At 39.0% G+C, this 1,153,433-nt stretch overlaps 7 protein-coding genes, 5 long non-coding RNA genes and 3 pseudogenes across 124 annotated transcripts, besides 42 other annotated features; 10 read left to right on the top strand and 5 right to left on the bottom strand.

Annotated features, from left to right (window-relative positions):
• Positions 2,682–2,987: a transcriptional cis regulatory region, noted in NCBI's record as "candidate enhancer chr5.2010 targeted for multiplex CRISPR interference". NCBI's record gives its function as "positively regulates SSBP2 gene expression with high confidence in K562 cells {active_cell/tissue: K562}" and the evidence as "EXISTENCE:mutant phenotype evidence [ECO:0000015][PMID:30612741]".
• Positions 6,921–7,006: a transcriptional cis regulatory region, noted in NCBI's record as "candidate enhancer chr5.2009 targeted for multiplex CRISPR interference". NCBI's record gives its function as "positively regulates SSBP2 gene expression in K562 cells {active_cell/tissue: K562}" and the evidence as "EXISTENCE:mutant phenotype evidence [ECO:0000015][PMID:30612741]".
• Positions 9,814–10,163: a silencer, noted in NCBI's record as "silent region_16146". NCBI's record gives its function as "represses an Ori minimal core promoter by ATAC-STARR-seq in GM12878 lymphoblastoid cells {active_cell/tissue: GM12878}" and the evidence as "EXISTENCE:reporter gene assay evidence [ECO:0000049][PMID:35858748]".
• Positions 10,005–349,008, top strand: SSBP2 (single stranded DNA binding protein 2). 91 transcript variants are annotated; one of them, XM_047417064.1, is made up of 19 exons: positions 93,565–104,837; positions 109,486–109,557; positions 109,844–110,004; positions 111,473–111,545; positions 125,194–125,255; positions 146,255–146,339; positions 248,095–248,184; positions 272,503–272,562; positions 287,250–287,316; positions 288,042–288,112; positions 294,747–294,838; positions 300,709–300,757; positions 312,987–313,022; positions 314,890–314,944; positions 319,089–319,159; positions 321,176–321,254; positions 324,354–324,382; positions 333,129–333,227; positions 341,279–349,008. In XM_047417064.1, exons 7-19 carry the CDS (start codon positions 248,149–248,151, stop codon positions 341,306–341,308), a joined length of 774 nt encoding a protein of 257 aa, XP_047273020.1. In that variant the 5' UTR covers positions 93,565–104,837; positions 109,486–109,557; positions 109,844–110,004; positions 111,473–111,545; positions 125,194–125,255; positions 146,255–146,339; positions 248,095–248,148; the 3' UTR covers positions 341,309–349,008. The 91 variants fall into 91 exon arrangements, 52 of the variants coding, with proteins under 52 accessions (XP_047273018.1, XP_047273017.1, XP_047273022.1 ...); NR_174548.1 differs by lacking the exons at positions 93,565–104,837; positions 109,486–109,557; positions 109,844–110,004 and adding exons at positions 10,715–10,831; positions 309,734–309,773 and having other exon boundaries at positions 294,771–294,838; NR_174546.1 differs by lacking the exons at positions 93,565–104,837; positions 109,486–109,557; positions 109,844–110,004 and adding exons at positions 10,715–10,831; positions 210,720–210,975.
• Positions 10,434–10,763: a silencer, noted in NCBI's record as "silent region_16145". NCBI's record gives its function as "represses an Ori minimal core promoter by ATAC-STARR-seq in GM12878 lymphoblastoid cells {active_cell/tissue: GM12878}" and the evidence as "EXISTENCE:reporter gene assay evidence [ECO:0000049][PMID:35858748]".
• Positions 10,934–10,983: a silencer, noted in NCBI's record as "silent region_16144". NCBI's record gives its function as "represses an Ori minimal core promoter by ATAC-STARR-seq in GM12878 lymphoblastoid cells {active_cell/tissue: GM12878}" and the evidence as "EXISTENCE:reporter gene assay evidence [ECO:0000049][PMID:35858748]".
• Positions 11,424–11,473: a silencer, noted in NCBI's record as "silent region_16143". NCBI's record gives its function as "represses an Ori minimal core promoter by ATAC-STARR-seq in GM12878 lymphoblastoid cells {active_cell/tissue: GM12878}" and the evidence as "EXISTENCE:reporter gene assay evidence [ECO:0000049][PMID:35858748]".
• Positions 11,694–11,853: a silencer, noted in NCBI's record as "silent region_16142". NCBI's record gives its function as "represses an Ori minimal core promoter by ATAC-STARR-seq in GM12878 lymphoblastoid cells {active_cell/tissue: GM12878}" and the evidence as "EXISTENCE:reporter gene assay evidence [ECO:0000049][PMID:35858748]".
• Positions 73,537–74,037: an enhancer, noted in NCBI's record as "H3K27ac hESC enhancer chr5:80983594-80984094 (GRCh37/hg19 assembly coordinates)". NCBI's record gives its function as "activates a minimal SCP1, AML or CMV promoter by ChIP-STARR-seq in primed H9 embryonic stem cells {active_cell/tissue: H9 hESC(primed)}" and the evidence as "EXISTENCE:reporter gene assay evidence [ECO:0000049][PMID:30033119]".
• Positions 254,576–254,725: a silencer, noted in NCBI's record as "silent region_16141". NCBI's record gives its function as "represses an Ori minimal core promoter by ATAC-STARR-seq in GM12878 lymphoblastoid cells {active_cell/tissue: GM12878}" and the evidence as "EXISTENCE:reporter gene assay evidence [ECO:0000049][PMID:35858748]".
• Positions 310,479–310,980: an enhancer, noted in NCBI's record as "NANOG hESC enhancer chr5:80746651-80747152 (GRCh37/hg19 assembly coordinates)". NCBI's record gives its function as "activates a minimal SCP1, AML or CMV promoter by ChIP-STARR-seq in primed H9 embryonic stem cells {active_cell/tissue: H9 hESC(primed)}" and the evidence as "EXISTENCE:reporter gene assay evidence [ECO:0000049][PMID:30033119]".
• Positions 328,083–328,768: an enhancer, noted in NCBI's record as "NANOG-H3K27ac hESC enhancer chr5:80728863-80729548 (GRCh37/hg19 assembly coordinates)". NCBI's record gives its function as "activates a minimal SCP1, AML or CMV promoter by ChIP-STARR-seq in naive H9 embryonic stem cells {active_cell/tissue: H9 hESC(naive)}" and the evidence as "EXISTENCE:reporter gene assay evidence [ECO:0000049][PMID:30033119]".
• Positions 367,678–453,203, top strand: ACOT12 (acyl-CoA thioesterase 12). 6 transcript variants are annotated; one of them, XM_017009045.2, is made up of 16 exons: positions 367,678–367,824; positions 375,986–376,055; positions 390,002–390,062; positions 397,923–398,024; positions 401,774–401,909; positions 413,882–414,038; positions 415,808–415,927; positions 416,771–416,921; positions 417,597–417,652; positions 417,931–417,994; positions 419,057–419,140; positions 425,911–426,044; positions 429,207–429,335; positions 430,872–430,998; positions 431,269–431,399; positions 450,786–453,203. In XM_017009045.2, exons 1-16 carry the CDS (start codon positions 367,698–367,700, stop codon positions 450,835–450,837), a joined length of 1,701 nt encoding a protein of 566 aa, XP_016864534.1. In that variant the 5' UTR covers positions 367,678–367,697; the 3' UTR covers positions 450,838–453,203. The 6 variants fall into 6 exon arrangements, with proteins under 6 accessions (XP_016864534.1, XP_016864536.1, XP_016864535.1 ...); XM_017009047.2 differs by lacking the exon at positions 397,923–398,024; XM_017009046.2 differs by lacking the exon at positions 419,057–419,140.
• On the bottom strand, positions 448,515–460,225 carry ZCCHC9 (zinc finger CCHC-type containing 9). Of its 5 annotated transcripts, none has more exons than NM_032280.3 (6): positions 459,757–460,225; positions 456,671–457,071; positions 453,101–453,251; positions 452,774–452,866; positions 450,533–450,601; positions 448,515–449,268 (listed from the first exon to the last, which is right to left on the bottom strand). In NM_032280.3, the coding sequence occupies exons 2-6, from the start codon at positions 457,052–457,054 to the stop codon at positions 449,150–449,152; spliced, it is 816 nt and encodes a 271-aa protein (NP_115656.1). In that variant the 5' UTR covers positions 457,055–457,071; positions 459,757–460,225; the 3' UTR covers positions 448,515–449,149. The 5 variants fall into 5 exon arrangements, with proteins under 5 accessions (NP_115656.1, XP_047273783.1, NP_001124507.1 ...); XM_047417827.1 differs by having other exon boundaries at positions 459,845–460,225; NM_001131035.2 differs by having other exon boundaries at positions 460,114–460,225.
• Positions 458,917–459,706: an enhancer, noted in NCBI's record as "H3K27ac-H3K4me1 hESC enhancer chr5:80597925-80598714 (GRCh37/hg19 assembly coordinates)". NCBI's record gives its function as "activates a minimal SCP1, AML or CMV promoter by ChIP-STARR-seq in primed H9 embryonic stem cells {active_cell/tissue: H9 hESC(primed)}" and the evidence as "EXISTENCE:reporter gene assay evidence [ECO:0000049][PMID:30033119]".
• Positions 459,707–460,496: an enhancer, noted in NCBI's record as "H3K27ac-H3K4me1 hESC enhancer chr5:80597135-80597924 (GRCh37/hg19 assembly coordinates)". NCBI's record gives its function as "activates a minimal SCP1, AML or CMV promoter by ChIP-STARR-seq in primed H9 embryonic stem cells {active_cell/tissue: H9 hESC(primed)}" and the evidence as "EXISTENCE:reporter gene assay evidence [ECO:0000049][PMID:30033119]".
• Positions 459,714–459,893: an enhancer, noted in NCBI's record as "active region_22732". NCBI's record gives its function as "activates an Ori minimal core promoter by ATAC-STARR-seq in GM12878 lymphoblastoid cells {active_cell/tissue: GM12878}" and the evidence as "EXISTENCE:reporter gene assay evidence [ECO:0000049][PMID:35858748]".
• Positions 460,044–460,143: an enhancer, noted in NCBI's record as "active region_22731". NCBI's record gives its function as "activates an Ori minimal core promoter by ATAC-STARR-seq in GM12878 lymphoblastoid cells {active_cell/tissue: GM12878}" and the evidence as "EXISTENCE:reporter gene assay evidence [ECO:0000049][PMID:35858748]".
• CKMT2-AS1 (CKMT2 antisense RNA 1) lies at positions 460,243–524,247 on the top strand. 3 transcript variants are annotated; one of them, NR_034122.1, is made up of 4 exons: positions 460,243–460,525; positions 511,023–511,109; positions 514,840–514,922; positions 522,452–524,247. It is a non-coding gene; the product is annotated as a CKMT2 antisense RNA 1 (long non-coding RNA). The 3 variants fall into 3 exon arrangements; NR_034121.1 differs by lacking the exons at positions 511,023–511,109; positions 514,840–514,922 and adding an exon at positions 516,403–517,068 and having other exon boundaries at positions 522,457–524,247; NR_034123.1 differs by lacking the exons at positions 511,023–511,109; positions 514,840–514,922 and having other exon boundaries at positions 522,457–524,247.
• Positions 469,795–469,995: a silencer, noted in NCBI's record as "peak5313 fragment used in MPRA reporter construct". NCBI's record gives its function as "represses an SCP1 promoter by STARR-seq MPRAs in K562 erythroleukemia cells {active_cell/tissue: K562}" and the evidence as "EXISTENCE:reporter gene assay evidence [ECO:0000049][PMID:32103011]".
• Positions 490,980–491,530: an enhancer, noted in NCBI's record as "NANOG-H3K27ac-H3K4me1 hESC enhancer chr5:80566101-80566651 (GRCh37/hg19 assembly coordinates)". NCBI's record gives its function as "activates a minimal SCP1, AML or CMV promoter by ChIP-STARR-seq in naive H9 embryonic stem cells {active_cell/tissue: H9 hESC(naive)}" and the evidence as "EXISTENCE:reporter gene assay evidence [ECO:0000049][PMID:30033119]".
• Positions 491,531–492,083: an enhancer, noted in NCBI's record as "H3K27ac-H3K4me1 hESC enhancer chr5:80565548-80566100 (GRCh37/hg19 assembly coordinates)". NCBI's record gives its function as "activates a minimal SCP1, AML or CMV promoter by ChIP-STARR-seq in naive H9 embryonic stem cells {active_cell/tissue: H9 hESC(naive)}" and the evidence as "EXISTENCE:reporter gene assay evidence [ECO:0000049][PMID:30033119]".
• Positions 492,160–493,359: an enhancer, noted in NCBI's record as "CDK7 strongly-dependent group 2 enhancer chr5:80564272-80565471 (GRCh37/hg19 assembly coordinates)". NCBI's record gives its function as "activates an origin of replication core promoter dependent on BRD2, BRD4, P300/CBP, MED14 and CDK7 cofactors, with strong dependence on CDK7, by STARR-seq in HCT116 cells {active_cell/tissue: HCT116}" and the evidence as "EXISTENCE:reporter gene assay evidence [ECO:0000049][PMID:35650434]".
• CKMT2 (creatine kinase, mitochondrial 2) lies at positions 495,414–528,490 on the bottom strand. 3 transcript variants are annotated; one of them, NM_001825.3, is made up of 11 exons: positions 528,435–528,490; positions 517,607–517,770; positions 510,528–510,699; positions 508,919–509,117; positions 507,321–507,416; positions 506,598–506,819; positions 504,812–504,897; positions 503,956–504,079; positions 502,558–502,692; positions 498,196–498,321; positions 495,414–495,673 (listed from the first exon to the last, which is right to left on the bottom strand). In NM_001825.3, exons 3-11 carry the CDS (start codon positions 510,677–510,679, stop codon positions 495,554–495,556), a joined length of 1,260 nt encoding a protein of 419 aa, NP_001816.2. In that variant the 5' UTR covers positions 510,680–510,699; positions 517,607–517,770; positions 528,435–528,490; the 3' UTR covers positions 495,414–495,553. The 3 variants fall into 3 exon arrangements, with proteins under 3 accessions (NP_001816.2, NP_001093206.1, NP_001093205.1); NM_001099736.2 differs by lacking the exon at positions 517,607–517,770 and having other exon boundaries at positions 528,431–528,490; NM_001099735.2 differs by lacking the exon at positions 517,607–517,770.
• On the bottom strand, positions 531,650–801,449 carry RASGRF2 (Ras protein specific guanine nucleotide releasing factor 2). Of its 7 annotated transcripts, none has more exons than NM_006909.3 (27): positions 800,786–801,449; positions 718,829–718,935; positions 693,633–693,780; positions 691,231–691,320; positions 688,360–688,613; positions 681,612–681,691; positions 681,023–681,216; positions 675,901–676,010; positions 674,859–674,977; positions 668,851–669,011; positions 667,450–667,516; positions 666,820–666,956; positions 652,734–652,816; positions 648,954–649,202; positions 647,892–648,274; positions 638,045–638,170; positions 634,649–634,738; positions 581,531–581,637; positions 560,370–560,482; positions 554,907–554,967; positions 554,463–554,566; positions 553,374–553,458; positions 549,249–549,446; positions 545,857–545,936; positions 544,339–544,456; positions 542,034–542,102; positions 531,650–536,134 (listed from the first exon to the last, which is right to left on the bottom strand). In NM_006909.3, exons 1-27 carry the CDS (start codon positions 801,071–801,073, stop codon positions 536,042–536,044), a joined length of 3,714 nt encoding a protein of 1,237 aa, NP_008840.1. In that variant the 5' UTR covers positions 801,074–801,449; the 3' UTR covers positions 531,650–536,041. The 7 variants fall into 7 exon arrangements, with proteins under 7 accessions (NP_008840.1, XP_047273420.1, XP_047273419.1 ...); XM_047417464.1 differs by lacking the exon at positions 800,786–801,449 and adding an exon at positions 785,011–785,693; XM_047417463.1 differs by lacking the exon at positions 800,786–801,449 and adding an exon at positions 775,789–776,504.
• Positions 549,215–549,274: an enhancer, noted in NCBI's record as "active region_22730". NCBI's record gives its function as "activates an Ori minimal core promoter by ATAC-STARR-seq in GM12878 lymphoblastoid cells {active_cell/tissue: GM12878}" and the evidence as "EXISTENCE:reporter gene assay evidence [ECO:0000049][PMID:35858748]".
• On the top strand, positions 550,874–555,601 carry LOC124901017 (uncharacterized). The gene is made up of 2 exons (XR_007058842.1): positions 550,874–551,753; positions 552,402–555,601. It is a non-coding gene; the product is annotated as an uncharacterized LOC124901017 (long non-coding RNA).
• Positions 568,716–569,222: an enhancer, noted in NCBI's record as "H3K4me1 hESC enhancer chr5:80488409-80488915 (GRCh37/hg19 assembly coordinates)". NCBI's record gives its function as "activates a minimal SCP1, AML or CMV promoter by ChIP-STARR-seq in primed H9 embryonic stem cells {active_cell/tissue: H9 hESC(primed)}" and the evidence as "EXISTENCE:reporter gene assay evidence [ECO:0000049][PMID:30033119]".
• Positions 569,223–569,731: an enhancer, noted in NCBI's record as "H3K4me1 hESC enhancer chr5:80487900-80488408 (GRCh37/hg19 assembly coordinates)". NCBI's record gives its function as "activates a minimal SCP1, AML or CMV promoter by ChIP-STARR-seq in primed H9 embryonic stem cells {active_cell/tissue: H9 hESC(primed)}" and the evidence as "EXISTENCE:reporter gene assay evidence [ECO:0000049][PMID:30033119]".
• Positions 595,959–596,018: an enhancer, noted in NCBI's record as "active region_22729". NCBI's record gives its function as "activates an Ori minimal core promoter by ATAC-STARR-seq in GM12878 lymphoblastoid cells {active_cell/tissue: GM12878}" and the evidence as "EXISTENCE:reporter gene assay evidence [ECO:0000049][PMID:35858748]".
• Positions 775,888–776,182: a silencer, noted in NCBI's record as "tiled region #14075; HepG2 Repressive non-DNase unmatched - State 7:EnhWF, and K562 Repressive non-DNase unmatched - State 22:ReprW". NCBI's record gives its function as "represses a minimal TATA promoter and a strong SV40 promoter by Sharpr-MPRA in HepG2 and K562 cells {active_cell/tissue: HepG2 | K562}" and the evidence as "EXISTENCE:reporter gene assay evidence [ECO:0000049][PMID:27701403]".
• Positions 800,625–801,346: an enhancer, noted in NCBI's record as "H3K27ac hESC enhancer chr5:80256285-80257006 (GRCh37/hg19 assembly coordinates)". NCBI's record gives its function as "activates a minimal SCP1, AML or CMV promoter by ChIP-STARR-seq in naive H9 embryonic stem cells {active_cell/tissue: H9 hESC(naive)}" and the evidence as "EXISTENCE:reporter gene assay evidence [ECO:0000049][PMID:30033119]".
• RASGRF2-AS1 (RASGRF2 antisense RNA 1) lies at positions 800,905–814,119 on the top strand. The gene is made up of 4 exons (NR_105015.1): positions 800,905–801,031; positions 810,332–810,365; positions 813,408–813,483; positions 813,818–814,119. It is a non-coding gene; the product is annotated as an RASGRF2 antisense RNA 1 (long non-coding RNA).
• Positions 804,437–804,957: an enhancer, noted in NCBI's record as "OCT4-NANOG-H3K27ac hESC enhancer chr5:80252674-80253194 (GRCh37/hg19 assembly coordinates)". NCBI's record gives its function as "activates a minimal SCP1, AML or CMV promoter by ChIP-STARR-seq in primed H9 embryonic stem cells {active_cell/tissue: H9 hESC(primed)}" and the evidence as "EXISTENCE:reporter gene assay evidence [ECO:0000049][PMID:30033119]".
• Positions 814,120–839,885: 25,766 nt separating the features above from the next.
• On the bottom strand, positions 839,886–872,055 carry LOC107986428 (uncharacterized). The gene is made up of 2 exons (XR_001742759.2): positions 871,834–872,055; positions 839,886–857,187 (listed from the first exon to the last, which is right to left on the bottom strand). It is a non-coding gene; the product is annotated as an uncharacterized LOC107986428 (long non-coding RNA).
• MSH3 (mutS homolog 3) lies at positions 884,997–1,107,160 on the bottom strand. The gene is made up of 24 exons (NM_002439.5): positions 1,106,848–1,107,160; positions 1,105,281–1,105,401; positions 1,096,449–1,096,669; positions 1,091,503–1,091,715; positions 1,089,452–1,089,568; positions 1,088,954–1,089,071; positions 1,086,684–1,086,829; positions 1,082,719–1,082,885; positions 1,036,247–1,036,359; positions 1,032,847–1,032,961; positions 1,020,264–1,020,348; positions 1,017,197–1,017,306; positions 1,000,134–1,000,266; positions 993,692–993,879; positions 992,809–992,977; positions 986,054–986,118; positions 982,976–983,092; positions 974,140–974,247; positions 968,968–969,079; positions 948,071–948,228; positions 907,496–907,682; positions 896,870–896,999; positions 888,525–888,696; positions 884,997–886,061 (listed from the first exon to the last, which is right to left on the bottom strand). The coding sequence occupies exons 1-24, from the start codon at positions 1,107,082–1,107,084 to the stop codon at positions 885,950–885,952; spliced, it is 3,414 nt and encodes a 1,137-aa protein (NP_002430.3). The 5' UTR covers positions 1,107,085–1,107,160; the 3' UTR covers positions 884,997–885,949.
• RPS26P27 (ribosomal protein S26 pseudogene 27) lies at positions 905,973–906,307 on the top strand (annotated as a pseudogene).
• Positions 914,700–915,200: an enhancer, noted in NCBI's record as "H3K4me1 hESC enhancer chr5:80142431-80142931 (GRCh37/hg19 assembly coordinates)". NCBI's record gives its function as "activates a minimal SCP1, AML or CMV promoter by ChIP-STARR-seq in primed H9 embryonic stem cells {active_cell/tissue: H9 hESC(primed)}" and the evidence as "EXISTENCE:reporter gene assay evidence [ECO:0000049][PMID:30033119]".
• Positions 923,789–923,838: an enhancer, noted in NCBI's record as "active region_22728". NCBI's record gives its function as "activates an Ori minimal core promoter by ATAC-STARR-seq in GM12878 lymphoblastoid cells {active_cell/tissue: GM12878}" and the evidence as "EXISTENCE:reporter gene assay evidence [ECO:0000049][PMID:35858748]".
• Positions 935,725–935,925: a silencer, noted in NCBI's record as "peak5311 fragment used in MPRA reporter construct". NCBI's record gives its function as "represses an SCP1 promoter by STARR-seq MPRAs in K562 erythroleukemia cells {active_cell/tissue: K562}" and the evidence as "EXISTENCE:reporter gene assay evidence [ECO:0000049][PMID:32103011]".
• Positions 1,013,401–1,013,961: an enhancer, noted in NCBI's record as "OCT4-NANOG hESC enhancer chr5:80043670-80044230 (GRCh37/hg19 assembly coordinates)". NCBI's record gives its function as "activates a minimal SCP1, AML or CMV promoter by ChIP-STARR-seq in naive H9 embryonic stem cells {active_cell/tissue: H9 hESC(naive)}" and the evidence as "EXISTENCE:reporter gene assay evidence [ECO:0000049][PMID:30033119]".
• On the top strand, positions 1,014,969–1,015,475 carry LOC124901016 (S-phase kinase-associated protein 1-like; annotated as a pseudogene).
• Positions 1,016,687–1,016,875: a silencer, noted in NCBI's record as "fragment chr5:80040756-80040944 (GRCh37/hg19 assembly coordinates)". NCBI's record gives its function as "represses an EF-1alpha promoter that drives an FKBP-Casp9 reporter gene in an ReSE screen in K562 erythroleukemia cells {active_cell/tissue: K562}" and the evidence as "EXISTENCE:reporter gene assay evidence [ECO:0000049][PMID:32094911]".
• Positions 1,086,075–1,086,275: a silencer, noted in NCBI's record as "peak5310 fragment used in MPRA reporter construct". NCBI's record gives its function as "represses an SCP1 promoter by STARR-seq MPRAs in K562 erythroleukemia cells {active_cell/tissue: K562}" and the evidence as "EXISTENCE:reporter gene assay evidence [ECO:0000049][PMID:32103011]".
• Positions 1,088,053–1,089,252: an enhancer, noted in NCBI's record as "MED14-independent group 3 enhancer chr5:79968379-79969578 (GRCh37/hg19 assembly coordinates)". NCBI's record gives its function as "activates an origin of replication core promoter dependent on BRD2, BRD4, P300/CBP and CDK7 cofactors, and independent of MED14, by STARR-seq in HCT116 cells {active_cell/tissue: HCT116}" and the evidence as "EXISTENCE:reporter gene assay evidence [ECO:0000049][PMID:35650434]".
• Positions 1,093,085–1,093,653: an enhancer, noted in NCBI's record as "H3K27ac-H3K4me1 hESC enhancer chr5:79963978-79964546 (GRCh37/hg19 assembly coordinates)". NCBI's record gives its function as "activates a minimal SCP1, AML or CMV promoter by ChIP-STARR-seq in naive and primed H9 embryonic stem cells {active_cell/tissue: H9 hESC(naive and primed)}" and the evidence as "EXISTENCE:reporter gene assay evidence [ECO:0000049][PMID:30033119]".
• Positions 1,093,654–1,094,221: an enhancer, noted in NCBI's record as "H3K27ac-H3K4me1 hESC enhancer chr5:79963410-79963977 (GRCh37/hg19 assembly coordinates)". NCBI's record gives its function as "activates a minimal SCP1, AML or CMV promoter by ChIP-STARR-seq in naive and primed H9 embryonic stem cells {active_cell/tissue: H9 hESC(naive and primed)}" and the evidence as "EXISTENCE:reporter gene assay evidence [ECO:0000049][PMID:30033119]".
• Positions 1,106,539–1,107,307: an enhancer, noted in NCBI's record as "NANOG-H3K27ac-H3K4me1 hESC enhancer chr5:79950324-79951092 (GRCh37/hg19 assembly coordinates)". NCBI's record gives its function as "activates a minimal SCP1, AML or CMV promoter by ChIP-STARR-seq in primed H9 embryonic stem cells {active_cell/tissue: H9 hESC(primed)}" and the evidence as "EXISTENCE:reporter gene assay evidence [ECO:0000049][PMID:30033119]".
• Positions 1,106,539–1,107,334: a biological region, named in NCBI's record as "NANOG-H3K27ac-H3K4me1 hESC enhancer GRCh37_chr5:79950324-79951092".
• Positions 1,106,725–1,107,334: a silencer, noted in NCBI's record as "silent region_16140". NCBI's record gives its function as "represses an Ori minimal core promoter by ATAC-STARR-seq in GM12878 lymphoblastoid cells {active_cell/tissue: GM12878}" and the evidence as "EXISTENCE:reporter gene assay evidence [ECO:0000049][PMID:35858748]".
• On the top strand, positions 1,106,829–1,135,586 carry DHFR (dihydrofolate reductase). 4 transcript variants are annotated; one of them, NM_000791.4, is made up of 6 exons: positions 1,106,829–1,107,408; positions 1,107,755–1,107,804; positions 1,112,318–1,112,423; positions 1,123,803–1,123,929; positions 1,127,820–1,127,935; positions 1,132,647–1,135,586. In NM_000791.4, exons 1-6 carry the CDS (start codon positions 1,107,323–1,107,325, stop codon positions 1,132,723–1,132,725), a joined length of 564 nt encoding a protein of 187 aa, NP_000782.1. In that variant the 5' UTR covers positions 1,106,829–1,107,322; the 3' UTR covers positions 1,132,726–1,135,586. The 4 variants fall into 4 exon arrangements, 3 of the variants coding, with proteins under 3 accessions (NP_000782.1, NP_001277283.1, NP_001277286.1); NM_001290354.2 differs by lacking the exon at positions 1,107,755–1,107,804; NM_001290357.2 differs by lacking the exon at positions 1,127,820–1,127,935.
• Positions 1,109,568–1,109,862: a silencer, noted in NCBI's record as "tiled region #3862; K562 Repressive non-DNase unmatched - State 16:ElonW". NCBI's record gives its function as "represses a minimal TATA promoter and a strong SV40 promoter by Sharpr-MPRA in K562 cells {active_cell/tissue: K562}" and the evidence as "EXISTENCE:reporter gene assay evidence [ECO:0000049][PMID:27701403]".
• Positions 1,109,568–1,110,082: a biological region, named in NCBI's record as "Sharpr-MPRA regulatory regions 13584 and 3862".
• Positions 1,109,788–1,110,082: a silencer, noted in NCBI's record as "tiled region #13584; K562 Repressive DNase matched - State 16:ElonW". NCBI's record gives its function as "represses a minimal TATA promoter and a strong SV40 promoter by Sharpr-MPRA in K562 cells {active_cell/tissue: K562}" and the evidence as "EXISTENCE:reporter gene assay evidence [ECO:0000049][PMID:27701403]".
• Positions 1,110,782–1,111,392, top strand: MTRNR2L2 (MT-RNR2 like 2 (pseudogene); annotated as a pseudogene).
• Positions 1,129,608–1,129,902: an enhancer, noted in NCBI's record as "tiled region #2279; HepG2 Activating DNase matched - State 5:Enh". NCBI's record gives its function as "activates a minimal TATA promoter and a strong SV40 promoter by Sharpr-MPRA in HepG2 cells {active_cell/tissue: HepG2}" and the evidence as "EXISTENCE:reporter gene assay evidence [ECO:0000049][PMID:27701403]".
• Positions 1,139,288–1,153,192, top strand: LINC01337 (long intergenic non-protein coding RNA 1337). Its single transcript, NR_125754.1, has 2 exons — positions 1,139,288–1,139,404; positions 1,152,867–1,153,192. It is a non-coding gene; the product is annotated as a long intergenic non-protein coding RNA 1337 (long non-coding RNA).
• The last annotated feature ends 241 nt before the right edge of the window (positions 1,153,193–1,153,433 follow it).

Genomic DNA, 1,153,433 nt, shown 5'->3' with positions numbered 1-1,153,433 from the left:
GTAGCTCCCAAAAGCAAGGCACAAACTGAATTGGTAATTTTGAGGCTTGAAAGCAGTGACATGTCTTCTTCAACAATGTATTTTCCCTATATCAAGCTCAACATGTAGGTAAGCTGGAAATGCCTTTGAATGAATAGACTATTTTCAAGGAGTACATACTCTAGTAGGGAAGACAGACATGCCTAAGTTACTTAATCTCCCAAAAGCTGTAGGTGCTGATGGATCATACTGGATACAAATCTGAGGGGAGAGGAAGTTATCCTATAAGCAGTGGGGAGGCATTGAGGTTTTTGAGCAGGAGAGTGACATGATGAAAGCTTATTACTGAAAACTTAATCTGCTGACTGTGTGCTACTTGTTTCCTTATTGTCAGCAACATTAAGCCACGTGGAACTCCAAGCAAGTTAGATCTGTGATGATAGAAAAGAGGAGGAAATATTTCTCTCTTTCATGTCCTGCTCACCACAACTCTGCTAAATTGGTTTAGATGCTGGAACAATAAATTGGAGTAAGAGCAGAAGCCTAAAATCTAAATGTGCGCTGACACTTTCTGTTCAATCACCGTTGTTTCTAAGAATACAAGGAGCCCCTAGATGGTGGGGGTAGGGTAGAGGGCAGGAAAGATTGCATGCTGCAAATATCTAAGAGAGATAAGGTCTCAGGTCAATCTTGTGTGATATTTTTAGAGTAATCTATTCATTTATTCATTCAGTCAATGAATATTTGTTTATTGAGAACCACTGTGTACCTGGTACAATTCTGGGTTTTGGGACTCTAGTACCCCAGAGAAGAAGAACAATAAGACTGCTGCCTCTATAAAGTATGCGAGCTAATGAGTAATTCAGACCATGACCATTTCAGATAGTGACATGTGACTATAAAGAAAATAAAACGAAACGACAGGATGAGGAGTGACTGAGGATGAGGCACTAAGCACTCTAGAAAGGACTCTCAGAGAAAAATCTCTCTGGGGAATTGATCTTCCAGAAGACTTGACTAAGGAGAAAAAAAAAATCAGCCATGCAAAGAGCAGAGAGAAGAGCATTCCAGACAGAGGAAATAGCCAAGGCAAAGGCCCTGAGGCTGGAAGTCAGAAAAAGAGGCAGCAGGAACTGTGAGCTTTGCCATTAGCCACATTTAGGACTTGGAAGAGCACATCTGAAATAATACCTCTTCAGATACCACGCCAGTGAAACATTTTAACAATTAGCAATTTGATGAAACTCCTTATTGTTAACGTTGTTCTTAATAACTAATTTAAATTTTCTATCTAAAAATGGGTATTTAAAATATTTTTGGATGTAAACTGACAAATAGCAAAAAAGAAATAGAGATTATAAATAAGACATCAACAAAATGGATGAAGAGTTTCAGAAGATCACCTTGGGGAGGGTAGTGGTGGTGAGGGTTGGAAATGAAAGGCTGAAAATCATGTACTATTTATTAATTTAATAAATCTGTCTTGATGTCAATGTAATCGAATGTTGCCACAAAATAATGGTCTCCTGCTGCTATATAAATGTTGAGGCCAAGCTCTGATGTTTATTTTCAAGACAGGAGACATTGATCCTTCACTAATAGAATATTACAAGTTTATTTCTATTATGCTAAGTAACCAAAGTTGATTTCATTGTTTGATTTGATGGATGTTGGTGCTGTCAGAGTTCAGAACGGTCTGGGGCTAGGAAGCCAAGAGGACGAATATTTTCTTGTCCTAATTAGGCACACTTGGATTTCATTCTAGTATCAAATCAATAAAGGAAAACTTTGGGATACTGAGTCCCTGGGATCCTTCTTCTGATGTCCCAGGGATTGGAACTATTTGGCATAAGATTGCTCTTCCCCTAAGACCAAGACGACTCTGGAGCCAGGCAGTGAGTGATTTGGATGGGGCCCCACCGAATTGGAAAGGCAACAGGAAATGTGATGAGAGGAAAAAGACAGCTATAACAATAGAAGGAGGAAGTGAAGCCCGAAAAACAAGGCAAGAAGAAAAAGTAACAGTGAACTACAATAATCCATGAGGAAACGAAAACCACACAGAAAACAAAACAACACAACAAAAAACCCAAAAGGAATTGCAACCTGCTGATTTAGATGCAGGGGACCCGTTTTTGACCATTTCCAGAGGTAGGGCTCTTATTTGCAGTGATCCAGTTAACGAATGGTACTGCCCAAGTTTCCCTTTTCCTACGCAGAATGTGAATTAAAACAAAGCTCTTTGTTTTCAGGTTTTACATACCACAGATCACACAGCCACATGGAGCTGGGAAATGTGATCGACTTGAAGAAGAATGAATACGGTGAAGATTGGAAAGAAGACATGAGCTGATCAACTTAGTAGGAGTAAGGAAAACCCTTTTTTTTTTTTTTTGAGACAGAGTCTCACTCTGTTACCAGGCTGGAGTGTGATGGCGCAATCTCCGCTTACTGCAACCTCCGCCTTCTAGGTTCAAGAGATTCTCCTGCCTCAGCCTCCCAAGTAGCTGGGATTACAGGCACACTCCACCATGCCTGGCTAATTTCTGTATTTTTAGGCTGGGGTTTCACCATGTTGGCCAGGATGGTTTTGATCTCCTGACTTCATGATCCGCCCGCCTCGGCCTCCCAAAGTGCTGGGATTACAGGCATGAGCCACTGTGCCCAGCTGGAAAACATGTCTTTTAAATATCGAAGGAGAAGTGGATACACACCAAATCATTTCTCTTCCCCATTGTATCCTATAGGGAGCCAAAATACTCACCTTATAGTAGTGAAAATCGGAGGAAATGATGGACCTGAGGAAAGATGAGTCTCCAATAAAGCAGGATGTGGCTTGTTGTTTCTGATCTAATCAGGAGGTTTAGGGGCCGGCTGTGCTGAAATGATATCCATAAGCCCTATTTGAGTGGCCCAACTGTATTTAACCCAACCTGAATTCACAGAAAAGTTTGTCCTTCTAGAATCATAGTACATGAAGGAGTAAACCTTAAGGGGTAGGGATGGTTGGAAAAATTTGTGTGTCAGATTCCTGAAAGGTTTGATGAGATAGGGAGGCTGCATGTAAATCTCAATCTGGTTATTTACTGGTTGTGTGAACCAGAAAAAAGTGTGCAAATAATAACACCTCACAGGATTGTGGTTTTTTTGGTTGTTGTTGTTTGTTTGTTTTTGTTTTGTTTTGAGACAGGGTCTCCCTTTGTTGTCCAGGCTGGAATGCAGTGGCACAATCAGGGCTCACTTGAGTCTTGACCTGCTGGGCTCAGGTGATTCTCCCACCTCAGCCTCCTGGGTGGCTGGGGCTACAGGTGCACACCACCATGCCCAACTAATTTTTTAAATTTTTTTTTTGTAGAGATGGGGTTTTGCTATGTTTCCCAAGCTATTCTGTAACCCCTGGGCTCAAGTTATTCTCGACCTTCCAAAGTGTTGGGATTACAGGTGTGAACCACTATGCCTGGCCTCAAAGCGTTGTTAAAAGCATTGAGACACTGTAGGTAAAACACTTAGTGCCAGGCACATTGTATGAGCTTAATACATGTTAGTTCGTGTTAACACATAAGCAGTCTGTAGCATGGGATGCAAAAACTGAAATTATTGCATGGTTGAACCATATAATGTTGCCAGCAGTCACCTTTGACTTACAAAAATAGTGATTTCATTCTCTTTGTTTCTTCCCTCCTTCCCTCTCTTCCTTCTACCTCTCTCTCTCTCTCTCTCTCTCTTTCTCTCTCTCTCTCAACAGGGTCTTACTCTATTGCCCAGGCTGGAGTGCACTGGTGTGATCATAGCACATGGCAGCTTCAAACTCCTAGTAGCTAGGACTACAGGCGTGTGCCACCATGCCCAGCTAATTTTTAAATTTGTTGTACAGACAAGGTCTCTCTGCATTGCCCAGGCTGTTCTAGAACTCCTGTTCAAGCAATCTTCCTGCCTAGGCTGCCCAAAGTGCTGAGATTACAGGTGTGAGCCATGCGCCTGGCCAATTTCATATATTCCCACTAAACTTTCCTCTTCCTTCCATATATATATAATATTACATATCTTACATATGTACAAAAGATTATATATTCCATTACATATCTTATATACATATGAAACACATATATATGCCATATATATGATATGAAATATATATAGTAACATATATAAACTGGGAGATAAGGTGATAAGTTGTAGTACTGTGCCTCACCTGCTCATTACCCTGTGGTAAGCTCCTTATGTCTTCAGAGAATTCCTGGGGCATGAATGTGTCTCCTTGTGTAACAAGTGATCAATGCTTCTTTAGAATAAAGAAAAAACCCAAACTATGAAACAGAACTGGCATTTTCTAAAAGGACACAAAAGCCAAGGCAAGAACAAAGGAAGCAGTACGGGAAAGTTGGGGTGTGGGGACAACTCTTTCAGAGTGATAGGAGAGTGTGCCCAGACCTTGGCCCGCCCCGGCCACACTGCTCCCCAGACTACCTGCATCCATTCCCACAGTGCGCTCTTTGCTATCTCCCTTCTAGAAACCAGACTAGGCTGAAAAGCCAGGATAAATGGATATAGTGCCCCCGAGTCTCTAATTTCTGGGCACCTCAGGGTCAATAATAGTACCGCAGAAGAATATTCCAGAGGTCAGTATATTTGGCAAAAACTATCTTTAACCCAGAGAGGTGCAACAACTTTAGCCTTAGGTCGGATCCATGGAGTCGTAGACATTGTTTAAGGTTCTCCTCAAAGAACTGAAAATTGCAGGAGAGTTACAGGGAGGACAGTGCAGGAGGTAAGCACAGAATAGTAGTAGCAGACCGACCATTAGACAGAAATATATTCTTTCTTAACTTCTTTAAAGTGGGCCTCCAAAACCACAGACAACATGGGTTTTAGAAGTTGGGCAAGGCTGGTGGGAATTTGCCTTGTTACTGTCAATACCTCAGCACCATAGGGCAGCGGGATCCTTCTGTTCTCTGCCTGAAGAATTTAGGTGCAAAGAAAAGAACATGAAGCATTTGAAAAGCATTCGAAGACAATGACACTGTAAAATTATTTTTCTGATGAGGAATCTGACTGTACATGTATCACCTAATGGTATATGATGGTGCTGGCAGGTGGCAATTGCCACCACAGAATACACATAAATCTTAAAAAACTACTGTACTTACTGTACTGCAATACATAGGGCATAGGCCAGTTGGTTTCAAAGACTTGTTGAGGAACCAGCCCTAACTCCCAAAATTTGTAGTGTCCTCTATATCTTTGACAAGCGTATATGACCATGGTAAGATTGTTTATACCTTATAGCTTATGATTGGCAATGGCAATATTCAGCCCTTGTCTTAAGCAGATTTCACTTGGCATAATGTATTTTTAACCACTTATTTTAAAACTATCTAAAGGCAAACAAAATGCAATAGTAGTATAATATGTCGTCGTCTTCCTTTCCTGCCATACTTGGTTAAGAGGATCTGATTATGTTTGAAAATTATGAAAAGCAAATGAAGTAGGTGTTTTTTTTCTCTGTTTCCATTTCTAACAGAAGGAAATGACACTGCCTGGAATGCTGCATAGCCTCCCTCTTGAGACTGGGGCTTTTGTTAGCTCCAAGAGTGCAAAGATATCATATTGGCATAACCTTACTAGGTGAAAAACCATTGTGAAGATTTAGGAATGCACTAAAAAAAATAGTAATACTTTTGAATAAAGAACACTCTTTGGCACACTTCCTATTACATAACTCTCAACATTTAATGACAAAAATCCAGCCAGTGAACATGACAACACTTGGAATTTGTTTTGCAAAATGCTACATACAGTATATGAAATTGCCATACATGGTAGCCCTGGTTTTTCATTTTTCATCTTCAGCTTATATATAATTCTTTGTATAAGGATAATTTTATTTTATTCCAAGTCACTAAACTTTACATTCTTGGTAGTGCTAAAAAAGACTAGACCCTCTAGGGCTGGAACTCTTTGGAACTGGCAGATCTGCACACCATGTCTCCTAACATATTGGTAAGTGTTTATGAATATGTAAATTGGGATTTAAAAAATCCAGGGCAATAGGTTATGGAAACAGTCATTGCCTCAGATTAGCTGATGTTAAACCAATAATAGTGTGTCAAAAAATGTTAATTTGAGGCCCAATTTCATTTATTATTCTGGTGTAAGTGACTAAATTGCACAGTAGCATAGTTGCAATGACTATTCATTTCATTACTTTGGTACATGGCATTTGAGCATTTTGTGAATCTGAGCATGCTGGTCTCTTCTGCCTGGGAGTGAAGTTTCACAAGGTAATCTGAATGACAAACATCTCAGAGCTTGCTCACATTCCTTGGTGGAATAGTCACTTCTGAGAGAAAGAGGTGTGGCTTCGTGGTCTGGGAAAAGGACTGCCAGCCAGGAACATGGAGTTCTTCTTCTGGAACTAGTTCTGTTTTCTTTTTGGATCAGCTAATGCTAACGAATATATCTAGAACTCAGTTCACCCAGTTTAAAAAGCTGGTTAGGGAAATCTAATTAACTGGGATGTATTGAGTAATAATGAATGAATATCTGTTAAACGATTTGAAATGAAAAGTGGTATGAATGCAACTGAGTTATTTGTATAAACTGATTAGTTTTATGAAACAAATAAATAATAGAACAGTTTTATTTTTGGGGAATATTACTCTAAAACAAGAAAATTTATTTTAATGTTTAGTTTATTTTTCTAAATATTTTTATTTCTAAGTGGTTTTAAGTTAATAAGCTAAATGTTCTGTATGATGCACATAATTAAATTCATGATTAGCTTCCATTTAAACATAAAGAGGTGGTCTCTTTGTTGTATATAACAGGTAAATCTTTTCTGAGGTCTCATGCACTGTAAGAATGTAGACATTATTAACCTTAATGTTCTACAGAAAAAAAAGTTAGGATCAAAGAAATGTATAGTCAATCTAGAGCTTGAGCAGGGTGGCATAATGAACTGCCTGTTTTAAAGTGATAAAGACTTCCAAGAATTAGATGTAGGTTCCAGAAAGAGAAAATTGTGCACACGTGTCCAAACGAAATGGGGGTACAGATGAGGGAGACCTAATGATTGAGTTATTGTGATGTTCTATATCTGAAAGAGTAAAGTTTTTTTAAAAAATCAACCTCAATTCCAAATGTTCCATTCTGGTGACATTGCTGGTCAGGGTTCCCCTATGCCAAATCCAGGCTCCCCAAATTCATCAATCTCATATGTGGGTTAAAAAAAAAACTCTAAAAATACATTGTGATTCTCTACACTAGGAAGCTTTAAATCTCCAATCTTTTCCCTTTTTAAAAAATGAAAACAAAACAATGGATCTTCATTTTTGTGTCTGGGATCTCAAATTTGGCTCTGAATATGTGTTTCAAATCTCATTAATTACAATATTGGTCCCAGGAGATACAGTTGCTGATGCAAAGAACACTCTTTGTACTCAACATAATTTGAACAAGGGCAAAGAAGCATTTTATTTACATGTGAAAACATTTAGAGGAAAATAAAACAGAGATGGTTCAGGTAGCTGCTGAGCTGTTTTAATGATAATTGATTTGATTACTTAAGCTTTAAGGTTACTATATACAGGATACATATACATATAAAAGTCATGTTTTCACTTTGTATATTTGTCAGATGAGAACATTCTTATAAAGGTAACTCTGACATTAACTTCGCAAGTTCTGAACTAAGACCTTTTAGCATTTTATTCTTTCCAAAGACTAAGACCAAATTGTTCTAAATTCCATACCCCACTGTGCAGATCTATAATTTATTTATTTTTTAAACATCAGAAAATATGCCATTACCCATAGGACTTCCAAATGTAACAAATCTGGGTAAAAACCAATCAAATGAATAAATTATAGCAGTAGACAGCAAACAGTTTCTCCTGTTCTCTTTCTTCATTTTCCTTTCTCTATAGGAAATAGCAAATTAAACCATGGCTATTCATGATCTTGTACTATGAGAACACATATGGGCATACATTTTTGTCCTATTAACAAGTTTGTTGGCTTGGTGGCAGAAAGTAAAGTACACTGTAAAGACATCTTAATGCTTTGAGTAGGGTCATTTGTTAATGGACAGCCCAACCTAAAAGTCTTGTACTAATCTCTTATGGTACCCATTGGCTGTCTTTAAATGGATACTGAAGAGCAAAGGCAGGCAGCCCTGGTTATACACAAGAACCACGTGGAGCTTATGAAAAAAATGCAGGTACCTGGGTCCATCCCCAAGGTTTCTGATCCAGTTAGTATATAAACAAACAAACAAAACCCAACAACAATGAAAATAAAGGCAATTCTAACGTGCCATGATTGAGAACCATAGTTAAGAGAGTCCCAACACCAGTGCAAGGATAATACCTACTTTGTTTTTGGATAGTAGGACAAAGCCCACCCTTGGTTCGTTTTTCCAGGGGCAGGCAGGAGGGTGTCTGAGAAGCTGCCAGAGCTCTCTGAGAACTGACAGCATTCTCTGAGCAGCACCTTTATAGGGAGTATTCTATAAGAGATGGAGCCTTGATATACTAAAAATTTTCTGGGTTAAGGCCAATGGAAGTAGATAATTGAACAAAAAAATTACATAATGCTAACCTTGAAGTTGAGTCTGTAAACTGTGGCAACCTTATACACATTTGAGCATTTTGAGCAAAAGTTCATTAAGAGAGGCTGACTGGCTCAGCTTCGCTTCAATCACCCAATCATTGCAGGTCATTAGAAACAAAAAGAAGAATATGAATGCCATATCCTAACCACCCAATAACTGTAGGTCATTAGAAACTGACAGAAGAATTCTTAAGTCAGAAATGGCAAATTACATCTCTTGGAAATTAATCTACTTAAGCCAGTGTATTTTTTTCCCCCACTTTTCCCCCCTCATTTCCTTTATTGGCTTAATTTTTGTCCTTTTAATAAAAGTGCTTTTTTTCTTATATCTTTTTTTTAACGATAATGTCTGTCCTCTATTACTTTTAATCTTTTGCTATCACACTCTATGGCTTCTTCATTTAATCCTGTATCTTCTAGTCTTCTCATCTTTTTATACCTCACTTTCCTCATGTTTTTTTCCTTGTCATTAACACCAGTATAGAAAGTCCTTCCTCTTCATTTTCCCGTCTTTATGTCTGGTTGCCAACCGCGTTTTTGATTCTCGACCTCTCACTTTTGCTAACTGCCCTTCCTTAATCATCTGTTGATGTTTTATTCCTATCACTTCTGTCAATGCTCACACCCATTTCTTTCCTTTCCATCTATCTGTATATCTCCATATGCATTTTATGATCCTCCTACTAAATGCTTAAAGCTGTGTGTGTGTGGAATAGAACGGTACCTTCCTCCACGCGAATCCGATTTCCCTCTCCTCCCATAGCTACTTCTTGTCTATTCATCCTTTCCAGATGTCGCCCTGTCCCACCCCATCTGTCCCCTTCTTCCCCGTGTGAAGCCCATCTTCTTTCTAACCCCATTTGCACCCGTCTGATTTTACAGTCAAGGACTTCAATAAGATAAATGATGCAGAGTTCTACTGGGAACCAGATTGTGTGTGTTTCTGAAACTTTTGCGCGTTTACTGAAATGGGATTAGGGATTTGGATACAGAAACATTCTCGGGCAGCCTTTCAGCCCTGGCACAGCTTTGTACACCTTGGAGCGCGCTGGGGCCTATTCTAACGGGCAAGGACAGGGAAGTCTTTCAAGACCTTTTCTGGCCTTTTCCACTCCAGGGGTCAGGATGAATAGGCATCACTGACCCAAACTGTTAAACCAGGCCGGGTGGGGAAGCCTGGGGCCCTCTTCTGCGGCAGATCTGGCGGGGTGTCCAGGGCGCCGCGGGGCTCCGTGCAAGAAGGGGTTGGGGCAGGGGCCGCTGCGGCCGCAGGAGTCACCGGGCCTCCTCGGGAGGTCCGCTCACCTCTTACAGAGGAGGCCGACCCCAGGCCGGGTGCTCCCCTGGGGCGCAGGGCGCGGCCCCGGGCGCCGCCACCGCAGCGGCGCCGAGGGCCGGAGGTGCAGCCTTTCCCCAGGAGAGAAGGCGAGTCGCTGTCGGTCGCTCAGCCAGAAGGTCGAGGGAACCGCGCGGGTGTCCCTCGCCAGCCGGCCCTCTGGGAACAGGGCGGGGGCGACACCCCAGGGAGTAGGGCTGAGGACCGCAAAAATCAATCGTGGGTACCGGCGCGGGGTCACGCATAGGAGAGGAGCGGGAGAGGGGCTGGTGGGGGCCCCAGGGCGGCTGAGGCCGTGGCTCTGTCGTGGACTCGGCGGGCGCCCCGAAGTCTGGGGCCGCCACGGCTCCAGCTCCGCCGGCTCCGGCCGGAGACTCCAGGCCGCAGTTTCTCCTCCTCCCGGCGCCTTCTCTCCAGTGAGGAGCTGAGCGCGGGCGGCGCGGGGGGAGGGGTGGCGGCGGAGAGAACAGCCAGTTGTTTAAAATCCTTCTAGAGCAGTTTCTAATTCCCCCCTTGCGCCCGGGTTCGGAGGGGGGAGGGGGAAGGAGAGCGGGTGGAGGGAGGAGAGCGGAGAGGGAAGGCGGGAGGGAGGGAGTCGGGGAGGGAGGGAAGGAGGGAGGAGACTGCCGCTGAGGCTTAGCCGCCACCGCGCGCTTCGGAAGGCCAGAGGGAGGGGGAGGCCTGTCAGTCTCGCGCGTTGCCTGGGCGAAGGGGGCGGAGCTTTGGCGTGGGGCGGCCAATAGTGGGGGTGGCTGCGTGGGTCGCCATGGGGACGGGGCTGTTCCCGGGGAGGCTGTGATGGGTTGACAGGTGCGTGACAGTGGGAGCTGCTCTCGGCACAAGCATGTACGGCAAAGGCAAGAGTAACAGCAGCGCCGTCCCGTCCGACAGCCAGGCCCGGGAGAAGTAAGTGTCTCCGCTTCTCACCCACCTCCGCCTTCACACGCGCGCACACTCACGCACGCACTCGCACACTCTGGGAGACACAGACACTCTCCGCCCGGGGAGCGCCGGGGGTGGGCTGGCAGGGGGAGGGGTGCCGCGATGGGGGCGTGTGGTGCGGGGAGCTGCGCTTTCCCGGGAGGTGCGGGCGCTGGGCGGGCGGCCGCAGGGGGCTGTCGGCGGGAGGGACCGGGTGTGTTGAGGGGCGGCGGTGGTGCTGGTGGCGAGGATGGAAACTTGTTTGGGTGATTGAGGGAAATAACCCGCGGGTTCACCTTCCAAAGTAACTTTAGAGCTGGGGTCCGGGGCTCCGGGGACCTGGGGAGCCGCCGGGGGTGGCGGGAGGGGCAGCTGCGTGGAGGAAGGCGCGCAGTGGGAATGTGGGTGTTTGGCGGGCCGGCCGGGGTCGGGGCCGGGGTCGGGGCGGGCAGCGCGGGGAGCGCGGCGGCGGGGGCCTGGGCGCTGGGGCTTAGGGCCGCGAGCGCGGGGCGAGGCGAGGCGAGGGCGGCGGTGCCGGGCGCGCGGCGGGCGGAAGCCGGGCGTGGAGCGGCCGAGCGGGGCCCCGCGGGGCGCGGAGACGCGCGCGGGGCGCGGAGGGCGTGTGCGGGTTGGGCGTCCGGGCTTTCCTGGGCCAGCTACGGACGCGGCGCCCGCAGTCCCCCGCGCATCGCGGGGCTGGGGCTGGGGCTGGGGCGGGGGCGGGGGCGGGTGGGCGCCGGAGACGCCGCCGAAGTTTGGGAGTCGGAGAGGGACCGAGTTCCCGGGGAGCTAAAGTGTGTTGGCGAGGAGCGGGATCCGCTGGAGGAGGCTGGCGTTTCTGCCTCTCGCAGCGGACCCAACTCCGCGGCGGCGGCTGGCGAACTTTTTGTGAGGCTGGCAGCCCCCGAGCGGCGGGAGGGGCGGGCCCGGCGGGGCGGTGGTCGGGGGCGCGCGGAGGGGAGTTGTGGGAGCCGCCGGGGGCGCCCGAGGAGGGCAGCTGTGGCGGGGAGGGCCAGTGGTCCGAAAAGGGGTTTGTGGGAGGGGAGAAGCGTTCAGGTGGGAAGGAGCCGCTTGGTTACAGTTGTGGGGAGATACAGGTGTTAACTTCGGTGGGAGCCCAAGAGGCGGCTGGCGAGAACAGAGCCCCTCCCGGCCCGGGATGCCACTGTCACGGCACACTGCAAAGCAAAGCGGTTTGCTGCTATTCTTGTGTACTTGTAACGGTGATTTGGTTGTTACTAAAAATGAGAACGAATAGTGACTGTGATCACTGAGGAAGAACCCCCCCCTTTTTTTTTTAAACTGTGCAACAGATCAGTGATTCCCAGTAACCACTTAAACTCTGAGGGTCAGAGTTATCCTTGTCGTTGAACGCACCCTGTCTTTCTGAGGGGGTTCAGACCAGAGAAAAAGTCTGAGAGCATCTCTCAAAGGTACTTTGGTTACCTTGCGCACAGAAATAGCTGCGTAAATAAAAACCGAATGCGCAGGCGACTGAGTTTCCCTCCTTGGTTTAGGCAGTTAGTCTCCCCCTGAAAGTTTTGTGTGCCCTAGGGATGGGAACATTTCCTAATCTTTGTGTTGGCAGCAACACACTCAATTCCCATAGGATTTAGAGGTATCAGGCCTTGATGTAGCAAAGCAAAACAAAACAAAACAAAAATTAGAGAGGCTTTTTTGTTTTTTTGCAAGAGATATTTTCTGAGCTGCATTCAGGATCTTGTTGCTGTGACAAGTAGTATATAAAAGACATAGCGTTATAGCCTGGTTAAGAAACGGCAGTTACTAGAATTGAAGTTTTGAAATGCAGTCTCATTTGTGTGCATTAATCATTTTGTTATAATGTGCCTGATAAAAACATCTGAAGGAGGATGTTTTAATGATCACAGAATATTTGAATTTCACATTAGTCAGAGTGATTGAAATGTATTGAGGCATGATCTTATTTTGGGGGTGACTGAATTTGAGAATCAAAGTAATTTTAGATTTTAGGTGAACTTCCAGGAAGGGGTGAACTTTAGTTGAATCCCACTCAGTATCCTGAGGACTGCTTGATTTTTTTTTTTAGTTTCTCAGATAATAACAAGGATGTTGGAACTTGCATAACTGTGGTCCTTTCTAGCTCTAATTCTGTGATTTCCCACCAGGAAAACAAATAATTGCCACTTTGCTGTCAAATCTACCAAACTGAACACCAAGTAATATCTACTCTCGTGAGCAGATCAGGGTTCTGCTAGATGGTGCTATTTGATTTAAATATATTTCTTCCATTCATTTCAATTGGCAGCAGGAATTCTTGACTGGTTTGCCTTATGAACTTAAATATAGGTGAAGAGGCCGCTTTTGGAGAATTGACAATGACTGTTCTGGGTTAATTGTCGTTGCATTAATTTCTAGGTTAATGTTGTTTGAATCTAAGACAAACATCGACGTAGGTTCTGTCTTATAGAATAAACTTAATTTCATCTTGGTGGGAGAGTTGATCTAATCTCTCGGTTTTTCTCTTTATGTTTACTTGGGACTTTAATGGCACTATTCTGCAACAATGTACTAACATCTGAAGGTAGGAATCTTGAAGTCATCATTAAAATGGATGTCACCAGATTTTTGTTCTTAATTTTTAAGGTAACAGATTATAAAAGGTGAAGAATTCTCCTTTAGTAAGCAAATTAGAACTGTTCTTATCTTAAAAATCACAGAAATAATTTGTTTCTGTAACAAATACTCATTTTAACAAAAACATTCTGCAAAAGGAGTCATTATTATAAATAATAGCATGCTTAGGAAATAAGCACATTGGTTTTATAATCAAGAAATGTGTTTTCTAACATGAGTTCATGGTGAATAGTTGACAAGTGCTTACCTGTATTAGATCTTTGTTTTGTCTTTCATTAGGAAGTCACTATATGAAATATTTGAAGTGAATTATTGGTTTTACACAATTCCTGTAATTTCAGTATACAGTTCTGATAAAAATGATCAGGGTAAGATTAGTTACTTACTCTGTCATTTTAAGAAAAGCAGATCAAGTCTTAATTATAGAGGGAGTGATTGAAAACCCTTGGAGGGAGGTGGGATTTAGAAATTTTAATTCTGATCTTGTTAGGTCATTTCTTCCTTTAGCAGGCTTTCTTTATAACACTAATCGCAATTGTGATTAAATAACCGTGATTGGCTGTTTAATGTTTAACTTTCCCTAAAATATAAGTTTGTTGAGGGTAGGAGATAATCTAATTTCTTCTCTGAGGTATCTTGAACATTAAGGTGCCTTCTAATACCAAAAGCATCAATAAATTATTGTTATTGAAGATGTTAGACTCAAAGGAATTTTTTCAATGTAAAAAAATTTTTTTTCAGTGACCTCCAAAATAAGGACTTGTAAGTTTGAGTTTCACATTCTCTAGCTTAGTTGTATTTCAGAAATACCCCTAAACAACAATACAACAAAAATAACTATTATTTATTTGCCATCCTGTGTGCCAGTCACTATGTTCAGTGTTTTATGTATATTTTTTTCTTAATTCTCCCAACAAATCTACAAGACAGTTGCTTTTTTTTTCCTCCATTAAAGAAATATGAAAACTAAGACCCTGAATGGTTAAAGAACTCACCGAGGGATACAATGCTAGAAAACAGGAAAGCTGGGTTTCTAACACAGATTTCTCTAACTTTAGAACCTGTGATTGAAGCTGAAAGATACATTTTTCAGTGTACCAGATTGTCTTCCTGAACTAGGGTAGGATGCTACAGATTTAGGGAACAGCATTACATAATCAGATGTGACAGACTTTAAAGATTTGATCAAATATGCAGTCTTAACCACTGGTGCACCCTGATGCTTTGCAGATCTGTGTATGGTGTGGGAGAAGGCACAGAAATTTTAGGAAAGTTGGAAGCCTAACATAATGACGAAAACTTGTTTCTTCAGATTCCCCCCCCCCCCAGGAATTTTGTTTGATTGCTTGTTTTAAAGTTAAACATAATAGTTGTGAACAATTCCTATATGAAATGTTGCTGAACTTAAAGCCACACAGTATGCCACACTACCGCAGAAAGAGTAACTGGCACCTGCAAATAGATGAGTAGTGATATTAATTTTTTATTAAACTAATTTGATCTTTTATGTAAAGCACAGAAAGATGAATCTGCTAGAAAGCAAAGTTGAACATAAAAGATACACATAATATATACCGACTTTTATTTAGTAAACTAGCCAGAAACTACAAGAATCAAACTGTCTAATCTTGAGCTCTGAAAAGTAACTTTGGCTTTTAAATTTTCAATGTTAGTTGAATATACCAAGAAGCAAATACCATATGCTTATTTCAAAGTAGTTACAGTATAATGAACATTTAAATGCCACTTCATATAAAAGGGATTAATATCTGCCAGCATCACCTTGTTCTCCCCTTCTACCATTAAAGTAATTAAAGCATTCCCCCATCATTAAGGTACCCCCTGCAAAGAAAAATGACAAACCTTTCTTTCTTTCTGAAGGAATAAGGCAAGAAAAGTAATAGAGATCTCTTCAGAAACTTACTTGACAGCAATTCGCACAATTCAGGATTTCCAAAACTAATGAAGGAGTATCTTATGGAAGTGAAATTTTGTGTAAAATATTAAATTGCCCCTCCCCCTTTCAGTCTCCAGGATGTTCCCCCAAAATACAAGTTGTTTAACTTGTATCCGAAATGTCATGTTAGCTTTTGATTGATCTTTTTCTGTTATTTCAGAAGTATCAAAAAAACCCCTATTTTTAAGGAACATATCTAAAGAAAGAATCTGTGTAAGATGTTCAGAGTTAAGTTTTGGTATTGTTTATCCAGAGATTAATTGTGACTCTTAGAAGTAGTAGTAATATTGTAATTTTTTTTCAGAGCTGTGAGAGAAAAAAGTTGAAAGTTTTCAGTTTCACGCTTTCAAAGCCAGTTTGCCACATAAAACCAATTTAGGATGCAGACAAAATCACTACATTTTAGTTGTTCTGCAGTAATAGACCAAATATGCCTTTCATCTTTAATCACTTCTAGAATTATTTTGTTTTAAGATTAGAGCATACTCTGTGGGGCAGGGGCTGGAATACCCAGGTTGCAGTTTATTAATGTTTATTAATACTTCACCTCAGTAGTTGAGAGTTAGAAGTAAAATTTGGGGGAAAAAACAATTCAAATTTAGAATCTTCTTTCTTCCATAGAAATCACAACCATTGCATTAATCCTGGGACATAGGACAAAAGTACTGAGTTTGAAAGACATGGAACTACTAGGAATATATAATTTAAAAATAGGATTTCAAAATTATTTTGGAACACATGAGGTTATTCTCTATTATTGTGTGTATGTTATTGCTTTGCCATTGGTGTGGGAATTACAGATTATATATTTGCATGCTAGTGACATGTGAGCCTCTGTAAGCGTATGCTAAAATATTAATTTTATTAAGAACTTACTGTTTCTGAAAGGGTGGACTTAAAATAGCATTGGAGCAATAGAATAAGATTCATTTGTTAATATCTGAAGCGTTTGGAATATAAATAATATTCCCGATTTTAAACATTTGATCAAACTTTGTGTATTTTACAAATGTAGCATGTATTCATGCAAGGTTTTGTTAACGTATGTATATAACCTAGCATAACTTGGACTGTGAGAGTTACTTGACTATTAGATTAAAACCCTATACATACTACAAAAGGTGAGCTGAAGGGTGGTCCACCAAGATTAATGTCTTGCCTGTTTTCAGTAGTTAGAGAAATAGCAGAGGCTCTTCTTCTGCAACCTATTTTATTCTTTGTGTGAGGACATTAAAAAACAAGTGGAAATATGGACTGCCTGGGGAAGAATAGAGTTTTTCCAGATAACTTTAACATTTCTGATTGGTCATAATTGGTAAATGGTAATTTTTGTCATGTAAGTTAATAGTTAAGAATTTTTGAAAAATGGAACTGTTAATGTTTTTCTTATAATTATAGGACCAAAAATTCATCTGGACTCAAATCAGCCTGGGCAGTCTCAATGCAGTGGCATAATTAATATTTATTTTTTTGTTCTTTTTTTTAAAGACAAACTTCAGTTGGTGTCATTTCTTTAGAAATGACAAAACTACTCTCATCTTTTTCCTTTAAGAATGTTAATTACATTTCATGTATGACCCTAAACAGCTTTCAGACAATAATGAGCCATTGTAACATTTTAAATCACAGTTCAGCTAGAGTGAGTGTAAACGAATGACCTGGCAATCTCCTATTTTTGATCTTCTCTGTTAATTTTGCTTCATGGCTATAATGTCAAACAAGTAGTTCAGCACAGAAAAAAAATTGTAGAGGCTAAAATATAGCCCTTTGTTTTTTTTTTTCTAGTTTTAAATATTTTTGTAATTGTAGGTGTTAAAGAGTATGGTTGTAATTACGAATATAGCTTTAATTTTTAATTAGCTTTAAATCTATAGCATATTAAAATACTGATGAAATATTTGTAAAGGCAAGAATAATAGATGAAAATATATGTAGCTCTGTCCATGTAAGTTGGGTGAGGAATTGATGACAGAAAAAGGCTCTTACCTGAAATTAATATGATTTATTTTAGTGATCTGATATTTGTCTGATTCTCCTTTTATTTGTCTATTTTAGATGAGAAAAAACCAAGAGCTACTTTATTAATGGAAGAAATCTAAGTAAATAAATTATTCTTTTAAAAATGATCTCATTTTAAATAGGATTAAAGTGAATATTTTTTGTAAAATAACAAAATCCTAAATAGTATATAAAGAGTTTGTGTTTTGTCATAGAAAATTATTGCTTAACATTAACAGCAGTGCTATCATTTGAGTATCTTGTTTGTTTGGCACTTGTCTGCATTATCTCATTTAATCCCCTCAAATCCAGTAGGCTGTAGGTACTGTTTTCTCTTAATGTTATGGAAGAAACAGGCTTGAGTTTATTAGGCTTTTGGCTTCAGGTATCAAAACAGGAGACAGAAAACAGCTTAATTGATCAGGTTTAAAAGTAAATCTCACATAACAGGATGTCTAGAAGTGGTAGTGTAAGAGTTCATTCATTGAGTCAAGAACATCAGGGTTCAGGATCGGCTTCTTTGCCATCCTCATGGTCTTCCTCTCATGAATGTAGCATGGCTGCCTCGGGTTCCCAGCATCACTCCCTTACACACTCAAGTGTAAAGGCAGGAGGAAGGACAGGGTTTTTCTTTCTTTGTGTCTCACCAATCAGGGAGGAAAACTTTTTATTGAAGTTGCTTAGGAGACATCTTCTTATCCCTTATTAGAGAGAACTACAGAATTTCTTCCTGTAAACAAATTATGCTAGATATAATGGGATTACCATAATTGGCTCACGTGAACTACCTAAACAAAACTTGGGATCTTTAGCAAGGAAGATGTATCTTGAGGATATAGGGAGAATAAAATGAGTCCCTGCTTTCATGAGACTTTGAAGGTTGAAGGAGAAATATATAATAATAAGCAAATAAATGTACTAGGCAACTTCAAATAGTCATATATACTATAAAAATAATAAAATAGTGTGATGTAGTGTAGAGAATGACTGGGAGGCTATGCTAGATTGGGTAGTCGGGAAGGTTCTTGGAGGAGAGGACATTTCAACGGAGAACTGAAAGAATCAGCCATAGAAAGACCAGGTTACAGTATTTCAGGCATGTCTAAGCTACTATTGAGGAAACCTTAGCATCAACATAATTGCTCAAGGATATGTTAAATATGAGTGAAAATTGGGATGAAGAAGCCATACTTGCCTGGTTTTGTTTTTAAAATGGAGGAATTGGGTGTTGGGTTCAGTTTATCTGATCTTCCTAGATAATAGGATTGATATCTTTTATCTTTCAAACCCTAAGGATAAACTTGTTCTGAAGGACAGTGGGGCTTTTATAATGATGATTATAGAAATAACTAAGATTTGTTGAACACTTACAGTATACTGGGTTAACAGAGGTTGGTACAATTGGCGTAATTATTTCTCCTAAACCTTCTAGATTGGATTGGATACTCTCATAGCAGACTTTTTTCTTTTTCATATTTATTATAAATAACAAATTATTTGTATTATTATTTTTTTGAGATGGAGTTTTGCTCTTTTGCCCAGGCTGGAGTGAAGTGGCGCAATCTCGGCTCTCTGCAACTTCCACACACCCCCCAGGTTCAAGCGATTCTCCTGCCTCAGCCTCCCTAGTAGCTGGGATTACAGGCATGCACCACCACACTTGGCTAATTTTTGTATTTTTAGCAGAGAGGGAGTTTCACCATGTTGGCCAGGCTGGGCGCGAACTCCTGACCTCAGATGATCCACCTGCCTCAGCCTCCCAAAGTGCTAGGATTACAGGCATGAGCCACTGAGCCCGGCCATTTGTGTGATGTTTAATGCCTCATCTTCCAGTTAGATTGGAAGCTCCATAAGAGCAAGGACCATGGTGTCTTCCTTACCGTCATATTCCCACTGCTTAGCACAGTGGTTGCAAGGTTTGTGATTATGTATTTGTGGAATAAATGAGTTAAGGATGTAATGAATTGGAAATATGTCACAATAGTCTATCACCGTATCTAGCTGATTTTCTCCCCAATACTCCTAGTATTTGGTATAAGAATTAATGTAATTTCTAAAAAATACTTTTCTATAATATGGGCATTTAGTATTCTTTCTTTGAATTTCAGGACTATGGAAGATTATATTATGATGTGTGTATATTTTTAATGTGAATTTTTGACAGAATTTTTTCATTTTCTTTGTGTTAAATTTAATATAAATGAAATTGTACTTTATAGTTTTCAAAATATTTTAATGTATAGTATTTTGTTTTACTTAAGTCACATTATAATCGTATGAGCTGGGTGGTATCTCCATTGACTAGCAATATTTATAAGTGGAAATTGACTTATGCAGCTAGGGTAATACAGATAATATGTGGCAGACCTGAGCCATATTTAGAGTTTTTTCGTTCCAAGGTCAGTGTTCCTTTCATTATGCTACAGCTGCCTCTTTTATAATGAGAGATTCATATATATTTAAGGTTTAAGTGTGGATTTGATTCAACAGAGAATCATAGATTAGATGATAGTTAAAAGTTTATGTCAGTACTTTCATTAAACAAAAAATATTGTTACAGTGTGTTAAACACAATCTGTAAAATTACTTAACTCTAAAAGTGCCACATCATGAGTGAAAGCTGATTTTTGTTTGAAATCCTTATGCTTTTGTAACATAAGTGGATAGGTACGGGACTTAGGATAGTTTTGGGCTTTTAATTTGTGAAGACAGGCTAATTTTTATCAGTGAACTCTTCTCTATTCCTTTGCCATTTAGCTTCAATTTGGAGTGCTGGGTTAGGGGGAGGGAAAGGTAAGGTTTTTTCGCTTTTATACCTCTCTCTAACAAGGGAGGAAAAGTCTTTCAGTATGAATTATTGAGAGAATATTCTTTTTCTTTTTTAATGTGGTAATATATATATAACCTAAAATTTACCATTTTAACCACTTTTAGTTGTACAGTTCAGTGGCATTAAGTACGTTCACATTATGGTATAGCCATCACCGTTCTCCATCTCTAGAACTTTTTCATGTTTCCAGACTGAAACTCTGTACTCATTAAACAATCACTCCCCACTCCCGCCTTCTATGTGCCCTTGACAACTACCATTCTATTTTCTGTCTCCAAGAATTTGACTATTCGAGGTATCTCATATAAGTGGGATCATATAGTATTTGTCTTTCTGTGGCTGGCTACTTTTGATAGCTTAATCCCTATAGCAACTTCGTAAAGTAGATATAATCCCCATTTTACATATGGGGAAACTGAGTCTCAGAGGTTTTATATTTTGTCCAGGGCCACAGAGTAAATTGTATAGTCTGGATTCAAACTCAGGTTTCTGACTGCACTGCCCATTTTAACTATTTTGACTCAGTGTGTTTCATCGCTTAACATGGCGGAAAAATTGTAATGGAAGTTGTGGGAGGTGGCATGAGGATGGGAGGGGAATGTGCATATTCATCATTTTTAGTTGGGGTGGGAGGCAATAGAGGTTAAGAAGTTAAGGGAAGAGTAGAAGCATTTTATAGCTGCTAAAAAGGTGGATAGTATTATAGGTACCAAAAGTGCCCCACAGATAGCTACAAATTCTTTAGCTGGTATCTGAGATTTAACAACATGGATGTAGGTGCTCACCAGAGAGGAAGATGCCAATTAAGAACTCAGGTTATAATTTCAGATAGAGCTGTTTCTCATTCTGTAACCAGAGGCAGAGTAATCCGGCATAAGTTACTTTAAACTTTGGAGTCAGGAATATGTGATATTTAGGAAAAAAGGATCCTGTAATTATGAGTCTCTTTTGTTGTCTCTTCCAAGCAGCGTATGGCCTATTGGGCTTTTTTTGGACAAGGGCACCTGAGAAGCTCCGTGTGATACAGGAGCAGTAGTACAATCATATTGGTTCTATTACCTAGTCATTTCTGTAATACTGGCTATTAGAAAAAATAGAAATAATTTCTTTGTTTTATTTTTTTCACATCATTATGTGCTATTTGTCATTTATAATTGGATTGAAATTATTTGATGATTATACATTATCAGTATATTTAAGCGCTAGCTATCCTGGGAAGCTATTAAGGTGTTTTGGTACATTCTTTTTTTTTTTTTTACCCTGGATTAAACTTAGTGACTGATACTGTATTCCTTCACTTAGAAATATTGTAATGGAAAAACTTGAGTGAGCTTTCTTGCTATCAGATATATTACACATACATATACACACATGTGTATGTGTGTATATCTTGAGAGTAGTTTTCAGGTAGGAGTTCATCTTGGGAATGACTTAGTAATTTTGAATTCAAATTTTACTGAGTCAATTATATAAGTGAGTTGGACTTACGAATTCAGGGCCAGAAAGATTAGAGTATAAGCAAGTTTTTACTGAAATATTAAAGGTTGTTGATGCTTTTCTGTAAGATAGGAGTATAATCGACAAGAGTGATCATTGACAAGATAACATAGCAAGTACTGGCAAAAATGCTGCTAGTTGACAAAATGCTTTTGTGTTTGTATTAGGTCCCCAGCAGAATAGCAGAATGGCTCTCTTAAAGGGTTAATTGTATGGAATCATATAGAATTGTACAGAATAATAATTGTATATAGAATAGCGTAAGAAAGTAGGGCTTCTTAAAAAGCTGGATTTTGCCAAAATAGCATTTAAAATGTTTTTAAAACTTGTTAACTATTTTATAGTGTAAATGTATATATATATTTTATGAGATGGGAATCATATTTATTCTATCTCCCCACTCCGTTATTCATTAAAAAAATGTTAACCGTCTGTTATATGTCAGCCTCTGTTGAGCCTTCCTGAGTCAGATCTTAATAACCTGGCAATCTCTGCCCATCAGGAACTCCCCATTCAGAGGGGCCTCACTATCAGCCACTACCACACTGGGTAGCAAGCACTATAATGGGTATGCAGAAGGTTCTGTGGGATTCCTGAAAAAAAGCATTGAATCTAGCCTAGGGCTGTGAGAGTGTCAGGAAATATTTCTAAGAGGATGTTTATTGAAAGGCTAGCATTAGTCAAAGTGGAAGATGGGGCAAGTAAAGAGTATTTTAGCCAGAGAGAGAATCATGTACAGCAACATGGAGGCATTAAAAGGTATGATATAGTTGGTGAACTGCAGTAAAGTTGGTAGGGATAAATCTGGCAGATTAAATACGAACTATTTCAAGAACAGCCTTAAATGACAACTTGACCTAGGAGATAAACAATTTTTTTTTTTTTTTTTTTTTTTTTTTTTTTGGAGATGGAGTCTCACTCTGTCACCAGGCTGGAGTGCAATGGTATGATCTCGGCTCACCGAAACCTCCACCTCCCAGGTTCAAGCGATTGTCCTGCTTCAGCCTCCCAAGTAGCTGGGACTACAGGCGTGCACCACCATGCCCGGCTAATTTTTGTATTTTTAGTAGAGATGGGATTTCACTATGTTGGCCAGGCTGGTCTCGAACTCCTGACCTCGAGTGATCCACCCACCTCAGCCACCCAAAGTGCTGGGATTACAGACGTGGGCCACTGTGCCCGCCCTGAGATAAGCAATTTTAAGCAGAAAAGTTACACCATCTGAGGTGCATTTTAGAAGAATCGTTTTGGAAATCATATGGAGCATGGAGTAAAGGGGGAGGTAGATCCATTAGGAAGCGATTGCTATAACAATACAAATGCTTATAGCGTCATCATTTTTCTACACCAATGCAGTGGTCATTTCAGGATGTAGAATAGATCAGACTTGGTGGCCTAAGTGTGAAAATTAGGATTTTTAAAGATGGCTGCAATTGTTGGTAGAAGTTTTAGTCACAGACTTTGGGATACAGGAGGAGGAACAGGTAATTTTAAAGGTGTAAGGAGGAAGATGATGAGTTTAGTTTGAGATGCCATTAAGACCTAGCGATGGAGAAGTTTGGGAGGAACTTGGATATGTAGCTTTTGAGTTCCTGGAAGAAGTCTAGGCTGGAGATACAGAAATGAGAAAGGATAAGTGTGAGGAAACTAAGGCTTTAATAGGATAAGTAATTTAGCTGAAGTACACATGTTAGAGCTGAAATCTGAACTCAAGGTTTAGTTTATTATTTCTCTCTTTAAAAAAATAGCGTTATTGAAATCTGACATTCATACAGAAAAGTGCACATATCCTAAATGTGTAAATTTGATGAGTTTTCGCAAACTGAACACACCAGTGTAACCAAGTACCCACATCAAGAAAAAGAACATTACCAGCACTCTGGAAGCTTCATATGTGCTACCCATCTTGCTTGATTTTTAACAGCATAGATCAGTTTTGCTTGTTTTTGCTACTAATGTATGGCCCATTTGGTTTTGCATCTTGTATCATTTGAAGGCACGAAATAGGGATAAAGCCATTCTTCTTGGGAATGTGCAGGGAGAAAGTGTGAGGAAATCAGAGATGGAAGTTCGGGGAATATTTAAGGTATAGGTGGAATGAGAGTTTGAAATTGAGATTGAAAAGAACGGAGACATATGAGGGAAACGCATAAAGGACTGACATTAGCAGAAATCAAGGAAAGGGAGTTTTGAGAATGGAAGGGTGAGTTACCATGCCAGATTTGTAGAATGAACAAGAAGGTTAAACAGGGCTGAGTTTTTTGTTTTTTTTTTTTTTTTGAGATGGAGTCTCACTCTGTTGCCCAGGCTGGAGTGCAGTGGAGCAATCTCGGCTCACTGCAAGGTCTGTCTCCCGGGTTCATGCCATTCTCCTGCCTCAGCCTCTCGAGTAGCTGGGACTACAGGCGCCCGCCACCACACCCGGCTAATTTTTTTTTTTTGTATTTTTAGTAGAGACGGGGTTTCACCGTGTTAGCCAGTATGGTCTCAGTCTCCTGACCTCGTGATCCGCCTGCCTTGGCCTCCCAAAGTGCTGGGATTACAGGTGTGAGCCACCGCGCCTGGCCAAACAGGGCTCAGTTTTTAAGAAACCATCTGTGACTTAGGGAGGACAGTTTCAGTGGAGTGAACTCAAGTTAGATGCAGTGTTTTGGGAAATTGATAGAAGATGAGGTGGTGGAGATGTCAAATGTGGACAGCCTTCACTGGAGAAAGGAAGCATAGAGAGAAGACTTAACTGGAAGGGGACATACTTTTTTTTTTTTTTTTTTTTAACTTGGAGAATTTTGCAAGGAGGGGCAATAGTTGGAATAATTTTGGGTTTTATTGTGTTGTAAAGAGGTTTTGTGAACTCCAAAGTGTTTTAAACCACTTTTATTATTATTATCATTAAAGGATGACAATAATGGTATGCTACAGGGGACATGGAAAGGAAAGCCAGTAGGTAAAGTGGTTTTTAGCTTTAGTTAGGTGGGTGTTGAAAGTGACTGAGTGTATGAATTTTTAAAAAGTGATTTTGGGATGGATTACACTTGCTACCTTTTGTCAACTGATTTTTAAAAACTTTCTGAATTGTAGGAGATTAGAATTAAAGGGATCATTTTGAAGTGATAACTAGAAAATAACTGTGGTACCATGGAGAAAACTAAATTAATAACTGCCCACTCTGGCTACCAATCAGGCTATTAGCCTGTAAAGCAAAAGTTTGATGGGAAATTATTTTTTAACTCTCCCTTGGTTAGCTGACTTTTCTTTAGAATTGTATTTCTAAATTTCCTTTCTACTTTTTAAATTGGTAGAAGGGACAAATGAGAATACCTGAGTAAAGGCCCTATTTACAGAGCACAAATTGAGTTAATTTGATTAGCTTACTAGTACTCTTTAAAATACTTTTTATTATTTGAGTAATAAATATTCCAAGAAGAAAAATTTAGAGATACAGATAAGCAAAAATGAAGAAAATAAAAATAACCATATAATCTTTTAGACTTTTTAATATCCATACATGCATATACAAATTTTGATATTTAATGAGAAAAACATCAAAGCCACTTGACCAAAAAGCACCCTTTTAAATTCGAGGAGAAAAGGCAGCAAAAGATAACATTTGTGAGCATATATCAATTTCCAAGTTCCAATAAATACCTCCCTCAAAAACAAGATTAAAAAAAAGTTTAAATTCACTTATTATTCATTTATTCATTAACTACTTTTTTCAGCATCCTGCTCTGTGCCAGGCACTGTATAAGGCAGTGGGCAAGGTAAACCCTGCCAGAAAAGCAAACAGGGCTTTTGGCATAGCGCCAATTTTGTGCTTGGAAGAAGTCCAGTGAGGCTGTGATAGTTTCTAGAAGCAAAAAATTCAGTAGTGCCGTAGAGTGTGTGTGTGTGTGTGTGTGTGTGTGTGTGTGTGTGTGTGTGTGTTTCAGGGTAGTAGGATGTTTTTGGAAAAGTGGTAGAGGCTACAGAAATAAGCAATGACTAATTCTTGAAAGCCAGCCTAAGAATTATGAATTCATCCTGAGGCCAGTGGGGCCCACTCTTAAGATTGGGCAGCGACTTGATCCGAGTTTGTTTTCTACCAACTTGAGAACAGGAAACAATCTGAAATACTCGTTTCATTTTACCCAGGTGTAATAAAACACAGAAGGATTGATAAATACGTTTTGTCATTTTTAAGAGGATAAGCTTAATCTCAGAGGAGAGCAAATGCACATATAGAAATGATAAAGTATGGTTATCGATGTTCTATTTTATCTAATATTTTATGGTAAAATTTATATTTTGCTCTGTCAATAGGGAAGTTTATAAAATGTTGTGAGTTATCATTTGTAAAGCATGAATTCTTTATTAAAATTATCTTATTATTTAAAAATATACAGTCAGTCCTCTCTGTGGGTTCTACATCCGAGGATTCAACCAATAGTGGATTAAAAATATTCGAAAATCAAAAATGGATGGTTGCATATTCACTGATCAGTGTAGATTTTTCTTCTTGTCATTAATCTCTAAACAATACAGTATAAGAACTGTTTACATAGCATTTATATTAGGTGTTGTAAGTAATCTAGAGATGATTTAAAGTATAGGGAAGGATGTACATAGGTTATATGCAAATGCTACACCATTTTATGTAAGGGACTTGAGCATCCATTGATTTTGGTATCTGCAGTGGGTGGGGGGTGACCCTGGAACAAATCCCCCATGGATGTGGAAGGATGACTGTATTTAAATTTAAAATTTAAGTAATAAAAAAGTCCTATGTTATATATTACTAATAGTGTATTTCTACGTAAATCTCATGATTGTCTTATCAGAGCTTTGAAATGCAACTGATAGTATTTAGGGCTATTTATTTTTTGTTGTAGTTATCAAAGATACAATAAATTAGGTTTATCTCTATATATTTAATATAATTTGCAACATCCAGCATGAGAGGAATTAACTAAAGTTTGCAGCCATTGCTGTTCTAAGCAAAATTCTTAAGTGCTTTGATCATTAATTTAGCATGCTTAATATTCATTTAAAATCGGCAGTGAGGAGCATATGCAGGTCAACTTGATTTTTCTTTTCTCTTTTTTTTTTTTTTTTTTTTTTGAGATGGAGTCTTGCTCTGTCTCCCAGGCTGGAGTGCAGTGGCACGATCTCGGCTCACTGCAAGCTCCTCCTCCCGGGTTCACACCATTATCCTGCCTCAGCCTCCTGAGTAGCTGGGACTACAGGTGCCCACCTCCACGCCCGGCTAGTTTTTTGTGTTTTTAGTAGAGACAGAGTTTCACCGTGTTAGCCAGGATGGTCTTGATCTCCTGACCTCATGATCTGCCCGCCTCGGCCTCCCAAAGTGATGGCATTACAGGCGTGAGCCACCGCGCCCGGCCAACTTGATTTTTCTTTCGGGAACTGGAATAAAGTGACATTATTTGAAAAATCTTCAATAAAGGTAATGATTTTGATATCAATTGTAAGTTAGCTAGTTATTGGTAGGAGAGACAATGATTGCACTGGCTTCCATTTTCCTTTGCTGGTTGATTATCTATATGGTGTGTACTGGGATTTGTTTATGTTATGGATATATACTTCTTGTCTGTTTTGCTTGTCTTCTGACAAGTCTAGGAGCTTTGAAATGTTTAAGAATTGTGTATGTGTTGTAGTGGCCTGGTGTCATTTAGAATATACCTGAGAAATTGTGTCAAACTGCAAACTAAAACCAAAGTGAAAAATAGTTTTGCCAGCCCTTTAAGATATTAAAGATTGCTTAGAGATACTTTGTTAATGTTATTCATTTTACTTATCACATTTTTTTCTTAGTATGGAAGGTTTTTTTGTTAGTATGTAAGTAATACAACAAATTAAGCAATGGAGTTTTTATCTGTGTATTTAAGGAATTATAAAAGGCAAAGAAACAAGTATAGGTTAATGTCACTTTTCCATATCTACCAATTCACTTAAGTAGCTTTAACCCAAATAAAACAAAGGGTCTTGACTCTTGATTCTGATCAGAAAATGTCATCCTTTTGTCCATTTACTTTAAATAAGTAGTTATTTGTGGTACAACTTGCATATTTCTGATTGTTTCTGTAGTTACCTTTGATTTTTTTCATATAATTGCAAGGCTGATGATACTTTGAAAATTTTTGGACTTCCTTACCTTTGACAGAGAAGAGAATAGTTTTGTATCTTTAAATGCATGGACATTTAACTATTTGAAATAAGTTCTATTTAGTATTCAGAGCCCTATTCAGACAAAACTAGGGACTGTAGCTGAGGCTTATGGGAAGCTTTCAATTTCCTAAGTTATATTGCTACAGCCACTGTACTGAGAAAGAACTACAGTACTGTCTAACTATGGCATTTGGTCAGATCAAGGTGAGTTATATAGAAAGGAAAAGGGAATCAATAAAATATAGGATTAATAATTTTTTAGATTTTGTAACAGATACGATTTGTCAACAAAGTTGGAGGATTAAAGACAACAATTCCTGGGGCTGTTTGATTTTAAGTAATCCAATCTGGATAGATTATAATAAATTCACGTTTTTTGAAATATATAGTTTACTAGTGAGACTATTTCAGTGTTAAGACCAATGAGTTTCCGTCTGTGTGGCTATAATGGGGGTTTCTGACCTTTTTTTTTTCTAGCTGTTGATGTATTGATGGGAATCCCTACAACCATAATTTACCATGACTAAGACATTCATTTTTCTGTTGTTTGAAAGTTAGAGAGATAAGTATCTCTCTTTTCCCTCTATATTTGTTTATTACTGTATGATTAGTTCTCTTCTATTAGTCAATATAACTGATTTCCAAGGTATATTTTCCATTTAGTGGAATCCTGAGATTGTTGGAGCCTTCATATTTTTTTCCTTCAGTCATCTTGCCGATTGACACTAAAATGAGCTTAATAAGATTTTTATCTATTATTGGAGGATTCCAGGCCTATTTATTTTCCCTAGGAAGGCTATAATATTTAACAAACAAGTTTATTGAAATATTTTAGAACTTTAAATCTTTTGAAGTTACCCAAATTGGAGGGTCTTACAACTTTGAATTACTTTCTAAGACCTCTTTCCTTCCAGTAATGAGAAACATTTATTCAACTTTTTAAAAGACAGAAATCATCTTTTTAAAATGTACTGTTTTCTAATTGTCTGAAATGACAAGAGATCACTTACCCAGCAGTGCACAAGACTTCCAAAATAGCTGAGCAGCGGGTGAGGGGCTAGAAGGCGGGGGGTGGTGGTGGTATCTTTTTTTAAAAAAGTATGTTTACTAGAAAGGGTATAAGATACTTTGCTTTTGTTATAGGTGCACTTGCACAAAACTCATTTTAACCTGTAGTCACAATTTCTTCTGTATGACCCACCCAAAGTAACCAGGCTGCAAAGCATTATACCACATATAAAAGCAACATTCAGATTGCTTGTTTTGCTTTTATTTATTTGCATATGTAATTTATTGTGCCTGTGAAAAAAGGAAGTTCTTATAAAGAGCAACAAAATAGGAAAAACAAGCAAATTGTCATTTCTTCTGGTAGATTATGATTTAGAATTTAGGTAAAAAAATTAAGTTTGAGTGATTCCATTTAATCTTGGTAGAGTTGTGATAGCTTATATGTAAAAGCAAAATCATTTTATTTAAAACATTATGAAAAGATGCTGACAGTAAATTTACGGAGTGCATTAGTGTTACTATTGGATGTGTTGGAATCCAGACTGTAAATTATTGTTACTCTGTTACATAAAGACTACTAATTTTTAGTACATGTTTATATTGATTTATTCATATTATAGATCATGGAATACCACTTCATTTTGAAAAAAGAGAATTATAGTTTTCATATTTAGAAACTGAGAAAGGATTTTTTAAAAATGAAGAAACAGATGGTTTAACATCATATGCTCTTAATTTTTGCATATTTTAGTTTCTGAAATAAATGTAATTATGGTTTTGATTATGTTTTCCTACTTTTAATGTAGCATTTCTAGGATTACTATTAAGACCTTCTAATTAACATAGGTGGATGATATTAGAGGTAACCTCGATTTGATATAAGACAGCAAATCACAGACCATCTTTTGAAGCCCATTTTAAGGCCTTGAAATCCAGTGCCTCAATGCACTGCAGTGATGAAGCAGCAGAAGTTTTTGTTCTCCTGACATAATTGAAATGAATATAAAACTTTTCATTTCTCTGTTTAAGTTAATATTATTATATCAATTATATTATTGTAATATAATTTATTATAACAATATTATAATAAAAGACAATTCTGTTTGGGGTTTATCTTATCACCATCATATCTTACATAAGCAATAGAGGAGAGAAGCAAAATTTTGGGTATGAGTCTTCCCAAGTTATCTACAAGTTAATGGTTTATTGTTCTTAAGGGAAAGGAAAGAATATCTTTTAACATGGATGATAATCTCTTCTATAGATGTGTTGAAACCTGGAAATTGAAGAAAATCCTATTAATTGAACTTTATTTGGGTAAGGTAATCGACTTTGTATTGTTTAGGGTCCTTTACTGAAATGGCTACTGGAACACTTGAAGTAGGTAAACATTTTTGCCTGAAGCTTATTAAGGCCGCCAGGAAATCTTTTCTCTTACTTGGCATAAGTAAAGATATTTTTCCATAGGATATTGCCCAGGATTCATTTGGCTTGGCAGTTGCATGGATTGTTTTGTGATTGCTTTTTGAGGGCAATAATTCTGCCCCATGAAAATATTAGTCATTATTATTACTATTTTTTTATCTTTGGTCTTCTAAAAAAGATAAAGGGCCGATGTATAATTTCTTAGTAAACTGTTAACATATTTGAATGACCCAAGGAACATAATGATGTTCTGCTAATGACATCATTCTCATCTTTCTGTCCCAATGAGATAGATATTGTACTCTATTTTGTGGACAAAGAATCTGAGGCAAAAGCAGTTAGAAACTTAAGGGCACGCATTTCAGTATTTATAGAATCTACATTGGAACCCACTTGTTTTCATTGAAGTTTAATCGTATAGAGTTTCAGTTTTGCAGGATGGAAAAGTTCTGGAGATCTGTTTCACAACAATGTGAATATACTTAACACTGCTGAACTGTGCACTTAAAAATGGTTAAGATTGTAAATTTTCTGTGTGCACAATAAAAATATATTAGAAATTATTTTCTTTTCATTTGCTTATTAAGTACGTTTTTAGTGAAGAATATTCTGGAGGTAAAATGTTCATCATTTGGCTCATCTCTCATCCAATATGAAACTGCTTCAATTTCATCACTTAAAAGGAACCTGAGTTTCTACTTTAGTTTGGACTGAGCTGTAAAAAGTCTTTTCTTTCCTTTCTACCAGATTGTATTTCTTTTTAAAATCTAGTCAATGGAAAATTAAAAGATAAGATATAAATCAGAATTATGACCTATAATTTATATTATGACTTATATTATACCAAGAACAAATGTATTTGAGAATCTCCTGCCTTTTTCGCTGAAGCTCAAGTAAAACTGTAGATTTTTAGATTTTTAGATGTTTTTGACTATGTAAACATTTCAAGACCAGGTGTGGTGGCTCAGGCCTGCAATAGCAGCACTTTGGGAGGCCGAGGCAGGTGGATCACCTGAGGTCAGGAGCTCGAGACCAGCCTGGCCAACATGGTGAAACTCTGCCTTTATTAAAGTTATAAAAATTAGCCAGGCGTGGTAGCGGGCGCCTGTAATCCCAGCTACTTGGGAGGCTGAGGCAGGAGGATTGCTTGAACCCAGGAGGTGGAGGTTGCAGTGAGCCGAGATCGTGCCACTGCACTCCAGCCTGGGCGACAGAGCGAAATTCCATCTCAAAAAAAAAATTCTTTTAAAAGTACACTTACTCTGTAATTTTGGTAATGATGAAGCGTTCATTTTAAAAATAGAGTAAAAAGTACTTGTGATTTATTTTCATGAAACAGGATAGAAATCCCTCATCTCATTTAATTAAAAAAGAAATAACCACTGGTAAAATCTGATCTTTTCCTTTCTCCAATACCTGTCAAGATTTACTTTGTATATCTGTATTTTCTAAAATTGTTACCCTATATCTTTTACATTAAAAATAGATTAATAATTAAGGGTCAATCCTTTAGAATAGGTATTTTAAATTATGTGATTTAGTCTATCTAGTGTATTTGCCTATTTATATAACTATTTATTTTGACCTATCTATATAACCACTTATTTCTCAGTCAACCCTCTGTAAGTGTAGATGTCTAAGTCTAGCTTATATATAACTTACAAGTTATATGAAAATACCACATTGTATCTCATAAATGTATACAATTACTTTTCAATCAAGAATATTAAAAATAAATATAATTAAAGGTTAAAAAAGCAAAAATATGCTGTCCTAGATTTCTCAGTGCTTTTAAAGTATGAAACATGTTCATTTTATGAATCACAACCTAATACTCATAGTGTTAAATACTATGAGAGTAAGCCTTTAAGTATAGAGTATTGAGTTAATACTCCTCAGTTCATGGCATGGTATTATCATTGGTTCATGTCAGGCCTTTCTGCTGTTTAATTGACATTCATTCATTTACTCATTCATTTATTCTCTATACCTGTTCCTCATTTCTACAACCCCCAGCCCCATAGGAAATCATTTAGACCTACCCATTTTGCTGTGTGTATATCCAGTTCCTATTTCTAATTGCTGCAAAGGGGATTTACTGTTTCACATTGTTTTATAATTGCTTGAAAATTCCTATCTTCACGTTATTTCTTTATATTTTTTTAAAGAGAGAAGCCAACCTATTTGAAGGTAGGCTAGTTCAGATGAACTTTTTATGCGCAAATATAACCTAATTCAGTGATTCATAAAAATGAGTAAGTTTAACACTTTGAAAGTATTGAGAAATTGAGGACAGCATATTTATTTTTTAACCCATTAACATTATAATTTTTATTTTTAATATTTTTGATTGAAAAATAATTATATACATTTATGTGGTACAATACGGTGTTTTGATATATGTATGCAGTGTGGAATGATTAAATCAGGCTAATTAACATATCACCTCTCTTACCTATCATTTTTTATGGTGAGACATTTGAAAGGTATTCTCTTAATTTTAAAATACAGAATACTGACTTTTAAGACTCAATAAGTAATTTAAAAATTAAACTTCATTCTCTATTAAACATCAAATTTAGTTTTTCTTTGTTACTGGTTATAGCATTGCATAGGGCCTCAGTTTTAGTAGGGATTCAGTAGATGCGTTGGTTTCATTTAATGCCATACCCACTAATTTGTTAATTGGCTTGGACATTTGCGCAAGTTAATTCATGCTTGGAGCTTTAATATTTTAAAATGATTCAGACATCAATCAAGCAACCAGAATTTATTACAAAATCTGTAAGATATATAGTTTCTAGTTTACATTCTCGATGTTGACAGCTTTCCTCGCCCAAATTATTGCATCTGATCCACACTATTATTGTGTGTGGTAAGCATGTCAGGCATTATATCCATTTTAGTAAAGGAGAAGTTGAGTCAAGGCATTAAGTGGCTTGCACAAGGTTATATGGCTGTTAAGTCATAGTCAGGACTATAACTGAAATTTTCTGACTCCTCGACCAATGTTCTCTATACCAATGTTTTCAAACTCTGTTATAGAAGGAACTGAAGGAGGTGACATAATATGAAATGAGGACAAGAGAGGCCATCTTAGATGAAATGTTTTATTTATTTAAAAAAAGATGCTGCCCTTTTAAGTAAAACTTTGAAAATCATTGCACTGTATTGTCGCCGTTTTTGTTTTGAAATGGAAGTGCTAAGTCAGATTTGTCAATGGTAACTCCAAAAAGGGATAAGAAAAAGTCATCTGTTCCTGAAATGCTTGTTGCATTTACATTATCTATCTTGTCATGTCACTCCCCATTACCTTTAGAATAAAACTTAGACTAACGGTGGTTCACAGGACGCTGAATTATCTGGTCCTTGCCTAATTCTGCAGACACATCTCTTGCTATTTTCCCTTTTATTCCTGATCCCCCATAGCCTTCTTTCAGTCCTTGAATATGCTAGCCCTGTGACACCTCAGGACAGTGTTCCCTTTCCCCAGCCCTTTCTATGGCTGGCTTCTTTTGATCTATCAGGTTCCAGTGGCCTTCCCTGACCATCCTTTCTAAAGTAGGTCCTCCCTTATTCTCCACCCTGTACCTTGTTTCACTTGTATCCTGTAACACAAAGTGAAATTAGTTAATTACTAGTAGACTCTAAACTCCATGAGTGCAGGGACCATGTTTACCATGTTTTCTTTTGAATCCTTAGTCACTTTGCCTATAGTTGGCCCTGGTTAAATATTTATTGAATGAGCAAATGTTGAATGAATTATGAGTTATCAAGAGATGCTCAATTTATATTTACTGTCCTCTGAGAAAAATCTCAAATTATACGCATTTGATGAATATTTCCATAAAATGATTTTAATGCATTAGTGCCTAATAGTTGTAGTCATGATTTAAAGAATGTTGCATGAGATTTTTTTTTTTGAGGTGGAGTTTTGCTCTTGTTGCTCAGGTTGGAGTGCAATGGTGCGATCTCAGCTCACTGCAACCTCTGCCTCCTGGGTTCAAGTGATTCTCCTGCCTCAGCCTCCTGAGTAGCTGGGATTACAGGCATGTGCCACCACTCCCGGCTAACTTTGTATTTTTAGTAGAGACAGGGTTTCTCCATGTTGGTCAGGCTGGTCTCGAACTCCTGACCTCAGGTGATCTGCCTGCCTCGGCCTCCCAAAGTGCTGGAATTACAGGCGTGAGCCACTGCACCTGGCCCATATTCTTCATATGTGATTAATACCCCCAACAATGTTGTGAAGTTAGTAGTATATTCTACTTTATAGGCAATGCAACAGACTTAGAAAGGTTTGTTGATATTTGCCCAAAGACACTTAGCTAGTAAGTGGCAGAACTGGGATTTGAACTTAGGTCTGTTTGTAACTAAAGTCGGCACTATTTTCACTCTATTTTGCCGCTTCCTAAATTAATGCTTAGGTTCTCTGGAAAATTTGCTTCTGATGAACACTTTCCTTTCCCAATGACGCTGGATAAATGGGGTGTTACTGTAATAAGGTGCTAATTGAATGGCGTACAGAGTAAGTGCAAAAGAAATTAAAGGAGGAAAAGGTATGTGCTGAAGTCATCAGGGAAACCTCATGGAGCAGCTGTGGGACTTTAGTTCATTCAATTAATGCTGTGAAAGTGTTCTGCATACTGGACCGTGTAGGATGAATGGGATATAAATAAATATAGAAGGGAATTGAGGGTATTTTAGTTTGGAGAAACTGCTTAGAAGTGTTGTGGGTATCCTGGAAGCAGTAGGGAGGACTAGTGTGACTGGAAGAGAGGATTTATCTTGGAGAAAAGTGGGATATTTGTTGAAAAAGTAGATGAGGATGATTGGGGGTATATAAACTATATAGAATTTAATTTTCTCTGTGGTTGCTAAGAGCAGTGTCATTGTGGGATACAATAACAGTTTAGGAACTTCAGTTGGTAATAGTATGCAGGTTTTAAGTATAATAGTGCAGCATTGGTAGCACAGTGAATAACAGTGGCAGTTCTGGCCCTGGGCTTGAATTCCACCCCTTTCACTTGCCGGTTTGTGAGCTTGGAATATTATTTCACTTACTGTACTGTTGTTTCTCCTCTGAAATGGAAATTGAACAGTAGAACCTTTGGCCTGATCCCAGAGATTATGATTCAGTGTGTCTAAGGTATGGGGCAGGAATACCCCCTCCTCCCAAATCAGATTTAGTTACATCTCCTATGTGGTCCCGGAGGGCTCTGTATTTGTTCAGTGTTTCTTTTCTGACCTCAGGTGCAAAAAGTTGAATTCATCAAACTCCTCAGATTAATGACAGACTATCAGCTTTTGGCAAGACTCCTCTCTTGTTTTATTTAAAATAGTTCTCATTTATCCCCAGTATTCATTCTAATTCTCTGCCTACATAGATGTTCGTACTAATGTTTTTTTGAATATGTCTGTCTCTTTAAAAAATATATGGTGCTGTTTTATGCACACATATTTTTAATTTATATAAATTATATTGTGCTAAAGATCTTCTGTTTCTTTTTTCATTCAACATGTTAAAATGCCTTTTATGATAGAAAACTTCAAACAGATCCAAATGTAGAGAAAGTATCAACCCACCATGTGTCCATCATCCAGCATCAACAATTATCAGCTCAGAGCTGATCTTGCTTCATATTATTAACCATTCCTCCCCTAGTGCCTCCTCCCCACAACTCCACCTCTGCAAACTGTATTATTTTGAAGCAAATCTGAGACTTTTTAAAACTGTATTTCAGTGCCAAAAACATCAAAAAACCGCTACCCATTTGGATCTCTGTATATCTGTTTCATAACTTGTAACTGCTCTAGGTATGTCAGTGAATGCACTTACCACATCTCTGGCCCTCTGGTGATGGTCACCTAGTTTGTCTGTAATATTCTGCTACCACAGACAACTTTGATTTTCATTTTCATACATGTCCTCTTATGGGCTTTTGGGAGAACTTTGATTTTTCAGAGTGGGATCTCTGGATAATAGGGTATATATACATATACTTCATTTCACTAAGTTTTGCCAACTTGATTTCCAGAATGTCTGTACTAGTGTACATTCTCACTAGGAGTACATAGTAGTTCTCTTTTCCTCCATTTCCACTGGCACTCTGTATTAACTTACATTATATTTTTGCCAATCTTTCATTTGTAAAGTGGTATATTATTTAAATTTTTATTTCTCTGATTATTAGTGAGGTTAGTTATCTCTTCACGTATTTGTTTTCTGTTCTCCTTAAGACCTCCCATTCTTGCTGTTTTATTATGCCTAAAAAACTCTTTCCCCTTATTCACGTGGCTCACTCACTCCATTCAGATCTCTTCTTAAATGTCATGTCCCCAGAGAGTTCTGCTTTATCTTTCATTGTCTTTATCACAACAAAACCTTATATTATGTTATGTATTTATTTATTTTCTCTGCTCAAGTTCCTTGAAGGCAGAGACCTTACCTGTGTTCACACCTGTATCCCTAGCACTTAAAAAGGTAAGTTCTCTATAAATATTTGTTGAATAAATAAACATGAATTGGCTATTTATATCCTTTGTCCATTTTGCCTACTCAATAGGAGCGTCTTGAATATTCTAGACATTAACCTGTGTTGGTTTTAGATGTTGTTATAATTTGTTATTTCTGTCCATCGTAGCTGCGTTTGATAAGGAATCCTTAATTTTCAAGTGGTTAAATCATCACGTCACAACATGTAAATCAACACATTGTGGTTTGTGTTTTTGTGGTCTGAAGAAATGCTCTTCTAACCCGATATTACATATCCCTCTCCATTTTCTATTTGCTTTATAATTTTATATTTTATATTTGGGTCTGTAATTTCTTAGGAGTTTACCTTTGTATAGGCTGTGAGGTGTGGGGGGTGATTTTATTTTTCTTCCTGTAGAATACAAGCAGTTTGCACTTTTCCTGCTGATTGGTAGTACACACTTACTATGTACGAATTATTTCTCATATTTCATTGATCAGTTGTCTATTTGTGTTTAGTATCAATGTTTTTTATACAGTGGCTTTGCACTGTGTTCTAAAGTCTGATAGGGCAAGTCCTCCCCCTTTTAAAAAATTGACTTAGCAACATTCGTAATAGGAACAATCAAGTAGCTAACCTTTAAAAAGAATGCAAAAGATCATTATGGAGTAATTATGAAACTCTATTAAAGGATATGAAAAAAGACATAACTAATAGAAGAGAATTACCATGGGATGACATAATGTTTTAAAGATGCCAGTTCTCCCCAAATTAATTTGTGTATTCAGTGCAACCACAGTAAAAATTTCAGTAAGATTTTTTGCATACCTCAACACACTTACTCTAAAGTTTATTTGGAATTTATTATAAATATATGTTGATTTAAAAAATAAATGTGTGCTTTCATAGTATTATGCTGTGTTTTTTAGTAATTAGTTTTTGCATTCTTATGGATGGGCAGTTGATTGAAAGCAGCAGAGAAGACAGAAGAGAGCAGCAGAGTTAAGTGTTTTGGTTAGAAGTGATAGAAATTGTAGTGGTAGCGCAAGTGGCACCTCAGCAAAGAAGCATAGAAAAGACAGAAGATAGAGAAGTGAGGTTGTTGGATAAATACATAACTCCTTCCTCAACTCTGGGGAAATGAATAGGTAGGAACAGAGGACAAACACTAGTCTATAATATTGTCCCTGTTGCTATGTCTTGGTAATGATATATACCGTGTCTGGTCCAACAGTCTATATGGAGTACTTACTGTCTGGGGCAATAGTATCTATAGGAGGTATTGAGATGTAGCTCAATAATTGATACTTGTGTAAGTAATGATGACTCAGAAATCAGGAAGACCTTTAAATATATTCTTGATGTTTTGTTTAAAGAGGCAGAGAAATGGGTGTTAATAGTTTCAATAAAAAACAGTTAAAGATATGCCTGCACTTGGGTTAATGCGCATCAATTTAGAGGTATCCAGAGCTACTCATTCTCCCAACTTTCAGGGTCAAACTTTTACTCTGTGTGTTTCTTTTATGTACCATTGTGAATACTTACAAGCTGCAGATAGAATAAAACTATTCTTTATGTTTTTATGGGGACTAGAAGCAAGAGAAAAATGGAGTTGGGGGAAATTAATTTGTATACTCTACTAACAACAGTAATCAACTACATTGACATCATTAACTGGTCATTATGAATTTTTCCTCTTCCAGAGAACCAAGAACCTTCTCAAGGGACAAATTACTAAATATATAACTCTTACTAACAATGTATAACAATTTGGGAAGAAGTTATGTAATCTCAAAGAAAGTGCTAACTACTCATTTGTTAACTTGTATAGAAACTTCTGTTATTCAACGTAGTCCTTTTATTCCTAAATGGATAAGCATTAAAAGAGATTTGTCTTAATTTACTTTCAAAAACTTCTTTAATTAGCATAAAGAAAGGAAAGAAGAATAAGAGTTTCTGGCTTTAAGTTAATTTTTCACATGGAGAATATATGTATAAATAATTACAGTATCATGTTAATAGATACTGGTAAAGTGTCTGAGGTTTCATCAAAAGGGAAAGAAAGCAATTGTGCTAGATATAAATCAGGGAAGGATTTATTTGAGCTGGAAGTAAGTAGAATTTTGATATTGTGATTATGCATGTACACCAGAAGATGGTGTGTCACAGTTTTGTCCATTCTCTGATGTTGGATTTTTATGCATACTTAAAGGGAAGAGACATACTATGTGTTTCTGCAGGTAGCACACATTATGCCAGGCCCTTCATTTACACTGGTGTACTTTATACTTAAAACAACCATGTGAGGTTAATCTTACTAACATCATATGATGAGGAAACAAAGGCTTAGAGAAAACAAATGCATGCTCAAGGTCATGTAACTAGGGACTAAAGTTGTTTCTCTGTTGCAATAATCTTAGGATCTTCATTGGCTAGGTATTATCTGAATGTTTCCAGAATTCTTTAGCAGGGCATGCCATTCTTGTAAAAGAATGCTATAGTTGTTAAATGTGAGAAAGGTAGGTCTCCTAGCCCAGAAATGAGAATTAAGTGGCAAGATTTGAACTGTTCTCTTTGCCCTCATTTTGAAAAAAAAAAAAAACAAAATTATACTGAAGAGAGTAAGGCGACTGACCTTGAGCTGGAAAGCAAGGAACTTTCACAATGTGCCTGTATAGTTATATTTCACTTTTGGAGAGTTGTAGTATAGTTATCTTAGCAGTATTTTTGACAAGGCTTTCATCATGCCATCAATACCTGCTGGGCAGGGATCTAGTAAGATCCTAATGCTTAATTCAGATGTAAGCCAGGATATTTTGTATTCTTTTTGCTGTTGTTTATTTCCCTTTTATTTTTCGTTAGCATTTTGTAAAATCTTTTAGAAAATTCAAATGAATAATATAGGACCTGGCATATAGCATTTGGGCAGTAGATGTTAGTTGAAGGAATGCTAGAGTGTGTCAGCAGTGCTAAGAACTAAGGGAAGGAAAGATTTTTTTTTGTTTTTTCTGTGTTTAGACCATAACTTTTAGTAAAGATCAGGGTGCCCCAATGGACCAGTATAGGGATGAAGCAGCAGAGAAGGTGTAATCAGGAGGTGATACTCATGTGCATAGAGTCCAGTGTTTTTGAACAAATTATCCATTTTCCATCAGTGAACTTGGAGATTTTTTTGTTTCATTTTTACAAAGGCATTTGATTCCTTATAATGATGCTGATGAAATGGTTCAGGAAACTAAATGTCATGTCTGTGATCTCATAATCTGTTAGAGAGTTCTGTTGTTTTAGAGAATTTAGTTCAGGTTTTGAATTTGCTACAGGATAGTAAGGTTTTGATTGCCAATTTTTGAAAAGGCTTCATGGCTGCCTAGTTTTTGTTTTTGTTTTTGTTTTTGTTTTCAGTTTCCATGTTGATTAGTTAGTCACTGGATACTGAACTGCTAAAGAATTAGATTTCTGTTACAGATTTTGGCATTATAAAACTCTTTGGTTTGTGTATAGGACTTGGTTGGAACGTAACCTTAGTCGGTTTTTGGTTCTTTGTATTTTGCTTAGTGTGTGAACTGGTTCATGAGCTTTTTCATTTGGGTGCTTCACTGGGACATCAGTCTGAAGTAGCTACCTGTAAGATTTTTGTTTGTTTTTGTTTTTGCTTGTTGTCTGTGTTGGAAGAGTTGTATAGAAGTTAGGAAAGATATTCGGGGACATTTTTAGGTCGTGTGATTCTCAAGCCTGATCTAGAAGGATTAACTAGATGCCTTAGTATGAAGCATACAGATTGGATTGCCATATTCAGATGCTGTAACTAAACATCTCATCAAGCAGTAGTAGGTTTATATTTTTTATGGTATCCATCCAGACTTGATTAACAGTTGACAGATTTTAGGTTTCCTACTATTGTGGCTCTTTATAAAAATCCCTGAAAATCTGTATATCTTTGGCTTTATTTCCATTTAGTTTTGTTTTTAAACCAGTCTTCTACCTAATATTTTGTTTCATGTTGATTGTATTACCTAGCAAGCATGTCTGTGATTATAAAAACAATATAGTAAAAAGAAAACCCCAGGTTATTGATGTGCTATATATGTGTGTATACTTTAAACAGACCTAGTTTTACTTTTATGTGGAATAATCAGGAAAATGTGTGTAACAGTTCAACAGTAAAATGAATCTTACCAGTTAGAAAATCAATACAGAGATTCAAGCTTTTCCTCTGCTTAAATATCTACTGTTCCGTATGATGTCAAACCAAACTGTGATTCCTAAAAATGCATAACTGATGACATTTTTAAAGTAGAGCAAAAATTTTGTTCAGAAGCTTAGAGGCAGAGAGGGGGGAAGTGCCTTGATATTTATCTAGTCAGCTTCCTTGCTTTTCGTCTATAAGGTGATAAACACTAGTGATGTCTTTGAAATCTTGAAGCATTATTTTTGTGTTCCTTTTGTTGAAATTTTATGCAAACATTTAAACAGAAGCTAATAGTATAACTTGAAAAGCTTAGCCTATATGCTGTTTTAGCACCTGAAGCTTTAGTGTTCTGAAAGATTCTGACAGCAGTAGTATGACTTTCTCAGAAGTTGTAGCAAAGACCATGTCATTATTTTGGTAGGCTGTGATACAGATTTTAAATTATGATACAGACAGTCAGTATTAAACCAAGGGAAGACCATTTGGAATGAATACTCTGTTTACATTTATCTCCAGTGCATGGTAGTGGTGACACAGTGTGGAGGTAGGATTGGTAGTGCTTCTAGGGCCAAAGAAGGCTTTTAATTTAGGGAAATTCTGGAGCTGAGAATGGTTGATGTTACCAGAGTTTATAAAAGAAGTAAAAATCTGGATGGGCTCTGAGCCCAGAAGTACAATCTGAGCTGTATCATCCATATTTTTTATTTTCTGTATTTTATGATGCTTTGACATCTTGGGGCCTTGCTGGCTTGCGGGCAGACTACTCCTCCAGGGCTGGATAATTCCCAGAGATAGCAAATGACTCTCCTGTGAGCATTTTCATATGTAAAACAGCCAATCTAGAGCCCATACTGCCAGCTACCTCCTTTATTGAGCTTTCACAGATTGAGCCACTATCCCCCTACCCTAACTTACACCCCAGGGCCAGGTAACAGGCAACTAGGGATGGTTCTTACACCCTGGAGCCCACTGAAATTTCTCAAACCAGCCAGTCCTAAACTGTTTACCCTGCCCTGCATTGGCCTTTTCTGCTGAAAACCATAATAAAGGCTTGTGCCATGCTTTCCCCTGTCTCCTTCTGCCTCCTGACTGACCCTGGTGCCTTCCCATATGGACCTGTGCTTCATGGCATGCCTCCTCCTCCTAGAACTGCGAGTAATAAACTCTTCTTCCCAAGGCAGTTGTCTCTGTGCCTGTCATTTTATCACACTCAAAGAAAACAAAACCTGGGTACATTTTAAGACGTGAGCCAGCCTTCTTCTGGAGTACCCTTTGCTGTCTCTGGCTAAGCCTCAATTCAAGCTCATAATCAAGATGGATAGAAACCTTGGGCACCCACAGTGATTCCACTGTCACAGGAATTTCTCAATGTCCACACCATGTTATGGATATTAAGAAGCCCATACAGGACATCTCTTTTGAGAAGTAACAGGTTTGGCTGGATGAAGTTAATCATCAGCCCTCTGCTTTTTCAGGATTGGCTTTAGCTCTTGGAGGAAGCGGGGATGGGCATGGGGAAAGGTCAAACAGTGGTGGCTATAAGTCCTGGAGCAGCTGCTCATGGCTGCAGAAGGTGTGGAGCCTTCTGCTCCTTACGATTTGAAAACACCCCATGAATTTCTGTAGCAGGAGTTTATTGTCATACTTTGTGTTGAAACCTGTGGCAACCTCGTCTGGATCCTAATGCATAAACAAGGATGTTTCACTAGAAACATTGTAGGAATAAACAAAATGTTTACTGAAGAGTGATACTGTATAATTCTATCAAAAATGTACTTGTTATTATAAAAAATGTAAACGGGGGAAAATGGACAAACCCCCAAAAATTTAGTGTTCGTTAGTTATATTTTAAGTGAGATATTTATGTAAGAGGTTCATAGCAATATCTGGATTAGAAATGTCCTTAGAAATTTACATTACAATTTCCGTGGTCCAAACTACTTTTCATGGTTAAAGAAGTTACAGACTTACTTGCAGTGGCATTACTTGTAGCTAAATATCATGGAAGACGCTAATCAGTGCATTTCTTACTTAGATTTCCCCAGGAATATAGTCTCATTGAATATTGATAAATTGACACCCTCTTTTCAGATGTGGCACTCCTGGGAATAACTGAAATGTGAAACTTACAGTCTTATCTTACTTGTGTTAATAAATTTAACTAACGTAGAACAGTATCAGTTCAGAGCTTTCCCAGTGAAGCTGGTGAAGCCCTCAGCCCCCACCAACTTCCTAATCTCTTAAGTTTCAGTCACGTTCCTTTGAATGTAGGGATGTTTTTTTCATTAGGTTTCCCACCTCGGCAGCTTGACCTCTGCTTCCGGTAGGAGGTTGATTGGTAACTGCTGGATAACCTCTGACATGAGCTAGCTTACTTTGCCTGCTTTCAAAACTACTAGATCTTTCTCTGTTTTCTTTCTCTTATCACTGTTATCGGCTATTTTTTCTCAGCATTCGAATGGGTTTTTCTTTGCTAGCAGTCACTTTGGGTCTACTCATTCCTCTTAGCCCTCTGAATCCTATCTCTGTGGTACATTGTTTATATTATAGCTACAATGAAAAACCCTGATAGTTTCCTCTTCCATCCTCCTTCTTATGTCAATTCCTAAAATACATTTCCCTGCGCATAATGTGTTGTTATGAGCTTCTTTCCCTACTTTTTAAAGAAATATTATTTCTTGTTATTTGCTTAAAAGTCTGGGTGGGTATTAAGGTCTATGATTCAGAAGAAAAAATCTTATAAATAAATGATGAAAAACCACACCTAGCATCCTAAGGGCGGTACAAGAGAGTTCCCAGGGGCTTACAAAGTTAGAAGTGAAGTCTGAAGAGGCACCAGCATGCGTCAGCTGTATATTGACAACATTTGTTTTACGTGGAGAGACCACAACCATGTATCCTCCATTGATTGGCTCTGGTACCTTTTAGGTAGGCTTTGTGAATTGTTTAGGTGCAGGTTTTATGTCTTATGGCTGGAGAGATAAAATGCCAGAAAACTCTTCTTAGGAAATATGTAGAATGAAAAAGAGCATTGAAAATGTAAGTAGAATCATGGATCTTATTTGGCTGGGGACAGATGGATTGAAGCAGCAAAAAAGGTTAATAGAAGCTGGTAGAAAGTCTTGAACAAATGTACAGTAAGTTAAATTTTGTGGGGACCTTGGTTTTTCATATATTATGCTTGTTTAAAATGGGTGGGAAGGAAGAAATGACAGTATTATTTAATTATTTAAATGTCATATATTTGATCCCTGGGGTCTGAATTGCCAAGAGGTAAGTTAATGGGTCTGGAATTTGATTTCACTCTATAAGTAAACTTTTACTATTTCTTGGATGCTTCTACATGTCATGTAGAAGGCATGAGACTCCTAAGTCAGAGGCAAAGGACCTTATTACTCATGGCATAGAAACAGCATGAGCATTAGCATATTTTCTTCAGTTCTCCTTGCCTCCAAGTTTTATGGGGGTGATAGAATATGTTACGGATAGATGCTGTACATATAGTGGACTGGAGCTGAGGAGCTCTGGGCATGGAGGATCCATTGCTTTTATAGTAAGCAAGGCTGCTCTTTGTCCTGGAGGGTGACTACCTCATTTTTCAAGGTAGTTCATAGCAGACACAACCCTGACAAACGGCCCTGGTAACAAGTGGTCAGGATCTTGCATTCTGGCCATACCCAGCAATATGTACAGGATTGGGAGAAGACCCATCAATGAATGTCTTCCAGCAGGTTATATTAATATTAAGAATCAATAAATATTCTTCTATTTTCTTATGATTTAAAATGATGAATATTGTATTTAAAGAACAATTAACTGAAGGAAATTTTAAAATGAAAAATTCTTCTGGTGAAGTTCAGGCCATGTATTTCCTTAATTGTATAAAAATTATAAAACATCAGCCTCACCTGTCTTTTCAGAGCGATACACACATACTTGATGCTTCCCTTTCTTAAAAATGATCTGAACTTTAAATGTGTTCATGTCACTTTTAAGTTTACTTTATACTAAACTTCATAATAGCAGTGTACTTACAATAAGGCATTATGTTAGGTAGTCATGATGCAAGTAGTTTTGGGATGCTTAGTATTTCATAGACCCTGAAGTTGAAGAAGTGATGCTGGAGGATAAAATGGAGTATTAAGGAGTTTTAAAAGAATACTTAAGGACATCAGAAAAGGTTAATGATAGAATGTTAACTGAAAAAAAGTTTATGTAATTTGCATATTCAGCATGAACCCTGAGTTTAAAAAAATTATATACACAAGTATGTGTGTATGGCAAAAATTCAAAGGCAGTGCTGCAATATATTAATAATTTACCTGGATGGCAAAATTTCTTAATTCTTGGTTTCTTTGAGCAGTTTGCAAATTATGTAAGCATGCATTAATGTTATAATTAGGAAATTTTTTAAATTTTGATTTAATTTTATCAGTGTTTTGTACACATTTTATCAGTGTTTTACAAGCACATTGTTTAAAGAGTACCAGTCAGATAGGCCTATGAGGCTTGTAATGGAGGACGACAGTGGCTACTATTACCCTTATCTCATTTCCTGCTTCTTGTAGACAAACAACTTCAACTATTTTAGCTGATTTTTTTTGGTGTTTATTGTCATAAATCCAAATAAGTTTATATTGCTGCTACTTGATTTTTTTTTTGACGCTATCTATTGACTTCCCACAGTGGAAGATAAGAACTCTGTCCTCTTACCTGTCCTGTTTTTTTTTTGTTGTTGTTGTTGTTTTGTTTTTGAGACAGGGTCTCACTCTGTCACCCAGGCTGAAGTGCAGTGGTGCGATCATAGCTCATTGCAACCTCCACCTCCTGGGCACAGTGATCTTCCCGCCTCAGCCTCCCAAGTAGCTGGGACTACAGGCTCACACTACCATGCTCAGCTGATTTTTAAATTTTTTTGTAGAGACAAGATCTCAGTATACTGCTCAGGCTGGTCTCGAACTCCTGGGCTCAAGCAATCCTCTTGCCTCGGCCTTCCTAAGAGTTGGGATTGCAGGTGTGAGCCACACTGCACCTGGCCATCTATCTTGTTAATGTAGTCACATACACATTTCTTGTCTTCCCATCCTCCCAGTACAGTTATTCTAATTTTGATTATATCAGTATTTAATGTTTACATGATTATGACTAAATGCTATTTATAGTTTTGCCATGTAGTAGTATTCTATGGTTACTTTTTCTTTCTTGTACACAGTTTTATTTTCAGTGGAATACTTATACTTGTTAAAAGGTAGGTTTGTTTTCTATGAACATATCATTGGTTTATCCCCAAACTCTATTCTGTTTGTAAATACCTTCTTAACTATTCTATTAATTTCATGTTCTTAATGATGTAGCTCTCAGATTCTTCTAACTTGTTCTAATCTACACTGGTTGTTTACCTGGTTTTGGCATAGTTGTTATCTTGGACTCTTTATTTTCCTTAGCATCCTCATCATCTTAAGAATTTCTTTCTTGTGCTGGATCCCCTGTTGCTTGATTTCCTTTTTGTTAGGTCATTATTTTGGTGGAACACATTCTCAAGTAGCAACCTGAGTACTTGGTGGCTTCTTTTGACCTAGAAAATCCTACTCTGTTCTGGCAATTTTATTGAGTTAGTTCTTTTGATTTTGTCTCTCCCCCTGTCTCCCCAGCCCCTCCTGTCTGTCTCTGTGAGTGTGTGGGTGTGTTTTAGAATCCCCATTTTCTTTGATGTAGTAGGAATATGGATTGCCCCTCTAATTATTATCTTTTCTCTTAAATATTTTCCACATCTTTCTATTTTGGTTTTCCTTTATTGGGCGATTTCCTCAGTTTTATCTTCCAACCCTCCACAGATTAAAACAATTCTCTTGTTACTGGACCTCCTACTTAAAAAAAAAATCCAGTTCTTTCACTGTGCAGAAGCTCTTTAGTTTGATTAGATCCCATTTGTCAATTTTGGCTTTTGTTGCCGTTGCTTTACAAGCAACCTATAGAATGGGAGAAAATTTTTGCAATCTATCCATCTGACAAAGCGCTAATATCCAGAATCTACAAAGAACTTAAACAAATTTACAAGAAAAAACAAGCCCATCAAAAAGTGGTTGAAGGATATGAACAGACACTTCTCAAAAGAAGACATTTATGCAGCCAACAAACATGAAAAAAAGCTCATCATCACTGGTCATTAGAGAAATGCAAATCAAAACCACAATGAGATACCATCTCATGCCAGTTAGAATGGCAATCATTAAAAAGTCAGGAAACAACATGCTGGAGAGGATGTGGAGAAATAGGAACACTTTTACACTGTTGGGAGTGTAAATTAGTTCAACCATTGTGGAAGACAGTGTGGCAATTCCTCAAGGATCTAGAACCAGAAATACCATTTGACCAGCAGTCTCATTACTGGATATTTACCCAAAGGATTATAAATCATTCTACTATAAAGGCACATGCACATGTATGTTTATTGCAGCACTATTCACAATAGCAAAGACTTGAATCAACTCAAATGCCCATCAATGATAGACTGGATAAATAAAATGTGGCACATATACACCATGGAATACTATACAACCATAAAAAAGGATGAGTTCATGTCCTTTGCAGGGACATGGATGAAGCTGGAAACCATCATTCTCAGCAAACTAACACAGGAACAGAAAACCAAACACCGCCTGTTCTCAGTTATAAGTGGAAGCTGAACAATGAGAACATATGGGCGCAGGGAGGGAAACACCACACACCAGGGCCTGTTGGGGGATGGGGGCCTAGGGGAGGGATAGCATTAGGATAAATACCTAATGTAGATGACGGGTTGATGGGTGCAGCAAACCACCACGGCATGTGCATACCTATCTAACAAACCTGCACATTCTGGTCATGTATCCCAGAACTTAAAGTATGATAATAATAAAAATAATAAAAATCCAGTTTTTGTTTCATGGTTGCTTGTATTCTTTTATCTCTTTGAAGGTTAAGAATAGTTTTTGGAAATTTTCTTCTCTTTACCTATTATTTGTTTCTTCCAAGTTACTCTTTTTGTTTGTTTGTTTGTTTGCTTGCTTTGGTCTCTGTCTTTCCTATTTCAGGCTCTCCTTAAATGTGTGGTAGTGGTTGTTCACTGATGCATTCTAAAAAAAGTTCTAAAGAGTGGAGTAGTAGTTCTGTGCCTCTGGATGAGGCTTGTAGACTTACGGGTTTCTGTTTAGGATAATCTGGTAGGCTGTTTTATTGGCGATGTACATCTTTTAAGTGTCTTATTTTAGGCTGGTCAGATTCCCTAGGGAAGACTCTTAGTGGATGGAGGGTATAACCCTGCAGTGATTTGGAATCCAAATGGGCAGAAACACATAAACTTTTTCTTTATTCTTTTCTTTTTTAGTGTGATATGCCTGTTCTAAACTTGCCTTATGTTTTTTAGTAATAATAAGACCATTAAAAAAATCTCCACCAAGAGAATAAATCTCCAAGTCTTTTGCTGGGGTTGGGGAGGGGTGTTCCCCTGTTTGGAGTGTGGAGGGGTGGAGTGGGGAGTTTGGAATCTTACAGATTTTTAAACAGATTTTTTTTTAATCCTCCTGTTTGTAAACTTTTTCTCTCACTTCCAGAGGTACCTGGTACTGCAAATTTAGCCATTTGGAGATTCTATTATGTAATACTAACCCTATTTGCTCTTTTGTCTGTTTAGTATTCAGATTCCTTAGGTTTGAAAAGTGATTTACCATAATTTTGTTACTGTTGTTTCATCTGGTGGACTCTTCATCCTTGCAAATTTAAGCCTTAAAAGAACATCCCTTTAGGCCAGGTGTGGTGGCTCACCCCTGTAATCCCAGTAATTTGGGAGGCTGAGGTGGGTGGATTGCTTGAGCCCAGAAGTTCAGGATCAGCCTGTACAAGCTGGTGAAACTCCGTCTCTACAAAAAAATACAAAAAAAATTAGCTGGGCATGATGGCGCATACCTGTAGTCCCAGAGGCTGCGGTAGGAGGATCACTTGAGCCCAGGAGGTCAAGGCTGCAGTGAGCCATGATTGCACCACTGCACTCCGGTCTGGGTTACAGAGTGAGACCCTGTGTCAAAAAAAACAAAAAAAAAAAAACAAAGAAACAAACAAAAAGTCCCTTTACTTTCATTTTGGTGGGACAGTGTGCCTGTAAATGTAAGTTCAACCTACCATCCTTAGCCAGAAATCTGTAATCTTTATTTTTTTTTTTTTTTTTGAGACGGAGTCTCGCTCTGTCGCCCAGGCCGGACTGCGGACTGCAGTGGCGCAATCTCGGCTCACTGCAAGCTCCGCTTCCCGGGTTCACGCCATTCTCCTGCCTCAGCCTCCCGAGTAGCTGGGACTACAGGCGCCCGCCACCGCGCCCGGCTAATTTTTTGTATTTTTAGTAGAGACGGGGTTTCACCTTGTTAGCCAGGATGGTCTCGATCTCCTGACCTCATGATCCACCCGCCTCGGCCTTGTAATCTTTATTTTTTAAAGACATGATCCTTTCCCTTTTCTAACATATGATAGATGACAAAGGCATATTCTTAACTGTTATGTGGCTGGAGGGTATAAGCCAGCAGTGCTTTGGAATCCAAACAGGAGCAGAAACACATAAACTTTTCTTTATTTTTGCCCATTTATTAGAAGGTCTTATGAATATCCATCTGTCTATTCACAAGCTCTGTTTCAGGTTAGATCTCGTATGACTTACTTAGACCATAATTTTTGATATTTTAACTGAAGAGCTAGTGGTTAATAATAGCTACAATAGGTAATCCAAAGAAATGTCTGAAGATTCAGTATGGTGTTTAAACTATAATACTAGCAACAGTGATAATAAAAATAGCTTAAATAGCTTATAGTTGTGCACTAAGTGCTAGGCCTGTATTAATTTTTAAAATTTCACACCAATTTTATGAAATAGGGACTCTTATTTTCCTCCCTTTACAGGTGAGGAAACCGAGGCACAGAAAGATTATGTAGTTTTCCATAGTCAACATGGCTAAACTAGGAAGTGGAGGAGTAAGAATATAAATCTCTGTAGTCTGGCTCCAGAACCCACACTGTTAACCATTATGCTAATCTACCTCCATATACTGTTGGGATTATTTTGGATGAGATAAAGGTTTTATTTTTTTTTTTATCATGTAGAGTGATCAATTTTGTCTACTACAATTTATTATCTCTTTAGGCTTTATTTATCATAAATAGTATGCAGACTTACTGTTGGTGATATATCTGAAGATAAGTTGTTACCTTAGACTTTTCTGGCATGTCCTAAAAGGCTCAACTTCTTTCCCTCTTATACAATGGATATATTTCTGATAATTCTCTCCTATTGAACTGTCATTGATTCACATTTTTCTAAGATTGCCTCCTGCTTTTTTATGCTTTTATTTAAGCATATGGTAAATTTCTGGCAAAGCGATGAGCTGTAGGAAAATGTTTCTTTTTTAGATAAAATCAAATACTAATTATTTTGAAGGTGAATTGTTATATTTTGGTATATTTGGAATAGATATTTCATTGATAACTTATTGAGCAGAATCAACTAGCTGAGTTTAGTCTTTAAAAACATAAAAGCCTATTGTTTCTTTTGTTTTAGTTCTAAGAAAGATGCTCTTAAAGACAAGCACCTAATTATTTAATTCCCTTCCTGCATCAAGATATGAATAAACTACTAATATTATAGAATTAAACTTGCCCTACTTTAGGCTTTTATACCCTCTTAACTATTTAAGTTTATGCCTGAAAGGGAAGAATCAGATTTGTTATTTTTATTGTTATTAAATGAACTTTAAGAGCATTAGATACGGTAGTTATATTCCAATCTAGACACAAACATACAGTTCCTTGCCTGGCTCTTCAGGATTTATTTATGGTGATATGTTAAAGGTGCTAAAAATAATTACGTATTTATATTAACAAATCTTGGAAAAAGATTTACTTTTTAAACTTGATTTGCAGATTTCTTTTTATTCGTGCTCCCATGACTGTAATGTTCTTTCCTTCCTGCCAATTTTTGCCTATTCCTTATATTAAAACATATTATCTCACTTCTTTTTAGAATTCATCTGTGCCTTATTCCAGTTCACTCTTGTAAGGGTGATGCTTGTGATCCCCTCAGCCCTCATGTATTCATTCGTATTATATTGGAGGTAATGTTTTGTTTCTATGGAAATGTGCTTTTTAGTTTCCTATTTGTAGGTTTGTGCTTGTCAGTTAAGAATAAGTTGTTTTCAGTTGAAGTCCCCTCTAGTTATTTCTACCTATCAGCCCCTCATATTATACTTTGGCTTCTAAAAGACCAGTATATATTGGACACAGTAATTCCATAGAAAAATGTGACTAAATGTTGTAACTGTATAGGTCCTTATCATGACATTTAAAAATTCATCATCTTCCCATTTCTAACCAAGAGGAACACTAGCAAAGCTACTCTTTATCACAAGATTCTTTCTTTGGGATTCATTTGGAAGGTAAAACTGATACAAGATACAAAAGCATATTTATATTAGGATAGAACATCAGAAAACACTGCCTTTGCGAGGAAGCCACATTTTTCTTCCAAGGTATCTAATTAGACAATCCTCGTCTGTCTACTACCATTACTTAATTTACCCTTTACACCCATTATAATTGGACCATGGTTACCATTGTGTCCTATAAGCTTGCCAGTTCATGGCAGTGGGACCAAGTGAAGTTTTATCAACAGTTTGAGTTTTTAAAATAGAGTTCACTCTCTTGGTTTTTTTTCTCTTCTAATTTAATAAGCAGTAAGTTTGCTGAATTTGAGGATACTGTGGCAAGAGCCATCTGTAGTTGAATATTTTAGTTGTTAAGTATAAAAATTCAGATATTCAAAAGTATTGAAAAGAATTTGCTTATTTTTCTTCTCCTGATATGCTTCTAATTTTTTAAATTTAAAATATTGAATTGAGGGAAGACTGCATCCCAGACAAACTGACTTCTAAATAGCATGCAAAGGAATAGTTCTGCAAGTGTTCTACATCTGCTATGATGGCTTTTATATATTTATTTTCGTTGGACTTTTAAAATTTTTTTCTTTTCAAAATAAAGGTTTATAAAGAAACTAATACCAAAATTGATATATTTTTAAAATTCTCTTTTTAAATTAAAAGGGAAAACATCTCAAGTTCTTAGAGATCACTGTTTTTTCCTTTCTATATATATGATTCTTTAAATTCTTAGAGCTCAAATTAGACATGAGTATTTCAGGTGTCTAGGCTTTCTCTTTTTCCTTCTTGGTCACACTTTTATATGTTTGTGTCTTTTATGAGATGTGAGCTAGATTAAGATTTGTTGATATGCTATAAATTGTGATTAAGATATTATTCAGGAATTATTAGGAACTGCATATAGGTAGAGAAGATGGAAAAAGCTATGTATTTGCTTAATGACATTATAGAAGAGAAAGTAGGAAAGGGGAAGGGGTAAAATATGGAAAAGAAAGGTGAAAGAGATCAGAAGAAAATGGAAAAATAATTATTTGCATAGCTATAGTGGGTTATATATTGGCTTCTGTTTCAATTTATTTATTTTTACTTCTTCTTTTCTCATTGAGTTTTTAAATTCTAGAAATGAAAGCCATTACATCTGCTGCCTTTAAAACTCCCAGACTTTAATAGTGTCGACTCAATTATCCATTGAGAGATTATCTGCTTTGTGTTTTAGCCTTTGCAAATACAGCTTTCAAGCTCTTATTGGCATAAGTAAACAAAGGATGATAAAGACTTTTTGAGTCTTTTCACTATTTCATGCTTACTTTTATACTCCTGTGTAGCCTGGCTCTTCCATCAAACTACTTTCAGTGAACCTTTAGCCTATATTCAACATAGATCAGTTATCTCAGATATTTTTTCTTGTAAAAAAATGTAATCACAATAAGAGTTTTTCTAGTAGATTTAATTGTCTTTAAATTGACTTTTACTCCCACCTCTCCCTGTGTCCTCTACCTTGGGAGTAAAGATCAACACACTTTACTGTTTCTTCTGTATTTATAGTACCTTACCTGGATCACTGATACTCAACTCACTCCTAAAGACTTGGAAAAGTCTTTAGCTGAAAAAGACAGCTTCAATTGGGACACATTGCCCATACATACAGACTAAAGAAGAAAGGGTACATTTTAGAAGGATTTTTCAGGGAGAGTTGAAACATTAATTTTCTGGTTGTCTCTGATGAAAATAAAAATTCCTTCTCCTGCACAAGGGAATGATAAAATAAAAATGCAGTGAATTTAAGAAAACACGAAACAATTTTTGTTTAAGCCTGCTTTAAAAAAAATCTGAGAGATGAATTTCTCTCTCTCTAACATGACGCATTGGTCAGCAAAGAGTTAATAAGGAAAATTGAACAACTTTTCAATTAACTCATTAAAGTGTTTCTATATTATATTGTTTAATGCTTTATCAATTATCAATTCCAGAGAACTTAAACATTATTCAAATACATATCAGGATTTAATCTAAAGTCAACTCTACTCCAGTACAAAGATATGTATCTGCTGTATTGTACTATATGCATAACTCTTTCATAGCTTATGTGACTCTATTTAATCAATTCCTATTTCCTTTTCTGTAGAGAGAGCTCCTTGAAGGCAGAGACCCTGTCTTTGAGCTCTGTATCTTTAAGATTTAGCCAGTTTCTGGAATATAAAGTATTGGCTGAATTCATTATTATGTGAGCTATCAGTAATAGCTGTGTCTTAGCGGGGGGTTATAGTTTTAAAAATTAACAGATAAGGAAATATTGACCATAAGGTGCTTTAACTTGTATGTGTATTTAATTTAGTGTTTAACATCTGGTCATTAGCTCTCATTTTTGAGGAAAAACATGAGGATCACTTATATCTTTTCTGTACTTTATGCTCTTTTTCTTAAAGCAACGTGTGTTAAGTAAATTGCAAATCTTTGGTGATAACATCTCCTATTTGCTTAATATTTTGTATTTTTCCAAGCACTTTCCCACACATTGTTAAGTTCTATCCTCACAACAACCTGAAAGAGGTATGGTTAAGGAAACTGAGGAAGAGATTTATGCCAAAGATTATGAGTTTAAAGCCTAGAATCTAGGACTCCTGAATTTCTAGTTCGTTTCTATTTTGTGTTTCCCTTACAGCCACTTTTGAAGTCATTTCTTATTGCCTGTTGTATTAGTTTGCAAGGGCTGCTGTAACAAAGTACTACCAAGTAGGTGGCTTAAACAACAGAAATTTATTGACTCATGATTCTGGAGGCAAGAAGTCTGAAATCAAGGTGTTGGTGGGATTGGTTCCTCCTGAGGACTGTGAGGGAAGGATCTGTTCCAGGTCTCTCTCCTTGCCTTATAGATGAACTGACCAACCTCACCCTGTGTCTCTTCATGTCACCTTCCCTCTGTAAGTATCTCTGTGTCCAAATTTCTCCTTTTTATAAGGACATCAGTCATATTTGATTAGAGGTCAGCCCTACTCCTATATGACCTCATCTTAACTGATCACATCTTCAGTGACCTTATTTCCACATTAGGTCACATTCTGAGGTACGAGGGGCTAGGACTCTAACATATCTTTCTGGGGATGGAGGCAGGAACACACAATTTTACCTATAACATTTACCTTTTAGTAAATGAAGCCTTACTGGAGATGTTGACTTTTCTTTCCAAGAACTTAATAGAAACTCCTCATTTGATCCTCACTGCTCTGTTACCTCTCAGAGGAAATTAATTTAATACCCATGAAAGGCATTTTTGGCAGAATCATTCCTGTTTTGTTCCTCAGGGCCATAGAGTTATCTAATGATTAGTTTGTGGAAATAACCCGTATTTATAATTTTATTTCCCTGAAATTTTCTTAAATGAGAATACATAAGATTAACTGAGAACTAAGCTCTTCTCTTGGGGCTAATCTCTTCAAGTAAGTCTGTGTGTCACCTCATGCTCCAGCTGTTTTTCTGTGCATCTAAATGGCCCACTTCCCTAGAGGACTTCAGCAGATGATAGAAGAGTCTCTGAAGGAAAGTTGAGATTAATCAGACTATCAAGTACCTAGCTCTGTTTTGTTTTGAGCATAGTCCATAAACAAACGGTAAGAAGATTGCCTGAACAGTAAGATTCAGAGGTAGACAAGGAACTCGTTACTGTTATTTAGATTAAATTCTGTTGGGTAACTGGCTTGTTTAACTGGATTTTCCTTTTTGTATCATACTTTAAAAGGAAGAAATAACTTGTATAAAATAGTCTTTTCTGGGTCAGTAGGCATTTAACCAGATCCCTTATATGTATATGTATCACCAGGATAGGACAGTGATTAATATTGAAGAAAACAGTAATTTTTAAAAATAATTAAAACTTTTATTTTAGATTTGAGGGTACATGTACAGATTTGTTGCATGGATATATTATGTGATGCTGAGGTTTGGGCAATGACTGAACCTGTCACCCAGGAAGTGAGCTTAGTACCTAACAGTTTTTCAGCCCTTTCCTCTATCCTTCCCTCTCCCCTCTAGAAGACCCCAGTGCCTCTTGCTGCTATCTTTATGACTGTGAGTACCCAGTGTTTAGCTCCCACTTCTAAATGAGAATATGCAGCATTTGGTTTTCTGTTCCTGTGTTAATTTGCTTAGGATAATGGCCTCCAGCTGCATCCATGTTGCTGCAAAGGACTTGATTTCGTTCTCTTTTTTTATGGCTGTGTAGTATTCCATGGTGTATATACCCCAGTCCACTGTTAATGGGCACCTAGATTGATTCCATGTCTTTGCTACTGTGAATATGCTGTGATCAGCGTATGAGTGCAGGTGTATTTTTGGTAGAATGACTTATTGTCTTTTGGATATATATTCAGTAATAGGATTGCTGGGTTGATTGGTAGTTGTGTTTTGAGTTATTTGAGAAATCTTCAAACTGCTTTCCACAGTGGCTGAGCTAATTTACATTCCCACCAACAGTGTATGTGTGTTCTCTTTCCTCCATAGTCTTGCCAGCATCTGTTGCTTTTTGACTTTTTAATATAACATACTCAGGGTGGGTATGTTTGGTTCCCAACCTGTCCAATTTAAAATGTTTTGCCATTTTAAGTTTTACTTAATACCAGTATTCATAGTCAAATAATTTTAGATTTTTCCTAGAGTTTGCAATATAAAAAGTCAGGAATAAGATGAGGGAGCTAAAGGAAGGACTTGACTTCCAAAGATTCTGAAATACAAGAGAAAGGCTTAAAATAATTAGTTTTTTACAATTATTAATTAGTTGACATCTAATTGCGATGTAGTTAATTGGCTTGGTGTGTTTATGGCTCTTTATCCTAAAGTATATATTTAAGTACCTAAAAGGATCAGTTAATTATTTTTTCTTTGAGTTGTTTCTGGAAAATTGTGTAGAATAAAAATATCTCAAAATATATGTGTCCTTTAATATTAAAGCACTTTTGTAAAGTATATAACATTTCCTTGGTTTGCTACTTATCACTTTTTAAGGGGGATCTGTTGCTTTCCATTACTAGATTTTTAAGAATTATACTCTATTAATTGGCTTTTAAAAAACTCTAACATTTTATTTGCAGATTAATAAGAGGAGTATAGAAAAATTTGTTAAACATATTTTCAAGTGTTTTCCTCTCCCCTATCACTATGCACAAGAGTGTTCACATATATAGGCACTATATATACTATTTGTTGGATGGCTGTTGGAATGGGTGGGTAAGTGGATGAGTAAATAATATATTCAGATTTGTTGTATATTATATACATGTAATATACATAAAAACAAATATGTATATATTTTGTGTGTTTTGAATACTTTGGTTAAGTGGCTTCCAAAGTATGTGCTATAAAAACCTTCTGCACAAAAAGGTCTCCATAGCCAAATAGATTTGGAAATGTGATATATTATTTTTATGTCAAGAAATTCTTAATATAGATTAACACGTTAAATATTCTGAGTGGTCTGGAAATAAAGAAACTCATTTAAACTTAGCCTAGTATTTCAATAACTAATGTGAATAGGGAATGCATTTTTTTTTTTTTTTTTTTTTTTTTTTGAGATGGAATCATTCCCCGTCACCCAGGCTGGAGTGTAGTGGTGTGATCTCGGCTCACTGCAACCTCCGCCTCCTGGGTTCAAGCGGTTCTCCTGCCTCAGCCTTCCAAGCAGCTGGGACTAAAGGTGCGCGCCACTACGCCCAACTAATTTTTGTATTTTTAGTAGAGACGGGGTTTCGCCATATTGGCCAGGCTGGTCTTGAGCTCCTGACCTGGTGATCCACCTGCCTTGGCCTCCCAAAGTGCTGGGATTACAGGCCGAGCCACCATGCCTGGCCAGGGAATGCTTTTTAAATCCCTAAACAATTGTATAATATTGTGTATATGTGTGTGTGCATGTGTATATATGTGTGCGAGCATGTGTGCCTGTATGCATATGTACATTCAAAACTTGGGAACTAGTGGGTTTTTATGTAATGTAAGTGGTAGAACTGAACAGATGTTGGTAGTATGTCAGAGAAATGGGAGCCAGTGATGTTATTTCATAAGACTCATAGGTAACTTGGAAAGCATATGTGAGATTAGAGTTTTTATATTCGTTAGTGAAGTAGAGATAGTGAAAGCCTGCCATACTCCTCACCAATCGTAGTCATGTCATCATTAATTATATGCCTCAGTGAAAGGATTGAGAAAAAGAGAACAAAAGAGCATCAGATAACTAAGAAGAATCCCCAACCCTGTACCTCATTGGTTGGGTAACACAAATGCCAGTGGAACCTGGACAGTAATGATGATGTGACTGTTCCACGTGGCTCAGCTTGGCCAATTTCCTCAGCTCCTGGTGTTCTGTGGTCATGTCCAAGGGACTAAAGCAGCAGTAAAGCTCCATAGTCAGATGTCTTTGACTTACCCATTTTAGGTAGCAAGTATCTTCAGCTCTGCCTCATTCTATTTACTATAAAACAAAATACAGTAAGGAAGCAACCTAGAATTTGTTAGTGGGTACAATGAAAAAGTAGTCACCATATTTTGGATCTGCGCATTTAAAAAAAAGAAAAACATTAGTTTAAAATAAACTGAAAGATAATCTAAAATAAATTGACTTTATTAGTCTTGTTTTTGGCATTTCTCTTTTAAGGGAAATCATTAGTGAACATTAATAAATCCAGTGTTATCTATTAGGAAAATAAATACAAAGATTTAAACTCAGTAGAGGAATTGAATTTAAACAACTGAATTTAAAAAATAATTGTTTTGACTTTTTTCTTTTTTTTCTTTTTTTAAATTTTATTATTATTATACTTTAAGTTTTAGGGTACATGTGCACAATGTGCAGGTTAGTTACATATGTATACATGTGCCATGCTGGTGTGCTGCACCCATTCCCTCTGGACCTCCTTGGATAACCTGATGTGCTTTTCCTGTCTCAGGGAATCACTATTCCAATGCCCGATTTTGAGTGTCCATCTAACAAGCACTGCAGACTGTAGCTCAGGCTGCCTGAGCTCTGGAGATCTTCCTGGGTTGCTGGCACTGTCTGTGTGTCCTGTAATACCATGACTGATATATGTTGTATTCATGGCTGAATATCTTCAAAATAACTTGTGTATTCTCAAAGCTTACTTTAAAATCTAATTTTTAATTTCAATTAAGTTATTTAATTAATTAGAAAAGGCTATGTAAACACTAAAGGTTTTTATAATTTAATAGGCAAACTGCTTTACCATTTAATCCTTGATTAAATATTGAACCACTTTAGCAAAGTAGCCACCACACAAAGAATACTGAATAAGATATGGGCAAAAAGGAATAAAAAGAATAAAACAGACAAAAATCCCTCATTAAAATGACCAACTTGTCTGTTGTAGATAGTGGGGAATGTGTGTAATATCTGCTCTTATTCCCAGTTGTTGGAGCTTGAGTACATTAAGATTGAGCCACAGCATGAGAAATCAGAGTTCTTTTACTGTGCTGTAGTTCAATATAAGGCTTGATTGGCAACTTAGTGTAGGTCACAGATCTCTTAGCTGGCTAAAGGCAATGAAGATACTATGTAGCTCTTCAGGGGGACATAGTGGAAAGTGGCAAAAATAAATCTCAATTTTATCCCCCTAAAATAAAATGACAGAAAAATGTAGGGACCCAGTTTAAACTGGCATTTGGATTCTCTGAAATAGGGATTCTTTCTATTGGGATTGAGCACTAGCAGAGAGCTCACACTCAAATGTCTGGATGAAAGTGTAAAATTGAGAAGTTCAGTTTCAAAAAAAAATAGCATTCCTGCATTTTTTCAGAACTTATGGCATTGTGTTTCATATACTTTGTATTTTCCGATGCCTATTTTGGAGCTTCCATTATTTTGTTTCTATTGCTTTGCATGAGAGCCCTTATATAAGTGAGATTGAGTAGTAGGCAGATTCTATCTATAGCTTTTGTCCTCTTCTAAATATTACAGAATTTGTTTGTTTGTTTGTTTGTTTTTTTGAGATGGGAGTCTCGCTCTGTTGCCAGACTGGAGTGCAGTGGCACCATCTTGGCTCACTGGAACCTCTGACTCCTGGGTTCAAGCGATTCCCCTGCCTCAGCCTCCTGAGTAGCTGGGACTACAGGTGTGCGCCACCACGCCCAGCTAATTTTTCGTATTTTAGTAGAGACGTGGTTTCATCATGTTGGCCAGGCTGGTCTTGATCTCCTGACCTCGTGATCTACCCGCCTCGGCCTCCCAAAGTGCTGGGATTACAGGCGTGAGCTGCCGTGCCTGGCCGAATCTTTTTTTTAATTAAAAAAATTACAATAGTGATTTCTTTCAGTGTGTACCTTATTAGTCCCATATAACTTTGTTTCAGATAATCCCTATTAATGATACAGTTAAACATACATTTTAATAATCTGTGAAAACATTAATGCAATATTTTCTAAACTTTTCATTAACTACTATGTATTAATAAATTGGCATCGTTGGTTAACAGGGTTCTGAGGTCAGATAGGTTTATGGTATGGTGCATACTTATATCTCTTCTTAGAGATTTATAATGTACATTATAATGTCAAAGACTCAGAGTTGCTGAAGTAAATAATTATGTTCAGTCCAGGAGTTTCTTTAGGTGCCAAGGATGGAACAAAGTGACAAAGATGTCTATTCCTTTAGTGCTTTTGTATTTTGGAGGGCTTGTTTTGGTACAACTAAAATAAAAGGCCTTATAAAATTAGCCTACTCAAAATGTTCTCATTTTATTTGAGACATCTTTAGTGGGATAATTTAGCATGGTGCTTGGCACATAGTACAGGTGCACCTTGTTTTATTGTGCTCCACTTTATTATACTCAGTAGACAATATTATTTTTTACAAATTGAAGGTTTGTGGCCACCCTGCATAGAGCAAGTCTGTTGGTATTATTTTACCAAGGACATGGGCTCACTTTGTGTCTCCACATCACATTTTGGTAATTTTTCTTCTATTTCAAACTTTTTATTATTATTATATCTATTATGAGGTTCTATGATCAGTGATCTTTGATGCTACTGTTGAAATTGTTTTGGGATGCCACAAACCTCACCCACAGGAGATGGAGAATATAATTGATAAATGTTGTGTGTGTTCTCACTGCTCCACCAAACAGCTGTTTCCCATCTCTCTTCCTGTCTCTGAGACATGAAAGTATTACAATTAGGCCAATTAATAACCTACAATGGCCTCTAAGTGTTCAAGTGAAAGGAAGAATCATATGTCTTTTGCTTTAAATCAAAAGCTAGAAACGATTAAGCCTAATGAAGAAGACATGTCAAAAGCCAAGATAGACTGAAAGCTAGGCCCCTTGTGCCAAACAGCCAAGTTGAATGCAAAGAAAAGCTTCCTAAAGGAAATTAAAAGGGCTACTCCAGTGAACACACAAATGACAAGAAAGTAGAATAGCTTTATGGTCAATACGGAGAAAGTTTGAGTGGTTTGGTTAGAAGATATGGCCACAACATTCCCTTAAACCAAAGCCAAATCCAGAGGGAGATCCTAACTCTTCAGTTTGTGAAGACTAGGAGGCAAGGAAGTTGCAGAAGAAAATTTTGAAGCTAGCAGAGGTTGGTTCATGAGGTGTAAGGAAAGAACCCGTCTCCATAATATAAAAGTGCAAAGTGAAGAAGCAAGTGCTGATGATATATAAGCTGCAGCACATTATCCAGAAGATCTAAGATCATTGATGAGTGAGGCTACCCTAAACAAGAGATTTTCAGTGTAGTTGAAACAGCAGTCTATTAGAAGAATATGCCATGTAGGACTTCACAGCTAGAGAAAGTAGCCAATGCCTGGCTTCAAAGGACAGGCTGACTTTCTTGTTAGAGGTTAATGCAGCTGGTGACTTTAAGCTGAAGCCAATGCTTATTCTGAAAATCCTAGGAACCTTAAGAATGATGCTAAATCTACTCTGCCTGTGCACTATAAATGAAATGGAACAACAAAGCCTGGAAGACAGTACATCTATTTATAGCATGGCTTACTGGATATTTTAAGCCCACTGTTGAGACCTACTGCTCAGGAAAGACTATTTCTTTCTTTTTCACTGCTCCTTGACAGTGCACTTTGTCACCTAAGAGTTCTGGAGATGTGCAAAGAGATTGATATTGTTTCCCTGCCTACTAATACAACATCCATTCTGTAACCTATGGATTAAGCAGTAATTTTGACTTTCAGGTCTTAATTAAGAAATACATTTCATGGCCAGGCACAGTGGCTCACACCTGTAATCCTAGCACTTTGGGAGCCAAGGTAGGAGGATTACTTGAGTCCAGGAGTTTGAAACTAGCTTGGGCAACATGGAGAAACTTCATCACTACAAAAAAATATTAAAAAAATTTAGCTAGGTGTGGTGGCAGGTGCCTGTAGCCACTTCAGGTGGAAAGATTACCTGAGCCTGGGAGGTTGAGGCTGAAGCACACCCTGATGGTGCCACCGTACTCCAGCCTGGGTGACAGAGCAGACCATGTCTCAAAAAAAAAAAAAAAAAAAAGAAATTGATTTTGTAAAGCTATCTGTCATAAATAGTGATTCCTCTGTTGAATTTGGGCAAAGTAAATTTAAAATTTTCTGGAAGGATTCACCATTCTAGTTGTCATTAGGAAAATGTGCGACAAATGGGAGGAAGTAAAAATATGAACATGAACAGGAGTTTGGAAGAAGCTGATTCCAACCCTCGTGGATGACTTGGAGGGTTTCAAGACCGGAGTTGAGGAAGTCACTGCAGATGTGGTAGAAATAGCAAGAGAACCAGAATTAGAAGTGGAGCCTGAAGATGTGACTGAATTGCTGCAATCTCATGATACAACTTAAATGGATGAGGAGTTATTTCTTATGGATGAGCAAAGAAAGTGGTTTCTTGAGATAGAATCTGCTTCTGGTGAAGATGCTGTGAACATTGTTGAAATGACAACAAAGGATTTAGAACATTACATAAACTTAGTTGATAAAACAGTGGCAGGGTTTGAGAGCATTGACTCCAATTTTGAAAGAAGTTCTACTGTGGGTCAAACAGCATAGCATGCTACAGAGAAATCTTTCCTGCAAGGAAGAGTCAATCAATGCAGCAGACTTCATTGTCTTATTTGCCACAGCCACCACTGCCTTCAGCAACTGCCACCCCGATCAGCCCATAGCCATCAACATCAAGTCAATACCCTACACCAGCTAAGGATTACTACTTGCTGAATGCGCAGATGATCATTAGCATTTTTAGCAATAAAATATTTTTAAACAAGGTATGTACATTTTTTAGACATAATGCTATTGCACACAGAATACAGTCTAGTGTAAACATAGCTTTTATATGCGTTGTGAAGCTAAAAAATTCATGTGACTCACTTTATTGTAGTGTTCACTTTACTGCAGTGGTCTGGAACTGAACCCACAGTATATGTGAAGTATGCCTGCAGTTGCTTAATAAAGAAATCTTTCTTTAAATTTTGTTCAGATTGATCAAGGATGGGCAGTGAAGTACAAAGACTTCAGAATTAGATTTATTGGAACCTGGCAAATGTATGCAGTGTATTTTTTATTTTTTGAGATGGAGTCCTGCTCTGTCACCTAGGCTGGAGTACAGTGGTGCAATCTTGGCTCACTGGAACCTCTGCCTCCCAGATTCAAGCAATTCTCCTGCCTCAGCCTCCCGAGTAGCTGGGATTACAGGCATGCACCACCACAGTTAATTTTTGTATTTTTAGTAGAGACAGGGTTTTACCTTGTTGGCCAGGCTGGTCTCGAACTCCTGACCTCAAGTAATCCGCCCACCACAGCATCCCAAAGTGCTAGGATTATAGGCGTGAGCCACCGCACGTGGCCTACATGCAGTTTAAAATCAATGCTGCTTTTCCACCCATCTCTTTGCCACCCCTTAACCTGTCTTTATTGCTGAAAATGAGTTATTTGTTAAAAATAGGATAACTTTTGGTGTTCATCCTCTTACCTTTTTGTTTTGTGCTATATTGTGCCATTTTTTGCAACTGGTATAAATTAAAAAATATGAAAATAGGTAGAACATTCAGATAAAAATGATTTATTAAATCCTTGTAGTACACATAGCATCACAATCTACATTAGGTTGCCTATTTTATTGTTTACACATAATGTAGAAGAATTAAGCTTGATATGCCAAAAAAATCTTAAAATTATTTTTTACTATAATCTGATTTTGTGGTTGGTACATTTTATATTACAGATCTTTTACTTTCAGTGTATTTTCTTTGTAGTTCATTTATATTCTATGTTAGTCATAGTCTGATTATTTTAAATGGTCACATAAATTTCCCAGTATCATCTTTAACATTTTAGGAGATAGTGTCTTAAAAAAAGAAATTGAATATAAAATTAGTTGGGATATAAAACACAGTGTAAAGAAGTTATTTTTCAAAAGAATATGTAGATGAGATTTTAGATTATTTTACCATAGAGGCAGATAATTATACTTATATTTTCATAATGTCAATATTTATTCAGTTGATATGTTTCTTCTTTTGTGCATCATTTGGATATTTGAGTAATTATTACTGGATTTAGGGGCTTAGTACTTACAGCAGCAAAATATTTACTTAGTGTTTTACCTTGCCTATTTGGAGAATATTATTCCTTTTTAAAGAGTTTTTTTGTGGTCTCCAGAAAATTAGATAGCAGAGCTGAAAGCCCAGGCCCTGTTTTAGTTTGTTCTTCAAAATTTTGTCCTAAGTAGTTCTAGAAAAGATAAGATTAAGAATATTTGGGCTGGTAATCATAGTAGTTAACTATTATATTTGCCTTTTTATGCTTTATTTCTTGAAACAGTGGTTTTATTTTTGTTGATGCTAATCTGGTTAAAATAGAACATTGGGTAAGGAATATTAATGAAACATTCCATATAAATAAATACTACGTTATAAGTTCCAATACAAGCAATCATAGACTATTGCGATAAAAGCATACTTAAGAATATGTCTGTTTAAGTGAATGAAATAAACCACCAGCTAAAAACAACCAATCTAGACAATTCAGTCTGAAAGCATTTCTACTACAGTGAGTCTTCCTTTCCCTGCTCCTCAGTTTTGTACAGAAAAAGGTCCTCAGCCCTCCATTTTATTTTTCTGGCTGGTTAAGTCGAAAGCATTTATCACTTTAAGTTATCTTATAGTGAAACCAGTGAAAGATGATGTAACATTTCAAGTTTCAACTGGACAGCCGAATTTTTGACAGCCTGTCTTGGGTAGATAACATCTTTGGCCTTTGATAAATTAAAATTATTTTAAAAGAAAATCCCACTCATCTCATATTGCTTGAAGGATAAAGAAGGTACTTTTCTTTCTGATCTCTGAAATGCCCTGTATTCTTTCTTAACTGATGACAGGTACGTGTGCATCATGGATGGGGATTCTTGGAGATGTTGGACTTCTCCCTGTGCCCAACCTCCATCCACTTTATTTCCACAGGTATTTGTCAAGTGCTTAAAGTGTGCCAGATGCCAGGTGAGGAATACGGTGCTGCACAAGGCATGCAAGGTTCCTGCTCCGTAGCAGTTTATAGTTTCATCTCCTCATACTTCGTGTTTCTTAGTGTAGGAAATATGAATTAATCACTCTATATGCTGCCCCCCTCTGCCCACCCAGTGTGTAAATAGGTTGCCTTTCAAAAGGTGGTATGTAAATTAGCTTGTTTGGTACAGGGAACATAGTCCCGGCAGAGAAAATATTATGAATTGTAATTACATTGCCAGATGGTTATAGTTGAACTCCAGAACTAACAACTGTGGTTTCCCATTGTCTTTCAGAATGAGTTTCAACTGTAATCTAAAATTTAGAGAATCTGCTTAGTTTTACAGGCAAGTCCAATGCCTAGAAGAATGTTCTTTCTCCCACCCCCAACTTCCATACCCCTTGAGGAGCAGGGATTTTTTCCATTTCTTCGTGTAGCTCATCGGCAGTGAGAGGGAATTTCTTCCTTTACGTATTATGGTAGTGGCAAGGACAAGAGAGAAAAGAGTATCCTCTGCATCTGTGACAGGAAGGAGATACAGGATCCTGGGAGTTAAAGAAATGGGTTGAAGTAGTTATACTTGGAGACAGGTATATATAAAAGCTCATTCTGGGCGTGGAGAATCCTTCGCACCTAGAAAAGGAATGATTGGAGTTCAGGGTAAATGGAATAGTATTGGGGTGGAGTCAGGAGTGGGGAAGGGTAGGTTGGAACTAGAGCGGAGTGTTTAACCGTAGTGGCATGTAGGGAACAGGAATCTTTGCAGTCAGCCTAACCGGGGCCTTGAGTTTCTCAGATGCTGCATGTGCAGGATGGATATTTGCAAGTCAGGTTCTGCCTGTACTCTGTTTCCTTATATTAACATTTCCTTTTTATCAATAATATCATTAGGAAATATTTGAATGTCTATAGAGCACATGGATCAGTTTTTAAAATATTACTCATGCATTTTATTAAATTTTCTGATAAGTATTAGAATCTTTGAAATCTTTTCAAGATAAAAATTATATTATTAAGCAGAATTTAAAATCAATGTAAAATAAAATTCCTTAAAGAGAGAAGACATAATTAAATAAAATCCACTAATTAAACCTCATTTAGTCAAAGCAAAGAGAGAAGTTCCTAGCAATAATAATCTAAAAAGGAAACAAGATTTACTTACGGATTACAAGCAAATATAGAAAAATGACATTAGTAATATCTAAGTTTTCAAAGTTTATTTTCAACATAAAATGTAGAGATTTAAAAGTCACCCTTGAGGACAGAAAACCAAATACCGCATGTTCTCATTCATAGGTGGGAACTGAACAATGAGAACACTTGGACACAGGGCAGGGAACATCACACACCGGGGCCTGTCGTGGGGTGGGGGGAGGGGGGAGGGATAGCATTAAGAGAAATACCTAATGTAAATGATGAGTTAATGGGTGCAGCACACCAACATGGCACATGTATACATATGTAACAAACCTGCAGGTTGTGCACATGTACCCTAGAACTTAAAGTATAATAATAAAAAATCCTTGAAAGACTAAACCAGAATAATTCTTAATCACTTTTTGGTGCGATTTGTCTTGCATTTGCTATGTAATTACTGGTTTCCTAATCTGGGATATATTGTAAGAATACAACATGAAGTACAAACATTGCAGATACTTTTTCTCAGTTTTAGTAAGTGATTTTAGATACTTAATTTTATTCTTTCTTATAGTTGGTTTATATGTATATACTCAAGAATGAAATCTGTTACAGTGGCATTTTATCAGTATTTTCCTGATTATTTAAAATATGTTCCTTTGAACATTATCTGTAATTGAAGCTACATTGCAAGGTTTAGACCTGGTTATTTGAGTTTTGTTTCTTTGTTTCTTTTAGAGGCAGAGTCTTGCTCTGTTGCCCATGCTGGAATTCAGTGGTGTGGTCACAGCTCACTGCAGTCTTCAACTCCTGGGCTCAAACAATCCTCCTGCCTTCCTGAGTAGCTAGAAGTACAAGAATGTGCCTTGTACTTCTAGTCGTACAGGAATGTACCATGCCCAGCTAGTTAAAAAAATTTTTTTTTGTAGAGGTAGAGTCTTGCTATGTTGCCCAGGCTGGTTTTGAACTGCCGGCTTCAAGTGATCCCTCCACCTTGGACTCCCAAAGCATTAGGATTAGAGGCATGAGCCACTACACCAAGCCTTCTTTGAATTTTGAAAGGGAACTGTCACTTTAGTTTGGTGGTGGTGGGGTAAGGGTGGAGGATAGAGACTGAATGGGGCTCAGGAAAAAGGAACAGAGGCTTTTTAAAAATTGAAATAAAAAGTACTTTTACTGTGGATAGAAAAAAAAAACTTCTAAAGCCAGATTAATGAGGATGACTTATCTGGAAAAGTCAGTCCCCAAATTTACTTAGTCAATATTTCTAATTGTTAATTTTTGTGGGTACATAGTAGGTGTATATACTTGAGATAATGTGACACAGGCATAGAATGCATAATAATCACAGGGTAAATGGGGGTATCCGTTACCTCAAGCATTTATTCTTTTATTTTGTTACACACAATACAATTCTACTTTTTTAGTTGTTTTAAAATGTACAATAAATTGTTGTTGACTGCAGGTACCCTGTTGTACTATCAAATGCTGGGTCTTATTCATTCTGACTATTTTTGTACCCACTAACCATCCTTACTTTTCCTCGCCCCACTACCCTTTAGACTCTAATAACTGTCATTCTACTTTCTGTCTCCATGAGTTCAATTGTTTTAATTTTTAGCTCCCACAAATACCTGAGAACATGCAAAGTTTGTCTTTCTGTGCCTGGCTTATTTCACTTAACATAATGTCCTCCAGTTCTGTCCATGTTGTTGAAATGACAGGATCTCATTCTTTTTTTTTATGGCCTACTTCATTCTGTATATGCACCATATTTTCTTTATCCATTTGTCTGTTGATGGACGCTAAGATTGCTTCCAAATCTTGGCTATTGTGAGTGGTGCTGCAATAAATATGGGAGTGCAGGTATCTCTTCAATATACTGATTTTCTTTCTTTTGGGTGTATACCTAGCAATGGGATTGCTGGATCATATGGTAGTTCTATTTTTAGTTTTTTGAGGAACTTCCAAACTATTCTCTATAGTGGTTGTACTAATTTATATTCCCACCAACAATGTACGAGGGTTCCCTTTTCTCCACATCCTCTCCAGCATTTGTTATTGCCTGTCTTTTGGACAAAAGCTGTTTTAACTGAAGTGAGGTGATAACTCATTGAACTTTTGTTTGGTTTTTCTCTGATGATCAATGATGTTGAGCGCCTTTTCATATGCCTGTTTGCCATTTGTATGACTTCTTTTGAGAAATGTCTATTCAGATCTTCTGCCCATTTTATAATCACATTATTAGATTATTTTTCTGTACAGCTGTTTGAGCTCCTTATATATTCTGGTTATTGATCCCTGTTAGGTGGATAGTTTGCAAACATTTTCTCCCATTCTGCGGATTGTCTCTTTTAACTTTGTTCAGTGTGTCCTTTGCTGTGAAGAAGCTTTTTAACTTGATGTAATTCCATTTGACCATTTTTGCTTTGATTGCTTGTGCTTGTAGGGTATTCCTCAATAAACCTTTGCCCAGTCCAATGTCCTGGAGAGTTTCCTCAATATTTTCTTTCTTTTTTTTTTTTTTTTTTTTTAAGACAAAGTCTTGCTCCATCGCCAGGCTGGAGTGCAGTGGCGTGATCTAGGCTCGCTGCAACCTCTGCCTCCAGGTTCAAGCGATTCTCCTGCCTCGGCCTCCTGAGTAGCTGGGACTACAGGCGCGTGCCACCATGTCTGGATAATTTTTTTGTATTTTAGTAGAGACAAGCTTTCACTGTGTTGGCCAGGATGGTCTCCATCTCCTGACCTCGTGATCCACCCACCTCAGCCTCCCAAAGTGCTGGGATTACAGGCGTGAGCCACCACACCTGGCCTCCTCAATATTTTCTTTTAAGAGTTTTATAGTTTGAGGTCTTAGATTTAAGTCTGTAATCCATTTTGATTTGGTTTTTATATATGGTGAGAAATAGGGATCTTGTTTCATTCTTCTGCATATAAATATCCAGTTTTCCCAGTGCCATTTATTGAAGATACTTTCCTTTCTCCGGTGTATATCCTTGACATCTTTGTCAAAAATGAGTTCACTGTAGATGTATGGATTTGTTTCTGTGTTCTCTTTTCTGTTTCATTGGTCTGTGTGTCTGTTTTTATGCCAGTACCATGCTGTTTGGGTTACTATAGCTGTGTAGTATAATTTGAAGTCAGGTAATGTGATTTCTCCAGTTTTGTTCTCTCTGCTCAGGATAGCTTTGCCTATTCTGAATCTTTTGTGGTTCTATATAAATATTAGGAATGTTCTCTATTTCTGTGAAAAAATGTCATTGGTATTTTAATATGGATTGCATTGAATCTGTAGATTGCTTTGGGTAGTATGGACATTTTTAGCAATATTGATTCTTCCAATTCATCAACATGGAATATCTTTCCATTTTTTTTGTTGTCCTCTTCAATTTCTTTCATCAGTGTTTTATAGTTTTTATTGCAGAGATCTTTCGCTTCTTTGGTTAATTCCTAGGTATTTTATTTTATTTTCGGTTATTATAAATGGGATTACTTTCTTGATTTATTTTTCAGATTGTTCATTGTTGACATATAGAAATGCTTCTGATTTTTGTATGTTGGTTTTGCTTCCTGCAGCTTTCCCAAATTTGTTTGTCACTTCCAATAGTCTTTTGGTGGAGTCTTTGGGTTTTACCAAATATAAGATAAAGTCATCTGCAGACAAGGATAATTTGATTTATTTCTTTCCAGTTTGGATGCCTTTATTTCTTTCTCTTGTCTGATTGCTCTAGCTGGAACTTCCAGTACTGTGTTGAATAACAGTGGTGAAAGTGGGCATCCTTGTTGAGTTCCAGATTTTAGAGGAAAGGCACATTGATTGATTTGCATCTGTTGAACCATCCTTGCACCCCTGAAATAAATCTTACTTGGTTATGATGAATGATGTTTTTAATGTGTTGTTGAATTTGGTTGCTAGTATTTTGTTGAAGATGTTTACATCAGTGTTCATTAGGGATATTGGCTTGTAGTTTTCTTTTTTTGATGTGTCTTTGTCTGGTTTTGGTATCAGAGTAATACCAGTCTTCTAAAACGAGTTTGGAAGTCTTCCCTCCTCTTCTATATTTCAGAATAATTTGAGTAGAGGTGGTATTAGTTCTTCTTTAAATGTTTGATAGAATTCAGCAGTGAAGTTAATGGGTCCTGGGCTTTTCTTTGCTGGGAGTTTTTTTTTTTATTACAGCATTAATTTTGTTACTTGTTATTGGTCTGTTCAGGTTTTGGATTTCATCTTGGTGCAGTCTTGGTAGTTTGTGTGTATCTAGGGGAATTTGGCCATTTCTAGGTTTTCCAATTTATTGGCATGTAGTTGCTCATAGTAGCCACTAATAATCCTTTGTATTTCTGTGGTAACAATTGTAATGTCTCGTTTTTCATCTCTGATTTCATTTATTTGGGTCTTCTCTCTTTTATTCTTAGTCTGGGTAAAGGTTTATTGATTTTGTTTATCTTTGGAAAAAAACAACTTTTTCATTGATCTTTTGTATTGCTTTGTTTCAATTTTATTTATTTCTGCTTGATCTTTATTATTTCTTTCCTTCTACTAATTTTGGGCTTTGTTTGCTCTTGCTTTTCTAATTCTTTAAGATGCATTGTTAGATTGTTTATTTGAAGTTTTTCTACTCTTTTGATGTAGGTGTTTATAGCTATAAACTTTCCTCTTAGAATGGCTTTCGCTGTATCCCACAGGTTTTGGTATGTTGTGTTCCCATTATCATTTGTTTCAATACATTTTAAAATTTCCTTCTTAATTTCTTCACTGACCCCACTGGTCATTTAGGAGGACATTTGTTCAATTTACCTGTGTTTATATAGTTCCCAGAACTCCTCTTGTTACCGAGTTCTGGTTTTATTTCATTGTGGTCAAAGAAGTTATTTGATATAATTTCAGATTTTTTGGAATATTTTAAGACTTGTTTTGTGGCCTAACATATGGTCTGTTTTGAATGATCCATGTGGGGAGAAGAATGTGTATTCTGCAGCTATTGGATGAAGTGTTCTGTAAATATCTATTAGGTCCATTTGGCCTATAGTGAAGATTTGGCCTATTTGTTGACTTTTTTTGTCTGAACGATCTGTCAAATGCTCAAAGAGGGTTGTTGAAGTCTCCAGCTATTATTCTATTGGGGTTTATCTCTCTAACTCTAATAATAGTTGCTTTATATATTTGGGTGCTGCAGTGTTGTATGCATATGTATTTACAATTGTTATATTCTTTGCTGAATTGATCACTTTATCATTATATAATGGCCTTCTTTGTCTTGAAATCTGTTTTGTCTGATATACGCATAGTTACTTCTGTTCTTTTAGGTTTCTGTTTGCATGGAATATCTTTCTTAATCCCTTTATTTTCAGTCTTTGTGTCTTTTTAGTGAAGTGTGTTTATTGTACGCAACAGATCGTTGGATCTTGTTTTTATATCCACTCAGCTACACTATGACTTTTGACTGGAGAGTTTAGTCCATTTACATTCAATGTTATTATTGATAAGTTAAGTACTTACTCCTGCCATTTTGTTATTTGTTTTCTGGTTGTCTTATGGTCTTCTCTTTCTTCTTTTCTTCCTTCCTGTCTTCCTTTTAGTGAAGGTGATTTTCTCTGGTATTATGTTTTAATTTCTTGCTTTTTATTTTTTTGTTTATCTGTTGTATTCTTTTTGATTTGAGGTTACCAGAAATCTTGCAAATAATATCTTATAACCCATTATTTTTAAACTAATGAAACTTAACACTGATTGCATAAAGAAACAGAGAAAACTAGTAAAAACTCTACATTTACTTCATCCCCACTTTTAAACATTTTTTGTTTCTATTTATATGTTATTGTACTGTCTACATCTTGAGAAGTTGTAGTTTTTATTTTTGATCAGTTTATCTTTTAGTTTTTCTACTCCAGATATGAATGGTTTAAACACCACAATTACAGTGTCACAATATTCTATGTTTTTCTGTGTACTTACCATACCAGTAAGTTTTGTACCTTTAAATGATTTTATGTTGCTCACTAATGTTCTTTTCTTTCATATTAAATAACTCCCTTTAGCATTTCTTGTAGGGGAGGTCTGGTGTTGATGAAATTACTCAACTTTTTTGGGAAAGTTTTTATTTCTTCTTCATGTTTGAAGGATATTTTTGCTGGATATATTATTCTAGAAGTTTTTTTTTTTTCTTTAGCACTTTAGGTACTCTCTCCTGGCCTGTAAGGTTTCAGCTGAGAAATCTGCTGTCAGATGTATTAGAGCTTTATTGTATGTTATTTGTTTCTCTTTTGCTGCTTGTAGGATTCTTTCTTTATCCTTGACCTTTGGGAATTGATTATTAGATGCCTTGAGATAGTCTTATTTCGGTTAAATATGCTTAGTGTTCTATAACTTTATTGTACTTAAATATTAATACCTTTCTCTAGGTTTGAGAATTTCTGTTATTATTCCTTTGAATAGTCTCTACCCTTATCTCTTTTTCTACCACCTCTTTACAGCCAATAACTCTTAGATTTGCCCTTTGAGGCTATTTCCTACATCCTGTAAGCATACTTTATTCTTTTTTCTTTTTTTCTCCTCTGACTGTATACTGTCAAATAGCTTGTCTTCAAGCTCACTAATTTGTTCTTCTGCTTGATCAATTCTGGTGTTAAGAGACTCTGATACATTCTTCAGTATGTCAGTTGCGTTTTTCAACTTCAGAATTTCTGCTTGATTCTTTTTATTAATATTTCAATCTCTGTTAAATTTATCTGATAACATTCTGAGTTCCTTCTCTGTGTTTTCTTTAATTTTGCTGAGTTTCCTCAAAAACAGCTATTTTAAATTCTGTCTGGAAGTGCACATATCTCCATCTCTCCATTATTGGTCTCTGGAGGCTTATTTAGTTTGTTTATTGAGGTTGTGTTTTCCTGGATGGCCTTGATGCATGCAGTTGTTCATCAGTGTTCGAGCATTGAAGAGTTAGGCATTGTAATCTTTGCAATTTGGGCTTGTTGTGCCTTTCCTTATTGGGAAGGCTTTTCAGGTATTTGAAGGGACTTGAGCCCCAAACCCAATAAAGCTGTGGTTCTTGCAGACTTGTAGAGGTACTGCCTTGTTGGTCTTACATGAGATCTGGAAGCTTTCCCTGGATTACCTGGTGGAAACTCTTATTCTTTTTCTTTACTTTCTTCCAAACAAACAGTCTTTCTGTCTGTGCTGAGGTGCCTGGAGCTGCGTGAGGGGTGACACAAGCACCCCCGTGGCTATAACCACTGGGTCAGACATGAAGCTGGTCCAGCACTGGGTCACACCCAAGGCCTGTGGTAACCACTGTCTGGCTACCACCTATGGTTGCTCAAGGCCCTAGGGCTCTATAATCAGCAGATGGCAAAGTCAGCCAAGCTAATGTTCTTTGTTTCAGGGCGGCAAGTTTCCCCTGGTCCTGGGCGGATCCAGTGATGCCATTCAGCAGCCAGGGCCTGGAGTCAGAAACTTTAGGAATCTACTTGGTATTCTATTCTGTGCCTGAGCTGGCACCCGAATCATAAGACAAAGTCCTTCTCAGTCTTCCCTCCCCTTTCCTTGAGCAGAGGAATCTCCCTGTGGCTCCTATTACCCCAGGCCTGCAGTGAATACTGCCTGGCTACTGCTCCCTTCAGGACAGTGGGCTTCCTTCTGGGCCAGGACAGGTCCAGAAATGCCATCCAAGAGCCAAGGCCTGGACCCAGGGCCAAGCAGGTACCCTACTGTGGCCAAGCTGGTACCTAAGCTGCAAGACAAAGTACCCTTTTGTCTTCCTTCTCGTTTTCTCAATCAGAAGGAGTTCCTCCTTGTAGCAACTACAGCTGGGAATGTGCTGGGTCGCACCTGAAGCCAGCACATCTCTGAGTCTTACCCAAGACCCATAGCAAGTACTGCCTGGCTACCACTGCTGATTATTCAGGCCCCAAGGGCTCTTTAGTCAGAAGGTAATGAATCCTGCCAAGACTGGGTTCTTCCCTTCAAGACAGTGGGTTCCCTACAGGCCCAGGATGTGTCTAGAAATGTCTTCTGGGAGCTAGGGCCTGGAATGGTAACTTCACGACTCTGCCTGGTGCCCTATCCTACTGTGACCGAGCTGGTTTTCAAGTTGCAAAACAAAGCCCTCTTTACTCTTCCCTCTCTTCTCCTCAAGTGGAAGGAAGGAGTATCTCCTATAGCTTTAAGCTGTGCTGCCTGGGGTTGATTGAGGGAGGAGTGGTACAAGTACTCCCTTGGCCACCCTGGCTGGTGTCTCACTGGGTCATATGCCCTGCACATTCACTGGCTTTGAGTCCAGCACAGCATCAGGACTTGCCCAGGAATTGTAGTACTTGTGTTCTAGATTGTATTTCATGTTTATTTAGCACCAAACACTTTAGCCCATGGTGGTAAAGCTTGCCAGAACTCAGGTTCTGGCCACTGGGCTGGGGGATTCCCCTCTGGCTAGGGCTGGTCTATATGCTCCCTCCATGAGTGCCAACTGAGTTCTGTTCGGTGTTGCTCTCTGCTGTGACATGCAGCACTGAGTTCCAATGCGAAGTCCCACAGTCACTGTGCTCTCCCTCCCACAATGGCACAGATTCTCCGTACCATGCGGCCGCTGCCGGGTGATCGGGTAGGGTGGCATCAGTAATTCAAAACTGTCTTTTCTACTCTCTTCAGTGCTGCTTTCAGTGATCCGAAGTTAAAACCAGGTACTGTTATGACTCGTCTGATTTTTGGTTCTTAGGAAGGTCCTTTTTTGTGTGAATAGTCATTCACTTCGGTGTTCTTGCTGGGAGGACAATGGGTGGATGCTTCTATTTGGCCATCTTTCTCCACTTCCCATTTTGTCACTTTTTCTTTTCTTTTCTTTTCTTTTCTTTTCTTTTCTTTTCTTTTCTTTTTTTTTTTTTTTTTTGAGATGAAGTCTCGCTCTGTTGCCCAGGCTGGAGTGCAGTGGTGCAATCTTGGCTCACCGCAACCTTCACCTCCTGGGTTCAAGCGATTCTCCTGTCTCAGCCTCCTGAGTAGCTAGGACTATAGGCACATGCCACCACACCCGGCTAATTTTTGTATTTTTAGTAGAGACGGGGTTTCACCATACTGGCCAGGCTTGTTTTGAACTCCTGACCTCGTGATCTGCCTGCCTCAGCCTCCCAAAGCGCTGAGATTACAGGCATGAGCTACCGTGCCCGGCCCCATTTTGTCACTTTTTTAGTGACTTGTTCTGTATTTACTAAATACAATAATTACTGGCTTTTTAAATTCACTATGTCCTATGAAACTATAACCTCAGAATAAATCTTAATATAAAAAATACATTTCCTAAGATTTTGCAAGTTGATTTTAGGTATTTAAGTACTTTCTGTCTTAGATTTGTTTATAAAGTGAAAAGCCATATACATGTTAAAGGGCCATTAATTTAGTAAATATTACATTTTATTCAGTAAATTTACAATATGAATTTGATTTACATTAAAAATATCCAACAGATCTTCACTTGCGATCACTGTAACTAGGATTAATTTTCATTTCATCTGTAAGGCATACATATTTCAATATGAGATGATCATTTTGGTGACATTTAATGGGAATTTGGTTGATAAATGTGGCTCTTTATTTTAAAGGAATAACTGGTTCAGTGAAATAGTAAGGCTATCTGGATTCAATTAAAAATTAACCTGAGTGGATTAAGTTGATTTCTTCTTTTGTTGAAGTTGATTCCTACCTTTCTTACTGTCTAACCTTTTGGGAAATTTTTTGAGAAAAATGTCAAGACTTATCCCATGTGCTTTGAAGAATTTTATTTACATAGCGAACTGAGGAAGATTCCAGTTAATGTACTTTTGGGGTATTCTGGGGGAATTATTTACAAAGCAAATAATGATATTCTTTGTGCATTATTTCTAAAATAAATGGAAGGTTTTCTAGGTTTAGATTAGGCAGATTAAATGTGATTTGGATAGTCTATTTTGTGGACCACCCAGTGGCTAAAAGTGCCCTTGGCTGTTTATTGCTTAGGTATCTAGAACCCCATCTGTTGGGGTTTTGGAATTGGCTGTCTATTCAGTAAAGTTGGAACCTCTTTCCATTAAGTGGTGAAAACACCTGTGCTTCCTACCGCAAGAACAAAAGAAGTTAATATAGCCCATCTGCAGGTGCTACAAGTATTAACAGATAAGCCTCCCCTTCTCTGGTTCTATAAGTAGGGCAACTTCTTTTTAATTAATAAAATTTATTTTTTAAAGCAGTTTAAAGTTCAGAGCAAAATTGAGTGTGAAGCACCGAGAGTTCATATATACTCCTTCTTTCCCTCCACACATCCTGCCTGATTATCCATATCTTACATGTGCCACAGTGGTACATTTGTTACAATTGCTGAATACATTAAGACATCATTATCATATATAGTTCAAATTAGGGTTCATTCTTATATATCCTATCAGTTTTGACAAATGTATCCTATATATTAACCATTGTAGTATCATACTGTATTAGTCTATTGTTATGCTGCTATAAAGAACTACCTGAGACTGGGTAATTTATGAAGAGAAGAGATTTAATTGACTCACAGATCTGCAGACTTAACAGGAAGCATGACTGGGAGGCCTCAAGAAACTTAAAATCATGGCAGAAGGTGAAGGGGAAGCAAGCACCTTCTTCACATGCAGCAGGAGAGAGAGAGCGAGTGAAGGGGGAAGTGCCATACACTTTTAAACTATCAGATCTCGTGAGAACTCACTATCACAAGAAGAACAAGGGGGAAATCCAGCCCCATGATCCAATCACTTCCCACCAGGCCCCTCCTCCAATTCCCCATGAGATTTGTGTGGGGACACAAATCCAAACCATATCATTCTGCCCCTGGCCCCTCCCAAATCTTATGTCCTTCTCACATTGCTAAATACAATTATCCCTTCTCAATAATCCCCCTCAATAGTCCCCCAAGTCTTAACTCATTCAGCATTAACTCAAAAGTCCACAGTCCAAAGTCTCATCTGAGACAAAGTAAGTCCCTTCTGCCCATGAGCCTGTGAAATAAAAAACAAGTTAGTTACTCCAAGATGCAGTCGGGGTACAAGCATCGGGTAAATGCTCCTGTTCCAAATGGGAGAAATTGGCTAAAACAAAAGGACTATAGGCCCCATGCATGTATAAAACCCAGTAGGGCAGTCATTAAATCTTAAAGCTCCCAAATAACCTCCTTTGACTCCGTGTCTCACAACCAGGGCACAATGATGCAAGAGGTGGGTCCCAAGGCCTTGGGCACATACAGACTAGTTTTACTACCCTAAAAATACCCTGTATTCTGCCCATTCATCCCTCTGTCTCTCTGAACCCCTGGCAACCACTGATCTTTTTGCTGTATCCATAGTTTTGCCTTTTCCAGATTATTATGTAATTTGAACCATGCAGTTCATAGCCTTTTCAGATTGGCTTCTTTCACTTAGTAATATGTGTTTAAGTTTCCTCTGTGTCTTTACATGACCAACTCATTTCTTTCTAGTGTTGAATAATATTTCATTGTCTAGATGTACTACAATTTATTTCTTCATTTACCTACTGAAGAATCTTGGTTGCTTCTATGTATTGGCAATTGTAGGTAAAGCTGCCATAAACATTTGTGTGCATGTTTTCATGAGGAAATAAGTTTTCAGTTTTTTGAGTAAGTATTAAGGAGATGAATTGCTGGATTGTATGTTAAGAATGTGTTTAGCTTTGTAAGAAGCTACCAAATTGTCCTCCAAAGTGGCTGTCCCAGTTTGCATTTCCACCAGCAATGAATGGAAATTCTTGTTGCTTCACATTTTTGTCAGCATTTGGTGGTGTCAGTATTTTGAATTTTGGCCATTCAAATATTTGCATAGTGGTATTTAGTTTTAACTTGAAATTCCCTAATGATGTATGATATTGAGCATCTTTTTGTATGCTTACTTGCCATCTCTATATCTTCATTGGTGAAAGGCTTTTTTGTTCATTTTTTAATCAGGTTGTTCATTTTCTTGTTGTTTTAAGAGTTCTTTGCTTATTTTGGATCAACAGTCCTTTATCAGATGTGTTTTTTGCAAACATTTTCCCTCATTCTGTGCCTTCTCATTCTCTTGACAGTGCCTTTCACACAGTTTTTAATTTTAATGAAGCCAAACTTACCAGTTATTTCTATCACAAAATGTTTTGTGTTGAATCTAAAAAGTCATTGCCATATCCAAGGTCAGTTAAGTTTTCTCCTATGTTATCTTCTAGGAGTTTTATTGTTTTACATTTTCATTTAGGTATATGATCCATTTTTAGTTAATTTTTTTGTGAAGGGCACAAGATATGTGTCTAGATTTATTTTGTTGCACATCTATGCTCAATTGTTCAAACACCATTTGTTCAAAGACTATCTTTGCTCCATTGTATTGCCTTTACTCCTTTGTCACAGATCAGTTGACTATATTTATGTGGGTCTGTTTCTGGGCTCTTTATTCTGTTCCACTGATCTACTTGTCTATTCTTCAGTACCACACTTCTTTAGTACTGTAGTCAAATAGTGTCAGTCCTCTGACTTTATTCTTCTTTCAGTATTGTTGGTTATTCTGGGGTTTTGCCTCTTTATACAAATTTTAGAATTAATTTTTTGATATCCACAAAATAATTGCTGGGATTTTGATTGGGATTGCATTGACTCTATAGATTAAGTTGGAAAGAGCTGACATCTTGATGATATTGAGTCTTCCTCTCCATGAACATGGTATCGCTCTCATTTACTTATTTCTTTTTTGATGTCTTTCAACAGAGTTTTGAAGTTCTCCTCATATAGATCTTGTACATATTTTGTTAGATTTATACCTGTGTATCTCATTTCTAGGGTGCTAATGTAAATGGTAATGTATTTTTAATTTTAAATTCCACTTGTTCATTGCTAGTATGTAGGGAAGCGATTTTTTCTGTTAATCTTGTGTTCTGCAAACTTACTATAATTGTTTATTAGTTCCAGCAAGGGTGTTTTTTTGTTTATTCTTTTGTATTTCTACATAGATGATTATGTCATCTGTGAACAAAGACAGTTTGATCTTTTCAATCTGTTTGCCTTTTATTTCCTATTTGTGTTTTATTGTGTCAGGTGATACTTCCAGTACAATGCCAAAAAGCAGTGGTAAGAGGGAACATCCTTGACATTTTTATGACCTTAGTGGGAAAACTTCAGGTTTTTCACCGTTAAATATGTTATCTGTAGGTTATTAGATGTTCTTCATCAAGTTGAGGAAGTTCCCCTCTATTTCTAGGTTACTCAGAGTTTTTTATCATGAATGGGTGTTGGATTTTATCAAATGCTACATGTATGGATGTAATTGTAATTTTTTTCTTCAGCCTGTTGATGTGACCACTTATACTATTTGATTTTTGAATGTTGAACCAGCTTTGCATACCTGGAATAAAACTCAGTTGGTTCTGTGCTGTATAATTCCTCCTATACATTGTTGAATATTTTGTTGAGGATTTTTGCATCTGTGTTCATGAGAGATATTGGTCTGTCATGTTCTTTTCTTGTAATGTCTTTGTCTGGTTTTGGTATTGATAGAATGAGTTAGAAGGTATTCCCCTGGCTTCTATTTTATGAGAGATTGTAGAAAATTACTCTAATTTCTTCCTTAAATATTTGGGAGAATTCGCCAGCCCACACATCTGGGCTTGGCTCTTTCTCTTTTGGAACATTATTAATTATTGATTCAATGTTTCTAATACAGGTATAGGCCTATTCAGGTGGTCTGTTTCTTCCTGTGTGAGTTTGGTATATTATGACTTTCAAGGAACTGGTCTATTTCATCTAGGTTATCAAATTTTTGAGTATAGAGGTGTTCATAGTATTTATTATTCTTTTAATATCCATGGGATCTGTAGTGATGTCTTATCTTTCATTTCAGATATTAGTAACTTGTCTTCTCTTTTTTTGTCAGTTAGCTTGCTAGAGGCTTATCAATTTTATTTATCTTTTCAAACAACCAGCCTTTGGCTTTGTTGATTTTCTCTGTTGGTTTCCTTTTCATCAATTTCATTGATTTCTGCTCAGATTTTTTCCTCTGGCTTATTTTGGATTTAATTTGCCCTTCTTTTCCTTAGTTTCCTAAGGTGAAAGCTAAGATTATTGATTTAAAAAGTTTCTTATTTTCTAATATATTTATTTAATGCTATAACATTCTCTCTATGCACTGCATTTGGTACATTTCACAAATTTTGGTAAGTTGTATTTTCTTTTTTTTTTTTTTTTTGAGGTGGAGCCTGGCTCTGTTGCCTAGGCTGGAGTGCAGTGGTACGATCTTGGCTCACTGCAACCTCTGCCTGTTGGGTTCAAGCGATTCTTCCGTCTCAGCCTCCCAACTAGCTGAGATTACAGGTGCTCATCACCACACCCGGCTAATTTTTCCATTTTTAGTAGAGATGGGGTTTTGCCACGTTGGCCAGGCTGGTCCTAAAGTCCTGACCTCAGGTGATCTGCCCTCCTCGGTCTCCCAAAGTGCTGGGATTACAGGCATGAGCCACCGCGCCTGACCATATTTTCATTTTTTTAGTTCAAAATATTTATAAATTTATCTTGAGATTTCTTCTTTGACTTGTGTGTGTGTTTAGAAGTGCATTGTTTAACCTCCAAATATTTTTGGATTTTCCAGTTATCTTTATGGTATTGATTTCTAGTTTAATTCTTTTGTGTCTGAGAGCAGATACTATATGATTTCTATCCTTTTAAATTTGCTAAGGTGTGTTTTATGGCCCCAAATGTGGTTTGTCTTAGTGAATGTTCCATATGAACTTGAATAAAATGTATGATCTGTTGTTGTTGGAAGAAGTAGCCTATAGATGTCAATTATATCCAGTTTATTGATGGTGCTGTTGAGTTCAAGTAGGTCCTTATGGATTTTCTGCCTGCTGGAACCGTCCATTTCTCATAGAAGAGTGTTAAAGTCTCCAAGTATAATACAATAGTAGGTTCATCTATTTCTCCTTGTAGTTCTATCAGTTTTTACCTCATGTATTTTGTCACTCTGTTGTTAAGTGCATACGCATTAAAGTTTTTTATGTCTTCTTGGAGTAGTGACCCCTTTACCATTACATAATGTCCCTCTTATTCCAGATAGGCCTCCTTACTCTGAAGTCTGCTTTGTCTGAAATTAATATAGCTACTCTGGCTTTCTTTTGATTGGCATTAGCATGGTATATCTTTCTCCATCCATTTACTTTTAAACTATGGGTGTCTTTTATATTTAAGATGGGTATCTTGTAGACAACATACAGCTGAGTCTTATTTTTTTGATCCACTCTGACAATCTCTTTTAATTGGTGTAGTTACACCACTGACGTTTAATGTGATGGCATTAGTTTGAGTTCTCCAAGAAACAGAACCTATAGATTATGTTATATATAATTATATAGATTATATTATAAGTTATATATAATAAATTATATATTATAACATAATTATATATTATATATAATATACACATATACATACATGCATATTTATTATTATGAGGGATTGGCTCATATGATTATGGAGGCTAAGTCCCACAATCCTTCATCTGCAAGCTGGAGGCCCAGGAAAGCTGGTGATGTAGTTCTAGTCCAAACTCAGATGCCTGAAAACCATGAGAGCTAATGGTGTAAGTCCCAGTTTGAGTCTAAAGGCCCAAGAACAGGGTGGGGTGGCAGGGCCAGGTGTTGGGAACGGTTTCTGTTTGAGTTCAATGTCCAGAGAACTAGGAACAGCAGTGTCTGAGGACAGAAGGTAGATGGCCCACCTCAAGCAGAGAGAGAAAATTTGCTTTTTTTTTTTTTTTCCACCTTTTTATTCTATTGAGGCCTTCACCAGATTGGATGATGCCCATTCTTATTAGTGAGGGCAATCTTTTTTACTCACTCTACCAATTCAAATGCAAGTCTCTCCCAGACACACTACCATAGACATAACCAGAAATGTATGATGTTTTACCACCTATCTGGAATCCCTTACCCTAGACCTGTAAGACTTAACCATCACAGTGATTATTGATGTAGTTGGATTAATATTTACCATATTTATTACTGTTTTCTATTTGTTGGCACTTGTACTTTGTTCTTATTTTTGCCTCACATACTTGTTTGCCTTTTGTAGTTGAGCATTGTATATGATTCCATTTTTCTCCTTTTTTAGCATATCAATTATGCTTTTAAAAAACTTTTATAGTGTTTGCTCTGAAGTTTGAAATATACATTTTTATAACTAACCCAAATTCACTTTCAAATAACACTATACCACTATATGGTTAGTGTAAGTACCCTATTATAGCAAAATATTACTAATTCCTTCCTCTCATTCCTTTTATTGTTGCTGTCATTCATTTTACTTACATATAAGGATACGTATATAAGCATACATAATCAAATACATTGTTGATATTTTACTTTGAACCAACTATCTATTAGGTCAATGAAGAATAAGAAAAGTAGTCTGGGCACAGTGGCACATGCCTGTAATCCCAGCACTTTGGGAGGCCAAGGTGGGTGGATCACTTGAGATAAGGAGTTCTAGGCCAGCCTGGCCAACATGGCAAAACCCCGTCTCTACTAAAAATACAAAAATTAGCTGGGTGTGGTGGTGTGTACCTATAATCCCACCTACTCTGGAAGGTGAGGCAGAGAATCGCTTGAACCTGGGAGGCAGAGGCTGCAGTTAGCTGAGATTGTGCCTTTGCACTTCAGCCTGGGCGACAGAGTGAGACTCCATCTCAAAATAAATAAATAAATAAAAAATTTTATTTTACCTTTACTTATTCATTCTATAATGCTCTTCCTTTTTTAAAAATGTAGACCCAAGTCTGACAGATGTTAATTTCTTTATCTCTGAAAAATTTATTTTAAAATTTCTTTCAAAGTAGGTCTGCTGGCAACAAATTTTCAATTTTTATGGGTCTTTATTTCACTTTTGAAAGATAATTTCACAGGATATAGAATTCTAGGTTTGGCGTTCTTTTATTTTTTTTCCTCTCAACTCTACTTTATTCCTGCGTACATAGTTTCCGAGGATAAGTCAGATATAATTCTTATCTTAGCTTTTCTGTAGATAAAGTGTTTTATTCCTTTGGCTTTTTTCAAGATTTTTTTCTTTATCTTTGATTTTCTGAAGTTTGAATATGATATGCCTAGGTGTAGGATTTTTTTGTCCTTTATCATGCTTGGTGTTCTCTGAGCTTCCTAGATTTGTGGTTTGGTGTTTGACGTTAATTTGGAAAAATTATCAGTCATTATTGCTCAGATACTACTTCTGTTCCTTTTTCTCTTTCCTTTCCTACTGCTTTTTTCATTACATGTATGTTAAAATTTTTATAGTTGTCCCACAGTTCTTGGATATTCTGTTCTTTTTATTTATTTTTTGCAGTCTTTTTCCTTCTGCTTTTCAGTTGGGACTGTTCTTGTTGAGATATCCTCAAGTTTAGAGATTCTTCCTTCAGCCACATCTAGTCTACTAATAGACCCATCAAAGACATTCCGCATTTTTTTTACAGTGTTTATGGTCTCTAGAATTTCTTTTTGATTCATTCTTAGAATTTCCATCTCTCTTCTTACATTATCCATCTGTCCTTGCATATTGTCTACTTTTTTCATTAAAGCCTTAGCATATTAGTCATAGTTTTAAGAAAATTCCTGATTGGATAATTCTAACATTCCTGCCATATCAGACCCTGGTTCTGGTTCTTGTTCAGTCTCTTCAAACTGTACATTTGCCTTTTCATATGCCATGTAATTTTTTCTTAAAGCCAGACATGATGTGCTGGATAAAAACAATTGCTGTAAATAGGCCTTTAGTAGCTTAGTGGTGTTGTGTTGGGGGAGGGAAAGCCTTTTATAGTCCTGTGATAAGGACTGTGTCTTTTGGTGAGCTGGTGCCCCTGGACTGAGCTTCATCAGTGCTTTTTTTTTTTTTTTTTCACCCTTAAGGTGGGACAAGATGTCTGGAGGGGGCTGCAATTGGTATGTCCTTTTCCTCAGGTCAGTTAGGTTCTGATTAAAACCCAGCCAGAGTATGCTGTGGCAAAATAGTTCTTCCTGAGAGCAGACCTGGTTAGGAACAGAATACACTGTGTATTCAAAAATAGTTTCTTTATTTCTCCCCTTGATAGAGGCATTAGGGTATTTTTCTCTGATACTTAGTGTGAGAACCAGATTGGGTTCTTAGAAATAAAACTTGCAAAAGTGTGGAGGCCTCTCCAGTAACTGGTTCCCCGTGGAGTTTTTTTACTCTTGGACTTGTCCACGCTGAGCCTCCAGCAATTTATCAATTACAGATTAGATTTTCCTTCCCTGGCGCTGATTCCTGCAGAGATTTCTGCTCAGGGTTTTTTGTTTGTTTGTTTGTTTGTTTCTTATGGTAAGCTGTGATTCTCTATACCTGCCTGTCTCTTCAGTTTTGGAGGGCAGTGGTTTGCCCTGTGACCTCACTTATTTTATGGAGCTAAGAATAGCTGTTGATTTTTCTGTTTGTTCAGCTTTTTACTTGTTGTTGGGATAGATTGGTGATTTCTAAGCTTCTTATATGCTGGACTAGAAACTGGATGTCCAATAGGCAACTTTTTATGCTTTGGGGCACATTAGTTTTATAAATAATTTTTCTGCCACTCTTAAAGAGTATTGAAATTTGGGGGAAAAGGAGAGTAGGCCTTAAACGAATATTATTATTCTGAGACTAAAGTAAACTTGAGAAACAGATGGAAGATCATAACACTTTACCCTGCGTATTAATTACTGAGTGACCTTGAATAAATTTTGAAATCTTCCTGGCTCTTAATTTTTCTGATAGAGTTATGAGGACTAAAGAGCCAGGCTTCCTTCTTTTCCTTTTCTTTCCTTTATCTTTTTCTTTTTCTTTCCTTTTCCCTTTCTTCCCTTCCTTTCTTCTTTCCACTAACATCTACCAGGTGTCAGAGAATTGCTAGGGATGCAAAGATAATTTGTATTTTTTTCTAGTATTAAATTCTAAAATAACTAGCTACTATACTCAGTCATAATTATTTATTTGCGTAATTTCTATAACAAAGATACAGTAGTTCTACAAAGAGGGGAAGGAGGGGGTAAGAGAGGATGGTAGTTAGGAAAGGCTTCACGGTTAAGAAATACTGGATTAGGCTCTTCAAGGAGGAGGAGCCATTTTCCTGGTTTAGCAGGAGGGGAAATTCTAGGCAGCAGCATCTGGAAAGGTAATTAGCTGTGAAACGATGCTGTTCATTTGGGGGACTGTTCGGTGTGGTTTCAACATGAATGTGTTACGTGGGTTGAGATACGGAATGAGATTGTAGAAAGAGCCATCGCTAAATCTAGGAAGACCGTGCTTGCATATTTACATATCTGGCCCCTCTCCTGTAGATATGAAGGTCTACCGATGATGGGGAAGCAACTTGAAGAGAATAACACTTTCACATCATCTTTTGACTTCACTATGGAAAGGAGCAGGAATAGGAGAAAAGAAGACCACTTCAAATACTATTATAATAGTGACAGTGAGGACATTGCCAAATAAGATGGTTATGAGCCATAGACTATAAAATTCAAAATACTTAGTGACTGGTTGGATATCAGTTAAGAGTAAGAAATTGAGCGTAACTGTCAGGTTTTTGGTTTGAGCAGCTGAGTGGCTATGGTGTCATTAACTAAGAGGCAGAACAGAGAAGCGATGGCATTTAAGTTGCCTGAGGGACTTTCAGGTGAATATGCTCAGTAAACAGTTGAATAAATACATCTGCAGCTTTTAGCACATTGAGTTGGACAGAGGTTTAGTAGTGCAAAGATTGGCTGTTTTCTATTGACTGACGTAGTGGGTCTGAGGAAAATGTGTGGAATGAGAAGACCATGAGGTAACCTTAGGGAATGTTGATATTTTAGGTCTACGTAGAGGAGAAAAGCATGTAGGAAGAACAAAGGAATGATTTAAGATATGGGGGAGAACAAGTAGGGAGTGATTTGATGTTTTAACTTTGAGGGAGTCATAATGATGATTAAATACACTAAAGAAGTAAACTAAAACAAGGATTGCACAGCAATCAGTTTGGGCAGAATTGTGTGGAACTTGTATTATGGGAAGGCTACCAAGCACCCCTGATTTATCAACACATTTACTAGTTAGGATTTCATTAGGTTGCATATAACAAAAAACGTAAAAGTAACAGGATTACAATTTATTTCCTCTTAAATAAATGAAGTTTGAAGGTTGAGAATCCAGAGATAAGCTGGCAGTTTCGTGAAGCTGTCTAGGTATCTATTCCACTTGTACCGTTTTATTTTGGCATCCCTAAAATGGTATATTCTTGTAGCCCAAGATGGAGGCTGAAACTCTAGACATCACACCTGTCTTACAAACTGGTAGCTGGATGAAGGAATGTAGAAGAGTATACACCCTGTTTAAGTCTTCCCACTTCAATCTACAACTCTTTGGCCAAACTTTAGGCAAGTGAATGTACCCAGTTTTAAGGGAGATGATGGGGGACTATTATTTTTTAGCTGGGGAACAATGTGTCTAGCTAAAAATTTGGTTTCTTACCACTCAGTGGAGAGACCCTGGAGGCAACTTCCAGTTTCTGCAATAGAAGGGATTAAAATTGTGTGTGTGTGCATGCATGTGTATATGTTTGTGCTCAGTATATGTGTTTGGGGAAGAGAATACCTTATTAAGGCTCTGTGCTTTTGGTTAATCTGCTCTTTTGGAGCTTCTATGGTATTTCTCTTGGAAATTACTGTGGATAATCAAAAGGGAACTGTTAAAAGATATAGGAATAGATTCTGCGCACAACAGTACTTTGATCTGCAATCTATTCTGCCTTCAAATACATTTAATTATGCAAATATTTAGGGCAGTCAATTAAGAAAAGTAGGCCTTTACTAAAATATTTTACTTACAGTCTATAAATTACGTTTTGATATGCCAAGAAAACACTGAAGTGGCATAGTAGTCTGGTTTAGTACCATGAGCCTATTAGAACACATTTTCTATTTAGATGACTTTGTAATTGTCAATATTAGTGTAATTTATCCCTTTCAACCGTTTTGGAATAAAAGTATGTTTTTTTAAATTATAGGGTAGATTAGGTTAAAAGGATTCAATTAATATAAAATGTAGAAATTATCTGCTCTTTGAAAAGCTAACATCTGGGAGAATTAGGAAGGAATAAATATGTTTAGAAATTGCATAATATTTTAGAGAAAAGTTTTATACTGATATACCTCTTACTGTTTAATGATTCTAAATCTAGTTGCTCCGAATTTGCTCATTTAACCAACTGTCATTGAGTCAATTGAATAAGCTTTGACTGGTAGGACCACATATTTCCCATAGATATAAATTGGCTTGGAAACTTTGGAACATTGGTCTACAGTGAGCCATGGGGAACCACACAGACTTATATTGTGAAGAAATAGAGTTTATCTTCTTAATATTTGAGTGGAGGGGTATGTGGTGAGAGTGGTAGCGGTTGTGCTAGCAGTTGCCTTAGGTTTAACTTTGACGTGTGAGCTTGCCACTTCTTGGTCCTTTACTTGGTCCCAAAGTGAGATTTCCTGGGCAGTATAATTTCTTTGAGGGAAAATACTGAATCATGATGTTTTATAGTATTTTTCTAGATATAGTAGACTAAGCTTCAGGAATTATACATCCTTAACTCTTCTACTCACTAGTTCTGTTACTCTTGAAATCATGTATTCCCTCTGGGCCAAATTTTAGTAATGATAGGATTAAATAATCTTGTACTTAGGAGATATTTTAAAGGTTATCTGGTTCAAACCTCTATTCAATGGATATAAAGCTCCTGCAATATGCCTGGCTTCAACCTGTATTTTTACACTTTCATTGATTGGACACTTCTATATCCCAACTCCCAAATGGTTCATTTCTCAGTCTGTAACATTTTTGAATAGCTCTAATGGTTACAGACAAGGTCTTTGGTATGTAGTATTGAGTTAAAAATTGCCTTCTTATCATTTTAATTCATTGATTTAGTGCCAACGTCTTTAGCCATGTGAAATAAGACCAAGCCCTCTAATACCTGACAACCTATTAAGTATTTGGGCCTTTTCTTTTTGCAGGCTATGCATCACTGACACTTTCAGCCATTTCTCTTGACTTGTCTCTTTTCTCCTCATCTTTGTAGGACTATTACCTCTTTTTTTCTAGTTCTTATAGTCTATTAATGCATTTTAAGGTAAAATTAGCTCTTTTGGCAGGGCAAATACACGATTAATTCATCTTGAATTTGCAGTCAACTAAAACCTGTCTTTTCATATGGGCTGTTGTTAAGTCATATTTGTCATCCTTTACAAGTTTTTTTGATTCAAGCACAGGATTTTACATTGGTTTTTGTTAAGTTAGTCTTAATGGATTTAGTGCAGTATTTCAGAGTTCCCTATTCTTTTGGGATCCTAATTCAGGAATATAAATATATTAGTTAGCTCCTTAGTTTTATTTTCAAATTTGGTGATTATGCTGTGATTGCTTATCCAAAATCAAAGAGTTAGTCTGATTATTTTCATCTGGACTTAGGGAAGTCAAGACGTCTTAGCTTACTGTCTTTTTATTTGGTCACCCATGGGTGCTAAATGCTTCTTAGTGCAAGTGATTAGAAAGTAAATATCTGGACCGAGTGTGGTGGCTCATGCCTGTAATTCCAGCACTTTGGGAGGCCGAGGACGGCAGATCACTACCTGAGGTCAGAAGTTTGAGATCAGCCTGGCCAACATGGCAAAACCTCGTCTCTACTAAAAATACAAAAATTAGCCATCGTGGTGGCAAGGCGCCTGTAAGTCCCAGCTACTCAGGAGGCTGAGGCGTGAGAATCGCTTTATCCTGGGAGGCAGAGGTTGCCTGAGGGATAGCACGAGACTGTTTAAAAAAAAAAAAAAGAGGCCAGGTGAGGTGGCTAACGCCTGTAATCCCAGCACTTTGGGAGGCCAAGGCAGGCAGATCACCTGAGGTCAGGAGTTTGAGATCAGCCTGGTCAATATGGTGAAATCCCGTCTCTACTAAAAATACAAAAAAATTAGCTGGATGTGGTGGCAGGCACCTGCAATCCCAGCTACACAGGATGCCGAGGCAGGAGAATCACTTGTACCTGGGAGGTGGAGGTTGCAGTGAGTCAAGATCGTGCCATTACACTCCAGCCTGGACAACAAGAGTGAAACTCCATCTCAAAAAAAAAAAAAAAGAAAAAGTATCTGGAGATTAATTTAGTTGAAGCATATGTCGTGTTTAATCTTTTCTTCCCTTGTCTATTTTTCTCTTTCATTTGTTGATTATTTTGGCTTCATATGTGGAGATCATCTTAAACATTTATTTTAGACAAAAATAATGGAAGAATCAGAATAATTTTATCTAAATTTGAAAAATATGGACTATTTTCTTGTATTTAAAAATTTTCTGGGTATTTGCTTATGATTTTGGTTACTAAGTTTTTGTGTTCCAACAGTTTTCATAGTAACCTAAATTTTAATTAGGAAATGCCATGTAGATGAATATCTTTTCAATTATATGTGCATATAAGGCTTATTTTACTGTAAGTTGAAAAATAAGAGAATTATGTGAAAAATTCTTAGTAAGCTGCTACTAATTAATAATTTCATATGTGGAAGCATTATATAAGCTATAAAACACTATAAATATAAGTTGCTATTACTGTTTTGTAGTAAAAATAATATAATGGAGCAAAATCTTTCTTTTGCATATTGATAGTGTAGAAGAAATGTGGCTCAATAGTAGAATATTTTATGAAACCATTTTATTACTTTCAAGTACATAGAGAATTTTATTTTGGCAACCACTGTCACATATAGTGTAGATAATTCTTTCATGCTATTATTCTTTCCTTAAAAATCCCCTTTTCTCTCTGCTTATCCCATTTCCCTTAATTCCTGTTAAAGCCCTTTTGTGAAGAACCTCTTCCATGGTTTCTTCCTATTCAACATTCTTGATGTTTTTATTGCCTGTACACCTGTCACATGCTCCTTTGTATTATTGATCTTAATTTTAATTATATGTCTTGTCCCATTAGCAAATCTGAAAATTACTTAAGGGCAAGATTTGCATCTTGTTTTTTTCTTAAGATTTTGTTTTTTTCTTAAGTGCTGGAACATTAATAGAAGCTTACTAAACTGTTGATGGTGATTAGCATAGTAAGTGTTTATTCATAAACTTTCTCAGGATGTTTGAAAATGGTTTTTGTTTCAAACATTTGATGTTTAGAATTATCCTTATGGTACTAAATTGTTAAACTCTTTCTTGGAGTAATGATGCATCCCCTGACCATATTGCCACAAATTCTGAATTAGTGGGTCTTATATTAATTACATTTCATTGGTTCTCAGTACTTTACACAAAGTAGATGCTTAAGAGTTGACTAATGAAGAGAGGAATAAACAGCCTCAAAGAGCAAATGTTGTTGATATCTTAATATATTAAACTAGGGCTAAGAAGTGGCTTAATGCCCAGAGGAAAAAAATACCCTGTGATTCTGATTATTTTATTTGGAGCCTTTAAAAAATAGCTCCAAATAATGGTTTTTAAAAATGATTACCATACATTTCTATCCTCTAAAATCAGAGGGAAAAGATTATCCTGGGTTTTTCATGAATTGGGATTTTCCTTTGACCATCTGCCCACTTCCTTCAGTGGTATTAGAGTTGTGGACCCTGTGTCTATAGGTGTATTCATCTGAAGCATTTCTTTTCTGTTCTGCCTGTGTCCTAAGGAGTACAGGTCGGATATATTGCTGAAATTAGCAATGAGAAAAACTCAGAATTCATTTGGAGAAAGTAGAAAATGGATTATAAGCACTGGCATCACTTAATGGTGAATATTAATGTGCATACTTAAATATGACTGATGAAGTAGGTATAACTGAAGACATCACCGAATGTGTCACAGCTAGACGAGCACAGAGATTTGGCTAGAATTAAGGAAGGAATAGGGGAAACATTAAAGAAGAAGGTAAAGTGGATGGGAAAGGAAAGCAGATGTAAAGCAAAGTAGATTTAAATGCCAAAATGGCATGTGTAAAGATCACAAAAGAGAATTCACAGGGGGAATTAAGGAAAAAATAGTGGTAAAGCGAGGAGGAAATTATAAATAAGTTATTTTCAATGCTTTTCCTTGTCAGAGGAAAAAAACTTTAGAAAGCTTTAAAGTATTTTCACGGGATATAAAATTTACATTATTTAGAAAGAAGATGTTTTCTTGGTTATAGTATGTTGACATAACTTATTGTTACAGTAAACTTGTTCATCTGTACTTGAGGAAAATGTTACATGTAGATAATTTACAGTAAGATTGGAGATGGAGATAGGAACTTTACTAAGTTTAGAAATTTTTTTCTTGATACAGAAAAACTGCCAAATATAGAAAAGCATAGAGGAGTAGGAAGCTTCATTACCCATTGTAATAACTTTTAAAATAAATTTTAACTTTTAGGTTCACAGCAAATTGCGTGGAAGATATAGAGATTTCCCATATTCTTTCTGCTCCCACACATGTGTTACCTCCACGTTTATCAACATCCCCCACCATAATGATACTTTTGGTTATAATTGATGAACCTACATTGAAGCCTCATTATTACTCGAAGTCCATAGTTTACATTAGGGTTCTCTGTTGGTGGTGTGCATTCTATGAGTTTTGGCAAACACATGATGGCATGTATTTACCATTGTAGTAGCATACAAGGTAGTTTCACTGCCCTAAAAATCCTGCATTCTGTGGCTTTCATCCCTCTGACCCCCTAACTCCTGGTAACCACTTATCCTTTTACTGTCTCTCTATACTTCTGCCTTTTCCAGTATGTCATAAAGTTGGAATCATACAGTATGTAGCCTTTTCAGATTGGTTTCTTTCTCTTAGTCATAAGCATTTAAGTTTCCTCCGTGTCTTTTCATACCTTGATAGCTCATTTCTTTTTTCTTTTTCTTTTTTTTCTGCCTTCTTTTTTTCTTCATTTCTTCTTTAAAAACAAAAAAAAGGGGATACATGTGCAGAACGTGCAGGTTTGTTACATAGGTATGCATGTGGCATGGTGGTTTGCTGCACATATTGACCTGTCCTCTAAGTTCCCTCCCCTCAACTCTCATCCCCCATCCCCCAACAGGCCGTGGTGTGTGATGTTCCCCATCATGTGTCCATGTGTTCTCAATGTTCAGCTCCCAGTTATGAGTGAGAACATGTGGCGTTTGGTTTTCTGTTCCTGTGTTAGTTTGCTGAGGATGATGGCTTCCAGCTTCATCCATGTCCCCTCATTTCTTTTTAGTACTGAATATTTCATTTTCTGGATGTACTACACTTTATTTCTCCATTCACCTACTGAAATCATCTTGCTTGATTCCAAGTGCTGCCAATTATGAATAAAGTTGCCAAACATCTGTGTGCAGGTTTTTGTGTGGACATAAGTTTTCAGTTCATTTGGGTAAATACCAAGGAGTACAATTCCTGATAAGAGTATGTTTAGCTTTGTAAGAAATTGCCAAACTGTCTTCCAAAGTGGCTGGACCATTTTGCATTCCCACCAGCAATGAAGGAAAATCTCTGTTACTCTACATCATTGCCAGAATTTACTGTTGTCAGGGTTTGTTGTAATTACTTTGCAAAGTTTTATTCTATATACTTTCATTACTTTTTACATATATGCAAAATAGTGTACCATAATTTAATCATTTCTATTTAGTTGAACATACAGGCTACTTCCATTTTGTCTTTTACTGTCAGTAAAAAACCCTATCATAAAAATCCTTTATATGAAACTTTTTATATACTTTTTTCTTTAGAATAAATTCCAGAGGTAGAACTGTACTGAGATGGTAGAGACACAGTTTTTAAGTTTCAAAATTTTAATTTAAGAACACTTGGAACTTGGCTAAAATTATTCCTTTGGGAAATAATTTGTAAAGATAATTTTCTTTTCTGTCTTTAAATTTTCTGTACAAATGATGAGGACCTTGACTAAATATAATGTAAAATGTAACAAGACCTTTATTAAAGACACTAATTTCAAATGAATATTCCAAAATTTTTTTGTAAAAATATTTAATATTATTGACTGATTTTAGTAAACTTTATGCTTTATTTACCTATTGTCTGGTGGTAGTGCTGTTATACAATTAAACGGAGGAAAGGCCATTTAAGTAGTAATTCAACTGGCTAAAAATAACCAGCATTGAATATTAAGAAACATGAAATAAATTGTTTATAAATTAAAACATGAGTTTAACATGGTTAATTTCAGAAGTAAAAATGCAGTTTTATAATTATGTTTAGTTTCTTTTTTTAACGAAAATTTACTTTGGATTGAGATAAGTAGGCTGGATAAAATCTTACAGCCTAGTCATTTTTAAGCTACTTAGGAATATTTGGTTAGAGTAACTGTGTTTTGGCTATTCGTATTTGAATGCATGAAGAAATGTTAATTCTGTGTTAAAACTGAACAATTAAAATTTATTTGAAAAAACTTTTTTTCCTTTTTCCTGTTTTTTTTTTTTTTTTTTTTTTTTTAAACTTCCATATAAGCTCTATCTTTAAGTCTACTGGGTAGTGCTGAATTGATGCATTATATTTATTGGTTTGCATTTAGCTCCCAGGAAATTTCTATCAACAGTAATTGTATCTTAGTTAAGTATTGATACCCACTGTGTCCTCCCAGCACGAAGCAGTGCTAATTTTCTCAGTTTGGAAAAGGTAACTCATTACCTGTTACAGCATTATTCTCTCAGGTGGGGAAAGTTAGGGTTGTCTGATTGGCTCCAAGTATAACTGCAAGTATCCTTTGATTGATAAAAGTAACTGTTCTAGGACATTTTGCCATCAGTTGAATTCTATAAGTCAACCGTTTCTCTTTCCATTGATCCTACTTCAAAATTAGACCTATAACCTACTAGAAAACTGTGAACTCTTCATTGTGTCACAGAATAAAAATGCTTAATAAGAAAATATGGTGACAAAATTTTTGTTATTATATTGGTGTTTCTTTGTGCTTCATATTGTTTTCTCTGTAGAGGTAACAATTCAATACAATTTTAGTAATTTGGGCAAGTCTTTCACCCACTTAAAAGTTATACTTCATTCCTAGTATCGCCTTTTTTTTGAGGGAGGTAACTTATCTTTACAGTAATGATACTGTAAAGTATCTTTAAGCTACTTTCTAGCCACATTAGTCTGGCTATAGTTACATGTTGTTAAAAGCTTGGTTTGAGTTGTTAAAATTACCCATAATTGTTAGAATGAGTCCATATAGTAGCTTTACTTTAGGACTAAGTTAGCCCTGCCTCTGTATGAACCCACTGGTCTCTACTGAATGCTCTTGGTGTTCAATGAGGTCTTTCTACTGAGTAGTCAGTGGTTTTCCAGCCCTGTGGGAGCAATGGTTCTTTGCCTGCTCTAGTAAAGGAACCCCTATATGGATTGTTGGAGCGTGTGTGTGTGTGTGTGTGTGTGTGTGTGTGTGTGTGTGTGTGTGTATCTGTATCCCTTCTGTCTGGTACTCTGCCTCATAAATTCCAGCTGCCTCAGCCTCCTCCAAATCTTGGTCTCAACTCAAGAGACTGTTGTTCTGTATTTGGATGTCTCCGTCCTTGTACTGTGTTCTGGAATTTGCCCTGAGGCAAAAAGCTAGGATGATGATAGGACTCCACCTATTTTTTCCCCTTTCATCAAGGTATTGCTGGGAAGCATTGCCTTTTGTCCCGTGTCTAAAAACAGTTGTTTCCTATATCCAGTTTTTAGTTGTTTACAGCAAGAGGTCAAATCCCACATTCTCCTCCATGGCATGAGTGGAAGTCTGGTTCTGGTGTTAATTTTTATGTGAAAACATTGAAATAGAGTACAGCAAGACTTCCAAGGTTAGTCAACAAGTATTAAGAAGCCACCAGTGTCTTGGGAGGATATAAAGGACAATATGCTCTCTGTGAGGATAACACAGACAGAAAGTAAAGATTATGACAATCTGTGTATATCAAGATTCCATAGAAAGTGGGAGCCTGTGTATAAAGGATGATCTTCAAATTGGATTGAAGTAGAGCAAATCATATTAACAAGTGCACCCAGCACAGTAATACCAATGTATACTGCTAAGCAAGATTGAATGGAAATTTTTACTAAACTCTATAGATAATTATTTATAATATAACATTGATTTAATTAGTTTTTAAAAATTTACATTTTTATGCCTTTGCCCTTTTCAGTTCTCCAAAGTTGATAGTAGTCATTTTAATTTTGAAATTGCCTTTCTATATGAGGTAAGTGTTTACATTTCTGGCCACACCAAATTATTTAATCCCAAACCTACATGCTCAGTATTACTTGTTTATAATATATGACATCAATGAAACATCAGCAAAGTAGTACTTTTTTATGCCCAACTATCCATCTAGTTGTTAAATTTTTCATTGATGTCTCTGTCTGTGTTAACTAATGCAATTATTCCTGTTCTAGAACATTACTAATGCTCAGTTCAGTATCTTCATTATCTGTATGTAGTATGTCAGTTATCTATTTCTCTAAAACTCATTGAAAATATAAAAAATACGTTATAAGTGTGTTTAAAACAAAGGCTGGGTATTCATGTTATTTGGTTCCATTGGCAGAGATTTTGACACTCTGAATCTGTTTTTTAGCTTAAGTGTTAATAATGAGGAACTTAAAAAAGACAATGTTAAAAACAGATTTCTAATTTTTCACACCTCCTTAACAGCAGGTTGCAAGCGCTTTGAACATTTGATCAGGCTGATCCTGTTTCACTGCTATAACTACTCACAGTCTTATGAGCAGCCTTTCAAAAGCTGCCAAATGCTCCTTACTGCTCTTCAGCTGGCTGTGATCCAGCTAACTATTGGCATTTTGTCACCTAGGAATCACATTTGGACATTGATAAGTATCATTGGTCCACACTGGAATTATACAGGAATAAGAGAGGTTCTTTTCTAGATCTAAAATGACTCCAAGGCTGGGCTTGGTAGCTCACGCCTGTAATCCCAGCACTTTGGGAGGCCAAGGCGGGTAGATCACCTGAGGTCAGGAGTTCAAGACCAGCCTGGCCAACATGGTAAAACTCCGTCTCTACTACTACTACTAATAATAATAAAAAATTAGCCAGACATGGTGCCTGGCGCCTGTAATCCTAGCTACTCAGGTGGCTGAAGCAGGAGGATCGCTTGAACCTGGGAGGCAGAGGTTGCAGTGAGCCAAGATTGCGCCACTGCACTCCAGCCTGGGCGACAGAGTGAGACTCTGTCTCAATTAAAAAGAAAAGACTCTGGAAGATCTTTAGGAAAACCTAATCTATTTTACGTTGTCTATATCTGAGGCTTCTCTAGTGACTGATACCGGGATTTAAGGGTGTAGGATAGGAAGTGGAATTCAGATGTAGGATTTTAGATATATCCATCCATCAGTGCTGTGTGGCAGCAGCTAGACCATTCTTTCTAAAATACCCCTTCCATAGCCCTCTACCTTCATTTTATTATTTATTCTCTAGCCTTGCTTACAAGGAAAACTACAAACCACTGCTCAAAGAAATCAGAGATGACAAAAACAAGTGGAAAAACCATCTATGCTCATGGATGGGAAGAATCAGTATCATTAAAATGGCCATACTGCCCAAAGCAATTTATAGATTTAAATGCTTTTCCCATTAAACTACCATTGATATTTTTTACAGAAGTAGAGAAAACTATTTTAAAATTCATATGGAACCAAAAAAGAGCACTAATAGCCAAGACAATCCTAAGCAAAAAACAAAGCTGGAGCCATCAAGCTACTTGGCATCAAACTGTACTACAAGGCTACAGTAAGCAAAATAGCATGGCACTGGTACAAAAAGAGACACATAGAGCAGTGGAACAGAACAGAGAACCCGAAAATAAGACTGCTACAACTATCTGATCTTTGGCAGACTTCCTTTATTTCCTTTTAAAAGGAAATAAGGAGGAAAGATGCTTTTGAGGATCTTTTTAATAAAACACAACAAAGAAAACACCAAAAATCTGTCACCCCAATTAAACAAGCCAATTTATTTCTTTCTAAAAAATTCCTGTTTGTGTATAGAAATTAGAAATCAGTGTGAACGAATTGTTTAGTAACTTCCATGTTGTCGAACAGTATGGTATTTAATTGAGAGGCTGAATCAGAGGATGCTGTGCTAAGATAGGTATCTAAGGGGAGATCTTAAAACTTTTTTCCTTGAATGCCTTGAATAGAAGAAACCAAAGGATTCTACAAATGCCTATGTGTGGTCTGAGAGAGTCATTAATGCATTCAAAAATATTTATTAGTTACCTACTATTTTAGGAGCTGAAGATACAGAGATTAACAAGACCAAAAAGGGTGCGGTGGCTCACGCCAGTAATCCCAGCACTTTGGGAGGCCAAGGCGGGCGGATCACTTGAGGTCAGGAGTTGAAGACCAGCCTGGCCAACATGGTGAAACCCCATCTCTACTAAAAATACAAAAAAAAAAAATTAGCCGGGCATGGTGGCAAATGCCCATAGTCCCAGCTACTCGGGAGGCTGAAGCATGAGAATCACTAGAACCCGGGAGGCAGAGGTTGCAGTGAGCAGAGATGCCACCACTGCACTCCAGCCTGGGCAATAGAGTGAGATTCTGTCTCAAAAAAAAAAACAAAAACAAAAAACAAAAAAAAAAGTTAAAAAAGTACATACAGAGATAAACAAGACAGAAAATGTACATTATAGTAGTTTAATTTCAAGAGAAATTAGGAAGAGCCATTTTTGGAAGCTGTTATTTTACTGTCTCTTCTCTACCTTTGCACATATAGTGAATTAACTCAAAGAATTTTAAAATTACAAATGGGGATGCATTAATTTGCATGCCTTATTTTTATATGAATCTTTTTAGTTGCTCAATGTTAGAAAATGGCAAAATGCTAACAAAATCATTTGTCCCATTGCTAAAGTTGGATGTTTTCCCATATTAAATGGCTACTTTTCAGTTTCAACCCTACACTTTCTTTGAATATTAAAAGGATAGGTTGCAAAAGACAGGTTCTTTAATAGGTAATAGACAGACCTAAGTAGAAAAGTAGATATAGGATATTATGGTCAGGTTGACAGATGTGGCCATTTATTGATAGTTAGATTTCTCATTGTATAGGCACTTATCTAATGATATTTATGCATAGTTCATAACTCTGTGTACTTCAGTATTGTGAGGCATAATCAAATGTTGTCTAGAACTGGCACACATTATATATAGTACATTTTCTGAAAAGTTTTGTGAATATTAAATCATACGGTTTTATAACTAGCACATAAAATGTAAGGAAACACTTGATGAATCCTGTTCACAAAGTTAAAAAATCTTTTCTGTGATACAAAGTCATATCTACTTTAATTGTTCTATAAATTGGGATTAAAAATAAGACCATTTTATTAGCTGACTTCTGTTAAATAATGATTTGTTATATATAGTCGTATTATATACATACATACATACGGACATGTATATATGTAGAAAGAGAGTTAGGAATTAGCTGTGAGCTAATAGGTAATTAAAAGGCAGTATTTACCTTTTATTTATGTGTTTCTTGGTAAACTTGTTTGTGAATCCACAATACTGTCTTAGAAAACTTACCTTTAATATCTTGCCTATCTTTCTTATTTTCTACCAATTCTAAATTTTAGAGCATTATATTTAACCTCAAATTAGATAACTAGACCATAGAAAGAATTGAGTAAAGTAAGATCTTTACTCCTTTCCCAGACTGTACATTCATTCGTTTACAAGAATGGTTCAGAATCTGTAATTAGACACTTAAGTAACAGTCTCTGTTGTAGATACCTAATTAGTTAAATAGTTCATCTGTCCTAGTACTGTTAGATGATACCTGTTGGCAAGCATGTAATGGATTTTGTTCATATGAATGGAAAGAATTCAGGTTTCTTTCTTAGAAGTTGTAATTTTCTTTTTTTTCTTTTTGTTTCTGTTTTTGAGATTGAGTCTTGCTCTGTCACCCAGGCTGGAGTGTAGTGGCTCGATCTTGGCTTGCTGCAACCTCCGCCTCCAGGGTTCAAGCAATTGTCTGCCTCAGCCTCCTGAGTAGCTGAGATTACAGATGTCCACCACCATGCCCAGCTAATTTTTGTATTCTTAGTAGAGACGGGGTTTCACCATCTTGGCCAGGCTGGTCTTGAACTCCTGACCTCGTGATTCACCTGCCTCAGCCTCCCAAAGGGTTGGGATTACAGGTGTGAGCCAATGCACCCGGCCAGAAGTTGTAATTTTCATAAGGTAAATTGGAAATAATTTTTTTTGTTTGTTTTTGAGACGGAGTTTTGCTCTTGTTGCCCAAGCTGGAGTGCAGTGGCACGATCTCAGCTCACTGCAACCTCTGCCTTCCAGGTTCAAGCGATTCTTCTGCCTCAGCCTCCCAAGTAGCTGGGATTACGGGCGTCTGCCACCATGCCCGGCTAATTTTTTGTCTTTTTAGTAGAGACAGGGTTTCACTATCTTGGTCAGGCTGGTCTTGAACTCCTGACCTCAGGTGATTGACCCACCTTGGCCTACCAAAGTGCTGGGATTACAGGCATGAGCCACCACACCTGGCCAATTGGAAATAATTTTATTTGGTGATATGGCAATGACATTTTCTCAGATTTTAAAATTCATAGATTAGGCAGAGAGAAGTCACTTAAGTGCTTATTCAATGAATGTATCTAAGTTCTGTATTATATTTGCATGCAGAATGAAATTAGACCCTCATCTCATAACGCAGACAAAAATCAAACTCAAAATAGACTGAAGACTTAAACATAAGACTTGAAACCATAAAGCTACTAGAAGAAAACATAGGTGAAAAGCTTCACAACATTGCTTTTAGCAATGATTTCATGGATATGACCTCAAAAGCATAGCCAACAAAAGCAAAAGTAGGTAAATGGGATAATATCAAACTAAAAAGCTTCTGCAAGAGAAATAATCCCAGAGTGAAGAGACAACCTAGGGAATGGGGGAAAATATTTACGAACCAAACCCTGATAAGGGGTTAATATCAAAAATATGTAAAGGAATTCAGACAACTCGATAGCAAGAAAACAACCCAATTACAAAGTGGGGAAAGGACATGAATAGAAATTTCTCAAAATAAAACATACCAATGGCCAACAAGTATATGAAAAAATGCTCAGTGTCACTAATTATCAGAGAAATGCAAATTAAAACCAAAATGAGGTATCACTTGACACCTGTTAGAATGGCTGTTATTAAAAAAAAAAAGAGAGAAGTGTTATTGAGGATGTGGATGAAAGGGAACCATTGTACACTGTTGGTGGGAATATAAATTAGTACAGCCATTATGGAAAACAGTACGGAGGTTTCTCAAAAAATTAAAAATAGAACTACCATATGATCTCGCAATCCCACTCTGTATATCCACAGGGAATGAAATCAGTATGTCAGAGAGATATCTGCATTCCCATAGTCATTGCCGCTTTAATCACAATAGACAAGATATGGAATCAACCTTAGTGTCCATCAACAGATGAAGGAAAATAGACTATATATGCAAAATTGAATACTATTCAACCTTTAACAAGAAGGAAATCCTGTCTTTAAAAAACAATTTTTTAAAGTTCCAGGATACATGTGCAGAATGTTCAGATTTGTTACGTAGTATACATGCGCCATTGTGGTTTGCTGTACCTATCAACCTGTCATCTAGGTGTTAAGCCCCACATTCATTAGGTATTAGTCCTAATGCTCTCCCTCCCCTGACCCCCCACCCCTCAACAGGCTCCGGTTTATGTTGTTCTCCTCCCTGTGTCCATGTGTTCTCATTGTTCAACTCCCACTTATGACTGAGAACATGTGGTGTTTGGTTTTCTTTTCCTGTGCTAGTTTGCTGAGAATGATGGCTTCCAGCTTCATCCATGTCCCTGCAGAGAACATGATCTCATTCTTTTTTATGGCTGCATAGTATTCCATGGTGTGTATGTGCCACATTTTCTTGACCCAGTCTATCATTGATGGTCATTTGGGTTTGTTCCAGGTCTTTGCTATTGTAAGCAGTGTTGCAGTAAACATACATGTGCATATGTCTTTATAGTAGAATGATTTATAATTCTTTGGGTATATACCCAGTAATGGGATTGCTGGGTCACATGGTATTTCTGGTTCTAGGTCCTTGAGGAATTGCCACACTGTCTTCCACAATGGTTGAACTAATTTACATTCCCACCAACAGTGTAAAAGCATTCCTGTTTCTCTACAGCCTCACCAGCATCTGTTGTTTCCTGATGTTTTAATAATTGCCATTTTGACTGGTATGAGATGGTATCTCATTGTGGTGATTTGCATTTCTAATCAGTGATGATGAACTTTTTCTCATATGTTTGTTGGCTGCATAAATGTCTTCTTTGAGAAGGGTCTGTTCATATACTTTGCCCACTTTTTGATGGGGTTGTTCGTTTTTTTCTTGTGCATTTTTTTAAGTTTCTTGTAGATTCTGGTAGACCTTTGTCAGATGGGTAGATTGCAAAAATTTTCTCCCATTCTGTAGGTTGCCTGTTCACTCTCATGCTAGTTTCTTTTGCTGTGCAGATGCTCTTTAGTTTAATTAGATCCCATTTGTCTATTTTGGCTTTTGTTGCCATTGCTTTTGGTGTTTTAGTCATGGAGTTTTTGCTCATGCCTGTGTCCTGAATGGTATTGCCTAGGTTTTCTTCTAGTGTTTTTATGGTTTGAGGTGTTACATTTAAGTCTTTAATTCATCTTGAGTTAATTTTTTGTAAGGTGTAAGGAAGGGGTCTAGTTTCAGTTTTCTGCATATGGCTAGCCAATTTTTCCAGCACCATTTTTATCCCCATTGATTGTTTTTGTCAGGTTTGTCAAAGATCAGATGGTTGTAGATGTGTGATGTTATTTCTGAGGTCTCTGTTCTTTTCCATTGGTCTATATATCTGTTTTGGTACCAGTACCATGCTGTTTTGTATACTATAGCCGTTTTGCTATACTATAGCGTTATAGTATAGTTTGAAGTCAGGTAGCATGATGCCTCCAGCTTAGTTCTTTTTGCTTAGGATTGTCTTGGTTATACAGGCTCTTTTTTTGGTTCCATATAAAATTTAAAGTAGTTTTTTTTAGTTCTGTGAAGAAAGTCAATGGTAGCTTGATGGGAATAGCATTAAATCTATACATTACTTAGGGCAGTATTGCCATTTTCATGATAATGATTCTTTCTAGCCATAAGCATGGAATGTTTTTCCATTTGTTTGTGTCCTCTCATTTTCTTGAGTAGTGGTTTGTAGTTCTCCTTGAAGAGGTCCTTCACATCCCTTGTAAGTTGTATTCCTAGGTATTTTATTCTGTTTGTAGCAGTTGTGAATGGGAGTTCATTCATGATTTGGCTCTCTACTTGTCTTTTGTTAATGTATAGGAATGCTTGTGATTTTTGCACATTGATTTTGTATCCTGAGACTTTGCTGAAGTTGCTTATCAGCTTAAGGATTTTTTGGGCTGAGACACTGGAGTTTTCTAAATATAGAGTCATGTCATCTACGAACAGAGACAATTTGACTTCCTCTCTTCCTATTTTAATACCCTTTATTTCTTTCTCTTGCCTGATTGCCCTGGCCAGAACTTCCAATAATATGTTGGATAGGAGTGGTGAGAGAGGGCATCCTTGTCTTGTGCCAGTTTTCAAAGGGTATGCTTCCAGCTTTTACCCATTCAGTATGATATTGGCTATGGGTTTGTCATAAATCACTCTTATTATTTTGAGATATGTTCCATCAATACCTAGTTTATTGAGAGTTTTTAACATGAGATGTTGAATTTTATCGAAGTCCTTTTCTGCATCTGTTGAGATAATCATGTGGCTTTAGTCATTGGTTCTGTTTATGTGATGGATTACATTTATTGATTTGCATTTATTGAACCAGCCTTGCATAACAGTGATGAAGCCAAGTTGATCGTGGTGGATAAGCTTTTTGATGTGCTGCTGGATTCGGTTTGCCAGTGTTTTATTGAGGATTTTCGCATCGATGTTCATTAGGGAAATCCTGTCATTTTGACAACATGGATGAACCTGGAGGACATTACGTTAAGTTAAATGAGTGAGGCAGAGGAAGACAAATACTATATAATCTCACTTATACAGTCAGCCGTTAGTATCTGTGGATTCTGCATTCAAGGATAAAAAATATTTGGAAAAAAATAAAATCAACAATAAAAAATAATACAACATAAAAAAGTATAACTGTATAGCATTTACATTGTACTGGGTAGTAGAGTAATCTAGAGATGATTTAACATGTACAGAAGAATGTGTGCAGGTTATGTGTAGATACTATGCCATTTTGTATAAGGGACTTGAGCATCTGTGGATTTTGGTGTCTGTGGGGGTATTGGAGTCAATCCCCGTGGATACTGGGGGATGCTTGTATTTTTGATCCCAGGTTGGTTGAATCCAACCACACGGAACCCACAGATAAGGAGGCTCAGTTGTATGGAATCTAAAAACATTGAAGCCATAGAAGCAGCATAGAATGGTGGTCATCGGGCTGGCAGTAGGGAGGATTTTGGAGATGTTTGTCTAAAATAACAAAAGTTCATTTAGATTAGGAATACATTCAAGAGATCTATTGTACAATGTGGTAATGTGGTGACTATAGTTGTTATTAATAACAATGTTTTATATATTTGAAAGTTGCTGAGAGAGTAGATTTTAAGTGTTCTCACCACACACAGAAAAGATAAATATTTGAGGCAATGGATATGTTAATTAGCTTGATTTGGTCATTCCACAATATATACATGTATCAAGACATCATGTTGTATATTATGAATATTTATATGACAAAATTTTATACAATTTTTATTTATCAATTAAAAAATAAAGTTTCTGTTCTGTTGTCAAAATTTTATTTTAAATAGCTAAATCCTCCTTCCCTCTAAAAAACCTGACTAAAATTAAGTCACACAACAAACTAGGAAAAGAATTTGCAGAAAATAAACCAGAGATTTAATATTTTTATATAGCTGAATACCTTCGATATTTGTTTAGAGTGCCACAAAGTTTAATCTTTTACTGGTGACATAAAGCTACCATTATGATTGTTGATTAGAGGACAGTACTGTAATAAGAGTTGCCCTTAGGCCTTCTGAGGGAGGCACAGGGATATTTGGCCCAACTCCAAGTTGGCCATACTAGTTTCACTGGTTTACTTAGTTTTTCTGCCCCATTCCTACTTGTTGGACTTCATCTGTTACTTCTTATTTTTGTTAATGTTTCTACCAGTAGCCATTACTCTTATTTCCTTATACTCTTTTTCTACACACATTGTATATATTTGGGGAGTTTTAATTTTAGCAATGAATTATGAACATTTCTTAATATCATTAAACATTTTGCAAAAATATATTTCCCCATCACATGTATTTATCATAATCTAATTATTTCTTCTTTCTCAGATATTTAGATTGCCAGTTTTTCACTGCTATAATTTTGCCCCAGGCATTATTATAAATTGTTTGGCTTTCTGATTCTTTACAATAGTATTTTAGAATAAAAATTGCTGGGATATAAAAGGATATAAAGGTTTAGTATTTAATTTTTTATTGCTTGTTTATTTCTTTCTAAATAGGAAATATAAGCTCAGGGGAAGTAATCAAACAAAAGAAAAGTTATGCGGTAAAAAATTCTCCCTCTTATTCCAGGCCCCCAGTCTCTAGGAAAAAAGGCCTGCAATAAAAGATACTGTTTGAACTCAAATGATTCCATGAGCGTGGGAAGCATGGGAGTGACTTGTTCCAGTGCTTGTATGTACATACAATATTTCTGTAATACAGATGAGAGCATACTATACAAACTGTTCTGCACTTAAAAAAAAAACTTATGACTTTTTCATTTTGCCATGTTATTTTCCTGAAAAGCTGCACCATTTACACGTTCACATTTCACCCTTATAGGCATTGAATACTTTAATGTTTTTAAAGTTTTTGCTACATTCATTAGTGAAATTTTGAAATGCTTATGACTAGGAGGTTGAACAGTTTTTTTTTTTTTTGGAGTTACTTACAGGCCATGTGTAACCATTCTTCCTATTTGAATTTCCATTTTCTTACCTTGCTCATTATTTAAAAATTAAGATCTTCATAGGTCTTCATATACATGTCATTTTATTTGTGCTCTTTATATATTAAACATATTAGCTTGACATAAGGCTATATGTTATGTCACAGATCTCACAAATCACCGCTAAAGAACTTACTCATGTAACCAAATACCACCTGTTCCCCCAGAAACCTCTTTATATATTAAACATATTAGCCTTGACATAAGGCTATATGTTATGTCCTTTATTGCTTTTTAATTTTATTTAATTTTTGTAGGGACAGTCAACAGTTGAACACTTTTATGTATTTTTTAAATTTTTATATATCTGGCCAGGCGTGATGGCTCATGCCTGTAATCCCAGCACTTTGGGAGGCTGAGGTGGGCGGATTACCAGGTCAAGAGATTGAGACCATCCTGGCCAACATGGTGAAACCCTGTCTCTAATAAAAATACAAAAATTAGCTGGGCGTGGTGGTGCACACCTGTAGTCCCAGCTACTCCGGAGGCTGAGGTAGGTGATTCACTTGAACCTGGGAGGCAGAGGTTGCAGTGAGCCAAGATCGCGCCACTGCACTCCTGGCACAGCCTGGTGACAGAGCAAGACTCCGTCTCATAAAAAAAATTATATATCTTTAATTCCCTTCTAATTGTATAATTTTTAAATAAAAAAAACCCCTTTTGTTAGAATCATGCAAAGTAAAGAGTAAGTGGGGTCCTCCTACTCTTAAAAAATAGAAGATTAAACTGAAGACCTGTTCTAATCCAAATTACTATAGATATTGAATTCATGAAGCCTAGTTGAAGGAATATTTGACTGTCAGAACTGGAGACCGATACAATTCCAATTCTGGAATTTTGTCAATGTTGGTTGATGTTTCCAGTCTGCCTCCCTCTGCATTTGTGAGTACACGTGTGTGTAGTTGAGGGACAGTGAGTCTAGTATCCATCACATGTGTGGGTGTTATATGATGACCTCAGGCTTTGGCTTTTCTCTGTGTTCTTCCCATCTTAATCTCTACCTCTGTTCTTATTTTTAAAGTTTAGGCGCCTGTGGTGACCAAGGAGTAAAGAAGGTGCTGAGCTGTACCAGATATATTTTGCATTTCGGGCTTTGGCTCCCTCTCTAGAATTGTTGGTCATCATTTTGATAACTTGGTCACTGATATCCAGTTTAAAATTAGAATGAAATGAAGATAATTTAAAGATGTATGATCCATTAATCATTGATAGGCTTTTTCATTAATCAATGTTTTTTAAAAACGACTGGTTCTACTTTTTGCAGCTGACTCTTACTGTATTTGTTAATTTGTTTCTATGTATTTAGATCACATTAGCTACTCTGCTAAATAGCCACTCTGTATTTTAATAAAGTACTTAAATTTCTTAAAGATGAAAAAAAGGAAAAGGAAGATGTTAATTCAAAAGTATTACTGTTCAAATATTTGTATATTCAATATTTATCTTTAAATTTTCACTGTCTAGTAATCCAAATAAAATGTTGCCTTTTTCTTTATATGTATATTTTTAAGACATAAGATCTGGCTTTATTGTTCATGCTGGAGGACGATGATGGATCATAGCTCACTGCAGCCTTGAACTCCTGGGCTCAGGTGATCCTCCTGCCTCAGCCTCCCAAATCAGTGGGACTGCAGGTGTGAGCCATACAGGCTAATTTTTAAAATATATATAAGTATATATATATATTAGAGATGGGGTTTTGCTGTGTTGCCCAGGCTGGTCTCAAACTCCAGGGCTCAAGCTATCCTCCTGCCTCAGCCTTCCACTTCCTGGGATTACTCCCAGGCATGAGCCACTATGCCCTGCTCAAAATGTTGAGTTCTTCTGTTTGGTGATCTCACGTTACTAGACATGGCACCAAGCTGTGATTTACCTGCATGGATGGACAATGTCACTCCCCTCTGCCGGAATCATTTGTGTTCAAACAGTATCTTTTATTACTGTTCCGGGCTGTTCCCCCAGAACTTTCTGGACATTCTTATTTCTGGTGAATCAGTGTCCTTTTGTCGGGAGCTAATGGGAAATACATAATCTGAAGCTACAGCAAATATTATAGCTCCTGCTCTTGCTGTGACTCCTGGTGGTTCCTCCAGAGCAGGAAGGAGGAAAGAAAGGAGTGGCAAATGTGGGAGAGATAGTGTCCTTAGAATCCAATACATGATTTGGTAATTGGCCAAAATTATAACAATTGTTATTACTTACTGTGCTTTCTAATCCTTTTGACAATACAAGCAAAATACTATTCTTCCTATTTGACACATGAGAAAACTGACTTTCAGGGAAATTGTGTTCCATTCAAGGTGAGCAAAAGGTACTATGAAAACAGATGGAGAAGGTGAATTTAACTTTGGACGTGGTCAATTTAAGAGAGAAACATATTTTTAGAAACAAACTGACTAGGTCCAGTCGCTCATGCCTGTAATCCCAGCACTTTGGGAAGCCTAGGCAGGAGGATCTCTTGAGTTCAGGAGTTCGGGACCAGCCTTGGCAACATAGCAAGACCCTGTCTTTACCAAAAAAATTAAAAATTAGTCAGATGTGGTGGTGTGTGACTGTAGTCCAAGCTGCTCGGGAGGCTGAGGCAGGCAGGAAGATGGCTATGATCACACCACTGCACTCCAGCCAGATGATAGAGCAAGACCCTGTCTCAAAAAAAAAAACAAAACAAAAAACACCAAACTTAAAACAGTAGTTTAGTTTGGAGAAGTAGGTTTGGAGCTTGGGACGGAAGATGTCACTACAGGGATAGGTTTGGAAAATCCTATACACAGAGGTGATAATTAAAATATTGGAGATTGGTTCTATCCATCTGACAAAGGGCTAATATATAGAATCTACAAAGAACTTAAATAAATTTACAAGAAAAAACTCCATCAAAAAGTGGGTCCAGGATATGAACAGTTACTTCTCAAAAGAAGACATTTATGCAGCCAACAAACATGAAAAAAAGCTCATTATCACTGGACATTAGAGAAATGCAAATCAAAACCACAATGAGATACCATCTGATGCCAGTTAGAATGGTGATCATTAAAAAGACAGGAAACAACAGATGCTGGAGAGGATGTGGAGAAATAGGAACACTTTTACACTGTTGGTGGGAGTGTAAATTAGTTCAACCATTGTGGAAGACAGTGTGGCGATTCCTCAAGGATCTGGAACTGGAAATACCATTTGACCCAGCAATCCCATTACTGAGTATATATCCAAAGGATTATGAATCATTCTACTAAAAAGACACATGCACACATATGTTTATTGCAACACTATTCACAATAGCGAAGACTTGGAGCCAACCCAAGTGCCCATCAGTGATAGACTGGATAAAGAAAATGTGGCACATATACACTGTGGAATACTATGAAGCCATAAAAATGGATGAGTTCATGTCTTTTGCAGGGACATGGTTGAAGCTGGAAGCCATCATTCTCAGCAAACTAACACAGGAACAGAAAACCAAACACCACATGTTCTCAGTCATAAGTGGGAGTTGAACAATGAGAACACATGGACACAGGGAGGGGAACATCACACACTGGGGCCTGTCGGTGGGTGAGGGGGTAAGGGAGGGATAGCATTAGGAGAAATACCTAATGTAGATGAGGGGTTGATGAGTGCAGCAAACCACCGTGGCATGTGTATACATACCTATGTAACAAACTTGCACGTTCCGCACATGTATCCCAGAACTTAAAGTATAATGAAAAAAAAAAAAGTGATACAGTGAACTTTGGGGACTTGGGGGAAAGGGTGGGAGGGGGGTGAGGGATAAAAGACTACAAATTGGGTACAGTGTATGCTACTCGGGTGATGGGTGCACCAAAATCTCACAAATCACCACTAAAGAACTTACTCATGTAATCAAACACAGCTCGTTCCCAAAAATTCTATGAAAAAAAAAAATTGGAGATTGCTGATCATGTATTATGGAGTCATCATGGCAGTAGACTTAATTAGTTGTTCACCCATGCATTGCTCCCTGACACCCTTTTTGGAGCATAGATTCTGATTGCCTGAGAACCATTAATTTTGTTCAAAGGAGATTGCAGAACATGAATATATGAGGTAGCATTATAGATAGGTTTTCTCAGCCGGATCCCACTTCATCACCCTGTTGGTAACAATGAGCTGCCACAGCAGATTCTAATGGTAGGAGGATGGGCTCACACCCTTAGAAGATACTTCAGAATCTCCAGTTGAAACCCTTACCCCCTGTTATTCTCAGTTCCTTCCAATACATTTTTTAGAATCACTGTTTTAGACTTATAGAGAGAGAAAGTGAGGACTGTCACTTAATTTTACTTGTAAATAGGTAAACTTTTTGTTTCTTAGGTACTAAAGAAAACTTAGAAGCTTCTAACTATATTACCCCCGTTAATATGAAAAAGAAGACGTTACAAGGAGGTAACTCACTTAAAGGAATGGGGTTTATTGAAAGGACACAGCCACAGATGTACCCTGGCCTTGACCGTTCTGAAGTCTGTTCTCTCCATACCAGGCCTGTCATGGTGCCCCTGCTTCATTCACTCTCTGCCTCTCACTTTCAAATTCCCCAAGCTTGGTGGACCAGCTTTATTGTTCAGCCTTTTACTTAGGTGTGGATTTCTTTCCTATGCTAACCACTGGTTTGGCTCTAGGCTTAGGGTTTAGAAGCCACATGGAATTACCTGAGTCTATGTTTTTTTTTCAGGCAGTGGGGCAGAACTGCCACTGGCAGGCAATTTTGAGGTTCCACAGCCTATCCAAGAAGATTTTACAAATATTATCCTTTTCCAAGATACAATTTGCCATCATGGGCACTGAATCATGCGGTAGAGTTGAGAGTCACTAGTGGAGGGAACAAGGTGTGGGGTATGTGTTTGAAGAATGTGTGATAAGAATCACCAGCAGGATTGTTTGAAACTACAGGAATATTCCAATTTCCTGTATCCCTTATGATGTACTTTGGGTGATAAGCCACACTTCCACAGGGAGATCCTGCTACTGAAAGGAGCCTGCTATATAGCTTATTGTGTTAGGGTAGGAAAAAGAGTTGAGAAGCACTGATGTAGGAAGTGTCATTCAATTTGAATATGTTTGGAGATGTTTCTAAATTACATTCATCCTCACTGTCAATAACTTACTTTCTATGAGTAACTTTAACAGGTCTACTCTCTCAAGGTGTTTAGTAGCTACAGAATAACTCTCATTTTAAGTATTTGGCAATTTTGGAATGGGGAAAGAATTAAATGGACAGAGCAACTGAATTTGTACAAGCTTTCTCTTTTCATGACAGATGCATGATATGTTTTCATGAAAATAAGGAAAATACTCATTTTTGTAAATGCCATCAATCTTTAACAGTCGAAAATCTGCTTGGCAAGAGAAGTGGTACAACTATAACCACAGAATTGTGGTTATTGTTACATTGTATTGTTTACTGTAAACCTGGTTCAATATTGGTAAATATAGTGTAGCAGAAACTGAACTGTTGTGAGCTATCTGGGCATTGGTCCAAGATATCATTAAAAATACTGCCTCAGACTAATTTGGGTTTATGAATAATATTTTGTTAACAGCTCAACTGAAATTGAGCCACATGGTGTAGCTTCAAAATTCTGAATCCACAAGATAATGAGAGTAGTTTGTGTATACAACACATTGAATATTCTATATTTGAATGAAAAATTTATACATAATTTTGTTAACCTTTAAACTGTAAGCTCCCATATGCTTAATATGATCTGATATCTTTAAAGTTTACATAATGCTGTAGTTTGCTGTGAATTTGAATGCCTTATAAACTAAAGTATTATTGGCTTAACAATCAAATCTAAAGAATAAGGAGAAGTTGCTGAGCAAATATTAAAATGGATATTCAACGCAAGTTGTGGCATATGTTTCTACAAACAGCTAGAGTTTATATTAACATTCGCCAAAAAGATTGAAGGACATAAAGTATTGGGAAAGTTCACTAACTTAATTCATTTCTTTTACTAATGAAAGGTTATTATGTCTTCAAATGGGATTTAGAGATTATTAATAGATATAGCAATGGGAATGAGCTTATGATAAGTGAGATGATTCAAGAAAAAATCTCTATATATTTCTTGCCAAGAAAAAATACATTTGTCTTTTTCTTCATGTGCTACTTTTAATTACTTTAAGTTCTTTCTGAACATACATGTATTATTAATAATTCCTATTGAAATAGTATGGGAAGGGTTTATTTTTGGTCACTGTTAGTGTGTAAGATATTTCAGCAATGGAAAGATGTGCATTATTTAAAGAATGAATTTTAATATTCCTCTTCTCAATAAATATTTTATTTGTTTTCCAGGTTAGCACTCTACGTATATGAATATCTGCTCCATGTAGGAGCTCAGAAATCAGCTCAAACATTTTTATCAGAGGTATGTTTTATATATTTTCTGTATTGCATTTTGATCTTATATAAATGAATGGAAAACACACTATAATAATTATTTGAAAAAAGTTTGTTATGTATTATATAGTGAATTCCTAGTTATCCGTATACATAGTATAGTTTTTATAGATTATGTATAAGCATTTTTATCCCCATGCCACTTCTGTGCCACTCAATCTTCTAGTCACCTTTCCAGCCATTTTCTCTTTTTAGAAATGGAAAGTAATATTAGCATGGCAACAATAATCAAGAAAGCAAATTTTAAAAATTTACTCTAAAAAATTTGTGAGAGTTATAAACCCTCAACCATATCTCTCACTCGAACAATATCATAATTTTGGAAAATGTGGATTTTGTTTATTTTGTATGGATGATCGCTGATTGATTGTAGTTAGAAAACATTTTAATAACCTTATTTCAAGTTCTTCTCTTTCTCTTCTCCACCTTCACTTTCTTTCTTTTTTTTTTTAATTTCAACTTTTATTTTAGATAAGGAGGTACTTGTGCAGGTTTGTTACATGGGCATATTATGTGATGCTGAGATTTAGGGTATAGATACTGTCACCAGGTAGTAAGCATAGCAGCCAATAGATTGTTTTTCCATTCATGTTCCCCTCCCTCCCTCTCACCTCTAGTAGTCTGTAGTGTCTAGTGTTCCCGTGTTTATGTCCATGTGTGCTCAATGTGTAGCTCCCACTTCTAAGTGAGAATGTGCAGTATTTGGTTTTCTGTTCTTGTGTTAATTTGTTTATTATTATGGCCTCCAGCTTAATCCATCTTGCTGTAAAAGACATGATTTCATTCTTTTTTAGGCTGCGTAGTATTCCATGGTGTATATGTACCCCATCTTCATCTAATCCACCACTGATAGGCACCTAGGTTGGCTGGAATTTGACCTTTCTTACAGTGGTGCTTGTTTGTCTCCTATGTATATGAGGATGATGAGGATTTTATTGAGCTCTGTTATGTGCCAGGCATACAATGTGCCAAGGTATTTTACATATATTATCTCTAATTCTTATAAGAAATTTGCATAGCAGGTTATATTCTTTCCGTTTTACTGATGAGGACAACAAGGCTCAGAGTGTTTATATAACTGGCTCATGGCCACAGAGCTTAGTGAGTTATGGAACTAGAATTCAGACTTAGGTCTATGTTAATCCCAGTGCTTTTGGTTTTTCCTCTATATCTGTGCTGTCCAATATGGTAAATACTAGCCATATATAGATTTTTGAGCACTGGAAATATGATGCAATTAAGAAGTGCTATATGTGTGAAGTACAGTATTTTAAAGACAGTGTGAACAAAAGAATATAAAATATTAATAATTTTAAAATTTTGGTCATACATTGAAGTGATAATATTTTGCCTATATTAGGTAAAATAAAATATATTACTAAAATTAATTTTACCTTTTCTTTTTAAATGTGGCTATTAAAAGTTTTTGTGGCTATTAGAAGTTTTAAATTAGATAACACATTATATGCCTGTATCAAAATATCTTATGTACCCCATAAATATATATACTACTATGTACCCATAAAAATTAAAAATTAAAAAATTTTAAATTATACATGTGGCTCTTATTTGTGGCCCATGTTTCTATTTCTGTTGGACAGTGCTGCTTGAAATCGTATTATCTCTGGTGATCTCACCAGTTTGGTCCCCAGCACATCAAGAGCACAACAGACAACTCATTGCCAATAGTTCCCTGCCTGAGGTATAGCCTTCTTGAGATTTAGCTGCAGCTCAAAGTAAACAAACGCACACAACCCTCACTCTTATTTCTAATTAACTAGTATATGTGAACTGGTAGGGCTTATTTGCAGATAAGGAATTTTAGAGGTTTAGCCAGAACATGTAAGAACTCAGTTGTTTTACTATAGAAGGAATATATGCAGTATAATAAAAATTTGATTTCAAAAGTTTATTCAAATCAAAACAAAAATTTGGTGTATCTGTGTTTCATGAAATCATTAGTTAGAAGACTTAGGGCAATGACCTTTCTAAGTCGCATTCACTGATATTATAGAAGAAGTGATTGAGATTGCAAAAAGGATGTCTTTTTGTATTCTTAACCACTGTCAACTTACAGTGTCTTAAAGGAATCTATAGTGCACTCTGGAAATTTAAAATTTTTGTTTTAATGCAGTAGAAACTTAAAAGATTTAATGATCTCCTTCCTTGTATCAAGGACCATTTTGAATTGGCTCAATTCACTTAATCCTGGAAGGTTCCCAAAACTATATTTTCTTACCAACATTGTAAGATATTAGATACAGTGATTATTAAACCTCATCAAAAAAGAAAAATGTTGCTAACTTATTCAAGGACGTTCAAGTATTTGGATTCAAATGCATTATGTGGATTAAGCAAATAACTAGATACTAGACTCCTAGGCTTTGAGCTCAGTGGAAAATGTATATACAGAATTTCTAGGACTGTTTGGTGGAAATGAAATCAGAATTTCAGAAGAGATTCACACATATTGACAAGTATTTGTCATTATTTCATTTTCTCTGGCTGCATTTTGAATACAAAAACTGAGGATTTCTCTTAATTATTAGTCTACCTCACTTTCACACGAGACGTCAAACTGAAAACGAACTATTATCACCAAGAAGACACATTATTTCTAGACTTTGGAGATAAGTGTATGTGATTTTCAGAACTATTCTTCACTATCTAGGCTGCCAAACTCTGAATGGTGCTGTAAAAATGCATTATCAATACCTAAATAACCAATGTAGGGGAATGGCTAAATTAATTGAGCTGTAAGTTTTTAATAATGTAAAATAATAAGTTAGATTAATTTGGACTTATGTAGATAGACTTCCAAAACATTGTCTAGTAAGAGAAGAAAGCCAAAGTATGCCATGTATCTGGAAACCCTAGTACATAAAGTAATACTATATATTTTTGTGGGTACATATTTATGAATATAAAGTATAGTATGAATATAAAGTATAGTAAAAGTTCTGAAAGAACTTACATGCCAGACTAGTTGTTTTGGGAGTGGGGACATTAAAGGGTTCAAAGGGATTTTATCCTTAGTCACAGAATTCTTTTAAACAAGGAATACATATATTATTTGTACAGTTATTTAAAAACAAAACTAAAGAAGAGAAAATATATTCTCGTAAATTATCTGAACTTAAAAGATGGAAGCCTGGAGATAGATTTGTGATAAGCCATTGCTGAGTACATCCTAGAGTTCTTGATAATTTCAGTTGGTTAAATTACAATAGTTTGCTATTTCCTCCCTCACATTTTATGTTCTACAGTATCTAGCTGCTTGGGTTTTCCTGTATACCATGGGGCTTCTGTCATCTGGGCTTTACTCAGTGGCATATTCCCTCTGCCTAAAACTCTCCTCCCCTCTCCACCTTAGAAGTAGCTTTTCCTAGAACGGTTTTCCCAGGGTTTCACCTAAGGTGATAGTACAATCTACAGGGACCTGCACATGAAGACCTTTGCATACATGCCAGGAAGTTGGACTTTATCTTTGGAAAAAGGGAGCCTTTGAAGGTTTTAAAGTAAAAAAAAAAAAAAAAAAAAAAAAAATGACATCATCAGGTTTGTACTCTGGTGTCTTGGTGCCCTTTTGCCCTAACCATGGATGGTAAAAAAAAAAAAAAAAAGGAGAATGTAATATTTTAGAGAATGTAATAATTTATGTTGAGGGTTGCTTTCTCTCTGAGTTTCTCTTCGATCAGGCAGAAAATTTGAGGCCGCTTATTGTAGAATGACTTCTTAACTGGTCTGAGTAGTAAAAAAACAATCTTACCTAAATCCTCCCTAGTCTACCCCCAGGTTTTTACCTAAATCAAAATAGTTCCATGGGAATGTAAAATAGGGAGACTTACTTATTTGAGTTGGTTATTATAATAAAATGGAAATGATTGAAATGGCACCAATTGTTATCAATTATTATAACATTATCCAATGTTCTCACCCTGGTTCAAGGAGAAGTAGACCACTTCTTCCAAATTTGACATTCTTCCTCTGGATAGATGAGGCTAAGAAGGACCGTGATGTTAATGAGCTCTTCTGAATCAGGTTTTACTGTGCTGGGTCACTTCTTTCATTAGTATGGGCTTGTTCTTTTGGGTGAAGTTGCGAGAAGGCCAACTGGAACTCCAGGCATTATCTGAACAAGCAAGATGTGTATCTCAGCTGCCCAATCTTGATTTTCTAAAAATGCCCTTGTCCTGGGCTATCAGAAATTGGACTGCTCTTGATGGCTTTTGTTATCAGTCAGAAGAGTGGGGCACATTATTATTAACCCAGTCATTTTTTCTTAATTAAAAGAAAAAATGGACTAACAATAGAAATAAAAACATTTCTCTAACTAGGTTGTGCCAACTAGCTCAGTGTTACCTCTGATTCATGATAGATTTTAAACCACTACCTGAATCCAAAATGTAGTTTATGTGACTTTTCATTTTTTTTTTACTCCCAAGGGGAAAAAATGGAATATTATTTAGAGATATTCTCAATACAAAGCCCTTCCTCTGCTTTTATCTTTGTTATTCTTCAACATTTAATAATTACAAACAGAATGCTAAGGAATCTTCTTTCCAATTCTACATTAACTTTTGTTACTTTAGATTCATTAGAAGCTATCCTTTTTCTGGTCATATCATTTCGTTATACAAAGATAATGGCTGCTCTTCCTTGAAGTTTTGCATGGTATTCATGTCTCAGAATGAGGCTCAATACCCTTAACAAATGAAATTAAGAATTAGAGTTTTATAAAGATTCTAGATTTTTTCCCTTTCTTAAAATTTTTGCATTATGACTACCCCTTCTTTGTCATAAGTTAGCCAACAAGTTAGCCTGAAATAGAAGCTTAAAAACATCTAAGGGATTCCTTCTTCAGATTTTATTAGGATTGCTAAATTATTGAGCATCATAGACTCCAAAACTCTGTTCTGTTTGCCTTTTACCTATATGAAGAGAGAAAATATTAATTAGTATTTCCTAACCAGTCTCTCGAACTTTAATTTTGAGGCAATATAGTATAGGAGGTAAAAGCAATTGCTTTGGGCCAGACATCCTGGGTTTAAATTATGTTCTACATCTTATTTACTTTCTCAGTTTCCTAGTTATAAGATGATGATAATTGTAACAATACTTTAGTTATGCTGTGGTTTAAATGAGTTAGTATATGCACATTGCTTATAATAGTGCCTGGCCTATAGTAAGTGTTCAAAAGTGTCATTTTAAAAAATCTTGACCAACTTTTTTTCTATCTTGTATAGTTTCTTATTTAAACAAAAATAGAGGCATAAATATGTGCCTGATGTGTACATGTGCGTTCCAAGTGTCTGTCACTTGGATGGCCCATAATCCTACTGTTTGGTGTTACTCTTTCTATAAAAATGGGTCCAGCTCTAATCCCTAATATTGTAGATTGTTGCAAGTCTTCTCCAGTATCTGTGAGCCTTTATTGGGTGCTTAGGGTTCTTGTACTGTAGGTTCTTGCTCTTGTTGAGTGATTATAGCCCCACTCTGGTTCTCCCTCTTATGGTCTATCCCTTTTTTATGCCTGAAGTTTTCTGTTTTTCTCATGATTTCAGAGGTCCACTAACTCATTGCTCTTTTGTATGAAAGATTCTCACTTAAGGTTGAGGGATAGCCAAAAAGATTAGGCATTGTACAGTATAGGCACCAACATTAACTTGAATACTAGACATAAGCTACCTTAAATTCTGTGGTCTCCTTGCTACAGGGAATTTTTCACTAAGCTGTTTTCCTCAGCATGCCTTTGCCTTCTATCTTGTTGACTTCTCATAACCTCTCTCATTTTTCCTTTTCTGAATCCTTCCAGACCCCCGAGCTTCTTCCTAAGAGACCATGAGCAACTTCCTAAATTCTTGTTACATAGAAAGTCAAGTATTTGTTTTCCTCTCTGCATTCTTCCTTTTGCACCATTCCTAGTGGCTTCTGTCTTTCTGTGTCAAAAAAATAAAAACAAAAATAGAAAGGATCCATTAAGGAGTTTTCCCAATAAGAGGTAGTCCTCTTTAGGAAGACTTCTTTCATTCTTCTAAAAGAAAGCAGCACTACTCAATAAAACTTTCTGTGATTATAGAAATGGTCTCTAATCTTTGCTGTTAAATAAGGTAGCCACTAATTATGTGTGACTATTATGAGCTTTAAATATGGCTAGTGCAACTGAGGAACATTCAGTTAACTTAATTTTAAACTGAAATAGCCACACGTGACTACCGAGTATCATGTTGAACAGCACAGTTTTAGATGATCTGCTTCAAAGTATAGTCAGCTTTTTCTTCCTGTTAAACATCTATTGCCTTTAATTTTTTGAATTAAAATGTAAAAATTTGGGCCAGGCGCGGTGGCTCACGCATGTAATCCCAGCACTTTGGGAGGCTGACGCGGGCAGATTGCATGAGGTCAGGAGTTTGAGACCAGCCTGGCCAACATGGTGAAATCCCGTCTCTACTAAAAATACGAAAATTAGCCGAGTATGGTGGTGGGCTCCTGTAATCCCAGCTACTCGGGAGGCTGAGGCAGGAGAATCGCTTGAGCCTGGGCAGTGGAGGTTGCAGTGAGCCCAGATCGCACCACTGTACTCCAGCCTGGGTGACAAAGCAAGACTCCATCTCAAAAAAAAAAAAAAAAAAAAAAAAAGAAAGGAAAAATGTTTACTTCAATTTCAACTTTTTTTACATTTGGTTTAGTATATAGATATACTCATGCTTCTATACATGAGAGATTTTAGAAAATTGGTGGGAACAGTAGGTTATGTCTAAATTAGAAGTCTCAGGAATTTAGTCTAGAAAGAAACTTACACATAGGTATACAGGTTATTTTCTTAACACAGGAATTGGTTTTATTGTTTTATGGTATTAAAAGTTATTCTTTGGATATTGGTTTAAATTAAAAATTATGAAAGGATTTATGGGTACTATGAAAAGTTTGGAACCCATCACCTTCAAACCTGCTGCTGCATTGTTGGAGATGCTGTGGAAGTGGGTCTGGATCTGCTGAAGAGGTCCCACATTGACAAGACTAGAACCCCCAAAAAGGTACTGCCGGCATCCAGAATCGTGCTATCCCGGCTTCACTTTTGGAGCCAGAGGCAGGAAGCTTCTCTTTTTCCTGTTTTTTGATCTCCTGCTAGTGTCTCCTGATGGCAGAACTTAACAGGAAGCCAAATGGCAAGGAGGTTAGGAAATGTGATTTTCAGAATCCCAGCCCCAAGTATAGAATGGAGTATAGAAGGGTGGGTGTAGGGCTGAGAGATAATAGGTAAATGACCAGTATACCTTGCCAGAAGCAAATAAGAATGAAAAATTAAGCAAATGTGTGTGTGTATACCTGTATATATTTATGTATGTACATCTATATCATTTTTTCTTTTTTGTACAAATGTTAGCTTATACACCATTCTGTGCTTTAATTTTTGTTTCACTTGTTAGATTTTGGAAATTGTGTTATATTGGTTCATGAAATGTCATAATTCTCTTTTTATGGTTGTAGCATATTTCATTCTATGAAATGTGCCATGATATAGTTCACTAGCCCTGTACTGATGGACATTTAGGTGTTTCCAGTCTCTTTCAATTAAAACAATGCTTCAATGAAAATTGTTACATATATGTAAAATTTCCCACATGTGACCATCAGATAGTATGTATTTTATAATTAAACCACAAGACATGTCTTTTTCCTATTGATATACCTTTTGTTCATGATTCAATGTTTGGTTTTACATTTATGAAGAAATGCTGAAAATGTTAGATCATATGATAAAAACAGCATATTCATAGACAAGGCCATGAAGTGCAGAATATGGCATTAGGAATGGGCCTTGAGATTTACATGAAAGTTAAAGGAGAATACAGCCCCTGGCTGGTCAAATGACAGAAGGAAGTGAGGTAGATAATTAAGCAGCAAAAAGCCTTAGGACTGGGCAAATACACATTGATGCTGGGATAATGGAAGAAAAAGAAACAGAATAAAGAGAAAATGTTATTGGCAAAGATGCCACCCAAAAACCTAAATAGGCCTGAAGCCCACGAAACTCAATACAACAGAAAATACCTCTTCAGAAACAGCAGAAAATTTGTTTTTAACATGACTGCTGACATTTAGGAATATTTTCTGGCCATTCCTCAATACCACCCATCATTAATTCATATTTGCTAAAAAACAAAATTAAACTACGTAGAATATAATTTAAAATGAAAGTCCTCCTTTTCCCTATTCCAGATAATAGTTGTAGGCTTGATGTGATTTTTAAAAATGCACACACACCTACAAGCACACATATGTATGTATACATACTTTTTTTTTTCCAAGCAGAAAGGTTTTATGCTATACATAATATTCTCCAACCTTCCAAATTTCCATCTTGAAAAACCAGTAGAGCATGATTCTCTTTCCAGGTAGCTGTATTTCATTCTTTTTAATGATAGCACACTGTTCTGTAGTATGTAAGTATCAAGATTTATTTTACAGTCACCACTAGTGAATGTTTCTCAGGCTGTTTCTAATTTTCATTTTTTTCTAACAATACTACAGTGAATGTGGTTTAGTTTTCTACAGGTCAGGATTCTATTTTGGCTCTTCTTGAGCACCATTTTATGCTTTTTTTAAACAAGTGGTATCTAGAATAGTGATCCATTTGGACTTAGCAATATTCACTGTGTAAACACAGACCATCTCTTCTGTGGACATACCTAAAACATAGCTTTAAGTGTGGTTCATTCAATAACTATAAAAGGGTGGATTTTATGTTAACTTCAGTATGATGGACGGAAGTTTTACCTGCTTCTGGCACAGACTTGTAATTTAAGGAGAGAAGGATGAATACTATGTAGTAAAAAATATTGTGAGCATGAAATGATGATATATGTGATGCTTTTTTAGTTTCTCTGAGGAATAATATGATGTAAAACTGTTTAAAATACAAATGTATTACCTCAGGCTTCTTCTCATAAAAGACCATATCAAATACAAACCATATAGGTAGTTTCCTTTAGTCCTTTATCTCCCGAGACAGCTGGAGATGGACTGTGGAAGTTGTGGAAGTGCATGAGGGGAGGCTGCTTAGTAAGGATGAGGGGCAGTGGGTCTCATAGACTGTGAGTCTAATCCTACCTCCCGCACACCCTGGCATTGAAACCTAGTCATGCCATTTTCACTCCTCCATAAGCTATGTCACATTGTTCTTTTAACTGAGTATAGTAAAATCTATTTATTTCACAGTCATATTATGTAAAGTCAAGATGAACTGAGATGAAACATAAGGACAGTACTTTGAAAAATTTGCTGGTCATATGATTAGGATGGTTCTAGTGATTAGGAATATTAGTGTGTCTGAGTACGTTGGTGAGGGTTTATTTATTCTTATGTTCTTTCAAGAAGATACCAACTAGTGAAAAAGTGGTAAGAGAAAAGTTTGAGAGAAGGATGAGACATAGGTTTTTGACTAAATTATAATTTTAGCAGGACATCAGAGTTTTTGAGAGAAGGACGAGACGTAGGTTTTTGACTAAATTATAATTTTAGCAGGACATCAGAGTTTTTGAGAGAAGGATGAGACATAGGTTTTTGACTAAATTATAATTTTAGCAGGACATCAGAGTTTTGTTTCTCATAAATCTCATTAAATATTATTTCTTATTTTTTATGAACCAAGATAATATAAAATGTCGATGAACTGAAATTATCAGATAAAAGATGGCATACATATACAAATTATTTGTATTACCACTTAGGATAATTAAAATTAGGATCTGGCCTATATTTATATGATGTGTTCTGGTTTATTGTTCATATGTAGTTTTTCTAACTTCAAGTTCCTTAATCCCTGGAATTTTTCCTTTTAGCACCTCAAAATGGCTATTACATTATTATTATTATCAATATTATTATTTTTGAGACAGAGTCTCACTCTGTCGCCCAGGCTGGAGTGCCGTGGTGCTATCTCGGCTCACTGCAATCTCCGCCTCCTGGGTTCAAGTGATTCTTCTGCCTCCGCCTCCTGAGTAGCTGGGACTACAGGCGCACACCACCATGCCTGGCTAATTTTTGTATTTTTAGTAGAGATGGGGTTTCACCATTTTGGCTTAAACTCCTGACCTCAGGTGATCCACCTGCCTTTGCCTCCCAGAGTGCTGGGATTACAGGCGTGAGCCACTGCGCCTGGCCCCATTTCTAATCTTCAAAAAATTTCTCTTATTTTTTGAGAACAAATTACTTGTTTTACTTCAAGGTTCCCATTTATTTATACTTTATGTACTTAAGAACTCTGAAAATGCAACCAATTTCAGTGATTTTAATGACACTTAACTTTTTTCATCTTTTTATTAAAGAGGATTTTTGGTTGTTTCTACATTTAGGACCACTTTCTGAGTTCCTGTTTTAAAACTTTTAAAAAGTCCTTTTGGGATAAGAATTCCTAACTTCTTACATAGTAGATGATGGAAAGAATTCCTTGAATTTTTTTGAAATCTGTAATTACAGTTGTTCACTTCTTAGTAGTATTAAGGGCCTCTGGGCATATTTTACTGATTGGGGTATTGTTACATAATTTTTATGATTTAAGCTAAAAAAACTAAGGCATATACTTATGCATAGAGTTTTTTTTTTTTGAGATCTTTCTGGATCTCCGTATTTAAAGTTGTAATTCCACTTTACTGTTTTCCTGCTCTTTCTATCCCCCTTCTCTGCTTAGTTTTCCTTCACTGCATTTGTCACCTTCTCATATAAACATAATTTACTTTTTTGTTTGTTTCTTTGTTTGGGTCTATCTTCCTTACTGAGGTGTAATTTCCCTAAAGGAAGGGATTTCTGTCTTTTGTGTTTACTGCTATCCAGTGCTTAGAAAAGGCACTGTATGAATACTTATTCAGACATCCATGCAAAAGTATTTAGTCAGAACTTTTACTTTTTTAGAGATATTGACCTTGTTTTAAATTTTTATTATAGTAAACTCTAACTTAGCTGAAATGTAAACAATTAGAAAGTTAATATCAGCAACTTTTAAAAACTCTTATTTTATGAGAGACTTATGTCTTCTTCTGCCCACACCCTCAAATCACGAATTTATTTAAAAACTCAACCCTTAAGGTATAATTTGAAGTCAAAATATTAAGCCTAATCTCTTGCAAGTTTCTGGGTGAGTGGTGATAATTGATGTTCATATTGACAGTAATAATGGTGGTTTTTTGTGCCTTAAGATCCTGAAATACCTTCTGATTCAATAAAAGAAACAGAAAGAAAGAAAAGAAAAACCTCAAAAATGGAGTTAGCTTTAGAATGATATTTTAATGGTGATCTGAATTTGGTATACATGATAACTCAGTGTAACAGGGCACTAATTCTGAAATGATTTTAAATAGAAGCTTAATTTTCTGTTTAAATGATTCATTTTTACTTTTTCCATTTATGCTAGGAGCATAGACAATTGTTGCTTAGTTCCAACTCTGATTGTTCCTTTTTCCTAGTTACATGTATGGTTTCCAGCAAGATGAAAACTATTCTGATTAGTAAGTTAAAATTGTTTGGCACAACCCTAAATACTTTGAATATTTTTATATAGAATATCACTGGAATTTTGTGGGTGCTGGTGACAATGATGATGTAATAAAGTTTTTACAGGGATACCCTCCTAGGTAAAAGAAAAAAAAAATAATAGCACCTAACAGTTACCAGGCACTTACTGCATGTCAGTTACTCCTTTTTTTTTTTTCCCTCTGAGACGGAGTCTTGCTCTGTCAGGCTGGAGTGCAGTGGTGGGATCTTAGCTCACTGCAACCTCTGCCTCCTGGGTTCAAGCGATTCTCCTGCCTCAGCCTCCAGAGTAGCTGGGCCACTGAGCCCGGCCTGTCAATTACTCTTTTTATTTTTTATTTTTTATTTATTTTATTTTTTTATTTTTTAAATCAGGTTATTTATTTTTTGCTGTTGAGTTGACTGAGTTCCTTATATACTTTGGATCCTTTTTTTTCAAATTTATTATTATTATACTTTAAGTTTTAGGGTACATGTGCACAATGTGCATGTTAGTTACATATGTATACATGTGCCATGCTGGTGTGCTGCACCCACTAACTCGTCATCTAGCATTAGGTATATCTCCCAATGCTATCTCTCCCCCCTCCCCCCACCCCACAACAGTCCCCAGAGTGTGATTTTCCCCTTCCTGTGTCCATGTGTTCTCATTGTTCAATTCCCACCTGTAAGTGAGAACATGCGGTGTTTGGTTTTTTGTTCTTGCGAAAGTTTGCTGAGAATGATGATTTCCAATTTCATCCATGTCCCTACAAAGGACGTGAACTCATCATTTTTTATGGCTGCATAGTATTCCATGGTGTATATGTGCCACAGTTTCTTAATCCAGTCTATCATTGTTGGACATTCGGGTTGGTTCCAAGTCTTTGCTATTGTGAATATCGCCGTAATAAACATACGTGTGCATGTGTCTTTATAGCAGCATGATTTATAGTCCTTTGGGTATATACCCAGTAATGGGATGGCTGGGTCTCAATTACTCTTTTAAGTGATTTTCATGTACTAACCAGTTTTTTCCTCACAACAACCTTGTGATATAGGTGACTATTATTAACCACATTTTATAGATGAGGAAACTGAGTCACAGAAGATTTAAGTAACTTTCGCAACTTCACACAGCTAGTATGTAGGAAAGTTAAAGTTTATGCCCATATCCCATTCTGCTTAAAATGAAGATATTTTTAATATTTTTACCTTATGAAAGGATATTTGAAGTGATGTATCAGTGAGAATACAGCCACACCAATTAAAAGCACGCTGAGTGTTTCAACAGAGAATGTAATATGTGGAAATAGCTAAACAGATTTTAAAGAAAGCAACAACAGCACACAGAAGTTACATAAAATCAATAATTTCAGTGAGCAATCACTAGGGCTGAGGCACCAAAAGGAAGAGCTTGTGGTTATCAAAAAAATTGGAGGAGAAATCTCAGGGAGCTGAATCTTAGACCTCTAAGGAGAGGGAGTGTGGGACTGCTGTTACTTGAAGAGCTCAAATTTACCTTTAACCTCTGAAGAGAGATATTGCCCAGCTGTGCTGATACTTCTGAGTGGCACAAAGAGACTGGTTCTGGTTGTGTGGGATAAAGCTAGAATGGAACCAGCTATTGTCACAGCTATTATCACTGGATGAACTGCTGCTGGGGTCACCCTCACAGGAATAGTAAGCTAACAGAAAACAAATCCATTTCCCCTCTTCTTACTTCCAGTCTCCCTCTAGAGCATCTCTTAGTTTATGGGACCTAACAGGAAGCCATTTAATGAAGGACAAAGGTAGTGTATGGATCTCCAGTCTCAGCATCTGAAAGACCACAGAAAGATGGATTTAAAACTGAAAGACTAGAGCTTTATAACTGGCACAGTATGAAGCAAATTCAGGAAAATAGTGGTGACATCTCTCTGAGACTAATCCAGTCAACAAATCACTTGTAAAATGAGTACTTGCAAAACTTGGGTAAAAAATATCATGAAAATGATGAAAAATTCAAATATTACTATAGTATTTTAAATGGGGATATTATTACTTTGTAATATGTGTGGAAAAAAGTATTATTAGGAAAGTAATATCTCTTTTATTCATTTTAGATAAGATGGGAAAAAAACATCACATTGGGGGAACCACCAGGATTCTTACATTCTTGGTGGTGGTAAGTATCCTTTATTCCATTTTTACTGGCTTGATGATGCATTTCAATAGGCCTGTACTATACCTGTTTATGATTTCATGCTTCCTTTTTATTTTTTCATTTTCTAAAATTTTCTGGAAGGTAGCACTTTTTAAAAAACCCTTAAAAACCAGCACTAGTGTAATTTAACTTAAATATACTACTATTGAGTTCAACTGGAATTGGAACCAGTGTGTGGAATCTCCAACTGTAAGTACAATTCTGTAACGGCTTGGGATGCCATAACAAAATACCGTAGAATAGGTGGCTTAAACAGCAGAATTTTACTTTTCACAATTCTAGAGGCTAGAAGTACAAGATAAATACCAGGATGATCAGTTTCTGGTGAGGGCTGTCTTCCTGACTTGTAGACAGTCACCTTTTCACTGTGTCCTTACATATTGGGGAGAGCAAGCTGTTTGTGTCTTTGCTTATAAGGGAACTAGTCCCATCATGATGGTCCCACTTTCATGATCTCATCTAAACCTAAGGATTTCCCAAAGACCCCATCTCCAAATACCATCACATTGGTAATGCCCACCCCCTCAAATCAGGAATTTATTTAAAAACTCAACCCTTCATTTCAATATATGAATTTGGGAGAGAGCAGGGCTTGGTAGCCTTGACTCTCTGATTGTCAAACTAGTTATAAGATTGCTTTCAGGCTGGGCTCACGCCTGTAATCCCAGCACTTTGGGAGGCCGAGGCGGGTGGATCACAAGGTCAGGAGATCGAGACCATCCTGGCTAACACAGCGAAACCCCGTCTCTACTAAAAAATAGAAAAAATTAGCCAGGCGTGGTGGCGGGCACCTGTAGTCCCAGGTACCCAGGAGGCTAAGGCAGGAGAATGGCGTGAACCCGGGAGGCGGAGCTTGCAGTGAGCCGAGATTGCACCACTGCACTCCAGCCTGGGCCACAGAGCGAGACAATGTCTCAAAAAAAAAAAAAAAAAAAAATTGCTTTCTACAAAGTGGGTTATCAAGTTGTCAATGTTAGACTTCTGTATAGGTAATTATAAGCGTTGGCATGCCATTATAGCTTCTTCAAACCCTCACTTTTCCTCTTGGGGAGATTGGGAATGGGAGATAATAATCTGATTGGCATCTTTTATGTAATAGGTCAATCTTGTTCCAAAATAACAGCTACTCATCAAACTCAAAACTCCCAAGAACAAGGGGGGAATAAGTTACAAATAAGCAGTTAGTGAAATAAGTTTATCTTCATTTTCTTGTACTGGAAAAGCATATTCATGAGAAATAGTGACCTGATACAGTGCTCAACAGATACTGAACTAATCAAATGGATTTTTTTTTTTTTGCCTCGAAGAAGTTATGTTCATACCTTTATATTTCTTTGTATTTCTGCCACATGGTAGTGGTATCTTTTAAAGTTTCATTTATTCATAGGCTTTGAGCCTGTTTCTCCATGCAAACCTAGAAGGTTTATTGCATTCTCTCAACAAATACTTACTCAGTGTCTTGTATGGGCCAGATACTATGCTTGATACTGTGGACACACCAGTGAATAAAACACACACACATCCCTACCCTCTTGTTGATAACAGTCTATAGGGAAAACAAATAACGAAGTAAGCAGTGAGAGAGACGTATTTGAAGGGGATATGCAGAGTGCCATATAGGCACATGCCAAATACATTTCACCTGGAAGAGCTGATATCTAAGCCAAGGCATTAAGTAGATATAAGAGTTGGCCAGAAAAGCATGGAGAGATAGAGAAGGGGGATGTTTTGGATCAACCATACCATGTGCAGAGACTTAGAGGTGAAAGGCAGAGAGAGTATAGCACATGGGAAGAAAAGAAAGAAATTCATTATGTTGGAAATTGAGGTGATAGAGTGATTAGGGATGAGGCTGAATTTGTAAACTGTGAATTTGAATTGAAATATAAAGAGAATACAATGCAGTTTTTAAGCAGGAGAGTAATACTGTTTATTTACATCTTGTCAAAGAAAAGAGTAAAACTCTGTAAAAAATTTGAAAAGATTTATTCTGAGCCAAATATAAATGACCGTGGCCCTTGACACAGCCCTTGGGAGGTCCTGAGAACATGTTCCCAAGGTGGTCAGGGTGCAGCTTGATTTCGTACATCTTAGGGAGACACGAGACTTCAATCAAATACATTTAAGAAATACATTGGTTCAATCTAGAAAGACAAGACTACTCAAAGCAGGGGCTTCCAGGTTATAGTAGATTTAAAAATTTTCTGATTGGCAATTGGTTGAGTTTATCTGAAGACCTGGGATCAATGGAAAAGAACTGTCTGGATTAAGATAAGCAATTATGGAAAGCAAATTTCTTATTACGCAGATGAAGCCTGTAGCAGGCTTCAGCGAGAATAGCTTGTAAATGCTTCTTATCAGATTTAAAGTCTGTGTTGATGTTAACACTGGAGAATATAATGAGGCAAGTCCCACTCCCACTTCCTGTCATGGCCTGAACCAGTCTTTCAGGTTAAATCTTAAGAGTGCCCTGGCCAAGGAGGAAGTCCATTTAGATGGTTGGGGGACCTTACAATTTTATTTTAGGTTTACAATCTTAGCCATGTCACTCTAGTTCTATAGAATAGATAATGGATGGAACACGAATAAGTCCAGAAATAGAGGAGCACTTAGAAGGCTCGTGCAGTAAGGAGTAGAGAATGGTTACTTGAACTAGTGTATAATCATTGCGGAGCAAGAGAAGTAGAAGGATTTGAGGGATATAAGCTTGAAGTAGAAATGGTAGGATTTGGTGAAGAGTTCAGCTGTTAAGGCCCTGTGCTGAAACTGAAATACATACCATCCAAGTGGAGATGTTGAGCAGGCATCTGGTTACATGGGTCTGATGTTTAAAGGAGAGGGAAATGAAGCTGGGTGCAGTGGTGCGTGTCTATAGTAACAGCTACTCAGGAGGCTGAGGTGGGAGGATCACTTGAACCCAGGTGTTTGAATCCAGCCTGAGAAACATAGCGATACCTCATCTCTAAAAAAAGAAAGAGAGAGAGAGATGGTTGAATGGTATTACCCATGAGTGGGGAGGGAAATGAGCCTTGTACAGAAACCTTGCAATATTAACATCCAAGGAATGAGGAGGAAGAAGAGGCTGTAAAGGAGAAAGAAGGTGGCCAGGTATGGTGGCTCATGCCTGTAATCCCAGCACTTTGGGAGGCTGAGGCGGGTGGATCACTTGAGATCAGGAGTTCGAGACCAGCCTGGCCAACATGGTGAAACCCTGTCGCTACTAAAAATACAAAATAAGCCAGGCACTGGTGGCAGGCACCTGTAATCCCAGCTACTCAGGAGGTTGAGGCAGATGAATAGCTTGAACCTGGGAGACGGAGGTTACAGTGAGCTGAGATCATGCCACTGCACTCCAGCCTAGGTGACAGAGTGAGACTCTCTCAAAAAAAAAAAAAAAAAAAAAAAAAAAGACAGAGGCTCAGCTAAAAAGGTAGGAGGAAAATCAGGAGAGTGTAGCATAATAGAAAACAAGAATAAGTGAGGGTTTTCTGAAGGAAGAAGAAAGGTCAGTAGTGACAACTGTGACTGCAAGGTAAAGTAATCAGAATGCATATGTCCTTTTAGGATTTAGGGAAAGGCCATCAATGACTTATAAAGCTGAGTAATGGGCTAGGAAACAAGAATGTTTCAGATTCAGAAGTGACTGTGAAGGTAGGAAGTGGGAAATGGTATATAGTCAACTCTTTAAAATGGTTCATCTATGATGAGAAATGATACCTGGAGGAATAGTGTAGGTTAGAAAAAGAAGTTTTTCATTTTAGATGGGAGAGACATTAGCATGTTTAGTGTTTAAGAGAAGGAGACAGTAGAGGGGCAGAGTCTGAAGATACAGGGAGAGAGGAGATTTTAATGGTTTAAAACCCCATACAAGGCCTGAGAGAAGGAGGTCCAAAGCACAAATGCTGGGAAGTGAGAGGGGAGAGGACCATCTCTACCCTTGTGGCAAGAGGAGATGCAGGAATGTTTGTAGGTTTGATGTCAAGAAGTTCATTTCTTCTATTCCTAATAAAATACTGTTCCTTATATGTCCCTGCCTCCTGCCAATCTGGAATATATGCATAGGGCTTTCCTTCTGAATTTAACAATTTTTGGAACCTAGATTAAGGTCCTTACCCCTAATATCGTATCTTCCTCAAGCCTGCCACTAACTGTCTAAATGCATGAGGAATTTCCCATGGAGTATTTTGCATTTGACTGGAAGAGAGGTTGGAATAGAAGACAGAATAGAAACGAAAGAAAAGTTTAGGGAATGTGCAAATAAAAGGAAGCGTTGTAAAAATTATAGTACATTTGTTCTTGGGCTGTTATTACACATTTAATAATGATGAACACTATATAATGACAAAAGAAATGCGTAAGACATTTTAACAAAGCAGGACATAGTGTTGCATGTACAGTGTAGCATAAATGGGTATTAAGAGAAAAAAAATAATTTGTTTTAATATGGTTGGATTACAGATGAGATTTTCTTTCTGCAAATATTTCCATTACTTATAAGTAGAGGTTTCCCCTCTATCTTCCCAATTTTCTACAGTATGATCATGGTGTGTGTGGAGTTGCAGGGTGAGGCAAGGAGAAAGGAAAACATGTGGATTCAGTGTCTCAGCTCCACTACTTATCATTTCAGCAAGGTTTTGTTGTTTTCAGTCTCAGTTTTACCATCTGTAAAATGATGATGAGTCAAATTGATCTAGGGTTCAAAAAATTAGTTCTTATTCTGATAGCTTTTCTTTTTCCTCTGCAAAATAGGATGTGAGGGTACTGAGGGTGGTGGTGGTGGTGATGATGATGATGAATTTTTAAGAGAGTGAAGGATAGTCTTTAAAGAAAAGTTTGAAATAATTCTAAGTAGACCCAGAGAAAGAACTGAGTAGGCGCACACACAAAATATTGCCAGGCAGTGTTTAAATCCTAGTTAATATTGTAGCTTATGAATGCATTGTGATGCCAGTATGCCCAGGAATGTGACTTTTCTGCAGCAGCAATTGGTAGTCCATGTATTTACATGGACAAGCTAGGTGGGGTGTTTTTTTTTTTTTTCCATTTCTTCTATTAAAAGAATTTCTTACTCAGTACGGTTTACACTCGTCTCTTAGCATCTTTAAGAGGAAAAAACAAAAGCTCTCTTTGAGTGCCATGCACGTGGTTTCCTTGGAACGTTATTTAATGCCATCATGTTTTTAATCTTTCTCCTGAAAGCATGCCATACTAGAAGTCCTATGGTGAGTGGAACCGCACTTGGTCAGTTGTGGTTGTGGGTTTCCCCTGTTTGTCTCACATATGTAGGGCAGGAACAGGTGCGGTCTTTTGGTTCAGAGTTGTTCCAACGGTTCACTACAGTTAAGCACCATCATTATGCTGTTTTCCTGGGGTTTAAGACTGGCATTTTGTAAATAGTATAAAATTCAAATTTTCTTTTTATATAGTATTTATGATATCCAGATCTAGCCTGTCAATACTTAATTTTTTTTCCAAATGTAATTGAGTGTCCTCACCTGTTGACACCTTTTCATTTTGTGTGTTTCCAGTGAAGTCTACAAATGGCATAAGAGACCATTTTAGGAGTCTGACTTGGATCAGTGGGTTAACAAAGTGACGATTTTAAGAGTGTTCTATTGTAGCATTAATTTTGTTTCTTACACCTCTTTCTCTTTTACATGCTTTCTCATGAATTTAACTTATTCCTACACTGTAGATGTTTGGTAATAACTTACTCAATACTTTGGCTTTTTGCTTCTGTAGCTTTTTTTTTTTTTTTAACCTTAGCTGTCAGACGGTGCAGCTTTTAAATGTGCCATTTTTTTCCTTTTTCTGTGGCTCTTAGATTCAGGGGATCCCTTCTTCCATGGCGTTGGTATTTTAAATAACTTAATTTTTACTCAGCTGTAGATACCAAATAAGTAAGTAATGGGCACATAAATATTTTTAGATTATATTTGTTCAGTTTAAATCTAGTACATGCTAAATATATAGGTACAGTTTTTTAATGTTTTATATTTTTTCCCCTAAAGCTACTGACATACTCTTTGAGATGCCTCCTTCATCTATATAAATCAATGATTCTTAATAGTTTTGAAGTCATGGGGTCCTCTGAGAACTGATGAGAGCTATGGATCTCATCTTTCAGAAAAATGCCCAGATCTTAAGCTTCCCTGATTATTGTGTTTCGCTAGCCATTACCATGGGCTTTAAATCCAGCAGATGCCTGACCTTCTTATCCTTAACTCTTTCAACCTGGACTTCATAATCTGTGCCCTAGGTTAGGGATTCAGGACTCTAATAATTGTTGCCTTTTTATGTTGACCAGGAAAGCTGTTGCTGCTGTTGAGGTCTACATGATTAGGATAACATGCATTCTTCAGGAACTTACTGCTTGCTCATTTGCTCAACCTAAGAGTCCCTGCTGGATGGACCAGTTGTTAATTTTATGACTTCTTCTCATTTCCATTTTTTAATAGAATATTTTAAATTAGAATTGTTCTGTTGTTTAAGCCTTTTCACCAAATATTTACAGAGTGCAAAACTTGTTGTCCTCAAGGGAATAAATAGCAGGAAAGATAAACAATTTAAAAGTATTAAAGCAGAAGTATGTACTGGTTTAATAATAATGTATTATAGACTTGATATTTGCTAAGAGAGTAGATCTTAAATGTTCTTACCAGACACACACACGGACACACAAAAGGTACTATGTGAGGTGATGAATATGTTAATTAGCTTGATTTTGGTAATCATTTTCCAAAGTATATGTATATCAAAACTTCACATTGTACATCTTAAATATATACAATTTTTATTTGTCAACCATACCTCTATAAAGCTGGAAATAAACTTAAAAAAGAAATATGTACTGGTTATAATAGCAACACAGGAGCAATACTCACTTTAGCTTGGGAGAGTTAGAAAAGGCATCATAGAGAAAGTGAATCTGAGCTGAGCTGAAAGTTGAGTGAGAGAAGGGTAATTGGAGCAAGGAATAATGTGAAATCTCAAAAGGGATGATCATACACTCAAGTAATGACAGGTAATTTGGTATGGACCAGTTCATCTATAGGTCCAGTATTAGGAAGTGATAAAATATAAAGAGACAAAAGCAGGGGACAGATTATGAAGTCCTGCTTACATTAAGGATTTGGGACTATATCCCAAAGATTTTAAACCAGGTCCCTGATGTGATCAGATTTGTGCCTTTAGACACTCAGTTGGCATCAACATAAAGATCGATTAAAGAGGGTCCAGGTGTGGTGGCTCACGCCTGTAATTCCAGCACTTTGGGAGGCCAAGGCGGGTGGATCACCTGAGGTCAGGAGTTTGAGACCAGCCTGGGCAACATGGTGAAACCCCATCTACTAAGAATGCAACAATTTGCTGGATGTGGTGGCGTTCCCCTCTAATCCCAGCTACTTGGGAGGCTGAGGTGGGTGAATCGCTTGAACCTGGGAGGTGGAGGCTGCAGTGAGCTGAGATTGCACCACTGCACTCCAGCCTGGGTGACAGAGCAAGACCTTGTCTCAAAAAAAAAAGATGGATTAAAGAGGGTTGAGAAAAGAGGCAGAGACTAGTAGACTCGGGGGAAAAGTTGGTGAAGAGTGGGAGTGTTTGAAGATGTATGAAAAAGAGATACATATGACATATGCAAAATAAGCAGAACAAAGTGCCAGCGAGATGAGAGGCAAAGGCCTCAGAATGGAAGAGGGGGAATTTCTGTCTTTAATATAGGATAGAGAAATTTGTGTGATTGACTTTCTGGAGCTTTTTTCCCTTGTTTCTAATGTGATTTCCCTAATCACTTTTTCTTTTCCTTTTTAGTTTATTTACCCCATACTCAGCATCCCAGTTTATAATACATTTACCTGAATCAAATCCCCTCTGAAAACTTGCTTCTTGTTTGTACTTTTTGTTAAACATTCCCAACTCTTACATTAGTTCCAGAAATAAAAATGCCAATAAGCTTCTTTCTTCTGATGTTAATGTGTTTTTTTACTTGTGCAATTTTAAAACATAGGCTTTTAAAAACTTTCTATTTAAAGTTTTAATTGCAGAAACTATAGCTCTTGATATGATGCCTTTTATAACTCTCATATCTCTTGATATAGTTTGGCTGTGTCCCCACTCAAATCTCATCTTGAATTGTAGTTCCCATAATCCCCACGTGTGGTGGGAGGGACTTGGTGAGAGGTAATTGAATCATGAGGGCGATTCCCCCATGCTATTCTAGAAATAGTAAGTTCTCACACAATCTGGTGGTTTTGTAAGGGGCTTCCCCCTTCGCTCAGCTTTCATTCTTCTCCATGCTGTCGCCATGTGAATCTGCCATGGATTCTAAGCTTCCTGAGGCCTCCCCAGCCATGCTGAACTGTGAGTCAGTTAAACCTCATTCCTTTATAAATTACCCAGTCTCAGGTATGTCTTTATTAGCAGCTTGAGAGCAGACAAGTACACCTTTTTTTTTTTTCTTTTTTTGAGACAGGGTCACCCAGGCTGGAGTGCAGTGGCACAATCATAGCTCGCTGCAGCCTCCATCTCCCGGGCTTAAGTGATCCTCCCACCTAAGCCTCCTGAGTAGCTGGGACTAAAGGAGCATATCACCATGCCCAGCTACTTTTTCATATTTTTTTGTAGCGATGAGGTTTTGCTGTTGTTGCTCAGGCTGGTCTCAAACTCCTGGGATCGAGACTCACTCGCCTCTGCTTCTGCCTGCCAAAGTGCTGGGATTACAGGCATGAGCCACCACAACCAGCCTATACCTCATTTTTATTTAACAAAATAAAAATATAGAGCACCTTTTAAAGTGACTTTGGTCCCCTGTATTTATATCCTGAAATCAAATATATATAACATTGTAGAGAAAATAAAATATAAGATTATTCTAAGAATTCTGTTTCTTTCACCTGGTGGTGGAAAGTCCAATCTTGTAGTATGCTAGCACTCTAATTATTTTAGAACCTAATGAATAATATCAGGTATAGCTAAGAATAACCAAATACCCACAGGAAAACAAGTGCAATGGCATTAGTTAGCTCACTAGAATGGTATAATATTTATAATTGGCTTACTGGTTTTTACTCATCTGGTATGTCTTTCCTATAACAGGCAAGGTATAATAACTATTTGAGTTGGGTTAAACTAAGCATCGTATAAGACAGTGTAGGTGACAACGGGGCTAGAAGGAGGAGGCTGATAAGAGTGAGAAGGGAGAAAAAGTGTTAGCAAGAGAGAAGGCAAAAAACATAGGCCATAGAGAACAAAACTAAAATTCAGCATGGGAGAAGAGGAAAGGCATGTGGAATACAGAGGAAAATTTGGTGGGGAGAGAACATTGTAAAAAACGGAGGGAATCTTCATTAAATGTAAAGGACTCAAAAGAAAAATGAGGCAAATGTTACTCAAGTTAATTAGAAAACTTTTTATTTCGCTATACTAGCTATATGAGACTTTTTCTATAATATTTTTAGTACCTTTAAGCTTCTTTTAAAATTACTTTTGCGTATGTCATCTCTTTGTCTCTGTATAAAACACTGTAAAATACATAACATTTATTTTCTCTTTTTACATAAATCAAAAAACTATTTGCCCAAGGTCAAATTTAGAGTTAGAATTCAAGTTCCTGAATTGTAACCAGTGCTCATCTCAGTAACACATATTTCTTAATCACAGAGCTCAATTCAGTGTCCCACTATTAATAAGTCATTAATTACATTTCCCATTTGAGCATTGTGAGTGGCTAATTCCAGGCAGTGTATATAAATGGGACTCAAAAGTTTTCTCTTCTGAGTCATGTCTATATTGAGGCATCCACGGATCCCTGGCAGCTGCATGTAGGGTGAGGGGGTGGTTGCCATAGGATATTCAGGAAATGAGTTGGTGCATGGGGTCAAAGGTAGGCTAACAATGTGCTTGCTGTCTTATCTGGTACAGATATCCATCCCACTCTTATAATAGCTGATGCTGCTCAGACTGCTGGAACTGTAGAAACCTGCCCATAATCAGAATAAGGAGTCTTGCATTAAGAACTCTTAAAACCACACTCACGTTAGAAACAAAATAACGTAATAATTAAAAGGCTCAAGCCCAGCTCTGCCACTGTGTGACTTTAGGCAAATTATTTAATCTAATTTAACCTAAGCTTCAGTTCCTTCATCTACAAAGTGGGGATAATAATTAGAAGGATTAGATGTTGAATATGTGATACTTCGTATATGATGCTTGTATAGTACTTACTCAATAATGGTAACTATCTTCATTATATTTTAAAATAGAAATTGATTTCTAATCCAGGAGTATTGTGAGAATTTTATAAAAGTGAAGCAAAATTTAATGCTTTCATTTTTAAAGGTATTAAGTAATGCTAGGGAATAATATTAATACAAGTTATACATATGGGGAAGTTCTAAGATGAAGAACAGGTACATACACATTTCATGTGAAACTGTTTTTGGTCTTATGAATGGATAGGATAGTTTTCTTAAACAGAGATTGTCAGTAACTAACATTCATTGATATATTTTTGGGACAAAGACAAATGACTTCCTTAGTTATTAAGACTTGAGCTTATAACAACGTGGCTTGTTCCTCAGAAAAAATGTTTTCCATGGCGTTTTATTGTTTTGTTCTGTCTTTTAAAAAATTTTTGTTGTCGGGTAGTCCTAGATCTGGCCAGTGGCATAAGTTGTATAATTATGTTAGCATTCCATCTTCTGGGACACATCTGGCATGTTTATTCACCCTTGTAGACTTCTCTGACAACCATTTTGCTTTCTGTGTTCCCTTGAGATATTAACAAGCTACCTAAGTCATTTCAACTTACATTCTCAGGAATAGAGGGAGATACAGTGTTTGGTTGAGAATCTTCAACTTGGGAATGCCGTATTTTCTCTTGATTTATGAGGGGAAGATTTTAATAATAATAAATGATATGAGATCAAAGACTTCAATACTTTGTAAGTTTTGCTTCTCTGTATTCAGTCTGTGTCTTCATTTGTAAAATATAAAATTTTCACTTGTTTCTGCTTGGGAATAAAGAGTGTATAAAACTCTAAAGTATTATTCATGATGATGAACCCATTACATTTCAAGGATAATATTTGCTTTCATGTTTAATAGTTGTAGGATTAGAGGAACTGAGAAGCTCCTTAGTCACCAGCATCTCAGGTTGTAGAGGGGCAAAGTCTGCATCTTTAGAGGTTCAAAATTTTCTGAGCTTGGCCCTCTTGGAGATAAAGGAACAAGTACAGTGGATCATCAGAATAGCTTACTAAAGTACATCAGAAAAATCCCTCGACCCAAGCACAAATCAAGTATTGCTATGAAACTTACCTAAACTAAAAGTCCTACTTCTTCCTCTAGGAGATAAGTCTACATTTTTGTATACTAATTATCACATTGTCATAATATCAGCCAAAAGCATTTGTTAAAAATATTAGTGAAATTTTTATATATACTATATAACCTTACATCAAGTTATGTAGCATATATAGGTGAAGTGAGCAATTTTGAGCAAGTGAGCAATTTTGAGCAAGTGAGCAATTTTGAATTCATCACTAGTTTTGGACCAATAGTCACATTTGTGCCATGGATTACATACCTTTTTATTTTCTTGGGCAGTGTATGGCAGCATATTATATAGACGTGGTATTTAATGCATATTTGAAATATTACTGGAAGAAAATAGTTTTTAAATTTTTTATTCATGAAGGTTTATAGAAGTCTTCTGGTTTTAGCCTCATTATTTTCTAAATAAGGCTATAACATTATAGTTAAGTGATTTGTCTACTAGCTCACAAAACCAAGCATGGATTAATTGCAGAATGTGGACTAAAATCATATATTTTGGTCTTACTACAGCCTTTGTTGTTGATGTCATGATATGGCCAATTGTTCTCAAATATTAGGATGGTATTATACCAGTCACTATATAGGTTGAGCATCCCTAGTCTGAAAACCTGAGATCCAAAATCTAAAACTTTTGAGTGCCAACATGAAACTCAAAGGAAATGCTTATTAGAGCCTTTTAGAATTTGGATTTTCAGATTTGGGATGCTCAACCACTAAGTATAAGTATAATGAAAATATTTCAAAATCAAAAAAAATTTAAATCTGAAGCACTTCTGGTCCCAAGAATTTCAGATAAGGGATACTCAACCTTGTTTTACAAATAGGCAAAATGTGATCGAATTTTCTAAAAATGATAAAATTTTGAAATGTCTTTCCTACCTGTGATTCTTAGAAGGAGGAACATACATATGCTTAATAAAATAGATGGGGCATGTGTTAAAACTTGAATATCATAGCACTAAAACTAAATTTGTATTTAATTTTTAATTAATTTTATCATGTAAATTTCATAACATATCCTAGATTATTATAGACTTAATTATGAAACTCTCCTGATGAGTAGGGCTTTTTTAAAATTGAAGATTTACTGATCTTTAGAATGATAGAATAGACATTGTAAATGTATGGAAAATAATACACACTTGTCCTAGACACTAAGATATGGGACCTACCTAGCACAAGGCTTGCCATGAGACATGTTTTTAAAGGCTCTATTTCTTTGCCTATGTTAAACAAGATCATGTATAAGCAATACAGGATTCTCAGAAACACCACCTATAAAATTATCCTCTTTTAATCACTTGTTTTATAATCTCTAAGGTTGGTCTTATAAATATTTGACCTTCCACTAAATCCATAAAGGCAAACATAGAAATAGAAGTAGAACAATGTTACTATTATAAGATAAATATTTAATTTAACTATATATTTAGAAATAATTATTTCTGATGTTTATTTAATAACTCTTAGGGCATACGCCAACAATAAATCAATAAATTATTTCCCCCCAGTCCATTGTGTGAGGTAATCTTTTAAAAGTACTACAATGGACCGGGCGCGGTGGCTCAAGCCTGTAATCCCAGCACTTTGGGAGGCCGAGACGGGCGGATCATGAGGTCAGGAGATCGAGACCATCCTGGCTAACACAGTGAAACCCCGTCTCTACTAAAAATACAAAAAATTAGCTGGGCGCGGTGGCGGGCGCCTGTAGTCCCAGCTACTCGGGAGGCTGAGGCAGGAGAATGGCGTGAACCCGGGAGGCAGAGCTTGCAGTGAGCTGAGATCGTGCCACTGCACTCCAGCCTGGGTGACAGAGCGAGACTCCGTCTCAAAAAAAAAAAAAAAAAAAAAAGTACTACAATGGAATTATAAAAGTAATGCAATTGGAATACTTTTCAAGAGAGGTCTTCTGTTACTTGAGTGGAAATTAGGGAAATTAGGAAAGAAGAAGAGATATTATATTGTTTGTCATATAATGCTGCATGTAATATTCTTTGATTAAATACAGTTTAAAGACTACATTACAAAACTTCGGTTTTAAGATCTTTGAAGTTCTTTAAGAACATTACTGCAATACACTGTAATGCATAACACACTTGATCCAGGTGAAAAACTTTTAGCTGTATCCTTATCTACGGGTTTTATTATTCCCAGTAAGGCTGCAAGGATTTCAGTTATAACTTTCACTCTCCTAAAAATATTGAAATTTATTTAAATTATTTTTGTTTTTATTGTTTTCTCTGTATTTACTGCTTATTATAGAAATTGAGAAGGAAATAATGTCGATACGCAGTTTTTCACGTTTTTCCCCGCTGAAGGTAATCTTACTTTACTGAATTAATTATGAACTTAACTTTGCATTGTAAGGCTTACAGAATGTTTTCTCCTAGCTGAGAAGAGAGAGAGAGATCCAGACTAAATGAATCTTTGAAGGTTGAAACAAAAAGTCTGGCTTCAGTTTACCAAGTTTTGTTGTATCCTCATCGTGTGTGCCCTTACCACAGTGACCTGCCTTAAAAATATATATGCATTTTAAGCTTTCATGCAAACTAATTATAGTGTTGATGATATTATTGATAACATTCTTGTTATATGTCAGACACTGTGCATATATGGTATAAATTTTATCTTCTCAGCAACCCCATTTTATAGAGGAGGAAATTGTGTTTCTGATCAGTTTAAGCAACTTGCTCAAGGGCTGTCACAGCTGGTAATCAGCAGGTCTGGCTCTGTCTCAGATATGTCCTGCTCCAGTGCCTGTGCTCTTAACTACTTGTCTTAATCTACCTTCCACTTTTATAGGTGGGAAATGTGGAATAAAAAAATAACTCTATCGATAATTGTAATTGCCTTTATTTATAGCCAACACTTTAAAACATTTGCTTTCCTGATTTTTGAATCCTTGTATGTGCTCATTGTTAATTTAGTAGATGGAAGGATGACCAGAGCTGTATGTTTTGTAAGGAGCATAATTTTTCCCCCCCAGTCTGCTTCACTTCCCACTGTTCTTGAATAGGAGAAAAAAAGAAGTGTTAACAATGTATTTTCTTTTTTTTTTTTTTTAATTTTTTTTTTTTATTATACTCTAAGTTTTAGGGTACATGTGCACATTGTGCAGGTTAGTTACATATGTATACATGTGCCATGCTGCTGCGCTGCACCCACTAACTCGTCATCTAGCCTTAGGTATATCTCCCAATGCTATCCCTCCCCCCTCCCCCGACCCCACCACAGTCCCCAGAGTGTGATATTCCCCTTCCTGTGTCCATGTGATCTCATTGTTCAATTCCCACCTATGAGTGAGAATATGCGGTGTTTGGTTTTTTGTTCTTGCAATAGTTTACTGAGAATGATGGTTTCCAATTTCATCCATGTCCCTACAAAGGACATGAACTCATCATTTTTTATGGCTGCATAGTATTCCATGGTGTATATGTGCCACATTTTCTTAATCCAGTCTATCATTGTTGGACATTTGGGTTGGTTCCAAGTCTTTGCTATTGTGAATAGTGCCGCAATAAACATACGTGTGCATGTGTCTTTATAGCAGCATGATTTATAGGCCTTTGGGTATATACCCAGTAATGGGATGGCTGGGTCAAATGGTATTTCTAGTTCTAGATCCCTGAGGAATCACCACACTGACTTCCACAATGGTTGAACTAGTTTACAGTCCCACCAACAGTGTAAAAGTGTTCCTATTTCTCCACATCCTCTCCAGCACCTGTTGTTTCCTGACTTTTTAATGATTGCCATTCTAACTGGTGTGAGATGATATCTCATAGTGGTTTTGATTTGCATTTCTCTGATGGCCAGTGATGATGAGCATTTCTTCATGTGTTTTTTGGCTGCATAAATGTCTTCTTTTGAGAAGTGTCTGTTCATGTCCTTCGCCCACTTTTTAATGGGGTTGTTTGTTTTTTTCTTGTAAATTTGTTTGAGTTCATTGTAGATTCTGGATATTAGCCCTTTGTCAGATGAGTAGGTTGCGAAAATTTTCTCCCATGTTGTAGGTTGCCTGTTCACTCTGATGGTAGTTTCTTTTGCTGTGCAGAAGCTCTTGAGTTTAATTAGATCCCATTTGTCAATTTTGGCTTTTGTTGCCATTGCTTTTGGTGTTTTGGACATGAAGTCCTTGCCCACGCCTATGTCCTGAATGGTAATGCCTAGGTTTTCTTCTAGGGTTTTTATGGTTTTAGGTCTAACGTTTAAATCTTTAATCCATCTTGAATTGATTTTTGTATAAGGTGTAAGGAAGGGATCCAGTTTCAGCTTTCTACATATGGCTAGCCAGTTTTCCCAGCACCATTTATTAAATAGGGAATCCTTTCCCCATTGCTTGTTTTTCTCAGGTTTGTCAAAGATCAGATAGTTGTAGATATGTGGCATTATTTCTGAGGGCTCTGTTCTGTTCCATTGATCTATATCTCTGTTTTGGTACCAGTACCATGCTGTTTTGGTGACTGTAGCCTTGTAGTATAGTTTGAAGTCAGGTAGTGTGATGCCTCCAGCTTTGTTCTTTTGGCTTAGGATTGACTTGGCGATGCGGGCTCTTTTTTGGTTCCATATGAACTTTAAAGTAGTTTTTTCCAATTCTGTGAAGAAAGTCATTGGTAGCTTGATGGGGATGGCATTGAATCTGTAAATTACCTTGGGCAGTATGGCCATTTTCACGATATTGATTCTTCCTACCCATGAGCATGGAATGTTCTTCCATTTGTTTGTGTCCTCTTTTATTTCCTTGACCAGTGGTTTGTGGTTCTCCTTGAAGAGGTCCTTCACATCCCTTGTAAGTTGGATTCCTAGGTATTTTATTCTCTTTGAAGCAATTGTGAATGGGAGTTCACTCATGATTTGGCTCTCTGTTTGTCTGTTGTTGGTGTATAAGAATGCTTGTGATTTTTGTACATTGATTTTGTATCCTGAGACTTTGCTGAAGTTGCTTATCAGCTTAAGGAGATTTTGGGCTGAGACGATGGGGTTTTCTAGATAAACAATCATGTCTTCTGCAAACAGGGACAATTTGACTTCCTCTTTTCCTAATTGAATACCCTTTATTTCCTTCTCCTGCCTGATTGCCCTGGCCAGAACTTCCAACACTATGTTGAATAGGAGCGGTGAGAGAGGGCATCCCTGTCTTGTGCCAGTTTTCAAAGGGAATGCTTGCAGTTTTTGCCCATTCAGTATGATATTGGCTGTGGGTTTGTCATAGATAGCTCTTATTATTTTGAAATACGTCCCATCAATACCTAATTTATTGAGAGTTTTTAGCATGAAGGGTTGTTGAATTTTGTCAAAGGCTTTTTCTGCATCTATTGAGATAATCATGTGGTTTTTGTCTTTGGCTCTGTTTATATGCTGGATTACATTTATTGATTTGCGTATATTGAACCAGCCTTGCATCCCAGGGATGAAGCCCACTTGATCATGGTGGATAAGCTTTTTGATGTGCTGCTGGATTCGGTTTGCCAGTATTTTATTGAGGATTTTTGCATCAATGTTCATCAAGGATATTGGTCTAAAATTCTCTTTTTTGGTTGTGTCTCTGCCCGGCTTTGGTATCAGAATGATGCTGGCCCATAAAATGAGTTAGGGAGGATTCCCTCTTTTTCTATTGATTGGAATAGTTTCAGAAGGAATGGTACCAGTTCCTCCCTGTACCTCTGGTAGAATTCGGCTGTGAATCCATCTGGTCCTGGACTCTTTTTGGTTGGTAAACTATTGATTATTGCCACAATTTCAGAGCCTGTTATTGGTCTATTCAGAGATTCAACTTCTTCCTGGTTTAGTCTTGGGAGAGTGTATGTGTCGAGGAATGTATCCATTTCTTCTAGATTTTCTAGTTTATTTGCGTAGAGGTGTTTGTAGTATTCTCTGATGGTAGTTTGTATTTCTGTGGGATCGGTGGTGATATCCCCTTTATCATTTTTTATTGTGTCTATTTGATTCTTCTCTCTTTTTTTCTTTATTAGTCTTGCTAGCGGTCTATCAATTTTGTTGATCCTTTCAAAAAACCAGCTCCTGGATTCATTGATTTTTTGAAGGGTTTTTTGTGTCTCTATTTCCTTCAGTTCTGCTCTGATTTTAGTGATTTCTTGCCTTCTGCTAGCTTTTGAATGTGTTTGCTCTTGCTTTTCTAGTTCTTTTAATTGTGATGTTAGGGTGTCAATTTTGGATCTTTCCTGCTTTCTCTTGTAGGCATTTAGTGCTATAAATTTCCCTCTACACACTGCTTTGAATGCGTCCCAGAGATTCTGGTATGTGGTGTCTTTGTTCTCGTTGGTTTCAAAGAACATCTTTATTTCTGCCTTCATTTCGTTATGTACCCAGTAGTCATTCAGGAGCAGGTTGTTCAGTTTCCATGTAGTTGAGCGGCTTTGAGTGAGATTCTTAATCCTGAGTTCTAGTTTGATTGCACTGTGGTCTGAGAGATAGTTTGTTATAATTTCTGTTCTTTTACATTTGCTGAGGAGAGCTTTACTTCCCAGTATGTGGTCAATTTTGGAATAGGTGTGGTGTGGTGCTGAAAAAAATGTATATTCTGTTGATTTGGGGTGGAGAGTTCTGTAGATGTCTATTAGGTCTGCTTGGTGCAGAGCTGAGTTCAATTCCTGGGTATCCTTGTTGACTTTCTGTCTCGTTGATCTGTCTAATGTTGACAGTGGGGTGTTAAAGTCTCCCATTATTAATGTGTGGGAGTCTAAGTCTCTTTGTAGGTCACTCAGGACTTGCTTTATGAATCTGGGTGCTCCTGTATTGGGTGCATAAATATTTAGGATAGTTAGCTCCTCTTGTTGAATTGATCCCTTTACCATTATGTAATGGCCTTCTTTGTCTCTTTTCATCTTTGTTGGTTTAAAGTCTGTTTTATCAGAAACTAGGATTGCAACCCCTGCCTTTTTTTGTTTTCCATTGGCTTGGTAGATCTTCCTCCATCCTTTTATTTTGAGCCTATGTGTGTCTCTGCACGTGAGATGGGTTTCCTGAATACAGCACACTGATGGGTCTTGACTCTTTATCCAACTTGCCAGTCTGTGTCTTTTAATTGCAGAATTTAGTCCATTTATATTTAAAGTTAATATTGTTATGTGTGAATTTGATCCTGTCATTATGATGTTAGCTGGTGATTTTGCTCATTGGTTGATGCGGTTTCTTCCTAGTCTCGATGGTCTTTACATTTTGGCATGATTTTGCAGCAGCTGGTACCGGTTGTTCCTTTCCATGTTTAGCGCTTGCTTCAGGAGCTCTTTTAGGGCAGGCCTGGTGGTGACAAAATCTCTTAGCATTTGCTTGTCTATAAAGTATTTTATTTCTCCTTCACTTATGAAGCTTAGTTTGGCTGGATATGAAATTCTGGGTTGAAAATTCTTTTCTTTAAGAATGTTGAATATTGGCCCCCACTCTCTTCTGGCTTGTAGGGTTTCTGCCGAGAGATCCGCTGTTAGTCTGATGGGCTTTCCTTTGAGGGTAACCCGACCGTTCTCTCTGGCTGCCCTTAACATTTTTTCCTTCATTTCAACTTTGGTGAATCTGACAATTATGTGTCTTGGAGTTGCTCTTCTCGAGGAGTATCTTTGTGGCGTTCTCTGTATTTCCTGAATCTGAACGTTGGCCTGCCTTGCTAGATTGGGGAAGTTCTCCTGGATAATATCCTGCAGAGTGTTTTCCAACTTGGTTCCATTCTCCACATCACTTTCAGGTACACCAATCAGACGTAGATTTGGTCTTTTCACATAGTCCCATATTTCTTGGAGGCTTTGCTCATTTCTTTTTATTCTTTTTTCTCTAAACTTCCCTTCTCGCTTCATTTCATTCATTTCATCTTCCATTGCTGATACCCTTTCTTCCAGTTGATCGCATCGGCTCCTGAGGCTTCTGCATTCTTCACGTAGTTCTCGAGCCTTGGTTTTCAGCTCCATCAGCTCCTTTAAGCACTTCTCTGTATTGGTTATTCTAGTTATACATTCTTCTAAATTTTTTTCAAAGTTTTCAACTTCTTTGCCTTTGGTTTGAATGTCCTCCCGTAGCTCAGAGTAATTTGATCGTCTGAAGCCTTCTTCTCTCAGCTCGTCAAAATCATTCTCCATCCAGCTTTGTTCTGTTGCTGGTGAGGAACTGCATTCCTTTGGAGGAGGAGAGGCGCTCTGCGTTTTAGAGTTTCCAGTTTTTCTGTTCTGTTTTTTCCCCATCTTTGTGGTTTTATCTACTTTTGGTCTTTGATGATGGTGATGTACAGATGGGTTTTCGGTGTAGATGTCCTTTCTGGTTGTTAGTTTTCCTTCTAACAGACAGGACCCTCAGCTGTAGGTCTGTTGGAGTACCCGGCTGTGTGAGGTGTCAGTCTGCCCCTGCTGGGGGGTGCCTCCCAGTTAGGCTGCTCGGGGCACAGGGGTCAGGGACCCACTTGAGGAGGCAGTCTGCCCGTTCTCAGATCTCCAGCTGCGTGCTGGGAGAACCACTGCTCTCTTCAAAGCTGTCAGACAGGGACACTTAAGTCTGCAGAGGTTACTGCTGTCTTTTTGTTTGTCTGTGCCCTGCCCCCAGAGGTGGAGCCTACAGAGGCAGGCAGGCCTCCTTGAGCTGTGGTGGGCTCCACCCAGTTCGAGCTTCCCGGCTGCTTTGTTTACCTAAGCAAGCCTGGGCAATGGTGGGCGCCCCTCCCCCAGCCTCGCTGCCGCCTTGCAGTTTGATCTCAGACTGCTGTGCTAGCAATCAGCGAGATTCCGTGGGCGTAGGACCCTCGGAGCCAGGTGTGGGATATAGTCTCGTGGTGCGCCGTTTCTTAAGCCGGTCTGAAAAGCGCAATATTCGGGTGGGAGTGACCCGATTTTCCAGGTGCGTCCGTCACCCCTTTCTTTGACTCGGAAAGGGAACTCCCTGACCCCTTGCGCTTCCCAGGTGAGGCAATGCCTCGCCCTGCTTCGGCTCGCGCACGGTGCGCACACACACTGGCCTGCGCCCACTGTCTGGCACTCCCTAGTGAGATGAACCCGGTACCTCAGATGGAAATGCAGAAATCACCCGTCTTCTGCGTCGCTCACGCTGGGAGGTGTAGACCGGAGCTGTTCCTATTCGGCCATCTTGGCTCCTCCCAACAATGTATTTTCAAAGTTACTAAACTATTTTGGTAACTGTGGGGAAAAACACCATTATTTAGAAAATACATTTGTTTAAACAATATAATTTAATGGTCAGGGTATTGGCCTATGAGTTGGACAACAAAATTATCTGTAAAAAAATCAATGGACCACTTGATTCCTTAATTATTAAATTAGGATATTATTTACTGTTTCTATTCTTCATGGGAAAATTGTGAAAAGTATTACAGCTACTCCAATCAAGTGTTTTATATCATGTAAACAGCCAGTTATAAGAATGACAATTTTTAAATTATTGCTATAAATTTTTTTTTATAAAAGTCTTATTTAGCATTTCTGAAAGATGGCTAGATGGTAACACTGTTATTGCATGAAGAGCCTTGCTTGCGTTTAAGTCTTTCAGATAGATATCTGTTCTGAAGACAAAACATTTTGTATAAAGAAAAACATGTCTTCTACTTTTGGAATTGTGATTTCTCATATTGGTGTTGTATGATTTTCTTAATGTTACCATGATTACTTTTTTAGTGTATTTTGGGATCTCTACTGTGCAGCTCCAGAGAGACGTGAAACATGTGAACACTCAAGTGAAGCAAAAGCCTTCCATGATTACGTAAGTTAACATATAATTTTACAAAGTTACACTGTCAGTTTTCTGTTTAACCACTGCTCTTAAAAAATACACTGGCTCATCTATTCTTTTGTTTTGGTACTTAAGAAATTGTTTGGTCTCTTTTTTCTTGAAAAGTAGGTTCATAACTTTAAATGTGAAATAGAAAGGGGCATTTGAGTCTTGTTAAAGCTTAGGATAAAGCGTAGGCCTAATTCTAAGCTATTAAAGAAATTTCTTATCTTTAAGCATGTCTGATTTGTGAAATTTCAGATTTTATGAAAATTAAATATATAGTAATTTTTTTATTCTACAAAAACATTCATTATAAGATTTCTGTAAATGATAAATTTCTCCCTTGCACATAAGATTTTTGATTAAATATAGAAATACTCTATTCTTCTCCTTTTATAACTTTTGGTTATATATCATAAGGCTAAATATCTTCCCTGCTGAATTCACTTCCCCAAATAAAATTTATTGTGGATTAAAGGAAATACCAGACAAGAGTAGAAGATTCTGTGCAAAAATGAAAATGTAATTTTTTTTTTAATTCTTAAGGAACGGCAGTGGAGTGTCCTTGGCTTGAGCATTTTTTTTTAGAAGGACTGCAAATCTGATTTTAGAGAGCTGATAGTATCAGAAAGTAGAACTGTGAAAAGAAAAAAAACAGTGAAGATAAGAATGAGAAGATGGTATTATGAAGGGGCTAGGGAAACATGTTTGCAGAACTAACCATAAAAGAGGGACAGATTGAGTTTAAGATGGAGGAAATCAAGTTTCCTTGGTTGGGAGGAAGTGAATTGGGGCTGGAGCCTGAGGAAATAACTGATAGTAAGTACCTAAAACTTAACCATAGGGATACTTGTCAAGTTTGTGGAGGCTGGCATCATTCTGTGTAAAATGCCTTAAAAACCAGAACCAGCGCTCAAAAGGGAAAAAAGACCTTGTTCTTCCAAGGAAAATAATTCAGCCTTAGACTGAAGAGTTAGAAATGGCCAGAAGAATTATACCCTCCAAAATAGCATGAGGAAGAGCATGCAGACTTACGGGAAGTGAAAATCTTGGCTACCTGGCAGGGACTGTGCAATTCTTTTTTTTTTTTTTTTTTTTTTTGAGACGGAGTCTCGCTGTGTCTCCCAGGTTGGAGTGCGGTGGCGCAATCTCGGCTCACTGCAAGCTCCGCCTCCCGGGTTCACGCCATTCTCCTGCCTCAGCCTCCCAAGTAGCTGGGATTACAGGCGCCCGCCAACACGCCCAGCTAATTTTTTGTATTTTTAGTAGAAACGGGGTTTCACCGTGTTAGCCAAGATGGTCTCGATCTCCTGACCTCGTGATCCGCCCGCCTCGGCCTCCCAAAGTGCTGGGATTACAGGCGTGAGCCACCGCGCCCGGCCTGTGCAATTCTTTAAATGTGTACTAACCTTATTCAAGTGAGAGTGCTTGTGATTACCTCATCTGACATTGATTGTACTCATAAAGCTTGTTACACACTGAACAATAGCTCTTGGGGAACAATCTGAGTGAATGGGATGCTACTGCAAATAAAAAGTAGAGAAAAAGTAGATAAAGCAGGGCCCAGGACATGGGATTTATCTGAACAACCTCATTTTCCTTTTTTACCCTTGGTTGACAGAAGAAATAAAGCAGAGATCTACCCATGAAGAATATGAGGAATTGGATAGAGTGGGGTACCCCATCTCATCTTTTCCTTATACTAAGAGATGCGTGCCTTGATTTGGCCTGTCAGTCACGGGAGATATTGTCTCCACTAATTTTGACAACTAGATGGCATTAGAGAGTGCCAGTGTTCTACTCTTAAAGGAGATACAATATTTGATAGCCTACATTTTAAGAAATTAATCATATAAATACTTTTCCAAAATTGCATTCTGTAGAAAGATGTACCCTACTGTTCAACATGGAGATCTTAAGGGGAAAAGTGAACTAATTTAGCAGCTCTTTCTAAAAGCCTTGGATAAATGATCATCGTTGTCATCGTCACTTTCATCATCATCATCATCTTGCATTCATAAGACACTTTGAAAATTTCAAAGTATTCACACTTATTAGCTTTAGAAATACACTTAAATAGGTTTTGGAAATGAGCATTAGCCAGAGGTAGGAGTAAAATTCGAGTAGATTTTAAAGGAGGAACAACCCCTTACTGTGTAATTTGGTCCTTGGAAAATATAGTTTAGAAAAAAAATCAGTATTTGAATTTTATAATTCATTATGAATATTAGCACATTGTGTCAGATGTTTAATTTTAATTTAAATATTAGTTTTAAGAGATTTGATTTATTCTTGGATGCCATTTTTATTACATCTTAAAACCAATTTCTTTTCATGGTAATACATCTCTGATTTGTTTTTTAATTGGAGGCTGGTGAAAAGATAGAGTTTGACCTACATGATTTTATATTACAATTGGATTTTTAAAAATACATTAATTTCTTTTATGGTAATTTTCATGAATAGGATTTCCTAAATTCTTAATAGTAGATAATTTCTGAAAATGATTAACAAATTTATTTCTAACATGTAAATATAATAGTTTGAAAGACTTGGGGAAGAAAATGGAAAACACAGGAACAAACAATAAGATTTTGGTAAAATTCTAGAATGTTATATTCTGCATTTGAGTTTATTACAGAATTACTTCTATAATGGTAATTAATATGTTTACCTACTGAATTTTAAAATACTTTAATAATTTAAAATAAAGTACTCAAGAAAGCATTCTAAAAAATACTTTCTTCAGTAGCTGCGTTTTTAGCGTTAAAAATGTTCACTTGCATGTATAAATGTTTAAAATTAGTCTTATTATTTTATAGTTACTTCTTATCTATAAGATTGAATGAATATTGACACATAAACTACTTTTTAAAAGAAATACTGGAGGCATAATGAGGTAAATAATGAATAATTCTGTTAATTTAAAATAGGCCAAAATGTTAAAATGACTATCTTTTGATATTGGGATAATGCATGATTTTTATTTTTGTCTATGTATATTACTGTATTTTCCAAATATCTGCAATTATTAATTATTTCACATTCAGGAAAGTTACTTTAAAACAGATTAAATTTCACCTTTCAGTTAGTTCTAATCACTCTTCTGAGATGGGAAACTAAAAAACTTAATGAAATAAAATTTAAATTTACCATGTTACATGCACAGGCATTTAGCATTTCTTATGAAAGACATCTGTTGTTTTTTGTATGTGCACATATTGAGAGACATCCATAAACTGAATAGTTGTAATTTTCAGCCATTCTAAAATTTATTTTTAACCACGTTACTGAGGTATGATTGACATACAAAAAGCTGTACATATGTAATGTGTAAACTTGATGTGTTTGGAAATTAGTATGCACCCATGAAACCATCATCACAACCAATGCCATAAACTTATCTGTCACCTCCAAAAGTTCTCCCCTTTTTGCTTTATTTTTTCCCTTTTGTGGTAAGAGTACTTAACATAAGATATACCCTCTTAAGAAATTTTTAAGTACACAATACAGTATTGTTAATCATATGCCCTATGTTGTACAATGGATCTCCAGAATGTATTTATCTTATAAGACTAGAATTTTACATAGATATGGATTTCTGAAATCCATGAAGAAATAAATGAAGAAACTAATGTGGAAAAGAGAGAAACAGAACAGGATGACTTTATTTAAAGTTCATTTTATTGTAAAAATAATATATATTTTTTCAAAGTATGTATTTTAAACATCATAAGCACCCTTCTCTCACTGAAATATTTTTAAATTATAATCCAGTTTCTGGTAAATGTGAAAAGATGATAATGGAAAGATCTTTATTCCTTACTATTTTCATGCTGATGTTACACTGCCTGTGATTGCTGCCAATAGTATCAAAAAATTTAAAAAACATGATATTCTTTCAAAAATAGCATGCATTTTTAACTTACAATTGGAGATGTAAAATTCATAAAATTTATAACTTACTATGGGAGATGTAGAAATCATAGAAAATAAGTTAAAGATTTTTTTAAGTAAAAGTGTATCTAAATACCTTAGATTTGTAGAGTCATATTTTTATAGCCACTTGTTTACTTTTTATCCAGCTTCATTTAAAATGATTGTATTTTGGCAACTTGGAAAAGTGAATATATCTCTTACTTTTATTCTTTTCCCTTTGATATGAAGGAAAGAAACAAAAAATCATTAGCAAAACTCATCTTTCACTTACCCGAAACTATAGATTTGAATTATTATGTTGTCTTGTTTTTGATGGGGGTTGACAACTGAGATTAGAGGTTTATATCTTTTTTAAATAAATAAAAGCCTCACAATTTCAAGTACTATGTCTTTGATGGAATGTATACTATGAGATAAGTAATAGTTACTTAGCCAGAAATAATGGATAGAGCTATAATGATGTGACACTCTATTTTGTGCTCACAAGACTAGGTTATCTGTTTTTGTTTCTTTGTTTGTTTGTTTTTGAGACAGAGTTTCACTCTTGTTGCCCAGGCTGGAGTGCAATGGTGTGATCTTGGCTCACCACAACCTCCGCCTCCCGGGTTCAACCGATTCTCCTGCCTTAGCCTCCCAAGTAGCTGGGATTACAGGCCTGTGCCACCATGCCCGGCTAATTTTTGTATTTGTAGTAGAGATGGGGTTTCTCCATGTTGATCAGGCTGGTCTGAAACTCCCAACCTCAGGTGATCTGCCCACCTCAGCCTCCCAAAGTGCTGGGATTACAGTTGTGAGCCACCACGCCTGGCCTAGGTTATCTATTTTCAGACTTCATGAAATGTCTATAGATTTTGTTGCATTTATTTTTAGTGTTAATTTCTTTTATTCTACATATACGTCATATGCTTTCCATTGTCTCTTGGGTTTAAAATCACAAATGACTACTCCTATAATACAAGGAATTATTTGCAGCCAGCCACAGTAGATAGTTCTTATCAGTTCCCAAAGATCAGGTGCTTTAAACTCTCTAGAAGGAAAGACTCAGAATCTCTTGTAAAAGAAGGTACAGATATTTTCAAGGTGGATTTAAAGGTTTTCTTACCAAGTCAAACTTACCTTAAAAATGTATATATTTGTTAATATCTTTTTAAAGAAGACAAGGGCACAACTACTAACAAATGTAACTATGCTGTAGGGGAGGATTATCCTTGAGGGAAGTGATTTTGGTAGACATAATTTAGGATCATTCTTCTGACACAGGATTTTTCTCAGTCACTTTGCAAGCTGGGGACCTCTGGCTGGTGATGCCACCTCTCCCCCCAGTCTTGCTCAGCCGTGCTGCCTGCCGCAGGAAGCAGTCCACCCACTCGGCCCACCTACACACCAGCTCAGTCTGTGGCTGGGCTGGGCATGCCCCAGCCCGACTGTGTTATAGCTTATACCTGCATTTGGCGGTTCTTGAGTTCTTGTCCCGCATCCAAGAAGAATGAGGATACACTAACAATTGAAGGGTGAGAAGGGCAGAGAAGAATTTTGTTGAGCAATGAAACAGTTCTCAGTGGAGAGAGTATGCAAGGGTGGTTGAATACCTGGAATCGGGTGGTTTCTCTCCCAGTGTGGCTGAGCCCAGGGCTTTTATGGGCTCAGAATAGGGGAATGCATTCTGATTGGTTTGTGAGTATGCAAAAAAGGTTAAAACAAAGACACCACTGAAAGGTGGGCACAACAGTGTAAAAAACCAATTAGGGAAGGGTAGGTGTATGTAAAATAGTTGAATGCTGAGGATCAAACAGAGAAAAATGTGCCAAATGGGAAGACAGCTTCTCAATCTAGTCTGTGGGTTTGACCTTTAGCTTGGCTTTCAGGCTTTAAACTGTCTTTGGCTTGGAGGTGGGGTTTCACCAGGGATGCACTGTCACTTCTATCATTTGTTTATTAACTTTTTTTGAATACCTATTTATGTACAAATTACTTGGATTGAAGCTATGGGAGGTGCAAAGATTTATAAAAATTTCTCCCTTTAGGGGTTCATAATCTGTTTGGAAAGGTATACGAGCTGTGTACATCAAGAGTTAACTGCTATGAGTGTAATACAGATAATAACCCTATACTGTATAGGTTTAAATGCTGCAAATGTGCACTGGCTTTTGAATGATGACTAGGATTTGGATAAGACAAGTGCTGGGGAAGGTGTATCAGAGAAACTGGATGAAGTTGGAAAAATATAAGGTATATTTAAGGAACACTAAGCTGAGCTGTTTAACTAGAGTAGAAAAATCAAACACAGTATCAGTGCTTAGCTAACAGATGGTAGAATTTTAAAACTGCAAGGAGATTGTGAAATTATCCCACTGAAAAGCAGTTTCATGCTGAAGTCCCTGAATTCCTGGAGCATTGTAGAAGGGCCATAGATCGTGCCTAGGAATGAGAGAACACCCAATCATAGAGGTTCTTGGCCTCCTTCTCTTTTAACCAAAGCATTTCAGTTCTCCTCTATCCAAATTCCTTCTATTTTCTCTTTCTAATTAAATTGAATCTCTATATAATTAGTTACCCATGACATAAATGACTCTTCTTTTTATCCTCTTTATTCTTCTTTACCTCCAACTAGTTATCAAAACTTCCAAATCATTGCCTGAACACTGTCTTTTCCTCTGTAATCCCACTTTGGATGCCTTAGGTAACGTCTTCATCATTTCCAAAAGCATTAAAATAGCTATTTCTGCATCTGACTCAAACCCCCACCCCCATTCTAGAATTCTCAAGGGTTCTTGGTTAACTCTTGAGTAATAATTTTCATTAAAAAAATCTTTTATTCATTTACAACATCTCAATCCATTACAGTTCAAAAACTTTTAAAAAGTTTGAAAACTGCTTATTTTAGTCATTTGAATAGATAAGAAATCTGGTACCTGGAGAAGTTAAGGACATGTCATTGTTTAAAGACTGAGTGTGGTTTAACCATGAAAATTTAGGTTTTCCAAATTCTCATTAGTACTTTTCCAACTACACTGGATGAAACTTTTGCTTCATCTGCCATAGTCATTTTTTAGCATATTCAAAAAATAGGAAATTATATTTTAGGATGGTGAATCTGAGGGCATGATGAGGACTGAAGAAAGGCAAGGATTAAAGGCCAACACAGTTAGGAGGCTATTCTAATAGTGTTGATATACGCTGAAAATTCAGCCCCTGAATTAAAATGGTGACAAATAAAATGGAAAATAATGAATGAGAATGAAGAAGAAAAGAGACTGTCTAGTTGTAAGTATTGAGGAAGAGAGAAAAATTAAAAATAATTTGTAATTAATGTGGCTGATGATATGGGACTTGTGATATGCTTAGCAGAAATCTGAAATTAGGGAGGAAGAACATAGAGAAAGTGGATTAAGGGATAAGAGTGGGTTAAATTAATGAAGTAGTAAAGATAAAATAAGAATTGAGGCCTGGGGATAGAAAGGTGTGAAAAAGGCTCACATTTAAGGAGTAATAGGAAGGAAGAGACTAGCATGAAAACAAGGGAAAATACAACTTGGTGAGAAGTAAATACTTACCACACTAGGTAGACTGACTTGGATAGCATAACTGTTATGTTCTGTAACCCAGTACATTTCCCAAAGCTGTTCACTGTTTCAGAATGCTTCCAGCTCGAACTCTGCATCCCAAGGCAACTAATTTGTTTGGTGTGAACATAGTATCTTGAGTACCTAAGATATTCAAAAGCTGTTTGTGGTTGTTGAAGCAAGACTTGAGACTCAAACTATGTCAATGGCTGAATGATTTTTGTAGGGCACAATTTCATTTTAGAAAGTAGTCAAGTATTGTATAAGGGGGACAACTGGATTCAAATTTAGGAAAAAAAATTAAATGGACTTAAATGATCCATGGCTTCTTCCAGAAGTTTTGGAAACTTAGATTAATAGGTAGGGAAATCTCTCAACATATTAGCCCTTTCTTCAATGTAGCTATGTTTTAGCAAGCATGTATTGAATTACCAGTTAAGAGCAGTGTAAAAATTCTCATACCTTAGGGAGGTAAGCATATTTAAAGCCTGTAAAAATACATCATGTTCAATTTGATAGCCTAGTGGTTTGTACTTAATTGGCACTCAATAAATATTTGATGAAAGAATGGCTGGATAAATGAAAGAATGTACATTCTTCAGGCATACTATTTCTGAATGAGATGCCCCCAATTCTGCGGGAACATTGTACCACTCTTACGTGATTCTTTCAGTATTACTTCTTGCTTTCCTTTGATTATTATCTTGTCCTGTTTATCACCTTAGCTCATCCCTCATTCTCATCATTATCCTATTTTTGCCATTCCTAAGATAGATATGAGAAGGGAAAATAAAGGAAAATATCTTAGAAATGAGGTCATATTATAGTTTTTATTATGGACAAAAGCCCAAATACATAAAGGAAATAGGAAGTCTTCAGATATCACAAAATGACTTCTATCTTCTTTACAATAGTACACCTTAATTCAGCGTGTATATTAGAAACTATGGGGATATTTTCCATATGCAAATCTTATCACAAATCTTATCATAGCTGTAATACACAAGGCTGGCTTTTTACTTTTTGCTCTAGCCTGGAATATCCTTGTGAAACAACATTGGGAACTTGCTATAAGTTAATTCTGTGGAACCTGTTTTATCATGGGCCACCTACCTATATAGCCTTATCTTTTCCAGACCAGGAATATAACCACTGATCTTTTCTTTCCATTGTCAATTTTTCCTCTCACAGGCCTACGCCTTTCTTTTTGTGTAGGATTCTAACTTCATTCACTACAGAGAAATACAAGAGGTAGCAATAACACTGGGAAGGCTAAAGAGGATTGGGAATCTCAACAAAATTTTACATTTGGAATATAAATGGAAGCTACCTGTTTTTGTCTCCACATTCACATTCTTATTTATTTAGGAAGTTATGGGGAGAGTCAAGTGGGTGGGGCATTGTAAGTTCCCAAGTCATTGTAAGAATGATTTAGAATATATTCTTGCTTAATTTCTATCTTGTCTGGATGAGCGTTCAGACATCTTTGAGTTCAGACCAAGATAGGATTGACCTGACACCACTGCTAGGTCTGGTAGAACTTGTGGTTTCCTTGGAACCCTCTTACTTTCTAAATGGTCTCTGTGGGAGGTCACAATGAATGGGAGGGCACTTTCCTAGCTGACCTCAGAGGTTCTCCCAGCTATTCAGCTGCCTTTTACTGCGTAGTTTTCATCAGCTTTTCACTTGCTGGGTCTTTCAGACTAATTCTACCTTTGAGAGAAACTAGGCTTTTGTGTTGCTGAATGTTTGGGTTTAGTTTCCTCAGTGCCTGTGAGGTTTTAATAGCAGGTGTTACTTAGGGAACTTTCCTGCTTTTTAATACTAGTTTCCTTCAGTTACTCTTAGCCAACTCCTAGATTTTCCTGGATCAAAATTGTGCATCTAGTTGGATGAATTTCTCTTTCTTATCTGAGAGATGCTCATTTCCAGAATAAAATGATTCATGCCTTTCCTCAGGGACCAACCTGTTTGGGTCTATTTCCCAGATACTCTTTGAATCTGTTCTCAACCGTTTTTCCCCCATTTAAATTCTGTTAAACAGTAGTCAACCTTAACAATTTCCACCAGTGGGAAAAGTTAGGTTTTCTTCTAATATTTCTGCTTCTGCCTCTGAAAGCTCTCCCATCATTCAGGGGAAAAAACAAGCTCTGCGTCTATAGTGAGTACTATCCCAGTGAAATTATGAGGCTGGCTTTCAGTGCTTTGCCTGGTTTGCTTTTCATTCAAACTACTAAGTTAAAATGTTTTTCCCTTCTTTTTTCTTAATTTTTGAAGTGTTAAAGTAATAGCAAGACTAAATTGAAACAAATAAATTACTCTGAAGTTAAAAAATCCTAGTAGGATTTTTCCCCTTATTTTAGGAAGTTTATGAAGTGATAATTGTATATAGTAATTCAAACATATGTATAGTTCTTACGGGTTTTTAGCCCCTGTCTGGTGCAAAGGGCAGCAGATGCTTACCTCACTCATATTGAAAGACTAGAATAGTAATAAAGGGAGATGGATAGGGAACTAGAGTTGATTTATTTAATTTAGATTGTTAAAAGAAAGAAATTTAGGACTTTTTAAAGTTGAACTGCGATTCCTGTGTAGCCCTTTTAATTTTTTTGTACTGATAATGGAAGTTAATTAGAAATCTAAAGAAGGAATAATTTATCATGTCATTAAATATTTCTAGAAAAAAGTTTGTGCATATTTTTTCTTGAGTAAAGTATAAGAAGATAGACACTGTACTTATTTTACTATAGTGGTGCTGTCAAGAATAAGAGCATAAGAACTCTCTCTGTTGAGGGAGTCAATGAATTGAATCAGTTAAAACAGATTTATAAGGGTAAACAGTAATTCACTTTAGGGTTTTAATTTTTGTAGTTTAGATATTCTAAGCTAGTAGGGAAAATATTTTTTAATTAAACTGGTCCAAAATATTTAAAAATAAGCAAAAAGTAAATTTTTGTGAAATTTGACATCTTTGGGGAGTTTCAATTAACAAATTTCTCAACTAATATTTTCATTTTCAATGGAAAATACACTCTTATAACATATTACATGTTCAATACTGTCTAAAATTATCTCATCCCTTAGTGCCTCTAAAACATATGAAACATTTAAATTTTAAAGAAATTAAGATTTTGTTTTGTATTATGAATTGAAACACTTAATTTAAGGTCTTTGCTGCCGCTTTACCTGGAAGTGACATCGTGGTAGCCTTGTGGCCAAATTGAACTTACTCTGGATATTAAAAATGTAAGCAAGACTGTGCAAGCTAATGCATCATGTTTATATTTGACAGATAATTAGTTTATACAGTTTAAATTACCATACCTATCTTCTTTTCTTTTTTTCTCCATGGGGGATTAAAAGATTTTTGTTTGTCTTGGATCAGCTAAAAATTTTTACAATGCAGAAGGATAAATTGGAACTTGCTCCCTACTAGTCATGTCCAATAATTCTAGAAAGTACCTCACTCCCATTTTCATATTAAAGTTGATTTTCTCATGGGTTTTCCTACCATTACTTTAATGTGGTCAGTACAAAGCACACCACATTTTGGCTAACTTAGTTGATGATGATGTGATAAGAGTGAGTGTAAACATTTAAGAATTTCTTTTCAGGTTACATGTCAAGTGATGTGCCAGGAAAAATCTTGTTGTTTTTTGCTATATGAACACAGCATAGGACTACTGTAGAAAAAAAAAAAAAAGAAAAGAAAAGAAAATTCATGAAGCCATCACTGTAGCTATGCCAGCAGGCATGAAAACCTTTTATCTCATGTAAATGAGATTGCTAAAGAACTTTACAATGATCCACTTCCCCTTAATGCATAGTAAATATAGAATTTTTATTTATGATTTTCTTTATAACATTTTCTTTTCACTTGCCTGTATTTTTCTAAGTAGTCTGCTCCCCTGTTATACTTCTTGGAATGTCAGTAGTACAGCGTTTAATATAACATGTATTTTTTCCCTCAGTGCAATGTGGTCAATTATTTTCAATGATGGTTTGCATATATTTTCTTATTAGGCTCAAATTTTGTTTGTGTAAATTGTTTAGAAACACTAAACTATTCAGAAGGACATTCAGAACCTTATTTGTATATGCTCATTGTATTTTTCAAAATTATAGTATAATATAGAGACCATAGAACTATTTTTTATAAAATTTAACTAGTAAAAACACAATAAGTATTCAGATAATTCATCGTAAGACGTGAACCTAATAACGAATAGTTGTCATAATTTTCTAGTATCTTTTAATAAATGATTTTAGTACATTCTTTTTATGGTATATATTACTGTCACTTTAGAATAGTTGTCATTAGTTTAAGCCTCAACAGTTTTTACCTTGAGCCTGATCAGTATTTTCATATGCATTGTGACTTTTTACCTTTTCCAAAGATGGTGACAGTACCTGCCATGCAACATGCTCTTCTGCAATGTGATCATGCCAGTCTATTGAATCTAGGCTGGTCTTAATGACTTGCTTGTAATAGAATGGAGTGGAAGTGATGGTATGTAACTTCTGAGGCTGGGTCAGAAGAAGCCTTGAGGCTTCTTCCCTGGTCTCTTGGAATGCTTTCTGGCTGTGCCTTCTTGGGATGCTCTGTCTTAAAACCATGTCACCATTCTGTGGTAAGTCCAGTCCCAAATAAACAGTTTAAGCCTTCCAGTAATGTGAGCCTAGCCTTCTAATCATCTGAGCCTAGGCACTAGCCACCTGAGTGGAGAAACCCCTGGCAGTTTGCGTCTTCACAAATGAGCAGACATTATGGAGTCTGCAGACAGTCATTATTATCTCCATTCATTGTCCAGAGTCCTAAACTGGAGAACCCATGAGCATAATAAAAGGTTATTTATTTCTACCACTAAGTTTGGGATGGTCTGTTACACAGCAATAGGTAATCATAACAGAATTTAATATTGGAAGTGGGGTGTTGCTGTAACAAAACCTAAAGTGCATGGGACCAGCTGGTGGGTAGAAAGACTGTTCATGAAGCTTGGAAGGGACTCATGGAGACTGATGGTGAGGGATTGAAAGACAGTAATCACAGTGTTATTTGATACGGAAGTAAGAAGATCTCTGTTATCTAGTGGTAGCAAATTTTGTAAAACCATCACCCAGGGTAACATGGAAAATAGAAAATGAACCAGTGGACCACTAATGAAATTATGGATTGGCAAAGGAGATTACCAGGCAGAATATCTAAAGTGTCAGCTGTTTCTTTTAGCCCTGTCTCATGATATATGGATAGAGAAAACTGAGCTAAAAACGGAATTCTTGTTTTCAAACAAAGGGTTCTCAAGCAAAAAAGGGCCTCAGAGCAAAGGTCAAATGCAGACCAGAGTTAGGAAAATGCGGTCTCAGGGCAGAGATGAAACTAAGGTGTAACTATAAAACCTTTGTTAAGTCCTCAAAGATTTGAGGTGGTGCCTCATAGAACCTTTCAGACACACAAAAGGCCATCCAAGTATCTTTAGGTCATGCCTCCTAGTTCCTCTCTGTTAAACAAAAGGTCTTCTAATAATCTTAAGGGCTTTATTCCACAGCAGCCTCACAGGGAGCCCAAGGTAGAGAAGGACTTCTGCCTGAGTGAGTGGATTTATAAATTGATGCATAGAAGCTTATAAAGTTTTAAAAATAATTATATTTATAAATTGATGCGTAGAAACCTATAACATTTTTAAAAGAATTATATCAGTCTGGACTAAGAGGGACCAAGACAACACACATTGAAAAGAGGCTCTTGGATCCCTGAACTTCTGTAGGCAGAAAACAAGCTGAGAAACTCAGTGGCAAACATGGGCTACTTTTTTTATGGAAAAGGAAGCATGACTCAGATGGAGGAAACAAGAGGCTAGCAAGCAGGGCCCAGAACACAGAGAGGTACTTTCACTGAGTAGGACTGGGCTCTGATCAAGGTACTGGTTACATGTGTCCTTCTGGATATCAGAATTATTATAAACTAGTAACATTGACATGCTTCCTATCTCCTCCTAGGCACCAGCCACCTTTTTGAAAGGGAGTATCTATTGCAATTGTCTTGTCCCTGAATAACTAGGTGTTTTGAATATGTGGGAGGCAGATGATTTGTGTCTTTAGTTCACAGGTCTTCAGATTGAGAGGAATGGTACTTCACGTGCAGTACCCAAGAACTTTATTTGCATCTTCACCTGATTTAGGTGATTAGATCCTGGACTTTGAACTAATGCTGTAATTAGGAAGATGCTTTGGTGATTATGGGGACGGGGGTGAGTATATTTTATATTGGGATGGTTGTGAATTATTGTGGTCACAGAGCAAATTCTGCCGGATTGACATGTTTTATTAAACTTTTTACTTTGAGATAATTGTAGATTCACATGCAGTTGTAAGAAATAATACAGAGAGATCTCATGTACCTTTTCCCTAGTTCCCCCAATGGTAAAATATTGCAAAACTCCAGTATAATAACTGTACCAGGATATTGACCTCGATATAATCTACTGATCTTATTCACATTTTCCCAGTTTTACTTGTACTTGTGTGTGTGTATTTAGTTTTGTGTGATTTTTATCATATATGTAGGTTTATAAATCCACTACCTGAGTCAAGATATAGAACCACAAGGATCCTCCTGTTGCTCTTTTATATTCACAGCCGCCTTACCAACTTGTTCCTAACCCCTACCTGATTGATTTTTATTACAGTGTTAGCTCACATTATAAATGTAGATACACGTAGAAAAAATGGAATGTATGTTATATACAGGAATGTGTTATTAAATTGAGTCATGGAAATTACCAACAAAGCCTTCCATTTAGAGATGTATAATGGTTGACTTTTCCAAATTGAGAATTTATCTGTTAATAAACAACTAGTATACTGGTAAAAACTAATTAAGCTTACTATTTTTCGCTGCTGTTCAGGATGGTTTAAAGCACTGATATAAGTACTTCATGTCAATTACACTATTGGGTAATAGTGCAACGCCTTTTGCTTTCGTATGTAAGAGTATACCCTAAATGATGAAATTTTTATTCTGTATTGTTCAGCATATTCAGTCAAAGGTAACCAAATCTGAAAAGTTATAAAGAAGGCATTTCTAAAGGAAAGAATTGCCTTTCTGTATTACTTGAATATTTATTCTACTCTATTATTTTGTTACTATAGTAAGAAAAATAGGTAAAAATCACTTTCAAGGAATTTAGTGTTTTTCCTTTAGATGGTTTTTATTTTAAAATTTTTGTTATCAAATTATTTCTGGCTTCTCCTTCCTTTTTTTCATTTATCTTAGGTATTCAGTTCTTTACATTTTTTTCTTATGATTCTGAATTATTTATCACAACGCCAGAATTATTATGGAACATTAGTATGAATTTTCTTTTCTTTCTGGTTTTTGTTTTTTTTTTTTTTTTTTTGAGACAGAGTCTTGCTCTGTTGCCCAGGTTAGAGTGCAGTGGCGTGATCTCGGCTTACTGCAACCTGCACCTCCTGGGTTCAAGTGATTCTTCTGCCTCAGCCTCCTGGGTTAGCTGGAACTACAGGCATGCACCACCACGCCCAGCTAATTTTTGTATTTTTAGTAGAGACAGGGTTTCACCGTATTGGCCAGGCTGGTCTCGAACTCCTGACCTCATGATCTGCCCGCCTTGGCCTCCCAAAGTGCTGGGATTACAGGCGTGAGCTACCACACCCGGCCTTATTTTCTGACTAAAATGTATGTAGGATCTTTAGCTTTGTAAAGCTTTAGGTGTTGTATGCATTATTTGTGATCCACAGGTAGAAATATCTATAAATTATTATTACATATTATTTATCTTATTTCTAGCATTTAATCTACATCTTCTGTTACATTTAACAAGGCAGTTAGACCATCTTAATCACCGTCTTTTAAAAATTTGCTTTTTCTTTAATTAAAAAAATAACATTTATTGGCATTGCCAGGCACAAGCCTAGGTGTCAAAGAGACAGAAATAAAACAGAGTCCAGACTTTAAGAAGACTCTAATAAGGGAGACAACAGGTAATTACAATAAAATGTGCCCTAACATAAAAACACAGCATATTGTGGAAACATTTGTTGAGGGTGAATATTAAATTTAGCCTGCAGAGGTGAAGGAAGTCTTCCAGGAGGAGCTTAGAAGGAGTTCAGAATTTGTTGAGCTTCATGAATGCAGAAAAATTGAGGCCTCATTCCCCTCTGCATCCACACTACCTGCTATAACGGCCAGAATATAGTGGGCCCTCGATACATATTTAATGATTATTGAAAAAGCAGAGATGTCAGAGCTGAATTTTGAAGGAAGGTTTTGGAGTCAGTTGAGTGAAAGAACGCTGTTTTAGACAGAGGGAACAGCGTGTGCAAAGGCACGTGTCCTTGGTAAAATCCTTTCCTGAGCCTGAGACCCTCAGACTTTACCAAGGAAAATCAATCTCAATCAGTTTCTCCCTCTTTCTCTCTAGGATCAGCGGACTGTGACTACTGTCTGTTGTTTCCAAGCAAATTGCTGCAAGGAATTCTGTGGCTCCTCCCAGAAGCTAGATAATAAAACATATAGTATTTGTTTAAATCTCTGTGAAAAGGCTCCCTTGGGCTAAAAATATTGCTTGTTTCTTTTGTTAAAAATGTTTTTATCAAAGAATAGGGGAAAAATAGAAACTTGCTCTTTTCAGAGCTGAAGAGCCTAAGAATGATATAATTGGATTCACCATTGACTCTTAATTAATGATATGTGAGTATTCTGATTGGTTAACATCCTTAGCTTACAATTTCTTGCCTGGGAAAAAAAGAGGTTGAGTATTCGTCATCCTTCCCAGTGGTCCCACTGGCAGAGACTCAGTTTCACTTATCAGGTAGTCCTTTTGCTATACATCCCCAAATGCCAATTCTGCTGTGGGGTTCAGGGCCCTTAGATGATTTAAGACTGTTACTTTTCCCAGAATTATAAAGGCAGTGATGGTAATACTAGGTTATTGCTTCATACTGCACTAAAGAATAAAGGCAGAGTCAGATTTTTTGCATTTTTCACAGGAGAGGAATTAGTTTTTTTAAATTAAGAATCAAAGTGGGGTCTAGCCCAGAGGGAAGCATATCTGGGTTTGGTAAATCATAAACCATTATAGAATGAAGACTAAGTATGCCATTTTAAAGGTTGTCTTGCTGCTTGACATGGCTAGAACAAAAGGTATGAGGGAGAATGCTGTGAGATAAGACTGGATGAACAGGCAGAGCCTGGATCAGAGAGGATTTGAGGACCCAATTAAGAAGTTTTGATTTTCCTTCAGGGCAAATGGGAACAGATAGGGATTTTGACTGCACAGAGGGAGCAACATGATCAGATTTGTGCTTTATAAAAATCCACTCCAGTATCAATAAGAAGGGTGGGTTGGAGGAAGCAAAACTAGAGGTAAGGATGTGTATAGATCATTGTTCTACTTTATGTTTGCATAACGAATTATCCCCAAACAGTAATGATATAAAGTAATCATTTATTGTGCTTATGGGTTCTTTGGTCCAGATATTCAGACAGGGTGTAGTAGGGAACGCTTGTCTCTTCTCCATGATATTTGATTCTTCTATATTTCTTATGCATTTTTGAAAGGTGCTTTCCCTGAGTATAGAATTCTCAGTTAGCCTTTTTGTTTATTTTAGTACTTCAAAGGTATCACTCCATTGTGTTCTGTATGGCAAATTTTATAAGAAGTTTGTGGTAATTCCTATCATTGTTCCTCTGTATGTAATATGTCTTTTTGAAAAATTTTCTGACTACCAAGATTTTCTTTTTGTCTTGGGGGATTTTAATATGAAATATCTTGGTGTGATTTTGTTCCTTGCTTGATATTTTCTGAGTAAGTTGGATCTGTGGTTTATCGTCTTTTATTAATTTTGGAAAATTCTCAGCTATTATGTTTTAAAGTATTTTTTCTGTCCTCTTTTAAATTTATTTTATTATTATTATTTTTTAATTTTATTATTATACTTTAAGTTTTAGGGTACATGTGCACAACGTGCAGGTTTGTTACATATGTATACATGTGCCATATTGGTGTGCTGCACCCATTAACTCGTCATTTTGCATTAGGTATACCTCCTAATGCTATCCCTCCCCCTCCCCCCACCCCACAACAGTCCCTGGTTTGTGATGTTCCCCTTCCTGTGTCCATGTGTTCTCATTGTTCATTTCCCACCTATGAGTGAGAACATGCGGTGTTTGGTTTTTTGTCCTTGCGATAGTTTGCTGAGAATGATGGTTTCCAGTTTCATCCATGTCCCTACAAAGGACATGAACTCATCATTTTTTATGGCTGCATAGTATTCCATGGTGTATGTGTGCCACATTTTCTTAATCCAGTCCATCGTTGTTGGACATTTAGGTTGGTTCCAAGTCTTTGCTATTGTGAATAGTGCCGCAGTAAACATACGTGTGCATGTGTCTTTATAGCAGCATGATTTATAATCCTTTGGGTATATACCCAGTAATGGGATGGCTGGGTCAAATGGTATTTCTAGTTCTAGATCCCTGAGGAATCGTCACACTGACTTCCACAATGGTTGAACTAGTTTACAGTCCCACCAACAGTGTAAAAGTGTCCCTATTTCTCCACATCCTCTCCAGCACCTGTTGTTTCCTGACTTTAATGATTGCCATTCTAACTGGTGTGAGATGGTATCTCATTGTGGTTTTGATTTGCATTTCTCTGATGGCCAGTGATGATGAGCATTTTTTCATGTGTGTTTTGGCTGCATAAATGTCGTCTTTTGTGAAGGGTCTGTTCATATCCTTCACCCACTTTTTGATGGGGTTGTTTGTTTTTTCATGTAAATTTGTTTGAGTTTGTTGTAGATTCTGCATATTAGCCCTTTGTCAGATGAGTAGGTTGCAAAAATTTTCTCCCATTCAGGTTGCCTGAATTTTCTCCCAACAGGTTGCCTGTACACTCTGATGGTAGTTTCTTTTGCTGTGCAGAAGCTCTTGAGTTTAATTAGATCCCATTTGTCAATTTTGGCTTTTGTTGCCATTGCTTTTGGTGTTTTAGACATGAAGTCCTTGCCCGTGCCTGTGTCCTGAATGGTATTGCTTAGGTTTTCTTCTAGGGTTTTTATGGTTTTAGGTCTAACATTTAAGTCTTTAATCCATCTTGAATTAATTTTTGTATAAGGTGTAAGGAAGGGATCCAGTTTCAGCTTTCCACATGTGGCTAGCCAGTTTTCCCAGCACCATTTATTAAATAGGGAATCCTTTCCCCATTTCTTGTTTTTGTCAGGTTTGTCAAAGATCAGATGGTTGTAGATGTGGGGTATTATTTCTGAGAGCTCCGTTCTGTTCCATTGGTCTATATCTCTGTTTTGGTACCAGTACCATGCTGTTTTGGTGACTGTAGCCTTGTAGTATAGTTTGAAGTCAGGTAGCGTGATGCCTCCAGCTTTGTTCTTTTGGCTTAGGATTGTCTTGGCAATGCAGGCTCTTTTTTGCTTCCATATGAACTTGAAAGTAGTTTTTTCCAATTCTGTGAAGAAAGTCATTGGTAGCTTGATGGGGATGGCATTGAATGTATAAATTACCTTGGGCAGTATGGCCATTTTCATGATATTGATTCTTCCTATCCATGAGCATGGAATGTTCTTCCATTTGTTTGTGTCCTCTTTTATTTCGTTGAGCAGTGGTTTGTAGTTCTCCTTGAAGAGGTCCTTCACATCCCTTGTAAGTTGGATTCCTAGGTATTTTATTCTCTTTGAAGCAATTGTGAATGGGAGTTCACTCATGATTTGGCTCTCTGTTTGTCTGTTACTGGTGTATAAGAATGCTTGTGATTTTTGTAGATTGATTTTGTATCCTGAGACTTTGCTGAAGTTGCTTATCAGCTTGAGGAGATTTTGGGCTGAGACGTTGGGGTTTTCTAGATATACAATCATGTCGTCTGCAAACAGGGACAATTTGACTTCCTCTTTTCCTAATTGAATACCCTTTATTTCCTTCTCCTGCCTATCCAACACTATGTTGAATAGGAGTGGTGAGAGAGGGCATCCCTGTCTTGTGCCAGTTTTCAAAGGGAATGCTTCCAGTTTTTGCCTATTCAGTATGATAGGGTTTTGCCCATTCAGTATGTGGGTTTGTCATAGATAGCTCTTATTATTTTGAAATACGTCCCATCAATACCTAATTTATTGAGAATTTTTAGCATGAAGTGTTGTTGAATTTTGTCAAAGGCCTTTTCTGCATCTATTGAGATAATCATGTGGTTTTTGTCTTTGGTTCTGTTTATATGCTGGATTACATTTATTGATTTGCATATGTTGAACCAGCCTTGCATCCCAGGGATGAAGCCCACTTGATCATAGTGGATAAGCTTTTTGATGTGCTGCTGGATTCAGTTTGCCAGTATTTTATTGAGGATTTTTGCATCAGTGTTCATCAAGGATATTGGTCTAAAATTCTCTTTTTTGGTTGTGTCTCTGCGAGGCTTTGGTATCAGGATGATGCTGGCCTCATAAAATGAGTTAGGGAGGATTCCCTTTTTTTCTATCGATTGGAATAGTTTCAGAAGGAATGGTACCAGCTCCTCTTTGTACCTCTGGTAGAACTCGGCTGTGAATCCATCTGGTCCTGGAGTTTTTTTGGTTAGTAAGCTATTGATTATTGCCTCAATTTCAGAGCCTGTTATTGGTCTATTCAGAGATTCAACTTCTTCCTGGTTTAGTCTTGGGAGAGTGTATGTGTCGAGGAATTTATCCATTTCTTCTAGATTTTCTAGTTTATTTGCATAGAGGTGTTTATAGTATTTTCTGATGGTAGGTTGTATTTCTGTGGGATTGGTGGTGATATCCCCTTTATCATTTTTTATTGCGTCTATTTGATTCTTCTCTCTTCTTCTTTATTAGTCTTGCTAGTGGTCTATAAATTTTGTTGATCTTTTCAAAAAACCAGCTCCTGGATTCATTAATTTTTTGAAGGGTTTTTTGTGTCTCTATTTCCTTCAGTTCTGCTCTGATCTTAGTTATTTCTTGCCTTCTGCTAGCTTTTGAACGTGTTTGCTCTTGCTTCTCTAGTTCTTTTAATTGTGATGTTAGGGTGTCAATTTTAGATCTTTCCTGCTTTCTCTTGTGGGCATTTAGTGCTATAAATTTCCCTCTACACACTGCTTTGAATGTGTCCCAGAGATTCTGGTATGTTGTGTCTTTGTTCTCATTGGTTTCAAAGAACATCTTTATTTCTGCCTTCATTTCATTATGTACCCAGTAGTCATTCAGGAGCAGGTTGTTCATTTTCCATGTAGTTGAGCGGTTTTGAGTGAGTTTCTTAATCCTGAGTTCTAGTTTGATTGCACTGTGGTCTGAGAGACAGTTTGTTATAGTTTCTGTTCTTTTACATTTGCTGAGGAGTGCTTTACTTCCAACTATGTGGTCAGTTTTGGAGTAGGCATGGTGTGGTGCTGAAAAGAATGTATATTCTGTTGATTTGGGGTGGAGAGTTCTGTAAATGTCTGTTAGGTCCGCTTGGTGCAGAGGTGAGTTCAATTCCTGGGTATCCTTGTTAACTTTCTGTCTCGTTGATCTGTCTAATGTTGACAGTGGGGTGTTAAAGTCTCCCATTATTATTGTGTGGGAGTCTAAGTCTCTTTGTAGGTCACTAAGGACTTGCTTTATGAATCTGGGTGCTCCTGTATTGGGTGCCTATATATTTAGGATAGTTAGCTCTTCTTGTTGAATTGATCCCTTTACCATTATGTAATGGCCTTCTTTGTCTCTTTTCATCTTTGTTGGTTTAAAGTCTGTTTTATCAGAAACTAGGATTGCAACCCCTGCCTTTTTTTGTTTTCCATTTGCTTGGTAGATCTTCTTCTATCCCTTTATTTTGAGCCAGTGTGTGTCTCTTCACGTGAGATGGGTTTCCTGAATACAGCACACTGATGGGTGTTGACTCTTTATCCAATTTGCCAGTCTGTGTCTTTTAATTGAAGCATTTAGCCCATTTACATTTAAAGTTAATATTGTTATGTGTGAATTTGATCCTGTCATTATGATGTTAGCTGATTATTTTGCTCGTTAGTTGATGCAGTTTCTTCCTAGCCTTGATGGTCTTTACAATTTGGCAAGTTTTTGCAGTGGCTGGTACCAGTTGTTCCTTTCCATGTTTAGTGCTTCCTTTAGGAGTTCCTTTAGGGCAGGCCTGGTGGTGACAAAATCTCTCAGTATTTGCTTGTCTGTAAAGGATTTTATTTCTCCTTCACTTGTGAAGCTTAGTTTGGCTGGATATGAGATTCTGGATTGAAAATTCTTTTCTTTAAGAATGTTGAGTATTGGTCCCCACTCTCTTCTGGCTTGTAGAGTTTCTGCCGAGAGATCCGCTATTAGTCTGATGGGCTTCCCTTTGTGGGTAACCCAACCTTTCTCTCTGGCTGCCCTTAACATTTTTTCCTTCATTTCAACTTTGGTGAATCTGACAGTGATGTGTCTTGGAGTTGCTCTTCTCAAGGAGTATCTTTGTGGCGTTCTCTGTATTTCCTGAATTTGAATGTTGGCCTGCCTTGGTAGATTGGGGAAGTTTTCCTGGATAATATTCTGCAGAGTGTTTTCCAACTTGGTTCCATTCTCCCCTTCACTTTCAGGTACACCAATCAGACGTAGATTTGGTCTTTTCACATAGTCCCATATTTCTTGGAGGCTTTGTTCGGTTCTTTTTATTCTTTTTTCTCTAAACTTCTCTTCCTGCTTCATTTCATTCATTTTGTCTTCCATCACTGATACCCTTTCTTCCAGTTGATGGCATCGGCTACTGAGGCTTCTGCATTTGTCATGTAGCTCTCGTGCCTTGGTTTTCATCTCCATCAGGTCCTTTAAGGACTTCTCTGCATTGGTTATTCTAGTTATCCATTCGTCTGATTTTTTTTCAAAGCTTTTAACTTCTTTGCCATTGGTTCAGATTTCCTCCTGTAGCTCAGAGTAGTTTGATCGTCTGAAGCCTTCTTCTCTCAACTCGTCAAAGTCATTCTCCGTCCAGCTTTGTTCTGTTGCTTGTGAGGAGCTGCGTTCCTTTGGAGGAGGAGAGGCGCTCTGATTTTTAGAGTTTCCAGTTTTTCTGCTCTGTTTTTTCCCCATCTTTGTGGTTGTATCCACCTTTGGTCTTTGATGATGGTGACGTACAGATGGGTCTTTGGTGTGGATGTCCTTTCTGTTTGTTAGTTTTTCTTCTAACAGACAGGACCATCAGCTGCAGGTCTGTTGGAGTTTTCTAGAGGTCCACTCCAGACCCTGTTTGCCTGAGTACCAGCAGCGGTGGCTGCAGAACAGCGTATATTGTTGAACCGCAAATGCTGCTGCCTGATGGTTCCTCTGGAAGTTTTGTCTCAGAGGAGTATCCGGCTGTGTAAGGTGTCAGTCCGCCCCTACTAGGGGGTGCCTCCCACTTAGGCTACTCAGGGGTCAGGGACCCACTTGAGGAGGCAGTCTGCCCATTCTCAGATCTCAAGCTGCATGCTGGGAGAACCACTACTCTCTTCAAAGCTGTCAGACAGGGACATTTAAGTCTGCAGAGGTTACTGCTGCCTTTTTGTTTGTCTGTGCCCTGCCCCCAGAGGTGGAGCCTACAGAGGCAGGCAGGCCTCCTTGAGCTGTGGTGGGCTCCACCCAGTTTGAGCTTACCAGCCGCTTTGTTTACCTAATCAAACAACTAACTTGGCAATGGCAGGCGCCCCTCCCCCATCCTCGCTGCTGCCTTGCAGTTTGATCTTGGACTGCTGTGCTAGCAATGAGCGAGACTCTGTGGGCGTAGGACCCTCCGAGCCAAGTGCGGGATATAATCTCCTGGTGTGCTGTTTTTTAAGCCTGTTGGAAAAGCGCAGTATTAGGGTGGGAGTGACCCGATTTTCCAGGTGCCGTCTGTCACCCCTTTCTTTGACTAGGAAAGGGAATTCCCTGACCCCTTGCGCTTCCCAGGTGAGGCGATGCCTCGCCCTGCTTCGGCTTGCGCACAGTGCGCTGCACCCACTGTCCTGCAGCTACTGTCTGGCACTCCCCAGTGAGATGAACCCGGTACCTCAGTTGGAAATGCAGAAATCACCCATTTTCTGTGTCGCTCACACTGGGAGCTATAGACTGGAGCTGTTCCTATTCGGCCATCTTGGCTCCTCCTCTCTGTCCTTTCTTTTGTTGTTGTTGTTTATATTATGTTAGGCTGTTTGCTATTGTCCTGTAACTCTTGGATGATCTGTTCTCTTTTTTAATTCCCACTTTTTTTCCTCTGTGTTTCAGTTTGAGTACTTTTTTTCAATCTATTTCCAGGGTCACTGATGTTTTCCTCACTGTGTTGAGTTTACTAATGAGTTTGTCAAAGACAGTCTTCATCTTTATTACTGTATTTTTTATTTCTATCATTTCATTTTATTTTCTCTCACAGTTTCTGTCTGTGGAAGTTTCCCATTTTTTCATGCTTGTGGTCCACCTTTTCTATTAGAATCTTTAATGTATTAGTCATAAATATTTTAAGCTTCCTATCTGATAGTTCCAATAACTTTGTTGTATCAGTGTTTATATGTATTTGTTTGTCTGTTGACAGTGTGTGGTTTTTGTTTCATTCTTTCTTGATATGTCTTGTACTTTTTGGTTGAAAGATTAACATCTATATAGCAGTAGAACTAAGGTAAATTTTATTTATGCCTAGTGATTGGCATGCCTCCTCTTTTTCCGGTTCTTTAATGTGTGAGGAGAGCAGTTAAATTTAGTCAAGGGCTGAGCTGGGCTTGGGTTTTGTTTGTGCTCTGATATCAGTGTACCACAGGTTTCAGATTTCTCTAGCATTATCTTGTGTTTAGGATGGAGGCTGGTTTGCTAGAGGGTTTTACTCAATCTGTGGTCTGCCTTCAACTCCGGCTTCTTGATTTGCTTCTGAAGAGGGTGTCTTAGTTATCTTGCCCCTCTGTCTGAAGCTGAATGCATTATTTTTTACTTGATGCTTACCAGCCTGGTAGCATAGGACACAACATTCTCTGTTGCACTGATTCAGCCTCAGTCTTAGGCAGGGATTGTTTCCCTGCGTCTCAGGGGTGTCACATTCTTAGTAATACTGTCCTATCCCAGAGTTAGGGGACGTCCTGGTTTAGAATGTTTTCCTACTTCTTCCCCAGGGCTGGAGGTTATTCTACTGTTTTCCCACAGCTGTAATGGATCTTAACCTATATTACCTTTAGAGCTACGAGGCTTTTTGCTCTTCCTTTAGTGGTTTCAGGTTTCTTGCTTCTCAGGGGAGAGGGGACCCAACAGAGCTTTGTACTTTTCTCAAAGTAGCTATTTGTCATCTCCATGAGGGAGGCTCTCCAGTCTCTTGTTGTCCAACAGTTTTTCTTGTGAGCACCTTGTGAGGTATGTGGAAAACAGCCTGTGAATGGACGAGCATTCCCCCTGCATTTCTGGCTCTCAGGGGTTTTGTATTCTCATGCTAGTTTCAGTTTGTTAACAATTTTAGTGGAGTTCCTACCAGTTTGTATTCAATCTAGCATCTGCTTCAGATAATCAAGTGCTCATGTCCTGCTTGTCCTTGATGAGCTCTTTGATAGAGTTAAAGAAAATGTGGGATTTTTTACATAAGCTGCCTTTTTGTTGTTGTGGTAAGCTTGAGGGTGATGCTGTTTCCAGCCTTCTACCTCTTACTTGGAAAGCATTTGAACAGACTCCTCAATATATAATCATACTATTAAACTGTGTTGCATATGTTACTTACTTGGTTCACATTTGATTTGAAAGGTCCACAATTCCCACTTTGGTTTTCTTCCTTATAATTTTTTTTTTAAATCTATGACTAGAATCTCATAATTTTACTTTCCAACACACCCCTCCCCACTTCAGACATCTCTAAGGTAACTTATGAGCGAGACAGTTTGAACTCATTGATGGGGAAAGGAAACTCCATTTTTCAGAAGTAGAAAAATATAGGTCCTGGTGTGGTATGATTTGATGTATCCCCTAAAAAGTTTGTGTTGGAAACTTAATCTTCAATGCAACAGTGTTGGGAGATGGGGAGGAGGTGTTTAGATCATGAGAGCTCCACCCTCATGAATGGATTAATGCTAATCATAAAGGGGGCTGTGAGTTTGATCTCTCTCTCTCTCTCTCCCTCTCTCACCCTCTTGCTCTCTCACCCATATGATGGTGTCTGCCATGTTATGTTGCAGCAAGGAGGCCCTCACCAGATATAGCCTCTCAATTTTGTACTTTCCAGCCTCCAGAACCATGAGCCAAAATACATATCTTTTATTTATAAAATACTGTCTCTGGCGTTCTGTTATGGCAACACAAAGTGAACCAAGATATAGTGTTAGCTCTTCTTTTATTATTGATTCATCTAGAATAAACCACATATCTAGCTAAACCTTTTTTATTCATTTTAAAAAGACATTTTAAGATCTTCACTCATCTTATAGAGTTGCTGACTCAGATGAGATATTGTATATAAACAATTTCGGAAAAATGTAAAACTATACAAATTGTGATTTTTAAAAAAATATTTTCACTGCATACTTTTTGGGTGAAAAGAGCATTTATTTTTACCAAGATTAAGTGGAGAAGCAATAATCTGACTTCCTGTTTTTGATTTATTTAAAGAAATTTTTATTATTGGTTTTAAAGTCTCTTGGTAAGAGCTTTGTCTTTTGTTTTATCTAATTTCCAGTTTGAACCTCTCATGCTGTACTTCATAGATTTCACTGTTTATCTTTTGTAGTCAGAACTGTCATATCTCAAAATATGTCTTTTAACCTTAAAGCTCTTTTAATTTATTAGTTGCCCATGTTAGTTTGATATTTTTTGAAGTCCTGACTTTTTGATACGTGACCTTCATTTTGTTTTTGTTTGTTTCTAGTAAGTACGTTGGAAAGTTTCCAGGCAGCTTGTCATTAATTGGTTTGTTTTTTGTTTGTTTGTTTTTGAGATAGGGTCTGACTCTTTTGCCCAGACTGAGTGCAGTGGCACAGTCACAGCTCACTGCAGCCTCTACCTCCTGGGCTCAAGGAGTTTTTTCCACCTCAGCCTCCTGAGTAGCTGAGACTACAGGCATGTGCCAACATGCTCAGCTAATTTTTGTATTTTTTGTAAAGAAAGGGTTTTATCACGTTACCCAGGCTGGTCTCCAACTCTTGGGCTCAGGAGTTCCACCTGCCTCAGCCTCCCAAAGTGCTGGAATTATAGGTATGGACCACTGCACGGGCCCATTAACATTTTTAAAAAAGTCTTTCTCCAAAAAGCGTATCTCATTTATTTATAAGTTTTTGAAAATTTGGTGACTCTATAGCTGTTTCATGAGAAAGTTGAGTTTGATGAACAAGTATTTACTGAGCACTCACACAGTGTGTGCTTAACATTCATCTAGCTCTTTTATCAAATATACATAGAGATAAAGTTACCTTCCTTAAGTTTCCAACCTGGTTGTATAGATATATTATATATATATGGGAAATAGAAAAAAAAAAGATAGTCTGAACATCTTGGCTGAATTGTCATAACCTCTGCCCCATACTGAGGCAGTATGGACTACTGGCAAGAACATATGCTTTAAAATCATAAAGACCTAGGTTCAGGTACCATCTCTACAATTTAGTAGTAACTTTGGGTAAGTTACTTTCTGAGTTTGTATCCTAGGTAGGAAAATAATATCTCCCTACTAGAACCATTGTGATCTACATCTTTATATATAAGATAATGTATATAAAGTGTCTGGTGCATGTTATAGGATGTCAATAATTGTCTTTCAGCCAGGCATGGTGGCTCATGCCTGTAATCCCAGCACTTTGGGAGGCCCAGGAGTTCAAGACCAGCCTAGGCAACATAGTGAGACCTCATCTCTACAATTTTTTTTAAAATTAGCTAGGCATGGTGGCATACACTTGTAATCCCAGCACTTTGGGAGGCTGAGGTGGGAGAATCATTTGAGCCCCTGGATGTTGAGACTGCAGTGAACTGTGATTGTGCCACTGCACTCCAGCCTGGGCAACAGAATGAGATCCTGTCTCAAAAAATAATATTTATCTTTCATCAAGCTTTAACGACCAAGATGTTTTGCACTAAGATAGTGGCAAGCCCAGAAAATGATTGGGCTCAGTGTCTCCATCTACCATCATCTTCACAGAAATGTTAGGTTTCACATTTCTTTCCTTTCTTCTATACCCTTTCGCTATCTTACATCTCAGTTTATTCTGTTTCAAGCATTAGTGTGTGTGTGTGTGTGTGTGCGCGCGCGTGTGTGTGCGTGTGTGTGTATGTTTTGAGACAGAGTCTAGCTCTGTTGCTTAGGCTGGAATGCAGTGGCACAACCTCAGCTCACTGCAACCTCCACCTCCTGGGCTCAGGCAATTCCCCTGTCTCAGCCTCCCGAGTAGCTGGGATTACAGGCATATACCAACACATTTGGCTAATTTTTGTATTTTCAGTAGAGTTGAGGTTTCACCATGTTGGACAGGTTGGTCTCGAATTCCTGGTCAAGTGAGCCGCCTGCCTTGGCCTCCCAAAGTTTTGGGATTTCACGCGTGAACCACCGTGCCCAACCCCAAGCGGTAGTTTTTTCCCCACGTGTACACACTGATACCCTATTTAACTTCTTTTCTAAATTTGGCTTAGTTGTTATGGTAAAATCTTTCTTTTTTGTTTGCCATTTTGCACACAAAGAACCTCAAACAACCCTAATCATAAATGAGAAAATTTAATGTACACTCATACTAGTTTACTTGTACGAAGGATGAAATAGTCATACATTTAATGTAAATGAGACAAAATATAGTAACAGCTTGTGTCAAGGGTCTCCAAGATCACCCTGATTCAGTGATTTGCTAGAAGGACTCACAGAACTCAGAAGATAGTTATACACACTGTGATTTATTATAGTGAAACTTTATTAAGCAAAAAAAAGAACAAAGGGGAAAACGAGAGGAAAAGAGAAATAGCTTATAAGGGAAAGTCTGGAGGAAACCAGATGCAAGCTTAGAAGAGTCCCTTCTTAGTGGAGTAACACAGGATGTACTTAATTCCTTCAGAAAATACTTGTGATAATATATGTGAAGTGTCCACTAGGGAAGGTCCCTAGAGACTGAGCGCCCAAGATTTTTACTGGGGCTGATCATGTAGGCACCCTCTATCTAGTATATACCAGAATTTTAGACTCCTAGAGGGAAGCAGGTGTTTAGCATAAACCATATTGTTTATAAAGACAGATCAGGTAGGCACGATGAGCCACCTTTATCATTTTGTGAATGGCAGGAACCCTTCCTAAATCAAAGTTCCCCAAAGCCAGCCAAAGACCAGCCTTGCATGCAAGGTCTTTTAAGGATAGCAATCTCATGCCTCCTATATTTACTCTTTTTTTTTTTTTTTTTGCATACTGCAGTTAGACTCTGAAGATCCTTACAGAAAACATCCAAAAGTTCTATTTAGAATCAATACAGAACTGGAATGTTTCCTCATGTTCTGTTATGACATATGTAATAAGCTATTATTTTCTTTTAGTTTACTTCCTTTTACTGATTGGCTTAATAATTAATATTATGAAATAATTTATTACCTTTCACTTCAAATAGTGTTTCTACTATTGTTTGTTTAAAAGGCTTTTGTGAAGAAATGCAAATTAAAACCACAATGAGATATCACCTAACACCTATTAAGATGGCTGTTATCAAAAAGACAATAGATAACAAATGTTGGCAAGGATGTGGAGTAAAGGGAACCCTCGTACTGTACACTTTTGGTGAGAATGAAAATTAGTACAGTCATTATGGAAAACATTACAGGAGTTCCTTTAAAATTAAAAATAGAGCTACCATATAATCCAGAAATTCTAATTCTAGGTATATATCCAAAGGAAATGAAATAAGTATGTCAAAGAGATATTTGCATTCCCATGTTCATTGCAGCATTATTCACAGTAACCAAGACATAGAATCAACCTACGTATCCGTCAGTAGTTGAGTGGATAAAGAAAATGCAGGTTATATACATAATGAAATACTAGTCAGCCTTAAAAAGAAAGGAAATTCTGTCACTTGTGACAATGTGGATGAACCGGGAGGATGTTATATTAAGTGTATGAAGCCAGGCACAGAAAGACAAATACCACATGATCTCATATCTAAAAAAATGAACTCATAGAAATGGAGAGTAGAATGGTGGTTACCAGAGGCTGGTGGGGAGGGATACTGGGGAGATGCTGGTCAAAGGATCTAAATTTTCAGTTAAACAGGAGAAGTAAGTTTAGGATATCCATTGTACAGCATAATGACTATAGTTAATAATAATGTATACTTGAAAATGGCTAAGAAAGTAGATTTTAAGTGTTCTTAACACCAAAATAATAAATATGTGAGGAAATAGATATGTTAATTAGCTTGATTCAGCCATTCCATAGTGTATACATTTATGAAAATATGCTGTAAACCATATATATATATATATACACACACACAATTTTTGTCAATTGCAGATTTTTTTTAATACCTTTGTACCACAGGCTGGAAATGTGACAAAATTTTATAACATGCTTCCTTATGTAAAATTTCAAGTTTCAAACAACTGATTTGCAAATGAAATTTTAGAATAAGACCTAGATTTAGCTTATATCTTATATCTAGGATTATCTTAAATTCAGTATGCAGAGAAGGAAGAAATGAGAATAGATTGAATTCACTTGGGAACGCTTTCAGGAGGAGACTGGAATTAAACTGAAGATAGGTAGTATAAGGAGAGGTAGAAAAAAAGGGCAAAGGATATGCCAGAGAGACAGAGTAATGTAACTAAGGGAGGATTGAGTATGGGGTGGGTTGGTGGGGAGAAATAATTGTACGTTATTACTCTGAAGCAAATATAAACTCACAATCACTTTTTTTCACCAGTATTGTTGAGACTCAGATCCCTGACCCATATATTTTCTGCTTTTGTGGATTCTAGAACTATTTATAGTATAGGAAGACCTACTTTTCTTATGTAATAGTTTATATGAAATATGACTATTATGTATTTCTCTTTTATTATTTCTTTATCTTAAACTACTTAACTCATAGAGTTGTTATGAAGACTAAGTGAGAAAATATATGTTAATTTTTATATGACAGCATTATATGCTATATGGAAGTATTTAAGGCCATGATTTAAAAAATTACAACTGTCTCATCCTAGTGAATTAGATTAGGCATATACTTAACATAATTTTTATCTTGTGTAGAATTTCTGCACATAGAAATATTATGTATCTTCCTCAGTTTGCTCTTATCTATTCTTCTGCTACCTTACTTAATATTCATAGGAGAGAGTCCTCTTGTTGCTAAACATTATAGTTCTTCTATTTTATAATTGAGACTTCTAGCATTTATATCCGTGCTGGGCTTGGTTTTCCTGTTTCCTTCATATCACATAGGATACTTGTTTGGCCTTTGTTTCCTGTGTTTTCCTCTAGCATACCACTGAACAACTTGGAGAGCAACTTTTATAAGAATGAATCTGCTGTATTTTGTTCTCTTGCAACATTTTTGAAGGTTAAAATAGAGTTTAAAAGGTTGCCAGATTCAGGATAGCAAAGCTTTATAAATTATTTCTTTGTACTGATAAGAGTTAAAAATTATGAATGCCTAGTGCTTAGCCTAAAGGAGCCTAGCATATTGTAAGTATGCATAAGCATTTGCTTTAATGTGAAAAATTATATATATTCTGTAATTCTTTCAAATATAATGCGTATTACTAGGACTATTAAAAATTCAGTTAAAGTATAATTATCTGATAATAGAATGAATTCTTGGAAAACATCTAGACGAAGCTTTAAAAATTTTAGGCCAAATATTTAAATATTTCACAGATCACTATAAAAAAAACCTACCTACTTATTAATGAATAGCTCTATAACTGGCTAATTTATTGTCTTCTCTCCAGATTTATGATGTGTGTAGAAACATCTTTAAAGCTTGTTAAGTAACACAGATCAGTGTTATACTTTCTAACTAATTCAACTGTATCAAACTAGTTTTTGAATACAGAAACTGTTGTAATATAATCATTGTATTTTAAAAATTCAATAATAGCACTGTTATATTTAACATCTAGGGTATTAACACTAGTTGGAAAACTACATTTGATGAAGGTAGATTTGAAATAGGCTAGAAAATAATTATGGATGCACCTTTCTGGAATGACATTGGCATTTGACGGGTAAACATGAACGGAAACTTCATCTCTGTTTGAAAGCGAAGAAGTTGTTCATTAGAAATAGCTTCTATATATGTCACCAATGATCTAAAATATTCTAGTTGAGCAGCTAGTGGGTCAACAATGGAAAGACATATTCTGATGGGAAATGTGTCTCAATGGCTACTTTTTTTTTTTTTTTTTTTGAGACGGTGTCTCGCTCTGTCGCCCAGGCTGGAGTGCAGTGGCGCAATCTCGGGTCACTGCAAGCTCTGCCTCCCGGGTTCATGCCATTCTCCTGCCTCAGCCTCTCCAGTAGCTGGGACTACAGGCGCCTGCCACCATGCCCAGCTAATTTTTTTGCATTTTTAGTAGAGACGGGGTTTCACCGTGTTAGCCAGGATGGTCTCAATCTCCTGACCTTGTGATCTGCCCGCCTTGGCCTCCCAAAGTGCTGGGATTACAAGCGTGAGCCACTGCGCCCAGCCTCAATGGCTACTCTTGAAAATGAAGAAGAGGCATACATGTGGGTGGAACCTATTTTTTATTTGATGTAATTAGTTTTCAGAATAGTTCCTATACTTGTTTATTATTTATGTTTGATTTGATTTGATTTTGAGACAGGATCTCACTCAGGATCACCCACATTGGAGTGCAGTAGCATGATCATAGCTCACTGCAGCCTCCAACTCCTGGGATCAAAGGATCCTCCTACCTCAGACTTCCCATGGTGGTACATACCACCATGCCTGGCTAATTTTTGTTTTTATGTTATTTGTTAAAGATGGGGTCTCACTGTGTTGCCCAGGCTGGTCTCAAATTCCAGGCCTTAAGTTATCTTCCTGCCTTGGCCTCCCAAAGTGCTGAGATTACAGATGTGAGCCTCTGTGCCTGGCCTGTTATTTATATTTTAGGAAATCTATATGTTAAAAGAAGACAGTAAGGCCAGGTGCGGTTGCTCACACCTGTAATCCAGCACTTTGGGAGGCTGAGGTGGGTGGGTCACCTGAGGTCAGGAGTTCGAGATCAGCCTGGCCAACATGACGAAAGCCCATCTCTACTAAAAATACAAAAATTAGCTGAGCATGGTGGTGCACGCCTGTAATCCCAGCTACTCGGGAGGCAGAGGCAAGAAAATTGCTTGAACTGGGGAGGTGGAGTTTGTAGTGAGCCAAGATTGCACCACTGCACTCCATCCTGCGTGATGCAGCAAGACTCCGTCTCAAAAAGAAAAAATAAAAGAAGACAGTAATCTCTCTGATTATGTTTACTATCAAGTTTCAGCAATTATTGAAGATTTTTCTTCAGATTTTTATCATTATTATATCTTCTATAAATGAAAAGTACATATTATAAAGTTAATTTTACTGTGTAGTAGCAAATCTAATATAAAAATTGAGTACATATGCATTAGGTTCAATATGAACTGTTTTCAGGAGAATGAATGCTTTCTTTTTGTGAATTTATGAGAATAATTATTGAACTAGTAATTTCTTAAATTTTTAAAATGGAAATCTGTCATCCTTTGTATCCTGAATTCTTAAAAGCATGAATTTCATAAAAATAAAGAAAACATAGTCTTGTTAAATACTTTATTTATTTTACTTTTAGTATTTCTTTAAAGTTCGTTAAAGAGAAAAATAACAGCAGCTCATAGATGTCAACCCCAAACAAAGATGAATGCTTTTATTTTGTAAAGATGGCTTTTCTTAGACAAAACAACCAGAGCTTTAATCTAATACTTAGACAAACTGAGCTTCTATACCAAGGGAAAAGCTATTTACTTTAAGGCTCAGTTTGTTAAAAAGGCTTTTGAAAAACTGAGTGAAAGGAAAAGGACTTAGCTGAGTTACAATTTGATTACTATCAATAAGGACATTTTTATATTTTTTAATATAGTAAGCTTTAAATCTAAATTTCTGAATGTTTTTATATTTTTAGTTAGAATTATGGTTAGAATTTATAGTTAGAATAAAGTTTGAACCAATCAAGACATTTCTTTTTGAAGCAATTATGTGACCTTTTCATCTTTTAAATATAATTTTTCTGTGCATATCCTTGCTTAAATTGAGACAGTCAAGTGGGAAATTTTGAGGAGACAGAACACAGAGCCTCCATTAGGAGAACAAGACTATTCTTCCTAGTTTTTTTCTGCAAAATATAAAATACACTTTATCTCATAAACTCATATACTTTAATCATTGTACTATGCTTAATTTTAGGCAATAAGGAGCTACAACTGATAGATTCTCCCAGCAAAAACATTTTCATTTGTCTTCTATGAGAAACAGTTACCATTTTTTCTCTACTGTTTTTAAAAGGTTGAAATGGAATTTTTCAACTTAGAGTTATTCTTGTTCTTACTGGATCTTTCCTCTTGGCTCTGCAGGTTTCTGTTAACATGATACAGCCTTCACAAAATTGTAAGGTATAAAGTAACAGATTTTTAGAGCTAACAGTGACTTTTCGGATCACCTAGTCAAACACCTCCATTCTACATTTAACCCAAATGCCGCTCAAGCCTTCTATCCATCCTGTCGCCTCTTTAGTATTCTTCATGTCCTCAGGGATTATATGCTCATGGTTATTCCCAGTTTAGCATTTCTGGCCTTAAGGGACTCGATCTTACTTACAGCATACCTTGCCCACTGTTCTTCTTCTCTATGTTCCTGGCAGAGCAGGCAATAAAAGCTTGAATTGTAATTAATTGTTGCCTATCAGTTACCAGACCATTAGTATGCTTATAGAACCAGAGTAGTAGACTGTTTATTTGACCTATGAAACCTGCACTTTTACGTAACTTTCTCTTGGATTCTTTGATGCTGTCATTAGAAAAGCAGAATATTTTGTATTTGGCCTATATTTTTTCCTTTATTGTAGATCTGAGATTTTTCGTGGTCTAAAGACCTCCATAATGAACATAATTATATTGAAGATTATCTTTAATCATCTTACGCCTGAAGAATAAGGTACTGGGATCATAGTGGAACTAGAAGCTGAGCACTTTGAAATCAGCATTTGGTGTTAACATATGGTGTCATTGTATGTCCTTGCCTTCTATTAGCAAATCATTTTTTTTTTTTTTACCTACACTGAAATTTTTTAGGAATATTCCAGTTAAAATGTTTTCCCTTATAAGTACCTTGACATTGAACAGATATATACTTAATGTAATGTACTAGGCCTGACTGTATGAGGACTGATAATAAGGTATGTCTCTTTCATACAGAAATGATCTACTAGGGTCAAATAATAATTTTAACACAAGGCAGATAAAAGCAATAAAACCTGGGAATATAAACATCGGGGTTGGGTGACTTTTCCCAACCAAAATTAAGATTTATAGTTTAAACTTAGAACTAACATAGAAAACCAGTATTATTTTCATTCATATTGGATATCTTTTGGCTGAGTTGTCATTTGGTTGAGTTGAATTTGGAGTTAACATGGATTCTCCACTGTCAAGGATATAACCACTGTGATTCTGTTTCTTCTACCCACGAGTACAGGGGTACTACCCCTGTTTTTTTCTCAAACAGGTCAATACCATCTAATTGCTATACAGTTAGATTGATATCTCTGAAAGTTTTTTGAACAGTAGTTAATAATTTCTATAGTTCTGCCTTAATAGTTTGCCTCCTAAAGTCCATAAATTAATAGAAATACAGGAATTTTTATTCTACAGGAAAGCCCCTTTCACCAACCACTCCCATTCCTCACAGTTCACATTTTCAAACCAGAAACCAGGAGATGGTAATTTTTGTTTTATGGAACCTTTCTGCAAGGCCCATTGAAATAGTTTGTTTCATTAATACATTAAATATTACCTATAGAACATAAACTCCTTAACAAATTAAGTACAATCAGAAATTAAGATAAAGCATCTCTTAAATTTTAAATTTAAATTTACTGTAACTTTTTGTGAATACATATGTGGTGCAAAGAGGCCTATTTGTAAAGCCTGTTAGGTATGAATTTAATAGCCATATGTTTTAATTAATTTGAAAACTGTCATTGGCAGCTGGTCCAGACAGGAACTGGCAAAAGTACTCATTCACTAGGTAGTATCTAGGGGCTATTTGACAGCTTCCATTTCCTATTGTGAAAGCTTTTATCTGATTACATGGTGTGTGCATGTGGAAGGGCTGAGTGCTGTGTTTACTGTCAGCTGTTTGAAATTATTCAGTAGAAACCGTAGCTTTCACAACCAGAATATTTCCATTCTTATTTCTGTAGTGGATGAGGACAGAAGCAGCTAAGATTAAAATTCAAAACATATTGAGGTAGTTCATCTTTAAATAATCCTGAATGAGGTCTGTACATTGGTGATGTGATCTGTCCTTTTTATTTTGTTAATGAACTCTTCTTAGACCTTAGCACTTAGAGCAGCCACTCTGCTAATTTTTCTCTTTTGCCCTCATAATTCACTTTCTCATCTTTACTGGGATGACACCCCATTACCTCTCAAGCTTTAGCCTTTCTTCTCCAATTGATTCATTGGACATTTGTACTTGGATGTCATTCTGCCATGTTTTGAAAATAACTAAAATCACTCCTCCCCAGCCAAATTTAAACAAAGAAAAACTTTATGAAAAAAAACAATAAGAAACTTGTTTTCTCCATGTGGGTTTCATAATTCTATTCCTGATATCATTTTCCTTTTATTCTTCTATGACTTGAAACTTTGATGTTTGACTCAACCCCCTCTTCATCTGCCAGCATCTTCCAAACTATCTTTTGCCTCTTGCTACCTTCCCTGTTGCCAGAATAATATTCCCTAAACTCTGCTTTTATCAAGCTCTACTCAAAAATGCCTAATGATTTCCTAGTACTTTCAGGAAGAAATCCAGATTTCTTTACCTGGCATATTTCGTATACAATTTAGGTTCTTTAATTTTAGTCTATGTACTCCAAAAAGAAAAAAAATTGTTAACAGAGAAGGATAGATTGTTACTTAGGGAGTGTGGCATTTTGTTAGTATTTTCCCATCGTACAAAATAGCAAGCACTATGTCTGAATAGCTACTAAAGAACAGAAGTCTAGAAAAAAAAAATGAAGAGATCTATAGAAAGTTGATAATTGCTTTTTTTCTCATTTTTGCTGTCAGTCTACTTTTTGTGATTTACCTTTACTGGTGTAAATTACTTTTATAAATTTATAACTTACTTTTATAATTTACTTCTGTTAATCTTTCTCACTCTTAATCACTATCTTTTTTATCAATTTTCTTCTTTTTTCCTTTTCTGCATTCCCTCTTACTCATTTTTCTTTCCCTTTTACTGCTTTTTGTTCCTTTGATACTTTTTAAAAATCTTTGGCCCTTTTCCCTGTTCTTGTTAAATTATATACATTTTTTGAAATCCAGAAACAATTTAAATTCAATTATATGATGACTTTTTATAAGTAAAAATTTTTCCTAATTAACGTAATAGGTCAGTCTGGTTTTTGTAATGCCATTCTATCCTTTCCAAGCACTGACGTTCTCTGGGATTTTGGAATGGCAAGAAGGAACAAGGAGAAGAGGGTACTTTATAGAAGTGCTGTCAGTGTGGGACTTCAGTGGCTCTGTAATTTAAGTATACTCTGATTCTTATTTGGAAATAGTCACTAACATGATATTGTTGACTTGATAGTTAATCCACATGTGTAATTGCTGATTAAAGGAAAATATGAATCTATGTGAATAATTATGGAATTATAATGTGCTCCTATGATTTTTTTTAAAGTTTGTGAGTGTGCTTTTGCTCTATCTACCTCGGTTTAAATCCCAGCTGAACCATTTATAAGCTCCTGATCTTGGGCAAGTCACTTAATTCCTCTAAAGCTTTTTTATTCTATAAAATGTGGCTAGTAATAATGTGTATCCAATAGAGGTTTTAGTAGAATTAAATATGATGATTCATGTAATGTGTTTAGTACAATCTGGTATATCATAAGCACTTAATAATGTTAGCCGCTATGTCTACTATTGCTATTAATAACGAATGCTTCCACTATTTTCAATAAGTTCTTGTATCACATTGTGAAGGTTAATCTTGACATAGGGCAAAAGATGTAGAAAAAAAGATGTAATAATTTATGTAATATAGGGTTACTATACTTTTTTTTTTGCTTACCAAGTTATGTGGAAATTATAATTTTTATATGGGAAAATAGAAATGAGTTTTATTGATTTTCAGGACAAATGACCTTGCTTTCGTTCTAATTTTGTGCTTCTGCTTTCCTTATTCTATTTGCAGTTTACTATATATCCTACATTCATTCTTAGTTGGCATTTTACTTTGCTGTGGAACACCATTTCCTTGTAATCATCCAGAAAACAGTTGCTTCCTAATGTATTCCTTTCGGCTCTGGCTTCATATTAAATAAAAGGAAACATAGGGGACCTTTAGCATTTTGAAAAGACCCAGAAAATGTTCTTCCAACTCCTTCCATTTCCCTCACCAAGAGCTTACAAGTTTACACTGTTTCATATATCTCCAGGACAAGCCAGTCTTTCAGAAGGGAAGATTTACATTTATTACTTACTTTGACTGACAGAGGCTTTGGAAAATTGATTATATAGAGCTGATTTTTATAACAAAAATACTGCCAGCAGTACAATAAAAAGGCAAAATAAAAATACTACCGTTAAACTCTCATCATATATGTTATTATATTGTAAAAAGACATAAATCTGCACATTGATTACACACGGCTCATATAACCTATACATGTAAACATATAAAAATACATGTAGCATAATTTTATATGATGTATCATAAATGTGACCTAAACTAACATGCCATCTATAATATGCACGAAACATTTAATTAATAAGTTTGCTTGCCTTCCTGGAACTTAATTAAAGGAGGTTTGGCTTGTTTATTTGTTTTTGTAATGATGTAGATTCTCTTATTCTCTTAAAACCCAGCCAAGGAAAACTAAAACTATATACTTTTTTCAAATAGTTTTTTGAATGCAATTATTTTATTGATTAGACTGCTGTACTTTTAAAAAACACCCTGAACTTCTTCTGCCCTTTAGTTTGCACTTGATGAACTCTCTGAAAGGCACAGTATTCCTTTAATTTATCTAGAGTTAAGGATATAATTATACCATGAAGTTTTACTATTGAAAATCAGATTTTTGAAAATTAAAGTAAGCTTTAGGCAGTATTTGGTAAAGTTTCTTATTTCTGTTTCTGAGGAAGGAGATTTAGAAATGTGAAGGTCAGACATCTAGTTTGTGGTAGAACCCACCTACATCCCAGTCAAGAGCTTTTAGTTGGTTAAGTAAGTACACAGACTCTGAAGCCTAGGTTTCAATTCTAGCCTTTTTATTATCTAGGCGATCTTGTTAATGAACCTCTCTGTGCTTTGGTTTCTCCACTGATAAAATAAGGATAATAATGATACTTACACCATTTACTAGTTGAGAGAATTTAATGAGTTTATATAAGACACTTAGAATAGTGCCTAACATATAGTGTTATATGTAAGTTATGATATACTCTACATGTTGCTATTTTAGCAGAATAATCTCAAATATTTCACTTGCATATAAAATTAGTCCAGAAAACATAATGTATTTGAATTTTTAAGTTTTGGGGAGTAGTAGCAAAAACTGACAATTATTCCTTAACAAGAAATGACAAAAAAAAAAAAAGAAGCCTGATAGAGGAAGAAGGAGATGTAGACTGTGCAGCTTGGCACTGGGGAGTCTGAATGCTACTATGAACTAAACTATGCACAAACTAGCTAAGTAATCTGAAACTAGGCATATGATAATATCGCTGGACCCCAGTTATCTCTTCTTTTACATATGGGGAATTGAACTAAAGCATCTCTGTCATCTAAAATCTGATAGTAAGGTATGTGGTAAGTGCATTGAATTGACAATAATGCAAAGAAATGGAATTTTTGTGTAAATTCTCCTTTTATCTGCTTTCTCTCCCATCACATCTGTAGAACACTATCCCAGCATCTAACAGTTGTATTTTGCCTCAAAGTCTCCTTTGTCTGGTATTTCACCAACTTTCTTTTGGTTAATGTCTGCACAATATATATCTTGTTTTTTGTCCTTTTACTTTCAAATTTTCTACAGCCTCATATTTAAGGCTTTATCTAGTCTGATAATCTTTTATTTTTAACAAAGTGTTCATTTTTACTTAATGTAATTACTGATATATTTGGGTTTAAATCTATGGTTTTACTATTTTCTATGTATTCTTCTCATTTTCTGTTTCCTGTTCCTTCCTTGTATTGTCTTATGTTAGTTTGAATTTTTTCTTCCTACCATCCTTTTCCTACCTCCCACCATTAGCTTGTTTTTATTGTTCTTTTTATGCTTATCCCAGAGATTATATCACTATCCTTGATTTATTAACATATGATATAAAATAATACTATTACCATTTCCTGTGCTATGAAAGAACCTTCTACTTTAATGCATTTAACCTCCCACAACTTAAATGTTATTGTTCTGTATTTTAATTTTATATGCATTTTAAACTCCACGAGCCATCATTATCACTATTTTTACAGAAAACGTTTCTTCCTGCACCTCTGAGCTTTTTTTTGTTTTTTTGAGACGAAGTCTCGCTCTGTCACCCAGGCTGGAGTGCAGTAGCGTGATCTCAGCTCACTGCAACCTCCACCTCCCGAGTTCAAGTGATTCTCCTGCCTCAGCCTCCCGAGTAGCTGGGACTACAGGCATGCACCACCACGCCCAGCTAATTTTTGTATTTTTAGTAGAGACGGGGTTTCACCATGTTGGCCAGGATGGTCTTGATCTCTCGACCTCGTGATCCACCTGCCTTGGCCTCCCAAAGTGCTGGGATTACAAGCATGAGCTACTGCACCCGGTCTGAGCTTTCTTCTCCAAGTATTCTCTTTCCTTCTGAAGAGTACACTTCAGTTAGCAGATGATAATTTATGTGGATCTGCTGATTATAAAATCTCATTTTTTGTTTGTTGGGAAAAAATATTTTTATTCTGCTTTTTGAGGGAGGGGGATGTTTTTGCTGGATTTAAAACTCTAGGTTGACATTTTTTTTTCAGTGTCTTGAAGATATCATTCCTGTGTGTTCCGGCTTTTGCTGTTTCTATTTAGGTTCCAGCTGTCAGTCTTGTACATGCAGTTTTGTTTGTTTTATTTTTGGCTGGTTTTAAGATTGTGGGGTTTTTTTCCCTTTGGTTTTCGCCGCGTTTTACCTTTCTGTGACTAGGTATTGTTTTATTTGTAATTATCTTGGGTTTTGTAGTGCTTCTTAACTTCAGGGTTTTTAATCAGTTTTGGAAAATTTAATCAGTTTGGAAAGTTTTCAGCCATTATGTCTTCAAATATTATACTTCTGCCTCTATTTTTTTCAACTCCTTTTATTCTGGGATTCCAAAGACTTGTATCCTAGATATTTTTACCATGTCCTATCTATCATTTATGCTCTTTTCTGTATTTTCCATCTTTTGTTTCCTCCATATTTTAATTTTTATATTCTCTTCTGACTTCTTAGCCCATTATTTTTTTTCAGTTGGGCTAATACCCTGTTAAATCCATCCACTGAGTCTTAATTTTGGTGATTGTGTTTTTTAGTCCTAAAATTTCAATTTAAATGTTATTCTGCCTTTTTGCTGATGTTCTCAGTGTTGTTGCTTAATTTATTGGTCATATTAAGCATAATGTGTTTTTCGTTTTGTTTTGTTTTGTTTTTTTTAGAGATGGAGTCTCACTCTGTCACCCAGGCTGGAGTGCAGTGGCGCGATCTCGGCTCACTGCAAGCTCCGTCTCCTGGATTCATGCCGTTCTCCTGCCTCAGCCTCCCGAGTAGCTGGGACTACAGGCACCCACCACCACGCCTGGCTAATTTTTTCTGTTTTTCAGTAGAGACAGGGTTTCACCATGTTAGCCAGGATGGTCTCAATCTCCTGACCTTGTGATTCGCCTGCCTCGGCCTCCCAAAGTGCTGGGATTACAGGCATGAGCCACTGCGCCTGGTCAAGCATAATGGTTTTTAAGCTCAGCTCTTATATCTCCATTATGTAAATCCACAGGGGGTCTGGTTTCTATGTCTTTTGTTTCTCTTTGTTTCCAGATGTATAGTATTATTATTTTCTTATATCCCTGGATTTTTTTATTGTGTCCCAAATGCTGTATATGCATGATAATAGAGATAATTTGACAATCTTAATAATATTCCAAAAAGGATTTGTATTTGCCCTGGCAGGCAGCAAGTCTAAGGGCACTAGCAATTTCAGATCATTGTAAACCAACCAAGGGAGTGAGATGATTTAAAATGATCTTTATTTCCTATGAGTGATATCTATGCCTCTTTTCATACTAAGTCCAAGACTATAACCCTTTGAGGTCCCAAACCATACCAGGTTTTATGTTCTCCTTGGTGGGCTCTGAATGCTAATTTTTGCTCTGAATTATAAGCTTATTAAAAACCTCTGCTTCCCTTCTCAGCATCTCAGCCATGCTTTCGACATTGGCAAAAGCCAGTAACAGACTTCCCTTCTGGGATTATCTGTGTTTACAAACAGAGCATCTTTTCATTTCATTATCAAGTTTATATGGAACCTTTAAGCCATTCCATGTATATGTACCTCACATTTACATTAGCACAGAGTTTCTGAAACTGTCTCAGTTTACAGAGCCCTTATTGTCTTTGTTATTTTTTCATGGGGCACCTCAGCAAAACTGTCTAAACCAACAAAACCCCAACAGATCTTTTTATTAAGTATGTAGGTCCAAACAATTTAAGTATCCATGATATAAACATTTAATGTCATTTGAAAAAAATACATATAAATTGAAAGACAAAAGATATTTCAATATCTTTTTAAAGTAACCATATTACTTAATTATAGGATATGAGCACTGTTGGACAGTACACATTTGCTCAGATCTTGGAATCAGACCAGATACCATGACCCTCATCTCCTGTTTCACATTGATTAGATGCAAACTTGAGCTGTAGTTCACATGATGTTCAACATATGTTGAATCTTCTGTGTTTCCCTCAAAAATTTAAAATATCCTATGGCATACAGTTTTGGAGTTGTGGCATGAACACATTTATCATCAGAAAGGATGTTTTAAAGATGCTAGAGATGAGGTAAGTTAAAAGAGGAAGAGTACTGAAGTCAAATTTCCTGTTTATGGTCATACTCTTGGACAAATTACTTTACCTCTGTTAAATGAAGGTTTTTCTATATACCTCTTTTATAACCTCTAAAGTTCTTTTTCAGTTCCAAAACACATTAACTCTATGGCTCATCTAAAGCCTTTGCTATATTCTTAATACCAATGAGCCATTCCTTTGCTGCTAGAATTTATTTGCAGATTTGTAAATCTAATGTAAATAAGTTACCTTCTTGATGACTATTTAAATCTTCCCTCTGGATTTATCCATGGAGTCAGAATGTTTTTTGGCATGCCTTTCCATGATGTAGTTCTTAATTGGAAGCACATCTTATAAGAGAATTGTATTCTCCAATAGGATAATTCCTGTGGTTTAAAAGTTGTCACAGAGGAATACTGTCATTAGAAACCAAAACAGATTTATTTCTCAATTCTTGTCTCAGAGGCTCTAATATTTTACTATAAACTCAAAACATTCTTACAATTACTCAGATTTATTTTCAGATTAATTGGATTTTCAGTATTTTTCAGGAAACCCATTAACTTATATTCTTTAGAAAGTACATATGTAGTAGGCCATCAAAATGCTGTGAAAGTAAAATGCCCTTTTCATTAAGAATCTGGTGTGGTACTATAGTTAGAGACTTGTAGTTGATTTTTTCCAAATTGATCTGCTATTTCTTGGAGCTCTTTAATTTAAAAACATTTAATAACTTTTTTATTAGGCAGCTAATCAGTTTCACTGAGGTAGAAGAGTTGGAAGGCATGGAAAAGTATAAAACTTTATTTTGAATTAGTTGGATTTCCATGGTTATTTAAAAACTAGGCCCACTTATTTTCTAAGGCACTTTTCATTTGTAATATCACTGAAATTGAAATTCCTTTTGGTTTGTTAGAACTCTGATAGGAAAAGGCAGCCAGAAGAATAGGAAAATTTACCTTCAGGACTTTCTGCCAGATAATATTGTTGAATATTTTAGTTTATTTACTCTTAGAATCTTTATTCTGGGAATTAAAAAGGTAAGCGAATCTTTCATGTACCTCATCAATTTTATGTATCTGAATGTTATAATCTACTTTAGCCAGTTACATAAATAAAATCAATTCTATATTTAAGCTAAAAAATAAAACATACAAATCTGGAGACCTGCCTAAACAGTGGCACTTTAGGGAAAATATAACGGGGAGTTTTAGGTCATTATAAGTTGAACATATTGTACTACACAGTACTGTAAGAAGGAATAGTTCCATGGTAATATGTTTCTGTTTGTTTTGATTTCCTCTTGAACATTACCTTTTAAGGAGAATGTTGACTAGCTTAGATGCTATTAGAAGGCTGCAAAATGCATTTTTGCCCACTGCACTCTCACCTCCCAATGTCTTGCTAAAGCCTTCAAAAAATAAAGAAAAGAAAGAGAAAATGAAAAGAAAAAACTAAAAGAGAAAATCAGCAAAGCACATATTCAAAACCTACAAGCTATTGTGTCAGAGTTTGATTTATGGATTTATGGCAGAATCTAAGTAAATGTTGTAATTTGAATAATTGGACAACTATTAGGGAGACAAAAATAGTGTCATCTAAAAGCTAAGTAGAAACTGTATGTTTGCTCCACAAAAGAAACCAAGATAATTCCTCTAACCTGTCATATATAGGAATTCTGAAGTATCTACTGTCTAGAAATATGTCATGTGATAATGAACTTATTTGCCATGGAGAAGAGGACAAAAAACAGATGTGATAGTTGTCTTCAAAAATCTTTTAGAGCTATAATGTGGAAGAGCAGTAGGAGTAAAAGACAGAAGTTTCAGGCAGGAATAATTGGACTTGCTACAAAGAACTGCCTATATTAGAAGGACTCAAATACAGATTGGAAGGTTGTATTATGGACTTCACTAGGGGCATGTGGAGGGGTAATGACCTAAGATTAATTCTGATCTTGAGACCGAGATTTCCCTCTGGTAATTCTACACTGAGCTGCTTTAACAATGGGAAATGTAATATTTTCCAGAAAAAATTTTAATTATTTTACGCTTTCTGTGGGTGACCCTGCAGGAATATGATTTAACTGGTGAAGTGGGTTCAAGTCCAGGCGCCTCTGCTTCCTCAGGCAGACGCCCCTGTTGGAGGAATGATGTGCTTACCTTGAACAGCCATACACAGCATCTCTGATTGGTCGTCACTGTACTTAGAGCATTTCTCTCCTGACTGATTTCAGGTGTAATGTGATCTTGTTATATATTTATGATTGTTCATTACACATAGTTCTTTCCTCTGAATTAAGTGGAGTTTCTTTTTAGCAAAAGTTCTATAATTTGTGTGATTTCAGATACCTCAAAGATTAAATTTTCAAGAATTCTGGTGCTATTCATGTTACTAATGAACCAGAAAGTATTAATTGAGCCACTGTGTTTCATTATAATATTTCTAAAATCAATTATTATATTAACATTAGAGGTAGCTGCAGGGACTTCTTCCTTCCACATATGTGTGGGGGACTATGTGTGTAGGTATATTATTTGTTAACTGTTAGCAAATGTTTTATAGTGTTTTACAGTTCTTGAGTAAAACTGTAAAGTTACCCAGCTCTGAAAAGAAATTTATCTTGTCTTATTCCTCTGTTAGACAAGTAGTATATCACTTAATTATAAGGGTTTACTGTTAATTTATTATCCATTCATGGGATGTCTTTTTTTTAAATCAGAGTTCTAAATATTTTTAAGTTTTATCTTAAAGTAAGATAAAACTAGCCAGTCAAGGGTGATACAGTTGAAATTAATTCTGAAGACTCAGACTGTAGGTTTTTCAAAACCACTTTACACTACCATGATTATTACCGTAACAAGCTTTAATTTAGTGTCGCTTTGAATTCAGGCCATGATATCAAACTATGCTAAAAGAAATTCTCTAGTGACTAGGACTATTCACCAACAGCTGTTATTCCAGCTACCTGTGAGAAGATTTTTTTTAAAACCTGCCAGCAAAAAGCAGTCTGATATGCCTTTTAAATTATTACTGTATTAGTTGCTGCTTATATAGGTAAAGATTGAGTTAGTTGTTTGTGGATTTTTAAAAAGGATATTGCTGATTTATTTCAATGGAATGACATAGATTTGGCATGATGATACCAGCAGTGGAAGCTCAGCATAGGAGAGCATGAGGTGTTTAGGGAAAATCACTAGTCTGATTCTGTATTTTATTTTGCTTTGTAATGTCATGGAGGCATGGAGTATTTATGCATATATACAGGCTGATAGGAATACATACATATACTATGTGTATTATTTTTTAAAGCTTGCCTAAAAGTAGTTAATTCCCCACTCCCCAGTCTACTTTTGTTAAACTGTTTCATTAACCCAAGGATAACCTAGCTTAAAGCTTATGTTGGAATAAGACTCATGGTGTAAAGGGTCAGCACAAGGGAATTTTGAGGTGATAGAACTGTTTTATGTCTTGATTGTGGTGGTGGTTACACTATGCTTTTGTCAGAACTCATAGAAATATATACAACAAAAGTGAATTTTACTGTATGTAATTTAAAAATAAAATGAAAATTTAAAAATATAACCATCCAGAAAATTCATTAGATACGATTAAAGATACTTCCTGCCCCTTCTGACCTTCCATTCTTTTGCTCTAAGACCCAAATTAGTAATGTCCAAGTGGAACCTTCACCCAGTCCTCTCTGCTCTAGGGGGCTTCAGAAGACTTTGATATTTCATCAAGACGTTGAAAGGTCTCCACTCAAGGAATCCAACCAACTTCCCTCCCTCTCTCCCTTCCTTCCATTGTTCTCTACCATTCAGAACATTTTTCTACATACCTTTGTTTATGGTATTTTGACACATATGTTATATTTCTAACAGACTTTCCTACAAGCTAGATCTCATGATCATTTACACAAGACAAATACTGAACTTCAAATTTTGGCTTGTTACTTATAGAGAAAACTTCTGTCATATATGTACAAAGGGAACATTTTAAATATTTGTATTAAAAATATACATATGTGAATGGCTCACTTTGTAAAAACTTTATGTTCTTTTTATAATGGTAGTGATATTTGTACAATGACAGCTACGTTATTTCATGTATTCTTCCTTCTGAATAACAGCATATGTTTTGGAGTAAACTATGGGACAGAGTAAAGTTGTCTTACTCTCATAAGGATTCAGTTTATAATCCAAACTATATTAGTCCGTTTTCATGCTGCTGCAAACGACATACCCAAGACTGGGCAATTTACAAAAGAAAGAGGTTAAATTGGACTTACAATTACATGTGGCAGGGGAAGCCTCACAATCATGGCAGAAGGTAAGGAGGAGGCAAGTCTCATCTTACATGGATGGCAGCAGGCAAAGAGAGAATGAGGAAAATGCAAAACCGGAAACACCTGATAAAACCATCAGATCTCTTGAGGCTTATTCACTACCACAAGAACAGTTTTGGGGAAAGCTGCCCCTATGATTCAATTATCTCCCACCAGGTCCCTTCCACAATACGTGGGAATTATGGGAGTACAATTCAAGATGAGATTTGGGTAGGGACACAGCCAAACCATATCATTCTACCTCAGCCCCTCCAAAATCTCATATCTTCACATTTCAAAACGAATTATGCCTTCCCAACAGTCCCCCAAAGTCTTAACTCATTTCAACATTAACTCAAAAGTCCACAGTCCAAAGTCTCATCTGAGACAAGGCAAGTTCCTTCCTCCATCAAGTTCCTTCCTCCTATGAGCCTGTAAAATCAAAAGCAAGCTAGTTATTTCCTAGATACAGGGGGTACAGACATTGGGCAAATACAACCATTCCAAATGTGAGAAATTGGCCAAAACAAAGGGGCTACAGGCTCCATGCAAGTCCAAAATTCAGCAGGACAGTCAAATCTTGAAGCTCCAAAATGATCTCCTTTGACTCTGTGTCTCACATCCAGGTCATACTGATGCAAGAGGTGGGTTCCCATGATCTTGGGCAGCTCTGCCCCTGTGGTTTTGCAGGGTACAGTCTGCCTCCCACCTGGGGTTGAGTATCTGCAGCTTTCCAGGTGCACAGTGCAAGCTGTGGGTGGATCTACCATGCTGGGGTCTGGAGGATGGTGGCCTTCTTCTCATAGGTCCAGTAGGCAGTAACCCAGTAGAGACTGTCTGGGGGAATCTGACCCCACATTTCCCTTCTGCTGTGCCCTAGCAGAGGTTCTCCATGAGAGCCCTGCCCCTACAGCAAACTTCTGCCTGGGCATCCAAGCGTTTCTATACATCTTCTGAAATCTAGGCAGAGGTTCCCAAACCTCAATTCTTGACTTCTGTGCACCCGCAGGCTCAACACCATGGAAGCTGCCAAGGCTTGGGGCTTGCATCATCTGAAACCATGGCCTGAGCTCTACATTAGTCCCTTTCAGCCATGGCTGGAACAGCTGGGACATAGAGAAACAAGTCCCTAGGCTGCACACAGCTCAGGGACCCTGGACCTTGCCCATGGAACTACTTTTTCCTCCTTGGCCTCTGGGCCTGTGATGGAAGGGGCTGCCATGAAGACCTTTGACATGTCCTGGAGACATTTTCCCCATTGTCTTGGGGATTAACATTTGGCTCCTTGTTACTTATGCAAATTTCTGCAGTCAGCTTGAATTTCTCCTCAGAAAATGGGATTTTCTTTTCTATTGCATTGTCAGGCTGCAAATTTTCCAAACTTTTATGCTTTTAAAACTGAATGCTTTTAACAGCACCCAAGTCACCTCTTGAATGCTTTGCTGCTTAGGAATTTCTTCTGTCAGATACACTAAATCATCTCTCTCAAGTTCAAAGTTCCAAAAATCTCTAGGGCAAGGGCAAATGCTGCCAGTCTCTTTGCTAAAACATAAAAAGAGTCACCTTTGCTCCAGTTCCCAACAAGTTCCTCATCTCCCTCTGAGGCCACCTCAGCCTGAAACTTAATTGTTGATATCTCTATAAGCATTTTTGTCAAACCTATTCAGCAAGTCTCTATGAAGTTCTAAATTTTCCCACATTTTCCTGTGTTCTTCTGAGCCTTCCAAACTGTTCCCAACCAAAGTTGCTTCCACATTTTAGATATCTTTTCAGCAGCTCCCCACTCTACTGGTACCAGTTACTGTATTAGTTTTCATGCTGCTGATAAAGACGTACCCAAGACTGGGCAATTTACAAGAGAAAGAGGGTTAATTGGACTTACACGTAGCTGGGGAAGCCTCACAATCATGGCAGAAGGCAAGGAGGAGCAAGTCCCATCTTACATGGACGGCAGCAGGCAAAGAGAGAATAAGGAAGACGCAAAAGCAGAAATCCCTGATAAAACTGTCAGGTCTTGTGAGACTTATTCACTACCACAAGAACAGTATGAGGAAAACTGCCCCCATGATTCAGTTATCTCCTACCAGGTGCCTCCCACAGCATATGGGAATTATGGGAGTACAATTCAACATGAGATTTGGGTGGGGACACAGCCAAACCATATCACGAACCTTATATGCATACTGTATTAACCTTATAGAAGCAGTGTTGTTTAGACTGCTATTCATCAGAATCTAAATTGATTAATGCATTGAATAAAGATATATTACTTCTACTTGTCTTTAACAAATAAATAATCCAAAAGTTTTATGCTCAAATTATTATCAGTTGTTGTACACCTGTATTAATTGATCAAGGAATTTTCCTTATCATGGTCTTCCCTGAGTCTGATATTTTGTCCTTTGAGTTCTTTCTACTAAGTGATTGATGAAATGAAAGCATTATTCTGAATTGAATATTTTTTTAAGAATGAAAGTTGAGTTTTAAATTGAGGTCTCCATGTTAGCCAGATTAAGGAGGAAATATGGTGACTAGAAACATTTCCTCTTTGAACATGTGAGAAGCTATAAATTTAAGGCTCAGTAGACCAAACTTGTTTAATCATTTTACTAATATTTCCAATGAAATGTGTATTTCTTTCACTTACCGTTTTCTTTTAAAGTATCTACTCTGAAATAAGCATTATTTTAGGTCTGAGAACTCCAAAAATAAAAGATACGGTTGGTTCTTTCTTGATGAGTTTATGATCTATGACAAGACAAATTCAAACAGTATAGTATGACTTGATAATTCTATAATGGAAGTATGTATACCGTGTCATGGGAACATAGACAAACTTGTGGTTAAGGATAGATTTATATTACTATAGTATAGGGAAACACTTCTAAAATACTAGAAAACTACACCTGTCGTATATGTATGTTTTGGCACGTCATAAAATCTTTGTGGGAACTTTTAAAACTTACCTTTTGATCTTAAAAATTTTAGGCCAATAGTTTTATATTTAAGTATGTGAGGAAGTAAATTTATTACAGCTTTACAAATTTTTTTTATGTTCTATATGTTTAAAATTATGTTTTTAAAACCCATTTTAAAACAGTTGCTGTCACAAGATAACTCATAGGCATTTGCTTTTGGTTAAGTGACTTTGTCTAGATTTTTTAAAGAGAGGTTAATTTCAGATATTGTGCTCCATTATTGGACTGTTTGAGAAAAGCAGTCCCATTTTTTGATTTAGAAATATATTTCTAGAAGAAGCAGAAGAATTTAATAAGTTGCTTTTATTATAACGAATTATTAAGCATCACTATTGAAAAGGGATGTTGAGAGGAAGAAATAAACAGAAGACTATGCGTAATGCTTTATCCTCTTGCAAAGAATACTTCAATGGCATGGGGGTGGGAATCATAGGAATTGGTTCTTTGCAAGGCCATGGTATTGCTTTTGAAATGTTAAGTGGACAGGGGACACAAAAGTGGAAAGATACAAAGTTGTGCTTCTTTGGCAGCAGCTGGCAAGCGGTTTTTTAACTTATTTGCTTGAAGTGAAAAGATCTGGTAAGGTGATGTTTGGTGTTAGAAGGATCAGGAAACTAGGAGAGAGCTTTTGAATACCAAAGTTTGTAAATATCTGACCCGTTCTTTAGCGCAGCTTTCTCTTGATTTCTGATACTTCATAATTTAATTTTGCATGGGGCTTTGCCTAAGATGCTGACTACAAGACTAACCCTGCATGAATTTTTAGCTAAAACATCAGTCACTGTCTGTATGAGAATGGGTAACTTGGTTCACAGTCCTGAGATAATCTGATAGGTAGGCTGCTTTGGATAAGATACTTCTTCTGGACTAATCAGCTATATTTAATCCTGGGGATGACAATTCTGGGAGAAAGTTCTTCTGAAAGTAGTTAAGGGTAGAATAGACAATGAAAATGTGTAATATACCATTTTAAGAAAAAGGAATTTTATTACAAGTACTCAGAACTGAAACTGGAAAACTGTGAGGTACTGAGGCAGCTCTAGGTTTTGGCTTCTTTTACAGCACCTCATCACCCAGCCATTTCAGGCAGGCACTCTCAAGGCAAACATGTTCTTCCTCCTTCCTTCCCTCCCTTTCTCCATTCTCTTGTGCAAGGGTTCCAGTTTCTCCCTATCCTCATCAACACTTTTGCCTTTTTAATAAAAACCATCCTAACAAGTGTGAGGTGATAGCTCATTGTGGCATTGATTTGTATTTTCCTGATTAGTGATGTTAGTATCTTTTTTCACACATCTGTTGGCCATTTGTATATCTTCTTTGGAGAAATGTCTATTCAGTTTCTTAGCCCACGTTTTAATTGGGTCATTCATTTTGTGTTTTTCTTTTGCTATTGTGTGGTAGGGGTTCCTTATATATTTTGGGGATGAACCCATTATTAGATATTAGATATATGGTTTGCAAATATTTTCTTCCATTCCATGGGTTGCCTTTACACCCACTGATTGTTACCTTTGCTATCCATTTTAGTTTGATATAGTCTCACTTATTTTTGCTTTTGTTGCCTGTGTTTTTTGTGTCATGTCCATGAAATCATTGCTAACCAATGTCACGAAGCTTTTCCTCATGTTTCTCTAGTAGTTTTATGGTTTCAGGTCTTATGTTTAAGTCGTTAATCCATTTTTGAATTGATTTTTGTGTATGGTATAAGATAAGGGTCTAATTTCATTCTTTTTCTGTTTCCTCAGCACTATTTATAGAAGACTCTTCTTTCCCTATTGTATATTCTTGGCACCTTTGATGAGTATCAGTTGACTGAATATGCTTATTTCTGGGCTTTCTATTCTGTTCCATTAGTCTACATGTCTGTCTTTACACTAGTACTACACTGTTTCAGTGTCCTTTAAAGAGCAGAAGTTTTTACTTTTGATGAAGTTTCATTTATCAATGTCTTTCTTTTGGTGGTGTATCTAAGGAGTTCTTGTCTAAACCAAGTCACAGATATTTTTTCCTATGTATTCTCTAGAACCTTTAGAATTTTTTTTTACATTTTGTTCTATGGTCTGCTTTGAGATTTATGTATGCTCCAGAGTTTGGATTCGGGATTTTTGTATTTTGTTTTGTATTTTGGCAGATGGATATCCAATTCCAGCACTGTTTATTGAAAAGACTCTCATTTCTCCTTTGGATTGTATTTGCATCTTTGTTGAAAATCGCCATATATGTGTGGATTCTCTATTCTGTACCATTGATCTATTCTTTTTCCACTATCATGTTGTATTGATTGCTGTGCTTTATAGTAAATCTTGAAATCAGGTAGTGTGAAACCTTCAACTTTGCTGTTCTTTTTCAAAATTAGTTTGGCTATTCTACTTCTTTTCTATTTCCAGTGTTTGATTTCTACAAAACAACCCTGTTGGGATATTGATTGGAATTGTGTTGAGTCTATAGATAGTTTGAAAAGAATTGAAATAGTAATACGGAGTCTTCCCCTTCATGAAAGCTATATATCTCTCCATTTATTTAAATCTTCATTAATTTCTTTAATTAGTGATTTATAATTTTCAGCACACAGCTCATGCACATATTTTGTTAGCTCTACACCAAAATATTTTAATGATATTTTTGTGGTATAGTTAAATATGGTACCTTTAAAATTTGAATATCTGATTATTCGTTGCCCATATATGGAAATACTGGTTTTCTACCTTGTTAAATTAACTTTTAAATTGTGTCTGCTTTTTAATAAACTTTCTTTGGAGTTTATATGTAGATAATGATGTCCTTTAGGATTTCAAAAAAGAGTACACTTTATTTTGTTCTACTCATGTGTTCCTTAGGACATGGATTGGTTTGCTCTTATATACATGTTGTATGATTAGATGGTTCTTTATATCATATTTACATTGTATCGATTGTTCTTATGGTTTGTTTGTTTTGATTTCTGTTTGGTTGTTTTTAGTGTCAATAATTTGGCATCAGGACCAACCTAATTATCTCTTATAAAGTGCAGTACTCTTGCATAGTTATGATATATGTTTCATGAAAGATAGCATATGGGAAATTTTTATATTCCTCTCCCTTAATGGGATTTGAAAGAATGTATATCTTACTTATGGTAGGCAATGAAAATAAGTAGTAACAGTGGCAAATATCTTTTTCTAGAATTATATTTCTTTTTACACTGCTTAGTCATTATTGTTATATGAATATAAAAAGGTCTTGGCCGGGGGCGGTGGCTCAAGCCTGTAATCCCAGCACTTTGGGAGGCCGAAGCCAGTGGATCACTTGAGGTCAGGAGTTCAAGACCAGCCTGGCCAACATGGCAAAACCCCATCTCTACTAAAAAAAAAAAAAATTAGCCAAGTGTGGTGGCTTGTGCCTATAGCCCCAGCTACTTGGGAGGCTGAGACAGGAGAATCGCTTGAACTCGGGAGATGGAGGTTGCAGTGAGCCAAGATTGTGCCATTGCGCTCTAGCCTGAGTGACAAGAGTGAAACTCCATCTCAAAAAAAAGTAAAATAAAAAGGGTCTTAACATTTAAATCATGTTTAAGGCTGCCTTCATGTTTTATGTGATTTTTTTAAAGTTGTGACATTGCTTTAGTGAGTTTTCAAGACCTTAAAAATGAATCTTTAATTTCAGCAGATTATGATGGATGAGAGGCATTTACAGTATACAATTGCTATCTTGATGCAATTCTACTCTGTGGGGCTTTATCGATTTCTTTCCTTCTTCATTGCCACAACTCAAGATTTCTTCTAAGTAATATAGGGTCACTGAAAACAAAGGTGATTCTAGCTCTTTTTTTTTTTCTTTTGGTCTTAATCCCCAAATTGTCTTTTTCAAAATACTTGTCTACATTTAGTACTTAGTAGAAGAGAATTAACTGATAGTTTTGCTTACCTATTTATTTATTTTTAACAAAAAATATATGTTCGTGGTACATATAACCTGAGGCTACTGGTTTGGATTAGAAGTCATTAAATAGAATTATTTTTTAAGATTAATAAATGCAAAAGCGCAGACTGTATTTTTTCAGACACTGCATTGCCATCTCTTCCATGAATAAGACACAATTTTTAAAGATACTTAATAGCCACATTTTAGAGATAAGCTCATTGTTGTTTGCCAAGTTTTAAAACACCATTAGCAAAAATTTTGTTTTCTTTTTCTATTCTCAGTCTCTTTGGCTATTATTTTCCTTGTTCAGTATCATAGGATGTTCCCATAATAAAACAAAAAAGAAACATTCTTGGGGAAGGATTTATCAGGGGATTACATTATTTTTTGTGATAGTTTACTCTAGTTTTTTTAGACATTCATTCAAGTAAATGAGAAAACTAATTTCTGAAAACGTTAATTGTAGAGAAAGATTTCTGGTACTAGGAGAAACTCCTATGATCATAGGATAGTGTTAAAGTCAGCAGCAGTAGGACATGAGCACTTTTTTCTTGAGTTCTGTAGCAATTTTAGTGGTATTTAACAGTCCTATGCTTAAACATGACTATAATTAATAATTCTGTATTGTATTCTTGAAATTTGTTAAGACAGTAGGTCTTAAATTTCTCACCACAATGTGTATGTATATCAAAACATCATATGTTATTAAATCTATACCTTAAATATATACAATTTAATACCTTAAATATATACAATGTTTATTGTCAATTATACTTAAAGCTGTAAAAAATATTGTTATGAATCAGAATACTTAAGGAAAACTACTTAGACATGAAACATAGTTTCAAAATTAATCTGTTTCAAATGCACCTTTACAAAATCTAAGAATATTCTTAGGCGTTCCAGAGCTGCTTCTCTCTGGATGGAGTCTGAAGAGAATAAGGTGTAGGAAAGCGTAGAGGTGGGAAAATAAGCACTGAGGTGGCTTTCTATCCGTGTCTGTCTAAAATAATACTTCTGCTATGTACCTTGCTAAAACACCCACTTTCCCTACAAACTGATTCTGAGCTTCTTCCAAGGATTATTTTTCCTTGTTTTGGCATGAAAAGCTTAAGCTCTTACTACCTTTTCTTTTTTTTTCCTGCAACCCTTTGGCAGTACAGAGTTTATAGCCACAGGACTGTTCCTATCTAAATAGAGAGCAATGCAGTGAAATTTTAAAAAGGCTTCTGATTGTTAATTTGAAGGACTTGATATTTTAAGACCAGTGAAAGTTACCTATACTCTTGAAATTTGAACACAATCTTTTTTGTAAAATTGGAAATGACATGAGAATCTAGCAGCATGACTCTTTTTTTCCTAACCAAGTAAGAAGTGTTATACAATTAATCGTGGCACATAGTAAACAGCGCAATTGATATTCTGTTGTATTCTGTTATTTAATATAGTTTAAGTTAAAGTTTATTTTTCTGGGGAAGCAATCATATTTTTCAGTTTTTGATTGTGAGAATTATATTGTGTATGTTGAAATCACAAAATAATTGAATGAAATTATGTATTTACTCAGTATAGTTTTGCTTAATAAGTAAATTAAAAGCTTATTTAATAATTTTAGATTACTTATGGACAAATAAAACTAGACTTCTGATGCCTTATGTAATACTCTATCAGAATAGATTATATTATGCTAAATCACTGTTTTTTTAGTTTTTTTGACGTTTAAGATTTTGACAGTTGCTTTATGTAATGACATTTTTATGGAATAAAAATGGCTTAAATATGTACAAGACCAAATTATTACTGTAGTCATATGTATTAAAATGAAGGATATGTTTTAGAAATGTGGTTAAATGATACTTTTATAAGAAGGCAAATTAATTATAAAGTTCAATAACTCACATAATTTAAGGTAGAAACCTGCTACTGGTTTGCAGTTCATTTCTATTATTTGTTTCTTATAATATTATAAATAATTTTTTTTCCTTTTTTGTGATGGAATCTCACTCTGTTGCCAGGCTGGAGCGCCATGGTGCAACCTCAGCCTCCTGGGTTCAAGTTATTCTCCTGCCTCAGCCTCCCAAATAGCTGGGACTACAGGCATGTGCCACCATGCCCAGCTAATTTTTTTTTTTTTTTTTTTTTGATGAAATCTCGCTCTGTCAACCAGGCTGGAGTGCAATGGCGCAGTCTCGGCTCACTGCAACCTCCGCTTCCCGGGTTCCAGCAATTCTCCTGACACAGCCTCCTGAATAGCTGGGATTACAGGCACGGCCCACCACGCCCGGCTGATTTTTTGTATTTTTAGTAGAGATGGGGTTTCACCATGTTGGTCAGGCTGGTCTCGAACTCCTGACCTCATGATCCACCTGCCTTGGCCTCTCAAAGTGCTGGGATTACAGGCGTGAGCACCGCACCCAGCTAATTTTTGTATTTTTAGTAGAGATGGGATTTCGCCATGTTGGCCAGACTGGCCTCGATCTCTTGACCTCGTGATCCACCTACCTTGGCCTCCCAAAGTGGTAGGATTACAGGCGTGAGCCACTGCGCCCGGCCTATAAATAATTTTTAAAAACATCTTTCTAATCATGCTGAGGAAGATACTTCTTAGATGTTCCTCTGATAAGTCTAGGCATTATGACACTGTTTAAGAGATCAGATGTTCTATTCTGACAAGCCATAGTAAATATAGACAGTACTACTCTTTTGTATGATAAATATTTTTGCTTTGACAATTAATTTGTCCTGGAACCTTATGTCAAAGAGATAGGAAAGAAAGTAAAAGACATCTTAGAAGAGATAGAAAGCAAAATACAAGTTTAACCAAGCTTTTATATTCAAACATGCAGGTTGTTCTGATTTCCTGAAGAATAAAAGAATACCACTATGTTTAGACAAGTCATGTTAGTTAGGAAAAGGATAGTTCATCTTGAGGCATTGATGACACAACTTTAGTTTAGACATGCAAAATTTTACATTTTGCCAACATTCATCTATTAATGTTCATATTTATTCATGTTCATATTTATTCAAGTAGCACCTACTGTGCCAGGACTGCACCAGGTGTTAGGAATATAAAATATCTCTCTCTGTTCTCTGTCGTGTGAGGATACAATAGGAAGATAGCCATCTGCAAACCAGGAAGTGTGTCCTCACCAGACACCAGATCTGCCAGCACCTTGATCTTGGACTTCATAGCCTCCAGAACTGACAGAAATAAATGTTTATTGTTTAAGCCACCCAGTTTTTGTTAATTTGTGATAGCCACCCAGACTAAGACATGTAGCAACAGTATGGAGAAAGAGGTATATTTTGAGAAAACAACCAGGTAAGTGATTTCAATGAAGTATGAGAGGTGCTTTTATTTAGGGAAAGCACAGGGTACTGTAACAGTATATGGCAGAAGGAATGCAAAACCTCGTAATTCACAGGGTATTGGATAGTATACTTAGAAGGGCCTTGCTACATGGAATACTTACTCCATGCTGCTTGAGTGCCATCTAAGAAATCTTAAAAGCAAGAATCAAAAGGTTCAAACAATTTTTAAGTAATTTGGCTGTGTCCCAGAACAAAGCTCAAGAATATATATAGAAATGTAAATCCAGCACCCAACAAAGTAAAATTCATAATGTCTGGATTTCAATCAGACATTACCAGACATTGCACAGAAGCAGGAAAATATGATCCATAATGAGGAGAAAAACGAATCAAAACCAATCTATAACTGGCATAGATTTTAGAACTAGAAAATACTTTAAAACACTTGTTATAATGTTCCATATATTCAAAAACTTAGAGGATAATGAAACATGTTAGGTAGAAATATGGAATATCAAGAAAGAACCAAATCCAACATTTAGAGATGGAAAAATGCACTGGATGGGATTAATGGTATATTAGACATTGCAGAAGCAAAGATTAGTAAACTTGAAGACATAGCAATAGAAACTGTCCAAAATGAATTACAGAGTGAAGGGGAAAAAGCCTTAAAACTAGGAGGAGAAGAGTAGAGCAGTAGTGAGCTCTGGGGTATCCTCAAAAAGCCTAATATACTTAGAATTAGAATCACCCAAAGGAGAGGAGAGAGATAAGGAGGACAGAAAAAACGCTTACATAAATCACTGCCAAAAGTCTTCCAAATTTAAGGCAAACTATAAACTTAGAGATCCAAGATAGTCAAAGAACTCAAGCACAAAAACATGAAGAAAAATACACCAATGCATGTGATAATCAAATTGTTCAAAACCAGTGGCTAAGAGAAAATCTAAAAAGCAGCCTGTAGAAAAGTCACATTATGTATAGAGGAAAAATGATGAAGATTTCAGCAAACTTTTTGTTGAAAGTAATGCAAATGAGAAGACAGTGGAACAACATCTTTAAAGTACAGAAGAAACAAACATCAACCTAGAATTTGTCAAGAGTTAAATAGAGGCTAGGCCATAAAGGCTCTTTTTATCCACATTAAGGAGTACCAGAGTATGAAGGAAGAGGCCAACATGAAAGTGAGATTAGAAAGGATGAATCACAGAGGTGAGAGAAAAACCCAGAGACTGTGTCATCACAAAAGTTATGTACAGCTTTTTTATAGAGCTTATTATGGACCAGGTATTGGTATAAGCAGTTTTGCATGTATTAATTTAACTTTCACAACAATCCTTTGGGCTAGATACCTGCAGAATTGTTATATGATAATGAAAAAATGAGGTATAGAGAAGTTAAGTGAGTTGCCTGAGAAAATGCATAGCTAATAAGCGAACAGAATCAGGATTTGAACTCATGCAATTTGACAATAGAATTTGTGCTCTTAACTAGTATATCATGCTGTCTTTTAAGCAAGGCAAGGGATGAAAATGATGTTTGGATTTAACGATAAGGATTTCATGAAAAGGCAGTAGGGAATAGGATCCATAGTAAAAGTAAATAAAGGACCCTAGGAGGAGAAAGACCTCTATCATTGTCACAGTATGGAAGGAGCAGAGCATGGATGTGCATGCATATAAACTTGTAGGTTTCCTGCTAATCACAACTCCTTCAATATCAATTTCTCTTTCATGGATTCGAAACAGGGACTAAAATTGTCTGTGTTAGCAAGTTACTCCTCATTTAACTTCAACTTTTCTTGGCAATAGGGGAGAGGGAAGAGACTCCTTCTTTCTTTGCTATTGAAATATAGGTTTCTAAGATACTGAGCTGAGAAAGTCTTTCTGGTACCCGTAAAACATGGAGAATTTTTAACTGCTTTTGAAGATTCACATTGGCAACGACCACTGGAAATGAACATAGTCCTTGATATTGTGTGTTGGGGTAAATCTGTATTGGTAGGAAAAGGTCACTATATAAAGATAATATATAAAGATAATAAATGAAACTTTCTGCAGGGGTGATAGTAATTATGATATGCAATATCTCTTTATAAGCAATTGTCTAGAATATGGGCCAGCAAACTCCTGCCAATTTTTGTAAATAAAGTTTTATTTGGAACATAGCCATGCCCATTCTTGACGTACGTCTGTGGCTGCTTTTGCACTAGAATATCAGATCTAAATGGCTGCAGCAGAGACTATAAGGCCTGCAAAGCCTAATATATTTACTATCTGCTCATTTTCAGGAAAAGTTTGCTGATCTCTTTTCTAGAATAATAAAGCAGTAAAAACTTGGAAAAATGTTTTGAGAAAAAGAGAAAAATACCAAAAATGTGGAGACTCAGAGAACTAGAAGATATTAAGAATATATTTTTAATAGAAAATCACTTTACAAACTGATACAGATTGTACATTGATCTCATTTTTATCTAAATGATTTACATAAAATGTTAACAGCAATTGTTATATTTGATTTTTATTTTCTTACTGGTTCTATGTGTTTTCTGATTTTTGTACAATGAACATATATTATTGTGTTAGTAATAAAACTGACTACTAGTAGACCAGGGTGACAACATAGAAGCCCAAGCTAATTAGAATGTGAAGACAATGTGGCAGGGTCAGGCAAAGATGAGGCATCCTGGAAGATGTATAAGGAAAATGCTCAAGTTGCCAAAGAAGTTGGAGAAATATTTTTGATAATGCCACTAAGGACACATTTGGTGTCTTTAATTTCTTATATTTAACCACAATTTACATGGGCTAATATATGAGTAGTCCCTGAAAATGACTTTCCATAAAAAACAACCAAAATGAGTTATATAAATTATAAATCACATTTAGGAACATTTGTAAATGTTCCTTATTTCCTAAGATACAGATTTTTATTAGTTTATACAGATGTTCTTAGTTTTGTGACTTACTGATAATGTTTTATATTAGTGATTTATTTTTAATTAGAAAAATTAAATTTATTTTGCTATAAATAAAGTCTGTACTTTATTATAGAAGTGGAGGACCTTGTTTTGTAAGAAATCACAATTATTTCTTTAAACAAGGCAAAGAAATTTTATTTGGTCAAAAATAATCAGAAATTACAGAAAGCAATATTGAGTGAAGTACTGTTATTAACCAGATGAAACTTAAAGTAGTTTTACTGTGGTATTCTACTGCAACATCTGCACGGTGGCACTACCCAGATGCTCACTATAAAGTTCAATGGCTCCTGACAAGCATTAAGTTCCTTTCAGTGGCTGTACTATGTTAGGAGTCATTGAAACAGAAGAGAAATCAGATTTTACCAAAGTTTATCTCTTAAGTCAACACATTTTTATTTAAATTATCATCATGAATGGTATTTATTATCTCTATAATGACCAAATCAGTTGTTGAGAGCTATCTTAGTATAAAAGCTTAGGATACAAATTACTGGCTTGCCCATAAACTGTCATGCAAAACAAACAAACCAAAGCAAATAACAATTCTAAACCTCTTTTTCTATTTGTCCTTTAAATATAAGTCAAAAAGGCTAGTGGTTTATTAGCTATAACTAAAATATAATTTGTAGGAGGAATTTTTATGTAACCATTGTTAAAAACAAATTAATTCAATAGAGAATGAGCCTCAGAGCAAGAATATATGTGGATATACATAGTGTTTTTATGTGAAATATAAAATTTGAGCCTTTGTGTTAATTAAATATATAATTATTATCTAAAATTAAATAAATATAATTATATATTTAAAATTGTACATACTTGTGCATTATTTTATTCAGCCATTCCACTAACTAGTATGACCATGAATAATGAAATGGTTTTGAATGAAAGAATGTCAGTAATAGGCATATTTACAAGAAATTTCATGTTAATTAAATCCATTATGTTACAGAATTTTTTAAGGAGAAGTGGTAGAAGTCCCACTTATGATTGTTTGACAATGGACTAAAAAAGTCTACACATTGTTGGGACCAAGCATCACTGGCCATAGATGTGTCAGATGTCCTAATGGATCTTATTTATATCTAATTTTTATTATTCAAGTTGATTTTAATCATAATGTAGACCGGAATCTGTTTTTGTTACTTATGCAAGCACTCTCTTTTTTTAAAATTAATGGATTTCTCATTTATTCAGGAAGTCTCTAATGGCATTTGGGGGAGGGGAAGTTTATTAGTTCCTTCCTGAGTAATGCAGTTTTTATTTCTTGTTGAAACTGTGGTCTCAGCCAAAAATCAGTGTTGGGTGGAAGAAAGTATTAATAAAAAAGGGTAGGAGAGAAGGAGGGAAAGAAAGCAGGAAAGGATAAAGGTAGGAAAGGATGGTAAGAAAAGAAGAGAAAGCAAAAAAGGAAAACAAGAAAGTTAACTATACAAACATTTAGTTCACTTGTATAAAAAGTAAATACATTGTAAATTGTTCTGCTGAAACAACAACATCCTGTCCTTATCTCACTTCTACACCCTGCTGCCTCTATTTCCTGCTGCCCTGATGATGATATTTTATTTATATATAAATATATGAAGCAATATGTATATTTTGATGATGTTTGTTACTGAATTTCTAAGTAATTGAAACATAAAGGAGAATTATTCTGGTTATAAATTTTTCTGAGTTTTTATATGATTACTGGAAAATAGCTAGCCATTTCTATAACTTTATAAGTTTACTTCAGTAATGATATTTTTCTGATGCTATGAGTTAAGAAAATGTCCAGCCCAAGTCTGGGGTTTAGGGAGTAGCTAGTATGTAGTGTGTGGAGAGGTGCAGGGTGGAGTGTATCACAATCCTGCTATTTCCCTTATAAAATAAACTTGTTTCTGAAAGATTCTTATATTTTTAGAATTGATCTCTCAGCCTTTGTAATTTTTATAAATATTTAACTTGTCTAGAGAAAATAAAACATAAAAGGTAGTTACAGAGAGTAGGGTCACAAGTGAAAGAATAGGTTTTGCATGTACATTTCGTGTTGGCTCTACTTAACCTTACAATCCATATTGAGGAAGGTAAATTCAATATTGCTGTTAATCAAATCACTGAGCTTAAGTGACTCACCCAAGGCCTCATGGACAATGGACAATTGTTAGGGTTGAATGAGAATTCATACCTCCTCTTCCGATTCTCAGCAGTCATGGAGTCTCATTATCATCCTCATTTCCTGAACTGCTACTGTGCTGGAAGTACTCCTGACAGTTTGTATCCTCCCTCAGAAGCTGTGACCTATTTTTAATGTTGCTTTTTCAGGTAAAGAGATAATATTACATGCTGTGTAATATTATCCATTGCTGTATAAATGGATGAAGAAGAATTTATAAATTCCAGACCTACTTAGCATTTTCATGCTCTTTATAATTACTAAAAGTCTATCACTATTTGAGTCACAGGTTAACTTAAAAAAATTAAAGAATCCAAAACTGTATTTTTGTTCTACCAATTCCTCTTCACATGCACACCTTTACATTATTTTCTGTAAATCCTGTTTTACTTTGGGTTTTTTTTTTTCTTCTTTCTTTTTTCTTTTTTTTTTTTAAGAGACATAGTCTTGCTCTGTTGCCCAGGCTGGAGTGCAGTGGTGTGATCTCAGCTCACTGCATCCTCTGCCTCCTGGGTTCAAGTGAGTCTTGTGCCTCAGCCTCCCAAGTAGGTGGGATTATGGGCATGTGTCGTCACACCTGGCTAATTTTTGTATTTTAGTAGAGACAGGGTTTTACCATGTTGGTCAGGCTGGTCTCAAACTCCTGTCCTCAAGTGATCCACCCACCTGGGCCTCCCAAAATTTTGGGATCACCAGACATGAGCCACCGTGCCCGGCCTTTACTTTGTTTTGACTGTAAATTTCTGGTTTCTTAATACAGTTTCCGATGATAATTAAATATTAGGTTCACTCTACTTCTTAACTATAGATATTTATTCTAAATACATATTATATGAACCCAGCTATGTCATATGGATTTGAGAACTAGCATTAAACATACTTTTAGGCTCTTGTTTGCTTATTTATCTCTCTATACAAGAATTAGCACAAATATTCATATACTCACTAACCAAGATAATGTTATTAATTTTATGCTACAAAACAAAATAAGCCATATCCAATATTTTCCTAATGTCAAGTGAATGTAACTAAAAAAGGAATGTAAGTGAGATCACAGTGTGTGAAGTGTGAGTTGATACACTGATACCTTTTATGATTCAATTAAATGTTTTCTGAAAATAGCCTCTTCAAATTCTTAGAAATTTCCTAAGAAATGTACAATAAGCATCAAAATGTGTAATTACTTTAGATCTATTTAATAGTTGTCAACATTTTAAAATAATAGTCTTGTAGATATTTTTTAAGTACCAGGACAATGACATAAAAATAAGCATAAATTGTAACTGTCTCTAAATTTAATAAAGTATACATTTTTACATTCCACAAAACTTAATTTTAATTGTTTTCAGCACTGACATATAATTACTAAATGTCACGTGACCAACAAAAAATTTAAATAAGATTTAAGTTGAGAGCTTTACTGGAAGAAATGCAGTTACATTTCTTTTAAATATTTTAGTAAATAAGTAATAAATACTTTTATTTTAATAAATAACAGAATGCAAGTGGAAAATTGCCGCCTGGAATCACTTGTTGTTCAAGCCTTCCCATTGAGAAAGACTGATTGTAGACTGACTGTCAGCATTTTAGAGGTTAATGCTATATAAAAGTATTTGCATTTCTAAAACTTTTTAAATCATGAGTATGATAAAATTCCAAAAATGGATACCTAAGGTGCTTCACTTGAAATACCATTAATTAGGAAAACTGTGATTATGCTTATGTTGAATATCTTCTGCAAATAAAATTATCAGATTTATTGTTATCAAGCAGATACATATACTTAAGAAAAATAAGGTCTTGTTTTTCTAATTCCCAAAACCAAATGTATTTTTAGTGTAGTGAGATAATACAGGAAAAAATTGTATAGGCTAAATAATTTGTTGTTTTAATAGTGAAAAGCAATTGATTCCTAGTTAGTTATAATAATAACATGAACATTCTTCTTCTATGATTTCTTTTTTTTTTTTTTTTTTTCGAGATGGAGTCTCGTTCTGTCACCCAGGGTGGAGTGCAGTGGTGTGATCTCCGCTCGCTGCAAGATCTACCTCCCGGGTTCATGCCATTCTCCTGCCTCAGCCTCCTGAGTAGGTGGGACTACAGGCGCCTGCCACCACACCTGGCTAATTTTCTGTATTTTTAGTAGAGACGGGGTTTCATCGTGTTACCCAGGATGGTCTCGATCTCCTGACCTCGTGATCCACCTGCCTCGGCCTCCCGAAGTGCTGGGATTACAGGTGTGAGCCACCGCGCCTGGCCTCTTCTATGATTTCTAAACTTCTTTTATTGTAAACATAATTCCTGTGTTTGGGGAGCTCAGAATTAGTTTGGTAAGTTCTTATCTATGATTCCATAGAATACAAACAAGGCAAATCCTAAAATTATATCTACATGGTTAAGTCAAATAGAGAGTTGTTGACATGTTGTGATTTATGTAGAGAGTCAGATTGTCCCATTCTGCTCAGTTAAAATCAGCTAAGGGTTATTTTGAGGTTCTAGACCATTTGTGCAAAATCAAAACAAAGGTCAAAGAATGGATGAGTGTAATTTTTTCATGCCCCTCTTTTTAATATCTTTAAATGATTACTTTTCATTTTCTCATTAATAAAATTACTTTGGTAAAAAAAATGAGTATTTTAATATGACATTTCAATAATGCTATTTATTCAACATCTAGCTGTTAAGTCTAAGGTGCTGAATGAGGTTTTGTTAGATAATACAATAATATAAGATAGGATTGTGGCCCTCAAGGAATTTGCAGTTTTGGTAGAAAGTCAAAACCAAACAGGAGAAGTTAAATAAAACTTGATTATGTTAAATAATATCAGAGACAACAATAGTATCAGAAGCATAGTTATTCTTTCCAAATGTCAGAAAACAGATTTGGAGCATAAAATATAGTTAATTACTATTAACGTTCGTGTACAGCAACATAGGTTAAAATGCATACGTTGATGTTTAACCAGTACAGCAAGCAAGAGTAAATATGTGAGATATAGTCTTCTATTTCTTTAAACTCTGAATGTGGCATTTGTCTTGAAGATGGAGGGTGGGAAAGTGTAACAAAAAAAGGAGAGAGGACAGAGCATCCTCTCAAAAGAAGACTGCTATTAGAAAAGCAGGGCACAAAAGGTGAGAAGGGATATACCAAAATCTAATTCACCTGAAAAGTGTGACTTACCGTACTTCAAAAAACCAAACCTTAGTGCCATAGTAACAGGCAGTCGATAAATGATCAGTAATTATCACCTTAGAGGGTGGTGGTTTCAAGAGCCTATGCTTACCTCAAACATAGCAAATTGTATATATTAAATGTGGACATCTTTTTATCCATCAATCATTTCTCAATAACATTGCTTAAAAATGATCAGTAAAATTACGGTCATAATCAGAGCCCTCTAATTGGTATAATTTTTGTATGAATCATTCATGTATTCTTTCAGTAGATACTACCACACACCATTATAGGTGGAGGCTATGAGGTACACTGTTCTTTCCAAAGGGCTTAGAGTTTTGCTTGGGAAAGCAGATGCATATACAGTAGCACAAGATTATTGCATATACAATAACACAAGTAGGTTATGTGTAGGATACGTGCGAGAAGGTTGTAGCAGTAAGGCCTGGAAACGCAATTTGGATTCAGGGCGTGGAGGTATTTATTATAAGATTAAGAAACATAGGATGTTTAGATAAATGGGACTCATGGAAGATACTCGAATATATCAGTGACGTGATCACAGCAGCAATATTTGACAGTATGATGCAACATTGTCAGAGCAAGGCGAGAGATTGATTGATGAAGAGAAAGATGAAGGCAGGAAGGTAAACCAAATGCTCCTTATTTTAATGGTACTTATTTCAATGGCACAGTTAAGGTGTGGTAGTGATTGAACTAAGTCTTCAACATTATGGGTAAAAAGATAAAGAAGATTTTTTAAATTTTGGAAATTTAACATTTTTAAGACTTGAAGCCAGATAATAGCTTATCAGTTAGAGGTTTCCTTTGATAATTTAAAAACTATAACTATATCTTGCTTATTAGGTATCTAAGCTCTTCTTTCTTAGATAAAATAAATATAATGTCAGTTAAATATGTATAAAATTTCAGTTTATGAAAGACAAAACTATCTTCTTAATATTGTACTTTTTTTTGAGATGGAGTCTCGCTCTGTCGCCCAGGCTGGAGTGCAGTGGCGTGATCTTGGCTCACTGCAAGCTCTGCCTCCTGGGTTCACGCCAGTCTTCTGCCTCAGCCTCCCGAGTAGCTGTGACTACAGGTGCCCACCACCACACCTGGCTAATTTTTTGTATTTTTAGTAGAGACGGGATTTCACTGTGTTAGCCAGGGTGGTCTTGATCTCCTGACCTCGTGATCCACCTGCCTCGGCCTCCCAAAGTGCTGGGATTACAGGCGTGAGCCACTGTGCCTGGCCAATATTGTACATTTTTAAATATATTCCATAGCCCATTTTAGTAAGTTCGCGGGAGAAGAGGCAGGATTTTTGAGTCATTTCACTTTAATACATACAAATGTCATGAAGTACTACTTGGGCAGAAGTAATATGCATTAGATCCATAATAGAATATTTTTCTTAAGAATTCAAGGACTGGTATAGTGCTGTCTGAACATATATTTCTTAAGTATATTTTATTATTAGAACACTTCACAGCACAATTGAGTAGAAAGTTCAGAGGTTTCCCATATACCCCTCTGCCTCTAACACACAACCTCTTTTATCAGCATGCTGCGCCCACAGTGTACATTCGTTATGATCAATGAACCTGCATTGACACATTGTCACCCAAAGTCCACAGTTTACATTAGAGAATATACAACCCATGGAATATGCAGTATACATTATGTATACCCTAATATACATTAGGGTTCATTCAGCAACTACCACTCTGATCAGTCAGCTGCCATCAATATCAAAGCAAGACCCTCCAACAGCAAAAAGATTATGACTCACTGAAGGCTCAGAGAATTGTTGGCAGTTTTTAGCAATAATTTTTTATTACACTTTAAGTTCTGGGATACGTATATATTGTATATTCCATGGGTTTATACGTGTATATTGTATATTCCATGGGTTTACACAGTAACATACAGAATAGTTTCACTGCCCTAAAAATCCTTGTGTCCTATCTTTTCATCCTTCCCTTCCTCCAACTATTGGCAACTGTTGATTTTTTCACTGTCTCCTTTTGCCTTTTCCAGAATATCATATATTTGGAATCATACAGTATGTAGCCTTTTCAGATTGGTTTCCTTCACTTAGTAATATGCATTTAAGTTTTCTAAGCTGGGCACAGTGGCTCATATGTTTAATTCCAGCATTTTGTGAGTCCAAGGCAGGAGGATCACTTGAGCCCAGGAGTTTGAGACCAGCCTGGGCAACATAGCAAGACATCGTCTCTACAAAAAATAAAAACAAAAAAATTAGCTAGACATGGTGGCATGTGCTTATAGTCCTAGCTACTTGGAAGGCTGAAGCAGGAAGATTGCTCAAGCCCAGGAGTTGAAGGTTGCAGTGAGCTATGATTGTGCCACTGCACTCCAGCCTGGGCAACAGCGTGAGATCCTGTCTCAAAGAAAAAAAAAATGTTTTCTCCACATCTTTTCATGGCTTGATACCTCATATCTTTTTAGCACTGAATAATATTCCGTTGTCTGGATGTGATACAATTTATTTCTCTACTCACCCACTGAAGAACATCTTGGTTGTTTCTAAGAATCAGCAATTATAAAGCTGCTACAAATATCTATGTGCAGATTTTTGTTTGGGGATAGGTTTTCAACTCCTTGGGTAAGTATCAAGGAGAGCAGTTGCTGGATCATATGGTAAAAATATGTTTGGTTTTTGTAAGAAACTGCCAAACTGTCTTCCAAAGTGGCTGCGCCGTTTTGCATTTCCGCCAGCAATGGATGAGTTCCTGTTGCTTCAAATCCCCACCAGCATTTTATGGTGGTGTTAGTGTTCTGGATTTTGGCCTGAACATGTATTTCTTGATAGACTTTTTTTTTTTTTTTTTTTTTGGCCAAGATTTGCCCTTTACTATAAAAACCCAAACTATGAATGATGATTAGTCTTGGTGAAAACTTTTAACAATCATTGTTCTCGTGTATTCTTAAGAGAATTCTTTGTGATTGATTTTTTAAAAATGTTACAATATGTTCTATAAAGGTTTTATGGAACATATTGTAACATTTTATATTTAATGTTCATAAGATTGGCATTGTGTTAGAAGGCAGGTTTCTTTTGAAAAGTCATTTTTTCTAGAAATCATTGATCAATAAATTCACTGACTTTTCTGTTCTCCAGTAGCCTGTCCAAAAGTTACCATGGATTCATAATATTTTACTAAAATTAATGGAAAGGAAAACTGGAAATGATAGTTGTTCTAAGAAAATTAGTATTTTAAGCAGACTAGTAGTTTTATCTTTGGATATATCTGAACAGTTCTAATGAAAAATATTTTCCCTTTGACCTCAAAGACGTATTGTAAGAGTAACTCAAGCCTTAAAAAGACTAAATCTCTTGAACATTAAAGTTGAAGACACCGAGAAGGTATTTATATGCCTTCTGGCAGCAGCAATTTTTGTTATTGTTTGTCTAGTTAGTGCCCTAGCATAAAGAAAAAAATAGACATTTGCAAATTTCACCTAAAAATTGACTCCTATATCAGTAAAGATTTTATTGGGTTGAGGTAAAGAATAATCAATCTGAAAGGAATCATTTTGCAAGGTAAATTAGTGATCAAGAATACAAGCTTTGGAATTAGAACTGAATCATAAAATTGTGATTTTGCTACTTAGTAATATGTGGCCTTGGACAAGTTGTGTAAAGTTATGTGTGGCATAGCTTCCTTATTTGTAAAGTGGGAAAGATAATGCCTATTCATTGCTATTATAATGATTAAATGAGATTACATAAAGTACTTGGTACAATGCCTAACACTCAGTAGGTGATTAATAAATGATAGCCATTGTTCTTGATCAGCCAGGCTTGTACTTAAACATTCTCTTTAAAACTATTGAAGGAAAAAAGAAGGAAAGGGAATTTCATCTGATCAACCAGCTTGTGCTTAAACATTCCCTTTAAAACTATTTTAGGGAAAAGGAAGGGAAGGAAATTTCATCTGTCTAGCTCACCAAGAATGGAGTGGACATTGGATTCTGGGAGCAAAGGCCTATGACAAAGAAATTAAAACTAAAATACTCTCTCTGCCTTTTTATAAATCAGTTTTTCTCTTCATGCCACTTTGGTAACAACTTTTGTGGTATCAGAATTAAAGACTGTTTATTAACACAGTTTTCCCTTTTAATTTGCCATATATTGTTTTTTGTATTATACAAGGGTTAGTACTTGTCTAAGCTGACCTGCTACGCCCCTGAAAGCACAAAATGTGTCTTGTTCATTGTATATATATCCCAGAGTATATCACACCTAATATGTAATCAACAAGTATATATGAATTCCATGAATCTCAGTTGTTGTGTATACTGTGCCTGAGAGGCAGAAGAACTTGGTTTGTTAACAGCTTGACCACAAATCAACTATGTGGTGATAGTTTCAGACTTTATTCACACAACTAATTATTTTTATTGCTATTGTTAGTATTACTACTACTAATTATTTCTATTACTGTTCTTTAAAATAGTATTTGTATGTTTTTTATTAGTCAAGGTAGGAAAGTGGTTGTAAAAAAATCCCAAATTTCAGTGCCTTAATACAATAAAAGTTTATTTCTTACCTTATGTCACAGTCTACTATGTATAGGATTGCCAGATAAAATTCAAGATGCCCAGTTACATTTGAATTTCAAATAAGCAATAAACAATTTTTAAGTATATCCTAAATATTGCATACATATATAGTTATGTCTTTAATACTGTATAAGGCATACTTATACTAAAAAAATATGTGTTTTATCTGAAATTCAAATTCAGCTGTGCTCTCTGTATACTTATTAATTGTTAAAGCTGGCCACCCTAAAGTGTAGAGGAGTGATGATGGATAGAAGAGGTGGGTGGCTCTACTTTGTACAGTCAGTGAGAGTCTCATACTCCTTCCTTCACATAGTCCTACCATATGTTGGGCCTTATCCTCCTCTATATTCAGTCCATATGTGGAGAACAGCAGAGCATAATATATGGGGAATTGTGTGTGAGGTTTCATGGGCCAAACTTGGAAGCACCTTGTTATCACTTCCACCCACTTTGTACATATTTGCCATAACTCAGTCACATGACCTCTGCTCACATAAAGGAGGGCTGGGAAATGTAGTTTGGCTGTGTGTCTGAGAAGCAAAAACAGGTTTAGTGAGCATCCAGTCTCTACCATATTCCTTTCTTTGTTCACTAAATCAGTGACATTATTGTTTTTATTTTTCTGTTTTTTTCCCCTTTGAACAATTAGGATATCAGCACATTTACTCTTAGTTTTGTTCTCCCCCTGCAAAAACAAACAAAACCACAATGATTCCTTTTAAACATTCCTTCCTTTTATGTCTTTCTGTGGAATCATCAAAATGAGTTGTACTATTTCTCCAAAGAATGTAAGTTAGACTTAATACATGTTTAGGCGAAGTTCAAGAGACACACCTGCTCATTTCTTGTCCTGAAATACATTACAGGGTGCCCAGTTATACAGCTGGTCAATAAAAAGATGCCTGATTGCCTTCCAGAGTCAAAGAGGCTTCACTTGACAATAAGAAATAAAGGTGGGCCAGGCGCAGTGGCTTAGGTCTGTAATCCAAGCACCTTGGGTGGCTGAGGGGGGCGGATCACGAGGTCAGGAGTTGAAGACCAGCCTGGCCAAGATGGTGAAACCCCGTCTCTACTAAAAATACAAAAATTAGCCGGGCGTGGTGGCATCGCCTGTAGTCCCAGCTACTCAGGAGGCTGAGGCAGGAGAATGTCGTGAACCCGGGAGGCGGAGCTTGCAGTGAGCCGAGATCCCGCCACTGCACTCCAGCCTGGGCCACAGAGCGAGACTCCGTCTCAAAGGAAAAAAAGGAAGGAAGAAAGAAAGGTGGAAGTTTGGTGTTTTTGTGAAGAGAAAGAATTGCATCATGAAGATAGTGTCAGTGTTTGAGCATATAAGTAGATTATTGTTTATAATTATATATTGTTTATTTCAGTATTGCACAGCAAACATATCCATTTTATTTATATTACATTGTTTTGGAAAACTCTAGATATACTTAGCAGAGTAGTTATATTTGATTTAAAGGGTAGAAAAAAATTAGTAATTTGGATGTCTTGTTTTAAATGACATTTATTTGTTTCTTCATTCTTTCATTTAGCAAATAATTATTGAATGCCTACTATTTGTAGGATATAGCATGTATAGTTGAAGCTATACATGAGTATCCATAGTCACTGTGATAGGAATTCTTTTTTTTCAACTTTTATTTTAGATTCAGAGGATACATATATGTAGGTTTGTTACCTGGATGTATTGCATGATGCTGAGGTTTAGGGTATGAATGATCTTATCACCCAGGTACTGAGCATAGTACCCAATAGTGAGTTTTTCAACCCTTGTTCCCTCTCTTCCTCTCCCCTCTAGTAGTCTTCAGTGTCTATTGCTGGCATCGTTATGATCATGAGTACCCATTGTTTAGCCCCCAATTCTGAGTGAGAACATGTGATATTTGGTTTTCTGTTCCTGAATTAATTTGCTTAAAATAATGGCCTCCAGCTGCATCCATGTTGCTGCAAAGGACATGTGTATTAGTCTGTTCTTAGACTGCTACAGAGATACTACCTAAGACTGGGTAATTTATAAACAAAGGAGTTTTAATTGACTTACAGTTCCGCATGGCTGGGGAGGACTCAGGAAACTTACAATCGTGGTGGAAGGGGAAGTAGGCACCTTCTTCACAAGGCTGTAGGAGAGAGTATAAGCATGTTGGCCGGGCAGGGTGGCTCACGCCTGTAATCCCAGCACTTTGGGAGGCCGAAGCAGGCGGATTACCTGAGGTCAGGAGTTCGAGACCACCCTGGCCACCATGGTGAAACCCCGTCTCTACTAAAAATACAAAAATTAAATGGGCATGGTGGCACATGCCTGTAATCCCAGCTACTCGGGAGGCTGAAGCAGGAGAATTGCTTCAGCCCGGGAGGCAGAGGTTGCAGTGAGTCGAGATTGTGCCAGTGCACTCCAGCCTGGCCGACAGAGCCAGACTCTGTCTCAAAAAAAGAAGAAAGAAAGGAGAGAGAGAGAGAGAGAGAGAGAGAGAGAGAGAGAAACTGTCAAATACTTATAAAAACCATCAGATTTCATGAGAAGTCACTATCATAAGAACAGCATAGGGGAAGCCACCCCATGATCCAATCACCTCCCACCTGGTCCTTCCCTCGACACATGGGGATTATGAGGATTACAATTCCAGATGAGATTTGGGTGAGGACACAGCACCAAACCATATCACCATGACTTTGTTCTTTTTTGTGGATGCATAGTATTCCATGGTGTATATGGAATATATACCATGTGTATACACCATGGAATACTATGCATCTATTTTCTTTATCCAGTCCACTGTTGATTGACATCTAGGTTGATACCATGTCTTTGCTATTGTGAGTAGTGGTGCTATGAACATGTGAGTGTATGTGTCTTTTTGATAGAATGATTTATTGACTTTTGGTTTTATGCCAAGTAATGGGATTGCTGGGTTGAATGATAGTTTTGAGTTCTTTGAGAAATCTCCAAACTGCTTTCCACGGTGGCTGAACTAAATTACATTCCCACTAACAGTGTATAACACTTTTCTTCACAGCCTTACCAACATGTTTTTGTTTTTTTGACTTTTTTAATAATTGCCATTCTCACTGGGTGAGATGGTATCTCATTGTGGTCTTGATTTGCATTTCTCTGATTATTAGTGATGCGGAGCATTTTTTCATGTGTTTGTTGGCCGCTTGTATGTCTTCTTTTGAGAAGTGTCTGTTCATGTCTTTGCCCATATTTTAATGAGGCTATATGTTTTTTGCTTGTTCATTTAAGGTCCTTACGGATTCTGGATATTAGACCTTTGTTGAATGCAGAGTTTGTGAATACTTTCTCCCATTCTGTAGGTTGGTTGTTTACTCTGTTGATAGTTTCTTTGCTTTGCAGACCCTCTTTAGTTGAATTAGGTTCCACTTGTCAATTTTTGTTTTTGTTGCAATTGCTTTTGAGGACTTAGTCGTAATTCTTTGCCATGGACGAAGTCCAGAATGGTGTTTCTTACTTTTTTTTCTAGGATTCTTATAGTTTGAGGTTTTACATTGAAACCTATACTTTATTTTGAGTTATTTTTTGTATATGGTGAAAGGTAGGGGCCCAGTTTCATTCTTCCACATATGGCTAGCCAACTATCCCAGCACCATTTATTGAATAGGGGTCCTTTTCCCATTTAGTATTTTTGTCTACTTTGTCAAAGATCAGATGGCTGTAGGTCTGCAGCTTTTTTTCTGGGTTCTCTATTCTGTTCCATTAGTCTATATGTCTCTTTTTGGACCAGTACCATGCTGTTTTGGCTTATTGTAGCCTTATAGTATAGTTTGAAGTCAGGTAATATGATGTCTCTGGCTTTGTTTTTTTTCACTTAGGATTGCTTTGGCTATTTTGGCTCTTTTTTGGTGCTATATGAATTTTAGAATCGTTTGTTCTAGTTCTGTGAAAAATGACATTGGTAGTTTGGTATGAATAGCATTGAATCTATAGAGTGCCTTAGGCAGTATCGCCATTTTAATAATATTGATTCTTCCAATCTGTGAGCATGAGATGTTTTTACATTTGTTTGTGTCTTCTATGACTTCTGTTATCAGTATTTTGTAGTTCTCCTTGTAGAGATCTTTCAACTACTTGGTTAGATGTATTCCTGGCTATTTTATTTTTTTCCTGTGGCTATAGTAAATGGGATTGCATTCTTGGTTTGGCTCTCAGCTTGAACATGATTAGTATATAGAAATGCTGCTGATTTTTTTTTCCATTGAATTGACATCCTGAAACTGTGCTGATGTAGTTTATCAGCTCCAGGAAACTTTTGGCAGGGTCTTTAAGGTTTTCTAGCTATAGAATCACACATTGTTTGCATAGAGAGATAGTTTGACTTCTTTTCTTATTTGGATACCTTTTTTTTTTTTCTAACTTTCTGTTGCCCAATTGATCTGGCTAGGACCTCCAGGAATTCTAATATTTAACCCTTAATATTGAATGGAGTTACATTTCATGTCATGCTTTTTGAGTGATTTACAGGTGCAAATCGGAGATACTGCAGTTTGGTTTCAGAGCACCACAATAAAGTGAATATTGCCATAAACTGAGTCACACACATGTTTTGGTTTCTTTTATAGGGCATATAAAAGTTATATGTACATTATACTGTATTCTATTAAACATGCAATAGCATTATACCTAAAGAAACAATGTACATACCTTAGTTCCAGAATCTACAAAGAACTTAATCAAATTTATGAGAAAAAAACAACCCCATGAAAAAGTGGGCAGAGGATATGAATAGACATTTCTCGAAAGAAGACATTTATGCAGCCAACAAACATATGAAAAAAAGCTTATCATCACTGGCCATCAGAGAAATGCAAATCAAAACCACAGTGAGATACCATCTCATGCCAGTTAGAATGGCGATTGCTAAAAAGTCAGGAAACAACAGATGCTGGAGAGGATGTGGAGAAATAAGAACGCTTTTACACTGTTGGTAGGAGTATAAATCAGTTCAACCATTGCGGAAGACAGTGTGGCGATTCCTCAAGGATCTACAACCAGAAATACCATTTGTCCCAGCGATCCCATTACTGGCTATATACCCAAAGGATTGTAAATCATGCTGCTATAAAGATGCATGCACACATATGTTTATTGCGGCACCATTCACAATAGCAAAGACTTGGAACCAACCCAAATGCCCATCAATGATAGACTGGATAAAGAAAATGTGGCACATATACACCATGGAATACTATGCAGCCATAAAAAAGGATGAGTTCATGTCCTTTGTAGGGACATGGACGAAGCTGGAAACCATCATTCTCAGCAAACTAACACAGGAAAAGAAAACCAAACACTGCATGTTCTCACTCATAAGTGAGAGTTGAACAATGAGAACACATGGACACAGGGAGGGGAACATCACACACCGGGGCCTGTCGGGGTGGGGGGCTAAGGGAGGGATAGCATTAGGAGAAATACCTAATGTAGATGACGGGTTGACGGGTGCAGCAAACTTCCATGGCACGTGTATACCTATGTAACAAACCTGCACGTTCTGCACATGTAATCCAGAACTTAAAGTATAATAAAAAAATTATTGCTAAGAAATGGCAACAATTCTCTGAGCCTTCAGTGAGTCAAAATCTTTTTGCTGTTGGAAGGTCTTGCCTTGATATTGATGGCAGCTGACTGATCAGAGTGGTGGTTGCTGAATGCTGGGGTGGCTGTGGCAGTTTCTTAAAATAAGACAACAATGAAGTTTGCCACATTGAATGACTTTTCCTTTCACAAATGATTTCTCAATAGCATACAATACTGTTTGATGGCATTTGACCCACAGTAGAACTTCAAAATTGGAGTCAGTTTTAGTCTTAAACCTTGCCGCTGCTTTATCAACTCAGTTTATGTAATATTCTAAATCTTTTGTAATCGTTTCAGCAGTGTTCATAGCATCTTCACCAGTAGATTCTATCTCAAGAAACCACTCTCTTTGCTCATCCATAAGAAGCAACTCATCTGTCAAGTTTGATATCGTGAGATTGGCAGCAATTCAGTCACATCTTCAGGCTCCACTTGTAATTCTTGTTCTCCCTCTATTTCCACTACATTTGCAGTGACTTCTTCCACTCAAGTCTTGAACCCCTTAAAGTCATCCACAAGGGTTGGAATCAACTACTTCCAAACTCTAGTTTATGTTACTATTTTAATCTCCTCCCGTGAATCACAAATGTTCTTAATAGCATCTAGAATAATGAATTCTTTCCAGAAGGTTTTCTATTTACTTTTTCCAGACCCATCGAAGGATTCACTATTTGTGGCAGTTAAAGCCTTATGAAATATATTTCTTAAATAATAAGTCTTGAAAGTCAAAGTTACGCCATGATCCATGGGCTGCAGAATAGATATTGTGTTTGCAGTCAGGAAAACAACATCAGTCTCCTTGTATATCTTCATCAGAGCTCTTGGGTGACTAGATGCATTGTCAATGAACAGCAGAGGACTTCCGTGTAGCAGGTCTCAACAGTGGGCTTCAAATATTCGGTAAACCATTCTGTGAACAGATGTGCTGTCACCCAGGCTTTGTTGTTCCATTTATAGAACACAGGCAGAGTAGATTTAGTGTAATTCTGAAGGGCCATAGGATTTTCAGAATGGTAAATGAGCATTGGCTTCAGCTTAAAGCCCCCAACTGCATTAGCTGCTAACAAGAGAACCAGCCTAACAAGAGAATCAGCCTTTGAATATTTGAAAGCATGCATTGACTTCTGCTCTTTAGCTATGAAAGTTCTACATGGCATCTTTCAATAGAAGGCTGTTTCATCTACACTGAAAATCTGTTGTTTGGTATAACCACCATAATCAGTGATCTTAGCTAGATCTTCTGGATAACTTGGTGCAGCTTCTACATCAGCACTTACTGCTTCACTGTGCACCGTTTTGTTCTAAAGACAGCTTCCTTCCTTAAACTTCATGAACCAGTTTCTGCCAACATCAGACTTTTTGTCTGCTGCTCTCTTACCACTCAATTGAAGAGACTTAGGGCCTTGCTCTGTATTCGGCTTTGGCTTAAGGAAATGTTGTGGCTGGTTTGATCTTCTATCCACATCACTAAATCTTTCTCTGTATAAACAGTAAGGCTGTTTTGCTTTCTTATCATCTGTGTTTCACTGGAGTAGCACTTTTAATTTCCTTCAAGAACTTTTCCTTTGCATTCACAACTTGACTGTTTGGTACAAGAGGACTAGCTTTCGGCCTATCTTGGCTTTTGACGTGCCTTACTCACTGAGCTTGATCATTTTTAGCTTTTGATTTAGAGTGAGAGATGTGCAACTTTTTCCTTTTACTTGAAACACTTAGGGGCCATTATAGGGTTATTAATTGGCCTAATTTTAATATTATTGTCATTTTTAGCTTTTGTTTTAAAATGGGAGAGTGCAACTTTTTCCTTTTGCATGAACACTTAGAGGCCGTTATAATTTCAATATTGGCCTAATTTCAATATTGTTGTGTCTCAGGGAATAGGGAAGCCTGAGGAGAGGGACAGAGATGGGGAACAGCCAGTAGGTAAAGCACTCAGAACACACCCATCTATGGATTATGTTTGTCTTGTATGGGTGTGGTTCACGGTGTCCTACAATAGTAACATCTGAGATCACTGATAACAGATAATCGTAACAGATATAATGATAAAGTATTACAAGAATTACCAAATGTGACAGACCTGAATGAGCACATGCTGTTGGATAAATGATGAATGGAGACTTGTTCAAGGTATGGTTGCCACAAACCTTGAATTTGTAAAAACAAACAATAACAAAAACAACCACAATATCTGTGAAGTGCAATAAAGTGAGGTATGTCTCTATTCAGTGATGATGGGTTTTTTTAATCCCAGAATAAGCTGTCTCCTGTTTCTCATGATGGTCACTGAAATTTTGAAATGTCTTTCTAGAGTTAAGGATGCCACCTGTGGCCTAGTTGCAGAACAGACAAATTCATATGAGAATTGTCTCAGGTCTCATCAGCATTGTCTTCAGTCCAACTCAAAGCCTCCACCCCCATAAGAAGAAAAATAGGTCATCAGTAGTTAAGAAGATTTTTAGGTAAGTTAACCTTTAGATGTTCATCACAGAAATCCCCCCCAAAAATTTGGATTTTATTAAGCAATAAAGTCAGACAAGCCCAGTGAGATCAGAGCACGTTAAGGATATTAATCACAATCCCTCACTTTTTTGGAGAAAGTCAACTAACGAAATTTTTAAATGTTTCAAAATTCCTTTTAGAAAATGAATCTAATCTTTCCTAAAACAGAAATCAATTGCTACAATTTTTTTTTTTTTTGAGACAGAGTCTTGCTCTGTTGCCCAAGCTGGAGTGCAGTGTTGTGATCTCAGTTCACTGCAACCTCCGCCTCCTGGGTTCAAGCAATTCTCCTAGCTGGGATTACAGGCGAGCACCACCACACCCTGATAATTTTTTGTATTTTTAGTAGAGATGGTGTTTCACCATGTTAGCCAGGATGGTCTTGATTTCCTGACCTCATGATCCGCCCTCCTTGGCCTCCCAAAGTACAATATTTTTAAGATATAGCAACACATACTGTTTCAGTACCACAATATCTGAAAATAAGGTAATTTTTCCTGTCCTGTGATAGAGTTAAGCGCATAGGTGAAGTTTTTAAAAAGATCTTGTTTGCTTTCAAGTTTTGGCAATTGTGAATAAAGCTACTGTAAACATCTATGTGCAAGCTTTTGTATGGACTTGGTTTTCAACTCCTTTGGCTAAATACCAAGAAGAGCAACTGCTGAATCTTATGGTAAGAATATATTTAGTTTTTTAAGAAGTTACTGGGGCCTATCAGGTGGGTGGAGGTTGGGAGGAGAAAGGGGATCAGGAAAAATAACTAAGAGGTACTAGGCTTAATACCTGGGTGATGAAATAACCTGTACAACGAACCCCCATGACACAAGTTTACCTATCTAACAAACCTGTATGTGTACCCCTGAGCTTAAAATAAAAGTTAAAAAAAGAAGTTACCAGATTTTCTTCCAAAGTGGTTGTATCTTTTGCATTTTGAAGGAGAGTTCCTGTTGCTCCATATCCTTACCAGCATTTATGTTGTAATTGATCTACATATTGGCCATTCTAATATGCATATAATGGAATCTCGTTTTAATTTGCATTTCCCCAATAACATATTATGTAGGACCTCTTTTCATATGCTCATTTGCCATCTGTATATCTCCTTTGCTGAGATATCTGGGTCTTTGGTCCATTTTTATTGGGCTGTTTATTATTATTGCATTTTTAAAAGTTGTTTGTATATTTTTGTAACAGTTATTTATCAGATATGTCTTTTGCAAATATTTTCTCCCAGTCTGTGGCTTGTCTTCTCACTCTCTTGACAATGTATTTTACAGAGCAGAAGTTTTTTAATTCTAATGAAGTCCATGTTATAATTTTTTTTTCATGGAATCATGCCTTTGGTATTGTATCTTAAAGGTCATCTTGATTTTATTATATGTTATTATCTAGAAGTTTTATAGTTTTGCATTTTACTTGTATGTCTGTGGTCCATTTTGATGTAATTTTTCTAAAGGGTGTAAGGTCTGTGTTTAGATTCATTTTTCTCTTTTTGCATGTGGATATCCCTGTTTTCTAGCAACACTTGTTGAAAAGGCTGTCTTTTCTCCATTCTAGTACCTTTGCTCTCTTGTCAAAATTCAGTTGACTATATTTATATGGGTCTATTTCTGGCCTCTCTCTTCTGTTCCATTGACCTATTTGTCTATTTTTCCTTCCAATACCGTATTATCTTGATAACTGTTGCCTTATAGTCAGTCCTCCAAATTTGTTCTCCTTTTTTATTGAACTATTTTGGATCTTTTACCTATTCATATAAACTTTACAATTTGTTCATCAATAGCGACGAAATAAGTTCGTTGTATTTTTATTGGGATTGTATTGAATCTATAGGTCACATCAGGAAGAACTGACATCTTGACAATATTGAGATATTGAGTCTTCCTATTCATGAACATAGAATATCTCTCCATTTATTTAGTTCTTTGATTTCTTTCACATCAGCATTTTGTAGCTTTCCTCATGTAAAATTTTATACATAATTTTATTAGATTTATACCTAAGTATTTCATCTTTTGGGGTAATAATGTAAATAGTGCTGTGTTTTTTTATGTCAAATTTTGTTTGTTCTTTGGTGGCTTATAGAAAATCAATTGGCTTTTGTATATCAACCTTGTATCCTGACACCTTACTGTAATTACTTATCATCACTCTCTTCTTGATTGCATGGTTTCTGATAATTCAGATGTAATTTTTAACTTAGTTTCTCCATCAGTAAGGGGTGTGTGTGTGTGTGCGTTATCTCTGGCTTCTTTCAGGATTTTTTCTTTATCTTCTATTTTCTGCAATCTAGTTATGACATGCCTAGATGGGATTTTGCTTTCTTTTGAGCATTTGTCCCACTTAATGTTCTCTGTGCTTCCTGGTTCTGGAGCCTTGTGTCTGACATTAATTTGGAGAAATTCTCAGTCATTATTGCTTCTGTTTCTTTCTCTCTTTATTCTTGTTGTATCTCCATTACACATATTTACACTTTTTGTAGTTGTTCCACAGTTCTTGGATATTCTGTTGTGTTTCTTAAGTCTTTTTTCTCTTGACTTTCCTGTTTTGAAATTTCTATTGCCACATCCTCAAGCTCAGAGATTGTTTCTTCAGTCATGTCTCGTCTAGTAATAAAATTATCAAAGGCATTCTTTATTTGTGTAACAGTGTTTTTGATCTCTAGCATTTCTTTTTTATTCTTAGAATTTTCATCTTTCTCCTTACATTGTCCATATGTTCTTGCATTTTGTTTGCATTATCCATTAGAGTTCTTTGCATATTAATCATAGTTGTTTTAAATTCCCAGTCTGATATTCCAACATCGCTCCCTTATCTGAGTCTGATTCTGGTGCTTGTTCTGTCTTTTCAAACTGTGGTTTTTGCTTTTTAGTGTGCCTTGTGATTCTTTCTTGATAGCTGGACATGATATCCTGGGTAAAAGGAACTGCTGTAAATAGGCTTTCAGTAATGTGGTGGTAACTTGTGAAGAGAGGGGAAATGTTCTTCATAGTCCTATGATTAGGACTCAGTGTTTTAGTGAGCCTGTGCCTGTGGACTGTGAAATTTGCAAGTGCTTCTCTGTTGACCTCACACTACTCCATAGGTGGGAAAGGTTGGCTAGAGTGGGCTGGATTTGAGTATTTTTGTTATCTTAGGCAGTTAGGCTCTGATAAAACCATAGCAGGTGAGGCTCCGGTTAGTTTCTCTTGAGGGCAGGCCTTGTTAAGAACAGAATGCTCTGGAGTATTTCAGAATGGTTCTTTTTCCTTTTCCCTTGCCAGAAGCAAGGAGAGTACTCTCCAGTATTTACTGTGAGAACCTTGTCCAGTCCCCAGAGACAAAACACAAGCATTTAGAGATCCCCCTGTGACTGAGTTACCCTAGAATTATTGACTCTCAGATTTGTCTACAATGAACCTCCAGCAGTTAATCAGTTACAGTTTAGGTTTTCCTAACCTAGCACTGGTTCCAGGGGATGTTTTTTCTCATGAGTTTTGCTCAGGTAAATTGCCTGTCTGTATCTACCTGTTTGTCTCTCCAGTTTTGGGGGCAGTGGTTTGCCTTGTGACCTCATCTGTTCACTGGATCTAACACAGGGTTGTTGGGTTCTCAGTTTGTTCAGCTTTTTACTTTTTATTAGGTCAGGGTGGTGACTTCCAAGTTCTTACATGGCGTAACAGAACCCTGCTGTCCTTCTTATTAAATATATGTTGTTGGATTCTAAATTCATATTTTGCTAAAGATATTTGTGTCTACATTTATGAGGGATGTTGACTGTGTTTTCTTTTCTTACATTTCCTTTTCTGGTTTTACTGTCAGAGTAATACTCACTCTCCCAGTATTTAGCTTTACCCCACAAATTTTGATATATTATATTTTCATTATTACTCATTATAATTTTTTTTAATTTCCCATGCAATTTTGTCTTTTACCTATATGTTGTTTAGAGGAGTATTTTTTAATTCCAAATGATTGGAGATTTTTCAGGTGCATTATGTTTTTTAGTACTAGTTTAATTATATTATGGTCAGATAACATACTTTGTATATATTGTCTTTTAAATTTTATTGAGACTTGTTTTATGGCACAGAATATGGTCTATTTTGGTGAATGCTTCAAGAATACACATTAAAAGAATGTATATTCTGCTATTTATGAGTGTAGTATTTTGTAAATTCAACTAGATCTAGCTGATGTAGAGATTGGTTCTAGTATTTTATATTCTCACTAATTTTCTGTCTACTATCGGTTGTTGAGAGAGAAATGTTAAAATCTCTACCTATAATTGCAAACTTGTCTATTTCTTTTTTCAAGTCTGATAATCTTTGTTTCATGCACTTTAAACCTTATTAGTTAGATATAAAACATTTAATATTGTTTTGTCATTTTGATCCATTTACTCTCTTATTATTCTACAGCTGTCTTTATTTTTTTCTGTTATTCCTTGTCCTGAAGTCTAATTTATCTGGTATTTATACAAGTACCCTGCTTCTTATGATAATATTTGCAGGTATATTCTTTTCTATGCCATTAATATTAAATTTGTCTTATACATAAAGTTGTTTCTTGGAGCAGCATATGTTGATTTGGTTTTGTAATCCACTATAAATCTATACTTTTTATTGCAGTGTTTAGACCACTTATATTTAATTTTTAAAAATCTTTATTTTTGAATTATCTTTCATTTTGTTTTCCATTTATTTATACTATCTAATCTTTGTCCTTTTTAGTATTAATTTTTACTATTTCATTTTCTCTCTACTGTTAGGTATACGTCTTTATTGTTTTTAGCAATTGCTCTAGAACTTAAATATCTGCAATATAATTTTCCTTGAAAACAAAGTTCAGACTTAGAAAATTGTGGCTGATGTGGACTGTGTAGATAAATTGATTAATCAGTCACTGAATTTTGTAGTTTGAAGATGGTAGTTTTAAAACAAAAATTAATTAATACTGCTTTATAAAATAGTATTATATAAAGTATTAATTTTCACATCTGGCCTTTTTATCTATGATCACTTCCTCCTCCATACTAAGGAACATTTTTTTCATCAAATAAACTTTTTCCTTTTAGGTGTACATTTCCAACATAAACTTGGCTCTGTATATGCCTTGACAGTACTGCTCTTCACTGATCAGTTGATAACTTTTCATGCATCTGTTTCAAATATCTTCTTTCCAAATGCTCTCTATTCCATTTCCTCTCAATAACAGCTGATAACTTCATATCTCTTGACAGAGAAAACTGAGAACATTTGGAATGAGATGCATGGATACACTGCTTTCACCTCAACTCATTTCTGCTTTCTTCTCCAGTAGGTGATGATAATCTCATCCTCCTTACTGTTCCAGAAGAGGTGCCCTCTTCCTTTCCTAGCATACCTCTTGCTCTAGCCTTAGAATTTCATGTTTCTTAGGGACCCTGATCTCCTAATTTATCTTTCTCTTGCACTCTTTCCAAATCTGGACAAAACCTCCACTTTACTGTCTTGTTCATTTTAACTACCTTTTGATTTCTTTACTGTCTTTCTTATCTAGCATTTTAAAATGATTGGTCTACAGCCATTTCCTCTGTGTCCTTGCAGCCTACTTTATTCTTCATATATTGTAATCTAGCTTCCACACTGAAGCCTCACAATAAGCATTCCATTTTTGCCTGGTTAATTCTTACCTTAAACACTAAGCTGTAGAATAATAATTTCAAAGAAGCATTCTTAAAACTTCCAGGATGGGCTTCTTGTGAATCTCTCTTCTTATTAGTTTGTATACAGTTCCCACTCTATATTAATTCCTTTAGGACTATAATCTTGTCTTATTTATTTATATTCTGCCAGTGTCTGGTATATAAGCCCACAATTAATTTTTTTTTAGTTTAACTGAAATTCAGTATCTTTTCCTCTGTAAAAATTTTTGATCAGTGTATCATTCAAGATTTTTAATCTTCCAGTTGAAATTATCTTCTTTCTTTTTTTTTTTCTTTTTTTTTTTTTCCAGACAGGGTCTTACTCTGCCACTCAGGCTGAGTGCAGTCATGGCTCACTGCAGTCTTGACCTCCTGGGCTCAAGTGATTCACCCACCTCAGCCTTCCTAGTAGCTGGGACTATAGGCATGCACCACCATGCCTAGCTAATTTTTGTTTTGTTTTGGTTTGGTTTTGGTTTTGGTTTGGTTTTGTAGAAATAGGGTCTTACTATGTTTCCAAGACTGAACTGGATGCAAGCAGTCCTCCCACCTGGGCCTCCCAAATTGCCAAATTACAGGCATGAGCCACCATGCGCAGTCTGAAATTATATTCTTTCTTGACTTCTAAACTTGTTTGCTTTATGTCCTCAAAATTCTTTTTTGAATACCTACTTTTTGCAAGTTTTTGGCACCATAAAATTATGATTCTGTATGTTTATACAGCTTTCAGTGAATGCATTTATAACAGCTACTGTGCACCTAGGTGCAAGAGATTCCAGTAGTAATAAGGCACAGCTCTTTCACTTGAGAACTTCATTGACTCAAAGGAGAGAAAAACACTCAAAAGATTATAATATGTACACTATACTATTCTGAATAGTTTGTGTTTTCTCCTATAGGAAATGAGGTATCTTCATTTGTTTTAAAGTTTTCACTTGAAGAAGTGATTTGAATACATTTATGCTTATGAAAAGATAACTGTTGGCAGCCTAAAAGATGGATCTGAGGGAGAAGAAACAGAAAAAAAAAACAAATGGGGTTGTGTAACAATCATCAACAAGATGATGAAAAAACTTGATTTTGACAGTGGCAGTGGGCAAGGATGGCAAAAATACCAAAGATATTTATCCAGCCTTGTCTTTTCATCTGTGTTTCAGTTGTATGTTTCTCACTGGTCTCTAAAATACCTCTAATTGTGTATCAACTCAAATTCAACTAAGTAATGAAAATAATAGCCAATATTTATTGATACCTTACTTTGTGGTAGACATTGTTCTAATTGCTTCATCTATATTAACTCGTTTAATCCCCCAGCAACTCTATAAGGCAGGTGCTATTAATATACACATTATCTGAAGGAGGAACCATTGTAGAGTTTCAGTAACTGACCAGTGTCACACAGGATCCTTATTCTTCCTCTGTTTTTTTGAAAACCATAATGTTACATTGTCTGAAACCCGGCTTGATCATTTCTCTTACCTTCTGTTCTATTTGCCTTCATTTCTCTGTATCGCTATCTCTGTCTACTTTTCTTCCTAACCTGGCAGTCTGCATCATTTTAAATGCTGGTTTCTCTGCCTTCAATTTTCCCTTATTCCTCTTCTTTTTACTGCCAGAGAAATATCACTATCATCATGTTATTGAGTTGATTAATGTCTTGGAAAGATGTAATAATTCTCTATCACTCATTGAATCAAATATGTCATAGTATTCAATTCCCAGTAATTGGGCTCATATCATGAATCCAACTCTACTTTCCCCACATTACCCAGAAGAGAACAGTTTCCTTTCTTCTGTAGTTCCAAAATCATTGCTTCCTTTGTGCATATCTATGTTGTTCTTCTAATCTGAATTGTTTTTTATTCCTTTACATCACTTTAACTTTTCTTCAAGATGTGGCTTAACCAAGACTGTCTCCCATGAAATTAAACCAATGTGTGGTTGTTTTCCCCTTTCTGTGAATTCTCTACCATTTACAATAAGCTGTGTTCTGACCTATCTATGCCTTTAGTAGAGCACTAGTCTCCCAGGTAATATGAAGACGGTTGAGCCTGCCCTCATGACCAACTTAACTGACCTGAGCTACATCAAGGTGTTAGTGTGTGGAGGATAGGTGGCAATGCCTCTGCTTAGGCATAAATATGCAAGTTTCTCACAAACATAGAAAGAATATGTAATATTTTTACCAAGGCAATGAAATGTACTACAACTTATGATAACTTCACCTCCAACCAGAATGTTGTTTATTTCCTTCAGAGATATTTCTCTTTACTTTCCACTTAATGCAATTTAAGGAGTCAGAAAGGCCATCATACGATGATTTTACCCCATAGCTGTGTTTTTACTACTCTGTATTATACTTGATTCTACATATTACCTTACAGTGTTAAATAATAATTTCTTTCTTTTTCGGTACTACCAAAAACTTAGAAATAGTATCTTACATTCCACTACACTCAACTTGGCACTTGCCAAGTCTCAGGTTAAAAGAGTGCTTGAAAAAAATGTGTATTTTTAATTTGTGAATACAGGGTTTTATAAGTGTCCATTAAATGAATTGCGGGAAAATCTGATTTTTAGTCTATTTAATAAATCAGTTTCTAGGAGGTCTCCTAATCTCTCACTGTGATTATTGATTTGTTCATTTCTCTTTGCAATTTTGTCAGTTTTGCTTGATGAATTTTGAAGTTATATTGCTGTATGGATTAAAGATTGTTATAACTTGCTTGTAAATTGTTCCTTTCATTATTGACTAAAGACCGTCTTTGTATCTACTAATGCCTTTTGCCTTAAATTTTATTTTGTTAAACAGTGCATCTAATCTTATCTAGTTAAGTACTCATCAGTAGTGGTTTCACAATGAAATAAATGATTATTTTATGGCTCCATTTTCAAAATGATGTTTAAAACCATGTTAACTTAATGGATATATGTGATTGGCAACCATGTATTAGAACTTGATCTTGAAAATGAATTATGTGGGCATGTTACAGTAGTCAAATTACTATTCGGATGAAATGATACTAAAAACAGTTGACATTTCATATTTAATAGCACCATTGATTCATGTTCATAACTTAACATTGAATGTTAACATAAAGGTTGTGTAATTTATTGTACTTTAATGTCCTTTAAGACTATCCAAGCCTGTTTAGAAAATAGTGAAGCAAGTATCAACTACATTGACTTCTGTCACTTTGTTTTCTGAGAACTTGATACACTTACTTGACATAAAATAGCACAAGCTACCTTAGATTTAAGATACTTATTAATTCTATAAATGACATATCATTTATTTTAGCCAGAAACAAAACATATCATCATAATATATTAAGTTCAGCCAGCTTCTACCGATTTCATGTCAGGCACTGCTAAGCACTACATATACAAAGGAAGAAAGCAGGCCTGTCCCTTTAGTGTTATTTTCGGACTGAAAACAAAATCTCAATATAATACGGTAGGTACCACAATAGAATTTATGCAAGAGTTACAGAAACCATACATTCTTATTCATAGTTTACTAATGGTGATGCTGTAATTACACACCTAAGATGGTAGTCAATTGTTTTTTCTGTAATACAGAAAAAATATATAAAAGAGGGACTTAAATTAGAACACTTTTTTTTTTTTTTTTTACTACTTTAAGTTCTGGGATACATACGTAGAACGCGTAGGTTTGTTACATAAGTATACATGTGCCATGGTGGTTTGCTGCACTTACCAACCCATCATTTAGGTTTTAAGCCCTGCATGCATTAGGTATTTGTCCTAATGCTCTTCCTCCCCTTGTCCCCCACCCTCTGACAGGCCCCAGTGTGTGATGTTCCCCTCCCTGTGTCCATGTGTTCTCATTAGAACACATTAATTTAACACACAAAGTCAATAAACCTACTAAACAAATTAGGGGGTGTGAAATTTCCTTTCTGGAAATACCTTCTAAAAATAGTTATTAGTAAATATTCTCGCTGAATGTTTTACATATTCTAGATTAACTTATGCTTCTCCCATGCCTGTCTTTCACTCCTTCCCTCAAACTTGATTGATACCCTGTTACCTGTATTTCATTGCACTACTGCAATGCTTATGCTAGAAATCCAGAAGCCATCCATGATAATCCTGCTTCCTAACCCCCTTTTGATTGGCCTTCATCAAATCCTGGCAGTTTTTACTTTGAAATACATTTTGAGTCCATCTGCATTTCTTCTCCACCACTGCCCAAGTTCCTCCACTTTTCACTTGTGCTGTTCCAGAAGGCATCTTCTCTTGCTTTATCTCTTGTCTATTTCATTTTCTCAAAGAGCTACCAGAGTTATCTATTTAAAAATATTACATCTAATAATCATGTGCTTACTTTCTCAAAACTTTTTGATAACTTCATATTGATCCTATGATAAAATCATCTCAGGCCACGCTTTGAAATCCCTGTGATTCAGCCATGTTGACTTTTCTTAATATATCTTGTATTCTGTCACTCCCCTCCCCACCCTATGGTCTTTACTTTTTAATTCTTTTAATTTGTAATACTTTTAATTCTGTTGCGTTACTTTTTCTTTCTTTGTTTTTTTGTTTTTTGTTGGTTGGTTTGTTTGGTTTTTTGGCCTCCCTATGACTGATTCTTCAGGTCTCAGCCTGAAGAATATTTGTTACTTTGAGGAAACCTTTTTTAACTCTGTAAAGGACACCTTATTTTTCCCCTTTCTAATTTTTATCACACTGGTAAATATATATGTCATTGTCTTTTTCACCTCCAAGATTATAAGCTCCTGAGAAGAAGAACAAAGGTCTGCTGAGCACAATGTCACATCTATAGTAGGTGCAAATATTTGTTGAATTAAAAAGCTTGCATTAATTAATGAAAATAATGAATTCAAAAGGTTGATTTAAAAATATATAAAGACCTAAAACATCTCAATTATATCATTTTTTAATGCTATGATTTTTGAAATTAAATTCAAAGCCATTTTATGTGAACAACTGTCATATTTAAATTTTTTACTTCAAAATATGTTATCTAGTCTTATTACTCAGTATTTCATAACACTATACCAAATGAATTTTGTCTGCTTCCAAAAAATAAACTAACTCTTTCAGGATGAAAGTTTATTATTTTGAGAATATCCAAAAGAATGTGCTGCAGTATGTGAAGGCATATCACCCTAAAATAGTAAAAACTATGAGATAGTGAAATAATTTAAAATTTTGGGTGAAACAATAAACAATTTGTTCTAGATAAAATTTAAGAAGTTTTTGAAATATGTTATATTAGATGCATACTGTTTCAGATCTGTGCTAACAATAGTGTTAAGGGAAAAAAACTGAATTTTTTGACTTTAAGTTTCTTCTTATGAGTTTAATTTCTGTAAATTTCAAAAGAAAAAGGTGAAACAATGAAACAAATTTTAAATATGCTTAACCAGAAATTTTAAGTTCTTTCAGAGGAGATGTGCTTTTTTGTGTAAACTTTTTACTGACGTATATGGGATATGATATTTTTAGAAGATGAGTATGTAGTGATGACCTTCTTCCTGGAAAAATCAACACACAAACTAAAATTACAATGATTCATGCTATTGATGCAAAGCTCTACCTCCATGATTGTAATCTGTTCTGTGACAAAGACGTTTTAAAGAACTTCTTAAATAGAAGTGCTGTGCTTATGCAATCAGAACAAGTGTGCTTTGGATTCTAAGACAGGGCCATTCTAGGATGATAGAGGAAGCAGATGAGAGAGGTCCCACAGCAGACCATTGGCAGGAAGTAGATCTGCCTTGGAGAGCTTATAGACTGGTACAGGTAATAGGCAGAGGTACATGCAAGTAGTCACCATTAGGATGGTATAAAATGAACAGTGGGAATGCTTTACAGGTAGGAAAAACTATGCACCAGGAGTAGATGGCAATAAAAAAATGGTGATCTAGGCAGTTGAACTAACTGTTGATATCAAGGGAATCCAACTGCAGGTAGTGCAGACTCAGCAGTGGAAATGGAAGTCCAGTGGCAGATACAGTCCCTTAGAATTAATATGAGGAAAGAACTCTCAAGAATGTTAGCTCTACTGAAGACCATTATCCTTAGCAAACTAATGCAGGAACGGAAAATCAAATGCCACATGTTCTCAGTTATAAGTGGGTGCTAAATGATTAAAAGATGTGGACACAAAGAGGGGAACAACAGACACTGGGGCCTCCTTGAGGATGGAGGGTGGGAGGAGGGAGATGATCAGAAAAAATAACTACTGGATACTAGGCTTAGTACCTGAGTGATGAAATAATTTGTACAACAAACCCCTGTGACATGAAATTACCTATATAGCAAACCTGGACATGTACCCCTGAACCTAAAAGTTTTTTAAAAAAATGTGAGCCCTAGTCTCTTGAGACATTCAGATCCAGTTGGATGGGAACCGAGTCAGGGAATCTAGCAAATAGAAGAAAGAAATGAACTCTCTTTTGGCACAAGGATTAAAACTAGATCCTAATTACTTTGAATCAGAGTACAAGGTCAAAATAGAGACCATCAGCAAGTTGATATGAATGGTGAATCCTAGATTATGGTTTCAGTTGTATTTATATTTTCCCTGCCATAGGAACTAGCTTCACTACAGTCTAGATGGAATTGGTGGGACCTTGTCAACAATTAAAGGGCCATTCCTTTGTGAATGAGAGGAAGGCAGAGTTAGAGGCCTGGCTGGCAAAATAGCCGAAGAAAAGATGCAGTGTGTGCCATTCTTCTTCCCCTCCCTGTGCTTCCCTCCTCTTAACTGTGGAAGGGAAAAAACTATTCACACAAGGCACAATTCAAAGCCACTAAAAGAGCTATGAGACCAGGGGAACCACAACACTTAGCTTTGTAAAACATGGAATTTATTTTTAACCAGAAGAAGAATTGCTTTAACCAAAATGATAGAATTAGCAAGTACATACTGCAATAGGCCAAGTACAGTAACGTTTTAGGATCCGTAGTTTACTAGTTTCTAGATACCTCATGAAAAACTATTATCCAAAATGAAATAGTCATTTAGGAGCAGGAGTGGGAGAATATTAGTTTTCAGTTGCTGCCATAGCAAATTACCACAAATTTAGCAGCTTAAAACAATGAGTTTATTATCTCACAGTTTTGTAGGTCAGAAGTCTGGGATTGCTGGGCTGATTTCTTTGTTCCAAGTTTCACAAGGTTGAAATTAAAGTGTGGGCCTGCCAGACTCTTACCTAGAGGCTCTGAGAAGAATTCACTTTCAAGCTTATTTAAGTTCTGGGCAAAATTCAGTTTCTTGTAGTTGTAGGAATCAGTGAGGGGTGCCCTAAGCTTCACAGGCTTACAGGATTTAGAAGCCCCACATTCACAGGCTCTGGGGATTAGGACATAGATATCTTTGAGGGGCCATTCTGCCTACCACAGAGGGGAAAAAAGTTTTTCCTAAGGGATGACTATAATTATCCAGTTTATCTTACTAGGTGTTAGTAAGAATAGTAAGAACTGTACCTAGACTCTCAAATAGAAGCCCTGGGATTTTTACAATGAATTAAATCATTTATTGGAAAGAGACAAAGGCTTCCATCTTTTAGGTCAAAAAGGAGAAAGTAGGGAATGACCAGAATATATAATGGTTTACAACTTGTGAAAGCGGAGACAATGTTAATATTTCTAACACCTTTTCCTTGTGTTTCTCTTTAAACTATGGTATTTCGAAATGCTCTTTAAGGTTATTTTATTAAGTATTTGGCTAAATGTTATTTGTCTGTGTGTTGGCGGTAGGGAGTATATTTAATGGAAAAGCTCACATATACACCTAGAGTTTGACCATGTGGCTGTAACGCTGATTTATTGCTCTAGTAAAAATTTACCCAACCTCTGAAATTCATACGAAGACAATAAATGCTTCTTGAGAGCTGAACATATAACATGAATGCTAAAATATCTCAATGATATTTCATTTTTCAACAGAAAGTTTTTATGCTATTTAACTTTTTTAATAACTCATTTTGAGAGGTAATTGCACTAAATTGTGACTTTTGTGTAATAATGAATCAGTACGTCTTAGCCTCAGGCACATAGAAGGCACCTACTATTTGGGATGCACGTACAAATGTGAATGTATCACCCAGAGATTTTTTTCTCGAAACAAATTGCTTATGTTACACTCTTTCTTGTTATCTACCTTTTCTGGTTAAGCTAAATACAGAATGCAAGAAGCTCAGTTTCTGCACCATTAAACATGGCTGCTTATTCTGAAAATTAACAGTGAAAAATCAAAGGCCACCTCCTAAAGTATTTTAATACTTTTAATGAAATTTTAATTGTTTTTATCAGAGTCCTTTTGCACTTCTCTTGCACATAAAACATTTATTTGGCAAGAGTGGTTGCTTCTCCCTTGTTACCTATCAGACTTCCCATGTTTCATGGCTTCCATATGAAAAGTTCGCCTTTTGTAGAAATCACCAGCCAGTCACAGCACTCTTATTTTCATTTGCATGGCAAATACCAGCTACAATATTTAGATCACCAACTCTTTGGCCCTTTATCTGTTTTTAGATGCTAAGGATCTACTTCTTTGTGGAATATTTTGGTTTTGTTTATTTGATTTTGTTTTTGATGTTATTTCTGGGTCTCTCTCTTGCTCTTTTGGAAGCCTAAAGGATTGAATACTATTCTGTGGATTCTTTGTGAAAATAACATGTAAAATATTTTTGTGATTGAAAAACAGACCAAAAAAAGTAGCACAGTGAATGATACTGGTTCTCCAGACTGTGAGTGGGTGACTAAGTGAGGTGGCCCAGGGTAGAGTACGTGGTGCTAAAAATAAATTTGTGTCCCTGTGCAAACAAATGCCCAGGAATAATGTAAATGATTTCTAGGTTATTTCTAGTACCTAACTTTCCAAAATAGAAAAACTTGTTCTTCATAGTCTGAAAATTAAAATGCTTCAAATCTTATTTTATTGAAATGAATTATTTTAAAGTTAGAAATATCTGCATTTTATTTAACAAATTTTAGGGATTAGGTTTATTTGAAGTAAACTTAATATGTGGTCATATTTTCTAGCTATTGACAAAACTGGGTTTGTGTGTGTGTGAGTAAACAATCATTTTCATTTATGTTAGAAATAAGACATTCCAGAAAGTTTATAAAAATTGTATTTAAAAAAATCACTCAGGTACGTTACTCTAAGCTAATACTATTTATTCACCTACAGTCTTTTATACGTTACCTTTTATCATTTGCATAACTAAAATCATGTTACACTCAATTCTGTATTTGGTATGCTTCACATGGCATTATATCACCAACGGGTTCCCACATTTCTCAAATAATGCCATTTGTAAGCATTGTTTTTAATGGTTGAATCATGTTCCATAATTTAGATGTACTGCAATTTACGCATTATATTACTGATGAATTTTTGGGTTACTTTGAATATTTCTTACTGTAAATATATCACAGAACACATTTTATGTATACTGTTTTTCTCACCGTTCAGAATTTATATTTGGATAGTTTCGGAAAAGAAGGGTCACTTAGTCAAATTTATTAATATTTTTATAGCACATGATATATACATGTAATGTGATTTCTACAAGTGTACTAGTTTCCCATGATACCAATAAACTGTAAAAATCCTTCTGGCAAGATTCTTAAGCATATTTCCCCAGTCATCAATAACATTGCAACTGTTTATCTAGTTGTTAATAACATTTGCAAAAAATGACCCTTGTGAGGTTTACCAGATCTTTGCTTTACACCTATTAACTAAAAAGATTTTCCCCAACTTTCCAACATTACAACAAAAAAGAAACTAAGTACGAACATTGGAAAGGTTCACATTATTCCAGGCAAGTAATTTAAAGAGACCAATACCTAGATATAGAATTGAAACATCTGAGAATTAAAAGTATCAGGAAAATGTCCTTCAAATCTTTAGAAGATAAAAACAGATGATATCCCAAGGAACAAAAATCAAGGTGGTATCAGACTTCTCTGTACCACTAAATACTAGACAACAGTAGTTAACTATAGTTTGATGAGTGTCATCAAAGACACTTTCCTATATATAAGGATTTGGAAAACAATATCCATTTACTCTCTGTTAAACTAAGAAATGTATAAAAATTAAAACTCAAGCATAGTGAAGTTATGTTATTAAAAAATTAGATAAAGTTGAAGTCATTATTTTGGATGCTAAGAGTATGGTTACAAAATTGAAGGTTAAGGTCAAAAATTATTACTGAAGAAGAGATGATAAAAACAAAAATGTATGCCTAAAACACCAGATGTTTATAATAAGGATTGGGACATGGAAGAGGGAGATATAGAATAGGAAAAATAAGCTAGCTTCTTCATTTTTCATAGGTAAAGGCAAACAATATTGTTTGTCTTAACTTTAATACCTTTAAAGCATAGGATAAAGAAAGTTTTTTTTCTGATTTTAAAGGACATCTCATTAGATGCATTTTAGAAACTTTTCTACTAACAAGTAAAACAGTTAAATAAAATATAGCCATAAAGTTTAAAAATAAATGGATGGGAGATGATTTATTATGCAAACACAAAAGGAAAGCTGAGCTTGCAATATTAATTTTGGACAAAATAGATTCAAGGCAGTGATTACTAAACATGAAAAAGAAAGTGACTTAATAAAGGATAGAATCCACAGTAAAGATAAACATTGTGCTAATGAACATAGAATTAAAATATGTAAGGCAAACATTGGTAGAGGCACAAGGAGAAATGGACTGACAACAGTGTGGGCATTGTATATATATTTGAAAGAGCAAGGGACAAAAATTAGAGACAATATGAAGATATTAAACCAATAGATTAAAATGTAGACAGAGAATAAGGATATTTACTAAGTATCCATGGGAAATTATAACAATCATTGATTAGACCACAAAAAAAATTGTTTAATAAATTTCTAAATACAAAAATTGTATAATACATCTTACCTGGCCACAATTGGAAAACTAGAAAAAACAAATTAAAAAATAAAACCTCCAACTATTTGTGAATTAAAGCATATCTTTTATTACATCTGCAAACTTGATATTGGTATTCTCATTTTTTTCGTAAATCATTGAATTACTGTAATATTCATTGCCAGTTGCATTCAATAACTGGCAAATAAATTATAATCATTAGATGGCTTAAGAAAAAAATTGTGAACACCAATGTCAAACTTTGCAGATGCAACCAAGGGTAGATTCAGAGCCAAATTTGTAGTTTTATATTCTTTGCATTTTAAAAAGGGGAAAATAGACCAGGCGTGGTGGCTCACGCCTATAATCCCAGCACTTTGGGAGGCTAAGGTGGGTGGATCACTTGAGGTCAGGAGTTTGAGACCAGCCTGGCCAACATGGTGAAACCCTGTCTCTACTAAAAATACAAAAAATAGCTGGGCGTGGTGGCAAGTGCCTGTAGTCCCAGCTAATTGGGAGGCCGAGACAGGAGAATTACTTGAACCTAGGAGGCAGAGGTTACAGTGAGCCAAGACAGCACCACTGCACTCCAGCCTGGGCAACAGAGTGAGACTCCATCTCAAAAAAAAAAAAAGAGGGGGGAAAATAGCTACTAATTTAATTAAGATGTTTGAAAATAAATAAAACCTTTAAAAGGCTGGAGAATGCAAATAATTTGTTAAAAAGAAGTAAACATGTTAATGAAACAGAAAAAAAGTAAATTAATAGACCAATTCCTGGCAAAGATGATGAGAATGCTAATTCAGTTTAAGAGGGAGAAAATAAATCATCATCTCTGGGGGCCTACAATTCAGAAAGACAGTCCAGGGCAGGCGGGCAGACTCTGCTCCACGAAGTCATCCAGAGATTGAAACTAGCAGGTGCTCTGCCATTGTATAAGGCATCCTTTTTTTTTGGTCTGCATGGCAGAAATTAAATCTCTGAAACATTTGTGTTCCAGACAATAGGAGGAGAAAGAAAGGAGGGAGCATTACAAACAAGATCTTAAGACCAATGTTCTGGAAGTGACATGTGTCTCTTCTGCTCATATTCCATCAGTAAGAACCTGATTTTTGGTGAGAACACAGGGGACTGAGAAATGTAATATAGCTGGGATGCCATGTGCCTGGCTGGTAGAAGAAAGGAAAAACATATTTTTGTGGTCTACTTAGCAGTGTCTCTCACACCTGCTACAGTGGACCTTTATAAATTATGTAAAAGTAGTGTATATATGGATAAAACTAAATATTTCAGTGACATGAAGTGTTCTGAGAAAATGTAAATGAACCAAATTGAAGAAAAGAGAAGTAGAAAATATGAAAAGATAATAATTCTTTCCAACATTGCCTTTGTCTAAGGCAGTTTTACTGCTTTACTGCTGTGTCTTTTAACTTTCAATAAGTAGATAAATACCATATTATAGAAACTTCTTCAGAGCATTATAAAAAACAATTTGCCATCAATTCCTTTTGAAAAGGTAGAATAATCCTGATGCTCAAGCTTGAAAAATATAATACATCAAAGGACATTCTAGACCCATCTCATTGAGAATAGAGATGTAAAACTCCTACATAAAATATTACCAAATATAATTCAGTAGCCTATTAAATGCATCATGCATGATGATCAAGCATGACTTATCTCAGAAATACAATGAAGATTTAAGAAAACTATCAATATGTGATTACTTATATCATGCTTCCCAAAAGAAACACTAAATAATACTACTCCAAAAATGAAAAGGCAAAAAGCATATTTTCTTATTCCTGATTTCTTTGAAAATTGTTTTTTATAGTACTAGGCAAAGGATGATTTTTTAGTATGATAAATAATATGTCCTCAACCAATAGCCAAAATATTTTACTGTGCTTTACACTAAAGTTGCCAACATAAGATACCTACTATCATTATTTTAAGTGTTTCTCATAAAGTACCTACAGATGGCTTATGTCTTAGTTCATTCTGTGCTGCTATAACAGAATATCCGAGACTGGGTAGTTTATAAAGAACATAAATTTATTTATTATAGTTCTGGAGGCAGGAAAGTCCAAGATTAAGGCACCAGCATCTGGGTCTGGTGAGGGCTTTCTTGCAGCATCCTCACATGGCAGAGGGAAAGCTACAAAAAACTCCTTCCATCAAGCAAGCCCTTTTATAAGGACGTGTAATACCATTCTCAAGGGAGGAACCCTCAAGACCTACTCACCTCCTAAAGGGCCCGCCTCTTAATACTATCACACTGGCAACACCTGAATTTTGGAGGGGACACATTCGTACCATAGCATCTTAAAAAGAGTACAGATGGCTAAATAAGGAAAATCTATAATCCCCTGCTCAGCCTCTTCCTACTCACCCTTCCCTTTAATCCCCTTTCCAGTTTCTAATAATCATAGCACTATTTTAATTTCTCTATTATTATCTTCATATACTTAAAATACTTTTCATACACATGAAATTATTTTTCCTATTTTACCAAATATAGACTGTCTTGATTCTTCACTGTATAATTAGGCAAACAGTTCTCTAGCATTCTTAGTAAATAAATTGTTATTCAGTGTGTAGAATCTTGATAAATGCTAATTGTGTTTAGTAATAAATTGCATCCTAATTTTATTTTTAAACAAATTTGTATTTAATGCCTGTTGCTTTGAAACTTTCATACAGAGTATATACAACTTTTTTTCCCTACCAGAGACCAACAGTGATAATAACTAAATTTAAAAATAAGAAGGTTTTTAACTTTTATTTCAAGTTTTTATTTAACAGGACAAAAATATAAAATAGGAGTATATTTCTCTGTTCTTGAAATTCAGAAAATATGGAATTAGAATAAAATATTTTTAAAAATCAGTCACATAATAGCATTTCAGAGAAATGGGGAAATGGGAAATGATGAAATAAATAACATAAACATATTGACTCATGCTTTCTTAGAGGGTAGAATGATATAAGTTCAAAAAGTTCCAGAGAAGATGACCACACAAACTGAACAAAATGTAAGTACATAGAACATGAAGAAAGATATCATGGTAACTCTATAAGTTCATTTTAATATTTCCTTGAGAAAACAAATAATTGTTCCATACTTTAATTGATTTGAGAACACCAAATTTAAAATATTGGATTTATAAAAAGTCAGTAAAATTATATTTGTATTTTGGGAAAATGAAAAAGAAATAAAAAAGTTGTCACTCTCCAAAAAAAAAAAAAAAAACTTGAAATTTAGGACAGATGGCTAAGTAAATGCTTCAAGAGCAGTTAGAAAATACATTATCTGGCAGTGCATGATAAAAGCATGCAAATTGATCTGTTAGAAGAAACAAAACAACTTTTAATGATAATATTGTTATATCTGCACTGAAGTCTTATATATTCAGTTTAGTTGGAGGAAATACTGTAAACCCATATTATTTGTATGTTTTTCTCTTTTAAGAGAGAGCTATAATGAAAACTCAACCCTAAATAGTCGTGGATATATTATATAATAAAGGATTTTCTATGCTACTCCAATGGGAATTCACATAAATTCAGTGAAACTAATGCTTTCTAGTAGTTCTTAACTGTAATTAAACTATTTGCTCTCCTTTTGTGATTTTTGTCACAACATCATAGAGTAATAATACATGCTTTATGGTTCAGGCCCAACAACAACTTTCTGTGGATCATGGATAAATTTGACTCATGAGTTTTGGAAGTTAGCTTGAGAGAAGTCTCAGAAATTTCAGCAACATATCCGAAGAAATGTGGTACTTCTCCCATCTAAATAAATTTCTAATTCCAAAAACTTCTTATTTACCTTACAGTTTCAAAGCTTGCATTATTTATTTGCTACTGTATATAAATTAGCAGGTTAGGCAGTTTGAGAAATATACTCTTTTACAATGCTGAGAGCACCATTTAGTGTACCTCTATAGCGTTTATTATCAGTATATGTTAATGATCAGCATAGGGTACCAAATGGTACCCTAAGCTGAGTCCGTGTAATACAGTAGAGAGGGAATAATCTTTTGCCAATAAATTGCAGCAGAGTGAATGGATAATTTAGCTAAAAAGTGTGGTCCACAAAGTGAAGTTTGGGCTGAAATGCTGTGGACTAGTGCTTTATACTGGGTGTACTGGATAATTACCAGCATTCAGCACACTTCACTTTGTGTCTTTAGGTCAAGGCTAGAAGTTACTATCACATCAGATAACTCATGCTGGATACAATGAATCATCTAGCTATAAAAATCTTTATTTTCAAGACACTTCTCTTGTTGTGCCTAAAGTATGAATATTAAGAAAGAGGAACTTCCACAAAATTATTGTGCCACTTTGAAGGAATAGGTACAAACTGTAAAAATGTGGTACATCTTGAAATGTAGGAAGGGAAATCAGTTAGTAGTCACTGTAACTGGATTCATTCATTTGTTTGATTTGTTGATTGCTTGACTATCCTATTTAAAATTACAATCCTTGCCTATTTTACTGGGAATTCTCTATTCCCCATCCTTTTTTCTTCTTAGATCATGGATAAATATATTTTGTTTGTTTTACTCATTGTCTTTCTTCCCTCAGTAGAATGCTGGCTTTATGAGGGCAAAGATTTTTTTTCCTATTACATTAACTACTATATTACAAAACTTAAAAATCCTTTACTATATGTAAGAAGAGAGAATAAATTCAGTATTCTTATTGAATTTATTAAATAAATTTAAAGCATAAGATGAAAATTCAGAAGCCATTTTAAAGGTTTAACTTGCTTAAATCTTCATCAAATGATTTATTTTGTTTTGCTTTTACGTAATAGCAAGAAAAAAAACCCAGGAAACATATATAATTAAGAACTTTGAAGAAAACCCTACCAACCTAGCATATGATATACCTTTAAACAATGTAGCCTGCTAAAAAAGAAAAAAAAAATAAGCAATTAGTCAAATATTTAACTGTGAATTTTACATGTTTCTTTACCAGCATCCTTACCTGTTGAATTTTAGTTCAGCTACAAATGAATACAAATGCCTATTCCTTTGAATAGAGAAAAAAACATATTTTATATACTTCTTAGGCAACTGGAATTGAGGGAGAAATTACATCTCTGAACTACACTAAAAAGTTTTAGTAATTCAGTAAATTCTGTTTTGTCACTTTGTACATATGCTCAGTGTTACAGTATACATTTGAAAGTACAGGTGAGTGTGATTTCCAAATTTGTCTTTTTTAATATGTCTTTTTGTTGTTATACAATTTTCTATTCTGCAGTTAATTAGAACAATAGTGATAGGCTATGTCTAGCTTTTCATACTAAGAGCAACTTCTACATGACAGTAATTTCAGCCATAAAGATATAGATCAAATCTTTCTTCCTAGATCTGGATGTAATCGTATTTATTTAAACTAAAAGAGGTTGTGTTTGATGATATTTTTTCTTCTTACTGTAACATTGTTGTATTAAAATTTTACGCAAGTTTAGTTAAAATGAAAAAAAGCAATTTGCTTCTCTTTTTTTAAAACATGAATGTTGCTATATAAAGCTCAATAGAGCAATAACTGACAAATGGTAGGTATTCCATTAATGTGCGCTAATTGAAATTGCATGGTTTTTCTTAGAATAATAGATCCATGTTTCATCTTAAAATCTAAGAAATACTATTTCTTCTTTTATATTCATATGCCTTATCAGAAATTTAAAATTTTGACATTCATAGGTAAGCAACATTTCAGATAATCACGTTTAAATCTAGACTTCCTCAGGAAATACTAAAATCATTGGCCTTAATTATTAACAACTGTCAGTACTATAAAATAAACATATTTAGTTTTTTTAAACAATTTATATACTGGGAAATGTGTGCTACAAACATACTGAGATTTTACATCTTATAATGGAATATTAATGCATGAATGAATACACTGAAATATAGGTGAAGATAGCGCAACAGATACACTAGATACAAGAGTTGCTTTGATTTCTCATCATAGCAGAACTGTTCAATTCAAACTGATCTATCTTCAGCATATTTCTGATCCCTTCTCGACTGTTTTTAGTATTTGTAATATGTCTAATCAGGTTGAGGGATGAAATCTATGATTGTAGAACAGTTGTATGTATAACTGCCCTATGTAAGTATTAAATCTATAATGTTGATTTTATTACAAAGAGTCCAACCCAAAGTTTTTCATACTCCTATTTTATGAAATACCAGGATTCCATGAAATAATTTGCAAGTGAAGTAGACTTTGAATTTTTCAATTTTTTTTTTCATAATTTGTATGAGACTATTCTCTCCAAATCTAATTTATTTCTCCTATTCAATCCCTTATTTACTTTTTTGTCCTCACCACCCTATATACTTTGGCTACCAGTTACAGTATATCAGAAAGTGAATAATATGAGTGTTGCCACCTATAGGCAGGAAATTTAATTATACTTGTTTATGACATAAAAGCATAATCTTAAAAAAAAAGGGAGAATTATTTTTGTCAACTCCTACAATCCACCCCACCATCTTCAAACTTTTTACCTATTTATTCACCTGTTTGTTTTTGATGTTGCCATTTCAGATGCCTGTGCCTTAAAATAAAGCATTTACTAAAGCTTTTATTATTTTGTCATAGTACTATTTGCATTTACTATATCATCAAAATATACCACATTATTTAAGTTCTTTGACTTCACAAAGTTTAAAGAGATTTGTTAAAACCAACTAATTTAACCAGTCATATACTAAACTGTTGTATCTCAGTTTACTTCTAGGATGGGGAAAATTACCAGTATTTGTTCCCAGGCATGAAAGAGCATCCCGTCCTGCAATCTATTATCATTAGTCTTTGGTTTTGTGCCTTCTCTGTAATGATATAGGTTTGTTTCTCCTTTATTCTTTGCAGAGTGCTGCAGCAGCTCCCAGTCCAGTGCTAGGAAACATTCCCCCAGGAGATGGCATGCCAGTAGGTCCTGTACCACCAGGGTTCTTTCAGGTACTCAGAGAAACTCTGACTAGGAATGTTAAAGCATAGGAACTCCTGTTTGATTTTATTAAAGATACGAAGGAAGATAAGGCTATTTTAATTTTTAAGGTAAATAATAATGTGTAGCCAACTCTTGATTATTCAGATGGGTTATCTATTATATCCCTTTCTTCTTATGTTTTATTTGTTATTAGATTATGTATTTATTTACTTAGTCATTTTGTTGCTCAATTAAGAAAGAAAAGGAATTGAGAAATACAAATTAGCCCATTAAATTAACTGTGGTAAATATTTTGTGGGAGAACAGACTAAATATGAGGTTCTGGAAAGAGATGGATATTAACTATACAAGCATAGACAAGATGATTAAGATTTGGCTGTAATTTCAAAATATAACTAAATTATAATTTATTAATTTATCAAGAATTACAGGCTATATCAAAATATGTTTGAGAATTATCTTTGGGGCTTTTAAGCTGGAATTTTTATTAATATTATATAACATTTTAAGATCAGATTTCAAATACATGTGAGTATTCTTAAATTTCAACAAGACCACTTATTTTAGCAATGATGATAACAATTTTACAATGACAATACAGTATTTAACTTTTTAAAATTTCACAGCATCCACTTCTTAAATCTGACAGTTTTCTAACTCAAACCAACATAAATTTCGAAATTCATTTTTAAATTAATTATAGTTAATTTTATAATACCGTTTAAGAAAATTAAGAACTTAGGAGCTAAGAACTAGAGTCGAAAGGCATTACAGGACCTAAGGTAATATGCTGTATTGTTAATGAATTACATTAGGTACTTATAAACTAATTTGTCACTTCCATTTTGTATTTTCAGAGTTCTTCATAATCATTTGTTAGCTAATTCAAATTCACACCATCATTGCAGGGTCATCAATGTACTTATAAATGTGAAAATAAAGAAATAAAATTATAAATAATTTTCCAAACCGTATCAGTTGAATAAAAGGTCTTAATTAAAGCAGAGATCCAACTCTAGTCCTTTAGGACATGCTTATTTGTTCAGCTACTCTGTATTAATACCCAAGTAGTCTAGAAAAGTCTTCTTAGAGTCACATTCTGTCGTGGGGGCCCTATCTTATAATCTAGGAATAGACTGTAACTCTTGATTATTAATTAAACCACCAGCATTTAAGATATTGAAAATAAAAGCTTACACTTAACAACTGCTAACTACATGCCATGCTTCATTCTAAATGCTTTACATATATAAACTCTAATCCTCACAATATCCCTAGATGTAAAATATGTATTATTATCATTCCCACTGTACAGATAGAGAAACCAAGGCATTGGTAGCTAAGTGATTTGCACAAAGTCAGAAAGTTACAGGGCTTGAATTCAAATCAAAGTAGTCTGGACTTCTGCCACTGAATTTATCTTTTAAGCCTCGTAGTTGATTGTTATTCATGAAATATTTCCAGTTCATTTTATTTTTTCCTCATTCCCTTCTTTCTCTTACCAAAGATGGGTAGGAGTTAACAGAGTAAATCAGAAAAATATATATTTGAGAGTTACTGAAAGTCTCTAAGAGGCACTTTTAAAAGAGGGAGCAGTTTGGGGAGGAAGCCAGATTCTTTCATTCTAGGGTTAAGCCAAGATGTATAAATCCATACATTTTTCATTTCCACATTTTGTAGAATGAACTGTTCTCCGTTTGCCTATCTTTTATCTCAAAGTCTCGGTAAGAGTAATTGAAACCGTTAGCTTTTAGTTTTTCCAATGTGATAAATATTTGAGTACTACTATATGCCAGGCACTGTAGTAGGCATCTAAAAACTAGCAGGTGTAGTGTGTACCTTCCTGAAGCTTATTGTATAGCCCGTGAGGCATTATTAAAAATAAATAACTATAATACAGTGAAATATGTGTTGTAACAGAGTAAAGTTTAAAGTTCTGTGATGACCTGGATGAGAGAGCCATTAAATCTGCCTGAGTTGGAGATAAGAGTAGATTGGAAAACATTGTCCACCAAAATAAGCAGAGGAATTACATTTCAGAAAGTCAGAATAGTATAAACAAAAGCGTGACTGCATCAAAATGATCTGTGCAGAGGTGTTCAGAGTAATACATACAGAAGGTAGTGGGGAGGGTAGGCAGGAGTTCCAAGACATAAAATTGAAAAGATATGCTATAGCATGGCACATGTTAAGAACCTGAGTATTCAGTAGGAGCCATCAGAGATCTTTAGGAAGGGCAATGACCTGAATTCATACTAAACGGTGGATTCAGGCTCTGGTAGGCACCTGTGAGAGAGTTGTATACAAAATCCCTGCCCTCGAGAAGCCCTACAATGTGATGAATGAGAGAAGAGGCCATTACAGCATAGAAAGAAAATGGCTGTAGTGTGCTCTTAGAGCAAATCAGAAGGCCACCAAACCGAATCTTGGGAGGTGCATAGTTAGGAAAGTATTGTCAAAATAGTAAATGAAATCCAATTTCGCATTTAAGGATGAGTTATGACTTAGGCAAAGGAAGAGAGGGGAAGAAATTTCTAGGAAGAGGGAAAATAATTTACAGAGATCCAGAGGGAAAAGGAGAGAGAGAGAGACCAAGAAAAACTGGAGCTTAATTAGCTAAAGGGAGAGTAGCTGGTGATGAAGCTTGAGAGGGACTGCAGGGGCCTTGTAGGTTAGTAGAGTTTGAACTTGATCCTAAAGGCAGTACTAAACTACTGGAGGATTTTAAGCAGGAGACAGACATGTTCATATTTGCATTTTTAGAAAAATCACTCCAGCTCCATTGTGTAGTCAGAATTGCAGAGGAACAAGTCTGAAGATAGGGAGAGAATTTAGGAGTCTTTTACAGTACTCCAAGTGAATTTTTTTTTTTTTTGAGATGGAGTTTCGCTGTTGTTGCCCAGGCTGAGTGCAGTGGCGTGATCTCGGCTCACCGCAACCTCCGCCTTCTGGGTTCAAGCGAGTCTCCTGCCACAGCCTCCTGAGTAGCTGGGATTACAGGCATGTGCCACCACGCCCGGCTAATTTTTGTATTTTTAGTAGAGACAGGGTTTCCCCCTGTTGGTCAGACTGGTCTTGAACTCCTGACTTCATTATCTGCCCGCCTTGGCCTCCCAAAGTGCTGGGATTACAAGCGTGAGCCACTGTGCCCAGCCTACTCCAAGTAAAATTTAATGGTGGCCTTAACTAAGATAGTGGGATGGTAAGTATGGGGAGATAAGAAGTAGATTTGAGAGACAGAAATAAATGCAGGATATTGCAAAATAAGGGAATTCAAGGATAATAATTCTAGTTTCTGGCTCTAATCTGGGCAGATGTAGGTACCATTTTCTAAGCTAGAGAACACAAAATGGGGAATAGGTTTGAGGTGGGACAGATGAGGTTCCCATGAGTCCTCCAATTAGACATATCTGTTAAGCTGATAGACCTGTCCTAGGTTTGAGGTCTAGGACAGTAATCTAAACTAGAGATAAAAATTGCAGGGCCATATCATTTTAAGGGTACTTGAATCCACAGGGGTAGATGAATTGTCCAGGGAGAAAGTACAGAATGAGAGGGTAAGAGAATATACAACTGAACTACAAAAAACACTAATATTTAAAAGATGAACAAAAGAAGAACCCATTACAGATGCAGTGTTAGTAGGTTGGCTATGATAGCAGCTTAAGGAAGAGACTTTCTGAACTGATTCAAGATCAGTGGCAGTAGAATTAGAAAGGAATAAACAGTTCATAGTTATGTTTGATAGGCCTTAATTAACCAAAGTTAAGGTAGAAGAGAAAGAGAAGAATCAAGGATGATTCTGAGATTTCTACTTTGGGTCTCTGGATAAGTTTAGTGTCTTTATCTGAGTAATGAAAGACAGGAGATTGAAAAACTTTCAGATATATTTGAATTTGATACACAAGTCATTTCTGTTTATCTAGGCAGACTATTTCAACTAATCCCAAGTACTTTTTTCCTCTATTCAACATTTAAATATGTCTCCCTATAAATGACTCTCTAAAATATTAAAAAACTCAAAGTACCAAAAATTTAAAAAAGACATATTATATTATTATCTTTTGGTACATATAATGATGTGATCAAATGACTCAAGTGTGTCCTAAATATCAGCATTGGTTTCCTGCAGTTACTGAACTAGTGTGATTCTGGTCATAATGTCAAAATACATATAGTTAATGAGGAGTAGCTGCTTTCCATGGGTAGAAATAGCAGCAGACAATCATAATTCAAGTTCACACCCCAGTTTCTAATCTAGTTCCAAAGAGATGTTGACCTTCAAGAATGATCCAAATCTGGAGAACCTGTGTTGGAGTATCAGTTCACAGTTCATAAACTCTAATACCCAAGATCAGGCACAATCCTGATTATTAGTTCAGTACAAGGCAAGGAGGAATGGAAGCAACTGGAAAAGAGCTGATGTGGCTCCTTAAAGTAACAAGGCCCAGAAGGCTGGCTAGGATAAAGACTCAGATTCTCCAAAAAGCCAGACTTGGATATTAGGGAATTCCTGGTTCAAAAGAGACTTAGTCAAAAGGGTGCTAAATAGTTTTTCCAGCCTCTCCTGGTTGCAACTACTAAATTCTGAAGGGTGGTTACCTCCTATTGCCTTTGACTTTTAGATAATGATAATATTTTAAACTTATATTCTTAGTAAATGCAAAGCTTATTTTGAGATAGCTTGAATGGACTAGACCGAAAAAGAATTTAGCCTATTAGAATTAGTGAATAAGTAAAAGTAAAGAAGAATAATTTATAATTAGCAAATGAAGTCCCCGCCTAAGTATTTCTGAGCTCTACTTACTTTGTGATCATACTCTAAAAAATACATTGAAACATTTCTCCTAAATAGACAAACATACTCCTTTTTTTCCTGTTTATGTTACAGAACAAGCTCCCTCTTCCATGATAAGTATAGACTTAAATTCATTACCAAGTGGAATGATCACAAACTGAACTTGTGAATACATAACAACTACATTTGAAAAATAGCAATGAATTAAAGTCTAAAATAAATAATTATGATATAACTTGGTACACTTAATAAATCCATTCTGGAAGGCAGTCTTTAGTGTCTTTCTATTTGTGACATTGTTCATACTTAAACTTTGATGTTTTTATTGAAATGAGAGAGCCTCTGTTGCTGAGCAGGAAACCAATTAAGTAAAATCAGTAAGACTAGTCGGACATGCAAAAGGAGGTATAAATTTAATAAAATAAAGCCATTTAAAGTATGACATGTAGTTATTTACTTGGAGTCTGTTTTCAAATGAGTAATTTGTATAAGAAACCCTATAAGTCCTCAGAGTGACACTATGGAACTGATGAATGACTTTAGAGCAGCTTTCTTAAATTGGGAAGTCTTGCTGCTTGGGATCCAGAGGGAAGAGAGTAGACATGGCCATTGATCTAACTAAAAGTTTGGCAGTTTTTGTAGAATAAAGTACAGTATCTTGGTATGGTGTGAATACACATCCATTGTAGGTACCCAGAACTGAGTTTTACTCTTTTATATCTCTGTCTTATTCAAAGATTTCATTGTATGCTAAGAAATTTGAGTTATGTATTAAAAGCATCGATATGCTATTTATTCATTCTTGTGGCATTCATACAAAAGGACAGGCAAAGGACTTTGATTCCTGCAATATAAATAGGCAGCAGCATTCCTTAGACCAAGTGGATTTTCTTCTCACTTATGTATAATGATCAAAATAATTTACTACTAATAAAATGCACTAAATAACACAAAAGTACTAATTCTTTTGTTTAAAAAATTAGATTATTAACTCTGTTACCTTGTAAAGTTCTGTAATTTTATGGATGAGTAAGTAACAAGGAAGCTTCTCTTGTGAATTTCTATAACTTATAGAACATTAATGCAATGGACGTTTCTTATTTTAACCAAAAAAATATCGAGAAGGGTAAAAATGCTTTTTCCTACTTTATGTTCTTTACCACAAGAAAGCTTTTAAGAAGGAAACTATAACTTCCTTATCACTCTAATAACCAAATACATTCATATCCTTTATATAAAAACACAACGTAATCTTTTAATAGGTGCTAATGTGGATAATATCTTTGATTCTGTAACTAATCTGGGATATACCTGTTAATATCTAATTTTGAACTCTATATAGACCTTTGTTTTCTTTTATCATGTATTTTGATTTTTATCTTGATATATTTACTATATTTTAGTCACTAGATCTTTAGTTTTATTAGATGAAACTGTTGAAAACTGATAATATGTTGATGTTGGGTTGTAAATTTAAGACTTTGACGTGGATAAGATTATAAATACATGTTAATGAAAAAGGATACCAAGTAATTTAGTTTCAGACCAAGGTGATCATTCATACTTTAAAATCTAAGTAGAATGAAACTCTGATATAGTAGAAAATATGTGACAGCAGGTTTTAAGTCACATTTGGTTTGCAGGCCTAAGATTGGTAGTGGTAAAGCTGCCTTGCCATCTAGTGGTAGTTTGCAGATGGCTCCACTTGTTCAGGGCCTTTTTCTAGACTTTCTATTTTTAGCAAGGCTGCACTGTAGCAAGCTGACCTAATGCTTTGACATAGTAATAACGCAATAAGAAAAAAAAATAGTAAGAAATTTCCTCTTTTCTCCATGGTGGTGTTATTGACTAAGGAAGGCTCCATATAAACAACATTCATAAAGCAACAAGGACAAAAAGCTCAAAGTGTATAATATTTTTGATATTTTAAAAGAAAAAATCAAAAATGAGAAAAATAATTATTTAATATGACACTCAAAACTAAAAAAGAAAACCAATAATATATGGTTTTATAAGTCCTGGTTAAATGTTTTTGGGAGATAGATGTTTATTTCTGGAAATAAATTCTGCATTTTGAAGATACCTTAGTATCTATATTCATCTACTCTGCTATTCCTATTCAGACTTCCTAAATCCAGCCGTTTATATACATATAGTTAAATAATCTACATGCCCTCTCAATTTCCTTCTGTTATTAGTCTTGGCATTACCTTCACTTCCAGTGGTTTGCCTTTCCTCTTATCTTTCTTGACTATGGTTGTTTCAGAAATTAGTCTCAGAAAGTACTCTAAGCCAGGAGAAACTCCCTTTCCCTCTTAGGAAGTTATAAATACCATCTTAGATCTTAGATAAATGAACCAAAAGATTACTTGTTATATCCTTCTTAGTTTGAATGAGTAGGGTACTGAAACTCTGAAGTAGAATTAATTTATTAGACTAGAATATCTAACAGCATTAATATATATAGTTTAAAAAAATTCAGACGTTAGAAATAGTATTTCTCAGAATTAAATACACCTAGGATTTAGATAGTGGAGGTGAGGAAGTTGGCTTATTTATCAAACCTCAAGAAATAAAAATTAAGTTTAATTTTCTTAAAAATATAATTTTGTATCTTTAAAGAACACAGATTCTAAATGTTGAAAATAGAACAGATCTTTCCCTGTTATAAAGATAAAAGCAACTAAAAAAACAAAGGTGCCTAACAGCTGCTGGCTTTGATAATGCTGTCCTGCAGTTGTGGTAATAGTTTTTCTGGCCTCAACTATTAGAACAAATTAAAACTGCCCAGCTTGAATAACTAAGTAAGCTTTTTTAAAAATTGCAATTCAGGCAACTAAAGACCCTACAGCAGTAACTGGATGGACAGAGAGCAAAGAAGGGAGTGTCAGGTATTCAGAGTCTTTACTTGGGTTTTCCAGTTAGAATCAAATGAAACACTTTCCTATTAGAAATCCAATTTTTTGTTGTTTATTTGTTAGCCAAACTGCGTATTTAGGAGAAATTTAGGCTGGTCATTCTAGACCAGTATTTGGTTTTCCTTTCACTTTTCATGCTACTCCTGCAAGCCAAAGATGTCCAACACATTTAGTATGAAACAATAAAGCATCATAGTTTAAAATCACATCTGAGATAAGAGCTTAGCTATTGTTCAGATCATTTGAAATTATAGTTTTTCTTTTGAAAATATTATTGAAAATTCTTCCGAGTGCTGTAGTTTTTATTGACATTTCTTGATAAAAAAAATTTATATAGAGAGGAAATTGTAAATATGCAAAGGCTATTTATAACACAATTTAATTTAGTTTTTATTTTAGTGTTGGTTACAGAAACAAAAATGCTCCACATTCTTTGGGGAATTAAAGATAAGGAACAGGCATTTAAATATACTATTAATTACATATTTAGGGGGAATAGATTTGTCTTAAGCATATATTAGAAAGACTTTAGCTTTTTAAAAGAATAACTTATTACAAGGTAGCGTTCAGGAACAATTTGTCTTATGTTCTATATCAGGGGTCAACAAAATTTTCCTGTGAAAGGCCAGATAGAAAATATTTTAGGCTTTGCAGGTCACACGGTCTCTCACAGCCACTCAACTGGGTTGTAGCATAAAAGCAACCATAGACATTATGTAAATTAAAGAGCATGGCTGTGTTTCAGTAAAACTTCACTTACAAAAAAAAACAGGTGATGGGCAGCATTTGGCCTGTGAGCCATAATTTGCCTACTTCTGTTCTACATGAATGTGATAAAAGGTAGCCTATGAGAGATCCAAAGGGTAAGGACCAGCGTTTCTCTAAGGGGGTTCTGTGGAATACTAATACGAGAGTCCTGGGAGCCACCCAACTCTTAGGGGACTAGAATTCTTGGGGGTAGGGAGTATGGGGCTACAAATCCTTTAGTTTTAGTTATGGTTTTGTTGTTTGTTTTGTTTTTAACAGATAAGTCTTACAAACTAAAATTTGAGGATCACTAGCTAAGATTGTCAATGATATTTAGCAACAAATATTGCCCCCCTGCCATTCATACCAGAGTCACTACAGTGAACAAGATAAATAGAAATTCTTGTCTTCATAGAACTTAGTCTACTAAGGGAAACTGAGCAAAATAAATAACTATTTTAAAATATGTGATATGTTAGTTGTGATAAGGGCTAGGGAGAAAAATGAAACAGAAAAGAAAACTAGGCAGCATTGCAAAAGTTTTGGATAGGGTGGCCAGAAAAGGGCTCATCAAAAAGATGTATTTGAGTAAAGACCTGAAGGAAGAGAGGGAACAAACCATGTAATATCTGGGGGAAAAGTGCTCTAGGTTAAGGGACAAACAAGTGCAAAGGCCTCCAGTTCAAAGCATGACTGTTTAGGGACAGTAAGATAGTCTGGCTAGATAAAGTAGAGCATCAGCTGGGGAGAATTGTGAGATAGGAAGTCATAGATAACAGAAATCCAAGTCAAGAAGAACCTTGTAGGTTATTGTAGGGACTTTGGATTTTCCTCTGAGTGGAGGGTTTTAACAGCATCATTCTGGCTGCACATGGAGATTAGTCTGTTAAAAGAAAGTGTGGAAACAAGGAGAGCAGTTTGCATGTCATTGCAAAATTTTGACAAGAGATTATTATACCACCAAGGAGGTAGCAGTGGTGAGAAGTAATTAGATTATATATTTTGATACTAGAGCCAACAGATTTGTTTTTTCTTTTATTTTAGATTCAGGGGTACATGTGCTGGTTTGTTATATAAGCAAACTCGTGTCACGGGGGTTTGTTGTACAGATTTTTGTTACCCAGGTTCTAAGCCTGATACCCAATATTTATTTTTTTCTGATCTTTTTCCTCCTCCCACCTTCCACCCTCAAGTAGGCCCCAGTATCTGTTCTTCCCTCTTTGGGTCCATGAGTTCTCATCATTTAGCTCCCATTTATAAGGGAGAATATGTGATATTTGTTTTTCTGTTTCTGCATTAGTTTGCTAAGGATAATGGCCTCCAGCTCCATCCATGTTCCTGCAAAAGACATGATCTCATTCTTTCTTTTTAATGGCTGCATAGTATTTCATGGTATATATGTACCACATTTTCTTTATCCAATCTGTCATTAATGGGCATTTAGGTTAATTCCATGTTTTTGCTATTGTGAATAGTACTGCTATGAACATGCAAGTACATGTGTCTTTATGGTAGAATAGTTTATATTCCTTTGGGTATGTACCCAGTAACAGGATTGCTAGTTGAATAGTAGTTCTGTTTTTAGCTCTTTGAGGAATTGCCACAGTGCTTTCCACAATGATTGCACTAATTTGCACTCCCACCAACAGGGTGTAAGTGTTCCTTTTTCTCTGCAACCTTGCCAGCATCCATTTTTTGTTTTGTTTTGTTTTGTTTTTTGAGATGGAGTCTCGCTCTGTCACCCAGGCTGGAGTGCAGTGGCGTGATCTCAGCTCATTGCAACCTCCCCCTCCCGGGTTCAAGCTATTCTCCTGCCTCAGCCTCCCGAGTAGCTGGGATTACAGGCATGCACCACCACACCCGGCTAATTTTTTGTATTTTTAGTAGAGATGGGGTTTCACTGTGTTGGCCAGGTTGGTCTTGATCTCCTGACCTCATGATCCACCTGCCTCAGTCTCCAAAAGTGCTGGAATTACAGGTATGAGCCACCACGCCCAGCTGCATCTGTTGTTTTTTGACATTTTTATAATAGCCATTCTGACTGGTGTGAGATGGTATCTCATTGTGGTTTTGACTTGCATTTCTCTAATGATCAGTGATGAGCTTTTTTTTCATATGCTTGCTGGCCACATGTATGTCTTCTGAAAAGTGTCTATGTCCTTTGCCCACTTTTTAATGGGGTTGTTTGTTTTTCATTGTAATCTTGTATAAGTGCCTTATATTAATAGATGCTGGTGGATATTAGACCTTTGTCAGATGCATAGTTTGCAAATATTTTCTCCCATTCTATAGGTTGTCTGTTTACTCTTTTGATAGTTTCTTCTGCTGTGCAGAAGCTCTTACGTTTAATTAGATGCCATTTGTCAATTTTGATCCAACAGATTTTGATGATAGTTTGGATATGTGTTGGCAAGATAAAAAGACAAGTCAAGGATGAATCCAAGGCTTTTGTCCTGTGCAGCTGGAAGAATGGAGTTGATGTTTACTGATGTGTATAAAACTTCAAGAGGAGGTGTGAGATGGAATTATCAGCTTAATTGTGAACTTGTTAAGATTGAGATGGCTGTTAGACATGCAAGAGGTTTTGAGTAGGGAACAAGATGTGAGAGGCTGGACTTTTATGTTTGAGGCTTGAGCTAGAGAGAGAACTCTGAGAGTCACTAGCATATGGATTGGAATATATTTGAAGCTATGAGCCTGGATGACATCAACAAGATAGTGAGCATAGATGGAAACAAGAAGCTGTGCAATGATGGATCCCAGGACACTCTAACATTAAGAAATTAGGAAAATGAAGAGGAACCAGCCAAAAAGAGCAGCCCTTGAGACAGAAAGATAACCAGGCAAGGAAGTATGCTGGAAGCCAAATGAGGAAAATGCTTTGAGGAGGAGAAGAATGATCAGCTGTGTCCAATACTGCTGATAGGTCAAATTAGTCAATGGCTCACAGTTGACCATTGGATTTAACAACAAGGAAGTCATTAGTGGCCTTGTTCAATGTGGTCCTGGGGGTGAAAGCCTCATAAAAGTGGATCTAGGTTAAGCTGAGAGGAGAGAAATTGGAGGCAATGAGTATGGCCAACTCAAGGAGTTTTGATTTAAAGGAAAGTGAAAAATGAGGCAGTAGGTGGAGGGAGAAGTCAAGGGAAGACAGAGAAATGCTGCTAGGAGTGAAATGTTGGCTCTTACAAACTATTTTGAGGAACAGAGAAAAAACAGCCCTATTGGCAACTATGGGAAAAGAGTATCTGCTATTCCCATCCTCCCAAGCAATCGGGTACCATTTTCAGTACAAGAAACAACACCAGGGGGCAGGGCGCAGTGGCTCACGTCTGTAATCTTAGCACTTTGGGAGGCCAAGGCGGGAGGATCACGAGGTCAGATCGAGACCATCCTGGCTAACATGGTGAAACCCCGTCTCTACTAAAAATACAAAAACAAAATTAGCCGGGCGTGGTGGTGGGCGCCTGTAGTCCCAGCTACTCAGGAGGCTGAGGCGAGAGAATGGCGTGAACCCGAGAGGCGGAGCTTGCAGTGAGCCCAGATCACGCCACTACACTCCAGCCTGGGCCACAGAGTGAGACTCCATCTCAAAAAAAAAAAAAAAAAGAAAAGAAAGAAAGAAAAGGAAACAACACCAGGGAATAGAGTAACTGAATACCCTTTGTGCACAGTAAGATGCTTATCAAAAAAGAGTAAAGTATAATTAATTACTTGGAATGCCTGCAAATGTGAATACTACCTTCTCTATGTCATTTTTGTATTCTACAAATACTCTCTGACATCACAAATACCTTTGACATCCATTTGAATTTTTATCAGCCATTGTGTATATGTATTTAAGATGCATATATTTCAAAATGTATGCATGTGTGTGGGTGTATGTGCATGTGTGTGTGTGTGTATATATATATATATATATATATATATATATATATATATATATATATATATATATATTTGAGATGGAGTCTCCCTCTGTCACCCAGGCTGGAGTACAGTGGTGCGATCTCAGCTCACCACAACATCTGCCTCCCGGGTTCAAGCAATTCTCCTGCCTCAGCCTCCCAAGTAGCTAGAATTACAGGTGCCCACCACACCCGGCTAATTTTTGTATTTTTACTAGAGACGGGGTTTCACCATGTTGGCCAGGCTGGTTTCAAACTCCTGATCTCAGGTGATCTCCCTGCCTTTGCCTCCCAAAGTGCTGGGATTACAGGCATGAGCCACCGTGCCTGGCCTCAAGATGTATATTTTAAATGGGGATTCAGAAATAACTTTAATTTGTGCAATTTGAATTCTCATTTTGCTTATATTTATACTTTTAGCATTAGTCAAATTAGTAAGCTCTAGTTTCAAAACAGACTTCTTGGTGCAATAATAATTTCTCAGTTCTATAAAATATGAAAATCTGGGCTGGGCACAGTGGCTGACGCCTGTAATCCCAGTACTTTGGGAGGCCGAGGCAGGCAGATCACAAGGTCAAGAGATCAAGACCATCCTGGCCAACATGGTGAAATCCCGTCTCTACTAAAAATACAAAAATTAGCTGGGCATGGTGGCACGCACCTGTAATCCCAGCTACTCGGGAGACTGAGGCAGGAGAATCACTTGAACCCAGGAAGTGGAGGTTGCAGTGAGCCGAGATTGTGTCACTGTACTCCAGCCTGGCGACAGAGTGAGACTCCGTTCCAGCACTTTGAGATGCCACAGCGGGAGGATCACAAGGTCAGGAGTTCGAGACCAGCTTGGTCAATATGGTGAAACTCCGTCTCTACTAAAAATACAAAAATTAGCTGGGCGTGATGGTGGGTGCCTGTAGTCCCAGCTACTTGGGAGGCTGAGGCAGGAGAATCGCTTGAACCCGGGAGGCGGAGGTTGTAGTGAGGCGAGATAGCGCCACTGTACTCCAGCCTGGGCAACAAAGCAAGACTTCATCTCAAAAAAAAAAAGTTATGTTTTATAGAAACATCTTACCTAGTTCAATACCATCTTACATAGTTCAGATATGAGTTGAGTGGCTTTAAGTATAAACTTCATGTCTATAAGTAACCAAATGAATATGCAAGTATTTTTTCATTCCTAAAGAAGTAAAAACATATATAACCAGCCAGTTATATCAGAAGATCAAGCCCATAGGCCAGTTTCTTTAACAAATGCTGTTATCTCTGCATGGGAATTTGAAAGGACTACCACTTAATCAGTAGAAACTTCCCAAGCATATCAAGATATCAGAAACTTAAGAACAAAACGCTATGCTTTTTTGCAGTGTTACATTTAAATAAATTGAAGTACCTATCTTCCATACTTCATCTGGAGCAAGTTTACATGAAAGTAGGAATATAAAGTAGAGAAAAGGGAGACAAGAGGAATATTTTTGCATTCTTTAATGAAAAGTTCAGGTGATTTTTAAAAATTATTGTTTTAGCATCTTTTTGATTAAGTCAGCCTAATATTTTATCCTAAATTATAAATCTCAAATCTTTATTGTCTTACCCAAACTGTTATTTTTTTAAATATGGGTTAATCTGTCATTGTCATTTTAATCAGTAGTAGGAGGCAGCAGAGGAGCACAGTAGCTCCAGATACTTGCCTCACACCGAATTTTTCTGAATATAAATGGATTTAAACAAACTATTTAAAATTGTTATAGAATATTATGAAAACATTCACAGTTTATTAGACCAGCAGACAGCTTAGTCTCCCATTCACAATCCCACTGTCTGTTGCTACACACCTTTATCCAATGAGTACCTGGTAATGAAGACTTGAGGAAAAGTCTCATCTTCTTGAAAAAGCTCATAATATCAGCGGCCAATATTGATGCTTAGACTAAATTCATGTAGAAGAATCAACTTGTTTGTAACTCTGCTCTATTGGGTTAGCCTTGCCAAAATAGCATCAAGGAAACTGGATCTGTCATTGCTTTACAGTTATTTTATGTGAGTTATTTTAATTAAGTGTTGATGATAGAATATCTAAGATGTATGGGAGATAAACTGCATACTTATGCTTATCAGCAGAATATGCCAGCATAAGTATGTCATCTTGTGATCTAAATTAGTTTAGTACTAGTTGGAATTAAAATGTGTTAATCAGGAATGTCTTATCCACTGGGGTGTCAGTAATGTCTGATGGAGATGTTCATGAAAAACAGAAAGGAAACTAAACAAATTAAGATATATGAATTGTAAAGTAACTTTGACAAAATTCATTTGATGTATAATTTATGCATCATTACTTTTCTACAGAAAATGTATGAAGTATCTCATGGAATTATAAAAATAAAAATATGTGAACATTCTTAAAGATGGCTGAAATAAGGATGTCACAATACTCTAGTGATTTTTCAACGTAATATTCTCAATATTATTTATTTAATACTTATTGATAGCACATGACTTCAAGAGCGTTAACACATTTAAGTTTAAAAAATGATTTGCTTGTAAGTAAAATATAGAATAGCAACATACAGAATAGAAATCTATATAGAGAAAATTATATACGGGAAAGATAATTAAATTAACTAAAAAAGGGCACATCATGAATAATAAGTACTACTTTTTTAAAGAATGTTTATGCTTTTGGTTAAATCTTATAGTAAATGTATTTTTATTACTTTTGCAGAACTATGAATAAATAATTTTACAGTCATTTTTATCATTTTATAAAATTATGTTTTAGATTCTAGAATAGTTTTTATGTCATGGAATTTTGTCTTCAACAGAATTCAACACTGTTTCAAATAGTGCAAAGAAAGTATCAGAGGAAAGAATAAATATGTCTAAAGTCATGTTTACACAGGTCCAAGTGAGATAGATTTGGTATATACGTAGTTAATATAATTACTGAAGATAACCCATATTTTTCCAGGCTGTATTTCACTTTGTACCTTGTGTTTTTACCTAAACGTTGAGTAAAGAAAATTACTTTTTGGCAAATAACCATTTTCTTACAGGTTTTTAATCTAAAGATGGTTATGTGCTAAAGACAATATGATATTAAGAAAGCAGAATGTTTTATGTTTTTACTCAAATGCTGAGCCTTTTCTTAATGGAAAGAAAATATTTCAACTAAAATATGTTGTTTCTGAGACCTGAATATTATAGTTTCTAAAATATATTTCAACCTAAAACGTTAGGTTCCCAGTTATAAACATGGCCTTATATAAGACACACCTGAGAGGCAAACTGCTATATAGAATTGTTAGCAGTTCTTGTGACTGGTGTATGCTTCAGAAAAAGATCAGTAAGTTACCACACTTTTCTTCCAAAATTGTATATAAATTAACCTGATATCCTTTTGTGCCAAATCATGTTTACTAAATACTGCAATTCTGTAAAACTACCTAAGACTCATTATTTTCAACCCTGTCACCCAGAAACAGTAAGAGAAACCTGAAAGCAGGAGAGAATGAAAGGCCTTATTAGTCATCTAAATTATAAGTTCTCTTGTATACTGTTAGTATGGATATTTGGGGTCCCCAGCTCTTTGTTTTTTACTTACTCTTACTTAGGACCTCTGGAAGATATAATTTATCCTATTTAAGCGAGCAGGATTTCTTCCTCTAGACATACTTTATAAGCATTTTCTCATTAGACAACCAGATATGTTATACCAATAGTCTGATTTACTCTTTACCACATCAACGGATACTGCCTATTTTTAACAAGACAAATAAATTGTCCAGGTGAGATTTTATACAAGAGGACCAAGCTTTATTATATCTTTTGCGGGCTTTTAGTCTTCCATTAGGGTTGGTGATCACTTGGTCAATGGGCCAGCTACTGAAGCAACCAAATATTTACTGAACATTTGCTTCATACATTCTGTCTTCGAATGTGCTAGCTGCTTTCTTCCATTCTTCATGAACCACATTATAATGAACATCTTTGTTATAATGACGATAATTAATACCGTACCCATTTACCACCATTCTCTACCCATCCTCTACTATTCCCTTAAAAACACAAATAATTGGACTAAAGACTACATATATTGTCAAAACTCCACCAAAAATGTTCCAGAAAAGAGAGATAGAGCTTTTGAAATTTATTTTATTTCAGTTGTTACATTTCTTTTTAGTCTGGTGAATCAAGAGCACATGCTAATTGGTGCTTTATGTGCAAATTAGCTTGCCTACCTGAAATACCACTACATTTTCACCTTTCATGTTTGAGTGGTAACTAAAGAACTCCACATTAAGTATTTAATAAATGGTTGCACAGTTGCTGAGGGCCTGAGAGAAAGTGCCACATCAAACAATTTATTTATGTACCATACGCTTTTTGTGACCAACTGACCATAAAATGAGCCTGGTACATAAGTGTGTGTATCTGCCGTTATTCTAAAGGTATTCCTATGGCAGGGTGTTACAAAGAAAAGAAGACTAAAATGGCAGTTAAGAAATTTGGTCTTCGGTTTTCTTTTACATAAAATGAGGAGGATGTAGTAAACTTTAAAAAGTTAAACTTCCTTCTTGAACATGTTTCTAAAAGGCATATTCAAATAACATTGCATAAGTAATATTTTATTATATATGTATAACACAGAACTTGCAAAACTTCAAGTGAGCAATTTTGTGAAGTAAGAAGTCTTTGTTAAGTAAATGATCACTTGCTAAATTATTTTGTAAGTTTATATTTTCTTAAACCTGGTAATTATATATTTCTTACAGTCATTTAAAAAGTTCTGGCCGGGTGCTGTGGCTCACACCTGTAATCCCAGTACTTTGGGAGGCCTAGGCAGGCGGATCACCTAAGGTCAGGAGTTCGAGACCAACCTGGCCAACATGGTGAAACCTTGTCTCTACTAAAAATACAAAAATTAGCCAGGCGTGGTGGCACATGCCTGTAGTCCCAGCTACTCAGGAGACTGAGGCAGGAGAATCACTTGAACTCAGGAGGCGGAGGTTGCAGTGAGCCGAGATCGCGCCACTGCACTTCAGCTTGGGCAACAGAGTGAGACTCCGTCTCAAAAAAAAAAAGTTTTAAAACTTCTAGGTTTTCAAATTTGGAAGCTACTTTCACATGAATAATTTTATCCTCAAAAAAGTCCAAAGTTACTTTAAATTACATAAGTCCTGTATAATTGTGCGTTTTAGAACTGTACCTCAGACTTCTAAGTTTTCTGACATGTAAACTGTCCTAAATGTTAATTCGTTCATTCTAAGGAAATTATTGTTATTCTTTTCTTCATCATTGATTGTTCTAAATTGTGCTCATAAAATAAAAGATAGAATATAGAAAATGCTTAGCAATTGACATTTTAGAGGGTTTTTTTTACTTTTTAATGATTTTTAATTTTCTTTATTATTAATTTATACTGAAAAACTAAGATTTAAAGAACTTTTAAAGCCAAGATGAGATATAATGAGATACAAGTTGAGATATAATGAGATATAAGGTAAGATATAATGAGATATAAGGTGACTTATATATTGCTACATCAATTTTAGGTATTCTAAGAAATGCTGGCCTTATTTTAAGAATTAATTATCTTGACATTAAGATAGTTGTTGCTCTGATAGTATTTTGTATTCTTTCCTCTAAAGTACAGTTCCTTCATATCGGAGTATGTTATACCACAGTGTACTAAATCCTCTATGATAAGTGGTATAAATAAAGTGCTGATGAAGTAGGGGAAATGGAGCCTATAGAAATTCTTTAAAGAGAAAGCAGTGTTTCAAAACTGGCCCTTGGGGAATTAATTTACTTGGCAGAGAAAAGCGAGTACAGCGTAATCTTCAGGAACAGAGAATATTCTGGTGTTGGGGAATCATATTTATATGGAATTTTTAGATTCTATTGACAATGTTAGAAAATATTAACAAAATTAACATTTGAGCAATGTGTCATTTAAGATGTACAGTTTTATCATATATGTCTTCAAGGCAGTTAGGGCTTAAAATAGTTTGTATCACCAGTAATTTCAGGTAAATAATTTATAAAACAGTTTCATTAAGGGGCCTGGGACCTTCAAAAAGAAAAGACTTCGACTGAGGGATCTACCTTTAGCTAATATGAAGAAAGAGCTGGTTCCTTCTAATTCTTAGGGAATTGAGATAAAAAGCTAAGGGCTTATGAAAGATCAAAATAAGGGGAGGGGAAACTACTGCTTTTGTGCTAGCAGAAAGGACAAGAAATAAAGGAAAATCTCTCTTTTAGGAAACTAGAAGTCTAAAATTCCATGAATAATTCTTGATATAATAGAAAAATAATTATTTAAAACATAATGGCATTCATTCTGAAGTAAATTATGATTCTAAGTGGTGTAATTTTTTCTCCAAAAGACTACTTGGAGAAAATGAGGTGAACATTTGGTTTGCGTTTCTATTAGAGTATTTTTTTTTCATTTTGTCACCAAATATTTATTGATTTTCTTGGCTTGTATATACTTTTATTTCTTCTACTTTGGGTTATTCCATTTATTTTAGACTGTTTTAGTTTGGGCTGCTATAATAAAATGCCATAGATGAGGAAGTTTAATCAACAGAAATTTATTCTTTGGAGTTCTGAAGGCTGGGAAGTCCAAGATCAAGGTGCCAGCCAATTTGACTCCTGGAGAGGACCCTCCTCCTGGCTTGCAGATGGCCATAATGCTCACATGGCAGAAGGAAAGAGATCATCTCTCTTGTGCCTCTTTTTATAGGCGTACTAATCCCATTCATGAAGGCTCCACCCTCATGACTTAATTACTTCTCAAAGGTCCCACCTCCAAATACCATCACATTGGAGATTAGGATTTCAATATATGAATTTTATGCAGACATAAACATTCAGTCCGTAGCATACACAGATCACTAGAACATGTAGAAATGAGAATTTATACCTATAAATGTAGTTTCCGTATGTCAGAGTACTAACTATGCTACCCAGTTTCTCTTATAAAGTAAATAAGCTTACCTTATGAGTTTTTCCTAATTTTGAAACTTTTTTAAAAGCATAGCCTTGATCTTCAGTATTCATAGCACTACATGTTCTATCAAATAGGGATGATGTAATATGACTTTTGAGGAAAGACAACAGATTGAAATATTATTTTCCCTGGGTTTTCATTGATACTCGCCATTTGGTGAAGAGAACATTCTATTTGTCTCAGATTAGTGGACTGATGTAGAAAAGAATTTTTATAGAAATTGTTTCTCCTATTAATTACAAGACTGTGAACCTTGAAAAATCCTAATCAGCGGGTAGTCATTTTTATCTTCCTTGTTCACTGATATATCTAGCCACTTAGAACAGTGCCTTTGTGGGTGTTTAATAAATATTTGATGAGCAGGACATGATGGTTCATACCTGTAATTCCAGCACTTTGGGAAGTCAAGGCAGGATAATCACTTGAGCCCAGGAGTTTGAGACCAGCCTGGGCAGCAGAGCGAGCACCCATCTCTACAATTTTATTTTATTTTTTTTTTTGAGATGGAGTCTCACCCTGCCACCCAGGCTGGAATGCAATGGCATGGTCTTGGCTCACTGCAACCCCGGCCTCCCAGGTTCAAGCAATTCTCCTGCCTCAGCCTCCCAAGTAGCTGGGACTACAGGCACATGCCACCACATCTGGCTAATTTTTTGTATTTTTTACTAGAGATAGGGTTTCACTATGTTGGCCAGGATGGCCTTGAACTGCTGACGTCATGATCCGCCCACCTTGGCCTCCCAAAGTGTTGGGATTACAGGTGTGAGTCACCACGTCCGGCCTGCAATTTTTTTTTTTAATACCCAGGTGTGGTGTTGTGTACCACACCTGTAGTCCCAGCTACTCAGGAGGCTGAGGTGGAAGGATTACTTGAGCCTGGGAGGTTGAGGCTGCAGGGAGCCATGATCATGGCACTGCACTCCAGCCTGGACAATGGAGCAAGACCCTGTTAATCTATCTATCTATCTATCTATCTATCTATCTATCTATCTATCTATCTATCTGTTTTGTTCATTCAAATATATATATGTTTTTGATATATATATGTTTTTGAATATATATATATGTTTTTGAATGAACAAATTTCTACCATACTTTCTCATTGTTAAGTGTAGCTTTTTTATTCTCCTAATTGACCTTTAATCTGACACAACAAAGAGGACTGTTGTGTTGTGGGATATTTAATCTTTAGGTTTTTCTTTTTCTCTATGAAGCATGGTAATAATTTTCTTTAGCTCCTTGATGAAAATGGTTTGTGCCTTAGGAACATATGCCTTTATCCCCACTCCCTGCCTCACCCACACACACTTCAAATATTTATAGCTATCTACATTATACTAATCTTTATATTTAAATGTAATACTAAAAATAATTAACACAGAATCATTGGTTCCTTATTTTAAAAGGGACTTTAGAAGTCACCTGGTTTAACTCTCTCATTTTAAGGTTGAGAAAACTAAAGCCCTGAAAGATGATTAGCTCAGGGACACTGCTAATTAATAGAGGTACAGAAACTAAAACCCAGGTCTTTGACTCCCAGTCAAATGTTATTTCCACACACATTACAAATAATCCTTTCTGGGGAAGGCTTTTTTCCAGTTAAAACACTGATTCACCATCATGATACCTTCAAACAAGTATTTGTTACTCAAACTTAAAAAAAAAAAAGAATGTTGCCCCAAACATAAAGAGTAAACACATTTTAAGAGCCAAACACTCTTTTCTGCCTGTTTTTTTGTTTCGTTTTGTTTTGAGAAAGAGTCTTGCTCTGTCACCCAGGCTGAAGTGCAGTGGCGTGATCTCCGTTCACTGCAACCTCCGCCTCCTGGGTTCAAGCGATTCTCCTCCCTCAGCCTCCCAAGTAGCTGGGATTACAGGCGTGTGCCACCAAGCCCAGCTAATTTTTTGTATTTTTAGTAGAGATGGGGTTTCGTCATGTTGCCCAGGCTGGTCTCAAACTCCTGGCCTCAAGTGGTCTGCCCACCTCGGCCTCCCAAAGTGCTGGGATTACAGGCATGAGCCACCTCGCCCAGCCCAAAGACTCTTGAAGAACCTATTCTTCTCAGATTGCTAAAGCAGGGAATACTGACATGTCTGTCAATAGATATAATTTATATTAGCATAATCTCTTGGACAGATTAGCATTTTACCATAAAATAATTAAAATTGGGGTTAACATTTTGAATTTCATTTGAAAGCAAATTGACTTCTGAATAGTGAAGTACAGATACTAGTGCAGATTATTCTCAGTTGCTAGTATGCAAACGCTTTTAGATTCTGTTGCTGTGTCTACGCAAGCTAATTCACTAGGCAGTTGAGGACTTAGGTGGTTATCTAGATAACATAAGGGAAGGATCAATCTGAATACTAAGCCATGTTATAACAGCACTAATTTTGTGTTAAAAATACTTTAACCATAGTAATCTTATATTTCAGGTAAAAGTAGTAGTTTTTAGCTATATTAACCGATTGTTTTGTCTTTTTGTGCTTTAATTGTGTGAAGATTAGAGTTTATAAGTGGTTTTCTATTTCTTTTTTTTTGGCCTCCAAAAAAACATACAAATTTGAACTTAAAGGAGGACATATAAGAGTAATAAATTGACTAAAAACAGAATCTGTCTCTTTCTCTTGATCTCATTTTGTAGTAACCTGCAGGTTCCCAGCTAGCACATACACTGACCCTCCCTCACAGCAGCTCCTTCACAGGGCCTCAGTCAGGTAGGAGGGTATAGACAGTTCCATTAACATACACTCATTCACAATGCCATCCATTTGGGGAAAAAAAATTCTCCTTTTACATATACCACTAAATAAACACTGTATCATCTTCTTACATTCAGATCAACACGCAGATCTCAAGTGTTCTTCTGTTTCAAGTGAGGCACTTCTAAATATTTATCTCAACATTTGGTATTTAGTAATATTTTTCACATAATTTTACCTTGTATTCTACTTCAAAGTGGTTGTATTACAGACAAAAATTATTAGTAACCTATTTTTATGTCTCCATGTTTCAAAAACTAAATTGATACTATATTTTGAATTAATGACTATGTCATAAAACATCATTTTGTAAAAGACAGCCATTATAAAACCAATGACACAATATTTATTAAATTTTTTAAATTAGTCCAGAATTAAAAAGACAGCTTCATAGGTGAAATTAGGTGATTTATAAAGGAAAGAGAAAATAACAGAGAGAGTGTGAATATTAGAATAAGCTTCTAGTTGACAGTACATAACTAACTTATCCAATTTATGGTAGAGTTTCAAAATGATAAATGAGAGACAACTTTAATCAAATATGTGAAAACTAAACGTTTTTAAAATCAACTTTGTTAAAATTGGAAAATCTACTTAAGTTTTATCAGCTGGAGGTGACAATACTACCTGACTAATCTACTGTTTCTGTCCATATAAAATGAACTGCTGGAAGCACTTTTACATATAAGAACACAGTGAACAAAAAGCCAAATTGCTCACTTAATTGTGAAGCTCCTTTTGTTGGTTTGTCAGACTCTGCAAAAGATACTACAGGAAAAATCTATACAGCATTAATTAGGATTTTATTTTTTAGAGGCTCCTTTTAAAACAGCTCTGGAAAACCTGAGTAGCCATGTCCTCCAAGCCTAATTTCTAAAAATATTTGTAGAAAATACATTCTACATGTAGGATTTAATTCTGTAATGCACTGTCAATGATTTCCCCAAACCTTTGTCTACTTGCTGTATATTACTTCTTAATTCATATTAATTAATTCTTAATATCTTAATAACATTCAACCCGTTAGATTTGATATTTGCTTATATTACATGTAAGAAACATCTTACGTTTAAGTAATTATATGTTGAGATGTAATTAAACAAAATTATAATTTTTCTGTTGTTTCTAGAAAAATAAATAAAAAATCAAATTTTAAATAATTTAATAAACTTATAAAATTTTGGTGCCTAAGTCTGGATGATCAAAAATAGTCTCTTTTTACCTTACCTAAACATTTCACTAAAATGTTGCTTTTAGGATACTTTTCAGACAATTTCCAGACTGACAGATTCAGTACATCTTAGGAGCCTCTGACTCATCCAGCAACATAAATTAACTTGACTTTTAATATAAGATCATTTTTTTCTTTTGTTAAAAATATACGCTTCATAATCAGCTAGGGTCAAAATATGCAAAGAAATTTCAACTTTAAAATTTGTAGTCAATTTTTTTTTTTTTTTTTAAGAAATGAAATGTTACTGTGTTGCCCAGCCTGGAGTGCAGTGGCTGTTTACAGGCATGGTCATGATGCACCACAGCCTCTAACTGTTGAGCTCAAGCAGTCCTTTGGCCTCAGCCTCCCGAGTAGGTGGGACTATAGGTGTGTGCCGCCACACCCACAGAGTCCGTTTTGAACTATAAGAAACCCATGATGAGGAAAAGCCAGAGCTTTTTTGACTACAGATGACCCTTGGAAAAGAAATTTATTTATCATTTTAAACAAAGCTATAAAAGATGAAATTTGGCAATTTTAAAATTATTAAAGGAATTGATAACCAAACCAAACAATTCCATCAAAAGTATCTATTTAGAATGTAATAACATAGGCAGTAAGCTGCCTCCAGAGGTCCTTTTTAAGATTAAATTGCCTGCTTCTCTACCTTATTTTTTGCCACTAGATATTATTGCCTTAATAATTCACATTTTTAAAAGATTTTGCTATAGTTACTTTAGCCAGCTTTTATGTTTTTACATTTTCTTTGGAAAATTTTCTAGATATTCTACAAAATAAGTAATGGGATGGTAATTTTTCTTAAAAGCATTTATTATGCTGAAAGCAGCCTCAAAGTACATTGATTTGTGATTTGATTAATTCTAAAATTTTTTAAGTAGTTTATTTTCAGATATGTATTTTACATTGTACTGTTTTTTGTTTTGTTTGTTTATTTGTTTTACTTCAATAGCCTTTTATGTCACCTCGGTACCCTGGAGGTCCAAGGCCCCCATTGAGGATACCTAATCAGGTAAGATTTATGTGCTATGTAAGTTTTTTGTAAGAATCAAAGATCTTGAAAATGTCACATATATTTATCATCCTGTAAAAATATGAAATTCTCCTTTTTCTGTCCCATTTAATGCTATTTCTAGTCTGCTTCAAGGGTTGGCAAACTACAGCTCATAAGCTAGCTATTTTTTATAAATAAAGTTTTATTGAAAAACATCCACACAGATCTATTTCTGTATTGTCTGTGACTACTTTTACACTACAATACAGATTTAAGTGGTCATGGCAGAGACCATATGTGGCCGGCAACCCTAAAATATTTACTATTTGGATCTTTACAGAAAAAAGTTTGCCCATTCTTGGAGTCTACCTTATACTTCGAACCTAATTTAAAAACTTGTGTAATTTTGGTAAATGCTGATTATCCTCCCGTTTAAAGAACGGCAATAAAGACAAAAAACCTAACACCACATGTTCTCACTCATAGGTGAAAATTGAACAGTGAGAACACATGGACACAGGAAGGGGAACATCACACACTGGGGACTGTTGTGGGGTGGGGGGAGGGGGGAGGGATAGCATTAGGAGATATACCTAATGCTAAATGATGAGTTAATGGGTGCAGCACACCAGCATGGCACATGTATACATATGTAACAAACCTGCACGTTGTGCACATGTACCCTAAAACTTAAAGTATAATATAAAAAAAATAGCAAAGGACCTGAATTGGTGTTTTCCAAAGAAGATATAAAAATGGCCAACAGGTATAGTGTATGAAAAGGTGCTCAATATCACTAATCATAAGGAAATGCAAATCAAAATCACAATGAGATATCACCACACAGCTGTAAGGATGGCTATTATCAAAAAGACAAGAGATAACAAGTGTTACCAAGTATGTAAAGAAAAGGGAACTTTTGTACACTGTTGCAGGGAAAGTAACTTGGTACAGCCATTATGGAAAACAGTATGGAGATTCTTCAAAAAATTAAAAATTGAACTACCATACGATACAGCAATCCCATTTCAAGGTATATATTCAAAGGAAATGAAATCAGTATCTTGAAGGAATATCTGCATTCCCATGTTCATTACAGCATTACTCAAAATAGCCAAAATATGGAATAAACCTAACTTTATCGGTGAATGAATGGATATAAAAAATGTGGTGTGTGTGTGTATATATATAATATATGATATTTTATTTATATATATATATATATATATATATATATATATATATATATATATATATTATTTGGCCATAAACAAGAAGGAAATACTGCCATTTGCAACAACATGGATGAACCTAGAAGACATTAGCAGTGAAATAAGTCAGACACAGAAAGAAAAATATTGCATGATCTCACTTATATGTAAACTCTTAAAAGGTCAAACTCATAGAAGCTGAATAGAGCAGTGGTTGCCAGAGGCTAGAAAGTCAGGGAAATAGGAAGGTGTTGATCAAAGGGCATAAATTTTTGGTTTTAAGATGAACAAGTTCTGGGAATCTAGAATAAAGCATGAGTGGTAATGGATGTGTTATAATTTGATTGTGATAATCATTACATAATGTATAGGTATGTCAAATCATCACATTATACAACTTAAATATATAGAATCTTTGTTAATGAAATATTTTTTAAAAAATAAAGTTTAATAATATTAAAAAAAGAATAGCAATAAAATTTTCCATGAACATACTTTTGTTTACTTTCATATTATATGGTTTCAATATCATGGCTCTAGCATTCATACAAATTTTATCCAATTATAATGGCAGGTTAGGCAAATAATTAGCTGCTTCTAGAAGAGATAGATCTGTTAATAAATATTTACCAATAAAATCTTCCAACATTTTAATCTACAAGAGCTCTAAAATTTCATGTTTTGTTCTCAAATAGCTTTTTATTAATATCATAAGTATTTATTTGCTGAAGAGAATAAAATACAATTTTTACTCACAAAGAGTTTGTAGTTTAGTTTTAGGATACAGGCACTGTATGTATATAACCCGAGAAGAAATTAAATGCTTAACACTATGGAATACTTGTGTCAAGATAATTGTCTTGTCACTTTCTCTAATTCTGTTGTTTGTATACCTAGCTTTATCCCATATTTAAGGTAAACCATGTTATTACAATAAGTTCTCTTTTTCATTCATACTGTCTTTTCATTTCCACTTTCTTCCTTACCAGAAATGGAACAAGAAAGTTAAAATTACTAATTTACTTGACGGCAGCAGAATTCTGCTTCTCCTCTCCTAACTCTTACTGAAATTATGCTATCTTTGAGGTGTCTCAATCTGCTGGTGCTCTCTGCTTCTAGTGCACAGCAGAAAGTGCCAGCACTCAGATTCACCCCCAGGGGAGAACTTTGAGTAGGAAGCAGTGCTGGGTCATCTCATGATAACAGTGCTTGGCAGTCTTTCTCACATTAGCAGCTGGAGCATTTTTCTCCTATAGACCAAATCTGAATTCAGTACATCGGGGCAGGGGAAGATGGCATAAAATAGGAAAGAGAAGTGCACAGATGCCAAGGGTTACAACATACGGGAATTTTATTTTCTCTGTGGGTAAACCTGTATATATTGACAGTCAGATCTACTTATATAGGTGCCTGAGTCTTTTAAATTTCTTTTTAAAGAAATGTGCATCTCTTATTGGAGGCAGGCTTCATGGTTTTTTAGACATTCCGTCCATAGCTTTGTATATTATATAAGTCTAGGAAGCGCCTAAATATCTGAATTAGGGAAATGTGAAATTCTAGTATAAGTGTGTTATTAGAATTTTTGACCTCATATATTGTGTATCAATGTTGAAAATGTGATAAAATTATTGGAATTGTATTCAAGTGACATTATTGAATGCCTGCCATGTATAAGATACTATCCTAGGTTCCATATCCTAGGTTCCGTAGAGACTAACAAAATGAACACTTTGAAGACAAGGTTGGTGGTGGGAATGTAAAATTGTAAACCTAGTTTGTTGACAAATTTTACGAACAGGTATTTAATGTCTTTGAATTTTCAAAAGAGACAATTAAAAAGTTAAAGATAATAAAAAGTTTTTATATAGGCTCTCTTTCCTCAAGAATCATAAATAGTCTTTACCTAAATGTATTTTAAAACAATTGTACTCTTCTCTCAGGGATTCTTTTTGTCCATTCCCACCACCACTCCAGTGCACACACATACATACACATTTAGTTAAGCTTCATTAATTCAAACAGCTATCATCCAAACTTATAATAATTTACATTTCTACTATTTTTTAAAAAAGAGTTGTGTTAATAATATAAATAATATTGTTTTAGGAAATGTTTAACCTAGTTAGGAGCATGAACTTTTCAAGCATAAACACGGTTTCTCAATTTTGTTATGTAGTCATTAAAGTAGAATGGGCAAAACTATTTTTGGTGATTAATTGGAATTATGTAGATAAAAACACAAATGTGTCCAGGCATGGTAGCTCACATCTGTAATCCCAGCACTTCAGGAGGCTGAAGCAGGAGAATCGCCTGAGCCCAGGAGTTTGAGATCAGCCTGGGCAACATAGGAAGACCTGGTCTCTAAAAAATAAACAAATAATAAAATTTTAAAATCCACTAATGTGTTTATTTTTAAATTTAGTTTTCATATTAATTGGTCATAAACTAATGACGTTATGTTTTATTAAGAGTTTGTATCTAAGGAAATAGAAATAGTAACCTCTTCAGTAGTGTTGACTAATCATTTTGAATATGTAAAAGACATCTCTTTAATAAACAGATTTTACTCAATTTGTAATTACTAATGATTAGACTACAGATTTAAATTTGAGTTCCCCTGAAACCATTTTTATGGTTCTGGATTAAATCCATAAGGGTGTATATTCTTTGTATATGTATAGCACTGGGTATTGGAATATGATATAATGTCACTATGTTGTAAAAATATAGGAAGGGGTAATAATGTCTAAAATGATGAAAGGAAAATAAAATTACAAAACTGTGCAATATAGCAGAGGATAAATATATATGACGAAACATGAAACATAGAAGTTAAATCTACAAAATATATTTGACTATACAATTTTACACTGGAATTGGTTCAACTCTCAGAAGGGATCTTTGGTATTGAAGCATCTGTAACCTGGAACCGAGCAAGTCTTTATCCTTCCCATGGATAAAATATGCAATCAGAAAAATTCACAGTATTCATTCAACACTATCTTGAGGAAATCAAGACAGCCCGAAATACAGATAATGTTAATGATATGAGTGACACCAAAAATAATTTAACTATAGATCTGTTGATCCTATAGAATTCAGAAACTTTATCCTCTGTTTCTTCAGATTCCTGAAACACTGTCAACAGATATATGGAATGAAAAACATTGTTAATTCTGTTGCCCATTTTGTACTCTAAAGTTGAATTTGGTATTCTACAAACACACTACATCTGACCATTCTACTGAAATCTTCAGATATTTGTGCAATAATAGATGAGTGGTTAAGTAAATTATGGTATATTGAAATGATGAAATAGTATGTACATATTAAAAATCATGTTATAGAATTAAATTTATTGAGATGATAAAATGTATCTGTTTAATATGTTAGTGATTAATGATTAAAAGCATAAAGTAGCCTCTTTGGCTGGTTTAGAATACCCCTTTCTATTATTGGGAGCTCATTATTTTTTATTTTTATGATAATTACACTAAGATTTAAATTATTATTTCAAATCCAACATGGCAAGATTAAAATATAGTATTTTCTTATGACTTTGAATTTTGAGTTTATCCTGAGATATATATCTTTTTCTAATTTTGTTCTACCTTTATAGGGAAAATTAACAAACAAATTTATTTTTATCCTTCTCAAACCAAGAAAATTTTGCATAGTGAATTCTATTCAGTCTTACCTAATTTAAGTTATAGTTTTATGAAGGTTTTTGATACAATTAAGTTATAGTTTTATGGAGGTTTTATGATACAATGTTCACTTCTTTTGCCAAAACATACCTCATTATCTTATAGTCATTTTGTCATAGATATACCATTTTTGGATAAGTCAATACATAGAATACGTTGCCATATATTTGGATAGAAACTTCACAGGGCTATCCAAAATCACTCTCAGAAATATTGAATCATTCAAGAGATACTTGTTGAGGTTTACTGTGTCCCAGGTACCATCCTAGATGTGGGGGATACATTGGTGGACAAACTAATGAAAATCTCTCTTGTGGAGCTGACATTCTAATGCAGCACTGCCCAATAGAACTTTCTGGGATGATGGAAATATTTTATACCTGCATTTATCATATGCAGTAGTTTTAGTACTTGAGCACTTGAGATAGGACTAGTGTGAGTGAAGAACTAAATTTTTAATTAAATTAATTTTAATTAAATTTAAATTGCTGCATGTGGTAAAGAGCTTTTAATTTGAACAGCACAGTTGCAGTTGTTGAAATATAGAAAAAAGAAAAGTATAAATGTGTGTGTGTGTGTGTGTGTATATATATATGTCAAATGGTGAGTTGTGCTATAGGGACAAACATCTTCCTACACTTAATTTAATATCTTCTGTGTTGATATTGTCGTTTTAGAGGAATAAAATGACAGTGGTGTTGAAAGCACCTAAATGCGTCTGGCATCTTAGGTCCAAAAGCCAGCAATGTATAACTTTGAGCAAGTCGCTTAGACTTTCTGGGTTTTGGTTTTCTTACCTGTAAAATAGGAGTGGATGTGGGTATTTCTAAAGGCTCTTCTAGTTCTGATATTTAATTATATCATTATGGGCCCATAAAAAATTTGGTTCATCAAAATTGTTACTGAATTAAATCTTAAAGCTTTGAGAAATTCACCATTTTTTCAGCATCAATGAGCATTTAGTCTCCATGAGTGAACTATATAATGGTAGTCAAGGAAATACACAGGCATACCTCATTTTACTATGCTTCACAGATATGTTTTTTACAAATTAAAGTTTTATGGCAACCCTGCATTGAGCAAGTCAGTAAGTGCCATTTAGCCAACAGCATGTGCTCACTTTGTGTCTCTGTGTCACGTTTTGGTAACTCTCATATTAAAATTTTTTCATTATATCTCTTACAGTGATCACTGATTTTGATGTGACTATTGTAATTGTTTTGGGTTGCCACAAACCGTGCCCATACAAGACAGTGAACTTAATTCATAATTCTGTATGTTCTGACTGCTCCACCGACCAGCCACTCCCTGATCACTATTCCTCTCCTTGACTTCCCTATTCCCTGAGACACAACAGTATTGAAATTGGGCCAACTGATAACCCTAAAATGGCCTCTAAGTGTTCAAGTGAAAAGAAGAGTCGCACATCGCTCACTTTAAATCAGAAGCTAAAAATGATTACATTTAGTGAGGAAGGCATGTCAAAAGCCAAGATAAGCCAAAAGCTAGGCCTCTTGTGCCAAACAGCAATGTTAGGAATGCAAAGGAAAAGTTCTTGAAAGAATTAAAAGTGCTACTCCAGTGAACACAGAAATGATAAGAAAGCAAAACAGCCTTATTGCTGATAGAAGGAAGTTTTTATGGTCTGGACAGAAGATCAGACCAGCCACAATATTCCCTTAAGCCAAAGCCTAATCCAGAGTGAGGCCTTTAGTCTCTTCAGTTCTGTGAAGACTGAGAGAGCTGAGGAAGTTGCAGAAGAAAAGCCTGAGGGCGGCGGGCAGAGATTTGTTCATGAAGTTTAGGAAAGAAGCTGTCTCCAGAACACATACACTCAAGGTGAAGCCGCAAGTCCTGATGATTCTACTGCAGAAAGTAACCCAGAAAATCTAGCTAAGATAATTGATGAAGATGACTACACTAAACTGTTGGAAGAAGATGCCACCTAGAACTTTCATAGCCATAGTCAGTCAATGCCTTCCTTTAGAGCTTTAAAGGGCAGGCTGATTCTCTTATTAGGGGGTAATACAACTGGTGACCTTAAGTTGAAGCCAGTGCTCATGTACCATTCTGAAAAATCCTTGGTCCCTTAAAACTTATTAAATCTGGCCAGGTACGTGGCTCACATCTGTAATCCCAGCACTCTGGGAGGCTGAGGCACATGGATAACTTGAGATCAAGAGTTCAAGACCAGCCTGGCCAACATGGTGAAACCCCATCTCTACCAAAAGATACAGAAAATTAGCTGGGCTTGGTGGCACACATCTGTAGTCCCAGCTACTCAGGAGGCTGAGGTGAGAGAATTGCTTGAACTCAGGAGGCAGAGGTTGCAGTCAGCCAAGATTGCACCACTGCACCCCAGCCTGGGCAACAGAGGGAGACCCTGTCTCAAAAAAAAAATTTTATACTAAATCTACTCTGCCTGTCTTTTATAAATGGAACAACAAAGCCTGGATGACAGTGCATCTTTTTTACAGCATGATTTACTGACTATTTTAAGCCCAGTGTGGAGACCTACTACTCAGAGAAAAAGATTCCTTTATTTTTTACTACTCCTTGGTAACACATCTTATACCCAAGAGCTCTGATGCAGTTGTCCAAGATTAATGTTGTTTTCATTAGTCTTGGACAACTGCATCAGAGTTCTTGGGTATAAGGTAACACAACATCCATTCTGTATCCCATGAATCAAGGAGTAATTTTACTTTCAGTTTGTTTTTTTTTTTTTTTAGATGTAGTTTCACTCTTGTCACCCAGGCTGGAGAGCAGTGGCGCAATCTCGGCTCACTGCAACCTCCACCTCCCAGGTTCAAGCGATTCTCCTGCTCAGCCTCCTGAGTAGCTGGGATTACAAGTGCCCACCATCACACCCAGCTAATTTTTTATTTTTAGTAGAGATGGGGTTTCACCATGTTGGCCAGGCTGGTCTCGAACTCCTGACCTCAGGTGATCCACCCCCCTCGGCCTCCCAAAGTGTTGAGATTACAGGCGTGAGCCACTGCACCCGTCCAGTTCTTACTATTTAAGAAATATATTCCATAAAGCTGTAGCTGCCATCTGTAGTGATTTCTCTGATGAATCTGGGGAAGTACATTGAAAACCTTCTGGAAATAATTCACCATTCTAAATGCCATTAAGTCCATTTGTGATTCATGGAAAGAGGTCAAAATATCAACATTAATGGGAGTTTGGAAGAAGCTGATTCAGACCCTTGTGGATGACTCTGAGAGGTTCAAGACCTGAGTGAAGGAAGTCACTACAGATGTCGTGAAAATAGAGGGAGAACTAGAATTAGAAGTGAAGCCTGAAGATGTGACTGAATTGCCACACTCTCATAATAAAACTTTGACAGATAAGGAGTTACTTCTCATGGATGAGCAACAAAAATGGTTTCTTGATATGAAATCTACTCTTTCCTGGTAAGGATGCTATGAACACTGCTGAAATGACAACAAAGGATTTAGAATTTTACACAAACTTAGTTTATAAAACAGCTTCAAGGTTTGAGAGCATTGCCTCCAATTTTGAAAGAAGTTCTACTGTGGTATCAAACAGCATCACATGCTACAGAGAAATCATTTGTGAAAGGAAGAGTCCATCGATGCAATAAACATTGTTATCTATTTTAAGAAATTGCCACAGCTGGCTGGGCACAGTGGCTCACACCTGTAATCCCAACACTTTGGGAGGCCAAGGCGGGTGGATTTCTTGAGCCCAGGAGTTTGAGACCAGCCTGGGCAATATGATAAAACCTTGTCTTTAAAAGAAATTGCCATAGCCATCCCAGCCTTCAGCAAACACCACCCTGATCAGTCAGCAACCATCAAGACTTCTACAAGCCAAAAGATTACAGCTAACTGAAGCCTCAGATGATTATTAGCATTTTTTACCAACAAAATATTTTTAAATTCAGGTATATACATTGTGTTTTTAGACATAATGCTATTGCACACCTAATAGACTACGGTATGGTGTAAACAAAACATATATTCACGGGAAACCAAAAAATTCATATGACTCACTTAATGTGATATTCACTTTTATTGCATGGTCTTGAGCTAAACCAGCAATATCTCTGAGGTGTGCCTGTACATCAGTTCATAAGTGCATAGCGAGTCTTGCCATTGAAGTTATGATGCATTCTTTGTGAACTAAATAATTCTTTTATGAAGCAGGCAGTTCCCCCATTTAATTATTTGTTTTAATAAATTTTTATACTATTTCATTTATTTTAAATCCCTAGGATTTAAGGCACATCTTTCAGAACTTTTGGAATATGTTAATCCAATCTTGAGCCCTGACACTGCTACTTGTGAATAGTATAACTATGGAAGACAGAAAATGGTGAAATTAGTGAAAATTAGTGAATACCTGGGGCTGGTGAAGGGTGCTGGTCATGGGGAATGGGAAATGACTGTAGGTGGGCAATGTTCTAACATTAGAAAATGGGCAAATTTTGTGGTACTTAAATCATGCATCAATAAAACCTTTTTAAAAATAGCATAACCATGGACAAATTAACAAATTAGTTACATATTAAACCTCAGTTTTTTATCATTAAAAAGGATGAATAATAATAACTTTATAAGATTGTTTAAACATTGAAAGAAATACTAAGGACTTAGCACAATTCCTGGCGCAAATGCACTGGCTCACAAGTGTGTGTTACCATGGATATTTTGTTTGTTTTTATTAAGTACCCTCCTCATTAGTGTTATTTTTTTCTGCCAGTGTGTAGATCTTTTGTAAAACAAAGCGGCCGGGCACAGTGGCTCACACCTATAATCCGAGCAGTTTGGGGGAGCTGAGGTGGGTGGATCACTTGAGGTCAGGAGTTCAAGACCAGCCTGGTCCAAAATGGTGAAACCCTATCTCTACTAAAAATACACAAATTAGCCAGGCGAGGTAGTGGACGCCTGTGATCCCAGCTACTAAGGAGGCTGAGGCAGGAGAATCACTTGAACCTGGAAGGTGTAGGTTGCAGTAAGTGAAGATCACACCACTGCACTCCAGCCTGGGTGACAGAGCGAGACACCGTCTCAAAAAAAACAAAAAAAAGAACAATGCATGCCAAAATTTGTGACTAGTTAAATGAATCCGGGTGGAATACCTTTAACATGTTATAAATATAGAAATAATATGTCACAGATGTATACATTTTTCTGATATTAAAGGTTTAAAGAATGCAGTGATTACATCACTGTTGATGCGCAAAGCTACTATCTGGTCATCCCAAGGCTGATAAAAATGTTTTAAAAGTTAGAGACTTGACTTATTCTAAAAGACAAACAGTGATGAGTAAAAAGTTAAATTTAGATAAAAACACTCATTTTGAAAACCAATTTGATGTTGGTTAAGACTTCTGTAAGATTATGCCATATTTTTAAGTGATGAACAGAAACAAGAAAGGCTTGTCAGTTGTTCTGATATTCAAAGATATACTAGAAACAGTAAAGTTTTGAAGAAAATGGTTGCCACCAGTGATAAAACATCATTGTCTATAATGAGACAGAAGTTAAGTGTCAAAGTTCAGAGTGTATAACTCTAACCATTTGGAGACTTAAAAAAAGCAAGAATCTGGCCAGGCATGGTGGTTTACACCTATAATCCCAGCGCTTTGGGAAGCCAAGGCAGGAGGATCACTTGAGGCTAGGAGTTCAAGACCTGCCTGAGCAACATAGTGATACCCTATCTGTATAAAAAAATAAAAATAGGCCGGGTGTGGTGGCTCACGCCTGTAATCCCAACACTTTGGGAGGCTGAGACGGGCCGATGATGAGGTCAGGAGTTCAAGACCAGCCTGGCCAACATGGTGAAACCCCGACTACTAAAAATACAAAAATTAGCTGGGCACGGTGGTGGGTGCCCATAATCCCAGCTACTTGGGAGGCTGAGGGAGGAGAATCTCTTGAATCTGGCAGGTGGAAGTTGCAGTGAGGTGAGATTGCACCACTGCACTCCAGCCTGGGTGATAGAGTAAGACTCTGTATCAGAAAAAAAATAAATAAATAAAAATAAAAAATTAGGCAGGTGTGGGGGCATGCATCTGTAGCCCCAGCTGCTCGGGAGGCTGCAGCAGAGGATAGCTTGAGTCCAGGAATTTGTGGCTGCAGTGATCTATGATCACACCACTGCACTGCAGCCTGGGCAGCTGAGGGAGACCTTTTCTCTAAAAAATAAAAAAAAGTTAATTTTTTTAGAAAGTAAGAACTTTAAGTTCACAATTGAATATAATATCAATTAGTCATACATTTTTAGTCCTCCTCCTACATCATTTATTTATAACTTTTGACAGTGTTGGCTACTTTTTCCTTCTTGAAACTCTCCTCGGGCATTCTGAGATGTTGGTCTTAGTCTCCTTCCTAATTTCATGCCTATTCAGTTTCAGTTTCTTTTTTTATTTCTTGGTATTTTTAAAGAATTAAATCTTTTATCTTCTTACTTCTCATTCTTTGAACTCTGTTTCATTCTTATGACTTTATCACTAATGATTCCTAAAATTGTCAGTCTAAACCCTATTCCTTTTATTCCCTCAATACACATTTATTATTCTGTGACAGTAGGCACAGATAGGGTCCCTACTTTTGCGGAGTTTACAGTCTGGAGATACAGAGAAGAAAACAAGTCATGGTAGTATTTAAGTTCTCTGAAAGTGAGGTATATGATCCTATAAAAACACATGAAAAGCCCTTACCTTCTCTGCATTGCCAGGACATGGCGGGTGTGGGGGGTGGGGCGGGGGGTAGCCATGCAGAGATGGCAAGATGAAGTGGCCAGTGTGGTTGGGAGACTGGTTATATTGAACAAATAAATACACTGATTGAATAAATACATAATTGTATTGAGGAGTAATAAGTAACTAACATAGGCCGGGTTTCCCACTGTTGAAGAGGAAAATACTTACAAACCTAGAAAGGAAGAACACTAAAAATAATCCTGAAGTATCAGATTGGAATTGGAGTTGTTGAATTGATGTTGGAGAGTATGCATTTATGGTAGGTGTATATGCTATACACACACAAATAGACATAGAATTAGTCACAGATCCATGCGTGTGCATATATGCATGTACATATACACCTGCATAGATTTCAAGCTTGGTGTTTACTGAGAGAGCCTAAAAATGATGCACCCAAGTAACAAGAACATCCTGAGAAGCAAGATCTTTATGCCTAAATGCTGTCCTCCACTAAAAGGAATTAAGGCCCCTTGGGGAAAGAGCTGATTCCAAGCCTAGGTCAGAAGAAGTATGAGGTGAGCCTGGAACATCTTATGCCATAAATTAAGGAAATGCTCAAAAATGGATGTGGGTATGTTACACACACACAACACACATACACACACACACACATACACACACACACCTGAAGGCTTCTCACTAGCCAAATCTGAGATAATTTGACTATTGAAATAAATGATGATAGTAATAGATTACAACCCATTGAACAATATAGAAATCTATGACTGAGTAAATAGGTGAATAAATAAGAAAAGCTTTTCCTTATAGTGAAATACCAACTAATAAATATAAAAAGAATGATGGACATGGAATGTCTCTATTTGACAGTTATCATAGTGGTTAGTTGTTAGTGGAGGCTACAGCTGATGGGTTGATAAAGGATTGTTGAGGAATGGAATATTGACAATCTCAGAATAGCTCTTATACTAAAAGTAATCAATTACTGTGTAGAAACCTGCAGACACCAGCACATTCAGATGATAAAGGTTACCATCACCAGTAGTGGGATAGATCAACATAATTTGCCCTCTAATGTGATACACTGAGAAAGGCATAGCATCATTTCTCTGGTATTCCTGCTAAGAAAATATAACTAGATCATAAAGAAACATCAGACACCATGCTGTAGAATTTAAGACCTGTTCTCTTTAAAATTGTTGAGGACATGATAGGTAGGGATAGAATAGACATAGATAGGAACAATAGGAAATGATTCCTGCTTAGAAGAACATGAAGAGACAGGACAACTAAATGTAACATGTCTTCCATGATGTTCTGGTACCAGAAAGAAAAAAGAAACATTATTGAGACAAATGGCAAAATTAATTGAGATCTTGGACTTGGATGGTAGTGTTGCTGTCAATGTTGATTTCCTGACTTGAAAGGCTGTATGGTGGTTATGTAGGAAATATTCTTATTGGGGGAATTATACTTTGCAGTATTTAGGGGTAATGAGGTATCATGTCTTCAGCTTGCTATTAAGTAGTTCTGAAAAAGATTTATGATAATAGATATATATTTATAGAGAGAAAGAAAAGGAGAAAGGCTGATAAGGCAAATGCAGTAAAAAATATTAACAGTTGGCAATCCGAGTCAAGGTATTTGGAAATTCTTTGTGCAGTTTCTGGAAGTTTGAAATTATACATGTGAAATTATACATGCATGCACACACACACAATCTGGGATAATTCCTCTGTGTGTATGTGTATACACACACAATTATTCAATCAGCATATTTATTTGTTCAATATAACTTGCATATGTATACATACACACACACAAATGGAAGGAGGGCTTATCCCAGATTGAGGCTACAGGGAATAATTTTGTTAGGAAGTGATCCCTAAACTGAGATCTAAATGATGTCAGCAATAACTACTTAAGGGTCTGTAAGCTTCGTGAGAGGAGAGATTTTTTTTCAGTTTAGTTTTTATTTTGTCTTGTTTTTAGTGGTTGGCATTTAAACATTGTTGATTGAATGCATGAATAGGAAAAAAAACTGAAAGAAGTTTGATATGGCTGGAAGTTAGAACATGAGCATGAAAGTGGCAAGAAATTAGGCTGGAGAGGTAATCTGGGAACAGATAATGTAGTAGGATCTCAAGAAATATGTATTTGGTGTGCTTATAAGCAAAAATTTTGAAAAACTACAAAAATGACTTGGGAAATGGAAGCTACCTACTTCATCCCAAGTGATAACAATTTAGGAAACAGTTCTGATCTGGCCATGTAAATTATTTAATGTTAAATTTCTTTTGAAATAGTTGCATATGTTAACTAATTAGATATAACTTTCATGCTTTAAGTTAAATTAGTGAATTTTTTTGGAAATTCTCACCAGTTGTCAGGATTTTATGTATATGTGTATGCTTATATACTTAAGATCAGTAGGTTTAAATCATTTATACCTTAATCCAGCTTTAAGTACTGCTGAGACAACTGTTAGAAACTTATGGTTCAGTATATATCCCAGGAAACAAACCCTGTTACGTTCATATCTACCTTTGTCAGTTCTACTTTCCCTTTTCCGTACACGCAAATTGCTTAATTTATTTTTATTTTAAGTGTTATTTCGCTAAATAATTTCTTAGGGAAACTGTGACTACAAAACAATTTTCATTCGTCCCTTTCCATTTTCATCCTGCTGCTATGTAATCTCAAATGAGTAAGATATTCTGTAGAAATAGGGAATTTACATGTAAGAAGCAAAATTAGTTATTTCAGTACTCTTAGTAAATTAATTTTTGGAAAAGGCATAATACTTCTCAGGAAGAAATAGGACAGTTTTTGCGTAGATCTTTGCTCCCTGAAAATACTTATTTTATTTGTCACAAAATTGGGCAAAGTAGAATCTTTTTAGAACTAAGAACTTATTTAAGGTATATAAACCTGCAAAACTTATAAATGAATGTGAAATATAAGAAATCTTGAGAAATACTCAAATGCATTCTTGTAATTATCATACAAGCATTTAAAAGGAAATTGTTAAAAAACTTATTTTATAAATATTTACAATATTGCTCTTTATTTTTCTTAATAAATTGCTAGGCACTTGGAGGTGTCCCAGGAAGTCAGCCATTACTCCCCAGTGGAATGGATCCAACTCGACAACAAGGTGACTACTCTAAAGTAAAAGGAAAATTGATGTGCAGAACCATAGAGGAAATCTTTTATCTCTTAAGGAAAATTGTATTTGTATAAGTAAATCTCCTATAGTTATACCAGTTGCATTTTTCTAAGTAACATAGCCAAATGATTTATATTTCCAGCTCACTTAATTATGCATGATAGTGAGGGTAGTGATAACATAAGAAAAAGAATACATGAGGATCCAAAAATCCATATTTTAATTAATAATTCTAAAACCTTTTATATAACATCTAACAAGTAGGAAGCTAAGTGATAATATCACTTATTATTTCTTTTGCCTTTTTCAGATAGAGGCCTTAGCCCATCTGAAAGATGAGCAGAGGGAAAGAAGGTGCTAAGCAGCAAGGGGCCTGATTAGTTTAACAATCTCAATAACCAAATCCCTCCAGAGATACTTAGGAACCACAGATATGTAATGCTCTATTGTACTGTTCCATGGGAAGAGGAGCAAATGCTGTTAGAGAATTAATTCACCACAGAATAGGGAGAAAATTTCAGTCAAGACATTAATAGAGGGTGTGGGTAGGTAGTGGTAAGAGGTGGAAAAGTGGTCTGGAAGCCAAGGTAAGATGGTGTCAGTACTCAGACTCTTGGTAAATGAGACAGTAACACCCAGGAGGGAGGAAGCTGCTAGCCTCTGGTTTAGTACTCATGCTCATTACTTTGCTAATGTCTTCATACTTTTTTTAGGACATCCAAATATGGGTGGGCCAATGCAGAGAATGACTCCTCCAAGAGGAATGGTGCCCTTAGGACCACAGGTAAATAATCAGTGCATATTTACAATAGCAAAGATATGGAACCAACCCAAATGCCCATCAATGATAGACTGGGTAAAGAGAATGTGGTACATGTATACCATGGAATACTATGCAGCCATAAAAAGGAATGCGATTATGTCCTTTGCAGGCACATGGATGAAGCTGGAAGCCATCATCCTCAGCAAACTAACACAGAAACAGAAAACCAAACACCGTGTGTTCTTCCAACAAGAATTTATGAACACAGGGAGGGGAACAACACACACCAGGGCCAGTCGGGAGGGTGGAGGGCAAGGGAAGGGAGTGCATTGGGACAAATCGCTAATGCATGTGGGGCTTAAAACCTAGATGACAGGTTAATAGGTGCCGCAAACTACCATGGCGTACATATACCTATGTAACAAACCTACACGTTCTGCACTTGTATTCCGAAACTTAAAGTAAAATAAATAAATGAATAATAAAACTGAACACTGAGAAAAATCAGTGCAGAAACCTAGATGCTGAGCTTTTTGCCTCCTTCACATATGTAAACAAACTATGTTATTTGCTGGCTATGAGAATATGCATTACAGACTTCATGTAACATAGTTGTTAGACTCATGAGGCCATAACATTTGTGACATGCCAAATCGGTATAACAACAAACCATACTTTAACAGTGTGCTGTCATTTAAGCCTTTAATTTATTTGAGAAAATACACTGTATGGAAATATATTATAATTACTATTCAAAAGGTAACTGTTACCCTTTTCTTAGTCATGCTGAGGAGATGGTTAAGTTAAATAAAACCCAGTTGGCTGGGCGCAGTGGCTCACGCCTATAATCCCAGCACTTTGGGAGGCCAAGGCAGGTGGATCACTTGAGGTCAGGAGTTTGAGACCAGCCTGGCCAACCTAGTGAAACCCCGTCTCTACTAAAAATACAAAAAGTAAGCCAGGCGAGGTGGCAGGTGCCTGTAATCCCAGCTACTCGAGAGGATGAGGCAGAAGAATCGCTTAAACCTGGGAGGCAGAGGTTGCAGTGAGACAAGATCGCGCCATTGCACTCCAGCCTGGGGAACAATAGCAAAAACTCCGTCTCAAAAAAATAATAAATAAATAAATAAAACCCAGTTGATTGAAAATATTAAAGAGTAAGTATAAAATATATTTCCATAAATCTTAAAGACTGTCATTGACAATTTATTCTTTACAATCATATTTCATTATAGAATGGGAAAACAGTAGAAAACCATTTAGAAATAAACATTAAAATGGGTCTTATTGAACAAGCATAATACTATCAGTATACATCAGATGTTAGCTGACTTCTCTATAAAATTTCCCAGAAGTATACACTGAGGTTGAACCTCTCCTAGCTGTTGGTGACATTTTAAGAGTGCTGTTCCAGGATATCATGCATTTTAGCTAAAACATCCTTTGTCTCTCTTGGGAAAGCTTCTTGGGGTAGAAATTAATTTTATAATGTCATTTTTCAAAGAAACTAATTTAAAATCCAGAATTTTAAATTTCTACCTCGTGGGTCAGAGATTAACATGTCATAAAGCTGGTTAAAAGAATGAACTTATTCATTTCTCCTTTCCAAGAAACAGCATTATGAGCAGTACTTTAGGAGCTTGTTTTGTATATCTACTTTTTAAAAGTTAAATTGATGTTTTGTTGTGCTACCAACAGAGTAAAAAAATTGAGAACTCAGCACCCAGATAATATGACTTAGACCTACATACAATAATATATGTTGTATTGTATGTTTGTATTGTATATATGCATTGTTTCTAACCAACATATAACTATGTATATTGACTATATTGAAACAAGGGGTTCATTTAGCCAGACTTTTTGGAGATGCCATATTATAGGAAAAAAAAAACCCATATAAATACAGTTCCAAGGAAAGAGGAACAAATGGTGTCACGTAAATATATGTGGCAGCCTCAAAGCCAAAAGAAACCAGTTTCTTTTATTTAGGCTCAGTTATTTTCAATGGATTTCCTTAAGAGCTAATAAAACCCTCATTTAGATATTTGAATTATTCTTACCTATTTCTATTCATATTAGGAATGATGATACATGTTAACCAATCATCATTAAGCTATTAATAATAAGACTGCTTAAGTTCCATAGGTATTTTATTGGCTAAGTATACTTTTAGTCTTTAATAAACTAAGCCAACCAATCTGGCTGTTAAAGGATTTTTTTCCAAAAGATTTTATTAATAAATACATTTTAAATATACACAAAAACTTTGTGCTTGTAATTTAGTTATTATTATTTATTCACTTATTTTTCAGCTAGCTGCTCTTTAAATGTTTATCATCTCTGTTATTAGTATTAGATTTTAATACTTCAAAAACTAGAATCTGATTTAAGAATCAGTTTTACAGTATTTACAGCACAGTAAATTACAACAGAAAATAAGACAGTTTCTATTTCTGGTAGGCTCTTATTGATGAGTTTTAATAGCTAAGTTTATTATATGTGTCAATTCTTTAGATTTTTAAAACCAGAGAAAGTGGTTTATTTCATTTGGATTGGCAGTGTTCTTACTATTTCTATATAATATGATGGAAATTAAGTGTCCTGGTATGAATTTACCTCAGAAATAAGAAATGCCTACAGTAACTTTTTAAAATCACAATATAAAAAGTATAAGGATTAAAGGAAATTATTTATACATACATATCATATGTTTAAATGAAAGCAGGAGTCATATTTATAAGATAGTACAATAAAAAAAGGTCAGGTAAAATAATTTGGAATCAGGGGAATCTTATGACGTATTTATTTCATAAGACCTGGTATATTAAACATATAAACATATACATTATAAACTGTGAAATTTGTGATAATGGTTAGCTGTGTTTCTTGAGAGATAATGGAAAAACAACTCTCATAACAGACATTTAATCATACAGATGCTGTCCAAGAGCAGAAGATATCTGCCTTATTTTTAGCTGTATTGTAGAAAAAGTCTGAAATATTGTCTCTAGATTTATGCACAAACAAAATACACATTTCTTTTTTAACATAGATGTTACTTCCATAACTTTTTGAGCTTAAGATCAGTGTGGTACAGGGGGACAGTAGTTATCTATTAGAACAACTGAATTCCTAAAACAAAGAAATATGTAAATCTAATTATTCTTAGATTATGTTGATTTGAGCAAAGTGCACACATAGAATATAGTTAACATGTGATTAATACTTAATGCGTGTATGAAGAAATAAAGGTTTGCCCCAAATCTAGTAGGCATATTTTTCCCTACCCCTTAATCTATTTTAAATCTAAATACAGTGGTGGTACATTATTTTTAAAGTGAAAGTATATTAGAATCCTTTCAATAAAAAAACAAAACTACCTATTTAATCAAGAAAAATATCTTTTCTAATATCATATATGAAACCAGTTTTCTACTTGGTTTTGTAATAAGATGTACTTAGCTAACCTGTGTTTTTAAGGGCAGTAAGTGCCACGTGATTAACCAAAACTACCCAACTAGTTTTAGCTTCTCTAGAAATCTGAAGGATAAAGAAGTTATATACAAATAGAAACTTATGATTTCCAAATAAGATACTTGGAGTGGAAAAATGGTGAGGTGGCAATATATGTATGATAGGCTCTCATGTAAGGAAAAAGTAAACTGATTCTATATTTTCAGATCTATGATGGGCAGTAGAATTTAGCTCAGTACAGGGAAGAACTTTCTAGAAATTAAATTTCCCAACCATGGAAAGACTTTATAAACTTTCCAAGCAGAGTCTGAACAGCCATTTTGTCAGAAACATTGCAGTGGGAGAGAGATTAGACCAGATGGAATTGTATAGTTGCCATCAGCTTTAAAATTCAGTGATTCTAAATTAGGTCTTCCCATTCTGCCTTTGTTGCTAGCACTTGGAAAGCAAGTTGTTATTCTTTCTTTTTGCTTTAGATTATTCACTAAATGAAAATATTTTGCAAATCTATCAAGCATATATTGAAAAATTTCTTATTCATTTCCTGGGTCAATTCAGTTGAACTAGCTCATCATTCATGGAAGGCCTACTGTGTGCCAGGCACCATACATGAACACTGGGTATACAAAGATGAGTAACATAGATATGCTGCCTTCAAGGTACTTATTATTTAGCAGGAAGTATAGATACACAAAGAAAAACTGTTATATAATGGGGAAAGTCTAGATAATAAATTTACATACTTTTTGTGGAGCCATTACATAAAGAGGCAAGTAATTCTGTTAGCGTTGAGGGCTATGGAAGCTAGTGAAAAGAGGACTCATTTAAGTTGGTTTCTTATTAACAATGGTAAAAGAAAAAAAAAGAGTTAGCAGTTACAGTTTTTGAGCACCAAATATCATGCTTTTAATTCACTAAGTACTATGATAGGTGCTTTATATTTCATTTTATTCACCAACAAGCCTATAAGGGAGATAATATTATCACTTTACAAATAAGGAAATTAAGATCAGGGTATCATTGGGAGAATCATTTGCCCAAGATCACACACAGAGAGATGCAGAGGCAATGGGGCAGTGGCAACAGAGATTCAAACCATTGTCTACCTATGTCCAAAGCTATAAGGAAAATTAATGGTTTCCTTGATAAAATAAAACAGAGATCTTCTAAGATCAAAAATGAGGGGAAATAAAACAGAGATCTTGTAAGACCAAAAAGGAGGGGAGACTTTTCTTGTGAAACATTTCTATTATATTTTACCATTCAGATTTTGTTTGCAATGACTAATCTTTATCTCAGAGACCCCCTTGCTAGTACTGCTGCTGCCACCACCATGCCTGATCCAGAGGTTAGGGGAAATAGCTATCCTTTTAACCAATGTCTCAAGTGTGAACAGAAATCATTCTATTGTCCCATAGCTCACAAATTTGGATATTTAAATGAGATTTCCTTAAAGTAAAAGTAAATAAACAATGAGAATAGCATGTAACTAGGTAATGTCATTTATCAACTGTAGCTTACACTCTGGAGTCAACAGACCTGCTCTCTTTGATTTATTTCCTTGTCATCTGAGCACCTACTACTTAAAGGCCAGGGAAGATGAGTTAACATGAGTATAAAAGTCTATTATGTGTTTCTTAACTTAAATCCAGTAGGTTGGAGGGTATGGTTGGGAGTAGGGAATAAAGATGAAAATTATAGAAAATGAGGACAGGAAAGATAGGCTGGGGCTGAGCCTTGAATACCTCATAGAGCCACGCTGAGAAGTTTAAACTTATTTGACAGGTAGTGTGGGTCATCATAGCTTCTAAGTGACATGAGTAGGACTGAGTTTTAGAAGGATAGCTCCTGAGGCAGTTTGGAGAATAGATTGGGAGCAGGAGAGACTAAATCAGAGAAACAATTAAGACAGTGCAGTAGTCTCAGTAAGTGACAAAGATTAGTAATAAGAGGAGAGAACTATTTCAAGAGCTATTTCATAGATAGAATCAATGGACTTTGGTAACTGACTGGATATGGGAATTTGAAAGAAAAGGAAGAAACATCAAGAGCTCCTGGAAATTCTTAGCTTGGGCTATTGTGTGGAAAGTGATAGCACAGAAGTGACGAGGAAAGCAGTACAAAGAACTCAGTCATGAGAAGATAATATTGAGTTTACTTTTAGATATGTTGTGAGTAAGATGGTATCCAGATGGAAACAAATCCTATGAAGTTCAACGTATGAGTTATCTGGGAGCTTAGGAAAGACATCATGATCAGATATAAAGATTTGAGATTCCTAACATATAAGTAGTTGTTGAACAAATGGTGGCAGATAAGATTACTCATAAATGTGTTTTATTGAAAAGAGTGCTATAGCTAGAACTTGGAGAAAAGCAACATTTAAAGGTTTAGCAAAATAAAAAGAGCTAGCAAAGGAAATTGAAAAAGAGTACCCAGAAGAGTTGGAGGAATATTGGTATCAGAAAGCCAAGTGTGAAAGTTGTTGATAATGTCAAAATACATTAAGATAATAGTGATAAAATTAGCCTTTTTGTCCCTATGGCAACTAAACTAATCTAATAACATGTACATGTTAAAACATTAAAATGTTTTTATCCTTTGAATGCACATGATAGATATTAACAGAAGCTGATTGAGTCATATAATTCATGCATACGTATTTTGAATATACATTAGTTTTTATACTTTTTGTGTATTTGTATATTAATGCATTTCTGTGTTGGACATGTTATTTTGTGAATAGAAGTTTGCATTTAACTTTCTTGTGTTGGGTTCACCTGTTTTGTTTTCTTTTCGGACTTTATGTCATTGTGCTGGGTCTGACAATTTCAAACATTGAATCACTCTTTCAAAATTGAATTTTGGATTTATGATATGTTTCATTTGAAAATGTTTACTATTGTACATATCTTAGGATATTAATAAAATATATTGAAATATAATTGCAGCCATACCTTAATCATTTAACGTGCTCCAGTGATCATACATATTCACATGGTTTTAAAAAGACATAGACCAAAGTAATTGCTAAAATAGAAGCAAAAATACAAGAATGGACCCCTCAGAGAATGAATTACACAGGCCTTATCCAATTGGAGTTATGTAGGGAAATCATTAACGTGCTCTCCTTTCTTTCCCCCCTCCTCTTTGGTTTTGTTTTTTTGTTTTGTGGTAGTCTGACCCTTGGTTATCATTACAGAACTATGGAGGTGCAATGAGACCCCCACTGAATGCTTTAGGTGGCCCTGGAATGCCTGGAATGAACATGTAAGCAATGTTATATCATATACTACATTATTACGTGGATGATATTTTATATATATAAATAATACCATATTATTCTATTTAGTAAAGTGTTCTATTTTCTGGCCTCTAAAATGACGTTAATTTGTAAAACAATTTGAGCACCACAGTCTCTGTGTGGTATAAAAATGAACTAAACAAGAGCTGTAGTGTTTGCTTCATTTTCACAACATAATCTCTTATGTTTTCTTTGTTCCCTTGCAACCTTTAATTTTTTTTCATTTTCAAGTGCTATAAATAACAGCTTTTAGTCTATTTCATTTTGATAACTACAGAGTCTCCATATAGTATATAAAATATGAAGAGATGCTAACACCAGGACTTTGACTTAACTCTGTAGAAGTAGATAATTGAATACGGTTAACCTCATTTTTAACAGATACATAGTGATTCTATGAGTGGAGTTTTTAACTCATAAATACATACATATCTCTACTTTTGCTTTGTTGGGACTACTGTCAACACAGGAAGAATTCTCTCTGGTAGTATACTATAATCTCTATCAAAGAACTTTCCGTAGCGTAGGATGAATTTTGTTTTGAAAAATTCCAGACACATTTAGATAAGGAGTAAACTAAATTTTTTATTGGAATGGCCTTTCCAACCCAAAGAGAGTAGTTTGTTTCTATCAGCCAATATAATGTAGTTTGTTAGGAAATTTTTCTTTTTCATTATCCAGCTTGCCCTCCAAGTCTTATATACACAAGGTACTTGTTAGTGACTTTCATTAATTCACAAGAGGATCAGTTTCATGATGTGGCCTAAAGAAAATTTACCAAAAGTAATGAAAGTGTTCCATATAGGTTTGTGGGTGTCTCCTCAAGTGTGTTTCCATCAGTTCGTGTTTTGATTACTTATATATCAAATTAAACAACTCTGCCATCATTTAATGGCATTGAAGATACACTGTGAAATAAGCTCTTTTCATCTATGCAGGATTTTTTTTAAGTTTCTGAAGCCATTTTCATGGAAAGCAAATTTGCCTGAAATAGAAAATAGGTTAATAGGTGGGTACCAGCTAGGCTTAAAACTAACAGAGCAGGAGGGAAAGTAGGTCAGATTTTCCTATCACATCTTTTTACTTTTAAAGTAAAAATGGATACACATGAAATCCGACTCTTCTTAAATTCCTCAAAGGCTTGGCCTTGTATTAATGGTTGCTTCAAAAAAGAGTGAATGGCATTTTCTGCTTATTATGTCAAAAGCTGAAGCTCTTACCAATAGGATGGAGATGTATATAAAACATACCCACATGAGATTCTTACTTTAAAATGCAGATTTTAAGGGGTATGATGTTGAATACCATGTATAAATGTAAGGAGTATATATTTTGAATACTATGATCACCCCAGAATGATCATTCAATAAGAATGTATCTAATATCATTTGTACATTACTCTGCATTATAATTGATCATACGGCCAACTTTAAATCCACTTAGTTTTCCCTGTTCAGAGAAAAAAATTGTTTCTATGTGACCATTGAGAGATTAAAATAACTGCTTCCAATTGTCTAGTTTCTTTCCCAGATATACTTAAGCATATACATGTGCATGCATTTAATTTCCTAGACTATGGAGACTAAAAATATGGCTGAAATTTTTAATATGATTACTTTTTGTTGATATTTAGGTTTGGGTGTCTTATTTAAGTTTAATCCCTAGATACTTTTAAGTATTTTCAATTACATCATATTTTACTATTAATATAATATCTTCTTTGTAAAGAACCTTTAAGCCTTACAGACTCTGATCTCCATTTTTTTGTTACTGTTTTCTTTTATGTAAGATCCTATACCATTTTTAGTTTTCTAAAAATCAGGATTCCTTCAAGGACAATGAAATGTAAATATTTACATTTTTACACTTGTAAATATTTTCCTCTAATAGGGAAACTTCTCAGGTATGAATGCTCTATAAGAGTGTAACTATTATATTGATATTGGCCCCAAAAAAGCAAAGGTTTGTTTAGAGACATAAAAAGTGAAACATATTATCTCCATTGCACTCAATAGGGTAAGCTTTATTGAAATTCACTTTATAATGTATTATCTTTAAAACAAAGTCTAACTGTAATGCATACACACAGTATTCCTAACGTATTTGTAGCTTCATGTCATTAAGGAATTTTGCATATTCCTTAAAAATGGAAGAAAAAGGCATTAGAAAGGTGTTACCTTACGCTCTGTCTTGAACTAACTAAACTATTTAAGTAACAAAAATATTTATGTGTTAGGAGGAGCATGCCAGAGACTCATATCTGGATAATTTTTCTTTAGCTTGTCATTTTTTCTTATTTGCCATGAGAGTATGATGACAATAAAAAATTCCCAACCCTGGTCACTAAAGTAATTAAAGACTATATTCTAACTGACAACTGTATTTCTTTATTGCAGAATAAATCATTCGGAAGTAAATTTGGTAACCTTATTGTTTAAAAAACTTTGTTTTCATGCTCTAAACTTAGGATAAATTATATTGTGTCACTGAAAAACTTACTTTCTATGTTTCTGTAACCAGTATTGTATCTTAGAAGCCAAAACTAAATTTAAGTAATTTAAAGTAGCATTTATAAGTTATGGCCAAAATATAATTTTCTAATGCATTGTAGATTACTGTTTAAAGGAAATTTGAATAATCATGTATTTCTAAATTAAATACATTTTTATAAGTTTCCAAAGAATTTAGGATTTAGTATTAAAGCACCCCTAACTCAACTTTGTATACATTACTATTAAGCAATACTACGAGGCCAAAAGGATTTCAGAGGATCTTCTTATTCTGTATTATATCCTGCAGAATTATGAAGTTTGTGTAGTTATTATTTTGAAATAAAATGATAGTGAATTACAGAAGAAAGAGGATTTTTCAGGCCAAGCATGGTGGCTCATGCCTGTAATCCCAGCACTTTGGGAGGTCAAGGCAGGCGGATCACTTGAGGTCAGGAGTTTGAGACCAGCCTGGGCAACATAGGGAGACCCCATCTAAACTAAAAATACAAAAATGAGCTGGGCATGTTGACAGGTGTCTGTAATCCCAGCTTCTTGAGAGACTGAGGCACGAGAATGGCTTGAGCCCGGGAGGTGGAGGTTGTAGTGAGCTGGGATCCTGTCACTGCACTCCAACCTAGGTGACAGGGCAAGACTGTGTCCCAAACCAAAAAAAAAAAAAAAAAAAAAAAGAGGATTTTTCTCTTTGGTAATAGTGGTTGATTTGATTTCATCAAAATCAACCTCCTTACCAAAAAATGCAGACTTCTGCACCCAGGTTGGAGTGCTGTAGCATGATCTCGGCTCACTGCAACTTCTGCCTCTCCGGTTCAAGCAATTCTCCTGCCTCAGCCTCCTAAGTGGCTGGGACCACAGGCATGCGCCACCACGCCCGGCTAATTTTTGTATTTTTTGTGTAGATGGGGTTTCGACATGTTGCTCAGAATGGCCTTCAACTCCTGAGCTCAAGTGGTCCCCCCGCCTCGGCCTCGCAAAGCTTTGGGATTACAGGCATAAACTATCATGTCCAGCCTCTCTTCATTTTTAAATGAGGCTAACCTGATTCTACTTCAAACCATACTTATATAGAAATTTTCATTCAAAATAATTCCTATGTTATAATTTGTAAATTACTTTCTTAATAATACTGAGGGCCCTCAAAAGGAGTGGGAATTACTGAGCTTAACTAGTTGTTCTAATAGAACTACTCCCTACTATAACCCTCACTTTTTATAAAATACTTGTGAAACTTAAAGTATTTTCAAACACAATGGTAATGTTAGGAGAAATTTAACTTATCCATATGAATTATTAATACTTAATAGTAAAATGAAATTTATTATGAAACACTTAGTATGTTGGAACTAGATTGGTATTTATCAAATTGAAATATATAATGTTATGACATAAATGTAACATTTAATTTAATGCAATTAAATTAAATTAAATATTTAATTATTTTAACATTTAGGTTAGCATGTTTAACATTAGAAAAATTTGAAAATAAAAATAGTTTATTCTATTTATGCATCTTATTCATACAGTACTTGTTTGGTTATGATATTTCAAAATTATAAGATTATCTACATAACATTATTATATATAAATTTTGCCAGGATCTGCATATGGTGTACTTTTATGTCATTTTAAGATAAATGTTCCCAAGTTTTTTTACTGTGTTTTATTTAACATCAAACAAATCATGTGGATGTACCTTACTACCCAAATGTTTTACTTGGTCAACACATATCTTATGTTTTACCTTAGATTCTGTCCATTAGGACACTGAATCCTATAGGTAAAATCATTTTTCTGAAGTGTTCCAGTAATTAATTGTAAAATCATCATCTCCATCATCATCTTGGAGAGGCAACAATTTCCAAAGACAATCAATACAAATGCCTCTCACCTTCTTTCTCCCTATGCACAAAATTTTATCAAGTCCCCACTGGTATCTTCTATACCTCAAGCTGAATTGGGAAAAAATTCCACTTGGGCATTCCTAATAGAGCCCAGGGACAGGACTCATTCCCTTCCCTGCTGCTCACACCTCTAGGGAATCTCAAAACAAAACTAAAAACTGTTCTAAATATTCCATGCAAACATGGGTAATATCATAACTAACTTGCTCAGCCTCTTTATCTAACATTTAGAACTAGCTTGTCCAACCTGTGGCCTGTGGGCCAAATGTGGCCCAGGACGGCTTTGAATGTGACCCAACACAAATTTGTAAACTTTCTTAAAACATTATGAGATTTTATTTGTAATTCTTTTTTTTTTATTAGCTCATCAGCTATCGTTAGTGTTAGTGTATTTTATGTGTAGCCCAAGACAGTTCTTCTTCCAGTGTGGCCCAAGGAAGCCAAAAGATTGGACACTCCTGATTTAGAATTTTAGGTTTAAGGTCTTAGAATCAAGGGATTTTTTTTAATTAAAAATTTTCATTGTCTTAGTGATTCAAATGAAGGGGAATTTTAAATGACCCTAATTAGAGGAGACCGACTGACAGTAGTCTGCTTTTCATAAGACAGTCTTTATTCAGGTACACAATTTAGTACTAAAGTATGAGGACAAGAGACCTTTTTGATTTAATTAATTGGGCATTAATTTTACTTTAAAAACTCAGTGTCCTTAGAAGCTGTGGAATACAGAACATTCTCCTTTACTCTAAAATGAAGTAATATATTGGCATAGATTATCTCCCATTTTTTCTAAGATTTGCTCTGGCCACTATCTGGACTGAAATTATGAGAACAAGAAATGGGATTTCTCATTTAATAGTAACTAAATCATCAGTAGCATTGAAAGATAGATTAATAAATATAAAAGTAATGTGTGATACTCTGTGGTTTTTTTTTAAAAGGCAACTTTAGATACCTTTTATATATTTTTATTTGCTTATAGCTTAAGATCAATCATTTTACATATATTGATGTTTTACAAATTTTATTTTGAATGAGATACAGGAAGCTCATATTGATATCACAAGGTTATGGTTTATATTTAGTTCATAATACTTTTCACTACAGAAGTGTGTTTTATAATGATTTCAATGTATGTATATATTTACTCCTATGAGCAGTTACCATCTTTATAACAATAACCATTTAATATTAAAATAAAACTGGGCTTTCTAAAAGCAGTTCAATTTGGGAAGAAAACTTTTCTTTTGGGGGACTTAATTAATATAAAAAGCTATTAAAATAAATATAAAGAGAGTAATTTCAGTGCCAAACTAGAACTGCATAGTAACTGAATTATAAATGTTATATTTTATGATTTGTCATTGATTATTGTGAAACCTTCAAAGCATAGGTTAAAATTTCATTTATCAAATTGTTTTGTAGGGGTCCAGGTGGTGGTAGACCTTGGCCAAACCCAACAAATGCCAATTCAGTGAGTATATATATATATTTTTTTTAATATTTTGCATTTTGTAACATTTAACAAAAATCACAAAAACATTTTGCTTTTGAAAGCTTTGCAATTGGTTGTAGTAACCCTTTTTTAAGTAATCATTCAAAAAGTTTAATATAAATTTTAGAAAAAGATGCATAATTTTTTGAAATTATGTAATTTTCTTTCACTTCAAGGTCTAATGTAAACATGCATTCTATTGTCAACAAGACTTTCAAAAATAAAAATTGAAATAGTGTGACTTAAGTATATACTACAATAGCCTATAAATAGTGATCTGTATCATAAAATGGTTTGATCTTCTAAAATAACTATTAATAATCACTGAGTTGCCAAATACAATCAACCTGTTAGAAGAAGCCAAATTATTATGATTTTATTTGCTATATCAATTACATCTAGGTTTGCTTTCTTGCTGCCCCAGAAAGCAAATGCATATTTACCTTGTACCTGTTAGCTAAATTGCCATCCTTGTACATCTCTCTATATACCTGACATCTTGGGAATTTTCCTTATATATTTGTGGCCGTGGTTTGATGGCACTAATATTTATCTCTCTTAATAATGTCACAGAAATATGTGCACAGGTTGAAAATTAAGCTATCGATCTTAATATGATTTTAATGTTGTGATCCTGGAGATGTTTTTCCTTCTTGTCTTTGAAACCTTGAGTTCTTCGATATGTGAGAGAAGTCTGCCATGTACATCTGTGTACTGTGTGCACTGCACAAAGGTTCCCGGGTCAAGAGAGTCAGTAGGAGAATGAAATACAACCTGTGATCCCCTTGTGAAGTCAATGGGCATCTACGCAAAGAGGATGCTTTTTGCTAATATGTACAAAGGTATCTTCATTGGCTAGCAGTGGCCTTAATGTTAAATGAATATGAAACCGATCCAGTGTTTAAGGTTAGGGTATAGGAAGAATCATCCTAAATCCATTGCTGTTTTGAAGCAGGAATCACTTTCAGCTCAAGTAAATAACTGTCATATATTTTTTAAAATGTTAATTCATGTTATCTGCTTTTCTCTTAATTTTAATAGCTACGATGTTTGCTAAGTAATTGAAATTATTTGAAGTGAAAAGAATGATGTTGCTTCCATTTGAGTCTTCAGTGTGTTATTTAATTTCAACAAGTCTTTCTCCTAAAATAGTGTTTTGCCAGATTGTGTTGGAATAGAGTACCTTTACACCCTCAAAATTATTTTCATTTGCTTACATGCTTTACAAGAGTTTACTTCTTATGATCTATTAGCTTCTTACTATTTGACCTAACCAATTCATTCAAGATTTCACTTTAAAATCACACCTGTCTAGCAGGTCAAGATACATTTATTTTAACTTCCTATTTAAATGCCCATAAAAAGAATGCAAGAAAACATTTTTTGTAACAAAACTCTTCCCAGTGCCAGAATCTGGAAAGAATTTCCATTATCTGCATGTCTCATGAAGCTAGATGGAAAAGCACAACCAATGGCTCACCTTAACTATGGAAACCTTCCCACCTAGAAGCACAAAAACCATTCTCTTATTCCTCATTGTCAGCTCAGCCAGTCATCCCTTTACTGCCATTGTAGGCAGCCAGAGTACAATTCACACCCACCACTACCCACCTTTATAAGTACCTTCTTTTACACACTCATTCAAAGATTATATCTCCCACAAGGCACCTAGGAAGGTGGACAGGGTTTGAGCGGTTGATATTGACAAGGATGTTTCATTGTACCAAGGGGGTATATTATCCAAGTAAACAGTATAGATGAGAGGGGAGCTCTGTGTTCTGATGACTTTTAGTTTTTTAGGTACTCCATCTCTTTAGGATTTCATAGCGCTGGGCACTGTGGGTAGGAGAATACGCTATAACACACTAGCAGTTATGCATTATTTTAGACCCTGAGAAACATAAGGAATTAGGGTAAAAGCTGTACACATCAAACTGCTGTCCACCAGTCTGAAATGGGCATTTGACTAGCACACATGTAGGCAAGTAATGGAGTTGAAAGCAGTCTCCTCGATGAATGTATACCAAATGTGCAAACATCTACCCTTACTCAAAGTATGAGAATAGGGAAAAGAAGTGGAGGAGGCCTATCATTCTCTCTTTAGAGAGAGAAAGTAGTCATCATCCTGAGCATCCAAAGGAAAAGTAGGCCTCTGAAAATGACCACTCTAAGAACAAGGGGAAAAAAATCATAGATAACTGACGACTTTCTAGCAAAGACCTAGGGCTTCTATGAAACAGAAGCAAAAAGTATTAAGGAGGTATTTTTCCCCAAAAACCATGGATCATTTTGTGGTGACAACTTATCCAAATTATGTTGAATTCCAAGTTTCTTAGACTTCCTGCCCATATTTAATATTAAAACACTTTTCAGTTCGTACCAATACAGTTAGTCTCTGACTCCTCAAGGCAGCATATTGAAGTAGTTGTTTGTTTTGTTTTTGCTGTTTTCAAATATGTTTTGTTTACTATTTTTTCTTTCAAGTGTTTATTTTGGAATAACTTCAGAGTTAAACATTGCAAGAATACTACAAAGAATTTCCATACACCCTTCACCCAGATTCCCAATTGTTAATGTCTTACCACATTTGCTTTATTATTTCCTCTCTCTACATAAACGTATTTTTAAACTGTTTAAATTTCCTGAAACTTTATCCCTAAATACTTGCATGTATATTTCCTAAAAAACTAACACATAATTTTTTTATAACCCCAGTAAAATGATCAAAATAAGGAAATCAATTCTGATGTAATGCTATTTTCTAATCTACAGATTTTATTCAGATTTCACTAATTGGCTCAATAATCTTTTCAAACAAAAGAAAATCCCAATTTACTTGTTACATTCACTTCGTGTCTCTTTGTCTCCTTTAACTTGGAACAGTTTCTCAGCTTGTTTTTGTTTGGAGCGGGAGGTTGTTTGTTTGTTTTGGCCTTTCTTAACCTTGGAGTTAAAAAACTCCAAGCAAGATTATTTAGAATGTATATAATTTGGTTTTATCTATTTCCTTCTGATTAGATTTAGGTTATATATATTTGTCAGGGATACTACAGAAGTAATTTTGTGGTTTTTGGCCGGGTGCAGTGGCTCACACCTGTAATCCCTGTACTTTGGGAGGCCGAGGCAGGTGGATCACGTGAGGTCAGAAGTTCAAGACCAGCCTGGCCAACATGGTGAAACCCCATCTCTACTAAAAATACGAAAAATTAGCCGGGTGTGGTAGCAGGCGCCTATAATTCCAGCTACTCAGGAAGCTGGGCAGGAGAATCACTTGAACCCAGGAGGTGGAGGTTGCAGTGAGCCGAGATCGCGCCATTGCACTCCAGCCTGGGCAACAAGAGTAAAACTCGGTCTCAAAAAAAAAAAAATTTTGTGTTTTTCTCAATGCATCATTTCAGGAGGCACATGATGATTTGTCCCATTATTGTTGATGTTAATTTTGATCATTTAGTTAAGGTGGTGCTTGTCAGGTTTCTCCAGTATAAAATAACTATTTTTCCCCTTGTACTTATTAACTTAGAGACTTACTTTGAATGTACAGTAGGTATCCTCTTCCTCCTTATACTTTCATCTGCTATTTTGGACATCTATTGATGATTCTTGCCTGAAACACTTTTTTACTTTGTTGGTTGCCAAATGGATATTTTTGAATTCTGTCTTTTCTTCTCCGTTTATTAGTTAGCTAACTATAACAGAGTTGTTTTTTCTTTTCCATTCATATTCATTTATGTATATACGATGTATTCATGAATTATTTTATTCTGTGGGTTTAGGATGCTAAAATTGTTCAAAGTTTTCCCCTTTAAGTGGGATCACTTAACCTTTTAACATGTCCCCATTTTTCTCTGAGCACATTGAAGCTCTTCTTATATTTTCCCAGTTTTAGCCCTGGAAACAGCCACTTCTTTAAGGAGCTTGGGGTTCTTTAACTGGGTATTGGTATTTAGAACCCACTAGAGTAATACAACTTTTAGGCCCTCTCAACTAACAGAACTAGGAAATATATGTATGTGTATACACACCCACACACGTCTATACCTTTACCTATTTGTATTAAAAACATGAGTGCACACTGATGCTTCCATTTCAGTCCATCCCTACAGGGTTCAGTCTAGCCTTTCTACTTTCCATGTTTATAAGTCACTTCTCTGAAAGTATGAAACCTGTCTGTCTTATCCATAATATATGTATTTATTGCCTAATCTTTGTCCACAATTTTGTCATATAAAAGTGTTTTGCTCAAAAATATTTTTGGCACTCTTTTACATGACAGCAGGAAAAACATTTTTAAGGGCAAACTCATATTTTTAATTCCAAATAAAAGTTACGATTTTAATTTTTAATTTTCTTACCCCTGAGCATTACAGTATTGGTCTCAGATTCTTACTTAGAGGTTTATTTACAAACTCCCTAATTGTAATTTTTCTTTTTTTTTTCTTTTTCACGAAGGATTCTGATCTTTGTACAAGTTCTGATCATTATCAAACATTTTACTGAAAATAGACACTTTTGATTACAAGGTCCGGAACACCAACCAAACTAGACTTATACTGAAAAAGAGTATTACTGGATCATATATCTGAAAAGTCCAGATATATTTTTGGTTTTGAGCACACTTGGTTCCAAAAGTTTAAATTATGTCATCCTGAGTCCCACCCAAGCCACATGAAAAAAAAAAAAAAAGGCAGAAATAGTTTACTAAAGAAAATTAAAGGAATGGATAGTAAAAGAGGGGATAGGCATAAACAACAAAATGTTCAGTATAGCATTATACTCATTAATTCGCTCACTTGTCAGGGGAAAAAGAGGAAACTCCTTTAAGGAAAATATGCATCTATTAATAGTGATTAAGCCTAAAGGAAATATGAACAAATTACTCCAAATAGTCTCTGCTCTATACAAATAGGTGCTCATTTTTTTAAAAAGCACTAAAATAGAATATTTTTAATTTCATGTGGCACAGATAATGTCTTGATATTATCTTCCCTTATTTCTAGTAAACCAGTGCTTGTAAGATAGCTTTAAACTTCACAGTTGAAGAAAGGCACTTATCTAAAATGTTACAGATCATTTAACAAAATGAAAGTCCTCTAGTTACTTCTCTGCCCTCTACCACAGCACCACAATCATGGGTATTGGGACTCAGAATATTTCAGAATATTTGGATTCTCATCACAGTTTTTGAGTGATCTGTCTAGATTAGCCAGACAGTATGTGTGGCCCTTAATTTTATTCTCTGTCAAATAATAAGTTCTTCAAATTCTGTGTTTGACTTTCTAATCCTCTAATTTTGCTTATCTTCTACATCTTCATTTTTACCTTTCATTTCATCTTAATGAGTATTTAATATAAAGTATAGGGTAGGGTTAGAAGGAGGATTTTTTTTTTTTTTTTTTTTTTTTTTTTTTGAGACGGAGTCTCGCTCTGTCGCCCAGGCCGGACTGCGGACTGCAGTGGCGCAATCTCGGCTCACTGCAAGCTCCGCTTCCCGGGTTCACGCCATTCTCCTGCCTCAGCCTCCCGAGTAGCTGGGACTACAGGCGCCCGCCACCGCGCCCGGCTAATTTTTTGTATTTTTAGTAGAGACGGGGTTTCACCTTGTTAGCCAGGATGGTCTCGATCTCCTGACCTCATGATCCACCCGCCTCGGCCTCCCAAAGTGCTGGGATTACAGGCGTGAGCCACCGCGCCCGGCCTAGAAGGAGGATTTAGGGATAAAGAGAAGGTAAGAGTTTTGAAGGTGATTTCAACTCTTTGAATCCAAGTAGCTGGGAGAATGGGAATAACACAACTGAGCTAGGATCACAGGAAAAGAAGCAGGTGTAAAGGTAGGCAATGAGGTTTGGGGGCTTTGTTTTTTGTTTTTTTTTGAACGTTAAATTTGAAATATTTGTAGGACACCTTTGATTCTTCCACAATGCCTAATGCGTATTTCTATCCTTATACTTAACACGTTATAATTAGGATCTGTGATGTTCAGCCTCAGCCAGGTCCTCCCTGATGCTTTACCAGCAGTTTGTTTTTTTCACTCTTCCTTAGCTACTTTTCTTGTCCTCCTCAGTGAATACTATTGCAATTCTTTATTCTCATTCTGCACCTACATTATGTTTGGCCCCTTCTCTATCAGCTAATTGTGTCATATTTTACAGAGGAGAAGAAGAGACCATTAGATTCAAATTTCTTCAGATTCTGCCCTTTGCGTCCAATGTTATCAGACCTTTAGTCACCTTTCTTCCTTCTTACCTCAGAAATAGAAATATATATATATATGTATTTTCTTTTCAATTCTGACCCTTCTGTCTATTCTCTCTCTCTCTTTTTTATTTTTATTTATTGTTCTATTATTTTTTTTTGAGATGGAATTTTGCTCTTGTCACCAGGCTGGAGTGCAGTGGCACAATCTCGGCTCACTGCAACCTCCATCTCCCAGGTTCAAGCGATTCTCTTGTCTCAGGCTCCCGAGTAGCTAGGATTACAGGCACTGACCACCATGCCCAGCTAACTTTTGTATTCTTAGTATAGACAAGGTTTCACCGTGTTGGCCACGCTGGTCTCGAATTCCTGACCTCAGGTGATCCACCCACCTTGGCCTCCCAAACTGCTGGGATTACAGGTGTGAGCCACCACGCCTGTCCCTATCTATCTCTTTGTTCTATTTCTTGTTACTTCTTTGCATATCCTACTCATTCACTCTTTCAAATGAGTCTTTAGTCTATGTCCCTTTCCATTGACTGGAACTTTCCTCTAGTGCCATGCCGTGAACAAAATCCCAAGACAATCCGAAGGCTCTAGTTCTCTACTCCTCTAGAGTTGGGAGGGGTTACCAGTACAAAACTTCTCTCAACCCTTCCTCAGTCTCCAGCCACCATCCCATGTCTCCCATACTTCCACTCCCTCACCACCTTCTCCTAGATAATTAATTCCTTGGCCTGTCTTTTTAATCACCATGTGGCAATGAAGTGCCTGAAACATAACAGGTAATGAATGGAAGTTTATTGAATTTACTTCTCAACCCATTTCAGTTCCCATGAAAGTCCTATTTTGAAGGTTATTAGTGACTTTCTACTTACCAACCAAACTCAGTGACTTACTTTCTATCCTCATCATACCTAACATTTGAGATATTTGACTCCTTGGTTTTGTATTAATATCTTTTCTTTTTTTGGTTTAATAATGTTTCTTTAGTTTTCCATATTTTTATTACTTTTTTATTTACTTTTAGGTGTATCACAGAAAGGTAAAAAGCTTAAGCCTGACAGCCTTCAAGAATAAACCCAGGGCCAGGCACAGTGGCTCACGCCTGTAATCCCAGCACTCTGGGAGGCCGAGGCAGGCGGATCACGAGGTCAGGAGATCGAGACCATCCTGGCTAATACAGTGAAACCCCGTCTCTACTAAAAATACAAAAAATTAGCCAGGCGAGGTGGCGGGCGCCTGTAGTCCCAGCTACTCGGGAGGCTGAGGCAAGAGAATGGCGTGAACCCGGGGGGCGGAGCCTGCAGTGAGCCGAGATCACGCCCCTGCACTCCAGCCTGGGCGACGGCAAGACTCCGTCTCAAAAAAAAAAAAAAAAAAAAGAATAAACCCAGTTTAGATATTTCCTAATCACTGCATCTGCTACCTCCTTCTTAAAAATCTAACTTGCTTGACTTTTTATATTTTTCCTGATTTTCATCCAGTCACATATCCACCATTCTTTCTCTATCTCTTTTTTTTGGTGGGGTGGGGGGACAGGGTCTCACTCTGTTGCCCAGGCTGGAGTGCAGTGGTGCAAGTGGTGCAGTCTCAGCTCACTGCAACCTCCACCTCCTGTGCTCAAGCAATCCTCCCACCTCAGCCTCCTGAGTACCTGGGACTAGAGGCACATGCCACCATGCTTGGCTAATTTTTTTTTTGTTTTTTATAGAGACAAGGTTTTGCCATATTGCCCAGGTTCGTCTCAAACTCCTGGGCTCAAGCAGTCCTCCCACCTCAGCCTCCCAAAGTGCTGGGATTACACGTGTGAGCTGCCATGCCTGGTCTCCACCCATTCTTAATTGGCAATGTTTTCTAATTACATTTCTTGGCTGCTTTTTTTTTTTTTCATTTTAATGCTACCATGTTGTTTCAACTACCAAAAATCTAGTTTAATCCTAGATCAAGTATCTTGTCCAGCACAAAGTAGAAGTTTATTCAGTTGAAGCTGTATCCTTAGTCCTGGTCTCTGATACATTCTAGACCTGCATTTCTAAAAGTTTGTTTATCATATCTACCTCAGTGTCTTCTGGTACCTTCAAATCCTATAATCAGACATTTCCCCAAACCTGCCCCACTTCCTGAATTCCCTATGTATAAATGAGTAGCAGCAGCATCTACCCAGTCACCACGTTGAAAACCTAGGAATTATCTTAACTTCTTCCTTTCTTTGTCTGCCACACCCAGTTTGTCACCAAGCTCTGCCAAGTACTTTGTGAAATGACCCTCAAATTCTCCTACTCTTGCTTATCTTCATCAGCACTGCCTATCACTCTTTATCATCTCTTGCCAGGATTTTTTTCCAGTGGTCTTCTAACTTGTATTCATATTCCATGATGCCTCTAGACTTATTTCTCTAAAACATAAATTTAGGGCTAGGTGTGGTAGGTCATGCCTGTAATCCCAGCACTTCAGGAAGCTGAGTCAGGAGGATAGCTTGAGGCCAAGAGTTTGAGACCAGCTTGGAGAAAAAAGTGAGGCTCTGTCTGTACAAAATATTTAAAAATAAAAAAGGATTTTAAAAACATACATTTGAACATGTCTCTATAAAACCCATGACTCCTTATTTCCTACAACATAAATTCATTCATAGTCTGACTGTGCAGCCTCACCCTTTACCACAACCCCCTATAAGCCCCACACTATAGCAGCTATATAACATAGCATAGCATTTCCCAAATAAACCATGATTTCTTTTCTTTCTTTCTTTGTTTTTTATAGCAGTTCTTCTCTTTGTCTTTCTGATGGGCATCTACTCTCTGTAAGTCCCAACTGTCCAGCTCAAATGTATCTTCTGTACTCACATGGTACTTCTACCTATATTGTTATATTTTATGTCCTTCACACTACTGGTCCTAGGGCTAGGAGCCCAAATGCTGATTTTTAATAAAGACATCAAAGACTATGAAGTAGAAACAGCATAAGCCAAAAATAAAGAGCTTGACGGGGCAAAAAATTGAAAGAAATTGAACAACTAGTTGAGATAACATTTGTAAAAGTATTTTTAAATGTTTATTTTATTTAACTCTTTGAAGGAATCATGAAGAAGGAGAAATTAAAAGTATAAAAGGAGGCCAGGCACAGTGGCTCACGCCTGTAAATCCCAACACTTTGGGAGGCCAAGGCGGGTGGATCACCTGAGGTCAGGGGTTCGAGACCCGCCTGGCCAACATGGTGAAACCCCATCTCTACTGAAAATACAAAAATTAGCCGGGCGTGATAGCAGGCACCTGTAATCCCAACTACTTGGGAGGCTGAGGCAGGACAATCGCTTGAACCCAGGAGGCAGAGGTTACAGTGAGCCTAGATCACGCCACTGCACTCCAGCCTGGGCAACAAGAGCGAAACTCCATCTCAAAAAATAAATAAATAGAATACAATAAATAAATAATATAAAAGGAGCAAGGACTTAAGAATGAGATAGTTGAGAAAAGCTACCTTTGGAAATAAACAAAGTTTTTTTTTTTCCTATCTGGGATATACATGAAAATTTAAATCTATAAATAATAGAATGTTGAGCTGAAAATGAAGGTATAGTAAGAGCACGATAGCTTCAATGTATGACAGGAAGACGAAATATTTACTCAGGATGGTGTAATCACCATGAGTGCCAGCTCACAAGAGTCCATTGTTAAATATTCAGGAATTTCATGAGCTGTTTGTTAAACCACTGTTAGCTTAAAATCTGCCATGTGGGAATATTTACACCACAGTAACTGGCAAATACTATAAATCAGGGCTTTTTTTCCCCCATGAAGTTTACTGGGTTTACTGACACATTACCAGTAAGCTTCAAGGCTTTCATAAAGGCTGAGCCAAAAATGCTTCCAGATATTTGTTAAGATGAGGTAGAAGTTGGAGAGCATGATTACATTTTGGATCTTGTCAACCGTGTTTTGTGTTTCTCTCCAGGAAATCTGTGCATTAAAACAGAAAGGTTGGCTGGCTAGAGGGTGATCAAAGAGATGGAAATTAACAAAGTAGACTTTATGATAATGAATTTAAGACATTGGAGAGAGGAATAAAATGTTGACAGTGCCATGAAGGAGAGGCAGAGGCAATTTAGTTATAAACTAATAGAGAAATAATGTGCTAAGTAAACATGGTGGAATTGTGATGCAAGAAAACCCTGGTTGGAATATAGAGTAATTTTTGTAAGTGTCATGAGGAATAAGAAAGATGTCAGGCAAGGGAGTTAGTTGTTCAGTAAAGAGTTCTAGGATATGACCATACTCATAAATGGAGGAGAGGGCAGTATATTGTAAAGTAAAGCAAGGCGGTGAACTGCAAGTTCCAAATATCTAAAGGCTAATTAGATTGTATCTTAAAGTTGCTTAAGAATGATGATAGGCAATATAGAGTGACAGAAGAACATGAGCCAAGTGCTAAAGACAGAGAGAGATGAAATTGGTCCTAGGAGCCGATAGATAAATTGGTGGTTTGGAAAGGGCAGACTCACATTTAAATAAAGAGAAGTAGGCCCAGCACAGCAGCTCACGCCTATAATCCTGACACTTTGGGAGGTCAAGACAGATGGATCGCTTGGCTCAGGAGTTTGAGACCAGCGTGGGCAACATAGAAAAACTCCATCTCTACAAAAAATTAAAAATTAGCCAGTGGAGCACACCTTAGTCCCAGCTACTTGTGGGGCCAAGGTAGGAGGATTGCTTGAGCCCAGGAGGTCGAGACTGCAGTGAGCCTTGTTTGTCCCATTGCACTCCAGCCTGGGTGACAAAAAAAGACCTTGTCCCCTCCAAGAAAATGAGAAGCGGAGGATGGATGGTAGGTAGATCATGAACTGAAAGGGACCCAAGAGAGCAAAGTTGTATTCATTCACTAAATGAAGTAAATGTTTGCTGCCATAAAAAAATCTCAGTACTCAGCAGAATTAATTCTAATCCCTAGTGATGCTGGGCACTCTAGCAGTGGCCATCTGCAGTGCTGAATTACTCATAGGCAGACCAAGCAGAGCCTTGGGACATGTGTTGTGTGCGTAAGGCAAAGCAAGAACACCAAATAAGGAGAAAAGCTTTTCAAATAACTTAATATTAAATATTTCCAAAAAAACAAATATTTATCAAGAGGAAATCATAACTTGGTTGTACTTCCTTATACTTACTTTATGGTTTCATATTATTTTTGTGTTTAATTATATAGCAGGTATTGGGATAGATGGTTTAGAATAGTACAAGCACTTATCTTTTCACTACTGTAAAGGTCCTATTCTGGCCCTGGCTGTCTGACTTCGAGTAGAGAGTAATCTATTGGTGTTCTTCAGAATAAGACAAAAATATCTCTTATGGATGTACAGCATCTTAATACAAGTTAGCTAGTAAGCTTGTGTGAAAAAAGAAAATATTTGGATTTAACTTTCCCTATTAATATACATACTCGAGGGCTTACTTTTAAACATAGGTTTTCTGGTTTTTCATTTCTTAAATTATCACAGCAATGTCGTATTAATACCTTCTAATCTCTAGAAAAGAGCTTGGTGAAGAGCTTGATTTGAAGAGAAAAAGGGAGTTTGTTACCCATATCTGATCCTCACAAATTAATAGTCTTTGGAGACTCGTATTAACAAACTTTTTTTGCATAGCTTAGAAATTGTATGTGTAAATACTACTAATTTGAAAAATTCTGGTTTCCCATTTTTAGATACACAAATATATATATTTCTACTTACAGAATAAGTAATTAGTATCATGCAATATGCACAACTTACCTGAAACCAATATATCTTAAAGCAGTTATTCTGTCTAAAATCCTCTTGACTAAAATCTGCCTTCTTTTGTGTAAATCCAAGTTATTATTATTCAGTTTTCCAGTACTTAAACAGATACAAATTTTTTTATCCTTTACTATACTTTGTGATACATTTTAAAACTTGACAAAAAATCATGAAATAAATTCATTTTAGGTCAGTGTCCATATTGCTACATGAATCAAAAATTTTTTTGTCCTATTCGTGTTCCAGATACCATACTCCTCAGCATCTCCTGGGAATTATGTAGTAAGTACATTTGGGTTTGTTTGCTTATAAGAATTGATGTTACATTTTATTTGGGCAATGAAACAGTTGTCCAGATGTTAAGAAGAGCCCCTGTGTATTGGCCAAGAAGTGAACATCTTGAGTTGTTTCATCTGCCAACCTCAGTACATATGTTGATGTTCATTAGTGAAACAGTTATCAATCTGGCCAGAATTGCCCTGAGTACTGTGTTTTACTTCAGCATATGTTTCTGAAAACCAGTACAATACACTCTGTCCAATCATGAAGAGAGTAATCCCCAGTTACACAGTAATATGCTTGAATTTGCGGTTCTCCAGGAGAATAATCTACACCCCAGTCCAACCCTATGCACCACACATAGCGTCTAAGAAGACATTAAACTTTCTCCCAATCACAAATGAATTAGATGGCAGAATAATGACTAATAATTTAGAGGAATCATTTCATTTTTTGGTTGTTCTTTGAAATTGAGAACACTTATTTTTATCATTATTACTATTTAGTACACATTAGAATTTTCCAAAAATTCATGTCAATGTGAAGTCAAATTAATAAGTTTTATATGACCTCCTGAGCTTACAAGTGACCTTTTAATCATCATCATCACATTATGATCCTAGCTACATCTCAAAGTCAACACAGAGGAAAATACGTTACACCATTTAGAGGGAAACACCTAACAGAGAAACAAGGATAAAATGGTAACAAGGGAAATCTTTCCCACAGAAATGTTCAGAGGTGGTGGCTAGCTGGAGGGGAAAAAAAGAACGCATAAGAAGAAAATCAGTGAGCATTTCACTCTCCATGGAAATAGTATTTTATTAACATAGTGAAAAGCACACACTGCTTTGGACCTGTGAACTTAGTGTTCAGTGTTCATGTAAGCTATAAAACTAAGCAAGTCTTTCTTTGCATTTTCTATGAAATAAAAATGAAAGTAAGAAAATTTATATAAAACCTATTTTTTCTTAAAGCCACTAATGAATAAGGCTGATATATCATTTTATGAAATTATAGACATTTATTTAAAATAAATTTTAAGTTGTGCAAATACAGATATTATTTGAAATAATTGACAGGTCTATAGCCATACCACCCTGAATGTGCCCGATCTCGTCTGAAATAATTGGCAGGCTGTATCTGTACATTCAGAATGAAGTTAAAATTTTGCCATTTAAAAGTTAATTTGATTGCTGTACATAGAGCATCTGAAAAAGCCTACAACCCATTGCCTGAATTATCTATTTTGGTTATCTGAAATTATTGAATTAATTTTAGAATTACCTAATCGCCATTTCAGTTTGATTGTGTAGCTACAGCCTCAATAACCCACAGCATTAGTCAACTTTGCCTCTCATTTCTAATTGATGTGATAGTGGAAGGTACAGTGCTCCAGAAACGTTGCAATTGATGCTGACAGAAGAAAGAAATGACATCAGTGCATTTTTTTAAAATATGAATCAATAAGCAGATATCTTCATTTTTAAATATATTCTCTAAGCGAATATCATTTTAGCTTTCTATAAAAACTAAAAATACATATGAATTATTTCTGTTTTATGGATTTGTAAAGACCCTGTTGAATGATTTCTGCTTAACCTCATTATAACTGATATGATTAAGTCATGAATAATGAATTAATGGTACAGGCTCATTGTTTTTGGAAATTTGTCAAAACAGTCTCAACATATTTAAGCTAAATTATGTTTTGTAGAATATTGAAATGATTGTGCAGTCAAAGAAAATAAATTAGAGAAAATATATTTCTGCTCTTATTTTCAAATTGGATTATTATAGATATAAGTCTAACTTCTGTTTTTTCTTATGCAATGCCTTATTTTTACTGAAATTTTGTATAATTATTTAGGGTCCTCCAGGAGGTGGAGGGCCACCAGGAACACCCATCATGCCTAGTCCAGCAGGTATTGTAATCAAACTAGCCACATGGGCATTTGATTATTAGAATAAAATCACAGAATATAGAAATTGTTCATGAAATAAAGTTAGTAGTATTCATGTTCTCACGATAGTTAAAGGAGTAGAGGCAGCATGGTAGGAAGAAATATAGTGTTCTTAAATAAGTATTATCCAGTTAAGCATTTAGAAAATTCCTATGGTGTGGGTGTCAGATTTAATTAGGATGAACACTGTTGATCTATATGAATTGCCCAAAAATGTGTCTAACTTAAAGATTTATTGAGACTGATAAAACTAACCAAATCTTCTACAATTTAGAAAATTTCTGAATAAATAAAACATTAAATACATGGATTCATTAGGTTTAAAATGCCAAATCAGACTCACCACATCTATTATCTTACTAAGATGAATGAAGGATGAAGAAGTACTTACAGTATTATTTACCCTACATGTCTATAAGTATTTATTAGTCAGCTTATAAATTCACTATGTAATAATAAAAGTTTTTTATCTTCTAAACTAAAACATACTTCAATGTTTTCATAATCCTTTTATATAATTACTTTAAATAGTTTTATCATTTATTTTTGAGACTTTCACACAGACTATTAAATGTGTCTTGGGGTTGTTAACAGTGGAAGACTAAATTGGCGCACCCTTCTTAGAAAATGCTATGATAAAATGTGTCAAGAGCCATGAAAAGGTTCATACCATGTGACTCTATACTTCTAATACTAGAAATGACAGAGATACAACCCAAGATTTATGTAGAAGGATGCTCATTTGTTATACTCAAGAGTAAAACAGTAGACACAAACTCATGCCTAATTCAATTTTAGTGGAATTAGTAAATTAATGTTTAAGGTGTAGGTTAGAATATAATAGAGCCATTATAATTATTATCAAAGAATTTGTAATGACATGGAAAAATAAAATCTCATGATTCAATGCAATATAATCACAGTTTCATTTGAAACCGTAACACAAATCTAGAAAGTAGAAAACAAAGAAATAGGCTAAAACTCTATCAGTTATTACTTTGGGATGATTAAGTAGATGGGAAATTTTAATAATTATAAAGTATTTTTGATTATGATGTTTTACTGTTAAACTCATATGTTTTTAACTGGCTTGTTGAAATTAAGATAGAAGCTTGAAATTCAGTATCATTGATCATACCAATAAAAATTTTTAATTTTGAGCCCTTTCAATTTAGAAAAATCATAAACTTGATAATTAATACAAAATTTTACTTTGCTTCACTAACTCCTTGGATATTTAATGGTCTGTGTCCTGAAGGCATCTTCATTGAAAATGATACAATTCATCGAAGATAGAATTATATCAACTGATCATCTTGCCCATATTTATGTTCTTATATGGTGAAGTTAATGTTTAATTTATGAAGGTAGCATGTGAATAATAAATGCTTCACTGCAAGACTAAAAAAAAGTTTTTGGAGCAACACTGAACATTGCAGGCAATAAGTAATCTTCCTTTCAAACCAGAAATTGCCACAAGTACATCTTCCTAGTCTTTTTGCATACTCTTTTATGTGTTCATCCTGTGTCACAGTCACTCCTCTAATACTCAGCCAGCACCCCACCCACAAGAAAGGAGGTCCCAGGAGATCCACTTTATTGTAAAGTTTTTCTGTACATAGAAGTCAGACATTTTCCAGTAAATACATACATATATATATATATATATATATATATATATATATATATAAAATTTTTTTTTTCTTTGCTGAGACAGAGCCTCTGTCACCCAGGCTGGAGTGCAGTGGCACAATCTCAGCTCGCTGCAAGCTCAGCCTCCTGGATTCAAGCAATTCTCCTGCTGCAGCCTCCCGAGTAGCTGGGATTACAGGAGTGTGCCACCATGCCCGGCTAATTTTTGTATTTTTAGTAGAGACGGGGTTTCACCATGTTGGCAAGGCTGGTCTGGAACTCCTAACCTCAAGTGATTCACCTGCCTTGGCCTCCCAAAGTGCTGGGATTACAGGTGTGAGCCACCTCGCCTGGCCATAAATACCAATCTTATCTCTCTCAAATTTTTTCTGTAGCAGATGAAATTATATTCTTGATTAGTCTTTAAAATGATAAATTTCTTTTCTTTGTGCACATTTAAAATATGTAGCCCATCTTCCTTTTACCAAGAGTAAGGCCAATACAGTTGAAAAACCATTTGAAGATTTCCTATGTTTAAAAAGCAATCCAAGATTTTTTAAAGTTAATCTTGTGTGTGATTGAGTTTATTCCAACAGTTAAATCTAAGTTAGCAGTACTTATTGTCTTTAGTACACAAGATGAGTAAGACACGGTCCTTTCCTTCTCTCCATGAGCTTATTATGTCCTAGTTGGAAGCAGGAGGAACGAATAAAGCAGTAAAGTATTCCTATAATGGAAGGCAGAACTCAGTGGGAGGGGAGCACTCATGCACTTGGAACTGCCAGGAAAAAACCTCATGGAAGACATAACATTTGAGATAGCCCTTCGATAGTGAGTAGAATTTCAGTGCATAGAGATTGAGAAGGTGTTTGGAGGAAGAAAGAACAAAATCATGGAGGCAGAAAGGTTGGTCACAGGAAAAAACAAGTAGCCTGGGTTGACAGGAGTATAGCATACACAAGGATGTAAAAACAGTTAAGGTCACAAAAGTAGGTTAGGACCTTCCTTAGAATAAACAAATAGGGTCAACCTGAGGTAGGCACTCCAACTTTTTCAACATTATGATATATTCAAATAGATATATTCAAATAAGATACAGTATTTAGATTTATGGGTCATTGTTCACAGCCAACCAATAAATGACATGAGATCTACTCTGTAAGTAATACACACTAAAATAATAAACTTATTAATGTCTAATGAGTAATCACACAGTAAAAGGAAAAGTAATTGCCACTCTATGGTTACTGCCATGAGAAAGTAAATGATACTTACCTTCTGTCTCAAATCAGTACAAAAATTTTAAACACATCTTTTTCTCAAAATGGGCCTACTGGCGGGGCGCGGTGGCTCACGCCTGTAATCCCAGCACTTTGGGAGGCCAAGGTGGGCAGATCACAGGGTCAGGAGATCAAGACCATCCTGGCTAACACAGTGAAACCCCATCTCTACTAAAAGTATAAAAAATTAGCCAGGCGTGGTGGCATGCACTTGTAGTCCCAGCTACTTGGGAGGCTGAGGCAAGAGAATCGCTTGAACCCGGGAGGCGGAGGTTGCAGTGAGCCAAGATTGTGCCACTGCACTCCAGCCTGGGCGATAGAGCAAGACTCTGTCTAAAAAAACAAAATAAAACAAAAGAGGCCTACTACATTATATTTAAGAAAACTGTATAATGTGGAAAAATAGAAAACCATAATTTATCATTTATATTTTCTCAATGTAAAATATTTAGCCTTTCACTCTAGGTTTTATATTATAAAAACATGTATGCTCAGAGACTTAATTAGAATTAGCTAACAGACATGAAATATAAATTTTTTAAATACTGCACAATGTTACATATATTTATATGGATATGCAGTACAGATATTTTTATTATAATAAATCAAAAATAAAGTGAGTAAAAACATTTCATCAGAAGTTGTGCTGGAAGAAGCTGGCTTTTAGTTCAAACAGGAGAATTACATTATTCTAATTGTATACTCTTACTCTAATCTTTTTCTTTCGGAATTAAGCCAGGATAGTCCACCAGCTTTCACTAATTATTAAGTAAAAAGACTATTTTTAAAATTTGTATATTGGAAACTTAAGGAAATAAAACTGAAAAGCAACTGAATCTGAATTTTAAGAGATATTATATATTACATATACACACATACACACACATAGAATTGCTTGAAGTAAAAAAGTATCTTTTTTAAAAAGAAAAACTTTACTATAATTTTTTAAATTTCTAATAATCCTTTTACCTGAATTATTGAAGTGATTCCTCATACCTAATTTATGACCTCAGAATGACAATTTTGGGGTCAGAAAATGACTGTGGGTATTTATTTTTAGTAATGACAATTTCAAGTGTTGCAGCTTATATAGAGAGAGGTATCTGTATGCAAACCATCTTTGATCATTACTTTGTGATGAATTGGGTATAGACTCTAAAGAAATATTTTAATTAAGTAATATTTTGTTTCAGATTCAACCAACTCTGGTGATAACATGTATACTTTAATGAATGCAGTACCTCCTGGACCTAACAGACCTAATGTAAATATGAACTTTTTTTATTTTTGGAATGTATTTGAAGACTTTCAAACTCTGAGTGCATTCCATGTCCTGTATATTGTTTAAACTTTATATTTTATTATCCAGGAGCTTATTAGATATTCAAAAAGTCAAATTCTTTTCTCTGAGCTGGGTTAAAAAAACAGTAAACATATATAACAGAGATTTTATATCAATATAATTTAAAAGTAAAACTGATCCTAATCAATTACACATTAGTTTCATCTTATTTTATTGTAAATAATTAATGATATATACTATTTGAAAATGACAGGTTATGTATAATCATTTATATTAACCTCATTTTTAGCATCACTAAGCTTTTTCATTGTGATCTTTTTTTGTCCTGATAAACTTGAAAATAAAGGAGGAAGTTGGCTATGCTTGTTTTTTTTAGAATATGAAATCTAGACTTTAAATATGGAGCTAAAGCAGTTACTACAGGAAGAACTTGGGTGTTCTTAATAAAGCATATAGTCATGATTTTTCCACAGAAGTTCACAGGAAAACATTTTATTTATCTATAAGGCCTACATGTTTACAAAAATATTTATAACAGATTGTAGTTAATACACATATACATGTGTATATAGGGTAGCAGAAATCAAAGAAAAATCAGAAGATATATATTTATATGTTAAACTGACCAAACATACATACCTATAGTTTTAGTGTCTTTTAAAACACTGTAGGAGCCAGATAAAAGTTCACAGGCTACTAGGCCTACCAGCACCAGTTTTTCAACCCATATCTAAACTATGCTTTTGATAAAAGCTGAATAACAGCAGTAAGTTTAAAGTCAATTATTTCTTTGACTTATATATGCCTTATATCAGTGAGGCATACATATTCCAAGTTGTTTACTGAACACCAACCTACGTGCTTTTAGATACTCAATTTTACCAAGCAAAATTGGCATTCTCTTGGAGAATTTTATAAGCATGTGGTTTGTATTGCCCATGGTGATAGAAGGCCATCTTATTCACACACAGAGGTGGTGAAGTACAGGTTTGCCTGCCAAAGGCAGTTATTTCTTCCTAAAAGCCTTCATGATTAGTCACCACCACCACTGCATCCACACACACACACCATAGTCAATATTCTGCCAATATTCTGCACCATACAACATGGTAGAAATGCTTTTGGCATGGGAAATTTGAAGAGAAAATGTTTTCAGCAGGCTGTCTTAACTGTAAGTGTAAGGTATCATGGTAACTTGTCTTCGAACTGGGCTCCATGTTTCCTTAGTCTTCTAGAGAGATGAGAGGAAGACTGAGTGGGCGGGCCATGGGTTCTCTATCACCAACCCCATCATAGCACACCTGTTTTGAACCAGACTTCTAATGTAAGATTCCACCTGAAAAGAAAGGAAAGAAAAAAAGAATTCCACTACTTTGAAAAATGTTAAGCAGAATTGCCATGGAACCTCTGAGTGTCATTGAAGTGACATGGTTGAGACTGCCAAGAAGAATTAGCTATATTCAGCCATCCCCAAGGAATGAAATGTATTTAACCTATAAGATGAAATTATTTATTATGTCCATTTAAACAAAGACAGATTGCCTACTAAGAAAAATGTTAATGTTGTCATAATGACATTGAATTATTCTTATTAATAAGCCAATACCCTTAACAGCTTCTTAAGAACCACCTTTGGTTTTCAATAGAAAATTTGTCAGTATCATAGAGGAAAATGCTTATCTTCTAATTTGCACTGGAATGTATATACTTTCTGAGTATATCTGAAGAAGAAAAATTTGGAGATAAATGATGATTAAGCTAAACATCTATATGTGGAACATAGAGAAAACAATATGAGAGAGGTGAACAGTCCAGTTAGAGAATCCACAAGGCTGAAAAACATCAAGTAAAAGATCTCCATAGCTTGAAAGTAAAAATAAGTTGTGGCAGTGTCTTGTAATGTTAAATATATTGTAAAATTGAGATAAGCCATTGTTTTCAGTATGATTACAGTGATTTTCTTCATTTTTAAAATAGTTTCCAATGGGTCCTGGGTCAGATGGTCCCATGGGTGGATTAGGAGGAATGGAGTCACATCACATGAATGGCTCTTTAGGTAAGGCTTTTCAATTTGATGTTTAGAATAAATTCATAACAAAACCTTAATTCTACCTAGTGCATATTACAGTTTCCAAAGTTCTTCCATAGCCAGCTACTCATTTTTAAATACTTCAACTTTTACCTCATACAGATAGTTTAATTGACATTTTATTGGTTATAACTGTAGATCACTTGAAGATCAGAAGTGTGAGAATTGTTCTAGTTCATATTCACAGTTATTTACTTTAACCTATAGAAATCTCATGTCTTACCATAAAAGGAGACATTGCTGCTGTGGGCACGTGTCATGCTTGCCCAACCCAGAAGGCTGCAGTATTCTTGCAGCTGTTTGTTGTTGTTGTTATTGTTGTTGTTGTTGTTTTGTCTCTAGAGTTCTGTGGACACAGTCTCAGAAGAATCTCAGTTCTCTCCAAGAATTTCTTAATTTTGTTTTTGGATTTTTATGTTTGCCTCCTTTTTAACATAAAATTGTTAATCATATTCTGGATAATTTGAATGATTCTCTTTTAAGAGAACACTGCCTACATTGTCTTCGTGATAAAGACCATTTCAAGTGACTGATGGTTGAAAACATACTTTATAGGCCAGGCGCCATGGCTCACATTTGTAATCCCAGCACTTTGGGAGGCCGAGGCAGGCAGATCATGAGGTCAGGAGATTGAGACCATCCTGGCTAACATGGTGAAACCCCGTCTCTACTAAAAATACAAAAAATTAGCCAGGCGCGGTGGTGGGTGCCTGTAGTCCCAGCTACTTGGGAGGCTGAGGCAGGAGAATCGCTTGAACCCGGGAGGCGGAGCTTGCAGTGAGCCGAGATCGCGCCACTGCACTCTGGCCTGGGTGACAGAGCAAGACTGCATCTCAAAAAAAAAAAAAAAAAAAAAACTAGCTGGGCAGGGTGCTGGGCGCCTGTAATCCCAGTTACTCAAAAGGCTAAGGCAGAGAATCGTTTGAACCCAGGAGTCAGAGGGTGCAGTGAGCCGAGATTGCTCCATTGCACTGCAGCCTGGGTGACGAGCAAAACTCCATCTCAAAAAAAAAAAAGAAAAAGAAAACATACTTTATAAGTGATGCCTTCTTACCATATGAAGCTAAATAGCTGCAAGGTGAATGAAAATTTTAACAATAGTGAGAAATACAGACAAGTGTTGCAAAATGGACTAGGTCATACCACATACTATAGTTATATTTGTTTTGCATTCACATAGGTCAAATGCAAAACAAAAAAACACTTTTTATGTTCGTATATGTTTAAGTAACATGACCATAAACTAATTTAAAAGTTGACAATGGGGATGGGAGTTATGATTTTTTTTTTCTTTTGGAAAGGGTTCATCTTTTACTTAAGTTGGAAAAAATATGTTCATGAGTAATTTAGGTTATATATAAGATTTCACTTCCCGACCTAAGGTCAGGAAATGCCTCCCTCTGATACTTGGAAAATCTTTCAATAACCAAATTATTTGCAGTACACTAAGAGACTTTTGAGCTTTTAAGAATTCATACTTATTTTGCCTAGATTGCAAAGTCTTGATTTGCACTGTCCAATTGCACTAGCCACTAGCCATGTGTGACTATTTAATTTTAAATTAAGTAAATTTTAAAATTCAGTTCTTCAGTTGCACTGCCACATGTCAGGTACACAGCAGCCACTTGTAGCTAATGACTACCTTAATGAACATCACAGAGAAACATTTCCATCATTGCACAAAATTCTATTGGACAGCACCATTCTTGAATTTTATTTTCCAATTTATTGCAAAATAATTCACTTTGCAATATTGTTATTTGTAGAACCATTCACAAAAAGATGATATTTGGTAAATAGTTAAAAGGCTCTCATTATCTTAGTCACCAGAATAGAATTTTCAGAAGATTTTTACCTATGCTTGGCAACTGGCTCATTGCTTTCTATAATGAACATTACTGTACATATTATATATACACATATATATGATTGCATATATGCATTCGGTATTTAATAATTTATTATGCCTATTTATTTACAACTTATATTAATAAGCCCTAGCTTTATTTGTAATGTTGACTGAATGCTATGCTACTAAAATGTTATATTATTTTTATGCTAGGAAAATTAATTGTCAGAAGTTAAATTGTTTAAAATAAAGTTAATATTGTGGCAAAGATCTGATTATTGTTCTGTTACCTAATGTATGATTCTATTTCTTTTTTTTTTTTTTTTTGAGACAGTCTCACTCTGTCACCTACACTGGAGTGCAGTGATGTGATCTCGGCTCACTGCAACCTCTGCCTCCCAGGTTCAAGTGAATTTCCCGCCTCAGCCTCCCGAGTAGCTGGGACTACAGGGGCCTGCCACCATGCCCGGCTAATTTTTGTATTTTTAGTAGAGGTGTGATTTCACCGTGTTTGGCCAGGCTGGTCTCGAACTCCGGACCTCAAATGATCCACCCACCTTGGCCTCCCAAAGTGCTAGGATTACAGGCGTGAGCCACTGCACCCGGTCTCTATTTCTTACATAAGAAAAGAAATTCATATTGATTGTTTATTTCTTCCAAGGATCAAAATAAAAATATAATATTTAAAGACATTTTTAGTTTTGAAGAATTGTCATGAATATTCATTGCTATCAACTTTTTAATATTAATACTTAGCTTTTGGTTATTATAGTAAATTATGGTTTAAAATATTGTCAAACATTGTCGCAAGTGTTCATTTTATATTTTATCAGATTTACAGCATCATTTTCAAAAAATATATGTAGATATCTCTATATATGTTATATATACATTTTTAAATTTTTAATTGGGTAGGGTATATAAAATGGTCTTTCTAAAATTTCACATTTAGGAATCTATGATAACAACAGTTTTCTTCATGCTTCCATAAAAAAAAAACGATTGGGAACTAAGGATAGAACTCCTTGCATTTTCCATCAGATGGTACTGATTCACTATACTGTATAAAAGAAGAGGAATTTTTTCAGATTTAAAAACTCAGGAGCTATATGCTGGAAAATACATATAGTATACTTCACTTATTTAAATTAAAGGAGTGTTTAATTTATAAATGAAATCTTACCTAATAAAGGCTTTCTTTTTATATTTTGTTTCAGGCTCAGGAGATATGGACAGTATTTCCAAGGTGAGTGCTGTGTATTCTGTGTTGTTTTTAATCAGAATTTTATTTAACATGGAACTCATTAAAATTATTAGAGTAAATTTACGAATTTTGTTCTTGAACAAGAGTTTGAAAGTAGAAGACCAGGTATAATTAATTGGAAGTTAAGAATATTAATGCATATTATCTGTGGGAAAGGGTAAAATAAGTCTTTTAAGAATGTTCCTAAATATGCTAAGATTCATTAATAGGACATACTATACATTATTAGTTGACACCCAAGTAATAACAAATTTAATCACATTAAGATGTTACTTATTTGTAAAGCAAACTTACAGAATTTAGATAATCTTTTGAAAATGTAAAGATGTCTAAAGAAATGTGAGGAGAGATAAATTTGAAAAAGTGGTTATTATATATCATAAAGGCATTGCATTTACGTATCCAATTCATCTTGCAAATCTTCATTAGGAAATGCTGATTTCCACAATAATTATTCTAGTCCCCAAAATAGAGTAAGAAAGTGATTAGAGGAAAATTATATTCGTACAAGCAGGAAAGTGAGCCTTCCATTAGTATGTGTTTGCATTTTCCCTCTTTCAATAGTTTGAGTATCTAAAATGAATCCTTTACTAAAATGCCTTATATTTTTGAAGAATAGTTCCTAAATACTATTTAGGTCATGATGAATTTAAAATAGTTCTCAGTGAATCAAATATATTTAGAATTACTGATGGGAACTAATTATTTGCTACCACCAGAATGATTCTCTTAGAAGTCTGCTCTATATCAATAAATAGAGAAATTCATTAAGGGATGACTTTTTGAAATTCTATTTCTAATTTATATTTATGTATAATAATGTAAAATTCCTGCTGCCAAGAAAAATAAAATAAGATTGATTGAGCTAAAAATCATTTTAAATTAAGACTTCAAGTTCTAAAAAATATTTAATTGGAATTCTGGCATTATAACTCTACTGCCTGGCTGCTTTGCCTCACAAGCTCCACATGTATTTTGGATGTCTATATTTAGAAACAATCATGTTTACAAAAAATCAGAAAGGTCTTTTTTTTTCTAAAAATAGATAAATATTTATAATGAGTACTAGCTTACCTTTGTGAGAAATGGTATTTATGAGGCCTGTTTTCAAAACAAAATTGCCTATGTAACTTTATTAGAGCCTTCTCTCTGGGCCTTTGCAAGTCAGATTACCATGATTGTGTTGGCTCTCAGATACCTCTTTTTTTTTTTTTTTTTTTTTTTTTGATGGAGTCTTGCTCTGTTGCCCATGCTAGAGTGCAGTGGTGCAATCTCGGCCCACTGCAACCTCCCCTTCCCGGGTTCAAGCAATTCTCCTATCTCAGCCTCCTGAGTAGCTAGGACTAAAGGCTCATACCACGAAGCCTTGCTAATTTTCGTATTTTTAGTAGAGATGGGGTTTCACCATATTGGTCAGGCTGGTCTCGAACTCCTGACCCCATGTGATCTACCCGTCTCGGCCTCCCAGAGTGCTGGGATTACAGGCGTGACCCACTGCACCCAGCATCTCAGGTATTTCTAACAATTTAATTAGCCAAATTGTGCTTTGTGGTCACCAGTGAAATTTCTGATGCCATATTTGAGAAGCATATTCTTGTATCTACAGATGGATTCTTAATTACAGAAAAGTAGGATCATCAAGATAGTTTTAGGCCATCTCCCTAAAATTTTTACTAACTACCTAAAACCTTTTACATAAGATAGATATAAACAAAATTCTGTATGGGAAAGTACTTTATAATTTATAAAAGTTTAAAATTTTTAAAAAGTCATAATGATTAATTAAATGCCATCTTCTAATCTGCCCTCATATCAGATCGGTTGCTATTCCTTCTGTGCTTACTTTCCCATGCCTGTTTTCGGATACAAGTTTTTCCACCATACCATGCCCACTCCTCATAACATTCTCTTGCCTAATGATGCATTGCTTGTGCTCTAAGCAGTAACTGACCATCCAGTGTGTACTTGTGTGTGCTGGGTATTGCCTTCTGCACTATGGGGACATAGAAAAGTCTTCTTAACAACAAACACGATCTCTGTCCTCAAGTGGTTTATTCTTAGGCAGGAGTTCCTTCATTCAGTAAATGTTGACGCCTACTGAGGCATTATGCTGGGCTCTAAAAATCCAAAGATAAACAAGATATGTTCTCTGCCCTCAAGAAGTTCAGTTTAACGAGGAGATCAAACGAATTGGATAAATAAAAATTTTTACAAAGCAAAGTTAATATGCATTTAAATTACATAAGATTTATCCCCCTAGTCATAAACATGCCACTTAACAATGTGCTAGAATTGACTAGTTAAATCTGCCTTCAAATGAGTTCCTACGCATCTCATTTCTACACCACCTCTACTCCAGGTTCATTGGCTCTGGGCTCTAAGCTGGCCGACCCCTGGGTGATAGTACCATTAGTGCCTGTTGCACCATAGTCACTTTTTCTCTTAAGAGCATCAGTAGCATCGTGCACATTGTATACCCCCTGCCCCAGATTCTTTCTCTCCCTGCCTCTTTCCACTCCCAGACTGATTTTTTCAGTCTTTGACTACGAGGTATACACAGTCACAGTCACTAACTCGCTTTTCCCACATTTCTTCCTTTTCCAACACATGTTCAGCTATCTCAAGAAGCTTTCTTCTTCCTTTTGTTTTCCTGGAATCATTTCATTATCATTCATTTCCATCCTGTTTTTTTCGAGTAATTTTGTTTGTGAATCAAAAGACAGCCTTGACCATTATCACTTACTTTTTTGTGTCTTTTTTTTTTTTTTTTTTTTTTTTGAGTCAAGAGTTTCGCTCTTGTTGCCCAGGCTGGAGTGCAATGGTGCCATCTCCTCGGCTCACCGCAACCTCCGCCTCCTGGGTTCAAACGATTCTCCTGCCTCAGCCTGCCAAGTAGCTGGGATTACAGGCATGTGCCTGTAGAGACGGAGTTTCTCCATGTTGTCAGGCTGGTCTGGAACTCCTGACCTCAGGTGATCCATCCACCTCGGCCTCTCAAAGTTCTGGGATTACAGGTGTGAGCCACTGCGCCCGGCCATCGCCTGGTAATTTTCAAAGTCCCTCTTAGGTCTCTAGCCACAGCTCTATAGTTCTCCAGTTAAATCTGTATTTTGTCAAGCACCAGTATCACATATTTTTAAAAAAAAAATTTACTCCATTTTAAATGTTGTGTATAAGTACTACTTCAATTGTTTTTCTACTTTTTATTGCATAGATACTCCATTTTATCCATTTTATATGTAAGATAAATAAAGAGTACTGAATTGAGAATCAGAAAGCCTGATGCTACTATAGTACTTACAAGTTGCAGGGACACGTTACTTAATCTCTCATAGGCATAGTTTGCTTAGCTGTAACATAAAGATTTTAGTTCATTCCCTGCCTACTTCATAAAATTGTTGAGAATCGAGTGTGAACATATGTTAAGGGCTATGAAGTGCTATACAGACACTAAATATCTTTCTTCTCATTAGCTATACAATCTTTTGTGGACAAGGCTAGGAACTCACACTATCAATTGCACTTGGATGGCACTGTTTCAGTAAGCAAAATGAATTCAAAGCTTCCAATGAAGTTTCAAAATTATTTCTTGCTCAGTTGAGCATTACCTAGTAAAACTCATGTGCCTCTTTCTCAGAATGCAGAATTTATATTTGATTTAGAAAGCTTTTAAAGATGATATATGAAATTCCTTTCAGCCCTTTAATAACTGAGGGGTCACCCATTTAATCAATGAAACAAAAATCCTTTTCCTTGGAGTTGGGGTTGAGGGTAGAGAGAAGTATATGGTTTGTTTTCTTTCTTTTTTTTTTTTTTTTTATTGATCATTCTTGGGTGTTTCTCGCGGAGGGGGATTTGGCAGGGTCATAGGACAATAGTGGAGGGAAGGAGGGAAGGTCAGCAGATAAACAAGTGAACAAAGGTCTCTGGTTTTCCTAGGCAGAGTGTTTGTGTCCCTGGGTACTTGAGATTAAGGAGTGGTGATGACTCTTAACGAGCATGCTGCCTTCAAGCATCTGTTTAACAAAGCACATCTTGCACCGCCCTTAATCCATTTAACCCTGAGTGGACACCGCACATGTTTCAGAGAGCACAGGGTTGGGGGTAAGGTCATAGATCAACAGGATCCCAAGGCAGAAGAATTTTTCTTAGTATAGAACAAAATGAAAAGTCTCCCATGTCTACTTCTTTCCACACAGACACAGCAACCATCCGATTTCTCAATCTTTTCCCCACCTTTCCCCCTTTTCTATTCCACAAAACCGCCATTGTCATCATGGCCCGTTCTCAATGAGCTGTTGGGTACACCTCCCAGACGGGGTGGTGGCCAGGCAGAGGGGCTCCTCACTTCCCAGTAGGGGCGGCCGGGCAGAGGCGCCCCTCACCTCCCGGAAGGGGCGGCTGGCCGGGCGGGAGTCTGACCCCCCCCACCTCCCTCCCGGACGGGGCGGCTGGCTGGGCGGGGGGCTGACCCCCCCCACCTCCCTCCCGGACGGGGTGGCTGGCCGGGCAGAGGGGCTCCTCACTTCCCAGTAGGGGTGGCCAGGCAGAGGCGCCCCTCACCTCCCGGACGGGGCGGCTGGCCGGGCGGGGGGCTGACTCCCCCACCTCCCTCCCGGACGGGGCAGCTGGCCGGGCGGGGGCTGACCCCCCCACCTCCCTCCCGGACTCAGAGTCTCGCTCTGTCGCCCAGGCTGGAGTACAGTAGCACAATCTTGGCTCGCTGCAACCTCTACCTCCCAGGTTCAAGAAATTCTCCTGCCTCAGCCTCCCGAGTAGCTGGGATTACAGGCGCACACCACCATACCCGGCTAATTTTTGTATTTTTAGTAGAGACAGGGGTTTCACCAGGCTGGCCAGGCTAGTCTCAAACTCCTGACATCGTGATCTGCCTGGCTGTGCCTTCCAAAGTGCTGGGATTACAGGCATGAGCCACCGTGCCCGGCCGGTTTGTTTTCTTAGAAGAAAAGCAGCTAAGGAAATTCTGCAGTTCGTATTAACATATCTCACATTTATATTTCTGAGTTTGAAAAACACATGTATGTGAGAAGACAAGCTCTGATCATATCATGTTTAATAAATTACCAAGAAAGTATTTTCAACCTGAAGCATTCTGACCCCAAGAATTTTGGCTCCAGTTAGAGATCCTACACCATTCACAAGGGAGCTGGTAGATGACTAGAGATCTACACCATCATCTCATGTGTGCTGACCTGAGTTCTAGCTCATTTGTGCCCACTGGGAGAATGACTGACAGTTTGTTCTTTGAGGGAGCTAGCAGAGTCAAAACAACACTCTAGAAAACTCACTATTGGCAGCCTGTGAGAAAGCAATTCAAAATCCACTACTTAGAATAATGTCATTATTATTTTATTCTAATTACAGGCAGAGCCACAGTTTCTATAAATGTTCACTTTTTTAATTTGAAAATGGAAAAATTTAAAATTTTAAAAAGTTTTAAAAGGTTTGAAACAATTTTTGAGGATGGGAGAAGGGATAATAACTTACTAATTAAGAGAAGATATGAGCTGGGCACAGTGGTCCACACGTGTAATCCTAGCACTTTGGGAGGCCAAGTGAGGAGGATTGCTTGAGTCCAGGAATTCATGACCAGCCTGAGCAACATAGTGAGATCTCATCTCTGCAGAACATTTTAAAAATTAGCCAGATGTGGTAGCACACATCTGTAGTCCTAGCTACCCAGGAGGCTTTGGCAGAAGCATCACTTGAGCCCAAGAGTCCAAGGCTGCAATGAGCTGTGATCTCACCACTGTATTCCAGCCTAGGTGACAGATACCATGTCTCAAAAAAAAAAAGAGAGAAGAAGATATGTAATACCTGCTAGAAGAAATCAGACCAGGAAGTCCAACAGGGTTAAACATGGCAGCCAGAGGAAATTGTGTTTGTGGTGTATTATGTGTGTGTGCATATATGTGTGTGTGTATATATATATGTATATAAATATTCATGTGTGACATCATAGCTTAAGAGAATTTCCAACTTGAAGAAATGATAAGTGAGAATGTAATAAAATTTCTTGAAGTTGGTATCAGTATAATCCTAACCATATTTTTTCAAGCAAAACTCTTAAAGTAGGGAATAAAGTACATATTCATTGAAATAACTGTAACCGATGGGCCTAATGTATCTAAAAGTAATCTTGTACTCTTTTGTGCTGAAGCAAGTAGAGTGCCTTTTTGACCAACCTAAGTCCTTTTTATACATCATATTCTTGCCTTATTGATGAAACCTACTGGACATAATACACAAATACAGCTACAGTTAAATGAAGCATACACACAATTCATTACCACCTACCCTCATTACCTGTTCTGGGATGGTTTTTGGTACCGCTATCTTAGCTGTCCCTCAGATGCCAATATTGAATATGCCCTTTAGCCCATATCATCATGTCACTCAGCGATTACGGACAGCACAATTTTCTTAAGATTTCCCATTGAGGAGCTTCTGTTGTTTTCCAATTTTGCAGAGATTACTCTAGTTAAAAACAAACCAAAAAAACCCAATTGTCCTATCACTTCAGGCTTTTCAAATACGGTCCAGTAGGCTGAATAGGAATAGGTTTCAGAGATCTGATTTTATCTCAGTTTTGTATGTTGAATGTATCCTTTCAATCTTCCTGTTAGTGTCCTTAAATACCCGTCCCCACCACACATACACACACACACAGAAGAGTATAATGCTGAGCCACCATGCTATGAAGAGGTTGCATGTAAAACAGAAATAATAACACTGGAAGTATTTTGTGTGTATTTAAACATTAGCAATGCAATGTTACTTTCAAATTGTAAGTATTTAAAAATCAATATTTTGAGTTAGGAATCAGGTTTGAAGTTAGCCAGACTTTCAGAATTATAAATCAAGAAATGATATATGGCAAATGTGCAGCAAAGATTTAAAGCACCCTAACTGAGTCTGAGATACGCTGCTTCTCTCATGGTACCTTATATACCACAGGGGGTATGAATGTTACACAAGAATAAGAGGGTTCATTTTACTCTTTTGTTTGACTGTGTGAAATATGCAGCTTCCAACTGCATCCTTGAATTTTCTTATATATGTGTGTATATATTAGATTGTATTTTATTCTAGTATTACCAATTTCTCCATTATATATAAAGTGACAGAAATCCAAAAGAATTTATAAATTATAAGTAAATCTTACAATATTTTTTATAAATTCATTTTCCTTTTTGAGCTAAGTCAGCATTATCATTCCTGTTTTCAAGGTACAGTTTATTTAACCTAATAACTTTAATAATTAATGAATTCTAAAATAATGCAGTTAGTTAAATTTTACTTAATTTTTTTCCCAGGAAATCAAGATATTCAGATTCATTTCAAAGTATAGTTGCTTTTCTATATACTTGGATAACTAACATTTTTCAGAGAAAAATTTGTCAAAAAAAATAGAATCCTCTTTATGCTATTAAAGTATATTTCCCAAGTCCTTGGGGTTTCTTGACACAGAGAGCTCCAATGGACTTCAGAGGATCCTTGTTCTCAGATCCTCCCTGCGGGGTGCACAGCAAGACAAGACACAGTGTATTTCTACCAGCTCATCTATCTATCTCTGCTTTACATTTTAACCATTTTCTTCTGGGAATAACTCATTCATGAAATGTTAATTTTTATGATACAAGTTGTTGTAGTTAAGACAAAATTCTCTGAGCAATTTTCTTTAAAAAAAAATCTAAAAACTAATTCCAAAACAATGTAAATAGGAATGGCTTAGGAAAAAGTAAGCCAGTAAGTAAGTAAGTTATTTCTTCCATTTGAAATAACAACTAAAAAATGTTTAACTCTGAAGTTTTTTTTTACAAGTTAATGAATTGGACCTTCAAAGAATTACAGTTATACTACTGTATAAACATGGTTTATAGTCCAATGTCATTCTACATTTCCTATTGATGTGGAGTATCAGGTATCCTGCCATGGCTAAAATTGTGCGGTAATAATGAGACTAGCAAATTTAAATAGAATATGAAGCAACGCACTGCTAACTTGGTGTTCGATTAGATTGCTAATAACAGTCATTTTATCTTCCAAGGAAAGTTCCAAAGTAAATCTACTCTTAAACTAATGATAGGAAAATATTCTAAAGCAGTTTTCTTTTGAGCCTCCTTTTCCTCTAAGAGTACATAATAAATTCTCAAGTCCTAAGGTGTCTCTTGTTCTTAAGTACAGTTGTTAGCTATCTTTCTTTTTTCCTTAAAGTTCATGTAAAAATGGTTGAAATAGTGTTATCTGTATACTGCATGTAGAATTAAAAGGAAATGTTTATTAAAACAGTGACCTTTCAAAGTTTGGTTAGTGAAATGACTAAGGGAGTTATTGTTCCATCTTGCCTTATCAGTGGGTAGGATCTCTTCATCATGCCCCTGCTGGGAATGTTTTAAACTCTCCAGTGTTTTAGGAACTCTATAAGCTGAGGGTGGGAAATTGAATAAATATTGATTCTGAAGCTAAGAAAATAGTTGTGGTAGGTTATTGGGGGTTTTTTTATTTTTTTTTAAATTTTCATTTGGGAAGGCATTAGTACTTGTCAAAGTGCAAAGAATGAAATAGAATACATGGTAGAAGTCTAAGATTAAAATTAGAAGTATGCTTTGTCCTTAGGGATGCTGTTTCAATATTCGAAACAGTACAGTGCAAGAGGGAAATTAAAATTTTCAACAATGCCTTGTTTTCTAAATCTTGTTTACAGAATTCTCCCAATAATATGAGCCTGAGTAATCAACCGGGCACTCCAAGGGATGATGGCGAAATGGGGGGAAATTTCTTAAATCCTTTTCAGAGTGAGAGTGTAAGTATTCCCTTGACTATATTATACTCAAATTTTATTTCTGAAGCTCTTCTGCTAGAATAAATGCATAAAGCCACTTTTACTGCTGTTTATCTAGAGTTCAACAGGTTTATCTTTTAGATAAGAGAAACTTTAAGTGGAATATCTTTGAAAATAATTTTTAAAACAAACTTTTTCTTTTTTATTCTGTGTACATAGTTAGAAAAACCATAATAATAGTTTTCTCATTGAGAACCTCCACTGTAAAGGAACAAACTGGAAACAGGTTGCCTATTTGATACTTTTTATAAGTTTTCATGCTACTAAAATGTCTCAGGTTGCTGCAAAACTAGGTGTGTTTCAGTGCTGTCCTCAAAATCTAAAAAGTCTGTTCTTACTTTATATAGTAGACCTCACTGGACTGAAGGCCAAATTGGCGGTCTGTTAACCTGAGCTGAATACCCAAGTCACTGCTTGCGTGTGATTGTACTGTTACACAAAAGTTCATTCCATATCTCCATAGAAGTAGACAGAACCAAAAAGAGAAGCAATAAAATTCATTCATTTAACAAGCAATTACTGAGCACTTACCACATGCCAAGGCAATATGCTAGGTATTGGAGAGACCAAAAAGACAAAATGGTGCCTTTTCTCAAGGAGTTCTATGTAATATAATGATTTTTTACATTAATATTTCACATTAGAAACCCCAATGGAATTTTTTAAAATACAGTTTCCCAGAACTCTCCCTAGACTTAGTGAATCAGAATTTCCAGGAGTGGAGCTGGGCATACTTGAATGTGGAAAAGCTTTGTTGCTGATGCTGGTGTACATTCTCTGCTAAGAACCACTGAACTGGAATGTAGCATAAAAGATTTCAAAACCCAAATGAATTTCATCTTCACAGGATTCATAGCATCCTTAAAATTTCTTACGGAGGACCTACCAAACTGCAGTCAGAATCATGAGAGAGACTACCCTCATTTTGCCCAACTCAGCATTTACCAGAGGTGATACCATCAGAATTTGAAGCACTGGCTAATAGCACGTCTACCTTTATACAGAGTGGCTGTTCCATTCCCAAAACAGAATACAAGATTGAGTGCTCTGTGGATTCTTGTAGTTCTGATATCCACATGGGACCTTTGCAGGGGACAAGACATCCCCTGTTTTTAGAGTTCGTTTCTGTTAAAATTATGCTGATCTGTAGTTTACTTGCAGGCAATATATGATTAGTGAGGACAAATAATTTTTTATGTGTAACAGTTTACAGTTGAAAAAAAAATTTAGCCTGTCAGTGTTAAGGAAAAACATGAGAAGCTACATAATTTAAGTCATAATGCTTAAGATTATGGGAATTATTTTTTAGATCCTGGTTCTTTGAGTGGTTTGCTTCAAAACTATGGACAAATTAATTTTTCTATGTTCACTTTTATCTAATTAAAGACATTTATTTCCTTTTCGAGTAATTTTACCAGCAATAAAGTGGTATAATTCAGTGAGGTATTTGATAATTCAATTCAGTTTAACATTTATTGAGCCTATTATATGCAAAGCATCAGGTTAAGACCAAGGTATTCTGAAATAAATATAACACCTACTTTCAAAGAGTGCAACCCAATAGGAAAAACAGATGTTGATATAACTAAAACGTGTCAGATTAATGAGTGCTGTAATGTATATATAAGCCATGTATTTTAAAAGTCAGAGGAAATGATTAATTTGGAGTTGGAAAAAAACTTTTTTAAAAAGCTTCCACATGACTTTCACTTATGGGCAGTGACAAGAGGAACTCTTCCCTCTACTTCCTTCCCAGATTTGTCATTAGTGACTGCTGTCTTAACAGTTGGAAGAGGGGTACCAATTCAGAACTGGCATCAGAAAGCTCTTCACTGGGGCAAAGATTCAGATATGCCAGGATGTGGAGAACTTCCTTGCACAGAATAAGCCCCAGCTTCTCCCTTCAATCCCTAATGGACTATGCACATGGCAAACAACAGATTCTTCTGTGAATATGTGCATTTAGAAACGAGAGCAGCTGGAACAAGGCTTCTTCCACCCCTAACTTCTGGCTCACCCTCCCTGCCCCTGAACTTAAGCGGGTTCAATGCTAGACTGCCAGCAGAGTTAACAGCAAACAGAAGTTCCCTGCTTTCTCTTCCCTCCTTGTCTCCTGTCCCCACCAGAAATGTTGTAAAAGGAAAAATAATTTGATGGTGGACTGAGAAACTGCACCACCACCCTGGAGGGTAGTACAGCCTTGGAAGCAGGTACACACTGGCTTCTCCATTCTTCTGTCTCCTGAGAAGAAGGGACTTGTTATGAATGATATCATTGTTATGTGTGGCTTTCTTTGTCATATTACTATACATTTTTGTTTAGATCTTTTTATAAAATCAAGCAATAAGAGGAGAGAGGAAGAAAGACAAAAGAGATTTGGTGCTGACAAATGTAAGGCTTTGAAGAAGTAAATAAGCTAGTTATCCCCAATAAGTTAGCTTTGCTATAATCAAGGAAAAGCAGAACTCTTAATGAATTCAAAAAGAAAACATTGTTCAATAAATGAACATGCAAGTTCTAGTGTTTAATACACATAACTCTGAAAGCACATATTTTTGAGCAGTCTGCCTTTTAAGGATCTGTCAGGTTTTATCTTGAAGTTAAATCACAGAAGGAGGCCTGGGAAGGGAGCAAGTATCTATTGAGTACTCTTTATGTACTAGATACTATCCTAGTCTCTTCACACTCACACATGCTGCTTCATTCAATTAATATAGAAACAAAAATGCCCAGCCCAAAGTCATAAACCTTGCGGTGCCAACATGCTTGACAAAACAAAATGCGAATCAAAAAATGTTTCACTGCTGAGGTTTTTTTTTTTTAAGATCACAACCAAGACCCTTTATTTCAAGAAACAAAGATGCCCCCTAGTGTTCAAACTGTAAAATGTTTGTTTTGGAAAGTATAGACTACAAAAAGCCTTAGTTCAAAAAAAATAGTTTTTCATGCTTCTCAAGTGAAGAAAGTAGCTGGTCTGGTCTTATTTCCTGAATTAATTTAGCAAAATATTTTCCCATGGCACTGAAATATAATCAATTGAGTAAACATGATATTAAAATAATGGCATCAAATAGGAATTACAAACAAGATGGTAGATTATCTCTCATTCCCTTACCCCCTTTGTCATTTTCTGCTATTGTAAAGAAATCACATCAGCCCCAATTTTTTAATGTAATCATAAATACTAAATTTATTTCAATTTATGTCACTTTTGTTTAGCTCAGGGTAGAGGAACTGTTCTTTATTTCTCTCTAAGAAAATAAAGTATCATACAGACACTTAAACAGAAATATAGTGAGAATTAAAGTGTTCTTGACATGTATAAACAGAAATTTATACACATTGTTCAAAGACTTCATGGAAATCTCTGGATTTTATGGTACATGAACTGGGCATAATAAGGAAAAAATCACAAGTTCATAGCAAGGCGTGCTATCTCATTTCACATTAAAAGATAAAATAAGTTGGTATACATTTAAAATAATATCTTTAAGGGTTACATTTTTAACTGAACCAAACTGTAATGCTGTTGACTGCTTTGTAAGAGCTGTTTTATCATCTGGTTAGGGAGAGCCAGACTCAGAATAGTTTTGAAACAGGGCAACCTGATATCACAGCATTTTGGCATAAACATTACAATATGTCATCACATATTGATGCAGCAGTACAATAGAAACATTGAAGTGTGGTCTCAGTACAGTACACCATGAATATTTTATGTCTCTAAATATGATACTCCATTTAACACCTACTCTTCCTTTACTTCTGGAAAATTGTAAGCCACTTCTCTACTACTTTGAAGAATAGTAATCTATAGCAAAATTCCTTTTTGCTTGCCCATTCTGTGAGTTTTCCTAGAAATTTTGTTATTTCCCCTTATTTCATTTTTTGAAGTAGTTTCAGTAATGGTGGCCAAACATGAGCATTTTACAGCCTCAGGAGTGTAAATAGCACGTTGCATATGTAGACACCCAGGCATAAATACAAACTATTTTACTGTACTAAATATATTTAGCATACCATCTTACAGTTATTTGTACTACTCAAAAATTAAACTTTATTAGATGGTTGCTCCTTTTTCTTTTCTTTCTTTTTATTTATTTATTTATTTATGTATTTTTGAGACTAGAGTCTCATTCTGTTTCCCAGGCTGGAATGCAATGGTGCGATCTTGGCTCACTGCAACCTCCGCCTCCTGGGTTCAAGCAGTTCTCCCAACTCAGCCTCCTGAGTAGCTGGGATTACAGGCGTGTGCCACCATGCCTGGCTAATTTTTGTATTTTTAGTAGAAACGGGGTTTCACCATGTTGGTCAGGCTGGTCTCGAACTCCTGACCTCAGGATCCACCCACCTCGGCCTCCCAAAGTGCTGAGATTACAGGCGTGACCCACCATGCCCGGCCAGTTGCTCTTTTTTCTGAGTTGTTTTGTATTGCGTGGAGCTGATGCTTCCATTTTGACTGAATTGGGCCCTCATTTTCTCTATTTTTTCACTCAGTTTCCTCCCTGGGCCAACCTCACTCTTTTAACTTCCCAACAAATCAGTAACAAAGTATCATTTTTCTGTAAGATTGACTTAAAACATTTGAAATATCACAGATAAAAAAATGTTAACAGTTGCCAGTGTTGAGATGATAGCAATAAATAAAAATGGTTGATAATAGAGTATATGCGTATGTATAGCTTGACATATATACATACTCTTAACAACGTATAGTATAATGAAGGCTATTCTATATTTTCAACACTATTTCCTAACATAACCTGACATATGAATGAACTGGAATAATTTTTTTTTTTTTGAGACGGAGTCTTGCTCTGTCACCCAGGCTAGAGTGCAGTGGCACAATCTTGGCTCACTGCAACCTCCGCCTCCTGGGTTCAAGCGATTCTCCTGCCTCAGCCTCCTGAGTAGCTAGGATTATAGGCACCTGCCACCTCGCCTGGCTAACTTTTTGTATTTTTTAGTAGAGACAGAGTTTCACCATCTTGGCCAGGCTGGTCTCAAACTCCTGACCTCGTGATCCACCCGCCTCAGCCTCCCAAAGTGCTGGAATTACAGGCATGAGCCACCACACCCAGCCCCAGAAACATTTTTAAAAAGCATTTCCTTTGAGGTCCTTTCTGAAATGCTTAGTATCTTTTACTGGTTTATATTATTGACACAGTATACTCAATAAGATCTTTGTTTTAAAAGAATGATTGATTATCTAGCTGCCCTATTAATTAAAATTACATACGACTAAAATTTCAGTTCCTAAATTGTACTAGCTACATTTCATGAACTCAGTAGCAACCTCTGGCTAGTGGCTGTTGCAGTAAACAGCACAGAATTATAACATCATCATCACAGAAAGTTATATTGGACTGATGGAATCACCAATATTTATTGTAAATAACAGTAGCTGCGGAAAGCATAGATTAAATTTATCTGTGCCCATTTTGCCATATTCTCTGATTTTTTCTACTCTAGTAAAATCTTGCTAACCACTTATTTTCTTTTTATTTATTCTTGCCTCTAAACTTTTAAATACCAAAGTATAGTTCTGTTTAGCCGCAGGCTCTGGATAGTTGAAGCATGCTGTCATTGTTTATAATGTGAGACGTGGAATCACATTATGTGCATGGAATCAATTGAGTAAACATATTAAATGGTATCATGTTTGTGATGATGAAATGGTGGGTTGAAATGTGATGTGATGAAATGGTACTCTGTTCCCCTCTGACACAGGGTCAGGGATCAGTTCCATGTCATCAGCATTTGTCTATGACTGGAGGTTTTGCTTTGCTTTGCTTTTCTGCTGCTATGATCAAGGGGAGAGGTTGTCTAAACTGAATCTCCTTTCTTGTTTCTGGCAGTTTCCCTCTATTTTTTTTTCTCCTATGACCTGTCTAAAAGTCTCCCCTTCTTATCACCATATACTCACTATAATCCTACATACAGGATCAGTTCAAGTATGTAATTTCACTTTCCTGTACTGAAACTCTGTAGGCTGTGAAGTGATTAACAAGTATTAATAGATTTTCCTTGATGTAATGCATGTTTATAGGATTAAACAATCCTCTTCCTATGGTCCAGTGACCCTTTTCCAGGCCTAATCACCCACCTTTCCTCAGGAACAGTGCATGTTTTTGGTTTGAGCCCTAATGACATCTGGCCCAGACATGTGCCAGCTGAGCCATTGCCCCTCTGTGCTCTTCCCTGGGGAGTCCTGCTTTCACACTATAATCCATCCATACATCAGTACACACCTATATGTCTTTCTGATTTCTGCAGCCGGTCTCAGCTTGTCTATAATTCACTTCATTTTATTCTCTTTCTGCCAACTTTCTGAAAAGTTCGTGCTCGCCTACCCAGGATTATCACAGCTTCTGGTTAGGTTCCTGGAACCTGGGACCAATCCCTTTGACTTTATCTGCCTTTTTCTAGGAGGCACAATTGTTATTAGCATGTTGAAAGGAATTGCCTTTTACCCTGGTCCTCATAGGTTTCCAATAAAACGTTTAAAAAATTTCAGGGTCCACATTTACATTTTAATTTAGAAACTGTCTTCATCCAAAGAGTAAATTACCATGTGGGATTAGATGCTTCTCCCCACAGCTCAGATAGTCTAGAGCTGTGCTGTTCAAAATGGTAACCACTAGCTACATGTGGATACATGAATAAATTAAAATTAAATAACATTAAACATTTAGTGTCTTGATTGCACTAATCACATGTCATATGCTCAGTAGGCACATATGGCTAGTGACCTCCAAGTTGGACAGCACAGACCACAGAACAAGTATGTCTTTGAAGAAAGTTCTCTTGCATGGTGCTGCTGTAGAACTTTTCTGTCACAGTCTATTCTCCAAGAATATGAGGGTACAATGGCACAATTAGCAAAATAGTTGCTCTTTATTTCTCTCTAAATCATTTTTGAAACCACTTTTTCCAAATCTCTGAAACCCTCACCTTTTATCATTTGTCAGCCTCATCAAACTGACAAGTCCGCATGTAACAATGATGTTCCTACTCACGTGCAAAAATGACTGGATTACAGTTAGAGTCACAGGCCGAGCACAGGGTCTCACGCCTGTAATCTCAGCACTTCGGGAGGCCAAGGTGAGCAGATTGCTTGAGCCCAGGAGTTTGAGACCAGCCTGGGCAACATGGTGAAACCCCATCTCTACAAAAAATACAAAAATTAGCCATGCATGGTGGCGTGTGCCTGTAGTCCCAGCTACTGGGGAGGCTGAGGTGGTGGGATCACCTGAGCCCAGGAAGGTCAGGGTTGCAGTGAGCTGAGATCACACCACTGCACTCCAGCCTGAGTGACAGAGTGAGACCCTGTTTCAAACAAACAAAAAAGATTAGAGTCACAGATTATGGGCAAGATGCTTAAATGCTGAAGTATAAATTAGACTCTTAAGTATTTTAAATGCTTTAATGAGAGCTTCCCAGGGCCAGCTTGGAGTTGTTTCTGTTTTGTTTCCCTACAGTATTAACCTAACACTTGCTGAGCACTTTCTGTGTATTCAATAAATACATGGTTTAAGGATTTTATATCTCATCTTCCCCAAGCCCCTTTACAGATAGGGAAACTGAAGTCAAGACAGGTTAGGTAGCCTCCTCAGTTTACAAGCTAGTAGACAGCAAAGACTAGACCTCATACTTACTTAGTTATGATCCAGCCTTGGACTAAATTTACCAAAGGTTTTTACAAGTGCCTGCAAAACATAAATCTGTCTGGATGGAGGGAGGCAGAGGGACTGGGTAATGATGAGCCTCTGGGTGCAGGGAGAGGATAGGACTTGATGCTTTCCAGGGGAAATATTTAAAATTTCAGTACTAAGTTAAGTCTGTATCATTTTACTTTTTTTATAGTTTCTTATTTTATGTTGTATGAGATGAAAAGCTTGCACATAAAAGATGATAAGAAATTAGAATTCATCGTTTCTGTTGTACCAAGAAGAACCTTAGTGATCTCTAAAAGAATTGTTGTTAAAATATGGATTCTTCTTTCCTTCTAGTACTCCCCTAGCATGACAATGAGCGTGTGATCCATTACCAAGTCTCCTCATGAAAACCACAGTGAGTCAGCCCTTCACAGAACTACTACGGAAGAAAATTATTCATCACAGTGTACAGTTAAACAAAGGAATCTCAGTCACACCAAACCAACCTTTTTATTTCCTGCTCTCTCCCCTCTTTTGTGAAGAAAGCGGGTCCAAATGTGATTCAAACAACTGTACGGAGTGGCATATTAGAATTGCCCTAAACTGAACTGCAAATAATTATGTGTGTATGTATATGTGTGGGAAAGAGAATGTACTGTATATGTGTATGTTATACAGACATATACACATACATACATTGACCCACAGGACATTGTAAAATATTATCACATGACATCTTAAGTAGAAATAAGTAGGGACTTTTATTCCATCCTTTTTTTCACGTTTACATTTTAATTATTACAAGTTGCTCCTGCCCCCTCCCTGAACTATTTTGTGCTGTGTATATCACTGCTTTATATAAGTTATTTTTTAAGGTGAACTCAGATGTTATGGTTTTGTAAATGTCTGCAATCATGGATAGGAATAAAATCGCTTATTTGAGAGCTTTCATTAAATTGCGTCTGATGCAAGTTATCCTGTGAATCACAAAGTGTACTGTCTCAAAAAATAGAAGAAAATGTGTCTTCGTCTTTATGTTGAATCAAACAATTTCTCAGTTACCTTCAGTGAAAAGTATTTTTTTAATTTTTATTTGAGAAAAACACTTCAAATCAGTAAAAGCTTAACTGGGGCCTCACACAGTATATTTCTGCAATAACTGCTTTAAACGGAGTTCTTGATTTGTTTGTCTTAGATGATACAGAAATCATTAAATAGCCCAAATCATTTAGACCATAGCAATAAAGTGACCGGGGTTGTCATATATTTAGCAACATCTTTTCTCTTTAACATGATGAAGCCCAAAAGTGATAACAAAAGCATTTGCTTGAATTTGTCACTTCTCACCAGGAGTACTAGAGGTAAATTTTTAATAACATACTAATGTGAAATGGTATCTGGTTTTTATTCAGACTTTTTGTGAGCATATTCTTATAGACACTAGAAATAAATACATAGAAGGAGACTTTGAGCACAAGGGAGAAGAGAGTTATTAGCACTCCTGAGGCCTCTGGAATGCTGCTTTTCTATCCAGGTATCTTGCTTGCTACCAGCAGAATTGACTGGTATTGGTTCTCACTGGCCAGGGAGCCTCTGCTCTGTTCCTGGAATATAAGGCTTTTATTCAGGAGCAAATCATTGATAGTAACTTTGCTTTATCTAGCCATTGACTTCAGCAGGCTAAAACTACATTGTGTAACTGACTGTTCAAAAAAGAATAAGTAAATTTTTTTTAATCTAATTCCCTTATGGAAAGCACCTTGCTCTATGGCACTTTCCAGATCTTTTGGGATTTTGTGCTTAATTATACATACATACACCAAAATCACAATAGAAAGATATGAAGACTTTAATTTTAGACTCTGAAAGATAACTGGGTGATCCTTTGTGTTAAAATTGTGATACAAACAACCATTGATAAATACCAACTATGAATCCAAACTCTAGAGACTTTGAAAAGCATTGTTTAATTGCAGGTAAGAGGAATCTTCTCTTTCCTTTAGGCTTATAGTCTCTAAAGTGAAAATTTGGCAGGATATAGTCATGCAGCTCATAATGACATTCCAATCAACCACAGACTGCATATACAGCAGTGGTCCTATAAGATTATAATACCATATTTTTAGCATATCTTTTCTATGCTTAGATACACAAATACCATTGTATTACAGTTGCCTTTGGTATTCAGTACAGTAACATGCTGTACAGGTTTGTAGCCTAGGAGCAATAGTTTATATTATATAGCCTAGGTGTGTAGGAGCCTATACCATCTAGGTTTGTGTAAGTACACTCTATGATGTTCAGACAAGGACAATATTGCCTGACAATGCATTTCTCAGAATGTATACTTATCATTAAGTAACATATGACTGTATGTACTAGTTCCTGATGACTTACTTCTCTCAAATTCATAATGATTTAGTCCTTGTAAAAATAAAGATTTTGCCTGTGCCTAAACAGGGATACTAGGCAGAACTGTTGAGAAAAAAAAGCTGAATTAAATTTATGTTGCAGATTTAAACTATCATAAAATGAGCCTCAGTTAATCACACACAGTATTCAGGTGCCTAGGAGTGCACACCGGAGAACAGCCTCATGCTGTCAAGCTGCAGAAACCTTTCATGCAAATTCAGATGAAAAGGTCTTTACCTCAAGCCAGGGTAACCTGAATGAAGGTGATAGTTTGTCCAGACACCTGACTTTACCAAGAAGAATTTTGACTTTCATATTTTATGACAATCATATAAAAATTGACAGTCCTTTGATTATTAAGCTTAATCTTATAATGCTAGAATTTTCAAATATTTTGTTGACTCTTCTCCATTGTTACCGATCTTGAAATTCTTTTCTTCGCCTTCTGAGAAGGTATTATTTCTTATCACAAAGAATGATGAATATGATTTTATCTACCCTTATTTTGGGGGTAATACGAGAATATGAATTGCATCATGATCCCCATTATTTCTAACCTAAAAGTAAAATTCGTTTTTTTTTTCAAGGCAGAGCAGTCAATTGATTATAAGTATTTATTTCTTTTTTCTTCTTGGAGCCCAGATTAAAAAGAGTTATTTTAGATTTAAAAATTTCCTGAAATAGTTGAAAAATTATTTTTGAGGAGAAAATTGTATCCAAGAAACCCAGAATGTAAGGATACTTGATTTTTATATCCAGATAATTCTTTCATGCACTGAATGGAAGACAGTATATCTGTATATTAATTTTTGTTTAGATTTTGAATCATTTAACCCTTATCCTTTTTTCTTGTAATAAGACTATTTAATGTTTTTCTCTTGTGTTTTCCATCTTTATCAATGCATTCGTGTTGGTCTTGATGTATACTACCTGTTCCTAGTGTTATTTTTACACGTCATCTCACAGTAATAATATCAGCAATTCTTGCTGCATTGAACATATTAAATACACATGTAAAATGAAAAAGTAAGCAGTAGGTAAAATCTTGTTACTCTGCTTTGCATTCTGCCTAACTCACTGCATTTGAAAATACATGTCAAATTCTTTCTGAGGGTATGTATGATTCTTAACTACGTGTCTTACAGCAAAGTTGCCCATGGGAACAAAGGCTGTAGGGTGTCATTGATCTTGTAATACAACACATATTTGATGGGTGAATCTTATTAGCACTCCTTTGAAAATGTTCCAGTATGGAGTCAGTTGCTGATAAAGAGGAAGTTCACAGCTAGGAATCCGAAGTTAAGATTTCTCAATTGCCGCCTGGGCACTCATGCCTGTAATCCCAGCACTTGGGAGGCCAAGGTGGGCAGATCACCTGAGGTCGGGAGTTCAAGACCAGCCTGGCCAACCTGGTGAAACCCCCCCATCTCTACTAAAAATACAAAAATTAGCCAGGTATGGTGGTGGCTGCCTGTAATCCCAGCTACTCAAGAGGCTGAGGCGGGAGAATCACTTGAACCCAGGAGGCGGAGGTTGCAGTGAGCCGAGATTGTGCCACTGCACTCCAGCCTGGGTGACAGAGCAAGACTCCATCTCAAAAATAGAAAAGATTTCTCAATTGCCAAAAAGATTAACAAGTAAATCAATTCTGCTCCCCCAGCCATGAAAAGTGCCCAAAACAGCCCTTTCCCTCCAGAATAAAATAAAACTTCCATTTCTATTTTTATGATTCTCTAAGATATCTGAACTCCATTGCATTTCATAGGGTTATTCAGTTAGCACTTCTGTGGTTTAAAAGACAACAAATGAAAATAAGTAAGTTCAGTTTGGGGCATGAAGAAGTCCCACATCTGTCTATATCTTTTCTTCATCATATTGTCCCTAGGAATGTATAGCAAAGCATTCAGAACTGCTCCTTTGGCTGGGGAAGTTTTCCACCGTCCTTAATACTATGAAGTCTTGATTACTTCTTCCGTGGCTTTATCCTTGCCTCCCTCCCAATCCCTGCATCTTCCAGGAGAAATAAAATACCAACTGAACACTGTTACCTTCTCAGCCCTTACCATTTTCATCTGCATATAGTGTATAGTACTAAGAGTAGTTTTCCCAGGAGAAATAATTGCAATTTTCATTTCTTGATTATCACTGCTAATTCGAAGGAGTGCCACAAATCATAGCCACTTGATTTTGATTTTGGAATGCATTTTAGTGTTTTGACACTGGTTTTCCTTTTTTTTAAATTTTTTTTTCTTTTTTTTTTTTGAGACAGTCTTGCTCTGTCACCCAGGCTGGAGTGCAGTGGCACAATCTTGGCTCACTGCCGTCTCCGCCTCCCAGGTTCCAGAGATTCTCCTGCCTCAGCCTCCAGAGTAGCTGGATTACAGGCATGCGTCACAGGCTAATTTTTGTATTTTTAGTAGAGGCAGGGTTTCACCATGTTGGCCAGGCTGGTCTGGAACTCCTGACCTCAAGTGATCTGCCCGCCTCAGCCTCCCAAAGTGCTGGGATTACAGGCATGAGCCACTATGCTTGATCAGGTTTTCCTCTTTTTTTTTTTTTTTTTTGAGTCAGAATCTTGCTCTGTCACCCAGGCTGGAGTGCAATGGTGTGATCTCGGCTCACTGCAACCTTCACCTCCCGGGTTCATGCAATTCTCCTGCCTCAGCCTCCCGAGTGGCTGGGACTACAGGTGCTCACCACCATGCCCAGCTAATTTTTTGTATTTTTAGTAGAGACCGGGTTTCACCGTGTTAGCCAGGATGGTCTCGATCTCCTGACCTCGTGATCCACCCGCCTTGGCCTCCCAAAGTGTTGGGATTACAGGCATGAGCCACCGTACCTGGCCCAGGTTTTCCTTTTTTTTTATGTCTTCTGTACAATAGAGTTGGCCCTCCATATCCACAGGTTCCACATCCCTGATTCAATCAACTCCTGATAAAAAATATTGGAAAAAATTTTTATAACAATAAAAACCAATAATACAACAATAATTACAAATAATACATTGTAACAATGATTTCCATGGCATTTATAATACATTGTATTAGGTATTATAAGTAAACGAGATGATTTGAAGTATATTGGAGGATGTGCATAGGTTATACTATGCCGTTTTATATAAAGGACTTAAGCGTCTGTGGATTTTGGTATCTGCAGAGGTCCTGGAACCGGTCTCCCTTGGATACGGAGGGACAACTGTAGTTCTCTGTCTTTGAAAACATTAATCGATACAAGTGGCCAGTGAATGTATAGTATGGGAGGGAGTAATCCAGTATGGGGGACAAGGTTGCCATATATTTGCCAAAAGTAGTTGAATCTTCTTTCTGTTTTTCCCTCCTGGTGGAATAAGTTTATTGTTTGCTATGAGGAGCCAGAGGCTGTGTTTGTTTAAAGCAATGGTACCCAATCTTAAGCATGTGTAAAGGTCTCCCTGGGTCTGTGAACCATACCTTGAGAAATAACTAGAAAAGTAAAAGAATGGTGAACCACTATTAATAATACTTCCATTTTGCATACTAAATATGTTGCGTGTACCTGTGTGTGTGTGTTGGGAATAGTAATATGAAGTTTGCTCACAAAACACTCCCACTGTGATTCACATTATTTTATAGCACAACCAATAATGATTAAACATAATTATTTCCTTTGACTACTTTTCATTTCAGTGGTAAAACAGCTGATGAAAGTTATTTGGGATGGAAAGAGTAATACAAGACATACGCAGATGGAGTCTCCTGTGCGTAGGTTTAGCACACCCATGTTAGCTTGTCCACATTAGGCCTTCTTTTGAAGGTACTGTATCTAAAGATAAGGGCATAAGTGATCATTTAATTCTCAGCCACTTCACTGATACTACAAGGTGTTACACAGTAATTATAGTGGTTTGATACAGACATTTGTTTACAAGAAACTGAATTGGCATTATTAACTTATTTCACACAAAAAAAGTTAGCTTTACCCATGAACTGTAATTCAGATTGATAAGGTGACCTACCCATGAAAAAGACACCTGAGACCTGTTTACTTTTTTAAACTATGAAGTGAAATCCTCAGTTCAATAAGTGTCCCAAGGAGAATTTCCTCTGTTAAATTTTCCCTGTTAACTTAGTATAATTGGTTTTCTTGAATAGAAGAATAATGATTTCTGTAAGATATTTTAATGTGAATATTTTTGCTGTCTTCATCTTTAAAAATTAAATACAGTACTATATATAGATATTAAAATTTTAAAGTGGGACTAGGTGTTTTTATGTATACAATTACAGTTTGTCTCCTCTCTTTGCAAATTTACTGGCTATTATCAGAATAAAGGTTGGACTCATTTTGCTTATCCCAGTCATTAAAATGTTGTGATCTGTTTCTAACATATTTAGCATTTCATTTTTAAAATGAGATGTGCCATTATCATAACAAAGGCAACTATTAATGTTCCTAGAAAAAATGATGTAAAGGACTTACTCCTAGTCAATATTAACACTTAATCCCACTTTCTTTTTTCCACCAAATGGCCTCAGTACATTGCCAAGAGAGTGAAATTTGGATTCCTCACAGTACTCAGAACACAATATGATATTTGTCAGCTAACTTTCCATCATGTCTTGGTAAAATTGCTCAGTTAAATATAATTGGCCATCTACTTATTAAAAAACAATTCAAATAATCTGTACAGTTACCATAATTTGACAACAAATTACTTTAAATTTAGCACCATCTTAGAAATCTTCTTAATATAAACTACTGATTGAAATGTGTTTATACTTTCTATCATATTTCAAACTGTTTTACTTTCCTTGCATTAAGACAATTAAAACACAAACTACATGTTAGAATGAATAATTTAAAGGACATGCTGCTGTTTCAGCATAAAAAATGGTAAAGTCTTTATAAATAGAATACTTATGATAGCCATTAACGTATTGAATTGTTTAATTAACCTAGTTGTGATTTTCCGAATTTAAGACGTTTTCTTACTACATGTGTTAAATTGTTACCTATAATATCTTCCTGGAAAAATAGAAGTATTTGTAAGGTTTTTATAAATGCACAATTTATGTATAAATATAATTGGAATCTGGGATGACTCTTAGTAATCTACTATTCTTAATTCAACGATGGCCACCAGCTACCTGACACATTTTGTAAATTTAGCATCTGTGTATGTGTGTTCGTGTATGTGTGTGTGCGTGCATGTGCACATTACTGCATTTATTCTCAAATGGATTTATAATTTAGTGTTTTTGTACAAGTACTTGAGCTATTCATGTAATGGGATAAGTTGCCATAAAGATGTACATAAATGACCCTTAATTTGGCACGTTTTCACATTTAATTTTTTAAAATACAGCTTTTCATATACAGTTCCTACCCTTTCATTTCTAGCCTGTACTTCATTACTTGTTGAAAAAGTCAAGTTTGTATGAAGCCAGCATAAACATCAAAATATAACTAATGTGGACATCTGTGTATATAATTGAATTAGACATTATGCCTTATATAAAATTCAGGAGGTTCTAATATCAAAGGATCTATATGCATGGAAGAAGAGGCTACAATGCATATATCAATGGCTGGCTCTATGTGGTCAGATAACTAAACATGGAATGCCAAAAAAAAACTAATGTTATTAGCAAATAGATATGTTAATGAATTAAACTTTGGTATTTTACTGCAAATATGACTATACATAATGTGAGTATCTGAAGCAGTTATCCAGGTAATTCATGCAAAACTATGCTTCTCCTCAATTACATTCATCTTTCTCATGAACTATACAGATGATTGCCTCAGTTCACCGTGAACATTTGCCCAAATAAAGATTCTGAAGTAAGTGCTGCATGCTAGTATACAGATAAATGAGAATGGAGGAGGAGGAGGGTCTACAATTGAGATTAGTGATTCATCCTTAGATATCAATAGAAATAAATCATCTTTTCAATCAGTTTTTAAATAATGGTTCCACATTATTTATTATGGCTTTGATCCAAGTGGAATCTTCTAGTCCAATAACACAGCACATTTGTACATAATGATTAGAAACAAAAATGTTATAAATTCCATTGGCCAGACAGTTTGAGCCAAAGATTACCTCAAATAACTCGCCAGGCAATTTTAGCAAGGTGTCTGGATTACTGGGGGATAGAGGGTAGATAGCAAGGCAACTGATAAGTCCCTGACTTTAAAACAGGTAGAAGTCGTAGAACTAAGAACTTTGCTGGAACTTATTATTTAAATTATTTCTAATTGTGCAAAAATGACTCTTAGTGGTGGTAGCATTATGTAGGTTCAGGGAAGGAGTAGCATGCATAAATAAAAGCCAACAGAATTGGTTTAATCCCTGTGAGCTCCTCTTGGTGAATGAGGTAACAAAGAGTGAAAGATTCCAAAACGAAGGGAGAAAGAGATGAAAGTGTCTGCAGACCCAGCCCCCAAGCAATCTGAGTAATCAAGGGTTTGTTCTCATGGCTCAGTGTATCCTTAAAAGTGAAGAAACCCTTGATGTCAAGGAGTCATAAAAATTAAAGAAATTCTAGATGTTTTATTCCCTACACAAATTGTCTGATGAGAATATGGTGTAGCCTTGTAGAAAATTCTGTGTTGAGTCAACACTGCTTTTTTTTTTTTTTTTTTTTTTTTTTTTTTTGAGATGGAGTTTCGCTTTCATTGCCCAGGCTGGAATTGGAATACAATGGCGCGATCTCGGCTCGCTGCAACCTCCTCCTCCTGGGTTCAAGTGATTCTCCTGCCTCAGCCTCCTGAGTAGCTGGGATTACAGACATGTGCCACCATGCCTAGCTAATTTTGTATTTTTAGTAGAGACTGGGTTTCTCCATGTTGGTCAGGCTGGTCTTGAACTCCCGACCACAGGTGTTCTGCCCGCCTCGGTCTCCTAAAGTGCTGGGATTACAGGCATGAGCCACCGCGCCCAGCCAAGTTGACACTATAAATGTTTAGTTGTCACATTCAGTTTGGGAAGCTTCCCTTGAAGTAAATGTTGGGCACTGCTTGGCTGTAGCTGCATTTCTCAGTGAATAACAACCTCAAATTTTCTTCACAAAATTGTCTTTGCATCCTACAACTCACAGTTCTTGATGGGAATAGGGATGGAACTCTTGATATTTAGTCATGTCCCATGGAAAAAAAATTGCTTTTAAATGTGCTTTCAATAAAATATCAGTAATCATGTGTATTATGTAAATTAGTATTTGTTATATTAAGGAATTCAGCATTACTTATGTACACATTTGTTGCAGAGAAAGAAATGGTTTATGAATTGAAAAGTCAAATGTATTCTTTATATAGTCTTTTATATTACAGAGCTACTGTTTTGTCATCAGGTTAGCCATTATTCACTTCTGACTGAAGGGATATTATATAGACATAATGGTCTCAAAAGTGCTTTAACAGAACACGTATATCATTGAAAGTGATATTAATTTTGAGAACTCAGCATACTATTACAACAAGTAGTTACTAGTCACATTTTATACGCAGTATTTACTTCATGTTTATTTGAGAAGTACTTACCTAGGCACATTTTTTGATTCAATGAAAAACCCACAGAGAGCTGAACTTTAATCCATTGCAAAAAGATAAATCAGTTAACACTTTTAAAAATATAAACCATAGCTAGGTGCAGTGGCTCACACCTGTAATGTCAGCACTTTGGGAGGCCAAGGCAGGAGGATTGCTTGAAGCCAGGAATTCAAGACCAGCCTGGACAACATGGGGAGCCCCCACCCTGGCCGCATCCCGCCCCTACTCCTGTCAAAAAAGTTTTTTAAAAAGGCAGCCAGGCATAGTGGCCTGTGCCTGTAGTAGTAGCTACTAGGGAGGCTGAGGCAGGAAGATCACTTGAGCCCAGGAGTTTAAGGTTACAGTGAACTATGATTGTGCCACTGCACTCCAGCCTGGGCGACAGAGCAAGACCCTGTGTCATAAAAAACATGAACATTTGATAAAAAACATAATACATTTCATAAAAAACACTTTTACATATACATACATACATAACACATATACATACATATGTATGTATGAATATGCCACATATAAAAGTATTAATGAAAATAGAAGCACTAGCTATTGCAAGAGATCCCTCTCATATAAAAGTTTTCAAACTAATGCCCAAATTCAAAATTAAAATGCTCAGTATGACAGGTACTTATAAGAAGAAATCTGAACCAAATAACCGAAATCAAAACTAACATAAAAGCCATATCTAATTTACAACAAAGGTGGATTAGTAAATCCACTGTCAGTATCTCTAAGTTATCTCTGAAAAATCAGACTATAATGAAATTCTCAATATTGCATCATCAGAGTTTAAAATTCCATCCATTTAGCAAAAATACCATTTCAAATAGGCAGCACAGTAATCTCAGGCTCTTCTCAGAAATTGTCATCTTGCCGGAAGATATCTGGTTGCAGAATTACATGGTCATAGGAAGCTCTGTGTAGAATGTAAAGCATTCAAAGTCCAAATCTCTGTAGAACTTGAATGTCATGAATATCTCTAAAATGAGCCTCTTAAATCATTTCAGATGGGAAATGGTCCAGGGTGAATAGAAATCTGACAAGCTATCTCTGGTTACTTCACTTCCCGGATTATTTAAAACCTTGTTTGGAAAGGTATTTACCTACTGTATTTTCAAGTTCTAAAAAGATTTGCCTGTTGTTTATGTGCAAGAGAGTTACTGAACTATGCATTTGCAAAAGTTAATAACTAATGTGAATTTTTTTTCCTTCAAGTAACCAGAAGTATTTTGCTGTTTTGCCCTGGAAACAGGCGCTTTAGAAGACGTGAAATACAGATTGCAAAGGTATATGTTTCAAAAAACTTTCACATTCATTTGACTATCTTTCTGGTTTATTTGGCATTATTGATTCTCATCAAGTTCACTATGACTTGAGCAAGCCTTACATCAGGCCTCAAAACATGAGGTTCTGTTCACCCCACTTGTAAATTAAAGCAGCACTGGAAATATGTGAACTTATCCAATTGAAGAGGAGCTTTGGAGCAGACAAGTGATTAAATCAGAAATCATTTCCATTTGAATTGCAAAAATAGATGTCCTTACTCCTAATGAGTAGAAATTGACATTTACCAAGATTAATAATTAATCACTGAACTGCCACATAAATTTCCAGTTCAGAAGTTAAATGCATGCAGTAAATTCCTAACCTACTTTGGGGGATTTCTTCCTGCTGAAGGTAAAAATGTATGCTGCAGGCTTAATAATATAGATCCCTTTGTGATCATCTTGATTCTGCTTGCCAAAAATAAGCTACATGATTCCAACCATTTTCAGATACAAATGACAACTAAAACACTTCAAATCTATTTCTGGCAGAAAAACCTGTACACAAAAGGTATAAGAGTTGAGAAAGTAGGGACTTCACCAAAAGAGTTGCAAAGAAAAAAAATCCTCAGTTATTTTGGCCTTGGAGAGAGAGTATATATGTGCACTGATTTATTAATCTGTTTCAATTTTCAAACTCTTGAGTAAATATTTTCTTATTTTGCAAATTGAATTTATATTTTCTCATTTGTTTAAATGATAATTAAATATTCAGAATGTGCTTAGAGTTCAAGACATTCATTAGTTACTTGGCTACAGATTTTTATTTTCAGTGATTGTATTAAAAGCATATTTAAAATGTTCAGACTTAATTGTAAGACAGATGAGAGATGTAAAAGAACTGGTTTCTGAGGATGTTTGTATGTAGAGCTGTTTCAACTGGAAAGCAATCTGCACAATTCTGGAATGCGAGCCCAGAATTGTAAAATTGCATTCCTATTAGGATATCTTTATTCTCCTGAGACATTTAGCCAGGGCACTGAGATACAAAAGTGGCTGTGTGAAGCTTCCTCTGACCTTTAAATTCAGAAAGAATGAGGCCAGAAGAGGAATCTTGCTGCAAAGGACCATTTGTTTGCAGGGCTGGCTCCTCTGTCTTCCTTTGCAAGAATTCTATTTGCTTACCTGTGAGCACAACACTCCTTTTCCTGCAGCTTGACAACCTGCATCACAACAAGGACTCATTTCTCAAGCCATGTTTAAGGCAAAAGAGCTTCAATTAACATGGGAAGACAGGATGGAAACTTCAAAAAAGGGACAGAAAAAAAGGCCCATTTTCGTTTCACAGTGAAAAGAGTACATGGAAAATACGCTTAAAAGTCAGTGAAGAAATTAGCCAATCATGCATTATCTTGATTAAGTGAAACCTAACTTGCTCATTAAGAAATTCCCATAATTTTTGTGAGTGCAATTCATTCTCTCTCCCTTCCCCCCACCTCCTCCTCCTCCTCCTCCCTCTCTCTCTTTTTTTCTATCTCTCTCTGATATGGTTCAGTTGTGTCTCCACCCAAATCCCATCTTGAATTGTAATCCCCATAATCCCCACGTGTCATGGGAGGGACCTGGTGGGAGGTGATTGGATCATGGGAGCAGTTTCCCCCATGCTGCTCTCGTGATAGTGAGTGAGTTCTCACGAGATCTGATGGTTTTATAAGCGTCTGTCATTTCCCCTGCTAATGCTCATTCTCCTGCCACCCTGTGAAGAGGAGCCTTCCACCATGATTGTAAGTTTCCTGAGGCCTCTCCAGCCATGAGGAACTGTGAGTCAATTAAGCTTCTTTTCTTTATCAATTACCCAATCTTGGGTATTTCCTTAGAGCAATGTTAGAACAGACTAATTCATTTTCTCTCTCTCTCATAGTTATGCTACTATATAGAATTATTGAAGAATTAATTCACCTTCGTAAGCAGCTACTAGCTTAAAAAGAATTAATGTGGCTCTCGAAACACCTACTTTATTCGTTAAGGAGTAACTTAGGCACTGGTTAAGAACAGAGTCCAATTGTCTTTGGAACCTTATTAAGACAAAAAGACTCCAGGAAAACGTAGGTAACTAAAAGCCAAGTCAATACATGTCTTAAACTACTGTGGCAAGTGGTAATGGCATCTCACAATTACTTTCATCTTTCCTGTAATGAATGATTACATTTGATAAGAAAGAATTCCATTTTTCCATTAAACAATCTTATGAGATGTTTTGCTTTAGGGTAACCACATACCTCATCTCTACCACAAGACCTGGTGTTCGCATTCAAGCCAGTTGACAGCAATCTTTCTCAATTTATTCCTTCTCCTATCTCTACCCATTGATCCCTGGAGTCCTTTCACAGGAGCAATGTCAGTAAACACTTATCACTGAATAGGCAGCAGGTGGTTCCTCAAGTCTATATAGCACACAGTAGCAGTTCGTTAGAATGAAAGAATGAACCACCACCACGCCTCCCCTGCAGCAATCCCCTTGCCGCTGTTGGTTTCTATAGAGACCCATGAAACTTTTAGCTATTGCAAATTTTATTTTCAACTTGTAATTCTTTATCAACATATTATTAGGAATTGTATACTTTGTGTTCTCAGCTTTTCTTTAAAATTTTTTTACTTGTCAGCCAGGCGCGGTGGCTCACGCTTGTAATCCCAGCACTTTGGGGGGCCGAGGTGGGTGGGTCACGAGGTCAGGCGTTCGAGACCAGCCTGGCCAACATAGTGAAACCCCGTCTCTACTAAAAATACAAAAAATTAGCTGGGCGTGGTGGTGGGCGCCTGTAATCCCAGCTACTGGGGAGGCTGAGGCAGGAGAATCGCTTGAACCTGGAAGGCAGAGGTTGCAGTGAGCCGTGATCGTGCCACTGCACTCCAGCCCCGGCGACAGTGCGAGACTCCGTCTCAAAAATAAATAAATAAATAAATAAATAAATAAATAAATAAATAAATAATTTTACTTGTCTATCTGAGTTTTAGCAGTTTTTAAAGGAAGAAACAAGAAAGTGTTCAATGACTGATAGAAAATGATAGTTCAAAAACAAGCTGATTATTTTTATTAAACATGATAACTGACTTCTACTGATAAATGTTAGGCATGTCATATTAGGTAGACATTTGATCATGGTAGATCTTGAGTTTGCTCACCTTTTTTATGCTACAGCCTTTTTTTTTTTTTTTTTTTTTTTTTTTTTTTTTTTTTTTTTTTTTTGAGACGGAGTCTCGCTCTGTCGCCCAGGCCGGACTGCGGACTGCAGTGGCGCAATCTCGGCTCACTGCAAGCTCCGCTTCCTGGGTTCACGCCATTCTCCTGCCTCAGCCTCCCGAGTAGCTGGGACTACAGGCGCCCGCCACCGCGCCCGGCTAATTTTTTGTATTTTTAGTAGAGACAGGGTTTCACCTTGTTAGCCAGGATGGTCTCGATCTCCTGACCTCATGATCCACCCGCCTCGGCCTCCCAAAGTGCTGGGATTACAGGCGTGAGCCACCGCGCCCGGCCGCTACAGCCTTTTTATGCTATAATACCATAACAAATGTCTATTAATATTTTTTATATCAGCTTTAATGGAATATTATAAATGTGTAGTGACATTTTTAGTCAAATGCTTTTGAATATTTAATGTTTGGTAACAATAGGGGAAAGCAGGGGAGGAAGAGAGCATGCCCCTTCATCCTTAATTACTGGTCCTTTGCATGCAGGAAATATGGCTTGATTGTTTTATTGTCCACCTCTTCAATCAACAATTCTTAAATATGGTGCATAGTAAGTGTATCTAGGCTTCTAAGACTTGCACAAATCTGTAAACATAAGCAATATAAAGCTATGTTAGCTTGCATGCTCATCCCATCTATTGTACCATTTATGTGAACTTGATTCATCCAAACATGTCACCACAGTATTTTTTCATCCAAACACATTTATCGTGTTATTTCAACATCTGATGCAGGCGCTGGGGGTCATGGATTGGTGGAGAGGCGCCCATACCCAATTATAACTGATTAATTGTATGGCTTTCAAAAATTGAAATAGCAGAAAATAATAATTGAGGAAAATAATTAAATCATAGTCCAACATATTTCAGAAACCTATGTATTTGATGGATTGCTTACAATAATTAACAGCTTAGAGCTCTGAAATAAGACTTGCTTCTTTGCAAGGAGGCAAGTAAAATTGACCAGTGAGTATGCTGATTAAATACTGTGATTTCACTCTGTGTCCCAAGTGATTTACGTGTACATCAACGCAAAAGCTAAGACTGAAGAGTGAGGCAGAAGGTGACCAGGTTAGCAGGCTGGGCTGTGCCGCAGGGCAGCAGAATGAATATATGCACATTGTTCTCTGGAGTGAGCCTTCCTTTCCCTGAAGCTGAGGGTCTGTGGGAGCCTAAGGGGCTCCATAAATCTCAGCACTAGTATATTCCAGGGGATGATCGCCAGCAGCATTAAGAGCTATGTTTAGCCTTTATGCCATACTGTATCTTTATTAACCCTTCAGATGCAAATTCTGAAACAAAACATTAAAATGTGACTCACTCCAAACAGAAAGATGGAAATGTATTCCTACTAAGAAATATGTGTAACTTCTAGAAAAAGAAAAAAAAACCCACAGAGATTTGTTTTCAACATATTGTTTTTGCTTAAGATATATTTTTACTCTTAAAAATTAAGAAATAGAAGGCCTTTTATTAGAAGCAGTGTAGTGTCACAGAATGACAAAGCACAGTATCAGCAGACAGAAAACGTGGGTTCTAATCTTGCTTTCCCTACATAACTCTCAACTGGTTATTTAGGTTCTCAATAAAGTAGAATGATGAAATACGTCTTCTTAATGCTATTGTATTTTGTTAATATCTAACACTGTTGATATCAAGATGAGATCTTATAAGTAGCTGGAAAACTATCAGTGTAGGGAAAGAATCTGAAAAAAAATTGTTAATCTATTTTTCTGCTGATACGAGCAAGTTAAGGGGTCTAATTTACTATTTTTGAGTTCACTTTCCTTTGTTAATAGTCTATTCTCATTGAAATGCCAGAGAAATAGTCGAATAATGTCAATCTTTTCAGACAACTCCAGGATCCTAAAGAAAAAAGCAACTAAGGAATGATGACAGCAGTAATGTGAAAAAATGTATCATATGCCCAGTGGATTTATCCCGTTCACATAACTGGCTAACAAGAATGTTTTTTATGAGAGGCTGAGGCAGGAGAATTGCTTGAACCCAGGAGGTGGAAGTTGCAGTGAGCCAGGATCATGCCACTGCACTCCAGCCTGGGCAACAGAGCAAGACTCTGTCTTAAAGGTTAAAAAGGTTTTTTAATGCCTAGTCTACAGGACTTTTGTCCCCTTTATTGCATTCTGAGCTTCACTATGTCTAAGCTCTAAGACTCTGACCTAATGAGTTGCTAGTAGATATTTCAAGAACAGAGGTATCAAAATCTCAAAACATATTCATATAACTCATTCTTGTGGAGATTATTTGCCATTCTTTTTCATTGCTTTGAAGAGAACTTTAAATGTCCACTTAAAGGAAGAAAGCTACCATAATAATACGGTTGATGTAGTATTGAAGTTTTAGTTCCTGAAATGTTTAGAATATGAATTTAGAAAAAGAAGAAAAAAGATGCCACAGATAAGTGAATTTCACAAAAATATCTTAATTAAAATGCCCAAAGCCGAATTATGGTTTAGCATCAAACGTCACAGAACCTGATTTATTTTGGAGGTAGAGAAAAAAGAGGACAAGGAGGCAGTTGCCAGATCACATAGGGCATTTCGGGAAAAAATCCTTTGAAAGTCATTTTATAAAATCTTTGTTAGTCTATGGTTCATTATAGACATTTTCCCTTAATTGGTGGGCAAGGACTTGAAAAGGTGAGGCTTGTTGGTGGCTGACCAACCTGCCTGATTTGAGGACGCACTGATGAGTCTTCAGGTTTCTGCATCTTTAGCACAGTCATTTATAGCTCATATACATATATATGTATATATGTGTACATATACATATATGTACATACATATGTATGTATATATATACACACACATATATATTTTATATTTGAATTCGGTTTCAAATAGTTTTGTATTTTACATTAGGTATGTTTGGAGAATTATGCTGCAACAAATATACATAAATTATTTGGAAACAGAAATATCTTTAAATTGGGTTTTCTTAATGAAGGCTCCTTAAAAAGAATAAAATTATTTTCTTTATGTTTCACCATTCTATATAATAAACCTTTACCTGTTTCAATGGTACTTGTGTCTTGCAATTTTCGATACATTGTAGAATAAAGTTCCATTTTACAAAAAATATTTTGATAAACCATGCTGAATTTCTACAGTTAAAATTACCTAAAAACAACTCTTAAGGATAAAACAAATTTCAGATTAATTATGAAAACAAGAATGTGGCAGGGCATGGTGGCCTACACAAGCAATCCTAACACTTTAGGAGGCCAAGGTAGAAGGATTGCTTCAGCCCAGGAGTTCAAGACCAGCCTGGGCAACACAGTGAGATCTTGTCTCTACAAAAACAATTTTAAAAATTAGCCTACATGGCACAAACATCATTTTGTTTGTACACTACCTATCTGAGATAAATGACTTGAAAATGTGATATTATCAGCTGGATCAGTCATCTGATATGAGCTATAAACGTGCAGCACAAATGTCACTCAGAGACTGAAAAATGAGTAAAAATCAATAATTTCTTAGGGAAAAAAGACTGCCTAGAATCTTATTAAAAAACATTCTGGGGGTCTATCAGTTAGAAATATTTTGGTTACACTGACAGATAACCAAATTCAAATGGGCTTAGAGCAAAAAATGGGAGGGCATAGGGGACACTTACTTGTTCACATAACTGGAAAGCTCCAAGGTCAGTTGGTTTCAGGTAAGGCTTGATCCAGCAGTTCAGCAGTATTACTAAGGACTTGCCTTTACCCATATTCTTCCCCATGCCTGAATGTCCAGGTAAGAGTCATTGGTCATTGTAAAGATTTGTCCAGCTTCCATTCTTCATTCCTAATCTGAGTTTGTTTTCCTTTTAGAGAATAACTCCCTAGTGTGTTTAATCTTAGTAAGAAGGTAATTATTCCAGGCACCAGTTTCATCTCTACTGAAAGGGAAAGAAACAGATTTCACCTCTCCCTTTGCCCTTCCCTTCCCTTCCCCATCCCTAAGTTTATGAGCAGACATATGACTTAAGCTTGGTCAGGTAGATGCTGTCTTCTGGACTTTGGATCTTGACAGAGTTCCACGGGATGGAAGGAACAGGGGCAGCCCTGCAGCATAGCCTTTGCTCCTCCCCACTGTCAAACCTGCTGTCCATATCTAATCAATCCTGGAAGTCCTACAAGCATTTCCCTTTGCTTAGGTTGCCTATGTCCTGCTGTTTGATTGATAGAGCAACAGAGCCTTTGCAGGAAAGCCCGTGCAAAGGAGAACCTCCCACCTTGTGTCCCCAGGGCACTAAGTATCATATCTTTTGATGTGCCCATATCGATAAACATTGTACTACTGACTTAGCAATCTGTGTTCCCCACCCTACTGAGCTCTCTAAAAACAGAGTACTTAGCTTATGCTTAGCCCAGTGTCTGGTCAATATTAGATATTTAGAAAAATCTGTGTGAATGAATGAATGAATGAATCACTTTAGGGAGAAAGGACATGCTTGTATTAAACAGTTCTTAAATTTAAGTCATACATTATCAAGCACAAATAATAAGGGCTCTTTACAAAGTATCGAACTGCCATAAGGAACATTTTTAGGCTATTTTATGAGGACTTATTCTTTGAGGATCTATATACCTGTCAGGATGAATCTTGGTTCATCCCTGAAATTTAATCTGAAGGCTTCTTCAGTGCAGATTGCTCCCTATCTAATAGGGGATAAATATCCATTATGCCACCAGGAAATGCCTCTGACATTTAAATGCATGCCTTATCCTAACTGAAATAAAGGATCTCAATTCTCCCCAGTTTGCCTGCAGCACCACTCCCAGGAGCCAAGCCCTGGCCTGGCCAATGACACCACATGTGTAGAAAGATACACTGGGTTTTGCAGGTGCGTCGGGACGCTCTGAGGAGGGGAGGGTAAGACGGTGACACGCACTCCTGCCACTCTTACATCGAAGCCTGACCCCTGCACTGTGTGATCACATACAGGCTCAGCCTCCTGCAGGGGCACCCGCATTCCAGCCTGGCACGGTGGGCACCCAGCACCTCCCAGGGGAGCAGGGCAGTGCACCGAGAGTCGAGATGCTCCAGCAAGGGTGGGCATAAACCAGGGCTGGTCTTCCTCTACCCTTCTCCTTCCCTTCCCCTCCGAGTAATGTGTGTCTAGCCATTAGGTGAGACAGAGGATATGGGTGTGTGCCCAGAGCAGGACACTGCCCTGAGTCCAGTGGGGAGGTCGGGAGGGAGCCCCCTCAGGGCCAAGGGTGGCAGAGGAGCAGGGAGGTCGCTGTCATATGGGGGACTGACCAAAGAAGTCAATCTATTAAGCATCACAGAAGCCAGGTTTCTTGTCAGAAAACGGAGTTGAAAATATGAGGAGGGAGAAAACTAGAATTATCCCTTCAGGTGGAGTTGGAATCTGACCCACCCATCTGAACTGGTGGTTTTCTAGGTGGCTGGTGTGTTCATTTCCTACAGCTGCTGTAACAAATTGCCACAAACTGCGGGGCTGAAGACAAATTGATTCTCCCACAGTTCCAGAGCCCAGATGTCAGAACTCAAGGTGTTGGCAGGGCCGTAATCCCCAAAAGCTCTAGGGGAGATTTCCTTCCCTGCCCCTTTCAGCTTCTAGTGGCTCCACAACACTGAGTCCTCACATGGTGACCTCGAGAGAAAGGAAAAAAAAAAAAAAAAGGCAAAGAGGGCCTACGTAGATAGTACTCTCCAGCCCTGTTACAAGGGCACTCACTAATACATTCATGTGGGCAGAGCCATCGGGACTTATCACTTCCCAAAAGGTCCCACATCTTAAAACTGTCACATTGGGTCTTAGGTTTCAACAGATGAATTTTGGAGGGACACATACATTCAAACCATAGCAGGCTCTGAGGATTCATGTCAACTTCCTCATTTTGATGGTGTGTTATGGTTCAGTAGGAGAAAGTCCTGTTTATAGGAAATTCACACTAAAGTACTTGGGGCTAAGCATCAGGTTGGCAACTTACTTTCAAATGGATCAGAGAAAAATATGTTCTTTGTACAGGACTTCCAAATTTTCTGTAAGTTGGTGATTGTTTTAAAAAACAGACCCAACTCAGCACTGATCTTAAGTCTAGTAGACGGTCAACAGCAGGTTATAATTTCAGGAGCTGCACACAGCCATCAGCCAGTTTCCCTATGTGCTTATCATTCCATTTCATCCTCATTAGAATAGTCAACATTATTTTGTAGCCATTTCCATGTTATCTTTAAACTATGAATTCTATAAAGTTCTAAGGACCAATCTATTTTACTCACCAGCATTTATCCAATGACCAGAACAGTCCTTGCGACAAAGTAGGCACTCAATAAGTATGTGCTGATTGAATGAATGAAGGTGACTTGAAATAGAGGCACCAGCATGGCCTTTGGAGCTAGAACTGGGCACCACTCCCATCTCTCCCACTTCCCATGTGTCCTCTGCACCACATGCATCAACTTCCTAGCCCAGCTGAACAAGAGCCAGACTTTCTAGATTTGAATCCTGACTCTACTACTTCCTAGTTATGTGGTCTTGGGCAAGTTCCATCAGTTTCCTCATCTATAAAATGGGAATTGTAGTAGTTTGTATACTTCATAGGGATGTGTGGCATGTTGTAAGTGCTTATGAATTATCTGGGCTTGATTTCCCAGCTCTTTAAAGAGAATATTACTTGCAAGGTTGTTGTGAGACTTGACCCTCCATAAATAGCAGTTATCATGATTCCATTTGATAATACTTTCTATGATCTAATCACAACTTTATGAAATAGGGAAAGCATCCCTATTTTGTTAAAAAAAAAAAAAAACAAACTAATGTGTAAATTGAGTGATACATTCGAGTTCAACACTAGCAAGGATAGGGTCTAACTCAGACACAAACACATCTCTCCAGACCCAAGACTGTGACCCTTTTCCCCGCATCACAAATTCCTTTACAGGTCTGAAAAGGCCCCCTGTTAAACTGAAGATGTTCTTGGGAAGGACTGCACTGTAAGCTTTACTCTTTTAAAGAAAGACACCATACGGCAGTAGTTTTTAACATACTGTGCAGCAGAAGCACATGGAAAAATTGTTAAAAACAGGTTATTGGCTGGGTGTGGTGGCTCACGCCTGTAATCCCAGCACTTTGGGAGGCCGAGGCGGGTGGATCACAATGTCAGGAGTTCGAGACCAGCCTGACCAACATGATGAAACCCCGTCTCTACTAAAAATACAAAAATTAGAATGGCATGGTGGCATGTGCCTGTAATCCCAGCTACTCAGGAGGCTGAGGCAGGAGAATCGCTTGAACCCAGGTGGCGGAGGTTGCAGTGAGCCGAGACTATGCCATTGCACTTCAGCCTGGCCAACAGAGCGAGACTCCATGTCAAAAAAAAAAAAGTTACTGGCCCCACCCCTGGAATTTCGGATTCAGTATGTATGGGTTGAGCTGGAAAATCTTGAGAACCACTCCCCTAAGGGGAAGTAGCTGAAAGCTGGCTTAGAAAGCAGGAAATGGTGTGGGCAGGAGAGATCTGGGGAAAGCCAGGGAGGCAGGAAGGGGCAGCTTTAAGAGCCAGCCAGAGAGGGGAGGGCTCTGCCAGATGGAAGAAAAAGCACCAGATCAGGCTCTAGCTCAATCTCAGTCTTTGGCAAATCACCTTTTCTGAGATAAAAAGGAGTAATTCTTTTAAAAACAAGCTACCACAGCTCACCCCATACGAAATAATTTGAGTACCCCTGTAACTGTTTCAAAAATCGAATTAATGGCCGGGTGTGGTGGCTCACACCTGTAATCCCAGCACTTTGGGAGGCTGAGGCGGGAGGATCATGAGGTCAGGCATTCGAGACCCACCCGGCAACATAGTGAAACCCCGTCTACTAAAAATACAAAAAATTAGCTGGGTGTGGTGGCGGACACCTGTAATCCCAACTACTCAGGAGGCTGAGGCAGGAGAATTGCTTGAACCTGGGAGGCAGAGGTTGCAGGGAACAGAGATCGTGCCATTGCACCCCAGCCTGTGCGCCACTGTGAGACTCCGTCTCAAAAAAAAAAAAAAAAAAAAAAAATTTTAAACTTCCAAAAAAAATCTTCAGGGCCCAGATAGTTTCACTGGAGAATTCTACCAAAAGTGTAAAGAACACCAAATATATACAGTCTTTTTCAGAATACATGGTGGGGGAACATTTCCCGATTCATTTTATGAACCCTGACACCAAAACCAGACAAAGACAGTTTTAAAGAAAGAAAACTGCAGACCAACATGTCCCAAAAATACAGACATAGAAATTCTTATTAAAATATTAGTAAATGGAAATCTGCAATATATAGAAAGAATTGTATACCATGAGCAAGTGGGATGCAGTATTTGAAAACAATGTGCTCCAACATATTCACAGGCAGTGGTGGTGACCGCAAAGGGACTCCACTGAGCAGTAATCAATGGCCTGGGATGAAAGTGGGGCCAAACAAATCTGGGGAAGCAGAAAAATTAGATTCTATACACATGGCTTTTGTTCAAACAAAATAAAGCTCTGTACTCCACACAAATGTGGTGGCTGTTAGGTTCTACACCTAATGCTTGACAGAAAGAAGGGGCCACCGGAAGTGCAGGGACAAACAGGAGCAAGGTTATCTTGAGGCTCCAGGTGCTAAGAGGGACAGTCCAAGCAGAAAACCCATTCCCCAAAGTCACTGCCATCCCTAGAGCAGGGTTCAGGGGCAGAGAAGGACAGGAGACCCTCCAGTCAAGAAGTTGGCGGCCAAAAGCTGAGAAAACCCATCCTGGAATTTTTGCTTAGGGGCTCTGAGTTTAAACTTTGAACCACATCCTTATAAATTTGTATTTGAATTTGGAAACACTGACCTGACACCTTTTAAAACATACCAAATGTAGAGAGAGAGTTTGATGGCTAATCAAGTTCATCTCTGTATGAAGTACTTGAACTAGCAAACCCTCTGTCTGGGACATATCTCCCACAATGGAAAGGCTCCCGGCTGCCTCTGCTGTTCAGGACAGTAAGGATTTTGGCTCTCTGCCTTGCCCACATGGCCACGGCACTCACCATTCTGAGTCCTAGTCCAAGCTGACAGCGTCTTCCTGTCCTACTGAGATAAAGCTCCAGCTGAAAGCTTGCTCTTGCTCTGAAATCTGCAGAAGTCCTGGGGAGTTCATCTCCTGGGACCAGCCCTTAGTCAATGAAGGATGCCAGTCAGAGGATAAAAACCCCAGGGTTCATGCCAGTGGGAGGGATGGCTGGGGCTGTTCTTCACAAACTGTAATGTGCCCCTGAATCACCTAGGAATCTTAATAAAATTTAGACTCTAATTCAGTAGGTCTGAGTTGGAGCCTGAAATTCTGCATTTATAATTTTTTCTTTTCTTTTCTTTTCGAGACAGGGTCTCACTGTGTCACTCAGACTGAAGTGCAGTGGCCCAATCATGGCTCACTGCAGCCTCGACCTCCTGGGCTCAAGCAATCCTCCCACCTCAGCCTCCCAAAGTAGCTGGGACCACAGGCATATGCTACCTTTCCTGGCTAATTTTTAAATTTTTTTTTTTTTTTTATAGAGACAAGGTCTCTCTATGTTACTCAGGCTGGTCTCAAACTCCTAGGATGAAGTGATCCTCCTGCCTCAGCATCCCAAAGTGCTGGGATTATAAGCATGAGCCAACACTCCCGGCCTGAGATTCTGCATTTCTAAGAGGATCCTAGGTGAGGCTGAGGCTGCTTACCTGGGGACTACACTTTGATGCCCCTACCAGTGCTTTCTGCAATTTCCTCCCAAATAAACTGTCTGCTCTCAAATTCTTGTCAGAGGCTCTGTTTCTGGAGAAAGCATTTTTTTTTCTACCTCTCTACTTATATTCCAGGTTCCTTGTTCTTAGTTTTCACAAAACCCAGCCACTACCTTACAATGTGACCCAAGGAAATCACTTCATTTCCTCATCTCTAGAATAAGAGTTTAGACTGTCCAGTTCCCCTTCCCACTCCAGCATTTTAAAGATTTTCTCGTTATTCTAGTGATTGTGGAACTTCCCACACTTTTTTGGATCAGCTTTCCTGCTCCTGTGTACAAACTTTTAAAATCAAGCTGGCTTCACATTCTGCTTATCTTCAAAAATGTCTCTAAACACAAATGAAACTCGACCTTTTATTCAAGCATAATAGTAAAAATCTTTGACACCAGAGAGAAATGGAGGTAACAAATGTTCATGCATGCAGATGACATTTTCATTGTAAAAGGAAGAAAGGGACCATTCAGAAAAACACAAGAATAGTAAAATGAAAATTAGTATGAAACCAACAAAAGATATGAAACCATAATCTGAAGACATCTAAACAGGAGATAATAAAGATAAGAAAACACAGCAGTGAATTTGTGTACCATGTCTGCTTTTAAAGCAACATCTCTAGACAAACACACAAATATACACATGCTGTCCCCTTCAAGAAAATCATTTTGGAAACCCATCCTCTTACACTTATGCGTAAACATTTTTGAAATTTCTTCTTCTTTTTCTTTTTTTTTTTTTTTTTTTTTGAGACTCAAGCTCACTGCAACCTCTGCCTTTTTGGCTCAAGTGATCCTCCTGCCTCAGCCTCCTGAGTAGCTGGGACCACAGGGACACACCACCACGCCCAACTAATTCTTGTATTTTTGGTAGAGAGAGGGTTTCACCATGTTGCTCAGGCTGGTCTTGAACTCCTGAGCTCAAGCAATTTACCTAACCTCAGCCTCCCAAAGTGCTGGGATTATAGGCATGAGCCACTGCGCCTGGCCTAAGTTTCTTTAGTTTATAAGAAACCAAGTATACAACCATACACATAATTCAATATCACCACTTTAGTCACCACTTTTTACCCAAAATAATACAACCCAGCCTAAATGCAAACTTTATTTCCAGTAATTTAATAAACTTCCCAAATATTAATACAGTTCACTCATGTAACTGTCAGCTATTGCTGCATAACAGACAACCCCCAAAATCACAGTGGCACACAACAATAAGTAGTTATGTCTCACTCAAGAGTCTTCATGTCTGCTGGGTTGCTCTGCTTCAGGCTGTGAGTCCTCCGGCTGGCTGAGATGCCTCTGCAATACGTGAATTCAGTCTGGTACCCAGATGCTAATAGGCAGCTACTTGACCTCATGGCAGAGGTCAGATGTTCCTGAGAACAGAAACACGGTGCTTCTAAAGGCAAGACTGGTGGTACACTGCTATCTCTCCACATTCCATTCTTAAGCAAGCCACATGGCCAAGTCCAAGGTCAATAAATGACTCTCACAGAGTTATTGGTAGATGGAGTGAATATATGATAATCTATCAATTCCTAAATTATGATTTCTCAATACAGAAGTCATTAAAAAGGCATTTTCCAAGGAGGAGTGCCAAAAGCGATGTAATAACGTTATCATTGAAATAAGTGTATAGCTACATAATGGGACCATCTTGGATGCACAAGTTTTTGTTTGCTTTTAAAAGTTATTTTAATGCCTTTTATATAAGTCAGACTTCATGCTTGCCTCAGTGAAAACATGCAATTCCTATTTATGATTGGATTGTCCTGAAACCTATACACAGAGGCTCCTAAAAGCTATCAAGTCAACATTTCCTTATTTCTTCACTTTCATTTTAAAAAAAATCTTTTAAAAAGGAAAGAAAAATACCAGAATCTCCATTCTGATGTCGCCATGCTGAGGCTTGGCAAGCCAAAAATATAAGGATGAAAAGGCACCACCAATTCGTGAGAGTCGGCTAGGCTTCTTCGTGCTATTCCGGACAGTCAGGAGCCCTGGGTTCCAGCCAGGTGATCGGGTCGCTTATCGGCTCCTATCACCTCAGCTGCTTGCTCCACTTCTCCGGGTTTCCAGTTCTCCATCGTAAATGTGCTCCCTGGAGCAGCCTCCCCTGACAGTCAGACATCCACCAATCCATTAGATGCTGGAGGTTTTCTGGAGACACTGTTTCCCTAATGAGGACTGCTTTGTACAGTCACTGATAGCAGCTCTAGAAAGTGTAACAGCTTTTTTATCTCAAAAGCTGTTCCTCGCGCTCCGGCTCTCGGGGAGCCGCCTTCCAGACCTGTCTACCCGGGAGCCCCCTCCCCGCGCACTTCCCAGACTTCTCCTGAGACCCGAGAGCGCTGGTTTTCCCCCACTCGCGATAGTCCTGGGATGACAGTGCGGGCCCCCTCACTCGCAGCTCCCACCACCTGGCGGCCAGGGGTTCGCGGCCCGGGCGGGCGGCGCCAGTGCCCTCTGGAGCTGGGCGGGGAGGGCGGGGCGGGCGGAGCGGGCATGGTGGGGTGTCGGGGGCCGCAGGCGTAGCGCTCTCGCCCTGGCCATGGAGCGGCCGGCGCCCGGCGAGGTGGTCATGAGCCAAGCCATCCAGCCGGCGCACGCCACTGCGCGCGGCGAGCTGAGCGCGGGGCAGCTGCTCAAGTGGATCGACACCACCGCCTGCCTGGCGGGTAGGCGGGCGCCGGGGCTGCGGGGAGGCGCGGGACCGGGGCTGCGGGAGCGGCGGCGGCTGGGGGCTGGGGGGGGTAGGAAGGCGAGGAAGGTACTTGCGGAGAGCTGAACCCTGCGCAGCCAGGGATAGGGGTGTTGCAACAGTGCGCCCGCGCTGGGCATGGCCGAGACCGGTGGTTCCCAAATGTGTGGCTCTCGGGACTCCTTCATTCCATTAAACAAGTGAGGAGCCCAGAGAGCTTCTGCGGGGTTTTTTGTTTGTTTGTTTGTTGTTGTTGTTGTTGAGCTCTCTCCCGGGCTGGAGAGCGGTGGCGCCATCAGAGGTCGCTGCAGCCTCGACCTCCTGAGCTAAAGCGATCCTCCCACCTCAGCCTCCAGAGTAACTAGGACCACAGACGCACGCCACCAGGCCCAGCTGACTTTGGGAGTTTTGTTTTGTTTTGCTTTTGTAGAGATGGGGTCTCACTATGTTGCCCAGGCTGGTCTCAAACGCCTGGACTCAAGTGATCCTGAAGTGTTGGGAGGCCCCAGCCTCCCAAAGTGTTGGGATTACAGGCATGAGCCACCGCACCCAGGCAGCTTTTGTTTATGTAGGCTATTTATATCACATTTACCGTAATGGAAATTTAAAATTTTTAATTATTTTTAAAAAAGAAATGGACTACATTGTTAGCATAACATTTTTAATTAAGAAATAACTATTTTCCACAAGAACAAAAGTGTAGCGAGAGGAGTGGTGATAAAGGTTACATCCTGGCGAGTCTCTCTAAGGTCTGGCTAGTGGAGGATTGCTGACTACTCATACCTGCTTCTGCATTCACCCTGCTGCTACCACACCCTTATGTAGTCTCTGGAAAACTCCACTGTGTTCTTGTGACAGAATGACAGTAAAAATGGCAAAAACATTTATTAAGGACTGAATTATATCCCCCACACCACCCACCGAAATTTATACACTGAAGTCCTAACCCCTGGTGTGACTCTATTTGGAGTGAAGAATTAAGGCTAATGAGGTCATAAGAGTGGAATCCTGGTCCCATACAATTAATGTCCTTATAAGAAGAGACACTGGAGAGCTTCTCTCTGCCATGTGAGGCCACAGCAGGAAGACAGCCATCCACAGGCCAGGAAGAGAGCCCTCACTAGGACCTACAATGGGCAAGCACCTCGATTTGGAACTTCCCTGCCTCCACAATTGTGAGAAATCAATGATTCGTTTAAGCCTTTTTTTTTTTTAACAGGATTTGAGATTGGTTATATTAACAATGGAAACATGAATACAAAATTAATCCACACATAGGAAAAAAGAATAATACATAAACCACTGAGGTTGCTAATAATAATGATGCCTGTTTCCAAGGCAACTGAATACATTATGAGACCACTGAAGTGACTTTTAGTTACCTTGCTTAGTGCCTCTGTCTTGTGATGGAGAAACAATGGCCCACCTGCAATTGTCATCATTTCTATGACCTGACATCTTTGGAAACCATGGAAAGATCCAATTGACAATCAATTACTCTATACCTTAATAGTTACATTACTATTAGTAGTATAATATTAATAACTGATAATGTTACTAATATTAAGAAAACCTGTATGATAAAGTTGGTTTGGGCAACATGAATAACGCCTGTGTTAAACACTTTATGGTGACCTGAGGCACCACATAAGCAGGGGACATTATTTAGCCAAGGTGTAACTGAATCTGTGTAGTAATATAAAACTGATTTCTCTGGGATTTTCTCAGAGTTTTTTATAGGCCAGCATTATCTCTTTAGCCACATTACTGCAATCCCAGTCATGGCCCCCAAGGCATTTCTATGACCCCTAGGCACTGCTGGATTCCAAAATGTCTTCTCAATATTTAAAGAAAGATGAAATATTCTCACTATCCTTACTTCTGTCAGTGGCCCCATTATTTTTCCAGTCCCTTAAGTCTAAAGTCTTGAAGCTATCTGAGTAATCCTCTATCTCACACGTCCATGTATTATTTTGGAACATCTCACACACACGGTTTTTTATTTGTGAATCTTTTCCAGGGTTTACTATCTCTGGAGTGGCACCCAACTCATCTAGTTGAGCAAGTCAAAAGTCTAGGAGTCATCCTTGATATTTCTCTCTCCACCTTACTTCTCACTTCACATACTCTATGCATGGAGCAAGTCCTATCAGTGTTACCCCCTAAAGGAGTCTCTGAAATCCAAGCACTTTGCTGCACCCCCATTGCGACCATCTACTCCAAGCTATCATCATGTTTCATGCAGACTTCAGCAGTGATTTCCAAACTCATCTCCATTCGTTCTGGTCTCCTCTCCACACTGCTTCTAAAGTAATCTTTGAAGATGCTAATCTGATTGATCATGTCATATGTTTTGTTCATTTTTCCCTTTCTTTTCTTCACCAAGGGCTTTAAGGATTTTTCTAAGATGTTCAAGTGCTTCCTACTAAAAAATCTCCCACAGATAATAATTATAAACTCTGGGCAAAACACTAAATAAAAGAGACTTAAGGCAGGTGAAAAGTGAACAAAAGTAGGCTTATAACACTTGAAAGTTAACACATGAAAGAACAAAGTGGTGTTGGCTTTTTCTGTGTTTGTTTTATAAATGACTTGAAGCCTGAAAGAAAATGCCAGTCTGCTCCCAGCTATAGTTCTGATGGAAAACCCACAGGCTTGCTGGTTTGAAGAGCCCAAAGACAGGGTTTGGGAAAAGCACAGCTACTGAATGAAATACAAAAGGGAAAGTTCCAGAAAGGAAAGAGCCAGAGAGACAGAGCCCTAAAATCTATCTATAATCTTTTCCCAGATATCTGGCAAATCTTGAATCATGTATACATAGGACAGACTCCAAACCTCCTGGTTGAGGCCAAAAGAACTGAAAATAGTTGTGCCCATCTCTAGGTAGACAGATTATAGTTTTGGTTTGGTCAGGTTAACTGCTTGCTTTAAAAAACAAAACCAAAAACAAAACCAACACTTTTCAGAGAAACACAGTTTCTACAATGGATCACTCACAATGGCTAGGATATTATCCAAAATTACTTGAAATACAGAGGGAAACATGATTTATTCTTAAGAGAAAAGATGATCAATGGAGATTCATCCCTAGACAACCCTGATGCTGGAATTAAGCTTCAAGGATTTTAAAGCAGCTAGTATAACTGTGCTCAATAATATAATTAAAAATATGATAATAAAGATTGCTGTAATCCCAGCACTTTGGGAGGCTGAGGCAGGTGGATCACTTGAGGTCAGGAGTTCAAGACCAGCCTGGTCAACATGATGAAACCCTGTCTACTAAAAATACAAAAATTAGCCGGGTGTTGTGGCAGGTGCTTTTAATCCCAGCTACACAGGAGGCTGAGGCAGGAGAATCACTTGAATCTGGGAGGTGGAGATTGCAGTGAGCCGAGATTGTACCACTGCACTCCAGCCAGTGCTGGAGTCTCATTTGAGAATGAGACTCCATCTCAAAAGAAAAAGAAAAAGAAGAAAAAGATTGAAAAGACAGTACATTTCTGCAGAGTAATAGAAACTATTTTTTAAAAGCCAAATGGTAATTCCAGAACTGAAAAATACAGTGTCTAAAATAACAAACTCAATGGCTAGGCTTAACAGCAGAATGGACATGGCTGAGAAAAGAGTTAGTAAATGCAAAAATACATCAATATAAATTATCCAATCTAAGAACAGAAAAAAATGAATTTTAAAAATAAAGTGTGGCCAGGTACAATGGCTCATGCCTATAATCCTAGCACTTTGGGAGGCTCAGGTAGGAGGATGGTTTGAGCCCAGGAACTTGAGACCAGCCTGGGCAACATAGAGAGATCCTGTCTCTACCAAAAAAAGAAAATGTTAAAATTAGCCAGGCATGGTAGCATGTACCTGTAGTCCCAGCTACTCAGGAGGCTGAGGTGTGAGGATGACTTGAGCCTGGGAGGTCGAGGCTGCAGTGAGCCATGATTGCACCACTGTACTCCAGCCTGGGTAACAGAGCAAGACCCTGTCTCAAAAAAAAAAAAAAAAATACATAAATAAAATAAAGTGTCAGAGATTTGTGGAAAAATAAAACATAAACATAATTAGAGTTCCAAATATGGTGAAAGACATACAATTACAGATTCAAGGTCATAGAACATCAAGAAAAACTAATACAGGCTGGGCCTGGTGGCTCACACCTGTAATCCCAGTACTTTGGGAGGCTGAGGCAGGCAAATCACCTGAGGTCAGAAGTTCAAGACCAGCCTGGCCAACATGGTGAAATCCCATCTTTACTAAAAATACAAAAATTAGCTGGGCATGGTGGCGCACGCCTGTATTCCCAGCTACTCAGGAGGCTGAGCAGGAGAATCTCTTGAACCCAGGAGGCGGAGGTTGCAGTGAGCCAAGATTGTGCCACCACACTCCAGCCTGGATGACAGAGTGAGACTCTGTCTCCAATTTAAAAAAAGAAAGAAAGAAAAACTAATACAAAGAATACATCCAGGCATATCATAGTCAAACTATGATGAAGAGAAAATCTTGAATGCAGCCAGACTGAAACACCGTATATAGGAGAACAACAATTAGAATTACCACTGACCTCATCAGAAACAGTGGAGACCAGAAGGCAGTGCAACAATATCTTGAAGAATAATAATTACAAAAACTTTGAACCAAGAGCTTCAAGGCCCTGTGCATAGCCTGTCCTCAGCCTTCACTCCAGCCTCATCTCACCCACTCTCCCTCCTACTCTCTGCATTGCAGTCACCAGGACCTTTGTAGTCACTGTTCCCTCTGCTCAGCAGGCCTTCCCCTCCTCTGCCCTCCAGCCTTCCTGGATACCCCACCTAGTGTATTATCTCAGTTACTGACTGTCATAAAATCCCTGTTTTCTTCAGAGCACTTAGTCCATTTTGTCATTATGTATCTGTATTAGTCCATTTTCATGCTGCTGATAAAGACATATCTGAGACTGGGTAATTTATAAAGAAAAAGAGATTTAACGGACTCACAGTTCCATGTGGGTGGGGAAGCCTCACAATCATGGTGGAAGGTGGAAGGCACTTCTTATATGGCGGTGGCAGGAGAGAAAATGAGAACCAAGCACAAGGGGTTTCCCCTTATAAAACCATCACATCTCGTGAGGCTTATTCACTATTATGAGAATAGCACAGGAAAGACCTGCCCCCATGATTCAATTATCTCCCACCGGTTCCTTCCCACAACATGTGGGAATTATGGGAGCTACAACTCAAGATGAGGTTTGGGTGGGGACACAGCCAAACCATATCAATATCCATTTAATTAACCTCTAGCTCATCCACTAGACTCCATGAGAGCAGGGGTCCTGGCTGTTTCCCATTGCCAGCACCTTACGCAGAGGCTGCCTTATATAAAATAAAACAAGTGTTCAATCAATATCTGCTGAAGGAAGGAAGAAATGAAGGAAGGTTACCACTATTTTTATCAGTCATCATTTCGTACCTACTTACAATCACTTAGCTTCTCTTTGTTCTCCCAGGAAATCAGAAACAGCTTTAGGGTTTTCCACTTCTGCTGGTATGAAGGGCAATCAAAATCAAGAACCAGAACAAGCCAGTCCTGTGAGTTCATGTCATCTAATTGACACTCGTTTAAAAACACAGCACGCATGTAATGACATGTGAAGCCAGGACCCTATGGTGGTCCCCATATTTTTTTTCCTTTTAGTTTAATGACCCTTGAAAATCAATGGTATAAATCATGATTATTGAGCTCCTGAAACCCATATTTAGCCACGTCCTTCTCTGGGAGTGTTCTCTGGTTTGTCTAACCTACTCTTTCCTGAAAGTTCCTATTGCTTCTATAGTCAAAATCACTATTTAGAACAATGCATTTAATCTTTCTAAGCCTAAATTTTCTTATTTATAAAAGGGAGCTAATAATAGTACCAACTTCATGTAATCGACATGCTTAAATGACTAGTCCAGTGCCTGATCAATAATAAATGCTTAATAAAAAGTAACTGTCATGATTTTATTACTTTTTGATCCCTTAAGAAATCTAGTATAGTGCTACATATACAGAATAGATACCCAATATAAACAATAAAAGTTTAATTTTTTTACTGGTTACTGCATTTTAGTTATCATTTAAGTCATTCAAAATTGATAACTCAGCCGGGCATGGTGGCTCACACCTGTAATTCCAGTGCTTTGAGGGGCCAAGGCAGGAGGATCACTTGAGTCCAGGAGTTTGGGACCAGCTTGGGCAAAATCATGAGACCCTGTCTCCACAAAAAATATTTTAAACAATTTTTTAAAAGTTAGCTAGCTGTGGTGGCACATGCCTATAGTCCCAGCTACTTGGGAGGCTGAGGCAAGATCACTTGAGCCCAGGAGTTCGACGCTGGAGTGAGCTATGCTCGTGCCACTGCACTCCAGCCTAGGTGATACAGACCTCGTCTCTTAAAAAAAAAAAAAAAAAAAAGATACTCAAGATACTCATGTTGGTATACATTATAACACTTTATTACTAAGAATTAATAACCTCAACATCCCATTCCCTCATGTCAAGTAACTGGAATGAATGTTTATTAAGTATTCTTTAATCAATGATTTAAGCATATATTTGCAAGGTTTCAGCAGTTCCCTGGAAAACTTAAGCTCTAAAAGGGTACTGACTATGGCTGGATCTCTAAGTGCCACAGAGTGGACTGCTTAAAAGATAGAGCTCATGCCTGTAATCCCAGCACTTTGGGAGGCTGAGGCAGGCAGATCACGAGGTCAGGAGATCGAGACCATCCTGGCTAACATGGTGAAACCCCATCTCTACTAAAAATACAAAAAATTAGCTGGGCATGGTGGTGCACACCTGTAGTCCCAGCTACTCAGGAGGCTGAGGCAGGAGAATTGCTTGAACCCAGGAGGTGGAGGTTGAAATGAGCCAAGATCACACCATTGCACTCCAGCCTGGGTGACAGTGAGACTCTATCTGAAAAAAGAAAAAAAAAAAAAAAAAAAAAAATGGAACTCATCCAACTCAGTGTCTGGAAATCAGCAAGAACTTAACAAATGTTTGGTGCATTGAATTAAGTTGAGTCCACCTTGAGCATTCCTAGAGTCCGATTCTTCCATTTTCCCTTCCTTGAACATTTGAATGTCCAATTTTCTGCAGAATTAGATCCTAGACAGGAATGTGTTAAATACGTGCGCAGTGGGGTATCTCTCATGTCTTCTTACCTAGGACTATCAATTAATACATATGTAGTTATAATGATCCAGTACGCACAAGGAAGACAAATTCAGTGTAATTCACTCTTTTCTTCATCATGTGGCACCAGGACTGAAGTCTCCAAAACTAAAATGAGGTCAAAAGTTCTTATAAAGCCAATATAATCTGTTTGGCTTTCAATTGTGTTTCTCAAAATCAAATCTGGCAGAAGCACATGTCAAAATCTTCCCCACAGAGTATAAATTCTGGTGTTTTTTATGTAAAGCAAAACCAACAATAAAAAAAAAATCTGAGCAAATTACGTGCAGACATAGAACATGGAAATAACTAAGCTTCTTCCTGAACTCTCCCACCCTACTCAATACTCCTCCTTCAAGGTAATTAATGTATACTGAATTTGGCATAAATTTGGTAATAATAAAATAAATATTGACTAAATATCTACTGTGTGCCCATCTCTCTTTCTCTGATACCCAGAGAAGATCCTCTTTGATTTGGGATGACTCGGGGTTTCCCATACCGCTCAAGTGCTTACGGTGGTTAAATCATTTAAACAGATTCTGCTACTGGTTATGTGGGCAAGTGGCTACACCTGTGATGCTTTGATTTTAAAACAAGAAGGATAGTACCTGATAAAATATTTAAAGTCAGCACCAACTTACTAAAATTGCTATTTCAATAGCTAGATTTGCAGGATCTTGGTATTAAATTTCAAATACAAGACCATGTAAGTTAAAAATTAGGATAAAAAGTGCAGTAATTACCATACATTAGAAATATAACTCACAGAGCAAAGAAGCTTGTAATGAGCCAGTTGATCCAGAAAGTGTAGGCACAGTGGTGCTATAATGAATGAGGGATGGGTGACTAAAATCAATGCACTTACATTTCATTCCTTTCCCTTATACTGAAATATTCTCATATCACCACTAAAGCAGCACATTTTTATGTATTTTTTGAAGCTGAGAAACATGCTGGAGTTTCCTGCGTTACAGCCTCAGTGGATGACATACAGTTTGAGGAGACAGCTAGGTAAGTGACATTGCTCCATGGCTCCTTTCTCCTGGGTTTGTGGGTTCATCTGGGACATGTATTGGTGGCACCTGAGCTTATTCAGGCAGAGGTAGTGATCTTGTTTCTTAATAAAATAAATAACATGTGACCCAATTTAGGTAAGTAAAAAAATAATCATAGGGCCTACTTATAAGAAACACTCTTAAGTGTAACTTCACAGTCTCAATTTTGTGGAGAAATAGCTCTCAGCCTTAGATGCATTGTGGCATAAGGCATAACAGCCAAACAGACTTTCTATAAGCTCCTTTTTTTAATTGTCTCACTCTGCTGCCCAGACTGGAGTGCAGTAGTGTGATCTTGGCTCACTGCAACCTATTCCTCCTGGGCTCAAGTGATCCTCCTGCCTCAGCCTCCCAAGTAGCTGGGACTACAGGCACATGCCACCATGCCCACCTGGCTAATTTTTTTTGTATTTATTTATTTATTTATTTTTAGAGATGGGGTTTCATCATCTTGTCCAGGCTGATCTCGAACTCCTGGGCTCAAGCGATCCACCCACTGGCTTCCCAAGGTGCTGGGATTACAGGAGTGAGCCACCATGCCCGGCTACTATAAGCTAATTATTAACATCCCCTTCCTGTACTAGAAGAATAATTAATGATAATAAGTATCTTTATAATGGTGAATTTCATCAGGTTGTTAGGTAAACACTAATTCATCTGAGTAGAGAGAGTAAATTATGAAAAACATTTTATGTGTGAAAGTTCTTAACCATCTTTTACTGTAGAAAATTTCAAGATACACAAACATTTCAAACATACATATTTAGGTTGGTAATTGAGAAAACTGCGATTACTTTTCCACCAGCCTATAAAACAAGAGAGGATAGTACAGTGTATCGCAAGGACCCTTCACCCCTAGCTATAGCAATTATCAACTCACAGACACTCTTGCTTTATCAATACCTCTCCACACTCCCCCATATGCCTGGATTGTTTTGAGGAAAACCCCAAGCATCATCTGTAAATGTTTCAGTCTATACAGTCATGCATCACTTAATGACGGGATATGTTCTGAGAAATGCATCACTAACGACTTCATCCTTGTAGGAACATCATAGAGTGTACTTACACAAACCTCAACAGTACAGCCTCTTACACACCTAGGCTATGTGGTATAGCCTATTGCTCCTAGGCTACAAACTTGTGCAGCCTGTTACTGTACTGAAAACTGTAGGCAATTATAATAACATGGTGACTATTTGTGTATCTAAACATAGTTAAACATTAAAAAGATACAGTAAAATACAGTATAAAAGATGAAAAAATGGTACACCTGGCCAGGCGTGGTGGCTCACACCTGTAATCCCAGCACTTTGGGAGGCCTAGGGGGGTGGATCACCTGAGGTCAGCAGTTCAAAACCAGCCTGGCCAACATGAAACCCCGTCTATTTTGTACTAATTTTGTACTAAAAGTACAAAAATTAGCCAGTTGTGATGACGGGCGCTTGTAATCCCAGTTACTCAGGAGGCTAAGGCAGGAGAATAGCTTGAACCTGGGAGGCAGAGGTTGCAGTGAGCCAAGATCACGCCAATACACTCCAGCAGCCTGGGCGACAAGAGCAAGACTCTATCTACAAAAAAAAAAAAAAAAAAAAGTACACCTATGTAGGGCACTTAACCATGAATGGAGCTTGGAAGGCTGGAAGTTGCTCTGCAGGAGTGCAGGAGTCAGTGAGTGCTGAGCAAATATGAAGGCCCCAGACATTACTGTACACTACCTTAGAATTTATAAATACCACACACTTAGGCTACACCAAATTTATAAAAATATTTTTCTTTCTTTAATTATGAATTAACCTTAGATTATTGTAACTTTTTTACTCTATAAACTTAAAAAAATCTTTTTGATTCTTTTGTAATAATACTGAGCTTAAAACACAAGCCTTTTATAGAGCTGTTTAAAAATATTTTTCTTTATGTCCTTACCTTATTCTATAAGCTATTTTCTGTTTTTAAAATTTGTTATTTTTTTTTTTTACCTTTTAAACTTTTTTATTAAACACAATGACACAAACACATACATTACCTTAGGCCTACACAGGGTCAGGATCACCAGTATCACTGTTCTGCTTCCACATCCTGTCTTACTAGAAGGTCTTATGGGATTTATTAAACCAGGATTCAGTATAGGTGATAGGTCTCTTAAGTGTCTTTTAACATAAAATGTTCCCTTCCTTCTTTTATCTTGCAATTTATTTTTTAAAGAAACCTGGTCATTTGTTTTATAGAATTTACATCCACTGTAGCCTTGATTAATGTGTTCTCCTGTCCTTTGTATTTCTTGTAATCTGACAGTTACATCTAAAAATTGACATGATGAAGGTTTGATTTTGTTTTTTCTTTGAGATGGAGTCTTGTTCTGTCACCCAGGCTGGAGTGCAGTGGTGCGATCTTGACTCACTGCAACCCAGGTTCAAGCGATTGTCCTGCCTCAGCCTCCCGAGTAGCTGGGACTACAGGGCAGCTGCCACCATGCCCTGATAATGTTTGTATTTTTATTAGAGACAGGGTTTTGCCATGTTGGCCAGGCTGGTCTCAAACTCCTGACCTCAGGTGATCCACAGTGCTGGGATTACATGCGCCTGCCACCACGCCCGGCTGGTGAGGGTTTGATATTCGGTAAAAATTTCTCATGTCAAGGCCATATGATATCTAATGATCATAGACTACAACCATTCTGTCATTAGATATTGGAAACATGGTAATATGCTAATTCTATCATTTCTTCTTCATTTATTTTCTAAAATACTTCTCTAGAGGGAAACTCTCACTAATGACCTGAGTATCCTGAGGAAAAGTTTGTTCAGGAAAGTCTTGACTCTTTCCCTTTATTCATTAAGAGCCTATGGATTTTCATGTACTTGATGTGTTACAATTCATCCATGTTATTCTTCTTCTTTTTTTTTTTTTGAGACAGAGTTTTACTGTTGTCACCCAGGCTGGAGTGCGATGGCGCAATCTCAGCTCACTGCAACCTCCGCCTCCCAGGTTCAAGCGATTCTCCTGCCTCAGCCTCCCGAAGTAGCTGGGATTACAGGGGCCTGCCACAACACCCAGCTAATTTTTTTTGTATTTTTTAGTAGAGATGGGGTTTCATCATGTTGGCCAGGCTGGTCTCAAACTCCTGATCTCAGGTGATCCACCCACCTCGGCCTCCCAAAGTGCTGGGATTACAGGCATGAGCCACTGCGCCTGGGCAATGTTATTATTCTTACAGAAGTTCAGACTGCCCCATCTTTGAGCAGTGGGAGCTTCTTCAGTTTAATCCCTAAGTCCCTTGAACAAAAGCCCAAAGTTAAAGGTGCTTAATAACTCCTTGGCCTTCTGGTATAAAATGTTTCAGTCTCATCTTTTACATTTTCCCCCACAAACTTAGAATCCATTATTTCTCCAAGGAGTCCTGATTCCTTGCAGTAGAAATGAGAAGTAGAGACCACAACCTGGGCAGGAAAGGTGCACATCACATCAAAATGGGCATTCGTTCTCGGCCTTTTCAGCGGACAGAATTAGAAATTATGTATTTTTAAAGCATTTAAATTAATAAACTGCAATAATTTAGGGTTATATGGTTTTACTTAATTTCTTTGATTTTATGTCTATATCTCTGAGTTTTAATTTTATTTTATGCTGAATATCATGATATTTAAAGACATAAACTTATTTGATTGAAATTAATATGTATATACACATTAATTAGATTCAGAATAACAGTACCAATATTATCACTAACAAATGAATAGAGAAAGTAGCTTAAGATTATTTATGCAGTTTCTTTCTCAAACTGTATCTCATCTGGTACAGCCAAGTCACTGTATTTTGAAGTCATTTGAAATAATCATTTTCCATGTGGTTAAGCTACTGACTTCATACATTCTTAAGTTCATTTGTTTAATTTGCTTTTTATTTTGTAGGAATGACTTTTATTTTCATTTAATTTTGTTTTATAGTTTAAAATATCTACAGGTACCAGAGTCAAATCTGGAAAACAGACCCATTTCACCCTGGGGAAACTGGCTCCTCCCTACCTTCTGTCTAGGCCCCTCCCTCTCTTTCTATGTAAGCTTTATTTATTTTGTGCTGTATCCTTCTTTTTTTTAATGTAAAGAAATATTTATATGTATCCATGTTATTTTAAAAATAAATTTCAACACACTGTGTGTACTCTTCTCCACCTCACTTCTTTCACTTAAAAATGAGGTGGAGAAAAGTATATATAGTATATAAAATATACACTGTAAAATATGTAGTATTTCCATCTAGAAAATCACTCCATACCAATATGCAGTTATGTGCTGCATAGCAGCATTTTGGTCAGTGACAGTGGTCCCATAAGATTTTAATACTGGCCGGGTGCAGGGGCTCACGCCTGTAATCCCTGCACTTTGGAAGGCTGAGGTGGGTGGATCATCTGAGGTCAGGAATTTTGAGACCAGCCTGGCCAACATGATGAAACCCCATCTCTACTAAAAATAGAAAAAATTAGCTGGGTGTGGTGGCACGCGCCTGTAATCCCAGCTATTCGGGAAGCTGAGGCAGGAGAATCACTTGAACCTGAGAGGCGGAGGTTGCAGTGAGCCAAGATTGCACCACTGCACTCCAGCCTGGGCAACGAGAGCAAAACCCCATCTCTAAAAAAAAAAAAAAGGTTTTAATACTGCATTTTTACTGCATCTTTTCTACATTTAGCTATGTTTGGATACACAAATACTTACCATTGTGTTACGGTTACCTACAGTATTCAGCACAATAACATCCTCTACAGGTTTGTAGCCTAGGAGCAATAGGCTATACCGTATAGCCTAGGTGTGTAGGAGGCTATACCATCTAGATTAGTGTGGGTACACTCTATGATGTTTCCACAACAACAAAATCACCTAATGAAGCATTTCTCAGAACACACCCCTGTCATTAAACTAGGCATAACTGTAAGTAGATATTCATCATTCCTTTTAGTATCTACATAGTACTCCATTGTGGAGACGCACTACATTTTTCAACTGGCCCTCCACTGATGAACATTTATATTGTTTCCAGTCTTTTGCTATTACAAATAATATTTCAATTTGTAGTCTTGTGCAGATGTATGTTTGTTTGTATTTTTTCCAGTATATTTGTGGGATAGATTTCTTTTCTTTTTTTTTTTTTTTTTCTAAGACAGTCTCACTCTGTCACCCAGGCTGAAGTGCAATGGCACGATCTCGGCTCACTGCAACCTCTGCCTCCCAGGTTCAAGCGATTCTCCTGCCTCAGCCTCCCGAGTAGCTGAGATTACAGGCACGTGCCACCACACACAGCTAATTTTTGAATTTTTAGTAGAGACAGGGCTTTGCCATGTTGGCCAGGCTGGTCTCAAACTCCTGACCTCAGGTGATCCACCTGCCTCACCCTCCCAAAGTGCTGGGATTACAGGTGTGAGCCACCATGCCTGGCCTTTGTGGGATAGATTTCTAGAAATAGGATTGCTGAGTCAAAGGGTAAATGCATATGTCATTTTATTAAACATTGCCAAATTCCTCTCCAGAGCAGTTGTTATGTAGGTTTTATCAGTTTTCAAACTTATAAAATTAAGGGTTAATAAAACTGTGCCAGAAATTTAAATTTGTTCAGATTTCTAATATAGGAATTAATTGCTTAAATAAATATACATATGTATGTATTATTAAACTCTTTACCTCCAGTTTTTCTGCCAAAAAATGCTACAGATTATGACAGGTATGTAGAGTAACAATATGTGTGCAAAGGCTTTAACCAGATGCAGTCACTCTTCTAGGTAAACCCAACTGGTTCATCTTGTAGACTGTCTTTAATATATCTGGGCCAGATGCACTGGCTCATGCTGTATCCCAGCACTTTGGGAGTCCAACGCAGGAAGATCGCTTGACCCCAGGAATTTAAGGCTCCAGTGAGCCATGATTGAACCACTGCACTCTAGCCTGGGTGACAGAGTGAGATATGTATATCTGAACAAGCCTCTCTACTATGATTAAAATAGTATGAATTGCAATTATTTACCAGAAACCTGAGTAGGGTAATGTCGTCAAAGCTTTGGAGCCAGATAAGACCAGGGTTTGAACTCTGATCCTGCCAGTCACTATGTCACCTTCTAAGGCCGTTTCCTGATGGGAATGAAATGGGAATGATAATGCCCACCTCATGGGGTTACTGCTCAGTGAATGACGTGTTGTTAGATTATGATACAAAGCGTTTAGCATGGTGCTTTTTTTTTTATTATTATTGTACTTTAAGTTCTGGGGTACATGTGCAGAACGTGCAGGTTTGTTACATAGGTATACACGTGCCATGGTGGTTTGCTGCACCCATCAACCCATTATCAACATTAGGTATTTCTCCTAATACTATCCCTCCCCTAGCCCCCCACCCCCTGACAGACCCCCGTGTGTGATGTTCCCCTCCCTTTGTCCATGTGTTCTCATTGTTCAACTCCCACTTACAAGTGAGAACATGCGGTGTTTGGTTTTCTGTTCTTGTGTTAGTTTGCTGAGAATGACGGTTTCCAGCTTCATCAATGTCCCTGCAAAGGACATGAACTCATCCTTTTTTATGGCTGCATAGTATTACATGGTGTATATGTGCCACATTTTCTTTATCCAGTCTATCATTGATGGGCATTTGGGTTGGTTCCAAGTCTTTGCTATTGTGAACAGTGCCACAATAAATATACGTGTTCATGTGTCTTTATAGTAGAATGATTTATAATCCTTTGGGTATATAACCAGTAATGGGATTGCTGGGTCAAATGGTATTTCTAGTTCTAGATCCTTGAGGAATCGCCACGTTGTCTTCCACAATGGTTGAACTAATTTACACTCCCACCAACAATGTAAAAGCGTTATTTCCCCATGTACTGTCCAGCATCTGTTGTTTCCTGACTTTTTAATGATTGTCATTGTAACTGGCGTGAGATGGAATCTCATTGTGGTTTTGATTTGCATTTCTCTAATAACCAGTGATGATGAGCTTTTTTTCTTATGTTTGTTGGCAGCATAAATATCTTCTTTTGAGAAGTATCTGTTCATATCCTCCGCCCACTTTTTGATGGGGTTGTTTTTTTCTTGTAAATTTGTTTAAGTTCTTTGTAGATTCTCGATATTAGCCCTTTGTCAGATGGATAGATTGTAGAAATTTTCTCCCATTCTGTAGGTTGCCTGTTCAGTCTGATGATAGTTTCTTTTGCTTGGCAGAAACTCTTTAGTTTAATTAGATCCCATTTGTCTATTTTGGCTTTTGTTGCCATTGCTTTTGGTGTTTTAGTCATGAAGTCTTTGCCCACGCCTATGTCCTGAATGGTATTGCCTAGGTTTTTTTCTAGGATTTTTATGGTTTTAGGTCTTACCTTTAAGTCTTTAATCCATCTTGAGTTAATTTTTGTATAAGGTGTAAGGAAGGGATCCAATTTCAGTTTTCTGCATATGGCTAGCCAGTTTTCCTAACGCCATTTATTAAATAGAGAATCCTTTCTCCATTGCTTGTTTTTGTCAGGTTTGTCAAAGGTCAGATGGTTGTAGATGTGTGGTGTTATTTCTGAAGCCTCTGTTCTGTTCCATTGGTCTATATATCTGTTTTGGTACCAGTACCATGCTGTTTTGGTGACTGTAGCCTTGTAGTATAGTTTGAAGTCAGGTAGCATGATGCCTCCAGCTTTATTCTTTTTGCTTAGGATTGTCTTGGCTATTCAGGCTCTTTTTTGGTTCCATATAAAATTTAAAGTAGTTTATCCAATTCTGTGAAGAAAGTCAATGGTAGCTTCATGGGGATAGCATTGAATCTATAAATTACTTTGGGCAGTATGGCCATTTTCATGATACTGATTCTTCCTATCCATGAGCAGGGAATATTTTCCCATTTGTTTGTGTCCTGTCTTATTTCCTTGAGCAGTGGTTTGTTGTTCTCCTTGAAGAGGTCCTTCACATCCCTTGTAAGTTGGATTCCTAGGTATTTTATTCTCTTTGAAGCAATGGTGAATGGGAGTTCACTCATGATTTGGCTGTTTGTCTGTTATTGGTGTATAAGAATGCTTGTGATTTTTGCACATTGATTTTGTATCTTGAGACTTTGCTGAAGTTGCTTATCAGCTTAAGGAGATTTTGAGCTGAGAAGATGGGGTTTTCTAAATATACAATCATGTAATTTGCAAACAGAGACAATTTGACTTCCTCTTTTCCTATTTGAATACCCTTTCTTTCTTTCTCTTGCCGGATTGTCCTGGCCAGAACTTCCAACACTATGTTGAATAGGAGTGGTGAGAGAGCGCATCCTTGTCTTATGCCAGTTTTCAAAGGGAATGCTTCCAGCTTTTCCCCATTCAGTATTATATTGGCTGTGGGTTTCTCATAAATAGCTCTTATTATTTTGAGATACGTTCCATCAATATCAGTTTATTGAGAATTTTTAGCATGAATGGATTGTTGAATTTTGTTGAAGGCCTTTTCTGCATGTATTGAGACAATTATGTGGTTTTTGTCATCGGTTCTGTTTATGTGATGAATTATGTTTATTGATTTGTGTATGTTGAACCAGCCTTGCATCCCAGGGATGAAGCTGACTTGATTGTGGTGGATAAGCTTTTTGATGTGCTGCTGGATTCGGTTTGCCAGTATTTTATTGAGGATTTTCGCATCGATGTTCATCAGGGATATTGCCCTGAAATTTTCTTTTTTTATTGTGTCTCTGCCAGGTCTTGGTATCAGGATGATGCTGGCCTCACAGAATGAGTTAGAGAGGAGTCCCTCTTTTTCTGTTGTTTGAAATTGTTTCAGAAGGAATGGTACCAGCTCCTCTTTGTACCTCTGGTATAATTCGGCTGTGAATCCATCTGGGCCTGGACTTTTTTTGGTTGGTAGGCTATTAATTACTGCCTCAATTTCAGAACTTGTCATTGGTCTATTCAGAGATTCGACTTCTTCCTAGTTTAGTCTTGGGAGGGTTTATGTGTCCAGGAATTTATCCATTTCTTCTAGATTTTCTAGTTTATTTGCGTAGAGGTGTTTGTAGTATTCTCTGATATTAGTTTGTATTTCTGTGAGATCAGTGATGATATCCTCTTTATCATTTTTTATTGTGTCTATTTGGTTCTTCTCTCTTTTCTTCTTTATTAGTCCGGATAGGGGTCTATCTATTTGCTGACGTTTTCAGAAAAACAGCTTCTGGATTCATTGACTTTTTTGAAGGGTTTTCATGTCTCTATCTCCTTCAGTTCTGCTCTGATCTTAGTTATTTATTGTCTTCTGCTTGCTTTTGAATTTTTTTGCTCTTGCTTCTCTTGTTCTTTTAATTGTGATGTTAGGGTGTTGATTTTGGATCTTTCCTGCTTTCTCTTCTGGGCATTCAGTGCTATAAATTTCTCTCTACACACTGCTTTAAATATGTCCCAGATATTCTGGTACATTGTGTCTTTGTTCTCATTGGTTTCAAATAACTTATTTATTTCTGCCTTCATTTCATTATTTACCCAGTAGTCATTCAGGAGCAGGTTGTTCAGTTTCCATGTAGTTGTGTGGTTTTGAGTGAGTTTCTTAATCCTGAGTTCTAATTTGATTGCACTGTGGTCTGAGAGACTGTTTGTTATGATTTCCGTTCTTTTGCATTTGCTGAGGAGTGTTTTACCTCCAATTATGTGGTCGATTTTAGAATAAGCACTTTGTGGTGCTGAGAAGAATGTATATTCTGTTCATTTGGGGTGGAGAGTTTTGTAGGTGTCTATTAAGTCTGTTTGGTCCAGAGCTGAGTTCAAGTTCTGAATATCCTTGTTAATTTTCTGTCTCATTGATCTGTCTAATATTGACAGTGGAGTGTTAAAGTCTCCCACTATTATTGTGTGGGAGTCTAAGTCTCTTTGTAGGTCTCTAAGAACTTTCTCTATGAATCTGGGTGCTCCTGTATTGGGTGCATATATATTTAGGATAGTTACTCTTCTTGTTGAATTGATCCCTTTACCAGTATGTAATGTCCTTCTTTGTCTCTTTTGATCTTTGTTGGTTTAAAGTCTGTTTTATCAGAAACTAGGATGCAACCCCTGCTTTTTTTTTTTTCTTTCCATTTGCTTGGTAAATATTCCTCCATCCCTTTATTTTGAGCCTATGTATGTCTTTGCACGGGAGATGGGTCTCCTGAATACAGCACACTGATAAGTCTTGACTCTATCCAATTTGCCAGTCTGTCTTTTAATTGGGGCATTTAGCCTGTTTACATTTAAGGTTAATATTGTTATGTGTGAATTTGATCCTGTCATTATGATACTAGCTGATTCTTTTGCCTGTTAGTTGATGCAGTTTCCTCATAGTGTCAATGGTCTTTACAATTTGATATGTTTTTGGAGTGGCTGGTACCGGTTGTTCCTTTCCATGTTTGGTGCTTCCTTCAGGAGCTCTCGTAAGGCAGCCCTGGGGGTGACAGTGTCTCTCAGCATTTGCCTGCCTGTAAAGGATTTTATTTCTGCTTCGCTTATGAAGCTTAGTTTGCCTGGATATGAAATTCCGGGTTGAAAATTCTTTTCTTTAAGAATGTTGAATATTGGCCGCCACTCTCTTCTGGCTTGCAGGGTTTCTGCAGAGAGATCCGCTGTTAGTCTGATGGGCTTCCCTTTGTGGGTAACCTGACCTTTCTCTCTGGCTGCCCTTAACATTTTTTCCTTCATTTCAACCTTGGTGAATCTGACAATTATGTGTCTTAGGGTTGCTCTTCTCAAGAAGTACCTTTGTGGTATTCTCTGTGTTTCCTGAATTTGAGTGTTGGCCTGTCTTGCTAGGTTGGGGAAGTTCTCCTGGATAATATCCTGAAGAGTGTTTTCCGACTTGGTTCCATTCTCCCCATCACTTTCAAGTATACCAAACCAACGTAGATTTAGTCTTTTCACATAGTACTATATTTCTTGGAGGCTTTGTTTGTTTATTTTCATTCTTTTCTCTCTTATCTTGTTTCTCACTTTATTTCATTAAGTTGATCTTCAATCTCTGATATCCTTTCTTCTGCCTGATTGATTCAGCTATTGATACTTGTTTATGCTTCATGAAGTTCTCGTGCTGTGTTTTTCAGCTCCATCAGGTCATTTATGTTCCTCTCTAAACTGGTTATTCTAGTTAGCAATTCCTCTAACCTTTTTTCAAGGTTCTTAGCTTCCTTTCATTGGGTTAGAACATGCTCCTTTAGCTTGGAGGAGTTTGTTATTACCTACCTTCTGAAGCCTTCTTCTGTCAATTCATCAAACTCATTCTCCATCCAGTTTTTTTCCCTTCCTGGCACGGAGTTGTGATCCTTTGAAGGAGAAGAGGCATTCTGGTTTTTGGAATTTTCAGCCTTTTTGCGCTGTTTTCTCCCCATCTTCATGGGTTTATCTACCTTTGGTCTTTGATGCTGGTGACCTTCAGATGAGGTCTCTGAGTGGATGTCCTTTTTGTTGATGTTGATGCTATTCCTTTCTGTTTGTTAGTCTTCCTTCTAACAGTCAGGCCCATCTGCTGCAGGTCTGCTGGAGTTTGCTGGAGGCCCACTCCAGACCCTGTTTGCCTAGGTATTCCCAGCAGAGGCTGCAGAACAGCAAAGATTCCCTCCTGTTCCTTCCTCTGGAAGCTTTGTCCCATAGGGGCACCTGCCAGATGCCAGCCAGAGCTATCCTGTATGAGGTGTCTGTCGGCCCCTACTGGGAGGTGTCTCCCAGTCAGGATACACGGGGGTCTGGGACCCACTTCAGGAGGCAGTGTAGTCCCTTATCAGAGCTCGGACGCTGTGCTGGGAGATCTGCTGCTGTCTTCAGAGCCATCAGGCAGGGACATTTAAGTCTGCTGAAGCTGCGCCCATAGCCACCCCTTCCCCCATGTGCTCTGTCCCAGGGAGATGCTGCCTTTTTTTCAGAGATGCCCTGCCCAGAGAGGAGGAATCTAGAGAGGCAGTCTGGCCAGAGCAGCCTTGCTGAGCTGTGGTGGGCTTTGCTCACTTTGAACTTCCTGGTGGCTTTGTTTACACTGTAAGGGTAAAACTGCCTACTCAAGCCTCAGCAATGGTGGACGCCCCTCCCCTCACCAAGCTCGAGCATCCTAGTTTGATCTCAGACTGCTGTGCTGGCAGCGAGAATTTCAAGCCAGTGGATCTTGGCTTGCTGGGCTCCGTGAGCGTGGGACCCGCCAAGCCAGACCACTCGGCTCCCTGGCTTCAGCCCCCTTTCCAGGGGAATGAATGGTTTTGTCTTGCTGGTGTTCCAGGTACCACTGGGGTATGAAAAAAACACTCCTGCAGCTAGCTCGGTGTCTCCCCAAATGGCCGCCCAGTTTTGTGCTTGAAACCCAGGGTCCTGATGGCCTAGGCACCGGAGGGAATCTCCTGGTCTGCGGGTTGCAAAGACCATGGGAAAAGCTCAGTATCTGGGCCAGAGTGCACCATTCCTCACAGCACAGTCCTTCATGGCTTCCCTTGGCTAGGGGAGGGAAATCCCCTGACCCCTTGCACTTCCCTGGTAGGGTGATGACCCACCTTGCTTCGGCTCACCCTCCATGGGCTGCACCCACTGTCCAACCAGTCTCAATGAGATGAACTGGGTACCTCATTTGGAAATGCAGAAAAATCACCCCCCTTCTGCATCGATCTCGCTGATAGCTGCAGACTGGAGCTGCTCCTGTTCGGCCATCTTGCCAGCAAATCCCATGGTGCCTGATTTACACACAACATTCAGTAGAGAGTAGTCATTGTTATTAGTATGGCCACACTGAGAAACATTAAATTTCATTTAATTAATGACAGGGATTTTTTATTGTTAATGAATTATCAATAATTCCTTGGTAATCTTTTGGGCTTTATCTATTTACATCCCAGCATCCCAAGGAAAGATTGGTCTCCTTGAAGTCAGTAGTTTTGTCTTATTCATCACTGTATCTTTAGACCTGGCTTAATGCCAGGACTACTCAGTAAAATGCCAATTAACTCAGTAAACATTAGTGAAATGTATAAGTCAGAAAAATAAACGATGTTTTTAGGAAGTTTGAATTGAAGAAAAGAAAAGCAACTTGAGATAGAATAGGTTTGAGAGAAAAATTTTAGAAAGGAGAAGCTTTGAGCATTGTCATAGACTGATGGAGATTCAGGGAAGAGGCAGAGATTGAAGGCAGAAAAGAGAACAGAGCTGATGAGGCAGAGCCAACAAGGGAGGGGACAGGGCCACTGGAGGATGGGACCAATGGCACAGGTAAAGAAAGAGATTAGGTCTCAAGAGATCCCTCTTTCCCTGAAACAGAAGAGCAAAGAGAAAGGTGCAAATGCAGTTTAACATTGAAGTTAAGGAAGAAAAATCCAGGGGGCTTCTATTGGGTTACCTCTTACCTTCTGCTAAGGGGAAGGAATTAGAGCTGACTGAAGGGCCTGAATACAAAAGTTTTGGAACAACTTCAGGTTACATGATCGAAGTTTCAATAATAGTAGGAAGTGAGTAGACCACCTAGCATCATTGAGGGCCCATACAAACCTACTGAAGCTGATCAGTTTGCTTGCTTGCCTTTTTGTATATTTGTCCATTTATGTATTAACTAACATTCAAAAATAAATACCAGCTGTATAGATTTGCTGGTGTATTTTCCTTAACTTCTCTTGGGGAAACAGCTGCTGTATAGTCAGTATGTGTTGCCGATTTGGAGTCATGTCGCACACTATCTCTGCAAAGTCTCTTTTCTGTTTAAATATTGGTGGTCCGCTAACACCATAAGTGTGGTTTACAGTTATCGGCCTTTGTTTTTAAGTGTTGTCTTTTTCCATTATCATTAACCTGAATTTCGCATGCATGAAAATTATCAGCATGATAAGGTGGAACTGCTTTATGGCATGCATTTAAGTAATCTTTAAGTCTTATCTGAAATGAAATGTGCTAAAACTACTGAGGTTTTTTTGTTTGTTTTTCCCTAGAGTTGGACAAGTTATAACCATCAAAGCAAAAGTTACTAGAGCATTCAGCACAAGCATGGAGGTAAGAGGCACCTTTTCAAACATCTGCCTGTTGGTGCTCACTTCTTCATTGTTTACAAAGGGTAGAGCAGGAGGCCTAGACTAATATTTGGAGTTAGTGAGATTCTCTATTTCAGAAGGCTCTGGAATGTGTAGTCAGGTCACAGGTAAATAATAAGCAGCAGATGTTTCCACTGTTTCCCAGCTAAAATTCAACATGGCCAGGCATGGTAGCTCACACCTATAATCCCAGCACTTTGAGAGGCTGAGACAGGAAGATCACTTGAGACCAGGAGTTCCACACCAGCCTGGGCAAGATAGCAAGACCCAATCTTTAAGAAGAAAAAAAAAAATTAGCCAGCACAGTGGTAAGTGCCTGTAGCCCTGGGTACTCAGGAGACGGAGGTGGGCGGATTGCTTGAGCCCAGGAGTTTGAGGCTACAATGAGCTTTGATTGTACCACAACATTCCAGCCTGGGTGACATAGCAAGACTTTGTCTCTTAAGAAACAACAACAACAAAAAAAACCAACACATTTAAACATGATACAGTACACTATTTCTACATAGAAGGATATACAGAAAGTAAACCTGCAAGAGAAAAGGACAGTCTTAATTCTTTATAAAGCATGGTTTTTATTTCTTAATTATGCTGACTCTACTATTATTCTAATTCTGTTTGTTCTCCATCCCCTCAACCTCTGACAGAAACTAGTCCCATGATTAACTAGTTTTTTAAAAGCAGGATAACTGGACTTTAGTAAGAAGGTAAATTTAGAAGATTTTTATTCTGCATCCACTTGATTTTATTTTCTCTACCATTGTGAATACTGGATTCTCAGGGGCTCTTGAGATCTCCATTCAGGTTAAATTAGCAGGAAAGGAGTTGCTGGATCTCATATTGTACCTCCCAGGTTGCTCAGGATCAGTCCCTTCAATCTCTGGGCATGAAGACATGGAAGAGTTTGTATTCATTTGTTAGGGCTGCCGTAACAAAGCACCACAGACTGGGTGGCCTAAACACAGAAAAGTAGTGTCCCACGGTTCTGGGAGCTAGAAGTCCTACATCAAAATATGGGCAAGGATGGTTTCTCTGAGGGCTGGAGGGATAATCTGTTCATGCTGCTCTCCTACCCTCCCATGGCTCTCTGTAGTCTTTGGTATTTCTTGGCTTCCACTGCATCACCCGATCTCTGCCTTCATCTTCACGTGTTCTCCTTGTGTGGGTGTCTGCTTCCAAATTTCCCCTTTTTATAAAGATATCGGTCATATTGGATTAGGGGCCTGCCCCACCGCAGTCTGGCCTCATCTTAACTAATTACATCTGCAACAGTGCTATTTCCACATTTACATTCTAAGGTACTGGGGGTTAGGACATAAGAATTTGGAAGGGGGAACACAGTTCAGTTATAACAACTGTTTTGACAGTAACCATGCCATTGGTGGTGGCTTTACCCTGATGTGGTCACTTTCTTTTTTTTTGTTTTTGCTTTTGTTTTTGAGACAGAGCCTCACTCTGTTGCCAGGCTGGAGTGCAATGGCAAGATCTCGGCTCACGGCAACCTCCGCCTCCTGGGTTCAAGTGATTCTCCTGCCTCAGCCTCCCGAGTAGCTGGGATTACAGGTGCATGCCACCACTAATTTTTGTATTTTTAGTAGAGATGGGGTTTCACCATGTTGGCCAGGATGATCTCAATCTTCTGACCTCATGATCTGCCCACCTTGGCCTCCCAAAGTGCTAGGATCGATCACAGGCGTGAGCTACTGTGCCTGGCTGATGTGTTCACTTTCTAGCAGTATCCAAATAAGCAGAATACAAAGCACTTGAAGAAAGCAGAAAGGAAATGTCGTGAAGAAAACAAGCTCTGTCAGCAAATGGTGTTTCTGGAGCGTTTATTCAACTGTGGGGCTCTTAGCCTTTGCACACAGGAGCCTCTGGGCTTGGCCTGTCTCCTGAGGGCCACACATTCTCCTGATAGACAGTCCAAATATAGATAAAACCTCCTTTACATTTCTCCTTTTCCTCCTCTTCCCTAAGACAGGCTAGAATTTCTAAAGGAGGCTTATCTAAAAGCTAAGAAAACAAAAGTAAAACCCAGTGAGTTTGAAACCACAGATTTCTGATGCTGGGGAAAGTAAACCCTAGCCTCCACTGACTTTCCAGGCCTGATCCGCCGTGCAGAATTTTGTTCTCTTTCATCTTCTGCAAATCATGACCAGGCAGCCTCTAAATTTTGTCATACTTTCTACCACCTGGTAGAAATTTCTTGGATTTTTTTCCTTAAATATAGATGCCAACTAAACATTTTTATTTTTACTTTTTCAAACTGGACATGTCCTTTAGCGTCTTCCTGTTCAATTTCAGTTTCCTGCCACAACTGAGGCCAGCCCTCTGCTAATTTGCTGAGCAGAAATAAATGACTGACTTCTCCCTGAATCCAAAGCAAGCAGGAACTCTGCTCTGTGCCAAACCTACTTCCAGGGGATTCTCAGACTCTACTGATCAGTCTCTTCCCTCTTCCCACCTCTGGAAGGTGTGTGATGCATTACTATTAATAGATGATATTGTCTCATTTGCACTAAGAGCACATTATATGAGTGTGAGTTTTTTTTTTTTTGTCCTTAGAATATGTCTTTAAGAATCAGTTTTATTGAGATATAATTTACAACATTAAAATTCTCCCATTTTAAGTATACATTTTGCTGAGCTTTGACAAAGTTATACAGTTGGATCACCACCACTGTAATATACAACGTTCCCATCACTACACGAAGCCCCTTTATGCCCCTTTGCAATCAGCTCTCTCAGACCCCAGCTTGTGACAACCACTCATTTACTTCAGGTCAGTACCCTTTTTTTTTTCTTTTTTGCCCTTTACTGTATTTTGTATAAATGGAATGATATAGTATATATAATTTTTGTGTCTAATTTATTTTACTTAGCATAATATATTTGATTTCTGCTGTTGGTTATTATATTATTCTCATTCTATTTATTTTGGGTTTAATTTGCCTTTCTTTTTCTAGTGTCTTAAGGTAGAATCTTGGGAAATTGATTAAACTTTTCTTTTTTTCAAATATAAGCATTTAAGATCGTAAAATTTTCTTCAATATATTGCTTTACCTGCATCAAAATATGTCCTTTTTTTCTTGTAAATTCTTCCCTGACCTCTAGTCTGTCTAGATGTGTGTTGTTTAATTTCCAAATCTCTGATGATTTTTCCAGATACATCTTTATGTTTTTGATTTATAATTTAATTCCTTTGCAGAGAGAGAACATAATTTGTATAATTTCAATTATTTTAAATTTATTTAGACTTTTTTAATGACCCAAAATATGGACTATTTTGGTGAATGTTCTATATGTGCTTGAAAAGAATGTGTTGCTTATAGTCAATGAAGTATTCTGCAGATGTCAGTTAGCCTAACTTGGTTCACAGTGTTGTTCAAGTCTTCTGTATTATTATTATTATTATTTTTTGAGATGGAGTCTTGAACTGTCTCCCAGGCTGTAGTGCGGTGGTGCGATCTTGGCTCCCTGCAAGCTCCGCCTCCCGGGTTCAAGTGATTCTCTTGCCTCAGCCTCTCAAATAGCTGGGATTACACATGTGCACCACCACGCCCAGCTAATTTTTGTATTTTTAGTAGAGAAAGGATTTCACCATGTTGGCCAGGCTGGTCTTGAACTCCTGACCTCAGGTGATCTGTTCACCTTGGCCTCCCAAAGTGCTGGGATTACAGGCATGAGCCACCGTGCCCTGCCAGGATTCTTAACTCTTCCTGATGTTGTGACCCTTTTATCATTATGAAGTTTGCCTTTTTATCTCTGGTTTTTGTTTTAAAATCTACTTTGTCTGACATTAATTTAGCCAGACAAGCTTTCTTTGGTTTAGTGTTTTTTTCCCCATCATTTTTCTCTTAACCTGTCTTTTTGTACATGTAAGTGGGTTTCTTATAAACAGAATATATTTGGATGCTATTTTTTTATTTATTCTAACAATCTCTGCCTTCTACCTGGAGTATTTAAACTATTTACATTTGATTATCTATATGGTAGAGTTGAAATCTATCATCTGGCTGTTTGTCTTCTATTTCTTCCATCTGTTCTTTGTTTCTTCCTGTCCCCATCTTTTCCTGCATTTTTTAGAGCAGAGTAATTTTTAGTAATCCATTTTATCTCCACTGTTGGTGTTTTAACTATACATATTTGTTTTGGTTTTAATGTTTTTCTCGGGTTTGCAATATGACTACTTAACTTATCTGAGACTACCTTCGAATAATATAATATCCCTTTGAGTATAGTGTAATAACCTTATAACAGTACACACACTTCCCTTCCCATGTCCCAGCCTTTGTGCCGTTATTGTCATGCCTTTTACATGCACATATGTAGGAGGTAAACCCTACAATACATAGTTATTATTTATGTTTTAAACAGTCAATCATCTTTTAAAAAGAATAGAAATGAAAAGAAGTATTTTATATATATACCCACATATTTGCCATTTCTGGTGTTCTTTATTCTTTTGCGTATTGTGTATCTCCAGATGTCTCCCTAGTGTCATTTTCCTTCTGTCTGAAGATATTCCTTTAGCATTTCTTTTTCAGCTTTTGTTCGTGTAAAAATGTGTTTGTTTCATCTTCATATTTAAAAGATGCTCATATTCAGTAGGTATAGAATTCTAGCCTGGCAGCAGACTTATGTAAATTATGATATGGCTTGGGTTTCTAGAGCTACTGGATCTATGGATTTATAGTTTCTAAGAAATGTGGATTTTTTCAGCTATTATATCTTCAAACTTTTTTCCTGTCTTTTGTGCTCTCTCTCCTTTTGGACTTTATAGAGTTTTAGACTTCTTGTTAGTGTTCCACGGGTCACTGATACTGTTCGTTTTTCTTCTTTCAGTCTTCCTTTCTCTTCATGCTACATTCTGTGTAGCTTCTTTTGTCATCTTCAGCTTCACTGACTTTTTCCCCTGCATTAACTAAACTGCTGTTAATCTTATCTGGTTTGTTTTTTATTTCAGATGTTGTATTTTTTTACCTTAGAAAGTCCACTTTGATTTTTTTATATTTTCCGTTCTTTCCTCATTATTTTCATCTTTTTCTCTATATTAGGAGTCAGCAAACTATGGCCTATAGACCTGTTTTTATGAATAAAAATTTTTTGTAGTACACCCATTAATTTATGTTTTGTCTGTGTTTGCTATCACAGTACATTGACAGAGTTGAGTAGTGGCAATAGAGTCCATGTGACCACAAAACTTAAAATATTTACTATCTGGCCTTATCCTTTAAGAAGATATTGCTGACTCCTTTTCCAAATCTCTGAGTTCATGGTGCTTATATTTAATTGTTGTTTTAGTATCCTTTGTTGTTATTCCATCATTTCTGTTATCTGTTGTTTTATTTATATTACCTTTCACCTAATAATTTTCTTGCATCTAATATTTTTTACTCGATGCTGAACATTGTGAATTTTATATTGTTTAGTGCTGGCTTTTGTTATATTTCTTTAAAAAGAGTGTCAGACTTTTCCTGGCAGGAAGATGTTGTTACTTGCAGATTGGTTTGAGCCTTTAAAGATACGTTTTAAACTCTTCTATGGAAGATTTAGAATACTCTACTTTAGGGCTACTTTAGCCCCTCTTCTAAGTTGGGATCTTCTGTTATGTCTATGAAGGTGTTATATATTCAGTGAAATCTGGCTGGAGAGAACTCAAAAGATCCCCAGCTGTGTGTGAGTTCTTGGAATTGTCCATGTTACAGTTTCCCAGGAATTGCTTGTTCCTCAGAAGCTGTTCTTGTCTGGGGTTTCACCCTGTATATGGTCCAGTTAGTATCAACCCAAAGACTCACAGGCATATTTCTGGAATTCTTTCTCTTTTTTTTTAGTTTCCTTCTCTGGTACTCTAACCCACAAATTTTAGCTCCATTCAATTCAGCAGAGTTAGGTTTTTCTTCTCTAACCTAACCGTAAATTACCTTCAGCCTGAGAACCTGGGAACGCAGTGCTCTCGTTGTTTTTCCCGCCTTGGGGATCACAGTCCTGTGTTGCCTATTTTCGTAGGTGTGAAAGTAGATGCTTCCTATATTTTGTCCAGTTTTCTAGTTGTTTTCACAGGATGTAATTCCAATCTTACCTAATCTCTTATAACACAATGAAATTCTCCCTGGCATATGTTTTTGAAACATTTGGTAATCACATATAACTAAGTTAACTCTTCTAGTAGAAGACAGTGTTTAGAACTTATTTTAACACTCCAGAATTGTTGCTTTGTTTTTACTGTTAGGTATTTTATTTTATTTTTCATTTGTCCATTTCTCTAAAAGCAGAAAGCTGTGTGGGATTGAGGGTTGAGAGTTGGGAATAGATAGTTTAATTTTGGCTAATCATCATCTAGTTAATTTAGGATTTACCATGTAAATACTAATTTGCATTTATGAATTGAGTGACTTAAAATGAGTCATAGATTATTGATTATTCTTTTTACATGGTGTACACAGTAAAGATACAGATACGGATATTCTTTATCGTTGATAACATAGTGCTGAGCTGTGCCTGAGATAGCTCATTATTTTCAGAAGATAGTATTACTCATCTGAAATATGTAGGGAAAAGGTTTATTAGCCAGAATCTAAAGACAAGTACCTGAGTTTACCAACACTTCTGCGAAGTGCAATCCTGAGGACCAAGCTTCAGCGCTCTTCACACAGGGGGAAATCTAGCCCATTTTAGTATCAACATAAAGTGTCTCAGCTACCTTCTTATTACTCCTGAAAAATTAATCACAGAAACAAAGCTGTAAATACATGATGCAATTCTGTCCGTGTTAGCTTGGTTATGAAACTCTGAGACTATGCTGCCTAGAGACATTTAAAAAAAGGAAAAAAAACTCTGAGAGTAAAGGCTAAAAAAAGTTATGGTACATCTCTCTGGTGGTTTTATAAGGCAGACACCAATATCTTGTTTTCAAAAGCATATTTAGTAATCATGAAATTTAAAAGAGCTTTCATATAATGCCAAATTTTTAAAAATTGGAACAGGCCAGGTGCAGTGGCTCACCCCTGTAATCCCAGCACTTTGGGAGGCCGAAGTGGGTGGATCATGAGGTCATGAGATCGAGACCATCCTGGCCAACATGGTGAAATCTTGTCTGTACTAAAAATACAAAAAATTAGCTGGGTGTAGTGCTGCGTGCCTGTAGTCCCAGCTACTCCGGAGGCTGAGGCAAGAGAATGGCTTGAACCCGGGAGGTGGAGGTTGCAGTGAGCCAAGATCGTGCCACTGCACTCCAGCCTGGCAACAGAGCAAGACTCCGTCTCAAAACAAAAAAAAAAAATTAGAACATAAAACTGTAAATACATTACAATAATTTTATATACACATGCATATATACACACACGTATTTCATGTCATATGTATGTAATATAAAATGTGTGTATATATTATGTAATATGATATTATATATGTGTATGTATTATGTGATATGTATGTGTATATATTATATATCATATATGACATCATATATATCATATACACTTATATATCATATATGATATATAGAAAAAGCTAGAAGAAAATTCACCTAAAATTTAATAATTATTATCTCTGGGTGATGGGATTACTGATAATATATACTCTGGATAGTCAGATTCCATAAATTTGACATGGTAAATAAATAATTTTTATAATCAGAAAAAAGCTAATTGTCCAGTGTTATAGAACATCATTGAAATAATTCTATTGCTTAAAAATAAATTAAAATTCTGGTTTCATTTTTAAAATGAAAGAAGGTAATGGTGCATACATATGACTAAATTTTGAATGCTGAAATCTGAACTGGCCAAGAGTGTATTTATTTATCTTTTTTTCATTTTAGATCAGTATCAAGGTCATGGTACAGGATATGCTCACTGGCATTGAGAAGCTTGTTAGTGTGGCTTTCTCCACATTTGTAGCCAAACCAGTTGGAAAAGAAAAGGTAAATTTTGTATGTGAAGATGTATCTAGCATGTAATTCAGGGACATAGTAACAATTGCATCAGAATGTTATAGAAAAAAATGACACTTCTTCTTTCCATGAGATATACTTCCCCAAGATTTGTTATTCACCAATATTTATTGCAAAAGTTATCACTCTGTGGTAACATCAGAGGAATAGGAACTTTACAGAAAAGTACCTTAGAGAAAAGACGATATAGAAAGTTTGTAAAATACAAAAAAAAATCCACATTGTTTTAAATGATCTGAAGGTCATATTGGTTTCTTTAAAATACTGCCTACTGGTTTAGTGCTTTTCATTTGTGGTCATATAACTCAAAATTGACTTAAAATAAAATCTTTTTTTAAAAAAGCAAGAGCAATTTAGCAAGCAGTTGCATGTTATAGATTAACCACTGTTAATACCTGAAGGAAAACTGTCAACATTGCTGAGTTATTGAAGTTTAAAAATAAGCTTCTGGGCATGTGGGGTGAAAACACCCTCCGAAGTGATACTTTGGCCTGATGAGCTTGCCTAGCCGGCTGCCTGGACACGATCCAGATCCACTCATCTGGAGGCTGCTGGAGATTTGCTCCTTACAATTTCTTGGCTTTTTTTTTTCAGTGTCAGGGTGCCTGGAGGAGGGTCCCATTTAGTCTAAACACTGTGATAATTCAATCTGGAATATGAGTCTTTCACTCCAAGGATCATCCCAGAGCTAGACACAGTGGCTTCTCCTAGCTCTACTCTGAAGCAAGGAGGAGTCATGTTGGTCAGGTTGGTCTCAAGCTCCTGACCACAGGTGATCTGCCTGCCTTGATCTCCCAAAGTTCTGAGGTGTGAGCTATGGAGCCTGGCCTGCACTCTCAGTCTAACATTAAACATGTTGCAAGGCAAATTCATATTGCCCAAGGGTGTTATTTTTCAAATGGAAGTTCATATCAGCTAATTCTATTTTTTAAAATGCAGTTTTCTGGGCCATATCATGGACCTACTAAATTAGAATCACTAGTGTGGAATCTTGGAATCTGTACTTTGCCAAAGCATCCCACGGAGCCTGTGTTCACTAAAATCTGAGACACTGAGATAGTCTTCCCAACCATTCTGTTTTTCCTGGCATCCCCACAAATCTCCAGACTCTTGGAAGTGAGAGAATAGGGGATGGGTGCAGGTGCCCGTATCTGAGCGCAAGTGACAAAGGAATACACCTTGCAATCCCATTCCTTTGCGAGGGGCAGCAGAGGAAGACCGTCATATTCCCCCTCCAGCCTCAGACTTCTCCCTCCAACTTCATGGACGTGTGGAATAAGAATATAATAGTCGGCCGAGCATGGTGGCTCATGCCTGTAATCCCAGCAATTTGGGAGGCTGAGGCGGGTGGATCACCTGAGGTCAGGAGTTCAAGACCAGCCTGGCCAACATGGAGAAACCCCCTCTCTACTAAAAATACAAAAATTAACTGGGCGTGGTGGTGCATGCCTATAATCCCAGCTACTTGGGAAGCTGAGACAGGAGACTCACTTGAACCTGGGAGGCAGAAGTTGCGGTGAGCCAAGATTGTGCCATTGCACTCCAGCCTGGGCAACAAGAGCAAAACTCCGTCTCAAAAAAAAAAAAAAAAAAAGAATATAATAGTCACACTTCAGTCCAATCTCTCTTGAGACTGGAGAACTGGGTTCTGAAAGTGGAAAATCAGATCCATTATGGTGCTAACATAATTGGTTGGTTCAGATAACCTTAATTGTAAAGCACCTTTCCAGACTAACTTATTTCCTAGTTGCTAATATGCTGGTTCAGCAGCTCATCACAAAGAGACCCATGAAAAATCAGTGGTTTGGTTTGAACCCATAGGACTACTTGAATTTCTGTTCACAGTGAGTTTATTTTAGGATGAAGTTGGTTCAAAGCATAATGTACCCTGATTAAAAAACAAAAAAGAAATTGGCAATGATTAACCAGACTTAGTTCAACAATTGCACAGGCCAGATCATTGAAGGGACTTGCAAGACTCCACAGGGTACACTCATGCAAAGCCTTACTAAGCTAAAGCAGATGGTGCGGAGGGAGAAAGCAAGCACAGGCCAGCCTCAGAGAGGGTGGAGGTCTCCAGGCACAGCCATGCTGCTGGGGCCTTAGTAACACAAGATGTACTTCTGCAGAACAGAAATCACCAAAACATATGCGAGGTATCTTGGTTTCAGGAGAACCAACACACAAGTTTACCAAGCAGTCTTGTATACCCTGCTAGTCACACAACTAAAACAACACTACAAAAATTGTTAAATCAGGCTGGGTGCAGTGGCTCACACTTATAATCTGAGTGCTTTGGGAGGCTGAGAAGGAAGGATTGCTTGAGGCCAGAAGTTTGAGACCAGCCTGGGCAACATAGTGAGCCCTCATCTCTACAAAAAATAAATATAAAAAAATTAGCCAGGCATAGTGACGTTTGCCTGCAATCCTACTGAGAGGATCCCTTGAGCCCAAGAGTTTGAGGTTACAGGAAGCTATGATTACACCACTGTGCTCCAGCCTGGGCAACAGAGTGAGACCCTGTTTCAAAAAAAAAAAAGGAGTTAAACCAGTGCATGCCATCAATCTACACATTCCTAACCAAATTCCACAAGGTAGTCCAGGGCAGTTTTGGACTTTAAGCAGCATATTATAAATCACCAGCTTATTTCTTATTTCTTTTTTTTTTTTTTTTTTTTTTGAGATGGAGTCTCACTCTGTCTCCCAGGCTGGAGTGCAGTGGCATGATCTTGGCTCACTGCAACCTCCTTCTCCTGGGTTCAAGCGATTCTTGTGCCTCAGCCTCCTAAGTAGCTGGGATTACAGGTGTGCTCCACCATACCCGGTTACTTTTTGTATTTTTAGTACAGACAGTGTTTCAACGTGTTGGCCAGGTGCAGTGGCTCACACCTATAATCTTGAACACCTGACCTCAAGTGATTCACCCACCTCAGCCCCACAAAGTGCTGGGATTATAGGTGTGAGCCACCACACCCAGGGATCACTAGCTTATTTCATCCTTATCTTGGCCAAGGGTCCGTACCAGACTTTGAGTATCTTGGAAACAAGCATGGAGCTACCCCAGTCCAGCTTCAAGGTGACCCTTCCTTCTACACACAGGGTCAGCAAAGGGCATTTATGTAAGAATTTGAGCTCTTGGTTCTGTTGCCTCATATTTCCAGGTTTCTGGAAGTTGGTGAAAGCTTTATTCCTACATATTGATTCTTTTGTTTTGCTTATTAGATAATGTTTTCACCATGTAATGAAATTTCCAAATTGGTATCATGGTATAAGATAACTTTCTCTAGAACATCTTTATTCCCTCTCTTTGCTTTCTTAATTTTGCAAAATTTATTCCCTCTCTTTGCTTTCTTAATTTTGCAAAGATAGGAAATGTTTAGATTTCAGTGGAGTCAAAGTCCATCTCCTCATTCATCAATATGAATAATTTCTTATTTTGTAGTTCTGTTGAAAAATTTTAAAATCAGGGAAAATAATAGAGAGAATTTTTAAAGCACATATCTTATTGCATGAAGAAATAATTACGCCTATGTTGATTTTTTTAGTTTAAAAATAATTTAAGAAAAAATTTAGTCATAACATGTTTAGTGAAAACACTCATAAAAGCTCTATTTACTTGAGTTAGAAAACCATGTAGCATATCATTTGTTTTGCAAAATTCATGCTGTGCTTTTATAATTTAACAAGGCAATAAAAGATAAATGCTTTTCTTTCTCTAGATTCATTTAAAACCAGTCACACTTCTAACTGAACAAGATCATGTGGAACATAATCTGGCTGCTGAGAGAAGGAAAGTTCGATTACAACATGAAGATACCTTTAACAATTTAATGAAGGAAAGTAGCAAATTTGATGGTCAGTAAATCCACTTATAAGAATTTTAATTCTATAACTGTGACAGGCAAAGGAGTCTTTTCTTAGAGCACACTTATTTTCACCTTATTATTACCATTCAGTCCTGGTGACACTAGGTATCCTTTCCAACAAACCCGGTGGCTGGAGAAGAAACCTGGCCATTGAGAATGTAACTGCTGACACCTAAGGCCTCTTTAAATTGGAAGATCTCCAGGAAAGGAGATGGGGAAAAAGGGTGACAGGGACCAGGCAGTCATTAGTAAGCATGTATTCACTAATGATGGCTGAATGAAGGGTTGATGACAATGCCATACATTGACACGGTGCTTCGTGGCTTACTAAGCAGTTTCTCGTCCACGGTTTCATAGGAGCTGCATGTAATCTCAACAGAGCAGAAAGCTGCAACTCTGAGTAGGAAAGAAATTTGCTAAAGATCATATGGGGTATGAGCAGAGACTTAAGATCCTGCTCCTGTTGCCTGGTGCTTTCCACAATCACCCTGCGTTTTATGAGCCACACTTCCTTAGTTCTCTGGCAGTGATTTCCTGGGCTCTTTGATGCCTCCTGGAGCCAGACTGGTAGGGAAAGGCAGAGCCCCGCCCTTGCCCCTCCTCTGCCCTTTCTTTTTGTCTGACCCTATCTTCTGAAGCCCCAAGGGGTGCCGGTGGAGAGCACAATGAGGGAGGGGAGGAAGTGAAGTGAGCCCGCCCAGGCCCCACAAGCTCACCACTGCCAAGAGGGCAGAAGGTTCAGCAACCCTTGGCTCCAAAGGAAGGCACCGGAAGAAGAGGAAGGAAAGGAGAGGACAAGAACATGTCAGAACAAGGATGTCAAAAGAGAAGGAGAAAGAGTGCATGGAAAGGCCAGAGGAAAGGGAGAGGTAGCAGCCAGTATGGCAGAAGTGCAAAGCCTTTATTCTGCCCCAGGGGATATCCTGGGACCACCCCACAGAAGACTTACGGGTTGAAAAAGAGATTTTTCAAAGGTTTCTACTCATTGCTGACCTTTCAAAGGGCAATACCCATTACCAACTTGATTTTTTTTTTTTTCTTTGAGACAGAGTTTCGCTCTTGTTGCCCAGGCTGGAGTGCAATGGTGCAAACTCGGCTCACTGCAACCTATGCCTCCCAGGTTCAAGCAATTCTCCTGCCTCAGCCTCCGAAGTAGCTGGGATTATAGGCGCGTGCCACCACGCCCAGCTAATTTTGTATTTTTAGTAGAGATGGGGTTTCACCATGTTGGCCAGGCTGGTCTCGAACTCCCAACCTCAGGTGATCCGCCTGCCTCGGCCTCCCAAAGTGCTGGGATTACAGGCATGAGCCACTGTGCCCAGCCCAGACCAAGTTATTTTTAAGGAAATGAAGACTTCATCATTAAATGACGGTGTTAAGAAGAGCAAGTCTCCGTTTATAAAGCTGGTCTCAGCACCAAAATACATTTCAAATGCATGTTGCTCAAGTAATGAAATAGCTGAACCAAGAGAACCAAGAGAAGCTGCTGAGGCACCCTGAGGCAGGTGAGACAACCATTAATAAAAAACAAAACCCTGCTGTCTCCTCATCCCTTAAATCCCAAGGAAGAAATGAAATGACAGATAAAATACTTACTAATGAGCAAACCCGTTCTATGCATGACAAGTAAATCTCTTAGGACATCTTAGGAAACTCAAGCATTTAACACAGTTTTTAATAGGCATATGCATTTCCCCTAGTTTCATTGGTCTTCCTTTCTGCAGTTATGTCTTTTAAAAAAGCTTTCTGTCCTCAATGAAATTACACTACCTGAGTTCATAAGGAGAAAGTAGAAATAAGCCACTAAACAACCAGAATTCTGATTGACAATGTCAAAATACAGTTGTTTTTCTTCTTCTTCTTTTTTTTTTTTTTTTTTTTTTTGTGAGATGGGGTCTCACTCTGTCACCCAGGCTGGAGTGCAGTGGCGCAATCTCAGCTCACTGCAACCTCTGCCTCCCAGGTTCAAGCAATTCTCCTGCCTCAGCCTCCAGAGTAGCTGGGACTACAGGCATGCGCCACCACGCCCAGCTAATTTTTGTGTTTTTAGGGGAGACGAGGTTTCACCACATTGGCCAGGCTGGTCTTGAACTCCTGACCTCAGGTGATCCGCCCACCTTGGCCTCCCAAAGTGCTGGGGTTACAGGTGTGAGTCACCGCGCCCAGCAAGGAACAGTTCTTTTGAAATCTGTGCATGTTTATCCAGAGATTCTTACAAGAACTGCTTTCATCCTCTCCAAGTCATCCCTCGTCTGAATCACATCTCAAGGTCATTCTCCACCCTTTTGCCCGGAACTCTCTAGATCAAGCTGCTGCCCACCAGGAAGAGGGTGACCCTGTGATGCGTGAGGTGCTGGCCAGTTTGCCCCGGTGCATGCTAGATGGAGTGTGTGTGTGTGATTGTGGATAAAATCATTGATAGTCATATAGGTGGAAGGACTCCTTCCCTCTCAGCAGCAAGGAAAGACTTCCACACTGACTGGTAGTTCCTTCCAACAGTTCTGTATGAAACGCCTGTCATGTGCCAGGAACCTGCTTGCCACTAGAGGTATAAAGATGAATAATGCAGGGTCTTTGCTCTTAAGAAACTTGTAGTTTAGTGCTGGAGACAGACATATTAATAGTTTCTAAATAATATAGTAAGTGAATAGAGAGCTGTAGACTCTAAGTAATGTGGGAGCCCAGAGGAAGGGCCCTTCAGGGTTCACGAGAGACTCGCTGCAGGAGGGGCTATGAGAAGAAAGTTGGGAAGGCGAGGAATTGCGTAGCAGTGAGGGTGAAGGCACGGAGGCATGAACCAGCACACTGTGTGCTGGGAAGCCACCAACACAAGAGTATTGCTAGAGAGAAAATGCAAGGTAGAGGGAGGCGGGAGAGGAAGAAGGTAGGATTGTGTCATGGAGGCTCCCTGGGCCATGTCGAGAGGCTTGGCCTTTCTTCTGTTCTTGATGGGAGCCATTGAAGGATTTTGAGCAGGGTTGGGGCATGACTGGGTTTGCACTTAATATGGTCACTCTGGCTAGAGGGAGAGAGACCAGGCGAAAGGCGAGGGGTGCCTAAACCAGGCAGTGATAGTGGGGAGAGACAGGAGGGAAAGAGTTTAAAAATACACACGAGATCACACCAACAAAATAGGGTCACCGATTGGCTGTGGGGAGAAGGGCGAGGAAGAAGGAGCATAGGCTGACTCCTGGGTGTCTGCTTGGAGCAGCTGGTTAGCAGTTGTGCCATGAACTGAGATCATGGATCTGAGGGGCAGGGAACGGCAATTTTTGGGAGGTAGATGATGAGTTCAGTTTTAGGCATATGGAGTCTGAAGTGCCTGTGGACATCCAAAAGGAAGAGACCACAGCTGGGGAGATTTCATCTGAGAGACAACTGCTTAGAGAAGTAGTTCAAATGAAGACAACCTGCAGCCCACAGGGTGCTGGGCCAAGAACAGAACCTGCAAAGCACAGGCATCTAAGAGAGGATCCAGAAAGACAAACCTACTAAGGAGACCTGGAGGGACTAATCAGAGGGGTGCAGGGAGAGCTGGAGAGAGCAGTGTCACACGCCAAGGCAGCAGAGTTACAAGAAGAAATAGTAAGTGGTCAACTGCGTCCCAGGAAGTGAGGAATAAAACCTGTCTACTGGACTGGGAATCAGGAAGGCATTGGTGACATCGGCAAGTGTGGGGTTAGAAGAAGTGTGGGAGACACTTGGATGACCTTAATTACTTAGAGGAATAATGGGATGAGGGACAGTTTACCATAACCTTTATGTCATATACACAGGCCAAAGTAAACACTCCTATCACCAGGCTTGTTTGAAGCACATGTACAAGGATGCGGGGGGTGGGGAGGGAAGTAGAGCTGCGAGCCTCATGGCCCCAACAGCCCGAGTGTCATCTGTTGCAGGACATGTGGACGGTGAGGGACACAGTGGCCATTGCAGCTCTTAGAGCAGCTTGGCTAGTTCAGAGCCTTTGCTTTTGTGGAAAACTAAGGCATTGTTTCCCACAGCAGCACTAGCATTTAGCAGGAACTCACTTCTCTCAAGGTATTTTCCTTCACTCCAGCCATCCAAGGTGGAACTTGCTCCTCTCTGGCCTCTGGACCCAGCCCCACAGGAAGCAGGAGGCATCCATCGGCCCACTCAACCCAAACCATCCACCCTGGAGAGAGCTACCTCCTCCCACCGGACTTACTCCTAAAGGCGAATTGCTAGGAGCTGGCCCTATGCATTGGCTCATCTTTTTCTCATAGTCAGTGGTTGCCCCAGCACAAAGCTGCTCTTTTTATTTTCTTATCCAACGCTTTTTTTATCCAGGTCTGTAACCAAGTCCTCTGACTTGGCAGAACCATCCTTCTGCTCTCTATCTTTGTGAGTTCAATTGTTTTGATTTTTAGATTCCACAAATAGGTGAGAACATGTGATATTTGTCTTTCTGTGCCCTACTTCTTTTGCTTGACATAATGACCTCAGTTCCATCCATGTTGTTGCAAATGACAGGATGTCCTTCTGTGTTATGCTGAATAGTACTGTAACAGGTCTATAACCAAAACCTCTGACTTTGCTTTTCTCAGCTTGCCGAAGCAAGGTAAATAATAAACAAAACGAGAACTGTAAAATGGGAATAATAAAGGTACTTACATAATGGGTTTATGGGAGCATTAAATGAGTTAATATAGAAAGTGTCAGGCATGCAGAAAGTGCTGTCATTTCTATTATTGTTTGAGAGGTCCCCTCCACAGGAGGAATTAGAGCCAAGAGTTAAAGACAGATGCTTCTCAGGAACTATGCTGTAAAGGATGAAAGAAATAGCCTGGAGCTACAGGCGACCCTCAAAGTCAAGGGGCATTGTTTTTCAGGCTAGGAGAAATTTGGTCATGGTTCCAGGCTGATCAAGATGATTGATGAGGCCTGGCGGTGGCTTATGCCTATAATCTCAGCACTTTGGGAGGCTGAGGCAGGCGGATCACTTGAGATCAGGAGTTCGAGACCATGGTGAAACCCTGTCTCTACTAAAAATACAAAAATTAGCCAGGCGTGGTGGTGCACTACTGTAATCCCAGCTACTCAGGAGGCTGAGGCAAGAGAATTGCTTGAACCCAAGAGGCGGAGTTTACAGTGAACCAAGATTGCACCACTGCAGTCCAGCCTAGGCCACAGAGCCAGATTCTGACTCAAAAATAAAAAAAAAAAGACATAATTGATAAAAATAATTATTGAGGAAGAAGTTAATTATAAAAGAAAGAGATAATTCGTGTCAAATCTGTACTTTAGACACTGGGAAATTGTTGTCATGTTTTTATCTTGGAGGAATGGGGATCTCTGCTACCCTGAGCTCCCTTGCGAGGGTTCGTCTATTGGGAAGGGTTGCTAGGATGGTGACTGAAGCTGTCTTCACACCCCCCTCAAGGTAACAAGAGCCAGGTAAACATGGGTGGCTGCACCGGCTTCTTCTGGTGTTGTGCAAGTTGCACTAATAAGTGAAATCAGCAGCAGACAATTTGTCTGCACAACACTAACAGTACTTTGAATACTGGAGATAGTCTAAATTAGTGACAGGCACACATGACAGTCATTCAAATATAGAGATAAAACGATTGCAATTGACTTGAGTTTCAGTGTGTTACAAAGTTGGCCAGATTAGATCTACATCTACATGTCTAGTTCAAAGTTCAATTTCAAATTATAGATTTTTCTCAAAGTCTTCTTTTATCATCTGCTTTGTTTAATCTGCCCTAACTTATTCTACATCCTTTCACATAAAACAACTTTTAACCTAATTCCACTGATCTGATTTTGTTTTTGGAAATTTTACTAACTTCCATGCCAGCAAAGGTGCCAGAGAACTTAAAAGCAATTCATCTTAAAGAATGCAAGAGCCAGACTCTGACATTTAAAGCCGCTGTGTAGTATGTGATTTCTCCACCTGCTGCTCCTTAGATCAGATGGAGTTGGTTTTTGATAGGACATTGTGTGTTCTAAAAGAAGAGAACCAACCCATCTCTGTTCTTGTACCATGTTTTTAGAAAACCAGGGGTTTGTGTTGGTTATAAATATCAAACATAAAAGATTGGAATATTTTTCAAGATGTTGTATGATGGAAATGCATATTATTAGAACAGTGAGAACATTGAATCCAGATCATATCCTTTCGGAAGAAAAGAAAAGAGATGAGATTAGTTTTGTAAAAGCAGGATATTTCTGGAATGTGTATAAGCACGCACATCTCAGAAATACTACTGGATCATTATTTGCAAGCTTGACATATAGGGGAAAAACTTAAAATTTGAAAGCATTTTAATTTAATTTTTGAGTAAGAAAATCAGATCTTAAGAGCATTATCATGGTTAATTTTCTGGATATGCAGAAAGAAAACTAGGGCTAGCATGACCTCAATTCAGGTCAAAGTTCCTGATCTACAAATGTAGAGTGAATGTAAAGTTGTCAAAGCAGGTTGATGACACAGTACTTTAAGAACATCCAAAGTACACGTATTGAACTTGATCACTCAAAGCCAGCAGAAAGGGTGAGTTCTGTTTACTTAACCCAAACCAGAACTGCGAGCCTGAATTGCTCTCTGAACCTGGGAAAACCCTATTTTTTTCGTTGGTTGTAAATTAACTCCAAATAAGCAAACTTCTGCACCAAAGTCATCTAACTCAATATATTTCTGCATACGTATCATAGCTGATGCTGGTGCACGTATAATCTCACCTAGCACCTCCCTCTACAGGTTCCAGTATATACTGTATATGTCTTCATAGGAAGTATGTGGTTTCTCTTTAAAGTTATCCCTCAGAAAAGAAGGAGCTGCTTTATATTTGAGTCTTTACAATGTCTCTCATAAGGCCTTCTCTTAATTTTTTATTTATAATTATCTAAAAACTATTTTTAAAGAGATAGTACATGCACAGGGTAAAAAATGCAAAACGCATAAAAAGGCATATAGTTAAAAAGTAAGTCTGCCTACCGTCTCACTTCCCACCTTCAGAGACCGTCACTATCACACACACTTCAATTTCTGTGGGTACACAGTAGGTGTATATATTTATGGGATACATGAAATACTGTGATACAAGCATACAAATGTGCAATAATCACATCATGTAAAATGGGGTATCCACTCCTTCAAGTGTGACAAACAATCCAATGATACTCGTTATTTTTAAATATATAATTAAATTATTATTGACTGTAGTCACCCTGTTGTGCTGTCAAACACTAGGTCTTATTCATTCTTTCTAACTATATTTTTGTACCCATTAACCATCCCCACCCTCCCACTACCCTTCCCAGCCTCTCATAAGCATGCTTCTGCTATCTCCATGAGTTCAATTGTTTTGATTTTTAGCTCCCACAAATAAGTGAAAACATGCAATGTTTGTCGTTTGTCTTTCTGTGCCTTATTTCACTTATAATGATCTCCAGTTCCATCCATGTTGTTGCGGATGACAGGATCTCATTCTTTTTTATGGCTGAATAGTATTCTGTTGTGTATATGTATCATATTTTCTTTATTCATTCATCTGTTGATAGACACTTAGGTTGCTTCCAAATTTTAGCTATTGTGAACAGGGCTGCAACAAACATGGGAATGCATATATCTCTTCAGTATCCTGATTTCCTTTCTTTTGGGTGTATACCCAGCAATGGGATTGCTGGATCTGATGATAGTTCTGTTTTTAGTCTTTTGAGGAACCTCCAAACTGTTCTTCATAGGGGTTGTACTAATTTACATTCCCACCAACAGTGTATGAAGGTTCCCTTTTCTCCACATCCTTACCAGCACTGGTTATTGCCTGTCTTTGGGATAAAAGGCATTTTAACTGAGGTGAGATGATACCTCATTGTAGTTTTGATTTGCATTTCTCTGATGATCAGTGATGTCGATACCTTTTTATATGCCTGTTTGCCATTTGCATGTCTTCTTTTGAGAAATGTCTATTCAAATCTTTGGCCCATTTTTTAATCAGATTATTAGATTTTTTTCCTATAGTGCTGTTTAAGCTCCTTATATATTCTGGTTATTAATCGCTTATCAGATGGATAGCTTTCAAATATTTTCTCCCATTCTGTGGGTTGTCTCTTCACTTTGTTGATTGTTTTCTTTGCTGTGCAGATGCTTTTTAACTTGATGTGATTCCGTTTGTTGATTTTTGCTTTGGTTACCTGTGCTTGTGGGGTACTGCTCAATAAATTTTTGTCCAGACCAATGTCCTGGAGAGTTTCCCTGATGTTTTCCTATAATGGTTTTATAGTTTGAGGTCTTAGATTTAAGCCTTTCATCCATTTTGATTTGATTTTTGTGTATGGTAAGAGATAGTGGTCTAGTTTCATTCTTCTGCATATGAGTATCCAGTTTTCCCAGCACCATTTATTGAAGAGATTGTCCTTTCCCCAATGTATGTTCTTGGCACCTTTGTCAAATATGAGTTCACTGTGGGTGTGTGAATCTGTTTCTGGGTTCCCAGTTCTGTTCCATTGGTCTATGTGTCTGTTTTTATGCCAGTGCCTGGCTGTTTTGCTTACTACAACTCTGTAGCATAATTTGAAGTCAGATAATTGTATTAATTTATTTTAAACAAAAAATGTGCCATTTGAGTAAGTAACATTAGCCTGAAAACAACCTCAATAAATACTAGTTTGGGATATGTATAAAACATCTTCAAATAAAATCAATTTTAGAAAGAGAGAGAAATTGAAAGGGATTAAGATTGTGTATTTCTTTCAAAGATCACTTTAGAAAGTGATTCCATTTTGATTCTAGCAATATAGTGGATTCATTGTTGGGTAAAACCAAAAATTTCTGGAAAAATATTTACAAACATCTTTGCAAACACATCTCAGCAGGCAGAAAAATAAGAGAAAACTTTGAAGTCCAGAAATGGTGAGAAAACACAAATGCCGCAGTGCAAGGAAGCATGGGGGCTGGCATTTGTCCTGGAGGACCCAGCAGGTGGGCCTGCTTGGGCTCAGGAGACAAAACCAGGCGTCCATGTGAGGGAGAAGGTTGGATCAGGGAACCTTCCTTGGTGCTGGAACCTCCAAAAGGTGATTCCCTCAGTGAGTCAACCAGAAAAATTCCACCCTCCAGAGAGCCTTAGCCTTAGGTGGAATGGGAAAAAAAATTCTCTCCCTTTCAGAATTCAATCACAAGTGCATCCTCATGAAGATTTGGATCCTCAGAAGTCACATGACCTGTCTGGGCTAAAACAGAACAAGTAAACTTTAGTGTAAAGTGGTGCTGTGTTGTAGGACCCCAGGGGATCTGCAGCTGCAAATGCAGCTCCTTTGTGAAGAAATGACTTTAAAGCCAGCTCCCAAGAATTTCCACAGAAAAAGATCCAAGCAATATGAGATCCTAGTGAAAAATCATAAAAGATAGAAATAAAGCAAGGCTTCAAGATCTGGAAGTGACACCAGGCCCCACAAAGTCTGAACGAGGCCCACAAAGACAGCAGATAATGAATTTATCAAGTAAGATGAAGAGGCTTAATATGTTTTAAGAAATAAAAGAGTATCAAGAGTATAATGCAAGAACAACAACAACAAAAAAGATAACCTAGAAGGTTTAACAAAGAAACAAAGACGATTTCTATAAAAAAGAATATATAATAATTAAAATTTGAAACTCAGTGAATGAATGAAACAGCAGATAAGACAAGGAACTGGAAGATAGATCTGAAAGAGTTAACTAGAATGCAGCCAGATAGACAAAGAGATGGGGAACATGTAAGGGAGGTTAGGAAACATGAAGAATGGAGAGAAATGTCTAACATGCAAAAAAATTCTCCGGAAATGAGACAAGCAATATTTGAAGCAAATGATATAAAGAGACATTTCATGAAGAGGTGACAAGAATACTTAATATACATGTAAAAAGATGTTGGAACTCATTAGTAATCAGGAAAATGCAAATTATAACCAACGTGAGATACTCTTCCACACCCACCAAACTGGAAATAGTTGAGTGTCTGATACTTCTAAGCAAAAATGGGGACCAGTGGGGACTCTCATCAACAGCAGACAGAAGTGTCAGTACAACTATTTTATTACCTAAAAATATTCTGTTGAGAGTAAGGACTATGAATGTTAAGGAAATCAGCTAAGTTAAGTTTATTCATTCATTTCATTTAATAAATATTTATTGAGCACCTATGTTCAGGAATTATATGAGAATTTTAAAAATCCATAGTCCCTGCACCAAAAAGCTTAGGATCTAGTGGGTCACATAATAAAAGGGCACACAAATAACATAAAACTATAGCCATGAAAGAAAGATCCTTCAAGAGACCCTGAAGGTGGGGCTGAGCTGTGGAGGTCAGAGAAGGCTCCACTGAGGAAGTAATGACCAAGGGGGGGCCACAGAGTATGAGTGAAATTGAAGACACAGGTGATGGTGGCCAGGGGGATTGCCGTAGACAGCAGGGATGTGACAAATGCCCTGTTGTTGAAGGTAATACTTCCTCAGAGGAAGTGAAAAAAGACCAGCGTGGCTGGAGCAAAGGGAGAGGGAGAGTGAGGCCAGACCAGGAATGCAGGGCTTGCAGGCCATGGGAAGGATTTGGGGTTTTATACGAGAACAATGGGTAGCTACTGACTTGTTTTAAGCTGGGGACTGAAACGATCACTGGAAATAAGAAAAAATAAAAGAGATCATCAATTAATTATAAATCTAAAAATTACATTAGGAAGTGGAATTAAGGGTTTCTGTGACTACCCTTCTGGATCACCAGATGTGACTATGCCGAGAGCAGCAACAGTTGCTGGGCATATCTTCCCTCTCACACTGCAAGCTCAGCTCTGCCTCTGACAGTACAGCCACGATGGTGTCCCAGTTTGTAAATCCTTTCCCCCTCCTTCCCAACAATAGCATGTGAGATGGAAACCTAGCCGGTGGTTCACTTCGTGATGCAAAAAGCATAATTGAATACATTTTACTGCTTTGCAGCCAGAGTAAATGATTTTTCCATTGTTAAGAGTAAAAACCAATTTGTTAGTAAACGGAGCAGATATGATTCAAAAGAAGCAGAAAGCTAGGCGCGGTGGCTCACGCCTGTATTCCCAGCACTTTGGGAGGCCGAGGCGGGCAGATCACCTGAGGTCAGGAGTTCAAGACCAGCCTGGCCAACATGGTGAAAACCATCTCTACTGAAAATACAAAAATTAGCCAGGCGTGGTGGCACGCACCTGTAAGCCCAGCTACTCGGGAGGCCGAGGCAGGAGAATTGCTTGAACCTGGGAGGCTGAGGTTGCAGTGAGCTGAGATCGCACCACTGCACTCCAGCCTGGATGACAGAGTGAGACTGTCTAAAAAAAAAGAGAGAGCAGAAGGACATGAAGAAGTATAACAGATTGTGTCTTTCCTGCTTGTGACTGCAATCATTACAAACAGTTTCCGCAGGAGGCCACATTTCCATTCTGAAGGTAGTGTTTCAAGCTTCCTGGTGTCTCTGGTCCTTTGTAGCTCAGATTCCTTTATCTTTAACAACTTTATTGTGGTGTAATTGACAAACAATGAATGGCCCATATTTAAAGCATATAATTTGATAAGTTTTGAAGTAAGTTTACACCTGTGAAAACATCACCACAATCAAGATAATGACATATCCATCACCCCCAACATTTCTGCCCCTTCCTGTCCTGATCTGTCCCTACCCCACCACAAACAACTCAAGTTTCAGTGTAACCATTCTTTTAGTCAAAATTCCAATAGACTTATTTTATAGGCTAGAATACAATCTCTAAAAGGCCCTTTCTGATTATCTTAACCCAATTCATTGCAAATATTCACCATTAAGATAAGAGTCACTCTGTAGAACCTGTCAATTTTCTCAGTCTTAAGGCTTTGAGAACACTTTAATTTTTCTATAAATCCGAGTTGAATGTACTGCCGGGAAGGAAAAGCTGGAGCCCCAGGGCCTATGGTTCACTCCACCATCATTAATGTTTACATCCACCTTTCAGATCTCATTTTTGATGAAGAGGAAGGAGCGGTTTCCACAAGGGGCACCTCCGTTCAGAGCATTGAACTGGTCCTCCCACCCCATGCAAACCATCACGGAAATACATTTGGTGGCCAGATTATGGCGTGGATGGAGACAGTGGCTACTATTTCTGCAAGGTTCTTGGTTTTGACCTTCGGCCTATGATTTTGGGACCAGTGAGGAGAAAGTAGAAAGGGACTGAGATCCAGTTCTTGGGATAGTCAAGAAGTCAAGGAAAGGACTGAGGAAAATGTTGCCTTTTATAATGATTTCTAAATCATTTACTTTCTTACTTTAGGATTAATCTGTCCTTTTGTTTGAAGGTGAATGTTTAAATATTTTGGTTCAAAAATAAAAATGAGATGACAGTTTTAATACTTTATTCTGAATTATGAATATTGATCTTATGAAACTGCAACTCATTGTCTTGATAGCTTATGACAAAGTAAATGCAGAACAGAAATAGAAGACAGGCTTCACACTTAAAAATAATCAGTCTAGGTTGGGCAGGGTGGCTCACACCTATAATCCCAGCACTCTGGGAGGCCGAGACAGGAAGATTGCTTGATGCCAGGAGTTCAAGACCAGCTTGGGAAACATAGCAAGACCCTGACTCTACAAAAAAAATTTGCTGGTGTAGTGGTGTGCACCTATAGTCCTGGCTAGTTGGGAGGCGGAGGTGGGACGATCACTTGAGCCCAGGGATTCAAAGCTACAGTGAGCTATGATCACACCACTGCACTCCAGCCTCTCTATAAATAAGTAAGTAAATAAATAAAGTCAGTTAGTTACAAACCTTTTTAAAGACAATTTACAGTTAGGTCTGACCTTTAAAGGTGCTGGTTAAAAATAATTATGGCCAAAGAAATAATTGAAAAATAGGAAAAGAAAGAAGAGAATATTTAGAATACTTTTAAAGACTCCTCAATTTCAAAAAGGTTATTTTATTCTTAATGGAAAGATGTAGGTAATTGAGCAGTTTTAGGGAACACTCTGTACCCTGTAAATGCATTTGAATAGGATCTGCCCTTCTGACAATTTTCATAACCATTGAAAATTTTTAAGGTTGTATTTCCCTCAAATTAAAATAATTTTATTATTAATATGTCTATAGTTATGACTATAGTTACAAACCAGTAGTTATCCTTTCTAAAAATTATGCACAAATAAGAGAGCTTGTTTTTAAAATGAGATTGTCATTCTTAGTGACAGTAAAGCAATTGAACATGTTCTATTGTAAAGGCTTATGGCAGCATCTGTTCGCTTGGTGTTGGCACAGAGTAATTGAATGATGACTGGGAATCTAAAATGTAGAAAATTATGGAAGTAACTTTCTGAAATTAAATATTATATATAATTATTTCAAAGTGTCATACACACAAAAATTATAAAATGTGTATCTCCTAGCCTTTCAGGCTTTATGTAGCAATCCAGGTAATTTTTCTGTGAGGGGAAAAAACTTATCTTTTGATCTGTGGGTGAATTTGATTAACTGTAAAGCTGAGGAATTGTGTAAGGACACCTGCCTTCACTTGGACCCCACTCCAACCTGGATCAGAACTTCTTGGGACTACAGTCATGAGCTATCAGGATGACTGTAATTCAGATTAGAACAAAAAGCATTGGTTTGTTGTTCCAAGGGACTTCCACAGGAAACGAGACAAGAGTAGGACTGTTACCAAAGGAGTAGAAGCATCAACATCTGGGTAAAGACCCCACTGCTCGGGGACATGGTATTTCCCAAAATATTGGCAGGTAGCGTGCAGACCTACCCTCAACCCACATAATCCAGTTATTTATTTCAGTCAAATTTAAAGAAATGCTTATTTGAAGACTTGTCTGTGCATTTGTTCGATGAATGAATGTGTGATCGCTTTCTTCTCTCTCCCTCCCTTTGTCTCCCCAGCCGCCTGTGTTGGGCTCATCCCTTTCTGAAGTCCGTAGATATGTTTAAGTTCCGGGGACCATCTACAGTTGGAGATCGTCTTGTCTTCACTGCCATTGTCAACAATACATTTCAGACCTGGTAAAGTGAGCCCTTAGGCTGCTATGAAGAAATTTAAACTTGCACAAATGTAATTTTTAATTTCAGCCTGGAGGTGAGTATGGGAACTACTTTAGTGAAATTCCATTTTTTTCATGCAATTTTCAAAATCCATGAACATATTTTTAACCCTTTGTTCTGCTTGGGGCCTTTTCACAATTAGTAAATTGTGAAGGACTGGTTTTTGTCTTATAAGGGTAGCCGTATGTCCCAATTGGCCCAAGTAGGACCTGGTTTGTACCTGTCATCCCTGCATAATTATTAACTTTTCCTTTCAGTCCCAGTGACTAGATGGTCAATCAACTCATAATGGACCTGGTATTACCACCATGAAATCCAAACCACTTCCCAGTTATTTTTATTATTCTTGATACACAATGAAAAGATTTGATTTAGTATTATTTTCTTTTTAAATGTAAAAATGAATATCTGTGTTTCCTGTCTAATTTCAGTGTTTATTTTTTAATTACAGAATTATTGTTTTTAGGGAAGAAAACTTAACTTTGGCATAATTTAAGCCCTCCCCCACATTGCCAAAATATGTTCTTGAATGTATATAAAGCCCTTCCTGGCCTTTTTCCCACTTGAAAGTGGGGAAGTAAAATGGAAATGCTCTTAGGGGCTTGTAAAAAGCAGCCCATTGACCTGAAAATGGATTTTAATAGTTGCACAGGTTTGCTGATAACAAACAAGAAAACCCAGGCCCTTATCCTCCTGTTGCTTAGAGGAGGTGGCAGCGGTGGGCGAGGAGGTGGCAGCGGTGTGCAAGGAGGGCCTGATGGGTCAAGATCCTCTTTGCCCACCGCCCTGCATCACCCTTCACAGTGTTGAAGTTGGAGTTCGCGTGGAGGCCTTTGACTGTCAGGAATGGGCCGAGGGCCGAGGGCGTCACATCAACAGTGCTTTTCTCATTTACAATGCTGCTGATGATAAGGAAAATCTCATCACGTTTCCCAGAATCCAACCCATTTCAAAGGTCAGTTATTATCACACGAGGTTCAATAGCCGGACCTGTGAATAGAGAGCTCTACCTAGAATCTCCTCCCACCGGCAACAACCTCTTTGGCTCTTTCCCTTTGGTTTTCCCTCTTTTCAGCATCACAAAGTGAAGTGGGCTTTTTTCTTTTCCTTTTCCCCCCGATCACTCTGATCATTTGTTCAAATGATGGAAGCCCTGAAGACCTCACCTCTACCGGGCTACACACTGCTGTGGGTAGGATGTCACCTTCTATGTCCTGTTTCTGGGTCTCTTCTCTCACTTCCTTAACTCTAGCTCTTGATGCTGTGCCACGTGCCAGGTTCATGGAAACCATATCTTTCCCTCATCCCTAAATTACCTGATTGCCAATGTTAATTTTTTCTAAAAACTCTGTAGTGAGAATTAAGTATAATTCTGGTAACAGGAATGTTAATAATCTCCACTTTTGAGAAAAGGAAGAAAATAGCTGCAAAGATTGCACCTTTGTCAGTGCAACTGCCCTTTGTGGATTCAGCACAGAGACTCTGACTTGATGAAGTCAGTTCATGGAGAGACACCACATCTCAGTTAGCCCTTTTGACTGATTTAGGAGAAGGATACTTAAGGATTATAGCACTAAGATAGTAGATATTTTATTTTATTTTATTGATTTTACTTTGTTTTTGATTAAAGGATGATTTCAGACGCTATCGGGGAGCTATTGCACGCAAGCGAATTCGCCTAGGCAGGTAAGGAACATAAGGTGTAATGATTTTATGGAGTCTTCGTTAATCTGACAAATTATATAAGAGCCCCCCTCTGGGTCTCTATTCCCACGTAACGGAAAAAGAGAAGGTCTGATGTTTCCTGGCCGCAAAGGCTGACTACTGACTTATGGAAATAGTTCTTCCACGTTGTTCCACTGATATCCATGGCTGATAGAAGTTCAAGAAAGTATTATGGTTATTGTTGTGTGCTAAATGCAGAGAAAAAAACTGTCATTTAACACTTTAATTTTTTTTTCCAGAAAATATGTTATTTCCCACAAAGAAGAGGTTCCACTTTGCATACACTGGGATATCAGCAAGCAGGTGATGTTTTGTGATTTGGAGCTCTTCATATAAAAGTCTCATCATTACAAAAATGGAAATCCGCTTGCCTAACTGGCCTAGGCTGTGCCTACGCAGGCTATGTGAAAAGGTGGATTATATCAGCCAGTCATGTCAAGATGAAACAAAACCAGGCTATCAGTTACTGCTTACCAATCGGCAGTTTAGCCTTGTTTGACTTCTTACAGTTCCCAAACTGCAGACTCAGGATGCTCTGCCATCAGATATGTTCCAGAAGCATGGCACAGTGCCACCTGGTATCTCACCGTGACTTGTGCCCACCAGCTTGCATTTTTATAAAAACAATAACAAAGTAGTAGTCATTTGAATATTTTTAACCATTAAATGTAAAGAGAAATCCAAGTTTACTTATTACACATTGATTATCAGTCATACTGAAAGGTAGTCTGTCTTTGCTCAGGACACCAACTAAAATGATACTAAAATGATACGCAGTTGTTAAGTATACAGTTACTTTGTCTGAATTCTGAATTAAGGGTTCAAGATAAAAAGTATATGTTACCTGTAGCTTAGTTCTTTTTACTTTTGTTTGTTTTTTTTTCGTTTTTGCTTTTGTTTTTGTTTTTGTTGGGTTTTTTTTTGGTATTTTTTTGAGACAGAGTCTCACTCTGTCGCCCAGGCTGGAGTGCAGTGGCGCAATCTTGGCTCACTGCAACCTCCGCCTCCCGGTGGCGGGTTCAAGCGATTCTTCTGCCTCAGCCTCCAAGTAGCTGGGATTACAAGTTTGCACTACAACACCCGGCTAATTTTTGTATTTTTCGTAGAAATGGGGTTTCACCATGTTGGCCAGGCTGGTCTCAAGCTCCTATCCTCAAGTGATCTGCCTGCCTTGGCCTCCCAAAGTGCTGGGACTACAGGCATGAGCCACTTCACCTGGCCTGTAGTTTAGTTCTAAACTCAACATTATCACTAGGACTCAACACATACCTCCTCCAACAGTGCCCATTTTTTAAGCAGAAAATATATGATCACACATCCATGTATTGAACACATAGCTTTAAAAATATAATATTTCTATTCTAGGCATCCCTGAGTGACAGCAATGTGGAGGCCCTCAAAAAACTGGCAGCCAAAAGGGGTTGGGAGGTTACCAGCACTGTGGAAAAGGTAGGACACTTCCAGGTATTTGCATAATCCATCGCCCATCACAAACGAAAGCTGTGGTGGTGGTGGTTCTACTGCTTCTACTGAGGCTTTTAAGAAGGTAACAAAATCTTTTGAGGAAACTGTTTCTAAGACGCAACCATCTTTTCAGCCCTGTCTCTACAAGCTGGTTGATTTGGAGTCCTTCAAATATACCCAACATGCTCCTACCTCTGAGCTTAGGTTCTCACATCCCGTCTCTCCCTCCTTCTCTTCTCCATCTACCCAAATCCCACCTGATCTAGATCAGGACAGATGCTTCTCCATAAAGCCTCAACTGCCACACTTGACTTAAGGACTTCTTTTTCTAGTAACTGTCATGACTTCTTTAAAATTAATTTTTTTGGTCGAGTGTGCTGGCTCACGTCTGTAATCCTAGTACTTTGGGAGGCCAAGGCAGGAGGATCCCTTGAGGCCAGGAGTTTGATACCAGCCCAGGCAAAACAATGAGACCCCATCTCTACAAAAAATTTAAAAATTAGCCGGCTGTGGTAGCAGACACTTGTAGTCTTAGCTACCCAGGAGGTTGAGGTGGGAGGATCACTTGAGCCCAGGCATTTCAGCCTCCAGTGAGCTATGATTGCATCATTGCATTCCAGTCTGGGCAATAGAGCAAGACTCTGTCTCTAAAAAAAATAAATAAATAAATAATTGGTCAATTAATTATACACTATCTTGTGACATTTCTTCCACAGCTACCTCAAATTAATATTTAAGCCTTACATGGAAATTTAACTTTTTACACATGGTCTTCTTTCCCTAAGTACATTATAAACCTCTTAAGAAAGAGGCCTTGTCTGGACTTCTTTGTATCTCTCTTAGGACCTATTACAGTGTTTTGCATGCCATCAGGTTTAAAGAGACATACATCATTTGGATCATAATTTTATCTATTTTCAGAGGTTTTTTAGGAGACCCTCGGAAGCTCATGCCCACAATAACTAGACTGTAAGCTCCCTGAGGGCCGATCTGCTCACCACTACACCCAGACCATAGGAGCGCCTGGCACTTCAGAGATGCTCACTAATGCCAGCACTTTGGCTACATTCATATTTCAGTATGCACTGATTTTCATCATCAGTGAAGCAGCAGCCTATGAAATAGGATGACCATATGTCCTGATTTTCCTGGGACAGCTCTGGCTTACACCTGTTGTCCCATCATAATTATTAACAGTCTCTTGGTGTTCCAGTTTGGATGATAAATTATATTGTTACTTTACCTTTAAATCTAAGTAAATTCAGATGCTACTTCATTGATTCGTTTCAACTCTGACTTTGACTTCTTCTGAATGTTTTGTTTTTGGTTGTTTCCTTTTATGAGTTCTCTGTCCTCATTATTAAATCCTTTAGAAGTCTTCCTTATCCCATTTGGATCCAGTTAAATTTCTGTCTTTGCCTGGTTCAGTGATGCAGAAACACAGGTTTAACTAATGCATTTGTTTATCTTTCATAAAAGATGCTTCACTACTTTGTTTTCTTTTACTATTATAAAACTTACTTCTTTCATCATTGCTGGCATCTGAGCATTCATGAGCAGCAGTGGAAAGAACAAATTCATGTCTGGAATGAACTGAAAGAACATATTTAGTGAAGTCGTAGAATATATTAAAACTGCAGTTCTTTGGGAGGGTGTGGCCCAAAGCATACCCAAATAAATTTGCTAGTGTTGTGGGAGAGCTATCAATGATTAATTCTTCATTCTTATACAGATAGTTACTAGAGGATATTGTATAAAGTAATATTCTTGTGTTATTTCCATTGAATTTGAATTTCTCCTTTAAAGATTATACTTATGATAAAAATCTGATTTTAAAAATCTGATAAAAGATGTTTTTGAAGAGTTTTCCTCCTCTTCTCTCCCACGTTTTACAGCTTATATGTTTTTAATTTCAAAATATGACTCTAATTTTTTTCTGCCACCTTTTAGTGGAATAATTCTTACAACACAGTTGTCTGTTAAGAATCATACTTTTGGGCCAGGCTCAGTGGCTGACGCCTGTAATCCCAACACTTTGGGAGGCCGAGGCAGGTGGATCACAAGGTCAGGGGTTCAAGACCAGCCTGGCCAAGATGGTGAAACACTGTCTCTACTAAAACTACAAAAATTAGACAGGGGCAGTGGCAGGCGCCTGTAATCCCAGCTATTTGGGAGGCTGAGACAGGAGAATTGCTTGAACCTGGGCGGCAGAGGTTGCAGTGGGCCGAGATCGTGTTACTGCACTCAAGCCTGGGCAACAGAGTGAGACTCCATCTCAAAAAAACAAAACAAAACAAAACAACAAACAATCATACTTTCTGGGCAGGCGCAGTGGCTCACACCTGTAATCCCAGCAGTTTGGGAGGCCAAAGTGGGTGGATCACTTGAGGTCAGGAGTTCAAGACCAGCCTGACCAACATGGTGAAACCCCATCTCTACTAAAAATAAAAAATTAGCTGGGTGTCATGGCGGGCACCTGTAATCTCAGCTGCTTGGGAGGCTTAGGCATGAGAATCACTTGAACCTGGGAGGCAGAGGTTGCAGTGAGCCGAGATTGTGCAGCTGCACTCCAGCCTGGGCAACAGAGTGAGACCCTATATCAAAAAAAAAAAAAGAATCATACTTTCCTCAAAGCCGGGTCTGACAGCATCCACCTGTAGTCCCAGCTACTCGGGAATCTGAGGTAGAAGGATTGTTTGAGCCTAGGAGTTTGAGGCCAGCCTGGGCAACATAAAATGACTTCATCTCTATAAAAAAAAATCATGTTTTTTCCAGGTTTTCAATATAAATTAGATGGTAAAAATTTAAGATTGTAGTATATGTGATGAAATTGGATAGGGCTTATGGTTTTAATTCGTTTCATGTTTCATGTATAATGATAGAATTAATTGTAGTAGTAATACAAGGAGCAAAATGTATATTTTGGAAACATCACACAGGTATGTGAAACAGCTGAAGAATAATTATAAGGTCGTTTATTAACAAGTGAGAGATTACAGTGCTTAAACCATAAAAGTCAGCTCTTATAGGCAATTCCAAGAGAAGACAGTTATATAGGGAGAACTTTAGAGAGGAGGCCATTCTTACCTCCTTGAAGACAGTGTCAGGAGTGGATTGCTGAGGGAGAAATAGGGCTTTCTAGGCAGTGGGTAGTTTAAGCCAAGTTCTCCTGGTGGAAATTAGCATTGAGTAGGAGACTGGCCTGACAGGAGTAACTTTTTATTTAAGGAAGACCTGGGGATGTACTGGGAAAATTATGATGAAAGCCAGAATGACATGAACCACTTGAAAACCTTTACATAGGACAGACCCCTAGTATAGGAAACAGACCAGAGGGGAGCTATTCTCATGGAGCCGGGGGAGGGGCTGGGCCCAGAGCTCCGCCCTTCCGACCCCCACCCGCTTGGCCCCCGTGGTCATCTCCAGATACCTCCAGGGAAAATGAAGGCTCCCCTAGGCTTCTGTAAAAACCACTTTTGCCCTCTTTACCACAGTGTAGTCTCCATAACATATTTGTCAATAGATGGTACAAAAATTCTCAAATTTTTAGTTGTTTCCTCTTGTACTGTTTGTTTTTTGAGATAGAGTCTCACTCTTTGCCCAGGTTGGAGTGCAGTGGTGTGATCTCGGTTCACTACAACTCCCCCTCCTGGGTTCCAGGGATTCTCGTGCCTCAGCCTCCCAAGTAGCTGGGACTACAGGCATGTGCCACCACCCCTGGATAATTTTTGTGTTTTCAGTAGAGACAGGGTTTCACCATGTTTCCAGGTTGGTCTCAAACTCCTGACCTCAGGTGATCTGCCCACCTCGGCCTCCCAAAGTGTTGGGATTGCAAGCCCTCTTATACTATTTGTATAAGACATTAAATTCAAATTCAAAAAGAATCTTATTAGAATGAAAACAATGATATCACTAATAAAATGTTAGCAAGATCCAGCAGATTTTGAGCCTGCTTGCTTTAAGCTTCATTTCGTAGAATGAAATTCTCCAACCATCAAATGATAAAGAAAACGTTTGAGTTGGCGTATTAGTTCATCCTCACATTGCTATAAAGAACTACCTGAGACTGGGTAATTTATAAAGAAAAGAGGTTTAATTGGTTCAGGGTTCCATAGGCTGCACAGGAAGCATGGCTGGGGAGGCCTCAGGAAACTTACAATCGTGGCAGAAGGTGAAGAGGAAGCAGGCACGTCCTACATGGCTAGAGCAGGAGGAAGAGAGAGGGGGAGGTGCCACACACTTTCAAACAACCAGATCTCATGAGAACTCACTCACTATCACAAGAACAGCAAGGGGGAAGTCCACTCCCATGATCCAGTCACTTCCCACCAGGTCCCTGCTCCAGCACTGGGGATTACAATTCGACATGAGATTTGGTTGAAATCACAAATCCAATCCATATCAGTTGGTTACAAATAAATAAATAAATTGAATCTCTATATTCCCAAATGTGAAAGGTAATTCATTTTCTTGGAGAATTGTTCCTGGAAAATTTTTTCACTAAGCAAAAGCTGGCCTTTATTAGCAGGGTTTAAAGAGAACCAAAACTAACTACTGCATTTCCTTGTCTGCTTTGTTTGCATCAATATCATTGATTTATACAGCAGGGCAACGGGGACTTTCTGCTACCCTCACCTTCTAGGGGAAAGATCAAAATCGAATTTGCTCATCCAGTACTGTACCTGACATTGGATAAGTCAAGTGAGCTCTGTAAGGGCAGAATTCAGTGGTGGTTACAACTTAGCTTGATGTTTGGTTTGGCTCCAGGATAGGAAGCAGAAGCATGTGACTGCAACCTGGGGAGCAGCACCCCCAGAAAAGTGCTGTATTAGTTTCCTAGGGCTGCTATAACAGAGGACCACAAACTGGGTAGTGGACACATTAGAAATCTATTGTCTCACAATTCTGGAAGCTGGTAGTCTGAGACCAAGATGTCAGCAGGGTTGCTTCTTTCTGAGCCTGTGAGGGACAATCTGTTCCATGCTTGTCTCCTAGCTTCTGGTGATTTTCTGTCAGTCTTTGGCATTCCTTGGCTTATAGAAACATCACCAGATCTCCACCCTTGTCATCACATGTGTTCTCCCTATAAGCATGTCTATGTCCAATGTCCCTTTTTAATAAGGATGCCAGTCATATTGGATTAGGGGCCCATCCTACCACAGCACAACCTCATCTTGACTAATTACATCTGCAAGAGCCCCATTTCCATATAAGGTCAGATTCTGAGGTACAGGAGGTTGGGGCTACAGCATATGAATTTGGGGGTGGAAGGGTAGAGAAATAATTCAACTCTTAATAAGTGCTCAGCACAATATTGCATCCCACTCCATCTTGTTCCACCAGAATGGAGCATGGCTGCCCCAAGGGCAGATTAGGACTGGCACTATGGAGTTCACCCTGGCCACCTGCCCTCAGCTCCTCTGAGATTGCAGAGCCCCAGCAGGCCATCCTAGAGCCACTTACCTACCAACCACCGATTGGATGACTGATGAATCTGATAATCTCTCTGGATATACACCAATGAAACTCCTTCAACTCCCCCTGTGCTGGGGGCAAAGTTAGGCATGCCCATGCTAAGTAGGGTGTGTCTCACCAGCCACCTGGAGCCCCATCCCTAGTTTTCTTGGTGTTTGATAAGTGCTCACAGCCTCAGTCATGTCTTCCTTTGCAGGCTGGATTTAAAGGGAGGCTTGGAACCAAGTTCAATTGGAGAGGTTAAATGGTGTAAGCAAATAATCACTTGTTTCCTTTCTGAGCAGCTTGTAGTTAATTTCTCATTTTCTCATTCTCTTATTGATGATATTTATGTTTAAATAAAGCCTTCTCCTTTACAGCCTGATTTTTCCCATCTGCTTGATTCCTGCAGTGAAGTCCTAACCCCATATTTGTTTGTTTTCTCACAGCTTGTTGCCATGGGAATGGTTATAAGGTAGCAAATTTCAACACTAACTTCAAAGTATCCTGAAAGAGATAAAGAAAACGGGAAGGATAGAAATGTGTTCTTAGCTGAACACACATCTCTGATTATTGTCAAAAACACAGTAGAAGAAAAGCTCAGAGTAGCAAGGGATGCATTCATGCTTAAGTATATGTCAAATGGCTCCCCAGGACAAGCCTCCTCTTACCTAAGGAATAATGTGCATTAGGAAACCAGGAACTGGCCTTTCAGAAGGATGATCCAGCCACTGTGATTCGGAAATGAAAGGGTGCTTCGTGCTGAGGAAATATGGTGCTCCAGGGGCCCTGCTAAGAGGCTGAGATGGTTCTAGAAGTGGTTGATTCAGTTCCTGGATCCCCTTGGCCCACTTAAAGACACGCCTGACATCCTGGGAAAGTGTCCTAAGCTATAGCCTTGACTCTGCTCTTTTGAGGGAGATGAGGTGCTGACCTGCCTAGCAGTCTGGTGATATTTTCTTTTTTTCCTCAGTAGAGGCAGGGAAACATCACAAAGAGACAAGGAGAGAAAGGCCTAGGTTTTTACATTTTTCATGAGAAAAAAAAAAACTGTTGTGCAATAATTAAATAGCCCACCCTCAAGTCACATATTGTTTAGAGGACACGAGACTACAGCATCCTGGACAGACCTCTAGACATCCCAGTATTTGAAGAGAAATTGCCATGGGGCTTCAATTTCATCCAGGAAATAAGATGCCTTAGTTAGTGCAATTGGTCTATGACTACATATATATGCATATGGTTTCTAAAGTAAAAGCATCAGTTTTCTTTCGTAATTTAATTTTTTTGTTGTCTTTTAGATAAAAATATATACTCTGGAAGAGCATGATGTTTTATCTGTTTGGGTTGAAAAGCACGTGGGAAGTCCAGCACATTTGGCTTATCGTCTCTTGTCTGACTTTACAAAGCGACCTTTGTGGGACCCCCATTTTGTGTAAGAACAAATTTAAAAATTTTTCTCAATCAACCTTGACATAATGTAAAAGATGATCTCCATACTGAAGTCCATCTCCATCGTCCAATGTGTGACCCATTGTTTAAAGAGTATTTTTAGAAGTTTGACCCAGCATAGCACTTTGGGAGGCTGAGGCAGGTGGATAGTTGAGTCCGGGAGTTCAAGACCAGCCTGGGCAACATGGTGAAAGCCCATCTCTATAAAATACACAAAAATTAGCTGGACATGGTGGTGCATGCCTGTAATCCTAGCTACCCGGGAGACCCAGGTGGGAGGATTGCATGAGTCTGGGAGGTCAAGGCTACAGTGAGCCAAGATCACACCACTGCACTCTAGCCTGGGTGACACAGGAGACCCTGTCAAAAATTAAAATAAAAATAAAGTTTGATCTGGACAGAATACTGCATCAGGTGATATTGAGAGACACAAAACAAAAATTATACTCACTTATCATCTATATTGAGTTGACCTGCTTTACACACATCTATTGTAATTCTACCAGTAACTTCAAGGTCAATATTATTTCCATTTAAGAGGTTCTGAGACGTGCCAAGATTGCACAGGCAATAAAGTGATGGAACCCAAACTGGAACCCAAGTCTGTCATGCTCTGAATTCTACACTCTTCTACTTTAATATGCAACCTCATTGCTCTTGAGGAAGTGATTATCCAATTGTCCTGCATACTCTCAATATTTCATTGGCAGTTCCTTACTTTTCTGTGAAGCAACCCTCCCTGGTGAGAAGCTAAGAGAGCAAGCTGTGTGAGCCCCGAGGTGAAAGGCATGCCTTCCTGCTCCCCCTCCTGATGATGTCCCTGCTCCTATTAGCCTACATCTCCCACTCCTGCCACTCCCTGTCTCCTGCATCCCTAATCCAATCTCCTCCACTCCCCAGCCCTTTCCTGGAACACAGTACAGAGCTGTGCACCCTGCCAACTGCACTGACAGAGACCAGCTGCACTGGGGCCCAGCCACCTTGGCTATAGCACCCCGCAGGGCTTCATGGCCCACCTTGTTGACACGGAAGAGTTGATGAGATGGGCTTCCTATGTGTTAAGCGTTTCCTAATCTTGACAAGATAGAGGCTCATCTTCAAATTTTCTAAAACTCACTGTGATAGAGATTTAGAAATACCATGTAACATATGATTTAATACCACTAAAGTGAAACATCTCTGAGGTCACGTGTTACATTGGCACAGATGCTAGAGTTGAAATGGGAGGAGTTCCCTTATCCTCCTCATAGGGCCTGCGACAAGGGTGTGGCTTGTTTCTTCCGTGCTGCTCAAACCCCTAGAGGGATCATGCAGACGCTTAAGTCGCTTAAGTCGTGGGGAGTGTTTTTGAGCTCTGACCCCACGGCAGCATCTAGGGTTGACTGTTTATGGCTTCTGAAGCCCCGGTGGGTGTGTGTTACGATGCGCTCTTTCAGTTTTGCTGTCTGCAGGCAGCCTGTGTTAATCAGCTCGATCAGACCCTCTGCCTTATTGCAAGAACAGAGGGCTTTCTGTATCCTGGATTCTTGCGTTAGTGTACTGGAAAAAACGGCTCACGCGTGGCCTTGGAGGATGGGTGCAAGGTTTATTGAGTGGTGGAAGTTGCTTTTAGCAAGATGGATGGGGAGCCAGAAGGAGGATGGAGTGGGAAGGTGGTCTTCTTCTGGAGTCAGGCTGCCCAGCCACCAGACTCTCCTCTGACCACCCCTGACTGAATTCCATGTCTTTCCACCATCGATGGTCTGCCAGCGTCTGCTGGTGTCTGGCAGTGTGCTCCTCTGTTCCTCTCAACATCCAGCCCGCTAGGGTCTCGGGTTTTTTATGGGCACAGGATGTGGGGTGCAGTGGGCCAAAAGGTAACTTTTGGGGTGTGAAAACAGAAATGCCTGTCCTCATTTAGGTCTGTGGGCACAGGCCCGAGGGTGGAGCCCTCACCAGGGACCCTGCCCTTCCCTACCCAACATTTCCCTGCCCACCTCCTGTATCAGAATGATACATCGTGGTTAATGCTATCATAATAAATCATTCTGAGAGAAGAGGAACACTTCTCAATTTTCTTGCATCAATTTAGTAGATACTCTACCAGTACAAGCTTTTAGGAATAACAATGCCTAAACTTTGGTGTTATGCTTTAAAAATGTTTCTCCCACTATCTCTATGTCACTTGACATTCCAGCCAAATTGAAGTTGAACAAATTGGGGAGTGAATGAATGAATTCTAATCCAACTAACTTTTCTTGTACATGTACTATGATTCAGGTACTATGCCAGGTGTTTTCACTGAATCCTTGCAATAACCCCACGTATCATTATCTAAATTTTACAGATGAAAAAATCAAATGACTTGCCTAACGCAACTTATGTAGCGAGTAAGTGGCAATCTGGGAGTCAAAAGAAAGTTGTGTGACTCCAAAGCTAGTGCGGTTTCCAATATACCACATTTCTTTATCTATATAAACAATCCTTCTTGGACTGACTATATGATTTACCAGTCCTCACAATGTTTTTACTTGATCCTGGAGAAAAATAATTTTGTGTAAAACAGCTCAATGCCTTTCACTGAAGTATTGAGAATTATGAACTTGAAGTCAGATGGCCACCATCCTCTATCACTTGCAGAATTATTCCTTCTGATCAAAGAGCTCTTGCGTTTTTTGTTTGTTTGTTGTGGCTTTTTTTTTTTTTTTAAGATCTCACTGTGTCACCTAAGCTGGACTGCAGTGGCACAGTCATGGATCACTGCAGCCTCAACCTCTCAGGCTCAAGTGATATTCCCACCTCAACCTCTCGAGTAGCTGGGAGTACAGGCATGCACCACCACACTCAAATAATTTTTTAAAAAATTTTTATAAAGATAGGGTTTTGCAAGATTTTGCCCAGGTTAGTCCTGAACTCCTGGCCTCAAGTGATCCTCCCACCTCAGACTCCCAAGGTGTTAGGATTGCAGGCATGAGCCACTGTGCCTACCCTCAAAGAGCTCTTCTAAAGGCAGACTTGAGCAATAATGCTGGCTTTTAGGGAGATGATTAGGTGAGCTGAAGGGGCAAATATGGATACAAATAATGAGATTATGTAAGCAAATAAGGGAAGTGAATGCCTGAGCAGGTAGAAAGTATACCTGCTTTTCACTGTTCTATATACACAGGTCCTGTGAAGTCATAGACTGGGTGAGTGAAGATGATCAGCTGTATCACATCACCTGTCCTATACTGAATGATGACAAACCCAAAGACTTGGTAGTACTCGTATCACGAAGAAAACCCCTCAAAGATGGGTGAGTATATGCAGTCCAAGTGTTCTATTAATATTTCATAGTATAGGATAGAAATTAAAAGTTGATGTGAAAATAATGAAGTCTGTGTAGATATTTCTGCTCTTGAATTATGTTTATTTGAATTATACCTAGATGAATCTTTAGCTATTATTTTAAAAATTAACAGTCATCTATTAAGAGCCAGCTGTTTGCAAAGGACAATGCAAGAATCCTAAAGTAGTTCCTTTTCCTACGTAAATGTAAAACTGGTATTCAGTAAACCTTTGAAACATACCATGATTAGTAAAAATGTCGTGGAAGCCAAATAAGACATCAGGAATTGGTTTAGAATTCACCAAGGCTTGACTATGCTAGACATCCACCATGGCTGGTTGTCAGCTGGGGCTGTCGATCAGAGTATCCAGACATAGTTTTTCCATGTACATTGAACTTCTCAGAGCATGGCAGCTAGCTTCTAAGAGAAACTGTCCCAAATAATCCCACACACATATGAGTATTAACAGATGTTCAGTGTTGTATCATTTATTATGTCAAAAGATATTAGAAACAAATGGAAAATCCATCTTATAAATTATGGTAGAGCCATACTACAAAGTATTGTACCATCATTAAAAAGGATGAAGGAGCTATAGTGGGACTGATAGAGAAACACCTTCAAAGATTTATTGCTAAATGAAAAATCAAATTGTAGTCAATATTTGTAAAATGATATTTATGTAAAAAATTTTGTGTGCATTTGCTTATATAAATGTCATTCTTATACACTTATTTTAAAAAGTCTAGAGGGCTATACAGTAAAATGTTAAGCGTGTTCACTTCTAGGGTAGAAAATAGCATGGGAGCGCAATTGGACTGGAGGAAGATTTTTATTTTGTAGCCTACAGGGTTCTCTATTGTTGAGAGTTTTTCTTTTAACAACAATGGGTATTGTTTTTATTATTATTATTTTAGATGATGTGTTGCCCAGGCTGGAGTGCAATGGCACAATCTCAGCTCACTGCAACTTCTGCCTCCCGGGTTCAAACGATTCTCCTGCCTCAGCCTCCCAAGTAGCTGGGATTACAGGCATGCGCCACCATGGTCAGCTAATTTTATATTTTTAGTAGAGATGGAGTTTCTCCATGTTGGTCAGGATAGCCTCGAACTCCTGACCTCAGGTGATCTGCCTGCCTCAGCCTCCCAAAGTGCTGGGATTACAGGCGTGAGCCACTGCACCCGGCCTGTTTTTTAATTTAAAAAGGAAAGGAGGCTGAAATTACAACCCTGTCGGGCACAATAAAACTTCAGTTTGGTGGTTGACTCCAGTTTCATGGAGTTACACAAAGCATTGTATATGCAATTCTAAGGCAGAAAACACTATTTCCTACCTTGAAGGTAGCCTGTAGAGTGTTTTCTGATGAGACCACTCTTCTAGAAGATCTGGGCCTTCATAGTTTCACTTCTACCTGTATAAGTAAATTGGGTTAACTATAGGGATTTATTTTCTAACAACTATTCTTTATTTCTCACAAGAGCTTAGAAAGTGTTTTCTTTCAGTAACACTTACACAGTGGCAGTGAAGTCGGTCATTTTGCCATCGGTCCCCCCGTCTCCACAGTACATCAGAAGTGAAATCATATGTGCCGGATTTCTCATCCATGCTATTGACAGCAATTCATGCATCGTAAGTTTGATGAAACATCTGCAGATTAATTGGCTCTGCCAGATAGCGAAAAATCTCTTAATTTACCCAGATGTCCTAATTAATTGTAATCTTGTAATTTGTGTCCACACTATGGGAATCCTAAGGTCATCCTTTCGGATCATCTATTCCAGAAGGTCCCCCAGAAGATTAGGGTCTTAGCCTCCCCTACACCAGCAAGACTCAGATCCTTTCTTGAAAAAGCTCCAAGTCAATAAGAAATTAAAATATTGTACTTTCTTTTTGAAACAGGTATCTTACTTTAACCATATGTCTGCTAGCATCCTTCCTTACTTTGCTGGAAATCTTGGTGGCTGGTCAAAATCCATTGAAGAAACAGCAGCCTCTTGTATACAGTTCTTAGAGAATCCTCCTGATGATGGGTTTGTAAGCACATTTTAAAGGTCAACTTTCAATTACTGGTAATTTAATTTCCCACTTTTAATTCCAAGCACCCTTAGCCCTGACATCTGTCAAGCTTTGGGGCCACAAAATAATTTAATATAACCCTAAGCAAAATGCAGTGACGGAGTTAAAAAACAAAATGCATCTTAAGTCAAATACCAGTGATTTGGATTAGCATTAAAAGAGCTTTAGAATTCTGTTGTAAGTCATCTGTGGCTCTGCCTCTTCCAGGGGCACAGATAGTGGAAAATTGCCTGTATGCAGTACTATGTGTTCTATAAAATGGCATGAATTTAGTTTAAATTATCGTAAACATTTTTAGGTTACAGAGGTGAAACATGCATTCTGTGTGAAATTCCAAAAAAAAAATTATAAAATCTAAAATGATTTGCTAAGTTGACTCGTTGATTAATGTATGGCATTCTTCCTCGTGCAGCAGGTGTCTATATGTCAGGAGCATTTGACAAGATGTATTACATAGTCTAGAGATTTAAATTAGGGAGACATTAAAACATAATGGAATCCAATCAATTTTAGTAATAAGAACAACTTTGTGTCATTTAACATATATTCCAGGTGGCTGACCAATTTAGTGTCTATTGCTCTAATAGACACACAAGGTACCTGTAAAATGTAGTATTACAGAGAAAGAGAATATTGACCGTGATCTCTTTCATAACCATTACATTAGCACTTTATTCCGTAGACTTCAACATTCAGTATTCTCCTCTGTGATTTGTCTTAACTCATGAGACAAGCCAGAATATGGCAAGCTAGCCTCCTCTCAAGGACACGTTTTAAAAGTTGAAGGAGTCTCCATTTTTGGTGGGAGCACTTAACAGATTAGATGCATCCTGCTGTTAGTTTGCTAAAGTTCTACCTCTGCTCCCCCTACCAACCCTCACCCATCTATTCACACAAGGTAAGCCTGGTTATAATTATTTTCATTTTTCCTGTGCCAGCAAGTTTTCATTTACATGAACTTTGGACTGTTCTGCAATTTCATACATTAACATTTATATACGTAAGAAGAGTGGATATGTGGATTAAAATAATTATATATTATATTCCAGAAGTAGAGATGGTTTTGAGAATATTTTTACATTTTGAAAAAGTCAACAAAATTAGTAATGAAGGAGTTACATTAAACTAAAATTTCAGACCTCACCTACAATTGAGACACTTCCAAATGCTGTCTGCCTAGCCTAGGTCTTTGAGTTTACATTTTTTGAAATGTTTTCCTGAACAGTAACGGAAACATTGTGAAGTTAAAGGAGTAGAGTGATGATAGCTGGATCACTCTGAGACATAAAGATGTTGCCCACTCTAATTGACAACAGAGGCATAGTCTATTCCTGCATTCCCCAATATGTGTCATTAAATAGCACTAGGCACGTGTGCTATTTAATTAAAATTAAATAAATTTCAAAAATCAATTCTCCCACCATACTAGCCCCATTTCAAGTATTATTAGTCACCTGTGGTTAGTGGCTATCAAATTGGACTATACAGGTATAGAATATTTCCATGATCACAGAAGATTCTTTAGATAGTGCTGTTCTATTCAGTTTGTCCCAGTCTTATAATAATGCAGACAGGTCCTGTTTTCCCATTTTCACCTATCTTAGTGCCAAACAATCCCTTCTACCCCTTTTTTAAATATATTTCACTTTTATGTTTCTGAACAAAAACATAGGACTCATCCACCTGGCGCTTTCTTGGATCATTCAGCATATCCTGAATTGAAGAGCTCATTTTCAGGACTACTGGACTTTAGAAATGCTAAATGAGCATGGCAAGAAGATAAGATAGCAATGCATTTAGGCTCTCCTTAGGGCATTTCCAAAAGTTTGAAATCTATTGTCTAAAACAATGCCAAAATTAACTAAGGCATTCCAGTTGTAAAAGTTAACAATAGCTCTTAAGTTTGCATTTTCCTTTTTCTTAGGAATATACTCACTCTTTCATTCATTCAGATATTTATTGAGAACTTTGTGCTAGACACATCTTAGGCACGGCGGGTTCAGCAAGAAACAGAAGCATACTCTGTTCACATCATAAATAAAATTAATATAGAATATTAGAAGATATAAGGAAAAATTAAGCAGGGTAAAGATGAAGAGTGCTGGGGAAGGGTTGGGGGTGGTGGTTGATATTTTAAGTAGGGTGGTCAGTGTAGGCTTCCTTGAGGGACATTTGAGCAAAAGCCTGCAGGCAGACAGGGAGTGGGCTGAGGATCTCTGGATGCAGCATGCTTCCTACCGAAGGACTAGGCGAGGCAAAGTCCCTAAGCAAGGGAGTGTTTCTGGCACATTCTAGGAAAGCAAAGAACCTGGTGAGACTTCAACAGAGCGAGAGAAAATTAAAGACAGCTGAATTAAAGACCATCTTCCCCTACTCTCTTTGATGTCCAGGCTTTAAGCAAACGCGTTTGCTCCAAGGGTAAGCAGCTAAGTTAGTTCATCAGCAGTCAGCCCCCTGGAAACTAAGGACAGAGGAAACCTAGAAAAATTAGTCCCACTGATTTTTTTCTTTGGAGTGTCAAAGTATCCTTAAGGGACACTCAAAATTTCATGCTGTTTTTTTGATGGTAAGGGTTTTCAAGTGCTTCTAACAGGACCGAAAGCTTCTTGATTAAGAAAGGAATCTCAGCCAGCCGCGGTGGCTCACGCCTGTAATCCCAGCACTTTGGGAGGCCAAGGCGGGTGGATCACCTGAGGTCAGGAGTTCAAGACCAGCCTGACCAACATGGTGAAACCCCGTCTTTACTAAAAATACAAAAATTAGCTGGGTGTGGTGCTGCGCACCTGTAATCCCAGCTACTCAGGAGGCTGAGGCAGGAGAATTGCTTGAACCTGGGAGGCGAAGGTTGCAGTTTGCAGAGATCGTGCCACTGCACTCCAGCCTGCGCAACAGAGTGAGACTCTGTCTCAACAAAAAAAAAGGAAGCTCATTCCTATTAATTCTTCCTGGTTTCAATGCAATCTAGTTACTAATCTGCATTCGGTTTCTCTATTATGTTTGTTTTAGAAAAAAATCTAGTGAAAGAAATGTGAAAATGAATCAGAATATAGTTTACCCTGTACTCAAACATCTTTAGGAAATGATCAATTTTAATAAATAATGGAAAGAAACTAGTATATATATATATGTGTGTATGTATATATATGTGTGTGTGTGTGTATATATATTATATATATGTGTGTGTATATATATATACACATATATATAATCACATATATATAATCACATGGTTTTGTTTATATTTCTTATTACACATTTCAGAAATAAGCTTGGACATTTTACTGGCATAGTTATAAGGATAGTCTTGAAATATATGTTGATACTATCATATTTGGGATTAAGTTAAAAAAAGAAAATATATGTTGAAAAAGACATATAAAGGAATAAGTCTTGTGATTTAGAGTAAATTATTAAAATAAGAACTATTAAGTTTGCTCATAATTTATTTCCCCTTTCCAAAGTATTAAAACTATGGGGACAGACAGCTCACCATGAGCCCTGGGTGGTCTTGCACATTCTTGCTGAGTGTGCCAGGCTACAGGACTAATCTGTCTACCAATTCTGAGCAATTTCTGTAGCTAGTCCCATAGACAACTAAATAGGTCAAGGTGACCACAGCATGATTCAGTGTAACTGCTCACTCTCTGGGCAGAGGAGGCCTGGCTTGTTTGCTGCCTGCTACAGTGCTCGCTACTTGCTCAAAAAGTTATCGGCCTTTGGTTCCTCAGCTGTGACACAAGCCCAATATGTCTGCAGCATTCACTAGGCCCTTCTTGTCACCTCTGTGGGACTTGGAGGGAAAGGAAAGCAACACAAATATGCTGATACTTATGCTGCTTGCTGTGTCATGAGTAATATAGTCCTTCATCTCTGAACCAAAAGTCTTGTGTCTTTTGTCAACATCCACAAAACAATAAGAGGCTAACTTAATATTAAGACTCTTGGCCAGGCGTGGTGGCTCATGAATGTAATCCCAACACTTTGGGAGGGTGAGGTGGGCAGATCACCTGAGATGGGGAGCTTGAGACCAGCCTGACCAACATGAAGAAACCCCATCTGTACTAAAAATACAAAATTAGCCAGACGTGGTGGCATGCGCCTGTAATCCCAGCTACTCACAAGGCTGAGGCAGGAGAATGCTTGAACCCAGGAGGTGGAGGTTGCAGTGAGCCGAGATCATGCCAATGCACTCAAGCCTGGCAACAGGGCGAGACTTCGACTCACAAAAAAAAAAAAAAAAAAAAAAAAAGAATCTCAGGGCTGGGTGTGCAGTCGCTCATGCCTATAATCCCAGCACTTTTGAAGGCTGAGGCACATGGATCACTTGAGCCCAGTTTGAGACCAGCCTGGGCAACATAGCAAGACTCCATCTCTATGAAAAATGAAAAAATCAACCAGGCATGGTGGTGCATGCCTGTAGTCCCAGCCACTTGGGAGGCTGAGGTGGGAGGATTGCTTGAGCCCTGGAGTCATGGCTGCAGTGAGCCATGATCATGCCACTACACTCCAGCCTGGGAGACAGAGTGAGACACTGTGAGACACTGTCTCTAAAAAGAGAAAGCAAGACTCTCAAACCCTTCACAGTTATTGACAGTAAACCATCTCCAGATTCAAAAGTCAGAGAAATCTGATATTAAAAATGCCTTTCTCATTTTACACCTGCAAGGATGAAGCACCCTATAAAAATTATATACCTGATACCACCTTTCACATCCAATTTAGGGATATTTTGGAGATACTGAAAATAGATTAGAAAAAAAGTATTTTTATCATTGGACACAACTCATTCCCGCTTTACATGCCCCCCCGTTTCCTTGTCCGGCTTAGATTCCGTGGTCCATCATTATAATCACTCCCTGGAAAACACTGCACCTCTGTCCTTTCATTCAGCTTCTCTGACAAAAACCCCAACTATGGCTAAATTAAACTATTCATAATACTTCATTCCTGCACACAGCAGGTGAAAATTGTGTACTGGTCTCACTTTAAGTTCGTGACCACAAATTTTAACAGGGTGCTTAGGAGGCTGGTAATTCTACTCCATCTCCCTGGATGTTTGCTATTTCACACTGAGTCCTCTTCCCTCAAGCTTCTCGTGTCTCTTACCCTGACTCAGGTCATGAACTTCAAAAAATATTCATTGAGAAAATATAAACCATCAGGCAGGAGTCTTTTCCTATTCCCATCCATGCGCCTTTCACTTCTTTGCTTTTTCTTCTGTTATAATGGATGAAATATCTCTACCCCTAGCAGAGAACACTTTCTCTCACCTTCTCCAGGACTCCCTTCCATCAGTTCTCTTTTTTCTCTGCTTCAGGAGCTTCTTTACCTCCACTGGATTAATTTTCACAACCACAGGTGTCTCTTAAAATAAAACGATACTTTTTCTGGATGCATTTCCTAAATCCTGCCCCATGTCTATTCCAGTGGTCTATAGAGGTGGTCTTCACACCTTTATTTTATTTACCTAACTATACTCCCACCTCCACTACTCCACAATACTTCTATTATCAGGATCAACTATGTCTTTTCTATTGCCAAATCTAATGGCCCTGTTCTTGACTTACTTAGTCTCTGAGCAGCCTTCAGTGAAGTTGACTCCTTGCTTCTTTTTGCAACATTTTCTCTTCTTGACTTCCATGATGTCACACTCTTAGAATCCCTCCTACATCACTAATTCCATTTTTAAAGCCTTTTCTTGTGGTTCTTCCTGTTCCATCAGGCCTCTCAATATTAGGTTACCCTAGGGCTCTGGCCTTGGCCTCTTCTCCTCTATATCTATTCCTCAGTGAGTCTAACCAGTATCTGGGTTTAAAAGCCATCTATTTACCAGAAATTCCCACATCTATGTCTCTAGGCTTAATTTCTCCTGAACTTCATGCTTGTATACTTAAGTACTTATTTGGTATTTCCATTAGGACAATAGTCATCTCAAAGTCAGTATTTCCAAAACAGACCACCCAAATTCTGCCACCTTTCCCCCAACAAATTCCCTTTCCTTCAGCAAATTCTATTGGCTTTTTGTCAAAAATATAATGAGAACCTTACTACTTCTTATCAACTTTACCACTAAAGCCCTAATCCAAAACGCTATCTTCTCTCATCTGGATTATAACCTATCTTCCCTGCCTGGCACAGTGGCTCACACTTGTAATCTCAGCACTTTGGGAGGCCAAGGCAGGCAGATTAACTGAGGTCAAGAGTTCGAGACCATCCTGGCCAACATGGTGAAACCCCGTCTCTATTAAAAAACAAAAATTAGCCGGGCATGGTGGCACATGCCTGTAATCCCAGCTGCTTGGGAGGCTGAGGCAGAAGAATTGCTTGAGCCCAGGAGACAGAGGTTGCAGTGAGCCAAGATCGCACCACTGCACTCCAGCCTGGCCAACAGAGTGAGACACTGTCTAAAAAATATATATATATATACACATATATGTATATATACACGTATATATACGTGTATATATACGTATATATGTATACATATATACACATATATACATATGCATATACATGTACATATACATATACATATATATTTTATACATATACATATATATATAAAACCTATCTTTCCATTTCTCTTTTTTGCTCCTCTCTTCATTCTACTTTCAACCCAGTACCTGATCATGTCACATTTCTCCTCAAAACACATTAACAATTTTGCATATCACAGGGTAAGAGCCACAGTCTCATAATGGTCTATAAGGGTCTGCGTGGTACATTAGATGATTATTCAGAACTATTCATTCTGTCGCCTTTCATTCATGAATGGAGTATACTTTCCTACTCCTTGTCTCTGGGCTTGACCATGTGACACATCAATGGAATGTTAGCAGACATCATGCAATCAAAGGCTTGAAAAGTATTTTTGCAATGGACTTTCCTTCTTGCATTTCTGCCACTGTCATGAGAAAAACATGCCAAGGTTAGTCTGATGGTCCCAGGAAAGGGAAGAGAGACACGTGGAACAGACCTGCTTCATCTGAGTCCAGCTTAGATCAGCCGAACCCAAACTGAACTGCAGATGGATGTGGACAAGCCCAGCTAGGTTTTGCAGGGCTGTCTAGGTATGCCCAGCCTAGATCTCTGACCCACGGGCATGAGCTAAATAAATGGTTATTCTTGTATACTTCTGAAATTTTGTGATTGTTACTTAGCAGAAACTGACTGATAGAGCCTACAAGATTTGAGCCTTGTTAACTATATGATCTTTTACTAGTTTGTTCCTTCATTCTTTTCCAGCCATATTGGTCTCTCTGCTGTTTTTTTTTTTTTTTTTTCTTTTTGCTATACCAGGCATGCTCCTTCCTCAGTATAATTGCATTTATCTATTCTCTCACCTCAGGATACCCAAGGTGATATGCTTTTGCTGTGTCCCCACCCACATTTCACCTTGAATTGTAATCCCTATAATCCCCACATGTCAAGGGCAGGACCAGGTGAAGGAGATAATTGAATCATGAGGCGAATTCTCCCGTGCTGTTCTCATGAAAATGAGTGAGTCTCACGAGATCTGATGGTTTTATAAGCGTCTGGCATTTCCCCTGCTGGCATTCACTCCATCCTCTGCCCTGTGAAGAAGGTGCCTGCTTCTGCTTTGCCTTCCACCATGATTTTAAGTTTCCTGAGGCCTTCTCAGCTATGCAGAACTGTGAGTAATTAAACCTCTTTCCTTTATAAATTACTGTCTCAGGTATTTCTTCATAGCAGTACTGTTGAGAACAGACTAATACACCAAGGCTTACTCCCTCACCTCCTTTTGGTCTATCCTCAAAATCTATCTTATAAAAGAGGCCTTTCCTAAGCCCCTTATTTAAAATCAACCCCCACCCACGCCAACTTCCCTTTTTCTTTTAAATTCTTATTATCTAACATGTATGTGGGGTTTTTTTTTTGTTTATTTTTTGAGACAGAGTTTCCCTCTTGTTGCCTAGGCTGTAATGCAATGGTGCCATCTCGGCTCACTGCAACTTCCGCCTTCCGGAATAATATTAAATAATATTAAAGACATTATACACCATTTCCTGGCTTTCATTGTTACTGTGACAGAGAATATTGTTTTTCTTTGTAGGTAATGTATTTTCTCTCTGAATGCTTTAAAATAATCTCCTTATTTTATGGTTCTGCAATACACTATAATGCCTAATTGTGTATTTCTTCTTATTTAAACTTCTTGGGATATATTGAGTTTCCTGAAAGGAAAAAGAAAAGCCTCAATGATTCTGAGAAATTCTTGGCCATTTAAAAAAATATTGCCTCTTTCCCATTCTATTATAAATTTGTGAGGCCTTCTCATTCTGTCCTCAATGTCTGTTAACCCCTTTTCACATATATCGATCTCAGCATTTCTCTGTGAATTTGAATTTCTTTAGATTCATCTTCCAGTTCAGTGTTCTGTTCACCTTATCTTTCTTTTTGAGACAGAGTCTTGCTTTGTTTCCCAGGCTGGAGTGCAGTGGCACAATCTCCACTCACCGCAACCTTTGCCTCCCAGGTTCAAGCAATTCTTGTGCCTCAGCCTCCCGGGTAGCTGGGACTACAGGCATGCACCACCATGCCCAGATAATTTTTTGTATTTTAGTAGTGTCGGGGTTTCACCATGTTGCCCAGGCTGGTCTTGAACTCCTGAGCTCAGGTAATCCACCCACCTCAGCCCCACCAAAGTGCTAGGATTATAGGCGTGAGCCACTGCACCTGGCCCACTTTATCATTTTTTGACCTAAAATTAAAATTTCAATTTCAGTTATATATTTCAATTCTAGAAGTTTCTATTGGTTACTTTTTAAGTCTGGTAGTTTTTTGTTTGTTTGTTTGTTTTTTTAAACAATCTCCTATTCCTTGCCCAAGTTTTCCATTTTTAAAATTTCTTTAAATATATGAATGGCTATGGTCTGAATGTTATATCCTCCCCAAATTCATATGTTGAAATCCTAACCCCCAAGGTGATACTATTAAAATAGAGCATTTGAGAGGTGATTTGGTCTGAGGGCTGAGCCCTCTGGTGCTCTTACAAAAGAGGCCTGAAGGAGTTTGTTTGTCCTTTCTACCATATGAGGACACAGCAAGAAGGCACTATCTGGTTTTTTTCTTTTCTCTTTTTTTGAGACAAGGTCTTGCTCTGTCTCTGTCATCCAGACTGGAGTACAGTGGTGCGATCTTAGCTTACTGCAGCCTTGACCTCCTAGGCTCAAGCAATCCTTTTCCCCCAGCTTCCCAAGTAGCTGGGACTACAGGTGCAAGCCACCACGTTCTGCTGAATTTTGTATTTTTTGTAGAGACGGGGTTTTGCCATGTTGCCCAGGCCGGTCTTGAGCTGCTGGATTCAAGCGATCCACCCACCTGGGCCTCCCAGAGTGCTAGGATTACAGACGTGAGCCATCTTGCCAGGCCAAGAAGGCACTATCTATTGAACCAGAGAGCCGGCCTTCACAGACACTGAATCTGTTGGCACCTTGATCTTGGACTTTTTAGTCTCCAGAACTGTAAGAAATAAAAATTTCTGTTGTTTATAAGCCATCTGGTTTAGTTTATAGTATTTGGTTATAGTGGCCCAAACAAAACAAAACAAAACACAAAGCATACTTGTTTATATTTTCTCTAATAATTCCCAAACCTGAAATGTTTGCAGGATTGATTTTACTACTCATTGCTGCTGCTGGCTCTTATTCATAATGTCATATTTTCTTGTGTGTTTTTGTGATTTTATCATGCAGTCTGGTCCCTTGAATTTTGTGTGAATTCTTTGAGGCCTAGGTTGTAGTCGAGGGCTGCCAGAATGGATTGTGATGATTCTGCCGTTGCCAGCAGATTTTTTAATGAAGATCTCAAGTTGAGGCCAATTTGACCATACAAGCAGTATGAATTAAGACTGAAAACTCAGGTGATAGTGGACAATTTTTCTCCCCTGCCACCCAATGCCAAAGTGGAGACAGGCAACAAGTTTTCTTCCTGTCTTCTTTAGGGCAAGCTTATGTCCCATTCACTCTTACGTTGAGGGTATAGCTCTTTGGTCTCTGCTTTATGCAAAGTTCTTCAACCATACTGCCCATAGTAAGTAGGCCCTTGACTTTATTTCCTTTCCCAGGCAGCTCAAAGTTTTTAGGATTCAGCAGATACCCTCAGCTTCAGCACCGGCTTATCTTCTGAAGCTCCTGCATTCACTTAATATCTGGCCTCTGTAGGTTCTGTGCTTCCTTGTAAACTCAGTTATGCTTTTAAGGAGATTGAAAAATAAATTTATTCCACATTTTGGGGGTGTATTTTTGGTGGTAAGACAAATTGGAGGTTCACCCTCCTGCCAGAAACAAAATTTATGTCCATTTCTCTCTATCTTCACATTCACCGCCCTAGTCTAAGACACTATCATTTCTTACTGCAAGAGCTTCCTAATTTCTCTCTCTGTGTTTACTCTTGTACTCCTACAATTTATTCTCCATATAGCAGCCAGAATGATATTTTTTAAAAAGGTTTGTCACAGCATGTCACTTCCTAGCTTAAAACTTCCCAATGAGGAGAGTAGGCAAATATTTAGAGAAAGAAAGTAGGTTCATGGGTGCTTAGGGTAGGGTGGGTGGGGTGTCTGTGAGCATTGGGGGATAGGAAGGATGAATGACTGCTAATGGGTATGGGTTTCTTTTTTTTTTTTTTTGAGACAGTTTCGCTCTTGTTGCCCAGGCTGGAGTGCAATGGCGCTATCTCAGCTCACTGCAACCTCCACCTCCCGGGTTCAAGCGATTCTCCTGCCTCGGCCACCCAAGTAGCTGGGATTACAGGCATGCACCACAACGCCCAGCTAATTTTGTATTTTTAGTAGATACGGGGTTTCTCCATGTTGGTCAGGCTGGTCTCAAATTCCCGACCTCAGATAATCCGCCCGCCTTGGCCTCCCAAAGTGCTGGGATTAAGGGCGTGAGCCACTGCGCCCAGCTTGGTATGGATTTCTTTTGAAAGTGTTGAAGATGCTCTAAAATTGATTGTGGTTATGGTTGCATAGCTCTGTGAATATACTAAAACCATTGAATTATACACTTTAAATAGTCAATTATATGATACGTGAATTATATCACAATACAGTTGTTATTTGAGAAACCACAACAGCTTTCCAACAGGGAGAAGGATGTCCAGAATAGTCAACTAGGAACCTGTTTCATAATGGTAACAAAAACTTTAGCAAAAATTATCCAAATAAGCTTTTTCAGAACTCTGGAAGTGAATCAAAGGCTTGCAACAATACAAGGAGTGTTTATTCAAGAAAAGCAGCTGAATCTCTGTAAGAGCATGAGTTTTGTAGCATTTCAACTTGTCCTATTCCCATTCTCTTCTCCAGCAGGTCCTAAGTAGTTTTGAAAATCAGCAATCTCACAATTACAGTTGCTGTGAAAAATAGCAGCCTAATAGCCACTGGGGAGGTGGGGGTGGGGAATTGGAGCTCTCCCCCAACAAACATCCCCAGAAAACTATCACTGTTTTTCCTGCTTGGCAGTTCTCTGGAAAAGCCTCTTTCTAAAGCTTGCCTTTGATTTAGCACTTATTTAGTGCAAACAGCCCCATCTCCTGAGTGTGGTGGAAAACAATCAGCAGCAATTGTTTAACATCATAACTGCCTGATGCAGTGATACTAGTTGAGGCAAACAAGAAGCTAGGTAAAAACTTAAAAGGAAAATAAGGAGAATCATGACCCCTATGTTCATGGATCAGGAAACTTAATATTGTTAAGATGGCCATATTCCCCAAATTCATCTACAGACTCAACACAATCCCTATCGAAACTGAAGCTGGCTTTTTTGCAGAAATTGATGAACTAATGCTCATTGTGAGATTCATATGAAAATATAAGGGAAAATAGAGAAGAGAAAATAAACAAGAGAAAATAAACTTGAAAAGTTTGAGGACTTACACTTACTAATTTCAAAACTTAGTACAAAGCTATAGTAATCAAAAGTGTGGTACTGGCATAAGGATATACATAAGGATCATTGGAATAGAACTGAGAGTCCAAAAATATACTGTTATATTTGTGGTCAATGATTTCAAAAAGGAAACCAAAACAATTTAATGAAGAAAGAATACTCTAAAATTTTCAACAAACAGTGCTGGGAAAACTGGATATCCACATGCAAAACATGATGTTGGATTCCCTACCTCCAGTCATATACACAAAAGTAATTAAAATTGAATTATGGGCCAGGCATAGTGGCTCACACCTGTAATCCCAGCACTTTGGGAGGCCGAGGCAGGCAGATCACCTGAGGTCAGGAGGTCGAGACTAGCCTGGCCAACATGGTGAAACCCTGTCTCTACTAAAAATACATAAATTAGCCAGGCATGGTGCAGCATGCCTGTAGTCCCAGCTACTTGGGAGGCTGAGGTGGGAGAATGGCTTGAACCTGGGAGGTGGAGGTTGCAGTGAGCGGAGATTGTGCCACTGCACTCCAGCCTGGGCTACAAACTCTGTCTCCAAAAAAAAAAAAAAAAAATTGTGAACCTAAGTATAAGAACTAAAAATATAAAACTCAGAAGAAAACCAGACCTTGGTGATATGGTTTGGCTCTATGTCCCCACCTCTCTCATGTCAAATTGTGATTCCCAGTGTTGAAGGAGGGGCCTGATGGGAAGTGATTCAATCATCGGGGCAGACTTCCCCTTGCTGTTCTCGTGACAGAGTTCTTATAAAATCTGGTTGTTTGAAAGTGTGTAGCACCTCCCCCTTCACTCTATCTCTCCTGCTCCACCATGTAAAGATTGTGCCTGCTTCCCATTCAACTTCTGCCATGATTGTAAGTTTCCTGAGGCCTCTTAGCCATGCTTCCTGTATAGCCTGTGAAACTGTGAGTCAATTAAACCTCTTTTTTTTTTTTTTTTTGGGATGGAGTCTCGCTTTCTTGCCCAGGCTGGTGTGCAGTGGCACGATCTCGGCTCACTGAAGCCTCCACTTCCCGGGTTCCAGTGATTCTCCTGCCTCAGCCTCCTGAGTAGCTGGGATTACATGTGCCCACCACTGCGCCTGGCTAATTTTTGTATTTTTAGTAGAGTCGGGGTTTCGCCATGTTGGCCAGGCTGGTCTTGAACTCCTGACCTCAGGTGATCCGCCCACCTTAGCCTCCCAAAGTGCTGGGATTACAGGCGTGAGCCACTGTGCCTGGCCTAAACCTCTTTTCTTTATAAATTACCCAGCCTTGGGTAGTTCTTTATAGCAGTGTGGGAACGGACTAATACTCTTGGGTTAGACAGTGGTTTCCTAGGTGTGACATCAAAGATAACACCAAAAACACAAGAATAAAAAGAAAAATCAGATAAGATGAACTCCATCAAAATTTAAAATTTTTGTGCCTCAAAGGACACCATCAAGAAAGTCAAAAGACAAACCACAGAATGAGAGAAAACATTTGCAAATCATAAACCTGTTAAAGAATTTGTATATAGAATAAATAAAGCCGTTTCAATTCTGCAATAAATAACAACCCAATTAAAAAATACAGGAAAAGAATTTGAATGGACTTTTCTGCAGAGATCATATAACAAATGGCCAATAAGCACATGAAAAGGCATTCTACATCATTAGTCATTAGGGGATGCAAATCAAAACCACAATGAGATTCCACTTTACACCCACTGGGATGACAAAAATAAAAAGGAGAAACAAAATCAAGTGTTGCCAAGGATGTGGAGAATTGAAACTCTCATACATTGCTGATTAGATTATCGAATGGTATAGTCACTTTGAAAAATATTCTAGGTATATACTCCTAGGTATATATCCAAGAGAAATGAAAACATGTCCTCACAAGATTATACACAAATGTTCACAGTAGCCTTGTTAATAATAACCAAAAAGTGGCAAACACCCAAATGCCCATCAACTGATGAATAAAATGTGGTATATCTATGCAATAGATTATTATGGATGAATCTTGAAAACATCATGTTAACTGAAGGAAGCCAATCACAAAAAACCACATATTGCATGATTCCATTTACATAAAGTGTCCAGAACAGGCAACTGTATAGAGACAGAAGGTAAATTAGTAGATGCCAGTAGCTGGGGGAAGGAAGGGATAGGGAGCAACTGCTTAAGGGTATTGGCTGTTGATGGGGTGATAACATGTCCTGGAATTAATGGCGATGGTTGTACAACTCTGACTAGATTAAAAGCCAGTTAGTTGTACACTTTAAAAGTGTGAATTTTATCGTATGTGAATTATATCTCAATAAAGCTGTTAGGGGAATAAAACCAAAACTTTCCCATGGCTTCCTAAATTTTCCAGTGTGATACTGCCCCCACCACCTCTCTGACTTCGTCAAATGATAAATACATATTATGGGCCTACTATGTGCTAAGTACTGTTTTAGGCATTTGGGGTATATCAGTGAACAGACAAGAATCCACCCCCCGTGGAGATTATATTCTAGCAGAGAGATGGGACAAAAACGACACATATAATAAATAACTTAATATGGTAGAAGGTGATAAATGACACAGAAAAACATAAAGCAAAGTAAGGGGAACCAGGAGTGCCAGTGTTAGGATGGAGATGTAGATTCTGTTTTAAATAGGGTGGTCAGAATAGCCCTGATGTGGCCCTTCTCTAGGCTTCAGCTACACTCCTTTCTGTCCCTCACATATGGCAAACTCATTCTCTCTTTAGGGGTTTTGGCTAACTCAAGACTGGTTCCTTTGTGTCATTCAGATTTCAGCTTTAAAATTTCCACAGAGGCCTCCTCTTGATTATCCAATCTAAGAGCTACCCAGTCACTTGCATCATCTCTCTGTTGATTCCTTTTATATCACTCATTGAATTAACTCATTCAACAAATGCAAATGCTTCATACATTCCAAGCATTTCTAGGGATATAGCAATGAACAAGAATCAAAATTCCTGCCCTCGTGTAACCTATAATCTGGTAGAGAGGGAACAAATAGAGCTATAGTGTTAGGTATTGGGATGAGGAAGCAAGGAGCTGCTCTTTCCTATAAGGATGGTCATAGAAAGACTCAAGCTGGTCATAGCAGATGCCTGAAGGAAATAAGCAGGGATGGGGGGCTGGCCATGGGGACTGGAGGGAATGTCAAGTAAAGAGCAACTTGAGATTCAGGCCTCATGGCTTGGAACATAATTGTAGTGAAAAAAGAGACAAAAAGGTAAACTCACTTTTTCCCCAGGGGAAAGTGAGTCTGTTTAAAGCCATATTGAATTTGAAGTATTAGTGGAGCATCCCAGTAGGAACATTCAGGAGGCAGGTGAAAAGACGGGACTGAAACCTGGGATTTTAGGGCTAGCTGGAGATTTAGGAATCATTTATGGAAAAGTGAAAGATAAGTTTGTAAGAAGAGATGAAATTTACAAAAGACCGAAGGAGCACTAAAGACTAAGTCTTAGGGGATTCAGCTGGGTGTAGTGGCTCATGCCTATTGTAATCCCAGCAACTCAGGAGGCTGAGGCGGGAGGATCGCTGGAGCCCAGGTGTTTGAGGCTTCAGTGAGCTACGATTGCATCACTGCACTCCAGCCTGGGTGACAGGGTAAGACCCCATCTTAAAAATTTTTTAAAGTCTCAGGGGATTCAAAAAATATTTTAGGAATGTAATAAAACATTTCTTGCTGGTATTTTCCCTAAGTCTCCTGTCCATTATTCAGCCCCATTATAATGCATGTGGTCTTGTCTGTCTTGCTGACTGCCACAATTTCAAGTGCATAAGAGTAACAGGAACATAGTAGTGCTTGGGAAATATATAAGATGAATGAATAAATTGTTTGCCTTCCTCTTTAGGCATTTTTAGCTAAGAAAATAACCAACGTCTATAGTTCCTTTTAATGAACACTCAGGATCTCTCAGGATTTCTGCCTCTGGTGCATTCCTTTTAGTGTCTCTACACGTGTTTAATGTTACATTCAGTACCTGCAGTTTATTTCTAATGACTTCACTGCCTAATATTTATAGATCATTAAAATATAAACAAAGTAGGCCGGGCATGGTGGCTCAAGCCTGTAATCCCAGCACTTTGGGAGGCCGAGGCGAGCAGATCACGAGGTCAAGATTTCGAGACCAGCCTGGCCAACATGGTGAAACCCCATCTCTAGTAAAAATGCAAAAATTAGCGGGGTGTGGTGGTGCGTGCCTATAATCCCAGCTACTCAGGAGGCTGAGGCAGGAGAATCGCTTGAAGCCAAGAGGCAAAGGTTGCAGTAAGCCAAGATTGTGCCACTGCACTCTAGCCTGGGTGACAGAGTGAGCTATCAAAAAAAAAATTATACACACACACACACACAAAAAGTAATCCAAAAAAGACAAAGTGGATACCAACATTCTTGCACTGAAGACTACAAAAAGCATTAGACCTAACTTTCAGCTGACAGGCTGTAGACTCTGCTCCTGATGGGACAGGTGAAATAAATCTGGGTGCGTTCGGACTAGATGACTAAGGCAGCATTACTGTCCTTTTCCAACTGCCTGGCTTGTGCAATTCCTTCTAAATAGCACTCATTTCCTTAAGCTCTGGGATGCTGAGCAGTATTTTGTCATGTTTTCCTCTCACACTGAAATAAAAGAACAGCTCCTATTAAGACTAGAACTGTCGAGTTGTGCAGAGATGAAAACAGAGAAAAGTGTTTCTTTTCTTATTTGGTAAATATTTTGCTTTTGAGGCATCAGTAACTAATCACAGCTGTTTCCTTTAGTTACAAATGGATTCAATCAGGTAAAATTTCAAATGAAACACAAAACCACTAGAGTCATTCCATTATACAGTACAATGGTAGTGTTAAGCCTTGTGAAATATATGTATTAAGTATGCATGAATTCATCAAATCAAACAAAGAAGCTAATGGGTCTCTGATTAGTGTTCTAACTCTATTATGGTGATACTTCCATCTTACTCTGACTCATCTAAAACATGAGAACAAAATGCTATTAAGTTTATTATACCATCTGTTATCTGCCATCATTCTGGTTAAGTAACAAAAACTGAATTTTGGCTAGAAGTTCTCTCTTGAAAATCAAGGGCAAAAAAGAGCTGCTGTTAAACTGAGATATTTCAATTTTAACTTCAGTAACTTGGAATCCTTTATGTCAAAACTAAAACAAAAACCAAATCCCTGTTTATTCTCATCTAGGATTCAAAAAAAATCTTGTTTCCAATGGGATTGTTACATGGATATTAACGAACAATGGATATTTCAATCGAGAATCAAGTATTCAGAAAAATTATACACAAAAATATTTCTATTGCTTAATAGAAAACATATTTTTATTCCGTACTTTAAAAATATAGACTTTCTAGCAACTTATAAATTTCTATTATAATAATAAATTGATACTTTGAGCCAAGAAAACAATATAACCAAAAATTCATTTGTTCCCTTTGTTTAGGGGTGTTTTACATTTATGCATAATTTTGCTTTTATAAAAGATGATTGTTACAATCAGGTATACAACTACTTGGTTATGTCTAAGTTCTGTCTCTTAAAATATGTTCTTTTAGAGAATTCATTTAATCATCTTATTCTTTTCTTCAATTTTCTCCAAACAGTGGTAGAAGTACTATTTGATAGACAGAATAAAGAAAATTGTTTTTGGCCACACCCAGATCATACTGATATCTACAGCATAGTCCTGGCTACAGGGGAGCTCAACTCTAACTCGTGAAGCGGGCCTGGTTTAGAAAGTAACAATGAGGTAGTAACTCATGATAGTGCTAGCTGTTATCAAAAATTAACAACTTTAGGTATTTTTGTTTTGGGTTTTTGCGGTTTAGGTACATCCAAAATTTCTTCATAGTCTGCACTCATTCCCTTTGCCCAGCGACCAACTGTGACCATTCGCTCTGTAAAGGAATAGAAAAATCAGAATGTTAGAAAAACAGTAATCAAATGCATCCACTCAGATTGTTATTGGTTTGGGAAAGGAACTCATTTTGATATGAATAATCACAAGGAGGGAAGACTCCATCACTAAAGGAAAGTGAGCAATTCTGTAATTGATTATAACCCTTGATTTCAGAGTACCACAGGCAATTTCTCATCCCAATTAGGGAAATGCAGCAACTACTTTGCAATGCACGAACTGATGAGAAAGCTCTTTCATTCTTTCCCAGAGTTCATCATTACAGAGTCAATGAATTCCAAGAGTCTGTAAACAGCAAGGCTTATGAAGCATCAGTTTTAAATGCACAAGATTCCACCTGTGAAATTATACAACATCTGCTTGTCAGTCTTGTCATTTGGGAAGTGGCAATCCTCCCAGGAGGGAGAATTCAAATTCCACTTCATCATTTCAATCTCACTGCCTACAATGTACTAAAGACTATCTTCTAGACAAGCTTGTAAATAAGAACTCTTGGTTTTCAAATTTAAATGTTAGGGATAGGAAGTAAGAATGAGCAGACTTATTTGCGTAGTGTTGTGACTACGTGAAATAAAAAAAAGTGCTCTTTCCATAAGAAGCACTGCTGGGCTATCCTACTGTCTTCTTGCTTTCCTTCACATAGGATTATCATTCTAGTCCAGGCAAACTAATGTAATAATGATCTCCACTTCCTTAAAAGTCTGCCATAGGTAGAGTGAACATCTCTGAAGTGTTTGATGAATAAGGCTGGTATTTCATCAGGAAGAAAATCGCCAGATACTGTGTAGATAACACATTTTTAATATTTTTGGTAGTTTCTGCAATCAACTCTGAATCTTTTAGGTACATACAAAGCAAAGCATACATAAGGACACTCAATATTAAGGCTATTGAAAGTTATTTCATATTTTTTATTTTCTCAGTGAATTCATATTTTTCTGTAAGTAACAGAATTGGCTCTATTATATTAAATTCATTAGTTAGCAAATATAAATGCTTATGAATCAGGTGTCTTATAAAGTCAGGGTCCCCTAAGGCTTACTGGTCACTTTTTTCCCCCAACTATTCAGTTACTCAATACTATGTGTGTCTATTGCTGACAGAGATTAAGTCATTGCTACAGTAGGAAAACAGGTTGTCTTAAAATCATTAGTATCCCAATTGAGTTATTAATAACAAGTGCAGAATAAAACGCAGAGGAATACTAATCTCACCCCTTCTAAGTAGAGGCCCAGAGATCTCACCTGAATTCTGACTTTCAGGGCAATCTTTCTTTAAATGTTCCACAGAGCCACAAAGTTTGCAACCGCCACCTATTGAAAGAGCAAAGCCACTGAATACCATCTCATACTTGCAAGGGGTTTTTAACATCTCAAAGCACTTTCACATCTTACTGGATCCTCACAACCCTGTCAGTTGTAAAGGTAGCTAGACCAGGATCATAGGGAGGTGCCACTATTCCTATTAATTCATTCTCCATTCCTTTTAACCTCACAGAGCACTAAATTGTACCCACCCACTGCTTCTTGCACCTGGCCTTGAGAAGTAGGAAAAAGAAATGAGATATGATGGAAGGCACTTGTTCAAGAGCTATTGCACAGAAGCCTGGATCTTAACAATGCTTAGACAATCAAGAGTCTGTGAACCCTTGGACCTGTAAACAAAAGATGTAAGCAGATGCACTTTCCTGAATAGCATGTCAGATTCTCAAACAGTCAATGGCCCAAAAACAGATTAGAAACTACTGTTCTACTGTACAGATCAGATGGGGGTAAGCATTTATGAAAGAAATAAAGTTAATTTTTGTTTCAGTGCCTTCCACTGGCCAGGCACCCTAACCCTATAAAAATGCCCACCTGCCTACTTTAAACAACATTCCAGGATTGTGAATTACAACACATGTGGTTTCTAAAATAAGTGTTTCACTTAATGATCAAACACTATTGCTTAATGGTCAAGCATTATCTTGATCATGCTCGAAATGTTAAGTGACTTAGAAAAATGACCTAATCAGATACAAATCTGGCTGAATTTTCTTTTTTTTTTCCCCCAAATCTTGACTTTATTTTTAACATAAAAATGCAAATGTGGAAACCCACCCTACTTTTCCCCCAACATAATGCTTTACCTCTTAAAAATAAAGTACTAATTCTATATACATCAAATGTACCATACAAAAATGTATCCAGTGTTTCTATTGCTACTAAAGTGTTCTAAATTAAAACAAATCGCAGAAAGCCCCTTATTGTAAACAAAAGATTACAAGGTATAAAATCAAGGCACACACAGGCAAATATGGCCAAATTTTCACATCTATGGGATCTACTCTCCTTGCTGCATTAATTTTTTTTTTTTTTTTTTTTTTTACAGCTAGTCACTTTGGTTGACCAGTGAAAGCCATTTTTGCTCACTAGTCATGTTATCTACCCAGTTTTATAAGCTCAAAACTGAAATGCACCTGAGCATTTTCCAGGCCCTGGCCTCTTTATATGCCATAGTGAAAGAGAAGCACTTGAATAATACATTTTAATCCTTATAAAAATTCTTTAGGCAAATACCATAATTCATCAACTCTAAGACACCACTGATTATAAGATGTATCATTATTGCACATACCTCTCAGAAAGAAAAACAGCTGTCAATTATATGGGACCCACCAACGGTAAGATACATTCTGATTTCCAAGAGATTAAAATTGAAAAACTGTGCATCTTAGAATCAATAAAATATAGTTTTATCATCTCCACTCTATAGGTGAGGAAACGGAGATCAGAGTTTGGTAGTTGGCCAAAGCCCCCCAGCTAGTGAGTGGCAGTGCTGGCGCTGTAACCCAAGTCTGACCAACTCCAAAAGCTATGCTTTTTCACTGGACTTCTCCAGGAGGGAAACCCAGGACATGACACAAGAAACGTCTAGAGCCTGATGGCACCAGCCATCACATTAACAGATAACAACCTCCGCCTTAAAGCTTTAGACCGCATAGACTTTACTGTGTGAACCTTAATTACCCGAGTTAAAGAGAAAAAAGCTACATGATCCCATACCAGACAAATAACTAAGAAAAAAAATTCAGAAGCAAACATTACTACAATATTGAATCATCTGTACCCACCCCTCCACCAAAATGATATGCTGGCTGAGGCTGAATATATAATACGATTTTAAAAACCTCATATTAGCTTGAGATATAATCTCTCTGCTTCTGTTATGTCTAAAAGTAGAAATGTATGACATAGTCTCACAAATGATGAAGCAAGCACAGTTGGAAATATACACCTTAGTTTTTTCTGATTTGTTTTATTAACATCTGAAGTCAAATTGCACAAAAAGCCTAGTACATATGATAGCACTTGATAAAAATAATGTAATTCTCAAGGTTTTGCAATTTATTCAAGAATTTATTCAAGAACTGTGATTGAGTGTAAATTAAATCACAACTGCACGATGACTCACCATTTCTGCTATATGAGGGTAACAGTACTTACCATCAGCATAGAGTCCTTTGGGATTATCAGGACAAGATCTAGACAGGTGCCCCATTTCTCCACAAACAAAACATTTTGCAAAAGGAAATTCGCCTGTAAAAATCAACAGTTCCTATTCAGTTGACAATACATATGGCAAGTCATAAAATTAACATTATTTTAAAATACTCTGAATAAAAAATATATTTACATAACTTAAAATTTAATCTCATATGATTTCCAAATACTAAGTGGCACACTCGTAACAAATTGTGTTAAAAAAATACCCAAGGTGCTATTTATTGGCTTTCCCCATGAACAAAACAAAAAACTGAAAGAAACACATACCAAGAGCCGGGTCTACTTTAGCCTTACACTTGGTTATTTCGTGCTCTGTGGACCCACACCTGTAACATATCCCAGTGCCCATGTCTTGATTTTCAAGGGCGGCGGGGCAATCTGCAATTCCATGACCAGGTTTTCTACAATGGAAACACACCTAGGAAAACAAAACGTAGGTTGGCACGCTGCAAAACTATACCAGTGACTTTATTAATTCTTGTTATCAAAAACATATTTAAAACATTTCTCATCTTATTAAGCTATTTTTCTGAAATCTCAATATTTGTAGAAAAAAGCTTTCATACGTTCCTAAACAACGAGATATCCTTTCCATCAGAGGGTTTCATTGCTTTTGAAAACCTCAATCAATAAATCCATAAATCTCAGGAACAATGTTATATATGTGGCTTTGTAGACGGCAATTGCTTAAATGAATTGAGCAAATATGGACTATTCATTTTATTAACTGGAATGTCTGCAGTAGAAAAATGGCATTTTCTATAGGAAATGGACAGTGGCTATAAAAACTGTCACTCAAAATTTGTATTTGTATATAATTATGTACTCAAAATTTTAAAAAATTAATATTTCTTTTAAAGTTCACATAATTGAATGAATTTGGGTCAGACATTTCCATTCAAATTATGATTCAAACCATAAGATAGATAGATAGATAGATAGATAGATAGATAGATTTTTTTTTTTTTTTTTTTTTTTTTTTTTGAGACGGAGTCTTACTCCATCACCCAGGCTGGAGTGCAGTGGCCCAATCTCAGCTCACTGAAAACTTTGCCTCCTGGGTTCAAGTGATTCTCCTGCCTCAGCCTCCCAAGTAGCTGGGATTACAGGTGTGTACCACCACCTGGCTAATTTTTGTACTTTTAGTGGAGACGGGGTTTCACCATGTTGGCCAGGCTGGTCTCGAACTCCTGACCTCAGGTGATCCACCCGCCTCGGCCTCCCAAAGTGCTGGGATTACAGGCATGAGCCACCACGCCTGGCCATAAGATATATTTCATAGCAAAAAGTATATCCTTGTTTTTTACCCTAAATACTTTTTTGTTTTTTGAGACAGAATCTCGCTGTCACCAGGCTGGAGTGCAGTGGCGTGATCTCGGCTCACTGCAACCTCCGTCTCCCAGGTTCAAATGATTCTCCTGCCTCAGCCTCCCAAGTAGCTGGGATTACAAGCACGCACCACCACGCCCAGCTAATTTTGGTATTTTTTAGTAGAGATGGGATTTCATCATGTTGGCCAGGATGGTCTCGATCTCCTGATGCACCTGCCTCAGCCTCCCAAAGTGCTGGGATTACAGGCATGAGCCACCACACCCAGCCATACACATTCTTTAATATTCAGAAATAGGTTTCATTTTTAGAATATATGCACAATACATTTTAAAGGAATAATTTATTCCAAGATGAATTATTTGGCTCCAACATAAAACTGAGCAATGGTTAGTTGTTTACAGAAATTTGAAGAATTTTTTTGCTGCAATAAATGAGAACATCAACCATAATCAAAGATGGCAGATATTTAAACTATTTTATTTAAACTGGAAAAAGATATACATATTTCTTGGATAATAAATAGTCATTTAATTATGTTTTTTCAAAATAAGCACAGGTTTTTTTAAAAAGCAAATTCAACCAGCAAAATAAAACATTTATTTTGCAACTGTCCTTTTTTTCCTACTTAATAAAATATTGAAAAAGAATGAGTCCCTTTAAATTCTTCAGTAACTTGTACATTTAGAATGAGCTGGTCCAAAAAAAAGAAGCTGTATTTATTATACAAATGCAGGAAAAGCTACTGCTAAAACCTGCATCACCACCATAAGAAGTCTTGGCTTCTTGGTGAAGTCAAGGTGGTCTCTACTAAGCTGAGACTACTGCCTTAGTTCACTGCCTTCTCTTTTAAAACCTAATCATCACCTAATACAACATTTTTGAATGGTCCTTAAGTTTAATGTAGATGGGATTGTGAAGCACTGATTGTAAATTTCTATAGCATATCATTTTATTAGCATTTAAGGACCGATGCTTAGTATAAGGTATTAAAAAAATACCAAGGAAGTAAATTTAACAACAGGTCATAACAAGCCATATACTATTTATATAGCACTCCCCTTTTTAAAAAACAATATCCTTCCCCACTTAATTACAAACATAATGCTTTTCTTAAGCGGTCATAACAGTAAATGTTTTCAAATGGTATGTGATTCACCATACCGCCTATGTCAACTAAACTAAAATGACTTAAAATATTTAAAAATCGTTAACTTACACAAAACTCTATCCTGATACCAACAGAAATGTTATCCTTTCTATTCAAATTTATCCATAAGGAATGTTTCATCAGTATTATCTCTAAATAACTATCTTTAAATATAACAATGCATAGACTAATCTTGCAAACAGCCAAAAGACACATTTATAGAGGCTGTTAACATTTTAAGCCTGCAATGGTGCAAACAGTGCTCTACATATAGTAATACTAATAAAAAATAAAAGTATAATAACTAGCAACAAGTCCTCATTCTTATGAAGTGGTGTACTAGGAGGCTTGGGAAACTCACTTAGAGAAGGGAAATAATTATACCAAGTATTTCATCCCCTTTGCCTGACATACTTTAAAATCTAGGGCTAGGCATTAGAGAAAGAAACCTGCTGCCCCCAGCATTCTTCTGAATGTAATATGGGGGAGGGAGGAAGCAATGACTAGGGAGTCTCAAGGACTTTCAATTCTGCTATTACTCTGCTCTAACTAGTATGACTCCTATGTATCTCTTTCCTGTGCTTCAGTATTTCATAGATAAAGAACATCCTTTCCAAGTAATAGGGACCCACACACATTTAACCTGTTCTACTTCATCTTCTTCATAATTTTGACATTTTCTCAATGCTAATTTGAAAAAGGGGCTATTGGAAGGTGAGGATAGGTTTTGGTTTTTTTGGAGGACGAACTCTCGTTTTGTCACCCAGACTGAAATGCAGCGGTTGATCACATGGTTCACTGTAGCCTCGACCTCCCAGGCCCAATCCTCCTGCCTCAGCTGGCAGTAGTAGCTGGGATCACAGGTGTGTACCACCACACCTGGCTAATTTTTTTTTTTTTTTTTGGTAGACATGGCGTCTCCCTATGTGGCCCTGGCTCGTCTTTAATTCCTGGGCTCAAGTGATCCTCCCGCCTCAGCTTCCTAAAGTGCTGGGATCACGGGCATGGGCCACCACATCTGGTCTATAACGTAGGTTTTGAAGTCAGGCTGGGTTTGAATGTCACCTCTGCTACTAGCTAAGTGGCTTCCACAGGTTATTTAATCTATCTGCACTTCAGTGTTTGCCATCCATAATATGGGAATATATGCCATCACCTTTGCTGTGTTGTTGTAATAATTAACCAGTACATCATGTGCCTAGCATATATGTGCTAAAAAAGTACTAGTCCTTAAAACGATGCTCTATAAATCTGGGACATAATGGTAACCAGAGCTGGCTAAGGTATATATGTGTGTGAATATAAGAATAGTTTCCAGCTAAATAAAGTAAATAACATGGTAGAAGTGATGCTCTCACCATTGCATTTTTCTTTGCCGCTTGTCTTTTTAATCTTCTTCCTTCCCGTCGACTGTCTTTCTTTAAAGCAACTGCAATTTCTTCCCTTACTTCCTCACTGTCTGTTGCTATAATTTGCCCATTGTGAACCATCTGTGAATTCTGTCTTAGGTATTCCATGAATCCATTCACATCTTCATTTAAGTACTCTTTTTTCTTTTTGTTCTTTTTATGTTTTGCTTGGGGTGCATCATTTTTGAGGGATAGCCTATTGGCTTCAAGTTGTTTACGCTTTGGTAGGTTTTGGCTTGTTCCCTCAAAGGATCCCTTCTTCATGTCCTCCCATGATGTTGCAGGCAAGGGTCTCTTGTTATATGTGGTACTAACTCGGGCCCACCTGGTCATAATTTCATCAGTGGTACCTTATCAATTTTTAAGACAAGCATGGGTGGTTAGCCATCAACAACAAAAACAACAAAACTAAAGAGACATGCTATATCACTATATGTCACATATGCCCATATGTTAAACTTTTAATTATTAAAACACTTTTTATTTCAGTTAGATATCTGTATACATATTTAATGCTATAATATGCTGCATAGACATGCTTCTAACATAAATCTACCACTTACCAGAAAAGCTGCCACACCAGTTAAAAAAGGTGTGCTTAAAATTGAAAAACTATCTTAAGAAACCAAATTATTTCATAAAATATAAATCAGATAGTAATACAATGAATGCAATTATTCCTCCCACATTCTGCAGTTTTCCCGGCTGTTTATTTTCCTATCTCCAAGTCCCACAGCTACTTTCTCCCAATCTTCTTGCTTCGTCTGCCATTTCAATGCAACAATTTGCATAGCAGATTACTAAGTATACAGAAATCATGTCCTTTAATATGAAGTTTGTTGAAATTTCCTGGCAAAGTTATAAGTAAAACATATAAAAGTGTTTACCATCACAGGATGATCCCGGGCTTCCTCTTACTAATCAAGGTATAAGCTACTTCCAGCCCAGTGATTTCACATCATCTTCAATTCTATTTAAATTATGACTTGAATCATAAGATATATTTCACACCAAAATCTGTATCTTGTTTTTATACTCTTAATACATATGCTTTAATATTCAGAAATAACTTTTCATTTTAGAGCACATACATAAAGAAGTAATTTATCCTAACACTAATGATTTGGCTCCAACATAAAATGGAAAAAAGTTTTGGTCACTTACATACTACCTAGTGATTTGGAGGATATTTTTTTCCTGCAATGAATGAGAACATTCAGCCATAATCAAAGATTCATCAGCTAGTCACATGCTACATAACATTTAGGTCAACAGCGACTGCACACATGATACTGGTCTCAGATGATTATAATGGAGCTGAAAAATTCCTATTGACTTTGTAGCCCTCATAACTTGTAGTGTAACACATTACTCATGTCTGTGGTAATGCTGGTGTAAACAAACCTGGGATGCCAGTCATATACAAGCATAATGCTTACAATGATGTACTGTACATAATACTAGACAATTATAAGTATTCCAGAAAAAAGCAGTTATTATAGGAGATGACAGCTCCATTCATGTTACTGCCCCTGAAAACCTTCCAGTAGGACAAGATGTGGAGGAAGAAAAGAGTGATATTGATGCTCCTGACCCGGTGTAGGCACAATGTGTGTGTCTTAGTTTATAACAACAAAAAAAATTTTTACAGGAAAAAGCTATAGAATAATGTAAGGGAATAAAGAAAATATTTTTATATAGCTATACAACACATTAGCATTTTAAGCTAAGTGTTATTACAAAAGAGTGGGCCGGGTATGGTGGCTCACGCCTGTAATCCCAGCACTTTGGGAGGCCAAGGCCAGGTGGATCACAAGGTCAGGATATCGAGACCATCCTGGCCAACATGGTCAAACCCCATCTCTACTAAAAATACAAAAATTAGCTGGGCGTGGTGGCGCACTCTTGTAGTCCCAGCTACAGGCGCGCACCACCTGGGAAGCTGAGGCAGGAGAATCGCTTGAACTCAAGAGGTGGACGTTGCAGTGAGCTGAGATTGCGCCACTGCACTCCAGCCTGGGTGACAAGAGCAAAACTCTGTCTCAAAAATGAGAGACAGAGAGAATAAACTCCGTCTCAAAAAAAAAAAAAAAAGGTCAAGGAGTTAAAATTAATTTAAAAGTTTATAAAGTTAAAAAAGCACAGTAAGCTAAGGTTATTACCTTATTTTTAATAAACTTAGACTAAGCATACCGCATTTATAAAGTCTACAGTAGTGTACAGTAATACCCTAAATAATATCGTAGGCCTTCACACTCACATACCACTCACTGACTCACTTAATAGCTACCGACAGCCCTGCAAGCTCCATGCGTAAGTGCCCTATTCAGCTGTACCATGTTTTCTTTTACACTATATTTTTACAGTATCTTTTCTGTGTTTAGATACACACCATCCTTTTACAACTGCCTACAGTATTTAGTAGTTATACTGTACAGGTCTGTAGACTAGGAGTAACAGGCTATCCCATACGGCCCAGCTGTGTAGGTTTGTGCAAGTACACTATGATGTTCACACAACCACGAAACGGCCCAACCATTTCTCATAACTATACCAGTTCTTAAGGGGAGCATGGCTGTATTAAGCCACCACCTTTTTTGTTGTTGTTGTGGTCGTTGTTGAGACGGAGTCTCACTCTGTAGCCCAACCTGGAGTGCAGTGGGCGATCTTGGCTCACTGCAACCTCTGCCGCCAGGGCTCAAGCGATTCTCGGGCCTCAGCCTCCCGAATAGCTGGGATTACAGGCGCGTGCCACCACGCCCAGCTAATTTTTTGTATTTTAGTAGAGAAGGGGTTTCACCATGTTGCCCAGGGTGGTCTCGAACTCCTGAGCTCAGGAGATCTGCCCGCCTCGACCTCCCAAAGTGCTGGGATTACAGGCGTGAGCCACCGCGCCCGGCCTAAATTATCACCTTTTAAGACCAGCATCCCTGGCAACCCCCCAAGTCTCAGCTCCTAGTAACAGAAAGACCCCTTCCACAGAAGCTGAAGGGTGGACCCAATGAATTGGTGTGAGAAACTCCATGCCACTTTACCAGCGCACTCTTCGCTGAAGTTTATGCGACTGTCATAGTGGGGACCGAAGCTGTTCAAAAGGAAGTAGATTATCCTTCCCCTACGTACGTGGGAAGGGGGAGGCTCTGGGTTATCAAGAGGGTGAAGTGGGAGAGCCAAGCGGCCCACCCACAGGCGGATTCCAGGGCGGCTGGACGCACAGCCCCCAGCAGCCGGAGCCCAACAGCTGAGGTCGCCGCCCCTAGACAGCCCGCGCTCCAGCCAGCTCAGGGACCCAGCGGCTAAGCCTTCTGTCCTCCCAGCTTCCCACGCAAGTTCCGCCAGGCCAGAGGGAACGAACGACGAGACCCTGCAGCTTTGGTGGCTGAGAACCTCACCTCACCGCGCTACCGCGCAGCTTCTTACCGCGCACGAATCCCCCAGAGCAGCCGAGTTGGCGAGCCGGGGAAGACCGCCCTCCTGCGGTATTGGAGACCGGAAGCACATAGTGCCCGAGAGCGCGTCACTTCCGGCGTCACAGACGGTCTTTACAAGCGACTCGTGGGCGTCAATACTGGGCTGAGTTTGTGGCGCGCTTAGTGATGGGATGGCCCTGTGCAGGACGCCGACACGAAAAGATGAAGAGTTCAATCCGTGCTGTCTGAACTCACAGTGTAGCAGGCGAGATAGACGGGAAGATCGGTAGGGTGGGAGATGCCGGAAAGGCTTCCCGTGAGACTGGATAAGAAATCAAAAATCTGGTGAAATTGCCGGCAAGAGGGAGTTAAGGACATTCCAGGCAGAGGCAAGGTAAAGGCGCGGTGGGAGTGGGTCACTGTGATAAAAGTCTGAAAAGGACATTTGGGGGCTCTCTTGGGTGAGAGGCAGTGCCTCATGTCCCCCCTTCAGTGCTCGTTGAGCATTCAATTAAAATGTTAACACTTTGTAGCCAAACAAGTTCTCTTTTTAAGAGGAAAACCCTGGATTTCCAAACGGCTCATTTTCTGTAGCTTCTTGCAAATGGATACCACCACCAGCTGTGCCTAGTGAAAAAATGCAATTTACCAGGACCACTACTCTCAACAGTTTGCTCAATCCATTTAACCTTTTGAATATTTGTCCACTTCTTTTTATCTCTGTTGGCACCTCCTCCCTTGTCCCATATTGTACCTGTAGTTCTACAACTGGTCTGGGGATTCATTCTGCCCCAACTCCCTGAAATCCATTTTCCGTGTCGTAGGAACGGAACTTTTGAAAATGTAAATCATTACATTTAAAGCAGTACTGCTGTACTGCTTTAAACTCTCCCTTCGCTTCCCATTGTTTTAGGATGAAATTCGAACTCCTTATGAAGTCCCTGCCTACTTCCCTAGCCTCACCTTGCTCAGTCTCTCCTTTGAGCTCCGTGCATAGGATCATTTTTTCAATTTCTCAAATGCCGTGTGTACCTTGCCATCTCCAGGCCTTTACATTTGCTAGTCTCTTTGTATGGTACTCCTTTTCTTCTTCCAGTTACTTTCTACTCACCCTTCAAGGCTTTAAGTATTTTATTCTCAAGAAAGCCTTCCAGCCCCCTACCCCCATACTAGACCAATCCCCTACTGTGTGCTCACGGCAGTCTATACTTTCTTATGACACGGTTCACATTTGTAATTACACAATAATTGTGTAAGTTTATTGTATCCTCATTGCCTGGTACATCCTTGGTGCTCACTGCGTATTTGTTTTTTTGTTTTGTTTTGTTTTGTTTTTTGAGAAGGAGTTTGGCTCTTGTCGCCCAGGCTGGAGTGCAATGGCGCGATCTCGGCTCACTGCAACCTCTGCGTCCCGGGTTCAAGCGATTCTTCTGCCTCAGCCGCCCAAGTAGCTGAGATTACAGGCGCCCGCCACCGCGCCCGGCTAGATTTTGTATTTTTAGTAGTGATGGGATATCGCCATGTTGGCCAGGTTGGTCTCAAACTCCTGAGTTAGGCGATCCGCCCACCTCTTCCCTCCAAAGTGCTGGGATTACAGGCGTGAGCCACCGCGCCTGGCCCTCGTATTTGTTAAGTAAATGAAGAATAAGTACTTTGCGATGTTTGTTTAAAGCAAACTAGAAAGTGGCCCAGTTTTCTTTAAGAGAAGGGATTTTAAAGTCAGTGCTTGTAGGAATGTTGAGATTTGGTATGGTACATATCACAAATACCGTAGTTCATATGGTGGAGAAAGTTTTAAAAGACAACAAACAAACAACAGCAACTTCCAGCTCTTGAAGATAGGGAACTTCCTAAAAGATGTGTGGTAGTGCTGCCCATACTGTAATGATCTCAACCAGCTGGTTTCAGGGTAGTGACATTTCATGAAGAGGTTTTATCTTTGGTAGATGCAAGGTACTTACACATAACATACCACTAGAGGGCGCATTTAACTAAAACTTTTCTTTTTAGTGGTATATTGCATTTTAAACTGTAGGTCGTTCATTCTTGGAAGCAAAGGAACATACCGATTTCTTTTTGTAGCGGTATGTCCAATAAAGATTAGTAGTTGAGCAAATAGGGCGTAGAATAAGTCCTTTGGAATTCGGAGGAAACTATTGCTACTAATAGCTAACTTTACTGAACATTTTATAGGTGCCAGCAGTATGCTTAATGGTTTGCATTCGTTACCTAATTAGTCCACTCAGTATTCTGTGAGGTTGGTACTATTATTTTCTCCATTTTGCAATGAGGGAATAAATTCACAGAGCTGACGTAACTTATCCAAGGTCAGACAGCTAATAAGAGGTAGAGTCAGGATTTGAACCAAGATCTCAATCCAAACCTGTGTGCTCTGCTACTTTGAAATACTGCAGAGGATTGTTTGTCTACTTGATCCACTTTAAAACACTTTACTAAGTTATCCTTGCCCAAATTCGATTTTTTTTTTTTGGAAAGTATTTACTTTTACAGTTCAAGGGATTATGTTTGTATTCAGTTTTCCCATCTACTTATTGAAATACTGTAAATGTATTTTTTATAACAATATTATCAGGAAGGTAAATGTTAAATAAGGAATTCTGGTCGTCTTCTCAATTTTCCTGCTGCTGTTTCTTTTCCAGTCCTCAAATTGCTGATTTATAGCTTGATTCACTGGCAGAGACAGTGGAGTGTGCTTATTCCATATTACCAGGAATTGAAACCACTACCATTAGAATTTTAAATCTTCATTCTTGCCCAGATTCTCTCTGAATATTAGGCGCTTGGCCACCCTAGATGAAGTGACCAATAGGTGATGAGGACTAGAAGTGTCCAAGGCCCAGCCTGGGTGGACCATCCCTCTAACTGACTCACACATTAGAGTGAACAGCCTCCAGGCAGCCAGTTTACCTATAGAGCAATTTGGAACGGAGAACAGTGAATCTGGAAAGGAAGGCTGGGATGAGATTTTGCCAAATTAAAGTGTTTTTAAATGTGAAATTATAGTGTTCAAACTTTATCCATTAGAGCTTAAGCAATGAACAACTGTGGATAGTGTTTTAGATCATACAGGAGATCCCATAAAATAGATCTGGAGAAGAGGATTGTGTGGAAAACTGTACCTAATGCATTCTCCGGGCAGTTATTGAACTTTTTTATAGTATGCAGAAAAATACAGCAGAAGAGAGAGGAAAAAAATTAATGACCCTGCTGTTGGAAATAAAAATAAGATCCAGACCAGTGACATTCTGACATCTTAAAAACCTGTCAGTGATATTTTTAGCTGCTTTAGGATCCTTACAATAAGGCCCATGAGTAATAGGATTGTGAGGGTTTTTTTCTTTATACATAATTTTACAGATATTCTTTAATGGGTGTGTATTACATTTAGAATCATTATTAAAGAGTTATTTTTAATCCATGGGAGTTTTGACACAGCACATGAGAATTTCTAATTATAGACTCATAGAAATACATACCTCTTAAAACCCTATCTTCTTGTTTTACAGATCAATAAATTAAGTTTCAGAGAAGTTAAGTGATTGCCATAGAACACAATGCTAGTGACTGAATTTTGTTAACTAACATGCTTTCATTTGCATTGTTGGTTTTCTCAGTAACAAAATTACAAGCAATACTGCTTTATTTCAGAAGTGAAAGAAAATCTATTGGAAGTGTGGAGCAAGAGAAACCTATTAGTGGAAGTTACTTGAGGTTCCTAGGCAATAAGGAATAGGAATAATATAAAGTTTGTGTTACCCTCTGAAAAAGCTTGAATCTCTTTCATCTTCTTTGCTTAAACGTGATAAAGAATAGTGTTGGAACACTAATCACAAAAATGATGTATCCTTCTGACTCATCTTACCATCTTGTTGTATTTCTCAAATTTGAGTTCCTAATCATGTGTTTCGGTGGTTAGGATGTTAAGTGCTTCAAATGAATACTTAAACCTAAATTACAAACAAGTGGCAAGATTTGCAAGCTCTCCTTTATTCTCTGAAATGCGTACTTCCTCCTCCTTATGTCTGAGGAAATCATACCAGATACGGGCCTTAGACTGTCCATTCCAAGGAACAATGAGAGGTCTTGCAGTTACAAATGGAATTCTGTAAAATAGGATAGGTGAGGAAAAAGCACTTTTTGATGTCTACTATTTGCCAGTACCTTAAGTGCTAAATATATACAAATGACAGAGAGGTCCCTGCCCTTAAGCAGCCAAGAGCCTGTGAGAGTAAGACAGATTGCTAAACCACTAATAAGCTGATGTTATAATTAGTGAGGGAATTATGGTGATATAGAGATTACAGATAAAATATTTCTTCCTGGGAAGTTTTAAGAAAAACTTCACAGTAGAATGTGTTGCAGACAACTGGAGAGAGGGATCAGGGAGGTGAGGAGGAGGAGTCAGTAAAAAATAAATACATGTACTCGATCTAAAATCCTCTCCAATAAGCTGAAATGCTTTTGCAGATAAGACTGACACACGCTGACATATACACAAAAAAGAGATAAAAATTTATGCTAGTACTTCATAAAAGGTCAAAGTGAACATAACCAAGTGGCAAAAATATTTCGTACTGATTTAGTAACTACTATATAAAATAATCTACCAGTAAGTCTGGGTAAAAACAGTACAGTAATTAATGATTTCAGATGAACTAATTTAAGAGGACCACATACGAGGAAAAACATAACCTGCCCAAAACTATGGCATAGCAAATAAATGATCATAGGAAAAGAGGTCCCACAAATATTTAAGAAACATTTATGGACCAAGAAGATGTAGAAAGTCACATTTACATATATTCCGGAAGATGTGAGAGTCTAATGGTGAGCTCTATGAAGATGAATTGGACACAGTTCATACCCCCAGAGGAATCTGGTAAAGAAGACAAACAGGGCCAGGCGCGGTGGCTCACTTCTTTAATCCCAGCACTTTGGGAGGACGAGGCAGGCGGATCACCTGAGGTCAGGAGTTCGAGACCAGCCTGGACAACATGATGAAACCTCGTCTCTAGTAAAAATACAAAAAAAAAAAAAAAAAAAAAAGCCAAGCGTGGAGGCAGGCACCTGTAATCCCAGCTACTCAGGAGGCTGAGGCAGGAGAATCGCTTGAATCTCGGAGGCAGAGGTTGCAGTGAGCTGAGATCGCTCCATTGCACTCTAGCCTGGGTGACAAGAATGAAACTTTGTCTCAAAAAAAAAAAAACAGATTTTAAATTCCTCAAGGAGCAAATGAAGGAAGGCACTTGTGTAGTTTTGCCCAGGGAAGCTTTATATGGAAGTCACCAGCAAGTTTTCAGAGAGGAAGATTAGCTACACTGAGTGTATGTGGCTTTTAGATCTCTAAACAGTATGTCTTGGAGAAGTACAGCAAACCAGATAGAGATATATATATATAATAGATACATATAATTATATATCTATTATATATAACCAATATTATATATAATAATATAGATATATTAATCTATTATATATAGTATATATAAGATATATACTATATATTATAGATATATCTATTATCTTATATATACTATACATAATTAAATATATATTAGATATATAATATATATCTAATATATAATAGATATATATCTATTATATATAATGTATAATATATAATATGTAGATATATCTATTATATATAATATATATTATATGTAGATATATCTATTATATATAATATGTAGATATATCTATTATATATAATATATAATATATGTAGATATATCTATTATATAATATATAATATATATTATATGTAGATATATCTATTAAATATAATATATAATAGATATAGATATATAATAGATATATCTATAATATGTAATAGATATATCTATCATATGATATATGATATATATCATATGATAGATATATAATAGATATATCTATTATATATGATATATAGACATATATAGACGTATCTAATGATATAGAGAGATATCATATATGATATATCTATTTTATATATATTATATATATATAAAATTTTTAAAAATTCTTCTTTTAAATACTAAGAAGGACTTTTAAGACCTAATCCTAAGGTACAGTATTCAATCTACATGTGTTGCCACTTTTCCTGTATTGGATGTTGGTTTTTAAAACTGAAATTTAGAATGGTAGTGATGGTTATGCAGCATTGTGGATATGCTTAATGCCACAGAACTGTACACTTAAAATGACTAGTAGTAAATTTTGTTACGTATGTTTACCACAATATAAAAAAAATTTTTTAAAAACTTGTGTTTAACCATTTTATGAGTAGTATTTACTTGATTCTCTTGAAGCTCAGTTTTACATCTTTCTCCTTTATTTACTACTTAAGTTACTCTTAAATGTAAGAATCAAGGTGTTAACTATGTATACTTTCCCTTATCACAAAATCTGCAAACAATTTGAATTTAGAATGTGCAATTTGTGAAACACAGCATTCTTAAGAATGTGCATGTTTGTTACATGGGTATATTGCATGATGCTGAGGCTTGGGTTATGATTGATCCCATCACCCAAGTACTGAACATAATACCTAATAGTTTTTCAACCCTTGTTCTCCTCCCTCTAGCAGTCCCCAGTGACTGTTGTTGCCATCTTTATGTCCATGAATACCCAGTGTTCAGCTCCTACTTATAAGCAAGAACATATGGTATTTGGTTTTCTGTTCCTGTGTTAAGTCACTTAACATAATGGCCTCTAGCTTCATCCATGTTGCTGCAAAGGACATGATTTCTTTTTATGGCTGCATAGTATTCCATGGTGTATATGTACATATTTACTTTATCCAGTCCACCATTCATGGGCACCTAGGTTGATTCTGTGCCTTTGCTATTGTGAATAGTGCTGCAGTGAACATATGAGTGCATGTGTCTTTATAACAGAACGATTTACATTCCTTTGAGACCCAGGACTGCTGGATCAAGTGGTAGTTCTCAGTTCTTTGAGAAATCTCCAAATTGCTTTCCACAGTGGCTGGTCTAATTTACATTCACACCAACAGTGTATTAACATTCCCTTTTCTCTGCAGCCTCACTAGCATCTGTTGTTTTTGACTTTTTTTTTTTTGGTCTTTTTTTTGAGACGGAGTCTCACTCGGTCGCCAGGCTGGAGTGCAGTGGCACGATCTTGGCTCACTGCAACCTCCCCCTCCTGGGTTCAAGTGATTCTCCTGCCTCAGCCTCTTGAGTAGCTGGGACTATAGGCATGCGCCACCATACCCGGCTAATTTTTGTGTTTTTGGTAGAGACAGGGTTTCACCGTGTTGGCCATGATGGTCTCAATCTCTTGACCTCGTGATCCACCCACCTCAGCCTCTCAAAGTACTGGGATTACAGGCATGAGCCACCGTGCCCAGCCTGTTGTTTTTTGACTTTTTAATCACCGTTCTGACTGGTGGGAGATGGTATCTCATTGTGGTTTTAATTTGCATTTCTCTGCTGATAGTGATGATGAGTATTTCTTCATATGTGTTGGCCACGTGTATATCTTCTTTTGAGAAGTGCCTGTTCATGTCTTTTGCCTGTTTTTTTAAAGGGGTTTTGTGCTTGTTCAATTGTTTACATTCTTTATAGATTCTGGATATTAGACCTTTGTTGGATGCATAGTTTGTGAATATTTTCTCCCATTCTGTAGGTTGTCTGTTTACTGTGTTGATAGTTTCTTTTGCTGTGCAGAAGCTCTTTAGTTTAATTAGATCGTCCCACTTAAACCAATTTTTGTTTTTGTTACAGTTGTTTTCGAGAACTTAGCATATATTCTTTTCCAAGGCCAGTGTCCAGAATGGTGTTTCCTAGATTTTCTTCTATAATTCTTATAGTTTGAGGTCTTACATTTAAATCTTTAATCTATCTATTGTTAATTTTTGAAAGGTATGATCCAGTTTCATTCTTCCACATGTTGCTAGCTAGCCATCCCAACACTATTGAATAGGGAGTCCTTTCCCCATTGCTTTTTTGTTGTTGTTGATTTTCTTGAATATAAGATGGTTGTGCAGCTTTATATCTGGTTTTTCTATTCTATTCCCATTGGTCTCTGTCTCTTTTTGTACCAGTTCCATGCTGTTTGGATTACTGTAACTTATTAGGATAGTTTCAAGTCAGGTAACATGATACCTCCAACTTTGTTCCCTTTGCTTAGGATTGTTTTGGCTGTTCCTGCTCTTTTTTGGTTCCATGTAAATTTCAGAATAGCTTTTTTCTAGTTCTGTGAAAAATGACATTGGTAATTTGGTAAGAATAGCATTGAATCTGTAGATTGCTTTGGGCAGTATGGCTACTTTAATGATATTGATTCTTCCAATCTGAGCATGGAATGTTTTTCCATCTGTTTGTATCATCTGTGTTTGTAGTTCTCCTTGTAGTGGCCTTTCACCTCCTTGGTTAGATATGTTCTTAGGTACTTCTCTCTCTCTCTCTGTCTCTCTCTCTCTCTGTGTGTGTGTGTGTATGTGTTGTACGTGGGATTGCATTCTCGAGTTGGCTTTCAACTTGAATGTTATTGGAATATAGAAATGCTACTGTTTTTATAGATTGATTTTGTATCCTCAAACTTTACTGAAGTTGTTTATCAGTTCTAGGAGGTTTTTGATGACAGCTTTGTTTTTTGTTTTTTGTTTTTTTGTTTTTTTTTGTTTTTGGATGGAGTCTCGCTCTGTCACCCAGACTGGAGTGCAATGGCGCAATCTTGGCTCAGTGCAACCTCCATCTCCCGGCTTCAAGTGATTCTCCTGCCTCAGCCTCCTGAGTAGCTGGGATTACAGGCACGGGCCACCACGCCTGGCTAATTTTTTTTTGTATTTTTAGTGGAGACCAGGTTTCACCATGTTGGTCAGGCTGGTCTTGAACTCCTGAGCTCATGATCCTCCCGCCTTGGCCTCCCAAAGTGCTGGGATTACAGGCATGAGCCACCACACCCAGCCAGCTTTAGGGTTTTTAAGGTATAGAATCATATCATCCATGAAGACAGATAGTTTCACTTCTTCTTTGCCTATTTGGATGCCTTTTATTTCTTTCTCTTGCCTGATTGCTCTGGCTAGCACTTCTAGTACTATGGTGAATATGAGTGGTAAGAGAAGGCATTCTTGTCTTATTCCAGTTCTCAAGGGAACTTCTCCAGTTTTTGCTTGTTCAGTATGATGTTAGCTGTGGGTTTGTCATAGATGGCTCTTATTATTTGGAATATGTTCCTTTTGAGAGAGGAGCAGTTAGGGGCTGGCTAGGCAGTTAGGGAAGGTCTTTGGAGAAGAACAACACTTATGGGACCACAACTGCACTGCCCGTGTTATGTAGCAAGCAGGTGGAAGTGTGGTGAAGAGCTTCCTCTTATACCAGGATGTTTGCCCAAGAAGGGAGTGTCCCAACTTAGGCACAGGTGCAGTAAATAAACGTAACATCCTTAACTTGACCCAGCTCATTATATATAAGTCATTAACATGACATCTGCATGGTAGTTTCACCCCCCTGCCATGTGGGCTTTTCTGTGATGTTTATGGGTAATAACTAAGATGGAGTAGCTTTGGAGAAGAACACACCTGTGCAGAAAGAAGTGGGACCAGGAAGCAACCAGGACATAGAGGGTTGTGCAAGATGCAAATGAGAAAAACGCCCCTGGAAAGAGGGGACAGAAACCTCTGGGGACAAGCCCATAGGCATCAACCCACTTTCAGGTCACCTGTTGCTGCTGAGAGCTTTTCCTGTCACTTAATAAAAATCTATGCCTTACTTACCCTCTGGTGTCCGTGAACCTCATTCCTCTTGGTCATGGGACAAGAACTTGGAACTCACTGAACTATGGGAGTGAAGGAGCCACAACACCTTGATGCATAGTTTCTTGAGGATTTTTATCATGAAGGGATATTAGATTTTATCAAAAGCTTTTTTGTGTGTCTTTCGAGATGATTATATTGTTTTTGTTTTACTTCTGTTTATGTGCTGAATCACATTTATTGATTTGCACATGTTGAGCTAACTGTGCTTTCTGGGAATGAAGCCTACTTGATCGTAGTAAATTAACTTTTTGATGTGCTGTTGTATTCAGTTTGCTAGTATTTTTGTTCAGGATCTTTGCATCTGTGTTCATCAGGGATATTGACATATAGTTTTCTTTTTCTTTTGTTGTGTCTTTGCCAGGTTTTGGTGTCAGGGTGATGCTGGCTTCATAGAATAATTTAGGAAGGAGTTCTTCCCTGATTTTTTTTTTAATAGTTTCAGTAGAATTGGTACCAGCTCTTCTTTGTATGTCTGTTAGAATTCTGCTGTGGATCCATCTGGTCTGGGGCTTTTATTGGCTTATAGATTTTTTTTATCACTGGTTTCAATTTCAGAACTTGATACCGGTCTATTCAGGATTTCAGTTTCTCCCTGATCCAATCTTAGGAGATTGTGTGTTTCCAGGAATGTGTCCATTTCCTCTTGATTTTCTAGTTTGTGTGCATAGAGGTGTTCATAATAGTCTCTCAGTATCTTTTGTATTTCTGTGGGATTGGTGGTAATATCACCTTTGTCATTTATTTAGAGACAGGGTCTTACCCTTTTGCCCAGGCTGGAATGCAGTGCCATGATCATTGGCTCACTGAGGTCTTGACCTCCCTAGGCTCAGGTAATCCTCCCACTTCAGCCTCCCAAGTAGCTGGGACTACAGGTGCATGCCACCATGCCCAGCTAACTTTTGTAGAGACAGGGTTTCATCATGTTACCCAGGTGGTCTTGAACTCCTGGGCTCAAGTGATCCACCCACCTTGTCCTCCTAAAGTGCTAGGATTACAGGCATGAGCCACCATGCCTGGCCACCTTTGTCATATCTAACTGTGCTTATTTGGATCATCTCTCTTTTTTCTTTGTTAATCTAGGTAGTGGTCTGTGATCTTTTTTATCCTTCAGAAAACCAATTTTTGGTTTTGTTGATTCTTTGTATGGACTTTTGGGTCTGAATTTTGTTTGGTTCTGCTCTGAAATAACTAAAATTTCTTTTCTTCTGCTAGCTTTGGGGTTCTTATTTTTCTAGTTCCTCTGTCTGATGTTAGGTCATTAATTTGAGATTTTTCTAACATTTCAAGTACAGTTTTTGCTGTATCTTAGATATTTTGGTATGTTGTCTATTTTCATTTCTTTCAAAGAATTTTTTGATTTCTGCCTTAATTTTCTTGTTTACCCAAAAGTCCTCTGGGACTAAGTTGTTTAATTTCCATGTAATTGTGTGGTTTTGAGCGATCTTCTTGGCATTTATTTCTGTTTTTATCCCACTATACTTTGAGAGTATGGTTGGTATGATTTTGATTTTTTTTTTAGTTTATTAAGACTTGGTTTATGCCCAGGATGTGGTTGATCTTGGAGTATGTTCCCATGTGCATATAAGAATGTGTCTTGTGGCAAACTAAAGCAGGAACACAAAACCAAATACTGCATATTCTCACTTATAAGTGAGAGTTGAACAATGAGAACACATGGACACAGGGAGGGGAACAGCACACACTGGGGCCTGTAGGCAGGGTCAGGGGCTAGGGGAGGGAGAGCATCAGGAAAAATAGCTAATGCATGCTGAGCTTAATACTTAGGTGATGGGTTGACAGGTGCAGCAAACCACCATGGCACACATTTACCTAGGTAACAAACCTGCACATCCTGCATATGTACCCCAGAACATAAAATAAGAATGTATATTCTGTGGTTGATAGGTGGAAGTATTTTATAGATGTCTATTAGATCCAGTTGGTCAAATGTCAAATGTCAGTTTAGAGTTTCTTTGTTAGTTTTCTACCTTGATGATCTTTCTAATGTTGTCAGTGTGGTGTTGGAGTCTTCCACTATTACTGGGTGGCTGTCTTAAGTCTTTTTGTAGATGTAGAAGTACTTGTTTTATGAATCTTGTTGCCCCAGTGTTGTGTGCATATATATATTTAGGATAGTTACATCTTCTTGTTGAATTGAACCCTTTATCATTATATAATGCCCTTCTTTGTCCTTTTTTTTTTTTTTGCTGTTATTGGTTTAGTCTGTTTTAGCTGATATAAAAATAGCGACCCCTGCTCTTTTGTTTTCCATTGCATGATAGATCTTTTTCCAACCTTTTACTGAGTCTGTGGGTGTCCTTATGTGTGAGATTGGTCTCTTGAAGACAGCAGATGGATAGGTCTTGCTTTTCTAATCCAACTTGCCACTCTGCGCCTTTTAAGTGGGGGCATTTAGATCATTTACATTCAAGATTAATATTGATATGTGAGGTTTTGTGGATCCAGAATTTTAAATGTCTGTTTCCTTCCCTGTGCTGAGAGATATGGCCATGTTATCTTCCTGAGATTGTCTAATATTTCTATTACTTGCTGGGCTAATAATAAAGTACACATTGATACCTGACAAATATTCATCTTTCCTTGCCAACTTTATATATTGCAGAATGTTATAGTAGCCCTATTTGAAGATGGTTGGACTTTCCATCCCTGTCATGGAATGGGGAATATATTCCTAGAAAAGAGTTTTTTTTTTTTTAATTGGGGCCTTATTGGCTTAGAAAAGCACTAACAACTTAAAAGAGGGAAAAAACAACATCTCAGCAGTATAATGAGAAAATTTGGGATCAGAGAAAGATGTTTTGTTTCTATTTTAAGAAATAACAGGATGGCAAAAGACAGATACAGATAAGTTGATCTCTTTTTTTTTTTTTTTTTTTTTTTTGAGACAGAGTCTCCCTCAGTCGCCCAGGCTGGAAAGCAGTGGCTCGATCTCTGCTCACTGCAAGCTCCGCCTCCTGGGTTCACGCCATTCCCCTGCCTCAGCCTCCGGAGTAGCTGGGACTACGGGCGCCCGCCACCACGCCCAGCTAATTTTTTTTGTATTTTTTTTGTAGAGACGGGGTTTCACCATGTTAGCCAGGATGGTCGCAATCTCCTGACCTCGTGATCCGCCCTCCTCGGCCTCCAATAGGCCATTTAAGTGAATATCGAAGCGATGTGCCAGAGAGTGTGTTACTTAAAAAACATCTTAAGGCTGGGCGCGGTGGCTCACGCTTGTAATCCCAGCAGTTTGGGAGGCTGAGGTGGGCGGATCACTTGAGGTTAGGAGTTTGAGACCAGCCTGGCCAACATGGTGAAACCCCGTCTCTACCAAAAATACAAAAATTAGCCAGGCGTGGTGGCAGGCCCTTGTAATCCCAGCTACTCGGGAGGCTGAGGCAAGAGAACTGCTTGAACATGGGAGGCAGAGGTTGCAGTGAGCTGAGATCGTGCCACTGCACTCCAGCCTGGGCGACAGAGCGAGACTCCATCTTAAAAAAAAAAAAAACTTGAATAATTAAATTTTTTGCCTGTCTACCACAAAGAGATGTGACTGCACTGTTAACCACATTGTTGCCAAATGAGTAAAATGTGTAAAAGATTTTAATACCAGTCCTCTTTTATTCATTAAAGTCTTCTTATGGCTCGTTAATTTTAATGGTATAATCTAGTTCTGATTGAAGTGCACCTGAATGCAGTTAGTGCCTCATCAGTCCTGATGAGTTCCAAGTAATTCAGGCCCTGTCTGCAGTGTTCACAAATTGTGTCTATATTTACATCTGTTTCATGCATGTTTGCACGTGTCTTCAGCAGTACAGTTTTTACAAGAGCCCAGTGTCTTCCTTTTTGGCCTCATCTACATTATTTAAAAGAGTTTTCTATTTTCATAATTGCTTTTATGCCAAAAATAAGTTTTATGCAAACAAAGATTTTGTGATGATGCCAAAATTTGGCATTCAGGTTGAAAATAGATACAGCTTATGAGTCAAATACACTTTTGGAGAATAGGGAATCTGATGTATATAGTAAAAAGTAAATGATAATATCAGTTCATTGGATTTCCACTATAACTCGTAAGTTTCATGAAGCTATTAAAAAACTCTTCTTAAATCCTGCTTTTACAGTTTCATAATTACATACCTCAAACTAGGTTTACTCATTTTCAGATATAGATTATGTTTGCAGAATGAATACATGATTAATTATGGTATACCTCTTTAATCCTTCATTTCTGGTGTGGGTGTTTTCACAGCACTCAGATAAGTGATTGGTTGAACATGGTCAAACAGTCTAACCCCTAGGGTGAATAGAGCTTTCTCTGATGGTGCTGAAGGTTTATTCATCAGTTACGATCTCGCTCTTTTTTTTTTTTTTTTAACATGAAGTTTCACTCTTGTTGTCCAGGCTGGAGTGCAGTGGTGCGATCTCGGCTCACTGCAACCTCTGCCTCCTGGGTTCAAGTGATTCTCATGCCTCAGCCTCCCGAGTAGCTGGGATTACAAGCATCTGCCACCACACCCGGATAATTTCTTGTATTTTTAGTAGAGATGAGGTTTCACCATGTTGGCCATGCTCATCTCAAACTCCTGACCTCAGGTTGATCCACCTGCCTCGGCCTCCCAAAGTGCTAGGATTACAGGCATGAGCCACCGCTCCTGGCCCAGTAATGATCTCTTAATTCCCCTTTTTTAGGTTCCATGATAACCATTTGCCTTCTCTGTTAAAAAAAAAAAAGTGTTTTTTATAGAAAGGGTAAAATGAAGTTGGTTCAGCATCCTTTTCTGAATCTTCCAATTCCAATCTTGCCTCCTGGATGGTTCTTTGGTTTCATTTTACAGATGGCTAATCTCCACTATGTGCAGATTTTTCTAGTTTAATTTTTAGATGGAAATCTTATTAACTGACCTTAACTTTTTTTTTGAGGGTTTTGAGGCCCCCTCATGTATTCTGTCTCCCAATAAAATTTTAAGCTCCTGGATAGTTCCCTGCATAGATAAGAAATGAATGACTATCAAATACATTAGATATTCTATCATAACAAAGCTTTTCCCCATTAAAATTGAGTAACAGCTATATATCCTTGATTTGCACTTAAAAATTATGCTTGATTCAATTTTAAATTTCAAAAAGTTGGTATGAAATAGTTTTTGACAATCAAAAGGAATAAAGAAATGTTTTTTCTCTTGGAACTACAGGTGAGAAGAGGAGTTGCTGTTGTGAAAGGGGGAGTCAATTTTGGGAGCAGAAAGGTAGAGCGGGCCAGGTGTGGTGGCTTATGCCTATAAACCTAGCATTTTGGGAGGCTGAGGCGGGAGGATCACTTAAGGTCAGAGTTTAAGACCAGCCTAGGCAATGTAGTGAGACTTCATCTCTATCAAAAAAAAAAAAAAAGTTAAAAATTAGCCAAGCATGGTGGCACATACCTGAAGTCCCAGCCACTCGGGTGGCTGAGGTGGGAGGATTGCTGGAGCCCAGGAGATTGAGCTATGATTGTGCCACTACATTCCAGCCTGGGCAACAGAGTGAGACCTTGTCTCAAAAACAAAACAAAACAAAAAACCAAAAAAAAAAAAAAAAAAAAAAAGGCTGCTTTTACATAGAGCAGGGAGCAGTGGGGAATAAGACACTTGGCTGCCTCCTGGTGCTTACTGTTAATTTGTCCTGTTGTAACTCGACAGAGATGTGATACAACCCTGGCCTGACAGCATGTAATTGCAGGCTCAGGGCTGAATGTTTGGTTTACACAATGAAGTAAGCCACCAAAGTCTATCAAGGTGATAGATGAAAGTGAGGGAAATTTAGAATAGATAATGGAGGAGGTTGAAGATGAGTAGCAGCAATGGGGCTTTAGTTCATACCACTAACCTCCCTCTTCTAAGATGTTCCTTAGGATGTGAGACCCATGGAAGTCATGGAAGAGCTTTTCCCTGAAGTAAATTTGTATGATGCACAGTGGACTGTGGTGGCCATGAAAATATATAACTGAAATTCCCTCTTGCAGGGACCATAATTGACAAATAACCTCAGTTACTGCCCCTCTGGATGAACCATTGTGTTGATGCTGAGGCCAGGCTTCCTGTAGTCTACGTTCAGCTCATAACTGAGTAAAGTCCGTTCTTGCCTTAGGAGATGCAAAACTCTTACAGCAGGTGTGAAGACGGCTGAATCCATTGGCCTAGTTGAACCTTTCTTGGTCTAGGACTTTTCCTACCCCTTCTTGCCGCCTTCCCTCTCAGTCTAGCATACTGATTTGAAAGTATCTACCTCTTCTTATCCTTTCCCACAAAAATCACTTTCGTGTTAAATCCTGTCTTGGTACCTGCTTCTTGGCAGCTCCAAACACAGCTGATATTCTTGTTTAAGTCTCCTGGATTTTTCTTGATACTTTGTCTACTTGTTCTATGGAATTCTAAAAGAGAAATATTGCATATTTGTCTATTTCCTCTTACAGTTCTGTTAGTTTTGGCATCATATATTTTGAAACTTGTTATTAGATGAGCACATATTTAGAATGTTTAAGTCTTAATGAATTTGACATGTGCATAATTATGAAATGCCCCCCTTTATGCTTTTTTTCTGGAGTATACTTTAGTAATAAAATAGAACACTCTTTCTTTTGATTGGTATTTTCATGGTATGTCTTTTTTCATCCTTTTACTTTTTGTGTCTTTATATTTAAAGTGAGTTTCCTGTAGACAGGATATCATTGGTTTTTAACATTTTTTCCGCACCCTAATGGTCTCTGCCTTTTAAGTGGAGTGTTTGGACCAGGGATTGACACAATTTTTTTTTTTTTTTCTGTAAAGAGCCACATACTACATATTTTGAGTTTTGTGGACGATATGGTCTTTGTTGCAATTACTCAGATCTGCCATTGTAGTACAAAAGCAGCCACAGACAATATGTATATGAATGTGTGGCTATGATGAGTCAGATTTTGCCCATAGCTGTAGTTTGTCCTTTTTTTTTTTTTTTTTTTTTTTTTTGAGACGGAGTCTCGCCCTGTTGCCCAGGCTGGAGTGCAGTGGCACAATCTTGGCTCACTGCAATCTCTGCCTCCCAGGTTCAAGGAATTCTCATGCCTCAGCCTCCTGAGTAGCTGAAATTAGAGGCGTGCACCACCATGCCCAGCTAATTTTTGTATTTTTGGTACAGATGGGGTTTGACCATGTTGACCAGGCTGGTCTCAAACTCCAGACCTCAAGCAATCTGCCCACCTCGGTCTCCCAAAGTGCTGGGATTACAAGCATCTGCCATTGTGCCCAGCCAACTATATTTGATGTAATTGTGGATATAGTTGGCTTTCCACAGATATTGTAATTTATTGCACTTATCCCAATGAAAAGAATTGTATTCTTCCTTCATTTGGAATTAATTTATTGATGACTTTAAAGTGTTTTGTCAGAAGATTAATTTTTCCCTCCCCTTTCCTATTAAAATAGAATCAGTTTTCTTTAAAAGTCTTGGAAGGAGAAAAAGGTCTACTTCTATGGTGCAGTATGCTCCCAATAGGCTCATTCTCCTACAGATAAGAACTATAAACTCTGATTAAATTTTTAAAATTATACAAGAACTCTGGAGATTGGAAAAAAGCAGGTAGCTTTTGGAGAGTATTCAAATCTTAGAGGTTGAGATTGCACAAAGTACATTTCATATTTTGCAACATTAGCCTGCATGTGCCATAGATACTGTACAGCACGGAGTGGCTAAGATTCCAGTAGAGAACCAAGCTCTTTTCTGGCCTAGTAAACCAGGAAATGGAGCCTGGAATAAGCATAGCCACCAGAAGGGGGTATTCTAGAGGAGAGACCCAGAGAAGTGGAGGTCCAGGTTCTCTGGATGAACTCTGCTCAAATCTTTACTTGACCCCTGAACTACACATGAATGAAGCAGCTTCAAAACAACCACTGAGGCTTAAGTAACTTAACTGTATATTGAACTTGCAGTCATTGCAGGTGAGACCACAGTTTGAGTCTAATCAAGGTAATTGCCTGCTAAAACAAATACCTCAGTCATTTTTAAAGCAATACGGTAGAACTCAGGTTATACTAAATATAACTTTCTCAATGTCCAGGATACAATCCAAAATTACTTGACAGAGAATGAACTAGGAAAATATGACAAGAAAAAGACAGCCAACAGGTTTACCCAGAGATGAACAAGGTGACCAAAAGATATAACACAAGGACTTTATACCAGCTATTCTAACTGTGCTCAATGAATAAAGGCAAAGATGTTTACAATGAATGAAAAGATGGAATATCTCAGCAGAGAAATAGAATATGTAAAAAAAAAAAAATTTGAGAAGTAAAAGTTACAATATCTGTGATGATAAAAGATCACTGGTTGAGCTCAGTAGCAGAATAGAGAGAACAGAGGTAGAATAGAGAGGTAAGAATTTAGAAACTTAAAGATAGAACAATAGAAATTATTCATTCTGAAGAAAAGGAAATGATTGAATAAACAGAAAAGGGGGGAAATTATTTTTAAAATGGACACTCAGAGTACTGTGGAACAATAGCAGTAGGTCCAGTATATGTCTAATTATGAGTCCTAAAAGAGAGAATGAGGCCGAAAAAAGCATTTGAAGAAATGATAGCCAAAAACTTTCCAAACTTTGTAAAAGATATAAATCAACATAAGAAGCCCAGTGAAACTCAAGTATAAATATGTAGAAAATCACCTAGGCACATTAACTGCTGAAAATCTTATAAGCCGTCAGAAAAATGACACATTACATATAGAAAAACAACTATTTGCATAACCATAAACTTTTCATCAAAAAACATGGAGAATAAAATGGAACAAAGTATTTAGAGTTGAATGAAGAATAAAAAGAATGAAGGAGGGAATTTAATGATTATTGAGCCAGGTAATTAAGTCTATGTTTTTGAAATTGAATTTTATCCCCTTAATGTCTTGTGAAATCCATTTAATGTATTACAATCAGAATTTTTTAAAACTGGAAGAGTTTAAGACAGTATAGAATAAAGTATCAGAGTGCATCTCAGATTGTAAGGGTAACTTCTGTTACATGAAATCTTTATTTGGATTTTACATACATTCACTTGGATATTCATATATGTGTGTACTGGTTTTTTTTTTAAATTTTCTTATTATACTTTAAATTTTAGGGTACATGTGCACAACGTTTAGGTTTGTTACATATGTATACATGTGCCATGTTGGTGTGCTGCACCCATTAACTCGTCATTTAGCATTAGGTATATCTCCTAATGCTATCCCTCCCCCCTCCCGCCACCCCACAACAGTCCCCGGTGTGTGATGTTCCCCTTTCTGTGTCCATGTGTTCTCATTGTTCAATTCCCACCTATGAGTGAGAACATGCGGTGTTTGGTTTTTTGTCCTTGCGATAGTTTGCTGAGAATGATGGTTTCCAGTTTCATCCATGTCCCTACAAAGGACATGAACTCATCATTTTTTATGGCTGCATAGTATTCCATGGTGTATATATGCCACATTTTCTTAATCCAGTCTATCATTGATGGACATTTGGGTTGGTTCCAAGTCTTTGCTATTGTGAATAGTGCCGCAATAAACATACGTGTGCATGTGTCTTTATAGCAGCATGATTTATAATCCTTTGGGTATATACCCAGTAATGGGATGGCTGGGTCAAATGGTATTTCTAGTTCTAGATCCCTGAGGAATTGCCACACTGACTTCCACAATGGTTGAACTAGTTTACGGTCCCACCAACAGTGTAAAAGTGTTCCTATTTCTCCACATCCTCTCCAGCACCTGTTTCCTGACTTTTTAATGATCGCCATTCTAACTGGTGTGAGATGGTATCTCATTGTGGTTTTGATTTGCATTTATCTGATGGCCAGTGATGATGAGCATTTTTTCATGTGTCTTTTGGCTGCATAAATGTCTTCTTTTGAGAAGTGTCTGTTCATATCCTTTGTCCACTTTTTGATGGGGTTGTTTGGTTTTTTCTTGTAAATTTGTTTGAGTTCATTGTAGATTCTGGATATTAGCCCTTTGTCAGATGAGTAGGTTGCAAAAATTTTCTCCCATTCTGTAGGTTGCCTGTTTGCTCTGATGGTAGTTTCTTTTGCTGTGCAGAAGTTCTTTAGTTTAATGAGATCCCATTTGTCAATTTTGGCTTTTGTTGCCATTGCTTTTGGTGTTTTAGACATGAAGTCCTTGCCCATGTCTATGACCTCAGTGGTATTGCCTAGGTTTTCTTCTAGGGTTTTTATGGTTTTAAGTCTAACATGTAAGTCTTTAATCCATCTTGAATTAATTTTTGTATAAGGTGTAAGGAAGGGATCCAGTTTTAGCTTTCTACATATGGCTAGCCAGTTTTCCCAGCACCATTTATTAAATAGGGAATCCTTTCCCCATTGCTTGTTTTTGTCAGGTTTGTCAAAGATCAGATAGTTGTAGATATGTGCCATTATTTCTGAGGGCTCTGTTTCTGTTCCATTGGTCTATATCTCTGTTTTGGTATGAGTACCACACTGTTTTGGTTACTGTAGCCTTGTAGTATAGTTTGAAGTCAGGTAGCGTGATGCTTCCAGCTTTGTTCTTTTGGCTTAGGATTGACTTGGCGACGTGGGCTCTTTTTTGGTTCCTTATGAACTTTAAAGTAGTTTTTTCCAATTCTGTGAAGAAAGTCATTGGTAGCTTGATGGGGATGGCATTGAATGTATAAATTACCTTGGGCAGTATGGCCATTTTCACGATATTGATTCTTCCTACCCATGAGCATGGAATGTTCTTCCATTTGTTTGTATCCTCTTTTATTTCATTGAGCAGTGGTTCGTAGTTCTCCTTGAAGAGGTCCTTCACATCCCTTGTAAGTTGGATTCCTAGGTATTTTATTCTCTTCGAAGCAATTGTGAATGGGAGTTCACTCATGATTTGGCTCTCTGTTTGTCTGTTATTGGTGTATAAGAATGCTTGTGATTTTTGTTCAGTGATTTTGTATCCTGAGACTTTGCTGAAGTTGCTTATCAGCTTGAGGAGATTTTGGGCTGAGACGATGGGGTTTTCTAGATATACAATCATGTCATCTGCAAACAGGGACAATTTGACTTCCTCTTTTCCTAATTGAATACCCTTTATTTCCTTCTCCTGCCTGATTGCCCTGGCCGGAACTTCCAACACTATGTTGAATAGGAGTGGTGAGAGAGGGCATCCCTGTCTTGTGCCAGTTTTCAAAGGGAATGCTTCCAGTTTTTGCCCATTCAGTATGATATTGGCTGTGGGTTTGTCATAGATAGCTCTTATTATTTTGAGATGTGTCCCATCAATACCTAATTTATTGAGAGTTTTTAGCATGAAGGGCTGTTGAATTTTGTCAAAGGCCTTTTCTGCATCTGTTGAGATAATCATGTGGTTTTTGTCTTTGGTTCTGTTTATATGTTGGATTACATTTATTGATTTGCGTATGTTGAACCAGCCTTGCATCCCAGGGATGAAGCCCACTTGATCATGGTGGATAAGCTTTTTGATGTGCTGCTGGATTCGGTTTGCCAGTATTTTATTGAGGATTTTTGCATCAATGTTCATGAAGGATATTGGTCTAAAATTCTCTTTTTTGGTTGTGTCTCTCCCAGGCTTTGGTATCAGGATGATGCTGGCCTCATAAAATGAGTTAGGGAGGATTCCCTCTTTTTCTATTGATTGGAATAGTTTCAGAAGGAATGGTACCAGCTCCTGTTTGTACCTCTGGTAGAATTCAGCTGTGAATCCATCTGGTCCTGGAATTTTTTTGGTTGATAAGCTATTGATTATTGCCTCAATTTCAGAGCCTGTTATTGGTCTATTCAGAGATTCAACTTCTTCCTGATTTAGTCTTGGGAGGATGTGTGTGTCCAGGAATTTATCCATTTCTTCTAGATTTTCTAGTTTATTTGCGTAGAGTTGTTTATAGTATTCTCTGATGGTAGTTTGTATTTCTGTGGGATCAGTGGTGATATCCCCTTTATCATTTTTTATTGTGTCTATTTGATTCTTCTCTCTTTTCTTCTTTATTAGTCTTGCTAGTGGTCTATCAATTTTGTTGATCTTTTCAAAAAACCAGCTTCTGGATTCATTAATTTTTTGAAGGGTTTTTTTGTGTCTCTATTTCCTTCAGTTCTGCTCTGATCTTAGTTATTTCTTGCCTTCTGGTAGCTTTTGAATGTGTTTGCTCTTGCTTCTCTAGTTCTTTTAATTGTGATGTTAGGGTGTCAATTTTAGATCTTTCCTGCTTTCTCTTGTGGGCATTTAGTGCTATAAATTTCCCTCTACACACTGCTTTGAATGTGTCCCAGAGATTCTGGTACATTTGTCTTTGTTCTCATTGGTTTCAAAGAACATCTTTATTTCTGCCTTCATTTCATTATGTACCCAGTAGTCATTCAGGAGCAGGTTGTTCATTTTCCATGTAGTTGAGCGGTTTTGAGTGAGTTTCTTAATCCTCAGTTCTGGTTTGATTGCACTGTGGTGTGAGAGACAGCTTGTTATAATTTCTGTTCTTTTACATTTGCTTGAGGAGTGCTTTACTTCCAACTATGTGGTCAGTTTTGGAGTAGGTGTGGTGTGGTGCTGAAAAGAATGTATATTCTGTTGATTTGGGGTGGAGAGTTCTGTAGATGTCTATTAGGTCTGCTTGGTGCAGAGCTGAGTTCAATTCCTGGGTATCCTTGTTAACTTTCTGTCTCGTTGATTTGTCTAACGTTGACAGTGTGGTGTTAAAGTCTCCCATTATTATGGTGTGGGAGTCTAAGTCTCTTTGTAGGTCACTAAGGACTTGCTTTATGAATCTGGGTGCTCCTGTATTGGGTGCCTATATATTTAGGATAGTTAGCTCTTCTTGTTGAATTGATCCCTTTACCATTATGTAATGGCCTTCTTTGTCTCTTTTGATCTTTGTTGGTTTAAAGTCTGTTTTATCAGAGACTAGGATTGCAACCCCTGCCTTTTTTTGTTTTCCATTTGCTTGGTAGATCTTCCTCCATCCCTTTATTTTGAGCCAGTGTGTGTCTCTGCACGTGAGATGGGTCTCCTGAATACAGCAAACTGATGTGTCTTGACTCTTTATCCAATTTGCCAGTCTGTGTCTTTCAGTTGGAGCATTTAGCCCATTTACATTTAAGGGGAATATTGTTATGTGTGAATTTGATCCTGTCATTATGACGTTAGCTGGTTATTTTGCTCATTAGTTGATGCAGTTTCTTCCTAGCCTTGATGGTCTTTACAATTTGGCATGTTTTTGCAGTGGCTGGTACTTGTTCCTTTCCATGTTTAGTGCTTCCTTCAGGAGCTCTTTTAGGGCAGGCCTGGTGGTGACAAAATCTCTCAGCATTTGCTTGTCTGTAAAGTATTTTATTTCTCCTTCACTTATGAAGCTTAGTTTGGCTGGATATGTGATTCTGGGCTGAAAATTCTTTTCTTTAAGAATGTTGAATATTGGTCCCCACTCTCTTCTGGCTTGTAGAGTTTCTGCCGAGAGATCAGCTGTTAGTCTGATGGGCTTCCCTTTGTGGGTAACCCGACCTTTCTCTCTGGCTGCCCTTAACATTTTTTCCTTCATTTCAACTTTGGTGAATCTGACAATTATTTGTCTTGGAGTTGCTCTTCTCAAGGAGTATCTTTATGGCATTCTCTGTATTTCCTGAATTTGAATGTTGGCCTGCCTTGCTAGATTGGGGAATTTCTCCTGGATAATATCCTGAAGAGTGTTTTCCAACTTGGTTCCATTCTCCCCGTCACTTTCAGGTACACCAATCAGACGTAGATTTGGTCTTTTCACATAGTCCCATGTTTCTTGGAGGCTTTGTTTGGTTCTTTTTATTTTATTTTTCTCTAAACTTCTCTTCTCGCTTCATTTCATTCATTTCGTCTTCCATCACTGATACCCTTTCTTCCAGTTGATGGCATCGGCTGCTGAGGCTTCTGCATTTGTCACGTAGCTCTCGTGCCTTGGTTTTCAGCTCCATCAGGTCCTTTAAGGACTTCTCTGCATTGGTTATTGTAGTTATCCATTCGTCTAATTTTTTTTCAAAGCTTTTAACTTCTTTGCCATTGGTTCGAATTTCCTCCTGTAGCTCGGAGTAGTTTGATCGTCTGAAGCCTTCTTCTCTCAAGTCATCAAAGTCATTCTCCGTCCACCTTCGTTCCGTTGCTGGTGAGGAGCTTTGTTCCTTTGGAGGAGGAGAGGCGCTCTGATTTTTAGAGTTTCCAGTTTTTCTGCTCTGTTTTTTCCCCATCTTTGTGGTTTTATCTACCTTTGGTCTTTGATGATGGTGACGTACAGATGGGTTTTTGGTGTGGATGTCCTTTCTGTTTGTTAGTTTTCCTTCTAACAGACAGGACCCTCAGCTGCAGGTCTGCTGGAGTTTGCTAGAGGTCCATTACAGACCCTGTTTGCCTGGGTATCAGCAGTGGTGGCTGCAGAACAGTGGATATTGTTGAACCTCAGATGCTGCTGCCTGATGGTTCCCCTGGAAGTTTTGTCTCAGAGGAGTACCCGGCCATGTGAGGTGTCAGTCCGCCCCTACTGGGGGGTGCCTCCCAGTTAGGCTACTTGGGGGTCAGGGACCCACTTGAGGAGGTGGTCTGCCCGTTCTCAGATCTCAAGCTGTGTGCCGGGAGAACCACTTCTCTCTTCAAAGCTCAGTTGGAAATGCAGAAATCACCCGTCTTCTGCATCGCTCACGCTGGGAGCTGTAGACCGGAGCTGTTCCTATTCGGCCATCTTGGCTCCTCCCACCTTTTTTTTTTCTAATTGTTGCATTTACATTTATGTTGGAGTCTGTACTGCCATTTTTATTCCTTGTAATACACTTGTCAGGCTTGTTTATCAAAGTTATAAATTGGGGCTGGGCATAGTGTCTAAAGCCTGTAATCCCAGCACTTTGGGAGGCCAAGACAGGAGGATCACTTGAGCCTAGGAGTTTTGAGGCTGCAGTGAGCTATGATCCTGCTACTGCACTTTAGCCTGGGTAACAGAGAACCTGTCTAGAAAAAGAAAAACAAATGGCAAGGCCAGGTGCAGTGGCACATGCCTGTAATCTCAGCACTTTGGGAGGCTGAGGCAGGCAGATCACCTGAGACCAGGAGTTCGAGACCAGCCTGGCCAACATGATGCAACCCTGTCTGTAGTAAAAAATACAAAAATTAGCTGGGCATGGTAGCGCGCATCTGTAATCCCAGCTACTTGGAAGGCTGAGGCATGAGAATTGCTTGAACCTGGGAGGTGGAGGTTGCAGTGAGCCAAGATTGTGCCACTGCACTCCAGCCTGGGTGACAGAGCGAGAACTCATCTCAAAAAAAAAAGAAAAAAGAAAAAGAAAAAAAAAAACCATCATATGTTGGTAAATATAACTTTTTTTTTCTGTTCTCTAGAAGGGTTTGTCTAAGTGTGTTATTTCTTAAATGTTTCGAATATTTCACTGAAAGAGATCACTAGAGTTTTCTTTGTGAGAAGTTTTTTGTTTTTTAAGTAATAGGGTAAATTCTTCGAATCCAAATCATATCTTTCAGTTTTTGTCAGATGGTTTTTCAAGGAATTTTCTCATTTCATCGAAATTGTCAGATGTATAGGCATAAAGTTGTTATGACTTATTGACTTATCTTCTTATTGACTCATTAATGTCTGGATGATCCGTGTGTTTGCCTGTTTACTCTTTTTCCTTGTTGTAATTTGCTTTGTTTCTGTTCTTCTTAATTATTATTTCAGTAGGTTTTTGGGGGAACAGGTGGTGTTTGGTTAACGTGGATAAGTTCTTTAGTGGTGATTACTGAGATTTTGGTGCACCCATCATGCGAGTAGTGTACACTGCACCAAATATATAGTCTTTTATCCCTCACCCCCCTCCCACCCTTTACTCCCAGTCCCCAAAGTCCACTGTATCATTCTTGTGCCTTTGTGTCCTCATAGCTTAGCTCCCACTTATGAGTGACAATGTTTGATTTTCCATTCCTAAATTACTTCACTTAGAATAATAGTCTTCAGTTCTATCCAGGTTGCTGCAAATGCCATTATTTTGTTCCTTTTTATGACTGAGTAGTATTCCAAGGTATATCTTTATCCACTCGTTGATTGATGGGCATTTGAGCTGGTTCCATATTTTTGCAGTTGTGAATTGTGCTGCTATAAACATGCATGTGCAAGTATCTTGTTTGTATGATGTTTTATTTTCCTCTGGGTAGATGCCCAATAGGGGGATTGTAGTGGGATTCCTGGATCAAATGGTAGATCTACTTGTAGTTCTTTATGGAATCTCCACACAGCTTTCCATAGTGGTTGTACTAGTGTACATTCCCAGCAGCAGTGTAAAAGTGTTCTCTTTTCACCACATCTACACCAACATCTATTATTTTTTGATTATGGCCATTCTTGCACGAGTAAGGTGGTGTTGCATTGTGGTTTTGATTTGCAGTTCACTGATCATTAGTGATTTTGAGCATGTTTTCATATGATTGTTGGTCATTTGTATATCTTCTTTTGAGAATTGTCCATTCCTGTCCTTAGCCCACTTTTTGATGGGATTTTTTTTTTTTCCTTCATGATTTGAGTTCCTTGTAGATTTTGGATATTAGTCCTTTGTCAGATTTATAGATTGTGAAGATTTTCTCCCACAATCCATAGTGTGGGAGGTCTGTTTACTCTGCTGATTGTTTCTTTTGCTGTGCAGAAGCTTTTTAGTTTAAGTTCCATCTATTTATCTTTGTTTTTATTGCATTTGTTTTTGGGTTCTTGGTCATAAAGTAGTTGCCTAAGCCAGTGTCTAGGAGGGTTTTTTCCAGTGTTATCTTCTAGAATTTTTATGGTTTCAGGTCTTAGATTTAAGTCTTTGATCTACCTTCAGTGGATTTTTGTATAAGGTAAGAGATGAGGATACCAGTACCATGCTGTTTTGGTGACTATGGTCTTATAGTATAGTTTGAAGTCAGGTAATGTGATGTCTCCAGATTTGTTCTTTTTGCTTAGTCTTGCTTTAGCTATTTGGGCTCCTTTTTGGTTCCATATGTATTTTAAGTTTGTTTTTTCTAGTTCTGTGAAGAATGATGGTGGTATTTTGATGGGAATTGCATTGAATTTGTAGACTGCTTTTGGCCGTATGGTCATTTTCACAATGTTGATTCTATACATCCATGAGCATGGGATGTGTTTCCATTTGTGTGTGTCATCTATGATTTTTTTCAGTAGTGTTTTGTAGTTTTCCTTGTAGAGGTCTTTTACCTCCTTGGTTAGGTATATTCCTCAGTGGTTTTTGTTTGAGGTGTGTGTGTGTGTGTGTGTGTGTGTGTGTGTGTGTGTAGCTATTGTGAAAGTGGTTGAGTTCTTGATTGATTGTCAGTTTGGTCACTGTTGCAGTATAGCAGTGCTACTGATTTGTGTACATTAATTTTGTATCCTGAAACTTCGCTGAATTCATTTTTTAGTTCCAGAGCTTTTTGGAGGATTCTTTAGGGTTTTCTAGGTGTATGATCTTATCATCAGCAAACAGCGACAGTGTGACTTCTTCTTTACCAATTTGGATGCCCTTTATTTTTTCTCTTGTCTGATTGCTCTGGCTAGGACTTTCAGTACTGTGTTGACTAGAAGTGGTGAAAGTGGACATTCTTGTCTTGTTCCAGGGGGAATGCTTTCAACATTTTCCACTTCAGTATAATACTGGTTGTGGGTTTGTAGTAGATGGCTTTTATTACCTTAAGGTATGTCCCTTCTATGCCAATTTTGCTGAGGGCTTTCATCATAGAAGGATGCTGGATTTTGTCAAATGCTTTTTCTGCATCTATTGAGATGATCATGTGATTTTTGTTTTTAATTCTGTTTATGTGGTGTATCACATTTATTGACTTGTGGATGTTAAACCATCCCTGCATCCTTGGTATGAAACCCACTTGATATGGTGGATTATCTTTTTGATATACTGTTGGATTTGGTTAGCTAGTATTTTGCTGAGGATTTTTGCATCTGTGTTCCTCAGGGAAATTGATCTGTAGTTTTCTTTTTTTGTTATGTCCTTTCCTGGATTTGGTATTAGGGTGATACTGGCTTCACAGAAAGATTTACGGAGGATTCTCTCTTTCTCTATCTTTTGGAATAGTGTCAATAGGATTGGTACCAATCCTTCTTTGAATATCTGATAGAATTCAGCTGTGAATCCATCTGGTCCTGGTTTTGTTGGTCTGTTCAGTTTGTGTTTCTTCCGGGTTTAATCTAGGAGGGTTGTATATTTCCAGGAACTTATCCATCTCCTCTAGGTTTTCTAGTTTACGCACATAAATGTGTTCTAGTAGCCTTGAATGATCTTTTGTATTTCTGTGGTATTGGTTGTAATATCTCCTGTTTCATTTCTAATGGAGCTTATTTGGATCTTCTCCCCTTTTCTTGGTTAGTCTTGCTAGTGGTCTATCAATTTTATTTATTTTTTCAAAGAAACAGCTTTTTGTTTCATTTATTTTATGTATTTTTGTTTGTTTCAGTATCATTTACTTCTGCTCTGACCTTTGTTATTTCTTTTTTTCTTTTTCTTTTTTTCTTTGAGATGGAGCCTTGCACTGTCCCCTGGGCTGGAGTGCAATGGCGTGATCTTGGCTCACTGCAACCTCCGCCTCCCAAGTTCAAGCGATTCTCCTGCCTCAGCCTCTCCAGTAGCTGGGATTACAGGTGCCTGCCACCATGCCCGGCTAGTTTTGTTTTTTGTTTGTTTGTTTGTTTTGTATTTTTAGCAGAGCTGGAGTTTAACCATGTTGGCCAGGCTGGTCTCGAACTCCTGACCTCATGATCCACCCACCTCAGCCTCCCACAGTGCTGGGACTACAGGTGTGAGCCACTGTGCCTGGTCGATCTCTGTTATTTCTTTTCTTCTGCTGGGTTTGGGTTTGTTCTTGTTTCTCTAGTTCCTTGAGGTGTGACCTGAGATTGTCCATTTGTGCTCTTTCAGACTTTTCGATGTAGACATTTAATGGTATGAACTTTCTCTTAGCACTGCCTTTGCTGTATCCCAGAGGTTTTGATGGATTGTGTCACTATTATTCAGTTCAAAGATTTTTTCAATTTTCATCTTGATTTCAGATTTCATTGTTGATCCAAGAATCATTCCAGGAGCAGATTATTTAATTTCCATGTATTTGCATCGTTTTGAGGGTTTCTTTTGGAGTTGATTTCCACTTTTATTCCACTATGGTCTGACAGAGTACTTGATATAATTTCGATTTTCTTAAATTTATTGAGACTTGTTTTGTGGCCTATCGTATGGTCTGTCTTGGAGAATATCCCATGTGCTGATGAATAGAATGTATATTCTATATTTGTTGGGTAGAATGTTCTGTAAATATCTTGTTAAGTCCGTTTGTTGTAGTTTATAGCTTAAGTACATTGTTTCTTTGTTGACTTTCTATCTTGATGACCTGTCTAGTGCTGTCTGTGGAGTATTGAAGTCTCCCACTATTATTATGTTGCTGTCTATCTCATTTCTTAGGTCTAGCAGTAATTGTTTTATAAATTTGGGAGCTCCAGTGTTAGGTGCAAATATGTTTAGAATTGTGATATTTTCCTATTGGACAGGTCCTTTTATCATTATATAATGTCCCTCTTTGTCTTTTTTAACTGCTGTTGCTTTAAAATTTGTTTTGTCTGATATAAGAATAGCTACTCCTGCTTGCTTTTGATGTTTGCGTGGAATATGTTTTTCCCACTCCTTTACCTTAAGTTTATGTGAGTTCTTATGTGTTAGGTGAATCTCTTGAAGACAGTGGATACTTGGTTGGTGAATTCATAACAATTCTGCCATTCTGTATCTTTTAAGTGGAGGATTTAGGCCGTTTACATTCAAAGTTAGTATTGAGATGTGAGGTACTATTCTATTCATCGTGGTATTTGTTGCCTGAATACCTGGGTTTTTTTGTTTTTTTTTTTCATTGCAATCTTGTTTTATAGGTCCTGTGAAATTTATGCTTTAAGGAGGTTCTATTTTGATGTATTTCAAGGATTTGCTTCAAGATTTAGAGCTCCTTTTAACAGTTCTTGTAGTGCTGGGTTGGTAGTGGCAAATTATCTCAGCATTTGTTTGTTTGAAAAAGACTGTCTTTCATTTAGGAAGCTTATACAAAATTCTTGGCTGATAATTGTTTTGTTTAAGGAGGCTAAAGATAGGACCCCAATCCCTTGCTGCTACTCTGATAGGTTTTCCCTTATAGGTTACCTGATGCTTTTGCCTCACAGCTCTTAAGATTTCTTCCTTCGTCTTGACTTAGGTAACCTGATGACTCTGTGCCTAGGCAATGATCTTTCTAAAATGAATTTCCCAGGTGTTCTTTGAGCTTCTTGTATTTGGGTGTCTAGATCTCTAGCAAGGCAGGGGAAGTTTTTCCTTGATTATTTCCTCAAATATGTTTTCTAAACTTTTAGATTTATCTTCTTCCTCAGGAATACCAAGTATTCTTAGGTTTGGTTGTTTAACATAATCCCAAACTTCTTGGAGGCTTTGTTCATTTTTTAAAATTCTCTTTTGTTTGTCTGTGTTGGATTGGGTTAATTCAAAAGCCTTGTCTTTGAGCTCTGAAGTTCTTTCTTCTATTTGTTTGATTCTATTGCTGAGACTTTCCATTGTATTTTGTATTTCTCTAAGTGCATCCTTCATTTCCAGGAGTTGTGATTGTTTTTTATTTATGGTACTTCTCTGGAGATTTTCTCATCCATATCCTGTAACATTTTAAAAATTTCTTTAAGTTGGTATTCACCTTTCTCTGGTGTCTCCTTGAGTAGCTTAATAATCGACCTTCTGAATTATTTTTCTGGCAATTCAGAGATTTCTTTTTGGTTTGGATTCATTGCTGGTGAGCTAGTGTGATCTTTTGGGAGTATTAAGAACCTTGTTTTATCATATTACCAGGATTGTTTTTCTGGTTCCTTCTCATTTGTGTAGACTATGTCAGAGGGAAGATTTGGGGCTGAAGGCTGCTATTCAGATTCTTTTGTCCCACAGGGTGCTCCCTTGATGTGGTGCTCTCCCTCTTCCCTTAGGGATGTGGCTTCCTGAGAGGCAAACTGCAGTGACTGTTATTTCTCTTCTGGATCTAGCCACCCAGCAGAGCTAATAGGCTCTAGCCTGGTACTGGGGAGTGTCTGCAAAGAGTCCTGTGATGTGATCTGTCTTCAGATCTCTCAGCCATGGATACCAGCACCTGCTCTGGTGGAGGTAGCAGGGGGTGAAATGGACTCTGTGAGGGTCCTTGGTTGTATTTTTGTTTAGTGTGCTAGTTTTGTGTTGATTGGCCTCTAGCCAGGAGGTGGCACTTTCAAGAGAGCATCAGCTGCAGTAGTATAGGGAGAACCAGGCAGTGGGCGGGGCCATAGAGCTCCCAAGAGATTATGTCCTTTGTGTTTGGCTACCAGGGCAGATAGAGAAAGACCATCAGGTGGGGGCAGGGTTAGGTGTGTCTGAGCTCAGACTTTCCTTGGGTGGGGGTTGCTGCAGCTGCTGTGGGGTACGGGGGTGTGGTTCTCAGGCCAATGAAGTTATGTTTCCAGGAGGATTATGGCTGCCTTTGCTTTGTCGTGCATGTTACCGGGGAAGTGGGGGAAAGCTGGCAGTTACAGGCGTTACCAGCTCCCATGCAACCCAAGAGGCCCGGTTGCCCCATCCCCAGCTGCGCTGTTTATTTCCAGGCAGCGGGTGAGTAGGGCTGAGAACTTGCCGCAGGCTCCATGCCTCCCGACTGAGGAAGCAAGCAAGGCTTTCAGATTTCATGCCTCCCTGCCTGCCACAGCTTCTGTGCTTGTATCTGCACTGCCTGTTTGTCCCCTCCCCAGGTTCTATCCAGGAGACTTTGTGTTTGGTCAAAATTGTTACAAAGTTCAGCTGGAAATTTCCTTCTCCTTGTGGTCTTTCCCCAATTTCACTGGCAGCCCTCCCCAAGGATACCTGAGAGACAGAGTCAGAAATGGCTTCCCTGGGGATGGAAAGTTACTCACAGGGCTCTTCCTGTTGCTTCCCCTACCCCTGTATTTGGCTCAGCTCTCTAAATTTGTCTCAGCTCCCAGGCAAGGTCAAATTCTTCTGTGATCTGGACCTTCAGGTTCCCCAATGAAGATGTGTGTTTGGGGGCAAATGATCCCCCTTTCACACTTTCACACCTTGGGCACTCACAGTTTTCTGGCTGTCTCCCAGAGCCTGCAGCCTGCCTGTTTGTGTACTGGGTTCTAATGTAAAATATATTTCTTCCCATAGGTTACAGTAAAAGGAAAAAAAAAAAAGTCACTGCCTTATTTAATCATCATAAAAACTTCATAAGGCAGGAATTCTCTCCATTTTACAAATGAAACCAAGACTATTGAGTTAAATAATTTACCTTTGGTCATGTAGCTGGTTAGTGGTTGAGCCTGAATTTCATGCAAATTTTTTGACCTCAAAATAACTTCTTTTTGGGCTGGGCACAGTGGCTCATGCCTGTTATCCCAGCACTTTGGGAGGCCAAGGCCGGAGGATTGCTTGTGTCCAAGAGTTCAAGACCAGCCTGGGCAACATAGTAAGACCCTGTCTCCACAAAAAAATTAAAAATTAGCTGGGCATGGTGGTGTGTGCCTGTCATCACAGCTACTCAGGAGGCTGAGGTGGGAGGATCGCTTGAGCTTGGGAGTTTGAGCCATGATCGTGCCACTTCATCAGCCTGGGTGACAGAGTGAGACTTTGTCTCAAGGAAAAAAAAAAATTATTTTGGCTTCTTTCAGAACGTTCAGACATGCTCTTTTATGATATTTGGCCTGAGGGGAGAGTAGCTCAGTCTCCATAAGCCAACTTACTGTGGAAGCTCAGAAGTCAAGGAGAACACCCCTGTTTCTCTTCCCCTGTGGAAGAGAGCCAGAATGATTTTTCAGCCATCAAAGCTTTCTCATTGCATCTGCCTCTGATGTAAGGAATGCAGCAAATTTTAAAAGGCCTATGACTCAGAACCATGCTCTGTTCATATGACTGTTTGATGAATACTGATTGAACTAGACTTTAGTAAACAGGAACTATTTGCATGCTATATGACTCCCTTGGCTGGAAGATATGGTATTCAATTAGCATTTTAATTAATAATTAAAAGTCCCTTTATCTCTTCCAATGGACTCATCTTATAAAAGGTGTTATTTTGACTGTAATATTGCCAATGTGCTTGTTTCTTGTGGCAAAATTAAAACTTATCACAACTTCTGCAAACAGGATGAGATCACTCAAATGCTTGTCAGTGCTTGAGGAGAAAGCATATTCTTGTATCCTATTTAAGTGCTATTACATAATCTGAAAATTGGTTGAAGACCTATCAGGAAAAGATAGTTGATGAATATGGAGGATTTCGAAGAAAAGTGAGGTGCCAGATCGAGTGTTGAGGAATCCATTGTAGACTTGGTTTAAATGACTGTCTTTGGTTATGAATATTGTTTCTAAAGAGTAAAGTCACATGAGTACATTCCTGGTAATATACCAGAGGTCAAACAGCCCAACAAATGAAGAGTTTGAAATGTAGATAATTTAAAGATGAAGTACTAGCAGTCTGTAAGCAAGCCAGTATTGAAAGCGAACGTCACTGAGGTTATTGATGAATTAAAACTAATGGATAGGGGTGAGAAATAAATTAGATAAAAATGCAGCACCAAAAAGGAGAGAGATGTTATCTGGAATTCACTGTCCCTTACATATTTAGTTAATTCTTGTTGATGTTGCTGTTGCTTTAGATGTTGTGGTATAGATTACAAGACTTAGTATGTCAGTAGCCCTATACTTTATGATAATACTTGTTTTTTTCAGCTTTTCTTAAATGAAATGTTGGTATATACATCTGTCTAGTCTGTTCAGCCCACTTATGCTTATGAGCATAATGCTTATTTAGCAATGTGAATTTGCTTCCATTTACCACTTAGCTCATAAGGTCTTTCAGAAGAGGGACCATGAGTCCTGTTGGCTTGCCCTAAAAGATAGTGTTGTTAAGGCATATTCACAGATGGATCATTATATGATTATAATACTGATTTATTTATTTAGCAAATGCCTACATAATACTGTGCATTGAACACTGGTAAGTAAACTTTCATATACTAATTAATTTCATCCTCCCAACAACCCAATGCAATAGGTATAATCATTGTTTTCATTTTATCTAGAGGAAACTGAGGAACCTAGAGATTAAGTAACTCAATGTCATATAATTGGAGAATTGGGACTTGTACCCCAGCAATGCAGCTGTAGAGTCGGTGTGCTTATCATGACACCAGCCTTCTCTACCCTTTCTCTAACCCAAGAGTATCAACCACTGCCTGAGGTTGTGATCCTCCCTTTTGCCAGGCGTTTGTTGGAGGAACAGCCCTTCACCCTCTACCATTTGGGGTACTGAGCATGATGTTCCAAATTATATTGGTATGGTTTCCTCTTTCTGAATTTCTACCATATACCAGTTAGAGTAGTGCATATTAGCACCAGCACAATTGTAATCTTCTTATACTTTTTTTCAATATAGCAGGAGGGAATACAAATGCATACACTAAAGCACCAGTTTAACTGTAGCACCTGCAGTGCTCACTTACTATAGGGTGCATAACTTGATCTCATTTCTATTAAAAAGTATTTATCTTTTTTGTGTGGAGCTGTTTCCTAACTTGTTACACAATTAATTGCTCCCACCTACTCTATTGTGTTCCTTCAGGCTATAGACATCACAGGATAGACAGAAAATAACAAGATTCAAGGTAACAATCTGCATGCTGAAGGAAGAATTCTGCTTTCAGACTATGCTAAAAACATTTTCAGTATTTCAGACATCAAATTTTGAATTGTTTTTGAGAGACTGAGTATACAGAGACAATGGCTAGACCACAGGACAACAGAACTCTCACCCACAACCTCTAAAGCAACCGTTCTAGGAGACCAAACCCTAACCTCTGTAACAATCAGTAAAGGATGGTCAGGACTTGGTCAATGACTGCTGGCTTCCCTAATTTTTGCCCCTGCCTCAAACTCAGGACCAATCAGATAAAACCAAATATGCTTCCCAAAATAATCACATAGCATACCCCGCTTCTAGGTAGCCTGTCTCCAACTTCCCCATGCCTGCAACCCCAATCAGAGCATATCTGAAGCCTCCCCTTTCTTTCACCATGAAGATTTCTCATGTCTCTGCCAAATGCAAGTGATGATAGCTGACACCCTTGTGAAAGCAAAGTCTGAATAAATAAGTAGCCTCTCTTTGTATAGTCTTTATTTCCACACTTTCAATAGGTAAGTCTCCTCTTGCTCCATTTGCCAGAAAATTGCTTATTATATTAATTTAATTTCTCACTTTCCAATGGGGTCCATAAGATATTTCCAAAAGGGTTGACTAACATCTGGATAGCTAATGGGTTATTTAGAGGTGTGTGTAAGTTGTGGCAAAATCAAAACTTAAAATATTAGTTTTATTGTCTTAAAATATTTTGCTTCTTGTCTACTTGTAATCGGATGTGTTTGCCCTTCTTAGTATTATTTTAAAAATCAGAGAAACAAAGCAAAGATATATTAAGGAGAGTTTTATTGTAAAGATAGGCAGGATCTACAATTTTATATTTTTCCAAGTGTATAAAAACTCTCAGAGTAGAGATTTATGTCTGTCGTACCAGCAGACAGATTATTTATAAATTGGGAAAGGGAAAGTTTACTTTTTGCCAAACTGAGGCAGAGGGGGTGGCACCTTAATATCTTGGCCTCTCTCCAACTTCTTTTCACAATCCACCAGGTAATTGACTCCATCGATGACTATCTGAACAAGCTCAACCTTTGACAGTGAAGAAGATGAATGATTAATTTGAATAGAAGCATCTGCAGGGCATTGATTAACAGGAACAGCACTGTGATAAATGAGAACTTGCCACTTAGATGGACTTCACAACAATTCCTTCCTTCTCAGAAATGGAAGGCAGAGATATAAGGGTTTCTCTCAATCTTTCCATAGTTAAGATGGGGATACTACTTTGTATGTGAAAGCTTTTTTACTATGTGAAAACCATTAGTTTGCATCTCTAACATTTTTTCCTACCAGTGTCTGCTATAAAATATCAGAGTTTGTCTAGAAGTAAGACTACAGTGACACCCTCGTGTTATTCTTTGGCCTGGATCTGAATTCTGACCTGCCACTAATCTATCTGAGCACTGGATATGCTAATGTAGCTCAGATATCATCATTAATACAGTGGGTGTCTTCCTGAAAAATTAATGTCAAATGTTTGGCAACTAAATCATGTTTGTACTATGCTAGGCAAGCTTATTAATGAAATGAGTTTTGCAAATTAAGATATACTTTCTAAAATTCCTGTTCTTAAAAAACTCTGTATAGAACTTTGGTTTCCAAATATTTGTTTTCCTTAAACCAGAGCACATCTACTTAATTTTTTTTTCCCCTGGGATCACCTCCTAAGCAAATGACTTGTACTGCCCCCAAGGAAACCCAAATTAAGAGAGAAATTAGTTAATTCCAGACATACATTATACAACTAAAGAATGAGCAGCAAGGATGGAAGGGACCATTGAATGTTAGCTCTCAGGCATCACATACTCCAGCTGCCTCCCTATCTATCTCTTTATATGCATAAGGAAACTTAGGCCCCAAGAGAGGGTTGAATCAGAATGTTAGTCACTACTAACTAAAACACATATTTTCTATTTATCCTTTTGATCCCTTCCAGTGTTGGTGAGAGTATGGTGAGATAGGTCTCTCACTCACTGCCAGTAGGACTCTATCTTGGTATAAATCTGGTAGAAAACTTGATTATAAATAGGGAACTCTGGTTTTAACCCAGGAATTCCTTTTCTAGAAGTATATCCTAACTAAATAACCAGAGTTGTGATTAGAATTATGTAGAGAGATGGTCAAACATAAAATCAGGAAAACATTAAATAGGTAATGGATTATCTTTACTGTGATTAAAAATCATGTTTGTGAAGAATACTTAATATTGTGGGAAAATGTTCATGATATAATGCATTGGAAAAAAATTATAACCAGTATTTGGTTATAATATTAAACATGTATTATAACAATTTTTTCAAGTTTTTTGGGTAGTTTTTAAAAAGAATGAAGGGCCATTTAGAATAATGTTCACAATGGTTATCAGGGTTGTTGGGTTAAATAAATGGTGTTTTTAAATTATTTTTTGGCATTTTCCTCACTTTTATAGTGACTGCCTAGTATAGTTAGACTTAACATTTTTAAAGCATTAACTACATTGTTTTCCAGTAATAAATATCTAGTTAATATTAGAATCAACAGGGATAGACTCCCAGATTTTCTTTATTCACTACACCACACATTATTCAGTAAATTTCAGAAGTTGTGGTATTATAGTTACATGTCCCTCAAGTACTTTACCAGAGCTGATAGCACACTGGCTGATCTAATTGTTTTGAGGGTTTCTTCCTTTCCTTTTCCTCAGTGTACTTACTGGTAGGGATATTGATAGGCAGTGAAATATTCAAAAACTGGTAAGGAAGAAGAGAGAACTTTGATAATCCACAGATTTAATAACCAGTCACTGAATTATTAAGGGTTTTGTTATGAGAAGAGGCTTTAAAATTAATGATGGGCATAATATGTCCAATGGGACCACATCCAGATAGGCTGGTATAACTTACCATGATCAGTATTTGCTTAGCATTCAGCTGCATGTTCCTTACATGTGATCTTTTTGCCTCATTCATTGTTTCAGGCCACACAAAGTCTATGAATCCTTTTCATCCTACATATTCATCACAGAATCCTAAGGATTTTATGAGCACAAACTTATCTAAACCTAGCACATAACATAGTTGCTATCTTTAGCCTAAGAAATAAAAGTTTAGAAACCATCGAGTATCTAAGAACACCAAAGTGAAGATGATCATTTGTAGCCTTCACCAAAGAAAATTCAGAACCAAGAGAAAATTCCACTATTTTGCCACCCTCAGAGGGATAGCATAGATGTTCTGACTTTACAGTAATAAAAAAACTGCAGTCCTTTAGCATAACAGAGCTCCTGCTCGCTGAGGATTGTTGGAATAGCTCTCATGGCAGGTCGGTGACAACAGTCCCACTGTGAATTCCTATACTTGCCTATAAATTCTCAGCTCACATTATGTTTCCCTTTATGCAGTTATTTCCCATGGAAGAATAATGTTACAGAATGAAAAGCTAACATAACTCAGGACTCAATGGGCGAAGAGGAGGTCTCGAATTTTGTGAAAACGGCTAGGCTGTTTGCTTTTCTCTATTCTCTCTTAGGCTGATTTTGTTAGTTCATGTTAGGAAAGTGAGAGAGACGTTACCTCTGATCGACCAATTCTATCTATGTTGGAAATGTCGTACACATCTGCGACCGCGGCAGTGTCCACACCACCTGTGCCACGCTTCTGGAGTCTTAGGTTTTCCAGGATCTTAGAAAAGCGTGGGTCCTAGGACAAAGGGATAATACTTAAATGTGCTAAGAGGCAAAATTGATTCATAATCATTGGTGCGTTTACTGACAAAAGACATATAGTGAGAGATAACAGTTTAACTTTTTATATATATAATAAATATATATATTTATAATAGATATATATATTGAATATATAGATTAACTAAATAAAGCGTTCTGGGATACATGTGCAGAACGTGCAGGTTTGTTAAATAGGTATACATGTGCCATGGTGGTTTGCTGCACCCATCAATCCATCATCAACCTTAGGTATTTCTCCTAATGCTATCCCTCCCCAAACCCCCACCCCCCAACTGGCCCCAGTGTGTGATGTTTCCCTCCCTGTGTCCATGTGTTCTCATTGTTCAACTCCCACTTATGAGTGAGAACATACAGTGTTTGGTTTTCTGTTCTTGTGTTAGTTTGCTGAGAATGATGGTTTCCAGCTTCATCCATGTCCCTGCAAAGGACATGAACTCATCCTTTTTTATGGCTGCATAGTATTCCATGGTGTATGTGTGCCACATTTTCTTTATCCAGTCTATCATTGATGGGCATTTGGGTTGGTTCCAAGTCTTTGCTGTTGTGAACAGTGACTCAATAAACACACGTGTGCATTTGTCTTTATAGAATGATTTATAATCCTTTGGGTATATACCCAGTAATGGGATGGCTGGGTCAAATGGTATTTCTGGTTCTAGATCCTTGAGGAATTGCCACACTGTCTTCCATAATGGTTGAACTAATTTACACTCCCACCAACAGTGTGAAAGCATTCCTATTTCTCCACATCTTCTCCAGCAACTGTTTCCTGACTTTTTAATGATCACCATTCTAACTGGCCGTGAGATGGTATCTCGGTGTGGTTTTAATTTGCATTTATCTAATGACCAGTGATGATGAGCTTTTATTTCATGTTTTTTGGCCACATAAATGTCTTCTTTTGAGAAGTGTCTGTTCATATCCTTTGCCCACTTTTTGATGGGGTTGTTTTTTTCTTGTAAATTTGTTTAAGTTCCTTTTAGATTCTGGATATTAGCCCTTTGTCAGATGGATAGATTGCAAAAATTTTCTCCCATTCCGTAGGTTGCCTGTTCACTCTGATAATTTATTTTGCTGTGCAGAAGCTCTTTAATTAGATCCCATTTGTCAATTCTGGCTTTTGTTGCCATTGCTCTTGGTGTTTTAGTCATGAAGTCTTTGCCCATGCCTATGTCCTGAATGGTATTGCCTAGGTTTTCTTCTAGGGTTTTTATGGTTTTTAGGTCTTATGTTTAAGTCTTTAATCCATCTTGAGTTACTTTTTGTATAAAGTGTAAGGAAGGGGTCCAGTTTCAGTTTTCTGCATATGGCTAGCCAGTTTTCCCAACACCATTTATTAAACAGGGAATCCTTTCCCCATTTCTAGTTTTTGCCAGGTTTTTCAAAGATCAGATGGTTGTAGATGTGTGATGTTATTTCTGGGGCCTCTGTATGTTCCATTGGTCTATATATTTGTTTTGGTACAAGTACCATGCTGTTTTAGTTACTGTAGCCTTGTAGTATAGTTTGAAGTCAGGTAGCATGATGCCTCCAGCTTTGTTCTTTTTGCTTAGGATTGACTTGGCTATATGCGCTCCTTTTTGGTTCCATATGAAATTTAAAGTAGTTTTTTCTAATTCTGTGAAGTCAATGGTAGCTTGATGGGGATAGCATTGAATCTATAAATTACTTTGGGCAGTATGGCCATTTTCACTATAATTGATTCTTCCTATCCATGAGCATGGAACGTTTTTCCATTTGTTTGTCTCCTCTTTTATTTCTGAGTAGTGGTTTGTAGTTCTCCTTGAAGAGGTCCTTCACATCCCTCGTAAGTTGTATTCCTAGGTATTGTATTCTCTTTGAAGCAATTGTGAATGGGAGTTCATTCATGATTTGGCTCTGTTTGTCTATTGGTGTATAGGAATGCTTGTGATTTTTGCACATTGATTTTGTATCCTGAGACTTTGATGAAGTTGCTTATCAACTTAAGATTTTGGGCTGAGATGATGGGGTTTTCTAAATATACAATCATGTCATCTGCAAACACAGACAACTTAACTTCCTCTCTTCCTGCGTGAATACCCTTTCTTTCTTTCTCTTGCCTGATTGCCCTGGCCAGAACTTCCAACACTATGTTGAATAGGAGTGGTGGGAGAGGGCATCCCTGTCTTGTGCAGTTTTCAAAGGGAATGCTTCCAGCTTTTGCCTGTTGGCTGTGGGTTTGTCATAAATAGCTCTTATAATTTTGAGATATGTTCCATCAATACCTAGTTTATTGAGAACTTTTAGCATGAAGGGCTGCTGAATTTTGTCAAAGGCCTTTTCTGCATCTATTGAGATAATCATGTGGTTTTTGTCATTGGTTCTGTTCATGGGATGGTTTACGTTTATTGATTTGTGTACGTTGAACCAGCCTTGCATCTCAGAGATGAAGCTGAGTTGATTTTGGTGGATAAGCTTTTTGATGTGCTGCTGGATTCGGTTTGCCAGTATTTTATTGAGGATTTTCACATCAGTGTTCATCAGAGATATTGCCGTGAAATTTTTCTTTTTTTATTGTGTCTCTGCCAGGTTTTGGTATCAGGATGATGCTGGCCTCATACAATGAGTTAGGGAGGAGTCCCTCTTTTTCTATTGTTTGGAATAGTTTCAGAAGGACTGGTACCAGCTCCTCTTTGTACCTCTGGTAGAATTCAGCTGTGCATCTGTCTGGTCCTAGACTTTTTTTGGTTGGTAGGCTATTAATTACTGCCTTAATTTCAGAACTTGTTTTTGGTCTATTCAGAGATTTGACTTCTTCCTGGTTTAGTCTTGGGAGGGTGTATGTGTCCAGGAATTTATCCATTTCTTCTAGATTTTCTAGTATATTTGCACAGAGGTGTTTATAGTATTCTCTGATGGTAGTTTGTATTTCTGTACGATCAGTGGTGATAGCCCCTTTATCACTTTTTATTGTGTCTGTTTGATTCTTCTCTCTTTTTAGCCTGACTAGTGGTCTATTTTGTTAATCTTTTCAAAAAACCCGCTCCTGGATTCACTGATTTTTTGAAGGTTTTTTTGTGTCTTTGTGTCTCTATCTCCTTCAGTTCTGCTCTGATCTTAGTTATTTCTTGTCTTCTGCTAGCTTTTGAATTTGTTTGCTTTCACTTCTCTAGCTCTTTTAATTGTGATGTTAGGGTGTCGATTTTAGATCTTTCCTGCTTTCTCCTGTGGGCATTTGCTGCTATAAATTTCCCTCTAAACACTGCTTTAGCTGTGTCCCAGAGATTCTGGTACATTGTGTCTTTGTTCTCATTGGTTTCAAAGAACTTATTTATTTCTGCCTTTATTTCGTTATTTACCCAGTAGTCATTCAGGAGCAGGTTGTTCAATTTCCATGTATTCGTGCGGTTTTGAGTGAGTTTCTTAATCTTGAGTTCTAATTTGATTGCACTGTGGTCTGAGAGACTGTTATGATATCCGTTCTTTTGCATTTGCTGAGGAGTGTTTTACTTCCAATTGTGGGGTCGATTTTACAATAAGTGCGATGTGATGCTGAGAAGAATGTACATATTCTGTTGATTTTGGGTGGATAGTTCTATAGATGTGTATGAGGTCCACTTGGTCCAGAGCCGAGTTCAAGTCCTGCATATCCTTGTTAATTTTGTCTGGTTGATCTAATATTGACAATGGGGTGTTAAAGTCTCTCACTGTTATTGTGTGGGAGTCTAAGTCTCATTGTAGGTCTCTAAGAAGAGTGCTCTAAGACAGCGTTCCTCCAAGTGTAGTCCCTTGACCAACAACCCCGGCATCACCTGGAAACTTGTTAGAAATGTGAATTCTGCAGGTGGGGCCTAGCAACTTGTGTTTTACCAAGTCCTTCAGGTGATCTCTTGCATGCTCAAGTTTGAGAACTGCTTGAACTAGGAGAGATGGAGAAAGGAGATAGAAAGAACCAGAGAGAGCAGAGCCTACCTATCCTGATTTGTTACATGAGGAAAAATGTAAAGGCCTTATTCTTGAAGCTACCATCTTTTTCTTACAGCCCCTGAACCTTTTATTCTAACTAATACAAATGTCTTTGGAGGCAAACTTAATTTTTTTCTTATTTTTATATTGTAGATAGAGAAAGTAAGGGTTAAGGAATGGGCAGTGATGTTTTCTTCCTCCACAAAGCAGTCGCATCTGAGCTGATCCTGGCCCATCAGGGCCACTGGGCACATAACAGTACCTTGCTGAGCTTTGGGATCCTAACGTGGACACCAGCTCGTAGTCCTGTTCCAAGGTTCGAAGGACAGGTCAAAATGTATCCTAGGCGCTCATTCCACATGAACTCCCAGCCTCGTTCTTGGATTAACCGTTCTACCTACAAGTAGAACCACAGTGAACAAATGACAGCATTTTCCAACATCCATTCATTCAGCACATCCCTAACACCAGAGAGAGAGATGTGTACCCTCCTCTGGCATGAATGAAATTAAGGTAAATTTATAGTACTCCTTTAAGAGAAAATAATACCTCTCCTACCAGACTATTAAAATGGCCCAATTAAGTTAAATGAACCATGTAAAGCAGTGGTCCCCAACCATTTTTGCATCAGGGACCGGTGTCTTGAAAGATAATGAATGTTTTAAGACAATTCTTCCACAGATCGTAGGGAGGGAATATTTTGGGATGAAACTGTTGTTCCACCTCAGATCATCAGGCATTAGTTTCTCATAAGGAGCACGCAACCTAGATCCCTCACATGCGCAGTTCACAATAGGGTTTGTGCTTCTATGAGAATCTCATGCCTCTGCTGATCTGACAGGAGGCAGAACTCAGGTAGTAATGCTGGCTTACCCACCACTCACCTCCTGCTGTGCGGCCCAGTTCCTAACAGGCCACAGACCTGTACCAGGTCCGTGGCCCCGGGGTTGAGGACCCCTGATGTAAAGCAGTCAACATAGTACCTGGCCTGTACTAAGCACTTGATGAATGTTAGTTGGTGGCATTTTTCATGCCAAGAGAGTAGGAGAATACAGGAATTATCAGCAGGTGAGTCTATGGTCAGGCTACATTCTCTGTCATCTGTATGCTTAGAATAGCTCAGAGCGATATTAAATAAATCAAAAAACAAGTAATGATCCACAGACTTCCCCAAACCACAGTGGAATGGGGAAGTAAGCGTAATAGCTTTCTAATAACAAGAGAAAGTCACTTATTTTCTGAAGCACTACCTTGGAAGTTGCACTCCAAAAAATGCCTTGAGGCTGGGCGTGGTGGCTCATCCAAAAAATGCCTTGAGGCTGGGCGTGGTGGCTCATGCCTGTAATCCCAGCACTTTGAGAGGCTGAGGCCAGCAGATCACCTGTGGTCAGGAGTTCGAGGCTAGTCTGGCCAACATGGTGAAACACCCCTCTCTACTAAAAATACAAAAATTAGCCAGGTGTGGTGGTGGCACCTGTAATCCCAGCTACTCTAGAGGCTGAGGCGGGATAATCACTTGAACCTGGGAGGCGGCAGTTGCTTTGATTTCTAGAAAAAAATTAGCTCCATCTTGGAAGTTACCATAGTGTCTTCTTTCAAGAACAAACAATACGGTAATTTTATTTTAATAAATATCCAGAAATCTCAGATAACATCTTACTTCTTTTAGTCCACGACAGAATCGCTCAAATACTCGTTTCATATTGCCTCCTTTTTCCATTGAGATTACCCTGGTGTGATCCTCCTCATTTATCCAGATGAGAAATGTCTTATCATAATTATGCCTAATGAAGAGAGAAATATGGTACTGAGTGTTAATTGCATTTGTTTCAACACATGAAAATTCCCATTACCTCCCTAGCTTGATTGCTTCATTTCACCTTCCTCATTTCCTAGATGGCCCTAATCTCTTAACTGTGCCTGAACAAGTATGACAAAATAATGTTACTTTGACAGAAGGAAGATTAAGACCAACTCTCACCCTAAAAGATGTCATGTTTTTACCAAACAAGAATATAATTAATTCCCCCTAGGTCCTCTGACTAGGATGACAGTAATTCAACTATATAACATTTGGCTTCGACATTAACAAGAATGTTTTGTCTCCTAAAAGATTCAACCAAAATCTTGTGCTCTAAAAAGCGGGTGGGGGTTACCTTCCACCCAAGATGTTGAAGGTACACAACATTTCACACATTTGCTCCATGGATCCTGCCTGTCCATCCCTACAGAGCAGCTGCACATGAACATTTTTTATTTCTGCTCCTTCAGGCACATAATTCATGCAAACCAGGTCATATTTCTACACATCTTAGAAACACCACAATGCTTAGACACACACACACACACACACACACACACACACACACACACACTTTCCAAGTAGTCTTTTTCCATTTAGCTCAGTCTGGGCATGCTGTCAACTGCAGTACACAGCAACTCCAGGTTAGGATAAGCAGGTGATCTCAAAAACATCCTCTACAGATATTGCAAATGTGAAAATGCTGCATCCATACCAGATTCCCCTGGCATCTGGCCAGTCACGGGCCATCCCAGCACATGTTAATAAAGGGGACACTGGCTTATCAAACAGAAAGTGGTCCTGTAGGCCAAAAGGGATAAAGCAGAGAGGAGAGACTGATGAGATCAAACAGGACTGCAAGTGCCAGGTGAACAAGTTCCAACCCACTTATCATGGCTGCTGTCTCTTAGGCAGTGGTTCTTAGCTTTGGCTGCCCACTAGAATAACCTGGGAGCTTCAAACAATGCCCAGAGATTCTGACCTAGTTGTTATAGACTGATCTGGGCATCAGGACGTTTTAAAAACTCTTCAGGTGATTCTAGTTTGCAGCTAATGGTGAAAAACACTGGGTTAGTCCATTTGGAACTCATGAAATCACTGTGGAGCGGGTATACACTACCAACACCAACCCTATACAATGGCTGAGCGAGCAATGAATGAGGGATACTATCCTGAAAAGGCTGTTCTACACAGTGCTCATTCTCTGTTTCTAGCATTATTGCTTCATTATTTCATTAAAAAGTATTAGAGATGTACAGTAATGATCAATAAATATAGTTACCATTAATGCTGACTGTGCCAGGCTCTAGATTACAGGCTTTTATTTCCTTTAATCTTCACAACTCTATGAAATAAGTGTAATTATTTTATAAATGAAGAAAACAGATTCAGAGAGATCAAACAACCTGTCCAATAGGATGGTTGTAGGAAGTAGCAGAGTATAGATTCAAATGTAGACTTCTGTGACTCCCAAGCCTATGCCTTTAACCACTGCAATATACTACTCCACATATCAAAATTAAAGTCAAGACTTTTTTTTTTGCAATGTGTATACTACTCTTTCTTGCATAGTTACACACATACTCTACAGAGAGATATATTCAAATATGATTACACACGTAAGAGACCAAGTGGATGTGGGGAGAGGAGTCCTGCAGTCTCTAAGTGGGAGAGATCAGAGACTTCAGCCAGGAGAGGATTGTGACCTGCCACTGCCCAGGAGCAGCATGTCCCTTAAGCAGGAAACCAGGGTGGTGACTTGAGGTGGAGGAGGGCTTGTTCTGTAACTGGGCAGGCCATATAGTTGGCCTGTCTGGTTTGGAAATGAGGCATATTTCTTAGCATTTGCATCTTTTGAAATGACAAAATTTTGTTTCTGCTTTTTTTTTTTTTTAAGAGTTTAAAGTTGTTACTTTTGAAAATGCCATCTTGTTTTAGCTGTGCTAAGACGAAAATAAGTAAGGGACTTGAGTTTTGTGCACCCTGGTGCCGGAGGGAAGCCGTGGTAGACATGGTGGAAGCAGCAGGAATCAACCCCACCAGGAAATGCAGAGGCTTGCTCCACAAGAGTCAGGGCAGGCCTCCCACCTGGAATTTCCTTTCTAGATTTTTGTAGCTTCCAGGATTTTCTTTGGCTGTGATAATGGAAACCATCTTCTGGACACAGACAGGATTTCCACACCTAACTGTTCCCATTTATCAACAAGCTAGGAGATCCTCCATTCATCTCCACCCTCCTAACCGCAGGCACCATCTCCATATTGGAGTTTCCTATGCAGATTTTATGCATAGAATGTTTCAGTGGCTTGACAAGTACAATGTGTGGCCTCGTCTTTCTTCCTTACACTGAATAAGTAGATGCTCTTGGGCTGAGCTCAGGGGTGGAGCCCAGCAAGCTCCCAGCTAGGGTAAGGACTGAGCAGAGCACCAGGAGAGGCCTTCCTGTGCGGGTCAGAGCCCTTGGTCCAGTCCTTCCCCAGGGAGCCCCATCTGCTACTCACATCGATGAGCCGCTGCTGGTCCTGCTCCGTCATCTCGGACAGCTTGTAGTAGCGGCCAGCCAGGTCCCCCTTGAGGCCCTCCAGGGCAGTGATGGCCACGTTCTCTACCTCCCTTCGCTCGGCCCGGGTGCAGGCTGGAGGCAGGCTCAGCCCACGGATGCTGCGGCCAGTGCGCACCCGAGAAGACAGCACGTAATGCTCGTCGAACTGCCCTTGGGTGATCTGCCAAGCAGACTGTGGGGTCACTGTGGCCAGCCTCGGACCATGGTCCTGCCACAGCCACAGTGGGTTCTAATCGCCAATCTGCAGTTTCCCTGGGGACCCTCAGGCACTGTGCACGACTGCACAATCCGTAAATTGGACACATTCCGGAAGTCTTGGGGCACGGACCTTCGACTAGTAAAGGGGAAAGCTGTTTTATATAGCGTGGTCTGGGGTCCTTGACCGTCACTGGGTGGTTTGGGATGAAAAAGGGAGTAGCTTTAGGAAAGGTTTAAAGTTCCCAATGACCAACCCTTCCCTAGTTGTATTTATTAAAGAAAACAGACTTTCGGACCCTCCTAACCTTCTCTGTGGCCCTCCAGAGGGAAGGCTGTGCCAGGGCAGTCACAGTGCTTTCCAGGGGTATCTGACTTACAGCGGGGAACCCCTCTCTCCAGGGGCCTTCCCCTTGGGCTCAGGAGTGCCAGCTTCGTGGGGAAGGAGAGGGAGGCTGGAGCCTACCTTTGATGCATCCAGATCCGTTGTGTGCTTCATCACCCTGGGGTCATAGCCGTTGTGTCTTAGTTTGATGACGGGGTCAAAAAGGTCAGCAAACACCTGCAGGAGGGAAGATGGGTGTTTCCTCTTTAACTGGTTCACCTACTATTTAAAGACCTTTCCATTCACTTGCCCCTTGTATCTTAAAAGCCAAAGTTGATGCCCTCCTTCTCTGAAATTTTCAGGACTATCATATAGGAAATGGATGTGAGAATGGATTGGTTAATAACAACAACAACAACAACAACAAGAGAGAAAGCCTTTTGAAGGCATCTTGCCCCTTGAGATAGGGTGGGGCTGGTGAGTTCTGTCATCTTAACCTCCTGCTGAGTGATTCTGCCAAAATCACTGCCATCAGATTGAGCAAGAAAATACTTACGGTTAGGAATTTAAGGAGTTTCCTAGACGTGTTTGCTCTTGTGGGTTACAAGAAGCTACCTGATCAGAGGCTACACAGTTTTATGCTCAAGGGAAAGTCAGATTCTAAATATTAAGCTACATATGAAATTTGTTGAAAACCTGGCTACGCCAGAAGAAAAGTACATAGCAGCAGTTTGGGCAAAGCAGGCACCTCTCACCCGATGCGGACCTTCCCCAGCCCAAATGATCTCGTGCAAAATCTATTCTAAAAACAAAACTTCAGGCATATCCTTTATGTTAAAAAAAAATTGTTAAAAGAAGTTGTAACAAAGCACCCTGCAGACTTTGGGAGCTGTGGGAAGTGGGGAGGACTTTGAGTCTAGAGAGCTACTGCTAGCTTGGGACCCAAACTAGACCCAGGGTTGTGCACTGCAGTACGTAAATGAGCCACCAGTCGTGTTTATTCAAGATGGCTCCCTCTCTTCTCTATGGCTGCCTTTCTAGGGAACTGCCTTCAGCTCCCTGCAACAGAAGAACCCAAAAGGGTGGACCTGAAGGAGGAGGGCTGCAGGCATTTGCCTCAGCGGAGAGGCTGCTCTGTGGAGGGGACGCATAGTGGCTGAGCACTGTTCCAGCCGACCACCCTGTGCTTCTGCATTGAGGATGAGGATGCCGAGGTCATGGGATTTATCCAAGAGACTTAGTGAATTCAGTAGTCTGGGCTACAGTGATCGTCTAATCAGTAATAGGAGAGAAATCAGTAATAATAATAGAATAAGAGGAGAATTCCTCATATTCCCAAAGATACACTGAACCCTCCTCCCGACCCCCACCCAATAAAGCTCAGCCACAAACACATCAGCTCCTAATGTCTTACTGGTGAATACACACCATTCAATTTTATTGTTTCTGTACCAACTCATCCACTTGACAAGCTCAGAGTTCTGTCATGCAATTCATTCCTCCACAGGGAGGGATCTTAGCACAGCAGCAAGGGAAGCCTTGTCCCTGGGAAGCTATAGACCTCATTGTTTCAGAAAGCATTCCAGATGGTTCTGCTGGAGCTGGCTTCCCTTTATGAGAGCCCTTCCTGAGAAGGCAGAAAGTTGGCCCCATAGAGAAGAAAAGGACCCCAGGACTGTGCAAGTCAGTCATATCCAGAGCATCCCTCCCACCCTGGAACCAGCAGCCAATAGTTTTACCTCATAGGACTCCTCGTCACCAGCCACCATGCCCACAGTCTTTATGAAGGGGTGGCCAGGGTTGTCCACTCCAGTCTGGATGCACTGGTCCAGCGTGTAGCCGTTGGGTGTCACCTTGTTGCGAAGCTTGGCATAAATGGCGGGGGTGAGGCACTCGGCCATGCAGTTGTTGTGCTTGCGCAGGTCTGGGTAGTCTGCGCTGTGTGGGGAGGAGGGCAGGCTGTCAGCCAGCAGCCCCCGAGGAAAGGGGCCAATGGAAGGACTTGTTGTTTGCCCATCCTTCCACTAGGCTCCCTTCAGCCAGTGGGCACAGGGATACTTGGCTAGAACTGCCTAGGAGTCATAAATGAATACACCAGGTTTCAAAAAATAAGCAAGCTCCACGAGAGCGGGGACTTTGCCTTTTTGAAAACAGTCCCTGGCTGTTGAAACCAGTGTTCAGTAAATATCTGTTGGAATAATAGAAATCAAATTGGGTGCTGTCTTACCCTGGAGTGTGTACTGATTGAGGAATAGGAGATTTAGGACCACCACAGCCTCAAACACAAGTCATGTCACCTCAGGAATTCCCAAGGTACATGGGGGTTGCTGGCGATTCCCTCAGAGATCCTGATTTTCATAAGAGACACTAAATGTCTCAGAGACACCTCAGTGGTTTTCCTTGTCTCTCTCATCCATACCTGCCTATGTGGAATTCTGCATGCCACTCAAACTCTGCTCAGCGCATGGTATCTCATCCATGGCAGGGTTCCAAGGGCTGAGAAAACACATCTATTTTCATCCCTCTCGTGCCACTCCTCCACTTTCCATCTGCAGTGTCCTTTAGAGCCGATACTTAAAGTCAGTACTATGATATCCCTTTTTCCAGAAGGTGGTAGAGCAGTGAGAGAGGCATGGGTCTGGAATCAGGGGGCCTGGATTTGCATTTCGCTGTACTAGCTATGTGAACTTGGGCACTGTTTAATTTTTCTAGGCTTTCATTTCATCACAGAAGGATCCTAAGATGAAAAACAGATATTCCATGTAAAGTGCTGGTCACACATAAAAGTGCTCCACAAATGTTAACTATCCCCATTATTACTATGCAACTGGACTGCAAGCTCTAAGCAAGAATGACGATGCTACACTTCTTTGTATACACGACAGGTCACTGGCTTAATGAGTCTCAAAATGATTTTCGGTTTTACTTAGTCATCCTCAAAGGCAAAAAGAAGGACCCTTGCTAACAGTTTCCAGCAGGGGAAAGCATATTTCTTGCTGGTCTTTGAAGATTTTTTTTTGTTTTTGTTTTTGTTTTGTTTTGTTTTGAGACGGAGTCTTGCTCTGTTGCCAGGCTGGAGTGCAGTGGCGCGATCTCGGCTCACAACAACCTCCGCCTCCCAGGTTCAAGCAATTCTCCTGCCTCAGCCTCCCAAGTAGCTGGGACTACAGGCATGTGCCACTATGCCTAGCTAATTTTTTTGTATTTTTAGTAGAGATGGGGTTTCACCATGTTGGCCAGGATGGTCTCGATCTCTTGACCTCGTGATCTGGCCTTCCAAAGTGCTGGGATTACATGCATGAGCCACCGTGCCTGGCCTGAGGTTATTTTAAAGTCAGGAGCCCTTACCTTGGAGGAAATAGCCTAGGCTGCTCCCGGACCTCGGCACACACTTTCTGCCGGTTCAGCAGGTACCCGGTGGTCAGGACACTGGTGCCCATGGTAGCAAACAGCAGAGAAGCATTGCGGCCAGTTAGCAACTTAGAAAAGATACTGGCCATCCTTCCTCTTGGATGAGTGTCTGGAAAGCAAAGAAGCTGGATTAGATAGCTTCATAGGATGACCCTGAGCCACAACATAGGGGTCAATGGGCAAGAGAACTGCAGGAGCCATAGCCTCTCTTTCCGGTGTCTCTGTCTCTCTCTCTCTCTTTCTGTGTGTGTGTGTGTGTGTGTGTGTGTGTGTGTGTGTGTTTTCTATTTCTTGCTTTGCTTTTTTCTTCATATTGCTTGGGAAAATCTGGGTAGTTTTAGACATAATGTCTAAACTTTCTGAATTCCATGCCTTTTCTCTGTTAATATGCTATGATAAAAAATAAACAGCAGCAGGGATGTCTTCTTCCAGCTATTTGACAGACCATATGCTCTATTGAACTTTGCCACTGCATCACAACTAGACCCTGAACAGGATGGATTTCTGGACTTCTGAAAGGTAGGAGAAATTTCTGAGGACCACCCTCCCACTCTACTGAAGTTGGGATGCCAGCATTGGGAATAGGGGCTGAGACTGGGATTCCCCCATTGAAGTAGGACCTTTGAAAGAGGCTGAAGTGGCACAAAGTCAGCAGACCCCAACTTCTGGCTCCTGCCTGAAGCAGGTCTAAAAGCTCTCTGAGGAAATTATATTCAGTTTAGGCCCTGGATTCCTACAGATTAAGATGAAACAATGAACTCCCAAAGATCACCAAACACACAAGGAGGTACAATGAATGAGAGTCAACAGAAGAAATAGCAGATGTAGACTGCTAACGACTGAAGATGCTGGAACTGTCAGACAATAATATAAATAAGCCCTATATTGAATGTTTAAAGAACTAAGTGTGGAATCATAGTTATGAGCAAGCAACAAGAGACTATTAAGAATGACCAAGTTGATTTGTAAGAACCAAATTGAACCACTCATTATGACACAGCTGAACATAGAATAAATGAACTGGAAGATATAGCTTAAGAAATTACTCAGAATGTAGCACAGAGAAATGAGAAAATGGAAAATAGATGTAAATTAAGAGATATGATGGATAGAATGTCAAGCTCAAATACACATCAAATTGAAGTCCCAGAAAGAGAGAATAAACAGAGAAGTCAGATTTGAAGAGGAATGGCTGAGACATTTTTAAAACTGATAAAAGAATCCATGATTCAAGAGGTGTAACATAATCTAAGCAAACAAAGAAATTGACACCTAGACAAATAATAAAACTGCAGAATAACAGTGACAAAGACGTGAAGAGCAGTCAGAAAGAAAAGACAGTTTACCTACAAAGAAATGACAAACGAGCTGATTTTTTGATAATGAGCCCAGGTAGATAATATTTTTAGAAGCAATAACTGTCACCCTAGAACTGGGGAACTAGTCTAACCATTTTTTCAAAAATGAGAGTGAAAAACATTGATAAAAAACAGATCAATAACAAAGGAATTACTAAGCTATATGCTTCAGAAAGAAAGGAAATGACAGCATAAGGAGAGAGCCTGAAATGGAGAAAACATGTATAAATCTAAATAAGTATTTATATATTTATTTGTAATACAAGTACTGAACTACCAACAAACGATGAAAAAGAGGATAAACATGCACAGACAGAAACCCTGTTGGGTCTGCTACTGCCTAGAGATTTAGAAGGGCCAATTAGCCCCACAGTATCACCTAGCAGGGAGCTGTGTAATGTGGCTCTTTGAGTAGAGAACAAAAGAGTACGTAGTTCTCAGTACTCTATTTGATCTCCATAATGCCCAAATAAAGAGTGTATGGGCCCGGGATGGTGGCTCATGCCTGTAATCCCAGCACTGGGAGGCAAAGGTGGGCGGATCACTTGAGGCCAGGAGTTTGAGACCAGCCTGGCCAACATTGTTAGCTGTCTTTTAGTAGAGACAGCAAAACCCTGTCTCTACTAAAATTACAAAAAATTAATTAGCTGGGTGTGGTGGCATGCACCTGTAGTGTAGTCTCAGCTACTCAGGAGGCTAAGGCATGAGAATCACTTAAACCCAGGAGGTGGAGGTTGTAGTGAGCCAAGATTATACCACTGCAATCCAACCTGGGTGACAGAACAAAACTGTCTCAAAAAAAAAAAAAAAAGAGCATGGATTTCCCTCATATTTGGAAGGCTCCCAAGACTCAGCTGCAAGATGCTCCAAACTTAGCTGAATTGATTGCTTCAAAGAACTTGCTGATGTGTAAGGCTGTAGCTGAAAACCTGGGCCATCCAGTGAAGAATAAACATCAACTCCTAATAGAACCGTCATTTCGAAGTCTCTACTAAACCTGAATGTCCCAACTAAAAGCATCAAAGACCTTGAAAACATTTGAGAATGTTTATGTGTGCAAGTAACAAATCAAGCCTCTTCTGAGTAGGGGTTACAGGATATAGGTTACAGGATAGCCCAGGAAATCAGATTATTAGTTCTTCTTCCGTGCTAATATCTGCAAACAATTCTTTCAATTCTAAAGCCAGTAAGTTACTAAGAGCAGACAAGATATAAATTGGTCATTTCTTGAAGTTGTCCTGGGGACTTGTAAAGACCAACATTCATTCTCATCATGGAAACTTCTTTGCTCCCCTGCTAGATTTCAGGTCATCATGTCAGTATCCCTCCAAGAATAGATAACGGCTCTTCAGTGAGCTGCACCAGTGCTTCCTGGTCCTTGCTTGCAGCAGGCAACGCTAGCATACATCCTTTGGGCCATCTTATTTGCCATCACACCCTCAAACCCACTTTCTAACTAGAGAGAGGCAATGCTGTCACTCTAGAGGTTTACTGTAGAACTCACTAAAGTGAAAGAAGCTTTGCCCAGATTCTTTCCAGGCAGTATGGGCCTAAACATAAGCCAGACATGGTCTTCCTAAGCTAACAGGAAGTATGTTCCTTTCTGGGATTGACCAGGGATGACCCAAATGTCCTGGTCCCTATTTTTCATTCCTTAAATTGCCTATGCACTGATATGTGCCCAAGTCAGTGTCTGAGATGATAAATCTTAGGAAGCAGAGCCAAGAGGAAGGGGAGTGAATGGTCTCCATGTATAGTCCTGTGACCACTGGAGGTCTTCCTCCCTGTAAGGGTGATGTGTGAGTGGGTATCTGGCTCAGAATATTAATGTTTGAAGTGTCATATCCATATTTTAGTTCCTGGAAGGAACTAATTTAATTAATTTATAATTATTATTTTATTCCAAGTTCCAATACTGCCCTTGTGTCTGAGCAACAAAGGATGACTCATGCAGATAATCCTGGGGAAGCTTTGATTGTGGCTAGCAAAGCAATCTTGGAACTGAAATTCCTCAGTATCCTTGCTTTGATTCCTTGAAGAGAATTGACACAGACTCCAGGTTTTGGTGAAGCAAAGAATTCCTGCTTCCTTGACTCTGTTTTTGTCTCGCCAGAACACAAAGAGGCATTGAATTTCACTATTAAGGCCTTAATTAGTAACCTTGTTTGTGAAATTGAAACAAAGGTCTCACTGAACAGGCTGGTGCTCTGGCAATGGCTGTTCCATGCTCTCCAAAGACCCAGAATCAAGGCTTGCAATGAAATCACTTTTCCTCATGACTAAACTAAATCTCTCTTGCATGTTAAAAGTTAGTCTTTAAAACGCTGCGCAGTCAGAACATTGCTTTGTCTTACACATTTCCCTGTTACCTGGCAGGCCCCAAATGTTACATAAGCATTCTCTGCAGCTGTAACCCCTACTCAGAAGAGGCTTGATTTGTTATTTGCACACATGATAACATGTGGCATAAGTAAAGCTGGGAAGATGTTTGTTTGTAAGGGGTAATCTGTGTCTATCAAAGCAGATAGTATTGGTTTTGCCTAGTTTCCAAACATGGTTTTATAAGTCAGTATATCTTGTGAAACCATTAGGACAAAAGTTTGGAACAAAAAGAAATCTCAGGCTCATTGCAAAGCTTTTTTAACGTTTTCAGTTCCCTCCATGTTCTGAGCATTATCATAACGTACTGAACTGTTCTGTTCAGAGACCACTAGGGAGAGGAGATGAGGAACCAGAGCAGCCAGGATGTTTCTCCCTGGGATAAAATCTCAAGCATTCAGACACCCTCACTGTGGGCTCCACTTCTGTAGCTAGAGGGGACTGGAAACAGCAGGAGCATCTCACAGCTTGTAGGAAGCACACATCTTTTTCCCAAATGTTTCTTTTTGCAGTTGGTCCTTGCTGGCTGATCCAGCTTCCCCGTCAGCATATGGTGAGCAGTTCGGTGAGAGGACCACACTTCCAATACTGGCAGGTACGGGTCCACAAGGACCCTTCTTCCAGGGAACCCTGGCTGCTAGATATCACAGGGCTGAGGGAAGCTGGCTTCTCAACTTCGCTGCTGCCCGTGTTTCTTCCCACCATCCCCTCCACTCTAATTGGCCCTGTTTTCCAGCCTCACATCTGCCACTGTGCCCGTTCTCACAGGGATCCCAGAAAGTCTTACAGCCCGGGATTGGCTTCTAGCCCCAGCAGGAAGCATGGAATTCATCCATTAAGGAACTCTTTACTGAGTGCCTACTGTTAGGCACTGTGCTAGGCAATAATGATATGAAAGTGAGCAAAAGAAACAGTTCTCTCCTGTGGGGGCTTCTAATTCATTTGTGGCAGACAGTCAAGAAACAAGAAAACAAAATCATCGTAGGTGGGGATGAGTGCAAAGAAGGGAATAAGCAGGATATTATTCAGAGAAAATGTAAGTGATGTCTACTTTTAAATAGGCTAGGCAGGGGCAGAGAGTAGAACAGCAAAGCCTTAAAGCTGGACAGATCTGGACTTGTCCCAGGACAGAAAGGAGGTCAGTGGAGCTGAAGCACAGGGAGCAAATCACAGTGGACTTCGGAAAGGATGGACGGGCAGGGTGTAGGGGAGCCAGGTGTGCAGGCCCCGAGACCACCCTAAGGAGTCTGGATTTTATCCTAGTGCAGAGGAAATTTACAGATGTGCTTGCAAGCAGGAGACGTGCTGAGCTCATTTTATGAGTTACAGGGGTAGCTCTGGCTGCCAGTGGAGAATGGTTTAGAGGGACATGTGCAGAATGCAAGCAGAGAGAGCAGTCAGAGGCCCTAGACATTGTCCAGGTGAGAGATAAGGTGCTGAGACCCAGGTGAGTCAGCGAGGATGAGAGAGAATGTATTTGCAGTCTATTCTGGGGCAGTGCTGACAGGTCGTGCTAATGGTTTGGAAATGAAAGATAAGGGAAAACCAGGGATGCCTGAGATTTCTGGTCTACAGTTGGGCGGGTGGTGAGGCCGTTAGGTGTTGGGGCCCACTGGTGGGGGAGCAGTTTGAGAGCAGAGTGTTGCTGGCAGATGTGGATGATCTGTGTGGTGGCCCCGGGCCCCTCGCACCACAGCTGCTGGGACTCTTCACAGCTCTGGCCCTGCTGTGCCCTCTGCCTGATCACCTGCTGCCCCGTCTCAGCTTTCCCATCCCGCTGGCTCCTGGGACTCTTTCAAAGGCTTCATAAGACCTATAGTGAAGGCCTGGCCATCAGGCCCCATTTCTGCCCAGCACAGAGACTGCTATGACCCAGTGATGACATTGTGCCCTAAGAACTTCCCCACATTCTCTTCAACTCACAGACGACCTCAGATGTAGCTGCTCTCTCAGGCCTTCAATGTACGTCTCCACCCAAATGAGTAATATTTGCATTACAAGGAGGAAAGGAGAGAGGGAACCATCGGGTACCTGCTGTACCAGGCACATTATATGCTATTGTCCCTGTTTTCCAGATGAAGCCAGATACTCCTCTATGAAGTTAAATGACTGGTTCAGTGTTAACACTGCTAGTGAGCGACAGAGATGGAATTTGAACGCACACCTGTCTGACTCCACCTCGTGTTCCTTCCACATGGCCAGCAAGCTCTGCTGTCCCACCTCGCACTTCTGGGAGGTGGCTACTCCCTCTTTCCACCCCCTTTTCTGGATCTTGACAAGGGATTCTACCCTGCCCCAGCTGTCAAAGCCTGCAGCAGCTGCCAAAAAACCTCAACACAGGCATACTTTGGACCTACATCATGTGTTGATGTCACAGATGCTGTACCAGGCATTTGACTCCTTGATCTAAAGCCAGGATTCCTAGCCAACATGGCGAAACCCTGTCTCTACTAAAAATAACAAAAATTAGCTGGGCATGGTGATAGGCACCTGTAATCCCAGCTACTTGGGAGGCTGAGGCAGGAGAATTACTTGAACCCAGGAAGCGAAGGCTGCAGTGAGCAGAGATTGTGCCTCTGCACTACAGCCTGGGCTATGGAGTAAGACTCTGTCTCAAAAAAAAAAAAAAAAAAAAAATAGTGAGGGGGATGCATGCCCACACAAAGGAATCCTGATAGAGGAACAATGGCTTGGTCCGTTTCCCCTCCTGTGTAGCACTGTGATAAAGGAAAGCCTTTCAGGTATGTGCCTCGATGGAGCCAGTGGGTGGAAGAGGAAGGGCAATGAGAGGTTTGAGGACAAGCTGCTGATACCCTCATGTGTCATCACAGTGGTGCCCTTTGGGAGCCTGCTTTGGTATACTCGTCCACTCAGGGAAGAGGAAGTCTCTTATCCACAGTTTTGTCTTCAAAATTGAAATTTCTTTGGGCAGAGCCTAAAAGAGAGTTGCCTCATTTCGTGTAACTGTAGCATATGTAGTGTAGAGGCTCCAATGTGTTTTTGAGGCAATCTGAGAGCTCTTTCTGGAAATCCCTGGCAGATGACATCTGCGTCTGATTTTACTTTGTCTTACAACCAGGCTAAGACCTCCAGCATCATCAGACTGTCGAACTGCTCAGGTCAAGGCAGACAGGTAGAAAGGCCCACATAGATAGTGGTTACTCATCCCAAGAACACAGAGGCCCACACCAGGAAGGGGCAGGTGATGTTAATGATGAGGCAGGCAATTATATCTTGCGATTTCTATGAGCCATGATGCATTACAGTAAGGAACTTTACCTCACTTGGCTTGTGACTTCTGTTAGTGAAAAGTGGCCTGCTGGCCTATGCTGTGGAGGACTTGCAGAAAACTTCCCAGTCACCGGCAGACGGTTGACATCTCCCCTGGTTCCTCCCCAACCCGTTTAGTGTGAAACGGGACAAAGGGAAACATTTCCTTTGATCTATTTTTGGGGAAAGAGGCAAATGTCAACTAAATAAGATCATATTAGGGACTGGGCATGGTGGCTTATGCCTGTAATCCCAGCACTTTGGGAGGCCAAGGTGGGCGGATCACCTGAGGTCAGGAGTTAGAGACCAGCCTAGCCAACATGGCGAAACCCTGTCTCTACTAAAAATACAAAAAATATTAGCCAGGTGTGGTAGCACGCGCCTGTAATCCCAGCCACTCGGGAGGCTGAGGCACGAGAATCACTTGAACCCAGGAGGCGGAGGTTGCAGTGAGGCGAGATCACACCACTGCACTCCAGCAGCCTGGGTGATAGAGACTTGACTCAAAAAAAAAAAAATCCTATTAGGAATTTCATGAAAGCTCACACAGTTCTTGCACACATCATTCAAGGCCTGTTATGGGGGCCCAGAACATCAGGACACAGTAGCTAGCCTCACATTCAGCTCCATTGCACTAGAGCTTTGCATGATCTCAATTTGAAAAACACACATGTATATCCTACATTTGTATCTCTATTCTAATATTATATACTGTATATGACTTTTTAAAATATTGGTTTGCTGTTTCTATTTTGTGCTAATGCAACAAATCTAATTTGTTTTAGAAACAGTTATTACTGTTTCTTGCTTCTTATCACCCCCTACCGTTTGGACTCTGTTGTCCATCTTTCTCTGCCTAATTGGACCACAGCCTGGTGCCTCAATCCCCACAAAATCTGTTCCCTTCTAGCTCAAGATGACTGCATTCTCTCTCAGTTCGCAGTGTACTCATGGGCTGCTCATTCATCTGCCCTTGTGCTCTGTGCCTTTTTGGCATCTGCGGGTAAACTCAGTGCCACATATCTCTATTCTGTTCACTCCTAATGTTTGTATTGTCTTCCCAAGGGACCTCTCTTATGGCCCTGCTGGGCTCCTCCCCTTACCCACATGTGCCAAGCATAGAAATCAAGGCAACATTCTCAGTCCCTTTAAGGGAAGTTCCAGGTACCTAGCTAGTCCTACAGCCAGCAATTAGGGAAGTTAACGAATAACCTGCTAAACAAGAAGATAATAATTTAAAAGCCACTCAAGTAAGTCAGAGTCACAAAATGTTTGATTCCCTGTAGAAACTAAAGATAGCATCTTGACCTATTCCCTTGCATTGCTTTTCAGAAAACAATTCCCACACCAGATGGAAAATGCTGACCACTGTCATAGAACTCAGACAGACTGAAACCAAAAAATAGATATGGAAGTTCCAGAAATTCCCTAGCTCTTAACTCATTTTGGATACCCCCTCACTCCTGCTTTAAAAACCCTTGCTTATAAGCCAGCAGGGAGCTCAGGTGTTAAGTGCTAGGTACCCATTCTTCTTGCTTGGCACCCAGCAATAAACGCCTTTTTCTCACTACAAATCTCAGCGTCAATGTTTGGCTTTTTTGGCATGCTGGGCAACCAGAACCAACCCCATCTTTGTGTGCCTGCATCCAATTCTGATGAGCCTATGTATGTCAGGTTGGTCAAGGCCCTTTGTGCTGAACACCAAATCAACCTAATTAAGGTTGATGACAAGAAACTAGGGGAATGAGTAGGCGACCTCTGTAAAATTGACAGAGAGGGGAAACCCTGTAAAGTGGTTGGTTGCAGTTGTGTAGTAGTTAAGGACTATGGCAAGGAGTCTCAGCCCAAGGATGTCATCAAAGAGTACTTCAAATGCAAGAAATGAACAAACCTTTGTCTCACAAAAAAAAAGCCCACAAACTTTTGAATGAAATCTACTTATATGATGTGACACACATTTCTTTCAGACATGGATTTTGAAATCCTATCAATAAAAGCCACCAAGTGAGACACTCAGTTCTGGTTTTGAGCATGTACCTGCTCCGTTTCCTGGTATCTGCAAATTAGGGTGGCCCAGTGCAGGCTCCTGACCGTTTGACCATGACAGGCTGTCTGAACCCTGGGAGCTCATCGTGCCCATCGTCAGAGATGTCCGTATGTGACACAGCAGAGACTACCCCACAGATAACAGACGAAAGCCAGCAGAGTACAAGGCCTAAATGTGCATGTCCTTCTGTTTCCTTTTTTTTTTTTTTAGGGGTTCTGACTGAGCAGGCAGATTGGAAAGGAAGAATCAGATGAGGAGCAAGTGCTAGGTGTTGGGGAAACAATTTAAATTTCCTCCCACCCCAGAAATTCCTCTCCATAAAATATAGGAAAAAGAAAATATTTTATTATTGAATAAACATTAAACTAGTGATGCACATCTTTAGCATTCTGCTAAGGAGATTGCAAAGACAGACATCCCACCCTTTTATGTGGGCAAGCAAATAGGACCCATTCATTACATACATGTTCTCGAACTAAAGTAAGAGGACTTGACAGCACCATTTGTCAAGCATAATTCATCCTAAATTCACCTGGTGACCATTTGTGTTCGCTAATTGCCTTTATCAAAAGGAAAAATAAAACTCAAGTTTCTAGGACAGCAGGTAGTTTTACAACTTGGAGCCAGGTGCTTAAATGAAACTACTACCCACTGCCCTCCCACTGACAGTGGGAGGTAGGGAGCTATCTTCCTTGATGTCTGTATTTTCAAAGAGATGGTTTCCAGGCCCTTGCAGGAAAAGAGTCCTAGGTTGTAAAATCGACTGGAGCCTTACTTAGCTTTTAAAAAGATTTATATACATTTCAAAGGGGCAGCAAAATATAAGTTTTCTAAAGGAAATGCTCTAAGAAAAAGGAGGAAGCTCTTCCCCTTTTTGCATGGGCTTGTGGGGTAACTTACATTCTGGAATTCACGAGGAGCAGGAATTGGTTTCCTCCCTCCACGTGCTGGAAGGCACAGTGTAAGAAGCTTGGCAAGGCTCCAGTCGGGTGGACAATCACTGGGAATTCCACGCATCAAAGGGACAAGGGACAATCACTGGGTCCATCCTTTACTTCAGAGGGACAAGACCCAATGAATGTAGAACTGGGCCACAGTTTGTCTTGGTTCTTAAGCACGCTGGCCCACACATGATAGGTTATCATTAAATGTCTGATGAGTAAGTGAATGAATGTCAGGAACCTGAGAGGCTTTAGAGGTCATTTACCTCAGCTGAAATTCAGGCATCCCTTTCCCTCAGCCCTCCTTAAATACCAGCAGTCCTGGGGATCCCACCACTTGCCACAGCAACCCATTTTACTGTTGGATAACTGTAATTATTATAACATTTTTAATATCTGAATAAGGAGAGAAAACAAAATTCGAGTGCTTTCAAGGGCAGGGTACTTTTTTCAAAACAATCCCAAGAAGTAGGTATCCCATGTCACAGAGGAGGGAACTCAAAAACAGAGACATTAACTAACAGCCCAAGGTCACACAGCTAAAGGGAAATCATATGTATCGAGTGTCTGTTCTGCACCAGGCACTCATTTAAATAAAGATCCTTTCACTCACAATAGTTTACCATACAAATATTACAGCATGTCTAGATGGGGTCTTAACCATACCAAAGTACTGTATTGCATGCCTCCATCTGCCCTGGGACTAGGACCAGGTCACACACTGCAAAGGATTTGAGTGGAAACGATGAATAGACCCCTGCACACCCATGTGCATCAATGGAGGACTGTGGATGCCGTGTGCCCCCATTCCTCTGGGCCATTGTCATTAACCCTTTGTCTCCCAAGGAATGGAGCTGCCAGAGAGTTCCAGCTGCCTCAGATCCTCCCTGGTCTCTCAGGTATGCTGAGTGTTTTCCCTTAAGCAGGGTTTCCATAGGCTGATGCCGAGGGGAGGCTAAGTATGGGGCCAAAATGCCCACAGCACACAGGTGTCACTCCAGGCAGCACTGAGGGGAAGCAGAACCAGGGGATGGCTCTTGGGGCCTTCCTTCGCAGGAACACCACTCACTACAGGCTTCCAGGCGGTCAGCGGGTCATGTGAGTCAAGGGCAAGTGGGTGAATGACACTGATATGTTTCAGGTAGGGAGAAGCCATGGTGGGCAGCATTGGAGGGAGGGGAAAGAGGGGGTGAGGAGGGGGTAGAGATATGTATTTGTCTACTTATTCATCTGATGACTATTTACCTACTATGTGGCAGCTTTTCCAGAGTCCTTAGTCTGAGGAAAAAAACGCTGTGTGCTCGTGTTATTCCCATTTTACAAGTGAGCAGATGCAGGGAGAGAAAGGCAAAATAACTCACCCAGGACCACATGGTTTGTGAGTGGCAGCGCTGGGATTCTGGCCAGCAGTCATAGTCCACACTCTTAACCACGGCCCTCTGCTGGGCAACTAGAAATTGTGTGTGATTTGTGCTCTACTTGGGGAGCCAGAGCCTGTTGGGGGGTCCTGGGAGGGCATGGTTGGCTATGGGACAGACCATTCAACGATGTTGTTTGAGGAGCCTTGTCAGGTCTTAAGCATACCAAAGTACTGTATTGCATGCCTCCACCTGCCCTGGGACTAGGACAGGTCACACCCTGCAAAGGATTCGAGTGGAAACGATGAATAGACCCCTGCACACCCATGTGCATCAGTGGAGGACTGTGGATGCCACGTGCCCCCACTCCTCCCTCCCCAAAGCTGCTTTCCAGGCATCTTCCAGGTGGGGAAATGGCCATTCCCCTCAGCCCAGAGCAGACTTAGCCTGCCCTTGAATGCTGCCAAAAAAAAGAAAGGGCTAAATGTGTCCCCTGTTCTATTCCTAGTCCAGATTCCTAAGATGAGGACACAGCATCCTGGGCCACTGTCACTAATACAAATTTGCCTCTGGAGGGACTCTACGGAAGATAATTCCCCTGAAATTTGGAGAGTTGAATTAAGCTAGGACTGATTCTGGCTGGAATTTGTGGTGGCTACGTACCCTAGAGGGCCTCAAGGAAACCCACGGTTCAAGACAGCCCTGACAGATTCTGGAGTCTAGAACAGAAATGGATTTGAACATGGGCAAGGCCAACCACCCAGTTCACGGCCTGTGTACAGCAAAGATTACGTTACAGCCTGAGAGCTAAGCCTGGAAGCTCTTTCATCCATCCGTTTGTCCATCTATCCATCCATCTGCTCATCCATCCCTCCATCTGCTCAACAAACGTTAGAGAATCAATCCTTGTGTCAGATACTGGGGCTGCCCTCAAGGAGCTTTTATAGAGTTCAGGGTACAGCCAGGTGGGGGAGACAGATCACTATAAAAACCTACCACTATAATCCAAAGGACAAGAGCAAAAATAGTAAAGAGGAGAGAAGACCCAAATTTGCCTGGTGGGTCAGAGAGGGCTTTCTAGAAGAGGTAAAAAATCTTCGGGGCTATCACTTCACCTTGCCTGGTGGATAAAGGGAGGACTTTCCAGATACAGTGGACAGAATGTGCAGAGGCAGGAGCCATGAGTGGCAGAGGCAGGGGAGGGACTGCAGAGACAGGTTGGAGCCAAAGCACGTGGCACTGGAGCCATAGCCAAAGGAACAAACTGTGAGACCTGGGACTTGAATTTGGAGGTGGTGAAAAGTGACAAGGTCTTCACAGAAGAGTGATTTTTTCAACTTAGGGAAGGCTGACCCCAGACCAATGCTGCCAAAGTGTGGTCTGTGGGCTGTTAGCAGTTCGTGACGATGTAAGTACAGGAATTGAGATTAAGCATTTAGAACACCTACAGCACTTTGATAGTCATTTTACTTTTTAAATTTTGAGCTGGCATTTTATATGCCTGGTTTTTTTTTGTTTTTGTTTTTTTATTTTTTTTGAGACAGTCTCGCTCTGTCGCCCAGGCTGGAGTGCAGTGGCGCGATCTCTGCTCACTGCAAGCTCCGCCTCCCGGGTTCACGCCATTCTCCTGCCTCATCCTCCCAAGTAGCTGGGACTGCAGGCGCCTGCCGCCTCGCCCAGCTAATTTTTTGTATTTTTAATAGAGACGGGGTTTCACCATGTTAGCCAGGATGGTCTCAATCTCCTGATCTCGTGATCTGCCCGCCTTGGCCTCCCAAAATGCTGGGATTACAGGTGTGAGCCACCACGCCCAGCCTTATTCTCTTTTTCTAATAGTTGCACTTTATCATATTTTACAAATGTGTGAGTCTGCTATGGATTAGAAATTAATAAGAGATTTTGCCACAGATAGTTTGAGAAGCCCAGCACTGCCACTCAACAAATGCTGGTGCATTCAGATGGTGAAATATTCTGCAGCTATTAAAGGAGTTAAAACTGCCTCCACTTACCTGGAGGCCCATCTGTGACACCTTTTTAGGTTAAAAGGAAAAGAAAAACTTGCTTAGGACTGAATATGAGCGGTTGCAATTTGTAACAATGATGTATATATACATATACATTTTCATGTATTTGTATGAACATAAAAGTATTGAAGGATATTCATCAAACTGCTAAAAGGGTTGCTTCAGAGTAACGGACTCGGAGAAGGCAGATTAATTTTCTCTTAATGGAACTCTGTATTGTATCACTTGTAAAAATAAGCATGTGTTATCTTTATGATAAAAAAGTAAAAACCTAAAAAAGAAAATTTTGATGTGTGTTAAAATTTTGGATTTCTAGGCTCCACCTTTTTTGAATGAGTCTCTCCAAGAGTGGGGCCCTCACATGTATAATGAGAAAAAGCTCCCCGATTACAGGATGTTACCAAGCCCCGCTAGGTGTAGGAACCCTGCTTGGTACCCACCCGAGCCTCAGCAGCTCCTCCCCATCATGGGCATGATGAGGTCTCCCTGTGAGGTGTTGTGAAGACGACGGGACAGGCTGCAGTAGGCACTGAATAAATGAGTCCCTTCCCCTGATGACCCTAAGGCTATGGGATCATCATCACTCCCTCCCCAAAGCCACACCTGATTATTCCAGCCAGCACTCGGCCTGCCCCTTTTCTGAATGCTTTTTGATTTTAACTTACATTTTTCGCATTTAAATGTTTCATTTAATTTGAGAAAGAGTCTCGCTCTGTCACCCAGGCTGGAGTGCAGTGGTGCGATCTCAGCTCACTGCAGTCTCCACCTCCTGGGTTCAAGCAATTCTCCTGCCTCAGCCTCCCAAGTAGCTGGGATTACAGGCGCCCACCACCACATGTGGCTAATTTTGTACTTTTAGTAGAGATGGGATTTTGCCATGTTGGCCGGGCTGGTCTCGAACTCCTGACCTCAAGTGATCCACCTGCCTCAGCCTCCCAAAGTGCTGGGATTAGAGGTGTGAACCACCACAGCTGCCTTCTTTTAATTTGTATTTTCTATCTCTGCGGACAAGACTTCAAAGGTGTCTATCACATACTTTCAGATCTACTGATCATCCTCTGAAAACCAACATCGGGGTTCACAAAATGGATTTAACCAATTGGGCTCCCCAGTTCTTCTTCCAGACTCCACCCCTCCAACAGTGTCTCCAATGACTTCCTGGCATCACTGAACAGGTCCTTCACTTTGCCACCTCTGAGCCTTTGCTTGAGTGTTTTCTTTCCCCTGGAATATCCTTTCCAACCCTATACACCGACTGAGTCAAACCTTCTGTCTTCTTTTTGAGCATTTATGAGCTCCTATCATGAGCCATGCATTATGTAAGGGACCTTACAAACACAATCAGTCTATGTAACAATCCTGCCAAGTATGCTTTATTTTGGGCATGGGGAAACAGAGGCTCAAGAGAAGTGACCTGCCCCAGGTTTCAGTGCCAGCACACTAGTAGAGCTGGGATTTGAACCCAGGTTTGTCTTTTGCACTGGATTCAGCTTCCTTGCAGACCGCAGCACCTCACATACAGCCCTTCACTGACCAGCAATTGGAGGGAAACCACCCCTGTGGCTTAAAACCTGTGGTGCCACAGATCATTCCACTCAGTCAAACCCCCAAGACCGTAGAAGTGCATTTAACACAGCAGCTCCTAGGCACAGGATTGTCACCTCAGGGCATATGACTTCTAAAGTTGCAGATTATAAACTTGTTCTCTTTCCCTGTCCTCAGGCTCCCGCTGAAGTAACCCAGACGCCAGGGATATCTCTGCCCGCTCCACTCTGACTCTAGTGCTCAATGTGCCTGCCAGGCCTTGCTAGGGATGCTGTGCCAGTGTGAAGAGGAAGGTGGTCTCCAGCTCTCACCCCATAGAAGCTTTCTGCCTCAGTTTCCCTAACCTGGAACACCACAATGACTCCTGAATTGAAAAACACTGCTTACAGCATCTAGGCTAAAATTGGCAGAATACCTGGGCTCCAAGCCAGGGAGATTTGGAGCGATGGGGAGGTGCAAGAGCACAGCCAGACAGAGCCAAAAGCAATAATATCCTGTTTGTTCCTACACTGCCCTCCGCATTAAAAAAACAACGACAGCTACATCAAGCCCTTTTGTTAAGTGGCCACAAGCTGTACATTTCTTGGTCCCAGGCAGGTATACTGGGAGTTCAGATCCTGGTCTTAATGCTCTTCTCTGGTTCTGTGACATCCTAGAATGTGAAGAGGAGGCCTTGGGTTCTGTCACTGCCTCCAGCCCGAGCCCCCTGCTCTTCCTGGGCATCCCGGATGGACCATGTCTGCCTTTCTGCTGACTCAGATTTATTTCTGGTCCAGCCATTCACAGCGTCCATGTGTCTGAACTCCTCAGCCAGAGGGCAGGTGGAAGGGCAGGAGGAGGACCACGTGTCAGCTTTCCATCCAGAGAGCCACCCCAAAACAGAGGATGTCCTTGGGCTTGGACCAGCTCCACAGAACACTCTGAACAAATTCTCACGATGCCAGGCTCCTAGGCCGCAGAAAATGCCTGTCTCCTCCCAGTTCTAAGATAGCAAAGGGTGTGCGTTACCTCAAAACCACTTAGTACGCAGCCAACCTTAATGGGCACTCTTGGCATTACTGTTCTACTCAGCAAATAGACAGTCCTAGGCAGGAAGGAGATATTTAGAATCCTACTCTGTAAAACAGAGGCCTTTCCTAGGCCTCCTGTGATGAAGGCATGGGACCGTTACCAGACTTTGTCCCTCAAGGGTAAATTGTTTTCAAGAAAACAGGAAGCTAGGAGCCATCTAGTCCTTTGAAGTGCTGTGAAGTGGGCTGCCTTCTTCCCCGCCCAAGGGAGGGAGTCTCTGAGGCTTCCTGGCAAGGGTTAGTGTGACCTCCAGCAGTCACCTTCAGCATGGGTTGCTGCTGGATTCCTGGCTCTGTGGGCAGGAGCTCCCAGAATGCTTGACACAGACTCTACGTGGCTTCCTTTGGGAAGACAAATGGAGCCTGCTGTAGGCTATGGCAGAGATGGAGGCCCAGGGCCTCTGAGCTAGGGGCAAAGTCAGTCTCCCTCCTGTGTCTGAAACCCCAGGACTCCCCATTCTGTATGGTACTCCCCCCGACCCAACCCACAGTTTCCTTAGGAAAACTGACCTGCCTATGGCCCATTTCCTAATGATATGATTTGGTCATGAGGCTGGCAGAGTCCATGGGGTGCATGTGGCACTCCTGTGCTTTGCTGTGACAGTGCCTTAACCCACAGGCGTGATTAACTCCAAAGTCTGGGGTCTTTGGAAAAGGTGCCTATCAATGCAGAGGAAGTGAAGTGCTCAGACCGCCAAACAAGGCCAAGAGCCTCCCGGAAGAGCCTGCCTGTCAGGAAGTCTCTGGCCACATGCTGTGGCCATGCTCGCCTCTATGAGAGGACAGAGAGAACAGACCAAGGACACGAGTTCAGAACAGAGAAAATGTGAGAGCCGTAGACAGGAAAAGCAGCCCTTCTGGAAACAGCACACTGGTGTACCTAGCGTAACCTTGTCCTGAGGGCCACTAACTGCCCCTCACTTGACTCAGCTGACACTGTGAGGGGTCACGAGCCTGGCAACACTTTCTGGAAGGTCTAAAGGGCAGCACTGAGGAGACCTAAAGGTTTTGGTCTGTTTGTCAAATGTCACTCTTCCTCACATTCGGAGGAGAGCATTTGAAGGCAGACCACTCTAGGGGCAAGAACAGGACTGATTTTAACCCCGGGACAACCAACCAAGCAAGCAAGCTAGTGAAGAACAGGCCTCTGCCCAGGTGAAACACGTGGGGCCAATTCCATAGGTTTTTTTTTTTTTTTTTTTTTTTTTAATTAACCTCCGGTGGGAAAGGTAAGGATGGTGGGGAGGGGAGACGGTTACTTGTCTCATTATCAATGTGTTAGTATTAGTGACGGCAAAACTGAATCTCTAGCAATACTATTTGCCCGTTTAAACTGGGCCTGGCTATTGGGCTTATGAGCAAATAGCTTCTCAAAATTTTAATTTTCTAGTTAGTTCATCCCAAGTCACTGATTTACATGTCTTTTGAGACTGAGACTGCTGGGGAAAAACATTCCCAGAAATGAGTGGATTAGACTCTGTGAATTACAAGGGAAAGACACTTTAAGTTTAAAGTTGTCCCAAACTTAGCGTCAAAATACAGCCTTTAGATTTTTTTTTCCATCGAGAAAAATTCCTGATTCACTACCAAAAAGAGGCCCTGCAGGCAGCGTGCTGATTTGTTCTGCTCCTGGTGCTGAGCTGCCCCCACCTGTGTGCAGGGAGGAGGGGTCGCTTCGGCCAAGGGCGGGAGCTCTGCTGGCTTTAGCGAGTCACCATTGCCTCCTCGCAGTCAGCGTCCTAACGGGGTCCCCGTCTACAGCCCGGCATCCACTCCTCCAAGGCCCTTCACACTGGCTCTAGCCATGACCCCTCTTTGGAGGAATAAAGCAGAGTTTCACGGACTCACCGACCTTGAAGCCGGAGCCTCCCACGTCCTGCTGAGCGCACACAGCCAAGAAGTGTATGCAGGGCGAGCTGGTCGGGCCGGCCTGGAAATCCTCCCTGGCGGGGCGGGGCCAGAGGACCTCACCAATCCCAGCGTAGACCTCCGGGCGCACCGGCCCCCACAGCTGTACCCTTGAAGGCAGGCCCGTGGGCGCTGGGCCCTTTATAGCACCTGCCCTTTCTCTGAAACGTAAAAGGCGGAGCCAGTCTTGCTTCCCAGGCCTGGTCCTGGAGGCTCCTTTGCCAGGGCTCTGGATCTCAGAATGGAAGGGCCAGCAGGTGAAATTGCACATCTGTTGGGGGATTTGTTTCTCTCTTCTCTCAGGTGTACCAGCCTTGGGGCCCTGGTGAGCTCTGGAGGATGAACCCCTCAAGCCAAGGTCGGAGAGGAGGATGTCTCAAGCTGCCTGGCTCCAGCAGCTGACCGGGCCCTGAGCCAGGGGCTGGAGGGACCTCCTTCCAGCGTCTTTGTCTGGGACCTGGATCCAGGGACAATTACAGTCAGGTTTCTGTTCAAGATCAGGCCCCCTGCAGTAGATGGCTAGATCATCTCGCTTTCTGTCCACACCAGCTTAACCCACGGCAGGCCATAGCCCTGCTTAAAAATAGCCCCGCTTGGGATATCCACCGCACGCCGGGAAGGCTGCCTGTAAATAGCAATGACCCAGCAGGATTTTGGACAGCAGCCCTGCCATTTCAAGGGAGCCTGCCTAGGCATCTGGTGACCGTCACGTACTCAGCTTCTGAGGCCACGTGGACATGACCAATTGGTTCCTGTCTCTTCCTTCTCAGAGCCCAGCTCATGCTCAGAGGACTTGATGGAGCAAGGGGTGGAGCCCCAGGAATAACCTTCTACCCAGTGTGGTTCTCCTTCATTCTCTGAAGGAGTTTCCATTTCTTTTAAACACGACCCATGTTTAAAAATATCATCTATTTTACCTTTGCATGGGGTACTGACAGGGAGAGCACGTGAGGGGGCCTTTTGGCGGGATGGGAAGTTTCCTGATTGGGGTGGTTATATAAAGATTGGGACCAATCAAATTAATTTCATAATCCTTTAAGGAGTCAAGACCCACCAGCTTGCATATTCTATCATCAGGGCAGTCTCGGTTTATTCCTTCTCAAAATAGCTCTTTTCCACACACACTTGTTTCAAGTCAGTTCAGGCACCAACTGAAATAAATCCATTGACCCTGAAATAGCCCAGCTCCCAGATCCAGAAAATTATAAGGCTTTTAAAGAGCATGGAATTGTAGATTTAAAGAATGGCAGTTATAGCAAAAACCTCCTTTTCCTCCCCAATTGCCTAATCAACATTTAGGGCCCCCTCCACTCACCCGACCTCAACACCTTATATTTTATAGAGTAAATGTTTATGTTAGTAAGGTCAGAAGAAAAATTGGGTCATTGTTGAGAAAAGAGGGTACCACCCTTCTTTTGGGGGACTGGTCCTCTTCAAGCTTATTATAAAGGTGGTGTGATGGGGATGAAATCTCTACAAGGGACTCACAGTAGAAATTCTGGCTTTCTGGAAATCTTTCAAATGCCATCCCTGTCACATGGCATCTATTCCCTTCTCATCGTTACCAACTCCTTTTGAAGCTCTGGGGCTCTAGCCACACCAGGCTGCCCTGTGGCTGGCTTCTGCCATAAGGGCAGGAACAGAATTGAAGTGTGCGACTGCCATATCATTTGCTTTAAAGGAAAATGTCCTGGACTTATTCTCTTTTCTGTTCCTGAGTCCAGCAGGAGTGTGGCTAGAGCAGGCCCCAGATTTGACCTCGAAGGCAAGGATGACGCCTTGTGGGATGAGCAAGTAATAGGATGAAAGGAACCTGGGTTCCTCTGTCGCACCAGCCTGGATTGCTCATTTCAGAATTGGGCAGGAGGGACCCCTTTCCTTAGTCTATTCTTGTGTCCAGCAACTGTAACTTAATTCCATCAGCTCTAAATGTTGCCACAACTTCATAGAAGTTAAAGTATTTTCATATATAGTAATCCATATAACCACTGCAGTTATTTTAGGGGTAGACAGGAGTCTTATTTCAGAAGCCCCTCCTAGGTGGAGCCTGGTGACTATTAGGCCAGGACTCTACCCTGGCGGCTTCTCCTCTCTCCACCACCCATTCAGGAGCGTTGAGCTGCTGTGCAATGGACTGAGCTGTTCCAGGTAGTAGTGAGTTCTCTGTGCCTGGAGGTATCAAATATAGGCTGGGGATGTCACAGGAAGAATCTAAGCACTGCAAAGAAAGTGTGATTAGTTGATCCTTCGTATCATTTCAAAGCTTTCCCCAAATTCTTTGAATTTTAGGGCCTCTTCTAAACTGTTTTTCTCCCTGAACTTTAGAAGTAATATTTAGAAGTAAATAATATATCTGAAGGAGTTCACTGCTATGAAGAAGATGTAAAATAAAAATAAAGCCCCTAGGCCCCCAAGCAAAACAAAACAGACTCATTGTGGTAAAAAGAGACCCCAGGAAACATTAAAAACCAGATTCTACAGCTTTGGCAAGGCAAGAGGTCAGTCACACCCAACGCTCTCCCACCTCGATAACTGCCTCAAGACTTTCTTTCCTAAAATTAAACTAAAACCAGTTACTGAAAAACTATGTCTGGAAGATTTCTTCCTCAACTTCAACAGACAACCTGACGTGGCGAACCCCCCCTTCCCTCAACGCAGTTTCCCCCTGACAAGTGTTCAGCCTTACAAAGCACTCCATCCTCATAACTGACCACAGACCACAGCCGGTTCTGGCCGGTTTACAGAGATTGCACACCAAGCGTCTTTGTGCCCTGTGTTCCATCTTTTGACATATAGAGCCCAATTTTACTACATTTTAAGTCTCCATCCCAAAGTGAACATGGGTTGTATGTAACATGTAACATATATGATTACTGGCTATGCATGCATTAGGGCCTCTCATAAATATTCATAAGATTATCCTATAACCTACTAAATGTATATGTAAGGCTCATCTTGTTGGGCATAAATCTCAGCCTCTCCCTTTTTTATCTGAAGTGCTTGCTTTTGGCTTTGGCCAGAGGCTCCAGCCTGCAGATTGTAACCCTTTATAAGAAATTAAGTTCTATTTTTTCTAAATGTATACATTTCATGGTTTTAAGTTGACAATGTAGAAAAATGGGGGGAAAAAGAGTTAAATGAAGAAACCAGTGAGATTTCTGAATATTCAAGAAAGGTGAAGTTTAATTTGCATATAGGCATAACCTACACCTCACTTGGCAAGTGTTAGGCCACAGCACAAACCCCTCTGTCCAATCACAAATGTCCACAAATTTGCAAAGTAACTGGACACGAACGATATGCTTCTCAAACTCACACACATATTCGTCCATCACACACACACTCAAATGATAAAGAAATACATTGAAATCCTCTACAAAAGAGATCTGAGGACAGTAATCAGATGACCTCATGTGCGGACAGCACTTTGCAGTTTACAGTCTAATCCATTTGGTCCTCACAATAGCCCTGTGAGATAAGCAGCACAGGGATTACTATTCACACCGTTTTGCAGATGAGGAAACTGAGGCTCAGGGATGTGTAAACACCAGCCTAAGGTTTTCCAGTTGGAGACTGGGCCTAGGACTCAGGGCCGGGATGCCTAGGCCAGCTCTCTTTCATAACTGGCTTTCTAGTGAAAAATGAAATGAGCTGTGTAAAAACCAACATCATTAAGTATAATAGAACTATTATTTTCCTTGAGCAGATCAGACTAGTGCTATCAATCCTAATGTTAATGTCATGCTGCATGGCAGCTGAGATGAATAATTTTCTGAATCGTTCATGTGTTTATACCTACAACAAAATGACTGTTTTCCATTTTGGCTCTGCCTCATCTTAATTTTAAGTCACCAATGGCCGCTGAGAAATGACACACTGATTAGATTTCATTGACTTAAGTCTTCTATTACACGGTGGTATCTATAATGGAGCCATTAAACTTACAATCTGATTTCTTACTGAAATGAAAAAGAGTTTTATTTATTGATTCCCTCTGTGCACATTAGCCTGGCTATACCCTTCAGCCATAAATAGTATGTTCTCTTTTATGCCTTTTCGATAGTTGTAAAAATAATACATTTTGCAATTGGATTTTTAAAAACCTTTATACTTTAAAGTGAAGAGATTTTTTTTCAAGGGGATAAAATCAAACTTTGAAAAAAAAAAGCTAAGTAAAATCTCTTGCTTTTAAATAAAAGTTAATTTTATTGGGAATAATCCCTGTATTGCATTACTCTTTTCAGTTAAGAATTTAAAAGCTGCCCAATCGCTGCTGGCCCAAAAGTCTCGTCTTATACAATAACATGAGAGAAAGGGTGCTGATCCATCATTATTCACTCCACATGGGACCATAATGGATTTTTCTCTTCCAGGTGATTCAGTTTCTCTGAGTTTCATTTGTTTATAAGTAGTACTTTAAGACGTACTGAAATTTAACAAACAGTAATGGGACTTGGTATGAGAGCCACTTGAAAATATTGCAATGGCCGTTTAAAATTCCGTCTTTAAATTCCTTCAGAAAAGCACTAAGGAAAAGTGACGACGTTTTACTTCATGCCTGAATCTGTCAAATAATATATTGGATTAGGTAAGAGATTTGTCCCTGTAGCAAAACTAGATGTCTCAGTTAATAACGAAAAGGCATCCCCTAAAAGCTCCAAGATAATTTCGTTGACAGTACAAAATGTGGGCATTCATTCGAAAGCATGAAATTGGATTTTTCTTCTGATTTTCTAGGTTAATTTTACAGTATACATGTTCGCTACTTGGCTGTTAGAGGTTGACCTCCCATCTCCTCTTAGAAATGGGTCTCCATAATGGACTAGAGGCAGATGCAGCTGGGAATGCATGCTTTGTGTGTAGGCAGAAGAGGATGGGTACTTTAACGACCAGAAAAAACACTGCAAATTGCTCTTGGGGATTTTTAATTTGACCAAATTGAAGGGATTTTAAAATGTGCATTCCTCTCCCAGCTGGCACACGAATAGTGCAGGTCATCAACAGACACTCCCTCAGAGGTGGAGCTCTCTCTCTTGCCCTCTTGCAGCTCCAGGAAGGCTGCAGACTCCAGAAAGTGGTGTAATTCTCAAACAAAAATGCGAAAGGCTAGTGAGTGGCACACCCCTGCAGTCCCAGCTGCTTGAGAGGCTGAGGCAGGAAGATTGCTTGAGTCCAGGAGTTCGAGACCAGCCTGGGCAACATGGTGAGACCCTGTTTTTCAAACAAACAAAAACCCCCTAAAAGTCAGCATAGCAATTGACAGTGCCTAATATGACCAGTGCGGGGCAGTTCCAACATCCTGCAGGAAATAGGCGCAAAAGCTTTGTCACTAGTTGAAGAAAAGCTGCGATCCAAAAGGGAAGGAGCATTTGGAAACTCCTGTCTTATTTTTTGTTAATAAGAATGGCTGCAGTGTCTCTGGAACATTTGGGTCAAAGAAATGAGTCCGAACTTCCAGAAAAAGTGCACACAGAACCATCCCTTTCCCTCTGAAGGACTCTGGCAACTCCAAGGCAGAGTAGAATGCATGCACCTTTCCACGTGTTGTTTGGCCCGAAACTAGTATGTGTGTGGTCCTCTCACAGATTTGTCCCGGTTTTAGTTCACCCTTCAGGACTATGCTTTTGAGCCATGAAAGCTAACCTTTACTTTTCTTCTGCAAGACCTTGAGGTGTTTGGTGCAACTGATACATATTATTTCAAACCCTCAGTTTCTGGAGCACTGAGAAATAAATCACAAGTTATGCGTTGTTAGGATCCAAACAGCCCATGCTTCTCATCATGCATCAAGATGCGTCAACCTCTTATTTGAAACTAAAGAGAACAAACAAGCAACTTTAAAAAAGAAAAAGAAAGCATCCATAAGGAACCCTCCTTGGGTTGAGTGCTACACTGTTGGCTAATATGAACTATTGAAAATATTTTGGGAATGGTCTTCAAATATTATATTTTCTTTTACTTAGTTGATATTTCACTATATAGTTACATACAGAGATGGCACTTACCGTGCAGAAAGTGTACATTCTCTACCTCTATGGTGCATTACCAATGCTAGCTCTTTCACTGAGTCTTAAGAGCCAGCAGGTGGAATTTATTAGTCTGTTAGCTCTAGCAACATAATTAAAGTGCAAGGAAAGAGGGAAAGCAGCCAGACAGATCCATTTTTCATTGTCAGCATCAATAAGTTTCATGCTGCTAAGAGAAAATGTCAGGTGCAACAGGTTCAGGGAAATAGAACTATATTTTTTCTCTTCCTTCTTTTAAAGCAGCAGTCTCCCTGAGAAGAGAAGAGGGAGGTAAACAATGAGATAGCCCTATTTCTTCAACAACTGACAATCTTGGGAAAAGGAAGGTCACTTCCCCAGCCTCAGGTAGCAGGACTAACCCTTGCATTTGGTTTTGTAATGTAAGAGCTGTTCGGTGGTTGGGCCCATTTCCCATGCACTTATAATATTCTCAGAGATCTCTCAACATCAGTTTTTAAAGAAAGAGATCTACGAACAGCATATGGAAGTGTGGGTTTTGAAAAGAAAATTTCACTAAACTGTTTAAAAAAAATACAGCCAATGTTCATAGTAAGCCTAAAAAAAGGTCTGTGTAAATGAGAATAGATTCCTGCAGTACTATGAGTGGGGAAAGAAAACAAACAAAGCAAGGTGCAGAGATGATTTTTAGGTATAGATTTTCACTCAGCACTGAAACCCATGATTCCCCACAGCACTTGGTGGCCTTCTGTTCCACAGTTTTGTCGGTGAGATGGGCGTGCACCTTTTTGCAGCTGCCTCTCCAAAAGGGCTGGCTTCTTAGGACCAACAGTCTCAAGGAAAAGCTCCCCACCCACCTCAGCCAGCCACTGTCTGGAATCCTCTGGGGCACAGCCTACTGCATTTAATTAAGGAAATGTTACATACAAATCCATTTGTGTTTCATTCTTTCTTTCCTATCCCATTGCCTAAAGACTGGAAAGGCAGTTTCAGAAGGTACCATTCCTCACATAGAAATATTTAGAATGCACTGACAACCATGCACATGCTGTAGACTGAAATTGCTTATGTTTTGGTCCATCTCTGTAGAGGAAGTGTCAGCTTTTCTGTGAAGCTTATACCAAAAGGAAATGTAATGGAACCAGTCAAATCCTAGAAGATTGGTAGGTGTGCCCAGGCCAGTAAAGCGCCAGAGAAACATCACAGGTCTTTTTCATGGATCCTTGTCCCTGAGTTCTAACAGAACATGGACAGAGTTTAAAATTTACCGATTTACCTGCTTTGTTAAAATGGCAACTAGCATCTCCCATCTGACATTCCCTTATGTAAAACGTGCCACCAGCTTTCTAAATAGCCATCTTTCACCTTCCCACCCAAGTCTGAAGCATCTGTCTTTGACCCAAACAGCTGGGTTTCTCTCTGGAGACAGAATTCCAGTCTGGTTCCATCTTCTTTGGTGGAGAAAGGAGCCTGGCTTCGTGCTGTACCGTGATAGGCAAGGCATACACAATTCTGTCTGTCCTGCTTTCCATGAACATCCCGTGGACTCAGGGGCAAGGCCAGATCTTCAAGCAGGGAGTCGAGGTTCAATTTTTAGTGACAGCTCATATAGCGTATCTTCATCTATGATAAGGTCTTTGTCAAGCAAGTACTGTGCGACCTGAAAAAAAAGGGGAAGTCCCAGCTTTTACCTCTTTCAGACACCAGTGCGTACATTTTCTGACGGAATCTAACACAATTCAACATTTTCTCTTAAACAACTAAAAATCTTATTTGACCAAAAAATCATAAATATGTTTCCATTGTTAAAAAAAAAAAAAAAAAGGTGAACATCTCTAGTCCTCTCTCAACCCCCAATCCCAGGTACCTCCCTCAAGAGGAACTACTGTTACTAATTGGTTTGTTTTCTCCCAGTTGTTTTTCTATGTCTTTATAGAGATTACATGTACTTACAGAAATCATTTTTCCCCCTAAAATTGGCACCATGGTGCACATTTTATTCTGCTTTCATCTCTTAATGATAGGTTGGAGAGAGCTCCCTGTGACAGTAGATAGAGCTCTAACTGCTATACAGTATTAATAGTGCAATATATTGGAGCTTATTTAATAATCTCATATTGATAGATGTTGAGTTGCTGTCAATACTTCACTGTTACACAAAGTTTCAGTGAATTCCTTGTTAGCATGCTTCCTGGAGTGCATGCGTGAATACTCTGCTAGGCTAGGGTAGATATCAGAAGTGAAAGGAAAGGAATTGACACTAGAAATGAATATGTTGGGGCATGGGGGATTTTCATGAAAATATTTCTTTAGTTTTATTGAAATATAACACACAAAAGTGAAATAGATAGTTTGATCTGTTTTGACATGTATACACCATGTAACTTACATACATTTCATGATAACAATTTCAGCATCCCCAAAAGTTCCTTCATGCACCTACTCGGTCAATCTGCTCTTGGAATCAAGCACTGCCCTGGTTTCTATCACCACATATTAGTTCTGTCTATTTTGGAACCTCATATCGATGGGATCATACAGTGTGTACTCCTTCATGTGTGGTTTCTTTCACTCAGCATAGTGTTTTGAGATTCAGCCTTGCTGTGGCCTGTACCAGTAGTCTGCTCCCTCTCATGGCTGAGTAGTAGTCCATTGTAGAGATATACCATAATTTGTTTATCCATTCATCTGTTGATGGACACTTGAGCTCTTCCCAAATAGGGGCTATTATTTAGAAATGTTATGAACATTTTATACAAGGCTTTTAATGAGCATGCTTTCATTTTCCCTTTGGATAAACACCTAAGAGAGAAATTGCTAGGTCCTAAGATAAGTGCTCATTTAACATTTTAAGAAACTTCTAAATGGCACAGTTTTGCAAAGTGATTGTTCGATTTTATTCTCACCAACAATGGTAAGAGTTCCAGTAATTCAATATACCAATTTTTAATTTTAAATGATGATGGAAAATGACCTGCAAAGCTTCCGCACCTACAGTACATGACAGTACCTGTTTTCCTATACCCTAAGCAATGTTTGATATTATCAATCTTTTAAATTTTTGTCAATCCGATAAGTGAAAACGATGTCCCACTCTAATTTACATTTTCTCTTTTTACTAGTGAAGTTGAGCATTTAAAAAATATTTATTGGTCATTTTTTTTCTTCTATGAATTAACTATTCACAGGTTTACCAGTTGAATTGTTTATGCTTTTCTTATAGATTATGGAAACACTTTTATTCTGTTTCTTTGTTGTATATGTTGCAAATGTTGTCTCATTGTCTACTGCTTATATTTTGATTTTTAAATAATGGTCCTCTGTCATATAGAAGTCCTTAATTTTCATTAACTTTATCAAGCTTGGCTTTCACAGCTTTTGCATTCTGTGCTTAAGAAGGTCTTTCAAATCCAAAGGTCATGAATATTTTATCCTTTATTTTATTCAAATAATATAAATACTTTTTAAACTTAGGTAATGAACTCATCTGGAATTTATTTTTGTGAATGGTAAGATGGAGAGCCAAAATTCCTGTTCTATTTATTGAATGGTCAGTTTCTTTCTGGCACTTTCTTTGAGTGCCTTCTTTATCTCGTATTAGATTTTCAGGTAGACTAAACACACACATGGACTTTCTTCTGCCCTACTGGATTTGCACTGCTGTGCCAGTAGAGTCCTGAATTTTTTTTTTTTTTCTGAGACGGAGTCTCGCTCTGTCGCCCAGGCTGGAGTGCAGTGGCGCAATCTTGGCTCACTGCAAGCTCCGCCTCCCGGGTTCACGCCATCCTCCTGTCTCAGCCTCCCAAGTAGCTGGGTCTATAGGCGCCAGCCACCACGCCCGGCTAATTTTTTGTATTTTTAGTAGAGACAGGGTTTCACCGTGTTCGCCAGGATGGTCTTGATCTCCTGACCTTGTGATCCGCCCGCCTCGGCCTCCCAAAGTGCTGGGATTACAGGCGTGAGCCACCGCGCCCGGCTGAGTCCTGCCTTATTTACTCTCACTTTAGGATGTGGCCATAACTGGTAGGGAACACTCTCCTTTACTATTCTTATTTACCAAAAAGTTCTTGTCTGTTTTTTGCCTATCTATGCCTCCCTAAGAGTTTCAAGATAAGTTTGTCAAGTTCCATGAAAAACCTGTTGGGATTTTGACCAGGATTTCAATGAATTTATAGATTAATTTGAGGACAATGGACCTCTTTACAATAGTAAGTGTTTTGATCCATGAATATGATACAACTTTCTCCTTACGTACTTCAGTACATAAAGGTCTTACATATTTCCTGTTCCACTTAATCCTAGTCATTACAGATTTTGTTGCTATTTTGATTGAGGTTTTTTATATTACATTTGAATTGCTTATTGCCAATGTGTTGAAAATTGGCTTTTGCATGTCAAGTTGCTATACTCCTTTAGTAATTTATCAGTTTTTCTTAGATTTTTCTCTTGGATTTTCTAAATCAAATCGTCTGTGAATTATAGTATTTAATCTTTACCTTTCCAATTTTTATACCTTTTGCTTTTTATTGCTTCATTGCCGTGGTGAATTTTTTCCTGTTCAAATCTGAATAGTAGCAGTGATGGTCACAACCTTGTCTTTTTCCTGACTTGAATTAACTAATTCAAGAAACATTTATTATCTACTATGGTCCAGGCACTGTGCAAGATGCTGGGGCTATGACAATAAACACAGTAGGTCCAGCTCTGAACTTCATGGATATCATGCATGTGCACATAATCACACAAATAAATGTAAAATGGTGACTCCAGCAGTAAGTGCTAGAAAGGAGACTTACATGGTGCAATACAACCTTAAGAGTGGAGTGGGGATTGGGAAAGTTAGGAAAGTCTTCCTAAGTGATACTTAAGCTGTGTACAAGTAAACTGTGCAATGAGGAAGAAAGGGCACTCCAGACAGAAGGAAGAACATAGGTAAAGGCCTTGTGGCAGACAGAAATAGGGCAAAACCTAGGGGCTATTAAAAGAAAGTGTGTCTCTCACTGTTGGAGAGGGAATTTACAGATAAGCAAATGTGGGGAGAGGGCTGGAATGATTCACATGGTAATAGAATAGAGTTGGGGGCATCAGTATATTTAGCTTAATACAAATACTGATGGTTACATAGAGATATATTTATAAATAGATGTGTATAAAATCTATACACACATAGATTCCTATGCTCTGTCAGCTGATACCTCCATAACGCAAGCATATCTAAAGCCCATATCTTGGTTGCTGAAACCATTCTCCAAAAAAAGGAACTAGAGCTTTTGGCAGAAATATCTGAAACTAGGACGGGGGCAAAATATAAAAGATGAGTCTAGAGCATCTTTTTTCTCCCCCTCCAGAGTCAGCGTGTTGCTCTGTTGCCCAGGCTGGAGTGCATAGGCTGGAGTGCAATGGCACAATCTTGGCTCACTGCAAACTTTGCCTCCTGGTTTCAAGAGATTCTCCTGCCTCAGCCTCCCAGGTAGCTGGGATTACAGCTGCCCGCCACCATGCCTGGATAATTTTTGTAGTTTTGGTAGAGATGGGGTTTCACCATGTTGGCCAGGCTGGTCTTGAACTCCTGACCTCAGGTAATCCGGCTGCCTTGGACTCCCAAAGTGCTGGGATTACAGCTGTGAGCCAAGGCGCCCGGCCACTTTTTGTAGAGACAGGGTCTCACTATGTTGCCCAGGCTGGGCTCAAACTCCTGGGCTCAAGTGATTCTCTTGCCTTGGCCTCCCCAAGTGCTAAGATTATAGGTGTGAGCCACCGCACCTGGCCTGGAGCATCTTATACTATCAGAAAGTAAGAAAGTCCTCAAAAAAGAAAAAGAGAAAACCCTACATGGATTGGGGTATGACAAAGAGGTCAACTGAAAGAGCACCCGATGGCCAAGCTTGGAACAGTTTCAGCAATAGAATAAAACATTATTGGATGACAACCCTAAGTATCAAATCCATTAGTCCATACTGATATAAATAAATGATTGAATAAATTAATAAATGGAGAAGAAACAAATCTCTTGAGCAGAAGAATTCCAAGTAATTTATGTAGATATTTCGCTCTCAAGGAGAGGCAGGCATAATTCTCCATTCCTTAGGTGTGGGGTGTTCATAGTGACTTCCTTCCCAAGAATACAGGATGAGGAAGGAAGGAAAAAGAATAACTTTACAGTGGAGACACCCAGCAAACACTACCTTAGCCAGGCGATTCAAGCTAACATCAACAGTCAGAAATTAGGTTGATAATATAACCCCTGATATGATGTGATGAAAATGGCACTTCACCTCTGGGGTCTTCCTTCCAATAACCCATAACCCCAGGCTAACCCTGAGTAAACATCTGACAGATTTCCACAGTGGGCCATCCTGCAAAATACCTGACCTCTACTCCTCAAAACAGTCAAGGCCACCCAAATTAAGGAAAGTCTAAGAAACCACCACAACCAAGAGGAGCCTAAAGAATTTTGACAATTAAATGACATGTGGTGTCCTGGATGGGATCCTGGAGCAGAAAGAGGATATTAGGTAAAAAATAAGGAAATCTGAATAAATGATGGTCTTCAGTTAATAATAAGGTATTGGCTGAGAGCAGTGGCTCACACCTGTAATCCCAGCACTTTGGGAGGCAGAGGCGGGAGGATCATGAGGTCAGGAGTTCAAGACCATCCTGGCTAACATGGTGAAACCCCGTCTCTACTAAAATACAAAAAACTAGCCAGGCGTGGTGGCGGGCTACTCAGGAGGCTGAGGCAGGAGAATGGCATGAACCCGGGAGGTGGAGCTTGTAGTGAGCCAAGATCGTGCCACTGCACTCCAGGCTGGGCGACAGAGCGAGACTCCATCTCAAAATAATAATAAAGTAATGTATCAATATGGGCTCATTAAGTCAAACAAACACATCATACTAATGTAAGATAATAATAGGGACATTGGCTGTGAGGTATATGGGAATTTTCTCTACTACCTTCTCAGTTTTTCTGTGAAGCTAAAACTATTCTAAAAAAGTAAAGTCTATTAAAAAATGGGGTAAAAGACCATTTGTGACTAGGATGGAGACAGTAAGGCGGTATATGATGTGAACTGAACCTTAAGAAAAAAGTAGGGGCCATATAATGCGAGACTTCACAGTCATGTCAAAGATTCTTAATTTTTTTTAATCCTAAGACCAACGGGAAGCCAGGAAAATGTTTTATGTAAGGGAGAAAATAATCCACTTTGCATTTCAGAAAGCTCTACCTAGCTGTAATTTGTAGAATGAATTTTGCATCCTAGAGTGAATGCAAGTAGAGCAGGCAACAGATATCGGCAGCTTGGACCAAGGGTTCTGGCAGTGAAGACAAATGGAAGAGGATTCACAAGAAATATAAGAAGTAAAATCAATAGAACTTGATGATGAATTGATGTTCTTTTTTTTTTTTTTTTTAATCAGACTAGCCAAAGATTTTCTATTTTACTGGTCTTTTCTATGAGCTAGCTTTTGGTATTTTGGATCAACTTTTACTGTTGTTTTCTAATTCATTAATTTCCCCTTTTTTCTTTATTAATTTCTTCACAGCCACATAATATTACCTTTGGCTGATGATCTATTCTGTAGGAAGTCTGCTGGAACTGGCGTATCTCTCTGATGATGTGTGATATCTAACAGAGAAAAAAACAAAACAAAATGACAACAACAAAAGCAAAGAAAGGTATTTCCTGCATTGCAGCACATTCTTCTGAGGCCTCTTCCCAGAAGGGTCAGTCCCTTCCTCCAGTGAGGCGGGTGGAGCCTGCCTGACCATTCCCTATGGTTGGTGCTTTCTTGACTCTCAAGGAGGCACATGAAATGCCAAAAGCAAAAAGATACTGAATTCAAAACTGGGGAACAGCTGGCAATATGTGGCCTCATGTTTGGGAGAGGCAAGCTCTGGGTGCTGTCATCCGTGGGCTCCTTGCTTCTAGCTTAGTGCTTAGAACCTGGCTGTCCAGGCTGGGCATGGTGGCTCATGCCTGTAATCCCAGCACTTTGGGAGGCCGAGGTGGGTGGATCAATTGAGTTCAGGAGTTTGAGACCAGCCTGGCCCCAACACAGCGAAACCCTGTCTCTACTAATAATACAAAAATTAGCCAGGTGTGGTGTCGTGGGCTTGTAATCCCAGCTACTTGGGAGGCTGAGGCATAAGAATTGCTTGAACCCGGAAGGTGGAGGTTGCAGTGAGCCGAGATCATGTCACTGGCCACTGCACTCCAGCCTGGGCAACAGAACTGTGTCTTTAAAAAAAAAAAAAAAAAAGAACCTGGCTGTTTAGCAAGAAGCCTTCAGCAAGTGTCTATCACTGGTCAGTCTTAGGAAGCCATCCTTGGATTCCCCATCTCCTTGGGGATGCTGAAATGGCTTTGCCAAAAATCTCCTCAATCAATACTTAGGAATATACCTAACCAAGGAATCGAAAGACCTCTACAAAACACTGGTGAAAATTACAAAACACTGCTGAAAGAAATCATAGACAACACAAACAAATGGAAACACATCCCATGCTCATGGATGGGTAGAATCAGTATTGTGAAAATGACCATACTGCCAAAAGCAATCTACAAATTCAATGCAATTCCCATCAAAATACCACCATCATTCTTCACAGAATTAGACAAAATAATTCTAAAACTCATATGGAACCAAAAAGGAGCCCACATAGCCAAAGCAAGACTAAGCAAAAAGAACAAATCTGGAGACATCACACTACCTGATTTCAAACTATACTATAAGGCCACAGTCACCAAAACAGCGTGGTACTGGTACAAAAATAGGCATGTAGACCAATGGAACAGAATAGAGAACCCAGAAATAAATCCAAATACTTACAGCCAACTAATCTTCAACAAAAGAAACAAAAACGTAAGGTGGGGAAAGGACACCCTTTTCAACAAATGGTGCTCGGATAATTGGCAAGCCATATGTAGGAGAGTGAAACTGGATCCTCACCTCTCACCTTATACAAAAATCAACTCAAGATAGATTAAAGACTTAAACCTAAGACCTGAAACTATAAAAATTCTAGAAGATAACATTGGAAAAACCCTTCTAGACATTGGTTTAAGTAAGGATTTCATGACCAAAAATCTCCTCAATCAGCCCACATCGGGTATTAGTCCCAGTATCCACCTCCTCTTCCACCGCAAGATTAAAAAGCAAACATTGGGCCGGGCCTGTAATCCCAGCACTTTGGGAGGCCAAGGCAGGCAGATCACTTGAGGTCAGGAGTTTGAGACCAGCCTGGCCAACATGGTGAAACCCCCTTTCTACTAAAGATATAAAAATTAGCTGGTCGCCAGGTGCGGTAGCTCACTCCTGTAATCCTAGCACTTTGGGAGTCCCAGGCGGGCAGATCACGAGGTCAGGAGATCCAGACCATCCTAGCTAACACAGTGAAACCCCGTCTCTACTAAAAATACAAAAAATTAGCCAGGCGTGGTGGCAGGTGCCTGTAGTCCCAGCTACTTGGGAGGCTGAGGCAGGAGAATGGCGTGAACCCGGGAGGCGGAGCTTGCAGTGAGCCGAGATTGCGCCACTGCACTCCAGCCTGGGCCACAGAGCGAGACTCTGTCTCAAAAAAAAAAAAAAAATTAGCTGGGCATGAGGCACACAACTGTAATCCCAGCTATTCAGGAGGCTGAGGCAAGAGAATTGATTGAACCCAGAGGCAGAGGTTGCAGTGAGCAGAGATCGTGCCACTGCACTCCAGCCTGGGCGATAGACTGAGATTGTTTCTCAAAAAAAAAAAAAAAAAAAAAAAGAAGAGAAAAAAAAAAAGCAGACATTGACTTTTATTACTTAGCCTCTTCTCTATAAACCTCTAAAGCCATTGAAACAGGCTAATTATGAAATTATACCTACCATTCTCATTTTGGAGAAATTGACAAGGCCTTCCTCAGTAAAGTTTGGTGTTCCTTCTTCAATAAATGCCAGGTCTGTCAAGTACATCCCAAGATAAGGAACTGCAGGAGGGTTACAACTGCAAGACCAAGAGGCACTGTTCTGAGACTCATTTGAATAAATGTCTATTTCCCTCCCCAAATTAAACAAAGGAGGATTAAAGTATCCTCCTTTGGTACTGAAGAGCAAAACCTTTTTATTTCAGTTTCAGAAGCATATTCATAATACGCAGAATTTTAAACACATTTCACAGTAGAATATAATACAAAATGACAGCCCCTGCTTTACTACGTGTTTGAAAAAAAATGGCATATTCAAACAACAGGATATCTTAGAGACAAATACAAAGCATTTGCTAGCAGTAATTGTTTGCAATACTTGTAAACTGCCCACACTTTTTTGAGGGGTAGAAGCTTGGAGGGAAACCTCTATGGTCTTACCTCTTTAAATCAAGTATTCAGCCTTGATGAACTAGATGGAAAAATCCATGCAGTTAGAGCTTTGCACTGGTAAAAACTTGTTTTCTGTTTTAGTTGGTACTTAAATGTTTTAGAAAGTGTAGACTTAACATCACAACTCAGACTAAGGTGAGACACTGTTTTGTTTGGTTTTTAGAGAGAGCTGGGTATACTTGGTCTTCTCAGAGGCCGGAGGCTAAGCACATGGGCTTTTGATGCGGGAGGAGCTGGGTTCAAATCCCAGCTTGACCAATTACTAAGTGATACTGGGAACATTCTCTGAACTGCAGTTTCCTCTTCTGTAAAATGGAGATAGAAAAGCTTATCTCTTGAATTTCTTGTGAGGCTTACATAAGACACATCAAGCACTTAGCATGAAACCTGTCATTTAGTAAATACTTTGGTAATTAGTTCTTATACTATTATTGCTGTTGTTGCTATTATTGCTATTATTATTATTATTAGTCTTAGTCTTGCTTTCACTCATACCATCACAGGACTCATGTTTTTCCAAAGTACATGTGGTAGATCATGAGAATACCAGTTGCAGGAGAATCTCAAACTCTCTCTCTCTCTGCGTGTGTGTGTGTTTGTGTGTGTGTGTGTGCGTGTGTGTGTGTGTGTGTGTAGAAAGGGAATAATCTAGAAACCAAAGATCAAAAATAATAATCAACAGGTGCTGGAATATTTAAATAAAACTCACAGGAAATAATTGTGCTTAGATTAGGAAATAACTGAATCAAGAACATTTTTACAGTAAAAGATAGTCCGATTTATTATGGTGGTATTACCTTCTTAATTCTTAATCTGCATGCCATGAGTATATCCATAAGACAATTACTGTATGCACAGTATTCCAAATAATAAGGACAATCAGAAAAATACCTAGATGATACAAGTTGTTTCCCATTTATTTTTCTTTTCAAAGCAAAGTAGGTGGTAGGTCACTGTTTGTATACTATATACATTATGTAAATATATTTCTGAATTATGAATAATTTAATAATTAAGATAGACATACTTTTTAAGGGTTTCTCTAAGATTTTTAAATCTTCCTTCAGAGGAAACAGTCTTTTGAAGTTTGTCCATTAGAGCTTTTGTCTAAAAAGAAAAGAAAAAACTTAGTGTGATGAAAATACTATGGTTTAAAAAGACAGTGAATTGCCAAAAGATGTTCAGTTCTCTTCTTTGGTGACAGGTGCTGACACCTTTGCCAGAATAAAGGTCATTGTGTGATAGGATTCTAAGATGTAGAGACAGGGCATTATGTTTACATTTAATGTTAACAACATATGGAGAAGAGGAAGTGCCTGTATCTACACATTTAGCCAAAAAGAGAGCAAAAATGTGTGGAAAGAAACACTGCAACGGATAGAAAACTTAGGCACTTAAAGAACTGACAAGTAGGCCGGGTGCAGTGGGTCACACCTGGAATCCTAGCACTTTGGGAGGCTGAGGCGGGTTGATCACCTGAGGCCAGGAGTTTGAGACCATCCTGGCTAACATGGTGAAACCCCATCTCTATTGAAAGTACAAAAATTAGTCGGGTATGGTGGCATATGCCTGTAATCCCAGCTACTCGGGAGGCTGAGGCAGGAGAATCACTTGAACCCGGGAGGCGGAGGTTGCAGTGAGCCGAGATTGCGCCACTGTATGCCAGCCTGGGCAACAGAGCGAGACTCCATCTCAAAAAAAAAAAAAAAAAAAAAGATTCTATATTCAGCATGTGCTTGTCAATTATTTTTGACAAGTGGAATTTACAGGCGCATGCCACCACATGCGGCTAACTTTTGTACTTTTAGTAGAGACAGAGTTTCACGATGTTGGCCAGGCTGGTCTCAAACTCCTGACCTCGAGTGATCTGCCCGCCTCGGCCTCCCAAAATGTGGGGATTACAGCATGAGTCACTGCACCAGGCCGAATATAGAATCTTAAAGGAGAGGTCTCATGTCAGACAGCTTTTGCGATGAACCCTTTAGAGTGTTAATCTCCAAATGACTAAAGCACATGTTTGGTTACCTTGGTATTGACTAAGCAATGTCCTCTACTACAGATCTTTTCTTTTGTGATCTTCTTCATCCATTTGTTAGAGAAGTATAACTGATAATTACTGAGAAATAACATTGTTGTTGACATTGGTCTGGGGTTTCTTCCATGAACATAGGAGAGTGGTAGGGTGGCCCTTGGGGAGGATAACCCATTCCTGGGAATACCCACATCCAGGCAGCGTGGCTGGGCATGGAGGATCCAGGTCCTGCCTGGAGAAGAACTTGGAATGCCCAGGTTGAGGGTCCTCAAACTACTTTGTCTCACCTGGAGAGGAGCTGCACAGCTTCCTGAGAGGCAAAGGGCTGTCTTCCCAGTTCTGGTGTCTGAGGGCTCTTAGAGATGGCATGCTTGGTCCAGGGCTAACCTTGCTCAAAAAAGTTTCAAAAGTACAACCTGTCCTACAGCAACAGACCAGTCTGTGGGTTCCAGAGTGCAGATTATCAGGCCTGCTGAACAACTCCCCGGCTGATCTCAGATGCAGAGAAGGGACAGCTGTACAGCGGATGTTGTCATCAAAGGTGTCTGAAGCAGGGTATATCTGCAACCAGGCCCTACCTACCATGACTGGAGTAAGGCGCTTGGCTCTAGAGACAGCCTCTCTGGGGGACAGTCCACTAGCCCATGCTAAGGCCACTGTGAGTGACCTATAATGTGACTGAAATGCTAATATTTTATTTAGAGCCTCTACAGATGGTATATTCAAATTTTGAAACAATCATTTCAATATTAGTCTCATCATCTCTATTTCATGATCAGTTCGGTTATTCCTAAACCAGCATCCTATCAAAGACAAGAATATCACTTAACTACGGAGTGGGCCTGGAAACTTTAAGATTTAGGGATCCCTTGGTGATAGCTGGTGATCCCTAGAAAGCTGGTGAAATCTGGATAAGACTGGTGGATTGCACCAATGTTCATTTCCTAGTTGTGATACTGTCTGTAGTAGTGCAAGATGCTGCTGTTGGGGGAAACTGGGTGTAAGGTGCAGGGAATCCCCGCGTTATTTCTTACAACTGCATGTGAAGCTATAATCATCTCAAAACAAAAGTTTGTTTTTTTGTTTTTTTGTTTTTAACCAGTATTTTTAAAAACTGTGGCTTTTATTTACCAGGTCCATTGTTGACAGAAAAGAGGACTTTTGAGTTCTAAGGGGCCAAATTTGGGATTCTCAGAGCACTGCATTTTTACTCTGAGAAAGGTAAGATAAAAGATAGGACTTAGGCTTGGTTTCCTGCCACATGGAGAAATTAAATTGTTCTCCTATGCTAAAGGGAAAAGCTTGGAGGGCAAAATGAAGATGGAAAAGAAATAATGAGTGTCTCTGAGAGGGGCTTAAATCCTCAGAGTAGGGTGATAAAATGAGACAGTTTTTAGGCCATGTCAGCAGAACATACCTAGATCTTCCGGTCTGGGACCCTGGAGGTGGCACTCTGTAGATTCCCCTCACCAACTCTGGGTGTTCACAGCAAGGCAGGGGAGGGTTAGGCAGAGAGGGCCTGATGTAGACCCTTCTATTCTCTGGCACCAATGGGACGTGAGAGCCTGGAAACTTCCCCTGAGGCCCTTTGAGGCCCTTTCCCCCTCGCCCCTGAGACGAGGTCAGCCAGGCTCCCTGGGTGCAATCACCATGCATTGTTCCCAGGCAGGGCAAGCAGGCCAGGTGACACCAGGTACAGGCAATTCACAGCAGCCTGTACCCAATGAATCATCAGCAAAGAATGACCACAGGAGGCCAGAGGAGCAGACAGGTGCCCAAAAGCCCAGAGATGCCCTCCAAGGCACCCAACACCCAGGGAGAAGGCCAGGAGAAAGGGCAGGGGAAGAATCATGATTTAGTTTGAATCTTGAAATTATCTGAGTGAAAATGACAGGCATAGGCAAGCTGAGATTAATGAAAGAAAATGAAAATTGTATTTCTGCACATCTAAATTATTATGCCAAAACTTTACATCTACTACAGGAATGAGCAAGAGAAAGGTGAAAAATGAGGCCTTTTGTCCCTGGCTTTTGGCCCCACAGAGTTTGCACCCTCACTCTGGGAGAGAAAGAATGGACCCACTGGACATAAGTGTGCTTGCTCAAAATCAATGTACCCTCCGAAATAATTCAGGAAACAACTCTTGACTGACAACCACATTGTTTGTGGCTGTCCCCCAAAATGCTTTAATGAATGTTTTAGAAATGCACATGAATGAAATCAATTAAGTGGTAAGAGCCCTGTAATTACCCATGTTGGCACCTTTCTTTGGCAACTGAGCGGCTCATTTCAGTTAATGATTTCCTAATTAGTAATATTTAACTTGGCTCCCATCTCCCAGCCTCTCCTCCTCTTAGCAGCAGGCTGTGTCACACGCTGAGGCTCACCTGCTTAGAGACCTTGGCCCAGGTTTTCTTCAGCCTGTAGATGGCACTTCTGTTTAAGGCCGAGGTGATCTCCAGCACGCCGTTGTAGTTGTGCAGGCATCGGCAGATGTCCGCCACTGCCACCCATTTCTCGATGGCGTTGGCACGGGAGCTGACATCAGCATAGTTCATTATCTGGGAGGCCACCAGGTTACTCATCTGAGACAATCAAAAAGCCCCGAAAGGCAGTCTAAGAGCCCCAAGCAGTGCATTTAGGCAAAATATGTAAATTATCTGCAGACCTGTCAGGAAGGCAGGGTGTTGAGTAGCTTGAAGATCATATTCTACATTTAGATACCAACTTTCTAAAGAGACTAAAGTCTATAAGAATAAACTAATGAGCATCTGTTTGTCCTTTGAGTGAACACAGGGGTTATCTGGATTCCCGCTTGTTGAGGGAAGAGATGATTTTGTTCCTCAGCAATTTTGATGGTGTCATTTCTAATAATTACTGAGGAAATGGGACAGAATAACCTAACGCCTGCGGAAAGGCAATGTCTGTAGATCATGGATGTCACTCCCTGGGGCCTTTCCCTTTACTCCTTGGCCCCCAACAGTGTGTGATTACTCACTCTGAGAAGCCACAGTTATCACAGAGAAAGAAAAAAACACTTGCCCCCAGTTAGATCAAATTCTGAGCTGATTAACTCTCAAACCAGAATCACTTGGCTGCAAGGAAAAGAACATTTTCTTCATCTTATTCTTCACCAGCAGTTAAAAGGACCTATAGTTTTGAGGCTAAGTACCGTAATTTTATTACTTAAAGCCAGTTTAAGAAGCTCAGCTCTTGTAATATGGAGAGGAAAAAAAAAGTGAAATGAGATTACCGTATTAACAAAGGGAATATAGGGCGTGTAATCTTATATCCATACACCAAGTCTGATGGATTCACCCATTCTTTGATGATTCTGAAGACACTTAAGATCTCATAGTGCCTCAACACCATCACTGTGGAAATTCGCTAAAGCACCTACTGCAGTGCTGTTCACTGAGTGCCTGCGCATCCTTAGCGTGAGGAGAGGAATTATTTGGAATCCAGTTTGTCCTGGGAAGAAGTGGTTTTGTTAATCAGTAATTTCGATGAAGAAGTTCTTGCCAATAACTATTGAGGAAATGGGATAGAATAGATTCTTTTAGGTGCTGGGAACAGAAAGACAAATAAATCCATCCCTGACCTTAAGGCAATCTGAGCCTAGGTAGGTGGGAAGGGGAGGGTCGCAGATACATAAACAGGTAAATGCCATGCAGCGAAACACAAAGTTGAGTCTATTCACGGTGGGGTTTGGGAATACACAGGCAGCATGGGGCATCTGGTCTAGTACAGAGGAGGCTTCTAGGAAGAGGTCACGCCTGCACTGAGTCTTTTTTTTTTTTTTTTCTGGAGACAGGATCTTGCTCTATTGCCCCAGGTGGAATACAGTGGCATGATTACAGCTCACCGGAGCCTCGATGTCCAGGGCTCAAGCGATCCTCTCACCTCAGCCTCCCAAGTAGCTGGGACCACAGGTGTGCACTACCATGCCTGGCTAATTTTTTGTATTTATAAAGACAGGGTCTCACTATGTTGCCCAGGCTGGTCTTGAACTCCTGGGCTAAAGCAATCCTCCCAGCTCGGCCTCCCAAAGTGCTGGGATTACAGGTGTGAGCTACAGTCTCCAGCCTTGCATTGAGTCTTAAAGGATCTAAGTATGAGAGCAAGGGGACAGAGGTGGGAGGGATGGTGTAATGGAGGACCTGGCAGCCATCTGAGGGGCACAAGGACTGGGAGAGGCAAGGGTGACAGATGGGCTGTGCTCTTGTATGACAGGTTGGGACCATATCCCTAAGGTAAGGGGAAGCCACTGACAGATTTTTGTCAAAGGGAGGTAGATAATTAGATTGACCTTTCAGAGAAGTCATTCCTGTGCCACTGCATGCAGGATGGTTTAAGGTACATGGCTGTGCTTTGGTCTAGGATAGGCCAAGGTGGACATCCGGGCCAGAGGGACTCAGTGAGTTTAGAGCACAGGTGTATAACTCCACTTGTGATCACAGCCATGTAGCCATAACACGGAAGGCCATCACTTGGCTCTAAGCCACTATTGTCTGTAAAAGGTATAATTGCCCTGTTGACACTGTACAGGAGCTCATGCCCAGAGAAAGAGTTAAGCTGCTGACCCTGAAGGCAAGTGAGAGCTGGCCACACAGCTGTGCGCGGGAGCGACTGGCTCAAGCAGCTGAGACAGAAGAGACAGCGTAAGAGAGCTGCTGATGAAAGAGCTGCTAATGAGACAGCTGCTGATGAGAGCGCCCGCTGAACAAAATCATCTTTCACCTACCTACGGCCCCCTACGTGTTCTTTCAGGCATCCACCCACTCCCCTCAGACCTCAGCATGGGCTGGAACCTGACTCTGAACCTAACAGATGGATTGGAGGGCAGTGAGGTTGCAGGGGAGAGATGAGTCAGGAGCTCCTGGAGAGACAAGGTAAAAGGCCACATCAAGGTGGTGGCAGCGGGGAAGGCAGGGTGGGGAAGAGCCTGAGATATATGTAGATTTAGAGTTTGCAAATATGTTGGGCAGTGGTAAGGGTGAGCTGGTAAGGGAGAAGATGACGTCTAGATCCTGTGCTTGGGTGAGTGAGTGTATGGTGAGGCCACTACCCAAGACTGAGAACAGAGAGGACAATGAAGAAGCAGGCTTGGCGGCTCTGGGGTGCAGATGAAAGGTTCCATCTGTAATTGTCAAGAATGCAATGTAGCAGTCGTCCCAGCAGAGGAGACATGTGGGTCTGGAGCCTGGGATCGAACCTCTCTTTGAGTGTCCATTATATCCCCTGTGTTGGTTCACCACAGGTAACAGAGGTTTGCTTCCCACAGCAGGGAATCTGTTTCTCAGGGCAGGCACTAGATGGGCCATGCCCTTGTCCTTTAGGCAGCAGCGGCACTGAAGCTCATTGTGTGGTAGCATTCACACAGCATCCACGTGCTTTGGGGAAAGCCTGCATGAAACACTGTCTTGGGAATCTAAACTGTCATTTTTGCATTTTGATTCTAGATCACTTATTAATTTACCTATGGGGTTCCTGGTAGTTTGTTGTTGTTGTTTTTAAAATCGTTATTCCTTTTACTATAGTTTAGTGAAACTGGAAGGGGAGGCTTCCCGTTGCCTGGATAGGCCAGAAGACACTCCCACACCTGTTACTTGTTCTACCACAGGACTAAGACTATGAGAACAGCACTAAGGAAGAGCGGGGAGGTATAAAAGCATCTCCCAATCTTACCGCTGGGGAAAAGCAGAGCTGTAAGATGGACTGACAGCTGGCCACTGCTGCACAGAACTATAGCAACAATGTGATTATGCTCCAAGAGGCCCCTTCCAACCCTGGAATGTAATTCAGGCTGAACGTTCAGTAATGATGAGGACTTGCACCAACCCAGCCTTACCGTGACCAACACCACCAGGGGCCAGTGACACATGTACTGCTCACTCTGTTAGTCAATATATGAACAGGAAGTAGTGATAATCATGATAAAAATAGGATCAGCAACCTGTACATTATTGAGCACTGGGTACCATCAAAGGTGAACCTTTTATGTCAGGAAGTTAATTGGACATTATTACATTACTGTGAGCTCTTAGAGATTTAAGCTTGTCGTCAATATCCCATCAATTCTGTTTAAAAGTGGGTGGCAGGCCAGGTGCGGTGGCTCACGCCTGTAATCCCAACACTTTGGGAGGCTGAGGCAGGCAGATTGCCTGAGGTCAGGAGTTCGAGACCAGTCTGGCCGACATGGTGAAACCCCTTTACTAAAAATACAAAAATATTAGCCAGGCATGATGGCATGCACCTGTAATCCCAGCTACTCGGGAGGCTGAGGCAGGGGAATTGCTTGAACCAGGGAGGTGGAGGTTGCAGTGAGCTGAGATCACGCCATTGCACTCCAGCCTGGGCGACAGAGCGAGACTCTGTCTCAAAAAAAAAAAAAAAAAAAAAAAAAAAAAAAAAAAGTGGGTGACAGAGTTGCTTTGTTTTAGAGGAGTCTTTAGACCCCAATATCCATCTTCTTGTGACACGCCCACGGTTTTACTGTTACGGTTACTCACGTCATTGAAGTGTTGGCTGGTTTTCATAATGTAAGGAGTTCTTTCGTTTTTATCCAGCTTCATCCACCCCTGCCCAAGAAACTCCCTGGAAGTTCAAAACAAAACACAAAACCAATTAAGTTTTTAAAAATATGGTGGCTATGATCCTGGACAGTTGTCACGAATATTAGAAAAATTCCATTTGACATGGCCTAGAATGGTTCCTGACACCTGCTGCTGCCAGCCTCACAAGTGAATTTTACCTCGGCTGTTGCAGTTTACCTCTCAATGCCAAAAAGGAAGATTCTTCAGCTTCCAGCTTTCTCTTATAAATGTTTGGAACTGTGTCCCTATTAGGATCCTATAAAGCCTTCTCTGAAGTTGGAAAACAAGAACCAACACAAGGGAAATAAAGAGGTTAAGTACTACCTTAGAAATCAAGACTATTTTCCCAGGATTAGCTTTTAAAAACATTAAGCCTTAGCAGAGGGTCCAAAAATTTCATCACTACCAAAAATGTTAGTCAGAAGCAGAATTTTCTCCCTCCACTCTGCGCTGCCTGCCATTCTCCTGGAGGATGCAGATTTCAAAGGCAGGGATTGCGTTTTGTTCTCCCCAGCGCTCAGGAGGGCGCAGGTGGTCAGGGCTGAAAAGCGCTCCTTTTAGGCTTGTACCGCATGTTGCCCTGACCAGGCAGTTCAGCGGGGCAGAAGCTCCACCTGGTCAGATGGGCTGTCTTCAGGGCAGCATTCCTGATCATTCACTTCATTCCTGAGCAGGTCACCAGACACAGCAAGAAACAAGGGACAAGTGAGATGCAGCATACAGGAATTATTTTGTATAGTCATTAAAAACACTCGAAATTACTCTGATACTCAGGTTGACTAAGTCCCTGGGCAGGGTTCTTTGTCCCTTGCTGTTGTTGGTCCTGCTCCCATCCTGCAGAGTGCTGGACACAGAGGCGTGCCAGTTCCATGGATGGAAACAACTGGTAGATACTCACACAGGAACTGAGGGGACAGACATACACACAACCTGCCTTAGGAATAATGTCAACTTCTAAGACAGCTAGAGCAGCCGAGCCCTGCTGCTGTGGGGGGTGGCACTCACTCGTAGGGAATGCTTCTGAAAATGACATGGTCCAGGAGGGTGATCTGTTCTGCCAGCTCCATGGCCGACAAGGACTCAAAGCATTCGGCCTTCATGCAGTCAGTCTGCAAGAGATGAGGGAGGGAAATGAAACACCCAGGAGAGGGCGCCTGCCATCTCATTGCAGGTCAGTGAGGCAGACAGCTGCATGTGTGGAAGCATGAAGTTCACCACTAAATTCTAACTATGAAAAAAATGGCAGAAAGCTAAAAGTATCAAAGCCAACATGAATATCTTAGACCAACTGCTAGACCCCACACCAAATGTGGTTCATCTCACAGAGCTTCACAGATAGGACAGAGGGCCTAATACTACAACACTCCTTGATCGGTTACAAGCATATTGCTCGCCTTGGAGAGGTAGTTTGCACATAGTTGTGCTAGATAAAAATGTGGTCAGACTTACCATTTGAATTATATCCTCTAATTTTAGGTGGATGTCATCTTGGTCATCTTGTGAAAGGGCCCTGAAAAAGATATCAAATTATCCTCCATGAAAGAAAAAATAGACAACCTAGGAACAAAACTACAAATGCAGTTTGGTTTTCCCTGGATGGGAGGTCTGAGGATTTGGGTCTACAAGGCCATGCAGCACAACCAACTGCTGAGCTGGAGATGAGCAATCCCCAAACAGAAAACATGCTCAAGGCATGAGAGAATCATCAGGACAGCTGATTTAGAACAAAAAGGCAACCTGTTACATACAAGGTTGTAAATGAAACAACCACCGTCACAGTGAGTCTGAGGGTGAGCTGGGTGAGCTCTGAGTTACCATCCATAATGTAAAATGGAGCATCCTCTAATGCTATCAGCCAGTTGGACTCCTAGGCCTGAGTGCCCTCCTCCCCACACCTCTATCCCCTACCGTGGGCTTTCCCTGCCCTCACAGAGGCAGGAGACGCAGGGCCACCCCTTTCTCAAGCTTACGTAGACCAGAAGCACAGGGGGTTCCTATGTGGCAAGACTCTGAACAATGCCAGGCAGGAGCCAGCAGATAGCTTCTTCCCCCTTGCATTCCAGATGGACTTTCCTCAGACACTTTTGGCCCTGAATCTCATACATGTTATTCAGCTCTCAATAAATATCTTTTAAAAAAATAAATGATGAATGAATGAATGAGTGAATGAATAAACACAAGTTAATACCTTAAATACTGGTTTCAGAGTAGAGGGTATTTTTGTGCAACAGACGTTCAGAGTCCAGGAAAACTGGAGTCCAGTAGGCATCCAATTACATAATTTGCCATTGGAGCCAGGCATTTTATGTTTTCCAAAAGGAAGGCACAAGCACATACTCAAAGCATTAAAATAGTAGGAGGGCAGATCATGAGGTCAGGAGATCGAGACCATCCTGGCTAACACGGTGAAACCCTGCCTCTACTAAAAATACAAAAAATTAGCTGGGCAGGTGGCGGGCACTTGTAGTCCCAGCTACTCGGGAGGCTGAGGCAGGAGAATGGCGTGAACCAAGGAGGCAGAGCTTGCAGTGAGCCGAGATAGCGCCACTGCACTCCAGCCTGGGCGACAGAGCAAGACTCAAGTCTCAAAAATAAATAAATAAAATAAAACAAAATAAAATAGTTAAACGGTCCCAAACCATGTACTCTGCTGGAGGAAGCTACTTTTAGTAAAAGGCGAAAGATTTATGCGATATGAAGAGAAACTAGAGTAAGAGGAAGCTACTTTTAAAAGAAGTAATGATGATGTGATGTTCTGTTGTGTTCTGAGTTGATTAAAACAACAGCCACAACCCTCAAAAACATAATATCAACAGAGATGGCTTCCTGTATGCCCGCTCTATGCCAGGCATGTGCTAAACATTTGACATGCACTATCTCCTGTATCCTAACAGATCCCTTCCAAGGGATTGTTATACAGGACAGCAGATAATGCAGGCATTGTGATCTCCGTTTTACAGATAAGGAAACAAAAGCTCAAAGACACTGACTAAGTTGCTCAGGGTTGTGGGCCCTTCCTTTACTCTGCGCTTCTCTTAAGCAGGCTCAGGGAAGGCACCTCTTCAAGGGTCCCACACACAGCACACAGTCAATAAACACAACTCCCTTCCCTCGGCTGTCTGAAGGGGGAGCAGGAGCCTTCTAGATTATACTAGTAGCAGCCCTCTTATCGGCACTTAGCCATATTATTTGTGAGTAGAAAGAAATAGTCATTTTATCTTAAAGGGCAGATTAAGATGAGGAAAAAATAAGTTAAAGCTAACTCTTTCTCCAAAGCCTATTAAATTACATGTAAGGGTTACACATGGGAGATAAAAGTGACTTTTCCGAAAGTGCACATCATCTTTTCCACCATTCTAGGTTCCTGGAGAGAGATCTGTGGCTCCATAATTATGTGTACCAGTGGGAAAGATCTTTTTATGAAGCTGGGTAATATCTTTCCCTTGGAAAGAAAAAGTCAAAAAGTTAGTTAGCTCCCATCAAATGTTCCTCTTCTCAATGATCTTACCCTCATTTTCCAAGAGGCACTCTGGTGCCATTAAGTTACCTAACATTTTATGCCTTCCTGTTGATGCTATGTGGGGTTTGAGGATGACTTTTCTATGACCTGAGCCCATCACAGTTGAACATCCAAGAAGTTAATCACTATTTCTTTTTATTTTGTGGCATGTTGGGTATCTAGAAAAACTCTACACTGAATAGATTTTGAAGACAGCTAGTTAGACAACTTTGGAGGAGGAGAGATGGTATTTTAGAAATATAAGTTTTGAGTACAGGTTTTTATTTACAAACAGGGCAACAAACTATATATGGCAATTAAGTGTATTCATCATACACTTAATTGTGACCCCTGTGAGACTGTGAGTCAGGGAGGCTTCATTCAAAAGAGCATTTGCTTTATTGCATTAATGTAACCTATGCATGAAAACATGTTTTATGTTCATATCTCTTAGATGTCAGGAATGCATATAAATCTCTAAATGTCAGGGCTGCACTTAACCACCATATGATATGTTTTTTATCTCTCACAGTCATAGCCTGTGTTTTCTAGAGGGCATGGTTCAGAATTCTTTCCCTTCAGATGTGGAGGCCTCTGCACTTCTGGTTCAGTTCCAATAGAGAAAAGATTTGCTTCTAGTCTTCTGGCGATGCTTGGGCATTGATGAACATTCCAGGATCCTGGGTTCCCCACCACCATCACTACCACGTCTATCAGCAGTATCACCAGTTTAATAATTGTGCATTTATAATGACACACCAAATAAAAGGAAATGGGATTATCCAAGCTGTATGAATAGAAAATTCCTCTTTCAATTAGGGTAGTCCAAAAACAGAGCCACAAGCAACCAGTGTCTGTCCTGGGATTGGTCCACACTGTCTTTGTGTGGAAAAGGTGACGAAGCCTAAAGAAAGTTGAGTTGACTAAGATCCAGCCTGGTTTCACTTGGGCCATATGGCCTTAACGGCAGAAACTACTTTTTCCAGGAACTACTGTCAGTGCTTCTAACAGTAATAATACTCACTTTACTACGAGTGCTAATGACTTTTCAGGCATTGTGTTAACCTCCTTACACATTTCACATCATGTACTCTTCACAACAACCTAATGAAGTAGCTATTATGAGTCCCACTTTATAAATGAGGAAACAGGTTTGGACCGGTTGAGAACTTGACATCCATAAATGGCCGAGCCAAGATTTAGCCTTGTGACATCCTGCAAAAGGTAGAATCAGACTCTGCTCAGTGTTGTAGTTTCAAGCTCTACTGCCTACTAAAATTTCTGTTCCCTATCAATCTTACACTGCTAACTCTCAGGTCATTATTCAGCAGAAAGAATTGGCACATCTGAAGCCTGATGAATAATCAAGACCTGGGATGGCAAACAGGATTCATCTTAAGAACCAACTCCAACTGACTGACGTCTGAGGTCACCTCTTGGTGCAGAGAGAAAGCTCTCAGAATTGATGGGTAAAGTCTGGCATGGGCGTCTTGAGGGGATTGGCAACAAAAGGCCCTCATACTGGTTGATCCTGACAGTTTTTCCCAGCCTGAACACCCTCACTTCCCTGATAGCTATTTAGTCAAATATCCCTAGGGGCACAAACTTCCTGAATCTAGTTTTTAAATATTAGTGTTTTAAATGCAAAGAGCATAACAAACTAGTTATGAAGAGAAAAGAAACAGTAATCACTCAGAGTCCCTCATGCACTGAAATCAGGCTTCACCTCAATATGTACTTACAATTTTAAAATCTGAAAACAGACACAGTAGTGGAATCCCTGGGCTTACTTAGATGTTTTCATAGAATGGAAAAAGTGAAGAAGGCCCCTAACTGTTTCCTAGGGCTGCCTTAATAAAATCCCACAAACTGGGTGGCTTAAAACAACAGAAATGTATTGTCTCACCTTCCAGACAGAGGTCTGTAATCGAACAGTCAGCAGGGCTATGCTGCCTCTGAATCCTGGAGGGGAACCCTCCCTTGCCTTTTTAGCTGCTGGTGGTTTGCCAGCGATCTTTGGCTTTCTTTGGCTTGCAGCTGCATAACTCAGTCTCTGCCTCCATCTTCAGATGGCATTGTCTGTGTCTGTCTTCCATGGTTGACTTCTTATAAGGACACCAATCAAAGTGGATTGGGGTCCACCCTACTCCAATACCTCCACCCTACTCCAGTACCTCATCTTAACTGATTACACTGGCAATGGCCTTATTTCCAAATGAGGTCCATTTTGAGGTATGGGAGGCTAGGACTTCAATATATCTTTTAGGGGGTAGGGAGATACAATTCTACCTGTAAGAGACCCTACACCAAAGAACGGTCTGGCTATGGGATCTTCAGCTAATGGGGGCTAAGAAAGACTTACAGGCCAGTTGCTAACACATCACAAACCAACATCTGGTGTTGCTGCATCAGGGAAGGACTTGCAAAAACATGGACTGAGCTAAAATAGACTGCCTGTGGATGACACAAACATTCTGGATAACATGTAACAAGGAGACAATGCAGCCAAGCTTCGAGGAAAGGAAGGGTCATTTCTAGAGGTTGTAAATGAAGAGGGAACTAGAAATGAGAGTGGTAAAGAAGTACCAGACCCTGGCAGAGAGATGCTGGGCTTCCCATCCCCAAGCACGGACAGAGGACGTACTTATGAGTGAGCTGGGAAGCTGCAACTGAAATGTCTGCACAAAGCTAGCAATGGCTGCCCTTTCCACATAGAGTGGACAAAAAAAAAATCCACCCACCAGTTCAAGAAGCTATAAGAAAGCTTGTTACCCACTTGGATACTGGGTGCAACAACTATGGACACAATCTCTAGCAGTACACCCAAAGTTGAAGCCTTTATCACATAGAAGTGTGGAGTCATACCTTATACAATCCCCCATAGTCATACCACCTACGTGATGTGGAAATCCTAAACTGACAAGCTGTAGAAAAGCTGGTCGAGGACCAGTGAAATGAGCCAAAGAAAATTCCTAACTACTCTGTGATGTCACATCCACATTTTAGGTGCACGAGACTCCCACAGACACAACCACACTCACAAACATGAGCTTACAATAAACAATTACAACCCACAGGAGGAAACATCATCTCTCTTTGATGCCTGCCGGACTTGCAGGAGAGGCTCCTCAAGGGTTCCTTTCTTTAACTGTTGGTTCTATAGTAAACCGCTGTCTGCCTCCATAAATAACAGCAACTGCACTCCACACGAGTTATACCACCCCGTCCCGAGTCTTCCTGAGACAGCAGACCCCAAATTGCCCCCAGGAAAGAGAAGATAATACATAACACTTTACTGCTGAGAACATAGTCCCCACTGTCCCCAGGATTCTAAGATTTATTGGCTCTTATTTTCTATGAACATAGCAGGAATCAACCAATGTCATCCAGTCGGCATCTTCAGCTGCCTTCACCTGAGGATATTCGCGGCGGCTTTCCTTTCTTGGGGAAGAAGGTCTGGGTCTCGCAAAACTTCTTCTAGCAAATTTAGGACATTCATCTTTAGTTCATTGTTGAGTTCGAAATCCTGTAAAATAAAATGAATCTTTTTAAATTTTAGCTTTGAAAGGGTTAGCTCTATGACACATGACACCATTCTCCATGATAAATTCTCTAGAAGCTAGGTATGGAAATTAAAATGTATGGACCCTAGAGTTCCCTGCCACACCTAGGGTCCCGATTTAATTGGTTAGGAATGGTGGTCTGTTATTGGTAGTTCTGACAGGCTCCCCTGGGGGCTCCCCAGGGGGTGCAAATGTGCAGTCAGTGTTGAGAACAACTGCCTCTAGGAACAGCCATTGGGAAGGGTCCTTAACAGAGCTTACGAGGCCCTGGCCCACCCCTCCAGCCTCTTCTCTCACACTGCTTGCATCCCTGTGGCCTGCAACACGTACCACGCCCCCAACACACACCACGCCCCCAACACACTCACACTGTCCTAGACTTAACAAATGCCTTCAGTTCCTCAAGAGATATGTGCTTCTCATAGCCTGGAACACTATGCCGCCTCCATACATGTATTTCTATTCATATTTTGGGCCTAGGAGATGATATGCACTCTCCCTGGAGTCTTCTTAATTCACCCAGTGGGATTGGGAGCTTTTCTTTGTGCACCCACGGCACACGTAACTCACGGCTGTCAACTCCCTGTATTCCATTGAAAGGGCCAATTTAATTGCCTGGCTTTTTTCTGGACCATGAGTAAGATCAGTAACTGTGACATACCAGTATCTCAAAGAATATTTGCTGCAAGAATAAAATCTGTCATTTAAGCAGTAACTTGAATGAAAATATGCTAAGGCTATCAATATCTATATCTACATCAATATAGATATGCTAAGAGCTAAAGAATGACACAGACTAATGGGGCCACATCGAATGAACATAGAAGTGAGATTGAAGAGGCACCCACTGGGGAAAGTTGGGACAATATGAGCATCAAAATGAATAATGAGAGTAATAAGCAATAACCAGTTTAATAAGAAGAACCTGTAAGTCCCTATCGATATTGATGCTCACAAAGACAGACAGATTTTAAAAAGGTAGAAAATAAAACTATTCTTCTTCTTTTTTTTTTTTTTTTTAAATCACAGGGTCTCTCTCTGTCACCCAGGCTGGAGTGCAGTGGTGTGATCATAGCTCACTGCAGCCTCAAATTCCTGGGCTCAAGGGGGTCCCCCACCTCAGCCTCCCAAGTAGCTGGGACTACAGGTGTGTGCCACCATGCCCAGCCAATTTTTAAATTTTTTGTAGAGACAGGGTCTTGCCATGTTGCCCAGGCTGGTCTCAAGCTCCTGGGCTCAAGTGACCCTCCCATCTCAGCCTCCCGAAGTGCTGGGATTACGACCGTGAGCCACTGCACCCAGCCTAAAGCTATTCTTTATAGTAGAATTCCAAATAGTAGATGCAAAGAAATAAATGAGTTAGAAAATCACCATTTTCTTTTTTTTTTTTTTTTTGAGATGGAGTCTCACTCTGTCACCCGGGCTGGAGTGCAGTGACGTGATCTCGGCTCACTGCAACCTCCGCTTCCCGGGTTCAAGTGATTCTCCTGTCTCAGCCTCCTGAGCAGCTGGGATTACAGGTGTGTGCCACCACGCCTGGCTAATTTTTGGATTTTTAGTAGATACAGGGTTTCACCATGTTGGCCAGGCTGGTCTCAAACTCCTAACCTCAAGTAACCTGCCTGCCTTGGCCTCCCAAAGTGCTGGGAGCCACCGCACAGGCATGAGACACTGCACCCGGCAAAAAATCACCATTTTCAACCAAAGCAGTAATCACTGATTCAGGCAAGGATCATGACTGAATGCTAAAATGGTTGAATGAAGTGTATTAGAGAACAGAATTAACAGTGTCAGAGTACACCTCAGAGATTACTTATTAATTACAAAGGGAGAATCTGGCAGATAACACCTTACCCCAAGTGATCAAAGTTACCATCCCCCATGATGGAAGAAACCAACATCATATGTCTACTAATGTAATGCTCTGTAATGTAATACATCCTTAGTATTTCTGCCTAAAATGCATAAATTGATCTAATTTTGAAGAAGCATTGGCCTGTACTCTTCAGAAATGTCAGTGTCATAAACAACAGAGACAAACTGAGGAACTCTTCCAGCTCAAAGGACACCAAAGGGATAACAGCTAAATGCAACCTGTGAACCTGGAGTCAAGAGGCGAATGCTTTAAAAGGGCATTACTATGACAACTGGCAAAAATGGAATCAGGACTATGCACTAGTAGAGAGCATTCTGCCAATCTGAAATTTTCCTGAATTTGATCATTTTACTGTTGGCTGTCTAAGAGCAGGTTCTTCACTTATACACTATTGGTGGGAATGCAAATTAGTTCAGTCCCTGTGGAAAGCAGTTTGGAGATTTCTCAAAGAACTAAAAATAGAACTACCATTTGACTCAGCAATCCCTGGGTATATACCCAAAGGAAAATAAATTGCTCTACCAAAAAGAGACATATACTTGCATGTTCATTGCTGCATTATTCATAATAGCAAAGACACAGAATCAACCTAGGTGCCCATCAACGGTGCATTAGATAAAGAAAATGCGGTATACATACACCATGGAATACTATGCAGCCTTAAAAAACGAAATCATGGGCCAGGTGCGGTGGCTCACGCCTGTAATCCCAGCATTTTGGGAGGCTGAGGCGGGCGGATCATGAGGTCAGGAGATCGAGACCATCCTGGCTAACACGGTGAAACCCCGTCTCTACTAAAAATATAAAAAATTTGCTGGGTATGGTGGCAGTCACCTGTAATCCCAGCTACTCTGGAGGCTGAGGCAGGAGAATGGTGTGAACCCGGCAGGCGGAGCTTGCCGTGAGCCAAGATCGCGCCACTGCACTCCAGCCTGGGTGACAGAGCGAGACTCCGTCTCAAAAAAAAAAAAAATCATGTTCTATAAAGCAACATGGATGAAGATACAGGCCATTATCCTAAGCAAACTAATGCAGAAACAGAAAACCAAATATCACATGTTTTCACTTATAAGTGGGAGCTAAATCTTCGGTTCACGTGGACATAAAGATGGCGACAGTGGACACTGGGGACTCCAAAAGGAGGGAGGGAGGTGGGGGCAAGGGCTGGAAAACTTCCTGTTGTATACTATATTCACTATCTGGGTGATGAGATCAATAAAGCCCAAATCTCAGCGCCACACAAAACCTGCACATGTATCCCCTGAACTAAAATAAAAATGCAATTAAAAAAAAAATAACAGGTTTTTGTTCTTGGAGGGAGTCTGGGGAGAGAGAGAGAGAGAATACACGTTAAACATGTGAATGATTTCTGAGGGATTCTAGATGTGTATCAGTGTACTTTCTTTTATTCTGGCAATTTTTCTCTCAAAAAATTTTCAAGGTAAATGTTGGGAAAAAAAGAACAAAAAGGTAGAATTGTGTCTCTTTCATTACTTAATTAAATGTATCCTTATAAAACACGTGCAGGCAGCAGAGAGGAATTGTTAGGTATTCAGAGATGAACTGAACACTGCAAAGTCCTGCTTTTGAGGATCTTACTCTGATAGACTATATCTTTATATGTACAGACATGAGTGTTTATTTTCCCCCATATAAAGTTACTTATTATAATTACATTTTAACTTTCAGGAAAGTAATTTTGAAGCACTGACATTCTGAATCCTTTTAAATGATTGGAGAGAACATTGTTAATTGCAACGAATCAGGTAAAAAGAAAAGAGCAAGATTTTACTATATTTGGTAAAAACAATTAACAAGATCATAATTTCACAAATTGTAGACAATGCAAGTCTAATCTAATTTGAATTTAGTATTTTTGTACCTCAGTTGGGTGGCAGATGGTGTAATAAGTTATTCCCAATATTTTACTTTTTTTTTTTTTTTTTTTTTTTTTGAGACGGAGTCTCGCTCTGTCGCCCAGGCCGGATTGCGGACTGCAGTGGCGCAATCTCGGCTCACTGCAAGCTCCGCTTCCCGGGTTCACGCCATTCTCCTGCCTCAGCCTCCCGAGTAGCTGGGACTACAGGCGCCCGCCACCGCGCCCGGCTAATTTTTTGTATTTTTAGTAGAGACGGGGTTTCACCTTGTTAGCCAGGATGGTCTCGATCTCCTGACCTCATGATCCACCCGCCTCGGCCTCCCAAAGTGCTGGGATTACAGGCGTGAGCCACCGCGCCCGGCCAATATTTTACTTTTCACTGTTTGACCATAGTCCCAATTCTTCAGAAACAAGAGCCACTGGGGCCCAGGAGCAACATAGATGTCAATATCTCATCAATATTAAGGCTTCAGATGATGTTTTCCTAAAATTTCACCTATTTATTGCCAAACACCTTTTTGCTATTAGTTTTTTAAAATGTACATAAAGAGAAGAGAGTAATAGTTTGCCAGTGTTCTTTCCTTTGGTTCCACTCTCTCCCTCATTTCAAGGTAAAGGGATGTTTGTAAACGGTTAATGCTCTCACTTTCATCAATCTTTGTGCACTACATTCTCAGCCATCAGGACTTTATTTCCTTAATGAATATTTCACATATATTAGTGAGACAACTGAGTCCTCATGTAGCTATGTCAGGTCTCTAATGATACAAATAATCTGATTATCATAAATGCACGATTAGTGTGAAGGATATCAGGTTACTGTTTAGACCGTGCTGAGGGTCAATTAGTGGTTTGATCAACCGGCATTAGTGAGTACCTACTGTGCCCCATACTGGGCTCAACGGGGGAGGGGGGAGTGGGGTGGGGGACGCTTCTGGGGCCCCAGGATGGCAAATGTGGGAAAGGTCTTGTTAAGAAAAGCATAATGTAATTTTATTATTTTGAACTCTGGGAAGACTGGTCTGAGAGGGACCTTTGAAGGACTTAATGAAATCTGCCAAGACACTATTTGAAGCATGACAAATGGTCGCAGTTGAATAGTTGCTTTGCTGCTGATGATATAAATCAGACTCTGATATAATGCAAAGCAGAATCTCTGATAGTGGAGTATGAAATGGAAGAATTTTTGCCATCCATAATTTTCACTTACATTTGCACAGGTTTTTACAATGTACAAAGTGACCTTTAGTATATAATTTTTTGTTGTTATTTGTTTGTTTTTGAGACAGAGTTTCACTCTATTGCCCAGGCTGGAGTGTGGCACAATCTGGGCTCACTGTAGCCTCTGCCTCCCAGGTTCAATGGATTCTCACACCTCAGCCTCCCGAGCAGCTGTGACTACAGGTGCACACCACCACGCCCAGCTAATTTTTGTATTTTTTGTAGAGATGGGGTTTCGCCATGTTGGCCAGGCTGGTCTCGAACTCCTGACTTCAAATGATCTGCCCTTCTTGGCCTCCCAAAGTGCTGCAGTTACACGCGTGAGCCACGGTGCCCGGCCGTGTATAAAATTTTAATCCTTCCTTAGCTGACCCAGCATCAGACAAGTCAGGAACCATAATCTCATGGTCTCCCGTCACATATCGGCCACACAGGCTGAAGAGAGGTGATCACATGGGCTGAGATGAGAAGCATGGGGAAATGGAGGGGCTGGGACAAGAACACCAGTCCTTCTGACTCCTTCGTAGTCCTTTATACTTGCCCTTCTCAAACTGTCATGTGCACAGGGCTCACTAGGGGTTGTGGCTAAAATTAGATTCTGATTCAGGGGATCTGGAACAGAGATAAGGATTCTGCATTTCCAACAAGCTCCCGGGTGATGCTGATGCTGCTGGCCCGGGGTCCACCTTTTGAGTAGCAAGACCTTACATTACCTTTGTTTATCTATCAAAAAAAAAAAAAAGGTCACAAAAAAAAAATCTCAAGAAGTAAAAGAAATCTAGATCTTCTGATGTACTACCTAGAATGATTTTATTTTTTACAAATGCATGTAAAATACAGAATTGGTCATTCAAAAGTCCCTGTTGAAAATACAGTAGCTGCTCCTCAATAGAAAGAAATCTAAAGCAGCAAAAAGACATTTGCCCTATTTAAATCCAGAGATAAGTGATTCCTAATGTCTGGCTGACAGCTATGTTGTAATTGTCCGGCATGTAATTATTGGCTACATTTCCCCAAGTCCTGAAACGGTGGAATAAGACGTACCCGAGCGCCTTCTCGGAGGCAGCAATCGAGGCGCCCACAAGATGGCGCTCCCGGGTCAGCATTGGCTCTGGCGCGGGCCCCTGGGTGGAGCCCGCAGGCCTGGAGGAGGGATGTCGCCTGCCCATGTTTATGACACGAAGCCGCACGAAGCCTCATGCGCCAGGAGAGCGAATCCATGGCACCCAAGAGACCCCGAGGTACTTATTGAAGTTATCAAAGCAACAGCGTCTAATTTAGTTTTTGTTTTCCAATTCCTGAAGCAGGGATGTGGAGAGAGAGGATTCGAACGAAGAAACCGCCCTGCTCTCAAAGGTGGCGCACTCAGAAAATGCAAGACGTTTATATTTCATTCTCTGAAAAGGAGCCCATAGCTCTTGTTCCTTCAAAAAGAATTACTGAGTAACTCAACAAACAACGCTCTGCAGTGGAGGCGGAGCAGCAGACTTCTGGGTGGGTTTGCACATGAAAGAAACATTAACAAAAGAAACCAAGAGAGGCTTGAGGAGGGCGTCCATCTGCAAGGGGCCCCCCTTGGGGACGCCCTACTGACCCTTAGGAGAGGCTGGGCCTGGAAACTGAGGTCCAGAAACCACCTGCAAAAAGCGGGTAGTTCTGGCCAGGAACAAGACAAAAACTGTCAAGGGATGGAGTGTGGCACCCAGCACACGCTTAGGAGCAAAACACTGTCCACCGATGATGCCAGAGTCTTCCAAGGGAGAGATGCTATTGTGAGATGAGTCTATTTTACCAAAATTGTATTGACTCTACTCAACATGTTCATAAATAATTAGGAAAATTAGCATTTTACCTGGATCAGTTAAAAAAAAAAAGAACAAAAAACAAAAAACAAACAAAATCCTAAAGTAATTGTAAGTAAGACAGTGAGAGGTTGCCCCATGCTAGGTAATTTTTTTTTGAGACAGAGTCTCACTCTGTCACCCAGGCTGGAGTGCAATGGTGTGATCATGGCTCACTGCAGTCTTGACCTCCTGGGCTCAAGGGATTCCCGCCACCTCGGCCTCCCAAGTAGCTGGGACTACAGGCACATGCTACCATGCCCAGCTAATTTTTAAGATTTTTTTTTTTTTTTTTTAGAGATGGGGCTCTCTCTATGCTGCCCAGGCTGGTCTCCAACTCCTGGGTTCAAGCAATCCACCTGCCTTGGCCTCCCGAAATGCTGGGATTACAGATGTGATCCACCACACCTGGCCACATTTTAGCTACTTTATTATCTCATTTAATCGTCAATAGCAATACTGCAACATATTTACTATCATGATTTCCATTTTGCATATGGGGAAGTCCAGGTACAGAAAATCTAGGTATCTTATCCAAGGTCAGACAGTTAGCAAGTGGCAGGCCCATGACTTAGATCCAGGCTAAACTCTTGGCTAAAGCCTGAGTTTTTAAACTGCTTTTCTAACCACTCAACCTCTTGAGATAAAGCAACTATCGAGCTGGGCACGGTAGCTCATGCCAGTAATCCCAGCACTACGGGAGGCTGAGGCGGGTGAATCTACCTGAGGTCAGGAGTTCAAGACCAGCCTGACCAACATGGTGAAACCCCATCTCTATTAAAAAATACGAAAATTAGCTGGGCATGGTGGTGGGCGCCTGTAATCCCAGCTACGCAGGAGGCTGAGGCAGGAAAAGCACTTGAACTCAGGAGGCAGAGGTTGCAGTGAGCCGAGATCGTGCCATTGCACTCCAGCCTGGGTGACAGAGTGAGACTCCATCTCAAAAAAAAAGAAAAAGAAAAAAAGAAAAAAGCAGCTATCAGTGACTTAGTGGCTGCTGGCTTGGGGAAGGGAAGGCTGAAATGTCAAACAGTTGCAGAGCCTGGAACTATCTCCCTTCACTGATGACCATTTGAGACGGGGATCTGGAAACTGTGGTTTCCAGTCTGAATAAACTAGTTTGCATTAATGAGGCTAGATCATACACCAGAAAAATCATCTGCAAAGCAATAAATCAGATTTTCTAGCACTTTAAAACGAATCCCTGTTGATAGCTTAGGCATTTTAGAAATGATATTCATTCTTTCAGGAGAGCAGGGTAGTAATTAGTAATTTACTATACATGGCCAAGGGAACTCTAGGACATTGGGAAAATCTGATTCTATAAACACAGTTTGAGGCTAAAGAGAATTATGAGAGTAATTTTCTCAGTGTAATAAGTACAGTATATTCCTAACAGTGGCCAGAGGTTTTAAAAGGAAAGTGAAAATACTGCAGAGTGGATTAAAATCACACAAATAATTTTAAAATCTGGAACAAAGAGCTTATAAAGAAGGACTCAGGATGTGTTGAGCTCAGAAATAAGAGGTGGGGGGTTAATTTAATGATTTTCAAGAAAATGAAAAACATACTACTGTTTTCTGTCTTGACTACACAAGATGAAGAATTTAAATTGTGGTGTAGAGTTAGTTTAGACTCGGGCCAGTTTGTAAACTGGGAAGCTGAGGCAAAGGCACTGAATGATCATGATATATGCAAATCAGCCTTGACAGGTCTGGGGTACACAGGTTTGCATTCCTCATGTTCATGAACTAGAGACAACCTCCTAAACCAAGGTGGTTTTCAACTCTTCTGAGGAGAAGAGACCTTATTCAAAACTTTAACATTGAAACCCTCTTCCAGGGGAGATTGTGCTGGCTAAAACCTGGGATGAGAGCCTCTGCAGGGGACCCGCTCGCCTTGCTCACCGGCCACCACCGCTGGCCTGCCTGCGTCGGCGCCACCTTGGGGCAACAGGGACTCTGAATCAGGGCTTCTTGCTGGAAAAGTGAAAGGGTAGGGTTTTCTGGCATTTTCCATTGCCTAACTACAAAAATATTTTAAAAGCCTCATTGTTCACACGATGAAAAAGAACATTCTAATAGAAAAACATAAGGAAGGGCAATAAGTTTGGAATTAAACCCTACATAGCAATACGACAGTACTTCTAAACTTTCCAATACACGTTCAATACTTACTAGTCATTAACTACTCAGTAGGTTCTTGAATCTTCAAAGAGGAACAGAATGTAGAGAAAATATATGCCTGACAATCATCTGGGGACTTATGTTTCAGGTAGTAAAACCCACAGACAATTAAACCCCAAATCTGGTAAGCTCTGTGCCTTGCTCCTGGTCAGCCCTCAAACGTTTGTAGAATGAATGCATAAAAGTCCATGGGGGAGAATACTTGACTTTGAGACAAGTGGTAATAAGCTACCTAAGTTTTAAACTGGTGGTTTGGGAAATTAGTTTAGCAGATGTGAAGTGGGAGGCTACGGGGAGAAGGCACAGCGAAAATGTGGAAGATATGTTAGAACAAAAATAACTGGGAAGCGGCAAATGGCAATGAATGACACTAATTCAGTGAGAAGGAAAAAACCCATCCAGAAAACTATTTATTTGATCATTTGCTGACAAATGACTCTGCATTTGAATGACTGCTAAAATTCAGCCCCTAGTTCTGAACAGCTGTGCATACAGGAATCTTTAAATACTGCCCCACAACCCCGGAATCAGATCGCTTCCAAGCTTACATCTTTACGCCCCAAAAGGGAATCAGTCAGTTTAAAAAGCATTTACCAGAAAAAAAGAGAATTTTTTTTTCAGATGCTGTGTTTTCCATTAGGTAGGTGGTAAATTTATATGGATTGTCATTTTCAAGAAAATGACAAAGACCAGAGGGAAAATGAAAAGTCTGGAAGGGCATCCTTTTATTGCCAATATTTAAAACTGTATTTAACTTTCTTAAGTAATGCCCCCTGCCAACAAAATTATCTTTGAGTTTAACTCTAATATAACTAGAAAGTAGTCATTAGTTATACTTTTCTTTTTACCCTGATCCATAGGAGGGAAAAAGACTGACAAAGAAAGCTGGTGGGTGCATCCTTCCTTCCCCAAGGAGAAGATGCACTTAGAGTTACAGGAAGTAGCATCTTTGACATTCACCCAAGGAGAGACTTTATGCAAAGAGATTGGGAGCTATAAGTTAATGACATCTGAGAGCAGAGTGGAGAGGAGAGGAACACAAAGAGAAAGGCAACAAGCAAGGCAGAGCCGTGGGGCCTTGAGAACCAGTTGATAACACAAATGTTAAGTCAGCTCTTGGCATTCTGAGGCAGCTCTGAAGTGATGGAGAGCACTGGTCCAGGCCTGGTCGGATCAAACAAGGACCAGGTGATGTCAGGATCATTGTTCCCCATGCTGAGGGTTGCATGCCGCAGTCTCCAGAAATGCTTCCAAGGTCCAAGAGTGATTACAAGAGTGGGGAGACAAATTAGGAAAAATAAGGGCTCTCCATGGCACTTGCATCAGAAAACTCTTACAACAGAGATAAGAAGCTATCGAAGTACATAAAATTCCATCAACGAAATCCATCCACAAAAGGTTAAGGAATCCCACTAGTTCAATGGGGAAAATGTTTCTGTTTCGGCAGCTAATGAAAACGGAAAATCAGTGCCATTGAAGGCACACTTCCTAAAAGCTTAAATCTAGCTTATGCTAGCTTAATAAATCCTGCTGTAAATGTCTCACTGTAAGGAGAGTTTAAAGGATAACAATAGGGATGTATAAAAATAAGAAAAAACTTTGGTAAATAGTTCAAGGAACTAGGATTTTCTTACTTGGTTGGTTGTTTGCCTGGACCAGAGAAAAAGAATAAAAATCTATCTTTGGAATTAAAAAAAAGAAAAGAAAATCCATACTTATCAGATAATAGTTTCTTACATTTCATATTTTCCAGAGAGATATGACAAATAATTCATTTGTGCATTATAACTTCACACAGATAATTTTGCCAATTTTACAAATGTGGAAACTAGCAAGCTAACAATGGAATCCAAACTAGTGTGCAAGTTTCCAGGTTTCTCTCCTCATCTGAGACCTTTTTGACCCAGGAACCTCTGAAGAACTGAAGTGAAATGTGACGCCTAAGGCATCTGTTCTGAGGGGAGAAGGAGAGGGCAGCGGTCAGTAAAAGATTACAGCAGGACCCAGCACTGCCGTAAAGATAAGGGTCAGCCTATGTGTCCAGGAAATCAGAAGGGGCCAAAAGGAACTGAAGTTGCTGGCCTATTTAAATTAAACGGAGCATTCTCTATTTCATTTGGGCGGCTGTCATGGGGAATCTGTTTGTGAACAAACACTGGTGTGTGCCTGGTGGATGTTTGGGATCTCTTAGCTGAGATACGCAGAGGCTGACAGTGTCGACAGCTAGAAGTGAATGGGTGCTGATAAATAATAAAAGGGTGAGACTGACATAAAAGTGTGTCGGGCGTAGTGGCTCACGCCTGTAATCCCAGCACTTTGGAAAGTTGAGGCGGGTGGATCACAAGGTCAGGAGTTCGAGACCAGCCTCGTCAATATGGTGAAACCCCGTTTCCACTAAAAATACAAAAAAATTAGCTTGGTGTGGTGGCGCATGCCTGTAATCCCAGCTACTTGGGAGGCTGAGGCAGGAGAATTGCTTGAACCTGGGAGGTGTAGGTTGCAGTGAGCCAAGATTGCACCACTGAACTCCAGCATGGAGACAGAGCGAGACTCTGTCTCTGAAAAAAAAAAAAAAAAAGTATATAGGCCATCGATTATCCTCTGACATGGTGATTGTATAAAATTATCTGTGGCTAGGCACAGTGGCTCATGCCCGTAATCCCAGCACTTTGGGAGGCGGAGGTGGAAGGATCACTTGAGGCAAGGGGTAGGTCAAGGCTATAGTGAGCTACGATCGCACCACTGCCCCCCAGCCTGGGTGACAGAACAAGACCCCATCTCTTAAAAAAAAAAAAAAGAAACACACACAGAAACAACAAAAAAAACATAAAACACCATTTGCAAGGCTGAAGCAGCAGACAACTCATTAGTCATTTAAAAACATCTCATAGCTGCTAGCATTTCACATTGAGACCAAATTTTATCTTCTTATTCCTGGTATCCCCATCAGTCCTACCAGCTGGGGACATGCCCAGGAGCCTCGTGGCACTCTGTGGTGCCTGAGCAGTGGGCAGCATCTCACCCACTTGTCAAGGTGGGATATCTGGGGTCTTGAGGCTTCAAGAACAGCGGGGGTTTCCTGGCCCTTCACCGCGGGCAGCTCTGACTGTACTTCCTGCAGGCAGGTGGCCTGGGGAGGCTGGCCGGGGCGTCTGCTGTCACCATCTCAGCCTGGGAGGTGCAGTGGTTGTCAGCAGGGGCACAGCACTCCTCCCTGCACCAGCCTTTAGCAAGTACAAATCCTTTGAGCAACACAAAATAGACTCAGGGTCAAAAGTAACTTTCCTAAGGAAAGATTGAGAAACAGGGAAAGCATTGGCAGTGTTGACATGTGCTATTCTCACTGTCCTGAGTCAGAAGCGGGTTTTTATGTTTCACATTTTGAGCGGTCTGCATCTCAACAGTTGGCCTGCAAGATGGAGAGGCTGCAAGATTGGGGGTTCCCGGCAAAAACTGTGCAGCCAGACGGCGGGGACTGAAACCTGCTGCTGCCATTTGCTATCGGTGGAACCTCAGGGAAATGGTTCAGTCTGAGCTTCCATTTCCCCATCTGTAAAGCAGTGGTAATAACAACATCGACCTCCTCTCCCTCAAACGAGTGGAGTCACAGTAAGTGACTTAATATTTGAAAACAACTTGAAACAGTGTCTGATATAAAGTAAGTGATACAGTATTTTTTTTTAAATTGGGTTTCTGTCATTCAGAATCCATCTTCACAGAGGAAGCTACCTACCTTCATTCTAAGAATCAGGTTCTCAAGTCACCCATAAAAGACCATGTGCCCCATATCATAACTAAACCGATACCAAACTTCAGGCTGCTCCTAGATGACTTCTATGCAATTCAATGGTTCGTCCTCCTTGCTCAGAGTCCTAGTGACACACTTCTGCACTGGAAGTCTCATCCAGCCATGGTGAAGGCTTAGGGAAAGGGGCTTTTAAAGTCTTGAACTTCTTCAGGAAGTGGGGACAAAAGCCCTATTCACAGCAGAGAGGCATCTTTCTCCTATAAAGATCTCAAAGGTCAGGCCCCCATATGCTGAGATTGCCTTGCAAATGGAAGAGAAGATCCGCTCTTTAAGGGGCAGAGACCAGGCCAGGAGTGTGACAGAAAAGTACCCTGTGGCCAACTGACACGAGCCCGGATGGATGAGGAGGGCAGGGCTGGAAGCAGGCCAGGAGCCGTCAGGAGAGGTGACAGCAGCAGGCCAGGAACGTCAGGAGAGGTGACAGCAGCTGCCTGCTCAATAGCTGGTTGTTTCTTTCACTTTTCATTCTCCTGCCCACACCGAAAATTCTGTGCTGTGTTTGTCCTAGCCCAACCTCCATTTCAGATTTGGAACAATGAACAAGAACAATGAACAAACCTGAACTCAGTGCTCTAATTCAACACTGAATTTTGTGTTTCACTAGGCAATGCCAAATAGTCAACAAAAAAATTTAGAAGCCGCCCCTGTCATCTGTCAAAATAAGAAACGGAAGAGATGAACTATGTCCACTCACATTCTGGGAAAATCTGATCCCTGAGACCTTGAGCACACTAAGTAGAGGCCATCACACCGTCACACACTTTTCCACCTTAATAAGTCAGAGGGCATGTCCCCACTTTACCTCAGATCTGGGACTGCAGCCCCAAAACCTAAATTCTGTGGAGCAGACGGATGCTCATTGGTTGGTTCCTTTACTGGGAAAGAGCCATGGTCTTCTCTGAGATAACAGTGACTCTGAGGTTACATAAAGGTTTTGTTTTCCTCTCCACAAACCTAATATAGGTGTGCCCCCTTCAGCAGGCTTATTGCTGGAGCCATCGTGGAGACCACCCGGTCGGGTTCTTGTTTCAGAGGAATGAGGCACTGTGGGAGACTGGAAGGAATTTTGACAGCTGGGTCTGTTTCCCTATGGTACCTTTGAGTGGTCTAGAACTGTGCTGTTTATACTGTAACCATTAGTCACGTGGGACTATTAACATTTAATTCCATTCAATAACATTAAAACTCCAGCTTTTTAGCCATGCTAGCTACATTCCAAGTGATCAATTAGCTGCATGTGGCTAGAGGCTACTGTACTGGGCACCATGACATAGAACATTTCCACCATCACAGCAAGTTTACCTGGGCGATGCTGACTAAACCCCTTTGAGACTTAGGTGGTTCACTGGTCAAACGGGGGTAACAGCATTTGGCCTGCTTGAAGGTCTGGGTTTGGACCAGATGCCGCTTTCACAAGGTTATCTCTATCAAGAGCAGCATCTGCAGTGCTTTGAGCCTCCATCTGTAATGGCTACTCTGTATGTTTTAACTCACATAATCCTCACCCTCCCACAGAGGAAAAAGTGGCATTAATCCCCATTTTTACAGATGAAGAAATGGAGGCCTGGAGGAGCTAAATAGTTTGCTCAGACACAGCCAGTAAATGCCAGAGCAGGGATTTCCATCAAGATCACCCTAACTTCACACCTCCAACAGGATTCGAAGTACCCCCAGCTCTGAGATCTCTGCTACAAAGACACATGAGGACTGAATTTAACTCCTACTGTGATTTTTGGAGACGTAAAAATTCTCACCTCAGCTGCTATGAGTGACTAGAGTGTGGTTGTGAGATCCGCTAATTCCTGTCTTCTACCTCAGACTATATTTATTTGTTAATTGTGTTATGACAGTGTTAGGGAACATATATTTTAATGAAAGAGTGAAAAGGACTCTGTTTTGTGTGTGTGCGCGTGTGTGTGTCTGTGTTTATAGGATAGAGTATATATAAAACCCTCTTATAATGGGAAAAGGGTGCATATATGTAAAACATACCATAAGCAATGCTAAATGTAAAAGAACAAATTGAGAGAAACGAATATCATTTGACAGATAAAGGATTTTGTCCTGAATATATAAAAAGCTCATAATGTCAATGGGAACAATACTAAAACTAATAGAGCATGGGGTAACAGGAAGAGGGGCAGAGACTTGGAGGCCCCTCTCAGGTGCTGGAAATGTCCCAGATCTTGACCTGGGTGGCAGTTACATGGGCGTATACAGAGGCAGAAAGTCACTGACCTACACACTGAAGTTTATTGCCCTTTATATGCGGTATGTGATATTTCAATAAAAATGCCAAAAAGCATGTTAACTGAAATGTAAACTCAAGTTATTCATTATTAGCTAAAAATGTGTCTCTTTGTTCACCATAAAATGAATGTAAGAGAACTGGAGTGAGTTAGAAATATAACAGCTGAGCTATTTTGATAGATTTTGTGAAATTGCTCTCCCAAGGGACCCTAGACTCCCTGTATCATAAGTAATAACGGAATCATCAAATGGCATTACTGCTTCTTGCCAGTCCCAGTAAACCAGTTGATAGCCTATCCTTCCCCACCTGACATGGAGTTCTGGGCAGGCACCAATGTCTTTCAGTACTTTTTGCTTATAAGAATGGTGTCATTTCAACAGTCAAAATGTCCAGTTCAGTATATTCTTCAAAACTTCAGTCCAGCCTCCCTCTAGCCCTGGCGTGGGCTGCTTCCATCCTAGTGGCCTGCACAGGAGGCCCTTTCTGCTGTCTCCACCACCTCTCTACTAGCTGGCTATTGCTTCTGATCCTGTACCTCAGGTCCAGGGGAAAGCAATAATTTAGTATGATAGTGTAAGGGGAGCCCAGCCCTGGCTCTCTCTAGATGTGGCAGGTGGGCAGTGGCCAGCTTTTCCTGTGTGGGGCACTTTGGTGAGATTTTGGAGACCTCTCTGTGGGAGACTTATGGCCAGCTCCCCTGACCCTGGCAATGTCTGTCCTCCTGTGAGTCATTTTCAACTCCCCCAGGCCCTGGGCTGCCAGTGGTCTTTTTCACCCAGCGTCTGTCTACGCGTCACCCCTCCAGGCCGTCCTCTTGGGCAGGATGCAGGGCCATCCAGATTGGACTCCCCATGGACCCATCTGGTTCACTCAAACACATATGAATACAGCTCACTCCTAGCATCCACCACTCTTCACTTTGCCCAGCCAGCACCTTTCACCTTAACACGGAGGCTAGCTGGATGGTTTCCTTGAAGCATTTCCCATGTGGCTAGAAGTGAAAAGGAGGCATCTCCCCACCTTCCCCATAGTGGTAGGGAACTTACACAGATGCCTCTCTCTGGAAATCTCCCTCTCCTTGACCTCTCCTACCTCAACTTCCCACAGGTGGGTGATCACAATTGCTAGCAGGATTGATTTCACGAGCTCTTAGCTGGTCTTGCTTAGGTGGCCGAGCCACTCCATTAAGGCCATGCAGGCTGTTGCTGCTACCTATTTTACCTGCCCCTGTGCCTTTGGTCCTCTGCCTGAACGTCAGAAACAATCTGAAGAATTCGATTTAACAGCCGGCCACACACATAATTACGTTAAGTCCAGTGGCTGTTAGTGGGCATTTTCCCAATGGCTGGAAGCCCCTTGAGGTCAGAGACTGCCTGGATCTTGGTCACTCCCACACCTACCCCAATGTCTGGAACATTCTGGTGCCCAATTCTTATTAGTGAATGAATCAAGGAGGTGAGAAAACAGAAAAAGGAGTAGCAGTGTTCCTCTGTAAACTCCTTTGGGGAGGAGATTTTTATGTAGGTAGGTCATTTTTGTCTGATCTCATGTTTTAAAAACATGCCCCTAAGCCTCCAATTAAGAAAATATGTGACTGTTTCATTCTCGGCCACTTGTCATTCAGACAGTACCCAGAGCCTGATGGCGCCAGTGGTAATCTGCAGACACAGCTGCAGCCCTTTTACCAGCGTCATTCATGGTCTGTGAAATTCCTCGAATAAATGGACAGAGCATCTCTTCAGAATTGGTTGGTCAATACGGTAATTGAGGAAAACAAAAATTGCTATAGATCATACGTGAAAGGCCTTCGACAGAGTCTTGTGCACAGATCTGAAATGTCTATAGCCAGCCCCCATCCATCTGTCTGCGCGCAGAGGACAAAAGCAATCACGGGAACATGTGGTTAATAGCACTACAGGTCTGAAACCTGCAGGGACCTGGGAATTGTGTAAACGATATGTAAGGCCTCCCAGCAGGAGATGCTCAAGAAGCATGTAGACCTCTAATGAAAACACTTCCTTTACTTAGACTGTCTAAACACATGGCCCTGATTTCTGATCCATTAGTGATCATAGTCTCTGTCTGGGCTGACTTTGGAAACTTTAAAGGCTAGAAAATGACCTCCAGGAGAGAATGAACAGTGGAAACATTAAACTATAAACTCAATTTGACAAGTATTTACTGGGCATCTGCCATGTGTTCAGCATTGCAGAACTATGTGAAAGGAGATGCAAAGATGAATGAGACAAGCAAGGAGCTTACAGGCTGGTTGTAGGGTGATGAAATGTGCATCTCTCCTGTCCATAGCCAAAAGGGATTTCATCACACACATCAATATCATGCTTTATGCTTAATTCAGCATCATCTTTAACTTCATCACATCCTTGGGAGAGGTAAAGCAGGGATGGTTGTTCTCATTTTCAGAAGAGGAAACTAACACCCGAAGAGGTGGAGAGACCAGCTTGGGGCCCCACAGGAGCTACAGTTGGCAGAGCTGGAGTAAGAACACTGGTCCCCTGACTCTGGGCTGCTGTTCCCTCTGCTGATTGATAGACAAGGCACATGAGAGAAACCCAGTTTGGGCCTGTGGCTTCACTTTCAACTTAAAAGGCAACAAATAGTGAGAAGGTATAACAAAATCAGGAGCAATAGGCCAGAATGTATTCACATAGGAAGATTTTTAGAACCCCCTAAAAATGGAACATCCTAGCCTCCCCAAATATTAACTAAAGAAAAAACTAGAAGGCTCCAGAAGATGAAATGCTATCCTAGCACCACATGGGGTAGAGTTAGGAGGTGACATCCTGGGGCATTCTTATTTCTCTGGAGAACCAACCCCTAACCCCACACTTCTGCAACTTTTTAATTCTCCTGAATAAAGCTCAAGGTAGTATCTGCCAATGTTAGTTACCTTTGATGAGAAGTGAGAAATAATTAGATGATGTCGAACACTCTGTGGCAGCCTTGATTCTCTAGATCTGTGGGTAAATCTACATCTTGATTGATGTGGATCTACAGCTTTTCTGTTTCTAGAAATCGAAGTGGCCTCCCTGGGTAGTTCACCATGTGAGAAAAAATGTAACTGTTACCATGCTTGGCTGTAGTTTTGAGATGAGTACAACTTCCTACTCATTTTTTAAAAGCTACTGATTCAAAATAATCAGGTTGCCACAATAATGCTATATTCTTCCTTAAATGGACTCAACTAGTACAAAGTGAATCAGATAATTAAAAATCATCGTATCCAAGCCCTTCGCTTTATGATGTGAAAACCAAAAACAATAAGGGTGAGGGTTGGTTGACAGCTGGATTATAGCACACGTTTTCAGACCAGCAGTCCCATCTATAGCTATATGCTGCCTTGGGAGAGTAAAGACCTGCAGATAAACTTGGATAAAGATACCAAGATGGGCTGTTACTCTGAAAGCACCATAACAGTCAGCTTGCTTAGGCTCTGTGAAGCCAGGGCCACCTTCACATCTTCTGAATGAAATGGCCCAGGCTAGGCCCACAGTTGGTGAGAGGAGGCAGTATGCACACAATGAGGCCCGAAGACTGTGTGAGCTGAGAGCAGCTCTGTCTATTCGAACCATTTACCAATCCATCACCAAGAGCCTGCCTTGACTTGCTCAAACCACCCATTGTGGAGGCCAAATGATTACTGGGCAGCCATAAGTGAGTCAGTAAAAGGAAGAAAGGGAATCTGGACACTAAAGCCAGCAAAAAAGAAAAAAAATGCCCTAAAGCAATTCCCATTAAGTGGAAATTTCACAGAAATGTCCTGCACACGGTCGTGTACTCATACAGAGAGGATGAGGAAGGTGACAGGAGATTCACATGACAAGGTTGCACCAGGGCATTGATAACCAGCCATAGAGCCCTGAGGCCCACTCATGCATGCAGGGGAGGTAAGGAAAGACCTTATGGGAAGAACTTCCTTGGGCACATCAGTGAACGAAATAGCCAGGGTCTGTATTTTACCCAATGGTGAGGTCAGAAGAGAAGACTGGATCCCTGAGCTATTTACATCACTCACCTATGCCCCTGCTGGAGGGAGAGTCTGAGGAGCTGGGATCCCTCTAACTGGAATTGGAGATGGACAAGCTTGCTCATGTATAAGCACAGCTGCAGTCACTCAGGTCGCAACGCAGCTGAACCGTCTAAACAATTCAGCTGCCAAATCAGGTGGCAAACCTTACTGTAAAACTCTTTATTGTAAAGGGCTTCCATACACTAATCTCTCCCCATCTATGAATTTTTTCACCAAAAATAAAAAACTCCCAGCATTCTGTCATTTGCTTTGTGGTACTTTTGTAGCTACTGTAAAAATTATATGTGAATTGGGAGGGATTCCTGTTTGAGATAATTAGAAAAAGAGGGCACTGGGGATTGAGAAAAGGGAAGTAAGGTGAATAGGGGAACCAAGGCTGGAGGGCTCTGGGGAGAAGATTTGGAAGGGAGGAGGGGAGCTGAGGCCAGGGGAGAGAACCAGCTCAGCCTTATCTAAGATGCAAAGCTACTTTGCATCTTAGAAGCCACTGTGGGCCCCAGGAATTAACTGTCAAGATTCTTGAGAAAAAATCAGAGAGGAATAAGATGGACCATCAGACAGTGGAAAAACTGTAAATGCTAAAACTCATTATAGTGTTTTATCTGCAGTGAGGCAAAATGGATTTACCAGCAGCTCACTGAGACTACAGGGAAAAGAGACTAGACATTTCTCATGCACTAAGGATGGTTCTTGGAATTTGAATCATAGAGGATTAAATTTTTTCTATTTATTTAAGATGTGTAAGATGGAATGTTTACATTATTTAGTATGCTATCTTTATTACTTTAATTAATATTTAAGAACTTCTATGGGCTTACTTGTGGTGAGGCTTAAATGCCACTTTTCCTAATTAGTAAATTCCCTTACCACAGGGGTTTCAGGAGCCTGCCCTCATGGTGACCCTATTGAACAGACTGTCACTACCGAGGACCACGCAGCAGACATGTGATGGGCTCTGTGAATATAGTGGCAGAAACTGCAATTACTTTGGCACCAACCTAATAATAAAGACCTGGGAATACCTACCCATGGGAGTGCCATTTATAACACACGATTCTCATTAGCAGACTGACAATTTGATTATATTTCTTTTAATATATGCTGCACATGTTCTGCTCTGAGCCAGGCAGGGCCCATTCTCTCTCTCAAATGCTCCTTGCAGGGTGCCAGGCAGGTGGGTGTCCAGGAGGGCCTGCCTGGTATGTGGCAGTGGGTAAGAAAAGCATTATGCATGCATCACATCAGGGGGGCAAAGTGGCACCTGACTTGTTTTGTGAAAGGGGAATAAATTCTACAAACGTGCACTGAAAACACATAAACAGATAACAAGTGGGTGTCCTGTCAGTGTAACACAATTTAAAAACAGCATTGGGACCCAAAACATCAACGGGCATGAGACAAAATATCTCCAGAATCAGGCCCAGAAAGCACTCCCTGACCAGATCCCAGAGTGTTATTTACCTCCAGGGGGGACCGTGAGGTTTGTGTCTAGCTGGGTGGGGGGCGGGGATACCACTGCAGTTGGCAGCCTCTCAAGCATAGCTCCACTTACAGAGAAGACCCTGTGAAAAGTGCTCCCAGGGTAGGTGGCACAGCACAGAGGCCTTGTTGTGGCTCAGGTGCCCATGGGTGAGTGCTGTTTCCTCAGAAGCTGCAGGGACAGAGGAGCCCCGTTTCACTGTGTCACGTCATTTGCAGATCTGAAACAGTGGATGTTGGCAAGACACTTGTGTCTGCTTTGATCTGTATGCCTAGCCTATTTCTTCCCTTCCTAAGTTCCAGTGTCAAGGTTTCACATTGAACTCCAAAGAGTAGGGAGGTGTTTTACATGTGTCACAACTTAAAAAGATGATTTTTTAAAAAATCCTTGCAAGTAATTAATGAGGGCACTGACTTACCTGTGCGTGCTTTGAGACCCAGTGACGGAGGACGTTCAGAACTCGATTGGTAGCCGTTCTCCGTATAATAAACTCTTTATCACATGTTCTCTCGGTGTTGTTAAAGCCTTAGGAGAAAAAGAAACACACACGTGTTGCAGTTAAAGCCACTCCCTAGGGACCTGGAAAAGGTCATATATTTTAGGACATTGGTTAACGAAACTCACAGATGACACTTCTTGGCAGAGAGGTGCGCGTGGCTTCAGACTATTGTGAATTCCGCTCACCTATTACTCTCTCAGCAGCAAGGCCCTCGTGCGGTTACAGGTGCAATTAAATAAATAATGCACACATATTTATTGAAGACCACTGATTAAAGCTAAAGCTGCTCTCCTGACACCTCCATTTATGCCTGTCTTACTCTATAATACAAAGCCAAGAAGGAATCTTAACCAAGTATTTGAGTCAGCATTAATTTATACTTTTGCCTCGCAGTAACTGCACAACCGATAACATTTTCAATATCTGTAGATGAATTAGGCCATATCTTGGCTTATGGATGATTCAAACACTTTACTGTGCATCCCTGTACTGAGAAGCAGTACAGCATCACGGCTAAGAATGTGTATTTAAAAAATACTACAAGAGTAGATTTTAAATGTTTTCACCACACACACACAAATAGTAAATATGCCAGGTGATAGATCTGTTAGTTCGGTTTGATCATTCCACGACATAAACCTATATCAAAGCATCACATTGTACCCCATAAGAATATAATATCTACAATCATTATTTGTCAATTAAAAAGGAAATTTACAAAAACCCCATGGATTCCACAACCAGAGTGCCTGCTCTTAAATCACTGTTCTCCCACCCTGGCAAGTTAGGTTGCCTCTCTGGTGACCGGTTTCCCACATTCCTCATGAGATAATAAGCGTACCTACCTCATAAAGTTGTTGTGGGATTAAGACTTTTAATACATGCTAAACATTTAAAATGGCACTTGCACAGCAGTGAGACTGTAATAAATGTTAGCTACGATTACAAATCAATCTTGATTCACTGTCTTTGAGTCTTCTCTGTGCTGGCTAATGTCTCTATCTTGGCTACCTTTTCATTATCAAGAAACCATTTTAATATTTTTCCACTGACACACTGTTTTAAAAGATTCTGCCTTCCAATCACAATGAAATCACATTTCCTTTAAACATCAATTAAAGCCTTACATAACTTCAGTGGCAAACCTCTTGAAAGAGTTGTCTAGGCTGGGCACGGTGGCTCATGCCTGTAATCCCAGCACTTTGAGAGGCCAAGGCGGTGGATCATGAGGTCAGGAGATCCAGACCATCCCGGCTAACATGGTGAAACCCCGTCTCTATTAAAAATACAAAAAATTAGCCAGGCGTGGTGGCGGGCGCCTGTAGTCCCAGCCTCTCGGGAGGCTGAGGCAGGAGAATGGCGTGAACCCGGGGGGCGGAGCTTGCAGTGAGCCAAGACGGCGCCACTGCACTCCAGCATGGGCGACAGAGCGAGACTCCGTCTCAAAAAAAAAAAAGTTGTCTATACTCACTGATTCAACTTCCTCACTTCCTGTTCTCTCTACATCCTACTCGAAGCTTCTTATCCCATCTCAGCGACAAAACAGCTCCCATTTAAGGTCCTACCAATAACCTTCATGTCCCTATATCCAGGGGACAGGCTATAATCGCTCCCTAGGAAATCTCGTCTAGGCCTACCACTTAAATGATTACCTACAAGCAAATTAGTCATATATTTATATCTCCAGATCTCTTCTCTGAGTTCCAGATCCATATACGCAATATCCAATTGTCTCTTTCTATTTTCCTGTTATATGTTTCAAACACACTTCAAACTTGATGTGTCCAAAAAATAAATAAATAAATAACCAATGGCCTTTACACCAAACTTTGTCTTCTTCTAGTGTTCCCTAGCTCAGTAAAGAAATACCACCCTCCCTCCAGTTATGTAAACCTGAAACTTTGGAATTATTCCTGTCCTATCTTTATGCTGTTTCCTAATAATTTTATCTGCTATATAAATCTCAAATCTGTCCCATGTCTTCCCATCTACAAAACCAAAACTGGGGCTGAGCTACCAGCAACTCTGTCTACTGTAATAGCCTCTGGTCTCCTGTAACAGCCTCCCAGCTGGTCTCTACTGTCACTCTTGCCTCCTCAAATTTGTTTTCCTCTCTGAAGTCAGAAAGATCTTTAGGATTTTAGAAAGAAAATTAGGATGTGTTGTTCCAGTGCTTAAAGCTCTTTAGATGGCTCTTAGGATAAATACAAAACTCCTGAACACAAACTACAAGGTCTTTGGTGGTTTAGCCCTAGCTCCTCTCAGTCTTTTCTGAAACCATATTTTTCTCTCCTTCTTCCATTTCACCACACTTCTTTTTAGTCATTCATCCTTACCCCAGGGCCTTTGCACATACTGCTACATATCTGAAACAATTATCACTCCTCTTTTCACTTAGTGAAAGCCACTTTTGTTTCCAATTTCACTTCTCCAAATGAGCGCTTTCCAGCCTGAATTGGACAAAGCCCCCATTACATATCTCACGGCACCACACACATCTACTTTATGGTACTTAGCACATTTGAAATTGTACACTTATTGATGTGATTATCAGATTAATATTTGTGTCATCCATGAAGACAGGGATCTAGTATGATCTTACTGGGCACAAGCACCTGTCTGGCACATAGCAGAAGCTGTATACAATATACATTTGCAGAAAAATGAAAGCCTACATAGTATGAACTTACTAAGTTGTATTGCATGATATATGACTGTAAGGATAACTGAGTGAATGACTGAAAGAATAATTCTCGGAGCTAACGAGTGAGTTAAGAGAAAAAAAAAAATCTCTAAGTTTCTAAAGGCCAGAGGCCCCTTCTCCTTACTCCTCTTCGAATGTAGACAGGCATCTTCCACCCACCAGTGGACATTTTAATTCTGTCAGAGGATGGTGATGATGTGTTCTTGGCAGAGTAAGTATCTTGGAAAAAAAATCTTTTGTTATTAAAAACAGAAATTCTGAGTAAAATATAACAAATATCCTTCTAAATGCATAGCTGAGTTCTCAAGAAAGTAAGGAATTTTCCATGGTCAAACACACAGAGGGATCTGAAAAGCAGAACCAAGTCTCTGAACTGATGCTGGCTGTGCTGAGGGGAGGGAAGGCTATCAGTAGCATGGTGTTGGGATTGTAACATCCACATGGTTCAGGAGAAGAAGCCCCAGGACCTTCATGAAGTGGGAATGGGGAGATGGGAACTGAGACGCCCACATAAACCTGGAACTCTCAAAGGACCACCCCTCCATAAAAGAACGTAACAGGGAAAAAATTTATCCTACCTGCAAAAGGAGACTACTAAGAAACTTGTCTGCCTCTGCCTCAGTGGGGTTGTGGGAGAGGGTGGAAACATTCTCCTCAAGAAGAGATAATCACAGCCCACTTCCTGCAGGCCAGAGGCTCAGGTTGAATCACTATTGTATGGTATACCCATCTAATGAGAAGTTAAAATAAAAAGTGGCCTAGGCCAATGATGACCCTGAGGACCCCAACAAAAGCACATGCAAAACCTCTGCCGAGGAACACATACCTCAGCCTGCACTGGGATCACCATGGAGAAAGCCCTTGAAGAAGAGCTCACAATCCAAAATTATAAAACGCACAAACCGTCCACATGTGCAATGATCAGTAGGCACAGGGATCAGGAACCTGATGCTCCCCACCCCACCCCTCCATCATCACCGCCAAGAATTTCAGATATGAGAACTATTAGATAGCTCTAATTTAAACATACAGTATGTATTCCACATGTGAGATATTAATACAATAGATTCTCCCGGATTATGGAGAATTGGGTTATGCTGCGCATGTCAAAGATGTCTAAAGCCCCCCAAATATTTGCTATTTTCTTTTCCAGAAAATGGTACAAGGACTTCTTGGGGGTGGATCTATGATTTTAGGAGAGAATGGCTTCCACATGATTACTGCCACCAATTAGCAGTGTAGTCCATATTTAAATTAAAATATATTGTCCAAGGAGCTCCCCATTTAGGTGGTGGTTTGCAGCAGACACTCTGGCAAGTTGTAGAAAATTGTTCACATAGCTTTAAAGACTGTGAAAAGTGGTGAGATGGGCATGTCTGATTGGAAGCATGTTGGCATGGACCTCGATGTCTATGTCATAGCAAGAATGCACGATCAGCTTCACACATGACAGCACAGTTAAAACAATCACAGCTAATGAGTATACAGCACCCCCTTTTACAAAAAATGATCAAACTGCTACAGGCATGTCTCTTGGAGAGATGACATCTGGTTTGGGGCATTTCTAAATTGTCCCAAGGGCATTTGGGACAAATTAGGAATTAAGAATGCCATTTCAGTGATGCATCATTTTTCATTTCATACAAATGGGACGTAATCTGTCCAACAGCATCAATGTTATCAATGTGCTTTGCTTTGCCCAGTAGATATTTTTCTTTTTCCTTTTTTTTTTTTTTTTTTTGAGACGGAGTTTCGCTCTAGTTGCCCAAGCTGGAGTGCAATGGCACAATCTCGGCTCACTGCAACCTCCACCTCCCAGTTCAAGTGATTCTCCTGCCTCAGCCTCCTGAGTAGCTGGGATTACAGGCAGGCGCCACCATGCCCAGCTAATTTTTTTGCATTTTTAGTAGAGACGGGGTTTCTCCATGTTGGTCAGGCTGGTCTCGAACTCCCAACCTCAGGTGATCTGCCCACCTCAGCCTCCCAAAGTGCTGAGATTACAGGCATGAGCCACTGCGCCCAGCCCCAGTAGATATTTTTCTAAAGAACTGTAGGCAAGATAAAAGCATGTAACTGGTTTGTATACTACCGTGCACTTGGATTACAACTGGATTTCTACTCTTTGGTTGCTGTTATGGAAAGATCATTAAGATTTATTGCTGCTTTGTGCCAGGTGCTTTGCTATGAGCTTTACAAGTGGTCTATAACTTAACCCTCACAACCAAGGCAATAATAACAATTGCCATTCATCACATGCCCACCAAGTGCTAAATATAGTACCATAAGTAATGCGGCTTCTTCAACATAAGAGCAACTGCATAGGTTAAACATTGTTATCCCAATTTGCAAGCAAAGAAACAGGAAACCAAAGAGGCTAAGAAACTTGGCAAAGGTCACAGAACTAAGAAGTGTGAGAACCAGGATTTGAGCCCAGGTCTGTCCATTTCTAAAACTAGAGTGCTCTTAATTACACCCCTGTGCCAGGATCCAAAGTGTAAGCCTTAAGTTTCTCTTGCAAGTTAGTAAACCAACACTTAAAGGTATGAGAGAAGACGCTATTTGGCTATTTGGAGAAAGAAAATGCTTTCCTTTTAATTCTATCTCTCTTCTAAATTTTGAAGTGTGAGAGCATGACACCACTATTAAATAGACAGATATGTTTCATATTGTCATGGATTTTAAGGCAAAACCTTTACTTGTCTAATGGGAACTTAGATTTCCTCAAAATGTGCTCTTTTCCCAAACTCATCACATTTCTTATGTGACAATTATGTGGACCAGAGCTTTTCTTAGTGTGGATTGCAATAAAAAAGTTTAAAAGTGACTGATATAGACAATCTGATTACTAGCACTATGTTTAAAGAATCTGCATTAATTTCCCTGAAATCCTGGGTAATCAAGTTTGTGCTTTGCTATGAAACATGCTGAGGAAAAAGCAGAAGATGCTTCTCCTCTTGTCACTGTGCCTGCTTTGCTCTGTCGCCAAACACTCTCTTCATTCTCTCCCTGACCCTCCAGCCTCTCCACCTCTGCCTGATTCCTTGGTTCCTCTTTTCTAGGGTTGTCCCCATTCAGTTCTCACCCTCTTGGGGACATGCCCTATCTTGTGGTTTTTCTATGCCTTCCAACCTGACACCTCCAGTTCCAACAGTACCCCAAACTCCTCATTTCAAACTTCCTATTAGACATGTCCATATTAATGACACATTCTCCTCTCCTAAGAAACATATCTAAAAACCAAGTGTATGTGTCTTTTCTTCCAACTGCTCCCCAATCTAACTTTCCCATTGACTTCATGGGATAGCCATGGTTTCAACCTCTCAGGTGGGACACCTTACTCTTCTTTGTCTCTCCTTGGTTTTTCTCATTCAGTCAATAAATTCTGTGAACTTTTGGTAGCACCTGTTAGATTTATCCCTTCTTTTCCATTCTTCTGCTGCCATGCTGTGTGCTACACATATGGGTTTCAGTTATTGTCTCCGAGATATTCTTCCTTTCTTCATTCTCTCTGTTCTTACACTTTCCTTCTATCCACAATTCAATTATTCAATCAGTATCTATAAAGCACCTACTATGTTCCAGATACTGTGTAGGTGCTGAGTGAACAAAGGGAGATGCTCCCTGCTCTCGTGAAGTTTTCTCTATAAAGCAGGAGGAGATGGGCTTCAAACAAGTAAGACGCCAAATTTACAAAACTCAAAACCTTGGAAATGAGTAAGGTGCCTATCTCTTCCAGAATAATCTTCCCAAATACCCCTTTAATTTGTTACTCCTCCAACTCAAGTACTTCTCATGTCTCCCTATTGCCCATTGAACCAATCTAGAACATTTTCCTAGACATGATGAGGTTAAGTAACTTGTTTAAGGTTACACATCTAGTAAACTGAAAATAGCTGGTCAGTGCAGACAAGCAGATTTTCCATACATACATCATGGTAACAGTGTTCACTGAGTCTATGAATTGACATACTGTTTCTGGAGAGATGAGTTAGGATAACAGTTAGGATTATGGAAGCTCAACTTTAGTCTGGATAGGGCAGGACATTTGGTGTAGTAATCTGCTGGTATATTCAACTGCTTCTAAACTACTTCCATCTTTATTTGTTTATTTATTTTTTTGAGACAGAATCTTGCTCTGTCACCTAGGCTGGAGTGCAATGGCACGATCTTGGCTCACTGCAACCTCTGCCTCCCGGGTTCAAGCAATTCTCCTGTCTCAGCCTCTCAAGTAGCTGGGATTACGGGCACCCACCATCACACCTGCCTAATTTTTTGTATTTTTAGTAGAGATGGGGTTTCACCATGTTGGCCAGGGTGGTTGCGAACTCCTAACCTCAGGTGATCCACCTGCCTTGGCCTCCCAAAGTGCTAGGATTACAGGCATGAGCCACTGCGCCCGGCCTAACTGCTTCTATCTTAATGGAGTACAGTTGGCAATCTTTTGTTTTCAAGGTACAGAAAATCCAACTCAAACTGGCTTGGAGTAGAAAGGAAATTGCCATTTCACATATCTGGAGACAGTGATAGTTCTAGATTCAGATCTCATTTGATTCAGAAGCATATGATGTCATTTCTGTCTCACTGCCAAGCAGAAAAGATGGGTAAGGCTTTGCTAGTTTTATAATCTCACCACACATCATCCAGAGGATGAGAGGGCATTCTTTCTGGAAACTTCCACTGAAGATAGAGGAAGTTTCTATCCGAGGGCCCCCAAACAAATCCTTGCATTTTGCTGACATAAACTGCATCATAGGCCTTCTATAAACTCATCATTTGACAATGGTAGGGATAAGGGGTGGTAAGTTCCCACACAAAGCACATGGCCAGAATGTGAAGGGGCAGTTTCTTAAGGGTGTCATTGGCAAGATGCTAATGAGGCAATGAACAAATATGCCTCAGAGTGGATTTGCTTGTCTGTTTTTACCTTTCTATAAGTGTGTTCTTATCCTTCAGTTTTTAAGTTCATCTCCTTACTCAGGTTAACCTGAGATTTTCTCTAAGTGCAGTTAACTGTAACAATAAACACACACACACACACACACACACACACACACACACACACGCACATCCTTGTAGACGAGGGAAAGCAGCTCAGCAGATCTATCATTATTTGTGATGAAAAATACATGAAGAATGGTAAAATCAATATCTTTGCTTTCATCTTTCAAGGAAATCAGTAATTAAAACTGTCAATTAAATTGTTCTCATAGTTTTTTTAAACAACATGTGTTGTTTAGATTCTTAAAGGAATGATTATATATTGAATTTAAAATGAAACTTATTGAGAACCTTTGTGTATTATTTATTTTAATTCCCATAATTCCATAAAAACATATTCCTTGTTTTTATAGATGAGGAAACTGAGCCTCAGAGAAGTCCAACATCCACCTAAGGTCACAGATGGTAAAAAAAACCCAGGATTTATGACCAGATAAATGCCTCTAAAATGCAGGCTCCTCCCACTGACACATACCACCTGCGTGCCAACTCATGAGGAGCAGCAAGTTGTTCCTGTTGGTTCTATGTAATTATCAGCCCTCCCATCGCTGCTGTCATCAGCTTTTATGCTCGTATAGAAATGCAACAAGAATATACTGCCAGGAAAAAGGCGGAAGGTGACTTCTGCCAAAGGAGAATGGAGACAGGGGTTAGTGTGAGGTGAAGCCACAGGGTGAGCCAGTTTAAAGACTTCCAGAAATTGTCTGGGGCAAGAAGGAAAGGGATGGGTTAGAAGCAGAAAGGTGACAACATGTTTGTGGGAGACAATAACATGAACCAGTTGGAAAATTAAAATAGAGTGCTCTAAAAATTCAAGAAATATAATACTCCAGGTCAGAGTTTCTTGACAGCAAAATCCATATTACTCAGAAAGGCCTTTGAAAATACAGCAAATGCTCTAGAAATGGTTAATATGCAGAACACATACACACACACACACACACACACAAACACAAAAGGAACACACTTTGAATTTTCTGATAATTTTCTTGTCTGCTCAACTTTGTGACCAACTATCTAAAAAGTGAAGGGAGGGAGATTTTGTGTGCTTTAGTTTGAATTCCTTGATGGGGCATTAGTTACCTCCTGTGGATAAGATGTCGCACTCCAGCCTGATGTGAAACAATATTCACCCCCTTGGCATTAAGCAAACTTTCCCCACAAACCAAAATAATAACGATTTTTAAAACCCTCTGTATTTCTTTCTACAAAATCCTACATACACACCTAGAAATGCTTTTCCATGGGCATGGGATCAGGAGTGAGTGGTAGCTTCTTATCAGGGAGGGTGCATTTAAAGTGTGTTCAGTTGTGAATGAGCATGCGCCTGCGTATGCAAGGAGAGGGGGATGGCCACCGAATTAGTGGAGATGTTCCAAAGAAGCCAAATTAGATAATTTTAGAGATGGTTAATAAGGGAGGATGAAAATGGGCCATTTTCTTCTCCTCAATTTTTAATATATAATAATTTATACAAAAAGGTTTTAATGTCTAAACACAGTAGGCTTTACCATTACAACATGAATGGTAGGAAGGGTGGGAGGAAGGGCGGAAACCAGGAAGCACAAAGCTAGCCCAGCTTGGTCAGACAAAATGTTTACTGAGCATTTTTGTGCCAATCAATGGGTAGGAGTTTTCTTTTGTGGACAAGGAAAATAGTTGGCTGCTCATAGGAACCTATGTTCTACTGGGAGGAGGCAGACATAATAAATAATAAATCATACAAGTGCTATTATTATCTATAAGCAAATAAATAAGGTAAATTCCAATATTGAACAGAAAAAGGGTGACTAGGCCCATGTGAGAGAAAGGGCACATTAGCTAGCTCGGGCTGGGGAAGGCCTTTCTAAGGAGAAACACAGGAGTTGGGACATGAATGAAGAGAAAGACAGAGTCATGTGGAGATTTGGAGGAAGAGTGTTTCAAGCAGAAGGAGCAGTGATTGAAAAGGCTGGGACAGCTCTGCTTGATGGAGGGATGGGAAGCAGCCCAGTATGGCTGCAGCCCAGGAATCATGGGAACAGGAAAAGGGAGGTAAAGTCAGAGAGTAGACAAAATCACCAAGCTTCTTTTAAGCCAGTTTAAATAGCTGAATTTTATTCTCTGGTATTGGGAAGCCATCAGCGGGTTTTGCCCAAGGGAATCATATTGTCTGATTTACATTTTAGAAAGGTTACTCTGGCTGCCATGTGCAGTGTGCACTGGAGGGGGGCAAAGTGGAACGAGGAGAGGCCAAGAGTGAGGTAGTGATGCAGGTGATGCAGATACTGTAGGTGGTGCAGGTGATACAGGTGGTGCAGGTGATAACAGTGGTGCAGGGAGTGCAGGTGCTGCAAGTGATGCAGGTGGTGCAGGTGATGCAGGTGGTGCAGGTGATGCTGGTGGTATGGGTGATACATGTGGTGCGGGTGATGCAGGTGGTGTGGATGATAACAGTGGTGCAGGGAGTGCAGGTGATGCAAGTGATGCAGGTGGTGCAGGTGGTGCAGGTGATGCAGGTGATGCAGGTGGTATGGGTGATACAGGTGGTACAGGTGATGCAGGTGGTATGGGTGATACAGGTGGTACAGGTGATGCAGGTGACGCAGGTGGTATGGGTGATACAGGTGGTGCAGGTGATGCAGGTGGTATGGGTGATACAGGTGGTGCAGGTGATGCAAGTGATGCAGGTGATGCAGGTGGTGCAGGTGATGCAGGTGGTGCAGGTTTGGGCAAAGGCTGTGGCTGTAGATGGTAAGAATCATTGGTGATGGAGGGGCTAAGATGTGCTGATCAATCAGATCTGAAGGTCTGTACTGAATTGAATAGTATTCTCCCCAAATCCACATCCATGCAGAACCTGTGAAGGTTACTTTATTTGGAAACAGGGTCTTTGCAGATGTGACCAAGTTAAGATGTCAAAGTGGATTATGGTGCGTCCTAATCATTATAAGAGGGAAATTTGGACACAGACACACCTAGAGGGAAGAAGACCATGTGATGAAAGAGGCAGATATTGGGAGTCATGATGCCACCAGCTGGGGAACCCCAAGGATTGCCAGCAAACACCAGAAGCTAGGAGGAGGCAAGGCAGGATTCTCCCCCAGAGCCTCCAGAAAGTATGGCCCTGATGACACCTTGGTTTTGGACTTCTGGCCTCCAGAACAGTGAGAAAATAAATCGTTGTTTTTTTAGCCACCCAGATTGAGGTACTTTGTTATGGAAGCCCTACAAAAACGAATTTAAGGTCTGAGGGAAAGAGGAATCAGGAATGGCTCCACTGTTCAGGACCTGTTCAGCTGGGTAGATGATGATACCACTTCCTGAGATGGGGCAAGGGCAGGTTTGAGGGAGGAAATCAAGAGTTTGATTTTAGACATAGTTAAGTGTGAGATGCCTCTAGACATCTAATGATCACACTGGAAATGCAAATTGAGAGTATCAGCATTTAAACAGTACTTAAAAATCAGAAGTCTGGATGGGCTCACATAGGTACAGAGTGTACCAGACAAAGCCCGTGGCCCCACAACCAGGAGATATTGGTCAAAGAGCCAGCAAAGCAGACCAAAAGAAGGAGGAGAGCAAGTCCTGGAAACCCAGGCACATTAGTCTCATGGAACCCAAGAGGACAGGAAATATTTCAACAAGGAAGAAGTGATCGCTGTGTCAAATGCCACTGAGAGGTTGAGTAAGACAAGGGGATTGGATTTGACTCTGGCAAGCTATCGGTTGTCAGTGACCTGGGTCAGTCATTCCAAGAGTGACGGAGTAAAAGTCCAAATTGAGGGGAAAAAGAAGGTGATGAAGTGGAGACATTAAGTATGGCCAATATTTTCAACACATTGTGCTTTGAAAAGAAGCAGAGGAAGGGAGCCATAGCTGGTAAAATGGGTGATATTAAGACACCGGTGCTGGGGGCAGTGGCTCACACTTGTAATCTGAGCACTTTGGGAGGCTGAGGTGGGTGGATCACCTGAGGTCAGGAGTTCGAGACCAGCCTGACCAATATGGTGAAACCCCAACTCTACTAAAAGTACAAAAATTAGCTGAGCGTGGCGGTGTGCGCCTGTAGCCCCAGCTACTTGGGAGGTTGAGACAGAAGAATTGCTTGAATTCAGGAGGCGGAGGTTGTGGTGAGCCAAGGTTACGCCACTGCACTCTAACTTGGGCGACAGAGCCAGACTCTGTCTTAAAAAAAAAAAAAAAAAAAGAGAAGAAAAAAAAAGACGCTGGCATGCTATAGGAATGATTGATAAAGGGGGAAATTGATGTCAATAGAGAAAAGGGTAACTGCAGGAGAACAGTTCTTAAGGAGGTGAAAAGGGATGGGATGGGGCAAAGCGGAGGGGCTGACCCAAGGGCAGTGTGGGGATGATTACTCCACAGCCTCGGGGAGAGGGCAGAGGCTGAGACCAAGTGTAGTGTGCTGGCGAAATCAGTGGAGGGAAGAGGTCATCCTTGACCATTTGTATCTGCTTTTGCTGTGAAATATGAGACAAGATCATCAGCCAAGCCTGCAAGGGGATGTGGAGATCTGAGAAGAGGGGAAGGCGGTAAAGGGTAAAAGGCAGTGTAGGAACATGACTTTACTAGGATTGTCTGGCAGTGCAGAATATCCATTTAAGATCTGAAGTCTTCCTGTGAGTCCCAGCAGCACCACCCTAAGAGTCTCTCCAGAGAATGGCTCTGCTGTGTCTGAGTGCCGAGTCGGCCTGACCCCGTCATTGTTCAGTCATGCTCTTCGTTGCTCCTACTCCCCACCTTTGATCTTTCCATCAGAACTTGCCAGGGGAGGCATCTGCTTTTCCTCATGTGCCCTGGAGGCAGCCACAGAGAGGAGAGGCCGAGGGGTCAGAGTGACGGCATCCCTGCCTGCAGCTGCTCATGGGGGCTTCCATTTTCAATTCTGTGCCCTGCGTTGGAACTTACAGAAAGCCCAGCGAGGAGAACACCACTATCACTGAGTGCACACTGATGTGTGCAGTGAAACCCCTGCAGTTAAGAATTTCAGACGGATTCTAACCAACTTGCTGTAGAATTCTATTCAAGTGGATTAGTTTAACAACTGACTGATTGATGATTGCAAATTTTAACAATCTCTCGGTTTTGCAGTTTCTCTTGTTTGTGTCCCTACTGGTGATGCTTTTCTGCCCTGCCCCCTCATCCGAGGCTGCTATGGGGCAGAAACAATAGCTACGTCTTGGTTGGCCTCCAGTCCTCAGGACTGATACAAAACAGGCCTTGGATAAATTGGTTGCTGTGTGTATGTATTACAGTGAGTTCTTCTAACTGTGTTAAGTAGGAATTTCTGCTGGGAAGACCAGACTTGGACAGGCCAGGTCCTTTATGCTGACAGCCTTGTATCCGTCACTCTACCCATGGAGGGCAATGTAACATAACTCACAATGGTGCTAACAGCTCAGTGTGGTGATGCTTTAACTCCATACTGCCAGGATCATCCCGTCTCTTCACTCGGGGAAGACCCTGCCACCTATGACTTAAAGACTGAAGTCATTTCATGAGGGGGATCAGGAGACACCCTAATTTCCCTTCTTTCAAAAGCTCTCTGCAGTTTCGTCCTCATTCTTTTCCTTTACCCCTGGGGAAAGCTAAAGATGAGCTGGGAAGAACATCTCAGAAGGGACTGGGAATTTTTAAATCGGCTTAGCTCAATGAACGGCCTTAGAAAAATCCCCTCATCTCGGGTTCTCAGTGTCCTTTTTGGTCACAAAAGGAGCTTATCTGGATGCCTCTAAGGTCCCTTCCTTAGTGTCTCCTTGGATGAAGCTCAGGTTGCCCACCATGCATCTGATACCATCCTTTCGCTGACCTCAATTACCAGCCCTTCGTCCCTCCCCCATCCTTCCCCTTCAGTATCCATAAATCCCTCCCGTCTGTGCACAGAGGCCTTTCCTCAACACCGCCACTCCCTCACATGTGACAATAGAGGCTGTGTCTTTCTTGCTTATCTTAGGTATCCTTGGAGTATCTGTAAGCAGACAAGGGCTTTTGTCAGGAGAAGTAAAGTTCACGGCCAGGTGCTGTGGCTCACACCTGTAATCCCAGCAGTTTGGGAGGCTGATGTGGGTGGATCTCCTGAGGTCTGGAGTTCGAGACCAGCCTGACCAACATGGTGAAACCCTGTCTCTACTAAAAATACAAAAATTAGCCAGGTGTCGTGGCACGCGCCTGTAAATTCCAGCTACTTGGGAGTCTGAGGCAGGAGAATTGCTTGAACCTGGGAGGCAGAGGTTGCAGTGAGCTGAGATGGCGCCACTGCATTCCAGCCTGGGTGACAGAGCAAGACTCCATCTCAAAAAATACAAAAAAAGAAGAAAAGAAAAAAAGAAGTAAAGTATCACTTTACTTTTTGCCCCAGTAATCCGCTGGTGCTTTGGTCCTGGGTGTTTCTTAGTAAAGTCAGGCAACACCAATTCTATACACCTGACTGCATCTATGAGTTTACATAAGGCCCCTGAATGGAAATAGACTACAATCCCATCTTGTCTCTTTGAGGTTCAATGATGCTGAGATATATCAGGTGGACCTATATGGCACAGAACCAGGTCAGACAGTAGGAAAGGATGATGGGGCCTCCAGAGAGTCAAGCACCAGGAGTCTGGCCTGGTGTGTTGGAATAAGTCCCAGGGCTTATAGAAGGTGTAAGTAATATGGTCTGGACGAGTTAGCTCCAGGCTAGTTGGCAGAGATCTACACTGGCCCCAGAAGTGGCCATGAAGAGAGTGGGCATCACAGAAACACCTCTGGAGATGAGTCAAAGCTTTGGCACGAGCAGCAGAGGCACACAGGACCAGCAGGTGGGGCTGTTGATATAGTTAGGACAGGACACATGGCCTAGAGCAGCATCACCAGGCAAGGTCAGGCGGATAATGTCAGGTGAAAACAGTGCTGGAAATTCTTGGAAATATTCCCAAAGAATTCTTTGAAAGATGGATTTTCCTGTGATGATCCATACTGATTACAAGGTGAGAGAAGCAGCTATTAAGTTATTAGAATTCAAGAATTGAAAAGAATCGGGCCTCGCTTTGGGGTCCAGTACTGGAGGCCTGGAACATTGGGTTACATTTATACCTCCCTGCATGGAAAAGGGCCTTACACATGGTAGGGACTCGGTCCAACTGTTCGATTCTTCCTACTTTTTAAATCAGAGATTTTTTATTCACTTTATCATTTGTGGATAAATAGACCAACACAGACTGCTTCCATTTATGGGAAGACCTTGGTATTTCCTGAGTCAGGAGGTTCCTAAACCTCCCTGCTTTGGAATTTACCACACTTCTCTTCCCATCTCCTCCTCCCCAGGGTCCGTAACCACAAGACTTGAGGTATTGTAAAGTACTTTCAGTTCAGCAACTGAGGACTCAGAAGAGAGGCCTGTACACAGTTGTGAAACCTTAAGCCCCTGGAAAACGCCCACCGTTCAAGGGCAAGGTCACGCTGGGTCCCACCCTTGGGGAACCCTCCACACTGGCAGGCTGCGGATTGGCTCCGCCTGTCTTTCATGTCTCTGCAAAGTGTTAACAAGTCGATTTCTATCGTTTTAGTGGAAAATGGCCGCTCAATGCTCAATGTTGAAAACTTTCAACACAGATTACTGAAAACTCTTAAAACATATTTGAGAGCCTCCAAGTTCCTCTTCTGCCCCGCCTAGATGTCTTCCCCTCATCTACATAGGACTCTAACTCCTATAGAGGAATTTCATCATTCCTCCCTCTACAATCCATACTTTGCTGATCAGGCCAATACTTACTAATTGGTATGCAACTGCCAGAAGGCAATAGAAGCTCCCCAAGAATTCCACCCCTAAATCTGTGTTGCCATCGCTATTCATTAGACAAAGTCCTTTTTGAAAACCACAAATTCTGAAAGTATTTTCTATGCAACTTCCCAAGAAATGATTTAACAGTCTAGAAATGATTCAAGTCTACCAGATACTTGTAAAAAAATATTTTCTGCCAAATCAAGTCAAAATATTTGGTTAATATAAATATGAATTAATGAACCATATTCATTCTTAAACTTCATGAGGGTTTTTTTTTTTTCATCAAACGTGGCCCAATTTTGAGTCCAGAGACCTTAATAACCACAATGAATGTGTCATTTTGGTTAGAAAAACAACTTTCCAAAAGTAAACTAACCTCTTGGACTTGAGGTCCTATGGAAAGGCTGTAAAGTATACTAAACCCATGGAGTGAATGTGCAGGTTGCTGAGAAAATGCCCAGTCTTGAAGAAATGAAGATGGCCTTTGTGCTGTTCTCTCAAATTTATGTCAGCTCTGTCTTACTCTTCAGAGGTAGAAGACCTCTGGGTTAAATGGCCTAGGAAATATACTACATTGAAAGCATCATTTTTAGAGTTCAAACATTATTGTTACTATAATTATTTTATAGCTAACATCACTCAGTGTTTACTTATGCCAGGGACTAAGCTCATTTAAGCTTCACAAGTCTGCAAGTCAGAGTTATCCCCATTTTATGGAAAATAGTAACAATACAATGCTAATATTTATGTAGTGTTTATTATATGCCGGGAACTGTTCTAAGCAATTTACACATATTAACACATTTAACACCCACACTAACCTCATGAAGTAAGAGAATTTTTGCACTGCACAATACCACCAGGTTCCATTCACATCAATGATGATGTGACCACATCAGTCGTGGTTTCTAATTTCTCCACCTTCTAAGGGTTCTTGAATGAGTAAATGCCTCCCAGCGTAGTGGCCAGTCTAGCTCTCTGATTATACAGCATCTCATGCTGGGACATATATCACATCTGTACTTCTCCCAGGTCAGAAAAATAAAGGACCACTTATTTTAAGCACAGAACTTGATGTACACCCATATGCACATAAACTTGGATCTCACGAGAACCCTCTAATTGCATGTTTCTTTTGTAGCGAGACCACATGTTGCACAAAAACTGCTTTGCCTGAAGATATTGTAAAGTAGTGAGTTTGGGGGGTCTGCAGAGTTGCATTTAAATTTGTGAGAGCACCTTATGTACCTATTTGGCTATTTCACTTATGCACATTTCCCCAATATATTTATACCTTAATTCAAATATATATATTTGAATTAAGATGGTTAAAAATGGACGTTCTTTCATAAGCATAACTGAAGACAGGTAAAGCACTAAGACAGAGAAGCGTTCCTCTCTGTACTTTGGGGCGTGAGGGCTCAAAAGCTAGAAATCGCACTTCCTAGGCTCTCCTGCAACTCAGGTTCCAAGTGCAAATGGAGTATCAAGGCCCAGAAGACGGAAGTGAGGTGGAGGCTATTTTCCTGCTGCTGCAGCTGTCTCAGCTGGCAGGTGGTTGTAGAGGCTAGGACTCTCCTGCCATAGGGTGGCAGCCTCCAGGTGTGGAGTCACAGAGGCAGCCTCCGCAGAGGCAGCCTCCCATAGGGGCAGCGGCAGCTTCCTGATCACTGACTGCAGCTAATTTGATGTCTTCTTGAGGCCAGCAATTCTAGCAGAGATGTCCTGCTTTCCCAGTGCCCCCCACCACAGAGACAGCAGCCCCCTTGATGGGCCAATTGCACACGGTGTTCCAGAAGTGATTCCTAGATGCCCAGCCTGGAGCCTACTCCTCCAGCCCTTCTTTCTTATATACCCAATTTCCTGTAACAAATCTCTTCCCACGGAAATTAGCTCATTTGTTCCCCCAAACCAAACTTTAATGGATAATAGATAGCACGTGACAAACACCCAGTGCTCAGGAATCAGCCTGCAATGCTCAATGTTTGCACTTAGAAACCAGGAGCTGCTTTTTTCCTGTCGGATGTCAGAGGCAAACAAGGGAGTCAGTGCCCTGGCAAGTCTTGGCACTCAATTAAAACAGCACATTCCATCCAGGTGTGCTGGCTCACGCCTGTAATCCCAGTACTTTGGGAGGCCGAGGCAGGTGGATCACGAGGTGAGGAGTTCCAGACCAGCCTGACCAAAATGGTGAAACCCGTCTCTACTAAAATATACAAAAATTAACCGGGCGTGGTGGCATGTGCCTGTAGTCCCAGCTACTCATGATGCTAAGGCAGGAGAATCATTTGAACCTGGGAGGCGGAGGTTGCAATGAGCCAAGATCGTACCATTGCACTCTAGCCTGGACAAAAGAGTGAGGCTCCATCTCAAAAACAAAAACAAAAACAAAACAAAAAAACCCCCCAGCACATTCCACATTTAGAGGTACCAGCCCCAGAGGGCTGAAGTCTGCCTTCTAACTGATCTGCATAATTTCTACTTAAATACTCATACTTCTCACAATCAACTTCTCACCACTGCCCCCCATGTCCCCCACCACCCCCAACAAAGAAAAGAAAAAGAAATTCCAGCAGAGCAAAGGAGAATTTGTGCAGAGGCTTCTTTCTCAACTCTGAGTACCTTCCTCAGTAAATCAGGCACTTTTGAGCCCATCTTTTGTGTGTGCTGAACCCCTATTAACTGAGCCCATATTTAAAAAACAGTTAGGCTACGCGTTTTAAGCCTGCCTCAGTCTATGCTTGCCTGGCAGAATCTAACCTCCCCTTTAAATGAGAACCAATTACTACAAGGGATCATTCTTTTGTAGCTTCAGAAAAAAAAAAAACGGTCTGACTGGCAAAATAAAAGAATTTAAATAGAAGATGATAATGCATACAGGACAAAGGCTGGCAATGAGTTCCTTGGGGCCAACAATGTTTATATTAATAACATCTTCATTATGAGGATTTTAACAAGGCATCAAATCATTTGCACACTAAAGTTCATATATGGGAATCTCTGTATACAAGCTGGAAAGAGGCTACACTAGGGACAAACAATATTTATATATTGTCTAAGAGATCCTCTGCAGCTGTAGAATGTCTAGTAATATTAGCAAACTATACAAACTCTATGACTGGTAGATAGCATGTTCTCCTGAGGGATACATCATTGCCTCTTGCTCCTGAAGATTCTAAGAACTGGAGAGCAAGGATTTAACGCATCTCAATCATACAGTGAGGTCGTTCATTACAGCTTATTCTCCATCATCAGCCCAGATGATGAAAAAGGCTATTTTCTTTCAAGGTCATACCTCAGAAATGCTCTCCAATGAGTGAAATGAAACCAAATCAGCAGACCATTGCACCAGCCGTCAGGAGGCCTTCTCTCTCAGTATGACCAACTCTGTCACCAGCAAGATAATTTGCAGCTCTAGGAGAGCTTGCCTATGTATCAAAAATGCCTAGAGTTTTATGCTTTACTAACTTACTGTCTTGCTAAGGTGCAGTGGCCAACTAGTTATGCAATGACCCTAGGCAGGAATTCAAATTGAGTCCTTGACCCATCTGAGGCTCAGACCCGGTGGTGTGAATCCGGTGATCACAGTGACAACCTCACACATAAGTGTTCTTCTTAGGACAACATAATCCTCAGAAAGTATGGACAATTCCTTCAGCATCAGATAAGTTAATCTACCTACTCTAGTATAGGTTGGATATTATTAGAACTTTTATGGAAGCCAGGAAGAAAATGCTCACAGTTAAAAGCTCTTTCTTACCTACCTCCAAAACCACAGTCCCTGATATTTGATTCCAGATACTGCAGCATTGAGGATGTTACAAAGCTTGCTTCAGAGTTTGTTGTTGCTGTTGTTTGTTTTTTTAGGGACAGGGTCTTGTTCTGTCACCCAGGCTGGAGTGCAGGGATGTGATCATAGTTCACAGGAGCCTCAACCACCTGGCCTCAAGCCATCCTCCCATCTCAGCCTCCCAAGTAGTTGGGACTACAGGCACATGCCACCATACCTGGTTGACTTATTATTATTATTATTATTATTATTATTATTATTATTTTTGAGACAGAGTCTTGCTCTGTCACCCAGGCTGGAGTGCAGTGGTGCAGTGGCGCGATCTTGGCTCACTGCAACCTCCGCCTCCCAGGTTCAAGCGATTCCCCTGCCTCAGCCTCCTGAGTAGCTGGGATTACAGGCGCCTGCCACCACGCCTGGCTAATTTTTTTGTATCTTTAGTAGAGATGGGGTTTCACTGTATTAGCCAGGATGGTCTTGATCTCCTGACCTCGTGATCTGTCTGCCTCAGCTATTATTATTTTTTTTGAGACAGTCTCGCCCTGTCTCCCAGGCCGGAGTGCAGTGGTGCTATCCTGGCTCACTGCAACCTCCATCTCCAGGGTTCAAGCAATTCTCCTGTCTCACTCTCTGAAGTAGGTGGGATTACAGGCGTGCGCCACCATGCCCAGCTAATTTTTTCTATTTTTAGTAGAGACGGGGTTTCACCATGTTGGCCAGGCTGGTCTTGAACTCCTGACCTCAGGTGATCCACCCGCCTTGGCCTTCCAGAGTGCTGGGATTACAGGTGTGAGCCACCGCACCCGGCCTATTTTTTATTTTGTAGAGACGAAGTCCTGCTATGTTGACCAGGCTGGTGTTGAACTCCTGGCCTCAGGCAATCTTCCCACCTTGGCCTCGCAAAGTGCTGGGATTACAGATGTGAACCACTGCACCCGGCCTGCTTCGTAGTTCTAACTAGGATTTTCCTTATAATAAGATCCCTGGGAGAGGGTTCAAAAAGAGTTCACCTAACACATATCAACTTTTGCTCTGAAGAGAATTCAAAGTTCCAAGATTCTTATAAAACTCCCTAGGCACTGCCGTTAGCATGGACACTAGTCACTAATAAAACAGGTCTTTCACTGAAGATAAAATGAGAATAATATGAGTAGAAAATGGCTAAGCCAGTAAAACAACAGAAACAAAAATAAATGAAATTATATGTTCTTTTTAACAGGTTTATTGAGGTGTAATTTACATGCCATGTAATTCACCCACACAGAGTTCACTGATATTTAGTAAATTTATAGTTTTGCAATCATAACCACAATCCAATTATAGAACGTTTCAATCACCCACAAAATACCCCTAGTTCCAATTTGCAGTCAATCCCTGTTCCCACCCCCAAGCCAGGCAATCACTAATCGGTTTTCTGTCTTTATAGATTTACTGTTTCTGGATATTTAATGTAACATCCCGTAAAGGAATCGTAGAGTACGTGGTCTTTTGCATCCAGATTCTTTCATTGAGCACAGGAGTCAGCAAACTACCTGCTGCCTGTTTTTGTAAATAAGGTTTTACCGGAACACAGCTACAGCTATGCATTCATATACTGTCTGTTGCTGCTTTGGCACTGCAAAGGCAGAGTTGGGAAGTTGCAACAGAGACCATCTTGTCCACAAATCTGAAATATTTACTACCTGACCCTTTAAAAAAACATTTGCCAACCTCTAACTTAGCATATTTTTGCGTTTCATCCATGCTGTAGCATGTCCCAGTCATTCATTCCTTTTTATTGCAGAACATTTTGCAATATATCACATTTAATATATAGCATGATTGCTTATACATTAATATATCACATTTATATTCATGTGTATTAATATATCACATTTGACTATCCATTCATTTGCTGATGGACATTTGGATTGTTTCTAATTTGGGGCCATTATGAATAATGGAGCTATAAACATTCATGTATAGGTTTTTGTAGGAACATATGGGTTCATTTCTCATGGCAGACACCTAGTACCCAGGAATGAAATTGCTAGATTCTACGGTAAGCTTATGTTGAACCTCATAAGAAACTGGCAAACTGTTTTCCAAGTGGCTGTACCATTTTACGTTCCCACCAGTAATGTATGAGGGTTCCTGTTTCTCCACATTCTTACTGCCTCTTGTCACCATCTGTCAATTTTATTTTGCTATTCTAATGGGAATATCATGGTGGTTTTAATTTGTATTTCTTCTAATGACTAACGACATTGACACCTTTTCATGTTTCATTTGTCTTCTTTGATGAGCTGTCTATTCAAATCTTCCACCCATTTTTTCTTTTTTCTCAGGTTATCTTATTATTGAGGTGTAAAACTTCTTTATATATTTCGTATAGAATTCCTTATCAGATGTATGATTTGCAAATATTTTCTCCTATTTCTCTATGGGTTGTCTGTTCACTTTCTCGAGGGTGTCTTTTGATACTCAAAAGTTTCCAATTTTGATGAAGCCTAATGTATCAAATTTTAAAATTTATAGATCTTGCTTTTGGTGTTGTATGTAAAAAATTTTTGCCCAACCCAATCCACTAACAATTTCTCCTATGTTTCTTATCAAAGTTTCATAATTTTGGCTCTTAACATTTAGGATTAATCTTTATGCATGTAGCCATCCAATTTCCCTACCACCACTGTCCCTGCTGAATTACACTGATACCTTTACAGAAAATCAACAACTTTAAATGTAAGAATTTATTCCTAGAATCCTGGAATTCAGTTCCATTGATCTATATGACTATCTTTTTGCTAATACTGTACTATCTTGCTAACTGTAGTCTTATAGTAAGTTTTAAGGCAGGAAGTATAAGTCCTCCAACATAGTTCTTATTTTTTCAAGATGGTTTGGCTATTTTGAGTCCTTTGCATTTCCACAGAAGTGTTAGCACCCTACCAAAAACAAAGCTAGCTGAGGTTTCCAATATTTGTATTTAAAGCTGTACTTTTTCTTTAAGGATCAGCTTGTCCATTTCTGTAAATGAGCCTGATATGGTTTGGCTGTGTCCCCACCCAAATCTCATCTTGAATTGTAATCCCCATAAACCCTATTGGGAGGGACCTGGTGGGAGATAAGTGAATCACAGGGGCGGTTTTCCCCATGTTCTTCTCGTGATAGTGAGTGAGTTCTCATGAGATCTGATGGTTTTATAAGCATCTGGCATTTCCCCTGCTGGCACTCATTCTCTCTTCTGCTGCCCTGTGAAAAGGTGTCTTCTGCCATGATTGTAAGTTTCCTGAGACCTCCCCAGTCATGTGGAACTGTGAGTCAATTAAACCTCTTGTCTTTATAAATTAGCCAGTCTCAGGTAGGAATATTTCTTCATAGCAGTGTGAGAACAGACTAATACAAAGGCTATTGGTATTTTCATAGGAATTGTGCTGAATCTATGAATCAGTTTTGGGAAAATTTCCATCTTAACAAATATTAAGTCTTCCAGTCAACGAACTTGGTATATCTCTCCACTAATGTCTCTCAGCAATGTTTGGTACTTTATAGGACTTTAGCTTTTTTTGTTAAATGTATTTTTAAGTAGTTGATTCTTTTTTTTTTTTTTTTTAGACAGACTCTTACTCTGTCACCCAGGCTGGAGTGCAGTGGCGCGATCTCGGCTCACTGCAACCTCCCGCCTCCTGGGTTCATGCCATTCTCCTGCCTCAGCCTCTCCGAGTAGCTGGGACTACAGGCGCCCACCACCGCACCTGGCTAATGTTTTTGTATTTTTAATAGAGACAGGGTTTCACCGTGGTCTCGATCTCCTGACCTCGTGATCCGCCCGCCTCAGCCTCCCAAAGTGCTGGGATTACAAGTGTGAGCCACCGCGCCCAGCCGTAGTTGATTCTTTTTAATGATGTTGTGAATAGAATTGTTTTATTAATTTTTGGGTTGTTCATTGTTAATATACAAAATACAATTGATTTTTATATATTGATCTTGTATCCTTCGTTTGTTGCACTTATTAGTTTGAGTAGGGGCTTTTTGTGGGTTTCTCAAGGTTTTCTACAAACTGCTTCATGTCATCTATGAATAATGACAGTTTTACTTCCTCTTTTCTAATCAGGCTACCTTAAATTATCTTTTTCTTATTGCATTTTAAAGATACTCCAGCGCAATGTTGAATAGAAGTGGCAAGAGCAGGCATCGTTGATATTGTTCTTTACATCAGGAGGAAAGCATTCAGTCTTTCACCACTATGTATGTTAACTGCAGGTTTTTCATAGATGCATTTTTATCAAACTAAGGAATTTTCATTCTATTCCTACTTTATTGAATGGGTATTAAATATTTTGCAATGTTTTATCTATTTTAAGATAATCATACGGTTTTTATCATTTATTATTTATATGATGTATTATATTAATTGACTGATATTAAACCAACCTTGCATTTCTAGGAAAAATCCTATTTGGTTATGGTGTTAAACTTTTTCATAAGTTGCTGGATTTGGTTTGCTAATATTTTATTGAGAATTTCTGCATTTTACTCATGAGGGATATTAGTTTGTAATTTTCTTCTTGTATCTTTGTCTGACTTTGGTATCAAGGTAATGCTGTCCTCATAAAATGAATCAAAAAATGTTTTCTCCTCCATTTTCTGGAAGATTTTGTGAAGGATCAGCATTATTTATTCTTTAAACATTGGGTAGAACATTTAAAGAATAAATAATGGTAGAAAAGACCTGTGAGCCCATCTAGGTCTGAGGTTTTCTTTTGGGAAAAATTTTAATTACTAATCCAATTTCTTTATTATAGCTCTGTTCAGATTTTTTTTTTCTTCTTTTGAATCAGTTTTGATCATTTGTATCTTATTAGAAATTTATCTATTTCATCTCATTTGTTGTAGGGACCCTCAGTTCCCCCTCAACTTTCTTTCTTTGTCCTGACAGGGGAACATAAAGTACCTGGACATAGCTGCATGCTCTCTGCTGCAGGCTTGAACCCACACTTAGGCCTTGAACATTCCCAGGCAAGATAAAGTTGTTTAGATTGTTGCCCAAAACACTGAAAGGTCAAACATGTTGCTAAAATGTAGAAACTAGCCCGAGCCCTAAGTCAAATTCCCTAATCCCCCATATAATTTCCATAACCCGACTCCCTCATTATAGACATACCTGGCCAGAACATCTCCTGTCTCTCTATCTGTTGAGAGGACTCTGAAGCCCTCTGTTTGTAAGATCTCCTAATAAATGCTTTAGACCAGTCACCCTAGCGTTCAGTGCTTCTTTCTTTCTTGGAATCCTAACCAGCTTCTATATCAGGATGGTCTGGGGTAGCTCCTTATGGGACTCCACTGCTGCCAGTTTTGGGCATGGGTTTGGTTGGACAGAACATTTGTTTGCGTAAAGTTGTTCATAATATTTCCTTATAATTATTTTAATTTCTGTAGGGTTGGTTGTGATGTTTCTGCTTTCATCCCTGATTTTGGTAATTTGTGTCTTATCTTGTCTTTTACTGATCAATCTAGTTTAAGATTTGTCAGTTTTGTTGATCTTCTTAAGCAGCACTTTTGGCTTTTTAAAAATTTTCTCTAATGTTTTTTCCTGTTTTCTATTTCACTGATTTATGCTCTAATATTTCCTTACTTCTGTTTGCTTTGGGTTTGGTCTGCTTTCCTTTTACCAATTTCTGAGGGTGTCTTTTGTGAAAGATGTTAGTAAAAAAATAATTTCTGAGGGTGGAAACTTAAATGACTGATTCGAGATCATTTTTCTTCTCTAATGTAGATATTGAAATATATACATTTCTCTCTAAACACTACTTAACTGAATCCCATATATTTTGGTATATTGTGCTTTCATTTTCATTTGTTTCAAAACATTTTCTAATTTTTCTTAAGAAGACACACAAATGGCCAACAGGTGAAAAAAATGCTCAATATCACTAATCATCAGCAAAATGCAAATCAAAACCACAGTGAGATATCACCTCACCCCAGTTAGAATGGCTATTATCAAAAAGACAAAAAATAATAAATGCTGGCAAGTATGTGGAGAAAGGGGAACTCTGTGCACTATTGATGAAAAGGTAAATTAGTACAGCCATTATGGAAACCAGTGTGGAGGTTTCTCAAAATATCAAAAATAGAACTACCATATGGTCCAGCAACCCCATTACTGTGTGTATATATACACAAAGGAAATGAAACCAGTATGTCAAAGAAATATCTATTTTTTCTTTGACCCATGAGTTATTTAACAATTTGTTGTTTAATTTCTAAATATTTGAGACTTTTCAAGTTTATTTCTATTATTAATTTCTAACTGTGTTCTCGAAACATACCTTTCATAATTTCAGACTTTTAAAATCTAGTAAGACTTATTTTATGGCTTAATGTATGGTGTATCTTGGAGATATTTTCATGTCTTCCTTAAATAATGTATATTCTGGCCAGGTGCTGTAACTTACACTTATAATCTCAGCACTTTGGAAGGCCAAAGCGGGAGGATCGCTTGAGACCAGGAGTTTGAGACCAGCCTGGGCAACATAGTGAGACCCTGTCTCTACAAAAATTAAAAAAAGAATTAGTCAGTCCAGTAGTCCTAGCTACTTGGGAGGCTGATCACTTGAGCCCAGGAGTTCAAGATTACAGTGAGCTATGATCACACCACTGCACTCTAGCCTGGATCACAGACAGACTCTGTCTAAAAAAACCCCAAATGTATACACTTTCATCAGATGGAGTATTCTATATATGTCTATTAGGTCAAGTTGGTTGATAGTGTTGTTCAAGCTCTTTTATATCCTTTTCATTTTTTGTATAGTTATTTCATCAATTATTTAGAGTGGGGTATTAAAGTTAACAATTATTATTGCTGAAATGTCTATTTGTCCTTTCAATTCTGTCAGTTTTTGCTTCGTGTATTTAGGGCTCTGTTGTTAGATGCATATATTTATAATTATTATATATTCCTGAAGAATTGCCTGTGTTTTCATTATAAAACACCGCTCTTTGCTGTTAATAAGTTTTTTTTTTTTTTTGGTCTTACAGTCTATTTTATCAGTAGAGCCACTCCAGTCTCTCATGAATTTTTTTTACGTGGAATATCTTTTTCCATTCCTTTACTTTCAATTTATTTGTGTCTTTTAATTGAAAATGTGTTTCATATATGGCATATGGTTAGATATTTCTTTTTTATATGGTTTGACAATATTTACCTTTTGATTTGCATTTTCCATGAATTAATGCTTAATGGAATTTGATATGGTTCTATTTATATCCGCCATTTTTCTATTTGCTTTCTATTCATTCCATATTAGTTTTCTGTTGCTGCTATAACAAATTACCATGAATTTAGTGGTTTAAAACAACATATATTTATTATCCTTCAGTTCCAGGGGTCAAAAGTTTGATGCAGATCTCACTGGGCTAAAAGCAAGGTGCTAGCAAGGTTGCATTCCTTTCAGGACACTCTAAGACAGAATCCATTTTCTTGCTTTTTCCAGCTTCTAGAGGGTGCCCTCCATCCTTGGCTCATGGCATCCTCCAAAGCCAGCTATGGCCACTCCAGTCTTTCTCACATTGCATTATCTGACACTGACTCTTCTGCCTCCCTCTTCCACTTTTAGAGATCCTTGTGAGTATATTGGACCTGCCTGAATAATTCAGAGTAATCTTCCTATCTGACGATCAGCTGATTTGCAACCTTAGTTTCAACTGCAACCTTAATTTCCTTTGCCATGTAAGGTAACATACACACGGATCACACCGTTTAGGATATAGACATACTGGGGGTGCATTACAATGCTGGTATCTTTACTTATCATGATGTCTAGCATCTTTTTGTTTCTTTGCTTGTCCTTTATGCCTTCTTTAGTGTTAAATAAATATTTCATAATGTACCATTTTAATTCTAATTCCTTTGTTGAGTTTTTTATTTCCATGCCCCACCCAGAATCACAACTTCAGGCTAGTTGCAATGTTGATGTTCCCTGCTGTTTGCCACTGAGATTGCTAATGTTTCCAACAACACTCAACAGCATGAGGTTTTCCCACATTCTACTGTGCTCCAAATCAAAGTCAGTGCCCCCTGACAACAAAGCTGATGGTTTTCATACTTTGCCCATACTAAAGGAGATGGGGTAAGGAGACAAGAGCAGTCTCAGGCTAAAATGCCATAGACACCCACTGTTCTTATCTAGCTAGGTTCAGTACTTTCTCCTGAATAAAAGCTTTTCTATTTTGGTATGCCTGTGCTAGATTTCAGGAGTTCATAAATGGTTGGTTTTGATAATTTTGTACAATTTTGTCATTGTTTTGGGGAAGGAAATTTGCTGAGCTCCTCACTCTACCATTCTCATATTATTTTAAGCACATAAAATGTTGGCAAATAATACATCATAGCATCTACATCTAGGATAAAGTCACCCTGTTTCTGAATCAGATAGCTTTGTGGTAGGAAGGGAGTAATATGTTGCCTAAAAACCTACAGATATTGAAGGAAGAAGGGATAGCTTAAATTTGTATATCCTTCTTTCTTCTTAGATGGATTAAACCATACTTTGGTAAGAACAATATATAAATCATTGGTGACAACTTCAAATTATTAGCAGTAATTGTCCAAAGGCTGAGTTGAGTACCCATAATCTTTATTTGAATTTGAACAAAAATATCTCGGCCAGGTGCAGTGGTTCATGCCTGTAATCTCAGCACTTTGGGAGGCCGAGGCAGGCGGATCACTTGAGGTCAGGAGTTCAAGACCAGCCTGGCCAACATGATGAATCCCCGTCTCTACCAAAAATACAAAAATTAGCTAGGCATGTTGGCACGCACCTGTAATCCCAGCTACTCTGGAGGCTGAGATGGGAGAATAGCTTGAACCTGGGAGGCGGAGGTTGCAGTGAGCCGAGATCGTGCCACTGCACTCCAGCCTGGGTGACAGAGTGAGACTCCATCTCAAACAAACAAACAAACAAAAAATCTCTCTTCCATAGATTTAACATTAGTTCCCAAGATCCTTCTGACTATGGAAAAACCCAGTACTGCAACATAAATGAATAAAGCATTATAATCATTGTGTCTAAAAAGTAATCAAGACTAAAAAAAAGTTAGCTGAATTGAACCACATTGGAAACTATTCTGAAACATATACATGATCATAGCACCAATATAGCTGAGTGTAGTCCTGGATATGGTCCAAGTTGCTTCCTATGAAAATCACCCCAGGAATGTCAGTTCCAGCAGCTGGACCCATGTTATACTAGCAAGGCTGGAGCAGTGTCAGAGGAAGTCTCAAAGAACTCTTAAGTAAGAAAATAGCAGAAGTGACCACAGTCAGTGAAATAAAGCAACAGGGAAGTATTCGAGCATCTTGGAGGTGCTTTCCTTGATCCTAACCTTCCTGCCTTTCCATTCTTGGAATTTTCTATATCCAATAAAACTGTCTCTTTCTGGCACAAGTCAGCCAGGCAGTAGAAGAGTGTCAATGGGCAAGAAGCAGCCATAAATAAGTCCTAGACACCAAGAAATGATACCACTGCACTCCAGCCTGGGTGACAGAGCGAGACTCCATCTCAAAAAAAAAAAAAAAAAGGTACCAGTTTTCCTGTGGACCAAAAACCCAATCTCCTTTCAACTCTATCCTGAATGGAGCCCAGACATGTACTGTACTTGCAGTACAGCCAGAGATCTGCCTCAAGACCTTTTTAAAATGATGTGAGGCATAAAGGAACATGCTCAGGGGATGCCTCTCCAGAGGCCAGAGGGCTGGACAAGCCCATCTTTGAAGTACATCTAGTCCCCTCTCTTTGGTTCTTCGCAGTCAGATATCTTGTGACACCTAATACTTAGCTAATTGTAAACAGAGATCATTATCATATTATTAACCTAGCCTTTCACATATAGCTGTGATAACTCAGTTTATAAGATATATTAAACTTTAATAAAATATATATAGCCCATCAAAACTGTCTACACTAACATTTCTCAGACTTCTTCCCCTTCCTGAACAGTCCCAGTGCAGGTCATAAGCATCTCCTCACATTACTACTGCAAAACCTATTGGCAAGCCTCTTGGCTCTTCTCTTTCCAGTGATCTGTCATTATACACAGCATCATCTGTGGTGAACACCATTATATAGCACAGATTCATTCTGGGTCTCTTGATTGTGCCCAGAAATTACACTCCTTTTATTGAATTATCATGGGATGCCACACCATTAGTATATGTTTTTTTAAATTTAAACTTTTTAGTTTAAACTTTTGCAGTTATTTTACTAATTCCTGCCTGCAAATCAGTCTGGGGAGTCGTGTGCTTGTGTGTGTGTATGTGTGTGTGTGTGTTCACGTGCACATACATGCATGCACATAAGTGAGTCAGGAAGAAATCCAAAGAATAAATGGATGATGGGGGGATGCATCTATTTCACTTCAACACTCTGGTCTGCCTTGACGATAGGGGCTGGAGATCTAATGGTGAACACACCGTCCCTGATCTCAAGAAGCTTATAAATCAAGTGGAGGAAACAGCCAATAATAACAGCAGAAAATATTCATTGAACACTTAGATGGTTCCAAGTGCTGAGCTAAGAACTGCACATGGTTCACCTCATTTAATCCTCAGGAGAGCCCTGTGAGTTGGGTACAGTCATTCTTCTCATTTTAAAGATGAGAAGATGAGACTTAAAGAGGCTGCCCCAGGTCACACAGCTAAATAAACGGCAGAACTCAGGTGCAGGTTTATTTGATATTGGAATTCACTCTCTTGACCACTCTTTACTTCTGACCCCTTGGAGAGCCATTCTTACGTGCCCTCATGGCCATTCTCCCTAAGGCCCTTATGGCCCACGTACCCTAAGAACTTCTTTTTCCCACTGCCAAATCACCAGACACCAGCAATCAGAGTCCATCCATTGTCCTTTGGAACAGGCACACAGCCCCTTATTTCCCTCCTTAAAGTAATAAGAACAGAAGCTCAAATCCTCAGGCCTAGATTGTGAACCTGCAAGGGCATGGAGCTTCCTAACTGTATCCTCCGCCCACCCCACAGTACTCAGAGTGAAGAGTTTCTCATAGATCCCAAGCGAACTCTTTCTACAGTAGGCAGCCTGGGTGTTTTCAAAAATCAAGACTGGAAGCCCACTAAAGATGGCAGGGCAATGCTAGGATCCACTGAATTAGATACTTTAAATGGGTGAACTGGGTGGTATGTGAAATATATATGCATAAAGCTGTTTAGAAAGAACAATGTGACAGGGCAGCCAGTCTTTGAGAATGAGAGGCTTCTCTCCCTAAGTCTCCATCAGAAGATGGTGAAACTCATGGAGGGTGGATTTTTTTTTTTTAATTGTAAAAAATTTTATTTCAACAGTTTCAGGTGGTTTCTGGTTACATGGATAAGTGATTTAGTGGTGATTTCTGAGACTTTGGTGCCCCCATCACCAAGTAGTGTACAATGTACCCAATATATAGCCTTTTACCCCTCCTCCCCTCCCACCCTTCCTCCCAAGTCCCCAAAGTCCATTGTGTCATTCTTATGCCTTTGCATCCTCATGGCTTGGCTCCCACTTATAAGTGAGAACATACGATGTTTGGTTCTCCATTCCTGAGTTACCTCACTTAGAATAATGGCCTCCAACTCCATCCAAGTTACTGCAAAGGCCACTTTTGTCTTCTGTTTTATGCATAAGTAGTTTTCCATGGTGCATATATACTACATTTTCTTCATCCACTCATTGGTTGATAGGCATACAGTTTGGTTCCATATTTCTGCAATTGTGAGTTGTGCTGCTATAAACATGCATGATCGTGTGTCTTTGTCATATAATGACTTATTTTCCCAATAGTGGGATTGCTGGATGGAATGGTAGTTCTACTTTTAGTTCTTTAAGGAATCTCTATACTGTTTTCCATAGTAGTTGTACTAGTTTACATTTCCACCAACAGTGTAAGAGTCCCCTTTTCACTGCATTTATTATTTTTTAATTTTTAAATTATGGCCATTCTTGCAGGAGTAATGTGGTCTCTCTTTGTGGTTTTAATTGCATTATCACTAATTATCAGGTTGCATTTCCCCAATAATTAGTGAGGTTAAGCATTTTTTGGTATGTTTGTTGATTGTATATCTTCTTCTTATTTTATTTTATTTTATTATTATTATACTTTTAAGTTTTAGGGTACATGTGCACAATGTGCAGGTTAGTTACATATGTATACATGTGCCATGCTAGTGTGCTGCACCCATTAACTCGTCATTTCGCATTAGGTATATCTCCTAATGCTATCCCTCCCCCTCCCCCCACCCCACAACAGTCCCCAGAGTGTGATGTTCGAGGGTGGATTTTTAAATGACAAAGGAAATAAATCAAATCTAGTTGGTGCGTTCAGGTGTTTCTTCTACTTGCTGTGATGGTTTTGTTACATGTTTAGCTGAAGCAATGTTTATGAGAACAAAGAAATAGGTTCAGATCCCTAAATATGTCTTCTATGTATATCAATCAGTATCCAAATATGCCCTGAGCCCTGTTGGAAAATTAAACCGAAACTATGAACTGCACAAAGGGATAAAAGGCAGTTCTCAGAGCTTTCTTATATGCAGGAAGTGGCTGAATCTGAGAAGCTGGTTGGTAGTTAAAATCACTGGGTGAGAGCCGCATACCAATTAATTCTTCAGCTGTCCCTTGAAATATCAGAGAGATGTGGCTGTGAAATACCACTAAACAAAAGTAACCTAAAGCACTAGACTAGGAGTCCAGTTTGTGATTTATAACTGCCCTTGAGTAAGTAAGTCTCTGTCCCTCACTGAGCCTGTTCCTTCAACTGTCAGAAGAGGAAGATGATATCTGCCTTCCTACTTCACAGGCTCGTTGTAATGAATACGTAGGTCTTCGTAAATCCATAATGCTAGTACAGAAAAAAGACAAAAAGAACATCACTTGCAGGTCATTAACACCCAGTGAGGAAGGTAAGGAAGGCAAGGCAGGAGACTCTAACCTCTGCTGAGACCGTATGCACTTAGTGCCTGCCTCTAAAGGGGACTATGGCTTGTTTCATACACATCTACGGGAATTAAGAGAACTGACTTTGGCAGAGGAAATCTCTGGCAGTGTAACATTATTTGCCAGATGAAGGCTTATCCAGACTAAGTTGCTCTACTGTTTTTAATTAATTTCAACTTGTGTGCAGGATCTCAAAAACAAGAAGCAAGAACAAAGCAAAATCTGTAGAGAGGAGGAGGATTATAGGCAGGTAACATCTGCGCTGTTACCATTCAAATGCTAGACATAATTAAACATAGAGCCTTTACAGCTGATGATCCAGTAATATCTGAAAAAGGAGACAGTTGGTCCCCCATGGCTGTTTGTTACATTTATTTTAAAAAACACACACATAAGAGCACATCACAGCACTATTATTTTACTCGATTTCAGTTAGGCTAGTTGGGGTTTCCTGCAGGTTTATGACTCTTGATTTTCAAAACCAGTGAAGTATAATTTGCTCCAATATGTCTCTCATCACTTCTCATTATGATGCATGTGCAGAAATCTTGGAAATATTAATTTAGTCCAGTATGACAGATGCTGCCTCCACCTAATCTAATATACCAGCTAAATTCCTCAGACTGTTACATAAACCACGAAATGCATACCCATAAAGTATAACTTGTAGATCCAGAGGAAGAAAGTGTTTCGAAGTTAAAAAAAAAATCTGCTGCCAGAGAAAGCTGACTAATTGGAAGAGCCTATGAAATAATTTGAAACTATATTAACCTATTATTTCAGGGTCATGCACTGAAGCCTTGTTATTTTGGTAATGCGACACTTTGTTTTCAAATCCAGAGTTTAACAACATTGGCTGATAATTATACTGATTATTATATAGCGTGCAGGAGTTCACATCTTGATCATTTAACATGTACTCTATGCCTGTTCATCTAACCTTTTCAACTAGATGACCAGTTCTTAAAGAGTAGAAGCAATGCCTTCTACTCTTGTACTTTTACTCAATGTATTTCATTTTTATCCTTCCACAGTACCTGATATGGTACTGTGTGTACACAGAAAGACCTATATAACCAATTGAAGATTTTTAAAAATCAAGTAAGCTTGTACATAATTTAGTCTACAGAGTGGGAAAGAATAACACTTTGAATTTGGGTGGAGGCTTCTGAAATGATACCAACCTTTCTGATGAACAATCAGATTTACACCTTGTGTTTAAAAATTCTAAGCAGCTGACATTTCTGGGAGCCTTTCCAACAGAGCAGGGTAGCGAGGTCAGTGGTGGCTAGACATCCCACCCTCTGCCGCACCCCGACAAATTTTAGAATTCCCACTTCTCTATGGATTCTTTTCTAAAATCATTGGCCCCGGTTCTAGTCACAACAATTTAAGAGCCAAGTTTTTCGTCCCAGAATCACAAAATAAGTATATAGTGAATACAGACCACCTGTTTTCCTACCAATGAGGAATTTACTAGTTTCTTTCCAGCTTTGTCTTATACTTCTAAATACCTTATAATTCCAAGAGACCAGCATGTCTGTAAGGGACCTCAAACTGGGCCAGTCTAACTCCCTGGGCAACTGAGCTGCTAGGGTACATAGAATGTGTCACATAGGCCAGCTTCAATTTCATCTTCAAATGATAATTGCAATTTAAAATTCAGCCTTACACACAGACAATAGCTACACAGGGGAGGCTCCTCTCAGTTTGCAGAATAGACTGGAACCATTAAGTTCCTTCTTATTGCTAAGCAACAGTTGTGTTAAAATCAAACTGCTCTAGGCTCTCAAACAGCAGAGAAAAATGAGTCTATTCAATTCAGAGCACTTCAGGTGATGAGAGAAGAGAAAGACTGTTCGGGAACCTTGAAATACAAGGCAGATTTAAGCTACATGTTAATTTCAAATATACTCCCTCAATTTCAAAACATTTGGTTGAGTATAAGCCCAGGGTGCTGTGTTCCACAGGGGATGCCCAGAAATGCTTCTCTTTCAAAAAATGAAAATATGCCCCTTACGTTTAACGTGATTATGAATAATTTGGTCAAAGTTTACTGGCTACTGTGATACCACCTGTATGAGTTATCTGTATCTACCTAACAAATCACCCTAAAATTTGAGACTTCAAACAACAAACACTTATTATCTCACAGTTTGTTTAAGACAAGAATTCGGAGGCTTAGCTGGGTGGATCGGGCTCAGGGCCATGCGGCTGGAGTCCAGGTGTCCACTAGGGCTGCAGTCATCTGAAGGCTGTGCTGGGGCTACGGGGTCTGCTTCCCAGCTCACTCACATGGCTGTTGGCAGAAGACCTAGTTCCTAGTTTTTTCCCCTGTGCGACTCTCCTCATGACTTGGTAGCTGGTTCTCCCCACAGCAAGTGATCCAAGAGAGAGATTGACCAAGATGAAAGGTGCTAAGCTTTTGATGACCTAGGTGCCAAAGTCATACACGATCACTTCCGCTTTATTTGTTAGAAGCAAGTTACTAAGTCCAGCCCACACTAAAGAGAAGGGAAATTTAGCACCATTTCTTGAACGGAGAAGTAGAAAAGAATTTGTGGTATATTTTTAAAACCACCAGACCATGCAAGAGAAAGGTTCATGTCCTTCCTAAACAAAATGGCAGCACTACAGAAACCCAAATAACAAGGTTCCAGCTATGCCTTATATGTATAAGGCAGAGGTTAGGGTGGTGACAGGTTAGACTGTGGGCCCCTTCTTCACTTATTTTTTTTATTTTTCATTTTTTGAGACAGAGTTTCACTCTTGTTGCCCAGGCTGGAGTGCAATGGCATGATCTAGGCTTACTGCAACCTCCACCTCCCAGGTTCAAGCAATTCTCCTAAGTAGCTGGGATTACAGATGTATGCCACCACACCCAGCTAATTTTCTATTTTTAGTAGAGACTGGGTTTCTCCATGTTGGTCAAGCTGGTCTGGAATTCCTGACCTCAGGTGATCCTCCCGCTGCCTCAGCCTCCCAAAGTGCTGGGATTACAGGCGTGAGCCACTGAGTCTGGCATTCTTCCCTTATTTTTTAAACATCAAGTGTGCATTGGGCCAAGGCAATAAAGTACTGATGAAATTCAAGCAGAGTAGGGTGGTGGTTAGAAGAGCCAGATGACAGGATTCAAATCTGCTACTTACTCCCTGTGTGACCTAAGTGACCTTAGGTGATTTACTTAACTCTCTGTATCCTCTGCTGGAACCTGAGTATAGTAATATTAACTACTTCACAATAAGTTAACATATGTAAAACTTGGACCATTGCTCAGTATATTGTATGCCTATTGAAGTGTATAACTCTAAATCACTGTTGTCATTGCTATGTTGATAATAAGTGCAACCACTCAATTTATATACAGAAATGCCCATCTGGGCAGCATAGGAGAATGGTTTGCAAGATGTAGGTGAAGCTTTGGGAGCTTCACCTCTATAAAAATGACCCATAACTGCTATGTATTTACAATCAATTAAAAAGGCTAACTACATGTTATCAAGTTATCGCCTTATGTCTTCCCAGCACTTGTGAAGCCATAGGCTGTAAGTGCCGGCAAGGGCACAACCTGTACTAATCACAGCTGGTGCATAAATAAGGAACACACACAGGACCTACAGTCTAAGGGGATATTCTCCTGGCAGATTGAAAGCCCCTTCCTCCCTTACCATAGACCTTAGAAGTTTTAATGTTTGGTTTACTTGTGCTGACTTCCACCACCAAGCATATAAAAGCAGTATGTTTCCATAGATTACTTTGACTACCACATTTAATCTTTGACATAACAGTTTGAAAATTTTTTTAACTAAAAGCTTGTCACATCCTTTTAATGTATGAGGCTGATGAAATTTTACATAATCACAACATTATCATTGGTTATTTCTCCCAAAAAAGTTCATTGAGAAATTCCACTTTTCATTGTATATTTTTGAGGCTGTCTACTATTTCTAACTTTCCTGCATAATAATTTTCAGCTTTGCATAATACTGACATGACCACCACTGTTTATTTGCCCTATTGCCTTTATTATAAAGATTCAAATAACCAAAAAGTCCAGGAAACAGAATTTTTTTAGTCTTTTTTTTTTTTTTTCTGAGACATTTTCACTCTGTCGCCCAGGCTGGAATACAGTGGCACTATCTCAGCTCATTGCAACCTCTGCCTCCCAGGTTCAAGCAATTCTCCTGCCTCAGCCTCCTGAGTAGCTAGGATTACAGGTGTGCACCACCACGTCCGGCTAATTTTTGTATTTTTAGTAGAGATGGGATTTCACCATGTTGGCCAGGCTGGTCTCAAACTCCTGACTTCATGATCCGCCCGCCTCGGCCTCCCAAAGTGCTGGGATTATAGGCGTGCACCACCGTGCCTGCCCTTTTTAATCTTATATGATGATAATTTTTGTTTTTATGCTTACTCTGAATCATCATTAGATAGTGAGAGTCTTTCTGACTCATCAGAGATTATTTTCAGCATTCCTGCATTGTTAAAAGTATTTCATTGTATGTTATTATTAAAAAATTTGTATTTTTTTTCAGGCCAGGTGTGTTGGCTCATACCTGTAATCCCAGCACTTTGGGAGGCCAAGGTGGGTGGATCACCTGAGGTCAGGAGCTCAAGACCAGCCTGGCCAACATGGTGTAACCCCATCTCTACTAAAAATATAAAAATTAGCCAGGCGTGGTAGCATGCGCCTGTAATCCCAGCTACTTGGGAGGCTGAGTCAGGAGAATCGCCTGACTCAGGAGGCAGAGGCTGCAGTGAGTGGAGATTGCGCCACTGCACTCTAGCCTGTGCGACAGAGTGAGACTCCATCTCAAAAAAATAAAAATAAAAAATAAAAAATGTGTATTTTCTTCAAAGAATCAGAAGTCCTATGTTCAGATAGCTTTTGTCTTTCTAATTGGTCTTTCCCAGCCTAAGATTTTTTCGTCTTTAAAATAAAGGGATACTACGAATATATTTTTCACCACAGAAAACTTCTACAGAACCAAGATATAATCCTAGAAATGCACTGGAGGCCACATCCTGAGAGCAATTTACTACAGGACCCAGTTGGATGCATTAAGAGACTGCTGGACTCCTGACAAGACTGCAAGAGGCAGGGCCAGTTTCTTGGTGTACAGCCTGTGTCACACACCGCCCATGCTTAGAAGGTCTCATGCTTGGTTAGATGCCCTGCATCTTAATTGAAATTCTTAATAATTCTTAATAAGAATTCTTGAAATTCTTAATAATTTTTTCAACAGGGACACTTGCATTTTCATTTCACACTGGGTGCTGCAAAGCACATAGCCTGTCCTAGCAAGAGGATGTATCTCCATGAAATAGGAGCAGAATTCCAAAAGGTGAGAACCTAGCAAGGTAAAAAGACAGCATGATACAGAAAAAGAGGAGATGAATAAGAAATAAGGCAAGGGTGGGCTACACCAAAATGAAAAGATGGTGAGGGCCCCATATAAGAAACATTGCATGCAGCCAACATTTTGACCTTAGACTTCTGAATGTCATTGCTAAAACAGGTTACACAGGCAGCCTGCTTCCCATCATCCTCTGACTAACCAGAAGATAGAGAATTGCATTCAGAAAGTGAGCATAGTTCTTTTTAGGGCTGGCAGATAGCAGAGCAGTGATGTTTAGCCTTCTGTTTTCACACCATTCACACGTGCAGCACATTGCCATCAATAACATCTCTCTTCTGGACTGCTTGCCTCTGGGAGGCCACTCAGAATCCCCACCGGGACAGGAATATTTTGAGGAAGTCCCCGGCTGTTCTTATTCTACCCCATCTACACTCCATTGGAAATCAATGCAGTACAACACCTACATGATATTAAGCTTCTGATTTTGAAACAGAAAATTGATATGTAATTCCTGCCCAAATTTTACATTTTAGCTTGTAATCTAGACCCTGGAAAAAGCCCAGATTCTGTGCCTTTCTTATAAGTTTATGCATGCTGTTAAGCTATTTAAACAGTGCTGAGTGTTCTCACAAATCCTGAGACTGTAGACAGCAGAGTATATATGTGACATCAACTTAATTCACAGTAATCAATATCTCACTGCAAATTTAATCCAATTCTCAATACAGAAATACATGCTTCCTCTAACCAGATCATACCATTGTACTAAGGCCCTGATTTCCACAATGCTGTGAATGAAATCACAGATCCTTCAATGCTAACTGCTGGTCAACTAAGAACCCATCCACAGACTACTAATTTCCCCCAGGCTCATCTCTCTGGAGTCCCCAAACTGCTGTGTCTATCACTTAGGGGAATGCTAGGTGGATACAGAGGTGGGAAAAAGACGGAAAGAAATGGACGTGCTGCAGAGAAAGGCAGAAGCAAGAGTTAATAACAAAATTAAGCAATTCAAGCTTCCCAAGCTCTTGCTGTTTTTGAAGTTAATATGGATTAGAGGCTATATCAGGGCAAAGAAAGCAGCAGTTTAGCAGTGGAGAGATCTGAGGCTCATTCTCAATAACTATGAGAACCTGGGCAAGACCCTTCACCACTCCAGATGCCACACTTGCTTCAGAATCTATAACGTGAGATGAAGAGAGACGGTCCCCACTGTGCCCCTTCCATAGTGAGGGGATGACATAGTGAGGGAGGCTCAGACCTTTGAGATAAGATTACCCTCTGAAAGCAAATGTGGTCAAGCACAGTGCCCGAGAAGAGATCAACTCTCTGTAAAATCACCCAGTAAAAGGAATAGAAGATACATGGGAGTGGCACTGAAGAGATTCAGGAGTTTACTGCTAATATTTAGGAGTGTCTCTGGAAATCTTAGCTGTATCAACCTACAACTCCAGCTGGAAGTGATTACAGTAAATCTGAGGTCACACACTGGTGGCTCACAGCCAAATGTGGCCCATGAAAGTATTGTGTTTGGCCTGGACAGTATTTTTAAAGAGTGTGAATTCACTTCCAACATTTCAAAACAGAAAATTTCACATAAATATCAAGATTTCTGGCTAGAAAAAAAAAAACCAGAGAAAACACATCTGACAGCCCTAGTCCTGCAGCCCCTCATGGCAACAATCTGCAGGGGCTGGGCAGTGGCTGTGTCCTTCAAACATGGCAGCACCTCTCCATCCCTACTTAGGTTACTTGCCTGGCCCTGACATGGATGAAACAGTAATGTAATCAAGCAGCAATTAAGCCATGTGAGGCATAATCAACTACATTGTACCTTTGCTGAGAAGAGACAGTAATAGAAGAGAGCAGCCTGCAGGGAGCCTGGGAAGGGAAAGTGCAAAGAAAAGGAACTCGGCAGTGCAGCACCATCAGGGAAGAAGGTGGACAGGCCAGCTGGAACAGGATTTGGGTCTGCTTGGAAAGCACAGCAAAGATATCTCTGTGATCTAGCTTGCTGCGTGGCATGTTTCCAGGAAGAGAATGCAAAGCCCACCTGCCATGAGCATTCTAGCTGCTTCGCAGGCTCAGGAGTGTACTCACACCAGTGAAAGCTGCAGCTTTGCAGTTCCACAATTCTAATTCCAAGCAAAATGTGAGTGAGTGTGCGTGTGTGCATGTGTGTGTCTGTGTGTGTGTGTGTGTGTGTGTGTTTAAAAATAGGACTTGGGACCATTGTTAAAGTACTGGTCTTTAGTGAAATAATGTTTAAATATTTTTAATATATTTTGGAAAAAAACAATAGAAAATATGTCCCAAACTAGGATACCCTCCAGTAGGAAAAAACAAAAAGGTGTCCTGAATCTGTTGAAGAATGGTGTGAAAGAACAAGTAGATGAAAAGAAGTATCCTTGGATACTTTTATTCGGGAATTACCCAGTGATTCTGAACAAGGCCTATTAAGGTACAGCTAATCTAGTTTCAAAGTCAGGTTCCAGCCAGGCACAGTGGCTAACACTTGTAATCCCAGCACTTTGGGAGGCCGAGGCAGGAGGATCACTTAAGGACGGGGGTTGGAGACCAGCCTGGGCAACGTGGAGAGACCTCATCTCTACGAAACCTAAAAAAAATTAGCCAGATTTAGTGGTGCATAACTATAGTACCAGCTACTCAGGAGGCTTAGGAGGAAGGATCACCTGAGCCCAGGAGTTCAAGGCTGCAGTGAGCCATGATTGTGTCACTGTACTCCATGACAGCCTGGGTGACAGAGCAAGACTCTATCTCTCAAAAAATAAAAAAAGTCTGAATTCCAATGGGATGTGTACGGAAAGAGCTTTGTGGGATTATTTTGATAGGCGCCTTTTGTGAGCTGATTGTATGTTTATATCATTATATTTATTACTGTAAAATATGAGCACCAACTATATCATCACCAGTGTATAGTTCCCCTGCTTGACAAGGACTTCAAAGAAGCGCTTGCAATTCAAAACATAGGCTTATAAAAATTAATTTTTGTCTAGTCGGTGCAATAAAGCAAGAAAGAACAGCCTGGCCAATATGGTGAAACCCTGTCTTTACTAAAAATACGAAAAGTTATTTTAGTGTGTGTGGTGGCAGCTGCCTGTAATCCTAGCTATCTGGAAGACTGAGGTGGGCAAATCGCTTGAATCCGGGAGGTGGAGGTGACACACCGAGACTCTGTCTCAAAAAAAAAAAAAAGAAAGAAAGAAAGAAAGAAAATGAAAGGCGTATAGATTGGAAAGGAAGAAATAAAACTATCTTTATTCACAGAAGAAATGATTCTATATGTAGAGAATCCTAAAGAATCTTTGAAAACAAACCTAGTAGAACTAATAAATGAATTTAGCAAAGTTGTAGAAAACAAGACAACCTAGAAAAATCAATTATATTTCTAAATATTAGCAACAAACTATCTAAAAATAAAAGGAAACAATTCTATTCACAATAACACCAAAAAGAGTCAAATACTTAGGAATAAGTGCAACAAAACAAATGTAAGATTTGTATGCTAAAAAATATAAAATATCGCTGAGAGAAGTGAGAGAAGATCTCAGTAAATGAAGGGACATTCCCAGTTAATGGATTGAAAGGCTGAGTATTGTTAAGATGTGCATTTCTCCCCAATTTGACCTACAAAATTAATAGATCACAATAAAGATCCCACCAAGTTGAGAATCTGAGTTTCAGCTCTGACACATAAAGAACTTAGAAGTTACCATATCCATCCATAATACAAGAGGAATGAAATAGCCTGAAAATCAACAACTTTTCTTGGACACACCAGAAAACTGAGGTTTCAAGGGAAATGGTCATCACAAACTCTGGAAAAAAAAAAAACAAGCACATCCAGAGAGACACAGATCTGCCTACCTGGAGCTGAAGTCGCTGGAACCGGGACCTGGTAGCAGCACTTGAATGGTTGTATTGATGAACTTCTGGAGGTTGAGTGTGGACCAGCATGACAGTGAGACGCTCTTGAGAACCACATTCTTAGGAGGGCGGCCACATATTTGGGGACTTTACCTCCAGGAATCACACCAAGTCCTCCCAGTAAACACCGGAGAAAGATCTCTTCATGGCTCTTGCAGGGAGAGGGGAAGAGTAACACTGGAAATATGCCCAGGGCCTTCTCTACAATGAAAGCCAGCTCTTCAGGGAAAAAGGCTTTGCCTAAGCCTTATCCCACTTGGAAAAAGACATTTTTCCCATTCCAGTCCCCTCTCGCCTTCTTCTTAGCTACGGGGAAAATAATATAGTCTACAGGGGTCAGGGATTCAAGGAAATAAATTGGGAATGCAGCAGCCAGGGAAGCAGGGGGCAGTGGGAAAAGAAGCTATATCACTGGAGAAACGTTTGTAAGGGTCACAGCTTCAAGATGCCAGTCCATTAAAACACTAAGGTTTCATTGGAAGATATAGAAGACTCCTCCTCCCCACCATCACCCCACCCTAACAGAGACCCAGTAAGATAACAGTAGATTACAGCAGAAAGAGCTCGAAAACAGATTCTCTCTGAGAAGGAGTACTTAGGGAGCCCCAAGTTGTGAAGGGAAACAAAAAGGGCATTGAAGGAATTTGAAGCCCTTGGTTCCTATAGCTACAGCAAACATCAAGCACGGCCCAAATTCTAGCCAGATAACATAAATCTTCACACTTCAAGGCCTATCATTCTCAGTCTCTATTATCTGATATAACCTGTCTGGGTCTCAACAAAAAACTACAAGGCATGCCAAAAGGCAAGAAGAAACACAGTCTAAAGAGACTTTAGTAATTTGTTCAGGCTGCCATAATAAAATACCACAGAATTGGTGCTAAATAAATGTATTTTCTCATAGCTGTGGCGACTAGAAGTCCAGATCTCAGAGTCAGCGCGTTGTTTCTTCTGAGACTCTCTCTTTGGCTTGTAGGTGGCCGTCTTCTTCCTGTGTCTTCACGTGGTCACGCCTTAGTCTATGTGTATGTCCTAATAGCCTCCTTATAGGGTTCATCCATATGACCTGATTTAACCTTAATGACCTCTTTAAAGACCCTATCTTCAACTACAGTCATATTCTAGGGTAATGGTGGGACCTCCACATATGCATTTAGTGGGGACACAGTGCAGCCCATAACAGATATAAAGCAAGCATCAGAATCAGACTCAGATATGACAAAGACCTGGGAATTATTAGACAGTGAATTTAAAATAACTATGATTTCAGATGCTGTTCAACTTATGACTGAGTTACATCCCAATAAACCCATCTTAAATGAAAAAAAGTGTAAGTCAACAATGCATTTAATATATCTAACCTACCAAACATGACAGCTTAGCCTAGCCCACCTTAAATGTGCTCAGGACAGTAGCCTACAGTTGGGCAAAATCATCTAACACAAAGCCCATTTTACAATAAAGTGTGCAATATCTCATATAATTTATTGAATACCATACTGAAGGTGAAAAACAGAATGGTTGTATGCATACTTAAAGCACAGTTTCTACTGAAAGTGCTTCACTTTCACACCATCATAAGGTCAAAAAGTTGTAAGTTGAGCCATTGTAAGTAGGTAAATATCTATAATATGTTAAGGGTTCTAATGGAAAAAGTAGACAATATGCAAGTTCAGATGGGTAATGTAAACAGGTAAATAGAAACTAAGAATCAAAGGAAAATGCTAGACATAAAAAAACACAGACACGGAAATGAAGAATGTCTTTATCTGATTCATCGGTAGACTCAACATAGCTGAGGGAAGAATAGTGACCTTGAAGAGAGGCCAATCAAAATTTCCAAACTCAAGCACAAAGAGAAAAAGGAAAGGGGGAAAAAACCCAAACAGAAGAGCACATACAAGAACTGTGGGACAATTTCAAAGGGTATAACAAACAAGTAATTGGAGTACTGAAGAACTGAGTCAAAGAAATATTTGCATTAATAATGGCAAGAGCTTTCCAAAATTAATAACAGACACGAAACCCAGATCCAGGAAGCTCAGAGAACACCAAGCAGAATAAATACCAAGACAATCACATCTAGGCATATCATATTCAAACTGCAGCAAACTAAAGATAAAGAGAAGTTCTTGAAATAAACACCAACAGAGGAACAAGGACAAGAATGACAACACCACATCAGAAACCAGGCAAGCAAGAAGAGAGTGGAGTGAAATATTTAAAGTGTTAAAAGAAAAAAACCACCAAGCTAGAGTTCTATGTTCAGTGAAGTTATGCTTCAAAAGTGAAGGAGAAATAAAGACTTTCTCAGGCAAATAAAAACTGGAGGAATTCATTGCTGGCAGACCTGCCCTGCCAGAAATGTTAAAAGAAGTTCTTTACGCAGAGAAAAATGATATAGGTCAGAAACTTGGATCTATATAAACAAAAGAAGAGCACTGAAGAAGGAAAAAATGAAGATAAAGGAAAATCTTTTGTTTTTCTTATTTTTAAATGATCTAAAAGATAACTTTGCTTAAAGTAATAATAGTCGGGAGGCTGAGGCAGGCAGAATTGCCTGAACCCAGGAGGTGGAGGTTGCAGTGAGCCGAGATTGCGCCACTGCACTCCAGCCTGGGCGACAGAGTGAGACTCCATCTCAAAATATTAATAATAATAACAATGTATTGGATGATTATAGGATATGGATAAGTAAAATAACTCACAGTAATATTACAAGGGAAGAATTGGGACTACTCTGTTGTATGGAGCAAATGGAACTCAATTACACTGCTGATGGAAATGCAAAATGGTACAGCCACTTTCAAAAACAGTTTGACAGTTTATTAAGCAGTTAAACATAATCTTATCACACAACCTAGCAAATCTACTCCTGGGTATGTACTCACATAAATGCAAACAAACAAACACACAAAAATTTGTATATGAACATTGATAGCAGCATCATTCACAGCAGCCAAAAAGCAGAAATAACCTCAATGTCCATTAGCTCATGAATGGATAAATAAAATGTGGTATATCCATACAATAGAATACTATTCCACAGTAAAAAGGATCAAGTGACTGATGCATTCTACAAAAATGGTTGAACCTCAAAAACATTACGCTAGTAAAAGAAGCCAGTCACAAAAGGGCACATATTGTATGAGTAATTCCATTTATATTAAATATCGAGAACAAATAAGTTTATAGAGACAGAAAAGAGATTAGCAGTTGCAAAGGGCTAGAGGAAGAGACAAATAGGGAGTGACTGCTAACAGCTAAAGGGCTTGGGGAAATGTTCTAAAATGTATTGTGACTGTTGCCCAACTCTGGGAATATATTAAAATCCATGGAACTGTAGACTTTTTTATTTATTTATTTTTTTAGACAGGGTTTTTGCTCTGTCGCCCAGGCTGGGATGGAGCACGATCATTACTCACTGCAGCCTCCACCTCCCAGGCCCAAAAGATCCTCCCACCTTGGCCTCCCAAGTAGCTGGGACTACAGGCGTGTGCCACCATATGCAGCTATTTTTTTTTTTTTTGGTAGAAATGGGGTTTTACTATGTTGCCCAGGTTGGTCTTGAACTCCTGGGCTCAAGCAATCCTCCCACCTTGGCCTCCCAAAATGTTGGGATTAGAGGGATAAGCCATCACACCCAGCTTGAACTGTAGGCTTTAAACAGGTTAATTGTATGGTACGTGAATTATAGCTCAATAAAGCCATTATAAAAATGTAACTAGAGAATAATTACTACAACAGTTTTTATTACTTTGAGATAAAAAGATTTTCTAACATGATGCAGAACTCTAGGCAACCTTCCATATTTTAAATGATGAAGAAAAGTGAGAATTTAAATGTACAACTTGGAACAACATCAATTATGCATACTGTGCAAAAACTACCAAAAGATAAAGGTTGAGTTGTACTTAGTGCTTAGGAAGAGATTCAAATTTAGGTTTTTCATCTACTGTATAGTCTACTACAAGTAATATGGAGTCAGATTTTTAAACAGGGAAGGCAGCTCAGACATTATACTAGTTCACTGCTTCTCAAACTTTAGTATGTATCAGAATCAACTAAAGAGCCTGTAAAAGACAGATGCTGTGCCCCATCCTCAGAAATGCTGATTCAGTAGGAATGATGTGTGGCCCGAGAATTTATTTTTCCAGTAAGTTCCCAGGTTATGCTGATGCTACAGGCCCAGAGATCACACCTGGAGAGCCAGTGCACCAGCTGAGCTCTCAGGCTTCCACCATGAAACAACAGGCCCAGAGAGAAACCGTCCAAGGTGATGCACACAGGACTCAGTCTAGCACTCCTCACATCCAGCCCACCTACCATATCTACACCTAAAACACTGAATATGTAAATTAATACTAGACTGTAGAATGAAATCCAGACATACTTCCTAAATTGCCTGAGGGTGTGGGTTAAGATTACACAACTGTTTTAACCACATTCTTCTACTGAATTAATCAAATAATCATGAAATCCATCTACATCCAAATCTAACATGAAATTTGGAAAATCCAAATTTTTACCCTTAACTGACATTACCTCAGTAAAATATTCACTCACACACACACACACACACACACACACACACGCACACAAGCATTTCCTACTTGGCTTCACATTAGTATCACCTGGGGAACTTAAAAAATTCCTGAATCCCACGATGTACCCCCAGATCAATCAACTCAGAATCTTTAGGTATAGGACCAGATATCATCAGTATTTTAAAAAACCGATCCAAGCCCAACTCACATTAACCTCAGATCTACTATTTACCACACATGCCATGACTGGTTTTACAGAAGATAAAACAGATTATGAATTATCTACTTTACAAGTACCAGGTAACTACCAGTAAAAGATTCACTATTTATCTAAGCAATTGTAACAGTGTCATTAATTTTCCTATAAGTGCATTCAACTATTCCTCTACTTTGTTAATTTACTTTGAGTTGCATAGAACAGTAAAACATATAATCTGCTCACAGATAACCAGGAGTTGCTTATAGTACCTCCACTGCCATGATTTCTACTCTCATAAAAATAACCCACCTCACACTTTCATACTGCATTTTATATCATTTCACAAACTCTATAATTAATCCTACAACTTCAGGTGTATAGTAAGTGCAATGATGTGCTCTGATATATTTATTCATTGAATTTGCATTTCTATTCATATCATAACTATATCCAAACTGCACCTGCAGATTCCCTGTATCAGCAGCCATTTGAAATGCACACATTTATATTTCTACTTTATGCAGAGCTCTTCAATTTGAGCAGGTGCCTGCAAATACATTTCAATCAGTGTGGTGGCACACAAGAACACCATCAACCATCCTTTGTTTCAGTCCTATCCTGTATAGAGTTAAAGCCCTATGAAAAGGAGGACTGTTTGACATTGGAAAAGGAAATCGGGGTGGCAATACATACATCATGCTGCTCTACTCACCACTACCAACTTATCCAACTAGTCACCAGAAGAGTGTGCATATTAACACCTGGTCAACTGTTCATATTTAATTGATGCCATCTTCTGCTTTTTTTCATTATACCACCTGACTCTGGGCTAACTTAGAAGAAAGATGGCTAATGACTCATTGACAATCACTGATGCCCCCACCCTCACTCCCCAGCATACAAAATTTCCTGTAGCTGTTGCGATTCCAAGAATTTTCTGGATTGGACTCAAAAGCAGATTTATCAGGAAGTCAAGAAAGCTTAAGCTTTAGGCCTTCTCAATTTGTATGGGCCTCTTCCAAAGCCCCGGGAGGTGCCCTAAAAGTTTATATTTATAATTTTATATTATTTTCCTTGAGGTGTGTTTCCCCAAATTGTATAAACATCAGGCCTACAAATTCAGGATCCATCTGTAACTGGGCCTAATTTGTAGATCAATGATGGTACCAAAAGCCTGGTTCTGTGGGTATGGGTGCAACACAAAACCCATTCTTGTTAATATCACACAGTATGAAGCTTTAACAGTTTAGTTAGTGCTTGCATTCTGATTGGCAGCAAACATTTACAGTGACCCTAGGCCTCAGGTCTAGGCATATCTCAAGGACTTTCCAATCATGAGTGTGAGGAAAAGTCTTACATCAAATGAATAACAAGACAATGAGGCTTATTTACAAGTCTACCAGGTGCTCAGCTCAGGGTTGTGGGTATCCAAAAAAGTGATACTAAACACAAAAGACACTCAAAACCTGCTTGCTGACTTGAAGAGACTGGTATCACCTCCCCAGATCAGTCGGAGAAATAAGACAAAACTCTTTTACCTTGAAATAACAACAACAACAAACAATTTAAAAACACCACAGCACTATAAAAATATATGGACAGTACAGTTTTTTCTTTTCTGCACTGAATATTCCCTATTGCAAGTATGAAGATTCAATCATTGATTCATTAATTCGGTAAGCATTTATGGATCATTTACTACATATACAATACTATTCTAGATATTGGGGATACTGCAGTATATAAAATAGATAAAAATCTCTGCCCTCGTCGATCTTACATTTATTGGAGAAATGGATAATAAAGCAAGATAAATTAGTAAAAAAAATAGTGTGTCAAATAGTGATAAGTGTTGAGGAAAAAAACAAAGCAAGGATAGAAAGTGTTGGTAGGGAGTTGAAATTAACAGGGAACGTGAGACAATAATGCTTCTGCTAAAAGCTGCATTCCTGCGATGTGTTTCTTTGTCAGAGAAACACTATAAACAGACAGAGAAGTAATAGTGAAAGCACAACACTACAATCCTGGGTATCACCTATGGGTCTACATAAAAATCCATTAAAAATTCCCTGAAAGGTTACCACATTCACAGAAAGCATAAAATCCGAATCTCGAGTTTTGAGGGGCAGGATATGGATTCTCTGGATAGCAGTGACTCAGGTAAACAAAGGGAGCATGACATGGAAGGAAAAGACTCATCCAATTTTGGGAAGGGAAGGCTCTAGATCTTTTTTTTTTTTTTCTTTTCTTTTAAAGGAAGAAAAAGAGATTGAGGCCAGGCGCAGTGGCTCACACCTGTAATCCTAGCATTTTGGAAGGCCAAGGCAGACAGATCACCCAAAACCAGGAGTTCAAAACTAACCTGGCCAACATGGTGAAACCCCATCTCTACTAAAAATACAAAAATTAGCTGGGCATGGTGGCACACACCTGTAGTCCCAGCTACTTGGGAGGCTGAGACAGGAGAATCGCTTGAACCTGGGAGGCAGAGGTTTCAGTGAGCCAAGATCACGCCCCTGCACTCCAGCCTGGGTGATAAAGCGAGACTTTGTTCCCCCGACCCCCCAAAAAGATTGAAAACCAGGCTTTTCCAGTCTATGTGGAAATTAGGCAGGCTGAGACCCCAGCAGCAGGGCAGGCAATCCCAAACAGATCACAGGGCACCACCCACAAATAAAATCAGTTTTCCTTGCCCCCGGGGTCAGGCAGGAACATCTTGTCTTGACCTCCTTGCAAAAAAAATTGCTGTCCTCCCTTGTATTGCATTTGAAATTCCTTTTAATGCATTAAGGAAGTTTTCTAAGCAATACTTAAAGAGACATGGTTTAATATACAAATGCCTAGAGTTAATGTTTGAGAGCATAATAATTAATTGACAGTTATAACCCAGAGGTGCCAGATTCCTATATATTTTGATGGAGATGGGGTCAAGGGAAGGGCTGGGAGAGTATTAAAGCAAGAGGGAATCTGCAGAGGCACCTGAAACATGGAAACCCACTCCGCAGACCTCTGGCTTGGCTGGGCTATACCTTGTTTCCTGTTAGGAGCAAGGACACAGCAGAGCTGCATCCCCAAGTCTATCTGTATCACAGCTGAATAAGCAGACAGGAAGCCTGCAGACACTGATGAAAGCATGGGGTGTTTATTTGTCTATGCAATCTTTCTTCTGCTTGCCTTTGCAACTCACCTGGATGCATCCGGGCTGGCAATTCCTGATTCCCAGAGGAGATACAAAGTCTGTTTGGGAGTTGACTCTTATCCAGCACTCTCTTCCTTTGAACACCTGTCCAGGTATCTAGGTCTAGCCCTCCTCGGGCAACACCATGCTCTCCCTGGCTAGCCAATAAATCCAGATTATCTTCTTAGCCCTTCCCTGTTTCTGCTCTGAGTACACCTTCTGCTCTCTGCCTAGTTCTCCCAGGCAGGTGAAATCTGCTAAGGGACCAGTTCCTCTGAGTGGCTGAGCCCCAGGAATGCACTGGTCTCCACTCCAAAAGAGACCCCCTTTCTTACCGCCACTAGCCATTGAAACTGACCCCTGTGCAACTTGCTGCCTTCACAGCAGAGCCATGGGCACTGTTGAATCAAATCCCTTATTGCCTCTACTTCTGAAATCAAATCATGTGGCTTCAGACTGCATGATAGGCAACATCAACAGCACTGTCATAAAAGAGCAGTCTGCTCACACAGGGTTCAGGCTCCCCAACACCTAGCAACATTGACTGAGTCTGTTAGCAAGTCCGTTCTGCCCTCCTCAGAAAGCACCACCAGGAGCCAGCTCGCTGAAGAAGGGTTTTCTTCCTAAGACTATTTCAGCTGCAGGGGAGAAGTAGGAAAAAAGGCAACAGAAAAGCAGCAGGCTTTCAAAAAGGGAGAAAGAGCTGGCCGTTTTGGTTACTTTTTCCTTCTGGCCCAATATGCCTGGGAAAGCTAGTCAGAAAGCCATTCTCTAAAGCACATTCAAACGATTCAATCTTCATTGCAATCTCAGGTGAAAAAAGGACCTCTCCCTACCCTCCAGCAAATGGGGAATGGGCTCATCTCAAATAAACCCCAAATTTATTTTCCCTCACAAACCATATTTAAATTAGGAAATCTGTGAGATGTTCTTGTCCTTCACTTTTTCCAAAGGCAGACTAGCGAGTGAGAACGGAAGACAGGAGAAGGTCTTAGCAAATCACAATCGACAATAACTCTGCTGAAAGCCTAGAAAAGCCTCCCTTATTTCCCCCCAAAATGTTGACTGTTACAGAAGGTAATCAATCATAGAAGCCAACTGTATCGACAAGATTGATATTTTGACCATTATAGACTGCTTTTTGTTATTCTGATGGGACTTTTGGGGAAAGGTTTTAAGAATATTTGGGGCAAAGCACATCCCAATTTGCCTGACCACATCTCCAGTGAAGCACATATGGCAAAATGCTAAAGAAACAGAATGTGGTCAATTTGCAAAATGTTTATTTAGAGAAATATATATAATGATAAATAATATATAAAGTACTATGGTAGTTAATGTCCATTAGAGAACATCTCTTTTTGGTCCTCAATTTGGAAAAAAAAAATCACACAGATAATACCTACTAGTTACTATTGTGAATATTGGTTCAGAAGCTTTGGAAAGGATTCCTTTGTTACCACAAAGGTGAAAAATGGCTAATTAGCAAAATATGCCATCTCTCATGTTTCTACAAATCATGACGATTGGAGCCCATAGGTTTAGTTTAGGTGAAGACACAGCAACAAGGCTATTTAAACCACTTACAGATTTATTATTTATTTATTTACTTATTTACTTTTGAGACAGAGTCTCACCCTGTCATCCAGGCTGGATGATCTCGGCTCACTGCAGACTCTACCTCCCAGGTTCAAGTGATTCTCCTGCCTCAGCCTCCCAAGTAGTTGGGATTACAGGTGTGCGCCACCACGCCCAGCTGATTTTTGTATTTTTAGTAGAGATGGGGATTCATCATGTTGGCCAGGCTGGTCTTGAACCCCTGACCTTGGGTGATCTGCCCACCTTGGCCTCCCAAAGTGCTAGGATTACAGGTGTAAGCCACCACGCCCAGCCCTAAACCACTTACAGATTTATTTTAACATAATATCCTCCTTGCACGTGAGAGAAGAGGAAAGAGATAATGAATATAATTTTTATCTATTAAAATACTGTGCTTTTATTTTAAGTACTTTTTCTTTACCCTGAAAATTAACTGACAGCAACTCAGAAAGAATCGTGGAGCTACTGGAAATGAATTATGAGTCAGCTAAAGCAATAGCTGCACCGCTCGGCTCCCCGCACTCCACAAGCCCTCCCTCCCACCTTGCATATGCTTTTAGCATTGTACTCAATTAAAATGGAAACGTGTTCTCAGTAATTGAGTTATAAAGGGTGAAGAACTCTGTCAAACAACACAGGAGGAATAACAACCTTCTCTGATAAAGAGTTTCTCAGAGCTGTAACCCACAGATCGCCTGAGTGAGACTCACCTGAAGGAGCTTTTGCTTATTTATTTATTTGATTATTTTTTATTGTATATGCCTACAGGGTACAATGTGATGTTTTGATGTACGTATATACTGAAGAATGATTAAGTCAAGCTAACTAACATCTGTTACCTCACTTACCATTTTTTTGTGGGGAGAGCATCTAAAATCTACTCTCTTAACCATTTTCAAGTATGCGGTACATTTTTAACTAGTCACCATGGTGTACAATTGATCTCCAGAACTTATTCTTCCTGTGCAACTGAACCTTTTATCCTTTTACCAAACAGCTCCCCGCTTCCCTTCCTCCCCACCAGCCCCTGGTAACCACCAGTCTACTTTCTACTTCTATGCATTTGACTTTTTAGATTCCATATATAAGTGAGATCATGCAGTATCTGCCGTTCTGTGCCTGGCTTATTTCAGGTAACATAATGTCCTTCAGGTTCATCCATACTGTTGCAAATGGTGGGATTTCTTTTTTTCTTTTCTTTTCTTTTTTTTTTTTTTTTTTTTTTTTGAGACGGAGTCTTGCTCTGTCACACAGGCTGGAGTGCAGTGGCACAATCTTGGCTTAGTGCAACCTCCGCCTCCCAGGTTCAAATGATTCTCCTGCCTCAGCCTCCTGAGTAGCTGGAATTACAGATGTATGACACCATGCCCAGCTAATTTTTATATTCTTAGTAGAGACAGGGTTTCACCATGTTGTCCAGGCTAGTCTTGAATGCCTGACCTCAGGTGATCCGCTTGCCTCGGCCTCCCAAAGTGCTAGGATTACAGGTGTGAGCCACTGTGCCTGGCCAAATAAGGAGATTTCTGAAGATGCTCATTTAAAAGACAGTCTCTTCCCAGAAGCACTGACTCAGAAAGAGCTAGGAATGTGCATTCTCTTATTATTATTTTATTTTGTTTTGTTTTGTCGAGATAGGGTCTCACTTTAACACCCTGGCTGGAGTGCAGTGGCATGATCACAGCTCACTGTAGCCTCAGCCTCCTGGCCTCAAGTGATTTTTCTGCCTCAGCGTCTTGAGTAACTGGGACTACAGGCATGCAACACCATGCCCAGCTAATTTTAAAAATTTTTTATAGAGATGGGGTCTCTATGTTGCCCTGGCTAGTCTCAAACTACTGGTCTCAAGCAATCCTTCTGCTTCGGCTTCCCAAAATGCTGGGATTCCAGTGTGAGAGCTGCCGAGTGTCTCATCAAGACACTGGCAGACACGGGCCACTGACTTAATATAAATGGTCACATATCTGTACATAGCTGCTCCCCTACTCACCTGGTGGACTCCCATGTCCTGCTGCAGCTGTGGCTATTGCAAAAGCAGAAGCCGGTGAAACAGAGCAGTGGGCATTGTCCGCCGTCTGTCCTGGTTATTTGAAAAGAAAGGAAATGGAATGGTGAGGCAAATGGATAATATTCTGTAACAAAAATCATCATTTTTCTTCCTGCACCAGATGAAGGACTGGGCCAAATGCCCTGTATTATCTCTGTTAATGGGCAAACAACAAGATTGCACATCAGGAATTCCACTCTGGGTCTATAACCAAGAGAAAAGAAAGCATACATCTACACACAAACGTGTACATGAATATTCATAGCACCATTGCTCATAGTAGCCAAAAAGTAGAAACAATCAAATGTCCACCAATTGATAAACAGAAAAATACAAGGGAATATTATTTAGCCACAAAAAGGAATGAAGTTCCAAAGCATGCTAGAACATGGATAAACTTGGAAAACATGCCAAGTTAAAGAAGGAGCCAATCACAAAAGGTCACATATTATATGATTCCCTTTGTGTTAAATGTCCAGCAGAGGTGAACCCATAGAGGGAGAAAGTAGATTAGTGGTTGCCTAGGGCTGCTGGGGTTGGAGGGGGAATGGAGAGTGACCGCTAATGAGTATAGAATGGCTGATATTTATAGGGTTTCTTTCTGGGTGATGAAAATGTTCTAGAATTAAATAGTGGTTATGGCTGCCTGAACTTGTGAATATATTAAATTAAAAAAAGACTGAACTATATACTTTAAAAAGGTGAATTTTATGGTATGTAAACTGTATCTTAATATAAAAATATTCTTAAAAAAGATACCATATCATGTTACTGATAGAATTTCCCTCTGACAGAATTTCCTTCTCAGAACACCCTTAACAGTACAGATGGTTTAAGTGTGGCCCTTTTAAAATCGAAAGGATGTATTGAGCAACCTTGCAGTCCCTTTCACTCCTCGGACTGTACACACAGCGTTTGGCAGTGCTGGTGCCAAGCTCGCTGCTTCTCCTCGCTCAGGCTTTTAGTGAAAACAGTCCACTGTGATTCTGACCTGAAGGGCTTTTATTAGCTTGGCCCTAATGTTTCACAATCATGCCTAAAATAAATACACACGTTAAGAGGGGAAGCAAAGAGCTGCTTAATGTGCCCAAGCACAAACGCATAAAACAGCTCTACCTTCTCTTTCCACAACAGACTTATTGCATTTTGGAACAAGGTGGCAAGTAGACAGATGCACAGGCAAAATTTCAGCTAGATAGAAATATGTGATGCTGTCCTTGTTCAGTTCCTCCATATTATCACAGGTTTCAGCCTCCTTCCCATGTTTCTATGTCTCTATGATTTAGTTATATCAGGGAAGAAACAAAGGATTTGGCTTAGTTAATCCACAAACAAGATGAGGATTTCCAAATAATCCTTATGTGAATTAAAAATTTTATATGTGAATATAAACATATGAAAAGAGAATATAAAGTAGAGTTCTAATAATTGTAACGCCTTGAACAGCATTTAACTCTTGCCTTGGTAGAGCCTTACTTCCATAGATTTTGGTCCCAAACTCTTCCAGGTTACAATGAAGTCAAAGGGATCTGTCCTATGTGGCAATGGTCAAGGAAGTTGCCAAGACCTGGACTGACCAAAGCTCTAAGAAGAATAGAGAGATCTGGCTAATTCCATAGTAGTACTATGACAAGCCAGGAAAGTCTAATTTGTCACCTTCATTTACCAGAAACACCCAAATGGCAGGATAACCCATAACTGACTTGGAGCCTTAAAGCCCCAAGGGCTAATATCCACAAAGGCAGACATCTAACAACAGCCAGACTGAGACCTTCCTAGTTGCTCTCAGAGCTCATGGCAATGACAACAGCTTCTACCAAGCTGCTAAGGCCACCGATAACCATTTGGAGCCATATACTTTACCTTTTGCTAAAATGCCCTATTTGAAGCATGCCTATGAGAGTCAAAAATGCCTTTATAGGCTGGGCGCAGTGGCTTATTCCTGTAATCTCAACACTTTGAGAGGCTGAGGAGGGTGAATCACCTGAGGTCAGGAGTTTGAGACCAGCCTTGCCGACAAAGTGAAAACCCGTCTCTACTAAAAATATAAAAACTGCTGGGCGTGGTGGCCCACGGCTGTAATCCTGGCTACTCGGGAGGCTGAGGCAGGAGAATCACTTGAACCTGGGAGGTGGAGGTTGCACTGAGCCGAGATTGCACCACTGTACTCCAGCCTGGGTAACAGAGTGAGACTCTGTCTCCAAACCAAAAAAAAAAGCCTTTTCATTTGGGTTACTTGGGGTGAATCCGGTTTCATAATTGTGTAATTTTCTGTTCTGACTTGAAATAATTGGCTTAAGAAGAGAAAAGCAAACATTTCAAAACAACTGTTATTTGGATATATTTATTTGAGCAGTGGGGAAAATGGGAGATAATTAAAATATTTCTACCTTTTGTTCTGATTAGTTTTTTTTCTCCAATTAGAGGACATTTATTATGTTCCCAAACAAATTATGGAGTAATGCTTTACAATTTTCTTAACTATATATCAAAATACATATGCCAGTTTCTGCCACTAGCAATAATGATGACTGGGGTCCCATGTACCTGGACCTTATTTTAGATGAAATAATATTATTAATAGGGTCTCCCCAGATTGTGATGCCCAGAGGAGTCCACTTATACAGACTACATTGGGACTCATGGTAATATATCAGAGACTGGGAACATTTTGGTAAACCCAGCACTGAGATTCTTCAGCTAGCTAACATCTAAAGAAAGAGCCTTTTGATTCACGTTACTCCTCACAAAATGCAATGCAATGATGGAACTAAACAAATGTTGGTTAGACTAATGACATCTTCTCTAATCATTTATTTTTCCACCACTTGGTCCTACAGTAACATTACAGTCATCCCTTGTTTCCTGTAGGGTATTGGTTTTAGGATCTCCCTCAGGTACCAAAATCCACAGATGCTTAAGTCCCTGATATAAAATCGTGTAGTATTTGAATATAATCTATGCATATTTTCCTGTATATTTTAAACCACCTGTAGATTATTTATAATAACTAACACAATGGAAATGCTATGTAAATAGCTGTCATACTATAATGTTTAGGGAATAATGACAAGAAAAAAAGTATGTACATGGTCAGTACAGAAGCTTTATTCTTCTGCCAAATATTTTTGATGGGTGATTGGTTGAATCCACAGATATGAAACCCATGGATGTGGAACCCACAGATACAAAGGGCCGACTGTATTTGCTTCCAATTAATTTTCAATAAGTGAGACTAAAAAAATTATTTTGGCAGTGAAACAATTAGGCAAAGGAAAGGTTCAGAAGCTAGAAATCATTTTTCACGTTTCTATTTCTGAGTCCCTCTTGAGCTCTTACCTCCAGGCTGTCGATAGCGGAGGTGCCGAGGAGTTGAGGGGGATCTGCAAGGTGAAAGTTCTGTGGTGTCCGCTGCAGGGGAGCTTTCCACTCCTGCTCGGTCCGCTGGTGCAGACTCTAGGACTGCTGCTTGAAAACATCATGAATTTTAACAACCAGGCCATGAATTCAAGAGCTTCTTGTCAGTATCATGCATGGAAACAAAAGTTCATTACAGATAATAAGCATTTCATTAAAGGGCTTTAATATGAAATCAAGTCAAGTACTAATGACACTAAATCTAAAAAAGGATCTTCTCTAACCCTGTCTTGATGACCCTGTTGGGCCTGGCTGACCCTAGCTGACCCTGGCCAGCCCCTTCTGTCAAATGCAGCAGCAGATGTTAAAGTAAACGGGGGTATGTGGTGGATCCCCTGCCCTTCCAAATGTTTTTGCTTTCTCTGAGTGGGGAAAGATAACTTTGTCAGGTCAAAAATCAGATTGGGATTACAAATCGGAACTTCACCAGTTCTTTGCCTGTGTTGCCCCCTAAACCAACCAAAGTTTGAATCTCTATAATGTGGCCCTCACCAGGGATCTCTGGGTCTCCCAGAGATCTAAAGCTATGTTGTCCAAAATGACAGCACTACCCAAACGTGGCTATGTAAATTTACATTAACTAAAGTTAAATTATTATTTTGGCTTCCCACTTGCACTACATTGAGTGCTCAGCAGCCACATGTGGCTAGTGGCTATGGTATTGAACAGCCCAGATATACAGTATTTCTATCCTCCCAGAAAATTCTACTGGGTATCTCTGAGCTAGAGCTACAGATCAGCAGGAAACACGTGAAAATCTTTTAAATGAACCATTGGGAGGGTTTAAGGTCATTTGAGCTTCTTTGCTGCAGCTAACATCCCAAGAATAACACACACATCATTTTAGGGTCACCCTTAGGCCATTACTAATGATGTTTCTATGCCCCTCCCACTGATTTATTAAGCAGGTAAGACTACAACTTTGTGTATGTTCTTTCAGAGAAAAATACCACAAAAATGTAATACATTTCCAACGATTCTTCCATTCTTCTTGGGCTTTTCATTAATTCCCATTGATAACAGCTTAGTGTCACCTCCACTAATTGTACATTAATCCTGTCAGCAGAACTACTTTGCTTTGCCATTCCATTCAAGATTTCACTCAACAAACTTTCAAAAATCTCTAATGACTTCATCTAAGGCCATTTTTATACTTGCATGTGACTTATCCGCTTAGAAATATGGCCACAATTTTGCTTTTTTGAAACACAAAGGGGCCAGGAAAAGGAAATGGTTAGAATCTTTCTCTGAATGACATAATTACAGTAAAGCTGGCAACGATGCAAGATGCAGACAAAAAAAATCAGTGCTTAGCTGTCGGTTTTATTATTTTCTAAATAACTGCCCCAAAATTCAGTAATGGAAGGCATCTGCTCTGTAAGAACGAGCAGAATATCAAATACATGTCCTTGGTCTGATTCAACCATTCAGTCATCTCAGGAAAATGAGAAAATCATTAGACAGCAATTACATTGAACCCAGGAAATTTCCCAATGAGAAAAGCTGGATGGACCCTGACTGTTCTGAAAGAACAGGAAAGCAAAGAAGAATCCTGTAAGCTAACAGGCACCTACAGAGAGAAGAAACCATGCCAGCACTGGGGGCTGAGGGGAGAATTCCTTCTGGCATATTCACTTTTGATCAGGCTCCTTGCAAACAGCTTTGCCTGCAGGACGAGTGGGCAGATGTGGCTCAAAACAAATGCTAAAATCGGGAGCACTTTCAGCCCACAGGCAGGCAATTTTCAAACTAAGAACACAGAAACAGACACTAGTGCTGTGGGCTGTGCAGCAACACAGGTGGCTAAGTTGCACGGCCATGGTCTAAGTGAACACTGAGGGAGTAATGGGGTCTGAATACAGTGAGCGACCCTTTGGCTTGCCTTTCTTGCCTGCTGTTGGTTTGGTTTTTGTTGAGAACCCATCACTGGGTGGAATCTGGATATCTGAGTCTGGCTGATATTTGTGTTTTGTAGAAGCACCTGGGGTTGAAGAAGATAGAAACTGACTGGTAATGAGAAGAGAGGGTATTAGTGAATGTTGGATGAGTCTGGAACAGACGTGAGGAATGAGTTGGAGGGAAATTAAATTGAATTATTTTTTCCCTAAGTTCATTGCCTCACTCATTTTAAAGGATATTTCCTATTTCGCTTCTTTCTCCTCACATTGTTTGACGTTCTCCTGCCAGAAAATTTTGCAAGGCTGGCATTATCATTGCAATGACAATAAAAATGGACAAAGGTCACTAGCACTTTTCAAAAAACATGCCCTGAAATGAATAGCTGGATGGCAGTGAGGGAGACGTATGGCATCAATAGGGACCTAATTGGCAAAACTGATATTATACAATGAGGTGGTGTGGGGTTGTATTCTTAAGTGAAAAGCAGAAAATGTGTAAGTTCTTGGCACGGGATTCATATTCAAGTTTGCCAACTGTTTTAAGTGTTAACATTATGTGATACACGCAAACATCTTTCAAATTAAAGATGGATCAATGTCTCCTTTTTCTTTGTCAACTCAAATTTTTAAGACTAGACAGCAGGGTTCACACAGCAGCACTTTTGGCTCTTACAGACATCACACACACACACACACAACTTTCAGACTCATGCTGAAGTAGTGTTCATCCATGACTTTCCTAAAACTATTCACGACCAGTATTGCCCATACACCAATACAAAAAAACAAAAACAAAAACAAAAAACCCTACAACTGAGTCTGTAATTTGTTTCACTTATTCAGAAAAATGCCAAAGAGCTACCTCAACCCGAGCCTTAATTCTAAACTTTCTACCCAGAGTGTTTCCTTCGCAGGGATCCACAGGATAAATTGTTCTCAGTCTCAAGAACTAGCAAGCATGTGCCCGCACAACCAATCTATTCCTAGCCTTCAATATGAATCACAATAATTGATTATATTCCTGTCTTTACTGTGCCAGCAGAGGAGCTTGGAACCAAAGTCAGGGGACTCTAGGAATTGCAGAAGACCACACAGTATTCATTTGTTCAGTAACCATACACTTGGCCACACACAACTTATTCCTTTTCTCCCATTGTCTGATTTCCTTACCTATTTTATTTTATTTTTGTCTTTGTTTTTTGTATTTTTGAGACAGGGTCTTACTCTGTGACCCAGGCTGGAATGCAGTGGTATGATCAGAGCTCACTGCGTCCTTGACCTCTTAGGCTCAAGTGATCCTCCCGCTTCAGCCTCCTGAGTAACTGGGACCACAGGTGCACACAGCCACATCTGGCTATTTTTTTTATTTTTATTTTTAGTAGAGACAAGGTCTCACTATGTTGCCCAGGCTGGTCTCGAATTCCTAGGCTCCAGCGATCCTTCCACCTCGGCCTCCCAAAGTGCTGGCATTACAGGCATGAGCCACCATGTCCAGCTACCTATTTCATTTTAATGTAGTTGTACCCTGTATCTCTCTGAATGACCACCTTAAATATTTTTAAGTATAAGATGGGAAATAAATGCATTAAAAAGAAATTAGAGGACAGCTATAGAAAGGGAAAAGAAATAAAGATGCAAAGAAGTGGCTTAATGGAAGGATTAAGGGAGGGATCAGGGTAAAATGAGAGCTAAGGGGGATGCATTAGGTGGTGAATGTGACTAAGAAGCCTGGGGAGCAGAGGAGCTGACAGCTCTGGAGTAAAGGTTGGCTCTACGGGCTTCACCAAGTGCCATGGGCCCCTCCTAGATACATACAATCTTGGACTTTCTCCATTACCCAGAGTGGAAAGAGCTCAGCATTTAACTATTTTAGAGTACTGGAACTCTAAAATGATATTTCTAACCTATGAACCATCTGGATAAATTAACTGAAAAAAATATAACACTAAATCACTTGTTTTGGGGAAATCCAGTGAGAAGCAGAGGCATGAAGCCTTCAACTTAATTCTCTAATATGAGAAAGAGCCTAATATTTCGGCCATACTGTTATTCACAGGTTCCCTCCATCTGCTGGCCCCAGGCCATGAATGATCAGTGCTGCCACATGACAAAGCTCTCCAGCAGCCACTGGCTGTGTCCACATGATCCCACTCTGTCCAATATCTGTACTGACAGGTCTTCGAAGCCTGTGTCAGTGTCCTTCCCTAAGAGCTTGATCCAGCTCTTTCTCATTTATCTTGGTCTCTCCATGCTATGATTTGATATGTCCCCTAAAGTTCATATGTTGGAAACTTAAACTCCAATGCAACAGTGTTGAGAGGTGAGACCTCTAAGAGGTGACTACATCATGAGTACTCTGCACTCATGAATGAATGAATGCCTTTATCTTGGGAATAGAATGAGTTTGGCCTACTTCACTCTCTTTCCCACCCATGTGATACTTTCCACTATATTATAATGCAGCAAGAAGGCCCTCACCAGATGCCAGCCTCTAGAACTGTGAGAGATACATTTCTGTTCATTATAAATCACCTAGTCTCAGGTAGCACAAAACAAAGACAGAAAATTAGTACTGAGAAGTGAGGTTACTGCTATAACGAATACCTGAAAATGTGGAAGTGGCTTTGGAACTGGGTAATGGACAGATGCTGGAAGAGTTTGAAGGAATGGGCTAGAGAAAGCCTGTATTGCCATGGATGGAGCGTTAAGGATGATGCTACTAATAGTCAGCGCTCAGAAGAAGAGAAGAGCTTTCAAGAGTCTGAATCTCCTTAGAGATTACTTAGGTGGTCATGATAGAATGTTGGTAGAAATATGAATAGTAAAGGCAATTCTGGTGAGGTCTCAGATGGAAATGGGAAACAAGGTGTTGAAAACTGGCATAAAAGCCATCTTTGTTACAAAGTAGCAAAGAACTTGAGTGAATTGTGTTTATGCCCAAGGGCTTTATGGAAGGTAGAACTTCAGAGTAATGAACTAGGATACCTGGTGGAAGAAATTTATAAGCAAAATATTAAGAAGCTGCATGGCTACTTTTAAATATATGCAAGAGGAAAGAAATGGTTTAAAGGCAGAATTTATAACTGAAAGGGAAACAGAGCAGAAAGACTTGGAAAATTTGCAGCTCAGCCACGTAAAGAGTGAAAAGGCCTTTTTGGGAGTGCAAACCAAGGCTGTGGCCAAGTGACCTTTCGCTAAAAAGATTAGTACTAAAGAGAGTATGGCTAAAAGAGAGCCAGGTGTTATTCATTAAGACAATGGGAGAAAGACTCCAAAGGTATTTCAGAGATCTTTCAGACAAGATAGGACCTTGAGGGCCAGGTTGACAGAGAGGAATCTAAGGGACCACAGCATTTGCTGCCCAGGGCTGCTCCCCACATTCCTGTGCAGTGCTCCTCAGCCACACTAGCTGTGGCCCAGGCAAACCCAGGTACAGCTTCGGCCACCGCACCAGAGGGTGCACATGGAAAGCACTGGTGGCATCCATGTGGTGCTAATTCTGCAGGTGCACAGAATGCACAAGCTGTGAAGGCACAGCTTCCTTCACCTAGATTTCAAAGGATGCTGCAGAGAGCCTAGGGTCCCAGGCAGAGACCTATTGCAGGGATGGAGACACTGAAGAGAGTCCTCACTGGGGCAATGCCTAGTGGAGCCATGAGAGTGAGGCCATTGCAGAAATCCTAGAACTGCCAGCATGCAACACCAGCCTGAGAGAGCTGCAGACAAGAGGCTCTAATCTATGAGAGCTGAAATGTGGGCTGAGCCCAGAAAAGTCATGGGAGTGGGCCTGCCTAAGGCTTTGGGCACCCAACCCCACCCCAGTGTACTCAGGAGGCAGCACATGGAGTGAAATATTATTCTGGAGTCTTAAGAGTTAATGTCTGCCCCGTTGGGTTTCAGACTTACTTGAGGCATGTTATACCTTTCTTTTTGCCTACTTTTCCCTTTTACAATGGGAATATCTATCCTATTCTGGTCCTACCACCATATTACAGTTGGAAGGGAATTTGCCTCAGGATGAATCATGTCTTGAGTCTCACCCATATCTGATTCAGGTCTCACCCGTATCTGATTCAGGTAAGTCTCTGGACTTCGGACTTATCAGTTGATGCCAAAACAAGTTAAGACTTTGGGGGCTATTGGGATGGAATGAATATATTTTACATGTGAGAAGGACATAAATTTGGGGGAAAAGGGACAGAGTGTTATGGTTTGAATGTTTCCCCCAAAGTTCCCATGTTAAAAACTTAATTCCCAATGCAACAGTGTTGAGAGGTGGGACCTCTAAGAGGTGATTATATCATGAGGCCTCTACACACATAAATGGATTAATGCCATTATTGCAGTAGTGGGTTCCTTATAAAAGCCTAAGTTTGGCCCCCTCTCCTCTCTTTCACGTCTATGTGTTGCCTTCCACCATGTTATGACAGAGCAAGAAGGGCCTCACAAGATGTCAGTGCCTTGATCTTGAACTTCCCAACCTCCAGAATTGTGAGAAATAAATTTCTATTCATGTACAATTATCTAGTTTAAAATATCCTGCTATAACAGCCCAAAACAAAGTAAGATACCCCAAGTCTAACTTTTTTCCAGCTTATTGTTCCAGGGAAAAAAACTATTGATTTCTACTTTGTCCTAGACAGTAGCTCAAGCAGCTTTCATGATAAGGTATTGGATCATCACCTTGAAGACTAAAACTAGGGAAGTTGGTGATCGAAGTGGAACATTCCCTGCACAACAAGTTAAAGTGGAACACTTAATCATGCTGATATCAAATAGATATTTGCACACCATATTCATTGCACCGTTATTCAAACAGCCAAGAGGTGGAAGCAACCAAAATGTCTATTGATGGATAAATGCATAAAGAAAATGTAGTATCTGCATACTGCATTTTCTTATTATTCTACCTATTAAAAAAGGAAATTCTATCACATGCTATCATATGGTTGAACCTTGAGGACATTACACTAAGTAAACTAAGCCATTCAAAAAAGGACAAATATTGAATGATTCCACATATATGAGGTACTTAAACTTAAAGCAGTCAAATCTGTAGAGACAGAAAGTAGAAAGCTGGTTGCCAGGGGCCGGGGGAGAAGAAAATGGGGTATTATTCAATGATTATAGAGTTTCGGTTTTGCACGATGAAAAAGTTATAGAGGTCTGTCGTTCAACAATACTATTGAGCTATACACTTAAAGATACTTAAGATGGTAAGAAGAAGAAGGAGGAGAAGAAAGATTCTCTAGGAGAGTTGTTGTTTTGAAGTTTACTCCGTGCTAGAAAGCCCTAAGAGGACTACTAACAAGGTCTGCTCTACAGGGCTGCCCATGCTGTCAAAACAGGACAAAGCCTGTCCTTTCAGAAGCAGTGATGCTTGTGATACTTGCAGAAATGGCATTCACTGGCTGGGTATGGTGGCTCATGCCTGTAATCCCAGCACTTTGGGAGGCTGAGGCGGGTGGAACACCTGAGGTCAGAAGTTCAAGACTAGCCTGGCCAACATGGTGAAAGCCCGTCTCTACTAAAAATACAAAAATTAGCAAGGCATGATGGTGCGTGCCTGTAATCCCAGCTACTCAGGAGGCTGAGGCAGGAGAATAGCTCGAACCTGGGAGGCAGAGGTTGCAGTGAGTCAAGATTGTGCCACTGCACTCCAGCCTGGGAGACAGAGTGAGACTCCATCTCAAAAAAAAAAAAAAAAAAAAAAAAAAAAAAAAAAGAAATGGCATTCACCACTAGTGATTACCACCACACCTTTACTTATATATTCTCTTTGCCCAGAAATTCTCCCATCTCTTCTTTCCAACCCACATATGTTTTGGCTCATGTCAAAGACACTTCTTAATTCTGCTCAACCAGATGTGATCTCCCTGCTCTTCAGCTTCCAGAGCACTCTATCTACACCTCTTATACCACTTGCCCATATAGTTATGTTGTGTCTGTATTATCCACATAACTAGAGTATGACAGTGAAGGTGCTATTTACCATTGTGGACTCTAGCACACACAGTATCCTGCACAGAGAAGAGGCTCACTCAATGATTCTTGAACAGACTTTACTGTATCCTCATCCCAGCCCCATGAGCAATCAAACCACAGCCTCCAAGCCACTGGTGTTGGACACTGAAATGTTTGTTCCTAAAGGTTTCCTCAACAAAAACAAAATAAAACAAAATAAAAAGAGAGAAAGAGAGAATCCCGACTTATCTCCAGATTTCTCCTCTCCTATCTACCGCAGTGCAGTAAAGAAGGTGAAAAAACTTGCCATGATCTGAAAGCTCCTGTACTTCCCATACCCCCATGCCCCATTCCAGTCATTCCCTCCACAGGGTTTCCCAAGCACTGGCGCTGGGTGCAACCCTGAATGCACTTGTCAGCTTGTGCGCTGCCTCATTATTCCTGATAAGAATCCATCATGATTTTGCTTAAGCTTGTTGTTCTAATGACTTTTTAATTATCTTCTCCCTTTCCTCCTCCTTAGTTGCTAACTTGTCAATTTAAAGACTTTAAAAGAGTGCAACTTTTGATTATGACAACCACTCCAGTTAAAATTCCATTAACTACTTCACTCAGGAAGCTTATTTAAATGATCTGAGCTAGAAGCACATAGAAGCTTCAAGCAGGTAGAAAGGCAAGCCTCTATGCATCCATCTGGGCAATCCACCTTGAAATTGGACACTTTGTCTGATTTATTGCCCAATTTTTATTATATTATCAATAAGTCAGTTCTTATACAGTTTTTTAAAAGCTGTTTGTAATTTCACTGTGAATCATTTTTATTTTCATTACAGAAACATTGGACTTTAAAAGCAACAAGAATCACCTCTTCCAACCCTACACCGTACCAAGCTGAGAAAGCTAAAATGATGGGAGAGAGGACCCTCGATCAGTTCACTGTATATTTTATTTCATTCATTCATTTAACAAAAATTTACTACTTGTCAGGCACTGGCCAAGACACTGAGGGTATGGAGGTGAGTAAGACAGACTGCTGATCTCATGGAGCTTACATGGCAAAAGTGGCCAAGCAGAGGAAAGAACAAGTGCAAGGACCCTGGGGCAGGAAAGACCAAAATGCTTTTGACACAAAAAGGAAATCAATGTAACAGTAGCCTAGTAGATGAGGGAGCGTGGCAGGAGCAGGGGCTGGAGAGGGGGACAGGATCCATGTCTCACAGAACTGAAGGCCCTGGCAGGGAGAATGTACTTTATTCTAAGTGTGACAGGAAGTCAGTAGAGAATTGAAGCCAGAAACCCTATGACCTAATCAACATTTTAAAAAAACTATTTTGGCTACGTCACAAGCAATTAACACTGTCTCCAATTTGGTTTCTCTCCTATACCTCTGCTATAACATGGAGCACTGTCCTCATAACTAAACTAAAGAAGCCATTGTGGTACTTCCAGCCTAGCTCATCCTCAGCAGGGAAAGGCTGGAGGTACACAGGTACCTAAGGCAAATAAGGGAGGAGGAGAAAGCTCTGCAGCCTGAGCTCACGGGTGAGGGTACCCACAACCTCCCAGTGTGCAAAGCACCATGCTAGGCTCTTCAGCCAACCAGTCTTAACCAAATTCCAAGAACTCTCTAGCAATACCATTCAGATATGCTATTCTCCCATAGACAACTGACCACAATAAGCCTTTTACTACAGGGGCATAAGGACAACTAATCTTGCTTTCTGTTCCAGAAGGGCCAGAAGAATCTACAGGAATTTTCTCTTCTAACTAACCATTGAGCTCATTCTACTTTCTATGCAGAAGTATTACAGTTGTAAAGAAAGGGAACCAGTGTTCCAAAAGGAAGGGTGAGGAGGCAGGCGGCCAGCAAATGTGGGGTGTAATTATGCAAATGTGCTAGATAATACCTTTTTGAATACTTCGTTTTAGCTTGTTACACAGATCCACGCGTGGGTTATCGACATTCTCTTCTACCGTTCCCGGGCTTTGCTCTGGAGAAGAGAGGCCTCTGCTGAGATCCAGTGGTATCTGACCAGTGTGTGGTGGTGGAGACGCAGCGGGACTCTGGGTGGTGGTGGTGGGACTGCTGGAAGTTGTCAGGTCCAATGCTCCTATCTTTGAGTTCAAGGGAGAAGTCAAAGACAGCTTTCTGGCCCTCACTGGGGAAGATGTTCTGGACACAGCCAGTGGTGGCGGGGAAGAGAATTTGCGACACAGACGTGGGGATTTGCCATCCACCAAATGTTCACCTCTGTTGTTCTGGCTGGTAGCAAAAAACAATTCCAATGACCTAAAAATGAGAGCAAAAGTGGCTAAGAGATTGTAGCCAAGTGAAATGAATTCCCAGATGTCATTCAAGAACATGTTCCCTTCATTTATAGGTCACAATCTCATTGCACTTCTATTGCTGGACTTCCGTTAATCTAAATGCTACATGTATACCCTCCACCTGCCAAAGAAGCACAGACACTTATTAGGCATCGTCTAATCCCTTGCTACTAAACTGTGGTCCAAACAGCAGCATTGAGATCTCTGGGGAGCTTGTTAGACGTTCAGAACTCAGGCTCCACACCAGGCCTGCTGAATCAGAGCCAGCAATTTAACAAGACACCCTCCCCACACCACACGCAACTGATTCTTATGCATATTAAAGTTTTAAAATCATAATTGTCAAAAAAAAAAAGAAAGAAAGAAAGAAAAAAGAAAAGCCGAAAGCAATGGAGTTCGTTTACAAATAATCACAGAACAAGCAAAGGCCAACTGGAAATTTCAGGTTTTCAACTTCGTGCCTGGGGAACTCTGTGTGACCTTTACATATGGCCTTCTGCTGGAGGGGCATGGTACATTCAGAGGCAAGCTAGTACACCCTAGGAGCTGCTTTGCAGAGCTGGCCTGCTCATCCTCATGGTGACTCCGGAACGAAGAGGGCCATATGCGAATGACAGGCTAACCTCTAGCAATAGGTGTACCTGACAGGGATGGAGGTGAAAGGCCTCTTGTATATGTCGGAGAGTTTCCCCAGCACCACAGCGGCAGTAGTGAAAATACGATAGGTGTGCAGAAAGGTGTTGAGGAAATCAATACTAAGAAACCGCAAGTCTGTCAGTCGTTCCAAGAGGCGCTCCACGCTGGCATAACGGATCTGGGGCACTTTGCAGGAGTTGAGTGTTTTACTGAAGCAAATGTCAGTGTCGTCTTTATGAAGACGGGCATCAGACCTACGTGCAAAGGCAGGAACATGATGGTAAAACCAGGAGGAGGCTTCCCCCTCGGCCACTGAATATTTCAGCGTTTGTAATCACACACTCAGGAGTGGGCTTCTCACTGCATTTGATAGGAGAGAGATAATTGCACAGTTGTCCCTCAGTATTCTTGGGGGATTGGTGCCTTGATCCCCCCACCATATTAAAATCCACAGATGCTCAAGTCCCTGATATGAAATGGTATAGTATTTCCACATAACCTATGCACATCCTCCTGTATACTTTAAATCATCTCTAGATTACAATACTTAAAACAATGTGAATATTACGTAAAACGTTATCCTGTATTTTAAAAATTTGTATTATTTTTTATTGTTGTATAGCTATTTTTTGTTTTTCTTTCTTCCAAATATTTTGGATCTGCGGTTGACTGGTAGGTAGAGGGCTGATTGTGTATGTCTATATGACATATAGACATATAGGCATAGGCAGGGCTATGAAAATATCAAGTTTTTGGAAAGCCAGAATTAATAATGGAGGAGGTAAATAATAATTTGTCTCACTCTGTGGATTCCTTCTCTCTAATTCAGTCATGTTTTATTAGGAAGATGAAGCCAAAAGCCCTCTTTAGGAGTGGGGGAAAGCATTGCTTATGCCCTTAAAGCAAAATATCAAAAGTGTGCATAAAAAGTAGTGGGTGACACCTCCCAAACAGGGGGACACAGATATCACTGCTATATCCGCAGTTATTTCTTTCTCCTGACTTTTAATTTTGTACATTTGTGCTTTCCTCACCCCTCCCCTTTTATTTTTTTCGGATTAAACTGATGGATATAGGGTTAGGTATTTTGCTCTCTAGAATCAGCTCTTTTTATTTACCCCTTCTACTGTTTTTTATATTGTATTAATGTCTCTTCTTATTTCCTTCCTACACTTTCCTACAGTTTAGTCTCTCATTCTTTTTCTAAGTTCCTGATTTGAGTGCCTAATTCATTTATTTCATTCTTCCTGGCTTATTAATGCCTTTTAAGGATATCTATCTTCTGAATACTGTGTAATCCATAAGTTGCAAGTGTGACATGTTATGTTTTTATTATGTTTTCAAAATTCTGTGGTATTAAAAATGTCTTCACTTAAAAAAAAGTAATGGGTGTAAGATATTCCCCTGAATAGCACCTACCACTGCCATCCTGCAATCCACTGCTTTTGTCATTCTGTAAAACCTCCCATCTGGCTGCCCCGAACCCCTCACCTTCAGACCATTGCACTGGCAGCCTCTCCAAGTGGACAACGAGGACCACCAGTAGCTTTCACTTCCCCTTCTGAGATCCCTTGTTCACCTTCACTGCAGCATTTCAGGACCGGCGATCAATGAAGTCCTGAATTTCACCACTTGATTAAAGGATATGCTACAGGGTAGGGTCAGTGACGTTCAGTGAGCCAATTGCTTGCTAAGAATCTGTTGGCTGAGAATCAGTTGTGAATGCCTTTAATTAGCCCTTTCAGCGCTTTGAGGGATTTGAAATTATATATCTATTTTCTTTCGGATAAAAAGGAATCAACTGCTTTCTTAGCTTGCTCTTAGAAACATCCCAGCCCAAAGTATGCTCAGTGCAGATGGAAGTACTTCATCTGCAGGCCTGAAAGAGCATTTTCAATGAGCAGCTTCACCCTGCCAAGGAGCTGACTGGGGTGGCCCGTTAGCTTGAGTTACATTACTGATCTTGAAATGCCCAAGTGCATCTTTTGAGATTCTTGAAAATAACAAGGCTCTTTCTTCCACTCACTATGTGTCCCTCAACCAACTTTATTTTTCTGGTTCTTAATTTGCTCATTCGTAAAAAGATCTGAGAAAATTTTATGAATTCATCACCCTGTCCAGAAGATGGCTGAGCTAGATAATCACTTGTTATCCCATCATTTTCCACCAAAAAATCTCTAATTTCTAAGAAAGTTGAGATCAAGTATTATTAAAAGAAGTCATAGTCTACATACCCTATAAAGGGATATTTTCACCTAATAAGCGTCATGATTTTCACATTCTATTTGTAGTTTTGAGCTTTGCATCTTTTGACTATAATTAGCTTATTTGAAACACTAGGACAAAAAATGTGTTGAAGCCAGCATGAAATTAAAATAAAACTGACTAATTACACCACTTTCCTTCAAAATCGTGATTACATTTTCATTTTAAGTAAAGAAATTAAATATTATGAAATTATTTAGCTTTCTTTTATTACACTGAGTAGAATCTTACTTTATTTCCTAAGAGACACTCAAGAAAAATATAATACATTACTGAAGTCTCCTATGATAACAGCAACTCCTTTTTGGTAAACACTTAAAAAGCAATCTTGAGAGATCAAACCCAAATCATCTATTATAATTGGTAAGTTTTAAAAGGAAGTGAGTGCTTACAAAGTGACGCCCTGTCAGTAAGAAGACACAGTTACAATAAGATAATTTTTTTTCTTTTAACTCTGAGAAACATTGGGATTTTTCTTCATAGTTTATAGATAGGGAAATAGATACATAGGGAGGAATACAAACTTCAGGGAAGAATAGAGCCATCAGAAGGAACAGAGATTGCAAAAATCTCTTTCCTCTGATTGAGGATAATCAGGCTCAATAAGGCTGGGAAAAAATAGTAGTATATACATAAAACTTCACTCTGCCTTGGGAATAAATCTAGTGTACTATAGATATGTTGGATTTAATAGAAAATCTTTACAGTCCAAGATACAGGTTTCTGTCCTAACAGGAGAACAATTCCAGTTCATTAAGTGTCACCTCTGTGCACCCAAAGGCAGAAAAGTCCTGGTCTGTATGTAAGTGGTTACACAAATGAGATTGGACGTAGACACTGGTAAACTGCCACAGTGGGGGACAAAAGATGCATTTGGGTGCCAGCAACAACTGATCAGGCACAAAACTGAAGTCTTCGTTGGTATTTTTTTTTTAAATGGAGTCTTGCACTGTTGTCCAGGCTGAAGTGCAATGGCGTGATCTCGGCTCACTGCAACCTCTGCCTCCTGGGTTCAAGTGATTCTCCTGCCTCAGCCTCCCGAGTAGCTGGGATTACAGGTGTCCGCCATCATGCCCGGCTAACTTTTTGTATTTTTAGTAGAGATGGGGTTTCACCATGTTGGCCAGGATGGCCAGGCTGTTCGCAAACTCCTGAACTCAGGTAATCCACCCGCCTCGGCCTCCGAAGTGCTGGGATTACAGGCGTGAGCCACCGCACCTGGCCTATTATTTTAATTTTTATATGGAACTTGAACATCTTAGGATTTTGTCCTGAGTGAAGACATATGTAACAGTATAAAAAACAATTTTTCTATGCTATGAGTTAATAAACTGTGAATGTGAAAAACCATTTTGATAGTCTCATTTATAATGGAATCATATGAATCACTGCATTCCTGTCAAGAAACATATTCTCAACAAGAAGCAGAATTCTATTGACACAGTATTTTATTCAAGGTTTTACATGTTCCGCCAATTTAATCTTGATTAAAATGTAAAGGAAAGGATTCTCACACTTACTTAATCATATGTGGCACAGTGACTTTGGAATTCTCTTCAAACACTATAGTCATTAAACCATTACATCGTATATTGTCCACACACTGTGAAATAAAAAGTTGACAATTACAACCCACATGAAAGCCTAGGCAGATCATATATTCCCACAATTGTTTATAGCTAAAAGAATCCATTCAATTTCTCTCTCCCTGTCTCTTACACACACACACACACACACACACACACACACACACACACACACACAGAGTAGGTAAATATTATACACTGATGAACAGATTCAGTATTCAGACACCAAAACTGTATCAACTAAATGCCTGACAAATACCTGAGGACAGATACAACAGCTGTACTTCCCCTGAATGTGTTTCCCAAGAATTCTGACCACAATGTCACTTTGTCACAATTCTTTGGCAGCTCCAATGCTATTTGAGAGGTGATTGGGACCTGACCATGATTGCTCTTGCTATATTCATTTTCTGCAACCAGGGGGTGGTGTAGAGTAGTCAGATTGGAAATAGTGGCTTCCTAGGATGGAATTCATCTTCTGTCTCACTAGTAAGCTCTGCCTCTGCTTCTCAGGTATTCTTTGCCAATAAATTCCCACATTTTACTAGTACCTCTGGCAGCCCCTACTGATACTAATGCTGTTTGGTGAAGGGACAGTGTGTAATTTCTCCTGTCTCTGGCATGCTTAAAGCCTTGTATCATCTTTTTCTCTTTTCCAAGAGGAGAGTTCAGGAAGCTGTGCTAATTTTCTCTGCCTTCATTATTTAATCTATGCCTTATCAATTTGCGTTTTCTCTCTGTAATTATTTTGGGTTAGAGAAGAATTTATTTTGACTTATACATATTCCCTTTGAACAAAACAGGAAAATGAAAAAATATAATCAATTTTTAAAATAAAAAATAGCTTCTAGTCGCTATGATACTATATAGTGTTTTGTGGCTATAATTAAATAGTGCAGTGAAGCTGATTGCAACGTGACCTCACATAGGTCCTGAACTCAGGGTCTACCCTAAACACCAATGTTCTAATAAAAGAGTGAATATGCCGGTAAGAAACTTTAGATCACTGGAATTCTGACTATTCAGTCTACTTAGTATTTCAGCCATTTTCATACTTGTTTTTCCTTAAAACTTTGTTTTCCTCATGTCTTATGCCATTATTTCAACTACAAAGCATAAAGGATGCCACTTGTGGCAAGTAAGTAGAATATTTTTAAGCTCCCCTTCAATATATTTCCTTAAGCTACAGCATCTGGAAGTAATTTGGAGTTATATTTTCATATAAATAATTATGATCATCTACCTATAAATTTGGCCATTTTTGCTTATATGTGAATTTATGCTCCACCTTATCCCACGAGTGGATTACAAAAACACATATAATAAGACAGAGTCAAGATAAGTGAGAAAATCAGAGATGATTTAGATAAAGGATGGCAAACAATAAGACGAAGCCTGAAATGGAACCACCACACATACTTTATGTTGAGAGCGCTTGCCAGAAGTGAGCCTCAAAATTAGCAGGGCTGTGGAGTAGTCAACTCAAAGAGGGACTCAGTGTTAGCTACGAAATTCACAGTTTAGTAGAAAGTCAATTAATCCTGGTCTAGGACCAGACAGGACAATTATCTCATGGGTTCTCATCAAGAGAAATATTGAATAATGTAGTGAACAATGTCCTCAACAATATCTTGTTATTATTATTATTTTTTAGAGACACTGTCATTCTGTTGCCTAGGCTGGAATGCAGTGACACAATCATAGCTCACCGTAACCTCAAACTCCTAGGATCAAGTGATCCTCCTACCTCAGCCTCCTGAGTAGCTGGGACTACAGGTGTGTGCTACCACAGTGAGATTTTTTTTTTTTTTTTTTTGTAGAGACAGGTTCGTGCTATGTTATCCAAGCTGGCCTTGAACTCCTGGGCTCAAGCGATCCTCCCATCTTCGCCTCCAAAATGCTGGGATTACAGGTGCGAGCCACTGCACCTGGCCAACAATATCTTTAAATAACTACAAGTTTTGGCAAACTGTTTTGTATAAACAGCTGAAAGTACAATTCCAAACACACAACCCTGTAGTGGACCCCAAAGAATGTGACTCAGAGGCCCATCCTTCCTCTGCTGGTCTGGTTGCAAGCACAGGTTTCACACTTTCTAGAAAAAAGCAGGGGCTGCTCTTCTTCACACTGAAGAAATGCTGCTTCTCTTATCCTAGTTCGTGTAAGTCGTGAGCATCAGGAAGTTGGAAATAGTGTTTTCCCAGAAATCCTGAAACTGCTGCATCCTGTGTGTCCAGTTATGTAGAGTCAGTGTTTCAACCAGCAAGCCAAGCTGCCAGTAAGTGGGATATCCTCTTGTGCCCCAAGAAAGGCCACACTACCTCTCTATGGGAAAGTTCTGTCAGGACCTGATGAAAATACACATCAAGGGCCCTGTTTCAAAGTGGGAACATACATGGAAGAATGAAGAGATGGGGCTGGCTGGTGCACGCATTCATAATGGAGAAGAAAGTAAGAGAGAGGACAGAGAAATCAGTTGGAGGCAGGCTATAGAGAAAGGAGTCTTGAATTTTAATTTTATCCTATAGGCAGATGGGAAGCCACTGAGGGTTTCTAAGCAGCTCACTTACGCTGAAAGATCTAAACTGACCTCATGGTGGTATTCGTTCAATGGAAACGAGGGGAGAATGAATGGAGACCCAAGGGATGATCAGAATAATACTGAATCAGTAAATGAAATGATTCATACCTCCCCTAAGGCAGACTGTGAGAATGAAGAGGAAAGGGTGGACATACATATTTTGAAGAAAGGAATAATAAAAATTGATGAACTACTGAATAAAAGCAAGAGAAAAAAACAAGGTAAAATCAAAGATGGCCATGGTTATAAGGCAATTTTAAATTTTCTGATGCAAATATATTTAAAAGGAAAAAAACATAGCCAAATGTCTTTCGAATCACCCAGAGTTTAAACAAAGTTAGACAGTCTATGTTTTGAATTCTCAAGAGCACCAAGAAGATGCATTGATTACACAGCATTGGGATTTTACTAAATGGCTGTCTTACATCTGCATTTATCAAGTACTTACTATGTGAAGACACTGGGCTAAGTACTGGGAAATGAGGATAAAGAGAAGAAAAGTAATATATGAAAGAGTTTGAAGATGAGTAAGGCAAGTCACTTCAAATTCACTTTACTAATCCTGATGGGGACAAAACAGATTAACATCATCCCTGTTCTTCCCAAGCTATGTGGCGGGGTCAGGGGGTGGGGTAATGAGGAAAAGGATTGGATGGGGAGAGGGGTTGCACACTGACAAGGGTAAGTGCTCCTTCACCCAGCGACCTTTCTAGCTACTCCTTAGACTTCTTTTCACTCTCAGTGTTTCTGAATCACACTGAGGAAGCCCCTTGGGTAACCAACACAGGAAGTGGGAAAGTAGACATGGTGTTTGGTGAGACCTGTGGGAAATGAACAATGTTCCTTCAATTTCCTTTAATATTCTAAGCAAATGGCATAGTTACTGAGACAACAGCCTTAGAATGACTGCACCATCAAGAACAGAGGTGAGGTAATGGGGAGACCACTTAAACTCAGCCCAGAGCTCCCACACAGCTCCAGAGACAACCACACTGTTTAAGTGGAGCCCAGACAAGGTGGGGACGGGCGCTGGAGGTGGCCAGAGTCACAGACCTGGGTCATAAAGAAGCATCTCTGTCTCGTCCTGGACAGGGGGTCAGAAGGCAGAGATTTAACCTGTTTCTTAGGGATTCATAGTCCAAACCCCTGGGGAATACAGGAATTGGGTCTGAAAATCCAGGAAATGCACCACTGGAGATGAGTTCAAAGGGCTTGTCATCCTACCTGCACTAACAGTCAGAGAATGGAAGGGCAGAGCTACCTGGCAGCCCATCAAAGCTACAGGATACCCACAATCAGGGTATCTTAAGATGCAGTTCTCTGGGGGCTGACTTTGTCCACTTCCCTCCTCTTAGAGACAAGAAGGGAAGCAGTTTTTGCTTTTTGAAAGAGGGAACCAAGAGGAAGGGGGTCTCAAGACCAATCTGCCCAGTTCACTTGTCCAGGAAACTCTGCAGGGTTCAAAGTAGGAGTAGGGAAGACAGTCAGCTTCCATAGTCCACAAGCCACGATGTGTAACCCAAGTGCCAAGGAGTGAGAGATGAGCCCACTCCAGGGAGCTGAAATAGAACTTTTTCTCCTGTTCCCAACATAAGAAGCAAGTGCTTTCCCCTCCTCCACCCTTCATCTATGGTGCCAATCCAGGGTTTAGCTGTGTGTCTCTTCTGTTTTCCAGGATCTGGAAAGGCTTTGTGGAGAAAAACAGAAGAGACACACTGAGACATTTTTGATCAGCTACAGTGTTACATATAAACAGCTTAGTCAGAATACTGCATAAAATTTGAGAGAGAAAATATAAAATATATCTGGCTTTTCATACCTAATATGAATACACATAGAGTACTACTTTGGATGGAACAATATTTAACTTGAAAAACCATGAAATTATATAAAAGAGAATTGGAAAGGGGAAATAATACACTGAAAATTATCACAAAAACGATGAAAAATGAAGAGTAAAGAATTTTATTACTATTAAGCTATTTATTTTTTAAATAAATTATTCATCTACGAAATAGGAAAGAAGAGGTCTTCATTTTTTCTCATCTCTCTCTCTTCACGAATATAGGACTTTATAGTTAGAAATTTAAGAGATACAGGCAAAAATGAATAGATATAGACTTTTATTTATCTTAATGTTTTTATTTTTTATTATGAAATAATTCAAATATACATAAAAGAATGAGCCATCCACATACCAGCCACTAGACTTAACTATTATTAACACTTTGCCATATTTTCTACAGATCATCATTTTTCTGTTAAGGATGTAAAACACTATAAACACAGTTAAATCCTCCTCTTTTTTTCCATTCCAATACTCTCTCTACTCTGGAAGTAATGACTATCTTGAAGCTGATGGGTATCCATTTGTCCTTCTTTCATTCCTCTTTTCTTATTTTACTATATATTTGTGTATCTGCCCATCATAAATTACAATATTATTTGCATTTAAATTTTTTATATAGATGCTTGTATTTTTCTCACACAACACTGCTTTTAAGATTTGTTCATATTTATATGCATAGTTCGTTCATTCATATTAACTGCTATATATCCCACTATATAAACATAAATTACAGTTTATTTAGTCAATCTCATATATGTATACATTTAAGAGGTTTTCATTTTCTGCTATAACAAAGATACAGTGACCATTACAAATTTCTCCTTGTGAAAAAGTTTTTTTCCTATCTTTTAATTTTTCAAAGGCAATCTGTCTTTTTACCTTTTGAGATTTTTCTTTTTGTGCTTTATATTCCATAGTTTTACCTCGACGTGTCTAGATGAGGTTTTTATCTGAGTTTATGCAGCTTGGAATTTGGTATGTTTCTTCAGTATGAGGATTCATATCTTTCATCCACTTTTAAAATTCCTACTCATTTTCTCTCTGGAGACTGCATCTTTTCTATTCCCTTGAATCTTTCTTTCTGCAATTCTCATTCCAGAAATGTATATTGGGCCTTCTAACTCTATTTTCCATCTGAATTTCTCATATTTGCCATCTCTTTAACCCTCTTTGCTGTATTTGAGGTAATTTCCTAGAATATAGAATCTATATTCTATAGGTATGTAGAATATATGCTATAGCTATATCTATATCTATCTATAGCTATATAGAATATAGCTATACCTATATTCTATACCTATATATAGGTATAGAACCACATACCTATATATATAACCTGGCTCTTAATCATCTCACTAGCTATGGTTGACTCACTGTCTTTAATGAATTTTCAGTGAATTTCTAATGAGTATGTAATGTTGTGGTCCTGTAGTTTCTAGTTTTAGATTTTTCTACGTGGTTCTTTGACAGGTCAGCCTGGATTTTTTGCATAGTGATCTCTTCTTTCCTTACGGTTTCTTTCTTTCTTTTATAGTTTTATTATACTTTAAGCCTTGTTATTTTATGGTCTTTTCCAAGTTGTCACCCTATTACTTCAGGTTCTTGTAGCGCTAATTCTACTGCTCTCCATGCCTGCTGAGTCTCACTCATGATACATAATTTACTCACAAGATTTGTAATTTTTAATTTGAGCACATGTCACGAGCCCCAGATTGTAGAAGTGTTGCTAATGGAGTGGCTTTGTGTTTCGGGCTGCAAGCATGCTTGGGATTTCAACACTCAAAAGTTATTTTTATAACAATTTCTCAGTTTGGCACTTTACACCATGTGAATAAGTCTGATTTCAAATATGTAGGCCACAGACACATTCTTTTTTTTTTTTTTTTGGGAGACAGAGTCTCACTCTGTCGCCGAGGCTGGAATGCAGTGGCATGATCTCGGCTCACTGCAACCTCCACATCCTGGGCTCAAGTGATTCTCCTGCCTCAGCCTCCTGAGTAGCTGGGACTACAGGCATGTGCCGCCACGCCTGGCTAATTTTCATACATTTAGTAGAGATGGGGTGTCATCATGTTGGCCAGGCTGGTCTCAAACTCCTGACCTCAAGTGATCCACCCGCCTTGGCCTCCCAAAGTGCTGGGATTACAGGCATGAGCCACCGTGTCTGGCCACATTCATTTTTAAAAAGAAGATTTTTAAAAATTCAGAACCCAAAACAAAGACAAACTTCTTTATTTCTTTCCTTGGGTCAATGGGTACAGTTTTTTAGGTTCTTTTTTCACAAAGAGAACACCCTTTCAATGCCCAGACTTTAAATAGAGAACTTGATTAATGGGCCTTAGGCCAACTCTTGCCCTCTTTATATGTTAATACTCCTAGGATGTGGAACTAATAGCTAGTCTAAAATCATTCCCAAGTCTGTAAGTCTTTAGCTTACAAGCTTTCTGCTATGGCTTTAAATTCCCTTGTTTCTGGCAACAAGAGATTTCCCTTCCTATCTATAAATATACCTACGCATTAAAATTTTTTAATTTTAATGATTTTATATGTTAAACATTTCTGTTTTTATAGCTAGAGGGGAACCTAAATCAGCTCAGTCCTCCATACTACCAGAATTGGAACTTGAGATAAACGTTTTAAACTCAAAAGAGGAGATTTATGTGACCATTTCTGCACATCTCATTATCCAGTGTCAAGTCTCATTCATAAATCTTTCTGAGTCATTGTCAAGCATCAAAATTATTTTAGGAATAAAAGGAAATTTTCACTTTCATTCAAGTTTCAGGAGAACAAAATATACATTCAATCCAAACCATACGTCAAAAGGCCATATAATGAAGTCATATTTTAAATTATATAAAAATGTCTTTGATAATTGGTACACAACCTTTAATCTATCCATGAGATGGATGGATGGATAGATGCATGGATGGAGAGAGAGAGAGACAGAGAGAAAGAAAGAGAGACAGAGAGAGATGATAGATAGATCGATCTTATTATGATACATTTATATAAAATAGGGGAATGGTTTTCAAAATGAGTTCCCATCCCCAGACTTTAGGGACATCCCCAGGCTTCACAAACAGGAGTGTGAAAAAAAAAAATGGCTCCTGGAGTCTCTAGGTCTACCAATTTTATTTCAACCAGAGAATTTTGCTTTTATCTTACTTCCATTTGGGACTTGGAGTAATGCTGCAATGAAGAAAGAGTTCTGTTCTAAAAAAAAAAGTTAAACTATAATAGAATTGGTATATGTGAGTGTGTACATGAACAGACTTACAGAGGAAGGTGTGGTAAATATTTATGGTTATGTAAGCATGTACCCTGGTTGTTGGGAAGAAGTGGTGCCTGTATACAGTTCACTTAGTTAAGAAGAAATATATTCAAATAAGCAGGGTTTCAGATATCTTTAATGTCATCTTGAATTTATATGAATTACAATAAACCTTGAAATTAACAGGATAACAAAATTAGATTCCTAGATCATAGATAGTCTAGTTCAGTTTGTAACGGCTGGGATGGGATCTGGGAGTACGTATGTTCACAAAAGCCCCAAGTGATTTTGAAGCAGCTGGTCTTTGGACAAGTGTTGCGAGTGACTTCTCCACCAAGAGTTTTTCAGGGTTTTACCTAAGGCAGTACCTATTTAAAGACCAGCGGTCTACTGTGTTGCCATATTTTCCACCTTCTTGATACTTCTAAGTACTGGGAAGAAAGGTTAGAGTCAATTTTTTTAATTCACCTTTTTATGTTAAAGTAGAAAATTCCCTCTTGATTTCCGAAAAACTATTTTTAGGGAGAAAGCATGTCCAGTGTGCTACAAATTTGTCTACACAGGTCTATATTTTGGGACATCTATCCAAACCAAGAAGCTCAGAGATAAATTTTAATTCTGCATTTTAGTTAATAGCCATAATTACAGTGGATCTGTTTAATAAACCATTATGTATGACACTGAGACAAGCACAAATGAATGTGCTTTATTGAAATAAATAGTCAAATCTTCAGCCTCAAATCGTTCCCTATAAATAGATGAAAAAGGGGAAGAATTATTGGTTGAGACCATTAGCCACTTGCACTTTTTGCTAGAGGCGCCAACAGTTAATTATGGCCTTACTGGTGTAACTAAGAGTGTGATTAATCATTCAAGCAATCGTTCCTTCTAAAAATTACAGCTTCAGAGAGAGAGAGACCTGGCAAAGCTAAAAGTCTTAAGTTTTGTAGAGTTTCTTATGGGAAACTGGGATTGTAGCAATACTCAGGAACCACTTTATCATCTTAAAAAAAGAGCTACCTATGATTAGTATAATACAATACAGTAGCTTAGCAAGGTGGCTTCAAATCAAGCCAGAAAAAGTAAGATTTAGAAAAATAGTGGCCGGGCGCGGTGGCTCACGCCTGTAATCCCAGCACTTTGGAAGGCCGAGGCGGGTGGATCACGAGGTCAGGAGATTGAGACCATCCTGGCTAACACGGTGAAACCTCGTCTCTACTAAACATGCAAAAAATTAGCTGGGCATGCTGGTGGGTGCCTGTAGTGCCAGCTACTCGGGAGGCTGACGCAGGAGAATGGCGTGAACCCGGGAGGCGGAGCTTGCAGTGAGCCGAGATCATGCCACTGCACTCCAGCCTGGGCGACAGGGCGAGACTCTGTCTCAAAAAAAAAAAAAAAAAAGAAAAAAGAAAAATAGTGACAAAAATTAAAACGACAAAATAATGGAGAACATATTCATAATCTAAATAGAAAATGTTCACATCCCTAGTCTATAAGGGTAGTGCCAGTGAATTACTGTCTACCTAGTATAAAAAGACAAACAGAAATAGTAGAAAATGTTAATCTCATTGATAATTACAGAAATGTAAATTAAAACCACTAGAAGGCAAAAACACTTTTCCATGAAATAGAAAAATGTGATAAATGTGACAAATTTAACATTGGCAAGACTTAGAAGAGAGTTACATAGATACCTTGTTGATGATGTAGTGAAATTATAACTTACATATTTCTTGAAGGAATTGTGGCAGTCTGTCACACTAGGAATCATGAAATAAGGAGAGTGATCAGGCTTTTTACACCAGCCTTATACTCTAACTATACACCAACAAGGGACTTTAAAAGAAGGGGAAAACTCCCGCATGAAGATGTTTAGCACCTCATTATATATTAATCCTCAAACTTGGAAACAGCTCATACACTCAACGCTCAATTATTCAGAAAAAGCTATAAAAGCAGTAAATTGATGCAGCTGAATATATTTAATATAATGCAGCTGAATAATAGATAGCCAATATGAATATGAAGAGTTTATAGGAATATAGAAAGAAGTAAATGAGGTAAAAAGCAAACATGATGTATGTATACACTGAGAGGCAAACTGTACAATTATTTCTATATGGCAAGATTGTGGAGACTTTAGAGATGGAAACAGTTCACTCTTCAGGACAGAGGTTCTTTAATTGTGCAGAAGTGATCTATGGAGCTTATGGAGTTTAGAATGGCATCTGGAATGTGGGTTAAGGAATCTGCATTTAAAAACAGTCCTCACGTAATTCTAATGTAGGTTATCTGTGGAAGGTATTTTGATAAACATTTTAGTGTGTTGGGTGTTGGGAATATTTCTAGTTCATTTGTGTGTCCATATTTTCACATATACACAATAAAATATTAAATAGTACATTTCAAGCATTCAGTAAGCTTATCTTATTAATAATGGATATGTCCAGAGATACACTTGAGAGACTAATTCCATGAATGGATACGAAATCTCTCCTATAAAAGGAAAATGCTTGAAGCAGAGAACAAAGCCAGCTGAGATACAGGCTTCTGGGCAGCAGGCTAGGCTCAGTCAAGAGCACAGCACTCTGTCCCTACCACCTACCCACCCACCATTCAAACTCCACAGCAGCAAAATCACTAAGTATACTAGAACAATCACTACTTCACTCAGCCTTTGGCAGCAGTTGACATGTGACCACTCCCTCCTCCTTGACACGTTTTCTTCACTCAGCTGCTAAGACACCATGTCCTCTTGGCTGTTCTCCGGTTGCACTGGTGGTTCCTTCTTGGTCCTCTTCACTATTCTCCCTGACTTGACCCCTCTCTCAGTCTGCAGCCCTCTTACTTCTACCTATGCATATTCCCTTGGCGATCTCAACAGTCTCACAGCCTTAAATACCACCCAAATGATGCAGTATCTCCTACCCGGATCTCTCTCTAAATGCTGGACTTCTATATCCCACTGCTTATTTATCAACTCCACTCAAATGTCTAGCAGACTTCTGAGACTCAATATATTCAAAAGTAAATTTCTGCTTTTCACCCCCAAATCTCTTTTCCCAGCAGATATCTCCATCTCAGGTAATGACAACTCCATCCTTCCAGTTGCTCAGGCCAAAACCTCTGAGGTCATCCTTCACCCTTTTACTCTCACATCTCAGCTCTAATCCACAATCAAACTCTGCTGGTTCTACCTTCAAAATGAATCCAGGCTCAGATCCCTAATCTCCAACTCCACTCCTGCCATGCTGGCCTAGGCTCTCAACATCTCTCGCCTGGACTATTGCAGCAGCCTGCTCACTCATCTCCCTGCTTCCACTCTCACCCTCTGCCCTCAGCCCATCCTCAACACAGCAGCCACAGCAATCCTTTCGAAACCTAAGACAGTTCATGGCATTCCTTTGCTGAAATCCTTTAATAGCTTTCATCTGACTGAGTATAAGCCAAAGCCCCTTTCATTGGCTTAGAAAGGCATTCTTGATCTGGCCCCTGTTACCTCATTGACTTTCTTTTTTTTTCTATTCTCCCTCTCGCATACCCTACTCCAGCCACACTGCCTTTCATGGTATTCCTTGAAACATGCAGCATCCTCCTACTTTACAGTCTTTGCAATTGCTGTTCCCTCTCACATGGCATCACATATTCACACGGTATCTCCATCACCTACTACAGCCTTTGTTTAAAAGTCTCCTTCAGAATGAGGTGACCACCATTTAAAAACTCTACCAACCCACCCACCTTCAGCAGCCCAATCCTTCTTACCTTGCCCTATTACCTTCTAATATAAAATAGTATATGCTTAGTTATTACCCTTATCATTTATTTTTGGTCTTCCCCAAATTAGAATGGAAGTTACAAAAGGTTAAGAAAATTTTGTTGTTGTTGTCTCTTTTCTTCATGATATGTCACAAATCTCTAGAACAGTGCCAGGCATATATCACTGCATAAATATATTTGTTGAATGAATAAAACCACAAATGTCAAAGCCACAAAATGCCATAGTCATTTTGTGTGATGGTATCCCCATCACTAAAAAAGATAACTTGGCCGAGTGCAGTGGCTCACGCGTGTAATCCCAGCACTTTGGGAGGCCGAGGCGGGAGGATCACCTGAGGTCAGAAGTTTGAGACCACCCTGGCCAACATGGTGAGACCCCATCTCTCCTAAAAATACAAAATTAGCTGGGTGTGATGGTGCACACCTGTAATCCCAGCTACTCGGGAAGCTGAGGCAGGAGAATCACTTGAATCTGGGAGGTGGAGGTTGCAGTGAGCTGAGATCGCACCACTGCACTCCAGCCTGGGCGACAGAGCGAGACTCCATCTCAAAAAAAAAACACAAACAAACAAACAAAAAAAACAGAAAAAACAGATACAACTTTTGGTTAGCCTCCTTCCACTGAAGATATAATCTAGTACAATTTTTTTTTGCTAAGCAGCATAATACCCATAGCATCTTGGAGAAATAAGGAGGAAGTTGTATATTTCTTTCTACCTTAACATCTAGTATAAGCAGAGGGAAAGACTCACTTAGACCTTTGCTAGTGACAGGCAAAGCATTGGGTGCCTTTCTTTAAAGGACCAGGCACAGAATTATTCACGCACTCCAAGGGTCTTTCTCTCTTAACAATGTCTCCCCAGTCATGCTAAAGAAGGTCACCTGAGCTTTTATCAAGTCTGTATCTTAGGAGCCCTAATTATATCATAAGGTAGAAGGTAGAAGCAGGTGGAAAAACACCTTTGCCTACTCCTATTCTCCCCATTCTTCCTACATATCTTGGCTTCACAACACGCACACAATTTTTTGCATTTAGCTGTTTACTTCCTTTTGCTCCCTATGAGCCTGCCTATTCTCCCTGAGAGCAAGAACCATGGTCGTATTCCTGGTACCTGCACAATACCTGACAGCACATGGTGATTCCTCAATAAATGTTCAAAGAGTCAATGAATGATCCAGAGTTTCATAAAGTAAGAGATGTGTTACAAATAGGGAGAGACTTAATATGCTATTAATTGATATAGCATAGAGCTAATGAACGTATGAATAAATCACCACAAGGATGCAAGTCCACAAAAATGGAAGATCCCATATTTTCATTTCCTTGTCAGGCAGAAAAGAAATGGCTTCTTTTCTAGCTATTTATTTGCCATTGAAGCCATCCTGAGGGTATATAAGTAAAAGTCCAGCATAAGGCACTCTTGTAGAGGATGTTTAGAGCGCTAAACAGAAAAAAAGACCCAAATTAGGTTCACATTCTGACTCAATGCAGCTGAGCAGCTTTTGACAAATGCTTAACTTTGCAGACCTCAGTTTTCTCACCTGTGAAATGGGACTAATTTCTCTCTGCTTACCTTCAGAATACTATTGTAAGAGTCAAATGAGATTAAGTCTGTAAAACTTCTTTGACAAATAAAAATGATTACTATTGACATTCATTTTCTATTTCACCTCAATTTTCAGTCACTCAAAAAAAGAATTAAGTTCCAAATAACTATGATAGAATTCATGTTTCCACTTGTCTTATATATAAATTACTATAAGCTCTTCCAAAAAAAAGCATGAAAACTACAATATATACCTTTTTCATGTGCCCCAGTTTCTTTGAGTTAACAACTTTGAAAATAATTATCAAGTCCTTAAAAAATATTTTTCTTACATAGCAACACTTTTCCCCTACAGAGCCAAAATTCATATGGAGCTTGAATAAGAATGTCCAAGTCCAATCATGACTAGTTTTGACATATTCTAAATCATATTATTTCCTAAATAAATGGAGCAATTCCCCAACTGGCGCTGCTGATCAAGGAAAGGTAAAAATTCTGTCCCTAATTTTTTAATATACGAAATACAGGAGCTTATTTTCAGGTTTCATACTAGAGACGGTGTCTCTTTTGATTCTTTAATTCATGATTTCCTGCCATAGCCCTATGTTGGCTGTTTTTGTATCTTTCACCATTATTCTGCTTCAGAAACAAATAAGCAAAATATGGAGTGGAGTCATTAGAGAATTTATTACTAACAGGGCAATCTCAATACTGTTCAACACAAATGATTACATTTGCTGCTGGTGTAAAATGCCCAGGAACTAAAATCCAATTACTACATTTCAGGCAAATTTTAACCTTAAGAAGAGAAACAACAACAACAAAAATGATAATGATCACAGCTTATCAAGATACATAGTGATTATGGCAGTGACCATAGCAACTGAGTGTAATTTTTTAATAAAGATAAAAAACCTCTAAAAACTATCTCCAAAAGTTTGAGTTGTGAAATTTAAAAAACAAAAATTTGGCAAAAGCCACTTTCTTACCTGACTGATGTCACTCATCCAGGCAGCTTTCTCCTGGCGTGAGGGTGCTAACAAGACAACAGTGAAGGCGGCAGCGTCAGGAGGCTCCACCACTATTTTAAAATCCAGGTGCCCAAACACTTGCCCAGAACCTTTAGCTTGAACACATGTAAAGCAAACAATTAGATGAGAATACAAAAAAACAAAGAGTGATAGCTGCCTTCACATTATTCTATTTATACAATCCATTTGCACTCAAATCGGGACTCTCATTTCAGCAATATCGTACTTCTCAGGCATGAAGAGGGCTTTATTAAGCTCATAAGCAGATGAAGAAGCTGAGGTCAGTAGGTTACTTGAGACTAGAATCCTGGTTTCCTTCTGATTTCATAGTTTTTTTTAAAAAAAATTCCCATGATTTATAGAATTCCAACACTCTAATTCAACTCTTCCTTCTTCTCTATCTGCCACTGAATAGTCACTATCACAAAACAAATTCAGTAAAATGTGAATTCCCAAAGATGGTTTAACAAGGCTCATGGGCTAAATGGTTCAATTTTTCATACATAAATGACTTTAGGGAGTTTATCCTCAGCCTCTCTCTCCCGCCTCTAATTCTAATAGAATCCTAAGTGATCGAAGGTGACTTACAGTCATCATCGCTTGCATCTGGCTCCTCAATCAATGTGCAGTCTATTAGAGACAGAACCCCACCTGTCTGGAAACAAACCAATTTTTCACTAAGACGCTGAAGGTCTTGTGTAGATTGGGAAGCTCTGATTTGTAAACACTATATTCAAGTTGCCATGGAAGAAAGCATAGCAATTCTGCATCATAAATAATTTTTCATAGAGCCCAAAATTAAACTTAGATGTGCAAAAGGAAGTGAACTCATTTAACTTCAGTAAAATCCTTCCCTTTCAACCCACTCTCACTCAGTTGTTTATAAAATTTAGCAAGTCGGCTGATGGGAGACTTAGATGGTACCACAGTGGCTTTAGAGAGTAATGCACCTTAGCAAAGGGCTGAACTCACCAACCAGGAAGTGGCTTAAGCAGTAGAAAGCTGTCATCATGGTGTTGAATAATATTTATAAGCAATAATAAAAAAGTTTGCCTATCTAGGCAAACTTTTTCCATAAAGGGTCAGATAGTAAGTATTTTAGGCTCTGCAAGTCATATGATCTCTGTCACAACTACTCAGATCTGCCACTTTAGCATAAAAGCAGCCACAGACACAAAGACATGCGCATGGCTGTGTTCCAATAAAACTTTATTAACAGGCCAGGCACAGTGGCTCACACTTGTACACCAGGCACAGTGGCTCACACTAGCACTTTGGGAGGCCAAGGCAGGAGGATCACTTGATGCCAGGAGTTCAAGACCAGCCTGAGTAACATAGCAAGACATTGTCTCTACTAAAAATTTTTTAAAGATTAGATGGGCATGGCAGTGCATGTCTGTAGTCCCAGCAGCTTGGGAAGCTGAGGCAGGAGGACTGCTTGAGTCTAGGAGTTCGAGGTTGCAGTGAGCTATGATCACGCTGCTGTACTCCAGCCTGGGCAACAGAGTGAGATCCTATCTCAACAAAAAAAACACAAAACAAAAAATTTTATTAACAAAAACAGGCTCTAAGCCATGGGCCATAGTTTGCTGACTCCTAGTACAGAGAAAGATAAAATAGGATTTAGCAAATATTGCATTGGTACATTGTAGTGATTTGAGAAGATTTTTGTAGCTCAGTAGTTGTCAACTAGTATATAACTTTGTATATGATTATACAGATACAGTACAGTATATAATTTTGTCCAGGTTACGATTTTAATTGTATTTCTTTATGGTGATGCATACTTAAAATACATTTCTGTTACTTTGAATTTAAATGACAACGAATTAAATGGCAGAGTTGGTAACAGTACATTACCTCACTCATTATGCAATCATGACAATCTGTTTTATGATAATACCAAGCATGGGAAAGTCTCAAATGAGTTAACTTCAATAACTTGTAAGTGCTTGGAAGATAAATGGAACAGTTATGGAAAACCAGTACCTTGAGCAGATGAAGCTTCCCTCCTGAACTTCTTGTACATATTAAAAAGTGTTTTGTAAATAAGAAGCATTGTCTCTCTCCTTCCTTTTTCAAAGACAACGAACCCAGGCGAACTTTACTAAGTTTCCCCCTCTCAACGGAAGGTACTTGAATAAGAGAACCTGGTGATTACAAAAATGAAGAATACACAGCAATTAAAATTCTGTCAAGTGAGGACCATGTCCACGGCAATAAACACTAAGGTCTGTTTCCCAAAATACCAGGGATTGATTTATGTGACACATCATCAGAACAAGTAACTCTCTTCCAGTCTGAGCAGAAGAAACAATGCATTGTATTTTAAGGGCTGAACTGTTCCTAATATTTTTGTGAAACACTTTAGACTTGATTCTTCATCTATAAACTGGAAAATAAGTTTGAAAGATGGCAAAATTGAATTCAAAGAATGAAGCACTTCTGCCATCTGTCCTTAGTGATCTGATCCAATCAATTTATGTATTTAATAATAACATACATATTGCATAATTATATAGAATAATATGATAACAAAAAGCAAATGCAATGTATTCTTCCTGAAGCACAGAATGTAGATAAATAGCATATTAATACAGTTTACCTTGTATTTTAAAAATAGAATGTACAATACATGTATATTATAAAAATATATAAATTATATAATTCAGTGAAATTTAGCTAAGAACTATTTTTAAAGGACACCTATTTCAAGTTACATTTAAATTATGTGAGATAAAAATTATTTGTGGAATCTAAACAGAAAATAATCCACATAAAATCTATACCCAGTATACTCCTAGGAGCAAAACTACCTTCCATTTAATGTGGGAAGCTATACACAGACTTTATAATACCAACATTACCTTTGATTATTTCTAGATTTCACCCTCATAGCAACCTCCCCCTACCCCAAAAATAAAATTCCAATCTAAGTTAAATATCAAACCAAAAAGTACTAACAAAGATTCTTGCCAACCTCTTGATTCTGACTTCTGAAGTGCCCTGAGATAGTCAAATTTCTTACATTTATTTAACCTACCACCTACCCCAAATGCAGCCTTCTGCAGGCTCATATTACCCTCAGAAGAATCATTAAGTGCATATCCAACCCTTGAACATTAACAACAGTCATCACTAAGAGATGAGATTGTAGACAACCTTATTTTCCTCTTCATACATTTTTCTAGCTTCTTGATTTTTTTAATGAGCACAAACTACTTCAATAAGCAGAAAAAGACCACTAAAGTTCTCCATATAAATAATATATATATGTAAGTTGGTAAAACTATGATTGTGAGTCACAAAATGTTCATATTAACATATGAATGTTGCAAATTGCATCTACTTTTTAACAGAAATTGAAAGGTGTACAGGGTGGCAAGAGACCCAAGTTTCCACGCCTGGATCTCACACTGTCTATTTTGGTGAGTGCTGCAGTGGGATGCTTGACAGACACAGAGTAGGCAGCTATTCTGGGCCTAAAGAATAGCAAGGAAGAAGTCCTGGGTGAGGGTGTGGGATTGGGGAACAATGGGCCAGGAGACGGCTTGACTCCCACGAAGGGATGGGCAAGAGGAGAGTGAATGAAGGAGGTGAGGTGGGTGGGAGCAAACTGGCTGGCAGCCCAGGCAGCAAGGAATGACATAGAGTACTGGAGGCAGGGGAAAGCAGGAGGCAGAAGTTAGGGAAGTCTATGAGCAAGTCATAGCAGCAGAAGGATGGGCTCATAGGGCTCAGGATGCAATCAAAGCCAGAGGCCTTGCAGAGGACATGGTTTAATGCCTCCCATTTCACAGATGGGGAAACTGAGGTCTGAGGCCAAGTAGCTCGCCTAAGGTCATGCCTAAGTGAGAAGGGAGTGATGTAGCCAGGGGATTCAGCCACATAAAATATAAGACTCAGAAAGAAGACAGATGGGAAGAGAGTAAGTTCTAGCTCTGCCATGGGGGCCATGAGCCATCAGGCCCATGACTTAGGGCTGAGTGAAAGACTGAGGCTTGGACAAATAATCTTGGTGGACAAATAGCTCTGGGAGTCATTTTCAGAAAGGCTATAAGCAAGCTGTGAAAACTCAATAATAATGTGTTCGTTAGTAAATGCTTCTAGCAATTTAGTGATTTTCTATGTCAGAAATTATAGAATACATAAAAATAAATACAATTTAGAAAGAAATTACAGAATACGCTGTTAGCTCATATATTAGCAATTACTGTGAATTTCAGCTGTGAGACAAAAAAAATAAATGTTTCCTTGGCAACCATACACTAATATGCTTAATCTATAATTGTTTACCTTATATCCAAGTAGAAGGGAGACATAGGAGACTGTGTACATTAGGTACATACAGAAATGTATACATCTGAATTAAAAGTGAGAAATTGCAACACTATGGTTTGTGAAATAATCATATTTGGAAAAAGCATTTTAAGAGGATTTTTTCACATTTTCTCTTGCATTTGACATGATGTTTCAATACAGCTATGAGATATGAAGAAAGGATTCCTCGCTAGCTAATACAAATTAGAGAAATACTTAGTATTCATTTAGTAATTCATCAGATCATTGCTATAGCATGATTCTTTGCATCCTGGTCATCGGTCTCTCTAATAATTGGGGTCAACTTCCAACAAAATTTCTGTTAATTCAATCACTTCATTCCCACAGAATGGCATTCAAGACTATGCCCCTTATTCTTAATTCTACTGAGTAATGAAAAAGAATGAAGAACCATTTCCAGCTTATTGGGTTAGGCATTTGAGAAGATATAACTGTCTCTAGACCCAAAGTTAAAATTTCAGAGAACACTGGTACATTGAAAGCGCATGACTTAGAGTCTAGGAATGATTAAAATACCAGAAAGGTCCATGTCTTATTCTCAAGGCACTTAGTCCTGTATTCAGTCACCTATATTTCATTTTCCTGACTTACATTTCCACAAAACACTGTTCACAATGCATAATAGATTTTGTACAAAATGTCAGCTTAGAGTGCCTTTATCTTCTACTAAATATTCATACATATTTCATGTTATTGAAAATAGGAAGTCATTCCAAAATTTGGATCTTGGCTTTTAAAGTTTATCATAATCTTGCAGGTACTAGTCTAGGTGCTTTTGTGAGCATTAGCTCATTTTTACAACAATCCTAAAAGATAGCTACTACTATTAACTCCAATTTAAGGAGAAGAAACTGAGGCATAGAGAAGTTAAGTAAATTGCCCAATATCACACAGCAAGGAAGTAGGGGAGACAGGATTTGACCTCCAGTGATGCAGCTAGACTGTTTTCCTATCATTGCCTCAGACACTCACACATTTATTCAACAAACTATTAATAGATTTTAGAAAACAATGATAATATCAGACCATTTCTATAATATAGTCTTCTGTATCCTATCCAACAGACTAATAATGGGAAACCATTTACAATAAAACTTTCATTATTTCAATCACTAAATCCTCATCAAAAAACATTCAAGAGTTGCTGATGCCTTTATTCTGAGGTGATCTTTCAGATGATCTGGATGACGTATTTTTCTAGTTCTTATGAATAAAAATTCACATAAGGTGGAAACTACATGCACACATGCACGCATGCACACACACACACACGCACATAGAAATAGACCACATATCATCCCTAAAAGTAATTAACACAAATATTAGTACACCTTTAGAGATAAATTGTAGACCATTTCATAGAAAATAAGAATCCCTCTAAATTTTTTTAAAATAATAATTTTTGAAAACGCCTCAATGGGTCTTAAAGTCGTTAAGGGTGCTATGTAAAAGTGATAATAGGAGTAACCAAAGCAAAACAATGCAAACTTTCCAAATTGTCTGTGATTGTATTACTTCCTAATTTCAGATTGAGGTCTGAATTTTAGAAACCAACTTTACTGTATAACTCTTAAACAACTAACCAAACCACACATGCAGAAAAATACTGCTAAAAGGCAAATCATTATATTGACATCAACATGATAATAATATCAGAAATATTCATAGCTGACAGAAGTGCCTTAAACATGTGGTACATAACAAGGAATTAATAACATATGGGCATGAATAAAGGGAGAAATTGTTCATGATTGTTTTCTCTCCAATTGCAGTGAAAAAAAATGACATTCAGTATTTGACCTTCCAGCATTTTTCATTATTGAATGTTTTTTCAAGCTCAGACCTAAAAAAGTTTACGTTTTTTAGCAATATAGTATGTTTGTGGGTTATAATACTTCCCAATCAAAAATCCTTTAAGAAATTGTACATTATAGAAACTTTCGTCTCCATTCTCACATACTATCAAGCACAAGTCAATTAGTAGACATTTTCAGGAAACTCCAATACAAGAAAAATACAACATAAAACACTTTACAGTCATAATTGCAATTCAGTAAATAATTTAATTCAACGCCCATTTTCCAGGTATCTGTAACAAAAAGCATCATACTAGACAAGGTAAGGCAGAGAGAATTCCTTAAGTGCTGCCCTTCAGAGTTTACAGTAACCAGGAGAGAGAGGTATACAAGCAAGAGGATGAAATACACGCACCAGGAGTAAAGTGCCTTGGAAACAAGTGGAAGGTAAATCCATTCTAACTGGAGGAGAGGGGAGGAGGAAGAAGAGGAAATTATAAAAGGCTCCTTCGAGGTATCTGATCTGAGCCTGGTGGGACAAGCAGAACTTCAACAGGCACAAAAGAAATGGATAAGGACATTCCCAGCCCCCAGGCTGGGGACAGCACAAGGAAAGGCACAGAGGCTGGCAGGCAGGAAGCCAATGTGGGGACACAGTCTGTGCAGAGGAATAGAGGAGGCATTACAAGGGCCTGATGTTGTCAGCATTATATTCCACCCTTATTTAAAGAAAAAAGAATATCTAAAGCCAAAAATGAGAAAAGGAATCATTTCCTAAAATACACTCCCAAACTTTAACATATGTGTGGTTTCTCCTTGTAAATAAATAATGGAAAATAGAATGGCATGCATTAAACTTTTAAAGTAGTCTGTGCAAAAATTAATGTGCACAAAACATTGTCTTGTTCTTGATGAGGTAAAAAGAGATTTTAAGCAGTACATTATGGTAGGCAATGGCAACACAAATATCTTCAAATGTATTGGCACATTATAAACAGAAACTACATTAACGATTAATTTGAGTTCCAAATTTATATTCCACTCCTCACCAAATTCAAAATTATAAATGTGTGCAATATATTGTCTCAAATCAATTGCCTGGGGCATTCTCCCCTCCCCCAGAGGACCTAAGCACTAAAAAAATAACTTGGGATGTGGTTTACGTCTTGCATTTTGAAATAACAGCCGAGGAGAAATAGGCACTGTCAGGCTGTTGCTTCTCCACAGTTTCCGGCACAAATATCTTCAACTCTTCAAAAGCTTAATTTATCGAGTGATGCCCCCAAAGCACACTTCGCAAACACGACAGCTTCTGCATTACCAAAGCGTGGCAAGTGTCCATCAGAGACATTTCATCTGGCAACGGGAGTTACCAGTTGAATCAAATTATATCGTGTGGGGCGGATCCGGAAGTGCTGATGAAAAATGGGAACAACAGACAGCTGTTTTCACTTCGGACATGGTCCCCAGTCTTATGTGAAAGGGCTTTGAGCAACGCAAGTTTCTCCTGGGCCTTGGCCTGGGTATCGTCAGCACTTGGCACTGCCACGGCCGTGGGCCAGGCCGACCGGTCCTCCTTGGAGCTGCAGAGAATGTCCGGGCCGCTGAGGAGGAGCGTCCAGTCAGAATGTAACTGCCTGCCCCACTCGTGCTTTACTATGATTGTGTTGCTGTTTTTCATGGTCCCTGAAAAGAAACAGCACAAAGGTGGGCCTCAACCACCGCCTCGGCGAAGGCCGTGGGGGGGTCCTTCGGGCACCGCACCCGTCACGCCTGTTCAGAACGCCTTCCGGGGTGTGCCGAGATCATGTGACAGCCGCACAGCGCATCAGGTCGCGGGTCCATTTCACAGGGACTTACCTTGGCGGATGAACGTTTGGCTGGTGTCCAGCAAGATGTCACAGCCCTCCACGATCATTCTTTCGATGGCAAGGTTTTTCCTTATGTTTTCAGTGTCGCTGACTTCATCGTGCATTACTCTGTGACACAACACAGACAGGATCACAGTAAGAGAGATTTTCTCTTGCCCTAGCATGTAGGCAAAGAAGAGCTCCATCTGAGAAGCTCGGTTGCAAGCTTGTATCGATTGAACCGGGGGTTTGGGGGAAATAGGCTGGATCTTTCCAGGCTTCAACAGGTCATGACCAAAAACAAAGCCAATGTGCCTCATAATTCTAAACAGTAAATGGGTCAGCAATTACGAGCATCCTGGGCATGTCTGCTTCTAAGTGCAACAGGAAAGCAACATGTCATTTTGTGGCCAGTTCCCGTCATTGAGATTAGGGGGCCATTTCTTGGAGGCAGACTAAATAAGAGACCTTTAGACCATTTATCCCATATAAGCTAAAGTAACACAGACATAAATAAGTGCTTGTAACAATGAAAAGTCACTGAGAAATGCAAACTGTACATTCTCTAGCTTCTTACCAAATATGAATACAAAATGCAACTGAGAGTCTTTTTTGTTGAGATGGGGTCTCGCTATGTTGCCCAGGCTGGTCTCAAATTCCTGGGGTCAAATAATCATCACCCCTTGCACCCTCGTCTCAGCTTCCCAAGTAGCTGGGACTACAGGTGCACACCACCACACCTGGCTATCATTTTTTTTTTAATGCTGAAAGAAACATGAACATTTCCAAACTTAAACCAAAATACACCTAATCTGAATTACATAAATTCACATGCTATAAGAACATTTTCCAAGATACGTATTTTTCTTGGTTCAAATGAATGTGAATGATGATTCAATATCACCTCACAAGCTACTATTTAACTTTCAGGTGAATCTGAGAAGCTGGATTTGTTTTGCTTCTTGTTCCTTAGAACATATACAGGAGGTTTCCACAAGAGACTAACTTGCTGCTTTCCTCTCCCAAGCCTTTGTTATAAGTTCTTGGCATACCTGGATAGTTCCTCTAGCTTTGATTTGGCAAACTCCAGGCTTTTCCTTTCCACATGCTCATGGGGTGTGTGAGCAAGGAGCTCATGGAGTGTGATGATATATCTGGGGATCTAGATGCAAACAGAGGCCAGTATGAGCAAGACATCAGGATGGGTGACAGGGCACATGCTCCGCAGGGCCATCATTGCTTCGAGAAGCTTGTCTCTACTCTCCCACTTTTTACTGTTTTACACATTTTTTAAAAAAGAAATACAAATAAAATGAACTACACTTCACACTTCATGCACACCAAAAAAAAGACTTCACCAAGAACACATGAAAAGGTGGAAATTATTGAAGTGTTATGGTACAAAGAGATGGTTGTTTCTTTAATTTTTTTTTACATAATCATACACTTTTGAATCATAATTTTTGAAAACTGGTTCAGAGGGAAACAGATACAGCTATCATCAAGTCACTTGAGTCTGTATTTTAGATATATTAGTCCATTTGCAATGTTTTTAAATCAACAATCCCACTGCACTATTCTCCCTAAGAATTAAAACTTGGGAGAAGACATGTTCACCTTTATTACTTTCTGTTTCTACTTTATCTCAATTCACCTCCTTGCAGTAAAAAGTATTGTTTAGGTTATTTATTTGTACTTTTGTTTATTAACAGACTATCTGAATTCTGTCAAAGACAGAAACTCCACCAACCAGAGGAAGATCTTAATAAACCATGATAGAGATTCAACCTAATTTCTAGTGACACAACTTATTTATTGTGGGCTTAATTTTAACAATAACATGCATGAACATCTACCACAACATTACCCACTCGGGGGTTAGACTGGGTGCTCCAGGCTTTGCCAATGTGTCCAGTCCTCTAACATCATAAGGATTATGTCTCCATTTTATAGATAGAGAACTAAAATGGGAAGAAGTTTTAGGCTTTTACAGATAGAGAACTAAAGTGGGAAGAAGTTTGGTAACTTGCCCAAACTTGCCCCATTGGTGGCCTCACAGTAAATGGGAGCGTCAACTATAATCCCAGCTCTGACCAGTGCACTAACTGTCTTTTCTCAGAACTCACCCTGGGAGCTCTCGTCTGCGGGGACTGAGGTCTCACTCAGCACTTGAAAGTACCTTTGAGAATGAAGAAACTACAACAGCTTTCCAGGACCCTGTGTGCAGTTTCTTCCATTCTGTCCTGAAGGGTCAGTGGCCCTACCTAGGGATCTGCATTGGCTCTTGTGCAAGTGGTGGCCTTCATTGGGCTGCTTACCAATGTTTATTGAGTGTGTCCATTTACACACTATGCATAGACACAGCCACCATTAGCACAGACATTGAACTTCAGCTCTGGGATCACACCCTAAGGAATGTCATCAAATCAAGGCTTCAGGAAGCACAAATAGGCCCCCTTCATCGTGGAAGGGTGGGAAACAGGAGAATCCTCCCTTTTTAGGATATATGGAGGAGATTTTCTGCTCCTTCTCCCATGAACTTCTCACTAATACAGCCCTTAGGGTTGTCCCACTTGATGAAGTCTCCTGGGATAAGTGTGCTTTCAAATATCTTTTTCGCTGGCATAATTGCATGACTGATAAAAGTTTGCCTCTAATTAGTAATTCCACAAGAAAATCAAGGCAATCAATAGCTAATGTACAAAATTTTTCATAGCAAACAGGACAGGTGTAGGAAAGCTTGAGTACTTATAATGCACTGAAAATCCACAAAACTGAGTTTGGTCAATACTCTCATGATCCTTCCTCATTACTTAAATTTCTTTTAAAGTGCTCGCTGGCTAAGATTCAGGTAGATGGATTTGAATTCAGTCTCTGGCCCTTTCTGCCTTATGGTGAAGGAACAAACAGGCACTGAAACTGCCAAAAAGCAGGCAAACGAAGTTCTGCAGAGAAGTGGTCAGCTCTCCAAAGGGCTCATCTGTATCTTCAAGAGCTGATTATAAATCTCTTCCCCCAAAACCAAGAATCATAGGAACTGTCTAAATGAATCATAATTCTGCTTTCAATTATGGAGCAAATACTTGTCACTTTATAGACATTAATTAGCTTGCTCTCCAATTACAGTAAATAAGTGGATAGAATAGCAAGTAGCTACTTTCTGGAGAACATCTAACACTGCTGTTCTTGTCAGGAGCAGATTTCACGATTGGCTTACCAATGGACTTTCGACACATACATATCCAAATAAATACATGAGCAGCTGAAGCCAATTTAAACAGTACCAGCCAAGCCACTGTCTTTAATAAATAAAAATTATGTTAATGACAACATTATTTTCCATAACAAATTTCTTGGCAATACTTGGACTTACTGTTCTGATAGTTCAACTGGGGATAATTTTACTGCATCATCCAAATTCTACAATTTCTCCATGTTTCCATAGTTCAACATAGCTTGATAACAGCAGCAACTGACTAACTCAAAAAAGGGCCGAGAAGGAGGAAGACAATCACCTTCTCTCTTCTACACATACAAGCTAAAGGCTTCCAATTGCCTCTCCTCCTCTCTCTTCCCCTACACTAACTTCTGCCTCCATATCTGGGCTCAAGAAAGTCTGGACAGAGGTCTCTTGGCAGTATAAACTAGGGTCACCTCTTCCACTGTTGGCCTCCAGCAAAAAAAAAAAAAAAAAGTGAGAACCCTAGCCTCATCCTGAGGCGTCCACCCTTACAAGGGAGCAAGGCAAACATGCAGAAGTACCACTGCTAATACAGAGAGAAGCAGATACAACCGGACCCTCCAAGGGATTCAAATACCTCCATGACTATTTCACTTCATTAGTGAAAGAACTGCAAGGGAACAAGAAGGAGAGAGTGAGCTTAGTAAGGAAAAACCTCTCAGCTTCAGCTTCTAGAAAAGGCAATTTCCCCCAAGTGTTTTCTAGGGTTATTTCTAGAGAGAAGGATGAAGAGTGAGGCATCAAGTGAAGAAGACAGAAGGGAGACACCAACGAGCATAAGGCCCTTGGGCACAGAACTCCAATGACTTCTCCTGGTCTATTCAAAATAGTTATGGGGAAGCAAGCAAAGACAATTCTGTGCTCTTTCAGTTTGCTCATTTCTTGCAGTTGGACAATTCTGGCTCAACTCTTTGAGGCTTCTTCCAGATCAAAGCCTCCCACAAGCTGAAGCCTCTGGTTAGACTTGTCTGGCAAAAGCCAGAAAGCCTCAATATCTGACCCAACATTCTAAGGTTTGAGGTCACCACATCCTTGGGGAGGGGGCTCCTAGACTAACACCAAGCTCCTTGAAACACCACATAGTTACCCAATCCAAAACATCAGAACTAGTGTAGTCACTCTAGGATCACCACATCAGAGAGCTAGAGAGTCTGGAGATAACTAGAGCTCAGCTCAGCTGCCTCAATTTACAAATTATGAAATAGCTATTTAGTTTGGTTCAATTATTTTCCCCGATGCTATGAGTGAGACATCAGGTCTCCTAAAGATTCCCAGTCCAATGTTCTTTTCAAGACATTATAAAAATTCCCGGGGGTCAATCAAAATGCTCAGTCATTGCTATCAGGCATAGTCTTCGGGAGAGGAAGGGCAGGGTGGTGGGAGAGTATCCCAGCATTTTAAAGAAATCCAAAGACCTTTCCAAGGACCTACATTCGCTGTATTTGGACACCTCATCTACAGCGAAAGTACAGCTCTGCCATTTCAAAATACTGAAAAAATCACACCAAGAGGGAATTAAATAGCACGAAGAAAGACATCAGGGGGCTGTCAGGTAGGAAGCTGGTTCCTCTCTGAATGCCCCATGTGTCTTTCACGACTCTACCTTTGTATATTCAACTGACTTGGGGTTACGGAACAGATACAACTTGGGGTACTGAATCATAACCTAAAGATAATTGTCAAAAATTCACATAGAATCTCAGAAGAATGCTATACTATATATTTCATTATAAATAAAATCTTAAATTCCAATTATGTAGATAGTTGTTTTAAAAGTCTGAAATCTTTCTTGTGAAATATTTCCTAAGAGAGGCAAAGAGTTCAAACAATTCAGTTCCAAAGGAAAACAAAAACAAAAACACTATAAAGTTTCACTATACTTAAGTGGTTTTAAATGCATCCTTTCGGTTAAAAATCTGACTAAACTTCTACGGCAACTTCCAGGATTTCGAGCAGGACTGACAAACTTCAAGGCAAACAATTGTGCACCACAGCCACATTTCTTTCTGAGGCTGCAAAATGATTAGCCAGGGTCAGAGATGCCTGCGCAGGAGGACAAAGCGCTCCACAGTAACCATAACACACATGATTAGTAGAATCGGTTTACCACATGACAATTTGGAGGCCTGGCCAGAAGCCACCTAAATTCCACAATGGGAACACTCAATGCTCTTCCAAAAGAACAGAATCGACACTTTTCAAAACAACAGGAGATTCAATGCACATTTTGGCCTCCCTGGTTCTCACTTCTGGGCGCTTAACGGTAAAGTCCTAGATCCAGGAAAGAATGCAAGTGTTCTTGACCCCTTGGGTTGCTCTAGTCCCAGAAAGGGAGCCCCTGCGGCCACCTGACTAGTTGCCAAGAGTCCTCAGGTCCCACCCGTGCCTTCTGTTTCCTAGTCTCCACAGCCTCTGTGACCAGGGAGGTCCTCCTTTTGTTCTCCAGGGCTCCAGCCGAGGGGAGACTCAACAGCAACCGCGACAGGAAGGGAGGATGGGCTGGAAAACAGAAACCTTCCCAGCAGTCACTCCGTCCCCAAGAATCTTTTATGCAACTAGCATAAACTGGAACATTTGCACAGAATCCTATTTCTGTAAACCAAATAATATTTTTAAACATGCTGGAGGAGGAGACTCCATGAAAGAGGTCTGTGTGGAATCTTTCTGTAAAGAGAAAATTGTGCAGCGTTTCAAAAAATCATTCTTGAATTCTTTGCTTCAAAAATGCCTGGTTTTCTTATATCCATGAGACACAGAGAATGTGTGGCACAATATTTGTTTATCTCAGGGTCAAGCTCAAGACAGCAACAGATGGTACATCTGTGCCATAATTCCTCCCAGGGCACACTTAAGCATCTCACGCTGGTCACGCTAGGTATCAGTGACATTGAGCTGGAAACTCTGACTTACAAAATGCATCCCAAGTGACTTACCTGAAACATGGGATAGGTCAAGAATGTCTCCAGCATCCTCCCCTCACAGGCTGGATTGGCTTCATACTGTTTTAAGAGTTTGTCAAAATCTCTGTTTTGCTTACAATTGGCGAGAACTTGCAGGCTGTACTGGTGATTACGCACAAATTCTTGATAAATGTTCAGCATGGGGAGCAAAATATCAAACAGATCAGCTGCAAAGAAACAGTAAACACGGCTGTTTCCCTTGTTGCTTGGTAAATTACCTACACTGGGCAGGAATGGCAAAGAGTGGGTCCCAGCACCAGGTGTCACACATGCATGGAGCCGCAACCCTGATGCCTGAATGATGATCTGGTAGAATGCACTCATGGGCAGCACTTGACTCCAGCCCCAAATTAACTATGACAGGCCAGGGGAAAGAATCAAAAGGTAACACTGAGGCAGGGCCCAAAGTACCCAAAAGGCAAGGAGACAGGGTCCCGGGATACAGAAGCTCACAGGTCAACAGGGTGATGCAAACAGTTTAGGCTGAATAATGTTGGAGCTATTTTACTCTAATTGCAGCCACTCTAAAAGAAAATCTTACACCTTTAAAGAATGCACTTACCTAAAATTAAAGTGGGCCAGTTTGCTATCCTTGCCTTTAGTCCTTGATGAAATATTTCATGAAGAAACATGATTGTTTCACTATAAAAAAAGGAAAAATAATATAATTTAGTTGCTATAATGTGTTTATTTTGTTTAAAATCCAGAGTCCTTAAAGCCTTAATATATACATAATATATATGTCCCATAGGGCCTCCAAACTATACCCAATAATAACATGGATTATATTATCCTCAATCAAGCAATTATGACAGCCTCAGCAAACCCTGATATAACATTCAAATATTAGAGGACAGAAAGCACCAAATCATTGTCACATAACCTTCTTCATCAATTTTTAAGTGAGCTTTCTGCTATTAGAATGCAGTATTTCAATCAATAATCAGAAAATTAAAGTTATGATCCTTTTTTCTCTTCATATGTGATTCTAGATAACTCAGGAGAAAGTTTCTCTGTCAGTAAAATGAGTTTTGACAGAAGGAGAGAGGTTGAAAAAAATCTAGAGCAAAAATTTTGAGAGAACTCCACTATAACCACTCCCAAGATACCCAAGACAGAAATGCAAAAGAATCTTCTGAAAAGAGTGAAGCCTACACAGAGATACTAAAATAAGGATGATGCATAACTTAGGGATCTAAATTCCTAAAAGGGCCAGGAAGGGTAATTACCAAAGTCAAAACATCATTGCTTTCTCCTCATTGGAATTAACCTACTGCAATGAGCCTTTGAAGCCTTTTCTGAACTAACACAGTGACACAATCAAATACAGAACCGTTCATCTCAGTGAGATCCCTTGGCTTGTTATTAGTCAAGTTCCATTACAACAGACATCAAGAAATCCTTACTATTTCAAATGGTCCACGAAATAAAACAGAAATGGCTCCATGAGATTCTAATTTATTTTTCTTTTATAACAATTTAACTAAGTAGTGTTTGTTGTTCAAGGATTTCAACCAAATCTACTTTGGCAGGTATTATAGGTTAGTCATTCAATCTGTATTCCATCCTCCTTCTAGGTGGAGAGGGGTAAAACTAAAACTACATTTCCCAGACTCCCTTGCAGCTATGGTTCTGGATGTAAATTCAGTTCCACTAATAGATGCACTTGGAAAGACACAGAAGGCGGAAGTAGGGGCCATCTTCCTATGGCTGAAAGTCAGTCATGGCGATGTGAGTGCTTTGGGGCAATGTCAGCACCCAGCTTTAGGATTCTAGTTTCTGGGAACCAGCTTCCAGAGTCTGAGAGGCATCTGTGGCAGCAGCAGTGGTGGCAGTGGTTTCCTAACCTCTGGATCTAGTCTATGTTCTCTGAAAGTCAACAGTTTAAGGGCTGCTCCCTGACTTTACTCCCCCAGCCTTTCCAACAGATTCTGTAAGCAGTGAATTCCCTCCACTCAGCGAGGGATTTCTCTGTCCTATGTTGAACACAAACTAATGGATACATCTACCTTCATATTTTGATACCTGGATGGTTAGAAAACAGATGAAACAATTCTGTATATAAATAGGAAGATTGCATTTTCTTAACTATAAACCTGTGTTAAAATTCAAAATTATTGAGCTGCCTAGGGCTTAATTTCAAAGGCATGTAAAGGGAATCTAGTTAAACAACAGTAATGATATAAAACTTCTTTAAGCCTCACCTTTAAAAACACACCTCTTCACATTATGTTAAGTGAAATAAGCCAGGTACAGAAAGACAAGTATCACATGTTCTCACTCATATTTGAAAGCTAAAAAAGTTAATCTCATGGAGGTAGTGAATAGAATGGTGGTTACCAGAGGCTAGGAAGGGTAGTGGGGAAGGAAAGGATGAAGAGAGGGTTTGGTGAATGGGTACAACAGTACAGTTAGATAGAAGGAATAACTTCTATTATTTGATAGCACAATAGGGCAGCTATAGTTAACAATAACTTATTTCAAAATATCTAGAAGATTTAGACTGTTCCCAACACAAAAGAAATGATAAATGTTTGAGGTGACGGATATCTCAATTACCCACATTTGATCATTTTACATCATATGCTTATATCAAACTATAACATATACCTCATAAATATGTACAGCTATTATATATCCATTCCATATTATGTATATGTATTATGTAACCATAAAATGTATCCATAAAAATTAAAAATAAAAAAGTTTTAAAAATTTCTTTTCAAATCTCCATCTAAGTCTAGATGTGGTAAATAATTGCTAGTCTATATGAAGAGCTTATAGCTTTACCTTCCAAAGAGAGGCATATCTTGACTCTGAATTTAAACAATATGATAAACCTGGCCTTTCCTGATTCAGATCAAGCAATCCAGTGGAAACAAAGAGCCAGAGGCAACCTAAAAGAATGTGGCACAGCCTCTTTATTTACCTCTAGGTACCACCCTGTTTCTCTGTTCCTCTTTATAGCAGCTCTCCTCAAAAGAGTTTTCAATACCCACCCTCTCCAGTTCCTCTCATTATCAGAGTTCAGTACACAATCCCATCCACTGCCATCAGACCTGTTGAAACTGCACACTTGGTGACTGAAGTATCACCAGAATGCTGTACTGCCTGAGGATCAAGGGCTACCCCCAGGCTCCTTTGGATGTCCCACACACTTGAGAGGAGCCATTGCCAGCAAGGTGGGGAAATCTCCCTCCTTCCTTTTAACAAAAGAAAGCCTAGCTTTTAATCTCGTATTATCAGACTACCACTCATCACCCTTCCTTTCTGCACTCATCTACAGACACGCCAGTGGCTCTTCCTGATGCCTTGAGATCTGAGCTCTCAGCTCACAGTTGCTCTTTTCTCCAACACTACTCTTGTCATAATTCTTGGGGATTCCAATATGCACACAAACAACATTTCAATATCCTGGCCTCACAGGACCTTGAACTCTTCCTCCAAAGATCTTGTCCTCCATTGACCTCGGTCAACACCCCTTTGATTGTACTCTAGACCTTGTCATTGTCAATAGCTGCATCCCTTCCCTGTCTCAATTTCAAGCACAACATTCTCTGACTACTCCTAATCTTTCAGTTCACTGCCTTTAGAACCCTGACTCCAAAATTCTTTCACACTAGCATGACCTAAATCCCCAGATCCCACCACCTTTTTATTGGCAAAAACCTCTCATACCAGCACTACTTTCTTTCCTCAGTTTAGATTCCATGGCTCATTATTATAATCTCTTCCTTGTATACAGCTTCAACTTCCTTATTCTTTTCTCACTTCACCACAGCAGCCACAACACCAATCCTAATTAATCCCAATCCTCCACCCACTCTGCACCTGCATCCATGCAGCTGAAAGTGGCTAAAGAAAAACATGCAACCATCCTGACTGATCTCACTGGAAAGTCACAACCACTAGCCTAATAAGCTAACACAAGCTCTCAGTGCTTCCCAGCATTAATACAACATTCCTGAATCCATTTACTCCCCTGCCCTAGTTATCACTATTCCACACCTCTTTCTCTCTTCTCCAGCTCCGACACTTCCCTCCCATCTGCCCCATCAGTGGATGTCCTTGCCTCCTAACTACTGAAGTGTCCATGTACTAATCCTTCCCTGCCCTAGTTATCACTATTCCACACCTCTTTCTCTCTTCTCCAACTCCGACACTTCCCTCCCATCTGCCCCATCAGCGGATGTCCTTGCCTCCTAACTACGGAAGTGTCCATGTACTAATCCTTCCCTGCCCTAGTTATCACTATTCCACACCTCTTTCTCTCTTCTCCAACTCCGACACTTCCCTCCCATCTGCCCCATCAGCGGATGTCCTTGCCTCCTAACTACAGAAGTGTCCATGTACTATTCCTTCCCTGCCATGCTCCCAGCTAATGACAATCTCTTGACCTGAGCAGTACATTCTGTCCACTTTCGCCTTTGCAAGTTTACTGCTCAGCAATTCCCTCTCTCCTCCATCCTTCTTTTACCCTCTTCATTTGCCTCTAGGTACCACCCTGTTTCTCTTCTCCTCTTTACAGCAGCCCTTCTCAAAAGAATTTTCTATACCCACCCTTTTGAAATCCTCTTCCCTCCGCCCCACCACCTGTTCTCTCCTAAGCCTCCAATCAGGCTTTGGTCTCTAATCAGAGTTACCATTAAACTCCGAGTTGTTAAACCCATGGTCAATTCTAAGTTATTGCTCATTTGACTTTTTTGGCATCGTTGTTGGTTCCCTCTTGCTTTCGTTTCCAGGACAACTCACTCTTCTGGTTTTCATTGACAACTCAAAGGATCCTCTTCACTCTTCTTTGCTGGCTCCTGTTTATCTTCCTGACCTCTAGATGTTGGAATATCCATGCTCCTCTTTTCTTATCCATCTGTACTCACTTGCTTGGTAATACCATTCAGACTAGCAGCTTTAAATACTATCTGTATGCTAGAGGACTCCCAAATTTCTATCTTCGGCCCAGAATCTTCCTCTGAACTCCAAACAAATATCTGATCCCTAGTCACTTGACATCTCCACTTAGATGGCTAATAGCATCTCACGCTCAACAGATCCAAGAGAAAAGTCATCTTTTCCCCTCAGCCTGTTCTTCACTCAATCTTTACCATTTAGTAAACAGTAATTCCATCCTTCTAGTTGTCCAGACCAAAAAACGTTGCAATCTTACCTTTTTGCTTTCTCTTAAAACCCACATCAAACCCATCAACAAATCCCAACTGTTGAGTCCTGATGGATAAGTAAGCAACAAGGAAGGGGCCTCCGATGGGGGAAGGCTCCAGGTAGGGGAGAAGAATGAACAATTGTTCTGAGAAACACAACCCGCTGGCACAAGGAATGACCTTTCCACACCTAGCCCGCTCTTGCACGACCGTATAAAACTTCCCTCCAGCCCCTGCCTCTCTGCAGACAGCCCCTTCTCTGCTGTGCTGCCCATTGCACCCTTGCAACATGTTTTCACACATTCTCTAACAAATCTGCCTTGCTTTATCCACAACTGTTTTGGTAAATTCCGTGACACTGGCCCCAGCTAGTTGCATCCGTGACACCTACTGGCTCTGACTTAAAAATACACCCAGAATCCAACTACTTATACTGCCTCCATTATAATCATCTCTTACTTGGATTACTGAAATAGCTACCTAACAGGTGTCTCATCTCTCACTCTGTTTATTGAATAGCCACCTAATTGATCTCCCTACAGACTATTCTCAGCAGAGAAGCCAGAGAGAGCATTTCAAAACAGAAGTCACATCACACCCCTTCTCTGCTCAAAACCTGACCAATGTCTCCCCATCTCATTTAGAGCAAAAGTTAATGGCTGTACCATGTCCCACCTTGATAACTCCCTGACTCTTCCCTTCACTGACACTGAGCAGGGCAGGTCCTCAAGCTGGACTGCCGGGCACGTGAAAGCCCCATGTCCCCTGCACGCACAGCTCCCTCTGCTTGCCTCACTCTTCCTCCAGGAACTTCAAGCCTTTGCTCGAATGTCACCGTATCCTTGAAACTTTTCTGAAAACCTGCTATAAAAAAACTATGGTACATTCACAGATTGTAATACCATGTCGTGATTTTTTTTAATAGAATGCTCTTTAGGTATCAATATGGAAAGATCTTCAGAAAATAATGTTAAGTGAAACAATGAAGTACATGTTAAAGTACATTGCCTTTGTGTAAGAAGAGGGAAAATAAGACTCTATATTCATAGTTTCTTAGATCAAAATTGAGAAACACTGAAAGGATAGATAAGAAACTAGTACAGATATTACGTATAGAAAGTGGGGGGAATCGGGTGGACAGAGACAGGGTGACAGTGCAACTGCTAACTGCTGTTTTCATGTTATTTTGACTTTTGAACCATGTGAGTGTACTATCTACTCAAAAACAAATAGCTAAAATTCTAAGTAAAACACTAAACCCTCCCTTGACCCCCTTCTCCCATTCCCTTCTTTATTTTTCTCCACAGCTCTGATGGCCATATAATATACTATCTATTTCACTAATGCTGTTCATTGTCTATCTTCCTGCATCAAAATTTAAGTTCCATAAAGGCAGGCATTTTCTGATTTTTCACTGATGAATCCTCAGCAGTAAGGAAACTAATGATTTATTGAGCAAATAAATTCACCAGAGCTTCTCAGGTCCTGTCTTAGCTTTTGCTCTTCCTAAAATACTTGTGTATAATTAACATGTAAAAACCCATAATCACTCCATTTTCTTCAGTTTATGAGTGATTATATTCCCCAACACACATCTCCATGCGATAAGACAATGTAGGTCAAATAGAGAAGAAAAAATTAAGAACATTAGATGCCAAGATTCAAGTAAAGATGTAAAAATAACAATGCAGGCTGGGTGTGGTGGCTCACGCCTGTAATCTCAGCACTTTGGGAGGCCAAGGCAGGCAGATCACGAGGTCAGGAGATCGAGACCATCCTGTCTAACACGGTGAAACCCCGTCTCTACTAAAAATACAAAAATTAGCCAGGTGTGGTGGTGGGCGCCTGTAGTCCCAGCTACTTGGGAGGCTGAGGCAGGAGGATGGCGTGAACCCGGGAGGCGGAGCTGGCAGTGAGCCGAGATTGTGCCACTGCACTCCAGCCTGGGCGACAGAGCAAGACTCCATCTCAAAAAAAATAAATAAATAAAATAAAATAAAATAACAATGGAACACAAGTAATAGCTTTCTTATTTTTACTATCATAAACTAATAGAGATGAATTTATGAGACCCTTTTAAAGATTAAGTAAAAATTCTTGTTGGAAATACAAAGGGGTTTTTCTCATAACTCTTTGATTTATGCAATGTCAAACCTGTTAAGAAAAATACTGCTGACGTCGTCGTGGCTGATGGGGGGCTTCTTGGAGCTGGCGGCCATACGCAGGGGCCGGAGAAAGCCATTGACCAGGATGTAGAGCTGGTGAACGTACTCTGACTCTGCCTCCACCATGGTGAACACAATCTGGTTTCTCTTCCTCATACTTTCAGCATGAGGAGAACAAATGTAATCCTGCACGATGGTCTTCCATTTCCTTCTGCACAACCATCCTCGCATGAAGCTCTGAACCTACAGAACAAAAAATCAGAAAGGAATCTGACTAGTTACAATGGTGATTTATTTATGGAAAAGAACATGAAATATAATTAAAAATCAATTTTGCAGAAAACATGATAACCTCTAAAATTGATAAGGATTCCCTAGGGATGATGTGAAAAATAACAGGCAAGCCTGAGAAAGTGCACTGGCCTGTGTGTTTCAGCCAATCAACAAACATTTACTGATCATCTTTAAAATGCCCAGGTAAATGCTGGGTACTGAGCAGTCAAGTATATATTAAAACCTTTAACTCAGAGGCTCTGCCATTACTTGCAACCACCTTGACCTCTGATTCTCTGTTTCTTCATCTATAAAATAACCGACAGAGCTGGACATGCACAGGCCTGTAGTCCCAGTTATTTGGGAGGCTAAGGTGAGAGGATCACTTGAGCCCAAGAGTTCCAGTCTATCCTGGGCAACGCAGCAAGACCCCATCTCGTGTTTCTCTGTTTTTTTTGTTTGTTTTGTTTTTTTCTCTGTTTTTAATCTCGTGTTACCAGACTGCTTTCATTTTTCATGAAATTAAAATAAAATGATTAACAAAAAAATCTAAAGTCCTTTCTAAATATAAAAAATTATAACATAATTAACTAGGATTTGTTTTATGATAACTAGGGTTTCTCACTTTAGATGTGGCAGATTCAGCAACAAAGTAGGTTGTAAATTCACATATAATTGAAAGTATTAAATCACTACCAAAGTATCATTATTATCTATTTAACACATCCTTACACTTTTTATTTTTTCCACACTATGTTCTAAATGATCACGTATTAAACAACGACCCTTCTTTTGCAATGTCTAAAATTCTCTTGCCTGCCTACCAGTGTCGTCACCATGTTATCAGTTTTTATACAGGCATTAAACTCACTCTACCTCAATAAAAATTAACCACATTTTAACACAATCATGTGGGGAAATTATATTCAGATTATTTGAAGAAATCTAACAAAAATTTCCATGAATTATAACCAATTTTAAGTTTTAGTCTATCAAGGTAAACAAAAATTAGGTTGATATTTGCCAAGACCAAAATAGAGAAACGATTCATTCATTGTTAACACTTTTTTCCATGCAGACATTATTTTGAAATGGGACATAAAGAACAAAAAATTAATCTCAAAACCTATTTAACAAGTACAAAAATTGGTTTAAAAAATTATTAAGAAACAAGAAGGTAGAAAAATATTTTTAAAATTTTATCAGTATTCTTTCATTTAACAGAAATATTTTTAAAAATCAACTTAATTGGATTTTGTGTTAAGTAAAACCTTTCTATTTACTTGGGCAGGGGGTGCTTGCCGACCAATAGATGCTTCACTTATTTAGTAATAGACTAGTTTCTACCACACATCTGAAAATTGAATTTTATTAATTTTTTCTTTACATGCAACTACATACTATTAAAGGAAAGGCAATAGAATTAATCTTGTCTCCAGACTGACTAGATGGGATTTTTTTTAAAAAAACTAATTAATCTTATAACACAATAGCATAAGCTTGATTCAAAAAAAAATTAATTTCTAAGAAATGAATAGTGTTATTTTACTTTTTTATTTCTGGAAAACTGAAAACATTTGACTAGTCCTAAGAATCATTTCTATTTCAAATTCTGAGCAATATTTAAAGTTGTAAAAAAGAATATAAAATATAATTTAAAATCAATTTTGTAGAAAACATGATAGTCTCTAAAATTGATCTGAATTCCATAGGGATGATGTGAAAAATAATAGGCAAGCCTGAGAAAGTGCACTGGCCTGTGTGTTTTAGCCAATCAACAAACATTTGCTGATCATCTTTAAAGTGTCCAGGTAAATGCTGAGCACATTAAAGTTTTGTTACAGTGAAAGGGGAAAGATTATTAGCATAAAATAAGAGGAATAATAACAAATTAAAAAGAAATAAGATTTGAAGATGTATATCCAGGGAAATTTCCTCAAATATGATGCTTTCCACTTATTATTAACAAAGCTGAGTAGTGCTTTATATAAGACAATCAAGATCATAGGATCAAAACCTAAATGACAAATCAAAACACAGTGGACTAGAGTGAGAGCGAGAGCCAGCATTTGGTTCATTGCAAAAGTTGTGCAATTATAAATGGCAGTAAGAGGGAAAAATCTGCTGATTGTGTGGATGTTAAACAAGAAGCAATAATAAAACAGAAATATAAGCGGATGTGCTGATTTACTCAATCTTCACACATGCCCCCCAAAAAATCTTTCTTAAATAACACTAAAGATTAAAGCTAAAAGAAATATTTTTGAAATGTAATTTAAAAAATATTCCCCCAAAATATGAAAGCCGCACAAAATCAAGAGGTTGAACAGCACTTAATTAACCCCACTGGAGAACACTATTGTCTTAATGCCTGGTTTTGGCATCCTTCCTAGACAGTGTAAAGAAATCTCAAGCAGAAATTCTCTAGAGTAGCCATGTCTGGATCACTCTGCAGGGCAAGTCTGGGAGCCATAGCCCAGAAACACCAAGGCTGCTCCCGGCTCACGCACAGGGTGGCAAAGACACCACCATAGAACAGACGACTGGTCACCATGCTCCTACAAAGCTGGAAACCTCCAGGCCCTACCTTTTTAATCTTCTTGATGTCTGGATCTTCGTCTTCTTGGTTGCTTTGGTAAGGTCGCATTCGTTCTTTGGTTTTATTAAGAGCAATAATCTGGAACACAAAGTTGGTCCATTTCATGATTTGGGAAATGCTGGATTATAGCCATACACACAGGAAGCTCTGCCTACAAAGGTGGTCCAATGAGATCCTCAGGAAACACCCACTTTTTATGCACACTCTCTTCCTTTGGTGCTGAGATGGGGGAAACATGAACTTTACCCCAAGCATGGTATCACCAATGAAAGTGTTTATAAGAAGTGACTGTGTAAAGTGTGACCGGGGATCTGGGCTAGCAGAAATGTTGGCCCAAAACTCAGCCCCAGCTGCCAGTGGTGAGCCCGCCAAGACCTTGTCAGGAGTCCAGTGATATGTCCATCCCCTCGCCTGAAGGTGGCTGCCTGCAATGTCCTGTGGTCCCCACATGCAGTGACACTCAGCTCAGAGCCCCTGGTTCTGGCCATTGGCCTGTAGTCTTCCAAACCACATGGCACCCCAGACTCACAGACATCCTTAGGAAAATGGCAACTGTAACGGGAACTTCAGAGCCTTGGGGCTGGTCCAAGCCAACCAAGAGAATTCCTCAGAAAAGGTAAAAAGGATCAAACTAACCTGGGATCTCTTTATATCTCCAGCTCAGTTCTGTGACCTGTGAGGGGCATTTCAAGACTGGGTGGCCTCTCAACTACACATAGCAGTAAAATTCTCTAGACCGGCACTCAACAGCAGGCTCTTACAAGCTTAAGAACCTATACAGACCTACTAGCCAGCAATACCTTAAAAGTTAAGGGATCATAATTGCCCCTCTCTAGCCTGTCTTTCTATTTTGTCCCCAGTACCAAATACACCCCTCTGCCATTTTCTGGCAAGGAGGTGGGAAAAGAAAGGGAGTAGGAAATAAATTATGGCTCCTGTCAAGAGACCAGAGAAGACATACCTGCAACTGACAGTTTTTTGCTGCAATCTACATTCAGACTAAAATAGAACATAGTGAAGGCAGATAAACACACACAAATATTGAGGAACATCGCCTGGTGTTGAGCTTCTCTCGTGGAGTAAATACCAACCTCTTTCACTGAGCAGACAAGCATCTGCTCCAGCTTACAGTGGCTAAGAAAGAACACAATAATTTTGTTTTAAATAACAGTGCCTGATATAGTCTTTTAAAATGCAGGTTTGTTAAGTTTTCTGTTGCTGTTTTCACTATATCACATATCAGGGTCGAATTGGGAAGTTAACAACTGTAATAATATGGTGAACACCATCTGCAAGTTGTCATCATCAGAGAAGCTGCCACATCTCTGTTGGAGGACGCTTGTACCCATACTCTCAACACCGGAGGTGATGTGTGTAGGGAGCAGAAGGCGAAAACCCCACCTAGGATTCACAGGGTATGTCTCAGAGGAAGGTGCAAGACACAAAAAGGAAAATGTTGTCTGATGACAATAAAAATGACAAGAACATTGCCAAAACTGACAAGCCTAAACTGTTTCTGTCAATGAGGATACAATTACTAGTAGGTTTCATTGTGTCCTATTCCCTTCTTTGAATCTCAGAAGATACTAATGCATCCCTGGGCAGAAAGAGGGAGGAAATTTCATTCTCTGCATTCCTCTCCCATTCTTCAGTGATTGCTTACTGCCCATGAGGAAGGATAGGACAGCGGGAAAGGTACATTCAGGATTCTCTATCTAGACTGAGGCCTGGGAGGGAGGGAGGACTCAGGCACACACCATGGCTGTGGACTCTAAAACCGCCTTCTGCTCACACTGGGCATCAGCCTCACTATCTGGGGATGCAAGGCCTGAGAAGTTCACACTCTGAGGGAGGGAGGGGGAGGCAGGAATTCCAACTCCAGGGAAAAATGCACCCTAGCAAATGTCTTATAGTTTAATCCAAATGTTCTTTTCAAAACTGTGGAGGGGAGAAGGTTGGACTCCTTCAAATCTAAAAGAGTAAAGTATTTCTGAATTCATTGCTGGTTCTCCCTTAGTTGTCATTTTAGACTTTAATTGAATCTATGGCAGACTCATAATTATCATTACTGTAGGGTATCTGAAAACAGTTAAATGCTATAATCAATTCTTGAATTTCTGAGCTAATGAAGGGTATCAGGAGAACAAATAACCACCCCCCACCAAAAAAAAAAAAAAAAGCACATTATCCTGATATGTTCCTGTAGCACATTTACTTAATCCTAATATAGACATTAGATTCATGTCTAGGTCAGGCCCAGCCACGTATGTGTTGATGTCAGAGGAAGTCAGCCTGGGATTAAAATGTTGCCCTGAATAGGCCTTAAGTAATCATGAGGAAATGACGGTAAACGTGAAACAATGAGAAGGAATCTATTGACTGGGAAATACCTCTGATTTAAGCCTTTCGATTTCTGTGTCTTGATCTTCAAGTTGATGTCGGAGTTGGTTAGCTGCAATTTTTTCTGTCTCTACGATCTGAACTAGATGAATGTACTTCTGCATTAATACTTCCCTCTCAATCAAAATGTCTGCATAACTTGAGAGAAAATTACACAGTTAGTCATTGAGATATTGTTCTACTATATAGAGTTCCATATAGAATATAATATGCTACATTTGAAAAAGAAGTTATGAGCATTGTTTGTTCAGCTATCTCTACTTGACATAAATGTTAACTTTCAGCTTACATTTGGTATCCTTCGACGATGAAGAATTTAAATAATCATTTTACATATCCTTTACTAAGAATTCACTTAATGATACTTGCTACCCAAAAAATCTTACCATAGAAGTGGGAAAAGTACAAAAGAAATTGTAATAGTTTTAAAAAGAAAGTAGTGTGTCTTCTTTAACAAAAAAACTGAGGTCTTTTGAATTCTGGCACATGGTTTCCAGGGATGCTATTCAAAATATTTCACCGAGTAAGATATTAGCCAATCAAAATAAACCTGCTCCCAAACAGAATGAATGCAGAGACCATTACAACAGGCACTAACTGGAAAAAATCTATTATGTCTGTATTAGTGACTACCAACTCTGTTGGGCTCTCTTTAAGACTGCAAAATCATTGACTACTCTATTTCTAAAGCCAACAGAAATAGAAATTATATTCTAGAATTAAGTTTAGATTATTTGGGCTCTAACTCCTGCAGCCTAGCCTGTATCTATGTCTTTGGTCAAGTATGGTAAAACAAAACTTACTCTCAGATTTTTACTGATGATATAATTCTGTGGTATCTAAAATTTTGCCTCCAGATCTTCTTGCATCATTCAGGATGATGAAATGGATATTCTTCCATGCATATCATCTTTCCCCAATGGTATGACAGTAATAATTCATGATAGTTACTATTTATTGAGTGCATAGGATATAGTATACATTATTTCATCTCATAATCCCAGCAACCCCAGGAGATATGTGATCCCAATTGCCCAGAGAAGGAATTTGATCTTCACAGAGGCGAAGTACTGACCTCAGATCGCACAGCTAGTAGGTAGCAGGGCTGGGATTCAAATTAAGGTATGTCTGACCCGAAGTCCATGTTCTTAAACACCAGCTAAACTGCCTCTCTCATGAGAAAGTGCACGCTGGACATAAACAAGAATGTTGCAGCGGAAGTGTTTTGAGATACCTGCCCAATCTTCCACACACTTACCTCCTCTTTGGGAACTTGGGCCATGGCAAGCCATGTTTATACCACAAAAGCTGCCCTCATGACCACATTAAACCAGCCTAAAAAGAGATAACTGGTGCAAGCTAAACCAAATGGATTCTTTCCCCTTGGAATCTGGGATTCTACCTCGCTTTATTTGCTTGAACTGCAATAATATTAACTTGGAAATTCTAGTTGCCATTTTTGGGCAGCCATATTTGGCCACATCCGAGCCAAAACAGTCAAAGTGAGTCCGACGGGAGAGAAAAGAATAAGCGGATGTTCAGAAAAGCAAAGACAGGAGAGACAGAAAGTCTGAGACAGAAAGTTAATGGCTACCTGGGCTCCTGTAGCTTTCTAGTTCCTGGTGCCAGGCCCTCATGACGCTGGAACACAATTTTAGGCTGGGGTTCAGGGAGATACTGCAGTGTCCTGCTAATAAATTCTTTCTTTTAACCTAAACTGGTTTGAGGTTTAGCTTACTTGGTTTGTGTTGCTTGGAACTAAAAGTCTTAAGACACTTCTAAAATCACAATTTTAGATCAATTATCTCAACATCCTCAGCACCTGTATCGTGCGTGTTGTTAGGGTTAGAAAAGAACCGTGTCAGCAACATTTTTAAGTCACTCGTTCTGAGAAATTACCCAAAGAGAATAGAAAGGGAGGCTATGAAATTACAAGTGACAGGAAGGGAAAAGAAGAAGAAAAGATAGAAGAGTCTTGATAGGAATATGCTGTGGGAGAACTTAAGGGAGAAAAATAATAATAGAGCATAAAAAAAGCAATTGTTATAAAAATTCTGCCTTTCTCATCAGTTTTATTAGAAATATGCCAAATTGGTTACAAATATATTACATCAGTGTTAGGTAGCAAAGCAGTATTTTCTTTTCTCTTAAAAAAGAAAAAGAAAAAGAGAAAGGCAGGTCCAGTTTGGAATGCAAGGCTGACTTCACACAGACTCATCACCAACGTCCCCCTCCCTGCGCTTCCAAGGTCTTTGCTAGGAAAATTGTTTTCTGTTTAAAGAATGAAACCATAAGAGCATGATAAAAACAGGAAAATATGCCATCAATAGACCAGACATCCTCAGCACCTATATAATGGAATTTGTAAAATTCCATGAAGAGAAAAACTAAGCAAGCAGAATTAGCTTGGTGGGGAAATGAGAGTAGAGGAAACCACAGATACAGATACCTTGCATAAGCACACTTCTCACCAAGAGTGGCCCGGAGAGTCTCCAAGCTCGGAAGCAGCAAATGTAAACAACAGAGCGTAGGCAAGGGCAATTGTTATGATCTTCCATTAAACAAGTACCTTTAGAATATGTGAAGTTAGGCTCCTCCTCTTCACACCCCTCAAAAATAAGAAATAAAAGGCACAGCTGGCAGCAATGACATGTCCCCAGCTGACAGTGCAAGGTCTGCTTTCTCTAGAAAAGGGTGGCACCTTCCTAAAGAAGAACTCTAATGAAGGAGCTGGACTCTGAGAACAGAGCTTGGGTTTACTCCAGACATTCACCGTGGACACAAGGGAGAACCAAGAAGGGAAAGGCTTTAAGAGAGCCTGGAAATAAAATACACTGTATTCATTTTCTATTCTGTAAAAACAGAACTTAAGCCACTAAATTTGGTGATAATTTGTTACAGAATAGAAAATGAATACAGTGTATTTTACTTCCAGGCTCTTAAATCAACATATATTTATTATCTCATAGTTTCTGTGGATTAGGAGTCTAGGCTCAGTTTAGCTAGACCTTTAGGTCAGGATGTCACGAGGCTACGATCACGGTGTCAATCAAGATGCATTATCATCTTGAGGCTTGACTGGGCAAGAATCCTATTCCAAGTTCATTCAGGCTGTTAGAAAAGTTCATTTCCTTGCTGCTGTAGAACTCGTAGCAGCTTCCTTCTTCAAAGCCAGTGGGAGAACATTTCTCACCTGCTCTGTAAGGTCTTTCATCTGATTAAATCAGGTCCACTAACGACCCTTTTTATTAACTCAATATTAACTGATTTAAGACTGTAATGATATCTTCAGTAACTCTTTTCCTTTGCCATATAACATAACCTAATCAAGGACGTCACTATCCCATCATGTTTCCATATTTTAGTGGGTAGTAGCCAGTAACAGTTTCCAGCTGTGTGGGCTAAAGGGTATAGAATTATACAAGGAAGAATTTCCAAATCACCTTCCTACTGTCTGCCCACATATCTGAAAAGGAAGCTGACACATGTTACACGATGCAGCATTCACAGTCACAGAGTAAGCCCAGACCAACTACCCATAATGTCCCACAAGATCCTTCATTTAGAAACAAGGAATAGCAGACACTCATGAAAACCAGACTCCCCTCTCACCACAAAAGGCCCCTATAGTAGGCAGCATCTAAGATGGCCCCCTAATGATCCCCGGCTTCTAGTACTCAACCCCTTAGGTAAAAGGGCCTTCCTTTTGAGTGTGAGCTGGACTTAAGTGACTCACTTATAAAGAATACAACATGGCAGGAGTGATGGGATGGCAATTCCATGATCGGTTTATAAGACTCTGGCTTCCATCTCACTTGCCTTCTCTTGCTGTCTTGCTGGTTTGCTTTGAGGGAAGTCAGCTGCCAGGTTCTGAGCTACTCTACAGAGAGGCCCATGAATAAAGTAGACACTGTAGGAGGCCTCTGGCCAAGAGTCATTTAGGAACTGAGCTCAAGCCAACAACTGGTAAGGAAGCGAACCTAGCCAACAGCAGAGTGAGTGAACTTGGAAGTGGATCCTTCCCCAGTTGTGCATTCAGATGAGAATACAGACCTGGCCAACACCTTGATTGTAGCCTTGTGAGATACCTTTGGGCAGAGGCACCCAGCTAAGCTATGCCTGGGTTCCTGACCCACAGAAACTGTGTATAACAATAAATTGTTTATTGTTTTAAAAATTGTTAAGCAGCAAGAGATAACAAACACAGCCCCAAATGAACAAACAGAAAAGACATTAAAAGAAACAAAGCTAATTCAGGAAAAAAGGTACTTACTACCTACAGAAAGACATGGAAGGATATTAGACATAAGGCAAAAAGAGGCTGCCATGGAAAAGGAGTAATCAGATTTTTTTAAAAAAGCGTTCTTGGAAAAAAAAGATAATTACTAAAATTTTATAGCTCAATGGAATTACTAACCAATAACCCAGACATGGCTAAAAACTAAGCTGGGTGGTCAGAGAGGTCAAATAAAGAACACTAAACAAAAATATAAAGAGATTGGAAATATAAAAGGAAAACTGAGTAACCTAGAGTATAGATCCAAGAAGTCTAATATCTGTCTTGTGGGAGTTCCAGAAAGGAAAAAAGTTACACTGCAATAGGGAAAAAATATTAATAATAAAGAAATGAGAGCTGGGCACTGTGGCTCACACCTGTAATCCTAGCACTTTGGGATACTGAGGCAGGCAGATCACCTGAGTTTGAAACTAGCCTGGCCAACATGGTGAAACTCTGTCTTTACTAAAATACAAAAAATTAGCCAGGTGTGGTGGCGGGCATCTATAGTCACAGCTACTTGGGAGGCTGAGGCAGGAGAATCATTTGAACCCGGGAGGCAGAGGTTGCAGTGAGCCGAGATCACGCCACTGCACTCCAGCCTGGGCAACAGAGAGAGACTCCATCTAAAAAAGAAAAAACAGAAATGGAAGAAACTTTCCCTGAACTGAGCATAGCACAGTTCAAATAGAATAATCCAAATACCAGACAAGATAAATGAAAACATTTCATACTCTGATACATCTTGGTAAAATATCAGAATTCTAAGGATAGAGAAAAATTATAGAAGCTTCCAAAGAGAAACAATAGGTAGCAAAAGGAAGTGAGAATCATGCTGTCATAGTTTTTTTTTTTCTGTCATACTTTTCATCATTAACTTGGAATTCTAGGTGGCAACAAAGAATTGTGGAGAAAATATTTTGAGCCTGCATAACAATTTCTAAAACAATAAACAATACACAGACAACCAATCACTGACCAAGTACCAGGACAAGACAGGAAAAACTTACTATCCCCACACACTTACTGCAGGAAAACATTATGAGGAGGTTTTCCAACCAAACAAAACAGAAATCAAAGACAATAAAATGACATTGAATGCAAGAAAACAAGCCAGATGAAGTAAAGGAAGGTAGAAAGAAACTAGAAGTTGACACACACAAGGTTCTTCTTCAAGGAGCAAATATTCAATGACACGGTACATTTCATTCTCTGTGGGACCAAACACCAACCTTGATACTTTGGGACACAATATTTGTTATAACCACTATGGAAATGTTCCTTGTTGGTTTTTAATTTTCAGAATCAGCCTATGACAAAACACAGAGGAACAATTTAGAGAACAGAATATGTCTAAAAGTTTATAAAGTGAGAATAAATAATAATGAAAGAAAACCTCAGGATTAGAAAAGAAAAAACAATGAAAACACATTAAATGTCTTAACTTATTATACTTATTTTTCCTAGCAGAGACAATACATACTGTCTAAAGTTGATAAATCAATAGAGGTTTAATTATATTATTTTAAGTTATGAAGTCAACCAATTTAAGATCTAAAAATATGTAAGTAACAAAAACAGAGCGGGCAAAAGACAGGGACATAAGAGGTATTGTAAGGGTGTTAAATTTTTCATTTTTATGCCAGAGAATCAATCACACTGGCTAAAATTAGTAAGTCAAGAAATACACAAAAGGGCTTCACACAATGTAATAAACAAATGACTAATAAATGCATGAAAAAGGGTCCTTCTTGCTGGGCACAGTGGCCTATGCTTACAATCCCAACACTTTGGGAAGCTGAGGTGAGAGGATAGCTTGAGGCCAGGAGTGACCAGCCTGAGCAACATAGTAAGATCTCATCTCTACAGTTTTTTTTTTTTTTTTTTTTTTTTTTTGTCAGCTGGGATCAGGTGTGGTGGCTCATGTCTGTAATCCTAGCACTTTGGGAGGCTGAGGCAGGCAGATCACTTTAGCTCAGGAGTTTGAGACCAGCCTGGGCAACATGGTGAAACCCCATCTCTACAAAATAAATACAAAAATAAGCTGGGTGTGGTGGCATGCACCTGTAGCCCCAGCTACTTGGGGGGCCAAGGCGGGAGGGTAACTTGAGCCCGGGAGATCAAGGCTGCAATGATGGTATTCATGCCACTGCACTCCAGGTTGGGTGACAAAATGAGACCCTATCTCAGAAAGGAAGGAAAGAAGGAAGGAAATAAATTAGCTGGGTGTGGTAGCATACACCTATAGTCCCAGCTACTCAAGGAGGCTGAGGCAGGAGGATCACTTGAGCCCAGGATTTTGAAGCTGCAGTGAGCTATGATTGCACCACCACACTCCAGCATGGGAAACAGGGAGAGATCCTGTCTCAAAAAAAAAAAAAAGTCCTTCTTAATCAAAGAATTACAAATTATTTACCAAAACTGGTTAAGATTTTTAGAAAAATAGTACTCAGGGCTAACAAAGATATAGTAAATAGATATTGTCATATAGTACCACTGAAGTGAGTCATTGTAGAAGACAATATCACAATATGTATCAAAACAGGTCAAAATGGTTATATCCTTTGCCTTCATAATTTCACTTCTAATAATATCACTCAAGAAAAATAATCTGACACTTGCACAACGAGATACAAAAGAAACAAAATGTTCATTCATTAAAAACAAATATAAGAAAATGGAGACAATCTAAATATACACATTTATAATATGGGATTGGTTAAATAAGTAATAATATATCTTCATAATGGAATGATAACAAGCCATTTAAAATATGTTTTTTGAAAATAGTCATAACATAATGGCACATACCCAAGATTTATTGATAAATAAACAGAAAAAAAAACAAGAAATTGAGATAAACATTATATGTACATGTACATGTATATATGTTCATACACAGAGGGAGAAAATTAAGTGTATACACAGACATAAGCAGAAGAGGAGAAGGGAAGAGAGAGACAGAGAGAAAGGTACTCTAATGAGAGACATACATCAAAACTTAAAGGGAGCTTTCTTTGGCTGGAGCAATTATGGGTGATTTTTAATTTCTTCTTGAGTTACTTCTTTTGTACTTTTCCATACTTTCCAATATTTCTGTAATATTAAGTGGGGAGAAAAGAGAAAATACATAAAATCCTAATGGTAGTTATTTACTTCATGCATTGGGATTATAAGTAACATGATTTCCTTCTTCCTGGGTTCCTGCGAGTCCAAATTGATTCTTTGAGTCAATAAATATTTACTGAGTGTTGTATATTTGGGAACTGTTCAAAATACTGGGCACAGGAGTAAACACAGTAGGAAAAAAATCTGTGTCTTTATGAAGCTTATACAGTAGTAGAGAGAGAAAGACAACATTAATAAGACAAATCTATCATATGTCACCTGGTGATGAGTACTGTAGAGGAAAAATGGTAAGAGGAGAACAGGAAGTAGGGGGGCAGAGGTTACAATTTTAACCAAGCGGTGAGGGCTGCTTTCATGGAGAAATGGTACTGGAGAAACGACTTGAAGCAGGGACATGCGTGGCTAGCTGATGGAACAGCATCCAGGCCCAGGGAACAGTATGTGCAAAAGCCCTGCAGTGGGAGTGGGCCTAGCCTGTCTAGGGAATGACAAAGTGGTGAGTTTCCTCAAGGGGAATGGTATGGTTTAGATCTGTGTCACACCCAAATCTCACATTGAGATGTAATCTCCAGTGTTGGAGGTGGGGCCTATTGGGAGGTGTGTGGGTCATGTGTGGATCATGGGGACAGATCCCTCATGGCTTCATGCTGTCCTCAAGACAGTGAATGAGTTCTCATGAGATCTGATTGTTTAAAAATGTGTGGCATCTTCTCTCTCTCTGGTTCCTGCTCTTGCTGTATGACCCACTTGCTCCTCCTTCGCCTTCTGCCATGAGTAAAAGCTTCCTGCGGTCTCTCCAGAAGTGGGGCAGATGCCAGTGCCATGCTTGTACAGCCTGCAGAACTGTGAGCCAATTAAACCTATTTTCTTTATAAATTACCCAGCCTCAGGTTGTTTTTTTTGTTTTTTGTTTTTTGTTTTTTGGTGGAGTCTCCCTCTGTTGCCCAGGCTGGAGTGGAGTGGCGCGATCTCAGCTTACTGCAACCTCCGCCTCCTGGGTTCAAGCAATTCTCTGCCTCAGCCTCCTGAATAGCTGGGATTACAGGTGCCCGCCACCATGCCTGGCTAATTTTTATATTTTTAGTAGAGACGGGGTTTCACCATCTTGTCCAGGCTGGTCTTGAACTCATGACCTCGTGATTCACCCATCTCAGCCTCCCAGAGTGCTGGGATTACAGGTGTGAGCCACCGCGCCCAGCCCAGGTATTTCTTTATAGCAATGCAAGAATGGCCTAAGACAGGGAGTAAGAAAGAGGTAGAAGAGGGAACAGGATTCTAAATCACGTAGATCAATAGAAAGTCTCAGGTTTTCCCCCAGTCCAGCGAGGTGTAAGCTTTGATCAAAGGCCTTACAAGATTTCACTTTTTTTTTTTTTTTTTTGAGGCGGAGTCTCGCTCTGTCACCCAGGCTGGAGTGCAGTGGTGCGATATCAACTCACTGCAACCTCCGCCTCCCGGGTTCACGCCATTATTCTGCCTCAGCCTCCCTAGTAGCTGGGACTACAGGCGCCTGCCACCAGGCCCGGCTAATTTTTTGTATTTTTTAGTAGAGAGGGGGTTTCACCGTGTTAGCCAGGATGGTCTGGATCTCCTGACCTCGTGATCCACCGGCTTCAGCCTCCCAAAGTGCTGGGATTACAGGCGTGAGCCACTGCGCCCAGCCAAGATTTCAGTTTTTAACGGGATCCCACTGGCTGTTCTGATGAGAAAGAAGGGTAGGGGTGGAGCACAAGAGGAGAAGGGGGAAGAGTTGGAACTATTACAATAATAATCCAGGCAAAAAGATTACAGACAAGTCCAGGCCTGGGGACTTGGCACAGAATAGTCGTTCAAATGATTCAATGTCATTGTCAAATGAAATAAATCATATTATTCAAATGAAATAAATCATCTAATATGATCTAATATGATTTATCATCTAATATGATTTATTTCATCTAATATGATTTATTTTACACACTCTCTTTTTTTTTTTTTTTTTTTTTTTTTGATACAGGGCCTTGCTCTGTTGCCCAGGCTGGAGTACAGCGGCCTCTCAGGCTCAAACAACCCTCTCACCTCAGCCTCTCAAGTAGCTGGGACTACAGGTGCAAGCTATCACACATGGCCAATTGTTTGTGTTTCGTAAGATGAGGTCTCACTATGTTGCCCAGGATGCATGGCTCCTTATTCTTCACATAGTAATTTTCAGGTCATGCCATTGATTTCATTAGGGCTCCCTAGTTTACTACTCCTATTCTGCTCTTACTGGGGTATCCCCCCAACTCTGCATCACAAAACTTTCTTTACATATCCCACTAGTAAATGGATGTCTGCTCCAGGATTGCATCAAATCAACTGAAAACACATGCAGGGCTTCCCTTCACTATTTCTCAAACCACTGGCATTTCTATTCTACTATATTGCCAACACATATCTTATGTGATTAAATTTTCCATTTACTAGGTAGTACTCAAGTTTTAAAATGTTTGCCTAATCTCCTTATTATTTTCATTTGGTTAGCTATTTTTTTATTTTGTATTTTCGCTTTTTAGTTCAACTCCCACAACAAAAAAAGGATCCCCCTGCCAAAGGACATATAAATCCACTTGGTGAAAGCATAACTCAAAATTCAGCTGTTGAGTACAAACAGATGTCAACATTAGGATATATATGGGAATAAAATATTAGTGTGTAATATTTATAAGAATTAATAATCATGTATTATATATTTCAAGATAGCTGGAAAACAGGGTTATTAATTAATTAATTAATTAATTAATTATTTTTGAGGCAGGTTCTTCTTCTGTTGCCCAGGCTGGAGTGCAGTGGTACAATCACAGATCACTGCAGCCTCGACCTCCTGGGATCAAGCCATCCTCCTGCCTCAGCCTGCCAAATAGCTGGGACTACAGGTGCATACCACCAGGCCTGGCTAATTTTTTGATTGTTTTGTGGAGACGAGGTCTCACTATGTTCCCCAGGCTGGTCTTGAACTCCTGAGCTCAAGTGATCCACTGGCCTCGGCTTCCCAAAGTGCTTGGATTATAGGCACGAGCCACTGTGCCCTGCTGAAGAGAGGTTTTTTAATGTCCTCATCACAAAGAAATAATAAATGTTTAAGCTGATTAATATGCTAATTTCCCTGATTTTATCATGATACAATGCATGTGTGTACCGAAGCATCACCTTGTACCTCGTAAATATGTACAATAATCATGTATCAATCATAAATGAACAAATAAAAATAAATAAAAAATCCTAACCACCATCACTCCATATGGAGAAAAGGAAACATTCAAATAAAATGTTGAAAAGTCCAAAGCAGAGGCACAGTGTGAAATTACAGACCTTAGTTATCTTATAGAAGGGCAAAAATTATATTAGCTTAGCAAAAAGTTGTTGTTGCTGGGCCAGAATTCCACCCCACTTATTTTGACTGAGGACGTATATATGAAGCAAACTACAGCAAAACCCAAATGAAATGTCACAGCCCAGGTCACTAAAGGAACAACTGGTACCAGCCACCGCAAAAACATGCCAAATTGTAAAGACCATCAATGCTAGGAAGAAACTGCATCAACTAAGGAGCAAAATAACCAGCTAACATCATAATGACAGGATCAAATTCACACATAACAATATTAACCTTAAATGTAAATGGGCTAAATGCTCCAATTAAAAGACACAGACTGGCAAATTGGATAGAGTCAACACGCATCAGTGTGCTGCGGGTATTCAGGAGACCCATCTCATGTGCAGAGACACACATAGGCTCAAAATAAAGGGATGGAGGAAGATCTACCAAGAAAATGGAAAACAAAAAAAGGCAGGGGTTGCAATCCTAGTCTCTGATAAAACAGACTTTAAACCAACAAAGATCAAAAGAGACAAAGAAGGCCATTACATAATGGTAAAGGGATCAATTCAACAAGAAGAGCTAACTATCCTAAATATATAGGCACCCAATACAGGAGCACCCAGATTCATAAAGCAACTCCTTAGAGACCTACAAAGAGACTCAGACTTCCACACAATAATAATGGGAGACGTTAACACCACACTGTCAACATTAGACAGATCCACGAGACAGAAAGTTAACAAGGATATCCAGGAATTGAACTCAGCTCTGCACCAAGCAGACCTAATAGACATCTACAGAGCTCTCCACCCCAAATCAACAGAATATACATTCTTCTCAGCACCACACCGCACTTATTCCAAAACTGACCACATAGTTGGAAGTAAAGCACTCCTCAGCAAATGTAAAACAACAGAAGTTATAACAAACTGTCTCTCAGACCACAGTGCAATCAAACGAGAACTCAGGATTAAGAAACTCACTCAAAACCGCTCAACTACATGGAAACTGAACAACCTGCTCCTGAATGACTACTGGGTACATAATGAAATGAAGGCAGAAATAAAGATGTTCTTTGAAACCAATGAGAACAAAGACACAACATACAAGAATCTCTCGGACACATTTAAAGCAGTGTGTAGAGGGAAATTTATAGCACTAAATGCCCACAAGAGAAAGCAGGAAAGATCTAAAACTGACACCCTAACATCACAATTAAAAGAACTAGAGAAGCAAGAGCAAACACATTCAAAAGCCAGCAGAAGGCAAAAAATAACTAAGATCAGAGCAGAACTGAAGGAGATAGAGACATAAAAAACCCTTCAAAAAATCAATGAATCCAGGAGCTGGTTTTTTGAAAAGATCAACAAAATTGATAGACCACTAGCAAGACTAATAAAGAAGAAAAGAGAGAAGAATCAAATAGACACAATAAAAAATGATAAAGGGGATATCACTGATCCCACAGAAATACAAACTACCACCAGAGAATACTATAAACACCTCTACGAAAATAAACTAGAAAATCTAGAAGAAATGGATAAATTCCTGGACACATACACCCTCCCAAGACTAAACCAGGAAGAAGTGGAATCCCTGAATAGACCAATAACAGGCTCTGAATTTGAGGCAATAATTAATAGCCTACCAACCAAAAAAAGTCCAGGACCAGACAGATTCACAGCCGAATTCTACCAGAGGTACAAAGAGGAGCTGGTACCATTCCTTCTGAAACTATTCCAATCAATAGAAAAAGAGGGAATCCTCCCTAACTCATTTTATGATGCCAGCGTCATCCTGATACCAAAGCCTGGCAGAGACACACACACAAAAAAGAGGGTTTTAGACCAATATCCCTGATGAACATCGATGCAAAAATCCTCAATAAAATACTGGCAAACTGAATCCAGCAGCACATCAAAAAGCTTATCCACCATGATCAAGTGGGCTTCATCCCTGGGATGCAAGGCTGGTTCAACATACCCAAAATCAATAAACGTAATCCAGCATATAAACAGAACCAACGATAAAAACCACATGATTATCTCAATAGATCCAGAAGAGGCCTTTGACAAAATTCAACAGCCCTTCATGCTAAAAACTCTCAATAAATTAGGTATTGATGGGACGTATCTCAAAATAATAAGAGCTATCTATGACAAACCCACAGCAAATATCATACTGAATGGGCAAAACCTGGAAGCATTCCCTTTGAAAACTGGCACAAGACAGGGATGCCCTCTCTCAGCACTCCTATTCAACATAGTGTTGGAAGTTCTGGCCAGGGCAATCAGGTGGGAGAAAGAAATAAAGGGTATTCAATTAGGAAAAGAGGAAGTCAAATTGTCCCCGTTTGCAGATGATATGACTGTATATTTAGAAAACCCCATCGTCTCAGCCCAAAGTCTCCTTAAGCTGATAAGCAACTTCGGCAAAGTCTCAGGAAACAAAATCAGTGTGCAAAAATCACAAGCATTCCTATACACCAATAACAAGCAAACAGAGAGCCAAATCATGAGTGAACTCCCATTCACAATTGCTTCAAAGAGAATAAAATACCTAGGAATCCAACTTACAAGGGATGTGAAGGACCTCTTCAAGGAGAACTACAAACCACTGCTCAACGAAATAAAAGAGGACACAAACAAATGGAAGAACATTCCATGCTCATGGATAGGAAGAATCAATATCATGAAAATGGCCATACTGCCCAAGGTAATTTATACATTCAATGCCATCCCCATCAAGCTACCAATGACTTTCTTCACAGAATTGGAAAAAACTACTTTCAAGTTCATATGGAAGCAAAAAAGAGCCTGCATTGCCAAGACAATCCTAAGCCAAAAGAACAAAGCTGGAGGCATCACGCTACCTGACTTCAAACTATACTACAAGGCTACAGTCACCAAAACAGCATGGTACTGGTACCAAAACAGAGATATAGACCAATGGAACAGAACGGAGCTCTCAGAAATAATACCCCACATCTACAACCATCTGATCTTTGACAAACCTGACAAAAACAAGAAATGGGGAAAGGATTCCCTATTTAATAAATGGTGCTGGGAAAACTGGCTAGCCACATGTGGAAAGCTGAAACTGGATCCCTTCCTTACACCTTATACAAAAATTAATTCAAGATGGATTAAAGACTTACATGTTAGACCTAAAACCATAAAAACCCTAGAAGAAAACCTAAGCAATACCATTCAGGACACAGGCACGGGCAACGACTTCATGTCTAAAACACCAAAAGCAATGGCAACAAAAGCCAAAATTGACAAATGGGATCTAATTAAACTCAAGAGCTTCTGCACAGCAAAAGAAACTACCATCAGAGTGAACAGGCAATCTACAGAATGGGAGAAAATTTTTTCAATCTACTCATCTGACAAAGGGCTAATATCCAGAATCTACAAAGAACTCAAACAAATTTACAAGAAAAAACAAACAACCCCATCAACAAGTGGGTGAAGGATATGAACAGACACTTCTCAAAAGAAGACATTTATGCAGCCAACAGACACATGAAAAAATGCTCACCATCACTGGCCGTCAGAGAAATGCAAATCAAAACCACAATGAGATACCATCTCACACCAGTTAGAATGGTGATCATTAAAAAGTCAGGAAACAACAGGTGCTGGAGAGGATGTGGAGAAATAGAAACACTTTTACATTGTTGGTGGGACTGTAAACTAGTTCAACCATTGTGGAAGACAGTGTGGCGATTCCTCAGGGATCTAGAACTAGAAATACCATTTGACCTAGTCATCCCATTACTGGGTATATATCCAAAGGATTATAAATCATACTGCTATAAAGACACATGCACACGTATGTTTATTGCAGCACTATTCACAATAGCAAAGACTCGGAACCAACCCAAATGTCCATCAATGATAGACTGGATTAAGAAAATATGGCACATATACACCATGGAATACTATGCAGCCATAAAAAAGGATGAGTTCATGTCCTTTGTAGGGACATGGATGAAGCTGGAAACCATCATTCTCAGCAAACTATCGCAAGAGCAAAAAACCAAACACCGCATGTTCTCACTCATAGGTGGGAATTGAACAATGAGAACACTTGGACATGGGAAGGGGGACATCACACACTGGGGCCTGTCATGGGGTGGGGGGAGGGGGGAGGGAAAACATTAGGAGATATACCTAATGTAAATGATGAGTTAATGGGTGCAGCACACCAACATGGCACATGTATACATATGTAACAAACCTGCAGGTTGTGCACATGTACCCTAGAACTTAAAGTATAATTAAAAAAAAGAAAAGAATTATCTTATCCATTGTGGGCTTTATTTCTTAATTAAAGGAAGAATTTAACACAACTCAAGTAATTATCATACTTTCTTAATATTTGTTTAATGTAAAAGTCACTTAAGAATCTAATTTATGGGGAGAGATATCTCTGTGGTTTGTTTGTATATATGTGCACAGAGAATAAAGACTACTTAGAATAAAAAAAAGAAAGAAAGAAAAACTCCACCTATCTCCAGGGTTATGCTAAATTTTATCCAGAAAACTGTTTGGAATCAGCGTTCCTCATGCCAGGAGAATCATGAGGCCTTTGGGAGTGGAGAAAATCCAAGCATGGATGACAATAGTACAGCTCCTATCAAAGCAACATTTGCTTTGACCTTACCTAAGCAAGGCCAGTTTCTCTATCTTTACTCACACCCCTTCAGCATTACTGTCACATACTGTTTCTGGTTCTCAAGTTCTCTCCTGTCAGTATCTCCACTTCATTGGCTAATTAATATTTTTTAGATATCACATTAACATGAGGTCCTAACACTGTCACCTCCACCAATGTCTTCTCTCTACTGACAGACTCTTCCCTCCTAAGCTGTCTGCTCTACAGTAAATGGAAACACAAGCATCTTAGTTAAGAGAGATCAAAAAGAGGAACAAAAATTAAAGACTAAAAACCCCTCTTCTAAACATTGCTCCTTCTTTCCTGTTCACAGTCACAGTTCGTTACTTAAACATTTCACTAAACTTTGGGACATGTGGAAAGTTGTCGATAATCCTTTCTAAAGCACAATTAAATATAAAAGCAGGCAAAATATTTTTACTAGGAAATACAACAGAACATCACTAATGGTAAAATTATTACCTTGGAACAGAGAAATTTTAAGGAGTGCTTCTAAAAGTAAATATCTTTTATAGTACTATATTATGAAGCTGAAGAAAATGTTTTGTATCACAATAGACATTAATGATTCTTTCCTAACACTGAGACTTTCATTTCTGTTCCATGTGCACAAGCAGGTATTGGTAGAATTATCTTTATCATCACAGAAAATTCTCCAGCAAGAATACAGATACAACTATATTAATTCAACAAGAATAGATTAAAGGGGTTTATATATGAGAACGTATAAAGACTCTAAGCAAAAAAGCAACGAAAATAAGTGTTGGTAAGGATGTGAAGAAACTGGCACCCTCAATACGTAGCTGGTGGGAATGTAAAATGGTGCAGCCACTGTAGAAAACAGTTTGGCATCTCCTCAAAAAGTTAAACATAGAGTTACCAAATGACATGGCAATTCCACTCCTGGGCATATACCCAAGAGAGTTGATAACATATGTTCATGTACAAATGCACACAAATATTCATAGCAACATTATTCATACTAGCAAAAAGTGGGAACAACCTAAATGGCCATCAACTGAGTAGATAAATAAAATGTGGTATATCCATACAGTGGAATAGAATTCAGCCATTAAAAGGAATGAAGTACTAATATATGCTACCACATTGACGAAGCTTGGAAACATTATGCTAAGTGAAAGAAATCAGACACAAAATGTTTGTAGGATTCCATCTATATGAAATGTCCAGAATGAGCAAATCCATAAACACAGAAAGGAGATTAGTGGTTGGCTAGAGCTAGGGGAAGTGGGGAATTGAGAGTGACAGCTATCGGATATGGGGTTTCTTTTGTGGTGTTGAAAATGCTCCGAAATTAGTGGTGATGGTTGTACAACCTTGTGACTGTACTAGAAAAGCACTGAATTATACACTTTAAAATGATAAACTTCATGGTATATGAAGTATATCTTGATTTTAAAAAATATTTTTAAAAAGCAATAGAACAACTTCCCCCCAAAAGTAATATACTTTGATTGCATTTTAATTCAAAAACTCTAATGTCAAAAAAATCCCATAGGTATAACTACAAGACAAAAAAATGATGCAGGGTGATTTGAACAAACATAAAAGATGAATATATTTTTGTCATACAAAGAGCTTATTTAAAAACTTCTAGAAAAACACCAATACCAAAAAATGGGAAAAGGACATGAGATGATAATTTATATAGTAAATATAGACAGATATTAGTGATAGCAAAACACAATCTTATCAATAATCAAGAAAATGCTTATTATACTAATATATCATTTTTAACCCACTGATATAGTAAAGATTTTAAAAAATGATTCCAGCTTTCTTCTGCCCTAATGGAGGGAGATTAAATCAGTACATGCATTTCTGAAAAGCAATTTGGCACTGTACTGGGGCAGGGCACAAAAGATGAGTAGTACACAATTTGCTTTGAAGGAATTCAGGTTGACAGAGAGATACAGACACATAAACAAATCAATGCAATAATTTCTTAGGTGCTTCGAGCGAAATAAGAAGTTACAGTGAGGGCTCAAAGAAGGGAATGGTCAGCCCTTCCTGCTCGTAGAGGAAGAGGACCAGGAAAGATGCAAGCTGCTAAGAGCTCCATCCTGAAAGATGTGTTGGTGTAAGTCAGACTGGAAGAGACATTCCCACACATTAAAATTCCTGTATGTGGTGGCTCCAGCTGGAGCCCAGGACATAAGGGGAGGGGTGGCACGAGGAGTTCGCAGAGGTCAGCTCAGAGGGGCCTCGCTTGGACTGGCTCACTCCATCCCAGAACTCAGAGCAAAGCCTAGCATTGGGTAGGGAAGCAATAAATATCAGTGAAATAATGAATATTTTCTCTTCTTAAAGCAACATGGAGGACTGTTATCTCTCTTTCTCTGTATATATTTAAAATTTTCTACAATAAGAAGTAAATTGAATTATAATAACTAAAAGCAACTGGGAACCCCGGAATTCCTTCAGCAGATCAGATGTTTGCTTAGAAAGGGCACTCTAGTAACTGTAGAGAATCGATGGGAAGGAAGCCGACCTGGAAGAGACAGGCGAGGTGGCAGAGCAATAGGACAGGCAATCAGTGTTGATGGCCTGCACCAGGGCAATGCTGCAGACATGTGGAGAAACGCAGACCAGTGATGTTCTGGGGTAGAATCCACAAGTGGTGACTGCAGTGAGCAGTTAGGCTGGGGTCAGGGGATGATATCCTGCTGGTTTGAGTGACTGAGTGTACAGGAGAGTATGCCTTACATTCCTATCCAGGAAGGGAACATGAAGCTGCCTAGAGAAATACATGAGTTTGGGTTTGTCTTGCTTAGTATCAAGTAATTCTGAGCACCCAGGGAGAGATGATATATAGATAGTTCAATATAGAAAAATACATGTTGGTGAATTTCTACATATAATGGAGGCTATATATCTTTGTGGTTAAGTGCATAGGTTTTGGAGTCAGCCTGCCCAGGACTTGATTCCAGCTCTATCGTTTACTAGACTGGTGGCCCTCAGGAGGTCATTTCATCTCTCCAATACTCAGATTTCCTGGGGATAGTGCCAGCTACTTCATGAGATATCATGCACATAGCATGGTATTTAGCAGAGAAAGTATTGAGAAAGAGCAGCTCTATCTACACGACCTAAGTCTGGGGAATGGATCCAAGTGACGAGACAGGAAGAGCAAAAGCAAAGCCCTACATAGCAGCCACAGTAAAGAAAGGGACAGAACACAAGGAGTAGTGAAATAGGACAAGAAGAAATTGTCAAAGGAGTAAAGGGAGAATCAGGAGGGAGAGACATCGTAAACAAAAGGAATGAAAATTTCGAGATAAGACTTAGATCCCTATAAACTAATGTTAAAAGAAACCCTCCAAATTAGCATAAAAAGATGGCGAATAATATGAATAGCAAATAAAAAGTCTGTAATTATATCATTCTACCTATCTATCCATATGCAAATATACAGAAAAATCTGGAAGTATGCACTCCAAACTGTTACCAGTAAATACTTCTGAGGAAGTAAATGGGCTTGGGGAATAAAGGGGGAGGGGGTGGAACTATAACTCTTTACTTTTGTATTGTCTGAATTTTTTTTTTTTTTTTTTTTTTTAGGGAACTTGCTTTTATGTATTACTGGTGTAATTCAAAAGTAAGTATTAAATATGAACAGAAAGTTGAAGTTATATAAGGAAAGAAAAGCTTTGGAAATTCATTGTTGACCCAGGTGACAACAGTTATAGTAGAGTAGGGACAAAACCCACCAGGAAGAGCTGGAGAGAGGAAGAGCTGCGTGCCTAGGAGAGCAACCGAACCATTTCTTCAAGAAGCCGGGCTGCATGTGCAAGAGAAGACAGTAGCTAGAGGAGTATTCAGTGCCAAGAAAAGGCTTTAATTTCTCTTACAAGACAGGAGAGATTTTTAGGAGATCCAAAAAATACAGGAAAAAAAGGTAAGGAGCGAGGAATAAACAGACTGGAAATATAAGAGAGAAATGGAATAAGTAATGGAGCAAGAAATCAGAGAGAGAGCTCAAAGTAGAAATTTGTCTTGAACCGGGGATGGTTCTCCTGGAGCAGGCAAAGAGAATCATGAGGATGGCTCCCTCCTGCAGGTGAGATGGTGTGCGCATGAGGACGGGGCACCTGCCCGGTGAGTGTAGGCAGAAGGTCTGACTGCCTTTTCAGCTGGATGCTAAATGTGCAAGACAAGCACTTGAAACAAAAACACTGAGAAGTTGGAAAGACAGCTGACGAAAGTATTAACAAAGTATTAAAATAAGAAAATTCAAGCCCGACTTTTCCCTATAGAAAACAATTGTAACCATCAAATCAAGTGAAATATTTCACAGTTTAGTAGTTTAGTAGTATCCCTTCTCTTTCATGTTGCACTCTGTAGGCTGTAAAAGGAAAAAAAATGTTGAATTATCTTTCATTGTGGCAAATATGAAGGCAAAGCCCTGACAGAATTTCTTAGCAAATAATAATAATAATACCTTAAATGAACAAAATCCACATTTTCATCTTTAAAGTAGTGACAGTTTTACTGTTACAGGAAGAATACAAACTATGGTGTTGGATTGCTTTAGGCTATAACATCACTGTCCATCTCTAATTTTTCTAGTCTTGTGATGTTGCTGTGACACATGAAACATTTTCAGCTTTTCTATGTCATCACTCTTCTCTGATTTGTGAGGGATTTCTCTCTGTGTGCATTCTCTAAAGGGCTGATTTTAAGGGGAGGATATGATATACACAGCAGCCTTTAGTGCTGTACAGATTTTTATACTATATACCTTGCTGCAAATTAAGCCTTTTTCCAAGGATGAGACCACAAGCATTAGGTTCTGGGTGTTTGGTGCAGCTACCACACTGTGTGTGTGTGCATGTGTGTGTATTTTAAGGGAGAGAGAGAATGAACAACAGCTGTCTCAGACACAGGTAATCAAAAAGACTAAACATTAAAAACAGATCCAAGAGGCTGCATTACAGCTTTCTTTACTGGAAAAGAGAATAAGGCTTAATTGAAAGGTTTAACTGGATGATAAAGTCTCTCTGCTCGTCAGGTTGGAGACTGACAGGGTGAAACAAAGGGTTAGGTCAGGCCCTTGCCAAACACCATCTGACTGTGAGCTTTATGGAGTGGAAACATATTCCTTTTTGTAATTCTTTTTTCCTTTTGTATGCTCTGCCCTTAAAGGAAAACCTACGATCTGCCTGCTCAAGATACACCCTGAGGGGAGGGAAGAGAATCGAGGTGGAGATTTGAGCAGGTTCAGCTGAAGAAATCAGAAAGCAGGCAAAAGATAGTGGGACAGTTTCAAACACAGGACACACAAGCCATCTGCAGGGTGTGCAAAGCTACACACATTCAACAGTGCTCTGTGCTAGGCTCAACATTCTCAATATCTGTTTTCCCAATCCCTCCACCTTGGTAGAAACCCAAACTCTCCTCCCTCCTCAGGATACACCTTACTTCTCTATCAGCCCCCTGGATACTCATTCTCTCATACCCCACACGCCAAGGGATCAATTCAGTGTCTCACAGTTTCCTTCCTTTCCCAGCGATAATCATACTCTTCCAATTTCCAGCAGAAATTGCCCAACATTTCCTGGCCAATGCTCATCATCTTTGCCCACAAACCTGTCCTCATTCATCATTTCTTCTCCCAAAGAGTGACACCGTCCAAGCTAGGGGCCTGAGAGATGTGTTAGATGCCACCCTAGTCTAATACTGCTCAAATCCAGATAGTCACAAAGTCCCTTGAAGTCTACCCCCTACATCTCTGGAGAACCTTCCTCGTTTCTTCCCAAATGTCATAGTCTAGGTCCTGTGGGTATTAGGCTTAGTCAAGGATGGGAAGACCCTTGGAAGATATACAACTGGATCCATGTCCAGGCCATGACTATCTCCTAACTGCTGATACTTTGCTTGGTCCATGTTCTAGCAGATGAAACATTGAAGAGTTGTCTTTTCAGCTAACAAGCCCTAAGGACTCACAATCAACCAGGTCAGTTTTTGATTGTCCTAGTGTCTACAACTAAATCAACCATGATGGACACTTATGGACAAGAAAACAAAGAAGAAATATCAGGTTATTTTTTATGTCCAGAGTTCCATACTCAAGTAGCAACCACATAAAATAAGCATAGACTTAACTACTATGAAAAGGCTCTGGCCTCAACTCAACCAGACAAAAACAAGACTGGGTCTCGGTAGCAGCGTCCCCTGAACTAGTGCCATAACATGTGGTAAAATGATATCCTAAATGTGCCCGTGTTCTAGAAATGCAGTATTGGCCAATGGTAAGCAAAACATTAAAATGAGCTTCTTGGACTGGTCAAAGCTTCAAAATGAAAAATGTTAATTCCAAAACGATTTTTTTTTTCTGGGCCAGATCTAAAGGAGAAAACATGCAATGGGACATCCCAGAAAATGACCCTAAGATTCTCTGAAGGCAAAGTGGGGCAAGTAGATTCTGCTCTGAGATACGAAAGCCAACAGAACAATGTGATGTTCATAGCACACAAAGACAGCACACCCAGGCTGGTACTGAAAAGCCATCCCAGGAAAACAAAAGTAAATGAGAGAAGGGGTTCTGAGCAGTCTTTGTATCTAAGTGGCATCTACAGGAGGATTTGTAGCTCAGAAAAGAACATCTCATGCTAAACTAATCAAAAGTTTTGATTTTTTAAAAAAGGATCAATAAAACCATAAATATTGAGTATTTAAAACTTTTATATTAGAAAGGCAGCAGTACTGAATTAATGCCATCAGACTGTCTTTCGAGGGTGAAATGTTAAGTCAACCAACCATAATTAATTAATTGTGTTTTATTACAATGCCAAGCAAAAATGGCTGATAATTCTTGCTCTGAATCAGCTTCATTAACTTTCTGGCTTTGTTCATACATGAACAAAATCAAGGTGAATTTTGCAGATCCAAGTTTAAACCAAAAACTCAACTTAATCAAGCTTAGATAAAAAAGTTTTCTTCCCTGATTTAGAAAACAAAAATTTAAGAAATATCTCAATGCAAAACAGAAAATATAAAAACACAGTATAAAGCAGTCAGATTAAAAGAAATTATCAAAGAACCCAGTCCTAGGTCTCAAGTCAAGGGAAAAGCAAACCTAATGGACCAAAAAGTCAAAACATCAAGGGAAAAAGTCAATTATTAACCAAATCTTCAAATCTAAAAAGAAAAGAATTTTCACCATTGTATCATCTAAACCACTTAAGTGGTTTCTAAAGTCTGTCTCCTGACAACATCACACATGCCCTGGTTTTGACTGTATGTCAAACACCACCAAATAATTACTGACTCAGTTTCCTGTAGATGATAAAATGCATTCCTGGGACAGAAAAAAAGATTTCTTACTTGGAATCTAATCATCTTTAAAGCAATTTGCATTATTTGTGTTTGGTTCACCAAGATATTTGCTTGACAACTACAAAGGCATTTGGGCTACTGATGGTGCCTGCTCTCCTGGAATGAAAAAGATAGGAAAACAGGCATGTTTTAAATTATGTATTTTAACTCCTAGGTAGAAAGGAATAGAGATTGTAGAAAGGAAAAGATTGTGTCTGGAAATGACCCAAGGGCTCTACCTTGCCAGCTTGATGCTTCTTTCATCTTTGAAGGCCTGACTTTCTTTCTACAGCAAGTCATTCTGCATTAGTCCTAAGTCTGGATCAAAACCCTCAAACAGAGAGCACCAAGAGCAAGGACGGCTGAACCATGTGCCGGGGTCATGATGACTCGTGGCAAGCTCTCCTGGGGTCCACATGGAGAGTGGCACTTAGTTGCCAGCCCCATGCATCTCAGAGAAAGAAAAGGAACTGAAATATTTTGCAAATAACATCTTCTACTCTCAACCCTAGTCTCACATTAATCTACTTTCGTCTTTGAATGAGGAAAAGAAAAAAAAAATAGAACAAGAAAAGACTGTAGTGATAAAGAGGATAACGAAGATAAGTACAATATTGAACATTAGCTAAAGGTTCTGAAGTCCAAACCCAATTCAACTTGGGTTTGAATCCCAGATCTGCAGCTTAACAACTTTGTGTTAGAACTTGGCCAATATGCCTGTCACAAATTTTTGTTTTCTCCTCTGTAAAATGGGGATAATAATATCCTATTAGCTTATTGTGAAGAATAAAAAAAGATAAGTACATAAAACACTTGGCACACTGCTTGTCAGAGAAGGTGGTAAATATAAGTAGCTGAAGAGGGTAGGGAGAATAGAGGTGAGACGAGGGAAGGGGAGGGCAGACTTTCAGAGAAAGCGTCAAGGGTTCAAAGAACAGCCTGAACTCACTCAGAATAAATACCTCATTGTGTGTGTGGTTTTTTTTTAGATGGAGTCTTGCTCTCTCCCCAAGACTGGAGTGCAGTGGTGTGATCTTGGCTCACTGTATCCTCCAACTCCCAGGTCTGAGCAATTCTCCCACCTCAGCCTCCCAAGTAGCTAGGACTACAGGCGTGTGCCACCATGCCCGGCTAATTTTTATATTTTTAGTAGAGACGGGGTTTCACCATGTTGGCCAGGCTGGTCTCAAACTCCTGGCCTCAGGTGATCTGCCCACTTCAGCCTCCCAAAGTGCTGGGATTACAGGCATGAGCCACTGTGCCCAGCCTAAATGCCTCATTCTTACAATCAAACTGAAGAAATCTCCTGATCACCTACTACATAATTAGCAATGCGCTTCACTCAGACATGAATGTGCCCCAATCCCTCTCCTCATTCTCAAGGTGTATACAATCCCACTCAGGAAACAGAAATCTAACACATTCACTATATTAAAAAAGTAATGATAACCAGAATTGCTAAATCGCCCACGTGCAGTACACAATGCAAGTGCTGCAGCCATTTGAAGAGGGCGCCAGTGAGGGCTGACTTGCAGGGAGATGTCTCAGGGCGGGAGTGGTAGAGGGAGGAACAGACAGATGGAGAAGGGAAGGCTCATCAGGTGAAGAAAAAGAAAGCATGCCACAGCTAGAGTGTTGCCCCAAAATACCCAAGAGATGAGCAAGACAAGAGAGCAGGGAGTAGTGGAGCAACAGCCTGGATTAGGGAGTGGACAGGCAAAAAGCAAGAGCTTGAGAGCCATGGGAAACAAAACTGAACCAGGTTTAGGGATTGAATAGGAAAATAAGAGAGAGGGACCTGCCTTGTATCTCTTTCAGATTTCTAGTTCCCGTTTAAGACCCTGTACACACATTTCCACCTTCCTGATGTTTCTTAGGGGGAAGCGAAATCACAGTGTTCTATTTCTTTAAATAGAGGATGTCATCCCCTTCTTTTGATAACCGAGGTGCACAGAGCAGGGTTTACAAATGTAGGCTAGGCTAGGGCCATATCCCAGCTCTGTGGCTTACTAGCTGTGTGACCTCAGGCAGGAAAACTAACTTTCCAGGCCTCAGTTTCCTTATCTGCAGACAGGGGGAATTATAATGCCCCTCTTGCCGATTGTTGACAGAGTGAGTCAATACATTCAATACATTCTGTAATTGAAAAGCACATATAATAGTGCTTGGCACATAGGAAGAAATCCACAAAAGTGACTACTACTACTACTTATTATTATCATTGTATCTATTACCATTAATCTTTAGCTGGAATGTAGCCATGGAAAGCTCAAATAATGATCTCACACATGACTAAGGAATAGGTACCAGGAGAAAACTCATCTTAGAGTTGCAAGTTCTTCCAAAACTACCACCAACAGTGATAACCCCAATGCAGGACCCAGACAATCAAGTACTACACAGGAAGACTGAGCCTATACCTGGCTTGGTGAATGGCCTCCATCCACTCTTTACCATCCTGCTCCTCCTCACAGCGCAGCTCCAGTGGCTTCTGACCTTCATGGCCAAAAAGAACAGTAAAGTAATACTGGAAAGAAAAAGAAACACAAAAAACTTAGTTCTATTTTTCAAGCACAACAGCATAATAACACAGTATCTGCCTACAAAGGGTACATATTTACAAAATGCATCAGTGCTTATGCAAATTTTATTTCAAAATGTAACATTTCACTCTGGGTCCAGTTGGCAATGACTCTGCACCTAGAAGATACCACAGACTGCATCTTAACACACCTCAGTAAGGGTCAACCCTTAACACTCCTTTAATGTACCTTTCTATAATGTACAAAAAAGAATATTGCACAAATTCGGCTATGCAGATAAATGAAAGGTAATATGATATTTTCCAAAAGGTTTTCCTTTTTTGTGGTGTGATAAAGCTGCAGGAACGCAGAAGTCTACATCACTGCACTAGCTAATTTTATTGTCTGTTCTATTCTATATCTATTCTCCATTCTGGGAAGCAATATGCCTATAATTATGCAGTCCAATTGCTGCCATTTGCCTCTTCTGCAACCTTAGCAGATGTCATCAATTGCTTATACCCCTGTTTTCCCAGAGGTAGCCTTGCAATTCTGTTCAACACAGTATTCCAGAATGCATACTTGACACGGGAAAGGAAATGTAATTGCCATCCTAGGGGTCAAGATGTGATCAGGATTTCTTTTTGGCAGAGGTGTAATGTAAGTTATTGTTGGATGAAAGGAACTGGGCTCAAGTAGGGAAAAAACTGGCATTTATCAGGGGTAAAATAATTTCTCTCATATAAGCCTTATTCATAATCACCAAAAACTGGAAACAACCTAAATATCCTTTAATCGGTGAGTGAATAAATAAATGCAATACATCCAAACAATGGAATATTACTCAGCAATTAAAAAAAGAAGAATTCTTGATAAAAACAATAACATGGAGCAAAAGCATCAGGTTGAATAGAAAAGTCAGTCTCAAAAGGTTACATACTATATATGATTCCTGTTGTGTGATATTCGTAAAATAGGGATAGAGAACAGATCAGGGGTTTCCAGAGGTCAGGGGTGGGAGTGTGTGACCACAAAGGAATCGCATGAGGGAGCTTACGCAGTGATAAAATGGTTCTACATACTGATTATGGAGGTTACGCAAATCCAAGCATGTGTTTACATTCATAGAACTGTGCACCAAAAAAGGGACAATTTTATACTATAAATACGAAGATAAAAATTTGTAAATGGCTTCTCAGGATTCCACAACAGAGATAATCATATAACCAAGATTCAAAGACTCCCAAACTCATGCTAGTTTACTAAACCACTCCATGTTCCAGCAAAGACAGACATGGAATGGGGAACTTTACAACAAGGAGAGTCCTCAGATCACAGTTCTAAAGCAGAAATTTTTTACAATCAGCTTGGAATAATCTATGTTAAGATGTGGAGAATTCTCATGTAAAATATGCAGAAATATATATGTATATTGAGTTTAGAGTGTGCTTTGAATTAGACAAAGTGACAGATGTCTTAAGTTGAAGATGCATTGCCCTTTGACAATATTCACGAATAACAGTACACCCAGTAGATCACGATCAGTCAGTACAATCTCAGATTTTTTTTTTTTTTTTTTTGAGACGGAGTCTTGCTCTGTCTCCCAGGCTGGAGTGCAGTGGCGTGATCTCGGCTCATTGCAACCTCCGTCTCCCTGGTTCAAGTGATTCTCCTGCCTCAGCCTCCTGAGTAGCTAGGATTACAGGCATGTGCCACCACGCCTGGCTACTTTTTGTATTTTTGGTAGAGACGAAGTTTCACCATGTTGGTCAGGCTGGTCTCGAACTTCTGACCTGGTGATCTGCCCACCTCAGCCTCCCAAAATGCTGGGATTACAGGCGTGAGCCTCTGTGCCTGGCCAATCTCAGACATTTTTAAGTCGTAATTGAACACATGGGCTATCTGAAGATATGCTCTAGCCTATAAAGTTTCAAAATGCTTTAAAACAAGCCACTAGATCCAGAAAAACTAATAGTGCTTCCAGAGTTAATGCTCATCTCTACCCCATTTTATTTCCAAGCCCCTTAGGATATGTCCTCTACAAGTTCCTAACCACTGTGAACCAAAGTATGGCAAAGCAGTAAACCAAGCTGAGGGAAAATCCCAAACTGGGTGAAACATACATCAAGCTAAAGCAGGGGGAGAAAAAAGGAATCCTCAGGTGTAGAAACAAAAATGAGAGGCAAAGCCATAGCAAAAAGCACAGGAACCAAGGTTCTAACATCCAAGGGGGTGGGGGCCTTGGCCCCCATGGTCTTGGCCCTGTGCAGGGCACCAAGTTGGAGCTAAGATCCATGCATAACATCAGGACATATGAAGGGTTACCACCTCCGTGTAACAGAGACTAGAAAAACTCTCCCCCATCTCTACCATACACCAGGATAATTTCCAAATGCATCAGAAACGTTAATGCTCTATTGTATTGATAATTATTACAACAATATCAAATACTAGTTATAATATTACTATCAGTAGTAGTAAGACATTATAAAGTATCTTATTCCTCTTCTGCTTATTTCCCAACAATTCCATTTCCCTAATTGAGGAATAGTATCAAGTCACTTAAAAAAATAAATTAAGCATGGTGGCTCACACCTGTAATCGCACCACTTTTGGAGGCTGAGACAGGAGGATCGCTTGAGCCCAGGAGTTTGAGATCATCCTGGGAAATATAATGAGACCCTGTTTCTACAAAAATAAAAATGAAAACATTGGCTAGGCATGGTGGCATATGCCTATAGTCCCAGCTACTCAGGAGGCTGAGGTGGAAGGATTGCTTGAGCCCAGGAAGTCAAGGCTGCAGGATGCAGTGAGCAGTAATTGGGCCACTGCAGTCTAGCCTGGGCAACAGAGCAAGACCCTGTCTCAAAACAAACAAACAAAAAAGTTAATGTAAAAAAAATTAAGCCATATGAGTATTTTTTTAAATGAGTGAATGACGCTGTACCTCTGAATAGGACAAACTGTCCTAACTAGGACTCGAAATCCGGAAGCATTAAGACTAATGATTTGATTACACAAAAATAAAACACTTCTGCATAACAAAACTACTGTAAGCAATGCATAAAGACATGTGGGAAAAATATAAGCAATTTGTATAAAAAGGATAATATCATTAATAAATATAATCATGTGGTTTTTCTTCTTAGCCTATACATATGGTAAGTTATATTAATGGATTTACTAATATTTACAACCTCTATGGTTGTATTACTTTTATGTATAAAGATCTATATAGTTCATAAGTTGAAAGATGTATATGCTCTATATTGTTTTTTCTTTTTTGATTGATGTTTATATTAATGACAGCCAGTTTAAAATCCAATGTAATGGGGCACTTTACATTTTTTTCCATTTGTTCTGTCAGTTTTTGCTTTACATGTTTTAATGCATAATATAGATTATTGGGTGTGGACAAGTTTAGACCTGCTACACTTTCTAATGAATTAAATATTTTATTGATATAGTGGCCCTCTTTAGCCCAAATTATACATTTGGCATCATAGTCTAATTTTGTCTTTTGGTTAGTGTTTACTTATTATGTCTCTTCTATCACTTTATTTTTAATGTTCTCTTTTTATATTTTAGGTATATCCCTTTTAAATCACTTTTACTCAATTTTTAAACATAAGCCTATCAGAAAGTTGGAAAAATCAAAATACAGTAAAATACTAGGAAATCTTTTAATATAACTTACCATATGAATAGGCTAAGGAGAAAATGTTATTATCTAATTCTAAGGAAGAGTCAAATCCTGGTAAAAGTAAAACTTTAAAACTTTTAGAAAGTAATATAAGAGAATATCTTTATGATCTTGGGATGGAAAAGTATTTGTTAAACAAGACACAAAGCCCAAATCATAAAAAAAGATTGAAAATGTTGATTGCATTAAAATGTAAAACTTTTATACAACAAATGATACCCATAAAAGTGAAAAGACAAGCCACAGATTTGAAAGACATACTTGCAACACATTTTACTGAAAAAAATTAGTGTCAAGAATATAGGCCGGGCACAGGGGCTCATGCTTGTAATCCCAGCAATTTGAGGAGCCAAGGCAGGAGGACTGCTTGAGTCCAGGAGCTTGAGACCAGCCTGGGCAACATGGCAAAGCCCCATCTCTACAGAAAATTTAAAAATTAGCCAGATATGGTGGCATGCACCTGTGGTCTCAGCTGCCTGGGAGGCTGAGGCAGGAGGACTGCTGGAGGCCAAGAGTTTGAGACTGCAGTTTGCCATGGTCCCACCACTGCACTTCAGCCTAGGCAACATAGAGAGACCCCATCTCTACAAAAAAAAAAAAAAAAAAAAAAAGCAAATATTTACAAATCAATATTTTTTTAAAACTCAATATAAATACAGGCAAAAAATATGAACACACCATACCCAGACGATGAGACAGAAATGATTAATAAATTTTAAAAGACATTTAATTGTACTCATAATCAGGGAAATGAAAACTAAAAAAAAATAACAGTTCATTCCCATTAGATGGACAGAAATTAAAACACCTGACAATACTGTTGACAAGGAGACAGCACCGGAAAGAATTATATACTATGGCTGCACAAATTGGCACAAGCCCTTTGGAAAGCAATTTGACAAAACCTGGCAAAGCTGATGATGCACATATCCTCTCACCTTAGCAATATCACTCCTCCACATATACCATAAAGAAACAATCACATATTGGTACAAGTAAACATATTCACATTTCATAATTACAAAAAAACTGGAATCAATCCAAATGTCCACCAACAGGAGAAAGGATAAATACTACAAGGCATATCTGTATAATAATATATCATAAAGCAATTAAAATGAATAATTAGAGCTACAAGGAACAGCATAGATGAACCAACTCAATGTTGAGCAAAAAATGTTTCTGACTATATACAGTATGATATCATTTCCATAAGGCTTAAAACTATGCATATCAAGCTATTTATTTTTAGATATGTATACAGTTAGAAAAATATAAAGAAGTACAAGGAAACATAAACATTAAACTGAAGATAATGGGTTTCTTTAGGGGAGAAAGGATAGCAAGAGGTTTCAAGGAGGGGTACATGGGATTTCAACTGAATTTTTCTTCTTTAAAAAAACCTTTTTATTTTGACTTTTTTTAATCTTCAAAAATGTTCCGAGAGCACAATAAAGACTTCACCTACGTGCACCTTTTAACATTTTTTGCCTCATTTGTAATCTCTTTCTCTCAATCATTTCACATAAACAATTTTGTATTGATCTTTTTATATCCCAGGTTGAGTGAAAGTACACAAATATTAAACTTTCTTTATATTTGTATCTTAACATTGTGCAATAAATTTAAAACAAATAACTAAAGATCCACACAAAGGGACATCATCATGAAATTTCAGAAGAGGACTGACAAAAAGAGGATCCTACAATCTTCCAGAGAGAGACAGAAAATAAAGAAGCCACATAAAAAGGATGTGAAATTAGGATAGCATTGAAGTTGCCGGAAGAAAGTAGAGCAACACCTTTAATATCATGAGGAAAAAATATATTCAACATAGAATTCTATATTCAACTAAACTACCAATCAAGTATTAGGGCAGAATACATATTTTTTAACAGTTTGAAAAATATTCCTTGTAGAATCCTGATATGGTTTGGCTGTGTCCCCACCCAAATCTCATCTTGAACTGTAAGCTCCCATAATTCTCATGTGTTGTGTGGACCTGGTGAGAGATAATTGAATCATGGGGGTGGCTTCTCCCATACTGTTCTCATGATAGTGAATAAATCTCATGAGATCTGATAGTTTTGTAAATGGGAGTTGCCTTGCACAAGCTCTCTCTTCTGTGACTGCTATGTAAGACATCCCTTTGCTCTTCCTTCATCTTCTGCCATGATTGTGAGGCTACCCCAGACACATGGAACTGTGAGTCCATTAAATCTCCTTTCTTTGTAAATTACCCAGTCTCAGGTATGTCTTTATTAGCAGCATGAGAACGAACTAATACAAATCCCTTCCTAAGGAAGTCCTTGTATGTATTCTTTTGCAAATAAAGGGATTAACTAAGAAATAGAAATACAGAGGGTCAGGAAACTATGGTTCCAACACAGGAATGTAACATAGGAAAATCTCTGAATGACAGCTGTACAGAAGATCCAGACAGAAATCAGCTCAATTTGGACAAGATGGGAGTATCTAGAAAGGAAGCCACTAGGGATTAAAAAAAAATTGATAAAATATCTGGAATAGGTATACAATGTCCTTAAGTATTTGGTGAAAAAATTATAGTTAAGAGTGGCACAGACATATTTAAATATTTACCAAAAAATAAGGACATACAAATAGAAAACTAAGCAAATTGGATGTGGGGGGTGGCAATTATTAATTCCAGGAAGAAAACATAAACTTATCTAGAAAAGTAAAAGTAAAAATAGTGTATATTATATGGCTATGCAGTAAACAATATTTCCAATGATAGTGTTAATAAGAATTAATAACAATATTTCCATCATAGTGTTAATCAAAATTACTGATTTTACCAAAATTATTGATATAATTATATATACAGAACAGGAGAGTGGGAGGCAGAAGGTAAGAAGATGGCAGGAGGAAAATAGAGCTAAATCTGCAATGACTATAACGATTCACCAGGAAATATTTAAAATTCATAACCCAAGAAATACCTCTATAAGCATATTATTTTAAAATATGAAGGTAAGTACCAGGAAAAGAAAAAAGACCAAAATGAAAAACATTTGCCTCTAAATTATCCTTTTCATCTAAGTTTTCAAATTATTTTCTTTATAACATTTGTTGGTACATTTTCTCCATGTTTAATGTTATTTGTGCCTTTTTTAAAAAATGGTAATTCTAAAAATGTCTTCTGAAATAAGTAGGACTTCTTGATTATTGTTGTTGTTTTTCTGTGTTATTAATTTCTTCTCCATATTCCTTTTTACATCTGTTATTTGGATATTTGTTCTGCGGTTCTAGCTTCTTGAATTCAGTGCTTGAGTTCTCAGCCACAATCTCTTCAAATATTACTAATTTGCCATGCCCCCTATTCTCTCTTTCTGTAACTCCCATAGGATGTATGTTTGAATCTTTCAATCCACTGTCTGTATGCCTTAACAACACCTTTACATTCGTATTTTCCATTTCTTTATCTCTCTGTTCACTGTATTGAATTATCTAAGACTTTCTTCTAATTCACCAATTCTCTATTCAGCTGTATCTAGCATAAACTTAGCCAGTCTATTAAGTTGTTTTTTTTTTAATTTTGTTTTAATTATACTTTAAGTTCTAGGATACATGTGCACAACATGCAGGTTTGTTACATATGTATACATGTGCCATGTTGGTGTGCTGCACCCATTAACTTGTCATTTACATTAGGTATATCTCCTAATGCTATCCCTCCCCACTCGCCCCACCCCACGACAGGCCCTGGTGTGTAATGCTCCCCACCCTATGTCCAAGTGTTCTCATCGTTCAATTCCCACCTATGAGTGAGAACACGTGGTGTTTGATTTTCTGTCCTTGTGATAGTATGCACAGAATAATGGTTTCCAGCTTCATCCATGTCCCTGCAAAGGACATGAACTCATCCTTTTTTATGGCTGCATAGTATTCCATGGTATATATGTGCCACATTTTCTTAATCCAGTCTATCATTGATGGACATTTGGGTTGGTTCCAAGTCTTTGCTATTGTGGAGAGTGCTGCAATAAACATACGTGTGCTTGTGTCTTTATAGCAGCATGATTTATAATCCTTTGGGTATATACACAGTAATGGGATGGCTGGGTCAAATGGTATTTCTAGTTCTAGATCCTTGAGGAATCACCACAATAGTTGAACTAGTTTACAGTCCCACCAACAGTGTAAAAGTGTTTCTATTTCTCCACATCCTCTCCAGCACCTGTTGTTTCCTGACTTTTTTTTTATTTTTATTATACTTTAAGTTTTAGGGTACATGTGCACAATGTGCAGGTTTGTTACATATGTATACATGTGCCATGCTGGTGCACTGCACCCACTAACTTGTCATCTAGCATTAGGTATATCTCCCAATGCTATCCCTACCCCCCTCCCACCCCACAACAGTCCCCAGAGTGTGATGTTCCCCTTCCTGTGTCCATATGTTCTCATTGTTCAATTTCCACCTATGAGTGAGAATATGCGGTGTTTGGTTTTTTGTTCTTGCGATAGTTTACTGAGAATGATGATTTCCAATTTCATCCATGTCCCTACAAAGGACATGAACTCATCATTTTTTATGGCTGCATAGTATTCCATGGTGTATATGTGCCACATTTTCTTAATCCAGTCTATCATTCTTGGACATTTGGGTTGGTTCCAAGTCTTTGCTATTGTGAATAGTTCCGCAATAAACATACGTGTGCATGTGTCTTTATAGCAGCATGATTTATAGTCCTTTGGGTATATACCCAGTAATGGGATGGCTGGGTCAAATGGTATTTCTAGTTCTAGATCCCTGAGGAATCGCCACACTGTCTTCCACAATGGTTGAACTAGTTTACCGTCCCACCAACAGTGTAAAAGTGTTCCTATTTCTCCACATCCTCTCCAGCACCTGTTGTTTCCTGTCTTTTTAATGATTGCCATTCTAACTGGTGTAAGATGATATCTCATTGTGGTTTTGATTTGCATTTCTCTGATGGCCAGTGATGGTGAGCATTTTTTCATGTGTTTTTTGGCTGCATAAATGTCTTCTTTTGAGAAGTGTCTGTATCCTGACTTTTTAATGATCGCCATTCTAACTGGTGTGAGATGGTATCTCATTGTGGTTTTGATTTGCATTTCTCTGTTGGCCAGTGATGATGAGCATTTTTTCATGTGTCTGTTGGCTGCATAAATGTCTTCTTTTGAGAAGTGTCTGTTCATATCCTTCACCCACTTGTTGATGGGGTTGTTTGATTTTTTCTTGTGAATTTGTTTAAGTTCCTTGTAGATTCTGGATATTAGCCATTTGTCAGATGGGTAGATTGTAAAAATTTTCTCCCATTCTGTAGGTTGCCTGTTCGCTCTGATGGTAGTTACTTTTGCTGTGCAGAAGTTCTTTAGTTTAATTGGATCCCATTTGTCAATTTTGGCTTTTGTTGCCATTGCTTTTGGTGTTTTAGACATGAAATCCTTGCCCATGCCTATGTCCTGAATGGTACTGCCTAGGTTTTCTTCTAGGGTTTTTATGGTTTTAGGTCTAACATTTAAGTCTTTAATCCATCTTGAATTAATTTTTGTATAAGGTGTAAGGAAGGGATCCAGTTTCAGCTTTCCACATGTGGCTAGCCAGTTTTCCCAGCACCATTTATTAAATAGGGAATCCTTTCCCCATTTCTTGTTTTTGTCAGGTTTGTCAAAGATCAGATGGTTGTAGATGTGGGGTATTATTTCTGAGAGCTCCGTTCTGTTCCATTGGTCTATATCTCTGTTTTGGTACCAGTACCATGCTGTTTTGGTGACTGTAGCCTTGTAGTATAGTTTGAAGTCAGGTAGCGTGATGCCTCCAGCTTTGTTCTTTTGGCTTAGGATTGTCTTGGCAATGCAGGCTCTTTTTTGCTTCCATATGAACTTGAAAGTAGTTTTTTCCAATTCTGTGAAGAAAGTCATTGGTAGCTTGATGGGGATGGCATTGAATGTATAAATTACCTTGGGCAGTATGGCCATTTTCATGATATTCATTCTTCCTATCCATGAGCATGGAATGTTCTTCCATTTGTTTGTGTCCTCTTTTATTTCGTTGAGCAGTGGTTTGTAGTTCTCCTTGAAGAGGTCCTTCACATCCCTTGTAAGTTGGATTCCTAGGTATTTTATTCTCTTTGAAGCAATTGTGAATGGGAGTTCACTGATGATTTGGCTCTCTGTTTGCCTGTTATTGGTGTATAGGAATGCTTGTGATTTTTGCACATTGATTTTGTATCCTGAGACTTTGCTGATGTTGCTTATCAGCTTAAGGAGATTTTGAGCTGAGATGATGGGGTTTTCTAAATATACAATCATGTCATCTGCAAACAGGGACAATTTGACTTCCTCTTTTCCTAATTGAATACCCTTTATTTCTTTCTCCTGCCTGATTGCCCTGGCCAGAACTTCCAACACTATGTTGAATAGGAGTGGTGAGAGAGGGCATCCCTGTCTTGTGCCAGTTTTCAAAGGGAATGCTTCCAGGTTTTGCCCATTCAGTGTGATATTGGCTGTGGGTTTGTCATAAATAGCTCTTATTATTTTGAGATACGTCCCATCAATACCTCGTTTATTGAGAGTTTTTAGCATGAAGAGCTGTTGAATTTTGTCAAAGGCCTTTTCTGCATCTATTGAGATAATCATGTGGTTTTTGTCTTTGGTTCTGTTTATATGCTGGATTACGTTTATTGATTTGCATATATTGAACCAGCCTTGCATCCCAGGGATGAAGCCAACTTGATTGTGGTGGATAAGCTTTTTGATGTGCTGCTGAATTTGGTTTGCCAGTATTTTATTGAGGATTTTTACATCGATGTTCATCAGGGATATTGGTCTAAAATTCTCTTTTTTTGTTGTGTCTCTGCCAGGCTTTGGTATCAAGATGATGCTAGCCTCATAAAATGAGTTAGGGAGGATTCCCTCTTTTTCTGTTGATTGGAATAGTTTCAGAAATGGTACCATCTCCTCTTTGTACCTCTGGTAGAATTCGGCTGTGAATCTGTCTGGTCCTGGACTTTTTTTGGTTGGTAGGCTATTAATTATTGCCTCAATTTCAGAGCCTGTTATTGGTCTATTCAGGGATTCCACTTCTCCTGGTTTAATCTTGGGAGGGTGTATGTGTCCAGGAATTTATCCATTTCTTCTACATTTTCTAGTTTATTTGCATAGAGGTGTTTATAGTATTCTCTGGTGGTAGTGTGTATTTCTGTGGGATCGGTGGTGATATCCCCTTTATCATTTTTTATTGTGTCTATTTGATTCTTCTCTCTTTTCTTCTTTATTAGTCTTGCTAGCGGTCTATCAATTTTGTTGATCTTTTCAAAAAACCAGCTCCTGGATTCATTGATTTTTTGAAGGGTATTTTATGTCTCTATCTCCTTCAGTTCTGCTCTGATCTTAGTTATTTTTTGCCTTCTGCTGGCTTTTCAATGTGTTTGCTCTTGCTTCTCTAGTTCTTTTAATTGTGATGTTAGGGTGTCAATTTTAGATCTTTCCTGCTTTCTCTTGTGGGCATTTAGTGCTATAAATTTTCCTATACACACTGCTTTAAATGTGTCCCAGAGATTTGGGTATGTGGTGTCTTTGTTCTCATTGGTTTCAAAGAACATCTTTATTTCTGCCTTCATTTCGTTATGTACCCAGTAGTCATTCAGGAGCAGGTTGTTCAGTTTCCATGTAGTTGAGCGGTTTTGAGTGAGTTTCTTAATCCTGAGTTCTTGTTTGAGTGCACTGTGGTCTGAGAGACAGTTTGTTATAATTTCTCTTCTTTTACATTTGCTGAGAAGTGTTTTACTTCCAATTATGTGTCAATTTTGGAATATGTGTTAAGTGGTGCTGAGAAGAATGTATATTCTGTTGATTTGGGGTGGAGAGTTCTGTAGATGTCTATTAGGTCTGCTTGGTGCAGAGCTGAGTTCAATTCCTGGATATCCTTGTTAACTTTCTGTCTCGTTGATCTGTTTAATGTTGACATTGGGGTGTTAAAGTCTCCCATTATTATTGTGTGGGAGTCTAAGTCTCTTTGTAGGTCTCTAAGGAGTTGCTTTATGAATCTGGGTGCTCCTGGATTGGGTGCATATATATTTAGGATAGTTAGCTCCTCTTGTTGAATTGATCCCTTTACCATTATGTAATGGCCTTCTTTGTCTCTTTTGATCTTTGTTGATTTAAAGTCTGTTTTATCAGAGACTAGGATTGCAACCCCTGCCTTTTTTTGTTTTCCATTTTCTTGGTAGATCTTCCTCCATCCCTTTATTTTGAGCCAATGTGTGTCTCTGCACGTGAGATGGGTCTCCTGAATACAGCACACTGATGGGTCTTGACTCTTTATCCATTTGCCAGTCTGTGTCTTTTAATTGGAGCATTTAGCCCATTTACATTTAAGGTGAATATTGTTATGTGTGAATCTGATCCTGTCATTATGATGTTAGCTGGTTATTTTGCTCCTTAGTTGATGCGGTTTCTTCCTGGCATTGATGGTCTTTACAATTTGGCCTGTTTTTGCAGTGGCTGGTACTGGCTGTTCCTTTCCATGTTTAGTGCTTCCTTCAGGAGCTCTTGTAAGGCAGGTCTGGTGGTGACAAAATCTCTCAGCATTTGCTTATCTGCAAAGGATTTTATTTCTCCTTCAGTTATGAAGCTTAGTTTGGCTGGATATGAAATTCTGGGTTGAAAATTCTTTTCTTTAAGAATGTTGAATAATGGCTCCCACTGTCCTCTGGCTTGTGGAATTTCTGCCAAGAGATCTGCTGTTAATCTGATGGGCTTCCCTTTGTGGGTAACCTGACCTTACTCCCTGGCTGCCCTCAATATTTTTTCCTTCATTTCAACTTTGGTGCATCTGGTAATTATGTGTCTTGGAGTTGCTCTTCTCGAGGAGTATCTTTGTGGCACTCTCTGTATTTCCTGAATTTGAATGTTGGCCTGCCTTGCTAGATTGGGGAAGTTCTCCTGGATAATACCCTGAAGAGTGTTTTCCAACTTGGTTCCATTCTCCCCATCACTTTCAGGTACACCAATCAGACGTAGATTTTGTTTCACATAGTCCCATATTTCTTGAAGGCTTTGTTTGTTTCTTTTTACTCTTTTTTCTCTAAACTTCTCTTCTCACTTCATTTCATTTATTTGATCTTCAATCACTGATACCCTTTCTTCCACTTGATCGAATTGGCTACTGAAGCCTGTGCATTCCTCACATAGTTCTCGTGCCATGGTTTTCAGCTCCATCAGGTCATTTAAGGTCTTCTCTACATTGTTTATTCTAGTTAGCCATTCATCTAATCTTTTTTCAAGGTTTTTAGCTTCTTTGTGTTGGGTTCAAACATCCTCCTTTAGCTCGGAGAAGTTTGTTATTACCAGTCGTCTGAAGCCTTCTTCTCTCAACTCATCAAAGTCATTCTCTGTCCAGCTTTGCTCCATTGCTGGCAAGGAGCTGCATTCCTTTGGAGGAGAAGTGCTCTGATTTTTATAATTTTCAGCTTTTCTGCTCTTGTTTCTCCCCATCTTTGTGGTTTTATCTACCTTTGGTCTTTGATGATGGTGACGTGCAGATGGGGTTTTGGTGTGGGTGTCCTTTCTGTTTGTTAGTTTTCCTTCTAACAGTCAGGACCCTCAGCTGCAGGTATGTTGGAGTTTGCTGGAGGTTCACTCCAGACCCTGTTTGCCTGTGTATCACCAGCGGAGGCTGCAGAACAGCAAATATTGCAGAACGGTAAATGTTGCTGCCTGATCCTTCCTGTGGAAGCTTCATCTCAGAGGGGCACCCGGCCATATGAGGTGTCAGTCAGCCCCTACTGGGAGATGTCTCCCAATTGGGCTACTCGGGGGTCAGGGACCCACTTGAGGAGGCAGTCTGTCTGTCTCAGATCTCAACCTGTGTGCTGGGAGAACCACTACTCTCTTCAAAGCTGTCAGACAGGGATGTTTAAGTCTGCAGAAGTTTCTGCTGCCTTTTGTTCAGCTATGCCCTGCCCTCAGAGGTGGAGTCTACAGAGGCAGACAGGCCTCCTTGGGCTGCGGTGGGCTCCACCCAGTTAGAGCTTCCCAGCTACTTTGTTTACCTACTCAAGCCTCAGCAATGGCAGACACCCCTACCCCAGCCTCACTGCTGCCTTGCAGTCCAATCTCAGGCTGCTGTGCTAGCAGTGAGCGAGGCTCCGTGGGCATGGGACCCTCCGAGCCAGGCGTGGGATATAATCTCCTGGTGTGCTGTTTGCTAAGACCATTGGAAAAGCGCAGTGTTAGGTTGGGAGTGTCCCAATTTTCCAGGTACCATCTGGCAGGGCTTCCCTTGGCTAGGAAAGGGAATTCCCCGACCCCTTGCACTTCCCGGGTGAGGTGATGCCCTGCCCTGCTTCTGCTCATGCTCCATGGGCTGCACCCACTGTCTGACAAGCCCCAGTGAGATGAACCTGGTACCTCAGTTGGAAATGCAGAAATCACCTGTCTTCTGCGTCGCTCACCCTGGGAGCTGTAGACTGCAGCTGTTCCTATTCGGCCATCTTGGAACCTCCCAAGTTATTTTTATTTTAATAGCAAATTTTTTATTTTCATGGCTTCTGGTAGAATCATTTTCATATCTACCTGTCCTTGATTCACAGCTACCTGTTTTTGTTTTATAATTTCTTGTCCTTTTCATGGATGCTATTTCCATATCTTTATGAGTCCCAAATGTACTTTTTAAATTATATCTCATCTTGAGGGGCCAGATAGATATATAGAATTGGAGGGAAATCTTCCCACTCTAGATGAGCCTGAAAACTGAGATTCTAAAACACCAGATTACCAGAAAGACATCAGAAATACAAACAATTAGGAAATAAATTTTTCTCAGTGAAATGCAAATTAAAATTTATGATTTGCACTTTAAATGCAAATTAAAATTTATGATTTGCACTTTAAATGCAAATTAAAATTTATGATTTGCATTTTAAATGCAAATTAAAATTTATGATGTGCATTTCATTGAGAAAAATTTATTTCCTAATTGTTTGCATTTCTGATGTCTTTCTGGTAATCTGGTGTCTTAGAATCTCAGTTTTCAGGCTCGTCTAGAGTGGGAAGATTTCCCTCCAATTCTGTATATTTATCTGGACCCTCAAGAATCCCAGACCAGAACCAGCTCTTTGACTGGCAGATCAAATTCCAACTCCCCACCCCCACTCCATGGTGATGTTGCAGATATTGCCGATATAGTCATTGAGCCTCTCCACACAGGTATATCTCTTTATTATTTTCACTGATTTCTCAACCACTACAGATAAGCTGCCACATGCATGTTGCTCCAGGACGACCTCAACATAGTTCCCAGTTCAAGTTCTCTGAGTGTGACTGTGATCCCAAGCCATTCTTAGAATGCTTCTCAGTGATTCTGTCCCATAGTTTCAAACTCGCAGCTGACTCTGCCTGCTGCAGAGTTTACAGACCTGGAACTTCAGGTTTCGCATAGCAGAAATGTTTTTACTACACTTTTAGACTGACAAGATTTTCATTTTTCTCCTATTTTTATGAAAAGCTATGGCATTTTAATTTTTCAAAGCATATTTCATCCTTCACTAATGTTTTGAGCAAGGGCAGATGGGAGTTATAAGGATGTGACATTTTAATGTAGAAACACTCGGCAATCTCTTAACTGTAACTACCAAAACAAATGGCTTAAATGCTTCTTCAAAGAACTCATGCAAGAGACAAAACACAGGTAAGTGGTTGCCAGGAGCGAGGGGAATGGGCAGAGCAGAGTGACTGCTAATGGGTGAGGAGTTTTTTTATCACTATTTTTTAATTGACAGACATTCTAGAACAGTATTTGGTTTACAGAAAAACTGAACAGAAAGTACAGGAAGCTCCCATATGCTCTATCCCCCACACACAGTTTTTCCCATTATTAACATTTTGCATATATGTGACATGTTTGTTACAGTTGATGAACAAATATTGATGCATAATTATTAACTAAAGCCCATAGTTTATTAGGGTTCTATGGGTTTTAACAAATGTACAAAGTCATGCAACCACCATCACTGTGTTTTCTTTTTTGAATGATGAAAGCATTCTGGAAATAGACGGTGGTGATGGTTTCACAAGCTGGCTAATATACTGAAAACCACTGGATTGTATACTTTAAAATGGTGAATTTTATGGGATATGATTTATATCTCAACTTTTAAAAATGGGGAAAAAATAAGAAGCAGGAAACTGGGGGAAAAACACCTATGTGCAAATTCTTGGATTTACTCAATTCCACTCATTCTTATCTATTCACGAAATCTTTCCCCAAAATGTTTCAGCTTCAACAAGCTGGTTGACTTTGACCTGTCTTTTATTAAATAATTGTTTATTGGGCTCCTGCAACTACTGATAAAACATTGTATTAGGACTTCAAAGTATAAAAAAGTTAATATAACCTGTCCTCTGCCTCCAAAAAGTTGCCTGCTTTTTTTTTCGCCCTTAAAAATACATACGCAGCTTTTTCAAACCATTTCATTAGTCATAATTTTTAGTTAATTTACCTGGATTTCCTGCTTAGATTAGCTACATTAATGAAGTTGACTGGAATTGCAGGCTTATCCAACAGTTACTTTACCATTTCCCAAGCATTCTCTCTCCCATTCACTATTCTGCCTTCTACCTACTTATTTCTTTTCTGTTTGTACGTGCATTGGGAGTGTTGAGAGTGCAGTGAAGGCATTGGTGTCATGGGTTCCAGGATGTGGGCCAAGAGTTCCAGTGTGGGTACATATGTAAATCCCAGACAGGACTGAGGGGAGCATCTCCTATGCAAATGTTGGATGAAGAGGCAAAAAGGCTCCTTGGGGGACACATTGCAGAGTCTTGGCCCTAGGGAGACCACTGAGGGAGCTTAAGTAGAGAAGATAGAAAGAAAGTCTCCTTCACTGGCCAGGAGAAAGAACAGAGGCCTGAGAGGAAGAAAAAAAAAGAGAAGGGGAGACAGAAAGGAAGAATAGAAAAAAAGGAAGATAGGAGGAAGAAGAAAGGAAGGAAAAAGGAAGGAAGGGAGGAAGGGAGGAAGAGAGGGAGGGAGGAAGGATGGAAGGGAGAAAGGGAGGGAAAGAGAGGAAGGAGAGGAAGGAACAGAGGAAGGGAGGAAGGAAGGGAGGGAGAGAGGAAGGAGAAGAAGGGAAGGATGGAAGGAAGGAGGGAAGGATGGAAGGAAGGAGGGAAGGAAGAAAGGAAGGAAGGGAGGGAGGGAGGGAAGAGGGAAGGAAGGAGGGCGAAAGGGCCGTGTGGGGAGGGAGGGAGTTTGTTTAATCGTGCAAAAAAATAAAACATACAAACAGGTTACCAAATAGGTAAACTAGCTTGGTGGGGGGAAAATATCACCATTTCTAACTAATCTGAGGTAGCAAAAGACTTTGGAGATCCTTTCCCTCCAGTGGCCCCCAACTACAGTGACAGCAGCAGTCCATATTTTGTCTCTAAGAATCATACTATATATAACGGGCAATGTAGCCAAAGGCAATCAAATATTAAAATGGGACTTTGTGTTTCAGTTTCAGCTGCTGCCTCCGGACAACAAACAGAAACCAATGGCCATGTGTCAAGGTGAGGTACTCAACCACCATGTTGGACTTGGAAAGGAGGTGGCTAAAAATGGTTTTGACTTTCACTCACTCAAGGCCATAAAAGAGTTAGATTTGAAACGGCCAAACTCTTGGAGATCATAAATTTCTTCACGGAGAACTGTGTGCACTAGGTCCCCCACTTCCACCACCTGTGCCCCAACACACACACCCTGGGGAAGGGGGAAGGGTGTTCTCTCGGCCTCAAGCTAGTGTGAGGAGCTCCAACGAGCTTGCTAAGGGTCATTCCTGTGTCCTCCGAAGTTGATGTCTGGCCTGTGCAAGAATCGGAAGGGCTAATGTCTGGGAGCATGTGGGAAGTAATACACCCACCAACGGCAAGTAGAAAGGGAGTGTTTCCTTTGGGCCAGAAGTTGGCCACACCTGAGAAAGCCAGGCTGGGCTTGTCTTAGAGCCGGCTGCAAGGACAGCGAAAAGGGCAGCTTGCAGGGCAAGAAGCTGCAGCACAGAGAGGCTGCAGGAATCCCACCCAGTGCCAAGGAGATGGGATGGGGGATCATAGGAGACTGGGCAGAGGAGATGCATGTCCTGCTTCTTGAAAGGGGAGCATCCCCAAAGACTGAGCTTTAAACTCAGACCACACACAGAGGAAACCCCTGCTGGATGGGTCCCAACTTGGAGAAGTCAGAGCAGCCCAGGAAGCTGGTGAGGAGACCCAGCAGCCGGCATCGGCCTTCCCTGCAGCAAGTTCCAGCCAGGGATGGGATGGGAGAAGCTTTCGCTTTAAATTCGTCTGCCTGAGGCTGGACATATTAATCACCAAACTGAGACTGTCTGGAAGGAAAATGTGACCAGAGAACTTTTTATTGTATTACAGTGAACAGAAAATACACTGGGCCTGCCCAAGACTTCATCCTGGAGCATGAAAAGAACCAGCCCCACAGAGCCGCTCTGAAAAAGAAAACCAAAAACCAAAACAGAGTTCTTCCAGTTGTCCCACCTCCCCCTACCACAGTCCTGCTTATTCCGTATGACAGTTATGTAGTCATTTTCTTCAAATGAAGTAAAAATCCTCAGGTCAATAATCATATGAGGCCAGGCATTGTGGCTCACGCCTGTAATCCCAGCACATCGGGAGGCTGAGGTGGGTGGGTCACCTGAGGTCAGGAGTTCAAGACCAGCCTGGCCAACATAGTGAAACCCCATCTCTACTAAAAATACAAAAATTAGCCTGGCGTGGTGGTGGGTGGCTGTAATCCCAGCTACTCGGGAGGCTGAGGCAGGATAATTGCTTGAACCTGGGAGACGGAGGTTGCAGTGAGCCGAGATCACACCACTGCATTCCAGGCTGGGCAACAAAAGCAAACTTCTGTCTCAAAAAAAAAAAAAAAAAAAAAAAAAAATTATATGAATACCTCTAGTCCTGGAGAGGGAAATTTTCAGCAGAATTTTACCAAAAAGGAAAAATTAGCTAAGAGACCTCTCAGTTTACCTGTGCATGTCATCAGTGACTGAGGACTCTGGGCCATGCCTATGAGATAATCCACCACGCTTCCCAGACAGTCATGAGCCCCATAAATGACAGCTGTCTTTAGTTCTTAACTCTCAAGTTCAGGCAGAGGACTGAAGACTTATAAACTAGGGGAAAATAACGCTTACGAAAAGACAACTGGGAATGGGAAGTATTGAGGTTAACATTATATTCAATAAATCTCCACTTAAATTTGAGAGGAAAAGAGTCAAAACTCAATACAATAACAAATCAGTGGCTTAAAGGGCAATCTTATAACTGATGGCATTTCAGTAACTGCTGGCTGCCATCCAAACCCAAATGCCCAGTATGGGGAGAGGAAACACTTAATGAACTAGCCCAATGTATCCAAAGGCTGCAGCCTGCACCTTAACAGCAGCTGCTGCTTGGGAACCCAATTAAAAGCAGCCTTTAAAAGACAGCAAGGCAATTACATTAGCAGAGTACATCCAAAGGTTAAAGCGTGTCTGAGGCATAACAATGATGGAAAGAGTTACAATAACTACATGTTACACTTTTAGGAGTTAAACAAATTCAGCTAAATCACAAAAAAATCAAACACTGCCTCTGCATGTGCCTGCAAATCATTATTTGTAGCCGCTCATCAAAGAGTCTTGTATGTCTAGTCTCACTCTGATAAGAACTCAGTGCATCACAGATCTGTCTCAGATCTGGGGCTTCACAGGTCCCCTAGAGGATGGAAAATAGCAGCAGACACCCTGGATGGTATTCTGTAACCTTTCACCTGTCCTAATACAGGAACTGGAGCAGACATTACCAAGTACTGGGTCATCACAAAGTGAAAGAAATAATTAAAACAGAGTTATGACCTTGTTTGTGTCTTTAAATTCAATATCTACAATGACAATAAGTTCCTCTTCTTTTTTCTCCTTGGATATTCTCATCAGTTTCCAAATCTATTTCTCCAGGCAGATTCTCTCCCAGGCACCAGCCCTACATTTCTACACTAAACAGCATTCCTATTACATCCAAAATGGAATGTACTTGTTACCTTCCTTCCCTCCCTCCCACCCTCTACCCTCCGCACTCACAACTATTCCTTCTCTTGTCTTTTCTCTCAAGAAAAGTGCATCTGGACTCAACAGCTGCTCCACCTAGGAACCTCAAAGTTATCTCCAATTTCTACCCCCTTATCAGCCCTTGCCCATTTGGTTTCACCAGTGCCCTGTCCTAGGACTCTTTCTGGAATTTATTAGCCCTCACCTAGAACTAGACCCACTGACGCAACCCTTTGTCACTGGGATAGCAGATGTCACAGCGGTGAAACACTTTCCAATCTATGCTGCTCTGTCTGATAGCAGGTCTCTTTCTCTCCTTGTATCCCAGCTGCCATTACAGCCCAAAGGTCGAAGCTAGTGCCCCCCTCTCCCAGGGAGGAGGACGGCATGAACTAAGGGAAGTCCCAGTGAGTTGGGAGCACAAGGAGGAGTGTGGCAAGAAGGAGAGGTCCGAGGTACGTGGAGAAAACAGAGGGAGGCAGGGACACACGTGGTACAGCTTCTCCCCACTTGGATAAATTCCTAGAGAAGAATGAGGAGCTTAAGGCACTGATGACAAAGCTGATGCCAAAGAGCTTCAGTGCCACTTCCCTCAGGGGCTCTGGAGGACATCCTCTCACACAATGTCCTCTTGCTCCACCCCAAGCCTCATGACAATATGGGTGGTGACCCTAGAGGTGGGGACCACATCCTGTAAATCAGTAAGATTGGTGTCCCAGCAGTTAGGTAAAGAAAGGGTCTATCCAGAGCCTCCCTGAGCATCTCCGTGGGATGGACGCTCCCAACTATCCTGTGGATGACTGCGGAGGGAAGTGCACTATCAGAACTCATGGCCTGGAGTCATGAAGCCCCAGCAAGAGAGACCTGGGAGAGAATTCACTGCTTTGGGCAGAATCATAGTTAGTCACTGACCTGTGCACTGGTGCACTTCAACCCACTCTCCTGCAGCTACTGAGGGAGAGTCACGTAGCATGCTGACCATCTGCTACCACTCCCCCATCGTTCCTATACTTTGAATCTCTGATGATCCAATCATAAGATCTTTTTGCTCAAGAATCGTTTAAGGTGTTTTTCAGATTCTGAATTCCAGTGGAATGGCTGACACCAACCGGTCTGAAGACCCCCACCAAGGAACTGACTCAGCACAAGAATGCAATTTTTTCACCTCCCTGTCCCATGACTTCTCTCACTTCTTGACCAATCAGTGATCCCCATACTTCAGCCCTGTCCAGACCCTTTAAAAACCCTATCCCCAAACCTTTCAGGGAGGTGAATTTGGGGTTTCTTCCCATCTCCTCATTGGCCACCCTATGATTATTAAACTCCTTCTCTGCTATATCCCAGTGCCCTGGAACACTGACTCACTGTGCATTGGGCAAATGAACGGATTGTGGTTATAGAACCACATATTACAGCAGCCACACACTTCAGCAACAGATATTAACAAAATGGCCAAGGCTGAGCAGAGCAATGCCAGCTCCCAGTCAGCACCAGCAAGATCCCTGCCTCACCCTCTGATAGACACACACACACACACACACACGCTCGCACAATCTCAAGAACATGTGAGCCCTCTTTTACTATGGCACTATTTTAGTGAGGCACAGGAGGACACGTGAATTACTAAAAGGGGCCTTTTATATTATTAGAGTTTACTATTTCAACATCTAACTGAGTTGATTACTCTCCACTAAATGCAGGTTCATTTTTCTCTACTTATTCAGTGGGGGAGGAGGTCTTAAGGAGAAATTTAGAAAAATATTTTATTTGTATATCTAAGCATAGTGGGGATAAATCTGTGACCCTCCTCCAATTTTCTCAAATCCTTCCATCCCAAACAAGGCAGCCAGGGTTTTCTTTCTAAAAGATAAATCTGAGCTGTCAGATCTGCTTACAAACTTTTGCTGGTATTCTCAAACTCTAATAGCAAATCTTACATAGGCTGCAAGCGCCCTTCACAAACTGGCCCCATTCTCCATGTTTTCATTTCTGCCAGTTTCTTCCAATGCACACCATACTCCAGCCCCAGCAACATATCACTCCCCAAAGAAGCCAAGCTCTCTCCTCAGCCTGTGCTGTGACAGCGTAATCTGTGGTGCGTTCACATCGGTATGTGAATCCTGATGCCTCCAGGTGGTAACTCAAGTTATGAGACCTGGAGCAAGTTACTTCATCTTTTGGAACCTGAGTTTCCTCATGGGCAAAATGAGGACAATGCTAAGTACCTCGTAGGACTGAGTGCAGCTGACATCCAGTGCCTGGCACCCAGTAGACACTTAACAAATGTCAACTCCCTTCTCTATTAGTGTATCTCTTTGTCTTGACATATTTTGATTTTTCCTTCATCCCTGGGCCATTCCGCACCTACAGATTCTTGCTGGACTTTCTGACTCATGTCACTGAAATGTAACACCAGGACTCCAAGAGAATCCTCCCCTGGAGCCTTCTGGCAAAAAGGAGTCCCTCTCTCCTCTGCACCTTCTTTTCTCACACTGGCTGAGAGCTGTCCACTAATGTGTCTCTCTTCCCAGCCAGCCCTGTCCTGTGGTACCCTCAATCCTAGCACTTTGCCAGGCACACAGAAAGCCCTTAATAATATTTGGGTGAATAAATGATCATCAATAAGGAAACATGAGATGTAATGAACCTAATAAATGTGTTTCACGCAGTCATACACGATGATGACTACACAGTCACATGCAGGTAGTCATCCAGAGAAGGGATTTATACACAGATTTCTAAAAGATTACAGGTAAATTACTCAAAGAAAAAAAAGACCCCCTTAAGCCTCCCAATATATCTTTTTATCATAAGCCATGGAAAACCAGAACATTACAATGATCTCACAAATCCTTAGTAGAACAGTAAGAACAGATACTGTAGGTTGGCAGGTTCACGAAAGACTCTTCCTCTTATCTACAAAAACCATAACATGCCAGAAAGACAACAAAATCAATACCTCTAGGAAATGCAAAGGTCTGGGTCTTATTGGCATCAATTGTAGCTTTGTGTGAATTTTCATTTTCAGTCTTCTGGTTTTTATTATAATGTGTTTTCTGCTGTTCATGCTATGTGTTTTTACAGAGAACAAATGTAACCCAATATGAGAACACAAGCTCACTTAAAACTCTGGTCCTTAAGCTTCTGCAGCTTTGCAACAGACTTATAGCTAACAGTGGCAATTTCCAGAGAATGGTATTGCCAGGCCACTTCCCCTTTCCACATTTCTGTATCATTTGAATCATTTATAACAAACGTGTATCACTTTATAATCAGCAATAAAGATATTTATTCAATTTTCAAAACTGTGTGCAGGTTCTTCTAATATTGCCCATATATCTATAGATAGTAAATGATACTGGTCAAATCAGTGATGTTTAAATTAAGATTAAAAAACATTTTTGGTTTTCTTTAAAAGCATACAGCAGAAAAATAATTTCTAAAAAAAATGCTGCTCCACACATATTACTATTTGGACAGTAATGCAGGGTTTTAAATTACTACACACGTTCTTTACATTTTTCAGTTTCAGATAAAGAGAATGAAAGCCTCGCCTCTCACAGATACTCCAGCCCTCTCTGTGCAGCCATCGAGGCTCCTGCTGGGAAGGATGGGAGGTTCCCACCTCCTCTCAGGCTGTGGGACCCCTAACCTCACAAGTCAGATGCTAGATGGATAAAGAAGTGGCTGCCTTTCAAAGGACACATGCCTGGCTCCGTGACTTATCTCAACGCACAGGGGACTACTGTTCCATCATAGTAACAGTAACACAGCAGCCTGGAGGGCAGTGCCTCTGAGATTCCATCAGGGCCCAAAAGTGAGGCAAAGCTCTCCATCTCACCTGCCTTGCGGTCCAGCCTTCCTACTCCCCAGAAATTTGAATAATGCTATTGAGTGGTCCTCTGAAGTCCAGGGTATTCTTTTCCCTGACATCCTGTGGGCAGCCATGACCATCCATCCCAGTCAGAAGAGAGATTCCAAGTGTTTCAAGATGTGCAGATGCGCCAGGCGCAGTGCCTTAAGCCTGTAATACCAGCACTTTGGGAGGCCGAGGTTGGGGGGATCACTTCAGGTCAGGAGTTTGAGACCAGCCTGGCCAACAAGGCGAAACCCTATCTCTACCAAAAATACAAAAATTAGCTGGGCGTGGTGGGCGCCTGTAGTCCCAGCTCCTCAGGAGGCTGAGGCATGAGAATCACTTTAACCTGGGAGGCAGAGGTTGTAGTGAGCCGAGATTGCGCCACTGTGCTCCAGCCTGGGTGACACAGTGAGACTCTGTCTCAAAAAAAAAAAAAAAAAAGTGCAGATGGACAAAACCAGACAGCAATTCTCCAGTCTAGGTACATTTCAAAAGCAGTAAAAAAGTATGTGGTCATGTTATTCACCGTATAATTCATTACCTCCTCCTCTTTCTTGTTTTTTCCCTTTCTTCTTTCTGTAGCTGCTTGTGAGGTAGAAATGAAATGCATTTTAAACATTGGATATATTGATGAAACTGGGTTTTATGTTCCTTTATTCTAATGTTTGCTCTGAATTTAATCTTCACATATCTCAGTACTTAACCCAAACTGACAAGTGAGCTGTCTTTAACACTCATGGGAGCTTCAACTAATGTTTTCCCGGTACGTCTGGCCCTTCAGAAGGGTAAAGTATCCCATCCCTGAGCCGTAGAGGCACAGAGAACTCACTCTAAATCTGACTTGCTGCCACTGTAGGATAGCAAATGGGAGAGAGAGAACTAAGACGAGGCAGAACAAAAATAACAGTAAGGTCGGCATAAAACAGGGGGAAATACTTTGTTTCTTGATACCATTCCCTCCCCTTCTCCTCACACTTCTACTCCTTCATACTTCTTACTACTAAAATGTTACTTGCAAGGGGTTTCTCTACCTATCCCAGCTGATCATTGTGCCAGCTGGTGGGGCACCAACTGAAGAAGAAAAGCCTAGAGTCTTTTTTTCTGTTTTTTCTTTCTTTCTTTCTTTCTTTTTTTTTTGAGACAGTCTCGCTCTGTCATCCAGGCTGGAGTGCAGTGGCGCGATCTTGGCTCACTGCAACTGCTGCCTCCCAGGTTCAAGTGATTCTTCTACCTCAGCCTCGCAAGTAGCTGGGATTACAGGTGCCCGTCACCATGTCCGGCTAATTTTTTTGTTGTTGTTATATTTTTATTAGAGATGGGGTTTTGCCATGTTGGCCAGGCTGGTCTCAAACTCCTGACCTGAAGTGATCCACCTGCCTCGGCCTCCCAAAGTGTTAGGATTACAGGCGTGAGCCACTGCACCTTGTCCAGAAAAGTCTAGAGTCTTATCTTGGTCCCAGCTTGTCTCTAGGAGCAGAAATATTTCATCTCGTGGCTCAGTGACTGGTGTTTACCATAACTCTATCCCATGGGCAGGTTTAACTTCAAGAATATTCTGTGTGAATTAAAGAAGACTGACTTTCCAACTCATTTATAGAGTCTATCTTTTCATATCATGGTTACACAGTACGTTAAAGTTCATTCTTTATTGTCAAATCTTCCAGCTGCCACCTCCGCATCTTCTGAGGAACAAAGATCTAAGAGGCTGAATTCTTAGCACCTCCACCCTATTGGTTCAATTCCCTTTAAACCTCAATTCAGAGGCCTTGCCATGGGCACATTTGCTTCACTAGAAGCCAACTTTTATTCATACCAGCATTGAGCAGGCCAAGTGTGGTTCAGCAGGAGCCAGAGGCTAGAAAGCAGACATCAGGATTCTCTCAGGGAAACAGTGTGAACTCTGGCAAGTCCCACTTTGTGCTCAGTTTGTTCTTGGAAACAAGCCCACCTTTCCTACTAACCTCTAGGTGAGGATCAAATGCAGTAACACACATCAACATGCCTTGAAAAGCATGAAGTGCATCCTGTCATTGCTGTAATAGTGGAACTGCCAGAGTGCACCTGGAAACCAGTCACCTCCAGGCTGCCTAGGACACTGGACTCCTGCCGGAGCTGTGAAACTGGGTAATTTCAGCTTTCTCTCCTTTTTTTGCCCTTCTTGCCTCAGATAAATGTGTTCATGCATGAGGAAAAGAAGAAAGGGATGTATGACAATTATCAACCAGCACATACAAAAACAGTACGACCCAGTGTGGTCATACTATCTTTGTTGGGGTGGTTGTTAGTTGTTTTGTTTTTGTGGACTTTTAGGTGGATGTTTAATAGTCATATTGAAAACAGTTCTGATTCTCCCAAAGGCTTAGAGAGGAGTTTATATTTTTTAAGCTTGAATGACATGCAAGAGTTTTCTACATCATTTATCCCAATAGAAGACAACACATAGAGTAGAAATTTGAAATTATGAATAAAGCAAAGCATTAGCCTTCATAAAATCCACACTGTGCTACTAGATCAGCTTTTATACACTGTCTTAAAATATATTCTTCCTTTATTTCTATTTTTTACATTCTCAAAGAAGTAATGAATATATTATTCTATTAAATACATTTTGATAGGCAAGAATTCCACTTAGAATCCAGCTCATGGAGTTTGGCTGCATCCTATTGTGGTTTTCTCCCACAACAGGAAAAACACATTCAGTCTGGCTTCCAAATTTTACAAACAACTGAAGCAAATTAAACTGTGCTCACTGGAGAGTGACAAGGACAATAAGGAGTCAGAAAGCCTGTCATTTTAAGAATGCCTAAGAGAATTTAATATATTAAGTTGCTCTTCAAATCTCTGAGAGCCTATCATAAAAATCTGGACAGAGAAACTTTCATCAACCAAGGAATCTGAGAATCTGAGCTGCCATAAATCACCAGGCCTATTGAGATTTATGCAAAGGGAAGCTTGCTGCATGGGGGCTTAAGTCATAATCCCCAGTTTGCAGAGAAAGACAATGATTCCTCTCTGTTTTGTTAAATTCTCATACAAGTTTTTGTCTTTCTCTTGTATTATCATTCCAGCTAGGGATTGACGTGGAAGATAACATTTGATCTATATGATTCTCTTCACCCCACTCCCAGCTCTCTCATTTACTTGTTTACAGAGAGATAGCCAACTCTCGTCAGCTTCAGAGCCACTGACTGAGCGCACATATGAGTTCAGTCGCCATTGTCACCATCTTCTCTTACAGTGTGATGACTAAGTCTTTTATAAGGTTGTGCCTGGTTTATATTGGTAATCATCAGTTACACTTATCAAATTAGCTTGGAAACACCATTGCATTGATTAATTTTAATCGGAAGCATTGGGTTAATTACATTATCAAAGTGCCAGAAAGAATACTTAAAAACATTGTTTCATTTTTTGCATTTTAAGTGCTAACTACTCAATGAATTTAAGTGCAATAACTAACACAAATTCATTGACCAACACTCAGAGATGGAAGCCCTAATAATAATCATATAATAATCAAATTATCATATATATCCAAAATGTCATATGCTCATGAAGCAACAACAATATAAAAGGACTAATTAATGTATTTAATATATGAAGAGGTTTTCAAAATCAATAGGAAAAAGCTAAATACACCAATAGAAATGTGGGCAAAGGAACAGAATATTCACATGCCCACAAATAAAACGAAAAAATTATAAAACACCAGAAAATGTGAAAAAAAATCACTGATAATCAAAGAAATGTACATTAAGACAATTTTGCCAAATTACAACTTTTTTTATAAATAGCTCTTTGAGCTGATTCCTTTGTTTATTATTTATTTATTTATTATTGGTTTTTTAATTTTACTTTAAGTTCTGGGATTCTAAATTAGTTCAACCACTGCAGAAGACAGTGTGGCGATTCCTCAAGGATCTAGAACCAGAAATACCATTTGACCCAGCAATCCCATTACTGGCTATATACCCAAAGGATTATAAATCATTCTACTATAAAGACACATGCACACGTATGTTTATTACAGTCAAATTACAACTTTTTAAAAATAATAAAATCTAGAGTTGGAAAGTGTAGTGTGCCGATTGAAATAAAAATGGCTACCATCTTTGTGAAGATGGTTGGCAATCTGTATGACAGGCTTTAAAAGATCCCCAGGCTAAGCTCAGTAGCTCACACCTGTAATCCAACACTTTGGGAGGCTGATGTTGGAGGACTGCTTGAGTCCGGGAGGTCAAGGATACAGTGAGTCGTGACTATGCCACTGCACTCCAACCTGGGCAACAGAATGTGACCCTGTCTCAAAAATAAATACATAAATAAATAATTCTCATTTTTATAGAGGAATCTATACCAATAAAATATTTGGAAATATATATAATGACTATGTACAAGAATGTTCTTAGCATCATTAATAATAATAAAAATGTCCAACAATAGGAGACAAGTTAAATAAACTGTGGAATATTTATACTGGAATACCCTGAGCAACTAAATTAATAATCATGCTCCCTAAGAATATTTTCAGGATTCTTCATAGGAACATTCCTTATTTTAATAAGTTTTAAAGCAAGTTGTAAAATATCATATTAGCACATTTCAGTTGCTGCCCACCACAGGGAATACAGGGTTTGGTGACTGGGTGTTGATGTGGTTTGGCTGTTTCCCAACCCAAATCTCATCTTGAATTCCCACGTGTTGTGGGAGGGACCTAGTGGGAGGTAACTGAATCATGGGGGCAAGTCTTTCCTGTGCTGTTCTTGTGACAATGGATAAGTTTCGCGAGATCTGATGGTTTTAAAAGGAGGCATTCTTCTGCACAAGCTCTCATCTTTTGCCTGCCACCATCCACATAAGATGTGATTTGCTCCTCCTTGCCTTCTGCCATGATTGTGAGGCTTTCCCAGTCATGTGGAACTGTGAGTCCATTAAACCTCTTTCTTTTGTAAATTGCCCAGTCTTGGGTGTGTCTTCATCAGCAGTGTGAAAACAGACTAATACAAGTATGAAACAAATTCTGTAAATAATAATATGTCTAGAAAAGCACTAGCATAAGGAAGCAGAAGACATAAAAGAGAAATTTTACATAAAAATGTAAAACTTTTGTAGGATAAAATACACCATGAACAAAGTTGAAAATAGACCACAAGAAGTTATTTCCAATGTAAGGGTTAACTGATTATTATCCACATATATAATCAATAAAAAAAAGACGATCCATAGGAAAATGGGCAAAACTATAAGTAGGCAAGTTACAAAATAAAAAATAGAACTTTCTAATGAGTATAAAAACATTCTCACTCTCACTAGAATTTAGAGAAAAGCCAATCAAAACATTGTCACCCATCAGACAGGGTACTATGATAACAGCTTTACAAAATTATTATTGAACATGGGGAAATGGGAACACCGATACAACACTGGTAAGAGAACACTGATAACACCAACTGCAGAGAGTCATTTGATAATATCTATTAGAATTTTAAATAAGTTTCTAGTTCCAGTAATAGTAGCTTTCACTAACTCTCTAGTAGAAAACAATTAGAAATCTGGGATAATACATACAACATACATATATTTAGAATAACATATATATATACACATACACAACATAATACATAGCATAACATATATATATATATATAACAAATATATTTGGGACAACATATATAACTATTTGACAACAAAATTCAAGAGAGGATTTGATTGTTGAAAGAAGGGAATTGTGCATGAGCTCCGTGTCTATATAGCTTTTCGCATGAGGGCACACCACAGCCCAGGTGGTGTGGCACAGCCACAAGTCAAGCAGAAAGCCACAGTTTCACTGGTCTGAGGAATAACTGAGGACAGAACTGAGATATGTCCGAGTAACAGAAATTAAGGGAGAAAGTATGGAAAAAGGTGGGAATCGCAGAGAGGATGTCCTAAAATCTGCCTTAGAAACTTTGCTCAAATCTTTGGCTGGACCCTGAATTGTGAAGGGAAGTTCCAAGGAACCCAGTAGAAAGCAAGAGCTGGAAGACTGAAAAACTGATCAAAGATTTCAGCTGCTACCTACTATAGGAAAGACAGAGTTTGGAGACTGAGTCAGCCAAGTAAACTGCCTGCTAGAGTTAAAATGAACACTCTTCAGAGGAAAATAACAGAATATAGAGTGTCTTAAAACTCTGTGGGGGTGTTGCAGCCATTACCGTATTTGGGGCCTGCTCCTATATGTCCATTCATATGCTTCTTCCCAAATCTGTTGTCTCCAAACTTTGAGTCCCTTTCCTTCCAATCCCCTGATTCCAGCCAGGCTATTCACCACTGCCTTGCTTCTGTATGTACTTGAACATCAGGCAGCTTTTCTTCCCACCCAAAGTGGATGACCAGGTGCACGACCTTGTCACACACAGTCTTTCAAGGCCATATTGAGCTGAGCCATCCATAACCCAAGCTTGGGCTTTTTCCTTGTGCCTCCTCTGCTTGTACAGGATCCCCTAGACAGCAATAAGTGTTCGCTGAGAAAGGGGTGCTGTTCTAACAGTGGTGGATGCTATGGAGGTGAATAGTAAAAACTGCGTCGGAGTTGTCCCACCTCAGTCTGAAGTGGCTGGACCTTTACATCACCCCTCACTCAGGCACTGAATGTGGGCTGCCTCAGGAAGGGCATAACCTTGGACAAGGTAGCTCTCTACAGCTGTAGTGACTCTGAAGGCGCCGACAGACGCCGTCTAGATTCCGTCTACTGACCACACGCTACGGCTGGGGAGCAACTCCTTCTCTGAGGCAGAGATCTGCTGGATGTAAATGTCTCCGTGTCTAGCAAAATCCCAAGTATCTATCATCAGGTAAATAAATGATATGTGGTATGTTAATGCACTGGAAAACTGTTCAGCAAGAAAAATAACTACTGATACGTACAACAACATGAATGAATCTCCCCATAAATTACTATTAATTCCACAGAAAAAAAAATCACTTTATCATGGAGAGCTCTGGCAGATAGCATCATACCCAAGTAAATAAGGTCAAGAAAAAAATTACAAGTTTATACAGACAGAGAGTATAAAGGCAAATGGGGTAAAATGCTCATAACTAGGAAATCTGGATTAAGGACGTAACAAGTTCTTTGTACTACTCTTGCAGTTTTCCTGATGTTTGAAATAATAACAAAATGTAAAGCTTTTAAAAGCTGGGATGCTCGAAGACAAGTTCACGGTCATAGCTCCAGGCATCATGGATCTGCTATAAAAGTTCAGGCCACCAGCAACGTTGTAGAGCTTCTGCATTTATGTCAATAGGTGACAAAAAGCAAGATTTTGAGCAATTTTGAACTGACCCTTTACTCTAAAAGAAAAAGAAATATATATAATGTCTATGTATATATAATGTGTATGTTTGCAAATGGATAAAGAAAAATACTGAAAGCACATGCTAAATGAGGAAAATGTAAGTTATGTAAATGCCAATTCCAAGTAACTATTTTCTTTTCCTTTTTTTTTTTTTGTTTGTTTGTTGAGATGGAGTTTCGCTCTTGTTGCCCAGGCTGGAGTGCAATGGCTCGATCTCAGCTCATGGCAACCTCCGCCTCCCAGGTTCAAGCAATTCTCCTGCCTCAGTCTCCCGAGTAGCTGGGATTACAGGCATGTGCCACCATGCCAGGCTAATTTTGTATTTTTAGTAGAGACGGGGTTTCTCCATGTTAGTCAGGCTAGTCTCAAACTCCCAACTTCAGGTGATCCACCTGCCTCAGCCTCCCAAAGTGCTGGGATTACAGGCATGAGCCACCGTGCCGGGCCCCAAGTAACTATTTTCTAGTGAAACACTCACTCAGATGCTCAAAGGGCACATACAGGAATATTCACTGTAATGTTGGTTTAATGGTAAAAAAAGAAGCAACAACCTAAATGTGTACCAATAAAGCGATAGCTAAATAAACTATAACACAGTCATATCATGAATAAATAGTTTCAAAGAATGAGTTAGATCTACATGTACCAACATAAATAGGACAGGCAATAAAAAAAAATAGTAAGCTAGAGAAAAAATACAGAATCAGTAACATTTATGAAAAAGTATTCATAAAAGTAACTGGAAGTAAATATACCAAAATGAATTTAGTGGTTACCTCTGAGTAACTTTTATCTTCTTATCCATATATTTTGTGCATTTTTCAAATTAGCCATAATGAGTATACCACATACATCTTAAATATGTCAACAGTCCTATGTGCAGTAAAGATGTGAAAAATATTCAGGGCTTACTGAACATTTTCCTGCTTTAAAACATACAAACGCAATGCTGCAACATAGCAATGTGAAAAAGAGAGCTATTTGGTATGCATTTATTTAGAAGTAGAAAAATATACAATGAGTTACTGGAAACATTTATGTAAATAAAAGAACATGAAGCACATCTGGTGGACATGTCTGGCTATTAAAAACCACAGGCGCAGGATTAGGAAGGGCACTTACCATGTTGCCTGAATGTGACTACTAATGATGGTTTTGCTGGGCCTCTTTCCCTAAGAAGACTTTTAATATTAAAAATACATTTTCACCTCATTTGCTGATAGCTGAAAGCTTACAGCTGTCAGACTTTTAGAAGAAAATGACAGTCTCAAATCACCCAAAATCAGAATGGCTAAGAATACCAAACTTCGGTGCTGGAAAAGAAAATTGGCACTTGCTCATGTGCACTACCTAGAACTTTACATTTTTGCTGCTTCTCCAAAAATCTTCAAAAAGCAAAACTTCTCTCGAACTCTCCAGAGTAATGCGTTTTTCATTGAGCTCACACCACACTCTTCTCATACATAACAAATAATTCAGTTCTGTGCCTTACACATTTGGCCTTTTTTCATTGTAAAAATACAAGCCAAATACCATGGCTTCTGTCCACCATCTATGCACATTATTTCCCTCTTAAGAAAAAGTTTGAGTTTTTCGTCCGTGAAAATAATACACATATATAAATACGGAAAATACAGAGAGGCAAAATTAGAGAGGAAAATTCATTCATAATCCTACCATCATCCAAAGACAACCACTGTTAAATCTTGATGTATAGCTCTCAAATCTATTTTCTTTTTCTTTTTTTTTTTTTGAGATGAAATCTCACTCTGTCACTCAGGCTGGAGTACAGTGGCACGATCTCAGCTCACTGCAACCTACCTCCAGGATTCAAGCAATTCTCCTGCCTCAGCTTCCCGAGTAGCTGGAACTACAGGCACCCAACCCCATGCCCGGCTAATTTTTGCATTTTCATAGAAACGAGGTTTCACCATATTGGCCAGGCTGCTCTCGAACTCCTGACCTTGTGATCCGCCCGCCTCTGCCTCCCAAAGTGCTGGGATTACAGGTGTGAGCCACCGCACCCGGCCTCTCCAATCTATTTTCTAAAACCATTTTAATACAGTCATGCTCATGCTGCATATGCAATGCTATTCCAGCATAGTTTTCAGGTCACATGATAACTTAAGAATTTTTCCATATTACTTAAAACTGTAGTAAACGTTTATAAAGTGTACATAATGTTACACAGAAATGATATACTACTTAAATATTTACTTAAATTACATTTGCCTATTTTAACATTTGGAAGGTTTTTAATTATTCCTTATAAATCTTGGTATATACAATTTTTTATTTGACTTTTGGGTTACTCCATTGGTGGAGATTCTCAAGAACAGATGAAAGACATGAATAACTTGGTTTATGGAAGTTTGTTTTTAGACTTGCTTTAGGGATATTTGCTCCTCATGTTTGCCAAGTCTGATGTGATGCTCCATCTGACAGACATGATAATAAGCTACTGAACAACACTCACATCACAATTTTAGCGACTGAGTGGCCCCATATGTGATGCTATATCTGGACATTCTAGGCAGTTGATGGCTCCTACCCTCTAGAAGCTTACATCTGCTCTCAGGGTATAAGGGAAGTTCACTAACCTGGGCAGTATATGATGATATTCATTAACTGCCTATCTAGGCATGAAAATGGTTACATATCCACTCAGTGCTTAATATATGGCAGGCATTGTTCTGAGATCCATCCTGCATTTTCTCATCGAGTTCTCGTCATGAGCCCATAATTTATTCCCCTTTTACAGATGAGGAAACAGGCTGAAAGAGGCAGGACAATCACCCACAACCCATCAGGGCATGTGCTCTCAGCTGCAGGCCCAGGGGTAGTAGTGGACTCCCACTGGTCTGCCACACTCTGTTGTGAGTCTCTGTTGTGAAAGCTATCTATGTGGCAAAGCCAACCAGATCATGAGTCCAAAACCCAGGACTCTGACTTGAAGTTCTACTTGCTGAGACAATCAACCACAAAAGGATGGATCACACGGAAAGGAAGAAATAGATGGGCTGGAGCCTGTATAGATAAGAAGTATGTCCAGAAAATAAATTTCCAAAAAATCATCAAGTCTACAAAATTCTATTCTGCCCTTGAATTTTATAATGGTTCTAGATGCCACCCTAGCCATTTCTGTTCTCATTTCTAATATTAAATCAGCAGCCTAAGAGACAGGAGGTGCTACAAAAGGGAGAGGAAGGAGGGAGGGAAGAAGAGAAGGAAGAGGGGAGGAATCCATTTTATCCATTATTTTATCAACCATCTTATTTTTGAAAGTGTCATGCTGGTATGTATTTTATAGACACACATATACTGATCTTAAGAAGATTACAGTTTAGCTGAAAAGCTAAATTAGGCACTCATAAAGCAATTAAATAACATTATAAGATTAAGTAACAGTGCAAGATGTGTCAAAGTGCTAAAATAAGCTGTATGAAAACTGAAACCAGCCAGGCACGGTGGCTCATGCCTGTAATCCCAGCACTTTGGGAGGCTGAAGCAGGTGGATCACTGGAGGTCACGAGTTTGAGACCAGCCTGACCAACAGGGTGAAACCTCGTCTCTATTAAAAATACAAAAATTAGCCGGGCGTGGTGACACATGCCTGTAATCCCAGCTACTGGGGAGGCTGAGGCAGGAGAATTGCTTGAACCCGGGAGGAGGAGGTTGCAGTGAGCCGAGATTGTGCCACTGCACTCCAGCCTGGGCGAAGAAGCGAGACTCTGTCTCAAAAAAAAAAAAAAAAAAAAAAAAAAAAAGGAAAGAAAGAAAGAAAAAGAAAACTGAAACCATCATCATCCACTTTTTCCAATTACTACACATTTGAGATAGCTGGTTCTGTAAATCAGACGAGACAGTGCAATTTTGGCCTATCAGAAAGTGTTTACCATAGATGAAGACAATAAATACTATTGCTGGATGGTCCTGGGAAGCTGAGGGTATTGGAACCCTTCCATAACTGCCATGGCCAAGGGATGAGGATGCTTCCATTGCTTTTCCTGTTCACGTCTCTCTCTTCAGTTCACCCCCTCCCAAATGAGAAGCTGCATCGGATCTGCTTGCTCAGCATTTTGCATTTACTAGGTGACTCCTCCATGGATGAGGTCACTCCTTTGAAGAACAATACATGGTTATCCTTCTGTCTCAGTTGCACCTGCGATTAGGTGAGCAAGTCAAGCAGTTATCGTGGAGGGGCAGCTGATCTGAATAGTTCACTTTCCTCGTCCTAAATCAGCCTTCAATATTTACCATAAATGCAAGGACCACCCTGAGAAAGTTGAGTTTGTTGGCGTGAATTTTTCTTAATGGAAAAAAGAAAGCGAGGGAGTATATGGCCAACTAACCCTCACCATGAAGGAAAAAATGACATCCCGGGGCAGCTGACAATAGGGCTCTCTAAACACTTGGTGCCAGTGTGGAGGTGTTCTGGCCTCAAGGCAGCTCCAGGGAGAGGGTCCCTGGGAAAGAATGAACCCCTTCCTCAGGGCAGAAGAGCCTGCTTCACTGCACAGAGTGGTCTCTCAGGAGCTAGAAAAGTTAATGAAGTTGCTGAGCTTGAAAACCAGAAAGTAGGCAAAAAGAAAAACAAGTTCAACCTTCCTCCAACACAGGAAATAATTTGAAACCACAATCAGAAACTTTTTGAGCATTATGAAAGTGTAGAGGCCAAGGGAAAACTCCTCCCCTTCACCTTCTGCAGGTTTCCTGAAAGCTACACCCCCTCCCGAATGAGAAGCCACATCTAACAAAAGGAAGGTTAACAGGAGAAGAGGCATATACACATTTATAAATGTGTACGGAGGCAGGCGGATCACACAGTGATTACTCCACCACGCAATGAGGTACAGATGGTTAATGGTTATATACCCTTCTGAGGAGAAAGGGAGATGGGGAAGTGAGGCTTATTTTAGGGGGTTAGTAAACCATTTTTAGGAGAATGCCATGGACTCGAGGAACATACAATGGCCTGGGACAATGTCTCGTGGGCCCGCAGAACAGACAATGGTTTGTGACAAGTCTATAAAAGTGTGTTGATGGACTTGGAATCTTTCTTTCTGAGACATGTGTTCAGTTAATGAAAACTCAGGAAAGTGACCAGAAGTAATTGTTTTCTTCTTCAGCAGGTCTGGACTTTAGGCAGATAAGGGAACTTCAGAGAACAATTTTATCCTGTGCTTTGGGGCAGACGGAGAAGTGGGGAAAGGGGGATCCGAGAGGTCTCAAGGCTCCTTCCTCGGTTCAGCATGTCAAAGCACCATAGTTCGGGGCATCAGCTTCTGAACCCCAGCAAAGGGAATAAGCATTTTGATGGCTTCTAAATCACCAAAACACAGGAGGAAGAAGTGGGTTAGCTGCTCTGGGGTATGGAACTATTAGATTCTGACACACTTACAGCCTTATCTCTGCCTACTACATATGAAGCTTTCTACTGACTATTCTAGAAGGTAACATACTTTCAGAAACACCTTTGCACTTTCAAAACTATCATGGCTTTACCAAAACCACTTAACTCAAAAGACTTTTCACTTTCAAAGGTCCTTCAACCAAAGTTAGAAGCATATTAAGTGAAATCAAGACCAGTCTGAAGGGCAATCAAAACAGGATCCCCATAGAAAACTGTGCATTGAGCATGACTACAGCCCAATAAACAACTAAACAACCTAAAGGGGCAAATTCGACAGGAAATACACCGAAATATTAAAGTAGATGTCCTTGGGTAATACAAATTTGAGTAAGGTTGGTTCTATAGCCATACAATTTTTAAAGATTTATTTTTATTAAAAACACAAAACTTAATTAAATAAATAAATATTAAAGTCCAAGTTGTTTGAAATATTTCCCTTCATATCTTGAAAGCCTTTCAATCTCACTCAGGAAAACGTTTGAACTTGGAACATTTGAACTTGGAAGCGACCTTAAAGATTGTCCGATAAAACTACTTCATTCTACAGCTGAGGAAACAGAGTGAACTTCCAAACACATGGCCAGTCAGGCGCTGACCTGGAACTCTAATCAGCAATTCCTACCTCTGACTTAATGCCCTCTCTATCACAGACAGAGCCCACCTCACCAAGGAATACTCCCCTTCAATCTTCCAGATAGAAAGGAAAAAAAGTACTGCAAAATATGTCTCTCCACTCTTCAGTATGTACCCAAAAGAAATAAAATATATGTCTACTCAAAAATGTCTACACGAATGTTCACAGCAGCACTATTCATAGAAGTCAAATAGCAGAAACTACCCAAAAGTCCATCAGCTGAGGAATGGATAAACAAAATGTGGTATATCCATACAATGGGATTTTTTTTCTCCATGAAAAGGAGTGAAATACAAATATGCTACAATATGAATAAATCTTAAAAACACTGACTGATATGGTTTGGCTGTGCCCCCCACCCAAATCGTATCTTGAATTGCAGTTCCCATAATCCCCATGTGTTGTGGGTAGAACCTGGTGGGAGGTAATGGAATCATGGGAGCCATTACCCTCAAGCTGTCCTCGTGATAGTGAGTGCGTTCTCACGAGATCCGACGGTTTTATAAGGGGCTTTTCCCCACCTTCGCTCGCATTTCTTCTTCCTGCCAGCATGAAGAAGGACATGTTTGCTTCCCCTTCCGCCATGATTGTCGGTTTCCTGAGGCCTCCCCAGCCATGGTGAACTGTGAGTCAACTAAACCTCTTTCCCTTCTAAATTGCCCAGTCTCAGGTATGTCTTTATTAGCAGCGTGGGAATAGAATAATACACTAATGTTAAATGAAACCAGACACAAAGGACGGTATAATGTATGATTCCACTTACATGAAATGTCCAGAATAGGCAAATCTATACAGAACAAGTACGTTAGGGGTTGCCTAGGACTGGGGGTAGGTTTGGAAAATTAGGAGATGATGGCTAAGGGCTGAGGGGTTTCTTTTTTGAGGTAATGAAAATGTTTGGAAATTCAGTATGGTGACAGGTGCAGCTGAAAACAAATGCTAATATCAACGTGTACTGCACTCTGTTCCAAGCAAAGAACAATACTGATAACGTCACATTGAGGAAAGAACAATCAGCTACATAGATTATCATTTCAATCAGGGCATCTGTACCTTTTCCATATTTGCTGCACTGCATTTGGTTGTGTTACCTAAGTTTGGATTCTTGCCTCTATCTGCCAAAATGATAAATTCTCCAGAGCCATTTCAACTGATGGAATGACCACCTTAAATTGCTGTGTATACCACCTCAAGGAACAAGCCAGGCTTGGCCAAGACAGCCACGTGCTTTAAGGAAAAGTACATTATTAAGATGCAAGAAATGAATCTGCTTCAAATGGTTTGACCAAGTAATTATGTGTCTGGTGATTCTCTCACAAGCCAAATTGGTGGAATGTTGGAATGCTGCTATTGGACATGCAGCCTCATGGCCTGCCACACCCAACACAGCCTCTTTGCAAGCCCACTTCTCTCCCACGAAGTCCGTGAACTCATTGATAAGTAAATACCACTCTGTGATCAGTAGGTCAGCCACTGCCCAGATACAAAAAGGGCTGCAACAAATAACGTGCCACATCCTATTACATTTCAGATAAAGGAGGAGACCTATAATCCAAATACATCAAAAACAGTAGCTGAGCATAATTGTCTCCCCTGTTAAATGACAGGAAACTGCTCATTGTGCTTACCGTTTAGCAGCAAGTGGGAACTTTATTCTGACTACAGGCCTCAAATCCTTCCAGAGAACCTTACATGCTCTTAGGCTGTGATCAGAGGTGCCTGCCAACATTAACACAAACACAAGGCACAGAAGTCAACTCCCAGTTCACGTATCAACAACAGCTCTGGGGCAGGGACCCTGCTTTCAAGAGGAAATTTTTAAACTGGAGGGTGGGACCATGTGCAACTGACTAGCACCCTTGTTAGCACCACTGATGTAAAGTTAAATGATCCCCTCTCTAGTTAAAGTCTCCTAATTGTGATCTCCAGGACTCTCGCCAAAGATCTAACACAACTGTAAACATTTCAGAAGGCTCAGCTCACCATGGTTTGGGGCAAAACATACAGGCTTCTATTTCCTAAAATGCAGAAAAAGCAGACATTCTATTTCTTTAGGTCTGTAGTTCAGCCTCAGCACTGGCCCTGTGTTACACAGATTTCTATTTTGATACCTGCAAGTAAACATTTTATTAATATTTTTATGAATAAACCTTAAAATCCAAGCCAACTTATTTTTCCATTATTTAAAAAATTGTCTCGGCCAGGCATCATGGCTCATGCCTGTAATCTCAGCATTTTAGGAGGCCAAGGCAGGAGGATCACTTGAGGCCAGGAGTTCAAGACCAGCCTGGCCAACATGGCAAAACTCCATCTCTACTAAAAATACAAAAATTAGCATGCCGGGCGCAGTGGCTCACGCCTGTAATCCCAGCACTTTGGGAGGCCAAGGCGGGCAGATCACGAGGTCAGTAGATCGAGACCATCCTGGCTAACCTGGTGAAACCCTGTCTCTACTAAAAATACAAAAAAATTAGGTGGGCGTGGTGGTGGGCACCTGTAGTCCCAGCTACTCAGGAGGCTGAGGCAGGACAATGGCGTGAACCCGGGAGGCGGAGCTTGCAGTGAGCCGAGATCGCGCCATTGCACTCCAGCCTGGGCGACAGAGTGAGACTCCGTCTCAAAAAAAAAAAAAAAAAAAAAAGCCAGGTGTGGTGGCATGCATCCATAATCCCGCTACTCGGGAGGCTGAGGCACAAGAATCACTTCAACCTGGTAGGTGGAGGTTGCAGTGAGCTGAGATCACCCACTGCACTCTAGCCTAGGCAACAGAGCGAGACTTTCTCTCTCTCTCAAAAAAAATAGTCTCTTTGTGATATTAAAAAATATTGAGACTTCATAGCTACCCTCTTCTGGCAAATAATTAATTACTTTGACCAAATTCATGTCAACTGAACAAAAGAGTTCAAGGAACCCTCACTGACAGCTTCCATGTGGTTTGAAGATATCCAAAAGGCATTTTTTCCCCATAAGCAGCTCGATGAACAAAGTGAGTTCTGCCATTCTAGCTGCCAACCCTGTCATAATAAATGTAATATGATGCCAATAATTTATTGTCAGGGAAAATAACCCTATTATCAAATATTCTATTTCATTCCGCCTAGTAAGATAATACCTTGCAATATCCTGAAAGATTATGGCTTAATTACAAAATTTCCAGATCGGCACGACAGATCATCTTATTTATACAGTCTTGATATTCAATAAATACAAACATTTAAAAATCTAGATCATTACTAAAGGCACAGCAAAAATGGCTTTTTCTTTTTTACTTCTTCCAAAGATGCATTTACCCAGTAGTAATTAAAGGCCCTTCCCTTGTTTACAATGATAATATCATGTTTTCTGAGTCACAGAAAATATTAAAAATGGACAGGTTGCCACAAATTATTGTCCAGATGTTCCTTGGCTATCCCTCAGTTATAGTTTTGTTTTCATCCCTCATCATTATTCGTTTAAAACAGATAGCAAATGAATGGCATCTTAATCATCATCTACTTACTCTAGTAAATACTTCGATCAAAACAAAGCACTAAATCCAATACCCAGCATACAACTGCAGGAGGGAAAATGCAACTAAATAATTGGATGTATTACAGACAAGAAAAAAGCCCTGAAAAGAAAGTTGACAGCTTAGATAACTACTCCCTCTATAAATGGGAATGGATGTTAAATGCTAAATATGCTATCTTTACTTCCTCCAGCAAAGCAAAACTAGGAGGAAAAAAAGTTGGTTGATATCCTTTTCAAAAATAGATTTACCACTGAATATATACAGTATTTCACCAACTGGACCACTGCTGCAAAGCCATTTGCTAAAAAACTACAGTGATAACCAAATTATCACACATACATGTCTCTTCGTAGATAAACTGACCAAATTATAAACAGTTCCCCTAGAAGCTACCAATTCTGTTACCCCTCAATAGGACATAGAAGACAAAGACCTTGTTCAAACCAGTCGATGAGGAGAAACCCAGAATTCCCTTCTATTTAACATAGATTTCCAAGTGTCTACCATATTGCAGAATCTCTGCTGGGCACTGTTTGTCTATTAAGATGAGAAATTCCTCCTTGCAGCCCTCAAGGAGGTTACAATCCCACAGCAGAACAGAGGCAAGAAAACAAGTAAATAAATACAAGTCAGGGTACAATTGTCTCGAAAAGGTTGCTCTGGGTTTTCACAAGAGGAGAACAGTATGTGTAGATGACTGTGGGAAGGCTCTTTGGGCATCAAGCATTCACATTATATCCTTTCAATAGCCCAGGAATAGGGTCCATGCTCAAAATGGGGGCAACACTTGACTCTCAAGAGTGTCAAGAAGCATCTTCATGTTCCCAAGGGAAAAATAACAAGATCTGAGGCCCAGAATGGCAGTGAAAACAGACATACTTACATGTAAAAAGGATAAAGCACACCAAGAATGCAGAGAAGCATTGTGTGAGGATACCAAATAGTGCACCTGAAGTCTGTGGGGTCCTTCAGGAACACAGGCCTGTTGTGAACTCAAACTCAGACAGCAAAGAAGCCTAACAAAGGCAACTCACCGCTCAAAAGCCTCATTAGCTCCTAGTACCTTATCCTTGATTAAAATTATCTTAGAGAAGACCCATCTAATCAAGTCTAGCTTCATTCGTAAATCTAATAAAAAAGACTGCTGCTGGAAGGCTATTGTCTGGGAAGTAATTGTATTTCCCAGGAGTGAAGACACAAAGAACAACAGAAAACAAATCTCTGTAGGATCCAAATATCAGCTTCATCTTTTTAGAACAGTACTTCTTAACTTCTTAACTAAGACTGCATGCATCCTAGGGTCTGGTAGACATGCCCAATCTATCTAAACAGTAAATGAGGAAATATATTAATCATTTGAGACTGCATTCACTGGTGCATAACTTGGCAATGCAACAATTCATCATCCTCCTAATAGATTCTTATTTTTTAAGAACATGTCTTCAGAGTGACGGAGGCTAGATTCAGCAGCTAGCTGCTATGTCCAGTTACGCACGTTGTTCTGTATTTTGAGTATCATGCTGAAGAAATCCAGATTGAACAGAGCCTTTCTTTGCTAAAGTGGCTGACGTGTAGAGATGCATAGGACAAAACCAAGGCAATGCACCCTGTGAAACTCGCTGTATTCAAACACCAGTCCCATGCCATCAGAGCAGTCTTATGCTTTGACAAACACCAGCATTGGGTAAAGTCGGATATGCTCTTGACACATTAACTTTTACTAAGGAAAAAAAAACATAAATTATTGTTAATGACTTAGTACGAGAGCCTCATTTACTAACATTATTGTTTTTAAATAAGTTCAAAAGCAGGAGATAGTGGCTCTCACCTGTAATCCCATTACTTTGGGAAGCCGAGGTGGGTGGATCACCTGAGGTCAGGAGTTTGAGACCTGCCTGGCCAACATGGTGAAACCCCGTCTCTACTAAAAAATATAAAAATTAGCCAGGCATGGTGGTAGGCACCTGTAATCCTAACTACTCAGGAGGCTGAGGCAGAAGAATCGCTTGAACCCAGGAGGTGGAGGTTGAAGTGAGCCAAGATCGCACCATTGCACTCCAGCCTAGGTGACAAGAGCGAAACCCTGTTGCAGACTGAGGTTGGAACTTAAAGGAAAGCATGGATATGTGGTCTCTCCAGCCTGGCATCTGCAGGGCAGGTGGGCTGCTTACACAGTCTCAGGGCTCCATATGCAAGTCCTTCCTTCAGCCACCCCAGCCCAGGTACCAGAATGTGAACCAAGAAGCCACCTTGGAAGTGGTTCCTCCAGCCTCAGCTGTTGCAATCCTGGCCATTCCCAGTCGAGCTACTCCAGCCCCAGCCACTCCAGCCCCAGCAGAGGTCCCAGATATCGTGGAACACAGAAGAGACCTCCCCATCATGCCCTTTCTGAATTCCTAACCCACAGAATCTGTGAACATAATAAAGTGATTGATGTTTTAAACTGCTAAAATGCCGTGGGGGAGGTGGGTTAGTTTGTTATGAAACCAACTCCTCTCTGCTTTTCCCACCTCAGGGCACAAAGCTTAAGCAGTTTATCAGCAGGCTCAAACAAAAAACAAAACAAAATAAAAAACGCAGAAAGCTCTTCATTAAAGAAATCGAACTAAGGAGAACTGAGGCAGATGTCATGGATATAAAACCCACACCCACTTCCACCCACGCCCAGAATGAAGACTGTTATCATTTTGGCCTGGTATGGTTGGCTTACACCTGTAATCCCAACACTCTGGGAGACCCAGGCAGGAGGATTGCTCGAGCCCAGAAGTTCAAGACCAGCCTCAGCAACACAGCAAAACCCCATCTCTACAACATAAATAAATAAATAAATAAAAATAAATATTCCAGGCATGGTGGCACGCACCTGTAGTCCTAGCTACTCAGGAGGCTGAAGTGGAAGGATCGCCTGAGCCCAGGAGGTTGAGGCTACAGTGAGCTATGATCGCAGCACTGCACTCCAACCAACCTGGGCAACAGAGCAAGACCCTGTCTCTAAAAACAAAAAATAAAATAAAATAAAAAATGGTTAAGGAGAGAGGTGGCTCTGGGGGTGAGATGTAGTGCCTGATACAGGGCTCCCCATCTTATCCCCATAAAGTGAAGATCCTCCCAGCCAGGTACACAGAGAGACCTGTCAGCCCTCTTGGTTCTTCCATCTTAAATAGGAATGGGTGAACAAACTCTGATCTCTGAATATACCTTGCTTCCTCCTCCAACCCCATTGCATCAGTCAAAATCCCAACAGGAAGCCAGTGGCACCCTCAGATTAGGATAATTTGGGGTCTATTTGCCAAAATGTGAGAAAAAGAAAAAGAGATAGTACAATAACGAGGGGCTAGCAAAAGTGGAACTGTCACTCCTCTAAGCCCCAGGGACCAAGAGAGTATTTTACCCAAGTGGAAAAGGCCAAGAGTCCGTTACCAAAAGAAAAAAAGTTATCTTGAGAGGGGAAGTGATTTTCAGCAGATGTACACAGCCAAACGGAGGCAATCTCACAGCAGAATGAACCTCAAGCTCACTCTCCCCACTCCTGCTCTTCGCCTACTGGGCTGCTTGTTGGCTGAACCAGGCCAGAAGCCCCCAAGCCTGGCTGTCTGCTGATGCAACTTATACAGGCAGAGCAGGGTGAAAAAGGGTGGAGCGTGGGTGTAGAACGCACAGCAGAAGGCACTTATGTGTCTTCCAATGAGAAAAATGAAAGTCAGTAAGAAACTCCAGGAAGGGGAAAATGTAAAAGAAAGTCACAGTGCAAATAGGAAGCCTGCTAAAATGTGGCATGATGCAGTGAGCACACTGGAAAGAGAATGTATTTAAACTCATTTCTTAAAGATAAAGAAGCTGTGGTGTTGGAATCACAGAGAAAGAAATCAATCAGAGTATACCCCTATATGCTGCAACAAAACCTATTTTCGGCTTTTGTCTTTCAAGAATCAACCTACATGTAAAGCCCAGATGATCATTTAAATCTCAGAATGTACGGTATCAAACATAATAGCCTCACAGTAAAGGTGGGAGGAAGAAAGGAAGAGGTAGGGCAGAAAGTAGAGAATCAAAAGGTACTGTTGAAAGTAGATGAAACAGGAAATAGAAATTTACCAGTATTATTAAAAGTTATAAAATTGGGAAGATGGTAACCAATGGGAGAAGGTTACTCCAGCCCTATGCACACAACATGTGAACACCCAGGCATTTCCGCTTCTGGAAGGAAGTGTGTTCAGCAAACACAATGTCCTCAGGTTCTGGTCACTCAAAGCCCTCCTTTGGCACCAGTTCCTACCCTGTGTTCCTAATGTCACTCATCTTCCTATTTTAAAGATGCAGCTGTTGCCAATGGAGAGAGCTCAAAGTCTTAACAACTTTAATTTTTTTTTTTTTTTTTTTGAGACGGAGTCTTGCTCTGTCTCCCAGGCTGGAGTGCAGTGGCGCGATCTCGGCTCACTGCAAGCTCCACGTCCCAGGTTCACACCATTCTCTTGCCTCAGCCTTCCGAGCAGCTGGGACTACAGGCGCCCGCCACCACGCCCGGCTAATTTTTTGTATGTTTAGTAGAGACGGGGTTTCACCGTGTTAGCCAGGATGGTCTCGATCTCCTGACCTTGTGATCCGTCTGCCTCGGCCTCCCAAAGTGCTGGGATTACAGGCTTGAGCCACCACGCCCGGCAACAACTTTAAAAATAAATATTCACTGATTTTCTTCCATGTTTTACATCTCACTTTTATATGAACTACTGAAACTATTTCATTTTGTGACAAAACAGTAAGTTTCCTGATGTGAACTGTGAAGCTATTGCTGTTTCAGTGAATTCCCATTTTAGCCAACTTGCCTGGATAAATACACCAAGAAAGACAAATAGTTGTTTGGGCTTCATTAAGATCACACTTTGTTGTTGTTAGATTGAATTAAACAAATTTCTTTTAACTGTGGTTGCTGTAAGAGGGGTCTGTTTCTGTATTAAGAAGTCTCCTTGTACTCACCTTAAGTGAGGTCCTCAAGCATTGGCAAATCAGTTAGTAGTATCTTTGAGCACCAAAGAGACCCTCTGCTTAGTGAAGACATTCTAATTTGCAGCATCCATGGAGAAGGTGGACCTGCAAACTGGAAGCCAGATGCTAGATGATGAAGTCAAATCCTACAACTTCCAAGATTTCAAGAAGGTAAATTGCTAAGACATCCTGTTTGCACCTGCAACTCCTTACCTAGAGGGAAAACCACAGTCATCTAAAAGATGATTGTTTATAAAAATGTGAAGAAAGTAGCCTCAAGTTCATAAATAGTCCTCTGAAAGTTTTGTTTTTGTAATATTGGCTGAAAATGTTGACTCAGTTAATTGCCAAATAAGGAGACTTTAGTTATAAAATCTTTATTGCCAGCTAATTTTTATCATGTGCCTCAAGCTTTTAAATTTCATGTTTTTGCTGGAAAAAGGAAATTTCCTGACTTTGCTTTACTAAGCCTATAAATACATACACCAAAGAAGTAAAACAACTTTGAGAGGCTGAGGCAGGTGGATCACTTGAGGCCAGGAGTTTGAGACCAGCCTGGCCAACATGGTGAAACCCCATCTCCACTAAAAAGACAAAAATTAGCCAGGTGTGGTGGCACGTGCCTGTGGTCCCAGCTACTTGGGAGCCTGAGGCATGAGAATCACTTGAACCCAGGAGGTGGAGATTGCAGTGAGCCAAGATTGCGCCACTGCACTTCAGCCTGGGCGACAGGACAAAGTGAGACTTTTTTGACAGTGTCAAAAAAAAAAAAAGAAAGAGGAGGGGGAGGAGGAGGAGGGGGAGGAGGAGGAGGGGGAGGAGGAGGAGGGGGAGGAGGAGGAGGGGGAGGAGGAGGAGGAGGAAGAAGAAGAAGAAGAAGAAGAAGAAGAAGAAACTTTACACATTTTCCAAGTATCCTGCAGTTTCTTCTGAATTTTCTTTGTTATGTTTACAAAAATTAATATCAGAGGTCTATTTGAGCTATTTTGTAATATGTATACAGAACGGAAACAAAAGTGAGTCGTATAAATTATCACACACACAGAGAGAGAGAGAGAATAGCAAAATAACTTAACTGGTCATGCCTGATCTCCACTCCTGAATTTTACAGTTTATGTGGTTATTTTACATAAAGAATATTCTACAAAGTGCAAAAATTGTAATTACTTTCCTCCTCAAAGTGCAAGTTTAAGTTGTAAAATCAAGAATAAACATTTAAGGTTCAAAGGTAAGCAAAAGAGGCAATAAAAAATAGTGATTTAACTAATAACTATAGGGAGGAGGAGGAGGAGGAAGAGATAAGGTGGAAGAGTGGAGGGGGTAATGCAATGAGCAAAATCATCACTAGTTACTGTCAAGAAACAATGGTTTGGGGCTGGGTGCAGTGTCTCACACCTGTAATCCCAGCACTTTGCAAGGCCAGGGCGGGCAGATCACCTGAGGTCAGGAGTTCGAGACCAGCCTGGCCAACACGATGAAACACCATCTCTAGTAAAAATACAAAAATTAGCCAGGCTTGATGGTACATGCCTGTCATCACAGCTACTCAGGAAGCTGAGGTGGGAGAATCGCTTGAACCCGGGAGGCGCAGGTTGCAGTGACATGAGATCACCCCACTGCACTCCAGCCTGGGCGACAGACGGAGACTCCATCTCAAAAAAAAAAAAAAAAAGGGGGGGGGAAGGAAAGGAAAGAAACAATGATTTGTATATTAATTAAAACCTCCAGAGGAACTAAAGCAGAGACAGCTACATGCTGTTGGCTCTGAGAAGTGGGATTAGAAATGAGAAAGAGTGGGGTATGGCAGACTCATCTTTTTATTTTAAACCCTCTTATACTACCCAGGTCATTTTTACCATGTGTATATATTTGAATAAATATTGTTACCACGTATAAAAGCTGGTTCTAAAATATGAATATCATGTATCTCATATATGTGTGCCTGCCTGTGTGTGTGTGTGTGTGTATATATATATATATATATATGAAATTCCATTTATATGAAATTCTAACTAAAGTGACAAAAGTCAGATCAGAGGTTGCTTAGAGCTGGAGTTAGGGAAGGAATGACCACAAAGGGGCCTAAGTAAACTTTTTTTTTTTTTTTTTTGAGACGGAGTCTGGCTCTATCGCCCAGGCTGGAGGGCAGTGGCGCGATCTCGGCTCACTGCAAACTCCGCCTCCCAGGTTTACGCCATTCTCCTGCCTCAGCCTCCTAAGTAGCTGGGACTACAGGCACCCGCCACTGCGCCTGGGTGATTTTTTGTATTTTCAGTAGAGACGGGGTTTCACCGTGTTAGGCAGGATGGTCTCGATCTCCTGACCTCGTGATCCATCCACCTCAGCCTCCCAAAGTGCTGGGATTACAGGTGTGAGCCACCATGCCCGGCCCTAAGTAAACTTTTGGAGGTGAAAAAAATATTCCATATGTTAATCGTGGTGGTAATTACACAACTGTATATGTGTGCCCAAATTCAGGGAGATGAGCACTTAAAATGGATAAATTTTCTTGTCTATAATCTATACCCCAACCAAACTTTTTGAAAATTGCACTAATGGTTTGAAAAGCCTGGGGAAAATCCACTGTAATTCCCTCGAGAGTACATACCCATGCTTGATTTCAAATCATAATGCTTTTGTGGCATAGGCAATGTTGTTTCAAGCTCTCACATCAGTGAATACAAGCTCAGAGGGGGTTCTTCACAGGAGAGGCAGTCACACAGGAGAGTCCACAATACCATATTATCACGTATCTGTGAGATGTATGGATCAGAAAATGGGGATCTTTCTCCAACACTAGAAAGCAGCAAATGAAATTTTATGAAGGTTTTATTTTTACCCTCCAGCCTGAAAACTATCTTCTTACAGATTAGGACTAGGACAACAAAGACTTGAAGAAATCTGACAAAGCCATCAGCTCGTCATTTCTGTTTGATTTCTTCAGCATTGTAGAGTTCGATCGTTGCTTTGACCTACTACCTCTTTTTTTTTTTTTTTTTTGAGACAGAGTGTCGCTCTGTCGCCCAGGCTGGAGTGCAGTGGTGCAATCTCGGCTCACTGCAAGCTCGGCCCCCCAGGTTCACGCCATTCTCCTGCCTCAGCCTCCTGAGTAGCTGGGACTACAGGCGCCTACCACCACGCCTGGCTAATTTTTTTGTATTTTTATTAGAGACGGGGTTTCACCGTGTTAGCCAGGATGGTCTCGATCTCCTGACCTCGTGATCCGCCCGCCCTGGCCTCCCAGACTACCCCTTCTTAAAGTGTACTTCGCAGGGGGCCCTGGAGCCACATTGGTAACCACAGAGATAAGGGCCCTCCTGAAGCTGACAGGAAGGCAGAATTTCCTTACCTTGAGGAAAGACTCAAAGCATTTGTTTAGAAATATGAAGTTATGGAAAGTGCTAGGGGTCTTCCACTTGCCCCTCCACCCTCTCCAACCTTCTTCACCCCATCTGTGCCCCTGGAGGCCAAGGTACATGGAAACCCTCTGGCTTCCTGCTGGGTTTGACCCACAGCGGCCACCATCAAGAGATGAGAGGGGAAAGGGGTGAAACTGAGGTAGCCATCTCTCCAGCTCAACTCCCTACCACGATTGGTTGCAACCCTCTATGGCTTTTGTCAAATAATTCCCTAAAGCTAATCTCTAATTTCTATAACCACTCCCTTCCCTCTTGCCTTCAGGCCTACAGGTGAGAATGGTTCCCTGCTCTAGCCAGCCCTGGGCACTGCACTAGGCCTTATTGGTTCCCAAAGCCCTGCCCTCCCTTGGTAAATCATCTCTTTATTGAATGTGCCTCAATTGCCCAGTTTGAGAATGTCAGCTCTTTCTTGCCAAGATCCTGGCTACTACAGAGGGCTTTGAGACAAAAAGGACCTTGATGAAACATTTAAATGCTCTCACTACATAAATTAGGAAACGGAGTGATGAGTAGAAACCACTGGATTTACTCTATTTTGTATATACTTGCCCTGAAATTAAAGTTGTTGACTTTCTACTATCAAAAGCTTTAGGCACAAATGTTCCACTGATTAATTTAAAATATTTCCATTTAACTTAACATATTCTAAAAATATGGTTTGGTTGAGCAAAATAATATTCACGGAAGAATGTATCATGGATATGGTGTCCATCCATTTCCAGACACTGTCATTTCATCCCTGGAGGCAGCCAGGGAGGTGCAGGCTTAGACTCTGTCATTTGGGCCCCTATAGAAAAGCCTTCACTAAATTATGCATAGACATTATGCCATCAACCTCTAGCAAAGGACAGATTGAAAAATGGCCCCACAAAACACTATGCTATTTATTTCAGTAATGTTGCTGAGAACACAGTTCAAAACACACACAGGATTCCTTTTATGAGGTGTTTCTTTCGAGTCTCAGCCCAGGAAAAAATGGTTTTACCTTAATCTTTTCAACATTATGAATCTATCAATCACTGACTCAAGGAGCCTGGAAGCTCTTGGCCAAATTTGTACCTCACTTCTAACAAGTAAATAGCATCTTCTAGAAAATGTTTCATGTGCTGACCATACTCCCTGCTTCTTTTCTTTCCACCTCATCTCCTTGTGTATTTTGTTTTATTTTTTAATCTTTGTAGGTGTATCTTTGTGGGCTGTATCAAATCCATTTGAAATGAGGCAGGGATAAATTCAGAATGAACTTTCAAAAAAGACTGAAAATAGTGACATGTATCTTTCCTCATGAAGCTTAATCTATATTTACTCCATTAAAACAATAAACAAGCTCAAATTGGAATGAGAACTTTTATAACTTACCCTGAGGCTTATCCTGGAACCAACTGTTTTCTGTTTGTCAGAGAGTTTCTTCCCTCTTTCACAAGTAAGAACCTGATTGTATCTCCCTCCTATTCTCTTCTGCAAATTAGAACACTCATTTTTCACTTTATTAACCAGAAATAAAGGTGGAGCAAATACTACACTACATTGAGTAAACTTGCAGAAACCCTCAAAAAAGTCAATTCCCTACAGGCATGGGGATGTGAAGGCCACTGATGCCCCTGAGTGGGATTGGGGAGACAATTTTCTCCTGCAGTCTCAACACTAAGGGAAGCATTCAGACCTTAAGAGGCAGGGACCTACCAAGGACAGTACTGGCTTTACTGAGAGTCTTGGTCTCTTAGAGTCTCTCTCCTCTCTCTTGTCTCTGTGTGTGTGTGTGTATCTGTGTGTGCATGTAACAGAAAGAAGAGTGATATTCTGCATGTTAAAAGGAAATTCAGCTGGGGCACTGGGCCTTCTCTGGTCCAGGATAGGGGAGGAGGTGGAGACATCATGGTGCCAGGAGAGGGTGGGAACAGACACAGCAGGCATCGATATGAAGCCCGTATGCATTATGACCTTCCTAATGGGAATTTCTTCCCAGGACATCTCATCCAAAGAGTCATTATTCCCTTGTCCATGCAGTCTCCCTACATTTTAAATTCACCTGCCATGGCAGCACTTTCTTACCTAAGGGCCTTTTGCCTCCAGAATTCACATGTGTTGTTAGTCAGGTTAAAAGCCACTGTCCCTGGCAAAGGGTTTACGTAAGCTACAGGTGCTCAAAAAAGCATTTCTGTACAATTTGAACATGGCTACATAACTTAAAGAGAAAAATATTTTAAAAATAAGAGCAACTACTTTTTTGTATATATTATCTTGGAAATGCATTCAATAGTTCAGAAGGTTTTTTAAAAATGTACATCAATATACATCTCATTGATATTAAAGCAAACAGGCACACTAGAGATGGCTCTAGTAATAAAATAAAACAAAATAAAAATGGATATGTAAGGTGGGACTTTGGGGTAAAACTGGAAAAAGGTGAAAAAGGTCAAAGTCCTGTTGAGTGAGAAAAGGCTGATAAGGTCTTCCTGGACCTTGTTAGCAATGCAGACTCTCAGGTCCTGCCTGAGATTCTGCTATTTATTTATTTATTGAAAGACAAGGTCTCATCTGTCACTTAGGTTGGAGTGCAGTGGCACCATCTCAGCTCACTGCAACATCCACCGCCTGGGCTCAAATGATCCTCCCACCTCAGGCCCCCCAACACACACACACACTTTTCTGTAGAGATGCAGTTTCACCATGTTGCCCAGGCTGGTCTCAACCTCCTGGGCTTAAGCAATCTGCCTGCCTTGGCCTCCCAAATTGCTGGCATTACAAAGTGCTGGGATTACAGACATGAGTCACCACACCTGGCCCCAAGTTTGCATTTTACAAGGCCTCCAGGGGATTTGCAGATCTTTGTAAGGTTTGAGAGGCCTGGCTCTAAGGTACCTGAAGTTCAGATATTCTGTCAGTGAACTTATAAAATTAAGAAGTGCTGACAAAAATAATGGGTCCCAGACATCTACAGTGATATGAAAAATGAGATTATGCCATTTCTCAAGGTAAATAACTTTCCTGCTCTAGTCTAATTGACAAACTCCTATGACCTACAAACTGACAAACTCCTATGACCCACAAAAGCACTATCACTAACCTGAGCTATGCAGCTCACCTTTTGTGAACCTTCATGTACTAGAACAGTCAGCACTTCTAGTGTACAATGGACATTTGAAGTCACTGTCCTTACCTGTGCTCATTCCCAGATTTACACCAAGGAATTCCCACTGGAGTTTAGAAACCACAAGAATGTGAAAGACGCCAGCCAGCCAGCAATTCAACCCATGGGAAGGAAAAACCTAGCCTGGAAGTACAAAAGGACAACACCAAACAGGAGCCCAGTGGGGCACTGGGGTGAGGCAGCAAAGGTGTGGACCGACAGCCCTGCTCAACATAACAGGGCTCCTGCCACAAAGAGCTCCTAACAGAAGCCAGCTAGAGAAGGGAAAATGCCCCCGGCAGATAGGAAGCCCTAACAGCAGAAATTTTTTGGCTTAGCAATGGGGGTCTAGACGACTTCTTCCTGGAGCCCCCTCCCGACTCCTTTCACTGGCAAGAGGATGACAAGAGTATTTGGAAAATTCTCAGGATTCCAAGTATTGGCTCTGGGTTGGACATGAAATTGGGCACGAGGGAAGCTCACCTACCTCCTACAGAACGTGGAAATCAAGCCACCACTAAACAACACATTGGTGCCTTTGTGCAGTTTAATCAATGATGCTCCAGTGAGCAGAAAAAGAAAATAAAAAAAAAAAAAACATCTGGCAGTCAAATTAGTAAGAGGTCTTTCCTTTAGGCGACAGAGCACTGGGCTAAGCAAATAGAAGGCACCTGTGTTCTAAGAAAATGACCCTACTTTCTCCAGGGGACACAGCTCCCGCTTGTCCCCAGCAAAAACATGTATGCAGCCTTTATACACAAAGCCATCTGCCCTCTCCACCTTGGCAGCCTCTAAGGTAGGTGGTGGGGAGAAGGGGAACACAGAGTACATGAGCAGAGGAATTCTCGAGTCCAATAAGCAATCCAGACAAACAATAGTGGTCTGAAGTGAGGAAATAGCTCTCCAAGGGCTCACCATCCCTCTCACCTCATTATAACTCTTATTGTAATTGTATTTTACCACCAAATAATTATACTAAGTTTAACAAGTTGACTGGTAGCATGATTAACTACAGTATAACTACACTGTGTTACAATGACCATCATAGTATATGTTTCAAAATCCAAGAATATAGTGAAGCCCAGGCTTCAAAATGGAACCTTTTATTTCAGCACGTGAGGAGAGCAGGCTAGCTCCCTCTCTGTTCACAGTCCATCTCCATCTTCCAGATCTCATTTACTAACACGATGTGGCACTTTATGAAAACATTTTTTCACTCTACAGTAGTAGCGCCAAAGTCTGCAACAACATTATTAGTTGTTCTGATGATAAAGGTTGCTCCAATACAGAATTCCACACAAAGGAGTCTTTAAGCATCCCCCATTACAGTAGAATGTCTAAACAAAAAACAATAGCCAAACAGAAATGAGCAAAATCATCAGTAACATTTCCATAAGTATGTTTGGATCAATTCTTTTAACATCTGGTACCCTTAGGTAAGGCTTTATACAACTGACTTCATCTGATTTAGAGTAACTTAATCTGATTTTGAATATCAACACAAAGTAAAGGAGTTCTTTCTTTTAAAAAAAAATACCAATTATATGGCCAGGCACAGTGGCTCATGCCTGTAATCCCAGCACTTTGGGAGACAGACGCGGGGGGATCACTTGAGGCCAGGAGTTCGAGACCAGCCTGGCCAACATGGAGAAACCCCATCTCTACTAAAAATATAAAAATTAGCCAGGCGTGATGCCTGTAATTCCAGCTACTCAGGAGGCTGAGGCATGAGAATCATTTGAATCCCGGAGGTGGAGGTTGCAGTGAGCCAAGATTGCACCACTGCACACCAACCTGGGCGACAGAGCGAGACTCTGTCTAAAAAAAAAAAAAATCAATTATGATGCTCAACTTTCTGATGCTCAATGGATGTCACCTTAATTTTTTAATGTCTGCAATTTAAAAAGTAAAATTTACAATCATTAGGGCAAATTATGTATGTCCAAACTATGCCTATTTTGTTATGCTTTATTTTTGTTTGTATGTACAAACTATACATAATGGCTATTATTTATCAAGCATTCGTTATGTGCCAGACGTTATTAAGCAACATTACAACATTTTTAAGGAATGTTTGTTAAGCCATATTTACAAATGCCTTCTTACATTATCCCTGACTCAACTCTATGAGGAGATGTTACTTCTGCCTCATTAAGAGATGAAAGCAGAAGCACAGAAAGGTTAGACTGCTAATACCTGGCAAAGTCAGCATCTGAAAGCAGACAGTGGCTCTCTCAATTGCTATTAAGTAGCAATTGACAGAGAAGTGCAGAAAGTATCCACCAGGGCCTGGACTATATACATCAATTAAGACTTTAAACACATAACAATGACTTAATTCAGCAAGACTCTAACATTTATTAACAACCTTCATAGAATGGTACTAAGAACTCTAGGTAACTTATAAGAAAAATAAGACATGGTCCTTGGCTAAAAGGACTTTGCAGACTAATTAAAGAGATGATAGGCCGGGTGTGGTGGCTCATCACTGTAATCCCAGCACTTTGGGAGGCCGAGGCATGGGGATCACTTCAGCCCAGGAGTTTGAGACCAGCCTAGGCAACATGGTGAAACCTCGTCTCTACAAAAAATACAAAAATCAGCCGGCTGTGGTGGCATGAGCCTGCAGTCCCAACTGCTTGGGAGACTGAGGTTGGAAGATTGATTGAGCCCAGGAGGTGGAGGTTGCAATGAGCCAAGATCATGCCACTGCACTCCAGCCTGGGTGTGACAGCAAGACTCTGTCTTAAAGAAGAAGAAGACTACACACACACACACACACACACACACACACACACACACACACACGCACATTTATTTCAAAACTACACATGAGTAGAGATGATAATGTGGTACAAATGAAACACAGAGAAAGATGACAGATATAACAGGAAGTGTTGTGGAGGTGATCTCTAAGTAGCTTTCTAAGAAAATAATGCTTGGATTAGAAAGTGATGGGAGAAGAGAATTTCACACCGTGATCAAAAACAGAGGCAAAAAGGAACAGGAGAGATGGAGGTGGCAGCTGGAGAATAGAATGTATGTCATGAAGTATTTCAAGTTATATGAAACTGTGATGAGCTATTTCACAGTGGTTTTCTTTAACGAAGAATCTACATTGTATGCTCATCACTATTCTGACTTTATCCCCTCTTTCCCCAGTGTTCCAGAGCAACCTTCTGAGTATTAAGTGGAAGCCAGCTCCCTGTGCTCCCTCCCTTGTCTGCTCTCCCACAAGCATGCATCATGTGCTCAAAAACAAACTAGCAGAGTAAATAAGTGACGTCACTACAAATCACCCAGCACTTATTTCCAAAAATTGTCTTTTCATGAAGCTGAAATAAAATTAGTGTTGAATTCAAACGACTGAACTACTTGTCTATTTTAAAACGATGATGGGGAGGTCTACATTCAACCAATGTGTTTTATTTAAAGAGCTCTCACTCGACCGAATGCTTAGCCTAGGGTAAACTGTGGTTCCTGCCCGCAAGGACTTTTTAATCCAGTGAGAACCAAGTCTCTCACAATGCCTGGCACACAGTCAGTGCTCAACAAATGGGAGCTCCTACCTCTTGAGCACTGTAGCTGAACAATGGGAATTTAAAGAAAAAGTCCAGAAGCAAAGGACAGACCCATAAGGTCACTGTAAATCAAAGAGTTAGTAAGTACTATGCAGAGACCACTGGCAAGGTGTGGCAAACTTCCCAGAGGGTCAGAGAGTTGGTCTTCTGTAGAAAAGGAGCTCATCTGGCAGAAGGAGAAAGCTGGAGAGCATTTCAAGCAAAGAAAACAGCAATGCACACAGCCTGTTAAGCAGTGATGACTAGCTTTGTATGGTGTGACTGGGGCCCAGATATGGGGGCAGTGTGAGTAAAGGGGCCAGACCTCCGAGGGCTTCAAGGTTCTGGAAAGAGGGTGGATTATCTAGCAGTTACAATGAGCCAACAGCAAATATTAAGCAGGAAAATAACATGATCTGACCAATTTAGAGAAACAGGTGCCATGGCAATGTGGAGAATGAATTGGAAAGGAGGTGTGGAGGTCACCTAGCGGTTCAACTGAGGTAATATAAAGGTTTGAAATCAAGCAGTGATGAGCAAGATGAAAAGATGAACCTTAACAGATACAAATGGTAGATTTCTCCTTGCAACACGTAGCTTAAACTCCAAGTTAGAGACTGTTGCGTTTCCTTATGTCCCCAAGGCATCCACTATGGAGCAATTCAGACTATTCAGACTACTGCCTTTTGAATATGGAGACTAAAAATTTTACCATACAGAATGCCCCTCTCCTACTTTCCTTCTTTCAGTAAACATTGACTATGTGAAACTAACTACATACCTGTACTGGTAGTTAGAAATGCAAAAGCAAATAAGATACAGTTCTAAGGAGTTCAGAGTTGAATAAAAGACAGACAGATACACAGATAATAACCAACAATATCCCAGTGCTATAAGAGCTGTGTATGGGGCAGTGGGTGTGCAAAGGAGACTTCCAGAGTGCTTGGTTGGGACTGAGAAGGTAGCATTTAACTCCATGAATGTCTTAATGATCTAAAAGATTTATGACCAATTTTTTAAATGATGTGCATATTGCCAGTGACATTTCCCATTAACTTAGCTGAAGCTATACCTAAATTTCCCAAAACATATAATTTCAGATATAGACTATGTGATGGCATCTATAAAGTTTTATTTAATATTGTGAATGTGAAAGGTAAATCCCAATAGTAGAGCTCTGCTTGCTAGCTAGGGCTCACCTGTTAACTACTATAATAAAAACCAGTTTCTTACCTTTTGAAGTTTCAACTGTTAAACTGACTCTTTGTATTGAATTTCACCATGGAAACAAATAAAACGCTTACACACACATACACACACACACACACACACCTAAAGACCTATTGGAGTCAAGCACACACTCTATATTTATCTTCCACAACAAAAATCTTTGCTTCATACCTAACACTCTCTTCAGACTCCTTTTGGTGGCCTTAGTTCACTTTCAATTTTTCCACAAACTGGCAGGAGTTCCCATAATACTCCACCCCCTCCACATCCTTCCTGTGCTGGGTCACTTAAAAATAACTAGCCATGAAACACTTAAATATTCAGGAAATTATTTTAGTGGGAAAGTCACTGGCGATCACAATTGTAGCAAAACAGAGAATCCAGGGTAGACCTCAGAAGGTGCTTAAATAAGAACTTTATTTTTTAGAGAGTACACATTTCTTTACTCCTTACTTTACTACCAAAACAATTTGTTTGCAACACGTGACTAATCTCTGGGGCTAATGCTCTTTATCTAACATCCTTCATTATGTGACAATAAAATAGACTTTTATAAATTCTCATGCCACAAAAATATTTTCACTTAGAATTTTGAACTTGTTATGTAGCTACATCGTATATCAATTACTAAATGGCTAAATAATTATTTTGATTATATAAGATACACAAGTCTACTACAGAAAAATAGACCATATAAATAAGCATGAAGAAAATTAACCCCAATCTTCCCCATCAAAGAGAATCAGTATGAACGGTCAGAATCTGTTTCATTCAGAACTTCTGTTGTTGTTGTTTTTGTTGTTGTTATTGTTTTTGAGACAGGGTCTCACTCTGTTGCCCAGGCTGGAGTGCAGTGGCACAATCTCTGCTCACTGCAATCTCCGCATCCCAGGCTCAAGTTATCCTCTCACCTCAGCCTCCCAAGTAGCTGGGACTACAAGCACTTGCCACCACATCTGGCTAATATTTTCATATTTTTTGTAGAGATGGGGTCTCACTATGTTGCCCAGGCTGGTCTCGAACTCCAGAACTCAAGTGATCCACTCGCCTTCGCCTCCCAAAGTGCTGGAATTACAGGCATAAGCCACTACACAGGCCTCTTTCAGAACTCTTAAAAGTACAAATTCATACATTTATCTTTAAAATATTGATCCTCTATAGAGACTCTCTAATAACTCATTACCATCATTTACATTGAAAATACAATTATGTGGATAATCCATAGTTTAAGTACTCAATCTTTATAGTCGGGCATTGAGGTTGTATTCAATTTTTCATTATTAATGACAACATTCTAATGAGCCTACTTATTATACACACACCTTGGCACATTAATACAAGTGTTTCCTTAGGTCATAATCCTAGAAGTAGAGTTGCTGGATCAAAGATTAGACATGATAAGATCATAATTTTTACATCACAGAAAATGTATACCTCATAGATTTTTAAGAACACATATGATAGAAGAATAACAAAGGAATACCTGATTTAAAATAAAACAGAGCATAATAAACATCTGGATCTAGAAAACACAAAGGAAAGTATAATCTTTATTTAAAAGTAAGAGTTTACATCAATTAAATTATAGCTTAGGTGTCAACAAAACACAAACCCTAACCTAAAACATGTTGGGGATCAGTCATGTTTGCTAAACTTGTACCACAAGAAACACGAGGCCAGGTGCAGTGGCTCATGCCTATAATCCCAGCACCTGGGAGGCCGAGGCGGGTGGATCACTTGAGGCCAGGAGCTCGTGACCAGCTGAGCCAACATGGCAAAACCCCATCTCTACTAAAAATACAAAAATTAGCCTGGTGTGGTGCCTGTAATCCCAGCTACTCGGGAGACTGAGGCAGGAGAATCACTTGAATCTGGGAGGCAGAGGTTGCAGTGAGCCAAGGTCACGCCACTACACTCCAGCCTGCCCAACAGCACAAGACTCTGTTTAAAAACAAAAAAGATGAAGAAGAAGGAAAAACGAGCTCAGTTTATTCAAGAGGCTCCATGAAAACAGAAGTCTGTAGACAATAAACTTGGATGCTATATTATAGATCAGCACTGGACAACAGAAATATAATACGCACCACAAATGTAAGCCATGCACGTAATTTTGAATTTGCTAGTGGCCACATGAAAAAGAAGTAAAGAGAAATAAGTAAAATTAACTTTAATAATACATTTTATTTCACCCAGTATATCCAAAATATTCATTCAACATGTAATCAAATAAAAAATTTATTGAGCTCTTTTATGGGTTTTTGGTACCAAGCCTTCGAATTCCAGCATGTGTAAGTATACACAAAGCACATCTCATTTTGGACTAGTCACATTTCAAGTGCTCAAAAGCCACACGTGGCTAGTGGCTACCATAATGAACAGTGCAGATGTAAAGCAGAGGTTGGCAAATGTTTTCCGTAAAGGGCAAGATAGTAAATATTTTAGGCCCTGCAGACCCAGAGGCAAAATCAAAGATATTCTGTAGGTACTTAAATAGCACTGTTTGCCTAGGGCGGGCTGCCCAGGGTTGTGGCTTTGCACCCAAATGCCCTCAGATAGAGACATCCTCAGGATGAAGAGCAGCTGCCCTTAGGGTGGGCAGGGCTGCTGCCATCAGTTTCACCAGATCCCAGTGAGCCCCACAACCATGCAGAGAGCCCAAGTCATCGCAATGAGAGCAGGTGGCTGCAAGGGACGAGACCTAGCAACTGAGACTCCCAGATGGAGAGTCCACCATTCAGTGTCCTGCAGTTGCCACAGCAGAGATCCCAACATGTTGGTATTGACTTGAGCAGATGCTGGGAGCAGAGGAAACAGGGGCAAAGGGGATGCCCCCAGCTTGGTCTCTGTCATTGCTGACGCCAGTCCGTCGACATTCAGAGGGCAGACGCTGCTTAGAGAACAGGTTATCAAGTAAGGGAGGATTAACAAAGACATTTGCAAAGTAAAAGTTCTGGAAATCCTGTCCTAACCCGTTTCAAAAAGTGGTACCGAAGCATACAAGTGGATATTCCTCATGGCTAACATTGAGAGACATGGCTCCAAGCTACTGCAAATTTTTGTGGAGACCTATTTGACATCAAGAAAAATTCCCCACAGTAAACTTGATTAATAATAGAACCAAATTCCTGGCTGGGCGCGGTGGCTCACACCTGTAATCCCAGCACTTTGGGAGGCCCAGGCGGGCAGATCATGAGGTCAGGAGATCGAGACCATCCTGGCTAACACGGTGAAACCCCGTCTCTACTAAAAATACAAAAAATGAGCCGGGGGTGGTGGCAGGCACTTGTAGTCCCAGCTACTCGGGAGACTGAGGCAGGAGAATGGCATGAACCCGGGAGGCAGAGCTTGCAGTGAGCCAAGATTGTGCCACTGCACTCCAGCCTGGGCAACAGAGCGAGACTCTGTCTCAAATAATAATAATAATAATAATAATAATAATAATAATAGAACCAAATTTCTATCCCACTTCCAGCCCCCAGCCACACAGCTCTATCTTCCTTTCCAGTCTTGCCCAACCATTATTACCAACTTGAACCTAAACACTTTCAACTTAAGCCAAAATGAGCCTAGTTCTTCCTTCTTCCTACAGGTTAAACATGGCTCTTTCATCAAGGGTGATTTCAGATGTTCCTGTAACCCTCCCTGACCACAAAGCCAGAAAGGTCTTCCCCTTCCAAGAATATGTATAGCCTTTACTAACCCCCGCCCAAGTCATCAGAGAATGCCTTCAAATACACCGTCTCATCTCCTCCATAGATACGGGCTTTCAGGACGGCAGAGATGAGACCTTAAACTTCTTTCATAGGCCTGAGTAGAGCCCTCAATACTCAGCAAGTGCTCAAAACCTGCTTAGTGAGTAAATGAAGGAATGAAGTCCTGAGACTCTGACAAAGGCTCCTAAGAGCCACCAGAGTTGAGAATATACCTCCAGACCTTCACAGGCAGAAAAGCCCCACTAATGCCTGTCCTGATCTATCATTTTAGGGCATAAGCCATATCACTCTAGTGCTCCACTGCTAGTGAATTAATTCATTGTTAAAACTGTATTTCCCTTTATAATATAATTTATCCTTTACAAAATTTTTCTTTAAAGGTAAATATGACACTGTAATTTTTCCATTGAAACTAGATGCTTTGCTTTTTAAAAAGCAATTTTTAGTATGAGAAAGGAAATGTCTGGGACACCTCCTAAAGAATACTTTGGAGGCCGAGGCAGGTGGATCACTCGAGGCCAGGAGTTTGCAATCAGCCTGGCCAACATGGCGAAATCCCTTTTCTACTAAAAGTACAAAAATTAGCCACGTGTGATGGTGCAGGCCTGTAATCCCAGCTACTGAGGGGGCTGAGGCATGAGAATCACTTGAACCTGGGAGGCAGAGGTCGCAGTGAGCCAAGATCATGCCACTGCACTCCGACCTGGGCGACAGAGTGAGACTCTGTCTCAAAAAAAGCACTCTCTAGAGCACTGCTACAAACATACACACACAAACACGCACATACACACACACACACGTACTCACACAAGTACACGCCAGTGTGCTCAGAGCTCAGCAACAACAAATGGCAATCCTTGTCGTAAGAAAGCCTCATTGCCTCTCAGTTGTAGCACATGGACCACTGAGAACACTCTTTAAGGTTCTAACCACGGATTTGTAAACTTTTTTTAAGCTATCAGAAAGTACAGGTACCACAATTTTTAAAGCAAAACCATGATACCATGACCTGAAAACCCAAAAGCATTTATGGAATTGTAGAGGTAGAATATTTCCAATCAAGAGTGTCCTGGAAAACTTGGAACCCGTGCTGTGGTATCAATTAGGCAATGAAAAGCCAAATCATATTAACAAGAACAACAACAAAAGTCTTAATGAAATGGAAGGTTTTCACTTCTTAACAGTGACTATAAACAAGTAGTATTGCTGTATTGGGAGTATAGTAACATAATCAATACATACGCAGCTCTAAAACTTTAAGTGGCTTTTAGACAAATGTGGAGAAGACATTACGAAGTATCTAGAAAATGCTTGCTTGCCTGCCTGGATTTTACCATGATGTTATTGGCAGGAACCCTAAAGAGTCTGAGAACCGGCAGGCAGGGGTGTGGTAAGTGGGCTCTGGAAGAATCCCATTTCTCTAGCCAACAAGGCTACCAGGTAAAAAGCCAACAGGCTGTCTTCCCCTCCTCAAAATTACAGAGACGCTCCCTACAAACCTGCCTTCTAAGACCCCCAAATAATTTTCAAATAAAATGTTTCATCTAAACATCACAGTTAGAACACTCATTTATTACAATTCACAAAGGGTGTAAGTTTTAAAATGGTAAGGGAGAGGGGACTAAGAAATCAGTGGTATCCTCTTTTTTCTTTTTCTTTCTCTTTATTTTTTGAGATGGAGTCTGGCTCAGTCGCCCAGGCTAGAGTGCAGTGGCACGATCTCGGTTCACTGCAACCTTTGCTTCCTGGATTCAAGCTATTCTCTTGCTTCAGCCTCCCGAGTAGCTGGGATTATAGGCGTGCACCACCATGCCTGGCTAATTTTCATATTCTTTTAGTAGCAATGGGGTTTCACCGTGTTGGCCAGGCTGGCCTCAAACTCCTGACCTCAAGTGATCCACCCACCTCAGCCTCCCAAAATGCTGGGATTACAGGCATGAACCACTGCACCCAGCCAGTATTCTTTCAAGAGTACTGTCTGGGGCCAAAATCACCCTCATTTCCAAAAGCCACATGGAAAGCCATGATGGAGAAGGGCTGGTGGGCCCTGGGGACACAATGTTCTTGGTGCAAAGGATAACAGTCAGTCCGAGGAGGCAAGACAGCCCTTACCAACAGTAAAGTAAAGTAGGAAAGAATGAGTTTCCTTATCCATGAGTGCTGAATGGTTTTGTTTTGGTTTTTTCAAATCACAAAGGTAACAAATCAGATTTAACGATGGGCTAAAATTACCAAACTGTCAAATAAGCCATTCTCTAAGCCAAATGGAAGAATATGAAAAAATGAAAACCCACTGCCAAATGAGTAGGTAATGCTGTAGCTGTATAAAGAATCAGCAACAGCATCTTGATTTTTAGTGAGCAAAGATCTTGTGGTCCTATGGGGTTACAAAAAAAGATAAAAATCAACCAGGGTAAAGGTTAGCTGGTACTAACATCGGCCATCTTTCCAAGCAGGTTTTCAGAGCATACTCCTCAAACGCCAAGCACCAAATTTTCCTCTTTCTCACATAGCCATGATATTCTCTAGCCTTAAATTTAATTATTATAAAAGGCCAAAGCTTACAGTACAGGATGCAATATAGACATCCTTTATACAGTACCTGTATGCTGTTCCAAATACACATGCAGCAAAGATCTTTGAAACACAAATAAATGCCAAGTATCTCTCATCTGGAAACTGCCACATTCCTTTGTTTCTAAGATGGTGTTGTAAAGTGCAACATAAGTTAGTGAAGATTTTAGGGAAATAATTAGTACATCAATCATACGTACACAATAATTGAAAACACAACTTAATTTCAGAAAATGCAAAATATTAAAATGAAGGTATTCTTAGAACCAATTAAATAGGGTAATTTGAGGCATTCCTACTTTGTGCCTTCATATGGAGCTCATTAATAACAACCCTAGGCACTTTAATTACAATGAATATCACCCCCAATATCACCAAAATGCACTTAAACTTAGTTTTATTTCAAGAAATTAGACTACTATATTTGGTCTTTCATTTCTATATTTTAATTCACAGATTGTACTTTCATTCCAGAAATTTACATCTTATGTTGAATTTTTTCAATTAGTTACAAAGCTACCTTGAAATGCAAGTAGAGTGTTTATTAAATAAAATAGTTCTTGAGTAAGGTGGAGAAATTGGGAACTACCCTAATCATAGTAGCTAAAAGGAGACTCTCACTTCCCACTTTTTTGTTTCTTCATTTCTTTGCATGTGCTCCACCGACCCTGCAAATTTATTCACAAATGCCATCCTGATGTTCACTACAGAATCACAATAGCAAAACAAAGCTTTTCAATATTAAAACAGGCTAAATATCCAACAGTAGGGGAATGTTTATTGTACATCTGTGTGATAGAATGCTGTACAGTCCTTAAAAATAATGTTTTCAAAAAATAATTACTGGCAAGCAAAATGTTCACAATGTAATATTCAGTAAAGTATCAGAATCCTAAAGTCTATATACAATATGATCCCAGTTTTGTTTCCCCCCCTTTTTTTTTCTTTTTTTGAGATGGAGTTTCACTCTTGTCACCCAGGCTGGAGTGCAATGGCACGATCTTGGCTCACTGCAGCCTCCGCCTCCTGGGTTCACGTGATTCTCCCACCTCAGCCTCCTGAGTAGCTGGGATTACAGGCACCCGCCATCGCGCCCAGCTAATTTTTATATTTTCAGTAGAAACAGGGTTTCACTATGTTGGCCAGGCTGGTCACGAACACCTGACCTCAGGTGATCTGCCCACCTCAGCCTCCCAAAGTGCAGGAATTGATTATAGGCATGAGCCACTGTGCCTGGCCTTGTCCCCCTTTAAAATGTCTATTTATTATATACAGACATAGAAAAAAGTCCTTGAAGAAAATTCTCCAACAATTGAATACATAGTTTTCTGGTAAGAATGGGATTTCAGAATATTTTAGTTTTCTCATATAGTTCTCTGTGATTTCCAAATTTTACATGATAGACATTACTTTTATAAATAAAAAACTGCTTTTTAAAAATGTTCTATTAACACGGTACTTTATACTAAAAGGAAGAAAAAAGAGTAAGCTGTGGACTTGCATTATTTTCCTTTTAGTATACATTTTAGACACTCTCTTTTTAAAAAACTGCATTTTTAAAGCATAAATATCAATTTAGCTATGTATTTCCTCTGAAGAAAACCCTATTATTTTTACTTTAATATATTTAATATAATTATCACAGTCAGAAGGATTTACGTACCAGAAAGAAATCACATGACAAAGAAACTCTTTCACTCACCTATCCTCTAAGGGAATAGTTTCCTGCAGTTAGTAAAAGTAATCACCCAACTATTTCTTAAGGAATTTACCATCCACTAAACATTCTCTGAAGAGCTTAAAAACCCCAGACTCATAAACATGCTTACAAACTAGGCTGATAAGCTATCTGGTTCTCAAAATGGACCATAAAATGAACAGAATACACATCTGTAGCATCCAAACTTTCAAATGATTTGCTCTTTAAATTGCCCTCACTTAAATGAAAAAATGTAATTGTGAAGAATTTAAAATAACATTTTGGGCCAGGTGCAGTGGCTTACGCCTATAATCCCAGCACTTTGGGAGGCCGAAGCAGGCGGATCACCTGAGGTCAGTAGTTCGAGACCAGCCTCACCAACACGGCGAAACCCCATCTCTACTAAAAATAGAAAAATTAGCCGGGTGTGGTGGTGGGTTCCTGTAATCCCAGCTACTCTAGAGGCTGGAGAATCGCTTGAACCCAGGAGATGGAGGTCGCAGTGAGCTGAGATTGTGTCATTGCACTCCAGCCTGGGGGACAAGAGCAAAATTCCATCTCAATAAATAAATAAATAAATAAATAAATAAAATTTTGGTAGCATTTTATAGTTTACAAACACCTTTCACATAAGATTATCTCAGTTAATTTAATATTCCACTTTCTTTATTAGGTAGAAATTATCATGCCTATTTTCCAGATGAAGACATGAGTAAGCTTGAGGATCCAGAGTTTGTCAAAGATGGATCTAGAACTTGAACTTGGGAATTTGGCCTCAATATACTGGACGTTTGGTACCATTCATCCAAATGGAATGCCATGGCTCCTTCCGTGCTATAACAAAGGACAGGCCAGGTAAACAGGAAGGAGGATGGACTCTGCTCAAACCACCATGCTGAAAATAAATTTCTATACTCATGTTCATGGGAGGAAACGACAGTTGGGGCTCTACAATCACAGGATGCTACTATTCAGCCATTTGATGTCACAATTCCAAATAGGTGAACCTTGCCAACAAAACAAATACAAGAGGACGCTATGGACCAAAACAGAAAGACCATGTACATCTAAGGACCCCTTCTCATTTAATTACGCACACAGTGAATGGCACAGGTTGCAGTTTGCCAATGTGTGGCAACATGGTATTCACTGCTCTGGGCCTGGGGAGATTGAAACTTAGAACTTTCTAGTGGCCAGAAAGTGGTAGCATAAATCAAGGCACAGAGGATGTGGACCCACCTTAAAATGTAAGAAATGTCCTCACGGAGTCAAGAGCTGTACCATAGGCAAGGTCTGAAACGGCAAAGAGCTGTGTTTTCTACATCCTCAGTGCCAGGCACCTTGTGGAGCTGGGCAGACACCAAGAAGGAAGCCTGAGCTGCAAGTCAAGAGGTTCAGGAGGAAGACAGTGGGTTCTTCAGACACAGACTGCTGTTCCCCAACACCCGACTTTCTATCATGTCTAAGTTCTCAGGCCCTCAGCACAGAACCCAGCACATAGAGATTATAGAGGTTATGTATACTAGTTCCGATGGAGGAGAATGAGACTGAAGACAAAAACATTTCCTTCCTAGTTATATACTTCCAGCTCCTAGCTAAGGGCCATGCTCACCAAATGCTGTTATTAATTTTGGTTCTATTAACCAGGTTTGCCATTTCGTAAAGGTTTGCCCCAAGTGAATTACTAAACCGTTCTAAGCCTCCTGCAAAACAAGATACTGATATCTCAAGGTGGTTGTGAGGATTAAATGGGATAATATATGGAAAGTGCATGCCTCAGTGTTAACCCCAAATTAGCATTAAACAAAGAGTGGCTCTTACAGTCGTATAACACAAAACAATGTTCATAAAAATTAACAAGTTAGTATACTACAGGCCTACAGAAAGATGATTGCTTTAGCCGGGCGTGGTGGTTACACCTGTAATCCCAGCACTTTGGGAGGCCAAGGCGGGTGGATCACCTGAGGTCAGGAGTTTGAGACCAGCCTGACCAACATGGAGAAACCCCATCTCTACTAAAAATACAAAATTAGTCGGGTGTGGTGGCACATGCCTGTAATCCCAGCTACTCAGAAAGCTGAGGCAGGAGAATCGCTTGAACCTGGGAGGCGGAGGTTGGAGATCGTGCCATTGCACTCCAGCCTGGGCAATGAGAACAAAACTCCGTCTCAAAAAAAAAAAAAAAAAGATGATTGCTTTAAATTAAATGTTCATCAACTAAAATATACAATAGATCAACAGACAGATATCAGGTATGAGAAAATACCTAAAAGCCAAGTTTAAACTAAACCCACTATGTAAGGAATAAATGGGACTCACAGCTTGGTACCCTCAAAATATATACCTCACCACTCATTAGTAAATAAGGATAAATAGCTGTAAAATGTCTTATGACTACAAAATGATATTTTTCTTTTCTTTTGTTCAAATGTACAATGTTCAGCAATGTTCAGAATTAAATTGATAAAATAAGGATTAGTTGTAATTTGACTAATTACTAGCTTATCATTATTGAGCTAGAAGTAATTAACAGGTAAGTTTCCAGAAAATAAGGGGGTTAACTTTTCCACTGTTTTAAAAAGAGTTTCATATGCTTTTAAACTCAAGATTAAAACTCCTGGCTAAGTAGTAATGGCCAAGTAGCTTGTTGCAGACCCACCCCTCAACGACACACGCACTAAGAAGAATTTTCAAAGCTGGACACAATGCCAAAAAGAAAAAAAAAAATCTGTTTGAACTCATCATTAAGCAAACAAGACAGCCAAGACATGAGCAGCAAGGATGCCTGAGAGGAGGGAGGTTCACTGGCAGTGAGTCTGACACTCAGGGAAGCTTTTCGATAAAGAGGCGTTTGCCACTTTATTGGCGTGCAGAGCCAGGAGGCTAAGAAACCAAGCAGAAAGCAGCAGCTAAAAGGCAGGAGACCAGCACTGAGTTCCTGACAATCTCATGGGACTGAGGAGCCAAAAGAGGAAGAGTTGTGTAAATATCCCAAAATTCCAGAGAAGACTCTGGGAAGGCTATACTTTAGAAATTAGGGCAAACTGGAAGTAGACAAGCTCTCAGAAAACCTGAAACCTAGCTGACCAGCTCAATCCCAAAATGGATTAATAGAATGTGCCCCCACACTAATGCCTGCAAGAAAGCAAAAGTAAATCCTCTCTGAAAAAAAAATAACAGGGCCTCAAATTACCACTACGATTTTTCACACCCAATGTCCAGCATTCATCAAAATTACAAGGCATACAGGCAACTATTAGTTTGCTGCCACAGAGTCTTTGTCAAAACCGATTCATAAAGACTTTGTGACTCTCCGGCCTAAATTCCCATCTGAAGATAGATGAAGTCAGATCAAGAACTCACAAGGTGGGAAGGGACACCTCCTTGCTTGTCGAATGGAAATGGCATACTGAAGAATAGAGCTGGTCTGGCGGCCTCAGCTGTATCTTAGCTTTACATTATTAAAAAAGTAGCTAGTGTCCCTCTGGGGGAAAATTTATCCCCAACTCTAATATCTGAACCAAAGACACTGGCTCAATGAGGCCCTGGCACAGATTTCCTAAATGCCTGGGCCTAGTTCACCGATGGTTTGGCTAAGCTGAAACCCAGTGGTGTTCACTAGGGCGCTGTAGCTACTCAGCTTCAGTGTCAGCTGTGCTGAAGCAAAAGCAGATAGATGTTCTTGCAGACAGATGTTCTTGCTTCATTCGGGGGTAGAACTGACTTTTCGGTTGTTGCCAACAGCATAGCTGTTTGTGCTACCACTTGGAAAACTACAGACTGGCAGATTAAAGATACCCTTCTTTGTGGATGTGAATCTGGAAACAAATCATGGCTGCTGATCGAACTGTCTGGAACAATTGCATAGATACTCTCAAATAAGGACTGGTTTTCTGATGGAACCCACCATTCATCAAGTCTGGCTGTTTCTGATGCAGAGGCTACCAATGAATGACAGACTTGTGACTCCTGCCAAAAGCTGACCCATTAGTCTTGCAATGAGAAAGGTCATATTGCAAGGAGCATTACCCACTACTGCTCCTGGCAGATTGGCTACATCAGGCCTTCAAACCCCTCTCAGGGCTATCAATGCTGCCTTACCACTGTTGATACCTTTTCGGATTATTACTGGTCAGCTGTTTCCAGCCACACCATTGTAGCTCTTGAACGAATCTATATACTCAACAATGAACTGGCTGTCCAGCTCCCTCTCTCCCTCATCTCCTCCTGGTCCATACACTTTAGTAAGGTACTTTGATCATTGAATGTACTATCCCCAAAAAGGGATCATCACTTCTTGGCCACTTCCTGGATAATGGTCAGGACAAAATGGGAGCGAGGTGATTATGGAGTATCATAGAGACCTGTTTTGAAAATTCAGGATACCGTCCTGACCATTGCTGCCCATGATGCATTTTTCTTTCCCTCATAGCACCCCCAGGCCAGCCTGGTTGGCTCGCCCTCCAAGTAGCAGCAAAGCTTAAAGGGACCTCCAGGATTCAAACTTAATTCTGCATAAGTTTTATTAAGTGCCCTTGTCCCTTCCAGACAAAACATCTAGGTGTGACTAAGGAATTATTGGGAAAACATGAAGTTAGTGCTACTGGAATGAGATACCCAGAATACGTGGAGGCGCAGGAAGAGCAACAACCCAGCACCCGAGGAGGGAAGACCTCAGATCACAGGAGGATGAGGGAGGGAAGAACATCATGACTTTTGTCTTTCAGAATTGTCCTTGGAGACTTCCTCTAAAAGGAAGACATCCTGGGGTGGCAACCGCAACCTACTGTAAGCACATTCTATTCCACCTATGGTTGGGTCTTCTGTGATCTGTCTGCTTGATTTAACCACAATTTGATCTATCAGAGCAGCAGGGGAGAGGCCCAGTTCCTGCACTTTCTACATAAAACAACTTCAGATGTTGTCCTCATCTCCATTCATTTCATGGACAGATAAATGCCATAAAGAAAAAGAGATAACTTATACTACATAAAGTTTAGAACTTCTGTTCATTAAAGACACCGTTAAGAGAGTAGAAAGGCAAACCACAGCAGGAGAAAATACTTGCAATACATATAACTGACAAAGGACTCATCATATATATTAGGATAAACAATATGAAATTATGATATTTAACCATTTTTGATGTACAGAAATGGTAGGTCATATAGTTTAACTTAATATTTCTAAGTCCTACAAATCAATTAGACAATTCAATAAAAGATGGGTAAAGGTTGAACAAGCACTTCGAAACAGAGAACAGGCTGGTGCGGTGGCTCACGCCTGTAATCCCAGCACTTTGGGAGGCCGAGGTGGGCGGATCACTTGAAGTCAGGAGTTCAAGACCAGCCTGGCCAACATGATGAAACCCTGTCTTTACTAAAAACATAAAAATTAGCTGGGTGTGGTGGCACACACCTATAATCCCAGCTACTCGGAAGGCTGAGGTGGGAGAACTGCTTGAACCCAGGAGGCAAAGACTGCAGTGAGCTGAGCTCATACCACTGCACTCCAGCCTGGGTGACAGAGCAAGACTCTGGCTCAGAAGAAAAAAACAGAGACCAATCAAATGATTGATAAGTACTTGAAAAGGTGCTCAACCTCATTTTTATCAGAGAAATGAAAATCCAAATCAAAATGACATGTTACTACACACCTATTAGAATGCTTACAACTAAAATCCTGATAAGACCAAGGGTTGGCAAGGTTGGAAAGTAACTGGAATTCTTAAACATTGCTGGTGGAAGTATAAATTGATAGAACTATCTTGGAAAACTATTTAGCAAAAATTATTGAAGCTGAATATATGCATGCCCTTTGAAACAACTCCATTCCTGAGTATATATACCCAACAGAAATATGCACATGTATGTACACCAAAAGGCTTGTACAAGACTTTTCAAAGCAGGATTATTTATAACAGCTCCAAATTGGAACCAGCCCAAATGCAGAATAAAGAAATCTTTGTATACTCATTCAGAGGAATACTACCTATAAATGAAAAGGGGCCAGGCACAGTGGCTCATGCCTGTAATCCCAGCACTTTGGGAGGCCAAGGTGGGAGGATCACTTAAGCCCAACAGTTTGCCAGCTTTGGTAACATAAGGAGACACTGTCTCTAAAAAATAAAAAAATAAAAAATAAAATAAAATAAAATAAAAATTAGCTGGGGTGGAGTGCGGTGGCTCATGCCTGTAATCCCAGCACTTTGGGAGGCCAAGGGGGAGCAGATTGCTTGAGCCCAGGCGGTTGAGACCAGCCTGGGCAATATGGCGAAAGCCTGTCTCTAAAAAAATACAAAAAAAAAATTAGCCAGGCATGGTGGTGCATGCCTATAGTCCCAGCTACTTGGGGGGCTGAGATGGGAGAATCACTTGAGCCCAGGACGTCAAGGCTGCAGTGAGCCATGATCATGCCACTGCATTCCAGCCTGGATGACAGAGTAAGAAACTATCTCAAAAAAAAAAAAAAAATACCAGGTGTGGTGGCATGTGCCTGTAGTCCCAGCTAGTCAGGAGGCTGAGGTGGGAGGATCACTTAAGCCTGAGGAGGTGTCGAGGCTGCAGTGAGCCATGATCACATTATTGCACTCCAGCAAGACCCTGTCTCAAAAAAGAGAGAAAGAAAGAAATGAAAAGGAACAAACAACAACGTGGATGAATCTCACAAATATGATGTTGAGGAAGAGAAATCCAACATGAAAGAGTACTTACTTCATGAGTCTGTGAATAGGAAGTTCAAAAACTGGCAAAAGCATTCTATGGTGTCACAAATTAAGGATGGTGGCTACCCACGGTTGGGGTGGTGGAGAGGAATAGGCATGAGGTTAGCTCTGGAGGGCTGATCGTGTCAATGTCTTGATATGGGTGCTGATTACAAAAATATTCACTTTGTGAAAACTCATCAAGTTGCACACCTATGATGTGTGTACTTTTCTGATGTACGCTACATTTTGAAAAATAGGTTTATTTTTAATTTATTGTTACAAGAACAATTGTAAATAATTTTTAAAATATAAAAAAGTAAAGAAAAATTTTGAACATGGACTCTGGGCGGTACAGGTGACAGCGCAGGACCAGAGGACAGAAATGGTGTATTATTGTAAGATCTTGTTGATAAGGTGAGGATGTAAAACTGCTACTGAAGGAAGAGAATGTGGCCTATCACAGTGAATGAACATTGGTTTGGTAAAAGTAATCTTAACTAGCTTGATGAATGCACTAGATGTGTTAATAATTACTATCATGCTCATTAAACGTTCTGTGAAACACCCTCGTCCATAGCCCCTGCTGTTTCGCAGTTAAGCCACGGGCTGGTCAGAGACTGATGATTTTGTCTGGCCCCCAAATTTGAACTGAGACAATCAGATTCTATCTCACAAGAATATGACCCTGGATATGAGAGATGCTGCAGTGAAAACTGAAGCAGGAGAAAAGGGACCACAACACTGAGTTAGTATCATGAGGGTTATGACAACCTGAAGTTAGGGGAAAAAAACCTATGAGGAAAGACTCAGTGAGAAGGCAAACGGGGATAAACACACTGAAAGGTTGGCCAGCAGCAATATCCAAAGAAGAGCTAAGTCCCCATAAAGAGCACTACTCACCTGTATATTGTCTTGTAATATTCCCACTGTTCCCCTCAACACTCAGAGGTGATCATTATTCAAGACAACTCTAGTTCATACCTCTCCCTTGCAATCAAAAGGGCCTAAAACAATCAGTCATAGGACAGAAACCAACTAACCCTAGATAAAAGTTTAACAATACTAGAAAAAGCCAACTACACACTTGATTAATGAAGCCTTAGTAACTGCCCTAAAATAATATTGACCAGCTGTTGGGTCTCAGAATTGATTGTGAAAGTTGGATGAGACATTAGCTCATGGATGACATTCTCACTGTTGAAAAACTGTGCAAAGGGCGCGGTGGCTCATGCCTGTAATCCCAGCACTTTGGGAGGCCAAGGCGGGCAGATCACCTGAGGTTAGGAGTTCAAGACCAGCCTGACCAACATGGAGAAATCCTGTCTCTACTAAAAATACAAAATTAGTCGGGGTGGTGGTGCATGCCTGTAATCCCAGCTACTCGAGAGGCTGAGGCAGGAGAATCGCTTGAACCCAGGTCGCGGAGGTTGCAGTGAGCCAAGATCGCACCATTGCACTCCAGCCTGGGCAACAAGAGCAAAACTCTGTCTCAAAAAAAAAAAAAAAAAAAAAAAAAAAAGAAGAAGAAGTATTATTGGCATCTGTGTAGGAAACTCTTATCCTTGATTCTAAATAAGAGTGCTTAGCCAGGCGCAGTGGCTCACGCCTGTAATCCCAGCACTTTGGGAGGCCGAGACGGGCGGATCACGAGGTCAGGAGATCGAGATCATCCTGGCTAACACGGTGAAACCCCGTCTCTACTAAAAATACAAAAAAAAATTAGCCGGGCGTGGTGGCGGGTGCCTGTAGTCCCAGCTACTTGGGAGGCTGAGGCAGGAGAATGGTGTGAACCCTGGAGGCGGAGCTTGCAGTGAGCCAAGATCGCGCCACTGCACTCCAGCGTGGGTGACAGAGTGAGACTCTGTCTCAAAAAAAAAAAAGAAAAAAGAAAAAAGAGTGCTGGCCAGTCGTGGTGGCTCACGCCTGTAAACCCAACACTTTGGGAGGCCAAGGGGGGCAGATCACAAGGTCAGGAGTTCGAGACCAGCCTGACCAACATGGTGAAACCCTGTCTCTACTAAAAAAAGAATGCAAAAGTTAGCCGGGTGTGGTGGTGCACACCTGTAATCCCAGGTACTCAGGAGGCTTACACAGGAGAATCACTTGAACCTGGGAGGCAGAGATTGCCGTGAGCTGAGATGGCGCCACTGCACTCCAGCCTGGGTGACAGAGCGAGACTCCAACTTAAAAAAAAAAAAAAAAAAAAAAAAAGAGTCCTGCACAGCTGGAGGAGCTGGGTAAATGGAAAGAAGATCTCAGTAAGAGGATCACCAATGATTTAATTGCCCCTTAGAGTGGGATCAAATCATGAAAACACTTTACACCATGATCATGGTTATGCAATTCATTTTGGCCAGGGAGAGTGGCTCATGCTGGTAATCTCAGCACTTTGGGAGGCCAAGGTAGGAGAATTGCTTGAGGCCAGGAGTTCAAGACGAGCCTGGGCAACACAGGGAGACCCCATCTCCAAAAAAAAATAAATAATTAGCTGGGTGTGGTGGCACACATTTGTAGTCCCAACTACTTGGGAGGCTGAGGAAGGAGGATCGCTAGAGCTCAGGAGTTCAAGGCTTCAGTAAGCTATGACTGCGCCACTTCACTCCAGCCCAGGTGACAGAGCAAGACTCCGTCTCAATTTTTAAAATTGATTCAAACTTCCTTCCCTTTAAGATTTAACATACTAGGACTTATTTAAAAGCCAATTCCATCTCCTTTATGTCTTCACAACTATTGTCTTAAGTTTTTTCCTTTATTATAACATGAAAGAAACAAAAAAGAGGGCTACCTTTATAATAGCACACATTATTAACAGAAACTCATTATGAACTCTTTCCAAGATAGTCCTTTTCAGAGCTATATCCAGTGCAATCTCCAGTGCCAAAAAAGTGCTATGCCAAAAAGGAAAAAAGTTCCTTATTTACAAGTGAAATAATACAATGTCTGGAACTTGCTTTAAAGTGGTCTAACAAAAAAAAAAATGTACACATGGAGACAGATAAAACAAGAATGGCAGAAAGATGAAGATGTTGAAGCTGGAGGATGAGTAGGTTGGCATTCCCTGAAATATTCTATTTTGTGTGTGTTAAAGTATTTTTGAAAGGGAAAGGAAAGGAAAATACTTTCTAAGTCATCCTAATAATGAAAATAAAAAGAGGAATATCAAAGAGAGTAATAAAAATGCTAGCTGGCAAATGTGCTGACCATTCACCATGTGCCAGGCCTATGCCAAGAGCTTGGCCTGTGAGCCTCACAACAACCTGATGGAGCAGGTACTATCCGGATCTCCATATTCCAGGCAGGGAGCCAGGCTTAGAAAGAGAAATTGCTCAAGATCATGTGTCTGGTAAGTAGCAGAGCCAAGACTGAATCCTATGCAGTTTAAATCCTGAACTGAACCATACACAACACCAGCACTTCACCTAGAAACTGATATTCTTACATTCTTAAAAGAAAGCAAATTCATATTAATATGAGTGGCCTCCTATTCCTATGAATCACTGACATTATCTCGTCATGACTTCTTTTGTGATCAGTTATAATGTTATCTACTGAGCCTTAGACCAAGTTATCACCTCCCTATTTCCACATTGCTAAATGCAGGAAACCTCCTAGCTTTTCAACAGTCCCTCTATTTGAAAGAACTGACCCCACTGTTTACATTAGTCACACAAATGGCATGGGCTTATAAATACAGTCCAGGAAATGAATCAGGCATGTCTAAATTAAATCAGACAATGACAAAATGAAACACTTCAGTACCCTGAAAATAATAAAAAGTACCACTCATATCCCTGCTGTTTCCATCACCACAGGTCTTCACAATGTCATACTGGTAAGTATCATAAGAGCTAAAAACAGATATTGTGACCTGAATTTTTTTTTAATTAAGCACTAAAGGATCAATAAATTTTATTTTATTTTTATTTATTTCTTTACCAAGAGATGTTATGTGTTTATTTATTTATTTTGCCCAGGCTGGAGTGTAATGGCGTGATCTCGACTAACTGCAACCTCCACCTCCCAGGTTCAAGTGATTCTCCTGCCTCAGCCTCCTGAGTAGCTGGGATTACAGGCATGCTCCACCACGCCTGGCTAATTTTGTATTTTTAGTACAGACAGGGTTTCGCCATGTTGGTCAGGCTGGTCTCTAACTCCTGACCTCAGGTGATCCACCTGCCTCGACCTCCCAAAGTGCTGGGATTATAGGCGTGAGCCACTACACCCGGCCAACAAATTTTATTTTTAAGGATTGCTTTTTTTACATCATTTTATCTTTATCTTCTCAGATCTTATGAGAATTAAAATTCTGATTAACTTATTTAATCTAAAGCTGTAAATTATTCTTATATAGGCCTCCCCAACTTTCTGTCTCATTTCTTGCTTTACAGTTTTTTAACAAAGAAAAGAAACACTGTAGTATATTAGTTAAATAAACACAGACCAACTCAAACTTGTTATTTTTTTCCTGCTTTCTCCCTAAAAGTATATTTGAAGCATTTTGTAGTCACTGTAATAAGTTTTAGGAAAAATGATTTGAATCCTTATTTTTCATTAAATCATTAGTTTTTCAAGTGCCAGTAAAAAAATAAAACTGTGAGTCCATGTGCTTTTTGCATCTCTGTTCCACCTACTGATGCCAATATTTTCTGCAACAACAACAACAACAACAAACCTGCTACTGTTTTTTTCTAAATATATACACAATTACATTTTTAACTCCTTGGGCAAAAATGCTAACATATTCCCTTTGGCGGAACCAAATTCATGTATTTATAACTTCTCAATCAGCTAAAATTTAAAAGTTGCACCAATAAAAATGTAATGGATAATTTTAGAATAATGGTTAGATTTTAGAATAAAGGCCAAATGTTATAAAATAATCAAACATTTATCACAGTGCTATGTTGATATTTAACAAATATCATTTCTAGTTTCATTTAAATATCAATAAAATTTTACTATTTACAGTCTTTGTTTAAGGTAAACTAATTTCAGAGAGGAATTTATATTGTGAGTAATTTAACAGAATCATTCCATATCCTTAGTCCTGAAAAATAAAGCTCCCCAAATTATAGATAGATGGGATTTATAACTCAGGTCTTGAAATGTTAATGTACAAATCAAAATCTGCAAACTCCAATATATAACCGCCTAACAAAGGTTTAATATTCAACGGTAGAAAATAGTAGAAGGGTAACAAACTGAATAAACACCACACACACACATACACACACACACACACACACACACAAACATATATCCCTTTCTTGTAGAACAAATAAATAGGTATAAAAATAGAAAGCCACTTTAAACCTGTGAAAAGTAGAATTTAAGACTTGAGCAAATCCATATGGTTGGTCAATCTGACTTATTTCATTACAAAATAATCATAAAGACTAAGTAATTTCATTCCAAAAAATTAAAATTATACTGACTGTGGCATGCATATTTAAGTAGTATTGAAAACTGCAGAAAAAAATCCATTTAAAAATATAATCTGCATTAAACAGACAGCAATATCAGCAATTGTTTTAATGAACCACTGACATTTGCTTGCTAAAACCAGAAACATTTGGTTATCACACATGCTTTAGGTCTTGTCATCATCCAGTGGGAGAAAAATTTCTCTATTTTTTAATTGTCAAAAGAAGGGAAAAATTGTTATAACACTACAAGTATTTTCTACCCCTCGACAATGCGCTTAGTTGTCACTTAATGAAACCCACAGAAAAATAGTTGTTCACAACAATAATGCATTTTTATGTATTAATACATCTGTCACATCAGGGATGGACTTTTCTGTGTTGAATTCTTACACAACAATCTAAATAGTAAGGCTTAGTGTAGCCAAAATTAAAATAACTCAATTTTGCTAATCCATGAGATTTTTTTTTCATTTAACTTTAAAGAGAAGGATAATTACAAAGTTTAAGTAATAAATTATTTTGTTCCCTAAATTATATTTTTTAACATTGTATAAGATTTAGCAAATATCATTATTCCATTTTCCCTTTGTGTTCAGTAAACAAAAGTTGAGTTGGTTATAATTAGACAACGTGAAGTAGTATGAAAATCCACCATCCACACTCTCCATCTCCCACAAATATTTCAGAGTTCGCACGCAGCTCTGCCTAATTCATTCGATGATTAAAATCCTCTGCTTGTGGTCAATTTAGGAAGGCTAAAATGACTAGTAATGAAGTGACAGGAAATCACATAGCCTTTAATCCCTTTAAAATTAAACCAACATGTTTAATTCAGCACAAATGCAAATGTCTACTTCTTTAAACCTCCAGAGCGAAAGAGATATTTTACCCCCCAAAACAAGTGAAATCAGGCTGAAGAGAACATTTACCACCACCAGAAAAATAAGAATCAAGGTGGCTTTTTTGCTATGTGTCTTCTCCTGCTAGTAGGCAAGACAGATACTGCCACTGAAACAGAGCAGACTAACTGGGATGTGTACTTTCACCCTAAATGCAAATATTTTTAAAGGTACCCCATTCCTGAAGTAAATGAATTCCTGAAGTAATGTCATGTAAAACTGCTTGTTTAAAAATAAATCCCGTTTTTCTTTGAACATGTAATGGTCTGCAATCGTATTTCTCAAGAATTACAACTGCCATTTAAATAGTTTTGAAAAGGAAATAAGAATAAACAAAACAGTGATTCACATCCTATACCCCAAGCCCCCATCCATCTAGATTTGCTCAGTGGATTTAAAAACAGTCTTAGTAAGGAACTCTTCAACATAATTTAGTCTTTATATCTTCAACTGGACTTTGATCATCTCCCCAGAAGTCTTTGAGTTTCAGTGTTAGCAATAGGTAATAATAACGATGATGTTAATACTCATCATCTCCAAAAGCTGAAGTTCAAATTAGATGAGGTAAGAGAGGATAACAGCCACCAAGAGCACAGAGCCTACCATGTAGAAGGTACTTGCTAAATACAACTTCCCTTTCTCCTTCACCTGGAACAAAACGGGAGGTTTTCATTTTCCACAAATGGAGCTTAACTAGAAAGAAGTGCCATCGGACACCTTTTTAAGAAAAGGAACAACACTTTTGGAGAAAATAAACCACTTAAAATTGTTTTTAACTGATCTCATTTTGATTATATCACCATTGCTATCCCAAAGAAGTAGTCACTATGGAAGGCTGATAAGAGAGCCTTGCAATCCTCCAAAGACTCATCAAAGTGAAATCTGAGAACACTATGAAAAAAATAGAGCAATGCAAATATTCCTACAATCTAAGCATATTTGGAAAGTGACTTTCTTTTTTCTGCTTAACTGGAAACAATTTAAGTCCAAGTGTAAAAAAAAAAAAAAAACGGATTTTTTTGTTGTTGTCAACCAACTTATTTTGAATTGTTATTTACAGGAAGCAAACCAATGGGTGTTTTCTTCTTGTAACTTACCTAAAAACACAACTAATAAGCATAAAAATCATTGAAGGATATGTGGACTTTAAGCTCCCAAGAATGCTTAGAGGCAGTTTATAGCAATAATTACATCAACTATTGTAACTGTCAAGGGGATTACAATAAATATGTCGCCCTCCAATGTGAGTAATAAGAATGTCTCTGCCTCAGGCAATGATGTTACTATAGGTTTGCACATCTGCTGACCTAACTAATTTATCAGAATGTCCACTTCAATCACCTGCTTGTCCTCGGCTTTTCAGATGCAGTATTTATTACAAACACTGGTAATCTCTGAATCTTGTGAAATGGTCTTTCACATTCTCCACACTGCAAAAAGCTCACCCTGTCTGTCATAACCTTAGAAATAGAAGATGCCATTATTGAAAGGTAATTGGAAACCAACTTAGCCAAATTCTTAATTTTTACATATTAGGAAACAGAGATTTCATTAACAGAAAAAAAGAGAAAAGATTAAGAGATGTGCTTAAAGAAATAACACGGAAACTTGGTGAAGAAAAATGACTCTGCCTCACTAAGTCCTGTTTCAAGCCCTAACCTTCAACTGTGTTGATAGTGTTGAGGGAGATATTGATATGGAAAGCTCCAGAAGCATATAAGGAGAAAGAAGCAAACCTTGGGATGTGCTCATCTCCTCACATCCTCCACAGATCCTTCGTGTCTCAGTGTCTGGATGATCTAAGCACCTCAGCAACATAAATTAGCTGAGAGGTAACCAACTGGATAAACTGTAGATTTAAGGTAGAATGTTTCTCCTTGTTTCTTATTTTCACAGTTTCTTCTTAATTATTCAAACACACCCAGTTGGCAGTGCCAGAGAAAAGCATCAGTGGGCTAAGCTAACCCAACTCACAGCAGCACATCTAATGCAAGACAAAATGTGGAAGGTTTCCCAGCCCAACTCCTAATCCATTCTGGAATGCTTGCTTCTCTACATCTCAGATTTATCTACAAACACCAAAGATTCTAATTTCTAACCTCTTGAAGATGAATAAAATGACTGAGAAATACTCATCATTTGCATGGTCATAAAAAGGGAAAACAATTTTTTCATTAGATGGCCTATTTAGGACAACCATTAGAAAGTGGCATGAAAGTCAAACTATTTGGAAGTTATGTTTCCTTATTAAAGTGCAAGAAAGAAAACAGTCTTGAAGATTACAGTCCAGATATTTTCCAAGTAGAAAAATGTTGGTTTCCATATAACATTAGCAAGTCAGAGAGCCATATGAATTGTAACAGGTAACAACTCCCCACCCCTAACTGAAAAAAAAAAAATCAAAAGTGGTTATCTTATATTAATATAAATATGAAGAAAACAAATAATTTGAGATTAAGTAAATGATATATATCCTGAGTAATTTAAAATACCCTATTCTACTTTAGACATAATAACATTTAGAAACCTATTCATTTTGGTTCCTGCGGGGCCTTGGAACACATACCTTAAAAAAAATCCCACCAATAGAATGTTACTTATATATATTCCTGAAAAAAAATGTTTCCTCAAAACTCTTCTCCCAATTTAAATTCTAAAATGCATGACTTGAAATTTATGTTTATATTTCTAGTATCTATATCTATAAAGTTGGAAATCAGTTTTTCAAATGACTCTGAACAAGCCCTCAGAAACTAAAGAGCATATTTAAACTTTCAGATTTATAAGTGTTATAACAAGTTTAATCACTTAAGTCTGTTAATGATTTATAGTGAAAACAACTCAAACTTCCGGTCGGTCTAGTTTTAACTCCTCTTAATTTTACACATTGTTTTATGAGCCCCAAAGGGTTAGGTAGGCATCTTACGGATCACTCCATTGCTAGCACCTCCCACAGCCTCTGTGGTGTGCGGTAGATGCTGTCTGATCTGAACTCACATGGAAAATTCAGCTGCGAATATTTTTACGCAACAGCAAAAACAATCAGCCTTTTTCATATCAAGGTGGGGATTGAGAAGCTAAATGAGAACATTAGGGGCATAAAATTAGTCTGCTTTAACTTTAATAACCAAACGGTGATTGGAAACATACAAACTTTGTGTTTGCAGGAATGAGGGGCTGGGATCACTAAGACTTAAAGGGTTTTTCTCCCCCACCCCGCGACCATGAGCACACAGCAAAACTAATAAAATTATGACCCAGAATTAAAAGGTCGCATTCATTTTCAAAGCATTCATTTAAAAGTACAGAAGCGTTCTTTAAAAATGCCCACATTTTTAAACATAGCAAGAATGTGGCTACCAAATATTAATCCTGAGGAATATGAATACACATTTACCTTCATAATTACACCCAGCAGGTCAAATGTTAGCAAGGCCAACTGACCGAAATCACAAAGACTGATTGAAAATGACCAACAGAAAGTGTCTGTCCGGCTTGGGAGCCCCGCTTGTTCCCAGCCCAACCAGTGGTCAAACATCTGCAGGCAAAGAAATCTACACGCGCCAGCCGGGTATGGCAGAAATCAAACTTTTCCAAATAAGTTAGTTCCGTCTTGCCAATCTACACCCAACAGGTGTCAATACATGTCACCAGACAAAAATCTGGCGAGCCAGGTCTAGAGAAGCAATAGATGGTTGGCAGAGAAGCTGAAACGACTCGACCTCTACCAGGGTAATGAAAGCAAGTCGGGCCACTATTCTGACTGATCACTTGGCAGTGGGGTGGAGGGGTATGGAGATGGGAGAATCCCTGGATGAAGATCGGAAGGAGCGTGGAGATGTCCCGCCACTGGTGACGCGGGGGGATTTCGGAGCATAGTCCCCGCACTCTTTCACGACCCCCGACCCCTGATCCCCGGATTAGGACGGCAAGGGAGTGCGGCGATCAAGGCTGGGAGACCGCGGAGAGAAGGCGCGCGGTACCTGCTTGTCCAGCGCGTCTCGGACGCCTCCCTGCCCGGCGCCGGCCCTGGGTGGCGCGGGCGTTCGTTCGCAGCTGCAGCCCTCCAGGAGGTACATGCCCGCCGGGCGGCAGCTCTGCTCGCCCTCGAAGTAGAAGAGCACATTCTGGTAGAGGGCGAACCACTTCTCGTGCCAGCGGCTCGCCTCGGCCGTCTTCTTACTCAGGAAGCCGCGCTTGGTGCCCTCCTTGCGCGCCAGAAAGGCCAGGTACAGGGCGTGCCCCTCGTTGTAGCGCACGCTCTTCTGCATGGTGCGGGTGCGGAGGGCTCACGGGTGGCCGCCGGTCTCACCCCTGCCTCGCGGCCATGGCCCAGCTGGCTCCCTCGAGGGCGCGACCGCTCAGGTCCCGGCCGGCGAAGGGCGCCCCCTTTCCCCACGCCGCGCGCAGGGCACCCCGCCCGCTTTCGGGAGGCCGCGGCGCGCGGTGGCAGGGGCGCGGGCTGGGGCCGAGGCACGCTCTCCGCCCTAACCACCACCCTCCCGGCCGAGCCCCCGGAGCCCCCCAAGCCCCCAACGCCCGCGTGGAGCGCGGCCCCGCGAGGGCGCCCGAGCCGGCCGCCGCTTCGCCCAAAGTTGCGGGAGCCGAGCCCCCGCGGCGGGCTGGGGCGGCAGCCGGGGAAGGACTGTCCTCGGGCAACGCGCTCCGGGAGACAGAAGGTAAAACGTCACGTGGGAGCTCAGCTGTAATCGGCTTGGAGACCGATTTAAAGGGCAAAGTCGGCGCGGCGCCGGCGGTGGCGCAGCCCGCTTGCCCCGGCTCGCGTCCCTCCCTCGCCCGCCCCGGCCCGGGCCGCTGCCTCTGCTCGGGCGCCCGCCGGGATGGGGCGGATCAGGGAGGTGGAGGCGCCCGGCCGCACCACACACCCGCTCACACGCGCTCGCACACTCGCGCACAACGCGCGCACACACACACGCACACCCACACACACGCAGACCAGTACATTCACCCAGATCCACAATGCACACACTCAGACGCACAAAAATACACTCACAAATGCACACAAACACAATGCGCGCACATATGCACAAAAACACACGCGCACACACTCATGACACACAAATACACATTCTCACAACGCTCACACTCAACACACAGTCACAACGCACAAATGCATATAGACAAATACACCCACAATGTGCGTTCCCGCGCACAAAAATAAAACCCACATTCAGATACACACTTAAGGAGCTACACACATGCACGCAGTGATATGCTCACTTACACACACATTCACACACAACCCACACATTCACTCAAACCCACATTCAAACATACATTCATACACACATTACACTCATACAGTCACACAAACAGCACACATATACTCACACGTTCACAATCATACAGACTCATAAGCAGATAATCAAACACACACACAGATGAACACACATGTACATTCACAAATTCATCCAAAAATACACACAAAGCACTCACACACGTATTCGCACGAATCCACACACTTTCACAAACCCACTCACACATACACACACACTCACATGCCACATCCATAAGTACGTTCCCATGGCAGTAGGTAGAGTCACAGAGTGGCTTTGCATAGCCCGCATCCTTGGCTTTTCTGCTTGTACCTGCATTGTAGTATTTAAAACTGCCGGTAAAGGTTAAGGAGAGTGGCCCAAGTGTTCCCGGAAAGGCATCAGATGCCGAAGTTCTTTCGGAATGCCTGTTATTTCACAGTGGTAAGATGCTAAATTTTAAGTGCCGAGTTTTCAACCTGGAAAAAAATACCCAAATAAGGGACACTTTGCTGCCCAGGGCAGAATCCAACCCCAAAGGCCAGCTGTCACAGGCTCATCGTTTGTAGGACTGGATTCATTTGATTAACAAATCTGACAGGTACAACCAGAAAACCAAGAGCCACCCCCCCGCCCCAACCCCATGCTGTAAAAATGTAAGTGGAAAAGAAATAATGTAGCCAGCAGCTGTGAGAGAAAGCCAGTGAAACCCCCGGGGAGGGCCTATATTTGATTCTGCTATACACATTTTTTATTTTCCCCAGTCATTTATCACTAAAACGGAGTGCCATCATAAAATGTTTATTGTTAAAAGTAAATAATAATGCTTTTCTGGGTGATGAGTCTACGACAATACACCTGTCTTGTACTGCCAGTTGTGTGTTCATGAATTGGTAGCCCCAGGGGTTCTGCCTGTTTCATAAGTGCTGTTTCTGCAGAATATTTTAACTCTGCCTCACTGAGCAGCTGAGTGGGGTTTTTTTTTCCTTTTACCTTTTTAAAAAATTTTCACTTTTAACAAGTATATAGTAGGGAAATTGCCATTTTGAAATTACAGCGTGAGAACAGTGGTCATTTCTCTTTACGTTTTTAAAAATATCTAAAGGACAGTGCTGTGCTAAATTGGGTTTAACCCAGCTGGAAGTTTGCATTGTTCTTCAGAGAAGACACAAGTACAGAGACAGTAAGTAAATGCAGGCAACATTTTGGAGCCAGATTCTAGATGCAGAGGAGCTGGTGATTGCCTCAGGAGGCCTTTTATTTCTTTCTCTGTGGTCCAATCCCAGCTGTGAGAACCGTAAGTGAGTAGACACCTGTGTGGTTGATAAGCTCCATTTTTTTAGTAGAAACCAGTAAGAGTGTGAAATCAGCACAAAAACTATTTTGCCATGAGTAGTCAAACCTTCTAACGCACTTGAGTTTTTTCAGATGTGAAAGATTCTCTTCTTCAATAAGCAATGTCTCAGTTACCATCTCTGTCTCCTTAAATGTGCTTTTCATTTGAACCACATGAAATATTCACAACCTCTTGTCTGACATCACTTCCTACCACGGAAGGTTATGTGGCCCTTATATGCCACCCCATCTGCTCTGCCCCTGGACAATGAGAGAAAGGAGTGCTTGTTTCCTGCAAAATTTGGCTGGTGATTACCGTGGGTTTTGATTATGGAAATTCACTGCAAGAACCATTTATTGATCACTAGTTTATGTCCTCAACACTATATTTAGGTGATGTAGAGCATATAGAGAAAAAGCATTGCCTGTGTTCCTGGTGTGCTCAGTGTAAGAGGAAGAGAATTTCTTTCTTTCTTCTTTTCTTTCCCTTCCTCCCTCCCTCTCTCTCTCTCTCTCTCTCTCTCTCTCTCTCTCTGTCTCTTTCTCTCTCTCTTTCTTTCTTTTTTTCTTTAGAGAGAGGTTCTTCCTCTGTTGCCCAGGCTGAAGTCATAGCTCACTGCAGCCTCAAACTCCTGGGCTCCAGCAATCCTCCTGCCTCAGCCTCCAGCGTAGCTAAGACTATGGGTGTGCACTACCACACCTGGTTAGGTTTTGTTTACTTTTTGTAGAGACAGAGGTCTCACCATGTTACCCAGGCTGGTCTCAAACTCCTGGTCTCAAGTAACCCTCCTGCCTTGGCCTCCCAAAGTCCTGGGATTGTAAGTACGACACCACCCAGCCAGGAAGAAGATTAATGTTTAGGTGCTTCTTCTCACCTGTCTGTTTCTCAAGTGCCGAGCTATCTCTGTAATCCCTGTAGCACCCAGTAGGAGAGTTTATATGCAGTAGGCATACAAGTTTTTCAGACAATTATTTTCTAAATTAATTTCTTATTTGGTCATTGAATTGTTAAAGAGGGCATAAGCATTTGCAAATATTAGATCATTCTGCAAGATTGTAAGAGATGAAAACAACCAGACATTCCTGGACAGCCTAGAGAAGCTATCTCTATTAGGTGTCTGATGGGCACCTGGGGGCCTTTAGTCTCCATTCATATGGAAACCACATCCCTGGAATGGTGCCATCCTGAAACACAAAGGATCAGGAGTTTATGTAAATAAGAATGCTTTCCCCCAGCTGATCAAATAGATTGCCAAAAAGAGACTGCGTTCCAAGTGGATGGGAACAAGCTTCTCTGAATTCATTGTTTTTCCTTCTTGCATTGCGTGGATTCTTTCTTGAGCGGGCCAGTTTAAAAAAATTTTTTATGGGCAACAAAGCATATGATCACAGTGCAAGTGGCCTCTTTCCCCTTTTCTAGATAAGTTAAGAGGGGAAAAATAGCAATGAGCTGTCATACCTGGAAACTCTACTAAATAGAGAGGGAGACATTATTCAGATAATTTGATGAGAAAAGGAAGGAAGGGAGGGAAGGAGGGAAAGAGGAAAGAAAGGACGGAAGGAGGGAGGAAGGAAAGGTGGGAGGGGAAATTTTATCTGAATTGTCTAAAGCTTTGAAGTTTAGGGGAGTGGGGAGTGCACAACCTAACCTACAGCTTTTCAAAATCCCTAACTCATGCCTTAGTATTCAGATGCACAAGGTAGGTTTTAATTTTTTTTTTCTTTCTCCTAAACTCTGTTTTGTTAGTAAAATGTACATGGGCTGCATGAGTTTCTGCAAGGACTTTTCCCTGTGGTTTCTATAATTCAGAAATGCATCCGCACTGGGTTCTTGGAGGAAGATTATGTCAAGCAAAGCTGTCAGAGGCATTTGAACCAAAGCAACTCCATCTTAAATAGGAGCCGGGTAAAATGAGGCTGAAACCTACTGGGCTGCATTCCCAGACGGTTAAGGCATTCTAAGTCACGGGATGAGATAGGAGGTCAGCACAAAATACAGGTCACAAAGACCTTGCTGGTAAAACAGCTTGCAGTAAAGGAGCCACCAAAACCAAAATGGCAACGAGAGTGACTTTGGTCGTCCTCACTGCTACGCTCCCACCAGCACCATGACAGTTTACAAATGCCATGGCAATGTCAGGAAGTTACCCAGTGTGGTCTAAAAAGGGGAGGCATAAATAATCCACCCCTTGTTTAGCGTGTCATCAAAAAATAACCATAAAAATGGGCAACTAGCAGCCCTCGGGACTGCTCCGTCTATGGAGTAGCCATTCTTTTATTCCTTTATTTTCTTAAACTTGCTTTCACTTTGCACTTCGGACTCGCCCTGAATTCTTTCTTGTGAGAGATCCAAGAATCCTTTCTTGGGGTCTGGATTGGGACCGCTTTCCTGTAACAAAGCCACAGTATTGCCAAGATCCTTTTCTTAGCCTGACAGAAGATCACTTGGGGAATTGTCATTTTGATGGCTTGTAGATGTGGAGAATAATATATTTAATAATGCAGACTCACCAAGAATCCCAGACTGTTTCTACAGGATAGAGTGCTACCAGTTCTGGCACATATGTGATTCTGTATCATCTCTTGATACTTAATTAGTAAAGCCAGGTTCTTCCCCAAGTAGGTAAAACCCAAAAGGATTATTCCTTCCTTGTTTCCAGTATTATTTTGACCAAAAAGAATTCCTTATTTACGAAATACTAGAATGAACTACTTAGAGCTAATAAAACCATTTATCTGGTGTCCTTATGATATTTCAACTAACTTAATGTTCGAGATACCTAAAGCTTGTCCTTCAAACACCGAAGATAAATGAGCTCTACATCTCTACAGTCTAAACAGTGAAGAAAAGTTAGCATCTTCTTGATTTAAGGTCACTATTCTAAATACAATGTGTCTAGGAGCTAGACCACAGCTATTGCTAGCCTCTACTCTTTTATGCAAATTAGAAAAAGGCACACCCTCTGGGAGGATGAATTAGAGAGAGCCTTGAGGTGCACACAGCCTTGAGAACATGATCCTGATGAGTGGATGACATGACACCTTCATGTGACTAAAAGGTGCCCCTCCCCCTGGATGGCTACAGCTCTGTGCAGGGAGCCCTGTGCAGTGACCAACCTGTGCAACTGAACACAACAGCTTGTGCTGTGTGCCTCTCCATGGGTGGCCACGAACAGCTGTGCCTTTAGAGTTTCTATAGCTGTTCCACAAACCCAACCGCATCCTTCACCCTTTCTCCATCCTAACCTTCTAATTGTCATCTTCTGGTTTCTTGAAGACTTAGGCTGTGAAGCTTTTAAGAACTTTGTGAAACAAAATATAACTTTATTAAACATAAAAATGAGAAGATCTTGGAGAGTCCTGTAGAGAGTGAAGTGTGTAATCTAGCTAGGAATACACGGGAATTGTTTTGACCGCTAGAGATGATTTCCTTTTGGCTTCTCAGCAATGCTCTGAACATGTAAGGTCTGACTACACGAATGTAATTATTCACATTATATACAGTAGTATAAATTATGCATGCATTACTTTTATACTGTAGTGTCACCACAAAAAGTATAGGTTATGATATACAAAGAATTTTAGAGACCCAAGAAAATACTCATGATTTAGTGGTAGCAAAAACCCCTTTCTATTCCCCTGCTTCCCTTTATAGCAAAACTTGCCCTTTATAACATCTCTCTACACACTGGGTCTACTTCCTTCTCCCCATTTTCTCCTGAGCTACTTCATTCAGTCTTTTCATCCCCACCACCCCACTGAAACAATCCCCACAGTCACGGTCACCTGCAGTCCCCACAATGCCAAGCTCGGTGGTCAGTTTCCAGTCTGCACATTGACATCGCAGCAGCGTTTGATACAGCTGAACACTCCCTCTTTCTTGAAACAGTCTTCTCACTTAGCTTCTGGGACACCACACTCTCCAGCCCCTTCCTGATTCTCCTGCTGTGTCTTCATTTTCTCATGGCTGTCCCCCTCCTCTTCGCAGCCTCTGAATAGTATTTCACCCCGGGGCCCTCTCCTGGGACGTCTTCTCTTCTTTATCTACATCATTTTATCCACTCCGTGGCTTTAAATAAGTCTCTCCACCCCTCTCCTTTTCTGAAATGCAGACCTGTGTGCTGCCTACTCAACATCTCCTCTTGACTATCTAGTAGGCATCTCAAACTCAACGTGTTCAAGACTGAATTTCCCTGCAAAAAAACAACCGTTCATCCCATAGTCTTCCTCATCTCAGTATATGGCAACCCCATCCTTCCTTAAGTCAAAAATTTGAAGTCATCTATGAATCTTTTAATCTTCTCTCACCCCAGTCAGCTCTACCTTCAAAGCATATAGTAAATTAAACAATTTCTGACAAGCCCCATTGCTACCCCCATCCAGCCCATCGCCACTTCTCACCTGGACTACTGGAGTAATCTCCCAGCCGTCTCCCTGCATTCACTCTTACTCTCCTACTGCCTGTTCCCCATTGAGCAGCCAATGAGTACCTTGAAAACATAAATCACTATCGTGCCTCTTCTCTGCTCAACACCTTCCGACATCTTCCCATTGTACTGGAGTAAAACCCTATCCCTTTTTCTGCGTGACCCTATCCTCCTTTTCCTCTGTAGCACCTGTTGCTCCCTGACATTCTAGTATGTACGCTTAATTGCTTGATAGCTTCTGTCTCCCTCACTGTTATATCCTCAGCACCTAGAACATTCCTGAATATTACTCATAGTAAGACTCCATGAACATCATCTGTTGAATAAATGCTAGAAAACAATGACACCCTGTCAATTCAAGAAACTTCCTTTTTTTTTTTTTTTTTTTTGAGAGAGTCTTGTCCTGTCGCCCAGGCTGGAGTGCACTGGCACGACCTTGGCTCACCACAACCTCTACCTCCTGGGTTCAAGTGATTCTCCTGCCTCAGCCTCCTGAGTAGCTGGGATTACAGGTGTGTGCCATAATTTTTGTATTTTTAGTACAGACAGGGCTTCACCACATTGGTCAGGCTGGTATCAAACTCCTGACCTCGTGATCCGCCTGCCTCTGCCTCTCAAAGTGCTGGGATTATAGGCGTGAGCCACTGTGCCTGGCCAATTCAAGAAACTTCTTTTCCACATCAAACATTTGAACCTTAAATACTTTCCCGGACCAGCCCTTATACTTTCTAACCTGCTCCTTGACTTTCTTTTATCCCTTTTTCTCATGGAATTTTACAATCCGCCCCCTCCCCAAGTTCAGCCTCTGGAGGAATTTAGAGCTTCCCTCAGAGCTCCTTGTGATTCTAGAGTGTGATGGAGACTGTGAAGTGCTGCTACGGTCTCCTCCTTCAGAATGAGACACTTATTCACCCTCCTCACCTCATTATTCCACGCTCTACTACTAGAAGTTCTACTGGCAGTCAGCCCTCTCTGTGATTGTTCTCCGCAGAAGACAGCCACCTCGCCAAGATCGTGTCTCCCCTTTCTGAGGAAGCCCAGAGCTGATGACTGGCCATATGGATATAAAACGCACAACCCCCTCAGGGGAACTCCGACTCGGGCATCTCTGAAGGACTATGGGGTCCAGTGCAGCACAGAGTGGGACATTACTTTCTGCTGGGAAGACCCACTTCCCAATCAAGGGAGCATTTGGTCTGAGTCCTGAAGGGTGGTTGGTTAAGTGGCAAATACGCAGAGCTGGAGAATGAAGGATTTTTTTTTTTAATACTTTAAGTTCTAGGATACACGCGCACAATGTGCAGGTTTGTTACATATGTATACATGTGCCATGTTGGTTTGCTGCACCCATCAACTCATCATTTACATTAGGTATTTCTCCTAATGCTATCCCTCCCCCAGGCCCCCACCCCCTAACGGCCCCCAATGTGTGATGTTCCCTGCCTTGTGTCCAAGTGATCTCATTGTTCAATTCCCACCTATGAGTGAGAACATGCAGCGTTTGGTTTTCTGTCCTTGTGATAGTTTGCTGAGAATGATGGTTTCCAGCTTCATCCACGTCCCTGCAAAGGACATGAACTCATCCTTTTTTATGGCTGCATAGTATTCTATGGTGTATATGTGCCATATTTTCTTAATCCAGTCTGTCATTGATGGACATTTGCATTGGTTCCAAGTCTTTGCTATTGTGAACAGTGCTGCAGTGAACATACGTGTGCATGTGTCTTTGTAGTAGCATGATTTATAATCCTTTGGGTATATACCCAGTAATGGGATAGCTGGGTCAAATGGTAATTCTAGTTCTAGATCCTTGAGGAATCGCCACACTGTCTTCCACAATGGTTGAACTAATTTACACTCCCACCAACAGTGTAAAAGCGTTCCTATTTGGGGAATGAAGGATTTTTAACTAAGGAAGCTATGAGAATGAAAGACCAATAACAGAAAAGTACAGGGTAGAGGAAATGTGGGAGTTTATCGTGGTTTGAGAGAAGAAAGTATGATGGGGTATGATGAGAGACGAAGGCATAAATGGAGGTAGAGGTCAGATCACGGTGGCCTGCAAGGTCCTATATACAAGTAGTCAAAAGGGCACGACAGGTTTTTGAGTAGGGAAGCATAGTGGCCTTGTATCGTCTTGCACCCCTTCCTTTTTCCCCTTCTGGCCACAGTCCTGCCCTTCAGACTGTCTGGTTCAAAATGGAGCTGCCACCTTTTTACAGGCCCCACCTTCCTGGTCACAGTGATTGGCCTGGGAGTGGGTGCCTGATTTGGCTCGATCAAAATGAGCTGTTTCCTGGGACATTTGAACTAAAGACCTGCAAGATCTAGTCTCAGTTCGTCTCAAAGCTGCATGTTGTCCAGTGTAACCATAGGAACTGCCGAGATTGTACGAGATCATGGGCTCTGGAATCAGACAGTGTGAATTCCAATCCCTGCTCTATTACATATCCATTATGAAACACTGAACAAACCACTTAATCTCTTACAGGCTCAGCTTTCTCATCACTGAACTGGAGATACAGGTAATAGTAATATCTACCCCTGGAGGTATTTTTAAATACTTCCACAGTACCTGACACGTGGTAAGTTTTAACAATGCTGATGGAGGAAACATTTGGATGTTTCCAGCCAAATTGGAGGAATCAACGAGTCTTGTCTACTGATTAGATATAGAGGTCGGAAGATGGAGGATGGAGGTGAAGCCAAGATGGCTCTAGGTATCTGGCCTGAGCAAGAGAACTGACAACAGTTGGTATTTGGGTTTGACTTGAAGGCAACTGTGGGCCATCTAGATGGAGAGAGGTACAGTGGCATCTTGGAATTTCTAAAATAAAATACATATGTAATATCTTTTAAAAGTCACCTGCCTGGAAATGGGGACAAATCCTTTACTTGGTGATTTATGTACATTTGATTGTCACATCCACCTCACAAAGCAGGTATTATTATCATGCCCATTTTATAGAAGAAAAACAGGTTCAGAGAAGGTAAGTAACATTCCCAAATGGTAGAGCTTGTGAGTCTCAGAGGCAGGATTTGAACCCGGGCCTGTCTGACCGGAGACCCATCCTCTTTATTATAGAGTGTTTCTCCTGTGTTGCCTGGAAGTGTGAGTTAAAGCTGAGAGCATGTGCCACGTGCTCCAGCCCTAACTCTTGTCATTTATTATATTGGACAAATTACTTATTTATGCCTCAGTTTTGATGTTAGAAGTGGAGGTAATAATAGGACTTTCTTCCTAGGAGTTCATGAAAATTTAATAGTTAATATGTCCAGAGTGCATAGAACATGGTCTATCACATACTAATGACATCATTAAATGGGACAGGATGGAGCCTTATTTATTTATTTATTTAATTTGTGAGACAAGGTCTCACTCTGTTGCCCACGCTGGAGTACAGTGGCACAGTCTTGGCTCACTGCAGCCTCGACCTTCCCCAGGCTCAAGTGATCCTCCCACCTCAGCCTCCTGAGTAGCTGGGACTACAGGCAAGCACCACCATGCCTGGCTAATTTTTGTACTTTTTGTAAACACAGGGTTTTGCCATGTTGTCCAGGCTGGTCTCAAGCTCCTGGGCTCAAGCAATCTGCCCACCTCGGCCTCCCAAAGTGTTGGGATTACAGGAGTGAGCCACCACATCTGGCCCAGGGTGGGACTTTAAACAGAAAAAGGACGTGAGCATGGAGGTCTGGCCTGAGCAGGAGTGAACAATGCTACATTGAGGAGAGAACATTAAAGGAGACCCAGCTCTTGGAGTGAGGCCTTAAGCTTCGGGAGTTGAAACAATGACCTCCCATTAAAACCCTTGGAGTCACAGGGAGAAACAGATTTCTAGAATTGGACCTAAATCTGTTCATTCTTATTTTTCCTATTTTTGGCTACCTGAAGAAACCAACAATATTTGTTCCCTGGGTATTTTGAAGTTCACCATAAATAATACCACTCGGTTTAGAAAACTGTGTATTCAGTTCCTCAGAGAATGGATTATCTAATTACGTGTCTGTGTTTACATGGAACAGGTAGTCCAATCCACGAAAGTGTGAGAACCATGAGCCTAGTCTCGACCTCAGGAGTTGCCTGAGGAAACTGATGCTAAAAATCCAAGTTGCAAATCAAAATATTAGAAAAATCAAGCCATGCTCTAGACTTGGAAGCCCGACACTTAGATCATCTCTCTCTGAGCAGAGCCAGCTGTTGGCCCCCATAGGTGAGTGTCAGTGACATTCTGACACAGGAAAGGTCAACAGGTGCCCCAGGACCACATCCACCTGGTTAGAAGCTCTGCTGGGTTTGGTCTGGGAGAGACCCGCTGCCTCAAGAGAATTTGCTACAGGGAAAGCCCCCTGGGTAACCATGAAGATGTGATATGTTATGTCAGCATGAAGATAGACGATATTGTAGAAGACCTTATGGGGTTTGTAATGGGGAAAGTGGGCAGGGGAGGTGGGAATAAATATTGCAACAAAGTATCTTTTCTCTCTTGTGTGTGTGGAAATGTGCTCTTTGGGGCATTAAAATCCTACCAGTGTACCCCCATGCCCTTCCAAGATGAGCTCAGGGAGATGTATTTTTGTGTTGCAGTCAACAGGCTGATAATCATCATCATGGATCATGTACTTAAGGCTGAAAAACAGCAGCCTTCTCTATCCCATCATAGAAAGGGCATTTTGAACCACAAAGGCTATGTCCCTGGTAATAAACATCAGAAATAACCATTTGAATAAATTACATGTGTGTAGCATGTGATTTTATAGAATGCTTCCACATGTGTTACTATCTCATTTAATTCCATATTTGTACAAATATGTTATACACTTGGGTAATTCTCTGAATTCTCTGCATTTCACGCATTTGGAGTAGTGGCAGGGATGTAGTGGCACTCAGATGACATCAGGGCCTGTTTGCTTTATGGCAGTAATGAGCATTTGTAGGGCATTTCACAGTTTATGTAGAGCTTAAATACATTTATTAGACCTCATTTGATCCTCACAGTAACTTTATGAGGTAAGATGGATATTGTTCCTATCATAGACTTTAATGCATAATATTAACTGTCTTTGCTTCTCTGCATCTAACTCTAGACTGCAAGTTCCACAAGGATTATAGCTTTTCGATATATTTTTCACTGTTTCATCACAGTGCTCAGTAACTCTTTGTTTAATTGACTTTGATAGTATTATAATTGCCCCCATATTTGTGATCAATGAAGAAACTGAGGCTTTCAGAAGGATTTATCTTGCCCAAGGTCACACAACTGGGAGTGAAAGCCCTTGAATTCACATCTTGTCACTGTCACTGCCTGTCCAAATGGTCACAAATTGAGGCTATCTGGCTGGTAAGAAGTCCCTTTATCCTGCTATAATTTTCTTGGTGGCTCTGTGTCATTATGCTGAACTCAGTTTCCCCTCAAGCAGGTGAAACTGCAGATGGCATAGGGCACATAGCTGCAGACCTTGCTCAGACTGGACTCTGAAAGATTTGGAACCTTAGGCAGAGAGGTGGAAAGGAGTTGGGGAGGCAGTGGCAATGATTTGAAAACTATAACCAATTTTCTCTCTCCTAGGAGTTGGAGACTTGGAATCCCCTTTGGTGCAGAAACTATTCCTTCATGAGAAGAAGTCCTTAAATAGGCTCTTTAGGTAAGAGATATAAGAGATATAAAGCAAATGCCCTGTAGGAAAAAACTGTGAAGGAATCCAAATGTAGGTATTTTGGCTCAGAAACATGTTTCTGTTTTGTAATACACGTTATTATGTGCATAGCTCCTTGATGGAGAGCAATTTATTTTTCTCCTGGCAGGGACTGGTGAAATATATAAATGAAAATACTACTCTTGTTTCTTGGCATGGAGAGGACTATATTTGCCAACCTCCCTGCCATTTGGCCTAAGGGATGTAGGCAGACATGGTGGGCAACTCCTTATTAAAGATCCGGTCATAATCATCTCTGCCGTCTCTTCTTTTTCTTGAAAAGACAGGAGGCCACATGTTGAAGGCAGCAGGGTCACAAGATGGAAGAACCAGGGTCCCAGTATCATCGCTCCCTGCTTCAAGCTGCCAGGGGCAGCCTAACCCACATGGCATTATGACATAAGAAACAAAGTAACTATTGTTTTATTAAATCAATGAGATATTGGGCTTCTTGTTATAGCAACTAGTATAAATTGCCCTGACTGATACATTATGGATTTAGAGTGCACTGTACTACAACTGTTTGTTGTATTTTCAAAATTGTGGTATAACTGACTTACAATAAACTTCATATATTTAAAGAGTACTATTTAATAAGTTCAACATATTCATATATCCATGAAACCATCACCACAATCAAAATAAGACACATTTCCATCAACTGAAAAAGTCTCCTCATTCTCCTTTGAAATCTCTTCTTCCACAACTACAAACCACTGCTCAAGGAAATAAGAGAGGACACAAATGGAAAAACATTCCATACTCATGGATAGGAAGAATCAATATCATGAAAATGGTCATGCTGCCCCAAGATTCAATGCTTCGGGCATTATAGATTCAATGCTATTCCCATCAAACTACCATACATGTTCTTCACAGAATTAGAAAAAAACTACTTTAAAATTCATATAGAATCAAAAAAGAGCCCATATAGCCAAGACAATCCTAAGCAAAAAGAGCAAAGCTGGAGGCATCACACTACCCAACTTCAAACTATACTACAAGGCTACAGTAACCAAAACAACATGGTACTGGTACAAAAACAGACACATAGACCAATGGAACAGAATAGAGATCTCAGAAATAAGACCACACATCTACAACGATCTGATCTTCAACAAACCTGATAAAAACAAGCAATGGGGAAAGGATTTCCTATTTAATAAATGGTGCTGGTAAACCTGGCTAGCCATAGGCAGAAAATTGAAACTGGACCCCTTTCTTACACCTTATACAAAAATTAACTCAAGATGGATTAAACACTTAAACGTAAAACTCCAAACCATAAAAATCCTAGAAGAAAATCTAGGCAATGCCATTCAGGACATAGGCATGGGCAAAGATTTCATGACTACATCAAAAGCAATTGCAACAAAAGCAAAAATTGACAAATGGGATCTAATTAAACTATAGAGCTTCTGAAAGAAACTATCATCAGAGTGAACAGACAACCCTACAGAATGGGAGGAAATTTTTGCCATCTATCCGTCTGTCAAAGGTCTAATACCCAGAATCTACAAGAAACTTAAAGAAATTTACAAGAAAAAACACACAACCCCATTAAAACGTGAGTAAAGGATATGAACAGACACATCTCAAAAGAAGACATGTATGTGGCCAACAAACATGGAAAAAAGGCTCAACATCACTGATCATTAGAGAAATGCAAATCAAAACCACAATGAGATACCATCTCATACGAGTCAGAATGGCAATTATTAAAAAGTCAAGAAATAGATGCTGCCAAGGCTGTGGAGAAATAGGAACACTTTTACACTGTTTGTGGGAATGTAAATTAGTTCAACCACTGTGGAAGACAGTGTGGCAATTCCTCAAAGATCTAGAACCAGAAATACCATTTGACCCAGCAGTCCCATTACTGGGTATACACCCCCCAAAATATCAGTCATTCTGTTATAAAGGTACATGCACGCGTATGTTCATTGCAGCACTATTCACAATAGCAAAGACATGGAATCAACCCAAATGCCCATCAATGATAGACTGGATAAAGAAAATGTGGTACATGTACACCATAGAATACTATGCAACCATAAAAAGGAGTGAGATCATGGCCTTAGCAGGGATATAGGTGGAGCTAGAAGCCATTATCCTCAGCAAACTAACACAGGAACAGAAAATCAAACACCACATGTTCTCATTATAAGTGTGAACTGAACAATGAGAACACACGGATACAGGGAGGAGAACAACACACATTGGGGCCTGTCGGGGAGGCAGAGGGAGGGAGAGCATCAGGATAAATAGCTAATGCATGCAGGGCTTAATACCTAGGTGATGGGTTGATAGGTGCAGCAAACCACCATGGCACACGTTTATCTATGTAACAAACCTGCACATCCTGCACATGTACCCCAGAACTTAAAATAAAATAAAGAAATCTCTCCTTCCCACCTTTTCCCCCCCATCACCCCATGCAAACAATTGGTCTACTTTGTCACTGTGAGTTAGTTAGCATTTTCTAAAATTTTATATAAATGGACTCATACACCATGCACTCTTTTTGACTGGCTTATTTCATTCAGCATAATGATTTTGAGATTCATCCATTTTGATGAGTGTAGCATTAGTTTGTTCATTTTCATTGCTGAATCATATTCTATTGTATTGTATTCTATTGGGTGGACACACCACATTTGTGTATCCATTCACCTGCTGATGGACATTTGGGTTATCCTTTGGGTTATCCCAAGGATGCTAAGATTTTCCTTATTTTTTTTAGAAGTTTTCTGATGTTAGCTCTTACATTTCAGTCCTATGATTCAGTGGCGTAAGGTATGAGCTGAAGTTCACGTTTTTGCATAAGGCTATCCAACCATTTCAGCACCATTTTTTGAAAATAACATTTTTTCCCTAATTGCCTTGGCATCTTTGTCAAAAAATCAATTGGCTGTACATGTATGGGTGTATTTTTGGACTCTATTCTATTCCTTTGATTTTTTTATATATATATATGTATATATGTGTATATATATTTATATATATATATGTGTGTGTGTGTGTGTGTGTATATATATATATATATATATATATATTTTTTTTTTTTTTTTTTTTTTTTTTTTTGAGACAGAATCTCGCTCTATCACCCAGGCTGAAGTGCAGTGGCTTGATCTCAGCTCACTGCAACCTCTGCCTCCAGGGTCAAGCGATTCTCATGCCTCAGCCACCTGAGTAACTGGGACTACAGGCATGTGCCAAAAAAATGCCCAGCTAATTTTTGTATTTTTAGTAGAGACGAGGTTTCAGCATGTTGGCTAGGCTGGCCTCAAACTCCTGGCCTCTAATGATCCACCCACCTCGGCCTCCCACCACGCCCAGCTGATGTATAGCTTTACATATGTACCAATCCACATTGATAATACATCTTTACACCAACATCACACTGTTTTGATCATATTAACTTTCTGAAAAGCCTTAAAATCAAGTAGCTTAAGACTTTCAACTTAGTTCATTTTCAAAATTATTTTGGCTATACTAAGTCTTTTGTATTTTCATATACATTTTAGTTTCAGTTTGTAAATTTCTAACAACAACAAAAAAAAATCTTAGCTAGACACAGTGGTGAGCACCTGTAGTCCCAGCTACTCAAGAGTCTGAGGTGGAAGGAACGCTTGAGGCTAGCAGTTCAAGACTGGCCTGGCTAGCATAGACCTAGTCTCTAAATAAATAAATAAATTATAAATGAATAAATAAAATAAGAATTAAAAATTTTGCTGGGCTTTAAATTAGGACTGGGTTGAACCATCGGTCAATTTTAGAAGAACTGACATTTTAATGATATTGAATCCTCTGATCCATAAGCATGGCTTATCTCTTCATTTGTTTAGGTTTTCTTTTAAGTTCTCTCAGCTGTATTTTGTAGTTTTCACTGTACATATCTTGCATGACTTTCACTAGACTTATCTCTACATAATTCATATTTTTTGATGCAACAGTAAATGGTATGTTTTAAGTCATTTCATGGTTGTTCATTGACAGTATTTAGAAATGACATTGATTTTGATATATTGATCTTGTATTATATAACCTTGCTAAATTCACTTTTATAAATTCTTATAACTTTTTTGTAGATTAAGATTTTCTCACAGGCAATCATGTTGTTTGCCATTAAAGATAGTTTTATTTCTTCCTTTTATATCAGTATACCTTTTATTTGTATTTCTTCCCTTTTGCTAGGACCTCCAGAAAAAAAAAGTTAAGTGGAAGTAGTGAGTGTGCATATCCTGCTCGTTTCTAATCTTAGTAGAAAAGAATTCAGTCTTTTCATGATTATGATGTTAGCTGGATGTTTTTCATAGATGCCCTTAGTCACATTGAAAAAGTCCCCACTAGCGCCTCTGCCCGGCCGCCCCTACTGGGAAGTGAGAAGCCCCTCTGCCCGGCCACCACCCCGTCTGGGAGTTGTGCCCAACAGCTCATTGAGAACGGGACGGGATGACAATGGCGGTTTTGTGGAATAGAAAGAGGGGAAAGGTGGGGAAAAGATTGAGAAATCGGATGGTTGCCGTGTCTGTGTAGAAAGAGGTAGACGTGGGAGACTTTTCATTTTGTTCTGTACTAAGAAAAATTCTTCTGCCTTGGGATCCTGTTGATCTGTGACCTTACCCCCAACACTGTGCTATCTGAAACATGTGCTGTATCCACTCAGGGTTGAATGGATTAAGGGCGGTGCAAGATGTGCTTTGTTAAACAGATGCTTGAAGGCAGCATGCTCCTTAAGAGTCATCACCACTCCCTAATCTCAAGTACCCAGGGACACAAACACTGCGGAAGGCCGCAGGGTCCTCTGCCTAGGAAAACCAGAGACCTTTGTTCACTTGTTTATCTGCTGACCTTCCCTCCACTATTGTCCTATGACCCTGCCAAATCCCCCTCTGCGAGAAACACCCAAGAATGATCAATTTAAAAAAAAAAAAAATTTAAAAAAAAAATCCTATTTCTGTATAAAGCTATCCTTCCTCTGACTAGAAACAACTAGGAAATAAAGAGAAGACAAAGATAAAAAGGAAAAAAAAAAAAAAAAAAGAAAAAGTCCCTACTATTCCTGGTTTTGCGGGGGGGGGGGGGGTTGATCATGATTGGATGTTTAATTTTGACAGAAGGTTTTTTGATGTTCATATGGTTTTCCTTTTTTAATATTTTAGTGTGGTAAAGTAATAATTGATTTTTCAGTGTTAAACCTTGCATTCTTGGGGATAAACTCTATTTCATTATGATGTCTTATCTGCTGCTAATCCCCATTCAGTGTATTTTTCATCTGAAACATTATTCTTTCATCACCAAAATTTTGATTTGGGTCTTTTGTCTTCCATTTCCCTCTTCATCATGCTCATGCTTTCCTCTCCCTTCTATAGCATATAGGGGATACTTATAAAGGCCATTAATGTCTTTGTCTACTAATTTAGTCATTTTTGTCATTCCTGGGTCTGCTCTTATTGGCTGCATTTCCTCCCGGCCATAAGCCACATTTTCTGCTTCTTTGCCATTTTTGGTTAGGAGACAGACATTGTGAACTTTACCTTTTGGGTTCTGTTGTTGTTTGTTTGTTTGCCATAATACAGTCCTTTAAATATTTTCAACTTTGTTCTGAGACTCAGCTAAACAAGTTGGAAATGGTTTTGTCCATTTGAGGCTTGTTTTTCAGCTTTCCCAGGTGAGTCCAGAACAGTCTAGTTTGGTTTGGCCCATCCATCTCAAGGCTCTACTTTGTAGTCCATGTGCTAGGAGACCTTTCCATTCTGACTACTAAGAGCTGGTGTAAGCTCTGAAGATCGTTCCCTCTGCTTCTTTCTGGAGGTTCTTTTTCTGGCCATAGCAATTTTCTCACTTGCATTAGCTGATTTAGACTCAGCTAGACTGTGGGAGAACCTCTTGCAGAGTCAGAGCATTCACTTTATTCAGCCGACTCCTTTCCAGCAATCTGTCCTGTGTGTTCTAGCCACTGGCCTCCCCAAACTCTACACTTTGTCTCTTCAACCCAGAGAGGCCATCAGCACCTCTTTGATTCTCCTGCCCAGGGCTGCAGCCTGGGGCACTTGGAGGGCTGCCCAGCCTTGAACCGGGGCACTTGGAGGGCTCATCTCATCTGCTTCCTTCACTCAAGGATCATGGTCCTTTATTGCCTATGGTCCCATGTTTGGAAACTCTTGCTTTGAATATTTTGTCCTGGTTTCTATTTGGTTGAGGCAAGAAGTGGAAGTTCTGTCCTTGTTTTTCTGTTTTGTTTTGTTTTGCTTTTAGAGACAGGGTTTCACTCTATCACCTAAACTGGAATGCAGTGGTGCAATCATGGCTCATTACAGTCTCACTCTCCTGGGCTCAAGGAATCCTTTCGTCTCAGCCTCTATCTCACATCTGTAGCTTGGACTACAGGTGTGCCACCACACCTGGCTATTTTTTTTTTTTTTTTTTTTTTGGAGAGATAGAATCTCGCTATGCTGCCCAGGCTGGTCTTAAACTCCTGCCTCAAGCAATCCTCCCACCTCAGCCTCCCAAAGTGTTAGGATTACAGGCATGAACCACTATGCCCAGCCTGTCTTTGTTCTTGAGAAGGTATTTGACAATTACTCATAGAAGGTGAAGAGTTAGTGTTGCTAGGATATCTACAGAGTAAACAACATTTACCTTAACCCACATGTAGGGGAGACTGGAAAGGAGCTGCACTAAGCTTGGCAGGCATTCACCATGAACTGTACTATTGATGTCTTACCTACCAGAGATGTCTTCTAAACACTGAAAAGCACAGAGGGCTCATGTTGGACTATTAAATCCCATTGGAGCCTTAAAACAAGCTCCAGGGCTAGGGCGTGTGTTTTCTCCTAATGAAAGTGAATCTTCCTTTCATAAAGTCATCCTGAAGGAAGTTGATTCCAAAGCAAGAAGTAAGAACTAGAGGTCAGGCGTGGAGGCCCATGCCTGTAATCCCAGCACTTTGGGAGGCTGAGGCGGGCAGATCATGAGGTCAGGAGTTCGAGACCAGCCGGACCAACATGGTGAAACCCCGTCTCTACTAAAAGATACAAAAAAATTAGCCGGGCATGGTGGCAGGTGCCTGTAACCACAGATCCTCGGGAGGCTGGGGCAGGAGAATCACTTGAACCCGGGAAGTGGAGGTTGCAGTGAGCCAAGATCATGCCATTGCACTCCAGCCTGGGCGACAGGATGAGACTCCATAAAAAAAAAAAAAAAATACAAAATTAGCTGGGCGTGGTGGCATGCACCTGTAATCCCAGCTACTCAGGAGACTGAGGCAGGAGAATCACTTGAACCTGGGAGGCAGAGGTTGCAGTGAGCCGAGATCGCACCATTGCACTCCAGCCTGGGCCCAGAGCGAGACTCCGTCTCAAAAAAAAAAAAAAAAAAGAACTAGAGAGAAGACGGCGTGGTAACTCACGCCTGTAATTCCAGCAGTTTGGGAGGCGGAGGTGGGTGGATCACCCGAGGTCAGGAGTTTGAGACCAGCCTGGTCAACATGGTGAAACCCCATCTCTACACAAAATACAAAAATTAGCCAGATGTGGTGGCAGGCACCTGTAATCCCAGCTACTCAAGAGGCAGAGGCAGGAGAATTGCTTGAACCCGGGAGGCAGAGGTTGCAGTGAGCCGAGATCATGCCACTGCACTCCAGCCTGGGTGACAGAGCAAGACTCCATCTCAAAAAAAGAAAAGAAAAGATAAAAAAGAACTAGAGAAAAAAGTCTTGGATTGAAGGGAGACAGAAGCATTTTACAATAGCAGGAAACTGCTGAGTTAGTCTCCATGTTTAACACCTGCATTCTCTGTTCTACCTGAACTCTCAGTTCTCTATGGTTCTGAGGAAAATTAAAGAAAGAACTCATTCCCTGGTAAAGTCAGTGGTGCTTTCCTTGCCAGTCTCTATTCCCACTGGCCCTGAAGGAGGATTGCATGCAGGTAATTCCAGCTGCAAGGGGACAACAGAGGAAGGCCCCTGGGTCTGGAAATTCAATGAAGAGGCTGAAGCCGGAGACCTTGTGCAGACATTTTCATGAGCCCTCATAAGGAAGCACCCCAGGGGCCATTTAGCAGTAACATGGAAACGCTTTGAGATGGCGAAGTTCCTAGACTCAACTGGATGGGATATGGAAGTGTGGTAATTAGTCTAGCTATTAATAGATGTGTTTCCTTATTTATCATCCCTGGATAATGGTTCCTAGACATATTGTTATACACATACACACAATTAAGTATCCTGGTCCAGATACTACTGGGAGTACACACTGATATCCTTTAGGTTAAGATCAGAATACCTCCCCGCCAGGGCCAAGTGCAGTGGCTCATTCCTGTAATTCTAGCATAATGGGAGGCCAAGGCAGGAGGATCACTTGAGGCCAGGAGTTCTAGACCAGCCTGGGCAGCATAGCGAGACCCTATCTCTATTTTAAAAATAATAAAATAAAAAACAAAAACACCTAAAATGCTTCTCTCAATTCACAACACACACAGAGATGTGCGAAGACAATGGTTTTCATCCGTAGCTGCATATTAGGAACACCTGGGAAGTGTGTGTGTGTGTTTGTTCGTTTGACTGAGTCTCGCTTTGTCACCCAGGCTGGAGTGCAATGGTGCGATCTTGGATCTCGGCTCACTGCAACCTCCGCCTCCCAGTTTCAAGTAATTCTCCTCAGCCTCCCAAGTAGCTGGGGTTACAGGCACCAGCCACAATGCCCAGCTAATTTTTTGTATTTTTGTAGAGACGGGGTTTCACCATGTTGCCCAGGCTGGTCTTGAACTCCTGACCTCAGGTGATCCACCCACCTTGGCCTCCCAAAGTGTTGGGATTACAGGTGTGAGCCACCGTGCCCAGCCTGGGAGTTTTTTTGTTTTTTTGTTTTTTTTTTTAAAGACCAATGATTGTGCCCACCCCCAGAAACTCTACTTCAAATTGGCCTGGTGGATAGCTCAGATATCTGCATTTTCAGAAGTTTTCAAGTAATTCTAATGGCCAAGTAGGATGAAGAACCACTGCTCTAGGCCTTTGAGGCAGGTGCTGCTGAGCTGTGCAAAGCCATCCATGTCATCTGGCTGTGGATAGTGGAACTGCTGGTCTCCTTCCTCTTCATTTCCTCTCTTCCTCTTCCAGGGTCCATTGCAGGCTGCCTGGTGACCACTGCTCCTCTCACGCAAACCCTCTCTCCTCCCCTTTCCTATTTGTTCTCATTTATCTCTTCTATTAGACTATTTCACCTTTTAGCTCTATGGGCTAAAAGACTAACCCTACATAGCCAAGGATGGCCAATCAGAGAGCTGCTTTCCTTCTAGTTGGTAGCCTGGCCAACCACAACACGTTGGCTGTGAAATTCAGAGCCTTACCCCTGCCAGCTGGTCTTCAGAAGGTAACCACCTTATTCCAGGTTGCCCAGGACTTTCCTGGTTCAGTATTAAAAGTCCTGTATCCTGCAAACTCCCTCACACCCCACTCCCCCATCCCCCATTTCCCGGCAAATGGGATGTTTGGTCTCCCTAACCCTGTGTATTAGTCCATTTTCACACTGCTATAAAGACACTACCTGAGACTAGGTAATTTATAAACAAAAGAGGTTTAATTGACTCACAGTTCTGCATGGCTGGAGAGGCCTCAGGAAACTTCCATTCATGGCGGAACTCAAAGGGGAAGCAGGAACCTTCTTCATAATGCACCAGGAAAGAGAGAGCAAAAGAGCGAGGAAGTGCCATACTTAAAACCATCAACTCTCACGAGATCTCTGTCACTATCATGAGAGCATGGGGGAAGCCATCGTCATGATCCAATCACCTCCCACCAGGTCACTCCCCTGACATATGGGGATTACAGTTCAAGATGAGATTTGGGTGGGGACACGGAGCCAAACCATATCACCCTGGCTGTCAACGTATAACTTCTTTCGTTCCAATAGCTGTCTTTGAGCGCATTCAAGGTGTAAGTCCATCTGAGTACTTGAGCATGGAAGTGGCAGTTTCCCAGATGACCTAAGATTTGCCATGCTCATTATCAAATCTTTATTCCATTCCAAATCTAAATTTCCATGGTTTATTTTAAATGGTAAAATGTTCATGTTCTGAGGCAGTAAACGTGTCAGAATCAAATACACACATAGAGTAGCATATGTTTGCCTGAGGCAAATAAAATGAGATTTTGTAACTGTTAGTCTTAGTATGGGAAGCATACTTTTAAAATGAGGACTATTCTTTTTTGTGCAGGATTTGGTACAAATCATAAAGAAATATATAAAGAATAACAATGTGTGTACACTTTACATTTGAAAAACGTTATTCACCCACAACTAGCAAAGCACACACTCTGAGCTGATTTTGCAGTGCTGGCAACAGACTTGATGCCCCATCCACATTCCCCCATCAAGCCCCACGTGGGGCCAAGGAAAGGAATCTGGAGCAGAGAATGCTGGGGTGGGGGCGCAGAGCGATGCTCACGGATTCACACAAGTCTAGAAGTGGCAGCATGCAGGCAGCGTAGGCCTCTGAAGGACACTAGGAAAGAGAAATTCCACCATCTGTGAGTCATCACTTTTTATTACTGTGTCCCTGGACATTTTTTTATAAATGCATATACTCCCCATAGGGATATGCATCTTTGTATGAATGGGATTATCAGCTCATGTGCCTCTTAACAAGAGAAATAAGCAGCGTGAAAGCTCTGGATCTAAAAGAGGGAAAATTATAGGGAGGGAGGGGAAAGAGGTACAGCATGATATTAAATTAAGGGCAAAATATATAGTTGAAAGACTTGGGAGAGAAGATATTGATTGGGATATATTATATCATTCAGGGTCCAGTCTGGAAAAATTAAGAATTTTAAACAGAGAGAACTTAATTCAGGAATGGAAGATCAAAGGAGCCAAACAGAATTTGAGGTGGAAACTCAGAAATCAGGAACTGCAGGAAGCCATAGACCTTCTTGGCTGGAGAGACAAAGGGTGAACACCTGGGCACCTGGAGCCCCTGACAGAAGCTGGAATTGTGGTGGGCTTGTCTGGCAGGAGCCAAAGCCGCATAGGAGACTGAGTCACAGCTACAGACATCAGCCAAAGCTGAGATGGGGGAAGAGAGGGAAAGAACTGGCCTCACTCTCCTGCCTTGCAAACTCAACCATGCCTCTCATTGGCTGGACCCAGGCAGAGCTGGGGAGACAGATGCAGAATAGGGAGTTGGCAAAAAGTGGATCTGAGAGCAAGCAAGCCCAAGACTGGCAGACACCACACACAGCTATTTCACTGCTTCACGACTTATTCAAGGGCTGACTGCCTTGCCAGCAGCATGCTCTGAGCGCTGGAGTGCTCCAGCTCTAGACTTCAAAATACAATCTTACACTCCCAACTCTGTTTTCCCAAACTAGAAATAAGTTTATGGTCTCTGTGATCCAGACCATTAAGAGGTCAATTCATTGAATTCCCACCAGTTATGGTGGTGACGGTAGAAACAAAGGTGGCTAAGATTCAAGAGCCTCTGAGAGTTCCCCAATTTATTTTATTTTTATTTATTTATTTATTTATTTTTGAGATGGAGTCTCGCTCTGTCAGCCAGGCTGGAGTGCAATGGCACGATCTCAGCTCATTGCAACCTCTGCCTCCCGGGTTCAAGCAATTCTCCTGCCTCAGCCTCCCAAGTAGCTGGGATTACAGGCACACACCACCATGACTGGCTAATTTTTGTATTTTTAATAGAGACAGGGTTTCACCATGTTGGCCAGGCTGGTCTTGAACTTCCAACCTCAGGTGATCCGCCCGCCTCAGCCTCCCAAAGTGCTGAGATTACAGGTTTGAGCCACCCACTCAGCTATTTCAGTAAGAATAGCCTGCTGCCTTCACTTGGCAAATGTATGCTTACCCTGCTAGACTCAGCTTGGTCATCTTCTCCTCCATAGAGGCTTTCCTGAGCTCCCCGCCTGAATTTAGTGTCCTCTCCAGGGCTACAATTGCATTATCTCTAGGTTAGCATTCATCTCACTATTTAGGAATTACCTGTTTACATGCCTGTCTTTGACAATACTCTGTAACTTCCCAGGACTGCCTCCTAGAGGTGCTCTTGCTTCTGGCACTGGTGTCCATGGGACACCACTGCAGTTCTCTGCTCCTGGAAGCTCAGTGTGTCTTGGCCACTCTCCACTACTATTTCCAGCTGCTTCCTCATGGTTTTCTCCACAAATTGAAGTCATGAGCAGGTATGTTTAAAAGCAGAATCTAGGTCAGATGCCAACGTTACTCAGGAAGCAGGCTACTGAGTTCTGGTTTTTACTTTAGGAAGGAAGTACTCATAACCTGGGACTCAATGTGGAAGGATTTACAAAACCTACTGGGCAAAGGAGTGTTCATACCAGCATTATTTGTGCTATCTGCAAATTGGAAACTACCCAAATGCCCGTCAACATTAGAACAGATATATCAATCAATTCTGGCATATTTTAACACAATGGAATAACATTCACCAATGAAATGAATGAAGTCCAACTACAGGAAACAGGATGGATGGATCTCACAAACATTATGCTGAGAGTAAAAGCCCAACACCAAAGTGTCTGCAGTATATGATTCCATTTAAATAAGACTAAAGAGTAGGCAAAACTAATATATGGTGACAGAATTCAGAATAGCAGTTAGCCTTGTGGAATTACTATCTGCAAGGGTGTTCTAGAGAGCCTTCTAGGGTGTTGGCAGTTTTCTAGATAGTGATCTAGGTTCACAGTTGTTTTCACTGTATATAAATTCAATGAGCTATGTGCTTATGATGTGTGTACTTTTCTGTAGGCGTGTCATATTTTAATTAAAGAGTTTACTGAAAAATATGTTCTGGGAAGCTACATAAATGATAAATATAACCAACTGTCATGTTGTCATCCTCTCTGGTAAGTAACTGAGCAAATGGATCATTTTGTTCACATCCATCCCCTGGTCAAAACCTTCAGTTGTTCTGAAGGACAATAAACTTTTTTTTTTTTTGAGACGGAGTCTCACTCTTGTTATCCAGGAGCGCAGTGGCGTGATCTCAGCTCACTGCAACCTCCACATCCTGGGTTCAAGCTTCTCCTGCCTCAGCCTCCTGAGTAGCTGCAATTACAGGTGCCTGCCACCACACCCGGCTAATTTTTGTACTTTTAGTAGAGACGGGGTATCACCATGTTGGTCAGTCTGGTCTTGAACTCCTGACTTCAGGTGATCCACTCGCTTCAGCTTCCCAAAGTGCTGCGATTACAGGTGTGAGCCACTGCGCCTGGCCTGAAAGACAGTAAACTTTAAACTGCTATGCAAGAGTTTACAGTCCAGCCTCAATCCCTGTGTTCCAGCCTCTCTAGCACTTGCCTGCCCTGACCCCTGGTGTAGGCTCTGCTCTCACCTGAAAAGCCCCTGAACCTGAGAAAATTCCCCACCTCCAACTCCTACTGCAGTTAGGATAGGAGAGGTCAGATGTACTTGACAACCCCCTTTGTATTGCAAGTGACAGTTCTTGAAATACAACTTAACTTTTTTGGATTATTAACTTTTGTGTATTTATGTTTTATCTCACCAACCAGACTGTGGGCTTTTGGAAGAGTGATCATAGCCTACTCATCTATTTTCCCTGCAGGGTGCTGCACAGGGTCTGGTCCAGGGAGACAGTCTGGTATCTCTTAGACACATGGATTCAGGCAGGAGTCTCATGTTTGTTCCAAGCTTTGAGTTCAAATCCCACTTCTGCCACTTGCAAGTTGTGATTTAAGGGAGTTACTCAACTGTTGAAGAATATTGCACTTTTCTGAAAGGATAGTCAATGATCACTTACATATGCTTAGCCCAGCATACTAAGCACACCATGCATGTTAGCAATAGTTAATATTTTTGTTCTTGTTTTTAACTCGAGTGCTTTTTAAAATTTACCAGGAACTGTGGGTCTCAGACCCTAACGAGGATGAGGAGCCTGACTTTGGACATGGGAGAAAAGGAACTTTGCTAGAGGAAGGTTGATGGGAGAGGAAATATGGCTTGAATGAGTCCATGTTCTTACATTTCCAGGCCCTGTATTAAGCAATATTATAAATCTGACCCTGCCTATCACCTCTCAGAATTTATGTGGTAACCCAACTGCTCAAACAGTATTATAATTTGCAGGGTTCGGCTTACTTTAGGTGTGTTTTTTTGTTTGTTTGTTCGAGATGGAGTTTCCCTCTTGTCGCCCAGGCTGGAGTGCAGTGGCGCGATCTTGGCTCACTGCAACTGCCGCCTCCTGGGTTCAAGTGATACTCCTGCCCCAGCCTCCCGAGTAGCTGGGATTACAAGCACCTGCCACCACGCCTGGCTAATTTTTCTATTTTTCACTAGAGACAGGTTTTTGCCGTGTTGGCCAGGCTTGTCTCCAACTCCTGACCTCAGCTGATCCACCCGCCTTGGCCTCCCAAAGTGCTGGGACTAGAGGCGTGAGCCACCGTGCCTGGCCTAATTTACGTTTTTAATTTTCACTAAGCTTAGCTGTGGCCCATTTATAGCAGCATAAAAATTGAAAGGCTTTTTTAAAATTTTTATTTTAGCATAGGAGAAATGCCACCATTTAAGCCATTTTTGAAAAAATGATTGATTGATGGATATAATTCTATTGTTAGCAGAATAGAGTATATCATTTGAACTGAAGATCCCAAACTAGAGTGAGTTCTGGAATGTCAGGTTAGCCGGCAGATGGAGGGCCAGAGGACAGGAGACACAAAATCTTTGAGATACGTCTTTTTATTCAAGTAGCAATTTATGACTTTTTGGCCTTTGTAAAAAGTTCTTATATAATGATACTGAATTGCATGTCATTTTCCCATTTTGGGTTGGGGTACTATTTGTGATAAAGAGGTTGTAAAGATTTTAGGAAACTCACGGTCTGCTGTATGATCCATGATGGTGCCTAGTTGTTGCAGTAACAATCCACAGAGTTAGCTACAGTGTGGCTGTACTTCACTTTTCCCAAAGCCTGAATGTGCCTGTCTTCTAGATGCGTCAGTTTCCATGCCTAAGCTTAAGTGTCACAGCCAGTGTGGGGGGGATGAAGTGCATTCTCAGTATCCAAGGGAATGTGCCAATAACTAGGCAAAGGAATGTTCTGAGGATAGAGGATCTGAGCAGAACCTCCCCTGGCCCTGACCACAGCACTTTCTCTCAATTCAACACTCTATGGATATTTGAGCTCATCTCTAGGGTCTCTGGGCTTATTAAAATAGGTCTTAGCCAAACACTGTCATGTGCACCTGTAGTCCTATCCTCAGGAGCCTGAGATGGGAGGATCTCTTGAGCCCAGGAGTTCAGGTCTATAGCATGTAATGATCAAGCCTATGGATAGTCACTGCACTCCAGCCTGGGCAACACGGTGAGACCCCATCTGGTGGGGGAAAAAAAAAAGGTTTTAAGAGAATAAAGATAAATACCAATTTTACAAAGTTTGTCATATAGTAAATTAGGCCCCAAATTAACACAGCCAACTAGATAATTAAAATTGCTAACCTCATCTTTGTTCATTTGAATGGGGCCCTAAAGATAGCATTCCTGACATGTTATTCAGGAAAGTAATGCATAGAACTTTGACAGTGATGTGGGGGCAGAATTGATGCAGAGATGTACCTTTGGAAGGCAAGCCTGTATAAGACACTTCAGTAAGGGCTTGGAAAGCAAAAAGCAAAATAGAGAAGCTCCCCAGCAAATGTTATCTGAGCAAAGCCAAGCCACAGTGCAGCTGCCTAACACTCAAAAGATAGCATATTTGAAGCAGTATTGTTTTATATAAATGCCAGGGGTAGTCATGGTACTAGTATGCTTAATATCAATCTCAGACACTAAAATCAAACAGACAGGATTCATATCCTGGCTCTGCCATTCATCAAAAAACCTTAGGCAACACTATAAGCTAGCCCCCTCAAAATCCAATGGAAATGTGTCTATTGATTTCCATGTCTGTATGTAGGGATGATGATGATGATGACGACGACAATGATGATGATAGTAATAATGACACTGACCTTATGAGGTTGTTGAAAGGATTAACGCATATAGATTTTTCATACATTGCTAGATACATAGTATTTTTTCATTAGTGAGCTATCTACTCACAATCCCTGATTGTGATTATTCTACTCACAGTCCCTGAGCTTAGCCAAAATGCCAAGAAATTCAGCAGGAATCTCAATTTTTTTTTTTTTTTTTTTTTTTTTTGAGACAGAGTCTCACCTCATGGCCCAGGCTGGAGTGCAATGGTGCGATCTCGGCTCACTGCAACCTCCACCTCCTGGGTTCAAGTGATTCTCCTGCCTCAGCCTCTCCAGTAGCTGGAATTACAGGCATGCGCCACCACGCCTGGCTAATTTTTTGTATCTTTAGTAAAGACGGGGTTTCACCATGTTGGCCAGGCTGGTCGCGAACTCCTGACCTCATGATCCGCCTGCCTTGGCCTCCCAAAGTGCTAGGATTACAGGCGTGAGCCACCGAGCCCAGCCTGTCTCAATTATTTATTAACAAGCTCATTTTTTTGATCAATGGTCAGCTATTGCCACCCTCATTCTTTTATTTGTCACCAAGTTAATGGTAATGTACAATAAAGCATTTCCTGTGAGATAGAGTCATTCAGATTTCCTATACTGGGGACAAGCTCAATTTCCTGAAAAGGACCATCTGGCATTGCCTCAGGCTGTCCTTTGGAGCCAGAAACATTGCCTGGCAGTTGGCACCTGGAGTATGTTTCATTTTCTCTTGTAGAATTCAATAATCATATTTCGTTCAAATTACAGTTCTGCTCTCCTTTAGTGCTGGAATAAAAATGCACACTCATTTTATAGAATGTGGTCTCTATGTAGCATCAATCTCTAGGTCTTGGCCTAGTCTAGAAATTCTGTGATGTTTTATTAAGAAGGCAATGAGGACCACAGAAATTAGAAAGGAAGCCTCAGAAATCAGTATGCTGCAGGCTGTTACGGGAAATAACTTCAGAAGAGTCAAGCCTGAGAGCTTTTATATCATATTGCATATACATTTTCATTTACTTTTATTTGCCTTTGTTTGCATGAGTTGTGTGAAGTTAACTGTCAATGAGTTTACTTATGTGACTCTCATGTTGTAGATGCTGATATCTACCGCTGTGATTGTTATTTATGACAAAATTAGCTCCCATGGGCAAACCTAGCAGGTTTTCACTCACAGACTATATCTATGTTTGTGTTATTTTAATCTCAAATACAAATTGGCAAGCACTTTAATTGTGGAAGAGAACGAGGAAGCTGGATTATAGATTGCCTTCATGGAAAACAAAATATCCTGGGGATACTTTAAACCTTATTTTTTAATAGCATCTGAGGAAAAACTGGAAGTCACCTGTTTGGTTTGAATGTAAATATCCCTTTAAAATTCATATGTTAGAACTTAAACCCCAAGGTGATGGTATTAGAAGGTAGGGCCTTGGGGAGAGGATTAGGTCATGGGGGCCCCGCCCTCACGAATGGAATTCATGCTAGTCTTTTTTGTCCTTCAATTCCTTCCACCAGATGAGGACACAGCATTCCTCCTTTCCAGAGGATGCAACAAGGCACCATCTTGAAAGCAGAGAGTAGCCCTCACCAGACACCAAATCTGCCAGCACCTTGATATTGGACTTACCTGTCTCCAGAAGTGTGAGAAATAAATTTCTATTGTTTAAAAATTACCCAGTCTCAGGTATTTTGTTATATCAGAGGAGGAATGGACTAAGACATGCCCCACCTCTCCACCCAAGACGAGCCCCAGGGCTCCACTCTTGACTCTGTTAATATTGTATTTGGGGGTTAAAGAGTTGAATTTTACTCTTGATCTTCTGCTTTTATTTCCAGTGTCATTACTGTAGTTATTCAGGTTATTACAGGAATAAACTGAAAGATCACAGGAACATTTAAAGTATATTCACTTGTCTTACTGGTGAGGAATATGCTCTTTTTTTAAAAAATAAAAATTATTATTGAAATCGCTTTGTAATCAAGATTCAGAAAAAACGATACTTGTGCAGGGTTGCACAGCAGGGGCCTTCAGTGTGTTTAGAAAGGGGAAGTTTTCGTCATTAGGGTTGGCACAATTGAGACACCGGGAAATTTTGGATTTCCAGTCATTGAGTAGACTATATTAATAATTTTGCTTATAACATAGTAACACTATCCCTTGAGCATTTTTCATTCTAAATTGTTATGATAGTCAAGAAAAGAAATGTTTGTCTGTTTGTTTTTGTTTAGGGTCTTGCTCTGTTACCTAGGCTAGAGTGTATTAGTGCCATCATGACTCACTGCAACCTCAACCTCCAGGGCTCACCTCAACCTCCAGGGCTCAAGCGCCCTCCACCACACCTGGCTAATTTTTGTACTTTTTGCAGAGACGGGGTTCCACCATGTTGCCCAGGTTTGTCTCAAACTCCTGGGCTCAAGCAATCCACCTGCCTTAGCCTCCCAAAGTGCTGGGATTACAGTGTGAGCCACTGAGCCTGGCTCTGAAAAAATAAAAAACAAAAACTATTTTTAAAAGTTTTTTTGGCGGGCACGGTGGCTCACACCTGTAATCCCAGCACTTTGGGAGGCTGAGGCAGGTGGATCACCTAAGGTCAGGAGTTTGAGACCAGCCTGGTCAACACAGCAAAACCCCATCTTTACTAAAAATACAAAAATTAGCCGGTCTGATGGTACGCACCTGTTATCCCAGCTACTCAGGGGGGCTGAGGCAGGAGAATTGCTTGAACCAGAGAGGCGCAGGTTGCAGTGAGCTGAGATCCCGCCACTGCACTCCAGCCTGGGCAACAGAGCGAGATTCCGTCTCAAAAAAAAAAAAAGTTTTTTATCAAAGGCACTTCTCTGGTCACCTTTGACCTGACCCCAAGGGAAACAGCTAGACTTCTCCTGGGTTACACCTAGCTCCATCTGTGGCACATTCTAAGCCCATCCTAAAGAGCCATTGACCACTGAGGCCTGGACCATTGGAATATGCCTGTTAGAGTAACTGATGGGGCCATGCTTGGAAAAGGGAATAATACAATAACACTACCCTGTGTTTTTAGTAAGCTTTAATTTCAAAAATATCAAAATGTGGCCATATGTCATCTTGCAGGAATGACATTTAGGAAGTCATTTAGACGCTGGTTCTCAAAACATTATAAAAAGCTTCACTGGTCCTCTGTGAAATGACAAAAGGACAATGTAATTTTGTAGTACAATTTCAGTGTTAAAATTAAGAGGGCCCCCTTTATGCTGAAATTTTGGCCTTTCCTATTTTAGGAATTAAAATATTCTTTTTCTATGAAATGATAGTGATTGTAGATAGTGGTGTTTTAAAAAATATTCTTAGCAAAATAAAGAATCAACAATCTATCTAATCCAAGTTCTACTCTACTCCCCAAACCCCATTAAAAAGCAACTTCGATCCATTGATCCAAGCTACACTGTATCCAAGTAAGCCTGGGTGTGCTGTCTTCTGCACTGCATTTATGAATCCTGCACACGCAGGAGCCATATGTCACTCATCCTTGACTGTGCTTTGATTTCCTGACAGGGTTTGGCACTTTGAATGCAGTAGGTGCTCAATAAACACTTGTTCATTGACTCCGAAGCAGCTGTCATTCATAATGAAAATATCTCCAGGGGACATCAAAGGCACTCTATATTTCATGGGAACAAATCATTTTGAGATTTGGTGATAACAGTGAAACAGAGCGGCAGGCCTGGGTGGATTCCTGGTTTTGTCATTTTCCCAGGAATCTCTTGAGTTTTTAATACCTTGGTTTCTTCACCCTTAAAATGTAGAGTACATACTTTGCTTCTCCATAGACTCAGTTGTGAGGATCAGATGTGTGTGCAGAGGAGCACTCTTTGTATACCTAACACTCCATTTTTTTCCACCCCAGGCTCCTCATCATATGTCCCAGGATAGGATTCTGGGGCTGCCTCCTGGCTGTAAGGCTGAGTCATAAAGATGGTACCTGGGGTCAGCTTCCGCTTTCTCCTCTGCAGCAGAAGCCTGAATGTAGTTGGAGCTTGAGAGAGTCAGCCAAGCATAGATTAGACTAATAGCTAGCATGTATTAAGCCCTCCCTATGCACCAGACATTCTTCTGAGCACTCTCACACAAGAACCCTGGAGGTAGTTGCCATGATTGTCACTCTTTATATCAGAGGATAAAACTGAAGCATAGCCAGAAAGAGGAGGAGCCAAACGTGAACCCTGGCAGCCTGGGAGGAGCCCACAGTCTCAGCCACCCCATCGTAACTGCCTTTCCAGGTGGAGGAACAGGAGGTAGACAAGCTGTAACACAGCCTCCCTGGATCTGCTCTTGTCCTTCTCAGTCACACAAGCCAATAGATCCCCACTTTTGAAAGCAAGTTGTTATCCACAGGTCAGCTCTCAGGATTACAGAAGGTCAGAACGGTAAGGAGGGTGCGGAATGTGTGCTCCATCTTCTCAGGAGGATGAGGAAACAGGACCCTGACTTATACAAAGGCACGTATTCCTGCCATCTCTGCAGCCTCAGCCCCACTTCTGCCTCCCACAATGCTTCTGCACATCCTTACCTAACACATCTGGCCATTCCTGCTCTCATGCCATTGCTCAGCTCCATTTGAATTCTGCCACGTGTCCAATCCCATGTCTTCCGTGAAACCTTTGCTCATTCCATCAGCCCACAGCTTTCTCTCTTTCCTCTGGGTCACCATAGCAGGTTCTATACCAGTCAACTCTATTCGGAGGCTGCCTACTGGAATCTTTAATGTTGATATTTAACTGTGAACTCTGTTTAACTCATGTGCCTCATCCTTGATGCCTATCTTGAATAAGTTCCTTAAGGGTGGGACATTCTGTTTCACTTCCTTTTATGATTCTCAAAGCAGCTAGCACCAGCCCTTTACATACAATTAATGTGTGTGTGTGTGTGGGTGGGTGGGGTGGGGGTGGGAGTTGACCCTTACTCTGTTGTTATTCATCTTTCTCTCACATGTACTGCCTATCAGCTCGGTCTAAGAAAGTCAATAGTCTCCTTCCCTTATTCACCTTCTGGCAGAGTAGCTCCAACACCTTTCCCAAGCCTGATCCAACCCTGTGTCTGGTGATACTCAAGCCTCAGTCAGGAGTGGAAAAAAACCCAGGCACTGGACAACTCATAACAGATAAGCTGCTGTTTGGGAACTTGATATTCCCTCTATGCAAACTGGACCAATGCACAACCTAGATATGTCACTGTAAATCTCTGTTGAATAAACAGCTCCAATATCATCAAAGTCACATCTTTACTTCTTTTCTTTATAACACAGTTGTCATGAACATCATGAGAAAGATGTAGAGGAAAACTGAAGGCTCTGACCATTTGGAAGCATTAAACATAGGAAAAGGTAGTGACCAGAATCCAAAATGTCAAATGAAATTCGGTATCAAGCCATATAAGTAACTGAACAAAATATTTGGTCTTTCTCAGTCAGAAAAAAAAAAAAGCTCCTTTTTTTTCCATCTACTTGTTAGGTGCTCTATTGAGTGCTTTGAACCTCATAACAAAGTAACATTTGTTCTGTTTTACAGAGTAGGAAACTGACACCCATTGAGGCTGGGTGACCAATGCAGGATAATACAAATGGGGAGAGAAAGAGGTCATAAGCACATTTAGCAGAGACTGAAAACACTATCTGACACCCAATTTTTAAAATAACAAAAACTAGATCAGATCATCAGGAGTATGTGGATGTTTACTCTGTTGTGCCTTATATGAACTTGTCTTAATGCAAATCTCAGCAAAGATTCTTTCATCATAAAAAGCCAATAGACCCCATTCTAAAATGGAAATATCTAATTATAAAAGTACTAATTATAAAAGTAGATTTTCAGTATTTTTCCCACAATTAAAAACACCAAAAAGTAGATGTTCATTGTAAAAAAAAAAAACCACAAAAATAGTACCATAAATAAAATAGAATGAAAATCACAAGTAATCTACCTAGGAATAATGGGTTAATTATGAAGGGTTTATAAAAATCTAAATTCCTCTGCACTGTGGTAGTTCTACAGTGATCTTTCAGAAATGGTAACTGTGAATGACAGGCCAGTTTGCCAATATCGTTTTATTTTAGTTTCATTGATTTTTGAGGAAGAGGGATTAAGGTCAAAGTATTGGCAAATTCACATGAATCTATTGCAATCATCAGTCTAAACTGCTTTGTGCAACTAAACTGACAGCTTCTCCTTTTGTACCCAGGAAACTCAGTGTTCAAAATAATATCATTGTGTTGATCAGATAATCAAAAGAAATGGGACACTTCAGGGCATGGAGGATGACTATAAATGTTAGTGCAAGGTGGAAAATGCTGTCTTTCTAAACCCAGTGAAACTGTCCTAGTCTCCAGATAAAGACAGATTTTATTTCTTATATAGAGAGCAGATTCCTGCTGAATGTTGAGGGTCTGAGAAGCAAATAAAAGGTCAAGCATACATGCTTTCTATTTATGCTACTGGCTGACTGCATCTATAATCCAAACCAATGTACAATAGGGGGGATGCATTTGAAGACTCCCAGTGGATGCTTGAAACTGCAGATAGTACTAAATCCTATATATACTGTTTTTTCCTATTCATGCATACTTATGATAAATTTTAATTTGTAAATTAGGCACAGTAAGAAATTAACAACAACAATAATAAAATAGAGCAATTATAACAATATCCTGTAATAAAGGTTATATCGATGTAGTCTCTCTCTCTCTCTCTCTCTCTCTCTCTCTCTCTCTCAAAATAGCTTATTGTACTGTACTGCCAGTAACTAAAACCATGGAAAGTGAAACAGCAGATAAGAGGGGATGACTGTATTACTTACATATTTTCAAAGGCAGTTTTTACCTCTCATAACATACTATTCTAAGGAATTGCGACAAAACATGAATTTAGAGCCAATGTTTACAATTTAAAAGAATATAATCTTCTAAGCACTGAAAAAAAGACATACACCAGAATTATTACAGAAATTGAAAGAGGCTTTACAATTTTTGAAAAAAGACATACATCAGAATTATTAAAGAAATGGAAAGAGGCCTCACAGTTATTTTGCCTGGATTAAGAAGGCTAAGAGGTGACAAAAACTGCCTTTGAGATATAAAAGGTTATTATGAGGAATTGTGGTGAACCTACTTATTTACCAATTGCAAACCATTGTTATTTAAATGCCATTTATAATGTCTCTAAACTTGAATGTGTAACTGAAAAAGGAATATAACCCCATTAAGTCCATAATAGATGTATTTGGTCCAATGGTTCATATCAAAAAGATTGAGTGTATTTTAGCTTAAGGAGTCTACCATGAATCACCTCCATAGCATAAACTATCAGGTATGGTCTGAGGTGCCCACCATAAATAACAAAAACATTCTTGTCCCCTGGGAAATTCCAAGGGTTTCAATGCTACCTCCCAGGAGCTAGAGACAAAAGCCAGCCAAATTCTTTATCACACAAAATTATATATCAGATAAGGGTCTAGTGTCCAGAATGTATAAAGAACACTTAAACCGAACAAAAAAAGACCATCCAATTAAAAAGTGAGCAAGGGATTTGAATAGACATTTTTCAAAAGAAGTTATACAAATGGCCAATAAGCACAAGAAAAGATACTCAGCATCGTTTGTTATTAGGAAATTCAAATCAAACCTACAATGAGATACTACTTCACACCATTATGATGATTATAATAATTTTTTAAAAAAAACAGAAAATAAGTGTACGCAAGGATGTGGATTGGAACCCTCAAGCAATGCTGGTAGAAATATAAAATGATGCAGTCACTTCTTTAGTGAAGTGTCTGTTCTGGTTTTTACCTAAATTTTCTTTTATGGATCATGGTTTGATGCCATATCTAAAGTCTCTTGGCTCAACCCAAGAGAACTTTCTCCTGTATTTTCTTCTAATAATTGTATAATGTTTTATATTTAGGCCTACGATCCACTTTGGGTCAGTTCTTATATGAAGTGTGAATGAAGTATGTGTGGAAGTACTTTTTTTTTTGGCAAGTGGATATCCAATTTTTACAGAACTAATTGTTGAAAATACTATCTTTTCCCTATTAAATTGCCTTTGCACCTTAGTCTAAAATGAATTGACTACAGTTGTGTTGCATCCATTTTTGGGCTTTCTTTTCTGTTCCACTGATCTATATGTCTACTCTTTTGCCAGTAACATGCTGTCTTGACTACTATGGTTTTATAGAAAGTCTTCAAATCAGAGTTTTTCAGTTTTGTTCTTCTGTTTTCAAATTTGTTTTGGCTATTCTAGTTCCTTTGCCTTTTCATGTAAATTTTAGAATCAGCCTTTCATTTCTACAAAAATACCTGGTACGATTTTAGTTAGGGTTGTATTGAATCTATAGGTTAATTTGGGGAAGAAATGATATCTTAATAAGATTAAGTCTTTCAATACATGAGCACAATATCTTTCCATTTACGCAGGTCTCTTGACTTCTTTCATCAATGTTTAATAGTTTCAGTATAAAATATTCAACACCTATTTGGTTAGATTTTTACCTAAGTATTTTATTTTTAGTGGTAAATGGTGCTGTCCTCTGATTCGGATTTCTATTTTTTAATACAAAAACTGTGGCTGACCCTATAATCCTAACACTTTGGGAGGATCGCTTGAGGCCAAAAGTTCAAGACCAGCCCTGGCAACATAATAAGACTCCGTGTCTACAAAATATTTAAAAATTAGCCAGATGTGGTGGTGCATGCCTGTAGTCCTAGCTACTCAGGAGGCTGAGATGGGAGGATCACTTGAGCCTGGGAGTTTGAGGCTCCAGTGGGCTATGATTGTGCCACTGCATTCCAGCCTGACCAAGAGAGTGAGACCCTGTATCAAACAAAAAAGTATAAAATTTTATACAATTGATTTTTGTATATTGACCTTGTATCCCACAACTTGCAAAACTGACGTCAATTAGTTCTAGGGCTTTTTTTTTTTTTTTTTTTTTTGGTAGATTCCTTTGGGTTTTCTATAGACAACAATGTCATCTGTGAACAGAAACTATTTAATTTCTTCCTTTCCAATCTGTACCCCTTTTCTTTTTCTTGCCTTCTTGCTTTGGTTAAGATTTCCAGTATGATATTGTATAGAAGTGGTGAGAAAAGATTTCCTTGCCTTGCACTTCATCTTAGGGGGAAAGTATTCAGTTTTTTATAATTAAGAATATTGGCCAGGTATGGTGGCTCACACCTGTAATCCCAGAACTTTGGAAGGCTGAGATAGCAGATTGCTTTAGCCCAGGAGTTGGAGACTATCATGGGCAACATAGCAAAACTCCATCTCTACAAGAAATACAAAAATTAGCCGGGCATGGTGGCACATCTGTAGTCCTAGCTACTCAGGAGGCTGAGGTGGGAGGGTTGCTTCAGTCCAGGAGGCAGAGGTTGCAGTGAGCTGCAATCACACCACTGCACTGCCCAGCTTGGGCAACAGACCCTGTCTCAAAAAAAAAAAAAAAAAAAAGACTATTAGCTGTAAATGTTTAAGAAGACGCTCTTTATCAGTTTTAGGAAGTTCCTTTCTAATCCTAGCTTGCTGAAAGCTTTTATCATGAATGAGTGTTAAATTTTGACAAATGCTTTCTCAGTATCTACTGAGATGATCATATGGTATTTCTTCTTCAGTCTGTTAATATGGCCAAGTACATTGTTTAGTTTTCAAATGTTAAATCCACCTTTTATTTCCAGAATAAACTCCTGTTAGTTATGATGTATTATCCTTTTTACATATTACTGGATTTACTTTTGCTAATATTTTGTTGAGGATTTCCATGTCTAAAGGGTACTGCTTATTGAATATTGACCTTGTATCCAAAAACTGTACTAAAATCTCAATTCCTCTTTGATTGAGGTACAGGAATGCAAAGGCAAAATGACACATCTTTCATTCTATCACTGTTTTCCAAACCTCCGCAGGGGAGTTCTGTGTTTTGGAAGGAATCAGGTACATCTCACACTTTGGTCCTTGTTTAGCTTTTTCAATCCCTTATCCACCAGTCAGAATCTGAGGCATGGAGGGGGCAGTTAATTGGCACCTCAGGCCTCCAACAGGCCTGGCACTGTCAGATTAAGCATGCTGTGCTTTCTGCTACACCTTCTCCATGACACATGCATCTTTTCTCAAGGCTCGGGCCAGGCACCACCTTTGGTAAATAACTTCCCTGAATTTGTCCCCTGTTCCCAGCCCCAGTTTTGATTTAAGCGCACCTCCCGTGTTCCCCTATGCTTTGCATGTATCGCTGCACGGTGCAGGTAATAGATGATATCTATTACTATTGTTACGAACTGCAGACAAGATAGTGTGGTAATTAAAAACATGGACACAGAGTCAGAGTGTGTGGGTTTAAATCCTGGCTTTATTTCTAACAAGGTACGTAACAAAGAAAGTTTCTTAAATTCTACGTGCCTCAGCTTCATCATCTATAAGGATACTAATACCTCCTTCATAAGGTTGTTGAGAGAATTCAATAAAATAATTTATGTATAGCAGTTAGAATTATGTACTTTGTATATAGTAATTGCTCAATAAATATTAGCTATTATTATTTTCTTTATTTCACTTTTTAATTTTTATTTTAGGCTCAGGGGTACATGTGCAGGTTTGTTAATACAGGCAAACTCATGTCACAGGAGTCTGAGGTACAGAGCATTTTGTCACCTGGGTACTAAGCATAGTACTCAACAATTATTTTTTTTCTCATCCTCTCCCTCTTCCCACCCTCCTCCCTCAAGAGGGCCATATCATTATTTTCATTTTTAAAAATTTCTAGTTTATCCAGGGAGTAGTAAGCTTCTTAAGGGCAGACAGTATCATCTCATTTCTTTGTCATTCTCCAGAACTAGTAAGGGTGTCTGGCACACAATAGGTGCTCAATAAATGTTGTTTTTGAATATAGGTAGAACCAAAACAGCCTTAGGGGCTGAGCTAAAAAAAACACCAAACTTTAGTCTGTCACCAAATATGTAGGGTTCTCTTCACTTCTCTCCAGAGTCCACAAATCCTTTGGGACTATCCATGGTGCTGACCTCTGGCCAATTGGCTTACCTGGCCAGAGCCTGACCAACAATTTGGGCCACTTGCCAATCTGACTTAACACCTCTGCCATGCCCCCAGTTGGATGGACCATATTGTTGCCTCAGTGTAGTTCACAACTAAGGCTTTTCAGTAATCCTCCCTACCTGACCTCCTAAATCTGCCAGAGGACCCTTTCCTAAACCTTGCCCTGTTCAACTTGCTTCTCATGACGCTGACCACAAAAGGAGCTAACTCTCTTCTCTACTTCGCCTCTCTTTCCTTCTCTAATGCCTTTTCTGCTGTGGTTTCCCCCACTACTTTGTTGCTCTTGGGTTTTTTTTTTCCACACCTTTTCCTCTTTTCCTTCTCCCTTAAAATATCCCATTTTATGTCCACTATATTATTGATAACTCCTCCTGCCCCCCCTCACAAAATCCCTTGGAATTAGGCATATTTTATCTAAATGCAGAAAGATAGGATGTAGAGAAGGCCTTCCATGGGAGAAGAATAAGCGACAGGCAGGCTTTTCCCAGGATAGGAGCTATACACTGGGCCTCTAACATTTATTTACCTGTTTAAAATATGTTCAATATATTTTCATTAAGACAGAGGTGAGGATGAGGGTATAGAGTAGGTATGGTGACAGAGATCAGACTAGGGGTTAAAGCCCAGGTAGGAAGTGCCCCAAGGATGAACTTTGATTACATCACTGGCTTGTGTGGGGCCAGAACTGGCTAGAAAGACAGGTTTTTGTTCCACATAAACTCTGCTGGAAGGAAGGCATCCAAAGATGAAAGGGAAAGTTATGAGGTATTTTTTATTTCCTCCATGGACTTACTTAAAAGAAATTTAGCTACATCCACACACAGATAAATATTATCAGCATCTTTGAGCAGGGCCATCTCTGAGGAAGATCAGGAGCATTTAATGTATATGGTTTCTAACATTGCTACAGCAAAATGCAATCAACAAAGCTGGTCAATGACTTAAAGTGAACTAGGTTTAGATCCATTAGTCTTAGAGCTCTTCTGACAGTTGGTGCTGGAGGTGGGCTAAGCCAGAGGGGCTAAGCCAGAGGGGCTAAGCCAGCCTCTTACCATTCACATGATGGCTCGCATTTACTAGAATGCTTCTGAAGGTAAATGAATATACATACAGCAACATATGTAATTGTTTTTGTTAATATGAGTAACCGGCAAAGGAATTTTAAGTTTTGTTTTCTTTTGTTTTGCTTTTTAAAGTTAACACTAGTTGGAGCCATGCATTTTTCTAAGAGTTTCACATCTGTTAACCCATTCAATGTCCAAAGTAACCCTATGATCTAAGTACTATTATTATACAACTTTACATATGAAGACTGGGCCCAGAGAAGTTAAGTAACTTGCCCAAAGTCACACAGCACTGCTGGGAAATGACTGTGTCATTTGAGTCCGGATTCAAACCCAGGTGTTCTGGCTCCACTCTCGGCTCTTAGTCTCTGAGCTCGTCTGGCCCTTTAAGGGAATTACGGGTGATGGGCTATCTTTCTAGGGGTGCAGGGACTGGGTACAGGTCTAACTAGGTGAATCTTTTAAATACATTTACAACAAATGTTAAGAACTCTTTAAAGTGAAAATGAGGATATATCACCAAAAGCATCTGCAACTCAAGGAGGCTAGGAATGGGGTGAGCAAGGTATTAGTTCATGAGCTCAGCTCCTGCCCTCCCTGCAGAGAGTGACACTTCTTGATTCAGTGTTTCCAGGGGCCCCAGTTACTTAGCTCTTTCCAACTCTGTCCCCTCAATAAACTAGTCAATTTATTATCACACATTATCACCTTATAATAAATGTGAAACAGCATTTTGTTGCGAAGAAATAGATAAAAATGGCAACTTCTGGACATTTCTCAAAGGATCTCTTATGATTGACTCTTGGAAACCATGGAATTTATCTGAGCAAAATCTCTGCCAAATCAGCCTTTTTCCTGTGCTTTACTTCCTATAGCTTCTAACATCCATCTTGCAAAACAGCTCCTTCCCTTTAATTGTGCTGAAATTGATTCCCCATCCCTTCTCACTCTTCTCACCTTAGGTCACAAGAAGTTGTTTTGGGGTGGACAACGTCACCCCTCAGCTTGGGTGATCACTGTCTGATCTAAGTTGTCTCTCTCCCTACTTTCTTGTCTCCTCTCCAGTGAGTCCAATATTCTAGTTACCTTCTCCATCTTGTCCTTTTGCATTCCCAGCTCAATTCATTCCTTCTCAGGAAATCTTCTCCCATCTACGTCTTTAGGAATTCCCTTCCTCCTTCACTTTTTTCTTTCTTGCCCCCATTTGCACTGGAAAATCTCTGCCACAGATATTGTTCACTCTCTCAATAAACCAATGTGCCACTCTTTGGTCTCTCTTGTTGCTGCCATATTCCACCCGGCACCTGTCACTTAGCAGACAATGAACCCTCATCTGTTCCTTTAATGAAAGGACCAAAGGAGGGTGAAGTCATGGCTGCTAAATGAAATAAAAAGTGTCTTTGATATAACTTTCTCAAACAAGAAGGAAACCACGATGTTTTTCACTTCTTAAAACTTTCTTGGCCGGGCACAGTGGCTCGTGCCTGTAATCCCAGCACTTGGGGAGGCCAAGGTGGGTAAATCACTTGAACCCAGGAGCTTGAGAGCAGCCTGGGCAACATAGGGAGACCTCGTCTCTACTAAAAAATAAGCATTAAAAAAATTCAGTAGGGCATGGTGGTGCACACCTGTAGTCCCGGTTACTCGGGAGGCTGAGGTGGGAGGATTGCTTGTACCCAGGAGATCGTGGCTACAGTGAGCCATGATCACGTCACTACACTCCAGCCTGGGTGAGAGAGCACAACTCTATCAAAAAAACAAAACAAAACAAATCAAAAGAAGTTCTTATTAAATTTACATTTATCATCTTTTACCTGATTATTTAAAAAAGTATATTGAAGAATATTTTGAAACTATGCCAAGTTGTTTACTTTTATTTTAAAGAGAAACATATATAATAAATAAAACTAGTGTCACGTCCTTCAATCATCCCTGTTGGAATGATAAGAGTATTTCTCTACATCCCTATCTAGCTAAATTTGTTTTTCCTTGACAATCACCATTCAGTAAATGTTTTTAAAAGCTTCTTTCTTATTGAGTTTTGTGACTTTTCTGGCTACTTAGGTTACCGATATTACAATATTCTGCTCTTATTCATTGCAATGCACATAATTTTAGTTATATTCTGGGTAGAACAGGCTTTTATGAACTAACCTAGAAACTTAAGTGCCCCTCTTATCCTTGTTTCCATGGGGAAATGCACTTCAAATAACCAGCTAGCATAGACTGTTAGAATACAAGCCATTTGTACAACACTGGCTGCCTGGGACATTGAAGGCCTATGGCTTTTATTTGCCACATGATACGCAGCAACAAAGCAGTTAAATGTGCTTTTCACTTCCATGTTGCCACACAGATGTTTCAAGGTTTCTGCAAGCTGATAGAAGAATGAAAATGCTCCAGCAAAAAAACCACAATAAATCAACAAGGTGAAGTAACCATTAAACTCTGTAAGAGCTTCGTGCATTCGTGCATCCAAAGAAAATTTTATGGGACAACATGCAGAAAACAGATTTTTTTTTTTTTTTTGGTAAAGCTTTTCTAATTCAAAGCATAAATCTAAGAAAGAATGCTAAGAACTCACAGGTGCTGAGTAACAACAAAACTTGACCTAGGGGCAGTCTAACTATAAAATGCAGGAAATAGAAAGTAGAGAAAGACTGCAAATATCTCATAGCCAATTACTACCTAATTTATACTAAGCAAATTAAAATAGGATAGTACAAATTAAAAACAGGAAGTTATTTAATGAAGATCAATTTGGACCATTTACAAAAAAACTGTATTAGCTTAACAGCAGCTTAACTGTTCTGAGTGGAATTTTTCAAAGCAGCCACCAGGATTAAGTAACCGTACAAGTTTTGTATATTTCTTTCTTATTAACAAGAATATGGTAGCAAAGACAATAAAAAGGGACACCAAGTATCAAAATAACATTTTTGGCAGAAGTGAAATACACGATGTAAAACAAAGATGAAAAGAAAGTAGTGCCAGAAAAATTGAGATATTTGTTATGTGTTTCCAAAAACCTGAAATCAAAGTAACACTCCTACATGGTGTCCAGAAACCACACTGCGAGGACACAAAGAAAAAAGATACCAAGAAAAATTAAAAGAAGATCACATTTCTGAGACCTTTTCTAGGGTCCACAAACACAGACATAAGAAAAAGGTTGAGTAGCAAAACATGGTTTGGGAAGTAGAAAACTAGACACAAAACAAAACAAGGAACATCTGGAAATAATAGATGATAACAGAAGGCCAACATGGAGACTATTCCAAGAAACTGAAAAAACCAAACTTCTGTTGAGCATTTAGATGCATTCCTATTTGCCCAAATCCATGATCTACCCTGAGGCATTTGCTGCTCATCTCGGTGACTGGGAGCGAGGATTGAGGATCGATGCACATAGTACTCTTTGGGGCTTAAGCCATGAGGTCCCTCTGCACTCATCTTATTGCAGCATTAGGATACAATAGGGAGAGCTCAAGACAGGGACACTGGCAGCTCTTCTGGCTTAACTTTGTTTTGCTGTTGAAATTGTACATTGGGGTTTGGTGGTAGAGATGGGGAGGGGGTGGGGCAGGGGGAAGAAACAGGACTAGGTAGCTCCTAGGACCTTATAGAGACAAAGGACCTACAATAAATGACCACAGGGAGCTGATGGTTTTGTTCAATGCATATTAAAGAGGACTTCATCAAGGTCTGAGCTGGGTTTAGAGCAGTCAAATTAAGCAAAGGCCCAAAATTCCTTTGACTCTCATTGTGGTTTTTTTAAGTAACTGGTAAATTCAAGGCCTATCTGGGGCAGTCATAAAGATGAACTCCTTGTGAAATGGGCCATGTGAACAATGCTGTGTCCATGAAGGTTTTGTCAGTTAGGATGATTTTGGCAGCAAGAAACAGAAAAATCAGACATATGGCTTAAACCATAAAGACATTAACAGTTCACTGTGAAGTCCAGGTAGGCAGTCCTGTGGGTGAGTGGATGGTTCAGTTATGTCAAGGATCCAGCTCTTTCTATCCTTGACTCCATTGCTTTCAGGGCACACTGGTGTTTATCTTCATGGTCAGAGCTCGAGCACCACATTCTTCTATTATGGCTTTTAAAGCTGAAAGTGATGGGAAGAGGACAAAAAAGGCTTTCTGACTTTGCATGCTGCTCTTATCAGAAAAGAAAGATACTCCTGAAATCTTAGGCAGATTCTCCTTAAGGCTCATTGTTCAGAACTGACTCATATGCTAACCCCTAGGCCAATGACTTTCAAGGGAGAACTGAGTTGCTGTGATTGGCTTAGAATAATTGAACTGTAGTTGGACACATGCTGGGGTTGGGCATATTGCAGCTGGAATGAAGTTGGGATTCTGTTGTCAAGAAGATGAAACTGAGTAAATTTGGATTTTGGGAAAGGGTAAATAGGTACATAAGAAGCCTAAGCAAACTGTTATACAAATTATATAAATGTTTATGATGCTGCTGTTATTTGGATGGAAAATGCAACAGTCAGGATAAGCTAAAGTAATGATGCAGGAACAAACAACCCCAAATAAACAGAGGTTTATTTCCGGCTCACATCATACGCCTATTATGGGTCAGCTGCAAATCTGCTCCACACATAGACCCAGACTCATAGAGCAGGTCTTATTTTGGCTGTAGCTGGTCTTATAGTAGAGGAATAAAAGATGCAGCAAACCAGGTGCTTGTTCTTAATGTTTCTCCTCCAAAGTGACATATGTCACTTTTCCTCACAATGCTCTAGGCATAGAGCAAGCAAATTGAGTGTGCTAGACCTTAACAGCCAGGTAAGTTATCATCTTTCTGCAGGAAGGTGAACTCAGGGAGGGGCAACAAATATTTCAAATGATAATGCAACCTACCAAAAAGATGGATGTGTCATTTAGCCTTCATTCTCTTAAATACGGTCATGAACATTTGTGACTCAGTATTAAGCTTTTTTTTTTTTTTTTTTTTTTTGAGATGGAGTCTTGCTCTGTTGCCTAGGCTGGAGTGCAGCAGCACGATCATGGCTCACTGCAACCTCTACCTCCTGGGTTCAAGCGATTCTCCTGCCTCAGCCTCCCAAGTGGCTGGGATTACAGGCAAAACCCTGTCTCTACTAAAAATACAAAAATTAGCATTAAGCTTTATGACAGCAGTCTTGCTTCAGTTTTTCTGTTGCCATTAAAAGCACAGCAGGCAGACCTTGCCATTTATCCTATGATGATATGCTGCCTGAAGAACAAAGTCAGCGTACAACGTTTATTATTTTCCTCTTTGTTAAATATTTTTGATAGAATAAACAATATAACAATATTAAAACGATTTGAAATGGCCATTAAAAAATACCATTTCCTGGGATACATCTCTCTTTTCTTTCCTCGGCTTTAAGCCCTTCTGAATGCAGGAAGGACTTTATCCTCTCAACATCTCATATTCTGTTTTTCATCTAGAGTTAGGCTGGCTCAAGGGAGAGCTCTCACACAACCACAATAGCCTAACCTGCACAGTTCACATATGTCCTAGTTGGAAAAAGCATAGAGTTCTATTGTTGAGAAGCTAGTTTAAACTGTGGGCAAACCCTATACCTTCTAAAGCTCTATTGTAGTCCTCCCAGGACACAGCCTGATCATGTCCTTGCAAAGCAGCCCTCTTCCAGAGCATTCTTTCTTGTATCCTCAGGATGAGAATCGGGGCAATTATGTAACGATCAGTGACCTCCCTGTAATAATTAAGGGAGGAAATATTGCTTTTCCTGTTGCCTAGGGCTTTGCAGAAGCATTCAAAGCAAGCTTTTTGCTCTTATAGCATAGTTTAACTTACTCTGTGATTAACAAAATTCCATGGCAACATATTATACAGAAATCATATATGACTTATTTGAAATAGTTAATGGATTAACTTTTTTGATGTTTAAAGAACTCAAAATGAGCAAAATGAGGAGTACATAAAGATATTTTTCCTGCATTTCTAAATCAAGACCTGTGAATAAGCAATATTATGTAATCTATTAACTTTCTAAAATTGTGATAAAATATACATAATATTAAATTTACCATTTAACTATTTTTAAATGTTAGGTCCGTGGCATTCAGTAAGTTCACATTGTTGTGCAACTATCAGCACTATCCACCTTCAGAACTTTTCATCATCTGAAACAGAAGTTCTGTGCCCATTAAACACTAACTGCCCATTTTCCCCACTCCCCCAACCACCGTCCTACTTTCTATCTCTATGAATTTGACTACTGTAGGTATCTCAGATAAGGAATCATATGGCATTTGTCTTTAGTGACTGACTTGTTTCACTTAGCGTAATGTCTTTAAGGTTCATCCATGTTGTAGCATGTGTCAGAATTTCCTTACTTTTTAACTCTATTAACTGTTTTTGTTTTATTTATTTATTTATTCATTTTAGAGACAAGGTCTCACCTGGTTGCCCAGGCTGGAGTGCAGTGGCTCTATCATAGCACACTGTAGCCTTGAACTTCTGGGCTCAAGGAATCCTCCCACCTCAGCCTCCCAAGTAGCTGGGACTACAGGCAGGCACCACCATGTCCAGATAACTTTAAAATTTTTTGTAGAGAAAGAGTCTCATTACATTGCCTAGGTTTGTCTCAAACTCCCTCCTAGTCTCAAGAGATCGTCCCACCTCAGACTCCCAAAGCACTGGGATTACAGGAGTGAGCCATGACACCTGGCCTAAGTCTACTAACTGTTAAACTGACATAGATGATAATGTGTTAAGAAGCATCTGTTTTTTTAAAAAAATATTTTTCTTTTAAATTTACATACAGGCAGATTCACTTTTTTCAACGTATAGTTCTATGTGTTTCAATGTATGCATAGGTTTGTGTAATCATAATCATGGTACAGAATCCAAAAAAGTTCCCTCATTATATCCTCTCCCCAACTCTAACCCTGGGCTAACCACTAATCAGTTCTTCCTCCCTTTTGCCTTTTCCAGAATGTCACATAAATGGAATCAATACATGTAAATATGTACCTATGTCATTAAGTGTATCCATAGTTTGTTCCTTTTTGGCCGGGTGTGGTGGTTCATGTCTGTAATCCCAGCACTTTGGGAGGCTGAGGCAGGTGGATCACCTGAGGTCAGGAGTTTGAGACCAGCCCGGCCAACATGATGAACGAAACCCCATCTCTACAAAAATACAAAAATTAGCCAGGTGTGGTGGCACGCACCTGTAATCCCAGCTACTAGAAAGCCAGAGGCAAGAGAATCACTTGAACTCGAGAGGTAGAGGTTGAGGTTGCAGTGAGCCGAGATAGTGTCACTGCACTCCAGCCTGGGCGACACAATGAGACTCCATCTCAAAAAACAAACAAACAAAAAAGTTTGTTCCTTTTCGTTGCTGAAAAGTATACCACTGTATGGAGGTACCAGAGTTTGTTTATCCAGTCAACAATTGAAAGGCATTTGGATTGTTTCCAGTTATGGATCATTATGAATAAGCTTCTATAAACATTCATGTACAGGTTTCTGTGTGAATATCTCTAGGGTAAATAGCTAGGAGTGGGACTGCTAAATCACATGGAAACTGTATGTTTAATAGCAGCCACCAAATGGTTTTCCAAAGTGGCTGTACCATTTTGCACTTCCACCAGTGATTATGAGTTCCAGTTGCTCCATATCATCTCCAGGACTCCAGTACTGTCAGCTGTGTGTGTCGAGCCATTCTAATAAGTGTGCAGATGTATCTCATGGTTTTCTTTTGCACTCCTCTAATAAATGATGGTGTACATCTCTTCATCTTTTCATGTGATTTTTTTTGTCATTCATATATCTTCCTTCATGAAGTGTCTGTACACATCTGCTGCCCATTCTTTATTCAGTTTTCCCTTATTGCTAAGTTTTAAGAGTTCTTTATATATTGTGGCTATAAGCCCTTTGTTAGATATGTGATTTGCAAGTATTTTTTTCCAAGTCATCTTTCCATTCCCTTAACAGTGTATTTTGCAGATGACAAGTTTATTTTTATGAAGACCCACTTATCCATTTAAAAATTTCATTATATTTAGTGTCATATCTAAAAATTATTTGCCTAACCCAAGGTCATAATTTCTCCTAGTAATTTTATAGTTTTACATTGTACATGTAGGTCTACAGTTCATTTTGAGTGAATTTTTGTACAAGAAGTGAGGTATACCTGAGGTTTTTACATGTGGTTGCCGGGTTGTTCTAACTAATCTTTTGTTGAAGAGACTATCCTTTCTCCTAAAAATTACCTTTTCTCCTTTGTGAAAAGTCAGTTGACCATAGGCTGGGCGTGGTGGCTCATGCCTATAATCCTAGCACTTTGGGAGGCTGAGGCAGGAGGATTGTTTGAGGCCTAGAGTTCGAGACCACCTTGGGCAACAAAGCAAGATCCCCATCTCTACAAGAAACAAAACAAATTAGGGCTGGGCACAGTGGCACACACCTGTAATTCAAACACTCTGGGAGGCCAGGGCAGGCAAATCACTTGAGGCTAGGAGTTCGAGACCAGCCTGTACAACATGGTGAAATCCCATCTCTACTAAAAATACAAAAAATTAGCCAGGTGTGGTGGTGCACTCCTGTAATCCCAGCTACTTAGGAGGCTGAGGCATGACAATCGCTTGAGCCCAGGAGGCAGAGGTTGCAGTGAGCCAAGACTGCATCACTGCACTTCAGCCTGGGCAACGAAGTGAGACCTTGTCTCAAAATAAAAATAAATTAGCCCAGGGCAGTAGCACATGCCTGTAGTCCCAACTACTCAGGAGGCTGAGGCAAGAAAGATGGCTTGAGCCCAGGAGTTCGAGGCTGCAGTGAACCATGATCACAACAGTGCACTCCAGTCTAGGTGACACAGTGAGAAGATCCTGTCTCTAAACAAACAACAACAACAACAACAAAACAATTGACTGTATTTGTGAGGGTTTAATTCTGGACTCTTTTTCACCAATCTACGTGGTTACCGTCTTGTGTCACACCATCTTGTGTCACAGTATCTCAATTCTTGTACCTTTACAGTAAATCTTAAAATCAAGTAAGATGAGTCTTCCAATTTTTTGTTTCAAAGCTACTTTGCCTTTTCATCTAAATTTTACAACAATCTTGTCTATATCTACAAAAGGTCTTGCTTGGGAGTTGACTTAGAATTCACTAATACTATAGATATACTAGGGAGATTTGAAATCATAACTAGGGATGAGTCTTCTAATCCATGAACAGTATTTCTTCATTTATTCAGATCTTCGATTTTTTAAATCAGTGTTTCTAGTTTTTAGCATATAGATTCCACAGATATCTTATTAGACTTAAACCGAAGTATTTTATTTTGGGGCAACTATTATAAATAGTACTTCGTTTAAAATGTTGATGTTGACATTTAAAAAAACTTGAATGGGGTATGAGGATTATATGGTAGTTATGTATCCCGTTTAGCTTCCTGATTCTGAGAGCTCAATTATAGTTAACATGAAATGTCCTTGTTTGTGGGAAACACAAACTCAAGCACTCCACACTGAAGACGCTCGGGTCAGTAAATTACTCTCAAACAGCTGGGCAGGGGTAGTTCTTTGTACTATACTTGCAAATCTTCACTAAGTCTCAGAATGTTAGAAAACTGTGTAAGCAATATTACATTGAAAATACAAAGCTGAATAAGGGACAAAGAATGTACACTCTGAAGAAGTTAAACATGAGATCTATATGATCCAGAGAGTGAGGGAGTGCTTTGCTATACAATTCCAGGGGCTGGAAAGACCAAGAAGTGGGCAGAACAAGATAGACTAGAAACTCTTAAGCAACCCATTTAACCAACTACCCCGATTAACAGATATATATTCCAATTCCCTGAGTTAAGCAGTCAACTACCCAATTACCCCCAACTGCCACAATGACTGAAGTCCCCCATATGCTAACTGCTTGCTGCTGTACACTGCTCTCTAGCAGAGCTGAGAGCTACATCAGTTGAGTTATATGTTTTATATATTTGTCAAGGACCAACTGTGTTTGGTCTTAACTCTGCTTGTATTTGTTACTGTAAGTACAGTTTAAATAAAAACTGTGATATTAAAATAAAAAAATGACGTTGAATTGCTCATTGCTAACATATAGCAATGTGATTTTTATATGTTAATCATGCATTCTATATTTTAACTGTGCTAATTAGTTCTAGCAGTTTTTTTGCAGATTCCTTCAAATCTTCTACATAAACACTCACATTGTTTGTGAATAGAGAAAGTTCTGTTTTATTTTCTCCAATCTGTATGCCTCTTACTTCTGTTTCTTGCCTCATCACAGTGGCCAGGACTTTTAGCACGATGTTAAACAGAAATGCTAAGAACATTTTTGCCTTTTTCCCAATCTTAGGCAAATTAATCAGCCCTTCACCATTAAGAATGATGTTAGCGGCTAGGCGCGGTGGCTCATGCCTGTAATCCCAGCACTTTGGGAGGCCAAGGTGGGCAGATCACCTGAGGTCAGGAGTTCAAGACTAGCCTGACCAACATGGAGAAACCCTGTCTCTACTAAAAATACAAAATTAACCAGGCATGGTGGCGCATGTCTGTAATCCCAGCTACTCAGGAGGCTGAGGCAGGAAAATCGCTTGAAGCCGGAAGGCGGAGGTTGCGGTGAGCTGAGATCGCACCATTGCATTCCAGCCTGGGCAGTAAGAGTGAAACTCCATCTCAAAAAAGAAAAAAAAGAATTATGTTAGCTGCCAAGTTTTTTTTATAGTTCAATTTATTAAATTAAGGAAGTTCTCTTGTATTCATATTCCATTGAGTTTTATCAATAAAGAATGTAGAGGTTGGGCACAATGGCTCATGCCTGTGATCCCAGAACTTTGGGAGGCTGAAGCGGGAGGATTGCTTGAGCCCAGGAGTTCAAGATCAACCTGGGCAACACAGTGAGACCCTGTCTCTATAAACAGTTATAAAATTGGCCAAACATGGTGGTGGGCACTTGTAGTCCTAGCTACTTAGGAGGCTGAGGCAGGGCTGCTTGAGCCCAGGAGGTCCAGGCTGCAGTGAGCCGTGATTGCCACCACTGCACTCCAGACTGAGCTACAGTGAGACCCTGTCTTAAAAAAATAAATAAAAAGAATGGATGTTGAATTGTGTCAAATGGGTTTTCTGCATCTATTCATAAAATCATGTTTCTATGCTTCAATCTGTTAATATGGTGGACTACATTGATTTTCAAATGTGGGAACAACCTTGCATTCCTGAAAGAAAATTTTATTTATATATTGCTGTATTCAATTTGTCAATATCTTGTTGGGGATTTTTGCGTCTGTGTTCAAGATATTGATCTTATTTTTGAAATATCTTTCTCTAGTAATGTTAGGGTAATGCTGGCTCTTAAAATGAGTTGCAAATTATTTCTTTCTCCTCTATTTTCTGTAAGAGATTGTATAGAATTGGTCTTATTTATTCCTTAAATCTGAGCCTGGAATTTTCTTTTTTGGCTAATGGTTTTCCAGCCTTCTACATTCTTGCTGATTTTCTGTCTACTTGCTTTATTGATTACTGAGAGGAAAACTGAAATTCCCATCTATAATTGCAGAATTATCTATTTCTCCTATTTTATTAGTTTTTGTTTTATGTACAGTATTTTGACACTCTGTTGTTAGCTGCATACATACAGAATTATTATGTCTTGAGTGACCACTTTATTAGTATGCAATTTACCTCTACAAACTTGTTAATTTTCCTTGTTCTGAAGTCTATTTTATCTGATTAATATACCCATTCCAGCTTCCTTTTGATTAGTCATTACATGGTGTATCTTTTCTTTTTTGAGATGGAGTCTCACTCTGTGACCCAGGCTGGAGTGCAGTTGCAGGATCTTGGCTAGTGAGCCTCCTGGGTTCAAGCAATTTTCCTGCCTCAGCCTCTCATGGAGGCACCCTCCACCACACCTGGCTTTTTTTTTTTTTTTAGTAGAGACAGGGTTTCACCATGTTGGCCAGGCCAGTCTCGAACTCCTGACCTCAGGTGATCTGCCCGCCTCAGCCTCTCAAAGTGCTGGGATTACAGGCATGAGCCACTGTGCTCAGCCAATCTTTACATGGTATATCTTTCTCCATCCTTTTACTTTTTACATACTTACGTCATTTAAAGTGGACTTCTAATATATAGCATATAGTTGGGTCTTGTATTCTTAACCAAAATGACAAACTGGCTTTTAAATGGTGTTTCTAGAACATTTACCTTTAATGTAACTGTTAATATAGTTGGATCTATCATTCTATTATTTGTTTTCTGTTTTTCTCCTTTTTTTCTTCATTCCTTTTTCTCCTTTTCTGAATTTTTTTTTTTTTTTTGAGAGAGGGAATTGCTCTGTTGCTCATGCTGGAGTGCAGTGGTATGATCTCTGTTCACTGCAACCTCTGATTCCCAGGCTCAAGCAATCCTCCTGCCTCAGCCTCCTGGGTGGCTGGGACTACATGCACACATCACCATGTCTGGCTAATTTTTTAATATTTTGTTTTGGAGAGATGGGGTCTTTCCATGTTGCCCAGGCTGCTAAGTCCTGGGCTCAAAGAATCTGCCTGCCTTGGCCTCTCAAACTGTTGGGATTACAGACATGAACAACCGTGCCTGGCTCTTTCCTGGATTCTTTTGAATTATTTGAATATCTTTTGGTTTTCTATCTCTTGGCTTTAAAAATAACTGTATATATTTTTTGTTTTGTTTTTGTATTTGAGACAGTCTCGCTCCGTCACCAGGCTGGAGTGCAAAGGCATGATCTTGGCTCATTGCAACCTCTGCCTCCTGGGTTCAAGCAGTTTTCTTGCCTCAGCCTCCTGAGTAGCTGGGACTACAGGCACGCACCACCACCTCCAGCTAATTTTTGTATTTTTAGTAGAGATGGGGTTTCACCATGTTGGCCAGGATGGTCTCGATCTCTTGACTCATGATCCACCTGCCTTGGCCTCCCAAAGTGCTAGGATTACAGGTGTGAGCCACTGCGCCTGGCCAAAAATAACTATATACTTTTAATAATATTCTTAATGATTAAGGATTCCAATATATGTATTTAACTTTTAAAACCAGCTAAGAATATTTTATCATTTCAAATAAAATGTGGGGAACTTTCAACAATACAGGTCCTTTTACATTCCACCCTTTATGTTGCAGTTGTCATGTGTATTATTATCTACATACACCAAAAATCCCACCATCAATGTTACAGTGTTTGCTTGCACCCATTATACATATTTTAAAGAAATTATGAAGAGTAAAAAGTATATTTATCCATATATTTACTGTTTCTGTTGCTCTTCTTTCATTCCTGAAGTTTTGAGTTTCCTTCTGGTATTACTTCCTTTCCACCTGAAGAATTCCCTTTAGCATTTCTTTTAGTGCAGCTGCATTATTTTCCCTTCTTCTGGGAAGGAATTATTTTGCCTGCATTCCTGAGGAAAATTTTACAGAATATAGAATTTTGGGTTGACACTTCTTTACTTTCAGCATCAAAAAAATGTTCTACTGCTTTCTGACCGCCATGATTTCTGATGAGAAATCCAGTCATTTTAGTCATTTCGCCTTTATATATGTAATGTGTCATTTTTCTTTTTCAATTTTTTTTTTTAAGGCAGTGTCTCACTCTGTCGCCCAGGCTGTAGTGCAGTGGCACAATCTCGGCTCACTGCAACCTCCACCTCCCAGGCTCAAGCAATTCTCCCACCTCAGCCTCCTAGGTAGCTAGGACTACAGGTGTGCACCACCATGCCTGGCTAATTTTTGTATTTTTTTTTTTTTTTAGAGATGGGGGCTTTGCCATAGGCTGGTCTTGAACTCCTGGGCTCAAGCAATTTGCCCGCCTTGGCCTCCCAAAGTACTGGAATTACAGGCATGAGTCATCACACCTGCCCACATTTTAAAATTTTTCAGCAATTAAAAATCTTTAATTTTCAGCAAGTAAATTTGGATGCATCTCAATGTAGTTTTTTTGTTGTTGTTGTTGATTTTAGTGTATCTTGTTTGGGGGGTTTCCTGAACTTCCTGAATCTTTACATTCATGTCTTTTGCCAAATTTTAAAGTTTCTATCCTTTATTTTTTTCAATATTCATCTGCAGCAGTATCTTCCTCCTGATCTGGGACACCAAAGACATAAATGTTAATCTTTCTGATATTGTCCCACAGGTATGCAAGTCTGTTATTTTTTTCAATCTTTTTTCCTCTCTGTTTCAAATGGGATAATATATCTTGATCTTGACCTTTTAAGATCACTATTTTATCATTTCCATTCGGCAAATGAGTCCATCCAGCAAAGGTTTTAATTTCAATTATGTAGTTTTCAGTTTGTACATAACCGCTTTGTCCTTCCTTCCTGCCTTCTTTCCCTTCCTTCACTGTGAAACATAATTTAGTTTTACTTAGAACTATATTATGAACATCTTTCTAGGTAAGTACATACCAATTTAGTTTTATTCTGGTAAAATACATGTAACATAAAATTTACCATCTTAACCATTTTTGGTATACAGTTCAGTAGTGTTAAGTACATTCACATTGTTGCGCAAGCAGTCTCTAGAGCTCTTCTTGCCTTGCAAAACTGATACTCCATATCCATTCAACAACTCTCCATTCCCCACTCCCCATGGCACTTTCTTGTAGCTTCTATTTTTCTGCAGATAATTTTTCTTTCATTTCAAGAGTGTTCTCTCTTCTTACTGCTCTCTTATTGCTATTATGTACTTTTCAGACTCCTAGTTGTGTTTTCTTTCAAGGGTTTTTGGTTGTAATCTTTGGGAAAGATAAAGTGATATGTGCTGCTTACTCCATCTGAACTGGAAATTAAAGTCTGAACTCCTTTTTTAATTAATCAATCAATTAATTAATTTTTTTGAGACAGGGTCTCACTGTGTTGCCCAGGCTGGAGTGCAGTAGCATGATCAAGGATCACTGCAGCCTTGACACCCTGGGCTCAAGTGATCCTTCCACCTCAGACCTGTGAGTAGCTATACCTGGAACTTGGCTGTAATAGCTGCTTTGAAGTCACTGTCTGATAGGTTTAACATCTGAATCATTTTGGGACTGGCTTGTTTCTTGCAAGTTGGTGAGATTTTCCTGGTTCCTTATATGTTGAGCAATTTTAGATTATTCCTGAATGTTACATATATTTTACAAGTCTCTGAGTCTTGTTAAAGTCCTTTGGTGAATGTTTACTTTGTTGTTTTAGCTGCCAATTAACCTGGTTGGTTCAGATCATAAGTTTGGACATACCTTTAGTAAGCTGTGGCTTTAGTGTCACTTCAGTTTCCAAAGGTTTTGCAGTGCTACTTGGATCTGCCTCACATGTGCATCACCCAGGTGGTCATTCTGGTGGTAGTCTACACCACAGCCAGTTCTCAGAGCCTTTGGTATATTGCTTTGGGTCAGCTCCATGCATGAGCAGCTGGGGGTGGAGCCAAGGACTTTATACACAGCTTTTTAGGAACTTTTCCTTGAGCTTCCTCTTTTCTGTGATTTCCCCCATACTCTCCTGCTGCCAAGAGCCTCTTTTTCTGCTTGTGTGGCTAGAAAAGTAGAAATTCAAAGTTTTATCCCCCTTGCATTGTAGTCCACTTTTCATGACTGAGTCCACGTCTAGTGTAAAGTGTTGAAAGAACAGAGAGCAACAACAATAACGGAAATAACAGGGCCCCATTTATGAGTTCTTATGGTCAGAGAGAATTTCTCCTTCAGAGTTTTAGGTGCCCGTGTATCTCCTGCTGCTGCTGTTGCCACCACTATCTCTGCCACTGCAGGAGGGAAGTTGCAGGACTGTGGTTTGACTTGGGGAAGGGCTGGGAGAGGAAAAATCCCAGAGGATTTCTCCAACTATATCCACCTCACAGGAAGTCTCCCTTCCTAGTCCTGTAACAAGAAGGTTTCTCTTAGAGCTTTTTCTGTCCACACCCACTGTGCACTAGACATTTTAGTCTATAGGCCAGGAGATACAGGAGGAAGGAGAAACACACAAAAACCCAGGACCTCACCTCTGTATGGATTATCCCTCAGTCTTTACTTCCCTCCCCAGTCTGCCTGTTATTTACTTTTCAGACTCCTAATTGTTTTATGTTTTCTTTCAAGGGTTTTTGGTTGTAATCATTGGGAAAGGTAAAGTGGTATGTGCTGCTTACTCCATTTGAACTGGAAATTAAAGTCTCAACTGTCTTTTTAATTAATTAATTAATTTTATTTTTGAGACAGGGTCTCGCTCTGTGATCCAGGCTGGAGTGCAGTGGCACGATCAAGGATCACTGCAGCCTTGACCTCCTGGGGTCAAGCGATCCTTCCATCTCAGAGTAGCTGGGACCTAAAAGTACACACCCTCATACCTGGCTAATTTATTTTTTGTAGAGACAGAGTCTCACTATGTTGCCCAGGATCGTCTCAGACAGACTCCTGGGGTGAAGTGATCCTCTTGCCTCAGCCTTCCAAAGCGGTGTGATCACAGGCATGAGCCACCACACCCAGCTTATTTTATTTTTTAAGCTACTTGATACTATTCCTGAATCAGAGAAACAAAGTTGTTGGGAAGTAAGTATGAAAGTAATAAGATACTTTATCATTTCTTACTACTATTGATAGTAATATTATAAGTGATATTAGATATTGTTAAAATAATTATCAATACAACAGAGCACAGACAAATCCATTATGACCCATACAGGTTGTGAGCTCCTAAGACACAGCTAAGATTTCCTCATCATTGACTTTTCTTCTTTGTTTCTGGTCATCAGTGTTGCGGGAAGTCAGGGACCCTGAACGGAGGGACCTGCTGAAACCACGGCAGAAGAACATAAATTGTGAAGATTTCATGGACATTTGTTAGTTCCCCAAATTAATACTTTTATAATTTCTTATGCCTGTCTTTACTGCAGTCTCTGAACATAAATTGTGAAGATTTCATGAACATTTATCACTTCCCCAATCAATACTCTTATAATTTCCTATGCCTGTCTTTACTTTAATCTTTTAATTCCGTCATCTCCGTAAGCTGAGGATGTATATCGCCTCAGGACCCTGTGATGATTGCGTTATCTGCACAAATTGTTTGTAAAACATGTGTGTTTGAACAATATGAAATCTGAGCACCTTGAAAAGAACAGGATAACAGTGATTTTCAGGGAATAAGGGAGATAACCATAAAGTCTGACTGCCTGTGGGGCCTGGCAGAACAGAGTCATATTTCTCTTCTTTCAGAAAGCGAATAGGAGAAATGTCGCTGAATTCTTTTCTCAGCAAGGAATAACCCTGGGAAAACGAATGCATTCCCAGGGGTAGGTCTCTAAAATGGCTGCTCTGGGAGTGTCTGTCTTATGCAGTTGTAGACATGGGATGAAATATGCCCTGGCCTCCTGCAGCACCCCCAGGCTTGCTAGGATTAGGAAATTCCAGCCTGGTTGTCTGCTCACAAACCCTGTTTCCTCTTAAGATGTTTATCAATGACAATGTGTGCCCAGCAGGACATGGACCTTCATCAGTAATTCTAGTTTCACCCTGGCCTTGTGATCTCACTCTGCCTCTCTGCTGTTGTGATATTTTATTGCCTTTGAAGCATGTGACCCACTCCCTATTCGTACACTCCTTCCCTTTTGAAATCCCTAATAAAAACTTGCTGGTTTTGTGGCTCAAGGGGCATCAAGGAACCTGCCAACATGTGATGTCACCCCCAGAGACCCAGCTGTAAAATTTCTTTCTTTTGTACTCTTTCTCTTTATTTCTCAGACCGGCCAACACTTAGGGAAAATAGAAAAGAACCTACGTTGAGATACTGGAGGCTGGTTCCCCTGATACATCAGAAACTGCTATACCCCTACTTTATTTTTGATTCATAACCTTCACAAATATACCTCAGAGCCTGAACAAAACAAAAACAATAAAAAAAATGCATGACTAAATATGCATTTTACACAAAGAAATAACTCTGTGTGCTGTTCCACCAGGCAAGGTGCAGCTACAAAGAGACAGCAGAAGACAAAGAAGAATTCTTAAAGGCTTCTTCTGAACACATCTTATAGCCTTCAGAAATTATATGAATTGGGTACTTATTTAAATAATTCAATAGCAGGAATATAGGCTAACTTTTTGTTTTTAAAAATGAGCCAGTCCCAAAAAGTATGGCTAAGATTAGGTTTAGGGTCAAAATTATGCCCAATTTTATTCATCATTTCTAAAAAAGGAAAGACGAGTCTTCCAGGAAACATGGATGGGACATAAAATGTATTCCTCCACTTCTTCCCCTGAGAAATAACAAACAAGGCCAAGCAAACACTGAGAAGGAAATATCTATAATGAAATCAGAACAGCCACAATTCCACTGAATAGACTCTGAAGAACGTCTGTCAAATACAATGAAATGGGGACCAAAAAACTGAAGGAGCGTGCTGATATTTGACACTCATCTTATGCAAGATACAGGGAGTGTGCAGTGAGCCCTCTCAACAATGCTTACACTGGATATGGTTAGAGTGGGATATGCATGAACTCAGCATGCGTGGTGAGCACTCATTGCATACCCAGCTTGCAGGTGAAGAAAGTTTGAAGAATAACCTTTCAGCATGCTTTGAAAACAAATCTTATTGAAGTTTAATATACATACAAAAATGCACTAAGTGGACATACCCATGTAACTAGCATTATCCTGAGGCAGGAGAATAGGGTCTGGAGACAGGGAGCCTAACAGCAACCTGCGGCTGACTTCTTGGAACTGGACAGAAAGGAAAACCCCACTTCTCCATGCCTAAGTGACAAGGGGCCAGAGGTCCCTCCCTCTACAAATCCCCCTCTCCCATACGTCATAAATGGGAAATGCCTTTGATCACAGGACAGGCTTCCACTTCAGCCTCTGATTGGTCATGGGCCAAGCTTCCACTCAGCCTCTGACTGATCGTGGGTCAATCCTTCATTTGCATAGTGTGTAACCTATCAGAGGCTTTTAAAAGGTACTTGAGGGTGTTACCAAATTATTTTAGTTCATAAAAACCCTAAAGAACATTGCAACTGGCGATCTTGAGCCACTTGCTCGAGCTTGCTCCCACTCTGTGGAGTATACTTTCGCTTCAAAAAATCTGTGTTTTTGGCCGGGTGCGGTGGCTCATGCCTGTAATCCCAGCACTTTGGGAGGCCAAGGTGGGCAGATCACAAGGTCAGGAGATCGAGACCATCCTGGCCAACATGGTGAAACCCCATCTCTACTAAAAATACAAAAATTAGCTGGGCACGGTGGCATGCACCTGTAGTCCCAGCTACTTGGGAGGCTGAGGCAGGAGAATTGCTTGAACCTGGGAGGCGGAGGTTGCAGTGAGCCAAGATCATGCCACGTACTCCAGCCTGGTGACAGAGCAAGACTCCATCTCAAAAAAACAAACAAACAAACAAAAATAACAAAAAAAAGCCTGTGCTTCCATTGCTTCATTCTTTCATTGCTTTGTTTGTGCCTTTTGTTCAATTCTTTGTTCGACATGCCAAAAACATGGAAAACCTGCAGTCAAGACTTTCCATCTGGTAACATATATTGACGAGCCAGCCAGGAAGTAAGCACAATTGCCAGGAGTTTAGATTTCTTTTTCTCCTTCTTTTTATCAAGGCTGCCATTTGCAGGCATGGGTGGGGCAGTTAAAAGCCACTAGGGCATCCACCGCTTGAAGTCTCCCATGACATGATAACTTAGTCATGGAACAGGACATCTAGATCCTGCCAAGCACAAGACAAATCCATGCAACGGTCAGGTTTGCGTATGTGCAGCAATAATGTCTTTGAGATAATTTAATCCTTCACCTTCTAATTTCTACCCTTGCCTTGCAGATGCTTTGTGGGGGCCAGGGACTGCAAAACTGTTGTTGCATTTGAGCCCCCCATTACTTATCTGCATGCCCTGTTTGTTTATACATGGAAAGTGCAAAAAAGAACAAGCTTAGAGAAGACCCCCACATCTTGGGGCTTCTTAAACATTATTTTTCCTGTCCAGACCCCAAAGTAAATTACCAGCCGCAGGGATTCATATACCACCCTCCATCCTTCCTGGCTACAAGAAATACTCCACCAACCTTAATGTTATTGATATTAAGATTTTTGGCTATTACCATAACCCTACAAGGAATGCAAGAAGATATGGTGTATCTAAATTGGTGGGATGCTAAACGCCAGACAGTATACCCAGGAACAAAAGAGAAGCTCACGGTAGGCCATTGCCTACCAAGGGAAAACACAGAAAGTGGTGCCAGTGCCCACCTAAGGTCAGAGATGTCTGACACTCTAAGACTTGACCTAAAGGGATCCCCCTGGGGATCCAATGCCAAACCCAAGACTTCCCCTCGAGGATACCCCAGGTAGAAATTGTGGATGAACAAATAAGCCCTCCTGAGGATCTCTTTTCTCTTCCAGACCGCTATGGGAAGCACCCCATCTATTCCACCTGATTCCCCTCTTGGCTGCATCCTAAACCACTGGAGTCAATTTGACCCTGACAATCTGAAAAGGAAACGCTTGATTTTTCATTGTAATATTGCATGGCCCCAGTATCAGCTGGACAGTCAGGAATAACAGCCAGTCAATGGGTGCCTTAACTATGACACACTATTCTGCAATTAGACTTATTTTGCAAAAGACAGGGTAAATGGTCAGAAATACCATACACATTCAAGCTTTTACAGCTTTGTATCAGAATACTTCCATCTGTAAGTCTCCCAAGACTTGCCCTCAAATGGAGAGCCCCAAGACTGAGCCAGACATTGTGGATGATCCTCTCTCACAAGGGTCACTTGTCTCTCAGGGGGAACCACAGCCACCCCTATATAACCCCTTGTCAAATGCTCCAACCATGCAAGGCCACCCAGAGAAGGAAAAAACTTATATTCAGCCCCCAACATAACCGAAGTGGAACACCCTACTCAGCAGCTCCCCTGACACTACTGCCTCTTAGGGAAAGTAGCAGGAGCAGAAGGGCCACTTTGAGTGCAAGTCTCATTTGCCATAACTGATATTCAACAATGTAAAGAAAAACTGAAAAGATACTCTGACGACCCTGGCAAGTTTGTAGATGGGTTCCAGACCTTGGTTCTGGCCTTCAATTTATCAGGGAGAGGTATCCAATTTATTTTAGCATGCTGCTACACCCCTATGGAAAAGGAAAGCATTTTTGAAGCTGCCCACTGTGAGGCAGACAATACGTTTGCCTGAAATCCCCAGGGCAATCACCTGGGCCCAGACACAGTGCCCACCACTGACCCTAAATGGGATTATAATACCCCTGTGGAAATAAACAGGCAAGCAAAGTTTCTTGAGGCACTCCTTGGAGGGATGAAAAAGGGGATAACCAAGACCATAAATTATAAGGTCAGGGAAGTCACATAAGGGAAGGAGAAAAACCCAGCTATGTTTTATGGCAGGTTGGAAGAGGCCTTCAGAAAATATACAAATTTAGACCCTTCCTCTCCCAAGGGTATTGTGCTAATGGCACAGCATTTTATCAGCCAGTCCACTCTGGACATCAGGTGCAAGCTCCAAAAATTGCAATATGGGACCACTAATAACCAAAATCAGTTTCCTGATACTGCCTTTATGGTATATAACAATCGTGACCTGGAGGAGGGGAAAAAAGAACAGAGTAGAGAAAAAATGACACACCAAAATTATGGTAGCCATCACAGCCAACGCGCTAAGTGCCCAAAGAGCATTAAAGGGAAACCCAAAGGGCCATAAGGATGATGCCAACAAGGCTCTTGCTTCAAGTGCAAGAAAAATGGACATTGGGCAAAGGACTGCATTAAGCCGCTGCCATCAGTGTGAAAGCACCAGTCATGACCCCTGGCACTGGAGAACTGACTGCCCTGGCTCCCACCAAGGGGCTCAGTCAGTCAAGACTCTAGCAGTGCAAAAGAAGGAGCTAGATGAAGACTGAAGGGGCCTGGGACTTCCTCACTGCCCCTGTCCAGGCACATCATTATTACTACTGAGGAGCCCTGGGTAACTGTGGATGTGATGGGCAAACAAATTCAGTTTCTTTCTTTTTTTTTCTTTTTTTCTTTTTGAGACAGAGTCTAACTCTGTCACCCAGGCTGGAGTACAGTGGCATGATCTCAGCTCACTGTAACCTCCGCCTCCCAGGTTCAAGTGATTCTCCTGCCTCAGCCTCCCAAATAGCTGGGATTACAGGCATACACCACCATGCCTGGCTAATTTTTGTATTTTTAGTAGAGACGGGGTTTCACCATGTTGGTCAGGATGGTCTCAATCTCCTGACCTCCTGATCTGCCCGCCTTGGCCTCCCAAAGTGTTGAGATTACAGGTGTGAGCCACCACTCCTGGCCCAAATTCAGTTTCTTTTTAATACACGGCCAAGCTAGTTTGCCCTTACTGCTTATTCAGGAAAACCCTCAACTAGGACCATGACTATTATAGGAATGGAAGGGAAAAATAAAGTCAGGCATTTTATCTCTCCTTTAACCTGCCAATCTGAAAAACACATTTTCCCACAGGAGTTTCTAATAGTACCAAGCTGCCCAGTCCCCTTGAGAAGGGATATTATGGTTAAAATAGGGGCACTGCTACAATTTAAGTACCACCCATCAAGATTGCTAACGCTAAGTGATGCAGACAATGTTCCAGGCCATGTCAACAAACATGTCAACCACTAGCATGGTACACTGGGAGGCCTGGAAGAGCTAGAATGGCAGTGCTCCAAAATACAGCTTAAAGAATCCAGTCGTTTTCCCAACCAAAAACAATACCCAATTAAGCTGGAAGCACGAAAGGGCTTAGCATATGTAGTTAAGGAGTTGCTTGGCCAAGGACTCTAAAACCCTGAAATTCTCCCTACAATACCCCCATTTTACCTGTTTTAAAGCCTTCAGAACACAGTATAGTACAGGATCTCGGTGCAATTAATGAAGCCATGATACCTGTCCACCCATTAGTGGCAGATCCATATATTCTTTTCCGTTTTTTTTTTTGTTTGTTTGTTTGTTTGTTTTTTTTTTTTTGAGACAGGGTCTTGCTCTGTAGCCCAGGCTGGAGTGCAGTGGCACGAACTCGGCTCACTGCAAGCTCTGCTTGCTGGGTTCACGACATTCTCCTCCCTCAGCCTCCCAAGTAGCTGGGACTACAGGCACCTGCCACCACATCTGGCTAATTTTTTTTTTTGTATTTTTAGTAGAGACAGGGTTTCACCATGTTAGCCAGGATGGTCTCGATCTCCTGACCTCATGATCCACCCGCCTCGGTCTCCCAAAGTGCTGGGATTATAGGCGTGAGCCACTGTGCCCAGCCCCATATGTTCTTTTAACTCAAGGGCCGGGGAATGGTTCTCAGTCCTAGACTTAAAAGATGCTTTCTTTTCCATTCCTCTGGCCCTAGAATCTCAATACCTTTTTATTTTGAATGGGAAGATCCTAACGGCAGAGAACAATGACAATACAACTAGTTGGACAGTACTCCCTCAGGGCTTTTGGGATAGCCCCTATTTTATTTTATTTTTTGCCTGAGCCTTAGAAAGGGATCTAAGGGAGCTGGGCGCGGTGGCTCATGCCTGTAATCCCAGTACTTTGGGAGGCCAAGGAGGGCGGATCACCTGAATTCGAGAATTCGAGACCAGCCTGACCAAGATGGAGAAATCCCATCTCTACTAAAAATACAAAAAATTAGCCAGATATGGTAGCTCATGTCTGTAATCCCAGCTACTCGGGAGGCTGAGGCAGGAGAATCGCTTGAACCCAGGAGGCGGAGGTTGTGGTGAGCCGAGATCGTGCCACTGTACTCCAGCCTGGGAAGCAAGAGTAAAACTCAACCTCAAAAAAAAAAAAAAAAAAAAGAAAAGAAAAAGGGATCTGAGGGATCTGCAATTGGGAAACGGGAGTGTACTCCAGTATGCTGATGACCTTCTTGTGTGTAGTCCAACCTGGGACGCATCTGACCAAAATACTGTAAGAACCTTGAATTTACTGGCAGACATTTGAGAAACTTGAATTTACTTGAATACAAAGTGTCCAAAAAGAAGGTTCAATTCACCCTCCAACAGGTCCAGTATTTGGGGTATAGCTGTGGGAGTGCTAACCCAGAAATTGGGATCAGAACCCAGACCAACCACTTGCTTTTCAGAGAAATTGAATGGAGTGGTTTCAGGGTGGCCAACCTGCCTGTGGGCAGTAGTAGCAGCCACTGCTATTTTAGTGGAGAAAGCCACTAAAATCACCCTGAGTCAACCACTGGAAGTGTTAAGCCCACATCAGGTAAAGTCAGTCCTAGGAATAAAAGGATGTATCTGGATGACAGGAGAAAGGTTAACCAAATACCTGGCTATGGTCCTGGACAATCCAGAGGTTACCCTTAAACCTATAACACCCTGAAATATGGCTTCATTGCTTCCCAGAGGCCCAATAATTAATCATTCCTGCGAGCAGGTCATCACATACACATATGTCATCCGACATGATTTAAAAGATCAGCCCCTCCCAGATTCAGAGGATGACAGATTCATAGATTGCAGTAGCTTCATGTCAAATGCAGGGTGGGGTGGGGGTGGGGAATGCCAGGCTGGATATGCAGTATTAAATTACAATACCATTACTGATTTCCAGCTGCTGCCCCCAGGCATGTCAGCACAAAAAGCTGATAGAATTGCTCTTACTCAAACCCTGATATTAGGAAAAGGGGAAAAGGTTAACATCTATACAGATTTTAAATATGCATTTCTTGTGGTTCATGTTCATGCTGCAATTTGGAAAGAAAGAGGACTACTAACTAGTAAACATTCCCCCATAAAGCATGGGTCTGAAATTCTTCAACTATTGGAAGCGATACACTTGCCAAAAGTCATATCCATAATCCATTGTAAGGGGCATCAAAAGGACTTAACCCGTATAGCACACGGGAACAAAAAGACTAAGAAAGCCAACGCAGCAGCCCATGGGGTGCAGTCTCAACAAATCTTAGCACTGCCTCCATTTTTATGATTCCCAGTAGAATCTGAATACACATCACAGAAGAGTAGTTAATAAAAGAACGAGGGGGACAAAAACAAGGATCCTGGTGGCATACAGGATCAAAAGTATATATCTCCCTCAAACAGCCCAATGGAAAGTTATAAAAACCCTGCATGACTTTTTTTTTTTTTTTTTTTTTTGGACACAGTGTCTCGCTTTGTGACCCAGGCTGGAGTGCAGTGGCATGATCTTGGCTCACTGCAACCTGCCTCCTGGGTTCAAGCGATTCTCCTGCCTCAGCCTCCAGAGTAGCTGGGATTACAGGTGCAGACCACATGCCCGGCTAATTTTTTTTTTTATTTCTAGTAGAGATGAGGTTTCGCCATGTTGGCCAGGCTGGTCTTGAACTCCTGGCCTCAAGTGATGCACCCACCTAGGCCTCCCAAAGTGGCAAGATTACAGGCATAAGCCACAGTGCCCAGCCTAAACACCCTGCATGAATCTTTCTGTATGGGGGGAGATGCTACTCTGGCCATCATAAACAGGCTCTTTATTGGGCCTAACTTAGCTTTGGTGATTAAGCAGGTCTGTCAAGCCTGCTCACTGTGTGCATTCAACAACTCAGGAAACAAAATGCCTCCTCTAATGGAACCAGTCCAGAGAAGGTGAACTCATCCAGGCAATTGGACTTTCCCCATATGCCAGCCTGCAGAGGATGCAAGTTCTTGCTAGTGATACAGGATTTTCTGCTCCTTAGTTCAGCTAAAATCCAGGTTCTAGTCTCACATCTGGGAAAAATTAGGCACACAGACATTGAAGGGCGAGGAGGGCAGATTTATTAGGTGAAAAGAAAGCTCTCAGCAAAGAAAGAGGGGGTCCTGCCAACAGGCTCCCACCTCACAGACTGAATACCAGGCCACCACACAGGGGCTGAAGAGGCCAGGCTCCTCCTGAGAGAAGGTGTGAATTCCTGGTGCTCCACACCATTCTTACAGTGTGCAGGGGGGCCCTTAGTCTGAGCCACTCCACACTGACTTATTTCCCTTACTGTGCATGTATTAAGGGACAGAATTTTTCAACGTGGCCATGTTTAGGCAAGCTCCCTGTGCACAATGATCTGGGTGGCATTTGGCTGTCTCCTGTCTCTATCGTTAGTACTAATAGACACCTTTCCTGGCTGGGTTGAAGGTTACTTTACCAGAACAGAGAAGGCTAATGAAGTTATAAAGGTTCTCTTAAAGGAAATAATCCCTGGTTTGTGTAACCCCAAAGCCTCCAAAGTGATAACGGCCCATCTTTACTCAAGGGGTTGCTAAGGCTCTCGGAATCAAATACTATTTATATTCAGCACGGAGGCCTCAATCCTCTGGGAAAGAAGGGCTAATCAAACTCTGAAATGGGTGTTAGCTAAGCTATGCCAGGAAACATCAGAAACTTGGGTCAGCTTACTGCCCATAGCCCTCTTAAGAATCCACAACTTTTAGAGAGCAAAAATACATATGAGCTCATATGAGATGCTATATAGGAGGCCATTTTTAACTAATGATCTAATTACTGATCCAGAAATGGCTGGTTTAATACAGTACCTAGTTAACCTAGGACAATTTCAGCAGGCACTACAAAAGTTTGGAACTCAAAGGCTTCCCACATCAGGAACTAACCAGCAATTCAAGGTCAGGCCAGGAGATAAGGTAGTTGTTAAAACACGGAAAGAGGGGTCCCCCACTCAACAACTACAACCCAAATGGAAGGGACCTTTTTCAGTGGTGTTGGCTATGCCTTCTGCAGTCAAAGTACTAGCATTAGATAGTTGGATACCTCGTTCCAGGATCAAGTCTGCCATACCTGAAGTCCTGGACCTGGAACCTGAAGCTCCCATCACCACTACCCGAAGACCTGAAGTTCCTATTCAAAAGGACAAAATAACACTTAAGTGCTTTTGGCTCCCATAATGATTCGCCATGGCCTGTGTATACTGGACCGTATATACAGGGAATTAGCTTAATTTTTCAGTGGGGCTCACCCTACCCCTCCGGCAATTAGTGAATTCTGGTTATTTATTAAGAACATTAATTAAACACAAAGACTGTTAAATACCACCAGTCCACCTTTGGCAAAGCACTGTTGGCTTCGTCTATCTCCATCATCATCCAAATATGCTGCCATCCCAATCCCAACCCAATCTTGGGCCTCTGAAAAAATGACCTATCTCACCTGAACCATAAGGGAAGAATCCCCTTCAAATTAATGAACCTGGATGACTTATATGACTCCAAAGTTACAAAATTGACAAAGGTTACAATGACAGGATAAACAGTAAACCTTCTCCAGTCCTACCAAAGCAACCTTTCTGGGGTCACATCCCCTCAAAAACCCATTTGGGGCTCAATATCAATGCACACAGAACTAAGATTCCATGCGCCCTTTGTATTAAAAGAAGCAAAAATTTTGGTCAGGCCCTTTGTATTAAAAGAAGCAAAAATTTTGAAAAGTCATCAATGCAGCTATACCCTAGGTATTAACCCCTCACATGATCATGTAAGCTATGCAGTTACCCAGACTGCATCATTTAGGAAACCTGTACAGTTTTCAGGGAAACCACCCCTAGTTAAGGGTACTTTAAAGGATTCACAGTCTAAGTACTAAGTACTGTCTAAGTACTGTCAGGGTAGGCCCACCAGCTGTGTTCACATTTTCCCTTGGGAAGACTGTACTAACTCTGAGACATCTAGCTGCCTTTTAGTTCCCCATTATGAAAATACCTCTAGGTGGTTGTTGGTGGATACTAAGCATAACTACCTACACTGAGGGAAGAACAAAACCACTGGAGCAACTCAGGATACTTCCCAAGGCTCCTTCCAGCCTTTAATCGGGGCCACTTTAGCAAGGACTTTAACCACTTGGGAAAGTGAAAACAACAAGCTAACTCATACGTTCACCATAGAGAACAATTTTTGTCTTGAAAAACAAGAAGCCTTTTTCCCATGTGAGACTAGTTCCTACTTATGTTTACCAGCCAATTGGACTCGAATCTGTACACTTGTTTATTTAGCTCCAAGATCAATATGCCTCCCAATAACCAGTCTTTCATTATATCTATAACTGCAACCGCCAGGCACAAATGAACCATCCAACTCATGCCCCTTTTAGTATGAGGTTAGGAATAACTGCAGGAGTAGAAACAGGAGTTACCAGGCTTGCAACTTCCCTATCCTATTACCAATGCTGTCCAAGGATCTTTCAGACAGCCTGGAAAACATTGTCCAGAGCATTGTCACCATAGAAAATCAGATAGACTCCTTAGCAGTGGATGCTTTACAAAATAGAAGGGGACTGGATACCCTAACTGCTGAAAAAGGTGGCTTATGTCTTTCCGTAGAGGAAGAATGCTGATTTTATATCAACCAAATCAGGATTAGTAAGGGATTTTGGCTGACAATTAGCTGAGCAGGCCTCTGAAATACGACAACAGCTGTCCAAGTCATGGGGCTCCTGGTCAAGGGCACTAAGGTGGGCTTCATGGCTCCTTCCCCTGGCTGGCCCATTATTAATAATTATACTTGTACTGATTTTTGGACAATGTTTGTTAAATCTTTTAACCAGATTTACTTCTTCTTGCCTTGAGGCCATTAAGCTTCAAATGATCATGTAGCAGGACTTCCTGCCAGTTCCAGGTGACAATGCCAGCCCCGGTCATCAAGAAGTCATCCTGTCTCCACTAGACAGAACGGGGCGAGAGTTCCATGGTCCCCAATAGGTAGGGACTGCGCCCCAATCATCATGAAGCAGTTACAGAAGAAAGGCCGTCGATTCCTTTGTCTCCCATAAAGATTCATGGGAATCATGTCTCTTAGGAGGAAATGAAGCAGGAGAATAAGGTCTGGAAAGAGGGAGCCTAAGGCCAATCTGTGGCTGACTTCTTGAAATTGGACCAAAAGGAAAACCCCACCTCTCCATGCCCAAGGGACAAGGGGCCAGAGGTCCCTCCCTCTACATAACCTCCTCTCCCCTATGTCACAAATGGGAAATGCCTCTGAATGGTCACAGGACAAGCCTCCACTTCAGCCTCTGATTGGTCCAATCCTTCATTTGCATAGTGTATAACCTATCAGAGGCCTCTAAAGGGTACTTAGGGGTATAACCAAATTCTTTTAGTTAATAAAAACCCTAAAGAGCATTGCAGTTGGGGCCCTTGAGCCACTTGCTCCAGCTTGCTCCCACTCTGTGGAGTGTACTTTTGCTGCAGTAAATCTGTGCTTTCGTTGCTTCATTCTTTTGTTGCTTTGTGTTTTGTTCAATTTATCAAGAACCAGGACAACTTATAGTTAAGACCTTCCACGTGGTAACAATCTCCAGATACAGGATATTACCATCACCACAGAAGGCTGCCTTGTCCTTCACCAAAGGAGGTTTTCTAATGGGGTAAGTTGGTTTTGCTTCTTTTTACTCTGGGTATACGTGGAGTCATACATACATAGCCATACAGTATGTATGGTTATGTCCATTGGTCATGCCATTTTTATTTCCTCCTGTGTAGTTTCCTAACCAGGGAGAGAGGTCAAGAGATGAGCAGCAGAGGGAACCAGCTTGCTGTAGAGCAAAGATGACTAAATATAAATAAGTAAGACTGGACCTTTTAAATAAATGGCCAGGGAGCCACAGAACCTCACACTGTCCTCCAATTTGAAGAGCATGAGAAACCTGGGACTGTCCACTACTCTCCCCTTACACCAGACTAGACATACACTAGTGATGAAAGATGAAACAGGCCGGGCGCGGTGGCTCATGCCTGTAATCCCAGCACTTTGGGAGGCTGAGGTGGGCGGACCACAAGGTCAGGAGATCGAGACCATCCTGGCTAACACGGTGAAACCCCATCTCTACTAAAAAATACAAAAAATTAGCCAGGCGTCGTGGCAGCTGCCTGTAGTCCCAGCTACTCGGGAGGCTGAGGCAGGAGAATGGCGTGAACCCAGGAGGCGGGGCTTGCAGTGAGCCAAGATCGCACCACTGCACTCCAGCCTGGGCGACAGAGTGAGACTCTGTCTCAAAAAAAAAAAAAAAAAAAAAAAAAAAAAGAAACAGATAACAGTGATTGCATGCTTGGAGATAGCATACCTAAAGTGGGCTGGCTGATTTGCTGCTCAGCATCACTATTCTCTGCTGCTCCCTGCCTATCTCCGCTGAAAGTAACTGAATAACCACACAGATTACAAGGTAAAAGCATTAGGAAAAGGCAGGTGCATTAATACTTACTTTTACTACACTGGGCAAATATCAGTCTATGCAGAACTGTCCCCACTCAAAGATAAGGAAAATGATGGTATGCAACCTATGCAAAAATAATTTTTATAATTAAGGGCTATAACATGAAAAAGATAAATGCAGAATATACACTTGAAGCTCGGTGTGATGGCACACACCTATAATCCCCGCATTTCGGGAGGCTGAGGCAGGAGGGCTGTTTGAGCCCAGGAGTTTGAGACCAGCCTGGGCAACAAGGTGAAACCTTGACTCTACGAAAAATACAAAAACTAGCTGGGCATGGTGGTACACACCTGTAGTCTCAGCTTCTTGGGAAACTGAGGTGGGAGGACTGCCTGAGCCCAGGAGGTCAAGCCATGATTGCTCCACTGTACTCCAACCAGGGCAACAGAGGGAGACCCTATTTTGGAAAAAAAAAAAAAAGAAAATACATTTGAAGATTCCTCCTGAAAACTTTTAAAGTTTTAGAGAAAAAACATGGGCTGTGATATCTTAGGATCTGAAGAAAACAAATGGAAAGAGAAACGGAGAGCAATGGAGGATAAGAATAGCTGGGGTTACAGAGATAAAAGTTATTACTAAAAAGGTCCCATATAGAATTCAATAGCGTCAACATGTGGTAACAGTTTTTCTTTTCTTTTCTGAGACAGGGTCTCGCTCTGTAGCCCAGGCTGGAGTGCAGTGGCATGACCACGGCTGACTGCAGTCTTGACCTCCTGGGCTCAGGTGATGCTCCCACCTCAACCTCTGCAGTAGCTGGGACTACAGGCACACACCACCAAACCCAGCTAATTTTTTGTAGAAACGGAGTTTTGCAATTTGCCCAGGCTGGTCTTGAACTCCTGTGTGCAAGGGATCCACCACTTCAGCCTCCTAAAGTGCTGTTATTATAAGCATGAGCCACCATACCTGGCCTATAGTTTTCTAAAGAGGAGAACAGAAAAAAAAAATAATGCTCAAATACACAGTAGAAGAAAATTTTTCTGTATAAAAGGAAAGCTAGACTAAGTAGAATAAAAGGGCTGTGTTTTAGGGAAAATTAATAGAACTTACTCATTAATAAAACAAATTCTGGTTATAGTGTTGAACTTCAAGGATAGAGAATATCTATCCACCATAAGGAAATGTAATCCCCAAGAAAAATAAATCAGACTGACCTTACATTTCTCCTTAGCAACATTAGGTGCCAAAAAGCAATGATGCAAAGTTCACAAGGCTTGAATGAAACGAGACCCTAAAAAGCCAAGCTTCCATTCACACATACAAACCAAAGAAAGCCAGGCTCACATATGTGGGAATTCAGGAAATATAGCAACCATGAATCCTTTCTAAAAAATACTGAAGACATAATCCAGTTAAGTTGATGCATCACAATAAAGAACTCGCAGGAAAGTTTTGATATGGAAAAGCTAGAAATAAGCATCACTTCCAGTTAAACATAAACACAAAAATACGTGTAAGTATAGATACCAAATAGACTATAACTGTAATAAAGTTTTGAAGAAAAGCTAATGTTAAAATGAGAAAGAATAATTCAATCATAATGAACTTAGAAAAAAATCCAGAATACATCAACAAAACAGGAGCCAAAAGAGATAGGAGGAAATCAGTGTAAGAGAATTGGCAGCACATATTTTTCTGTAGTTTTATACACACATACACACACACACATACAGACACACACACCTGGGGTCTCACTCTGTTGCCCAGGCTATAGTGCAGTGGTGTGATCATGGCTCACTGTAGCCTTGACCTCCTGGTCTCAAGTGATCCTCCCACCTTAGCCTCCCCGGTAGCTGGGACTCAGGCATGCACCACCACACCCAGCTAATTTGTTTTTTTTTTTTGGTATTTTTAGTAGAGGCGAGTTTTCAGCATGTTGCCCAGGCTGGTCTTGAACTCCTGGGCTCAAGGGATCTGCCTCTCTGGGCCTCCCAAAGCTCTGAATTAAGCCGAGCATGATGGCTCACGCCTATAATCCCAGCACTTTGGGAGGCCGAGGTGGGCGGATCACTTGAAGTCAGGAGTTTGAGACCAGCTGGCCAATATGGTGAAACTCCACTTCTACTAAAAATACAAAAGTTAGCCAGGCATGATGGCGTGTGCCTGTAGTTCCAGCTACTTGGGAGGCTGAGGCAGGAGAATCACTTGAGCCTGAGACGCAGAGGTTGCAGTGAGCCAAGATTGTGCCACTGTACTCCAGCCTGGGTGACATAGCAAGACTCCATCCCGAACAACAACAACAACAACAACAACAACAACAACAAACATAAAAGCGCTGGGATTACAGGCACGAGCCACTGTACCCGGGCTGTAGTATTTAAGAAGAAAAACTGAAACATATGATTGTTTTCGGTTATAAAGACAATCCCAACAGAACTAATGGGATGATGGGCAAAACAAAAAGGGGCCATATAGAAAAACAGAAGAATAAAAACCTTCACAGAGATATGTAAGAAGAAAACTAATAGGGCCAGGCTCGGTGGCTCACACCTATAATCCCAGCACTTTGGGAGGCTGAGGCAGGCGGATCACTTGAGGTCAGGAGTTTGAGAATAGCCTAGCCAATATGGTGAAATCCTGTCTCTTCTAAAAATACAAAACATTAGCCGGGCGTGGTGGTGCATACCTGTAATCCCAGCTACTTGGGAGGCTGAGGCTGAGAATTGTTTGAGCCTGGGAGGTGGAGGTTGCAGTGAGCCAAGACCGTGCTACTATATTCCAGGATGGGCAACACAGTGAGACTCTGTCTCAAAAAAAAAAAAAAGAAAGAAAGAAAGAAAGAAAAATAATAGGATCCCAGAAGTATATCAGTTGTATCAGTTCATGTATAAAGGACAAGTTCACCTATTCAAAAAAAAAAAAAAAAAAAAAAGGGTCAGAGTTTCTAACTATCTGCTGTCTTCAAGAGACATAGTGAAGTCACTAGAACTAAAAAACAAACAAACACACAAAGAAACAAACAAAAAAAACCCAAACAGTACTGTTACAGATATACTGGGCAAATGCAAACCCAAATAAAGTAGGTCATCATGTTAATATCAGGCAAAGTTGAATGTAACGCAAGAGGCATTAAATGGAACAATGTGGGTTACAGTAGAATGATGAAGAGTGTAATCTATAATGAAGATATATAACTGGCATAAACCTTTATGTGGCAAATAAAGCATCAAAGTACATAAAACAAAAACTTCATAAATAAGGAAGTATCAGGTTTAATATGCTTCTTAGTTCTAGAAAAATTGAACAAATTTGAGGGAAAATTATATAGATAATCTGCAGAGTATAATTCATATGATTAAAATCATATAAAATAGGGTCTGGGCGTGGTGGCTCCTGCCTATAATCCCAGCACTTTGGGAAGCTGAGGTGGGAGGGTCATTTCTATCCAGGAGTTTGAGACCAGCCTGGGCAACATGGCGAGACACTCATCTCTACAAAACACCAAAAACTAGCTGCTCATGGTGGCATGTGCCTGTAGTCTCAGCTACTCCTACTCAGGAGGCTGAAGTAAGAGGATCGCTTCAGCCTGGCAGTCAAGGCTGCAGTGAGCCTGATTACACCACTGCAGTCATACTGGGTGACAGTGAGACTCTATCTCAAAATAAAATAAAATAAAATAAAATAAAATAGGACATAGAAAATGTGATTAATATAATCAATTGACATAGGATCTGATATAAGGGTCAATCAAATAATAAATATTTTAGGCTTTGCAGACCATATGGTCTCTGCTGTACGACTCAACTGTAGTGTAAAAGCAGCCACAGACACTATAGAAACAAATGGTCATAGCTGTAATCAAACTAAACATTATTTACTAAAATGGGCAGTGGGCCAGATTTGGTCCATAGGCTATAGTTTTCCCACCTCTGATCTAATGGTATAAAATTTTACATATACATGCATACAACTTTATATCCTGAGGACAGGAAATGCACCTTTTACTCAAGCACTCAGGGAACACTTAAAGAAATATAACAGGAGAATTTCTAAGATAGTCAAAATGGTATAGATGATATTTTCTGACCACAATGAAATAAAACTCAATAACAAAAGAGGAAACAAAATAACTTCTTTGACAGATATAACAGAGCAGCTCAATCAATAGGACTCTAACTCATTTGTCAGATTCCTTCCTGTGGACAAGAGCCAGAAGGCCAAAGTCTGCATTTTTCCCATTCCCTTGAGACTAAGGTTCTGTAAGGGCCTGCCTTTCACCAAAGACACATATCTATGAGAGACTTGGAAGCAGAATTGAATTTTGTAAGGGAAGACCATGGCTGCTCAGGCAGGTATCATCTGGGAGTTTGGTTTTTCTGCAACAGTTGCAGTGGAGTGTTTTGGTGTCTAGTCATTATCTTTGTGAGCAGCAAAGGAGAGGTGGTAGCAATGAACTTTTTACTGGCACAGTACAGTGGGTCATTGATCCTGACCATACTGCTTCTCATAAAATATCTAGGCTTGATCCTCTAGCTCATTCAGAAACTCTGAAAGCTAAATAGACCCCATAATAAATTCCTGTCTTCATAAACTGGGGAGTATGTTCTGTTGTCTGTAACTAAGAACTTGTTCAAAACAACCCCAACCACTTGAAGGTTTTACAACTGTCTAAATCTTTGTAACTCTTTTAAAGGTACTAAGTGGCAGGGCCAGCACTAGAAGTGCTGTTTGTACTGAGCCATGAAGCCTCAGTTGAATGTATATCATATGCTGTGTCACTCATATTTCAACCAATGATCAGATGAGTCACAGTCCGATGAGTATCTTTGGAGCCTAAAGAAAGGCTGGTTAGTGCTCTCTTTGCATATCCTCACTTTGGGTGGAAATCATGACCTAAGGGGAAGAATTTTTCTTTCCTCCAAATACAGTGAAAGATAGATGTCATAAAAAATTATGGCCCTTCTGGTTCCCCTTTAGATCCTCTTCCTAGTAAAGTGAAACTCAGTGACTAAAATACACACACACACACACACACACACACACACACACCCCTAAGACAACCCACTGAATTCAAGTTAATCCTTTCTACCCCAAAGCTATAAGTTGCTCAGCAAGTTCAGAGTCATTGGGAAGCCAGAGGAAAGGCATTTCAGAGAAACAAACATCATAGGTTTGGGACAATAAGAAAAGATAGAGGAGTGGGAAGTAGCATGTGAGAGGGTGATGGGTACAGGCAGGTGCAAAAGACACCACGTACGAAGTTATAAATTGTTCACTAAGAGAGAAGGGAGAAACAGCATCAGCAAATACAGAAAGAAGTGAAGGACACACTGGGCTGCTAGGACCTTTCAATCATCAATTTACAAGGCCATAGGCAGGGAATTCCACGCCAGAGGTTGCTACTCTCCAGGCTAGCTGGCTGTCCATGTGGAGGCCCCAGAAAAAACCTGTACAACAGGAACTACCATCATTAACATAACCAATCAGGTCTGCCTTCCTAAACAGTTGAAGGACAAAGGAAGTAAGAAATTGGTAAATTGGTAGAGGGGGCAGGAACAGAGACACTTGGAAAGAAGGCAGTTAAGCCAGAGGAAAGCAAAAGGCCAGAAAACAAAGAGACAACAGAGCAGGAAGTCAGTAATGGCAGATGCAGCAAAACTGAAGACAGAGAGAAACTGATTCTCTATAATGGTGGAACAGCTGCCAAGCCTGGAGAAACAGAGGCAGTGAGAAAGGAAGCTTGTTGTGGATAGAGTGACTAACAGAAATCAAACTATGCTGTATTCTGAAAATGACTCCAATTTCTCTTCTTCCATAAGCCCAGGTTAGGCCACTGTTTCTATTCTTGCAACTTAAGAGAATCTATCACTATTAACTAAGTTTGCAATTATTCATTTAGACCAGATTTATGATAAATTGCCACTGTGAAGGAGTCATTTTAGTTTAACAATGTCTTAGCTATGGTTGAGCATTTATATAACATTTTTCTCTTCTGGTTTAGGGCCAGTCACAAACTGCCTGAATATAATTAGGTGTCTTGCAATTAATGACCTACACTCACCTGCCACTAACAAATGTCTTTTTTACATTTAAATCAGATAGTTTGAAGTCTCTGGTACTTCTGTAGAAAAGTTACCATTCAAAAAGCTACTAATCAACCCAAAAGCCCATCAATGACAGACTGGATAAAGACAATGTGGTAAATATACACCATGGAATACTATACAGCCATAGAAAGAACAGGATCATGTCCTTTGCAGGAACATGGATGGAGCTGGAGGCCGTTATCCTTAGCAAACTAAGGCAGGAACAGAAAACCAAATACTGCATGTTCTTGCTTATAAGTGGGAGCTAAATGATAAGAACTCATGGACCCAGAGGGGAACAACTGACACTGGGGCCTCCTTGAGGGTGGAGGGTGGGAGGAGGGAGAGCTTACTAGGTACTAGTAAGGTACTAGGCTTAGTACCTGGGTGACGAAATAATCTGTAAACAAACCCCTATGACAAGAGTTTACTTATATAACAACCGGCACATGTACCCCTGAACCTAAAAAAGGAAAAACCTTAAAAAAGAAAAAAGAAAGTTACTATTTCAACTTATTCAATTTATTCCTTCCCACAAAAAAGAAACTGCATTTTCCCACTGCAAGAGAACTGAAGGACTTTTTCTTTCTTCTTTTTTTTTTTTAAAATTCAAACCTTACTCCAAGTCTTCTAATATAGGAGTGATTGTTTTAGGAGCATTTAATATTGCAGTATAAGTTAAACCACTGCTGATCAGCATCCATTTACACAGGGACTTATATGCCTATTGCTTACAAAGTATGAGTTAATTCCTGGATTCATTAACAACTCTTTTTCCTGTGTTTAAAACAGCGTGTCTTGTTATGTTGCCCAGGCTGGTTTCAAACTCCTGGCTTAAAGCAATTCTCCTGTCTGAGCCTCCCAGCAGTTTAGAGCTGTGAGCCACTACACCTGGCCAACCACTCTTTTCTATCATGCTTTTGTACCCACAGTGAAATAATAGTTTAGAAACCTAGCTTGTGTGCTAATACCAAAGCTACTGATTGCTGGAAAACTTAATGCTCAAGGTCATGAAGCAGAGTTAGTGCTTGGGAATATTTTCGTTACCTCCTTTCCTGATAATGCTGTAAAATGATTGAAATATCATTGAAAATACAAAATACTATTCTTGTAGAGTTTATCAAAAGATTGAAGTATTATGCCTCCTCTTCATAGACACTCCTTTAAATCTCATAACACAAAAATGCAATTTAAATGTTTGCTTTTGCCTGATATTCCATTAAAAAGTAATCTAAAAAGCTTGGAGAAATTAAAGGCCCACTGTTATTTGCAGAAGTGACCTCTTCTGATGAATAACATTTTGAAGGCAATATGGCTGTGCTTTTTAAAACTTGAGTCTTTATTTGCAAAGGAATCACTTAGGATACTCAGTTTAAAAATCAAGTGTCCTCTTTATATTTCCATTCAATTTTGCTGTGAGCCTAAAATTGCTGTAAAAAATAAAGTCTATTAAAAAAGAACTAGATATAGACCTTACACCCTTCACAAAAAAATCAAATAGACCATTGTAAAATGCAAACTACAAAATTCCTAGCAGATAGAAGAGGAGAAAATCTAGATGATCCTGGCCATAGCAATGACTTTTTAGATACAACTCCAAAGGCATGATCCATAAAGAAAGAACTGATAAGCTGGACCTCATTAAAATAAAAAACTTCTGCTCCATGAAAGGCGCTGTCAAGAGAATGAGAAGACAAGCCACAGATGACAAAAAACATAGCTGATAAAGGACTGTTATCCAAAATATGCAAAGAATACTTGAAGTTCAACAATAAGAAAATGAATAACCAGATCAAAAAATGAGCCAAAGATCTTGACACCTCACCGAATAAGATATAGATGACCAATAAGCATATAAAAAGATGTTCCACATCACGTGTCATCCAAGAAATGCAAGATAAAATAATGGAATACCACAACATACTATTAGAATGGCAAAATCCATAACACTGATACCACCAAATGCTAGCAAGGATGTGGAGCCACAGGAACTCTGATTCATTGCTGATGGGAATGTGAAATGGTAGTGTCACTATGGAAGACAGTATGGTGGTTTCTTACAAAACAACATTTACCAGCAATCACACTCCTTGGTACTTATCCAAATGAGATGAAAACGTATGTCCACGTAAAAAGCTACACACAGATGTTTACAGAGCTTTATTCATAATTGTCAAACTTGGAGGCAACCAAGATGTCCTTCAGTAGGTGAATGGATAAACTGTGGTACATCCAGATGATGGAATATTATTCAGTGCTAAGAAGAAATGAGCTGTCAAGCTATGAACAGACGTGGAGTAAGCTTGAGTACATGTTATTAAGTGAATAATAAGCTAGTCTGAAAAGACTACCTACTGTATGATTCTGGAAAAGGCAAAACTATGGAGACAGTGAAAGGATCAGTGGTTGCCAGTGGTTTGGGGTGAGTGGGATGCATAGGCAGAGCACAGAGGACTTTTAGGGCAGTAAAACTATTCTGTGTGATACTATAATGGTGATTACATGTCATTAGAAATCTGTCCAAACCCATAGAAGGTACAACATCAAGAGTGAGCCCCAATGTAAATTACGAACTCTGGGTGATAGTGTTGTGACAATGTAGGTTCATCAACCGTAACAAACATGCCACCACGGTGCAGGATGTCAATAGTGAGGGAGGTGGTGTGTTTGAGCAGAGGGTATGTGGGACCTCTCTGAGCTTTCCATTCAATTTTGTGATGAATCTAAAAGTGCTCTAAGAAATAGTCTATTTTAAAAATAATAATGAAGTTCCCTAGACCCCACACCAGATGCAGTAAATCAGACAGAATCGTAAAGAGCAGTCATGAACCAAGGAATATGATTTTTAACAAATTTCTTTGGAGGCCAGATCATTGGCCATATGAGGAAGGAAAAGGTGAGAGAACGTGATGAAGGGATGACAGAAACTAACACTGGTATTTCTGTGTCCCAACTTCAGAGATTCAGGTTCAGTAGCTTTAAGGCGGGGCCTAGAAATCCACATTTAAGAAACTCCTTTGGTGCTTCTGATAAGAGGGCAAGACATTCCTACCTCCAAATGGGAGCTTTCTGGAAGTAGGATTAAGAAAAAGGGGCTTGAGGTTGAAAAAGAGGTGAAAATGGCAGACAATATTTCTTTTCTGATGTGAAAATAAAATACTGTTTTGTCAAAAAAATAAAAAAAAGATAGCCAAAGGCAATGAAGAGAGGATCTGAGCAAAGGACAAAAGAACCAGAGGCAATTCCTCCTCCTGAGGAATAATTATTTCTGCAAGAAGACAGTCTTGCTGCGTGTCTCACAAAGTCATGTAGGTGCACATTCCTCACCATGATTTCGTGGAGAAGAGGCAGATGACATGTTATCTTTGGGGATTTAGCCTCAACAACAGATTAAGTAGTAAAGCTCTAACACACCAATTAGCAGAGCTGTAGCTTCTAAATGCCACAATACAAAGCACTTATCAAGAACAGGCAAAAACAACTGGCAGGTCTTTAGGGGAAAAACTGGTTCATCCAATGGGTAAGAAAAAAATGAAAAATTTTTTAGATGACATTTAAAATGTAGCAAGTCAGTAACTGTGCTCATGGAATAGCACCTATAATTGGGGTAACTGTATGAGTTATTATCCAAAACAGGACACTTTTGAGTTAAAGAGGCTTTTAATAATTATGCCAGCAAAACAGGTATAGAATAGGACTCCCCAAGTAAACCAGAATGAATGGCTCTCAAACTGTGGTACTTCCCTGGATATTAATAGACCGAATAATCATGATATATAATAACTAAAATGTTCCACAGAGGAATTGGCCTTAATTACAAAGTTAGAAACCACAGATGGTGTTAATACAAGTTCTTTTCTCTCTCCACCCATATCCTTGGTGTGAAACATCAAATAGCCCTTTTATAATTACAAAGCACAGCAGTAATTAATATTGATCTCAGAACTCAGTAAAGGTCAACACTAATTTATAGAAAATTTTGGATTCAATCTAGTTTTTACTCTGGAATTGATGCAGTGGGCAGTGTTTCACCAGCCCCAACACCATCACCATGATGACGACAGGCACAAACTTGGAAAAATTGTCTGAAAAAGTTTTTTTTTCTAAAGATATAGCACACTTCTGTATGGATCTTGAATCCCTAGTGAAATGGTGCCTTCATTATGAAAAGAAACATCTTTTCATTGGGTTTCTAAGCTGAAGGAGTTTGGTTTTTCTTTTCCACTTTAACAAATATTAATTAGGGTCTACAGTATGCTACACTCTGCCCTAAGTGACAGATAAAGCAGTGGACAAACAGACCAAATGATTGTCAACTCAATTAAAAATACTGTTTAGTCATCTGTCATCTTTGAGACTAATGGTTCACAAACCTGACTGCACATCAGAATTACTAGGGGAGCTTTTTAAAAAATATTATGCCTCGTCACATAAAAACCTATACACAAATATTCATGGTAGAATTACTCATAATAGCTAGAAATAGAAACAATCCAAATGTGCATCAACTAATGAATGGATAAATTAAAATGTAAGGTATACATAAAATGGAATACTTTTTACCAGTTAAAGAGAATGAAGTTCTGACACACAGATGAATCTTGCATCTAAGTGAAAGAAACCAGACACAAAAGACCACATATTCTATGGTTCCATTCATATGAAATGTCCAAAATAGGCAAATCTATAGAGACAGAATGAAGATTAGGGGTTGTCTAGGGCTGACGATCTTGGGGAGGAATGCAGACTGGCAGTTAATAGGTACAGCATTTCTTTTTAGGGTGATTAAGAATGTTCCAAAATTGATTGTAGTGACAGTTGTACAAGCTTGTGAATACACAAAAACCCACTGAATTATTCACTCTAAATAAATTGTGCAGTATGTAAACTATGTCAATAAAGCTGATAAAAGAATACTAAGCTTGGATCTCAGTCCAAAAGTCTATGATTCAAATGGGAATCATTTGATTTTCATATTCAGCACTGAGAAACATTGAGATAAATTAAGTAACTCAAATGCTGAGGTTTTTATATTTTTTTTCCTTTAAATGTTTTTTTGAGACAGAGTCTTGCTCTCTTGCCCAGGGTGGAGTGCAGTGGTGTGATCTTGGCTCACTGCAACCTCCACCTCCTGGGTTCAAGCAATTCTTCTGTCTCAGCCTCCCGAGTAGCTGGGACTACAGGCGCATGCCACCACACCTGGCTAATTTTTTGTATTTTAGTAGAGACGGGGTTTCACCGAGTTGCCCAGGCTGGTCTTGAACTCCTGAGCTCAGGCAATCTGCCCACCTCGGCCTCCCAAAGTGCTAGGATTACAGGTGTGAGCAACCACGCCCAGCCTTTAAATTTATTTTTACCTTACAAAATTTAATTTTAAAAATTCATTTTTCCTTTTTTCTCTTTTTAAATTATATAGTCCCATGGATTTTCAAATATTTTATACTAGTTATATAATAACACTATTTTAAAAACTATATAGAATAAACAGCACTGAGGAGAGATGAAGCAATAGAAAGGTCAAAGTTCAAACTTGTTAAAATATGTTTGGCTTTGTTTCCCTAAGGTTGGAATTATTAAACTGGTGTGACTTTAGAAGGTTTTCGAGGAATTGGTGTGTGTTACTGCAGAATCACTAGCTCTTAATTTGTAATTTGATGGCTAAAAACGGACAAGTCACTTAAAGGAATATATCGTATTAAAAAGTTACTTTCCTTGACATTTGGCCACCAGTCAGCCCTGTCTCCCCTAGCCTCTGTCTGAAGTATGGAAGACATTTAGCCTGCAGGCTCATGCCTATGCAGTACCAGAGGGAATGTGGAGGGCGCTTGCCATGCACCAGCAGCCCTATTCTCACCTGTGTGATTATATCTAACTTTAGAATTGCAGCCCCAAGATGGTTATCTGAAATACAAACCCACTTGTTTGCAACTTTCTGCCTACCTCCCCATGGCATTTGTGCAGTCTTTATGACTGGGATTTGGCCTCAACGTTTCCTCCAATATCTCAGTAACCCAGCTGGGGATGAGTCTCACTTGGAAATGCAGTTCAGCTGTGCTGATCTCTTCCCCAGCTTGGAGGAGGCCTGCCTTCCCTCAAGCTGGCCGCCTGGCTGGCTTCCTGATCATGCTGGACAATCTACCCTGTAAAGTTCCACGTTGTCAGCTGCCAGACACTGTGTGCTGCCACTGCCAGGACACAATGCTCCTGGAACCCCTACCTGCTTCAGTGTTGATGCTGGCCTGGACCAAGCAAGAGGGAGAGGTGGCTCCAGATGTCCACCTGGACATTACCAGTGATTGCTGGTCCCTGCAGCTCCCTCTGGCATGGGCATGAAATTCCTGGAGTTATCTCCTTTTCTCCCTGTGAGGTGAGGTTACAGCACTATCTTTGAAATCTTGTTAGAAAAAATATAAGACATTTACAGTTATATAGAGTATTGGAACAATTTTGTTCTTTTTAAAATTTAAAGCGTACATTCCAACTAACTATTTTGACAGTTTTGAGAATCTGACTATACGTTCATATTTCTGGAGGGGTGGTAGAATCAATCAAATTACATCACACTCTAACTCCAATAAGGTTGAGAGTCAGATAGCTAAAGAGTGACTGACTCAAAAGTGAAGCCACAACTTGGGGACACTGTATTGACTCCTGTGTCTGGCTGGGGTCATTGCTGGGATCACTGAAGATAATAATCCAGAAGAAGGAATTAAAAATATGTCCATCAAATGTGGGGAAGACATTTAACTGAGCAGAAATAATAAAAGAGAGGAAAATAGGATGGAGAGCTTTTGTGCAAGATCATATATTTAGAAACAAAAAGAACACATGGATCTGGGAAGCCAGATTGTAAGTGCTGTAAAAAACCCAGGGACACAGTTGAGCACGTGTTACCCTAAATTTGCAGGAAGGGAGCACTGTTATGAATCAACTAAGCTATAAGGCTCATTACTGGGAAGATGATACACCTGATATGTTAATGAACAGAAAGGTCCCAAATGAACAAGTTCACTTCTGTGTATTGCGCTGGTCAAAGCAGTAACCTTAATTTCATAATTACACCTTAAAAAATGACAATTTCCAAACACTTGGAAACACCAAAATTCAATGGGACATACCATCATCTATAGCAAGTATTCATTAAATATTTATTACTTGAATGAATGACAAATAATTTCATCCAACAATCTTTAAACTGCTTAATCCTATGACAATATTTAACCTTTTAAATTTCATGACCTTATTCCTTCTGTGCTCTAGTTTTTAAAAGCTTGATAATTCTATTTCTTTTCTTTTTTCTTTTTTTTTTTTTGAGATGGAGTCTTGCTCTGTTGCCCAAGCTGGAGTGCAGTGACGTGATCTCGGCTCATTGCAACCTCCGCCTCCCAGGTTCAAGAGATTCTCCTGCCTCAGCCTCCGGAGTAGCTGGGACTACAGGTGTGCGCCACCATGCCCAGCTAATTTTTTCGTATTTTTAGTAGAGATGTACTTTATATTTTTAGTAAAGATGGGGTTTTGCCATGTTGGCCAGGCTGGTCTTGAACTCCTGACCTCAGGTGATCTGCCTACCTTGGCCTCCCAAAGTGCTGGGATTACAGGCATGAGCCACCATGCCTGGCCAATTCTTTCTACTTATAAAAAATTCTTATGTTCTTGGTGGATAAACTGGTTGCATAATAAAATTATTTTAGTTCAATGGATAGATTCCTGCCAGATTCACCCAGTTGCCAATTATCTGAACTGAAACAAATAAAAATATCAAGTAAATTTTTATATCACCCTCCAAAAGCTTGGGAATTATATTCTGCCACTTAAGGCTTTACTGGACTTACTGTCCATAAAATTTTCTAATTACAAAGTGGAAGTCTATTCAAGAGTGTTTATACGTAGAAAAGTTAGGAAGACAGAAACTTGAAAAAGACTGTCTTCAGAAAAACCTCTCTGTTTCCAATAGGAATATACCATGGTCATAATTTTATGCTCACATGTCACACAAAGATAGGCTGTTACTGGAGAGTTATTTTGTACAGTTGGTATTTTTAATTCTCCATTTTTTGTTCACAAATGTAGTCTTCATTTTAATGAAGAAGAGAAGTCTGTGTTTCTTCCATGTTGAACTCCTCTGTCCACTTCTGCAGGTCTTGTGCATTATGCATCGTCCATAACTTTGCAAAATACTTGAGTCTCTTTCTGGGGAAAAATCAAATACTACTTATTTAATAAATGAAATTGCTGGGAGACAATACGTCTCATCAGAAGCTATGAAAAGTCTATAACACTTGAATACCGGGCAGGCTCTATAGTTAGGAAGCTGTGTCAGTGTCACCCTTCCAGTGAAAGGAGCTTTCAGAGCTGCTACTATAATCAAGGGACCCAGGTTACCAATTGCCACTATTACCTTTGTGCCTTCTCCTAAAATCCTTACCCCTGCCAGCCCCAGAGGGGAGAACCTGACCTCCTCCTCCTTCAAACTCTGCTAGAGGCTGGTGGTGTGTGCTTATTTGTACCTGGAGAAAAGAAACTCCTATGAAGTGTTCCCAGGATGAAAAGTAACACCAACCGAAAACAATGAAGCTAATTAAAGAGTAAAACGCCAGCATAACACAGACTTACTTTTTTTTTTTTTCTGCAGAATAGCAACCCAATTGACTATTTAGGGTATGGAGCTAGAGTACCTGAGTTCCAATTACTGCTCCACCATCAAGTAGCTGTGTGACTCTGGGTCAGTGTCCTGTCCTTGCTGGTCTCACTTTCCCCAACTATACCATGAGGATAAGGCTGCCATAAGGATGAAATGAGATAATGTATGTAAAGTGATGAGAAGAGTAGCTGGCACAGTGTGTAGGCTGCTGCAAATGACTGCTCAGAATGGTTTCTACACACAGTAACCATCCAACAAATAGCAACTATTATAACAAATCCACAGTAAGGCCCAAGATGCAGTTTGATTTCTTTGATCTGGCCAAAGGAATTGATGTGATAAGCACTTTTAGAAAAAAGGTAAAATAACAAATACAGTATCTTGATAAATGATCAGATTCCATCCCAATGCAATGTCTTCTAATAATTCTCTCATCTTGTCAAGATAACTTCATAGAGTTCAAAATGTCACTTACTAGTTGGAAGAGTTAAAATATTTATGAGTAATCTGAGAGTTTTTTTGCTCTTGCTTTATAGGCTATATAGCAGAAACAAGAATATATGAAAATATAGAAATTGCCATATTTTATTGCTATCTTGCATATATTTCTACAGCAAATTTAGAAATTGACATATTTTATTACTATCTTGTATATATATCCTTTGTAGTAAAGTTTTATTCTAGGTTTTTTTCAGAGAAAAAGAACAATAATAATATGGCAACTAAAGAGTTTAATTTGTCTCTGGACTTTGCAGAGGAAGAGGGCTAAGTTTATTTTTAAATTCTCATAGATACTTTTCCCTCAGGAAAAATTTTATATTAATCTGGCTTGTAACAGAAATAGGCTGAAACTGATTATGCCACTTTGCTTCTGTTTTGGCATTGCAATTTGGAAATGAGCCAGAAAAGAGTGTCACTAGAGGAGGCTGTGTGCCATTTGTAGAGTCCAGCACTCTGGACTTGGTGAACTACAGTATACCGAAGTGGAGGAGTGCAAGGCGGAAGCACAGGAGAAGGAGGTAGAGAAAGAGAAGTTAACTGCACTACTGTACTTTGGTAAACAAGTTAGCAACTGTTTCTTTAGCTAGTATGATAGGCATTACTATTTCAATATTGAAATTTGGTAATAATTCCCAGAATTATAACCAAATATTAAAGAATATTATTGGAGTATAACACAGGGACCACCAGTAGCCAGCCAAGATTTTCTATTCGATCAACAATCTGTTCATCATGGTCATATGATTATCAACCAGGGTACTAATGTACCCAGCACACCAGGCTCCCCAAGTACGGCAGGGGTGGGGCAGTAGGTGGATGGGGAGCTTATGTTGTTTTAGAATTTTATATTTGGGAAACAAAAGGGTATAATTTACTAATATGATATTTTTCTAGGAATATCTTTCTTTCAAAGTGTATCTCAGGTTTACATTAAGATTAATTTATGTACTGACTACATACTAGCTGGATAGCAAGCGTAAAGGTGGAAAGTATTCCCATAAGCATTTAAAGTGACAGCAGCCTGTTTAGAATGAAAAATTTGTCACAATCTACAAAATAAGTGACATGTGGATACTGACTGTGATTGCCTGTTATGTAATACTATTATTTTCATTAATGCTCTGATAGAATTTCTGGATGTAATCGTTGCATATCTGAATAAAATCTATGAATAAAAGAAATCTTCTGTAGGTTCTCAATATCTTCAGTAACCTTTGGCATACTGAATCTTTAAAGTAATGAATGTGGCACATATTAAGGAGTTAACTTAATTCTTTATAAAAATGACCGAAAAACCAATTTAGCAACTTAATAATGATCTAATGAAGATGGACTGAATTCACCTGAGCTTTGCAAGAGCTGTTTTCACTTCATCATAATTAAATGGTTCAGAATATTTGAAGAGGTGCTTAAAAGTAGACCTGATGTTCATTTTTAGGACGCTCCTCTCTTTCTTGGACAACTTAGAAGGTTTCATTACAAATGAAAAAATGCAGCATAATCACTCTGACCTTTTCGTATTTATTAATCCTTCCAGCTCTTTTGACTTGTGAGCTGCTTTCTTCAAAATTTCTCCAGGAACATCTGCTAGTTTAGCCACATTTAATCCATAACTCCTTGCTGCAATTCCTCTAGTTATTTGGTAAAGGAAGGTGACAAAATCAGGGACTTGTTCTGCTGCGCCTGTGAAATAAAGAAAGGAGATCAAAACTGTGCCTGAAAGCTGAAATAAATTAGAGGATTAAAAAGGACATGTAAGTTCTCATAACTTTATTAAATCGTACAATCTGAAATCACTGTTCCTACTTGCCTGTTAGATCCATTTATCAATTTGATATGTCTAGAAAAGGGTAAATACTGTTTTGAAACTGCTGTGTGCATATAGGATCTATCTTTTAGTTCACTTAAAATAGTTTTTAACAATGATTCATTGCAAATTTGAACTGAACGTCTATATTAAAAAGAGAATGTTTTTATTTATTTACTTTTTTAGAGATAGGGTCTTGTTCTATTACCTAGGCTGGAGTGCAGTGGCACAATCATACCTTACTGTAACATCAAACTCCTGGGCTCAAGCAATCCTCCTGCCTAGCCTCCTAAGTAGCTAGGACTACAGGTTCATGCCACCACACTCAGCTAATTTTTTAATATTTTTTGTAGAGATCAGGTCTTGCTATGTTGCTCAGGCTGGTCTCGAACTCCTGGCTTTAAACAATCCTCCCTCCTTGGCCTCTCAAAGTGTTGGGATTACAGGCGTGAGCCACTGCGCCAGGATGAGAATGATCTTAGTACGTGGTTGATACAATATAATTTCTCCTTTTTATGTTTCTGAGACAGGGTCTGACTCTGTCATCCATGCTGGAGTGCAGTGGCGCAATCTCAGCTCACTGGCAGTCTCAATCTTCCAGGTTCAAGGTGATTATCCCATCTCAGCCTCCCGAGTAGCTGAAACTACAGGTGCATACTACCACACCTAGCTAATTTTTTTTTTGTAGAGATGGGGTTTTGGCCATGTTGCCCAGGCTGCTCTCGAACTTCTGGGCACAAGTGGTCCACCCACCTTGGCCTCCCAAAGTGCTGGGATTACAGGCATGAACCACCATACCAGGCCTATAATTTCTCCCTTAAAAACAGAAAAGAAAATATTACATGTTGGCCAGTTTAAATAACAGGATTAAGATGGTCTGGTTTATTAAATATTCAGGTTAACTAAGAGCTATACATACCGGATTCTGTTCAGTACCACCCAGATCCCACTTAGGACTAAAGAGTTTATTCCCTCAGCTGTCAGAAAGATTGCTGGCCTGCAACCCTCGACTGTTTGCCTTCTTTGGAAATTGTTGCAGCTGAAGGGAGGGGCTTCACCCAAGACCACATCCCGCTTTGGGGCAGCCTACAGCCAGTGACTGGTTGTTGTAGGCAGCCTCTAAGATGGCCACCAAAGACCTCTGCCTGCTGGTGTTCACGTGCTTGTGTCATTCCCTCTCTGTATCATTCCTAACCAGTGACTCACTTCTAACAAACAGAATACGGCAAAAGTGATGAGATGTCACTTCAGAGATTAGGTTACAGAAAGGTTGTGGCTTCTGACTTGGGTACTCTCATTTTGTTGCCTGCCTGCTCTGAGGGAAGCCAGCCGCCATGTTGTGGGCTGTCTGTGGAGATGCTCACATGGAAAGAAACTGATGTCTCCCACCAACAGTTGGTGAGAGCCTAAGGCATGCCAACAGCCACATGAGTGGGCTTGGAAGCAGATATTGGGAGGCTTGGCAAGAGCCATGTGTGGGCTGGGAAGCCTTGACATGGCTGCTGCCCTGATTAGTGACTGACTGTAGCCCTGTGAGGAACCGAACTAGAGGGTCTCTTACAGGGCTACAGTTTTCAGCCTTAGAGGTGTTCAGCTAAGTTGCACCTGGACTCCTGACTCACAGAAATTATGAGGTAATAAATGTTTGTTGTTCTAAGCCGCTATGTTTTGGGGGGTAATCTGTTGCACACTGTTTGCAAATTACCCCAAACTAATAGAGATAACTAATAAAGGTATAGAGGTCTATCCCCCTCACCCCAAGTTGAGGTAACTCTGAAGGACCACTCTAGCCTCAGAGTTCTCTGCAGGGCTGGCTGAAGCCTTTTGACCATAACACAGCCCAGCACTCCGAATGAACCTCCTGAATGCAAATCTCAGAATCTGCCTCCTAGAGGACCCAGCCTGTCATATATATACATACACATGAACTTAAAACTTTAAAAGAACTGGGATATAATGAAGTACAATAATTATCATAAACCACTGCATGTAGTTTAAGCTAAAGCAGCTCAGGATATTATGTAACTTTTATTATGAAATTCAATATAATTGTGCTGCAAAATGTGCACTGTGCTGCAGAAATGTCCAAGGTGGACAAGAGTTACAAAGATTTCTACAATCCCAGTATACTTATGAGTTTATTAAAAGCTTTTTCTCAATCATTATTTCATTTGATAGATGTGTATGCTTTTCTTCTTTTATCAGTGAAAATTTAAAAAGCCAAAGACTGAACATGACAGAGAAAAAGGACAATGGATTTTTCCTGGCCCTCCTCTAAGAATTCGGCAGCAGACAGATAAGAGCTTTCCAAGGGTGGGTGCTGAAGTGGGAGGTGGAAAGAATGCCAACTCACTCAGAAACACAGACCTAAACTTCCGTTGCAAGGCACTGACAGTACCTTTTGCCCCCAAATGAAAGTTGAGAAACACAGGTGCGGAAGTAGGTGGGAACAGATTAGGGAAGATGCAGCTAGAAGCCAGTGCCTGCAAACCTGGATAATTTTTTGTAACTCTTCAAAGTTCACAAGACTAAGAGTGAAGTGAAAGGCAATAGGCAATCAAAAAAAGCCATTTCTTAACTTTAAGACAGAAAAATAGTTTATCACTTCAACTGTGTTAGTCCTAACTGATCTCCCTGTCTCCAGCTCTCCAATATAATCTAGATCCCATGCTGACCTTTCTAAACAAGATTCATTCATCTGTCTGTCTGTCCATCTATCCATCCATCCAGCCATCAGTATTTTCTGGGAGCCTGATAAATGCCACAAAATCCCCCTATCCAAAAATTTGTTAATGAATTTTTTTTTTTTTTTTTTTTGAGACGGAGTTTCGCTCTTGTTGCCCAAGCTGGAGTACAATGGCATGATCTCGACTTACCACAACCTCCACCTCCCGGGTTTAAGTGATTCTCCTGCCTCAGCCTCCTGAGTAGCTGGGATTACAGGTATGCACCACCATGCCCGGCTACTTTTTGTATTTTTAGTAGAGACAGGGTTTCTCCATGTTGGTCAGGCTGGTCTTGAACTCCCGACCTCAGGTGATCTGCCCACTTTGGCCTCCCAAAGTGCTGAGATTACAGGCGTGAGCCACCATGCCCAGCCTATTAATGACTTTTAATTTTTTTATATAGTGTGTGTGTGTGTGTGTGTGTATATATATGTATATATGTATATATATATGTATATATGTATATATATGTATATATGTATACATATATAAAGAGTGCACAAGAGATAGTTGTAACAATGTTCTTATATAATTATATATATAATGTATAATATAGCTACAAAATATAGCTAACTTACATAAAATATTTCACTGCTCTGAATACCTTGTTAACATACAAACAGTTGCTGAGTGTATCATTATATGCTGGTCTCCACTTTAAATTATGGTAGTTCTCATATCTTCAAGGTAAAGAACGCAACCACTCTTCTATAATCGCCTGGGGGATCTCTTTCTGTAATTATGTACTCCTTTAACCTCTGTGTGCGAGAGGGGTTGGGGGTGCTGGTAGGATGGAAATATGGAGTCAGAAAAAGCCACATGGGAGAGAATAAAACTTGTTTTATGAGAAAAACTCTATTTCTTTACAGGCTCACAGCAAAAGTTCTTGATGAGGATGTAACTACTTACAAGCTATGGCCATTTCTTAAATGGACATTATTAAAATGTTTACCTGGCACTGCTTTGAGTCAGTGGAAGTAATAATTCATGTTTCTGCTTATTATGGGGAAACATAGCAAGATTTATATTTAAGCCAAACTTCTCTAAGCAGTTATTAAAGAGATGTGTACTGACAAATAATTTCTGAAGTTGCTTTTAGAACAGATTCATAAAAATTTAGGGGTGAGTGAAGTTAGGTGACTTGTTCAAGATCATACAGATTGGAATAGACTAAAACACAGGTTTCTTAACTGTTTGTCCATTGTTTTACCTATCACATCATAGGAAATAGAGTATTATAGAAGCCATCCAAAAGACCTGTGGGGCATTTTACTGATGACCTACGCAATGGCCTCTACCTCATACAGAAGAGGAGAAGTTGGGGAAGAGGTAATGGATGAAGCACAGATATAGCCAGGAACAATATTGGAAGGCAGCAGGCAGTGGAGCACTGCTTCAAAATTCTGAGTGAAATGGTTTTCAATCTAAAATTCTAATCCTGGCTGAACTATAAATTCGAACATGGAAGCTATAGAGTTGTTGTTTTTTTTTTTAAACTTTTAAGTTCAGGGGTACATGTGCAGGTTTGCTATAGAGGTAAACTTGTGTCACGGAGGTTTGCTGTACTGATTATTTAATCGCCCAGGTATTAAGCCTTGTATCCATTAGTTATTCTTCCTGATCCTCTCCCTCCTCCCACCCTCCCCCATCTAGTAGGCCCCAGTGTATGTTGTTCCCCGCTATGTCTCCATGTGTTCTCATCATTTAACTCCCACTTATAAGTGAAACATGCAACACTTGGTTTTCTGTTCCTGCATTAGTTTGCTAAGGAAAATGGCCTCCAGCTTCATCCATATTCCGGCAAAGGACATGATCTTATTGTTTTTTATGGCTGGATAGTATTCCACAGTGTATTTGTACCACATTTTCTTTAACCAGTCTACCGTTGATAAGCATTTAGGTAGATTCCATGTCTTGCTACTGTGAATAGTGCTGCAATGAACATACGTGTGCATGCGTCTTTATGACACAACAATTTATATTTCTCTGGGTATATACCCAGTAACAGGATTGCTGGGTTGAATGGTAATTCTGTCTTCAGGTCTTTGAGGAATCACCACACTGCCTTACACAACAGTTGAACTAATTTACACTCTCACCCAGCATATAAGCATTCCTTTTTCTCCACAACCTCACCAGCACCTGTTATTTTTTGACTTTTTAATAATACCTATTCTGACTGGTGTGAGAAGGTATCTCACTGTGGTTTTGATTTGCATTTCTCTAATGGTCAGTGATGTTTTGCTTTTATCATTCTGTACATAGGAACGGGCAAAGATTTCATGACTAAGAGGCCAAAAGCAATTGCAACAGAAGCAAAAACTGACACAGGGGACCTAATTAAACTATAAAGCTTTTGCACAGCAAAAGAAACTATGAACAGGGTAAACAGGCAACGTACAGAATGGGAGAAAATGTTTGCAAACTATGCATCTGACAAAGGTCTAATATCCACCATCTATAAGGAACTTACATTTATAAGAAAAAACCAAACCCATTAAAAAATAGGCAAAGGACATGAACAGATACTTTTCAAAAGACAACATATACATGGCCAACAAGCATGTGAAACATTTTCATTCATGAAAAATCTCAAAACTTTTACCTCCTTTAGTTGATATTAGTAGTAGCCTAATTCAACATTTATTCCACCCCTAAGAAAACCTTGATTTTATAAGGAATTAACTCCCTAATCATTTAACTCAGGGGACTGGGTCTTCAAAGCCAGCTCCAGAAGTTGATCCTGATTCATCTAGGCCCATCAAAGTCACCCCTGCCATCCTCTGCTAAGGAGTGGTTTAAGAAGGAGCCTGTTACTCAATTCTGAAAATGCAATGAGGCAATCATGAGATACTGGAAGGCATCTGAGAAAAAGTTCCCTTGTTCTAAGAAAGAGTGAACAGGAAATGCTTGTCTCTTCTTCCTTTGGACATTCTGGACATGATGCCAGGAAGAGCTGCAGTCATTGTCACTAGCCTGATAATAAAGCTGGCCAGGCAGGAAGACAGAGCCTGGGAATTACAAAAAGGAGGAGCTGAAGCCCACTCTTCCTCTGGAAGTCATGGAACATGGGATTATATATACTGCATCCTTTTGTCTGAGCCAGTGTGAGACCGAGTGTTTTGTTCCTTGCAATCACATGCTTAGAAGAGGGGTAAGGGAACTCCTAGGATGCCAGCAAGGCAGGCTTAGGATGACAGCTGTGCCGCAGGCCCAGACAGCAGCCAGTTCAGATGAGCAGGAGGACAAAGGGCTCCAGGAGGAAGGGCCCCAGTGGACAAATGGGAACCAGTAGGTTCAGTTGTGTGGAAAAACATCTAGAGAGGCATTTTACGAAGCTATCTGAGGGTACAGGAAGATTCAGCTATAGACTCAAAAACAAAACAAAACAAAATGGAAAAAATGAGGACAGTCAATTCTTATTTTTGAGAAAATAGAAAACGTTGTAAAAGAAAGAAATGTACTTGTCTCCAAACTTGGCTCATCAGTAAGCAATATTTAGCATGGCAATAATAATGAAAACAACAAGTATGAATGACATACAATACATGTGAAATGACTATACTGGAAGGACAGAGGAAGGGAAAATTGAAGATTCTCAATTAACACAATGAGAGGTCCATCAATAATGTGTCAACTTGATGAAGCAAGAGACATGAAAATACGGATATTACTTAGAAATACAACAGAAAGGGGAAGTGTTGAAAGTAGTTGCCTTGGGACTAGGATGGGGAAGGACGTGAACTGAAGGGATGGAAGCTTGTCAGCAGGAGCCTTTTAGCACCATTGAATTTTAAAAATTATGTTCATTGATAAAAATTAAAATCAGCTAGGCAAGGTAGCTCATCCCTGTAATCCCAGCACTTTGGGAGGCCAAGGCAGGAGGATCACTTGAATTCAACAGTTTGAGACCAGCCTGGGCAACATAGTGAGAGCCTGTCTCTACAGAACATACAAAAATCAGCCAGGCATGGTGGTGTGCACCTGTAGTCCCAGCTACCGGGGAGGCTGACATGGGAGGATCACCTGGGCCTGGGAGGTTGTGTCTGCAGTGAGCTATGATCGTGCCACTGCACTCCAGCCTGGATGACAGTGACACCCCATCTCAACAAAACACAAAAATTAAAATCAATAAAATAAAATGCACAGAACATTTAAGGGAAAGGTACAATGCTCTGGGTTAGTTTTCAGTTCACATCAAATGCGTATTAGCGGCACTGACTCCTCTTCTTCCCTGTTGGTGAACTCTATTCTCTTTGTCCCAAGGGTTTTAGCTTAAGTCTCCTCTTGTCAACCTGGATGCAGATTAATAGATACAAAACTACTTCCATAAGAGAATTTATGATGTGTTTTTCAAGATTGCATGGTGGTGAAAAGCAGGAACTGCCTAACATTACATTTATCTTAGGCCCAGTGCTTTGTTTTATTTGGGCCAGCTGCCTGATTTCTTTTTCAGGTCCATCCCTATTACTTTTCCAAAATAAAATCTGGACTCTGGGGTATCTTGCATGATGGATTTTCCATTGCAGCATACCAATTGCGCAAACCACCACAGGACTACAGGCTGGTGGCTTAAAACAATTACTACTGAACAGAAAAAAAAATGCTAAAGTCTACTGTATTACTTATGGCACTTAAATGTATTGCTATTGGCTAACGGTGTTCTTTTTCATAAAATGTCTCATTTCTGTGACACCAGTAACTGGAAAGACTAGGAAAAATATTGTAGATTTCCTCCATAGCAGCTCTAGCAGAGGGGAACAGAAGAGAACCCAGAAGCAGAAGAAGTGAATTCTAGGCTCATTTTAGCCCCCATCTAAGTGGTTGACATGGTCAAACCACTTTACCTGTCTGAGATTCAGTTTCCTTATAATATTAAAATAAAAACCTATGTCCAGTACAGTATATGGCCCTTAGTAAGTTAAATGATATTTTGGGGAAAATATTGGGCGTTTTTAAAAGATGACTAATTATACTCTGCAGGTGACTGTCATCTGTACTGAGATGAATCATGTAAGAGTACAAGGCACTAAGAGGAAAACCTAAGTGCCCCCTCCACCCACACCCTATTCCTGTAAAAAAAGAGAAAAGGGTTGCCACGACAAATGAGACAAGGAAGACCAGAGAAGGACTCAGAGATAGCAAGGATAAATCTAAATTCTACTTGACCTAAAGCTTAGCAAAAATGAATCCTGACAAATGTTATTTATAGCTCACATTCACAGCTTTCATTATTAATAAGCAGTAAGTTCATGTTCCAACAAACTTTGAGTTATCAAACATGAAAACCAATATTTGTACCAACTGCAGGAATATTTCATACCTGGATCCAGTTTGCTTTCATCCTCACTGACCAAGAATCCCATGTGGTAATTCCCCACCTGGTGTGAGTAATTTTTTTCTAGTTCACAAACTGGCGGATAATGGGTGACAAACAGGGTTAAGGATTTCACCTAAAGCAATAAGACAGAATAAATGTTATTTCATTTTTAAATTTTATTGTAATTAAAATCTGTCTTCCACTTTCTTTTGAAAAATTTTAAATCTTCCTAAAAGTCACAAGAAAAGTACAACGACCAATTATTATATACTGTTTACCTAGATAATCAATTGTTAATATTTTACCATATTTCCCTTCTTCTTCCTCCTCCACAGACACAGACATTTTTTCCTGAACCATCTGAGAATTAGTTGCAGACATCATGACACTTCATCACTAAAGATTTAAGATTCTATCTTCTAAGAACAAAACATCCTCCTATATAACTAGAATACAATTATTACACTCAATAAATATATTATTATTATATAACATATACAGTTCCTAAATCTCCCTAATTCTCCCAACAATGTTTCTTTTTGTCTCTTTCCTTTTTTGTCTTTTATGACATGGACATTTTTGAAGTATCAAGTATCCTTTCGTACAGGAATAGAGTGTGGGTGGAGGGGGCACTTATGCTGTTTTGCATAATGTCTTTCAATTTGGACTTTGCTATTTCCTCCAAACATCATTGCCAGTGAGGACTAAACTCTGATTTTTTTATCTTACCCAAATTCCTACCTAAGGGGTCCAGGGAGTCATGCCCTACATATCATGGATTCTCATCAGATGGGTTTTATTTGACCCTGTATATTGTGACTTGCTTTTCAATATGACTCCGGCACAACATTATGAGACAAGGAAAAAATATTTAACCCCAAGGAGTATATTTCCTTGCCACGCCTTAAATTGCCCTGCAAAGTCTCTTGTGAGAAAAATCCACATTCTATAGAGTATCCCCTTCACCCTTTGTTTTCCTTCCTTTCCAGATCCACGAGATAATCAACTAAGAGCCAGGCACCCTTTTAGGTCTGATAAGAAACATTTTACAACCTCTTCTCTCTCTGTGAAGTCTGCTGAGAGATTCCTCTGCACAATAAAACTTGGTCCCACAATCCTTTATCTTAACCTGAACATTCCTTTCCATTAATCCCAGGTCTTCACATAAACTCAACCAATTGTCAACCAGAAAATGTTTAAATTTACCTGTAGCCTGGAAGCCCCTGCTTGGAGTTGTCCCACCTTTCTGAACCAAACCAATGTATTTCTTTTCTTTTTTTTTTTTTTGAGACGGAGTGTCACTCTGTTGCCCAGTGGCACGATCTTGGCTCACTGCAAGCTCCGCCTCCCGGGTTTACGCCATTCTCCTACCTTAGCCTCCTGAGTAGCTGGGACTACAGGTGCCCGCCACCACGCCTGGCTAATTTTTTCTATTTTTTAGTAGAGACGGGGTTTCACCGTGTTAGCCAGGATGGTCACAATCTCCTGACCTCGTGATCCACCCACCTTGGCCTCCCAGAGTGCTGGGATTACAGGTGTGAGCCACTGCACCCGGCCAAACCAATGTATTTCTTAAATGTATTTGATTTATGTCTCATGCCTCCCTAAAATATATAAAACCAAACTGTACCCTGACCACCTTGGGCGCATGTTCTCAGGACCTCCTGAGGGCTGTGTCACGGGCCATGGTCACTCATATTTGACTCAGAATAAATCTCTTCAAATATTTTACAGAGTTTGACTCTTTTCGTCGATACCAGGAATATTCCATGTATATGTAGGTGATGGGTCCTTCCCAGTGCATCACATCAGGTGGGACGTGATATCAGTTTTACATAACTGGGGATGCCAAATTTGATTATCTGGTTGAAGAGGGTACCCACTAGATTTCTTCACTATACCTTTTCCCTTTGTAATTAATAAATAACCTGTGGCATGACACTTTGAGATATATGAATATCCTTTTCTCCAACAATCTTTCATCCAAAGGTTTTATAATCTATTGATCATTGCTGTCTGAATCAGTTATTATTATAGTCGTTATTAAATGTTGATTAAAAAATTCTTCCTACATTTATTCGTTGGTATTCTGTAAAGCAGAGGTTTCACTTTTCCCCACTCACCTCCACCATTTTAAAGTTTATTTTTGTTAGTGTCAGTATGAATTAACAAATTTTTTTTTTTTAGAGACAGGGTCTCAATCTATCATCCAGGCTAGATTGCAATGGCACAATCATAGTTTACTATAACCTCAAACTCCTGGGCTCAAGGGATCCTCCCACCTCAACTTCCCAAGTAGCTAGGACTACAGGTGTGCACCACTATGCCTGGCTAATTTTTTGTTTTTATTTTTTGTAGAGAGGGGTCTCACTATGTTACCCAGGCTGGTCTTGAACCTGGGCTCAAGGGGTCCTCCTGCTTTGGCCTCCCAAAGTGCTGGGATTACAGGCATCAGCCACTGCACCCAGTCTCATGGATTCTTTAATAAGCATTATTTTAAGGCATATTTTATATATTCTGGAAACCTCTATCTGGAGGAAAGTTAACACCAATCTTAGCCTAAATATTGGCAGAAGGAGGTAATTAAATCAAAGAACTCCAGTTTTGATTCACCTGCCATTCACCTTATTAAAAGTCTGAATGTGTGCCTTCTTTCTGATAACAATAACAAATAAACGTATTAAGGCAGGATTTCTTTAAAAAGCTGTGCTTAAAATCTGCCCCGAGGGATCTTAGGACCACCTATCTCCATGGTGCTCCTTCTCCAAGCTGATAGGCACTTTTAGCCGGAAGACCTAAGGGTCTGGGATCCGACACTGTGCTCCTCAAGGCTGTTCTCGGCCTGCAGCAGCAACACATGACCTCCCTTATTGCTCCTTTCTGATCTCTCTTCCCTATCCAGAGATCAGAAGGAACCATGAAAATAAAGATTTTCATCCATAAAAAGGTCAGGGAAGTTTCTGGTTTCCAGTTTAGCATATAAGAAGGTTGGAGGTTACCTCTCCATCACAAGGAAAAAGTAGAACCAACTGAAAAATCAACTCTTTAGATCTGTAAGAAAAATGAAGTCACAGGCAAACCACTGTCCCCCAAGTTAGAGACAGACAAGCAGATACAAAGAATCACAACTTTCCTGAGCTGAAATGGAGGCAGAAACCTCTGAAGGAACCAGTATCAGGGTAGGAAAACTGGAACTGGAACTGATCAATTGCTGGAGGCTCAGTGTCAACAAGTCTGAGAGTCAAAAAGTGCAGGGGAACCGAGTCATGGGGGAAGGGGGCACACTTTTGTGAGTTTTACTCCCAGGAGTTCCACTTGGTTCTCACAATAAACACTGGAGTAAATTCCCCTTATGCTTCAGGCAAGGGGAAGAAAGAAAGAACTATTTTGAAATGCACCAGGGCACTCTGTTCTTAACAAGGTCTGCCCTCAGAAGAAACTACTTAAGTGGAGCCTAACCTGCTGGGGTTTTATCAAAGCCTCACCTACCTGGGGGAAGGGAAAGACTCAACTCCAGTCTCCTCTAGCCTTCCATATGAGAGAAAGGAAATACCCAACTCCAGCCCACTCTAGCCTTCCTATCCCACCTGAGGGGTGGGAGGGAGGTAAGACTGAGACTTAATCATAGGACTCCTCCCCTAGACCCTTACCAGCACATTACTAAAACCTAACTTACAGCAGTTCCTTTTACCCAATACATCATAGCCAGCTGTCAAGAAAAAGTCGCAAGACATACTAAAAGTAAAAACCCACAAATATGAAGAGACAGAGCAAGCATCAGAACCAGACATAGCTATGGCAGGAATGTTGGAATTATCAGACTGGGAATTGGAAGCAACTGATTAGTATGCTAAGGGCTCTATGGTTAACACAGACAGCATGCAATAACAGATGGGCAATGTAAGCACAGAGATGCATATTCTAAGAAAAAACCAAAAGGAAACGAGAGATCAAAAACACTGTGATGGAAATGAAGAATGTGTTTGATGAGCTTACTGGTAGACTGGACACAGCTGAGGGAAGAATCTCTGAGCTTGAGGACATCTTAATAGAAATCTCCAAAATGGAAATGCAAACAGAAAAAGACTAGAAAAAAACCTCAGAATATCCAAAAAGTTTGAGACAACTACAAAAGATATAACATGCAGCTAATGAGAATACCAGAGAGAAAATAAAGAGAGAAAGAAACAGAAGAAATACTTAAAACAATAATGACTGAGAATTTCCCCAAAGTAATGTCAGACACAAAACCACAGATCTGGGAAGCTTAGGGAACACCAAACGGGATAAATGTCCCCAAAACCACACCTAGACAAATCATATTCAAACTACAGAAAACCAAAGATAAAGAAAAAAAAAATACTGAAGTAAGCCAGAGGGAAGAAACACCTTATCCACACAAGCTCAAAGATAAAAATTACATCTGACTTCTCAGAAACCACAAAAGCAAGAAAAGAGTGGAGTAAAATATCTAAAGTTTTGAGAGGAAAAAAAAAAAAAAACAACAAACCTCTCCAACCTAGAATTCTGTACCTTGCAAAATAATCCTTCAAAACTGAAGGAGAAATAAAGACATTCTCAGACAAACAAAAATTGAGGATTTGTAGCCAGCAGATCTATCCTGAAATGTTTAAGGAAAGTTCTTTAGAAGGAAGGAAAATGACAGGGGTCAGAAACTTGTATCTACATAAAGAAAAGTGCAGCATTGAAGAAGGAACCAGTGAAGGCGAAAAACTTTTATTTTTCTTATTTTTAGTGGATCTAGCATAACATTTTGTTCACAATAATAATAGCAACAGTGTATGCGATTATGTATGTTTATATATATATATATGCTTATGTACACTTAAGTATAAGTGAAATAAATGACAGTGATGGTGCAAAGGATAGAAGAAAGTAATCAGGATTATTTTGTTATTAAAAAATACGTGCATTACTCATAAAGCAATATAGTGTTATTTGAAAGTAGACTTGGATTAGTTGCAAACGTATATTGCAAACTCCAGGACAACCACTAGAAAAAGTAAAACAAGAAATATAACTGATACGCTAAGAAAGGAGAGAAAATAGCTGGGCACAGTGCCATGCACCTGTACTCCCAGCTACCTGGGAGGCTGAGGTGGGAAGGTCACTTCAGCCCGGGAGTTTGAGGCCAGCCTAGGCAACACAGTAAGATCCCACCTCAAAAAACACCCCAAGAAACCAAAAAACAAAAAACAAAAAAAAAAAAAAAGAGAGAAAATGAAATAATATAAAATACTCAGTTAAAACCACATAAGACAGAAAAACAGTGGAAGACACATGTAGGAACAATGAACAAGAACAACAAATAGAAAAAAGTAAAAAATGGTAAATATTAATCCAACTCTATCAATAATCACTTTGAATGCTGATGATCTAAATGCACCAGTTAAAAGACAGATTATCAGAGTGGATCAAAAAATAAGACCTAACTGTATGTTGTCTACAAGAAACTCACCTTAAATATAAAAATAACTACATATTAAAAATATATGGAGGGGCTAGGTGAGGTGGCTCACACTTGCAATCCCAGCGCTTTGGGAGGCCGAGGCAGATGGATCACTTGAGGCCAGGAGTTCAAGACCAGCCTGGCCAACATGGTGAAACCCCATCTTTAATTTAAAAAGAATACAAAAATTAGCCAGGCGTGGTGGCACACACTTGTAATCCCAGCTACTCGGGAGGCTGAGGCACAAGAATCACTTGAATCTGGGAGGCAGAGGTTGCAGTGAGCTGAGATTGTACCACTGCACTCCAGCCTGGGTGACAGAGTGAGACTCTATCTAAAATATATATATATATATGGAGGAAGATACATCATGTTAACATTAAAGAAAGCTGAAGCAGCTATATTAATTTCTAAAGGAAGTTAGAGTAGCTATATTAATTTGAGACAGAGCAGACTTCAGATCAAGTAAATTTGTCAGGGATAAAGAAGGATATTATATAATGATAAAGGGATAATGATAAAATGATAAAGGATATTATGTCTTATGTCCAAGAAGACATAATATCCTTAACATGTATGCATTTAACAAGAGAATGTCAAACTACATGAGGCAAAAGCTGATAGAACTACAAAGAGAAACAGATGAACATACTACTATAGTTAGAGATATCAAAATTCCTCCATCTGAAACAGACAGATCCAGCAGGCAGAAAATCAGTAAGGACACAGCTGAACTCAACAACACCATCAATCAACTAGACATCATTTATATCTATAGATACTTCAACCAACAGCTGAATACACATTCATCTCAAGCTAACATGGAACATTCACCAAGAAAGACCACATTTTGGGCCATAAAACACATGTTGACAAATTTAATATAATAAAAATCATACAATATTTGATCTCATACCACAATGGAATTAAACTAGGAATCATAACAAAAAGGTAACTGGAAAATCCCCAAATACATGGAGACTAAACAACACATTCTTAAAAAACATATGGGTCAAAAAAGAAATAAAGAGAAATTTAAAATATTTGGAACTAAGTAAAAACAGGAAGCACACCTTATCAAAATTTGTGGAACCGCACCAAAAGCAGTGCATAGAAGAAAATTTATAGGCCAGGAGCGGTGGCTCACACCTGTAATCCCAGCACTTTGGGAGGCCAAGGCAAGAGGATCACTGGAGTCCAAGAATACGAGACCAGCCTGGGCAACATAGTGAGACCCCAATCTCTATAAAAAATAAAAGTGAAATTAGCTGGGTGTTGTGGCATGTGCCTGTAGTCCCAGCTACATGGGAGGCTGAGGCAGAAGGATCACTTGAGCCCAGGGAGTCGAGGTTGCAGTGGGCTATGTTCATGCCACTGCAGTCCAGCCTGGGTAACAGAGCAAGACCCTGTCTCAAAAAAGAAAAAATGGAAAGAAAAGAAAGAATAAAAAAAGAAAATTTATAGCACTGAACACATTAGAAAAAAAGAACAATTTAAAATAAACAATCTAAGCTTCTATCTTAGGACACCAGAAAGAGAAGAGCAAAAATAAGCAAAAGAAAAGAGATAATAAAAATTAGAGCAGAAATCAATGAAATTAAAACAAGAAAGCAATGGGGAAAATAATCAATAGAACCAAAAGCTGGTTCTTTGAAAAGAAAACTGATAAGCTTCTAGTCAAGCTAACTAAGAACAAAAGAGAAAAGACACAAATGGCTAATATCAGAAATGAAAAGGACAACACTACGGATGCCGTGGACAAATAAAAGGATAATAAAGGAATACTATGACCAACTCTATGTCCACAAATCTGGTAACCTTGGTGAAAATTTCTTGAAAAACAATTCCTTAAAAGACACAATGAGCCAAAACTCACACAAGAAAAAAAACAGAAATTCTGAATAGGTCTATATCTATTGAAGAACTTGAGTCAATGGCCTTCTAAAACCAAAATCATAGGCCCAGATGGCTTCACTGGTGAACTCCACCAAATGTTTAAGGAAGATATTTTACCAATTCTCTATAGTCTTTTTCAGAGGACAGGAGTGGAGTAAATACTTTCTAACTCATTCTATGAGGCCAGCATTACCTTAATACTAAAACCAAAGACATTATAAGAAAACTATAAACCAGTATCTCTCATAAACATAGATGCAAAAATCCTCAATAAAATATTAGCAAAATGAATCCAACAATGTATAAAAAGAAAAACAGACCATAACCAAGTAGGACTCATCCCAAGTGTGTAAGACTCATTCAACATTTGAACACCAGTTAACGTAATCCATCACATCAACAGGCTAAAGAAGAAAAATCACATGACCATATCAATAGATGCACAGAAAGCATTTGACAAAATCTAACACCCATTCAATAAAAACTCTCAGTAAACTAGGAATAGAGGAGAACTTCCTCAATTTGGTAAGGAATATCCACAAACAACCTCTAGCTAACATCATACTTAACGGTGAGAAACTCAAAGCTTTCCCACTAAGATCAGAAACAAGGCAACGATATCCTTTCTTACTGCTTTTTCAACACTGTACTGAAAGTCCTAGTTACTGCAATAAGACAAGAAAAAAAAAATAGATGGGGAAGAAAGAAGTGAAACTGTCTGTTTGTATCTGACATGACTGCCTATGTAGGAAATTCAAAAGAATTGGCAAACATACACACAGACTGGAATTAGTAAGTGATTACAGCAAGGTTGCAGGATCCAAGGTTAATGTACAAAAGTCAATTGCTTTCCTATGTAGTTTCTTTTTTTTATTATTATTATACTTTAAGTTTTAGGGTACATGTGCACAATGTGCAGGTCAGTTACATTTGTATACATGTGCCATGTTGGTGTGTTGCACCCATTAACTCGTCATTTAACATTAGGTATATCTCCTAATGCTATCCCTCCCCCCTCCCCCCACCCCACAACAGGCCCCAGTTTGTGATGTTCCCCTTCCTGTGCCCATGTGTTCTCATTGTTCAACTCCCACCTATGAGTGAGAACATGCGGTGTTTGGTTTTTTGTCCTTGCGATAGTTTGCTGAGAATGATCGTTTCCAGCTTCATCCATGTCCCTATAAAGGACATGAACTCATCATTTCCTACGTAGTTTCTATAATGATTAAAGTTTCTGAGTTACATCTTTTTGCAAATAAATTTTTTAAAGCAAAACAAAAAATTCCTTAAAAAAAACAAAATGTTATAATTACCTATGTAATCTAAATAAATGTTTAAACAAAACCTGAGTCACTCTTGGGTCTTCACTGCCAAAATAACAAAGAAAAGAAGGGAGGCTGGGCATGGTAACTCATGCCTATAATCCCAGAACTTTGGGAAGCCAAGGCAGGTGGATCACTGGAGCCTGAAAGTTCAAGACTAGCCTGAGCAACACGGTGAAACTCCATTCCTAAAAGAATACAAAAATTAGCTGGGTATGGTTGGTGTGTGCCTGTAGTCCCAGCTACTCGGGAGGCCGAAGTGGAAGGATCACCTGGGCCCAGGTAGGTCGAGGCTGCAGTGAGCCATGATCATGCCACTGCACTGCAGCCTGAGTGACAGAGTGAACCCATTTCAAAAAAGAAAAAAAAAAAAAAAAAAAAAAAGAGGAGGAGGAGGAAGAGAAAGAAGAGGAGGAGGAGGAACAACAACAACGGTTGTGCCAAAAAGGGCCATAGCTAGGTACAACCTATTTGCTGCACAAACTGTGTTGGATGCACACCTAAGGACAAGGCTATTTAGAAGTTTGTCATTTGAAATATAGTAGAAGGTACAGCTGTCAGGGACATTTCCAAATTGAGTGTCGTTGATGTCTCTGTGCTTCCCAAACAGTGTATGAAACTGTATTACTGCACAAGTTCTGCCGCTCACAGCAAGGTAGTCAGGAATCATTCTCATGAAGCCTAGAGGACCAAACAACTCTGCTCCAATTTAGATCTGAGGATGCTGCCCCATGATCTCCATCAAAGCCTGTTCATGGAGCTGAGTCTCTAAAGACTGAAGAAAAACTATCTTCTGGAAAAAAATTAAATGGAAATTAAGCTTTAAAAACAAAACTAAACCCCAAAACACCAATGGCAACAAAAGGTTAAAGAAAAATACATTTTATTTTTGTGTTGCTTTTTGAAAAGAAATATTAAAAATATGATTTTATTGGCTATTTAAGGAAGAGAGAAAGAAATGAAAATGAGGGAAGACACAATGACAAAGGAGCAAGAAAATGGGGGGGAAAACAGAAAGAAAGACCAGAGAAGGGAAAGACCTAAGGAGAGGTGCCATGAAGGGGAGATTTGAAAAGCAGAGACCAAAATGAACAAGATAGAGAAAGTAAACTAAAGGAGAGAGTTAGATGGAAATGACAGGGATAGAAAGTTTGACACAAACAAAATTTTACACTGAAGCTTAGAAATGCACCCTGAAAAAAAGGAGACATGTATTGAAGGAATGATGTTACTGAATCAGATAGAAACACAAAGAGATGAGATCAAAGATCTCACAGTGAGATCCTTCAGGATGTTGGTGAAAAAAAGGATTTCACAAAGTGGAAATGGCACTATTTCCTTGTTTTTCCCTCGAGGAATTTGGCTGTAGATGGATGGTACCTGTTCTTGATTTAGGGTTCACCAAGGATAATAAGATATAATTCTGAGTGAAAATATTGCCAGGAAGGCCTTTTTCGTACAACCAGATTTATGTTGAGTCAGCAAAAAAAGGAACATATATCAAAAAACTACAAACATTATTTAGGGTCAATCTGTCTGAATTCAGTGTGTAGCATTCTAATGATCACTTGCAGGACTGCAGTCAATTATAAAAAAGATAATTTTGAGTATTTGGAGACTGAGATCAGGAAAATAATGTGTATAATATGTATCATCCATGTACAAAAGGGTATGCAGGGATTGCATAACGGTATTATGACTACAGCAGTAATAATATATATTTCAAAATAACTAAGAGAAATTTCAAATGTCTCACCACAAAAAATGATATTTAAATGAGGTGAGGAATGTGTTAATTAGGTTAATTTAATCACTCCATATTGTTTATATGTTTCAAAACATCACATTGTACCCCATAAATATGGCACAATTATGACTGTCATTTAAAAATAATAATTTACAAATTAATTTCTTTTTAAATACAGTTTACCGGATACTTACATCTCTGATGAAATACTCAAGTGTAGCATAGGCAATGGCAATTCCATCATGAGTGCTCGTCCCTCTTCCTAGTTCATCCAAGATAACCAAGGACTGTGATGTTGCTTTTCTGATTATTTCTGCTGTGTCAGTCAGTTCTTCCATAAATGTACTCTGTCCTTTATATATATTGTCTGCAGCACCCATCCTACAAGCAAGATGAAAACACCTTGATTTTCCTCTTCACTTTCTTATTAGGAAGCCGAACATTATTTTATGAACAATAAATATAAAAGATCACTAAGAATCTATATATTTTGAGCCAATAATAGCTCAAATTAAATTAAACAAAAGAAAACATGTTGGATGTAAAGAGTGTCTAACATCATACTGTACTTTGTAGGAACATTCTGGATAGAATTTGAGGTATTGCACAGAACTCCTAAAAAGTAGGGAAACGTTTGATCCTGCTTTTTTCTCACTAATAAATCCAAATCAAAGTTTTGGTATTCACAGGACAAAACAATACTTCTCTGTGTTTCTGTGTTTAAAAGTCCATGATACTGTACAAAGATCTTGTACAATTAAAGGTTTTTTTCAGTGTTTCCTTAAGAAGATTCCATACTGATATTACAAATTAAAGTACTACATATAAAGTAAGTTATTTATATACAACTTTTTACTGGAACTAGAATTATAGACGTTTGATACCTTGGACAGCAGCTAATACAGGTTCCTAAAGTAGATTTTATGAAACAGTTCCTACAGATGTCAAGAAATAGATCCAAAAGATTTAAATTTCTTTTCTGTAAGACTTCTTAAAGCCTTTAGTATGAGACTACATATTGTGCTTTTTTTTTTTTGGACAGGGTTTCATTCCCATTGCCCAGGCTGGAGTGCAGTGGCATGCTCTCGGCTCACTACAACCTCTGCCTCCTGGGCTCAAGTGATTCTATAGCCTCAGCCTCCCAAGTAACTGGGACTACAGGTGCATGCCACCACACCTGGCTAACATTTTTTGTATTTTTAGTAGAGGCAGGGTTTCACCATTTTGGCTAGGCTGATCTTGAACTCTAAACCTCAAGTGATCTGCCTGCCTTGGCCTCCCTAAGTGCTGGGATTACAGGCATGAGCCACCGTGCCCAGCCAGTGCATTTCTTAGAGAAGGATCTAGTACACAGCTTTTCTTTAACTGATTTAACCATGGTCCCTGAAATGTCTTCCAGAGCACCTTGCAGCAATAATGTCTTTCAGAACACATTTGGGAAAACACCTATATAATGCAAAAGGAACTGAAAAAAACAAAGGAATCATTATTAGGTAATACTCAGTGTTATGCAGTTAATTGCAAAACTCAGAATTCAGGTTTTTCACCCAGTAGCCAGCTTTGTGAATGCTGGTAACTACTTTCTCAGCAAAATCCCTTCATTGATTTAGTTTTGCTACAATAGTTCACAAAATAGGACACATACTTCACATTTGACCTACAGCACCATAATGTACCTTTCATTTCTTAAGAAAGTCATGGTCAAATTGCACCTTAACCAGCTGTGTGGCTGAAGCCCTATAAGAACAAGGGAGATGGAATGTGATGTCAACACATGGGCAGAGCCTTAGAACTGTTCCAATAACTAGCGGCATTGAGAAATTGTATAATTTCTGAAATGTTGCCACCTTAGGAACATTCTGGCTACTTTTTCAAAGTTCGAATACTGGTATTTACCTCAAATTTCAATGTTTACTTTAACAATATTTCCTTTTCCCCTACCACAAAACAGGATGATGAAACTTTCATATCCCTGAAACCACTTAGAATGCTTCAGAATCACAATGGTTCACCCTGTCTACCACTGTTTGCCTTTATTGTGGCAGGATGTGAGCTGACAGAAAGAAATCTTTGGCTGATAACAGAACATTCTGATGAGGGAAATATTTTGGGGGGTCATTGATTTTTAGAAATTAGGATAATACACAAGCACTGGATACAGTTTTTTGTTTTGTTTTTTGTTTTTGAGACAGGCTCTTGATCTGTCACCCAGGCTGGAGTGCAGTGGCAGTGATAACAGCTCACTGCAGCCTCAACCTCCCAGGCTCAAGCGAGTGCCCACCTCAGACTCCTGAATATCTGGGACCACTGGCGCATGCCACCACACCAAGCTAATTTTTAAATTTTTTGTAGAGTCAAGGTCTCACTATGTTGCCTGGGCTGTTGTTGAACTCCTGGGTTCAAATGATCCTCCTGCCTTAGCCTCCCAAAATGCTGAGATTACAGGCATGAGCCACCATGCCTGGCTGTTGTATACAGTTTTAATACAGTAGATTAAGCATTATACTTAAGTGCTTTCTAAAACAGTAAAGTAACAGAGTGGTCTTGTTAGAAATGTCAAGAATTGTAAGATGTGCCTGGACAAGTTATTTCTAGGCAGATACACACACATATTTATAAAAAACATTTTGTATATGACAGAGGTGAGATTTCAAATTAATAGGGAAAGGATGAACTACCAGTCAATGAAAAAGATGCTAGCTAATTAGTTATTTCAGAAAAAACAAAGATGTGTCCCTATATAAGCCATATTCCAACATAAATGTACATGGATTTAAAAGTTTAATGTAAAACTAGAAATCATAAACATACCAAGCTATATAGATGAAATTTAATCTCTGGACAGGTGAGTGGGTGGCTTTACATATATGTCATCAAAACATATATTTAGCAAAAGACACATAATAAAAAAGTTAAAGGCAAACCACAAACTGAGAAAAAACTTACAGTAATTATAATGAGCACTTAACATTCCCAAAATAAAGTCTGACAAAGCGAAACAAAATGGTGAACAGAAAAACAGGCAAAGAACATAAAGAGTCAATTCACAAAAGAAACTCATGAAAACACCCAAATATGTAAATTCAAACAGGAAAATATTCACATTCTATATATATATTGTAATATGTATATTGCTAAGTTAGCAGAGATTAAAAAGAACATGATCTGCCATTATCAAGAGTGCTGCGGGGAAAGGGTATTTTTATGAGACAGAGACTTGTTACAATCTTCCAAAAGACAATTTAGCAATGTCTATTAGAAATCTTTCATGACCTATAAATTTCACTCTAGGAATTAACACTATGAAAACCATCAGAGATACATGAAGAAATACATGTACAAATGTGTTCTTGATGTTATTTAATGAAAAGCTGGAAAAAATCAAATATCCAATAATAAGAGAAAGAGTAAACAGTACTATGATGAAAAACTATGCAACCAATAAAATTAGTATGTTAGAATTTTTGGCATCGGAAAATGGTTATATTAATAACATAGTGAATGTTAAAAAATGAGGTCACCAGAAATTTTTTAACTTCAGTGGAGGAGTCTGCTAGAAAAAGGACCTATTGAGCTACTGGAAATTCATCCTTGCTATTATAATAACTCGAGTAATGTTCCAGTCAGATATATGAGTAGCAAACACATTAAAGAAAAATTTGAGGACACATAAGGAAAAATGACAGTATGAAAGAGAAGACTGAGAAAACCAACAGAACAAGTACCATAGAGGAAGTGGATAAAAATACAATTCACTGGTGATATGATTTGGCTCTGTGTCCCCAGCCACATCTTTTCTTGTAGCTCCCGTAATTCCCACATGTTGTGGGAGGGACCTGGTGAGAGATGACTGAATTATGGGGGCAGGTCTTTCCTGTGCTGTTCTCATGATAGTGAATGAGTCTCATGAAATCTGATGGTTTTAAAAACGGGAGTTTCCCAGCACAATCTCTGTCTTTGCCTGCTGCCATCCCCATAAGATGTGACTTGCTCCTCCTTGCCTTCTGCCATGATTGTGAGGCCTCCCCAGCCATGTGGAGCTGTAAGTCCAGTAAACCTCTTTCTTTTGTAAACTGCCCAGCCTCGGGTATGTCATTATCAGCAGTGTGAAAATGGACTAATACAGTAAATTGGTACCAGGAGTGGGGTGTTGCTGGAAAGATACTTGAAAAAGTGGAGGCAACTTTGGAACTGGGAAACAGACAGAGGTTGCAACAGTTTGGAGGGCTCAGAAGACAGGAAAATGTGAGAAAGTCTGGAACTTCCTACAGACATGTTGAATGGCTTTGACAAAAATGCTGATAGTGATATGAACAATAAGGTCCAGGCTGAGGTGGTCTCAGATGGAAATGAGGAACTTGTTGGAAACTGGAGCAAAGGTGACTCTTGCTTTGTTTTAGCAAATAAACTGGCAGCATTTTGCCCCACCCTAGAGATTTGTGGAACTTTGAACTAGAGAGAGGTGATTTAGGCAGAGGATGATCTGGGAGAAGAAATTTCTAAGCAGAAAATAATTCAAGAGGTGACTTGGGTGCTGTTAAAGGCACTCAGTTTTATAATGGAAACAGAGTATAAAAGTTTGGAAAATTTGCAGCCTGACAGTGTGATAGAAAAGAAAATCCCATTTTCTGAGGAGAAATTCAAGCCAGGTGCAGAAATTTGCATTAAAAACGAGGAGCTGAATGTTAATCCCCAAGACAATGGGGAAAATGTCTCCAGGCATGTCAGAGGTCTTCATGGCAGCCCCTCCCAACACACCCCGGGAGGCCAAGGAGGAAAAAGTGGTTTCATGGGCCAGGCCTGTAGACCCCCGCTGTGTGTAGCATAGGGACTTGGTGCCCTGTGTCCCAGCAGCTCTAGCCATGACTAAAAGGGGCCAAGGTACAGCTCAGGTTGTGGCTTCAGAGGATGCAAGCCCCAAGCCTTGGCAGCTTCCATGTGGTATTGAGCCTGCAGGTACACAAAAGTCAAGAACTGAGGTTTGGGAACCTCCGCTTAGATTGCAGAGATGTATGGAAATAACTGGATGTCCAGGCAGAAATTTGCTACAGGGCAGAGCTCTCATGGAGAACCTCTGCTAGGGCAGTACAGAAGGGAAATGTGGGGTCACAGCCCCCACACAGAGTCCCTACTGGGGCACCATCTAGTGGAACTGTGAGAAGAAGGCCACAGTCCTCCAGACCCCAGAATGGTAGATCCACCTAGAGCTTGCACCATATGCCTGGAAATGCCACAGACACTCAATGTCAGCCTGTGAAAGAAGCTGGGAGGGAGGCTGTACCCTGCAAAGCACAGGGGAGGAGGTGCCCAAGACCATGGGAACCCACCTCTTGCATCAGTGTGACCTGGATGTGAGGCATGGAGTCAAAAGATACCATTTTGGAGCTTTAAGATTTGACTTCCCCGCTGAATTTCAGACTTGCATAGGGCCTGTAGCCCCTTTGTTTTGGCCAATTTCTCCCATTTGGAATGGCTGTATTTGCCCAATGCCTGTACCCCCATTGTATTTAGGAAGTAACTAACTAGCTTTTGATTTTACAGGCTCATAGGCAGAAGGGACTTGCCTTGTCCTGGATGAGACTTTGGACTGTGGACTTTTAAGTTAATGCTGAAATAAATTAACACCCCAGGGGACTGTTGGGAAGGCATGATTGGTTCTGAATGTGAAGATACGAGATTTGGGAGGGGCCAGGGGTGGAATAACATGGTTTGACTCTGTGTCCCCACACAAATCTCATCTTCTAGCTCCCATAATTCCCACGTGTTGTGGGAGGGACCCAGTGGGAAATGACTGGATTATGGGGGCATGTCTTTCCTGTGCTGTTCTCATGACAGTGAATGGGTCTCATGAGATCTGATAGTTTTAAAAACGCGCATTTCCCTGCACAATATCTTTACCTGCTGCCATCCACATAAGATGTGACTTGCTCTCCCTTGCCTTCTGCCATGATTGTGAGGCCTTCCCAGCCATGTGGAACTGTAAGTCCAATAAACTTCTTTCTTTTGTAAATTGCCCAGTCTCGGGTATGTCTTTATCAGCAGTGTGAAAATGGACTAATAGAACTGGAAAGAATTAAAACAAGCAAAATCTCGATTTGGTATCCTCAGGAAGATTAAGAATATGACAGACTTAAAACAAGAAAAGTCTATGAAGAAATAAACAACTGGAGAACAAGAAATCTTGAAAATTAAAAATATGATCACTGAAAAATTTACTGTATGGGTGAAATTAAAATTCGATGCTGTATAGGACCAAGCTTTTATTTTATTATTGTTTATTTGAGAAAGGTTCTAACTCTGTCGCCCAGGCTGCAGTACAGTGGCATGAACACAGCTCACTGCAGCCTCAACCTTCCTGTGCTCAGATGATCCTCCCACCTCAGCCTGCTGGGAAGCTGGGACTACAGGCATGCCTGGCTAATTTTTTATTTTTTGTATCTTTAGTAGAGATGGGGTTCCACCATGTTGCCCAGGCTGGTCACAACACCTGGGCTCAAGTGATCCACCAGCCTCAGCCTCCCAAAGCACTTGGATTACAAGCGTGAGCCACTGTGCCCTGCCCTAGACCAAGTTTTTAAACCTGGAAGATAAATTCAAAGAAATCTCTGAGAACAGCAATGAGAAAGACCAAGAAATGTAAAGTACAAACAAATAGATTTAAAACACGGAGACCATGTCCTAACAGTTGAAAGCTGCTCAAATAGGAAGTGCAAAAGATACAAACAACAAAGGTAATGACATAAAATAACTTAAGAAAATGCCCCTACGCTGAAATAAGACATGCACCTTCATATGGGAAGGTTTCATGAAATGCTGAGTAAGATTAGTAAGAAAAGATTTACATCTAAACATTCTGCTGAAAATTTTATAATAAGGATTAAAAAATTCTAAATGCCTCAGAGAAAGAAAAAATTCATCATTAAGCAAGGGATGAGAATCAGACTCTTACTGACTTTATCTACATTGAATGTAATACTGGAAGATAACGGGAGCAATTTCTTTAAATTTAAAATCTGGATATTTATATTCATCTAAACTTTCAAAGCAAATATGAAGATAAAGCTATTTGAGGCTTTCTAAAACTAAAAAAATTTGCCACCAAGAGCCCTACATGAAAAAAGTACTCAGAGACAGGCTCAAAAAAAAAAAAAATATTCAGCCAGGTGCAGTGGCCTATAATCTCAGCACTCTGGGAGGCTGAGGCAGGCAGATCACTTGAGGTCAGGAGTTTGAGACCAGCCTGGCCAACATGGCAAAACCACATATCTACTAAAAATACAGAAATTATGCAAGGGTAGTGGTGCATGCCTGTAATCCCAGCTACTCAGGAGGCTAAGGCAGGAAAATCGCTTGAGCCCGGGAGGCAGAGGTTACAGTGAGCTGAGGTTGCACCACTGCACTCCAGACTGGGCAAGAGAGCGAGAATCTGTCTCAGAAAAAAATCCAAAAATTAAGGGTCGCTTCCAAGATGGCTAAATAGGAACAGCTCCAGTCTGTAGCTCCCACCGAGATGGATGCAGAAGATATGTGATTTCTGCATTTCCAACTGAGGTACCTGCTTTATCTCATTGGGACTGGTTGGACAGTGGGTGCAGCCTATGGACGGTGAGCTGAAACAGGGCAGGGCGTTGCCTCACCTGGGAAGTGCAAGGGGACGGGGGATTTCCTTTTCCTAGCCGAGGGAAGCCATGAGAGACTGTACCTGAAGAAACAGTACACTCCTGACCAAATACTGCACTTTTCCCATGGTCTTTGCAACCGGCAGACCAGGAGATACCCTCCCATGCCTGGCTCACCAGGTCTCACGCCCACGGAGCCTTGCTCACTGCTAGCGCAGCAGTCTGAGATCAACCTGCGACGTTGTGGCTTGACAGGGGGAGGGGCATCTGCCATTGCTGAGGCTTGAGTAGCTCACAGTGTAAACAAAGTGGCCTGGAAGCTCAAACTGGGCAGAGCCCACCACAGTTCAGCAAGGCCTACTGCCTCTCTAGATTCCACCTCTGGGGGCAGGGCATAGCAGAATGAAAGGCAGCAGACAGCATCTGCAGACTTAAACGTCCCTGTCTGACAACTATGAAGACAGCAGCGGTTCTCTCAGCATGGCATTCGACCTCCGAGAAGGGACAGACTACCTCCTCAAGCGGGTCCCAAAACCCCGTGTAGCCTGACTGGGAGACACCTCCCAGTAGGGACCGACAGACACCTCAAACAGGCGGGTGCCCCTCTGGGATGAAACTTCCAGATGAAGGATCAGGCAGCAATATTTACTGTTCTGCAGCCTCTGCTGGTGATGCCCAGGCAAAGAGGGTCTGGAGTGGACCTCCAGCAAACCCCAACAGACCTGCAGTTAAGGGGCCTGTTAGAAGGAAAATTAACAAACAGAAAGAAATAGCATCAACATCAACAAAAAGGACATCCACACCAAAATGCCACCTGTAGGTCACCAACATCAAAGAACAAAGGTAGATAAAACCACAAAGACAGGGAGAAACCACAGCAGAAAAGCAGAAACTTCCGAAAACCAGAGCGCCTCTTCTCCTCCAAAGGATTGCAGCTCCTCAGCAGCAATGGAACAAAACTGGGCAGAGAATGAGTTTGATGAGTTGACAGAAGTAGGCTTCAGAAGGTCGGTAATAACAAACTTCTCCAAGCAAAAGGAGCATGTTCTAACCCATCACATGGAAGCTGAAAACCTTGAAAAAAGGTTAGATGAATGGCTAACTAGAATAAACAGTGTCGAGAAGACCTTAAATGACCTGATGGAGCTGAAAACCACGGCATGAGAACTTCATGATGCATGCACAATCTTCAATAGCCGATTTGACCAAGTGGAAGAAAGGATATCAGCGACCGAAGATCAAATTAATGAAATAAAGTGAGAAGACAAGATTAGAGAAAAAAGAGTGAAAAGAAATCAACAAAGCCTCCATGAAATATGGGACTATGTGAAAAGACCAAATATACATTTGATTGGTGTACTGGAAAGTGACGGGGAGAATGGAACTAAGTTAGAAAACACTCTTCAGGATATTATCTAGGAGAAGTTCCCTAACCTAGCAAGGCAGGCCAACATTCAAATTCAGGAAATACAGAGAACACCACAAAGATACTCCTCGAGAAGAGCAACTCCAAGACACATAATTGTCAGATTCACCAAGGTTGAAATGAAAGAAAAAATGTTAAGGGCAGTCAGAGAGAAAGGTCCGGTTACCCACAAAGGGAAGCCCATCAGACTAACAGTGGATCTCTTGGCAGAAACCACACAAGCCAGAAGAGAGTGGGGGCCAATATTCAACACTCTTAAAGAAAAGAATTTTCAACCCAGAATCTCATATCCAGCCAAACTAAGCTTCATATGTGGGGGAGAAGTAAAATCCTTCACAGACAACCAAATGCTGAGAGATTTTGTCACCACCAGGTCTGCCTTACAAGAGCTCCTAAAGGAAGCACTAAACATGGAAAGGAACAATCAGTACCAGCCACTGCAAAAACATGCCAAATTGTAAAGACCATTGACGCTATGAAGAAACTGCATCAGTTAACAGGCAAAATAACCAGCTAACAGCAAAATGACAGGATCAAATTCACACATAACAATATTAACCTTAAATGTAAATGGGCTAAATGCCACAATTAAAAGACACAGACTGGCAAATTGGAGAAAGAGTCAACACCCATCAGTGTGCTGTATTCAGGAGACCCATCTCACGTGCAAAAACACACATAGGCTCAAAATAAAGGGAAGGAGGCAGATCTACCAAACAAATGGAAAGCAAAAAAAAAGCAGGGGTTGCAATCCTAGTCTCTGATAAAACAGACTTTACAGCAACAAAGATCAAAAGAGACAAAGAAGGGCATTACACAGTGGTAAAGGGATCAATTCAACAGGAAGACTTAACTATCCTAAATATATATGCACCCAATACAGGAGCATCCAGATTCATAAAGCAAGTCCTTAGACACCTACAAAGAGACTAAGACTCCCACACAATAATAATGGGAGATTTTAACATCCCACTATCAATATTAGACAGATCAATGAGACAGAAGGTTAACAAGGATATCCAGGACCTGAACTCAGCTCTGGACCAAACGGACCTAAAAGACATCTACGGAACTCCACACCCCAAATCAACAGAAAATACATTCTTCTCAGCACCACATCACAATTATTCTAAAATTGACCACATAACTGGAAGTAAAACACTCCACAGCAAATATAAAAGAACAGAAATCACAACAAACTGTCTCTCAGACCATACTACAATCGAATTAGAACTCAGGATTAAGAAACTCACTCAAAACTGCACAACTACATGGAAACTGAACAACCTGCTCCTGAATGACTACTGGGTACATAATGAAATGAAGGCAGAAATAAAAGTGTTCTTTGAAACCTATGAGAACAAAGACACAACATACCAGAATCTCTGGGACACATTTAAAGCAGTGTGTAGAGGGAAATTTATAGCACTAAATGCCCACAAGAGAAAGCAGGAAAGATCTAAAATCGACACCTTAACATCACAATTAAAAGAACTAGAGAAGCAAGAGCAAACAAATTCAAAAGCAAGCAGAAGGCAAGAAATAACTAAGATCAGAGCAGAACTGAAGGAGATAGAAAAAATCCTTCAAAAAGTCAATGAATCCAGGAGCTAGTTTTTTGAAAAGATCAACAAAATTGATAGACTGCTAGCAAGACTAATAACGAACAAAAGAGAGAAGAATCAGATAGACGCAATAAAAAATGATAAAGGGGACATTACCACCGATCCCACAGAAATACAAACTACCATCAGAGAATATTATAAACACCTCTATGCAAATACACTAGAAAATCTAGAAGAAATGGATAAATTCCAGGACATATACTCCATGCCAAGACTAAACCAGGAAGAAGTTGAAACTCTGAATAAACCAGTAACAGGTTCTGAAATTGAGGCAATAATTAATAGCCCACCAACCAAAAAAAGTCCAGGACGAGACGGATTCACAGCCGAATTCTACCAGAGGTACAAAGAGGAGCTGGTACCATTCCTTCTGAAACTATTCCAATCAACAGAGAAAGAGGGAATCCTCCCTAACTCATTTTATGAGGCCAGCCTCATCCTGATACCAAAACCTGGCAGAGACACAACAAAAAAAGAGAATTTTAGACCAATATCCCTGATGAACATCAATGCGAAAATCCTCAATAAAATACTGGCAAACCAAATCCAGCAGCACATCAAAAAGCTTATCCACCACGATCAAGTCAGCTTCATCTATGGGATGCAAGGCTGCTTCAACATACACAAATCAGTAAGTGTAATCCGAAACATAAACAGAACCAATGACAAAAACCACATGATTATCTCAATAGATGTAGAAAAGGCCTTCAACAAAATTCAATAGCCCCTCAAGCTAAAAACTCTCAATAAACTAGATATTGATGGAATGTATCTCAAAATAATAAGAGCTATTTATGACAAACCCACAGCCAATATCATACTGAATGGGAAAAACTGGAAGCATTCCTTTTGAAAACCGGCACATGACAAGGATGCTCTCTCTCACCCCTCCTACTCAACATAGTATGGGAAGTTCTGGCTAGGGCAATCAGGCAAGAGAAAGAAATAAAGGGTATTCAGTTAGGAAAAGAGGAAGTCAAATTGTCCCTGTTTGCAGATGACATGATTGCATATTTAGAAAACCCCATCGTCTCAGCCCAAAATCTCCTTAAGCTGATAAGCAACTTCAGCAAAGTCTCAGGATACAAAATCAATGTGCAAAAATCACAAGCATTCCTATACACCAATAATAGACAAATAGCCAAATCATGAGTGTACTCCCATTCACAATTACTACAAAGAGAATAAAATACCTAGGAATACAACTTACAAGGGATGTGAAAGACCTCTTCAAGGAGAACTACAAACCGCTGCTCAACGAAATAAAAGAGGACACAAACAAATGGAAGAACATTCCATGCTCATGGATAGGAAGAATCAATATTGTGAAAATGGCCATACTGCCCAAGGTAATTTATAGATTCAGTGCTATCTCCCACATCAAGCTACCACTGATTTTCTTCACAGAATTGGAAAAAAGTACTTTAAACTTCATATGGAACCAAAAAAGAGCCTGCATTGCCAAGACAATCCTAAGCAAAAAGAACAAAGCTGGAGGCATCATGCTACCTGACTTCAAACTTTATTACAAGGCTACAGTAACCAAAACAGCATGGTACTGGTACCAAAACAGATATATAGACCAATGGAATAGAACAGAGGCCTCAGAAATAACATCACACATCTACAACCATCTGATCTTTGACAAACCTGACAAAACAAGCAATGGGGAAAGGATTCCCTACTTAATAAATGGTGCTGGGAAAACTGGCTAGCCATATGTAGAAAGCTGAAACTGGATCCCTTCCTTACACCTTATACAAAAATTAACTCAAGATGGATTAAATACTTACATGTAAGACCTAAAACCATAAAAACCCTAGAAGAAAACCTAGGCAATACCATTCAGGACATAGGCATGGGCAAGGACTTCATGACTAAAACACCAAAAGCAATGGCAACAAAAGCCAAAATTGACAAATGGGATCTAATTAAACTAAAAAGTTTCTGCATAGCAAAAGAAACTGTCATCAGAGTGAACAGGCAACCTACAGAATGGGAGAAAAATTTTGCAATCTACCCATCTGACAAAGGGCTAATATCCAGAATCTACAAAGAACTTAAACAAATTTACAAGAAAAAAACAAACAACCCCATCAAAAAGTGGGCAAAGGATATGAACAGACACTTCTCAAAAGAAAACATTCATGCAGCCAACAGACATATGAAAAAATGCTCATCATCACTGGTCACCAGAGAAATGCAAATCAAAACCACAATGACATACCATCTCATTCCAGTTAGAACAATGATCATTAAGAAGACAGGAAACAACAGATGCTGGAGAGGATGTGAAGAAACAGAAACGCTTTTACACTGTTGGTGGGAGTGTAAACTAGTTCAACCATTGTGGAAGACAGTGTGGCGATTCCTCAAGGATCTAGAACTAGAGATACCATTTGACCCAGCCATCCCATTACTGGGTATATACCCAAAGGATTATAAATCATGCTGCTATAAAGACACATGCACACGTACGTTCATTGTGGCACTATTCACAATAGCAAAGGCTTGGAACCAACCCAAATGTCCATCAATGATAGACTGGATTAAGAAAATATGGCACATATACACCATGGAATACTATGCAGCCATAAAAAAGGATGAGTTCATGTACTTTGTAGGAACATGGATGAAGCTGGAAACCATCATTCTCACAAACTATTGCAAGGACAGAAAATCAAACACTGCATGTTCTCACTCATAGGTGGGAACTGAACAATGAGAACACTTGGACACAGGAAGGGGAACATCACACACCGGGGTCTGTCGTGGGGTGGGGGGAGTGGGGAGGGATAGCATTAGGATATATACCTAATGTAAATGACAAGATAATGGGTGCAGCACACCAACATGGCACATGTATACATATGTAACAAACCTGCACGTTGTGCACATGTACCCTAGAACTTAAAGTATATTAAAAAAAAAGAGCATTTCTTAAAATTTAAAAAAAAATGTGGCACACATACACCATGGAATACTATGCAGCCAAATACTGCATGTTCTCACTCATAGGTGGGTGTTGAACAATGAGAACACATTGGCACAGGGCGGGGAACATCACACACCGGGGCCTGTTAGGGGTAGGGGGCTGGGGGAGGGATAGTATTAGGTGAAATACCTAACGTAAATGACGAGTTGATGGGTGCAGCAAACCAACATGGCATATGTATACCTATGTAACAAACCTGTACGTTGTGCACATGTACCCTAGAACTTAAAGTATAATAAAAACAACAACAACAAAAACCCAAAAATTAGCCGGGTGTGGTGGCAAGTGCCTATAATCCCAGCTACTCGGGAGGTTGAGGCACGAGAATTGCTTGAACCTGGGAGGCGGAGTTTGCAGTGAGCTGAGATTATGCCACTGCCCTCCAGCCTGGGCAACAGAGCAAAGAAAAAAAAAAGAATATTCAAGGAAGATAATAACATGAGATACAAGGAAGAGTAGCAGTCGAAATGGAAGAAGTGAAAAAAGCTGGATAGAAATGAAGAGTTTTAGACTGGGATGCCTAGAAGATTCCCCTTTCCTTTCCCCATTGCTTGTTTTGTCAGGTTTGTCAAACAACAAAGTTTAGTACCTTAGAATGATATACATATATATTTAGCTCTAAAGAGAATACACATGTAACATGTGATCACAATAATGCATTCCATTTTTAAACTAGCCTATGAAAAAGCACAAGAGATAATACACCAGTAATAATAAATGTCAGAGACCTTTTCAAGGTAAAAACAGTTTTAGAAACTGGAAGCTGAGAAGAAGAACGGCTCAAGCTTGAATTGATAAAAAATTTCTTCATATTTTATAGCAAAAGGTTAACAGATACTGTCTAAAGCTAATAAATCTAAAACCAGAGTTAAAATATTTTATATGAATATAATGTTAACTACCAGAAGAAAATCAGGGACCACTCAGTGGTTGCCTCTAGTGAGTAGGGCTGGGGAGGGTAGCAGGGGGTTGGGAGGAAATGGGAATCCTCCTAGTTTTCAGTTTTGTGCCCTCTGATTTGCTTTAGTTTCCTCCTACCATGACAGCCACTGCTTCTGTAATTATAATTTTTGAAAGTATTTTATTGTGTCACTTTTTATATTAAAAACTACATGTGCAAAAAATATATATAGAAGGCTATCAACATGTTTAGAGTAGTTATCTCTGGGTAGGAGGATTATGGTCATGTGGTGACCCTTTCTCATCCCCCAAGCACCTAGCAAACATCTGACACAAAGATGGAGATTGATAAATGGACATTAAATGAAAACAACATAATCAATCCTTCTTTCCCAATTCCAGTGGATTAAAATACACAGGAAATATTGTTCTAGGATGGCTATAAAATTTCATGCTGCTTATTTTCATTACTATCATTGGGATACCCTTAAGAATCGGTTCAAAAAATATAGAGCGTGCCCAGATATACAGTGTGAAGACACATACACATATAAGTAGCAAATTTATTTTATTTTATTGAGACAGAGTCTCACTCTGTTGTCCAGGTTGGATTGCAGTGGCACAATTTCAGCTCACTGTAACCTTCACCTCCAGGGTTCAAGTGATTCTCACGCCTCAGCCTCCCAAGCAGCTGGGACTATAGGTGCACGCCACCACACCTGGCTAATATTTTGTATTTTTAGTAGAGATGGGGTTTCGGTATGTTGGCCATGCTGGTCTCAAACTCCTCGCCTCAAGTGATCCGCCTGCCTCAGCCTCTCAAAGTGTTGGGATTACAAGTTTGAGCCACCGCACCCAGCCAATTTAGTTTAATTTAAAGTTAAAACATCAGATCACGTCTTAAACAATAGAGACATTCAGAGAGATTGAGTACTGTCACTAGAAGTTTGCAAATTCTTATTTTAGGGCTAAGGCCTTGAACTTTTCTATGTATCTATTTCTTGGCATTAAAAAATTAGCTGTCTCATTGAAAAAGGAGCTTCTAGTCTACAAGATTGAGTGAAAAAATGTATAAATGTCGTAATTAAAAATTTATGTCACACAGCTAAACATGGTAGAAACAGCAGTAACTTGCATAAATAGGCCATCACTCTAGTCCTGGCTTAGCCACTAAGTACTGTGAGATCTTAGGCAAGTCGGATAACTTTTCTATGTGGTTGTAGCTTCCTTGTCTGTAAAAAGAAGAGGTTGATTAAAAAAAAAATCCTCTACTCAAGTCTAGTGATTTTTCATGAATGTATTAATCCATGCTCACAATGATATAGCAAAAAGTCCATTAGATTAAGTTTACTCAAGAGCAAAAACTGATTTAATATAGGTAAATCATTTAATGGAAAACTTTTCAATTACTTCTCATGGTAGCTGAGACTCAAATGTGATAACATATGTGAGCAATTTTCCTGTCTTGGGCACTCACTGAAGTGTTTTACCGGCATTATCTCATTTTGTCCTGACACCACATCATGAGACGTAGATCTTTATCCCTATGTACAAATGAGGAGACTGAGGTTTAGTGCTCAAAAGGATAGTCAGTCATGGAGTCAGGATTCAAACCTGGCTCGGTCTGACGCCAGAGTCTACACTCTGCTCACTCGGCTTTAGAGGACACTCTACTGTACTTTAAGAGGCTGAAAAGTACCTGTGGTGGACATGCTCTATAGTGACCCCAACCATCTCCACTTTCTGGTGTTCACCCCCTTGGATAATTTCCTCCTCTTATTGTGAGTGGGACCTGTAACTTGCTTTGAACCATCAGACTATGGCAAAGGTGATGAGATATTAATTTCACGATTATATGATGTTGTATGTTTTGCCAGTCAACTAGTGCTAGAGACTTTCTCCCCAGCTGGCTTTGAAGAAGTTCACTGTCATGTTGAGAGGGCCATGTGATCTGCAAGCATCCTCTAGGAGCTGAGAGCAGTCCCCAGCCTACAGCTGGCAAGAAGCTGAGGACCTCAGACTCACAACCTCAAGGAAATGAATTCTGCCAGCAACCTGGGTAATTCTGAAAGTGGATGCATCTCTAGTCCTGACTCAAGGTGAGAATCCCACCCTGGCCAATACCTTAACCACAGCCTCACACAACCCTAGCTAAGCTGTGTCTGGGGTCATGAACCACAGAAATGTTGATATAATAAATGTGTGTTGCTCAAGCTGCTAAATTTGTGATAGTTGGTTACACAGTTCAGAAAAATAATACAGTATCTTTGTTCTATAAATATGAAAATGAGAATTCAGCATTTTCTTTCATTTTCCTTGCCCCTTTAAGATGCAATATCCAGTCCCCAGCATTTTTATTTTATTTTTTTAGACAAGGTCTGGCTCTGTTACGCAGGCTGGAGTACAATGGTACGATCTTGGCTCACTGCAGCCTCAACCTCCCAGGTTCAAGCGAACTCCCACCTCAGCCTCCTGAGTAGCTGGGACCACAGGCGTGCACCACCATGCCTGGCTAATTTTTGTATTTTTGGTAGAGATGGGGTTTTGCCACATTGCCTAGGCTGGTCTCGAACTTGTGAGCTCAAGTGATCCTCCTGCCTCAGCCTCCCAAAGTGCTGAGATAATAGGCGTGAGCCACCGTGCCTGACCCCTGTCCCTAGTATTCTTGCAAACTAGTTTCACTAATTTACACTCTTTGGTCGAAGCTGTTCCAATAGCCTAGTTTTTCCTCTCCACCTTCACTTTTACTAACAGCTAATTTATCTTTTAGCTCCGTATTTTAAAATCAATGGAGTCATTTTGATTCCTATGCTTAAAAACTTACAATGTTTTACTAATGCCTGGAAAATAAAATTCAAAATTCCTAGCATGGTTTTCAAGACCCTCTGTGTGGTCTGATCCTACACCTCTCTCCAGTCTCCTCTCCTTCTGCACAACACAGGATCCCATGTCACCATGACAACAATTTATCCTTGCCATCTCTAACACACGGCATGTACTTTTGAAAAATAATAGCTTTATTAAGATATAAGTGACATAGCATAAAATTCATCCTTTTAGAGGGTATACAATCAGCTCTCCGTATCTGCAACCGCAGATTCAATCAACTGTGGATCGAAAATATTCAATAAAAATAAAAAACAATACAAAATAATATAAATGTTAAAAATAATACAGTATAGGAACTCTTTACATAGCATTTACATTACACTAGGTATTCTAAGTAACCTGGAGATGATTTAAAGTATCGAGGAGGATGTGCACAGGTTATATGCAAATATCCCACTTTATATCAGGGATGTGATCATCTGCAGATTTTCATACTGGGGGGTCCTGAAACCAGTCCCCAGCAGATACTGAGGGAAAACTAATTCAGAGCTTTTTTTTTTTTTTTTTTTTTTTGTGGCATATTCAAAGAGCTGATGTGACACACCTTTATTCCTCTGTGTGTTCTCATGGTTCCATTATACTGGAATCATCTTCACCCCTCTCTTTCTGTGGACTGGAAGCCTTATCATCCTTAAGCTGCTTCTGTGTAGCTGTCCCTGATTCCCCTCCCATAGAACTGACCTCACTGATTTATCTCTGTAGTCCCCTCAAGTGTTAAGCAGAGTGTCTTGCACATAAGATGTTCAATACAAGTTGAAATGAATCATTTGTTTTTACAATTGTAATACAACTTACTCAATCCACATCACTCAAGAGTTAACAATTTTGTGAATGTCCAAAATTAAAGTTTAAAATGAAAAGAAGTGACTGATCATGGAGCAAAAGGATTTAAATTTATATGTTCCTTTGTGCTTCCATATAGATTACGATATCCTTGTACAGTATTGCTGAGTTTATTCTAAAAAACATAAAATTATAATGTATATAATTCTAAGAAATATGACAGAATCTTAATTTTTAATAAGATATCAAAAAGTACTTTTTGGTGTTTTCATGGAAAGCTTATTATAGTAATATAACTGGTTGTTGTTATTAAAGACTGTCACATAACCTCCACAGTATTAATATTTTCTTTCTTTTTTTTTTGAGACAGTCTCTCTGTTGCCCAGGCTGGAGTACGGTGGTGCAATCTCAGCTCACTGTAACCTCTACCTCCAGGGTTCAAGTAATTCTCGTGCCTCAGCCTCCCGAGTAGCTGGGACTATAGGAATGTGCCACCATGCCCAGCTAGTTTTTGTATTTTTAGTAGAGACAGGGTTTCACCCTGTTGGCTAGGCTGGTCTCGAACTCCTGACCTCAAGTCATCCACCCACCTCAGGCTCCCAAAGTGCTAGGATTACAGGCATGAGCCACCATACCCGGTCTCATATTTTCTTCTTAGTTAAAAACACTGCATTTAAAAAATAACTCCAATTTTTCTTTTTCACAATGACCTAATTAGTGTAAAAATGCCTTTCCTATATTGGTAAAGCCAAACCTGTGCTAATGAAGTATATGTAAAAAAAAAATGCTATTGCTGCTTTTTATTTTTTTACCTTCCGCTTATTCAATCTGCCTTTGCTAATACCTTCCTCTCTGGCAAGACTAACAGATCGCCCATTCTCCAGCCTGCCTCGCTTTGAGATTTTGTCACTGGTGACTACTCATTTGTAGATGCCTCTGATGATCTTTGCATCAAACCCCAGACAGTCTCTCAGTCATCTTTTATCAAAGGTCTTTGTTCTTACCAAACTTTTCCTACGGGATGGTCTGACATAGACAAGCTGTAAACAACAAAAGCCAATTGCTCTAGACAGAGCTATTTACCCTTCCCCTACATTTTTTCTTCTTGCTCAAGCTCTCTACATAGAATTTGGTCATTTCTTTCTCCAATGGTTCTTCTCTTTTGACAGAAGGGAAGAGCTTGTCTGATGGCACATTCTTTGCCATCTTTGAGGCAAGAGAAAGAATTTTGAAAAAGTCTTGGTGCTGGACAAGTTCTTAGTAATCATTTTATACTCCTATTTTATAGATGAGATAAGACATTTCAGAGGTCAAGCCACTTCCTCAAGGTGACAGGGCTAATCTGTGGCAGACAAGAGACAAATACTTATTAGGTGTTCTGGTTTCTGGCCTGGAGTTTTTTGAGTCACCCCTACATGCCTCATGGTATTATAGGGTTTCTTTCTTAAGGAGGGCAGGCCAGTGTTCAGGAGATCTTGGACATACTTTTATTAGGCAATGGTCTTGACTCTAGTACTAGGTCAGAGGTTTCAAAATATCTTTTTAGCTGTTAAATCCTTTGTTCAAATAATATTTTTACTTTATTATTTTTAAGTATTATTATTTTATATTTATATATATTTTAAGTATTTATTTTTATTAAGTATTTAAACTAAAAATATATTTTAATTATATTTAAAATGTAATAACTAGAGTTTAAATATTAAAATTGTTAAGTAGAGGCAATGATTATTTCTATTACAGGAGGATTCTTTGACTTACTTCAAGTGCTTTTAAAAATTATGATAAATATATATAACATAAAATTTACCATTTTAGCATTTCTTAGGTACACAGTTCAGTGGTATTAACATCCACAAGGTTGTGTAGCCATCACTGCTTTCCATTTGTAGAACTTTTTAAATATTTAAAATATATTTTAATATAAAATATTTAATATTTTATAAGAAAATTCACTCTGCAGATTAGATACAATGAATGATGTTTGCTCTGGTTAAGAACCCAGGACTATTAGGCCTGTTATTCTGAGGCGGCTCTGTGGGACTCACACCCTGGAGGGTAGTTTGAAGGCCACTGCATTAGGAGCCAACACATTTTCTATTACAATTCTATTTTTCCATAGCACCTGATGGTACGGATGTAGTACCAATGGAAGTAGCAATGCTGAATACACACTGAAGAAATACTGGCTCATGAACCAGTCATCAAGGCTACTGGGGAAGTATGCATTTATAATTGTGGGAACTGTTTATTGATAAACGTATTTCCTGTTAATTTCCTTTAAGAAATGTATAGTTTATTTATTCTAGCTTGATTACTAGAAAACAACTGAATAACATCTTATACCTGGCTTTATATCATAATTCAATTCTTATTTTCTCTCTGATCCAGAGTCTTTGATACCATTCTCTTCTCTTATTATTCTGCTATGTTGTAAATATCTCAGTAAAGTGCCTAAGATGGCTGGGCGCAGTGGCTCACGCCTAAAATCAGTTTTAGAAGCAAGACAAGATATACATTAACAAGAAAGTTTGGCTGTGCGAGGTGGCTCACGCCTGTAATCCCAGCACTTTGGGAGGCTGACGTGGGCGGATCATGAGGTCAAGTGATCGAGACCATCCTGGCCAACATGGTGAAACCCCATCTCTACTAAAAATACAAAAATTAGCTGGGTGTGGTGGCACGCTCCTGTAGTCCCAGCTACTCAGGAGGCTGAGGCAGGAGACTCACTTGAACCCGGGAGGTGGAGGTTGCAGTGAGCCGAGATGGTGCCACTGCACTCCAGCCTGGCGACAGAGCGAGACTCCATCTCAAAACAAAAAAACAAAAAAATAAATAAAGTTTATAGTTTTTATTAAATCAACAATCATTTATAAGACATACTATACTAGACAATGATGTTAAAATATGTTAGAGATTTAGGGAATTCCACAGCATATGTTATTATTATCAAGCTGTCTGTATTTACAGTCAAATGTAGTAAAAAATGAAAAATCCATTCTTTAGGTTTCATCTTAAAGTTAGTTTGCCCTGAGTAGACAGAAGGTTACAGTTATGTGATTAAGGAAAAAAAAAATCACTCTGATATTTTTAGGAGTGGCAGCTGACTAATCTTTCTAATCCCCCTACTCCCCTCCTCGCCTATAACCCTTATATAGGTCAACAAAGCTTAATAAAGCATTGTGGAAAAAAGAAATTAGTACTTTTTTGGGTCAGTTTCTAAAATAAAAAACACTTTCATGGAAATTTGAAAAACAGTTTGTTTTTATGAGATCTTACTATTTTGAGATAATATTCTAGATGTCTCTCAGGCAAATGGAGTGGGCTTCTGTCCCTTCAAATCACAATCTCTGGGCCTTTTGCAAGGAAAATGCTAGTATAAGGGAGAAATACTGCAATTAGGAAAAGAGGACTTTTCATATTGAATGATAACTAGAGCTTAAATATTAAAATTGTTAAGTAGAGGCAATGATTATTCCTATTACAACAGTATTATTGGACATACTTCAAGTGCTTTTAAAAATTATGATATATATATATAAAAATAATAAAATTTACCATTTTAGCATTTCTTAGGTACACAGCTCAGTGGTATTAACATCCACAATGTTGTGTAGCCATCACTACTTTCCATTTACAGAATTTTTTTTTTTTTTTAATGGAGTCTTACTCTGTCACCGAGGCTGGAGTGCAGTGGGACAATCTCAGCTTACCACAACCTCTGCCTCCCAGGTTCAAGAGATTCTCCTGCCACAGCCTCCTGAGTAGCTAGGATTGCAGGCTTGCACCACCACCCTGTATAAGTTTTGTATTTTTACTAGAGACAGAGTTTCACCATGTTGGCCAGCCTGGTCTTTAACTCCTGACCTCAGGTTATCTGCCCACCTCAGCCTCCTAAAGTGCTGGGATTATGGCGTGAGCCACCATGCCAGGCCTCCATTTGCAGAACTTTTTCATCAGAAACAGAAAGAGAAACTCTGTATCCATTAAGAGTAACTCTTTACTCTCCCCTTTCCCCATCCTGGAAAACTCTCCCCTTTCCCCATATTTTCTGTCTCTATGAATGTGCTTATTCTAGGCATCTCATATAAGTGGAATATAGATTTATCCTCTAAGTGCTTTGTATGGGAGAGTTTTTTTTGTTTTTTTGTTTTTTTGTTTTTTGAGAAGGAGTCTCGCCTTGTCGCCCAGGCTGGAGTGCAGTGGCGCGATCTCAGCTCACTGCAAGCTCCGCCTCCCGGGTTCACGCCATTCTCCTGCCTCAGCCTCCCGAGTAGCTGGGACTATAGGCGCCCCGCCACCACACCCGGCTAATTTTTTTGTATTTTTAGTAGAGACAGGGTTTCACCGTGTTAGCCAGGATGGTCTCGATCTCCTGACCTCGTGATCCACCCGCCTCGGCCTCCCAAAGTGCTGGGATTACAGGAGTCAGCCACCACGCCCAACCTGGAGAGGTTTTAAGAGTTAGTTTATTTTGTGTGCTTTCTGAAACTGAAGATGTTCCCATTCACTTCAGGTTGCTAAAAACTTTGAACTCTGTCCAAAATGGATGTCTAAGTCAAAGCTTGTTTTTTTTTTTTTTGGATATTACATACATTTTACAAAAGATAGCTAATCTCCTAACTAACAAAGTACTCTAACTTTTAAGAAGGATGGTATAAGGAAGAAAAACACCCCAAAAAACTAAAGTCCAAGTAGAGGAAAGACTGTAAGAGAATACCAATTACTAAAAGATATGTAGGCACCATATGGTATTTAAAAGGCATAAAAAGCGTGAATTAGTAAATCTGTCTTGTATTTAATTAAACATAAACAATAACTCAGAAATGGAATGAAATTACAAATGATTTACCACTACATATGTGCACTTTAAAAAAGCCTGGAAAGCCATCTACCTAAACAACAATGATCTCCAGGTGGTGGAATTACAAGTGATTAAAAAATTTTGAGTTTAAAATTTTGCATAATGAACATGCATTACTTGTGTAATTAGAAAAACAAATGTTATTTTTAAAAATCACAAATGATACATTTAAGAATTATATCGTATCATTCTGTTAAGACAAGGCAGAAATAACTAGCCTTCTTCTAGCAATATGAAAAACATTTATTAGCATAAGTAAAATTACAGACAATCCCTGACTTATTATTTTAAAATTTTATAACGAGCTTACTGGAGTATTAAGTGCATTTTTGATTTATGATGTTTCTGACTTATGATGGGTTTATCAGGGCATAGTCCCATTTTAACTTGAGAAGCATGTGTATTATAATAGAAAAAAAAGTTTCTCTCATATAATCCTTCCTTCTAATGATTGCAATAAGATCACACTACAGTATTTAAAGTTTATTTATAAAAGTTATAATACTAAACTGCACATATAATCAAGCAAAACCCACTGTAGCAATCTTTCAATTTCCGTGGAAACACTGATGAGAATCAAGAGAACAATCCAGAAAAATTCTAAATTTCTACAGGCTCACATGACAGTGTTCCCTGGCCCTGTCTATAAAGCATGTGTAGGACACTTACGAAGGACACAGGTATTTTCCTTCAAAGAAAATCCACACTGTGCTGACTGGGCAACTCATCCTCTAACATAGCTAGTAGTCCACTTTGTGGGAAAGTCCCAAGAACTGCAAAGAAAAATAATTAACAGAGCAAATGATTTCACTCAATGTTAACTATAGCTAGGAAAACTACACATAATTAAGGTTGTCAAAGGAAGATTAATCTGTCATCATGGATAAAATTAATCAGATAAATCAATAAGATGAATACAGGGGAACCCAATATAACCAGAGGCTGCATCCTTATAAACTGCACACATTATAACCTCATGCAAAACAAAATCTCTCTCTGATCCTGTTTTTCTTCCTATAAAATGTTAGAAATTAAAATGCAAACAATGGCTCCTAAATTTGTGCATCAGAGTCACTTGTAGAGATTCTTAAAAATAAGAGTTCAAGGGCAAACCAGAAACAGGAAAGTAAATTAAATCTGAAGTAGGCAGAAGACAATAAATGATGAGATTACAGCAGAAATCAGTGAAATTGGAAATAGAAAATCAATAGAGAAAAATCAACAACACCAAAAGCTAATTCTTTGAAAAGATCAAGAAAATTAATAATTTCTAGCTTGGCTAAGAAAAAAAGAGAGAGGATACAAATTACTAATATTAAAAATAGAAGAGGAGACATCACCACAGATCTCATGGGCATTAAAAAGATAATAAAGGAATACTGTAAAGTGTTATGGCCATAAATTTCATATCCTAGATAAAACAGACTGATTCCTTGAAAGATACAATCTGTCAAAACTCCCACAAAAAGACAGGGACAATCTGAATAGGCCTGTATCTATTAAAGAAATTGAATCAATAAGTATTAACCTTCTAAAATAGAAAACACCAGGCACAAATGGCTTCACTGGTGAATTCTATCAAACATTTAAGGAAGAAATTAGACCAATTCTCTATAATCTGTTTCAGACAATAGAAGCAGAGGGAATACTTCCTGACACATTCTATAAGGCCAGCATTACCTTAATACCAAAACCGGACAAAGGCATTATAAGAAAACTACAGGCCAATATCTCTCATGAACATAGATGCAAAAATCCTCAATAAAATATTAGCAAAATGAATCCAACAATGTATAAAAAGAAAAACAGACCATAACTAAGTAGGACTCATCCTAAGTGTGCAAGACTGGGTGAACATTTGATCACCAGTTAACATAATCCATCACATCAACTGGCTAAAGAAGAAAAATCACATGATCATATCAACAGACGCATAGAAAGCATTTGATAAAATCCGACACCCATTCATGATAAAAACTCTCAGTAAATTAAGAATAGAGGAGAACTTCCTCAACTTGATAAGGAATATTCACAAAAAAACCTATAGCTAACATCATACTTAATGGTGAGAAACTTGAAGCTTTTCCAACTAGGATCAGCCAAAATAGGAAGCTGTCACCTCTTACCACTCCTTTTCAACACTGCAGTGGAAGTACTAGTTAATGCAATAAGACAGGAAAAGGAAATAAACAGTACTTTGGTTCAAATTTTGACCCTTCTGAAATTCAAGTTGAAACTTAATCTCCAATGTAACAGTACTAAGAGGTGGGGCATTTAAGAGGTGATTGGGTGATGAGGGCTCTGCCCTCATAAATGAATTAATCCATTCGTGGATTAATGCCAAGCAAAAATGTGGGGTCAGAGCCAGAGCCAGGACAGACAACCCCAAGTGGGGTAATGTCTAGTGGAGCAGAGAGAACAGAACCTCGCTGAGATCTCAGAACTGTAGAACTGCCAGCATTCAGCTCCAGCCTGGGAAAGCTGCAGGCACTTGACTGTTACTTGTGAGAACTGAAGCCTGGGAGAGCCCAGGAAAGCCTAGGTGGTGGGGCTGCCTGAGGCCCTGGGATCCAATCCTCACACTGGTGTATCTAGGAAGCAAGACATGGAACCAAGGAAGATTACTCTGGAGCCTCAAGGCTTAGTTTTTCCTTTGGGTGTTGGACTTATTTGGGACCTGTTACCCCTTTCTTCTTGCCTATCTCTCCCTTATGAAATGAGAATGTCTTACACCTGTCCCACCATTTATTTTGGAAGTAGGTAACACGTTCATTTCACAGGCTCACAGCTGTAAGAAATTTACCTCAAGATGAATTGTCCTTTGAGCATTACTCACATCTGATTCGATGAGACTCTAGACTTTGGGGCTATAAACATGGAATGAATGTATTTGTATATGAGAAGGACATAGAATTTGTGGGGGCCAGGGGCAGAATGCTGTGGTTTGAATGTTTGTCCCCTCTAAAACTCACATTGAAATTGAATTCCCAATGTAACAGTATTAAGTGGGGCCTTTAAGAGGTGACTGGGTCATCAGGGCTCTGCCCTTATGAATGGATTAATCCATTTGGGGATTAATGGATTAAGGGGTAATGAATCAATGGGTTATCATAGGAGTGGGTTACTTTCACTAGAGTGGGTCTGTTGTAAAAGCCAGTTTGGTTTTCTCTAGTAAGCCCCCTTGCCATGTGATGCCTTCTGCCATTTTATGAGGCAGTAAGAAGGCCCATACCAGATGTAGCCCCTTGACCTCGGACTTCCCAGTCTACAGAACTGTAATAAATTTACTTTGTTTATCAATTACCCAATGAGCCCTCATGTAAACTATGGACTTTGGGTGGTAATGATGTGCCAATGTAGGTTCATCAATTGTAAGAAAGGGAGTACTCTGGTGGGGGATGCTGAAAATGGGGGAGGCTGTGCAGGGGCAGTGGTAAGTGTAGATGGACACTCTCTATACCTTCCTCTCAGTTTTGGTGTAAGCCTAAAACTGCTCTGAAAAATTAAAGTCTTTTTTAAAAAAATAGTGTCTAAAGGCCTCCTTCATCATACCTACTACAACAGTATCTATCTCCAGGGGATCTTCAATCAGAAGATTTGCCTGGGATTTGCATTTAAAACCAAATCAAACCAAACCTTCAGGTGACTTTGAGGAAGCTAATTAAAGGAACAAGCCTTAAATTCATAAAATAATTTCCCATGAAAAAGATGAAATAAGATAACTAGTGTTTGCTAGACACAGTTAAAGAAAGCACAGAGATATTGATAAGATGACATTTTTAATGCCAATAAAATCATAACAACTTACTCATTTAGTGCTCACTTATCATGTGGATTTTAGTACTGGTATTTACAACTAATTAGAAGGTGTGGACTGATTCAAGATGTTTTCTTTCTGTCCATAAAGAATATATTTTGTATAGAGTACAAATACTCCACAGTCAGTGCTCAATATTTTCTGAATTACACTAAGTTGGGCAAACAAATAAGTTACTAAGTACTTGAATGTCTATTATCTTCCAATTCTCTTTCAAGAAAAACACACTCGTGCCACTCTGAGTACACAGAATTCCCTGAAGCTGGGTGTCAGAAGAGGGAGTTTGTGTAAGTAGCATGGCATGAAAATTGTTAGCTATGGGCCACATCGAGTAAATATCTCTTTTCATCAACGCTTAATCACCAACGTTTAATAGAAATAAATTATGCTGAGAGAAGAGGCCAATTGTTTTGCTTTTTTCAAACTGTTTTCTAATGAGACTTAATAATTCATTGCTTTTCTAAAACTTAATTACTGAGTCTAAAAGGCTAGATGAGATTTAAGTTTATATTCATCAAGATAATAAACAGATCTTATCTCAGTGATGCATTCAAGGATGTTAATGATCCTTGGAAATATGGGTCTAGAAATATTTCATCGATGAGTACACATATCATAATGCACAGATATATCCATTAGAAACAAATGTATGTGTTTGCCAAAACTCTACTTTTTAAAAAAATCTGCTTCTTATTCAGGAAAAGATTCATGTGAGGTTATAGTATTCAGATAAAAGATTCTGGAGGCCGGGCGCGGTGGCTCACACCTGTAATCCTAGCACTTCTGGAGGCCGAGGCAGGTGGATTACCTGAGGTTAGGAGTTCGAGACCAGCTTGCCCAATGTGGTGAAACTCCGTCTCTACTAAAAATACAAAAATTAGCTGGGCGTGGTGGCACATGCCTGTAATCCCAACTACTTGGGAGGCTGAGGCAGGAGAATCGCTTGAACCCAGGAGGTAGAGGTTGCAGTGAGCCAAGATTATGCCACTGCACTCCAGCCTGGGCAACAAGAGTAAAACTCCATCTCAAAAAAAAAAAAAAAAATTCCTAACCTCCTGTCTGTTTATAGCGTTTCATCCATTTACTTCTTCTTCTTGCACACTGTATAGCACATAGTGGGCACTCAATGAATATTTATGGAATCCACAGATTTAAACCTAGTGTTCTAAATGGCCAATTGATAATAGAATCTATTTACAGATACAGCTTGGAGCTAAATCTTATGCAAATATCTCATTCTGCTAGATTTTAATATTTTTTCCATTGAGTACAAAAAGCATTTGAAGTGATTTACAATAACATATTCTAATGAAACAATTACATGAAACTAAGATTACAAGCCATACAGTAGATTCTTACATTTAAGCTTAGCATGAGCTTTTAAAATGCTAATTCTTGTGTACCACCTTGGAGATTCCAATTAAAAAGATGTGTGAAAGGGCTTAGTAAGTAGCATTTTTAACTAGCACCGCCAAGATTCTGATGCAGCTGTTCTAAGAATGACACTAGAGAAATACTCCCATAAAAGAAGCGAAGGGGAAAACTAAGCCAAATTTGTTTCCACACCTGAGCCTTGAGTTTAGCTCTTGCTGTCTTGGCAGCCAAGACAAAAAGGAATTAAAGAGGAAGCAGCCACTGGCTGATAGCAGGAAGCCTGGCAGTTTGTCAGAAAAGGCCAATAAATTGCTTCAAATCTTTTTGTAAACAGGCACAGTATGCACATGGAGAGAAAAAATGTCCCTAGCATTAACAAAAAAATAATTTACCAGATGGCACTTCATGTGAAGGACATTAAGTAATAAAAATGAAAATGTTCTTATGAGCAATTTTGGAGAATATATAGAAATATCATCAAATGAACATTTCTTATTCTAATCTATTTTAAGCATGAGAACAAACTTTTAAACACTGGTGGTGGGATTCTAAGCTGGTACAGCCTCCTTGGAGATCATGAAAGACACATGTTCCTTACAATCCAACAACTCCACTCCTAGATTGAGAAAAACTCCCTTGTGTGCACTAGGAGTTGAGTATGAGACAAGTCACAAATATGACTGTTTATATTTGCAAAAAATTGGCATCATATCAAGAAAAATGAGGGAATAGTAATATATTCATAAAATAAACTATCATAATTAGGGAAAAATTAATGAACTCAAAGTATATGTACCCATATGAATTTTATAAATATATAACACTGAGGGGGGAAAAAGCCACTTACAGAAGAATATAGTGTGATACACTGTGTGTAAAGTTTAAAAGCATACCAAATACTTCCATGCATTGTTTCAAAAAACATCAGTGAGTAAAAATGTAGAGAAATGCATGGGATGGATACCAAAGTCAAGGACAACCAGTTAGTTACTATGGATAGGGTAGAGGGCAATGGGATTAGGGAGGATTAGAGGTTCGATTGTATTGTAGTGTTTTATTTCTTTAGTAGGGTAGAAGGTGCATGGAGGATTATTATACGTCTGAATTATTTCATAAAAAATCAATGAAAGCTACAAGGGCGTAATATTAAACTATATCCTAGGGATATAATTTAATGGGATATAATTATATCCTAGGGATAAAATTTAATGTAGTCCATGTAGATTCCTTTCCAGTGGTAACAACAGGAAGATGTGGGAGCACAGTGGAATGGATAGGGAACATGTCCCATATACTAAAGGGCAGTCTGTCCCAGACGGAGCTCTCAGAGGTTAAAGAAATCAAGGAGTATCTGTACTCCAGATACACTGCAGTCATTAAAAAGAGCACGACTAATCTGTATAAACTGATAGAGAAATATGTCTCCCACATATTAGGAAACAAAAGCAAGTTATACAATAGTAATGCTTAGTATGATACCATTTTAGAAAAGAAAAGATGTATACTTGTAGACTTGTGAAATGTTACCTAAAGAAACATGGTAGACCTGGGGAGAATGGGGTGTTTTTGTTTCACTTCATACCCTAGTACACCTGTTACATTTCATAATAAGCACCTATTATTTTTATAATTCAACACATGATTTCTCCAGCGAGGGCTTGAGGAAGTGCTTCCACATCTTGGCTTCACTTTGAAATCATCTGGGACACTTTTAAAATGTGACTTCCAGACCATGCCCCAGTCCAACTTAAGATTTCTGGGAGGGAGGTGGGGGGCAGCCCCCGCCCGGCCAGCCGCCCCGTCTGGGAGGGAGGTGGGGGGCAGCCCCCGTCCTGGAGGGAGGTGGGGGGCAGCCCCCACCCGGCCAGCCGCCCCGTCCGGGAGGGAGGTGGGGGGCGCCTCCGCCCAGCCGCCACCCCGTCCGGGAGGTGAGGGGCGCCTCTGCCCGGCCGCCCCTCTGGGAAGTGAGGAGCCCCTCTGCCCGGCCGCCACCCCGTCTGGGAGGTGTACCCAACAGCTCATTGAGAATGGGCCATGATGACGATGGCGGTTTTGTGGAATAGAAAAGGGGGAAATGTGGGGAAAAGACAGAGAAATCAGATTGTTGCTGTGTCTGTGTAGAAAGAAGTAGACATAGGAGACTCCATTTTGCTCTGTACTAAGAAAGATTCTTCTGCCTTGGGATGCTGTTGATCTATGACCTTGCCCCCAACCCTGTGCTCTCTGAAACATGTGCTGTGTCCACTCAGGGTTAAATGGATTAAGGGCGGTGCAAGATGTGCTTTGTTAAACAGATGCTTGAAGGCAGCATGCTCATTAAGAGTCATTACCACTCCCTAATCTCAAGTACCCAGGGACACAAACACTGCGGAAGGCCGCAGGGTCCTCTGCCTAGGAAAACCAGAGACCTTTGTTCACTTGTTTATCTGCTGACCTTCCCTCCACTATTGTCCTATGACCCTGCCAAATCCCCCTCTGCGAGAAACACCCAAGAATGATCAATAAAAACAAAACAAAACAAAACAAAACAAAAAAAGATTTCTGGAGGTAGGGTTCAGGCATCAGTATTTTTTTTAAAGCTCCATGGAAAAAAAAAATTTAATGTGCACTGAAGATTAAGAGTGCCATATGAGCAGTGTTTTTATTATGAAAATTAAATACATGAATCTTGTATTCTCTCCCAGACAGAATGCCATCAACTCCTAAAGGAAGAAGAACTAGGGTTACTTATAGTCTGGGAAAAACTTTGTGGACAAGTAAGGTCTGATATATTGAAGTGCCCAGGATGGTCTAAAGCTTAAAACCCCAAATTCCACGTCCCTGAGTAGGAAAGAGATATTTGCCCCAGAAAAAAAGAGTTGTCAGACAGTGACCATGTAAGCATTTCACCAGATTCCTATAAAACATCTCATTTTGACCAATACTGGTAGTTTGTGAGGGTGAGGAGGTTTTACTTTTTTCACACATTTATTTTAGAAATTTAAAAATTTACATAAGTAAAAGAAAAATGACCATAAAGCCATATCCCCCATGGTATTTTGGAATAAGCCTTCTATCTAGATGGTTTTCTCCACATATATTTATACATACAATTACTCATACAAAAGTGAAATGAATGCCAGGCTTTGTAACTGGCTCTTTTTCACATATTGTAACAAGCGTATCTTTCCACATAACACTACCCACCAGGACCAAGTCACTGCAAAATATATCCCGAAGTAGCTAAAAAACTAGTATGTTTGATGGAATAAATTGAGAATGAATCCTACTATGCTGAAACAACAAATTTGGTGGTTGTTCTTTCACACAGTGATTGGCAATTGGGCCAGTTCCTTAAGGCTGTTCCTGAGTCATGAGATAAAGGCATGTCTCAGCATGGAGGAGGATGTGCATCTTCCATGAGACCACCTTCCATGCCAGCCACTTCCTGAGGAACAGAAGGAAAGGCACTGCCATTATCCCATTCTGTGTGGGTGGTGCCTCTAGGTTCCTGGATTCTCAATTCTATTATGGCCACAGTGCTCCAAGAGGGAAAGTGTCAGGGAGATTAGATTTGGTCAACTTCTTTCAATGAGAACAACTAAGAGAAGCACTTCATAGTGATTTCACATCCTTTCAAAACTTATTCTCAAATCAACCTTGTGAAGTCGGTATTATCGAACTTTTTGTTTTATAGGTGCAAAAACCGATGCTAAGTTTAGAAAAGTGAGCACTATACTCACACATATATGAAGACAGACTTTTAAATCTAAAATACTAATGGCATAGAATCTGGAAGAAAAAAAACTAAAATTTACTAGGTACCTACAATGTGTCTGGCATTTTCATGTACTTTATTTAATTCCCACAATAATATATGAGGGTTAGCAGTATCAACTCCATTTTACAGGAAAAGAACTGAGACACTGAGAAGTAGTAATTTGAAAAAGGTCACATAGTTGTTAAAAGGGAAAAGCAAGATTTGTGCTCAAGTATAACATGTCTGATTCTCTTGACTATGGCACAGTACTTCTCTCAGGGTTCTAGAAGGATGAAGTAACTTGCACATGGCCAGGATGCTGGAGAACTTGTACAGAATCTTGAGTTTTCTAGATCTAAAGCCCCTATTCTTTCCCATACACAGCCGGTTTACTCACATTTTGCAGGTAATTAATATTAGCAAGAGATCTGAGAATCCTATTGACCTATCAAAAACTGTGTGAAGTCTAGGATTTTACTCTGCTTAAAAGCTAACAGGTTACCCTAATACCACTGGTTTCACAGATAACGGCAGAAGACACAAGGCCACTGGGTCAGAGACAAAGGACTTTATTACTCATGTTGGTTTACATTAGCCCCCAAGTCCTGTGAGGGTGATGTACCATGGATGCTGTGCATACAACAAGGGAAGCAAGCTTCCTCTTTAAGGGGAGAATTAACTTATCCCTCCAGGTTGTTTGCTGCAAGCACAACTTTGACAAATAAGTGGCCCATGTAAAAAGCAATCAGGGGCTTTCTTGGCATACTCAGTAAGAATATGCAGGGACACAGGCCCTGTGGCAGAGTGCTTCTATAAACATGACCTGAAGGTTGATAAACTAACAGCTACTCAAATGGCAGAGCACAGGAAAATGTCCCATATTTCAGTATTTAAATCTCTATAATCTGCATATTTCTTTTTAAACTGGCACGTGTAATTCTTTATTAATTAATTAATGCTTTAAAGTTGTGGTCAATTTTGAAATATGGGATCAGTATCTCTGGGTTTGTTTCAGACTAATGATAACTTCCAGGATGAAGTGAAAACAATGTAATATAAATGTGAAAATAATTTCATTTCTGAATGACTTTAATTTATATTAGTAGCTGTACTTACTGCCATCCTGAGTGGGGCAGGGAATACACAATGGAGTAGAGTTCTTTCCCTCAAATAGTGAACAAATAGCATGATGGCATAGGATAACCAGTTATGAACTAAGATAGATACTGAAATAAGACACTGAAATAACTGAGTCCAAATAAATAGGGCATTAGGAGTTTACCGTGAACAGATCATTGTGGAATGAAATGGTCAAAGTGTCATAGAGATGGGACTTAAAATTGTAACTAATATTACCAAGGAACTACTATATGTCAGGTACTAGATTGTTTTATATGCATTATTTAAACTACATGACAACACCCTGAAATATAAGTATCATGATTATCCCATCTTGCAGAGAGAGAAGCAGGTGAAGAGAGCTGAATTGCCGGCATGGTCTGATACTCAGATTTGCCTGAGACTTCCCACTTTAGGGACCAGAGTCCAGACTGAGCAACTAAGCTTAACCTGGACCTTCGTGAAGTGCAAATCTCCTCTTACTCAGCATCACAAAGGTGCACTGGTACACAGAGTGTTGTCAGGACAGACTAATCTCCATGACACTGGAACTTTTGCTCTTTCCTGTGTATTAATAATTTATCCTGCCACATACCTAAACTTAAGTGTTTTCTTTATAAGACCGAAACTTACATAGAAATTTGATGACTTTTTGAGTCCTGTGGCAAAACTTAGTTAAGCTCCAATATACTATTTTAGATGGTGTTTGAATCACAAGGGGATGTTTCCTTCAGATTCCAGAAATTTGGACTAAGAAACAGAGTTATGTCAACACATCTTATTTATATTACAGTTTTTATTGTCAGTTTTTAAACAAATATTTACTGCACATCTACTTAGTACTAGGAATAGGGGATAAAAGGTGTGCAGAACAAGCACAATTTCTGTCTCAGTGGAGCCTGTGATCCAAGAATAATATAATCAAACATTTGTTTCCTAAACTGTAACCAATGGGACCCAATAAAACCTAGTCTGTGTGATACTACCCAATATATTCTTCTAGCTGATTTTATTACTAAAAGATTGCTGTCAAACACAATAAAAATTTGTTTTAAGTTGCCTTCTTAACTAATTAATTCATTTGGCTTTCTGGGCACTGTGAACTATTTAACTGAACAAATTTAGCTTTGTGGAAACCTTTGAACCAGATTTATGGCTTATCCACAGCAGTATTGGGCATTGATGTTTTAAGCCTCAGTCATGGCTCCATTTTAAGCCCTCATCCTTATTTATTCACTTAAGCTATTTTGAATTTTCTGCAAGCTGTCTCATTCCTTTCTGGAAGATGACAGGAAAAACATGAATGAAGGAATGAGCAAGCAAATAAACACGTATACACATACACTTCTCTAGCATTGCATGGTCTTACCGAATTGTAAAGATTTGCTTCTCCATCTCCCTTACTGCACTTGAGCTCCTTAAAGACAGGGGCTTTCTTGGCATACTCAGTAAGAATATGCAGGGACACAGGCCCTATGGCCTTAAAGACAGGTAAATTATCTTATTCAGGTTTGTATCCCTAACGTCTAGCATAAAACTACAGTGCACTAAGGTTTTAATAAAAATATGTTTTTGGCCGGGCGCAGTGGCTCACACCTGTAATCCCAGTGCTTTGGGAGGTCAAGGCGGGCGGATCACCTGAGGTCAGGAGTTTGAAACCAGCCTGGCCAACATGGCGAAACCCCCTCTCTACTAAAAATACAAAAATTAGCTGGGTGTGGTGGTGGGCACCTGTAATCCCAGCTACTCAGGAGGCTGAGGCAGGAAAATAGCTTGAATCCAGGAGGCGGAGGTTGCAGTGAGCTGGGATCCTGGGATCGTGTCATTGCACTCCAGCTTGGGCGACAGGAGCGAAACTCCGTCTCAAAAAAAAAAAAAATTATATATATATATACACACACACACACACACACATATACATATATATACACACACATATATACATATATACACACATATATACACATATATACATATATACACATATATATACACACATATATATACATATATATACACACACACACATATATGGGGAACTGGGTGACTTGTCCTATATATACATATGTTTTTAGCACAACAGAGTTTAAATCTCATTATTGGGCCAATGTTAACATCTCCTAATAACATTATAATTTCTATGTCATTACTGATGACACAGAAATGTAATGGCCTTCTTATTGCATAACTCCACCTCTGTGCCACATGCTATAAATTAATGATTTTGATACTTTTTCTTCTACTCCATTCTACTGCATTAAAAAAAAAAAGCTTATTTGGGTCAACTGGACATTGGTTGCACCCTGATATGCCATGATGTGGAACACAAAGCACTATCTAGGAAGTATTACCCCAAAATGCTAATTGCAATTCAATGCACTGATTTCATACGCACAGTTTGAAACAATGCCTATCCTACACGAGGGATCTTATCTCTTTCTCAAATGGCTAAATCCCAGAACAATAACAAAAAAACTTATAAAAAAATCCAAAGATGTACAATAAAGAAAAATGCATAATGCAACTCCAATGTAGCCATTATCAAGCTCAAACAATGATCAATTCATGGCCAATCTCATTTCATCTCTATCCTACCAAATTTCCCTATCCATCCTTGATTATTGTGATGTATATCTTGGGTAGCAAATCATTTAATATGTAAACATTTTAGCATGTATCACTAAAGTAAGGATTTTTCTATTAAATCATAACCATTGCATTGCACTGTTTATCTCACTTAAACATTTTTTTAAGTAATTCTTCAGTATCATTAGATACCCTGTCAGTGCTCAAAAATTTTTAAATGTTTCACTAGTGCTTTAAAAAAAAAGGTTTATGTGTTTGAGTCAGGATTGAATTAAGATCTGTATGTTGGAACTGGGTGACTGGTCTTTAACTCTCTTTTAATATGCAGGTTCTCTTCCCTCTCTCCCCCACCTTTTTTTTTTTTTTTTTTTTGTCATTGCTATTTATTTGTTAAAAAAAAAAAAACACCAGTCATTTGTCCTATAGTTTCCCACAGTCTAGATTTTGCTGACAGTACCCCTATGGTGGTGTTTAACATGTTCCTCTATTCTCTTTTTCTCTTGTAAATTGGTATCTAGATCTAGAGGTCTGAACAGTTTCAGTTTGATTTTCTTTTTAGATGGAGTCTTCCTCTGTTGCCCAGGCTGGAGTGCAGTGGCGTGATCTTGTCTCACTACAACCTCCACCTCCCCAGTTCAAGCAATTCTCCTGCCTCAGCCTCTGAAGTAGCTGGGATTACAGGTGCTTGCCACCACACCTGGCTATTTTTTATATTTTTAGTAGAGACGGGTTTCACCACGTTGGCCATTGTTGGCCAGGCTGGTCTTGAACTCCTGACCTCAGGTGATCCACCCACCTTGGCCTCCCAAAGTGCTGGGATTACAAGCATGAGCCACCATGCCCGACTATTCAGTTTGATTTTTTTTGGCCAGAAGACATCATAAGTTGTCACAAACTTTTACCTAATGTCTGGTTGTCTCTGCTTTGGTGACATTAGCAGCCATTTCTGATTATTACTTAAATCTGTTATTACATCAGGGGTTGCAAAAAGGGTGATACTCTAATTCTTGTCATTCCTGCTTGGTTTATTGGCTGGAACATTTCTATAAAGAGAAACTTCCCCGTTACCTATTTGAAAAGATAGGATACCTGCTTGGATCTTTATTTTTCAGTTTTCAACCTCCATGTGACTAATGATATTTTGATTTTAAGTATCATTAGGATTCATTCTAGGATCCTCCAAAGGTGATTAATTAATTAATTTATTTATTTTTAGAATAATAAATTCTTGGAAATAACATATCCCACTGGATATCCCATTGAAGTACGTTCAAGTCTACCATTTAAAAACAAAAAACAAGTCCCTCACTGGATCTCTCCTGTCTTCTTCCTGGCCAACCTTTGCAGTATCACCTGTACTAACCCCCTCTACTTCCTGACCTCTAACTCACTCTTTAGCCCTCTTTTAACTGCAGTGTGGCCCCACCACTCCACGAAAGCAGCTCCTGCTAAGGTCATTAGTGACAGCTATTTTGCTAAGACCAAAGGTGACTTTTCAGGCTTCAACTCACCTGACCTTTCAGCACTGTTGACCACTACTTTTCTTCTTGAAGCACTCTTTCCCCTCGCTCCCATGACACTGTAATGTCCTGTTTTTCTCTCCTGCCTCTCTGGCTACACCTCCTTTGTTGGTTTTCAACCTTAACTTCTTACTCAACTATGAAATCTTGGCAGTTTTAAGGTTCAGTCTCAGAACATTAATCTTCTCCACCATACTGTCTGTCAAGATGATCTCATCCACACCCAATCACGTACACAAAAATGTCTCACAACAAATTTACATCTTTACCTTTGATCTCTCTGTCTGAAATCTAAACTTTATATCCACTGCCTACTATATGATAGCTCCCTTTGAATGTCTCAGAATAATTCTACTTATTATACACAAAGATAACGTCGGAATCTATGAAAAAACATCCTCTTCTAGTAAATGTCACCATTCACCATTCAGATGCACAAACTCAATGTCATCTCTGACAACTCCATTTATCTCAGCTGCCATACCCCTATCTATCGCCAAGTCCTGGTGATTTATTTCCCAAATATATTTCAAATATGACTCCTTTCCACTTAAACTAGCACTACAAACTTAATCCAAGCTACTTACTGATCCTTTCACCAAGACCACCAAAAGAGCCTGCTCTTTGGGTTCCTCTGATCTACTTGGTTTTTTCTCCAGACATTCTTTACAGTGTAACCAATGCAGACATAATCATGCCAAACCCTGGTTAAAATTCTTCAATAGTTTACCATGGCTCTTAGGATAAACTCCTAAAATGACATGGCTATGCTTCACCTAGAATCTTGCTCTCCTGGAGGACCACCCTTCACTCATTGTCTATGTTTTTTATGCTAAAGGACTTTTGCACATGCTCTCTCTGAAATATACTTCCTTCCTTCTTACACTCATCCTTCAGATAGGCACTCAAAAGTTACTTGCTAAGGGAAGCCTTCCCCTGACCTTCCTGACCAGATCATATCAGGATCACAGCCTGTCCTAACATCTTGCATATAGCCTTCATTGACTTGTCATAGCTGCAGTTTCACATTTCTGTATGTGATTATTTGGTTAATGCTGATTTTCTCCACTACATAGCTTTCATGAAATCAAAAACTGTGGTTCCTTTGTATTCTCAGTGCCTGCCATATGTTAGGTATTCACTTAGTACATGTTGGATGAATGAATAAATGAAAATGAATGGATAAATACTCCAATTTCTTGAAATCAGCATGGTTTAGAAGGCTTAGACATGTACTCATTGAATGTACTTACATAAAGTACTCTATATAAGGTGCACATAACAGTGCCTGTACCTTGATAAGAATATTACACTAATATTGTAAATATATCATAAAGGTTGGCTGTTACTATTATTACTGATTCCACACCCTGTGACAGAAACTATTTTCTGATTACCACTGATTGTATTCCCAATTACTGTGCTTAACTCTATTTAAAAGCTGGACAAAAACTACCTTCTTATTTTCTGTTTTCCTTGCAACTATGGCCATGAGACACAGTTCTGGTCAGTGAAAGGTAAGTTTTCTGGGAGGATCCTAAAAACCTACTATGTCCTAAAAAAATTTTTTAAAAAAAGGGTGTGGGGGAGCTATGGCAGTCCCTTCTCCTTTTTACCTCATGTGAATAGGAATGTGATGCCTGGAGCTGCAGCAGCAATCTTACAACTCTGAGGGAAAGGCCAGTGAAATGGCAGAGCCACTGAAACACCAGAAGTAGCTACCCACCTCCAGCCTTCTCCTTATATGACAAAAATAAACCCTTCTTTTATTTTACTTGTATCTACAAACATTCTTGCTATTCGGCTCAGTAACAAGATTTCCTTCCAGGCAAATCCCCTTATATTGACCAATAATTTTTTTCTTTTTTCTCTTTTTTTTTTCTTTACTAAATATCTCTGCTACTTTCCTTAATACTGTAACCAAAATAAAATACCTGGTTTGTTTTTCTTATAAAATAGAAAATCAATTAAGTCTTAAGAACTAAAGAAAGACTCTTTAAATTTCTTATTTTGAGTTAATTTAAACATATATGGGGATCAGAATAACACCTATTTGGTGACATGGCATCAAACAGAATTCAGGGTACTTTGTTCATTCTCAGATGAAAAATGAAGCTTTAAAGCATTTTAGTGTCTACTCAAGAATATCAATATTAGCATGTGATATATTCTGATGTGATTCCACAGTCAAATATTATATAAATACGTAGCTGGACAACAACTCAAGACACTCTATACACAAAGCTTGACTATGCACAGAGACTGTATTTACTTTTTAGAAATGTACATGTAAGAAATATACACGATGCTTTAAGAACTGATAAATCAGAAGGTGTTAAACAGATTAAACTACGAATTCTCCTTAGTGAAGCCAGGATATTTCACTCATATTCCTAACACGGCATAAAATTTAGGTTTACACATTGAGGGTAAGACTTAGTCAGTTGCATGTAATGTTCATAGAGTAAAAAGGGATATCAACAAAATGATCTTGGTCCAATGCCTTTTGCAGTTTGTTTCAGGTCTGCACCTAAAATGGGGAGGATGGACAAGTTTTCAGACTGTGCTCTACAGAGCCTAACAGCCAAGTCTCCAAGCCTTCTACCCCAGAAGACAGAGCAGATCTGTTTTTATCTGCTTAAATATTGATTTTCTACAAAAGATTTTCTTCAAAATAAGAACTCAGCTGGGTGTGGTGGCTCACGCCTATAATCCCAGCACTTGGAGAGGCCAAGGCGGGCGGCTCACTTGGGGTCAGGAGTCAAGACTAGCCTGGCCAACATGGCAAAACCCTGTCTCTACTAAAAATACAAAAATCAGCTGGGCGTGGTGGCAGGCACCTGTAATCCCAGCTATTCAGGAGGCTGAGGCAGGAGAATAGCTTGAACTGGGGAGGCAAAGGTTGCAGTGAGCTGAGATAGTGCCATTGCACTCTGGCCTAGGAAACGAGAGCAAAACTCCATCTCAAATAATAATAATAATAAATAAAATAAAATAACTCAATAATTAAAAATAATTTGGAAGCTATTGGACAAAATTAACTCTTAAGTCTTTTCTAGTATTAACAGTCATAATAAAAATAACGTGGGTTTTTTTTCTGTTTTTGTTTTTGTTTTTTTTTTTTTCTTTGAGACAGGGTCTCACTTTGTTGCCCAGGCTGGAGTGCAATGGTGTGACCTCGGCTCACTGTTGCCTTAACCTCCCCAGGCTCAGGTGATCCTCCCACCTCAGGTTCCTGGCTAATTTTTTCATTTTTTGTCAAGATGGGGTTTTGCCATGTTGCCCAGGCTGCTCTCAAACTCCTAGACTCAAGTGATCCTCCTGCCTTGGTCTCCCAAAGTGCTGGGATCACAGGTGTGAGCCACCGTGCCCGGCCTTGAAATAATTTATTTAAGCTCCTAAATGTTGAGTGCTTTAAGAGCATCTAAATATGTACACAAAAGGAAAATTCATGCGATAATGTGGGCTTGACTTATTTTCAAGAATATATGCAAGCTGAATTAACGTACTTACCTTGTGAAAATGCCATCCACAATCCCAATTGTCGCTTCTTCTGCAGGAACATAGGAGCCAATCTGAGCCATGATGGTAATCAATGCAACTTGTTTTATGTAGGAGCTCTTTCCACCCATGTTTGGTCCGGTAATTATCATTACTCTCTCTGAGTCCTCCTGAAAATTAGAAAGGAATTTCACTTATTGTACCAGAAAAGTTTTTGATAATATCCACAATTTATCTCATAAGTGGAAATGCATTAGGCAAAACATTACTTTGTAGCATAAATATCACAAAAGGAAAGCGGTCCTCTGTCTTCAACCTGAACTGTGTGATACTGCAGAAAAGTGAATTCTTAGCAGTACACACAGCTATTCCTGGGTATTAAAAAGGAAATAAGACCAGAAGTGGATAACTGCTATGGCTTTCTCATTAAGCATTTTTTAATCTGCCTATGTGCATATTCTCCCTATTGCTTATGTTTAAAGACTATCAATTTCCATTTGTCCATCTTAAAACAACAGGTATTACATATCTATTTGCCCATGGCCCTATTTGGGGTTGGCAGCACATGTAATTTTTGGCAGCAATTTTTCAGTTATAGGTAGATGACTACTAAAAGATATAACATCAAATTCTAGACATTGGTTTACCAGCATTTAATTATTTACTAGCATTCACCACAGCATGTGAACGAGGCAGAATTGTAACTCTTGCAACAACTTAATTTTCTAGGACTTATCTGTACTGATCAATTATAGTATTTTCCAGGTACACACCCCTGCTAAGGGAAACTGTCCAACTACAGCCCTTGGCAGAGGAGTTAGCCCAGGGCATCCATGCTCTGGGCTATGTGAATCCCACATTTTGGCAATAGCTCCCTGGTCAAGAGTAGCCAAGCTGGCCAGGCGCGGTGGCTCACACCTGTAATCTCAGCACTTTGGGAGGCCAAGGAGGTGGATCGCTTGAGGCCAGGAGTTCAAGACCAGGCTGGCCAACATGGCAAAACCCCAACTATACAAAAATTAGCTGGGTGTGATGATGCCAGTTCTCGGGAGGCTGAGACATGAGAATCACTTGAATCCAGCAGGTGGAGGTTGCAGTGAGCCAAGACAGCACCACTGCATTCCAGCATGGGTGAGAGTGAGACTCCATCTCAAAAAAAAAAAAAAAAAGCCAGAACCAGCCAATGGGCCTAGCTAGCATAAAAGCTTCTCAAACTAGGCCAATCAAATAATCTTTTGGGAGTTAACTGAGAACCAGTGAGGTTCAATTACTTGGTAACTTGAAGAGAGGCTAAAAAGAATCACAGAACCAGGCCACAAGGCACTGGGGATCATAAGTAAGTAGTTATGAGAAAATAAAAGGTATGATGAAAAATTATTTAGACCAGGGGTAAAGAGGGTAATTAGTAATGAAAGGAAGAAAAGATAGACAAAAGCCAAAAGGAAGTGAGAAACTTCACACAAACAACTGGGTATCAAAGTAAAGCCTTATAACATGTTACTAATGGGGGATAAAAAGAAAACCTGTTCCATCCCTAAAGCTGTATCATATTCTAATTAGCCACACATTTCCAGTCTCCCTAATGCCAAACTGTGCTAGAGATCCTGCTCTTCCTGTGTAATTCCTTTCTCTTAAGGCTCCATATGGCTTTATATTGCACCTAATATATCTCCATTACTTGAAGGAACTTGAGTATACCTGTGTTTCTTGTGACAGAAAGAGCTTAACACAATAAGAACCTGGAAAGTAGTTTGGTATAAGCAGAATGATAAAACTAATGATAAAAATAAAATGAATTTTACAGAGAGTAAAAAATAAGCGTGTCATAAAACAATGATAAAAATAATGATAAAAATAAAATGAATTCTACAGAGATTAAAAAATAAGCCTGTCATAAAACAATCAAATATTGGCATGATCAAATATTTTATATCTCTTTTTAATCTCTTTAATCTCTTTTTAATCTCTTTTTTAATATGTCTATCTCCTTTTTTAAAAATCACAAAACGACACAAGAAATAGAAAATCTAACAATCCTATATTTATTACATTTGTAAAAGCCCTTCCACAAGAAAAACTCTAAATGCAGAGAACATCCCTACTGAATTCTTGCAAACATTTAAGAAAGAAATAGCACGAATATTACAAAAATTCTTCCAGAGAACAAAACAAGAATTTTTCCCAAATAATTTCAGATTTGGATATCTTATCAAACCTGAAAAGAACATTACAAGAAAAATTACAGACCAATTTCACCCATAAATATACATGCAAAACTTCTTAATAAACTATTAATAAGTCAATCCAAGGTTATACAAACCATTTAGAGCTTTTGAGGAATACAAAGTTGGTTTAATAATCAAAAGCCAATCAATGTAATTCACCACATTAACAGAATAAAGAAACCATACAATTATCTCCAATAACACAGAGAAAGTATTTGATAAAATTCAACATTCACTTGTGAAACAAATGGGCAGGAGAGGGAAATAAAAATAAAAGGTATAAGGGCTAGAAAGTAAATAATAAAACTCATTATTCCTATATGTCATGATTGTGCTCCCAGAAAATCCAAGGAAATCTATAAAAATTGAATTTTGGATACAACTTCAGTATTCAAAAATCAACTTTTCCCCTATATTTTAGCAACAAATACAGGTTGAGTATCACTTATCCAAAACGCTTGGGGACAGAAGTGTTTCCAATTTCAATTTTTTTTTTATCTTGAAATATTTGCATTACAAATAAAATCTAAAATGCTCTGAAATCCAAAGCTTTTTGAGCAACAATATGATGCTCAAAAGAAATGCTCATTGGAGCATTTCAGATTTTAGATTTTCAGATTAGGAATGCCCAACCTGTAATTCAAAATAAAACATTGTTAATGATACAATTTACCATAGTATCAAAAGAAATCAAATACCTAGGAATAAATCTAACAAAATGAGCAAGTCTCTACACAGAAAACTACACAACATTATTGAAAGAAATTAAAGAAGACCTAATTAAATGAAGGAATATACCATGTTCATGAACTGGATGACTCAGTATTATAATGCTACAGTAATTACAGTAGTGTGATTTGGCACAATGACATACATATCTAACCAGTGGAATGGAAAGCACAGAAACAGATTGACATGTATACAGTTCCTTGATTTATGACAAAGGTGACACTGCAGCACAGTAGACAAAGGACAGTCTTTTCAACACAGTATGCTGTCAAGATATGGAGAGCAATATGGAAACGCCTAGCAAAGTTAAAGATTGTGTATATTGGTCTAGATGACCCAGCAATTCCTCTTTTAAGCATCTACCCAAGAAACATACAAGTGCTCAAAAAGGCATGTATAAAACTGTTCACTGTAATATTGTTTGTATGTATTCATAACTGACAAAAATAGAGATAATCTAATTGTCTAATGTGAGGAAAATAAATAGATCTACTTGTACAATTGTTAAAACAATTATTTACAATGCAGAATACTAAGATAAGCTCAGTGAGACATTAATGTACCTTTTTTAAAATACACAAAACATGATTATATGCTACTAGTTTATATATATATATATATATATATGTATGTCAAACAAAAGAATAAAAACCATGCATAAGGATAATAAATAACATCAGGATAATGGTTACCATGTAGGTTAGGAGATGAAGATGGAGAAAAAGGAATAGCAGTTAATTACGTATGACCTTAGCTGTATCTGCAATTTTTTATTTACTTAAAAAACTCCTAAATATTACAAAACGTCAATCTCTACGACATTTGTGTGATGGGTAAATAGGTGTCTGTTATACTGTTTTATATACTTTTTCATTGGCTGAAATCATAAAAAATCAAATAAATTTTCTTAGTTATTTCATGGATCACCATCACAAACAATTCAATAACTCCTTACAAACACATTTATGTAATTTAGGAATAATTCACATAACTTCCAAATGACATTTTGTTATTTGGACTTCAGAACATTACATACAAATAAAGCAATAGAGAAAAGTACAAAATGGAAAGTGAAAGAATGTAATGCCAGAGAGAATGTAATGTAAGAATGCAATGCCAGAGAGAATACCGCACAGAAGGGTTACGTGTGTCATGCCAAGGCTCCCTGAACTGTGACAGCATTGTTAAAGGAGCTGTCTCAAATGGGATTACCAAATTCAACAAGCACATGAGAGGGACCAATGGAAATGCAGAAATAGAAATGTTTTTAAATCGGTAGTTTAGAAAGATATGAGAAAAAAAGAAAAAATATACACTTTTTATTTTGTAGAAACCTATGCCTTCCAATACCTTGAAAGATAAGAGTATTTATACTTATTGTTCAATTTGGCTTTTTCACACAATAAGAATCAATAATTTGACAGTGTATTCTTTAAAAGTATTAACTTGGTAAACTAAAATAATTTAATAAGATTTGTAGTGGTAAAGCATATTATAATACCATTTAGAGTTAGAAGACTGAGGTTCCATTTCTGGCTTAGCCATTGGCTAAATACATTTCATTTTCTCATCTGTAAAATTTAAAAATAACAGAAATCCTAGCCTTACGTGCATTTTGTAAAGTTTAAAACAATTAAGAAAATATATATGAAATTCCTTTGAAACTATAAATGCTATAATTTTTATAAATCATAAATTCTTAAAAATAAAAGATGCCCAAAGCAGCCACATGAAGTCCCAATGCCCTATAAACTAATTAACTGAAACAGAAGAAATGAACTAAAACAAATGAAAATACATTTGGCTTAGGCCTAATGTAAAAGTCAGATGTGAAACTTATTTGAAGGCCTTGATGAGTAAAATGTGTATGGCATTTACATGAATAGAAATATTGCTCTCTTCGAATTTAGATTGTGTATATATATATATATATATATATATGAAGAAGATATATTACCCAAAGTAAGTAAGTCTGACACTTTCCCTTTCCAATATTTTCAAAAGGAATAACATTTTTTATATTGAACTACACAGAAACTGCTGGCTTTTAAAACTATACAATCATGTATATGTTCTTTGAGCATTTCATTTCTCCTGAATTTAATAGGGAATGATGAAGTTTTTAGTTTATTTGAACTTCAGGATTTCAGAGGTAATTGATATACAAAAATCAATTCTTTGTATATATAGAAAAAATATCATATAAAAATTTAGACTTCACAGCTCTAATATTTAAACCATGTTTATTTAGCTGGGAAACAGGTTTCTTCCCGACACCATCCACCACTAAGTGGTGAGTGAGTGAGAGAACAAAATGACCCTTAGACAACTTCTTCAACCAGGTCAAGGCTAGCTACCAAAATCCTGCAGCAAACACAGGCTTAATGGTGAAATGGTAGAAGCCTTTCCTTAGGTCAATCAAGACACGATATCCACATTTTCCTGGAGGTCCCAGATAGAAAAACATAACAATAAAAAGGCATTAGGATGAGAAAGGACAAAACAAAACTGTCATTGGCAGATCACATAGCTGTCCACAAGGAAAACCAAAAGGAATCTCTATACAAAGTATTATAATTAATGAGAGGATCTCTAGCAAAATGGCTAGATTTAAGATCAAGATGCAAACTCAGTTGCATTTTTCTGTAAGAGCAACAAATAATTAGAAGACTATTGTAAAAAAGATATGACCTATATACTAACAAAAAGTACTTAGTAATTAATCTAATAAAAGATGTAAAAACCCTTTATAGAGAACACTTTTAAAATTTATTGAAAGGACTTAAAACCAAAATAAAAATACAGCAGGTCCTCAAATAATGTCATTTCATTACAAAATTGATAAGGGAAAAAAAATTCCCAGCCTGGCCACTGTGTTTGCACATTCTCCCTATGCCTGTGTGGATTTTCTCTGGGTATTCCAGTTTCCTCCCACATGCCAAAGATGTACAAGTTAGGTTCATTGGTGTAATAGCCCCGGTCTGAGGTGGGTATCTGTTAGTGTGCCCTGTGATGGGATGGCATCCTGTCCAGGGCTGGTTCCTGCCTGGTGCCCTGCACTGCCAGGATAGGCTCTGGCTACCCATGACTCCAAAATGGAATAAGTGGGTTGGAAAATGAGTGAATACAAATGATTGTCAAGTAAAAATTCATAAGGCAGGTGATAATCATACAAATGCATGACAATAAACTGATGTAACACAAAAGTGATAAACAAATCTGCCGCACGTATTACTCGTTTTTGAGCTGCATGGTAGTAGGAGGTACTTCTCACAATTTTCACTATGGAAACATTTATTCCTTGATTTAACCCACCATCACTATGACCTCTGTCACTCCCTGATTTACCAAAAATTGTGTATCCAATAATCTTATTTGTTTTTATTAATCTTTCTTAAACACATAGTTCATACTTTTTTCAATGTTTAATATTAGAAGTGTGTTGGGTCTTTATTTAGAAGTTTGATGATGTTTTCTGTGGCCAGAAATATGACATAGGAATTTAACTTTGTTTATATCCATTAGCCTATGGTAAAATTGGTTTCATTATATGTCATTTCACTTAAAGTTGCAGTTATTTCCTTTTCCTTTTTTTTTTTTTTTTTTTTTGAGACAGGGTATTGCTCTGTCACCTGGGCTAGAGTGCAGTGGTGCAAACATGACTCACTGTGCCTCAACCTTCTGGGCTCAAGAGATCTTCCTGCCACAGTCTCCAGAGTAGTTGGGACCATGGGTGGGTGCCATCACATCCAGGTAATTTTTTTGTAGAGATGAGGTCTCCCCATCCCAGGCTGGTCTTGAACTCCTGGGCTCAAGTGATCCTCTCACTTCAGCCTCCCAATGTCCTGGGATTACAGATGTAAGCCTCCATACCCAGCCAGCAGTTTCCAAGAACGTATTGATAATGTCAAGTGAGGACTGACTGTATCTACTGGTTTCATGGAGGGACATATTCATATGTTCACATATGTATCATAAAGATGTCAACTCCTCCCCAAATTGATCTATAGGGTCAATGCAATTCCAATACAAATCTCAATTTTTTTCCCCCAATTAACTGAGTAAGTTGACTCTAAAATAGAGAGAGGAGCAAAAGCTAAATAGAAATTAGGAATTCTATTAGGAGAATAGGAGGGGAGAACTTTCCCTACAGATGTAAAAAGTTATTATAATGCTATAGCAAATAAGCTTGTGTGATTCTGGCTTGCACACAAACACTGACCAGTGAAAAATAAGAGTTCAGAACAGCCCCATAAAAATGTGGAAACTTAATATATGATAAATAATTCCATAAACTGATGGGAAAAGGATGATTTGAAAACTGGTACAAAACAATTGATTATCCATATAGAAAGATATGAAATTAGATTCCTAACTCATATCATGTATAAAAATAAATTCTGGGCCAGGCACAGTGGCTCACGCATGTAATCCCAGCACTTTGGGAGGCCGAGGCGGGCAGATCATCTGAGGTCAGGAGTTCGAGAGCAGCCTATCAACATGGAGAAACCCCGTCTCTACCAAAAATACAAAATTAGCCAGGTGTGGTGGCACATGCCAGTAATCCCAGCTACTTGGGAGGCTGAGGCAGGAGAATCACTTGAACCTGGGAGGCGGAGGTTGCTGTGAGCCGAGATCGCGCCATTGCACTCCAGCCTGGGCAACAAGAGTGAAACTCCGTCTCAAAAGATAAGTAAATAAATAAATTCTGAGTAGATTGATTAATGACTGAAATTTGAAAATTAAACTTTAAAATGTTTATAAAAAATTATAGGAGAATATGTTTAAGACCTCAGGGATTGAAATAATTTCCTATTTAAGGCACAAAAGCATTCACCCATAAAAAGAAGGACTGATACCTTCAACTTCATTAAAGTTAAGGCTTTTTTTGTCATCAAAAGGCATCATATTGGGGCCGGGTGCGGTGTCCCACGCCTGTAATCCCAGCAGTTTGGGAGGCCAAGGTGGGCAGATTACTTGAGGAGTTTGAGACCAGCCAGGGCAACATGGTGAAACCCCATCTCTATTAAAAATACAATAATGAGCTCGTGGTGGCGCATGCCTGTAGTTCCAGCTACTCAGGAGGCTGAGGCAGGAGAATCGCCTGAACCCTGGAGGCAGAGGTTGCATTGAGCCAAGATTGAGACACTGTACTCCAGCCTGGGCAATAGAGTAAGACTCCATCTCAAAAAAAAAAAAAAAAAAAGGTAGGGGGGGGGGGCATCATATTGAAAGTGAAGACAAAAAATTACTCTAAGTAATCTCTTTTAACTATAAAACATACATTCCTAATCATTTAAAAGTTCTACGGTACAAGTTCAATTTAAAGTGTAGAGTATCTCAAATTTTCTAATGAATAAATTCTAATGTATATTTCAGTATTTAATTGTGTGCATTAGGGGAAATTTAGATGCTTGAAAAGTAAAAAATAATATTAAGAAGACTTAAGTGTATGGAGAAGTTTTTTCCACCACCCCTTCTAAAATGGCTTGCCTGATCACTATGTTTGTTTCCCAACCCACATACCAGTTTTAACGCTCTTGGCTATTTTGGTCTCAGGTTAGGTAGCAAGGCTACAACTTTGAGAGCCAGACACTGCTGAAGCAGGCAACAGAAATACCAACACACTCAGTGCTTTGCTTTGGCATCTATTGAAACATGAAATGTGATGAAAGTTGTTACACTAGAACAAACTTCAAATAAAAACTTCACTTTCTGGAGATGACGGGTGGATTCCTGTGGGTCTTTTGGCCCAATGTATCAGAAAACAAACATTACAAGGTAAGTCATTCTGTCTTCACTCCTGTGACAGTGACCAAAAAGATCCCTATTGTTGAAGGCTAACAAAGAACAAGGCTGCCTAATCATATACATATCATTAAGGTCAAATTAATTACTTCCCTCCCAGAGTATCATTCACTATTGCCAGGCATGGTGGTATAAACAATGATAGCCCTTCAGGCTGGATTTGCCACCTGCTGACTGTAGACCCTAGGACCTTGAGTGAACATAGATGGTAGTCAGACAGTGGTTACCACGGGCCTTGGGTAAGACCCAGTATTCTGCTGGCTTCAGGTCAGACCCAGTGCAGTCCCAGTGGTGGTGGTCACAGAGGTGCTTGAGTCACCCCTCCCTCAGCTCTAGGTGGCTCAGCAGAGACAGGCTCCGTTTGTTTGGGGGAAAGTAAAGGAGGACAACAAGAGTCTCTGCCTAGAAATCCAGGGAATTTTCCAGAATATTATGCAAGACCACCAAGGTGGTAACTCAAAGAGTCTACAAGAGCTACAGTATTACTGGACTTGGGGTGCCCCCTAATGCAGACATAGCTGCAGTGACCACAGATTTAGATCAGAACACTCAAGTCCCTTTGAATACTTGGAAAGCCTTCCCAAGAACAAGTACAAACAAGCTAGACTGTGAAGGCTACAATAAATACCTAATTCTTCAATGCTCACTGGGTCAGACCTGAAGCCATCACAACACTGGGTCTCACCCAAGGCCCATGGTGACCACTGTCTGACTACAACCTATGTTCATTCAAGGTCCCAGGGCTCTACATAAACTAATGCAAAAAATTAAAGAGGACACACAAAAAGGGAAAGATATTCCACATGCATGGACTGGAAGAATAAATATTGTTTAAGTGTCCATAGTAACTAAAGCAATCTGTAGATTCAATGCAATCCCTATTAAAAGACCAATGACGTTCTTCACAGAAATAGAAAAAATAATCCTAAAATTTATATGGAAACACAAAAGGATCTGAATAGCCAAAGCCATCTTAAGCAAAAAGAACAAAACTGGTGGAATCACATTATCTGACTTCAAGTTATACTACAGAGCTATATAACCAAAACAGCATGGTACTGGCATAAAAACAGACACAGAGACCAATGAAACAGAATAGAGAACCCAGAAACAAATTCACACACCTACAGTGCACTCATTTTTGACAAAGGTGCCAAGAACATATGCTGGGGAAAAGACAGTCTCTTCAATACCCCCATATGCAGAAGAATGAAACTGGACTCCTACCTCTCACCTTGTAAAAAAATCAAATCAAAATGGATTAGAGACTTAAATCTAAAACCTCAAACTATGAAACTACTAGAAGAAAACATTGGGGAAAATCTTCAGAACACTGGTCTGGGCAATAACTTCTTGAGAAATACCCCACAAACACAGGCAACGAAAGCAAAAATGGACAAATGGGATCACATCAAGTTATTAAATAAAAATCTGCACAGCAAAAGAAACAATCAACAAAGTGAAGAGACAACCCACAGAATGGGAGAAAATATTTGCAAACCATCCATCTGATAAAGGAACGCTAACCAGACTATACAAGGAGCTCAAAGAACTCAACAGGAAAAAAACTGAAAAAAAATTTAAAAATGGGCAAAAGATCTTAATAGACATTTCTCAAACGAAGGCATACAAACAACAGGCATATGAACAGGTGCAACATGATTGATCATCAGAGAAATGCAAATCGAAATTACAATGAGATATCATCTCACCCCAGTCAAAATGACATATTCAAAAGACATGCAATAACAAATGTTGGTGAGGATGTGGAGAAAAGGTAACTCTTGTACACTACTGGTAGGAACGTAAGTTAGTACAACTGTTATGGATAAGAGTTAAAGGTCCTCAGAAAAGTAAAAATAGAACTAACACATGATCTAGCAATCCCACTGCTAGGTATATATATATATGCCCAAAAGAAAGGAAATCAGTATATTGAAGAGACAGCTGCACTCCCATGTTTATTGCAGCACTATTCACAATAGCCAAGATCTGGAAGCAAACTAAGTGTCCATCAACAGATGAATGGACAAAGAAAATGTGGTACACTACACAATGGAGTACTATTCAGCCATAAAAAAAGAATAAGATCCTGTCATTTGCAACAACATGGATGGAACTGGAGGATATTATGTTAAGTGAAATAAGCCAGCCACAAAGTGATAAACTTTGCATGTTCTCACTTCTTTGTGGGAACTGAAAATTAAAACAATTAAACTCATGGAGATAAAGAGCAGAAGGATGGTTACCAGAGGCTGGGAAGGGTAGTAGGGGTGAAGAAGGTGAATGGTCCTTGGGTACAAACATATAGTTACATACAATGAATAAGATCTAGTATTTGATAGGACAACATGGTCACTATAGTCAACAAAATTTATTGTACATTTAAAAATAACTAAGAGTATAACTGGATTGTTTGTAACATAAAGAAAGGATAAATGCCTGAGGTGATGGATACCCCAGTTACCCTCATGTGAGGGTAACATTATTACACATTCGGTGTCTGTATCAAAATATCTCATGTAATCCATAAATATACACACCTACTATGTGCCCCCAATTTTTGTTTTGTTTTTTTAAAGAATCAATTCTGTGAGGTACCATGGCAGGATTATTCATGACAGCAAAGAGTAGATACAACAGAGAAAATATTAAGGCAATTATGGTATATCCATATTGTTGAAAACCATGAAGCCATTAAAAGTTATCTTAAGACTTTTTAAGAATATAGGAAAATATTCATGTTATAATATTAACTAAAAGAGCAGGATATAAAAATTTTTATATAAAAAATGGCTATTTCTTAAAAAAAATTACAAAGAAAGACAAAGGAAACATTCCAAAATGTTAACAGTGGCTATCTTTGGAATTAAGGAGCAATTTCCTCCCTTTCTTTATATTTCAAATCTTAATCTAACACTTATTTGTAAATGGATTCTACAGCAATGAGAGTACTAACAACCATTTGTTCATTGAATGCATACTATGTCAAGTATTATACAAAAATTTTCACTGTGGCGTCAATTTCTATGAGAGCCTTGATAAGCAAGAAAATAACAGAGTGTGAAAATAAAAGTATAAACATGAATAAAGAATTGGCCCACAAAAGAAAGGTGGTTTCTAGTGTGGACTCTGGACAAGCCAATACACCTCTCTAGGCTTCAGTTTCCTCCCCTCTAAAATCAGGGAGTTGAATTAAATAAGATCTCTCATCCTAAATTCAGGTACATTGCTTGAATATGTGGCCCTGGGTGGAATGAAAGAGCAGGAATTAAATTGGCACCAGAGCTCTGTGCCAGATTTGCTTGGAAGATGAGAAGTTGTGGAATTCGTTTGCATGAAGTACCTGGGAAAAGTGGTGCATGGTGAACCTGGGCAGACTTGGGGATACTGTTGTAGAGACAGATTTTTTCCAGCCCCCACCACCCCTGCCCCAGGATTTGAGGATGTCAAAGAAGAACTAACTTCAAGGCTTTAGAAGTTAAATGTGTTCAACCCACTAAACTCAAATATTTGTAGGTGACAACATGGTGGCTTTCTTAGTAAGCCCTAAGAGACTGCCAGCACGAGATAAGTTGTACATCAGGCACTCTAGTAAACACCAGCAGGAAAAAAGACACAAGACTGAAGAATCAGGAGGTCCTCTAGGTAAATAAAACCTCCTGTCTCCATGCCCAGTGCCACTGCCCAGGCAGGTGACTGCAGTGGCTCCTGCTGGGTCTTCCTGCTTCTCCTCTGCCCACAATCCACTCTCCATAGGGCAGCCAGAGTGACTGTCATAAAAAGTAAAACAGAACTTGTTTTTTGCTAAAAGCCCTCATCCAGATCCTCAGAGCACTTCTAAGTGTCTAAAGGTCACAGTCTAAAGGCCATGTCTGCCTCCGATCCATTCTTCTACCACCCTCCACCATGTTCACTTGGTGCTAGCCAGACTTGATTTCTGCTCTCCTTCCACCTGCCAGAATACAACATGCTCATTCCTGCCTTAAGGCCTTTCTACAGGTCTACACTCAAACATCAACTCCCAGGACACACCTTCCTTGACCACCCAATCTACAGAAGCCCCTCTGCTCTGTGATTCTCTATCACATCAGCCCATTTTATTTTGTTTTCAACCTTCTCTGAAATTACCTGAATTTTCTTGCTTATTTATTACCAATCTCACTTCTAGAAAGTAAGTTCTCATGAGAGCAGGAATTGTGTCTTCTAGTTCATCCCCGTTGCCTAGAACAAGGCTTGGCACAAAGAAGGCACCCAATAAATAGATCAAAGAGATGAATGTAATACACAAAAGGCATTACAGCAGAGATTTCCACCATGTTTACATTTCAAAAACAATCATTTGCTTTCTCTATAAAAATCTGTCAAGAATATATGACCCCCTTGTTTCCACGGTTCCCAAGATGACACAATAAGTAAGGAAATGGTCAAGAAATTTCACTCATCTAATGTGCTAATCTCTTTTAGAAAGATCGTGCGTATTTGAGGCAGCACACATCAAGGGTTCCCAGATATAAAAGACACATAAAATCTATCGGCAGGACCAGTTAGCATGAGTGAATGTTCTAACCAAATAGCCAGAATCTGAAAGTTGGCAATAACCACCTCTCCACACACTCTGGAGCCTACTGGGAATACCAGACTGGCCTAGACAGTGCCCAAAGCTGGGCTAGCACCAAGCCTAAGGAGGCCACACACAGAGCAAGTTCTCAAGAAACTAAAGGGGGATGAATGAATTAATTAATGATAGCAAACAAAAGCTGGAAGTATTGCGCTGAAGGGACTATGTTGCTGGATAACAACTAGAGAGGACTGCCTTGGCAAACCTATGAAGAGACTAGAAGTACATTCTATTAAGTGTTCCCTTTAGTATTGGCAATATCTGTCTGAATAGCATCAATCAATAAGATCTTAGTATTGTTTATCCAGTATCTAAACAGTGAGTCAAAACTTGTGATAACTAAGCAACTTCCACATAGAATGTCAACTTCTGTGGGGGAAGAGAAGATCTAAAAATAAAAGACAAACTTCAAGATATCTTAAGAAAATCACAGATAACAAGTGCCAGGCACTGTGCTAATGATTTTCTATGTATCACTTCATTTAGTTCTTACAACAATGTCACAGGGTAATACTAATATTACTGGATTCCCATTATACAGGTGAGGAAACAGAGGCCTAAAGCTAAATATCTTTCCCAGCAACTAAGTCGCAGAACTGGAATGTTAAGTGAAGTTCATCCTCTGACATGTCTCAATGGGGACGCTTGCTCAATGACAGGGAATCATAGTCACTACTAAATAGGAGAAGACATGCTTTCACTCCATGTGTTCATCATTGAGTACACTAGAATAATGGACAGTCATAATATCCCTGAAGTCAGCAGATGTACAGCAGAAAAAAAATAAAATAAAACTGTCACATGTTAATTTCTAAGACCTGAAAAGCTAATTTTCTGTAAAAAAAAAAAAAAAAAAAAAAAAAAAAAAAAGTGCTATCTTCCTTGACAGGTATAAATATTGACAACTGTCTTTAAAGAAGAATTATGGGAGAACTATTTTTATAACAGCTGCAGACTGCTGAAAAAGTTTGGTAGTTTCAAAGTGTTTTATTCCTCGAAAATGTCAATCAACAGCAGGTTATGGTAAGAGACTCTTGAGTCAAAGCCTCCTCCAGACGAGCTCTCAGCCAAATCTTTGCACTTTTAACCCAAGGTGAACTAGAAACAGAAAGAGGGAAAATGAAGCTGGAGAGCGGCACCAGCTGCATGTTGAGATGCCAAAGTCAGGACTTAAATCCCTCCAACACCTGGATCCTGCCCAATTTACATTCCCCTGGGTGTGAGGGCTGGCTGTGACCCAGCTTAACCACCTCCTTTTACAGATGAGGAAACTAAGGCCCAGCAAGTAATCGTGGTCTATCCAAAATGAGAGTGAAATGACAGCAGAGCAGGATTTTAATTTAAATCTCCTACCATTGTGAGCCACTTTCCCACTACACTTGTGTAACAAAAGTAGTATGTGAGAGCTTTAAAAACAGAGCAAAGAAAGTGCTTGAATAGAAAGGGATTTTTTCTGGCCAGAGGATGGTGAAGGCTCTCAGGAAGAGGCAGTGTTTTGTTGGGTCCTGCAGGAACAGTGTGAGTCCAATCAATGCAGACAGGTAAGAGATAAGAAGAGAGGGGAGGGCCATTCTGGGCAGAGACAGCAGTGCAGGTCAGAACACTTTATCAGACAAATGTCCTTCTCTATCCATTGTTTCAGAAGCAGGAGAGAGGAGAACCAGAGGAAAGGACTGACAAGAAAACAATATTCAATTGCCATTAATGTTTCCTAGAATTTTAATCCATGGGCTCATGATTCAAAGATCATGCTATGTGAAAAACACCTTTACAGCAGAATCTGTGAGAATATAATTTAGCCATGGAATTAAATTAAGCTTAAAGCTCAGACATATTTTATGGTATGTATTATTACTGTTCCACTTGGTAATTAGGCACAAATTGTCAACAGCTTATGAATATTACTGTAACTAGTCTTTTAAACTTTTATACAGCCAAAGCAAGTATTTCTGGGCCAGCTAGACATTATTTGTACTGAGATAAGGGAAGGAATTGGGAAATCTGTTCATCTTTACCAGCTTCAAGCACTTGTTCATGTAACAAATGTGTGAGCACCCATTCCATACCACATGCGGAGCTAATGACTGAAGCACCCTAGGCCCATCTTGATCTCACAAGAAGGGACTGTGACTAGCATCTCAATGTCTACCCTGCCCCAGCAATAAAACACCTGGGCTGTGAATTCTGCTTGGGCTAGAGAGCTACAGGGTTCGAGTGCTTCCTGGGAATCTTCCTGTTGTGCACGTTTGACTCATTTTCTTCCCACCCAACAAACTGAGAAGCTGTCAACCACTCTTTCCCCTCCCCTCCATTAGTTGAAATTTATATTTTTTATACTAAAAACAAAAACCCTACAAATGAACTGAAAACCCCGACTTTAACTGCTGTTGAAAATCCATCCACTAAAAAAAAAAGAGTCATTTGGTTTAACAAACAATCCTGGGAGAGTTGAGATTGCAGTGGGTTCGCTGGGGTTTCCCTAAGCAGCAGTCCTGGGCTGCCTCACAAGGTGACAGGGGTGCCAAGATACTGACCCCTTAACCCACAGGTGGTGGGTGGGGCTGGGGCGGCCACAGTCCCTGGGCCAGCCTCCTTGGCCTCTGAGCAACCTCTTCCTTCTCCTTTTAATCCAGTGTTCCATTAAAATACTATCATTTTCTGTGTGATGCAAAGTGAAAAAGGTTGGAAAGCACTGGCTTGCCTTAAAATATGTTTATGTTTTGGGAAACAGTTCAAGACGACCCAACCTGAGCAACCTCTGGCAGATCATTTCCCCTTTCTGAACCATAGTTTACTCAGAAGTATGAAGACGTGGTTACACTAAAAGATCCCAAATTTCCCTTTTAGTTTGACAGTAAAATTATTCTGTAAATTGGGGCAATCCCCATATAATATCCTGAAAAAAAACATTTTGTGTAGAAAATAAAAGGCAAAAATTTCAAGTGAGACTTGGAGACTGCTGAAGGCTTCTAGCTAATCCTTACTGATTTATTAAATCTGATTAGGTGCCAGCTATGTGCCAGAGAACTGTGACTGATCCTGGGATTACACATAGGTGACAGAGATGTAGTCCCTGTTCTCTTCATGCTTACAGTCCACTGGGAAAGGCAGATAAAAAAAGAATGATTATAATTTGGTGGAATAAGTACTGAGATGTGGAGAAATAGAGTGGCGAGGGTATGTGAGAGGGTTACCCATCCCAGCTGGGCAAAGGAAGGCTGAGTGCAAGAGCTGACATCCAAGGCAAGACTTGAACAAGCCAGAGCTGGGGAGTCGGGTGGGTGTTGGGTGGGTGGATGTTGGAGTGTGTGAGGCGGGAGTGGGTGGGGTGGGGAAAGATGACATTCTAAGCAGAGGGAAAACCATCTGCCAAGTCCCAGAGGCACAGTGACTTGGGAACGGCATGAAGTCCAATCTGGCTGGAGTGTGAAGTATGAATTCAAAAGGGAGAGTGGCATGGCACGTTCCAGAAGCCCTGTGGCTGCAGAGTAGAGAATCCATGGAGGTGGGCAGGGTGGAGGAGGGAGCTCCAGCGGTGACCACATGTATAAATGCTTGGATTATATAGTGAATCAAGGAAGGGGACAAAAAGAAAGAGTATTTTAAAAAGTATTCTTAAAACTGGGAGAGGAAAAGCGGGCAGAAAGTTGGCTTATTCAGAAGCACTATAATAAGTTCATGTAATACAGAATACAGAAAAGTATACTTATAGTTACATGTACAAAGCACCAGTTCTTAAAACCACATGATTATCAAAAACAACAATGTCATTTAACTTTGAAATTATTTTCAGGGTATATTTTATAATTAACATCCATAAAATATTTTAAATTGAATTTTACGTAAGTTCTTTCTCAACACTATCCCTATATATAAATTTTTACCCTGAAAAATAGAATGCACTTCACCATAGCAACAGTTCTATATCAACTCCTACTCAAGTTAGAAAAAGCATATGTAATAGAAACGAATATTCTGGAATATTCTGAGGTGCCTGCTTGAAAAAAAAATTACTCCATTTACTTTGTAAAGATTTAAATGTAAGAGTTCAATGTTTCTTTAAAACATTATTGTAATTAGACAGAAGGCTATTTTAGTTCTTCAAATCTTGCTTTATTAAAGTGTAACATACGTTTTGAAAGAAAAAGAATGAAAAAGGAAAGAAAAAAAGAAATAAGTCAATCCCAAGGGTAATATTCTTGAGGTCAAGTAGATGGGCAGGGAAACAGTAACAGGAAATTATTTTAAGAAACTTATAGTTCTAATATTTAGTTGCTTAGTTTATATTTAACTTATATTACTTTCTCAAGAAAAGCTATATCCTACTGGTATTATGAGAACTGAAAAAAAAAATTCTTATGTTGACATAGTCTTCTTTTTTTTTTTTTTGAGACAGTCTCACTCTGTTGCTCAGGCTGGAGTGCAGCGGCCTCCTGGGTTCAAGCAATTCTCCTGCCTCAGCCTCCTGAGTAGCTGGAATCATAGGGAGGCGCCACCATGCCCAGCTAATTTTTATGTTTAGTAGAGACAGGGTTTTGCCATGTTGGCCAGGTTGGTCTCGACCTCCTGACTTCAACTAATCCTCCTGCCTCGGCCTCTCAAAGACATAGTCTTCTTTTTAAAGACAATAAAAAGATTGGTACTTATTAACTTGTTTGACTACCACATATAAAAATTTCCTAAAAAAGAATGAACAAGTTTATAGACATTGGGTCTTAGGTTGCTATGGTATGAATATTTGTCTCTCTCCCAAATTTGTATGTTGAAATCCTAACCCTCAAGGCAATGGTATTAGAAGATGGGGCCTTCAGGAGATGACAAGTTCATGAGGGCCTGAGAGAGACCCCTTATCCCTTCCACTGTGTGAATACATGAGTAAGAGACCCTTTACCCATTCCACCATGTGAGGTGTCATCTAGGAACCAGGAAACAGGCCCTCACCAGAAACTGAATCTGCTGGTACCTTGATCTTGGACTTTCCAGCCTCTAGAACTCTGAGGAATAAATTTCTGTTGTTTATGAGCTACTCAGTCTATGATATTTTGTTACAGCAGCCTGAACAGACTAAGACATGCATTATATACTACCAACAAGTCTTGTTATGATATGAAAATCCATATTATAAATTAAACTAGATGTCATTCAAAGTATTTCCCTTCACATCCCCCTCTCATGGCCAGCCAAATGCACCATGCCACACATCTCTGCCACCTCTGCTCACAGCCCGAGGTAGAATACTCTGTTACAGTCCCAGCTCGCTACTACTCTGAGCTTTCTCTGATCTACATTCCAAATGCTCCCCTACATCTCAATTCTTTCACTGTCCTCAGAAGAGTTCCTTAGTACTTCTGTTTCTAACCACCTTGCTTAACATTTCCTTCATACACTAAAATGAAAACTGGCTGGCTGTTTGTTATTCCCCTGCAGCTCTCTCATTTGGGCGCTGACCTTTCTGCCACATCCAACCATGGACCATGTACCTCAGGGTTCAGGGTTCAGAAGCTCTTCTTTAGGGCTTTACCACTGTCTGTCCTCAATCTAAGCTATCTATAAACTTCAGGATTCCCAATCGCCATTTCTCGCAATCTCAGACACCTGGATCCCTGTTTTCCTCTATGGCATATCTTGCTGTTATCTTAGATTTCAACATTCACATGGACAACTTTTTCCCAAACTCTGTTCCTTGATCTCTTCATCTCCAAAGACCTTCTCCCTTCTGCTACCCACCTTCCATAGCCATACATAAGATCTTGCCATCAACCAGAAAAACAGCACATTTGATATCTGAAAGTCAGGCATTTTATTCTCTGATACCTTCTCTCTCACATAACTACTCCCTACATATTCATTTTTTGACCCATCACCATACCGTTTTACCCCATGTCCTTGACCAAATTCTCATCAGGTTTTTTCTCTGAGCCCTCTTCTGGACTAGTTCTCAACTTTGACCTATAAAAACCTAGAGACTTTGAGTAAAAATGATTTTGTCCACCCTCCCTACTTAGAAGTTACCCCACTAGCATAGTTTCTAACAGCTCAAGGCTGCATCCTTAGGATGACCCCAGCCCCACTAAAAGTATCTGCCTGAGAAAACTCAGTGCTGCCAGGATTCGCCATTCCAGCCAAAATTTGGTGACAGGCAGCCAGATGCTGAAGCCCTTCTTAGAACAGTTACCTTAGAAAGCTTGCAATTATAAATACTTTTTCTGCCCCTTTGTGATGTAAATCTATCACCCAGAATTGTCTTCTTAAGGACCAGAGAGCTGACTCTTTGAAATGTGGTATAAGCAAACAATTAGTAAACCCAGATAGGTTTCAAATAACCACACCTCACTCTCTCTCCTCCCCCAGCTCATTCCCTTTCCCTGTTCCCTCGTATTCCCTTTAAAACACCCAGTCATCTATGCCAAAATGAAGTCAAGTTCAGTTCACACTGGACTCTTCCCTATGCAGGAGTATTACTGAATAAGATCAATCCTTACCACTTCAGTGCCCAGCTCCATTTAGCTTTGACAATGGAACTCAAACACCCTGCCATAACTTCACTATTTTTACCCAGCTTCTATCACTCTCTTGCTAGTATTCTTAATCTTTTAGGGGTAAAAATGCAAATTTCTTGATATGAGTGAACTGGCCTCTTCCTTATCTCTGAACACTTCTTTGTTCACACTCTGCACTCCAACCTTACTCATCATCTTTCAGTTCCTCGAATTCCTCCTGCTATGCTTCACTTCCAATATCTGCCATGCTGGTTCTTCTACCTGGAATACTCCCCTTCAATACCTTGGCCTGCACTGACTCATTCTTCAGTTGGTATCTCCTCCCTGGGGAACATTCCTCAATGCTTCCCTGCCCTTGGGTTAGGCCAACCTGCTACCTATCCCCAGGCCATCCTGGTCTCCTCTATCATGCCATGCACTAAGCTGTATTGCACTAGCCTATCTTCTCTGCTATACAACAAGCTCTGTGAGGGCAGGGAAGAGTTCTGTCTTGCTTACTAGTCTCTGTTCCTAATACTTCATTACCTGAGACACAGGCACTCAGTAAGTATGTGTTAAGTAAATTAAGTATTCAGGATCATTTGTGTTATGTAAGAGAAATCCAGCCCCTATAATGAAAATTCTCATCACTGGAATCTGCAAAGGCATCTCTGATTCTTGCATAGAATATCTGAAAATAGTCACAGTACAAAGGATGGAACACTACATGCTAACATGAATTTGCAAAACTATGGTATAATTCCAACTCTATTTGCATATTGGGTATTTACAAATGTAAAATATTTTTATTGGGTTACCTAGGATAACTAATTAGAACTAAACTTTTAGTTACTAAACCTATTGATAATCTTGCATTGGAAATAGCACCAATTCCACATTTCGTGGTAAATATAAAACTATGTCCAGGCTTAGCCCATTTAAAGCCAAAGTTGAAATTTGGGTAACTTTTAATTATAAAAATGTTTCTTTGGTATGTAAAAGTTTGGGATGTTATCATCGACTTATTTTTTGGCATAAGGTACTTACTGATAAATCTGTATTATTTGGGACATATTGATCCTGTTCTCCCAGCAACACATCAATCACAGGGTGCCTTCCATTTTTTATTACAATTTTTCTTTCTTCTTGTACAGTTGGTCTGCAAAAAAGAAATATGTTTCAATTTACTAGGCATGGAAATAGCCTTAAAAAAAAAACTCTAAGATAGCATGAAAAATTTCAGTACTCTGTTTGTACGACAGAAAACAAAACTTTAAACATAGATTTTAAGAACATATGTCCAGAATAAAACCTTGAGTATAAAAGTTAAATTTGAACTATAAGATCAAAATTGGGAAAACATTTATTATTATAATAGTGCACTGAAGCACATACTTTAGAAGAGTCTTATAAATGGCTTCACCCTTGTAGTTTACCTTTACAAGATCTTTTTTTTCTTTTCTTTCTTTTTTTTTTTTTAAGAGATAGGGTCTCAGTGTGCTGCCCAGGCTGCAGTGCAGTGACTATTCACAGACACAATCATAGCACACTACAGCCTCAAGCTCCTAGGCTCAAGTGATCCTCTTGCCTCAGCTTCTTGAGGAGGCTGGGACTATAGGTGCATGTCACCATGCTGGGCTTTATTCTTCATTTTTCTATTGTTGTCTGAGATCAAACCAATATTTTCATTAGTAAAGATAACAGTTCAGATTATTGCTACTTATTTTCATTAATGAATACAATAAAGTAAATCACATAAAATTATTTCTAGATGTAATTATTAATATAAACTATGTGTTGGACTTGGAAATGAAATGACCTAAAATTTTCATACGCTGTTCAATTAAAACATCTTTCTACGGTCTTTTGTATCTTTTACTTTGATACAAGAATCATTTTTTGACCTTGATGTTCTTTATGCTTTTTAAAGACCTCTATATCTGTTTTATCTACAGCTTTAGCTGTGTATTCAAGCACCTCTGAGCCCTGCCCTACTCTCAGCTCTCCTTCCCAGATGTTACTACTGAGACCAGCTTGGTGTCTACCCTTTCCAACCTTCTTCTGTGCATTTATGTTTATGTATGCATCACACTCGTTGTGATTTCTTTGGAAAAGTCATACTGTAATCTATCATTCTGTAACTTAAAAAATTCAAAGTTTATTTTAACTCTCAGTACACACACAAAAAATAGATTTCACCATTTACTATCTGGATTTAATATATTCCTTTAAAGTCATTTCACAAATAATTTTACAGAAATGAGAATAAGGGGATAGTAAAAAAAATCAACCTCATGACAAATTTTAATAAGAATTTAAACACAGCAAATCTCAAAAGTTTTATTCCATATTCTCCTGGTTTTCAAGGCATATATATCTGAAATGGGTAAGACATTCTGAATGTCATTGCTCATCAGCCGTCAAGCATGCATCTAGAACATATTCATTCATAAATACTAAATTCCAAATTTCAATACATTTCTAATAGGTTCTAGAGCTGATTATTTCTGATTCTTTTCACATTTGTATCAACAAAAATGCAAATACTTGAAGAAGTTTTTGAAATCTTTTAAAGCTCATAATTTTCTTAAAGAGATGGTCATCTTTGCTCCATAATTGCAAAATATTTTCATTTTTTGACTTATCAACACCAATTAGAATAATCAAATGAGTACCTTTATTTCTACATCATCTATATCCTTTCAATCTCCTGTCTGTCTATAAATTGTAACCTATAAATTGTATCAAGTAAATTTTAGTGAATAAATATTATAAAAGATAGAAGAATACTATCACATCTTTCAGCAAAACAGGACAGTCCAGGTTCTTGTCACCAAATATTACATGATGAATGTTTCCTATTGAATGACTAACTGGACGAGAATAACAGAGTTCATTTTGCCCTTACAAATATATTATTCACATACCAACTTTTGAGTTTGAGAAAATTCACCTAGGATATTTTCTGAGCATTCAGAATCTCAGATTTTGCTGATACATGAAATTTCACCATCACCATGAATATGCAGGGCACTGGTTTTTTTCTCTTCACATTCATCATCTGATTAAGCTAATAATTATGAAAGGCCTTCTGTCAATTTTGTTCTCTTTGCCTTTACGGGTGAACAACGAAAAATTCTGAATTTTCAACTGTGTTCAATGAAAATTAGAAGCAGACTCCAACTGTGGCATCTGCACTCTTCTTTTATACCTTCTTGGAAGATGATGTAATGCGGGCAATACAAGAAGAAAACAGAAGGATGACGTGATAGTGATTTCTCCCCTCACTTCTGCATCATCATTCTCTCATTTTCTTTTCATTTTAGACTTTTATATTATAGTTGAAACAAATGATAAACAATGTTAAAACAATACTCAGGATGAAGAAATAACAAAATGTTCCAAGATACAGAAAAAATAAGATCACTAAAGATCCCAAAATGCATCTTACATTTATAAAACAATCCAATAAACCCACATGGTAAGTGTAAGACAGAGTAAGTTTTACTCTCCTTTTTAAAGGAAAAAAAGTAAACTTCGTCTTTGTTCTTTAGATGGCCTTTAAGAAACTGAAATTAGGTTCAATAGGCCCTTACAGTAGAGTATACTGAAGATCACTTCTTGTCAGATTTTCAAAGCTGCTACACATTTTCCACTGTTAAACATTTAGATTGCATCCAAATTCTTACTTATAAACGATGATGCAATGAACAATCCTATACACATCTCCACGTGTACAAGTCCAAGTGTTTCCCAAAGCTAGAGTAAATTTTTAAAGTGGGATTCCTAAGTCACAGAGTATGCTTATTTTTTATTTTAATAGACAAGAGTAGATATACCAATCTACTTTCCTACAAGCAGGATATGAAAGTTAACTTGTTTTCTCATACCCTCACTTAAAGTTGGTATTATTAAACTTTCTAATGTTTGTCAACATAACAGGTAAACAGCGTTATCCCATTGTTTTAATTTGCACTCACTGATTACTAAGATTGAACATCTTTTCATCAGTTTCTTGGTGATTCATTGGTCTTTTTTCAAAAGCATAATATCCTACCAATGACCTCCTATAGTTCTTTGACTCAGAACTTTCATGTGTAACCACATTTCTGAACTTACTCATAACACCAATAAATACTACTTTCCTAAATTATTCTTCTTAAATATATCTGGCTAATAAAATCCCAGATGCTCTCACATTTTGCAAAGAAAGTGACTACAGGACAGGCGCTATGGCTCACGTCTATAATTCCAGCACTTTGGAAGGCCAAGGCAGGTGGATTGCTTGAAGCCAGGAGTTCAAGACCAGCCTGGCCAACATGGTAAAACCCCATCTCTACCAAAAATATGAAAATTAGCCAGGCGTGGTGGCACACGCCTGTAATCTCAGCTACTCAGGGGGCTGAGGCAGGAGAATCCCTTGAACCTGGGAGGCAGAGGTTGCAGTGAGCCGAGATCGCACCATTGCACTCCAGCCTGGGCCACAGAGTGAGACTCTGTCTCAGGAAAAAAAAAAAAAAAAAGTGACTACAGTGTCTTCTGAGTAAATACTTTGAAATCATCTGTTGGAGAGAGACACTTAAAATTATGAAAAAAGGATAGTTTTTGGATTTTAGAGTGTAATTCTGAAGACAAGATTTTTTGTCTAGGTGGGTTACAAATTCATTGTAAAAGAAAAAAATGAAAGTATTTGTGACATTAATTTTAAAATAAAATCCTAGGTGCTCTGCCAAGTGAAATCATTATATAATATTCATGACACTGATATGATTTACCAGGAAGATTTTCACTTTGGAACAAAATTTTAAGTGATTTTTTCTGCACTAAAATTTACATCGACTTATTCTGTTGCTATCAAAATTATATAATGACAAAACGCTTCCTGGCAGAATAGGATGCAAAGGATAACTCACAGAGCTGGGAGGATACACTAGGATAGAACACGCATAGCAAGAAAGCATACTGATGACACCTATGGCAGTGAAGGGAATAATCTAGATGCCTCCTGGAAAGAATAAAACATTTGAACTTGAACAACTTTATTTAATTTTGTATTTTTTAAATTCTATCTCTCTTTTTTTTTTTTTTTGAGACAGGCTCTTGCTCTGTCACCCAGGCTGGAGTGCATGGGCACTATCATGGCTCACTGCAGCCTCAAACTTCTGAGCTCAAGCAATCCTCAGTGTCCCAAGCAGCTGGAACTACAGGTGTGCACCACCACGCCCAGCTAATTTTTTAATTTTTGTAGAGATAGGGTCTCAATATGTTGCCCAGGCTGGTCTCAAAATCCTGGTTTCAAGAGATGTTCCTGCCTCAGCCTCCCAAAATGCTGGGATTACAGGCATGAGCCACCAAGCCTAGTCTTACTTTTTCTTAAGTATATATAAAATCAAGCTTTGGAAGACATACAACTTGTATGAAAGTTTTGTCTGAAAAAAAATTTTTTTTTTTGAGACAGAGTCTCACTCTCTTGCCCAGGCTGGATGGAGTGCAGTGGCACGATCTTGGCTCACTGCAACCTCCACCTCCTGGGTTCAAGCAATTCTCCCACCTCAGCTTTCTGAGTAGCTGGGATTACAGGCACGTGATACCACACCCGGCTAATTTTTTTTGTATTTTTAGTAGAGATGGGATTTCACTGTGTTAGCCAGGATGGTCTCGATGCCTTAACCTCGTGATCTGCCTGCCTCAGCCTCCCAAAGTGCTGGGATTAGAGGCGTGAGCCATGCGCCCAGCCATCTGAATTTTAAAGTTAGATTTGTTTGTGCTAACATCCTTTATGAAAAAGAGAATAAATATTCCATGTTGGGATGTTTAGAGGTCAATAAAGAATAGTGGGATGAATATGGGCTCTTAACAAAAGGAACAGATCACTAAAATGCCCCTCAGTCCCTATCTTCTCAGTCTTTTCTTGCCTAATCAAACTTTTATAATTATAAAAGTGTTCAAGTAAAAGCTAACAAATGAAAAGAGTGCTGAAACTTTATAAAAATGTCACCCACATAAACTTTAACATCTGCTTTCATTGTACTCAGTGACAGAGGAAGCAAGAAATGAATTTAATTTTCAAATCAAGCTACATATGTATGACATTCAGCTTTCCCAAGAGTCTAACACATTTGAGTAACTGTAATATTTTATAATAAAGACACTATAATTAATTGAATAATGTCATCTTATCTAAAGCACTGATAAAGAGGAAAATGAAAAATATCTTACCTGCAGTAATCTCCTTGCTTAGCGACCTTGGCCAGGGAGAAAATGCAGTCAACAGTTGCTAGGTGATGCACTGCTTTACACAAGGAGTGATAATGTTCACTGAATTTCCTACGGAAGCAGCAGCAACAACAAAAAGGTGAGCAAACTGATATCTTAAACCTATAATAGCTCTACAACAAGCAATCACTTTATCAGCTAGTGTAAGCATACAGATGATCAGCAGGCATTCCTAACAGTTAAGAGAGATGGAGATTACACCAAACAGCTTTACTTTTTAATATAATAACTAAATTATTGAGGCTTCTGTTTTGTATATAAATTTAAAACAACTTCTATGTAAAGATATCAACCATTAAGAATATATCACAGATTTCATCTGACCCTGACATTTGAACTTAAGATATAACATAAATATAGCAGTCATTTTCATTTTGCTTCAATAACATCATGAAATATTCATGTGGATCAGCTTCCCTTGTGCTTCTCCTTCACAGCATCCTCCAAATCCGGAATAACAGTTTCAACACCTTTCTCTCACACTAAACTGGAAGCTTCTTGAAAGCAGGTTGTCTATCTCATCTCATTAACCCCATTGTAGACCTAACATCTAGTTTATAATGTTGGCATAAAATAAACACTGTAATAAATATTTATTGAAGACAAGGGGAAAAGGTACTTTTTTCACTTATCTTCAGTTATCTTATTAATAATGCATATAAAAACTAAATTTCAGATTTGTTTTTTAAAAGATAATGGTCATTGCCTCAAGTCTCTGGCTACTTAAAACTATAATATTTATTGATCTAAAAGCCTAAATGGCTTTTAATGAAAAACTTATTCAGAAAACATACATGAATACTTTTTTCTTTTTTCTTAAATTATCCCATTATCTCATATCATAGTATTTTATGTCAATGTGTGTAGTGTCGTATAAATTGTGGACATCTGTATGTAGTGATCAATTGTGGATGTGTGAAGTGTACATAATTAAACTACAAAAAGGACCCAAAACTTAATTTTTAAGAATGGCCAAGTATAAAGTATCTTTTTAAGTAACAGGAAATATATAGCTGAGCTTAAATCTTTATAGTAACTACTCTGCCTCCAAGAGAGATTAAGAGGCACAAAAAATGTTTAAGTAGGTGGTGATAAGTCACAAATTCTTCAAAGACTGGAAAATGAGAAAATGTAATAAACTAACTGTAAATAGGTCCAAAAGGAAAGCTGAAAGGAAAACAAACATTTACTAATCAAAGACTACGAAGAAGCCACTACATATTCTTTACAACAACCATAAAGGTAGGTCTTCATTACCTAAGTTTTACAAATGAAGTTCAGAGAGAAAAAGCAGTTAGCCTAAAGCAATTGAGCCTAGACTCAAACTGTGCTCTTCCTATCACCCTACTTCACAGTGCAATTTTACAGACTCCTACTAGCATCTTGCCTTATTTTTGTGCATACATAGAAATAAAATAGAAATAAGGTGCCTACTTTTTTTTAATTTATTTTTTAATTAATTAATTAATTATTATTATACTTTAAGTTTTAGGGTACATGTGCACAATGTGCAGGTTAGTTACATATGTATACATGTGCCATGCTGGTGTGCTGCACCCACTAACTCGTCATCTAGCGTTAGGTATATCTCCCAATGTTATCCCTCCCCCCTTCCCCCCACCCCACAACAGTCCCCAGAGTGTGATGTTCCCCTTCCTGTGTCCATGTGTTCTCATTGTTCAATTCCCACCTGTGAGTAAGAACATGTGGTGTTTGGTTTTTTGTTCTTGTGATAGTTTACTGAGAAGGATGATTTCCAATTTCATCCATGTCCCTACAAAGGACATGAACTCATCATTTTTTATGGCTGCATAGTATTCCATGGTGTATATGTGCCACATTTTCTTAATCCAGTCTATCATTCTTGGACATTTGGGTTGGTTCCAAGTCTTTGCTATTGTGAATAATGCCGCAATAAACATACGTGTGCATGTGTCTTTATAGCAGCATGATTTATAGTCCTTTGGGTATATACCCAGTAATGGGATGGCTGGGTCATGGGTATATACCCAGTAATGGGATGGCTGGGTCAAATGGTATTTCTAGTTCTAGATCCCTGAGGAATCGCCACACTGACTTCCACAATGGTTGAACTAGGTTACAGTCCCACCAACAGTGTAAAAGTGTTCCTATTTCTCCACATCCTCTCCAGCACCTGTTGTTTCCTGACTTTTTAATGATTGCCATTCTAACTGGTGTGAGATGGTATCTCATTGTGGTTTTGATTTGCATTTCTCTGATGGCCAGTGATGGTGAGCATTTTTTCATGTGGCCAGTAGCGCAATGGGTAACGCGTCTGACCACGGATCAGAAGGTGCCTACTTTCTACATTTAAAAAATAGTGTAGCTCAGATATTCTGTACGACCTTTTAAAGATGATCCAAAAACGTGAAAAAGACAACAAACGGACAATAAATGCCTCTCTTTAAAAACATTTCTCTATTGTAGTGTGGGTTTCAGAAATGTTGAGACAGTCTGTTTACTACTGAAATCCAAAGATTTCTACAGTGCTTCCTAGCTTGAAAAAGATATCCAGATTACACTACTAGAATGATGGACTATTCCTATATAATCATTATGACTTTTTAAAACTGTAACTTCTGATATTTCTAGTATTATTAGAATAAGGTATTGTACATAAATGACTTTTTCCAGATACTAGAAACAACATTTTAACTATCCAGCTTTATTTCTGTTTTTTGTGAACCGAAAAATATATTCACAGTATACTGTATACTTATTTACTGAGTAGATAGAACATAATGAATATAACTTATCTATTTCTCACTGAATTAAAGTTCATCAAAACAAATAATACGATTCCCACCAACAGTGTTAGAATCTGTGCAAAACCACAAACACAAAACGGACAGGCCCCTAGCATCAGACAGGCAGCCCTCAGTCACCACTTTAAAATGTGGAGGGAAGTGGGGATGGCTAATGGGTCCAAAAAAATAGAAAGAATGAATAAGACCTACTATTTGATAGCACAATAGGATTACTATAGTCAATAGCTTAATTGTGTATTTTGGAGTGGCTTAAAGAGTGTAATTGGATTGTTTGTAACTCTAAGGATAACTGCTTGAGGGCATGGATACCCCATTCTCCGTGATATGCTTATTTCACATTGCATGCCTGTATCAAAATATCTCACGTACCCCATAAATATATACACCTACTATATACCCACAAACATTTAATAAAATAAAACAAAATAAAATGCTCTCTAGTTTTGAAGATGCCACATGTTGCATTGACCTAACTGCCCTGGGTGTTTAGAGTTAAGAGTCACCCTAAACCCGAGTGGGTGCCCACTGACTTTGCCTTGTTATTCCTGCTCTGGCTTCGACTTTATTTATTTATTTATTTATTTCCCTTTTTTTTTTTTTTTTTTTTTTTTTTTGCGACGTAGTAGTCTCGCTCTTTCGCCGAGGCTGGAGTGTAGTGGCATGATCTCAGCTCACTGCAACCTCCGCCTCCCAGATTCCAGCGATTCTCCTGCCTCAGCCTCCAGAGTAGCTGGGATTATAGGCATGCACCACCACACCCAGCAAATTTTTGTACTTTTAGTAGAGACGGGGTTTCCCCATGTTGGCCAGGCTAGTCTCGAATTCCTGGCCTCAAGCAGTCCACCTGTCTCAGTCTCCGAAAGTGCTGGGATTACAGGCATGAGCCACTGCGTCAGCCATGGCTCTGACTTTAGATCTGACCACTTGTTGCCCTCTTGCACTGTGGCGTATGCTGTCTTTGTTCTAATTACTGACCCATCCGGTCCTCCTATCTAGGCACCCTCTCTTTTGCCAGAAAGCAGCCATATTTGGTATTTCTGCCCTTGCCTCTCTGGACATGAGTATCAAAGCTTTAGCAGTAACAAATGGTCAATTTTTTTCTCACTCTTTCCTTCCTTCTCAGGTCCTGCCCAGGTCCTCAAGACTCTAATTTGCTACTACTCAGCAGCTTGACTTGAGGGTAGCTATCTCTGATGATCTAATTCTTAAGATGGAAATGAGTTAACACAGCTCTTAGTGGGTCCCATTTCAGTTAAAACAACAAAAAAGCAAGAAGGGATAAGTAATTATTTTGATATGAACAACAATGCTCTTTCTGATGTCAATGGTATAAATAAGACATGAATAAAATGAAAAACTATCATAAACCTATAACATCATAACTCTTAAAGAAGGCTTGTTTGACATCTTGGTCTTTGTCCATTTGATACACTTTGCCAAACTTCAAAGAGATTATCCATACTTAGAAAAATGGTAAGCTGAAAAATGGTCAATGCAGATAACAATCTGGTAGACTGGGTTTATAGCATAACAACAAGCAATTTTATCACTATGCTACCAACCAACTTAAGGATGAAGTCAAGGCACTATGATTTAACCTCTGGCCAAAAGATATTGCTGGGTCCATAGGAAGCAGATGAAGACACTTTGGTTCTAAAGCTGTTATAGTGTTATGATGACTAGAGAAGTTTACCATGAAGTGTTGCTCAATGATATCTGAAGTTAATAAAAATTGAAAATATTTGCAAATGAATTTCTATAATTTTTTATGATATAATTCAATTTTTAAATAATTTGCAATTGAGAAGATTACTGAATATACACAGTCCATCTTCTAGAACAAAAAAAAGAGAGACATGTTTCAAGGGAGGATTTAATCCACAGCAGTGTCTACAGCCTTAATTTCTGACAACATTTTGATCAAAAGTAATGTGACTAATGCACAACAGTTAGTACCTCAGTAAGTGACAAATACATTTGTAATGCTGGTATTCAATCCTCTGATGTCAGGTTCATTGAGGTTAATCATTTTTTTAATGATATCATAGTCACACCATCTGGTACCTCAATAAATAGTGTACATAACAATCAATGCTGCTCTCAAGTGGGGGCTCTAGTTGCAAAATGCTCTAGCTAAATTTCAGCCAATATTCTTTTTCTGGATAAAAACTTTAATACACTTTTCTTATTCTGAAAGTAATATATGTACATTATAGGAACTTCTGAAATCATGCTCAGTCATCCCTCAGTATCCATAGGGGATTGGTTCTAGGACCCCCTGCAGATGCTAAAATCCAACATGCTCAAATCCCTTACATAAAATGGTAAAGTACTTGTATATAACCTATGTACATCCTCCCATAGACTTTAAATATCTCTAGATTACTTATAACACATAATACAATGTAAATGCTATAAATAAATAGCAGTTATACTGTACTGTTTCAGAAATAATAACAAGGGGAAAAAAAAAGCCTGTATGTGTTCAGTATAGATGCTACCATCCTTTTCATTCCTTGAATATTTTCAATCTGCAGTTGGTTAAATCCATGGATGCAGAACCCACAGATATCAAGAGCCAACTGCATTTGCAAAGTAAAGAAATTAAAATCACCAGTAACCTCACCATCCAGAAATAATCAGTTAACATTTTGAGTCTACATATACATATATATATGTATGTATGTTCATATGTATATAGGAATAGATATTTCTCCAAAGATATACACATGGCCAATAAGCATATTAGTAATACAATAATAAGCATATATAATCTTTAAAAATATAAAAGTCTGTATGCTGTGCATTATGTAAATATACACATATAAAACTGTATCATACTTTTACTTTACATGATTTTCTTCACTTAGTAATTAGAGTATCATATGCTTCTATGATGTTATATTTACTGTTAGCTCACTCTTCGCAACTCTCAATTACAGCCTAGGGATAATATAATAAAAACTCCTGGGTCAACCTAGTAGAAGGCCCAGTCAGAAGGCCAATACAGTAAGAATGGTTTGAGGTAATAATGGGCTGTTAGAAGACAACAGAAGAAGGGACAAATCAAAGAAACACCTCAAAGGGGGAAAAAGACAATCAGAAATTTGATAACAGGTTGGACATAGCCCAGGAGTTCAAGATTATGCTGGGGAACATAGAGAAACCCTGTCTCTACAAAAACACTTAAAAATTAGCCAGGTGTGGCACTGCATGCCTGTGGTCCCAGCTACTAGGGGGCTGAGGTGGAAGGATTGCTTGAGCTGGGGAGGTAGAGATTGCAATGAGTCATGATTGTATCACTGCACTCCAGCCTGGGTGGCAGAGCGAGGAAAAAAAAAAAAAAAAGAACTTGGTAACAGATAAAGGGACCAAAAGGAAGAAAGAATCAAGAATAACACCAGGATGATTAGCCTGGGAGACCTCAACTTTCTTTAGTCTGGAATAATGACAAGAGAATAGAAGCCAGATCTATGAAATTATGTAAGGTCTGAATAGAATGAACATGAAATTACCTCACCAAATCCCAGGACCCTTCTAGAATGTGAGTCCTTGAAGACTGAAAGGTGTAATTTTAGTTCAGTTTTCACATTCTCAGTGGTAATACTAAGGAAAAAGCCAGGACAACTGAAACACTCAAAGGCCCTGAAAACCCTTAAAATAGAAAATTAAAAGTGAAATAGAAAAGAAACTGAATAGACAAAATTTCCATCCCTCCATTCAAGACTCTGAGTCAAGCTAGTCTCAAAAGATTTAAGTAAATTGGAATCTCTTCCTGGTCTTACAATTCAAGACTCCTCAGGGCAAAAGACTGATACCAACTTACTAGCTTGTAAAAATTCTCACATATCTTTTTTGTTTTTAGTTTTTTTCATTTGTCGGGTTGATTACTTGAAATACAATAAAGCTCCCTGAAGGACGTCACTGAATTTTTACTGTTTAAGGTTTTATTTATTTATTTGAGACAGTCACGCTCTGTTGCCCAGGCTGGAGTGCAGAGGCGCAATCTCGGCTCACTGCAACCTCCGCCTCCCCGGTTCAAGTGATTCTCGTGCATTAGCTTACTGAGTTACGTGGGATTACAGGTACATGCCACCACACCCGGCTAATTTTTGTATTTTTAGTAGAAACAGGGTTTCACCATCTTGGCCAGGCTGGTCTTGAATTCTTGGCCTCAAGTGATCTGCCCACCTCAGCCTCCCAAACTGCTGGGATTACAGGTGTGAGCCACTGCGCCTGGCCTGTTTATGGTTTTAAAGTGAGAGACTAACAGATGTATTTAGACTGATGCCTGCAGGCTCACCATGGGCAGGCTGGCAAAGGCCAGACATCTGGCTGCCGGATGGCTGGGGCTGAATCTGGGCTCCAACCCTTACCCTTGGAAGATTAACTTCTTATTTCTGCATCTCACTTTATTCATTTGTAAGTTGGGTATGATACTTAGCCTTACAGGGGTCACGTGAAAAATACTGAGTTTATATATAAAGTACTCAGACCAGTGGTGGTCTAGAGCTGGTTCCTATGGACTCATGAAAATCAACTGTGTACATCTCTTCCCAACTCCAGTCCAGTGGTAGCTTGACATCAGCCCTGGTGGGAGTGTTTACACTACAGAAATCAGCAAACTCTACAAACATGACTGTCCTTCCAAAGAGCTGGCTGTTAAACATTGGCCAGCATGCCATGACTTAAAACTGCCAATATGAACACATGACTATCAATAAATCCAGAATATAAGGCATTCTTTGAGACAATGGCAAGGACTCTTCAAAAAATACCATGGTAAAATAACAAAAAACGTGGCAGATAATTCTAGGTTCAAACAGACTAAAGAAGCATAATTACCAAATGCAACATGTAAAAGTTGATTAGGTCTTTCATTTTAAAATCTAAAGCCGGTGGCGGGGGGACATTGGGAAAATTCAAGAAATTCAAATATATTCATAAATTAATGTTAATTTTTTGGCCGGCACAGTGGCTCATGCCTGTAATCCCAGCACTTTGGGAGGCCGAGGAGGGCGCATCACAAGGTCAGGAGATTGAGATAATCTTGGCTAACACGGTGAAACCCCGTCTCTATTAAAAATACAAAAAAAAAAAATTAGCAGGGCGTGGCGGTGTGCGCCTGTAGTCCCAGCTACTCAGGAGGCTGAGGTGGGAGAATGACTGAGGTGGGAGAACTCGGGAGGCAGAGCTTGCAGTGAGCCAAGATTGCGCCACTGCACTCCAGCCTGGGTGACAGAGTGAGACTCCACCTCAAAAAAAAAAAAAAAAAATTAATGTTAATTTTTTTTAGATGTAATAATAAATGGTGTTAAGATTATATAGTAGAATGTCCTTATTTTTAAAGACGTAGGCTTAAGTATTTAGGGGTAAAGTGTTACAATGCCTAAAACTTACTTCCAAATGTTTCAGGAAAAAAAATACATGAGAGATAAAAAGCAAATGTGGCAAATGCTAACATGTGATGAACCTAGGTGAAGGGTGTATAGAGGGTCATCTTAACTTTCAGTAGATTTTAAGAATTTCTTTCGGGCTGGGTGCAGTGGTTCAAGCCTGTAATCCCAGCACTTTGGGAGGCTGAGGCAGGCGGATCACTTGAGGTCAGGAGTACAACATCAGCCTGGCCAACATGGCGAAATCCCGTCTCTACTAAAAATACAAAAATTAGCTGGGTGTAGTGGTGGGTGCCTGTAATCCCAGCTACTCAGGAGGCTGAGGCACAAAGAATTGCTTGAACCTGAGAGGTGGAGGATGCAGTGAGCCGAGATCGTGCCACTGCACTCCAGCCTCGGTGACAAAGCAAGACTCAGTATCAAAAAAAAAAAAGTAAAAAAAAAAAAAAAGAAATAAAATCAGAGAACACATGTACTCAACTATTTTATGGTGGGTCATGAGCTGTAATCTCTATTTTCTTTTTGATGGAAAGATTTTTCCAGTCTGTTTCTGATAGCAAAAAGTCAGATTATATTTTTTCATTGTAAACTCACTCTAGAAAATCAAGCCATTCAGCACTGCAGTCAAGGACTAGCTGCTCCCGGAGCTGATTCAGATGTCTGTAATTTTCTACAATAAAAGGAGAGTGAAAGCGGCTCACAGCTTTTGTGCTAGAAGAGGGGAAAGAACACAAATAGGAAATCAAGGTTAGTAAAAAATCCGAAATGCCATCACTTTAGAAAATTAGTTATTTATTATTCTCTGATGAACCTTGAAAGTAAACAGCTGTAAACAGAAGAACATTCTTTAATTATGGTCCTGAACTCTACTGATTCCAAAGAATATGACTTTGCTCAGGAAGCCTTTTAAAATGCATTTCAAATTATACCCATATAGCAAAGTCAGAGTTTAGAACTTTTATTTCATAGGCAGAAAGCTTTTTTCTTTAAATTATACTAAGTGAAAATGCTCTTTAAAAAAGATCAGAAGCATATATGGTAAAAGAAAATAAGACAAAGCTGGGAGGTAGATACATTGGTGAAGGTTGTATTATTCTTTGTTTTATGGGCTTTTCTGTATGATTGAAGTATTTCAGTGAAAAAAGAAAAATAAAAAAGCATTACAAAGAAAGCAATGCATTAAGTCAGGAGGCAATTAAGAAAGATCTTCAGGATACTGTGATCTGTGCAGATTCACAGTGGCTCTGGATAGGAAGAAATACCACATGCTCCCCATCTGGGCTTGAGTATCATCTCTGCTCTCTGTTCAGTAGCTAGAGCACAACAGGGGATGCCATGGGTCCCCAGTCAGAGAAGCCAGGTCGAGGCTCCAGTCCTGCCACTTACTTACTAGCTATGTGATTTGGGGCAAATGAAACAGACCTTCTCTAAATATCACTTTTCTCATCTATGAAACGGGGATAATAATATCTACCTCATAGGTACTGTTGACAGGATCAAACAAATAAAACTTAGGAGAGCGCCTGTAAGTATTGTGGTTGTGGTGGTGGTGGTGGTGGCGGTTGCCACTGCTGTTAATGCTGTCATTATGATGATAAATCTTCAAGAAGAAAAGGTCAAGGTGTCTGGTCTTTTTTTGCTCCCCAACTCTTGTAATACACTGTTGCACTTTAATTTGCCAAGTTGCTGGATTAGGGGTGGGCCTTTTGCATTCAAAATCTGACTCCTGATGTTCTAACTCATCTCTGTCAAAACCCTATGGCCAAACAGATAAACTGCAATGAACCTTTCCCTAACTATCTTATCTGTTGATTCAATTTACATTACTGAACATGTGAAAGATGGTGTCACTGATTTATGCCTTGCTTGTTGCTTTAAAATTATATCATCTAGACTTCTAGGCCAACATATTTATCAAAGCTTTATCTTCTGGAAAAACTCATTTAGGGAGATATTTCAGTTATTGTTGTAGATAGACTAACATGGTTTTTGGTAATTTCTCTTCATAATGCATATTTCATTCATTAGCTGTGGTACAGGACAAAAACAGATAAAGGAAAGAATGCCTGCAAAAAGAGAAAACATCCCCTAGAATCAACAATACTCAAATCTAAAGTACAGCTTCTGGTAGCATTAAAAAAAAAAAGATGGTATTAGAATGAAAGAAATCCATGCCTGTGCCTTCAACATCTGATGATGTGGCAATGGATAATAAACATTCTCTTTTTAAGTTAAAATAATAAATTACTGGGAGGCCAAGGCAGGTGGATCACTTGAGTTCGAGACCAGCCTGGCCAAATGGCGAAACGCCATCTCTACTAAAATACAAAAAAAAGCCGTCTGTGGTGGCAGGTGCCTGTAATCCCAGCTACTTGGGAGGCTGAGGCAGGAGAATCATTTGAACCCGGGAGGCGGAGGTTGCAGTAGACCGGGATTGCGCCACTACACTCCAGCCTGGCTGACGAAAAGAGACTCTGTCTTAAAAAAAAGAAAAAAAAAAAATATATATATATATATATTTGTATTATATTTTTTGTATATATGTATTATATATATTATATATGTAATAAAGTAACAATCATTCACACATTATGTCAAAATTTCCCTTCATCCTTAAAACAGAATGTCTGTACACTATTACCAGCTACGGTCCCTCTTCTACCATCTGAGGCAAATGTACCATTTTCATCTCATGTTTGTGCAACTTATTGATAACAGTACTAATAAATATTCCACAAAAGATACTATTCACAGCTGTATATACTTCCCTAATACCTTGTCTTTAAATGAGTCCTCTCCTGGAGATTAGTATCTAACCAAGGAGAAAAGGCAGAGTCCCAATGTGGTTCTCTAAATTTGTTTTTGATTAATTTATTTTCATCAATTCATGATCTGGGTTACAAAAAAAAAGATGTAAAGAATTATAATAATTATGTGCCAAGGAAGGCATTAAGAATAAAGAAATGTGGAGCTCAGTGAGGTAGAAAATGAAATTGCAGCTTCTTAAAAGAAATGTCAGGCATAGCATTCACCATGAAGTAAAAGCAACTAAATTAATCTTACAATTGAAGGTTCCTCAACTTTTCTTCCATGTGTACCCTGTGCTATAAAAATAAAGCAATAATTTACAAAACAAGAAAATAAATGTGTAAAAATAAGATACCTTTTTGAAAAATGTTTTAAAATCAATGATAAAGAGTTAAAAGTAATGATCTCCTTGGTTAAAAGTTCCATAAGAAAGGGCAGGGCACAGTGGCTCATGCCTGTAATCCCAGCACTTTGGGAGGCTGAAGTGGGTGAATCACCTGAGGTCAGGAGTTTGAGACCAGCCTGGCCAACAGGGTGAAACCCCGTCTCTACTAAAAATACAAAAATTAGCCGGGGGTTGTAGTGTACTCCTGTGGTCCCAGCTACTCGGGAGGCTGAGGCACAAGAATCCCTTGAATCAGGGAGGCGGAGGTTGCAGTGAGCTGAGATCATACCACTACACTCCAGCCTGGGTGACAGAGCAAGACTACATCCCCTCCAAAAAAAAAAAAAGTTCCATCAGAAAAAATAAGTAAAAAGAATTGCTTTTAATTTCAAGAATGTGGCTACGATGAGCCCAGTAGCACATAGATATACAGATGTCATCATAATGCATTGTAAGAAAAAAATTTATTTTAAACCTACCTTCCAACCTTTACCCAATCAGTTGGTATACAAGATACAGCAGAGTTCTTTATTTCTATCATAAACTAAAACAAATACAAATAAACAGAGATTTAGATAAGTAACCATTATATATTTTAAAGCTTTCCCCAAATTGTGGTATAACAATTTATTATATATTGTTAAACACTCAAGATAAGTCCAGTATTGTTTTTCAGACTGTATATATGTCAATACAGACAAATATTATTAATTAAGGGTTCACTACTTGGGACAAAGTACAATTTGTATTGCATAAAACATTTGTAATACTTGGGCTTTCATGTTTCTAATATTGTTATATGTATACTCTGATGGCTTTTTCATTAACCACCTCTTTCATTTATTAATACTCACTTATCTTAAGAATTCTACTACTCATAAAAGATTGAATTTCTAAGTATATAAAATTTTAAAATATTCAATTACTAGATGTTACACCAGTCTGAGATATGATCCTCCCCTATTCTGAACAGAGAGGATTTTTAGATAGTTTTTATCCAAGGAACTGAAATCCTGTAAAAGTCTCTTCACAGGAAAGCACTGACTTCCCTAACTATAAAGAGAAGAAAGTGTTTCTTCCCATATGAGAGTTTTCTTCAAGTTTTCACTTATATGAACCATAGTATCTTTTTTTTATTTTTGTGGGTACATGGTAGTTGTATATATTTATTGGTTACATGAGATAGTTTGATACAGACATACAATGCGTAATAATCACATCAGGGTAAATGGGGTATCCATCTCCTCAAGCATTTATCTTTTGTGCTACAAATAATCCAGTTATACTCTTTTATTTAAAAATGTACAATTAAATTATTATTGATTATAATTACCATGTTATCAATACTAGGTTTTATTCATTCTTTCTGGTTTTTTTGTATCCATTAACCATCCCCTCATCCCCTCCACCCCCACTACCACTACCAGTTTCTGGTAACCATCATTCTATTCTGTATCTCCGTGAGTTCAACTGTTTTAATTTTTAGCTCCCACAAGTAAGTGACAACACGCAAAGTTTGTCTTTCTGCACCTGGCTTATTTCCCTTAACATAATGACCTCCATAATCCATCCATGTTGTTGCAAATTACAGGATCTCATTCTTTTTTATGGCTGTATAGTACTCTGTTGTGATTACATACTACAGCTTCTTTACCCATTTGTCTGTTGATGGACACTTAGTTTGTTTCCAAATCTTAGCTGTTGTGAATAGTGCTGCAATAAACACTGCAGTGCAGATATCTCCTTAATATACTAATTACCTTTCTTTGGGATATATACCTAGCAGTGGGATTGCTGGATCATATGGTAGCTCTATTTTTTTTTTTTTTTTGAGGGACCTCCAAACTGTTCTCCACAGTGGTAGTGGTAGTATTAATTTACATTCCCACCAACAGTGTACAAGAGTTCCCTTTTCTCCACATCCTCATCAACATTTGTTATTGCCTGTCTTTTGGATAAAAGCCATTTTAACTGGGGTGAGATAATATCTCCTGTCATTTTAATTTACATTCATAATATATTTATAGATCCAACTGTGCTCTGCAAATAAGGTTCTCTGAAATCAGCCAGGAAGCAAGTGAAGTTCTATCACACCATTCATTTTTAGCCTTAGTTATGTATTATCTTTTCTCAGTGTGCTTGCATTTCTGTATTATTGCAACCAAATTCAGGCCGGGCGCGATGGCTCACACCTGTAATCCCAGCACTTTGGGAGGCTGAGGCGGACAGATTACCTGAGGTCAGGAGTTTAAGACCAGCCTGGCCAACATGGTGAAACCCCATCTCTACTAATAATACAAAAATTAGCCAGGCGTGGTGGCAGGCACTTGTAATCCCAGCTACTCGGGAAGCTGAGGCAGGAGAATCACTTGAATCCAGGAGGTGGAGGTTGCAGTGAGCCGAGATTGTGCCACTGCACTCCAGCCTGGACGACAGAGCAAGAATCTGTCTTAATAAAAAACAAAAAGAAAAACAAAAGAACTAATTCAATGATTCATTTAAATAAATTTATAAAAACCCATTTTGAGCAGAATGGAACCCAGAAACTGTGTGGTTGTCATCTTGAGAGAGCTATGAGAACTTTTTCACATTTATCAGTTTTATTATATGCACGTACCTTCAGGTATTTATAATGTTCATATTAATAACAGTATCAACATGGTTCTTGAGTTTATTTTTCCCATTAATAGAAACACTGTAGCTTTTACATTAATTATATTAAGAATTAGTGGCTAATCTAAAAAATTTCATCATTAGAAAACTGTTTTGAACTAGTGATGCCCTCATTTATAGAGAATTACTACAGTTTCAAATCTGCCACACCCACTTAAATAGTTAAGAGTGAAGAGTCTAACAAGCCTCCTTTGGCTACAAAAAGTAACTTTTGAAAAACCACAAAAAATATCACTAATGGGAAAGATAAAATCACTTTTAAACTGTGCTAAATAATTCTGCTGTTTTAGAGTGTTCTACTAAAAGAAATGTTGGCCTTTTTATAAAATAATTCTGGAAAGAGCTATGCTAAAGGCAAACAGCAAAATTCAGGAACAGACTGATTGGATCACTGATATTTGGGAAGGACACATCCAGATGCATAATGACTAACACAGAGCTCCACAGGAGTTACTGGCTAAGGGATGGTGGACATTTTGAACAAGGAGCACCTTGGGAACAGTTTGGACCACAACTATTCAATCTGTAAGTATCAAAAGTTCTACTCTAGGAGCACAATCACTACAGCGGGCTACCATACACAGAGCCAATACAGTGCCACTGCAGGGGGGAAAACAGCGAGAGTCAGGAAGGCACAAGTTAAACCCCTCTGGTCACATCCTCAGACAGGGTCTGGTCCTTGGACTGATCCTGAGGGTCCCTTTTCCTCACTCAGCAATCCTCAGAGTTTCAGCCTGGGTTCCTCCTCAGAGTTGTCTTCTGCTAGCTTTTCTTCTCTTCTATACTGACAATAAGATACAACATTTTTCTCTAGCTATTCTTTTTTTCAAACATTCTAAGAATGAACAGGTAGGCCTTTGGTTTAAGAATTTTATTACTAAAGAAAAGAAAACTAACATAGAAAAATAGCATACATTCCAGTAATCTTAGAAAGCTCTCATAGCAACTTTTCCTGGTCTACAGTTCCTGACTTTGTTTATTAGGTGTTGATGTGAGTAGTCTGCCTTGATTCATTATAAGCAATCTCTCATATTCTTCTCCTGGGACCCAATTCTGTCTTAGTTAAATGCCAGATATTGTTATTCAATCTATATAGCCTGTGGTATCACTGGGCTGGCAACGTTGCTAGGCTTGCCGAAACTCTTACTCACTCCAGAAACTGCTGTTTTCTCCAGCACCACACTTAACCCATTCCTCCAATCCCCCAATTTCATTCTCTTAATAATTTAAGGATGTTTTACTATATTTTAAATCTAAGTAAAAAGTACTCAGATGTAACAGATTATTTTCCACATTTTAAACCAGTAAACAGGTATTTGGATATGCTGCATGCTGTCAATTAATAAAACCCTTTCTAAAGATTTTTTCCAATATTTTTCTTTTTCCCTTAGTAATAATAATAATACTTATCAGTACTGCCCCCAATGTAAACATTGCCCCATTTCCATTCCACATTTCATTCAAGGTTAAGAGATAATTGGTATATATTCATAAAATATGATAGAGACTGCAACAGAAGCAGTAAACTATGTAAACTTCTGCTTTCATTACATACATACATACTTTCATACATACACACAAACATTCATACATACGTTCATTACATAATACATAATAATGTATGTACATTATTACATAAAAATATAAAGTTTCTGCTTTCATTAATTTCTTCTAAGCCAATATTTACATAGAGACAATAAGGAATCATACAATAAGGCTTTAGTATTCTAATGAGTATATAAAAGCTGGGAACAGAGGTGAAAAATGAATGTTGTCAAAATAACACTGGATTTACAGACTGGCACATTTATCTAATTTTAGTAAAAATAACAAGATCCACATACCATCACGTGGCTCACATGGGGCTGCTATAATGGGTCTTTTAAGGTTATTACAAAAGACATATGTATAGAAATAAAATGTCAGAACAGAAAGGCATAAAAAAGCACCAATAAATGTAAAATAAGGGTTTTCCACCCTGCCTCCCTCACTTCTCAGAGATAATCATATTTGATGGAGTCTGTTCCTAGTCCTTTAAGTACCTCTAAATAATTTGAGAATAGCATTAGTCCTTTTTTTTTTTTTTTGAGACAGGGTTTCTCTCTGTTGCCCAGGCTGGAGTACAGTGGCATGATCACAGGTCACAGCAACTTCAGCCTGTCAGGCTCAAGTGATTCTCTACCTTAGTCTCCCGAGTAGCAGGGAGCATAGACACATTCCACTATGCCTGGCTAATTTTATATTTTAGGGATGGTGTCTCGCTATGTTGCCCAAGCAGGTCTTGAACTCCGGAGCTCAAGCGATCCTCCTGCCTTGGCTTCCCAAAGTGTTGGGATTACAGGTGTGAGCCACTGTAGTCGTTTTTAAAACAGAATTTGATTAAAACAATTTTGAATATTTAGAATTCCTTTGGTGTTCCAATGAATAGAATTATTTTTTTCAAAAGGTTCTATGAAAGCAATTTTGTATTAACATTCTACTAAAATCCTAGAGAAGATTATTAAAAACCAACAAGAATCCATCCTACTATCAATAACGAAGAAACTTTGTTCCTCAAATTCATCAACTTAACCTAGTAAAGATAAAAGATAACTGATCTTCCTAATAATTTTTAATACAATTAGTTGATCTCCATGCTGTACTTTTTAAACCTCAATGCCACACTCATAATGAATAACCAGTCTACTATCTCTTATGAATTCCTGATAATTTTCTCTCATTTTTACTCAAAAACTGCCAAATGAATCCAGGACCGTCTTTCCAAGACTTAAACTTTATTTTATTTTGAATACTATGAGCTCTAAAATATCTAGATTTTGTCAGATAAAATCCATGGTGTTGAGAATCTTTGTGTTAATATTTGGAATTAATAAATGGAATGAAATACTGATATTAATATAATAGAAAGACTAGAGTCTGGCAGAAGTGGGCTGGATTTGTGCTTCGGACCTTGGGTAACTTATCTAACTACTCCAAACCTTGGTTTTCTTTCCAACAAACTGGAATGACCCTTTTGGGCATTGTTATAAGAATTAAATAATATATGTAGGCACCTACCACCATTCTAGACTTTAACAAGTACTTGATAAATGGTAACTGTATTACTATTATTGTTATTATATGAGTAGTATAAGCATAGCACTTTATGATTAAAAAGCACTTTCATGTATTTTAACTTAATTGGTCTCCATAATAGTCTTACAACAGAGGTAACTCTTCCATGGTCGTATAGCATGTAAATGGTAGAATTGGCACTTACACTTACTTTCTCCACTGTAAAAAAAAAAAAAAAAATGTAGTAGAAAAGGCAGCCACTTTTCTACTACATATCTTTTATTAAAGTAACTAAAGCAGTGTTGATCATCTGATTTTAAACCAATAGCCAGAATAGTGGCCTTTAGGCCAGTTTTCACTTTGCAAGGTCATGACTGCATAGCAAAAACAAGAGTTACAATTAAATATTTGGTATTTGTCTGTTCAGACAATAAACATAAGTATAAATATTGTCAAATCATTTTTCTGTTATATAGAGCTCTATGTGGCATTGTGAATGTCTGCTGAGTATAATATCTTAATAATTTTAGTTCAGAAGACAGGTTGACTTAATGGGTAAATCTATGAAATAACACAAGACTAATAAACACTTTAATGAACATTCTCAATTAATGTAGAGCTTCTTATTTCAAATAACTATACATTCAACAATCTTTTGGCAAAACACACAAAACAATGTAAATGTTTAAAAATTTGATTTGAAATTAAGTTCTTCCCCACCGGAAAAATATCTATTTTTTGAAAATCCTGAATAAAATGCTCATTCTATAGAAGTTAACCATAAGTTTCCTAATTTGGTATTTTAATAAAACAGAATTTCTCAAACTCCCTCAGTTTGAATCTTCATATTTTATTAAACATAAGATATAGGAGTAGCATGCCTCAAGACCCAGAATAGGACTGAAAAGCACAACCATATTTAAAAGGCATACTTCTTCCTTTTCTGGTTCTCATTCAGACATTACTATCAAACTTTAAACAGAAGTACACACCCCCAAGAAACATATTCTAAACAGTACCATAATTTTATGGAAGACTCACTAACTGTAGTTTTTCACTCTAGACTTGTTTTTTTTAGCAGCTATACTCTTAACTTTAGGAGGAAGCCCCACCGTTTAATCACTGTATGAGCCAATCAACACAGGCTTTGTATCATTTCATCATCTGCAAGGTAGGGATCAAAGACTAACTTCTCTTTCCTGGATTTAGAACAAATGAATTCTATAAGTTGTTATTCATAGTAATTGAGATTTTCTATAATATAATTTCAACAGATAACGCTAATATACATATAACATTAAGTTGCATTACTTTAACAAGAGACTAATAAAACACTATCATTAAAATAACTCTTATCAAAACAAGTTATTACAACATATTTCCAAGGAATAAAACAGAAAATTTGAAAAGATAATACATATCCTATCCTCAGATTTCTATTTACATTTTAAAATAGCTTTTCTACTAGAGTAAAACTAATAGAAAATAAAAGTAAGCTTGACATTACCTCCTGTCCTGATACTGTCACATATTGTGCAGAAGGATTTTTTAGTATTTTTCGTATTTCTTGCAAATGCATTCGGATCTCGTCAATAACACCTTGAATTTCATCCTTCCTCTTTTTTATTAAAGGGAAGTCAGAAAGGTCTTTAAATAATTCAGTTTTATCCCCAACTCTAAAAAATCAAAACATGCAAATACATATTCGAAGTTTATTAATTACAGCAGTTATCGCTTATTTTTCATAGTGTGATAAAAGAGGAAAGCACTGGAAGTCAGAAAAATGTGGTTCCAATTGTCACTAAGCACTTATGGATTTGTTTTTTAACTTCTCTGAGGATGGTCAAAATTACCCTAAAATCATTTCTGCTTTTTAACTTCATGATTCCCATGGTAAAACCAAGAGATAAATTATTTGTTGTTTGCCTATGCAGAAAACAAAGACAAACGTAAATGTCAAATCCTATTTCATTTACATAGAATGTTTTGTGCAATATGTTATAACTACCTTTTAAAGGATAACTTTGCTTTTACAGATTCTAAATATAAAGACATCTCTGGAAATATAGGAAATGAGTACAAGATATCTGACACTCATTTTGGGGTTAATAAACTACTAATGCTTGGCTTTGCCTGTGTTTTACCTTTCCATCATCTGATATGTGGGGGAGTACTATATCTGTCCTAGATGGTAAACTGCCTAAATTTTAGGTAGCAAGTATTCCAGCTGTAATGTAACACTTTTAGGGTCCAATCACATTTCTAATTATATATGTACTCATGCAACTTCTATTATTATTCTAGTAAAGATTAAGAATCCACAAATAAATGGCAAATGCACTGAATTATACTGACTGGTGAAAAGGAAGAATTCAGGGTCTGGTACTTACTTGGCAGCTTGTTCATTGAGTATCTTTAAGTAATGCTCCACTGGACTGAGGAGTTCAGGAATTTCTAAAATAACGGTCCGGAGCAAGTCTGACTGAATGTGGGAATTAACAGCAGGTATTATTGCTTGAAATTCTGACTTTAGGTGATATAAAGTTTTGACAATCAAGAAGAACTCTTGGGTAGAACACTGAAAATAGAAATATTTTTTATGAAATAGCATAAGATACATGAAAATGAAGTTTAATTAGTGACTTTTAAAAGTTAGAATCAGAATTGAGGAAAGTTTAAATTTTCTATTAACTAGTTAGTTGAAATAAAATATCACTGATATTTTCTAAATGAGGTTAAATACTATGTAATATTTTAAAGGTATAAAGGAAATAATTTTAGGCAAGGAAAACAAAGCCAATACTTGTTTAGTATTTTTTCATTTTTAAAATAACATAAACCATATAGCAAAAATAGGTTAAACAAGTTAAAAAATGTGAAGGATAATATCTGTAAGGCATAACAGACACAAGGCAAAATTCTCCCAAACATAATAGGCTCTTACAAATTGACAAGAAAAAGATGAATAATCCAAAGAACAATGGCTAAACAAACTGAATATGCAGCTCATAGAAAGAGAACAGCAAGTATGTATACGATTATCTTCATATATAATTAAAGACAAGCAAATTAGAAATATAGGATAGCATTTTTCACTTATCGGAACGCCAAAGATTTAAAAGCTTCACAATAACCATGTAACAGGATGTAAAAGAAAAAAAAGACACTTTTATATACTCTTAGCAGAGGACTAACCTTTTTGAAAAACAACTTGGCATGTCTTCGTAATAAAAAAGTGCACATAACCCTTTGAATAAGCACCACTTTAAATAATTTATCTAAAAATAGACTAACAAATAGTGAAAAATATGTGTGTCTGAATATTCATAGTAGCGCTGCTTATAATTTAAAAAGATGAATAAGAAATAAATGTCCATCAATTGGGATCTTATTGGGAAAAACTCATGCAGTGTAGTACTACGAAACAGCTAAAAGAAAATTAAGATCTGTTTGCATCAGTATAGAACTCCATAATTTCAACATACATTGAATATATACAGTATGTTTATATCATATACCATATATGTATATATTTTTATGTATTTACATGGTAACACTTTCTTTGTATTCTTTAAATGATATACATTATTCTATATAAATAAAAAATCTAAATATCAATAAAAATTTTAGGAGGTAACACATGTGACTTACTCTGGTTACCTCTGGGTAGTAGGTATGGAAGGGTGGCAGAGGGAGACTTTTTACCCTTTACTGCATACCCCTGCATACTACTGTAGTTTTTTTTTTAACATGAACATGAATAATTTTTATATCATAGCTTCTGGTAAACAGTGAGTTAAACACATGCATCTAATTTCTCTCCATCTTGAAACGACAGTTAAGAGATTGTTTAAAACGGCATAAAACCAGCCAGACGCAGTGACTCACGCCTGTAATCCCAGCACTTTGGGAGGCTGAGGCGGGCAGATCACAAGGTCAGGAGTTCGAGACCAGCCCTACCAACATGGTGAAACCCCATCTCTACTAAAAATACAAAAATTAGCTGGGTGTGGTGGCGCTCGCCTGTGATCCCAGTGACTCAGGTGGCGAGGCAGGAGAATCGCTTGAGCCTGGAAGGCGGAGACTGCAGTGAGCCGAGATCGTGCCACTGCACTCCTGCCTGGGCAACAGAGCAAGATTCCGTCTCAAAAAAAAAAAAAAAAAAAAAAAAGGAAAAAAACACACTAGAAAAGAAGACAACAGCAATAATATGTTAGAAGCTATAAAGTAAACAAATAAACAGTAATTGACTTAAAAGACTCAAGGTATCTGAATTTTAAACTGTCCTTAAGGAAAACGGAGACACAATTTACATCAAGAATCCAAAAAGACTTGTGTACCAATATGGATTCTGCCCTGTTAGGGAACTTCTAAAAATATTAATAATATCTTCCATGAAACAGAAGATACTACAACCATGAAACAAGATGCTACTTTTAAAAAGAAAAAACATTTGGAGGACAAGAAAACAAAAATTCTTGGAAATTAAAGCATAATAGTAGAAATGAAAAATTCAACAGAAGAGGAAGTAAAGATAATGAAGTCATCTAAAACCTAGAATTTTATACCAATCCAAACTACCAATCAAATGTGAAGGTAGTAACAATAATAACAACAACAAAAAAACCACTTTCAGACATGAATGTTTCAAAAGATTTACTTCCAACGTGCTTTCTCAGGAAGGTTCTAGAGGATATATACTCCACCAAAATGAAGAAATAAACGAAGAGGAAGACATGGAATATAGAAAATAAAAGATTCAACTCAAGGGAAGTAAAGGGAATCTAAGATAGTACTATACAACAGATATGGGGACAACCAGTCCAGACTGGATCAAGTTAGAAGGCTCTAGAAGACAGCTCAGGAAAATAAAACTGACAAAATGTTGGCTGAAAAGAACTGTCTTGAGATGAGAAAACAATTTAGGGGTAAAGTAATAAGGCACATAATAGATAGTATATATGAAATAGATTAAGGCTAAGAACGTATTCAAAAAGGTAATTACTAACCACAAAGGGTGAATTATGCAAAAAAAATAAGAAGTTAGGTCCAACTGAGCAAATGTTGAATTCTAAGTGTATCATGAGGCAACTTTTCTCCAGAAAGACCCCCTCCCCACCCTATACAGGAAGCTGGACTGTTTAAATAAATGTGAAACCTGGAAGCTTTTTGGCCACTAGTCAATTAATGATACCTTTTAACAAAAGTAAAGAAACAAACACAAACATTTTCAATATAATTTTGAATATTAACCTCTTATGATTATTGTAATCCCAAGAAAATGATTAATTTTCCAAGCTGAGACACAATGTAAAGTTAAGTCAGCAACAGAAGCAAGGTGAAAACCAGTAGTGCTTTACAATCATGTTGAAAGCCAGAGGCAGCAGGTTGTTCTCAAGTTTCTTAAGCAAAAGAACTCAAAAGAAGCTACAAGAAAGCTGAGGATGGGTAAGTGGCTGCTCCTGAAGTCACTCTCCAGGAGTTCAGCCCTACTTCTGGCAGCAGCTGTCTCACTGGGAGAGCTTGAGCACAGACCCACAAGTATGGTGGCAGGGCCTCACTGGACACAGGATGGGAAGGACCCCAGCTTAAGTGCCACACTGAACATGCAGCTGTGGGCTTATTCCTGCTTAGCTAAAAAAAGATTTTCACCTAGGAAATTCTGAAAACACTCTCCTCAACATTTGCTAAGTGCGATTATCCTTTAAATGTATTCACCAACCTCGGCAGTTACTTAAGAATTTCTTACAAAACAGTTCTTGAGCAAAGTTATTATGGGTTCCTGTGACTAGCACTATTTACAGGATTTGAATTTAACATTTTGCCATCAAAAGAAATGTTTATTTTAGGCTAAGCACAGTGGCTCACACCCGTAATCCCAACACACTGGGAGTCCAAGGTGGGAGGATCTCTTGAACCCAGGAGCTGGAGACCAGCCTGGGCAACATGGCAACACCTTGTCTCTACAAAAAAATGCAAAAAAAAAAAAAAAAATAGCTGGGCATGGTGGCACGTGCCTGTTGTCCCAACTACTCAGAAGGCTGGAGGCTGAAGCTGTAGTGAGCTGTGGTCGCACCACTGCATTCCAGCATGGGTGACACAGTGAGATCTTGTTTCAAAAAAAAAAAGAAGAAGAAGAAATGTCTATTTTATACCAGAATCAGCTCACTTGAGATCCTCTATCATTATCACCATAAAAACACCTATTGGTACATATTCCAGGGCACGTTCCACAAAACCATACAGCCTATGCTAACCACTTCCCACAACATCCAGTGTTCCTTCTCATTTTATGAATTTCACATAATTGGCACAATCTGTACCCAGGACATCACCCACTATGTGGTGTACACAGTAGAAGCTTATTTAGAGTAATCTAATAATAAAGAACAGACATATGTTTGATGGTGTGTACACAGAGCCAGCCAACTAATCTATAAAACATTGGTTTAAAGCATTCAGCTTTCCTGAAGTTGGTTTGTTACCAGATCATTTCTACTCTTCACCCTTCAAACTAATCTTTAGGTACATTCTTGTGTAAACAAACACTAAAACAGCAACAAGGAATGGCTTCCAAGTGAGTTATAAGTTCCGTTAGTAAACTATATTTTGAAATTCCAAAATAAGTCATTCTTGCACTGCATACCGGCCACTTTTTAAATGAATTAGATTCTGACTTTACTAGAGTTTTGAAACTTTTATAAATACACAAACCCTGTGCAATACAAACATCAAAGTAAAGTTTACAAAAAGGCAGGAAGGTGGAATAGAAATCACAGCCCCATGAACTGATGCTGCCATCTTGATGCCATGGACACTTTGACTTTGTGCATTTGAGTAGCCACTGAAAGATTTTCAGCTTTGCTTCTGTTTTCAAATCTCTGACATCTGTCAGTGAATCCTTTGAAGTAGTTAAGGCAAGGTGCCTGGAGATCTGTTGTTTAAAGAAGGTTAATATGCATCAATTTTCAGGCTCTGAGCCAAGGATAAAAACAACAAATGGTTTGGCACCCACATTGCAACTTCAAAAAGGTCTACCATAAAACTTGCGACTATCAGCACAGCTTCTGCTATTGCCAGCAAAACAATAACATGGTGTACCCAATAATGATGCAATAGGCTCCCCGGCCCCATAACCAACTCATATATCTTTCTCCCCAGGATCAGTATTTCCAGTTCTGGCTTGTGCATTGTTTTCAAATTTAGCTGAGGCATGTAAAACAGTTACGTAAGTCCTCTTGGGCACCTCAAGTATTCTTAGAAGCAGTACTTATCATTCTAGTAAAACTCTGTGGGGGTAAAAGGGGATGAAAAATATAGAAACACTAATGAAAAATTGGTCACAACTAAAATTTAGGCATATTGGCTGGGCGCAGTGGCTCATGCCTGTAATCCCAGCACTTTGGGAGGCCGAGGCGGGTGGATCACCTGAGGTCAGGAGTTCGATACCAGCCTGGCCAATGTGGTGAAACCCCATCTCTGCTAAAAATACAAAAATTAGCCAGGCATAGTGGCGGGTGCCTGTAACCCCAGCTACTCAGGAGGCTGAGACAGAAGAATCGATTAAACCTGGGAGGTAGAGGTTGCAGTGAGCCGAGATCACGCCATTGCACTCCAGCCTGGGTGACGAGAGTAAAAGTCTGTCTCAAAAATAAAATAAAATAAAATAACATAAAATAACATAACATAACATAACATAACATAACATAACATAACATAAAATAAAATAAAAAATTAAAATAAAATAAAATAAAACAAAATAAAACAAAATAAAATAAAAATTTAGGCACATAAAAATGGTTACACAGTAAAATTATTAAATTGGCAAGGAGTTACATTTGGAGGAAAAATAAAATTTGCTTATGAAAAGTGGCAACCAGAAAAAAAAAATGGCAGTCAAGATAACTACATCAAACATGATAGCATCCAAAAGACACAGCCAATGAAAACACAGTCAAGAATCCTGGGTCTAAATACAGATTCTGTTACTAGCAAGTTACTAAACCTCTGAGCATCATCATATTAGCCAAGGTAATTCAAGTGGTTGCAGCATTTTATATATATACATATATATATACACACACATATATAGCATTAGATATAATTTCTTATTAGTAAGAAGGTAATAAAAATAGTAACTTCTCAATGTCATAAAGTTTTGATAAGGAACAAAGAGTATAAGGTATGTGAATGACTTCTGCAAAAAGTAAAACACCATAGTTTATAGTGTTTTATCATTTAAAAATATTAATAATTTTTTTAATTTTAGGCATATTTTGAAGATAACCTAAATTATTTCCCTAACCGTGGAAAATGACTCATTTTTGCTATGACTCAAACTGTAAAGCTTAAGTGATAAAAATCAAAATAATCCTTTACTCACCTTCAATATCCAAGCTTGTTTGCATACTAACTACCACCACAGATGTTATACTAGCAGATTTTTCCATAGTTTAAGAAACAATAAGTTGTTCTAAGATCAAAAGAAATAAGGTTTTTTTTTTCTAAAATAACAAGTCTACATAAATTTCCTATTTTGATAATAGTCTGTACTTTCAGGATGAAACAGGAGAATACCCTATATTATAACAGAAGGGCCTCTATGTTGCTGTAGTTAAGGCACATGAGAAAACTTTATTTTCTACAATGGAAAAATTGGAATAACTCTAATTTGTACTATTAAAATTTCTGAGGATTCAGCTACTCTCGCATGCTATTTGTAAGATTTTACAAAATAAAATAATAATAGAGCTCTCAAAAGTTTTCTTTTAATATATAGTGTCCTCAAGCTGAAGAACACTGTCAGCTTTAATAGATTTCTATCACACTTACTTTTTTGTGATAAATGCTACAGAGTCCCCTCTCTATGTCGGGCAATTTACGTAGATGATTTTCTATCTGACCAAACACACTAGATTCTGAATGGAGAACTTCCGATACAGCATCAAGCCGGGCATTTATTTCCCTGTGAGAAAAGAGTAATAGCAATAATCAGATATGTTAGGAATTCAGAATATAGACATTTCCCACTCTAATGCCCAGGAATGTGACACAGCCACTTATTAGGCACAAAGGAAACTCCTCCTTCATACTGAGATAGTCATGTGGGAAGGACTCCCTGACAAAACTCCAATGGGCGTATGCATTGAGAGGAGGGTGCACTGGGGTGGAGACACAGAAGTTCACGCCTTTGGCAGCAGGGAGGAGCCTGGCCCCTCCTCCTCCTGGGTGGAACCTGGGATTACAGTCTGTGAGGCGGGAAGCATACTAGCAAGATTCTCGTTCTGTCTTGTTGGAGAGTCTTTGTTTCCCTTTTTATTGCTCTTTGCCCAATAAATTCCATTTTTCTCCTCCTTCGAATTGTCTGCGGGCCTAATTTTACATGGCTGTGTGATGAGGACCACCCTCCCCCAACCTCGCTGTCTTTAACTGAACTAAGGAAAAAGTCCTACAACAATATATCTGGTCCTTCCATGCCTCTTATTATTATCTGAATCAAAGAGCAGGTATCATACAAGGAAATTCACTAGCTGGGTTTGACAAAGACAGGCTCACCAAGCAAACACAAAGACTACATTTCCCAGTCTCCCCTGTAGTTAGGTATGGCCATGTACCTCAGTTCTGAAGCATGGGTGGGAATGATGTAAGCCACCTCTAGCCCTGGCCCATAAAAACTTCCTGAATAAGCTTTCACATTCTCCTAATCCCCTTTGCCAGCTAGGCAAGCTTGTGAGCCTCATGGTAACTCCATCAGCCTGAGCCCACAGTGGAGCAGAAAATCCACCATTCCCGGATCTGTTACCAATTGAACTTATATTAGCAAGAAATAAACTTCTAATGTATTTAAGCCACTTAGACGGAGAATTTGTTTGCTGATAGCTTGCATTACCTTGGCTAATATAATAGTTAAACAATGACCAACAAGACGACCTAGTGGTGGTGGTGATGGCTGAACTGACCAACTGTTTGAATGAATTAAATTAAACATATTGACCCTGACCAAAGATTGGGGAGTAGCAATAGAAAGTGCAGAGGATATGACATTCAGATACATAGGAGATCAGTGCTGCGGGATTTTACCAACGGCTACACCTTAAGTGATGACTCAACTTAAAACGGAAATCTGATGGACTAAATGTATCATCAATGAGATGTGGTCCATGAAGTACCTATAAACATCAAAGGCCCACACTAGGTATAATGACCATCTGTAGTATTAAAAACTAAGATAAGTAAACATGTCTGGTGAGTAGTAAGTCCTCAGTAAGGATTTAAAGTGTTTGTAAATGAATGAATGAATAAATAAACAAGTGGATGAAAGAATGAACTGATGTTTTGGGGGAAAGGAGGCATCAGCCACTGAATAAACTTGGTGTCTCTCAAAATTCTGTTGACATCATACACACTGATATGAAAAGCAAATCTTAGATCAGGATCCTGGCTAGATTACAATCAGACTGAGGACTTTCGATTTAGTGAGTGCTTTTGTCTTTATTATCCTTAACTACCTGTGAGATCATGCCTTTTCATAATACAGAGCTTCTATACTAACTTCAGGCCTCATTTTTGTTCCATTTTTCTCTGGCTCATACTCTTGCATGCAGAAGGACCATTTGTTAGTACGATGCAGGAGAGCAAGACAGAGCTTTGTACACACACGGGCTGGCTCTTCCATTCTCAGCAGGGTGGACTCTGTAATCCATCCACCACTCTCCACCTCTACAGCCACTACTATAGTCTAAGTCCAAATTATATTGAAACAGCCTCCTAACTTTCCTCCCCACTTCCATTCCTTTTTCCAACTCATTCTCCACACTGCAGCCTGAGTGGTTTTCCTAAAGCCCAAATCTGTTCATGTCACACCTCTGCTTTAAACTCATCTGTGACTTGCTATTAATCTTAGGTTCAAATCCAGAATCTTTAATTGTCCTAAAAAACAACTGATGCCTGTTTAGCTCTTGGGTCTCCCCTGAGATCATGTGTCACTCTCTTCCTCCTACTCTAAGTTCCAGTCAGACTGCATATCTTTCAATGACTTAGTTACTCCAAGCTCTCTGACATGGAGGCTTTCTCATTTGCTGCTTACTTTGCCTAGAAGGTTATTTTCCTCTTCCCTACCACCCATCAGCTACACTTCGTCTGGCGAACTCCTACCCTCTCTTCCTCTGAAAGGCCTTTCTAGATTCACTAGACCAGACTTAATCCCTTTACTATCATTTCCCATACTACCGTCTTTTCCCTTCTCATAATGGTAATCATAATTGTATTTCTTCTTCAATGGGAATTTACTACTTCACTGTCTTTCCTACAAGACTATAAATTCAGTGAACACAGGGGTCATTTCTTATCCCTACATTTCAGGATAACAATTTGTGCTCAATAAACAGTTATTCGATTCAATTTCATTCTGAAGACTACATATAAAGTAAATCAAGATGAGCTGGAAAAAATAAATTTTCTTTGCAAAGGATTGTTGTGATAAAATAAACCAATGTTTTACTCTAACATTTACCCAAAATGTTATACAAATATAAAGTTTTACTTTAATAACTCACTCCTGCATAAATGAAAGATGACACCAATTGGAATAGACTAAGTTGATGCTACAGATGGTTTGAGGACTGATAAAATAATGCCATCTGTGAACATATAAGACAGCCTACACAAATAGCTACTGTCTCAAAAATTAAAGGTTTTCTGAGATACAGAAAGATACGAGCAAAAAAGTTTAATAAAAATCTAAGTCATATTTATGAAGTCTACCAGAAGATTTTTTTAATAGATATAAAACTATAAATTTCTTAGAGACTTGAAAGGTTAGGCCAAGTTGGTTTGGAATCTGGGAAAACATAAAGGAAAAGGTTTTTATTTTAGTCTAGTGCCAACACAGGCAAAAGCAGTATGTTCACTATCAATCAGTTTGGTTTTAACCCAACCTTCTTTAAGGACTACCTCAGAGGTTACCAACTTGGGCTCAGAAGTCAGGTGGCCTTGATTCAAACCCAGGCTCTGCCATTTACCAATTATTTAGCCTTGTCCTAGTTTCTCCACCTATAAAATGAGAAGAGCAATGAGCCCTAACTCTTGGTGTTAGTACAAGAATTCAATGAAATAATAAATGTCAGGTACTTAACACAGTACCTGCTACATCATGACAACCACTCATAAATGTTTACTGTTACCACATCGTTACAAATTTTGTGTAGTAGACACTACAAAGAACAGCATGGAAGAGGGATAAATAGCATCCAAAATATGAGCTCAGAAATAACTATGTATGGACAAACCTTAGGGCATAGATATGTAAACAGGTATTTTGTGCAAAGTGAACAACAAGTGGGAATTATACAAGAAAAGCTAGTCCTGGGATCTTGAGTGCTAAACCTGACAAGTAGTAATGATCTGAAGTACTCGCTGTGCTGAGACTGGACAGTAGGTTGCATTGAGAAAGCACAATGTAACTATTAATAATTATGGAGGTCTAAATGGGCAGGGAGAGAGTGAAAGGGTATGTGACACTGTTCACCACAAATTTCTCATCACTGCGGTTAGGTATAATTCCATCTTCAACTCCTGTACGAAGATCAGAATGGAAATAAGCAAGAATGACTACATTTTTAAATATTAAACAATTCACATACCTTAGAATTGTTTTTTAATGTGCAGTAGTAACAAGACCTTCCAAATAATTGTAATAAAACAGTATGTCAGGCCACACAATAGAGAATTATTATCTTAGTGCAATTAATGACAGATGGAGTGATAGCAACAGGAAACAAAACTGGAAGAAGCATCATCAATTGGATGATGATAAAGATATTATTCCAAGATGACTGATAGTATTCTACGGTTGATCTTACTATACAACTTAAATTAACTGAAAGAAGGCACCTGAGTCATTTCATTCCATATACCAAACAAACAAAAAGAAGAGGTCCTGGGGATGACAAAGATTCATCTTTACTACCAAAGATGAAAGGACTAAATGTGAGTGTCACTGGAGTCCTTCACATTTGAAGATAAACTAGGTGGTGACATGAGTATCTACCATGTGTGGCTGTCACTCAGAAACACAGAGTGTGACCTATAGCTATTGTCAGTGATGGAGTCAGTACCTACTGGTTGCTACTGTGAAAATGCCTCTATAATTCAAACTTAAGATAATTTTGTATAGTTAGATATATTGAATAAGATCTAGTATTTGAGAGTGCAACAGGGTGACTACAGCCAACAATTTATTGTACATTTAAAAATAACTAGAAGAGTATAATGGGAATATCTGTAACACAAAGAAATGATAAATGCTTGGGGTGATGGATACCCCATTTACCCTGATATGATTATTATACATTGTATGCCTGCAACAAATATCTCATATACCCTTAATATATAGACCTACTATGTACCTACCAACATAAAATGTTTAAAAAAAGTTGTCTGGTGGGGGTGGGGAGCTGAAATACAAACTGCTAGGGGTGTATTTTTTGTTTGGTTTCGTTTTACTGAAAAGTTTGACTTTTAAGACAGCACAGAACGAGTAGATTAAATTCAGACATTAACACATTGGTCATGTGAAATGGCTAAATGAACTACCTAAATAATCTCCTGTCAGAAACATGAACCATAGGCCCTTTCCTAGGATCTAAGCATCATTAGACCTATATAGCTTCACCTTTCACATACACCATTCATTCTTACATTCAATGAACAATTACTGAGTGCTTACAAAGTACTAATTGTACAAAGTGGTAGACATTAGGGCTATAATTGTTAACAGAGCTTTGCTAGTCTACAAACAATTTACACTCTAGTGATGAATAGTAAAACTTTTTAAAAAGCATTAATGATAACAATGTAATAAGATTATAACTGGGTTATGATCTAGGTACAATGGGAACACAGGCCAGGAGCACCTAACGAACAAATGCAGTTTTAGGATCAGGGAGGATTTCCTGGGGGTAGCTATTGAGTAAAAGATTAGCTATTGTCTATAAAAGATTAGTGGAAAATGGAGGGTGAAGGTTTGAAAATGTGATCACAGGAGCTGGGATCCAAGGCTAATAGTCTGGATGCACATAAGAACAGTGTCAGGAATACCAGTTAGAAAGCTGTTTCAAAAATCCAGAGAAGAAACACTGAAGGCCTGACATTGCCACCCTGTGCTGCATTCTAGGTAATTTCTTCAGGTATTATCTTGCATTTCAGTTATTTCCTCTATTCTTGTTTAACCCATATCCTGCTTTGTTGTTGTTGTTTTCTTTTCTTTCTTTCTTTTTGGAGTATAAGATCCATTCTTATTTAAGTCATTCTTTTTTTAATTTCAATAGTTTTTGTGGCAGAAATGGTTTTTGGTTACATGAATGAGTTCTTTAGTCCATTCAGTCTTAAAGAATTGTCTGTGTTTCCTTTTTAAATCAATCTGAGCCCTTTTGATAGTATTTATTTTCCATGCTCATATTTTTTATTCTATTTTGTATTTTTTTAACTTGGTGATTTATGTGAGTACCATCAGACTGTTTTAAATAAGTTTCACAGCTTGGAAATTGCCAGACCACACAGAGTATAAATTGAAACTGAAAATCTATGAGGGAGGGCCTGTGGTTAAGAATTCTTAGAAACGTTTTCCTCAGGCAAGAACAGGTCAAGACGTATTTGTCACCTCTCTACTGAGACCACAGTCCTTTGAGTGTCTCACGTTACTATGGTATCTCTAACTTAAATGGACCCAAGACCCTGTCTCCTGTCTCCCACAAGGCAGTTGAACCCCAATCCTTTTGATTACCAAGATCTGCAGGAGCCCAGAGGGCAGCTGCAGCAGTCAATTCACTTCCATTTCCAGTTCCTTTTTCCATCTGTTCCCTCAGTTCTTCCCTTATGTTTTAAATACAGATTCAGCAATGTCCTAAAGGGATGTTTGTTATGCTTGATCCAGCATATCTAGTTATTTCACATAAGGAGATATTTTATGACATTAAAACCACAGAAAATGAAGTCTTCTTATGGCATTTTTGAAGACCGATATTTGGAAAATCCTCATTAATAAAGGCATAAAGATGGAGAAAGATAAAGCAGGAAGGGCCAAAAAGGAAAGATATTTATTTCCTTCTCCTCATTCTCTCCAATATTCCTCTTCCTCAGCCCAAATGAAAGCTGCCATTTGCTGCAGGTCGTTTGTGCAGGTCTAGAGCTCACTGAAGGTCCGAATGTTGAAGAACAAAGCAGAGGCCAGCTAAAAGTTCCTGGATGTTAGTTAATCCCTATGCACTGACAGTCGGGACAAACAGTAAGAGGCACTCGGGTTCATTTTGTTCTTAGCAGCAGCAGTTCCTCCTTTAAACTCTCATTCAAACCGGCAGAGGAAAGGGGCACCAGGTCAGTCCCAATCAAACACAGCTCTCAATTACGCACCACCTGCTACTCTCCCTTCCCATTTCCGAGCAGTAATGCATCCCCAGGGGCTGAGTAAACCAGAGTCACTGCAAGTGAACACCCGGTTGCTGGCTCATGGAACATGGGAAACCACAAAGAATACAGAGGGCTTCCCGGTGTAGTTCATTTTAGAAGTTCCAGAGTTAAAAGTGACATTTGGTTTCATTAACACAAATTAAATGTTAAGTGGAAGGAAATATGCAACATTCTATTACTTCATCATTTGGGCCAGGGTAACAAATTAGAAATACAACCATTAATACTCCAAACATATGGGTTTACCAAAACAAAAGCCATTTAATGTAGAGAACATTGACCACTAAAATGTACTTAGTACATCAGAAAGTCATGCAAAAATGTAGTCAAAGATCTATTTCCTAACACAAACCATTTTCTATTCCCTTAATTATGTGATTTAAATGCCAAGAATTATCTTAGCATGCCTAATTTCCTAAAGCAGTTTTCTAAAAATCTAATTTGACTTATAAAGGTATTACTCATTTGCTCTAAATGTGGTATTGAGTTATAGAGTGAGTAACAGGTAAGTATTTGATTTTAGTACAAAAGCTTCCACTACTTGTATCTCTTCCTCCTTACTAGTAGATTATACCTTGACCAGATTAGATTAGAAATTCCCTGACGCTGGGAACGCCACCTTGTCACTGAGACTGAATAATACAAAATTTAAAATAACTATCTTATACTACTAAGGGAAAACAGCCAAGTACAAAGTACTGGGTATATTATGGCTCCATCTATGTAATAAGGGAGGAAGAGATTTCATATATATATATATAAAATTCATATTTGCTTTTTTAAACAAAAGGTTTCTGGAAGTATACATGATAAAGTAATAACCATGATTACCTAGTGGGATCTGAGTAGATGTGGGGCAGGAATGATAAGCAAACATTTTACTGTGTAACTTTTCAGATTTTCAAACTTTTAAAGTATGTGAAGATATTGCCTGTTCAAAAGTTCAAATAATTTTTTAAATGCTAAGAAGAATGTACAATGGAATTGAAACAACAAAAACCATCTCTGGCAACAGACTGCTAGGTATTCACTAAACATTTCTTCCTATTCCTTGAAAAACAAGCAGACATTTGCTAGCCCCCGCAGTAAGCTGTGACCATCGGAATGCATTCTGCTTATAATCAGATTTAGGCAGAAGGGTATGTGCCAATGCAAGGCCTGCCTCACATAAAAGCCATAAATGTATATCCTCCCTGTTCTTTCTCCTTCCACTGCTGAATATCAGTTCTCAAGATGACGTTGGAAGCTACACGTTTAAAACTGAAGAGCCTCTGGGGTTCCTAACTGCCTATGTGATGAGAGTCTCACCCCACCCCCCAATGTGGAAAGGCCATGGATTGTTTATGCAAAGAAAAAAAAAGAAGAAATTAACTTTCACAACATTAGAGCCATTAGACTTTTTGGGGTCTTTGTGTTAACAGCTAGCTTCCCTAACCAATGCATTGCCTTTTGTGTTAACGAACACATTAGCATTTACTTAGTCAATCAGAACGTGAGGTTGAGATTCCTCAATTCCCAGAACTAGTCAAGTTTAGAGCATAAATAAAAGGGACCACAAAAAAACATTCCTCAATTGTTCATGGTTATATTATTTTGAGAGTAGGCCCCCATAAAAGACTCTACCTACTCACCAGTAATCCTCCTAAAGTCTCCCTACATTCCTGACGGTAGCTACAGGCAAAAGAAAACACAGGCAAGTACCAGATTCAGGAAAAGAAATGACCTGGGCAGATCCTAGAAACTGACAGTGCAAGCACCCAGCCTTCCCCCTGCCATCCCTGGAAGCCTTGGTCATCTGATGGCTGTCTTCTGTCTTTCTAATGCAAGATGTGCTGGAAAACAGATGCTCTCAAGTTCAACATGGGCTTTCTAGACAGATGTGCATGGGTCTCATTTTCACCTGATTATGATGGTAGTGAAGGTCAAATAGCAGTACATTATAAAAAATTCATGTGTGTGTATTTTCTGTATAATTTTTTAAAAATTAAATATTGCAAATACATGTAAAACACCAGCCTACCTGTATCTCTAACCCTTTTCTCATTTCCCAGAAGTTATTATTGTCTTGACTGCCTATGTGACAAGAAAACACCACTTCTGTTTGAACCCCTAAACAGGATATTGTGTGTGACAAAATTTAAATTAGTGATATCATTTATGTGTTCTTTTATAACATTGCTTTTCTGAGATTTATCCATGTTGATACACATAGACTTAAGTCATTCATTTTAACTGCTGTATAATATTCCAATATATAACCAGACAATTTATTTTCCCTTTCCCTACTAATAATTACACTGCTTCCAATTTTTTGGTATTCTAAAGACCATGGCTACCTTCTTGACCAAAAAATTGCTATGAGGAACCACACTAATCCTTTTACATATACTGTCTCATTTGGTCCTCACAACACCACAATGAGGTAGGTAGTTAATTCCCATTTTACAGGTGAAGAAACTGAGGTATATACAAATTCATAACTTCTCCAAAGTGACAAAAGGGAATCAGAACTCAAGCTGAAGTATCATTAACTCCAAAACTATGCTTTCAAAAGGTCCCCTATGTGCTTGGCTGGATGACCTTGGAAAAACTGAGACTTAGTTATTCTTATCTCTAAAACAGAATAACTATCTCTAAAGATAGCTGAAAAAAATACAGATAAAAAATAAAGCACAGTTAGAGATTAGTTCACTAGACTGACATTTTCTTTCTACTCCCTTGATCCCTCAGAGCTTTAAGTCCTCTGCTTGTCCTATACAAAGACATGTTCCCAGAGTAACACACCTTACCTCTTAGACCTCAGCTCTTCTCCCATTCCACCTTGGCTACTTTTCTTTCTTCGAATCTCAGATTCAGACCTCTGCTTCTTTCTTCCTAGGCATTTTCCTTTATTTTTAAATATATATATAAATGTTTCTTTTTCATCTCTAAAATTAATGTAACACTTTGCATACATACCTTCACCTGGACAGATACTGTCCAGGATATTTGTCAAAGATAAGAGAATAACTTTTCAGAGAACTGTACTACAAACACAAAATTGCACAAGATTGGCAATTTTACAAAATTCAATGGTTATTTACAACCTCACATCAGACGTTGAATAGATGAGCAAAACATTTAAATAATAATCAAAACACTTGTTTCTAGTAAAGAGATGGGTATAATCAGTCTATGTGTGCCAAAAGGAAGAAAATCTGGAAATAATGGGCCTATTTGTTTTGGGTTGAATTGTGTACCCCTAAAAAGATATGCTGAAGTCCTTATCCCTCTACCTCAAAATGTTATCTTATTTGGAAATAAGGTTATTGTAGATGGAATTATTAAGATGAGGTCATTCTGCAGTAAGGGTAGACCCCTAATCCAATATGACCATGTCCTTATTAAAAAACACTGTGTGAAGGGACATACATACAGCAAGCATACCATGTAACCATGAAGGCAGAGATCAAGGAGCTACATCTACAAGCCAAGGAACGCCAAAGGGTGCCAGCACACCACCAGCAGGTAGGAGAGAGGACCAGAACAGATTCTCCCTGATAGGCCTCAGAAGGATTCCTTGATCTTGGACTTTTAGTCTCCAGCTAGCTAGTTTTCCCAGCAAAATTTATCACATAGAGAATCCTTTCCCCATTGCTTGTTTGTATCGGGTTTGTCGAAAATCAGATAGTTGTAGATGTGTGGTGTTTATTCCGAGGTCTCATGAAACTTTTCATAAAGCATTAATGATGTCACCACTCTTCCACCCAAGCTTCACCATAAATATGGTGTTTGTTCTCGCTTTAATTTTTAGCAGAATTCATGTTGTTCTGATAGAAGCTCTTTTCAAACTGATATCTTATCCCTGTTAATGCCTCAAACTACATCCTATTGAGACATGCTCTAACAAGTTAGTATGAGTTTATTTTGGTGCCAAAATTTTTTGAAATCTATGCAAAGTTTTTTCATAATATGCATTTTACATGAACTTTCTGAAGACCCCTTGTACAGATAATGTAAGAGCCCCATGCATATTAAATAAACATAGGTAACAATCATGATTAAACCCTATATGCTATCAATGAGTGATACAAGGAACATAATTTAGATTAGGAGGTCAAATAAAACCTCTCCGAAGATATTAACACAACGTTTTAAGTTGAGACCTCAAGTACAAGCAGTTAACCCTGTAAAGATTAAAGAGAAACAGAAGAATATTCTACGTAGAGAGACCACGAAGTACAAAGACTAACAAGTGCAAAGACTTGAGAAAAAGCCTTGGGATGCTCAGGAACCAAACTATAGACAACAAAAGCAAGAACAGACGAATGGGATTGCATCAAACTAAAAATCTGCACAGCAAAGGAAACAATGAACAGAGTAAACAGACAACCCAGGGACTAGGAGAAAATATCTGCAAATCAAACACTGGATAAGGGGCTAATATACCAAATATACAGGGAACTCAAACTACTCAATAACAAGAAAACAAATAACCCTATTTAAAAATGGGCAAAAGGTCTGAATAGACGATTCCCAAAAGATATACAAATGGCCAATAGATAAATGAAACAATGCTCAACATCTCTAATCAGAGAAACGCAAATTAAAACCACAATAGGTCACCTCACTCCTTTCAGATTAGTTTTTATTAAAAAAGATGAAAGATAACAAGTAAAGATGTGGAGAAAAGGGAACCCTTGTCCACTGTTGGTGGTATTATAAATCAGTACAGTCACTTTGTAAAACAGTATGCTAGTTCCTCAAAAAACTAAAAATAGAATTACCATATGATCCAGCAATTCCATTTCTGGGTATATATCCAAAGGAATTGAAATCAGTATGTTGAAGAAATATCTGTACTCCCTATGTTCACTGCCACATTATTCACAATTATCAAGATATGGAAACAACCAAAGTGTCCACCAATAGATGAATAGATTTTTTAAATGTGACACACACACACACACACACACACACACACACACTCTGGAATACTATTCAGCCTTAAAAAAAAAAGCAGTAAATTCTATCATTTGACAATATGGATGAACCTAGAGGACATAATGCAAAGTGAAATAAGCCAGGCACAGACAGAGAAATACCACATCATCTCACTTATATGTAAAATCAAATAAAGTCAAACTCATAGAAGTAGAGATCAGATTGGTGGTCATCAGAGGCTAGGGGAGAGGGTAGATGGGGAAAAGAGAGATGCTGGTCAACTGGTGCAAAGTTTTGGTTAGACAAGAACAAGTTCTGGTGATCTATTGCATAGTACGGTGACTATAGTTAATGCATTGTATGTGTGTCAAAATAGCTAAAAGAGGGTTTTAAATGTTCTCAACAAAAAAAAATGATAAATGTTTGAGGTGATAGATATATTAATTAGCTTGATTTGATCATTCTATAATGTATATATGTAATGAAATATCACATTGTACCCCATGAATATTGTGATGGTTAATACTGAATGTCAACTTGATTGGGTGGAAGGATGCAAAGTATTGTTCCTGGGTGTATCTGTGAGGGTATTGCCAAAGGAGATTAACATTTAGTCAGTGGGCTAGGAGAGGCAGACTCACACTCAATCTGGTGGGCACCATCTAATCAGCTGCCAGTGTGGCTATGATAAAAGCAGGCAGAGAAACATGGAAGGACTAGACTGGCTGAGTCTTGAGGCCTCCATCTTTCTCCTGTGCTGGATGCTTCCTGCCCTTGAACATCAGACTCTCAGTTCTTCAACTTTTGGACTCTTGGACCTTCACCAGTGGTTTGCCAGGGACTCTCTGCCCTTTGGCGACAAACTGAAGGCTGCACTGTTGGCTTCCCTACTTTTGAGGTTTTGGGATTCAGACTGGCTTCCTTGCCCCTCAGCGTGCAGACAGCCTACAGTGGGACTTCACCTTGTGATCATGTAAGTCAATACTCCTTATATACATCTATCCTATTAGTTCTCTCCCTCTACAGAACCCTAATACAAATATATACAATTATTTGTCAATTAAAGATAAAACTTTACAAATTTTTTTAATTAAAAAATGTAAAGTACAGGTAGAAGAAAGAGGTACTCATGAAAGAAACTAAATTTCTTTTAATTTTTAAAGTATATAGTATGCTACTGAAAGTGGAATACCTCTAAGATAAACAAATCTGCCTTGGAAATTAATTATTTTGCTTAACTCACCATTTTAGAGACTCATCCCACATAACCCACCAATGAGTCTGGAACACAGACTCATCTCACGGTTTTCTTTTTTTCTCCTCTACCAATATTTACAAGCAGAATTTGCATTTTCAGGCTTTTTGACAAAACCAATGACATACATATGGGTGTGTGTGTGTGTGTGTGTGTGTGTGTGTGTGTGTGTGTGTAAATAAAAAATTGACAAGACTATATCAACTGAAAGAAGTCCAAAGACAGAACCTCAAAAAAAATTAATTCGATATAATCTAATTTTAAAAGGCCTTAAGAATAATGGCATGCCAATGTGACATGCATTTATTTAAAAAACAACTACACTGAAGAATCTTCTTGCCTAAAATTAGCAGAACTGATAAAAACTACAGGTGAGAACACATAAGAAAAAATAATCTATTTATAAAAGCTAATGTGATATCAGTACAGTAAAATCCAGCCTCAATAATCTAAGTGAACTCTTTGAATCAGTCAATAAGTAAAGTAAAAATCATTTTTACTTTCTAAAAGTCACTATTAAAATTTTGCACCAAAGAGACCATTTTATAGAATAAAAGGTGACGGGAGTGGAAAGTCTTCTGAAACTTGAATGCCTGGTCCTAGACTTATGAACTGTGTGTTTGCCCTTAAGAGCTAGAACAAGATAAAAATACAAAGAGGAGCTTAAGGGATTTAGGAGAATTCATGGATGACTGACAAACAATGGGATCTTGCAGAACCTGGGGAGATCTGCATTATTTTGCTAAATCCCCTCGTCATCCATTATTTGTTCTACGATCTCACTGTAGAAGAAAACCAGACCCTAAACTAACCTTTGGCAGTCAATGTCAGAGACAGAATATTTGTCTGGATGAGCCACTGATGTGATCAGTAAGGCACTTATGTCAGTATAAACAACAACACCATCATGCCTCACTTAATGATGGGGATACATTCTGGAAAATGCATCGTTAGACAATTTTGTCATTCTGTGGACATTACAGAGCATATAGTTACATAAAATTAGATAGTACAGCCCACTGCACACCTAGGCTATATGGTACAGTATACTGCTCCTACGCTAAAACCCAGACAGCATGTTACTCTACTAAATACTGTAGGCTACTGTAACACAATGGTAAGTATTTGTGTGTCTAAACATTTCTAAACATAGAAAACACCTCTGTATATGCAATCCCCAAGGACCAAAATGTTGTCATGTGGTACATGACTAATTATATAGCTGAGCCACTGACTAATCAGCAGATTCTCTCCAGGTATTTGTTTGGAATACGTTGCAAGTGCCATTAAAATTAAACTGGAATTCTTTTGAAATAGATTTTAATAGATTAGGAGTATAAAAGTTTAAAAACCATGACCTAAAATAAAAGGGCAAAGAAAAGGTTCGTGTGTTTGTTTTTGGCTAACATCAGTGTTAGGTCAGTGAAAAGTTCATACTTGAAAACATCAGTGTTGAATGCCTGGCATATTTTCTCTCTGCCTTTCTGGGAAGGTAGGATCCCCAGAGATACATGATTCGGCGCCTAACAACAGACAACATGGTCTACTAGATTTATCTCAAATTAATCCTGGGTACACAAAAAAAAAGGAAATTTAACATTGGAAATGAAGAATTTTAATTTACATGGAAAAGTCTGCTAGTGAGTCTGTTTCTGCTGTAACATGTAAGCAAAAACACAGTAAGAATTGTAGTAGATGTTTAGGCAGCCTTTCCAGCAGCCACAATGCTGCATCCCTTACACTGTTGTCCACAGAAAGCCATCTTGTCTGCGTCTGCTCTACAAGGTCTGCTTATTTCATTAGAATGCTGAACTAAAGAAGATATTTCCATTTTCAGGATTTCTTCTTTACCTCATCAGTTTCCCATGTCTTAAGGTCTTTATGGCTAAGAAAAGAAATCGGAGTGACCCACTAAATCTGAAAAGATTTGGTAATTATCATCATCCAAACCATGTCTTGAGTGTCCTTGTCCTCTGCCTTCCTCTTCTTTGCTGATGTCGCCCTGCTCTCATGAGCCTCTGGCCAGTGGTCTCCTTAAGCTCAAACACCATGCCGTCAATTAAGATGCTGAGTTTTGATGCGGAGATATTTGATGTGGAAATTGCCAAACAATCTGTGACTATCAAGACCATGTTGGAAGATATGAGAATGGATGATGGAGATAACGACCCAGCTCCTCTACCAAAGTTAATGCAGCAATATTTTTAAAAGGTCATTTGGTGGTGTACCCACCACAAAAATGGCCGTCCTCCTCCCGAGGATGATGCGAACAAAGAAAACGAACAGAGGAGATCCCTCCTTAGGACCAACAATTCCTGAAAGTCGATCAAGGAATACTTTTTGTACTACTTCTGCCTGCAAACTACTTAGACATCAAAGGTTTGCTTGATGTTACACACAAGACTGTTGCCAATACAATCAAGGAGAAAAGTCCTGAGAAGATTCGCAAGACTTCCAATATCAAAAATGACTTTACTGAAGAAGAGGAAACCCAGGTATGCCAAGCGAACCAGCGGTGTGAACAGAAGTGAAACGTCCTTGACGCCGTCACACTGTAAGGATTGTTCCAAATACTAGCTGCCCTGCTCTGTTTAAAATTGTTAATATCAGACAAACAGCAGTGAAATGCAGTAGCAAATCAATCGTATGAGCAGAATATTGTCCTCAGTGAATGTGTGGTGTGAATACGGATTCCAAACCTATGGCTGAGTTTCTCATAGTATGATCAAGTTTCTTTTTTCTTTGCTCTGAATAAAACTGTACTGTGCGTTTTCTATAGAAGGTGGCATTTTGGGCTTTCCCTCTTTTTTGTAAAGTGATGTCTGCCTAGATTATTGTCCAGTTAACTTTAGTGACCTTTTAAAGTTGGCATTGTAAAAAAAAAAACTTGCAAAAGAAAAAGAAGAAAACAACAGCAAAACCCATAACAGTGTCTTCAAGCCTATGACCAACATTAACATCTGCAATCCATTATTGAAAATAGTGACTATTTATTAATCACAGAGTAACACAGGGCTAATAACAGCATCTGCTTAGTGAGGCTGCTGTGCAGTTTAAAAGAGACAATGCTCATAAAGCTCCTAGCATACTGTGTGGTGTGAGATAAAGAGCTCAAAATTTTATTCCTTACAGCAATGCTGTGATGAGGTGTTCCACCATGTCAAAGGTGAGAACACTGAGGATTAGTGGGAGTGACTCACTCAGCTGACAGAGCCAACACATAGCGGTTCTCTTCACCATCACACCATATTCACTCTGGTCTAGCCAGAGGTATAACTATTCAGGATAATGGCTTGTTCCTGCTAAGGTCTCTGGAGTCAATGCTGGTTTTAAATCTTATATTTATCTCTACCAGCTATGAAACACTAAGCAAGTTAGTGAAGCTCTCTGAATCTGTTTCCTCATTTCAAGAACCTATCTCAGAAGGTGATTTTGAGTATTAAACACCAGTAAATAGAAAGTGTGCAATAAATAACAATTTTCATTCAATAAACATTAACTGGGCTTCTACTAAGTGCCAGGCACTGTTCTAGGTCAGAATCTCCAAATTTATCTGCATATCAGAATCATCTGGGTAAAATTTAAATCTCAACTCCCTGGTCATGCTGGAGACCAATTAAATCACAATCTATGGGGGCTGGACACAGGCATGAGTATTTTGTGAAGCATCCCAGGTGATTCCGATGTGCAGACAACCTTGGAAATCACTGTATGTTAGGCACTGGATTCAAGTATCTTCCCTTAGGGAGCTCCAACTTTACTCACTCTACTCTTCTAAGCATTTCACACCTAACCCCTCTTTTGGACTCCTTGCTATTACTGCTGTAGCTCAGGTCCTGGGCACCTCTCCATGAACTTGCTAACTTGATCCCACCACTACTACCACTTAGTCCCCTCCTACACACAAGCCCAGCTCTGATGATATCAGCCCCATGCTCAGAATCACTGAATGAACTCCCTCTGGCTATCAACTCCTCAGTCTAGCCTTCAAAACCCTCCACAAAAGGCATCTATCCTCACTTTCCTGGGACAACGCCCTATGTCTGCCAATCTGCAGGCAGGCTCATTCACGAGAATGAGGAAAAAAATCCTTGTAATACTAGAGAGCCAGTCTATTGCTCAGTTCTAAAATAAAATGTTCTCCAATTTAAAACTGTGTTCTTAAAAACAATGGTAACCTTGGTTTTAAAATGCCTTTAATTTCAAAATTTTATAATTTCAGATTAAACACCCCAAAAAGAATTCCTTTTACCTTAATTTAAGGAGTGGCTGGGTCACCCACTTCTTTAACTTCCGTCTCCCAAATGAAGTTTTAGTGTGGTCTAAAACCCACAGCAAACTTCCTTTGGTTTTCATATCAGTCTAAGAAAGACCAGAAAACAAGTTTTATTAACTAGACAATTATTTGTGCCAAATTGTTATTTCATATACCCCGATTCTAAATGTCATATATACCTAGCACAATGTGGCTCATAACAGGTGTTCATTTAATGTTTGACAGATGAATACATACATACAGAATGAAGTACTGACATTTTACACAGAAAAGGGATCGTTTATAGTTTTTGGTTACCAAAGAATAAATTATTCAGAAATTCTTTTGAAATGATAAAGATGCTTTATCTAAGCATCTTTAAAATATAATTGCATACTTTCCTACCTTGGGAAATACAACATAGGAAGATGACTTAATTTTCCTTTGGTATTTCACAGTTACCATTTTATAAACCAATGCTCTCATGACAACACTGAACAAGGTGCTGGAGATAGACATGAACTTGCACTGCACTCTAGGTATTTACCCAGGAAGGATTTTATTTTAGTTTGTTTTACTAAATCCTTAGAAAAGTTTGCTTTTGCCACTTAAAATTTGGGTCCTTAAAAAAAAATCACAATTAACTAGACATAATTAATTTTAACCAAGGTTTCACAGTAGTACAAAGCCCACTGAGACATTTAAATCTTGAGACCTAAAATGGCTGTTTCCACTTGAGTTGGGTTTTTTTTTTTTTTTTTTTTTTTTTGAGACGGAGTCTCGCTCTGTCGCCCAGGCTGGAGTGCAGTGGCGCGATCTCGGCTCACTGCAAGCTCCGCCTCCCGGGTTCACGCCATTCTCCTGCCTCAGCCTCCCGAGTAGCTGGGACTACAGGCGCCCGCCACCACGCCCGGCTAATTTTTTGTATTTTTAGTAGAGACGGGGTTTCACCGTGTTAGCCAGGATGGTCTCGATCTCCTGACCTCGTGATCCGCCCGCCTCGGCCTCCCAAAGTGCTGGGATTACAGGCGTGAGCCACCGCGCCCGGCCGGGTTTTTTTAATCCTTTCTTTTTTCCTTCTCCTCTGTAAGTAGCTACTTCCAGAGTACCTCCTATGTGCTGAACATAGCAAGGACATGGTCCCACCCTCAGGGTGCTTATAGCCAAGTTGGAAAAAGACTCGTAATTAGGATACAATGCCACCTGCCAGGAATCAACTAGAAAAGGTGTGACATAAGCTCTCAGGCCTCAGGAGTTCAATGGAGAGAGCACAGAGAAGGTACAAGGTCACAAAGGTTCCTCTGAGGATGGCTGGACAGGCTAAGGAGGGCAGTTCAGATCAGCAGCAGCACTGCTCCTGAGACCACAGCTTGACTGGCCTGACTGGGGTAAAGGGTCCCGTGAGGAGGCCAATTCCCTGACACCCCTGGAGAAGCAGGCTCAGACAAGAGAGGAGGGACAGATACGTGTCCTATTATATCCTTGTTCTTGCTGACACCCAACTCCTACCCTGCACCTCTTTCCATTGCTCCTTGGAAAGGTGGGCGAGGGGCGGTGGGGGTGAAGTTGAAGTACAAAGACAAGCAGAAGATGTTAATCTCAGCTTCGGCTTCTAAAATGGTGCAAGGTCCAATAAAGGAAGGAATTTTGAAGGGTATTTTGATTCCAGATGATTTCTGCCTTAGGAATTTGATTTCAGAACTGACTCTGTTGTAGTAGGATTTGAACAGGGAAGATGCGGCAGAAGCAGGGAACGCTTACAATGCCAGGGCTGGCTGCAGGCTATCAGCACTCCTTCAGCCGAGAAATGTCTCTTTATTCCTACTACTTATTTCCTATCATGGAGATGGCTACAGAGTTGACGAGACAGACCGGCAGGACAGATTCTCAGCTTTTGGATGATGACAAGATAAAAATGTTACTGAACAAAAATACATCTGAATTCAGCATACTAGAACAGACTGGAACAGGAAGAAACTGAGAGAAACTAGTTAATAATATGCAGATTCAGGAGTCAGGAGAATAAATTCAGTGTTTACTTTAATTTGCAATAGTAATAAATATTTCTGAAGAGTTTTAACTCCTTTGACTCAGATGGTTCAGATGATTCTCCAGTACTTAATCAAATGACGTGGGGTTGCTTTTTATCTCTATTACTTTGTTAGGATAACATTAATTTTATAATATAATGTCTCATCTTCCCAAGTGATAATTTAATAAATGAAAGCAATAAGTTTAATCTCCCCGTTATCTTCCTAATTCATCAACAAAGGACAAATAAACAATGAAAGTTTGTGAACTGAGGCCAGGTGCGTTTGCTTACGCCTGTAATCCTAGGATTTTGGGAGGCCGAGGCAGGTGGATCACCTGAGGTCAACAGTTCGAGACCAGCCTGGCCAATATGGCGAAACCCTGTCTCTACTAAAAATACAAAAATTAGCCAGGCGTGGTGGCAGGTGCCTGTAATCCCAGCTACTTAGGAGGCTGAGGCAGGAGAATTGCTTGAACCTGGGAGGCAGAGGTTGCAGTGAGCCAATATCGCATCACTTCACTCAACCCAGCCTGGGCAACAGAGCGAGACTCTGTCTCAAAGAAGAAAAAAAAAAAAAGAAAGTTTGCAAACTGAAATGTTATGCATCTTACAGTCAAACTGAATATCCCAGAAACCTATAACCTGAATAATTAAATAAGACTGCAAACATTTCAAGAAAAAGCTAAAGGTGTATAGAAAAATATAACCAAGTAGACAAAAAAAATCCGCTTCATATTTTCAGTGATGATGCCTTTCCAAAAAACTACATGATATAGAAATGATGTTACAGAAATTGTCAGGATAAGCATGCCCCTCAGTCATTAAAAAGGGCAGCTCCATCATTCCCCCCAAAAAACCCAGAGAAATATTATGTACAGTTCATTCTCCAAAAAGAGCTACAGTTATCAATTAATACTGCAGTCAGCTAAAGACACTATATTTTCACCTGTACCTCTAAAAACAGACTGCTGCCTTACTCAGAAGTTTTTCCCAAAACGATTTATAATCAACTAGCCCTTGTATTTGCCTGACCTGATTCTGTAGGATTTCCAGATTCCTTAATGTTGTTCCATTAATTGTCATAAATTCCATTTTACTTGATAGCTGTTTAAAATTCCTGTAAAAGAATCAAATATAATTAGCCTAGATGTAAGTGCATAAAGAAATAAAAAACTAATTCAGGAACTAGAAACATGCCAGCTACATTATGGCAAAAATTAGCATTCTGATAGAAAATCAAACAAAAGGAGCAAAATGAAAATTCATCAGGCTGTTGTAGTCCATTAACGCTGGTGCTGTTAAGTAGATTGATGCAAGACAAAGATAGTTACTCTAACAAAAAAAAAACAAGAACAGGAAAGGGAAGTAATGGTAACAACATTTTGTTTTGGTTTTGCTCTAGGAATAGAACCAAACATGGTCTTTTATCATTAGCCAAGCACAGTAGCCACATCTTCATGAAAAGCTGTGTAATCAGCTAGAAAAATATGTCAAGATACTTAAAACTGTCCTCCTTATTCTTTAGCATGAGATCATCTTGATAAATACTTTTAATCAAGATTCTAGGCCAGGTGCAGTGGCTCACACCTGTAATCCCAGCACTTTGGGAGGCTGAGGCAGGCGGATCACCTGAGGTGAGGAGTTCGAAACCAGCCTGGCCAACACGGCAAAACCTCGTCTCTACTAAAAAACATAAAAATTAGCCAGGCATGGTGGCACGAACCTGTAGTCCCAGGTACTCGGGAGGCTGAAGCACAAGAATCACTTGAACCAGGGAGGCGGAGATTGCAGTGAGCTGAGATCACGCCACTGCACTCCAACCTGGGCAACAGAGTGAGACTACGCCTCGGCAAAAAAAAAAAAAAAAGATTCTAACATATGCAACAAGTGTTATTTACTCTGTAATTAACAACACACATGCGGCCAGGCACAGTGGCTCACGCCTGTAATCCCACCACTTTGGGAGGCCAAGGTGGGTGGATCACGAGGTCAAGAGATGGAGACCATCCTGGCCAACCAACATGATGAAACCCCGTCTCTACTAAAAATACAAAAATTAGATGGGTGTAGTGGCGCACGCCTGTAGTCCCAGCAACTCAGGAGGCTGAGGCAGGAGAATCGCTTGAACCCGGGAGGCGGAGGTTGCAGTGAGCCAAGATTGTGCCACTGCACTCCAGCCCGGGTGACAGAGTGTGACTCCGTCTCCAAAAAAAAAAAAAAGAGAAAAGAAAAAAAACACACATTACCATGGCCAAATTTAGTGGGTATAAAACACTGTTATTTCCTTAAACTGAGTTAAAGCATTCACACTCTCCTTATTGTCTCAGTATCTATCCAAAACAAAATTAGAAGTTCAATAAATTTCAAAAAGATTTGAGAATGAGCTACAGCATGACTAATAAATGTATGTACAATTCCAATTCGTGTTAAGAAGTACTAATCAATGCAGTACTAATGCAGTAATTCAATATCCTTTATCAGCCAGTCCTTAGATGTTTCTGTCAACAGCCCTTACAGGCTTGAGAGCTTATTTTTAAAGGCAAGGAAAATAACAGCAGGTCACTAAATTATTTAACAAAAGAAAGGCATAAGTGTTTGTGCTATAAACCTAACCACCCTTCTCATAGCTATAATGAAATTTAGGTAACATCCAGTTTCCCGAGTTAAGAAAACAAGCCCTCACCCAGAACTTTAGAGAACCTAATATCAGAGCCCGAAAAACCAGTACCCAAAAAGAGATTCCTTCACTTCTAGATGACTCCTTTGACTAAGGCCCCAAAGCCCTGGAAAAGAGAAATACTTTACCTCAAATTAGGAACGTTGCCTAGTAACTCAATGCTGTCCTTTGGTAGTGTAATGTATCTGTGACAGGTTTGATCTAGCTTCCAAAGAACGATAATCTGTTAATGATTTTCAGCGGGAAGCAACTCCAAAACTGAAAGGATAGCAAGTGTTCAGCCCTTTCTCTCCCTCTGGTAGCAGTTAACTTAATTTGTCTTGAATTACAGCAATTTATGTTGTGCCTCTACCCTCCTTAATAGATCTAAGCTCCCTGAAGGCAATCATTTTGTACCACCTGTACAGCTTAGCAGACAGTAGAGGGTCTACAAATATCTGCCATCTTCCTAGGGAAAACCAGGTTGGGTTTATATTTTTCCCTTTGAATCACAAAGCTCCAGAAATGTCTGTGAAATAGCCAGACAGTTATAAAATGTAAAACATTATTTACAGGAAGAAACAATTAGGCAGTGATTGGCTATGTAGCTGACAAGAGTTCACATGAATTCATGGTCAAAGATCTAAGTTGGAAGTTTGGCTGATAGCCTGGGCTCTGAGTTGGTATCTAACCAGTTACCTATGTGTTTAGATATGAGTCCTTACTTCCGCTGTTCTGACAATTAGGTTTAACTAAGTCCATCCTAGGGGTGACTAGTTAACATGTTAGTGCCCTAATCAGACGTCGACTCTAGAACGGTGCTTAGCTGGCATCTTTGTTTATTTGGGTTATAACAGAATACCTCAGAATGGGCAGTTTGTAAACAGAAGTTTATTGCTCAGAGTTCTGGAGGCTGTCAAGTCCAAAATCAAGGTGCCAGCAGATTTGGTGTCTAGTGAGGGCTCAGTCCCCATAGATGGCACCTTCTGTGTGTCTTCACATGGAGGAGGGACAAACAGTTCCTTTAAGTCTTTTCTATTAATATAAGGGCATTAATCCCATTTACAAACGATCTGCCCTCATAACCTAATCACTTAGTAAAAGGCCCCTTCTTAATATATCCACAGTAGTCATTAGGTTTCAACATGTGAATTTTGAAGGGCACAAACATCCAGGCCATAACAGTTGGCATGAGACTAATCAAGAAACCACAATCTAGCAGCCTTTCCTAAAAGCATCTCAGCTCACTGCCTTTATCTTCTGTCAACAACAGATGTGTAAGACATAATTTTTCACGGTGGTATGGCAGTTTGTGGGCTGTCCAGAAATACTGCCCAGTTGCCTCCTCCCTCATATGAACAGGGTATAATAATCCTATAAATCCAACAGTCCATACCCTAAGGGATGGTGTTTTAGGCTTCGGATTCTGAAAGCATCCCCTGTTCTACCAATTATCTCAGGGTTTGTTCCCTGACTCCAACTAAAAGTGAACTGTCCCTATTATAATGTTGCACATGCCTCAAGTGAACCACTGAAACAAGGTACTGTCGGAATACCAAAAAGACAGAATTGTAATTTCATAGAGCTAGAGAAGAGTTTACATGACTGTTTTTGTGCCTGCTTGCTAAAAAGTATCTAAATGAGTGGCAGAATTCAGTTTGAATTAACCCACTACCTGGTATACAGGGGGTGGGGTAGAAGGCTTACAGCCTTCATCTACATATAATTACCAAATATCTGCAATATCAAAAGGAAACCAGTAACTGTGAACAACCAAGCTGGTTTTTAAGTTAGCTCACAACCCCAGACCTTTAGAGAGCAAAGGTATAGGTTATTTTAATCAATGGTATTAACGTAAGTATTAATGTGTTGTGTGTGTGGTTTTTTATTTGGTTGGTTATGGGTGTTTTTGTCTTTTCTTTTTGCTGTGTGTGTTTTTGTTTTTTCTTTTTGTCCTTACTAAACAAGTAATCTAAAGTTCAAATCAGATGCACTAAGAGTTTTTTTAAACTGATATCTACATTGATTTTAATAAAAGATCAACCACTGGGCAATCTTAAATCAGATTGATTCCCATCTAGAATAATTATCAAGCAACTACAAGGACTAACCATGCTTCTGGAGTTCCCATATATTTCGTAAGTATTTATAAGTATAAATTTATACGTATTCTGGAGTTGGAGTCTTCCTTCCCAATAGAAATGCAATTTCCTTCTGTTAGCACCTATTTCCATTAGAATTATATATATTTTTGAACTAAGGGTTATATCTACCAGCATCCTAAGGTATCCAATAGTATCCGATCACTGACCTGAAACACTCAAGCAATTCTAAATTATTTACCATTGTAGAAGAAGACAAATTCTATGTGCTTTGAAATGAAACTCACCAACAACATCTGGCTAGAATTCATGCTTTGTGAACCTGCATAGAAATCTTATATATAACATGGGAAAATAGTTTTATCAATATTTCAGACACCAAAAATACAATAGATGCTTTTTTTCCCTCAATAGTGGGAGGGAAACATCTTTGTCAAAAGCTGGACAGAGAAATCAACTCCATATTACTCTAACCCTGCTTAAAAAAAAGACAGACAAAGGCAACAAGGGTACAGAACTTATTTAAATATCATTTTAAAATGGAAACAATGACAAAAACTACCATATAACACATGAAATCTATTGCTGAAAACATTTCTGTGTGTACAGCTTTCAGAGTTCATAAATTCATCACTTGTCTAACTTTTTGGCAGTTAATTTGATTTATAAAATATAAATTGTACTATATTACAAAACTTCAGGGTTGTAGATTCACTTATAATTGATCTGTAATTAAACAACATGACTAACTTTGCATTTCTAAATCCTGCCAATAAGCCCATTAGAAAGGCAAATAATGGGAAAGGTGTATGTTGAGTCTACAAGACCACTGCCAGGTTCAATGACTCATGGTATATACACAGGACTCGACATAGAGTAATACTAACAGCTATGACTTACTACAGTGAAAGAATGCAAAGCAAAATCAGGCAAAGGAAAAGGTGCCTGAGGCAAAGTCCAGGGGGAACCGGGCATCCAAGAATCCTCTCCAGGCGGAGTCACACAGGATGCACTTAAATTTCCCCAGCAATGAATTGTAACAACACGTGTGAAATGCTGTCCACCAGGGAACTCATTAGAGACTCAGCACCCATGGTTTCTATGCCGGACTGGTCCCATAGGCACCATCTCCCTACCATGTACCAAAATTCCAGCTCCAAGAAGGTAGGTGATCAGCATAAACCACACTGTGTGCACAAACAGTTAAGGCACAGTGAGCCACTCTCATCACGAAATGGTGAAAACTCTCCCGAAATTCAAGGTCCCAGACTCCAGTCAAGGGCCAAGCTTGCAGGAAGGCCTTTCTAAGGAAAGCTTTGTGATTAGGCCTGCTATGTTAATTTTTTGCACATCCCTCTTTTTAAATTCTACTCTAAAACTATATGTATTACATTTATTCGCTATTATGTTCTTTCAAGTTTACGCTTCAGTCCTAAATTGATCTTTTTCTTTATACTTCTGTCTTAAATCCTATCACCTCATTTCCAATCTTTCATACTTCTTAGTTATGTTCTTTCACATCTAGTATCATTTTCTTAGTGTCTTTTAGCTCATTTTAAAACAGTAGTTTTTCTTTTTTAGGGGGGTGGGTGGGTGAGGGACGGAGTCTCGCTCAGTCACCCAGGTTGGAGTGCAATGGCGCGATCTCGGCTCACTGCAACCTCCGCCTCCCAGTTTCAAGCAATTCTCCCGCCTCAGCCTCCTGAGTAGCTGGGATTACAGGCACCCGCCATCATGCCCAGCTAATTTTTTGTATTTTTGGAAAGATGGAATTTCACCATGTTGGCCAGGCTGGTCTTGAACTCCTGACCTCAGGTGATCTGCCCACCTCAGCCTCCCACAAGTGTTGGGATTACAGGCGTGAGCCACTGCGCCCAGCCAGATTGTCATTTTTATTTAATCTGTGACCATGATTTTCTGGCATGTATACATTATCTGTAATGACATCCTACTCCTTATTCTCTTTTTTCTCATAATAATTTTGTAAGAAATTTGAATTTGGTTCTTTTCCCATTGCTAATTTTTAAGTGAAGATTAATTTTCCTGAAGTTTTAGAACACGGGCAATTTTTAGGACAGTTTTTCTAACTTCATACATCTCGCTCTTCTGTTCTTTTTTGGTTTTGTTTTTTGGAGATGGAGTCTCGCTCTGTCGCCCAGGCTTGAGTGCAGTGGTACGATGTCGGCTCACTGCAACCTCCACCTCCTGGGTTCAAGCAATTCTCCTGCCTCAGCCTCCAGAGTGAGTGGCTGGGACTACAGGTGCCCGCCACCAGTGTGGCTGCTTTTTTTGTATTTTAGTAGAGATGGGGTTTCATCGTGTTACCCAGGCTGGTCTCGGACTCCTGATCTCAGGCAATCCGAAGGCCTTGACCTCCCAAAGCGCTGGGATTACAGGCGTTGAGCCACTGTGCTCAACTTTTTTTTTTTTTTTTTTTTTTTGAGATGAAGTCTCACTGTCACCGAGGCTGGAGTGCAGTGGCATGATCTTGGCTCACTGGAACCTCCGCCTCCTAGGTTCATGCCATTCTCCTGCCTCAGCCTCTCAAGTAGCTAGGATTACAGGCACCTGCCACCATGCCCGGCTAATTTTTGTATTTTCAGTAGAGACGGGGTTTCGCCATGTTGGCAAGGCTGGTCTCGAATTCCTGACCTCAGGTGATCTGCCCACCTCACCCTCCCAAAGTGCTGAGATTACAGGCATAAGCCACCACACCTGGCCGGTAATCATGTTTTAAACTTCATAGAATGTTTTTCTCCAGCCTCCCTCTTCTCTTCTTTCTGTGCAGTGTTCAATTGTGCCACCTGACCTCTGCTTTCATTCATAAAAAAGTAACTGCATGAGAAATGTCCTCCAATCATAAACAATAAGAAAACTGGACAAAACACATGAGGGGGAAAACTTCTCAGGTATTGGACAACACTTGGTGCAGAACCGTGACCCTGAGAGAGGAAAAACAAATGAGGTAAACAACATGACTGCCTCTTTGGTGGGCGCAGGGAAACTAGAATTTGTGAGACAGAATGCCAGATAACAGAGCTGCACATACAGCTCCAGAGATCTGCTGAAGGGTCACCTCAACTCTTGGCCAAGTACCAGTCCTCAAAGGCGTTTAGGGACCTCTGTGGGACCATGGAAATAACTACCAGAAAATAGTAGTGAACAGTGACCAGAGTTCACAAAGGGCTTGGAACACTCTCCAACCAGAGTAGAAATACCTCAAAATACATGAGGCATTGGTTATAAGCCTCAGAAGGATATTGCCTTAAGAACAGAATTAAAATAGACAGAGACAAAGATTTTTCAATCTCAGCACTACTGACATTTAAAAGATAAGTGTGTATGTGTCTATCAACTTTATTGATATAATTCACACACTATGCAATTCACCCACTTGGAGTGTGCAATTAAGTGGTATTTAGTATATTAAAATTGGCCAACCATCACCACCATGTAATTCTAGATACTATCACTCCAAAAAGAAACTCTATACTCATTAGCAATCACTCTCCATTCCCCCCAACAACCCAAGAGCCCTAGGCAACCACTAATCTACTTTCTCTCTATGGATTTGCCTATTCTGGACATTTCATATAAATGGAATCAGACAAAACGAGACTTTTTGTGACTGATGTCTTTCAACTACCATAATATTTTCAAGGTTCATCATGTTGCAACATGTATCTGTACTTCATTCCTTTTTATGGTTGAAAAATCTTCTATTGTATGCATATAACACATTTTAGGTATCCATTCTTCAGTTGATGGACATTAGAGTTGTTTCTACTTTTTGGCTATTGTGACTAATGCTCTTATGAACATTTGTATAAGTTTTTATGTGGACATCATATTTTCCTTGTCTTAAGTAACATCTAGTGGAATTGCTGGATCACACAGTGAATGTCATGAGGTACTACCAGACTGTTTTCCAAAATGGCTGTACCATTTTATAGTCCTATTGGCAATGTATGAGGATTTCAAGTTGTCTGCATCCCAGCCAACACCTTTTTTTTTCCTAGTTATAGCCATCCTAGTGAGTATGAAGTGTTATCTAACTGTGGCATTGATTTGAATTTACCTGATGCTTAATGATGTTGAGCATATTTTCACGTGCTTCTTGGTTGTTTGCATATATCCTTTGGAGAAAAACCTGTATGGATCATTTGTCCATTTTCTGAGTTATCTTTTTACCATTGACTTGTAAGAGTTTATATATATATATATATTCTAGATACAAGTCCCTTACTGGATATATGATTTACAAAAATTCTTCTATTCAGTGGATTGTCTTTTCACTTTCTTGATGGTGTTCTTTGAAGAATAAAAGCTTTTACTTTGATGAAGTCCAATGTATCTATTTTTGCTTTTCTCACTTGTGTTTTTGATGTCATAGTTAAGAAATCATTGCCTCATTCAAGGTTACAAAGATTTACACCTATGTTTTCTTCTAAGAGTATAACAGTGTTAACTCATATCAGGTCTTTGGTCCATTTTATCTTCCAAACTCAAATATGACATGAAGTAAGGGTCCAACTTCATTCTCTTGCACAGACAGTTATCTTGGCACCATTTGTTTGAAAAAAATCTATTCTTTCTCCACTGAATTGTCTTAACACCCCTGTCAGTAATCAAATGACCATAAGTTTATTTCCAGACTCTGAATTCTATCACATTGATCACATGTCTGTGCTTATGCCAATTCCACACTGTCTTTTTTTAATCCCACCCTCCACACTGTCTTGATTACTCACTTTGTAGTAAGTTTTGAAACAGAGATATGAATCCTATGAATTTTAGGATCAGCTTGTCAATTTCTCCAAGGAAGCCAGCTGGGATTTGATACAAATTGCACTGAACTTAGAGACTGATCTGAGCAATACTGCATCTTAACAACAACAGACAGGTTTAATGTCTGTGAGGTTTTCATAAATGTCCTTTGTCAGGTCAAGAAAGTTCCACGTTAGTTGTAGTTTTTTGAGCGTTTTTTATCATGAAGGGGTGTTGAATCTTATGCAGAGTTTTTCCTGTCTATTGAGACTATCATGTAGTTTTTGATAAGGTAGATTACATTGATTGGCTTCCAGATTTTTAAACCAAGCCAGTATACCCGAAATAAATCCAATAGTCATGGAGTACAATCGTTTTTATATTCCTGATTCCATGTACTTATATTTCATTGAGGATTTTTGTGCCTATAATCAAAAGATACTGGTCTGTAGTTTCTTTTCCTGTAATATATTTGTTTGGTTTTGGAGTGTTGAAATTTGGAGCCAAATAATGTGTTTTTTAGGGAAATATCCTGTGCATTTTAGGATGTTTAGCAGCATCCCTGGCTGCTAGCCATTAGATGTCATGAGAGTAGCTTATATATTAAGCTATTTCTTTCACTAGTAAGTAAAGGTAATCACCACATGTTATCATTCTGTTATCATAAGAAGTTTTCTTTTAAAAAAAAGGTTTTACAGTTTATCTTGGGTGGATTTTCTCACTCTTTCCTAAAATTTCCAATATCTTTTTGAAGTTGTGACCACTCCAATCTTAATAAAAACCATCCAAAATGACAAAAGCATTCATTTCTAACAACAAAAAGTGGATTCCTCTGAATTTCATAAATTTAGGCATCAGGTTAATTCTGTTATAATAAATAATATCCCTCACATTCTATTTATTTTGTTACACTATTTTTCTTTGAAACAAACTTAAACTCTCAAAATAACTTTAGAACCTCAAGTGTGTCTTAACAAAACTTCACTTAAATCATCCTTAAGAATAATTTCTGAAATGGTATATTTTCTCAAACTATCTAAAATTCTATTCTAATGGCACAAGGACCTTTAAATAAACGTATATCATGATTTTTATGAAATATGCAGCAACGTTTGTGAAAGCATTTACTAAACAAGTCAACTCAAGTGAAATTTATTTTCCCCTTGATAACATAGCTTTGTAAATAAAAGTCCAAAACTTCAGCAGCATAAAGTATGTTTATAAAATAATGCAACTGAATTTTTCATCTACAAGGAGAATATTCATTTTTCCAAAGTAATCACCTTAAGAAGCAACATTATTTTTGCAAAATATAAGCACTACAGAATTACTCTTTTAGAATGATCTTCAAATTACATGCCACTCATGAACACCACATTTCGTTTTTAAGCAAAACTAGAGTACCAGTTTGATCACTATCTTTATTAATCTTGGTTTCCAATGACCTTTTGGCAATTTCCAATGAAATATACCCTCACAGAATGAAGAATTCCTTCCTTCTTTCATTAATCCTATATTAATACTATATATAATAATATATAATAAAAGCCTACTAGGTGCTGGGCTTATGCTGGATGCTGGGAATATATACAAAGCAGAGCACTTTATGTCTTTTGGCTTTGGCTCCATGGAAGTACCCAACAGGTAGATTAGATGATACACTAAGTCACTAGCAGAGCCAGTTTCCTGACCATCCTCCACCATCAATTATGAGATGCAAAAAGTTCAGCTTCAGTTTATCAAGAGGTTACTTCAGGTAATTTGAAAAGAATCTATTTTAATTTCAGTATATATAGACATCTTGTTTTATTGTTTGGTATTATTCTTATTTCGAATTAAATATGAGGAAGACAGGCCGGACACGGTGGCTCACACCTGTAATCCCAGCACTTTGGGAGGCCAAGTGGGCAGATCACTTGAGGCCAGGAGTTTAAGACCAGCCTGGCCAACATGGTGAAACCCTGTCTCTACTAAAAATACAAAAAATTAGCTGGGCGCGGTGGCGTGCACCTGTAATCCCAGCTACTTGGGAGGTGGAGGCAGGAGAATTGCTTGAACCCAGGAGGCGGAAGTTGCAGTGAGCTGAGATCGCACCACTATACTCCAGCCTGGGCAACAGAACAAGACTCCATCTAAAAAAAAAAAAAGAAAAAAAAAAAAATATATATATATATATATGAGGAGGACACATCTTTCCAGGTCCAAATTCATTTGCTTCTAAACACATCAGGGCCTGATTTCTAAGTTAGTTTCCTTATCCCAACATTAATACTTCTTTGCTTGGTGATACAGGAACACAAACACAAGTCTTAATGGGCAAGCTATTTATCACTAATTGTACCTCACTTACAGGGTCCCTATCATGAACAAGTCAAACTGGTAGGTATCTTGTCACCCCTTTTTTTACAAAGCCCCAACACAACCAACCATACAGATTGATCTCTTTAATAAGTTTATTTTTGGAGCTTAAAGTAGAATCCAATGAGGGTATAATGCCGGGCTGACACTTTTTAAAATAAAACATTTTGGCCACACTAAAAAATGTATAGATTAATACAATACCCACATTCAGAAATGAAACATCAGTTAGAACTCCACTATGCCACGTCCATCCCCAACCTTTACTACTTTCCCTTCTTCCCCCTGGAAGAAACCCTGCTTCTGAATTTTCTATCACTCCCCTGCATGTCTTCACTTATTCTCTAACTACATATATATTCTTAAGCAGTACAGAGTACGATTTCACATGTTTCTAACTTCATATAATGGTATGTACTACGTGGCCTTCAGCAACTTTATTTTTGGCTTAATATACTGTTCATGAAATTTTAAGCATTGGTCATATATTAATAGCTCTAGTTCATTCATTTTCACTGCTATATAACATTACATTGCATGAATATAGCACAAGGATCCCTGATGGGCATTTAGATTGCTTTTAAATAGGATAAAGTTGCTTCCAGAGAAATGATACTCTGTTCTAGTACCACACGGGAGAACGCACATCAAAGACATTACAAAAAGAACCCCAAGGAACCTGCCTTTCTTTGACTCTCTCCAGCAACCTTGAACCAGCACCACCTCCTTGTTTCCTAGTTAATTTCTATTCTGTCATTTTGCTGAGATAGCACCTATCTCCCCTCCCACTTGTGCAGAATGGGACAGAGCTGATGCACCCTGGATCAATATAATGGAGGGTGATTCTTGACAGACCCAAAGACAAGGGGCTGGTGAAGGCGGAATATAAAAAGACAAGGAAAGTACCCTACTACTTTTTTCTATTCCAATGGTTATCAAACTAGTATTTTCCTAGAATGTCAATTGTGAGCTTTTAAATTTCCAAAATCCACAGTTAATCACTCTTGTAAAAAGCTGTGTTAGCAGCTGGCCCTTTTATCTCTAACTTCATGGTCTATGAAATAAGAACTGAAACCAAGAATAAGAAAGGTGGTAAATTTTTATGAATGCTTTTTAATACTATTTCTGGGTCCAGTTAGTATAAAGCACAGTTTTGTAGTCAAAACTATAATATATCAAATAGCTATCATGAATACAATTTATTTGACAGAATTCTTTATATATATATATATATATACACACACACACACACACACACACACACACATTTTTTTTTTTTTTTTTGGGACGGAGTCTCGCTGTCGCCCAGGCTGGAGTGCAGTGGTGGGATCTGGGCTGACTGCAGGCTCCACCTCCCTGGGTTCACGCCATTCTCCTGTCTCAGCCTCCCTAGTAGCTGGGACTACAGGCGCCCACCACCACGCCCGGCTAATTTTTTGTATTTTTAGTAGAGACGGGGTTTCACCATGTTAGCCAGGATGGTCTCGATCTCCTGACCTCATGATCTGCCCGCCTCGGCCTCCCAAAGTGCTGGGATTACAGGCATGAGCCACCGTGCCCAGCCAATATATTTTTAATATTCTTCAGCAACAATACCAAACAGCTCATCCTTGCACCCTAGTATTCTATCAATAGCAGGCAAGCTTCTCTAAGTATAGTACTACCAAATTCAATTTAAGAAATGTTCATAATATAAGCTCCCCCTTTTTTTAATTTTGGAGGAATCACTTACTCAGGTTTGGAGAGCATCTTTTCCAAGTTGAATTCTTTGAGGTATTTTATGATGGCAGCCAAAGAGCAAATCACAGGCTTCTCTAAGTTAACAATGCCAGAAATAATTTGAGAACCTAGAAAACAGAATATATTAACTTGTTATAAAAATTCTTTTAAATTAATCAAATTAAAAAATGTAATAAACAGAACCATTAACTTGTTAGCATTATTAAACACAAATTTTAAGTAAAACTTAATGGTTACCAAAATAATAATTTGGACAATATCTCCTAAAATTGACCTTTGGAAAAATGTAAATCATTACTAATACCCAGGGCATGGAAAAAAAGGGCATTTTTCTGATGGTGGAATGAACCTTTTTTGAAGAACAGGTTGTTTTTTCAAAATGTAAAATGCCCATCCCCTTTGTCTAGAAATACTCCAAACTGCATGTCAAGGATGTGTGTACCAGAAGGTGACTTAAAACATCTTTTGGAGTATTAAAAAAAAACTAGAGACCACCTAAATAAACATTAACAGCGTAGTACTTAAATAAAGTTGGGTAAATCCTGGTTATTATGTACCAACTAAATGGAATGACTTCCAATTATCTGCACTGATATGGAAGGCCATCTATAACATGTTGCTAAGTGAGGGAAAAAAGTTGTCTGATCAATTTCATGTCTCACCACAAACACTGCAACAGCTTTCCATCTGGTCTCACTGCTTCATCCTTGCACCCTACAGGGTATTCTTAACAGAGCAGCCAGAGGAATTCTTTTTAAAATGTATATCAGATCATTAGACTATTTTGCTCAAAAGTCCTCCAACATCCCCCAACTCATTAAGAGTAGAGGTCAAAGCCCTTAAAGTGACCCTATACTGCCTGCCATCTCCTCTTTATTTCTGAGCTCACCTAATGTTCTCCCCATCAGTTACTCTGTTCCAGCACACAGACTACTTGCTATTCCTTAAACATGCCAAGCACTCTCCTACTTAAGATATTTTGTACTTACTGTTGTCTCTGCTTGAAATACTGTTCCTTCATATGTCTATATGGCTCTTTTCCTTAACTCCTTCAGTCTCTATTCAAATCTTCGTTCAAGTGCTGTTTCTCAGTGAGGCCTTCCTTTACCATCCTATTTAAAAGTTCAACCCACTCCCCTGCCTTATTTTTTTCATAGCACTTATCACCTTCTAACACACTAGTTTACTTTATTGTACATCTCTCACCATTAGAATGTAAACTCCAAAAGAGCAGGAATTTTTGTCTGTTTTATTCCTTATTGTATGCCCAATGCCTGGCATATAATAGGCATTCAAAAAATTAGCTGAACGAATAAATCCCAGTTATGTTAAACAAATACAGAGAACTATATGTGTATGTTTATGTGTGTATGTGTGGAGTTTTACACAAGGATATATGCCAAATTGTTAATGATAACCCCTCCGACATATAAGCTGCAAGGGCAGAGGACAAGTTTGAGGGCAGGCACTTTACTTTTTTCCTTATATACGACTACACTGTTTGACTTTCTTGCAATAAGCATTAATTACTTTTAGAAGTAAAAAAACATATATTACAAGATGTTCTCTACAAATCAGTAAAATATCTTATTAATTTTAACTATAGGTGTTTATAAAACCAGAGTGTAAATGAAGTGCTAACAACACCTTTCCGTTCCACTGAGAAATTGATTTTCTTTTAACTTTCTAGCTTTCTTCCCCAGAAAACATGACAAAGATGGTGTATCAATGTGTTAGAAGTAGCACTGCCTGTGGTAAAAATGACCAAATATCAGTAAATTACATCTGGACTGAGAAGAATTATAAATACCTGACTACAGAGTTTTGGCCTTCCCTTAGTGCGTTGACTTTTGTCAACTGGCGTGTCTTTTGTAGAGACTGCAGCAAGAAATACAGGCTCCTCAAGGGCCTGGAGCTTCTAAGCCAGGGTGGCGCTTACGCTCACTTGATGTGAGTCTCCTTCCTTCATACACTCTCCCGGGCACTGCCACAAAGTCTGCTGTGAGGACTATCCCACTAAGAGCAACACATGCTCTGCTTGTAAGGTGTGTTTTCTGGCCCATATCTTTTAAGTAAATCTGGTACCACGGATAGGTCATGGTAGTCTTAAGATTTATCAGGTCTTTAGTTGAACATAAGATGACCTCTCGGTAATACTGAACACTGGTGTTAGAAGTGGGATACACTTGGCTGGGCGCAGTGGCTCATGCCTGTAATCCCAGCAACTTTGGCAGACTGAGGTGGGAGGATCGTTTGAGCCCAGGAGTTCAAGACCAGCCTAGGCAACATGGCAAAACCCCACCTCTACAAAAAAAATACAAAAATTAGCTGGGTGTGGTGGCGCACGCCTGTAGTCTCAGCTACTTGGGAGGCTGACGTGGGAGGACTGCTTGAGTCCAAGAGACAGAGGTTGCAGTGGGCTAAGATTGCACCACTGTACTCCGGCCTGGGTGACAGAGTGAGACCTTACAGAAAAAAATAAAAAGAAGTGGGATACACGCTCAGACACTTTATTTGACCAAGGCATCATGAAATTAAAGAGACATGCTAACAAGACACTGATGCCTAGATGCAAGGAAATGCTAACTAGACACTGATGCTTAAATGGAGCAGTGATGGGGAGCTGATGATGAACACTCTCTAGCATGTGACAGAGATAAATTTCCTCCATATGGAGTAGGATGAAGATTAGAGTGAAGCCAAGTTTATGCCAAGAGGGAAAATGTCTATTCACCTCACCATCCACAAAATGGACCCTAACATAAGCTGGACTGGCAGGAATGTGAGGTACAAATGAAAGTAAACATTAATGCCTGATTGTGGACATGTGAATTAGACAAATAATGATTACCTAAAATATTTCGACCTGTCACTAGATTCTGGTGTTTTAATTTTGGCAACCAACCTTTCAAAATGCTAGTCTTCATCAGAATATTTATCATCCAAACAGTCTATAAAATACAAAGATACTAATGAGCCATCTTTAAAGATAAGCAAAAAGGAAAGATGGTCAAAACTCCTTCCACTCTGATGAATATGTCAAAACCATCAACTTACTAGCTGGTCATAATTTCAAAAGAGGCTGCAATGGTTCTTTTTGTTTTTTAACAGACAGGATCTCGCTTTGTTGCCCCGGCTGGACTGCAATGGCATGATAATAGCTCATTGCTGCCTCGAACTCCTGGGCTCAGGCGATCCTCCCCTACCTCAGTCTAACCAGTAGCTGGGACTGCAGTACAATAGTGTTTCTGATGAGCACAACAACAGTGAGCTCTTCTTCTCCCACATATTTATAATAACTACCTAGTCATCATTAAATTGAGAATCATACTAATACCTTTATCCAAATTTCAAATCAGTTCAACTTGAGGACATACAGGGAAAATATTTACCTTTGATGTCAACTGTATCTTTTGCATAAAACTCTGTAACTGCCTGGAAAGCATGGCTGTATTCAAAATAAATGTTATCCATCCTTTCGACTCGAATTCTGTCATCCTGCACACTGAAAGAAAAAAGGAAAATTTCAAAGATAACTTATCCATTATCATGAAATGCTGGTATTTAGGTCTTGGCCAGAAGAGGAAAAAAAAAAGATAAAGATTTATTCCTTATTCTTTCCCAAGTTGAAGAAAGAGAGAGAAAGAAAGAGCTAAAGTTTCTCTGCCAAAATGCTCTATTTCATAAAATATTAAAATGAGTACTTTTTAATTTTTTTATTATCTTTTTTTTTTTTTTTTTTTGAGATGGAGTCTCGCTCTGTTGCCCAGGCTGGAGTGCAGTGGCAGCAATCTCAGCTCACTGCAAGCTCCACCTCCTGGGTTCACATCATTCTCCTGCCTCAGCCTCCCGAGTAGCTGAAGCTACAGGTGCCCGCCATCACGCCCAGCTAATTTTTTGTATTTTTAGTAGAGAGGGGGTTTCACCGTGTTAGCCAGGATGGTCTCGATCTCCTGACATTGTGATCCGCCCACCTCGGCCTCCCAAAGTGCTGGGATTACAGGCGTGAGCCACTGCGCCTGGCCAAGTACTTTTTATTAACTGCTATTTTATATCACCTAGCACATTGTGAGTATTTTATATCTATCATTATTTAAAAAGAAAAACTCATTGAAATTAGGGTCCATTATGTTACTAAATATGAAGAGAGAAAAACTGAAAAGCATCATTTTGATTTGATTACGTTATTTGTTTAAATAATCTAGCAACAGAATACAGCACTGAGTAACTCTTTCTTTGAGGGACTTTCTGCTAAATCTGTTTCTATCACAGTCTCCAGTCAAATATAGTAAATTAGGTTAACTCTCACTCTTTAAAGTGATTCTACAGTCCTCCTAAAAATATGTATAAAAATTTGCCTAAGTACATAAACAAAATCATAGCATGCATGCTGGGTAATGCATTTTCTTTTTCTATGTTTTTTGACTCCCTATTCTGTCCTCCTTCTCTTCTTTCTTTATCATCTCACTCCCATGACTGTTATCTCTCATGTTAACAGCCTAGAATGAATCTTTCCATATTTTTTCATGTTCATATTTTGGTCATACACAAGCATATATAATATATGCTCATTATATATTACTACATTATAAAACTGAGATGATTTTATAAACATATTTCTGTGTCTTGTTCTCTTCACTTAATAATTCTTGAAAGTCCCTCCATAAAAATGACCTAGCTACAACTCCTTCTTTTTAATGGCTGAAAAATATTTCATAGTATATAGATGCCACAATTTCTTCAACTATTTCTTTGTTGTTTGATATTCATTTGGTGTTAATGTTTTGTCACATGTTGCTTTAAAACATTTTTATTTAAAAATATAAAACTTTAGTTACAGTTGTAGCCTGCACATATCCCTCACTAATCACATCCCTCTACGATTTCCAGAAGGAAACGCTGGCCGGGCACGGTGGCTTAATGCCTGTAATCCCAGCACTTTGGGAGGCCGAGGCAGGAGGACTGCCTGAGCTCAGGAGTTTAAGACCAGCCTGGGCAACATGGCTCTCTCTACAAAAAATACAAAAATTAGCCAGGCACGGTAGCACATGCCTGTAGTCCCAGCTACTTGGAAGGCTGAGGTGGGAGGATCACTTGAGCCCAGGGAGTCAAGGCTGCAATGAGCTGTGATCACACCACTGCACTCCAGCCTGAGCAAGAGTGAAACATCGTCTCAAATTAAAAAAAAAAATTAATAAAAGAAGCAAACATTATCTTGAATGTGATGTATATTACCATGCATGTTTTCATGTTTTATAAAAAACTGTATCATTTCATGCTTTTCATTTTGTATGAGTGGTACTTTATCATAACCATACAAATTGATTTTATCCTCAATGTTACACTATTTCTAAGATTTATACATGAAGATACATGTGCTTTTTACATTTTAACAGCAGCTAAGTATTTTATTATTTCTTATATTTTCTAATAAATTTAAGATCTGCTTTCTGAATTTATTCACCAGAATTTATCTTTGTGGATAGTGTGAAGTTATAAATACAATTTCATTTTCCATATAATTAATGATCAAAGCAGCAATTAGCATTCCATACGTCCCTGATGATTTATAATGTTACTTTCACTGCATATTGCATTTCTATATATGTTTTTGGATTCTCCATGCTGTTCCACTGGTCTTTTTGTCTATCTCTGTATCACGACCACAGTCTCTTAATTTCTAGGGCTTGGCATCTATATCTAAAGTGGCAAGGTCCCTACCTTGCTCTTCAAGATTGTCTTGGCTACTCCTGGCCCTTTGATTTTCTTTGTGAATTTTAGGTTCACTTACCTTCGGTCTTCACAAGAAACTTACTGGGATTACTTTATTTATTTATTTATTTATTTATTTATTTATTTATTTTTAGACAGAGTTTCACTCCGTCGCCTAGGCTGGACCAGGGCTCATTGCAGCATCATCGACCTCCCAGGCTGAAGCAATCCTCCTTCATCAGCCCCAAGTAGCTAGGACTACAGATAGGCATTACCACGCCCAGCTAATTTTTTTGTATTTTTAGTAGATACAGGGTTTCGCCATGTTGCCCAGGCTGGTGTCAAACTCCTGGACTCAAGCGATCTGCCCACCTCGGCCTCCCAAAGTGCTGGGATTATGGGCGTGAGCCATTGCGCCCAGCCCTTATTGGTATTTTAATTTGATATGTAATGAATTAATTTAGAGAGAAATAACATCTTAAATAGAGGTATCACATTATCAAAGCTGGTATATTCTTCTATTCATGTCTATTATATCCAACAGTAATGTTCTGTAATTTCCTCCATGAAGGTTTTATACAGCTTTGGTTGTGCTCACTCTTAGATACGTACACATACCTCTCTCTGGTCTTTATCTGAAACAGGAACAGGTGTTGGGTGGGGCCCGGCCCAGCATCAGGGGACTCTACTGCACATTAAAGTTAAAGAACCACTGACCTATACAAATAAAAGACTGCTGCTATAATGAAAATTAGTAGATGATAGGAAAGAGTATTCCCAAAGCAAAGAGTATTTCCTTTGGAAGCTTATCTTATGTATATTGATGTAGGTATATCTAATGATCTAAGAACATCAAAAGTTATCTGTAAAGTAAAGCTATACTATAAACAACTGAGTTAAGATACTTTAGAAAGTTTCTCAATATTTTTTTCTTTGGCTCCCTATGCAGAACACTTTCTTGGTCTCTACATAAAACTGAAAAAAGACTTGAAACCATCCCCAGCACCAAAATAAAGCAAGCTTTTTTCTATTTTTATGATTTTCCTTCCTGAGCAAGGAGATCGTATGAGTTGATTTAAAAGTTCAATTACAATGCCTTGTAATAAATAAACAATAGTGAAACTTTATTACCTATTTTGCTTTACAATTAGGTTAAAATTCAGAAAGAAGGATTTATGACAGAAAATCTATAGTTTATATATTTTTTTTCTTCACAAAAACAGTTAAACAAATTCTCATGGGCATATGCCACACAACAATCACTGTTTCTTAGTTTACAATCTAAGACAACAGACAGTAATGTGGTAGACATATGTAAAAGATACAGAAAACACAGAAACACAAATGGCTATACCTCGTCACAAAAGCAGAACACTCCCTCCCTCAATATTATGAAAAGTAGAAATAAATGTATCATTTTATCAATGTAACACACATTTGTAATTTTTTGCTATTTTCCTTGATATAATATTTTATTGAAATAATTGTTGTTTTTTGTTAGATTCAAGCATAGTTTTTCAGTCTCCCTAAATCCTGCCATAAAAAGAGACTTTAATAACCAAACTAAAACCCACAGATAACATGTACTACACTATAACTGCATCTCAAGATATTAAGAACCCCAAAATGCAAGCAGGTGGGATGAACAATAAGATACAAATGCTATCAGCAACCATGTGAGAAGAAGCAGACAAAAGCAACAGAACTCTAACAATCGGAAAACAGAAACAACACAAAACAGCAACGAGGTACTCACTGGAAAGCACAGTAGGACATTTTGAGGAGCTGAAATTGGGAGTGCAGTTTGTATATTTGATAATAGTGACTACAAGGAGTCCACAGTAAAGCCTGAAGGGGCTTGAGAACTCTAGGCCCTATGAATTCACAAAACCAGTGATGCAAAGCACTTTTTTAGGACAAATCTTACCCTGAGGAAAAACTCCTATGAACAGAATCTAAAATGGGGAGAAAAGGATAACAGGGTAATTGTTAAAAAGACAAAAGTACTACAGAACAGAGCCAGGAGAAAATGAGCTGTCACATTTTCAAATACTTTGACAATATGCAGCAAAATGAACCTCAAAAAATCATATTTTGTGAAAGAAATCAAGCCAAAAAATTTTAATATATATTGTAAGATATCCTGTATTTGAAATTCTGTAAAAGGTAAAATATACTGGTGGAAAATTAATAATTGCCTAGGGCCAGATGTGAAGGGAGGGGACCAACTGCAAAAGCACATGGAAAGTTTTAGGGTAAAAGTATTCTTCCACATCTCGACTGTGATAGTGGTTACAAAATTGTGTAAAACTACCACTTACACTTACAGTTGTGTAAACTGTACACTTAAAAATGAACTGTTTATAAATAATACTTGGAGTTAAAAAACACTACCAGAACTGTGAAGTCAGAAAAGCTATTTTGAACCCATGCCTCTTCTAAAAGTTTGGGAAAATGAATTTGCATAAAAATGAGTAATAGAAAAGGACCCAACTCAAATCCTGTCCAAAGTTATGATAAGAAAAAAAAAGAAAAAACATAATAACATCTCTACAGACAACAGAATCATGTTAGATATCTCCATAAAACATGAAAACCCTAACAAGTTAAAAAAATTATTAAGAAAACAAATTGGATTTAGAAAAACTCAGAAATCAACGGGCAGAACTCAGGAATTAGAGACAAAAGGAAAACTTCTCAGAATGAACGATAGTCTAGAAGGCACACAACTGAATAAATACTACAGATAATAAAGATAAGAAGCAGGAAATGAAAGGGGGAAATTTTTTTCAAAGTCAAAAAGAAATGAAAGAGGAGATTTGAAAGATTGAAAGAAAGTAACAAATACAAAAGGTTGGCAAAGAAGACCTAAAACGTGTATAAAAGGTGCCCCCAAGGTACAAAGTTGGCAAAGAGGGCAAAGCAAAGAAACAGAAAAATCACTTGACACTGTATATTTAAAAAACACATCACATACCTGGGGAAATCAACCCATAATGACCATCACAGTAAGTAATCTAGTAAAATTATTTCCAGCCAAAATGACAAGTTGTTTATAAAAGAAAGAAAAACAGAGTTGCCAAACTTTAACCGCAATGTTTTACCCTACAGACAATAGAGTAATGTATTTAAGATACTCAAAGAAATAAACTGTAAGCCAGGAATTTTAAGCTTAGCCAATCTTCCATGTATAAAGGCCACAGAGAGCTATACCCAAAGTATGGTCACCAGACCAGTAGCATCACCACCACCTGGGGACTTGTTAGAAACACAGATTCTCAGGCCCCATCCCACATGTACTGAGCCAGAGAACCTGCCAGTGAGGCCCAGTACTCGGCGCTTTAACAAGCCTGCCAGGTAATTCTGATGCACACTAAGGTGTAAGAACAACCATACTACAGAATAAATTTCAGACAACCAAAATGACTAGAAAGACATGGATATAAGAATTGGTGGTGAGCATGTAATACATATTTGTTTGGAGAACTAAGACTCTCAATGGAGGCTATAAGAAAGAAGGTATAGTACCTAATGGCTATATGCTCTGATGATGCAGATATATTACAACTGTGAAATAAATGGGGAAGAAACGTAAGACCTTTAAATGCAATGGCATTTTATAATATATAATTTTAATAACATAGATTCAGTAATGTGGGATAAAGCAAATTAAATACCTGATATTTGAATGATAAAATCAGAGTACTTACATAAGAACCAGGATTGTCGACATGGTGGGGAAAAGGAGATATAGATGTCAGACTGAAAAAGTTAAATAAAAACTCTTTAGCCCTGAATTTGAATCAGAAGTATTTTTTAATGAGTTCTTAATATAGTTTGACCTATCCAATAAATAGCCTCCCTAGTTGCACAGAATGTGGTTTAGAAATACCATTTCCTGGCCGGGTACAGTGGCTCATGCCTGTAATCCCAGCACTTTGGGAGGCCGAGGTGGGTGGATCACGAGGTCAAGAGATTGAGACCTTCCTGGCCAACACGATGAAACCCCATCTCTACTAAAAATATAAAAATTAGCTGGGTGTGGTGGCACGCGCCTGTAGTCCCAGCTATTCAGGCGGCTGAGGCAGGAGAATCGCTTGAACCTGGGAGGCGGGGGTTGCACTGAGCCGAGATCGCACCACTGTACTCCAGCCTGGCGACAGAGTAAGACTCCGTCTCAGAAAAAAAAAAAAAAATACCATTTCCTACTAAAAGAAACTAGGGAAGGATTACTGGAGAAATGACTAATTCCAGGTCTGGGACTGAAAATGTTTAAGATGATCCTAGACTAACTTGTTACACAAAAAAGCTACTAAAGATTACTAGCATCATGGCAAAATGGCACAGAGGTCAACTTGGAGAGACTCTCTTTGCCCAATAATGGGCCATTTTGAGCACTGGGAAGAATAACAACTGCAATGAAGCCAAAATACATTAGGCCCTTGGGTTCATAATGATACTTTAAAAAGCAAGACTTGTTCATCACTACTGAGTATCAATGGCTACTCAATTCACAAAAAGAGAGATAATTATATGCCTCCCAATGAAAAAATAGAATCTACAAAGTTCTCTTCCTCTTCTATGAAAAAAAAAAAACCTGAATTTTATTAAGCCTCTCAATTCAACTACCAATTTACAGAAAATACAGAGGAATATCTTAAACTCTATGGATATGTAATCAGCAAAATCCAGACTTTGGAAAACTCCACAAGAAAAACAACTGAGTTTCTTCAAAAAAAAAAAAAAAAAACCAAAGGTGAGGATAGGAATAAAAAGAGATGGAGAGGGAACCTGTAGATAAAGAGGTTTAAAACGTATTTTTATAAAAAGTCAGACACAGTGGTATGCACCTGTAGTCCCAGCTACTCAGGGAGCTGAGAAGGGGGATCACTTGAGCCCAGGAGTTCCCAACTCACCTGCGCAACATAGCAAGACCTTTGTCTCTAAAAATATAAATTTTAAAAATTTTGAAGACATTTAAAAAATAAACTGGCAAAATTAAACCATAAGGATACATACTTGGGTGACAAAACTGCAAAGGAAATTAAGAAGGTGATAACAATGACAAAGTCAGGATCATGATTCCTCTGAGGGCTATGACAGTGAGGAGGCAGAGAGAGCTTCTAGAGTGACTGCCAAAACTCTATATCCTGGACTAGATGGTGGTTTCAGCAGCCTTCTTCTATATCTGTATTATATTCTTATATTTGTACCATATTTTAATTTTTTCAAATAAAACACAAATGATTCCAATTTTACTGGCTTCTCCGAAAATTAAATTACTTCTGAAACTTTTACTTTTTACTTTAATCCAAGAGTCTGTTTTATCTCATAAGCAACTACCAATGTTCCATCATCACGCTGAATTTAGAAGTATTTTGATATAGGAAACTCAAACAACCCAATACCAAAAACACAAATAACCAAATTTAAAAATGGGCAAAGGCCCTGAAAGAATGGCCAATATATGAAAAAAAAAATGCTCTCATTAATCATCAGGAAAATACAAATCAAAACCACAATGACATATTTACCTCATTCCTGTTAGAATGGCTATTGTCACAAAGACAAAAAGTGTTGGTCAGGACACAGAGAGGCGTGAACTCTTACATAACTGTTGGTGGGAATGTAAACTGAGACAGCCCTTATAGAAAATAGTATGGAGGTTCCTTAAAAAACTTAAAATAGACCTACTAGCTGGGCAGGATGGCTCACACCTATAGACCCAACTACTTGGGAAGCTAAAGCTTGAGGCCAGGAGTTTGAGACCAGCCTAGGCAACATAGCCTGTCTCTAAAAAAAATAATATAAATTAGCTGGGCATGGTGGAGTGCACTTGTAGTCCCAGCTACTCAGGCGGCTGAGGTGGGAAGGATCTCTTGAACCAAGCAGTTCCAGGCTGCAACGAGCTATGATTATGCCATCGCATTCCAGCCTGGGTGACAGGGCAAGACACCCTCTCTTAAAAGAATTTTTTATAATAAAAATAGAACTATTACATGATCCAGCAATCTCACTACTGGGTATACATTCAAAGGAAACAAACTCAGTATGTCAAAAAGATATCTGCATTCTTACATTTACTGCAGCACTATTCTCAACAGCCAAGTTATGGACTCAGCCTAAGTGTCCATCAATGGATGAACAGATAATGAAAATGTGGAATATACACACAATGGAATACTATTCAGCCCCCCCCAAAAAATGAAACCCTGTCCTTTGCAGTAACATGGATGGAACTGAGGTCATTATGTTAGGTAAAATAAGCCAGGTACCAAAAGACGAATATCACATGTTCTCACTCAAATGTGGGAGCTAAAAAAGTTGATCTCATAGAGGTAGAATAATGGTTACCAGAGCTTTGGGGAGGGAGGTAATGAGAAGCTGGTTAATGGGTACAAGCATACAGTTAGATAGAAGGAATAAGTTCTAGTGTTTGATAGCACAGTAGGGTAGGACTACAGTTATCAATAGTTTATCATATATTTCAAAATAGCTAGAAGATATTAAATGTCTGACATAAAGAAATGTTGTGTCTGAGGTGACAGGTATCCTAAACACCTGATTTTATAATTATACATTGTATACACATATGAAAATATCACATGTACCCCATAAATATGTATAAATATTATGAATCAAGAATAAATATGTAAAAAAATATAAGTTTCTCAAAAAAGGTGTTAGGCACAGTGGCTCACACCCGTAATCACAGCTACTCAGGAGGCTGTGGCAGGAGGATCGCTTGAGGCCAGGAGTTTGAGACAAGCCTGGCAACAGAGCAAAACCCAATCTCTGCAAAAACAAAAAAAAGATAGTTGTCAGATACTATCATAAAAGACACAGGAGAGAAATAAAAAAAAAGACTTCCATTTAGAGCACTTCAACAAGTTTTCTTTTAAGAATCGACCTTTAGAACAAAAAAATCATAAAGAGGAATTACTCTAAATAAAAGTTTACTGAGGAATTTTCTATCTAATAAAGAAATAAATATAAAGCAGTTGAAAGATAGGTGTGGGGTAGGGAAAACTAGCATTTTTTATTAGTCAACACAATTCTGAAATAGAGTCTATATAATGCTTTTAAACATTCACAGGCATTTCTACCAGCTACTCTTATGGCTCATAGTGAATGGCAGAATGATCACTTTTAAAAATGCTTAGCAGACATTTATGGAGTGCCTACTGCACGTTACCCCTCAAGCCCTTGTACCACACTGCTGCCAGAGAGAGCACTAAAGATGAAGACATTGCACTTGCCCTCTGACTCCTTCAATAGCTCCCCATTTCTGTGATCAGGAAAAGTGCTTCCATATATGATATGGTTGGAATTTGTGTCCCTGCCCAAATCTCGTATCAAATTGTAATCCCCAGTGCTGGAGCAGGGACCTGGTGGGAGGTGACTGGATCATGGGAGTGGACTTCCCCCTTGCTGTTCTTGTGATAGTGAGTGAGTTCTCATGAGATCTGGTTGTTTGAAAGTGTATGGCACCTCCCCCTCTCTCTTCCTCCTGCTCCAGCCATGTAGGACTTGCCTGCTTCCCCTTCACCTTCTGCCACGACTGTAAGTTTCCTGAGGCCTCCCCAGCCATGCTTCCTGTGCAGCCTATGGAACCCTGAACCAATTAAACCTCTTTTCTTTATAAATTACCCAGTCTCAGGTAGTTCTTTATAGCAGTGCAAGAACAAACTAATACAACAGAGCACATCTAAAATTCTCTAACAAAACAAATACCACCCCCCACCCACCACTGTCATAGAGCTTACTTTCTAGTAGGATTAAGCAGAAAATAGTAAAGAAAAATAATAATAATGTTAAAAAGTAATTTTTTATGGTGATCTGACTCCCTCACCTTCCTCAGGTCTCCATTCAAGTCATCATCTCAGTGAAACTTTCCCCGATCACCTGGTGTGAAATGGCTCTGCTCACTAGGATCCATGAGGATGGGAACTTTTGTCAGTGTTATTTCTGCTGTATTCAATGCCTGGAACAGTGCCTAGTATAAAACAGGTACTCAACCTATAAAGTAGTGCTGAATAAAGGAATGAATGAGTACAAGTTCCAGAACTACGGCTCTCCTTGCTGTGGGCGGCATTATTCCCATTTTAAAAATGAGTAAATTGAACTTGAGACATTAAGTACAATGTCCAAAGTAATGAAGAGATAACAGATTAACAGATATTCAAACCAAGAGTAGCTAGGTCCAAAGGCTTTATCTGTTCTACTACAAGCCTAGGCAGGCATAAGCTGATTCAGGAAGAAACCTAAGAGGGAGGATATTCTCCCATCTGTGGTGCTGAAGAAGGATTTTTCTACCTTAATCCACTAGAGAGAGAGAGTATCGGACTAACTACTGCAAAGTTCTTATCAATTTTTATCTTCCTGTAGACTTCCTCAATACCTGGATTTTTAGAAGTCTGCAATAAAGTTTATTTAGCAACTCAAAAACGAATGACCTTACATGAGCTCCACAATGTTTTTAGACAAGTTCCTAGAGTGAACACAAGAGGCAGCTGGTTACTCAATTACAGTTCTAATTAAAATTTTGTTTGATAAGCAGATAAGGATTTAGAAACCCATTAAGTTTGATAAAAATGGACTTGTCACTTATCCTTGAGGCTTTCCTGGAAGCTTTACAAGAATGTTAAATTCATCGTTCTGCAATCTGTATATTAAACCATCTTCACATAAATATTTTTTCAAACTGGTTAAAGTTATAAAATCTCCTATCTCTATTTTCCTGGATTTCTTAATTAAAGAACGTTATGATAAATTCAAATCACTGTATCTCTGAAACAAAAGTCTATTTGGGCCAGACGTGGTGGCTCATACCTGTAATCTCAGCACTTTGGGAGGCTCAGGAGGGCGGATCACCTGAGGTCAGGAGTTCCAGACCTACCTGGCCAACATGGTGAAACCCTGTCTCTACTAAAAATACAAAAATGAGCCGAGTGTGATGGTGGGCACCTATAATCCTAGCTACTCGGGAGGCTGAGGCAGGAGAATCGCTTGAACCCGGGAGGCGGAGGTTACAGTGAGCCAAGATTGCACCACCACACTCTAGCCTGGGTGACAGAGTGAGACTCCATCTCAAAAAAAAAAAAAAAAAAAAAAAGTCTATTTGAAATTCTGCACACATGCCTAGCATCCTACCAGAATTCTGTCACATAGATTTTAGGAAAATTTCTACTTTAACCTTTTCATATGTAACATGCCTCTCTGTTGCTGAAGGTATTTTTTGAAAAATTAAAGGGTAATAAACCTTGCAGAACTGTCAGTCTTGATTTCCTCAAACTGTAGTCTGTGGGACACCGGCATCAGAGTCACCTGCAAAGAAGTACAGATTCCCACCCGAAAGGTGCTAAATCTGAATTCAGCAGGAAGTTAGAGGAGAGCGAGCATTTTCAACAGGTTTCCTGGGGTGAGTCACAGGCAAACTGCAGACTTAAGAATAGCAGGCGACAAGAACAATACCGGTAGCCACCATAGGACTGGAGTAAAAATGGATGGAAATCTGCTCCAAAGACATGTATCCAATGGTAGTCTATGATTCACCTGCTTTATTAGAGGTGGACAGTAAATACCACTGCATCAAAAAAATTAAGTTATCTATGATTATATAATTGACCCAGATCTAAAAAATTATAAAACCACATTCCCTTGACCGCTACAGAGGCTATTTGTGCTGTGGGGCTGAAGCCTCCTGAATGGAGAGGAGCATGAACAGAAGATGTGCTCCTCCCAAGGTGGCAACCTCCCTTCTGTCCTTGTTGGTGGGACTCACAACAAGACAGTCATCTCGGTCTCTCAGTCATTACACAGGGCATGCCAAGCTAGACGGTTAAATTAAAGCTTCTAATTTTAAAAAAAAGAAATCCTTTTCACATGTAACATGCCTCTCTGTTGCCTACCATATTGCTTTTGAAAAACTAAATGCTCTCTCAGCAAGTGTTGAGCCCACATTAAAACAAGGGAACTTCAGAACCAATAATATCTTTTAATGTCTGCTTGGAAATAAAACTGGTGACTCTCTGGCATCAAATAACAGACCACCAACAGAGACTCTGAACTAATGTTCAACTGTGAACAAACAAATGTCAGCTTACCAATTGCATGATCTATACCGACTTTAGAAACTCATAGACAAAAAGAGCCTTGTTAAAGGTGGACAGTATCCTCTGGGAAAACTTACAAGGCCCCCTCTGACAGTGAACTCATTGGTAATAATAGCACTGATGAGTTCCAAGCCGAGTAATTCATTCTCTCCTCTGAAGACAGAATGAAACAGGGTTCTTGACTGAGTAGGACAGACAAGGTAACCTGGCTTTAATATCTCCATATTAGAATTACTATGAAACTCATTAATTTTATCAGTGCTCACAGTAGGGAACAACCACCACTTTCTTAGAAGACTAAGGGCATTATTTGAAATTATAATTCTAAAACCAACCACCAGGACAAAACCAACAAAAAAAAAAGATGCAAAGAAAACAGATCACATCGTGAAAGATTATTTAAAAGATATAAAAATAGAAAATATAACACAAAATAGTATAAACTAATATCAAATATATCTGACATATTAAAGGGCTAAATTCACCTATTAAAAGAAAATTAAATTCAGATTGGATCACAGAGGGGAAAAAAACCCCAAAATTCTATGCTACAAATAGGAGTGCAATCCAAAACAAAGTAATTCAGAAAGGTTACAAATTAAAAAGATGGCTGAAAAACAACAACTGCCTAGAGGTATATATTAGGTGAATACAAATAAAAAGAAAGTATGAGATCAAATCTTATTACCAGGAAAAATAAAATTCGAATAAAAACCATTAAAACAGGACAATGAAGGGTGTTTTTATAATAGTAAAAGGGACAGGATGGAAGAAACTCTTTACCTCATAATCTTTTTAAAATACTTTCCATTTTTTGAACTAAAATATACAACTTATTAAAAAATAAAATGGCATATTAGAAAAGAGAAAGAAGAGAAAAAATGGATTACAGGATTTATACAGGAGCTCCCAGAAGGAGATGCTGGTCCTCTTCCCTGGACTAGAACCCTGGAGGCTGGGAGTCAGGACAGAGCACTGGAGCATCCTGCCACCTTGTGGAACACCAGGAGGCAGCCATCACAGGAGGAGAGGAAAGAGCAGAGCCCCTACAACCAGCCATGCCCAATTCCAGCCATGCCTGATTCCAGCCTGCCTTCAAGCTTTTCACTTACGAGCCAACAGCTTCATTTTCAACTAAAATTTTTTTCAATAAAAACTCATTAGAAAGTGTAGTGCTGGCCGGGCGTGGTGGCTCACACCTGTAATCCCAGCACTGTGGGAGGCCGAGACAGGTGGATCACTTGAGGTCAGGAGTTCAACACGAGCCTGGCCCACATGGTGAAACCCTGTCTCTACTAAAAATACAAAAATAGCTGGGTATGGTGGTGCAGGCCTGTAGTCCCAGCCACTCAGGGGGCTAAGGCAGGAGAATCGCTTGAACCCAGGAGGCGGAGGTTGCAGTGAGCCGAGATGACACCATTGTACTCCAGCCTGGGCAACAGAATGAGACACCATGTCAAAAAAAAGAAAAAAAAGAAGAAAAAAAGAAAATGTGCTGTCTTCAAAAAGGGGTCTCCTGCTGTCCAGAGAAGGAAATAGACACAATCGCATAGCTTCTTAGAAGGATGGCAGCCCCTACTGAAGTCCACATGGCCAACAGTGAACCAAGGTGAGGAAGACCCAGTTTGACAGTCAGCTGGTGAGTCCTCCTCGGAATGAGCCAACAGGAAGACACAGCACCTGTGGGAGGTTCTGGAGGCCCAAAAAACCCCTCCTTACCAACAGAGGCGAAAGGGCCTTAGCCAACTTACCACAAGGGACTGAAAACTAAAAGCAGATGTAGGGCCCACGCTTCTTCAGGCTTAAAGAGGCCTGAGGTGAAGAAACACACCAGGACCTATCCGCAAAGGAGAGGCCTGTTTGGGAGCAAGGGAGGATTGAGAATTTCCCCACTATGGGAACTCCATGGGGCCTCAGACTCAAGGCTAGCACAATGAGAGCTGGGCTGTTCAAAAGGCTAAGAGAGACAGGAGGTATTACCATAAGGCAGAAAGTCTATACTAGGTAAACTCGTGTTGTTCTAAAACTTTTTTTCTAGTTTTTTCTACACTTTTGATTATACCTTTGCTTCTTTTGTAATGGTTGGTTTTGGTTTTGTTTTTAAAGGTAAAATTCTAACAAAAAAATTCTAGTCTGTCTTGGCAAACCTGATGGGAAAGTACTTCTGTCTGCAATGAGGTTAAAAACACTAAGAGGATCAGCGTGCAACTTGGAAACCAAAGGAAAGGGGAACACTCGAAGGGGGAGGGAATGGCAGAGAAGTCAAGGGCTGAGAGAAGCCACTCATTTCTGCCTGTTGTCATCATCGTCCAGCTCTTGGTTCTTGATCCTAGAAATCTTTTCTAAGGACAGAACTCCTTAGTAATAATATTTTAAAACCCCTATCCTTTCGTAATCTTTCAGCCCCTCACAATCCCAAGTCTTTTTACCACGAATCTACACATACTATACCCCAGACCTGTGCACATATTCTCAGTTAACAAGCAGGTCAAGGCTCACCTCCTCTAAGATGCTTTCCCAGAAGAATAACCACATGTAAAGACAACCCATGCTTTCTGCTGGATACCAGGGCTGTGGTTTGTAAAGAAATACCTTCATAAATAAAGCTGCTTTGTTTTAAGCACAGATGCTTTGTCAGAAACTTTACCACCAGAGAGAAATTCAGACTGTAATATGCATTATAAGGGAAAGAAATTTCATAAAATATTAACCAAAATAATTTTAATTGTGCTATAAAATATTACCCCTTTTGCAGTCAAAAGTAAAGGTGAAGGAAGGGAATAGCTGCTCCCTTCTGTGTTTTTCCTGAGAGGCTGTATGACATAGTGTGCTTTAGAGCCAGGAAGTCTGTATCAACTTCCAGTTTTGCCACTTAGTAATTGTATAACCTAGACAAGCTACTTAACATCTCTGAGCCTCAGTCTCCTCATCTATAAAACCCGTAATAAAATAACAGCAGCAACCTCACAAGGGTGTTTATGAGGATTAAGTCGGTCAACAAACATAAAGCCTTTAAAACAGTATCTAATACACAGTGTAATTAATGCTGGTTAAGAATAGGAGATAGATAGCAGTAGTCATGTGCTCAAAGGAAAAGAAGTGGGACAGCTTTAGAATAGATGTAATTGGGTAAGAAAGGCACGAAGTCAAGAAGCTACCAGCATTAAGGAATATTTTCAGTAGCCACAAATTTTGCCTCCAACAGCACCTTTTTCACTCCAGGGGAACAGAAGATAAAGGATAGGAAAAGCTACTAATGTGTGATTTCAGAAACAACTGCCACTGCCCAAAATACCACCTCATCTACCTCTGATGCCTGAAATGCCTTTAAAAGCATTTCATTTCACAAAATACAAGAAGAAAAGAAGTTCCTGAAGATCATTTAAATTGCAGTCCTCAAATATGAGAAAACCAAAGGTAAAGAAAAGCTTATCTATAATTATTATTAAACATAAGAAAAATTAACAAAAGTTGTTAAAAACTCTTTTTTTCTTTTTTTGAGACGGAGTTTCACTCTGTCGCCCAGGCTGGAGTGCAGTGGCGCGATCTCACGTGATCTCAGCTCACTGCAAGCTCCGCCTCCCGGGTTCACACCATTCTCCTGCCTCAGCCTCCGGAGTAGCTGGGACTACAGGCACCCGCCACTGCGCTAGGCTAATTTTTTGTATTTTTAGTAGAGACGGAGTTTCACCATGTTAGCCAGGATGGTCTCGATCTCCTGACCTCGTGATCCGCCCACCTTGGCCTCCCAAAGTGCTGGGATTACAGGCGTAAGCCACCACCGCACCCGGCCCTAAAAACTTAGAATTGATTACTTAAGATTGTACCAGTTGTGCAATATTTATGAGCTTTACCAAATGTTCCACAAATTCCATTAGCTCAGGGTACACACACACACACACACACACACACACACACACATATCTATTTTATATTCATCGCTAATGTGGGTCTACTAAGGAAGAAGCTGAAATGGTAGATTTCTAGAGCTCCCATCCCACCCTTTATTTCTATTATGTGATAAATACAATAACTTCTGAAAAAAAAGAAAAAGAGGGTCCAGTGCCATGGCTCACACCTGTAATCCCAGCACTTTGGGAGGCCAAGGAGGGTAGATCAGTTGAAGTCAGGAGTTTGAGACCAGCCTGGCCAACATGGTGAAACCCTGTCTCTACTGAAAATACAAAAATTAGCCAGACATGGTAGTGGGCGCCTGTAATCCCAGCTATTCGAGACGGTGAGGCAGGAAAATCGCTAGAACCCAGGAGGCGGAGGTTGAAGTGAATCAAGATCCTGCCACCACACTCCAGCCTGGGTGACAGAGACTGTGTCTCAAAAAAAGAAAAAAGAAAAAGGGAGACCTAAAAACATTTTTAAATGACATCCTAGAAAGTCAAAGTCTAAAATATCTAATATAAGAACATAAAAATCTAGGTCATTTTTCAAAGTCAAATTCAAAACAAAACCTTTGATCAAGTCCAGGAGTTTGAGACCAGCTTGGGCAACATAAGTGAGACTCCATCTCCACAAGAAAATCTGTACCCCAACTACTTGCAGGGCTGAGAGGATCACTTGGGCCCAGGAGTTCAAGGATGCAGAGAGCTATGATCGTGCCAATGCACTCCAGCCTGGGCGAAAAAGCGAGACCCTGTCTCTAAAAAAAATAAATAAATAAATATTAATTAAAAACAAAGACAAAATGAAGCCTTTGGCATCAACATAATTCAATGCATATAAAAGTCTTTTCTATAAACAGTGTGGAAACAACTGGTAAACGTACAAAGAAAAAGGAACCTCAATCCCTGCCTCATATCATGATGCCCCAAAGTTAAATCCAACTATTTAATATATTAAAATTAAAAGCTAAAACTATAGAACTAAAATAAAATATGAGAAAATGTTCATGATGTTGGAGTAGGCAAAGATTTCTTAAGATACAAAAAGCACTAGTAACCATAAAAGAAGACACTAATGCATCTGACTTCACCAAATTAAAACCTTCTGTTGTTCCAAGGTCATAATCAGGAAAATTAAAAGGCAGGCCATACACTGGGAGTAAATATTCACAATACCTATAACTGACAAAGGATTTTTATTCAGAATGTATAAAGAATTCTTATAACTAAAAAATACAAGTAATCCAAGTCTCAAAATGGGCAAAAGAGATACATAAATGAATAACCAATAGGCACATGAAAACATCACTAGTCATCAAGAAAAAGCAAGTTAAAAATAAAACATGACACCATACACTAACTATAATAGCTAAAGTTTAAAAGACTGACAAGAGTCAGCAAGAATGTGGAGCAACTACAGCTCTCACACACTGCTGAGAGGAGGGTAAATTAACTACTACTCCAAAACCTACTTCAGCTGTTACTTTTTTGTTTTGTTTTTTTGAGACAGGGTCTTGTTCTGTCACCCAGGCTGGAGTGCAGGGGCACAATTATGGCTCACTGAAGCCTCAACCTCGGGGGCTCAAGCCATCCTTTCACCTCAGCCTTCTGAGTAGCTAGGCCTACAGGCTTGTGCCACCACATCTGGCTTTTTGGGGTTTTTTTGTTTTTTTTTTTAGAGCCAGGGTCTCACTATGTTGCCCAGGCTGGTCTCAAGCTTCTGGGCTCAAGCAGTCCTCCCACCTTGGCCTCCCAAAGTGCTGGGATTATAGGTGTGAACCACTGTGCCTGGCCTGGCTGTTTCTTATACAGTGAACATATACTTACCCACATAATCCAGCAATTCCACTCCTAATTATGTGAAGAAAATGAAAATATAGATCTGTGAGAAGACTAGTACACAAATGTTAGTAACTTTAATGAAAATAGCCAAAAGCTGGAAACCCAAATGTTCAGCAAGTAAATAAACAAATGTTGGTATATGCATATGATGCAATACAACTGAGTGAGAAAAAGGAATGAACTACTGATACACTCAACAACATGGGTGAATTGCATAGGCATTATGCTGAGTAAAACGAGCTGGACACAAAAAAGTATGCACTGTACTGACTCCACTTATGTGAAATTCTAAAACAGTCTAAACTATCCTATAGTGACAGAAATCAGAACAGTAGTTGCTTGGAGTGGGAGGTGGAGGTGGGGAGAAAACCACTGCAAAAAGGCAAAGAGAACGTTTTGGGAAGATGAAATGTTCTAGATCTTAATTTGGGTGGTAGTTATATTGATGTGTGTATCTGTCAAAATTGATTGACTCATACACTTAAAATGTATAAATTTTATTGCATATAAATTACACCTGATTAAAATTGATTAAAAATAAAACTTTTTATATTTGCCGTATGTAATTTATACCTAAAGATTTTCTATTAAAAAGTCTGGAAAAAAACAAATTCCTGTGCAAATGTGTACTCCAAATATATTTTTGGCATAAGATTCTAATTCTGGTATTTACTCAGCAAAAAGCAATGGTGAGAAATATCTCTCGTTTTGAAGAAAACTAACTTCAAAAAGTATATTCTATATTTACATGCTTCGAGATGATAATAGTCTAAATGTCATCCATTATATATTTAATATATGACACAATCATCCTAACACATGGTAAATCTTTAAAAAATAATTTATGCTTCCTGTGACTCAGGAGGTATTTTTTCAATAGCATAACAGCAAAATTACCTGACATTATATTTGCCTTTGAGAAAAAGCAAGAAAGGCCATACTCTTCTAAGAACTCTACAGTCTTACATAATCCTGAAGAGGACTAGCAACATTAAGACATTTTCAAATCAGTGGAAATTCATCACAAACATTTTTTTCATGCATGATTAAAAGCTTTTTGTCAGCCACTGACACAAAATCAAGACCACTTCACTCAATCATACGCCTTTTGAGTCCACAAGTTCATTAACAAGCTCAGGTCTGCCTTAGCCTAAAATAACTACTCTTTCTAAACTAACATTTTTCTCTAGAAATACTAACTCTTATTTTCCCAAGAAGGAGCTGTTTCCAAAACAAAACAACAAAAAAAGTTTTTTTAAACCATACTAACTCTGGAGTTCATAGCTCAATGAATAAAAAAGTATATACAAATAACATCAGCCAAAAGGTATTTCCTTTTCAAATCTACAAATCTTTACTGTGCAACTACCACAGGCACAAACGGACTGAGGAGGGAGGTGGAAAAGAATGTCCTCGCCCTATGTTATGAGTTGAATTATGTCCCTATAACATTCAAATGTGGAAGTCCACACCCTCAGTATATAATGTGACTTTATTTGAAGATAGGGTCTTTGCAGAGAGTTAAAGTGAGGCCATCAGGGTGGGCCCTAATCCAATATGACCGGTGTCCACGTAAAAAGGGAAAACATGGACACAGAGACATGCATGGAGGAAAGACGATATGAAGAGACGTAAGAAGGAGGTGGCCGTCTACAAGTCAAGGAGAGGCCTGGAACAGATCCTTCCTTCACAGTCCTCAAGAAGGAGCCAATACTGTTCATACTTTGATATTTTTACTTCTATCCTCCAGAACTATGAAATAATGAATTTCTGTTGCTTAAGCCCTCAGTTGGTGGCACTTTGTTACAGCAGCCCTGGCAAACTAATACATTCCACCAAAATGGTCAACACCTATTGAGAGAGACAGGCTTATAAACAAATCACTAGAACATCAAACAGATTGAAGAGAGAGCTGTGGTAGTATTTGCCAATTACGAGTGCAAATATTCCCAACATAGTTGATTTCAAGTTACCAATGCTTTCACCGTCTGGTACAAAGTCCTGGAACTATAACAGTCAATTCTTACAAGCAGCTACAAGCGGCTCTAGCACAGGCCAAAAACTCAGGCATCGGCATTTTTTAAAATCCACATGTAATCCCAATGTACAGCTAAGATTAGAACCTCAACTGGAAATTGTAGGGCAGCTTCATGAAAGCAATAAGACTGTTAGTATACAGAATATTTAAAAAGACAGATGTGACAAAAATGCATTGCACAATGTGAGAATAGCTTAAGAATGGTAGAGAAATAAATGCTGAATGAATAACAGGAGGTAATATTTAATGAGCACTATGTTTCATGCACTGTATTAACTCATTTAATGCTTGCTACTCTATAAAACGTTCTATCAACATATACTTGTTTTTGAATGGGGAAACTGAGCCATGGAGAGGTTAAGATTCACAGGTAGTAAGAAAAATAGAGTCCAAACACAGGCTGTCTGGCCCCAGACTGTACCCAGACCATTATTCTGTGCTCTCACTGTATGGGGTTGTGAGCATGGCAATTACTCTGATGTAGCTGGAGCCCAAAGCGAGGGACAAGGGCAAGACTAGAGGAAAGGTATCATGCTCCTGGCCTCAGGTATGTTACCTTACACAAACAATGGGTTTGTAAACCAAACTTCTGTAAAATGGGTCATTTCAATGTTTTTACATAACTTGTTATTTAAATACATCAAATCAAATTAGAATTTGAAAAGGTCTAAAAGTTTGCAAAGTGAAAATCTCTCTGTAAAACAAAATCACCACCACCTTATTTGCCTCACATCTAAATCCTGATTTTTACACATAAGGATGGGCTTACCAGGCAAAAAGCACCATAATCACTCCAGAGAGATCAGCACAGCCTAGCACCTCTGAAAACAAAAGCAGGAAAATCATACAGATACCCTAAGCCACAAAGAGAAATCTGGAAGATGAAGCTTCACTCACTAAGCACCTGGAGGGCAAGCAGCACCAACCAGGAAATGCATTCCACTTTTGAGGTTACAACAAAGAAACCCATAAACACTTCATCTCACCATGAGGACTGGTGGAGGTGAAGACTGAATTCCAGTATTGTTTTCTACACTTAGCCAGTATTTAACTCTGGAATTGTACTTTCAAAAAAGTCATTCTTTGGTGACTGAGCAGGGACGGACAGTAAGGAGGACCTTGTAGGACCTGGGAAGGCCAGGCTGAGCCCATGGGACCCACGCAGGTCACCCTCAGTGACCCACAGTCACGGCGGCGTGGGTAGCACTGATAGACCCAGTGCTGATAGACCCCGGAACAGAAAATCAGGGAGCCCCACTGAGATCAGGACACTTCAGCAGAAGGAGTGTCAAAGGGCAGGACTTCTAAGGAAGATTCTTCCTCCCAGAAGCCCACCATTGTGGCCTGCAGGCCAAATCTCGCAGGACATACTACAGCTGGCTGGGCACCACAGAACACGCCCTATGCAGAAACCACAGACACGTGCTTCCTGGCCCATTATAAAAGATTCCCCTGAGATTATGAACAAAATCAGGCTGCCCACTCTCTGCACTTAGATTTAGTGTTATACTAGTGTTTACGTCCAGTCAACAAACCAATTAAAAAAAAAACTCTTTATATGTTTCTAGAGCACATCAGCACATTGACAAAGGACTACTTTAGTATACAGGATAACAGCAGGAGTGAATAAAAACACATTCCTGAAGTAAAATCTGTGCACTGTTGTTACAGAAGGAAAGATAAAGTATTAGGAAATATGCAAGATGGAAGCTTCTCTCCTTCTTCAAGCAGACTTCAGCATACACAGGACTTCAGAATTAACCTGAGGGAGCCCTTTGCTCTGCAGCCCCAGGAAAATGACAGAGTGTGACAGGAGGCTAAGCTATGTGTCTCTCTGGAGGAATAAGTAGGTGGGAGGGAGGCAGAATCTGACAATCAACCTGCAGGCCAGGCTGCTCCCACTGTTCTCTGGAAGGCAGAAGCAATAGAAATTCTGTATGGGTGGGCAATCTCTTGTCTTAAGCAATTTAATCACCCACAAGTAAACTTTGTGATATCTGGAGGTTGATAGTTAGGAGTTACATAAAAGAATGTAAAGTATACTTACCTATAAGGTAATTCATACATAAATGATACCCTGACTTAGCAACTAGAAATTGCTCACACTTAAAAAGGGCACTAATCACTTTATCAAGTACTTCCTCAACTGCCCAATGTTTCAGTCAGAACCACAATTCAAATGTACATTCCTAAACCTGTCATTTATTATGGACATATTAAATAATAATTGTAATCACCTCAAAGGATTGTTGTGAAGATGACATCAGTTAATTTCAGTAATGGCAGAATGTACCAGGTACATAATAAGAACTTCATTAGCTGTTTTTATTTTTGTTTTGTTGCTGTTGCTTGTCTCGCTCTGTCGCCCAGGGAGGAGTGCAGTGGCATGATCTCGGCTCACTGCCACCTCAGCCACCCGGGTTCAAGTGATTCTCCTGCCTCAGCCTCCCAATTAGCTGGGACTACAGCTGCTTGCCATCATGCGCAGCTAATTTTTGTATGTTTAGTAAAGACAGGGATTTACCATGATGCCCAGGCTGGTCTCAAACTCCTGAGCTCAAGCGATCCACCTTCCTCAGCCTCCCAAAGTACTGGGATTACAGGCGTGAGCCACTGCACCCAGCCAGCTATTTTTTTTTTTAAATAAATTATTTCAACCTTGTTTAAACTTTGCTTTCATTGAGGAATGTATTTTCCCCCAAATCTGTCTAGTTAAGTGTTACCTGTCTTTCTAGGCCCATCTCTTGCATACAGCTGTGCTACTGTCTATAAAACTACATTGCCTTATACAGTAGCTACTAACCACATGCAGTTAATGAGCACTTGAAATGTCATGGCTGGACACAAACTATCTTAAATATGCCATGCGATACCTAGCACTCCTCTGCTCCCAGTGGCTCCCACCAGGTAAGGACTAACCCTGTGGTGTGGTCATGCTCCCATATGGCCATCAGGGAGGCATGCAAGCCCACTCATCATGCATTCTTCTCTAAACTTGCCTTCACATTAAGGTTGGGGACAACCCAGTACACCCACATGGTGTGTTCAGGATTCATGTCCACTCCCATGAGGTGCAGAGCCCAGCTCAGCCAGGCCAAGAAGAGAACTGGACAGAGCTGAAGGTATAAAATAAGGGAGCAGTCACAATGGCACCAAGGGAAAGAATCCTAGGACCTGGTCACGGAGCATTCTGGACTGCAGTGGGGAGCTTCCACAAAAGCCTGGAAAAAACTCAGTATTGTGTATATTAAGTCAATTTATATTAATAAATTTTATATTAATGTATATTGATTATTGATACAAAATCAAGTATCAGAGGGTTTTTGGGTTTTTTTTGTTTCTGTTGTTTTTTCAGAAAGAAGGGTAGAAAAAGAAGGGAGGGAGGAAAAACTGTACAGAAAAACCATACCAGGCCTCCATAGGCTTTTACTGCTTTAGGGATCAAGACTTGGGCCAGAGGTTAAAAAGGATTCACAAAAAAGCTGGCAGGAGGAAGAAATTCCTGGCCTGAAAACAAGAGATAAGAAAATAATCTCAAAGCAAGCAAGCAGGGAAAATAAGAGAAATTAGTAAGAAGTCTCCCTTCAGCAGGGAGGTTCGACAGGAAGAAGTCATTACAAAGACAAATGGACAAGAAGGAGTCCACAAAGGCTGGGAGATAAGCAAGCCCAGAGGAGCTCTGAACTAAGCTGGCCTCAAGTTTTTGACTTCAGGTAGAAAGTGAAAGGAAGCTTTGCTGGAAGGGAAGAGATTAAAAGGGATCTCTCCTTGAACCATGAAAAGGAGAAGAAAAAAATAAAGAGATCCTGAGGACAGACAGTAACTGTATTTGGAGTTCAGTGAAGGGGGATTTTTGTCTTTTACATTGCTGTCAGGTTACACCTTAATGATAGCAGGTGAACTCACCAGTATCAAACAGGGTTAGGGCTCTAGTGGGCTTTGCCACTTACTACCTAAGTGATCCTGTAACTTCAAGAGAGGTTCACAGCATCTCTGCCTCCTTGCAGAAAGAAGAGGATAACTACACTTTCTTCAGAGGGCTGTGCCAGGGTTATTGAAGCCATGAACAATGTGTCTTCAAGAATGATGGGACTCAATCTTTCCCTTCATCTCCTGTCTTTCCTTTTTCTTCCTTTCCATTTACCCCCTACCTTGCAACTCGTACTGTTTCCCTTTGCCTTCACCTGAAATAATAAAGACTACTTTAATATTTAGTGTAGGATTTTTTTAAGATGCTAATAATAAATCATTTAAAAGCACTTTTAATATATTAACATTTATAACACAAACTTCTGGGAAAAGCCATGAGGACAAGACGCTTTAGCTAAATAAAGAGTCTTTATGCAATTAAATCCTCAAACCCAAATGAACAGGTGTATTTACAAAAATCAAGTCGAATTAGTAAAACAAATGCAGCACACCTCACACAATTGCTTCCAAACTTTCTGTTCAAGCAGTCTGGCCCCACTTTAGGAGGTCTCTGTAGTAATCAGGAAGATCTTTTCTCCACACTTCTCAAATGCTGTTTCTTCCTATTCGACTATCAATAAACCTACTGCAAATACACCCCATTTTTTCTTTTCAAGGAGATATATTCCTGAGGAGAATGCACTTGATGAAAATGCACAAAGAAGCTCTCATTCTTTAAATAAACTCATGGCAAATGTTCTTATAAAATAACTATCACCTATTAACTTATCATGTTTTAAAATCTGGATTTTCATGAGTTAAGCACATCCATTAAAATTGCTAGCTAGATATACAAAAAGTATCAGGACTAAAAAAAAAACCTACTGAAAATACAATGGCATTACCACCAGGGAAGAAATTAATGTAATTTTTAAAAAGAAATTTCAAAATGACAGATTTTTTAATACTAATAACACTTCCTCTTTAAATGGTTTCCCAGTGGCAAACATTTTCCTACAGCATATGAGATTTATTTCTTCCATTTAGTCACTACCATCTCTACTACCAGAATTGATTTGTTCTGTCGCCCAGACTGGAGTGCAGTGGGGAGATCTCGACTCACTGCAACCTCTGCCTCCCAGGTTCGAACAATTCTCCTGCCTCAGCCTCCTGAGAAGGTGGGATTACAGGCACGTGCCATCATGCCCAGCTAATTTTTTGTATTTTTAGTAGAGATGAGGTTTCACCATGTTGGCCAGGCTGACCTTGAACTCCGGACCTCAAGTGATCCACCCGCCTCAGCCTCCCAAAGTGCTCGGATTTTAGGCATGAGCCACCCTGCCAGGCCCACAATTTATTTTCTAATTCTAGATTATCTAAATAGTTAAGTGAAACTACCGTCTAATAAACATAATGAAACAGAATGACAAAGTAGTCAACTTTATATTTATCTTCTGCTCTCGAAAAGAGGAATGAGGAAAATGGGGAAGACAAAATATAAAGAAAAAAAGAGATTTCCTACGAATACCACAACAGAAAAGGTTTCAAGCGCCAGAGGGGAGGCTAGTGCCTAGTTATCATCAATATCAATCTTTAAACAGTAACTTAGCCATGTAGATCCCATTAATATTTGCTGTAAAGGAATATCTATGGAAATGTCAGGATGCTTCAATCAATTTACAGTGATATTAAAAAATTTTTTAAAGAAATAAACATAATGGGGAAAAAACGATAAGAAATCAATATGATCTTTCCAAAAGAGTAAATGAATTGGCTACATCTGTATAATGTAAATCTATATAATGTAAATAGACATTGATTACCATATATGTTAATGTATAGATTTCCAGCTACTCCAACAACCTTTTTTTTTTTTTTTTTTTTTTTGGAGACAGTGTTGTACTCTGTTGCCCAGGCTGGAGTGCAGTGGTGCAATCTTGAATCACTGCAACCTCCACCTCCCGGGTTCAAGCCATTCTCCTGCCTCAGCCTCCCAAGTAGCTAGGATTACAGGTGCTGACACCACACCCAACTAATTTTTGTACCTTTAGTAGAGGTGGGGTTTCACCATGTTGGCCAGGCTGGTCTGGAACTCCTGACCTCAGGTGATCCACCCATCTCGTCCTCCCATAGTGCTGGGATTACAGGTATGAGCCACCACGCCCAGCCTTACAACAACCCTTCTATGTTTAAAAAACCCAAATCAGTTTTGTTAAGAAAAACAAATAGGAGATACCCATTATTCTCTTTATTCTAAACATCACTTATTTAATCATTCATTTACCAAGCATTTATTAAGCACCTATTATGTGTGAGCTACTTTGATAGGTGCTGGGTACACAAAGGGTCACTAGGCTACGGTCCCCATCACCAGCCATCTCAGCTCAGTCTCTGTCACAGGAAACTCTTTATCCAGGCCCTGTGTAATGCCGCTTTCTCACTCCACCGTTTCACTCTTGATTCTCTTTTTATTTTTTATTTATTTGTATATTTTTATTATACTTTAAGTTCTAGGGTACATGTGCACAACGTGCAGGTTTGTTACATATGTATACATGTGCCATGTTGGTATGCTGCACCCATTAACTTGTCATTTACATTAGGTATATCTCCTAATGCTATCCGTCCCCCCCACCACCCCACAACAGGCCCCCCGGTGTGTGAGGTTCCCCTTCCTGTGTCCAAGTGTTCTCATTGTTCAATTCCCACCTATGAGTGAGAACATGCGGTGTTTGGTTTTTTGTCCTTGCGACAGTTTGCTGAGAATGATGGTTTCCAGCTTTATACACCCTTTCTCTCCAAAACACGTCTGTCCTGCCTCAGGTTGCCTGCTCATGCTGGCAGAGTAACCCAGCCAAACTAGTTTCTGCTTCCTAAGAAAAGCACGCTCTCTCACACCTCCACCTGACTGGCATTCATTCTTCCAGTCTCAATTCTAACACACCCCTCTAGCAAACTAGCATGATGCTCAAGGGCTGCCAGTAACTCTAAGATATTTTCAACCAGCGCTTTCATTACAATTATTTCCATGACTACCTCCCCTCTAGACTATAAGAACTTGGAAAGGAGGGATCTTTCTCATTTCTGTATCCTTGCCACCTAGTAACAAAGCTGGCGCACAGCAGCCACTCAATAACTGTGTTTAAGGATGAATAAATGAATGACTGTATAATAATGTTCAACTTAGAAGATGTATCAACAACTTGAGAATCTACTGGAAACATCCATCAAAATGCAGATTTTGGCCAGGCGCAATGGTCCACGCTTGTAATTCCAACATTTTGGGGAGGCCAAGGTGGGTGGATTGCTTGAGCCCAGGAGTTTAAAACCAGTATAGAAGACATAGAGAGGCCTCATCTCTACAAAAAAAATTAGCTGGGTGTGGTTGAGCACACCTGCAGTCCCAGCTACTCAGGAGGTTGAGGTGGGAGGATTGCTTGAGCCTGGGGGGTCAAGGCTACAGTGAACCACGATGGTGCCACCATACTCCAGCCTGAGGAAGAGTGAGACCCCGTCTCAAAAATAAATAAATAACATCGATTTGTTTGATATAAAAAAATCAATTAGAATTTCCTGGTATCCAATTTAATAAAATAAACTTGACAGCAGGATAAAATACCTTTAAAAAGGTGAGCTACTATAAAAAATGGAGTAACTCATCTTAAGAGAGCTTAAATGTCCTTTCTGGGCTTCAAATTCATCTATATTTCTCTACATCTCAAGTTTGGATTTTTTTTCATTCAAACAATGGTCCCACTTATACTAGATTTAGCTTACACAATCTAAATGACAAGTGGCAGAAAATGTGACACACATTGCCTTTACAATTGCTCCAACATGTTTCCTTAACTTCAGTCATTCCCCTTTACCTTCAATAATACTGACATATTTGTAAGGACATCACTACTATAACCTGATAGTTCTTGTTAAGTTAACTCACATTTTTAACTCAAATACCAACTTAAGAATCTTTCTTTGCAACACATTTATGAAATCACAGGTTTGATTCACTGATTATATGTTTTTAATATACCTTAAGTAAATATTTAACTATGAAGGTAAAAAACGTTATTTGTGAAGCACTTAAAATTATATCAGGTAAGTAAACCAGGTGTAACTTGGCTCCAGCTGCCAACACCTTGTATAACTCAGGCACCTTTCTTATGGCAGGGCCATTCCTCTGTCAACATAAGACTCTGCACGATTTCTGACCTCTGGGCTCTCTGAATCCACTTGGTATGGAGGTTCCTTCAAATACTTTTAATTTTTAACTTTGATGCTTTTCTGTGGGTGATAAACAAGAAAGGGCAAGCTTCGTAAGAAGGAAATATGAACTAATCATCATGACAGCACTCTGATGGAGAGCTGGCAAAATTTTCCTATAAATTTTTGTATGCTTAGATTGTTAATTTGCCAAGAAAAGGGATAGAATTTTCCCCACTGGTTGTGCTTTTAAAAATATACTAACATTCTTAAACTGTAAACAGCACTAAAAATATTAAAAGCAGTTTTTTAATTATAAAAAATAGGATTTTCTTTTTCTCAATCAGATTCACCCATGTGCAAAATTCAATTCTATTGCAGTTAAAATTTGCACACTGGCATTATCAATATAATCTAAGTCCAAATTTTATTATAATTAGATCAAAATAACACCAAGGAAGCAAAGTTCATTTATACATAGAGCAATCTCTAAAATAAGATCTTGATTGAAGAACTTCTGCTTCTGGGAAGAAGGAATGGAGATATGTTTCCCCACTCCTACTCTAAGTACCACTCCCTGCATATTACATGTCAAACAAACATAAGACGACTCTGAAAGGTGAGCAGAAAGCAGACCAGCTAGTGAACTTGGGATGTGAGGAACAGTATGACGGTGAGTTCCCCAGGTTTACTTTTTGTAGCATAAAACCCAGACTTGGAGCTGAAAAAGCTGACAACCCGGAAAGACCAACAGGCACAGACAAAAAAGCCTCAACAAACCCCCAGAGAAGAGGAAGCCTAGCAAGACAGAAAACTTTTAGCCAATAACCGCTCTACTCTAGCCAAGCATCAGAGAAAAACCTGTGGTCCCACCCATGCTAGCAAAGGCTGGGACCCCAGATTTCCATTCTCACTGGTGAAAGAAGGCACTCCAAACTCCAGTTGGGATTGTGTCAGTGTCAGCCATACAGTAGCAAACAAGAGGTTCATCCTTGCTGGCCAATACTGAGGCTTTAACCCCCATGGTATCAGGCGAAACACCAGACAGAGACTGGACTTCCACACCCACTAGGCAGTACTGAGACTCCCTTCTCACTCCTTACGGGGATGGTGTCAGAGAAGGCCCAGTGGAGGCCACATGGGAAGCTGGAACTCCTCCAGGGACCCAGCAGTAACAAGAAGCACCCATCTCCCTCGGGTTTCAACGGAAACCAAGCAACCTGGGTTTCTACCTCCACCTGGCAATAAGGAGGCAGCACACCCCTACCCTGCTGAAGCAGTGTCAGGGAAAGCCAGCTAGAACAGAAGGCTTAAATGAGACCCAGAATCTCACAACATAATACAAAAAAGCACTGGTTCCAACCAAAAATCACTCATCATACCAAATAACAGGAAAACCTCCAAACCTCCAACTGAATGAAAAAAGACAATCGATAGATGCCAACACCAAGATAACAGAGATGTCAGAATTAACTGGCAAAGCTTTCAGAGCAGCCATGCTAAATGTTTTAACAGCAATTACACACATGCTTGAAACAAATGGAAAAATAGAAAGTCAAGGCAAGGAAAAATTCTCTGCAACGTAATAGAAGGCATAAACAAAAAAATGGGCCGGACACAGTGGCTCACACCTGTAATCCCAGCACTTTGGGAGGCTAGGATGGGTGGATCTCCTGAGGTCAGGAGCTTGAGACCAGCGTGGCCAACATGGCGAAACCCCATCTCTACTAAAATACAAAAATTAGCTGGGCGTGGTGGCAGGCGCCTATAATACCAGCTACTAGGGAGGCTAAGGCAGGAAAACTGCTTGAACCCGGGGGGCGGAGGTTGCAGTGAGCTGAGATCATGCCACTGCACTCCAGCCTGGGCACAAAAGCAAAACTCTGTCTCAAAAAAAAAGAAAAAATGAACAAAAATTTTAGAAGTGAAAAATATAATAACAGTGGATGCACTCAACAGCACAATAGAGGAAACAGATGAAACAATCAGTGAAATGAAAAACAGAACAATAGAAATTACCAAATCTGGAAAGCAGAGAGGATACAGACTGCAATAAAAATAAAATGAATAGAGCCCCAGGGACTATAACAAAAGATCTAACATTCTTGTGATCAAAGTCCCAAGAGGAGAAAAGAAAGGCAAAAAAAAAAAAAAACAACAAAAAAAACACCACCACCAACAACAAAAACCTTGAAGAAATAATAGATGAAATATTCACAAATTTGGCAAGAGACATCAACTTTCAGATTCAAGAAGCTGAGTGAACCCCAAAAAGGATAAAGCCAAAGATATATGTTCCATGACACATAATTAAACTTCTAAAAACTAAAAAAAAAAAAAAAAAAATTCTTGACAGCAGCAAGAAAGAAATCATACCTTAGCTATAGGGTAAAACAATTTGAATGATAGTAGATTTCTCATCTGAAACCATAAAGGTTAGAAGGAAGTGGCAAAATATTTTTCAAGTGCTGAAAAAATAATTGTCAACCCAGAATCCCATGCCTGGCAAAAAATATCTTCCAAAAAATGAAAGGCAAATCAAGGCATTCTCAGATGATGAAAAACTAACAGACTCTGACACAAGCAGAGCTACTCTAAAAGAATGGTTAAAGGAAGTTCTCTAAACAAAAAGGAAAAAATAAAAAAAAAGAAACCTTAGAACATCAGGAAAGAAACAGCAAGGTAAGCAATAGGAACCCCTCCTGAGTTTCCTAAATTATGTGTGATGGTTCAAGGAAAAATTATAACGCTTTCTAAATATTTAAGACAATTATAATATTTAAGGTAATTATATTATAAATGGGGGAGGATAAAGAAGCATAGACAGAGGTAAAGTTTTTATATTTCACTCAAACTGGTAAAACAATGACACAAGTACACTGTGATAAGTTATGTATATATAATGTAATACCTAGAGCAACCTGTAAAAAAGCTACATGACTTACTAATTACTTCCTTTGATTTGTGCTTTTTGTGTATGTCATTTATAGGATATCTTTTCAGATCCTGAGGTAATGAATACATATATATTTTCCAACTGAAATTTTCTGTATGGTCTGAAGTAGGGTTTAATTTTACAGTATGGAAAGCTGTTTGTCCCTGCAGCATCAGTTGAATAATCCCTCCCTCCCAGGATGTCTAATGCCATCTCTGCCATATGAACTTCCTATGTATGCATGAATTTGTTTTCTCCATCTTTCTTCTGCTCCATTGCTTCATTTGCTACTCTCTCCATATGCCAATTCCATACTAACTTACCATTGCTTTATAAGTTTCGAGTTTTGGCCAGGCATGGTGGCTCATGCCTGCAATCCCAGCACTTTGGGAGGCCAAGGCAGGAGGATCATTTGAGGTCAGGAGTTCGAGATCAGCCTGGACACTATGGTGAAACCCCATCTCTACTAAAAATATGCAAAAATTAGCCAGGCGTGGTGACACATGCCTGTAGTCCCAGCTACTCGGGAGGCTGAGGCAGGAGAATTACTTGAACCCAGGAGATGGAGGTTGCAGTGGGCCAAGATTGTGCTACTGCACTCCAGCCTGGGTGACAGAGTGAGACTCCCATCTCCAAAAAACATATATATATATGTGTTTGTGTGTGTGTGTGTGTGTGTGTGTATATGTGTGTGTGTATATATGTATGTTTATATATATTTATATACATGTGCATATATATTTATATAAACACATACATGTGCATATATATTTATATAAACATATACATGTGCATATTTATATAAACATATACATGTGCATATTTATATAAACATATACATGTGCATGTATATTTATCTATATAAACATATACATGTGCATGTATATCTATATAAACATATACATGTGCATGTATATCTATATAAACATATACATGTGCATGTATATCTATATAAACATATACATGTGCATGTATATTTATCTATATAAACATATACATGTGCATGTATATTTATCTATATAAACATATACATGTGCATGTATATTTATCTATATAAACATATACATGTGCATGTATATTTATCTATATAAACATATACATGTGCATGTATATTTATCTATATAAACATATACATGTGCATGTATATTTATCTATATAAACATATACATGTGCATGTATATTTATCTATATAAACATACATGTGCATGTATATTTATCTATATAAACATATACATGTGCATGTATATTTATCTATATAAACATATACATGTGCATGTATATTTATCTAAACATATACATGTGCATGTATATTTATCTAAACATATACATGTGCATGTATATTTATCTAAACATATACATGTGCATGTATATTTATCTAAACATATACATGTGCATGTATATTTATCTAAACATATACATGTGCATGTATATTTATCTAAACATATACATGTGCATGTATATTTATCTAAACATATACATGTGTATGTATATTTATCTAAACATATACATGTGTATGTATATTTATCAAACATATACATGTGTATGTATATTTATCTAAACATATACATGTGTATGTATATTTATCTATATAAACATATACATGTGTATGTATATTTATCTATATAAACATAAACATATACATGTGTATATATATATCTATATAAACATATATAAACATATACATGTTTATATATATTCATCTATATAAACATATACATGTTTATCTCTCTATATAAACATATACATGTTTATCTCTCTATATAAACATATACATGTTTATCTATCTAAACATATACATGTTTATCTATCTAAACATATACATGTTTATCTATCTAAACATATACATGTTTATCTATCTAAACATATACATGTTTATCTATCTAAACATATACATGTTTATCTATCTAAACATATACATGTTTATCTATCTAAACATATACATGTTTATCTATCTAAACATATACATGTTTATCTATCTATCTAAACATATACATGTTTATCTATCTAACATATACATGTTTATCTATCTATCTAACATATACATGTTTATCTATCTATCTAAACATATACATGTTTATCTATCTAAACATATACATGTTTATCTATCTAAACATATACATGTTTATCTATCTAAACATATACATGTTTATCTATCTATCTAAACATATACATGTTTATCTATCTATCTAAACATATACATGTTTATCTATCTATCTAAACATATACATGTTTATCTATCTATCTAAACATATACATGTTTATCTATCTAAACATACTGTTTATCTATCTAAACATATACATGTTTATCTATCTAAACATATACATGTTTATCTATATAAACATATACATGTTTATCTATATAAACATATACATGTTTATCTATATAAACATATACATGTTTATCTATATAAACATATACACGTTTATCTATATAAACATACATGTTTAGCTATATAAATATATACATGTTTATTTATCTATATAAACATACATATATATTTAGATATATTTATATAAATATATAAACATATATATGTACATATATAAATATATATATACACACACATATATATGTAAGTTTTGAGTTTTGATAGGGCAAATAGCTCTAAGTCTTTCAGTGCTGTCTTACTTATTATTGGCCCTTTGATCTATCTTTTTAAAAGCAGCTTGTCAGTTTCTGTGAAAAACCTCATTGCCCTTTTGATTAGAATTGCACTGAAAAACATCTCTTGTACCCTACTATGTACTCACAAAATTGTTATTTAAAAAAAAAAAAGAATTGCATTGAATTTATATTAAGGAGAACTGATATCTTTATGCTGAATCTTTCCATTCATGAACGTGTTGCATCTTTCCAGTATTTATTTAGTTCTTTAATATCTTTCAGTAAAGTTTCCAAATTTTCGTTAAGACCTTATTTTCTTTTTGGTAAATAGAGTCTTAGATAATATTATTGTGGTTGCTATTTTAAATAGTATCTTTTAAAATTTTTTTCATTTTCTATTTGTTGCTGCTGTACTGAAACACTATTCATTTTTATAAACTGATCTTATATTTAATGGCATTGCTGAATTCTTATTACTTCTGATAATTTGTCACTTCTAGATTTTCTATGTAGGCAATATCTGGTCTGTGAATCATGTCAGCTTTAGGATTTTAAATACGTAGTCTAAATATTAACTACTTTTCAGTTGTGCTATTCAAAAATATATTTCTGGGCAGTATCTGATCAGTTTCAGGTAATAAGAATGTATATATAAAATAATCTATGAATAACATTTATTAATCATATTAATATATTAAATTATGAGTTTAATTATTTTCATGGACAATTACAAACATGATAGGAATTGGAGAGAGGATTAGAAGGCATATACAGACAGATTATCTATAAACAGATAAAACTGAAAAAAAGGAATTTCATGAAATACTTACCCTTACTACACGTGATATACTCTGGTAACTTCTACTGTATTTTTTTAAAATGTTAGTCACAACCTACCGAACTGATTTCATGATCTTAGGTTAAGGTCTTAGATCAACTGGATTATCAGCTTTTAAAATGAATATTGCTACGTGCTTCAGTTTCTGCATTTCTGTTTATGTTTAAGATCACATTAGTAATAAGGAGCACTTAACGGTTAAAGTTTAATGAGAAAAATAAAACAGTAGTTTTAAAATTGAACTGGATGGCTAGGTGCAGTGGCTCACGTCTGTAATCCCAGCAATTTGGAGGCCAAGGCGGACGGATCATTTGAGGTCAGGAGTTCGAGACCAGTTTGACCTACACAGCGAAACCCCTACGAAAATACGTCTCTACAAAAATACAAAAATTAGCCGGGTGTGGTGGCGGGCGCCTGTAATCCCAGCTACTGGGGAGTCTGAGGCAGAAGAATCGCTTGAACCCAGGAGGCAGAGGTTGCAGTGAGCCAAGATTGTGCCACTGCACTCCAGTCTGGGTGACAGAGCAAGACTTCCTCTCAAAAACAACAACAACAACAACAAAAATGGAACTGGTACACTGGTACCCAACGGAGGGCAAACCACTTAAGTCATACTGTGGTTTGAAGAAAGAAAAAGACTGGAAGATGCTAAATGCAGTCGCTCATGCCTATAATTCCAAGAACTCGCAAGGCTGAGGTGAGAGCATCACTTCAGGCCAGAAGTTCGAGACCAGCCTGGGCAAAATAGCCAGAACCCATCTCTACAAAATTTTTTTTAAAAAATTAGCTGTAAGGGGTGGTGCATGCCTGAGTAGCCAGGACTACAGGTATGTGCCTGATTAGTATGCTGCTCAGGAGGCTGAAGTGAGAGGATCTCTTGAGCCCAGGAGTTCAAGGCTGCAATGAGCTATGACCGCACCACTGCAATCCAGCTTGGACAGCAGAGCGAGACCCCTACTCTTTAAAAAAATCATGCAGGAAAGGTTTGAGCCTTTACACAGCATATTACAGCAATATCATAGCACAGGATCTGGTGGAGAATACTGATGATATGACACTTTTATTCTGTACCTTACTCTCAACTTTGCTGTGAGCCTCAAACTGCTCAAAATAAAATAAAATAAAATAAAGATCAAAAAAAAAAAAAAAGAACTCGGTCTTCCGTTGGGGATATATCCCCTTGAACTGGTAGGAACAGTTTATTTTTAGCAGCAGAACATCACCCTTCATACCAAACAATCATTCATTTATATTTTATTTGTTTCATACATTTACTTTAATCTCAAATTTTGCTTGGACTTTATTCCTGTTAAAATAGGTATAAAACCTAGAGCACTAAGTTTTCAGTTTATAAATATTTAAGTCACATTATAATAAAACTAATTTAAGTGAAATGGGTGAGGAGGTTAGCAAGAATTATTTTTTCCTTTAAAATAGACTTTTTTCACTTTTACAACAAACATGTATTAACTTTGTAAATTTTAAAATTATAATTTAACAAATTTAAATAAGAAAATTCTAACACAAAGTAGTAAATTAAAAGGTTGGTAGGCCAAATTTGAGAAACATCTAAATAAAGTATAAGCTCCTCCCACTAGTGCCCAGCCAGCATCCTCAATGAAACAGCTCCAGTCTTCCTCTCTGGCCTTAAACATAATCATTCAGCAAATACTCACTGAACAGCTCTTCTGCACTACATTCTGTTGCAGGCTACTCTTGACCCATATTTTCCTAACACTCCAGTCAACTCGATGTTCCCAATTCCCTTTTCTCATCCTGTGACCACACTTCCTGGAATGCCCTCTTTCTACCCAGTCCCACCTTCCCACCTAATTTAGGCACCATGTTATTCATATCTATATGCTACCCACTGTTTGGTATGCCATTCCACATTTACTTGGCTCTAAATATCTAAGAATTATATTGAAATGACTTCATATGAACCCACAGAATTGAGCTTATTAAACTTTGATAGAACTGTAACACTGCAATCACGAAATTGGTACCATCAAGTACCGACCACTTAATAACATTTCGTATGTGTGAAGCACTTCCTCTTAACCAAATTAATGAGTAAGACCTGTTGTTTCTTTTACTCTCATTCTTTAAAAAAAAAAAAATTGAAACCTTTATACTAATGTTTAATTCAAATGACATTAGAAAGAAGTTGGACTTCAGTCATAACACAGATACCTAATTTGCATAACAATTCCTCTGATAATTATATAGTCTCACAGTTATCACTTCATTTTGGCACCAAAACTCTGCTAAATATTTTCCATTAAAAACTTGAAAGTCAAAGTACAATAACATAAAGTAATAAGTGATTTCTACTATATAAATTAATTTAATAAGAGATGAACACAAAATGAAAATGCTACTATGGTAATTTCAAACACGTGTCACCATAAGTGACATTCAGGTGGTACTATGCCTCCGCATAAAGAATCATGTTAGATAATACTTTTGGTTAAACCTCAGATGATGTAAGGCTCTCTGTGGCCAAAAAGACATAATAATAAGGTATTTCTAACACTGAAAGTAAACATAGTAGAGGTTATTCTTATTCCCCAACATTAAGATTTCAATGTTTTCTTTAAATCTGCAGCATACACATCTATCTTTGAGGAAGCACTTATGTGTTCAAGCATTTATTTCAAAGGTCAGATAGCTAAAGTCACTGTGGTACCACAGGACATTCTTCCACATGTCTTTTTCAAATGATATCAATGAGCTAAGGCTAGTTTTTAACCAAGTATCTTTCTGAATGTCATACAGTTTCAGTAAACTATAACAGAGTCAATAATGTAAAAAATTAGCTCACATCATTGGTTATACCACGTGTGACAAATTATAACTACACATCCCTACCTTGTCCTGGTTCTCCACCTAGCTCTTTAATTCCTCCCCTTCTGTTTGTATTCTTGCTCCTATTCCCAACTATTGGCATTCTCTAAGCTCCTTGATCTGATTCTTTTCTCTGTATCCGCTTTTTCCTTTAGGGAAATATTTATTTTTAAAATTCAACTGTCCCATCTAGGCAGTACACTCATCTCTTCCCTTCTATCATGCCATTCCTTTTCCCAGAAACCTTACTGCCTTCTACAGGAATCCATACCAGTTTGCTGGATTTCATAGGCCTTCACCCTTTCTTTCTCAATTCTCAACATGAAAGTTCCCTCTAATCAGAGAAATCTCCCTTCTGTCTTCACACTTCTCTAATATTTCCAGCCTGTGTGCCTCAGACCTCATATCATTTCCATACACACACAACATACCCTTCCCCCCTCCCCATTACCAACTCAAAGCCTTCTATTCTGCAAATGTACCAGCCTACCCCACCTCCTTCATACAGCCTTCCTTGGCTATGCCAGTGCTCAGGAAGCTCTCATTTCTTTGAACGCAAAATTGAGTGTCATTTGTGATGTTCACCTGATTCACCTGAAAAGTCAGTTTCCTTGAGAACTAGTAAATATTATTTGTTTATCGCTTTCTAAAGCTTTCCTCTCAACCATTTCTATAAACATACAACATTTCTAAGCTAAAGCAACCTTAACTGCAATTGATAAAGGGCTCGAGACTATTGCTTTCCATTTGTTTCTTTCTCTACATTTTTACAACAAAAGAAAGTGTAACAAGATAGTAAGACTGATTCCCTAAGACACAGGCTGAAATCTTACAAACATACTTTACATAAATAAAAATAAATAATCTAAGAAAAATTGATAGTGTATCATTATTTAGGAGTAATAATTTTAGATTACTATCATCTCTAATATTTGTTCTAAGTCACAATATGATACAAAGTAAATAAACCTGTACTTTCAGATATAAAAAGAAATGTGAAGATTTTAGTAACCATTAAACAGTAATTCACAAAATATCAAATCCTTTGGAGACCTCTTGTGGTTAAAGTTAAGAATACCAAAAACCCTAATATTTTAAGATAGACACTCCACAATTCCAAGCCATTCTTTTGCCTTTCCTCACACAGCTTTAACATATTATGTCTTCAAAATTAATAAAATATTATTAACCAGTAACTGACAAAAACTGCTGTTTTTACCTTTAGGTATATAGCATAAGAAAAAAATGGGGTACTTAGTCTGAGATACAAGAAACTACTTACCAGTGTTTAAAACAGACAAGAAGATATCACCAAAAACAAAACAAATTTTGTACTTGCAAATTTAATACTGTATTGTTTACTGGTTGTAAATATGGAAACAAAGAAGGTCATTATATAATGACAAAGGGGTCAATTCAGCAAAAGGATACGATAATTGTAAATATACATGCCTGAGGCAGGCGGATCACTTGAGGTCAGGAGTTCGAGACCAGCCTGGACAACATGGTGAAACCCCGTATCCTGTCTCTACTAAAATACAAAAAAAATTAGCCAGGCGTGGTGGTGCACGCCTGTAATCCCAGCTACTCGGGAGGCTGAGGCACGAGAATCGCTTAAACCCGGGAGGCAGAGGTTGCAGTGTACTGAGATCATGCCACTGCACTGCCCCCTGGGTGACAGAGCAAGACTCTGTCTCAAAAAAAAGAGAGAGAAAAAAAATAGCAGCTGGATACTTCAACACCCCACTTTCATCATTGGACAGATCTTCCAGACAGAAAATCAATAAAGAAACGTCAGACTTAATCTTTACTACAGACCAAATGATCCTAATAGATATTTAGAGAACATTTCATTCAATGGTTGCAGAATACACTTTCTTTTCCTCAGCATGTAGAGGATCTGATCATTATAGCATGAATGATCTAAACATTCTCGAGATTAGATCATATGTTAGGTCACAAAACAAGTCTTAAAACATTCAAAAAACTGAAATAATATCAAGAATCTTCTCTGACCACAATGAAATAAAACTAGAAATCGAAAACAAGAATAATTTTGGAAACTATACAAACACATGGAAATTAAACAATATGCTCCTGAATGGCCAGTGGGTCAATGAAGAGATCAACAAGGAAATTTAAAAATTTCTTGAAACAAATGATAATGAAAACACATACCAAAACCTATGTGATACAGTGACGGCTGTACTAAGAGGGAAGTTTATAGCTAAAAGCACCTACATGAAAAAAGAGGAAACATTTCAAATAAATAACCAAATGATAAACCTTGAAGAACTAGAAAAGCAAGAGCAAACCAAACCCAAAATTAATATAAAATAAAAATAAAAATCAGAGCAGAAATAAATGAAACTGAAACAAAGAAAATACAAAAGATCAACAAACCAAAAGTTAGTTTTTTGAAAAGATAAAATTGGTAAGACTTTCCCAGACTGTGAAAAAAGAGAGAAACCCCAAATAAACAAAATTAGAGATGAGAAAGAAGACATTACTACTGATACTACAGGAATTCAAAGGATCATTAGTGGTTACTATGAGCAACCATATGCCAATAAATCCGAAAATCTAGAAGAAATGGATAAATTCCTAAACACACACAATCCACCAAGATTGAACCACGAAGAAATCCAAAACCTGAACAGACCAATAACAAGTAACGAGATTGAAGCCATAATAAAGTCTCCCAGCAAAGAAAAGCCCAGGACCCAATAGCTTCACTGCTGAATCCTACCAAACATTTAAAGAACTAGACCCATTTTCCTCAAACTATTCTGGGAAAAAAAAAAAAAAAAAAAAAAGGAGAATACTTCCAAACTCATTCTACGAGGCCAGTATTACCCTGATACCAGAATGAGACAAATTCATATCAAATAAAGAAAATTAGAGGCCAATATCTCTTGATGAATATTGATGCGAAAATCCTCAGCAAAATACTAGCAAACTGAATTCAACAACACATTAAAAATATCATTTATCATGACCAAGTAGAATTTATCACAGAGATGCAAAGACGGTTCAACATATGCAAATCAGTCACTATGATACATCATATTAACAGAATGAAGAAAAAAAAACACATAATCATTTCATTTGATGCTGAAAAAGGATTTGATAAAATTCAACAACGCTTCATAATAAAAACTCTCAAACAACTGGGTATAGAAGGAACATACCTCAACATAACAAAAGCAACATATAAAACAGACCCACAGCTATTATCATACTGAATTGAGAAATATTGCAAGCCTTTCCTCTAAGTACGATAATGATGCCCACTACCACCACTGCTATTCAACATAATAGTCCTAACTAGGGCAATCAGACAAGACAAAGAAATAAAGGGCATCCAAATTGGAAAGGAGGACGTCTAATTATTCTTGTTTGCAGATGAGATGAACTTACATTTGGAAAAACCTAAAGACTACCAAAAAACTGTCAGAACTGATCAAACAAATTCAGTAAAGTTGCAGGACACAAAATCAACATACAAAAAACCAGCAGCATTTCTATATGCTAACAGTGAACAATATGAAAAAGAAATCAAAAAAGTAATCCCATTTACAATAGCTACAAATAAAATAAAATATCTAGGAGTTAACCAAAGAAGTGAAAGATCTCTACAATGAAAACTATAAAACACTGATGTAAAACATTGAAGAGAACACACAAAAAAGGGAAAGATATTACATGTTCATGAATTGGAAGAATAGTTCAAACATCCATACTACCCAAAGCAATCTACAGATTCAACGCAATCCCTATCAAAATATCAGTGACATTTTTCACAGAAATGGAAAAAATTAGCCTAAAATGTATATGAGCAACGAAAGACTCAGAATAGCCAAATATATCCTAAGCAAAAAGGACAAAATTGGAGGTATCACATTACCTGACTTCAAATTATACTACAGAGCTATAGTAACCAAAATGGCATGGTACTGGCATAAAAACAGACACACAGACCACTGGAACAGAACAGAAAACCCAGAAATAAATCCATACATCTACAGTGAACTCATTTTTGACAATGGTGCCAAGAACATACACTGAGGAAAGAATCTTTTCAACAAATGGTGCTGGGAAAACTGGACATCCATATGCAGAACAATGAAACTAGACCCTATCTCTCACCATATACAAAAATCAAATCAAAAATGGATTAAAGACTTAAATCTAAAATGTCACACTATGAAATGACTAAAATAAAACATTGGGGAAACTCTCCAGAACACTGAACTGGGCAAAGATTTCTTAATAGGGCAACCAAAGCAAAGATGGACAAATGGGATCACATGAAGTTAAAAAGCTTCTGCACAGCAACAGAAACAATCAACAAAGTGAAGAGACAACCCATGGAATGGAAGAAAATGTATGTAGACCACCCATGTGACAAGGGATTAATAACCACAATATATAAGGAGCTCAAACAACTCTACAGGAAAAATCTAATTATCCAATTTAAAAATAGACAAATTGAATAGACATTTCTCAAAAGAAGACATACAATGGCAGCCTGGTATGTGAAAAGCTCTCAACACCATCGTTCATTACAGAAATCCAAATCAAAACTACAATGAGATACCATCTCACCTCAGTTAAAATGGCTTTTATCCAAAGACATGCAATAATAAATGCTGGTGAGGATGTGGAGAAAAGGGAACCCTCACAGACTGTTGGTGGGAATGTAAATTAGTACAACCACTATGGAGAGTAGTTTGAAAAAAAACTACCAAAAAACTAAAAATAGAACTACCACATGATCCAGCAATCCCACTGCTAGATATATACTCAAAAGAAGGGAAATCAGTATATAGAAGAGATATGTGCACTCCCATGTTTACTACAGCACTATTCACAAGAGCTAAGATTTGCGAGCACCCAGGTGTCTGTCAGCAGACAAATGGGTAAAGAAAATGTAGTACATATATACAATGGAGTAGCATTCTGCCATGAAAAGGAATGAGATCCTGTCATTTGCAACAACATGGATGGAACTGGAGGTCATTATTTTACATGAAATAAGCCAGGCACAGAAAGATAAACTTTGCATGTTCTCACCTACTTGTGGGAGCTAAAAATTAAAACAACTGAACTCATGGAGATAGAGAGTAGAAAGATGGCTACCAGAGGCTGAGAAGGGAACTGGGGATGGTTAATGGGTACAAAAAAAATAGAAAGAATAAGACCTAGCATTTGATAGTGCAACAGAATGACTACAGTCAAAAATCATTTAATTGTACATTTTAAAATAACTAAAAGAGTATAATTGGGTTGTTTGTAACACAAAGGATAAATGCTTGAGGAGATGGATACCCCATTTACCCTGATGTAATTATTATGCATTGTATGCCTGTATGAAAGTATCTCATGTAACCCATAAATATATACATCTATTATGTACCTACAAAAAACTTTAGCCATGCCTGGCTAATTTTTGTATTTTTAGTAGAGATGGGGTTTCACCATGTTGGTCAGGCTGGTCTCGAACTCCTGATCTTGTGATCCGCCTGACTTGGCCTCCCAAACTGCTGGGATTACAAGCATAAGCCACTGCGCCCAGCCACAGAAAATTTAATTAAAATATAAAAAAAAAAACTTCCTCTTACAGAGAGCCTTCTACAGCAGGTACTATTTCAGGCGCTTTACCTATATTAACTTATTTAATCCTCACAACAACCCCATGAGGTAAGCACTCTTAATACCCCCAATATAAAGGACACTGAAGGACAATACAGTAGATAACTTACTCAAAGTCACTAAAGGGAAGAGCTAGTTTTCCAACTCAAACCCTGAGTCACAAGAGTCCACACTGTTTGACCCCTGCTAACTTTTGAATTTCCTCTACTTCATTCTGTCCATAGATATAAATTAGCTGTAGGAACTCCACAGAAATGCAGATTTAACTTTTGACTTCGCTTAGTCCAATATGCAAATAAAGTGAAAATGATCAAAGGATACAAAAAAAAGTGCAAAGATTGAAAAATTACACACGGTCAGTAAACATAGAGAAAATTATTTACAATGCTAACTAGAGAAATTCAAATTAAAATAAGACAAAAGCAGGCATTAAATTTGGTAAAACCCACATAAGACACCTAAATTATCTTTGATATGCCAAATTCAAGCTTTTAAATCTCATGTGATGAACAAACATTTAGGAATATCACCAGTCAATGAATGCTGCTTGACAAACAAAAATTCACTTTTGACAATGTCATTATGAAATATTTTGATATTTTATTGAATTTCGCCATTGTTATTTTATAAAATTAAGCAGAAAACAAAAAAATGAATGTGTTGATAAAATTGATTGACTTTACTCAATCTAAATTAATAAAATATATACTAAGTTAATAAAATATATACTAAGTTAATAAAATATAAAGAAAAATGAACTAAATCAAAGACAGGAAATCATAATTTATCCATTTATCATAATTTATCATAATTTATCCATTCCATTTCTATATTCATTTTTTCAGTATTACAAATACTGTTATGATGAATATCCATATATAGAAATATTCATGTGCATTTCTGATGATTTCCTTAAGATAAATTCCTGAAAATGGAATTAACTGGATCAGAGGGTATGAATGTTTATAAAGCTCTTGATCACCATTTCTCATATTACCATTTCTAGCAAGGAAATGATAGGAAATATTGAAAATACAATATAGAAGCCTACCTTTAAAAATTTTTTTCCAGATTTTATTAATTTTTTTAGTTCTGTAAAAGCAGCTCTCCTTACAAGTTTACTGTTTGACTTTTAATTATTCAAGTTTGAACACATGGTCAGAAAAGGATTAAGATCAAAATGAAGAGATTTGATGCAAAATTTTTCATCTATGTGACTGGCAAAGATTATTTAAATGATCACCCTCAATGTGAGCAAAGGTTCAAAGAACCCTCCTAGACTATACTGGTAGAAGTATAAATTGATATTACCATTTCTAGCAAGCAATCAAGAGCTTTATAAACATTCATACCTTCTGATCCAGTTAATTCCATTTTCAGGAATTTATCTTAAGGAAATCATCAGAAACGCACATGAGTATTTCTGTATATGGATATTCATCATAACAGTATTTATAATACTGGAAAAATGAATATAATAAAAATGGAATGGATAAATTATGATACACTTATATGACAATGTCATGTACTTATTTTGTTTTTAAGGGTACCTACTGAAATATTAGAGGATAAACTGATGCTCCCTAGGATTTGCTTCAAAGCCAATAATCAAGGGAGAGAGAAAAGGGGAGGGAGTGTAGAAAAATGAGAATGGTCCTGAGAAATGCTGAAGCTGGCTAATAGAGTGACAGGAGTTCATGACACTATTCTGTATAATTTTGTGTATGTTTGAAATGTTCTGCAATAAAGTTTTTAAAAATGGGGAATTGTAAAGTTAAAAAAAAAAAAACCACAGAATAGAAAAGTGATTTTGCAGCAGGAATGCAAGTTCACAAATGGAAAAAAGTGATATACACACACGGAAATAATGTGCCAAAATGTTTAACAGTCATTTTCTCTGGGTTACAGAATTCAACTTATGAATTTATCCTTTTTTTTTTGTCTTCTGAATGAACATATATTAGTTTTATAATCAGAAAAACAAATTATGAAAGCTACTTCGAAAGAAATTAAATTCAAATGAAAATGAACACAACACTAAGGACAAAGAAACATATGGAACTTCACTTAATCAATCAGTTTGATTTTCTTTTTTTTTTTTTGAGATAAGAGTCTTGCTCTTTCGCCCAGGCTGGAGTGAAGTGGTGTGATCTTGGCTCATTGCAACCTCTGCTTCCCAAGTTCAAGCGATTATCCTGCCTCAGCCTCCGGGGTAGCTGGGAATACAGGTGTCTGCCACCACACCCAGCTAATTTTTGTATTTTTTTTTTTTAGTAGAAACGGGGTTTTGGCCAAGCTGTCTTGAACTGCTGACCTCAGGTGATCCACCCGCCTCAGCCTCCCAAAGTGCTAGGATTACAGGCGTGAGCCACCGTGCCTGGCCTCGATTTTCTAAATGATTTGTCTACCTACTACATGAAAATCCTCATGGGCTTCTCTGCCTAGTCCAAAGTCCAAATTCGTCAATATACAGTCTACTTCGCTGAAGCCCCAGCACACCTTTCTGGTCTCTTTCCCACCACACTCCAGGTGGCAGTACGGAGTCTTTCCAACAAGGCACCTTCACGTTTAGCACTTAATACATCATGCCTTTAAGTCCAGTTAGGTATGCACACATCTGACTCTCATGTGAGGTTGTAAACTCTGCCAGACATATATCATAACCACATCTTCTTCCTCTGTACGCACAGCGCCTAGCACACTGCTTCATACGTAAGTGGTCTGATCTTAGATCCAGTAAACAAAACCACTGGACACAGCCATGAATTGAAACTTGCAGCACAGACAAAGCATCTCCAAAGTTACATAAACTTTGTAAGAAGTGAACTCTAAATTATCTCTAGAAACTGAAGATTACCAATAATTAAATATCATAAACCCCATAATTATCAAATAATATCATTAAATATCAGAAACCTCTTCAAAAAGACTGCCTTCTAAAGTTCTACATTAAGGTGATAGTAGGGGTAGGTGGTGTTTCTTCTATTTGTTTTTTAGATATGAGATCTCACCTTAGTTGCCCAGGCTGGTCTCAGATTCCGGGGCTCAAGCAATCCTTCCTCCTCAGCCTCCCAAGTGGCTGAGATTACATGCATGTGCCACCATGCCCAGCTTTGTTGTTTTACTTTTTTTTTTAAATTTCCACTACTACAGTGGAAATATAATTTTTGTAAGTAAAAACTATTTTTAGCAACTTTAATAAGTATCAGTTTTGGAACTAAACCTAAGTTTCAGAATCGGTATTATATTCCAGTGATGTGCCAACTTACCTAACAGATGTGGCTCTGTGGATGAGCGCCTCTGTTTGCTCGGACAAGGCCGAAGGAAGCAGCAGCTCTACTGGCTGCAGGCTTGACATCCGGGTTTCTAGCTCTGAACGAGAAGCAGAGTCCTGGAAACTATCAAACACAACCTCGCCTGTGGCAGGCTGCACTCCCTAAAAACAAATACAAATATAATGTTACAGAAAAAATGTATTTCCCCAGTTATGGCTATAACACAGCATAAACATGGAAAAAGTAAAGATGATACACTCAGGAGTATGTATGTACTCTATTTCTAAAGTGTTAGAAACCTGTCTGCTTTTCAGGACTCTTACACGAAGAGTCAGACTCACAGATATCTAAATGATACTATAAATCAGATTTCCGAGAGCCGCCCTGAATACAAGGCCTGGAGTTAATATACCTAACGGAGTGACTATGGCAAGTTACCAAACACTGCCAGGCCTCAGTTTCTTCCTCTGTAAATGGAACCAAACCAGCCTACTTCTCTCATAAGGTTATTGTAAGGATCAAATTATAAAATAAACAGGAATTATTTGTAAACTATAAAGCACTGTACAAATAGTAGTTATCACTCAAAGTAACAAGTGACATGGTCCTAGTAACCAGACCACCAGTACTGTAGTAAATTACTACTTCATACATCAAAGTAACACATAAAATGTATACTTTATCAAACTCTGAATGAAGCCCAAGTAGACAGTCTATCCAGTAGAATAATCATGCCAACTTGAACCTGCTCCCTAACATCCTAAGCCAATAATAGCAAAGATAAACTGGAAAAGATCATGGTTTGGAGAAGTGATAGGAAGTTTCTAGCCAAGGTCCCAGAGTGACAATGGAGTAGAGTCAAGATTCAAACCCAGGAAATCTGACTACTCCCCAATCCACACTGTTAGCCACTACGGATGCTTATGAAAGCCATGGGGGCTAGTTACAGGCTGCATTAGCTAAAAAGAGGAAAAATCACCAATCCCTATGTTCATATACTACTGATGGAAAGCCACTTCTGACAACAGCAAGGCATTATCTAGGAATGTTGAAGTATCCACACCCTATAATTCAGCAATTCCTCCCCCAAGGATATACTCTGGAGAAACTCAGGCATTTGTATACGATACAAGACATACAAAAATATTTACAGCAGCATTCTCTGTACAACTGTAAACTAGAAAGAATGCACATGTCCATCAACAGGAATGAATAAACTGTAGATCATAAAATGAAATAGGAAAAGGCAATGAGAGAACTACAGCGACACATGTAAATAAATCTCACATACAAAATGGTAAACAAAAGGAGCAAAACCCAAAAGAATACACACACTATATTTACATTTGTATATAACGTTTAAGGTGGCAAGGCTGGAACTAGAAGCTCCAACTAAAAGCAAGGAAATTATCATCTTCAAAGTCTGGATTACAGACACCTCTGGAGGGAATGGACACCCAGGGATCTTATGGGTTGGAGGCAGTGTTATAGCTCCTCTAACTGTAATTAAGGAACATCCTTAATTCTAGCCCAGAGGCTTTCTCTAGAGCCTAGAGAGATGGACTATCAGTACATAAGGATACACATGTAAATTTATATACCAATCTACAAACCAAGCATTTACAAAAACCAGGTACAGATGTTAAAGTAACAAATTTTTCAGTCAGCCAAATTCCCTTTTTCTTTAATCAGAGAAATGGTCTACACTGTAATACCCACAATATCTATCACCCTGTGTGATATGTATCACACTGAGAAACCTAAAATCAGTGTGTATAAAACTGCACTGCCCAGACTGAAGGCACAGAGCCTGACTGCAGTGATACTACAACAGCAAAGCCCTTTGAATTTCAGACTAATTACCAATACTCAAAAGGTGACTCCCAGGTACTGACCAGGCAATGAGTGACACCCATTGTGACAGGGAAAACAGTGTCGAGGGTAAAAGAAGATAAGATCAATTTTGGCCACACTGAGTTTGAGGAGCCAGAGTAAATTCTAAGTATCTCTGTTCAATAAAAATTTGGATGCAGGAGCCTGGAGCTCGAGAGAGGTGCAGCCTGGACCCAGAGCTCAGGATGTCATCAGCCCAAAAGTGGTTGCTGAAGTAAAGGACAGCCCCAAAGAAAATGCTTGAAGGGCAAACGGCTGTTTTCATTTTTCCGAGTCCCAGTTCGCACACATGGTTAACTCTGGCGGTAAGCCAGATGGTATTTCTAAATGCACTAAGTAGGAATTATATACTATCAACTCTGTTCTTTAGAAGGAGTTTTAGGTAAATATAAAATAGCACATTACATATGTTAAAGCTTAAAAGTAAATAACTTTACTATTTGTATATAGGTCCAAATGCCTGTAGCTAGATAAAACGTGCTTCTCAAGGATAAAAATATCATTTAGAGCTGTCTAACACCAACAGGAATGCTAACTCTCTGAAAGAAGGGCTTATTGGTTAAGCAAATGTCAAGTTAACACAGAGTTATGCAGTCAAAATAAGGTATTAAAAGGCACATTGGAGACATTCAGATGGTAAGAATTTTTGTTGATATTGCCACTGACCGTAGAAATTAGAAAAAGCAAAGAGAATTAGTTTTCACTTGGACAGAGTTCCATTTGTGCTTAACTTACAACAGAAAAGGGGTGTCTGATTGTTCTGAAGGGCCTTAAAAAGTCTAAGACCTTTAGCAGAGTCCACGTAAGTCTGTAAATGAGCAAATTTATTCATAAACTGCCAGAAAATCAATAAAACTATGAGTTGGCCAGGCGTGGTGGCTCACGCCTGTAATCCTAACATTTTGGGAGGCCGAGGTGGGCTGATCACCTGAGGTCAGGAGTTCAAGACCAGCCTGTCCAACGTGGTGAAACCCCATTTCTACTAAAAATACAAAAATTAGCCTGGTATGATGGTGGGTGACTGTAGTCCCAGCTACTCGGGAGGCTGAGGCAGGAGAATTGCTTGAACCTAGGAGGCAGAGGTTGCAGTGAGCCAAGATCACGCCATTGCACTCCAGCCTGGGTGACAAGGGTGAAACTCCGTCTCAAAGAAATAAATAAATAAAACTATAATTCACAAATTACATTTATCTAGAAAACTGACTGTAAATAATCCTAATATTAATTTAGTATGGTATTTTATATCAGCCAATTATCATTTCTCTTTAACTATCCCCTCCTCCAAATCTAGATATAATACCATAGTCATTCATGTTTAATTTCAAATCCCTAGAGGAAATTTATAGAACACTTTGCCACCATGCTTGTGTTGGCTTAGTGTTTTATTCTGCTATCTGTACATTGTCCACACATATGTCTGCCATTGTGTCTATCTTCAACCTTAAAATCTCAGGGCACATGGACCAAGACCATCTGGATCTCTCCATAGCATAGAGTATTGATATGGTTTGGCTGTGTCCCCACCCAAACCTCATGTTGAATTGTAATCCCCAATGCTGAGGGGGAGACCTGGTGGGAGGTGATTAGATTGTGAGGCCAGATTTCCTCCTTGCTGTTCTCATGACAGTTCTCACAATATCTGGTTGTTTAAAAGTGTGTAGCACTTCCCCCTTCACTCTCTCTCCTGCTAGCCTTGTGCTTGTGAAGATGTCACTGCTTCCCCTTCGCCTTTCGCCATGATTGTAAGTTTCCTGAGGCCTCCTCAGCCATGCTTCCTGTACAGCCTGTGGAACCATGAGCCAATTAAACCTCTTTTCTTTATAAATTACCCAGTCTCAAGTGGTTCTTTATAGCAACGTGAGAATGGACTGCTACAAGTACCAAGTAGCCATGAGAAAATTGTAACTAGCGATTTAACATATAATATTGTGAGAAAAATGTTTTTCTTGTATAATTATCTGAAGGTACACTTCATCAGATATCCTTATTATAAACCATACATGATAGATCATATTTAGAGATACCATGAACATCTAACATTTGTTCCTCACCTGCAAAGTACTTACCACAATGCCAATAAAAATGTTGCCCTTTTTTTTGTCCCTAACATTTTCCTTATTTTCAGAGATGCACAGAAGATAGCTGGTAGAAGTATCAGTCATTATCTCATCAACATTTACAGCATCATCCAGCTTGATTAGGGGATTCACATTTAATAATAATTAAAGAAAAATAATTATATGCTAAATTCTAAATCCTAATATGCTAAATTTCCAATAATATTAACTATTTTCTCCTTTAAAATAATGGTTCACAGCCAGGCGCAGTGGCTCACACCTGTAATCCCAGCACTTTAGGAGGCCAAGGTGGTAGGATTACTTAAGGCTAGGAGTTTGAGAGACCACCCTGGGCAACAAAGCAAGATGCTGTCTCTACAAAATAAAAAAATAAAAATAAAGAAAAAAATAATAAAATGATGGTTCATTTCACACAGTACTTCTGCCCTTTGCAAAAATCTTCTGCCCAGTATTCATTCTTCTGATTTATTTGGATCATAGTTGCATGCCTTATCTTTCCTAAGATATAAAGAGCATAAAGACAGATAACCAGTATCTTACTTCCAAAGGGCTTAGTGGAGTACACCAGACCCCATGGAGGCCCAAATATCAACCCACTTCATCACTTGGATGATGCTGAGACTTGAATCCTTAACAATCCCATAATGTTTAATTCCACAATTCAAAGTATAAATACACTAAAAGGGTGTAAATTATTTTCCTTTTTTAATGTACCTAAAAGCTCCCAGATATAGCAAGACAATTTTTTAAAGACATGAGAAAACAGAAACATATATACATTATATGTGCATGTATGTCTGTGTATGTGTGTATAAAATGAGTCCATTAACTAAATCTCAGGGATGAAAGCTGATTTGGGGCAAAGTCTGGACATATCTTTGGACATCAGGACATAGGACCCATAAAAGCAGCAAAGGAAAAGCAGGGAGGGGGACTGTACTAGAAATGGGCTTCAAATAACAGACTCAAGCTTTAGCAAAAGAAAAAATAAAAATACCAGGTTCTTACAGCCTGATCAGCTTAGAACAACACAAGGCTGTTAATAGTTTGGAGCCCATTTTGAGTGATAGCTGTTCCCTATTTATAGTATTCATGGAACAAAACAGTCCTTAGAATTAGATGAGCTGAGAAATAAGCAGATCTGTAATAAACCATAACAGAAATAATACTTTCACACAGTATCATTTAAGGCCTTCTTATCTCTCCATTCTTCCATTATCAGAGAACTGATTCCACCCCCATAGTAATTTTTTTTAAATGCACCCTGGTCTAATTTTACATATAATTATTTGGCTTTTGAAACTGACAATTTTGCTTTTGAAATTATTTGGCATCAAATAACACACTGCATTTATAAATGACCGTAAATTTAGGGGCAATCATTATGCACATTGAAAATTCTTACCAAGTGAGAAAACTTCACCCACAGCCCATTTTCAAAAGTAATAAAATTTTTATAAAGTTAACAATTAATGAAGACGGGCTACCACTATATTTTATAGGCATTTAACTCTGTCTTAATTCTGACTTCAGCCAGTTCTCTTTTCACATTTTGAATTTTTGGTTTGTTTGTTTGTTTGTTTGTTTGAGACAGGGTCTCACTCCTGTCACCCAGGCTGGAATGCAGTGGCATGATCACGGCTCACTGCAGCCTCTACTTCCTAGGCTGACGTGATTGTCCCACCTCAGCCACCCAAGTAGCTGGGACTACGGGCAAGTGCCAACATGCCCAGCTAATTTTTTGTATTTTTGTGGAGATGGGGTTTTGCCATGTTGTCCAGGCTGGTCTCAAACTCCTGGGCTCAAGCAATCTGCCCACTTCAGTCTCCCAAAGTGCTGGGATTAAAGGCATGAGCCACAGCGCCTGGCTTCAATAAGTTACTTTTTAGGTCTCACTTTGGAAAGACCCTGAGGAGCTTGTAGGCCCTAAGCACCTAACTACTTCCCACAAATGGGCTAAGGAAGATATAATTTCAAATCAGATACTAACCTGACATCGTCTTTTATTAGGGTTGCTTTTTTTCTTGCTCTTGAAGTATGATGAACTTGCCTTCTACTATGACATGTGAAAAGATGCTTGTTTCCAGCCACTACTTCCCTCTTGAATAGCACACCTAATCAAGGGTTCACCTTAATGCCTCTCAGCTCATCTAAAAAGTTCCCAAAGAGCAACTAAAAAACAAACAAACAAACAAACAAAACCTGCCAACAAAGCCCTTGTATCATTTAAGAGAAAAACTCCCGTCCAAAAAGGATATCTTCTCCAATAAGTGTAGATTTTGTATAAAGGGCAGTCAATTTCCGGGAAAAGAGTGAACTTCTGTTGTCTCCAATGGCCTTTAATGCTGCAGTTTCAGTTTGCTTCACAACTCCCACCTTCAACAAAAATAAGAAATATTGCTATCAAAGGATAAAAAATGACTTGTAAAAACTCATTTCGAAATGTTTAAACGTCAATTCTGAAATGGTTAAAATAATCAGTCCACAACGTTCAGATGTAGGGTTTAAAGGAGTTGACAAGGGTGGATAATTTGCTAAGAAACACTATCATAGAGTTTAAAAATTTACCCTAAATATCTAACAATATGTTAAAAACTCATAAATACATAATACTAATAATTATGAAACACTTTCAGTTCTGTAAAATGCAAAATTCTAAACCAATTGAAGCCTACCTACCACCTTACAAAACACGTTTGCACTCTCTGGAGGAGAATCCCAATTTCCTTTCCCCACAAGTTAAAGCCAAAGCTGACCTTATATCCTTTTGCCACCAGGCGGCGTACATGAACAAACAGTCTGTGAGTAGGTATACTTGCTGTCATAAAGTTGTGATCTAAATGGCAATAAATATTGAGCTCTCGGGCTGCAATCTAAAAAATGAAAAAAGAAAATATCAATAAATTTATATTTTAAGATTCCCTATGTGATGTTGGTTCACTTTATTAAAAATTAATCAAGGTATACATTTAGGATTTGTACACTTAATCTAAATGTGTACTATGTCAATAAAAAGTTTAAAAAAATGTTCCCTGTATAGAAGCCTATGGTTTAATGTATTTTGGGCAGTTCCAGTGACCTAACTTCAGTATCAACATCTGTATCTATAAAAGACTCAGAAAAATATGACAGGTCTTCTACATCCTTAGAGCTTTCCCTACACAAAGACTATCCAATACAGAGATCATGAGACTGTAAAAGAGTAAGAATTTGCTACATGGCATGTGCAAATGACTGACATTTAGAAGACACTACAGAGTATGCAGAAATGATGAACCCATCCGGACAGAGAAATCATTGAAAAAGTAAAAAGAGAAACCCCAGGCTGGCTAACTAATTAATGATGCACGACTGATAGAAATATAGAACCATGAAGCACCATGTGATTCCCTGATTTCCTCTAGAAAGCACCATGGCTTAGATATTGCCCACTGAAGCCATGGAACTCTAATTCTAACACTCTCGCTCCCCAACCTCACCCCTTCTCTGAACTCTATTAGTCCCTCACAGAAGGGCAGAAAAACATCAGCCTTTACCGTGGTCAGGTCTGAATTTACCGTTTAACCTAGACAGTTTCTCTCCTTCGCCTAGGGGATGACAACTACATATTTGTTCCTGCCCTCAGAAAACATGGTGACATTATCTCAGAGCCTAATTTAATATCACAGAACATTGCATAATGCATCTGACTTTGAGAACGCTGCTTGCCTGCCACAGAGGATTTAGGAAACTTGAAGAAAAAAAGTTGGCCAAGTCTTTACTTCCCATCCAAGAAGCACAGACATGCTACCTCATCACTCTCTAGTGTACAATCCAACCAGGTCCCAAACTATAGAATCATCACAAGCATTCATGACTTCCAACAAAGGTGTCATCTGCAATACTTTCCCTAAGTTTGCCTATGAAATGTTCAAATTTCACTTTCAACCTTCTTGACTAGGGCCTATAATAAATATTTCAACATTAAATACAATCCCAATTTTTTTTTTTTTTTGAGACAGAGTCTTGCTGTGCCGCCCAGGCTAGAGTGCAATGGCAGGATCTCGGCTCACTGCAACCTCCATCTCCCGGGTTCAAGCGACTCTCCTGCCTCAGCCTCCTGAGGAGCTGGGACTAAAGGCATGCACCACCACACCGGGCTAATTTTTTTAATATTTTTAGTAGAGATGCGGTTTCACCATGTTGGCCAGGCTGGTCTCAAACTCCTGACCTCAAGTGATCCACCCACCTCAGCTTCCCGAAGTGCTGGGATTATAAGCATGAGCCACCACACCTGGCACAATCCCAATTTAGACTAAGACACCAAGTTGACTGACACCCAAAGAGATCTGTAAAACTTCAAACAACTTCTGGTGGTAGCTGGTAAAGTTCACGTGTTCTTCCATTGAGACTTAACTTTGTTCCTGGCTATGAAAATTCATAAATTAAGAGTAAACAGAGGAACTTCTATACATCTCAAAAATGTTTTCTTGCTTGAGTCTTCATTAGAAAACATATTTACATGATTACGGTTTATTCACTAATTGACTCATCCAATTAACTTTGGATGGATAAAAAGTACTGGCCTAGTACCACGGAGAATAAGCGCTAACATTCCAATAGAGACCCCTCACTTTTTCCCACCAAGTCTGGTTCCCACCAAGTTTCTTGTGTTCATTTTTAGTTTTTACTTTACATAACAGTATTTTTTAAAAGGTGATTGATCAAATCAGCTTTTATATAAGGTCAGAAAATGAAACAAAAATACTGAAAAATATCTAAGGCTAGACAAGAAAAATATAAAATAGTGCCTGAAAAGACGACTTACCTCTGCATCTTCCCCAAAGAATCTATACTTATATCCACATTCCACACACAAAACTGCATCTTTGTGCTGCTGCTTCATTTCTATGTATTGTAATTCTAGCGGCGTATAGATGCTTTTGGACCGTTTGTTAGCTGATTTGGAAGCAGTTTTCTGTAAATTTTCATGACTTGTATTTGATGATCCAAACTGACTGAGATCAAAAAGTGTTGTGTCCTGGCAACCAAAAGATGTATAAAGTTTTAAAAATATTAACCACAATAATAAGTTCCCAGAGACGGAAAATGCAAATCTGGCAAAAAGCTAACACTTAGTGAATCTAGATGAAAAGTTTATAGAAGCACATTGTAGCATTCCGGCAAACTATCCATAGGTTACAAATATTTTCAAAGTAGAAGGTTAAAAAAAATTATGAACCAAGTAAGCTATCATAGAATTTTTATGCAAATTTTGAAAGTCTAAATATCTTAATGTTTTACATACTTGTTTTTAAATTTGATTTCATTAAATCTATTATTATTAACACTTATTTTCTTTTTATTATTTATTCTAAGGTGTGTAATGCACAAAAGGCCAATGGGGACAAATCTGGCTCTCTCTCAGGAGTAGGGCAAAACCACTTTGAGCAAAGCATGCCAACAGATAAAGCTGCACTTAATGTTTTATACTTCCAAGCACACTGTAAAAGACAGCACATTCTATAAATTCTTATAGAAAGAAAGAACCATGATTCTCTTGGTAAAGAAACATGAGAAAGAGCTGTTAAAAAATTTACAGCACAAGGCCACATTTTCAACATTAGTACTCCTACTATTCTTACCTTTCTGTGAGGAACCATAATTAATTCCAATTCACAGCTTAGGGAAAATTCCTCGCTTATTAGACTTAATTTAGAAAAATGTAAATGAGACAAATTTATAGTTGGCTAAATCCAACTTCTAATTAATTGCCACTCTGTCACTGCCAACTTCTAAAAATTTACCCAGCTCCCCCTACAATGAAAAATATGGCCTAAAAATCTAGTGACCAAAAAGAAGAGGGGAGAGTGAGAGAGAAGCAAAATGGCCCAGAAATGGGAACCCCAATCCAAAAGAAAACCCAGAAACATGTACACTTTGTAGTTCCCAAATGTTTAAAACAATTCAGCTTCACCGGGACATCAGGTAAAGATACTAACTTTTCAAAAAAAACTCAATTTATTTGAACAGTGCAGTCCAGCAAACCTCCAAAGATCAGCAATAAGAAGACGGTGAGGCATGGAGAGGTTGGCAAGAGAAATCCAGGTCATTATGATGGCAATGGCAGCCCATCTGGAGCAGCCACTGCCGTAACGCCAGCTGCAGTAGGAGAGGCGCAGCCAGGGCTGCATGCTCCACAGAACCGACAGGAGCCAGAAATGGGTGGAAGAAGCCTCGCCCCCTTCTGAGTTGGCAGGGTGAGAGCCTCACGCTCCCTGGGCACAGCTGTGGCTGCCCAGTTGTGGCTGCAAACCTGGGCATCCCTGTGCTCTTGGGGGCTGGGAGCAGGCAGGAGCCCCACCCTCCTGGGTGCAGCTGCAGCCACAGCCACCCAAGCTGTGGCTGTGGACCCGGGCATCTCTGCAATCTCAAGGGCCCAGAAAGGGAATTCCCCCTCCCTCTGCAGGCTCAGAAGTACCTGCTCCGACTGCCTGGCCTCTCCCAGCTCCCAGCACCCACTCTGATCTCAAAGTTAAGGCCAAGCCTAGGAACTGTTGCAACCTGGCTGGGTGTGCACATGCTCAGGGCAGTGCTAACATGCCAGCCCCCTGCTGCCTCGGCCCCCTCTGGACTTTGGACACTGATGAACATGGGAAGGAGGCCAAGGAGAGGGCTGAGGGCAGCTCAGAGCTGTCCTGCAGGTGCCCCATGGCACAAACAGCCTGGGTGCCATGGATGACGGCAGGAGGCAGACAGGCTCCTGAGCAGAAAGGGTCAGGTCCGGGTGAAGCCCCACCTTCAAGCCAGGAACAGCCTGAAGCCTGGGGGCCAGGCTGACGAACCAGAATTAGAACTTACGGTGTTTTCTGAGCCCGCCCATGGCAGCCCATGAACCAATCAGCACACACTTCCTCCTCTCAAGCCCATACAAATCCCCAGACTCGGCCAAACTTGAAGAGACAAGCAGACAACCTGCCTGCGGAGAGGAGCTACCCACTCCAGGGTCCCCTCTCGGCTGAAGGCTCATCACTTCTCACTTGATGGGATGCCCTGCCTGCAGAAAGAAGCACCCACTGCGGGTCTCCCCTCAATGTTCTGTCACTCAAGGAAGCCCCTCTTTGCCTTGCTCACCCTCCACTCGTCCACATACTTCATTCTTCCTGGAAGCAGGACAAGAACCTGGGACCCACCGAATGGCAGGGCTAAAAGAGCTGTAACACAAACAGGCCTGAAACCCATCTCTTGCTTGCCACATTGCAGCAACAAGAAGGAGAGAAGACAGGAGAGAAGAGCTGTGGACCTCTGGGGAGCTCAGACCTAGGGGCTCCTAAGCCAGGTCTATGACACCCTCTCTGGGGCTCTGCAGTTCCTGGAATCTCCAAGCTTCTGGGCGCCACTGTGTTCCCTGGTGCCAGCTGTGGAAGCTGTTTGTGGTACGCCTGGTCCAGCCCTCACTCACGCTGGCACCTGGAGCTGCCCACCCTGCCGAAGCCAGCATGCCTGGCAGTGCACAGGGGCCAGACCCCATGGTCACCTGCTCACACACCCCTCACCCTCACCACTCCACTCCTGGCTCACCCTTGGCAGCTGCGAGATTCAGGCCAAAAGCAAAAGCCAAGCACAGCCTGCCAGGCCGAGTGGGAGGAATGAGCCCAGCAGGCCCAAGTAAAAACTCGGGCAAAGGCACCACCAGCCACAGAGGTTTACAGCTGGCGAAGCAACACCCCAAGGATTGCATAACAATTTTCCTATACCTAAGAATGCCTTTGCTTTTAATTTTGATGAGTTTCCTATTTTGTTTCCATGACTTTTATGTCATGGAATATAGTATGTATTCTATATTAAATGCAGGTATATACTATGTAGTATAAAAGTTAATCAACACAGAAAATATATTTCTTACATTGTAAAAACTTATTCTTACTTTATACTTTATTCTTTTAGGAAATGAGATAAGCTTCCAGGAAAAAAAAGTTTTATCCTTATGGGATGCTAACAATTAAATCAATCTAAATACTTGAATATTAAGCAACTTTTTTTTAACTTTCATTTTAAGTTCAGGGGTACATGTGCAGGTTTGTTATATAGGAAAACTTGTGTCATGAGGGTTTGTTGTACATATTAATACCTGGGTAACAAAATAAGCAACTTTAAAAAAAATGATTTGGATAGAAATACTCATCAGATACATTACATTCTATTTCATATTCCCAGAGACAGTATGCTGAACTCAATTTAACCTTGTCTGGACAATTCAGAGTGATCAGAATATATTTCGAAACCTATTGAGAGTTATGGCATTGCTGACCCCACCCTAATGGTCCTGGACCATGGGGCATTTATGTTCACTCAGTAGCTTTTTGCCATTCATCCACGTCTATCCATGCCATCAAACAGCTTATCACCTGTAATAATGGCACTGCTTCTACGTGCCCCCTCTGTCTACTTACTTCTAATTTCCTGTGATGTGGACATGCCAAGTTGGTCATTCTATGTATAAAGCAATAATGTATACGCTCTTCTGAGACCTTGGAGTAAATGCTCCTATCAATAAAGTGAGCTTTAATGGATAAACTTTATGACTTCTATGCTTAATAACCACTATACTTAGGTGAACTGCTTCTAAGTATTAAAAGAGACTAAAAACAAAAACACCTTTTTTTTCTTGATGATCTAAGATAAGTCAATCAATATTAGCCTGGCTGAGGGAGGAGTTCATGGATCTGGGCTTTGTGGGAAAGGTGTGAAATCTTGAAAATTATAGGCAAAATTTTGTTGGCTTGAGAATTTTTCTGAAGAAAAAGGCCAACAGCTTTCATTAGAATTTCAATGACTCATATATATACATACACACATACATATACATATATAGAACCATTTCTCTAATTCAATGGTTGTCAATCACAGCTACAGATTAAAATGACTGCTTTTCCTTTAGTCTCACCTCATCTGCAGGCTAAGGTGGGAGGATTGCTTGAGACCAGAAGTTTGAGACTACAGTGAACTATAATCGCACAACTGTACTCTAGCCTGGACAACAGAGCAAGACTCCATCAATAAAAATAAAATACAAAATAAAATGTAAACTTTTAAAAAATATCCATGCCCATTTGTCAGTGAAAACCAATTAGATAAGATTCTGAGGGAAGGTTCTTAATGGCAATTTTTGTTTGAAGTTCTCCAGGTGATTCCAATGTAAAGCTAAGGTTGCGAACCAATCACTATTCTGAATTACAGATTTCAATGATGGAGCATGAGTTAAATTCCCTGATTCTGCAGTTATGAAAACCATTAAAAGTCTCAAAACAAATAGTGGATAAAGTAAAAAGCCCATGTTCATTTGGCTTACATTTGAATTTACTTTCTATCTATCAAGCTTTCAACTGAAACCTCAAAATATCTAAGTTGCCCATCATGATTTTCCACGGTAATCATGGAAACTCTAAGGAAGACTGTAAGAAACTGTGCTTGTATTAATTCTCAATAAAGAATCCCTCCAAGTCAAGGGCTCCTGATCCAGGCAATACCTCAGAATTACCTGGAAGGCTTTTGTTTTGTTCCCATACAAACCAATTAATCCCTCCCAAAACACAGTAAATCGAATCTCCAGGGATGTAAGAAAACTAAACTAAAACACAAAAGCTCCCTCAGATGATTCAGAAGACCATCCAAGTTTAGGAACCATTGCCATGAATGACCTCAGAGAACCTGACAGTACTTCAGAACCCACTATTCTAGGTAACTGGATACTCATCTATAGCAGTTACATACCTTTTGATTAATTTGACGTTTCGAATCTTCAGAAGAAACTGCATTCTTTGCGTGTAGAAGACTGATATCATCAAAATCAGTACATTTTGGCAGAACTGCAAATCTCTCCTGCAGAGATTCTGTCTGGACTCTACTTTGAGGAAGGGCAGAATCGCAGCAGAATTCTTTCAATTTTTCCAGAGACTTTGAAACATTCCTGGTCCTCAGACATTTCTTTGGCTCTTAGGCAGCAAATAAGAAGAAAACAGAACAATAGTAATTTTGGTCTCATTATGTCAATTCATAACCAGCATAGAATTTTTTAAAGAGGTAGATTCCCAATAAAGCAATGAATCTAACTATAATGTGATTTTTTTAAAAAAAGAAAGAAACACTGGGTTCAGGGTAAAGATGGCATATTAAACACAGATGCAATTTCACTCATTCCTGAAACCTCATTACTATAGTAGAGGTTTTTTTTCTTTTTTGTTTTTGTTTTTTTTTGAAGACATAAGCCCATAAGGACAGAGAGGAGAGGTAACAACTGCAAATGAGATATCTAAAGCTAGAAAGGAAAACAAATGAACAGTAACCAATTCAGCACACCTGAGAGCTAAATACTAAGTCAGTAATTAGGAAAACCAAGAGCCAACTCTAATTACAACACAAAATGCTCAAAAGACTCAGGAATTAGAGTACCAGTAGCTCTGGAAAGGAATAAAGGGAGGTTCTAAAATAAAGAGGATTGGTTCAAAGCAATTTGTTCCCTAAACCCCTACCATACTCCAAGCTCAAAGACAACTGTCCTTCCTCCACATCAGCAGCCAACTGGAGATTTCTTCCCTGGAAAGGCAAAACAAGCACAGTTGATGGAGTACTGTACCTAACCCAGAAGGACGATTAGGAACACAGACACAATGTATGCTGAGATCCACGGCCTCTCCAGAACCCAGGAAGCCAGAGCACTCCTACTCCCCTCCAGGCAGAAGCTGGGAGGACTCTTGACTGGGAAATCTTACTAGCTCAAGCGGAAAGACTTGATATTGACATCAGGGGTTTACCAAGAAAACCAAATCACCATACTCAGAAACACCATCACTTTGCCCATGATATGCTTTCTGCATGTCAAAATTGTATTCATTCTTCAAGACCCATCTCAAATCTACCTTTCCCATAAAACCTTCTGCTAATTTTCACAGCTTAAAATCATCTTTTCTTTCTCTGTGTTCCTCTAACAAGATCACATCTCCCTGTGGCACTCATCACAGTCTGCCAATTGGCAGTTTTTCATAAACAAGCAATCCATAAAAGAAGGGAAACTATCATTTTCTGGATCCCTACCATGTACTAGAACACAGTATTTCACCGTTTAGAGCACTACTATTAGGTTGGTGCTATTAAATGTAAAGGAACTGGGACTGCACACATTTATCACCTCTTACCTTCCCTATTAAAGCAAAAACACTCTGAGGGCAAGAGTTGTGTTTTGTTCATTTCTAAAAGTTTAAAATTGCTCCCAAGCTGCTTGCTAGGGCCCACTCCCACCCTGTGGAGTGTACTTTTTGTTTCCAATAAATCTCTGCTTTTGTTGCTTCAAAAAAAATAGTTTAAAATTTTCCCTATTTATATTTAAACCTCTTCACAGGCTTTCATTAGATCTCCTGTGAATTTTCTAGCCACAAAAATTTAAATTTGACTCTTTTCTCAAATGTATATTCACCTTGTTTACTATTACTCTCTTTTTTGAAATGTATATTTGTATCGCTCTTCAAAAATATACTATAAGTGTGTATGTTATACAAAGAGTTTCCCTCCTATAGACATAAAAAAAAACTGCCTGGAATGAAAGTGGGATGAAGATCTTGGAGTTGTATTTGCTGGGAAAAAAAAAAAAAGTATTGTGAAAGTTGATCATATAAATTGGGTCATTCTTGTCATACTCAATTGAAATGGAGTAGAGAGGCCAGGGGAAAAAGCACTGAGAGCACATATCATTGCTCCAAAAATGTAATTCTCTGCAAGCCTAGCTGCTGAAACTGCCTACTGTAACCTGAAACCAATTTTACCTGATAGCTGCTAAAACAACCTGCTGTGACTCTATGGCTAGTTTTACCCATTGCAGTCATTCACTAATCAGAGCTTGCCAGTTACTCCAAATTTTCCAAGTACCAATGAACCTTCGTTCAAAACAATACATTTTCTTTTTCCAACCTTGACCTCCCAGGCTCAAGAGATCCTCCCACCTCAGCCTCCTGAGTAGCTGGAACTACAGGCAAGTGCCACCATGGCCAACTAATTTTTTTTTAATTTTTTGTATAGACAGGGTCTCCCTATGTTGCCTAGGCTGGTCTCTGACTCCTGGGCTCAAATAATCTTCCTGCTTTGGCCTCTCAAAGCGTTAGGAATACAGATGTGAGCCACTGCTCCTGGCTTATTTCTCCTTTTTAATAAAACCTCCAATTTTCTCTTTGTGCTTCAAACATACCAAAGACCACCTGGTCTGTGTGTATGTCCCAAATTGCAATTCTTGCTTCCCAAATAAAATTTTTTTTTTTTTTGAGACAGAGTCTCACTCTGTCACCCAGGCTGGAGTGCAATGGCGCGATCTCGGCTCACTGCAACCTCTGCCTCCTGGATTCAAGTAATTCTCCTACTTCAGCCTCCTGAATAGCTGGGATTACAGGTGTGTGCCACCATATCTGGCTAATTTTTGTATTTTTAGTAGAGACGGGGTTTCATCATGTTGGCCAGGCTGGTCTCGAACTCCTGAACTCAGGTGATCCGCCTGCCTCCGCCTCCCAAAGTGCTGTGATTAAAGGCGTGAGCCACCGTGCCCCGCCCCAAATAAAATGTTTTAGAGATTTGTCCCTATATTTTATTTGACTTTGACAGTATTTAAAACCAAAGTGTTAAAAACAGAGATGAAATAATCAGGGACTCTTATGTCTGGCAGATGCTACTAGATGAATAATAAATACTCACTGCCTAAAACTTACTACAGGTGTTGACAGTCTTGCATCATTTAATGATGGGGATATGTTATGAAGAATGTGTCATTAGGTGATTTCATCATTGTGTGCACATCAGAGAGTGTACTTACACAAACCTAGATGATGGTATAGCCTCCTACACACCTAGGCTATATGGTATAGTTTATTGCTCCCGGGTTATAAACCTGTATAGCATGTTACTGTACTGAATACTAGAGACAACTGTAACACAATGGTAAGTATCTGTGTATCTAAACATATTTAAACATAGAAATGGTACAGCAAAAATACCTATTATAATCTTATGAGATTAATGTTGTATAGGTGGTCCCTCACTGACTGTCATTAGGTAGCATATGGCTGTGTTTACATTCTTAATGTTACTAATGTCTACTGTCTCTGTATTGTGGAAATACGATATAATGGTGTGCTACTGCTACTATGCACCCCCTTTCTAACTCTAAAAAGGTCAAGCCGTAGAATGTGACTAAAGTTGCTCTAGAGTAAGGGCTATTATTCTCTACCGAAGTTTAAAAACAATCCTTAAAAAGACCAAAGTGATCCAAAGGAATTTAATTGCTTGCCAGAACAGAGTCCAACACTCTAAAGAAATACAAACTCCAGCAGGAGACAACACAGATTCAACATATCCATGATCCAAATAATTAGTTACTAGACATGCAAAAAATAGGAAAAATCTGTCAAGGGATGCAGCCCCAGAAATGACAGATATGATGCAATTAGCATATAAGAACAAGAAAATACAATTTATAAATATGCTCCATATAATTAAGAATGTAAAGGAAAACATGAGCAAAAAGAGGAGCAAAAGGAATTTTTTTTAGCTTTACTGAGATATAATTCATATAGAGAACTGGAAAATATTTTAAAAGAACAAAATGGAACTTCTGGAGATGAAACATACAATATGGAAAACGAACATTTTATTAAACGAGATTTACAGCAGATTAGACATAGCAGAAAAAAAGACCACTGAACTTGAAAACAGAGCAGTAGAATCTATCCACAATGAAGTACAAAGAGAAATAAGCCTGGAAAACAAATGGAAAGAGCCTCAATGACTTAACAGATAACACCAAATAGTTAACATCCCCGTAATAAACTCTCAGAAGGAGACACAAGAGACAGGAAGACAGAAAAAATGTGAAACAATAACAACCAAAAAAGTTTCCCACATTTAATAAGACCTATAAACCCACAGACTCGAGAAGCTTTAAATGAGCTCTAAACAGGATAAAAATAAATGAAGAAATAAAAATTAAAAACCAGACAAAGGCAGCTGGGCACGGTGGCTCATGCCTGTAATCCTAGCACTTTGGGAGGCCGAGGCGGGTAGATCACGAGGTCAGGAGTTCAAGACCAACATGGCCAACATGGTGAAACCCCATCTCTATTAAAAATACAAAAATTAACCAGGCGTGGTGGCGAGTGCCTGTAATCCCAGCTACTCCAGAGGCTGAGGCAGGAGAATTGCTTAAACTTGGCGGGGCAGAGGTTGCAGTCAGCTGAGATTGTGCCACTGCACTCCAGCCTGTGCTAGACAGCACAGGCTGTCTCGGGTGTGGGGGAAAGAGACAAGGTCCACCAAAATCAAATATGGGTTCCTGCAGATTATATGGGGCAGAAAGAAAATCAAACATGAAAATCAGTGATTAAGAGAAAATCTTAAAAGCAACCAGAGAAAAAGACAACCCTCTATAATTAAAAATAAAAAACCTTTGATGTCTTATATGCTAAAGGCTAAGAATCTCCGAAGAAATACAGTGACTCTTTTCTTCTAAATATGACTTTTCCAATATACAGTTACCTTGTTTACCATGACTTCCTTTATGCTAAAAATATATTTTTGAATCTTTTCCAATGTGATATAGTTTGACTGTGCCCCGACCCAAATATCAACTTGAATTTTATCTCCCAGAATTCCCACGTGTTGTGGTAGGGACCCAGTGAGAGGTAACCCAGTGGGAGGACCCAGTGGGAGGAATCATGGGAGCCAGTCTTTCCCATGCTATTCCCATGATAGTGAATAAGTCTCATGAAATCTGATGGGTTTATCAGGGGTTCCCACCTTTCCTTCTTCCTCATTTTCTCTTGCCACCGCCATGTAAGAAGTGCCTTTCAACAAACCTGCATGTTCTACACATGTATCCCAGAACTTAAATTAAGAAAAAAAAAAAAAAGAAGTGCCTTTCAACTCCCACAATGTTTCTGAGGCCTCCCCAGCCATGTGGAACTGTAAGTCCAATTAAACCTCTTTTTCTTCCCAGTCTCTGGTATGTCTTTATCAGCAGTGTGAAAATGGACTATGCATCTCTTACTTTATTATTATTCCCTTGGTTTTCAAAAATACGTACTTAACTGGCTTTTCAAATGTATCTAAGTTTGCTTGTGAGTATAAAAGTTTCCTTCCCCCGTGGATCCCAGGTATAAAAAATAACTTGTTAATTGAAGAGTTAAGAACTGAGGTGGATATATACAATGGAATACTGCCTGGAAATAAAAAGGAATGAATGCATTATAGAGTAGCCAAAATGATAGAGACAGAAAGCTGAATGGTAGGCGCCAGGGGCTGGGGGAAGGGGGTTACAGTGAGTCAGTGTTTAATGGGTACAGAGTTATAGGAATGCAAGATAAAATGAGTTCTGGAGATGGATGGTGGTGGTGGGTGCATAACAATATAAATGTACTAAATACCCCTGGGCTGTATACTTAAAAATGTCTAGGATGATAAATTTTATGTTATGTATATTTTACCACAATAAAGAAAATGAATATTTTTAGAAAAGGGAATGAAGTACTGATACATGCTACAACACGGATGAGCCTTGAAAACATTACAGTAACTGCAAGAAACCAGACACCAAAGGCCACATATTGTATGATTCCATTTATATGAAATGTTCAGAATAGGCAAATCTATACACAGAAAGTAGATTAGTGGTTACCTAGGGCTGGGGAGTGCTGGGGCAGAACAGGAGGTGGCTGTTAATGGGCACAGGGTTTCTTTTGGGGTGATGAAAATGTTCTAAAATTGACTTTGATGATGGTTGCACAACTCTGGGAATATCCTAAAAGCCACCGAATTGTGCATGCTAAATGGGTGAATCATATTGCATAACTGTATCTTTTTTTTTTTTTTTGAGACAGAATCTCACTCTGTCACCCAGCTTGGAGTGCAGTGGCACGATCTCGGCTCACTACAACCTCCACCTTCCAGACTCAAGGGATTCTCCCGCCTCAGCCTCCTGAGTAGCTGGGACCACTGGCGCCCGCCACCACATCCGGCTAATTTTTGTATTTTTAGCAGAGACAGGGTTTCACCATGTGGGCCAGGCTGGTCTCGAACTCCTGACCTCAGGTGATACACCTGCCTTGGCCTCCCAAAGTGCTGGGATTACAGGCGTGAGCCACCGTGCCTGGCCCCAAGAACTATATCTTAATAATTCTGTTATTAGAAAAAAACAAAAACAAAAAACTTGCCAGGTATGATGGCTCAGGAGCACAGTCCCAGCTACTGAAGGGCTGAGGCAGGAGGATGGCTTGGGACCAGGAATTCAAGACCAATCTGGTCAACACAGCAAAACCCTGTCTCTAAAAAAATATATATATTTTTAATTAGCCAGGCATGGTGGCATGCACCTGTGGTCCTTGCTACTAGGAAGCTAAGGCAGGAGGATGGCTTGAGCCCAGGAGTTTGAGGCTACATGAGCAATGACCCTGCCACTACACTCCAGCCTGGATGACAGAGTAAGACCTGTCTCTAAAAAATAAAATAAACTGAAGTGGAACAGTCACCCAGCTTCTGACTAGTGAATGATCCTCCCCCTTCTTCCTTAGTGCCATTTTTAACAAGTGGCAAAGGTCCTATTTTAAAATATGCCAAGTGTGTTGTCTTATTTCAACAACATTCCATCTCAACTGTCCCCATGTGGTCTTAGTTAAGTTACTTAACTGTGATAATCATCAATTCTCTTCATCTATCACCCACTTCTTCCTCTATAAAAAGAGAACAACAGGCCGGGTGCAGTGGCTCACGCCTGTAATCCCAGCACTTTGGGAGGCCAAGGCGGGCAGATCACTTGAGGCCAGGAGTTTGAGACCAGCCTAGCCAACATGGCAAAACTCTGACTCTACTAAAAATACAAAAATTAGCCAGGTGTGGTGGCACGCACCTGTAATCCCAGCTATTCGGGAGGCTGAGGCAGGAGAATTGCTTGAACCCAGGAGGTTACAGTGAGCAGAGATTGAACCCAGGAGGTTACAGTGAGCTGAGATTGCACAAGTGCACTCCAGCCTGGGTGACAGAGCGAGAGACCCTATCTCAAAAAAAAAAAAAGAGGGCAAAAAGCATTCTTAGGAAAAATAAATGAGCTACAAAAAGCCTCTAGAATAAAAATCATAGGTGCTCATTCAGTGTTTGTAGACCTAAAAAATGGGTCTATGCAGAATAATCAAGCAATGAAAGGTAGGCTGCCCCAGAATTGTAACATTAACCGTGGCAAATTCTCTCAAGTCACGCCTCCTTGCATGACCCCTCCAGAAAGGTGAAGTTTTAGATTTACTTTTCTCCTTAGCCACACATCTCCATTCCTGTAGTTATTTCATACTAACACTTTCATGTTGACCCTAAAATTCAAATTTTACCTTTTATGGAAGGATTAATATTTTACATATATCTCCATTGGACAGATACCTCTATCTGAATTGGAACTTTTTTTTTTTCTCATTCTCTTTACCTAATTTCCTGAGGATAATGAATAAAGATGGATTTCCTGTCTTCCCTTATCACAAATTCTCTGGTACCATAAAACTAGAGAAAAATCTGCTCAACTGTCTATATGCAACACCACCTCTAGAAATCCAGGAACTCAGGCACTCAGGCAGGCTGGGTTTTTATTTATTTTTGTGCTGTTTTTTGTTTGTTTTTTGTTTTGAGACAGAGTCTCGCTTTGTTGCCCAGGGTGGAGTGCAGTGGCACAATCTTGGCTCACTGCAACCTCCGCCTCCTGGGCTCAAGTGATTCTCCTGCCTCAACCTCCCAAGTAGCTGGGATTACAGGCAACTACCAGCACGCCCAACTAATTTTTGTATTTTTAGTGGAGATGGGATTTCACCATGTTGGCCAGGCTGGTCTTAAACTCCTGACCTCAGGTGATCCACCTGCCTTGGCCTCCCAAAGTGCTGAGATTACAGGTGTGAGCCCCTGCGCCCAGCCTAGGCATGCTGTTTTTATTCAATGCCTTTTACATACACAAAGAGCAGCTCTAAGCAAAAAAAAGCGGGGAGAGTAGATCTGCAGGTCCTGATACTGAAAATTGTTCAAAATTTTCTATTAAGTAGAAAAAGATAGTAGCAAATTAGTATAGAATATAATATAATCTGTAAAATATATTTAAACTAATTTTTGAGCTTATGACTATGCACATATACACATGTACAAATTTTTAAAATCTGGAAGTATATACAGAACACCAATAGCAGTGGGCCTCACTCAAAGGGAGGGATTATGGGGTCTATCACTGCCTACCTTCCACATTTCTGTACTGTTTGAAATTTCTGTAGCAAGAATGTTTTAATTTTATAACCAGGACAAAAATAGCTAGAAGGAATAAAGGAGAAAGTTGGGAGAACTACAGCTAAATTGCAGAATTGTAGCTCTACCATCCCCTTAACCTCCTATACACATCACCATCACCTATAGGGGGCCACTCTGCTCAGGAACAAAAGGGACCTTTCTCCACAAAGAAAAAAGACACAATTCTAATACGCTCTTCTGCCCTCTGGAGAATTCCAGAATACCAGAGCCATGACTGAGGAGAAAAAAGAATCCCCCACAACTCACCAGAGTTGCCAGACATTCCCAGATCACTTCCTCCTTCCTTTTGTTGGACTTTCTTTACTTTCTTTTTAACAGGCCCATCATTTTCCAATGGTCTCTTCTTTCTTCTGTCAATTTCTGTAGCCTATATCGGGAAGGTTAGAAAATGATGTGTTATCTCTACTCTGAGAAGGCCTGACGTATGTGAAGCAATTTAAACCTTACAACTGAATGACAAGGTTCCTTGCCATCCACTCTTCAAAGAATCCTCTACTTTTAGCTCTGGAAAACCCTATGGGTGAACTGTTTTTAACACCATAAAAGACAAGGTAGAGTCTGATAGTCAGGAGCCTCAGCAACTCAAGCCGTGTTTAGAATTAATTGAAACCAAGGCTGCTACCGGTCTTGATTCAATGAGCCTTCAGCTTTCTCTAATTATAAAACTTGAATCACCCTACTTACATATGCTAAATAAAATACCTCTAAGAAATAAACAGTTATGTAGCAAAGGCACAGAGGGGAAAAGATAGGTAATAAAAGAACAGTATCATTTTTGACATGTTCACTGCAATTTAAGTGTTTCCTGTTTAAAAGGTTTATGTTCATCACTAAAGATGTGACAAGATTATGAATTTTTTCTTGGCAGAAAACTTGCCAAAAGCATACATAAGTCCTTCACCAGCTACCCTTTAAATGGTGGGTGCAAAATTTTGGTGAATTCATGAAAACGTAGCTCGTCCTCAAAAAAAACAGAAGAGGAGTAATCATTTTAAGGGAGAAATATATACGAAAGGAACAAGATTTTGAAGCACCCAAGCTGCCACCTACATTAAAACACGGTAGGTGGCTAAACACCAGTCTTCAATGCCCTTCCACAGCCTCAATCTGAAAAATACTGTGCAGGTGACCCAAGTGAGGGGTCACCCTTGGGCTTTTCCTGTGGCAGTATCTCTGGTTTAAAAACAAACAAACGTACTTATTGCGTTGAAGGATGGCAACAGGAAGGACTCCATGATTAGTCACATCTATACCATCCTAAGAAACTTTATCCACCCAAACTGTATTTCAGACTTTATAATCTAAACTACAAAAAGAGTTCACTGGGGAACTGCACAATATGACTGCTTTTAACCGTAGTGATTTCAAATATTGAGCCATGCTGTTGCAGTCTTAAAAACTGGAGACCTAAGGGCAGCTTTCTTCTAGTCACCCAATCCAGCACTTTTTTAAAAAATCAGTAAAACTCTTCGACCACCAAGGAAAAAAAAAAAGGATGGAGGTTAAAAGACGCACCCCTTGCCCACAAGCCCCCTCATCAGAATGGGAGTCAGGAGACCTGAGTTCCTGTCTCAGGCCTGCCATTAAAAACCTGCATAACCTTTGCCTATCTCCTCAAACGGAAGTACTAAAACCTCAGCGCTTCACCCAATTTGTAGCCCCGGCTGGGCTCTTCCCACCTTCCCCTTCTTCAGCCCGCCCCTTCCTCCTCCAGCCCTATCATCGGGCGGAGGGTCCCCGCCTCCGCCCGCCTTACCCACAAGCCCCGCCCCCCCAGCCCCGATGGCCCTGCCCAGTCCCAGACAGAACCTACTATGTGCGGCGGCAGCTGGGGCGGGAAGGCGGGAGCTGGGGGCGCTGGGGGCGCTGCGGCCGCTGCGGCCGCTGCAGCCGCTGCAGCGCCAGGGTCCACCTGGTCGGCTGCACCTGTGGAGGAGGAGGTGGATTTCAGGCTTCCCGTAGACTGGAAGAATCGGCTCAAAACCGCTTGCCTCGCAGGGGCTGAGCTGGAGGCAGCGAGGCCGCCCGACGCAGGCTTCCGGCGAGACATGGCAGGGCAAGGATGGCAGCCCGGCGGCAGGGCCTGGCGAGGAGCGCGAGCCCGCGGCCGCAGTTCCCAGGCGTCTGCGGGCGCGAGCACGCCGCGACCCTGCGTGCGCCGGGGCGGGGGGGCGGGGCCTCGCCTGCACAAATGGGGACGAGGGGGGCGGGGCGGCCACAATTTCGCGCCAAACTTGACCGCGCGTTCTGCTGTAACGAGCGGGCTCGGAGGTCCTCCCGCTGCTGTCATGGTTGGTTCGCTAAACTGCATCGTCGCTGTGTCCCAGAACATGGGCATCGGCAAGAACGGGGACCTGCCCTGGCCACCGCTCAGGTATCTGCCGGGCCGGGGCGATGGGACCCAAACGGGCGCAGGCTGCCCACGGTCGGGGTGGCCGACTCCCGGCGAGAGGATGGGGCCAGACTTGCGGTCTGCGCTGGCAGGAAGGGTGGGCCCGACTGGATTCCCCTTTTCTGCTGCGCGGGAGGCCCAGTTGCTGATTTCTGCCCGGATTCTGCTGCCCGGTGAGGTCTTTGCCCTGCGGCGCCCTCGCCCAGGGCAAAGTCCCAGCCCTGGAGAAAACACCTCACCCCTACCCACAGCGCTCCGTTTGTCAGGTGCCTTAGAGCTCGAGCCCAAGGGATAATGTTTCGAGTAACGCTGTTTCTCTAACTTGTAGGAATGAATTCAGATATTTCCAGAGAATGACCACAACCTCTTCAGTAGAAGGTAATGTGGGATTAAGTAGGGTCTTGCTTGATGAAGTTTACCAGTGCAAATGTTAGTTAAATGGAAAGTTTTCCGTGTTAATCTGGGACCTTTTCTCTTATTATGGATCTGTATGATCTGTATGCAGTTCCCAAGGTTCATTTACCATTATTAAAAAATTTTTGTCTTAGAAATTTTATGTATGTCAACGCACGAGCAAATTATCAGGCATGGGGCAGAATTGGCAGCTGGGTGGAGGCTTCGGTGGAGGTGAGCACTCCGAAAGGAAAACAGAGTAGGCCTTTGGAACAGCTGCTGGAAGAGATAAGGCCTGAACAAGGGCAGTGGAGAAGAGAGGGTAAAAATTTTTTAAGGTTACATGACCCTGGATTTTGGAGATCTCGAATTTAAAGGTGATGCACCAGGGATGAACGCTCAGATTTTCAGTTTGAAAGCTGGCGTGACATGTAAAGGAGTGGAGAATAATGTACCATTGTAATGATGAGGCGCCTCTAGGACATCTAGGATAATTTCAGGCGTGGGGATCTAGGTGAATTGAACTGTTGGAGGGAAGGGAATAACCAAGGAAAAGAATGTGGGGGTTGAGAGATGCCCCGTTTAAAACCTAAGAGACCTGGATATTTATGGTTGTAAGAGGAGGCATGGCAGAGGAAATGGAAACAGTAAGAAAGGAGCAGATGCTGCATCTCTTTAATGGGACAGATACAAGGCATTTGGGTTTGACACTTAGGTCACTGGTAGAGATGATGACAAGAGCCCGTAGCTAAAGAATTGATAAAAGCCAGTCTCAAAAATCCCAATATAGTCTGGTAATGTTAATGTTTCTTTGGTTCAGATAGCTGACTCTCAAAGTTATTTTCCTAAGAAACTGAACCAAAAGTGGACGCTATATGTAAAAAGTTTTTATAGAAGTGTTATAAGAGTAGGATAGAGACATAATTAAACATGTTTTAAGGTAATTGAGTGGAACATTAAGCACCTATTTTTAAAAGTATGATTTAATATCAATCTACAAAGTACACAAATATAATACAATTGTATCAGACAGTTGTGACAGCACTGATTAGAGGCTGAACATTATTCTAAGTCTTTAATTCCCACAACAACCCTAGAAGCAGGAACTATTGTTATCTCTATTTTATAGATAAAGTAAACCACAAGGGGTTAACACGTTTTGTCTTGTGGGTGACAAAATGCATTCAACTTGAGCACTTTGACTCAGAATCTTTTTTTTTTTTTTTTTTAAGAGGGAGTCTTGCTCTGTCGCCCAGGCTGGAGTGCAGTGGCGCGATCTCCGCTCACTGCAAGCTCCGCCTCCCGGGTTCACACCATTCTTCTGCCTCAGCCTCCTGAGTAGCTGGGACTACAGACGCCTGCCACCACACCTGGCTAATTTTTTGTATTTTTAGTAGAGACGGGGTTTCACCGTGTTAGCCAGGATGGTCTCGATCTCCTGACCTCGTGATCTGCCCATCTTGGCCTCCCCAGAATCTTTACTATGTCATACACAATTGCAAATGATTAAAACTAAATATTGGATATAAATTGGATAATGCCAAAGGGAAAAATAGTTAGATTTAGGTAATGAGTGATAAGTATGAATTTTGGTAAGACTTTTAAGTTCAGTTTTTTAAAGGAGATCTCTGCCAAACCCCAAAAACAAAGAGCCCTAACATCAGCCTAACCAGATTTCAAATTTCATCTTTTGGCGGTATGCATTTTTAACAGTCACCCCTCAACTAACACATCATCCTCCCTCAACTCACATTCTACTAACCCCATCAATGCAACTCCCTGCCCACCTTACTCAACATATACACCGCTGCTAGCCCCATACCCCGAACCAACCAAACCCCAAAGACACCCCATACGGTTTATGTAGCTTACTTCCTCAAAGCAATACACTGAAAATGTTTCGACAGGCTCATACCACCCCATAAACAAATAGGTTTGGTCGTAGCCTATTAGCTCTTAGTAAGATTACACATGCAAGCATCCCTGCCCCGGTGAGTCACCCTCTAAATCACCACGATCAAAAGGAACAAGTATCAAGCACGCAGCAACGCAGCTCAAAACGCTTAGCCTAGCCACACCCCCACGGGAGACAGCAGTGATAAACCTTTAGCAATAAACGAAAGTTTAACTAAGCTATACTAACCCTAGGGTTCGTCAAGTTCGTGCCAGCCACCGCGGTCACACGATTAACCCAAGTCAATAGAAACCGGCGTAAAGAGTGTTTTAGATCAATTCCCCTCAATAAAGCTAAAATTCACCTGAGTTGTAAAAAACTCCAGTTGATACAAAATAAACTACGAAAGTGGCTTTAACGCATCTGAACACACAATAGCTAAGACCCAAACTGGGATTAGATACCCCACTATGCTTAGCCCTAAACTTCAACAGTTAAATTAACAAAACTGCTCGCCAGAACACTACGAGCCACAGCTTAAAACTCAAAGGACCTGGCGGTGCTTCATATCCCTCTAGAGGAGCCTGTTCTGTAATCGATAAACCCCGATCAACCTCACCACCTCTTGCTCAGCCTATATACCGCCATCTTCAGCAAACCCTGACGAAGGCTGCAAAGTAAGCGCAAGTACCCACGTAAAGATGTTAGGTCAAGGTGTAGCCCATGAGCTGGCAAGAAATGGGCTACATTTTCTACTTCAGAAAACTACGATAACCCTTATGAAATTTAAGGGTCGAAGGTGGATTTAGCAGTAAACTAAGAGTAGAGTGCGTAGTTGAACAGGGCCCTGAAGCGCGTACACACCGCCCGTCACCCTCCTCAAGTATACTTCAAAGGACATTTAACTAAAACCCCTGCGCATTTATATAGAGGAGATAAGTCGTAACATGGTAAGTGTACTGGAAAGTGCACTTGGACGAACCAGAGTGTAGCTTAACATAAAGCACCCAACTTACACTTAGGAGATTTCAACTCAACTTGACCACTCTGAGCTAAACCTAGCCCCAAACCCATTCCACCTTACTACCAAACAACCTTAACCAAACCATTTACTCAAATAAAGTATAGGCGATAGAAATTGTAAACCGGCGCAATAGATATAGTACCGCAAGGGAAAGATGAAAAATTATAACCAAGCATAATATAGCAAGGACTAACCCCTGTACCTTCTGCATAATGAATTAACTAGAAATAACTTTGCAAAGAGAACCAAAGCTAAGACCCCCGAAACCAGACGAGCTACCTAAGAACAGCTAAAAGAGCATACCCGTCTATGTAGCAAAATAGTGGGAAGATTCATAGGTAGAGGCGACAAACCTACCGAGTCTGGTGATAGCTGGTTGTCCAAGATAGAATCTTAGTTCAACTTTAAATTTACCCACAGAACCCTCCAAATCCCCCTGTAAATTTAACTGTTAGTCCAAAGAGGAACAGCTCTTTGGACACTAGGAAAAAACCTTGTAAAGAGAGTAAAAAATTTAATACCCATAGTAGGCCTAAAAGCAGCCACCAATTAAGAAAGCGTTCAAGCTCAACACCTATCATCCGAAAAATCCCAAACATATGACTGAACTCCTTGCACCCAATTGGACCAATCTATTACCTTATAGAAGAACTAACGTTGGTATAAGTAACATGAAAGCATTCTCCTCCACATAAGCCTACATCAGACCAAAATATTAAACTGACAATTAACAGCCTAATATCTACAACCAACCAACAAGCCATTATTACCCCCACTGTTAACCCAACACAGGCATGCCCACAAGGAAAGGTTAAAAAAAGTAAAAGGAACTCGGCAAACCTTACCCCACCTGTTTACCAAAAACATCACCTCTAGCATTATCAGTATTAGAGGCACCCCTGCCCGGTGACATATGTTTAACGGCCGCGGTACCCTAACCGTGCAAAGGTAGCATAATCACTTGTTCCTTAAATAGGGACTTGTATGAATGGCTCCACGAGGGTTCAGCTGTCTCTTACTTTCAACCAGTGAAATTGACCTGCCCGTGAAGAGACTTTTAAGTTCAGTTTTTTAAAGGAGATCCACTAAATGTCAGGATGTCCATCATATCTATGCACATAGATAAGTCCTCAATGTCATCTGTGAGTTCTTGGAAACTGTGACTTTAAGTGAAACAATGTAGAGCAAAACCAATTTTACCATAGGCTACTGGATGTACACAAGAGTTAAGTTCCTAGGGCATATTGCTGGTCACAAAAACATCACCAAACTTCTAAATGAAGGCCAAAAACACTTCTAATAGAAAACACTGAAGTAAATATGAGCTATACATACATTTAAGAAGAATAATGTGCATGTCTTTGGGATGTGGAAGGAAACTGGAATACCTGGAGAAACCCCATGCAGACATGGGAAAAGCATGCAGACTCCACACAGACGGTGGCCCTGGCCAGGAATTGATTATTTTTCTCATCAACGTTAGAAGAAAACGATGTTATTCAAGGACATGTTGTATATAAATACATGAAAATATATGTATATTCCCAAAATATACTTAGGCTTTCTTTGTGATTTTATAGGTAAACAGAATCTGGTGATTATGGGTAAGAAGACCTGGTTCTCCATTCCTGAGAAGAATCGACCTTTAAAGGGTAGAATTAATTTAGTTCTCAGCAGAGAACTCAAGTAAGTACCTTAACATAAATTCACCACAAGAAAATCATGTCTCATAGTGGAGATCAGTATATGATAAAATGAAATTGTATAAAAGGAGCTATTGATGAAGCTGCTTAATATCACAAAGGTGATTATAGAAAATTAATAAGCAGTTATTTATACTACATGACAATAACTTATTCTACTACCTGAGTAATTGATTTCATCACCTTGAAAAGTTACATTAAACATTAAATAGCTCACTGTGGTATCAGATTTGCAAGTTATCTTGAACCATCATTCAGTAGGCCCAAATATAAATTATACAGTGTAATCAATAACCTGTAGTTTCACATAAAGTCAAAACAACTATTTTTTGGGACTTGCTAAAATTAAGTGATGATCCCCTTTCTGGACCCAACCCTAAATGCAATAAAATGTGAATTTTAGGATGGGCTGAAATGGGTCATAATCTTCTACTCTGTTATTCCTAGTTAACCACAATACCCAATAATATTTTGTACTTAACATTCATTACCCAGTGTCTGAAGGTAAAACATTTCAAAGTATTGAAATGGTTCTAGAGATCCTGGAGAGAAGCGGGTATCTCCAGTTAGCCTCTGCTAAGAATTTTCCTGTCCTCCAACCCAGGGTTGGAGTCAGTAGTTCATGAAGCCTGGATATGCCCTGGTGACTGGAGAGTGGGAGGGGTAATCATATTAAGACTGCCCAGGAAGTCAACTCCAATGGCTTGGGAGGTTGAGGGGTGGCCAGAATTGGACCTGTGTTAATCCATTCTCATGTTCTTATAAAGAACTGCCCAAGACTGGGCAATTTGTACAGGAAAGAGGTTTAATTGACTCACAGTTCCTCATGGCTGGGGAGGCCACAGGAAATTTAAAATCATGGTGGAAGGGGAAGCAAACGCATCCTTCTTCACATGGTGGCAGGAAGGAGAAGTGCCGAGCAAAGGGGGAAAGGCCCCTTATAAAACCATCAGATCTCATGAGAACTTAACTATCACGAGAACATCATGGGGGGTACCACCCCCCATAATTCATTTATCTCCACCTGGTATCACCCTTGACATGTGGGGATTATTACAATTCAAGGTGAGATTTTGGCGGAGACACAGCCAAACCATATCAGGATCTAAGGGGAAGGTCTGGGATCTGGCATGTTAATCATTCTTAGTCTAATAATATAATCACCAAAAAGAATGCAGTATCCTAGGGCACTACTTTCTTGGGAACAGTAGTCATAGTATTCTTTTCCCATGTGTATTGGTGAAGATTCAACCAAAGAAGCAGAACCAGTAGTAGATAGATACAGGTATATTAAAGAGTTTTATTGCGAGGAATTGGCTTACACAATTATGGGGGCTGGGTACGTGAGTCCAAAAATCTGTAAAACGGGCCATCAGAAAGGACAAGCTGGAATTCTCCAGCAGGGGCTGAAGTGGTACAGGTGAAATTTCTTCAGGAAAGCCTCAACTCTACTCTTAAAGCCTTTAAACTGATTGATTCAGCCCACTCAGATTAAAGTCTGACCGGGCACAGTGGCTAACCCCTGCAATCCCAGCACTTTGGAAGGCCAAGGCAGGTGGATCACTTGAGCTCAGGAGTTTGAGACCAACCGTGCAACATAATGAAACCCCGTCTCTACAAACAAATTAGCCAGGCGTGGTGGCATGTACCTGTAGTTTCCAGGAGGCAGAGGTTGCAGTGAGCCAAGATAGTACCACTGCGCTCCAGCCTAGGCAACAGAGTGAGATCCTGTCTCAAAAAAATTTAAAAAAAAAACTGAATTGTAATCACATCTACAAAATGCCTTCAAAGCAACACCTAGATACAGTATCTGAATAACCAAGGACTATATCCTAGTCAAGTTTAACACTATGGGAAGGAAAGAACTACACAGCTATATAGGCTAAGGGGATTCAGGCTTACATAGATTTTCTCCCAAGTTCTTCCTAGAATGGCATAGGTAAAAACCGAGAAGAAAGTGTATAGAATATTTGCATTGATTGCCTCTGGGCGACGGGGCAGATTTGTTGATGTGCATCTTGCTGCCTGCTTCCATCTTCATGCTGTTCTTTCTTCTGGTTGCTAGGATGCTCTGATTATCTCTTTCCTTGGTAGATTTCAAATTCACAGACTATATCGCCATTCCAAGAAACTCTTTAATGATATTTTTGAATACTACTCAAGTTTGTTTATGGCTAGCTTAAGCTCAAACAGAAAGAAATCTCAGTGGGGGAGATGTTCACTTGAGCCAGCATTTCTCCTCGAATATGATGAGTGTAATTTTTTTTTACGACCTTCCTGTGATGCATGTAATTGGGTTTGGTTGCTTCTTCTGTATTTATATATAACATATGTTGGTGTCTTGTGCTTTTTTTTTTAAGGCTGAGAAAATTTAAAGTCTTTGTTATCAAGCATGCCAGGGAAATAGTGATACCAGTTAGTAAAAAATGTTAGAGCTCTTTTTTGTTGTTGTTCTTCCTTCCACTTCCTTACTTGTTGGTCAGTCCCACACATATAGTGAACAGCTGCTGAGTGCCAGGCACTGCAGGGTCCTGAATAAGAGGGCAGAGATTTATACATGGAAATCACTTGCTTATGCCAACTCTAAAGATACTTCATTTTTCACCCCTCTCCCCCAATGTAAGAAGAAACTGAATCCTCAAAGTGATCACAAAATTTTCTACCAAACACTATAGTAATTTAGGGTAAATATTTCTTAAGTAAGGTATTGAGGGAAAATGCTTTTCCAAAGTTGTCTAGACAGTCAAGTTGTGGCTTTAAAAGAACTTGAGGTGAGAAGGGTGGGAATGGCCACTGATGAGTACAGAATGTTTTCTTTTTTGGTGTGATGGAACTGTTCTAAAAGTAGATAGGAGTGATGCTTGCTCGACTCTGAATCTACTAAACGTCACTGAACTATACACTTTAAAAGGGTAAATGTTATGGTGTGTGATTTATATCAATAAAGTGGCTTTTAAAAGTCTTTGGAACCAGCCGGGCACAGTGGCTCACATCTGTAATCCCAGCACTTTGGGAGGCCGAGGTGGGCAGATCACGAGGTCAGGTGTTCGAGACCAGCCTGGCCAACATAGCAAAACCCCGTCTCTACTGAAAATACAAAAATTAGCCAGGCGTGGTGGCAAGCACCTGTAATCCCAGCTACTCGGGAAGCTGAGGCAGGAGAAGCTCTTGAACCAGGAGGCAGAAGTTGCAGTGAGCCAAGACTATACCACTGCACTCCAGCCTGGGCAACAGAGCAAGACTCCGTCTCAAAAAAAAAAAAAAAACCTCGTTGGAACCAAAAATTAAATAAACAAGTTTTACTGTAATGCTATAGTAGCCTGGACACCATCTTTAGAAAATCCAAAATTGCCTCCATTATGTAAGATTTAAATAGTCTCCCATCCACGAAAGTTAACTTAATTTCATGTTATAATTTTTTACGATCTCACTATCAGAATCTCCACAGTGATTAAAACTTCTTGAAGGTGCAGTTCTCTCTCCCCCTACCACTCACACACTTGGAGTAGCAAACACTGACCTGGTTTCTGATGTCTACTATGGCACCTAATAACTTTGTGACTTTAGGCAGGTTACAAGTAAGCCTTGTTGAACCTCTTTCCTTACCTATTAAATGAGATGAATAATGACAACTTTTTTGGGTGATTTTGAAGACTCACTGAAATTTTGTATGTAAAGTTTCTGGCACACAGAAGGGTATAGATATCAGTTCCTACCCCCACCCCCATAAACTTGCTACTTTATATCTTATAGAACATACACATTAATATTAATATTAATGAAATCACAGTGAACAGACTCATGATCTCATTTTCACCTTAACATATTACTTTGTTCTTGTTTCCCTCCATCTTGAGACAAAAATCCACTGCCACCTAAATCAACTCTCTCATCTCCCCTGACTTGATTCTGGATTCCTTTTTTTCTATCTTCACCTTGCTCTGCTGTCCCAACCTTTTAGTATTATCAAAGGCAAAATAAAAATTTTGCGATGAATTCTCTAAATTTAACATTGTGTTTGGGAAGAAAAAATTGCAGTTTAGGGCATACATGCAGACAAGTGACCTTCCATATGTCTGAAGAACAAAGGGAAGGTTAGAGGTTTTATTTAAAAGGAGAAATGTTACTGCTCTTTGAGAAAGTTCATTGGCACTACTAAGGTTTGGGGGAGCTAGCAAGCTCCGACTGGCGAGCAGTGAGTGGTGGGCAAAATCAGTTCTAGAGTTGCAGCAAGTTATCTCAGAAGCTATAGATAAAACTGGTTTCAGGTTACAACAAGCAGTTCCAGCAGTCAGGCTTACAGAGAATTACATTCTTGGAGCAATGTTTTATACCCTGAGTGCTTTTTTCCCCTGGCCCCTCAACTCTGATTTAGTTGGGTATGACAAGAATGACCCACTGTCACCCAGGCCAGAGGGCAGTGGTGTGATCGCGGCTCACTGCAGCCTCCACCTCCCTGGCTCAAGCAATTCTCCTGCCTCAGCCTCCCAAGTAGCTGGGATAACAGGCATGTGCCACCATGCCCAGCTAATTTTTGTGTTTTTTAGTAGAAATGGGGTTTCTCCATGTTGGCCAGGCTGGTCTCAAACTCCTGACCTCAGGTGATCTGCCCACCTCAGCCTCCCAAAGTGCTGGGATTACAGGCGTGAGCCACCGTGTTCGGCCTACCCTGTTTTAAACCTCACCATAGTTTACTTTTCTTCTACCCTCAACTTTCTCAGAGCTTTCTTGTATTAAATAACTTTAGTATGATTAAAATAAAATTCTATACTACACTTTGGTTGTAGTCTGTCATGCCTGTGCCTTTGCACATGTTTTTATCTCCTTTGACACTCAGTTAAGGAGTCATGCCCTGAGGAGTATTCTCCCTCATCACCCCGGCCCTGCGTTCCTGTATAGCGTCCTCTGCATGTCTTCGTTGTATGTCCTTTCATACATTATAGTCACTGCTGAGATATTTCTGACTGCTATCACAATCTCTTTGAGTTCAGGGACTGCATATTTTATCTCTATCCCCAGAATCTAGCATAACCCCTAGCAAAGTAGGAATTCAAAAATCACAGAATGAATAGTACATAGGTGATTTATAAAAATAGAACCATCCCACATAGTACCACTTTGTAACCCACCTCTTTTTCCCTCAATATATTAGAAAATAAAGTCCTGTAAATATTTTTAGTGGCTGCATAGTATTCCATTATGAGGCTGGATCATACCCAATTTTTAATATGAGCATACCTCAGAGACACTGCAGGTTCAGTTCCAGACCACTGCAATAAATAAAGCATATCACAATATAGGTAGTCACATAAATTTTTTCTCAGTGCATATAAAAGTTATATTTACACTATACTGATAGTCTAATAGATGTGCAATAGTATATCTTTAAAAAATGTATGTACCTTAGTTAAAATATGACTGGAAAATGCTAACAATCATCCGAGCCTTCAGTGGGTCATAATCTTCTCACTATGGAGTGTCTTGCCTTGATATTGATGGTTGCTGACTGATAAAGGTGATGATTGCTGAAGGCTGGGGTGGCTGTGGCAATTTCTTAAAACAAGAATGAAGTTTGCCACATTGATAGACTCTTCCTTTGAAGAAAGATTTTTCTGGAGCATGTGATGCTATTTTATAGGATTTTACCCACAACAGAATTTCTTTCAAAATGGGAATCAGTCCTCTCAAACCTTGCTGTTGCTTTATTAACTTAGTTTGCATAGTATTCTAAATCTTTCGTGATCAACAATGTTCACAGCATCTTCACTGGGAGTAGATTTCATCTCAAGAAGCCAGTTTCTTTGCTCATCCATAAGAAGTAATTCCTTATCCATTGACATTTTATCATGAGATTCCAGCAATTCCATCCCATCTTCAGGCCCCACTTTTTTTTTTTTTTTTTTTGAGACGGAGTCTTGCCTGTGGCCCAGGCTGGAGTGCAGTGGCCCGATCTCAGCTCACTGCAAGCTCCGCCTCCCGGGTTCACACCGTTCTCCTGCCTCAGCCTCCCTAGTAGCTGGGACTACAGGTGCCCGCCACCACGCCTGCTAGTTTTCTGTATTTTTTAGTAGAGACAGGGTCTCACTGTGTTAGCCAGGATGGTCTCCATCTCCTGACCTCGTGATCCGTCCACCTTGGCCTCCCAAAGTGCTGGGATTACAGGCATTAGCCACCACACCCAGCCCAGGTTCCACTTCTAATTCTAGTTCTCTTGCCATTTCCACCACATCTGCAGTTATTTCCACCCCCAAAGTCTTAAACCCCTCAAAGCCATCATGAGGGTTGGAATCAACTAACTCCAAACTCCTGTTAATGTTGATATTTTGATCTCCTATGAATCATGAATGTTGTTAATGCCATCTAGAATAGTGAATCCTTTTTAGAAGGTTTTCCATTGACTTTGCCCAGATCCATCAGAGGCTATTGCAGCTACGGCCTTACAAAATGTATTTCTTAAATAGTAAGACTTGAAAGTCAAAATTACTCCTTGATCCATGGGCTGCAGAATGAGCAGGAATATTTTGAAAGGAATCTTCCTTCCTGAGAAGTAGGTCTCAACAGGAGGCTTTAAATATTTAGTGAACCATGCTATAAACAGACGTGCTGTCATCCAAACTTCGTTGTTCCATTTCTAATACACAGGCAGAGTATATTTAGCGTAATTCTTAAAGGCCCTGGGATTTTCAGAATGGTAAATGAGCATTGGCTTCCACTGAAAGTCATCAGCTTGCATTAGCTCCTAACAAGAGAATCAGCCTGTTCTTTGAAACTTTGAAACTAGGCATTGACTTCTCCTTTATAGCTATGAAGTCCTAGATGGCATCTTCCTTGAATAGCAGGCTATTTTGTCTCCACTGAAAATCTGTTCTTAGTGTAGCCACCTTCATCAATGATCTTAGCCAGATCTTCTGGATAAACTTGCTGCAGCTTCTACATTAGCACTTGCTGCTTCACCTTGCACTTTTTTCTTATGGAGACAGCTTTTTCCTTAAACGTCATGAACCAAACCCTTGCTAGTTTCAAACTTTTCTTCTATAGCTTTCTCACCTCTCTCAGCCTTTACAGAATTAAAGAGGGTTAAAGCCTTGTTCTAGATTGGGCTTTGGCATAAGGTACTGTGGCTGGTTTGATCTATCCAGACCACTCAGCTTCCTCTACATCAGCAATAAGGCTGTTTGCTTTTTTGTTTTTGTTTTTGTTTGAGACGGAGTCTCGCTCTTTCGCCCAGGCTGGAGAGTGCAGTGGCGTGATCTCAGCTCACTGCAAGCTCCACCTCCTGGGTTCACGCCATTTTCCTGCCTCAGCCCCCCAAGTAGCTGGGACTACAGGCACCTGCCACCATGCCTAGCCAGGCATACACTTTTTTGTATTTTTAGTAGAGACAGGGTTTCACTGTGTTAGCCAGGATGGTCTCGATCTCCTGACCTCGTGATCCGCCCACCTCGGCCTCCCAAAGTGCTGGGATTACAGGCGTGACCCACCGCGCCTGGCCAAGCTGTTTGCTTTCTTACCATTCACATTTTCACTGGAATAGCACTTCCAATTTCCTTCAAGAGCTTTTCTTTTGTATTTACAACTTGGCTGTTAGATGCAAGAGGCATGGCTTTTGGCCTGTCTTGGCTTTGATGTGCCTCCTTCACTAAGCATAATCATTTCTAGCTTTTGATTTTACATGAGAAATATGCGACTCTTCCTTTCACTTGTACGCTTAGAGGCCATTGTAGGGTTATTAATTGGCCTCATTTCAATATTGTTGTGTCTCAGGGAATTGGGAGGCCAGAAGAGGGGGAGAGAAACAGGAATAGCCAGTTAGTGGAGCTGTCAGAACACATAACATGTATCGATTCACCATCTTAAAAGGGCATGATTTATGGCACCCCATAACAGTTACTTGCAACAGTAACAGCAAGATCCCCAAAACGTATTTTAATAATGAAAAAGCCTGAAATATTGTGGAAATTACCAAAAGGTAACAGAGATAGAAAGTGAACACATGCTGTTGGAAAAACTTCACCAGTAGACCTGCTCAGTGCAGGGTTGGCACAAACCTTCAATTTGTAAAAAAGAAAAACACCTTTATATCTGTGAAGCACAGTAAAATGAGGTATGGCTTAGTAGGGAACCCCATTTTTAAAGGCTCAGTATGAAGGGTCTTAAATTGAAGATGTATTTTTGCGTTCTGGTTAAGACACTATTCCATTTCAGGGTTTTTTGTTTTTAAGTGGTTTCCCAACACTCCTCAGGGAAATTGAGCAAGAATTCCATCGGCAGTCCTCACATCAGGAACAGTGAAAAAGGATAATGTTTATATGGCACCCGAGATAATCAGATAAGGCCAGAAGACAAGAGTCAGAGGGTTCTGCCTAATCTAAGCCCCACCATCCTGATGTTTAAGGGCCCCTGAATCGGAGGACCCTGCCACAGGCACCAACTGAAGTCTTTTGTCCATGTAACAAATTGCAGCTCAAGTTTCAAAGTCAAATCTGTTGGAGTTCAACTCGGAGGTCCATCATTTCCCGGCTGTGTGACCAGTAGTTTCTTAACCATTCAGCCTCAGTTTCCTCATCTATAAAAAGGAATGATAGTACCACGTACAATTGCCAGTTAAATGCAGTGTGTACATTATCTCATTTAGTCTTCATGCAAACCTTCAAGACTCAATCACAAAGAAATGTCCACACATTTCTTAACAAAGAATACATATGCTACTACATACCAACTCTCCTTTGTCAGGGAATCCAATCTAGATTGGTTTAAAATAATTATAGGAAAGAAATTCAGCAGTGAAATATGTGACTATATTGGATGCTTGCTATTTGTCATTTACTGTATTTCTAGCGCTTGTGCCATGTAAGGGCTGATGAACTCAAACCGTAGCTCAGCTTTTTGCATGCTCTTTTTTACCCACCTAGAGGTCCAGTGTTTCCTGTGATACTTACCTCTAAACTGCTAAATAGCCACATTTTACGGAAGCATATTCTTCATACCTTTGCTCTAACTTAAATCTCTAACTTTGCACTATATTTAATATGGGTTTTTTGGGGGGAAGGGGGGAGTGGAGTTGGTTTTTTTTGAGACAGAGTCTCGCTGTCTCGCCCAGGCTGGAGTGCAGTGGCACAATCTCAGCTCACTGCAAACTCTGTCTCCTGGATTCAAGCGATTCTCCTGTCTGAGCCTCCCAAGTACCTGAGATTACAGGCACGTGCCACCACACCCAGCTAATTTTTCTATTTTTAATAGAGACGGGGTTTCACTTTGTTGGCCAGGCTGGTCTGGAACTCCTGACCTCCCGTGATCCGCCCATCTCAGCCTCCCAAAGTGCTGGGATTACAGGCGTGAGCCACCACACCTGGCTAATCTGTTCTTCACTTTCTTTTCTATACTCACTACAAAAAAGGGCAAGGAAGTCTTCACAGCTGCACTTACTAACACCGTCACGGCTCTGTTTTGGCCATCATCTGTTTATTAACTAAACTCTCTTCTCTCCCAACTCCAAATCTTTGTTTCTTCTAGATTGAGTTCTCTCCCTGAAGAGCCTAATCCAACCTGGTCCCTGTAACTGCCCTGATACCTTAGGAGATACCTGGGCTTATTTAACTTCTCTCTGGCCACCATGTCTTTTTCCAGCCTGAGTCAAAGTATATTCTTTGCTCTAACCTAATTCTTTTAAGAATGACAGAGTAAAATAAGTAAAATTTATATGAGGAGGGAGAGGGAGGAGGCAATCAAGAGAATGAATAGTCCCTATTCTTGATTAATCCTTATTATAACTATGAGTTCAAGGGCAATTATATAATCTTGTTAAAGCACCAGGCTAAAAACTTGACATGGAATTGTAATTTCTGTTGTGTATCTAATTACTATGAAAGCCTAGTTCTACCTGTTTCATCATTTATAAAGGGAATTGCAACCCCCACCACGACCAACAAAGTAGTTTCAGAGATTGGGAGGGACTAAGCTAGTCAATGTAAACCAAGCTTGTCCAGCCCATGGCCCGCAGGCCTCAGTGTGGCCCAGGATGGCTTTGAATGCTGCCCAACACAAATTAGTAAATTTCCTTAAAACATGCACAGATCTTTTTTTTTTTAAAGCTCATCAGCTATTGTTAATGTTTGTGTATTGTATGTGTGGCCCAAGACAATTCTTCTTCCAATGTGGCCAAGAGAAGCCAAAATATTGGACCACCCCTGAGTAAACACTGAAATTAATTAACTTCTTCCCTTTTGGATTTTAATTACATAAGTAATAATAAGCTCATTTTTTAATACTTCACCCATTCCTGTATTGTTTGAAACATAAATCCTTTCCCCATTCCCAAAGGTAACAACATATTAACAGTCTGAATGTCATTCCAAGCTTTTCTGCAGTCATTCAAACATATCACTCTTTTTCTAATATTAGGAAAATCTTCACACATACAGAAAGAACTTTACAGTAAACTCACCACCTAGATCTACCATTAACATTTTACTCTACTAGTTTCATCACATTTCATCCATCAATTGGTCTTGTTCATTTTTGCATTTCATAATAAACTGCAGACATTAGTATATTTCCACCTAAATACTTCATCATTCATACCATTAATGATTCAGTCTTGGCCGGGTGCGGTGGCTCACGCCTGTAATCCCAGAACTCTGGGAGGCCAAGGCGGGCAGATCAGCAGGTTAGGAGATTGAGACCATCATGGCTAACACGGTGAAACCACGTCTCTTCTAAAAATACAAAAAATTAGCCGGGCGTGGTGGCAGGCACCTGTAGTCCCAGCTACTCAGGAAGCTAAGGCAGGAGAATGGCATGAACCTGGGAGGCGGAGCTTGCAGTGAGCTGAGATCGCGCCACTGTACTCCAGCCTGGGCTACAGAGCAAGACTCCGTCTCATTCATAAATAAATAAATAAATAAAATGATTCAGTCTTTCTTTACAGTTTTTTTCTGAAGTAAATATTACATGAGACACACGTCTTAAATGTACATTTGCTAAGTTTTGATAAATGTATACACCTGTGTAACCCCAGCCCTATCAAAGATACAGAATATTACCTATCACCCCCAGAAAGTTCTCTCCTGCCCTGTCCAAGTTAATCTTTATCCCACCCCTCCAGAAATAACTACTATTCTGATGTTTTTCCACCAGAGATATCACAAGATATCACATGGTTTTATGATTCATTGTGAACCACAGATGTACAAATATAGGTTAAATTATTGGTCAGAGGCCATACTGATGTTAAGTGCTTTTTGTTGAAAGGATTCATATTTATGATGATTTTAGTTCTATAGTCACTGCATCTTAGTCAGATTATTTGACTAGTATGGATGGATTTTACAAACATTTTGTGGAATTCTTTTTTTAACCTTAGGGAACCTCCACAAGGAGCTCATTTTCTTTCCAGAAGTCTAGATGATGCCTTAAAACTTACTGAACAACCAGAATTAGCAAATAAAGTAGACATGGTCTGGATAGTTGGTGGCAGTTCTGTTTATAAGGTAAGTGTAGTTGTTGGTAAATAAAAACAAATGTTCTGTTCTACTTTCAGCTTCCTTGCCATTTAAAGGAAGTGGAAGAAACAGGTATAACTCATTGTCTGAACCTTTAAAAAATTAAGCCATGCGTATAGGAAGCAGCACATTATCTGTACTGTAAATTATTTGTTGTTAGTTGAAATTATTTGTTGTTTGATACTATACAAACTAAATAGAAATGCAAAAATAAATATTTTAGTCTGTATCAGCCTTTTTTATTTATTCATTTATTTTTGAGACAGGGTCTTGCTTTGTCACCCAGGCTAGTGTGCAGTGGCACTGTCTCACTGTAGCCTCGAGCTCCAAGGCCCAAGCAATCCTCCCACCTTTCCTCCCAAGTAGCTGGGATTATAGGCACACACCATCGTGCCCGGCTAATTTTTGTATATTTTGTAGAGTCAGGATTTTGCCATGTTGCCCAGGCCGGTCTTGAACTCCTGGGTTCAGGCAATTCACCTCCCAATGTGCTGGGATTACAGGTGTGAACCACCACACCCAGCCTATTTATCTTTTTAATTGGCAAATAATTGCATATATATATATATATATATATATATATATTATGTACAACATGTTGTTTTGAAATGTGTATACATTGTAGAATGGCTAAATGGAGCTAATTAACATGTATTACCCACTTATTTTGTGTGGTAAGAACACTTAAAGTCTACTCTCTTAGCAATTTTCAAGAATACATTTGTTATTAACTAAAATAATAGATGTTGTACAATAGATCTCTTGAACTTACTCCTCCTATGTAACTGAAATTTTGTATCCTGTGACCAACATCTCCCCAATACCAATCTACTTTCAAATCAAAGAATAATTGATGTTTCCAATTTAAAATCCATTCTAAATCTTTTCCTGAGAATTGTACTTGCATTGCACTGGTTTCTACTCCCTGAATGTACCCTAGATACACTGAGTTATGCCTTTGTCTTTCAGGATGAATATATCTCTTACTGAGAAAGGGTTGGGGCTCTCAGTTGATATACACTAACTAGATGTATATGAATTTATTACAAGTAGAAAACTTCTTCAACCAATTTTTTTTTGTTTTGTTTTTGTTTTTTTGAGATGGAGTCTCACTCTGTCAAGACTCAGTCGCCCAGGCTGGAGTGCAGTGACACGATCTTCGGCTCACTGCAAGCTCCACCTGCCAGATTGACGCCATTCTCCTGCCTCAGCCTCCTGAGTAGCTGGGACTACAGGCGCATGCCACCACACCTGGCTAATTTTTTTGTATTTTTAGTAGAGACGGGGTTTCACTGTGTTAGCCAGGATGGTCTCAATCTCCTGACCTGCTGATCCACGCACCTCGGCCTCCCAAAGTGTTGGGATTACAGGCGTGACCCACTGCGCCCGGCCAATATACCTCTTTTTTAATACCAAATGACTTCCAGCTTTAAAATTTTTGAGGATAACAAATAGAATTCTTTGCCTTTTAAAACACCAATGAAAAATTAACATTTATGAGGAGGAAGAAAAATCTAGTTTCTGCCATGTGGGTGGTCTTGTGGTAAGATATATACAGTGAAATTATTTTAGAAAGAAGAGGTAGGCCGACGCCTGTAATCCCAGCACTTTGGGAGGCCAAGGCGGGTGGATTGCTTGAGGTCAGGATCTAAAAACCAGCTGGGCCAAGATGGTGAAACTCCATCTCTCCTAAAAATACAAAAATTAGTTGTGTGTGGGCGCGGGCCCCTGTAGTCCCAGCTACTTGGGAGGCTGAGGTGGGAAAATCACTTGAACATGGGGGGCAGAGGTTGCAGTAAGCTGAGATCGTGCCACTGCACTCCAGCCTGGGTAACAGAGTGAGACTCTGTCTCAAAAAAAAAAAAAAAAAAAAAAAAAACTCTCAGTTTCTTGGGCTCCTGTTTCTAGAACCTCTTATGTTCCCCATTTGTAATAGAAGAAAAGGGACATTTTTTCTTGATATTTTTATCCAAGTATGAATTTCTTCTAAGAAAACAAGTTATTTATTTTGTTCAGTGCCTACCACACTTTGAATGATTCATTACCATAGTCACTTGAAAATGTATTCTTTAAGCAATATAAGTACGTAAATGCCTTTATATAATATGATAAATCTACATATAGATAAATAGGAAGTAGAACCTTCGAATGGTATTTTTACACCTGCCTCACATCACAACAGCTTGTAGATATCATTCAGGCTTATCTTCCTATGGGCCAAATCGGACCTCCCAGCCTGTTTTTGTAAAGAAAGTTTCAGTGGAACACAGACCCACCCATTCATTCAGTTCTGTCTGTGGCCTGCAAAGGTAGGAAACCCTATGGCCCTCAGAGCCTAAAATATTTACCATCACTCCTTTTACAGAAGGTTTGCCTTGTATAATCAACTTTTTTTTTCTTTTTTTTTGAGACGGAGTTTCGCTCTTTTTGCCCAGGCTGGAGCGCAATGGTGCAGTCTTGGCTCACCGCAACCTCCGCCTCCCGGGTTCAAGTGATTCTCCTGCCTCAGCCTCCCAAGTAGCTGGGATTACAGGCATGCGCCACCACGCCCAGCTAATTTTGTATTTTAAGTAGAGATGGAGTTTCTCCATGTTGGTCGGGCTGGTCTCAAACTCCTGACTTCAGGTGATCCACCTGCCTCGGCCTCCCAAAGTGCTGGGATTACAGACGTAAGCCACTGCAGCCGACTTATAATCAACTTTAATGCAGAACTTCACCACCACAGTCAATCTAATAATCCAGACAGCTCCTAAGTGACTAAGGGGCAGGTAACATAGACAGCATGTGCAGGACAAAGGGATAATTCACGCCCTAGGCAGGACAGAGCAGAATGGCTCAAGATTTCTTCACACTACTTAGAACAGCATGTCATTTAAATCTTATGAATTATTTCTGGAATTTTCCAGTTAATATTTTCAGACCACAGTTGACCATAGATAACAAACTGGAAAGTGAAACTGCAGATAAGGGGGGAGTCTGCATTCCACTTTTTAAATTTTTGGTACAGTAAGAATTAGTAGAGCATCTATTTGGTTGTAGCAAAGATAATAAATGATTTAATATAAAATGATATATTGAAAATAAAAAGTGAAATTTGTTCTGTACCCTTATTTGGAATTTTAAAAATAAACACTTGGATTTGTTGTGTGTGTGTGTGTGTGTGTGTATTTTTCTTTTCTATAAACTATTTGAGATCAAGAATTACTGCTTTGTTAGAATTGCAATTAAGACATACTTTTTATGAATGAGAATTTTAATACACTCATTCTAGGGCAACTTTTTCTGTAGAAATTATCAACCATATTTTAGGCAGTAGTTAGAAAAGTCATGTACAATATAAAGCCAAATGTTAATACAATTGTTAGCACCAAGAAGCAGAAAAATTACCTATCTACTAGCATTGTAATTATCTTCTGAGAATTGGAAGCATTACAAAATTTTATGTATATGTATTAAGTATGCTCTTGGGGTTTTCCATAGTCAAGGTCTCATTAAATTGTACTATCTTATTCATACAAGTTTATGTAAATTTTTCTATGGAGAGCAACTAGATAATTTGGGGCTCTTAACTCTAAACAGCCAAAGGGAAAACAATAAAAGAGAATGCTTAAATTAAAAAGTTCTTGTAAGCAAACTGGAGGCCAGACTATATTTAAACTCAGTCTCTCATAATTATTGATAATGGTTAGTGTCATTCTCAATATAACTAAGGCATACTTTGCAGCACCCCAGATGAAAGAATAGTATATTTTAATAATATGCTTTGGCAGCACCAAGCATATTTTTAATACCTAGTATAAACTTAACTAAACATAAATCTTAGAGTTTCTTTGTCTTTTGACACACATTAAGAAAACTGATGTTGTTTTATTTCAAAGGAAGCCATGAATCACCCAGGCCATCTTAAACTATTTGTGACAAGGATCATGCAAGACTTTGAAAGTGACACGTTTTTTCCAGAAATTGATTTGGAGAAATATAAACTTCTGCCAGAGTAAGTATAAGGTTATTAATTAGTCTGAAGCACTTTGGATTTCCTGCTTAAGACTATAGAAAATAACATGTCTTTTCAGACTACAAATTGGGTTCACTGTGTACTGCTAGGATGATGGGTGCACCAAAATCTCACAGATCACTACTAAAGAACTTACTCATGTAACCAAATACAACCTGTTCCCCAAAAACCTATGGAAATAATAAATTAAAAAAAAAAAAAAAAAGCTTGGCACAGTGACTCATGCCTGTAATCCCAGCACTTTGGGAGGTCGAGGCAGGGGCAGATCACCTGAGGTCAGGAGTTCAAGACCAGCCTGGCCAACATGGTGAAACCCCGTCTCTACTAAAAATACAACAAATTAGCTGGGCATGGTGGTGCATGCCTGTAATCCCAGCTACTTGGGAGGCTCAGGCAGGAGAACTGCTTGTTCCTGGGAGGCAGAGGTCGTAGTAAGCCAAGATCACGCCATTGCACTCCAGCCTGGGCGACAGAGCAAGACCGTCTCAAAAACAAACAAAAAAAAATATTAAGTATTTTAACACCTGAGCATGTGATGTCTTTCCCCTTGTTTAGGTCCTATTTCGTTCAGCGATGTTTTATACCTTTCAGTGTTAATTTCATACTTATGTATTCTATTCCTTTTGATGCTATTGTAAATGGTATTTTCTTTAGTTTCAGACTGTTTATTGCTAGTTACAGAAATGCAAATGATTTTTGTTTATTGATCTTGTATCTTGCAACCTTGCTGAACTCATTTGTAATTCTGTCAATAGATTCCTTAGGATTTTCTCTATACAGTATAATGTCATCTGCAAATATAGGTTTACTTCTTCCTTTTTAATCTGGATTTTTTCTTTGCCTAATTGCCGTGGCTAGACCTGCCAGTACAGTGTTGACTAAAAGATAGCAAGAGCAGACTTACTTATCTTGCTCCTAATCTTAGAGGGGAAGCTTTTCTCTCTCATCAAGTGCGATTTAAGCTGTGAGTGCCTTTATCACATTGAGGAAGATCCCTTCTGTTTCCAGTTTATTTAGTATTTTTTATCATGAGAGTATTATACATTTTGTGACATGCTTTTTCTGAGTCTATTGAGATGATCATGTGGTTTTTGTCTTTTATACTAATATTTTAATGTACTATTAATATGGTATATCACATTGATTTTCATGTTAAACTAATGTTTCTGGGATAAATTCTACTTGGTAATGGTATATAATCCTTTTTATATGTTACTGGGCTTAGGTTGCTAGTATTTTGTTGAAGATTTTTGCATTTATATTCAGAAGGGATGATTTATAGTTTTTTTTGTTTTAATGCCTTCCCCTGGTTTTGTTATCAGGATAAAAGTGACCTCATAGAGTGAGTTAGGAGATGTTCTCTTCCCTTCTGTTTTTTTGAAAGAGTTTGTGACAGATTGTTAGTACTTCTTAAATGTCTTAGAAAATTTTAATAGTGAATCGATTGAGAGAGGAATACGGAAATTGCTCCAAAGTGGAGATTCTAAACAAGGCTATGGGAGAAAGCAAAAAACTCTTCCATTGCAACATTTGATGGTCATTTGTACTTTCAGGCATGTACTAACATAACATCATAACAGCCTCTTTAATGGAATGGAGGGAATTCTCTAACGGGAGACCTAGAGTAAGTCAGTCCTTCATTCTATGGAGAAAAAGGAAACCTGTGAAGATAAAGTGAATATACTTTGTCCCTGGAAAACACATTGCTCAGTTCTGGAGCGGCTTTCTCTCCAGATCTCTGTGCGCTGGGGAACTTAGATTTGCTTTCTACTGTCCAAATATAAACTTTGGTCATTCTCCACCTCCCCTATCCCTTTCCCCACAGCTACTCACTTAGTTTAAGTCCCGTTGTCTCTATCAGTTAACCTCTTGTGGTTATATAGGTTTCTGTTCAAACATAAAGTCTTTTATTAACACCATTCTTCCCGATTTAAAAAATAAACAGACTAATATAGTGAAATACAGATGAAAGAGAGAACTTGTGAGACAAGAAGAGAATAAAATTAGAATGTGGAAGGAGCCACAAGTGATGGGAGCCAGAGCAGACGGTCATATTAATAAAGTAAGGTGGTTTTACTTTGTGTCTGCCGTCAGCTCTGTACGTCATTGTGCAGTCGATTTTTCAACAGCACTGTGCCAGCCTATCCTCTAGGGCTCTGCTCTCATTCATCTTGCCTGGAAGAAATCTTTCTCAGACTATTTCACACTAGACCCCAACCAAACCAGCAGGCCCAGATATTTTATATTGGCAGTTTTCTACTTAATGAGCCCCAAACAGGCTTTTACTTCTAGTTAACAATCTTCTGTGTGACCACATAGTCAAAGAGAAGACAGATTAAAAGAGGCCTGTGGAGGCAGTAGTTGGCTCCAGAGCTGGGACAGATGCCCCTTATCAGTGGACACCTTGAAGTAGGTTTTGGATGGGCTGATGTTTCTTCTTCTGACCCTAAAACTTCCTGTCAGGATGCTGGCATACTCGTCCACATGACTCGGATATCCCTTTGCTCCTGAGCCTGTGCTTCCTGTAGAGTCTTGATTTTAATTGTATTTTGGTTTTTTGGTTTATTTTTTGTTTTTGAGATGGAGTCTTGCTCCGTTGCCCAGGCTGGAGTGCAGTGGCACGATCTTGGCTCATTGCAACCTCCACCTCCCAGGTTCAGCGATTCTCCTGCCTCAGCCTCCCAAGTAGCTGGGATTACAGGCACGTGCCGCCATGCCCAGCTAATTTTTGTATTTTTAGTAGAGACAGGGTTTCATCATGTTGGCCAGGCTTGTCTCGAACTCCTGACCTCAGATGATCCGCCCGCCTCGGCCTCAGCCTCCCAGAGTGCTGGGATTGGAGGCATGAGCCACCGCACATGGCCCAAAAACTTCTTGATATGTTGCTTTTGTCTTATGAACTGACAATCTTGACACTTGAGAATTTTGCACAAAAAATGTATGTAGATGTTACTTTTCATGACTCATTCCAGAGAGACTAAAATTATAATAGAAAATGGTTAATAGAAACATTGCTTCTTCCCCTGAAATATAAATTATTCCAGAAAGTATCTTTTTCTTTTCCCTATAATTTTGTTACATTGTATCTCTGTTTTTGTTTTTTTTTTTACCAAAAATGCATAATCTCTAATTAGTCAGCAAAGGTTAATGTCTATTATTACTCAGCAATGTATTGAATATCATGAGACTTAAAAGTTTACTGTGTTGTCCCTGCCTACAATGAGTTTAAAAAATAGAGAAACGAGGCGGGCGGATCACGAGGTCAGGAGATCGAGAACATCCTGGCTAACACAGTGAAACCCCGTCTCTACTAAAAATACAAAAAATTAGCTGGATGTGGTGGCGGGTACCTGTAGTCCCAGCTACTCGGGAGGCTGAGGCAGGAGAATGGCATGAACCCAGGAGGCGGAGCTTGCAGTGAGCCAAGATTGCACCACTGAACTCTAGCCTGGGCTACAGAGCGAGACTCCGTCTCAAAAAAAAAAAAAAAAAAAGAGAAATGAAACAAACCAATAATACTAGTAGGCACCATTTATAGAACACTTGATGTGTTAGGCACAATGCTACATTCTTTTTTGGTTTTGGGGGATGGGGGCGGAGTCCTGCTCTGTCACTGAAGCTGGAGTGCAGTGGCGCCATCTTGGCTCACTGCAACCTCTGCCTCCCAGGTTCAAGCAATTATCCTGCCTCAGCCTCCTGAGTAGCTGGGATTACAGGCACCCGCCACCATGCCCGGGTAATTTTTGTATTTTTATTAGAGACAAGGTTTCCCCATGTTGGCCAGGCTGGTTTCGAACTCCTGACCTCAAGTGATCCACTCACCTTGGCCTTCCAAAGTGCTGGGATTACAGGCGTGAGCCACTGCACCTGGCCAACAATGCTACATTTTTTACAAGGATGAAGACTTTATTGACAGCCAGGCTCGGAGGCATGTCACACAGCAGAACCAGAGTGAAGCACAGTCTGATTCAAGCAGGCGTTCCTGACCACCTGGAGCATACTGGGGTGCAGCCTGCATAGTACTGAAGAAGTAACCAAAGATTGGGGTTCATTGGAGGCTGGAAGGGTCAGAAGATTCCTCAGTGGAGAAGCTGGGTTTGGAAGGGGAGCTGGAGAGAACACAGGCTTAAGTGAGAGTTAGGGAACAGGAATAGCAGATCCTAATAAAGGAATTACAATCTGCCACACATTGTGGAATTAGGGCAGTATAGTCTCCATCAATCAAACAGAAGCAGAGAACCTGTCACTGTCCAGGGCACATAATTTCAGTTATGTTCTAAACAGCTTCAGATTGTATTTTTGTCTTTTGCTTACACAAGAAATGTGATACCAAATGTAAGTCTTGCAAAAAATTCTTAAGAAATTTCCTGTTAGCTGGGTGATAGAGTGGAAAGATACAAGGGAAACTGCTGACTGGTTTTTGAGAGAATGAGGAATCCAAAGGAAACAAAAAAGGAGAAATTACACTTTTTGTTTTCTAACTTTCTATATAGTTTACAGTTTTTTTCTTACCATTTGCATATGTAGTATACTAGCATGATATTTATCCAACTTGACAGTGGCTTACCATTGTGAAGAAAAAAGGGAAACCTTTTATTTGCTTTATGCACTATTGATGCATTTAAACTGAGAATCAGGGAAGCTGTGTTTTTAATGGACACATAATTTAATTATATATTTTTTCTTACAGATACCCAGGTGTTCTCTCTGATGTCCAGGAGGAGAAAGGCATTAAGTACAAATTTGAAGTATATGAGAAGAATGATTAATATGAAGGTGTTTTCTAGTTTAAGTTGTTCCCCCTCCCTCTGAAAAAAGTATGTATTTTTACATTAGAAAAGGTTTTTTGTTGACTTTAGATCTATAATTATTTCTAAGCAACTAGTTTTTATTCCCCACTACTCTTGTCTCTATCAGATACCATTTATGAGACATTCTTGCTATAACTAAGTGCTTCTCCAAGACCCCAACTGAGTCCCCAGCACCTGCTACAGTGAGCTGCCATTCCACACCCATCACATGTGGCACTCTTGCCAGTCCTTGACATTGTCGGGCTTTTCACATGTTGGTAATATTTATTAAAGATGAAGATCCACATACCCTTCAACTGAGCAGTTTCACTAGTGGAAATACCAAAAGCTTCCTACGTGTATATCCAGAGGTTTGTAGATAAATGTTGCCACCTTGTTTGTAACAGTGAAAAATTGAAAACAACCTGGAAGTCCAGTGATGGGAAAATGAGTATGTTTCTGTCTTAGATTGGGGAACCCAAAGCAGATTGCAAGACTGAAATTTCAGTGAAAGCAGTGTATTTGCTAGGTCATACCAGAAATCATCAATTGAGGTACGGAGAAACTGAACTGAGAAGGTAAGAAAAGCAATTTAAAGTCAGCGAGCAGGTTCTCATTGATAACAAGCTCCATACTGCTGAGATACAGGGAAATGGAGGGGGGAAAGCTGGAGTATTGATCCCGCCCCCCTCCTTGGTTGTCAGCTCCCTGTCCTGTGTGTGGGCGGAACATAGTCCAGCTGCTCTATAGCAAGTCTCAGGTGTTTGCAGTAAGAAGCTGCTGGCATGCACGGGAACAGTGAATGCCAAACACTTAAAGCAATTCGATGTTTAAGTATGTAAGTTCTTTTTTTTTTAGACAGCGTTTCGCTCTTGTTGCCCAGGCTAGCATGCAATGGTGTGACCTCGGCTTACTGCAACCTCCGCCTTCCCAGATTCAAGCGATTCTCCTGCCTCAGGCTCCCAAGTAGCTAGGACCAGGTGCGCGCCACCACGCCCGGCTAATTTTTGTATTTTGTATTTTTAGTAGAGATGGGGTTTCACCATGTTGGTCAGGCTAGTCTCGAACTCGTGACCGCAAGCGATTCACCCACCTCAGCCTCCCAAAGTGCTGGGATTACCGGCTTGAGCCACCACACCCGGCACATCTTCATTCTTTTTATGTAGTAAAAAGTATAAGGCCACACATGGTTTATTTGAAGTATTTTATAATTTAAAAAAATACAGAAGCAGGAAAACCAATTATAAGTTCAAGTGAGGGATGATGGTTGCTTGAACCAAAGGGTTGCATGTAGTAAGAAATTGTGATTTAAGATATATTTTAAAGTTATAAGTAGCAGGATATTCTGATGGAGTTTGACTTTGGTTTTGGGCCCAGGGAGTTTCAGATGCCTTTGAGAAATGAATGAAGTAGAGAGAAAATAAAAGAAAAACCAGCCAGGCACAGTGGCTCACACCTGTAATCCCAGCGCTTTGGGAGGCTAAGGCAGGCAGATCACTTGAGACCAGCTTGGGCAACATGGCAAAGCCCCATCTCTACAAAAAACACAAAAATTAGCTGGGCATTGTGGCGCACACCTGTATTCCCATCTAGTCAGGAAGCTGAGATGGAAGAATTAATTGAGCCCACGAGTTCAAGGCTGCAGTGAGTCGTGATTGTGCCACTGCACTCCAGCCGGGGTGACAGAAGAGACCTTGTCTCGAAAAGGAATCTGAAAACAATGGAACCATGCCTTCATAATTCTAGAAAGTTATTTTCAACTGATAAATCTATATTCACCCAAATAATCAAGGGTGAAGGTAAAATAATACATTTTTAGACAAGCAAAGACTCAGGGGTTACCTCCATGTGCCCTTTTTAGGGAAGCTGTTGGAGAAAATACTCCAGCAAAATGAAGGAGTACACAAACCAGAGAATGACATGAATCCAGCAAATAGGATCCAACACAGGCAATATTCCAGCTATGGAGCTAGCTTTAAAAAGGAACAGTAAAAATATTAATCGGTTAGCTGGGTGGAATGGCCCATGCCTGTAGTCCCAGCTACTCAGGAGGCTCAGCAGCAGGACGACTTGAGCCCAAGAGTTCCAGACCAGCCTGGCCACCTTAGTGAGATCCCTTCTCTTAAAAATAATAACTTATTGCCAGATTTGGGGCATTTGGAAAGAAGTTCATTGAAGATAAAGCAAAAGTAAAAAAAAAAAAAAAAAAAACAAGGGGAAAGGGTTGGTTAGGCAATCATTCTAGGGCAGAAAGAAGTACAGGATAGGAAGAGCATAATACACTGTTTTTCTCAACAAGGAGCAGTATGTACACAGTCATAATGATGTGACTGCTTAGCCCCTAAATATGGTAACTACTCTGGGACAATATGGGAGGAAAAGTGAAGATTGTGATGGTGTAAGAGCTAAATCCTCATCTGTCATATCCAGAAATCACTATATAATATATAATAATGAAATGACTAAGTTATGTGAGGAAAAAAACAGAAGACATTGCTAAAAGAGTTAAAAGTCATTGCTCTGGAGAATTAGGAGGGATGGGGCAGGGGACTGTTAGGATGCATTATAAACTGAAAAGCCTTTTTAAAATTTTATGTATTAATATATGCATTCACTTGAAAAACTAAAAAAAAACAATAATTTGGAAAAACCCATGAAGGTAACTAACGGAAGGAAAAACTAAGAGAATGAAAAGTATTTGCCTCTGGAAAGAACAACTGGCAGGACTGTTGTTTTCATTGTAAGACTTTTGGAGCCATTTAATTGTACTTAACCATTTTCATCTATTTCTTTAATAAGAACAATTCCATCTTAATAAAGAGTTACACTTGTTAATAAGTGCTGGCCTCCTGTTGTTCTTTGTACACCCCACACAAAATTTCAAAGAAACTTTGATGGCAATATATCTCCATGGTCAGCTTAAAAATAGAGAAAGGAAAACATAGAATTAGCCAAGAGTCACACAAAACAAAGATCAGTTGTTTGTTAGGAAACAATCAAAATCAAGTCTCACTTTTTCCAGATTGGCTTATGGAACAGCACTGTAAGGTGATAACTTGGGGCAAACATGTAAATAATAAAACATATGTTTTAAATATTCAGGTTAGCACATTTTATGTTTCTGTGAGATTAAAATTGTGTGTGACATACCCGCTTCCTTAAAGGCAATGTTTCTGAAAATGTTGTACCTGCTATTCCTGAATCAGGGATGGGTCCCAGAATCTGCCTTTTAAACATCTCAGATAATCTGAAGCCTGCTTAAGTTTGTAAGGCACTGCTTTTGCACTCTAAGGAAGAAAAAAACAAGTTTTAATTCCCGTCTCTAGAACATCTCAGTGAAGCAAAACAGGAAAGCAAATTATAAGTTAGTATATGTAAGATTTCAGAAGGCAAAGTTGTAAAGATTAGATTTCCTTAGCCTGGGAACATGGCAAAACCACGTCTCTACAAAAAATACCAAAAAAATTAGCTGCGTATGGTGGTGTGTGCCTGTAGGCCCAGCTACTTGGGAGGCTGAGGTAGGAGGATCACTTGAGCCCAGGAGGTGGAGGCTGCAGTAAACCAAAATCGTGTCATCACTCCAGCAGCCTGGGTGACAGACCAAAACCCTGTCACAAAAAGATTTCCTTGTTGCTGATCTGTTTTAAGAACAAGACGTTCTTAAATGTGTAATGCAAATACATATAAAACTATTTAATATCAGTAACTCCAAGAGAACGAGTAAACAAACTAGATTTCCCTTAGCAAGATGCTTTTCTTACACAGGTAGTAAACTAAAAACTGTAAAGTTAATGGCCTAATTAGGCAACATGACTGTGAGGAAAAGATTGGCTGGCCAGCCGTTGAAAGGATTCAGACAAACAGTTATCTATGAAAGATTGAACCTTGTAATTAAAAATGTTCCAGCGGGGAGAAAGAAAAGAAGTGCATGATTAAATGACTAATGGGAATAGAATTAGAGACTCTATAAGGAGAATACTTTTTGTTTTTGAGAGTCTCACTCTGTCGCCCAGCCTGGAATGTAGTGATGGCAGTCTCGACTCACTGCAACCTCTGCCTCCTAGGTTCAAGCAATTCTGCCTCAGCCTCCCTGTAGTTGGGATTACAGGTGTGTGCCATCAAGCCTAGCTAATTTTTTTTGTTTTTTGTTTTTTTTTTGAGACAGTCTCCCTCTGTCGCCCAGGCTGGCGTGCAGTGGCGCAATCTTGGCTCACGGCAACCTCCGACTCCAGGGTTCAAGCGATTCTCCTGCCTCAGCCCCCAATTAGCTGGGATTACAGGCCCCCACCACCACGCCGGGCTAATTTTTGTATTTTTAGTAGAGACAAGGTTTCACCATGTTGCCCAGGCTGGTCCTCAAGTGTCACCCAGGCTGCAGTGCAGTGGCACAATCTTGGCCCACTGCAACCTCTGCCTCCCGGGTTCAAGCAGTTCACCCTCAGCCTCCCCAATAGTTGGGATTACAGGTGTGTACCACCACCCCCAGCTAATTTTTGTATTTTTAGTAGAGACAGGTTTTTGCCATGTTGGCCAAGCTGGTCTCAAACTCCTGACCTCAAGTGATCCACCCACCTCGGCCTCCCAAAGTGCTGGGGTTACAGGCCTGAGCCACCACGCTTGGCCAATTTTTGTATTTTTAGTAGAGACAGGGTTTCACCATGTTGGCCAGGCTGGTCTCAAATGATCAACTGCTGGTCTCAAATGATCAACTCCTGGCCTCAAGTGATCTGCCTGCCTCTGCCTCCCAAAGTGTTGGAATTACAGGCATGAGCTACTGCACCTGGCCCAAGATATTATTACAGGCCCCCGCCGTCACAGGGATAAAGGGGAATAAAGCCCCTGGCCAAACAGAAGAAAGAAGGCCTATAAACCACATGAAGTGCTGTTCCTGTTACCCGGGGGAATTACTTTAATGACCGTTTCTAATCATCTGCTCCTGTCCTTTCTGTTCCCCAGCTGACCTCATGTGTACCAGGAAGTTACTCTGTAAATACAGTGACATTTCTGTTGAAACTTTTTCTTAAAAAAAAAAAAAAAGACAAAACACATTGGTGTGTGATATTTCAAATAGCTTTGTAGTAGATAATCAAATGTGAAATCTAATCAGAAGAAAAAATTAGATGGTCTCTACTTTGCCTAGGAGCCCTAACAAAGACAAACACAAGACAAAGCCTAAAGGGATAGAGTTTTGTCTGCAAGGAGGAAAAGACTTCATGGTGCTGGAGGTCAGGAAAACCTGGGGGGAAGAGAGATTTTTTTCAGCACCTACCAGCTAAAGTAATTAGGGAAAGGGATCCTGAATTAGACTGCCTCTTTTTCAGTGCCTAGTCATGTTCCCCTCCAAAAGGCCAGAGACAAGGAGTTAGGAGGCTTCTAGTTGACCTGATTCACTGTCCACAGGTTGACTTCTCACTGCCAGTTGTCTTTACTTTTGATATGTGAATTGGCAAAACTTAGACTAGGGATTCCTCCCCCTCCCCCACCATGCCATACCCCTCAACATTTTATAATGACTAATTCAAGCACACGGAAAGGTTGACAGAATTGTACAGTAAGCACCCATTTACCTATCACCTAGATCCTATCATTAACACTGCTATCTCTGCTTTATCACATATGGAGCCATCCATCTATCCATCCTATATTTTGACGCATTTTAAAGTTACAGATATCACTATTCTTCATGCCTACATTCTTCAGCTTGCCTATTAACTGTAGTTCACTTTTTTGGTAAAATTTACATAATGAAATGCAGATCTTAAGGATAACATCCTACAGGTTTTGATAATGGCATATACCTTTCTATAACCCAATCTCTTATCACCCTAGAAAACTCCCTCTTACCCCTTTCCAGTCAGTCCTCAACCCCAACCCCCAGAGGTAACCACTATTTTTTTTTTCTCATTATAGATTAGTTTTTCCTGTTTCTGAACTTCATATGAATAGAATCATATAGGATGCACTCTTTTGATCTGGCTTATTGCAGCATGATTTGAGTTTCACCCAAGTTGTTCCATGTATCAGTGGTTTGTTCCTTTTTATTACTACGTAGTGTTAAAAGATAAGTCAAGTCCTATTAAATGTTTTAAAGGGTTTGAGCAAACAGCAATTCACAAATTGGGCAGCTCCAAACCAAGAGTGGTTCAGGGCTCTACCAAGAGAATGCAAGGAAAAGGCTTTTGTAACTTGGAAGCAAGGCAAAGAAAATAATGGCTTGGTTATGACTGTGTAGTTGCCTTATTTGGTCTCCCCCCCGCCAAGTCCCTTGTTATATAAGTCAGTTGGTGGCTACTGATTGAACTTAAACTTCATTTTGCTTTAATGCAGGTATTTACAAAAAAAAAAAATAGTCCAAGTTAAGTTTAGCTTATCAAGGTCAAGTTTGTGTCCAAGGCTTAACTGGCTTTGTCTGCTGAAGAGATTTACAGTCCTGGTCCCCATTTTCTCTTATTCTAACGGTAATATTCCATTGTACAGATGTGCCAGTTTATCCATTCTTCTCTTGATTTTAAGGTGGGACTCAAGACTGGCCTTGAAGAGGCTAGAAAAGCAATGACTAAGGGTCAGGACAAGAACAAATACATATTCCAGGCAGAGGGAAAGCCATGAAGAAACTTCATCTCCAGATTCTAAAACCCAGGACAAGCCCTTAGCAAGGGTGGGTGAGTTGTTATTAGGCCTATATTAGTCCGTTTTCACACTGCTATGAACAACTGCCTGAGACTTGGTAACTTATAAAGAAAATAGTGTTTTTTTTGTTTTTGTTTGTTTTTTTGTTTGTTTGTTTTGAGTTGGAGTGTTGCTCTGTCACCCAGCCTGGAGCGCAGTGGCGCGATCTCAGCTCACTGCAAGCTCTGCCTCCCAGGTTCACGCCATTCTCCTGCCTCAGCCTCCCAAGTAGCTGGGACTACAGGTGCCCGCCACCATGCCAGGCTAATTTTTTTTGTATTTTTAGTAGAGACGGGGTTTCACCATGTTAGCCAGGATGGTCTCGATTTCCTGACCTCATGATCCACCTGCCTCGGCCTCCCAAAGTGCTGGGATTACAGGCGTGAGCCACCGTGCCCGGCCAGAAAAGAGGTTTAACTGACTTACAGTTCTGCATGGTTTGGAAGGCTTCAGGAAACTTATAATCATGGCAGAAGAGGAAGCAGGCATGTCTTACATGGCACAGGCAAGAGAGAAGAGAGCAAAAGGGGAAGAGCCCCTTATAAAACCACCAGATCTTGTGAGAACTTGCTCCCTATCATGAGAACAGCATGGAGGAAACCACCTCCACAATCCAATCACCTCCCACCAGGTCCCTCCCTCGACAGGTGGGGATTACAATTCAAATTACAATTTGAGATGAGATTTGGGTGGAGACATAGCCAAACCTTATCCAGGCCCCACCTCCACCAAGTACTCCACCTTTGCTGTGCCTTTCAATCTGTTCTCTTTCATAACCGCATCTAGTTCATGTCTTTTTGTCTCTTACTTAGACGGCTGGAGAAAACTAAACTGATAGTTTCTCAATCTCTGATCTCCGTCTCCAACAGTCTCTCATAAACATGGCCACAAAGACAATCTTTATTTATTTATTTTTTTTTTTTGAAATGGAGTCTCACTCTGTCGCCTAGGCTGGAGTGCAATGGCGTGATCTTGGCTCACTGCAACCTCCACCTCCTGGGTTCAAGCAATTCTCCTGCCTCAGCCTTCCGAGTAGCTGGGATTACAGGTGCCTGCCACCATGCCTGGGTAATTTTTTGCATTTTTAGTAGAGATGGGGTTTCATGATGTTGGCCAGACTGGTCTCGAACACTTGACCTCAAGTGATCCACCTGCGTCGGGCTCCCAAAGTGCTGGGATTATAGGCGTAAGCCACCGTGCCTGGCCCAAGACAATCTTTCTGAACAGCATCTCTGATTATATCACTTTCTTTCTTGCCTCCTTAATGCTCCCCCGGCTAAGGCGAAACCCCACTTTGGTCTTTAAGGCCCTCTACAGTGGCATTAACCAAACTCTCCAGATTTACCATCTACCATTTTCACTCCCTACATGTTGTACACAAGCTACCTCGGCTCTTCACAAATCCCCAGACAGACCCCAGCTTTGCCACTCCCATGCTCTTCTTTATGCCACTCTCTCTGCCTATAATTCCTCCCTCCTCACATCCTCCAATGCAAATCCTACCTGTTCCTCAAAGCCCAACCCAAATCCCAAATTGAACCTGTCATGAAGCCTGCCTTCTCACCCTCTTCTGAACCATGCAGCACTACCTATTTCAGCCCTTAAATACTGTTTTTCCTTACAGCTGTTTGTTATTCTCATCTCCTCTCCTTTATCAATGAGGAATGTTTTCAGCTGCGAGTGCTAGAAAATCTAACTTACAGTAACTAAAACAAATTGGGATTTTGCTGACTCTGATTGATTGATTGATTGATTGATTGATTGATTTGCCCTCAAAAAATCAAACCAAACTTGGCATTGCAAGATGGCTGCTACTGCTCCAGAGAGCAGGCCCATGTTCACAGTAGGAAGAAGAAATATAGTGTCAGGCACATATTTCCTTTTTGTCTAGAAAGCAAAACTTGCCTCAAATCCTCCTTCCCCAAGCAAACTCTCCCCTTATATTTCAGCGGCTAGAACTGGGGCACGTGGCCACTCCTCGCTGCAAGGCAGGCTAAGAATGTGGAACAAGGATTGTAGTCACTGACTCATTCACATCAGTGGTTCTTAACCCTGGCTGCACACAGAACCAGAGGGATTCTTCAACGTCTGGCTTCACCCCCAGAGAGTCTAATTCTAATTTATGCACATCAGAATTTAGGAGCACTGGCTTAAAACCAACCTTGATTCATCATCTGGGTCTGGCATATTGCTCCCCAACAAACAAAATGAGGGTCTCTTGGCAAGAAAAAAAATGGAGAATGGAGAGAATACAATTAACCATGTTTACTTTTATCTACCCTGTCATATGGCCAGCTATTTCAGGGCAGAAACCACATCTTATTTACTTTTGTCTTCCTGCAAGATGTCTAGAATTCAAAAATGTTGGAGATTAGGTAGACAGATATTGATATATATATTGCAATATGTGTTAAATGTAATTTTGCATATTGTCTTTGGAATCTCATAACCTGTATAACATTGATTCATTAGGAGAATTGGCTTCAAGTCTTAACCAATTTACAAATGAACTATTTGTTTTTTAAAAAAAATCCTGAGGAGGAAACAATCCATAGTTTTTTGTTTGTTTGTTGAGACGAAGTTTCATTCTTGTCACCCAGTCTAGAGTACAGTGGCTTGATCTCGGCTCACTACAACCTCTGCCTCCCGGGTTCAAGTGATTCTCCTGCCTCAGCCTCCCGAGTAGCTGAGACTGCAGGCCCGCACCACCACGCCCAGCTAATTTTTGTATTTTTGGTAGAGACGGGGTTTCACTACGTTGGCCAGGCTAGTCTCGAATTCCTGACCTCAGGTGATCCACCTGCCTCAGCCTCCCAAAGTGTTGGGATTATAGGCTTGAGCCACCATGCCTGGCCAATACTTAGTTCCTTTAATGATGTGTTTGTGTGTTGGTTTTATTCTATGATAACTGAATAGAAAACCATGCTAACTTATTTCTTACTTACTGTGTACCTGGTGGCCATGTGCCCAAAGTATGGGCAAAATACCTAGAAAGGAAATCTTCAGCTTCCTCCCCAGCCATCCTGCTATCTGCTTTCCTCCCAGGTTACTACAGATTCCAGTCTCTTCCTGTAATAAAAAATTTCAGACCATGTGACACACAGACACACAGTCTCGTGACATGCTAGCACAGTGCCTGGGGGAAAAAATCCTGTGACCAATCTAGGATTGAAATATCATATTTAACTGCTACCACATATTCAAATTCATGATGATAAATTCTATGTGACATCCACATTTGGAATTTATCTGGCATTTCATTATATTAGCCACATTGCTATAAATTACATTCCCAATTGATTAAACAAATTTGTTCACTTTCCCTGTCTTACCTTAAAAGTGAAAAGCAATGCTGTTCACCCACTGTGTCAGTAAAGGACTCGCTAGCTGCCTTGGCAGATAAAACCCCAAATTGCAATGACTTAGCACAAGGGAAGTTTATTTCTTATGCACCTGAAGTCCAACATGGGTGTTTTTTTTCTTTTTGTTTTGTTTTTTCTTTTTGTCTTACTTTGTTGCCCAGGCTGGTCTCAAACTCCTGGCCTCAAGCAATCCTCTTACCTCAGCCTCCCAAGCAGCCACTATGCCCAGCTTACCACAGGTGTTTCTGATCCACAGGCAGCCCTCCAGGTAGTGACTTAGGGATCCAGGCTCCTTCCATCTTGTGGCTTGTATCTTCAAGAAGGGATTTCCAAGGTTGTTGCCAAAGAGGAAAGTGCATGGAGGACCACATGTGGGAGGTTTGGCGAGGAGGGCGGGCTGGGAAGTTGCACATACTACTTTTACCCACATTCTTCTGGCCAAAACTTCATCACGTAACCATACCAACTGCAAGGAGACTGGGAAATGTAGTCTAGCTCTGAACCAGGAGGAAGGCGACACAGGCTTGGTGAACAACTAGCCAGGCTCTGCCATACCTATAAAAGGAAAAAGACATACCAGGCTTACAACTTGACTCTCGCTTCCCCACATTTTTCAATTTTTTGGATCTTTGTTTTGGAATTAAGAGATTTGGGTGGAGGGTTTGGAAATGCATCTTGCTTGTAGTGAGGGTCCTTGAGGTGTTTAAAACCAGAAGACTCAAAGGAGTTAATGCTAATTATTCTTTAATGGTTGTGAGAAATAAAAGCAGAGTTCAGCTCTCCTTAGAAAAGAATTCCATATTTTAGGAAAGTGACTCATTTATGAGCAGAGACAGATGTTGCATTATCTCCCTTGTAAAAATGCAATGAAAGCCAGGTGCAGTGGCTTTCACCTGTAAACCCAGCACTTTAGGAGGCCAAGGCAGGAGGATCACTTGAGCCCAGGAGTTCAAGAACAGCCTGGGCAACATAGCAAGACCCCATTTCTAAAAAAATAAAATAAAAAATTTAGCCAGGCATGATGGCACCCACGCTTGTGGTCCCAGCTACTCTGGAGGCTGAGGTGGGAGGATCACTTGAGCCCAGGAAGTCAAGGCTGCAGTGAGCTGAGATTGTGCCACTGCACTGCAGCCTGGGTGATGGAGTGAGACCTTGTCTCAAAAAAAAGGAATGAGTACTATGCTTGGCTGGCATGTGGAGATAATTTTATCATATAGACCCTTTTCCTACATTACACATTGGGCTTGGGTTTTAGTTCTATATTACCTATATTTTCATTGCCTATGTCATTATATTTGGTAAAAAGTGTTCTGTTGTGGGATATGCTATTCTCATTTATCCTTTCCATCTAGACTAGGAAGCCTGTCCTTGCCTAACAGGCCATTAGTAACATAGACTTCTCCACATTCTGTCCTCAAAACTCAACGCTGGAAGATCTTTGTTCCCGGATGTAAGGGAGAGGGAAATATGAACCATGTGGCCTTCTTTGGTGAATGTTCCCTGCTGGGCTTCACCACCCAGTGTTCTCCCATGCTCACCCTCGGGCTGTGTGACAACTCAAACATTTTTCTCACTTCCCAGCTCTGCAGGACTTTGTGGCATTCTGGTTGAAATTAAGAATGTTATCAATTTGCTTAATATGAACTCAGAGAGGAGCAGAAGACATGCTTATTCAGATTGAACAGTTCTGCATTTCCAGCGTAAAAACTTTAGCTTTGGCTGGGCGTGGTGGCTCATGCCTGTAATCCCAACTACTCGGGAGGCTGAGGCAGGAGAATGGCTTGAACCTGGGAGGCGAAGGTTGCGGTGAGCCGAGATCACGCCATTGCACTCTAGCCTGAGCAACAAAAGCGAAACTCCGTGTCAAAAAAAAAAAAAAAAATCACTTTTACTCTGGTACTTAATCATATTGCTCAGAGTTTTCCACAGAAACAGAACCAATAGAATATATATATATTATATATATATATATATATATATATATATATATATATATATATATATAGAGAATAGAACCAATAGAATATATAAAGATTTATTTTAACCAGAACCTATTTTCCCCAAAGCTAGCCATAAAAACTAAACATATTAGTCTAACCTTCCCCCATTTCTGTATAAAAATGGGCCATAAATTCTCTGACCTACCTTGTTTGATTGTAGGTCATAAGCCTCCCATTCTAGGAAAGGTCCTGCCCTGTACCCTGGAGGAATGAGTGCTGCAGAGGGGCCAAGAAGAATCTGCACAGACGAATCTTGCTGGGTTGCCCCCTCTCTGGTGCCATTAAGTCACACCCTTTTGTTCAATCACAGTTCTACATGGCCACCCATTCTTCATCGAATCTAAGCATAAAAATAGACAGTTTTTCTGGGGTCTTTCAGTCTTCATTCTGAAGGCTCCTGTGTTGCATAAAACTAGGATTCAATATGTTTGTTATGCTTTTCTCTTGTTAACTTGGCTTTTATTACAGAAATGTCAACCGTGACTCTTATAATGGTTAGGAAAAGGTATCATCCCTTTCCATACCTACACAGGTGTTAACTATATCTACAAAATACTTTCATAGCAACACCTAGATTCATGATTGTTTACATCACTGAGTACTAAAGCCTGGCCAAGTCAGCAGAGAAAACTAACCATCACAGCAATCAAAGTGACAAAATGCAATTGTGCTATATGCCTCCTTGGAGTTATTCCATTTTCACATCAGAAAGTGTCTTGGGAAGAAGGCAACATTCTCTTTAAGTACTGAAGTCACATTTGTTGATCTATCAGTATGCTTAAGAGTTTGTGGTTCAGTCTAAGCAAAATGACAACCACATTCCGCAGGTTGTTGATTTGTGGTTGGGTCTTAATTGTCACCTCCTTCCCCATAGTTCAGTGATTTTTCAAGCTTAGATCAAAAATGAAAAGTGAACTCGAACTTTGAAGATTATCTTCCCTATGCTCCTGAAATTCCAGCTCAAATAGGACATCCCACTCTTGCTTTTTTATCAGTGCTTGCAGGTATTTGCAGCTTTAAAAAGCATCCTTCTGGAACATCAAATCTGAAAATATTCCAACAGCCGGCCTTCAGCTCGGCAAACTTTGAACAATGATGTCCATTGAATGCAGTTTCTCAAAATCTGTTTCTTTTCATAGCCTGTGGCTTGTGAGTGATTTCTGGGAAATGTTGATTATAAGATAAGCTCTTTTCAGTCGGTTTCAAAAGGTGACCCCCAGGGTAGGTAACTGTCAGGCAGAGGCATCTTTTCAGAGAAGCAAGAGGGTGAGCAAACTCCTCTGCCCCCGCTATTGTCGCTATTGTCGCAGCAGCATCATGAAGCTGCCCATTCAATGCATGAAAGGCTGCGCAGGCAGGGGCGTGGGATGGGATTGGGGAGCTTTGGCGTTTTGTATTTTAACTTTTCAGCACAATGTTAGAGCTGGGAGAGGGCAGGACAACAGCCCGCGTTCACAAGACCCAGCCCTCAGATCCGTCCTTGAGTCACTCTGTTAAGTGGAACCGGGTAATTGTCTGTTTGGAGACCTGCAGAAACAGCTCGTGGGAAAGAACTATTTGTACCTGGAATATAGTCATTAGCTTATGTGTCAAAAGGCCACACGTGGATAAAGCCATTATCCTGGCATTCTTTGCACTCTGGCAGCCTTGAGGCTAGCAGTGCAGAAGCCCATATGCAGGCGTGGCTGCTGTCTTCCTCTGTAGCCCCGCGGGCAAGCACTGGCAGGTGGAGGTGGTGGGAGGGCAGCCGAGACTCCCCTGGATTTGGGTAGAGAGAGAGCAGAGAAGGCGGATGCCTTGTACACACAGGCACTGTAATCAGGGCCTCTTTTCAGTTTCTTGAGACCCTCCTACTGGTCTCCATTGAATTGAGAGGGGATTTGGTTTCCCTTGCTGGCTGTCTCTGCCCACTCACATTTACAATTACATGTTTTTCATTGTCATAAAATACATGTAATATGTGCCCTTTTTTCCACGTGGACCGCCATCAAAATCTGCACAAAGACAATGCCCCTTGCCCTGAAATGGTGGAAAGAGCACTGGCCTCAGAGAGAGAAGGCTTGGGTTTCAATTCTGGGTCCCCCTTGGAATGTTCATTAAAATCACTAGTTGCAAGGAACAAACACTAGAATCACCTCATGTGATTGGGCGGGACAGGGTGTTGAGTGTCAAGATACACACACAAACCAAAACCTGAATGTGAAGGCCCCATGGCCCAGGGACCCTGCTGGGAGTCAGTTGGGGTCTCTTTCATGTATATATATTCATATATATACCAATGGATTAATCTACTCATGAATTAATGAATTAATAGATTAGTGGGTTAATAAACTAATGGATGGCTTCATAAGAAGAGGAAAACAGACCTGAGCTAGCATGCTCAGCCCCCTTGCCATGTGATGTTCTGTGCCTCCTCAGGGACTCTGCAGAGAGTCCCCACCAGCAAGAAGGCTCTCACCAGATGAGGCTCCTCAACCTTGGACTCTCAGCCTCCATAACTGTAAGAAATAAATGCCTTTACTTTGTAAACTACACAGTTTTCAGGTATTCTGTTATAAGCAACAGAAAATGGACTGTTTTCTTTGGACATCCATGAATATGGAGAGATGGAGCAAGGCTCTCTGAGGAGGAGGAGCACATGCTTGAAGAATGTGAGCCCCAGAACTGGCAGCCAATGTGAGATGGAGCTGGCCAAGGACTATAGATATGTAAAGGTCAGGGCAACACATGCTTAGACCATAAAGTGTATATATTATACCTGTCAAGGTAATCTATATTTGGGGATGAAAGTGAAGGACAACATCTCACATATTCCTGCTTTTCAGTAAAAAAGGACCTGGGAAAGTCATCATTTTTTCTTATAAACCCAGAATAATTCATAGAGAATGCTAAGAGAAAACACAATTGTTGAGGTTTACACAAGCAAGTACATTTTTTTTTAGAAGTTTCAGTCTCCATAATATATTAAAAGTTGAAAAATAGAGAAGAAAAAAAGCAAAAGCTGATAGAACAAATGAGCAAATGATATGAAGGTCACAAAATAGCCCTTAAACAGAAATGGCTCTTAAGCATATGAAAGGCTGCTTAACATCACTAAAATTAAATAAATGTCAATTAGAACTGCACCATAAAACTCAAAGCTTAACATCATTCTCAGGTATAACCCCTGTGAAGGGAAATTTGGCAAAATGAAGCACACAGCACTACTTATGTAGTCTTTTTGCCAAAAAGTTTAATCTGAGTTAAGCCTCTGAACTCAAATTTCAATTTATAGGAAAGACACGGACATAAAGGAGGAAGTCAAATAGTACCATCACAAACCCAGAATGTTAGACTTTTTTTTTTTTTTTTTTTTTTTTAAAGAAAGCTAGCCTGTGTGGTGGCTCACACCTATAATCCCAGCACTTTGGCAGGCCAAGGCGGGTTGATTACCTGAGGTCAGGAGTTCGAGACCAGCCTGACCAACGTGGAGAAACCCCGTCTCTACTAAAAATACAAAATTAACCAGGTTTGGTAGCATGTGCCTGTAATATCCAGCTGCCTCAGCTCAGGAGGCTGAGGCAGGAGAATCACTTGAATCCAGGAGGCAGAGGTTGCGGTGAGCCAAGATTGCACCATTGCAACTCCAGCCTGGGCAACAAGAGACTCTGTCTCAAAAAAAAGAAAAAAAGAAAAAAAGACAGCTAGCCTGGACCCTTACAAATGTTAAGGTCATAAACTTGAAATGATCCAAATGCCTACCAACAGTGGAATAATAGCAGTCATACAATGGAATGCTTAAATTACAAATAACAGAATAATTTCACAAATATGAGGTTGAGTAAAAGAAACAAACAATACTCTTGAGTTGCATTTACATAAAGTTCATAAACAGAAGAAATTAATCTATGGTGTTAGAAGCCAGGATAGTGGTTTCACTTAGAGGGATAGTGATAAGAAGGAAATGGGCTGTTCAATTTGCGAAAATTCGTAGAGTTGTAAATGGGATTTGTGAAACTTTTCTTCCTTTTTAAACTTTTTTTATTGTGGTGTGGTGTAACACATACAGTGACATGCATAAAGTATAATAATCTTAAAAAGTACAGTTAGATGATATTGAACATTTATATGCACCCTGCAACCACTACCCAGATCAAGATATAAAACATCTTCAGCACCCCAGAAGGTTCCATGATACTCCATCCCAGTCTATATCAACCCCCACTCCATATATATATATATATACATATATATATATATATATATATATATATATATATATATATACCACTTTTCTGACTTCTATCATATTTGATTAGTTTTTTCTGTGCTGAACTTCATCAGACTTCCATGTCTGATTTGCTCATGTCTGACCTTTTTGGCTCAGCATAATGCCTATGAGATTCATTCTTATGTTGCATGTATCAATGGTTTGTGTGTTTTTTTAATTGTCGGCCGGGCACAGTGGCTCACACCTGTAATCCCAGCACTTTGGGAGGCCGAGGTGGGCAGATCACCTGATGTCAGGAGTTCGAGACCAGCCTGACCAACATAGTGAAACCCTGTCTCTACTAAAAATACAAAAATTGGCCGGGTGTGGTGGCGAGTGCCTGTAGTCCTAGCTACTCAGGAGGCTGAGACAGGAGGATTGCTTGAGCCTGGGAGGCAGAGGTTGCAGTGAGCTGAGTTACCATGCCACTGCACTCCAGCCTGGACAATAGAACAAGACTCTGTCTCAAAAAAATAAATTAAAAAATTGTCATGTATTAGTCCATTGTATGAAATATAGCACATTATGTTTATTCTTCTGTTGATGGATATTTGGGTTTTTTCCAGTTTTGAACTATGAATAATTCTTGTACATGTGTTTTGATAGATATAGCCACTCATTTCTCTTTGGTTATTAACCTGAAAATGGACTTGCTGAGCCTCTGGGTAGGCATATATTTAGCTTCAGTAGATAGTACCAGTTTTCCAAAGTGATTAAACCAACTTTACTCCTACCAGTAATATATGAGAGTTTCAATATTTTTGTAACCTCATCAACTCTTGAATTTCTCATTTCTAATTTTAGCCATTTTGATAGGTGTATATTTCATTGTGGTTTTAATTTGTATTTCTCTTATGACTAATGATATTGAATACCTTTTCATATGCTTATTAGCCATTTGGATATCTTTTCAACATAGCTTGTATATTTGTCCCTACCCAAATCTCATGTTGAATTGTAATCCCCAATGCTGTAGGTGGGGCCTGGTGGGAGATTTTTGGGTCATGGGGATGGATCTCTCATGGCTTGGTACTGTCTTTGCGATAGTCAGTTCTTGTGAGATCTGGTTATTTAAAAGTATGTGACACCCCCAACACACAAACATACTCTCTCTCTCATTCCTACTTTTGCTATGTGACATGCCTGTGCCCCCTTTGCCTTATGCCATGACTGTAAGCTTCCTGAGGCTTCCCCAGAAGCTTAGCAGATGTTGGCACCATGCTTCCTGGAATGCTTACAGAACTGTGAGGCGATTAAACCTCTTTTCTTTATAAATTGCCTAGTCTCAGGTGTTTCTTTATAGCAATGCAAGAATGGCCTAATATGCTTTTCTTGTGGAGTACCTGTTAAGTCTTTTACCACTTTTTTAAACACTTGGGTTGTCTTTTTTTTATGGATTTGTAGGAGTTCTATATATATTCTGGATATCTGAGAACTTTCACAAATATAAATGCAGAAGCTATCTTCTCAGCCGGTGGCTTTGTCTTAAATGTGTCTTATGCTAAACAGACATTATTTTAATGAACTTCAATTTATTAGTTTTTTTTAGGTTAATGTTTTCTTATTTCCCATTTTAGAATTATTTGCCTCCATAAGTCAGGAAGATATTCTTCTAAATTTTCTTTCAGAAATGTTATTTTACTTCACACATCTAAGTCTATGATCCACCTTAATTTTTGTATATGATCTGAGATAGGAGTCATGCTTTTTCCCCCAATGTCTTAGTCTATTTGTGTTGCTATAAAGGAACACCTGAGGCTGGGTATTCCTTTATAGCAACACACTGTGTGTGTCTGTGTATGGGAGGGGAGGCCGGGGTGGGGGTGGGGGAAGATGTAGAAAGAGACAGAGAAAGCAGATGTGCAAAATGTTAACAATTCTTGAATCTAAGCTGTATTTTTCTGAATACAATATATTTTAGTTTATAAAGAAGAGAGGTTTCTTTGACTCACTGTTCTGCAGGCTGTACAAGCAGCATGGCACCAACATCTGCTTCTGGTGAGAGTCTCAGGATGCTTCTATTCATGACAGAAAGTAAAACAGAGCCAGCATGTGTGGAGATCTCAAGGCAAGAGAGAGAAAATAAAGAGTAGGAGGTGGTGGTGGAGGTGCCAGGCCCTTTTTAAGGACCAACTCTCTTGGGTACTAATAAAGCAAGAACTCACTCATTACCTCAATGACAGCACGAAGCCATTCATGAGGGATCCTCTCCCATGACCCAAACACCTCCCATTAGGCCCTACCTCCAACACTGGGGACCAGATTTCAACATGAGGCTTCGGGGACAAACATCCAAATTATAATACTCATATCAATATCCCATTGCTCCAGGGCCATCTATTGAAAAGGGTATATTTTCCTCCTTTGGATTGCAGTGGTGCTTTTGTCATATGTTAAGTGACTATATATGTTTGGATCTATTTCTGGACTCTGTTTTGTTCCCTTGATCTTTTGTCTTCCCTGGAGCTAATACCACACTATCTCAATTATTCTAACTTTATGGCAAATCTTGAAATCTTATTGTATAAGTCCCCCATATTTGTTCTTATTCCACATTGCCTTGCCTATTCTACGTGCTTTGCAGTGCCATATAAATTTTAGAATCAACTTGTCAATTTTCACACAAGGATTTGCTGGGGTTTTGATTGGGATTACATTGAATCCAGAGATTAATTTTTTTTCTTTTGCTTTTTTAGACAGGGTCTTGCTCTGTCACTCAAGCTGGAGTACAGTGGCATGATCACAGCTCACTGTAGCCTTGAACTCCTGGGATCAGGACTACAGGCATGCATCACCCTGCCTAGCTAAGCTTTTTTATTTTTTGTAGAGGCAGGGTCTTATTATGTTGACCAGGCTAGTCTGAAACTCCTGGCCTCAAGCAGTCCTCCCACTTCAGCCTCCCAAAGTGCTAGGATTACACGTGTAAGCCTCCACCCTGGGCTGAAGCTAGAGATTAATTTTCAGGAGTTAATATCTCTCCATTAATTTAGCTCTTCTTTAATTTCTGTCATCAATATTATATAATTTTCAGTATAGAGGGAAGGTCTTAGACATCTTAGATTTATTTGTGAGAATTTGGTGCTTTTTGATGTTATAATTGAATTGTTTAAGTTTTTTGTCTCTAGCATATAGAAATGATTTTTGCATACTGACTGTATCAAGAGGCCTTGCTAAATTCATTTATTCTAATAGCGTATGGATTCTTTTGGATTTTCTTTGTACATGATGATGTTTACTTATAATGCTGGCTACGATCTCCAATGATATTTATACTTTTCTGTATGTATAATATACTTCAGTTGTTTTAATTTAGTGACAAAACTGAGTTAAACTAAAGAGACTAAAATGACATAACCAAATGTAATGCATGAAACCTGATTGGATCTTGATTTTTTAAAATGTATAAGAGGTTTGCTCCTACAATGAAAGAAATTTGAACATGATCTGAACATTAAATGATTGAATGAAAATATTGTTAATTTTCTTTAAAATACTTTGATTATTGTGTTGTAATTATATAGAAGTGTACTGTTCTTAGGAGATGAATGTATTTAGAGAAATAATCACGACAAATATTCATCAAAAGTGTGTGTGTAGAAAGAGAGAGAGACAAAGCAGATGTGCAAAATGTTAACAATTCTTGAATCTAAATGGAGACTTGTGGTACACAGGCTTACAGTAGTTCCCATGATTCCGACTCCTGGTGTTCATACTCTTATGTGACACCTCTCCCTCTCCCTTCTTGTGAGCAAGAACTGTGACTTGCTTCTGGACAATAACATATGGCAAAGGTGACAGGATATACATGATTACCTAAGTTCTCTCTTTTTCCTTTATTAGCTTTGAGGAAGCAAGTGAACATCTTGGGCAATCCCAACAAGGAAGTAACATGGCCTCTATGGGGTGAGGGTAGCTTCCAGCTGACAGCCAGCAAGAAACAGAAGACCTCAATCTTATAGATGCAAAGACCTGAATTATGCCTATAATGTGAGTGAGCTTAGAAGTTATTTTTTCCCCCAGTCAAGCATCTGATGAGACCACAGCCCTGGCTGGCATCTTGTACAGTCTTGTGAAACCTTAAGAACAGGATCCAGCTAAACCATAGCCAGCATCTTGAGCCACAGAAGTTGTGAGATAATAAATATATGTTGTTTTAAGCTGCTAAATGTGTGGTAATATTATTGTACAGCAATAGAAAGCTAATACAAGATGTGATGGTTAATTTTATGAGTCAACTTGACTGGGTGCCCAGATACTTAAACATTATTCTGGGTGTTTCTGTGAAGGTGTTTTTTGTTTGTTTCATTTGGGTTTCATTGTTTTTGTTTTTATTTTTGTTTCAGGGACAGGGTCTTGCTCTGTTGCCCAGGTTGGAATGCTATGGTGTGATCATAGCTCACTATGGCC

The sequence above is a fragment of the Homo sapiens genome, chromosome 5 (genome assembly GCF_000001405.40).
Source record: "Homo sapiens chromosome 5, GRCh38.p14 Primary Assembly".
Lineage (NCBI taxonomy): Eukaryota > Metazoa > Chordata > Mammalia > Primates > Hominidae > Homo > Homo sapiens.
Note: the sequence above shows the minus strand (reverse complement) of the source record. Positions and strands in the feature narration are given on the sequence as shown.

Excerpts from the sequence above, each read along its gene's own strand:
- SSBP2 (NM_001394350.1), top strand. The coding sequence starts at position 10,770 with ATGTACGGCAAAGGCAAGAGTAACAGCAGCGCCGTCCCGTCCGACAGC. Across the intron at positions 146,340-248,094 it reads CAAAAGCCTTCCATGATTAC|AGTGCTGCAGCAGCTCCCAG; the intron begins GTAAGTTAACAT and ends TATTCTTTGCAG. Across the intron at positions 300,758-312,986 it reads ACCCAACAAATGCCAATTCA|ATACCATACTCCTCAGCATC; the intron begins GTGAGTATATAT and ends TTCGTGTTCCAG.
- ACOT12 (XM_017009045.2), top strand. The coding sequence starts at position 367,698 with ATGGAGCGGCCGGCGCCCGGCGAGGTGGTCATGAGCCAAGCCATCCAG. Across the intron at positions 417,995-419,056 it reads ACTGGGATATCAGCAAGCAG|GCATCCCTGAGTGACAGCAA; the intron begins GTGATGTTTTGT and ends TTTCTATTCTAG. Across the intron at positions 419,141-425,910 it reads TTACCAGCACTGTGGAAAAG|ATAAAAATATATACTCTGGA; the intron begins GTAGGACACTTC and ends GTTGTCTTTTAG.
- ZCCHC9 (NM_032280.3), bottom strand. The coding sequence starts at position 457,054 with ATGACCAGGTGGGCCCGAGTTAGTACCACATATAACAAGAGACCCTTG. Across the intron at positions 453,252-456,670 it reads CGGCAAAGAAAAATGCAATG|GTGTGTTTCCATTGTAGAAA; the intron begins GTGAGAGCATCA and ends TTGTTTTCCTAG. Across the intron at positions 450,602-452,773 it reads CAAAGGACTCTATGCTGATG|GTGGCGGTTGCAAACTTTGT; the intron begins GTAAGTACTGTT and ends CTCTTTCAATAG.
- CKMT2 (NM_001099736.2), bottom strand. The coding sequence starts at position 510,679 with ATGGCCAGTATCTTTTCTAAGTTGCTAACTGGCCGCAATGCTTCTCTG. Across the intron at positions 509,118-510,527 it reads CCTAGGCTATTTCCTCCAAG|CGCAGACTACCCAGACCTGC; the intron begins GTAAGGGCTCCT and ends CTCCCCACACAG. Across the intron at positions 507,417-508,918 it reads GTGACGAGGAGTCCTATGAG|GTGTTTGCTGACCTTTTTGA; the intron begins GTAAAACTATTG and ends TCCCTCCTGCAG.
- RASGRF2 (NM_006909.3), bottom strand. The coding sequence starts at position 801,073 with ATGCAGAAGAGCGTGCGCTACAACGAGGGGCACGCCCTGTACCTGGCC. Across the intron at positions 667,517-668,850 it reads GGAAGCTTCATCTGCTCAAG|ACAGGTGGGGTTCTGTCTCT; the intron begins GTACTGGTTTTC and ends GTTTGTTTCCAG. Across the intron at positions 544,457-545,856 it reads CTTAGAGAAACCCTTAAAAA|TTGTAACCCTCCTGCAGTTC; the intron begins GTATGTCTATCT and ends TTGGTCTTGCAG.
- MSH3 (NM_002439.5), bottom strand. The coding sequence starts at position 1,107,084 with ATGTCTCGCCGGAAGCCTGCGTCGGGCGGCCTCGCTGCCTCCAGCTCA. Across the intron at positions 1,086,830-1,088,953 it reads ATCTACACTTATTGGAGAAG|ATGTGAATCCCCTAATCAAG; the intron begins ATATCCTTTTTG and ends AATTATTATTAA. Across the intron at positions 1,036,360-1,082,718 it reads CACAGAGCCACATCTGTTAG|TGTGCAGGATGACAGAATTC; the intron begins GTAAGTTGGCAC and ends TTTTTCTTTCAG.
- DHFR (NM_000791.4), top strand. The coding sequence starts at position 1,107,323 with ATGGTTGGTTCGCTAAACTGCATCGTCGCTGTGTCCCAGAACATGGGC. Across the intron at positions 1,107,409-1,107,754 it reads CTGCCCTGGCCACCGCTCAG|GAATGAATTCAGATATTTCC; the intron begins GTATCTGCCGGG and ends TCTAACTTGTAG. Across the intron at positions 1,112,424-1,123,802 it reads GTTCTCAGCAGAGAACTCAA|GGAACCTCCACAAGGAGCTC; the intron begins GTAAGTACCTTA and ends TTTTAACCTTAG.